This window comes from Camelus ferus, chromosome 12 (assembly GCF_009834535.1).
Source record: "Camelus ferus isolate YT-003-E chromosome 12, BCGSAC_Cfer_1.0, whole genome shotgun sequence".
Classification (NCBI taxonomy): domain Eukaryota; kingdom Metazoa; phylum Chordata; class Mammalia; order Artiodactyla; family Camelidae; genus Camelus; species Camelus ferus.
In genome coordinates, this window is record NC_045707.1 from 48,327,676 (window position 1) to 49,481,108 (window position 1,153,433).

Sequence of the window (1,153,433 nt, forward strand, 5' to 3'; positions counted from 1 at the left end):
TTCTGTGGGTCCATTAATTAAAATGCTACAATTGAAAAAAGAATATATTCTCCAGTCTCCTCCTTTTTAAAAGTTGTGCTATGGTATTTGATATATAATCATTAATACCACATTTTCATTTTGAATTGCAATCTTAACTATTATAAAGTGCCTGTCCCTTCTTTCCTTCCTTCCTTCTTCCTTCCTCTTTCCTTCCTTCCTTTCCTTCCCTTCCCTGTCCCTCTTTCTTTCCCTGTCCCTCTTTCTTTCCCTTTCTTTTCTTTCTTCCTTTTCTTTCTTTTCTTTCTTTCTTTCTTTCTTTCTTTCTTTCTTTCTTTCTTTCTTTCTTTCTTTCTTTCTTTCTTTCTTTCTTTCTTTCTTTCTTTCTTTCTTCTTCTTTCTCTCTTTCTTTCTTTCAGCTTAAAAACAACAGAAACATCTGTTCTTCACAGTTCTGAAGACTGGAAAGGAGCCAGCATGGTTGGGTAAGGGTCCTCTTCTGGGTTGGAGACTTCCTTGTTGTGTCCTCACATGAGGAATGGGCTAGGAATCTCTCCAGAGTTGCTTTTATAAGGGCACTAATTCTATCTGTGAGGGCTCTGCCCATCCCAGAGGTCCTTCCTCCTAATAGCATCATATTTGGCACTGGGATTTAGCATACGAATTTTCGGGGGGTTGCAAACATTCAGCCTATGGTTGATACAAGCCTTATTTTTTTCCTTTATAAGAGTATTAATGTTTTTGTCCATCCAATGAATTTTTTCTTTATCTTTAAAGCCCAATAATTTTATTAGGATATGTCTTGGGGCCAATTTGTCTTGGAATACAGATTCAATATACAGATTCACATCTTTTAGTTCAAACAATTTTTTAAAATTATGTTTTACAGTATTAATTCTCTCCCGTTGTTTTCCTTCCTTAGAACTTCAATTATGCACGTATGAAATTTCCTTTACCTGTCTTCTGTATCCATCATTGAAGATTTATTTGTTTCCATTTCCTTGTTTGTTTTCCTTACTTCTATTTGTCAGAACCTTTACAAAAGTCTCCATGCCATCATTTTTTTTCATTTTGAAATAATTTTCTTTTCCTGAATTCTGTCAATTCCTTTTTTACCTTTTCTGGTTTTCTAGGCATTACCTTTAACAGTTTGACTATGTTATTCCAGAGCATTTGTATTTATATTTTGTAATCTTTCTTCCTGGTTACAAATAATTCACTGTTACTTAAAAAATTCTTATTGGAATATTCAATTATGATTTTTATCTGCTATATAGTATAAAGTATTTTAGTGAGTGTTCCTTCGTATTGGAAAATTATAATTTTTCACGTCTTTTCTTACACTATTTTCTTATTTTTGTCTTTTGGTTTTCATATATAAATGACAGCAAAATGTCCCAGAATGTCCCAGCATGAGATGGAGTGGGGTGAGAGCAGGAATGGTTTCCCAGATTCACAAGCCCAGCTAGAATGGTAGGAACACTGGTGTGATATAGAAACTGACCAATTTAGAACAGACATCTTAGCCAACCATTACAACTCTTAAAATAAAAAAAAAATCAGCAGTGAGTTTATGTTGAAAATCAGCCCTAGTCTCAAAAACCTTCCTTTGTAGTGTGGAACTTCTATGTCAGCACCCTTCCTTTGCCTCGAATCTAAAGTGGCTCTGTAGCACTTCCTCCTCCAGCCCTGTGTCTCCACCGCTTACTCTGTTGGCTGCTGCTACCGAGGGACACAGGTCTTGTCCTCTGTGATCCACTCACTTTTAGAAAGTGGATTTTTATTGACATTTTCTAAATCTACTCTCCTCTGCGCTCATCCCTGGGCAATTTTAAGTCTTCCTTCTGTCCCCAGTGCTCGTGCCCAAATGTCTTTCAATGCTGTTTGAAGCCCTGGCCTACAGTTTGGGACCCTCACCTTTTCGAGAGTACATATGTATTTTGCTGTGGGTTTCTGGGACTGGCCTCTGCAGAGTCAACACTCTCCAGTCTTCCCAGCCCCACATCATGGCTGCTCTGGGGCCTTCCTGCCTGGCCCTGCTGGTCTCAGTTGCTTCCGGCAGCATGTACACATAATTTGAAGTCTGTGGGCTTTCTTTGTCTCCTATTTCACATGAAAATAGAGCTTGTGATTTTTTTTGTTGTTGTTCTTTTCCTTTTCATCATCTTGTTGCTCTATTTCCAGGAGAAGCAGAAAGATTCAGAATTAAGCTGCCACCATGCTCTCCCAGAATCATAATTAATATAATTATTTTTGTCATAGAGAAGGTTTGAAGGATCGTCTCACGTAAGTCAGGTAAATAAAGAATGGACTTTTCACGTGGAAAGATGAGCTTCTCTAAACGATGGATCCTGAGCAAAGTATATTCCCCGCTGGTGAGTTTTCAAGATGTACTCGGGACATAATTGAGAGGGCTGCTCGATAAACTTATTAGATAAGCAAATCTATGCAGAGAGTCTGTCACTCCCTGAGAAATGAAACTGGGTAGAGGAAAAAGAATCAGATTTACATGTTACAAAAATGCTGTTCTTTATTTTAATCGACAGAATTGGATTAGACTCCAGCATCAGCATGCATTTCCCATTGTTTTCTTTTTATATTAACTACAGGAGACTCATTAGAATTTCATGGATGTAATTGTTTCTGGGTTATATCCTCAATTAATGACTGTAATTGAAAGATCGGATGGGACTGGGATAACGTGACTGTAATTTAAGTGTAAGACGTTTGGGCCTCTATTTACAATGCATTTGTTATTTTTTTCTTCTGCTGTGGAGGAGTATTTATGAGAGGCAGAAATAAATGCATTTCAAACAGCAATGTCGCAATCAAAACAATGTGCATATTGTGTACTGGGTGTTGTTTTCCTGGGCTGTTATGTGACTCTGCAGCCCTCAGCAGGATGCATGTGCATAAAAAGAGCTTGTGCTCAGATCTTCTGGGAGGAATTGGGGGAGGAGAACAAGCTTCAACAAAAAGGGGGGTGGTGGTGTGGAAGAGAAGGCTATCTCTGTCTTTCTTTATGTTTTGATAGCACTGTTCAAAACCCAGCATCTTAGCCTGCACTTGCCAAGGATTCCCTAATCAGTTTTAGATTATGTCGTGAGGAAAGAAAAGAGGACCACCCTCTAAGCTCGTAATTATGGCTCTTCTCTGCTTTTCTCTCCTTACATTTCCCCCTAGAAGTAGATATTAACCTTATTAGGGTTTTGAGCAGGGCATCACTCATTATCTGTACACAGACTTTGAGGCAGCTGCGAGAGGCAGCTGAGCAATTATCCGGGGTTAGTCAGATTTGCTCCAGACTCTGGAAACATAGAAACTATAAACTGGAGCTCTTGGGTTCAAGGCTGTCTGCTATTTCTCCATCCAAGGTCAGATGTGGACTGTGTAGTTTGTGATGTGTCTTTTTTGATACAATGACTCTTCTTTCTCTTGTGGGTCTATTTATTGATCTGGAGGGAAGGGCCAAGACAGCTGCAAGCTTGAAGACGTGATAAATGAGCTAGGGAGGCAAAGATGTGTGGATGGACTAAACCACCATGGAAAGAAAAAACAAAGTGGGACAATAAGAAGGTAGGAATAGAGAGTTAGGAGACAGTGAGGATGGGAAGGGAAGGGCCACTGATTCAGTGATGACTTAACCACAGTTAATAATAACTTAATGACTATGTGCCTCCTGTTGTAGCTCTCATGCTGCTACTGTGAGCTGAGGAGCATTTCCCAATGTCACCCCTGCTTCAGAAATTCAAGGGCAGGTGCTCACTAGAATGCAGATTATCAGACCCCACCACAGACCTAAGGAATCAGCATTTCTGTGTATGGCCCCAGGAAGCTTCATTTTCCCAGGATCCTAGGTAATTCTAACAGACATTGGAGTTTGAGAAAACCTGGGGAGGAGGCAGTGAAAGCAGAAGAAATGGAATGGTAACAGGTCAGAGTGACGGGTCAGAGAGTGTGGCTGCGAGAGAGTGGACTAAGGTCAGACTCAACAGGCACATGTTTAGCCCTCACAGGTGGGGGCGGCGATCAGACGAGTTCAGGATCTTCCTGTAAGTTATGCATCTAGTAAGTGGCAGAGCCAAGGTTCATACTTATAAGTCCAAGGCTCTTTCCTTTGTGCCAAGCTTAAGTCATTAGCGATAGGAAAGTGTTAGAATTTGGATGGCAGGTTACAGGAAGAAGGAAATACAGCTTGGGGTCCAGGACTTGAATTCATTATATGTCGGGATAGGGACACATTTCAGGAAAATGGTGTGGGAGGCAAAATATGTTCCATTTTCTTTAACCTCCTATTCTAAACTCATTTTTATTTGCCTCCTTCGTGAATATTTTTGGGTACCATTGCGTATTAACTGTAAAATTATACACTCCAATCTTTTTTTGTTAAATTGATGCTTTTAAAAAAATTTAACAGGCTTCTTAGTCATAATATCATAAAATTATAATTTGATATGTTAAGGTATTCTGGCATACACTAGCAAATACTCAACTAATAATTTCTTTAAAAAAATCTATCTCTATACTACTTAAAATCATCTTGCTAGTGGTTCTACACACTCTGAAGCTTCGATATAATGCTTTTGTCAATTTTATCTTCTGCTCCAGACTGTGCGTTCCCCCACTGCCTCCCTGGGCCTTCTGAGCCCCATGGTCTAGGATGTCTGCATGATCTCTGGTCGCCATGTTTACTGGATTGGCTCGTTCAGCACTGCTTTCTAGTGGCACAGCCTGGGTCACCCTCTTCAGTATCTTTACTTGTCCCTCTCTCCATTTTGCCGCTGAATTCTCCTCCGGCTCTCATTTCTAGCTAAATTTACCCACGAATTTGGATCTCTCTGCCTTCAGTGGTCCTAACAAGCTCCCTTCCCTCTTTACCTGTTGAAGGTGACCTCCATTAATAGCCTTCAATCATAATGACCCTTATGGACAAAGTGTCAGTAAAATGTTTGCTTGATAAATAAACTGATAAATGATTTAAGCCACTAAGTAATATGTTTTAAGTGGCTTTTAAGTGCCCAAAAGAGAAGCAGTAAAAATGAACAAATAAATACAATACCAATACCAATCCCTTCTATGAAGAAAATAAAGCAGAATAAAGTATTAGAGAGAGAGAGGGAGGGAGAGAGAAGGTTTTTAGGATGGATATATAGGATGTAGGACGGATAGGGAAGATCTCTCTGAGAGAGGAAGACTTAAATAATGAGAAAAAGCCAAACATGAGCTGATCTCATTTAATGGTATAAGAGTGTACACGGGAGAGGTGTGCAAAGACCCTGAGACTGGGATGACCCTGAAGCCCCGGGAGGAAAGAAAACAAGCCCCCAAAGAGGGAAGTAATAGGACAGCCTAGAGAGGTAGGCAAAGGGAAGATTCCGTTGACTCTTACAGACCACAGCAAGGAGTCTGAAGTGCACTCCAGTGTGCTGGAAGCCACTGGAGGGCGTTCCAGCGGGAGGGTCCTGAGCTAGCCTCCCCATGCAGGCTCTGGGGCGACTGAACGAACTGAAGCTCCCCTTACTTTATGTGCACTTGTTCATCTTTGTGCGTCACATCCTCCTGCCTGGATGACTGTCCTTAGCGCCTCAGTTTTCCTAGACCATCTTGTTCCTCTTTGACTATAGACTCCTCTTGTGGAAAAAACACGATTAACTTTGTTTCATTCCGTATTTCTCAAACTTATTTGGCCACAAACTTTTTTACGTGAAATGTCTGTTACTTTCTTTGGGGAAGCATTACAGACATTTAAGCTATTCTAGTTCTTCTTTCTATAGCTGTAAAATAGATGCAGTCATTCTCTTCTGTTACCTTTCTCCAGAGACACAGAACCAATAGGGTGAGTGAGTGAGTGTGTGTGTGTGTGTGTGTGTGTGTGCGTGTGTGTATACAGAGAGAGAGAGATTTATTTTGAGGAACCCACTCAGGTGACTATGGAGGCTCATAAGCCTAAAATCTGCAGGGTGGGTTGTTAGGCTGGAGACCCACAGAGTAGCCAAACCTGCAGCTCAAGTTCAAAGGCCATTTGCTGCAGAATTCCCTCTTACTTGGAGGAGGTCAGTCCTTTGTTCTATTCAGGCCTTCAACTGATATAATGAAGTCCAGCCACATTAAGGAGATCAATCTGCTTTACCCAAAGTACACTAGTTTAAATATTAATCTCAGTCAAGAAATTCTCACAGAAACAGCCAGAATAACATTTGGCTACATATCTTGTGGCCCACCCAAGCTGATACATAAAATTAACCATCATGCTTTTCTTATAGGACAAGACAAAGGGAGAAACTAATTTTTCCTTTTTAAGAAGTAGTTTTGTGTTTTATCACAGAATGTATTTGTATGCATTTTTTTGGTGTTTCCAGTAAATCAGCAACCATGGAATTAACAATCACCTTCCAATATTGGCTATATTTATTAAAGGCTTTCCTGAAATAAATATTAAAAGTATAATAATCAGACTGAAAGAGTGAAATAAAGAACAATAGACCCAGGCGAGGAACACAGACTAGGTCAGAATAAGAAGAATAGAAAGGAAAATATTTATAGGAATTTATTGATGAAATTCCCTAGTAAAAAAAGAGTAGAGACAGCTAATAGTAATCTAAGTTTTACTGATGCAGGATGGGATGATGAGTATTTTTTTTTAATTTTAGGGACAAGCTATAATTGATCAGCACTTCATGCAAATGAACAATGTAGATGAATCTTAGCATGCTGGAAGCTTACAATTATTCAAATTACACAAAAGCCATCAAATATGTGGAAATCAAAACAACAGAAAGAGCCATTAATTCCCATTCTGTCCCCTAGCATTCTAGGGTTTTACCCACATTTGTGATGGAAAGATACTTCAACCTTGAAATTAAACAGAGAACACGGTGTGGTAATTTAGTCACATATTCACCATTTAGTTGTTTTAAAGGTGATCTAGGCAAGTGTACAACATTGAAGTATGCATGTTTTTAACATGCAGTCCGATTCTATTCATGTCTTGCCTTTGCATGATGGATTCGGAATTTCAGATCAATTCTAGTTCATAGAAAATGTGTTAATTAAGATCAGCTTAATAGTGGTGTTTTTGGAGGATTAAAAAAAATGTTTGATTTGAGCACCACATTTCCATTCAGAAAAGCTACAGTGCTTTGAAAATGAATATACCGGACATAAAATAAGTCCTGAACAAATCATCCTTCACAAACTGGATTTCTGTATTTTCTGAGTTTGAATCCATCTATCAGTCCACAAATGACCCTTCCCTTTTCCGTCTCCCAGCCATCCCCTCCCTCTGCATATACCTGTGACACGAATAGTTTAAGACAGTGACTGCCAACCAGAGTTCTGAAGTACCACTGGGGAGAGAGACCCTGGAGAACGTTGGCCTTTTGCTGAATTGGAGAAGAAATTCACAGCAGAAGGCTTGAGCCAAGTCCCAATTATAATGTGGCCACAGGGACCAGTTCCTATGTGTCCCAACAATGTTCCATTTAAAGATGTCAAGAAAATGGCCTAATGGTAAATTCTGTCACAAAAGAACTACTAGGCTAAGGGGATCTGATGATCTGGAAAATCCACTGCCACTAGCAAACTGTATGATCTAGGGCAAGTTATCAGTCTTACTGCATCCATATTCTTTCATCTGTAAAATGGATATAACTATTGTTGATTGAGGTTCTATTATGCGCTATGTCTTTTCATTCTTATGCTCTCTTAATCTTCATGATAACATCATTATATACTTACTCATCCCTTGGTAGAAGAGACAACTGATGCTTAGAGATGTCAAGTATTGACCAGGGTCGCACAAGCATGGCGGCAGGATTTGAAAGCAAGCCCTCCATAATGCTTGACCTGAATTACTGCACTGATTCCCAGGATGCTAATTAACACCTACTTCACAGGATTGTTCCTGGGCTGAACTTATTCAATGCATATAAAACACATAGCACAAATATCTGAAAACAAATGCTAGCTTTAGCATCTGGATCCAGTCGCAGCAAACACAAAGTCTTCTTAGGTAATCTTTTTATTAATCCCCTTCTAACATTCCCCTCACCTTTCTTCAATGTTAATAAATTAAGAGTCAGTACCATCTAACAGGTATTTGTCTGTATCATCAAAACCTTTTCATTATTCCTTAATTATTTTATGAAGAATATTTCTCTACAATTTCCACTGGTTTATGCAGGGAGAGTTAAGAAGTAACAGGCTCTTGGTTAGAAGATCAGCATGGATTCTTAGCTTTTCCATTGGACTTTGAGGGGAAAAAAAACTTCAGAAGTTCAATTTTCTCACTTCTGAAAGGGGAATAATGATACTGTTCTTTGCCTCTGTCAGCTCTAGAATAAAATTAAAATTAAAGCAAGCATATGAAAGGATTTATACATGCTAGTGTGCCATAGAAATGTAAAGGTGGTATTAGCAAGGGTTATGACATCTTCTGCTTTCTTTCCATTCATCCATTTTTATATGTCTATCAACATAAAAAGCAATAATTTTTGACTTGCAAATTTTACTGTTAGACAGAACTGTTGAATGACACAATGAAAGGAGGATGCATTCACATTTTATTTTTATGTGAATAAATTATGGACAATTGTTTTTCCTTTTTACTTTTTTCCCCCTTGTGGCAAATGAGCTCATCTTATTCATATGTAGACCAAAGATTCAAATTTCTTTCTGGAAAATATTCAGGCTGTAAGATGTTATGTGAACTAATCAATTTGTATGAAGTTGGCTGGGTTTTTTCAGATGGTGTTAGAGGTTGGTTTCCTCCTGAAGGAGACTTTGAGACAGAAATTTGGATATAAGAAGGCTATTAGGAAGTGCCCTTGGGTTCAACACCTGTGGGAGAAGGGATGGAAACAAGATTGGGCAAAGGGAAAAGGTCACTCTAATCTAATTCAGAAAAGGTCTCAGCTGATCCCATGGGTAACTCTAACATGGGATGCTCCTTCAGAGTTGTCTTGAAGTGGGAGGAAGGACTGAGTCTTTGTATGCTCACAGCAGTTAATCTTGGATGCCAACTTCCCCATGGAAGAGGGCACGGTGTTAGGTGAGTTGGCTTTCTTTAGACAAAAGCAATTCCCAGAAGAGACCGACAGCCAGAAGTGCTTGCAGATGGGGGGAATCATGCTGTCCGGTTCTGAAAGGGGTCTTGCACAGGATATTACAGTGTCCACTACAGATGGTAATGTACTCGCTTTACCATATTTATTTATGAATCTCATCAACATCCTTCTGATGAGTTATCATGCAGTCTCAGGTAAGGCATTAATTACCTCATGAGTATTTCTAAGTTTAGACAGAAAATAATTCTTATTATATTATGTCAACCTTATATTAAGCTGAAATCTGACACCAGATTCCTTGATCTCTGAAAAGAGAAGATTCTGAGGAAACTCTACTAAAGAGCTCAACTTGGCATTAGAACAAAGTGGGAACAGTACAATACTTGGAACTCATAAATGTTTGCTGAAGGAATAGTTGAGAGAAATGGAGAATTTATGCAGCTGATGGCTATAGCACCAATCTTTACTCACAGTCACAGTTTTCATCCCCTGAGTAAGAATAATGGCTAATACTTTTTGAATATTCACTATATACTGGACACTGTTCTAAGTTCATTATATAAGTTAACTGTACTAATATCACAATAACTCTGTAAGATGGGCATTATAAACCACATTTTACAAATAAAAAACAGGCTCAGAGACTGTTAAAATGTATATCTGAACTCACATGACTAGTAAATAATGAAAACCATAACACTCATACATCTCATGAAGGGAATGATAGTAAAGGAAATTTGCGTCTCACATTTTAATCCTTACTTATCTTCCTAACCGTTCCTCTTTGCCATATGCAAGAAGAGTTGCCCTAACAAAGTATCACAAACTATATGGCTTAAAATAATGGAAATTCATTCTCTTACTGTTCTAGAGGACAGAGATCTAAAATCAAGGTGTTGGCAAGCTTGGTGCCTTCTGGAGAGCTCTGAGGGAGTCTGTTCCATGCTTTCTCTTAGCTTCTGATGTTACTGACAATCCTTGGCTTGAAGACCTACCAGCTCCAGTCTCTGCCTCTATCATCAGATAATTTTCTCCCATTGTGTCTGTCTCTGCATCTCTTCTCTTCTTATAAGAATACTAGTCATATTGGATTAAGGGCCGCCATAATAAAGAATGACCTCATCTTAATGACATCAGCAAAGGCATTGTTTCCAAATAAGATCACATTCACAGGTACCAGGGTTTAGGAATTAAACAAATCTTTTGGGGGGACACAATTCAACCCATAACACCACATAATTCTTAAGAGGATTAATTCTCAGAGAACATACCTAATTCAATAAACAAGTATCTCTTATGCATCAAGAATGTGTCTGGTGTTGTGCCAGCCCCTGGAGGTAGAACGGTTAACAAGCAAACTCTACCATTAAGTCAAAATATTTATTAAACATCTACATCTACTATTTATCAGGAACAGGTCCAAGAACTGAGAATACAGTAATTAATAGGATAAAGTCTCAGTTCTCAAGGAATTTATCTTCAAGTGAGACAAGATAGACAATAAATAAATTAACAAATATGATAATTTATGATACCAAAATGTGCTATGAAAAAATAAAGTAGGAAAATATGAGGAAGAGTGACTGGGGAAGGGTATCTAAAGAGTCAAGGAAGAACTCTATGGGAGGGTAAATTTTGAGTTAAGAGCTGAGTGACTAGAAGGAAGTGGCCATGCAAAGATCTTGGAGCAGAGAATCCAAGCAGAAGGGCAGCCAAGGGCAAAGACCCTGGTTGGGAATGATGTAGAATGTTCAAGCCAGAGAATGAAAGCCATTGTCCCTAAAGCGTATGAACTAAAGGAAAAATGAAAAGAAACATGGTTGAGAAGTCAGTGCATAAGGGGTTTGGCTTTTATGATCTTTTCCCTAGGTAGATATTTAGGGGTTTTTAAATGACAATGACTTGAATGTAAGTTTTAGAAACATAACCCTGGCTGCATTCTGTGGGGTAGACTATAGAGAGAGAAGAACAGAATCAGGAAGACCACTGAGGTGACCACCGGATGAATCCAAACAAAAGACAGTGGGAACGTGGGGTAGAGCTGTAGTGGTGAAATTGGCAACAAAAGAGTTAGAACAGAGATATATTTTACTAGAGAGGATGGAAACTTCTCATGAATTAGATGCAGGGTACGAATAAAAAAATAAATCAAGGATGACACCTCTTCATCAAAGAGCTTACAGTATAATGGGAGATATCACAGAAAGGCACAATTTTAATTCATTGTGATCAGTGCTGTAATAAGAATAAGCCCAGACGGAATTCCCAGAACCATTTGGGAAAACTTGAAGGGAGGCTAGAATTCCCTCAGGAGTTGTGGGGATGTATCTTTTATAGCTGATGTTTTGTCCTATTCTCATTTCAAAGGCCAGCTTGCCTATGAGAAACAGATTACATATGGTTTTCTGCTCAGAAAGAACCCACATCAGAATGTTATATTTTGACAAAGACTTCTGTTTCATGTCTGCTGAAATATAAATGAGTGTGTATTGGGGAGCCATTTGATGAGTGGAAGGAGGTTTGGAACCAGAACATGAGATTGACCCCAACTGTCTCTCTATGACTCTAGAGGAGCAAGACTTGAGGCAGATGAGGGACCGTTCTTGAAAGGAACCCCAGGTGAGAACATAATAGGGAGATACATGGTTCACTTAAGGCCAGTCTCTCGAGATATTGTGGGTCTTTAGCCAGCAAAGTTTCTCTCAAAATGTAGAATGGGCTTCCTCAGAGAGGACAAGAACTCAGAGTGGAATTTGCATGACTTCATAAGTTCCTAAATCACGTTTCCCTAGACACCATCATCTGTATCTGTATATAACAAAACTCTCCTTAATATAGCCTTCATAATTAAAGTTGCTCTGTATTAATCACATGAAGAGAAAAATATATTATTGCCAAATCAGGTACAAAACTTTCTGCAACACCTAAGCAGATACACATGCACTGCCTAGTGCTTACCTCACTTATCTTTTCTAATATTAGTTTAATCTGACCTTGCCTCAGGATGTTCGCTTCTCTTGCTGCTCTTCTAGGCTTCTGACCATTTATTCATGGATTGTTTCTCTTGTTTCTGTACCTTCCCCAACACTCGCTCTCCTGTTGATTTGCTGCTGGGGTTCTATTTATTTCACCCCAGCTGCATGGTAAGCTATGCCAACGTGTATTTTGTTAGTCTCTGATTTAGCAGGTAGATTCTCAAAATACGTTAAGTCTTTCAGGCAAGTCATGACCTCTAGGAACCCTGCTTGGGATACAGATTGTTATTACCATTTGGGATAGTGAGTTTACTTCACTATTCATTTGCCTAGTCATAGATTAGGAAGGAGGACATAAAATCAATGTTTTCATAATCAAAGGTGCTTTTCTTTAAACATAAAACTTCTAAATAAAATATTCAGTATAAATATTGACTAAAGTAAACTGTAAAGGAAAGGTCTAGGAAGAAAAGACAAAATGGAACAAGATTTAAGCAACTACAATTGGGTAAGCGCAGATTAGGGCGCTTACTCTAGTCTCAGCCATGTGCAGGTGCATGTGCATAAACATACACATGTATGTATGTGCATGGATATGTGCGCATATAAATCAAACTTCTGGTATTCTCTCAGAATTAACTTCCATATCCTGACTTTTGCTTAAGTTCTTAAAAGTTTCAGTTTCATGCTTGGAGCTAGTGGTATCTGAAAGCTTAATGCACATCTACTTTGGGCAGGCTTTTGTATAGATACTGAAGCCTTAATTGAGTAAAAAGTAGTTATTAGCATTTTTACTATCTTAGTTCTTTCATTAAGCTTTTCATCTGACTACCTAAGGCCATCCTACTTTCATTTGATAAGGGAAACAAAACCAAAGCTCTTTGTGTCATTTTCTCAGAAGGCCTATTGAGAAAAGGAAATTAATATGTATCAATTCTCCTTTCTTTTCTTAGGACTAATTTAAGAAAACTCTGTGAATTCTCATATTTGCCCATTTTGTTGATTTCTGCTTTTACACTCAACTTCTGAAAAATGGTCATCAACTTCTTTATAACGTTTAAACTGCTGCCACTTTAAGATGCTGAACTCTTCTGTCATGAAGGCTTTAACACATCCTGAGCAAACCTTACTGCAACTATTTTAAGTGAAACCAGAGAATGGCTTACCCCGAAACAGTAGCTAGTTTTCCCAGTGGAGAGAATTATTCCTTTCAAAACAGTTCAGAATAAAAATCAAGACCATCGGTATAGAGCATAAGTAGAAATATACTCTAGGTTGTCCTAAGTCTTGGTAAGTGCAAGGTGGAGGAAACAAGCAAAATTTAGTGAAAAGAAATTCTAGGTAATATATTTTTTTAAGATGTGGTATGAATAAACCTGAAAGCCCACTGAGACCTTACAATTTCTAGAAGTGAAAGAAATTTCACAGCAGCACATTTAGGAATTGAAAAAAAAAAAACCTGAATACTCAAGGCTTACCTCAGTGAAACAGCTACTGACTTGTAGAATCTTGGAGGCGATGGTAGCCAATCAGAATAACCAGATTTTTCTCGAATATCAGATTCCAACATTAATACACAACCAAAATCAAAGTCAGGCATCAGTCCTCATGCCACACACCTTTCCTGAAAAGGGAAAAATATGAACAGAGAAAATGACAACATGATACCATGGAGAGGTCATAAGAAATCATAACCAAAATTAAGCAACCATGTTAGAAATAAATTGTCATTGTATTGTTACTTTGCACTTTCCTGTTATATTAGCTCCTAGCAATTCTATGATTTCTACTCTCTTTCTGCAGGTACTAGCACCTGATGCTTTTTGATACTAAATGAGAGAAAACCAAGAAAAAATGTTCATTGTGCATTAAGTCATCTCGTCAGTCTTTCAAGAACACAATTTCAGAAATGTTGATTTCCACATTGCTATACCCTATGGTACACTGATATGTATTAACTGGTGAGTAATACATAAAACATCAACATTCTAAGTATAAGATTCATGACAATTAATGAGAATTAACAGTGGTTTTATTATATAGATACAAGTTTTGGAAAATGGGTCTATATACATCATTAGTGTATAATGGTATCATTTAGAAATTCTGGGGAAAGTACAGCAATTTTATCTTGATTAAAATATTCTTCTGAAGGGATTCACTTTTGAGTAACTCAATGTTCCCGAGTGCTGGATGACATTATCTTTTCAATAATACTTATACAAAAATGTAATCATTGTAATTATATTATGGGAAAATTCACTGTATACTACATATAGAATTATTTCCCTCTGTTGCAGATTTTATCTTTCCTTCAGAGTCACTCTGAACTGAGCCATTACAAATAATTATTGAGGGGCATATTTAAAGTGGTGCTGTCTTCTGATGTTTGGGGGTATTAAATATCACTGGTTCTTTTGATTTTTTTTTTTTTTGTAATTTGTATTTATTTCAATGCTTAGGCAGCTTAGTTTATTTATATGACTAGGTGACAGTGTATGTCTTCTTATATGTCATAGAAAACTGATGAAAAGGTGAGAAGTATAGCTCATCATGCTTATACTCAGGTATAAAGAAGTATTAGATAAAATGGGGAGTAATTAAGGGAAAGATTTATGTCTTGTGCCAGTCACATGAATTTTAAAAGTAGTTTTACTTTTTAACACTGAAAAAGAGAATTTTTAATAGCGATTTTCTTTCTTATATTTACCTGCACCATATATCAGTATATGTGTGCCTTCACTAAACTCAGTGTGGGCTTTTATTTTGTAAATCAAGAAAATAGAGGAAGTTTTGTTGGAGTAAATAGGAAAATGAATGGAGGGGTACAGCATAGCTTTTGTTCCTTCAAACTCTCTGCTTTTGTTATTGTTTTTAATCACTTAGTGTTAGAGACGCTATTTTGATGAGAGGCTGTGGAAATTTGTGTATCGCACATTTTGTTTTGGGCCAGATGACAAAAGGTAGTAAAAACTGGAGAAGGCACCTATGCTGAACATAATACAATACTTGTGGCTTCGATAACATTGAGAAGTAGCTCTCTTGGTGCAAATGTTCTTATAAGGGGTAGCAGCAATGCAAATGCTATTTGAGTGACTTGTCGGGCATCATTCTTCAAAAGGGAGATCCAGAGCAGAAGCAGAACATGATGGGCACCAAGTATGTACTCTAGCTGATAGTTTGGGTTGCTAACATCCTTGTAACATTTGTTGGGGGGCTGTTCTGGAAAATATATGGGAGTCATAAAGACCCTGGCAGTTCTGCGTGCGTAAGTGAGAACACTTTATAGGAATATAGGTTTATTGACTTTATCATAGGTTTATCTGTACTGATCAGATTAAATGGCTTAGTACTTGGGAGTTGTAAATTTTAGCCTATCTTTGTTTTATTCTCTGGATTAAAGTCAGAGTAAAGCTTAGATCCCAAAATATTATGTTAGGATACTTGGTGTTAGCTGTCTCAATGATGTGTCACATAAAGGTTCATTTCTCGCTCAGGTAAAATCTGATGCAGGTCAAGTGTCTTCCATTTTAAGTTACATCGCGTGAAGGCCATGACTTCCACATTCTGCCAGAGAAGAAGGGAGGGATAGATGAGGCACCTGACTCCTGGGACCGAACCCTGTATTAGTCAGAGTTCTCCAGAGAAACAGAATCAATAGGACATAGACTGATGCATCAATAGACAGATACTACCTATCTGTCTGTCTGTCTGTCTGCCTGCCTGCCTGCCTGCCTGCCTGTCTGTCTATCTATCTATCTATCAATCTATCATCAAGAGATTTAGTATAGGAATTGGCACACGTGATTATGGAGGTGATCAAGTCCCAAGATCCAGAGGATGAAATAGCAAGCTAGAGACCAGGAGAGCCAATAGTTTAATTCCAGTCCAAAAACTGGAAAAAAAAAAATGATGTCCCAGTTTACAGGTAATATGGCAGGAAGAATTCTCTCTCACTCGGGGGAGGATCAGCCTTTTTGTTCTATTTAAGCTTTCAACTGATTAAATGAGGCCCACTCACATTAAGGAGAGCAACCTGCTTTACTCAGTCTACCTACCAATTTAAATATTATTTTTTCCCCAAAATACCCTCACAGAAACACCCAGAATAATGTTTGACTAAATATCTGGGTACATCGTGGCCCAGTCAAGTTGACACATAAAATTAACCATCCCAAGTTCATCCCTTGCTACTGGGCACCATACACATCTCTTTAAGCTGTATTTAATCTTTAAATAAAGGCAATACCAAGATCATCTTTCACCTAAAATGATACAACTATCATGCTTATAACAGAAAACTCACTAACTTCTTTTTCCCAGAAGAAAAGATAAAGTTCTTGAGTGAGGTTTACTATTCTCAATATCCTGCAACTTAAATACTATGATGTAAAGGTAAGAATACTTAAATACTAGGATATAAAATCAATCAATCACCACCTTATGTTACAGAAAAAGAAATAAGAAAAGGAAGAAAACAAAGACATTTACTTAAAATTACATACATACAAATATAATCATAACAAAATAAGGAGGAAATACTTATGACAATTATAGTCTTTGTTTCTGAAACTGATCATGTGATTGTAGCTTGTTATAAAAACTACCTTCTTTCACTAGTTATTCTGTATTCCCTTTGGCTTAATCAAGCACTTTAGCTGGTTCTTCACCTAGTGGAGCATCCCAAATCTTCATTCCTGAAGGGTCTGATGGGGTGTGCAAGGAAAAAACACTTGGAATATTTGGTGAGCCCTAAACATCTCCAATATGGTAGCTGAAGCTTGAAAAGTGAAAAGCACATTTGAAAACCAATTGTATTCAAAGCTAGAAAACCAGACAGACATTTGTACTTTTGGATCATGTAGGGCATCTTTTATTTGGGGATCAGTTCTACATTCTTTGCCTAAGTGAAAAAAACCTGTTGCTTTTATGCCTCAGTTCTGGATGACTCTGCTATTAATATTTTGCCTCCCAGATGGATGATCTATCTACACTGGCTACTTCCTTAGGGAATCGCAGACATTTTCACAATAGAATCTGCATTAATTAACTATGAAGTGATCAAGGCTGTTCATTAAGTAATACAAGTCCACAGCAGACTCTACCATCTTATAGTCACTTTTGAGGTGTAAACAAGCCTCTTCATCAAATTCCTCTTCCTGTAAAAGCACTGTTGGGAGATTAAACAAGCAAAAAATTGTACCACATCGACTTATTTCACTGTTTACCCAGAAAGTATGGTGCTTCTATGTCATCTTCACATCCAAAACATCCATTAAACAGAAATAAAACAGTGTAAGAAGCAGGTCTACTTATATCCTTAAAGACTCTTCCTTCCATGAGTCTTCTGCTCTACCCAAGACTAAGCCAAACGCGAGGTATGCTTGAAGACTTCTTGTTGATCTTCCTCCCAAACAAAACACAACTAAATATTATTATTATTATTACTATTATTGTTTGACTGAAAAACCATAGTTGAGAGAGAATGGGTGGGAATCCAAAAGAAAGGAAGAAAGAAAGGGCAATGATCAGGAAGAATGCTGCCAAAGAAACAAAAATTAAGGAAGACAATTTTACTACCACCTATTTAAATGGTTTCCTAGGTCTTTGTTTACTTTTCTATTCTCCAGTAGTTTGATTGCAGCAGTTACCTCCTAGTTTGAGTCTCTTTCTATGATATTTAAAAAATTGATAGCCTTAGTTAACTAATGAGAATATTAAATTTGCCTTTATCATCATGTGACTAAAACAACAAATATTTTCTGGCTTTACATTTTTCAGCTAAGTTCTCTTGGAATCAAGGACACATTGCTTGACCCAATTAATGTGCAGAATGAGGTTCTCTCCATCTCAGCTTATTCCAGTAGTCCAGTGAGGGTATTAAGCAAGTCGCCTAGTTCTTACTTATTTCCTGTTCTTCAGTTAAGCAGACCCAGGGTTACATACTTTATTATAAAGATTTCTTTGGCATATAGAAGGGCATACAGAGTATGTGTATGTGTGTGTTGTGTGTGTGTTTGTGTTTGTGTGTATGCAGTCTGCAAAACAAGATTTAAAATTAATTTGAGATTTGACTCACAGCCTGTTAGACTTTGTTCTGAAAAAGTGGTCACTATCACTACTTTGTGACAATACAGATTTTCAGTCAACATGTTTGGGGCATGAACATTTCTTCTCATATAGTACTTATTGCTTTGATGTTTCTGACTCCCTCCTTAGATAGGATTTCTTGTGTTATTTTCTTCTCCCAGATCAAAGAAATGTCACATTGCCCAGCGATTTCATATCTTAGTGTACAGAAAATTCAAAGGCATGAAGTTTAGAAAGATTTAAAATAAATATCTGAGTAATGTAACTCTGATATCCAGGTGTTCCTTGCAGCTTTATATTATTACAGAGGAATGATATAACTGAGATCAGGCCCGGTAAAACACAATACATTTTTTGTACAAAATATAGTTTACAAAGAACATTCACATATATCACCTGATAGTATATTTATAAGAACTTTAATGAAAGTTGGAGCAGATATTATTCTAATTTTATCAACCATAAAATCATGAGCCAAAGAATTTTAAATAACTAATATTTTAGCAGTGGAACAATGATTAGAAATCATCTAGTCCAATGTATGTCAAACAAAGCTAGTCCAAGTTTATGCAGCTGGTAAGAGAGACAACTAGGACTCTGATATTCTCAACCAAAGTTCCTCAGTAAGAATTGAGATCCAAAAATTGGAGAAATCAGATATATAGATGAGATCCAAAAGACAAGAGTGAGGCTATACATGGACAATAGAGCCAATGGTCAGAGTGACTGAATAATAAGACTAGACTAGTTCAAACTAGCAGAAGACTCCTGGGTCATGGTGGAAAAGTGCTGGGGGGCTATGAACTGGGAGTGTGCTAAGTCAATAGATCACGGTGGTAAAAGGGTATAGAATTCAAATAGACCATGTTGTCTGTATAGAATTTCTGGACTGTGAAGGGAAGAACCTGGTCATCAGATTCACTTGTCAAGTCAATGTGTGACCCAGAATGACTCCAAAACTTTAAAAGATAAAAATTAGTACAGCATTTGTATAGAGAGAGTCACAGACACTGCTCCGTCATAGACAAGATTTGATACCATGGTGGTAACAGGCACTGATATAGTGCTGGAACTCTGCTCCCTCAGGAACTCTGCCTTAGGGAGTTGACTTACATAGGGTGATTCTCAGATAAAGTGAGAATGTTGGACTAGGAAAGGCATTCAGAAAATACTTTGATCTGTGAAGCCCTTTTTTCCAGAGGCGATCATGCATGGTTACCCAGTCTGTAAAGGAGGTACACGTTATTGAAGCTTGCTTGAATGGAGAGCTTGCTTGAATGGAGAGACCCCTGCTCTCTCCATTCACCCTACAGTTAGCCCCTGAGTCATACTTTGCATCCTTCATCATCTGCAGAGTATTGCTTGAAAATCACTAGATTGGACGATTTATGATCATACTTTCACCGCTAAAGATAGTAGGAGACTGTGGTTCTAGAAGCAGGCTTTTACATTTGTTAATGAAGGTAGAGCGTGTATGTCATTGCTCTAGTTTATAACATTTGTCCATGGCTTCTTAGATAACTCTTACAGGGAAGAAGCTCTACCTCCCATCTGGCTTTTATAGGACTCAAGTTTGGGGATATGACAGAGAATGAGGATTAAATAGGCAAAAATAGGTGTCAAGATTGTAATTCCCTCTTCCTAGGGTCAGGGGATTCATTGCCTTTGAGGGGGACAGAGGAGGTCAGGAGGTCAGTCCTAGTCTCCAGACGGCCTGAGGAACTGGACATTAGCAGCATAAACAACATCTGCTGTCACTACAGGTATGGTTTTCTGAACATGGAAAAACTGAGCAGAGGGGGCAGTGCTGCTTCATTTTATTCCCAGTTTGCTTATTTCCTGACTTTGGGATCTTGGATGTATATCATTTGACATAGCATTTAGCACGCTATTTAGCAGCCACCAGGAGCATCAAGAGACATAGAATCTGTAGCCCCAGTTTGCTAATTCTTAGTTTCTTGACCTTGGGCATATTAGGGTGGTTGGAGGAGTAAATGAGATAAGTTGCAGCAATAACCATATTACCAAGTGGTGTAAATAGTATCTATAAATGATGGGTACCACTAAACCATCAGTAATCATAGTACTAAGTGTAATTTCTTCCCTGTGACTAGTCTATTCAGCAAAATTATAATAAAAAATAGCTAATAAACCCTTTTCTGGGAGTGAAGCATCTTTTATTTCCATCTAGGACTCTTTGGGATCTCTCTAGAGGTAGAGCCATAATTTGGGGCGGGGGTAGGATTTAGCAGCAGAGTCTCATGGGTTCTGTTGGGCCCAATCTCAAAGGGTTCTGCAGGAGCAACTTTGCCACCTAATTTTGTGTAGGTGCAGTAAAAGGGACAGTGGTGGAATTACTTGCTATATGCTTTAGAGGCAGGTAAGGGACAGCACCTTAACATTCTTGGAGACAAAATACTCTTACCTGAGGTGACAACATTCATTATCAAGGATAATTGATAATGAGTGAGATCCTTTCTTTGCTGCTGATAAACAGGTGACATCAGGCTACAGAGGACGTACATTTTTGTGGTGATTCAGTATTTCTTTCATTTTGCTATTACTGACAGGAGATGTATAATTGACCTTTGCTCAGTCATGAAGCCTTATCATTTCCATGATTTCAATAATAAGATATTTGATTGATAGAGGAAAACTAGTCTCTGAGGGAAGCACATAATGGGCCACCCATAGTGTGGAATTTTAGAATATTTTCTAGCAAAATATGATGGAATCCTTCTGAATAAGTTCAAACTGGGAAGAAACAATATTAAATAATTCTAAATACTGCAGTGGAGTTTGGGACCCTAAGGTTGATTGGGCTGTTTGTTTTGTGATGTTCCCCCGGGTTATTTTGTTGAGAGTTTGCCATTAAGTGGTCTAATTGTGTCAGTGGATGGGGCCCTTTTCAATTTGCATAATTTCCTCAGGGGACTGCAGTTGCTAATTTGGTGATTAATTATCCATATTACACATTGTTTATTTGACCATGCCTAGATTAATTTCTTTTTTCCAGCAAATCACATTTAGATATGAATTTGCATATCTTGATTACATTTTAATGCCTTGGCTATCATTGTCTCTTCCCTGGACACCTCATCAGATTACAGAAGAGTGCTCAAGCAGAGAATGATGGAATGTCTTAAATGACATTGCACATCAGTGGACAGATAATGCACATGACTTATTTTTAATGAAGAATGTGTTATTTCATAATCAAGTGAGTTATTACATCTAATGTACAATATATTTTGTGTTTTTACCATTTCCATTTCACCATTATCAACCAGTTTTAAAAAACAGCCTTAATTAACATTTTGGATGTTGTTATAGATGTTTATCTCTCTATATGTCAAAATGTTTTATTTCTATTTATTTGTAATCTTGTTATTTGGCTATCAATTACTCGTAAGCTGGTTAATATTCAAGGTCTCTAATTAGTTAATTTCCCATCCAATTTTTTCCAGGATTGAAAACCACTAAGATTCCTGTGGCACTCAGTACACCATAGGTTTTTAACAATCAAGGACTGTGTCTCAATTTATCTTTTATTCAATTTATCTAATAGAGTGTCTTTGCTGCTCTCATTATTATAAAAATATATAATAATTCATATTATAGCTATACTTTTTTGAGCATTATCTGGGTTCCATATAGTGTTAAGAGCTTTACTCGCATCATCTGCTTCAGTTGTGAAATCATCTTATGAGAAAAGTATTATTTTCCTTGTTTTACTGTGAGATAATGAGTTTTAGAGACAGACAGAAAGGAATTTGCTCCAGGTAAGATAACTAGGAAATGGTGTAGCCAAAATTAGAAACTGTCTAATAGTAAAGGCTGTGCTTTTAAGTAACATTGGGTGCAGAATGCTAAGTGATAGGTGCTCTTAACCAAAATGAATAAATGCTCTTAATCAACAATGAATGAATACTTTTAATCAACTGAATGGGCACAAAATGAGTGAATTAATGTTCATAATCAGCAATGAATGAATGCTCTTCACCACTTGGAGGTGGTATATGGATGTGAAATACTGAGTGAATGAATGAATGAATGGTGGAAAGTTACTCTCCTATACCAGAGCTACAATCATGTAAAGAAGTTCTATTTCAACCCTCCATCCAAGTGTCAAGGCAGGAATAAATAGGATCAGGTCCAGGGCCTCCCTGAAGTGGGGGCTGGCAGCCTTGACATACAGCAGCCTGTGGGATGGAGCGCAGGCACAGTTCACCTCTCCCCAAACTATTGCTACATTCTCCCCAAACCATCCCTGGGATAAAACACAGAAACTGGATACTCACGAATCTGCAGAAAATGTGGCTTATAGCTAACATTGTGGTTTTGAAGCCTGCACGTAAAGAACAACAACTACCGAAGAACTCTGCTGGTTCTTATGGGGAGGAACTTTTTGATACATTGGACTCCTGCTCTCTTGAAGAGATATGCTTCAGGGCCATTTCCATATGCTGGTCCCTCCTAGTACAGTGTGAGGTCTTCAGAGCAACCTTACACTTAACTGCTTAAGCTAGTACACATAACCATTTTACCAGGGAAATATGCTAGCTATGCTATGCAGGACATTGGGGCAAACTATTTAACTTCTCTGTACTTCAGTTTCCTCATCTATAATATAATAATATGATTATTAATATATTTTACACTATGCATTTAATATATTAATTTATGTCAATTATATATTGTTATATAGCTAACATAGCAATGGTGTAATTTATATATAATATAAATAAATTGTAAAATAATTGATATATTTATATAATAGACTTCTTCTGGCAAGTAAATGTTACTTCTTATCAACTATTTAGAACTTTGCCAAGCTCTAAGTATGTTAGGTATTATTATTGTCACCAAAACTCTTTTTTGTTATGTGTCTTTGCTAACCTGAAGCTCCCCCAATTTATACTCTGGTAGCCAGTTTAAAAAATTCAGTTTCACCACCTCTACTTCCTGCTCTTTTTGGAATTCATTATTACTCCTTTCCACTACTGGAAATAATACTGGAGTTAATCTGTTCATTAAACAGATGTTTATTGAACATTTTCTATATATGAAATGACTTGGACTTGAACCCTGACTTGAAGAAATTTGTGATCTAGAAAGGAAATTCATCAACAAATTAATACAGAATATACTTTAAATATTATGATGGCAGGAATCTGAAGTTTTTTGGAAACTGAAGAGCCAATAACTTAACTGTTTGGGAAGCTGGGAAAACTTCAAAGAGAAATTTGGAGGCAGAAGAAGGAGGGAAGGGCATTTCCAGACAAATGTCCGTCTGTCCTTCCTCCCTCCCTCCCTTCCTTCCTCCTTCCTTCATCCCTCCCTACCTTTCTTTGCATCATCTCTTTACAGTCATGACCATGTATCACAACCAACCTCTCACCATCAATAGTTTCTTACTTGTCTTTCATTTTTACTTCACTTCTCAAAAAAAGTTGGTTTATTTCTCAAACACCTTTTAAACTCCCAAATACCCTCACCATTTATCTTGGCTTGTACTCACCCTACAGACACCCTAGAGGCCCAGCCATCTTCCCTACATCAGCTGTGCCAGGCCGTACCTTCCAGTTCCCAGAGTTGACCAGCGTAGCCGAGTGTGTCACGGAACCCTGATCTATCCTCTACGATTTTCTCACTTTGTAACTTTACCTAAGCTTCACAGCTACTTAGCAATTTTTGTATATTCTTTGCTGTATGAGTCATGGCTGTTTTAATTATCCTACAATTTATTTATTTATGTGGCATTTAGGATATTCTGCTTCATGTTGTATATGTGTGTAGTTCTTGCCTGTACCTCTTAGAAGTCAGTCCTAAGTTTTAATAAATTTTTAAAGTCCTATCATATCTATTTAATTTTTATTTATTTATTAACAAATATTTACTGAATGAATTCTATGTGTTATACATGCTCTAAGCAGAGGGAATTCTGCAATATCCCAAATGAGCATTAAATTCTATCAAGAGATAGACAAAAAATACATAAACAGATAAATAATCAAAATAATAGCAGATAATAAGTAAATTACTTATCCCCTCAAGACTATGGTTTCTGCTTTGAGAAATAGTAAAAATTAGATCTTTCCTGTCTGCCTTTTGAAGTTGTTTTAGGGATGATACGGATATATTTGGCAATGCCTATATGCCCCATAAGATTATTACCATTAATGACAATAAAAGTGGAAGAAATCCTTGGTTAGGTGTCAAGGCACCCCACCCAGTTCTAGTCACAACTTAGACATGAATTAGGTCACGTCAATTAGTCTCTCTCAGCCTCTGTGTCCTCTCCTCTAAAATGAAGGATCCGGTCTGGATAATTATAAAGGCCCTTCCAGCCTGTACAGTATGTTTCTAAGATCCATAATGTTGCTATTCATATCTAGAGGCTCCAATTGATCTGTCGAAGTATTCAGAATATCTTTGAAAAGACACTGTAAACATCTTCTGGGAAGAGTTTCATTTTAATAACTATTAGGACAACAGGAACACTGTGTTTTTTATTAAATTTGTCTGTTCCCTGGTGCTGATAGTATCTTCAGAATATAAATTGCACAATAGAATATAATAAAGCACAGTTTAGGATTGTTTTCACAATAGTGCATGCCATAGTAGTCGGCCATAAAATAAGAACTGAAAGTACATCTTGTTCTGTAAACTCGTAATTTTCAGCTGTCTAGAAACTGGGTGGAAAAAGGAAATTAATAAGAGAAAAATATTTCACAGCATGCACGCACAGCTTAAAAAAAGATTGTGTTCTTTGTAGAAAAAAAAGCAGGAATGTCATTCTTCTGGAATTTGATAACCTAGAAAAACATTTGTATTTTTAATCTTCATTTTTGCTAATAATTATCACTGTCACATGTACTCATTCACTGACTTATTCTGTAATTCTCTTAAGAAGCATTGGTTTAGCAGTCACCATGTACTCAGCTCGACTTGAAAATCAACTGATGTATAGACTCATTAGACATTAAAAGAAAAGGTGGCCCCAGAAGATTGGAAGCCATGAAATTTTATATTAAGGATAAGTCAATATCATATCCAGCTGATGAAATTCAGCTGAAGTTGGGTACTGTTAGTTGGGTTTTGCCAACCTGTAGGATCAGCTTAAAAGTGATGTTTTTCTAGTAGCATTGTTCAATTAACTTTGGGAAATCATCAGTTAATGTGGGCATATGGTAAGTAAAAGTCCAGATTGGATGTAAAATGCTTGTTTTAGCAATGCAGTTTTGTTCATCAACGTTATGGCCATTGGGACCAAAATTATGGGTTTACTTTTTGTGGAGCTAGATAATATAATAATGGCATTAATACTATTATTACTTATTTTACACTTAACATATACCAGGGGCTTCATTCTTTCATTGTATAGCCATCATTTCACCATATTCTTGGGAGAAAATGGCAAAAATAGCAAAGTCCTTGTCTTCTAAATGCTAATTTAGGAGGCTCATGGCTACAGTGCAGTGTGATAAATGCTAAGGAGTGGTATGGACACACATACTAATGGTAACTAGCCTTTGAAGGGTTAAGCGGACAAGTATACACATCGTGTGTCTTGACTGCTTAAAATCTTTTAAGGTAAATATGACAATCTACATATACTGATAAAGAAATTGAGGCCAGAAATAAGTGACTAGACCAAGTTCATGCAGGTAGAAATTATGATAGCTGAAGTTTTAACACCTGGTTCCAAAAACACTTGCTCTATCTGCTTCAACAGAGATTGCAACCTCTGTCTCTTTCCTAAATGTTTGCTCGCTGATAGCCATGTGCAAAATGATTAAGAGAATGTGAGCAGCTTAAAATAAAAGGCAGAGAAAAAAATGACAACTGTATATGAATATACACATATGATACACAAATATATATACAAACTAATAATACATGCCTGCATTCACACACACATACATATTCTACTTTTTTGAGTGAACAGACTAATCCTTATACAAAAGCAGCATGATATAAGATGAAAAAAACTGGCTTGTGGAGCCAGACGACAGGATTTAAATTCCATTTTCAATACACGCACAGTGAAACTGCCTCCTTTACAGGCTCTTGTTCCACATCTGTAAAATGACATTAATAATGATAATATTTACTATTCCCATATGCAGAAGATTACACATTCAATAATGTAAGCCATTGTAAACATTAAATGTTCTACATATATTAGTAGTTTATTTTGAAGATGGTGATTTGTACGAAATTGTCAGATGCCATTGTTAATCTACGAGCCTCTCTGCTCAGAGTTCAGTCCAGGTGAATTTGAGGCAGCAGTAGACATGATGAAAAATTACATGAATAATTACATTCCTCTTGTCATAGTATTTTTGGAGATTTATTTTTATACTAACACATGGGTCATCTGGATAAATAACTTTTTTTTTTAATGCAGAAGACAAACTCCGTGTTGCTGGATTCAACAGTCAGTTCTCACGTCTCAGTTTACCTATCCAGAATTAGGACACAGTGATGACTCATAGCCAAGAAACACATTTGCTGCTAACTTCATAGACACTATTCAAATCTCTTTTAGTGATTCTTCATCAACTCCCTGTCCTCCTAAGGCTACAATCTCCCTGGTTTTAGGACATGGACCCATTTACTGATCAATCTACATTCACTGCCTCAGTGATTGCATCCACTCTAATGACTTTTAATGCATTTACATCTGGAACATTTATTTCTCCAGCAAAAACTTTATCCCTGAGCTCCAAATTCATATATCCAACAGTCTATTTGACACCTCCACTTGGATGTCAAAAACACACCTCAAATTTAACATGACCCACACTGAACTATTGATATTACTACTGCTCACTCTTACTTGTCTCTCAAATTTCCCTCATTCAAATTAACAAAATGTTACTTCTTTAGCTGCTCATATCAATAAGTGTCATATAATCCTTGACCCATTTCTTACCTTCAGATGCCACATGTGGTCTATCACCATATTTGTTTGACTCTTCCATAATTTCATCAGTTCTCAACTCCAGTGTTGCCATCAAAAATATCCTCACCTTGCATCCGGATTACACAAGAACCTACCTGCTCTCCTTGCTTCTATCCTTGCTCTATGCTGTGATCTGTTCTCAACACAGCTGCCAAAGCAATTCTTTTAAAATGTAAGCCATAGCATGTCACTTCTTTGCAAGAAGCTTTCCAATGATTTGTCATTTCACTTAAAACAAAAGTCAAAGTCCTAACAGCAGCCTAGGTGACCCTTGTAACTTACAGCAACCTTCCTCCCCATCTTTCTGACCTTTTCTTCTTTTGTCTCAATTTGCTCCAGCCCCATGAACCCCTTCCTGCTCCTTAAAGTCTTGGGCACCCTCCTTTGGCCTTGGCACTTGCCACAAAAAAAAAAAAAAAAAAGTTTCCTTTGATACCTCACATCAAACAAATTAGGTTGTTATTGAACCAAACTTGGGTCCACTTGCCCAATGCACAGCAAAGTCAATCTACTGACACCAAGTTGTGGTAAAGGGAAGTCAGCATTTATTGCAGGGCCAAGAAGGAGGACAGACAGCTCATGCTCAAAGACTTGAACTCTCTGATGTCTTTCAGGAAATGGTTTTAAAGACAGGGTTAGGAAGAGGATCACAGGGTGTGTGATCAGCTTATGCATAATTCTCTGATTGGCTGATAGGGAGGTAACAGGGTGATGTTTCAAGAAACTCAATCATCAACCTCCTGGTTCTAACCAGTCTGGGGTCTACATGCTGGTGGGCAGCATATAGTTAACTTCTTCCTCCTGGTGGGAGTGTTAGTATCTGCAACACAACTCAAGGATATGACTCAGGATATTATCTATAGCCTTTAAGGAAGGACCAAAGGTCCTTGACTTTGTTTTATGACTAAGCAATTATTATTTTGTCTTGTTTGACTGCTTTCCTTTGTTTCTTCATTTTCTTACTTCTCTGATTAAATTTGCTTTTTGAAACTTGAAGAAGGCCCAGGAGGCTAAAGCTTTTCTACAAAGGCAGGGGACAAGGCGAGGAGGGGGGTCTGTCCCAGGGAAGGTCCCCCAGAATCCTACTCTGTTTCAACTGGTCCTTTCCTAGAATATGTAGAATATTTTAACTGGTTTATATCCACATGGATTCAATAGGTCTTATTCTGCATTTATGCAACCAAAAGTTTCTCTAGTGTGTGAATCATCCTTCCTGATTTCCTCATCATCCCTGATTACTTTGACCCAGTGACTACTGGTTTAGTGTGATGTCAGTGTCAACTGGATTTTGCTGACATGGTGAGATTATAACTGAGTTTTGGTCATTATTGTAAGAGGATCTTGTTTATGAGAAGAAACGTTGGAAAAATGAGAAGCTGCAAGTGGAGATATGATAAATTGAGATGTTAGAGGTTACCCTGACATTATATATATATGTTAGTTATCTGTTGTTATATACTCCACTTTATAAACTTATGTTTACAATATAACATATTCATTCAACAACTAATGAGCAGGCTTTACTTAGGCTCTGGATATACAATATACAAAACAGGTACTAGTTTTACTACTAAGCTTCTAGGCAGAAAATATACATGTAAGCACACCCCCAAAATATAGTGAATTACAACTTATGAGGGAAATAAACAGGGTTCTAAGACAGACAGGATTTGCTTAGGTCAATGACCAGCTAGTAGCATTTCAGAGGAAGTGACAATTAAACTGAAACTTGAAAGACAAAAAAAAGTCAACTGTGTAAATACTGGGGGAGATGGGAAGGTGGTCTAATACTGGGGAGGAGAACAGTGCAAAACCCCTGAGACAGGTGTGTTAGGGAAAGACTAAGACATTTGTGTTAGAGAGGGGAGAGACAAGTAAGTGAAGGGGAAAATGGAAGCAGGTGAGATTGGAAGGCAAACGGGATCTTTAAACCTCAGTAAGCTTGCTAGTGTTTCATTTTGGAAGTAGACCAGATAGCAGCAAACACTGGCTTTACACGTATCAGTGCTTTCCTCTTCAGATCTGAGTCTTTTTCTAACCCTTTAAAATTCCATACCAATTGATATGTTATATAATAGCATATTCCCTATGAGCATCATGATTCACTTTATACTGGAAATTATTAATTACTCCTGATTTCTGAAGAGTTACCATATCATTAAAAAAAATCTTGAACCATAATAAGTACCTAAGGTAGGTGTTAGAATCAAAGAAGCTTGGTAAATATGTATTGGTAAGTAGTTTGCTGCGTGATCTTTGGCAGTTAATCTGTCTGAACCTTAGTTTCCTTAGCAATAAAATAGGGACAAAAATACTTACTTAATCAGGTTGTTGTAAGACTTAATTGAGATGATACATGTAATGTTCAAGGTCTCAATAAATAGATGATGATGATGATGATGATGATGATGATGATTACCACACTATTACCCTTATGACTATTGGATAAAATCACTTTCTTGCTTGCTTTTGAATAAAATACAAGCTTAAATATTTATCTTAAAAATTGGCAAGTTCTGAATAAAGTTTATTGTATATTCTATCTCAGGGGACTAACAGGCTAACTAGAGTCGCCTCTCCAGAGAGATGGCTCAAGTATATAAAGAGTTATCACAGTGGTTGTAGGTTCCTCCTAGATTGGAAATACCATTTCAAAGATTTACAGAAATGTAAGTCACCACACTTCTATGTATGTGATTTTTTTTTCTTTGCATCTTTCTGCTGTATATTAGAGGGAATGAAGCAGCAGAGGAGAAGCAGAGAAATTACAAAGTGCCATGAAGCATTTCTTTTGATTACGTTTCAGAAGCCGACTATGAAACAGTCATTCTAGAGAAAGTGAAGAAACAGACGTTGTCTCTGAAGGTTTGTCCTTACACTGTAGAGAAGCTTTGGAAATGAAGCTGATGATACGAAGGTATGGAGGGCTTTTTTAAAAGATAAAAGTTTGAGATTTGAATGGAGGAATGACTGTATAATGTTATTTTGGAGCAGTTCTGTTTTGGCTAGTGGTATTTTAAAGTGGAGAATGGCTCTAAAGTTAAAAATAGATATTCAGTGGTAAAAGGTTAATCCTAACATCTTAGTTTGAGAAAAACAAATTAGTGAGTTGAGTATGTCAACACTTCTTAAGAATTGTCTAGACAGGACTCAGTCACTCTAACTGGATGGGGCAGACAGGTCGCCTTATAGGTGAGCAATGCAGAAAATACACTGGGGAAGGATTCTGAGGAAGTTGCAGACACAGGAGGTTCAGCTTGAGAGTCAAATCCTAATGGCAAAGGTCTCCAAAAATGTAAACAGAAGGGAGACCACAGGATTTGCTATTTTAAGACTGTTCTAAATTCTGTTTCAGTATTATAAAATTTAGTAAAATTTGATATATACTCACTACTTGTTAAGCCAGAGGTATACACACATGAAAAAAATCATACCTATCCAGGAGAAACTACACATAAATAAATGAGTGTAATACAATGCGAAGTAGGGTGTGTTCCTTTTGGATCTTCAGATCACATTCTAGAAAATGTCAATGATTTAGCATTCTGAACTTGGCACATGCCTGGATCTAATTCTTCATTACATTACAGTAATATGCACACACATGTGCCATAAACATACATGCATGTGTGCATCTGTATACGGTATATTATGGGGTTATGATGCCAGTGATAGTACAGAAAACCTCTCTAGAAGTAGGATATCTATGACTCTGTAACTTGGTTCTAACACTTATTAGGTGAGTTACTTAACTTCCCTAAGCTTTCTTCACATATGAAACAAGACTGGTAGTGTCTATTCCATGGCCTTGAGATGATTACATAAGACAGCTCTGGTTAAGCATTGGCCCAGTATATGACACAGAGGACGTTCAACAAATATTAGCTGTTACTTTGATCTTTGCTTCTGTCACTGTTTCATTTTTACTCTTAGTAGTAGTAGCAGCAAGGTATCTAAAAGAACAGTTTCTCAGTGGCTACTAATCTCCCATCTATCTTAGAGGACACATACTGAGAAGATCTTTCCCAAACTTTCATTGTATCAAGAAGAGAAACATTTCTGTGACATTTAATAAGTGCCCAGTAGCGATCTAACTGCTACACCAGCATTAACTCATTTAATCAGCTTAATAATGAGACAGCAGTAATGATTATTGTATTGTGTCACCTTGTACTAACTGGGACGCTCCTCTCCTAACCATTGAATGGGAGGGTAGGCAATTTCCAGAAAATTAATTCAGGATAATCCCTTAAGTACTCTCTCTCTCTCATATTGGAAAATAGATTCAGATTATACTACAACTTTCCAGATTTCCTTCTATTAATATACCATGGACATCTTTCTATGTTATTACCTGTAGACTCATATCATCATTTTTTAAGTTTATAGTTTCAGTTTTGCAAGATGAAGAGTCCTAGACATGGATAGTGGTAGTGGTTGCACAACGATATGAATGTTCTCAGTACCACTGAACAGTCCACTTTAAAATGGTTGAGCAGTAAATTTTGTGGAATGTGTATTTTACCTCAATAAAATATTGGAGAAAAATCAAAAGTCTGTGGAATGCCAAAGCTGTAGTAGATTTGGTTAAACTATCTCCTATTGAAGGATGTTTAGATTATTTCAAATTATTTACTTTTATAAGCAGTGCTGCAATAAATATCAAATAATTTTCTTCAGACACCGATTTTCTCTAAAGTATGGTAAGAAAAGAATAGCTATTATTTATTGAGTGTTTACTATGTGCCAGGCACTATGCTAAGCACTTTGGACAGATAATCTCATCTGAACCTCACAATAAGCCTGTAAAGTTAATACTCCTTGCCTACTCTCCTCAGATGATGCAGGATGTTCCTTGCAAAGGGTTCCCTGTTTGAGGTGGCAAGTTGGAGCTGACATCCAGCTTGAACTTCTTTTACCAGCAATGGCCCTGAAAATTTCCCCCTAGCATGTATGGTGCAAAGGCAGAGTTGAATTCAGGAAGTCTCACATGAGAACTCCACACTGAATCACTACACAAATGCCTCCTATAGAAATAAATTCCCCAGGGTGCAATTGCTATGTCAAAGGGTACACACACTTGAAGATGCTGAGTTTCTTTCAAAAAGACTTACCTATTTATTTTCCACCAACAGTTTCTGAGAGTGTCTGTTTCCTCACATCCTAGATAATCCTGGATATCACATTTCCTTTTTTGTTGTTGTTAGGTTTTTAATATCATAGGTGCAAAAAGTTGCCAGACACAGCTATAATTTTTTTCCTGGAAAAAGTCATTGTTGTTATTTTACCCAATCTGTGGTAACTAATATTTTTCTGTTATTTGAATTTTTGTCCTAAAAGTAAAAGTAGACGTTTAAAAATCTTGGAAAGTTGATGTTGTGATGGCAATGATTTTGCTCTGCCTGAGCAACTTGATTTGACACACAAGCGTATCATAGTTCTACTGACACATCTGATAAAGAGATCTGGTTATACAAAGTCTTAGACTTCTTTTCAGTGATATTTTGAAATTTTTTGAGAACAGATAGAGATACTAAAATGTCTTAACTGTATTTTTAAAGGTCATTTCATCCATTGCAAGGCCATTTCCCTTGGTATGAACAAAATCAATTTTATTAGAATATTTGCCAACCATAAGCTGTATTTATAGACAGCGTATGTGCTTTATATTAAGCTACTTCAAAGCCTGTGTTAATAGAATCATCAAGGCCCTCCAGTCCAGGCATACTTGTAAATTGCTAGTGTGTCCTTTTATCTTTCAGGATCTTCTGATGTGGAGAGTGGATAAAAGTTTGGAACCATTTTTAAAGACTCATTTAAAATTTCATCCATACAGATGTAGATCTTATTTTTATTTCTTTCACTCAAATACAGTGTTCTATTAGATTAGTTCAAACTTTATTTCTCGTTTTACTCTAGTCCATGCATTCACATTTTAATTCTGTTTATCATCTTTTGATGCCTAGTAAACATGTAGCCTCAAATAAAAAATTAAATCTCACTCTCAGTCCAACAGAGTGACTCAGAAGAGGTAGAAAACGAGGAGGCCAGTTGCTCTTACCCTCTGCTAGAGGTCTACTATGGCTTCCCCAAAGGAAGAAGAATGATAGATCTTAACAGTCACAATTTAAATAATAGCTACCACTTATTAAGGGGGACTATTTGCCAGCTACAATGCCATTTTTTAAAATGTATTGACCTTTTTAATCCTTTGCATCCTACTTTGCAAATGAGAAAACTGAGGTGCAACAGGCTAAAAAACTTGCCTAAAATCAAATAGATTTGAACTAAGTAAATTGATCCATTTCTCTCAACCATTGTGTTATACTGCAGAGAAAGGGAAGGTTGTTTAACTCAGGGTCTATATTTGACCATTTTTTCAGGGGACAAGTGTAATGAAGGGATATGATTATTTGCCGTCTCCTCCCCATGACTTGTATGCTGTTCTTAAAGCTCAGTTTTGTCCTGTGTTGAGTTCAGGAAAATGAAGAAGGACAGCCAGTGCATCAGTGGACTGCAACTGTGTCTGATCATAGTTTGGTAGCAAAAATTATCTTGCAGAAATTGGATGTAATCAATTAATTTTAAATAAAAAGAGGGTATTTAAAAAAAATTAATTTCTGGCTTGATGAGAGAGTGAGAAAAGAGAAGAATACTCAAGAAATCAACTAGACAGAATATACCAAATTCTAGCACAAAAATGAAGGAAAGCAAATCCCTTTCGGTGAAGCTTTCTAACCAACCCCTAGCCCACTCTCTAACGACAGTAGTAATACCAATAGTGACAGTACCAGCTGAGCAGCAGCTAAAGCAGCAGCAGGAGTATAAAGCGTGGACAGATTTCACTACAAAAACTGTCTTTCACTCACAAGTTTTGTGACCTTAGGGAAGCTAATTGCTTCCAGCCCCAACTTCTTTAACTATAAAATGAGCATAATAATATCTAACTCACAGGCCAGTGAGGATAAGGAAGATAGCAATGTAATCACCTAGAATGTACCTAACACATATTAGCTTCTTAATATCTATAATACATGTTAGTTTCTTCCTCTTCTTTTCATTCTTATTTTCCTCCTACCCCTCCTTATTCTTTTCTCTTTCTCATTAAATGTCTTCAACTAGACTGGAAAGAGCACGATGTGTGGCCGTTTCCAAAAGCACTGTTCAGTCGCCCATATTGGCATGCTGCTGCCATAGCTCCTGGACCAACTACTCCCAGCATCTAAAACAGTTACTGAGTGCTTTCCATAGGCTTGGCATAATCTCCCTACTACAGCTCCCAGGTCAGTCTAGGCTTATTTAAGAATCCTCTTGTAACACATGTATTACAGTTTGCCATTTCTTTAAAATAGTTATCATCATGGAAACCAAAATTTTAAAATTCAGTAGTAAAAGCAGATTGTATTAAATACCTCAATGACTAAGACTTTTATTCTTATGAGTCATCTCTAGAGTCCCCTTAAGATATTCATCTTTCTCTTGAGCCTCAAGCATGAGGGTAGTTGTTTCTTTTCATTTGGATACTGAGTTAAAGTGAATATTAGGATTAGGTATGTCCAGTAATCATAGATAATTTTTGCTATCAAGTAAAAGTTTTCTGTCAAGTCTTATGGTCTTGTGGTTTTGTTTTTTTTTTTTTCTTTTTTACAAAAGATCAAGTAAGTGAAACGGTAGGACAAATGAAGAGAGCCAGCTCAATTCCTATTGAGAACAAAATCACTCCTGGTCACACACAACAATGTGGTTAAGATTGCATCCTGATTCAGACACAGAGATAGTAAGTGATCAGCCAGACCCCAATGTCTGCAAGCAACAGAAACTAATTCTAGCTAATTCATACAGAGAAAAATGGACACCAGTTAGCTGGATGATGAGAAGAGCAATGGGAAGGTAATCAAAAGGCTAATGAGAAGACTAAAGAATGAAGCTCCTAGAAAATAAGACTCAGGTAAGGTCTGTGGGTTTAGATTACAATAACCACTTGAAATGAATGTGCTTCAACTGACTATTTTTTCTGCCCCTACATCATGCTTCTCAAGACTTAAGGTCTTTTAAGAGAAACTGATTAAACTTGTTTGGATTTGGGAGGAGGGCATAGACACACTGAATAAGAGTCCCACCATGACTGCATCATAGAGGCAAGATAATTCCTTAAAGTACTAAAAAAAGAAAAAAGAGTGAGTAGATGCTAAGCAAACACAAATCAAAAAAAATATATTATAGAAGAATTGAATTCTTCCTGGCAACAACTCCATTGTTTGGAGACATATTTTTATTTTAAAATTTATACACATTTTATAACAACTTTTTAAAAGAACTATTTAGATTTAATGTAGAAAGATGTATAATAAAACTTAACTAAATAAACAATTTTTTAGCCATTTTTAGCCATGGCAGAACAAACATTTATGTCATAATTCTGGCTTTGCTACCAACCAGCTGTGTGACTTTGGGTCAATAATATTTTTCTGGATAGCCAATGTTTTACTTACTTAAAATGAATAAATTGGGTAAAGATCCCTCCAAGGTATCAACTATAGCATAAGAATGATCTCTGGACCCCACTTGCTTTTTCAACTTAAACCCAAGCTGATAAGGTGAGTAGATAGAGCCATGCTTTCAAGCTTTGGCCATAATGAACTGAATTAGCTTTTCTTGATTAACTTGTCTTGTTTCAATAAAAAAAAAGTTCCATAATTATTCTCGGCAAGCATCCAAAAATATGCCTTACTATCCAGTTCCAATTAATAATGTGTGACTTGTTAAAAACAGATTTTGTTCATTTGAAGGTTTTAATAGCACCCAGTTTCAACTTAGTTCTCTTGGGAAAATATTTAGCATGCATTTAGCTAGCTTGACATACACAACTAATTAATTTGTCTAAAGCGAGCTATTATATGAATCATAAACAAAGAACTGAAAATTGAAATAGTGCCAGAATGAAAGCTTGAGGTACCTTATGCTTAATTAGCCTCAGGTTATTTTTTGGTCCTTATTTCTATTAAATAAGGCACACTAGATTTATGTTTTGCCATTTTCCAGATAGAAAACAAAATTCATATATAGTAATGGGTGTTCTTTATGCATTTTTAGAAATTAAAAGAGCTTTCAGAAATCTAAATTTTAAGAAATATGTCTAACTGACAGAGATTAAATGATGATGGGTAGGCTGACAAACGAACATGAGCTCCGGTGCCTCACTCCCTAGCTCAGTCCTAGAGATGCAAAGAAACAAGAAGGAGGTTGACAGATCTAAGTAGGATATTTCTATTACACACTTAGTAAATATTTAAGACTTTCTATTTCTTGGTAGGAGTATTCATTTACTACAAAAATCTTGGGAAACAGAAGTTTGTTACATTCCAGTGTGAGAGAGAAACAGCCCTCCAAATTCAAAGACAACCAGGGCAATGAGAGGGTGAGAGGTACCAAGACAAAATTTTTAGTTGTGATGTATCCCTACTCCCTGACTTCTACTGGTATTGCTTCAGAAAAGCCACTGCCCAGCCAGTAATTAATGCAAGACAAAAAATAGCAGTGCCATTGTATCTTGGGGGTGGGAGTATCATCTAGCTGAGATGCAGTGCAGATAACAAGAAATATAGGCAGACTGGTTGGCCGAGGCCATTTATTATTTCTTCTTCTCATCTCTTTTTTCTGAAACTGAAAGTGAGAAAATTATATTCCCATAAGATAATACTAGTGGAGGTGCACTTCCCTCCACTAATTGTAAGATAGATTTGCCTAGTGTGGGACAGTTTGTAAAAACTCTGTATCTTGAGACATTTTCATCTCCAAGTACTAAACTTAGGGTTGGCTGATAAGTAGGGCCTTGGCTGCTTTAGCTCCTTCCCCACCCCTCTGATCATCAGCCCAGTGTTTGGTATGTCCAGGGAAAAGCTGACCAGAGGGAAGAATAGCATTTTTATCTGAGGAAGACAATCACTACAGAAGACAGATATTCAACAGCTTATATGAGAAGAGGCAGAATTTCTTGACCAGATGGAAAAAGAATTTAAAAAAGAGAAGAAAAGAAATTATCTTCAGAAAGATAAAAAGATATTGGTATAACAGTAATAAGCAGTTTTATAAAAAAGAATTAATTCAAAATATTCAGTATGAAATATAAAATTTGAACAAACAACTAACTGAATGAGGTAAACAGCAGAAAGAAAACAACCAAAGGATGAATTAAAGTAAATTGAAAGATTAGATTTGTAACTCTTTTACTGTATCTTAGGAAAGGATCTGTAAGGGATAGAAAGATAGAAAATTAAGAAAGACATGTGGAGGCTAGAGGAAGTCTCAGCAGATGTATAATGGATTTTCCACGAAAGGGAGAAAAATAAACAATGAATAAATAGTAGGAAATAGTTGAAGAAATAAATTATCCTACTTTCTCAGATTAAAAAAAGGAAAGAAACTCATTTTAAGGGAGCACATGGAATGCCAAACAAACAATGAATAGAACAAAGTGAAATTAACCAAAAAAAAAAAATCCTTAAAAACATCAAACTGAATTTTAAGAATAATAAAGGAAGGGGGAATGGGAGGCTCTAAAAGCTTATAGAGAAATAAATAGATTCCTTCCACAGGTACAAGATTTGGGTTGGTGTCAGACTTCTCAAAAACTTTAAAAATAGGGATACAGTGAAATAATATTTTCAAAGAAAAGAAACTCTAACATAGAATTTTGTATTTGTCTAACTACACAAATGTGAGAGTAACATACAATCTTTCTCAGGCATATACATCTCAGTTTTACCATAGAAAGACTAATCTTAAAAGGAATCTCAGATGAAGTATTTCATTAAAGACAAGAACCAGAATTCCGGGAGGAACTATATGAGAACTATGGGTGAGTAAATAATTTAATAGAATTTAATCTCTTCTTTAAAGAATGTGCCCTAAAAATGTGTATAAATGACAATCCAGAAGTAAAATCCTACAGTACAAACATGATGTAGGAGTAGGACACATTACTAAGCACTTATGTTTTTCATTAGGAAGAGATGAATAAATACAGTTAGATTAAATTAAATTAGAATAAATACAATTCTAAATACAGTTAGAAAATTGAAATGAAATATTAAATGTCTTAAATAAATTAAGTCCAATTTTAAACAGTACAAAATTATGTGTAACTTTTTTTTAAGTTTTTTTCTTTTTTTTTTAGTCAATTACAGTATGTAACTTTCAAATAAAAAGCATGAAAGGAGAAAAAGAAATAGAGAATGTGGTAAATACATAACATGAAATAAGACAGCTAAAAACAGTCAGTACAGCTGTAATCACAGTAAGTATAAACAAGTTAAATTTACTCATCAGAAGAGATTCTCAGATTGAATGAAAATGATCTGTCAATCTCATAATTTTAGTTTCCCAAGAAACAGATTTTTAGACAGTGACTGGTGTGCAAGAGGTTTATTGAGATGGATTCTTAAAAGCAATAGTTGTAGGGAATGAGGGAAGGAGGATTGAGCAGAGGAAGAAGTTGAACTATGTGACAGTTTCAACAAAACTTGCAGCTGATTCCACAGGGAGCTCTGAGGCTGGAATGGTCTTTCAGACATGTCCAAAATTGAAGCAAGGAGGCTGAGACTTCATATCAACACAATGACCAAGTAAATATTAGGTGTGGGCTAACACCAGGAGGTGACAACCTTGAGTGAAGCAGGTCTCTTCGACCAAGGGTAATTCCTGGACAGGGACTCATCTGTGAGTCACAGATGGGCAACACTGCCAGTGACTTGAGAGAATGAGTCTCTTAGTCCTGAAGAGGGGAAGGGAGGGGTGCAGCACAGTCTCCAGCACAGCCCACACCTTGAGTCACTCAACTTCACTTGCTTAATGAAATATCTTCACCCATCTAGGAACTACTTCTCCAAAATTCTAGCTGCTCTCTTTTCCTAGGAAAACTTCCAAGAATAAAGGTCAGTGGGACAAACTATAGCCCCTGCTACTGAGGCTGTGTTAACCTGTTCTAGTAACTTGCACAGTAGCTACAACTTGGTAAAGTTTGAAACAGTCTACCTTAATCCACCAAAATCTGTCTGTGTGTTGTAGGGACAAGACTAGTTTCGGAGATATAATCAGAACCATCACCTCTGCATCATTTAGTTTTTTAAGGGAGGTATCAATCTCCACCAATCCCCAGGATACAGTTTAGGTTTGCATTTACTATCTTAGCCAGGTTGAGAAGGGCGAATGTTCAGTGCCTTCCTCTTGGTTTTCCCTACTCTGACGGTTCTTACCTCACAGACCAAGGAACTAATGTATCAGCTCTGTCAAGTAGCAAGTATATGTATTCCAATTATTTATTTGGTGGCTGGGGAAAGTGGCCACTGGGTGACTCCTTGAGCTCAATGAACCTGTGGGTGAGCTGAACCTTCATACATTCTTACTCTAACAGAGGCATCAAGATCATGCTTCAAGTTCCTATTTGTCAGTACTAACTCAGATTCTGTGTCCAACATTTCCAAATGTCTGTGTAGTTTGAGTATTCCCCTTTTAGCAGTGTAGTTACCTGCCTCAATGACCATGGTTCCCTTTGGAGAAAGACAGAGGGAATAATTACAATGAACATTTGTAATGGTATTACAGGGTTCTCCTCCTGAGGGCCTGGTCTTTCTTTCAGTCATTGAGTTCTGGGTCTAAAATATGGCTTAGAGCTAGAAAGTGGCAGGGAGTCATGATTTTAGTGGAGTGGATATCCTCAGCATCCTGATTATCTATCCTTGAATTATGTTGATTGTACAGATTGAGTAATAACCCTTGTGGGTTGCCTACCCATCTTGCTTCTAGGGTATTGTGTTCTATGTAACTACCTCCATAGCTCTCTGTAGGTCAGCACCACCCCATTTTCTGGCTGCCATTCAGATCTTGTTGCTTACTTCTATAATTGCAGCCACCTGCCTTCTCATAGTTAAACACCACCAGCTGGTCTCTATTATTTTGAGATCTTATCATGTCCCATTACTATCAGTCTGAACCATCATCTTCTACCACCAGATGGCAAGCTTCTCAGTGATGTTAGTGCCTCTTTCAGAACATTCTTTAGAGCTTTGGAAAACCAAGTGTCTCTGGGCTTTCTCGTGGAACACTGTTAAGATGTTAGTTTTCCTATCTGCTCTGGTTATCACTGAGAGAAAGGGGACTTGCCATAGATATAGGTTGAGAGGGAGCCAGGAATTTTTAGTGGATGAAAACAGTAAAGGTGAAGAAAATGATCAAGGTAGAGTCCTTTGGAAAACAGTAGACTGTATTCTGCTCAATAAATTAGTTCTTTCTTTCTTTTATTTAATGTATGCACAGCTGACTTTAGCCCAATGATGTTAACAAAAAATTGAAAAAATTAGAAAACATTTATCAATCAACCTTAGTTCATAATTGTTATTAATTCTAAACTCAAATATATCCAATGATTTATTTCTGAGTTATTAAAATCCATAAATTTATTCTCTTAGGGAAGAATTTATTGATCCCATTTTGAATTTCACTAAAAAGTAAGAACCATGGATGCTAAGATGTTTTCCCTATTGTTTACTTAACCTAAAGTTACAAAGAATTTTCCTATATTTTCTCCTAGAAGTTTTAGTTTTCAGTTTCACGTCTAGGTCAATAATATATCTTGAGTAATTTTTGTATATGGTGTGAGGTATAGATCAAATTTCTTTCTTTTTTTCTCTATGCATATGGGAATCCAATCATTCAAATATCATCTACTAAAAAATTTTTCCACTGAATATTTTTTCTCCTTTGTTAAATAACTATATATGTGTGGGTTATTTCTGAACTCTCTTTTTTTTTTTTCATATTGACCTACTTGCTTATCTTTACATCAGTACCATACTGTCTTGAAGTTTTTCATTTTGAGGTGCTTTTATTTCTTTTTCTTGAGTTATTGCTCTGGTTAGAGCCCCCGTTATAATTTTGAATAGAAGTGGTTGTGAGTGGATATTCTTGCCTTGTTCCTGATCTTAGGAAGTAACTCCTCTTTCACAATTAAGCACGATGTTAGATGTATGTTTATTACAGATCCCTTTTTTTAAAATTTTTTAAAAAGTTGTCTATTCCTAGTTTGCTGAGAGTTTTGTTTTGTTTCATTTTTAATAAGTACTGGGTTTTGGCTTTTGTCAAATGGTTTTTCTATGTCTGATTTAGTCTATTCATTTTCTTTAGTCTATTAATATAGTGAATTACATTGGTTTGTTTTCAAGTGTTAAACTAATTTTGCACTCTAGAGAGAAATACCAATTTGTCTTGATTCTTTTAATATATTGTTGGATTCAATATGGTAACATTTTATTAGGAATTTTTATATTCTTTTTCATGAGGGATTTTAGTCTGTAGTTTTCTTTTCTTATAATGTCTTTGCCTGATTTTTGATATTAAAATATTATTTTCCTCATAAAGGAGTTGGAAAGTTTTTCCTCTACACTTTTCTAGCAAATTTGCATAGATTTGTGTGTATTTTTTTTTTTTTCTGACATGTTTGACAGACTTAGTGAAGCTATCTGGCTTGGAATATACTCTTTTTTGGGAGGGAAATTTTAACTTGAAACTCAATTTCTTCAATAAATATAGGAATATTCAGATTATCTAAGAAGATTCAAATTCTTTCATAATACTGCTTAACTAATAGTGTTACTTTTGAAGAAAACTAGGAAAAAGGAGAATTCTCTAGCATTAAAGACTCATAAAGATCAGAGGAAGAAGGTGAGAAAAATAGAATAAAATTAATTGCAATATAAAGTTTTTAAAGTTGACATAAATTATGACAGTGAAAAAATATATCAAGGGGTTTTATTAGTATAAATACATCTAAGTTTATAAGGTTGGTTTTTTATCAGATATCATTCATTTATATAAGCCAATAAAGTTTATGGAGATGGATAGCTCATGATTAGTAATACACAGTATTTCATATTAGTACTGATATAATCAAGATAATATGAATGTCAAGAAATAAAATTCCTTTATTCATGCACTTATTCGCAAACTCATTTATATATTCATTGATTCAGTATCTTAACACATTCATGAACCTATTTATCCCCAAATGTCAATTACTGAAGGTCTTTTATATGTCACACACTATTTCAAGCCCTGGAAATTTAGCTGTGAATAATAAAGATCAGCTTAAGGAAACAAATAGGAAAATTTCCAATAACCGTAAACACTGCAACAAAAGTAAAGCCAAATGATGCAAAAGAGAATGACCAGGGACTGCTGCTTTAGACTGAGAAATCAGAAGGGTGTTAATAAGGAGATGGAATTCAAGCTGACCCCTCAGTGACAAAAAGGAACTTGTCACAAACATATTTAGAGGACAAATAATTCATGCATAGGAAACAACTCATGAATAAAACAACATGATGGAATGAGCTGGGCCTATCTGAGGATCTCTGAGGCCAGTGGAGCTGGAACAGACTGAGGGAAATAGTCGGTGGGATCTAAAGAAAGAGGAGTGGAGAGGATCTACATAAAAAGCACTGTAAGCCAAAGTTTAGTACAGGAGAGATGGGAATCTCGTGGACAGCATCAAGCAGAAAAGTGACATATGATTTATGTTTGTAGAAGATCACCCAGATGTTCTGTGGAGGATAGATGATGGTGGCTTGGATCAGGGTGATGGTAACAGATATGGAAATAAGTGAATGAATATATGTTACACTTTGGATCTAGATAGGACATGATGCTGGACTGGATTAAGGAGTTGGGGAACATTTTCCTCCAGCTGACTTGCACATTTCTGGACTTAATGGCTAAACGTGGTGCTATCATTTCCTGAGATAGAAAGTACTGAATAAGAAGAAGATTTGAAGGAAGGCATATTAATATGTCTTTAAAGGTATCTTCAGTTTGAAGTATCCAGTGGATATTCCAGTGGAAATGTCAAATAGGCATTTGTACACATAAATTCAGAGTTTAATGAGATGCCATTCACTAACACATTAACTCATTCCACAAAAAGTTATTTAGAGACTATTACATGTTATGTAACTGTGCCAGTAATGGGGATGTTTATATAAGGAAGAATTAAGGTCATCTCTTACTCTTAAAAATTCACCTTCTAGAGAGGGAGACAGACACACAAATGCATAAATACCATACAGGTTGATAAGTGCTATAATACAAAAAGGGAACAGAGCACTTTAAATATCAAATGATGGCACAATCATTTCTGCTTTAGAGAACTGGTAAAGGAGCTGCTGAAATTTTGAAGTTGATAGTATTTTATTTTTAGTACAAAAATGATGCCAAATTACTGGAGTAAAATTTCTGAAAATAATCTTGTAAATGTGCATGAGACCTTTGAAAGTTAAGCTTAATATCTTCAGAAAGACACCATAGGGAATTATCTCCAAATAAAAATAGAGACAAATAGAAGAATCAATACACCACGTGTAGTGAAAGTAGAGTGTTTCTCACATACTGCATTTTGTCCAATTAGTTTTACCACCTTTCTTGGATAACATATTTTCCAATGAGTAATTCAGTGGGCATCAATTTCCTTTCCATCCTCTTTAATATTGTCTAGGCAAGTGAGAATTTGTCAAGGTATATTTAAAAAGTATGCATAAGTGCCCACATCCTCCAGTTTCTTGGCAACACATATGTACCAAATCTTATTTTCAAATGTTTGCTGCTGCTATCACCTACTCTACTTAATTAAGGACTTTGTGGACTTCTTGTCCTACCTCTGTCTTTATAGCCTTGAAAGCAGCAATCAAACTGCTTGAAACCAAAATCTTGCACCCTCCTGGAAACTGTGAGTGTAGGGAGGGGAGATGGGCGATTAGGTAGATAATTTGCCTCAGCCAGTTGTGTATTCCCAGTATAGAGTTAAGAAACAAGGAAGCTCTAAATGGGGGATGCAGGAGTGGTACATTTGCCAGTTTTCTGGTCCCTCTTCAGGTGTAGGGTAAGGACTAAAATTAAGGATCAATATTATGTGCTGCCTTGACATCTGCTGAAACCAGGAGGACCTCAAACAGCCTAACCACACACTCGCTTCCCAATGCTGCTTCCATGGATAAGACCTCCTAGCCAAGCAAGGCTGCTTATCAAAGGGACCAACTGAAGTTCCTGCTTGTGTCCCAGTAGTCAGTTTCAGTTCCCTTCCAGGCCACGGGATTATGCAAACAAGCCAATTATATCTTCCCACAGAACCAGGGGATCATCCCACCCTCTTGATTCTACAAAGGCTGCCTCCCCCAGGCCCCGGCTGTTCACTCTGTTTCTGAGTGCAAGCCCCACGTGGTCCTGCATTGCATGTGGTGTTCCCCTCCTCTGGGTTGTGAGTATATGTGACTAATCAACTGTTGTCAGTCTCATCTGTCCATTCTCATCTGTCAGGTCTTGCGTGTTTGTCCATCCCCATAACCTTAGGGCAGGGATCTCTCCTTCATGAACAGAGTGAATAGGAGGTAACTGAAATGAGTTGGTAGTAGGATATATGCAGCGCTTTGTCCTGGACAGGAACAGAACAATTTAAGAACCCAAGAAGTGTGGGTTGGTAGCAGATAATTTTCAGTATAATGAAAATAAATAATTTGCCTTATTTGCCATCCTAACTTGTCCTAAGTGCTTTTTGAAACTTGATGTTATATATTCACAACTGCTTTCTTCCTGCCTCATTGCCTTTAACCTTTATTCCACATCTTGCTATGATCCTCTATCTATATCAGGATCTTAATCCTCAGTTCCGCATAACTGAGTCCCTTTTCCAATTTTACTTTCCTTTCTGAGGACCCTTCCAAGATAAACATCAGGCCTTCTCACACTGCATACAATGGGTGTTCAGAGTCACGGGTTCTGTTAAGAGCAAATCCTTTCCATCCTCTCTTGGCCCTTGACGTCCACAATTATGATCCTTCAGGTTTTGAGTGGAGTCTATTCTTTGCTCATCAACTCCTGCCAAGTTCAGTAGTTAGGATGCTTGCATGTGGTCTCATTATTTTGTTTGGAGTATTATCCATTTTTAGATTACCAGGCAGCATTCCTTCCAAAAATGTAAAAACTCTTCCACAAATGATAGCTATTAAGGTTTCTTTCCCGCTCCTTGGATTAGCACTGTGAATTAAAGTTGACTAACATCTATTACCCACACGGGTATGCCTGTGAACATTTTACACAGTAAGTTGTGATCCAGTTGCAGTTGCCTGCCAGTCTTCAAGTACATAGAGTTTTCAGGAATAACTGTTGATTCTATCAGCTTTGTAAGCTATTTTCCATAACATGGGTAGCTACTCTGGGGTCACACGTGCACATACACTCATGTATATCCCATTTTCATACATACAATAGATTACTTGTTTGTTCCCCCTTCCCTCTCCACTGTTGCAAAAATATACCATTTCCACTTGATTCTAATGGAAAATGTTCTCCAGAGGAGCAAAAGGGAGCACTTGGTTATCCAATAAACTGGAGCTGCAGTGATAACACATTCAGAGTTGTCAAGGAGGAGGAGATTGATTTCTGTAAATGGAATCAGATGGCAACTGAAAACGATAGCTTCAAAACTATCTCCCCCTTCTGTTCGACATTGATCTTTTCTACATGTGCCAGCTCATTATCTGGTGGGCAAAGGGGAATTGAGACTTGACGTCATCCATGGCAGTTTTACAAGGGGGAGTGGAAGGGCAGACTGTCTGGTACTGATTGACAGAGATTTGCAGCCCACAAATGATGGCATGATATACTCATATGAGAAGAAAAGTATTTATTTGCGGGTTAAAATTACATTTAAATAGTTGGAGATCCTGTTATAAATGGTAAGAAAACCTACAATATGCAATTCTAGTCTAGGCTAGTAGTTTAAAAAAAATAGGCTTGTATTAATATGGCATTTCCCAGCTCATACTTTGGTCTGCTCTAATAATTGAAGACAATTTAATTTTAGTTTGAGTCTTTGGAGCACTTTTGGTGCATTTCCAAGGACAGATTAAAGACAATTCATGGGCTGTGGAATGTATCACAGTTACCCAAGTTAGGACCTGGTAATTGATAGGAATGAATGAATGCGTTTACTGTAGGAGGGTTTTGAGATCAAACAGGTCTAATGAAATTGTTTGAAATGGATTCTTCACCTCATTTAGAAAAGAGTGTCTGTAACCCCATCAATTTACACTGAAAGGTCCTTTTGGCCTTCCAGGGAGATCAGTATGTACATTTATTTTTGGATAATATCGACTGGATGCTGCCCTCTATTACATGTGTGTCTGTCACAGCATGCTCTCATTGTGTGGGAACTCTGCATCGCAGACTTTTTGCATTAATTTTGGAGATAATATAGCTTTAATGGAACTGGAATCCTGTGGCACATGGAACAAAAAAAAAAACCTCCCTGCTTCCAGGTAGAGTGCACTAAATAGTACATCAAAATACACTGCAGCATAGGCATTGAGCCCACAGATTCAGCTTTTAAGAAATAAACACAGGGTAATTCTCTTGTTTGCTTACATTTTAAAGCACAGCTTACATCCTTCCTTCGCTTCTCAACCATCCTCTGACTTCTATGCCCCACCTCCATGATCCTTACTCTCAGCAGGTAACTTTGTCCCTATGGTATGAAAAACATGAAAGGCCATAATAAGCAAAAATCCTTACAAATTATCTCCTATCTATCTTAACAGAAACTTCCTGAAGATGGGTTCATACCAATTCCACTTCCTCATCCTCTGCTTGTTCATCGCTTATTGTAGTTTGACTTCTAGCCACACCATTCTATTAAAATAGGCACCCACTAAAATCAAGGAGGACTTCCTAACAGGTAAATGAAACCACCATTTCCCCGCCTCACTCCACTTGATCTCTGTGACATCTGGCATTACTGTTCCATATTCCTTTCCCTTCCTCTTCTTCCTCCTTCTCATCCAAAATACCATTTCCTCTTGCTTTAATTTTTTTTCCCTAATCTCTTGGACTGTTCCATTTCTGTCTGCCCCAGGGACGCCTTTGCCTGTTTGCTTGGAGTAGAGACGAGGGGAGGCTTATGCTTGGTTGCAAGTATTCTCAGAGCCACACAGCACATGGGGCTGGAGGGCTCACTACTCTGCCTTGCCTTCTGTCACGCGTGGTACCCACTCTGTAACCATTTCATGTCCAATTTTCTGGCCAGATGTGAGGATAAAAAGTTCTTAAGTCATTACTTGGTATACAGTAAATGCTTAATTAAAGCCAGCTAATTATGGATGCATTTAAATGATCTGGTATAAATATTTAAAAATTTTTTATAATTTGCATTTGCCATTAATTCTCAGTAATGCTTCCTCTCCTTTAAAACAATTTCATTTATATCCAAATGAAAACTATCCATGAATTATCCTATGTCATTTCTTTCTTCTTTCCTCTCTATTAATCATTTATTTTATTGAATTTAGGCAATTAGTTCTTTATATACATATCATCAGAGTTTCAGTAAAGTTTTTTGATAATTTCATGCATAATTTAGAAAATAAATATTATTTCACAGAATAAGAATCATAGAAGAAATTAATGGTAAAGTTAAAGGTATTTCTGCAGTAAGAGGGAATTGGAAGGCACGCATTTGCTTTGGATGAGCTTTTAGTGGGACTAAAATTTGCAGTTAACAATGGAGAGCATTTGTGCCTTTAGTTTTTATCTCAGTGTTAGGAGCTATCACCAAAACCTTTGCAAAGATTGCTAATAATTCGGCCAGTGTGTCATAACCTCTGACTAGTGTAAAGAGGTGATGCACATGAAAAAAAAATAGAGAAATGAGGTAGTGAGGTTTAGCAGAAAAATATAAAAGACCTACATTCAAGTTATAACTCCAGCACTCAAGCACTCATAACTCACTTCAACTCTCTAAATGAGAACCTGTAATTTGGGGAAAGTTACATCTATTTCCTAGTGCTGGAAATTTCTTTATGCACAGTAACTGCTATACATATGTAAAAGATTATTTAGACTATCTTTCACTCAATAAATGTGTATTATCAATTGGCTAAAATGAGTTGTCTTTTTCCTAAAAGACGATAGTTTCATGGACCAGGCAGATCACCCCATGCTGCCTAACACAAATCATCCTTATAATATTACCTGTTACTTTTACCTTCCCAAGTTTTATTTTGTTCATCTATAAAGTGGGAGCATTAATAGCACTTCTTTCATGGAAGAGTTGTAAGGATTAACTGAGATAATACATGTAACTGGTTGGCAGGTAGTGAGCACTCCACCTCTCTGCCTACCTTTCTGGTCTCATTTTCAATCATCCTTTCTCATGTACCTTAAGAACTCTTCCTGTTGCCCCATGTTCATTTCTGGGATGCCATCCTCTCTCGTGCATCCATACTCTTGCACATACTCTTTCCTCTGCCAGGAATGTTGTTCCTTCATCCTCTCTCCTGTCCACATTCTTCCCACAAAATACCATGTACCTCTGTAAAGACAATTCACTTCTCCTTCTGGTGCTTGTCACTTCTGACCACCAGCCATGTTGTGAATTTCTCTTTAGAATAATAACTTCCATCCCAAAAAGTACCTCACTGTGTGAGCAATATTTTCACTCTAGCCTTAAAAATGGTAGACAAGGTGGATCACCAGGTGACATCTGCCACTACTGTCCCCTGACCTCCCATTTTGGGAAATTTCTTTTATAATGCTACTATTTGAAAAATACATAGAAAAGTGCTATTAGAAAATGATATTTTAAAATCATGGCTAGACATACATTGCTACAAAAATCCTAGGAAAGCAAGACTCCAGAAAAATGAAAGTTTGTTACTGTGTAAAGCATTCAACTTTAAGTTACTTTTTATATTTACCAATATTAACTATTTTTAAAGTGTACAGATCAATAGTGTTAAGTATGTCCACCCTGTTGTGCAATCAATCTCCAGAACTCTCTTCACCTTGTAAAACTAAAACTCTGTACTCATTAAACAACAATTTCCCATTTCACTCTCTCCTGACTCCCTGGCAACCACCATTCTATTTTCTGTCCCTATAAATTTGACTACTCCAGGCACCTTGGAGAAGTGGAATTATCAATATTTCTCTTTTTGGTGACTGGCTTATTTCATTTAGGGTCATGCCCTCAAGTCTCATCCATTGTAGTACGTATCTGAGTTTCCTTCCTTTCTAGGGTTGGATAATATTCCATTCCATTTTGTTTAGTGTTCATCTGGTGATGGACACTTAGGTTGGTTACATCTTTTGTCTATTGTGAATAATGCTACTATAAACGTGGGTATACAATTATCTCTTTGAGACCCTACTTTCAGTTCCTTTGGGTGTACAACCAGAAGTGGAATTGCTATATCATATGGTAATTTATTTTTTAATCTTTTGAGGAAACACCTTATTGTTTTCACAGCAGCCACATCATGTTACCAACACTGAACGAGGGTGCTCATTTCTTCACATCTTCACCAGCACTTGTTGTTTGTTTGTTTGTTTGTTTTTATAGTAGCCATTCTAATGGATGTGCTCCACGACTCTTAATTGGGGTAGTAGAATCCTCTCTGTACAATCTTTCTTCTAGCACTGGCTCCCTACCACAATGAGCAGATCCAAAAACACAGAAGGAGTTTCCTTGTGCTGATGTAAGTTTCTAGGCCTCAAAAAAACCAGAGATTAGCAGATGTCCTTGACCTTTTGGCTGTCAAACTCAAATGTCCAGACACATACTTCATCTCCTCCAGATTTTTGCTGTGTCTTAATTTGGACTCAAGACTGTTCAATTTTCCTGCCATTTGTAAAACATTACTTGCCTCTTCAGGCAGAATAGTGTATCTTTTCACTTTTTTCCCAAGACATTGTATATATCTGCTTAAGTGAATACATTACATTATAATTATTTGCCTATGTATGTGCCTCTAGAGCAGACCCAACAGACCCAATTACCAGCCCCCACTTTGTTCTTACTAAAATAACTATGATTTTCTTTTGAATAGCCTGTATCCAGCTAAGAACCTATATTCCTTGGACACTTTTGCTACCAAGGCTAACCACCTGACACAGTTCTGATCAAGACAATAGCTAGAACATTGTTGGTGATTTCTGAAAAAGTTATGGTTTCTCAATGTAGGCATACCCTTCTTTATAACTGGAATACAGATGAGAGGATAGACATGGAGTAGCCATTTTGGAGTCAGTCATATGGCAACCATGAAAATGAAAACCATATGTGAAGGATGATGAAAGAAGAAGATAAAAGGAAGCTATAATGACATAATGGAGCTTCCTATACCTTGTTTAGCTGTGTACTATGGTAGTACTATGTACTATTATTTTTAATATGATGAAATATCCACTGTTTGGTAAAGCCAATGGTTTCTGATTTTTTACATTATAAAACATATAGAAAGTGATAATATTTGATACTTGCAAGAAAAAGGCAACTCAGAGACAAAGTTAAATATTCAGAATGCTCTCTCTGCTCTCACAAACAGAAATAAAGAAGTGCATTATGTTGTCACACTGGTAACACACTGGCAAAACAATAATGCACTGTGTAGCACACCTGTTGATGGTCTCTGACTAAACCACAACAGTTACGTTGTTTTCCCAAGAAGCTGGACATAACTTCTTACCAACAGAGTTCCTCTATCTAGACAATGAGATTGATTATTGAGAGCAAAACTGGGCATTACTTATCTTGTTTCTCTCGCACCCAGTATGCTGCTAGAAACTTAGTAGTTAATAAATATTTATTGAATAAATGAAAAGAAAAACTAATTCATTGTTCCAACTGACTGGTTTTCTCATAGTTCTGGATTGTGCTCATTTCTGACCAAAAGGCTTTATTCATATTGTCCCTGCCTGGAAAACATTCTGTACTCCTCTCCACGTAGCCAAATCCTCCCCATTCTTCAAAGTCCTTCTTAAGTCTCAACTCTTCCACGAAACTCTTCTTAACATTTTGGCTCAGGTCATACCATTTTATCCCCTTCTCTGAACTCCTATAATTCATACTGGAAGAAAGGTTCACTGTGACCTTAAAAATACAGGTATTCTCCAACTAGTGACCCAGTTTTTCCAGGTTGTCATATGCCAACCATATTTCTTCCTGTCAGAATACTGTACTTTGGATATTATTTTTCTAAAAACATTCAATGCCATGAAATACAAACAATCAGTGACAAAAATAAAAAAAATCAAGCAAACAATGAAACAATGTAAAAATTACATTTTAAGTATTCTCTTTGGGGAAATGCTCTGCCTGAGATGGATTAGCTGTAGTTTCTTAAAATATGAATTTAGGAAAGTTGGGATAAACACATCAAAATGGTCAGAATCTCCCTTGGGTAAGCACTGAGATTTTTCAGGGCCCAACGCTCTTAGAACTGCATTTAAAGATACTATTATCTGCCTCAAAATTTCTACTGAAAATTTAATGTGAGGTAGGCTTATAAAGGTCTTTGGATGGTAAACTGAGTTGGGCCTTTTATTTTCTTCAATAATTCTCTCCTGCCAGATTCAGATTCATCACCTTCAATATTGTAAAGAAAAGCTCACATTTCTGAAAATAATTAGATGCCTTTAGACTAGTGCTTAGAGCTTCCTCTTGAGCACTAGGAATTTGCTAGCATTCCTCCTGGTACAATCAAATTATTCTTGGCTTACTCTAAAACTTCTTTAATTTTTCACTTTTCCTGTTCTTCAGTATTTTGAAAAAAGAATATTTTAACCAGAATTTTTGCTCAGGTGTGTTTTGATTGTACACTGACGCCATCAAAAGTTATGGCATTTGTGTCCAGGTATTTAGTGAACTGGACACTGATTAAAGAGTCCGGTGTGTCACCTTCTACTTCTTCCGTTTAACTGGCTTTGGAGAACTACTCAGGCCTCAATTTGATTCTACCACGAGGAACACTGCCAGCTAACAGAGAACTTTATAATATATCCAAAAGGGGCCTACAGTGTTTTTGAATCTGATATATTTAATGTTTCTAGAATTTGTGGCTTATTAAGACTAAGACCTTTATTTTTGGTTGGAATATCATAGGTAATCCCTTTAAAATCTCTACTGATAAAATATGGCAGGATTGGTGGCGATATTGAAGAGGCAGAGATTGAGAAATGAACACTAGGCTTAGAACCAAAAGTCCCTACTTCGCCTCTTAAAGTTTTTGTGACTTTGAACAATAACAATAAGCCTATAATGAAGATGGTTCTAAATTTACCTACCACACAGAGTTGTTATAAAAAATCATTTAACATATTAAAATTTGTAAACTGAAAGCATTACTTAAAAAATCCAGCTACATGTATTAGTTATCTAGTATTCACACATTCACCCACATTTTTCCCTATGAAAGGGAATAATGTTTTTCATATTACAGAAGTATTTCACTATTTTGGATTGTATTAATATTCTTAATCATTTGGTTAATGTGTTCCTTGGATAGTTCCAGGTTGGTTTACTTCCAGTTTGCACCAAAATGAAATATTTCTGTCCCATTCTCTATATTCAATGGGGAGAAAAATGCCCACCTTGATCACTTAAATCGACTTAAAGCTGAAATATTGGCCTGAAACTTTCACATTTACCTTCAAGTTTTTGTATTCCTTGATTAACTGGATGAGTTATAAATTTTCAAGCATTAAATACACTATAAGTAAACTGTGTTTGGGGTTGTACTGTTTGCTTATCCTTTGGGTGTTCATATCAGATAGCTGTCAGTCTTGAAGAAGAAGCAGTCACATTAAAATATCGTCAGACCTGAGCAGTCACTTATCACTGGCTAGAGATAGTCTATAGCTTTGTAAAATCCACCCCTGGCTAATTCCGGTAGTTTATTTTGAAAGTTTGGTTCACAGCACCAAAGAAGTCCTTCAACAGGAAGCTTATAGGGCCTGTTTATCAGGTAATACTAGTACATGCATTCAACTTGCAACTGTTTTTGAATTCGGAGCCATGAGGCTTTCTGCAGGTATGGCTTTCAGTAGGTTGTAAAGTGCTTAAACAGATGGGACATACTTATTAGCATGGATAATATATTTTCACTGTATTAGGGTTGAAAGTGATTTTCCAGATAATGGCTTAGACAAATGTTTATGGACTCAGTCCAGTTAATCCACCAAAAATGCAGCCTGGCTTTCAAGAGCAATTCTACTTTTATTGAATGTTTTCGATTAAATACTTAACTCCTGTGAATTTCTTACCACATTGTTAAAGAAACTTTGTCACTTTATTTTCTTCTTGGAATCATTGTTATCGTGTTATTTAACTTAATAGTGATTTCTGACTAATCCAGAAGCCCATATTAAACTAAACAGCTACATATTTTATTATTTATTAAGTAATTCATTTAAAAATAATCTCAACAAAGGTCTTTTTATATTTCCACAGGTATCATGGAGTGCAGGTCAAAGCGTTGTTTGAGATTACTAGATGAGATGCCGTAGCAGGGGGTACAAGCCCAATGAACTGTTCTCTCTTCAACCTAAGAATTAGCCATACACTAGCTGTACCATCTCTTTATTCCACTGGCAGATTAAGTGTCTCTTGTGTAACAGTCACTGTGCTAGGTGCTGGGGACACACCAAATTAAAAGAATATCTTTTTTTCCCCATGAAGACAAGGAAATGAATAACATTTAAAAAGCACAATTTCTACTTGCTGTAATTAGAGCTTTACTGGGAACTTAACACTTACGACCTGTGTGGCCGAATTACATAACTTATTCTGTCTCAGCCCCAATTTCCCTGTTAAGACGGAGAATATTAACCAAATAGAACTCCAGAGTTGTTGGAGGAGTTAAGTGGGATATGGCTGGCCTGGTATAAACGGAAGCTGTATATAGTAAAAAATAATCATAAAGTTTTGAAGAACTTAGAGTTCACAATATTTACACACCATTAATAGCCTTTCCCAAATTTCTCAGCTGATAAATATTTTAGCAGCTATTTCAGTATTGCTTTTATTAGTTCTCAGGTTCTTTGGGTCTTTAAATTGCCAAATTCCTGTTCATTGTTATAACTTATGTGAGAAATGGAGAAGCCCTGATAACCACTCTTGGTTTGGTTGACTACTCCCATCCTGACATTTTATTTGTATTTGGTTTCCTGACTGAATTATAAAAGTTATTCCACACACTAACAGCCCTCCACCAACAAATAAAAAAAAAAAAAAAACTCATGAAAATAGCAGTGTTAGTTTCCTGTTGCTGCTGTAATAAATTACCACAAATTTAGTGGCTTGAAGCACACTAATTTATTCACTTAGAGCTCTGGAGGGCAAAAGTTTATAATGGGTCAGCAGAGAAATATTCCTTCTAGAGGTTTCCTTGCCTTTGCCAGCTTCTACAGGCTGCCCACACTCCTTGGCTTATAGCCCCACATCACTCCAACATCTGCTTCTGCTGTCACATTGCTTCTCCAATCCTGTTTCTCCTGCCTGGAATACTAGGTGAGGGGCTAACTGGCAAAGATCAAATCTGTGAACTCTGATGCCTCAGGGTACCTAAAATCTATTAGATCCCAAAAGTAGCTGAAAAATTCCCTTTAAGTCTTGTTTACACCATGATTTCCCCTTGACATGCTAAAGAATCACAAAGACCACAGAAGTCTCTCAATTAACAAATAACACTCTGTTTTCTTATTTCTAATATCACCATTAATGCAGTTCATCACATCCCCAAGGTGAGCTACTACTGCATTCAATAGTACACTTTTTATCTTATCTTCCTTCATAACCACCAGCAAAACTAACTGTTGTCTTTTATTTTCTGGACTGTTTCTAATCTCTAAAACCAAGCATTTTTATCATGGTCAAAGATGACCTACCTACAATTGTTTTGACAAGTTATTAATTGTGTTTAGTAACGAACCACTTGCAGCTGCTCAACACTGGAACATGCTCACTAGAAGCTGCTCGTGTGGGAAGCAACAACTCTGCAAATTAAACCTGCAAATAAGAGCATTTGCTTCATGACCCCCAATGTGGGGCTCACGGTAGAAATGCCAGGTCTCCCAGTTGGGTCCCCTGTAAGGCTCCCACTCCAGCTCCTCTGAAGGATAGATACTTCTGTATCTCTCTACAGATGGTGCTTCTTGCTCCATCAGATGCATTTTGTGTTGAACAGAGAGCCAACGTTTTAAGTCAGACCAACAACAATCATACTGTTAAATTTGGTGCAAAATCCGTTCTCAGTTTTAACTAATCTGGAGGATAACAATTTATCTCTTTTAACTACCTCCAAGGGATCCCAAAGTGAAATTCCATCATTCTAAATTTATTCTCTAAATGTATGGGTGAAGCAAAAACTTGATTTTATGAAAAGGTAAGAGGTACTGTTTATTTAAAGATTTGTAAAGAACAACAAAAATGTACCAAATGTCTCCCTGAACTCTCTAGGTTTCTAGAGCCCATGATTCAAACTTGTGCCTCAGCAAAATACATCACAGGACGTTATAGGTCATCAGTTCCATTCTCCCTTGGTCCACCTGTGCATTTATCAAGCACCTTCTGAACTGATTTACTTTGCTAACTCCAAATATATCCATCAACAGGACCACAAATGGCTTACTGTGAACTGAATGTCAAGAAACCTTCAGCGTAGCCTCTGTGTGAATTACCAGGGGATCTTCCTACTGCAGTTAATGAAGTGCCAACCAGGGAGACTCCTTATATACCCATCTTCTGTGCACACCTCACTCTCCGCTACCTCCTCAGTCATTATGCTTCCATCCTCTCACATATAGCCTAGGCAGCTGTTACATCTACTTTACAATATTTTTTCCTTAATACATTTCTTGGTGTATGTTATTGTCCAGTGAGGCTTACAGACTAGGAGAAAAAAAGCCAACAAAACAAAACTGCAGGTGCTCTATCATTTTGAAAGGTTCCAATTGCATAAGCCTTTATGACACAGGCTTCTGCCATATTTTGTATCAACAGCTTGTCACATGAGCCCCAGTTCATAGTATGGGTCATTATTTTCCAAATTGAATTTGCTTATCTGCTCTTCCCTTTACAGGTAACACTACCTGAGAAACCAAGCTCACACTGCTTTCAAGAGTGTTCATTTGAATTCTTTTTTTTTTTTTCCTTTTTGAACACTCTGCTCTGGAATTAATAATATAACCTATGTATCTGGCAAAGTGGCTCATTTTAATCAGGCTCTTCTGTTCCTGCGGTGCCTCAGACTTAAGGAGAAAACTTTGGCTTTTGATTATTTTCTTCTATTTCACTTTGCAAACTCTCATTTTACTGAGTTCTGCCAAAAAGCAATTTTTTACAAGAGCACTGATATTTGGTTTCTTGATCATTAAAGGAAAAAAAAAAAAAAACTGTGTTCTGAGATCCTCCTTCTCACCCATCCCCCACAACAGAGCAGATGACCTTGTTTCAAGCTGAATACTGTTCTTTGCTTTTATGCTCATATTCTCACCATCTTGTAAGCTCCTATTACTATTGTCAGCTCTTACTGATGTTGACAGAGCCATCCCCAGGATAAAACTAACTGAAGCAATTGCTTTATGCCCAAAACACTAGGGAGCTCACACTTTTGTCACTAGGCTGTAACTCAGAGAGTTGGGGTGGGGGCAGGCAAGGTAGGGAGATGGTGGGAAGGAAGTCTTTGATAGAGAATACTACAAAGAACCAGAGCTCACATTTTTCAATAATTTATCAACCTCCCTCTCTGCTCCATATCCCTACCCTCCTGCTTTCCTCTCACACAACACCCTTCCCTCACCCCACCTCCCCCCCCGCCCCCCCAAAAAAAACCATAGGCAATGCTACTTCATCCATGCATTTACACATCCTCTGTATCACTTGGTTTTAAGCAATCACCAACTCTAGTTTATCTTCACCTAGTGAGCTGTTATGGGGCTTCACAATGCTCATGGGAGGCAGGCATAGAAACCTGATGAGACCCAAGAATACCTGAGAGCTGGGCAGTAGAAATCACATAAAAAGTGATGCTGCAGAATCTGTCTGATCCACCAGCCGCTACAGCTGAGATGCATATGAGGACATCTTTAGATGCAAAATCTCAGGAGGAAGATATGAATCACCACAACTGTTGTTAGTCCAAACTGAGTCTTTGTGTGATTTAAAACACAGCGCTCCCTCTGGGTAAAGGCAAACCCACTGGTGCCAGGCTTGGCAAGAAGATTCCAGCTGATTTTCAGTCCCCCTTGACCTTGTTGACAGGGGGTCCTTATGAATAGGGTATAAACTGCATAATCCTTCCCATGACTGTTGGGTTGGGCTGTGCCTGCCCGAAGCAGGAAGGGGAGGAGAGGAGGATCTGATTGATTTGATATTCTTAGTGAGAGGTAGGCACTGCACACAGTGGAGAATTCCCCAAAAGGGAAATTGAGGAGGATAATTAAAAAGAATCTTTAATATTGGAAAAATATTGAGAAAGACCCACCGCACGCCCAGGAATCTAAAGATGCCCTTTGGTACATCTTTTCACTTCCATTTCCCCTTGAATGAAAATACATTCGGGCTCCAAGGAGAGCCAAGGATAAAAAGGATTTCCCCTCTTTATGATTTGTATGGGCTCCAACATCCCTAAATTCAGCTTCCTTAGACTTTCATAAGATCTCATGTAAGTGATATTACAGGAAAAGGATACATTGCCAATGCTAGACAACTAGGAAATCATTTTTCCTTTATATATTATAGCACTTTTAGGGAGAGAGAATTATACAAATTATACAGTTTAGGAAATGGGGTGTTTAGTAACATGAATGCTTAGACCAAATTTTGCTTTTGTTTAAGTTAACTGCACGTCTAGATTAGTGATCATATGCTCTTGGTATATCTGGAATAAGGTTGTATATTATTCTTTAAATTTTTATTTTGTATGTTTGTGATGATTCCAGTAGCTTTCTGATTATACATAAACTAAACACATGGTTTTCATTTAGGTTCCCTCCCAAAACCTTCTTAAAGTGAAAATAAAGGTATCAAAAATGGTAGAAACATACAAAAGAAAAAGAATGCAAGAGGAGACACTAATAGACTGAAATGGCAACTATTTACAGTAAATGGAAAGTGAATGGTGGACTTAGTAGAGCTGAGAAAGCTGGATACAAGCGCTGGCTGGAGAGAAAGGCAATGAGGATGGTACTTAGTTCTTTCTCCAGATCCCTGGACAGGCTCTCGGAATGAGCTTATTAAGCAAGGCAGGGAAGGTATAGTGCTGCAATCAATCAGGATAGTGGTGGAAGTCTCTGTAGAGACAGGTAGGTAAAGTCTTCTTCCCTGGTGTGTACAATCAATAGATTCATCCATCTGGCAAGAAACTGCAAGTTTATCCTGAATCAGAATAAGAGGCCCTCATTTGCGACATGAATGGAACTTAAGGGCATTATGCCAAGTAAAATAAGCCAGACAGAGAAAAACAAATACTGTAAGCCATCACTTACATGTGGAATCTAAAAGCAAACAAAAAAACTCATAGAAAGAGAAGTCAAATGGGCTAGAGGGTGGGAAAAATGAGGAGATGTTGGTCAAAGGGTATAAACTTATAAAATGAGTAAGTTCTGGGAATATAATGTACAGCATAGTGATTATATTTAACAATATTGTATTATATACTTGAAAGCCATTAAAAGAGTAGATCTTAAATGTTCTCACCACACATACACACAAAAAGGTAATTATTTGAGGTGACAGATAATTAATCTTATCATGGTACATTTCACAATATATACAGGTATTACACAATGTTATTTGTCAACTATATGTCAACAAAGCTGGAAAAAATTTAAATAAAAAATCAACTGCATTTCCATATACTAGTAGTGGACACTGGAAACCAAGATAAATGAATTACCTAGGTATTATTCTAACAAAACATGTACAAGATTTGTGAACTAAAAACTACAACATGTTGATGGAAGAAATCAAAGAAGATTTAAATAAATGAAGATATATTCTGTTAAAAAAATAAATAAGAGGCCCTGGAATCAGGGACAGGAGGTAGAGCAGAAGGCAGAAGAGACAAGCCAAACTGCAAACAGAGGATTAAATAAAAGTTTACGTGTTGAGCTGTGCAACTGCTAGCCTCCTGATAATGCTTAGCATACACTACCATCAGGAGACTGGAGGGTTATTTTAGGGGGAAAATGGGGTGGGTTGTGGGGTGGAGTTCTCAAAACAAAATGAGAGAATTCCTAATAAATCACTCTCGAGGAGAAAGCTCTTAGTTGGAAGGCATCGTATTCTCACACAGACCTTCAATTCAACTTCTGATGCCTCAATCTTAAAAATGAACAGATAGCAAAAATCCCTGGGTGTTGAGGAAAGCCTGCTCAAAATTAAGATACCAAAGAGAAAAAAAGGAACTCATAGAAAATGGGGGATGCTGAGAATGGCTGAAAACTAAATTAAAATTATAATTTATGTTCTCAGATAAATAAGTCATCGCATCTAATAGAATACTATAAAAATGAAATTGTCAGCTAGATAGAGCTCGTAAAAACTAGAAATATGCATATAGAAAAAAGATTCATCCAAATAGCTAGATAATAAGACCTAAGGTATTCTCATAGAAAGCAGAACAAAATTAAATGGAAAATACGATAGACATAAAAAGATAAGATTTTAGTAGACCAGTCCAGGAAGTCCAAAGGCTGACCAAAAAGAGTTCCCCAAAAGAGATAACAGGAGGGGAAAAATTAGTTTAAAAAAAAAAAAGAATACAATAAAAAGTTCCAAAACTAAAGTACCTAAGTTTCCAGATAAAGAGCCTAAAAAATATCTAGCAGAGACATTGGAAGCGAGTTTGACAGTTTCTTACAAAGCTAAATTTGGTCTCGCCATGTGATCCAGGAATTGTGCTACCAGATTATTTACCCAAATTAGTTGACAATTTTTGTCCTTATAAAAATCTGCACATGAATGCTTATGGAAGCTTTATCCATAATTGCCAAAATACTGGAAGCAACCAAGATGTCCTTCAGAAGATGAATGGATAAAGTGATATATCCATGCAACAGAATATTATTCATCAGTAAAAAGAAATGAGCTGTCAAGCCATGAAAAGACACTGAGGAACCTTAGGTACACATCACTTAGTGAAAGAAGTCAGTCTGAAAAGGCCATACACTGTATGATCCCAACTGTATGACATTCTGGAAACAGCAAAACTTACAGACAGTTAAAGATTAGTGGTTGCCAGGAATTTGGAGGAAGGGAGGGGGGATGAATTTTTAAAAATTTTTTTGACCCTGATAGTTGGCAATTCTCCCACATGGAGAATAAACTTACCTTTTCCAAGACCTCTGAAAGTCTTATCCCACTATGGAGTCAAGTTCAGGTTCAAGTTCAGAACATTTCATCATCTAAATTAATTTGGTGGAATGGGATAGGAGGAGGCTTCTCAGGGGAAGTTCTTTAGTCACAGCTTTTAAAGAATAATTTACATTGATTTGAAGGCCTGTGAACTAAGAGATAAGTTATTTGACTCTCTGCCCCCCTTCGCTTCATCCTTTGTACACATACAACTGTGATTAGATAACTGTAAAAACAACAACAACAACAAAAACAGGCAAAAGGTAAGCTCAGAGGAGTCAACTGGACACCTGTTTTCGGTCCTACATTAGAGCTCAACTCTCCTTTCTGCAAGAGGCTCTTCATATCTCTTGGAGAGTCACCTTCTTTTTCTTTAGAAATGGCCTGTGGTTGAGTAGCTGTTTTAGTCTGCTTCCTGCTCATGAAAGTTTGGGAACCCAGTGACCTATTTTCAATATAAGTGATTTCTGCCCAATTCAGTGAAAGCTGGAGGTGCTTCCACAGTTGTAATTCTCTTAAAAGTTTTCTTATAAATCTTACTGTAGTTGACTCCATTAGACAAGGCCACACCCACAAATCTCTTTGAGACAGACTTCACTCTGTTTTGGGCTGAGCATAAGGGTCTTTTGGATAAGGATTTTAAGGCTCTTCAAAGTTCTTGTCTAGCTGAGAAAGTCCCTGAGATATAATCTTAAATCTCTCTGTGGTTACAACCAGGAGTCTTTGCCCTACTCCAAACTGACCACCTAATCAAAAGTGCCCTTCCCCCTGCCTTTACTGTGTAGTCAATCACAGAACTAAATATTTCTTGATATTTTCTAGTGTATTTTTAATTTTTCTTATTTGATTATTATCTGCCTCTGCTTATTAAAATGTAGGATCCATGGGATGGGGACTTTGTTTTGCTTTGCATTGTGCGCCTAGGGCCTAATCCAGTGTCTGTTACATAGTAGGCCATAAAACAATAAGTAAGCATGAATGCTAATTGTGTATTGGTACTATTTTTGTTATGGTTGTTGATTTTAAATAACAATTACAGTAGAAACCCATTTATAGAGAGAGCCACATGTTTCCATTAGAAATGAGTCCTGGCTTAATCGTAGGGCCCTTGTCACTACACCGAAAGTGGGGATACATTCCGAAGGATGCCATCATGCTCTCCCTTGGCCTACTTCCTTATGAGATTTCCACATCAATGGAATTAACTCTTCATATTCTCAGTTTTCTACTTATCTCACAGGGCTGTTGGAAGAATTAAAAATGAGTTTCTATATAGCACTCAACAGAAGAAGTGCTCAATGTAGTTAGCTTTTATTATTGTTAAGAGAAGGAAAGAACTTCCATCCTGGAGTGTATCCTTGCATTTCATTCATCATCTGTACTCAAGTAACAAATTATTTGACCATGCAAGGGTCCTTAGAACTTTTTTTCATTGTCAGACACTTTGACATGCTTCTATATATCTAAATAGAGATTCCCATCGTGAGTCACAACAAAATATTCAATAATAGAGTAACACTAAATATAAAAACTAACAAAGTATTGTACTATGGCAAAACTTTACCTCTTATTAAAATGGGTGCTGAATTGGTTATTGGCAATTCATAGTCCAGTTTCTGTTAGGTTAGGCCAGATTGACAAAATTGGAACATTTCCATTTTTCTATAAATACCCTCTGACACCATATCATGCATTCTTGTAAATAGAACGGACATGCTCAATTGTTGGGATTATTTTGCAGTTTGTCTTTTATTTTTGCCTTTAAGACATCTACACACACAGCCACATATTCCTTTTCTGGGGCAGCATTAGCCAAGGCTTCCTCACTCTAATTCCCTGTGCTAAACATAGCAAGGTAGATATCACAGCAGGGTTAGACAAACGTTTTCTATAAAGGGCTACATATTAAATATCTTGGGCTGCGTGGGCCAAGTGGTCCCTGTTGTAACTTTCTGCCTGGTCAGGAGAAAGCAGCATAGAAAGCAGAACATATGTGAACAAACGAGTAGGCTATGTTCCAATAAAGCTTTATTTACGGATCATGAAATTTAAATTTCATACTGTGTTCACATATCATGAAACATTATTCTTCCTTCGATTTTAACACCTAAAAATATTTTCTAAAAAATTAGCTTTCAAGTCAAGCCAAAATAAGTGGCAAGCCAGATTTGACTCACAGGTCCTAGTTAGCTGATCCCTGTAATACACAGACTAGGAAACTGGGCTCAGACAGGTCACAAAACTTTCCCCAAGTGACACTACCAGTGAGTAGGGGAGTCCAGACTCAAAAGTGAGGGTCTCTGTTTCTTAACTCATGTGGTGTTTTGTGTCTTGGACAGTGACCTTAACTCTTACCTTAAATTTTAAAACTCTGGTTTAAATAAACTAGAAATTCAGATCAGTTTTGTTTACCCTGGAAACCTGATCACTGCTTACAACATTATATATATATGGCAAATATATTTCTATTTCTAAATCACATCATTATTTTGGAATTTTTTTCCTGTCCTGGGACTACCTATAGTATATAGTATACACTTACATATGAAGATAATTGTTCCTTTCTTCTACAAACATTTAAACAATAGTATTATCATTTAATCTATGATGACTAATTTGCACGAATGTGTAAACAGATGCATTTTTCAGTTAAAATTCAGTTTCCCTTGTGATCTCTCCACAGTGCCAAAAATTGCAGCACCCCCACCCTCTGTCTCCCCACCTCCCGCCCGGCTGGAGACAGAAAGAGGTTGGCTCGCCAGCCAAATAGGAGACCAGATTTCTCCTGGGTGATTTGGGATGATCATAATATTTGCACAAAGCTCTGCTCTGCCTCATGTTAGTATAACTATAACTATACAGTTGACTGAGCATCTGGGACAGTGCAGGATACAGAAAGATTTTCCCAGCCCTGGAAAAAAAAAAAAAACAAGGAATGTGTCTGTATGAATGCTTATGTTTATGCCTCCTCTCCCCCATGTTTTCACCCCTCGAATCTTTCCTCTCTGAGGGAGATCTGGATCCAGTCTGTTTGTTGAGAGTCTACTCATTATCTTGAACTCTAAAACTCTAACCTTTTATATTTTAATTCAAAAGGGAGCATTGTTCCAAATCATCCATTATTTTCAACAAGGGCAAAATAATACAGGCTGTCAAGGGCCCCCAAATAAAGGTAATTTATTGCTCAGAAATGCCAGGCTGAATGTGTTCTTCGGGAAAGCATTCTTCAAAACCAAGTATCAGGCACCACTGTGTAGGAATCAGACTGTAAATGATTAAAAACACGATGGATCACTGGTCAGTCATTTGGTCTGTCTAGAATCATTACTCTTGGAAGAGAAGTTAAGAAGCTAGGAAAGGAAACCCTTTGAGGTCTGTTCCCTATAAAGAAAGAGGATTAGAAAGAAAGCCATTTCTCCTCCCCCAACATCATAGACAGTGTATGTGTACACACACAGACACAGACAAACACACACACAGCCAGAGATTGCTCAAATAGCCCAGGGCTAAAGGTTAAGAATTATAAGGAAAGATTTTAAAATGCAAGTTTGGGCAATGATTTAAAACAGACAGGGATGAAGATAAAGTAAAGGGTATTATTTAATCCCATAAATGTGCCAGCCTCTGGTGTACTTCAAGTGTAGGTAAAAGGCATTTGTTTGTTCACTGTTGTGGCTAAGAGCCTAGGAAAATAAATTTATTCAGGCACGCCAGACTGTCTGCAAAGACTTTCATTTCGCCTTTTATGGGAATTTTGAACAAAGAAGACTATCTTTGCTTCTGTCAGGAAAGCAGTTTCAATCAGACTGCTGAATGAAAAACACAGCTGCCAAAAATGATCCATGGCAGGGTGAATGGAAGATGCCCAACTGCCCATTATTCTATTAAGATGTGTCATTAATGATGGCCTGGGCTAATAGAGCAGGGCGATGCAACATGCTAAATTGCTTCTCAATTTTAAAATATCAATTCCACGAAGAATTACATAGGATAAAATGCAGACCCTCAGCATCACAAAACAGAGGCTGTGTAGGGAGACAAAGGTTTGGTTTTGCAGCCACCAAAGATAGCTTCATGCAATTTATGTATTTGGTTAGCCTGTGGTTATGTCTGTTTCCTGAGAACTGTGTTTGATAAGTGATTGTTCTGTGACATTCACATCTTTTAACTGAATTTAGGAAGGCTAACATTTCACTCGAAGGAAGCAACATATATGACACTTTTAATTTTCTAAAATAGTTCTGAAATTTAGGAAGCTCCAGGAAGATGAAACAGCATCTGCTTTACCCCCTCGTTTTACAAATGAAAACACTTAGGATGGAAGCATTTGAAATTCTCTCAAACCACATGCCTGGAAGTGGCAAAGCAGAAGCCAGAATCTTTAACTCCAAATCTGTACTCTTTCTGCTCAAATTCTCTGTGGAGAAATACCAAGTTTGTGGCTCTTGAATAATGTCTCCAGAAAGGGAAACTGGATAGTTTGATGATTGTAAATAACAAAGGAACAAAACAACAGCAACCAAAAGATCACCAGCAGAGAGAAGCATACCCTTATTGGTAATCCTTCCTGCTACCAGTAAGTCCTATCAAAGCTGTTCTTGGTGTATTCAAATCTCATTGACCCTAACCTCCTCCTTCTAGTTTGCCATGCCTCCTTCTGTTACATGGCATGTTGCTGTATCACTTCATTTTATATATGTACACGTTTTATTTTAAGTGATTTTAGCTTTATGTAAGAGTTATAAAGTTAGTAAAGAGAATTTCCCTTAATCTTTTTACCCAGCTTCCCCTAATATTGACATCTTACATAATTACAATGCTGTTGTGAAAACTAAGAGGCCCACATTGATGCACTGAATATAGTTAACTAAACCATAGACTTTATTCCTATGTCCCTAGTGTTTCCATGAATGTTCTTTTTTTGTTCTAGAACCCAACCCAGGATACCAAATTGCATTTAGCCACTGTCTCCTTAGTTTCCTCTGATCTGTGACTATCTCTCAGTCTTTCACGGCCTTGACACTTTTAAAGAACACTGGTCAGGTATTTTGTAGAATGTGGCTCAATTTGGGTCTGTTTGATGTTTTCTCACTATTAGATTGAGGTAATGGATATGGCGAAACAGTACCACAGAGGTAATGCACCCTTTTCATGATATCAGTATGCCTTATTATTACTGGTGATGTTAACTGTAATTTCTTGGTTAAGGTGCTTTCTAGAAGGTTTTTCTACTGTAAAGTTTTTTTTTTTTAATCCCTTTTCAAATTATATTCTTAAAAGTGAGTTACTCAGTCTGGCTCTACTTAAATGGGAGGGAAATTAAGCTCTACCCGCTGGAGGGAAGAGTTTCAAAGATTTTGTGAATGTAAGTTAATATCACAGTAATTACTAAACATTTGGAGTGAATACTATGAGGCTATACAAATACCCTGTTTCTCTTCAAAGGTTTATCCTTTAGCAGTCATCAGTGGATCTTGCTGTTTAATAATAGCAATTTCCTATTCCTCTCATTCTTTTCATATTTGTTAATTGGAATTATTCTGTTAGGAAGATCTCTCCTTTCTTTGCCATTTAGTTACTAATTCATCATATATTTATATCAACATGGGCTCATGGATATTTATTTTATGTTTTGGATTATAATCTTACAATACCATTATTTACTTTTTTTCCAGCTTTGGCTACTGGAAGCTCTTTTGGGTGAAGCCAATGTCCTTTTGGCATGATCTCCCCACCCCTACCTGGCTCTTTCTTCACACTTTCTTACTTTTTGGTATCACAAAATATTCCAGGCTTATCCTGAACTTTCCCTGTCCCAGCCCTAGAATTACTTTTTTTCCTCCAAGGAGCCCTGGTTTATTTTATTGGAGAATGATATTTAGAAATCAAGACTTGAGCACTAGTTGTGCTTATTGGTTCTGAGATGTCACTGCTTGTAGGCCCTCCCTGCAGACAGAGCCAAACCCCCAACTCCACGGAACAGAAGCTCCTACATTTGGGACCTTGCTAGATCTCGCTGTAAGTATCAACTCATTTGGTTCATCTGTATTCTTTATCACATCATTTAATAAACTGGTAAACAAAAGTGTTTCCTGGGTTCTGTGAGCCACTCTAGGAAATCAATCAAATCTGAGGAGAGGGTCATGGGAACCTCCAATGTGTAGCCAGTTGGTCAGAAGCACAGGTAAACTTGGGCCTGTGAGGTGTATATGGGGGGGGGGGGTCAGTCTTGTAGGATCGAACACTTAACTTGTGGGATCTGACATAATCTCCAAGTAGATAGTATCAGAATTGAGTTAAATTTTAGGATGCCCAACTGATACCACAGAGAATTGCTTGTTGCAGGGAAAAACCTCCACATGTTTGGTAACCAGAAGTGTTGGAAGTTAAGGGTTCTGTGTGAGTGGCAAAAGAGACTCACAGGGAAGAAAGTCATAGTAAGAAAGAACTGGGTTTTCTCCATACTCAGGAAGGCGGAAAACTGAGTTTTTCTGTTTTAGGGTAGAAGATCGTAAGTTCAATTCTGGATATGTTAGGTTGTCTATATGTTTTGAATGTTTAAATAAGATTTACCTGATGTAAGATGAAATGAGGCTGGAGAAAATCTGAGGCTCTAGAAACCTGAGACATCTTCTAAGACTGAGCAGAGCACAGAGTATCAGAGCCTTGATCTAGTCTCAGGGAGGCAAAGGTATGACATGGGAAGGCTGGGATTCCCGGAAAAATAGCAATGTCAAGATAAGGGAATATTTCCAAAATACTCACTAGCACTTGAAAAATCCACATCAGATTCTCTAACTCTAAATTTATTTATATCTTAAAAATGTAATTTTATCTTCCCCCATTACTGCAATTTCAAAGAATACTTCTTTTATTTCTCTTGACAGCAAAATTTGGTAATTTCACATTCATCCTAAACCTACTTTGTTTTGATAAGCATTGTCTTTTCAGACTATAAAGGTATACGTTTTATAATCTTTTTTCCCATGATCAGCCTCACTGAAAGAATTTCTAAAATAAATTTCTTTTCTCAGAAGGTCAGATAAATAGCTATTTAAAGGCTCAAGTACAAAGCAAGATAGACCCTCGTGTACACACTGACAATGATTTGAAAAAAGGAGAAAGTCTTAACAGGGAGAAGGAATGAGTTTTTCAGAGACTGCTTCTTGAAGGTGAAGAACGTCCAACTTTGCTTTCAAAGAAGTGACAGCTAACAAAGAAAGGTCCAGGAACAGAATAGGGCCCATTTATAAGATTGCTTTGCCTGAGTGCATGAGAAAAGTTCATATGTGTGTTTTTTGAAGGCAATTATAGTCTTTCTCTTTCATTTTCTTTTGTTTTCTATTTCCAAAAAGCACAGTATTTCAAAGAGGCTCAGTCTGCTTAACTCTCATGTGGTTTAAAAATCTAACCTAGACATATGTTGTTAATAGTGTTGTATGTCAGGAGCCTGGAGGGTAGAAACAATTTTAAACTTAACTTTTTAATTTTGGCTTCCTGACAATGCCTTTTTTTCTCAGCCTGAAGAATTTTGCAACACCATAAGTTATGAATCTTTCCAGATTTAAACCAATAACTCAGGTGACATGAAGCAAATGATTGATTACAAACAAGACGATGGGAAACAGGAAAGTATCCCCATTCAGTGACACAAATTCTTATCTTCATCATAATATTGAAAAGGCTGGTTATATATGAGATAATAAAGTAAATAAATAATTTAAAAACAGTACCAAAAATAAAATGCAGTAAGTCTATTACAGTAATAATATCTTTCCTCCCCCTACAAAAAAACAGAATCTAAGTTTTTGAGGACAGGCAACATGTCATCCCCAACAGAGAGGTAGATTCATGAGGATGGTAGCCTAGTAAACACATTTAAATCATTATGACTCACTTTTTTTTTTTCAATTTTAAAAATTATTTTTTAATATAATTTTGCAGTGTGAAAAAAGATCAACTATATTTCTCTCATTTGGGAGTATTTTCAGATGACTGTTAAAAGGATTTTTTTTTTCTTTTCTATTCAACTGCTGGAGAGTAACTAGAAACAAATCTGTTGCTTGGAATAAATGTTCAGTCCATATGTTATCTTTCATAGTAACTGATGGAAGTGTGATGTCCCCCTCAGCAAATTCTGCTTGAGGTCTTGCTGTCCCCTCCCCCGCCCCACCATATGTAACACATGCTGAGAGTGGGGAGAATAGTTCCTTCATCATTTGATTTTGTTGCTTGCATTTTTCCTTGAGTAACACAAATTTTTTAAAGAGAATCAGTGTTACTAATATGAAGAATGGACAAATAAACCAAGCTATTCTGAAAGGCACTTTTGAGAACTGATGGGCAATGGAAAAAAAAGAAAAAAAGAAAAATGAACATTAAGCATATGCTCCAAATCTCTGCACAGGGGGAGACATAAGAATCATCTAGGACTTCAGAAACAGAGAGATCTGGGTTTGTTCCCAGCACCTCCATCTATCTAGCAGATCTGGGCAAGTTTCTTAATCTGAATCTAAATTTTCCCATCTGGAGGATGGTGGTATGTAATACCTACCTTACAGTGTTGATGGAAGAATTTAAAGAGATAATCCAAGAAAAGTGACTGGAACATCACAGATGTTTAATAAATATTGGTTTCCTTCTTCTGTTCCCTCCACCTCACTGCCATTCTTGTTAAGAAAAATGAAACATTTTGTTTGTGTTTCAATGATTTGTAGGCATTCAGCCAAGATCATGAGTGTGATCAATACAGGTTTTATGGCAAAAGATTTACTAGAATTTTTTCTTTCATACTAGAAAGTCAATCTAAGTTGACTTCTCTTGGCAAAACTTTTGGTGTAGCTGGAAGAATTGGGAGTTTGAATACAGACTGATACTTTGGGAGAATTTAACCCCAGGCTAAATGCTTCATGCTGGAAAAATAGTCTTTGATGTTTGAATGAGTCTGAGTGTTGCTAAGAGCCAAATGTGTTGGGTTGGACCCCTTATGAATTGAAACATCAAAAAAAGATTTGCATTAATTCCCTGCAAACCAAATATATAGAGTTTCATGCAGCCCTAATTGAAATGTAATAACTGTTTACAGATTTGACTGCACTATCACTATGGAGTAATTGCTTTTCCACACAAAGCAAGTGGTAGAGGAAGTAAATGTGCCTAGAAGGGTTTGGAAGTTCGATAAAATGTTTCTAAAAATACTGTTTTGAATGGTGTCTTTCCTGTCTCAAAGTTGAGTCAGAGCTTGACTCCTAGAGAGTCAAGGTACTGCTGGCTGTGGGTGTCAGAAGAGACTTTATTACTCCGGCTTGGGTTCATTAAAACATGAAACTGCACTATCGTAAAAAGCTGCATTCAAAAAGTTATTTATTGTTGTTTTTTCATATGTTCTGCATAGTACTGGGCTCAACAAATCAGAGACATCCTGGCTTTTTATGACATTAAGTATGTTGGCATCTCTACAGAGGGCAGAAAGAAAGAATGCAAGGAAAAATGGCAAACTTGAAGGTTCCTAATGAATCCCACTGCAATTCGTTCATTGTGAAAATGCTCAAGAATCATTTATAATGGAATAACGACCAGCCTGGCTCAGTGCAACTGAAAATATAGTTAAAAAAAAAAAAAAAAAAAAAAGAAGAACAAAACAGTATTTGGGAAATGATTTACTCAAAACAATAAGTAAAAAAAGTGGTTTTCTCCATCCCTGATCCCAAAGGCTTTAGAATATCTTTATAAATGGCAAAATAATCAGAGAAAAGGGGAGAGTTCTGCCTTTTGAGAATGTTAGAAAAATAATACTCCACTAGAGAAGGAATCTAGCTTTTTTGAGAGCTTCTATAACAATCTCATGAGGCCTGTATTATTTTCCCCATTTTAAAGATAAGGAATATAAGGCTCTGGGAAATTAATTATTTTCCACATAGAGAAAAAGTTCCAAAACACAAACTCAAATCCAATTCATGCTTTTTCCAAAACCAGTGCTTTTTCCAGAATAACAAGTAGCCAATTTCAAAATTTAAAAAAAATCCATCATAGTTAAATCTAGTATTAAGATCTGATGTGACGTTTGATTATTTTCATGCAATTATATGATTATATGCTACTACTCAGAAAGTTAAAAAATGAAAGAATTGATTGAAATACAGTTGCTAGACCTCAGGTTCTTACTCTAAAAGATGGGAGATATAATATAAATTTTCTCAGAGGTAATGTGAAGGATAAATTAAAAACAATAGCTACAGGGCAGTTCAGAAATATTAGCGCCTTTTATGATGAAAACTTTGTGGTAACTGAAACCATCTTGTCCCATCACCTAATTGTGAGCAGACCTGAGCTGGAATGCCAGTACCCACTTGTGCAATAATGGGCAAGAGCACTGACTTTTCTAAAACCTCAGTTTCTACGTTGGTAAATTGGAATCATAACAGTGCATATCTCACATAATGAGAAAATGCATGCAAAGGGTGTAGTGTTAACAGTTAGCACACAGTAAGGTTCTATTAATTAATTTTTTTTATTTATACATCAACCACAGGAATACTGACACCTAACAACTCAGAGTACAATTACGCTTTTCCCAAATTTAAAAAATCTGCTAAATTTTTTAGTTCTTTGCTGACACATCCCACATCAATACTTTAAGAACTTCTTTTCTGCAAGGTGTAAATATAGGCAAGGTACTTTTCCAATGACCTTAAGAGATTAGAGGGTTACAATATACTCTGTGTGGGATGGTAACCTTTCTAGAATGATGACATTTTTCACAAAAAGTAAAAAAGAAAACTTACTGAAGAATTTACATGTTAATTTTCTTTATCATCATATTTAAGGTTTTTAGATTGCCTCACTTAACATGAATTAAAAATGCTGTATGTGTTCAAATTTTACCTGCCAACACATCTAATAAATAGAAAATACTAGGGCAGCTGTGTTGTAATTAGTAAAGTAATGCCCATCCCCTAAGATGTCCATGTCCTAATCCCCCAAAACTGTCAATTTGTTACCTTACATGTCACTTTACTGATGTGATTAAGTTAAGGATCTTGAGATGGAAAGATTATCCTGGATTATCTGGGTGGGTGTAACATAATCACAAGAATTGTTCTAAGAGTGAAGTAGAAGGATCAGAATCAGAAAGATGTGATTAGGGCAGCAGAGTCAGAAGGGTGACATTGCTGGAAAGAACCTTGAGTCAAAAAATGGAGGTAGTTTCTAGAAACTGGAAAAGACAAGGAACAGAGAACTTCTCCAGAGTCTCCACAATTAACACAGACCTCCCAACACCTTGCTTTTAGTCCTGTATGATCCATTTTTGGACTTCTGAACTCCAGAAATGTAAGATAATAAACTTGTTTGAATTCACTACGTTTCTGATAACTTGTTATAGCAGCAACAGGAAACTAAAACAGGTATCTTTTTCATACTTAGCACATATTAGATTAGAGAACTGGAAAGTTATTATCAAGAAGAAAAGTTTTGTCAAAAATATATTTTGTATTGGGAGTTTGAGATTTATAGATACTAACTACTGTATATAAAATAGATAAACAACAAGTTCATACCGTAAGAGTACAGGGAACTATACTAAATATCTTGTAGTAAACTATAATGAAAAAGGCTATAAAAGCAAATCTATGTAGGTATATGTATGACTGAAACACAATGCTGTACACCAGAAATTGACACAACATTGTAGACTGACTATTCTTCAATAAAATGTTTTTTCAAATTTCTCTCTCTGTATATGTATATACATGTACTTGTAAAGAGGTATATGCCGTAATAAATTGCTTTGCATGTTATTTCACTTTAAAGAACTGTGTATGAAATGGAGGATAAAATTATGTTAGAAAAAATGAAATGGGAATGTAGATGATAGCATTAGTCAAACTTTAAATAAAAAATTTCTCTTTTTATCTTTATAAAAACGGTTATTGTAGGTTGTTCAAGAACCTTGACCACAATCTAAATATACTTGAGCAGCTGAATGCATATATTTTTAAAGGAAAGCCTTTTCCTATACAATTTTCTACAGATTTGGAGTTCAGCTACCGTATGATACATTTGTTTGTCAGCCTTTATTCAAACATAAGTTTTCAGTGCATGAAAGAATTAGAGGATTGTCTTTATTTTTATTCTTCAGGTGGGTCTCTTAAAAATGTCCATGGAGAATTTAAAATTTGATTTTTCTAAAGAAGTGATTTAAAAACAAGTAAATGGATTAGTTTTATACTTTCTTTTCTTATTGTAATTATGGTTATAATAAACTTTAATGGGCTTAACAAAATGGATCAGGAAATCAAATTGGTTTCATAGGTTGGATGAAATGAAACCTAGGAATAAAATTTTTTCCTGTTGTTATTGGTGGAATGTGCCAGGTCTGTACATTTGACTCCATTGTTCTTGCTACTTTGTCAATTGACCTCATGCTAGTCATTGAAGTTGTTGTTCCTCTATTGTTTCCTCATTTAACCATAAGGGGGATATCAAATTGCTTATAAAAATAGCTGTACAGGACAATGCTAAAATATTCCACACATGTAAGCTGCCACATAGACTATATAACATGCCCCCAAGAAGCTACTGGAATTAACAGTGAGCTGTCCCTATGTATCCTCAAACCATGTGTTCTTATTGGTCCATTGAAGAAGACTGATGAATGGCCACAGCAGGGTTTTCACATTTTTAAATTATAAAACAAATTCTTCGAAATGGTAAATCCTAAAACCAACTCCAACTCTGATTTGCTTATTTATTTTCAGATATATATTGCGGGATAATCCAGGTAAGTATGCTTCACAGTCAGAAAATTCAGAGTCACAGAATGTTAAAATTGGAATACATCTTAGATATTATTTAGTCCAAGCTTCTAAATTTATAACCTGAGACAGAAGCCTAGATGTTCTGAGTCATCCAGTTAGGTAGGAGCAGGACTGAAATTAAAATTCAGTTTTAAGAAGTTATGAAGTACACCTTTCACAAACCTCACTACTTGTCTTTATGAGATTTTTCCAGCAAATGTTTTGCCCAAAACATTACCACTCATCCCACTAGTATAAGAGTCAATTTTTGTAGAGTTGTGGAAGTTGTTTGTTGCCTATAAGTTCTTTATTGAATGGCAAACACCGCTAGTATGGAATGCTATTATTAACCGCCATTCAGCTCATGTTTGAGCCACCAAATAGCACCTACTTGGGGGTGTACTACCAGATAGTTAGGCTGGGGCTGGACAGTAACCAAGAAGATGGTTATGTTGAGGGAAAAGGCTGGAGAGTGAGGAAGGTAAGAGAGACCAGCTATGACCTAAAGGATAACCCCGTTGTTATCCTTTCTTCAAACAACACCAACAACTTCCTCTAACTTTTGCTATTAAATGATGAGGAATTTGAGGTCAAGAATCAAGCCTTATTTACTTTTTCCTTAAATTTCCTTCTTTATATTCTATATATCAAACTTTTAATAAATCCTATTTGTTAAAAGAATGAATCATTACAGCTCCCCTCTACAAAGTGCAACAGATCATCTATGTCTAAATCCCAGCTCTGAAAGATGATTACTCATTATTCACAATAGCCAAGGTGTGGAAACAACCTAAGTGTTCACTGACAGATGACTGGGTAAAAAGAATGTGGCATAAATGTACAGTGGAATATTATTGAGTCCTAAAAAATAAAAATATACTGTCCTTTGGGACAACATGGATGAACTTGGAGCACATATGCTAAGTGAAATAAGTGAAACAGAGAAAGATAAAAACTGTATGGCACCAATTATAGGGCTGGGTCATGGGGGAAATACGGAGAGGTTGGTAAAAGGGTACAAAATTTCAGTTATAAGGTAAGTAAGGTCTGAGGATCTATTGTATAACATGGTGGCTAAAGTTGGTAACACTATCATCTAATTAAAATTTTCTATGAGAGTAGAAATATAATGTTCTCACTGGAAAAACAAGATAAATATGTGAGATGATGAGTGTTAATTAACTTAATGAGGGAAATCCTTTCACAATATTATGTTAAATCATGTTGCACACTTTAAAAAAGGAATTCCATTTTATATTAAAAAGGAAGTCTCAGAGATTTAAGAATATTTATTTAAAAATATTTCCATCATGCTTCCTGCCAAAAGTAAAATGTGATTCAAAAGGCAAAATAGATAAATAAAAAATAAATAAAAGATGCTTACTAGCTGTGCAACTTCAGGGAGCTCACTAACCTCTGTGCCATCATTTTCACATTTGTAACAAGGGTTAACAACAATATTTACATTTAAGGATGTTTTGAGGTTTAAATAAATTTATATTTGTGGAATGCCTAAGTGTTGCTTAGTATATAGAAAGTGCTCAGGAAATATCAGCTATTATTGGTGGTTCTCTGATGGGAAAAGGGTTTGATTCTACCCCTCAGGGGACATGGTCCATGTCTGGAGGCAGTTTTTGTTCCCACAGCTTGGGGAATGCTACTGGAATCTAGTGAGTAGAGGCCAGACATCCTGCTAAACACCCTTCAATGTATGGGGCGGCCTCCGTGACAAAGAGACATCCAGCCCAAAATGTCAACAATGCTAAAGTAGGAAAACTCGAAGCCATCACTGACTACTGCTGCTGCTACTACAGCCAGCACTAGTGCTGTCCTCGTCCTGAGTAATGGAACGTGCTGTAGCCTTTCCTTTTTCATTATTATTGCTGTTGCTGTTTATTGTTTATTTGTATATTTTTATTTATTTATTTGTAGTCCCTTCTCAGATAATTATAAAAGCAACTCTTTGGAGTAAGGGGAATTTAACGGCTACAACTTAAACATAAAAATTGCTTCATATGGATAACATGTTGTTAGTCTTCAATTCAGAACAGGACAAAGTTAATTTTGTTAAGAATGCCACCAGAGCTGGTCAGAATCTTAGGTATTAAAATTAAAAGTGCTATTATTCAATGGCCAATTCAGCATTACCAGTCCCAACATTCAGGGAAATGGCCCTAAACAGAAGCGGACATGTTCACTCTTTGGTAGACTAAGGATAATTTATTTGTGTAAAACTCAACTTCTTCGAAGTTATTGATATCACTGATGGTCTAAAATATGAGGTTATATGATTTTCTCTAATTTCTGAGTTCAGCTTGTGTATTTGTCTGCTCTGGCTGCCATAACAAAATTTCACAGACTGAATGGCTTAAACAGCAGAGATTATTTTGTTACATTTCTGAAGGCTGTAAGTCCAAGATCAAAGTATCGTTAGGGTTGGCTTCTGGTTGAGAATGCCCTTCCTGGCTTCTCACCATGTCCTCACATGACCTTTCCCCTTAGAAGGACACAAGTCCTATTGGATTAGGGCCCCACCCTTATGACCTCATTTAACCTTAATTACCTCCTTAGAGGCCCTATCTCCAAATACAGTCATATTAAGAGCTAGGGTTTCATACGAATTTGGCGGGGGGCAAAATTCAATCTATAACTGTGTGCTCAAGGGATGAAAACAGAAAGAGAGAGGAAAGCAAGGAGTGAGAGAAGAAAATTGTATTCCACTCCATTGTAATCTCTTTCTCTCTTTGGGACTAATTAGAGCTCGGAATTTTATTGGAAAGCTGTTTCAAATTTTGCATGTTGTAGTTAATTAACTCTGAAGAAAATTCCTCAGGTTTACATTTCTGTGCATAGTGTTACTCGTTCTTATTAGTCTGAGTATTAAACATGAGGAGAAAAATGCTCACATTTAAAAATATGTACAAATGTATACCATATCTACATTTTTTCATTGTGGAACACTGTTCATGTTATTAAGTAGAATGTATGTGAAGAAGTTTCTAATATTTTGAAAGTCTCACACTGACTTTAGTTTGAACAAAGCAGTATTCACTACTTAGTTTTGACATTTTGTCCTCAGCAAAACAAAAAATGTTAACTGAATTCCTATGATCTGTTGTTACTAGCGAAAAAAATTGTCAGGCTTTGAATGTGACTTTGGATAATCTTAAGAAATATCTTAAGTATAGTTTAAGGTCTAGTTTCCTCTGATCTACAGATTGGTAATTTGTTGGAAAATATCAGGTCATTTTTGGCTTTCTAACTAAGTTACCAAAATTTCTACCCTCAGCTTTCTTCCTTCATCTTGCCTTTCTCCCATTTTTATTGGGATAAAAGTCTGCATTATCTGAATTTGGAAATACCCTAGAGAAAAATTTCTTTACAAGAAATTATAGAAGAAGAGGTCTACACTACCTGATTCATAACATTGTATAAACTCCCTCTTTCAAGCCTGAGGAATATCTCTCCAGTCTGATCCTCCATGATCTTTCATGGATGATGGCAAAACCTCTGTAAATGAACAAGAGCCCTCTTAGATACAATTCCCCTGTTGCCTCCCTACCCTCATCCACTTCAGTTCATTCTCCACTGAGACATTTTCTCAAAGGGTAATGCAGATCAACTTCTCCCAATGCCTACAACTCTTCAAAAGGTTTAGGACAAGATCCAAACCCCAGTCTTTATGTGGTGCCTCCTTTCCCTCATATTGGCCTTGACACAACTCCCATCTCTCCTGACAGTTGTTTCTCAACCACCCTGGTTAAAGCACCGCCCCAGTCTCCATCAAGCCAATCTCTAATTCTTGCCCTATTTTATTTTTCTTTGTAAAATATGCCTCTCTTTAAAATCTATATATACATTTATTCTGTTTCATGTGTATATTGTCATTTTTACCCCATTATAATCTAGGTCCATCAGGGCAGAGCTCTTTGTCCATCACATACATTGTTTTACCTCTATGCCTGGTTCAGCACTGGCGTATCAGAGGTGCTTGCATTAGTTTTTTTTATTCCTATGCCGTACACTGCCATAGACAAATTGCCCTAGGCACTAAAATAACTCAAATTTATTATGTCATGGTTTCATAGATCAGAATTCCAGGCCTGGCTAAGCTAGATTCTCTCCTTAGGCCCTCATCAGGCTGAAACCAAGCTATCAACTGGACTGTGCTATTTTCTGAAGCTGGGAATCTTTTTTCAAGTTTACTTAGCTGTTGGCAGAATTCAGTCTGATGTGGTTCCAGCCCAAGACCCCTGCTTTTTAGCTAGCTGTTGACCAAGGGCTGCTCTCAGCTCCTAGAGGCCTTAGCAGTTCCTTTCCCATGGCCCCCTCTATGGGACGTGTCATACTTTGAACTTCTCTGACTTCTGTTGCTGACCACTATCACCTGATTAGGCCAGGCCCACCCACACTCAAGGATTGTGCAACATGTGCACCCCAGGAGGCAGGTATCTTGGGGGTCATATACTCAACAAATTCTAAATTTACTAAGTGGCACCACTCCACCTCTGCAACAAATCTCTGAAACTGCAAAAATAAAGATAGGAAAGAAGTATTCAGTTTGGACTAACATGCATTGTTTGCTGTGGTTCTTTTGTTTGCTTTAATCTAATGCTATATATACCTTCCCATAACTAAATTTTTAGCAGCCAACTTTGTTAGACTCACAAATGTGATTAACCAGAATTTGGTTAACAGTTTAGGGGCATACTTGTTCATACCTAACTAGCCTTCAAATAGAAAATGTAATTTGGTTTCTCCTCTTAAACTACTTTCTTAATTCAGTGCTTATTTTATGTTTTCCTTCAAATGGTTTATGATTTTTTTGATGAGAATTTAGAAGATATCATTAAATAGGTTGTCATCCTGACATTTCATTTTACCCTTTATCTAATGTTTTTTCTCCAAAACAGAAAAAAAAAAAAAACACTTTTCTTCCTAGAATTGATTATTAATATGTTTTTATCATGATAGTCAGATAGTAAATAAGAAAGAGCAAGGTCTTTGGTCTTACCAGTCTGTTTGAATTTTGACTTTATTCTTTGTACGTTGTATCATCATGAGAAATGTACTTCTCTTCCCTCTTTGTTAGCCTATCAGTAAAATGCAGATAATAATATTTAACTCAAAAGACTGGTGCAAAGAGTAAAGAAATAAATTGTCTGTAAAAGCAGCATACAGCAGGCATTCACAGGTAGAAAATATAGATATGGGTAATATTACCCTAAATACTTATTTAAAAAGCAGATCCCCATGCTTTTGCCCAGACCTACCAGGTTAGATACTCTAGAACAGGGATCCAGGAATCTACATTTTAAACAAACACCTCAAGTTGTCAGTAGTACACTAATGCCTGAAAACCAAAGAAAGGGAATTACACAAAGAATTCATTAGACAGAGATAATGTGTATTTTTAATGTATTTAAAGTATTAAAAATATTTTTCTGCTTTAAAGATATAATCAACTACATAAAATGCTAAGCTTGCATCTTGTTAAATTCTGTGTATTGTATGTCAGCTCACATTATACTGAAATACATATTGCACAGTTTAAGAATCTTATTTTTGCTTTTTCTCCAGATATACTGCAAACTGAAATTACTTTATCCCTCCCAACCTCCAATGGCTTAGAGTTCTGTCTCTGTTTTCAAAGAACAATATTCAAGAAGACAAACAATATTCACATTTGATTCTTCATTTTCAAGTTATGAATATAGGCTTATTTCTCTGTATTTATGTTTGGTCTTTCAATCAGAAGCAAAATGATAATGTTTATAAATTAAATATGTCTTACAGAAATATTTTTGGAACAAAAAATCAAGATGTGGTTAAAATGAATGGAGACAATTGGAGAGAGTATTTGACTATTGAAAACCAGTGCATCCTGAAAAATCAGCAACAATCCTGAAGTTCACTAAATGTCCACATGCCTAATTATACTTCTGAATAAAGAATAAGATAAAGCTTTTAGATTTTTCTCTTTAAGGGTTTCACATTTCAACTGTTATCAGTTAAATTCAGAAAACTGTCCCTTCTTTTCTGTACACCCACCCCCACCCCGACCTTGAACAATCTCTAGCTCTTGGTTTGATTATAACCATATGCAGTGATAGTCTTTACTGGGATGGAAGCAGCTCATGGCAGTGCAGTGTAACTGAAGCTCATAAAAAGCTTTATTGCCATTGTTCTTTGAAACTGGAAGGGAATGTGTCCCGTCTTCCCACTGTGTTTCATCAGCCCAGCAAATTGTATCTTTTCCCCTCACGAGGAGCTGTGTCACCCCTAGATGCGTTTCGAAAGCACAATTTGAAGATAATGAGACAAATACTGGACACAACATGCTTCTGACAGAGGGCACTTAGTGTAAGCTTGTGGAAGAGAACTACTTTGGCCCAAGGCTGCAGCTTTAGTTTAGCTTCCCTCACTTTGAGACCTGGATGGTCCAGCCTCTCAGATTTAGGACATGCCAATATACAGATAAAAAATTACACTTCTAAAATGAAAAATGCCATTTTGGAACTTTGAGTGGCATGTGGCTTTGTTCTTGGATGGCAGTTACTTACGTAGGTTAGGGTGTTTACATGAGTGCTGAGGGTTTAAAGTTAAACATCCGCCCAATACCCCCCTCCCCCCACAAGTATTGCTTCTTTTGGCTTTAAATAACTAAAGGACTTTGAACATTTCTTTAGATGCCACAATTTTATACTTAACATTTTATCGTGATATTAAAAAGTAGACTTGCCTGGTAACAAGTATGACAAAAGCTATGTAAAAAGCTCATACAAATAATAAAAATAATCTAAATTAATTACAAAAGGATAGAAAGCATATATAACTGATTTAATATTTATTATATGCCAGGCTTTCTACTAAGAATACAGACTTTGGAGACAGAGTTTCTGGGTTCAAATTCTAGCTCTGGCAGATTACTAGTTGTAGAACTTCAGAGAAGTTCTTTAAAATCTCTAGGCCTTAGTTTCCTCACCTATATAATAGGTATAAAACCAACTGCTTAGAGCTGTTGTGAAGAGTTAATACATGTACAGTGCTTAGAATAGTGTCTACACATCCTAGGTACTTAAAAAAAAACTATTATCACCAGTGTTAACTATGGTAACTATTAATAGCTATTATCATTAATTAATTAATAACTCTAAGTATTAATAACTATTTTATTTATTATTAGTGATAACTTTTACCATTAGAGATAAGTTATAGTTACTTATAACTATGATAAAGATAATGCTTTATTTTTATTAATTTAAGCATCATCTATTCTAATTTCACAAAAATCTTTTTAACTCTGCTTCTAGTTTCCCCTTACACAGACGCTTGAGCATACAAAGCCCAAAAGGAAGAAAAATTGCCTGATACTGTATGATCAAAAAATTGGCAGTACTGGATAGAAGTTGTCTAACTCTAGAAGTGTGATGCATTTCATAGTTTTACCTCTGAATGTAACCAAATAATTCAAAAACAAATTTGAATAGGCAACTATCATTTATTGAGCCTCTGTCCTGTGTTGGGGCTGTGTTCCCACTGAGCCATCTTGGAGCAGATTTTCAGCTGGTTTCATTTAGTATCACATGAATGTGTGGGGCAGGGGTAGAGAGGGAAGGTTCCTCCCAAACCTCTGCCAACCCCCAACCCCCAACCCCCAGCAGTGTTTTCTGCAAGGACCTGTGAGCATCCCAGGATACTGAAAATGGTAAGCCATATAGGATCCAAGCAATGTTCAAAGACAAGAGATTCATTCATTCATCCCTTCATTATCAAACTGAGTGGCTACTAGGTACCAGATGTCGTTCCAGACAAAAAGAACAGCTCTGGAAAAGACAAAAAAAATAAGTTTTCTGCTCTCCTGGAGCTTGCTACCGAATAGAGAAGACAGACAACAATCAAGCAAAGGAATACACCATGAATATTTATTAGTGTGAAGAGCTAGACTGTGTGTGAGGGAGAATAATTGGGTGGTTATTTTGAATCTAGTAATCAAGAAAGGCTCCTTTGAACATTTAAGTTGAGATCCCGAGTAACAAAAAAGAAGTAGCTATGGAAAGATGAAAGGAACATGCATTCTGGGATGAGAGAAGAGTCAGAGAAAATACTCTAAGATGGGAAGTCTTGGAATTTTTAAGAAATTGAAAAAAAAAAAAAGTATGGTAGGGGGATAGTAGACTAGGGGGACAGAGATACGAAACAAGTTCAGAGAGGTAGGTGGGGCCAGAGTAAAGAGGGCTGGATAAGCGAGGGCAAGACAGTTAGATATTACTAAAGGAATAATATGATCTGATTTACTTTAAATAACTTTGAGCTTATCTCTTGGCTTCTTTTGGTTTAGTTTCACCACACATTAAATGAGAAAGAGTAATCTTCAAATCCCTTTTAGATCCAATGTTAGGTATAATTCTGTTTTAGATTCTGGACAGAAACTAACATTCATTTGCTGACTACGATCTCCCAGGAGTTTGAGGAAAACACAGTGGGGAGGTAGCCTAAATTGGATCCATCACTTAGATTCAAGGATGGATCAAGGCTGCTAGGATTGTATTTGAACTGGCGCACTAGCTTTCTTCTAGAAGAGAAGTCAGTCTAAGAGCCCAGACAACAAAACCTTAGTTGTGTGTGTTGGGAACTGGGAGCTACTCTCAGGTAGCAGGGGCCTGGTGGGAGATAGAAACACCTAGTGGGAGCAGCTCATCTACCAAAAACACTTATTGCTCACTTCTTTAGACCTGTGTTAGGCACTACTTTGGACACTGAGGATATCATAGTATCAGATAACAATTGCTGCACTAGGTGTCTTCTAGAAGGGAAGTTACCCTAAGAGCTGACCTCGGATAATATTGCTGACCTCATAGAACATATCTAGGCAGTTAACAAACAAGTACATCTATGGTATATCAGATGATGATAGACACCACAAAGGAAAAACAGAAAAGGGTTAGCAGGGTGGGTCAAACCATGTTATTTTCCATCAAGGAAGTTCTCAGTGTGAAAGGGACTGACAGTTTTATCAAACCAAAGTCTGAATAAATGTGGCTGGTGGACACTTGATCCTCCAAGACCTGATCACAGCATGTGTTTGTTTCATATTTATGATTCCAAAGACCATATAACCGTCTGATTACAATGTTGCCTCAGTCATGGTATATGCAACACAGCATGTCAAATAATTAAGTTGTAGGTAAGAACAGGAAGAAAATTCTTTTCTAAATATTGAAACTTCTGAATCATACAATTCTTCTTCCTAGTTGAACTGAATTATACTACCAAACATAATATTATAAATAGGGACCATACAATGGAAAAAATTTAAGAACACAGTATCAGGGGTAATCTAGAAATCTGGGCTAGGTGATTGAAAGTCAGATAAGAAACAGCTTACATTTGCTCTTTAATCAGAGACATTCTGGTGCCAAAACTCTGTTACTGACATTTCATTTTCCCAAACACTAAAGGAATCTTTTCAAATGTTTTCTTTAAAATAGTTAATTCTGGCTCTAGTTCTTCTTGAATTGATTAAAGAGAATCTTGTTTGAATTTGCTTTAACCTTGCAAGTCAAAATATAAATTGGGTTTTTATCCCGAAAAGAAGAAAAAATAAAAATCATACTGCTAGATGTAGGAAGCAGCTCATATAATTGTCTCCTTGAAAATTCCTTAAGTTAGAAACCCAAGAAATTTGAGATTTCCTTAGATAAACAATGACCTGATACTGGAATATTAGCAAGGAAATTGGTAATTGCCAGCCTTAGAAGTTTTGATGAGGTGTTTTCTGTGTCACTGTCACTCCCACCTACAATTCAACTCACTATCACCTTCTGTCCTGGTTACACAAAAGCTGAGACCGAAAGTATACAACATACAGGAATCATTTAACCGTGTTAGACTTGAGACTCTCATTTCCTATAATGAACCTTCTAGTCTCCACTGTGCCACTCAATAGCTGTGAAATCTTGAATTTGTCCTCTCTAGATTATTGTTTCTTCATCTTCAAAATGTTGTTACATATTACAAAAATCTCTTTAAACTCCAGGAGCCTTAGGTCTTTATACATAAACTATAAGATGTTTTGCAGGTTGGGAGATATTTAAACACTTCCTGAGTCAGACAAGTATGCATTTGGATCTTGATTAACTAACTTACTGGTTAGGTTATCTTGGGCTAGTAACTTAGACTGTCTTTGTCCCATTTTTTTCTTTAAAGTGAAGATTAAAAATATGACATTCTTTGAAGGGTGAGTGGTAACACACGGGAAGTACTTAGCTCAATGTCCAGCATTTAACAAAAATTCAGTCAGTGTTCTCTTGTGTTCCCATGTGTCATGCTTCATATTTTCCCAAAGTTTCCTGGTAGAATTTGGCCATAATTGCGTTCACCACATTGCCAAATAGGTTATGGTTTCTGCAGTTTTATTAGAAAAAACAGCCATTAGAAGTAGTGTTGGAAGAACAACCTGCACCTGTATCTCAGTATTTTTAAGTGTAAAATAAACTTCTTCTTTGGATGGAGTTGCTAGCTCCACCAGTATTGGCTAGGCATTTGGAAATTTTCTAAAAATATTGTATTTGTTAGCTTTTACTGTGTAACAAACTACTTCTAAACTTAGTGGCACACACACACACAAAAATCACTTAATGTCGCCCACAGTTCCATGGGTTGGCTGGTCAGTTTTTCTGGTCTGAGCAGGCTGGGCTGAGCTGTTAGGCTGTCTTGTGTGTCTGTGTCCCACTGGTATACCTGGCAGTCATCAGGCTGTTGATCAGGGCAGCAGAAGCACCTGGGGTGCCATCTCGCTCTGTCCTCATCTAGCAGGCTTGCCTGGGCTTCTTGATGCAGTGGTGAGTGCAGTTTCACCGAAGCAACAACAGATGGCAATCCCCAGTGTACACACACACAATTCAGTTCTTAACTTATGTCACATTTTCTGTTATCCTACTGACCAAGGCAATTTACATGTCTAAGCCCAGAGTCAATGTCTAGAAGGTACTACCCACCCTGGCCCTGGATAAAGGAAAGGAAATGATTGTGGCTATTCTGCAAAACATATGCCACAAATGTACATGCTGCACCTGTTAAAGTCAGTATCTCAACATTCCTTTACAAAGTGAAATAAGATAATTGCTTAAAAGAGTGAAAAACTTATGGCCATCCTAATATATTTTTTTTAAAAAATCCTACAGCATTGACTCTCTGTAAGTAACCCCCCTTCTTTTCTGCAGACTATACTCCATAGAATACAAACCAAATTGAAGCAGGATATTCTGGGCTGAGGAAATAAAAAAGAATTTAGGACTACTTTTTTCCCCCTTGATTTATACCTTAAAAACCTAAGGGATATACAATTTCAAATTGATACTGGCAAAACTCAAGACAGCAGTTGTGCTTTTATATTTTAAAACACGTCTGAAAAAACACACAGTGAAAAGTATTAAATTACCAATTTGATAGTAAATATTTATGTTTTTCTAATTTATTGTCAATAGTTAAAATGAGAATAAAGATAAGGAAAACATTTTTTGGTGTGTGAGTCTCTACTATTCCAATAACGGGAGTAAAAACTATTTTAATAATAGACTACAAGCCTGGCAAAAATAATCTGATGATCTCTCAGCTTCCTTATACTCCCCCTTCTCCGTCCTACCTTCTGAATGCCTGGCATCATAAATCAAGCAGGGAAACAAAGGAGAGGAAATTTACATGCATTCCATGTGTTTTGTGTTTCAGACTATTATGCTAATTATATAATAACATTATCCCATTTATTTTCACTTTGAAATATATCATTTGGGATGATAAAAGCTGCTTTACAAACTAATATAAGAAGTGGTTCATACTTGGTGTCATGTGCCTTTTAGATTCTCAAACTGTAAGAAGTAAAGCATGTGGCTTAGTGGCTTTTCATGATGACAGGAGAACGATTATATAAGGACCAGAATCAGATTATTCTTGTGTCTGATGCTATTTCTCAAAAGTCTACAAAAATATGAAATAAATAGGTTTAAGGATATTTCTTAACAACTTCTTAATAACTCATTCATCAAAAATTTATTTAGCATATATGATATAACAGATATTGTTTAGACACTGGGAGTAAGAGCAACCAACAGTTCCAATCTCAAAGATTAGAGCATAATGGGATACAAAAATAGTAGCTGGGATTGATTTATTTTTTCTACTTCCTAAAAACATTATTTCAGTAAAAAAATCAGAGCCAAGTGATCTATCTATCTGATCAATTTGAGGAAAAAAATCCCATAGGACAGAACATAACCCCAGGCCCTATAGCATAAGAGATGAAAGTGATGATAATTAAGCAATATCATAATATTTTAATATATCCCTTATTCCAGCAATTTGTATTTCTTTGAAACTCAGGTATTTCAGGCTTAGAATTCCCAGGACCTAGAAAAAATATTAGATTATTCAAAATCGTGGACAGTAGGGCAGCATCTGTGCTTCTTAATATGCTAACAAAAATCTAAATAATGCTACTCATGAGATCTGTTATCTATCATAAATAAGAACTAGACTTATAATAACATCAGAATTATATCTATGAACTGAATTTGACTTCAGTGTAAAAATACAGAGAAAGCAACTAACTTGTGTTACTTTGAACAATAATTTTAATATCTAAGTTATAAATTTATTTTGCCAACAAGTTTTTTTTTTTTAGTATAAACCAGCCTCCCCTCTCCAAAGACACTAGAAATACCTGGGTTTGCTTTATAAATAAAGTAAGGACATGATATCTTTAAATTTACAGTGCCAGAATTTAATTTTGTCTTATAGGGGGCTCAAGGTACTAAGCTTAAAATACAAGTTATGAAGGATCCCTTGAGGAGGAAGGAAGCATTTTTTTTAGTAGATGGGAATATAGAGATATTGATCTCATTTCTTCTCTTAAATATGTATGGGATCTGCCTAAATACTTTTAGAGCAAATTTACCTCAAAAATTATAAGATATAAATGTTCTACTCATTATTATTTAGTGAGGAATGAACATTAAAGATAAAACATTTCATGAGGAAGGATCGTGATGTAAACCTTGGTGAAAGCAAAATTTGACAATAACATTTTGTTCCTTGCCATGTAGCCTTTAAAGACATCTTTATCAGATTGTTAAAGCAACTCACAATCTCAGTGGCTTAAAGGAACACAGATTTATTTCTTGTTCATGTTACATATTCTTTGCTGGTTTGCTAGGAATTCTGCTCCACAACATTTGTACTTCATGACTGAAGTCACTTTTCTTGTTAATCTGTATAATACGAGCATGTTCCATGGCATAAAATATTTAATGTCATCTGTTATGTAGGTATGTTATGCCGTAACTTTCTGAACAAAGCCCCAGTCACTGCATCAAAGATGGTTTCATCGTTTTAGTTAGCTGGTATTCCCATCCTAGTAAGCAGAGGTTCTCCTGTGGTTAAGAGCACAGTCCCCAGGAACCAGATCTCCTGGATTCACAGCCTTGTGTACCAACAGCTACGTGACTGTAGGTAGGCTACTCTAACTTCTCATGTCTCAGTGTCTTTACCTGTGAAATATAATTGTGACAATTTCGTAGGGTTACTATGAGAATTAACTGAGGTTGTAGATGTGTATAAAGTATGTAGATACCTTGGCTGACTCATAGTAAATACCACACATGTATTAGCTAATAATTTATGAAGAAAAACAATAGTTACTAGGAGTAGAATTTTTGAGGGAAAGGTTATATAAACATTAAGTCTTTAAATACACAAAGCAAAGTTGGAATGTAATTTTGAAACTTAGGACCCTACAAATACAATAAAAGTTTCCCTGAGAAGAACTAAAATTACTCTATGGAATAGAATACATACAGTTTACTAACAAAATGTAGGGAATTGATGAACCTATAAGCTATATGTAGATAGGTTAGAATCTTTTCAATAATATTTTCATCCTAAATAGCACCAAATCTACAATCTCCTTTTATTAACTTCCCCTCTACACCCTGGCCTATGTCCCACACTAAACCATAGGGACATTTGTTCTTTGTTAAAAAGCTTACTTTTGAATCTCAGGCTAACCCCAAAATAAGGCACACTTACTTGTCAGCCCCATCCTCCAGACCTTTCATTATTTGACTGCATAAAAGTAAGCAAGAATGATTCAGCTTAACAATCATCCTTGACATATGCACGTCCCAGTTCCCCAGATCCCCAGTAACTTTGTTTCCTCTCATGTTTCTGGGCTCTCAGAAACATATTCTTACCAATCATTTGATATCTCCCATTAACATTTACATTTTTCATACATAAGTATGAAGGCTATACCATCTATCTGATTTTTACAGAATGCCATGGAGTTTCTGAAAAGTATTATTACAGTGCATTCTGTATGTTGCTAAGATTATCATTGTGTTTACTATTCGACTTACTTTTTTTCCTGAAGAATTTTAAAACCTTGTTTATTTCCTGCAACTCCATGTACTTACTGCATATTCCTTTTTATTGAAATAATATGCACATTACAGAGAAATAAATAGAAAATTTTGCAGTAAAATGTCCTAAACAAGCAGATGAGTTGACTATTATAGTTTTACTAACAAAACATGAGGCTATATATCACTGTAATTTGAGAGACCAGCAATCCCCATACTGATGGATGGAAAGACTCAGATACCATTGACTTAAAAGCTCAAAGCCCACTGAAAATACAAAGTCTAGATTTAGCTTTTTGTTCCTTGACACATCTGACTAGCATTTGGTTAATGTCAGTGTCTTTCTAATACATTTAGTGCAATCTCTTCCTCAGCATGATTAACTGTAATAGGGCTGCTGCTGAAAAGGTGTGCTTAATGTATTGTAAAGGGTCACAGATGGGGAGTATTAAGTCCAAGATGCCCAGCTAGCTAGACTATGAAAGATATAATCCATATTTAATATCCTTTCCCATTAACAGTAACAATAACATGTAAGCGATTTCAGTTAAGAACTAATCTAAGGCAGTAACAAAGTTAGATGGCATCCCTAATTACAGAAGGTAGGGCCCCATTAGTCCCACCTACTATTGGCTGTTCACCAATGTTGGTAGAAATTAATGTGGGTTTCATGACAATAGGTAACTAAAGTAGATTATGTGTTAAATGATTATTCAAGAAAAAAATAAGAAGATCAAGTGTATTCCACACCTTTAGCCTATTTCTTTTGAAAAACATGATTTAAAAAATCATCTAACCTAATATGCACTCCCGAGGTCCTTTATTTTTCTTTCATTTCTCAAATGAGTGGATATTTACAGGACAATTTACTTATTCAGCATAAATAAAACCTCTTTCAAAATATGGCTTTTTCTGGATCATCTGATTTTGTTTAGTGGGATTAATTAAATTTATGCTATTTCCACCTGACAGACTCTCTTCTTTGGTTAGTACATGATAAAAATGACATAATGCACTTACTAATTTGCAACCAGACCAATTAACATGAGCTCACAGTCTGCAGTCCTGAAAAATGTGATTATATTTTAAAGAAAACATAACATAGGTAAGTTATATTGAAACGATCAAGGTGCCCACAGCAGAAAGGTAGCCATGCTTGACCATCTATATTACCATTTCAAATTTAGTAGCAATTTTTCGTATGTGTTTGAAACTTTGTAGTCACAGCCTCTGACAATTCTCCACTCCTTTTCCATACAGGATTATTAGCCCTGTACACATTCATAACTGGTATTCATTCTTTCAATCAGTATTTATTATTCACTGTTACCAATGTGCTAAGTGTTAGAGATACAGTTGTAAATAAAACAGACATAAACTCTAATATTATAATGCTAACCTTAACAATCAACTAGGGAGACAAGTTGTTCAACAAATACAAACACAAAAATGTGTATAAACTGTCATGAACTTATAAAAGAATAGCGCATATAAATGCATAAATGTCTAATCAGGACTTTCTGTTATAAAGTCAGCAGTGCACTGGTTTGAACTGGGTGAAGTGGAGAAAGTCTTTCAAAAGGGACATAAAGGATGAATTAAGAGTTAAGCAGACAGAATTGGGGAAATGTTCCAGACACACGGAAGACCATGTGCAGGTTCCTGGGTAAGTTACAAACTTGGTGCCATCAAGAAACTGAAAGACTGAGTTTAAAAAACTGCCTTTTGCATGATTAGTCTTGAGGCACACATTATAAACAGGTTGTAAAGGATAAGTGTACACATCTTATCAAAGAATTTAGCTTGTTCTGGCTTACCACAGAAATCTTATTTCATAGTTTCAGCTGGATTTATGCCTAAGACAAGCCCTTTTTCTCAGCCCCAGGTCTTGGGTAAGAACAATGTCCAATCTACCCACCATAGCCTGGATCTAAATGGATTGATTCCACCAGCAATTGCCTCACAATGAACTGTCTGCTGCTTAGTTATGAATCTCTTGCCCAGAAGCTCCTTAAACACCCTCTCTCTGTCTCAGTCAAATTGGACTTACTGCTGGACTTCTAGTATTCTTACTCCCAAAGAATGTATAGATCCCCAAACCCTTTTCTTCATTATCTTCTGCAGGCATTTTCTGCTTGTTGTTTCACCAGCCTCTTCACCTCCAAACAACTGCTAAGCTTCCCAACTCATTATTCCTTATCTCTTGTCAAGCAAATATCTTACATCCCTAAAACCAATTTGCAAATATTATAGTTACGATAGGTAAGTTTTTTTAAATAGCATCTCTTATGGTCCATGTATTATATAAAACATGTTAAGATATAATGAAGAGTAAAATAGACCAGAGTTTACAGTTACATAGTCATATATATATATATACACACACACACATATGCATACCTACATTATATATGCATATATACACAGCTATAAATCAAATATAAGTCATAAACATATATATCCAAATGTAAATCAATTATAAATATAATTACCCATTGTAATTAATAAATATATAACAACTTAAATTTAATTTAAACTTGAAAGATGAGTAACTGTTAATCTGACAAAGAATGAGAAAGATAATCATTCCAGAAAGAAATAAAAATGAGTGTCAAGCCCTGGAATGAGAACACTATATAGTCAGTTAGACTATATGTTGAGAAATAGACAATGGTGATGAATATAAAAAAAATGTATTAGGGTAAAAATGTTAAAGACAAGGACGTTTTTCAAGCTTCCAGGCAAGAAATCTTTACTTCTCAGCCTTCTGTAAACATCTACAAAATTTTGTTTAAGAAATACTATGAGACAATATGACCCAGGAATCCCACTCCTGGGCTTGTATCCAGAAGGAAATCTACTTCAGGATGACACCTGCACCCCAATGTTCATAGCAGCACTATTTACAATAGCCAAAACATGGAAACAGCCTAAATGTCCATCAACGGGTGACTGGATAAAGAAGATGTGGTATATTTATACAATGGAATACTACTCAGCCATAAAAACCGACAACATAATGCCATTTGCAGCAACATGGATGCTCCTGGAGAATGTCATTCTAAGTGAAGTAAGCCAGAAAGAGAAAGAAAAATACCATATGAGATCGCTCATATGTGGAATCTAAAAAACAAAAACAAAAACAAACAAACAAACAAAAACAAAGCGTAAATAAAGGACAGAAATAGACTCACAGACAGAGAATACAGATTTGTGGTTACCAGGGGGGGTGGAGGGTGGGAAGGGATAGACTGGGATTTCAAAACTGTAGAACAGACTACACTGTATAGCACAGGGAAATATACACAAAATGTTATGATAACTCACAGAGAAAAAAATGTGACAATGAGTGTGTATATGTCCATGAATAACTGAAAAATTGTGCTGAACACTGGAATTTCACACAACATTGTAAAATGATTATAAATCAATAAAAAATGTTAAAAAAAAAAAGAAATACTATAAGACAAATAAAAGCAACGTAACAGATGGCAATTTAAAGTAAACATCAGAAAAGGCTATATGGCATAGATTTCTTTGTGGGGCATCCTGTGGCTATAACACTAATTTGTCATATCAAGGAATTTTTTCATTCTTTGATTATGACTCCTAATATATACTATTTATGTAGCATATTGATTTTCTGTTTTGTTTCGTTTTTAGACATTGCCTGGTATTAGGCAAACTGCAAATTTTGAATGCACAGTTCTCAAGACTGGCCTCATTTCTGACAGCAAATGCCAGTTCAGTGGGATTTCCAAAACTCACCCTGGCTGGATAATTCATTAGAAAGACTCACAGAACCCACAGAAAGCTATTATACTCATCGTTATGGTTTTTTACAGGGAAAGGGTACAAATTAGAACCAGCCAAAGGAAGCAATGCATAAGGCAGAGCCTGAGGAATGTTCCACACATGAACATTCTTTCCAGGACACTTTACTCTCCCAGTATCAATATGTGACAATATGCAAAGAGTACTGCTAACCTGGGAAGCTCATTCATGCCTTGGTGTCTAGCGTTCTTACTGAAGCTTCCTTGTGTAGACATAATTGATTGACAGATTGATTGCCCACAATGACTGGGCTCAGTTTCCAGCCATCCCTCTCCCCAGAGGTCAGGCTGATACCAGCTGCCCAGGGTGCTTCACCTTGAGCCCCACCTTGTTAGCATAAACTATCAGGTGTGGTCAGAGAGGTCAATCATGAGCAACAAAGACACAGCAATCACTCAGAAAATTTCAATGATTTAGAGATTGTCTCTCGGGGTGGGGGACAAATGCTACACCTCTTTGGGTGAGGTCAAATTCTTTACTACACAAATATTTAGAGGTACTTCCAATACAGCTGTATTGCTCTATAGTAATGACCAAAAAATGATGCAATTCATGCTCTACGTAATTTGTCAACTCAAGCATAGCAACAAAGTACAAAATAACTGAGAAAGGAGAATAGGTATACATGTTTATATCCAGCTACTGCTATGCTGTGATCAGTAAATAATTTCTACCCATCATCTTGTAATAACCAGCATTGTTACAGTTGGGAAATAGGTCAGTCATATCACTTAACATATCAAAAGGTTTTCAACCGTGAAAAACAAGTGGCCATGGTGTTGAGTTGAATTACAAGATAATAAAGAATACACCAGCAGAAGAATACAACTGTGTATGTGTGTATGCGTGTGTGTGTGTGTGTGTGTGTGTGTGTGTGCGTTCATGAATGCTTTGAGGGAAAAGAGCAAATGGGAAAGGATTCCCCAAGGAGGGAATATTCTAAGTCAAAACCAGGAACATTAGTAAAAATCAACTAAGTGAAGAAAGAAAGAGTGGCAAGAGTAGCTGGTCAGCAGACCCTTGGTTGTATAAGACCTCCATGGCTGCGACTCAGAAAGCAAGAGGAATCAGGGCATGAAGTCAGGCTACTAAGGTTGGGCTGGGCTAGATAATGCAGAACTTGATAATGATTTGGGCGGTTTTTCGTTATCAACATATGGAAAGATGCTGAAGGGTAACCTGAGATGATCACATTTTTAAAAGATCACTATGCCTCCAAGGTAGATAATGGCTAGGGCAGGATCAAAATGGAGTAGAGGAGGGCCAGTTGGGAGTCTCGATCAGTATAGCATAACGCAATAATGGTAGCTTGGACAGGACGTGCAGGGCGGATGGAGAGCGAAAGATAATTTGGGAAATGTTTTAGAAACTACTATTGACAAAGTTTAATAACTGACAACATAAATAGTGAGACGGGGGAGGGTCAAAAATGACTTCTGCATTTCTTGCCTCTCATTTTGGAACTTAAGGATTTTGAGGAAACACAAGACTTGTCTATAATTTCTTCAAGATTCCGAATCTCTAACATAGAAATTTGCCTCTTCATTTTGATATTCGTGAAGATGCCCTTGAGTACAATTAGACAGACAAACTTTTGGTAGATAGGATTCTAAGTGCTACATCAGATTCTTTTCTTTAAAATGGGTCATGGTGGATAATGCTTCCTTAGAGGGAAGAGAAAAACATTTGAAAAGCAATGGTTAGGTGGCAGTGATAAAATGTGTTAGCAGAGCCTATACCCTTGTCAGCTGGCAGTGACCTGTACCGTGGAGCCATGCTACCCTTTCCGACAGTTTCATTAGGCAAGTCAAGTTCAGGGTTGTCAGGAAAACTAAACTCTTCTACTTAGTGTTAAAAACCGGTCTGAAAGTTTATCTCAGTACATGCACAGAAGAGAGCCTAAGACTGCTATCCTTAGAAAGCACTGCCTGCAGAGTTGTTCCTTGGCTGGTATCTAGCAACTTGACTGGCAAATAGTTCCCTACACTCATATAAACCTTCTCCTAAATGGCAGGAGAGACTCACTGCGCCTAAACAGTTTGTATAAACAACATGGTTTATGCTGAACCTGCTTTCCTTTTGGGAGTCTGAAACTTTGGTACATGCTACGCAGAGGATGCCTATGTGACCAGCCTCCGGTAAAATTCCAGGCACTGAGTCTCTAACAAGCTACGCTGGTGCATAACATTTCACATGTGCTGTTACAGCTATCTGGATGAAGAAATTAAGCACTTGCATTCTGTGTGACTCCGTAAGAGACAACTCTTGGTACTTTGTGTCTGCTTTCCTTTGAACTTCACCCCATGTGCTGTTTCCTTTTGCTGATTTTGCTTTCTGTCTTTTCACTGTAATAAATCTTTGCCATGGGTATGATGGTAGGTTGAGTCCCACGAGTCCTTATAAGGAATCATCAAATCTAGGGTGGTTCTCTGGCCCCTAACACAGTAAATTATTGGGGAAAATTATCTTGCTATCAACTGTTATTCCTATGAGAAGACACTGGGCACAGATTATCGATATATTAATTCATGAGAGTAATGATGTCATGTAATTTTGGTGGAGATTATTCAGGACAATTTCAAGCATAAAAAATATTTTAGCACTAGTACATCTTAGTATACTTACTATATCTTAAATTTGTCAGATTCTCCTGAAGAAGGTGAAAATATGATGAGACATCATAATTTTGCACATGAACATCTTCAATGGTTCAAAAATAAAAATATCACTATCTTACATCCTTTGCACCTTGTTTTCATTAAAATTTCTTTGTTACTCACACTTGTATTTTTGATGTTACATTCAAACCACAAAGCTTTTCCATGAGAAAGCTCTAATATTTAAAATGTTTTAAACACAGGGCTAAAATATCTCACTGAAATGATGGTGAAATGAACAAGATACAGGAAACCGCTGTAAGCTGCTTCATGTTAAAAGCTTCTTGTGCTACAGAAGATGGAACGGCACCTCAACATTATCAGCCATAAATGACTCCTAGATTTGAATTGTGATTATGGAAATGGCAATGTCCTTTCATTTAAGTAATTACTAAGCCTCTTAGAGTATCTTATGTGTGCAGGGTTCAAGATTTTTATTACCTTCTGAAGTCTTTATTATTCTGTACAAATTTAGCACTCACTCTCTAATGCTCTGCCTTATCAAATTCTCATAAAATATCAATAACATGCCCTGAAGAATTTTCTATTTTTTTCTCCTCTGGACTCATGACAGAGTTCTTTAATCTCTGGTTATTATTTTTAGGTTGAAACACAACTGGCTACTCCTTAAGTGTATTCCTCACCCCACCTCACCCATGCCCCAAGACTGGATTGACTCTGTGTGTGTGTGTGTGTGTGTTTTCCTAGTAAGAGTATCCCCGGGTGAGGATAGACTAATTGTGAATATTACTTCAAACCTCACCTCACATAATTTTTAACTTATTCTTAAGCTCTCCTAAGTTTTGAAAATGAAAGCTAAATATTTATTAAGGTCTTAATACTTGTCTGGTACTGTTTCAAATCTATTTAACATATTAATTCATTTCACCTTCACAGTAGCTTATGAGGTAGGTACTACTATTATCTTCATTATATTGTTGGGGACATAAGACACAGAGATGTCAAGCTACTTGCCCAAGGTCACACAGCTACTCAGTAACAGAGCCGGGGGAAGGGAGGCAATCTGGTCCCAAAGCCTGAGCCTTTTATCTTTACTGTTTACTGCTTTTGAGCCTGCACGCCCTTGTTTTTCATATTTACTGAGTCAGTCACGACACTGGCTCCTTGGAATCGCACTTGGTTCCCTTCCACAGCTGTGTGTTGGTCTGCGTCTTTGCCCTTTATGTGTCCTGTGCATTCTCATCCTGCCTGCCCTTCGCTCATGCTCTCTCTTCCGGAAGAGCTTTCACAGTCTGATAGGCAGCCTGGAAAATGCTGTGCAGGCAGCATGGGAATAATTTTTGCCCATGGGGCTCAGGCTGGGAACAACGTGTGAAAGATTATTTCTGATTCCATTACTTTCAAAGATTTAGACTTTCTTGCCCTAGCGTGAAGAAGGGGAACTACAACAAAACTCTACGTTTCTCACCTCAAACAATACAGTTCTGGAAGACAAAAATTCTGACACAACAGAAGCCGGCTTTGCTGGCCTCACATTGAATCTATATTCAGACTTTAGAATGTGTCAGACAGTTTTAAATACAAGCCGTCAATTTCCAGTGGAAGGATTTAGAACATTTTCCCTTCTAGTCAAATCATGTAATCCTCATAAAAATGTTATCTTATGGTTCAAATGATTAGCAAGTATTATATTCTCTGAAGCCAAGAAACCTGAAATTTTGTAGATGAATAAAATTCCGCCAATGACTGCATGTTTTCTTAACAAAAATCTCCCTAGCTTATCAGTATCGAAACCTATTATTCCTTTTGTAGCTGTAGCCTTCTGGTTACTTCTCAGTCTTTTCACACTTGCTCCTTCCCAGCCCCCAGTGCTCCGTCTCAGAAATAAAAGGCATTTCAAAGCTAACTGCAAGGTGTTTACTGTACAGCACCATCAATTTCCCCATGCTCTCCCTTTCTCTCTCTGTATATGTGTATCTATAATGTGAACCTGATGGCAAATCTTTAGGTTTCTCAAGCATAGTGTTTTCTCCCTGTAAATGACAACTATTCTCAATTTTTTTTCTCTCCTCTTTCCTCAGCAAGTCTCCAAGTTTATTTCCCAAAATGTTAATCCTAAAAATAAATTAAAGAAAGCCTAACAGAGAGAAACAAATTTAAGCTAACGGTAAGACCACTCACCCTACACATTCTTCAGATAAATTAAATTTTAAAAAAACGAAGTCCAGATTATGGCCATTTCTCTGTTGTTGTTTATATATGGATTCTCTTAGAAATATTAAGAAAAATTTATACCTTACATTGTTGGCTTCAGATTTCATAAGGCAGAAGGATTACATGTAAAAAAGACATAGTGTAATCTATATTTCATATAATTTTGTGATTCAGATTCCACTCACATTTACTGAATACCTATAATAACAAACAATTATATAGGTAGGTAGTAAGATAGTAAATACTTATAAAATATTATAGATGGCTGGCTGGCTGGATGGATGGATTTATATTTTCCAGAATATACAAACAGCTCATACAGCTTAATATCAAAAAAACAAACAACCCAATCAAAAAATGGGCAGAAGACCTAAGCAGACATCTCTCCAAAGAAGACATCCATATGGCCAACAAGCCATGAAAAGATGCTCAACATCACTACTTCTTAGAGAAATGCAAATCAACACTACAATGAGATATCACCTCACACCAGTCAGAATGGCCATCATTAAAAAGTTCGCAAACAACAAATGCCAGAGAGGGTGTGGAGGAAAGGGAACCCTCCTACACTGTTGGTGGGAATGTAAATTGTGCAGCCACTATGAAAGACAGTATGAAGCTTCCTTAAAAAAATAAAAATAAGCTTTTCATATGATCCAGCAATCCTACTCCTGGGCATATATCTGGAGAAAAATGTAATTCGCAAAGACACATGCACCCCAGTGTTCACAGCAGCCCTATTTACAATAGCCAAGACATGGAAACAACCCAAATGTCCATCAACAGAGGACTGGATAAAGAAGATGTGATGTGTGTGTGTGTGTGTGTGTGTGTGTGTGTGTATATATATATATGTATATGTGTGTGTGTGTGTGTGTGTATGTATGTGTGTATATATATGTGTGTGTGTAAATAATGGAATACTACTTGGCCATAAAAAAGAATGAAATAATGCCATTTGCAGCAACATGAATGGACCTGGAGATTGTCATTCTAAGTGAAATAAGCCAGGAAGAGAAAGAAAAATATCATGTGATATTGCTTATACATGGAATCTAAAAACAAAGGACACACAGAATTTATTTACACAACAAAAACAGACTCACAAACATAGAGAACAAACTTATGGTTACCAAAGGGTAAAGGAAGTGGGAAAGGATAAATCAGGAGTTCAAAATTTGCACCTCTTGGGGAGTGATGAAAATGTTAGCTATCTTGATTGTGGTGGTGGTTTCATAGGTGTATATATCTATCAAAATTCATCAAATTGTACACCTGAAATATATGTAGTTCACAATTTACCACAATAAAGGTAATAAAAAAATAAAATTATATCTGGTTAAATCCAGTACTCTTGACACAATTTCTAGGTTCATTTCTTTCAAAAGTTTCTCCACAATGAGTAGACATTTGGATTGATGTTCAAATTAAACTTTGTCAATCGATACAACCCTAACCCACCTTAAAAGAAGTCAACTTTTCACATGCCTTAGAGATCAAACTAGATGAAGACAAGGCTAACCATTTATTACTGCCAGTGCAGAATAAGAACAACCCGAGAACTGTAAATTAACTGGATGTAATTTCAGTTGTGCTGTTCTCCAGAGCCCTTCTCTCAATGAGAAAACAAATGAGAATAAAATGTAAGTGAAAAGAAGAAGCCTTCATCTGGGACACACAGCAAGTATAATACAAAATGTAGGCAAGTGCCAATCACTTATGGAGAATTTCAGAGACTGGAGACCTGAAGGAAAGGAGTCATCAGTTGATGCTCCAAGATTAGAGAACTATGCTACATAGAGGAAGGATGCTGTCACAGCTTTCAATTTATACCTGCTGCAGGTTATTCACTTCAGAAATTTAGGTGAAACTTTGTATCAAGTCTCTGAATTAAAATCACAGACCAGCATTTATTTAATTCACTATTCTAATGAATAACTGTGATCAAAATGTCAGACTTGATTTACTTCTATATTTGTGAGAAAGCAAGAATTACTGGTTGTCTTCACAATAATTGTTACTAGGAAATATTACTCTGGTAAAGAAAGTAGGGACTTCACAAAAGAGAGGGTGGTATGGCATACCATAGACACCAAAAATCCCAATTCTGGTTAAAAAAAAAAAAGAGATGCATTTAAAGCTTAATGTTTAAGAAATCTTGATCACTATTCATATAAATAACTGTTTATTCAGTACCAATTTTGTGGAATGATTGAGGGTGCAAATAAATCTATAACACAATCCATTAGGAATATTGTAATCTCTAACAACAACAACAACAACAACAACAAAAGCAGACTATATATGACTAACTTCTTGCTTCCTAACAGACCCTGATTTCTATCAGGAAATTCCTGTGGTGAGATAGCTTATGTAGGTACTTTCTATCCCAATAAGCTGCCTGTCTGTTGTTACTTCCAAAGGTTTGTTGTTCAGTTTTCTTTTTGATTGTCTTAGGTTCTTAATGTTCTCTTTAGCTTATGTTACCTAGAGTCAGTTTCTGTTGTTTACAACCAAAGAACCCCCCACCTGATTTTTATACTAAGTCTTCCTGAGAGATGTACATTTAGTATTGAGGCTTTAGACTCAGAACATGCTAATCTTTTAGCCATGGAGTCTCATTTCACTTGAAGAAATACTCCAAGGTACAGAATAATAGAAAGACCTCTTCAGTATTTTTACTCAGAAAAAAGGCACATTAACCAAGAATCTTAGCATTATTAAAAAAATATATATATATATTAATCACCTACAGTGTTACTTTCAGTCTTCATTTTAAACTCTTGAAGTTATCAAGTGAATTCAAGAGCTTCCAGAAACCCAAAAATTCCTGTAAAAGAACTTGGTTCTTTACACATCCATGTAAAAGAATTGATAGAGAAAACAGCCATGGAAGCTTGAGGTGTAGCATTTTTTTCTCATCCCTTTCATCAAAAGAGGCTCTGCCTTTCTCCATGGGCCTAAGGGCTTGGTAGGAAGCTTTCCAGCTGGGAGAGGAATCACATCTTTGTTGCAGAAAGGCAGGATCCACTGCAAATACTGAAGTTACTGGGGTGTGTGGTGAGATGAAATTGACACCTTCCCATGAGGTCCAGACAGAAGAAAAACCTCAGCAGAGAAGGTTGGCGAGACAACATTGTAATGAGGGAAATACTGGCAGTAATTTCTGTTTACATTGTCTAAGTCAGGGTCAGAAGTTAATGTATTTGCTATGATTGCCCATGTGCTACGTGGACAATGATTTCTGCCCCACATCTAGCTGTTAGAGTAATTCAGTCCTGCAAGTAATCAATACTGTGGGATGGCCACTGTCAAAGACCTTAAGAAAACAGCAGACATCTATACATTTATAATAATACAAAGACAGTTTTTTATTATCTTGCCTTAAGGAAACTAGAATTCTTGGTTCTTCTGCCACTGGAAGGACTATAATTCTATGATTCCAATCTTGAGGACTGTGAGAAACTGAAGCCTCCTTTTCTTTGTGTCATTTAGAACTTGGCAGGCAGTTGTGTTCATTTACACTGGGGACCACTTCCCTGGACCTTCTCTGGTGCAAGTAATGAGCCACGTGTGATTAATACCTGGTGAATCAGCCTTGACTGTCAACACTGGCAATGGTTCAGATACACCATGTTCCTAATGAACCTTCTCCTATTTGCTTCACCACAGATCCTGAATAAGCAGGCCTTTACTTAACAACTCAAGGTCAGCTCATAGCACTTTAATTATAAAATAATATATTTAAAAAAACAAAGAGATTTGAGAACAAACACAACCCCAATGTTTTCTTTTTCCTTTGTCCCAGTAAGTGAAACAAGAAGACACTATTTCAGTATTCTGCAGCAATATTAAGACATTTAATTCCACTTTGGATATAAAACATTTGGGAAGCATTTAAATGAATCTTCTGTCTATCTATCTACCTTGTTATTTGAAAAACAGGAAGGTATAATCAGGTATTTCTCTCCTATTCATAGCTAATTCCCCAAAACTTTTCAGTTAGCCTAATTCATTGGGACTTAGGACATCAAAGGAGAGAAAATTTCAGTCAGAACTGAGTTTAAGAAAAAGTGAATATGCCAACTGCTTGGATATGAGAAAGCCTGGAAATGAGAACCACAGAGCCCTTTCTTAGCATATCCTTATAATCATAATCATAATTATACTTCACAATTGCATACTGAGCTAGAGTTTACCAAGAGCATTTACACTTTCATCCTAAACTCCATTCAGAAGAGGAGTGAATGCAGTCCAGTTTTTGTTTTGTGTTTTTTCTGTCATAATCAATACAAAATGGTTAAAAATAGCAACAGAGTAAAAATATATCAACATATGGAAAATGGGCAGGTTTGTTTTGTTTCCTTAAATTACAGTTTACAGGCGTTTCATATTCACCATACACACTCACATTGGTTAGCTGTTATTACAGTAGCTATTATGCTGATGGATAAACAGATGGGAACATAACACGGGGCTTTCTAAAACCTGTTTTCTTTGGTTTTTCTTCTGTGATTCTAGCTGTGCTGAGTTTAAGCAATGAGAATGTTAGATCACTGTGTATTTCACTGATACTGGGAAGATGTAACTAATATTTATTGAATGCCTATTCTGTAGCAAACAATTTCCTGAAAATCTTCCATTTGCTATCTGATTAAATCTTCACAGCAATGCTGAGAGGTAGACATTATCTCTATGTTATCCCCAAGGAAACTGAGTCATAGAGGTCACCTAGCTTAAGGCTACCAGCTATTCTTAATGGTGCCGGGCCCCAGATCCAAACGTTTGACTCCATGCTCTTTCTACTGCTTGCTAAACATTTTTTTTAAAAAATAAAGTATCCCTAAAGGAAAAGGAAAATGAATATACACCCCTAGGGAGTCTGGGGGTGTAGTTCAAATGGAATCACAGCAAGTGTGAAATTTCTTTGAAGTTTCATCTTTTATCTTTAATATGCATACATTCTACTCCATAATATGTCTCTATTTGTTTTAATATAAAATATGTTTGTTTCTCCAAATCTTTAAGTAAAACTCAAGCCCCAGGAATATGCATGTATTTATCCTGTGGCTTTCTAGATCCCTCCTGGGTATCCTGGTATAAGAAGCACAGCCATTCACAACATGGTCTCTAAAAAATGAAGCCCTATTGACTTTAATGTGAAATCTCAATTTTCCACATTGGTTCTTCAGAGGAAGTCACTTTTTAAAATGCCCTTTTGATGCTTCCACAATACTCTGTACTTCCCTTTTACAGCATTCATTGCATTTATAATTACTTGTCCAAAGTCTGCCTGCCTCATAAAACTGTAAATTCCATGAAGGAGGGAAACTTTGTGTTGGTTACTTTTTTATCTCTAGCATCTACCTTAGTACTTAGGAAACTGTGACATCAAACACATCTTTTTAAAATAAATAATTGATATATTTTATTTGCAAAATCTTTTCATACAGAGTCAGAGTGAGGGATGAAAGAGGTGATAACCTTGCTATAATGTTGCAGGACTTGTACAGATTTGATATTAAGGCACGTGCTGGAGGTTCAAAAGCTGTGACTTCTAACTCTGCCCCTCAGAGATCTCATTTATTCAGTGGTTCTAGATAAAGGTTATAGTAAAAATTGAATGGTGACAAAAAAGTGATAAACTTTTCACGGTTTTCACATTCTCATCTGGAATATATATACAACCAGAAGTCAGGGTTTCAAAAGCACAGGTGCTCATCCCCTTGGTATGCATGCAAGTCCACCCACACAGCTGGAGAGGTAGGTGCTGGCTTATCACACAACCACACAACAACACTTCCATGAATCTAGAACCAGTATATGCCAAACTGGTTTAGCAAATGACTAACAACTAAGTGCAGACAGTAATACATCAGCTTCTTTTGATTTTGTTTTTCTGCAAAGGCAAAAGAGTCTCGTGTAGAGATTCTGGAGTAGCTGAGGGCAGACCTTGTTAGTGCGAAGTCTGCTGAGAGTCCAGAACGCCATGATCTTGATGCCATGACACATCATCAGGAGACGTGTCTCCGGGAAAATTTTGTACCTTTCCCTGGTAAGTCAGGAACCTCCTTCTCTATGTTCTTTTAGGACTTTGTACAAACCCTATGGATGCATTTAATTACTTAAGACTCTATTAATCCCACTTACAATTCTTTTAGCGAAGATTCTCTTCAAGACAAGTATTTAATCTTACCTACTTTTGTTTCCACAGCCTAGAGACTAGCACATGGCAATTGTTTCATGAATGTTTTTTAACTGAGTGTGTGAGTCATGTCACTATCTTCTAGGACTTTCTGGTTCTCATATAGGTTATTGAGAGTGAATATAAATGCTCAGTTGTATTCAGTAACTGCACAAATGAATTAACTAATTACACAACAGCATCCCATGTGGCTTCAGCCACGAAAAAGGGTTTGTTTGATACCCAAAATATCTGAGTTTATGAGCTTTGTGGCACTGGTAATACTTTTCATTTTATTGAACCTAGAAGCTCTTCTCTTGATAAAAAAGAGTCATCTCTCTGCTGAAGCTCAGAGATAATGTGAGGACAGAGATGAGACTGCATAGAGAAAAAGAATGCAATGAAAGTGGTGAGCTAGCATGAGCTGCTGGCCATCCCTAAACGTGAGTTCTGAAAGCTATTTGAGCTGGTGCTTTTTGAAGGTGCAGAGGGAGGATGAGGGACAGTGGTGAGTGTGAAGGAGGCAGATGCAGGACACAGGCAAACCTTTGGTTGGAGGATCTGCTCTTGCTTCTTGGTGTCTGGCACAAGGTGACTGGCGTGGTCATTGACTACATCATAATCTTATATCCCCTGGACCATTCTGCTGCAGTTCGTGCCCACAGGGCAGTATATGCAAAGCCTTTCTCGGGCCAGGAGTTGATAAAAGCAATTGCAAAGTTAAAAGCCCCCTTGAGCACTTCCTCTTACACTACTTGCCTCCCAAACCTCCCAGGCTGATGGGTTATAATCTACGGAGGTCTTGCCTCCCCATACTACTTCTCCAAATGTCTTTAAAGGTGAAGCTGAGGCTGGAGGATTTCCCAGGGGGAGCAGGTCTGTGGTGCTAGGAGCTCTCTGCATTAAGCTTTATCCTCCCTCATCTTTGCAAACTTACCACCACGTCACAGACTAAAGTTCTTTGATATTAGGCTTAGTTTTAGGTCCCTCCCAAACATTCAGGATCCAAAAAGAAAAGCTAAATGTGAAGTCACAAGATAAACTGAGTCTCGAAGAATACTTAATTATAAAAGAAAGGTAAAAACTGAACAACGTGTACTTCTATACTATCTGAAGTAGAATTAGAATAGTTTCTGAAGCAGAGCTATTGAAACAGATGGGCCGAAAATGTAAAATAGTTATGACACATACATCAAAGAATATAAGGGATGATACTAGCAATAACAAGCAAGTAAAAAAAAAAATCACAAAAAAGCAATTACAAATGTCAGGTATGACTATAATAGCTGAGACAGAGAAGCCAGTAGATGAGATTTTAAAGAGAACATGAATCTAAGAAAATGGGAAGAAAATGGTGAGCTGGAAGATCAGAGGACAGCAGGAAAGGAAACAAAAGCTAAGAAATACGGTGAGAATGAGTAGTAGAACCAACGTTAGAAACAACAGGAGAAAAAAAATAAAAATGAAGAGAAGGAAATACTTGGAAATACTGGAGATAAATTCAGAGTTAATGAGATATAAAGTGTTAATTGAAAGACCTCCTGGAGTGCTTAAGCAGAAAGGACAGAGGATACATGAGAGTGACATTATCAAAGTCCAAAGAAATCTATCAGTTTTCAGAGAGGAAAAGCAGACTACCTCTGGAATAATAAGAATTAGAATCAGTCAGATTCCTCCACAGACACAATGAAACCTAGACAATAAAGGAACAGCAGCTTAAGGGTTAACGGAAAAGAAGTCAGGAACTGAGTCAGTTACCAAAACTGTTATTTCTTTCCAAAGTGAAGGCACAATAAAGGTATTCTCAGGCATATAAGACCTCATAGCCTTTGCCAAAGACCCAGTCGAAACACCTAGGGAAATTCTCATTAAGAAAACAGTCCAGGAGATGTTCCAGAAGCATGTAAAGTTGAGGTGATACAGTTATTGCTAATTAAAATTCCAGGTAACATCAATAAAACAGTAAAGGGGTGACCAACTTTATATTACAGTATGCTAAAAAGCTTGTCTTGTTAGGGGCAAATATAGATATCTGTAGATTAAAGAAATAAATAGAGTTAAATAATTATAAGTAAAGATAGCAAGAGCAGGGGAGGGTATGGCTCAAGTGTTAGAGCTCATACTCAGCATACACATGGTCCTGGGTTCAATCCCCAGTACCTCCTCTAAAAATAAATAAATAAGATAGTAAGAGAAACCATTAAAAGAACAAAAACAGAATATATCATTTTCAAGCAAGTAAAAAGGTGCTCAAGGTGTCTAATAAAAAATAAGAAGTGAAGAAAAGAAATGGAAATAAAGTACCGTATATGAATAATTTAAAATATGATAATAGAAATAATTTGATGTGACTATAGATACAATAAATTTAAATTTTTGAAACTACTCCTTGATGACAGAGACTATCATACTGGGTCTAAAAAACAGAAAGAGGTGTGTATATAAAAAGAGACATACTCTTAATAAAAAAACAGAGAAAACTGTATTTATTTTCTATTGCTTCATAACAAATTGCCTCAAACTTAATGGCTTCAAACAGTGCACATCTTTTATCTCAGTTTCTGTGGGTGAGGCATCTGGGCATGTTTTAACTGGGTTCCTCAGATCAGGGTCTCACCAGCCTGCCTGGATTTTTGACCAAGGAAGATCCACTTCCAAGCTCATTCTGGTTGCTGAAAGAATACATTTCCTGTGACTATGTGACTGAGGGCTCAGGTTTCTTACTGGCTGTGGCTGGAGGGCACTCTCAGGTGCTAGGGGCCCCCCACAGTTCCTTGCCATGTGGACCTCTCCACAGGCAGTTCTCATCATGGCTGTTGGCTTATCCAAGGGCATCAGGAGAATCTCTCTCAGCCTGAGTCTTATAAAACACTCACAGGAGTGACAGCCCATCAACTTTGCCATATTCTATTAAATAGAAGCAAGTCACAGATTTCTCCTGCACCCAAGGGGAAAGAATCACACAAGATTGTGGATCACTGGAGGTCACTTTAGTATGTTTCTGCCACCCTTGGAAATAAAAAATCATAAAGTCACAAGAAATACATGCAGATCAAAGGAAGGCATACCTAGGAAAACTCGTAATTTATCAGGGAGCATATGAATGGAAAACAAAAATCTTAGCTTATACACTTGAAGACATAGTATTTATCTAAACCTTTGCACAATACTCAAAGTGATAAGAATTATCCAGAGTCAATTAAAAAAAAAAAAACAGAAAAAAGGTAGCAACTACTACAAAAAAAAACTATTTTAATTCAAAAGGTAAGGGGAAAACACAGTAAAACAGATAAAGAGTAGACTATAGCCTCCAAATGTTTAAAAAAAAGAAGTAGATATTAATAAAGCCGGAGCTACAGCTAAGGACTTTACTGACTTTCATCAGAGGAGGAATTGGAAGTCAAAACCAAAACCAAAAATATGTAATTTTCTATCAGCTAAATATATAATCAAGCTTTAGAAAGCTGTTTAGTAAACTATATATAGTTTATATCTCAAAGTGTAGGTTGTTCAGTTGTTTTCAGTTAACCTTTTTTTTTTTTTTTTTTTTTACAGTCAAACAGGTGGTGTTAGACATAAATATAAACACACTTGCAGAACACAGTGTGGATTTTAGAGCAGGTAGGTGCTTTGGGGGGCCTGGTAGGGCTCTATTTTCATCTGGAGCTGCTATACACCCCATACTATACACCCTTCTGCACTTTCCCTTCGTAGAAAAATTCTCTGAAGGCTTGTCTATACCTGCTATCTCCAATGTTTATTCCCTTCTTCCTTGAACCCACTTCAGCCAGGCCCTTTACTCCACAAGTGCAGGTAAACTATTCTGGTCCAAGTTACTAAGAACACACTCTATTTTGCTAATCTAACATCAGTCCTCAGTACTCATCTTACTAGACCTGTCAGTAGCATTTAACATGCTTGAGCATGCCCTCCTTCTTGAAACACAGGTTTCATTTGGCGTCCAGGACACATACTCTGGTGGGTTTCCACCCCCTACCTTACTGGTCACCCCTTCTCAGTCTCCTGTGCTGGATCCTCCTCCTTTAAGCAAACTCGTCCTGTTGATGTGCCACCCAGAGCTTCATCACTTGCCCTTTGCTTTATCTGTACTCCCTCCTTTAGTGAGCTCATTCACTCTGACATACTGGGGACCCTTGAATTGAGATTTCCAGTGGCCTCACTTTCTGATCGACACTTTAAATAACCCTGATACTCATCATTTAATTGCTTGCACTGTGCCTTCTGCCTGAAAGGTCCTATTTCCCTGACTAATATATAGGGCTGCTCTCTGGTTGCTTTTTCTCCAAGGTGTCTATCAGCCTCTATCTGCCTTAGATGCCTTGCTATGGACTGAATTGTGTCCTCCTAAAATTCCTTTATTGAAACCCTAATTTCCAATAGGACTATATTTGGAGATAGGGATTACAAGGAGGTAACAAGGTTAAATAAGGTCACAGGAGTGAGGCTCTAATCCAATAGGATTGTGTTGTTTACAAAAAAGAGGAAGAAAGACCAGAGGGTCTCTCTCGCGCTCTCTCTACTATGTGAAGACAAAGCAAGAAGGCAGCCCTCTGCAAGTCAGAAAGAGAATCTGAACTCTGCTGGCAACTTGATCTTGGATTTTCCAGCCTCTAGAGCTAGGAAAAAATTAATCTCTTTAGTTGAATCCACTCAGTCAATAGTGTTTTGTTCACAGCAGCTTGAGCTGACAAATAAACACCTTACCTGGGCTCTGATGGCATCCTTTGTTTTACTCTATCACAGCCTTTAGTCCACTGCATTATAATTGTTTACTTACTTCTCATTCTCCTCCAATAAACTGTGACATATTCGAGTTCAGGCTAAATTTTATTCATTTGTTTTCTAACAATCAAGAGTAGCTACTGTACTTTTGCCACTGAGTTGACTTAATACTAGACTCTGGGAGGGGGCAGTTTTGTGAAAGCTTAGGCCTGACAATTCTTTCCCAGATAGAAACTTAATTCCTACACAGTTAATTTCTACATAGAAGTGGACCTTAGCAAAACCAATGAGCAGGACATTTCCCTCTCTCTCTTCTTCTTCTTCTTTTTTTTTTTTTTTTTTGGTATTTGCTGATAATTTCAGTGAACTTCCAGTCAAGAACCTAGAGTTTTGGCCTGAAAAGAATGGAAAATACATTTTATCTGGTATCTGGAAGAAAGGTAAAGGGCAACTCTTATGAATTTATTAATTCCTGTGAAAGATACGATTTTGAGTGTATAGGTATCCTAATGGGCCCTTCTGGGAGTAGGGGTTTCAAATTCAACTCCCACAGAGAAGAATTCAGGCGTTCATTTATTCTACCATTCGTTAATTTAACAAATAAGCACTATGTCCTAGACAATGAGCTAAATTTTGAGAATACAGTATTGAATAAAATGGAAACAGCACCTACTCTCATGGAACTCACAATATTTGATCTGAGTACCTATTCATCTTTCATTTTGTTCATGTAAGTTTTGGAAAATACTCAACAAATATGACTTTTATTGTTAATACAATTGCTATAAAAATGCCATTCTGATAATAGTTAGCCAGCAGGTTTAGCTAGTCCTTAAAATGAGTTTAAGATGAAAAACGATTACAAGCACCAGAAGGAAGGCACATCTGCCACACTCCGTGGTAGAGACGTGTCTTTTGATCTTCGTATTGCTTCCGCATATCACAGTGGCTGGCATATAGGCACTGTTGAATGTGTGTGTTTGTTGAAATGAACTGTCATCCTATTTCTTATAGCTAGAGAATACACATTCAATTTATGTAACAGTGATGGCAATTTATTTATATATAAATTGGAAGGAAATCGTTTTCAGACATAACCGTATTTCATACCCAGGAAAAAGTATCACTCAGAGCACACATTTCAGATTGAAGTTAAAACATTTTCAAAGAGGTCAGCTACTTAATGTGACTTTTCCACACCTGTTTTAACTGGAGTTAATGAGGGTTGCCACTGTCTTGTTCATATCTAACAGTCAATTACTATAATAACTATTTGTGGATTCACAAGTTAGTGATTTAGCTAGGTGATTTTTTTTTCAGTATCACAGTTGTTTAATTAAAGGCCTTTGTCATTCAACAGACTGCATGCTAACTTCTGATATTTCAAGACTGAAAGTGCTGTGAATATTTCTTGAATCCATCCCTTCCTTTCTCATGTCACCTCTTCCCTGTTCTAAGCCACTATCTCTGTACTAGAGACTAATGAGATACCCTCCTCTGCCTTCCTTCCTAGCCATCTTCAGCAACACAGCCAAAGTGACCTTCCAAATGAGCACACATGACCTGGATACTCATCTCCAAAAACTCTTCATGGATTTCCACTGCTTAAAAGACAAAATCCCAAATGCCTAACATTGTCACAAAGTACTCAGAATTTGGCCTCAGTCTCCTCTACAATCTCATCCTTAAGCCTCTGCTCCCCACTCATTATACCACAAACCAAATATTTTCTTTTCCTTTAAATTTTCAATCGCTTTACTTATTAGGGCTTTGCAAATTTCATTTCCTTTCTGTAGGACACAGTGCTTTTCAGTTTCTGTTCAACTAGCCTGTACTCTGCTTTTAATTTCAGCTCAAATATCATTTCTTTCAGAATGCCTTCCCTCTCTGTTCCCCATCTCCAAAACTAAATTAGGTCTTTTTATAATACACTTTCATGGTTCATCTATATTTCCTTCATAGAACTTAACTTGGATTGTAATTATATAATTTCTTAATGTGTTTAATATTTATCTGCCCTTCTAGGTAGCTTGGGATCATATTCCTAGTTTCTAGCCAAAAATAATTCTATAGAAAAATTCACATATTTGATATATGAATGGAGCAGCAAGAGTCATTGGCACAGAAAATGAAAGTTACACCCGTAGTGTGGATGAGCTCCCTTAGAATTTGACAATGGCAAAGAGAAAAGAGGATGCTAACTTGCGTTTGCTAATCCTACAATAAAGGAAATACGAATTGACAGTAGGAAGAGACATGCTCACTAGCCAGGAGAATCTTAACAATTTTACCTAGGATTTGTATATGATAATAAAACTTTTAAAGCAACAAGGTTTTGTTACATAAAAGAAATACATAATCATAGATGATATTTTTGAGAGCTTACTATACTGAGTACTTAACATTGATAATTGCAGGCAGTCCTTTCAATGACCCCATGAGACAGGTACCATCTGGCAGATGAACATAATAAAGAGCAGTAAGTGGCAGAACCTGGGTTTGAAAACCTAGACAGTCTAATTCCAGGGTAGGTGAAGCCACCATGCTATTGTGTTAATTTGAACACACAGCAAACCACAATTTAAATCCCCTGTATTTTATTAATTTGCTCAAATATGTTTTGAGAATCTACTGTGTACCAAATATTCCTGTAGGCTCTGAAGATTCAGCAGTGATCAAAAGAGACAACTTTACTGCTCTCATGTTGCTTATATTCTGGTAGGGAAGGTAGCCGATAAACTCACAGATAAGTAAATAATGTAACTTCAGGTACTGATCTTTGTAAATAAAATATAGTAGAGTTTTTCCATGTGACTAGAGTGGGGTATTGAGTTTAGATGGATGATCAAGGTAGGGATTTCTTAGGTGAAGGCCTTGGAGCTAGTATAAATTTGATGGAAGATAATTAAGTTTAATGCACAGAAGTCTCAGGATCTGGTTTTAATTTTCACTTCACTATCCAGTGACATAGTTCCCACTGGTAGAAGTGTGTTATGTTATAACTAAAAATATTATCGATCTTCTACTTGAAGAGAAGTGAAACTGGCTAAGAATTGATTATTTCCAGGGTACTTGGTCATTCGTGCTTGGAAGGACTTCCTGGGAGTGACAAGTCCTTGGAAACCTGAAAAGATACTGAGGACTATGCCTAGAAACGTCAACAATAAACAATGCAGCAAATAGTGTGAGAAATAAGGGAGTACTAAAATCTGAGTAAATGTTAACTCCATTTTCAACAAAATCATTTCCTTTTCATGTACAATGATTCTGCATTGATAAAAGTCCTGGACCATCCCAGGCTCTCAGCTATACACTCTGCTAAATTTTGATCCTAAACTATATTTGCTCTCCAGTCATAGAAACTGCCATTGTTAGAGGCATTTTGATAGACTTTATAATAAAAGATAAATGTTCTACCATGGAAGGAAAAGTACTCTTTAATTTAGAAATGGTAGGGGGAAAAAGTATTCTCTAGATTTCTTATTTTACAGTTTTTTTCAGTTAATGAAAAAAAATGACAAATTCCCCATGAAGTTTTGAAACAGCTAAAAGTGGAAAGCAACATTAGCTAATGCAATAAAATATAATATATGATTAATTATTGAGCACACGTTCCTGAATTAGACACTACTGGAGGTTAGGGACATGAGCAACTTCACTGAGGGAGAAAATTGAATTTAGCAGGCATAAGCTCCCTCCGGTGTCATGACTCAAACTTGACTATAATAATAATATAATAGCCATCATTTATTAAGTGCATACTATGTGTCCAGCACTAGGAAGTGATTTACATATATTATCACATTTGTTCTTGGTAGGAGCCCTTTGAAGGAGAGACATCATTACTTTCATTTTGTAGATGAGGATACTGGGGCTCACCCAGGTTAGGCAATTTGCCCACGTGCTCACTACTGGTGAGTGGCAGAGTCGAATGCAAACCCATTCTGTGTGATTTGAAAGCATACACGCCCAACCACTGCACCTACTGCTTCTTTTCTATGATTAAATTTCCGCCTGTTTCTAATGTAACTTTCCTCTGGTTAAATACTATTGATTCTGCATATTCCTAAATTTCAATAGAATTCATGCTACTGTGTGTGCAAAATGGAAACTAGAAAGGCAATGCATTTCTTTAAATATAAAGCTAAATATGTTATTAAGGATATTTCTTCTTCTAAATTATATTTTTCTTTCCTTTTTAGTTGTAGAGTGCTATTATTATTTGGTGGTTAAAACTGTGATATAAAATTTCCCTAGGTTAAACCCTAGCCAAATGTCATAGCATCTGTGCAGTCTTGGACAATTTTACATCTTTCTGAGCCTCAGTATGCTCAACTCTCAACTGTAAAATGGGAAGAATGGTGCTAATCATACAGGCTGTTTTAATAATGGAAAGAGATGATGCCTAAAAGGTACACTGCAGACTGGTGCATAGTAAGTGCTCATGAAATGCCTGCCTCTTCAGTAAAAGTATTTACTTTTAAGAAATGATAGTGTTAATAGAAAGAACTTTACACAGTTTATTTATTCTTTTAACTATTGAATAGATTATGCACTCATATGATCCAAGATTCAAAAAGTTCCAAAAAGTCCCATCCTTGACACCAGCTACCACTAATTTCTCTTCCCTGAAGGCACCCATTGTTATCATATTTTTCTCATATACTTTCAAAGATATTCTATGCAAATGCAAGAAAATATATGTTGGTGTATATATTCTATTTCTCCTCTTTTTGCCCAGCTGGTTGCATACAATATCCACTGTTCTAGAATTTCTCTTTAAAATAAATAACAGTATACAAACAGGTTCATTATTGTTTTTATGTATTCTCTGTGTTACAGTCTATTAATATCAAGTTACATTAACTTATTAACTAGTCCTCTGGGTCTTTAGGTTGCTTCCAGTATTTTGCTACAAAAATAAATGTCCAGTAACCAACCTTGTATGTAGGTCATTTTATACATACGTGATATTTATCAAAAACTTTTCTAGAAGAAGAACTTCTGAGTAAACTGGTATCAATGCGTGTAATTTTGATGGATTTTGCTATCAATCAATTAAAACTCCTTCTAGCAATATATCCAAATTCCTGTTATCCCTCTTCTTCATCAGTATGTTATACTGTTCAATCTTCGCCTATGTAGTAGTGAAAAATGGGATCTCAGTATATGCTTACTTTATTTGTCCCTTATGAGTGAAATTGAGTGAATTATTTTCCATTTGTGTTAGGCACAATTCAGAAGATGTCTTCTTAAAATTCTCATCTCTGCCATAAAGATAACCTAATTAAACACTAATTTAGGCACTGTCGTGGACTTGGCAGATATAATTAAAGTCACTAATCAACTGGCTTTTAAAAAGGGAGATTGTCCTGGATTATCTGGGTGAGTCCAATTTAGTTACACAAGTCCTTGAAAAAAGAAGGAAGGAAGACAAAAGAGTCAATCAGAGAAATGCAGCCAAAGAGGTGGATAAATAAGGCAGAAGAGGAAGTCAGAGAGAACTAAAGCCTGAGAAGGACCCAACCCACCTTTGCTGCCTTTGACGATGGAGGGAGAGGGTATGAGCCAAGGAGCAGAGACTCTGAGAACAGCCCCTAGTTCACAGCCAGCAGGGAAATGAGGTCCTCAGTCTAACAGCCACGTACAGCTGAACTCTGACAACCACCTGAATGTGTTTGGAAGCTTCAGAACCATATACTGAAAAGAGTGAATTTTAATATATGTAAAGTTTACCTCAATAAAAACAAAACAGGGACAGATGAAATCTATGCTTAGGTAAAGAAGTAACAGAACATTTTCACAACATGCAAGGTAAGAAATATGAGACACATACTTTTTATATTCTTCAAATGTAAGACCATTGACAACCAATCAAATAAAGTTATGAACGAGCTGGCCATCTGGGAACATCATTCCCACAAGCTTTTCCTTAGGAATCTACTAGAGAATGAGCTTCCTCCACTATAAAATGACTAGAGATACTCCATCATAAGGTCCGTGGGATGCAAACTGAATATATTTAACTGTAGAACCAAGACAAAAAGATAAAAATAATTCGTGACAGAATGGTATGTAAATGAAATACACTCTAAGAAAAGAGATATTCCACAACTAACAAAAACGTGAGAAGGGAGACTTCGTGGAAAGTAGAATTAGCTCCCTGGTATTTTCATAGCTATTAATAAGGGAGTACAGTATAACTTGAAATTCACAAATCAAGTAGAAATTAAGTACACTTATGAATAAAAACATGAAAACTAAAATTATACCAATGATTAAAACTGGAGAATGAGAAAGAGGAGAGAAGAAAGAGGAGTGGAGAAAGAAGCAGATATTGCTTAATTTCAATTTATCACTCACAGTAAAAACTAAAAGGAATAGGGGACTAAAGGTATTACAAAAAATTATTAGTATAAAGGTAACTACTAAAGCAAAAATATATGTCTTCTAAATATCAAAAGAAATAACAAAACTATACAGAAATGAAACGGCAAAGTGAAAGACATTTAAAAAAAAACCATGAGACAGTATTGTAGAACTAAGACTAAACCTATCAGTCACATCTGTAAGGTGAGCTTATTGCACATATGACAAGAAAAAAAATTTTAGTTGGGCAAACAAAGCAAAATCCAACTCAAGACTCTGTAAAGAGATACACTTAAAGATATTTAGATGGTTAAAATAAAAAGAATTGGCAAAGAAATAGGCAAATGTTAAGTACAAAAAAATGAGTCATGATGTTAGTAACAGATAAAATAAAATTCAGGCCAAAAGAAAAAAAACAGCTTGCTTTCGAGCATTATGCCAATTCTATATGTAGAATGAAGTCCTCTCTTATTTCAGAATTTCAACTATTTGGGAAGAATTTAAATCTATATGAAGGAAGTAGAATGACTAAATGAATTTCCTCGCAGCCATCTCTCAGCTCCAACAATTACCAACATTTTGTCTCTTTTATTTTGTCTGTCCTTACACTCACTCCCCAACTCCCACTTCATTATTCGTTACTATTGACTGTATTTTTTTTAAGTTAATACATGTAGGTACCTTTAAATTCACAAATCTTGACCATATAATTTTGATGAATATATTCTCTTCCTTAACTCACAGCACATTGAGATAGAAAATCTATCATTTCAGAAAGTTCTCTTGAGTCTTTTAAATTAGTATCTCCCCTAACCCCTCACAGGAAACTACTATTTCAATTAAAAAAAATATATATATATATAATAAGGTTTGTCTGTTTAGAACTTCACATATATCAAATCATACAGAATATGATATGTTACATTCAGCTTCTTTCCTCAGCATATTATCTGATATTTCATTTATGATATTGGACATGTCAGTAATTTATTCCTTTTGATGGCTTAGTATCATTCTGCAAAATAAGTATTCCTTGTATATCCTTTCTTCTGTGAATGTATACTTGGATTGCTTCCAGCTTCTGGTTACTGTGAAAAAATCTGGTATAAATATTCTTCTACAAAAAATTTAATGGGCATTATTTTCATTTCTATTGGATAAGTATCCAGAAATAAAATTTCTCTAAGGTACACAGATGTTTATCTTTATAAGAAACTACCAAACCTTTGCTTAAAGTGGTTGGATCATTTACATTCACACTAGAAATGTATGGGAGTCAGGATGCTCCACATCTTTCCAGTATTTGGAATTGTCTTTTAAGTTTAGCCATCCTAATGTGTGTGCAGTGGTATCTGGTTGAGATTTTAACTTTTTTTCCTGATAACTAACAATTCTGGGTACTGTTTCATGTGGCAGATTAAAAATTACTTTTACATATTCTGTCAACAATTATTTTTCAGTGCTTCAGTTTTATATATATATCAGGTTGTTCAAATGCATCTTTATTTGTGTTTGTTTTTTAATTTCTTATTGAAACTCGATTAACTCAGATTTTACATCCTCCTCTTTAATTGGCATATCCTCCTTAAGCTATTACATCTCTTCTTCGTATTATTTTGCAAGGAGAACTACTTCAGTATCTTTTTTTAATGACAGCAAAATACTTAGTCTCAATTTTAAAATACTCCATGAAAACAATTCTCTTGTGAGAGTTTAATCTCTGTTTTTCTGTTATTCTTTTGATTCTTGTAGCATATTTTTATCAATCATTTTTGGGTAGTATTTTGAGTACTTAATTTTGAAGTTATTGTGTGTTTTCTGTACCATTTATTTGTAGGGGTTCATGATGAGAAACCACAATTTGCCTAAATTTTCCTTAGACTCAGGATTTTGGGTGAAAGTTTACCATATACTATTCTTGGACCAGTGGGAATGATAACTTTGGTATCTGTATCTCTCTCTCTCCCTCTGTGTGTGTGTGTGTGTGTGTATGTATGTATGTATGTATTTATATCTATATATTTATATTCTCTTTTATTTCCAGGAGACAGAAAAGTTCTTTCAACTACAGCATATCATTCAATCTCCCTCTGCTTTTTAAAACAAAGCTGAAATCATGCGAGTTTGTATTGTTGATATGTACACCCGCTTCTGTTGCTGAAAACAAGTGATTAGATGTTTCCTTCAGAAAGTGGCTCCAGAAAAGTACTCTGATATTCCAAAATCCGTGGTTTCCATTTTCTCTGTCACACTTTCGTTCCATTGCCACTGTTCTTGGAAACTCTCCATCTACTGCAAAATTTGGGGTTCCAGTTGTCTCCCGGTTTTGCTGAAATCATATTTTGTGCTCTTGTTTCCTGGTCTCCCTTCTGCTTTCCATGATTTCTAAGAAAAAAGAGGGAGATGCTAATCTAAGCTGTCATCTTCAAACTGGCAGTGGTATTTTTTAAGACTTTTTTTTACTATATAAAAATCCTGTATCAGTATCTGCCCTTTCTCCCTCGTTAGTTTCTTTTCTAAAAAACTGAGTTATATTTTCAAAAGTTGTTGGTCCATGAAATTCAGAAGTCTGAAAAACAATGGGCGAGACAATCCATAGAATTCTTTCCAGTTTTAATTTTTAATTTTTCCAGTGGTGAGGACGATCTGTTTCCCTTCCCACCAGTAGTGGGGATAAATGAATACAAGCTGCCATTTGTCATAACAAAGACGCTTTCTGGGGGCTGAGCCATGGCTTGATGAAGAATTCCTTCTGCTTGTCTCCTAAAGGCTCAAGGCCTGGCAGAGTCTATAGTCAAAAGACAGTGTTGCTATTGTCTGCCTGCTACAATCCCTGGCAGGCATTTAGTTGTATTTATTTGAAGTAGCAGAACGAGCTGTGAAGAACACCAGTGGCCACACAAACTGCTTGAGTTTTCCGTTCATTCACTAGGCCAATTATATATGGATATTTGGGAGAGTGAATGACTGTGTGTGTGTGTGTGTGTGTCCGTATGTGTGTGATAATGATCACTAGAGAGCCCCTCTCTGCCTGATATTAGATTTTATAGATTCAAATAAAGCATGACTTACGTATTTTAGCAAATCCAATATTTAAAAAAATCAATGTTTACCAGTATCATTTGACAAAGGGATTTTTTTTTTGTCAGTGGCTTCCCCAGTGCATTTCAAAAGAGTTGATTTATCGCTCGCACCCCCAACTTTACTAGCAAAATTTAAGTACATGTCAACCATGTACTGTGTGGTACACACATATGTATATTTGGGTGCCTCTAGTAGTTAGGAACCTCTCCAGTATTGCTAACAACTAACATTTGATAGAAGTTAAATTACTTCTGACTTGAGCTAAGAAGAACAATCAGAATAGATATTAAAGAGCTGCCTTCCTTAGCTTTCAAGTGATCTCATCAATGATTAAAACGAATAAATTAGCCAGGAGTATGAATGCCTCCTGATACATGGACTGTATCATATTGAAAAGTGCTTGTTTTATCAGCAACACCTTTCTGCAACCATAAAAGCTGAGCCATGATCTTAGTTTTGTTAAGCATCTCAGAAATTAGTTGTTCAGAGATTCTGCAAGACTGACGCAGTAAGAAAACTCTGGAAGCATTTCTCTACTAATTTACCCCCAAATTTGCTAGTATACAATAGACAATGTACCTTTCCAGATACTGAGTACTAATATTTGTTCCCCTGGGTATCTCTTTCACAGTACCAGGGGAAATCAGAAGAAAGAAAATTTTATGTGCTGAGAACCTGCTCTATTTCCACAATTTTTTGCATTTGTTATCTCATTGAATCCTCAAGCAATTAATACAGTGCAGAGCAGAATTCAGTTAGTATGTGTTAAAAGGCCCTTGTTGTTTCTATTCTACTACTGTCTCAAGAGAGATAGAACTAGTCATTTGAAGTTTTAAGGTCAACAGAGGAATACAGCAGAGTTCCAGATGACCTTGAGGGAGGATGAACCAAGATTTATGTAAAATCCCTGAGACTTGCTCTGTGTCTTAAGCTGTTGTTTCTCTGGCAAGTGGCTTAAATTTAGTCTATTGCTATAACTCATATACATCATGTGTGAGGCTTTTTTATCTTTACCTACTCTAAGAAATCATCACCAGATATAGCGGAATTGTGTTGTTTACATGATCTGTGTTTCAAATATCTACAAAAAGGTATACACAAATGGATATATGTATACATACTATGTATATATACATTTATATAGATGCACAAATGTACATGTGTGTATATATGTTCTTTATGCATATGGGTGTGTGTGACCAAAGAAATCGAAGAGACAATTACTAGGGGAAGCTATATGGTGTTTCCTTTCCATTATGGGAAGTATTTACAAACCATTGCTTGGCTAGATCACCCTCTCAACTTCATCTCTGAACATTCTGTTTACCTGGAGCTAACCAGATTGTTAAGAATATACCATACATATCTACATGGTCTGGTTAATTTGCTTCACAGTCATTCCTTTACCAACATGTCAGTCAATCCTGAGCTATTTTGGGGATCACCACTCACAACAAACTAAACTCTATTTCAGTTTTTATGTCATTTAATACCAGGAATTAAAAATAACATTTTCTCTAGAGACAAGGAAAGATTGGTTTCATTTCTTCTCTCCACTTCTGGGAAGAATTATACATTCTACTCTCTTTTCATAAAGGTATAGAGTTATTGAACTGCATTCCCTCACCTTCTAAGCTGATTCCCAAACCTCTATTTTTTACAGGAAGCTTCCTTTGAGGAGGATCTGTAATCCTAGAAACATACCTTCCTCACTTCACAAAGGCAGCACTTTGTAGCTCTGTGAGCTCAGTTGGCTGCCTTGAAGCCAATAGATTAGGAATTTCTGGAGGGCCTAACTCTTCCCCTTCTTCTGGTCAGTACTTACTCCTTAATTGTGAAATCATGGTGCACAATAGATATTCATCAAAAAAGAGTTTAAATCAAAAGTAAAAAGGTGAGATTTTGTAATCTTACTGCCTTTGGGGTATTTTTTAGCTCACTAAATTACCCTTACACTCTTTGTCCACTTTGGGTCTCAAAATTTTGTTTTCTGCTAAGAAAAAGGATAGTGGTCTAATTTCTGATGCAGAGCAGTGTACAATACTTTAAAGGTAGAGGATGCCAACTGGGTCATTTTCCCCACTCTGGAGCACAGAGTTACATCTTTCTCCTTTTGCTTTCCTCAGCCCTATGAACCAAAGAGGAAGTGTGAAGCAAACTTTTGTCGAGTCCCATGAGGGCTCTCTCAGGGTTGATTTCAAGCCTAATCTTTCACAGGAGGTGATTTTTACTGAATCTTAATATTACTCTCAACTGCAAGCCTTCATCCCTGGCTTGCTGTGTGTTCATGGGCTCTCCTGCTTGCCAGAAGAGTCCCATAAAGGCAAGTCCTCTTGCTGAGGCAGACCACACATTTCCTTGAGCACCTGCATGCCACAATATGCCCTTCTGCTCTGACCCTATGTGGGTTGTTTTTAACACTTTTTAAAGTCTCTGTAACCAAAAATAGAACAGCTGGTAAGGAAGCTGTGGGGGGGTTTTAACCATAAGCTTTAAGTCTAATTTTTCAAAATTCAGACTAGGAAAGAAAAACTGAACTAATTACCATTATTTTAAATTAATGAACAGAATGAATCTGAATGAAGAGAAAGACACCTGGAATTGAATATTTGGCCAACTCCTCCTAAAACTATTTTGGATTCAGTTTTTCCTCACATCTGGTTAGTTTAGAAATTTTAGAAAAAGGACAGAGTGGGGGAGAATTAATAGAATTATCTGGATAGGTTATTTTTACATTTTCTTATCATCACAGAGATAAAAACTCACATTTTACTAACCATTAATCTAAATATACAATTTGCCTCTCAATAGTTTACACTTAAAATATTTACATTCTTTATTTTAGCTGAAGAAAAAAGGGTAAAAATATATGTAGCATGTACTAATATGTTCATACATGTGATTATATATATTTAATATATTCTCTACAGAAATATTTTAATGTTCAAATTCAATGAATAGCAGTGATATTAAGAACCTGCTTTCTGCATGGCACTTTTGGTTGTAGAAAGCACAATTCAACATGGTCTTATTACTGAAAATGGTAAGAAGCTAACAATATCATACCAGGAACAATGGCAACATTTATGACTTCTATTATCACCGCTATTTGTATTGGGTTTTACAGCATTCACAGACATATGCACTTAACCTTCAGAAAAACTCAGTGAAAGAAATAGTTTTGGTGATATTTTTAACTCCATGTTACAGATGTGGAAACCAGAGTGATTTGCCCAAGGCCATGTGGTTAGGAAATGGTAGAGCCAAGATGTAAAAGCGCGTTTTCTGAATGGAGATTGTGTATTTTTTTCCATGACATCACACAACTGGTCAGATAACAAAATAAGGTCAAGGTCATCAAGTGTCTGAAAAAATACTCATATGTGCTATAGCTGTTCAGAGATGAGAAAAAAAATCACTGTCTAATAGAATTTTCTACCATAACAGAAATAGTCTATATCCTCACTGTATAATATGATAGCCAATAGTCACACGTAATTATTGAGCACTTGAAATGTGGTTATTAGTGGAACTGAGGAACTGAATTTTTAATTACATTTAATTTTAATTAATTTAAATCACCACATGTGACTGATGGCTTCCATATTAGACAGAACAGGTTGTAGATTATTCTCGGAGGAGAATCACTAAATACTTTCCAACTTGGAGTAGTCAAATGTAGATTGTGTTTTAGGATGTTAATGTGACTGTGCTAGAATTTTCTCCCAGGAGACACAGAGGACAGTTTGGTTGAAATTATTCATATCAATTCAGATTTGAATGGGCAAAGGCCTCAAACAGGAGGGGCGGCAGTGAAAGTGGAAACAGGAGAAGTTATGAAGAAGGAGTTTCTGGGACTTGAGTACTCATTAAATGTGAGAAAGCAGTTTTCCTTCTTCAGTGCCTGAGAGACAATGAAACAATTGAAAAAGAAATAGGTTAATAAGTACAGACAGCTGGTTTTGAGGTAAAGACAATTTGATCTTTTTAAAGCATCCTCATAGGATATAAGAGAGAATTCATTACATGTCAAAGAAAAGAGTGTATCAACTCTAGAGTGCTTTAGAAATGCAAGATACCGAATTTAAAATATCTGATTGGAACTGTAAGCTCCAGGTCAGGAGCAAAGCTAATATCCAACACAGACTTTCCTTACTTCAAGTAAAGTGCTTGTTTAATTGCAACATTGCTGTGTTTTCTATCCTCTAAAGAATATGAAGGGAAGAAAGAAAGAAAAGGAAAGGAAAAAAGAGGCTTTAAAAAGAAGAGGGGGGCTAAGCTCACAGTCAATGGACTTACAGAAATCCAACCTTGAGGCTATGGCTTTTATATCTTGGTCTTCATCAATTAGTTTTAAAGTCTGTGGCTGACATTTAGTTCTATTTCCTATGGTAGGAAATTCAGGTAGCATTGGTTGAGCAATGGCTTTGTACTAAGCACTATAGCAGGCACTGGTATGGTTAAAGAGAATAATTCTCTGTCCTCAAGAAATCTACGTCTAATTGGGGCTTAAGGCAGGAACACAAATACTGTACTACAATAAGGAATATGTTGAACTTTGTTGTTCTGCTTGAGTTTAAAGGAAGAAAGGTGACATGACAATTCGCGAAGGACATCAGAAATGGGTTTTTGGTAAGTAAGCCTAACTACCTTCCCCCCTATACCTGCCTTAAAAATAAAATACATTAAAGAAAAAAGAAATAACAAGTCAGTTAATCAAAATAAAAAAAAATACAGAAATAATTTTTTTATTTAATAAAAATTTTTTAAAAGAAATGGGTTTTTGGAGAAAATGATAATTTCATAAGTTGGCATAGAAGGATATTTAGAGCACTTTCAGATCTAGTCAGTATGTCAAGGATACTCCAAGTACCAGATTAATTACAAGCCACATTATTACAGTAGACTTGTGAAGTGGTAGAGAAAATTTAACTAGCCTTTGAAAGACTAAGCTGGTAATGTAGGCTGGGGGTCATAACATGTGATATCTTGAAGGTTAGGTACATTAATTCTGTAAGTATTTGGTGAATATCTACCGGGTATTCTCTTGAGTTGTGAGGGGAAAAGGGAATGAATAAAACAGACCAATTCTCTACCATCATGACATATTTCAGTGGGAAAGAAACAGCGAACAAACAAACAAAAAATCATCGTTTAAGTATTTAGTCTTAATTGTGATATGTTCTTTTAGAAAAATAAAAATGACGTTTAAGTGTATAACAGAGAAACTTGGCATCTTCTAAAGAGTCAAGGAAGGCATTTCTGAGGAAGTTACAATTTAAGCTGAGGCCTGAAAGACATTCAGACATTAATTGGGTAAAGTGAGTTTGGAAAGTTGGACAGAGGAGGGTGGGGGGACACAGTGATTGTTCCAGACAGAGGAAGTAGCATGTTCAAAAGTCCTAGGGCAGGTATAAACTTAACTAGTTCAAGGGACCGAAAGAAAGTCCATTTGGAATGTGTGTGGTAGTGATGAGGGTGAGTAGTAAGAAATAAAATCAAGGAAGCAGATCGAGGCCAGATTAGGGCCAGATCAGGCAGGGTCCTGTGGTCGACTTAAAAGTATTTTGACCTTTATTTTAAGAGCAACAAGAAGCCAGTGAATGATTTCTAAAAGGGGGTGGCATCAAGACAGGGATACTGTACCTAGCAGAGTTTTAATTTGCAAACATTGTAATCTGCTTTATCTAGTTCACACAGAATTATTAAAGATATAACTGATTTTAACAGGAAAATTAAAGGTATGAATTAGTTAAAGAGAAAGTGAAATTACTGTGGAATATTAGGATAAGAGAATTAGGATACACAGCCAGGGGCTACAGGGCTGCTCCATTATAGACCCTACTGCCACCACTGCTGCTGGGAAAAGGGACCTCAGGCTTCATCACTGATGCTGACTACAGGATGCTGCTAGTAAGACTTCAGCTGGCACTGTCTCTGAAATACCGGTGCCTATCCACCATGTTCTTTTTCTCTTCAGAATGAATCTCTCTACTTATGTCACTGCCTTCTAAATTAAAATCATGGGTATGTTTGATAGGTCATGTATCTTGGGGAAACATGAATTTTTAAGATGGAAATTCCTCAAATATAAAGAAAGCAGTTCCTGGATAACCAAAAGGATGTAAATGTCCATAAAAAGGGCTGTATTCAATTTTGTAGAAGTCATTAAAATCTGTGAGCAAAAGAGATCCATGATTAGAGCTATATTTCAGGAAAATAAATTTGGCAATCATATGTAGGTTAATGGGTTTGAAGGAGAAATCTGATAGGAGGCTTTTGCAAACTCCTGATGTGGCAGAAAGCGTCTGAACTTGAAAATTGGAAGTAGAAAAAACATGACATATATGAGAAACAATTTGGGCAAGAGTATCTATATCACACTTTTAAAATGGAAAAGATCATAGCTGGCTCTAAGTTTCCAAGCTTGGGTGACTATGAGAATGGGGGAACCAGTGAGGGAATTTCTGAGTATTTTTTGAGATGCTCTTGGAATGTTCAAATGAAATTTCCACTAGGTAGCTGGAAATTAGTTTCTCGAGGTTAGAAAGACATAAGGACTAGGGGCATAGACACTGCTATTGTTTTAAAAGGTGGGGAACCCCTTCAATGATGTTTACTTCCATATGGTGGGAGTGCAAATATTGTTAACTCTTAGGCTCTGCCACCCTTTCATTCCCTGAATACCAGGGGATGTGGGTAGTTCATCTGACTATTATATGTGAAAGGAAGAATATGGCCAGTTTTGCCCTTTTTCATCCTTGGAAGTCAGTACAATGCTTCACATCATTTTCTTACATACTGGTACTTGTGCTGGGGCAGCCTCCGTTGCTACAGGGTAAGGAATTGGGAATTGTAGCTTTTGAAAGGACAGCATTAAGATTCGGCATTTTTTTTTTTTTTTTTTTATGTTGGCTGGGAACATTGGAAAGTAAACCAAGACAAATTTAAGGGAGCAAAGTATACGTGTGAAGTGATGGAATGTCTGATGTGGCCAGGGCATATGGTTCTAGGCTTTGAATTTTATGTGTGAGTAGAATGTTCTAACCTCAATCACTTTTGGAAGTTTATATTGGGCCAGATTTAAACAAAAGCTTAAAACTTTGGGTCAAAGGTATTTTGACTTTGGTTACCATGTGGCTTTGTCCACGGGCATGTTTCTACAGAGGACATTTCCCTAGAGGTAGGGATCTAAGTAAACATGGACCTTAAACAAAGGCATTCAGACCCCTGCAAAGGCACTTGGGTCCTGGAAGAAGTAATTAGCTGGTGAAGGTGCATACAGGAGGCTCAGTAAAGTTCTGAGGACTTTTTAGATAGTCTCAGAGGGCTCCAGCCAAACAGACCCTGGCAAACTGCTAACTGTTTTAAGAGTCATAGCCTGTTTTAGTGTGTGAGCCACTGCAGACTGCTATACAGGCACAGTATAATCTGGCATTGCAGGCTAGACTTAGGGGTGCAGAGAGGCTACTGAGTCTCCATCCATTTTCTCTTCTTCCAGAGTATAACTAGATGTCATTTTCCAGTCTTCCTTGCAGTAAGTCATGCTTGTGTGATTGAGTTTAAGCCAACAGAATATGAGTGGAAATGATGGTATATCATTTTTAGGCTCACTTCATGTAAACCTTCCTCACGTTTCCTCTCTGCTTTATTTCCCTTCACAAGCTTAGTCAAATGAACAAGGAATCTTGGAAACCACGTGGCGCAGATGATGGGAATAAAGAGGAAAATTAAAATTAAGATGTAACACATGTGTAGATCTTGCCTCTCCAGAAACAATGATTAGGATTTAATTTAACTTCTTGTTGATAGATTTCTTCCAGTTGAGATTAAATCAATAAGTTATGGGTTATGGATAAGGTCAGACTGACTGGCATCCTCATGTTAAAAACAAGCCAAATTTCTCCAACTTCCCTCTCCTTCACTCAAATACCAAGTAATTTATGCTACTTTTAAAATATTGCTGAATATTCTGTTTATAATTTTGCCTAGGAGCAAAACTGGAGCTGTGGCCTGAATTATCTGAAAAAAAATTGGTGCAAGGCCAGTACTGTAATAATCTTGGATGCCTGGTTTCCATTACTGTGAGCCAAAAATTAAAACCACAATAAAACACCTAAAAATGGATAAAAAAAAAAAAAAAACTATCTAATGTTGGCAGGAATGTGGAGCAACCAGAACTCTCAAATATTGTCATGGAAGTATAAAAATGATATACCTACTTTGGAAAAAATTTAGTAGTTTCTTACAAAATTAAATATTCTTCTATCCTATGGCCTAGGAATTCTCCCAGGTACTGATCCAAGAAGAATGAAGATATATCCACAAAACTCTTTGAGCAGTAACATCTATGGTGGTTTTATTCATAACATCCCAAAAGCTAGAAATAGCTCAGGTATCCATCAACGGGAGAACAGACTTTTAAAAAAGCCTGCGTCATATTCCCACATCTAACACTCCCTCCACACTGCCTCCCCCTCAGTAACAAAAAGGACTATACTATTGATACCCAAAAACATAGGTGAATTTCAAAAATATCCTCAGTGAAAGAAACCAGACACTAGAGAATACATACTTTATGATTCTATGTACATGCATTTCTACAGCAGGCGAAACTCAAGTACGATAAAAGACAACAGAACGACTGGTTTTTGAGGGACAGGAATTCACTGGGAAGTGTCACAAGGGCACTCCCTGGAGCGACAGAAAATATTCCACTTCTTGATAGAGGCATGGAGTATATATATTTGTCAAAACTAATTGAACTATATACTTCAGATTTGTACATTTCACCATTTGCAAATCCTGCCTCAATAAAAACACAAGTAATACATTAAAAAACAGCTGCTTTACTGTGGTGTACACACACACACACACACACACACACACACACACACACACACGACAATGGAATACTATTCTGCCATAAAAAATAATGCCATTTGCAGCAAGATGGATGGACATAGAGACTGTCATTCCAAGTGAAGTAAGCCAGAAAGAGTAAGAAAAATACCATATGACATCACTCATATGTGGTATCTAGGGAAAAAAAAAAGGGCCACTAATGAACTCATCTACAAAACAGAAACAGACTCGCAGACTTAGTAAACAATCTTATGGTTCCCAGGGAAAGGAGGAGGGAGGGGATAAATTTGGGAGTTTGAGATTTACAAATGTTAGCCACTATACATAAAAATAGATTTTTAAAAAAGTTTCTTTTGTATAGCACAGAGAACTATGTTCAATATCTTGTAATAACCTTAAATGGAAAAAATATGAGAACAAATATATGTATGTATACGCATAACTGGGATATTGCGCTGTACACCAGATATAGGCACATTGTAATTGACAGTATTAAAAAAAAAAAAACAAAAAAACCCCAAACCTCTGCTTTAAAAAATCAGGCATAAAATTCTGAGCATTGAAAGAACTATACACATTCTGGCAAAAACTAGCCTAGGTTTGAGCTGCTGAAGGAGCCCCAACTCTGCCCAGGCATCGAGACCTTCTCTAGCCAAGGCTGAGAAGACTAGGAAGTGCTGAGAATGAATTTTTGACTCTTCTTTCTGTGAACCTGGAATTCACGTGGGATTTTATTTTGAATTCAATGCCATTCATTGCTAGAATCCAACTTGAAACTTCGTTTAATTTTTAACTTCTTTCTGAAAATTTGATAATGTTGGTGTGTTTATATTCACATTGTTGTGATTTTTTTAAACTAGAGAATCTGTATGCCTTTTTATTATATGAGAATTCTAATGTTGTCTTTTAATTTTATGGAAGAACCTCTGTCATGTTACGCTAGACAATATAGCTGGACATAATTTGGGATGGAAAAAGAATAGGGAGCAAAATATCAGCCTTATGTACAGAACCTTCTTGTCAAACTTTGCACTGCCCACCGAAGTCCCACCAGGACACTCCAAGTGAGGAGGGTTTCCACAGTCTACAACTGTGGTGACTGGCTTAAGGATCAGTTTGGGCTGAAGGCATTTGAGAAACAGCAACTGCAAGAAGGATTATTTGACCTTCCCTTTTCTTCCTGAAAATAGGAGATAAAATTCCCAAGTGAGAGATGTCTTCCCTATACCAGGAAGGAAGAAATATTCTTATCACCAAGATAGGGTGTCAGGATAAGAGAATGTTGTACAGACAGAATCTGTAAAAATAACTCTTATTTTCCTTTAGCTTCTTCATATATTTTAGTTATTTTCCTCAATTGTCTCTGTTCAACTTAATATGGAAGCATTTAGGTTTTGCCACCTCTTTGGGTCTTCATTTTCCTATGGGGGCCCCCATGTACATGTAAAAATCTGCATGCATTTCTCCTATTTATATGTCTATATCAATTTAATTTTCAAGCTCAGCAGAGATCCTGAGAGGGTAGAGGTAAAGTTTTGCCTCCCCTACGCGCAAGGAATTCTGAGGTTCAGTTTATCAGCCCACTGGATTCGCATGTAAAGCTACATCTTCCCTCTTAGCCTTGAGCTATAAAAAAAAGTTACTTTATTCTCCATCTGCAGACTCCTGACTTATATCTCAGTTCAGAATTTGGGTAAGGTAGAGAGGTAGCTGTTTCTTAAAGGTAATGTTTAAAATCAGTATGACTTACATTGCCCATGAAAAGAATGAGTAGACAAAACAACAAGGTCCTACTGTATAGCACAGGGAACTATATTCAATACCTTATAATAGCCTGTAGTGAAAAAGAATATGAAAAGGAATATATAAGTATGTATGTGTAACTGAATCACTATGTTGTACACCTGAACTTAACACAACATTGTAAACCAACTATACTTTAATAATAAAGAATGAATAGATAAAAACAAGGACTGAGAAAGAATCCTTAAAAATATATTATTTATAAAGAATGTGAAAGAAGAAAAGGAGGCAGTGAATTAAGTGGAAAGTGAGTGAGTGGGAGGCAGGAGAAGCTACAGGAGGGTAGAGAGTGAGGGCAGCAAAAGAGAAGCTTCAGCAAGATCGATGATGCAGGGGTCTAAGAGGATGACAAATGAGAAAAGCAATTCTGTTTACCAATACCTATTCAATTACAAAATACATGGCAATCTCCAAAAAGCCTTGAAATCCATTGTGTACTGCTAGAATGTAATCATTATTAGAATGCAGGTTCCTCAAGGGCTCAAGATTACGTGCTGTTCATTTCGAGTGCCAAGCCCCCAGCTGGCACTGAACAAGGTATTTGTGAAATAAATGGTCTTCTTTTTCCTCCCCGCAATCTTGTGTAGATATTTTCCCTATTTTTACTTTATAAAGAAGAAAATGCTTGCCCAGGATCAGCAATTTTAATTAATGACAGAGCCAGATTCCTGATCATTGGTACTATGCTCTGTTCAGTGACAGTAAGGCACTCACATCCCACCTCTCCCACCTCCTTCGCATCTTTGTTCAAATGACCATTTCTCAGTAAGGCCAACTCTGAGGACTCCACTCAAAACTATACTTCCTTCTCTGAACATCCCCTTTGTTATATTGCTCTCCACAGCACTTATGACCTTCTAATATGTTATAGAATTAATGTATTTGTTTTACTTTAGTTTATTGTTGATTCAGAATATAAGCTAGAGATTTTTTTCTGCTTTCTTCACAGATATATTCCAGATGCTTTTAAGAATGACTAGCACTAAGTAGGTGTTTAAAAAATTATGTGTTGAATGAATTAAAAGTTACAGTTTTACAGGAAATATAACAGAAAAACCAAAACACACTTTTTTAGTCATAAAGCTTGAGTTTTGAAAAATAAGTAACTCTAGCTTTTTTCACTTTTCAACATTATAAAATGCCTGAACCCAGTCAATAAGTAAAAAAAATAAATAATGGTAACCACTTCATTGTAAGTTACATAGCACACTGAGCTATTCGGCAGAAAATGACTTTAAAACATAATATATGTTAACATATGTAAAGTGGATAGTGACTGATTTTCAAAACATTATTCATACATGTGTGACTTTAATTAGAAAGCTATAATAGATACATTATGAATTTTCATGAAGAAAAAAGCCAGCATCTGGACTTGAGATTCTACACAAAGAGAAAGCTGGGTTTCCTCTTCCTTTTCCAGAGCCCATAAAATCTAAATTTTCTTCAGTTAAAATTTTGTCAGAAATAGCAAAATAAAACCCTAAACTATAATGTCAGTAAGCCTTTACTGCCAATATTTACATTCATGATTACAAGCTTATAGAGAAGGACCACGGTGATTCCATAGTTTTTAAAATTTTCTAACATAACTATAACATGATAATATTTCAATAAACCACTAAGTTCTTGTTTTGTAACATGTATTTTTTAAAGAAATACATTTGTTGCAAATATATTTATCTAAGATGTTCATCTTTTTTGTTTTATTTTTAAAGTATTATCAGCAGTAAACCTTCCTAGATTTGAGTTCTTTAACACTGTCTTAAAAAAAAAACACTACTTAAAGAAATATCTTTTTCCTCCAAAATTCATGGAAATATTTGAAGACATCATAATTCTTTTTTAAACCCTTGTAAAGAATTTGCTTCTATGTGTAAACCGATTTTTCCATCTTGGAAATGCATATGAATGCAGTAATTGTTTTTGAGTCACTAAAATATCCACTTAGCTTCTAGAGCACTTACAGCTTACATAATATAATAATTAATACTTGTAATTATTTCTTTAATTTATCATCTCCCCAAGAACTCTAAAATCTCCTGGAAGACAATAAACTACTGAAATAATTTATTCTTACTCCTTTCTATTATTAAACATAAAATAGGCATTCAAAATATATTTGGTTCAACAATTGTTAATTTGAATATTACTCATTCAATGCAAATCATTATGCATACTTAGACAAAAGTATCAGCCATTATCATTCCTTAAGCCAAGTAAATAAATAATTGTTCTAAGTAGTCAAAAAATCTTATTTTTTCCTTTTGTGGTAAATATGAGATAATTCAATCTTGCTTCTTTGTGAAAATACTGTATGAATACCTCTAACTTTGATCATTCACATGCATTCATAGATACATACATATGTATATTCAACTATTTGCTATGCATTGTGCTGGATTCTTTGGCACATTTTTCTTTTTTATTCCTTACAACACCTCTTAAAAGCATCACTGTCTTCATGTTTTAGATAAGAAAGCTGAGGCTTAGAAAAATATAGTTAATTGTCTAAGATCTTACTGGTGGTAAAAATCAAAGTTGATATTTAAATGCAAATCTTTAGAATACAAATTCACTCATCTTTCCAAAGTAACACAGCTGACTCATTTCATACATATTGTCCATTCAAATAAGTGGGTATACTGGTGTATACTATGCATATACCATACTAGTGCATATTATATAAGGCAGAGTAGCCGCTAAACAAAGGTAAACGTCTCTAAATGAATACACAGTAATGCCCACACAGGTATAGGACTGGCTTTCTTGACTTGACATTAGGTATCTGCACCTAAAAGAAAGTTGCATTTTTGGAAACCTTCCAATGTGGCTTCTACTTAGGACAGAAAATTGGCGATTATTCTTACAACAGGAAGGATCAGATAATCATCATCTACTCCTTAAACATTCTCTTTAAATGTTTTTTCTCTTTTGAACTGCAGATTAGGAACAGATAAGGACCATTTGTACACACTGCTTAGCAATACAAAAAAAAGTTATCTCATAGTCTAAATTCAGCTCTATACTGTTTAGGTTATTCAGTATTTGTCATGTGTTAAGCATATGTTAGATATTCAAATATTTACTGGGTGGAGACTGTGTGATGATTTTTTCTGAAACTAAGACCACTAGGTCAGTTGATGGGGTCCCTACAAATCACTGTGAATTACTTTGCTGATGTCAAATGAGCTTCTAACCATGCTATTCAAGTTCAAGTTTCCTTCAGCTCTGCAGCATCTCTGATTTTATCGTACCTTCAGGAATTAGGAAAATCAATTTGAATGCTCAGTTTAATATATTCATTCCATAAATGGCCTCTACCATAAATGTTGAAGCTTACAAATTCTTAAACCCCTCCATACAAAACAGGATTTGTGACAGAAAACTCCAGAATTTTTGGTAAATTTTTACAAATTACAACAGAAAATTTCCTGTGCTGGGTTTGCTCTTTTTAAGAGCATAAAAGCCACAAATGTAGGGATGCCTCTTGTTTGTTAAGCTTATAATCTTTGATTCATCTTCAATTTTGAGAAAGCAAGCCCTGAGGGGGGTCTGGTTTACATCACTGAAGTAAGACAATGGTTCTAATCTGCAATTTTCTATTTTGTTACCACTATTTGAAGACTAATTTCAATTTAAACTTGCCTGTTTTCCCTTCTCTCTCAGTATAAAGCTGTTTTGATTACAGGAGGGCTGGAGGTGATGGTGGTGGTGTTGGTGGAGGTGGTGGTGGAGATGATGATGGTGTGTGTGTGTGTGTGCGTGTGTGTGTGTAAAGGAGGTAAGGTGGGTAGCGGAGTGGGAGGCAGCATACATGGACTTTGTATTTGTTAATCTGCTTATAAATCTAACAGATTTTTTAGCTGAAATTCCGCCAGTGTTAATTGTACATGCAGAATTCACGCTGGGAAAATCTCCTTGGGAGAAAAAAAGACGAAGTGCACAGCCGGCCTGTTATGTAAGATGTTTATTTTCATCCAATCCAACCCACCATAGGCAGAACAGAAAATAGGCCAGCACTTCTGACCAGTGACATCACCTCATCATCAGGAGAAAGCAGGAAAGGCTGATTACCATATTGTTAGCAAAGAGGATAATTTTCTTCCACGATTGTTTCTCTTGTGGAAATCTTTATTTCTAGAGCTAGTTATCTCATCTCCCTTTGATGTTTATTTCTTCAGATTCTGTAGTAACAGTGAAGCTACCTGGATTTCAGTTCTTGCACAATGCATGTAAACATGTATTTCAGTACTTCTTCTATAGGTCTCCAAACTTGAAAATGTTGGATCATTTTAGCAGAACATTGACACCCTAAGGAAATTGTCGGGGGAAGAGGGAGAAGCATCTTGATATTTAATTTTATGCAGTATCTTATATAGCACTGAGTAATCTGCTTTACAGAATGCCTTTTTTCTTAGACTGCGTTGCTTTGTAATTTTTAAGTAGATGAACATCATGTTTATTTCACGAATACTAAGAATTAAGTGAACAGGTTTTAAATATGTGTTTTAAGCAGCTCATCATCTTTTTTATAATATAGATATTTTTGAAATTTATACAGAGTGAAGTGGGTAAAGTTGTGTGTGCGTGCACCTGGGTGCATGTGTGCTTTTCCTATTGATTCAAAAGTAAAAGGAAACAAAAAACATGCCCCTTTTTATTTTAGAGGTTGACTACATTACACTTAGAAAACATACCACAATAAAACTAACCACCCTGCTTTTGCTTATGACAGGTTTGGCAAGATGTTTTTTCTCTGTTAAGGAGCAATCTTTAGGATCATTCCCATTATCCACTTTTTAATACTCTGTCTATTTTTGTTTCATTCTCCCTCTAGAGGAAGTTAGTGGGTACTACGATTCAAACTTCAAAATCTAATACATCAGCAGGCCTAATTGAAAACAATCAGGAGAATAATTCCTTGATTTCATTTACATTCAACTTAGCTCAGTCCTAGAAGATATTAACTCAAGTAGCTCTACGTTTTTGGCATCTTTTTCTTTTTTTTTTTTTACATTTTTTATTGAGTTATAGTCATTTTACAATGTTGTGTCAAATTCCAGTGTAGAGCACAATTTTTCAGTTATACATGAACATACATATATTCACTGTCACATTTTTTTTCACTGTGAGTTACCATAAGATCTTGTATATATTTCCCTGTGCTATACAGTAGAATCTTGTTTATCTATTCTACATTTTGAAATCCCAGTCTGTCCCTTCCCACCCCTCACCCCCTTGGAACCACAAGTTTGTATTCTATGTCTATGAGTCTGTTTCTATTTTGTATATACGTTCTTTTTTTTTTAGATTCCACATATGAGCGATCTCTTATTGGCATCTTTTTCTTAAAGCTGGAGTGTCAGTATCTTAAGGGTTTTTTTGTTTGTTTTCTTTGTTGTTGGGTTTTTTTTGTTTTTTCATTTGTTTGCTTGTTTGTTTGTTTAATAGCAAAACCAAAATCTTAACCCTAGTGAAGGTGGGTGTACTGAAGAGGTTAGCATTTCAGTGTCTAATGCAATGAGTGGCATCCCATCAGTATGATTACTGTGTTCTGGGATTCACATTACATCTGCTAGGTAGTCTTTGAGGGCACTGGCTGCCACTTAATGTTGTATAAATTGAATACAGCAATTAAAAGTGGCCCCCATATCCTGCAGATATGATACCCAAATATCAAGATTTGGACAAAAATATCCATCTTCCAACTGTAGATGAATATAGAAAAGGGCTCCTTTCTCTTCTTCCTACAGACATAAATAGTCTGATTTGGGGAAACCTATTTTCTCTGTCTATAAACTGAGAATAATTAAATCTACCTCCAGTAGTTTGAAGATCAGTATATACATTGCCTAATATGTAACTGACACAGAGAAAATTTCTTTTCTCTTCCATTTTGTAATAAAAATTCCCTGACTCAGGCTATAAAGTAAAAACAAAAAGTTGTAAAACTTTTCAAGAGAGTCTCCTCATTTCTTGATACATTCTCTTCCATGCTCTTATTTTAAATTTCAGAGTCATGGCATGATTTTGTCTTCAAAATACTGTTGCTGTGGTCTTGCAGAAATGCCAGTGATGAGAGCGCAGCCTAGAAAGACAGAAATCTGTGATGTTTGTGTTCCATATGGGGCTGTGTTTGTGGTGGAACATAGAAAGAAAAGGAGGAATAGGTCTTACTGTTTAGACCTAGAAGGAAGTTAAGCACATAAAGCTTAAAAAAGCAAGATACAGTAGAGTATGATCATGTGTATTATATTTACATTTTAAAAGCCAAGAAAATTATTTATGAAACTATTTGCGGGAAGGTGGGATTATGCAGAACTTTGGGAACACTTTCTTCTCTGTACCAAATGCGTGAAAATATTTCAGTAGATAATACTACACATGGTGAAATTTCATAAGGAGATAAGTAAGTCTTTCTCCCACTTCTGAACTCCAGTATCTTCGTTCCCCTCCCCTAAACAACCACTGTTTACAGTTTATTTTATCACCTTTTTTAAAGATTTTCCTATGGGTGACATATAAAAATCATATAAGCATACATATGTGTATGTATGTGTATATATATATAAATAAATTGATTCTTGTTATTCACAGTAGTTATATTTGTCTCTTTGAACACTAAATTAACAACAACTGTATCATTACTCCTAGGGGAAATACAGAGTTAGGTTCCTGGAAAACTGATCACAACATTGTCACCAATTGACAAAATATAACTTTGTCTTATGTGTGTTTCTATTTAAAGAAATAGAAACTTACTTATGATTACTTATGATTTATTGACATTGAACTTACAGCCAATAGCACTATAACTCATGCCTGAACAAAACTTATCTAAAACGCGTATTTTCTCTGTAAAGCAATCACAACCTTCTTGTACTTAGGAGCACTAGACAGCACTTCAGCATTATGCTCGGGGCCATTTTAAACAGCAAAATCACCAACAAAAGGCACAAAAATGATAAAAGCCAGGCATTAAGTAGACTGCAAAAGGGACACTCGTTTACAGCATGGGAGCAGAAACAAGAAGGCAGAGCACTGTCTTGTTTAACCTAGGAAATTCTGTGAAATTGATTTTGGGGTTACAAATAAATTTTAGTAAGTAGACGAATCCACAAATACTGAGAATTGACTGTGTGTGTATGTATATATATATGTGTGTGTATGTGTTGTATATGCATATATGCATATACATATGCATATATCTCCTTTATCGCAACCAACATATTATATACATTTTCTGAAAACTGCTTCGAAGTATTGCTCAGTGTTTAATAGTGCAGACTCCTTAAGTTAGACTGTAAAGGTCAAATCTTGACATTAACTTTTCCTAGCTATGTGATCTTGAGCAGGTTACCTAATCTTTCTGTGCCTCTGTTAACTCAACTGTAATATGGGAATGATAAAGGTTTCTACTTAAAGGGGTTGCTGTGAGGATCAAATAAGTTAATATGCAAAAGGCACTTGGGACATGCCTATTTACTCTGTCGTCATTTAAGAATATATTCTGGGGATTATTCCTTATTGGTCCATATAGTGTATTAATTCTTTTTAAAAACAAAATAGTATTACATTGTATGGCTACACCATCATTTTTTAACCTCCTGTCTCACAGATTACATTGAGATAACTTCCTATCTTTTGCTTCAATAAGAATCTTGGAACACATTTCCATGTGCATATGTGGAAACCTATCTCTGAGGGATCGTGCAGTTTTAATTCTGATGTATATTGCCACATTGCTCTCCAGGATTTGTTATAACAATCATGTATAACCAAGGGGAAAAAGCTACTTCCTTTCAATAAAGAGAGAGAAAATAATGACACTTAGTTCTTATCTTTTGTTCAAATGCAAAAAAAAATTTTTTCCTACATTAGGTTGAATAAACGATCCCTTCATTGTTTACTCTGTCAGTGTAAGTGACACTAGAATGACATTTTATGCCACCCAGTGTTTAGGTTTACAAAGCACTAAAAGGTTTGCAAATATTTTGCAGGTTATGTGAATTCTCTCTCAGCCCACCAACACAGCATATTATATCAGTCCAATAAGATTTTACCCTTTCAGTTAAGACTAAAACTATCATTTCCTCTACTTGATGCTCCTCTTTATATTAGTCAGCCTCCAATAAAGTAACTTGATTATTACCTTATTTAGGACATGAAATAGGAAAAGCACAATAATTGATACACATTGTGTTTTATAGACACTAGTACTGGCAGCAGAAACTTAGGGAAAAAATACCAAAACATATTTAAAAGGATTTTTTCTTTAAGGCAGAGAGCATTAAGAGCATCCACAAAAATAATTCTAACATAAAGTAGTCTTCTGGCTTCTTCAGTGTTTCCACCTTACTGCTGCCTGCCTGCCTCCCAAATCATTATAGGAAAACATGATTGAATTTTTGCTTCCTTTTATAACTTCTTCAGAGCAGATTATGTTTCACTTCTTTTATTTATTTTTTATCTTTAAGAACATTCATTAATCTCTTTACAAGGAATCACAGAGGTATCTGGAATTCTGATTATGGGCTGTGGAGACAATAACCACAAAGAACTGAGCTGAGGTACATTTTTAACAAGGGGAGGATGTCATTGGAAGCTCTCTGTGGGACTGCGAAAAGGTTCTAGAAAATAGTCTGAGTCACTCTTATTAGGAGAGTCAGGGAGGAGAGCAGCTGTGCAAAATTAGTACCAGTATCTTCCTACCCTCCATTTTAAACTTTTCAGAAGATTTTTTTCTGGTCAATTCTTCCTGAGAAGGGCAACCTAATCAGACATAATCTTTGCTTTTAGAGGTTACCATGGTGACTGGCCAGGACAGACTATCTTCTCTCAGCATCATAAACACATTCTGTATGGGGCTAAATAAGCCTTGTATACCATCAGGGTTTTTTCTTTGAGCGATAAAACAAATAGGGAACATAGAAATTGTTCACAGCAATCAGAAATGATATTTTCCCATATTGATTTTTTTCCTTTCTTTTTGTCCTTTTTTTTTATCTGTGCCGTATCTCTTTGAAGTATACATCAAGGTAGCACACTTATTACAGGAAGCAAAAATACAGTGAATCTTAAAAAGAAAAAAAAAAATATATGGACCAGGACAGTGAAAGTCTTACCAACCACTTATGTTCTGTTGAAAGTGAAAGACAGTTTCACTCACCCAGGCTGACAATGAGACTAGTACAGACAATCAGAAGACACTTCTGTGGCTAAATGAATACAAGAGCAATCCCTAACTGGTGGGGTATAGGAAACAACGCACACTATTTTTTAATGGGTTTTATTTTTAAAAGCAGTTTTAGGTTCACAGTAAAAATGAGCAGGAAGTACAGAGAAGTCTTGTATACTCCCCAACAAAGGCAGAGACTCCTCCACTATCAAAATCCCCTATGAGAGTGATACATCTGTGATAACTGATGAACTTACACGGACACATCCTTATCACCCAAAGTCCATAGTTTATTTTAGTGTTCACTTTTGGTGTTGTACATTCAATGGGTTTTGACAAATGTGTAAGGATTCATATCCACCAGTGTAGTATCATATAGAGTATTTTCACTGCTCTAAAAATCTTCTATACTCTGCCGTTTCATCCTTCCCCACTCACCCTCTCAACTTCTAGCAACCACTGATCTTTTTACTGTCTCCATAGTTTGGCCTTTTCCAGAATGTCACATTGCTGGAATCCTATAGTATGTCATCTTTCCAGATTAGCTTCTTCCACTTAGTAGTATGCTTTTTAAGTTTTAGCATTTTTTAAAGAAAAAGAAACCCCATGTTTCTCTTCTGTCATATTGACCACTTCATTTTCTTAAAGCTTCTGATTCTTCGAAGCTTATGAACAAAGTTTAGCTGGTCAGAAAATGCCAAGCACAAAGTAGATCAGATTTTAAAATCAATTTCTCAAGTGGAAAAAAAAGACATAAAGGAAATATTAAAAACAAAAGACAGAGAAAATTCACAAACATCACCACCACCAAAAGACAAGGAGGCAAGAGAATGACTGACCTGGAATGCATAAGCTTTAGAAAAGTAGGTGATGACAGAGAGGCTCTAGTGGTGAGTGAGGATGGGTGTGGTGAAGAATCCCTTAGCAAAAACAAAACAAACAAACAAACAAACACCTAAAAAAAAAACTGCCTTTTAAGTTCTGGACCCTCCAAGGCACCCAGATGAGCCTGTCCAGGGGTTGAGGAAGCAGTGAGTAATCTTCTGTGCCCCCACCCCAAGCTGCCTGGAGAGTTGATAACATTCTGTTTACTGGTAGGCCATGAGTCAGTGCTAGGTCTGAAGTTTTCTCCAATCCCCTGATTAAAATTAATCGCCTTCTTGGTGCTCCTAAAACTCCTTGTTTATGACTCATTGGGCAGATTAATCATTTCAGGTTTTGCATTACTGTTAATTATGTTCTAGTCTTCCTTCTTCACTAGACTGCAAACTCCTCTAGTATAGGAATCTTGTTTTTCTTCAACTTTACATTATGTAAAGTACCTTACGAACAGCAAATGTTCAGTAAACACTGGTTAAATAAAACTGAGTTTGAGTCTATAACTGTATGATATGATTATTTTCCCTCCTCTAACAAAAGGATATTTATGGATGACAAAGCTTGATTTTGCCAATTTTACTATTGTCCAACAGAAAGAATGGCTATAATATATATAAACATGGTGGGTAAATATTTTGAGATATTATCTTTTTCTCTTCCTTTAACTCTCCACAAGTCTTTCTGGGTTTTGGTTTACAAAATGTCTAATGCAAGAATGAATCTGAAGGGGTAGATGGATTATCTTGAAATAAACTAGCCCACAAAAAATAACTCCCACCAAATATCCTTATTAAAAGACCTCTCAGTTAGGATGGAGAAGAAATGGCAAGCTAAACAGAGAGGTGACCCCCAAGTAGAGGAAAACTGTACACTGTAGTGCTGCTGGGAAGGCCACAAGACCCAAGAAAGAAGTAGCTGTGGGGCATACGAGGCAGATGGACCCATATGCAGTCTGGTAAAAAAAAAAAAAATTCCATGCCAGAATCATGGCTCAGAAAGCCGTGAATCCCTGGATCTGAAGGGAATCAGGCAGATGGGAACGTTCCAGTGAAAATCCATGTGGACAAATAACTGAAGAGCAGATTGCTTCCCCCTCCCCCACCCGTCTTTTCCACTCTTCCTTCCACCTTGCCTGTGTGATAGCCTAAAGTAGTAGTATGACCACCAGAAGGAAATCCTAAAAGTTTGAGGGGTTATTCTCATCAGTGGTGTAATGGGGTTTCTGTGTAGGAAATTAAGTTGAGTTATAGAAAAGAAGTCACATTTTGTTACTTAGACAATTAGTATTTACAGACTGAGATTCATGCTTATTTCAAAAATTTTGGGACAGAAATAAACTTCCACTCTTGAATCTCAAAACTTTTAAACAGAAGGAATTTAGAAGTAGTTGAGTCAACAGTTTACTTTGAGATGAAAAGAGAGAAATAATTCAACACCATTTACTAATTTTCTCACTTCTCAACCTGAAATTCTAAAATCAATAGAATTTAGATATAAATTACTTACTTTATTAATCTCAAAATGTGTCCCCATTTGGAGTTAGGTGAAACTTTATAAGATAAATAAAAATAAATTCTGGATACTACTATCTGCATGTTCATGTTTTCTCATAAGAGTAGATGAGAGTAGTTCGTAGGAAACAGTTTTAAATTCAATGAAGGGGTTGAGGCTGTTTATCATAAAAGACTCAAGTTCAGAGAGGCAGTCATGACATTGCTTTGTCAGGCAGCAGCTGTGTCATTCCCATCACGACGAGTCAAGGTAAGAATATTTGGGGTTGATTTTTTTGGTACCATCTCTTGAAGACCCAAGAGAATCCTATAATGAATACAGTAATTAACAAATTCTCTCCTATTCACTTCAAGCACTCTAACTCATGCTATTCTCACATTTATTTATTGGTAGAGGAACCTCCTCCTGTCTCCTATTTCGCTACTTCATAGACAAAGTGTGACCGACAGTCACAGTGCCCACATACACACAAAAATACTCTTTTGTCTCTGAGATCCCTCCTCCTGTGCTCTTTCTGATCTTAACTTCCATCTAAATGCTTTATCATGGCAAGTGACACTATTTCTTACCACTTTTCCTGCTTTATTTCCAAACTCATCCCTTTTTACTATGTGTAGCAACTGTGTTGAGTAAAGTCCATTCCTTAATCATGCCACCTGACTCCACCTTTTCATGTGCATCTTGCTAAGTCTACAAATTCCTATGTCTATTCCCCAGCAGTCCTGCAACTCAGAGGGGCTAATTGAAAGGCTATCTCCTGTATGTATCCCTTAAAAGAGTTAAAAATGAGATAATACAAAAAGTCAGTTGAAAAAAATTGGTTGTAAACTTGCCAAACTCTAACAAAAATCTTAAAGTTTTATGGAGTTAGGAATATTATAAGGACATTTTAAAGCAGCCAAATTAAACAGAATTAGGAACAATAAACCAAAAAATCAATTTCTCAGAAATACGTGATCTATGGGAAAAACAAAACTTAAAAGGCAAAAAAGTTTTGAGTCTAGAAATAAAAGATGAAAACTATAAGAGAGAATTTGTTAGCTATGAAGTTTGGAGAATGGAGAACACAGACACAACACACAGATATGTAACATTCACTTCCAGATCAGCTGAACTAGACGGATACAATCAGAGCTTGCATTATCCCAGCATAATTTAAGTTCTCAAGGATAAAAATTTTGAAATCCTCTGAGTATTCTGCAAAAGAATTTGTTAGCAAATATCTACTTCACAGCAAAGGAATTTAAACTTATGAACAGTTGTGAATAGTTAAAATGGGAATCTAAACATGAATATTTTTTGTCTTTATATTTGTAGGAATCATTTTTATATAGGTTTCTGTAAGTGAAATATGCGCTAAGCACTATTCCAAAAACTTTTTATGTATTATCTCATTAATTTCTTAAAAATCCCCCATTTATGGATGAGAAAACTAAGAGTAGGAAGGCTAAGTAATGTGTCAAAGATTATAGTTAGTAAGTGGTAAAGTGAGAATTCAAAAATACCAGGTAGTTTTCATATTCTTTTTCACCATAAGTCAGTACAAGATATTGAATATAGTTCCCTGTGCTATACAGTATAAACTTGTTGTTTACCTATTTTATATGTATTAGTATCTGCAAATCTTGAATTCCCAATTTATCCTTTTCCATCCTCTTCCCCCTTCCCCAGTAGCCATAAATTTGTATACTGACTATACTTCAACTAAAAAAAAGATACACACACACACACACACACACACACAAAAGACCAGGTAGTAAGACTCTAAAGTCTGTCTTATGAACGTTAGAATAAAATCAACATCTTTATTTTAGCCCTATTTGACAAATAGTCACAATACTTAACACAGGCAAAGTTGGGGCTTTCGTGGCACTTTCACATATTTTACCTCATTTAATACTCAGACCATTATTTCCCAGAGGAGCTATTGCTATCACTATTTTTATAAATAAATGAATTGAGGCCCAGAGAAGTTTAAGTGACTTTTCTAAGTTTTAGTGTCTCGTGGAGGGAGAGGAATCAAGCCTAGGTCTTCTGATACCCTAAATAATGCCCTGTCCTTTATGCCACCGGTATCTTTTGTCATCATTCGCCCAGAGCTTCCCTAGCAGCCTAAATCAGATCAGCAGACCATGTGAGAGAAATTATTTAAACTGATGCCAGGAAGGTATTGGGTTGACAATGATCTGATTGGTGCAACTGTCCTGCCACACTTTCAGCTTATTATATAGCCAGACACCAGTTTTAGAAATTAAATCTTGGGACCCCGGTCAGGAAATTCAACCTTGGGAACTCTAAGAGTAGTCTTTTCCATAAACTCCTTTCATTTGAACCATGTTTTCACCACGATCCAGTCTGACCCCAAAGTATGAGTCATCTAGAACTATGTCCACTGTGTCCAATAGAACAGGGAGAAACACTGTTTTTCAATGTGATGCCTCTAGTCAAGGAAGTTGTTATTAAGCCTCAAAGGTGTAGAGGGAAGGAGGGAGGGATGGATAGAGGGAGAAAGGAAGGAAGGAAGGAAAAAAGGAAGGAAGGAAGGACAAAGGGAAGGGAAGGGAAGAGAAGGAAAGGGAAGGGAAGGGTCACACCAATTTCCTACTCTGGTGTGACCACTGGGGAACTGGAGATTTTAAAACATTTCTCCATGCCCTTTCTCTGGAGGGAAAAGTATACACACAAGGGAGATTTTACATAAAAGCAGCTGACTATTCCCTTTAGTCCATCCCCGTAGGAACTTTTCTCTTATTCCAAAAAAGCTCTCACATTTTTTAGTTCAACATTTTTTCCAGTTCTATTTGAGAATTTGAAATGTTAGGCTTGTTTTTCAATAAACTGTTTTAGACGCTTATACCCACTCTGAGGTCTGTGTTGGTCAGCCAACATTTGCACACCTTCGGTCTACTGAAGCTCTCTGTGCGCTTCATTCCTCGGTTTGTGTTGGCTGCTGCACATACAGAGTTGCATGTTATTAATTCCACAGCTTATTTTGAAACTTGCCCCTGAGACCATCTCTTCAACTTCTCCTAAGTCTGAGACACAAAGCTTTTAGTCTCTAATATTTCTCTATCAAAACTGTTTATATTATTATATTTACACTTTCCTTCCAGAACAATATTATCTATTTGAATTTTTATTAGACTTGCACGGTCAAAGGAAATCTGGGCAAGAGTAATTAAATGAAGCAAATGAAACATTTATTGATGGCAGTATGTTATTGAGTGAAGGGGAGCATTTTAGAAGTAAAGTTTTTTTCCCCACAAGTAACGCATTACCATCTGTTCTTATTTCACACAAATCAGTACTGAGGGAGCAACATGAAAGAGGAAACTGGGTCAACATTTACATTTCAAGTCAGGTTAGATTTTGCTTTGTCATTTTCTTTGGCCTGGGAATCTAAAGGTTAAAAGATTATTGCAGGCATGGGGTAAGCCAGACAAGAAATGGATCCTTCTGGGTAGTCCCATGAAACTCTGGGCCCAAAACAGAGACCAAAAAAAAAAAAAAAAGAAAATACAAGGAAGAAGTTAATGTCTTTTGCGATCTAAGACTGCCCTTAAATTTATGAGACCAAAAGGATAAGAAAACTGACTTGAACTTGTCATTGCTGACTTCGTGTGTTCAGCCCTTATTTTCTAACTATACTTGGTCCAAACATGTGCCTCTTCATTAAGTAGTGGCCTGCAAGGTTATCTAGCTGACTGGTGGCCTAGAAATACTGAGTTCTTAAAAAGAGGAATCTCAAAACACATTCAATGCCTGAAACACACTATCTCTACATTCCTTTACTCTAAAAATGACTAAAATCTCGCAAAATCATAAAGACACTGAACTGTGGAGTTTGTGCTCAAGGAAGATAAAAAAAAATAGGAAACTTCATCTATCATACAAGAATATCTTTGAAGATACTGAGGCAGGACAAGTTCTTTCTGCTGACTCAGCTCTGTGTGTGTGTGTAAACCCATGCACACACAAGCATGCCTATGTATGTGTGTTTTGGGAATGGCACTAAGCTAGAATCTCTTTCCTTATTGCTCATTTATTCTTGGACCTAATGGATACCTAAGCATTATAAGAAAATCTCCTTCATTCTGTAAATTTTGTTTTTACATGTTAAAAATGATTTGGTGTTGATAACCTACTTTTTGTTTTGTTTTGTTTTTCGAAACCTCTTCTTCATGGCCCAAACCTATTTAAATGTTTTGCCTAACATTTGCCTGAGTATATTTGGGGTGGATGTGAGTAAATAGGCAATATATAATTCATTTATGCCATTCACATCCCTGCTAAAATTCTTCAATGTCTTCTCATTGTCTTTGGATTAAATACAAGTACTTTATCTTCATGTAAAAGATCCACATGGTTAGTCTCTTAAGACTTTCCCCATTTTAGGGTTCTCTTCCACATTTATTATTTACAAGAATGTATTCTTCAGTTAAGTGTTGTGTTCTAAAAATATCTATTAGGTCAGGTTTTAAATTTTTAAAATATTTTTGCTGATATTTTGGTTCATCTTTTCTAAAAATTACTTATAAAGCGTTATTAAAATCTCCAGCTATGGCTATGGATTTTTCTATTCTGTTACTTCTGTCAATTTTTGCTCCATGTATTTGAAACTCTTTTATTAGGTACATACACATTTAGGGTTTTTGTAACTTCTTGTCTAATTTACCCTTTTATCATTAGGAAATATCCTTTTTTACCTCAGATAATATTTCTTGTCATATTTTTTGTCTAATATTAATTTAGCTGCACTAGCTTTCTTTTGCTTATTGTTGCATCATTTTAATTTCAGCTTGTCTGTATGTTATATTTAAAGTGTGTTTCTGGTACACAGCATATAATGGTGAAGGAGTAGCTGCCACCATGGGATTGGCACATAATCTATATATGGCTTTGCCTTGCTTGCCTACAACATATCAGACAGCGCAGCTATCCAAGGGCTCAGAGTTTCTTATCCATTGACATCGGATTCTTTATAACATTGTTTCAAATCAAGGTAGGCAGCTTACAGCCAAGGAAGTGTGGGCATATAAACATAGGATTCATTCATCCTACCACACAATGTACTACCCAGAAGCAGAAGCTGCTGGCCTGATGGAGTGATGAAATGAGTCCCTAAAGGAGCTGCTGAAGCTTCATTTTGGAGATGATGTAGTGCAGAGATGGGGCTCTAACCTTGATACAGCAGTATACGTCTTACCCAACACTATTTTTCTATGTCATCAATAGGTAAAATATACTGGGCTTGGGGTAAGGGAGTGCCATCACTCACTTTCTCTTCTTCTGTTACTTTAAGCTCTGTAAGTCTAGAATATCTGGCTCCCAGAGAAAATAGGGTTCCACAGAAAGAGTCACAGTAAATAAACATTTTTGACTATTACTATTGTTATTACTATTATTATTATTATTTATTTTTTTTGACTATTACTATTACTTTGGGATCTTTGTGCCAGCAGACCAGGAAGTAAAGAAAGGAGTTGTCATATTAGCATGGGTAGTTGACCATGATCATTACGGAGAAATGGAAGTGTTCTTCATAAAGAGGGCAAAGATAAGTATCTGCAGCACTTAGGTGATCCCCTGGTGGGCTCATGGTATTCCCTGGCCCAGAAATAATTCAAAATGTACAAGGACATCAACCATGGTGTTTTGAGGTACAGTAAACAGGAGTTTAGGATTCTCAGGGATGAGGATCTAACTTACTGTAAAAAGCGGTGAATCTGAGTGGTAGAAATGGTGAACTAGAATTGATGTTGGTGCCCCATCCTAACCCTCCCTTAAAAGCCAGTGCACTGTTCCCTACAGTTGGGTTGACTGATGACAGCTCACAGCCATCCCCTTTGCTAGAGATTTGCCTTCAGACGAATGAAGATACCCTGCCCAGGAGGCATGGCTGCCCATGCCTACATCCTTGGAGTCAGAGCTTGGCCTATAACTAACTGTCAAGGAATACAAAAAATTGGCCCCTTTCCTCAAAGGGGGAATAATTCTGTAGTGCAATCTTTTCCCAAAGCTTGCCCTTGTGATCAGACTGCAACTAGTCTGCATCTGAGACTGTACCCTTGCTTTCTTTTCCCCCTGCTCTATCCTGCTTCTATCACCTTTCTTCTGAAAGAAGTCCTCAATAAATTACTTGAATAAAAATCCATATATTAAGCTCCTGACTCTAGGGAACCTGAACTAAGATGTTCATCATCAGATTATTTATTAAATAATATGCATATGTTTATATTCAACACACATGTATGTTAAACAAGATATGTTTCTATGTATTGTATTCTCCACTTACCAATCCTGGCAAGCCAGCTATGTTCTTCCTTGTCTTTGTAGTCTTTTTATAACCCTTGCATTATACTATGAACATAGTAGGCATTCAATAAGCACTTTCGGATGTAAAGACAGAAACAAGCTAACCACGTGATGATCTTTTCTCAGCAAAGCACCCAATTTGTAGCAGTTCTCAGCTGTATTCTGCATAAAAAATGTTTAATGTATTTTATAGTGAAAAGTTGGCTAATAAAAGCCAAGCTCAAAGATATAACACTAAACCCTCATGGTTTAAATTTCTCATTGAACAGCATCATTTTTATTGTTGTTTCCAAAATGAGATCATCTTTCTGCTTTCACGTTAACCAGATTTGTTCAAAGATCTGACGTTAATGTCATCAGTCTGGGCTATTGCATAAGTTCTGCTAACTGAGTTTTAAAATATAGCCATTAGCATGCCATGGAGGAAGATTTGATCTCATCATGCTACAAATCATTTGTTTTTCTGAGAAGATTGGAAATATGACAGGCAGCTGTGCTTTATCAATGTTTTCATTTATACATTATATCTTTCCCACTTCAAAGTTTGCAGAAAAGAAGTGAGATAATGTGATTAGGTAGCCAAGCATATTCGATGTTCTGAAAACTAGGTCATTGTTGAGATTAACTGATGGATTAAAAGGATTTAGAAAGGTGGTAAATTTTTGATTTGCATATTTCTGAAAAGAGTCTTGACTCTTGTCAACTCCCCCTCCCAGCTTTTACAGAGAGCAGCAAGCCAAAGTACTACATCCAGCAGTTTAGTAGTTGCAAATTACTCTTGCCTGGTTTTTTGGTTTGTTTTTTTTTTTTGACCTTGAGCAAATTATCAGTATTTCCACACTAGATTTATTTTCCATAATCCATCAACTACATTGCTTTAGGGGCACTAGAAATGAGACAGGAGAGTGCTAATGTGACAGATGAGGACTGAACTAATTAAATAGTGCTCAGCATAAGGCTACTATACATCTCTTTGACCAAGCATCCTTGGAAAATGCCTTAAATGCCAATTAAATAAAGACTGCTTAGTGGTGATCATCGTTCAATGCCATTTTTCCTTTTGGCATTTTTGGCCTTAACAATGGCCAAAAAGATAAATTAATAGCCCTCTACTATATGGGTGAAAATAACCTACTTTATTTGGTTCTTTAGTTCACCAACTAGCACTTTATTGCATGAAGAGTGTATAGTATACACATGTAAAGATTTAAGAAATGGTTCATTTTAAGAATTTGTAATGTGCAAAACAGTTGAAATAAATATTCTACTCACTTATTCACTCACTCATTCATTCATTTATTTAATAAACCAGCCCATGCTTAGTGAGGAGAGAGGTACATAAATAAACGGTTATAATAAAATGAGTACATGTAATAAAAGATGTAACTTTATGATGTAGACACGGGAGCATAAAGAAAGGACACATAACCCAAGGGCTGATATCAGGAAAGTCTCCCTGGTAGAGGTGATGCCAGCAGCTATGTCTTGGTGAATGAAATAGAGTCAGCCAGGCAAAGGGTAAAATGAAGAATAGTCTGGATAGGTTGAGATATGATGAGACAGATAAAGAAAATCATTTTCAAGAAGAGAGAAAAACACAAGTGAAATTGTTGGGACAGCCTAAATGAAGATTTTTTAGAAGGAAATTAAGAATAAAATATTATTTTTTTAATGACACAAAATACACATGCATGCTGCTGAATTAAAACAGCTTCTTTCTAAACTTTCTGATGGCAAAATTCTGGATATATTTATCTAAATTAATCTTCTATCATTTGGGGGATGTGGAATGGGATGGGTGTAGGTTCAATTATTTTTTTTTTTCTGGGACCCTATTTTCTAGGGCAATAACACAGCAATGCACCAAACCAGGGTAGAAGGTAGCTAACATGAAGTGGCTGTGAAGTGAGTTCAAGGGTTTGGCAGGTCCACACCATGAATCCACTCTGACTGATATGCCAAGGATTTTGACCTTTATGGATGACAGTAGAAAGTCAATGAAAATTTACTAATTGTAAGCAGAAATGAGACATGATACATTGATGGTATAAAGTCTTGATGTAGTATTAATTTACTGGTTTTTGAGTTCTGAGTAGTAGTTCTGAGATATTAGGTGAGGACAGAATAAATTTAAGACATTATTTCCATAATCTTGTGTCTTAACACGAGCAAAGGTTACTATGTTTATTATTTTGAACCTAATGCTTTTTTTTTCTCTAATGAAGTAGGTTTTCATCAATACAAAGGATGTCAAAAAGGCAATTTCCTATTGATGGTCAATAAAAATGAATAAATCAATAAACATTTATACAGAGTCTACAATGTGCCTGGAACTGTGCTTTCTTCTGGGTAAATGTCAGTGACTATACCATGAAACATGTTAAAAAGAACTTAATGCAAATATTTTATAAGATAAAACTAAAGCCTGATCCCAGGTGGTTTGATTATTTCACCAAATAATTGCTCAATCTTACATTAAAAGATAAATTCACAATGTTCTTAAAATTCTATCCAAACAGTTGTAGCTTACATAATATTCAAAATATTATTTGTACTTATAATTGTAAAATTTAACACACCTATAGCAACCTGAAAACAGACAGACTATACATATGGCTTATTTGAATCTTCTAATTTTTGAGGACTATCAATCAACAGCAACCACTTCACTTGAAAAAAGAAAAATCACACAATTGGCCTGACAATTTATTTTTCATATAAATTGTGGCTGAAGAGGGAGAGTAAAACATCTCAGGGATATTACTAATGTTGAAACATTGGTACTTAATAACAAAGCCAGATGAAATCAATCACATGGCCCCATTAAATCTATAAACTTTACCATTTACAATTAGAAACTACATGTAGAAACTATATACATAATTAGTGTATATATTTTATATTATAAAAGGCATACCTTCTGGTTGTAAAAAAATCAAACAGCATAAGAGCATAAAAATTGAAAAGTAAAATTCTTCATTTTTTTTACTTTCCTTTCCAAATCCCACATCAGAGATGACCACTGTTTCCTGCTTAGTGATTCTTGCTGTTTTTATTATCTACATTTGCAAATAAATGCAGTTGCAATATTGTAAGTAAATAAAATCAGGCTATACATTCTTTTCTGTGATTTCCTTTGATTCACTCAACATGTACTTGAAAAAATTTTCATGTCAGTACCAATAAGCATACCTTTTCCCTTATTATGACTGGAAAATATTTAAGTCTTTCTTCACGACTGCAAGGGAATACTCATACAGATACAGGACAACTTTTTAATTATTTGCTCTTTTGATAAATTTTTAATTAACAGCATTTTACAAACAGTGTTATAATGATCTTCCTTATATATATCACAAGTGCAAATAGTTCAATAGGACAAAATTGTTGTAATAAAACCTATACATCCTTTTAATGTTTTAAATGTTGTTAATGAAAAAAATATTTCTACCAACAATGTGATGTGTCACCATTAATTTCCCTACATCATTACCAAGATTAAGTTTTACAAGTCTTAAAAGTTTTATCCAATCTTATGAATTAAATACAGTATTTTTTGAAAGAATACCCATATGCTATTTTCTTAACTTTCTAGTTAATATTTCTGTTATTTATTGAAATTAAGTGAATAAAGGCAGGGCAAGTGGCAATTAAAAGTATTTTGCTAACACTTCTGCATCTAACATTAGATACAGTTACAAACAAAAGACTCTACTATTACACAGAGATCTATGCCTTCTTCCAAATTATAACACACAGAATATGATGAAAAACAGTTACACATCCAGACATCACATATTTCAGTTTTGTACCACAATTTAACTTGAAAAGGTATATTTATTAATAAAAGTCCTAATTTTGCATGGAAAATTATCATTATACTATAAATTTATGCACAGCTGTTTGATTAATCACATCTTACAAGAGAGTTTGCTGTTTTACGCAGGAATAGGGGTAGAAGTACAGATTTCTCTCCTCTGGAAAGAGTTGTTACTGTGAACTTCTACGTATACTGTTGAGTAAAATAAAAGCTATACTTTATTCTACAAGTGGGTTTCTACTTAAGACAATAAACTAAATTTAATAATATTTTATTTTATTTGAAAACAAAAATCAATGTAGAAAGGAAGATTACTTAAGCTCCATACCTCCTTGTTAAATCTATTCTATTCTGTATGACTGCAGGCTAATGTCCACAGAAAGGCAGAGAAGCAAAGTCCTGTAAATATCACCACCATAAAATATAACAATTTGTTATTTAGGAAACCTAGGGAGTTACCTAAATCTTCCTTGGAATAAAATGATAAAATAATAGTCATGATCATCATCAGCCCAGATTGAAGCAGAAGGCCAAACTCTGATGCTTCAGGCCAGTAAACTTGGAATTCTAAATTTCTAAATGACATAAGCTACAAGGTAATTATAAATATGCAAATGAATTTTATCATCTATGATTATTTTCTATTTCTTAAGTTTCCCATTTGTTTTCCTTAATCGATTGTACATAAGCAAGCTAATTAGCAAAACTGCGTTTAAAATATAAGAATTTGAAAGCCAAATATACATATGAAAATCCATACATAAGATTTTCATGAAAGATACAAGTATTCTTACTAGAAGGAAATCATGCATTTCCTTTACAACAGAATAGATGGTTTATACTAATAATGACTCATGAAGTCAAACACCGGTTCTTAACGGTTGTAATATTCAGCTTTTTGGTGTTAACCACATAGCCATGGTCAAAGTACTAACTCACTACAGAAATGGGGAACATATACCACTCATTTAAAAATTGTTATTCAACATTGATTTGTCAAATGTATTGACTCCTTTTAGTATAATGAAAGTTGTTTTAAACAATTGCCCTAGGTTTAAACTATTCAAAATTTCCAAATCCTAAGTTTTCCTTCAATGACCTTCCTGGGTTTGATAACCCTCCTTTGCAGCCTTTCCACCATGACATTATTTTTATAAACATTTTACTGATAAGAAGTATCCTCATTATTTGCATCTTCATTAATCTCTCCTTTCCCTAAAGAGACACCAAGTGCAATCTGGTTCTCTTCTAGGACTCTTCACATCTTACTCAGATCGTTATCACCTTGTCTCAAATCCTCCTTCAGGTTCACCGTTCTCTTTGCATAATATCCAACTGCCATAGAGATTAATTGCTGTGCCCCTTGCTTGTACAGTGTTCTAATCTTATTTCAAGGAACAACTGTCAAATGTTGATTACTCTGTAAGAGTGGGGGAGTGGGAGGCACAAACTATTGGGTGCAAGATAGGCTGCAAGATGTATTGGACAACACAGGGAATACAGTCATTATTTTATAATAAGGCCTGTAAATGGAGTATAACCTTTAAAATTGTATAAAACTTTTAAAAATAGATGAAGGGGATTAAGAGGTACAAACTTTCAGTTATAAAATAAGTAAGTCATGCATATGTAATACACAGCTTAAAAGTAAGTCAATAATATTGTACTATGTATGGTGACAGATGATCTAGACATCGTGGTGATCATTCTGTAATATATTTAAATGTTAAATCACTATGTTGTATGCCTTTTATTAGCATAATATTGTACATCAATTATATTTCAGTTTTTAAAAAAGCAAATGTGTTTAAAAATTTAAAATAAAGTGAATTAATTTTAAAAAGTGTTGGTTATTCCAGAAAGAGTTTTTTGTTCAAAGATCTGAAATATACTGTAAGCCGGTAACTATAAAACAAACCCAAAATACTTTGAAAAAGAAAAAAATGTGGTACACATGGAGTGAGGATTGAGAAGCCTAAAATGCTGCCACTAAAAAAAAAAGAGTGCTGACTGCATTATTGAGATTGATAAGTTGATTTTATTTTTTCTTCTATTTTAGCCCTTCATGTTTTTATCTAATTGGTTATTGTTAAGGATTTAAAGAGTTGTGAATTCAGATAATTTCCACTCTTCCACTTACTACTTTGGGCAAATTGCCAGATGTTTCTGATTTCAGTTTTTCATCTGTTACATCAGAATGATAATAATTTTATGGTTTTGAGGAGGAAAGCTTTGAGCACAGTTTGTGGCACATAGTAACAGTCAGTCAGCAGTGGCTATTATTATAGTATCTGGACCAAGAACTATGTACCAACAACCCCATGCTACTGAGCAGTTTCCTTAGAGTCCAAGGAGGAAAGAATCCAATTTCTGATGTAAAGGAGAAAATGTTTTTAAATTCAGAAGAATACTTATAAACATGTTTTGTTATTTTGTAAATGCATAACAATTTGTAAGATACAAATCCTTGTATTAGCAACTCTTTACAGGCACATCGTAATAAGTGTAAAAGATATATAATGAATATTATTTTAGTTTTATTTCTGTAGTAGCACTTGCCTGTTGTGATGTTAATGCTGTTTTAGTCAAATAGGAGTTTCAGCTTGATATCAGATTCTCATGACATAGCAATTGTAATGAATTTGGAGATAGGAGAGAGAGTTCAAATATTCGCATAGAAAATGTGTGATTTAAAAGGATTGGAAAATCTTCTCACTAAATTGTCAAAAATGAAAAAATAAAAAAGGTAGTTGGTAGAATAATTTTTATGAACTAAAATTAGAAATTTACATGGAATTATTTCTAATTTGTCTAAAATTGTTTTCTGATCCCTTCCAATAAATCTTAGAGTGCTAGAGTAATGTGTTTTTGCATCTTTATTAACGTAATTGCACTTATCACCTATTGCTTTCTTTTTCAAATTTATTATTTTGAACTGCCAGCTACTTCTGGCTATTTACTCTTTTCCAGCACATTTAGCATTGAGTCAAGATGGTGTCCTTTCATATGTGAGCTCCAACACCATCTGAGGCCCTCTGACCCTTCTTCAAATAGCTAATTCTCTGGAGTGCAGAGGTGGTGGCAGAAATGGCAGCAAATGACAAGGTGCTGAAAATTTTGTTGCATGCATTAGCTCTTCAGCTATCAAGGTCTTTATTTTTATATGAGACTGCTAAAGCTACTATGATTTAAATATATTGAAAACATTTCATTTTAAAAAAGTAAAAGAAGTTGATTCTTCTAGCAGGCCAACACCAGAAGCAAAATCCTCAACAAAATATTACTAATCTGAATTCGACAATACATTAAAAGGATCTTACATCATGATCGAGTGGGATGTATCCCAGGGATGCAAGCATGTTTCGAAATCTACAAATCAGTCAATGTGATACACTACATTAACAAACTGAAGATAAGCACCATATGATCATCTCAATAGATGTAGAACAAGTTTTTGACAAAATTTAAGGTTCATTTATGATAAAAACTCTCAACAAAATGGGTAGAGAGGCAATATTCAACATAATAAAGGCCATGTATGACAAACTTACAACTAAATGTTATATTCAACAGTGAAAAGCTGAAAACATTTTTTCTAAGTTCAAGAATAAGAAAAAGATGCCATCTCTGACCACTTTTATTCAACACAGTATTTGGAAGTCCTAGCCACATTAATCAGACAAGAAAAAGAAACAAAAAGAATTCAAACTGGAAAGGAAGGAGTAAAACTGTCACTGTTTGTAGGTTACATGATACTATATGTAGAAAATCTTAAAGATGCCACTAAAACCTATTAAAACTCATCAATAAATTCAGTAAAGCTGCAGAATACAAAATTAATATATGTAAATCTGTTCCATTTTTATATTAACAATGAACCATCAGAAAGAGAAATTAAGAAAACAATTCCACTTGTAACTGAATCAAAAAGAATAAAATACCTAGGAATAAAAGAGGTAAAAGATGTGTATTTGGAAAACTATGGGACATTGACAAAAGGAATTGAAAATGACACAAACAAATGGAAAGATATACTGTGGAAGAATTAATATTGCTAAAATTACCACATACCCAAAGCAATCTACAAGATTCAATGCAATCCCTATTAAAATGCTAATGGTATTTTTCACAGAACTAGAACAAATCATTCTAATATTTGTATGGAAATATAAAAGAACTGAAATAGCTAAAACAATCTTGAGAAAGGACAAAGCTGGAGGTATCACACTCCCTGATTTCAAACTATACTACAAGGCCACAATAATTAAAACAGTATGGTGCTGGCACAAAATAGACACATAGATCAATGAAACAAAATAGAGAGCCCACAAATGAACCCACATTTATATGTTCAGTTAATCTACAACAAAGGAGGCAAGAATACACAATGGGGAAAAGACAGCTTCTTCAATAAATGGTGTTGGAAAAACTGGACAGCTACTTGCAAAAGAATCAGACTGGACTACTTTATCATACCATCTACCAAAATAAGCCCAACTGATCAAAAATTTAAATGTAAGACCTGAAACCACAAAACTCCAAGAAGAAAACATAGGCAATAAACTCTTTGCCATCAATCTTAGCAACATTTTTTTGGAATATATTGCCTCAAACAAAGGAAACAAAAGTAAAAATAAACAAATGTGAAAATCAAACTAAAAGGTTTTTGAACAGTGAAGAAAGTTATCAACAAAATGAAAAGGCAGGCTACTGAATGGGAGAACATCTTTGCAAATGATATATCTGATAAGGAGTTAATATGCAAAATATACAAAGAACATATGTAACTCAACATCAAAAACAACTCAATTAAAAAATGGGCAGAAGAACTGAATAGTCATTCTTCCAAAGAAGATATACAGATGGCTAGCAGACACATGAAAAGATTCTCAGCATCACTAATAATTAGGGGAATATAAATCAAACCACAATGAGATACCAACTCACATCTGTCAGAATGACTGTCATCAAAAAGACAACAAATAACAAATGCACTGTTGGTTGGATTGTAAATTGGTGTAGCCACTATAAAAAACAGTATGGTGGATTCTCAAAATTATAAAATACAGCTACCATATAATTCAGTAATTTCTCTTCTGCATGTTTACTCAAAGAAAACAAAAACACTAATTCAGAAAGATACATGCACTTCAGTGTTCTTCGCAGCTTTATTTACAGTAGCCAAGATGTGAAAGTAACTTAAGTGTCCATCAATAGATGAATGGATAAAGAATATGTTGTGCTTCCTCTCTCTCTCTCCCTCTCTCTCTATCTCTCTCTCTATATATATGTATATACACACACATTTATGTATATATACAATGGAATATCACTGACATTAAAAAACAGAAGGAAAACCAAAGTCAGAGAAAGACAAATACCACATGATCTCACTTACACGTGAAATCTAAAAAACTTAACAAACAAATAAAAGAAAATGAAAACAGACTCCTATATACATAAAATAAATAGGTTGTTGCCAGAAGGAAGGGGATTGGGAGGATGAGTGATATAGGTTAAGGGGAATTAAGAGGTACAATCCTCCAGTTATGTATTAAATAAGTCATGGGGATGTAACATACAGCATAAAGAATACAGTCAATACTGTAATAACTTTGTATGTGGACAGATGGTTAGTAGACTTATTGTGGAATCATTTTCTAATGTATGCAAATGTCAAATCATTTTGTGAAACATCTAAAACCAATATAATATTGTAGATCAACTATATTTCAATTAAAGAAAAAAAGAGATTCTGTACCCATTAGCAGTCACTCCCATATGCCTTCCTCCCAGCCTCTGTCATTCCAACAACCTGCTTTCTGTTTCTATGAATTTGCTTATTCAGGATATTTTATATAAATGAAATCATATGATACAAAAATTAAAATAAATAAGTAAATGGATAATAAAATAAAAAGAAGTTGATTCTTGAGATCCATTTTGGCAACACATCTATGAATAGTTTTATGAATTTGGTTTTTACTCTTATTACATTAAAAAATAAAACTAAAATTTCACATTAGTATTCAATAGCCATGTAAATTTCTATATTTCCCAATGATGCTTTTTATTAATTAATCAATTTGGCATTGCCTAAAAAAATCTAGTTAAAAGGGGAAATTTTCAGTAGGCTTTGTCAAATTCATGCATTGCCCCTTGTGATAGGCAGAATTCTAAGATGACTTCCAATGACACTCCATCTTGTATAATCTCTCCTTGAGTGTGGATGGAACCTGAGACTAGCAGATATCATTCCCATAGTCACATTATATGTCAAATGGGATTCTGCATATGTAATTAAGTTCCCAAATCAGTTGATCATAAGACAGTGAGATTATCCAGGTAGACTTTATCTGATCACATCAGTCTTTTAAATTTGGGTCTCAAGGATAGAGATAGAGGAAATCAGAGATTTACAGAACAAGAATTCAACATGCAGCTGCTGATTTGAAGACAGAGGGGACCACATACCAAAGAATGAATGCAGGAGACATCTATGAGCTGAAAAGCAGCCCTTGGATGACAGCCAGCAGGGAAACATGGACCTCAGTCTTAGAATTGAAAGAAACTGAATTCTGCCAACAACAAGAATGAACTTGAAGCAGGTTATCCTGCAAGTCCTCTACACAAAAAATCATCCCTGCAGCATCATGAGTTTAGTTTTGTGATACCCCGAAAATAGAACTAGCTATGCCATGTCATACTGCTGACCTGCAGAGGTGTGAGGTGTTGTTTTACACTGCTAAATTTGCAGTACTTATCACACATCAATAGAAAACTAATAGACCCCTTTTCCCACCCCCCACAAAAAAAGCTCGAGCTAATTAGCGCTGAATATTCTAAATTAACTGCTGCTTGTTTTATGTGTTAAAAATCATTTTTTTCTGTTTCTCTGGTAGTGCCAATTTTGAGAAGTATTTATTTTAATACCAGCTTTAAATATTTTAACTTTTAGCTAATGTGGGAAACTTTTCTGAATGTTCACACACTATTCTGCTTTATATATTGAAGCCAGGTTTGAAATACTCATTGGTGGAGATGAAGGTAGGAAGAAATATGGGCCATTAAAATTTTTCTCTGTTAAAAAAAAAAATTCAGATTGGAAAAGTAACAAAGCTACATAGCTTGCTGGAACACATCTTAGTAATGCTAAATTTAATTCAGAAGATGAGACAAAAAGCAAACAGGAATGTAATTAAAAGCAATTTAGGCAAGGAGAAATCACAGGGAAGACTGTCCAGATTGGAAAAGGAACTTCATGGAAGATGATGCTCTTGAAGATACTATCTACCATCTTCTAAATAGGGGAGTTTCCAGAAAGAGGCTTCAGGGGGAAACACTGCTTAATTTTTAACAGAAGTTTTCATATTTATTTGATGTAAGAAATGAATGGTGGTATAGGGAACCAGAGTGGTTTGCTTTTCTAGTGTCAGATGAAATGAAATTAAAGATTAATTCCTCTTTATCACTAAACAGCTAGGACAAGCCCAGGCAATCTGCCAAGCAATGGTGTAAGACAGACCTAAGTCTGGTTGGTTGGTTATTCTCCCAGTTCAACAGAGAATGCTTCTATTTTGCAGAAAAGAGGGCAGTGAAAGCATTATTCTTTATGGTTCAGTTTTAACTTAATTTAGTAAAATAGCTATGAGGAAAAATAGAAACTTTGCAACTTCTTTCATCTAGAAGTTTCAAGTTAAAACATATAGCAGTTGACTAAATGAGGTCGAGGTTTACTTTCTGCAGATCTTAGCTTTGGGAAAAACTGCAACATCTTCTAGGGCAAGCAGAAACAGCTAAAAGGAGCATATTAACATATAATCCAAAGAAGTTGTTCAATACATGCTACTTATGTCTTGGAGTGTGCATGAGAAAACTTGTCTAAGGAGACTCTCAAAAGAAAAGCTCTTGCTTGAGAATACGTCATCCTAATTTTTAGACCTATTGCTCTGAATGCCAATATTGCATTTATTTAGATACTTATAATGCTATATTTATTAAGAAAATTATTGATTAATTTGCTTCTCATAGAAAATTAAAGCCATAAGGGGTAAAACTAACAAATATTATGGCTGAGCAATCTCTAGTAATAAGAAAATCCATATTATACATATTCTGGGTGTCACCTAGGATTCAACACAAAAAGAATTCAGCATACAAATACAACAAAGTGCTTAATACATTGCAATGTCTCTTCCCTAAGGGAGTTGTACCTGTAGGAGTTAATTCTCCTCTTACTTTACCACCTTTCATTACTTCCAGATCTACGAATCAAAATATTCATCTATTAGTTCATTCATTAAATATTAATTAAATACCTCCTTCACACAGCAATGAATAGAACACAGGTCTTGTTTTTACATGGCTTACATTTTAGTTGGAGGAACCTGGAAGACAAATTACAAATTTAAGCCCAGAAAAAGAAGGCAGATTTCAGAGTTCACTAAATTTTACTGGTAAAAATTTCAGGAATGGATATGGGAATGGATTTCTAGGATTCTCAAGCAAGGATCTGGCTAAATTTATCGATAATTGATGAATTTATCAGACATTCTGAATCTGATGCTGTGGTTATGAATGATAGAAACTGTGATTCTATGGTAGACCAACCTAAATGAAGGTAAAATTAAAGAAATTTCTCTAGAATAATGTACCAAATGAAATACAAGGATTTATCATGCTTAATGATCATGCAATTGTGTTCTGTTAGGGAGTACAGCTCACTCTCTTCACCATAACCTTGAGATGTCCATTGGTAAGGGAAGCATTGCCAACCAGGTGGGATGTGGAAGACTCTAAAGTAAAATTCTACTGGAGCTAGGAGGATTCTTAAACGGCTAAGACCATGACATGGCATGTAACTGGATAAAGCAAATTGGGCATGTTTTCTACAATAATCAATAAAGTCTATGTGGCACTCTGAATATGGTCCTCAGAGATTTGTTTATGTTAATATGATTAATGATTATGACATTACCAAAAGCTGAATATGGAGGCAGCCTGCTAAGGTTCTGCTTGGCATGTAAAATGGACAACCACTCTGACTTGAAGAGCGGCTTGTTTGTGTCACCATTTCAGAGAACTGGCCCTTCCCCAAATCTAAGACCCAAGTCTCAAATTATGGTAGGAAAGGTCACCCTTCATGAAAGGCCTTTAAAATAAAATCAGAAGTATTTCTGTGGAACTGGCCTTATCCCCAAAAATGTGCAAATACTTACTTGGGAAACTGCACTCTAGGAGAGGGGATCCACCTAGACCTTGGGGGGGTTATTAGACATTGGTTCCAGACTAAAACAATGGCTAGAAACACATTATAACTATTGGGATCCACTGTCAGAGGGGACTTCTAAGGGTGTCAATTGATGATTTTTAAAAATGATTTTTGTTTCCAGTTTAGATAAATCAACTTCAAGATCGAACTTCACTTTTGGGCTAGAGATGGGAAACATCAGCTTACCCAACTCTCTCTTTTAGAGGTGAAAGTCCAAAAAGTTCAGGGAAATTAAATCACTGCTTTAAAGTGCAAAATACAACCTATGTCTTTTAAATTTTTACCAAATTGTTGATGCCTGGGTCTCCTGGCTAGGGGAATGGGGTGGAAGGAACATGAGGCTGTCTGAGAATCAAGTGGGGAGGGAAGGGACATATTCTCTTCATTTTTCACTTTGTTTTTAAAATTTTATTTTATTCAAATTGTAAAAAAACCCATAAATTATTTCCCTTTTTTTCTGGTGGCAGGGATGGGGGGTAGAGGAGTCTAAGAGGAAAAATCTGTGAAAAGGCTAAGAGATGAAAATGTCCCAGGGATGGTGAAAACTATAAAGCTACAGTTACTAGAAGAAAAAGAAATATGAAGAAAACATCAAAACATATAATAATCAAATTGCTTATAACAGTAAGAAAGAGAAAATCTTACAAGAAGCCAGAGGGAAAAAGACATTATGTGAAGGAAGAAAATGTAAAAAATAGAGAATATTTCTTCTGGAAATATGCAAGCTAGAATACAGAAGAGCAACTGGATGTAACGAAAGTTAGAAACTATCAAACCAGAATTCTTAACCCAGGAAAAAAAAATAACTCTCAAACCTAAAAGCAAAATGAAAAGTTTTCACACATGCAAAAGCTGAAATAATTCAATACTAGAAGACCTGAATTACAAGAAAATATTAAAAGGAAGGCCTTCAAATGAAATCACTATCTCAAAGAGATATTTGCATCTGCATATACATTGCAGCATTATTCACAATAACCAAGATGTGGAAACAACTGAAGGGTCCATTGATAGGTGAATGAATAGAGAAAATGTGGAATATGTATATTCAATGGAGTAATATTAAGCCACTGAAAAAAGGAAATCCTACTTTTTATGAAAACACAGGTAAAACTTGAAGGCATTATGCTAAGTGAAATAAATCAGACAGAAAAAGACAAATTCTATATAATCTCACTTACGTAGAATCTAAAGAAAGTCAAACACAAAAACAAAGAACAGATCGGTGGCTGCCTGGGATCAGAGTGTGGGTGAAATGGGGAGACACTGATCAAAGGGTGCAAACCTCCAGGTATCACATGAATAAGACCTGGGGATCTAAGGTACAGCATGATGACTCAAATGTCCCCAGCCTCAGGAGACAATTAAAAAAAAATCTCTATATTCTGCTTGTCTTCTTAGCTTCTTAGCAACTGCTTTCTGCTTTTTTTCCCCTCAGTGTCTCACTCTCTACATCTGCAACTTAGGAGTTGGCAATTGCCTTGAGGAAAGATTGCCAGGAGAATATTGAGTTCATCTTAATGCATTTTACTTTCAAGATCTTGGCTTTTTAAGTCCCTGAAACTTTAGTTTTTCACTGATGCTTTCAATTTGTTCTTTTAAGCATTTAATCTAATATACACAGTCATTCTCTGTGGGAATGTTAGTTTAAACTAGGCACTTCACCATGATTATTGGTAGCTGTAGCACATACACTTATACATTTTAAGTAATTCCCATATTTTCCTACCTACCTCTCCAAATACAAGGTGTAGGACACGTTGGTGTTAGCATTTATATTAACTAGTTCATTTAGTCTGGATTAGCACTGCCTAATATAAACATGATTCATTATGTAATTTTAAAATTTCAAGTACTTGCACTAAAAAAGTAAAAAGCAACAGGTAAAATTATAATAATATGGCTTACTTAAGTATATTTAAATTATCATTCAATATACATGAATTCAAAATCCACTGTATATTCTATGCTTATAGCTCATCTCAATACATACTAGACCATTTCAAATGCTTAAGAGCTAGCCACATGTGACTAATGGTTACCATATTGGAAAAGGCAGGTCTAGAGGTTTCAGAATATTCAGGGGCGATGTGAAGGAACTAATGTAAATATACATATATGATAATATTGACTTGAAGACCTAGATTGTCTCCTCTGAGAAACAAATGATCTCTATTTAGCTATAAAAAGAACATTTTCATCATGTTAGGTGGAAAACTTGCTGATCACTTTTAACTGCTCAGCATCAAATATTCCCTCCTATTTTAGAGAAATAACACAAATTACGCGATTCAATAGAAGGTAGGATTCAGCTTCCCAAGACTGAATCCCAAGGGATAAAAAAAACCTCTCTGTACCCTGAAAACCAAGAATCAGATGTGTAACTCAGACTCAGATAATCATATATGTCTTCCAAGGACTCCACACATAACATACAGAAATGTAGATAAGACTTTAAAATATTCCCCAAAGTGGCCTTGAGTGAGGCAGAAAGGAGTCCTAGCAGTTACCCTGGTTTTGAAGGTCATTCTCACAGGATGATTTCTGGGTTATAAGAGTTGCTGTGTTGTTCTTTCCTAGGCTTCCTTTGTTCCTACAGGTGTTCAGGCCATTACATGAATCCCTGATTTCTAGGAGTTTGTGGACCCATGATTCTACTTTTTAGTATAACGCAGTTTGCTAAGTGCATAAATTTAGGAGTCAAACAGCCTGAGGTTGAATCCTGCTTCTCCTACTCATTACCTATCTGGACTTAGACTCATTATTTTACCCTTTTTTTTCAATTTCTTTATCTATCGAGTAGTGATGATTAATTGTACCTACCTCATGGGTTGTTACAAAAGCTCAATGGGATAATCCACACACAGTAAGTGCTCACATGTACTTATTATGTACTGAATATTTATGTCTGAATAACTTAGCTTTTATTAATATTTTAAAAGTTTATGGAAAGTCTACTGTGTATTTGGCATGCATAAAACAGCACTTCTCATTTTTCCCACCTAAAATTACCTTAATAAGAAAGAATACTTATTTTATATCCTTAAAGTTTTGGGAAGGGGTTATATGTAGCCTGACAAGACCACTGTGAGCCTAATCTCTTTGAATTCTCAGGCTTCACCTTGAATATTACTCCCACTACATATGCTTCAAACCTGTTTCAAATTACCTACCATTAAGTAATGTGCCATGGTTATTTGGTGGCTTTAAGTGGTGCCAAGCACATAGCCCACTACCCTGCTTCAAGAAATGTAGACAAAACGATGTAACAATATTGGCAGTAACCTGTGATATAGGCATCACTATTTTCATTTTTAAGATGAGAAAATTAATTCAGAGAAGTTAGGTATTTTGCCTACAATTACACTGCTAGTGTGTGCACAATTATACATTTTATTTTGATCATGAGTTCCATTTTCCTAGACAAGGACTTCAATACAATATTTGAAGGTGCTTAATCACTTGGCCTCCAGCTCATAAAAGAGTTTTGCCATTATCTGGAGCATCCTTGATATTTTTAGAAAGGTAAGCCAAGGAAAGCATGTCTCATAAATTTATTTCATTTCACTGACATCACCACTTTCTTGATCCCTCTTTCATCTTCTCCATTTTTTTTCCATTTTTTTCCCTCAAGTCTAGGATCATAAATATTTCTTTAGTTGTAAGCAGCCCATTATTTAAATAGCTTTCATCTAAAAGAATTCTGGAAATTTACTTTAGGTGAAATTTCAAGGAGAGAATTGTGACTAATAATTTGTGAGAATGCCATTCTAAGTTCTCATACATGTTGTGCAAGCCAAGTCAAATAAAGATAGGCCTTGATAGAGGGCACTTACTTTTCCAAATGTGATTATCAGACTTTTCCAGGGGGCTTACTGATAGATCTGATCCAATCTTACTGATAACTGCATGAGTGTAAAACAAAACTCTCCCAGGAATTAAAGTCAAAGGCTGTATGTCTAAATTCCTCTATTTGCTAATCCAAAATATGTCATTTTTTTTCTTTTTCAAATGTTTTAAAAAATAGCAGAGGCAGTGAAAAAGCTATAGAACTTCACTGTCCAAGGCTACTTGCTATGACGCTGACTTCTAACCATGAACATGTGTGACTTCTCCTCTCTCTAAATCATCCTAGAAGCTTCTCATTTCACCTATACTTAGATGCCACTCTTTGTCATTTATTTTTGGAAATAATTCATTTTGAACACAAGGAATAAACTTTATTTTCCTCACTAATGAAAAGTGTTTCTGTGCTATAGCAATGTCTTAGCCAATTTTCCTCACCTGCAGTTTGCCTTTGCGTAATGATCTCATGAAAAATAAACTGCCAGTTTGATTGTAGCAAGCTTCAGTTATTAAGAAAAAACACACCTCATATCTTTTAGGTAGGACTGATAATCTTTTATCTACATTGTCTATAATGTTAATCCAAATTTGTTCAAATATTGGATGATTAACAATAATGAACAAGAAGTTTTGCCAACTGAGAATCAACTTGCCCAAACTATTTATTCACCCATTACTTAAAACTCATCATGTTTAAGGATTTAAAAATAAGGAATCAAGTTTTTTTTTTCTTTTTGGACTAGTTTGAAAAATCTCCACGTATGCTCTAGTTCTGAGAGAAAGACACAGGTTAAGTGAACAATAAGGTACACCATCGACTCTTATTAGCTGAAGATCTGATGTGGAGACTGTTTATAAGTGAGGTCCACAAGCTTTGAATTAACACACTCACGCAAGAAAAGAAAAAGTCCATTTGAATCCCCAGATACTTGGGTTCTCTATGCCAATTTTAAAATAGATGATCATCAGAAGAAAACATCTGGATAACTGAGTGAATGTTTTCCACTGCTAGTGGCCAAATCTCTCCCTGAAAGCCAGAACACTACATTCAATGGCACGCAGGACATCTAAACTTGGATGCCCTCAGATGCAAAAGTAAATTAGTCACTGTATCTTGGACACCCATTCCTCCTCTATTGTTTCTATATTCCCTATCTCATGAAATGATGTCAGTATTTACATAGCTGGTCAAGCCCGAAATTTGATTCTTTCGATCTCTGTTATGTCACCGCATCCAATAGCTTCTCTTCTTTGCTTGGCTCTTACTCATCCTTTAGTGCTCATGTGGGCTTTCACTTTCCCTGGTACCCATGTTGGAGTCATATGCCTTTTCTCTGAACTTTAATAGCAACATATAGTTCCCCTATTGCAACACTTTTAACACTGTTTAGTCATTTCCTATTCATTCCTCTATTTTCCTAAATAAATTGAAAATTCCCAGATGAACCACATCTTTCTTGTAGAAATCTGATGCATTTCTACATCTAACATAGTGACGGGAACATAATAAATATTTAATACATATTTGTTAAATGACTAAGCCAAAAATGAATAAATATTAAGATTTCAGATAAATAGCTAGATTACTAAGGAAAAAACTCAATCTAAAAATGTGAAGGCATAAGAAAAGCAAAATGGAAAATTTTTAAAAACAAAAATATTTACTAAAAATTAAAAATGGATGAGAGGCAATAAAGATTTTGATTTGATCTGTTTCTGATATCTCCCCAGTATTTCACATCAGCCTATATCAATCCAGGACAAATAATCATTGGACGTTTCACATCTTTTGTTCAGACCACTGTAAACCCATCGAATAATTTCCTGGCCTTTCCATTGTTAACAGCAAATATAGCTCTTTTGCTGGGTGCTTAGGAGGAGAGAGAATACTCTATTAACAGGTCTACCCTCTGAATTGCTTTGTAGAACCAGCAGGGATTTGCCACTATGCAACCCTACTTTCATCTAAGAGCCCAGAAGTGGGCTCTACTGTACCAGGCTTGATGTCTGATACCACTAGACCCCATTCTTGAGGGCAAATTATTGTCTTAGAACTAGTAATAGCTGACATGCATTAAGCATTACTATATGCCAAGAATAATCTCATTTATTCTTCATAACACCCTGAGAAACAAATATTGTTATTACAGAGATGAAGAAGCTGAAGCTCAGAGAAATAACTTTTTCAATATCAAGCAGCTGTTTGAATTCAAACTATCATGTCTAACGATGATGTAGTCAACCAGTGGGTACATTACCTCTAAAAAGCTTCCATCACAATGAAAATATGAATTTTCTGCAAGAAGCACATCATTATGAAGAATTTCACAGAGTAATGATAGCATAAACTGGGCTGCAAATTGTAGTAACTTAATGAAAATTATTGATTTACCTGGAGTAAAAGGTAAAGGAGAGTCATCCTGCCCATGTTTAGATGTATGTATAGAGTAGATTTTGGTTTAAAATGTATTATTTTAAGGAAATTAATCAAATATAATTCATGAATTTGTGAGCTGTGCAATAAATCACCCCCAAAGTTTTGGTGGCTTAGAAGCGTGGTGACTTATTATTTCTCACAGTTCTATGGGTTACCAGGGTGGTTCTTCTACACATTGCCTGCGCTTATATGTGTGACATTGCCTTAAATCTTTCAGACATCTTAACAAGGGGTCTTAGAGATAAACCCTTGATTTGCTCTTTGACTCTGAAATCCTCAAGGTGACTCCATTTTTGAATGAAAACACCCCACTTCTAAGAGTCTGAATTAGGCAGGGTTTGGTGAAGGAAGCAGGACCATTTTATATGTGAAGAATTAATTATTATAAAAATTAGATCTTACATAATTTCTAAAGGAGCTGGGGCAAGTAAAGGTCTCGAACAGTGAGTCAGAGGATCACTGAAAGAGTCTTGAAATAATTCTCCCAAAGCACTGGTACAAAGGGACAGTTTGGAGGTTACAAAGAGGATCTGAAAAGCCCAGGCAAGTCCAGCCACAGAATTAAGACTATGAAAGGGATACTTGTGGAGATGCCTATTAGAAGCTGTTGCCTCTGTGTAACTACCTCTGGTGGTCCTCAGTTAAGCATGTGCTGGTGGTCCTGGGGACACTGTTGATCAGAATGCCTAGCAGTCAGGATAAAGAGCTGAATCTAGAGGGACATAAGTCAAGATCAAATAGAAACCACCAGACACATCTACTGGTAACTGTCAGTTAATCCAATCATGAAGACCTTCCAAGAGTAAGGGCAACTGATTACTTCCCACCACAGGGTTCTCTTTCTCTCTGTCTCTGTCTCTCTTTGCCAAGTAAATTCCAGTATCATGTGGAGAAAAGAATTCTGAAAGCATATTCCTCAGCTTGACCAGCTTGACAATAGAATGATCCAGTGGAGAAAAGAAATGTATCTGCTTCTATTTCTGAAAGAATGTGACTTTTCTATACTCTCACACAGATCCAGGATTTAAACTGTGCTAAGATGCCCAGACAAGGCCAAGGTCACAGCCATGTGTCTAAGTACAAACAGATGACCACAGTAGAACTCTGGGACTCTGGAACTTTCAGGATGTCAGAATTCCTGTACATGAACTCATGACTAACAAGGCTGGGATTTGCCCTGAAAAATCCACATACTGAGACTCAAGTGGTTAGAGTATTTTCTCTTATGTGGTGGCCTATTCCCTCTAAATTTCAATGCGTCTTATGTCTCATAAATTTTAGAATACCACCCCCCTATAGAGAAAAATAGCTCTCTAAAATGTAGAATTCAATCAGAGCTACTTTCTGTGGTTTTCTTTTAGTTGTTCCCTCTGTGAAACTAACACAGTATCTTGTATGTTATAAATGTTTATGAATTCTGAAAAGTTAGGAGGGGAGAAAACATAAAATATACAAGCCTTTACCCAAAAAGTTACAATCCAATAGGCTAATCTGTTGTTAGGTTCAAGAAATTACAGGTAGTCAAAGGTGGGAGGAAAAGTCAAATGCATCGTGGACCAGCTACACAAGAATAAGATAATCTAGAAAGAAACTCTCAGAAAGATGCATGAAGCTGACACCCATTTTTAGTAAGTAAAAGTCAGATGATTCACAAGAAATTCATAGAAAGGCCTCAAGACTCTGCTTGCTAATTATTAGCTATGTGATCTTGGGTAGGCAAACAAACTCTTCTAAACTACTCTAAGCCTCAGTTTCCCCAATGGTAGGATACAAGGAAGAATAGCAGCTGCTTCATGAGATTTCTGTATTATGATAATACATGATAAGCACTTAGTGCAGCATAAAGCACTCAATGAATGTTAATTGCTATTATAAGAAGTTGTGTCCTATAACATTAGTCTTTTTTTAATGTCTTAAAATGTTGTCTAAGTGTCATATTCCAAATATAGTTCAATCATGCTCAATGCTGAGGAACTATATTCTCTGATTTGATGCTGCAATCTGGTAGAATGGCCTTTTACATAAATGGCTAGAGGAGCATAATGGATAATGCTACATATGGTAATTATTCCCTGACGTATATACATACACATGTTCCATGTCAATTCTTTGTCTCAACTTTCCCCTTATTAGCAACCTATTTATTTAAAATCTGATTGTGACCACAACTGAAAAAGATCTGATGGAACTACTTAATGTCAACAACTAAACATATTAAAAAGAACTTGGCTCACATTTCTAATTTGTCCTTACTTTGCTTTAGGAAAGATCTAGAATTTACCTCCTTTTTTATGATTAACCACATGCAAGGATCACAGCAATAGAGTTTTACCTTTTATAATCCTCATGCCAGATGTATCCTTTATATTGGCAAACAAGCAATGGCTATTTAACTTAAGCTGAGTTTATAAAGACCTTTGAATTGCTCTAAATTATGTAAAAATTGTCCCAGGAAGGAGACTGTGAACACAGACAGCTACAGGTGGTCCCAGTACATGTTATTTGGAGTTTATTTTCCCCAACCTTTATTTCATCAGCCCTTATGCTTGCACTGAACTTGGGTTCAGTTATAAATAGTTTCTCTGATATTTTCCTTTCCTGCATATTCTTGGATTTTCTCCTCTTCATCCTTCTCCCTCTTTTCACTTTTTCTTTACTTGTCTAAGGAAGTTAACTAGAAATCCCCCAGTCTTCTTTTATCTGATCTTGCCCTAAACAGCAAATACTTAGTATATTCCCAGTATCAGTTAAGGTTATAGTGTCTTTCAAGATTTACTTAAAATTGTCACAATCCCTCTTCTCAGATGATGAGTCTGAGGTTCTCAACAAGATTTCGATGGCTGACCTTCTCATGGTTACTTCTGGTGTTGAATTCCTCTTCCCACTGAACTGTTATTCTCGTGAGTGTCTCACATCCTATGTTTGTTCATGACTCTGCCTTATGCTAACCTAAAGGTGGAATGTCCATTTCTAATTGCTCCAAAATGCTACCCATACAAGGCATTTGTAGCTTCAGCAGATTTTATTAAGAACTGGAGCAAAAGAAGAGGGTTGCATAGCAGCACAAATTCCCAAACTGTTTAACACTGAATATTAAATAGCCTTTTTCTTTAGTCTTCTGGCTTCCAGCTACCTACCAGGAATTTCTCAGTAATAACAGAGCCCCAACATCTCTAGCTTCCTACCATGTTACATTGTGTTCTCGCTCGCTCGCGCTCTCTCTCTCCTTCAGGGAGATAAGGTCTGCTTTTCTGCCCTCCCCTACTTCTTGTTCACTTCTAAATTTCTATTAAATTTTTAGACAGAGAAATTTACCTTTTTTTCTTTCTGGGATCCTTTCAGAACATGCCCTTAGGGCTCACACATCTAAAGCCGATTATCAAGGTGTTTTCCTAAACAAAGATAGTTTTCTCCCTAAGGGGAACTCTGAGCCAGCTGTTAACATTGCAATCTTATTTATCCTGTCACCTTTACTTAAAGAGTAAATCAATGAAGGTGTTTGGGGAATTTACTTCTCCAGGGAAAGGCAGATGTGACACAACAGAAATATTACTGTAATATAGTTTTTCTTAAAGGTTTTGACTACATTGATGTATGTAATTCAGTCGTCCCAGTGCACAGCACCCTGTTAGAGAAGACTATATTGACTGAAGTGGTAACACACCTTTATTTCTACTCATCATGTATTTGTGCTGTATTCACAAACACTCTGCTCCCTCCAAACCTGGATCACTGTCCAAGCTTTCACAGATTTTTTTCTTAGGATAGGTTCTCTACTTATTATCCTAAATGTATTCATTTGTGACTACAAACAAGTTAGGTGATTCCCCAAATAATGGACTAACGAATTAGGGTGATGATGCGAGGGCCCACCCATGTCCTTGGCCCATTGTAGGCGTCTTGAATAATTGTAAATGCGCCTGATTTTAGTGGTCAAGAACTCTGATTTATCTTTATCAATTTGTTGTACTTCTGCGTGTCAACAGCATTGCTGTCCCCAAAGTTGAAATCCAAAGTGTTTGGAAACATTTTGACCACAGTGTGAGTAAATGCATCTTGGTGGAGAACCAATGTGGGCAAAGCATTATGCATAGAGCTATGAAAGATGCCACAGATTGAGTAAATCACACAGTTCCTGTCCTTGGAGAGACTTGGATGCAAGGGAAATCAAGAACAAAAATAAAGATCTATGGGAGCATATGCTTACTTGTATATACACACATATTTGAGTCTCATATGCATAGCCATATATCCGTACATTTTTGTAAATATATATATGACAGTTAATCAGATTTCTGACTCTCCAGCCTCATCTCTTGCCACATCCAGGCAGTAACACTGAACTGCTTCCTGCTCTATTTCCTCCCTTGGTGATTCACATACTATTGACTAACTCCAAAGCCCTTTATGATGAGTCATTCTTCTCGGAGTAACTCTCTCCTATCCTTTAATACTCTTCCTTGAACTCAAATCCTCCAAGAAGCCTAGCTGAGAAAATACACTGACACACAGTCACACTAGCCCTTGAGTTTTATTTTGTTCCTCTCTTCGGAGTAAGCTAGTTGAAACCAGAGATGTTGAGTTAGATTTTTAAAATGATCTCCAGTTTACTAATCTGGTTGGTGAAGACATACACATTTTCCTCCTCACAGCCACCTTTGTTAGTTCTGCTAGTATGTGTCTGTGTAAATGTCTCTTCTACAGTTCTTTCCCAGAGCCTCTCTTGCTGATCGCAGCTCCCTCCCCTTTGGATATTCTGCCATGAAATTACTAAACTGGCTGAAGAAGGAAATAGAGAGGCAGGGTTACATACTTTTGTGAAAGCCAACTGATCCACGGTAGAATGCAAGACTGAAATAATGTGTTTTTCATATTTTCCATGACATGTCAATTACTGGGGGAGTTTCAGAAGCTTTTTTTTTTTCCTTCTTTCCTCCCTGCCCCTTCCTGCCATGTAGCAAAAGGAGAATTACCTTGTGTGGACTCCTAGTATCTTCCTCTAATTTGGCTATTACTGGAAGTCTGAGATGAGCAATATGTCCTGGTTTCTTCCCAATGCATGGTGCTCCTTATTTTTGCTTCATTTTAGGTTTTTAAAATCTAGTCTTGAAAACCCTCTTTTGATATAACAGTTGCTTCCAATAAGAATCATACCAGAAACTAACACAAACAAATCATACTTTGAGGGTGTAAATACAGGCAAACACACAGAGAGCTTACTCTCAGTCTGTTCTTGATCGGCATCAATTTTGATATTTATGCAAAATTATGTGCATACAAGTACTATATAAACAAATGCTGAGAGACTTCCTGAATTATTGAAGTACACTTCCCCCAATTTCTCCTGTACACACATGAAAAGCCACCCACACCAAATAGAGTTCAAGTAACAAAGTTGGTATTGTGTGCGTCTGCCTTATTCAAATATTATCTGCAGCCCAGTTTCTCAAATTACTCTGCTTTCTACAGAACTAATTTTAAAATGAATCTCCCACTGACTTCAAGGGGCTTTCATCTCTTTAGGATGGTGATGAAGGCTAAAAATGTGTGCTTGGTACCCCAGAACACCCGAAGAATGAAGTCTGTGTCAATAAAGCTCAAGAGTGCTGAAACAGACCCAGTTCCTCTCCGGGTGCTGACCATTAATCCCTGTGAAATCTTTCAAAGAATTTTAAGTGATAAGCTAAGAGAAAATAGGCCCTAGAAAAACCACCCTTCTTTGGATTGACTTCACATCAGAATTCCATAGTTGTATCAGAAACGAGATTGCTCAGTATACAGTTCCTTTTGTGCTGTGAATATAGAATGCTTTTTTCTTATTAAAAAAGAAAAAAACTCAAATAGATTTTGTACAAGGAATGCAATTCAAATGCAGCATTATCAGAAACAACACAGGAAGCTGCTCCAAACTCAGCATCTTAGCATCCTGGTATGTAATAAACTCTAAACAACTTCCAGGAAATTAGATTCCTATAAATTGCTGAATAAGATGAAGAAAAAATCCTGAGTAGAAAACACACAAACATACACATACACACAAGAAGGAAATTAATTGTGTCATAATTACTGCACAGCTGCACCAGAAATTTGAAGGTACCCTGCTTTCTTCTTTGTTGATCAGGTATAATCTGATTATGCTCCTTGCTTGAAGTATCTCTGGTCCCTCTATCTCCAAAAATAAATTCTCATTGAAGTATGACATTTCCACATCTACTGGCTAATTACTTCAAGAATGAGATTTGCCTTGTATAGTTTAAACCTAATCCTTTTACTCATGTAGATAAGATCACAGTTGGGGGTATTGACAGAATAAATTCCTGCAGGAGAGTATCAATTAGGATTCTTCGCTGTGCCACAGTCTTTCCTCTACTGTATTAATGTTCTGACAAGGCATCAATAGAAAAGGCTTTATTCATTTTCTTAATATCTTTCTTAATGTTCCTCCATTCCTGCTTCATGGGCTCTTTCTCCAATTTGTTTCTCCATTCACCACTTTTATTCCTCTTCAGAAATTTGTTGTCATTTTTCCTCCTTTCTGCCATTGACACAAATTTTTCTTCACATCATTCCTCATACCTCTAAGAAAGTTAACTCCAAGACAGTCAGTTGGGTCAGATTTCAACCTAAAGTCTTAGTTTACCTTGCCTTCTCTCTTTCCAATCTGGATATTACTAATTAATACTGCTTTTAAATTATTTGAAGTATTTTCACAGTGATAATCTTTAAAAATCTTTAAAAACTTGTTATTAATTATCATCATTTTATAGATGAAAAATAAGACTAAGAGATATTCCCAAAGAGACACAAATAATAAAGAGTAAAGGAGAGATTTGAACCCTTACATATTTTGGCTCCAAAGTTTATTGGTATCCACTGCATCACCATTCCTCATTCAACCAAAAGCATCTTAAACCACTACCTCTGCAGAAATATTAATGAACATAATAATTCTAGACAACAGAAAAATTCCATCATAGCAGTAGGGAGATATTAACAGATAGTAGAGGATTCAGAAATTTGTGGTTAAATGTCATTGTCTATCAAATCATATAAGGAATTAGGATTTAATCATGACAGACTGAAATCCAGTTCATAGTTATTGTTTATTAAAATCAATTAGATACTCTGTCCTTCTTGCCAAAAGCAGATAATTCAGATGATACAACACTTCTTTTAGGGTGACTTGTTGTATCAGCAGGAAGTCTTATAACATTAGATTTTAAACACAGACTCTTTCCTGAGATAGCTGTGGAGTGAATTGCTTTCCAAAGGGTTTTACATAATTTTAATTTGCCTTTTTATTGCTATTAATGAACCATCTGCACCTATGGTATTCTATGAAATTTTAAAAGATCATACTGAGCAAGTCTTGCAATTTAAAATGCTGAAACATGTAATTAAATAAGCCATGTCAAGTAGAATGAAAATTATATTGGTAAGTTCTAAAAATCAGTAAAAACAAAGAATGCCATATCTAGAGTAAATGTTCAAAAATTTAAGCTAGCAAAAACTAATTTGGGTCTGCTACCTAATTGTTAGCATGCCTTTTTCTGATTTACGCTCAATTTGTGAAGCATGAAGAAATAAAAAGAACGAAAATCTTTAATTCCAAGTCAATTAATTTTCCTTCTAATTGGATAAAAGATAGAAATCAGGAATAATTCAAATTATATGAACTAATCTAAATTATCAACTGATTATTAGTTCACTGCGGAGATTTGATGACATTTTAGAGAGAATTTTATGGTACAGTTTAAATCTTAAGTGGGGAATGGTAATTCTTCTCATTATATGATAATTCTAGTTCACACACTTTTCTTTTTTAATTTTGGCATTTTTCCCCGTATTTAGGAACAGTTTTCAATGTTTATTCATTCATTCACATATAACATTCATTTACATTCCATTAGGCAAATTTAATCAAATGGCTACCCTAGTTGCTGGCACTGATAGGAAACATAGTCTCTTCCCGGGTATCCCTCTACCTACTCTTGTGCCTTAAACATGCATGAACTGCTAAAGGAGATAAAAGCATCAACAGATACTGGGAGATTGTGGACAGAAGTCTGCCCCTTTGCATATCATTTTTCTGGACACACAGAACATATTCATCATCTCAGTGGAGTCACCCATGGCTTATGCATTTTCTACATCCAATTTGAAGTCCACAAGCTCTTACTAATGTGCCATCCTTTTCTTGTAATCTCTCATCTGTAACTAAGAGAAATTCTCTTCCTCACCCAATTCCATCATCTAATACACAAAAATGAAGTAAAAAATATTCTATTCATGGAGATAAAGATAGAAAACCTAGAGCTTTTAGTGGTCCATAACTGTTAGATCCTGATGTGAGGGACTCTGCAATAGCTCATTTCTTGCTTAGCTGTCCTTGCTTTTGCTCCTTGGCCATTACTCTCTTGGCCATTTTCTTTCATAACATCTGGATCCCCCTGGAAGTCTTCCCTTAAATACTATACGTTGTGGCTAAAGCCAAAGTAAGTTTTGGAGGGTCTGCTTTCTTTGGAGGCTATATAATTTTCACACATTTGGGAACCTAAGGTCTTGCTTGTTAGCCAGGCTTGTGGCTTTTTTTAAGAGCCATGATAATTCCATCAAAAATTTAGTGAAGCTTCTATTTGCTTTCTAACAAAAATTATTCCACATAAAAATTATACTTCCTAAATAGTTCTTAGACCTGGAGATTCCTCACTTTTATTTGCTGGTTTCTGTTCTAAGGACTCTCTCTCCGAGACTATAGGTTTTGGTGAGAAGTTACTGTGATTTTATCTGATCTTTGTAACTGGGTAGAGCTCCCATTGTCTGTCTGTGAAATACAAATAGGAGGCTTTTGAGAAAGACTCTGAGTAGGTCTTAGACTGCTCAGGCTACCATAACAAAAATATCATAGATATTTTTAGGTGGCTTAAACAACAAACATCTATTTCTCACAGTTCTGGAAGGAGGGAAGTCCAAGGTCAAGGCGCCAGCAGATTTGATGTCTGGTGAGAGCTTCTTGGTACATACACAGCCTACCTCTCACTGAGTCATCACATGACAGAAGGAGGAAGGGAGCTCTCTGGGGCAGGGGGAAATGGGAGGGGTCTCTTTTTTCATTGTAGGGCTCTACTCTTATGATCTAATCATTCCCTGTTCACTCTTAATGCCATCACATTGAAGATTACGTTTCAACATATGAATTTAGGAGAGACACAAACATTCAGTCTATAGCAAAGTCTTATCTTCTGCTAACTGGGACATACAAGCAGGGGATTTCCCTTTTCCGAGAGGTTCTAATACGAGGTCAAGGAAGTGTTTAGACTTCTCACAGAGACTCCCTTAGCCAGATCTATTCCTTTTTATCTCTACTCTAACACTGGCAATCCTTACTCTAGCTTTTCTCTCTTGTATTTGGCTATAAGTATGAAAAGGCAGCTGAGAGACAAATATTTAGCCTTTTCCCAATCTCCCACATTGGAAACAAATTTGTAGGTGTAAGCGTCTTTCCTTTACAATTTATAGTTTTACTAAATACATTGCCATGCCGTAATAAAGGTCATTAGCTTTCCCACCTGAAATATTTATGTAGCTGTAGTCTACAACTCAACAGCTAAAACAATGCCATATATTTGTTTTTTTTACAGCAGCACACTTCTTATGCCACCAAGTTCTTTATTAGCTAAGGCATTGACTGAAGATTTATTACAAAGAAACCTTAAAATACAAGGTCTTGAGTTAGATAGAAAAGCATTTCTCTCTTGTGATAAATGTGTGGTTCCCAAGAACTCTATTCAGTAGGCTATATCATCGTCAATATGTGGCTTCTATCTTTGGGTCTAAGATATGCTTTGCTGCTGTTCCTGGCCAAGAATAAGAGAAACAAGAATATATTGGGACAGTAGCTTTCTTCCAGGAAATAATCTAGAAGTTGCACATATTTTTGCAGTTTCCCACTGGTCCAGACATAGTCACTGACTACAAGCGAGAATAGGAAATACAATCTCTAGCTAAATGGCCATGTGACCTGGTACCAAATTAAATTTAGAAAAACTTAGAAAAAAGGAGAATAGATACTAGGAAACACAGCTTCTCTTCCACCATTTTTTTAAGAGAAAAGAAACATAATGAAGATCTTCTTAAGACCTAAATATATGGGCTAATAATATGCCAATATCCTAACCAAATCTAGTAAGTATATTAATAATCTCCATTAATATAACTCATTTCTAACGTGGAAAAAACTTTCTCTTATTAATGACGAAGGACTTCATATTCCTATCCATTTTTAAAATGAATACTAAGATTGATTCTTCATCAACACTTTTTTTTAGTTTTATAGCTTGAACTTTTATTGGTCTACAGATACAAAGTATTCGCCAATATTAAGAGCTTAGGCTTTTTTTATCTGTCCAATTATTTCCAGACACAGGAATTTCCAAACACATAAAGAATTTTTAAAACATGTATATTATTTGATTACTAGAGAAACGACTTATTGAACAACTACTAAAGTAGCTAATGATTCCTATTCTCATTAATCCTCCTTTCTAAACTTAATCCAATCATGATATGTATTACTTCATTTAGAATGCTTCTTGTCAATTCATTTTCATTTCTAGGTTTAGTCAAAAGCTCTTAGTCATCTGAGCTCAAATTTCTATCTCTATGCATCACATTTCCTGAGGACTGTTTCTCTATCATGAACAAACATAATTAGCCTAGTAAATAAATGATACTTGTAGACTAATTCTTTCACTTATTCTCTTAGGTTTTTGTATGACTCTTAACCACACTTCTAAAGCTGCATTCTGCAGAGTCCTGTGATTCTGCAAAAATGCCAACGCCAGAAAGAGACAAGGGATTAGATTTTCCTGGACTCTGGGCTCTCCCAATTTATTTCAGAGATAAAAGCTCAATACTTACCTTTGTTATTTATTGGAGCTCTGCTTAAGATTTTCTTTGAGAAAAAGTTCTACTGCTTAAAATAAATTTAAAAATCAGAATCTCTGAAGTTCTGGGCCATTATTTTCAACTTCCTACAATTATCCCCATCTCATGAAAAAACCTAGAAGGAAATAAAAAAGCCGAATGGAGCTTCCTCTGCTAAGGGCTCCAACCGTTCTGTTAGTTCCCTCCAAACAAAAATACAAAGCTAATTTTCCACTTTATTCTTTGAGCATGAAATATAAAAACAAGTGAGTAATATCCCACATCCCTCTTTCTGAAAGCTTTATGTGTAGATAAGCCATTATTACTTGATCAGATAGGTAAAAGAATACTGGAGATAGGGTAGTATTTTTATTGGCGTGACAACTACTGACGAATGTCTAATTGGAATAGAAAAGTCTCACTAATTACAATGGAATACTTACGGCCACTAAGTAATTTCCTAGGTCCTCTGTTGAGTTGGTTATCTTGACTTATTTCCTATTTAGAATTTCCTAAAGACATTGTTGAAATATTATAATTCCCCATATAAACAAGAAGAAGTTTATATTTTACTAACCTTGAAATATCAATTTAATGCACTCCATTGAGGAGTTTCTTATGGAAATGTTAGCATTTTGATCTTTTATTTTAGTATATCATTGTAATGAATAAAGAGCTAAAGGCAGATTGGTGCCTTATTGAGTTCTGTCTTGAGAGCAAATTCTGAAAAGAAACTGAGTATTGCACTCACTTTTGGTCTACATCATGCCTCTCCAATAAGCATGCATTATAAAATTTTCTTTTTGGCTCATACTTATTGGTCAAGAAGGGAGGTGTTAAGGAAAAAAAGCGTGGCCTTTTGAAGTTTTACTTTAAAAAGGGAGTCTATTTAAATAGTATTTTCTTTAGTACTTATTCTGTGGGTGGAGGAAATGTGAGAGTAGAGTTTTAGGTGGAGAGGCAGGACCTTGCTGTCAAGTTCTCAGATTTATTAATAAAGGAACCTCAATTTATTCATCTCTAAAGTATTGGGATTAGACTAGTCCAAATCATTTCCACATATAATTTCACTGGGAAAGGCTATCACAATTAGTCAGAACTTTACAGCCAGTTCTCAAATGAATGTATTTAAATCTGATTTTTAAAAAGTTATTAAAGTATAATATTGGGAAAAAATCTGAGAATCTTAAGGAAATTCATCTTTGACATATACTGAGCATTTAAAATTTCAGTTATGTTAATCTTTAAATAGAAAAAAAATCATTATTTATACTTAACTAAATGCCCAGAATTCCATCAAAGGAAAGTAAACTTCCTACAGCTTTCCTTTCTAAGCTATTGTTTTTGAGAAGAACCTAGTGAAAGTTATAGTTGGTTGAGATGGGTCGTATTTGCTCTATTAAAGGAGAACGTGAGACTTAATTTACTTATTCATAATGCTATTTGTGCCAAATTATAGTTTTTAAGTAATGCATAATGATTTTAAATCTGTAATAGTCATTTTCTGTTTTAGAATGTGTTTTGCTGATTAAATAAACCTAAATTTGTCTTTTAAACTTCAGAGGAGGGTTATTTAGCATTGTTCAATTATAGTTTTTATAGCTGTTCACATTAAAAGGATATATTTACAAACGAGACAAATGCATCTCTCCATAACACTCTGAAAAGCAGGCATGTGGCTTTTCTTTCCTGGGACACAGTTTTGAAAAGGCTTACAGCATTTGTTTTAATTTTAATTCCTGGGGCCTTTAAAAATAACGTTCTGGAGTACTTGGAGAAGGATGTCAACTATAACAATAAGTTTCCTTGGAATTATCCCAGTGTTGCTTGCTATTTAGTATTAATTAAAATAGTGGACTTAGACCTAGTGGCTCTTTAATGTGCTATATATTCAATTACTCAGTACAAACAAAAAACATCGGAACTGATTTTTCAACAACAACAAGTCAGCAAACAGGAATTTTGCTATGATTTTTCCAAAATGATAAATACAGCTTTGAATTGCTACCTGAAATGAGCCCCACTGTGTATGGGAAAAATAGGCAGATTTCTTCAAAGCTATCTCTGACAAATGGAATCAAATCTTTCCCTTTGCCGTCAATCTTGTGTTTCAAATCTCTTATTTGAATGTAATAGCTTAGAATTTATCTGTATTTCTATCATAAATTTGTGGGCATAAATAAACAAATATAAACAATATCTGCATATAATTTTATATTAAGGGCTGTCTGGATTTATAGAGTTAAAATGCAATGGGTTTGAGTAATTACTGATTTAAGTCTAAATATATTTTACTTTTATTTGTGTGTATAAAACAGAAGAAAATGCAATGTGAGCCTGCCTCTCTTCATTCAAGAATATTACTTAGTTCAGAATCCTTTCTATTATATATGTAAACTCAGTGACACATTCCATGTTCTCTAACTACAGTGTGAGGAATGTCTTAGGGAAGCACAGGTTAGCCAATTTTACTTTATAGGTGGGTCTTTGTCAGTTCAGTTTTTCTCTAAAGGTATACACCAGTATGATTATAGTATGTCTGACACCAGCACAAATAAAACTTAAACGCTATGGAAAATCCTGATAAGGCAGTGCTGTAGGATATTAGTACAAAGAATAAAGGCTTCTAATTTTGCCTCTTATTCACATGTTTATATAGGCAAATCACATAGTCTTCAAGAGCTTCAGTTTCTTGATCTGTAGGTTATTTATTATGCAGGTTAAAAGAGATAATGTATGTAAGATATTTCTCTCAAACTAGAAACTCAGGAGACATTCTCTTAGAGCCACTCTGCCCAGTCCATTAGCTCTACCAAGATAATAATACTTACATCTAAATTGTTATGAGATGACTCAGAAAGAAAATAATCATCACACTTCCTATAGCATCATTCCTTCTAGAAGTTGTCCAAACTGAGGCATATGCAAAGCACTCGAGCATGGTGGGAATGGCATAAAGCAATGCCACTGAATGTGGTTGTGAGCAGTTAAAGCCACCTGTGGGTGTGCACTTACAGTGGATGTTTGTTTCCTCAGAATCACCCTAGTGAGGTGCTGAGGTCTCCATTCTAACCTATAAGGGCACCACTTCCCAAGAACTTATCAATTTTTAAAGATGATTCATTTTTGTTAAAAATACAATATATAGTCCCTAAATTTTTGAAATAAAAATAGATACGAATAAAGAAGAAAATAAACTTTATTAGAGATGAGCACTATTAATATTTTGGAATTTTTTTCTATTTACTCTATGAGTATATGTGCACATATAATTGAGTTTCTACTGTAGGTACTTCTATTGACTTCATCATACCATCAAACATTTTAGAAAATATAATTTTCAATTTCTATATAATTATCTATGATAAGAAGCCAGCATTATTTTTAGCCATTATCCTATTGTGGGACGCAGAATTATTTCTAATTTTTTTTAGATTTGCTTTGATTAATTTTATTCTAAGAGATTTCTAGAAATTCAACTATGTGGTCAAAATTTTTCAATATTTTAAGAAAACTGGCAAATATTTTTAAATGTGTATATATAGTAAAGCAACATATTCTTATTGACATTGAAGCAATTCATATTGTCACTGAGAGTACTTAAAATGTTCATCTTACTATTTCCTTACCAGAGACAATTATTTTCATTTTATGCATAAACATACTCACACACATACACACACACTCCCACATACACATGCTTATAAGGAAAATTTTGGTGGCTTATTTATTCAAGTTACTATAACTTGAATATTTATAACTCCTAATATTTAGCTTTACCAACATAATTGATCTTTCCTATCAATAAATAAAGCCTCTTACCATCCTTCATTTTGAAATACATTCTAGAGTTTATAACTAATATTCGTTTAAAGCTATGCTTTAACATATCACTGGATGCCTACGGTTATCAACATGGTGAGTTGCATTCCTAGATGAGTTCTAATGTAAATTTTACTAGTACTAGAATTTTCTTGTCAAATTAAGCAAAATAGAAACTGGAATTAAATTTCTATGTAAATTAATATAATATGAACTAAAGTTTTGGAATATTGACAGTGAAAATATTCTCATTCATTGTAAAACAGAGCCCCTTAATAATAAAGAATTCAAGGGAAAAGACTAATACATTCTTACAGGCTAATTATTTTAAATGTTTATATATTATCAGAAGAGTCTTTATTTTGGAGACCTAATTCAGTCTTAGAGTGGAAATGAGACAAGTTCATTGGGATTCGAACTGTGGTTTAGTCACTCACTGTCTTTGTAACCATCATCAAGTTACTTAATTTCTAAAGTCCTCCAATTTCTCATCCTTGAAATGAGTAAGAAAATATCTACTTCCCAGAGCTATTTGAAGGGTAAGATTAAAAAAAAAATCCATGCATACATTTCTCAGACATAATGAGTGTTCTAAATTGTGATTTTGTATGTGAGACAATTTTTATGAGGTAACAAGAGCATCGCTTTTCATGGTAAAACATTGAGAAAGACTTTTTTAAGATAAATTATGTCTACTATGCCATAGACTAAAAATTTTAGAAATATTTGTTCTTCAGAAATCCTAATTCCTGAATCATTCTTAAAAATAGATTAATTTTGCCTGTTTGATGTTCAAAACCCTTAATTCCTGTTCTGTTTAAACTATTTCCTTGGTCTCTGAAGACTCCAGTACTTATCCAGGTTCCAACTAGATTTAGGAAGTACAATACGAAACATACGAATAAAATTTTTTAAGTGTCAACACCAGAAAGGCAACTTCTTCCCTGACAAAATGTAGAACCTCAATTACTTCTGCTTTCAAAAGCCTTAAAAAAAAAAAAAAAAAAAACTTTTTAGATTGTATTTGGAGGCTTAGCATTTTTCAAACTTTGTATATGGACACAAAACTTTAAATTGTTCCCTTTGCTAAGATATCATGGAGAAAAGATACTTAAAAAATGAAAAAGACACTTCATGTAGAGTTCCTGAGGAATGTTATGATTCTCCCATCACATGTTTATGACCACTTGTTCTTTCTTCTTTCTTATAATCTTGTAACACAAATGCAATCTTGCTATTTTCACTGTTCCTTTGGGGTTCTCCTATTAACATTCAGGTCTACAAACTTTCCTGAGTGGAACTCTGGTTCCTAGGAAATCCATGTTGAGAATATTTTTTGTGAACACCAATTAAAATATGAGAAAGAACAGACTGAGTAAAAGAAGCTTAAATTGCAGCTGGAGGGAATTAGATGAGACAAAGAAAACGTTTTTAATGTTAAGTTTGGTTAGCCTTTTAAATAAGTTTTAAAGGATGCGTCACTTTTTTAAACAGTATTCAGCAAATCTTAGGAAAATGGCCTAGATATTCCACATTTTCATCAAGAAATAATAAATATTAATGAGTGAATGCCCCAATTACTTTTCCATTTATTCAAAGCCCAGTTTAATTTGCACCCAGTTAACTTGAATGCTATTACAAATTGTCATTGCATCATTACTGGGAGCAATAAGGTGTCTGGAACAGTAACAATATGGTGTAAATAAACCCTGCTCATTCTACCTCAGATGGTTATAAGTGATCTTGTATGATCAATTCTACCCTACCATAGACAATTTTCTATGGTAGCTGTATCTTGAAGGCTCTTTTTCTCAGCAAATTACATATCTACCACTCAGTATACTATGTAGTATCATTTTGTATACCAAAAAGTTCTAAATAGGTAAACAATTCAGTATACTAGATATCTATAAGTGAAAATATTCTCAGATTTAAAAAAAAAAGACTAAAATAATTTCAGGTTCAGTGGATGAAGAAGGAAGATCAATGATCAGAAAAATGACTCATGAGGTCAGATCCCGGGAAGTCTATTTACTTCGTATGGAATTGGCCAAGCAAGTAGCTCAGAAATAAATCTGTAAGTAATACAAAGTTATAGATGCATTTCTGTGGTGCTGAACAGGCCAGATACTTAAAAAACAAAGTATACATAACATAGTGGAGCATGATTTTACATTCTCAACATGTCCTCATATAAGAACTACAGTATTCTGACTTATAGGTTGCTAATTTCTCTCTCGAGTTGTGAAACCTCTTTTACAGATAACAATCAATAGAAATGTTTTCTGCATGCTAACATGTATAGGTTAATATAGAAAACTGTCATTATTTGACTACTTTAGATTTTCAAATTGACATTTAATATGCATATACCTAATCAAGCAAGTCTTGACAAGGTCATTATACTAGTTTCCTGGGACCGCTGTAACAAAGTACTCCCGAAACAGGAGTAGGAGACAAAATGTGAAGAGACATATCTGTTCATACTAATTTGAGTACTTTAAAAATATCGTATATGAAAAAAAAAGTTCTCATTACAAATGTCATTACTGTCAGAAACATTTTGTAATTACTTGGAACATTCCAGAATAAGCTTAGAACTTTAAATTGTTATGATCTTTGATTTTTGGAATACTTCGATTATGAAAAACAGAAACCTTGGGAACTGCTTAAGGGATCACCTGCTAGGCAGTTGTTATTTAGCATGTGCCCTGGATGGTAAAAGGGCCAATGGCAAGTCTTCAGCTGGGCAGTGGCTTCTCCATCAAAAAAGCAGGGTGAATAATATGTAGAAATACCCCCTCGACGATTTTCTGTGCAGAGTACTAGGAGGAAACTTCAGGATATATAGTACACATTAGTTAATGTATTGGTTCACTGAAGACATTATACTTACGTCTCAAATCGAAGGAACTACCAGAAAAATTATTAATTTTTAATACATTCTGTCTGATGCTAAAGTATTTTAGAAAAAAAAAAATGCTACCTCCAAAAGATTTATGCAGGCCCATGTAGTGCATTAGGAGAGCCAGACTGTGTCTGAAGCCAGGATTTTTATTCCTGACCCTGCCCCTAATTAGCTATGTGATGTTGTGTCAGTTGAGTTCTCTGTGACTCATTCAAAAATTGGTGGACATTAGACTTTATGATTATCAAGGTTCCTTCCAGCTATAAAATTCTTTCAAATTCTTTCCTTATTTCATGGTCTTACGTATGTACTTAGTATTACCGGCCAACTTAAACAACAGAGAAAAATCACCTTTCCCCAATTTTTGTCTGAAGCATTACCTGGATCAGTGGTTCATAGGCAGTGCTCTATAAATAGCCAGGGATTCTCTTTGGACCTCAGGGTTTGCAGAATTTGGTAGAAGGAAGTTCTGAGCAGAAAGCTTTTCCAGACTTTTCCTCTTGCTTCTCAGACAGCTTCTGTTTCTTTCTGCCTAACATATTGGGCTCTTCATAAAATATTATTTGAACAAAGCATTTTTTATTTTTAAAAATATGAAAACTGCTGATCAGAGCTACCTGACAGGAACAGATCAACCTTAGCAATGGAATAATTCTATACTCAATGTCTTTCTTACATGACTGAATTATAAACTTTTGATTTTATGACAAGATCGAAGGTAGGTAAATTTGGTACGTTTTAGGAAATTTGATAATATTAACTCATCTTGTTTTATAGGTCACACCAACTTCCTTAAACAGTTTACCATGGAAATAATCAAACTAGTTGGATGAAATAAAATTAGGTCACTTTATATGTGTAAAAAAATAGGTCCCAAAATGCTGAAATCCTAAAATCTTTGTTCAATCTATTGTTAACATATATATTCTTGAAAGATTAAACTTTATCTCAATATTCTCTGTTCAAGGTTCTGCTCTTTTTTTATTGTACTATGATGACCTCATAGTTACTCATCACAGTTCTATATTTTACTTTGCTGCACAGAATTACCTGCTGAAGAAGAATACTGAAATTAAAAACCAAACATAGTTCTACAGTTGTGCACTCTGGTAAGGACCGTATTGGAACATGTATCATAGGCTTAAGGATTCTTGAGTTCCTCCTGTCCTTTGCCCTGTCCCTATGTGGTACAGACAGTAGCCTATCACCCATCCTGATTACAAGTACATGAATGACGGAACAGAAAGAGAATGACCTAGGCAGGCCTACCTTAAGGAGGCAGGCTCTGCTCCAACCTGCTTATCACACTGACAGGCAAAGTAACACAAGGGGAAGGCTAGGTCTGGCTTGAGGACCATACTAATCCAAACCTGGGTATAGAGCAGAAAATGTCACAGAAGTGGTCTTGAGTGGGCTCAGGGGCTGACCATGACCCCGATCAATGAGCTGGCCAGCTTCTCTCAGAGGCAGCGTAGAGGAGCTGACTGCCAGAGAAAAAGGTAGAGTCTACCAATTTTCACAGAACTGCTTTGTGCTATTTAAAATATGTCTCAGGAATTGGAGTAAGGCACCTCCTTAAACTTCCAGTTATAAGATAAGTACATACTAGAGCTGTAATGACCAACACGACGACTATAATTAACACTGATGTATGTCATATAGGAAAGTTTTTAAGAAAGTAGATTCTAAGAGTTCTCATCACAAGAAAATACTTTCTTTTTTTGCTTTTTCTTTTCATTGTGTCTCTATAAGATTATGGATGCTAACTAAACATACTGCAATAATAATTTCATAATACATGTAAGTCAAACTATCATGCTGTACACCTTAAACTTATATTGTGATGTATGTCAATTATATTTCAGTAAAACTGAAAAATATACATCTCACATATGTTCACATGGCTCATTCATCCAATCATCTACACAAATGCTCAGCACTGGGCAAGGCCGTGGACTTTGATGTGAGTTTGAATCTTGGCCTTGTGATTCATTAGTTAAATCACTTAATCTCTCTAAGCTTTATTTTGCTTACTTATAAAATGCGTGTAAGTCATGCAATTCAAGTAATTCTTAAGCGGTTTAAATCATGCTATAAGGTTTAAAACATCTAGCTCAGTTCTTGGCACGTAGAAGACACCTAATATGCGGCAGCTGTTATTGTAATGTATAGAAAGTTTCATCTGAAAATCCAAATCTCAACACAGTATTTACCCATTCTCCAAAGAGCTGTTTCCCAAAATACGTTCTACATAATACTAATTCTGGAAGACAAAAGGGATGAGGTTAAATAAACTTGGGAAAGTACTGAATCAAATTTCCCCCTTCTGGAGATCTCCCTTAGCCCATTAGAGGCAGAAGTTTTGAGATCAGGGGTTAACTTTGTTTAATGCAGAATTTTCCAAACTTATTTGAACACAAAACCCCTTATAAGAATAACTTCTGTTGCTTTTCTTACTTTTCTTGTGTTCTGCCGAACATGTTTTAGAAAATACTGCCTATAATAAAAGAGCTTACTACCTAAATTCAAAATGATAATATGGGAATTGTATCCTTGCCTCACTGTTTCATGATATTTCATTTGAATTTTACTCCATTCAGGAAGGCGGGGTAGGAAGGTTTCATTATGGACCTTTCACAGTGAGAAAGCAGCAGACTTTTATAACTGGACAAAATGATACAGTTAATACGTGGTGGAACCAAGATTTACAACTAGGTGTTTAAACACCCAGGCCACCTATCACTAAACTCTGATTTTCCCATTAAAAATATTACTTAAATGTTTAATGGATGCTCTGAATACTTTCCATATAAAAGCTTTGGGGTTCAGACTTTTACAATCCATTTTCATTTTCCCACAGAGGTAATTTAGCTTGTTGTTACTGCACCCTGTCCCATTCCTGTCTCACATGGTGTCTTTGCTGGGCTAGAGTGAATGGATATGCAGGTGAGCAGGCACTGTGAAGAGGGTGTGCATTTTTAAATATGACAAACTCAGTCTCTCAAAATCCAAAGGACATAGATGCCTTTTATGTAAATCAAAAAAAAAAAAAAAAAAGACTCTGCGAGTCCTTCAACATGACAACATATAGTTAGAAGGGCAATTTTGATGACTGTTATGACAACCATATTCAGAGTCCCTGCTCTATTTACCTCATGTTTGGAGAAAATGAACTTGAAATTGATGGATAAGGAATCACAGGGTACTTCCCATGACAAAACAACCACAGTGGTGCATCAATTAAAACAAGCAGGGTTGTTGGTCAAGGTCAGAGACGATAAGAGAATCATTGCTTGGTCTGGGAGTTGGTCCGAAGCTTTATCAGCTGTGGCAACAGCAAAACAGGATCTCACAGTTTTGACTGAGGTCCCTAAAGATCTCATTCAATACCATTCACTCTGATAGTTATTAGTTGTGTAGCTTTAACCTCATTGTAAGGTGGGGATGTTACTATCACTTCACAGGAAGTTTAGATGAAAACTACAGGTAAATATATATAACAGAGAAGTCACCAAATGGTAGGCACTAGTAAGGTTTTTTTTTTTGTTTTTATTTTAAGGAGAACCCATGAGGTCATTTCTATATTCACCATTTAACACATAAAGGTAAGTGAAGCTCAGAGAATGTATTTGAAGTTATGCAGCTATTAAGAAGTTGACATTGGGATTCAATTAGATCTTGTGACCCTTAGGTAAATCCTACTTTACCATGCTGCCTTCCCTTATTTATTTTTAAACCATAGACATGGGGCGCAGTTGAAGCATTTCTCTATTTTGCTTCATTCATGACATTTAAAAAAACTCTACAGATCTACAGACTCCTGATGATTAATCACAATTAAACATGGTACTGGAGCTGTATTATTATCACCTCCTTTCTCTGAAGAAGAACGTGTACCAGCATGGCTGGTATGGCCTGAAAACTACAGCACACCCATAAATTGGGCATCTTACTTCAGTCTGACCACAATGGCTCCACAGTATAATAAAACACAGCAGCAGATACTGGGAGGCAAGCCAAGTATTGATTAGCTCTTACGTGCTGCCTGCTATGGGAATTTCTGAGTTTCACACAAATGAAAGTACAAATTGTTTTTTGGAAATCATTGCAAGAGCTTTACACAGATGACTGACTGACTATCTATCTACCAATCTATCTATCTATCTGTCTTACACACATACATGCACGCACATACACACACACGACACATAAATAGAAATAAAAACAAAGAGGAAACATTTAGAGAACTTTGTCCTCAGCTTATGTACAGGAATACTCTCCCACCACAGGTGACAAAGATGGAGTGAGTATGAACAGAGAAGGGAGCAGCCTGTCCTTATGTGCTCTGCACATTGAGTTAAAGTGTCCCCTTAAACATAAAACTTCGTCATTTCCCTTCTACCACTGATTGCATATAAGCAGTTCAACATGACAAACAAAATAAATGTTACATAATGGTTTTTAGTGCTTGGATTTACTAGAGGGAATGGATGAATGAATTTACTTGTGAGTTGAGAATCATATGGGGTCTCTGCCATTTAGAGGCTAAATATTTAGTCCTTCATTTAATAAATATGTTAAAATTGCCTATTATATGCAAGCACATTAATAGGTATTAGGGACAAAATCATGAGAAAAGTATATGTGGACTTACTCTTAAGGAATTTATTATTTTGTAGGCAAGACAGACATTAGTAAGCATAAAAATAAGTGCTAGCAAGAAATGTATGGAACAGCATGAGAGAAGAGGAGAATCCAGCCAAGTCTGGAGGGTTACAGATAACTTCAATGAAGAAGTGACCTTGAGTCAAAATGAGAATAAGTCAGAGTGAGGTAAAGTACAGGAAGAAAACATGGCAGACATGTTTTGAGACAGAGTGTGCTCAAAGTCTATGGAAAACAAAGAGTATAGTACACAAAGAGGACTGAGTGTAGGGCAGTATGGCTGGAATAAAGAGAGAAAAGGCGATACCGATGTGTGATGACAACTGGAAAAACAGAGAGATGAGACCCAACCGGACCTCGTGGGTCATAATGAGAACTTTATGCAGGTGGACTGCAATGCTTTAATGCAGTGGATCACAGTGTTTCAACTGCATCTTGTTTTCTTTGAAATGTGTAATTAATATGCTAACCAATTCAATTAGTAGTAATTACATTGCTGTTATTATTGTTATTATTACCATTATTATTATTATTATAAATTTCTCTACAATCTGCCAGATTGTCCATGAAGCTAATTCTGTTGTTTGTGGTTATCAGGACCACTTGTTCTATTGATTTTCATCTTGGGACATAGTGATTACTAGCATATGGTCTGGTTAAAAAAAGTGCAACTTTGGCAAACATATACATTTTTAAAATACGATACTTTCCTTCATATCCAGAATATACAAAAATCTGTTGAAATGTAAATGCTCAACTTTAAGTGTTAATACGATTTTCAAGTTTTGTGTGAAGTTAAAACTTAAATACATCTCAGATTTAAAAAAAAACATTTATAGCTCCCTTTTACGGTTACATTTTGACTCAAGAATCAGGACATTTCATCTGATTTGCCTGTGAATGCCTGCTATAAACACTTTCCCTAACTTTACCTTTCTCTTCTTTCCAGTGATCTCTTTAACAGGAACAATTTTTGTAACTGTTATAGGCAACATCAATTACAGTATATTATCTAAGATTGGGCTTATTGAATGTTCTCTGGGCATTGCAATGGACAAACCTAGAATTTCCCAGTATTACTAAACACAGTTAATAGAAAAAAAATACTGTAAGAATATTTTAGAATAATTTAGAATAATATCAATAAGTAATGTTTTACAGCACATTTCCACTGAGAAAGAATCTTAAAATGTGTGATTTCATTTGAGTAGTTAACAACTCTGTGAGATATAGAAAGTGTCATCATTTTCATTTTATAGCCCAGGATATTGAAAGTCAGAGACAAAGTTCTTTGCCAAAGGACATCCAATAGTTGACTATGGTGAAATCTTTGTTTTCTGTTCCATTTCTCATTCTCCTTCTATTACTCCACTACTCATCATACATGTGTAGTCACATATTTGGCAAATTGGAGATTTTTTTCCCCAACTTTCTAGTATCAAAATCTGTGGCAGCAGAGAGAATCCGAGGAACCGAACTCATCATTTCAAAGTAATACTTTTCCCCTTTGACATCTCTCCTTGTGTTTTTTATTATCTCCTCAATTTACGGATGTTCTGAGCCTCAATATCCTGATTTTTTTCAAAACCTGAAATTATATTATTTTTCTCAAGGTATCCTTTCTTCTTTGTTCCATCTTAGTGTTAATGATGGACCAATTCTTCCTGACACTGAAGATTTCAACCTCAGTGTGATTCTGAGATCCTTTCTTAATTCCCTTTGACATACAGAATGGATTAACCCAGTCATCTTTTCTTACAGTGTTGCCTGATGCTGTCTTTCCCTCTTTCCTTTCTGAAGTGCCTATCTAGAGGTAGACATCCAGTGTGCATATAGTTATGTTCTCAGGAAAAGATGCAACCAACCTTTCCTCTCTCATTATTGTAATCTCCAAGAAGCTGATTGTTAAGAGCTTCTCTTGTAATGGCCACACTTTCACATCTCATTGAAAAGGTTGGAATGAATTAATTGAAACATTTAACCAATTACATTTATGCTCAGAATATCACGATAAAATGAGAAATTGTATGTAAGGGGATTTTCTGGTTACTTGAATTATATTTTTACAGCAACATTTTTGTTTTAACTATTTGTAACCCAAATATCCCAGGACAGTGAGATACTTGAGTCTGACAGACTCCTTTATCCCCCTCTGCTGACGTTCCCACCTTAACTTCTGTAGTTTTTGACAATTATTTCTAGGTATCTCCAGAGGCATTTAACATAGTTTTCACAAGCATTCTCCCTTGAATTCTATTGCAAAGTCCCATTTCTCCTGCCCCTGGGGCTGCTTCTTCACCAAATGTATGTTCTCTAACCCTGCTCCACTGGGCTCCAACATTTTTGCTAGATTGCAACACTGCTGTGCCATGGCCCCTACAGCACAAATTGGGCGTTGCCTTCTCCTCTCTCCTTAGCCCCAGGCCCTGCTGGGTACTGCCACTCCATTAGGTTGGGGGTCCCATTGGTATTCCATGCTGCTTTAGAGTACTAAAATCTTTACTGCTACTCTTCCAGGGGCTCATTGATAGACGCCTAAGTACTCATTGTGCCAAAACCCCAGGGTATCCTACGACAGAGTGGGCAACCCTAAAACAATGATGGTTGGGTTGAGATTTGTGTTATGGTTTAGTTGAAATAACTTCCTCAAGTTTTATTTGTTTTATTTTGTTGCTTCTTAGTTCCAGGTCATTGATTTAATCACTTCCATCACTGATCTGCAAAGTCCCTCTCAAGTTTTTTCCTTTCTATATGTTCGCCCTCATCTCTATTTCCTCTTCTCTTTATACTCAATCATTCTAATGTGTTTAGGGTGTATCTTTTTCATTGGATAACTATACTTTTGAACTACATATTGTTATTTTGAACAAGTGTCATATTAAGCCATCCATATATTACAACTATTTCTTTTTTTTTTTCTTGTCACTATGCTTTCAAGTTTGCTATAGGTACATCTAGTCCGTTGTTTCTGACTGTTGCATGGTACCTCAGCATGTGTACCCACAGCATTCTGCATATCCACTGCCAGTTACAGACACCCAGATTGTAGCTAACTCATCACCATCTCGAGTAATGTTTCAATTTACAGGAGGGATTGTATCCCCCTGTGATCCTGTGTGAGGATTTGTTGGAGCCTCATACCTAGAAGAAGAACAGCTGGACAACAGAGTATGCACACACTTAAGTACATGCTTCCACGTTGTCCTCCAGGAAACAGTACCAATCTACATTCTCACCACTATATGAGGATTTCTGTCTATATCCACACTATACTAACACTTGGAATTATCTGGCAAGGTACAGATGTTCACCAATATTTCTGATTTTCTTCTTTCTGGACATAAGGTAGTGTACTTTCATACCCCTTGAAGTTAGATGTGGCTATGTGACTTGCTTCGAGCAATGGAATATGTACAGAAGTGACATGAGAGTTGCTGCCTGAGTTGCCATGTAAGGCATATTATTGGGTCAGGTTGTTGTACTTGGCTACATCTTTCTTTGTTTAAAGCTCCTTTACGTGAAATCTCTTTCAGTGGGTGGACACTGTGGGATCCCTCTAGCATTCCCCAGATATGATCAATATCCTTGAGCATCTATCATTAGACACAGACCTGGCTCAAGAAGAGAGGCCTGTTAGAGATGTCTCCCATATGCCCACATTTTTCTGCCTTTTCAGGTAGAGTTTATTGAGTATTTTCTTGATATGGCCAAGTCCAAGGTTTAAAATGTCAAATACTGCAAAATATTGTATTAGAAAGATATGCTCAGGAACTCCGGACACGTACAGGGCAGTATTACATTAAGCTAAAAAGCCCAGAGAAATGATGTTATTTGGGATCTTGCGTCCACTTTTGCATAATTTTCTCTTCTCTTTCATCCTATTGTTCTTCAGGTACTCTGCATCCTGTTAACGTCCTTGCTCCTTCAGATCCTCTCAATTCCTCCATGAAAGCAGGAGCAATGGCATTTTTTTTTAATCACCTCTGCATATTCAGTGCATGCCTTTCTTATAATATGCGCTTAATTAATCTTTTTGTTGAATTTGGTATGATTGCAAAACATGAGAAGTAGGATTATTTTAATGGCCTGAAACAACTGTAAATATTTCTTGAGGGAGGGACTGAGGGGTCACCTATGGATAAATTGAAGAAGCTTTAGTGTCAGTATTTAATGAGCTCATTTTGGTTCATCAAAGATCATTTGTGCCACTGATTTTTACTGAGGTATAACTGACATGTAACATTATATTTGTTTCAGGTGTAAAATATAATGATTCAATATTTGTATATGTTGCAAAAGTGATCACCACAATAAGTCTAATTAACTTAGTCACCATATGTAGTCACAATTGTTTTGCTTGTGATGAGAACTTTTAGGATCCACTCTCTTAAGAACTTCCAAGAATGCAATACACTATTATAAACTGCAGTCACCATTCTGTACCTTACATTCCCAGGACTTATTTTATAGCTGGAAGTTTGTACCTTTTGACTCCAGCTTTTTAAATTACTGATTCTCAGTTATGTTCTAATTGGTTGAGGTTACACAGCAAATGTTCTTTGAAATAACTGAAATTGTTATTACTATTATTATTTTTAATGTTTGGTAAGTCCAAAGAGCAAAACCTTTGAGGTATTTGGGATACAAAAACTTTCAGGGAGGACATCAGAATGTTTTTTTTTTTTAATCAATCTGTGTTCTCTCATTTATAATTTCAGATATCTACATTAGATCATCTTTTAGTCCTTACTTCCTCAGATATGCACTATTGATTCTATGTTAGTATTTCTATGTTAGAAGCTTTTAATTTTTTTATTTAAAGCTTAAAAATTTAAATGTTTACAGATAGATGTTTTAAAATATCCAGATGCCTGACTTTCAGTTTTATAGATAATATATTCAAATGTGTTGGTATATAGGGTATGGTTTGGGGGGAAAAAAGCAAATCTTATTTTAGAAAAACAATGTTTTTACATAGCACACAGCTGAATACATTTTAATGTATAAACAAAACAAAATTTAAGATAATACTTGTTACCCATTTGGCAACTACTACTAATTCCATATTCTTAAAGTTATGAAACATCATTTCAACGGTGGTCCTTTTCAAAGTGTCACCAGTGTATTTCTACCTGAAACACTTTTTAATAATTTCAGATCAGGCAACAAGGAATCAGCTAAAGGCTCAAAGGTGCTACATGAAGACAATAACATTCTGTTTTACTTTTAAAGGTGCATCTTATCTTGTTTAACCACATGTGAAGTGGTGCTAAGTGGCAGACTGACGGGGGGGGGGGGGTTATTAGTCAAGGGCAGCTTACTGAGTAAGCTCAGTTCTGACAACAGAGTGTGGGTCAGTTATGCACCTTCCTGAGCCCAAACAGTGGGGACGAATTAGTCCCCAGGTGCCAATGGCAGCCAAAAAGGTCTGCAGTATGGCTCTTAATTGACAAGAGGGCTATATGGGCACACAATAGTGGCCTGCTCTGACCTGTAAGGGGAAAACAAGGATTCACTCTGGGGTTAGGAAGTTAACAAAGGCCAAAGAACTGGTTAGAGATGAGCCAAGACTAGAACTCTTTTTTTTTTTGCATCCTACTCAGACTTTCTCAGACAGCGCACTGCCTCTAGGTTACATCTTACATAACTTTTCTTTTTGGCTTTATGGAATATTTTACATTTGCACCTTCTTCATACTCTGCAATACAGCTTTTTTCCTGACCTATATTCATTTAAATATGTCACACTGAGAGAAAAAGAGGCCTCATTTTATGAAATTCTTTAAGAGGTACTATGTAACTATCCACACTAATGTTGACTCTAGAAATTTCCATTGTTCCATCCAGTCTGGTATATATTTTAATAATAACCAGAGGTGTTTGTCAGCTGTTACACATGTATAATAATGACCCAAGGTGTTTGTCACCTTAGGGCTTTATGCAGGCAACAAAAGCATTCATTAAGAAAAATGACCTCATATACTATAATGAGGAATATATGTATTTTCCAGTATGGAATGCTCTAAAATACAAGCCTGGTTTCCTGAGACCATTCTCCATTTCCTCTTCAACAAGCAGAGGAGCGTAATGTGACTCAATTGGCTATGGATATTTTCATTTAAGTTGGGAGAATCTTCCTGTAAATGAAGCTTACTTTGTCCCAACTTACATCTCTCTTGGGATGTCTACTTGTTGATTCCAGGTATCTCTTAATAGGCCTTTTTTTTTTTATGACTAGTCTCAAAATACCTACTTAAAGTGCAAAAAGTTGTATGTTTTGTTGTCTGCTGGAAGCTTTGCTGCTTTCCAATATATTCTGCAAAATGTTGCAAAGAGTGTGAAACTTCAGAGTTCTGTTTCTCTGAGATTTCTGTGTCTGTTTCCTTTGCTGGCTGCATTCTCTTTTAGGTTTATTATTTCTGATGAGAAAGCTATTTTAAATCTAATTTGCCTGGAAGAGTCTCCTCCAAAAATGAATCCCCCCATTGTGCAAAATATAGCCATTGTTGTATTTTCTTGGTATCCCTATAGCAGCAGTAGCTCAGAAGTAGCTCTGAGGAGCTGATGGTTTAATCATTTCTTGCCCAATATCATTTGAGTTACACTAATATAATTGTTTTCCTATCAGATGGCCTCGTAACATAATCCAAGTGCTTTCAGTAGCTGCTTTCAAGGCAGTGTCTATACAACATCACACATTTGATTAAAGAGTTGGAAAATTATTATAAAACAAAAACAGTCATTTTTATATTTTGGAATTATTTATGAATATATATACCTTCCTAAATAATTCGAAGTTAAATATAAAATATACATGTTGGTGATTAATTTAAGATGATTGGATTTAGTGAGCATAATATGGCCAAAAGGGGTCAATTGAACAATCATTTTTCAAGTGTGTACTATGTGCAAGGAATCCTTGGAGTTATAGTGATGAGCAAACCCAGTTCTTTCTTCTAAAGAATCTAAAACTAGAAAAGATAAAAAGTTATGTATGTAAGAAAGAAATAAATACATACATACATACATACATACATACATACATACATACATACATACATAAATAAATAAAGGTCCCAGCTATGGTCTAGTCCCTGCTTACTGCTGCATTTTGGACTTCGTTGGATAGGTAGAATGAATCAACAGAACCTATTTTGCATCATTTGACTTGAGAGGTTGGGATTGAAGGGGCAGGAAGGAGCCAACGTAGGCTCTCACACTGTATGAGTGGGGATGAAAGAGGATGAGCTGGGAGAAGCAGCTTGGACTCTGTTTCAAAGACTGGTCCCATAGACTTTAACAAAAAATTTCATAAGTGACCATTTTACTTTATTAAGACTACTATATTCAAATGATTTCATACGTTTTCCACTAAATCCTCTCAATACAGGGAAGTCTTTCTGGTTTTGGTTCTTCTACAGTTGTTCTGAAATCAGGTAAAAAAATGAAATAATTTGCCTGACACATGAACATACTAGATTTAAAAGATAAACAGACCACTTATAACTAAAGCACAAGATAACTTTAAAGATGATATCTCTGTTTAATATTGTTCAAAAAGAATCAGAAACATACATTTTTTGTGAATCTTCTTTCATTACTATTAAAAGGTAATCACTTCAGCCATATGGAGACAGGAACTATAAGCAGGAAAGGAAGAGCTGTATTTTACGAGGGAGTCTATGAGATGTGTGTTCACAAGCCACCTACTTTCATGCCAATGTGGAAGAGTGTGATGTAGGGGAACAGGGACATTACCTTGTTTCTGTTTGGGCTAGGACTGCTTTGGGAAAACAAAGTGCTGCTTTGGGAAAACAAAGTGCTGTTTAGGCATGTGAATATTTACAGATTTGGAGGAGTCAACAATGGATCTAAAACAGAATATGGTCAGTGCCTTGTAATAGCAGAGACAATTTGTGAGTTTAAGTGAGAACATTCTGGAACTTCTCAGACAGAACTAAGGAAAACTGAAGGGATCACAATAGTCTGCTAGTGAGCAGAAGTGGGTGACATGATTATTATTGCTACTGGCGTGGTCCCTTTCAATGCACAGACTTGCGAAGCCTTGTAAGAACCGTGAACATGTGAAAATTAGGTAAATCGATCAGTAACTTTTATCTGTTATGTCACAGTGCCAAGAGAAGAAAGTGAGCATTAGGGTTCTGGCTTTCCATCTGAATTTGAGCACCTATAAGCTGTAGGTCTCTGGGAAACTCATTTAATTTACCTGGGCTTCAGAATATCTCCCATAAAGTTGAGATCAAAATGCCAAATAAACAGATTTTCATGATGAATAAATAACATATAGAAAAATACTTTGCATACTGCCTTACTCATAGAGATTCTAGACAAATTTAGTTGCTATTTTGTTCACTTTCTGTTCTACATTGGACAGCTGTTTTAAATGATATTTTTTAAATGACTGTTACTAGAAATTTTTCTTACCAACATTTATACATGTGTTATTTATTTTTTGCTATCATCAAAATGAATTTGATACAACTTACGTTATTACAAAAACAGGAAACACAATTACTAAAAAAATTAAACAAGATTGTTTAATAAACCTTATATAGCTCACTTAAATTTTTTCCTCTTCTCCAAACCTTCAAGACAAGACAAGCCAAAATGCTAATCTTTATACAGACTGCAAAGTCCCAGATCTAGATGTTTCCTTTTCCTCCTTGGCCTCCTTTTAATTCAGTCTTTAGGAACCAACCAACAGCTGTATCATCCTACTCAACCTTGATTGTTCAGGTGCCTTAGCTTCTCTTCCCCCCATCTCCCCTGACAAGTATTCTGGACAGTAGCTGTGGCTAAACATGGATAGGGCTATTTACTGTCTCCCCTAAAACACCAGTACAGTTTCTTTCTTTATATGTTGTTGTTCATTACCTATTTGTAAGCTGTACTAAATGGAAACATAATACAGAATTATTCTCTAAGAACTAAGGGAAAAAACAGAATTAGATAATTTAGCTCTTCATTAAATAAAGTGCAGTAAAGTCATTTAGAAAGACTACATTTATTACATTTTCTAGGATAAATATACCTCATAGATCAAATACAAAGGTTTTTTACATGACATTAACCAATAAGTGAAAAGAGCTCTCCAAAGATTAAAAAATCTGTTAAAAATAGATATCCACAAGCAAAAAAAAAAAAAAAAAAAAAAAAAAAAAGAATCTAGACACTGACATTATACTCTTCACAAAAGTTAACTTAAGATGAATCACAGACCTAAATGTAAAACACAACACTATAAAACTCATAGAAGACAACATAGGAGAAAAGCTAGATGACCATGCTTATGGTGGTAATCTGTTAGATACGACATCAAAGACACGGTCCATGAAAGAAATAAAAAAAGGTAATTGATAAGCTAGGCTGCATTAAAATGAACACTTCTGCTCTCCAAAAGACAGTGTCAAGAGAATGAGAAGACAAACCACAGACTGAGAGAAAATAATTACAAAAGACACACTGGATACAATACTATTATGCAAAATATATTATGAACTCCTGAAACTCAGCTGTAAGAAGACAAACAACTTGATTGAAAAATAGGCCAATGATCTTAATAAACATCACCTCAAAGAAGATATACATATGACAAACACACATAAATAAAGATGCCCCACATCGTAAGTCATCAGGGAAATGCAAATCAAAACAATGAGGTACTACTGCACACCTATTAGAATGGTCAAAACCCAGAACACTGATAACACCAAATGCTGGTGAGGATCTAGAGCAATAGGAACTCTCATTCATTGCTTGTGGAAATGCAAAATGGTACAGCCACTTTGGAAGACAGTTTGGTGGTTTCTTACAAAACTAAATATACTCTTACCATTTGATCAAAAAGTAGCACTTCTTGATATTTACCCAAAGGAGTTGAAAACTTATATTCACAAAAAAACCTGCACATGGATGTTTATAGAAGCTTTATTCATAATTGCCAAAATTTGGAAGCCACCAAGATGTCCTCCGGTAGTCAAATGGATATATCAACTGGTATATCCAGATAATGGGATATTATTCAGCACTGAAAAGAAATGATCTATCAAGCCATAAAAGGATATGGAGGAACCTTAAATGCATATTACTAACTGCAAGAAGCCAGTTTGAAAAGGTTACGTATTATAACAGATGTATCACTCTTGTGGGGGATTTTGAAAATGGAGGAGGCTGGGCATGTGTGAGGGGAGCGGGTACGTGGGAAATCTCTGTACTTTACTCTCAATTTTATTATGAACCTAAAACAACTCATACACACACACACACATGTATATGTTTTGGGAAAGCTACTATCAACAACAACAGGAATCTTTGTTAAGATAAATTTTTCTTTTATTACACATAATCCAATTTTAACTTCAGGAAGATGAATGACATTATTCAGCAATGTTGTATCCTGATTATATTTCTTAACATAGCTCAGAGCTTGGAGAATTTGTAAGAGTGGCTGGTTAGCTTGTCTCTTTAAATCATCCCATATTCAAGTAAATTTTGACAAGACCTGGTTATTTGCAGTCAGTTTGTGGTGTAACTCTCTGACAAGTGCCCAAAGCACAGATATCTGTGTTGCTGATTAAAGAGCACTACAGGCATCTTACATACCAGAGGTGCAGATGGCAGAGTTTATAAAATCTTCTGGAATGTTTGGAGACTGTTTTGAATTCTTATCCGAATAGAAAGCCATATAATTTCCAGAAAGCATAATGGTAGGACACAAGAGGGTAGGTATGTGTCTGTGTGTGGGCAGGGTAGGGAGATTTGAGGAGGAAGCAGGAAAGGGGGAGTATAATGGGACCATCAGGTCTGCTCAACTATTTCTATAAAACACTCATTAGATATCTGAGAGTTCTACACTTCAAAGTATGGAAGAGAAAATTACATTTTGAAATACCGCTTGTATTATATAACTTAAAAGAATACAAATTAGCAATTTATTGCTTTGACCAGAAAACTACAACAGAGTGACCCTGAAGTAATAGAATAGCTGCTTCTGGGAAAAAGAAAAAAAAAAAAAAACTCTTTTATTAGGAATAAGCAAATACATTTAATTGGGCTGAATATACTTTAGCAAGAATAAAGACTTGTGATTCATGGATTCTCTTTTCTTTTGTCCTTTTTTAGTAATAAATGTTAGATCGATGCTTTAAAATTCGTATAACTCCTGCACATACAAGTTTTCTTTTACTCCCTCTCTTCCTTTCTTCTTTCCCTAGTATCTAGTACACTAGGCATGATGCTTGGCAAGCAGTTCCTTTATGAACAAAGCCAGGCATGACCCTTTGTCCCTCACTGGAGCTTATAATTTCTGCCTTTTATAGTACTTACTCATTTGCATTACCTTTAACAGTTTTATCCTAGCCCACTGAGCAAAGGGTAATAGAGTAGATGCAGGTGTCCTTTTATGGCAACCAAATCAATAGGTATGGCTGAGCCCTCCCCACCATAATCCCTTCCATTCCCAACAGTTACTTCTAGACATCCACAGAATTCCACAGGGCTCACAAATGCTCTGTGTTACTCTAGTTTCTGAGCCCCACCCACCTCCTATACTCCTCTCTCTTAAGCTAATCCCAACTGCTAAGGGAACCAGCAGCCTTAAAATGCAAACACCTTTGGGAGGATTATTTTATTTATTTCTGTATTTAAATATAAGTTGCCTAACTAATGGGAAAAGCCATTAGTTTAATCACCTAGGTCTAAAACACAGAGGTAGAATTCTAGTTATTCATCCCAATAGTTCACCATCTCTATCCATCCTCCCCACAAAACATTCCAGGTGCACAGCAAGGGCAGTCTCTTCTGCCCTTGAGAAGGCAGAAGACCTTACATCATAATGTATTTAAATTAAGTTGTTACAGTTGTTCCTGATTCTTGTTCTGAAACCCCAAAGCCTTCCTATGAGTGTGTGATCTATGACATCACCTCAAACATTCCTAGGACCTATGTTCTACTACCTTCTGTACAAGGCCACCTATACGTTCCGTTGGCAGTCAAATTTTGTACGTTTTCCTGCTTAAGGCATAGTAAACTTTTGGGTGATAATTAAAATCTCACACAATCTTCAAAAAGAAGCCAGTGGGAGGTAAAGTAGAAGCTAGTGTCCCTCAATCCGGGACTTTCTAACTAATGAGGTGAAAATATCTGCTAATGCCTGAGCTCATAAAAATTGAATTATTTTCTGGGAGAAATTTGGTTTGTTTGGGAAAAGATACCTTTAAAAGCGCTTGAGAAAAATGTTTGTTTCCTATAATTATGGATTAATTCACGACAATCCTCCCATTGAGGAAATACTACAAAACCCAAAGGAAAAAATGAACAGAAGAATCTGCCTAAATGTTTAGAAGAACTAAACAGTTATTGACAGGCGGTAGCTGTCCCCGGGACAGAAGATGTCGACAACCGATAGACAGCCAAAGGCGAATTCACGAGTCACGATTTTAAGATTTAATTCTTACAAATGTTTTTTCCCTTATAATCTGAAAGGAAAATATGACATGAAATTTTCCCTTCCTCTCCGGATAGAAACCTAGGAGAGCTGATTTTAATGAGAATTCTTACCCTTCGCCGGCTTCAGCCAGTTTGCTCAGGATTCTGCAGGCTCCGGAGCAGGTGGAGTGTCCCAGCGGGTCTCATCCTGGTCGCGAGAAACTGAAGAGGAGGAAAAATAATTTTCCCTCGACCCTTTACTGTGCGTGCTTGGCAGAGACCCCGTTTTCTCTAGGGCGCCTCGGAAATGGAAAAGTTTATCCAGGTTAAAAGTTCTCCGCTGTGGCCGCTGTACTTAAACATTATTTTGGATAAGATTATCCTGTTTGTTCGGCCTTAAAGTTTTATGCACCAAGCCCTCATGCTGGGACATGATGGGTCACGCTGGGTCACGCTGGGTCACGCTGGGTCACGCTGGGTCACGCTGGGTCCAGTGTACGTCGGATGCAGCCTGACCCGGAACCAGTCCTGGTTCTAACTTGTTCACGGTCCGACCCTCCACACGGTCCTGTTTCGGAGTCGGACTCAGTCCAACCTTATACCAGGTTTGGTTTCTAATTCGGACCCATTCCAGCTTCTGCTGTTTCCAGACCAAGTCTGGAAAAGAAATGCTCGAATAAAGTCTGAGAGCTCCTAAGGCAAAAGCTGTGGTCGCCCCCAGCTCCTTCGGAGGCGGCGGCAAGAAGGCAGTGAGCCCAGGGGCTCAGCAGGTACGTCGTCTGGTTGTTCCTGGGCCTTGGCGTCTCTTTCCATTCCCTCTTCTTAATAAGTGTAGCTAAGTTACTCACTGTTCCTAACGGAACTGTTAAAAGATAAACTGAGGCATGCTAAATATTTTAAGAGTTTATTTGAGCAAAAATCAATTTGAGTCAGGCAGCATCCAATCTAGCAGGTAAAAATGAGCCCCGGGGAGCTGTTCGAAATGAGAGACTTTTATGGGCAGAAGGGAGCGGGGACAACGAAAATAAATGAGGCAAAGAAGTGGTTGCTTATTGCAAAGTGATTTTCCTTTAAGGGACGACAGCAGGGTCTATCAGGCAGATTACCACTAGTGCTGATCAGGTGGTTCCTGACTTACTGGTTTAAGGTTACATTTCTGGGACAACCAAAACTGTAAGTTAAATCTCTATTTGGTGACAAGGGGCTTAGCATAAGCAGCTCCATTTTGGGCCTATTGTCTTTTTTTTTTTTTTTTAAACAATGTGTAAGGCTTATTAATACAGTATGACACTGGTGCAAAAAATATATAAACTGACCAAAGGGGGTAAAAAAGAAATCCAAAAACACAATCATACATATTTGGACACTTGATTTGTTACAAAGCTAACGTTACATGTCTCTTTTCAATAAATGCTGCTGAAGCCTTTAGATAACTATTTTTAAAAATTAGCACTTATGGCACTGACAAAAATTTATTTCAGGTGTATTTAGACTTCTTAATGTGAAAGGCAAAATAATAATGCTTCTAGAAACACACCTTGAGACACTACTTTAAAGGTCTGGAGAGAAAATTTTTTTACACAGTGATACTGTGATTTATAAGAAACATATGTATTGGTTTTCCGCTAGTCCCTGGCACATATCTCCCCAAACCCTTGTAATTTCGTAGGTGATTAGTGCAATATGGGTGTCTTTTGTTAAAATATTGGGTATTCATTCTTAGTTCCTGAGATGTCTTCAGAGAAATTACGGTGACAGGAACATCTTTTATTATTCTTAACACGCCGCTTTCCATCACTCCTGAGTTTATGTGATTCAGGTGACTTTTGGAAGGCCTCCAAGGATATGGACTGGTTACCAGAGAATCAAACATGATTGGAACTTTCAGTCTTTCCCTCCACCCTTCACCTCCCAAAAGTGGAGAGGGGCTGGAAATTGAGTTTAATCACCAATGGTCAATGATATACTCAATCATGCATATGCAATGAACTCTCCATAAAAATCCCAAAGCATGGGGTGTGCTGAGCTTCTGGGTTGGTGGACATGTGGAGGTGCTGGGAGAGTAGTCTGCCCAAAGAGGGCATGGAACCTCTTCCTGCATACCTTGCCACGTGCACCTTTTTCATCTGGCTGTTCCTGAGTTATATCCTTTTATCATAAACCAGTAATTAGTAAATAAAATGTTTTTGTGAGTTCTTTGAGCCAGTGCAGCAAATTAATCCAACTCAAGGAGGGGGCTGTGGGAACCTCCCATTGATAGCCAGTGGGTCAGAAGCACAGGTAACAACCTGTACTTGCAGTTGGCATCTCGAGAGCAAGATCAGTCTTGTAGGATTGAATCCTTAACATGTGGAATGTGACTCTATTTCTGAATAGACAGAACCAGAATTTGAGTTAAATTCTAGGACAATCAGCTGGTTTTGCCAAATTGTCTGGTGTGAGAACCCCGCCCCCTCCCAAACATACATATATCTGGTACCTGGAGTACAGCAGTGCTCAGAGTGTTGTGTGTAGTGTAAAGAAAAACAATAGTGTGTGGGTTTTTGCAAATATAAAAGTAATAATAGAAGAAAATAGCTTCAATTGTTCATTAAAATTAAGGGTTTCAACTTAATAAATATATTATTTAGAAAGCAAAGCTATACCCAGGAGCAGGAGAAAATATTGCAAAATATATAGCTATACATTTGGGAATCATAAAGAACTACTACACATCAACAGGAGAAAGATAACCAAATGGAAAAATATGCAAGTGTTGAACAAATACTTTAGGAGAGACTATAATAAAATAAGCAGATAAAAAGGAGCTCAATTTCTTTAGTAGTCAAGGAAATGCAAATTAAAGCCATAATGAAATACAAACCCAACAGAAAGGCTAAATTTGAAGTATGACAATTCCAAATGTTGGCAAAAGTAGAGCCACTTAGAGGATAAGCCTGAGTGTGTTGTTCTTTGTTGCCTCTTGCTGAAGGCAAATATGATACTGTCTCCACATATCAATCTGTTTTTGAGTCTAATGGCCAAGCCCTGATCTTTCAGTAGTTTTCTAGCAGACATATTTTTTAATAGACAAGTTATTAACACAGGATATTTATTCCATAACCATGATTGTGATTTCACCTAAATTCTGTGCAAATCTTATCTTATGAACAACTCTAGGTTTATTTGATTATTTTTTTGTTCATTTGCTTCTTTCTGGCTCCCATTAGACTTAATGAAACTAGAGGCAGAGTTTCCAGATTGCTCCATAATGGTTTTAGTCTGACAATTTGTTGTTATATAGTTAGATGAAAGGCACATCCTGCAAATACAATTTGTGTAGAGTAGAGAAATTTTCACTTAACCTTTTTATCCCCACAATCTCATTAGACAGTAACATTCAACAGTCAAAATATTGAATGTCCATTTCCTTTTCCTCCTTAGGATGGGTACAAGTAAAGAAAAATGGATTATTCAATAATCAGTGACATTAATTTTTGATTAGAGGTATAAATGTGATTCCCCCTAGGTTTATTCTACAAATGGCCATTTAGCGTTGTTATTGCATATCTGCTAGCTCAGCTCAATAAACATATATTAACTGATGACTTGTATGGTTTTAAAAATAGCAGAAAGGGCAGTTTGATCCTTCTCTTTTAGGAAACCACATGAAAATATGAGAATGAGAGGCATAAATACAAATGGATTCTCTAAAGAAACTAGAGAGAGATGGGATTTATTAATTATATAAAATGTTATAGAAATCTCATTATAATGTATTTCATATTATTATTATGAGTATGAGTGCTTATGTATTGAATGCCTTATATGCTCCAAGTGCTGTCACAGTGTTGTGACACATAACAGTAAACAAGAAGACTATGCAAAAGGTGTGAAAGGACTGCTAAAATTAGTGACTATCATAAAGAAAAGTGGAGGTTTCCAAGAGGTAACATCCATGACTGAAGATTTCAGAAAAAGCTGCTTCATTCACCAAATTAAATAGCCTAAAGTTAGACTGGGGAGAAATCTGACAACTCATGGTTTGGACCCAGCGTGGCCTGAAAACTTAAGGAGCAAGGGAAGATTGAGCTAAATGCAGGATTATGGACAGACAAATCATATCTGCAGGAAAACAGCCCTTCAGAAAGGCAGGATGGAGGAGAGGAATGATGTATGGTGAGCATCCTTGCAGTACCAGTTCTGGTTGGCTCAGAGAATCGAAAACTAAATAATTTGAACATATAATCCTGGAATACATGGACAATTATTGATAGCCATGGATGTGTTGCTGGCTCTTCCATTACACAAATTACCTGGAAACGGTTTGGGAAGGATGTACCTATTTGTAAAATGACTCATGTCATTAAAGAACAATTTGGAATCTCTCAGAAATGGTTTGCAACAGTGATTCAAGCTATTTCTAGTTTTCTAAAGCAGCATTGATAATGTTCCTAGCAGCAACTTCAAGTGTCATGTATCATTGGTATCAAAGGGACCAGCAGTAGCATCTCCACTGAGGTAGGTCTGCAGTGGTGTCCTCGCGGAAGCAGTTCTTCATGATTTTTGAAGCTATTCCTAGCAGTATATCCCTCATCCCTACTCCTGTGTCCCCTCAAATTCTGTGAGTCGTTCATGTGCTTTAATACATTCCATTTCTCTTAAATTAGACAAAAATAGCCCTTGTATGGGGTTTTGGAGTATGGTTAGGTTAAGTCCAACTCCTGATTTATTTATGTTTGTACCTGTAAAGTGTAAATGTAACTGGAAGAATACACACACACACACATACACACACACACACACACACACACACAGCTTGGTCACACTTGAAATGTATCACCTCAATTGTGCCCCTAATAGTAGGAGCAATTCTGATTTACAGTGGATAAATCATAATTGATTTAAATAATTTCATATTATGAGACCTATAGGTTGTTCCCAATTTTTTACCAATAGAAAAATTGCTGTTATAGATTATCCAGGTAGCTGAATCGTTGACACATTCATAATTATTTCCTTTAATTAGTTTATTTTCTAGAAGTAGAGTTCTGATTCCAGTTATGAAGAAGTGAATTATAATGGACTAACTTTTCTGTTACAGTTATTAAAGCTGATCAAGATGTAAAATACAACTGTTTGAAAACACTGGAATATAAGCAAACTAGTTAGGCACACGAGGGACTACAGTCATTATAAGAATGAAAGGACTTCAAGTGAGTTCTAAATTTAGCTAGCTTCTCTTTTAAGGGTACCTAGAAATTTTCTGCTATGTGAGGGAATAGAGCCCAAGCAGAAAGCAAGAGTCTTATAGGACTAAGGAGACAGAAGTCAGAGTTTAAGACTAGGAAAGATGGTACAAATAGAATGACAATATCCCAGAGTATCTCAAACTGGATACTTCAGAGAAGTGCAAAAATCTCATCCTGATTTTCTTCAAGATATTGATGGACTCCTAATTATGCATGCCAGAAAACCAATGGAAAGCAGCAGCTGGGAGGAAAAAAAAAAACAGAGCAGATTTCAATATCTGCCTGCTTCTAAGGAACAAGATTGAAGTTCAAGTTCCACCAAATCAGAAGGACTTACTAAATACCCAGGGCTTTTCACTGAGTTCCCAGAAGAGCCATGACAGAATGATAAGAACAAAATGAAAACATAACAATCTTTAAAAAATAAAATTAAAAAACTAAAGTCAACTGAAAGGATTGAGGTGAACTTCTAACACTCTATCTGCCTTCCACCAAAAAAAAAAAAATAAAGAATGTCTTTAGAAGAAGATATGTTATTCACAGACTATATAATTTTTAACCATTTCAGATATCAAACTAAAAATTAAAGGCATGTTAAAATATAGGACCAATTGAACAAAACCAAGAAAAAAACAGCAATTGAAATAGATGCATGGGTGAATCAGATATTGGAGTTACCAGAGATTTTAAAATAACACAATTGGTATAATTCAAGAAAACAGAGGAAAGAATGGGAAACTTCAGTAGACACCTAGAATCCACACACACACAACCTGCCAAATGGAAATTCTACATCTAAAAAATATAATGACTAAGATGAAAAGTTTATCAGAGAAGTTTATTAGCAGATTAGAAATAGCCAAAAAAGAAAAGAATTAGTAAATCAGGTCATAGAGCAGTAGAGAGAATTCATAGCAATGCACAAAGAGAAAAAACATACAGTAAACGGCATATGAGACATCTAATCAGAGAGGCAATAGTTGAAGAAATGGTGGCTGAGGATTTCCTAGACATGAATAGATAACAAGCCACAGATTCAAGAAGGTCTACAAACCCCACAAAGTATAGATAGAAAGAACTATATAAACTATACTTAGGGACAGCCTAGTCAAACTACTGAAAACCAAAGATACAGTGTAATCTGTAAAGTGAAAAGGTACAAGCTTCTAGTTTTAAGATAAATAAGTACTAGGGATGTAATGTATAATATGATAAATGTAATTAACACTGCTGTATGTCACATATGAAAGTTAAGAGGGTAATCCTAAAAGTTCTCAAGAATTTTTTTCTATTTCTTTAATTTTGTATCTACATAATGGATGTTCACTAAACTTACTGTAATAATCATCTCATGATGTATGTAAGTCAAATCATTATGCAATACACCTTAAACTTACATAGTACCATATGTCAATTATATCTTGATAAAAGTGGAAGAAAAACAAACACCCTCCCCAAAACAAAGATAGCGAAATCTTAAAAGGTTACCAGAAGGAGGGGGAAAAAAGTTCAAGTGCAATTACAGAGTCAAAAATTTGAGATTTTGGTGTGAACTATCAATCTCCTCTCCAGAAATTGTGCATTTCCCCCCCTCATCTTTGAAAATAGCCACAAATGTTGGTATGACTTTGGCATTCTAAGTGGAAGAATCTTTAAACCTCTTTCATTTTTAATCTGTTGTAGTTTCTGAATGATAAACTTTGTTGAAGTTTTGGAGAGATTTAACATTTCTGAAACTGTTCATGAGCTTTGGTCTTTTTTTGAATTACTTAATGTACAGTTTATAATTTAGATATTACTAAGACAGTGTTCCCATGCATACTTGTGCCAAATTTCACCCGCACATATGCACATAAGGTTGATTTTATAGGTTTCCAATATTCACTTTTTTGAATCTCAAGTAACAAAATTGTGGGAGTCCTTACTGTTTCATTACTTATATATTGTTTTTTTTTAAATTGAGTTTCACTCATAAAGTTGTTCATATATTACAGTTAGTTTCCTAAGTAATTTTGATTTTATTGCAGTTCTTGGTTTCGTAACATGCCTTCAGGTGTCCTTGAAAGAAGTGCTTTCATCTCTGTGAATTCAAATGCCTTCCTTTGGCTTCCATGGGCAGCAATTATGGTGTCTTGTATCATCTGGTCTCTTTATATGGTGATCCCTATGAAGCTGAGATGCAAAGATTCTACCCCAGTGATTTAGGTCTGGCCTCATTCCAAGTCTTAATTGATGGAGACTTTGTCCTGTATTTAGTATTCAGCACAGAGCAAAGCATTTCTCATGAAATGGTTCCAGGGAATGAAAATGCCCTAGTTATTTCAAGCCTCACCTCACAGCAAAGCGGAATTACCTTCTGGACCAGACTTGAGGCTCTGTGCCATGGTGGTGATCACTTTCTCTTACCAAAGTAATTTCTTAAAATATGAACTAGACTCACTTTGAAAATATAAAATTCTATTAAATATATACAATAAAGTGAAAAGACAGGGTACAAAATGTTTTGTGCTCACACAGTTGTAAACAAAAAAATTAACAAAGCGTATGAAAAAAAGCCTGAAAGAAACTTCACCAAAATAATAATAATGGTAGTTTGAGTACTGGGATAATAGGCAATTATTTTTCTTTTTACCGTTTCACATATTTCCTAGATTGTAGCTATATTACTTCTATAATTAAACAATAAATTTCTTTTAAAAATAATGTTAAAATAACTCTCTGATAAAGATTTTGATAACCTACTTTTATAACCTCCTCTCTTTACCAGTATACTTGGAATTTTAACACTGGAATGTCATAATTAAGATCATAACATGTTAATAACCCAACTGGAGTTCTTAACATTATGGTTTGCTTATTTTATAATACACTTCTTTTTAGCACCTGTACAATTCAAACCTTTTAATTACATTTTGCATCACTGTCAGGCAAAGTAATTGCAAGCAATTTTCTGTATACGCATTTTTCTTAAGCTTGACTTATTATAGCAGTGCAAATGTAGTGGGAACATTGCATTTAACCAAGCAGGAAAACAAAGTAGTAATTGCGATTTCACTCTCAGTCATCAGAAATAGAATTTTCAAGTCATCTTTTTAATCTTACAGATGCCTTAAGTGCCAAAAGTAAGATTAATTTATGAAAAGTATGTGAAGAAGTCACATACTCTCTAGCAGATCTTCTAGACTACAAATAGGAAAAAATGTGAAAATTAAAAACCAGTATGAAATATTTTTCCTTGTACATGTCTTATTTGACTACAAAATAGCCTTGAATTTCTTGACAGAATTCCATCCTCCTTCTATATCGAGGTTGCAAAGAAATTGAGCAGAATACACATACTGTGTGCTACCCATCTCTTTGGCATTTTCAACTTACAGCCTAGAAATATCAGATTGAAAAGTTGTGAATGAGGATTCTGGCACTACCTGGGTGACGGTGAATAAGTTGCTTCATTTTCTCATTTGTAAAATGCAGAGTTTGAATCAACTTAGCTCTAAATTCCCTTTTAGATTTTATAAAGGTACAATCATAGCTCAAAAAGACAGGCAGGGGAAGAGAGGAATGAAAGGGAGAGGAAGGGAGAGGAGGGGAGGGGAGGGGAGGGGAAAGATATGGAAGAGTCAGATTCTGTTTTAGTTGTATTAGTTAAATATTTTATATCTTAAAATTTGTATTTTTAGGAAGAGTCAAAGAATTGAATTAGAACTTCAAAAAATGTTTTTATTTCCATATTCTCTCACTGCTCTTTCCCATCACTTCTTTTAGAGACATTGTTAAGATGATTTCATAGTAAAAATAATACACAATTTTAGGAGATGGACGTATTTCATCCTTTCTGAAATGCGTACAGTTGTAGACAGTAAATAAAATTCTGCAACCTCTGAAAGCTTCCTTATAACTGTATTCCCAGGAGAAATGGTGGTATAGCAGTTTCTTTGTTTTGTTTTGTTTTGTTTGTAGTTGTTTTTTAAATATGATGGGAGTGAGACTGGGAAATTGTAACTTCAGATAGGTTTGTTGCTGCAGCTTTCAATCCTGTCACAATTGGTGTCATGAAGATGAATAAAGTTGGTGCCATCTTCTGTTTTCATTATCATCCAAGGGGCTGGGATGGGAAAGGATTCATTTTGTGCCACTGTCATTTCTCATTACTATCTTTGTCATGAGAATGAATTATAACGGCCCTCTGATGCCAGCTATGGCTTTGCTCTCATTACAGACTTTCCTTCTTGGGAAGAAGATGGTAATAAGAATGGAATGTTGTGTAAAAACAGAGCTCACTTTCATGACAGTTGGAAATTGGTGATGAAAATGGAAAATGGCAGAAAAAAATTAATCCTTTTTTTGTGGCAAAAATTGTTCTGCAAACAACATTGTGCACCAAAGGTATCCCTCACTGTGGCAATGACAAAGCAATGAAAAGGCAAACAATGAACAGCTTTTGGAGGAAATGAGGGATTTTAAGGCATCCATCTTGCTTGGTGAGTTGGAAATATATCTCTTAATCTTGAATAATGTAACATCCATTTAGCTCCACAAGAAATGTGATAAGCAATTAGGAGCTTCTCTGTTCTCCCTTCAGTAATGTGAGTATCTCTATTACATACTGCCAGAAAGGCACTACCAAATTTATGGAAGCCATTAGAATTTCTATACAGGATACTTTTCACACACATACACATACTCATACACATGCATATACATGTCTCTATGTATATGTGAACACAATTCTAAATTCAAAAATACAATTCTAGAAAAGTATTTGGCTGACTCAAAAATAGTGGTATTGAAAGGAAAGACTTCCACTTTCTATTTTATACATTCCTGTATTGATTGATTTAAAAGTCAAGAGCATTTACCACTTTTAACATTACAGAAATGGTAGCCTTCTCTCCTATCAAAATAAATGTTTCTGTACCACTGAATTACCTTTACCACTAGAATCTACTGTCAACTCTAGATACATATTCTCTAATTTAAAACTGCAAGGGGAAAAAGTACCATTTACATACACATTTTTAAATGAATGCTCTCAGTCTCTCTTTACAGATTCTTCTCACACCATACTCCAACTGTAACATTTTTCTTTTCCACTCTGAGATTGTATCTTTACAGAATGAAGATTAGAGCACGCTAATGGTAGAAAGGACTTCTTGTGGAATGATTCTTTCATTAGATTTCATTTAAAGCATTCTATTTAATGTTTTATTATTTGCCAAGATACGTAACAGATAGTCAGTATTTACTTTTCAACATGTCATTGTTGGGAGAGAAAATAGGCATTTTAATATGCACAGTGAGCATGTTGATAAGTTGGTTATTGAATACAGAAACATTTATGTGCATGTTAGTGTCTGATATAATTTAAGGTTGCTAAGTGTTAACACAGTTGCCTATATTATATGGACTAGCTAGAGAAATTAGGCATGAGAGACCACTTGTATTAGTATGAAAAGAAGGCAATTACTTTGTAAGACGTCACCTGAATTCACTTGATTTCTTTTACTTTGAAGTGGTTCATGGCAAGGGCAAATTTTAAATCCTGAAATCTTTTATATTGTAAGAGGCTGGGGAGGAGGGAATAAAATGATAACTGTTAGAAAAAAAGATTATTTTAAACTAGTAGAATTTTTACAGAGGATAAGTGCTGAAACAATTTTACATAGTTCTACGAAGTCATTGATAGAGTGTTCTCAATTAAAAATTTAAAGTAGTAGATTATCCTAAAGCTTTCACTAGAGCGTTTTGTATAACTGCTAAGGTTGAAAGTGTGGAACTCTTCAAATCATACAAGGAAAGCTCATTTTAGAGCAGAGGTTATTAACCACGTTGGGAAACCTATGAGGCATTTGTTCTTTGTTTTGTTCCTTTTTTTTTAAATGCTTTTGACTTTTCTACTGTATTTTTTTAAATGAAGTAAAGTTGACTTACAATGTTATATTAGTTTCAGGTCTACAACATAGTGATTCAATGTTTTTATAGATTTTACTCCATTAAAGTTATTATAAAATATTGGCTATATTCCCTGTGCTGTACATTACACCCTTGTATCCAGAAGAGGTATCTATATACTGTATGCTCATTGAAGCATTATTCACAACAGACAAAGTATAAAGACAACCTAAGTATCTGTTCACAGAGGAATAAAGAAGATGTAGTACATACAGGTGACCCTTGACCAGCATGGATTTGAACTGTGCAGGTCCACTTACATAAAGATATTTTTCAATAAATACTGCGCTACTACACCATCCTTGGTTGGTTGAATCCATTGATACAAAACTGGAGATATGGAGACGTGACAGTGAAGTTATACTCAGATTTTCTACTGGGGGTTGATTCCCCTAATCCCTGCATTGTTCAAAGATCAACTAATGTATACACGATGAAGTATTATTCAGCCTTCAACAAGAAGGAAATCCTGCTGTTTGTGACAAGAGGAGCATTATGTTAAGTCAGATAAACCAGAGAAAGACAAATACTGCATGGCATCATTTACATGTGAAATCTAAAAAAAAAAAAAAGAATAGTCAGATTCTTAGAAACAGAGAGTAGAATGGTGGTTGCCAGGAACTGAGGGGAAATAGAGACTGGTGAAATGGTTCAAAGTTTCAGTTATGGGGGGGTCTAACGTTTAGCAAAGTGACTATAGTTGAGAATACTGTATTGTATAATTAAAACTTGCTGAGAGTAGAACTTAAGTGTTCTCAGTAAAGGAAAAAAAGGTAAATATAAGAGATGATAAATTTGTCAACTCAATCATAGTAGTTCTTTCAGAATGTACGCGTATATCAAATGATCATGTTGTATACTTTAAATATCTTACAATTCTGTTTGTCAATTATACCTCGATAAAACTGAAAAGAAAAAGAAAAGAACTTGGTTTGAAATCCTAAATGTCTTTTGATAGTCCGATTATTCAATCCTTACGATACAATATTTACAACAAAAAGACTACTTCTGCCTTGAAAATCATCTATATATTTAAGCTCAAAAGCATGACAAACAGACTTTAAGGTGCATGTATATCTACTCACTACATCACAACTTTTAGTCATTTGTAATCATCAATAACTGATCAATTAATATCAAGTCAAGTCAATGCTACAATCAAGAGATCTTTTTATTAATGATAAAATTACTTTTAAAACAATGGAGTATTTTCGTTTGTGTGTTTGTATTTGGTTGGCTTGTTATCATTTGTAGGCTAATTTTTTTGTATGTTTTAATTGTATAGCTATCACCTTAGATTTATTATTTAAATTCAAAACAAAACAAAAAAAAGAGTTAAGGAAAATACTTTACCCTGGTGATCTTTAAATTTAGTTGGTAGAATATTGATTTGTGAGTGGATGCCTCAAAAGTGAAGGGGGTGGGGGACTGAGAGTAGGTTGAAGCAGAAAAAAGAAGCAATAAAAATGGGAGACCATTTATATAAGATTTTATTCCTAATTCTGTACTTCCAATTAGACCAGCTCTAAGGGAATGGGAAATACATACATGTTTGGTCGGCCATTATTTAACAGAAGAAGACTTGAAATAAAATTGGGTATGTTACTTCCTTTAATTTACATTGCTTCATGACTTTTTCTATTTTTTTCAATAAATTTCATATTTATATAAAATCTGAGTAAAGACAAGACATTGACTAAGTCTTAATTCACCAGTTGTTAGATCTCAAGTTGAAGTCTTTGATTTCACTATTATAAATAATTCTGTAGTCAACATCCCTATGGATATAAATTTTCTTATGTTAGATTTTTTTCTTTGGTTGCTATAATGGAGTTATATGAATGAAATGCAGGCACATATATAAGACTCTTGACACATACTACCGAATTATTTTCCAAAAGGATTCTGGCAGTCACAGCTGAAATCTATAAACCCAATAGCATTATCATATTAATTTTTCTCTTTTTTTGTTCAGTTTTTTGTTCATTTTTTGTTCAGTTAATAAAATGCAATTTATATACAGAAAAAATTACCTGTTTTAGTTGTACAGTTTGTTGATTTGGCAAATGTATACATGTGTAACTACAATAAAAATTTATATAATAGGTATTTCTGTCACTGTAAAAAGTTACTCTGTGGAACTACGTGTTGAGGTAGGTTCCACCTCCCTTCAGCCACTGCAAACCACTAATTTGATTTTGTTGCTATAGTCTTGCTTTTTCCAGTATCATATAAATGGAAATATAGGATATGTAACCTTCTTACACTGGCCTTTTTACTCAGTTTAATCCTGAGAGCATCACGTTGTTGATGTGTCGTTAGTTTGTTCCTTTTTTGCTTAGTAGTGATCTGTTCATGGATGAACCACAATTTTTGTATCCATTCACCATTTGAGAGAATTTGAATTGTTTGTAGTTTTTGGTGATTATGAACATTCAGGTATTATGGGGCTATATTTTCAACACTTATAAAGATACTTTGAAATGGGATGGTTGGTTCATATGGTAAGTGTATGTTTAACTTTGTTTCTCAACTCCTAAATGGTTTACTGAGATGGCTATATCATTTTCCGTTCCCTCTGCATCCCCTCACCAGTAATTTTTTCAGGGGGTGGGAGAGGGAATTTCAGCCAATCTAGTAGGTATGTAGTGATACCTCATTGTGATTTAAGTTTAAATTTTCCTGATGATTAATGATACTAAGCATCTTTCCATGTTTATTTAACATCTATATTTTTGTGGGTTTGTATGAAGTTTCTCTTCAAAACTTTTGTCCACTTATACTAGATTGTGTGTCATATTATTGTGGTTTAAGAGATCTTTTGCAAGCAGAAAGCTTTAATTTTGAGGTGTAAATTATTAACTTTTATCTTGTGATTTCTACTTTTGTGTGTTAGATAAGAATATTTGCCTGCTCCAGGATCACAAAGATTTTTTTCCTACATTTTCTTCTAGAAGTTTTGTATTTCTAAGTTTCACATTTAGGTCTATGATCCATTTTATGTTAATCTTTTTTTTTTTTTTTTGTATATAATGTGTGACAAGAGAAGAGATGAAGTCTTTTTTTCTTCCAGCATACAATTTATTGAAAGGCGTATACTTTCTTACTAGCATTTCCTTGGAACACTACGTTTGTCAGAAAGTCAATGGACTATTGACATGTGGGTCTATTTTTGAACTTTCTATTTTTCATCAATCAATAGCACTAAAATCACATTGTTTTATTTACTGAAGATTTATGGTAAATCTTGAAATCAGGCTTTGTGTGTCTTCCAAGTTTTTTCTTCTGCTTCAGAATTTGTTGGGCTCCCTAGGCCATTGTCTCTCCATATAAATTATAGAATCATCTTCCCATTTGTAAAAAATAAGCCTCCTTGAATTATGATTAGTATTTTTTTTATTCTATGTATCAATTTAGGAAGAATTAACAGGTTAACAGTATTGAGTTTTCCAATCCACAAGCAGAATATTTTTTCTCAATTTATTAGATCATTTTAAATTTCTCTCATGAGTGTTTTCATTATTTTCAGCATGAAATTATTGCACATACTAGATTTGTTAGTTCTAGGTGCTTCATGTTTCCTTTTTTATGCTATTATATATTAAGAAGATTTAAACATTTATATCAATATCCAATTGTTCAGTATTATTATACACAAATATAATTGATTTTTGTAAGTTGACCATGTATCCAGTGACTTTTTGAAACTCATTTACGATTTCTATGAGGTATGTTGTAGAGTCTTTCAAATTGTATTTATAGATGACTGTGATTCTGTGAAAGTAATTATAGTCATGTTTATTCTTTGCAAGTCTGTATGCCTTTTAATTTACACATCTTGTCTTATCTCACTGGCTGGGACCTCCTATACAATGTTACATAGAACTGGTGAGATTAGACATCCTCTTATTCAATATATTGTGGAGAAAGCGCTATTATTTTACAGTTAAGTATGCTGTCAGTTATAGGTTTTTTGTAGGTGCCCTTGATCAAGTTAAGGGAGTTCCTTTCTATTGTTAGATTGCTGAGAAATTTTTTATTTTGAGTAGATGTTGAATTTTTTCAATTTCTTTTATTGTAGCTATTGAGATGATGTATTTTTCTACTAGATTGTTTTGATGTAGTAAATTATAAGGACTGATTTTCAAACTGTAAATCAGCCTCAAATTTAAGGGATAAATGTCACTCATTCATGTTGTATTCTTTTTTGCTATTTCTAAATTTGATTTGCTAATAATTTCTTAAAGAATTTTGCATCTATTTTCATGTGAAAATATTGGATAATAATAAGTTTTTTTGTACTGTTTTTGTGTTGGTCTATGTTAAGTTTTCTTTTCTTATAATGTTTTTCTCTGATTTTGGTACTAGTAGTCCTTTTAAAATGAGTTGGAAAGTGTTCTCTCATTTTCTCTTTAGGAGAGAAACTTCTTGTAGGAGTTTGTGTAAAGTTGGCATAATTCTTTAAATGTTTCATAAAATTTACACATGGTGTGTTGTATAAATGACAATTAGATAAAATTGGTTGGTAGTGTTACTATTTTATGTTCTCTATATCCTTATTTATTTTCTGTCTTCATGTTTTATTACTGAAAATGCATTTTATAGGTTTCAACTATAATAATTGATTTATCTCTTCTCCTTTCAGGTCTGTCAGTTTATGTTTCATATATTTTGATGATCCGTAAAGTGAATACATGATTAGGATTGTTCTATCTTCTTGATGAATCGATTCCTTTACCAACACAATGCCACAGTTACATAGATTTTGGGAGAAGACACAAGACCCCTGGGTCGGAGACAAAGCCTTTTATTTCTCACAACAAATAAAATAGCATGAGCTTCATGTTTATATCAATTTCCCCTTTCCCCTAAATCTCTTGAGTACAGGATACTGTAAGCCTAGATAGATGCTGTGCACAAAATGAATGTGTGTCCATTTGAGGAACACTGAGCTTATGAAACCCCAAGGCTGTTGTTACACAGAAGAAGGCTGTTAGGAAACCTGCCCAGCATTTTCCCTGGAGGACATTATCTCTGTTATCCAGACAGCAAACAAATCTGCCCTATGCCCTGGAGATGATGAGAGACACAATATCTATCTTTCTAGGCTGTTCCCTACGCAAACATCCTTAAGAGAATTGTCCATAATGAATGGAATCACAAGATGTGAGGATATGTTAGAGACACAAGGAGAATTGTTTCCCAACAATATCCCTTCTTATGCCTGGAGGTATTCCTCATTCTGTATTCTGTTTTGTGTATTAATATAGCTACTTGCTCTTCATTTTGATCAGTATTTTCTTGGTATATATTTTTCCATTTTTTAAAACTTTTAAAGTGGACGTTTTTTGGAAAGCATTTGTTATTAATTTTTTATCCTATCTGACACTCTGCCTTTTAGTTGAGGGGTTAAAGCCTTTTATATTAAATGTAACTATTATAATGAATGAATTCAAATCTACTAACTTGCTATTATTTTCTAATTGTTTCTTTTGTTATGTTACTCTTTTAACCTTTTTTTGTTACTTTTCTATGGTTTATAATATATCCTACCTTGAAGTTATATAATCCCACTGCAAATTATATTATTCGATTTTACTTCATTTTACAACTATATGCTTCTGTTTTTTTGCTTCCAACAATTTTGCTATTTTTTGTGCTACATTTTGCTTCTATATATACTAAACAACCCATAATACTTTGTTACTATATTTTACTTAAACAGATACTAATCTTTTTAATCTATTAGAAATAAGAAAGAAAATCTCTTATATTTAATTTAATTTATATGATTCCTGGGACTATTATTTATGTAAATTCAGATTTTCATATGCATTTTAATTTTCTTCTGCCTAAAGTACATGCTTTAATATTTATCATAGTATAGATCTGTTGGCAATGAGTTCTGTAAGTTTTTGTTTGAACAAGTCTTTGTCTTTATTGTTACCTTTCTTCTGCTTGTCTTAAGTTTAATTTACTTTTCTCTTCCCAGTTTACTAGAGTGGAAGTTTTGGTTATTGCTTTGAGATTTTTCTTCATTTCTAATCTGTGTATTCAGTGCTATAAATTTCCCTTAAACACTGCTTTTGCTGCATCCCACAAATTTTGATAATTTTATATTTTTGTTTTCATTTGTTTTAAAATTTCTCTTGAGACTTCTTTGTCCAATGTGTTTCTCAGAAAGATGTTGATTGATTTTCAAGGAGTGGTGGACATTTTTTTTGTGAGGTTTTTTTACACCTTAAGTGAAAGCAGAACATTGATATAACTATAATTTGTCTTTTTTTTCCTCCTAGAAACGATGAAACTTTTCCATATATTTATTCACTTCTCTATTTCATTGACTGTAAGACACACATTTCTGTTTTTTCTTACTTAACACTGAAATTGAGTTCAGTCTTAAAACTAAAGTTGCTCCTTCTCCAGTCATGGTTGGTCAGACAATCTTGTTTATTAATGCCTGAGTAAAGATGTAATTATTTCCTGAGCATGGTCAAGTATTAGAAGTACTATTAGCAAAACTTTCAGAATTGGTGTCAGTGATTTTGAAAAAAAAAAAAATAAAAAACTAAACCTAAAATCTGGGTACAAGACACTAGCGGGAGACTTTTTAAACAATACATGAAGATAACGTAAAATGATGGGAGCAGTGGAAGTGATAAAACAGAAGTGTGTAGCAGCATTCCTGAAATAGAAATGGGAAGCAGAGTGATCCTGCATAATATCAGTATGGCCTAAAATCTGAGCACCAATAGCTTTAATTTCCCATGTAGATTCTATTAAGAAATGCTGCATCACCAGTATTCTTTTGGTATAGAGGACAATATCATGTGGGAAAACATGGACAGTAATGGCTCTGACTCAAAAAATGATTAAGAAGAAGTACTTTAATTTCCCATGTAGATTCTATTAAGAAATTTCATCATTAACTCCTACAGACATTAACCAAAATGAGAGATCAAGAGAGCAGGAAAGAAGAAGGGAAGAAATAGTAAAGGCAGACTGGCATTTCTTCTTCTTTTTTATGTTTATATATATTTTTACTGAAGTGTGGTCAGTTTACAATGCTGTGTCAATTTCTGGTGTACAGCATAATGCTTCAGTCATATATGAACATACATATATTCATTTTTATACTATTTTTCACCATAGTTTACTACAAGATAATGAATATAGTTCCCTGTGCTATACAGTATGAACTTGTTGTTCATCTATTATATATATATTAGCTACTATCTGCAAATCTTGAACTCCCAATTTATGCCTTCCTACCCCTTCCATCACTGGTAACCAAGTTTGTTTTCTATGTCTGTGAGTCTGTTTCTGTTTTGTAAATAAGTTTGTCTTTTTTTTTTTTTTTTTGATTCCACATATAAGTGATGTCATATGGTATTTTTCTTTCTCTTTCTGGCTTACTTCACTTAGAATGACAATCTGCAGGTCCATCCATGTTGCTTCAAATGGCATTATTTTGTTATTTTTTATGGCTGAGAGTCCATTTTATAAATATACCACATCTTCTTTATCCAGTCATCTGTCAATGGACATTTAGGTTGCTTCCATGTCTTGGCTATTGTAAATAGTGCTGCTATGAACATTGAGGTGTGTGTACCTTTTTTAATTAAGATTCCCTCTGGATTTGTGTCTAGGACATTATTTAGATGGCCGCAGAAGAGAGATTTATCAACTATTCAAAACTTTGTTTGATACCAAGGTATAAAAATTATAAAAATGGATGATTATTGCTTTAGCAGAAAGAATAACTTCAGACATACATTTCTTTTTTTTTTTTTTAACTTTTTTAATTGATTTATAATCATTTTACAATGTTGTGTCAAATTCCAGGGTAGAGCACAATTTTTCATTTATACATGAACATGTATATATTCATTGTCACATTTTTTTCTCTGTGAGCTACCATAAGATCTTGTATATATTGCCCTGTGCTATACAGTATAATCTTGTTTATCTATTCTACAATTTTGAAATCCCATCTATCCCTTCCCACCCTCCGCCCCCTTGGCAACCACAAGTTTGTATTCTATGTCTGTGAGTCTATTTCTGTTTTGTATTTATGCTTTTTTTTTTTTTTTTTTTTTTAGATTCCACATATAAGTGATGTCATATGGTATTTTTCTTTCTTTTTCTGGCTTACTTCACTTAGAATGACATTCTCCAGGAGCATCTATGTTGCTGCAAATGGCATTATGTTGTCGGTTTTTATGGCTGAGTAGTATTCTGTTGTATAAATATACCACATCTTCTTTATCCAGTCATCTGTTGATGGACATTTAGGCTGTTTCCTTGTCTTGGCTATTATAAATAATGCTGCTATGAACATTGGGGTGCAGGTCAGACATACATTTCTTATATAAGTGTAATTGCACTGTGCTCCCAACCTGTGGTAAAGAAGACTTTCATGATTAGAGTAGAGTTTCATGGTTAGGGTAAAACTTTTTGACATTATTTATTTTTCTTTAGAATTTTGTTCAATCTCCAATTTTTTAAGAAAGAGAGTTTTTCCTCTAAACTTGTCAGTTATTTATTTGACTTTCTATTTCTACTCTTGTCAAGAACTTTGAAGAATGAAAGACAGTAGTGATATGGCCTTGTCTAAGGAGACAGAATTAGGAGTTTGTTTCCAGTTTCTGTCACTTATCAGCCAAGTAACTTTTGGCAAATTATCTAACTTCTCTGTTCCCATTTCTTCAACGGTAAGATGGGGATTATTTTTTAAATAGGTAACATTTACAGAATACTTCATATTCAGTTAATATAGTAGGTGCTTTCTGCGTATCATTCCATTTAGTCTTCACTAGAGACTTATGGAGAAAGTGTTAGTACCATCTCCATTTATACATATGAGACACTAACAAGGTCACAATAGGATAAAATGAAATAGTACTTATACTCTTGGTGTGGAGAGTAGGCGCTCAATATGGTAATGATGATTACGTCAAAGATGATGACAATGGTGATGATGATAACAATGACAAAGATAACATTTCTGTGCGTCAGCATTATGCCATCATCTTAGATAAATATGCATTTAACTATTAGAAATAAAGCATCAACAGTTTATTGCATAAATATTTATTGACACCCTTTTATGGCCAGACCCTAAAGGTATAAAACTAAGATATAATGAATGCTATTTTAAGGAGTCTCTAGATTAGTAGAAAAGGGAGAAGTATGATCCAAAGAAGAAAATATTAAGGGAAGGAATAATGAGGGGTAAAGGAAGGGAAGAAGAATACAGGGAGAAGAAAGCGGAGAGATGACAAAATGAGAATAAAAAGGAAGGCAGGGTAATCCTATAGGAAATGCAGTTGGCTTCATTTGGATTGCACAATAGGAGGTATATTCCAGCCTCTAATAACATGCCATGCATCAGCGCCCAAATTCAGAAATCAGCTGCTGGGAAGACACATGTAAACACAGCAGAGCATTTTTCTTAAGGATGTGTGGTGATGCATAGCGCCTGTCAAACTGGAATCTGGTTTTATGCAAAATGACTGCTGGATCACTGGTCCTAATTCTGTGTGCCATCCACAAAAAAGGAGAAGCACTGCAAAGCACTGTAGCATATGTGTGTACAATTGATATTATGAAATGATGTTAAGTTATAAAATCTAGTGAGAACAAGATGGATTTTTTCTGTTCATGCTGTGACCAGTTTTTTTCAAACATGCATATCTAAAGATTATGGAAAGGATGGGAAGAGATACGGAGAGACGGAAAAGAGGGAGGGGGAAAAAGGACAGAAAAATCATAGTAGCTTCCAACTGCTTCAGATCCTTTGGAAAGAGGTTTGGTATAAATTCTATCAAGGAAAATAGGTGCATTCAGTAGCTTTAGATACATTCTGTGCTGCTCCAGTTAATATGTCAAAATGTTCTGCTTTAAGCAAGAAGACAGAAAAGCTTTGCCATACCAGAAAGGGGCATCTTAATCCCATCACTCCTTTGTCACTCTCCCAGGAAGTAGCATTATGTAAGCATCTGATTTGCATCAGGGGGCAGCCTCGATTTTGGAGAAAGCTGTTTGCAATTCAGTAAGCTCCATGCACTATGTTGCCTTTTATATGATTCCTTATGGTACTGTTGATAATGATCGTAATACTTTTTTTTTCCCCAATGGAGAACACTGAGGCAATGCTGGAAAATCAAATGCTTGGTCTCTGTGTAAGTTAGAGGATATATGAAGTCTGAGAGAAATGAATCTTCATATTTTATGATCTCTGACCTGGATTAAGACAATTTACAAAAGGGCACTAGGTCAGGTAGAAGCAAGGCTGAATTGATGGCCTTGAAATGAAGACTGGGACAGTTTGAAAAGTGAGGGAAGGAGAAAAATAGAAGAAGGGGGTGGGGAGGAGAGAGAGGAAAGAGAAACAGAGACAGAGAAGACAAAGAAAAAATAGAAGTTGCTAGGGAGGCTGGATGATGGGGTAGAAAAGCAATTTTGAAACCCTTGAAAAGGTCAAAAGTTTATATAAAATTCATCAAATGTTCTGCTCATTTCCCTAATTCATTCCTCTTAGCTTTTTGAGTGTGCTGGTTATGCCGCAGGATCTTGTAAAGCCTGAGGTTTTCTTTCAATTTCCCATTTTGAATAGTTAAATAACAACCGCCTCCTTTATTGTCCTATAAATCTTAATTCTGTTTCCATCTGAGCTGAGTTGTTAAAAGGTTAATAATTTAGAGCTGTTTCCTGCTTTGCCTGGGTTACTCCTTGACAGAAAACACTTGAAGTAAGCTACTTCTTAATGTGATGGATTGTGGCTATGGGTCACTTGGACTTTCCAAGTGAGATGGCCACAGTGTTGGAAGAAACCTTCCAACACAGACAACTCTCCAGATGTGATAGAAATGAATAGAGACACCATTGATAATTGGGGGAGAAAAAAGAAGGAGAAATAACAAAAACAATGGTTGTCAATGACAAGGACCTTGAGAACAGGGTCCATGCATCTTGTAGCAATCACCACAGAGTCTGGTACAGTGCATTGCACAAAAGAGATGCTCCATGTTCATCATAATGCATCCAAAAGCATAGACTGAATGCCCTGGTGCTTGTAATGAAAACAAGAACAAAGCAAGATTTCTAATCTTCAGTTGCTTGAAGTCAAGCAGGGATGACACAAGTAAACCAGAAAAAGAAACATAAATACTTCTTACACATTATCCTCGTATAACTTTTCTGTTCCCAATTTGTCCCAAATGGCATGCAGTATTTTGGAGATATGAAGATTATTATACGAAGTAGAGTTTCTCAACTTGACATTGACATTTGGAGCCAGATAATTTTGTGTGATGTAGGCTCTTCTCTTAGATTTTGTGGGATGATGAGTAGCATCCTGTGCCTCTATGCACTGAATGCTAGTAGTACCCCATCCCCAGATGTAACAACGAAAAATATCTCCAGACATTATCAGATGTTCCCTTAGGGGACAAAATGCCCCTTGTTGAGAACTACTGCCATAGAGCATTCAGGTTCTTCTTTTTTTTCTCAATTACTCTTTTGATTTTTGCTGTATCAGCCTTTGTTATGTTATATATGCAGTAAAAGTGGCAAATTGGTGGACTTCTCTGAGAACCATTCTCTCCTTCTTCCATGGTATTGGGTGCACATGGCACTCCATTAGAGACTGCTTAGCCCAGTTTCCTTTGCAGATTGATGTGGACATGTGACTAAGTTTAGTAACTGAAGTGGCGGAGTGATTAGAGTCACCTCTAAGCATTGGCATTAAAATAAAGAGCAAATTATTTTATACTTTTCCTTTCCTTTTTACTGTGGATCCTGGACAGCGGTGATTTAGCTTCAACAGTGCAAGAAACGCAACACCCTAGAGGACAGGGAAATAAGAGGATGGAATAACTTGGTCAGTGACAGGTTTCCTGAATTACTTTGTGGAACAAATACCATCATCAGCCTCAACAATCCACCAGGAGCTTCTTACGTATAAAGGATAAAGACTTCTACTTTATTTAAGCCACTGTGTTTTGGTGTATTTTTGTTACAGAAACTTAGCCTTTCAGCTCCTAACAGATGTAGAATATGTATGATTCCATGCACATGAATATTTTATATACATGCTCACACTTGTGTGATCAATGTGCAATATTCTGGTTTGGCAAGACATTTTACAAAGAGGGAAGTATATAAATAGGTACATGTACATATTAGAATATAAATATAAAAAGCTATAGGAACCTATCTAATGGAGTAATTAATTCTACCAGTGTGGCTTCTGGGCCTTAAATGATGAATAAGAGTTTGTCAGAAAGATTAATGAACCAATGGAAGATTGTTTTCTGGTTTCACAACTTGAAAGGCTCTCATCCAGAAAGAGCTCGTGGTAGCTCTACGGACGGCTGCAGAGATCAGCCAAGTCACGTGGATGTTCTCTTTTAGTCAGATCACTTAGCTGCACTCCCATCTCACACCGTGATGATCACCAGACTTCTGGAAGTGACAGGTGTTTTAGTGCAGACAGCTGACTCACCTGAAAACCTTGTGTTTTGATTAAAAGAGTTCTAGGTTTCTTTTTGTGTGTGTGCATAGAAAGAATCTTTAGCAGAAGTGTTCTTCCTCTATTTTCTAGTGATTGTGGTTATGTATCACCTAGATTGCCTTCTGCTCTGAATTAAATGCTGCCCTCTAAAACATTGCCACCCAGGAAACAAAGTAGCATTTGATAATATACTAATGGAAAAGGACACAATGATTCAAATCAATTATCTTAAGCTAAACTGAACTCAAACTGTCTCATGAAAATCAGTATGTATTATGTCAGCTTATTTGCATTACTGAAAAAAAATTAACTATGTTAAAAAAAGCAGTTGAGTTGTCCTAGCATCATTTTCTCCTATAAATTTGTATTCTCTCATATGAGGAAAAAAATCACATTTTGAAGATGAGTCACAATGACATCCCACTCCCAGTGAATTCCAGCATTCTTTATACATTGATATGTCAGTGAAATTTCTCATAAAACCTTACTGTACTTACCTTTTACCAGATTTTTCAAATATAATTCATGTTTTTCCAGTGAGCTGTTTTCTAGACTTTTCTTATACTCGACCTTATATAATATCCTGATGAATCCTGGTATCAACTTTTCTTATTTATTATTTTTTTTTTGTTGTACACCACTGAGTCTCTTAAAAAAATTGTAAGGAGTTTGACCCCCTCCCCGCCCCACCTTGAAAACATTTTTCTCTGTGCTTTTCTCCTGTTCGATAGTTGCAAAAGACCCTGTCTCTTCATTTAATATTTCCTTCTAACAGCAGTTCAGTTATGTTAATTCTTTGCTTTCAAGAGGCTTTGTACTTCTGTTACATCCACATTTAACTGTTTCATGGATATTTAAATGAAGCAGTAGCATTCCAGAGAGTTTAATTGTAAAAATGTCGGCAAATTTTTCGTAAAAATTTAATTTAAAAAATCTGCTAAAATATTCAGTAAGCCCTTACAATGTAATTTTGATGCTACTTACCCAAATCTAGCACAGACTTCTCAGGCTAAAGAAATAGCCCCCAGTAAAAACTCCCCTTATGTCAGATATCAGCTAGGAGTTAAGGGGTGCCAAGGCCACCTACTCTTCTGGCTACCAGTTTGGGAGTTTTCATCATTCCCTCAGATTCAATAATTCACTAGAATAACTCACAGAACTTAGGAAAATACTATATATATATGTGGTTTTATATATAGATATAGATACAGATATAGATATAGATAAAATTACACTTTTATTACAGCAAATGGATACAAATCTGAGAGACACATAGGGTGAAGCCTGTGAGGGTCCCTAAAGTGAAGCTTCCTTGTCCTCAGGACACATCACCCTCTTGACCTGTGGACGGTTGATTACCAACCAGGGAAGCTCACCTGAACACCAGAGTGCAGAGTTTTTATTGGGGTTTCATTGCATAGGCATAATTGATTATTGAATCATTGAATTCAGTCTTAAGCTCCTACCCATTCCCTGGAGATAAGAAATAAGGCTAATACCATTTGGCTCAAACCTCCAACCCTCTAATCACTTGACTGATCTTTCTGATATAGGGAACTCTTAAGTACCTACCATGATTCACTTTATTTGCAAAAATCTCAGGTTGTGGGGTCTTCCAGGGCCCACCATGAGAAACAAAGATACTCTCTTCACTCAGGAAATTCCAAGGCTTTAGAAGCTCTCTCCCAGGAATGTGGGACAAAGACCAGACAAATTCTTTAGTATACAACAGCCCTCTTTGTAAATTAAACTTAAGTGTCATACATATATATCACTGAAATATTCACCAAGTGAGGTTAGTGCTTTTTACCTATTATTGTACTTTTCTGGAAGAAGAGCATAAAAGAAGTTTTTGGGGGGAAAGAACTAAGAATAGAGTATATGTGTTAGGAATAGCCTTGGGCAAAATTGGGAAATACCAATCTCCCACCACTTATGATAGGGTTATGTCCTGATAATCCCATCATGAATTAAATATATTGTTAAGTTGAAAATGCACTTAATATACCTAACCTACAGATGCAGGAAAACAGGCGTGAGGCGTGAAGAGGGCTGTGTCCCAGGCTTCGGTTGAGCCCCTGGGACGTGCCCTGCCAAGTGTGGGTCCTTGGCTTCATGCAGGAAAGAATTCAAGAGCAAGCCACAGTTGAGTAAAAGTATATTTATTCAGAGAGATACATTGAAAGGCAAGAGAAAGGTCGCAAGGTGTGGGCGTTGAGTGCTCAGATTAAAAATAGGTACACACTCCATAGATGGAGTGCAGGCAGTCTCCAAACAGAGAGAGAGGTGGCTGTGAGGCGCTGTGTTGCTAGTTTTTACAGGCTCAGTGGCTTCATATGCTAATAAGTGGAAGGACCAGTCTAAGTAGCCTGGGGAAAGGGCTGGGATTCCCAGGAAGTTGGCCATTTCCCACTCTTTGACGTTTTGTGACTCGCCTTGGGACTTCCATGGTGCCAGTGGGGGTGTTATTCACCATGTTAATATATTACAATGGGTGTATAATGAAGGTCAAGATCGGCTAGAAGTTAAATCTCCCATCATCTTGAGCCTCAAGGCCTCCTGGGGGTTGACTCTTTCAGCATTTTGATGTTAATTGCTGTAGCATTCCTTGAATGGCTGTGCCCTGCCCTCTTCCTGTCTCACTACCAAACATCAGAGTTTAGCCTAGTCTACCTTAAGTGTGCTCTGAACACTTACATTAGTCTGCAGTTGGGCAGAACCAGCTAACACAAAGTCTATTTTATAATAAAGTGTTCAATATACTGAAAGTGAAAACAATGGTTGTAAGTGTATAAGTTGTTCCCCCCCGTGATTGTGTGTCTGACTAGGAGCCACAGCTTGCTGCCGCTGCTCAGCAATGTGAAAGAGTATTGCACCACCACGTATGGCCAGCCTGGAAAAAGATGAGATTTAAAGTACAACTTCTACTGAATGCGTATCATTTCTGAACCATCATAAAAGTGAAAAAAGAATCATAAAATTAAAAAAAAAAAAGTGAACCATTGTAAGTCAGGGACTGTTTGTAGTTGAACATTAGAATATTAGAACTCGAAGGGATTTCAGAGATTCTCTTCTCCTATGTTGTTTTTCTTTAGAAACAAACACACAAAGAAAAACTTCAGGAGAATTAAGTGTTTTGCCCAAGGTGGAAAAGAAGATGAACTCTCAAATGTGAATCAAGTTCAAATTTCCCAGCGCTTCCCACCATACCGCAGTGTCCCTTTGGAGCCTGCAGTAACTCTTCATTTCGGGCCTGTACCTACGAGTCTCTCCACTCTGTCCTCTTTCTCCACCACTTGAGAGACTTCATGAGACTAAGCTCTCTTCCATCCCTGGTGTTTTCCTCTCTCTCTCCCTCTTCGTTGCTTTGCAACGCCAGTGGGCCAAAACTGAACTCCAAGTTCTCTTCCTTACACATTCTGATCTCTGAGAACTAGCAAGGACAGAAATGTGCTAATAACTCATTTATAGCTCTTCCAGGTGTCGTGATAGCTTAACTCACTTTCTTAAACTGACCTTCCCGATTGGTGTTAATGAAGGGGATATCAGAAAGCAGGCCCTTGGCACTTCAGTGTACTCAGTTTCTTATGTCACAGAAGGCAGAATCTGAGTAAATTAAATGAAACTTTCCTTTGCAAACTGGGTCATTAACACTAGGTGTGCTGCTTAATGTGATAGTAGAAAAATCAGAATAGCAGAAGTGCCTGCTGACTGATCCTCTTATGATATATTTCCTATTCTTCTCCCAGGATAGCCTTCTAAAATACAAATCTTACCTGAAACTCAGGGCTGAGAGTCTGTCAGTGCCTCTCTATAGCCTCCAGTCCCCTTAGCTTTGCGTGCAACGGCTACCTTAATCTGGCTTGGCCTGTCTTTCAGTCTAATTTGCAGCCACTATCACATTGTATGTCGCCAACCATATTATGCTATTCCACACCTCCTGCATGTTGTTCCCTCTGGCTGAAATTCTCTCCTGCTAATCTTCCTAGGCCTCTTTAATGCACATGGGTAACTCTTTAAAAAAAAAAAAAAAAAGCATAAAAGTGACATTTTTTGCATATTGCCCGAATACTCAGATTTGATTAAGGTGTCCCTGCTCTAGTCTCTTTAGCAATCTAGAAAGTCCTGAGTTAGCACTTTTCATGCTATAATCTTTATAATGAGTTATATGTCTCTCTCAAATGGGTTATGAATTCCCAAAAGGCAAGAACCAGTATGCTTGATTTTGTATCCTCAGAACCTGACTCATAGCATGAGCTAAATTAAGGTTTCATAAATGAATGAATGCATGAGTGAACAATATATATCATTGTCATCCTCACCCACCTTCCTCTTTCCTGGCGTTTCATGGTAAAGGTCTTTAAAATGTGAAATAATATCCACTTTAGGCTTTGAAAGAATCCATAACGTCAATAAAATTGCATATGTATGGGTATGAAAAATCTCGCCCTCTCCCCCCATCCTTCTCTTTAAATTCCTCATTGTTCACAGGATGTTATTTTGAAGTTGCATTTTACATCATGAATTTTTTTTCCAAGAGAATATGTTATGATTTTTGTTTTCAAATATAAATAGTAGCATTTCAAGGCTGTGGTGAAAGGTAAATGTTAGAAATCCTCATTCTTTGCAGTGGTAAATATTTCAAAAGAACTGAAAAGAGCAGTGTCCCCAGCTGCATCCACAATTGCCATAGTCACTATTATATTTTGACAAAATACACATGGAATTTTGGCAACATCCTTTACAAATATTACAAGATTGTTTTTTTTCTCCAACTTAAAGGCCAGTATTTTCTCCTGGCTTCAGCTGTCAGGGCATTGTCTTTTTGCCATAAACCCATTTCATAATTTACTCTGTTTCATACAGTTCACAGAATGTGTAAACAAAAGTCTTAAGTTCATAACATTGTAAATTCTCCAAAATGAAAGATAAGCATCTATTGACAAAGCTGTGGGACAGCAAGTAGGCCTCCTGTCTCTTCTAAAATTCACCATTGTTACTTAGTCCTCACTCCACAAGGCTAGAGCTCTTTGCTTGGAATTTTATTCAAAAGAATATAAATAATGGATGACTTCGTTGATGTGAATAAGGTATTATATAGTATCTAGCTCTTCCAAAAGTGACATCTCAAAGACAAGAGCTTATATTCAGACTGAAAATTTTTCATGGTATAAAATGTACATGTGAATGGATTGATTTTTAAGATATAGATCATAAAAACTGACATTTAATAACACAGCAGAATGTAATTATTTGTGTCTACTATTCCAGTTTTGCTTACCAGATGTTGGCATCAAAAAAGATTAATGATATTTGAGCTGCTTATCTTTAGATTGATATTTACACTGTTTTTGTGGGTTCACAGTAGGTACTGCCTTTTTAAAGTGTATACGCATATGTAGGTTCTCTGATTTTGTATCTCTAGCAGATCTCTGTGGTTCCTAGAATGATGTTGACAAAATTAACTTAGTGTATTATAAAACTAGCACAATGGGAAAAATAAAATAAGACATAAATGTTGCATGAATTATCCCATGAATTAATGAGAGTTGAGAAACTGTGCTAGTTTCCCTGATCTAAGGATTTAAGAGCTGTTCTGTTTTCCTTAATTAATTAAGTAGAATTGTACCATTTTGTGGGGAAGGGGAAGGGAAGTGTGTTCAAAGTAGACTCAGTAGTACAATTTTGGCATGTTTTACATAATTAAAAAAATTAAAGTAAAACAACAGTAAAAATATTCTCTTTTAAGATTAAAATCTCAACGTTTAAAATATTATCTCTGATAGTCTTTTGGCTCAAATATATGTACAACTATAACAATTGAGCATTAAACATACCATGCTTATATAGAGTATTCATAGTTTTGGGAAAAGTTGCCAAAGCAAAAAGGTATGTATTTTTAGATTTATATTGTGCTTTGCATATGGCCCTTAAGAAATAATATAGTTTTCAAGATGAGCTCAAAGTTCACTGTGAAAGGTTTTGAGTTTTGGTTAAAACCCTGACACTTGGGTTACATCTCTTTAGATGAATGGTGAGTCATCATTTTCTATTGAATCCTTTTTTTTTCCTTGATAAGTCTCTCGTATTGGCATAGTCTATTTGAACAATTAAGTAATGTATCTGGTATTATCATTAAAATTGCTAAAATTCAGGTAATGTTGACCAGGTATAACAACAAATTTTATTGTTACTATTATTATTTTGGTAGAGGTAATGCATTCTTTTTTTTTTTTTTTAAGATTTTTTTTTTTTCCCTCAGCAGTCATTTTATTTCTCTAACTTTTATTCTCTAACCTCTATCCTGACAATTCGTTGAATTAGAGGAAGGGAAGAGAACGTGTCCAAAGGATACTTGAACAATGCATTTTCCTGTTTACATTGATGCCTAAAAGTCATTTAGAACAGGCTCTAACTGGTTTGCAGGATTTGCAGTAATTTAATTCAAGTACCTTGCTGACCCTAAGGGTGGACTCAAAACAGGCTATAAATGGCAATAAGCACTAAAATGAGTTCTGTGATTTAACATTGGTAGAGTGTTTTAGTAAAAAGTCTCCTCTTCCTGTGAATGTTCTGATGTAAAAATGTTACAGACCACACTGAGATTGTAGAGGTCAATGAGGTTAGGAACACTGAGTTCTGCCACTGACTTACTGTGTGGTCTCCAGGAAAGAAAGTTAAACTTTCAAGGTTTCCACCTTTCCATGTATGGAAGAGAAATAATAACACTTAAATATTTCTCAGTGTATTGCTTGTAATTATTTCTTCTGAAATGCTTTGAAATAAGCATCAGAGAGATTCACTTTTGTTCTTCAGCTTTGATTTTATTTGTTAGTGAGGGAGAACATATTTTGCATGAGAGAAAAAGAATTCTTGATAATACAGATGGTAAAATTCTATGTATTATATTTAAGTTCATTCTACATGATTTCATTAAGATCATTAGAGAAACTGGAAAATCCCTTTCCATTTCATATGGGTGCCCACAGAGATGGTGTCCTCCCTCCCTGTAGCTACAACCACCCTGAACTAAATCTTGGGCACTACATAGTGATGAATCTTTGGGAAGTTTTCATGTTAAAAAGAGTTTCCTACTACTACCGAGGGTTGACAACATTATTCAATTGACTAAAATGAGTTTGTCAGTTAAGATATTTTCAAAACAAAATAACAGAAAACTCATACTGGCTTCAACAGTAGAGCACATGCATTGGCTTTTTAATGGCAAAGATCAGAGGTGATAGATAGTAGTAATTGCTTTTCACTAGGTAGTGCTATAGAAAGAATTCCAAAATTGCAGTGGCTTACAATGAAGTTTTCTTTGAGGTAGGTTACTCTGTACGAGGGTTTACTTCATCCTGGTAGGCAGGCTGAGGAAGCAACCCCTACCTAGAATATCTCATGGGATAATACAAAGAAACAGTGAAACTATATACTGGTTTCTGAAACTTCTCAAAAATCACATATTTTTCCAACTCATAAAGCAGGTTGCATGGCAAAGGCTCATGTCAGTGGGGTGAGTAAATATAATTCTTAGAGGGATAGGCAACACATACTCTGAAATAATAATGCAACCTACCACCTAGAATACAGGTCAGACACAGTTTGATTAGGGCCCAGCTCCATTTCTCTGAGTCACAACTGTACTTAAATACTGACTTTGACTTCAGATCATCTTTCTTCATGATAGTAAACTGATAATCATTCGAGGTCTTATATCCTGAAATCATCCATCAAAAGAAGAGAACTCTTTCCAATCATAAAAAAGGTTTGGGTTTCATTTTGATTGGGCCCACTTTGAGTCGCATGCTCAACCCAGAAATCATCACTGTGGCCAGGAAAGGCAAATATTCATTGTCTGAGACCTGGGAATTGAGATCAACCTGGGTGACAGACTCACATAGTACACCCTGAACCAGTAATTGGTGTTGGTCCCACCCGAACCACACAATGGCAGGGGTAGAACTCATACAAGGAGCCAATACCAGATCTATAGATCCAAATCCATTTTGTGATTAGTCAACTTTAATAATCACTCCTTCATGAAGTTCCATTGCCCTCCCTGCCCTTAAATTCTGTGATATAACCCCTTATATGGCTATCATAATATCCTTCAGTTTAATTTAGTTTGGAAAGAATTTCTGTTGCTTGCAATTCAAAAAGTATTTAACTTGGCAAAAAAAAAAAAAAATACAGAACTCGCAACAAATTGTTACATAAAAGAGGACTCAATAACAATTTTTAAAAATTGACCTTGATTTGAAACCAAATCCTTCATTTCCTAACTGTGGGACTTTTAACAAGTTATTAAATTTGCTAGGCATATTTCCCTATCTTTAAAAAGAGAATAATCGAGATGTAAGGCTTTTGGCAACAATTCAGTGAGCTAATGTACATGTGTAAAGGTCTTGCCTAGTGTAGAGTGGTGACTAATTAATACAGGGTATTTTATAAAGTGTTATAAAAGTTTAGAGATGGTGGAGATCATTGCTTGAGGGATTAGACAAGTCTTTGTGGGGAATGTGGCATTTTAGCTTGATTTTAAAATCTAGAATCTACATGGGAAATCTCTAGAAGTTAATAGGCAAGCATCCAAGGCCTCCTGGCTTGCAGAAGTGAGGACACACAGGACGTCCTCAGAAAATGGAAAATTGGCATGTTAGTTCTATAAAAGTTCTCATTCACAACTCCCTCCATACTTCATCTCACTTTCCATCTCCAAGCCTGAAACAGTGCTTTTGCCCATTTCAGCCAGGTTACTTACAGCTACAAGCAGGTCAACTCCAGCTGCCTCCTCTGTGATATTTCTTCAGTCATTGTATTCACACTTTTCGTGCATGGTTGCTTACTCAGACAGGGCATTTTCTATACTTTTATCCATACTTTCATGCTGTTATCCATCTTACTTTTATGTTAATATTTCATGATTTCTAACATACTCTGGGTATGAATAAAAAATATATACCTTTATTTAAAATGTGCATAATTATACCTTCTGCTGACTTGAGGGGTGAAAAAAACTTTCCAAATGGAATTAATTTTATCCCAAAATGGGCAATTAATAATGTATATTATGTATATTACATAGAGTATTTCTCATTTAGAGAATGACACAAAATTAATTTTTTTTCTAATTAAATTGTGCTTTGTTCGAAAATGTGTGTACATTATTTATTACTGGACCCAAATTCGGGAATCAAAAGAATTAAATACTCTCAGTACTACAGAACTAGTTTTGGTTTTCTTTCCCAGGTTCTGTCCTTTTATACTTAACACGAGCTGGAAGCATTAGGAAGCTAACTAATTCTATAGGTCACTTCATCATCAAAATATCAAATTCAGTGCTTACAAAATCCCCATTATAGAACATGTCAGAGTTACCTCTTCTCAGAGTCTCCTTTTTTCTGACCTTTGTAATACAGTTTTCATTCTTCTGTTTGATATCTATTTCTCATGGTTTGCTGGTGATCTGAAAGGCTTTGCATAGTGAATGAAATATATTGAACCTCTAATGAGAAAAATTGGGTCACAATTTTTGAAAATAGGCATGGTGATGACACATAAAAATGAGCTAAGGAAAAATAGAAGCAAAAACAAAGGAAGGAGGTAAATTTCTTTGATTAAAAACATTGCATTTGACATTCTCAAATTGGATTTTTTTGTTGCCATTCTTGGTGTGTTTGCGTGTTGGTTTGCTTACTGGCATTTTTTAACCACCATTAAGCTTTGTTTTGTTACCATTGCTGCATCAGCCAGTGGAGAACAAAGAGAATTTCTGGTCCAATTCTGGTAAAACTCTGACAATTAAGAGGAGAACTTTGAAAGGCAGTCCCCAGAGAGTGGGATATATTTAAGTCCTATCTTTACGTAGGTTAATACTCCAGGCATTCCTGTATCCTGATAAAACATCCCTGGAGTTTTTTATGCCAGGAAATACTCACCTTTTGTCTTCCCAGTATGACAGTTTTGAATAAAAATCAAAGATTTTTAATCAGACCATTTACTTCCACCTATACTATACCAATCTGATATAAAAAGAATGCTCAGAGATCATTTAAATCCAAATAAACAAGTTTAGGCCACCTGCCCAGTCTTGGAAAGTTCTGTTTTGCATCACGAAGACCTCAAGGTTAATTGGTTTTCATCTCAGTTCACTCAGAACCACGAAGAACAAAATATCAAAATGAATTAATATAATGGAAAATTTTATTACTGGGCATTCTGAATGATCTTTGACAATATAAAGAAGTAGAAGACCTCCTGATATATATGGCATTTTATTTGTTAAGCTTTAAACTAGAATGGGAGAGGGAGACAAAAGTTTTGGTTCCCAAATACAAATTTCAGTCCAGAAAAATAGATGAGAAAATAAGTAATCATATGCAATAAGAAGTTAATTTATGTTAGTATTTAACAAACAAAGTAATTAAAAGATCTACAGGAAGTACTCAATGATATGTATGGACTTAGAAGGAAAATAATTTTTAACAATCCTTTAAAATGACAAAAAGAATTCAAAGATCTATCTATGAAATGTTTTTTCTTGTCTTAGAGGCCTCTGTTTCTCCACAGAACCTTGTCATTGTTGATGGCGCGCCACTCTGTGAATGGCTGAGAGCACACAGAACCCTCCCTGCCAGCCAGTCTTTCCTCTCACCCCAGCCAGAGCTCCTAGGAATTCCTTTGACGACTAAATGAGGTAACAGATAAACAGTTGCTTCGTGAATAATCATGCACTAGGCAAACGTCACTTGTTTTGCCTCCTGGTAGGTCACTGCTAGGTGTTCTCTGAAAAGCAACATTAAATAAATTCTGTTTATATCATGATTTTGCATCTAGATAGCCTTTGTGATGATTGCTAACTATTTATATATGTATATACACACACAGCCTTTTAGTGGAAATTTCAGTTTTATCAGCAAATTTCCCCTTAAGGACATGATTATTTTAGTAGTCAATTCCTTGGATTAATTGATTGATTGATTTTTTTTAATTGAAGTGGCCAGTTTTGCAAGTGGTGCCCCAGGAGGAGATATACCATGGTTTTGAATACAGGAAAAAGTAAATGCTTTGGTTGGTTTCTGGGGAAGTTGTTGCTGATGCCTATTGTTGAATTGTTAGCAGTACTGAGTGCTCATTTCATTGGGGAACTTCCCATAATGGAGGCCTGTCCACTCGGTTTTGTGAGGTGTTGCTTAAAAGAAACATTTCATGGGCATCCTATTGTGCATTTTTTCCTTTTCAACTGGTTACCTTTTATCCTGGGGCTCATCCAAGCACTTTTCTACCCAGTCACAGTAACACTGTGCTTCTCCCTCCCCCTCCCCCTGCCCTCCATCTCCAACCTGGATCTGCAAACTGGGAAATTCAATTTAGAGAAGTTGAGATGTGAAATTTAATTGATCTCAGCATATTTCCAGTAGAACCCAGCTCTTCTATTTTATATCTGTTTGAATCAATGCCGTGGAAAACCAAGGTTACACAGTTTTTTGTACGTCTGTTTTTTTCACATTATAGCATCAAGGAATTAAGCTTTATGCATTTTAACTTGCATTGTTTTAAAAATAATTTTAACCATTTAATTCTTCTAAAATATTTTATAGTAAAGACACCATATATTGAAGACTTACTATGAGCTAGGAACAGTGTTAAATGTTCTAATTTAACCCTACAAAAACCATAGAGGTAACTATTATTAACTACATTTTATTATTGAGGAAGTAGGTTAGAAATGATCTTAAGTTTCTTATCCAGGTACACAAAGCTAGTAAAAGAGATACAACAAAAAGAGATAGAACAAAAAATTGAATCAATTGCCTGAGTACTTACCAGTTACAAATTAGCATAACTCTCAGTACAGTTTTCAAAATCAGTTTATCTAAAATGGTGTTTTTAAAATATTTTAGCAGTGAAATATTCTTTTTAAAAATAATTCTAATGCAAAGGAGATTGACTGAATTTTATTATGTAATATTTATGTTTTTTTATTTTTGACAATAATAATTCACAGACATTGTAAACATTCAAACAACACAGAAATGCACAATATGAAAAGAAGTGAAAATTCTGTTTGACAGACACAAAACTTTCAGACAGTAATTTAGGTGACTGCCTAAGTCAGATCAGCCTTGGCATTCAATTTGTCTTTGTAATTTACTGGATTGTTTAGGAAATAGAACATCTTGACTCTTACCAACAGGAGGGTATGACCTTGTATTCTTATATTTGTGTGTGTGTGTGTACAGGCACACACAGATACGAGTTACGGGGAAAAAAAAAAAAAAAAGCACAGAGCTATAACCATCTTAATTAAGGACACATGTTTGCAAGTTCAAATATAGTCCCAGAAATGGTAAGAAAGATTTTAGGTTAAGGCCTACAGGAAAATGAATTAACCTGGCAGCAGAAGCCAAATATACTGGTGGTCTAAAATGTGTTAAAATTTAGTATGTAACACATTTGAATGTCTTAACAATTTTTATGTTAAAATATTAAATTGGAGTCGAATGTCAATAAACCTTTTAAAACACCTTTAAGAACTAAGGTTCCATAGAAAACAGTTTAAAAATCACCCCTCAAGACATCCCATCCACTACTAACCCCCTTTATTTAAGAACAATAATCCTTTCGAACCTTTGTCTAACCTGTAGATCTTCACATCAGATAGTTGTCAAGCATCAGGAAAGTTAAATACTCAAAAATACACTCACACATGTGCACCCACACATACACACAGACATGTCTCTTAACAATCTGTAGCAAAAACATACCCTAAAGCATATCTAGTCGACATATATCAAATATATTTTGATCCTGGGGTTGTAGAGAAATAAGGGAAATTCCTAAGCAAATGGTTCCTGATGGTCCATGCTAAAGTTAAGAATATCATTTGGGACAGACAGTTTGTATGAAACAAAGACTATGGTTAAAGTTGGAAGTGAGAAGCACATAAAACTTGGGGTGAAGTTAAGGTTCATGTTTAATGTTATAATCCTTGGTTATGGTACCCAAGGATGTCAGTCTTTAATTTTTTCCATGAATATATTTTCTTAGTGAAAGAGAATGCTTAATTAGGGAATATTATCTTCAATAGTCATCCATCTACAAATTAGTTATTTTAATGGAGGTCCTGTCTTGAAAATCATAAACTTAGATTCAGTGGCAAGCAGATTTTCCTGTAAGTTTATTTGTTTCTTTGTTTTATTTCTCCTATGGCTTGAATTCAAAACTATGACTACGCCCTTGAACCGAGCTTCCAAGTCATTTTGCTGTTTGATTAAGTAAGATCTGGCTAAGAAGCTACATTTGAGCAGATGATAGAAAAAGTATGCTAACATGTAAGAGGGAGAGCAATTTCTTCATATTTTTTAATTTGGCCTTACAGCAGTTGAGGGATTTAATTATCTCCTTTTGAATCTTGTTGTGTTTTTTCTTGTTAGACTGAATTCAGCTTTTATTATTTATTTCTGTGACTTCACAAGACAAACTGAAAAACTGAAAAACACCAGGCACATCAGGAACTAATTTAACTTGGGTCCCAGTTAAGAATAAAGGAAGGTCTTGGTTCTGTGCCCCATTCCACTCCCACTTTGTTGAATTTGCTTCAGCAAAGCGAGGGGCAGCATTTTGTGTTGCTTTTGTGCTATTTAATACACCATCTAAAACAGTACTTTCAAATGGTGGTTTTCAGTATGGGTCCTCTGGCTCACTGGAGTTCCATAAAAGTCCTCCACAGCAATCTGCATAACAGTACCAAATACAAGTAACAAAGGGAAAAAGACGTAAAAATCAGGACTTGCGCTACAGAGAAAGTAACATTAAGAAATAAAGCATTTTAAAATATCATAATGGGGCTTTTCTTTTTTTCTTCTTTTTTTTTTTTTTTTTAGCATTATCAAGTAAGCTGTGTTGGAGGTCTGAGGAATCTTTACTGTTTAAATGTAGCCAGTAAAATAAAAGATTTGGGGTGAGTGCTATTAGTTTTATTTATACAGCTGATTTCACATGTCAGAGGTTTAACAACTTGGAATGGAGAAATATAGATCCACAATCACATAAAATTTTTGAAGTCAGATGTGTCTCAGAATTGAGAATTTCTTAGATTTTAACAAGGTAATAGCAAGACATATGATATATATCATGTAACATCACTAAGAGTGTCTGGATTAGCGCCCAGTAATTAAAACATGTTAATACCCATACAGAAAAATGTATGAATATTCCCATTAAATAGAATAAAGATCATAAATAACCTTATTTCCATCATTTCAGGGCAAGTCTTGCCAATAAATCTGTTTTCGATGTTTTCTGCATTTCAGAATTGTAGTTAAGGGATTATCGACCTCTATTACCTAATAGCTCTTCCAGATGGTGCACCAGTTCACATTCCCACCAACGTTTATAGATGATTTCTTGGCAGGTCTTAGTCATCCTTGAATTAATGTCCAGCAGGGTGTCTAACTCATAGTGAGTATTAATTTTTAATTGAATTATTTAAGCAAAACACCACCATCAAGAAGATGAACCAAAATAATAACCTCTGGGGAATATTCAGTGAGCAGTCACTTAAAAATGAATTGGAAAACAAAAACATGAGTTTTTCTCACATGCTGTATGTAAGTTGGTTTTGGTTTGTGTATAAGGCTAAATTAAACAAGATCTGCATTTCCCAAGGACCCCCAAATATTTAAATGACCAAGCTCTGTGCAGTTAAAGGTCAATCATGTAGTCCAATTTGGGAGTTTAAAGGGCTCAAAGTAAAATATGTTAGAAGTATTTCTCATGCCTTTAGAGTGACCATGCTGGGAGTTTCTTGACAATTCAGGATACAGGATTCTTCTAGCACAGAGCTTTGCAAAGTTTCACTATAAATATAAACCTCATCAGCTGACATCTAATTCTTTTTTTTTTCCCCCTAAAGAACACTATGGCTTTTTTTCCCTATTCCATATCATCATTTAACAATAGCAATCCTTTCTAATTAGCCTTTGAAGGTATTTGTCCAAACAGTGTCAGATCTGAGCTATACCAAAAGTTATCATAATTATATAATGCATTTCCACCAAGAAGAAGTAATTCCTGGAACACATGTTTCTTGGTCTAACTCAAAACAGATTAGGCATCTACAGTGTTTACTATTTACTTGTGAAAACAATTATCCTGCCCTGCTCTTTGAATGGCTCCAGAGAGATGCTCCTCTCCTTTGTCCTGGGCTACCAGTGCTCTCCAAACCCTTTAGCTGCCAGGCATATTCCTTTAGAAAGTGAATATTCCAGAAATGCATTTATCATCAGCTCTGGTTCTTGAGAATGCTTCATGAGTTTCCTCTGAACATTAGGGCTCTTATATTTCAGGAATTATAAATATTTAGGAGAGAAAACGTTAATTCAGAGATTTACATTTTTCTGTTTGCCTTCTACTGATTACCACTCCTTCCAGGCCATCTCTCACCCTACTGTAGTAATGTGTCTAAGCTATTCAGCTGTTTGATCACTTTAGTCCTTTTCTTAGAAACCACCTTTTGTTATTTTGTTTGTTGTTTACTGTTATTCTGAATCCACTTCTCTGGCTCCATGTCCCTTCCTTCCCCACCTACTCCAGGTATATCTGTATTTCAACTTCAGTAAACTCCATGCTGTTCTAAAAACACCAAAACCTTGATCTTATACCTTTGTACATACTTGTCTTTTTGTTTGTGATATTGTGATATACTCCACTCCTTCTCAAGCAAACTCATACTTATATCCCAAGAAGCAGTTTAAACATCAGCCGAGGGAAACTTCCTGACAATTTCTTTGTGCTCTTCTAACATTTTTTACATCCTACTATTGTGGCACTTCTTGGTCAATGTCATTTTAAGTATTCTGTGATATTTCTACCTTTTCTTAACTTTTTGTGTCTTTTCCAGAACATCTCATATAATAAAGTATATTTTTGGTGCTTTGTAAATCTACGTTGATTGAATACATATGAATGAATGTTTCATGGATGCATTAACAAATTTCTTTTGGGGGGGTGTTCAGTTTATGACGTATTACTTAATAAGAAAACGCCACTCTAATAATATAAAACTCCATGAAGTTTTTAACTGAACAAATAAATATTTTTTTTTCATTTTAAACACAACATATGCTATGATGAAGCAGAACATCATGCACTGTCTATAAAAATAACATCATCTGTCTTCATGGGAGGATTTGCAGATCCTTCTCAACAATCACGTTTCTAAAAATCCCTTGACACGTGATAAAGAGTGGTGATGAAGGATGATCCAAGTTCTAGGAAATGCCAACAATTAAGGATTATGAGGATACCGAATATGTGTGCTAAATTGACTTTCTTCAGTATTTGACACAATTCTTAGAGCATGTGATGCCTTAAAACCCAGCTTCAAAGAAGCCACCCAGTCCCTGTTTTCAAAGCAGGGCTGAGCCTGGTTTCTTTGTGGTGCACTCTTCCTGGAGCCAAGGACTTTCCTCTAGGCTATTTCCTGCTTTCAGGAAAGCAGAATGCAGGGCTTCCCTCAGCTACCATCCCTCCCTGACCAGTTTCACTGCTCTCTGCCACTATCCAAAGTCCAAGGGACCCAGGACCTGAAAACAAACCATTTATTTGGTTGCATTTCCTCACAGGGTGATAAGCAGTATTCACTCTAACTTAGGACATCACAAATCTATCTATCTAAAATAGGACGTCATAAATGAAACACATGATGGTTAGTCCAAAACTACTCCTAATTTGTATTTGGAGTAATTGATTTGTCTTCCTTCCAATGGTGACCATACCATTTTACTTTTCTTACTTGGAATTAGGGACCTTATAGTCTTCTACTGAAATTGATGTCACCTAGCATAAAATCCTGTATTAAATCTTCCCCTTTTGGTGGGAAAAGGGGGGGCACTTAGCATATCTCCATTTCTCTACTCATTAATCCTACATGTTTTTTGCAGCTGTGAAAGAAAAGGAATTTTAATGCTTTTTTTTTTTTTTTTTACTTGTGGTCTTATTTTAAATAATCCTGATAGGATTTATAGAAAAAAATATAGGAAATTTTAGGTCTCCCAGATGTTATTGATAAAAAGGAATTAGTACCTGGATGTTGTGCTTAGCTATTAGGAATTAGGGTTGAAATATTCTAAAGTTTTGCAATTTTCACATAAAAATGGATTTTGCTGGATATTCAGGGAACTTTCTCAATCTAAAGATTCAAATTCTTTACTATCTCTGGAATATTGACTTACTGCCTTATTTGCCTATTATGACACCAGTACTACACTGTCTTGATTACTTTATAATAAGTCCAGGAATCCAATAATATTATTCCTCCAACCTTGCCCTTTTTCAACTTTTTCTTGACTATTCTAGGTCCTTTGCATTTCCATATGAATTTTAAATTCAGTTTGCCGAGAGGGGAGGATATAGCTCGAGTGGTAGAGTGCTTACTTAGCATCCACAAGGTCCTGGGTTCAATTCGTAGTACCTCCTCTAAAAAAGTAAATAAATAAGTAAACTTACTTACCTCTCCCAACAAAAAAATAAATATGTAAAGTCACTTAGCCAATTTCTATAAAAAATCCCTGCTGGGATTTTGATGGGGATTGCATTGAATCTATAGATCTGTTTGGGAAGAACTGACATCTTAACAGTAATGAATCTTCCAATCCCAATCTTAACAATATTGAGTTTTGGAAGAGAAAGAATATAAACTCCTGTGTTTTTATCTGATCTCTTTGCTGGAAGCTTTGTTTATAATCTTTAATGTGTTTTTCTCTCAATCAGTTTTCCCTTTCTAACTTCTAACATAGAAAGTTTTAACTGTTGCGAAAATAAACAATACCCAATTCACTTAACACAGTTATCTTTTCTAACTAGCTATCTATTTTCTTTCACAACTAAACCAGTGGAGCCAAATTGCTGTTAATACATTTTCATCACTTGTATCTCTGAGACTAGTTTGGCCTAGAACTTTATATTGCTAGTCAGTAGTGTTCCTATTGTGATCAGAAACTAATGTTCTTTCTCTTAGTCCTTTTCTTTTTGATCTTTTGGCGAATTTCATCATTGCCTTTCCCCTCTGTAAACCTCCCTTCCCCCACTGAATCCTAGGGACTGTGTATTTCTGGTTCTGACCCCCAGCTCTTTGACGATACTTTACACCGGCTGCTAGAGCTAGACAGTATTATTTTCTACAATGTATTCCAGAAAGCACTAGCTCCTCCAGATATTAATTGGCAAAAAAAGAGAAAAATATGTATCATTAAATACAGTCACCCCTCTGTATTCACACATTCCACAATTGCAGATTCAGCCAACCACAGACAGAAAAGCAAAATTTGAATTTGCCACCTGTAGGTAACTATTTACATAGCATTTACCTTGTGTTAGGTATTATGAGTAACCTAGAAGTAACTGAAAGCATATGGGAGGATATGTGTTGGTTATATGCAAATACTATGTCACTTTGTCATTTTTATATAAGGGACTTGAGCATCTACAGATTTTGGTATCATCAGAGTGGAAACAATCCCCCATAGATATCAAGGGACAACTGTAAGTTTAGGCAACACAAACTCAAGGTTCTTCACTTAAGAGCCTTTCATATGCAAATGTGCATCATAGATCACTTGGAAGAAGTTACAGCATATGATAGTAACCAAACCTGCAAGCCTGGTGATATAAACTCTGAGCAAATAATAAGGCATTAAAAATTGCCATGCCTATCAGGGGGACCTGAGTTGTTCAAGTATCTTTTCATTACTTCGTTTCCTCATCTGTTTTATTTGTGTACAGTTTTTCCAGTCTCATCTTTGAAATTCAGCATCAATTTTGTTATTATGATTTTTCATCTTTATTCAACTATTCATCATTATAACAGTTATAATAATTCTAAAATTTCAGCATAATATTCCTTAACATGAGAGATATCTTTCTCTTAGTGGTGAATGGAATTACTTTTAGTTTAACATAAATTTTCAAAATAATTATGAGAGGGAGGACAGGGGTGGATATGGTGTTAAGAAAGCAAAACTGTCTGGGAGGAGAGCATAACTCTGAATTACAGAAATATTCCAATCTTCCATTCTGTGGTCGGAGGGAAAAACTGGATCTCAATATACCAATTATGGGTTTGGCTAGTATGTTTAAGATGACTAGAAGTACTCTGCATCAGGATACAGAACACTGTGGTCAGACTAGGAGGTAGATGTGTACTTAAAAATGTTTCAACATTGGACTAAACTAAGCTTCCTCATACCTAAAAGAAGAATGACTTCAAACTCTAGTGAAAGCATTAGTCTCCAGTTGATGTGACAGAATGGCCTAATCAATAATAAATTGGAATGAATGTAGGGGCTGTTCTGCCATCTTTGATCAATATGGTATCTGTCATCTTTCTGGAGCTCTGCCAAAAGTGATGCTCCCTGACTCCCAGGAGAAAAGTTGGCAGGAAGTACCAAGGTCTGTCCACATTTATGAAGCCAAGAGCTTAGACTATACCATTTGGAATTTAAGAACCAAGGCAGGGAAAAAAGGGAACAGGCATTCATTAATTTAAAAAAATTTTGTGTGTAAAGAAAAAACACAAGAGCATTCATGCTTGATAAATGAAGAGAGACAGGGGTTTATATTTTTAGTTCATTTTACATATGATTTATCTGAACAAACTTTCTATACTGATTTTTAACTTGGATTTTCCAGTTCACATGTTTAACTTGCAAAATAAATATGCTTTCAATTTAGTTTTAGTATGGAAGTCATGAGTATTTGATCAATATTCAATGAATATTAAAAACATATTTATCTAGAATCAAAAGTATGAGGTACCACAAAGAAGGAAGTATAGTTTTTTGCCATTAATCATTTAAAGATATTTGATAGTTGTGCTCCCTGCTGTGTCTTTTGGAGCAATGAAATCTTTTCTACTTTTTCTTCATTTTTAAGAATAATGAATGGACTAGCATTCAGCCTGTTCAGCTGTCATTGTATAGAATCTTACAGCAGGAAATATTGACTAATGTGTTGTTTTATTTCAGAAAATGAAACATCTTTCTTATTAAAATCCTTATTTACCATAGTTTTGATAAGAGGGATGTTCTAAGAGCGCTGTGAGAATGATTTTCATTGGAAAGGTGACCATATATCCAAGTCTTCCAAAGAATACTTTAAGTTAAGCAATTTATGGCAAAAGAATTAGCCACTTAAAGCGTGTGTAGTCGATTTTATGGCAACTTAGATAGCCTATAATACCCAGCTATTCAATTAAAATTAATCTTCTTGTTGGTGTGAAGGTTTTTGGTAAACATGATTAACTCTACAATCAGTTGACTTTAAGTAAAGATTATCTTTGATAATGTAGGTGGGATTGATCCAATCAGTTGGAAATCTCTAAAAAAAAAAAAAACCTTGAGATTTCACTGAAAAAGAAGAAATTCAGCCTGTGACTTCAGCTTCAGCTCCTCCTCTAGAGTTTCCAACCTGCCATACGGATTTTGGACTTGCCTAGCTGGCCAATCGCATAAGACAAGTCCTTGCAATAAATCCTATAGATTATATAGGAATATATACATAAATATATATATACACACATATATTCATACAAACATACATGTGTGTGTATACGTATCCCACTGGTTCTGTTCCTCTGGTGGAGCCATGATTGATACAGAGCACACACTATGCACTGTCCAGCTCTTTCCCAAAAACACTTTTCTCGGTCATCCTAAAGTCTGAGCCCTCTCTTTCCTACCATTACGTAGCACAGCATCATGCCTATTTTCTTTATAAAATTCTTAACAATCTGCAAATTTTTTAATTTAAAATTTTTTAGTGTCTTTCTACACTAAAAGAAAAATTTTTGAGGTTGGGCACACTAAGTCTCTCCTCCAATAATGTATCCTTTAGCCTGAACACAGTGCCTGGCTCATAGTAGGTGCTCAGTTTGTTGGATAAATGAAAATAACTAAATTATCAGATTTAATCTTCATAAATATTCTGTAATATGAGATCTATTATTCCCTTTTTACAAACCTCAGAGAAATTAAGTGATTTACCTCAAGTCACACAACTAGTAAGTGAGGGATCTGAGATTTAAATCCAAATTGTTCTATTTCCAAATCCATTCTATTTTCTTTACATAACATTGATTTAGCTTTTTATTAAACTTAGCATCTACAGTGTATCAGGCCCTCGTTAAACACTGAAGAACACAAGAAGGAATTACACACAGTGTGATCAGATACACACTTACCTCTATTACTTAGCCATGTGCACACCTGCAGATGAATGATTTTGGTGGTACTCCTGCCTGAGAGAGTGGGAAGAGGCCTTAGAGCTGAGGAAGCCATTCAGGCAGGCCTTGAGTGGTGAGGTTGGAATTGTGAAAAAGATCAGTTTAAACACAAGAGGTAACATTAGCAAAGATACAAGCAGTTGCAGGTTATGAATGAGGAATGGTGACATTTCAACTCACTATTTAGAGTGGGAGGTATGTGGGTGGTTGGGGATAGATAGGAAACCACGTATGAAATGGACTTGAAGTCTGGACATAATCCTATATGCAGTTATGGCAACCATGCTAGGTCATGCTTTGTGTGTTTGTTTCATTTTTAAAGTGTAAACTTTTTGAAGGTAGATACATTAATAATTATGGAGTGGAAGGAATCTCTCACTGGGCTCTTTTAGTATGTTACTCCAGTCCCCTAAGAAACAAATTACCAAGATATGATTAAATTTGCAAGGAATTTATTAGGGAACACAACTGTGTGAAAAAAAATGGAGTGGGAGCTAGAAGAGACTAGAAGATTTGTCTGAAGATGATGCTGATCTGATCCCTACTGAGAAGCAGCCTTAACTGTCCCACAATATGAGGAATCTTCAGCAAGGTCATCAGGAGTCCTTGAATGAAAGTCAACTATCCTAGGAATTCCTTATCTACAAGAAGGGACTCCCTTTGTCTTCCTACAATGCTCAGTAATTGGCCTTTGGGAGGTGTGGCACAGCTTTTGGGCCCTAAGTCAGTGGTGCTGCCTGTAGCTGGAGGTCTGTGAGTTGCAGTCTTTATTTATATACATCAGCTAGCTTGTGCCCTACAGAATTAAAGATTTCTTTTTGTCCTAATTAGGACTTTAGACTATAGTCTCCCTAAACATTATTATTTACATTAGGGAGAGGTGGGTGATCCTTTGGTGCAATTATTTTGCAACCAAATTAAAATAAATTTATTTCATAATTAGACACAAAGTCCTCTAAATGTGAACATTTGAGGTTAAGTTTCCATTTAAATGCCTAAAACTGAAGGATAAATCACTTCTATTTTAAAAGGAAGACATGATATCACTCATATGCAGAATCTAAAAAAGAAAAAAGAGGACACTAATAAACTCATCTGCAAAACAGAAACAGGCACAGTAAACAATCTTATGGTTACCAGGGGAAAGAGGGTGGGAAGGGATAAATTTGGGAGTTTGAGATTTGCAAAGGTTAACCACTATATATAAAAATAGATTAAAAAATTTCTTCTGTATAGCACAGGGAACTATATTCAGTATCTTATAATAACCTTTAATGAAAAAGAATATAAAAGTGAATATGTATGTATATACATGAGTGGGACATTATGCTGTACACCAGAAACTGACACATTGTAACTGTTTATACTTCAGTTAAAAAAAAAGAGGAAAAAGGAAGACATGAGTTGGCACATAGCAGATTATGGGATTAGAAAGACAAAAAAGTAGAGAAGAGAAATAATACTTATTGAAGACCATGCTCTTACCAAAATAAACATTTTCATATTAGCCATTAATTTTATATCCATTTTATCACTGTAGAAACTGAAGCTTAGCAGACCTCACACAACTACAAAGTCAATAAAGGTTGTATCCATTTCTCTTTCCTATGTTGCTTTCTTTCTTTCTTAAGACTTTATGATTTTTAGAGCAGTTTTAGGTTCACAGAAAAATTGAGTGGAAGAAGGTACAGAGATTCCCCAAATATCCCCCAACCCCACACATGCACAGTCTCCTCCATAATGAATGTCCCCCACCAGAGTGGTACATTTGTTAGAACTGAGGAACCTACACTGACACATTCATTAGCACTGCAAATCCATTATTTACATTAGGGTTCACTCTTGGTGTTGTACATTCTATAAATGCAAAGTGACTTTTATCTATCATGGTATCATAGAATTTTCACAGGCCTTAACATTTTCATCTCTCCTCCATAACCATAGCAACCACTGATATTTTTACTATCTCCTTTGTTTTGCCTTCCCCAAAATGTTGTATAGTCAAAATTATACAGTGTGTAGCCTTTTCAGATTGGCTTCTTTCACTTGTTAATATGCATTTAAGTTTCCTCCATGTATGTTCATAACCTGATAGCTCATTTATTTTTCATGCTAATAATATTTGATTGTTTGGATATACCACAGTTTATCCATTCAGGTACTGAATGACATCTTGGTTGCTTCCAAGTTTTGGCAATTATAAATAAAACTTCAGTAAATATCTATGTACAGGTTTTTATGTGGACATAAGTTTTCAACTCCTTTGGGTAAATACCAAGAACTGCAATTGCTGGATCATACAGTTTTATAAGAAATTGAAAACCTGTCTTCCAAAGTAGCTGTAACATTTTGCAATCCTACCAGCAATGAATGAGAGTTCCTGTTGCTCCACATCTTTGTCAGCATGTGATGTTGTCAGTGTTCTGGATTTTGGCCATTCTAACAGGCCTATAGTGATATGTTATTGTTGCTTTAACTTGTAGTTTTCTGATGACATATGATGTGGAACATGTTCTCATGTGTTTATTTCCCATCTATATATCTTCTTTAGTGAGATGCCTGTTAAGATCTTTGGCCTGTTTTTAAAATTAGATGGTTCTCTTCTTGTTGAGTTTTGACGGTTGATTCTTTTGGAGCTTTTATGTAGATGATTATGTCATCTGCAAACAAAGACAGTTTTATGTCTTACTTCCTAATGGGGATTTTTATAACTTTTGTTTCCTTTTCTTGCCTTATTGCATAAACTAGAATTTCCATACAATGTTGAAAAGGAATGTTGACAGGGACATCCTTATCTGTACCTGGTCTTAGTGGGAAGGCTTCAAGTTTATCACCATTAAGTATGATGTTATCTGTAGGTATTTTGTAGATATTCTTTATTAAGTTTCTCTTTCTTTCTAGTTTACTGAGACTTTTTATCATGAATGGGTATTGGATTTTGTCAAATGCTTTTTCTGCATCTATTAATATGACCATATAACCTTTTTCTTTTTTTTAGCCCTTTGATGTGATAGATTATATTAATTAATTTTTAAATGTTGACCCAGCCATGCATCCTTGGGCCAATTACATAAATTTAAAAATATCAGTTTGGAGGACAAAGAAAAACTTGGCAAGGGCCTCAAAAATCTGGTTTTCATATTTTGAAATTTATCTCTAAAAGATAAGATCTCTTTAAAGAATATGACCACAATACTATTTTGTGTGTGTGTGTGTGTGTGTGTTTGGAGGCATGTGGTTTATTTTTTTTTTCTGCTGTACATCTCTTTTAACATTTTTTATTGATTTATAATCATTTTACAATGTTGTGTCAAATTCCAGTGTAGAGCACAGTTTTTCAGTGATCATTGTCACATTTTTTTCTCTGTGAGCTACCATAAGATCTTGTATATATTGCCCTGTGCTATACAGTATAATCTTGTTTATCTATTCTACATTTTGAAGTCCCAGTCTAGCCCTTCCAACTCTCCGCCCCCTTGGCAACCACAAATTTGTATTCTGTGTCTATGAGTCTGTTTTTGTTTTGTATTTATGTTTTGTTTGTTTGTTTGTTTTAGATTCCACATATGAACAATCTTATATGGTATTTTTCTTTCTTTTTCTGGCTTACTTCACTTAGAATAACATTCTCCAGGAGCATACAGTTTGCTGCAAATGGCATTATATTGTCATTTTTGTGGCTGAATAGTATTCCATTGTATAAATATACCACATCTTCTTTATCCAGTCATCTGTTGATGGACATTTAGGCTGTTTCATGTCTTGGCTATTGTAAATAGTGCTGCTATGAACGTTGGGGTGCAGGTGTCATTTTGAAGTAGGATTCCTTCTGGATATATGCATGATACCATTATCATCCACAAAAATAGGTATAATAATTTCTTAGTATCATCAAATATCTAGTCTTCACTTACATTTTTCTAATATTCTCATATTGTTAAATACATTATTTAATCTTTCTCCCAACATTTTATTATGAAAAATTTCATATAACAAAGTCAAAATTATTTTATAGCAAACACCTACTTAGAGATGCTCTAACTGAAATTGATATAGTGACTCTTTTCTTGCTAGGTGAGCAGGGTAGTGAGAGTGACCACCTGGCCTTTCCATTTGTCATTTATTCATTGGACAAGTTCTTACTGTTAACTTCCTATATGCCATGTACTGTACTAGGGGCTGGGGACATTGCAGTAAGTAGGCCAGATGTAGTCCTTACTTTCACAGAGCCTACTTTTAAGTGACAGGGTAGCAGCTGCACTTGTCATAACTAGCTATGTTGCAGTAGTTAGTATACTTGTTTGGAGACTCCTACCTAATAAGCTTCTGTATTACTGAATAGGGTTTCCCTTCCCTCTCTACTCTTACACATGCATACACCCCTAAAAATTATCTTCCAGCTCTCAGAATTGTCTTTCTCACTGCATCTGATAATGACGTTAAAAATCATCCTTGGCCATTCATTAACTCCAGATTCCATAGCATGACATACGTAGTCTTTCTCTACGTGGTTTAGCTTGACATTCCAGCTTTTTCTCTGGCCATTCCCCACTCACCTTATACAGGTATATCTTGTTTTATTGCATTTTGTTTTATTGTGCTTCACAGATATTGTATTTTTATAAGTTGGAGGTTTGTGGTAACCCTACGTTGAGCAAGTCTGTTGGGACCATTTTCCCAATAGCATTTGCTCGCTTTGTGTCTCTGTGTCACCTTTTAGTAATTCTTGCAATATTTCAAACTTTTTCGTCACTATTACATTTGTTATGGCAATTTGTGTTTAGTGATCTTTGGTACTACTATTGCAAAAAGATTACAACTTGCTGAAGGCTCAGATAATGGTTAGCATCTTTAGCAATAGAGTATTATTTAATTAAGGTATGGATATTGTTTTTTTAGACATGTTATTGCACACTTGATAGACTACAATATAATGTTAACATAACATCTATATGCACTGGAAAACCAAAAAAAAAATTGTGTAACTCAACTTTATTGTGGTGGTCCAGAACCAAACCCACAGCATCTCAGAGGTGTGCCTGTACTCCAGCTACACAGAGATACTCTTAAGTTCTCCCAAAGTATCCCATTTTTTGTGTGTGCTGTTTCCTTTACACAGAATACTTGACACTTTTTTTTCCCCAGGCAAACTCCTGTTAATCTTTTTGTCTCCATTTAAACATCCCTTCATGTAAAAAGTCTTTACCTTTTCTTCCAGGAAACTGGTCATCTCTCCTCTGGAGTCACAATGATTTATGTTTACATGTATTTCAAAGAATATTACATTCTATTATAATCATTTGCCTAACTATATTTCACCTTTTGCTTCTCTAAGAAATCTTGTCTTGTTTTTGAACCTTTAGTATGTAGCAAAGGTCGTGTAATATGGTAAGGAATGAATTAATGGTTAGTTGAATTGATTTCATTTGAATTAAGACTGTGGTTGAGAAAACTCAGTTTTGATTATTTGTGATGAGCATTAATCCCCATCTAGAAATGATATTTAATTAAGAGAACCAGGTTCTAATTTTTTGATGACCAAATATCTAGATGTATAGATTTAATCAGAGTAAATCACCTTATGAGAATTGTATATAGGTCTTTCTCAACATTTTGTTAAGTCTGTTTTGGAACAAAGACTGGACATTTAAAAATAAAATATGGTAAATCACAAGTACTTAACATTTTAACATTTCAAATACTATAATGTGATTTACCTCAAATCCAGGATTTGGGCAAAGGTTACTCTAGAGTTATATGAAAATCCCCATACTCTTCTAAAATAACTGAACACAGGCCACTCCTGAGGCTGTTTATTTTTACATGATATACAATGAAAACACTATAATTAAGAATGGGTAAACCCAGCTGTGCTTTGGGTTTATCAAATTTCTCAACGTTGTTTTTGACTATTTGGAGTCCGTGAAGACTAAAGCCTACTTTTCCAAGAATTTTCCCTCAATTTTTAAATCAGTGTTTATTTTAAAAGAAGTACAATCCATATGGTTTTCATTCCTTTACACTTAACTCATCCAAATGCAGTTTTGCAAGAACTATTTGAAGTGAAAAGCTTTTTGAAATTTTTATGAGCTTTTTTGTCTTTTTCTCCCCCTCAGAAAAGGAAACAATAGTTTGCCAAGTGTAAACAAAGCTAATCACCAAACAGTTTTATATTCTAAAATAATGAAACCAGATTGGGTTCTGAATTTAACAAAATAGTTCGTTTATCCCTAGTGAGTCTGTTGTCTTAAGCTCATACAGAGACTGCCTTCTCTATAGCACAGCCTGGGTGACGCCAGCATTGTACCATTCAGACTTTCAGATCTCACACAAAACAGCAGCCAACTGAGTTGCTTCCCAGTCAGGGTTTACTTATCGTATCTTTATTTTGTCAAAGAAGCCACCAAAGTGCAATATTAAATGTCATGACAACCCAGAATAGTTAATGATAGGGCATGTGAATGGATAAGCAATGCTGTAGTCTGTGAATGAAGTCTGAACATGCTTTTCAAGTCCCACCTAAAAGAGCTGTCAGCAAGCTACAGCCCATGGACTAAAAACAGCCTGCTAACTGTTTTTGTAAATAAAATTTTATTAGAACACATCCACAACACCCATTCCTCCATATATGACTTATGGTTGCTTTTGTGCTACAATGGCAAAGTTGAGAATTTACGACAGAAACCATATAGAAGGCAAAGTGTAAAATATTTACTACCTCAACTTTCACAGAGAAAGATTGCTAACTCCTGATCTAGATGATATGTGGCTAATAACCCTTAGCTTCTCTGCTCTGGCCATAATACAAAACTTCTCTGAATGTCATGTTCTCTCTCTCTAGGTTGAGGATTAGCAGGATATTAAAAAATAAATAAATAAAGATTCTTCTTAGAAAAAGAAGATATAACTAGAAAACAAACATGTTACAAATATACATTATTTTTCACGTAACAGTCAGAAATGAACATTTACTGTAAAATTTCCAACTTCCAGCTTGTCTATGACCAAATATTTTGGGGATTTGAAAAATGTATACAATTATCCTAGCACTAAAGTATTCATAGTAGTGATCTCTTTGGTGAGGTGGTTATTTTTCTCCTTCTGTTAATAATATAGCTGAAGAGTAACAGTCATCTTTCATAAACCTTACTTTGTGCTAGCACCTATGCTGTGCTACTTTCCCTGCATTATTATATTTAATCCTCACAAAAGCTCTTTCCTAAGTTGTTTAAACTCTAGAGATCTGTTTCTTCTTTTGTAAAATGTGGACAATAATATTACCTACCTCATAGGGCTATTTTGAAGACTGAAAAATTTAATACATGAATGATATTTAGAAGAAGACCTAAGCTATCTGTCATCCCTCATAATGACCCCAAAAAGTCATTTGCACCAGGAGAACTCAATTTATTAAACCTACTACAGTAAAGGGGAGTGCCTTTCTATAGTCTTAGGAGCGTCTCAGAAGAGGAAAATCAAGAGGAAAAATATATATATATATAATATATAGTATGTATATATAATACCATATATATGTTTCTATGTGTATATATGTGTATGTGTGTGTATGGTATTAGAATTTGGACTGATGATTTTGAGAGGAGTCTTGAAAAGCAGGTAACTGATAGCAGTTTCTGATGTGAGAGTTATGGATTAACGGGCACAGCTGAGGTAAGAGGCTTGGTACAGTATTGATACAGAAGCAGTCCATCTTATTAAATGAGTTGTTTTAGTTGGTGTATCTTCCAGGAATGATTATTTCCTGGCCCATGTAGCTGTTATTTTTTTTGCCAGTCCTAGAACTGTTTAGCACGACAGGCAAGTGTGTTGATTTCAGCTTCACATCCAACGTAGTAAGGGCTAAGTATGTACTAGCAATTTTCATTATTTTTAAAATTATCATTACATTACAGATGAGACTTAGAAAGGTTAGATAATTTTTCCAAAGTCACACAGTCCAGTTATTATTGCTCCTATTTTGTTCATATTCCAATGCATTCGTGTGAGTGTAGAATTAAGAAGGTCTGTACTTTAAGCATCTCCTTGCTCAAATAAGCCTTATGCTCTTATAGAAGAATTTTTTTATTAATTTTAATGTGTGGGGTGTGTTGGGTTTGTTTTTGTTTTTTTTTGTATTAGTTCAGTTGGACTCACTTAAGTTTGATGGAGCTGGTGGTGGTGTGTGAATGGTCAGTAGCAGTGGGTGAGAGGGAGTGGGTGCTATGGCTACCATCGTCAACTCCCCCCCAAAACACAAAACATATGCTAATTAGGCAAAGCTGTTCATCAGACCCATTGCAGTAAGAGAGAACATCACCTAGACAGTTTTAGTTCAGTCTCTGAAGGGGAAAGTCAGAGAGGGATATCTGTCAGGTTGGAGATCTGGTCACACTAGGTTTATAGTGGCTTTCTCAAGACAGAAAACGGATTGAAATTGGACAAAGTTGTTGGCATAAAATTGGTGGACACAGTAGTAAGGCAAGAGTTTTGAAGCAGCTCTAAGAAGTAAAATATTGTTTGATTGGGGGGCTGTTGGCCAGGTAAGGAATCTTTTGTTCTGATAGGAGAGCTGTTTGCCTAGTTGAGCAAACTATTTGCCCAAATTGGTTTGCACATATTTACTAAAGCCAAGAATGAGATTATTTATTGGTTATATTCTTATCTTCTTGGGTGAGAACTTCTCTGGAACACTTAAGTCATGTTGACACAGGTGGACTCAGTTCTCATTCCTGATAATTAAGTTACACAGATGAAGGTGGGTTCAATTCTTGAATCAGACAGTGATGGATGATACTTGTGCTTATTCTCATTCCCAGGACTATTCTTTTTTTAAAAAAAAACCCTTTGGTATGTTAATCCTCTAATCAGGTGAGTTGTCTGCAGATAGAAAAATTCAAAATTTATTAGAGTAAACAGTGTTACTCAGGCCAACAAATTAACTTATTGATTAATTTTATCTGCAGTATTCATATAAGATTGTTAATTTGCGGCAACTTTGTTAACACCTTTATTTTATAAAGTGTAAGTGTTTATTCACCTATTCACTAGAATTTTACTATCTTGTAATGTTGTGTCAACTAGGCTAAATCACTTTCCAAAGCTAAATGTCCCCTAGTCTTTTTCAGTTTGGATATATCTATGCCTTTAATTACTAATTATTTTTTCAATTTTCTGCCTCTTCATGGTAAATTAGTGATGGATTATTCCATTTTTTTCATGCTGCAGCTGATCTATTTCTTAGGGTTTCACTTTTACTTACTAAATAAAGAAAGAAAAGAAAAGAAAACACTTAATTATATCATTGTACCTGAGCAAGCAGATAAAGCCCTAAGATGAATAGCCCTAAGGTTCCGCTGAGCTACACATCAAGGGAAAAATAACGTAAGCATTCTAGGCAGAAGCTAAATAAATATCATAAGGGACGGAAGAAGAAGGGGAGGGAGGGAGAGAGATAAGTAAAGTTTTTTAAATTATTAAAAAAGAAAATCATTCTTTAAAACAGATGTGCTAAAACATGATCAACAGAATATACTTTTAAAATAAAAACAAGAAATCATTTAGAAGGGGGATATTCCAAATTTTAAAGATTGATATCCAAGTGCATAAACTGTGTATCGCAAATCAAGTTTGCTAAGATGCCATAGTAGTGAAAAAAATAAGAAACAACTAGGAAAAGTCAATGATCAACATTAAACAGAAGTCTAATAAAGAACCAGTGTGCACAGGTACAGAGTATGTCAGGCCTATGGGGATTATAAGCAAAATGCAGAAATACATCTCTCTAAGTGATTATTTTCATTAATTTTATCTCCCTTGGTTAACCAATGAAGTTCTACAGGTAAAAGTTACAATTACATATGCATTTTCTGTCTGTTACTGAGTGTACAAAAGGAAATATAAAGCAAAATGCAAATGAATTACTCTTTTTTGTAGTGGGGGGAAGAAAATGTTAACAAGGAAGCTGTATGCTGATTGAGAACCACAGACATCTGACAAGCCACTACTGATTATGTATTATAATTCATGTTAATGATAAATCAGCCTGTTTGTTTTTCCAACTTTACATGTATGCGGAGCACTTTTATTAAGTAGAGAGAAAGCCAAGCCAGCAGCTAGGAGCTGGAGCAGACCTACCAACATGGCAGCCAGTGCAGTCAGTTAACTGCATTGCTGACAGCAAGTTCTTTCTTGAAGGCAAATCTGACCAGAGCACTTTCATAACTATCCCAGTCTCACCTTGTGCCACTTCTCCTTGTATGTTGGGGAGCAGTTCCTCGATGGTCTCTGTGGGCCTCACTTCCTGAGGGAAAAACTAGTAGGAGGTTAATGGGTTAAACAACAACCCCCTTCACCACGTTGGTCTTGGGGCAGTAACTGATGCTCATCTAGTCTCTCTCCCAAATTCTAGCAGTTCTAGGTTTGACCTGACACTTCATTTCTGTTGGAGCTGAGCCCTTGGCAACCATTCTTTTAGCAGAAGTTGCTCCTGTCTATTCATAATTACAGTGGAACAAGGGAGTATGAGGTAGTGCCCAAGTTCCACACATATTCCTCCTTCCACCCTTGAAGGTCAATTCCTCCTTCATGATGGTAACTCTCTTGCCACGAGGAGCCCTAAGTGCCCTGGTAACAGCGGCAGCGTCCTGTCCCCGTTACCCTGGTCAATGTGCATCGTCTAAGGCAGTTTCTCAACTTCAGCACTGTTGACATTTGGGGCTGGGTAAAACTTTGTAATAGGAGGGTTGTTCTGCACCTTGTAGGATGTTTAGCAGCAGCACTGACCTCTACTGTGTACCCACATATCAAGGCAACCCATTTATAAACTAACATCCCTCCTCCTTCAGATGGTTTATGGGAGCTGGAAGAGGGGCACTAGGACAATAATGCAGGTGACATGGTCTGAGCTATCTGTCATGTAGGTTATATATTTTTGGATCCAACTTGGACTTGGTTCTGGATGTACCACTTGCATGTTACAGTGGAGATTTGCTAGACCAGCCCACCTTTATAACCTGTTGGGTCTAACAGAATCCAGCTGTAGAAGGGAAGTTCCTGATGCTTTGTCATTTGATGCATTGTCTATGGTTAAGCATTCTACCTCCATGTGAGGCCCAGTATCATGCAAGGTGTTTCTAAACAGATGTATAATTCTCTGTGTATTAGTTATCTATTGCTGCCTAACAAATTACCACAAACTTAGTGGCTTAAAACAATACATACATGTAAGTTTCTTTGGCTCAGGAGCCTGGACCTGGCTTAACTGAGACCTCTGCTCAAGGTCTGACAAGGCTGAAGTCAAGGTGTTAGCCAGGCTGTGTTCCTATGGGGGACTCAGGATTCTGTCCCGAGCTCACGTGATTGTTGGTAGAATTCAGTTCCTCCCAGTTATAAGACTGAGGTCCCTGTTATCTGTCAGCTGGGAACCACTCTCAGCTCTTAGACGCCACCCTTAGTTCCTGGACACAAGACTGTCTCACAGTATGGCAGTTAACTTCTTCAAAGCCAGCAGGAGAGTCTTACTCCAGTCCACTAAGATGGAATCTTATATAACATAACAGAACATGACATAATCATGAGAGTGACTGTCTCATCCCCTTTGCCATACAGCATCACGTAATCAAGGATGAGAATTTGTCATATTCTGTTGGTGAGGAGAAAGTCACAGGTTCTGCTTACACTCATGGGATTGTACAAGGGCATGACTGCTTGTGGGGGTGTCACCTTAAGGTATGTCAGCCACCTCTGTTTTGGATGGCATGGCCTCATTCCTGGCTCTCAGGGGCCTGGATTGTGATTCTCCCACTGGTGCTCCCAGTGGTGCTCTTCCCACCGCGCTTTTTCTGATCACTGAGACCCCTAACCTCATAGGGTACATTAAGACATGTGGCCAGAATGCTGGGCTGCTGGTACCACAGCCTGGACATCCTCCAGAGCTCTTCCTTCTCTGAGTCCTATACAGAAGCTGGCAACCTCCTATGTCAACAGGTAAATGGGTCAGAGCAGAATTCTCAGGTGTCTAATGTGTCACCACTATAACCCAAAGAGGCCTGTCAGACATTATTGTATGTTCTTTGTTATAGGAGATATAAAAATGCAGCAATTTGTCTTTTAATTTTGAGCACAGCCATGGCCACTAAACCCCTAAAACCCCTGAAGGGGCAAGTCCAAGATTCTTCATAGGGTTTATCTCCTACTCTCCAAAGCACATATTGTCTTGGCAAGATTTCCACTATGCTAGGTACATCTCACTCTTCCTGTCCAATCAACATGATGTTGTCAGAACATCATGCGATGTTCTGTGGGATGTCCCAATGGCCCAGAGCCTTTCAGACTAAATTATGTCATGGACGGAATGTGATTGACATAACCCTGACGCAAAACTCTAAGTCAATACTGTTGCATGTAAATGCAAACTGTTTGTGATCCTCTTTTCTAATGAGAATACAAAGAATACATTTGCCAAATCAGTGACTCTATGCCATAGACCTGAGGCCTTATTAATTTGCTCTAGCAATGATTCTATATTCTACACAATGTATTGTAATCAGTACTAGTAATTGGTTGGGCTGTGGTAGCTCTAAGATCCGTGTCTTTTCTGCTGGGGCCAGACTGGTAAATGAAAAGGAAATTTGATAGTGATCACCATTCTAGTTTTGTACTAATGTCTCTAATCTTTGCTACCTTATCCCTTCTCAATAATGTGATACAGTTTTTAATTTTCTATCTGGGCCAAGTGGAATCAGTTTGAAAGGTTTCCAGTTGGATTTTCCCACAATGATAGGTCTTATCCCACTAGCCAAGAACCCAGTATGGGGTTTACTCCAAATATCCACTGTATCAGTTCCAACTGTATACTCAGGTTCTGAGGAAATGATGATTACGTTGTCCACAGACCCAATGGTCCACTGTGAGCTGGACTTTAGTCAGGACTTCATTTATTACCTGGCTTCCATAAGCCCTTACTCTCACAGAAGGGCCACAAGAACTCTAGCTATCAGTGTCAGCTCAGACCTTTGTGTTTAGCACTTCTAAAATTATCTTTCCCAGTGTGTAGTCACTTGAATAAGTGGCCATGAGTCCCTTTAGGAGGGGAATGAAGGACCCATTACATTATTTACTTGCTTCTGTGTTATGGAGTCTTTTATAGTAGAGACCTAGTTTTCAGACAGTGGGTTCCAAATCTGAAAATCAGTTCAGCAACTGAACAGGGAATTGTGACTTTTTATCTGGAAGACTGCTCTCAACTTCCTATTCCTCCATTCTTGACTATTTCTGGTTGTAGATATTAATCATCAGTCTTTTTGGCTGCCTCTGTATCCTGTTTTTAGGGATACCATGCTTAATCAACTATCTCTATAACTCCCTAATGTCACACGGCCTTCACTGTTCCTCTGACTTTGCTGGTATTAATGGTAATTGTGGTCCCCAGGCTTCTCGTCTCTGTTTCTTTGCAGTCCCATTGTCCGCAGTGACATTACATGCCCAGAGATGGTCTGCAGAGGAGGACCAGTACTGACCTCATAAGTAATTCTGGTGCCACAATCACCAGCACATTTCTGATAGTCATGGTACTTGGTGGTGTTCTCTGGGGCCTCCCATAATGTATAATCCTCTGGTGAGCCTTTTGACCTCATGTACCTGTTCCAGCAGGCCCACTTGCCTCAGTCTGTTGATTCCTTCCTCTACTCTCTGCCAAGGCAAATCAAGCAATCCCACTTTGCTCAGTGTTGTCCATCATTTTCCATACTTCTTACTCAGGGGTCGTTGGCAAAGTTTTAAACACATTGTCCTCAAAGAGTGTCTCCAAGTCAATGAATTCTTGCCCTCTTTCATCAAACACCATTGAAAGTTAACTACAAGTCCAGATGGCTTCCCTTATAAATTCTACCAAACATTTGGGGAATAAATGGTACATACTAATTGTACATAAAATCTTCAAGACAATTGAAGAGGAGAGAATACTTAACACATTCTGTGAAGCCAGCATTACCATGATAATTCTAAAATCCATATAGAATTGAAAAAAAAATAGTTTTTAAAAAGTTTGTAAAATAGTAATAAGCAAAGAATTTATGCTACATGACTTCAAGATTTATTATAAGTCTATAGTCATCAAGACAGTGTGGGGCTTGCAAAAAAGTAGACATATAGATCAATATAATAGAATAGAGTCTAGAAATAGATCCACACATATATTTTCAATTTATTTTTGACTGAAGTTCAAAAACAATTCAATGGAGAAAAGATAATCTTTCCAACAAATGGTGCTGGAACAATGGGTATCCATATGCAAAGGAAAACATTGTCCATACCTTGCAGCTTACACAAAAATTAACACAAAATGAACCCTACACTTAAGTTTAAACTCTAAAGCCATAAAAGTTCTGTTAGGAAAATATTTCTTAGATACAACACAAAATAATGATTACTTAAACCATAAATTGGACTTTACAAAAAAAAAAAAGTAAACAACTTTTGCTCTATGAAAGTCACAGAGGTGACTTTCCTCTGAGGAAAGGAACCCAAAGGCATTGAGGTCCAGGATATTATCTCTCAGGAGAATGGAAAGACAAGTCACACACTGGGAGAAAATACTTGCAAATCACATACCTGATAAAGTATTTGTATCCATACTATATAAAGAACTTTTAAAATTCAATGATTAGAAAACAAACAATATGATTTTTTTTAAAGCCAGTGATTTGAACAGTCTTTTCCAAAGAAGATATGATAAACAAATAGCAGAAGGGAAAAATAATAATTATGATGATAATAAAAATAATAATAAATTTAGAAAGCAAAGCCTATAAGGAAATTCTTAATGAGTAAGGATCATTTAATTTAGAAATTTGAATTTACTCTTTTAAGTTGGAACCAATTAAACTGTGGGCCTGTGTTAAATTAATATAGGTGAGCCCTTTCTGCTACCATTTTTAGTTGTCTTTATTCGTGGTTTTATGTCTGTGGTTGCAAAATGCAAAGTCGGGAATTATTTGGTTTAGCTAAGCATCAAGATTGATTTAATATTTGCTCTGGTAAGATATAAATTTTCTCTGCTGCATTTGCAGTTTGTTTATAATGCTTCTTAGTTGTAAAACTGCAAAGGCCATTCCCTTTGGTGAAGGGGATGGGATGGAGTGGAGTGCTTCTTGAATAAAAAATTAGAAGGAGAGTCAAGAAATTATGTTGAGCTGTTAACCTCAAATGCAAATGATCTGATTATACATTTGTCTTGGAAGTAACATGCAGCTCAGGGCTTAAAGGAAAATGGCCAAGGATTAGATCCAGAGAGAAAGCTCTGAATTGATTTCCAGAATGTTCTGAAAACCCCATCAGAAGCAAAGGGGCCAACTGGGATCCAATTGTATTGAAGCCTTAATACCTTGATTAGGCATAAGATCCAAAAAACAAGGGGCTAAAGAGTCCATTTCATTCAAAGCCTACTCTGTGCTTGGCATCAGCAGACAGGGGAACACAGTCCTTTACAGAACAGACATGACCTCTGGGCTCTGAGTTTACAATCTGTAGTCAGCATTTGGGGGTGTAAAGATGAGGCTTCCATATTTAAATCTTTTCTTGCTCCAAATCAGGTCAGATTGCTGGATCTTAAGTTCATAGGAGCCAGTATTAACATTAGGCCACAACATAAAAATTGAAAACTGATCCAAATAGGTTGAGTGATCATCTTGGTCTCCAGGGCCAGAAGCTTTGTATCTAGATAGTAAGGCCTAATTCTCTCCCAAAGCTCCTCTGTAGGCCAAAGATAGCATCCCTTGGTGTCAAATAAGTAATTTTGTTATCAAGTAAGAATTGACCGTTTAGAGTCGGCCAACTAGCCCACGCACAAACCCTATATGTGTCTTTTAACTGGCCTTTACTCCAAAACATTTTAAATGAAGTATGTGTGCCAGGAATTTCAAAATTTTTAAGCTTCTCATGTACATCATCACATAGGAAAATTAGGAGATAAAAAGATGTTCACATGTTTCTAGGACTTGAGGGATTTTTTGGGTTTTTTTGTTTCCTTGCACTCTGTATGATAATTTAGAAATGCTTTTAGTCCATTTGGCTGATCTTAATGTTACTTAATTTTTATTTTATTTAAATTACCAAATGGGCCCCAGGATTCTAATGTATATTTATTTGAGCACATTTGTAGTAAGTAATCCATTTTTAACAACTTTTCTAGAATTTGATATATTTTGGTAGAACATTAAAAGCAAGGGTTCACTTTTTGACAGATATTTTTGTATTAGTAAATATAATATTCTGGAATTGTTTGTTATACTGATAATTAGTAACAATATACTGAGCACTTACTGTATGCAAAGCAGTGTGTCAGTGCTGACATAATTTAACTTTTAAAATAACTCCGTAATGAAGGTATTATTGATACTTTAAACAGATTAGGAAGTTGAAGTTCAGAAGAGTTAAGTAAACTATTAAAAGTCCCGCAGTCAATACGACCCTAAAAGTCCTTCATCTTAACCTCTGCTCTGTATCACCTCACCACATTTAAAATTCCTTTGTTCTCAAGAAGCTAACATTCCAAACAGATGTTAATGTTATTATTCTCTTTTGCCATTTCCACTCATGGTTTGACCTAAGTCTTGGGTCATCTCTAGTTTTGGTTACATGCAAAATTGGCCAAAGAATAACATGCATAAAAGGAAGAGATTCTGATGAATTTTCTACTGACTTTATTATCTCAGGACTTTAATGGAAGAACTTTTTTCATATTTCAAAGGGAGGACAAGCTCATTGTAAATAGTCTTTTATTATGCAATGTTCTAGACCGCAGTCAAACTACAAGGACCAATGTAATTGCACATGTTCCCGCCTAAAGCATATTTTCCATGTTCTCTTTTAGAAGCAGCAGCCAGGTTTGAGGTAGGCAAGAAATAGGAATGGTTGAACCACTAAATTGTTCTTTGTGATATATGTAGAGCAAAGGTACAAAGTGAAACTCTTAGAAAGCAAGGTGAATGTATGTGTTTTCATCTGAGAAGCATGACCTCTGATTTTTGCATTTTTCATGACCAACCATATACAATAGCCACCTACTTAGTACAAAATTAATTGTTCATTTTTATCCTGGACCATCCGTAGTTTTTAATTTAGTTGTGTTGTTGTTTCCCTCTTAGAAAGGATTGAATGAGGGGCATCTAGTGCGTGTTTTAGGGACATAGATCCAGTTTATATTTTTGATGTATTAATTTCAGAATATTTAGTCCAATGTTTGGCTTAAAGAACTAAACAAATATATAATTATAAGAATAAATTTATTTCATGATTTGGAGCCACTGCATGTTTGAATAAGAACATCGTTTTGTTAGGAAGCAAGTCAGGGTCCCTAAAATAGCATTATCCATCCAGAAGTATTTTTTGAGTGTCATTTAAAAATTTTAAACACACACACTTGAAATCACTTTCTTAAAAATTTTTGATAACTGATTAAATGTGTTTTAAAATGTTATGATGTGGTCATTTGAGATTTGTACTTTGAGATGGGATATACAGTTAGGGCTTTAGGAAAGACAAATTCTTTATCATGTTCTATATTGGAATGCTTCCTCTAATAACAATTGAATGAACAATTTATTTCACTCAGCACAGAACTATTTATTATTAAAGAGAAGCAGGAAGCCAGCTAGTAATATGGATAAGAAAACTTTTCCTAATTAGGCAAGAGACTAGCTTTCATGAAGATCAACATCCTCATATCCTGGCAAATTAATCTCTCTTAGCGGGAACTGGAAAGAGGATACTGTCTTTATCTTCCACAAAAGGCAGTGTTATTTTTGTTATATGTGAGATAGAAGGGAGTAAGAGTGAGAAAAGACAACCTAATTCTACCCTTTGATTAGCTGACTGTGAGCTTCTTGACATAGACGCCAAATAGTAAATTTCTTTTATTTCCCGTAATTCAGTGCCTTGCAGAAGTTAGAGGTGTGTGTATGTGTGTGTGTGTGTGTGAAACCTTTTTTCACATTGGCTGTTAGGTTTCACTCCCTAGAAACACGAACAGAACGCATGGGTTTTACATAAAACCAGTATCAGAGCTATGAGAAGAAAAGAAATACAATGACACGTTTTATTTCAAGGAAATATGAAGATGGAGAACATATTTTTGTCCTAGTGGGAAATAAAACTAAGAGGACACTAAGAGATAATAAGAATAGAGGAAAAGTGAGAAAAGTAGCAAATTGCACAGAGGAGTTTATTGTGAAACAGGTATTGGGAGTTTTCTTTAATCTTGTACATTTTGGAGTTATTTTGTGTTGTGATGAAAGTTTTAGCTGTGTGAATAAATTGTTGAAATGACTCTGTGTTAGAATTCTTTAGGGCAGCCATGGAGGTATGATGCAGAGACTTCCTTTCGAAAGAAAAGCTGTCCAAAGAAGTACAGTTAGACCAGAGCCTCCAGGGCCAGGTGCCTTCAAGTTATGCCAACTGTGAACACGAGCCAAGGCCTCATGTTTCCTGCATGGAGCTCAGCCAGTGAGTATGGCAGTGGCAAGAAAGCTTCAGTTTGGGAGCAGCACAGGACTCCTCAAAAAGCAGGCTTTCCAAGGAAGTTCCCCATGAGGTTGGCTGAGATCCTCTGAGCTGAACTGCTGTGTGAGGCTCATCTACCCAGTCCTCTGGCTTTCCTTCTGTCTTTCACAGGAGCCAGAACTTTATCCCAGTTGGAAGGCTTTCCTTGGATGTTCCTACTTTCTTTGCCTTTTTCTATTTCACAGGTCTTTTTCCCCACCCAATATTTTTTTCCATGTTTAACTCAATGGCTTCTGCTTCCCAAAAGAACCAAGTGACATGATTGATCCTGGAAGCAGTCTGTGATAATCAGTGAATAAAATGGAGTTTGTCAACTGGATCATTTGCTACCTAGTAGAAAATGATGATTCCTTCCCAAGTGGTGTGTGGAGATGGATAGTTTCTGGCATGAAACAGCAGTCCAGTTGATAAACATTTCATCAGTGGTAACTTTGGAGAAATGTCTTCTTGAACGTGAATTCCCTAGCTAGGAAAATACTCAGACACTTGAAAAATATGGAACGAAGAGCCCATAGAAAGACAATGGAATTGGCTGATTATTAGTAAGTTACCTTAGTAAGACCTAAAGAGAGATGATGAGAAACTGAACATAGTTAAGAAATAGCTCAAATGTAAGTGTGAAAGCAGGAAGGCTTCTTGGGTAGCTTATAAACAGATTCTTACCTTTTGTAAAGGGTGAGTGTATATAGCTGGAGAGAAAATGCAGAATCTAGTATTTAGAGCCACTGGACTGCAAAGATGGTTGAATGTTCAGTTGGGGAATTTTCTTATGCTAAGATCAGAGCTCTGCTTGAGAAAATTTGGGGCGTGAAAACATAGGACGAGTACATCTGGGTAAATTCCCCCAAAGTACTATAAACTGAAAGCCTGCAGAGAAGACCCAAACATCTGCGTGAAGAGCTAGAAATATTCCCTGCAGGAAGATATTTCAGAGGTTGCTCCCACATAATGTAAAAGGTATATCCCTCAGGAGTTACCTCCACTGTCTCTCCTGGCTTCTAGGCTGAAAAGTAAGGTTCAATTCCAGCATGACCCAGCTGTGGGATGAAACCATACTAGGACTGATGAACAAGAAAAGAGAGAATCACCCCAGGAATCCTCAAGAATTAGCCAGCATGTATTATTGAGAGTCAGAAAAGTATCTGTGGGATTGGATTTTCAGAGCATGTGATCAACAGCACTGAACAATGATTTTACCACTAGAAAATAATTTATTGACTTGGCAGCATTCTCTTGAAACATGAGATTTAGCACTTCAGTAAAATCCCAAGGCATGGGGGAAATTTGTTGGTAGAATGGGTCTTAGAAATGCAGAGAAAGTCTTGATAATACTGAAATTCCTGAACTGTCATGCAAGATAGTGGAATGTAAAAGGAGTAAAAGACTCTGGGAAGTGGATGTGTTGGAGTGGGTGCAAAGTGTCATGCCAGGGAACCTGTCAGAGTAGTATTTTCCACGGAAGAACCAATACGACACGTAATTCACCAAGGCCACGGGGAGTGTGCTGATGAGGCAGACATCAGAATCACTGATTTGCTTCATCATGGCTCTTTTCTGAAGATCAGGGCCAACAGTGGGAGAAACTGTCACCTAGCTTAGCTTGTTAATAGCGATAGAGACGATGGGGGCCTGAAGATTGAGTCCAGAGGCAGTGCTTCACTTCTGGAAATCAGGAGGCTGCAATGACCGTAACAACTAGCAGGGTTGGAGGGGCAATGAAAACGTCTTCATCTGCAGAGAGTTTTCTATGCCATCAGAAAAGATTAGAAACAGTTTGCATTCACACAGAACCCTCAATAATATACATGTACATTTTTTTCTTTTAACTATGTGAACTCTCCTCTCCTCTGTCATCATATAGTCCAAAGAGATCAGAAACATTAGGAAATTTCACAGAACATCACATTGTTCCATTACACTCAAGTTGATCAAGACAAAGAAAGAAGTGACTGAAAAGCTCAAAGCCTTGGTAAGACATGCGGATTCCAAAGTGTGATAAAACCTACAAAGTGTTAGGGACTTGCCACTTCTATTAAGATTTTAGATGTCCTATGTCCATTGTACTGGGTTATCCCTGTCAAAGTAATGGACAAATTGATGCATTTTTATTTTGTATCCCCACCACAAAGAAGGAAGCACAAAAGTTGACAGTCTTTTTTTGAGCTCTGTAGACAACCCATTCCACATCTAAGAATGTATGGCCCATATACTGTATAACACAAAAGGCTGCCAAGTTTGAGAGGGGTTTGGAGTAGGAAAAGACTCTGTAGCAGGTCCAGGCTTCCTGCTGCTTGGACCTTATGATCCAGCAGACCCTGTACTGTTGGAGGTGTCAGTTATGGGAAAAGGGACAATTTGAAGTATATACCAAGAGCTAGTGAAAGAATCACAACACTGGCTTCTGGGATCCTAGATCAAGGTCTTACTACCTATAACAGAGAATTATAAACCTCTTAAGAAACAACTCCTGGGGTGTTCTTCAGTACTTGTAGAGATGGAAATGTTTGACCATCAAGTTAAACAAGTGACCACAAACCCTGAGCGTCCCAATTCAAGTGGGCCCAGTAGCAGTCCACCACAGAGTGAAAATGACACATCTTAAATATAGCCAACTAGGGCTAGAAATTATAAACTGCATGAATAGGAAATACAGGCTCCCAAGTGATCCACCCTTGTTGAACCAGTGTCCTTCCCTCACCATGCAGCTAAGGTCATATGCAGGGATCCCATAAGACCCCCTAAAGCAGAAGAAAAAGTGTGAACTTGATTTATGAATATGCCAGCTTGGTATAAGATTATGAGCTGAAAATAGATGGTGGCTATGTTACAACCACAATCAAGAAAGGCCTTAAAATAAACTGATGAGAGGAAATTTCCCCAATGAGTGGCACTTCAAGTGGTATATTTGGTCATATATTTCATGAAGGATGAGAAGTAGCCTGGGGTGAGAAAATACATGGATTCATGGAAAGGGGCCAGCAGCCTCGCCAATTGGTTAGGGATCTGGATAGAAAAGTATCAAAATATTAGGTTAAGTGATACCAGATGTGGAAAAGTGTTGTGGAAAGATATTGATGGACATATGGCAGCAGGCAAAAAAATGTAAGATTTATTTCATCACACATTCATTTCTATTAGAAAGCGTTCACCACAGAAGAGGCACCAAACAACTAAGTTTAAAAAATGGCTCAGTCAGTTGATATTAGCCAGTCTCTATCATTGGTCACTCCAATACAGGCACAGTGGGCAGAGTGGCCATTTTGGCGAACATGGGTGCCAAGCCTGGGCCCCATAGCATGGATTCCCACTTAATAAGGCCATTCTAATTACCACTTCTAAATAGCCAACCTGTCAGCAATAGAGACCAACAATGAGTCCTTTCATGGCTCATTTCCTTTTATCCCTTGAGAAGATCAATTGGCCACTTGGCTGAAAGTTGACTAGGTTGGGACCCTACTTTCCTAGAAAAAGCAGAGGTTTGTTACTCTAGGAAGAGACACCCATTCTAGGTGGGTTTTCTGCTCCTGGTTGCAGATCATCTGCTAGCACCACTATCGAGATGCTTAAGGGGTATCTGATCTACTGAGTTGGAATTATACACAAAACTATGCAGTGAAAATCCACTTCACAGAGAAAAGGGTACAGGAGTGAACCATGAAAATGGAATCCCTGGTTGTATTGCATGCCACGCTGTCTAGATGCTGCCAGCCTGATCGATAGAGCATTGGAGTGACCTGCTGAAGGCTGACGCTGAAGCATGGGCTTGGAGGCAATGCTCAGCAAATACTGTGTGCAGGCTGAACTGACTACCAAGCCTGGCCATGGATGAGGCCCTGAGGCAGAAAGGCTGAGGGTAGCATGTCTAGTGCTTGAGTTGTGATGCTGTCAGCATCCTTAAAATGGCCAAAGTCAGAGGTGGGCTTTGAGATAATAGAAAATATATATATTGTTCTCTGTCCCCATTTCCTGGAACAGAACTCCTTAAACTCTTTTAATTTCCTAAGTGATAATAACATACACAGGAGCATCTTATGTTCTAATATTTAGTCTTTGACCCTGGTACCTGACATAGAGCTCCTTAGTCCCTTGGAATTTCCTGGGTGACAGGAGTATCTTTTGTTCTGGTGAGATGACTATTGGAGAGCCTCCTTGGTGGGGGCTGGTCACCAGGAGGGCCAAACCATGATTAGAAGCTTGAATTTTCAGCCCCATACCCTATTCTCCAGAGAAGGGAGAGGGATTGGAAATGGAGTGAATCATCGATCATACCTACATGATGAAATCTCCATTAAAATCCCCAAAGTACAGGATTAGGAGAGTTTCAGGTCAGTGAACCCATGGAGATGCTGGGAGAGCTCAGTTCCCCTTCCCCTTGTCCTACTCATCTCTTCCATTTGGGTGTTCACCTGAATGCTTTATCAGATCCTTATATAATAAATTGGCACACAGTAAGTAAACTGTTTTCCTGAATTTTGTGAGCAGCTCTAGTAAATTAATTGAATCTGAAGAGGGGGTGGTGGCAACCTCTGATTTAGCACCTACCAGTCAGAAGCAGAGGTAACCACCTGGACTTGTAATTGGCATCTGAAGGGAAGGAGTGGGAGGATCAGTCTTGTGAGACTGAGCCATTAACCTGTGGGATCTGACGCTATCTGCAGGTGTAGTGTTGTGATGGAATTAAGTTGTAGGACATCCAGCTGGTGTCCCAGAGTTGCTTGGTGGGTGAAAAACCCCTCCCATCTGGTATCAGAGATATTGTGAGGGTGGTAATAATGTGAGAGTAAAGGGGAAACACGGGAGTTGTGCAGGTTTTCTTTACATGGGTTCAGATGACATAACTTGTGACACCAGGTGTTTGCATCAAACTCAGTCCACACTTGAGTTCCTACTCTCTGTCAAGAAAATAACATGTCCCAGAGAGTGACTGCTGCTTTTGTCTGGGTCTAGAATGATAAGATCTAAGGAGCAAGATCTAGTTGAGCCCTGGTCCTCAAGTAACATAGACAAAAACTAAATGTTTATGTTATAAGCCACTATGACATTATTTTAGAACTGCTTGTTATTTCACCCAGAATTGAATGATACATTAACCAAGGTTGGATTAAGGGGTATCATATAGGTTCATTATCTTATTCTTTCTGTTTTTCTCATTTTAGTGCCAGAAGGAAAAAATTAGTAGAAGGCTCACTCTTGCCACTCATAGTAATGTAGAATTTTCATTATAAAAATCATGAATAATGGGCATTTCAAATTTCTACTTTACTGCTTTTTATAGTTTTACCTAAGAAGACTGTATTACTATGCCATGATATTTCCAACTTGAAAAGTATTTCATAAAGAGTATTCTAGAAAGTTTATCTATTTAAGACATACTATCTCTAAAAACAAATTTAAAATACGTAATAAAGTCCTTTGAACAATCAATAAAACATTTCAAAGGTTATTATTTTTGCAGACTTGGGAATTTTTTTCATTGTAAACCTCTTCAAAATACATTTTTATGAAGAAAAACACTCATTTAAAGTCAATAATGCGAAACAACTTTTTATTCATTTAATAATATTTAAAATACTAAAAAAAAACCTTAGCCAATTATAATATTAAGAAGTTAAGGCACTAATTCAAGTGATAGCTAATAAATCTGCACTCACAGAGTAAACCAGAACATAGTAGATGGCACAGGATTTTATAGAGTATTTCAACCTGCTTCTTAATAAGATACAATTTGATGATCATCACAGAAACTATTCATTATCTACGTATGAAATTTAAGTGGATAGCAATGTTACTTATTCCTTCAACCACTAAATAAGAAAAACAACATAAAATGCCATTGAGTGATCTGAATATTTCTTTCCCGTAAGGACAAGGAAACTTTAACAGAGTTGTTTTTCCAGTTGCTTTCATCAGATTAAAGTGGCTTCCCACTCTCCCCTATACTCTTTCAAAATCTTGTGACTTAGGTTGAGGCCAAATTTAACATGTCTAAATACTATTTAAGGCCTGGGGAGAAACAATCAAGCAGAAACTTTTGCTTAATGTCCCAATGCACTTGCAGTTTCAAGTTTAAAATCCACCCCAGCTGCTTGAAGTTCAGCTCGTACAGATTTCCCATGGTCACTGCTCCTGAGGAATTATTTTTGGTCCTTATTTTCCATCTCCTTTTCTCTCTGTAGAGTCTTCCTCCTGCCATACACACACCAACTAGTCCTAGTTTTCCAGGGACTTTCCTGGTTTTAGAACTAGAAATCCAGGATCTTCAGAAACCTCTGAGGCACGGGGAAACTAAAGCAGTGGGTCACCCTTATCCTGTCCAGCCCCAATCCTGTTATTCCTGTTACCCAGTTTACCTCTATTGGTAAAACCTGCAGAGGTGTAAGCAGGGAAAGGAGGGAAGAACAAGTGAGGATATGAGGATGAAAATAATAGAGAAGCTTAAAAATGAATTAGGAATAGGAGGAAGGAATGGAGGCCAAATTCCACCGTGTTAAAGATGAGTACCCTCCCCTGGACAGCTCGACTCCTCATTCCCATTGTCTGCTACATTTGGTCTAGTAGCTTTTTCTGCCCACCCCTCCCCATTCCACCTCACCCCTCGCTTTCTGGAAGAGGTGGTTGAGAACATTAACCCTGATCCAAATTCTGGGATCCAAATTCTGGGATCCAAATTCTGCCACTACCACCTAAGAGCTGTGTGCAGCTGGCTTGACCTCTATGTCCTCATAAACTCTGAATGAAAGTAACGCCTATCTCTGAGTTGTTGCTAAAGGAGTTAATATATGTAGAGCTGAATAATTCTCTACATTATTACTTTTTTCCAGCTCAAGAGTCCGAAACAAAAAGTAGTCAGAAGCCCTAGCACTTCATGCCAGGCTCTGATGGGCAGGCCTGCATTTCTCACCACCATGTAGCACTGTTTCAGTAGGTTCTAAGCAACTTTTACATAAACTCTTGGGAAAGAACCTGCTCATAAGCATGAGATTGCCTGTAGGTCAGGTACAATTTATATTGCACTTGTCATTCGCATGCTTTGTTGCTGGAGCTGATTGTATCTGAGAACAAAAATCTGGCATAAGCCATTGCTCATGCATTTTTAATTTATGGACTCAAGAGTTTGGAATAACATTCAAAGTCACAGATGCTTATCTGAACCAAACCCAAAATATTTTGAGTTTTTCATATCAGTCATAACCATCAGAGAACTATAAAAAAAGAAAAAGAGCCTTTTGCCAAAAAAAATCCAAGTATAATTTACTTTTAATATTTAACTTGAGAAAAACTATCTCTAAATTTACAAATTATATCACATGTATAGATAGATTCAAATGTATTTTTGCCTCAAAGAAACTTATATTAAAAATATGAACCCAAAATAATGAATAGGCCCCTTAAAGGGATTCACTCAATTATTTCAGGACATTTATAACCTACAAAATTTTAAAAATTTCTTACAAGGGCACAATTTCTAGGTATCAAAGAGGAAACCCCAGGGTACTTGAGATGGAACTTGGGATATTAGGAATAAAGGGAAGTTTTCCAGGTGCTTTGGAAGATAATTCTAAATAATTCTAGTGGTAGACTAAAGCAATACGTAGCTTAGAACACAAAGCTAGCTGTATAAAACAGACAGATATACATTATGACAGATATGGCATAAAATTAGTGGAGGTCCAGTTCACACAGCTAAATAAATTTTATGGGATAAGGGAGGTACAACTACAGAGTGACTCCAAAAAGTGGAGGCTTTCTATTACTAATGACCAGTTGAAGGAAGAAAGCAGCTTTGACTTCCTGTGAGCGATACTTCTGGCCTCTAGAAAGGGGAGGAAAGTAGTGTCCTCTGTGCTTTTGATCCAGCTTCAGAGTTGCACTGGCAAATAGAAGAGGGTTTTTGCTTTCTTCCTTCTTCTCCTCTCTTCTGCTCTCACAGAGCACTCTGAGGATGGCACAGGAACAGCTGTCAGGGCTGGGGCTTGAGCAGCTCAGCAGCTGATAGGCACAGGGAGATAAGGCACAGATAGCTCTCACAGCCTCTTCCACTGCAACCACTCATACTACTTCTAAAGTAAGCGCTGGACACTCCCTTACGGTTGTGTAAAGACTGCAGTTGGTGATGAATTCCTTTAACAGGCTTTGGGCCAACATGATAAAGCCAAGACTATAAAATTCACAGAAGTACTGCAAGAGAACAGGACCCACATTCTTTCTAGACATGGAATGTTGAAAAATACATATACTCAATCCTCAAGGGACTTAGTTGTTTAGGAATATCATTCCTAGGTTGATTTTTTTCCCCCTTGGAGACTATTTTTAAGTGAATGTAAAACAAAAAAACAAACAAACAAAAAGGATTACTACCTCTCTAGGTTTGGTATTATTTGTTAGGAGAATAGGATGCTCCTCTCAGCAGACTCCCTCTCTTCCATCCACATTCTAAGGCAAAAGATCTGTTAAGGCTCATAAATGCTGTTAGGACAATTAATTAGCAAATGTAGTATTTTATGGCTATGCATTTCCTTAAATAGGTAACTCAAAGAAATATTGCTTCTTGATTACACCTGATCACACAATCGAAGTATTATTCCATTTTTAAAATGAGATGTCTGATTTACTTAGGTCTTCTATGTCATATCAAGAATAAAGTTTAACTAAGGCTTCATTCAATAATCATTTACCAGAAAAGCTATAGAGAAGACAAAAATGCATTGAGGCTGTAGTTTTCTGTGAGAACTTGTAAATAATGCATTTGTAATCTGTATTTCCTTTGTCAACAGTGTTATGGACTTAGTAACCTGTACAGGTTTTCTATATAAGAGGTTAACATGTGTGTCTTTGTGTCTTTCCTACAACTTTGAGCCTATGAAGTGTCACGCCATCTGTGAACTGTCACCTGCTCAGTAAAGCCAGTTTAAAACCATGGGATGGTTCAAGGGTGCCTATATATTACGTAACATTTCCAGTTGTTATTGTAGCAACATTTTGTCCTATACAGCATTTCAGTTCCTTGTGAAGTAACCTGTATTGTTATGGGATGCTTTGTCCCATAGTGATGACAATAAACCATGCTTAAGTGCTTCAAACACTGACTCCCCATTCCCTTTTGTCCTACCTGAAAGACACCTACCAAGCCCATTTTCTCCTTTCATTTAAGATTAAAAGGGGGAGGATATGCTGAAGAGGTCCGTCAGCTGTGCAACAGCGACGTCTAGAGGCGCAATGCCTTGATGGTGGCGAAAATCTCCCAAAGTTCAATGCTTTTGCCTCAAATCGTCTCGCATTATTCTGCTTATCTGAGAGCTGTCACAGCATTTACCAAAAACTGCCTTTACTTTGAGAACGTGGGATATTTTTGATGTCTAGAAACCAAACTCCAAAGTTTCGGAAGCTTTATTACCTACTCTCTCTCTGTTTTCTCTTTGTGCGATTTAAAGGAATTGTGGATAAGTTGCTTTCTATTCATCAGCCAACCAGCGTAATAACACATTTGTGCATAGTCAGAACACAACGCCTTTGATTTGCTTTGTCCTTAGGCGGAGGAAACGCTTGGAAAACAAGTTAAAATATAAGGAAGAAGAAAAGAAAAAAAAAAAAAAGGAATCCTAACGCTCTTGCTTTTCTGGGTTTGCAAATGTGTGTAGCTCAGGCACCAGATGATTCATCCCCTGAAAGCCTGAGCTCTCCATTTGTTTTGTAGATTTCACTACCCCTCTTTGTTCTGCTTCAAACCTTTCAGAGGGCTGAAATGCATTATTACCTTGTTAAATCTCAACCAAAATCATTTCTACAGCCTGAAGCTGTTTTGACGTGGGTAGAGCATCTCACACACAAAAGAATTGCTTTTGTTCCCAGAAGCTCTCATAGGCTGGGTGGCCTTTGCACCGAGCCAATCAGAAGCTAGTTGTTAGGCTTGGCTGGCTATTTTTAGCCTCACTCACAAAAAATACTTGGTCTTGGAGAGGGTAGGCTGCAGAATGAACGTAGCATAGTTAAAGCAAACAGAAAAATACATTTTGCATGTCACGGCGTGTTTGGCATTTTTCCTTTAATTACTCATTCGCTGTTATATTAGCATGTGTTTTTGTAAACAGTAAATGTAGGAATAGAACTGCATTCCCAGATCTGAGTTATCCTTGTAGCAAAGAGGCAGAAAGTCTAAGAAACAGTCAATTTTTCATTTTTTTAATCCAAAAGCATCTAGTTATTTCACAAACACACAGAAATGCCAGTTATCATATAGAAAATACCGAGGGTTTTTTCCCCCCAAAATTCCTATGAATTTTCATTTTGAGTTAATAGAAATTTTCAATGACTTGCTCATCATGAATTATAAAGTCATAAAGTCATCCTTTTCCCTTGACCTTTAAAGATGTATATAATTGTCCAAACGAGTATGCACATGGTGTGCAGCAATTAAAATCATAAATATTCAGTGTGTTTTATGTGTGGAGATAAAGCAGTCTTTTGATCGTGTCCTTTCATTTGAGCCATTACTCAGTGAGCACAAGAAGTATTTTTCCCAAATGCACTTGAAGTGACAAAGCGTTAGAACACACAGTTTGCTAATTATCCAGTATTACCAGGAAATGAAGGTTGCCAAATGGATAAAGTTGGGCCCTAAGGTATGGTTCCATCAGCCATCCATTTAACTGGGCAAGAAGGCAGAGCCAAACTGAACCAAAATTTCATAACATAAGGCAATTTTATTAGCAGGAAAGTAGACCTCTTCCTAAGGGAGAAAAAGAAAAAGGACCAACTCTATGCCTAATTCTTAAAAATATGTTTTGGGTTGTGGATTTTCCCAACATTTATTACTCAGGCTTGGACTGTGACTTCATTTGTTGTTTGCTTGTTTTACAAAAAATCCCTTTTTACTTCTGGTTGTGTTACCGAATCCAAACTCATTCTGCTTACTGAACGATAGGCCAATAAATTGGGAGATGAGGTGCTGGGGCAAGGAATAATGACTTTATTTGGAAAGCTGGCAGACCCAGAAGATGGGATACCAGTGTCTTGGTGAACCATCTTCCCCAGGTCAGAATTCAGCTCCCCTTTCCTAAAAAGGGGAGGAGGTGTGGTCGGTTGGTGCAAATCTCTTGGTGTCAGAATCCTTTTTTCTTGCAGCTGTCCATGTAGGGTAGGTCATGGTGTCCCCGTAAACTTCCAACAAGACAAATGTTATTTTCTATTTTGCAACTTTTTATCTTTATATGAATGGGAAAGGGGAAAGTATTATCCCCTTAAAGATCAGCGCCTTAAAAAATAGGCTATCTTGTATATTTCAGGCTATAGGTAACATTCTTCTACAAAAGGTACAGAACCAGCATGACTAAGCACAGGAAACAGAGCACAGGTTAGAGCCAAAGGAGCAACTCTGATACGGAGTCAGATTTGTTCTTCCCTCCTACAATTGCAAGCCATCAGAATGCCACTTAGACATATGCTGACAGGGAACGTGTATCATGGGTATATCCAGAAAACTGGAAGTCTTCAGGAAGGAGAAAATATTTAAGATCCAAGCCTGGGACTGCAGAAGTGGTTTGCTGTGGTCTGCTGTAAGGAGGGTGGCCAATATGTGGTGGGCATAAGTCACCATGAAAAATTCTGCCAGAGTGAAGAGAGCACAAAGGAGTTTTGGGAAGAAACTTCCTTATTTTGAGCAGTACAGAATACAGTGTTGAGGGGAAATGTCACCTGGGTTTCTGAGGATGAATTTGAATAGTTGAAATAAGGCACTTTGGGAAGAGGTATCTTTTTTTTCCCCCCCAAAATCAATTTGGTGCACACTGGAGCATTTTTAAGAAGATAGCTATACAATAGCTCCCAGGAGTTTTGCTAGGTTTTTGTAGACAACCAGCTGCTAACAATTTAGTTTAATATGCAGTCTTAGTAAATTAAAGGAATCTGATAAATTGAGACCCAGCACGATTCTTATTTGTTTACTATGGCATAGCATGTTGAACCCTAGCAGAAATTAACCCATTGCCATTTTTCTAAGCAAGATCTGTTTTATTTTCTCACTTTTCTGTACCAGGTGTTTTAGCTCCTAAGTTGGTCATCTGAACAATTCCTTAGTTTTATACTTGTCTGCTTAAAAAATAAATACATAATAATAATATTTTTCAAATCATGTTTATTTCTAGTTTTCTCTATGTGTTTGTGTTAAAACTCCTTGAAGACAAAAATAAATGAAACGAAATAAAACAAGAGTTTGCTACTCCTTTTGTATCTTAACCTCTCTAACCTAGTATTTGGTTAGCCTTAAATCTGGATGGTATGTGTTTTGTTTTCTGTGGGAACTGAGGCATTTGTGGGAGGAGAAACATGCAAATTTGCATTTAACTGCATCTCCATGGGAATGGTGACCAGAAAAGGGAAAGGATCTTGCTAGATACCTAAAAGACAGATATTAACAGACTGGAGAACCAAAACTTAACACTGCTTATTTCATTTTTCTGTATCTGCATATGATCCTGTTAACCTGTGATCTTAGTTGTAAAAAGTGCATGGTTACTAATTGATGGATAATCATTCCAACATGAATTGTGAAATGTTGAAATAACTAGATTTTACCACTAATACTTCCAAAGGTATAGAGCCACTAAGCCAGACACAATATAACAGGTCAAATTCTGTTCTCCAACAGTGAGGTAGACGTTTTCTTAGAGTAACAGAGCTTCCTGTGTTTTTGGCAAAACTGTGAAGTATGCCTAGTTCCTCATGGGTACTCGGGCATCTCCTGCCTTCTTCTCACCTCATGAATGCAGTGCTTTCAAGCTTTCTTTTAATTCTCCTTTCTGTGTAGCCTCACTTCAGACCAAGACGACCCAATTCCCCAAACACTCCTCTCCCACCTTCCAAATATGCCAAGTAGGAGTAAATAGGAAATCCTTTTTTCTCTCTGTTTAGATTGAATTGAAAACATGGTAGCGTTTCCTAAAATTGTTCACTATCAGTTTGTGTATGTGTCTGTGGGTGTGTGTGTTACTGTGCCACTGAACACAGGTGTTCAGTGTGTGCCACAGAACAGATTCATTGTGCTCCTGGGTTGTCATCTTTTCAATCTGATTAATTTGTGGTCTCATAGAAAATCTATGTGGATTACGTTAGCTTTGATGAGCCCATTGTGCAGAAAGTCAGTCTGTATAAACATTCTTCTGGGCATAACAGTTCCACCTTAACAGGCTTAATAATGGCCTTTTAAATATCTTGTGAATGGTTCACTGCTGGGCAGACAATTTGTGCAATATTAATATGGAAACTGTAAAATATGAGAAGAAAATTAGAATCATATGTGTAATTTACTAGATTAGTTGTGAGTAAGGTAACTTTCTACAAAATTTCCAGAATGTCGAGGAAATCAGAATCTTTAATGACATGAGGGTATCCTAAGGTGGGACCAGGGGAAGTTTGGGGGGAAGGATTTAAGCTGAAGTATAACTTTGTGCAAGGATGAATGACATTTGTAAATTCTAGAAATTTATAATGCAGTGAAGCCTACAAATTGAAACAACAACAATTTTAAAACAAACTGTCTAAATCAACCTTTTAGCTAGAATGAGGTAAATGCTGTGGGAAAGATTTTATTGTAATAAATAATTTAGGAGTAAATAGATGTTACTAGAAGTTATACAACTATGAAATGAAGAAAAAGAAAAAAATCACTTATCATAGAAACAAATGAAATATGAAGTTTAAAATAGAATGTGTAATTGGAATTTGTACTGCCTTAGTCTTCTGGATATTATCAAAAGATATATTTGCTGGTGTATACTCTAAAATATGTTTCCCAAATGAGAAAATAATTGTTTTTACATCATATTGTATATTATGTTTTTGAAAATAGATGTTGGAGAGTATAAAAATAGACCTCAGAGTAACAAAACAAAATCCCAGTGTTCTTTGTGTTTTTAATAAAACAGAGCTTACCTTTATGGCTTTTACACTAAGGAAAAATATGAGAAAATCGTATGTAAAGGTGAGAAAAAACTTAGATGGAGTAAAAACATGTAAATAATTTTGAAGTGCTGTGTAAGTAAAGCAAATCATTTTAACAGTATGAAGGAATCTGTAAATAGTAGTTAAGCACTCTTTTTCATTGGCATCCACAGTAATTAATCGTGAAAATTCATCATACAGTTAGATGTGATCATTCAAAAGTTGTGTGGCTGGATGTCTGTCACATAGCTATGAATCTGACAAACCGCAAAGATTATAGAGCTCTTCAGTGAGGTCCTCCTGTCCCTCTAGAATGTGTCCGGAATAAGTGAGTGGAAAGCAACAGCATGAAGTACCACCGTTAGTCGTCTTCATCATAGCTGTATGCCTAAGGGGTCCTATTTACAGCTGACCCTTGCAGTGGTAGCTCGCTCCTTTTCCATGCATTCTGAAAGCCTTTGCAATTTCTAAGTGAGGAGATTTGTTGGTTACTACTGACAGAACTAACAAAAGAATGCTTTTAAACGCCCATGTCAAGCACAGACTATTGGGAAAATGCTGTGAAAATCACTTAACCTTTTTTTTCCCCTCTGTCCTTCTGTGCAATCGCTAAAAGTAGAACAACAACCCTAGTTTGTCTTGACATCATGACTTAGGTTTGTTTTGAAAAGGCCCTTTGTTAATCAATCTGTTTTCCATTTGGGTGTGAGTACTCACATCCATGGCAAGGTCCTGCTTTGTTCCTTTGTTTACTTACTGAAGTGTTAATGCTATGCTTCCTTTGGTTAATATAATAAAATGCATGATTGAATATTTTATAGGACCCATCACAGTAGGACAGGTGCCTGTGGTGCCAGAGTGCATCCTTCAAATGAGCACATGTGCTATCCAGCAAATTACTCCTGAAAAGAGGCATATGCACAGGCTTCTTGAAAATCTCACAGCTGTGGTGCCCAGATGTTGGCTGACATGTGCCCCTGGGGTCAGCGTGGGAAAAAGAGTCATGATGCTTTGTGGTGGACTCTATATTAAACTTTACATCAGTAGCAAAACACAATTCAAATTGATGATGGATGAGGTGGCTTGAGAGCTGTTGAGTATTACTTTGTCACCAATGAAAGGCATTACTCTTTATGCAGTGGGCAACCCCACTAACCTTTGGGACTGAGTCTCCTTCATTAAAATCATCCCAGACTTTGTGCAAATTTTGCTTTAAATGTAGTCATTGGTATCAAAAGACAATGAGATAATATGGGAAACTGGACACTGAAGCATCTTCTGACAAAATATACAAGGTGTAGACACTCTAGGTGTTAAAGGCTGAGAAGTACACGATGTTCATTTTAATCTTCAAACTTTCACTCAATTTGTTGAACACTCTTAGAACTAAGAAATCTGGAAGAGAAATCAAAAACCTCTAATCCAATCCATTTTAGAGCTCCCCTCTTTTTGCCATTTTTATCTTTCTTCATTTAATATCATTTCTCAGGAGTATCAGGAGTTGTATAGTATGTTCACAAATTGGATTTCATGAATTATACTGTCACCAAACAGTATACTCATAGCCCAAGGCTAACGCAGTCCACTCAGCTTGGAGAGCAAGAGAGGAAGGCTGCTCAAGAGAGTCATCCCTAACATTTAGAAGGAATTTTTCTTCTGTGGTTTTTTTTTTTTTTTTTTCCCTAGGAGAAGAAAAGGCCAGGTCCAGCAGACTACTGGTATAGCTCCTGATACGGTTAAGTTAGTTAATTTAGGCAGTAAGAAGGATCATGAATTACAAAGACCATGCAAGGAAGTGATCACAGAGCTTTCCATGATTGAGAAGGATATCCCATTTCCTACAAGAGATGTAGATATAAAGATGTTTATAAACAGAGCCCTGTGGTGCATGTGTTGCTTCCTATTGGTTTAGGCATTTGGACTAAAAAGGGGGGAGTTGGAGAACATTCAGAGGTACACATTCCTTCCAAACTATTTCTGACTTTTCTAAGGCTACTTTAGGTATACTCTTTATATTCATTCACCCGTTCAACAGGAGATACCATGTAAAGATGAAAAGACATGCACTAGGCTTGAGAATTACTTATGACTGGGATATAGATTATTGTGGAAACATTTACAAAATATGATATCCAGTGCTTTAAGGAGCACATGTTTGCTACACAATATGGGCACTGGGCAGGAATACTTAAGTGAGAGTAGATTGTGCGAAGCCGTTAAACTAAGACCTTGAGGGTAAGTAGGTATATAATAACAGGGTGGTTTGGTTGAATGGGGACAGAGAGGACATCCAGGCAAAGGGAGCTGCTTGTGCAAAGGCCCAGATGAAAAATATTCAGAGAAAATAATTAACTGGGAATAGCCAGTGACAGGGAGTAGAAGTGGCATTAAATAAAATGATTTGAAGGTGAACCCACATCCTAAAAAGCCTCATCTGTGATGCTGTAGATAGGGTGACCACGTAATTTATAGTCTAAACCGGGACACTTTTGAGAGACATAGAGGGGGTGCTATTAATAATTCCCCTGATGAGAGTGTAAACCAGGAATATCTTTGTTGAGCTGAGATCCACGGTTATCTTAGCGATAGGCAAAGGGTATCACTGAAGGATTTTGAAGAGGAAAATGATGATATAAGATGTAGATGTTAGACTAATAATACTGATACAAGCATGAAGGCTGGATTAAAGTTCCAGACATTGAGAACTAGTGTTTAGAAGGGGCTTTTGCTGCTGACATCAACCTATCAACCTGCGGGCCCATCTTTCCCCAGGTGGCTAAAGATAAACTCAATTGGGTCAGTGAACTCATGAGGCAACTCTTTTACCCCTGTCAGATGTTCAAGAAGTGATGTTGCTTTGCTCTTTCGAGTCCACAGAAACATAAATTGCTGGTGAGCTAGCTCGTCAGCAAAACAGGGCTCTTCACTTACTTGTCTTGACATTTTACTCAAGGAAAAATATTGGATAAAGGACTGAGAAACTGGCAAATCACTACTACTCTTTCTTTCTCTGTGGTCCCAGAGCACTAATATTTACGTAGCTCAGCTGAGTCAGTGATGTGCATCCCGTTGAATCCCTGCACGATGTTCTCTGCTTTAATGGGCTGATGGGACCACAAAAAGGAGCTGGGGAGAGAGGCTGGGGGGCTGCAGGGCACATTAAAACTTCAAGATAATCACTCTTGTAAAAGCAGAGGGGCCTGAAGGGAGTGCAGCTGTTTCTGCTTCTGCATGCACTGTTTGCAGAGTCAAACTTTCGGCTTTATTTCCTCCATCTTCTAGATTCTGATTTGTGATTTGAAGTTTTACCAGCAGAGGAATCCTGGGTCTTGGAGGCTCCTCAGTTTTATATTTGCTTTTTTTGTTCTTAGATATTGACTAGCTTTCCTGATGACTCATTTTCACATCGTATTTTACATTTTTCTTGTTGAGCTATACATTTTACATTTCCCTGAGGCAAAATAACCCTAGTCAAAGTTCTTATAAAACAGTTTGTGTACATACCAGACCAGTATAAATAACATTATGCTTTTAGACCCTTAGCCCTTTCTAAATGAGTACTGATTCTCATGTTAATGTATTTTAAATTACCCTTGATAAAACAAAATTTTTTGAGCATGCTGTTATTCTAAAAAGTATTCTCTCCATGTTAAGAATTCCCATTTCCATTCATTCATGTATTAAACAGTTATTGTTGAGTATCTGTCATGCCCTTGGCACTGTGTAAAACCCTGGGCTCACTGTGATTTAAAAGATAAAATTCTTATTCTTAAAGACTGTACAATTTATTGGAGGTAAAATGGGGGAGGTTAACGGAAGGAGTGTAAATAGAGGCTATTTATCTGTGGCAGTCGTTCTCAAAGGGTGGTCTCAGTCCCAGCAGCATCTGTAGCACCAGGAAACTTGTTAAAAATACAGATTATGGAGTCTGTCCAAAATCTGTTGAACCAGAAACTCTGGGTTTGGGCCCAGCAGTTTTTGCTTTAACAAGCCCATGCTTAACTCTGAAACTTGCTCATTTGAGAACCGCCAAACTATAATATAAGATGTTAAGTGTTGGGTGGTATGGGAGAACATGTGCAGCTGTGTGGGGTCAGGGAGAACTTCTTAAAGAAGTTATTTCTAAACGGAGAATTGAAGAATACGTAGGAATTGGACAGGCAAAGTGCAGGCGGGATTGGGGAGAAATCAAGTCCAAGGAGAACATGTACTGAAACCGACTAGAATGGACAAATAACAGAGCTTACTCAGAATTCAGGAGGAATTCAGGGAGGCTGGCACTTTGAATAGTGGAGGGTGGAGACTGTTTACATCTCTCATCCAGGGACAGGCAAAGCCTACTGTCACATCTACAGACAGCAGGCTGGTGAAAACCACAGCTGCTGTCAGGGATAACAGGTAGGTTTTCACATCAGGAAGGTATGTCAGGGTAAAGCCAGTGGGCAAAGAGGCGCAACTGGGAGCATGGAGTTAGGGAGCCTCACGATCCATCTAGGCAGACTGGCAGAAAGTCTGTAGGAAGGATGATCCAGAAAACACGTGTGAGCTCAAATTAGTGTTAGGTAGTTAGATAAGTGGGGGCACTGGGCGGATAAGATGGAGCAGAAGGAGGACGGTCCGGAAGATGGTGTTAGGCCCACTTTCAGCATAAAGGGGCTTTCCTTCCTTTAAATGAGTGCCAGCAAGAAACCGGTTAGAACCTGACAGCCACAACTGCATGGTAGCAACAAGGACCTAACCAGATGTGGCCCAATGCTCATTGTAATATAATTAGCATTGCCGCTTGACCCTTCCCCCGTGGGTTTTTCTGTGTGCATCACGGGTAGGGACATGCACAGAAGCAGACGAGTGTGACTAAGCACTCCAGGGGCAAGAGCCATCAATCAGTCAAGAGACCCCCTCTCAGCCGGGGTATAAGAGAAGGGGCAAACAAAGGCCACAGCTATCCTCCCTTGGATCAGCCCGCCTCGCATTCTTGGAGGCGTACTTTTGCTCTGCTAACAAAAATCTTTAAAATCTTTCACTACACAATGCTTCTGTCTCCCATCTGCATTCTTCTCTTTTGGGTAAGACAAGAACCGAGACCTTTTTCCCTTCCCCTTTTGGAGTAACACTGGGACTCCTCAAGACGATGGTGTCTTTGTTTGCTAGGCCTGCCATAACAAAAGACCACAAACACGGTGGCTTAACCAGCAGAAATTTGTTTTCTCACAGTTCTGGAGGCTAGAAGTTCAAGGTCATGGTGTTGGCAGGGTTGGTTTCTTCGAGGTCTCTCTCCTTGGCTTGCAAATGGCCGTCTTCTTGCTGGGTCCGCACCTCGCAGGATCTTTCCTCTGTACAGGCACATCCTAGTGTTCCTTTGTGAGTCCTGATTTCCTCTTCTTACAAGGACTCCAGTCATATTGGACTAGGGCCTACCCCAGTGGCCTCGTTTTAGCTTAATTATCTCTTTAAAGACCAATATCTAAACACACTCACACTCTGATGTACTAGAGGTTAGAGCTTCAGTATATGCCTTGGGAAGGACACAGCTCAGCCCATAACAGAGAGAAATAACAAGCAAGACTCAAAGTTCAGAAGAAATGGAATCTTTGGTAGTTAATTAAGATTTGGACCCAGAAAGGCAGTGTTTGCCAAGATAATTCAGAATGGTTGTACCTAGAGCGATGGGTCCATGTAAGAAAATAACCTAGTTTGTTTCAAACACACATCAGGTCCCTACCTGGGCCTCCTCAAAGTTCCTTAGGCTGAGAAGACATTGGGGCATCATGAACTCACATGTGTATGGAAGGAAAATGTGGTAATATGACATAACAAGTGCAGAGAGAGACAAACTAGTTGCCACAGAGGGAAACTGTATAGTAAAATCTCACCAGATTTGAAAATCAGAAAAGCTGAATTTGAATGTGGAGTTTTCTGCTTTTCTCTTGTATGATCTTTTTTGAGAAACACAGGTAACCACTCAGTCTTAATTTTCTCAACAGTGAAGGAGGCCTACTAATACCTACTTCATAGGAGTAAATGATACTATGTATTAAAGTCCAAAAAAAAAAAAACAGTTTTACAAATGTAAGTGATTGTAGCAACTCCAAACATAGTAATGATTACTTTTTTATTGAGAGTTTTCTATAAATCAGATACTACATTAATGCCTTTATGTACACAATCTCATTTAACTATCATCTGTAAATAAAATCATGCAAGAGTATCTAAAATAAATGTTGAAAACAATTCACAAAAACAAATGTGTTTATCTAAAATAATCTTTTCTAAGAAATAGTTTACCAATAATTGTTAGTAGGATGCTTTCCCAGTTCAACACAAGAGATCAAAGTTTATCCACAGGAACCATGCCTGAAGATGTAGTACATGGAAAAGAAGAAATTCTCCCTTTACATAGAATTGTCTTGTTTCAAATAATTGAGTGACATGGAGGTTAAGTTTCAATGGAGATTAGAGAAAAAGATGATGGGTCAGAAGTGAAGAAGGGTGTTCTACTCACTTAATGTGGTCATTGGGCTTTCTTTGGTTAGCCTACCTGTATAGTGGAGGTGAGGTTATCAGGATATCAGAGCTAGGAGCAACAGCCAGGAAGACTATTCTACAAGGTTCATCTAGATCTCTCTACTTACAAAGCAGTATTCCCATGGTATATGACTTCCCAGGTGGGCATTTTGGCAAAGAGAGAAAGAACAAACCAGCCATGGATGTTGTTACATGTCAACTAAAATTAAAGAACAGTCTGATCTACCAGACTACTTAGTTTGATTTAACCAGAAACCTCAAGGACACTTTGACATGGATTATTCAAAATATGAGCAATTCAATAAGAATTTAAGTATGGTCCTAAAATACAATGTGAAAAGAGCAATTGCCAACATTGGTCCTTAGAGGGGCTTGCTACTGGTTGTGGCAAGAGACAGGACAACTTTGTATAACAGAAGACATCTGAGCTGAGTTGGGGAGCTAAATGGAAAGAAGTCGTGTAAATTAAGTAAGATTTAAAGAAGATTCAGATCAAATCACGGAAATTTGAAGCCACTGGGGAAGAGCTAGGTCTTTGTGCCTCCACATCCCTCTACATCTTGCTCTGTACCTGAAGGAGACTGACATGAAGGAGGCATTGCATCATCCTTGCTTCCCTTTCCTGTTTGGGATCAGTCAACGGGAGGCAGTAGACACCAACAGCACAGTGGAAGAAGGGAGGAAATTGAGGCTACGGATTCAGTTGCCTCATCGTCTCTCTGGCAGGTTACTGTAGGCTGGCTTTGTCGCTCTACTAAGGCCACACTTCTGTCCCTCTACTAAGGCCACAGTCAAACCTCTAGATGCTGGTAACAGTTCCCTCCTCATTCTTTACAAAGCCCTTGATTTTGTGGTTCCCTTCCCCCTAGTCACATTTGAGTAGACAGTGCCTTGCTTCCCTCTTTTGTAAGGCTTCCCTCAATTACCAAACTTAAGTACAACTATATTCTGATGATATCCTGATTGGTACATTTACGTAACAACACAACTGACGAAAAATCAAAAGTTCATTCTGCCCAGAGATTCTGGTGCAATTCCCAAAAGCCAGGTTTAGTTGACTTGATTTTTTTCCTCTGTTCTCTCATCTCTCCATTCTCATTGAGATGAGTGGCTATTTACTGTTACCAAGGACATGCAGAATGATTCAGAAGTTGCCATTTGAAGAACTGGCAACCTTGAAGTGAGGAAATTGTTTCATGTCAAAATTTTCTCTTATCATAGAATAGATTTCATACTCATAAATCTGTAAAAGTCCCCAGAGACCGTCTAATATTGTCTAGTTGTGCCTAAAACTGGCTCATGATCAAATTCATCTAGACAGCTCTCTTAAAACATATATTTCTATGTATTTCCCAAGCTCAGCAAGAGCTCCTGCATCACAGTCTCTGGGGGCAGCATCTGGACTATTGTATTTTATTTTTTATTACTATGTGGTTTCCTGGCTTTTGATTCCCATTTAAGGAGTGGGCAAATCAAGGGCTACTGAGGTTCTGTAACTTTCTCAAGCTCAGATAACAAGGCAGAGGTACAGTCAGAATGAGATCCATGACTCTTGACTCTCAGTTATTGGGGGGCAGTAGACACCAACAGCACACTGGAAGAAAGGAAGAAATCGAGGCCAGGGATTCAGTCGCCTGAATTCTCTCTGTCAGGTTACTGCAGCCTGGCTTTGTCCCTCTGCGAAAGGCCACATTTCTAACTCGGCAACCTCAAATCTCTAGATGTTCTCAGTTATTGAGAGCAAGGGAATTGAGAAATGGGGGAAATCAACAGAAACTTTATAAAGAGAGTTAATGCCCTAGTTTGAAAAGGTATAACACTGAGCACTAATTAAGGGAAACAAGGTTGTTTCCCAGTCTGCAAAATTTTACATTCACCAAACATTCAGCTGTATCTCAAAAAGCTTTTAGGACTCCTATCACCTCAGTATGGACCTTTTGGTAGAGTTGTTTCTTGTGATGAATATGATAACCAGCAGTTCGCCCACTCTATTTACATCCTAGGATTGCAATTCCACAGGAAGGACTCAGTGTTCTGATAAGTGATGGAAATAATCATTTCATAAATCAGAAGATAATCCTGAGCCTTGCTTTGAAGTCTCACTGATGTTTTCCAATTCATTTCCTAAGGAGAGAAAACCTGCCAAAGTCTTCCAAGAAGATAAATAATATTTGGCCAGTGGAAGTCCAGAGTCTGAAGACAATCAACTGATCAGATATTTTATACCAGAAAAATCATACAAAATCCTTTAGTTTATAAAAGAGTTTCTTCTCCCACAATCCTTATCAACAATAAAAAAAATAAATAAATACAGTCTCTCTTCACTGATGAAGTAAGAATAGAATCAAAAAGAGAAGTGACCCATTGGTTCCAGTTTGGATGAACTTCTCACAGCAGACATTTGTTGGCTTCAACTATCTAAAACCAGAGGAGGAAGAAGATTCTCCAACAGCAAAATCTCATTTGAAGCTAGCCAATTTATCTTAGCCTCTGCTGCTTATCTCTTCGTCAGTTTAGGCTATCTGAGCATGGTTGAGAGGCATGCTGGGGGTTTCCCAGGGCAGTCGGGAGGTCTGGTCAGTCTGCTTTGGTGAGAGTCCTGAGATCTGAGATATCCTTCATCAGTACTGATTAGCCTCACTGGGACCAGTTGAGTCTAAAGCTTTATTCACCCCCACACTCTCTTCTGAGTGTTCTGGGTTGCAGTTGCTTCTTAGATATGATTTCCAAATTCACTAGTAACTTCAAAACTTACCAATACAGATGTCTGTCTGAATTTATAGAAGAACTGTGATGATGCATCTTAGAAGAACACTAGTTGCAGTTGCAAAATGCTTTGGTTAAAAGAAAGTAGACAAATATAGTATTTTTGGTCAGTATTTAACAATAAGCTATTCTGAATGTTTGGTTATATGGTAGTATTTTAAGAAAATATGTTCACCTAATGAGAAAACAACATAGAAACTGGAAATCATGTAATTTACTAAACTAAGACCTTAATTTTTCTTTTAATTCTCTCATTCTTTAAAGTTTGAAATCCCATGACTCTCTAGAACGATCTCAGATATTCTTAAAGACTTCGAATGGCATTCTAAGCAATTCTTAATTTTAGTCTCTTTATAAAGAGGATATTTGAGCTCTGAAATTTTATATAGTATATCTGCAGAGGCTAACACAGTGTGCAAACTACAGATGCTCCCAAAATAGAAAATCTGTATACATTAGGACGGGAGATATCTCTGTCACTTTTATTTAAGAGTTTTAACCAAAAATGCCATTTTGGCCCCATGAAGTCACTAATGCTCTCTCCCAACTTGGGAAACTTGAGGCTTCAAGCTTGGGGATTGAGGGGGAGGAGATATAGAAAGTATTTTTCCGTAAACCAAAAAACACTGAGAAATTTAATGGGCTATTTTTATATGGAAAATTCTCATTCTATACCATTATTGATCTGAGATAAATGCAACGAGAATGCTTTAAACATTTTAAGATCATATTCATTGTCTTTTACAATTTGTCTATTTTTAAATGACAGGAAGATTTTAAAGTTGTTTTAGAACTCCAAGTTTTAAATTCTTTCCATTTGGCATTACAACTGAATCCTAATCTTCATTCTTTGATTTTTTTTTTTTCTTTCAAAAAATACAATTAATCATTAATAATCTCCTTTCTCCAGTGTCTTAGATTGGGCTTCCTAGGAGCAGAACTGGAGACAGGAATTCAGATGGCACTATTTAATCAGCAGAGAACCTTCCAGAGAAGGGAATGAGGGGAGCAGGACAGGGCAGGAGGAGGAGCTAAACTAGGATGAAGACTCAGCTGGAGATGCTTCAGCCTGATCCCATGGAGAGCATTGAAGCATACATTGTACCTCCCACCAGGTACCTCATTGAGACAGTGCTGCACCATTTTTATCCCTGGTCAGTCCGTCACTAGCTGTGGGTTGTAGAAGGGTACAGTGGGGTGGGCATTGCCATGCAAGCTAGGCAGTACTAGATTAAGGGGAGAAGTTCTCCAGAGAAGGGGCTAGCTATTAGCAGCTGTTGGTTCAGGAACTGGCGGCTGGTGCCACAGCTGGCAAAGTGGGTCAGGGTGTGACAACACTACCACCATCTACCCAGACAAACAGAACTCTTACTTGTTCTGGGCTAAATTTAAAGTAGCTGTTTTATTGGTTTAATGGAGTATTTATGACACAGCTATGTTTTTCAGTTTAATTATTTATTAATCAAATTAAAAGAAGACCTCACCTTTGTCTGACAGAATGACGCTAGATTTGATTTCCAGTTTTTTCTATAGTGCCAAAAAAAAAAAAAAAAACCAAAACAGTAACTTGACTTTCCTAGGCTTCATTCTTCCAATGTATGAGTAAAATTATGGTAACTTTCAAAAGTATAAGAATTAGCAGTTTGTTTCAGGTGTACAACATGGTGATTCAACATTTGTATACATAGCAAAATGGTCACCACAGTAAGCCTAATTACCACCTGTCACCTTACAAAATTAATACACAGTGTTATTGGCTGTTTTCTCATGCTGTACATTACATCCCCGTGACATTTATTTTATAACTGGAAGTTTGGAGACTTCCAAAAAAAAAAATAATTAGCAATTCGATCTCCTTCAATATGAAGAGAGATTAACATTTCAGGAATTACTGGTTCTGTAAATGGTCCTGAGATAGCCTCCATTCTATTTATAGGATAGAAATTCAAAACCACTGGGGCAGGAATAACTGGCATAGAGTATTTGCATTGTGCAAAGAGCATTGTTTCTTTGCATTTGAAATCACTTTTAACACTCTCAGTGTCACCTTCCAAGCAGAGATTGTGATTCCCCATTCTAAAAGGGGAAATTGAGGCTCAGAAATTTTGAGTGGCTCACCTGAAATCATTCAGCAAGTAGGAAGAGCCAAGATTTGAACACAGAGTTGAAATATTCTCACTAGAATCAGGCGTCTTGCTCTTTTTTTCCCCCAGTATTCTGATCAGTAAACTACCTTCCTAATTTGGATAAACTGCTTATACTAAGAATATATTCTCAGCAAATTCCTCTTGGTAACAAGATGATTGTCATGTACTTTAGCTTATGGTCTTACAGCAAGTGTCAGAGAAGTACAGTGGTCAGGTTCTTTCAGATGTTTAGAACACACTTCTGGTTAATAATTGTGTATCACTGGCCCAAAGCCTAGCACTTCCTAGAAATTCAATCCCTCCAATGTTGTCTTTTTCAAAGACCATGCAACAGGACCCTAAACAAATCATGCTTTCAGATACTCAAAGAAGAGAAGGAAGCTGTTTCTATATCTCATCTCCCCCTTCAATGAATTGTTTTTTTAGCCCTTTTGTTCCCCAGTGAGTTGATGATCTCTTCACCTTTTTTCCGGGTTCTCAGTGTTGGGAGCTAAAAATGGAACCTCATTCATGTGTTCAGCATGATTAAAAAGAAAGACATGGGTACAATAGCCCCCCGAAGAATTCTGTTTGAAATGCAAACATTGCCTATTGAGGCCATTTACTTTATGACTCATAAAGAATACCAGGTCTGTTACTTTCCATATTTCCTTACCAGTGTTTCTCCTACTGATTTTTCAGCTTTGTATGCATTTTTCAGTTGCTATATTTAACTTCTTCCTGCAATCCTCATACCTCTTTAATTACTCTGTCAGGATTATTCTGAGGGAGAGGGTCGGGTGATGATGTGGGTAGCAGAGAGGGTTTGGCTGTCTCTTTATATGCCCTGTGGGAGGTATCTGGCCCAATTGTTGGTGCCTCCTTAACTGATGTGTTCGTTGAATGTGGGAGACACAATAGCTCTTTTTCCTCAGCTTCGGGCCCTAGTAATCAACTCCAGGGCAATAAGAAACATCACAACGGTTTTGTCATAAATATCTTATTTAACTTCCCCCAAATCCATCTTTCCTTCAGGAAAACTGAAGCTTAGAAAGTTTAAGCAGTTTGTCTAAAGTCACACAGATGGTGGTGGTAGATTTGTTGCTCAAGTTAAGGCCTGACTGGCTCTAGGAAACACACACGTTCAATAACTGTGACTCCAGAGAGGCACATGATTTCTTGGGGAACATCTCTGTGGATTTTAGTATAATTTGTTAGGTAAGATATTAGATTATAAAATATGCAGACATCTAGGCCTGCCTCTATATTCCAGGAGACAGAACTAAGAGATCAGATGGGGACCTCTGACCCAGGCCCTATCCCCCTTTTATTCCACACCTGCCTCTATCCTCCACCATGAGGAATCTCCAGCTGTATCTTGGGCCTGGAGTACTCTCAGTAGGATGGATCTGGAAAAGGGGTCTGTGTAAATCCTAGAAGCAATCTCAGGAAATTTTGGCAGGGAAATTCAGGGTCCTAAGTACCTGGAGGAAGGTCTAGGAAGAGGGGGAGTGTGGGTAACAGACGGTCATGTATCAGGTACCTTTGTCCCATCAACTCCTCCCTAACGGAGAGAAGTGCAGCGGGCAGGGCAGGGCAGCAGGAAGGAGGCCAGGCCAGGGGCCCCAGTGCCTGTGCTGAGGGCAGTACTGAATCTCGTGCTGTAGGACACCTGCCGTCACAAACTAGCACAGCTCGTGGAGTTAGTACGCCATCAAAAGTACAACGTGTTAAACCTAAGCTGTGTCTAATATGCTAGTGTGAAGCACACCTGACTGCAGTGAAGTGTACTCCCTCTTCTGATGTGAATATGTGGCCAGGGAGGGATGGCCGTATCAGTGGGTTGGCATTCTAAAGAGAGTAAGTAGTTTGTTAATAAAAAAAAAAGGTCCAGAGTATTCTTTTCAGCTGCTAGTCATAAAATGTCTTTAACTAAATATTTATGTAGCCACTTTTTGCTGGAAACTGGAGTTATGTAGGAAATAATAAAGAGAGTGGTATTAATAGCAACATAAGGAAGATGACCTACTGTGTGCTAGGCTCTGGGTACATCTGCAGATACTGAGGTTACATTTTTAACCAAGCAGACCTGATTCCTGGTCTTATGGAAACTTTCAGCCTGCAAGTATGTAACAGACATTTAAAAATGACTTCTGCATGTAAATAATTATAGTTGTGGTAAGTGCTATTGAGAAATTTTAGAGTCCTATGAGGGTTTATGTTATGGGCTGAATTATGTCCCTTCAAAATTCATATGTTGAACTCCTAACCTCCTATAACTCAGAATGTGTATTTGGAGATAAAGTATTTGAAGAAGAAATTAAGAAATGAGGTCATTAGGGTGGACCCTAATCCAATCCGAGTGGTGTTCTAATAAGAAGAGGAAATTTGGACAGACACATACAGAGAAAAGTTGATGTGAAGGTACAGGGAGAAGACGGCCATCTACAAGTCAGGGAGAGCGGTCTCAGGAGAAACTAGCCCTGCTGACATCTTGCTGCTGAGATTGTAGTTTCCGGAGCTGTGAGAAAATAAACCTCTGCTGTTTAAGCCCTCCAGTCTGTGATACTTTGTTATAGCTGCTGTAACAAAGTAATACAGCGTGTAACACAGAATCCATGTCCAGTAAGGGATGGCTAAAATAAGACATTTTTGAGGATGCCTTCTAAATAGAGACCCAAAGAAGAAATAAGTCTTCATCTAGATGTAAGTAGAAGAAAACAGAAGAAATCTGAATCAGGGATGAACTGTGAAAAAAGGAAGTTGAACCACGATAAGAAAGAGGTGGAATGGCCTTTAAACAGTTATTGGGGTTGGTGTAAACTGAAGGCAGTTGAGCTATAGTGCAAAGTTCACTTTCCCAGCCCAGTCCTTGGCCAGCTACAGAGCCTTAGCTTCCTTGTTTATGCATGGGCATGCCTTAGTAAGTTACTGTGAGAATGAAAGTCAAGGCTTTGTTCTTTGTTTTCTGGTATGAAGAAAGAGGAGAGAGAGAGAAAGGACTTTTGAATAACTGACTGAGCACATCACTTTGTATAAATAGTAGTAGTGCCCTAATAGTACTTTTACAAGAAAATTTTACATGAGTATCAGAATCTAGGAATCCTACGCCTTGCTTTTTCCAGTGTATATTTATCGCCACCTAGTGGCAGGATTCTGAATTGTACTAGCATACTCTTGAAAAATAAGTTGTTCACACAACAGAGATTTCAAGTCATTCTCAACATGGATTTATTTACTTGTTTATTCTACAACTATTCGTTTAATCTGTCTTATGTATCCAGGACTGTTTTTTGTGGGGGACTCAACTAACCTGAGTTCTGTATCCTGATTTACACATACCCAATGATGTCAATAGCCACCATTTATTGAGCACTTACTATGTCCTGAGCCCTGGGCCAGGCAGCTTTTGTCCATTATCTCATTTGAATTTGACAACCAAGTTAAGAATTGTTATTCTTTTCCTCAAATGAGGAATCTGAGGCTCAGAAAGGTAAGATATTTTGCCCACATTTAGTCAGTTAGTTGAAGAACTGCAGTTCAGTCCTAACCTGCCTGGTAAAAGATTCATGTTTATTCTGCTTTACCACACAGTACCTTAAACAAGTCATTCATAAATATATTTATTGAACATATATTACCCTGTTTAGTTTATATATTTATTTAAGATGTGTGTGTGTGTGTATCTGTGTGTATCAACTATTATACCAGGGACAGTATTAGATAAGGGTGCATCTGTACATTCACAGAGTATTTATTAAGCACCTGCTATTTGCCATACATTATGCTGAATGCTGACAATACAGTGGTTGGCAAAAATATGTGAACCTTGTCCTCAATGTGTTTAGGGCCAAGTAGAGCAGAAGGACATTAATCAAATAATCACACTAATAAGAATGTATGCACAATTACAATCTAGAATATACTTTATTAGGAATGAAAGTTCAAGTGTGTGTATATGTATGTAAGAAAATCTAACTGCTCTTAAAAGTCCAAAACAGGTTTCCCCAAGGATACACTGTTTCAGCTGAGATCTGAAGAATGAAAATAACTTAAATGTATGTATTTAGAGAAGGCAGTGGCAGGGGCATGTGGGTAGGTGAGAGGAGTGTTCCAGACAGCAGGGACAGCATGTGTAAATGCCCCGTGGTAGAAGGGAAAAATGCATAGCCAGGTAAGAGAGAAAAGAGGTAGTGTAGGGCCAAATGTGACTGGAGAATAAGAGAAATAGGTAGATAAGCTAGAAGACCACTCCAAAGATTCACCTATGATTCAGTGTATTTTCACCAGTATTATAGCACAGGAACTCTCCATCTGCACCTAGCTATTGTAAAGGGAAGTCCTCCAATGCTGGGGGAAAGAAAAGTTAGTAGAGACCCAGGGCAACCTCAGTGTACGGTCCTTACTGGGGCTGAGCCTGGGCATTTGGCCATATGCTGACTCAATTTCCCTACAGTCTCTGGAAATACAAGCAGCGTCTTTCATGAGTGACTCTATTCTATGGCACTTTTCATTCATGCCCATGTGGCCCCTTCATATCCACTCCAATAAACAGAACCCCAACATCATCACTCCTCTTATCTCTACCCTCTGTGTATTTTCTTTCTTTTTAAGTGAACTAGGGTTAATTTACAATGTTGCAGGTGTAAAGCAAAGCGATTCAGTTGTGTACATATATATATTCTTTTTCAGGTTCCTTTTCATTATAGGTTATTACAAGATTTTGAATACAGTTCCCTGTCCTATACAGTAGGACCTTGTTGTTTATCTGTTTTATCTTTAGTAGTGAGTATCTGTTAATCCCAAATTCCTAATTTGTCCTTCCCTGTCCCTTTCTCCTTTGGAAACCGTAAGTTTGTTTTCTGTGTCTATGAGTCTATTTCTGTTTTGTAAATAAGTTCATTTGTACCATTTTTAGGTTGATTCTATATATAATTGATAGTATATGATATTTATCTTTCCCTGTCTGACTTACTTCCTTTAGTATGATAATCTCCAGGTCCATCCATGTTGCTGCAAATGGAATTATTTCATTATTTTTTATAGCGGAGTAATATTCCATTGTGTGTGTGTGTGTATGTATATATGTATATACACACACATCACATCTTTATCCATTCCTCTGTCAGTGGACATTTAGATTGCTTCCATGTCTTGGCTGTTGTATATATAGTGCTGTATGAACATTGGGGTGCACATGTCTTTTCAAATTAGTTTTTGTCTTTTCTGTATATATGCCCAGGAGTGGGATTTCTGTATTATATGGTAACTCTATTTTTAGTTTTTTAAGGAACCTCCATACTGTTCTTCATAGTGGCTGCACCAATTTACATTCCCACCAACAGTGCAGGAGGGTCCTCTTTTCTTCACCCCATCTTATTTCTTCTTTTCCTCTACTAACTGGAAGATTTTTTTTTCTAACCCACTACTTCCCCAATGCTAGAATGAAAATTTAGGTGCCTTTCTTATGTTAAAAAGACACCTCTTTTTTTTTTCTCTAGTTTCTGTCTGATCACACATCTCTCCAGATACACTGGGCACAACTCCACGTGGAGAAAGAGAGGGGCATGAAAATGAATTACTAGGGAAAAAACAAATCTTATGAGATGCCTTAAAACATCATCCTTCCGTATCTCCTCAAAAAACCATGCCTCTGCAAAATGATGTGGAGTTCTCTAGATGTTTGGCTTTTGTAGAAAGTGGGGAAGTGTCTTGAACCAGTTTCTCCAAGACATTAATTTCCTCTCTCAAAGCAGTTTAAGACAGCACGAGTGATACTTCCCCCAACTTCTCTAAGAGTCAAGTGAGTGAATGTAAATTGCTTTTTTTGAGGATAACTGCTTATTTCCTCAGGCATATTCCTGGGGTAGAGGACCCTCTCCCAAAGTTGGTTTTCCTCGTTCCTTTGGTTTATCTCTGCCTTGTCTTGCTGATCAGCCACTCTGCAGTGGGATTTGAGACCTACCCATAGGCCAGCATGTGGCACTCCCTCTACTATTGTAGTTGGTTTACTAATTCCTTACCAAGGAATTTTACCTGTATTTTCTCAGAAAGCTGTTAATATCCTTGTTCAACTCTCTTAATAAGAATAGTTTTCTTTCTAAATCATCCTATACATGAAAACTCACCCCTACCCCAGTGAAGTTCCTTTACTTGAACAGATCTATTTTTTTCCTGCCCTTTGACTCTCCTGTTAGAATTTAGAAAGGAGGTGGGGTTCCTGCCAGCAGCTCTTTTTCTCTAATCCAGAAGTCCCCAGTGTAGAGCAATACACAGAACCTGACACTTTACCCTGACATCACAGCATTGCCTTTTGTGGGCTTCATTGCACTAAGCTGTGTTAGAGCTTAGAAAGTTCAATTTCTGTAACACACTCTTAAAGCCAACTGAACACTGAAAAAGATTCTCCCACATCACTCTTCTGTCATCCACCTCGAAGCAGAGATCAAGAGCAAACCAGGATCTTCCTGAACGTTAAAAAAAAAAAAAAAAAAAAAAAAGAGTGAAATCCAGTGGCATCATTATGAGAATATTTGAGGAGAGCCAAGTGCCAAGGGGAAGTGTCCACATGTCAAGTAGAATTTGCTTTTAATAATTGATTTATTCCATCATTACAAGTTTCCAGCTCTCTGGTTCCAAAGATTAGAGATGTACACACAGCTAACTCTATGGAGTTTTGCAGTGAATAGATTCCAGACCAGGTAAAAGCAAGGGGAACAAAATCTTCAGCTGGATGATAAGGCATAAATTTTGCATTTGGACTTGATTGATTTGGGGGGCCAAAAATCTTGACTTAAATTTATCCTAAAGCTCTCTTCCTGGACAGAGTACCCAAACCAGGAAGTAGTATTTACAGAACAGCATACTTTTCCACTTTTCTTGTCCTAAACACTAAGCTTCTTAAAACGGCATTCCATTTTGGGTTGCTCCGGTCTTCAGCCAAAATTTGGGGATCTTGGTGACAAAACTGATGCTTCTGCCCTTTCCCTTTATCATCTCCGTTAGACACCTTCCTTTCTTATATCCCTAACTTAGGAGGAGAGATTTTGGGTAGTTGTCCTCTGAATATCCATTCTCCACTCATTTCATAGTAATAGAACCCCAAACTAATTTGAGTCAGTACTGTATCCAGCTGAAAGACTACATCTCCCAGCATCCCTTTCAGCCAGATAAGACAAGTGACTATGTTCTAGCCAATGGTATTAAGTAGAATTTTCTGGTAAGGATTTTTAGGGAAGCTTCTTTTAAAAAAATGACATGCAACTAAGAAAAATCTGATTTTCCCTTCTGTTTTTCCTTCTTTCCATCTTGGCATGTAGAAATGATGCCTGGATGTTCTGTAGCTATTTTGGACTAGGAGGTGACCTTGAGGATAGAAGCCTCATGCAGAAGATGATGAAATGGAAAGATGGGAGAAGACTCCACTGAGATAGTTTAGCAGCCCTGGACTTTGCCTTCCGGGTTTATTTTACATGAGGAAGAATTCAATTTCCTTCTCTGTAGACAGCTGTTATTTCTAATCTCTGTTTCAAGCTGCCAGCACAATTCTTAATTTGTATACTGAGAGTGTCGAACAGGATCTAATGCAGGGTGGGTGATACTTACCTCTGTGGGTAATCGGGGAGGCACCTCAAGCTCTTACTTACAAAGCTAGAGCGAGCCCCCTTTCACTCTCAGAAATATATACTGGCCCTTTGGCATCCTAGACTTTCCTGACCTCCTCCCTGGTAATATTCACTTTCCTGAATGCGGTGTTTGCAGATTGTGCACCTGCATTTCTGAATTAAATACTAGAAGTACAGGCTGCTACTATGACTGTCTATCATTGCCATTTGGAAAATTAAGCATTGCATATGAATTGTTGTTATGCCATAATCCAAAAAGTTCCCCACAGACTTTTCTGTGATGGAAAGTTTTGGGGCCAGAAATATTAACCTGAGAAGAGGATCGTATGTCTGACATTCAGAAAAATCCCAGTTGGTGAACACTACGGGCAGGCCCATGCTTCTCTGGACTGAAAATGAGCATCTGAAGAGTGTGGTAGGATTAACACAGGGGCTTCAGGGAAGGAGGCAGAGAAGTAGGAATGAGCTCCAGCTGCATTTCACCTTTTCCTTCCCCCAGCCTGACTGGTAACTGAGAAATCCGAAACCTCTTATAGGAGCCACAATCCCCCTCCCTAAAAGCATTTATTCCCTTTAATTCATGGGTCCAAGCACACTGCTGGTCACTGATATTTTTTCAGATGTAGTGATTTCTCCTTTTGGGGCACTGTATATGCTTAGTGTTTTTCACAGGGCTTTGCCGGAATGGGCAATCACCAAAGGACAATTTCAAGCCTTTAATTTCAAGGCAGCTGACACCTCGAGGTGTTGTTATTTGTGTCCTTTCAGAGTTCTGCCAGGACTAATTATGTCACTAAAGAGACGAACACTGCAAAGTAATTCATATTCCCAATAATCTTTTCCATTAATTAATGAACACTGACAGTGGTCAAAGAAATAATTATGAGCATCCTTTTAAGACTGAGAGAATCCCTCAGGGTATATGTATGTAAAAAATTCATTTGCTTTTGTTTTGCCCTCATTGGTCATATGTATTTGATAATACCCAGTTCTCAGGGTCAACCTGATAACCAGTTGGTCTCAAAGACACTGTCCAAGGCCACTTGGTCTCAGGGTACACTTACAGGTCTGTGAAATTCTACGGTGTAGGAAGGTCTCAATATATCTGCATTTTGTCATCTTTCTTATGAACCACCATGATGGTAGATGCCTGAGAGGTACCAGATGGAGAAACCAGGCAGTTCATTAGTATCCTCTGATTAGGATCGCCCAAGTCCTTGATTCCAAGCAATGCAATTTTCGGAGTTCTAGCTTGGAACTGGCAAACCGTTATTCTTCTGCATTCTATTGGCCAGAGTAAGTCACATGGCTAACTCAGATTCAAGGAATGGGGAAATAGACTGGATGGGAGGAGGTCCAAAGTCTCATTGCAAAGAACACAAAAAAGGGAGGCAAGAACAGCTGGGGCCATGCCTATGATCAGTCTAGTGCACTAAGATGGCATAAGGTGCCAAGGGAGCAGAGAGGACATGCCTATATTTCAGGAAAGGAAGTCAGGAGACATTTCCCAGAGGATATAATTTACAGGATTCATCTAGAATGGTAGTTGTCATTGATAAAGTGAACATACAAAACCAGGGGAGGGGATGGCCCTTCATGGCAGAAGGAGTGACCTAAGGAGGCATGAAATCAGGACACAGTACCTTTCTGAAAATGATACTGCTTGTGGTGGGCAAATGAAGGAGAGAAGCTCAAAACAAGTTTTTAGAATACAGTTTGGAAATTTCCTATTCCCTTAGTCAAAGGAAATTGCTTGCTTGCTTGCTTGCTTTTCTTTTCTTTTCTTTTTTGGATTATTTTGTTACCTTGTTGTTTGACTAAACGTAAATTTTTCTATTCTCCTTGACATGCAGAAGCATAGGAAAACACACCTTGGAAGAATGTAATTATAGTCTTGCACTGTACACGGAAATGTCCTTTTGACAGAGTTGTCTGTACTGCTATGTTTTGAAGGACTAATGATCACTTCTCCTGAGATGGCCCAGAAGGGAGCCATTTGGAATGAGCCATGTGTGGATTGATGACCATCAATCAGTCTGTCTAAAAAGCAGTTCTCTGAATGTCAGAGGATGCTGAGGAAGACTAGAAGGCATTTGAAAAGAGAAAAGTATGACTTCTGGGACATAAAGGTGTTTTTTTATCCCCCAAATACTCAATGTGATGAGAGCAAGGGAGAAAAAAAACTCCAGAAGTCGTTAACACACAGAACTGAAGGACAGATATGTAATACAGAAATCAACAAAATGATTAGCCTAGATGACCTTTCGTGAAACCGTTCAGTTCTCATCATCTTCTGTTGACTCTTTAGATGATACACCATGATTTCAAATAATCTTAGTTTTCATAACTGCAAACAAAGTATCAAATTTTGTTATAACTTATGAAGTATTGGCTCCAAACCAGATTACTTTGTCATTTGTTCCAGACCTGGAATATTTCCATAACTATAGGATGATACTGTTCTTTTTAAATAGTTTTATTTTTTTTTCCAGTGTTTTAACATTCCACATCTGGAATTTCTACCTCTATCCTATCCTCATCTTTTTCTCTGGTGTACCACTAGTATTTCTCTGAAACTTAATTCAAGTTTATTTTTTTCCTATATAAAATGTTTTCTGTCTCTGTGATCCCTCTCCACCCCAACTTTGCAGAAATGAACTCTCTCCTTTTAAGTGCAAGCACCAAAGTCGGTATCAGTCTCTACTCCAGTATCTGTTATCACAACATATTGCATGTGTTACTGTCTGTCTTCACTATAAGACTGTGGTTTCCTCCAGAGTAAAGTCTGTGTTTTCTTGGTCTTTGTGTCCCCTCTCCCTATGGTGAGGATACAGCAGCCACCCCAGTACACACTCGTGGATGTGAGCTACGCATAAATGAGTGAGTGACTTTCAACTGCACGTGCAGCTTTGATTGAGATGCATCTGTTTCCCTACCAAATATAAAAATATATTAACCTAGATTTCTTTTTTAATAATGTATTGTTTATAAAGCCCTTTTACATACTCATTCATTCAAACTGATGCTTAGAACAGTCACATCATCCCTGTTTTAAACATAAGAACACTCGGGTCCATAGGAAGTTATGTAGTTAGGTGAAAGAAAACTCAAAATATTCAGCTACAGCCTCACACTGTTGAGGGAAATAGCAACAGAACGGGAATGCACAGTGCAGTTAACTCTTTGTAACATAAAGTTTGGGTCATTTCTCTCTTTTTTTATTTTTGGATTCACTTTTCTTATGTACAAGTAAGGGAAGTAGACCAGGTAACTCCTGAGTTCCCTTCAACTCTACCTTTCTTAAGAAACCTAGTAACTCACACCGATTAAAACCTCGGCATCTGGGCGCCTCATTATCTGACCACCAGATGGCGCTGCAGCTCAACTCAGTGCCCGGGGCTGCGATCCCAGCATCTGAGGAAAGCTATGACCACGGCAATTTCCCACAGTCAGAAGTTTATGAAAGATATTGTATTACAGTTGAGAATTCACCACATCTTTTCCCAAATGTGACTTCCTGGATTTCCTTTGTTGAGAAAATGTTTAAGTTGCTAGCTGTCCTTAAACACAAGCAAGAGGAACAGCCAACTTGAGGCCATTCCTGGAACACAGATGAAGAAAGGCGCTCATGTGAATGATGAAAGATGAAGTATAATATCCCTGCTAGGGCAACCTCACCGGCTGTAAAAATGCAAAGTTAAACTCTGTGGATCTTCATTAGACCCTAGACTTCATGACTGCAGACATGGGTAGTTCATTGTTGAATCCCTAATAGATACGTACAGAGTGAATAAATGTGCTAAGCATCACTTGTTCATAGGAGCTCCTGTCCCCCACCCTCCACAACTCATCTCTGGTTGTGAGAATGACTTATAGACTATTGTCTTGTAACATCTACTGCATCTTAAAATGCTTTGTTACAACAACTAGCCACTGCAGAAATTAGTGCCTGGATGTTGGTCATTATTATAACAAAAAACATGTGGCTATTGATTAGTGGTGCAACAGTGAATGGTAAACAAATAGCTATTCAGCCTGGAGACCTGGTGATGCTGGGATATACTTTGGCAAAACATCTGGTAAAAGTACAGCTTGTGATATTTGAGGCAGAACTTTTGCCTCCACAGCCTGTAGCTAACTCCAGGGGAACAGCTGAAGAAAAAGGGAAGTGACTTCTCCAAATGCATGCACATGGTTGGACTAGAACTTAAGTCTCTGGTTCATTGTTCTGAGTTAAATACGGAAGGAAGTGCCCCTGATCCCCCACGACCGGAATATATGCTCTTCTAAAAGGTGTTTAGCTCCACTTCATTTAAACTAAAATGTATTCCCATAGGATATGCAAATATTATTTGTTTGATGAATATTTTCTCGTTTCATCAGCATCATAAATATAAAGATACATTTCTTTGGGGATGTTAATAGATGAAATGAGACTTACCAACTTACTTCACTGGTGACGTCCTGTTACTTGTCAACTAACAATGATTTGAAACAGAGCTGGAAAATGAGCACTGTAAGTGCCTTTGCTCCCCTACCCTCCACCAAGGCCTCTGCAATCCTTCTCCTCCTCGTCTTTGTCATCAGTCAACAGACATGACTATTTCTTCAAAGCACTGTTTCACACTAAGCCTCAACTTATTTTCAAAATCTTTCTCAACCCATCCTCTGGTCAGCTCTACTTACTAACAGGGTCAACATAGGATAGGAGATTAAATCCATTTGGCTTGTGGTGGGTCCAGGAGAGTTTACATTGAATAGGTACATTTTTAAGACAGAGTGACTCTAAAGGTAAAATTTCCCAGCATACAAGAAGACAGATGTGAAGGCAGCATTTCCACCATTTTCACAAAGCCAGCCAGGGACTTCCACCTCTTCCTACTGACAAAGATAGATCTGTGTTTGATTTCCCGTGAGTACCATCTATTTGAATTCCAAGGGTCTGAGATTTCACAGCCGTTTTCCAGGACCAGAAAACTATTTCATTTTAGCAGCTACAGCATTGACCTCACACTGAGTTGATAAATAGTGAGATTTGAGAGCGAACATTCAAGAATAACTACTATTTAGGATTTTGTAATTGTTCTCCTTAGCAAGATTTACGTGTGGCCAAGTGTGGCATTCCACTAGTATAACGCCCTTCCATACCGATTCCCAGAACTGGAAAGCTCATCTTTGAAAAGTGAGGAACCATCATCATTCTTTGCATTTCACCTTGGCATTTGGCATTCACCTTGGAATTTTTTTTTCACTGTCTTTTTATTCCAGTTTTTCACTGACTATGGACTGCTAATACCATTATTTTGTTATTTCAAAGGAAAGAATGTTCTATTGCTTTGGGGGGAATATTCAGCAACCCAAGCCTACAATTAGTGTTTCTAGGCATATGCCAATTTCCATTTTTCCTTTTCATTTTAAATTGGAAGATCCCAAGTCAGTACACCAAAATCACTTTTTGTTTTTTTAAGGTTATTTGGACAGTACCTTTGTCAAAATTATTTAAATAGCTAATCAGAAAATATTTTTTCCTCTAAATAAATCAAAATATCTCCCCTCTTGAGATCAAATTTATACTAGGAAACGTGAAAACTCACAAAGGCTAGAATTATGTAGTTTGAAGAAAAATATTTTTAAAAACTATTGAATTTTACATTCTGGAAGGATTTACATGTTAGAGTATTTTAAACAGAATTCCAGATATCTTTTACTATAATACTATAGCTTTAGAAACAGGGAAGAAGAAAATTAAATTTGATTTAGTTTAATATTTTTGATTTAGGTTAATTCAAGAATTACAAATCAGTACCTACATTCTGTGCAACCTAAAATAAAAAGGATATGCAAGATGTGCAATGAATTGCAACCTTCTGAAACTGATGGGCAGGCCCTAAGGTACCCAGCTCCCAAGAAAAGGGACAACAGGAGCTAAGAGCCTCTAGCCAAGTTCTGCAGGACTGGGTTTCACTGAGATTTTTAGGAGAGCAGCAGCAGTTAACCCTAATGATGTGATATTGGAGCCAAGGACTGTAGGAGAAATTCATTTGTCTTTTACTTTCGCAACTAGCAATTTTATTAAGAATGCAAAATCTGTCTATCTGATAATGCTTTTTAGATTTGTCTCCAACTAATAAACCAATGACTAGTTTGGTATAATATAACAAGGATTTAGGATACCTAGATCCATAACTATTTTGCAGTCTTCAGGCATCAGTAGAATTATCTCTCCTTACTCATGTGCGAAATGCAGAAGTTGGGTTACTCCTATGGTCTGAGAGTGGTTTAGTGAAGATAGCAGGAAACACTGAATTCAGTTAGATATATGTTAGAATTTCAGCTCTGCTGCATTTTCCACATAGTACTTCTGTCTTTATTTTTTGATAAATAAGTTGGAGGTAGGAATATCTACCTCCAAGCATTGGGAGGATTAAGGGAGTTAGCAGAAGTAAGGCTGCTGGCACACAGGGAAACAGGCAGCTGTTATCACCGCAGGTCTAATACTGCCCCTCTCTCTGCAGACGTCTTCTCTCAACTCTGTTCTACCACCACCATCATATTCCTAAATTCTCTGCGATTGGAAATGTCTTCAGTCTGTGTAGAGCTAGGTGAGACCCGTAGATCCACGAGCTGGAAAAGAGTAGAAATTTAAAAAAACAAACAAACCAACAATTGGGAAGTAAACTGTAGGAGGCACAGAATGAGGTCTGTATTTGAGGGAAGCACCTCCTCTGCTCCTTTCTCAACTGTGTCTATGGCAATAATTCCATCCATCCATTTGCTCACTCAATAAGCATTGATTAAGCTTTGACTATGTACCAGGTTCTTGTCGGTTTTCCCTGACCTACTTCTTTCCTGAGCCAGTGTGGACTGAAAATTTGTTTTACGAGTTTAAGTGGTGAATATTTCGGTGCCAATTGTTATGTAATTATGATTTTCTCATTTCTAAACACCAAGGCAGCTTTTCTTTATTTACCTCCAGACTATTACATGACATATGGTTTGTTCTTTGGATATTTTCTTCACACTTTCCTAATTAGATTAACTTTGTCTTCAAACTCCTTGTTTAGAATATCTGCCAAGACTGTGTTCTGGTTTCTTGTATTTTTGAATGTGAAAATAAATCTATTCCAAGTTTTTGTGACCATTTCCTCCAGTCAGATCTTATCCCTTTTGCATTTGCTTTGAAAGGTGCTGCAACATATTAGGAACTCAAAAGTTCCCAGTATTGGGGGAATTGCCACTTGAAAACAAAAAAAAAAAGGAGGATCTATGGAACTCTTTCATTGCTCATGTTTATAAAGTCTTGTGCATAAGACAGGCTAGTAGTGAAGATGCACAGAGTCTGGCCCCAGGGTTCATCAGTGATGTGTTATGAAAAAAGATGTGATAGCTCTGGCCCTCAGTTTCCACATCTTAAAAACTGGAAAATAATAATATCTTATTTCTCAATGAGAGTATTGAACAATAGAATTAGATAGATATGTATGAGAGCCTTGATAACTATAAAGTGCTTTCCAGCAGGTATCAGCAGTTACCACGTCCTGTCTGAACTAGGCTAGACCACTAAAGATGGTCTGGATTTGAGCATTAGGGAGAATGATGACTTGGAATAGATTTGGGTTACTGGTGAGTCAGCAAACAGACACTGCAAAGAATAAACACATGGTCAAGGATACCACCAAGCAGACCTGACTCCGGGGTCCCTCCATTTGCCTGCACAGAGGGGTGTCCTGTGCTACAAAATCAGATCTAGCCGGCCTCATAGAGTAGGGACTCTACAGAAATAGAGCACCCAGGACTGTAGGACTCCCATCTTTCATGTGTCATTTTTCCTGGAGGGATGGGGAAGGGAGGTTGTGCACATTGGCACACAGTGGGAAGCCCTATCCGCAAAAGGAAGTTCTTGCTGCACCACGAATGCAGGCACCCACAAACCATTTCTTTCTGTGTTATGGGGACTTCTTGAAATTTCAGTCATCTGGCCAGTTTTATCTGATCACTGTGCCCTGCCGAGGGACTTCAGAGAAAAAGGAAGATTGAGGCTTTGACTTCAGCCTAAGGGAGGTTACTGAGTGTAAGCAGTAGGGGAAGACAAGGCGTGCAGGCAACCACCTAGTAAACATGAGACATGGCAGACACACAGATACAAAACCAAGCCTGAGTCTGGAGTAAATTAGACCAACAGTGGAGCTGTCACTTACTGATTCATTTATTTACCTGTTTATTTATTGCCCTTAGATTCCTCCAGCTCTTCAGTCATGCGCCACTCTGAGCAGATTCTCCTCACCCCAGTTTCCCTCTCTGCCCTAGATTAAATTCATCACAGCTGCTTCAGGGACCATAAATGCCCACTGTCCACAGTCTGCACTGATCTTCAAGATCAGTCTCCCAAGGTACCGAATACCTGTCCATGAAATGCAAGGCAATAGCATTTAAGGGAAAAAACTGTTGACTTCAGAATCACATTGACCTGAGGATGAACCTTGGTTTATCGCTTGCTGGAGGGTTTGGGGCAGATAATCCAATCTTCCTGATTTTATCTCCCTGCTCTTAAACAGGCTTGGTGAATCCTAACTCAGAGGCTGGTGTGAGCACTACATGTAAATTTTATGTGAAATGTACATGGTAGGTTGTCAACAAATTTGCGTCTTTTCATTTGTCCCAATCTGCAAAGTTGAAAATTTCAGAGACAAGACTATGGGAAATACTTTTTAGCTAAGAAGCTTCACTCACGTAAGGGTTGCCTGGGTTTTTGGCTGCTCTTTGCCTAGCTGACTTCAGTTTTCCTCAAATTATGCTAAACCCTAAGGAATCAAGATGAAGGATAAAGTATCTATAAGCCACATTTTGCAGACTTTGTGATTCAAAATCAGTTGAATTGATATTTATTTCTTATAAAATATATCTCGAATATATTCACCATTTGCCTCTGATTAGAAAGTAGACTCTAATTTTTGCTTATTTTTTAGTTTTTTCTCTAGGAGTTTCAATTTATGTTAGATCTTTTGGTTTATATTAGATATTTCTTAAATGTTTTTTTTCTCCTGTGTACCATGTAGTTAGGGATACATTCATGGTAATGAAAAATATTTAGAGACACATACTTTTTTTTTCTTTTTTTAACATTTCTGTTCCATATACTCACAATGGTCTTTCAGCTGGGTTTTGGTCAGCATGATTTATAGTTGCAAACACTTTATAGAAAACTGAAATTGTCCCTGTGCCTGGAAAATGTGTGTGTTCTTTAAGACAATGGAAAAGAAAAGCACCTTTAGTGCACACTCAGATCCTCTTCTGGAATCCTGAAAGTCAAGAGTCATTAAACCAGGATTATCTTGCAATTTATACCTCACAGGGGAATGTTTCCACTTCTGGGAAATGCATAATATTCTTAAAATCCCATAGGATTTGGGGGGTTGGGAGGAGCAAATAGCCCTCCAAAACCAATCAAGATCTGTGATGACTTACTTCCTTTAGGTTTATTACTGCTCCCCAGTCTCTTCTAGGCCACTGATTAAATAATTTATTTGCTAAATTCAGGGGCTTTTAAACATATTGATCAGTTAATAGTAAAGCATACCTCAGGCTTTGAATACAATATGGTTCTCGAGACTGTCTATAACTCAGTTATGTGACAATTTGAAGATATGATAAAAAATCTAATAATGCATGGGAGGTTGGTGCACTGGGAAATACCCAGAAATGGGATAAAGAAAAAAAAAAGGCACATGTGAAAGGAAGAGATGACCCAGAGATTTAAAATAATGCTAGTGGAACAATCAGAAAAGAGAAATATTTGGTGAAACTGTGGACAAGGGAAAACAACCATAACAACAACAGAAGCATAATATAAAACTCACTGCAGCATTCTATGCCCCAGTGTTCAGATACAACTTTTGATTGCAACGTAAAGAAATAATCTATGCTTAAATCACTGTTAAAACAGAAGAAAAGGAGAAAAATATTTTTTAAAATTTATACTCATGCCAGTAAGGCACGGTTAAAAGTTCATTCCAATTCTGTGAAATACCACTATTGCTGACACAATTTCAATGCTTTGTGACTTTTACCAGCTTAACCTCAGGCAGCTCTCAAAAACCTACAAATGTTTCCAACTCCAGTGTTTATTGGTCCTTTTGTAATATAAATAGATAGTGGAGAAATTGGCCTTGAGGTATATATAATGATAGAAATATTCTATAATATGGAAGGAAGGTACTCTTTTTCTTGATCCATAAATTCCCTGAAAGACCTGAATTACCTGCAATAAGAAAGTAGAGAAAATGCTTGGGCATGCAGAATCCAAAATAACTTTTTCATAAGGAAATTTTTATCATTGCAACTTGATGGATGAGAAGACTATTCTAGGTATTTTGTTGTTATATTCAGGAGGCTGAATTCTAACTGAATTACATTTATTTAAAGATCATGGTGAAATGACTTTATTTTTATTTTGTGTGTTTAGTCACATGATTCAGTATCTCAGCTATACCTTCTAAGTGAAGCTAATACAAACACTCACCCCTTTTAATGTAGAATGGTAAGTGCCAAGTTGACATGAAGGATGCGTATTAATGGTCTTTTACTGTCTATCTGCATGAGGAATCCCCAGTGGCTTTTGTTGTTGTTGTTGTTGTTGTTAATGAATTTATCCCCATAATGTACTTTGAATCCACTCTTTTGTTATTATAAATGCCTTAAATGGAAAGTGTCCTAGAGCAAGGTGTTCTTCGCAAAAACAAGAACAATAACAACTACAAAACAAAAACAAAAAAAAACCAAACCAAAAGAAACTCATCCATGTGATTAATCCTATCCACTCCTTTATTTTGCTGGCTTTATCTCTCAAACGAGATTTGCCTTGCTTCCCCTAATTTCTTCTTGAGCTTCTCTTTTTCTCTGAAAACTCATTACCAAGAGGAAGAGATATTAAAAGAAGATAGGTCAATATTACTTATCCTGGAATTGATCTAAATTGAATTGCACCATAGGTTAAGGCCCACACACAACCAATGAATTGTTTGATGTGTCACAAAGACAGAGCAGAGGAAATTTGGTTTTTCAATTTGGTAAAAACCTAATGTTACCAAAATAATGTTTATAAATTGTCAGATCATCTTTGCAAATGCCGACTGCTTTGCATACAGACTTCTCCTTTATTTAGCCGATATAAATAACTTGCATGACATGTTTGTTTTTTTCCTCTTTTCCTTGAAAAACACCAAGAGCAAGATATCACAAGAGTTCTTATAAACAGAGAACAGCTGAACATATATTGTAGAGGACACTTCCTTTGTAAGAAGGAAATTCTTGACAATGATTTTTACCACTTAAGTTTTATAGTAAATTAATGGAAGTAATTATGTACAAATTTTATTTTTCTATTTATTCTTGCAATAACAAATATTGCCAGCAATTCTACACTGGCTCCCAGAAAAATTTTTTCAAATATACAGCTTTTCTCTATCTTTCTTCTGTTGAAATTCAGCTCCTTCCTTTTATCTTTCTTATATTTTTCAGCAGATGATGGGAATTTGAAATAGAACCCCTCTTGAAATTTTATGAATTGAATCTGAACAGATCAGAGCTCAGTTCTATCAGCTGCACCTGTCACATTGCCTCTCCGAAATGGACATGTCCACATAGACATCAAAAAACAAAAAGGAAAAATCCTGTGGCAAGTAAAAAGGATTTTTTCCTGTGGTATTAAGTATACCCAAAGATTAAAGACTTGTTGAAATTCATAAAATATATGTGGAAAGCAACTGATGACAGGAACTTGAGAGAATCAGAATTTTTAAAATAATTTATTCTGCAAGGAAGTTATTGAATGCAAAGAGAGACAAGGTAAATTTGATGGGAGTAGGAGGCTAAGGGATCCCTACGCTAAGTCGAATTTTTGTCGTGCTGTGCTCTGGCTGACACTGGCCAGGTTGCTATTTCTTGAATATGCCCAAACATGCCACTGCTTGGGGTTTGGGGCATTTCCTATTCTCCATATCTGGAAAATTCTTCTCTCAGATAGTCACATGGCCCACTCCATCAGTTTATTTGGGTATCTATTCAAATGTTACTTATTGGAGATAAATTTTCTATCCTCTTATTTAAATAGCACATCCCTGTCAATCTCTAACTTTCTTCTTTGCTTATCTTCTCTTCTTAGTATCTATAACCACCTAATATATAATTTGTTCTCAGATATATCGCCAATGCCTACAACAGTGTGTGGAACTCTATGGAGGTTCAATTTATACATACTGAATAGAGAAATAATTTAAAAAATTACATCTGTCATCCAGTGAAATCTTTTCAGTGTACCTGAAATATTATGATATATTCTGAGATATCAGAATGAGCTAACACTACACGTATTGGAATGGCTAAAACTTTACAAAAACCTACTATACTAAGTGTTGCCAAAGTTGTTAGGGAATTGGAACTGTTACACACTCTTGTGAAGGATGAGAAATGGTACAAACATTTATAGTTTGGCTGTTCCTTAAAGAGTTAAACATAAACTCAGCTATTTCACTCCCAGTTATTTACTCAAGAGAAAGAAAAGCGTATGTTCTTATAAAAACTTTTACATGAATGTAAATATCAGCTCTATTTGTAATAGTTAAAAATTGCAAACAATCTGAATGTTCATCAGCAGATGAATGGATAAACAAACTGCTGTATATTTATAAAATAGAGTACTAGTTAGTCACTAATAGAGAGTAATTTATCCTACAACATGGATGTAAATGTCAAAAAATTATGTTAAGTAAAAGAAGCTCTGTAAAATAGAATACAATATACGGTACTATTTATTCTAGCAAATGAAAATTAACATACAGTGGTAGAAAGCAGATAGATAAGTGGCTGCCTTCTATGGGAGGAGGGAGAGGAGAGACAGGAGTGAGGGATTACAAAGGGGCAGGAGGAAACTTCTAGAGGTGATTTTGTTCAATGTCTCAATTGTGGTGATGGCTTTCTGGAGATATATATATATGTATGTGTTAAAGCATCACATTTTGCACAATAAATATGTGCAATTATTTTATGTCAGTTATGTCTCAATGATTCTTGAAAAAAAAAAAAGCACTATAAAGACCATCATCCACGTATCTCAATCTTTTGCTCTAGGCTACCTCATAGGTGTCACTGGTTGTGCAGATTGGTTGACATTGGGTCAAGGGCTCACTGTTGGATTTATCAGCTCTGGGTAGAATGTGGAGATGTGGTATCTGTCTGCTGTCATCCTAAAGATGTTCTGTTTAAGGAATTACTTCAGATTGAAGGGCTGCAGGCATTCTGAAACTTGGCCTGTTTAGCACACAATCTAACGTAAAGGAAAATGCAAATATCACCAAGAATAGATACAAAATTAGGTAAGATTGAAACATTTCTTACCAGTCATTGCCCCTCAGGCTGGTTTACAGGTCCAGTTTAGTAGCGACCCTGTTAAACTTCTCTAGCACTTCCATTTATTCTGGTAATTTCAAATTTCACAATCCACATTCCTAAGAAGTTGTTGTTACTGAGACTTTTGACTTTGGTTTGAAATACAGCGCTACACTCTACCAGCCATCTTGTTTTACCACACGTCTTTGATAGCTATTTAAGGCTATTAATATTGAATTAATGTTCAAGGAAGTTTACAGTTACTCACTAGGGGAAAGAGAATATTAAGTTAAGCACAAACCTTCTTAGCATTGGGTCAGCAAAGAGATGCTCATGTTTTATTGCTAATTAAAACTCAGATTTCATTTTTCCCTGTTTCATACAATCTAGTTTTCCTTTCTTAAAAAGGCTACTCGGGTGAATAATTATATACTTACTATCCCAAGATGTTTAGTGGACAGATTTTAAGAAGGCATTAGGACAGTTGCACAAGAGGAGATTAAGAGTTGAATGAATCACATAGTAGGTATTGTTCATTATTCCTTTAAAATGTATTCATCAAGCATTTCCTATGTGTTAGGCATCATGTTGGAACTGGATGAACAATAGTGAACAAAAATTGATCTGTTTTTTTTTTCCCTCTCAAATAGCTTATAGTGCAGAAAATGCATTCAGTTAGATGTATACTTTATCCCAAACTCCAACTCCTGGTTCTTTATCTCTCATTCCCACACAAATCATCTTAATTCAGTTAATTCATACTTATATTCATGAGGTTATGGAGCAGCTAGGATGAGAGGATTTTATACAATATGTTCTGAGAAGATAAGCCTTTCTCCTCATCTTCCTCTTTACCCCCCTCTTCCTCTTCTTCCTTCTTGTCTTCTCTGTCTTCATCCCTCTTCTTTGACCATTTTCAATTTTTAATTTTTAAATAATTTCAGATGCCTCCTAAATTTGCAAAATTTGTGCAAAGGAGTCTCACATATCACAACCCAGATTTCCCAACTTTTTACCACCATTGCTTTCTCTCTCTCTCTCTGTCTCTTTGTGGGTATGGCTATGGATATAGACAGAAATGTAGATAAAAATGTAGCTATATCTCATTTTTTTCTGAAATGTTTCAGAGTAAGTTGCAGACATGATACCTGTACATCTAAATACATTAGTATACATTTTCAGCTACTTAACCACATGTCTATGAATGCAATCAAGAAACTAAAAATTCCATCATATATATAGTATGTATATATACATATGAATATTATTTAGCCATTAAAAACAAATAATTTCTGCCATTTACAACAACATGGATGGACCTTGAAGGCATTATGCTTAGTGAAACAAGTCAGACAGAGAAAGACAAACACTATATGATCTCACTTATATGTACTGTCTAATTAAAACAGAGAAAAAAATCAGATTTGTTGTTACCAGAGCTGGGGAGGGGGAGGAATTGGAGAAAGGTGGTCAAAAGGTACACATTTCCAGTCATAAGATAAATAAGTACTAGGGATGGAACGTACAACATGATGACTATCATTAATACTGCTGTATGAGGCATAGGAAAGTTGTTAAGAGAGTAGATACTGAAAGTTCATATCACGAGAATTTTTTTCTTTCTTTTTTATTGTATCTATATGAGATGGTAGATGTTAACTAAACCTATTGTGGTAACTATTTCACAGTATGTAAATCAAACCATCAAGCTGTATACCTTAAATGTATACATTGCTGTATGTTCATTATTTCTCAATAAAACTGAAAAAAATTTAAAAGAAACTAAAAATAATACTAGTATCTAATTTATAAGCCACATTCAAATTCAGCCATCTGTACCACTAACACAACTATTGTTCTTAATCAGACCAGGATCACATGTTGTGTATAGTTGTCATGTCTCTTTATGTCCCTTTAAAATCTAAAGCAGATCCTCTTTTTTTTTTTTTTGGTCCTTCAGGACTTAGACATTTTTGAAGAATATCATACAATTATTTTGTAAAATGTTCCTCTGTTTGGGTTTGTCTAATGTTTCCTTATCGTTAGATTTAAGTTAGGAATTTTTGGAAGGAAAATCACAGGAATGATGTCTTTCTCAGTGTATCATGATGTACCATTAATAGGATAGTAATTTAACTTTGTCCCATGTGATAAATGTGGTACCTGCCAACTTTCTTAAATGTAAATTTACAATTTTTCATTTTGCAATTAATAACTATCTAATTGAGAGCTACTTTGAGATTATATAACCATCCTGCTTCTCACTATATCTTTATCTACAAATCCATTGATGATACCTGCTGTGATTATTACTAGGATACTAGGGTGGTTTCCAAATAGTGATTTTCTATTTCTATCATTTCTTACACCTTTTAAAGTTGAAATTCTGTTTAGGAAGAGCTATCTGTTCTCCCCAGGTAAACTTCATTTCTGAGTCCTCACCATCTGTTTACCCATCTATCTATCCATCTCTCTCTCTATTTACTTTTTATCCATCTATTGCATCATTATACGTAGTACCAAAGAGCGTCACGGTACAGACCTATTTTATTTTTCTCACTTAACCGAGTTTCCATGGAAAAATCAGTGATGGCCCTACTCACAATATTATCTCTCTAAAGACAACTAAGTATTCATGAGGTCTTTAAAAATTACTGGGTTTTTTTTCAAGGATTACATCAGAAAGCAGGATAAAAGTCCATTCTTTAAAATCCGTTGGAGCCTTGTCCATAAGGGAGAGATTTATACTTTCCAAAGTGACTTCACATCATCAGATGAATCCAGATATATTCATGAACATGCATGTAGACTATCTCCTAGTCTCCTTGTCAAGAGAGAATCCATAATTGGATTTAGACTGAAAGCGTAAGGTTTGACTGCTGTAAATTTGATGTTTCTCTCAAATTTACTGAGCGTCTGATGCAAGTCCCATGCTTTACACTTACTTGAAAGATTAAGACTTCTTGCATCTTCTCGTGATATCCCTGACATCCGTCCGTGGTCTGATCTGATTTGAACTTCCCAAATTTGAGATTTTAGTGACAGTGTGCCATGGTGGCAAGGTACAGATTGGGAACTCAAAAGATTACATGTGAAAATCAACTAAGTGAATTTAACCTAAGCACATGGCAACACATTTCAGAAATAGAAGCACTAATAAACTTTTATTTGAAACTGTAGAAAAGGCACAGGTTTTAATTTTATAATACAAAAATTGTGGAATAAAAATATAATCAGAGATGTCATTTATTCAATGCCTAATATGCCCAGTGCTTTACATATACCATTTGAAAGTCTAATAAAACCCTACAAAGTCCATGTTAATATTCCAATTTTTTAAATCTTCAGCAGGGGTTTTGGAGAGGCTGTGTAATTGAACTGAGTTCAAAGCTAACAAGTAGAAGACCTGGAATTCAAATCTAAGTCTGTCTTAATTAAAAAGGCATGTTTTCTCTCTTCATTTCAGAGATTATATACCTGTTACCAGTAATACATATACAGAGGAATAAACAGATATAGTCTACAAAATCAGTAAGAGTAAACACTGATGAGACTGTGTGGCAGAAAAAGAAAATTCTCTTATTTTTAGATGCAGCAGAATATTCAAGTTGAAAGTTTATTTGACTTGGCTTTGCTTATTTTGTTCCACTTATCTCTTTCCTTCTCCATAATATTAGTATATTTAAAGACCTGCACATATGCTCAAAAATGTATTATTTAAAACCTTTAAAACCCGAGACATAATGATAGCAATGATATTTATCCTCATGATGATATATAACTGGACTGAGCTTTGAGCTCCCATTTCTGTAACTGTAAGTTGAACTCTCTAGATTGAATTTTCTGTTTTAACAGCAGGTGGTGGTACTGGGTTATTCTATTAAGTGTAAGTACTTAGTTATCGATATTGCTATATTAATGAAAGTAATATGTAATACATACTTTGTATTGCCATTTACATCATACTGCTAAGATTTACTTTATAAAATAATACACATGATGAAATCTTATATTACATGAAAGCTATTGCATATACATAAATCCTTTAGAAGAAAGAAAATGATTGTATACATACTAAACATATTATTTAAATCATTTAAATAGATCAGTATCTCATATAATCATTTAAATGATTTTTAACTTTTTTGTTAATAAATATGATTTACTATTGGTGATACAATATTTGTACTCTAAATTTGTAATTATTATAAAAATAATAGTGCTAAATGATAAAGACTAAAGAAATCCTTTTCATTTAGTAAAAGAATGGATGGAAAAATGATGCTTTTTCTCACTCTTTCAATTAATTTCCAGTAGGGTACAATGATTACTTTTAATCACTTTCAACCAACCCTATAATGCACTCTATACTTTCTGTTACTCACCAATCTATATTCTCATTCCATTATATTTAGTATCTTTAAATAATCTATTTTGAGTCTTGGCTACATTTCAATTCTTCATTAGTTTTTAGCGAAGCTTAAAGAGATTGGTATTTTCCACTCTTCTATCTGACACTGGATTTGGTTGAATGGTGGGAAGGAGATAAGGAAAAAGGAGAGTACTGTGCTTTTTAAAAAACCATTGCTCTTACTGGTGAAATTATATTTGAATGTTGTGGTTCACCATGCCCTGATGATAATTATGATGTTAAACTATTTGAGCCAGTCTCTCTGAGGTCCCCAGTCACACAATGCAAAGGTAATATTTATAATCTTGAATGATTCATGGACAGTATTAGGCAGCAGATGGCATCTCTAAAGATTTTAATGACTGTTTTGCAGTGCCTGCTTTATGGCAGATGGAATGGAGGTGTGGAGAGGCAGGGGGCTGGGAACTGTTGGAATGAGGTTGAATCAGGTGGTTGGCAGGAATCAGGGGTCCTGTGGAAGGAAAAGAGGTTAAAATAGAGACAGGAATTGAAGAGAAATATGGTCAGTTAGCAATAGAACTAAAAGTGCTGTACAGCAGAGTCTGTGAAGTGGAGATGCGAGGACCATTTACATTTTATTTTAGGGCTAATCTATACCACTTCAACATTTTTATGGTGGCCACTCTGAAAGTGTAACTGGAGTTTGGGGTTGAAGAGATTACCAAAGTGTTCCAAATGATCAGCTGTGTCTATGGCAGAGGTGACATGAGTAGAAGCAGTACCTCCAATTGTATGCTCAAAGGGCTACTTTGGAAGAGGCTGCTTAAAACCTGAGCCTTCTATCCCCTCCCTAGCATCTTGCAGTCGTCATCATTTCCAGATAGGAAGCCACCCAACAGAGTGGCAAAAATTTCAGCTTATTTTAAAATGAAGAATGTCACTAGCAAATTTTAAGGCTCCTTTCAATTTAAAAATTCTTGGCTTATATTTGATTTTCAACATGTGATCCAAAGACTAGCAGATTTAGTTGGGATGCATGTATATAGGTTTTATGTATACATATACACAAATATATCATATAAAATATGATATATGGTATATGATCATTCATTTCATATATGTAATATATACATGTATGCAATATATATTATGCAGTTTATATACAGATGGTCTTCAACTTACGATAGTCCAGCTTAATGACTTCTTAGCTTATGATTGTATGAAAATGATATGCATTTAGCAGAAACCATCCCTTTGAATTTTGAATTTTGGCCCTTTTCTGGGCTAAGACATGTGGCAAGGTACTCTTGTGATGCTGGGTAGAGGCAGTGAGCCACAGCTCCCAGTCAGGCAGAACCTGTAATATGCTTACAACCATTCTGTATGCAGACAACCATTGCTTTTCACTCTCAGTACAGTATTCAATGAATTTCATGAGATAGTCAACACTTTATTCTAAAATAAGCTTTGTGTTAGATGATTTTGTCCAACTGCAGGCTAATGTAAGTGTTCTGAGCACAGTTAAGGTAGTCTAGGCTAAGCTTTGATGTTTGGTAGGTTAGGTGTATTAAGTACATTTTTGATTTAGGATATTTTCCGTTGGGAATCCATCGTAAGTTGAGGAAGATCTGTATTCTTAAAGTTGCAAACTATACTACTGAAATAGAAGTTCTGGCAGGTGGCAACTTTGGAATTACATTTAAACAACTTTCTCCAGATAACTATTATGCATAGTATATGTGAGAACCTCTGATTTAGATATTCTAATGATAGTTGCTAAAAGTAGTAGCTTCATTATATTATAGGGAAAACAAAACAAAACAAAAAGAAGTAGCACAGGTCTAGTAGAGACAAATCAAGTTTGTGTGGCTTGAAACCTATACCCTCTTTAAGGAATACAAGAAAACAATTAGAAATTAAAAATTAGACACAGTGTCTTCAGAGTAAATCAACTTCTGAAGCTTAAACATTGAGGCCAGCTTCACTTTTTATCACCGTGGACATGTTTCTGGGCCTTTCTGAGTTGAGAATAATAATCTCATGGGGTTGTCAAGATCAAAAAAGCGAACAGCCCTTCATAGAAAGTGCAACACCCCACAGCTATGGAGGATATCATCCTCTTCGAAGACCTCCTGTCACCTAGTTCATATGCAAGGGTGTGAAGCCAATAGATTGTGAGACACTGAGTAGGACAAGTATGCACACTTGTATCCCCTGTCTACTCTTCTGGAGAAATCCAACACTCCTACACACTCAGCCCTTAGTGAGTATTTGCTGAATAAATAACTGACTGAATGATGAATAAATGAGTGGGTGAGTGAATAAAAGAAAGGAAAGGCTCATGGTCCACCTGCTGCTGTCATAAAGTATGATTGGGAAGAACCTCAGAGGTGACTTGTTCCTTTGAGGATTCTAAATTGGTTAAGTTTATGCCGAGATGAACGTGATTAATTCAGTTGAATGGAATTTACCTGTAAGGATCTCCAGCACAAATAACCTTTTTTCAAAGCTTTGGAAGGAAGGAGCCTGTGTTTGCAAGAAGCAACAAGAAAGCTTTTCCAAAAAGCATTTTTTCATTTTCATTCCAACATTAGTGTACTGATGGTATTTATTCACCTTGTATACCAGGGTGGCTTCACTGAAAAGTATTTGGGCTTTTAAAATAGGCAAAATTAATATTTACTAAGTGTCCCCTGTGGAAAAAGCACAGGAAATTACACTAAATCCATACCATAACCCATGAAATCAGGTTTTTCTTACTGGAAAATTGGGGCTTCAGGAGCTTAATAATTCCCAAACATCACAAGATCTTGGATATTATACAAGATATTACAAATAAGTTTCAAACCCCAAACTCTCTGATTTAATACCCATGGTCTTCTACTATATAATTTTAAGTAACAAAATATTGGTTTTTGCAATTTTTAAAAGTATGAATAGACAGAGAGCTCCTCTATTTTAATTATTTCCTTGTTGAGAAATAATTTTTAATTATATGTATTAATTTTATAACATTTTCTATTGGGGTCATAAAAGGCTATACATTTCCTGGTGAAGGTCCCCAAACTGTGGCTAAATCCCACCATCCCTACATACAATGTGGCAAAATTGTATGAGGAACTCAAATTACACATATACACACATACAAAATACACTCCATACACACTGTAGACACACACATGCATACATATATATATGTGCAAATCTATGGATCTCTGTGTATATACATATGTACATATATATACCTTTTTATTTTCTTGAAAAGAGAATTTTAAAAAGAAATTTTTAACACGATGTTTGAATGCATGCTTACTTGAGTACTGAGATATATGTGGGTTAAAGTACATGAAAATTAACTACAAAATAGACCAGTTTGTAAGGTGGGGTGAAAACAGTCAGGAACATTCTGGATATATGGGTTGAATGTTCAGTCCATGCTTTTGCCTTATTGCTGTGTCTTCTATGAATTTTAATTAAACATATCAGAAGAAATAAGAATTTGATGGAAGCTACAGTTCAGAGAAAATAAATTAATCAATAATTACAGGCAGCTTTTTCTTATTTTATTTAGGGCACCATTATAGCCTTGCAGTCCTAAAGAACACTACCTTAGACTTGCTTATATAAGCTAATGTGTCTTGTTTTGTGTGCTTGTGTGTGTGTGTGTCTGAAGAGGTAGAGCACTGACTTTTAAGACCCATCCCCTTTTCTTGACCTCAATAAAACCCAAGTTTAAGCCATTCTTACTCTCTAAATATTTAAATCTTCTTTTATTTTTTCCAATCATTGCTGATAATTCCTTTACTTTTATACTGACGATGTGGCAAGAATCAGAAGACACACATTTTAGATGCATGTGCTTTGTGACTTTTGGGGTGCAAATTACATGTAAGAGAGCAACCCCAATAGAGTGTGTGTGTGACCAAATTACAGAGGTTTATGCATTCATAGGGAGAGACCAGATATAGAGATTCTAATTAGGAAAATAATATGGTATTGTCTCTAGGCTCCCAGAAGCACATTCGAAATATTAAATTTCCTTGGAAGTTCTTCATTTTGACTTTTCATTTGAAATTCCAAATATTTTTTGCAAAAATCAGTTCTGAGTGATACTGCTAAATGTCTGCCTTCACTTTAATTTTCAGAGTTCAGGATTGTGGATGTGTACTACTGATTTGATTTCCAAATTCTGGTAGTTGTCCCAATAGAAAAAAAAAAATGCATTAAAAAACCCAGATCCAAAAGTGCCCATCAGTTAGCTCTGGGAATCGCCAACGTTGTCAAGTGATATTACAGTTATGGTCTTAAAAGTGTTTCAGAAAAAGCTGAATAACATTGCTTAAAAAGCTGGATTTTATGGCTTTGTCTTTGCCAAAGAGATTGTCCAACAGAGAGCACCCTGGTAAGCCTAATTATTACTCCACATATGGTACGTGGCATTATAAGCTATTTTGAGGTTTTGGGAAAGGGAGAGATATGAGTGACAGCCACAGCAGGGCGTGCTGAAGAATTTTAACTCCAACTCTTAACAGTCCCGTGTTGGCAGAGCATAAAACACAAAATGCTGGTTTAGTAATCATTCTTTCACGTATTGATTTTCAGGGCAAATAATTTTTTTTTTTAATTTACAAGGTAGAGCAGGGAAGGAAGTGATATTAAAAATGTCAGTATAATACATATATTCAGTAAAGATTGTCCTTCAAAATGTTATGGCTGTTTATAAGGGCAGCTTTCATTTCTCACTTTAAAATCACAGCAGCTTTTATAGCACTTTATTTAGGGAATGATATAGAATCTGATTTGGAGTGTAGCTTTAGTTAAACTTTAAAAAACACTTTATAATTTGTATATGTATGTGATTGCACCAAGAAAATAGTTTGGGAAAATGAATTTGGAGAAACATGGAATCCATCAGCCAGGAATCAGATTTGCCTCTCTGCCTTTACTTGATGATGTTTGAAAGGTTCCTCAGGGGGACAAGAGGACATTTAATGAAGAGGGGTGTTTTAGACTTAGGATTTCTCCAATGAGAACTATTTCTAAGTAATAATTTGTGGATATCTCAACACGGTTTAAAATGAAATTCAGACATCCCCTTATGTCCATCTCAGAAGCATTTTAAAGATCATCCTCATCTGTTTAGTTTAATCACAGAATCTTATGCTCAGCGGCCACTGCACCAGTGGAGGGCACGCCCAGAATGCCCAGGACAGGTGAGAGGTGCACATATTAAACAATAATTATGCTTACGTCCTCTACCAAAGCTTTGCAGGATCTCAGAAGCCTTTGTCCAAGTCCAGGGAACTTAGCAGATTCCTGGCACCACTTTGTCCTGGTTTTGGATAAAATAAGTAAGAATTTTCTTCTCTAGCAAAACAAAGGGATCTACCTCTCTCGTTTTCCATTCTAAATATTAAAAACAGGACACTACTTGAAGTTAAGGATTATCTTACCTACGATAGAGAGACTGGGTGCAAATAATTAATATTCCCAGTAGATCTCTACTCATGATTAAGGTTAGAAAAAAATCATGACTTCAGGATTTGGCGTAGCATTTTTGTCCTTTTTTGGCTATTGCAAATACTGTTTTTAAACAAAATCAGATACAGTTTATTACTCCCATTTAAAAGATAAGGAAAACCAAATCAAATATTAATTAAGCTTCCAGTTATATTTTTAAGTCAAATGATTTACAAACTTCTCTGGGGTATATAACATGATAATGAGATTAAAATGATATTTACCACTTCATTTTTCCCTCTGAGAGTGAGAGTTAATGTTCTTTAAATCTGGCCACGGCTGCTAGTGCTGTTTTCTCCAAAAGGTGGCACTTGTGTAATCTTTTTCTTTCTCAGGGTGCAGAGAACCAGGGGAGCCAGAGGGACCAGAGTGAGTTTTCAAAATTGTTTTTCTTCAGCAAATTCCAAAATTCAGCCACGTCAGAAATCTGCATTTCTGCAACTGCAGCTTCTTTATGCTCTTAAGAACCGTTCAAATAAGAATTAGTCTGATTCTGTGAAAGAAAAACATGCTTCCCGTCTTAGTTTGGTTTAAACTTCGGAAAGTTCTTTATCCCAAGTTTATTTTGTGATGTTCTTCTTCCCTTCTGATCTTTGACTAAAGTTCTAATTCTTTTTTTAGATAACCTTGATCCATCTGACGTTGTCGTTCTTAATTAGAATGCATAAGCAACACACGGGGCTGTCTGGACTCTATCTAAACAAACCTTTCTGACAGCATAAATCCAGAAGGATAAATCATTCAGACAGAAGAAATCTTTTGAACTGTAAACAGACAAGAAAGAGTGAGAGGCTTACAGGCGAAGGAAAACATGTTGGAGAGATTCTGCTGATGAGACATGAATTAACAGATGAGACTTAAAAATCAAACTAGCAGGTTCTTCCCAGCAATTCAGGTCAATTGCTCCCAATTCCTACAGCTGAAAAGAATTTTAAATATGATCTGATGGAGTCCAACCACTTCATTTTACAGATGAGGAAACTGAGGCCCAGAATGCTAAAGAATGTGTTCAGTGGAATGCAACTGAATTCTGTTTCTACTTCTGGTGAAGAAAGCAATAACCTGTTAAAGAGATGTGTTGAGTCACAAGTTATAGAAAACAAAATCTCTAGTAGTTTTGAAAACTGGAGTCTATTTAACCATGATTCTTTCTTTCTGGCACATATTATTTCGGGCCACTATGCTGTCTTAGAAGCTGTGTTCTGCTCCAAGCAGGAATATGGTCATTCATTAACCAACCATATAAGTTATTAGATCTGTGCTGTCCGATTCAGTAGCCACTAGCCACATGTGACTAATTGAATTTTAAATTAATGATAATTAAATAAAATTTAAAATCTAGTTCCTCAGCTACACTAGTCACATTTCAAGGACTCAACAGCTACATGTGACAAGTGACTACTATATTGGGCAGGGCACACACAGAACTGCCATCATTTCTGAAAGTTCACTCGGACAGCACTCTTGTAGACCATCACCTGTAGAGCATATGAGAAGATACAACACAAAGCGAGGTTCACAGTGTGATAGGGTAACCCAGTGTGTAATGACTAAAGGCATTTGTTCTACAGTTTATGTGGGTTTCTGAGCAAATTTACAACCAACTATGGGAAATTAGCAGGTTTATGTCTTTTTAGGCCTCTGTTCCTCCCTTTTTCACTGTACTTCCGCCTTTTCTAATATTCTTCACTTCTGAGTGTTCAGTAACTCTTTGTGAGTACCTTCTTTATTCCATCTTGTGAGCATTATTCGATTACATTGCACAATGTCCATTGAATACCTGCTGTGCAACAAACATTGCACTAGGTAACTAAAAAGGAAGAATAAGAAGCTGTGTGGTAATGAATCAGGCAGGAGGAAAACATATGTTTCCAGAAGCCATTTAGGAAAAGGAATGAACTCTTCTAACTATTTGAATTAGCAAAAGCAAGTATTATTAGTATAATTATGTAGATTAAGAGATAGAAGCTTATTTTGAGGGCTTTAGTGACTTGCCCAAAATAATATAGGAGGTATAAAGGTATCCTCAGACTGGAATCTATGTCTTTTTACATCAAATCCAGCACTTCTAATCTGTTACCAACCCAGAGTAGAGGTTGGTTTATGCCAAATTCCTAGTTTTTTTGACATCTGCCAGTGAATCATCAAATAAGTTATGCTTTCCATACATCAACAGTCTCCTTTTTAAGTCCAATTTTCCAGAATTTCTTTGAATAAAGACAGAATTATAGGTGTGTTTTCACATGGACTTCTTGGAACCCTCAGCTAAGTGCTTGTAGAAGGTCCTTGTGTTAACTGACCTGTGCTTGATGTTCAGTTAACACTAAGAGATCTTAGGAGTTGACAGAGCTTAAATGTGAATTAAACATATGTTCTTTCTACTAGAAAACAAAGAATAAGTATCTTTCTTATTGGTTGGCAGATGAATAAAATTGCACCATTTGCAGCAATCAGGACAGCACCCATAGCATATAACTTTTGAGATTTGGCACTTTCCGTGCCTTTTTGTATAAAAGAGTGATTCATTTAGGCACACCTAAATCCAGATGTTATCCAAAATCTAGGTCTTACACAGATTTTCTCTTTACAGCAGGCTTCGCTTGGAAATATGACACCACCTCCCCATCGTTGAAGTGGCTTGGTAATGGGCTTTAATGGCCCGTTACTAACCATCTCTGCACCACATTATTTGGAAGTACTCCACCTACACCACATGCCTCCCAGTATGAAGGTTAATATAATAAGACTTTCCCTCACATATTCAAGTTATCAGTCAAATGTTAACTTTTATATTTTGATGAGGTCTCAGGATACCCGGTGTTACTTGCAATTATTTTAATCACAAATTGTATTATAGTGAGATGGCACTACATTTATTTATAAAATTTATAAAATCTAGCTAGAGATTATCCTTATCTTCATTAGTAGAAACTTCCAATAATCCTGCCATGATTTCTTACCCTCTTCATCAGATTTACTCTACAAGATTTAGTTGACTGAAACCTTCTCCCAGTCCTTCATAGAGTGCTGCCCTGATTCCATCATCCTTTTCACTTTGTCCTACTCTCCTACCAAAACAAAGACAACAAAACAAACCAGCAAAAGTCCTCTTTAGAATGACTTTCCTACTTTTTAGTGGCTCATACTCTTTTCTTCCCAACTCATCAATTCAAAGAATCCTCCCTTTCTTATCTACAATTCATTTGTTCCTCTCCTTCAAGATTCATCTCCAGTATCTTAGAATTTAAAGGCTCTCATAACCAACAATACTCTTCATGCACTTTTAATACACTCTTCTTGCATAAAAAGTATATTCATACATTGAATAATACGCACTGCCCAGTGTAATCAAACACATTAACTTTTTCAGAGCAGATACTCCCTGGCTATGTGGCTTTGGGCAGATGACTTTATCATTTTGGATTCTAATGCTCTCATCTGAAAAACATAATAAAAATAAAATTGTATTGCTGATATTCTATTTTTCTCAGTCAGTTTTCTTTTAAAAGAGTAAGTAAGAAAAATATGGTAGCTAGTAAATTTTTTTTCCTATAGACTATGTGACAGTATCATTCAAAAAATTATTTTCTAGAATGTGTTATCACTAGTGAAAGTAATTTTGGAAAACGCAAACTTTCGGTCAAAGATAAAATTTGTTATTTTCTTGAGAATTTGTATGACTCTGCTAGAAGACTAGAACTGGATATTTTGCAAAATAAATATGCTCTGATACTAGCTAGAAAAATAAGGAAAATCCTTGTATTGTTTAGCTGAAGAGCAAATTTGTATCATTAAAATGTATTCCAGTTTATATTACATGGCATTAGAAAATGCCACAATATTCTTAAATAATCCGTACCTGGAGGTTGAGTGCATACTTAAAATGGCATTTGTGCCTGTTTCAGCTGGAATCGTGTGTAGCTGGTCTGTGGCTTGGGAGTCTCTCCATAAAGTGAAGGAGCACAGAGCTGACTTTCTCTTCTTCAAGCCTCCAATACACATGCCTCTCTCATAGCCACAACACATTTAAACTAGCCAGCTACGCATTTTTTTAAAAAAGTATGTATCTTGATCACATTGAGATATATGGCTCTTAGTATTAAAGGGAAAAAATATGTATACAACAAATTCTAAATCTGAGTTGTTATTTTAAAAATATTCTAGAAACCAAAATAGCCAAACTTTGCTTTCAGATTAACTTTCAAGTTAATATGTGGGCTGTACACTTGCTAAATCAGACTTGCTGTGGTATCAGCTCAGATCTTGCAGCTTGCTGACTATTTGGGCTCTCATTGTACTAGGAATACTCACAGCACGTGCTGGCTGTGATCTTAGTGCTCTTTCCCTCATCACTTATACCTTTAATATGGCTGTGCTCCTGACAGAGAAAATGTTAGACCCTGAAGTCCATGATCTATTTATTACATATCATTGATAGGAGCAAAGCTCCACCCAGATCATAGTACTTCTTCCCAAGATATAAATTTAATCAAATTACATTGCACAAAAAATAATTTGGACAAATTACTCTTGAACAAATAGAAAAAAAAAACAAGAAATAGAGAAAAGGAACACATTATTGTAAACAATTTGCTTTTATTAATTTTGACTACATACCTTTGTACTCAGTTGGTCAGTAATAAATTTTTATTGATTTACCTTGAAAGACCTTTGCTTCTTTCTGATTGTATGTTTGGCAAAATGCAGCTTATAATTACCATCCATTATATGATAGTAGAGTATGCACTCAAACAGAAGAACTATATAAGAATTGATCTTGTTTGAAAGTGACAAGGTAGTGTATACCAGCTTATTATGTGAAAGCAAATGGTTTCCATTATTTTAAAAAATGTCTTTAACTGGGAAGATGATGGATTTTTGCGTATCTGGGTTAAAGTCTGTTAATCTCAAATGTGATACCAAGAGGTAACAAAATACTTTTCTGATATTCTGATATTATTTAAATAGCAAAGATTTTTACGCTGCCCTATCTCGAATTTAACAGTGTTGAGTCATTATCTTCTAAGGTTCCTTCTCAACAGAACTTGTTGGAAATTCAAGGGATACTGGAAACTATAATTTTGATGTAGCTTGAATTTGCCCAGATTAAAGGAGGGACAAAGTTCTGAACAAACTCTCCTCTGGCTAAAGTCCACTACTACTCTATGCCAAATACCATGTTTTTGTTGTTGTTGTTGTTGTCTGTAAAATAAGAAAAGGAGTCCTTAATGACTGAAAGTTATTTTCATTGAAAAGGATTTTCATTCATCTTGTCATGATTATGACAGATTTCACTTATCTCATATTTTTAGGTATCTTGACCTCTGAGCCTGGTTTTTTTTTTTTTTTAATTTTCTTTCCTTTTTTTTTTTTAATACTCTAAATTATCCTAGAATGAGTGATGATTGAGGAATTTCTCACCACAGCCATAGATAAACATCAACAAGCAGTGGGTGGATGGATAAAATGACTGGCAAATTCTTTTATTTACAAACATTGAAAAATAGGAATATTATCTTTTATCTCTCTAATTATTTATATTCTCAATCAACATAAAATGAAGTCATGGAGACATGCCCATCTGTTTATTTTTTAAAATCCATGGTGTCAACAGTTTACAAGTTTCCAGTAGAAACCAGGAATGAAGGCATTCTTGTGGGATGTAGTCAAGTCTGTCCAAATCTTTGAAACAAACAGAATTTTGGGTTTATGTTTCAGAAAAGTTTAGATAAGCTTTTTATTTTTATAATTTACAGTCTTTCAACTGATGTGTGTGTGTGTGTGTGTGTGTGTGTGTGTGTGTGTGTGTGTGTAGAGCTCTTAAAATTAGAAGCAAAGTACTAAGGAGATTCCACATTGTTTGATAGTTGTGAAAAGCTGGTTGACATGAAATGCAGCTCAGAAGCTGAAGATGTTTTTGGCTACCAGCATAGAAGGAGGGTGTTGAGACGAGGAGGAATCAGCCTTATTTGGGTATCATCCACTGGGACATGGCCAGGAACTTAACACTAGAGAATAGCAAAGTGTACTTGGTTGTCCTCTGTTTGCTCCCTTAGTCTATGCTCCTTGCTTCTCTACCCTTTCTGGGCCTTAGAAGGCAATTTCTGCAGACCACCTCGCCTGGGATCCTCTGCCAGCTTCTGCTTAGACTCATCCAGTAGGCCCAGTGGACTGAGATATGAAGGTGAAATAACAAGGAAGTTGTACATTTCTCCCCCTTCCCTCCCTTTATCAGCACCCTAATCCCTAGTAATAACTGTATTTCTCTTTCCCACAGGAAACCACTCCTTTGCAATTCCATTCTCCGTGAACTCTGGTAGCAACATTTCTTCCTCTTGTCCCTTTGGTCCTAAGGGTGGAAATGACTTTCCACTGTTGCTATTCTCTGGGTGCCTTGCTCCTTTTACTGTTCTCACACATAGTCAGGACCCCAATCAATAAAAACAGCTCCATCCTTTAAAGGCAGGTATGTGCACTCTGTGACAAGGAAGCATAGGCTTTGGTCATTGTCTCACTGGCTATGGAAATAAATGAATTTTTGTCACTCAGCCAAATATTCATTATGGAAATCAAAATAATTTATATTTATTACTGGCTAATTTTTGAAAATACCTAACATGGAAAAAAGTAAATAGGAAAGAAAATAGCAATTAACTTTACTGATTGATAGTAATGTATTAGCTACGCCTCTATGAAGTAGGCACTGTCATTGCCCACATTTTAAAATACAGGAACCAAACTACTGAAAGGTGAAATGACTTGTGTAAGGTAACACAGCTATGGGATGGCAGAGGAAGGATTTGAACTGAGGCACACTGGTTCCTAAGGCTACACTCTTAACCACTGAGCACTTCTATCTCTTGGAAAGGAAATAGAAAATGAAAGGAACAGCATTTATTAAGTACCTACTGTGTGCCAGGAAGTGCACTAGGTGCTTTCACATGTGCTATCTCATTTATTGCCCTTTCCGAAGCACCTGACACTGTCATCTGTTCTCTATTTGGAGAAACACTTTCCTCTCTAGGTTTCTCTGACACGATACACTGCACTGGTTTTCCTCTCATTTTCCTATGCTTGCTGTTCCTGTCTATTCAATCTTTAAATGTGAGAACATTTTGAGTTCTCTTCTTGCATCTATTCTTCCTTGTTAAACTCATCTAATTAAGTGGCTTGATATTGCCAGTGATACCCAGATGACTCTTACATTTTTATTTCTAACTTGTCCCCTCTTCTTAATGTCAAACCTGAATGTTTAACTGCCTCCTGGACATCTCCCTTTGGGTACCTAGTAAGCATCTCAGACTCAACACAACCAACTGAGAATGCTTGATTCCTTTCTTCTTCAACCTGCTTCCCTCTCTGCCATCTACATTCCATGAAATAGTGCCATTACCTGTTCCAACTGATCAAGCTAGAGACTGAGGAATTATCCTAGAGTGTTCACACTTTCCTTCTTCTGCTATCTAATCATTAGTACATTGTGTCAGCTCCACGTATGGAGGTCCAGGTCCCTCCCTGCTCACTACCATCATCTTTTGCCCCAGTCATTGTGATAACTTCCCATCTGATCTTGCTATTTTCAGTCTTGCTCTCTTTCAAGGATTTCTACATATGGCAGCCAAATAATTATTTTAAACATATCATACCACTTTACTGCTGAAAATCCTTTATTGGTTTCCAAACAAAATGCAGTCCAACCTCTCCTTTGCACAGGATAAACACCTTACCTAAGCTGATTTCTGTTAAATGAAGGAATCCTATAGTAGGAATGTTTGGTCTTCACATAGCTCTTCCAGGTGGCTATTAGTATGTCCATTTTTTATTAATGTAGAAATGGATGCAAAGAGAATGACATTATATTCTCCCCTCCCTCAGGAGGTCTTGAAATCAGTTCTTAAGTGGACTTGACTAATGTAATAAATAATGAGCAGCCAGTATTTTCTGAATTACTTATAATGTGTTAGGCATAATACTTTGGTGAGTACTATTTATATACTCTCTTAAGATTTTTTATAATAAGACTTTGAAGAAGGTGTTATCATCTGCATTTGATACTTGAGAAACAAGGATCAGAGAGTTTAAGCAACTTATTCAATGTCACAGTGCTGCTTAGTGGGAAAGGGTTGATCTAATGCTGGGTCTGTAGTCCAAAGCCCAAAGCCTTAACCCTGTGACTACTCTACCTCATTGAAAATATGGCATGTACATTTTATTATTCCTACCAATTATATACACACCCACATTTTTTCTTTTTCAAAGAATATAAGCTTCTTTAAACATGCCAGGGTTTAATGTTATAATAAACTCTGTGTTTGTAGATGGAAGGCAAAGACATCAGTTTTATTCTAAACCTAGTGACTATTCTAGCTCTTCTTGGCTTGTCCCCAAACCAGAGGGCACTTAACTTTAAAATATAAGGAAGGAGGACATTTAGTATGAATGTTTAAAGGTAGTTTTTTGAAAGAAATAAACTTTTTATTGACATCTGCTTAATTTGGCCTTGTTATACATAATTTCTAATTAGGGAATTTTTAATTAAAAAATACATACCAAAGAAATAGAATCATTTACATATGAGGTTATGATCAATCCTCCTTTTATAAAGAAAAATATTTTCAAATCAAGTGGTTTTGATTCACACTGGGAGGAAAGAACACAAAAATATTATGATAATACTTAACACAATGATAGACATGCAACATGATCTTTAAATTCTATGAAACTGGACATCAGAGTGATATGCTTACATAGGGATTTCATCTTGTTCGTGCTGGGAGAGAAAGAAACACATTGTAATTTGTTTCGAAAATGACTCTAAAATTTTTAGAAATTTAGTTTACTATACAACTTGCTGCTTTGACAACTGTAAGCATATAAATAAATTGTTCCAAGTTAGTCTTTTGAAGAACTATTTCCTTTTCCTGTCCAAGAAAATCACAAAGGGAATATGTTATCCTGTTTATTTCAAAGAAATTATGAATCAAGCTTTGTTTTCTTTCTTGTCTTATAAAGCAAATGTCAAAAGGATGCAGTACCACTAAGAAGTCAGGAAATTTGGTCCTAAAAGCAATTCAAATTGATAACTATGTTCAATGTCACTTAGGTTTTTATCCCAACATGCCAAGTTGATCCCTTCCTTTATATTCACTTGGATAACTTTCCATAATAAGTATTTTCATTTGTTTGCTTTTAAAAATAAAGATACAGATGCTATGGTGAAAATGGGCAAATATGCAGGCAATGACTATAATTTTATGGGAGTAATTTTCTTGTATGACTTATAAAATGGTCCTGATGAAAATTCCGAGAAAGTGTTTCAAAAATGTCTTGAGCAATAGAAACATCATCGTTTGATAGCTCCTCTGGTGACTATTATGAAAGACACTAGCTATTTTCGTGTGTATAATCTGCTAAAATTATTATTTTCTCAATTATTTTCAATCTGGATCATTTTTCCTTTTGTCCTTAACATGGAAGTCATTGATTGTATCTCTGGCCTACTTTTGTGCATGTCTCAGAGGTTTCTTTAATGAGATACACCATAATCAGTAATGTGGTTATTTGTTTTTGGATAATTTCCCCTCCCTTCCTCTGATAAACTCTAAAATACATTTGAGAATGTTGAGTAATGGCAGAATTGGATATGGACCAAGTCCAATTAGATGTTTAAAAAGTATAGTGCTCTGCCTATCACATAGGATCGATCTTTCCAGGGAGTATATGCAGCTAAAAATACTCTCAAAATGAAGTTATCTGCTTTCTGGTCCTGTAATTCCTATGTGAACATTACTTAGTCTTACCAACATGTGTGGGAGGAATGAGATAGAAACTACTATTAAGCATTACTTTCATAACTCAAATTCATTTATCAGATGCTCAGTCAGTCATCTGTCAGGACCTGAAGGAAAAAGAGAAAAGAGAAAAGCCTTAGTACTTTGTTGGCAGTGATGAAAAAGTAAAGTTCAGGAAATGGTGAAGCCAAACACTGAAAGGCCAAGAGAGTCAAGGCAGAGCATGAATAGAGTTGACCGACAAAGACTCTTTTTAATCAAACTTTAATCAGGCTCCTCTAAGCCCTTTTCTTACTAGGACTCATCCTTGGGCTTTGTTCTCAGGCCTGCATAACCCAGTTTTAGCAAGAATCCTGCTACTCAATTTAGTGAGAATCCCCAACCCTCAGTATCTGATCAAATCCCTCATTCCCCGACCCATCCAGGTGGTAGCTGGCTATCCTGGCCTGCCTTCAGCAAGAATCCTGTTAGGTCAGTTCAGCAAGAATTCTCCCTACCCTTGATGTCTCTTCTTAGGAATTTCTATCCACCCATCCCCACAACCTGCTTCTTGCCTGTAAATTCCCACTGGTCATTGCTGTATTTGGAGTTGAGCCCAGTCCTATACTGAGGTCTCTTTTTCCTCTATTGCAATAGTTCCTGAACAAAATATGTTTTTACCACATTACTATCTGGCTCTGGTTTTCTTTAACAGTCTCAAATATCTTTGGAAAGAACGTGGGACAAGATACTGCTAATAAATGAGTGAGGCTTATGGGAGAAGAACCAAAAGAGAGAGGGTCTGTTGGGGCTCACCAGGCCAGGGGTCAAATACAGTCCATTGTGTCTGTGTCATAGATGAGTGGAAACTGCCCAGCTTCCTCCAGATGAATAAATTTCTTATTTCTACATCTGCAGACTCTTTCCCTTCACTCCATCCTCTGTATCGTGCTTTCCAGTCGTTGGTCATTGGTCTTTATGATTTGCCCTACCACTTTATTTCACCATGTTCTTTAATCATGTTGCTCTTTCCAGCTTTTAAAAACGGTTTCTATTCTTGTGATGCAGTCCCTTTCCATCAGTCTTTAATTCATTTAGCTAGAATTTGTTAAATTTTGAGCTGATGTCACCTTTTTTCCTTAATAGTGAATCATAAAAATAATCAATTTTGTGATTTTAATTTGCAAAGACACCCTTTGAGTGTGACTTCTTCTTTCTCTTGTGACTTTTCTCTTTCCATTCTGCATTTGTCCCTTGATTCAGGCTCTGTTCCTTCTCAACTCCTACACTGACTTCTTTGGTTACTTTAGTTCGAAGAACAGCAGGCATCTTCTTGTGTTCTGTGGCCTAACTGCTTCTCTATTTCCTTTCCAGTGGATTTGGATGGACTTCCCTCTTCTGTTCACTCTTCACAGCAAGGGTCATATTCCCCAAGGAGATGACTTGCAACATCCATCATGACTGTTTTTTCCTTTGCCTTTTTGTCTTGCCACCACCTGAAAAGCATCTTAATTTTTCTTTTCTCGTCAAAGCCTCTTCATCCTCTGTCCCTTTCTCTTAGTGGGTTTTGAGTCTTCCCTACATTGTACAGATGTTACCTGCTCAGTTTTTAAAATCCCCCTTTCATTCTGAAGCCTTGAAGCTGACCCAGCAGCGTCTGTCTCCATTTACTTTGATTCATTAAGAAGTTTGCTCAAATTTGTTCTCTGCACACTTTTTTAACATCCCACTCTCTACCTTGCTATTTTGCTTAAGTTTGTTTTGTTTTTAAGCATGTTGCCTCTGTATGCTAGATATCCAAACTTTTCTCAACCACCAATTACCAGAAGCTCTTTCCAATCTGTTCTTGGGTATCCTTTACCCTTTTGGGGGGGTCCCCCTTGTCATATTACTACTTCAAATTCATATCCTATCCAGATTCCAAGTCAGTCTCATATTTTAATGTCCACTACATCAGAATGACTCTTGTTTATGTGTCACAGTGCCACTTATCTTCATCATCTCTCCAAGTGCTCGGGAAACCTACTCTACTGCTCAAATGTGGCACCTGGTCCAGGTACTACTAACATAACCTGGGACTTGGTTAGAAATGCAAATACTCAACCTTAACCACAGGCCTTCTGAATTGTAATCTGCAGTTTAACAAGCTTCTGTAGATAACATATACTCATAGTGAAGTTTAAGAAGCACCAGTGTGCTACAATATTCACAAATTTGAGGATGCATAAGATTTCACTGAGTGAGCTCAAGTATTTTGTGACTTGTACCCAAATCATATTGCCTCAAAGTCTCCTAGTTTCTCTTTGGATTTACATATAACTATTGCACAGTTACATGTAAGATAACAAATAACCTTTCTCCTATTCAGATTTATCAAACACTCTCCTTCCCAGCACGCATCATGGTCACATAGCTGAACTTCTTTCCATGTCCATGGGCAAGGTAAGACACTTATTTCATTTCCCATTTTCCTAATATAAAACTGAAAAGAGAAATCACGTGGTTTTCTTAGGGTTACCCAGCTAATCACGTGTGGAATGAAAACACGCACTCAAAATCCTTAACCCTTGGTCTAAAATTTGTACAGTACCATACTGTTGTTTGTTGAAATAAATATATAATGCTACAAATGTTATTTTTTCCTATTTATTTCAATTTTTTAATATTAAGATACAAGTTTTAGATTATTGTTAAAGACACATTTGGAAATATAATCATACCTACAATATTCTATCAAGTGTACCTGGAGAGAATATAATCAAAATAAACTGAAGCTTTAGAAATTATATGCAAGAAAGGGTACAGTATTTCCTTAAAAATGGACAGAGGTTGGAGATGAAATTTTACAAGACAATATATTAAGCTCAGATATCTTTTGGAAAAGATTTCTAGAACTAGTCAGGGTATGTGCCATCCCCTTTAAACCTTTGCTGTCCCCTCATCCAGTTTGTCTTGACATACTTCTGCATTCCCTGTAACCCACTCATTAGCTTGCTCCCTTTTTCTTCAAAACAATGCAAATGTTATCATTTTTCCTCCTCTTTATTTATTATAAATCTCTCTAATACTAATATTGGAGAAGCATGGTTTTAGGGGAAGAAATGGAGGCACATTGAGGGACATTAAAACTTCATGAACATTCACAAAAAATTAAGAACTACTATTTTCACAGTGAAAGTAGAGTGATAGTCTAATTTGAGAGTCTCAACAACTAGTCTATAGTAATTAGATAAGTTTTATAATGTAGCAGTAGGCAAAATAAATCTATCAGCTAGCAATTTTGGCATATAATTAGAAGATGAACATCTGGAGCTGAAATCAAAGTATGCTACTGATCCGTAATTTAAAATTTTGTTAAAATACCTCGCTAGAATTTATTTATCTATTGCTCTTGAAAATCTTAGTTACTGACACCATGTGATTTACAATGTGGAAATAAATATTATGGATAAAGTCCAAATCAAGAAGGCAGCATGTGATAGGAACATAAAATTTGGGAACATATAAAGGACTGAATTTGAGCTTTGTATCTGTGACTTATTTTGTGACTTTGGCTAAGTGACAGAGTGAACTACTCCTGATTTGCTTGGGACTTTCCTGGTTTTAAAATTGAAAGTCTTGCATCCAAGGAACCCTCTTTATCCTGGGCAAACCAGGAGGGTTGTTCATGCTAATAAATTACTTAAGCTTTCTAAGTATAAGATCCTTTACCTGAAATGTGTACATATGAGATGAGATATAAGTATTTTTTCTCTGTGTTCATATATATGTATATTCTACCAGAGTACCTATAAAAATTCATTCTTTAGCAGGCTGTACACCATGATTGCAACAGATAAATCATAGTTATAATGGAGGAGAAAAATATCACAAAATGATCAGCAGAATTTTTACTTTAAGTACAAATTCACTAACACAAGAGATTTCTCTGAGAACTCTTAAAATCAAATTTTGTGTGGAAAATAAAATGCAACCTTGGTTTGGTAATAGTGAAAGGAGACACGAGTTTGAGACATTTTGCAGTCTGGAAACCAAATTTTCAGTTTTTAAAAGTAGAATGTTTTGGTAATATTATTTAGTCCACGATTGAAAAGAGGGAAATTGATGTCATTCTTCCACTGAATCTTAACAGAAGTTTATGAGAGGATGTTCTTTAAACAAAATAACAGAGAAGTCTCTCTGATTCATTTCCTGATTTTAGTCAAGTTTTAACAAGAGTCTTTGTAGAATATCAAGACTCCTGATTTCTGTGAAAGAGATCCATTTATTTTATCATCCCTGCAGTCCTCGAGTAAGCACATGCTGGACTCCTTTTCCATGTCAGGAACTGAACCCGACATTGTGGGTATAAGGTTATCATCACTGCCCTTGAGGAACTCATGATTTAAGGAGGGAGTCAGGTAAAATATGGAGTCAGATGGTTAAAATACAATCTGATTCATGCTAAAATAGAACTCTAAACAGTACTATGAAGACAAAAATGAAGAACAGCTATGTGCCCAAAGGAGTCTGGAAGGCTTCAGAGCTTGTGACACTTGAGTAGAGTCTGTAAGGATGAGTTAGACTCCACCAAGCGGAACAGAGTCAGAAAGGCATTCCCAAAAAGGAAACAGTATATCCAAATGCAAGAAGGCATGACAAAGCCTGTCATTTTTAGGGGAGAGCAATGCTGGCAGAATACTGGTGTCAAGATCAGAAAGATGGGAAGAAATGAATTTGGAGAAACATCCTTAACATTTAAAAGTCTTTTAGTCATTTTCTTGTAGGTATTGGAGAAACATCAAATTTTTTTAGAGAGGGAATTGAGTTCTTCAGTTTTTGAAAATAACTTTGACAGAAGTGTGATGGAATGATTAATATGATGGAGACTAGAGGTAAAAAGCTCAGAGAGAAGGCTACTGTATTAATCAGAAGAGACATGAAAAAACTCAAAGGAAGCCAGTGGTCATTGAGTAGGGAGAGGAGAGCATAGTTTTGACTGGATATTTTCTATCAGATACTTCAACTATTGAATATTGAGATGGGAATGGGATGAGGCAGACCTGTTTGGACAGCTAGTTGGATCGAGCTTTTTAAATGGGATTTTACCAGCTTAAGCTAACTGTAGCATCGAAGAGTCATGAAAGGAGTCTGTGCCTAACCATGAGGACATTTGGGGCCATTGTGACTTTAAAAGCCTGGAATTTAAAATAAGAATAATGCTTTCAGAGACAGAAAAATGAGTGAGCATAGAGTCTGTGTTCTCCATGAATTCCCAAAGGAAAGAAACTGATCCCATAAGAATAGGATTTGAGTTGTCAAGGTGCGCCCAGGGTACAGAAATCTTATGGTAACAGTGTACACTGAAGCGGAATGTGCATTTGGAACTTCAGTCAGGCTGCTTTGAACTTAGAGGTAGGGCCACTCTTTCACAGAGTGTCTAATGCTTTCCTGGACCTCAAGCAATATTCAACATTTATCTTGGGTTAAATCTAAAGTCTTTGAAATTCAATAAAAGGATTGTCTCTTGGAGAATCAAGCCAGCAAATAGTACTATGGAAACTGGAATGCATGAAGAGAAAAGTGTGCCTTTGGGGGCTGGCAAAGCATAAAGAACCTAGATGAAATCTTTAAGTAAACAAAAGTAGAGCAATGAACTATAGCAAATTAATAGATAAAAGTGTTGTAAGTGGAAGGGATTTACCAGAATCCCCTTTTAAACTTGGCCACAGAGCCAACTTAACAAGCTGCAAATACTTGTAGAATGCAAATAACCATTATAATGAAAGAAAAGCTAGCATAGCTAGACCAGTTTCAAGGGAAGTTAATGAAAATGGGCAAGAAACAACTGGTATCGGGCGCTCTCAATGGGTGAAGCTAAAAGTATGAGGTTACATGGAAAAGAAGGAAAAGTGCCATATATTTGATTAATGAATAAAACATTTTTCTTTATAAATATTCTGATTTTCAAAAATATAAATGCATGCTCATTATAACAAATGAAACAGAGAGATAAAAAGAAGATAAAAATATCTCCAGATGACCCCCAGCCTCATCCACTTCCATACTTCTGAGAGTAATAGATTAACCACATCTTTTACAAGCCATTATACAGATAAATGGGTTTAGGTGGCAGTGTTTTTACATACCCAAGTTATGACCACATTGCTCTGCAACTTTCTTTTTTCATTTTGCAATGGATTATGGACAGCTCTTCAGTTGTGTAGGCAAAGATTTATTCCATCCATAATGAAAACTCAGATTGTTCACAGTGTAGCCATTGTAAGAAGTGGAGCAAACAAACAAACAAATTGTACATATATTATTATATGTGGTACTATCATTTTGGTAGAGCCAAACAAAGGACTTAAAATTTTTAATTATAACAGATATTGCCAGACTATTTTCAAGAAAAATTTCAGTTAACACCCTCCCACTAGCAACATGGCTTAAGGAAGTTTCAGTTTTCTCATGTTATTAGACCTGAATGTTACAGGTATTTTATAAATGCTTGCAAATATGATTAGTAAAATATGTTATTGTTGTTTTAACTTGCATTTTCCTGAGTTTTCCTTTGAACTCTGGGTGACATCTCTGAAATAATTTTTTTAATCTTTGCATTGTCTCCCCTGTGAATTGCCTGTTCATCTTTTTTACCAATTTTGATTGACTTTTTCCTTTTTAGTTGTTTTTCTTCAATTTGTAAGATGCCTTTATATATTCTGGAACTTAGGTCATCTCCCAGTGTATTCAGGTTTTGTTTTATCGTTTATTTCAGATAGGCAACTTATCTCTGTTACTAATTTTATTACTAGGTATTTGTAGTTTTGTTACATTTAGAATTTTTAAAAATTAAGACATAGAGCATATTTATAGAACAGTGCAAGAAAATGTTAAGTGTACACTTAATGAATCAATACCAAGCACACATCTAAGTAGCCACTTTTAGCACTTTTAGATCAGAATATAGGCTATCTAGCACCTCAAATGTCCTCTGCTATGCCACCTCCAAATTTCTATCCCTCCCTTGTCCGAAAAGGTTCACCCTTTTCTTAACTTTGAATACTGTATACTTTTGCTTTTTATGTATTTTTCTTTGTATTGAACATATACAAAAGGAATAACAATGTGCAGTCTTTTGTGTTTGACTAGGGGCAACGTTATGTATTTCAGATTCATAGCAGGTATATCTGGATACTTCACTTTTACTGTTCTGTTTATCCATTCTATTATTAATGGGCATAAACACTGCTTTTAGTTTGGGATTATTACATATGCAGTTATTGTGATTTTCATCTGCATTTACCTAATGATTAACGGCGTTGAACTTTTTTATGTGTTTATTTCCATTCATATCTTCTTCAGACAAACATCAATTCAAGTCTTGCCCATTTTTGAACAAGGTTTTGTTCTGTTGTTGAACTTTATAGTTCTCTATATAGAGAACTTATCAGATATATGATTTGCAAATATTGTCTCCCATTTCATAGGTCTCCTTTTCACTCTGTTGACAGTGTTCTTTGATGTACAGAGATTTGTAACTTTTATGAAGTTCAATTTGTCTGATTTTGCTTTTTTTTGCCTTGCCTCTCATGTCATATCAAAGAAATCATTACCAGTGTTGTGAAGCTTTTTTCTATGCTATCCTCTGGGAGTTTTATTGTTTTGGATCTAAAATTTAGGTATTTGATCCATTTTGAGTTAATTTTTGCATATGTATTAGGTAAAGGTCCAAATTCATTCTTTTGTACGCAGATATCCAGTTTCAATGGTCTTAGAACCCTTGTTGAAAAGAATTTAACCATATATTCAAGGATGTATTTCTGGGCTCTCTATTCTATTTTCCATTGTTCTGTATGTCTGTCTTTATGCCAATACCACACTGTTTTGATTATAGTAAATTTGTACCTTTGTAGTATGTGTTGAAATACGAAAGTATAAATCCTCCAACTTTGTTCTTTTTCAAAATTGCTTTGCCTGTTTGGAGTTCCTTGAAATTCCATGTGAATTTTACATGGACTTTTCTATTTCTGCAAAAAAAAAAAAAAAAAAAAAAAGTCATTGGAATTCTGATTGGGTTGAATCTGTAGCTCTTTTTGATAAGTATAGAGATCTTAATATTAAATCTTCCAGTCTGTGAATGTGGGTTGTCTTTCATTTATTTGTGTCTGTCATTTCTTTCAGTAATGCTTTATAGCATTGCTTGTATAAGTCTTTCTTTCACCTCCTTGGTTAAATCTTGAGTATTTTTTTGATGCTATTGAAAACTAAATTATTTTCTTAATTTTCAGATTGTTCATTGTTAGTATATAGAAATGCATCTGATTTTTGTGTTGACTCTGTATACAGCAACTTTACTAAATTCATTTTATTAGCTCAAACAAATTTTTTTGTGGAGTCTTCAGGGATTCTTACATATAAGATCATACCATCTGTGGACAGAGATAATTTTACTTCTTTCTGTTTAATTTGGATGCCTCTTATTTATTTTTCTTGCCCAATTACTGTTTAGGACATGCAGTACTGTGTTAAATAGAAGTGGTCAAAGTAGGCATCCTTGCTTTGTCCCTGATCCCAGAGGAAAAGCTTTCAGTATTTCACTAGTGAGTATGATGTTCACTGTGGATTTTTCGTTATAGCTTTTATTATGTTGGGGTAGTTTACTTCTATTTCTATTTTGTCTTTATATCATGAAAAGTGCTTGAATTATGTCAGATGCTTTTTTTCCATCAAATGAGATGCCCATGTTATTTTTCTTCTGTTTATCCTGTTAATATAATGCATTACATTGATCAATTTTCATATGTTGAACATTCCTTGCATTCCAGGAGTAAATCCCACTTGGTCATGGTGCATAATTTTTTTATGCTGTTGAATTTAGTTTGTTAGTATTTTCTTAAGGGTTTTTGTCATTCTTCTAGGTACCTTCAGTGTTCTCATGGAAAATATATCCAATTTCCTGGCTTCCCAATTTCTTGACCTTATTTTCAAAGACTTTCTCCTTCAATATATCTAAGCCACTGACACCTTCAATTACGCATATCAATCTGGCCCCAAACCTTGTCCTTTACTGTTCTTCCCGAATGGGCATGTTGAGTTTGAGGTACTAGTGAAGAATTAAAGTGGAGATCTAATATACACAGTTAGATTTGAGTCTGGAATTCAGAAAAGTTGTATGAAATGGAGGTGTAAATTTTAGAGGCATGACTTTAAATAAGATGGCATGAGGATAGACTATAGGGTGAGAATAGGAGAGGGCCTAGGATTGAACAATGACCAGCTACAACATTTAAAGACCAGGAGAGAACTGAGAGCCAAACTGGCAAAAGAGACAGGGAAAAAGTGGCCACTGTGGTAAAAGGAGATTCTACTGTCATGGAAGTCACAGACTAGAGTGCTCTGAAGTGAGGCAATTGAATGATGCTAAGCAGTCAAGAATGAAAAATATCTAGTAGTTTGAACGTTATTAAGGTTATTTGAGTCCCTATTAAAAACCATTTTAGTGGCATAGAGGAATGGAAACCATATTAAGAAGTGCGAATAAAAGGAGAGGAAATTTAAAAATAAAAAAGATATCAGCTACTTTTCTGGAAGCTGGAGGAGGAAGTGCTTGCTTATTTAATTATTTTTATGGGTACAGTTAGACCACAATTTCTGATGTGTTTACCACTCAAATTTCTTTCAAACAGAGTACCATGCCTCCATCTCCTCCTCACCTCTACCACCTCCTGCAATACTGGCCTCTCCTACCATCACCACCACCTTGTTCCAAGTTACCATCTTTTTTACAGAGACTATAGCCATAGAATCTTATTGATGTTTCCTTATCTGTTCTTCTCCTCCACCAATTGATTCTCCACACAAAGCCAGTGTGATCTTTCATAAACACAAATCGTATCATCTCCAAGCTTAAAATACTTTGATGGCTTCCCATTGCTCTTAGCATAAAGACTGAAATTCCTGATCTGATTTACAACACCCCCTGTGATGTGCTCCTGATTTTTTCTCTGACCTCATCTCTGGACATTTCCCTGCTTTTAACTTTGTCATACTGGGTTGTTTTCAGTTTCCTGAACATGTCAACCTTGTTCACCAGACTCTAACTTTTATGAGAGATGGATTTAGGTCTGTCTTCCAGAGCAAATTTTTTCAGAATCTAGCAGAGTATCTTACATGTACTAGGTGTTCAATAAAGATTTCTTGAATGAACAAATGATACTTCTTGTGCTTAAATAAAATATAAGGAGAGAAGGAAGACATGAGGGGAAAGAAAGGAGGAGGAAAAATAAAGCAGAGAAGATAAAGAAGAAGAGCAAAGAGTGGGGTAGAAAAAAAGAAGTGAAAGAAAATGAGCAATGATTACCTTCTGTTCCAAATAAAATTCAAAGTCCTTAATGTAGCTGTGGCTTACACATCCCTTAGTGATTTGTCGCTTGACTAAGCTTGAAGTTCTCTTCTGGCCCTTTGCCCACACTCACCCAGCACATTCTTGCACCTGTAGTCCAGGAAAACTATTTTAGTGGCAATAAATAAATAAAAAACTAACACCGTTCTTGGGGTACCATTCCAGTTCATAAAATAATAAATCTTATTATTGCTCTTGTGGTTGTTTTTATTTTTATATAATATTCAGAGAGATGGAGGGGAATATGTTTCATTTCCTTCTAGAACTTATTACTAAGCTGTGATTTTAGCGTTGAATTTTAATAGCAACCATTGGCCAAAAAATGGTTAAATACATCATAGTAACCAAATTCCTGTAGTTTTAAGCCACATCTAATGCATAATTAAAAGTAGACAAGCAGTATTTCTGTTGACTAAACTAAGAAATTTGATGTTAAAGTTTATTATTATTATTATTTTAATGATGGCTAACAGTTGTTATACCAAGGATTTATTGTTTGTTGAGAGTTTGCAGTGGTTGACAAGCCCCACAGCGATGCATACATCCTGATACTCAGAAACAGAGAAAGGCAATGGTGTGTTCCTTTGAGTCCACATAGATATGGGTTACACAGACAGTGATGGCTTCATTACAGAGTGAGTATGTAATCCTGGAATTCATGCTTTTCTTCACCTGAGGAGACAACTTCAAAGTAAAACCTGTTTTATTGACTTTGATAAGAGATACTCTCCTAGGAACAAAGGTATATGCTTGGTTTTCTTCTGAGAAAATCAGCCCTATTTTCTTTAAGAAGGCAAGGCCAAAACAAACAAAGAAACCTGACAAAATTTTAGTTATAAACCAGATATATTATAAACAGGATAGACTGGCAAAAATGCTGAAATCATTCTCCTGTATGTCTGACATCATTAAAGTAGCACTTCATTTAAAATCTGGGCTCAGGATTCGCAGGGTGAAGGACAAATACATAACCAACTGAATCCAAGTAAAGAATATCTTAGATAGTCATAAGTCCAGGTTAGATCTATTTCTATAAGTATCATAACTTTATATCAAGTTTGAAATATTGAATTGATTTCATCACAAATATATATTATGTCTCGCTTTTCAAAGGAGGGGCAATAAATAATTCATTCACCAGTGTACACTCCATGTTTACTATGTGGCACATATATGCTATATAGATATAATATGTACGCTGTATATTTTAGTAGATGAGGCTCTAACAGTGAACAAACCAAACATCACCTCCCTTCTGCGGTTCTAGTCTAATATGAGTGGAGACATTCATAAACAAATGCACAAGTAAATCATATAATATGTCAGAGTCTTGAGTAGCATGAAAAAAATGTAACAAAGTAGGATGGGGGGGACAGGAAGTGCAAGGGGTGGGGGAGAGTTGCTGTTTGAGAAAGAATGTGAGGGAGGCTTCTGATAAAGTAGATGAGACCTGCAGGTGGTAAGAAGGTTGCTGTCAGATACCTGGAGGAAGAGTATTTCTAAGGGCAGAGAAGAGCACATGCAAAGCCCCAGGGGTGAGGTTGTGCTTAATGTGTTTGGGACACAGGAAGGAAGCTAGCATGGCTGGAGCTGGTTAGTCGTTATAGGAGGTTTGGTCAGTGAGATAGAAGGGAGCCAGAGTTTGTAGGGTCTGTAAGCGACTAGCATTTATTCTGATGAAGTTGTATGTCATGGAGGGCTATGAAAGAAAAATGACATGATCTGTATTAATTAGAGTATAGCTAACTCCTGGAACAAACTGACTCAACGATGTAAAATTTCTCAAATCCAGTAGATTTATATATTCATCCAAAGCAGGTGTTCCTTTTTGGCATATGGTTTTCCTCAATTTTGGTGTATGATCTTCCTCTGTTTGATAATCCAGGGACCCAGTCTGCACCCACCATCCTCTGGAGCCTGGTTGCCATCTTCATCTAGCCAGTGAAACAGGAAAGAGATTCTAGCAATTTCCTAGGACTCAATGGCCTCTCTAGACACATGATATACAACTTATACTTTAACAGGATCACTCTGGCTGCTGTGTGGAGAACAAACTATAAGGGTGGAATGGGTGTAAGTAGAGAAAATAGAAATAGAAAAGAGATCTTGCTCTTTTAATAAACCAAATAGGATAGGATGGTGGTTTGGGCCATAATGGTATCCATGGAGATAGTGAGCAGTCATGGTATTCTGTCTGTATTTTGAAAGGACAGATAGATGTGGGATGTGATAGAAAAGGGGAAGTCAGGAATGACTCGGTTTGAACTGTTGGAAGAACGAAGGTTGCCATTTACAGATACGAGGAAAGTTGTATCAGAAGCAGTTTTTATCTGTAATTTAATTTTTGAGAAGTGGAGATTGGTACTTAAATTTTGGACATACTAAGTTTAAGATGCCTAGTAGACATTCAGATGGGTCAAGAGAACAATCAGGTATAGGAGTCTGGGTTTTGAGAGAGAGCTCTGGCCTACAGCTAAAATTTGGGCATATAGATGCTTTTACAGTGATGATAAAATATCCTAGTGAGTGAATGTGGAAAAAGTAAAAGAAGATCTGAGGACTAAGTCTGAGTCTTGCAGCACTCCAGTATTTAGAGGTCACTGCAATAAAAAATAACTAGCAAAGCAGTGAGGAGGTATAGCCAGAAATTTAAGTAAAATAAAACATGAAAAGTGAGGAAATGATCTCAACAAGAGGAGAGAATAATCAGTCATGTGAAAAGATGCTAACAGATTATGAAAATTGAGCACCAATTCATGCATCATTGGGCTTAATAATGTAAAAAAAAATCAGTCGCCAAAATATCAAGAAAATATTTGGTGGAGTAGTGGTGGTGATGGTGGTGGGTGAATGCATTCAAGGAAGAAGAAGGCAAATGAGAATAGCAAACAGAGACTTTTTTGAGGACTAATGTTATAAAGAGAAACAGAAAAGTGGGGTGATATCTGGAAGAGGATGTGAAATCAAAGGGGATTTTTAAGATGTGAAAGTCTATAGCATATTTTTAATTTAAACAGAATATCCCAGCAGAGAAGGAAAAAATGAAAATGTTGACGAGGTAGGGATCAAATGCTGGAGAAATGCCCATGACTAGCCAATAAACTGAGGGGTTTGTCTTGAGAACAGTAATAGAATTTCCGTAACAATAAAAGCAAATACAGACAGGTAAATGGGGAGATGAAGTGGTGAGAACTTGTGGATGTAGGCTTTTGATTGCCTCTACTGTCTCACGGGAACAGGACCCAAAGGCACCATCTAAGAATGAGGTGGAGGGAGAGTTTCAGAGGTTGGAAGTGGTCAGAAAGTAAATAACTAGGGGAGTGTGATATAATTGCTGCCATCATTCAGGACCCACTTAAGATGTTTTTTGTATTTTCCTCCAGCATATTTAATTATGTGGATCCACGTACTGAGGAGGTGGAAAAGGGGATTTAACCAAGGTGATGGGTATGGTTAGCCAGGTGAGATGAAGGGAGAAAGGACAATGGAGTTGAAAATATGTGTTAATATAGCACAGGAAACTATAGTCAATATCTTGTAGTAACCTATAATGAAAAAGAATATGAAAAGGAATAAATGTATGTATATGTATGATTGAAACATTAAGCTGTACACCAGAAATTGACACATTGTAAACTGACTATACTTCAATTTAAAAAAAGAAAAGATGTGTCAAGTAATGATTATCATGTAGACAATGAAGTCTAAACTAAATGAGGAGCATGGACATGGTGGGAACAGTGAGAAGTTCATAGGGCTTTTAGTTGTAGGGTTGCTAGAGATGGGACACCAGGGGAATTGAGGTCAAAGGGGGCTAATTGAAATCAAGAAGGAGTGGCATGTACTGATAATGACAAACTCTAAAGTGTGACTGTGGGAGACTATTGGCTGGGTAGAGTGAAGGACAAGGAGAAGGAAGAAATGGATATCAGGGAACAGAGGCCAGAAAATTGGAAGGATTATTTATGTGGCTGTTGAAATCATCACATATGATCACATAAGTAATCTTGGAAAGAATGACTGAGCCAGGAAACTCTTTTAAGAAATGAATGGAGTGACCCAGGGCTTGGTAGATGTAAACAACAAAAAATTGGTGTAGTATTCTGATGACACGACATTTGACAGAGGATGTTTTTATGGAGCGAGGGAGGGAGAGCGGCCTGAGATGAGCAGCTTCTGAAAAAGAAGAGAAGACACCCAATTGGAATGATTAGGCGAGAGAAGAGCCAGTCTAGGGTTGATGAAGGATGTGGGAGAAAAAACTGCCACCACTTGTGACGGCTGCCAAGTAAGCAGTGACCTCAAAGGGAAGATGTAGTTCAATTGAAGTAACAAAATGAAGGCAGAGGGTCTGAATTAAAGGTAGGAGATTCTGTTGATGACTGACAGTGAGTCAGTTACAAAATACTCAATGATGTGTCAACTTCACAAAAGATATTTTGTGGTTTAGCCTCTAAGGTTTTATTTTTAAAACCACACACACTAATCACTTATCATATGTATTCACAGATTTGGAAGGAGAGACACAGGTGATGCCAAATTTTCATAACTGGTCTGAATATAAAACACATATAGCCTTGGCTTGGTTCCAGTTACAGAAATCACTATTGTAACTATCTTTTGAGTTTAATTTCATTTTTCAGAAGAGGGGCCATGAGCAAGCATAAAAGCAAAAATTTATCAAACTGCCTGAAGGGAAAGATGTGAAAAATGCTGGCGAAAAACAATGACCTGGACAGGACAAGAAATGATACTAAGAGGACTTTGAAGAGTTTCTACCCAATTTTCCTAAGTTCCAGGAAGTTTTCTTAAGAGAAATGGTGGTGCTTGAAAACCACATCATTCCTAGGATAGTAGAGACTTCTGGTCAGCGTATGTGACTTCAGGGAGAAATAAATAATTCATATTGTAGACACACTTAATGATCTAAAGATGATTCTTTAATATAAAGTCATAAAGTAAGCAGGAAATGGGTATGTGTCTTGTTGTCCCAAACTCTTTCAGGACTCAGTGGATAATAAATGGAAGTAACAACACAATTTTAGGGGTGGGGCTTGTTTTAGCTCTCCTCTCTGTCCAGACTTCTGTTAGCATGTGAAACAGGTATTTACCTTAATTAATTATATATGATGTGTGCCAGTGTATTTGTATAACATTTCCTTATTAAAGGCAGTGAATGTTTTATGTTCAGCCTTTATATCTTCCACATTCTGCAAACAAGGTGGATATTCAAATATTGAATCAACTTGAAAAACATGAGCAGTTCTTATTTTTCAAATTTCACATTTTTCACTATATGAGTGAATATCAAACCAAGAAAAGTTTCAGAGGGTAAAAAGAAATGTTAAGGAACATTAAATAAAAAATATTCATACATAATATAATTGAAAGTTGTTAAGAGAGTAGATATTAAATGTTATCACCACCAAAAAAATAAAATTATGTGAGGAAATGGAGGTATAAACCCTACTGTGGTAATCATTTCACAATATATACATGTATTATATCACCATATTGTGCACCTTAAACATACATATGTTATATGTCAATAATATCTCAATAAAACTGGAAAAATAATAAAAATATTCAAGGAGAGTTAAGTAAAAATAACCAAGAATGAATCTAGACATATTTGTGGTTAGCATTTGTAACTCATCATTTCTTTTCCTTCTTGTTGTTGCTGGATAGTAGTTACGTGGAAAAATTTCAGCTCTGGGGAGTAGGCAGTTAACATTTTTGAATGAGTGTGAATGGACTGATGACTTTTCCATGAAGAAAATGTCAACCTTTAATGTAATGTATGTAGAAACTAGCTTTCTCATTATCTAGTGTCAACATCACTTTCAAACAAACAGCCTGTCAACCAAGAAATAGTTAAAACCAAGTTGCATTTTTACTAAGGTCTCTCTTGAAATTACCAAAAAGGAAGAGATGGAAAATATATTCTTAACGCTTAATAAAATCTTCTAATATATGTCCTTTTATCATATCTCTTATTTTAAAATATCTCCCACAAAGAAGTAGCTCTCCCAAATGTCTCTTCTTTCTGATCTGCCCCCAACTTTCGTTGACTTTTGCTTATGTTAATCTTGAATTTTTCCTCCATTGCCTTTATTCTACCCTCTGATCTGCTACAACCTTCATTTACATAAAAGTGGCCAGAAGTCTCTTGGCAATACTGAATTCTTTAGCTGAAATGGGAAGGAAACTGGGCTGTGAAAACTCAAACTTTAATATCTTACTCTTGGCTAAACAAATTGTAGTGGGGCTTGAGTAGAAGTCAGTGAGAAAAAGAAATTTTGTATTTGATCTTCAGGATTTTAAACTAAAGAACTAGGAAGAGGTATTTACATTAAATCAGAGGATTTTTGCTTAATCCTTGTTTTAGTTTAAATTGGAATAGGAATGAAAATTCATGGCTTTTGTTCCATATATGGATTCATTCCTCATCCAGACATTCTCTTCCCCCTGCTCTCTGAGACCCCAGAATCTTAGGGATTTTCTCACTGCCATCCCCGTGCAAGCGAGGAGCATTCAAGAAGCTGCTTCTAACACAGAGCTGTGTAGAAGGTTGAGGGAAAAAGGAACTACTGTTTTCCAGAAGGTCCTTAAAGTGAAACAGACCACAGATTCTCTAATTAGCAAGAGCAGACCCAAGGCAAGCAGGCAGCCTTCTGTTTACCTCAAGACTAGGAAGGAGACTGGCTGGCTTTCCCTTAAAGATAACAAATGCTATTTATCACTGTGTGAAAGAATCTTGCCAGATTAAGTATATTTGGAAAAAAGAAAAAAGAAAAGTTCACAGTGGCATTTTTTAAACTCTTAAAGAAAATGAATTTGGTATAAGAAGAGGCTTTGTATGTCAAGCTAACCCTGTACTAACCTATCCTTCCTTCAGTATAAAATTAAAATAACAGTACTTGGCCTATACTCAGCCTCTCAAATTTGTTGTGAAGATCACACAAGATGATTCTTGTGATGGCATTAGAAGAAATAAGCGATAGATTTCCATTTACATTATACAAATGTATTGTTCTGGACCTCCTGATTATTATAATTTTTATTATTAGGCCAGTTTAGAAATAGTGCTTTCTTGAAATAAAATTAATAGGGAGGTTTGACTACTGGGCTCCTGTGGAGCCTTTTAGAAAATAATTGAATATTAAATAATCATTTAAAAATCACTTGAATGCAACATTAGCTTTGAGGCTTCTAGGCTGTAGTATACATTTAATATGTATAGTAACGTTTTCTTTGATATTTGCATGTATGATAAAAGAGGCAAACTTCTATTTAAAAAAAAAAACTAATGAGATGCACATAATACCAAAAGAAAAAAGGGAGGAACAAAATAATCAAAACAACTGGTTGGAGATAGCAGACTATCTTCATAATGCAAAAGAAGCAAAATGCTTGCTGAGAGATCCTCGAAATAAATAATAAAATATAAACATAAGTGACTTTAATATTGAATTAGAACACAAAAGAAACCAGTTTAATGTCAGTATAACATTTACGGTATGTACAAAAGTTTTGTTTGTAGGTAGGAAATTCACTTGGTAAGCCAATACGGGTTGGTATTGGTCGATATCACCAGTAACTGTTCTATGCCAGGCCTTGTCAGTTGGAAGAGACTTCAGTAATGCTCTAGCTTTTTCCTTGTAGAGTCTACTTTGGAGATTCAGACTGAGAAAATTCTTTATTGTGCTTTGGTAACGCTTGGCATCCTTGTTCTCAGGGAACTGAACATTAGGAGGCTCTCCTAGTCATTTTGACAAACAAAATTGTCAAAATAGCTTTTACCAACTTTCAGTACCCCATGGTTGGTGGTCAGTCTCACCCCACCTTTCCCAAGAGCCACATCATTTTACACGTCAGGAATCAGAGTCCCAAGGAAGTTAATTGATTCTCCAAAAGCCACAGAGCGGCAGACCTGGGAAGTGACTTTTCCATCTTGGTGCTTTTCCACTACCTCAAACTGCCGCCTCTCCAAGTCCCCTTAAAGTGCGATGGACCAACTCTGGATAACTTACACAACAAACTTCTAACAGAGATTACCTTTCTACAGTGGGAATGAAGAGACAGCAGTGAAGAGAATTTCACCTTTTCTTCATGTGCCTATGAATTTTTTTAATAATTTACAATAAGTACCCTTTAGATTTGTGATATTTTAAATAAAAATAAATTCTATATGGTATCTTTTTCTTCTACTCCTATGACAGTTTAGAGAACGTTTTGTAACACTCCCTGGAGTCCATTTTTATACATTACAATCAATGACACAGAATACTCTTCTAGAGATGTTATTTTTCTGCATGATTATCACTACTACTCTGTCTGTTCCTTTTAAATATTAAGAATTCTGAATAGGATTTTCTTTCCATTTGCTTTTGTTTTTGTTTTTCTCCTCCTTCCACCTTACTATGTGAGATTGATGAAATGTTCCACATATCGTATTTTGGTGCCCATGTACAGAAAAATAGCAAAATTGTGGCAGGATAAAATAGGTTAGACAACTGAAAACAAACAACAAAATAAAATTTTTTTGAATCACGTGTTTACAAATGTGTTTGTTCAATAAAGGCAGAGGCAGACCAGATTAAGTCATTTCCGGTACTAACAAGTAAGATACCCATTTGAGAATCAATAGCGTCGCTTACTGACAAAGGATCACTAAGACCAAATTAAGACCGCCCAGACTACAATCTTTGGAGCATTATTCATTTATTCACATATTTTCTTCACTGAAGCCTTTCATCTTGTGTAAATTCAGGTGGGAATTAAGTTGAAATGAAAAGTAACTCAATGTACTATCAAGACCTATCCCCTGGAATGGGGCCGACTTCTCTCTCCCTCTTTCCTGATGTCCACACTTGCTGGGACTTAGCATCTCCTCTGAATTTATTGCTGTCATAGAAACATGTGTTCCTAGTTGACCTTTTGTTTTTCAAGGGGAAAGATAAACATGCCACCCACCTCGGGGGCCCAAATAGAGGCTATTCCCAGAGAATTGCACCTTCCCAGCTGCAGAGTCTGCCTTGCACAGGACAGCAGCCATCTCTCAGCCTCGTTGGCAGCAACAAGCAGAGAATGGACGCCAGCTGTACTGGAGCTGGAGCTTTGTGAACCCTTTCCTATTAGGCTACATCCTGTCTGTCTTTTAAGAGTGAAGGAATGTTTCAGGTCAAATAAAGAATAGTCTTATGTAATATAACCCCCAGGATTAATCTTTTGCAAATAACAGCCGGCAGGCCACCTGAGGTGAAGGGCAAGTAGTAAAATATCTCCAACTGGACATAATGGAAATATACTACATGTTATAGATTAGAATGCTTAAAGGGAGGAAAAGTCTGATGTTTTAAGTCATGCCCACTGTCGGTGAATTTTAGATTTGGAAGATACTTTGGGTATTGAGACTTGGAATCTGGACTTAAATCATAGCAATGATGCATCTAGCATATCCTTAGTCGTTTGTGTAGAGTTTTTAAAGAGTGCCACCTCTAAGGATATGCCATTGTGTGTCTTTGTGTAATGCTTTAGCTGCACAAGTGCTGTATGAAAAAGCCTGCGTGTGTGTCATCTGTATACTTGGCTTTTTGATTTAGATGTTTCAGAAATATCTCAGACTTAGCAGAGAACTCTTGGTTTCTTTCACAAACTTGCCATGCCATGCCATTCCCCATTTCATTAAATGGAAGACAAATATAGACAGTTGTTTAAGCCAAAAGTGTGGTTATTCTAGAGCCCTCCCCTTCCCCTTTGGAACTCCTGCCCCCTTTGCCACATTTAAACTGTCAGAAAGTTCATCAGTCTCACCTCCAAAGTGCTTCTGGAATATGCCTTCTCAGGGAGCCTACAGCAAGCACTAGCCTTTAGTTAATCTTTCTCCCATACATCCCACCAGCATATTTCATTCTCCACACAGCATCCAAAGTGTTCTTTTACAGAGCCAACCAGGCTAGGTCATTTTCTCTTCTACAATCTGTAGGTGTCTTCCAAATTTTCTTGGAGTTAAACTCAACCTCTTTATCATAACCTAAAAGGCCAGGCAGAGTCTGACCTCTGCCCAGCTCTCTGCAGCTCCCACCATTATCCACCCTTACTCATTGCATTCCATACTCTTCCCTCAAACTAACAGGCTGTTTCCTGCTCAGAGATTTACATACACTGGTCCTCTGCCTGAACTACTCTTTCCCTAGAACTTCACATGACAAGAAACTTCACTCAGCACTGTGCTCTAACAGCGCCTCTTCAGAAAAGCCCTCCCTGGCAACACTCTTTATAAGAAAGATAAAATTCAATTAATTAAATGAATTAAAACACTTAATGAGAGAAAACCCTTTCCTAGTTACTAGTATATCACCCAGTGTATCTTCTCTGTACCAGTTATTTCAGTCGAAGTTTATCTTGTTTGTTTCCCTATTTACTGACTGTCTCGCCCTACTAGAAAGTAGGCACCTCAACTGTGCCTCAGACATCACTTGGCAACATGGTGCAAACTTCATATAAATATACACATACACATACCTATTTTTATAAGTGGAAATTATTCCTAACATCATGAGATAACTCATTTCTCCTATCCCTGCCTATCATCAGTGACACCTAGGTTCAATTTCTTTTTCACTCATGTTTTAGTCTCCTCACATCTAGAATTAAAGAGAAGCACAACGGAGACTTACTGTGAAGGGAAAAAAATGGGTTAATCCATAGCTAGTGTTGGTTGGTTCCCAGGTAGTAAACTGAGTCCCTCAGTCACCATTCCGCAAAGAATTCTTCCCAGGAAAGCACTGTGAGTTACTGCTTTAAAGGAGATTTAGAAACATCTCGCCCTGCCTGGTTTGGCATAGAAGAGCGAATAAACGTGCTTGAACTCACTACATGCTTCAGGGCATATGTGTATAGCTTAATATATCACACTCTGAAAACTTCTTTCTCCCGGAAAACACGCTCATACCATCCAAACAGAACACACCCTTCATTGAGTCCAATGAGCTCCTGGGTGGTCTGGCACTAAAATCCTCCCATTGATAGCTTAGTGTATTCTCCATAGTGTTTTGAACACAAAGAAGTCAAAGATCCACTCATTATATTATGTTATGCATTGTTAGCATTAAAAAGTATAACTTCGCTTATAATTATCACAGATGATTTTATTATAAAAACAACAGACATCTGTTTATGCCTATGCTTTTAATTCTATAACCAGGGGTACCAAACTTTTCACAGTTGTATCTTGGTATTTATTATTTATTACCTTCATTTTGTATCTAAATATATCTTTAGCCAGCAAATTATAACACATATATTTTTTCTCTTTCCTTCTTGATTTTAATGAGTTCCCGTAAACTTTTTATATATGTATCATATTTGTTTCTTTTCTCCTCTCTGTGTCACAGTATAGATTAGGTGATTCTAAGAGTCTTTAATACAGCTCAGTTAGAAATCAAATGTACGTTAGTGTGAGTTCCTCCATCATATCTCCTCCTCAAGCAGTCTCTGACTTTTGCTATGAAATTCCATTTCTTCGAAACTTGATGGTTTAGAAACTTTCGTTCTCTAAATTTTTAGAAGTTTCAAGGTGAATTGTCAAAGGGTGTGATGTGATCAAGAGGGGAAAGGGGCAGAGAGCAAGGTTGTGAGATCCCACAGGTTTCCATCCAGCAGAGAAGACACTCTTATCTCTTTTACATATTAGACTTTTGAATAGTACTTATTTCGAAGAAATCATTTCCAGTCCAAAAAAATGTGAAGATCATCATTTGATTCATGATTTGTGCAACTCCGGACAACACGAGACAAGCACCAGGCTGAGGTAGGCTTAGGATACCTGAGACCACTACCCAAGGAAGCGGAGTCTGTGAGGCACTGAACTGTTTACACTTCCAGAACTCTGAGGCCTGGAGATGTGGCCCCCAGGACCCAGGCTTGTGGGAGGAGCTCAGGCCCTCCCACATGTGTGCTTGGGAACTCTCATTTCTAAAAATAATTTGATCATCTTGATAGTCCCTTGCTGGTCGCATCATTTGCAAATATTTTTGCCCCACCAGTCCTGCCTGCTTCTTTGCATCTTTGAGTTGAGTTAAAATCTAGTAAGATTGTGTCTGGGAAAATAAATTTTCATTTCTACTGGAGGCCATCTCTGCCCCCAACAAGACTCACCAGGTAGAGAAGTGACCTAAAAGAGGAAAAGGTTTTAGAGGGTGACTGTAGAAAATGAACTTGATTACAGGTGTCATTTTTAGTGTGATATTTCACAATTTATACTCATTTAAATGTCCAAACCTCTACTTTCTCAACTCTAAGGGAAAGTCCTTAATTTCTATTTGCCTCTCTATATATTATTTGGTTACTTTCAGTAATACCAAAATTCTATCAAGATTTAGTTAAAAGTCACTCCCAAATCCAATACTTTTATTATATGAAGTAAAAATGTTCTGTGCTTAACTCATTTCATCTATACTTCTGCAGCCACATTTTGTAGAATGTCTTTAGTTAGTCCCTTTTTCCACCAAAATTGCTCACTGTCAATAGATTAAAACAATACCTGGTGTCTAGGCTATATATATATTATCTTGCCCTTATAATAGCTCTCTTTCCTTCACTTATTCCAAGCTAAAACTCTTAATCCAGCTGCTACTTTGCCTGAAACCACTGACATATCCTAATATCCTTTTACCAGGACCCAGCTGTGGCTTCATCCATTGTTGCATTACTGAAAATAAGGAACAGAGGTCTTCATTCTTGATCCACTACGTGGAAGAAGTTCTAATATTTTGTAATTGTACAACCTCCAAAATAAATCCATGTTCTCCTATCATCTGAAGCTTACACAAAAGCTTCTTTGGAAGCTTACATAAAATATTCCCTGAGCCACAAATATGACATAATAATCAAAGTTCCTAAGTAACCCATTAGTAGGCAGCTTCTCTCATTTTTTACTAAGCTGAATGCATTCATATAACATGTTATCTTAAAAAATCTTGTATATATTGAAATCCAATTCATTTGAACAAACAGAGGTTGAGAGGAACTATGAATCAGCCTGTTCCAGGTGAAGGGAAAAGAAACTAGATAAGACGAAGTCTCTACCTTCAAGAGGTTATGAACTAACAGAGGAGAAAGAGTGAAAAAAGATTGCAGTATTTTGTGAAAAGTACAAGAATAGAAGTAGGCTTAAGATACAGTGATAATATACTGGAAGCAGGGGGAGGGATGGAGTTTTGTCTCAGGATAGAGATCACATTTCTTTGAGTGGATATTATTTAGCTGGGTTTTGAAGGACACACAGGAAAATTCCAGAGTTGAACAAGAAAGAGAAGGCCAGTCTGACCAGAAGGAACAGCATGCATGAAAGTTCAAAACTTGAAGCATCATTAAGTGAAGAACTTTATGCAGTGACTTAATAAGCTAGATGTGGCAGATAAGTATACAGGAACCAAAACATGCAGGTTCTTGTATGCCAGCTAAAGGCGTTTAGCAATAATTTAGTTTTAATCCTGCAGGTGATGGGAAGCTGCTGGGGGAATTTTTAAACAAGGAAATGACATGTTCAGACTTATATTTTACTTTTGTTAGAGATATCCCTCTTGGCAGCATGTGGAGGAAAGGACGGAAGAGGGTAAGACTGCAAGTAAGACTAGTTGAATAAGAAACTATTCCAGTAGTACATACAAGAGATGGTAAAAACTTAGCCACTAACGAAGGGTAGTTGTTGACTTGATTCCCATGTATCTTGGTTAGGAGAGTATATGCCACTTAAGTGAGGAAATAAGAGACAAGAGATCAGAGACGAGCAGAGAAATGTAACTTCTAGTGAGATATTTTAGTGCAAATAGGCAATAGTTTCTGTGGGTCAGGCACTTTGCAGAAAAGTCTAAAGTAGAGATAACAAAGTTGAAAGGCACCTGCATATAGGTTTTGGGGGTTCAGGTTTCCTAGGCGAGAAGATGAGACTGAGAAAGATCTGAAGTCAGAAACATAGAAATTTAAATAGCAGGCAAAACATTTCCAACAAATGCATTATATACATAGGAAGAAAACCAAAAGAAAACGGCAGAGAAACCAAGGGCATAGAGTTTCTAAAAGAAGGAATAACTAAAAAATAAAATGTCATAATGAGACCAAGTCCATTGGATTTGGTCATCAGATCATTTATTATCTGCCAGAGCTGCTTCCACAATACTGTATGACTAAAAGAAGGAAGTGTAAATTTTTTTTTTCCAAAAACTATCTAGAAAGCAATGGAATGTATTGGAGAAATTGCTCAAAGATGGAGAGATTAAGCGTATATCTAAGCTGAAAGGAAGGATTTATAGAAAATAAAATTTGAAGGAAAAACAAACCAAGGTTTAGAGAAGAGATGAAAAGTGTAAATGGGGTTTTTTAGCCTTAACACAGATAGGGGGAATTTCCTTTTGGAGACTTGAGAGAAGGGAAAAAATATTCTTGTGGATGGAGAAGCTATTGTAATTAGAATGGTAGAATGCTGAGTCATTTGGTCCCTGATGGTCTCACATTTCTGTGGTAGGAGAAATAATTTGCTTAGAGTGGACTATTTATGGATTGAATGAGGCTTTTGGAGGTGTGACAGATTTGAAATAGCTACTGGAGAAATTTAAGAGGAAGTTTATCAAAGAGGAGCAGAGCAAGTGTCTTTCTATGTTCATTATAAAATTTTCTATCTTTATTTCTTATGTCATTTTTCCATCTCTATATATTACAGAAGTATACTTAAATAACTCAATAGTCTCTTGTTTCTCATTTTCTTTCTTAATTGTATTCTCTTATTTTTCCTCTCTCCTCTTCCACACTGCCTCAAATTTTTAAGATTTCCTGTTTTCCCTCTTCAAGATTCCTACTGCTGACAGTTGACAATTACCAAGACCCTAAGAGGGACCAAAGGGGAACATTCAGGCTTGAGAACAGCCAGATTACAGTTTTAAACTTCCTATTTCATTCTTACAGCATTTTTTCTTCTACTTCTATGTCTGCATGGCTTGTGCCTGCACTGATCATCCAGTAGTCTCCTTGTTCATTTTGATCCTGGAATTTTGAAATGCTGCTTTAAAGTTTGTTGTAATCCAACCAACTTCTTTTCTCACGCTTAGGACCAGTGATGGAGTTTTACTGGCTTAAACCTAAGACTTGAAAGAGTTAGACATGCAGATATCTGAGAGCTAAGTCTTCAGGCTGGCCTCCTTCCTGGTAGAAAAATGGCGTACAGAAGTTTCAACCTCATTTCTGCATATCACACCACCGAGAGAGAGACCTTTTTTCCCAGTCAAATAATAGTTCTGAACTTCCGTCCGACTGGATATAAGCAGATCGTTTTTGTTTAGAATCTGGGCTTCAGCCTATTTGACCTAAGCCTGGGTTATTGCAGGTATTACTGAGGTGAAGGGGATAAAATTACACTGATTGGTTCATATCAATTAGGATCTACTTTTACCTGAGGGTGGGGTCAGTTCTACCTTAATCAAATACATCCTATATAACAGAGGTGGGATGGGATAAAATGGATGCTACGGAGTCAATAAAATGCTTACTATTATAGATTCAGTAGTGCTCATCCTCAGTCTGTTCCCAGAAAAATCCCCTATGCAGGTTTGTTTCAAGGGCGTGTGGGCATTCAGTTGCACACCATTACTATTTGTGACATAGTATATACCACATGGTGTATTATGCACAGAGCACATAGAAGTAATTACCAAAAATTTGGTCTTTCCCCACAAGCCTAAATAGCAAGAGAAAGGAGATAATATTCCTCTTTCTATCCCTAGGACTGAAAGCAATGAATGTTTATGAAATAGAGGTTATCTTCCCAAGAGTACAAAGTGCTAGCACCTATCTTGCCAGGATGGACAATTCTTTTGTTTCCTTTCCTCACCTCCCTGCAGAGATGGAGCTCGACTTCCAGCTAACATTAAAGAGGCCATGTTTGTGATTCACCATATGGTTTTGTGCAATTCACTTGTTTTTCACTGGTGTGAAGATTTTTGTTACTGCATATTAAAATCCATCAGAAAACATTCATGCTGGAGAGGCACTGAAAACTGAGTAGACAAAATGATTCAGTCAGCCTTTGTATTCTGAGATCCTGGAAGTGACACAGTGGGTACGTGGACAGAGTAGCCATGGTGGCAGAGATAGAAGCTGTGCATTGGCCCAATGGATTTCCATTTAGTAAGACACAGACATCTCTGAATGTCCAACCCGCCAGCCACAGAAACCAATGCTGAGATCTTGGTAAGGCACTGTTCTTCAAGGAGACCAACTGGTGGCATCTGTTTTGGGCCCCCTTCATGCTAGAAGGGCCAGTGTTTATCCTCACAGGAATAAATACATATTCCAGATATCAGTTTGCTTTTTCTCTCCACAGAGCCTCAGACAGCATAACTATGGGGCTTGTATAGTGCCAGATCTATAAACAGAGACTGTCATACATAATAGTGTTCAACCAAGAGACCCACTTCATAGCAAAGTGGGTGCAGAAATGACCATGGGATCCACGTGGTATGAGTTGCATCAGCAACTATGTGGGAGCAGCTGTCCTGATGGATAGTTAGAATGGATGACTTACGGCACAGTCTAATCCTTGGAGCAAGTGGAAATGGTATTAATTTTGCTGATTTTTTTGGAAGAGTTGAAAATAATCCATTAATGCAAGAAACATCAGAGGTACTTATTCCAGCCTCATGACTTCCCCTGGATTCTTATATCCAGTATTTTGAGAGAGAATATTAAGGTACCATCCCACAGGCATGAATTTACACCCCAATAAATATGCTTTTAGCTATACAACAAATCCTTTAGTTTTTAGTCTTTCTGTAGGAAATAATGCCAGATGAGTCTAATTGTGATATTTTGTGCTGACCTTCTGTGGGTAAAAAAAAAGAATGAAAGTAAGATTTAGGAAATTAAATTCTTGAGCCAAATCCTTCTTTAATTTCCCCTCAAATAAAATCCCTCATGTAGTTTTGGACAAAGCATAATCTTGAAGAATATATTCACTAAAAACTGCCTCTAAATTTTAAAATTTTCAACCCCTTAAACAGAATATATTTAGATCTCTAAATTTAGAATTTGTTAAATGTCCTTATCTTTTCAATTTTTGAAAAAATTTATCAAAATGAATAGCAGGAGCCAGAAGACATGAATATGAGTTCTATTTTATTTATTTAAAAAAGTTAGACCTGGCTTAGGAAATTAATGTTTCTTTTAAAATTGGTGATCATTCCAATTCATCATAAAGCTGAAATATTCAGAGTATATTTCTGATGCAACATAAAGAATTAATCCTGATATTTAAAATTCAACTATGATTTTTTTTTCCTTTACACTGAAGGTCTTTGGAGATCAGGAATTTTAGCTCGTTACTCTGAATTTATTATTAGGGATCCTTTACAGTTCAAAAAGGAATTGATTACTCTCTGAACTGTAAAGAGACAATTGTTACTTCATTGTTACTCCCTTAATGCTAGTTGTGGTCTTTTTTACCTCTCAACTAAGTTTTATGACATCCCAGCTGTCAGTTGGCCTTCTCCCCCAGTCCACTCTACATAACTGCTAAAGTGATCGATTCTGTCACATTTCCTGCACTAGCCAATGCACTCGCCCCTTCAGCTAAACTGAATTATTGTGCTTGCTGTACCTTTTACCTGGGCCCCTGCTCTTTATCTGTGGGAATCACTTCTTATTAACCTCAATCTTTAGAAGTCTTTCTCCTCCTTCCACGACTTGCTCCAAAGAAGCATGCAGTAAGAAAAGGAAAACTCAACTGTAACCAGAGGACTTCGGTCTTAATCCCAGTTCTGCCACTCATGAGCTATGCACATTTTTGTAGCTTGTACCTCTTCAGACTCAGTTTCCTCATCTCTAAAGTGAGAACACACGACAAACTAGATCAGTGATCCTCAGAGTGTGATCCCTGGACCAACAGCACCAGCATCACCAGGAGCTTGTTAGAAATGCCAATTTTGGGGACTCACCCCAGCTCTACTGAATCAAGAATTCTGGAGATAGGACCAAACAATCTGTTTTTTTTTTTAATGCAGAGTCTAGGTAATTCTTATTCCTGCTAAAATTTGAGAACCACTAGACTAGATAATCACCAAGGTCCCTCCTATAGCTAAAATATCTTTATAATGTCTTCCTCTTAGGTGCTTTCATAGCATTTTATATCTCTTACTACATACATCTCATTATACATTGTGTTAGATTTTTTTTTTTGATATGTCTCCTCCATCTCTTACTAGATGTCATTTTGAAAATTCAAATTTCATCTTATTTACCATTATACCTGGGACAACGTCTAGCCAGAGTCTTACACATGTTAGATGTTTAGCAAACCTTTACTAAAGTAAAGTCCTCATTAATTTTATTGGAAACCAGAACAAATTAGAAAATAATTACTTAGTTAAGATTTAATTGAGCTAATTCCAGGTTATAAGTAAGGAAATAGGGGAAAGATGTAGATGCAAACCTTGGGTGTGGAGGAGCAAGACATCACCAAAATGGAGTGAGTGAGCTTGTTTTCACATAGGAGGCTAATAAATGAAGGAAAGAGCAATTCAAAATAGGTTAGCTATAAACAACCATTACCCTTCAGGGTATTCAACTTAGAAAGATTCAACTTGGAGAGGAATCTATTTATGTACTGAAAATGTGCAACATACAGAGAAAAGCTGACATCTGATGTAAAGTATATGTATGTTTTCAAATCTGTGAAAGAAGAATGCGGGGAAGACAATGGTGTTTAAGCGTCTCAGGACAGGATTTTAAGGAAAAGGATGATATTAAAGAACACGAGAAGTAGAGGGTGTTGACTCTCAGAAAAATTACTTTATTTAGATGAATTAAAAGGCAAAAATAAAAAGTTCATTAAAGCAGGCAGTCGAGAATAGCCCAATGATGGTCGTGATGTAGGGAGAGAAAGATATTTATGAAGTTGGAGTCAATGCAGTATTTTGTGTATAATAGTTCAGACTCAGACCATGTGAAAATAGGACAAGCAATGCTCTTAACTGACTTAAACATCTCTTTTAATAATGTTGAGAGGGATATATCGTTTCCTTTAATGATTTCATATATAGATATATAGATACCTTTTCCTGTACTTTCATCTGGGCCCCTGCTCCTTACGTATGGGAAGAATGTCCATTCCTACCAACAGTGTAGGAGGGTTCCCTTTTCTCCTCACCCTCTCCTTTACTATTTGTAGACTTTTTAATAATGGCCATTCTGACCAGTGTGAGGTGATACCTCATTGTAGTTTTTTGATTTACATTTCCCTAATAACTGGCAATGTTGAGCATTTTTTCATGTGCCTCTTGGCCATCTGTATGTCTCCTTTGGAGGAGTGTCAACTTAGGTCTTCTGACCTTTTTTTGATTTTTTTTTTTATATTGAGCTGTATGAGATGTTTGTATACTTGGAAATTAGGTCCTTGTTGATCACTTCATTTGCAAATATTTTCTCCCATTCTGTAGGTTGTCTTTTCATTTTGTTTATGATTTGATTTCCTTTGCTGTACAAAAGCTTGTAAGCTTGATGAGGTCTCATTTGTTTATTTTTGCTTTTATTTCTTTTGCCTTGGGAGACTGATCTAAGAAAGTGTTGCTACAATTTATGTCAGAGAATGTTTTGCCTATGTTCTCTTTTAGGGAGTTTATGGTGTCATGTATTATATTTAAATCTTAAAGCCATTTTGAGTTTATTTTTGTGTATGGTGCAATGGAGTGTTCTAACTTCACTGATTCACGTGCAGCTGTCCAGCTTTCCCAGCACCAATTGCTGAAGAGACTGTCTTTTCTCCAGTGTATATTCTTGTCTCCTTTGTTGAAGATTAGTTGACCATATGTGTGTGGGTTTATTTCTGGGCTCTTGATTTTGTTTGTTGATCCATATGTCTGTTTTTCTGCCAAAACCATTCTGTTTTGATTACTGTATCTTTGTGGTACTGTCTGAAGTCTGGGAGGATTATGTCTCTAGTTTTGTTTTTTTGCTTCAGGATTGCTTTGGCAATTTTGGGTCTTTTGTGGTTCCATATAAATTTTAGGATTATTTGTTCTAGTTCTGTGAAAAATGTCATGAGTAATTTGATATGGATCATATTAAATCTGTAGATTGCTTTGGGTAGAATGGCCATTTCAACTGTATTAATTCTTCCAATCCAAGAGCAAGGACCTCGTGGCACAACTGTAGCACTTCTGACTGTAAGAGCATGGGCTATCTTTCAATTTCTTTGAATCATCTTCAGTTTCCTTTACCAATGTTTTATAGTTCTCAGCATATGAGTCTTTCACCTCCTTGGTCAGGCTTATTCCTAGGTTTGTTTGTTTGTTTTGATTAGATGGTAAATGGGATTGTTTCCTTAATTTATTTTCTGATATTTCATTGTCAGTGTAAAGAAATGCAACAGATTTCTGTATGTTAATTTTGTATCCTGCTACCTTGCTGAATTCATGCATCAGTTCTACTTTTTGTGTATGTGTGGAGTCTTTAGGGTTTTCTATATAGAGTATCATGTCATCTACATATAATGAAAAATTTACCTCTTCCTTTCCAATTTAGATCCCTTTTATTTATTTTTCTTGTCTGATTGCTGTGGCTAAGCTTGCAATACTATGTTGAATAGAAGTGGTGAGAATGGGCATTCTTGTCTGGTTCCAGATTTTAGCAGGAAGGATTTCAGTCTTTTATAATTTATGTAATTTAAATTTAAAAAAATTCATATAATCTATATAAATATTTTTATTATAGAAATAATATTAGGACAAGCAAAAATATTTTTAAGTATAAGTCTGTTACATTTGAAAAACTTCAATAGAAGAATTGAAATGGAAATATGAGTTCAAAGATTAAAAGGACTGATTGAAAATTTCTGGCTGCCAAAGAAGAGCTTGTTCATGTGTACTTTAATGGCTGGTCATGGGTGACATATTGTTTTGCAATTTAAATTTTATTGGAGACATTTAAAAAATATAGTTTTCTTTTTTAAAGTCAGTATTTATAATATACTATAAATAAAATCCTTTGGCACTATATATATTGCAAATGGAAAATTTTAGATTATCAACTTAAAATAGGTAAGAGAGTACATGATTTAAAAAAAATATATCTTTTTAGAGGGTAAATGAGAAAAAAGCCTGGAGATCAGTGCTTTAACCCGACTGATATGGGTAAGATGTGCTATCTTGGAGTAAGTATCTTTTGCTTTCTTCCATCATAAAATTCAGTACAATTTTTTTGTAGTAGTCTATTTACTTATGAGATTCTTCCACTAAACAGGAAGCTCTTTGTTGTCAGGTATCATGCCTTATGTAAGCAGTCTTGGGACAGAGGACTTCAATGAATGTTTTTGGACTGAATGCACAGATGAACTGATTTGTTTTGAGTGCAGAGTTCTCAGTGATTTTTATGATTTTGTGTACCACCACTTATGCTTTGATTCTTCTAAATTTTACGATCTTCATAAATGATATCAACATCTTAATACAGTAGAAAGAGTAATATAGTAAAATTTTGAATGTAGCCCAGTCTCTGACACAATTACGCAATTTAAGCAAGTCACAAATTCTTTAAGCCCCAAATTTCCTTATTTGTAAAGTCAGAGCCTTTAACTGAACACATTCTTAGGTCCCTTCCTGCCCTAAATAGATTTTATTTTCCTCTAAGGTCAAAAGTGACTTAATTCATAAGTTACTTATTTCCTGTACATTCACAACTAAAAGTGCACAAGAATGGCTTCTGCCTCATTGCCCTGGTCATGACTCTGCTGTCCTTGGTAAGAAAGAAGTAACGGTAACTGAAATGAACTAACAGCTGTCTATGATTACTGAACATTTACGTATAAAACTAAAGAGGATTTTATACATCAACTAGTTCCATTTTTATTTTCAAAATGAAAAAGAGGTAAAAAATGTTTAAATCCCTTGCCCACTGTGACACAGAGCTATTATCAAAGTTTAGGATAAAATTTGATCTCCTTCTCAGTTCAGTGCTAGTACCATCAGTAATGGTTAAGAATTCAAGTTTTAGAGTCAAGTATATCTGAATTGAAATCTCAGCCACAGAGTTTGCTTTGAGGTTATTAAATAAAGTTCTAAAATCCTAGGCATACAGAACAGAACCAAATTAAGTGACAGCTATGATGATTATTATACCATTCAGTACAAGGATGAAATGTATTCAGTTGCTAGTGATAATTTTAATCTTAATACCATATTTAACACACAAAAACAGAGTCTTAAAAATTATGCCTATCAATTTAACTTTTGGTGCTTTAAATTTTACCAAATATCTTTAAAATGGTACTGGAACCCACAAACTGAAAATAATTATTTGTCAATTAACCTGTCTGCCTACTTGTTTATCAATTGTATATAAATTGAATTCAAGAAATGGTTATTGGATATTGTGTGCTGGTCTCTGTGTTAGGCACAGGGGATTCACAGAAGAATAAAGCATAATCCAGTCTCTAACTTCAATTTCAAGTTGACATTTTAAGTAAAAGATCCTCGTAAGTGTATGAACCAATTCCTACAGGAGCTATACCTGGTGCTGTAATACTGAAATTAAGAAATTGGCTCTGCAACCCAAGATCCCTGTAGTATATCCCTTGTCCCTCTTGATATTAAATTGCCTCATCCTATATGATATCAATTGACATGTAATAAAAACTGTTGTATCAGATTTCCCTTAAGTGATGAAAAATCCTAACTGCATGGAACTCAAGTTTACTTAACCCATTTAAAAGAGACCTTGGAACATGGTATCTATCTGAAAAGAGTGAAGAAGGGTTGAGAACACAAGATTCAGCATTACAAACAAAGAAAATCAGAATTACAAACTGCTCTGTGCTCAGAACAGTTCAGATTTTGTAATCAGAGCTCTCCCAGATGTTCTCAAAGAGTTAGCCCAGGGCAATCATGTGAAAAATAAGCAGATGAGGCAATGAGAGAAATATATATCCTGGGGATTTGCTTCTTTATAACAAAACTCCTTTAAAGTAATTTATCAAATTCACCGGAGAATTGAGGACATTTAGCATAGCTTATAAAACGTTATACATAGTGCTCTTTTTTTGAAAACTGAAAAAGCTGCAGTTTTTGATTAGCCTTTATTTATAATATTGGATTGCCACTTGTCATAAATAGGAGTGAGGATGAGAAAAAAAAAATGTTGTCATTAGACAACAGTGAAATCGAAGTTGGAAGTTAATAGAGTTTATAAACTAATAGTTTAAACTAATAGAGTTTATACTTGAGGACATATTTAAAAACATGTCACATGTGTACATGTAAATAAGGCATTGACCATAAGAGCAAGCCCCCATTTCTGCTTTTGAACAAAGAACACATTCTGTGGATCTTAAGTCCATAAACATCAGGAACTAATCTCTTACATAAGCCATTTCTATTATCTTCTCCAAAGCTGAGGTCATACACTAGGGAGATAGGGTGAGCTTTTTATTTAACACACACCCATTGCTGGCTGACTATACTATGTAAGTAAATTTGTTACCCTATTAATTATATGAGCTGAAAATGATTCTCATTCATATCAATAAGAAGACTGTAGATGCCTTTATAGTAAGTAAAGGTAGAGATTACTTTAAAATATTTTGAAGAATTTTGTAAACACACAAAATTAGGACAGAGTCTGTTGCCAGCTGTAGAACTGCTTTTAATTAAAACCTTGTTCAACATGCTTACTGCAGAGCTTTCTTATTTTCCTGTTACACAAAGATGTACTGAATCAGCAATTATTGAGCCCTGGACACATTATAAAACTTCCTTCTGAGATTATTTAGCCAACAAAATCAGCTGTGATTCATTAGATAATAGCACCACCAGGAAGAATATTCCTAGGTTCTCCCTCAGTTATAGGTCTTCGGTGGCTATGGAACACAAAGGCCCAAAACTGAAAGGGCCTCCTCATTTCAAATTTAACAGAGGTCTCTTTAATGAGATGGTAAAGTTAAACTTACATAATGTAAGGCCAGTGAGTCTATTAAACGGAGTATAAAAGTTAGATAAACTGGGTTCCATTCACAACTTTGTTAGTGATTGCTTTGCTATATGCCCTAGTATGACTGTTACTCAGTATTTACTTAGCACAGAAAGTCAAGTCAACTTTGTCTATTAAGAAATGCTGTGCAATTTTCATATAATATGGTGCATGGACCAGAACAACTCCATAGGACCTAATTCTTCAGCATTTGCTTGGACTCCTAGAGACCATCTGGCCAAAATTTGCTGCTTTTTCTAACACTGGATTTGTGTGTTTTGTCACTAGCTATATGGAATATATCAAATTTCTGTTATCTTGTCACTCTCTACTTTCTGAGGAAGGTATTTGCAATGGTAAAAGAAGAACTTTCAAAACCACATTCTTCTGGAGATCTAATGCACAGTATAATGATTACGGTCAACAATATTGTATTATATACTTCAAAGTTGCCAAGAGACTAGATATTAAGTGTTCTCACCTCAAAAAAAGAAATGATAGTTATGTGATATGATAGAGGTGGTAATCATATTATAATATGTAAATGTATCAAATTAATACACTGTAAACCTTAAACTTACACAATGCTATATGTCAATCATATCTTAATTTTAAGAAGATTATATTCCACTAAATATTCTAAGAATTATAAAGTGATTAAACTGGTATATAAACGTTCTTCAAAAATGACAAAATCATAATTACAGTTAGGGAATTCTAAATCTCCCTCTCAGAAATAGACCTACAAAGGAGAAAATCAGCAAGGATAAGGAAGATATAAACAACACAACTAAGCACAACAATATAATTGACATTTAGAGAACATTCTATACAACTATAGCTAGATACACATTTTTTCAAGGAATCATGAAACATTCTCCAAGAGAGACCAAATGCAGGTAATAACATAAACCTCAAAAACTTTAAAAGAACTGAAAATCATAGTTCCCATAATGGACCTTAAACATTGATAACAGAGAGACAAGGAAGTCTCCATACATTTGGAAATTAAATATGCTACTTAATAATTACGGTTTGAAAAGAAATTCTCAGAGGATATAAAATGCATAGAACTGAATGAAAATACAAAATATCAAAATATGTGGAATGCAAGTAGAAATGTTCTGAGAGGAGAATATATAGCACAAAATATTTATGTTAATTTATTTTAAATTTATGTTGAGATTTATTCAGTTTAATTTATGTTAAAAAAGTAAAAGTCTCAAATCAATAATCTAAATCCTAAACTCAAGATACTAGAAAGCTAAAAGTAAAATAATGCAAAGCAAGCAAAGAGTAGAATAATAAGGACAAGAACAGAAATCAATGATATTGTAAAGCAGAAAACAATAGAGAAAATCAATGAGACAAAGAAGTTGTTAAAATTGATGAACCTCTACTCTAGCAGGACTGACAAAAATAAAAAGAGAAAAAACACAAATGACACATATCTGGCCTATAACTACAGTTTCTACAGCTATTAAAAGGCTAAGAAAGGAATACTATGAATGACTTATGCTCATAATTCAAACTAGATTAATGAATAGACCAATTCATTGTAAGCCAAAAAGTACAAATCTCACCGAAAGTGAAATCGATCATTTGAATAATCCTATAACCTTTAAAGAGACTGAATTCATAATTAAATGTTTCCTGAAGAAGTAATCTCCATACCCAAATAGCTTTACTGGAGAATTCCACAACTCATTTAAAACAGAATGAACACTAATTCTACCCAATCTTTTTCAGAAAAAAGAAAAGGTGGAGAAACTTCTCAATTCATTTTATGATACTAGAATTACCCAGATAGCAAAACTAGGCAAAGACAGTACCAATCAAAATAAAACAAAACAAAGTAATGTTCACAAAAATACTTATATAAGAATGTTCACAGTAGCTTTATCCATAATAGCTCCAAACTGGAAACAATTCAGATGTTCTTCAACCAGTGAATGGATAAACAAACTGTGGTACATTCATACCTTAGAACACTACTCAGCAACAAAAAAGTAACAAGCTGTCCTACATCAGAACTCAGATAAATTTCAAGGAATTATGCTCAGCAAAAAAGAAAATGACAAAAGTTGCATTTTATATGATTCCACTTATGTAACACTCCTGACTTGACAGAATTATAGAGACGGAGAAAAGATTAGTGGTTGTCAGGTGTTATGGATGCTGGAGGGTAGGGAAGGTAGGTGTTGTTGTGTAAGTATAACCAGAGGCATCTTTGCAATGATAATTTGTAAAGTTATATTTTAAAAAATAAAGAGAAAATAAGGTAAAAAGGCAAGTCTTAAGAGCACTACTGAGGTAGGTAGTTCTAGAAATAAGAAATCAAACAATGTCCTTTGAAACATCCATAGGACTTTGAATTCATGTAAAAATACAGCAAATATTGCTGCAATATAAATAGAAAAACAAATACTTATTAATATATAAAATACCTTAATCTTTCTGGGAAGAAAAAAGCATTAGATATGATACTTAAATTTTCAGAAAATACCAACCAGCAATTCTTCTGAGAAGGTTTTGCGTGGTTATTCAAGAACTTTAAACATGGCCACATACTTAGTCATAAAATTCAGTCCATTCTTGGCATCAACATTTCAGAGGATTATGAATCATTTCAGAGCGTTTAAAAGAATTTCAGAAAATGAGTAAAGAGTTGGAAGAATTATATCTGTAAATTAAAGCTAGAGGAATCAGCATTGTTTGAGGTAGGAAAGAAAATGAAACCAAGAAGCTTCAAGTTTTGCAAAACATTATTTACCAATAATAGTTGTTGACTGTTTATACAGAGACTGAAGCAGGGTGACACAGGTTTACTTCTCTACTTAAAAAAGTTATAGACCCAATAATGAAGCTACTTCAATGGGTACACAATAAGAACTTTACTTAACCCTTACATTGTTAAATAGAAATTGTTTGCCAATAAAAATGGAGACACTGAGAGGGCTTGTATATGCACAACAAACGGTAGAATTTTAGTTCTAATTAAGACTGGCTAATTTCAAGATTCAGATTCCTAATCAATACACCAGGTCAGGTCAGCAAACTACAACAACCCATGAACAAATCCAGCCTCAGTAGGGTTTTGTATAGCCCATGAGTTAAGAATAATTTTTATGTTTTTAACCATTTAAAGGTTAAATAATCAAAAGAATAATAATTCATGGCAAGTGAAAGTTCTGTGAAGTGCAAATAGTTGACTAGTTGCAACAGAGAAGGTGTGGACCACAAAGCTTAAAATATTTTTTACAGAAAAATTTTACTGGCCCCTGCACAAGGGTACCCTTTGTAGTAAAAACAATTTCTTCTCTCATGTATTGTAATGCAAGATATATGCTCCCTCTTGTGTGAGGAACAGATAAACTTAGAAATTTCTTGAAGCAAAGAAAGCAAACTAAACAGCTTTTCAAAGAATTTCTAAAGCAATTGTTCTTTGTACTTTTAAGCCCTGGAAAATATATAGGAAAATTGGAATGGGAACCTGATGTTTCTCAAGTCACAGCACAATGGAAATAGTAATGAACATTCCATTTACTGGGTGGAACATATGGTCTGGATCAGTATGTGTCCAAGTCATGTAACTCACCTTTTATGTTCTATAATATTAATCACTAAATTCACTTTTTAAAAAGTCAAACAAAAATATAAACCTCAGGTTGATATTTCTGAAAAGAATTCAAGTAAATAAATGTATTAACAGTAATGCTATCAGTGCATTATTTTCTTAAATAAAATATTGAAGATGTCTACAAAAGAAATGAGTGAAAGGAAATAAAAGTTCTTATATCTAAGGCTCTGTTTCAAAACCTGTAATGATATACTCAGCTGAGTAGTCATAATAGCAAACCCTGAATGTTGCTCAACACCCCTTCAAACAGTGAAGCAGACTGTTTGGGGAAAGATGGATGGGAAGGTAATTCCTTTTTACTTTCTTGCTCTTTTCATTTCAGAGATGTTCTCCAATTCCCTTCAGCATATTTCTCTCTTCCTAGAGGGCTCCTACTTTTTATTTTATATGTAGGTAAATTCTTTCACAATTAGACATTGTGCAGATTCCCATTTTTATTAATTAAGCTAGTCTTTGAGAATCACTGTATTAGAAGAAGGAATTTAATATTTGAAAAACTCGTGGGACTCTAGCAAACACAATGTAGCACTTATTCAAACAAATATTGCATTCTGTCTTGATATCAGTCTTTTTTTCCATTTATAAATTAAAATAAACAATCTCTAAACTAACTCCTTTCCATGGCCACCCTCAAATAGGCAAGTAACTGGAGGCTAATAAAGATAAACATGATAATAGACTCAACCTTTTAAAAAAGAATTCATCCTCCTCAGTCAATTAGCCATCATTTTCTTTCAGTAGTAGTTTTGGGTTAAATAGGTTGGGAGGCATAAAGGGGACATTTTTAAGAACACAGGCTATTTCATGCTGGAGGCAAAACTGATTTCATATCTTTGATCAAGCATTTTCTAAATCCAGACCTTGGCATAATATTACTTATAATGTGATTAGTAAAGAAAGGAAAATGAATTCTGACTGGACAGACTAGGAGAAGCCATTGTATGATTCATTAGTGGCTTCAGCAGTTGAAGTTAAGAAAGAACTAACAAGTTCTGTTTTTCTGTGACTGAGAATGGATGCCTTGAGAGGTTCAGAAAAAGTTCACATTGCCCTTGAACAAATATGTTTTCCACATTTCATCGCCAGAATGGAGAGAAACAGAAGGGCCAGAAATTAGTGAAAAATTCTGATCTCATTTTGTGTTTCTGGACTACCCTAGAGTAGGAAGTACCAAAATTCACCCTGGAGAGACTAATGCTTTTTTCCTGTTGTTTTTGCCAGAAGTGAAAAGTATTTTGCATAGCTCTACGCCTAAGCTAACAAGAGACTCTAAAATTTAAATTTTTTTCAAGCTCTCAAAAGCTGACATACTTTCATATATCCAGCTAAAGACTCAAATATTATTTTTAAAATTATATATGGGAATGACAGGCTAACTGTAAAATATTTTATTTATATTAGAATTAGTATTTCTTTTCCCCCAAAGAAAATTATGATAAAAAAGTATATTTTTATTTAGATATTAAAATACAACTCTTTCCTTGGTCATTAAGCAATATTTAATTTCCCCTGAAGTAAATTATGTTAACTTTTAAAATCTTTGCCTTACTATAGCATAAAATGCTGTGAAAACTAGACAATCTGTGGAAAACTAAGCTGGGAGATGCTGAGACAGTTTTACATTTCCTAAATTTCAGGATTGATGTATGTATGTATGTATGTACAGACGTATATATTCATTTACTCATAGTAGATCTTTTATTTCCCAGATAATATTTTGAAATTAAATATCTATGGGCAATTTTCACCCATGGATTTCACATTGTATCTAGTTTGTTTCTCCATTACACTGGACATTTTAAAAGATTTTCAAGACATATAGAAAATGTCACTATTTCTATGATTTAAGATATAGGTGAAAAAATAATACTGATTGGGTTTCAAATTTTAGCTTTCCCACTAAATAAATGAATAGCTTTCAGCAAGTTACATGTCTTCTGACTCTCAGATTTCTTGCCATGAATATGGAATAATAATATACTTTTTGGATGTTATAATTAGTAAGTGAAGTAATCTGTAAAATACCCACCGTAGTATCAGACCCAAAGTATGTGATCCAGAAAGAGGTGCTTCCCTACTTCTCTTTCCTTACCTTTCCTTCCTACAACATCTTTATTCTTGCTCTTCAAACATAATGGTGACAATAATGCTTATCTCATCAGCCCACTATGTCTGTATTGCTGGAACGCTGTCTTTTCCTCTTTGTGTTTGCAACCTCTGGGATGCTGTCTATCAGGGTCTAGTAAATATTTGTAGAATGAATGTTAAATGTTCTTTATGCATGTGGAAGGAGCTCAGAAGTCCAATTCCAAACAATCACCCGTTATTCAGAACAGAATAACACCTTCCTTGCTATTCCAAGGTTGCTATTTCTAGTTAGACTTACAGTTAACACTTAAGTGTTCTTATGGTTGTTCTAAAAAATAATCTTGACTACTGATAAGTTGCCTCCTAGGTGTAAACTCCACAGTGTAAGGAATACTGCCTATTTTGTTCAGTAATATGTTACAAATGTTAAATAAATGTTTAATAGTTAAATAAACTGAGATTAGTTAGTGAATAAATGAAGAGCTAAGGTATGCTATAGGTGTTTGATTTTCACAGTCCATAACTGTCCAGGCTGCTGTGTTATTTTGCTGGAAGTTTTACTTCAACTTTTGCCTGCAATTTACCTTACTCTATGGAGGCTATTTGGAAATTTCAGTGCTCTCTACTCAGGAGATGCACAGTCTGGTAGGTTTGTGCTAAAATACCCTTAATAGATAAAACCTCAAGACTATTGGCCAGCATTCAGGCTTGACATTTACCACCTAGTGGAACTCCAAAGTCATATTAATGGAAATATCCAATGTAGTTTAAATCCCCAAACTTAGTCCTTTAAAAGATCAGACAGATTCCTGCAGTTATATTTAAATGTTGGACAAATAATGATTAGCTAACTACCTACAAAGAGGCAGCCACTATGTGTGCTTCTTATATTAATTTTTTCAACAACCTTAATAGTATGTTTATTATCAAGTATATAAGGTAGAATTCCAACCACCAATAATGATCACCAATAAGAGAAATACATATTGACTCTTGAGACTACAGTGTCTATCTCCCAGATCCTATGAAGACATTTAGAAATAGATCAAATATTTTTCTTTATTGGTTATAGAATAATGATTGGTGCTTATGACTGGTAACAGGTTTTTAATTATATTACTAACTATAAACGTGGTCTATTAATTGCATTCTTCTGAAGTAGCCTATCATGACATCTCATTTTCCAGTATGGTTAATAAGTGTGTGAAAGAGTCCATAATCAATGAATGCATATTTTATCTAATTGGAAATTATATATACCCATTATAGAAGAGGTAGACAATCAAGGAGAAAAGAAGCAGAAAAATATAATAATATAATCATTGGTAACTACTAGCTACAGTCAACCACTAATAACATTTTAACCTTTTTCTATAATTATATATATGCGATATATACACACAAATATACATATGATTAACATCATATTGTATATATTTATTTTTGTATCTTTTATTTAACATCATAGAGTAGCAAGAGTCACAGTATTTTCTAATGTCATTGAAACTTCTATAAAATATTCTCATTACATGTATAATATTCTATTGAGTAGATTTATCGTAATTTACTCTACCCAAACCCTGCTATTGAAAATGTTTGTTATTCCCAATTTCTACTAAATATTATAAATGACATTATAAATATCTTTGAATTAAAGAGCTTCTCCCCACTTGCTATCAAGTAGAAGATCATCTACATAACATATATATTTCTAGATGCTTTCTTCCAGAATATTTGGTTACTCTCATCTCCTACTGAGTTAAAATCATGCCAGTAAACTTATTTTGCAAGGTCCGTGGTGCAGCATAAAGAATACTATATAGAAGAGATAAAAGGACACAGTTTCTATTATAAATTGTGCCTTACTGCATTGGCATTGAGAAATAAAATGAACAAAGACAGCATGTATTTTGCATTAGGCAAGGTAGAAATGACTAGTACCAAACCTGCAGAGCTTGGCAGAGCAAAAATCATTGAGGGTCAGATTTTAATATTCTTCCAGTTTTCATTATTTCAATTCCCATCTCTTCAGATCTGTTATTTTACTTTCCTGCTGTTTATTTGATGTATGACAGTATATACATATACAACTTTTTTCTTTATTGAACTAAAAAGGAGTTAACGTGATTTACTTGATTTACATCTTTTACTGCATTAATTCCAAGGTAATTGAGAATGCAGTGATTTTGTCAGTACCAGATTAAAACATCAAGAATATTTTTCAAAAATTCGACATCCAGAGTTCCTCCATAATATTATAAGTTTCCCTCTACAAATTCCAGTGAGGTTTTCCTAGAATGATGTTTTAACTGACAACATTGTTTCTCTATCAAATCGTTTGATAAATTATTCCAGATAATTTCTTCTAGTTCACAAGTTTGGCAGATCCATTAAACTGTATTCCAAATCATGAATTTTTATTTTAAATAAATTATTAAAACATGATTATATGGAGCAGTTGAAATTTCATCAATGATAATCAAAATTTTATTTCCTTTCAAACGTTTGCCCCAAAAAACGTATTTTCTTAGTCTGTAGATGCATGTTCTGCAATAAATGGGACCATGAATCCAGGCTGTGATGACACATTTGTTGATGTGATTCTTTTTAACTTTATAATTGATAATGGAAAACATTCTGATGATGTCATTTTTTTAAAATTTATTTTTTTAACACTGATAAAATGTTTTGGTAATTTTATTATTTTTATTGATTTATTTTGTAAAACTATTTCAGAATTTTTAAAAAATGATTTCCTCATTGATGACTGCATGTTTTCTTTATTTTTTTCTTGAACTCTCATGAAGCATGGTTGAATTCTGGTTAAATATGTATTTAACATTTTCACCCTTAACAATATGAATTAAGAATATCATTGCACCCACCCAACATTTTTAACACTCATATCAAAAGCCATCTCTCTCCATATATTTCTTTTTGTTTAAGTAATCAGAAGTTCTACATTATCTTAGAAATACAAGTAATTTGTATACTATCTTGTACTAATTCATGCAAAGTTATCAGTGTCTTAGACTTTTTCATTTTTGCACAGGATTAGAAAATATGTCAGACTGGAGTTTATTATTAATAAATTTCTGTGTTTTTGAAGATTCAGAAGATTAAATCCTATTAACTTAAGAAATAGGTTAAAAATTTATAACAACATTTTTGTCTTTATATTCTGGCTGTTTGTTTCTGGTACTTCTTTAAAAACTTAAATTTATTAATAATATACTACTCCACATTTCCTACTTAATGGAGCATTACAAAACACTAGCTATATACTCTTTAGAAACTGGTGCAACTACATATGCCCAAGATAATTGTAATAAACTAGTGTTTATCTCAAGGCCAAAATATTTCATGTGTAGGCTGACAGAATCATTTCTCATTCAAACTGGGACACTTTTGATTGTGAAAGTGGATACTGTTAATAATTTTTCCAGGACAACTTGCATATACCAGGACTGCCTCCAGCAAAGCAGGACATGTGTTGACTGTACTCGTAATGAACACATACCATAGCGGCTCATCTAACTTGACATGAAATAAGTGGAGTTTACATTAGAATTTGTATGAATGATTGTTCTGCTCTTCCCCAACAGACAGAAATATTTTGATTGTAACAACAGGTCCAGCATACAGGCACACACTAGGAATTTTACTTGATGTGACTCTTCCTTCACAAATTGGACATGTAAGAAATGACATATCACATTTTCCCTTTTAAATCATAGTAAATCTGTGGCTCTGTCCCTTAGAGCCAGGAAAAACTTAAGTTTTAGTCATTAATTTATTCCGTTTCCTACTGAGATTATTCAAGCTCCAAAGGCCTTTTGTCCAAACTGGGTTACCATTTAGACATCCATTGTCCAAGATCTCAAAGTATCTTGCTAGGCAGCAACACGATATTTCTGTGTGTCCTTTGCAGAGGATAATTTGACTGGGCTGGGAAGTCCTACACTGCCTCCCTCAATGTGTCTTCCTCCCATTTCCCTAGTGCTTCAAGGCTCACTGAACCAGTGAACCTCTAGCCCCTACTTTGGAATGAGGCAAACTTGTCTTCCCTTTGACTGCTTCTCCCTCTCTCCTCTCTCATCCCTATAATTTTATTTTCAAGTAGCTTAAATTTTCTAAAAAAGAAAGAGAGGAAGTCATATTTGAGGCAGAGTACACTTCTCAGACTTTGCTGGGGTAAAGGAGTCGAAAGTGTCTGCCTACCTTCTTCAAATAGAGGGAAGATAGAACAAGAACAAAATGTGAATTTCTATCTCAGCAGATTAACCTGTGACTCTACTGTGACACTCATTAGTAATTCAGAGCTAAGCAGAGTGTCTCTCCAGATACTACATCTCTTCTCTGACCTACAAAAAAGCCCACAGTTAATCTGAAATGGTGAACGTTTGTGACCTTTTGACCTTTTGTATGCCTGGGGAAAAGAAAGGGAGAAAGGACTCCTGAGGTGCAAAATAAAAAAGGAAACAGGCCAGTGACATCTCAGGCCCAATCGCTTGATGTGGAAGATGTTGGCAATGGAAAGGCAAACTCTTCTTTTTTCGCCCACATGACCACAACCAACATAGCATTTCAACATCATTTTCAAGTTTAAACCTCTACTTAGCATAGTTTAGCATATGCTGTTTTGGATAAACCAAACCCCAATAATGTATACTTCTCCCAGGGCCAAGGACAACTTCATATTCCAAAAGAACAAAAAGAGAGACAGATAAAATGAATGAATCTGTAGTTGGGGATACTTGCGGACATGTCAAGAGTTCCACTGGCCCATTGTTAGTGAAAAAACTCTGTTTTGGGTACAAAATTTTAATATTTATCCGCATCCCACAGACACACACACACACACACACACATAATCTGAATCTCCTTGAACATTGGTGAGGAACAACAAAATAAAACAGTGTTTCTTCAAGTGAATATTATAATTGGAATTTTATATAGCTCTTTAGTGCTCTAATATCTGTATTTAAATGCTTAATTTCATGTTTTCCTCTCATTCATTGTGTATTCTTCAGATATTCTCTTAAAATTATATTATTCTTAGAAAAAATGGTGTAAGAATATGAGAATAATTTTTTGTATATTTATATTTACTTCTTTGGATGTGTATTTCCCTCTAAAAATGTAATCCCACTTATTCACATTTACACAAGAAATTTGACAAAACCTTAGCTAGTTCCATAAATCTCACAGTTGGACACAAATCATGTAACAAAGTATGGCATCTTCGTTGCTCCATATTTAGTTCACACCTATAAGAAATGTGAGTATGTATTAGCTTTATGTTATTTTAACAGAATTAGATTAGGGGTGATTGCTATCCTCAAACATTTAATTGTGCAATAGGTAAACAAGGCCAGTGAGTACTGATATGTCAGAGTGGGGGGGGTGTGTGTTTGTAGCTTTGATTATATGATTAATTGCATAATGTATTTAGCTTAACTGACTAACTCCTTCAAGTTGAATGAATTCAGATGGAATGTTTTGGTAGGTTGTCTTGCATGATCATACAGAAATTAAGGATGATGTACTTAATAGAATAAAATTTCACTAAGACTTAAATGTCAAGAAAGGAATGATTTGGGACCCAAGGCATGATATATTAAAAGTTATTTAAAAAGTTTGTCAGTGATGGAAAGAAGTTAGTATTAGAAAAACAAAACAAAGCCCCCCCCCCAAAAAAAAACCCATGAAGTCAGTCAGTCAATGTCAAGTATTAGGAGTCTAATGATAAAAGGACTTTAAGTTGAGTGAAGTCAAGATGATAAAATAGTAAGAGCTCAAAGGAGATGTTTAAAGTGTTTGGGGTTACTGGGTTTCTTAAATAAAATGGTTGTCACAGATTGTTGTAAGAGATCTATAAAATATTGAAACTAAAAGGGACAGGGAGCTATGTTTTCAAATTTAAAAAGGGAGCACTGAGTTTGAGACACCAGTGTTTTCACAGAAAGTCATAGGTAGAAGGAATGCAGACTTCCCAACTCTCAGTTACCTCCAAATATTTCAGTAAGAGAGGAATTGGAAAAGTAAAGCAGAACTTTCTGGAATGTTGAACAGATCTTCCAGCTGTGAGGCTATGAGCCATTGTGTGTGGAACTTTACTTTTTAGTTATAATAACAGGTAAATTTCCCAATAGAAAATTGTTAACTCTGAGTAGATGGTCCCTGGGCCCATTTACATTTACCTGAGGCCATCTAATTTCCCCTCTGACCAGATGGACACAGATTTGTAGACAGCCGTGGCCCATGTGGTGTGGCCCAGAGCCTTTCCTGCCTCCTGTGTCACTGCTCCTTTCCAGCAGAATTTGGACTAAGACACAAAAGTGTAATCTTCCAAGTTTCATGCTTTTCTTCTCCCAGGCAAGACACCAGGAAGGAATTCTTGAACCATTGAATCAGCAAGTTTTTATTGATTCCCCTGCTTATTCTAATGCTTGTGGCATCCTCCGTTATATTATAGCTTCATTTTTAAACCAACTTTTGGAATCCTAGACTTCCAACTGCCCCATACTACTTCTGATTTATTTCAAGGGTAAAGCTGACCATTGGATTTGGCCATTCTGATCACATCTCTGACTAAAACTCTTCAAAGGGTCCCACTGGTTATAGCCTAAAGTTCCGGTTACTTAGACCTCACTGATCTGGACCTCACTTTTTTCTTTAATTCAATATCTAGCCACACTCTCCTATAACCTAGTTTTTTCAGTATATTTACAAATCCCCAAAGCACCTGTGTCTCTTCATAATATCAATGTTTATTATATCAATTATACTACTTGTCTGTCTCTCATTAGGGGCAGAAGCTTTATCTTATTTTTTTCAGTGTTGCTTAGTGCAGGGAGCATGGCTTACATATGTGCCTCTGTTACACCGATTACCACATTTTTTTCTGAAAAGTGTTTCTGAATTCTTGGAAGGATGGTGTTGTTCTGTGTCACTTCTGCATTCTCAGAACTGAACCCAATATCAACTACATGGAAATAGTATAACTGTTTGCTGCATGTACAAATGGATAAATGAACATTGGACTGGCCCATCACTATTGCTCAAGCACTCTTACAACTACTCATCTGCTCATAGACTTTGACCCATTCTCTTCACCTAGTAAAATCCTATTCAGCAAGTTTTTGTCACATGCCTGGTGAATTTTAGCTACTTGAAAAAAAAACAGGTGTTAAAAAATGAATTAAAACTTTTCTCAAGTCAGATTCTACTTTCTTCACATAGTGTGTCTTGATCTCCATCTAGAAGTAACTTTTCCCTACCCTGAGCCCCCAGAGATTATTTTTGAGGAGGTCTGTTTGGCAACATTGTGTATCTCTTCTATATTAGAAATTATTTAAATATTTTGTTACTATTTTAGAACAATAATTATATCTTGTTTCCTTGATTAATCCTTAAGATTTTGAGTTCTTAATGATGATTCCCTACGTTATCTAACTTTGACTCTCCCCCATACTGTGTTCAATAACAGATCTGAAAGGCAAGACAGAAGAAAAAGACACGGTATTAGTCTCAGGTTGATGGTGACAGTGAAAGTTGAGGGGTGGAATCACACATGCTTTCATTTAGCTACAGAGCAATTATTAAGGATAAAATGAAGAAATACCAGATAATATGGTGAAATCCATATATCTAAAGCACTGAGGGAGTATAAAACATATAATTGATTGGGGAAGTGAGAAAGAATTTGGCAAGTTTCCAATGAGAAAGTGAATTTGGAACATTCTCTTGAATCAGGATTACTGAAAAAATATGAAGAGGTAATTTCACAAGGGTTAAGGGCCCAAGGGGAAAAGGTTATCAGGAGAATGAAAGGGAAGGACAGGCTAAAGTGTTCTGCTCTAATCAGAGAAGCCATATTACAAGTTAACAATATATGGGGCCAGACAGATAGTACTGAACATTCAATGGAACAATTTTATTAAAAAGTTTTAGGAGTTGAGAGAGCCTGGAGGTCTCTGCCACATTTTTTGACATTGCTGCAAGCTTAAGCCTAAAACTTGGGTGTGGCATGGACAATATGACTCAGTAAGGCAAAGTGAAAAACCACGGAAGCAAATAAACTTGATACTTTTAAACATTACTTTTAGTCTTTTGTAAAGAACTGCAGAATCTGGTGTCTGAAGCCATCATCCAGACATTGGAAGATAACAAAGAAGTTTAGAGTTTTTCACCCCTCTTAGTTGGATTCTTATAAACATGCTTCATTAAATGAATGTATTCTCTTATTTGTCCTCAAGTCTTATGAAATATACCAAAAATCTCACAGGCAATATGAACTTACAGAAAACAGAAAAATATGTTCCACTGGATCCTGATAAGAATCCACCAAGGAAAAGACATTGCAATAAAATAGATACTGCTTTATTCATTTCATTAGCCCTTTAAAGAACTCCCACCACAGCAATCCTTATTTTAAGCATATTCTGGTTTTCATGAAGTGAATGAGTGAATGAAGATGTTAGCCACCAAAACCCTTTCTCCTGCTTGTGTAAGGAAAGACAAGCCTTTGCCAAATAGCTTTGGTTTAGGGGACACCCATTGCAGTCCACATCTGCTTGAGTAGCTATTTATGCGAGATGGAAAATGGAAACTTAACCTCATTTAGTGACTGAGAGCATGGACTGTTAGTACTCAGTGAAAGTTAAAAGCCATCAGAGCTAGAAAGAATTTAGGCTGGCAATGGTAGACAAATGTGTATATTTAGTAATATAAAGAAGCCATGAAGAATGACCACTTGGAATCTGTAAAAGCCAATCACGTCTTTGTCATATGTGGGGCAGGGAGAGGTTGTGTGCCAACTTTTCTGTGACAATGCACTGAAACATGAAACACTCTGACTTTTTAAAATTTAAGCACACGAATAGCAGTCAGGAATGTTGTGCCATAACCCAGATGCGAAGTCCCTGGCTGAAAACAATGTATAAACAAAACAGTAACTAAAATAATAATAATAATTAAAAAATAGCTGACAGCGAAAAAAAATGCTCACAGCGAAAAAAAATGTGACAATGAATATATGTATTTTCATGTATAACTGAAAAATTGTGCTCTACACTGGAATTTGACACAACATTGTAAAGTGACTATAACTCAATAACAAATGTTAAAAAAATAAAATAAAATATTGAGATAATCTTCTTAATTATCCTAAGTCTATTTTAACCTCAAAAAAGGAAACTAACCAAAAACCGATAGCACATTCATTTCACAAAACCTTGCTAAGCCAGAGAAAATGAACTTTCATACTTAAAGTAACAGCCGTATAGAAAGAGTGGCCACAAATATGCAAAGAACTTTCCTTCCACAGTCATTTTTTTTCATATATTATCTCAGTTATTCATACAATGGATATTATGTCCTCCAACATAGTGCCTCATTATTTTTAATGCAATTTATCATGTGCTTTATTTTGAAAATGAGATAAATACACAGAACCCTTTGAATTCTCCTATCCTCTTCCTAGTTATATTGTCCTTTTCTTCTTTCAGGGTATCTGTAGCATCAGGAACTTGATATGTATGTTTCCTTTCCTTTCAAAAATATTGCTGCACACATCCATATGTGTTCATGAATGTTGTATTGTTAATAGCATCGTACTATATATTTTCTGCCACCTTTTTAAACTCAAATTATATTTTAAAGTATATTTTTTTCAATCTAGTACTATGTGCCATTTAACAGCTGGGCAGCATTGCACCATATTAATATAATACATATTATTTTCCTCTAATGAAATTTGGCCTATTTCCATTATTCTCCATCATTATAAATAGCACTACAGACATCCTAGCATATATCCTGTGTTAATGAAGCACAGTGTTTTCCAAGCATTTTGCTGCATAATCTAATCTTCACAAAAAACCTAGAACTGTTGTTTCATTAACATCCTGAAATTAATATATCAAAAAGGTTAAAAAACAGTACCAAGTTAACACAAGTGATAAGAAAAGAGCTGGGATTAAATCTGTTGATTTTATTGAGATTAAATCTATTGCTATTGAAATCATTTTATTTATTTATTTGTTTACATTCCTGTCACATACACCAGAATACAAGTCTCATGGGACAAAGGGCCTTGATTTCTGTCAATAAGTACTTGATAAATGAATACATCATTGAACAAAGGAGTAAGTGTCTGAAGACAATAGCTCTCCTCTATGTGGCAGAGCTCAACACTGAAAGACTATTACCTGGTCTGGGGTCCCTGAATGAATTCGTTTTCATCCTAAGCAATTCCATCTGCAAAAAAGCCAAGGCAGGCTGTTCTAGGTTTGGCTCCTCATCAAATGTCTGTGTTTGCTCAAACTGGGAATTTGGGGATGTACACTGGGTGAGCAAACTTTGAATCATTTCATGACATACTGGCAGTTTGTGGTTCTGAAGAAGAAATCTGGAAAGTTCAGTGACTTACTATAATATTTTTGCTCATTTTGTAAACTCTGGAAAAAAATCTTCAAAGTCACAGCCACAAGTTTTGTGACACACAAGGCTATTAAAAATGAGTAATTAAAAGAACATGAATTGTGGTGTCTTAACGAGAATAGTCCTGATTCTGGGAAAAAGACAGTTTAGCAATCCACTGTCTTTAGAGTTGCTGGCAAAACTTTTCCATTCCTTCATTCTCTGCCATAAACATCCAATAAGACATGAGGAAATTCTGTGAGCATTCTCGACACTCAAGACTGTTATCAGCACTACATTTGTTTGAGTCATGCATTTTATTCTGCTGTGTTACTACCCTGAAGCTCATTGAATAACCCTAATTCATAAAACATGATTAGTTCTGTTTATTAAATTTTCTAGTTAGCGAAAATGTAGAAGGCAGCCTCTTTTTTTCTTTTTACCATTGGTTTAACAACTTTCTAAAATATAGTAACATACTTTCCTGAGTTCATTATTGTAACTAACAACCCAATCTTCCTTTAGAGATGTAGTATCTTTATGTATCTTGGAACCATCTAACTTGCAGTAAGATCCTGTACGTTTTTGTAAGAGGTTGTACCAAATCTGTAGAAATCACAAGGCATATCCTAGAATTTATTTCTCAATGGTTGTATCTTCTCTATTCATCTATTTGTGTTCATTCTACTTTTGTCTAGTTAACTGGACAAGATGTTAATGTAAGGTCCCAATTAGTTGAATTCTGTTAGATTAATGTTTTAAAAGGCTGACTATAAAGTAAACCAATATGGTACAAAAGATATCACAAGTGTTCACATTTTGGACATCATAGAAACAATATTTTGGCAACAGTACTAAAATTCAGTCAGCTTGAAAACAAACACAAAACCAACTTCCTACCAAAGCAGAAATGGTGACTCTATAGCATGCTTATTTCGAAGAGTATCTTCTAGTTTCTTACTGCTAGAATGATTATGTATAGATGTGTGCCAAAAAAGTGGCAAATATTTTATAATCTGTACTTACTTTCCTCAGAAACTATATAGTACTCAGTTACCTCTACATTATGTATTATAATAACATACTAAATGAAAGATGTGCTCTTTCTAGTTACTTATAAACTTTTTATATGGAAAATTTTAAAGACAAAAGTTGAGAATACCACAGTGAACCCCATGAACCTATGACCCAGGAGCAGAACACAACCAATCTTGTTCATCTATATGTGCCCTAGTATAAACATTACTAGCATTCCTAGAACAAGTATGAAATGTGGTGTGGTAGAAACACCACTGAATGGAAGAAAATCTGAGTCCAAGTCTTTGCTCTACCATGGGAAAACTCTAGCTTCTCTATAACTCACAACATGAGGTCTATATAGCCAATTATTGTTAAGCTTGCTTCACAATCTTGTTTTACACACTAGGCTGTAGTAGTATATAGTGGGTCAGTGTGGTCCTCTGAATGCACCCTGCATCTTCAGTGACCTTTCTCTTTCTAAGTAGATACTTGGATGTAACCTATGTATACCACAAAGGCAAAATTATAACCAACTTAAAAAAGAAAGTAGAACTTAAAATGGAATAATCTTTGTAACCATAGCTATTCAACCATTATAATGATGACAACTCTTAAAAAAGGCTCCTGTACCAAAATAGAGGCACAGGATAGATATATCTTGAATATACACATGCAATCAGTGAAAAACAAAACTGATAATATTGTAAATATGTTGTAGAAATAAAACATTATGAAATAGGCTGATGGCATTTCAAAAACAGCCTAAAGTTATAAACTAAATAGTTTCATCTCAGTAATGGGACAGAATGTTTTTAAATTTATTTTAATGTGATGAGGTTGCAGTTAATCTGATAATTAAAATTGATTACACATGGAAAATTCATGCAAAAATTGTTAGTGAGATAGAATCCACCCCATGTCACGTGTTGGCATTGTTTGCTTGTCTTAATTCAGTAATGCCACAAACCTGGTCTGTCTTCTTCACTGCTGTATCCCTAGCACCTAGAAAACTACAAAACACAAAACAATTATGACTAAACAGATACATTTCTAATCAGTGTATTCTATGGAAGAAATATGAACATTGAGATGGTTTTCAATATATTCAAATACATTTTGGTGCTGATTATATCATTTATTTTTGCCTTTCTACACATGGGAATTTGAAAAGGTCTATGTGCATTTAGCCATAATTTTGATAAAATTAAGTAAATTGAAATTAATGGTGAGCTGTGAGGAAGACAACTAATACGTCTCTGACAAACGTGTACAAAAAGATAGTGATAGACTGAGGAGATGGGAAGTGTTACAAGGTGAAATTTACCAAAAGTAAGTATGAGACTTCCACACATGTGCAGTCAACAGAATTCACTGATACAAAATAAGGAGACTATGACTTAGCAGCTTGATAGTTAACAGTACATTCAGTATCAAGTAAAGAGGTGATTTCATTGCCAAGAAGATAATATCATTTCAAACTTTATTAAGGGAGTTAAAACTAGGGAAGGAAAGGTTCAACTCTATACTGAGTCAAGGCTTGGACTATTTCTTTCAGTTCAGGGTACCTTCATTTAGAGCAATGTAGATACAGTAAAATACATTTATAAATGAATGACTAAAAATGATATCTGAGAAATATTTAAAGGAATTAGAAAAATTAATCCTAAAGATGTGGAGCCTTATGAAAAGGAATATAAAAGTTAAAAATATATATTAGTGGATATCATCAAGAATTTCTGTTCCTTTGACATTCTCATTATGTCTTATTTTGATCCCACTCTCTTTGAGCCATGCCTCTCCTGGGTGCCCATAGCAGTTAATCACTTGTCTTCTCACATCATTCTTGATCCCACTCCCCAATTCCATTGTCAACTTAGCAGTCAGAGATTTCTCCTAAAGGAACATGTGATGTGAAGAGAAAAGACAACGGAGTTTATGTTTATATTTATATTTATCTCATTAGATCCTCACAACATCCACATGAAATAATATTACAGCTTAATTTTCCTAAGATGCAGAAAAATCGCTCAAAACTTTCAAATGACTTATTCAAAGACACATGAGTAGGAAGTTGTGTATCTGTTATTAGAAATCAGGTCTATCTTATTTCAGAATCCATGTTTTATAAGCAACCAAGTTGTGGGTCCTGGGCCTATCAGGGATATGATTTGGGGGAGTAGAGAAATATTCTGAAGTAGAACTCCCCAAATAGTTATCAATTGTTGTGTAGCAAATTACCCAAAACACAGTGGCTTAATACTAAAAATATTTATTATAGTTCAGAGATTCTTTGAAATATATCAGTTTTATTCACTAACATATTTCATGTATCTAGTGCCTGGCACTGATGAGGTGTTCAATTATTATTAAAATAAATATGAATGAATTAAATATAAAAGTGCATGTGAGTAAATGCATATATGTTATATATATATATAACTAAATGCATAAAGTATCATGGCAGTTGATATTTTTATATATGGTTATTGCTTATACAATTGCTGTTGAATGCATTTTTTTCTACAAATCTGTAAATAATAGAACATTTGGTGATGATGATGTTTAGTGAATTTTGACTTTTACTTTTGACTTGTAAAAGTCAAAATACTGAAAATACTTTGTGCTTTGGTTATCTATTGCCAAATAATAATCTACCCCAATACTCAGTGGCTTAAAACAACAACTATTTTGTTTAACTTGATCACAATTTGGCAATTTGGGCCAGGGCCAGTGGGGTTTGTTTCTGATCAAGGTGATTCCAGCTAGGGCCTCTCCTCTGGGGTACACCAACTGAGCATCTAGTTCCAAGATGCTTCAGTCACATGGACTCTTTGTGCAGTTGAATTGTCTTCCTCATAGCATGCCAGTTTCAGGGTAGTCAGGGCCTTACTTTGTGAGGAGCTCTACCTAGAATGCAATAGCTGAATCTCCCATCTTTCTTAACCTTTAGGCCAGCACCTGCATAGCATGACTTCCTCTGCATTGTACTGGTTAAAGCAGGTCACAGAACAAGCTCAGACTTAAGGAGAATGACTACACAAGAGTGGAAACATAGGGAGATATGGTTTATTGGGGAAAGAGGGTTCTGTGAGGGCAGAGAACTTGTCTTTACTGTCCAACACTCTACTTCTTTTAGACCAGTGCCTCCTGGTTCATACTTTGGGCTAAACTATGTATTGAAACAACTGAGTAAAGGAATGGATAAATTATATGAGGAATAAGAAAAATTTTGGTTGACCAAAGAGGGGAAGAATTCAATAGAAGACTATTATAGAATAATGAAAAAGTTCCAGTTTTGACGAACAAAGCTTGCATGAAGTCTAGTGAGAGATTTCTGAGAGATGTTGGATGTCATAGGGAAGGTGATAGAGGGCCTAATGCAAGGAAAATATGTGACTCAGTCTAAAGAAAAACAAGCTATCTAAGCAGTTTAAAGGTATAATATTTGACATTTCAGCCATTATTCTTTCCCAATACATTGTAAACAGATATAAATGAAGCAACAATTCTGAAAAAGAAAAAACAAAACAAAAAACTAACATCTTCAAGGAATGAAGCTTTGCAGAACAAAATAATGCCAAATAATCACTGCATTAAATTGTTCTATTAGCAACTCAATGAAGAAAAAAAAAACAGTGCCAAATAATCACTGTTACAGATTGAATGTTTGTGTCCCTTCAAAATCCCCTGCCCCTTCCTCCGTGGGAGGTTACAGTGAGAAGACAGCTGTCGATGAGAAAGCAGGTGCTCACCAGACACCAGATATGCAGGTGCCCTGATCTTGGACTTTCCAGTCTCCAGACTGTGAGAAATAAATCTTTATAAGCCACCCAGTTTATAGTATCTTTGTCATAACAGCCCGAATGAACTGAGACAATCACATTCATAAAAATAGTTGACTATTTTCCAAGTAAGAGAATATCACTACTATTAATAAAGTTTAGAAAGGAAAAAAAATAGTACCAAGGAGAACTTATCTCATATTTTTGTTAGTTTGTGTACAATTAGGATTTCACTGAAATAGAGATTATTGCCTAGCTTTTTAAAAAAAGTTTAAATGTAGGGTCATAAATTTTTTAGAAATTTCTGTTCCTTAAAGATATGTGCCATTTTGTGATCATACAGTCCTCACACCTAGCAGTGTCCTGATGGAAAACCTCAAGTTTCAACCATGATGTGTCACATAATAAATCAATAAAATATATATTTGAGCTTCTGCTCAAAATTTTGTTATGTACTTGGACCTTGGGCAAATGTTCAGAAACCCAGAATTGGCTATGAACTAGTCACTGTTATGCCTATTATAGCATTGTTTAGTTTCATTTGACAGTTGGGTTTCATTAAAATGCAGAAAAAAAGAGTATTAAATATGCTCAAAATACATTTAGTTTGGAAAGAATGTTTTCTAACATAGAAAAGGCCTGGTAAATAAAAGTCAGCACATTAGAAAATAAATACAGACACTCAATTTGCCCTTTTGGGTTACTGTTCTATACAGGATAAGCCTTAACTACAGACTTGAATACATGGTTAGTACTGTATAAACTCATTCAGTCATTTACTCAGTAAATATGGATTGAGACTGTATTATGTGCCAAGTCTTGCTCTATGCCTTAGAATCAATCATTGAACAAAAATAATAACCACTACCTTCATGGAGTTTATATTCTGATGAGGGAAACAAAAAAAGAAAAATAATGATAAAAATACATGATGTTGCATGTGAGAAGGTAATACATGTTATGGAAATAATAGAGCGTGGTAATGGGGGGCTAGTGCCAAGTATACGGGAGAAATAGGATACAGCTAAATAGGGCACCATGTTAGGGCTCATAGAGAGGTAACTCTGAGGGGAGGTGTACAATGTAAGGGATGAGTTTTTCATGCAAAGGGGATTACTAGTGCAAAGGCCCTAAGAGAAGAGACTACCTGGCTTACTTGAGCGACAGCAAGATATTAATAATGGCAGGATGGGAGGGAGTGAAGGATAGAGTATCACAAGGTAAGTCTGAGAAGTTATAGTGGTGGTTGGGGAGAGGGGAGTATTTTTCTGAAGGCCCTCATGGGCCTTTTAAAATTTTTGGCTGATTTTTTTTTAAATGGAAATGCAGAGCCAGTGTATAGTCTTGAACAGAGAAGTTTTATGTTGTGAATTAGATTTCAACACCTCATGCATATTGCTGTTCTGAGTATAGCCTGGAATGGGTTAGTGCTGCTCTCCCTGAGCACGCAAGTCTAAAGTCCTTGCCTCACTGCCTCAGATTTCTTCATCAGTCATCTTATGATGCTGCTGCTCACATGATTTGAATGAGTTCTTTGGAACACATGGTTTTTATTTGCTCCCTTTTTTCTAATGCCATGTAAATTCGTCATTAGTGGAGAGATTTTGGACACTTTAATAATCTAGAAAGAACAAATGAGAAGTTTTTTACCCCATTGCCTGCATTTGTGGTCTTTCCATTGGTAAACTCCAAACAGTAGAAATATTAATTACTTGAATGAACTAATTAAACAAATATTTATTGTATGTCTATATGTGTCAGGCACTGTTCTATGCTTGGGCATTTAGCAGTAAACAAAATAAACCAGGACCCTACTCTCATGAAGTTCATATAAAATTTCAAACAATATATGCAACTTACAATGTACATATTGAAGGTTAGCTCCTATACACATAACTTGAATTTCATTTCAAAGAAGTAGACATGGGGGAAATCCTACTTAGGCTTATCACCTTCTTTCATAGGAACCATACCATCAAAGATCACAGGATATTTTCTAATCTAGTTTTGTGCCTTTGAAAAGGGAGGGTGTAATTCTTGTGTTTACAACATTTGTTCCTCCTTTTTCTTCATAACCATATGCTAGTTTTATTCTACTTTCCTCTCTCTCTGTGCAGCTCATGTGAGTAAGGGGAAAATAAGTCCAAACCTAGCTCTAGGTATGACCCAACTGACCTAAGCCAATAGGCACAACCTACGGGGGTTGGCCTTCCGGGATGAGCACATGATTGAATTCAGATCAATGTGATGGGAGGAGATGTTTTTGAGAGCTGCTGAGAAAGAATCTCCCATATTCTCCCAAGAGAGCTCCTCAGACCAAAGTTCTCTCTGTCTGCTCACTGTAAATGAGTCACTGGTAGTCACTAGCAGACCCTGGTAGCCGTCTTGTAACCCTAAGGAAAAGTAGCCCTAGGTTGAAACAGCGCTAAGAAAGGCGCCAAGGAGGTACGGAAAGGAACAGAGTATTTTGGGATCAGGAACACGGCATCAAACCTTGCCTAAAGCCAGACATACCTCTGGTCTTCAGCTACTTAGCCCATTAAGTTCCTCTGTTGTTTAAGCCTGAGCTTGAGTCAAGTTTTCTATTACTTCAGCTAAAGGATTCCCACGTGATACAACTACTACATGGCCAGTGCTAGCAATAACAAAGGAATAACACAGAGTCTGTGACCTCAAGGGATTTACATTTTAGTGACAAGCAGAAGAGTAATTAGATAACTAATTAGAGTTATGTGGTTTAGAATAAAGGAAAAGAGAAAGATCCATCTAGCAAGAACCCACTCAGCTTGTTGGTGAGAGGGAAGGGTTGCCAAGGGAGATTTCTTGGAGATGATCCCTGAAATGCCTTTTATAAATAACTGAGGCAGAGAAAGAGAACAGTCAAAAGAAACAGGGCCAACACTCTTGATGAGAGTACTTGTTAACATTTCATCTTTGCTATTTCTCTGTCGTGCTCAAATATTTGCAGATACTGTCCCATTTAATCCCTACAACAACTCTGTGAAGTACATACCTCTATATAAATGGGGGAAATTGAGGCTAATAAAAAGTTAAATGACTTGACCCATTTTCAAATAGCTAAGAAATTGCAGATCTGGGAACCAAACCAACACTTTGACTGAAGGACCCAAATCTGAATTCACTATTTACCACTGGCTTCCAGAATGTGGGGACTAACGCGAACATTTTCACTTCAAATATTTCTTTATATATGGAGCCTTGGATAAGAGCAGGAGTGGAAATAAGTGAAAGTAGAGAGGAAATCAGGGGCTATGTTATAAAAGGATCTCATGCTCCAAAGTTGAGATTTTAGATCTGGAAATTTAATTGCTTATACAAAGGGATTCTAAATGCTATAGTCTTGGTTTGCACCAAGGCATGTCTGATCACCAGAAAACATCTGCATCAAGTAGGGGCCAGTTACTGAGATTCAGTAAAATCAACATGACTTGTGATTATCTCAGAAGTGTTGCAGAAATTCCTGGGGCTCATCTTGCAGTAACATAAGCATACATGGAATCTAAGAAACATTATCACATATAGCTAAAAGTCTTCTCAAAGGATCTTATACAAAACCACATTTATTTCATGCATATAGAATATTTGACATATATTTTAATGAATGGCAGAGTCTATAAAATAACACTATTAGACATACCAAAGTCTTGTATAAACAAGAATTTCTATGAAATGGAGTATAAACTAATTGATGTTTATTAAACTATTCATACTCAGGAGCTGTTTGAACTTTATTTAGATTGCATTTCTTAAAATAAAACTTTTGTTTATAGAATTCTTTGCTGGTGGGAATACAAAATGATACAACGGTTATATAAGACTGTTTGGCCGTCTCTTACAAGTTAAACAGTACAGTCCAGCAATAATGCTCCTAGGTATTAAATGAGTTAAAATTTATGTCCATTCAGAAACCTGCCCATGAATACTTATAGCAGCTTTACTCATAATTGCCAAAATTGGAAGCAACCAAATGTCTTTCAATAGAACAATGGATAAGCAAACAGTAATGTAATTATGCAACAGAATATTATTCAGTGATAAAAATAAGCTATCAAGATACAAAAAGACAAGGAGAAACTTTAAATCCACGTTGCTAAGAGAAAATAGCCAACGTGAAAAAGCTACACACTGTATAATTTTAACCATATGATATCCTGGGAAAGGCAAAACTATAGAGATAGAAAAAAAGTCAGTGGTTTCCCAACTTCAGGAGGAGGGAAACAGGGATGAACAGGTGGAGCACAGGGCACTTTCAGGGTTGTTGAAAATATTCTGTGTGATACTACAATGGAGGGCACATAACATTATGCATTTGTCAAAAGTGTACAACGTAAAGGGTGAACCCTCATGCAAACAATGGACTTTAGTTGATGTACCAGTATCGTTCATCTGTTGTAACAAAAGCACCACACTAATGAAGGATGTTAATAATAGGGGAAACTGTGAGAAGTGAGTATACAGACACTCTTTGTATTTTCTGCATGATTCTTCTGAAAACCCAAAACTGCTCTAAAAAATTAAATCTATTAAAATTTAAAATAAAACATTTATTGAGAGGTCATTAGAGGGCAACATAAGCCACGGATAATTAAATTCTGACATTAGCAGTGTAAGTTCTAATACATTTTAAAATTCAGAGAGACCCTAGCGGTTCTCTAGTCTAAGCATGTCTTTGTTCATTTTAGAACCTCAAGTTCAGAAAGTGTAATGACTGTTGCCTTGGCCACAAAGCATGAAAATGGGAGAACCTGGATTTGAACTCAGTTCACTTGACTTAGAGTTCATAACATTTTTCACTTCACCAACTGATTGTAGTGTGAAAGAGTCCAGGATGCAGAGCCATGGCATGAGGTCTTCTGAACAGCAGTGCAAATATAAATGTACATTTCCTATGTGCTTTTGCTTTCCAACAGTGGTCCATATTTTGAAACAACACACACACCTACATGCGTGGGTATACACTTGCACGCACAAGCACACTCATATATACAAACACCCTTTATCAAGTTCTTTTGATTGTTTCATATAAAGAAATAAAAAGCTCTTAGGGCAGAGCTTATTTTTATAGATTCACTGAACAATATTTCTCTGAGTTGTTGGATTACATTTTTGGGGATGAGAGGAGGAGGAGTTACTGAACAATTCCTAGCTTGTATAAATCCTTTCTTTTTTTAAATCTAGCCATCTGTGTAGATTTTTGTAATTTGGCAGATCCTGTATCTGGATATGACAGATTTCAGCTGGAAAAATATGTTGTGAAAAATCTTTCAGATGTCCCATCACAACTGGGACCTCTGCTAAATCCAAAAGTGCAGCTGGACCATATTATTACATAGTTATTTTATTTGCATTCCTGACCCCTAAGGAGTAAGTGGATTTCCATCTGGTATATTATATCATTATTCTTCTATGATGAAGGTAAGCATTTTTTTTAAAGTTATGCTAACTGCATAACTACATTAAATATTATCAATCAAATTATTTGAAACAATATTATTCTTTACTAACTTAGCAAGGAACTGTAATACCAACTATATCTCAAAAAAGAATATTTGAATATGATCATAGTTAAATAACTTTGCACAGTTAAAGTTGAGAATTAAAGAAGGATAAAATAAAATTTTATTCAATAGGCTTTTAAAATAATGTATCTTTAAAAGCATCTATTATCTCTCTAGTGTATGTGACTTCCTCAAAGTCTCAAAGCTAGTCTTTACATATCTCTTGACCAAAACCTCAGGCTTTTCCTGAGTTAGAGGATAGCAGAGTTCATACTGTCAGAAAGAGACAAAGAGAAAGAGACAGAGACAGAGACACAGAGAAAGAAAAGAAACAAGAATGGGTTTCTCAAGTAAATTATAATTTACATCAAGATTCTCCTATCTGCTATGTGATTTCAGCTCTAGAGCAGGCAGATGCTCAAATCCCAGTGTCACAGATGAAAGCCTGGCCACCCGGTGAGGTCAAGTGTGCTCTCTGAGTTAGTGGGGTCAGAAGTTTACCTCAATTTTCGGCTTTAAATTATATCTGTCTGCTTCTACAGCAATAGAGAAGAGACATTATGAAAATGTGTTCTCTGCTTAATTACACACCATGCCAGGATCTTACTCCCCTTGAAATACTTTGGTAGATGAAACAGTTTAAAAGTGCCAACCATTTCATATGAAAGAGAGTTCCTAAAGTAAACGTGCTGATATAAAGGGCAACTATTGACGAGCATCTTATGTTTGATAAACTTACTCTCTTCCATTCAGAAAGTGACTAAATGCTATTTGTGTTCAAAAGTATGTCTTTCGGAGAGGAAAATGTGGTGCCGGTCTAGCTGCTCCTCTCAGAGTTGCTGGTATTGGAAATGACCCAGCAGAATCACACAACTACGCCTACAGCTCGTCTTCACATTAACCACCCTTGGCAATGGTTTTCCATTATAAGGCCAGGCTGAGAAGGCTTCCAGTACGGGGAAGTACTGTGGAGTTGTGACCTCAAGACCCTTGATTTGAAAGAAGAATTCCACATGGCTGAGAGACAATAATTGGCGTCCAGAGCAGTGGGGCTCCATGGAGGCCACAGCTGTATCCCGGATGGGACAGAGCAAGTGCTTGCTTGGCAAGCAGGTCCAGATTGTCACAATTCATGCCGTAGATGTGGGACCTCAGAAGGAGATTGTTAAATTTAACGCATGCTGGCTAGACTCTATTTACCATCCCTGCCCTGTCCTGCGTCCCAGAGGGCTGACCTCTGTGGACCTCATTATGGTGCTTCCTTTAGTCTCTGGCTTCCACTGGGTCTGACAAATGAGAGTACTCTGCAGGGCAGGGGCAGAAGCGACTTGCTTCACCTCCTTCCCCACCAGCTGTGACCCTGTCAGGGGCTGTGTGCCTCTGCTTCTGCTGAGGCACTTACTCAGACCCCAGCCTCCAGGCACAGATTTCCCCGGATTCTGGTAGTACTAGTGCCCTCCCTCTTCCCTCCAGGGATGGTCATTGTCTGCAACTATTGCTTCTTCCTGGATGGATCAGCCAGTTCTCTCTACTTTATCACCTGAACACACCTTTGTTTAGCTCCTTCATTAAAGTCTTTTCAATTCAATACTTTGAGGTGTGTTCTTTTCTGCTCACATCCTAACTAATATAAAGTAATAATAATTGCTAATAAGTATTATTATATGTCAAATAATATGTTAAAAAGTAGAAATGCCTTATAAAATCTTACAGTAAATGTCTGAGGCTGATATATATTATTTACAAATAAATATTAGAAAACTGAATGATTTCCCCAAGGACATGCATCTCAAATGGATGAACTAGGACTCAGGCTCTGATTTTCTGATTTCAGAGATTAGTCTCATTTATTATGTGATCCTACACTGCAAATCGTCACACCCTCAAGCAAATATCAAAAGAGCCTATGTTATAAAAGAGCTTAGAAAAATTCGCAGTTGAGAAAAAAATAAAAGTCTGACCTTCCAAATTGTATTTCCAAAAGGGTAAAATTTCCACATTCTACTTGACTATTAGAGCATGAGATGATACAGCAGGTATTCATACTTCCTAAACCAACAGTGTATATTTTCACATGTGGAAAGTCTGGTTTTAACATTAGCTACGTGGTAGTGCAATGCCTATATAAATCTGCCTAACAACAAAATGAATGATACAACATCTGTCACTGTTTTCACTCAAAAACACCAATAACTGTGCAGCCTAATCCCTTAGAGACAGGCTGATCTCATCCTGCATTTGATGTCCTGAGAAATATCTACTGATCTATAAAACTTATCACCAGCTGCAACAGAGAAAATCTGTCATTAGTTGTTTAGTAAGTGTTAGTAGTTAGCTTTTCCAGTGGAGCCTAGTAATACTGGAGAGCATCCTGTCCACAATTTTTAAAAATCAGTTAAAGTATTGTCTTAACCTTGACTACTTATTATTATAGGGGATGTGATATTCAAACACTTTCTGTTAGAGTTATGCTGAAATATGTTACTGTCAGAAGATACAAGGATCAATTCATGCTGGAGTCACAAAAGTAAAAATTATGGCTACACAGCTGAATTGGTATTATTTATGATAAGTTCCAAGCAGTTCATCTTCTTTGGTTATGTTATTCTGTATCAGGGAAAAAAAGAAATATTAGCTCTGAGAGCTACAGGGACACAGTTGGATTTCAGTCTTTTATATTGCTCATTTGAAAACATGAATGCTATGCTCAAGACTAAATTCAGTCTTACTCATTTTACCTTATATGTTTCTGTAAGAAGCAAAAACTAATCGAATGTATGCATGAAGGGATCAATAAATGAACCAACCAACCATTAGACTGAAAATTATTTGCCCTACATGTTGAGAGCTGATTAATATAAAAATTACCTTATACAATATTTAAAAATTTCTAATTTACTTGATTCTCCTTCTACTCATAAAGCAGTGGGAGGAATTTCTCACTTACTGAACATCTCTTATGTGTGAGATAATTGCCTCATGAACTTGTCTAAACCTTAAAATAATTACAGCATGTATTCAAAGATGATTAACAGTTAAGAATAAGGCCTTTGATGTCAGATTTGTGTTTGAATCCTAGCTGGCGATATGAATAGACCCAGAATTTCTGTATAGAAAGGATATGGAATTTTAGGGGATCACAAATAAAACTCATATATAGGAGATAAGTGATAGGACAGATATGTCAACTTTATTGCCAGTAAAACCTATATTGGAAGATGTGGCTTAGGTTAATAGCCAGATAGGCTTGGGAATATTCTCTGTTCTTTATATCCACCCTTAATCCTACTTTAGACATCAGAATAGCTAACTGATGGAAAACCTGAAGTCTACTGAGGGCAAACAAATTTACAAATAATTGCTGCCACTCACAGTTCTGGAATAAAAATGGAAGGAAACAGAATGAATAGAGAAGCACACCCCAGTGCATATGAACTGAAGGTCATTTAGTGCCATCTGGCTGAGCACAGTGCCAGGCACAGCACATAATGCTTAACAAATGATAGTTATCACTGCTGCAAGGCACACATGTTCCAATTTTTCTATCCAACTCCAGCGTCTCCAGGAAGGAATGCAGCCTTACTGACATCTTCATTGTAGACCAGTAGACCATTTTCAGATCTCTGACCTCCAGAATTGTAAGATAAAATGTGTGTTGTTTCAATCCACTCAATGTGTGGTAATTTGTTATGGCAGCAATAGAGCACTAATATAGACTGCAAAGGCGAACTCTTCTCTGTACCACACTCTCCTGAGTCTTAACTGGACAAGGACTGGATCAAAGGCCAAGATCTAAGGCCTGGGTTAGAAGATGAGGTGGCATGAATTCCAGATGTTCACAACAGCAAGAAAGACATCTCCATGTAAATGTGTTATTTGCCACTGACATACTGTGACAAATACTAGATAGGAGGTTTTGGTGAAAAGAGTATGAAAGAGTCAAATCTCTTACCTCAGTGACATGTCCTCTTTTAGAGGAACTGAATAAAATGGCAAAGATAGAGCATTTCTATAATATTTTTTTCATGAACACATTGTGCTTCATAGGCAATTTTAAACCACACTGTCATTCTGTGGCTCTGTCAGTAAAAACTGGTTCCCAAAATACAGATTACTCCAAAGCAGAAGAACTCCAAAACAATGTATCATGTCCATTTAACTCTACCTTTTAATCTAGCACTAAACCAAAGCATTTTGGTGAAAAAAATCCAACAGTAAGACTATCTTGTTCTATTTTAGAAACTACTAAAATTGGCTATTAATAGTTTAGGTTAATTATGGTCTTTAGGACATAAGTTGCTTTTTTGAAGTAGAGCTGCCCTAATGCTTATTCCACTCAATTGAAATTGGACCTTTTCTTTGGGTTCTACTTGGGAAGGAACCAATGCCAACCAGAGGGCATGAAGTACCATAGGCTTCAGGTGGGAAACATTAAGAAATTATAAATTATATTAATCAAACTTGGTCTCTTCATAGCAACTTACAGTAACACATCAGAACTTTACAGAAGTTCATCTGCGCATTATTTTTTCATTGCTTCTTAAAAACCAGTGTGTGGAAGATGTTTGGCTATGCATTGACCCAGAATCCTGGATCCTCAGATCAGATTTTGTTTTGCTCACTCACTCATCCCTGACCAACTTTGCCTCTCCTTTGTGTCTGGAGGGTAAGATTTGGAAAGAATTTCGAAGGGCTTCTGCTCCCTAAGACCACTGCTTCTGCTCTGGGATGGCAATTTAAGGATCTGAGTTTTCCTCCTCTACCAAGGTTTCTAGGAGAAGCAACTTATAAAACACATCTGGAACACACTCTTGTATGAAATGGAAATTCCCTGAAGTGAGTAAGTGCGTGTGATTCGTGATAAATACTTAAGTATTCATTCACAGACTAACTTGCAAAATTTTGAGTAATCATCCAGGGAAAACACATGCAGTGTAAATAAAGATGGTATTAATAAATAGTAGATGTCGTTTTCACAAATTAACAGCTATTTCTGGAAAATTGAAATTTGAATATGGAAGTTTTCCTGACTCCAGGAATGCCTCTCTCCAGATCAGGCACATGGATATTTTTATGTCTTTTAACATGAGTTTCATGTTTTAAAATCCTCAATGTACAAATTTGCTTCTATGTAAATGAAATATTTGTCAATACCTCTCTGTATTGACAAATAGAGGTAATGTGCATTTTCTCTTAAACTAATTAATAATTCTACTGGCAATTAACACTTTTTATCTTTTATGAGCCTGTATCAGAGAACACCATTCTCTCCAACACCATTCTGAAAGCTTTTACAGATTGCAAACTAATTCAGATAAATGAAGAATGCCAAGAATTATTTGTTCCAGAATAAGGTTTTCTTTCCTTTGAATAATGAAGTAGTATCCCTGATTTTATCTATACATACCTGAAAACCCCAGCTCTTTTCTTTTCAATAAAGTGATAAGATGCCTTTATGGACATTAGAAAAATATCACTTTTAATAATAACACAGGCTTTTCGAAGGATGAGTTGATGGGAAATCAAATGATGTTCTCTTTAGGCAGGTGATTAGAAGAAAGACCACACTTTAGACAAATATTAACAGATTAAAGCCTGGATTTAAGCCCTCACACATATGGATTTGCACTCTAAACCAGCAGCTAAACTACCCAAAAGCACCCAGAAGACTTTTACAAAATAGACCCTCAATAACTAATCTCTTTACTTGGGCTTTTGAAGGTTTTTTTTTTTTTTAAGTACTTTTTCTTGTTCTTTTACAAAGAGCAGTCGTTTTAGGCTGTCAGTCAATGGCCCATCGAAGGGATGAATGGCCAAGTGGTTATGCAAATGAGAAACAACAAAAACCCCAGTAATTACTTCGAGATAAGTGTCGGTAGCCTAAATACAACTTAGTCTACCTTAAGAGCTATGGAACAGCACAGATAATCAATTACTTCTGTGGAGCACTCTGTCAACAACCCTTTCCCTCCAGGGAGTCATTATTGCACTAGATGCTTATAACAGCTGGAGGGGGGAGTTGTTGTTTCCTCACTTGTTCAGTTGCAGACTCTGAAGCCCCAAGTATGCACACCTGTAATATATACACCACACTGAAGATATAATAATGATTGTAATATAAAGCAGCAAAGTAAAGTTCAAATGTAGCAAAAGGGTAGTTTGTAGGAAGTGTGTTCCTACCATTGTGTTTTGTTTAGACTTGAGATTATTCCAAAAGGAATTTAGAAAAATATTTAAAATCGGTAAATTTCATATAAAAACCCAGATATTCACCCATGATATTCTAAAATGGCTCCAGACTGTTGAAGGTGAATATAGTGACCCTCTTAAAAAGTTGTGTGCCTTTTCAGATGGACACCGTCTCTGCCACTAACTCAACATAGGCAAGTGCATATAAATCAGCAGTCTTCAAGGAAGAGGAGGGTCCTTCTGGGTCCCTTTCCTTCCTGTCTAGAAGTTGGCATTTTCTTTTATCACTCACCTCATGTACAGATATTTGTTCAGTTTTGAGGCTGGGATAAAACAAGCACAAGACGGAGTTCCATCCCTCGTGAAGCTTTCATTCTAGTGGATGGAGCTTGATGGGCTCCTCTGTTACATTCCATTACAAAGGTTATATGCAATCATTTTGAAACATATTTATTCATTTAATATATTATGGTGTTTGGGTGTCTGTTAATGAATTACGATGTTCCAGGTGCTGTGGCAAGCATATTGCATATCTTATCTAAAAATGGAAGTCTCACAGTAACTCTTTGAGGGAGGGGTGATTATGAGCCTTTTGTTAAACATGATTTTACCTACAAATCTCAGAGGGAAACTGGCCCATAGTTTATAAGCTATAAAGTAGTCAAGCTCTGATTTGTATATAGGTCTAGCACAGAAGACCATTGTTCTTGTAGCAACTTATATGCTGCTAAGAGCAACTAGCTTGTTTCAACATTTTGCCTGGAAACCGTCTCGCCCAGATCTGTGTTAACTGGGTCTATTTACTATTGTCAGTTATAGCAGTACGTTTCTACTGTGAGTGGGTGACATAGGCTGCCATTTTTTTCAGTCTCCTATACTAGTTTTCTTTCCATTTTGAGAGTTTTTAAAAATCTTTTTCTTGTCTCCCACTACTCAGCTCAGTATTTTAGGTTTTTGTCACAGTAGCAGTTAATTCTAGGAACTGCCTCCCCCTAGTGAAGAGTTAACCTAGGGAATATATGCTTAAACACAGAACCTTCCCCCTATTAGCCATGTAAAACCAATGGACGTGTATTTGTGTTGATGAGAAGAGAGTAGGGAAGTAGATATGTGGTCAGATCAAATAATCTGAGTGGTTAAGGACCATTACCCTATTGATAATGTTAGCCTTATCACATAGAATATGTAGCCGTCAAGAGACTCTGCTTTCTCGTCATGTGAGAATGAGGACTTAAAGAAATTAATTTCTAAAATGATAAAGTTAATTCAGTGTCTAGCAGAGCTGTTTTATAACTACTGCAATTTCTTTTGTTTATAAATAGAAATTATCATACAACAAATGAATTACCTTCTGCAAGCTAATGGCTAATGTTCTTTCTCTTAAGAATAAAAAAATGACTTTTGAATTCTAATCTTAATCCACAGTATACATCAAGGAACTTTGCATGTTTAAAAAAAAGGCAGCTGAGTAATATGTACTGTTATCTTCAGGGTGTAATTTAATTGCAAGTAAAAACATGCAGTAATGCATCCCTCCAAATATATAAATTATGTGCCTTCATGTCATAGCTCCAAACTCCACACAAGCATTATGGGCAAATAAGTTTCTTTTAGAGAACAACCAAGTTTGATCAATAATTACTTACAAAATAAAGCAATGAGGGAAAAAAAGACAATCAATTGGTAAGAAATTTAGAAATCTCGAGTTAGCAGTTTAAATAACATGTATTATGCTCAAGACAGTAAGACAGTACTAAAAAATATTTTAACCCATCAATTTTTATATTCTCTCACTAAAAACTTGTAAAGTTTCAAAATAGGAATTATACATATGCATGAAAAAGTATATTTCCTTTATGGTTTCATATGTAAAAATTTAAGTCCATCATGGGGACAAAGTGTACAGCAGGACCACTTGGCTCTATATTTTACATTCACAGCTTTTCACATTTTGACTTTCAATACTATTTCCAAATAGAGATATAGTCATAGATGTGTACTGTCATAGAGATACACTGATGGAGTTTAAAGGAAACCATGATCATATTTCTTTAAAAACACAACTGATTACAAATCTTATCTTTACATTCCTTAATTTTTAAAAGTTAGCCTATAAAATGAAAGGGATATTGGTCTCTATCAAACTTTTAGAGACTCTGGTAACATGGCTCTTATTTGGTGGAAGATCATTTTTTTTTCAGGATAGATATTTGTAAGATTTGTAGCCATTTTTAAATTGATTAGTATCATAGTCCTAAATATCTATTCATTTATTCATTCATGCCACAGATATTTATTTAGCATCTATAGAGTGCCCACAGTGCTAGATACTAAAAATGATGGTGCACTATCATTATTATCAAGAAATATACTAACTGCACTATCTTGTAAGAGGAGAGAGACATATAAACAAACAAGAACAATTAAATGTTTGTTTGAGAAAAGTCTGTCCTATGCGTGTGATGATGTGAATGACAAAAATGGATTAATAACTACTTCTAAGGATTAGAAAAGTGGCAAAGATCAATTTAGACTTTCTAAGAAGTTATATTTTAAATAAATATTGAAACAAGTAAATTTCATTAATTGATGGAAGGGGAAACAGAATAAGCAATGAGCTAGATGGTATGAAAGAGTGTGATGCATTTGGGCTCTCCAGGTAGTTCACTGTGGTTGGTGTTCATGTAGGGCATGGAAGGACACAGTAAGAGATGAGGCTGGAGACCTCAACAAGAACCTGCCATGAATCTCGTACTCCAGGTAGTGTGGTTAATTTCTGTATTATCCAGTAAGATAACCACTAGCCACATGAGGCTATTTACATTTAATTTTAATTAATTACAATTAAACAGAGTTAAAAATTAAATTTCAAAGTCACTTTAGCCATATTTCAAGTGCTAAATAACCACTGCATCTTGTGGCTACAATTTGGGACAGTACAGATATCAATCATTTCTGTCATTGCAGAAAGTTCTGTTGGATAGCACTGAATCATTGAGAATAGGAATCTCAAATTTCAATGCCCATAGATGTATGTGTGTGTGTGTGTATACATATATATATATATATATATTTGGAGAGAAAGAGAGAGAGAACAGTTTTCAACTAAGTAAAAAATACATGATCCAACATCGCTAGGTCTTTCAATTGTTTCAGAAATTAAATAAATTAAAATGATTGAACTGAAGGTTATGTCTAAAGTTTAGCCTCTTATTCATAATCTTTTTTTAAGTTTTGAAGAATTTTAAGCAACAAATATTATAATCATATTCTTAAGTTACATTAATCACTTTGGTGGCTTTTTGGATAATAGATTAGAAGAAGGCAATATTGGAGACAAATTATAAAAATAGTTTATATCGATGCCATATTGAGAGAAAAATCTCGATCAGGGGAGCATCAGTGGAGATAAAGAAGAGATGATGGATAGTATCACAGGAGGAATCCTTAGACTGTTGATTAGTTGGGGAGAAGGTTTTGTCATTTCCTGAGGTAGAAAATACACAAGGAAACCTTATGTTGGTGAATAATGATAAATTCAGTTCTCAACATGCTGAAACTGAGGTGCCAATGGGACATCCCATAAGGAATGTTCAGTAGAAACAGAAATAAAAATTATAGAGTATAGGTTAATTGTCTCTAGTGTAGGGTTTGCTAAACCAGGATGCATGGCTCAAATCCATCCCACTTCCTATTTTTGTAAATAAAGTTTTATCAGCACACAGTCATGCCTATTCATTTACGTATGTCTATGGCTGCTTTTGCTCTATAATGCTGAATAGTTACAGCAAGGATTTATGGCCCACAGACCAACAGTATCTAATAACTGTCCCTTGACCTAGAAAAAGTTTGCTGACTTCTGCTCAAGAGCAGAACTCTATAAGAAACACACATTCCTCAACCAAATGTATGAATGAATTCATTCTTTTTTGATCAATTAGAAAATATTATTTATTAAGAACTACCTATATGCCAGGCTTTAGACTAACAAATGATATATGGAAATTCTTCAGTAAAAGTAACAATGTAGCATTTTAAAAGCATGCAGATATAATTGTGATAAGAAAAAGGACTTAATATTAGAGACATTTTATTTCCTTCTCAAGGTATTGCAAAGAAGAATATCTTACCAGGGCAAATATGTGAATTCTGCCAGTTTTGACAGTCTTCAAACCATTTTGTTTAGGTTCCTGTAAATTTTCTACTGGGATGTTAGGTGATATTGGTTTCTCTGTCATTTCTTCCAGAGTATTTCAACATTAACACACAACTCCAGAAACATGAAACATGAAAGCCTTCCAGACTGACATCTATGAAACCCCAAAAGAACTTCCAGCCTAAGCAGATCACTAGTGAGATGATCTGAAGAAACTTCTCAGCAAACCTATAACTCCAGTAAAGTAAGTGACCATTCATTCAGTCAGTCATTCACATACCCAATTATTTAACAAATATTTTGAGGTACCTATTATTTACCAAATACTATTTTGGCCTTGAAGATAAAAAAGTGAACAAAATAATAATTTTAGGATGCAATACAGACATTGACCTAGTTGAAAAAATTATGTCTCGTGGAGTTCTGAGGGAATATAATGGCAAAGTTTAAATAACTGGATGGTAAACTGAACAAATGTATTAACCTCTACTTCTTCACTAAATCCCATACAAATGTTGATAATAAAAAGAGCATTAAAATACATCAAGAAGGACAATGAAAAGAAGTAAGACCATAGCAGCAGAATTTCAGAAGCTAGAAAGAAAGATAAAATTCACTGACATAAAAGAGCTAAGACATTTCTAGTTTCAGCAACAACATGTGAAGAGCTTGGAAGTACCTCCCATGACAATTAAAACAGAACAAAGCAAAAAATGAATATCAGTGACCTTTCTTGGACTCATCAGAAAATGGAGGTTTCACAGCAAAACACTATACTGGTTAGGCAGGTGAATTCAGAGACTCATAGCTGGAATCTTCTTAACTGGAGCAGAGGCTGCTGTAGCCATAAACTGGTAGAAACACTTACATGGTGATTGTGACCGACCAGTTGCTGAAGGAAGAATGTAGTTTAGCGTGAAAATGAGAAACTCTTGGGTTCTGCAGTCTTAGGGAAATCCCAGACTTTCATGGGTTTTCCACTAGAAACTCTACCAGGTTTCAAGTTGAAGGCCCAAGGAAGATCCCCTCATGGTTCTGGGATGGGGAGAAGATGAGTAATCATTGTATAATTTATCTAGAGTGCTCTCTGTAATGAAGGTCTACTCTCCAGGGGAAAAGACTTTACTAGAGCCTTATCCCAGCTGAGGGCAAGGGTTTCCTACCACTCCAGCTCCTCTAAATGTCCTGTTTTACCAAAGCAGAGGGAGGGGGAAGTTATACTAGGAGAGAAATAGTTGTGAAGGTCACAGTCCATACTTAACAGGCTCACTAAGAGACTAAGATTTAATCATAATATTATAGAATGCTCCTCCTTCCCCATTCCTTATCGTCATACAGTAACACTAGTATAGTTAACAGCGAATTACAACTGGAAGAGCTACAGGGTACAGACTCTTTCTGAGGAAGAGGACTTAGGGAAGCCAAAAGCCAAGTGCAAAGACAGACCAAGGATACTAGAGGAATTTGAAACTTTTGTTACCTAAAGCCACAGCAGATATACATACAATTCAGTTCCTACACAAATCAACACAGACCCTCACATTAAAGGTCTGTTTACCTCAGTTCCCATTACCTGATACAACATGCCTGGCTTTCAACAAAAAATTACAAGGCATGCCAAAAGGTAAGGAAAAATAGTCTAAAGAGGCAAAGTAAGCCTTGGAAACAGACTCAGATGTGACAGTGTTGGAATTATCATAGGGGATTTTTTTTTATCACCGACTAAACATTATGAGCTCTAATGGAAAAAGTAGATAACACGCAAGAACACATGGGTAAAGTAAGCAGAGAGATGGAAACCCTGAGGAAGAATCCAAAAGAAATGCTAGAAATCCCAAACCCTATAACAGACATGAAGAATGCCTGTGATAGGTTCGTCAGTGGACTAGATAGGTCTGAGGAAGGATTCAGTGAGTTGAAAGTAGGTCAATAGAAACTTTCCAAAATGAAATTCAAAGAGAAAAAGGAATAGAAAAACAAACAAACAAACAAAAAACTTCCCAAACCTCAGAACATCCAAACACTGTAGAACAATGTCAAAAGGTATAACATACACATAACTGGAATACCAGAAGAAGAAAGAAATATTTGAAGTAATAATGGCAGAGATGCTTCCAAAATTTATGATAGACAACCACAGATCCAGAAAAGTTGGAGAACAGTAAGGAGGATAAATACCAAAAATACTCTCTCTCCAAAATAAAGAGAGAGGGAGGCAGAAAAAAAATCTTAAAAGAATCCAGAGGGGGAAAAATACACCTTACTTAAGGAAGGAACAAAGACACAATGGACTTCTCAACAGGAATTATGCAAGGAAGAAGGTAGGCTAAATCTTTAAAGTGTTGAAAGGGGAAAAAAAAAAACACCACCAGCCAAGAATTCTATATACAGAAGGATTACTTTCCAAAGTGAAAGAGAAATAAAATCTTTCTAAGACAAACAAAAGCTGAAGAAATTCATTACCAGCATACTTGCAAAAAAAGTCAAAGGATTTCTTTAACCAGAAGGAAGATAAGTCACAAACTTGAATTTACCTAAAGTTTCATAGGAAAAAAAACATTTTATTTTTCTTATTCTTATTTGCTATGAAAGATAACTTTGTTTAAAGTAATAATAGTAACAATGTTCTGTGTGATCATAGTATATGGATAAATAATGAATGACAGCAATGTCGCAGGGAGAGGAAGGAAGGACTGGAAACATCTAAGGTACCTGCACTACAAGTGAAGCAGGATGGCATCATTTGAGCAACAATCAGATTAGTTAAAAATGTATTTTGGAAAATGTAAGACAACCACTACATTTTAAAAAATGAATTTATGTGCTAAGACATGAGGTAAAAAGGAATCATATAAGACACTCATTTAGAAGCCAGACAAGGCAGAAGAGGCGGGGGAGGGGGGTGGAGAACAGATTCAACAAGTAGACCAAAGTTACAAACATGTTAGATATTAATCCAACTATATCAAGAACAACTCTCAGTGTGAGTGGTGAAAGCATCCATTAAAATTTGGAGATTGTCATTGTGGATAAAAAAGCAAGACTCAATGTATGTTGTCTGATAGAAACCAAGTTTAAAAATGAAATCTCAGATTGGTTAAAAAGGATGGAGCAATAGACATTTATTCTAACAATTATCCAAAGAAAACTAAAGTAGTTGTATTAATTTTAAACAAAGCATATTTCAGAACAAGGAAAATTATCATGGACAAACAGACATTACCTAATGATAAAAGAGTCCATTTTAATTTCTCTTAAAAGTTTACTTAACAATATACAGTGTCAAAAAAGGAGGCTAAAACTGACGGGAGAAATAGACAAATTCACCACTATAGCTGAAGCCTTCAACACCACTCTTTTAGTAACTGATAGATCATCAATCAGAAAATCAGGGTATATTTAACCTGAATATTATTATTAATCAACTTGAGCTAATTTATGTTTATGGAATATTCCAGCCAACAGTAGCAGGGTTCACATCCTTCTCAAGCTCACATAAGCATTCACCAAGGTTGACCACACTCTGGGACATAAAATATACCATAACAAATTTAATAGGATAGAAAACACACCAAGTATGCTCTCAGACCTATGGAATTGTTAATACAAATCAAACAGAAAGACAGCCGGCAAATCTCCAAATATTTGAGATAAGACAACACTTCTAAGTAACTTTTGGATTAAAGAAGACAAATGTTTGAATCAACAGAAATTATAAAAAATACTTGAGTGAATGAAAATGTAAAGACAACTTATCAAAATTTGTAGAATGCAGGAAAAAGCAAGGGTAAAAAGAAATTTATAGCATTAAGTGCATGCATTAAAAAAGAAGAAAGATCTAAAATCAGTAGCCTCAACTTTATCTTAGGAAACTAGGTAAAATTTTTAAAAAATATTTTTAAATCTTTTGAAGAGCCAAATTTAAAAAACAGACATGATACATCTAATTTGTATATTTTCTTATTTTAGAGTTGTAAATACGAGAACTTGAAGTAAAGTGTGCTATAGATGCAATGTTTGCAGTGCCTCACAATTCACATGTTGAAGTCTAATCCCCAGTATTAGCAGGTGGGGTCTGTGGGAGGTGATTAGGTCATGAGGGTGAAGCCCTCATGAATGGGATTTGTGCTCTTATAAAAGAGGTCCCAGTGAAGGCCCCTTGCACCTTCTGCCATGTCAGTTATAGCAAAAAGACAACCATCTATGAATCAGGAAGTGTGCTGTCTCCAAATTACGAGCTCTGTGGAGCCTTAATTTTGGACTTCACAGCTGCCAGAACCTGAGGAATCAGTATCTGTGGTTTCTAGGCCATCCAGTCTCTGAAATTTTGTTACAGCAAGCTTCACAGACTAAGACACTGTGTTTTCTTTGTAAATATTATATGAAATGACTGCTAAGAACTGTTAGCTTTGTCCGGACTTTTTTCTCACTGAAGGGATGATGTGAACAGAAGTCATCAGTCTTATTCTAGTTGCAGAGGAGGTTTGGGGAAGAATCAGCCATTTCTTCCCTCAACCCTGAAGTGGTTACATGTTCGAAAACCCCTGGGTTAGCGTATAAGTCATCACACCTTGTAACAGAATGCTGTCATATATAAATAGTCAAATGTAAGTTTATTAGCTAAATTCATAATTTTATATACAGTTGTCCCTTGAACAATACAGGTTTGAACTTTGCAGGTCCAGTTATACACAGATTTTTTTCAATAAACATGTACTACGGTACCACACTATCTGTGGTTCATTGAATCCACAGATGCAGAGGAACATCACATACAGAAGAACCAGGTATATGGAGGGCCCACAAACTTCAGCACCGTTCAAGGATCAAATGCATTATTAATCTGTTGTAATTTGCTTATTTATGGACTAGTGTCAAATGTCCAGTTTTTTCATTTCAATAATTAACAATATTTGAGCGACTATATACCTATTGTGCCAGATTACAGGAATGAAAACTTGAAAAGTCGTGGCCCTTACCTTCAACCAACTCATAGTTCAATGAGATGAACAATGACAAAGACATTTTCAAAATAATGGAAAATACTGTGAACTTGCTTCATATAAAAATTTAGTTTGTGTTTTCCTATATTATCAGACAGGGAGCTCTTGTGGTAGATGTTGTGGGTCATTCCTCAGATCTCCTCTTCAGTATTCAGTATTCACTTATTTCTCTAGCTGCCAGAATTTTTGTCAACTGATAGTTCACAGTGTGGTCCCTTTAATGAAGGGAGCTGCCTGGCACAAGGTTAAGTCCCTTCCTGGAGACAACTCACACTCTGTCTGGCTGTTGTTGGGTACAGAAGTTGCCTGCTGAATTCGAGTCAAGTCTAGTCTTCTCAGTTCCAGAACTTTCCACCAGATCCACTAAGCTTGCAGTTGTGACTGCAACACAGTTCAACTTCTCCTTCTGTTTAATTCTTCTTCCCTCTCTGCCTTACAAGGGTTGTTTCTGAGAGCTTTTCCCAGGATTCCTCCTTCAAGAAAGCTTTGTCTCAGGATCTACTTTCTGATGAACCTGACCTAAGGCATCTCTGATTATATGTACATGTAAGAGTCTTAACTGTCAAAGAAAATATTGAGAGCCAAGTCTGGAAATAATAAGTGAATCCATAGGGAAGATCTAATACCAGATTTATAGGGCATTGGAAGATCAATGAGACGTGGTGTAGATGCTGTTGTGCCAAGTAACTTCATCCAGTAAGAGCACCCTGAGTAACCAGCCCAGGATCCATATAGAGTAGATTTAATACAAAGAAGATAAGATTAGTGTAGCCTTTAGATTGCTATTATTTGAAATCTCTGTAACATTTGGGAAAGAGGTTTGAATGGAGAACTAGGGATTTATTCCTGACTTGATCCCAACAAACTAAAGTAGTCTCAGGTAGGAAGCCCTCAAATGTCTATATGCCTGTAATCTGTTACAGGTTAATCATCACTAGCCTGGTCAAATATAAATCTTAGAATTTGGTTTTAAGGCCATTGGGTTAAGGATTATGAAATATTTTCCAAAAAGTAAAACCTCTATCAATGATAGTAGACAGTGCAATTTTAAGGGGTCCATTGAAAAACAATTTTGTTATAATAATTATTTATTTAAACATATAACAGAAAATATAACTACCATATAGTGATGTGGCTTTTAGGGCTTTATTTAAAATAACAGTCATTAAGTAAATAATTGATCATCAAGTAAAATTCTTAATCATTAAGTAAAAGAAGTTGATAAAAAGTGATGATGTTGGTAATCAACTTACTGAATTTTGAGGATCACTGAGTTGTGAGGGAAATGACAGTTGTAATGGGAAGGATGCAGTGTGAAAAAACTTGAGATACAGAAACGGAAGTAAAGAGACACATAAGGAAGTTCAGACAGGTGAGATTTTGCAGTTCTATGTGCGAGTACCTGGGGAATCATTTGTGGGGCTTTAGAGAGTAAATGCGGATGGGAAGTCTGGACTCTGGAACATGGTAGGGAGAGCTGGAAGGACTGAGATCTCCAAAATTACCAGTCTGAAAGGAGGAACTTGGATTCAATCCTGTGCCAATCTAAGAGGTCTTTGGCAGTGAGGACAGATTCTTCTAGGTATTTAAGGTAACACGGAAGGATTGAATGCTGCCTGCCCTAAAGTTGGGTAACCTCAGATCCTGGAGGGCTAATATTCAACATCTGCTTATTTTGGTCCACCAGGTGCCATGTCTGTTTTAAGCACAAAAAATAAAGCAGGCAAATATCCCTGCTTTGATGAAACTTTCATTCTGGTACCCACATCTAGCATACCTCAGTATAAATTAAATTTGGAGGGAAATGAATTATGATTCTTAAGTTGTAAGTGAAAATCACTTCTCCCCAGGTAACTTTTGTCTGGTACTGATTATTTTTTTTTTCTAAAAATCTTTACACAGTGCTTCAATTATTTCTGCTGTTTGGAATTAAACATTTAAATGGTTTATTTTTAATTTTAACATATTCAACATTTTAAAAGAAATATTAAAAGCACTTTACAGAAATAGCTGCTATTCTTTCAGGAAGATAGTCTTTAGTACTTTCATAAAAACAGCTAGCTGGCGCAGAGAATGTCTGTAGTAAGACCAAGATTAAGGGTTTTATTTGACTGTGCCATGTGCTAGTTTAAGTGTGCTTCACAGTCTCAAAACATACTTTTATGTTCTTTATTTCACAGAACTGCTGTGACAAGACACAGACACTTTACTAAAGCTTGGTTACCAGTACTGAGCAGAGAACTGAAAATACATGCCTACTAGTAAGAAGTCCGTACTATCATTCCACATGCATTAGCTGGCCTGCAAATTCTATTTTCAAAGTTTATAAACAAACATTTGGTGATAAGAAAGCTTCCTTGGTGAATTACTTTCTACAGAAAATCAATATATTTTAATTGTCATGTTTTTGTTTGGTACTGATTTTAATAAAGAACATTAGGTGTCTTCAAGTTACAACTTTGACATAATCATAGCAAGTTCCCAGGCCCATCTCCCAGGGTTGTCTTCCTAGAAGAAACCCTCCCCTTGAGGCAGCGTGGTTCTAGCTCTTTCATGGCCCCTGATAGTTTCTTCCTATTCCACTTTTCCTCCATTTAAATACATTTTTTTAAAAAGCGAAAAAAATAAAACCCTTATTTTTTCCATAAATTAAAAACTTATTGCACAATTCCACTTTACATGCGGTACCTAGGATAGGCAAATCCACAGAGACAGTAGAATAGAGGTTGCCAGGGACTGAGGGAGAGGGAAATGTGGAGTTACTGTTTCATGGATAGTTTCTGTTTGGGATGATGAAAAAGTTCTGGAAATAGATAGTAGTGATGCTTGTACAACACTGTAAATGCACTTTATTGAATACTTAAAATGTAAAATGATAAAATTTATATGACGTATTTTTTTACCACTACAAAAGTAATACCAAAAAAACCAAAAACAAACAAACAAACAAACAAAAAGCCCTTGACACCACCAGATTTGCAATGGTATCGTAGGGTACTTGTTAATGTAATGTTGGTGTCATTACGTTTTAACTGCCAGCTGGCAACCATCAAGGTTTGCAACTACATGGATTTAAAAACAAACAAACAAAATCTTCACAGCATTTCCTGTCATCTTTCAGCCGCTTTCACTATGTGGTTTTACTCTTCTGAGACAGGCGCGTATGTTCTTATCATTCAGAAGGTAACAAATATTTAAAAGAGCTATTTTGATAGTACCAACTTGTATGGTTCTTGGCTTGTGGGAAGAACTACTCTGTTTCTAGTTGGATTTTGCATTGTCTCACACCATGAGTAATGCCAGAGAAGGTATTGAAATTGGCCTCCAAGAATGAAGATGTTTCATGAGACGCCAACCTTTTCATGAAGAAAGTTCCAAAGAGATTTAAACCTACAGCACCAAATGTGATCATGCCTCCATTTTCTGTTTTCCCCGAAAGACTCATAAGTCAGCTCGTATGTTATCATTTAATGCTTTAAAAATTGATATGCTCAGACATCATTCAATAAAAAATGGGCACATAAATTATTTCTAAACAATAATATTTCCTCAAGTATTTAAAGTGGATTTATTCAAAATACAGGATTGTTTCCAAAAATAAAAACACTCATATGATTTAAATGGTAAAGCAACTTTCACTTTGTTGTCATGTTAGTATCTATCTGCATCAAAAATTCATCTCATGAATTATTAAAGAAATAACCTCAACAAGGAAAATTACAAGGGATGAATTATTGCTTGAAGGGACAACTTGAATCAAATCAAATAGTTCTCAAGGGACTATAACTATCCCAGAAAAAGTTCCTAAACGAAGCCATTATTTTACAGTGCAGACATTAGAATCAAACTTTTCATTCATTTGCCTACTTAAATTCTGGAGGGCTGTGTTCTGCGGTGGAGCATTTATTTTTCCTAGGATACAGGGTAAATTGAAAAGAGAATATTTACAGACCAAATAGGTTCCCTGCAGTAAATACACACTGCACAGACATGACCTGCATTTGAACGCTCCAAACTAAACAGGACATAACTTTCAGGCGAGAGCATGGATAAAAGGCAGGATGAAGAACACAATCTCTTAAAACCCTCAGTTCATTCTGAAATTTGTGTTACTTGACATAAATTTGCATTCCTTACATAGCTTATCATACGCGACAGGTTCTGTTCTAAACGCTTTGCAAATACAGACTCATTTCATCCTCCTGTGAATAAGGTGTGATCATTAATGGGGAAACTGCCTGAGGTCACACAGATCCTTAGGCCAAGAACTGAACCTGAGCATTCTGGCCCCAGGGTCTGTGTGCTCAGCTTCTAGGTCAGGCGTTGCACATTATTCTATCTCATCTTGTGCTTGACTTCAACTTTCATCTTCACACAGGATGTTTTTCTTTGTTTGAAAAGGAAATACAACATTGCCAAACTCTGGTTACGTTTATGGTAGCAGGCCTTATTACCAGCAACATGCAGGAGCATGGCCAGGAGGTGATCTTTCAGATAACATCTGGCTTTTTTCTCTCTCTTTTGTAGTTTCCACTCAGCTTTCAATAGGTACATCTCCAAAGGTGGTCTCATCCGTAAAATATCGACATTTCTGCCATCACTTAGTGTAGGAAGCCTTCATTCAACCCAAAGACATTTCCCACATGAGAATTCGCAGGGAAAATTTTTATGTAAATCCTCCCCCCTTTTTTTATAGCATATTTAGATTGCATGATTTCTCCCTAATTACAGTAGAGTCACTATCAAGACTACAGACTATTTCAGTATCTTAAAACTTGAAGTCACATCAAATGGCTAATTTCCTATCATTTTTGCAGACATCAAGGGCTTTAGTTAATCATTTCTGTTGCTCATCTTCATTTAAACAATGTTCTCCTTGGAGATAAAGATGCCAGTAAAGAAGTTAGCTCTTTCCCTGCCATTGCTCACAAGACAGAAGCAGCTGGTTGGAGTGGTAAAGATAACAGTGGGTGGAGTATATAGCCTCTTCAGGCTTTAGCTCCATGCTTTTGAAATTGATTATGAAAATTAATTATGATAGTGCCTAACTGATAGGGTTATCCCGAGTCTTAACTGAGGTAATGAATTTAAAGCACACACCACAGTGCCTGGCACAGAGTAGGTGCTCTAAGCATTTATCTTTAACATATCACATCAGCTTCCTGAGCAGTGGCCTGTGTTTGCCATGCTCATCTTCTTGCTATTAAGGTATTAATGTTTCAAGACTAACGCTATAGCCTCCTAACTAGTCTCCTTGATCCCGGTGTCGCCGCCTGTATATTTTTTGCTAGGTTTGGTTTGCTCAAATAAAACTTTTATCACGTTATTACCCTATTCAGCTACCTCTGATGCCATCCAGCTGCTAGCACAGAAATTGGCACATCTTAATCACCAAGTGAATATTGGCTGAACAAACAAATGAATAAATTAAGTGCCCAGTGACAGACTTTCAAGTCCTTCCACAGTCAGACTCTACCCTCAAATTTTTTTCCTTATCTCCCTTTAGTTATTACCATAAACATGGACCATTCATTTATTGTATGACTTCCACGTGTCAGACACCATGGCAGTTGTTGAATGTTCAAGGATGGTAAAAGAGCTCATGGCTTCTTTGAAAAGTGTCCTTCTAAGCCAAATTGATTTTTTTATTGCTTTCCAATTGCCAAGGTTTTGATAATGCTGTTCCACTGGCCCCAAAAAGCTGTCCCTCTGCTTTCACGCTCTTTTTATCCCTCGGGATTCATCTCCAACTGTACCTTGTTCTGTATACACACTTACCTAACCACCCACGTGTAAAGTGATCTCTCCCCATTCCTCCTCTGCCGTGCTAAGACAATTATTTTTGATTACATCATACTTTACTTTGGCCAGGATTTATAATTATATAATACATTGTAAGTTCTCTGGTACCACAACTGTAAAATATTATTAACCATATATATACACACACATAATATATATGCATACATATATGTATTTTTATATGTGTGTGTGTGTGTGTGTGTATATATATATGGCCTGTAGTAACATTTTCTCCTGTGGTGGTTCCTCATTCAATATTTGCAGATGAATCGACTGTTGGATAGGTTACTGGACATTTTCTTACACTTAACAGAGAGGTATGTGCTTTGCACACACCACTAGATATTCAATGAATGTTGCTTTGGTGTCCCGGTACAATCTAGTGATCAATACTATGAAAAAATAATACACTTCGTGACTGCAATTGACAAAAGAGATGCTCCTGAACATACAAGAGTCAGAGAAATAAGGAATTGAATCCTTCCTTGTGGAGAAAGAGTCACATATCTCCATACCTTTATCTTAATTCAGAACTTATTCTGTCTTTGTCTCTATTCTCATTTCTGCTCCATTGCTCAGAGTAGGGATTCTTTATCTGGAATCTCTGGATCCTTATAAAGTCTATGAATGGATTTCAGCAGGGCTTACAACCCAGTAAAATGTTATGCATGAAGGAAGCCAGGTGGTTATCTAACAAGTACAAAGTAGGGGTTTAAACCCAAGCTTATCTAACTGCAAAGTCTCTGTTTTTCCAGATATATCATGGTTTAGGTGATTTCTTGCATTGCTACGTAGAAAACAGACAAGGGTGGTGATGCAATCTAATTATTGGACTGGAGTGTCGGGAAGGTTTGTAACAATCACTACCACAGAGTGGCAGCGGCAGAAGCAACAGCAAACACTTATGTATTGTTTGTGATGTGTCGAGTGCAGTTCTAAATGCTTCATGTATTAAGCTTTTTTTAAACCTCACCACAAACCTATGAAATAGTACTATGGTTAGACACATTTTATAGATTAACAACCTGAAAAATGGAGAGTTAAGTTGTTTAGGCAAGGCAGAAGGACACTGAACATAGGTTGGAGGGGGTGCAGACATACGGGAAAGAGAGAAGACGGCCATGGTATTGGTTTTTTACCAAATTTTGTTTCAAGCCATCCTGCACTCTAGGCTACCCTGAATTCCAACCTAGCCTTCTTTCATGACTAAAGGAGAAAATCTGTCTAGGGTCACAAAATAAAGAGCCAGACAACCCATTCCAGCCCCTGACCTTACTTTGAAGAGTCAATCTACGAATAAACCAGTCACATCAGGTTTGTGAAGATAATCACTTGTTTCCAGACCTCTTAGAAAATAAAAGGCTGTCAGAAGGAGACCTTTCTCAGCTCTGGCATTCTTCACATCTTAGTATGCAGGTACAATTTAAATCACTTGTAGTTGATGTCTGTGAGAAAGAGTGACTAGCCTTGAAATGAACTTTGACAACATGCAGAATATAGTCACCCTGTTAACTAGTGAGTTGTCAGTAGAAATCAGAGTTTAAGTGGTTTTAACAGCAGATGTGGTATGTGCTGTGAATTTGAATATTTCAAATATCTATACAGCAGCCAAGGTTTCAGTGAACCCTACTCCCAAACATTCCAAGCCAGGATAAGTTTCAGCCTTCTCTGCACAAACACTGCTTCTAGCCTCAGAAGTGTTTCAATTCCCATTAGATTGGCCAGAGACCTGGATTGTGATGACAGTTCCATGGCTTTTTTGTGAGTTACTGTATATGACTTTTTGTGAGTTAATTTCTTCTATCTAAAAGTAAGTATGACAACATATGTAACTTAACATCTGATTAAAGGCACAAATTTTAAATAAGATGATATTCAGTAAAATCCTTGGGGTTCTGGAGGTGAGGTTCTTACTAAGACTTAAAAGATGGAAATATTTGTTCCTGCACAAAGATAAAGTTCAAAAAAATTGTAAAACTTGATCACATTGTATAAACTGTTTATAGTCTGCAAAGACATGTTACCTGAGAATTTTTATTATTAATTGTGTATAACTTAAAAGTTTGATCTTTCTTAAAATGCAGTATCATAATGGTAAGCTAGATGAGATGTGGGAAGAGCTGGGTATTCGTGTCAGTTGGGCTTCTTACTAGCTCTGTGAACTTGGGCAGATCATTGAATTTCAGTTTTCTCATCTGTAAAATGGAAATAGTAAAAATCATTTCCCTTGCCCAGGTCAAAGGATTACTATGATATATATCAGAAAACAACACAAGCTAACATTTACAGAGAGCTTAATTTATTGGTGCCATGCTCTGAATTCCATGCTTTGTACATTTTGCCTCCTTTCATCTTTATTCCAATGTTATGAATTAAGTAATACTTTATATCTACTTTACTGATATGGGAACTGAGACTCAGAGAGGTTAAGTGCGCTGAGCTCATAAAGCTTACTATTAGGGGGAAGAACATGGATGTGAAACTTAACTAAAATGGTTCTGTTTTATAAAAGTAAGATGATTGACATATCAAGAAAATGTGTTTCTTCTCCTGTCCTAGTTCTTTTTCTTTAACACTCTATGTCTCTCCTCAAAGTCTCTCTCTCTCTGGTAACAATTACTGCTGTTATTCATCATGTACACTATAGCACTATAGCAGGGTTAGGTTTCGATAAGGAAAAAACCAAATCTGGCAAAACAGTAATCGTGGAATCATAGTGTGATCTCTAGCCAATGATCTAACTGCTTTTATGTAATCCTCATTCACCAAGTGTTTCTTGAGAATTTACCGTATTCCATGATTGGTGTAGGGTGTGGGGATTCTACAAATATGAAGGGAATGTGCTTTATTCCTTGGGGTGAGAGATGTACAGAAATACCTATAATCTGAAGAAGTGATTGCATGTTATAAGAGATAAATGCCAGAGGAGTTCAAGAGGAAAAATTAACTGATTCCAGGTAAGGGGATCATGAATTTTGCACCAACGTCCAGGGAAAATATTTGCCTTTTTCTAGATTGTCAGGCTAACTAGGTAAGTGCTTATTAAATGCCAAGGAGAAGAGGAGTGGGATAAGATGTTAAAATTGTGGAGACTGGGCTTGGGAAATAAGGCAAAAAAAAAAAAAAAAATCATGTGATAGCACCTTCTCCCCTCCTTTAGTTACACACTAAAGAATTTAATTCCTTCAAGTTTCATCAAGGCACGAGTATATTTACTGTCGAATTGTATACTTGGATGGCTAGAGGAGAGAAGGAGGGAGGGTGGAGGATGGGAGGGTTATCCTCTCATGTTTCACAGATGTTGATTTCAAGTTTCCACCTGGTAACAGCCTAGGGGCCAGGGCATAAAGATACAAGTCAAAACATAGAGACACACAGAACTGACAGCATCCAGCAAGGGAATTACAAAAACCCCAAAAAGCTTTCCACCGGCTAAATAAATATCTTTCCTTGTATTTGCACTTTTTTTTTTTATTTACTGAAATCTGGAAAGAGCCATAAACATTATTGCCTTTTCAAAGTTCTAGATTATATAAAAGTGTAGTCTATGAAAATAAAATTTTTCATGTATAGGCTAATTAAATTGTGACCAACTTCTAGTATCTATGCATTTTCTTAAAAAAAAAAAAAACAAAACCTTGCAGACAAGAAGAACGGTTTTAAACTATGAGTAATGAAAGTAATAAATGACATGCTTTTCATATAAAACCATGGCTTTCTTCCAGGACACTTTAGAAATACATTCAAAATACAGAGGAAACTTCCATAGCATAGTACTTGAATTTGTACAAACAGCCCAAGGCAAGTAAGAATCCGAATGGCTACTTATTTATTTTCACAGACCACACTTAAAATAATTTCATTCCATTTGCCAAGCTTACATGTCCTGAAAGGAAAACAAACAAACAAACAAAAAAAACCAACCCTGTCATTTCAGAAGTATGATAAACAAGACTAGAAAGGGTGGATAGATGAGTGGGGTTGGGGGTGGGGAAACAAACCCTTTAGTTACAATATTTTAGGGAAATGAATCAACACAATAAAACAAATCCCAAGTCAAGTTGCTCCACTGCTACACTACATAAGCAGTTTAGAATCTTAAGGAGATGCAAAAGAAATAAAGCATTTAAATGGGGAGAAAAAAAGGCCGATAAAGTTTCTGGCTACAATACAAGAGACATATCATTACCATATGATCTAATGTGGGTGTCAGCCGGATTGTGTTCATTGAGGGAAACCTTATTTTTTAACTGTGCTATGGAGTAGAAGCAGGAGGTTTTCAACCTAGTGACAGTCACAGAGCAGCACCTACCCCCTCCTCCTTTCCACACCTGCAAACTCTTTTGCTTGGGCCGAATATTTAGTGTAATTACATCTCAGCTTTGAGGGCTCCTGTGGCAAATCCCCGGATTAAAAGGTATGATTTTCAATAATTGTCCTGAACTCTGCTACAGACTAATAAAACTTTGATCAAGTTGAGAGAAAAGGGAATTATTTGGTGAGAAAGAAAAAAAAAATGTGTGCTAAACTTTCAGTAATCTTTATGCAGCATTTTAAACAAGTATTGCTTTTGAAAACAGAAACTAAGTATTTGCTAAAATGGTTGAATGCATTGTTTTAGTTCTTTCTCTCTGTTCTTGCAAAGATGTTTCTTAAAGAAACTATAACCTAAGACCATGATTATCTTTATTGATGTATTTTGTATTTGTACCAATTAAATGTTTAGTTCTTTAAGAAATGTTTATAGAAAAGTATTCTAGACTACCATACTGTTCGTAGTTGGATTATATATTTAAGGATTTATTCTCCTCCTGAATTCTTGTATATTTTAAGAACTTTTAAAACCTCAGAGAAGTGAACTCTGGTGATTAGCTGTAGAAGTCTGATGTGTATTTCTACAACCTAAAAAATAACAGAAATGATCATCAGAGAGGTGAAAATAAACACTGAGAACACTTCTACTGATTATTAAGAACCTAGCTAAAATAGTCTCACGTAATTCCTTAAATATAAAGAAGAGACCCTGCCAGAATTTTTGCAGCAAATGAAATTTTATTATAAGATACATTCACTATAAAATGAAAGTGTGGGTTATTTTTCTTTCTAATTTCGAAACAGGGTAACATGATGACCACTGGTTAAGTGGGCTCCCAGTGATGTAAATACCTGTGGCTTTTTCTTTGAATTGCTATTTTGACCAGAAAAAGAACCAGATACCTCCTATAGTAACCCTTATATATGGATAAATGTTGCTTTTATTGTTTATTTAAAAAAATTTTTCTGTTATTATTGGGGTTTTTCATTCACCTAGTGCTGGGGGATTTTAATTTTCCCCTGCATTCACTATCTCCTGAGGGTTAAATTTTGACTTTGAAAGTCACATCAAAGGCATAAATGACATCATGCAAATATTGATCTGAATGATATAGTTAATTCAATGAGGTGAAGTAGTTTAAGAAACTAGGAATTATTATTTTTGATAGAACACATAAGCTATGGCAATGAGCTTTAGTGAAGCAGTGACATTTTTAGCAATCAGCCTTTAGAAAAGAGGGATATATTTTGGGAATACTTAAAACAGTTTAAATGAAATTTTAAAAGTATGCCACCTCAATAATAGTCTCCTTGGTGTCTAAAAGGGCAACTGCTATTTTCTGTTTATTTTTTTGATTTATTAAGAAAGGAAGGAAGTGATTAAAGAAATCATGACTATTACCAGCCCACATTAATTATTTTAGGATGCTGAGTCTTCCAAGTATTATGGCAGTAATTTTAAAAAGCTTATTTCATGGAGGAATTGTATAAAGTTCCTGGACATACTGTTCTTCCCCAGGACTTTCAGGGTTAAAATGCACACACACACACAGACACACACACACATACATACACAAATGAAAGTGAAAAGTAATAGAAGCTAAAAGCTGTCTACTTGAGTTCAGCGTCAACCAAATAGAATATTGTGTAGAGAATTTGCACCATTTTAATAAGAGTAAACAAATATAAAATGATAATATTCCTCTGAGCTAATGCTCAACATTTCCTTTTTTTGAGTTAATAAACCAGGCATTTTCTACTCTAGAGAAAAAAATCAGAAAGCAACATCCGCATTAATTCTTGTTGCTATTTATTAAATCTGCAATTACTTTGCTTCATTTTCTCCTAAAATTGTAAGACATTAAATATGCAAGGCTAGCAAACTTGTGGTAAACCATAAACATTGCATTTTAATGTGAAACAGACCAAAAACCACTCCCTTAGATCCAATCCAAGGGAATGCTGCCAAAACAATAGGGTCTCCTTTAAAAGGCAATGCAGTAACTGAGTGGGAATGGGTTTCTAGAGAAAACCTGATACTGAATTTAAAAGGGCAGTGCAAATAATAACCTTTGTGGTGTTATTTAAAAGAAAAGCTTCAAGTCTGTTTGCATATGTGCTGCCTTAGACATGCTTCAGTAGTAAATATAAACTAAGAACAAAAGTGTAAGAAATTTAAAAACATTTGTTTCCCCTCTAGTGGATCTAGGCAAACATTTCCAGAAAGTACATTAAGGTTAGGGCATACAAAGACATTTTCCTCTTTGCATATGCTACCATTGGATAATGACTGAAAATAATTTTCTAACTATAGGTATGAACGTACAACTTTAATATGGACTCATTAGTGCACAATTCAAAGTAGAGATGATGAGACTAAGGATAGTATCTTCAGTGTGTTTGGGGAATACTTAGAGCAGTTTCAGTGGAGTTTGAAAAAACTCAACTCAGAACTAGACTGTTCTCTACTACGTGATCGACTACTTTTTGTTATTCAGATTTATTAAGATTTTGTTATTCAGATTCATTTAATTCACTTCAGCCAACTAAACAACTGATTCAATAACACAGAAGTATGTATCTCAAAATGCTTGGTGAATGAATGGATAAATATTGTATGGATTTTGTTTATTTGTTTACAAAATAGTCCTGTTGGTAAAACCAAATAATTTATAAGTCATATAAAAATCAGATAAGTTTTTCTGTATGTGTTTAAATTGGTTTATTAAAAATGATCCGTTTGAGAAACTAGCTGATAGATTTATGTCTAACACTGAATCTTGCCTATAACAAGTTGAGATTTTCAATTTGATGTCTTTCTTATGCTAGAAATTTGATATTGAAAAAAGATAATTGTGTGTTTTAAAAAATCAGATTGGTTGCCGGGAACAAATTGAATAACTTGTATTATTAATAAATTGATGGTCAATTGAGTCATTTACATGCACAATATTGTGCAAGGCTCGGGTGCAGAACACAGAATAATAAGACACGCCCTGAAGGAGTACATCTTCTAGTTGGGGGGACAGACCAAGCACGCAAAACAAATTACAATATAATGTGATAAGTTCTTTAAAAGAGGTAAGCGCAACGTGCTTTGGGAGCACAGAAGAGGGAGAAAACAGCATCCTGCCTGGATGAGCCAGGGAATACACAAGGGAAGCCCATTATCTCATTTAGTCTTTACCTCGCTCTTCCAAGGTAGGTATTTTAAATGGTGATTAGCTTTGAATGTCAGGGTTGAGGTGGGTACTGGGAATAGAGAGAAAATGGAGAGAAATATGGCTTGAAATATCAGTTAGTACCAAACTATGAATGGTCTTATATGCAACAAAGGGGATGTGTATCTTACTGGCATGCCTTGACAAGTAAACAAAGGGTTTGCAGTAGAAAATGAATACAATGAAATTTAATTTTTAGAAGATGACTTGGGCAGCAGAGTGGAAGATCCTGGACTGGAGGAAATAGTCAAGGCTGAGACCATTTGGAGGCTCTCATGATAGTTCAGGGAGTGATGAGAAGTCTGGACCAAGATAAATACATTAGGTTGGAGAGATAAGATTGGCTTCCAGAGATATTTCTGAAGCAGGGATTGGAGACCTTTCATGTGTACAGACAAAACTATTTTGACTGTGGCATGGCTGGTGTTGAGTGAGCATTGAAAATTGCATGGTGATTTATCATCATAACAGTTTTACACATGACTTGGATATATAATCCATAGTCTTAATTCAGACCCCATATTCAAGTAAATTTAAATAATATTCAAATTTATATTCCTAAGTAAATAGCTGTGCAAGTTAGTCTCTAATGTACCTTATAACCTTCCAAACACATTTCTAATGCTCTGTGTCCAACAATAAATATAATAGTTTTTTTTGTGCTCTGCTCCATGCTCACTCCACTGTCAGGTGTTACATAAAAATAACACATAAATCAGGCAATGCTACTCTTCTCAACCTTCTGTTTGTTTCCTAGGTTCCTTGATTGTGAAAATATATGCGATAAATCATGAAGGCCACTATCATCTTCCTCTTGGTTGCACAAGTTTCCTGGGCTGGACCGTTTCAACAGAAAGGCTTATTTGACTTTATGCTAGAAGATGAGGCTTCTGGGATAGGCCCGGAAGATCGCTTTCCTGATGTTTCTGAGTTAGAACCTCTGGGACCAGTGTGTCCCTTCCGCTGTCAGTGCCATCTTCGAGTGGTCCAGTGTTCTGATTTGGGTGAGTGGGGCGCAGGCTCTCTTTACCTACCTGATCTGTTTTATTCATGGAAATGGCTTCCCTGGGAGCTTAGCATTTTCAGTTTTAATTTCTGCAATTCCAAATGTGAGAGACAGTGCCACCTAATGAGGACGTAGGGAAGCAGAGCAGGCTAGAACATTGTAGCCTTGAAGTTAGGAAACTTTTTTCCCTTCTTTTTTTAAGTCAGCACTCCATCACTTTGCAATCTTGGACTAGTCACTTTAAAAAAAAAAAAATTCTTTCTGAGCTTCATGGTTCCCCTTCTGTAAAATAAGATTCTGAGCAAAACAGTATCTTACGTTCTCTGATTCCAGAGTGATGGTTTATTTTAATTCGATGATTTGCTCTCATGAAGTCTTAGGTATTAAGAAAGCCTGGGTGATCTCTCTCCTCCTGCCTTAGCCAGATAACAGAGTTTGACTATTACTAAACTGTAAACTATGCAGAATTAACAGAAGCAAAACAAATAAACTTTTAGAACAAAAATTATCTCCCAAGTACCAAAATACTCCCTTAATCCCTGGATCTTAGTTTTGCCTCTACCTTTGGCATTTTGTAATCTAGCTGTTTAAATTATTTAGAAAGTTTCATAGGAAATCTTTATAAGTAAGATATGGTATAAGATAATCATATTCATCACAGCACATTAATCATATTAATCATCAATATAATCAGGGAGCATATATCTTTAACACTGTAAGTACAGTTTGATTTATCATCTTTCAAGAAAAACTTGGCCTGGGAATTCCAAGAGCAATACACTCAGAAGATAAATCTCCAGAAAGTTTGGAGTCCCAGCAGATGGACCAAAGGGGAATTAATCAATTTAGTTTACATGGCAGGTAATTCACATTCCTCTCTTTCACATTCCTCTCTTCTTTCAGTTCATTTTCTTACTGGAGAGGAGAAAAAAAAAAAAAAAAAAACCCTCACAGAATGATTCTGCCATGGTGCATTTCCTTATGGAAGAAGCCCCATAGCTTAGTAGGACACTTCTTTCAGAAACCCTGTATTTACTCAGAACATGCTTTCTAGGAGTATTTTGCAGGAAATTTTGCCACTAACTCCTAGAGTTGGAATAAACTACAAACAGGAACCCAGGAAAACACAAAACATATCAAATACTAACAACTGACAAACAAACACTTTGAGATAGATTCTTCTATGCTGACATGTACGAGACAGCCATTTGAACCCAAATAAAAAGCATATAGAAAAGCTTTTAAAAGGTGACAGGACAGTTCCACTAGATTCATTCATTCATTCATTCATTCAGCAAATATATTGAGATCTCACAATGGGTCAGGTCTGTTCTGGGCCCTGAAGAGAAAGGGAGGAGGGAGAGATATGGTCCTTGTTCTTGTGGGTTTGATAGTCTGCTGGTGGTGATTATTCCTTTTTTGAATCGTGTACCCCCAACAGGGGGGATTAGATTACTATCAGCTTCTACAGAAACTTTTATAGCATCTAGAGATGACCTCTGTTACTGGTGTAGACAGAAGAATAATGATGTTAAAAATATCTGAACAAGGGACTCACCAAATGATAGATACACTAGTGGTAACGTTTTTTAAAGGTTGCAAAAATGGCCAAGTTCTTAAGATATGTGATGCAAGTTAAATCTCACTTTGCCTGAGAACAAGTGTAAAAGGATTCATAATTACCCCCTCCACACAGATATTATCAACAATAAGGAGTTGATAATTTTAAGGAAGAAAGACTTGTTGAAGCACTTCACTGAAGTTTTATTTTCCAAAAACTATAGTTTTACTTTGCTTTCATGAGAAGTAGTTCATAAAAACTGACTCTGATGAAAGCATTGGGACAGTTTTCAAATTGTTCATCATGAAAACGTTCCAAGACTATTGCTAAAACTAAACAGAAAAATGTAGCCTTAGGAAACATCAAGTTCATTGACGTGGATGTCTCATGATACAGTTTTTTTTTTTTTTTTGTCCTTGTCATTGTTTTGTTTATTTTGTGTTGTTTTCTATGTTATCATTTTTTCTAAGAGCCCAGAGTGTACATTATTCCTTTGGGCTTACTGATCTTATATGCAAGAAGCAGTAGCCAAGATTGTAATCATGATTTGTTTCGGGGAACCGTATTTAAAGAAGAGAACTGAGTTCCAATGAACAATGATCTCATCCAAGTTACTTGTAGGTTTTTATTAATTCACAGGTGCAGATTTAAATATATTGTCAAAAATTATGGTCAGATATTTCTAAAACAGAAAATACATTTCTTAAAAGGAAAAGCAACCCCCTTGCCTTTAAAGAAAACACTTGATTCACGTTTGCAACTACTGTGTAGCCTCTGCTCATATTATGATCACGGCAAGCTGTTCAGAGCCTTGACAGCTTCATCTGCAGAGTAATTAGTCAGTCTCAGACATCCTACTATCTGTATGAGGGACCTGGCTTATAGCAGAGGCTCAATACATTTTTTTCTATATGATGCATATGTGGAGTAAAAGATGAAAGAAACACAGGAGAAAAAGCAAGGACAGAGAAATGGACAACCTCACTCATGGCATTGTAGTTTATTTTTTTTGTTTTGTTTTAACTTCTCTAGTGATCTGACCACGAAGCTCGAATTATTATAATAAAGAAAAAAAAGGCCCTTTGGGATGAGAAACGTGAATGCTTGTCTGTATCAAAGACTAATGTTTTCTTAAGGCTTATTCTTGCCAGAGAATAATGAGCAGAGAAGAGCTACAGTGTTGAAGGACAATAGTGCTTTGTTATATTATTATCTAAATAGTGTTTAGCATAAGCAAACATTTCTTATTAAAATGTTTTGAGTATTTTTGCCACTAGGAAGTAATTATGATAAAGTTAAACAACATCAAATTTTTAAACAGTTCTTTCAAAGCTAGGATGTAAAGACTGTGAAACTAAAATTGAATAATTAGTCCATGGGAAAACTTGAGGTATTCAAGAAGATACAATCGACTGTTTTAATCATCCCCTAGTTCCAACTTATCAGAAGAGCATTATAATATGTTTTTCTAGAGCATGGGGGATTGAGAAAGTAAACATATTTTAGCCTAAGAAAGTAATGAATTCTCCATTGATATTGACCAAATTATTCGGCTGAACTTGTAATTTGAATCAGAATTTTATGAAGAGTCTTATCTTCTTTTATTTCTCTATCCATTCTCTTAAGACATAAAATAATTCACCCTTAATTACGGCATTTATAAAAAATACTATAAAAATAAATGTAGATTAGTAAATTCAGAAACCTGTAGATTTCCTTGAAATAATAAACCCACAATGTAACTCATTCTTGTCAAGTCTTTTAAAAGTGTTCTAATATTAAGCTTGTGATTGGATGCTTTGTTTTGTGTACTTAGCATCTTAAAGGAGGACAGTCCCCTTACTTATGTACTCTTTCACTCAGCCATTCATCTTTGGAGCAAGTATCCCCAGGAAGCATTATTTGGCATTGACTTTCATCTCATTGGTTAAAGGCAGATTAGCCCTGACAGGTGAAATAAGCGTAAGAATTGTTTTTTTGACTATTTTCCAAATTACAGAATAGTTATTGACACATTTCTTATGAACAAGTTTCAAAAGAGTTAAAACACCCTTAAAAGCATTGAATAGTGGAAAGAACTTGGATCATGCAGTTCAACACCTCTGAATGCAAGTCCTGCTTTATCATCTACTACCTGTAACTTTGAAACTTTCAAAACCTGTTTCTGCATTGGATCCATAGGAATATATCTTACTTCATTAGGTAAGAATAGAAAATATTTGTGAAAGTGTTTATCATAGTAACTGTTATGTTCAGTTTACCATTTCAGACAAAGGCAGCTAATAACATGAGGCTATTTCTTATAATGTTCTTTATTTTCATATATTTTATATATTTATATTTAATAAGTATGTGACTTGTCAAGCTGGATACAAAATAGCACCTTCTCTCCCCTCCTCCCTAAAGGTCATATCACATCCAAATATAAATACACAAGAATTAGAAAATGATGTAATTATCAAAATAGTGTTCCCCAAACACTATTCCTTTGAACAAAATTGGTTAAGTTGAGTGGAGAACAATAAAGCATTTGGCCATTTTGTAATCATAAGTGATTCACAACCTACATAGTTAGCCCTCTAGAGGTGATGCTGGAAGACAGAACATTTTATTTTGCCAAGCAAAAGCATTATAACTAATGGTTCCTAAAATATATCTTCTAATGCAAGAGAAATTTTAATTTTAAAAAATCACAGGTAAAAGCACAATCTTTTAAATTGCATAGAGTTAGTGTTCTTCTTTTTAATCAGTTTGCTTCAATTAGTGAAAATTTTGCCAGTAGCCACTACTTGGACAGATGCCATAGCTTGTCTCTTATTTGGGGAAATTGCTTTTCCAGAAGCAAATCTTACGCATGAGGTAAATGGACTATTAGACTTCTTCCATGAAATCATCCCAGAAGAATAAATTGCAGCTGTTTTGTAGAGGGACAGAGAGAATGCTGGAACCTTAGTTGCTTTCATAGTTTACATCTGGCTTTGCAGCAACAGGAATGTGGGGTGACTCTCATTTGGAGTTTCAGCTGCACCAAAAGGGCATCTCTAAGATGCGGTACAGGAAGGAGGCTATGCACAGAGCATGCCCAGTTCGTTGCCTAAAATGGTACTGGGTAGGGACAGAGCATGACAGATCTTAGAGGCAGCAAGGGGAATACTCAGGTGTGATCCAGATAACCAAAGCTCCTGACTCAAGTGGTTGAAGATGAGAAGGAGGAAGACAGGGGTCAGAGAAGGCCAAAGGAAGCATCTGTCTCCTTGACCTAACTGACACCTGACATATCCCTGGTTTCCTTCCCAGTCCCAGGAGGGAGAGAAAGGCAGCTGTGTGGGATCAAGGCATTTGGTTAGAATGCAGCTGTGGTGCATTCTCTTCTGGAAGATCATTTCTGGCTCCAGAGAACAGGATGGGAGTAGGTTAGACAGAATATTAATTTCCTGGATAAAAGAGGAAATGCAGGATACCCTCTAATCTTAACTTTCCTCCTTCAAAGGAGTAGCAAGAAAATTATATATTTCCTTGAAAATAAGGATAAAGAAGAACTAGCCCAGTTTGCAATCGAGTCTCAATAAAAGGAAAAAGCCCTGTAGCAGCTACACTACAATGCTCAAGATTTAGTTAACCCTTGACTTAGTCCGAAGGTTGCTTTGAGGCAATTTCTGCAGCTTGTCTACCTCTGTGTTTTCACTGTAATCTATATTTGCTTTGATGAGTCTATAAGAAGCAATTATATGTACATATATAATAATTATTTATTTTCTTTAGTTACCTATTTAAATATCTACTCTATCAGAAGAAAAGCATGATCATTTATCTTCGGCCCTCTACTCAAAAAATGCTTTATACTTGGTAGGTTCAATCAATGTTTGACAAATGAATAGATGAACATAGGCGTGGCTTAGTGCTTGGATGAGTGCAAAATTCTACAATATTCTTGATTCTATCAAGCTGGAAACAGGAGGGAACATGGCTGACTGGGAATTAGGAGTTATGGAGCTGTGCTTTCTTACTGTTTTTTGAGGGTGACTGTAGACCTAGGAAGCTTAAACCTTCCTTAGGTTATTTGGAAAGAGAATTGAATTAAAGGGAGGACCTACTACTATTTCTGAATCCAACTGCCATCACAGTCAGATTGCCATTTTTAAGGGGGAAAGAAGGAAACATGCATGCATGTTTAGCAGAAATGTTTTTTGATGGAGCTGGGACCCCTATGTATTCCTTTGGTCATATGCCCATAACTGAAGTGTATCACCATTGTCCTAGTTATTAAATTGTATACAGAAATATAAAATTGTTGGAAATCAACAAGAATAAATCTTTGCGTTTGGACCTCTGCCACAGGGCAGAAAAAACAGCAGAGAAAATCATGATGTTTTAGGCCTTTGTCCAACATGATGTTTACCAGATTACTGACATTTGCTAGCAGAACAGTACTATTTATCACTGAGACAAGCTGAAAAAAATAAGTACAATTCTCATTAGCCTGTATTTCAGAAATTATTTTCTGGTAATATCTTTAATAAATACTTTAATATATAACCCTATTTTAAAGAAGATAAAGTTTCCTTTACTGCATTTGGAAGAGCAACTAAATAATTCAGACTAGTCTTGAAAATAATTGCATTTTAATGGGGAAATTTAGAATTAAAGAATTCTCATTGAAAAATAATAAAATTTAGGAAACCACTTTGTTCCTTTTACTGTTGCTGAGTAAGTATTATCTCAAAACTTGGAAAGTTAAAAAAAATAAAATTCTGCTCATGATTTAAGGTACAGAGAATTTGAGCAGGGCTTAGAAGGGCCTTTCTCACCTGGGGTCTCTCATGCATTTGCCTTTGGGTGTTGTCTGGGGCCAGAGCCATAGGGAGGCTGGCCTAGAATGGACCCCCCAGCCAGCGCGCTCTCACAACTGCGAGTTGGTGCCGCTGTCTCCTGAGAGCGCAGCTGTTCTGTTGTCAGGAGTGCCCCATGTGACCTCTCCAGTACAGTGGTCTCAACATAGACAGACATCTTACATGGCCCCTGGCTGCCCCCAGAGCAAGCATCCCAGAACTGGGTAGCAGCTGAACAACCTTTCCTGACCTAGTTTCCAAAGTCATGCTGTGTCACCTCCTCCACATTCCTTTAGTTCATAGAGACATTGTAAGGCCATGCCAGATTCCAAGGGAGGGGAATTTGACTCCACCTTTTGAACTTAAAGAAAAGAAAAAAGGGAAAATGCAGTATAATACATTGTAAGCTGTGAAAGATACAGGGAAACTAAGGCACAGAGAATTTAAGCAACTTTCCCAGTGATCTTAAGGATCAAGAAGAGGAACCAGGATTCAAATGCAAATAATAATCTTATAAAAAGAAGTTAGAGAAACATTTTTAAATACAGAAAGTTTACAAAATAAGATGAGACTCTCATGCACCCATTACTGAGCTTCAGCAAGTATCAACTAAGGCCAGTATGTTCCTATATATCCCCACCCACTTTCCCCCTTCCTTATTATTTTGAAGCAAATTCCAGATACCGTATCATTTTACCCAATAATATATCAGTATGTTTCTCTGAAAGATTAAAACTTCTAAATAATACCGTGATAACCAGATTACATTTAAAATTAAAAACAGTTTAATATTATCAAATATTCATTCAATATACATATTTTCAATCAACTTATAAATATTATTAATGTTTTATTTTACAGTTTTTCTTTGTGAATAAGAGTCCAAATGAAGTCCATACATTGCATTATTTAAATAGGTCTTAAGTCTCCTTAAAACTGTAGTTTTACCAACATTTCTTAATTTTCTCTTGCAATTTACGTATTGAAGAAATTGGGATTTTGTTGAATCCATTTCTTTAGTAGATCTTAGCATGTTCCTCATTGACCTATTTCTTATAAATTACGAGTTACATCTAGAGGCTTAATCAGATTCAGGATTAATTGTTTATTTATTTGATTGTTTTTGACAGTACTAATCTATAGTGAGGATCTGTATCTACCTTTCAAAGGTGTGTAATTGATCCCTTCCCATGAGGAATATACGTCATGCAAAGAAACTCTTATCATTGTATTGGTCACCACATGGGCCAGGAAAGGCAGCCTAAGACACATGTGACAAAGCTTCCTCACAAATATACATCAAGTACACAGAAGAAAGTGAGAGCAGTTTTCAGGTGCAGATGATGAGGTTGTTATATTGGATGGTAACATTCATTTCAAAAATGTTCCTGGCCAAATACAAATCAGAAAGAAAATTACTATTATGTCTAGTTGCATCCTAGTACTTCTGGGGATGTATTATGAGAATGTATAACCTCTTGAAAGGATGTGAAGAGATGATTGTAGCAGAACGTAGCAGAAAAGGTCTTGAAACCATGACCTTGAACTTTTCACCATGGGACAGCAGAAAAGACTATGATTTTACAACTAATCAATCAAAAAGCTACTTCTGTATATAAGGCAGTGAGATCAAAGCTCTGGTGAAAAATAGTCCTTTGTTCCTACTTACCCAGATCTTAAAGAAAAGAAAGAAAAGGGAAAATGCAGTATAATACATTATAAGCTGATACATAAGAAGTTTGGAGGGGTTTGTTATTGGAATGGTTGTGATGAATACTATAGGGGATTGGGGGGGATAGGTACACTTTAAAGGACTGTTAGAATGGCAGTAGAAGAAAATGAGTGGGTGGAGTGTTCCATAAAACATAAATTATAGGAACAAAAATGAGTAGCTAGGAATAAGCACAGTATGTTCAAGGGACAGTGTAGACCAGCATCTTTTAAAAATATGTACAGTGTTTATGTGAATACATGGTGCATCAGATAGTTCTAGAGTGAGGACTCATACCATCTTGTCCTTGTTTTAGTTTACCCATGAGGCACCGTGGATAAGCCACTTAATTTCATTGGGTTTCTGTTTCTTTACTTATGAAAAGAGAGTACTGGACTAGCTTAAAAGTTCCTGATTTCTGGGACAGGTCAAGTTTTTTGAATGTTGACCAAGTTGATTTCTAATGAAGGTCAAAACCAACAAAATAACAACAACCTGCTATCTACTATTAGAATAATTTTTTTAAAAGAAGGTATATTTAAAATGGGGCTGGAGCTAGTCTCAGAAGTGTGTGTGTCTGATAATTTATATTAAAACTAACCAAAATGCTCTCATTTTTGTCTGATTTTGATATAGACTAATAACTTCATCACAGATCATCACTAATCAGCATTTGGGAACCAAAGACTAGCTGATACTTAATGGTCCTTCCCTTTGTGACATTCTAAGAGCTCATAACTGGGATAATGTCCCCTTTGTATTCTGCCTGTAGTTTCTGAGCAAGCTAGTTAACACCTTGATGCCCTGTCTAGCCCTTAAATTTACAGCATGTTTTTAGGTCCAATGTCAGAACAAGTCTTGTTGGGGATACAAATAGGCACAACAGGGGAAAGATACCCTGGTGGAAACCAGGAGAATAGTCTTTCCATCTGTATTTCATCACTCCTGGCTATGTGAGCTGCTTCATGTCACTAAACTTTTTCTAAAAATCATCTGGAAAAATGAAACTATCATACTGCCTTATGGACCTCACTGGATTGCTGTGAGGTAAAGGAGATAACTTATTTTCAGTTTTTCATGAACTGTAATGCTACATAAATAGAAAGTTTTAATAATAAAATACTGATACGTGAAGTCCCGCAAGTGAATATGAATTTTTGAGTAATTCAGAGAAGATTGTTGGGTTGTGATTTTAATCACCAAGATGACTCTCTGAGAACTAAGCTGCAAAAGCCACAAGCCTGAACCATTTTTTATGTTAAATCTTCAGGGAAAAAATGTATATAATTCAACCTAAGCAGTTCCTGTTATTATAAAATTCTAGGATGGCAACGTAATCAAAGCTGTCAGCCATCCAGATATATCATTTTTTCTCTCCCCATCTGAAATTTATCTGCACTTTGGCATTGAACAAATGTTAAGGGAGCCACTAGAACTGAAGTTCAACAACATCTAAAAGTAAGCATAAGTGGGAATTAAGACTTCGACAATGAGGCCACGGAGTAATGATGAAACACAGGCAGTAACTTTTTTCCAAATGAAAGGAAATATGTATTTTCTTAGTTGGAGAACCCTAATTATCAAAGATTTGGCAGAAAGTCTACCACTCCTAATTGCATGAAATTAGCAAACTGACATTTCTGAAAATGGCAGTGATCGTGACTATGTAGTGCGTTAAATATCCTCCTACAAGGTAGCTGTTCATCACTGAAAACACTTCATTTTTATTATTCCTCTCTGAATTATTTCTCTAGTGAATTCTTGGAATATATTTATGCATGTACAGAATCACCTGCACTTTGGTATTCAAATTTATATACATAGTTGACCACAAATTGGGAACTAAACTTTTTTCCCCACTATCAACAGAGCAGTGATAATATGAACTAATTTTTTTTTTGGAAAGAACTCAGAAGTAGGTGATTTCAGATACATTTTCTGTGATTTTCATGGATGACATGAAGATAGGAATGTGGCCATTATGATAGTTTACCTGTATATACTTACATAAGATTCAAACTTGAAATGGTATCTTCCCAACATAGCAGTTATTATATACCCTGTTGCAATTTTCTTTTTAATTGAAAATTGCAAATTTAATTCTTTTTTCTGTGAGGATATGGGCAGTGTCTGTCTTGTTCCTGCTGTATCCCCAGGGCCTAATAAATTGATGGTGTCCAGAAGGTATCCAGTCAGACTTAATTGAATGATCCTCTGCACTTCAAGTCCCAGATATGACAGAGGGTTGAAAAGCATTTTTGATTTATGTTATATAGTCTCAAAATATGAAAATGATCACATGAATTTGAATTAATAAAATACCAAATTTTTGCTTAACATCTTACATCAATATGGAAAAAAGCCAGTGGAAGAGAGAAAAGTAAAATATTATATAATGTAATATTTTTCTCCATTAACATTCATAATGATGATTTATTTTAAATACCATGCCTTTTGAATAAAAGTTTATCCTTTTACATCTACTGAAATATTTTAATATCTTAAGAGCATTTGGTTATTCAGTGTGTTTACATTTATAAACGAAAAGCAGTAACTTAGTTATTTAGACTTAAATTTAAAGTCCCAAAGTAATGCTACATATAATAAGTTTTAAAGAAATTACATTAACTAATTTTGTTTATCTTATTCTGATTAGCTGCATACCCTTTGGTCATAAAAGTGATACTGTTTTGACATTCCAATTAAAACTGAAAGTTCTTTCAAAAGCTTGAATAAATTTTCAAGTTGTTGCCCCAGCAACTTGGTTGCATATTCATATAACTTTAATTTTATATGTAGATCTGTGACAGTGTTAGGGTTATCAAAAGGATCTTTAATGATTTGGCTAAAGCTCTTCTATACTGTAAGGGTATTTATGTAGAAAGGTATAGATTTATAAATTACTCCCACTTAACACTTATGAAAGGAATTACTTTCTAGAACAAGAACAATGAGGTAAAACACTGTGCACTGAGATATCTGAGCCTCACTCTTACAAAATATTAATTTTCCTTTTATGCAGAAGAGTAATTACATGGGGGAAATAATGTGTTCCATTTATGATTTTAAAAAAATCATTTGACTTTGTTGGAAAAGGTAAAGCAGATATTTCAAACTACAAATAATACATTTCCTAGAAGAAGAAAAATATAGTAGTGGTAAGACTACCACTGCAACAGTGATTTCTTTGTAAACATAACCTTTGTGATTCTGTAGTCAGGTGTCCCTTTATACTGACTGCACTTTGCTTTTACTCTCATGCTAGGTCTGGAAAAAGTGCCAAAAGACCTTCCCCCTGACACTGCACTGCTGGACCTGCAAAACAACAAAATAACTGAAATCAAAGATGGAGACTTTAAGAACCTGAAGAACCTTCATGTAAGAAATTTTTCTTTTTAAGTTGTAATAAGATCTGACTCAAAGTATTTTTCAAAATAAAATTTAGATGAGGCCAAGGGTACTATATGGTAATAAGTAAGCACGTAAGTGTTTATTAAATTCTCTTTTTAGGAGAGAGATGAGGGAGCAAAGTGTTGTGCTCATTAACCCCTAAAAAATTAGCCAATTTTCTTACATATACCCATACAGCTTAGGATTGCCTTCCTAAAAAATATGTTATATCTTAATCTTCTCACATGTTTTATCAATAAAAATCTTTATCTTCCCAACTAGATTGCACTTCAGTAGTGGAACAAAACACAAAATGGACTGACCTTAGCCTTACTTTATTTCATCATTTCTTTTGTTTTCTTTCATTCCTTTTCTAAGAGGTGCAAATAACTTTGTATAGGCTCAGAGATTGGCACCAAGGAAAAAAAACATGTCTCTCTCTCTCTCTCTCTCTGTGTATATATATATGTCATACATCTTGCCTTGTATTTAGGATTATGCATGCTGCATCCTTATCTGTATCTGTGTTTCTACTCTGATTTTCCATTAACCTCTACTATAATGTGGTACAGTCAGGCTACCAGTCAGAATTCCAGCAGAAAAGAGGTAGCATAATCAAGACAAGATTTAGTTATCAACTTTCTGACAGCCAAGATGAGAAAAGCAATAAACATCTGTTAGGAGAAAATTTACCAGATTTTTAAAAGGAAGCAAAGAATTTTTCTTTGAGATTTTAAGATTGTCCATGGAACAGTTAACAAAAATAATAGCACATAATAAAATGGCACCATTAAATTATTGAAGTATCCAACAATATAATATAAGCACATTATAAATTGTGAAGGTTATGGGCAAAAAGTAAGAGGGAAAAAAAAAAAAAAGACATGATAACTACATTAGGTTACCCAGTCAGTGTTTTGAGAGAATATGGGACAAAGGAATCATAAACGATTAGCAGAATTTTGAAAGGGAGAGAAAAGGGTTTTCTGTGCAAGAGGAAAGAAAGGCAGAAGAAAGCGAGCAGCAGGCAAATAAAAATAGAAGATGATTAAGGTGAAGGATACAGGCGCCACGACAGTGGAGGTAAGGCTTGAGCTGGAGATCTCGAACCCTGGACCAGTGAGACCCTTCTCTGTGCACTGGACATGGGCCCCTATTCACCTTCTCTCCGTGTTCATATTATGGTTTCATTGGGAGCAAGCTGATGGTGACACCAACAAAGTTTATCACTGATTATTTAAACTATCCCTGGAATAAGTTAAAAGAGGTGAAAGTAAAACTGAATATTACTAGTTTCAATAAACCAAAGTATTATAAAGCTTCATTTCATTTGCATGAATCTACCCTAAAGCTACATTTTTTTAAGGAAGGAAAATTCTCTTAATCCCACTTCCTGTATTTTAAGTATAATCTGAATAATTTGTGTAAACTCCTCATGTCCTTAAATAAGAGATACCTAGTTTCTGTGACATTCTCATTAAATCTGGCATTTGTAATAATGTGTTCTTTCTTTTCCACATCTCCTTCTAGGTATGTTTTTAGGCAACTTATCATCTTGGCAATCTCTTTCTTTCTACTTTAAAGTATACACTGGATGTAGAGAGTTTATTAGAGCTTCTAACCATTCAGAGGATGTTGAACAGCTATTTTTGTCTTGCTCTTTCATTCATGATCATTTCTATCCTTGTTATTATGCAAGGTAAACATCATAATTTCACCTGGGAAAGGCACACTTGAATGAGTAGGAAGGGAAGAAATGAGAATTTACCAAGGATTACAATTGAAAGTATTTAACAGAAGAATGTTCCTTTATTCTCAAGAATTTTACCAGTTTACAACTGTGGCTATAAGTGGTACATGTTGCTTAAGAGTAGTCTTATACTTAAATATAGTAGAAAAACTGCATAATTATTGTATAAAATAATGGAAAATTAAGTATTATAATGCCAACAATCAATATATTTCCTTTGAATTAAAGCTTAATAAATCTAGTGAAAGAGTTTTTTTTTTAATTAACAAAACAAAAATCGTCAGGATTGAATAACAGCAAATGTTTGTTTAGCAATTACTATATACTAGGTACTGTTCTTAACATCTTATATACATTAATTTATTTAATTTTTATAACTGTTCTAATGAAGTAGACACTCTTGATAACCCCTTTATACAGATGAGCATACTCAGGCACAGAGAGGTCAAGTTACTTGCTTATTGTGACACAGCAGATAAGAGCCAGAACTTGTGATCTAAACTCAGGAGCAGTCTGGCTTGAGTCTGTGCACTAATAATTGCCTGTAAATATGATAGTAACCATAAAATCCCTTAAAACAACACCTGGCACAGTGTGCCCTACATAAGTGGCTTTGGAGAAAATTGTCCATAACATTAAGTCAGGTTTCAAGATTGTTTTTCAGTTTTATTGAAATATAATTGGTGTACAACACTGCATAACTTCAGGGTGTACAGCATAATGATTTGACTTGCATATATTGCAAAAGGATTACCATAATAAGTTTAATTAACCTCCATCATCTCATACAGGTATTTTAAAAAGAAGAAAAGCAGTTTCCTTGTGATGAGAACTTTTAGCACTTACTCTCTTAGAAACATTCAGAGATACCATACATCAGTGTTCACTGTAGTCATCCTGTTGTACATTACATCCTCAGTACTTATTTATCTTACAGCTGGAAGTTTGTACCTTCTGACCATTTTCTTTTGATAAAGTGGTGAAAATACTTTTTTTTTCTGCTTCCATACTATTTCTATTGCGCGTCACTGTTTCATCACCTCTCCCCTACCTACCAGGCTAGATCGCTTTTTCTTTAGTTACTAGAGAAGTAGGTAGTCCTGATTTTTTGAGCCTGTGCTTCAATTTTAGGTTAAGTGGCACTCAAGGCAGTTCCTGACCCTCAAGCAATAAGTCTTCTCCTAACTTGACTTCTCTCAGCCTCTTACCTAACTAATGACAATCCATTTGGCTTGTCTTCCTTCTTTTCATCAGCTGATCTCCTGAAGAACATCTGCAGTTTACCCTGACTGCCTCCGGTTTAGCTGGACTTTGTCATTAGCCAATGTAATTTGTCAGTTTTTTCCCATATCAACATCTTGCCATTGCCTGTTATAATTCTATATACCTTCTTAAATGCACATCCTTGTGTGTGGAACTAACATTAACCACCTTTAGCAACACTGTATGTCGAGTAACTTTTTTCACATATGGATCTGTTTTATATGAAGCTCTGATTTATATGGATCTTAACGTTTTATATCATGATGACCAAAAATTTGCAGTTTATGCATTTTTTCACATTTATTTTACTCTGAAAGCAAAGATGCTTTTTGCTGGACTAGATCTTTTAACCAACTATTCTATTTTAAAGGTGCTTTGCAAAGAAGCAGTCTATATACATGATCATTTTTTAATCCTCACAACAACCCCCTGTAGGTGTTATTAGTTCCATTTTACTAAAGAAATGATTGGGGACAAATGTCACACCACCTCAGAATTTAGCAGCAGTTATAACTACAGCATACTTAGCAGTAGAGATACTGTCTAGTTACTATCTGGTATAAGAAGTAATATTTTATTACCTGAAATGGCAGGTAATATACATCATCAGGTTGATTCTTCATAATAGGTTTCAACATTTAACGTAAAATAAAACAGATTTTCAGACCATGTTTAATGCAATTAATTGAATAAATCTTTCAGAATTTTCTTCCATAGATGGCAACTGAGGACATCCTTTGCTTTGATAATTAACTGTTCGCTATTTTGGCTGTCTTTCAATGATGCAAGTCCTCTCAACTCTTCTCTCCTCTAGCTCTGGCTTTTACCGATTTCCTGGATATTTTGCTTGTTAATATCAATTTCCTCTGACTTTAACCCTCATGAGTTTTTGAACTTTCTGTAATATTATTTGAAATTTCCTAGGCTTTTGTTTTAATCAACCAATGCACCTGTTGGCATTAGTCAAAAGATTATGTTACTTGTAATAAGTTTTACTTAGTCAAATAATGTGAACTATATGAAGACGTACATGAGTTAATGAGCCAGCTGTTACCTTCAGAAAATATGCAATTCTGAGACTGAATGTTTTCACTGTTCTATTACTTTAGTTCCTATTCTGCCCCTCTGCATTTTCATAGGTGCCTAAAAATGTACTACAATTTAAAATGCAAGTTTCTTAGACCTTAATAAAACTATTCTAAATTCATTAGAATTGGTTGATAAGATGGCTTAAAATAATAAGTGTGGTTCTGTAGACATACAGATCATTGGAAGAGAATGAAGTAGTACAAAAGAAAGTTTAGTAATATCTATAACATAGCCATAATGGTTTGCAAGTAATCTCCTGTATTAGAACTCAGAAACAAAATTTTTTAATTACCAAAAATATTATCATATTTGACTATATATATATATAAATATATATACACCCTTGTATGTAAAAAGGGCAAAAACTGAAGAAAAATACATTGTCTTTGCATATCATATTAACTACATCTTTATTCTGTAAATCCATTAGTAAAATACATTAAAATTTAGGAAAAATGAGAATTTTTGTGAGAAAGCAATCCTTTCCCTCCAAAAAAATAACTGGTAGCAAAATCAAAGGAAATTTGTTTACTCTTTCAAGAGATGAGGAAATGCAAAGTACAGCAATGAGCTACAACATAATGTGCTAATTTGGCAAACACTGAGAAAAGATTGTATCTAAATTTGCAAGGCTGCAAGAAAACGTTACTCTCTTGAATTGCTAGTGGTAGTATAAATTAGTGCCACCCTTCTGTAGAGGAGCCATGACAACAATCCATGAACATGGACTTTTAGGTTCAAAAGCTGATGGAGGGGTGGATGCCTGTAGCCCTGGATTCTTTTCAGGTCACTCTGGTGATTTCAACCTTTAGGAGTAGTTATTGTGTAAAAATTAAATCTCTCTATGTATGTTTACCTATATAAAACCTAAATTTTATTAAAGTCCTCTCCTCTTGACTCCTAATGTTTGTTCAGGTCTTCATATGCTTTTTAAGTAAAGGAATCACATTGTTTAATTTTTTCTGATTTCTTTTAATTTTGAAGATTTCTCTGCTACTCTCATAAATGGAATGAATAAACTACACACTTGTTTTGTATATGTGTGTGTGTGTGTATGTGTGTGTAGGGAAGGTTTTGGAATTAAGATTTTTTTTCTGTTGTTCACTATCTACAGACGTTGATTCTCATCAACAACAAAATTAGCAAAATCAGCCCTGGAGCATTTGCACCTTTGGTGAAACTGGAACGACTTTATCTGTCCAAGAATCAACTGAAGGAATTGCCAGAGAAAATGCCCAAAACTCTTCAGGAGCTGCGTGCCCATGAGAATGAGATCACCAAAGTGCGAAAGGCTGTGTTCAATGGATTGAACCAGATGATCGTCGTAGGTACAGATATTCTTATAACTCTAAGACCAGGATTCAAAGTTCACCTTAAAAGATTACAAGTAAGCTTTAGCTACAGGAAGGTAAATTACCTAGAACTTGCATGTCTTAAGCCCACAGGAATAACCGGTAGAAGGGCCAGGAGAAATGGAATTTTGAATCTGTGCCTTACAACATTTTTATTATTGCCCTTGAGGATCTGAGAATGTGGAGAAAGCTCTAGGGCTTACACTCTTGGATGCCCAAGATGCAGGATGGAATTAAGTAATGCTTAATTAAATATATCTAAAGGGTACTTTTCCATTGTGGGAATTTGTACTGTTTGGAATATCTATAGTCATTTGCTTTAAAAAAAAATGTGTTCTAATGTTTTGTTCTGTGTGTAGTGAAAAGTTTGTAATTTTAATAATTGGCTTACAAAATGCTAGATTCAAATTATTTAACAACATTTTAATATATCAAGTAATAGCCCCATTAGTGTGATTTGTAAACACTTGCTTTTGTTGATTTCTAGGTAAACTTGTGTATGGACCTTAAATAATTTTGTTCTTATTGCTTTTGCTACTATTGCTTTTCCACAAACCTTTGTTTTTTGTTGTTTGTTTTAATAAGAGAAATTTTTATCCCATTTTGCTATCCCTTTGAGAAGCATGTCTTTTAATATCTCTTCTGTTTTTCAGTCAAGTCGTTATAGATCTAAATTTCTTCTTGTTGAAACAGACACTACGCTGACTTGCAATGCCCTCAAATTGTCCTCTTAAAGCCTTGCCCTTATTGCATTTATAGAGCTTGGCACCAACCCACTAAAGAGCTCAGGCATTGAAAATGGAGCCTTCCAGGGAATGAAGAAGCTCTCCTACATCCGCATCGCTGACACCAACATCACCACCATCCCTCAAGGTGATGAAAATTCTCCAAAGCAATTTGAATATCTAAATCCAAAAGCTTTGACACTTAAAAAATGGTTTTGGAAATCTGAATGGTAACTAAAGTGGCCAACTTTATTTCTAGTAAATTCTGTATTCCTCAAAGTGTTTCTACTGAACCTAGGCAACTATTGGGCCATCCAGGCCAACTGTAGGGGTGATCAGCCTCTTTCACCTATAAAGTCTCTTCTAACATGTAAGTTAATACACAATAGAATTGTGACATCACAAAGAAAAAAGTACAGTTACCTAAAAATAGAGTACTTTAGTGGTACTTCGTTTTAAAAAAATGATACATGAAGTACTTACGAAATTTGAGCCAATTTTTTCTTTGAGTCACCAATCCCTTGGTGAATTCCTTTCCATCTCAGGACATTCTAGTCATTACTATATGAATTACAGGATCCACAGTGGTCACACTGTTATTTAAGAGTGGTGGTTGTGTGTTGTAAAGAGTATGAATTTTAGAGTCGGTTTGCTTGAGTTCACTGTCCCTAACTGGCTCTACGATCTTGGACAAGTTATTTTTAACTTCTGTTTTTTTAATCTGTAAAGTGGTGGTAATACTAACATCCACTTCATTGGTTGTTTTAAAATTAAATAAATAATTAGAGAAATACCTGACCTGTAGATAACTAGTAGATTAACATTATCTTCTATTATTCATTAGAAGTATTTTCAGCACTCCTTTTGTTTAGGCAAAGCACAAACCCTGGAGGCAGGGCAGTGAATAGGATACGTACCTACCTTCAGGGAGCTTATTGTCTAAAGCAAAGCCAGGCAAGTAAACGACAGTCATCACAGTCACAGGAGTAAGCTCGTTGTGCTAAGGCTTAGCCAGGAGAGGCACATACGCCAATCTTTGTGAAACAGAAAAGGCATCAAATCATCAAAAATAAGTTTCTCTACTTTTCATATTTTTCTGGCCCCAGGTTTTTCAGTCTCACAAAAGCCCCTCTGTTCTCAAATTTTCCCCTCTGGTCCTTCCTCAGCTTGGATGTCTTGTTCTTGTACTGAGTACAAAATACAGGCACTTGCCCACAGAAGACAATTATCCTTCATTGTGCTTCCACAGAAATAAGTCTTGAGGGTACATAGTCTATAGAGTGGTTCCTTACTACCCCCTGCCCTCTCCATAGTCTTTTTGCTACAGAGGATGTTTTTGCTGCCCATAAACAGCAACTGATTGCATAGATGATAGGTAGGTAGATGGAGGGAGATTGATTTATAGTTCAGAAAGCACTTTCACGTTGAGTCTCTGACTTGTTACATGTAATAAGAGATGTTTTAATCCCCAGTGCAGGGGTTTTATATTTTTAAATATATTTTAATTTATATTTACAATAATGTATTTTATAATAATTATATATAAAATTTTCTATATATATTGCCTAAAAATATATATATACGTATGTGTGTGTGTGTATATATATATATATAGCCTATATATGTATATGTGTGTGTGTGCGTGCGTGTGTGTGTGTATACACATACATATATAGCCTAAAGCCTTAGAGCTGCAGGAGGTGAAGTAAAATAGCTGGAATTTAAAGTCCAGGTCTTTTTCGCGACTTCACGCTGCCTGATGACTTGCATTAAGCAGTCTTTGACTTTTCTGTCCTTCTTAAAGCATTTCCTAAATCTCTCTCAGTAACACATTTCATCACTTAGTGAGTGATCTGTTTTCCTTAATTTCTTACATGTCCTCCCTGTGCAAATGCTCTTTCTCATCTTCTCTAGCTTGCTTTTATTTACCAAACTCTTAATAATATGAAAATTATAGTAACTAGTTTTATTAAGCACTTGTGCCAAGATGCTTTTCATGGATTCTGTTATGAGAATCTCAAAACGATCCTCTGTAGTAATATATCACATCTGTTTTATAAATGAGGAAAATGAGTCTTAAAGAGATAAAGCAAATTGCGACCAAGACTGTAGAGCTAGAAATTGCACGGCTGCGGCTGTGCTGGGCTGACCTCAGAGCTCATGTGCTGGACCATTTCCCTCTGCTGCCATGTTAAGTCCTTCTTCCCGTGCACATTTATGCCCATGGAATACATGAGTCTTCCTTTCCTAGGCTGGGATCCTTATGCTCAAACATCGCCCACTTTCCAGGAGTCTTAAATTCCACATATTCTCTCCCATCACTGATGGACATGAAAAGGCAGTGGAGTGAAGTAGAAAGATCATAAATTCACGCTCCAGAGTTAGGTCATTATTTTGTTATATACTCATTTGCTTTATTTATAGCATTTTAAAAATCCACATTTACTTTTTCTAAGGAGACTCAAATGATTGAAATCCTTTATTCCAAGAGTGATTGTGATTTCCTGATAGTTATTCATAAGAATAATGCTACTGTTGTTTCATTTCCTTCAGTTATGAGCATTTTATTTTAACTCTTTGGCCAACTAGCAGCATATTACATTTCCTACTTAGTAGCTAGGTAGCTTACAGGATGGGTAACTTTGAATCTCTATTTTCTCATCTATGAACGAGGATTAATTAAAAGTAATTTATACATTGAAAAAAATTAAATGAGCTAAGTTAGGAAAACTGCCAATCTCAGTGTTCAGCACAGAACAGACATTTAGTAAGCAGAAGTTCCTTTCCTTCCCATCTCCCACACAAAATGTACTACCACTGAGAAATTAATAGTCATTTTCAAATCAAATATGGAATAAATTTTTACATTAAATAGACGATCTTGACAGACTTTGGTGGGATGCAAAGAAAACTTTAGACCAAGCATAACCCATGACTTTCCAGTTTTGTTCTCTATAAACAAATAACCAACACTTTCTGCTAAGCAGATGTTATTTCTTCATGTAACCAAGTTGCTATTTTCTTTGTAGTTGTTGCTGTTCTTGTAAATGGCACAACATGCAGTTTTAAAAGCTATATAAAAACATAACATCCTCAGATGGCAGGAGGAAATGAAAATAAGATATTAAACTTTTATATTTACTTTACTAAATTTTTAGAAATCATAGCTGTTTACGAATTACTATCCAGAGGTTTAGTGGGAGACTATGGATTTAAAATTATTTCCCCAGGTGCCTTACATATGGCAGATCACTTGATAATAGGCCTCTGTACTCCTCTCGTATAAAGAAATAGTCTTGATTTAAAAAGAACCAGTACGTCTTAGCTCTCTCTCTCTACACACCAAGTTGCAGAGGTGTTTGATGTTTCCATGGAAAAGGTGATTAAAACTAAAGTCAGCACAGTATATAAATGTTAGTTATTGATGATACTCATTAATGAAACACCTGGTTAAGTTTGTATGCAGGCTGAACTTATACATAATTGCTTTATTATCATTCATCGCCTCATTCTAGAGTTATTATCTTTTACCAGTGGCAGTGTTAGCCCATTAACAGAGGGGTGAGAAACTAACGAGATTCAGGGTTTGACTTCAGTTCTACAACTGTATCCTAAAAGTTGCTAGGATGGAAATCTAATACATGATAAACACAGTCCATGTTTTTATTAAAATCAATCCAGGAGAAAGGTAGAAAGGGCTTGTACTACTTCCCAAAGCAAATGTATTATTGTAAAAGCGATGAAAGAAAAAGATGAAAAGCAAAACTGGTGAGTAAGATGCAGAGCAGATTTTTTAAAACTGTATGTCGTTTGGAAAATTAATGGCACATATCCTCATTATATAGTTGTACATTCTCTAATTACATTTATTTGCTAATTTAATGTCATACATTTCCATATTGTAGGTCTTCCTCCTTCCCTCACTGAATTACATCTTGATGGCAACAAAATCACCAAAGTTGATGCAACTAGCCTGAAAGGACTGAATAATTTGGCTAAGTAATAATATTCTTTCACAATGTTCTATCAGTAAAATGGCTAGATATACTAGTGCATATATGCTCAGAATTAGAAACATGATGATTGCTTTTTTTTTTTTTGCCTGTAACACATTTTTTGTTGTTTCTAATAACCTCAAACTTCAGCTTGCCCAATTATTTGTTTAAAAAAAACTAATGGAATAATGTACTTATCATAACCCCATCAAGATCAGCCTTATGTTTTATGAATACCATACTGTTTTTAGATTCATTAATATATACCATGTGTACAAGGTGTTTGATTAAATCCATATGTTCATTCAGTATGTTCTAACTTGGTTGTCTCAAACAGAAGGTTAAGTAAATTATAACATAGCATTCAGAATTTGCAAATGTACTAAAATGAAAGGTCATGGAAGTATTGAGTATCTCACACTAATATTAGAATAGTTATCATGAGATTCTCTAACTAACTCCTATTCTCTAAAATGTTTAAAATGCCTCTGGACAGTTAATACACTCTAAAAATTTTTTTCTAGCCCTTCTTAACTTTTTTTTTCCTTATAGATAATCACTAGTGCCCATCCTACTTTCTAAGCTAACTTCAATCTTTCTGTATTTGTTGTCTGGTGAAGAAATAAAAAGAGGAGAGTTCTGGCAGACCCTTGCAGTTGTCTTCAAGGAACTCTCTGTTCTTGGTCCACAGATATTGCTGAATGTTCTAACAGAGAAGCACAGTGTTATGCCAAGTTGGCTCACTCCTCTTTTCGTATATAAATTTCATGGTCGATAAGTACATATAAAATATATCATATATCTTTGAGAAATCCCTAAGACCAGATGGATGGATAATGCCATCTTTCCCATTTCCGTGGTTATTCCCCCAATGACTTAGTGGAGGATGAGGCTGAAAGTGTGCATATGCATGTGACTGTAGCTGCAATATATGACCCTAGTGTCTCTAATGGTAAGCAATCCTTTACATAGTTTCACTGCAGTATCTAATGAAGAAAATATTTTTCAAAGTAGTGTTACGCATCATCTACCTTCCTGTGTTGATTAGATCTCTCTAGCTGGAGAAGAATGGAGGAGTTGCATTGCTTATTGTGTAGAACTGTGTTTAGGACAGCTATTATTACTGGATTACTAGTAGTAGGAGGAGAAGGAACAGCTGGGATCAAAAACACTATAAAGTTCTAAATATGGTGAATGAGTCATAATATTTGCACCATTTTAGAGAAATGTTTATTTTGTACTGAAAGTGGCATGGAGATTTTGAGGTTCCACACATTAGTATTAACATTGTATGCTTTGTAGCAACTAGAAGCATAAAGAGCTAATGAACTTTGAACAGGTCAACAGAAGTGAAGATTTCTGTTTAAATGGATTTTGAATTCCATTCATTAAATTAGAGCAGATTGCCTCAATGGCCAAGGAAACTTTCTCAGCTCTTGAATTTATCAAATACTTTTCCCTTTGGAATCATTTCAGGATGTCTGAATAAGGCACGTCAGGATGGATGTCTACTATACCATCAAATCCTTATGTTGTTTGCTCCTCACTTATATTGGATCATGAGAAGTATTTTGGTGCTGTGAAAAGAAGGAACAGAGCAGCCTCTGACCTCACAACACTGTTGCAGGGCAAATATTTCAGTTAGTTATTAGGAACAAATGAAAAGAAAATAGTGTGTGTCCCTCTGCAGAAATAAAAAGTGGTTTTCAGGCAAACTTCCCTTTTCTTATTTAGTATATAGATCATCATGTCCCCTACTAGGTGACATATTCCTCAATGGAAAGAATCATGGTTTTTGAACCATGTGTCCTCTGCCCTCATAAGACTGGGACAAAATCTTGAGCATAGTAGGTTCTCAAGAATATTTGATGAGTGAATATAAATTAATCATTGAAGAAGTAAAGTTCCCTTTAATAGATTATCAAGACTATTTGGTTCTAAGAAATGTATTAGCCCAACTTGGATATGGGACTTGGAGTGCTGTAAGAAATAGGAGACATGATTCTGAAATAGAAAAGGAAAGGCCAGAAACAAGAGATGAATGTTTAAGACTAAAGGGAAAAACAAAATATTCTGAGCCAGGATTCCAGGTAAATGAACCTTAAGTAAGATAAACCAACTGTGCTCTTAGTAGCCTAAAATCAGTACACTTTCATCTCAATTATTTCAAATACCAAGTCATGATTAAACTTGGGAGACATTTGGTTACCAGCATCTAAATCCTAAAAGAGCTCAAAGATCCCAACTAGCTGAAGATAAGCAGGAATCATCCTAAAAAAAGGGCCCATCCTTTCCATGGCATCTGAAGGAATTCAATTGGTTTTTCCACTTTCTCTGCCCTTGAGGTTTCTGATTCTCTTCCACTACCTTGTTGCCTCATCTCTCTCTGCCCTTTTGGATACACAGCATCCTGGTTCTGACAGAGATTTATTCCTAGAGTTTTGTCTTCAAGTCAGCTTCTGACTTTTGAATCTCATTTACAACGCAGGGCATCACCGCTGCAGGCTCCCACGTGTTAAGCATTAATTAAAAGCAAAATCCCAAACCTTGAGTAGCATTGTATGAGAAATGTCGAGGGGGCCAAGGTCAGGGCCAGAGATCAGCCATTAGGGCCCTAGTGCAGAGATCAGTATGGGAAACCAAGAATACTGGCCCCAGGCATATTCTGATAGTGACAGATGGTCACTGATAAACTCTTTCCAAATGAATGCAAAATGCTAATTCCATTAAGCTTTCTAGCAGGTAGTTTTATTGACTTACTAGAACCTTGTACGTTTTATTTACAACAAATACATTTAGGTAATAAAAATACAATTACTTGATTTACAAAGTGACCAAAATGGTAATAGTACTCCTTTTATTTGTACTACGCCCATTATACAAGCAATTCAGCAGCTATGCGCTGATCATACCAAGCTCTGTGTGAGCGCTTGCAGTTGTCTTCAAGGAACTCTCTGTTCTTGGTCCACAAATATTGCTGAATGTTCTTACAGAGAAGCACAGTGTTATGCCAAGTTGGCTCACTCCTCTTTTCGTATATAAATTTCATGGTCGATAAGTACATATAAAATATATCATATATCTTTGAGAAATCACTTTTCTCAAGGTAAGACTCGCAAGTACACAGTCCCCTGAGTTTTACAAGAGGGTGACAACAGGGTGCTACATGAGCATTCACTAGTGGCACCTATCCAGTCTGGTGCCGTCAGAGGAGTTTTAAAGAGGGTAACTCTAAGCTAAACCCTTAAGAACAAATGGGGTCTATCCAAACTCAGCAAGTTTGGGAAAAATCACTAGGCAGAGGTGACAGTAAGTGCAAAAACAGAAAAAAATTTCTTTCCTATTGACTTGATTAATCACACAATGCTTATATGAAGGCATTGCTTCTATTCATTTCTGTTTTCTGTTGCAGGTTGGGACTGAGTTTCAACAGCATCTCTGCTGTCGACAATGGCTCTCTGGCCAACACTCCTCATTTGAGGGAGCTTCATCTGAACAACAACAAGCTTATCAAAGTGCCTGGTGGGCTGGCGGATCATAAGTATATCCAGGTAATGCGATGCCACTAAATATTGTGAGAAATATCTTTGGGAGCATATCTCCCTACTGGGATGCTAAGGAGGCAGGAAGCTCGGCTTAGAAATTTTTTTGAAGAGAAATATTTTTAATATGTCTACATAAATAGTCATTCCTGTTTTGTGAAAAATATAGGTTTAAATTAGTATTAATTTTTAAAAATTATTACTGTTGCCTAGGACTTAATATAATGCTTGCTTTCAGAATGTAATATTTTTAATGAAGCTGGATAGTTTCAAGTCACAGATCAGTATAACAAATATATACTGGTTGGAAAAGATGACATCATCTGTAATGTATAGACAGAGAATAAAATCATAGTTTTAACTTTCAGCTTCAGCAGATGTCATACAGGTCAAAAAAGAATGTTTATCTAGCAGAGTGACTGAATTAAAAATTATCAAGTTATAGTGTATTCTTAAGGATAAGAAGATATGGACACATAATATTGAGTTCATAAAATTTGTTTAATGGGTTCATTAGGAATATCCCATAAACGGGATGGAATGGGATAAGTTTGGAAGGGATGGAATGGGATGGAATGGTGTAGAATAGAATATCACTGTATTACTTATCACTGTAGTGGTATTTTATTAAAATTTTGTTTCATATGCACAGATTCATGTATATGAAAGCTCAATACATAATGTGTCTTACTATGAGTCAAAGAGAAAAAAAAATAAAACATGTCCTTTTGAAATCTTTGCTGAGTATCAGCAAATCTCATGGGCATTCACACAGGGTCCCACATTCAGAAAGACCTCATTCTTGGTTTTCCATCTCTAATTGGCTATCCATGTACCCATTTTTCCTGCATTTCTGCAGGTTCCAAGGGAATTTGAGTGCTCTACTTTTTTTCTTTAAGTATATAGTTTGGTTATTTTTAGCAAAATTATATAGTTGTTCAATCAACACAATCCAGTTGTAGAATGTTTCTATCACCTTCAAAATATTTCAGTTATCTATTTATAGTCAACTAGCCATAGGGAATCATTAACCTACGTTTTTTCTGTTTCTAAATGAATTTACTTTTCTAGATATTTCATATAAATGTAACCATAAAATGTGTGGTTTTTGTGACTGGTTTCTTTGATTTGTCATAATGATTTTAGGTCATTTATATCATAGCATGTACCATTTCTGTTGAATGGAATTTCATTGTAAGGATATACCACATTCTGTTTGCTAGAACTATATCTTTTGATAACAGTAGTTTTGGTTATGTTTTGAAATTAAGAATAAAGATTCTCTAACTGTATTTTATTTTTCAAAGTTATTTTGAATATTCTTGTTCCTTTGCATTTCCGTATAAATGTTAGACTTAGCTTGTTCATTTCTATTGAAATAGACTGCTAGGACTTTGACAGGGATTGTGTTGAATCTATAGATCAATTAAGGGAGATTTTTCATCATAAGAATAGAGTCATTTGAGTCACAAACATGGAATATCTCTGTATTTCATCTTTAATTCCTCACGCAATTTTTTGTCATTTTTAGTGCACAAGTTTTATAATTTTTATTAAGTTTATTCCTAAGTTTTTCATTATTTTTAATGCTGTTGTGAATGAATTGTTATCTTAATTTTATTTTTGAATTGTTTGTTGCTAGTATATAGAAATTCAGTTGTTTTTTATATATGGATCTATCCTAGTACTGTGCTAGAACTGCTTTTAGTTGCAATAGTTTTTATGAAAAAAAAAAAAGTAAGAAAGAGAGAGAGACAAGGAAGAGACTTTAAGAAGGCAAAAGAGGAAGCAGGAAGAATAATCAGGACAACTTCAGTAATCCAGAAGGAGCTAATGGAAGCTTTGAATAAGGTTCTAGGAGTCGACATGCAGAAAACTGGATTGTATGTGCATTCTGAAGGCTGCACAAGCAAGGTTTGCTGATGGTTGGGCAGAGAGTATAAGAGACAGGAAGGGTCAAGGATAATGATGGTGTTTTCGGCCTGAGTCATCTGGAAAGACTGTAATGCCATATAGTGAGATGAGGAAGACGAAGGAAGGGAAAAGCAAGATTAGAAAGAGAGAGAGAGATCAAGTTTGGTTTGAGAAGTATTTAGTTGTTTAAACTGAAGGATGAGTGTAGCGAAAAAGTACTTAGGTGTTTAAACTGAAGGATGAGTATAGTGAAAAAGAATAAAGTACTTCTGCGGAGGGCCTCAGTTTGTTTAGAGGAAAATAACCACGCTCCCATTATTTCGTATCGCAGGTTGTTTACCTTCATAACAACAATATCTCTGCAGTCGGCTCTAACGACTTCTGCCCACCTGGGTACAACACCAAAAAGGCTTCTTATTCAGGGGTGAGCCTTTTCAGCAACCCTGTCCAGTACTGGGAGATCCAGCCATCCACCTTCCGATGTGTCTATGTGCGCTCTGCCATTCAGCTCGGAAACTTCAAGTAGCTCCCAAGAAAGCCCTCATTTTTATAACCTGGCAAAATCCCGTTAATATCATTGCTCGAAAAAGAAAAAAAAAGAAAGCTAGATACTGGAAACCTAACTAACTGCAATGTGGATGTTTTTCCCACATGACTTATTATGCGTAAAGCCAAATATGCAGTTTAAATAATTGCCTACAATAAAAAAATATTTTGCCTGCCACTTTCAGAATCCTTTTTTGAAGCTTCTTGTTGATGTTACCTGAGCTCTTGCAGATATTCTTATTTCACTAAATGTAAAATTTGGAGTAAACAATTTAGTTAAGCTTTTAATTTCCAGAAGGAATCCAATAAAAATGATATCAATCTTCTGTAACTCATACGGTGGTTAGCTCCTTTGACATAGTCTAGCAATGTATTCATCCCCATTATTACTGGTAAAGCCTCATTTGAGTGTGTAAATTCTCTATAGGCTATGTAAAAGTTTTGCTAATGTCATTATTTTGAAAAAGAAAATAAATTCACAAGTACATTTAAAATTACTATTGTATAAAAGTGTAATTGTAAATCTTCCCTGACCTCAGTTTTCTGAAAAGAATAGACATTGCTTTCTTGATAAAAAAAAAAGCACACCTTTTCACGTTCTTAGGCATGTATTCCACCCCATCCTTTGACATGTATGTATTATAACTTACTTTATCTATATTCAGTGTTCAGCTGATAAGGCACAAAGCTGACTTCTTATTGGTCTTAAAAAACTGATATTTTCACATACTAAATACTAAATCAATTTTTAAAATATGTGCACTATCAGGCTGCTCACCTGAACATTTCTGTGTTTACTAGATGTATTAGAAATATTTCCTGCATTTAGTAATTATCTTTGATTTTAGAAATTTTTTAATGCAGGATTTAGAAATAGCTATCAAAACAGACCATTCACAAGCCTGGGGAATGGGCTGATTTACCAAGAGTAAATATTTATCAAAAAGTACATTTCTGCTATCAACTTATTATTAGTAAGTAAACATGTGAAGACAGTTTGTTTCTCCTATAATCCTGGATGTTTTCTGGTTGCAAATACTGAAACCCAGATCCAAACTGCTTTAAACTATAAAGGAAAATACAAAACAGTCTTGCTAGTAGATGAGCCTTTAGCTGAGTTTCTCTGCAATTCTTTCAGCTTTGCCTTCCTTCTTACACGTTCAGCTTATGCTTTGCAAAATATGAATCTACTCCAGTATTTACCCCCTCACAAAAGCATATTAACACAAAATTTCAGGAAAAATCATGAGAATCTCCCTAATTATTACATATAAACTTCAAAGCTTTCTCTTTTAATCTTTGTACAAATCAGGGTCTGGCAGAGAACAGAATTTACCCCAGAGAATTTAAATGAAGATAATTTAATGAAAGGACTACTCTAGAGTGTTTATAAAGTTTACCACATCAAACAAGGGATGCTGACGTACCTAGAGAAAGGCAGTGGAGCAAAGGCATTCCCACCCGAGTGGCTTAACGGACGGGGGAAGAAACTGAGCTTCTGGAGCGAAGTGAGAGGACAACAATGGAAGATTTCCACACCCAGGGGAGCCCTTCTGCCTGCGACTTCTGCCAGAAGCGAAGTGCTGAAGCAGGGTGTCTACCTTTCTCTTTTTTCTACTTCAGATCGTCCACTAACCAAACTTACAGGGAAGACAACCCTCAAGAAAGCCAGAGATGATGGCTTCTCCTGGGGCAGAGCAGAGAAGGGAGGGGAGTGGATCTGGTCAGGGCACTTGGAGAATAATCAGCCCGGGCACTGCAACTGTATCTCTACAATCACTGAACAAATTCCACCAACCTCACCTAAGCATTACATTCTCATCGTATGTCATCCCAGGCACTTTTTCTGAATCCAAATTATTTTAGATTTTTTTGCACTGATCAGAAGTGCTAATAAATATAAAAAATATTTGATAAAACTCTGTCACATGATTAGCTAAATCTAGGTTTTCCATTCGTGAAACACCAGGTTTTTTTTATAATGACTGACTAGAGCAGAGTTTACTGGTTGAAAGAAATACAGTTAGCTGTTAAAATTTGAAGTGTAAACAGAAAACGTACACAGTCAATATTAATGGGCAGTCAGTTATGTACTGCACATAAATTTGGCTGAAAACCAAAATAATATTTGGATAACCCTAAAACTCATGAGAACTGGCGCACAGAGCTCTAAGCTGTTGCCATGAAAGCCACAGTCTCCCTTATACCAGTTACTGCCTGAAATACACAAAGCTCTGTACGAGCGTTGAATTACGTGGTGGACTTTCATGAAGTGATCATGTTAGTGATATTTATTCATAGTCTGTTATCAGTCAATAACTGGGAGAGGCTACTTACTGACTTAACGTAGTCCATTCATTCGTTCATTCATTCAGTAAACTAACAACGAACATACTGCAGACATGAGATAACTCCTGGTAGAAAGTTGAGAACAACAACAACAATAACAGACACTTATTTCTAGAATTATTTCAGAATTATTAGAATGTATTCAGTGCACACAACAAATCGCCAGCTTCTGTGCTAGGCTCTTTGTGAGCCATGTCTACTTGTCACAAAAATCCCACAAGAATGTACTATTTCCATTTCACAGAATGAAAATGAGAGATAGGAAATGCAGAGTCAGAATTATAACCCTGATTCAGTTAGGATCAGCCTTTCCTTTTACAATAGTTTATACAAGTCATGCCATGTCAAGACCAAAAGTGGTAGTCTTAAAAAAACTACGAAGGGAATCTATGCATGGTTCTCAGCAGTTCCTCTGCATTGTTAATAGGTTACAGTCTCAAGGTACAGGTGTCAAAAAGATAATAACTATGGTTTATTGAGTACTATGTCTTAAATGTACACGCATTATCTCATTTAATAATCACCCTGTGGGCCTATGCATGGTTATTTAATGTGCAGATGAGCAAATGCAGCCCCAGAGACTGGCAAGTAATTTGAAGCTTAAAAGTAAGAAAGGCAAACTTTCCATCACTTCAACATCTTGCCCTCTGCTACTTTAGAAAAGAATGTATTTGTGCCCAACAATGAGGAATCACTGAATATCCATAGCATCTTCCATCTTCTTTGCAATATTGTGTGGGGCTGTAAAATAATGGGCAATCCCACAGTCCAAATTAGTGTTTTTACATTTCAAAAAGTATAAATTTGTCCATAAAAAACTGAAAATATTCTACAACACTGTTCAACTTTGAAAATGTTCTATATCAGTACCATTCAGTATGGTATCCACTTGCCAAATAAGGATATGGAATTGAAGAACTTAATCTTAAAATTTTATTTAATTTTAATGAATTTAAAATTAATAACCATATGTCACTAGTTAATATCACATTGGCTAATACTCCCAGTGACTTTAAATATCACTTTCAGGGTACAGAGTGGATTTCTGTTCATGGAAAAATATTTACTAGGCCTGTGCTAGACACTGGCGATACAAAAATGAGTAAGATGCCATTTTTGGACTTTAAGGTGATCATAGTTTAACGAAGGACACAAACATTTAGCCAAACAATAGAAATATATATAAAGAAATTTTATCATAAGAATATATGCAACATACAGCAGTGGCTCAGAGGAAGAGTGATCAGTTCTGCCAAGGGAAGGAGAACAAGCAGTGAGGAGCACTTCACTGAGGAGGTAAGTGGGTTTTGATGAATGTGTAAGAGTTTAACAGGGAGATTTGGGGGAAGGAGCTGTTCAAGGCATAGAGTAAGTACATCTTCTCTGATAGGCTGGCATAAAGGAGGACTTACTCTGCCTTCTATACGTTCCACAATCCTGCTGGCCCACAAAATATCAATTTCCCAGGATGTCCAATAACAGGGAGGAAATGTCTTCTTTTTTCTTACACCTCTCAAATGATCCTACTCTCCTAGCTACAGTGAAAAGCTAGTTTCTATTGTCCATGTCATCTCTAGACTTTTTTTTTTTTTTTTTCAGAACTGGACCTTGAACGCTGTACTCTCTCTAGTCCTGCCTCCTCCATGCTGTAGCCTTCCTCTTGTAGGGAGAACACTTCCAGTAGCCCTGCAGCTTAACCTACTCCTGGCTGAGGGATGGATGGAGATAGAAGGACAGGGAAGGCCTTTTTAGACTTTCATCTGTAAGGCAGACCCTCCAACACATCTTTTCCAGCAAGAAAGCTGTTTCTAATTTTGTTCGGGATCCACAGGAGGGAGGGGATTGACCCCTCTGCATCCCACTCTGAAGTATCAGATAACTTCTTTCTTCTACATCTTTCCTTTGAAATAAAGATAAATGTGGCTCATTTCCTTGACTCCAACATTTGCTATTTGCGTGACTTATGAAAGTTATTTAACCTTTCTGTGACTCGTTTCCGTGTCTATAAAATGAATGTAACAATGATACGAATCTTATAGATTGGTCTGTGACTTAAATGGGTTAACATGGAGTAAAACCCTTAGCTCAGAGCCTAGCACATGAAACGGGCTTAATGAAGTATATGGGTTGCTCCTGCTGTCATTCCCCAGGCTGCATAGTTCAGGCTGCAGGCATCTCCAGGGAAATTATGTCTCTGGGCTGGGGTGTGGTCCCAGATTGTGCATTTCAAACAAGCTCCCAGAAGTGCTACTGCCCCTTGGTCTGTACTTTGAAGAACAGAGCAATAATGTCTTCTTATTTCCTACTGGACCGTGTCTGTATCTCGTCTCCACTGCTTGGCCCCTGTGAAAACCCTCTCTGTGTGAGTGTCCTAGGGATGCTGTGACAAAGTTAGACAAACAGGGGTGGTCGAAAATAACAGAAGTTTAGTCCCTCACTGTTCTGGAGGCTAGAAGTTCAAAATCAAGGTATTGGCAGGGCCATGCTCCCTCTAAAGGCTCTAGGGAGACCCCTCCATGCTCCTTCAAGCTTCCAGGTGGCTCCAAGTGTTCTTGGTTTGAGGCAAAATAATTCTAATCTCTGCCTCTGTCTCCACATGGCTTCCCTCTCTTGTGTATCTGTGTCTGTTCTCTTCTTATAAGGACACCAGTGATGTTGGATTAAGCCCCACCCCGAAATCAGCATGACCTCATCTTAACTCGATTACATCTGCAAAGACCCTATTTCCAACAAAATCACACTTACAGGTACTAGGGGTTAGATCCTGAACCTATCTTTTGAGGGGACACAGTTCAACCATTAACACTCACTCTTTTAATCTTTATAAAAATGCTTATTTTCTGTTTTTATTTTTATTAACATTTTTGTTTGAGTGTGTGGGGTTTACAGAAGAGACTGGAAAGTGTGAATCTGCCCTTTGCAGACATTCATGCTGGCCTAGGCTTACACCTTTTTGTCTTAAGTGCTGTCATCTTACCATGTTCCAGTGACTCAGATTCTCCAGAACAAGTATTCATGTTCTTTTAATGCACTCCTCTTCAATGACCTTGATCTGGCAATGACAGTTACTATGTCATTCTCATTATATAAATCAGGCATAACCTGGAAGTCTGCTTTTTTCCTGTTTCACTCATTTTACTAAGTCATCACCATTACCTTCCTTTTCTTTTTCTCTTCCTCCTTCTCCATAAGGCAAGTGCCAGGGAACTCCTCATTCCACAGTTTATTGCAGCTGCAGATGTAGAATCTCATTGCCTTATCTTCCAGGCAAACAAAGAAACGCCTAATCCCTTAAGTAAACTCAAAATGTATATACAACAGTTTCTCATTCATCCAAAGCTCCAGAGAGGCTGAGTCCTTTCCAAGTCTGCTCCTTAACGCGCACTGTTAACTCTTAACAGTCTTCATTGCCTTTCAGACTCTCCTCTCCTGCAGAACAGCATCACAGGGCTGCCAAGCTGATATTCCTTTTCTGACTTTGATGCTTATTTTTTAATCCCCCCATGAATGGCTAAAGAATTTCTTTTAGGGGCTCTGTTTATGTGGTCTAGTGCACCATCTGTCACGTTTACTTCAAGTCACAGGTCTGCGACAGACTGTCAACTTCACACTACAGAGTAGAACAGTAGAAAATGAAGAAAAATCGAGAGGAAAAAAAACCCATTAAACTTATTAAAACCAAACATAAATACCCAGGAATGTAAAATAATCTTCAAATGCAGCTAAATAATTTTGAAGTAAGAGAAAGTCGTCCTGTCTCTCCGGTGCAAGGTAACCGGAGAAGGCCTGGACCAGACGCCCCCGAGGACAGGACTCCCGACCACAGACCAGCCCTCAAGGAGTAAGAGATTTTCTCTCCAGGCTCCTTGTTCCAGTAGGGACAATGAGGGCTAAGTTAATGCTTCTAGGCCTTCACAGGCCTTCACAGACAAGCTTAGGAACACAAATCAATTTAAAAATATCCTCAAATATCAAAATAATCTAACCCTTCTATCCAGGCGTGATGTGTGTATTAGCCCATATCGCTCCATTCATTCAACACGTATTTATTAAAGACCTGCTGTCTGTCTGACGTTGTTCAGTGGCTGAGATAGAGCCGTAAACAATGTCTCATCCTCACACAAGCAGGCATCACAATGCGAGGAGACCTTCCAGGGCATGGCAAGTAAAACGGGGGAAAGTAAAGGAGGAACAGGGTATGAGGAACATGGGAGAATGGGACTGACCAATGAGGATGGTCAGAGAAAGATCTTTACATAAAGTGATACTTGAGCAGAGATAATGAAGGATGGAAGAAAGCGAGCCAAAAAAAGGAGCCCAAAGTTAGGAAGATGCATGGCAATTTCTAGTAGCAGCAGAGTGGTCAAATATGAACAGGTAAAGTGACTAAGGAAAGGCAAGATATGGCACAAGGTCAGGGAGGTCATGGGAACCTATGTCCTGAAGGGCTTTTTAGGCAATTTAAAAGACTTTAAACTTGTCTTTGCCTTTGCTTTTGCCCTGAGCCAGATGGGACACTATTGAAGGGTTTTCAGCAGAGGAATGACTTGATTCAACTATCCATGAAAGGGTACGTCAGGTTGCCTGGCCTGTAGATGGACAGGGATGGACCCAGGAGGGATATTTAGGACACCACTGCAATAATCAAGCAAGAGATGATGATGGGTTTGACGTGGACAGTAGCAGGGAAGGTGATGCGAAGGAGTGTTTGGAAGATACAGAGGATAGGAAGCCAAGCAAGGCCTGAGAGTCCAAATGGTCTGTGAGAGAGAAAGAATAGGGACAGAGATGATTCCAAGAATTTTGGCCTGAACCCCTGGAAAGATGAAGTCACCATTGACCGAGATGGGAAAGATTGTGAGGAGGAGTCTGATTTTGGATCTGTTCATTTTGAGGTGCCTGTTCAGTTTCTACTTGGAGGTATCAAGGAGGCTTTGGCACTAAGTCTGGAACTTAGAGGAGAGGGATGGATTGTGGACATAAATCTGGGCAATGTCAGAGTATAGACTGTCCTTCTTTATCAGGACAGAAATGATTTGACTTTATCCAAACTAAGCAGTCATACTGTACATGTTAGCAGCACATTTTACAGGGCCAATTCTGGCTTTGTGCAATGTTCTTGTGGTTTCTAAGATAAATAAACATATTATATGTTTCCCTCTGGATGCCTTTGCTAAGATCCTGTCAGCATTTCCAAAACAGTCCTTGCCTGAAGAACACCACGAAAGAAAAAATCCTCTTGAGGAGAAAGAATTTTATTGTTTTTGAAAAAAAAAATCCCTGTGTTTTCTCTTACGAGTTTAAAATTGTATAAAAACACAGTCTAGTTGCTGTTTCCCTCAAGAGCTCACATTAACGAAAATACAGTGTGGTGCCTGCCTTGAATGTGGGTTGATAACTTGCTGGTGGTTTGACAGTTATGAACAAACAGTCCTGTACCATAAAGAAGGCATATTCCTAAAACTCCAAGAGATCTCAGGGGGCCTCGGGCACTGGACCAACATACTTAACTACAAAAGCATGGAAACATACAAATCCCACAGTCGAGGTCATTATTTCATGGGCTCCTAGCATAGACAATTCTGCTATAACTTACACTGATCACTAGTTTATGAAGATTCCATGAGGTCACTTGACCTGGCATTGATAAGTGAAAAATAAAACATTCTCCTTGAAATAATTTACTTTCTCTCATCTCTTCCCAAAACCAGTTATGCATGTGTGTGGATGTGTGTGGAGGGGTATACTCTTGTCATCTTAACATGCTAAAAGAGAAAATAAAATTTTAATTAATTTGATCATTCATTCTTGTATTTATTGAATCCACATTTTCACTGAGGATATAGAATATGACAGGAACTATGCTTGGTCTGGAGAAAATGAAAATTTTAAAAAGTACATTTTATTTTCTGTGGTCAGTAACAATGGGATGTGAAAGTGAGATATTATTTTAATAAACTTTAAAAATGAATGAAAAGATAATATCTAAGAAGGTCCTGAGAGGAAATGAAAGTCAAAAGTATTGTGTCCCCTTTCATGATTAAAAATTATAATGTTAAACAAATTTCCTGTGGCTGTCCTTGACTCTAGGAGAAACATCTGGAGCACTGTGAGAAATACCAGGCCACCTACAACTCACAAAGCTTACTCTGAGGTCTAGGGAATGATAAACAAACCTTCTGAGACCAGATGTTTCTGAGTGCTGTTATTTGGTTCAGATCCTTCTCATACCATCTGGACTGATAGATGGATTTCTCCCTACGGTTTTTCTTCCTAGCTGCAGCCAACTCTCATTGACAAATATACTAAAAATCTATCTGAGTGACCATACAGTTTGTAAATCTTAAAAAGGAAAGTGAGTGCAGAAAACTCAACTTCGCATGTGTGGGCTGTATAACTTAGCCCAGGTATAAAAGTTGCTGTCACATTCACAAAGCCTGCATTTTCTCAGATATCTAGGGTCCATTTTAAACTCCTTGCTGAAAAAGGATGTCTTAGGCGCTAGCTGGCAAAGTTGGATATCAGGTAACAATGTAAACACAGTCTTCTTTTAGATGGCTGGAACTCCTTGACCTTGGTCCTTTCTGACTCTGCAAATAGCAAATTGATTTAAAGTTGTTTTGCTTTATTTTTTTGCATAGGAAAATGTGTATTTTCCCTAGTTTTATTGAGATATAATTGATGTATAACATTATGTAAGTTGGAGGTGTATAGTAGACCCTGGAACAATGCCAGTTTGAACTGTACAGGTCCATTTATACACATGTGTTTTTCAATAAACACATATAATACCACAGGACTCCTAATTGATTGACTCCAGAGGTGCAGAACCACACATACAGACGTGATGCGACTTGAGCATCCACAGATTTTCGAATCTGTGGGATGTCCTGGAACCAATCCCCTGCGGATACCAAGGGAAGACTGTACAACATAATGATTTGGGGTTTATAAAAATTACACACACACACACACACACACACACACACACACACACACCATGAAATGATTACTGCAATATGTTTAGTTAAAGTCTGTCAGTTTATATCCATTCTCTGGGTTTTCTTTCAGTAGCAATGATAACAATAACAATAACAGTGCTTCTTTGCATTGATATGACAGCTTTTGGTTGACAACTGTATTCACTCCTATAATCTCATTGCTGTTTTATAACCAACAGTGGAATTGATTTATACTCTGATAGGAAAAGGAGACAGGAACTAAGTAATTTAAAAAGGCTTTGATAGAGAAATGAAATTAAATATACACCTAATCCATTAGTTTGGGGACAGGGCGTTGCACTGCTAACAGAGTTGGGGAAGAAAAATACCTCTTTTTCTGCTCCACTTCGTACTGGTATCGCCTCCACCTCTTCACCTGCTCACTCCCTCATTCTCCTATTTATCCATTCCCTCCCTGTATGGACTGAAGGTGACATTCCAAAATTCATATGTTGAAAGCTTATCCCCCACAGTGATGGTATTAGGAGGTGGGCTCTTTTTTCTCTAAGATCAGGAAAAATCAAGACTAACTAATCTTACCACTTCTACTGAATAGTATACAGAAAGTCTTAGGTAATGAAGTAGACAAGAAAAAAAAAATAAAACCATGAAGATTAGAAGGAAGATGTAAAACCCTCTTCATCTGAAGATGATGTGAACATGTCCATAGAAAAATACTAAGATATCAATAAAAGATAGCTACTAAAATTAATAATAAGTGATCTTTGGTAAGATCATAGAATGCAAGACTAACATGCAGGAATCAGGTGTGTTTTTGTTTACCAGCAGCAAAAACCTGAAATATTTTGTTACTCTGTTTACCTTAGAATTATAAAATGTCTGCTGGAAAACTTATGAATAAATTTAACAGGAAACATGTAAGGCATATACATACAAACTAAAAAATATTCCTCACAGAAATTAAAGAAGACCTTAACGATGGAAGACATATGCGATGTTCATCATCTCGTAAGATAATTGACCTGTAGAGTCATCACAAGTCAAATCATAGTTCTAATAAGCTTTCATCTCAAAATTGACAAGCTGACTCTAAAGTTTACATGAAAAGGCAAACAACTGCATAGATACAAAGTTTTTTTTCCAAGGAAAAAAATTGAGAATTTACACTTTTAATAAAGCTCAGTGTGGCAGTGGTGAAGGGATGGATAGAAAGATCAACTGAACAGAAGAGAGTTGAGCATGGAAATGAGCCCACACACATGCAGTCCAAGGACTGTTAGTGACAGTGACAAGGCGATTCAAATGGGAAAGAAAGTCACTTTCACAAATGGTCCTGGAACAACTGGATATTTAAAACATACGCATGAAAACAACATGCATGAAAAACAATGTATATTGACCATTACCTTATACTCGACATAAAAATTAACTCAAAAGGGATGTGATATCTCACCGTGGTTTTGATTGGTATTTGTGTGATGATTAATGCTGAGCATCTTTTATACACCTGTTGGCCATCTGTATATCCTCTTTGGAAAAATTCCTATTCAGATCGTTTGCTCATTTTTCCACTGGGCTGTTTTTTTTTTTTTTTTTTTTTTTTATTGTATTAGATGTTTATGTTTTGGATATTAACCCCTTATCAGAAATACCATTTCCAAACATTTTTTTCCCATTTGGTAGGCAGCCTTTTAATTTTGTTGATGGTTTCCTTTTCTGTGTAAAAGCTTTTAAGTTTAATTAAGTCACATTTGTTTATTTTTGCTCTTGTTTCCCTTGCCTGAGGAGACAGACTCAAAAAAATACTGCTAAGACCTATGTCAAAGAGCCAATACTATTATTTATCTCGAGTCAATTTCTGGAAGAGCAGTAGCTTTTATATTCTCTAAACTTATGCCTTAATTAATACTTTTTGGTCTAATTTTGAGATTGGAGTTTCAATAAGTTACATGCAAAATTGGATAAAAATGGTATATTATGGGCAAAAATGTAAGTTTAGAAATAGAGAAGCAATTCATTTTTATAACATCTTATGCAGGCTTTTTGTTTTCATGTTTCTTGGCAGAGCCACAGAAATGGTACACTTCTGAGTCTCTAATTTACTTTTGAATTTTTCCTCTTCTCATTATATCAGACAGCTAAGAGGACCAGTGATGGAACCAGGAATTTCCTCCCTAATTCAGCAAATTCACATTCTCAAAATCATTCTGAAAGACCAGAATGCTGCACACCGTTTAGCTTTCCTGCTTAATATATAAAAGGATAATTCTTTAAAAGCTGAAAGAAACAAAAAGACAAAAAAAATCTGAAGTGTTTGTTGATAGGTAAAATGCCAGCCTGAATAGAAATCACTCAAGGATGAGAAAATATTGTAAAAATAGCTACAACTTTATGGAAAAAATCTGCACCATACAATGAAAAAGAGAACTGAAGTTGGGGGGGTGTGGTCACTGGTTTAAAAACCATTTATCTAGAAAGCAGAAATTTTGAAAAGTCTAACCTTCTACTCTAAATAAATATTGAAAAAGTAGCACGTATGAAACAGGAAATACTGAGACAGAAGGAAAGCAAGAACTGGGGGACAGGCAGAGTTTAAAGAAAAGAAACCACATTATGAGAATAGTAAGACAGTTTCAGAAAACAGCAAAGAGGTAGAGCAGCACCGCAGAAAGGAAACACAAAGGTATGAGTCACTCAGTGCGATGACAAAGAGAAACAGTGAGAAAATCATCTCATGGGTAATTGCTGCTCTTTAAAAGGAAACATTCAACTAGTGCAAAATGAATAATCAAAGGCAGAACAGGAGAAATATTCTCAGTTGGTGATTAGAATCTGTAGCTTACAAGAGGACTCATAAAGTATTAATGGAAAGAAAACAATCTTAAGGAAATCTGGTAAAGTATTTGGATATCAAACATGTACATAATACCATGCACACACAGACACACACACCTCACAGGTTTGTGGGACAAACAACAACAAATAGGAGTCTATCAACAGAAGAAAAACAATTATAGCTTCCTTGGGCTTCTCTACAGCACTAAACTTCAGAAGAATAAAGAGCAAGTTTCTCAGTATTTTGACACAAAAATCTGTGACTACGTCTATATACTCCTTTACGTTATTTCCCTGAGACCTGGGTTATAGTCGGCAGTCTATAAATATTTGTTAATTGAATTAAGAAGGAATAGATGCAAATGTGAGTAGAGAAAGTCTTTTAAAATCACTAGAGGGGAAAGAAGTGCAGTGGTAATGAACCCATTTAATTTTAAACAAGGAGTATGAGTTTTGCTTTTCAAGGAGTAATTAGTGTGCCTATTTTTCAACTAATCATTATCAATATTCTTAGCTTTTTGTTGTCAAAGAGAACGTAATATGATTTCTATTCCCTTTATGTTACTGAAATGAATAGTTTTTCCTTCTTGTCAAGAAATCAATGACTCCTTAAATGGAAGTGAACTTGTTGAAAAAGGTGAATTTTCAAATGCTACTGGCACACACCTGTTCCATGCTGCAGATATGTGTGGGTATTTACAAAGAGTGATGAAGACTTTACTAAATGTGCTAGTATTGTGTTGTCTTGAACTTATTCCCTGCCTTTACCTTCTAGAATCCAAGGTACTCCCTCAGATTCTTTTGGCAGAATCCACGTTATAAAACATCTCTATTAACTGTTTGCCCCTGAACACTACAAATTAAGGAAAAGAAGGTAAATAAAAACAGCTAGTTTGAAGTTTTGAATAATTACAAACCTCCTGAATAGTTAGTTGTAAGTTTAAGTAAGAAAATAACCTAATAATCTCCTTAGTTCTGGCATTTATTCATTTATTTAATCCTCATTCATTCACTCAAAATATATGGAATGCCCAAGTATTTGTTTCTAATTAGCCTATGTTCTTGGCATAAGCAGTGGACAAGATAGACAAGGTCTCTGCTCTCAAGGAGTTTATCCATTTGCGGGGAGGGGAGATAATAAACAAGTAAACAAAACAATCTCAGAAATTTAAGTACTATGAAAAATAAAATAAGGTAAAGGGATGGAAAATTATGAGAATATATAATTGTTTTATAAATGGTGGTCATGAAAATGGCATTTGAGCACAGACCAAAGTGTCCCAGACAGAGGGAAGAGCAGGTGTCAATGTCCTGAGGTAGGACCAGTGTGGCATGTTAGTAGTGAGAGTTAAGGAAGTGTTCATGTAAAGCCTTAGCAATTGTGTTGGGGTAGAAGTGGGGTTGTGCAGAAATGAAATAGAGAGAGGGGGACAGTGGAAGCAGGAGAATCACAAGAATATGTCACAGTCCAGGTGAGAGACAAGGGTGTGAAAATGGCTGGCAGTGACAGTGATATAAAGGAGACATGTTGAAGATAGGCTTTGGATGTTATGCTAGTGGTACTTACCAATGGATTATCAAAAATCTTCCCAAATTTGGGGTGAATTAATCAATACTCTGTAGCCATAAGTTTATCATAAGTTTCCAAGGAATAGTTGACTGGTGGGGAGTGAGAGAGTAAGGAGGAGGGGAAAAAAAAAAAAGAAGAAGAAGAAGGCGAAGAATGAGAAGGAAGTGAAGAGAGAAGGAAGTGAAGAAAGAAGGAAGGAAAGACAAAGGAGAAAGGAAGAAAGAAACGAAAAGACAAAGAAAGAAAGGTTCCATTTCAACAGCTGGACCAAATTAGAAAACCAAATAAAATTCTCTGGGTTGGATTCTGAAACCAGAAAACTGCAGTTGTGGTAAAACACCGGATTATTTTCAGCAATCAAAATGAGGGCAAATCACATCTGCAGCACTGGGTTTGTAAACGTTGGTGAGTTAGACAGATACCTTAGGGAACAGTCCTCAGGAATTCTAAAGTATCATTACTGATGAAATGGAAAATTAGAGTTAATGAAGTTTAAACACAGTCACCTAAAAGATTCCTTTCTGCAAACTGAGCCAGGATTTGTTTGAGGTTTGCCTGTGTTTACACTAAGGCATAATGTCTGAAAAGCCTTCTTTGGTCATCAGACTGTACATCTATTGAAAACCGTATTTTTTTTTTGAGGTGAGGCAATGCTTTCTGAGTACCCAGAGTCCTTTATTCAAAATAAATAAAACCATAAATCAAGGGAAGGTGCCCTTGACAAGATGTATCATAATATTTACCACATTAGTTGAAAATGTGAAGAAATTTGTAGCATATATAACTTTTTTTTAAATTTTATTTTCTCAAATTTGAAATAGAAAGTATAATTTCATTTTTAAAAACTACGATAATTGTCAAAGTGTAAAAATTACATGAAAATTTTCAAGGTTTTATCCAAAATGCCCATATAAGTTTGATAGGCAAACTCTTCACTTTATTTCTGGCTAGGATAAGAATACATAAATAAGATCAAGAATTAGGTCAGACTTACAAAAAGAATCCATAAAATAATGAATTGCATATCTGCGTTTAGGAATTACTCATTATTAGGAATTGCTTCTTAGTGAGATGATTATTTTGATATTAAGCTGTGCAAAGTTATGACACTAGAGCTAAAAGAAAACTTCAGTTCAAGGTGATTATTTGTCAATGATTTGACTTTAATGCTTCATTGTTAGGTGTGTATGCTCACGCAAAGGCATAGTTTTATTACTGCAAATAGAGACCGTGAACTTTTATACTGCACTTTTACTAACTTACTTGAATAGAAGTATTTCCATTTTATTATATAATATGGGTATAATTTTAGTAACGTATTATATTTCATTATGTGAGTTTACTGTATAATCACTTATACGTGCTTTTTCTCCTCTAATTGAGAATTTCTTCCAATTTTCTATTACTATTTAATAATATATTCTATAATGTTGAAAAATTTATATAGTGTTTAGAAAAACTTACTGTCCTCATTATAAATCACTTACTATTTTGATATCTAAATATGGGGATTATTAGATCAAACGGTTTGAACATTTCATTACATTTTGCTAATGAAAAAAATTTTTCTGAAATTAGTGTTATTTCATAGGTCTAAAATGGTAACTTATTTTCTCAGCTTACAGTTATTTAGGTTGTTGTTTTTTACCTAGTTATACTTTATTAACTTCATTATAATGATAAAGATTGTAAAGTCAAAGAAGTTAAAATACTGCCTGTGGGCGGAGGGCGGGGGGACAGCAAATTAGTGAAAGAAGTAATCCAACCATCTGCCCTCATCTCCTGTATTACGTATCATTCACACGCGACCTCAGCGTTAATAGCACGCTGTAGATTGTAATGAGAGACTATTCGTCAGATTCATAGTATGGATATTTTTGAAACACAAATTGGTTGAGAAGCAGACGTTTAAGGAGTCTCTTGAGGCAAAAAGGACCAAACTGAAATGCTTTCATGACAGCCTGGGAAGTGTGGGGAGTTCGGATGTCTCCCAGCCTTTTGGAAGACCTCACATAATCCCGGGACTACCTCCGTTATGGTTTAATTCTTAAAACATATTCAACAGACTTCTAATTGAATTCAGAATCTTTTGGTATATGTAATATTTTTAGTTATGGGTAGGTTAAACCATAATTTTCATGTATTTGTTCATTCACTTAACAAATATTTGAATTTCTACCCTGTGTGGAACATTGTGATCGACGCCAGAGGTGTCACAGAGAAAACATCATAAAAAGCAAGTCTGATCTCATTCTCTTGAGGAGTAAACACACACACACACACACACACACACGCACGCACACACGCAGGCACGCATAAGCAGAAAAATAAAAGGCAAACTGTAATAGGTGTTATGACACAAACAGAAGAGGAACTGAGACTGACAGATGACCTGTTGAGAGCAAAGTCCCAGGGCTCATGTGTACCAAGTGTGGTGGAAGAATCTGAGTTGAGTTGAGGTTGATGGAGAGAGTTGATGAGAGAATGAGTATCCAAACGGATACAAAGGACAAGAGAGACAATACCTCCTATTTCAATGATGGTGGAGCTGAGAAGTCATGGAATTTGGAGGCAGAAGTCTTGTTTCTGAGGCTTGATTTCCCTCATCTTTAACACAGACTTAATCATTTGTATTTCACAAGATTTTAATAAGGCTCAGTTTAAATAAGATACATGAAAGGTCTCTCTATATTGTAAATCACTAAAACATTAGTCATCTTCATTGCCTTTGTCAAGAATGTAAACTGGTGAATGTCTCTGGCTATCACTACCATGAAAGACTCTTTTAAGAAAAAAGGCATTAAATGCTTATGGAGCTTAGCACAGATAACGTTTAGAGAGACCTGATTAGACCTGGTGTTTTAGAGTCACCATCTTCTAATACATAATAATGTCCTGGACATATTTCACCACTTCGATCAGAAAGATTCGAATATTGGTGGAAGAGGGAGACCTTGGAATTTCGTTTAGGAAGAAGGTGACACTTGGAATTGAGGAAGGGAGGCACAGGGCACAAATTAAACCATACGTGAGTTATATTTGAGAAATATTTACTTTGCCTCTTTTTTTTCTTTTCTAAGAAATGTCCCCCTAATATATACTATAACAGTATTCTTTAGGCCATAGTGGACTTAAGCAATAATCATATATAAAAGCTAATAAAATTGAAGTAGTGACTCTAAAAGTAATGGTATACCCCTTTCTTTTGTTTACTTTCTTATTCTGTTTAGTCTTCATCTGTGTGGAAAACATATGGACTAAATATGTACATATATACACAGACACATACGTTTATGTTTTATACATATATTTATATTACATGTAAATCACTTAATTATAAAATATTTAAATATGTGTATATATTTAGATTATATATAAAACAATAGCAGGTGATGCATTTATCACAGAGGGATCGCAGGAGCAGTAAAGGGAAATATAATTGGAAAGTAGGCAGGAAAAGTGGGGGAAGGGAAGGAGTCAGTATTAAGAAGGATCCTGATAATGTTCATGGACAAAATGACGTTAGAAATTTGGGAAAGTATTTTCAGTGGCTGTGATCCAATATCCAGTACAACTACCTGTTTTTCTCTTTAGTTACTCTTCTTTTTCCTTTTTTCCATAGTGGCAAAATGAGATATGATTCACTTGAGAATTCCACTCTGAGTCATGGTCATGGTGATCACAGAAATAAATGCGGACTCGCTAGCACTTAGGCCCTCCCTCTTCTGGTTGACCAGTCTAGGGCACAACATCATTTCTGGGAAGAACAACCCACATGCCCACAAGCAGATGTCTCGGTGTACTTTTTAAGTTACTCCCAAGGCTATTCCCAGAAAGGATGTTAACCAGACCTGGAATAAATTCATTATAATTTTATTTTCCCTGGCTTCCAAGGGAATATTAAACACAATTTGGTGGTGGATAACAGCTGAATTACGCTACTAAAGATCATATCTCAACTCACCTTCCTAACTGGATAAGAAAAGCTAAAAAATAGAAAGTCAAATATTCTAATGTTAAGAGTATAAATTAGGAGATAATTTGTGAGGTGGCCATACTTAATTTTTGAAAAATTGCTGTCAAACATATTGAAAATTGTAGACCTAAAAAGTAGAGTTTCTTCTAATCATACATCTTTGAAGAGTTTGTCTAAATGAACCTAGAGTTCCATAAAATGTTTTCAGATACTGTTGTAGACAAGATAGTGGCTTCTCAAAGATGTCCACATTTTCATTCCCAGAAGTTGTGAATATGTTACACGACAATGCAATAAGGAGTTAAGGTAGCTGACAGAATTAAGATGCTACTCAGTTGACCTTAAAATAGATGATTACCCTGAATTATCTGGCTGGGCCTCGTGGAATCACAGGGTCCTTCAAAGCAGTCAGAAAAATTAATGTCAGAGTGATGTGATGTGAGAAAGACGCAACTGACCACTGTTGACTTTGAAGATTGTGGACTTAAGAGACAAAAAATGTGGACATCTCTAGAAGTTGGAAGAGTCAAGGAAATGAATTCTCTTTAGAGCTCCCCCCAACCCCCTGCCCCCCGCAAAGGAATGTAGTTCTGCTGACACCTGGATTTTTAACCTAGTGAAACTCATTTTGGGTTTCTGAGCTTTAGAACTGAAAGATAATAAATTTACAGCAGTAATAGGAAAACTGATACTGGAACTCATCTGGGTCCCTTCTTCCCCTCCCCTCATTCTACGCCAGGCACTCTGGCCTTGGTTCTGTTACTGCAGTTACTGCACAGTCAACCACTCAAGCAGGGCTTTGTTTGGGAGTCATAGCCAAATATAAAATTGCTCAAAGCCCGCCGGAGATGGTGTGAGATGAATCATCATGGAGGATTGATGGTACATGGTCGACACCAGGGACAAGAGGCCACAAATTCAGGAGCCACAAACTCCAGTTGCAGGAGTTAATCAATGAAGGTAGCAGAACAAAAGAATCATCATACAGATCCTGGTAGCCACTCCTTCCCTACCTTGGCCCCTGGAACCAGGAAGGTATATTAAACTCCACACTTAGATTCCATCCTATGGAAGATAATATTGAGGGAGTTAAACTCTGGAAGGCTAAATGGACAATCTAAATTGAAAGAGATCATTTAAATTCATAGAGGCTAACAAATTGCCAATTACTCAGTTCCGATTTCCTATGCTCCACAGTCAGTGGAAGGGAAATTAAACAAAAAAAAAATTTTTTTTAATCCCAATTTTCTTTGTCCATCTGAATGTAGTGCATTGGTTTTCAACCAACATAAAATTAACAAACACTCTGGGACTAATGAGCTTCTAGACTTGACTGAGCCCATGTCTGGACCAATGAGAATATTCCTGAAGACCTTGAGTCTTTTAACATCTTCTTTCCACAAATTTGCATTATTTATGGACTGAATAGTTAAGACATGAGGAAAGCTATGATGAACTCACTTATCTCTGCTTCCCCTGTGGGGTCTTTCTGATGACCTAATCCTGAATTTTCGCCATTGGATTCACATGTTTTTCATTTGGGGAAAAAAAAGAGTCAGAGACATTCTCTCCACTTGACAACTGAAAAAGCACAAGAATTATGAAAGGGCTCTTTAATTAGTGCAGCGCACCATAAGAAACCAGGCATTTGGAATATGACGTCCTGAAAAGATCATTTCAATAGTACAAAGTAGGAGATTCTCCATGCCTGATACTAGCCTAAAGCCTCCAAAGTTAAGGCGACGGTATCTTCCACTATACAGAGAAGTTAACAGAGAAATGAACAGAATCCAAACTTAGGATCTTCTACTACATAGAGAAGCACAACTAGAGGAATGAATAGAACATAACTTACTTTCATCTGATTATCGTAATCATTTTCAGTGCTTGTTAAAAATGTGAATTCCACAGTCACACACATTCAGCCAAGATCTCTCAGGGAAATCTCTTGAGAATCTGCATTTTTTAAATTTCCTTGAATGATTTCAACCAACAACCAACTTTAGAAATCATTAACTTATTTCAAAATTTGAGTTATGGCCAATTCTAACTAGAGAAACCAAGAATTTTTTTTTTAATAGGGAAATATCTAAATCAACAAATCATTGCCAAGATTACTATAATGGATCTGCCCCGTTTTCTTCTTGGAAACTCTTTTAGAAGGACTTTTGTTGATGTGGTAATTCCATTGTTGTGCGCAAAGGGAGAAACTGGACTGGGTGTGGGTTAAAATATAATAGATTTGGATGGGTATCCAAAAACATATATTGTGCAGAAGGGAAGCTTAGAACTCAAGAGTTTTCAATTTTTTAAATAATTATCATTAAAAACCTTTGTGATTCATGAATAAGTCAACTACAACTTTTATTTTTAAACTCCAGAGCTATTTTCTAAAATTCCTTTCTGAAATTTAGGGGAACGCATATAACCCTGGGAAATATGTATCATCTGAGAGTGTATTAAGTACTTAATCTTAATTTCCTTGCACATGTAATAGAAGAAAGATATTTGGGATGAAGGGTAGATACTAAACTTCAGGACCAAAACTTTCAACACTAAAATAATGAGTGCTTATACACATTTGCTGTTAGAAGTCAATTTGTTTTTAGTGGAACCTGTTTTATAATGAGTCAATATTATGTCATTTTCAAAACATGCCACATCGGCACCAAAAAAACACTTCAGGATTATTTAAATTTTCAAAAACTTTACAGTTTTATTATATGCCTACTGCACTCCTAAGAAAGTGTTCATTTGTAAATAGGTTAAGACCAAAATATTTTTAATCCTTTATGTTATTTGTGCACAGTTAAACGATTGATTAATTTAGCTCCTTGGAAAACACGGTGTTCTGATCCATCACAGAGTTAACAGAAAAAAATAGAATTTAACTTTTAGAGCATACATAGACCTTCTATTCGTGAATCCAGTTGTGGGCAGGCAACTGATTTCTAAACGTACCAACTCCTCCATGCCTGGTACCTTTTGAAATCTTTCCCTCTGCCTGAAATCGTGTGAACTACGCTCCTGTTGGCTGACCCCAGCTCATCCTGCACTCTCAAGCTCGTCTTGATTTTAACTTCTTAACGTAAAAAAATCCTCTTCAATCAATGAAGCCTGGTTCTGGAGCTGGCTCTAGCTTGCTCTTCCTTCTGTAGATGAAGTTGTCACACAGCATCATAACCGCACGTTTCTCTGCATCTCCTCCACCTAGACTTTGTTCTCCTTGAGGACAGGGGCTACTCTCTAGTGCAGTATGGTGCCTAAGTCTTTATAGACATTTATATGTGGACTGATGAATGAATAATCTGGTTTTCCTTCAAGGGGCAAATTAAAATTGTTATAATTGTCTTACACTTCTTTTATAGGTTTCTATTGATTTTAATTTGAATTGCTAGTTGAGGAGTAACTCCATGAGATTTCTTTCAGTGTTCACAATCTTAAAAGTCTTAATTAGGTCCCAGCTACATAAGTCAGAAGGAAATATTTTTATGCAGTTAACGCTTTCACTGATTATATTGAAATTATATGTACCAAGTCCTATTCCTCTCCATTGCCACCACCTCTGAAGTTCAAACCACCGTCTTCAATACTCGCCCAGACTAAGGCCCTTGTGTGCCATTTGGCCTTTCTGCTTCCTCTTGACCTTCTATTACCTACAATCACTACCATCCCAAAGCCTTGAATGAAAAATCCTAAATGCATATTATGGACTGTGATGCCCCACATGGACTGGTCATCATTACACGTCCAATGACAATTTGCATGCCGCTTACCCACCAAGCTTTTACCATCTGCCCCTCATTCAAAAATTCTGAAACCTCTGCACTGAACACTCTTTGCTCCATTTCTTCACTTTTTCCTTCCCAGCTGGGATATTTGTTTATCTAAGAAGGAGTCTTTTTCTGCCTTCCAATGCTTGTATTCTCTTTCACTGCATCTTATTGGCTGTTGTATTTTTATTTGTTTTTGCATATTGTTTAATGTAAACACTTGTGTGAATATTAAGCTTTTATGAATAGTAAGCCTAGTTTTATATGTTTAACTTACAAAAATAAATCACTATATGCTTGCATATGTTCTCAGTAATGTACTAACTCATTTAATACTCTTACCATTCCCCGTGATGGAGACAATTCATTCTGTTTTACAAAAGCTGAAAATGAGGTTTCAAGAGTTTATATACATAGAGTTAGTTGCAGAGAAGATACCAGAGAGACAGAAGCAAAGACTCCCATCTCAGGGAATCTGTTGCTCCTATACACTGAAACACCCCTCAAGTCACTCTCTTTCCTACATACTGAAAGTAGTGGATAGATAACAGTAATAGTAACTAATATTTATTGAGTGTTTACTGTCTGCAAGAAACTTTTCTAAAAGTTTCACATACGTAATTCATTTAAGGTCACAAGTAAAGTTTTGTGAGCTAGGCACCATAACCTTTCCCATTTTAAAGATTAGCAAACTGAATTGCTCACGATCACACAGCAGATATGTTACAGAGCACTCTTAACTGCTAGAATGTTCTGAGTAAACACACACACACAGACTACTGCGGGGGTAGAAGGCAGAACGCCTTATGTTATCACTTTCCTATGTTTAGTTGTTATAATCTTGATGTACTTTCTTACTTTTGTCTTTGAAATGACTATTACACTTCTTCGTTATTTCTCTCCACTTAAATCTGGTCATATGTGTATAATCATGATAGATATAATGGTAGACACATTCAAACCATAGCATCTGGCAGACATGCTTCACATACAGTGGCTTGTGTCTGTCTTGTAAACTTTAGAGGACATGTCAGAGAAACTTCTAGGTTTGAACTTAAAAGAAAAAACTATAGTGTCATGAGCATGTTTCTTGTGCTTTACCTACTTTCATAAAAAATAAAGGGAAATTTAATTCTTACTGATCCTGTACAACAAAATTGAAATCCATATTACCACCATACATCATAGAATTGCATCTTCTATGTTTGGTTGGTTCAGTAATAAAGACAAGATAATCTGGAGAAAACTAGACCTGAAGAAAAGATTAAAAATAAATTCTTTTGAATTCCCTAATAGTTAGAGTGGGATCATATTCCACCATGATCCTGTCATGACTCAGAGTTCTCAAAGTTATTTAATTTATTTTTCTAGATTCAATCAGATATTCACACTCACAAAAGACCACTTCGATAAATGCTAAGAAAACCTACCCTTGGATGTCAAAACACAGTATTTTAAAGATGTCAGCTTCTCCTAAGCTCAATTATAAAATCACTGTGATCACATTCAAATACAATCGTATTTTTTTTGCTATAACAAAATATAAATGAAAATCCATCTGAAAAATAGATAAGTTGGGAACCCCAAGGGATATTCTAAAAAAATGTTTTGTTCACTCAACAAGTATAGATGGAGGACCTGTGTCAAGCCTAATTTCCTCATTCTCATGGGGATAAAAAAGTTATAAAATACACTGCTAAAACGTAAACAAACAACCTAGAATTAATTTCAGAGAGTGGTAAATGGCAGGGAACAATGACAATGTTAAAGTAACAGAGAGTAAGTGAAAGAAGGTCGCTGACCCCCTAATTTGAGTGGTTAGAAAGCCTGTCTGAGGCAGTGGAGACCTATGTGACAAGTAGCCCACAATGAAAAGATCTTGGGGGGCAGTTCTCAAAGTGCGGATCATGAACCTCAAGAATTTCAGAGAGTCCACAACATAAAAAAATATTTTTATAATAACATTAAGATATTTTTTGCATGTTTCACATTATCTCAGAAATGAAAAGCAGTTTTCCAGAGGCTACATCACACAGGACATTGTCGCTCTGATGGTTAATAGACTACCTGCTTGTGTATTCTTGTGCTTTCTAGAATTTTCTATAGTCATAGGTTTAGAGTATAAATGTTCTTTCAGACATTAATTTACTTTTTTCTCAATAACAATAGTGTGTTCCTGCAATCTGTCTTCGTTTACACCTGCTATCATTTCTCTGCTTGGCTATTTATTATTCAATGAATCATTATTTCACAATCTTTAAATTCTCTGTGTGTCTAGACAAGTGAGCAAAAAGAAGTAAATGTACTTTGTGGTCTTGTTTTGCAATAACACTTTAAACTTATTTTCAAAAATATTTCTAAATTTTAAAATTTTGTCTAAAACTGTTAGTATTTTGATATGATGTTTTATTCTATAAAATAAAAATCAATATATTTTTCTTGTATTTCAAGGTGGCTCATTGTTGTTAACAAGGGACATGCAAGGCTTTTTCTCAATCCACAGCTGCACTGCCCCAGATTGACATATCAGAGCATTCTCTAAGTCATGGGAAGAAGTAACCCACTCCAAAGGAGGTGAGTAAAAATGGAAATAAGCAACAAAAATATGATGAAAACCATATTATATCTTGGTTTTATAGATATCACTAACTTGTTTTGTCTTATGCAACAGAACATTTTAGATAGTTTCATGGTATCAATTGAGTTGTGGCATCATTTGGAGACCAATTAATCAAAGTTCAAAGAAAAATGAACCAAATATTTAACAGTAGATGTGAGAAACTCTAAACATCAAAAATGGTTGACTGTATCTTTTAAACTAGAAAGGAAAAGCCACTGAGCATTTTACTGGAAAAAGCATATTGCATGGGCTGAGAGGTACACACAAAAGCTGATATATGAAGGTGACATTGCTGAATGCCTGCTGGATGGAAAGTCAGTGAAAGAAATCATAGTGAGCCACTTTCCAATGATGCAGTGAGTCATCCAGATAAAGATTTATCCAAAACAGGAAGACTGAGTTAATATCATATCTTCTTACTTGTACTTTTGCCTTAAAAATGGACAATCTATAGACGACTCTGCCTGAACTAGCTACTTTCTAATGGACTATTATTTTTAAGTGAAAATGTGACTTATACAAAATATGGTTTGTCTAATTGGGGTGTTTCACACATATAGTCTCAAAAAACAAAATGCATCTTTCACTTTAAGGAAAATAACTGACAATAGCTGACAAAATTCAACTCTCAAGCAGAACTTAGAACTTTAGAAATCAGTGTAAAAAATGTTCTTTGATACGATTTCAAGTTCTACATTACACAGAACCTTTCAAAAACTACCACTTTTTGAGGCTGGATCTTTTCATTAAAGAAGAACATTTGACAAAACAGAAACAGGCTCAGAGACATAGTAAACAAACTGATGGTTACCAGGGGAGAGGAGGTGGGAGGGAATAAACTGCGAGTTCGAGATTTGCAAATGCTAACTAGTATATATAAAATAGGTATAAAACAAATTTCTTCTGTATAGCACAGGGAACTATATTCAATATCTTGTAGTAACCTATAGTGAAAAAGAACTTGGAAACAATTATATGTACATATATGTATGACTGAAACACTATGGGGTACACACCAGAAATTGACACATTGTAACTGACTATACTTCAATTAAAAAAATAATAAAGAAGAGTAATTGAAATTATTTTTAAAAATATGGTAATGTACTTATTTTCCCAAGTAAATATCTGAGTGAGACAAGATTTTCTACACATGTATCAAACACAGCAACTACTACAACAGATGGAACAAAGAAGCAGCTATAAGAATCCGGTTCTTGTCTATTAAGCCATTTATTTATTAAATAGATTTGCAAAAGTATAAAATAATTTCTCTCCTCTCACTACATATATTTTGGAAAATATAGGCATTTTATAAAAATATTACTTATGTTAACACACAATGAATTCATTATTGTTATCTGAAGGAATAAAGACAAGAGACTCGCACTACCAAATATTATTTAATAAATAAAGCTTGAACAATGAGATCACAGAAATTTTAAGCTTGATCATATCCAAAATTCATGAATGAGTGGTGGAAATATATCCTCATATACCATTGATGGGAGTGATAATCAGAACAACAATTAGACAATAACTTCAAAGTCTTAAAATGTGAATGCACTTTTCTCCAGAAATTTCACTTTTGGAATTTTTCTAAAGCTATATTGCACTAGCACACAAAATTTGCTCAACACAGCATTAAATGTTATAACAATTAAATAGTGAAAACAACAAACAGAAAACACTGAAGCCACTGAAATGCTTGCCACTGAGCAAAAAAATAAGTAATTTTTGATATACCCATTCAATAGTGTGCTCTGTAACTAAATAAAATATGATGCAGAGATACATGTGTTAATAAGACAAAATTAGATAAATAGTCTAGGTGAAAAGTGCAAGGCATATAGGATAAAAGAGAGAGAGAGAGAAATAAATTTTGTTGAGTATACAGAATGTGTGTGAAATACTTGGAGTAATAAAATTTAAAACAATGATTACTTCTGGGGAGTGAGATTAGAAAGTCAGTTAGGTGAGAGATTATTTCACATTTAACTTTATATCCTTGTATGCTGTTAAATGTTTCAGCATGTTATACCATTCACATATATTATTTTTACAATGCAAACAAGTTAATGTAAAAATATAATAAACTCTATTATTCATAATTCTAAAAATATTTTTTTCAGGTAAGATGCCAAGAGAAATGGAAGCAACTGGAGAATGAGTTTAAAAATATACATCCATATGCATATAAGGACTCTGAAGATGAAAGATAGTTCCATGGTTCATAAGAAATGCTAAAATTATGAATGGTATTAATATTGATGTGTGGGAAGAAAAAAATTAGAATCGGATCCTTTACTACCTGATTTGAAAACATAAACCACCTATTAAAACAGTGTTTTGATTTAAAATATGCCTGTTGACATACAAATGGCCAGAAAGCACATGAAAAAAAATTGCTCAATACCACTAATTATCAAAGAAATGAAAATCAAAACTACAATGAGTCATCACCTCACACTGGTCAGAATGGCCATTATTAAAAAGTCCATAAATAATAAATGCTGGAGATGGTGTGGAGAAAAGGGAACCCTCCTACACTGTTGGTGGGAATGTAGTTTGGTGCAGCCATTTATGGAAAACAGTATGGAGATTCCTTAAAAACCTAAAAATAGACTTAACTATATGATCCAGCAATCCCACTCCTGGGCATATATCTGGAGGAAATTTTATTTCAGAAAGATACATGCACCCCAATGTTCATAGCAGCACTATGTCCAATAGCCAAGACATGGAAGCAACCTAAGTGTCCATCGACAGATGACTGGATAAAGAAGTTGTGGTATATTTATATAGTGGACTACTACTCAGCCATAAAAATAATAAAATAATGCCATTTGTGGCAACATGGATGGACCTGGAGATTGTCATACTAAGTGAAGTAAGTCTGAAAGAGAAAAGAAAATATCATATGATATCACTTATATGTGGAATCTAGAAAAATGACACAAATGAACTTATTTACAAAATGGAGACAGACTCACAGTCAGAGAAAACAAACTTATGGTTACCAGAGCGGGAGAAGGGGTAGGGAGGGATAAATTGGGAGTTTGGGATTCACAGATACTAACTACTATATATAAAATAGATCAACAACAAGGTCCTACTTCTGTATAGCACAGGAACTATATTCAATACCTTGTAATAGCCTATGATGAAAAAGAATGTGAAAAGAAATATGAATATATATGTACAACTGAATCACTATGCTATACACCAGACACTAATACAACATTGTAAATCAGCTATACTTCAATTAAAAATAAATAAGTAAATAAATAAATAAATAAAATGTGTCCATTGAGATAAGCACAATAGACAGATTCAGTACAGCCAATCTGAAAAATAAAATTCCATTGCATGTGATAGCACTTTGCAAAGTATAAGAGAAAGCAAAGTTTCATTGTAATATTAAAAAATAACAACTACATTATAATTATAGTAGAACTTAATACAGTTAATTAAAATGACATTATAAAATAACATTTAATGATATAGAAAAGTATTCACAACTTACTGTTACGTGAAAACAATTACAAAACTATAAGCATAATGTTCTCATATTTTTTGTGAGAACCAACATGTCTGTTGTGTGTGTGGTTGCACACTCACACCCTAAGACAAGACACCAAAAGATGGTTATCTCTAGGCTAGAATATTAATTTTCATTTTTCCCCCTGTAAGTATTCTCCAAATGTGCTAAAACTCTTGTTTTCCCCTGCACATTCTAAATGTGCTAAAACAAACAATCTTTATGACACTTATACTAAAAGAAGAGTCAAGTTTGAAACCCCAATGTATAAAATGGTAAGAACAGAACTTTCTCCTTTACCAGCAGAAAACTGTCATTATATTTACCCTATTCTATGTTCTCAGATGACTTCCCTTATCCACGTAGATAGATGCACAGTCATACATCACTACATACACAGAGCACAGGGAAACATGGAACACCATTCATCACCACAAAGGGAAAACAAAGTTGCACTTTGTTTGGATGGAGTACTGGTAACACATTGGCTTTAACTCTTCAGGTGAGAAGAAAAGACCTGTTGCAGAACTTGGGGAATTGGTTTCATAGAACCCATTGATTAGATGATCTCTGAGATTCATTCCAAATCTGTGGTTCTGTGACTCCATGAATAACTAAAATAGCTATAAAATAGTAAGCATTTAAATGCATTAATCACATATTATGCCAAGCCCTACACCAGTGGCTTTATACACGTTTCCTTTAATGCTCATAAGTTTTCCTACGGAAATCATCACACCCATTGTAAAGATGACATTAAAGTTATCAAGATTACATAATTTTTTCATTTTCACTTCTGGTAGGTTGCTTGAGAAAGTCTCTAATCTGTATCTCTCTTTCCACAAAGTCTGGGCTGTTTACTACTTTCCAACTACTACTTCTCTGTCATACTTTTACAGAATGGTTGACAGAGGGAACAGTCAAGTTGTGGTGAGCCTGAGGGCTCTGAGAAGTCCCGGGTTGGATTCAGAACCAGGAGGGTGAAATAGAATGTCCCTCACTATCTTTGCTGGTTTCAGGTAACAGAGGGAATCTAGTTGGTGGGCTGAGGGGAAAACTTAAGTCATTTTAACACAGATTCTGATGAAATCTCCATGACCCATTACCACAAAGGACCTGATCTCCACTCACCAGGATGGAAAGCTCAGATCTCACCCAGAAAGTCTAAAATGTGCCTGTGGAAGTGTGCGTAACTTTGAATGTGTAATGCACAAAGAAACTACTGCTCAGCTAATTTTTTTTCCATTTTAAAAAACTATTACCAAGTTAATATTTCAGCTTTTCCTCAACAAATAATAATAGTGCCTATAAAATATTTTAAACTGATTGAATTAACTAACTTGTCTCAGCGCCATCCTATCCAACCTTTTTCCAATGGGTGAAGATGCTCATGATTTTGTTCTTCCATTTACTTGTTAGGTGACTTTTAGCAAATTATTTAGACTTTCTGAGTCTCCATTTTTACTTCTTTGAAAATGTGATAATAATATCTATACGGATTTTAAAGCACAAAATTTAAATTTAGAAATATGTGAAAATTCTGAGGAAAAAAGCATGGAAAAAAGTAGATACATCATAAATATTAATTTAATTTCTTTCTAATGGCCAAAGAAATATGCTTTAAAATACACAACATTATCCAATTTTTGGTCTCACAGAACTAATTTTATAGAAAAAAAGTATACATGGACAGTATCAGTTTCACAAAAAGCTCAGTCCAATTTAATACATTTAAACTCTATTGCAGGCACCACAACACATTTATTGCTTCATAAAGAAAAGTCCTTGGAGTAACTAACTGGAATTTTTCAAATGAAATCTCAGATTATAGAATTTGACACACTTAAAGTTAATGCTTAGAATTGTTTTAACTATCTTCTGACAATGAATCACCTCATTATGTGTGATGGGTCTGTCTGTCTGTTTTTTTTTTTTTTTCTTGATTTCTTGTAAGTATTCATGTCCTCTATTATTAAACTGAAGCCTTTCTAAAATTTTCTTTAAATGTTACGCTATGAATCACCTTACAGTTCTATGAATTACTTTCAAGAAGATTATCTTTTGTTTAACAGTTCTCTGACAAAAATGAGGCATTTATTCTAATATTAATTTTTCAGATAAATGCATTAGTAGTCATAGAGTTAAGTGACTTTCAACCAGTCTCCTAGCTAAAAAGTAACATATTTAAATTATTTTAAAAGGGAAAAATCTTACCATGTGGCAACTTAAAAGTAGCTGATTCTAAGAGTTCTTATAAACATGAGGAAATGAAAATTTTGGGGAAAAATCCTACAAATAAAGCTGATACAATCACAAAATGGAATAGACAAGGAATTGAGTAGATCTCTCATTTTCTAGAAGCATGCATCAGGAAATGATAAGGAAAGATATATCAAACCAGGCCTTTGGGAGATTACAATTAAGCATAACTTTTACGTTTGAAAGAAAAATATTGCTAGCATGCAATGACAGAGTGAAAAATTATTACTTTGTGATATTTTTAGTATACATTTTTTTCATGTTCTTTTATGCTTTTTGGCAGTAAGCTATAGAATACTATCCCCAAGTGAGGTTTTGGATGAATTCCTAAATTAAATCCACAAAATAAGAAACAGGCAGAATATTACTGATTGGTTCCAGACCTGAATAGCATAAAACGAGTCTGCTTAACATAAGCAAACTGAAAATGTTGGTATTTATCATTTGTATCAGAGGATACATGAAACATTTTAATATTTTAGAAACTAACGTGTTTCCCTCTTGACCAAAAATTTAGTTTGTCCAAGTAAATCAATATAGATTTCAAGGGTAATGAGCAAAGAAGGATTCAATTCCTCTGAGTCGGCTCACTTGCATTTTCCGGAAATTGTTCATTCTCTTTATGATTTATGAGACCTTTAGATGGACATGGTATTTGGCTGAGAGAATTGCATTTAATTGCTGCCACAGCTATGGAAGGAGAGGGCTCTGTAAGAGAAATGTTCTCACTGTAGATGTCTCACTTGCAGCAGAACTCCAGTTCTGGTTAAAAGCTATGGTATTTGGGCTAGTTAAGCATGTATCTCTCTCTCTTATTCCATAGGGACTGAGCTGGGCTGTCCTTGCTCACCAAGTCCACCTGCACTTCGTTAGAGAGCGGGGTGTTCCATGCCACACCACAAGAACCCCACAATGACATAACTCCATTCAGAGACTGGCGTGACTGGGCTGGGTTTCCCTCCCCCCCTCCGCTCTTGTATCACTAAGAATCTGGCAGCCAGTTCCGTCCTGACAGAGTTTACAGCATATATTGGTGGATTCTTGTCCATAGTGCATCTGCTTTAAGAATTAACGAAAGCAGTGTCAAGACAGTAAGGTAAGCGCTGTTTTAACTATAGCACTGGGGATGCTGACTGTTTGGGACAGTGTTTATTGTAACAGGGACAGGAAAAATTCCAGAGCTATTCAACAGCAAATCCACAATTTTGAGCATTTACTTTCACATTTTGCTTAATATACTTTCCATGATTTATGGATTTGGATAAATTTTATACAGTATTTACTGCATTGCTTAGCAAAGGAAGTTATAAAAAGTTTCATTGTTGGAATGACAACACTAGACACAGTGAAAAAGTATGGCATTTAAAATGTTTGCTATTTTATGCTATTTAGCTATTTGTGTTAGTATTATTAGAAGCTAACTTTGGAGCAAAGAAAGGCCATTTTAATCAGTATTCAAAATATTTTGCAACAAGTATGTTGTTATCTTTTGTTACAATTTGCCATAAACATTTTGTGTTGTTATAAAATGTGAGCTAAAGGATTTAGACATTTATGAATTTTTTATTTCTATTTTGTTAATTTAATAGATTTGGGTTTTGGATGTATGTCTTAAGAAACAGAAACATGTTTTAAAAAAAAACTCTGGGAAACATGATTTACTTTTTGAGGAAAAAAAAAAGCATTTCCTTCATAGCCACAGGTATTTGAAAAGACTTGGGAAAAGTAAAGTGTGTTTTTGCTTCATAGTGGAGTCATTATACAGTTACAAACTCTCTTTGAATTCAGAGTCCTTGTTTTCACTCTGCCAAAAAATATGGAAGCATTTTTCATTACTAGTCAATACTCACATTATAGTTACCATGTCTATTTTGGTGTATACTGAATTAAAATAAGGTGGAAGCTTATTAATGAAGCAAGACAAATCCTTACAACATTAACATACTGTAACTTATGAAGGATTTTATAATTATGTTAGCACTCTGTAATTGTTCTCATGGCTAAGTCCTGTCAACTAAATTAAATGACTCCATCATAATATTAGAGAATAATTTACTAAGAATCTGGCTACATGTTACATTACATCAGTCATCAGAGTGATTCTGACCTTTTGAGTGTTTCATCTGCTAGAATAAAGTGCCTTATAATTTCAAGCTAAAGCAAAGCAAAGATGTTTAAAATTCCTGAGAGTAGAAAATCCTGCTAACCCACGTTACCTAGACCCAAAAGCTTGTACCATGTTTCTCGCTGGAAGAGATCTGACTTTATGGTATCTATTGGAATGTGATTTCTGCTTCGCATTCACGATTTCCCTCCCAGGGTTACCAACTTCTCAGCTGTAATCCTTCATTCTACAAAAGCCCAACTCTGATATCCTGTTTCCCTTTACCTAAACTGCTGACCCTCTGCTTCAAGCAACTGAATATGTACTTCATTGAACCCCACCTTAGAAACAAGTTCCTATGAGAAGATCACTGTCACGAAGTGTTTTTAAATTACCTTCTCAATTTTATCCTTTCCTACATGGCTCTTAGTCACTTTTTAATACAGACTTTCCTCAATTTCCACATCTCTCCCACTTCCACTCTGTGAGAGAACTAAAATCCAGATAAATGAATCCTGCCTTCTTAAATTTTAACATGAAGAAAGTAGACAACTTGTGAGTTATTGAGAGAAAGGAAAACTTTCATTCAAAATTTTGAAAAGAATGTCATTCTCTACCAGTGGAATTTTTTCTCAGTGTAAACATTTTTAGAGTTTGTCACATTTCCTTGATTAAAAAACATTAGCTTTACTAACACTAATATATTAAATGTTAATTTTGGAACACAGTTTTGTAATGTGCTTAAAAGTATAGCATGTCACACAAAAGTTGAAATAATACTTACACCCCCACCAGGAATTCTGTTTCCCTTCCTCCGAATCAACAATAAAGACATTTTTAAAGGAACGTGCCCCCCGCCCCGACCTTCCCCACCACACACACATAAGAACAGCTTTTCTCCAGACAAAATCACAGACTGCCCATGTTCCCAGTTAGGATCTGTCTAATGAGACATTTTAATGATGTTGAATAGCAGGGTAGAAGGTACAGTTTACAACTGTCTTCTCATATTTGTTTCTTCTGGTTGAAGGCTGTTCTGCAGCAATGTTCTAACATGGTGGTTAATAGGCATGTCCCAGAAACCTCTTGGGAAAGATATTTAATTAAGGACCTAGAGAGGTTGACTGCAACAACCTCTCTGGCTGGCTCGCCCAGAAGGGGGCGCCAGTGTATACAGTCTGCCCTGGAACCTGGTCACCTCTCCATACGTTGCAAGCGTACATCCTTACCTTAATACTTAAACACAAATTAAAAAGACATCATTAGTGCACTTAAAAAAGCATGAAAAAATAATAAGATACACATTTGCTAATGTACTGTTTTTCTTCTCAATTATATTTTTTCCTGAAAGTATGCTATTTTGTAATAACACGTTTCCACTTTATTTAGGAGTCAAAACATTTGCCAAAAATGAATCTAGGTGTGTTTACTCTCCTCTTGGCATTAGTTGGTGGTGCCAATGGCTACTACTATGAAGATTACGATTTCCCCCTATCGATATATGGGAGGTCATCACCAAACTGTGCACCAGAATGTAACTGCCCTGAAAGTTATCCATCCGCCATGTATTGCGATGAGCTGAAACTGAAAAGCGTGCCAATGGTGCCTCCTGGCATCAAGTACCTTTACCTTCGGAATAACCAAATTGACCATATTGATGACAAGGCCTTTGAAAATGTAACTGATCTGCAGTGGCTCATTCTGGATCATAACCTTCTAGAAAATTCCAAGATAAAAGGAAGAGTTTTCTCTAAACTGAAACAACTGAAGAAGCTGCATATAAATTACAACAATCTGACAGAGTCTGTGGGCCCCCTTCCCAAGTCTCTGGTGGACCTGCAGCTCACAAACAACAAGATCTCGAAGCTTGGCTCCCTCGATGGACTGGTTAACCTGACCTTCATCCACCTTCAGCACAATCAGTTGAAAGAGGATACTGTTTCAGCTGCCTTTAAAGGTCTTAAGGGACTCGAGTACCTTGATCTGAGCTTCAATCAGATGACCAAACTGCCTTCTGGTCTCCCAGTATCTCTTCTAACTCTCTACTTGGACAACAACAAGATCAGCAACATCCCTGATGAGTATTTCAAGCGTTTTAATGGGCTGCAGTATCTGCGTTTGTCTCATAACGAACTGGCTGATAGTGGGATACCTGGAAATTCTTTCAATTTATCATCCCTGTTGGAGCTGGACCTCTCCTATAATAAGCTTAAAAATATACCGACTGTCAATGAAAACCTCGAAAACTACTACCTGGAGGTCAATGAACTTGAAAGTAAGTAGAAAGCTGTGCCTCTCTTTGAATGATGTGTCTTCAAGGTTTTAAATGCCTAAGTTGTGCAACACAAATATGGCATCTGGCTCCATTTTTTAAAAAATGAAAATGTCAACAACGTATTTCTCTGGAATGTAGAAGAATTCCAGTTCAGTTACTCATCCCATATATGGCTTTTCTTTGGAGTGTTCAGATAAGAAACCATTAACCACATAGAATTTAAATATTCACTTTTTCAAATTTAATATTCTGGGCTAATGAATCCTGCTATGTTATCTCTTGATGTTTATCTGTTATTATTTGCCTCCTCCATGACTTTGATTTATGTTCTACATTTATTTATTGGCAAGATCTAGCTAAGGGAGAAAACAAGTCCAGAAAAGGCACAGTTAACAGTAGCTTTTACATCTCTCCTGCTTGTCCCCAGAGCAGCCCACGTACGTGGTCTTCTCTGCCATCTTTACCTGGGACTCACCATGTTACTCTGCTATCATGACCATCATCTGTCTCTGTTATCCCTGTTGTGGTGTGTGTGGTCTTCATGGTGTTCTTATGAGGACTGTAAGGAAGATTCAGGAGGAATATGATAAGGGTTTGGAATATTTTCATAGTAGTATCACAAAGTCCCTTTTCTTATATACAACCTTTTACCTCATTTGATTTTCCCACCTTTCTCTTGCTGCCATAGTTTATTTTTCATTCATCTCTGGGTGGGAGTTTGACCTGAACCACTTGGGCTGTTTATACACTCTTCTGGTCTTCTGGGAAATTTTTCAATTTAAATTCTACGGGGATTCAGATGGGAAATTGACACTTACCATTCCGTACTCTTTAACAGAAGTTGGCAGAAGAGAAAAACCTATAATTTACAAAGTTTTTAAGATGGAAAATCAGGTGGAAAATACCAATTCATCCGTAGACAATTTTATCTGCAAAATAATCTATTGAAATTGTACATCTTTGTACCATGAAAATTGATTCCCTTGTCGTATGGGGTAAGGACATTGACACTTTTATCAGAAAAGCTTCAGTGTGCCTTATTAACATGATATGCTGTAATTCTGCAACAGCTTCATGTAACCCCTAGTAGGGCTGGGGTGTTCTCATGAAGGAGACCATGACTGCCATCTCTGAAATGCTACCCGTTCTTTCTTGTATCTGAAAAGCTTACTTGTCGTACAGTACATGGCCAAGCTATCAGAGCTAAACCCTTACAGTTGTTTCCAGGAGAAAATTCACTATGTGGCAATATATGGTTCCACATTATAAACATTTGTGGTTAAGAGGAAGGATGTTCGGACAGGCCAAAATGCTAATGGGATTTAAGATGTTCAAAGGCTGAAGAAATCCATTAGACTTGGTGGGTAGAGGTTAGTCACAGGAGCAAGACTACCTCCTACTCTGAGACAAAAAAAAAAAAAAAAATGGGAGAGATACAGATGCAGGAGCATTTGAGAGGGAAAGACCTGTTTTTTCATTGCATTAGTAAAAACATAATGAGCCAGTGTAAGAGATAAGATAGGTGGTCTATGGGAGAAATGCCAACAGCCACTCAGTGCCAGGCCGAGACTGAAACCACAGTGCCCAACACATACAGCCATATGAAAATGAGTAGTTACGTTCACTTCTTCCATCTCCTTGACATTCAGTTATCCACATTTCAGGGACTCTTGCCCTTTCACTTTGCGTGTGAGTCTTCACCTTAGTTTGTTTTGCTGCATAATAATTATGCACACCAACTTCCCACATTATCTTAAGATAAAAAGAACCCCTTAATGTTTCTCTAATATTAGAAAGTATACGGCAAAAAAACTTTCTCATATTTCAAACTTGCAACTTTTAGCATTAGCCTAATCACAAATGTTCTTAATGTAAGGCAATTTGTAAAACAGAAAAAATCAAAAGGGCACCAATAATTATTTAGTACATAATATGTGCTAGCAGTGTTGTGAAGTATTTTACATACCTTAATGAACGTAATTCATGCCGCACAGTGTGATAGATATATTCACTTCTAACAAGAAGATCAGATAAACGTTCCAGATGGTAAATGGCAGAGGTAGAAAGCTAAAACAGACCTAATCCATGTTTTCTCCATTGTTCCATACTTTCTCAGAGGTAGGTATCAAATGCAAGATCCCTGGAATATGACTGATGAGTTATTTAAGACAACATTTTAGAGGAAATAACTGCAGTGTGTTTGGGCTTCCACTAGAATCATTGTTGCTAGAGTCTGAGAACGAAAGAGGTTAAAATGACAAGATAAAGGGCCAGATGAGGTTCATCGGAAATGACTTGGGCACCCGTAGGCAGTTTCTATGCACATACATAGATTATGCAGTCTACTGTCAGTCTTTGTGTCCATTAAAAACTAAATCAGTTTTTCATTTGTGGCAGCTTTTTGACCACAAAAGAAAAGGACATGGGCTGAGATGGTGGGCATCCCAGGATCTGCGTTTTGCTTTGGAGTTTATAATCATGTCATGAAGTGTGGTTGTTGGAAAATTCTTCAGAGGTCGTCTATTTTAAGATGCAGAAACCTAGGGTGCTTACACTGGTGAGCTTGTTTATACAACAGCACTAATATTAGATTTCTTCAGGCTAGACTGTTTCAAAACAATGCTTAGATAATATGACACACTCACTGAATGTCTTTCTGAAATCAAGTCTTTTTAAATCAAGAACTTAAATATATTCCGTTTGAAAAATTCTATTAAGTTTCCTGACCTATCATAGGTATTCTGTACTAAATACTGCTGGGCTATGTGGTAGTCTGAAATATTCCTTTAGTAGTTCCAAGTTCAAAGATACATCAAATGAGTGAGATAGATAAAATTAGAGATCTGACCTTTTTTTAAATGATTTTTTTTCCAAACTCATGTACTAAAAAAAATGATTGATGTTTTTCATTCTTTAATTTTCAGAGTTTGAAGTAAAAAGCTTCTGTAAGATCCTGGGACCATTATCCTACTCCAAGATCAAACACTTGCGCCTGGACGGCAATCGCCTCACCCACACCAGTCTGCCTCCTGATATGTACGAATGTCTACGTGTGGCCAACGAAATCACTGTGAATTAGTATCTACTAATTCCAGTTATGTTGAGGTATATCCTCGAACAGCATTTTATGGTTATGTTTATTTGTGTGTCAGTTTTATAGTATTCATTTTGTTGTTGTTGTTTATTCCTTGAATTTCAAATTCTGAGGGAAAATGTTTTGTAAACATTTGACTACTTTTATAAAAGGAGAGATGAAAGGCAGGCCTATTTCATCACAAGCACAGACACATACACACATATAGAAAACAAACTTAATGCTTTCTTTGTAAATTTAGTGTTTTCTACATCCTTACTGTCAAATGATGTGCAAAGCTTTTTACTGGTTTCATGGAAGTCAGCCAAGTTTTTTCATTCCTAAACTTTAACTTAATGTGCCAAAAAGCATGGTTACATACATATGAACGTTTCCTGTCTTAAAACAAATTATCTCAAGGTTCAAATTTTAATGTTCAAATTTGTTTAGCTGAAAAATAGGTGGTAAATTTCCAGACCAATGATTTTGCAAACTATTAGACAAAATTCATGAAGCCATATACACTTAAAGCTGTATTTTTAGTGTCATGAATTTAATATACTTACCTAGTGAAACTCTTCTTTTCTAGAATTATTTTTTTCATTCTAAGTCATGTGTATGTTTCTTTTTGATTATTTGCATGTTATGTTTAACAAGCTAATACCAAAATAAAACATAGCAAATGGCATCACTGTGTTTGGCTTCTTGTGAAATTCGTATCTCTCATGTAAAAAAGCAGATAAAATAATAGATTAGAACTCAAAAATATCTCTAGCCTGAAATAATTTTACTGTTAAATAGAATTTTTCACTAAATAGTCTGCTTCTAGCATCCACTTGTAAAGTTGTAAAAACTTATAAAGTTTTTAAAGATATTTTACAATATGTACTTAAAAGTGTGCAGATCCCAATTGTGTCCTGCAGTTCATCTCAGTTCTGACACTAGGTACCTGGAGACAGTGTCAGATTGTACAGGTTAAGGGTTCAGTCCTGCAGGATGGCTCTCCCTCCCCACTTCAGATGCCAGTTGAAAGCCCAGGTTGTAACCTCTACTTCTGACCAACTGGTTATAAAGTTTCCCCAGAGTTTCCCTTCCTGGACTTGATGAATTTGCTAGAGCAGCTCATAGAACAGGAAAACTTATTTACTCACTAGATTATGTGTTTATTATAAAATGTTACAACTCGGGAACAGCCAGATGGAACAGCTACATAAGGCAAGGTATGGGGAAAGGGTGCTGAGCTTCCTTGCTCTCTCCAAGTGTGCGCCACTCTCCCCAAATCTCCACAGTTTCAGCGATGAAAGCTCTCGGAATCTTGTTCTTTTGGGTTCTTGTGGAGGCTTTATTTCATAGACATGATTGATTAAACAACTGGCCATTGGCAATTGAGTTCAATCTCACCTGGGAGGTGTGGGGAAGGAACTGAATGTTCAGACCCTTCTAATCACAGGGTTGGGTCACTCCGCAACCAGTCCCCCATCCTTTCTGAAGTCCCTTCAATAACATAACAAAAGATGCCTTTATTGCTCTTACTCAGGAAATTTCAAAAGTTTTAGGAGTTGTGAGCCGAACCTTGGACAAAGACTAAATACACGTAAGAAAGACTAAATATACATTAAGATGACCAAATATATATTTCTTATAAACCACAATGTTACAGTACTTAAATCTCACAATATCCTTGGATATTTGTCATTTATTCCCGTTCCTGTTGGTTTTACTGACTTTTTGCAATGATTTTCCATTAAATAAAAAGGAAGTGTAAGATCTCAGCAACTACTAGTTGGTTGTAAGCAAAATGGTGGATAACTTCCAGCACTAAAAATGTTGAATATATATAAATGTTTCTGAAAATGAGATTTAAAAGATCAATTTATCTTGAAACCAATATATTTGTAACATAGGGTTAGAGTTTATAATCCAGAAAGTTTTCAGCTTTTTATATTATGAGTATCCTTGACTCTATACAATGAAAAATATAATTAACTTCTACCTTACCTAGGTAATACTAAAGCATATGTTTAGAGCCAGATGTTGCACATCCAAAGATAACACTCATCCCGTATGAGTGAATATATAGTCTCAAATGTGCCTCAAACAAAGGCAGTGTCTCTTGAAAGCATCATATGTTTTAACAACATTTTTAGTGAACCCTGTCTTATGGTAAAGTGGCCTGTCATCAAAGGACTATTCTCCATTGAGACTGCACAGATTGGCTGATGACTGACCCACACATTACATTAAGTACACCATGCATTTTTGATCATCATGTCTTTTCCACATAAAGGTAAGTTCCTTGAGCTGTGATAGTACTTTCAGGTCATTTCTCCATATAAACTTAAAACCTATTTTCTCCCAATAAAACTGTAATATAGAAGAAATGAAAATAATTTATTCTTGCCCTCTCTATAAAAAATCACCGTCAATCCTTTGAAATTTACTCTCAACTAGGTAGTAGAGAATGTGCCGTAAATTTTTTTAGAAAGAATGTTTTAGGCTTAAACAAGCTTTGTCTCTATATCACTTAGAAAAAACATCTTTTCAGCTGACAGTCTACATCTTTAAAAGTCTTTACTTTATCACAATCCAAAGTCATTTTTTATCCCTCAGCCTAAATAGCAAAACTATAACTCTTAAAACAGCAAATTCCCTCATGGTTAATGTTGGTTGACAAGGACCAAATTAAGTACACAGTGACATTTCCTGTAGTAGCATCTGAGGAAGGTGTTAGTTAGATCCTGTCTGGGGACAGGTCCCCTTTCTAGAGGCCAGACCTCATCTCTCCAGGGCAAAGCTGGAGAAGAGGCGCATCCTGCTTGCTCCTGGAAAATGAAAAAAGTCCTTCCACATCTCCATTTGAAAATCAAGGCTAGGTCATGCCTTTATGGTAAAGGAGAACTATGATGTACTAGGGCTTTGAGGTTTGTGAGGAATTATTGTGCCCTAATAAGTACAAAAATACAGATGGAAGACAGACCACTAAATGAACCAGAGGAATGTTGATTTCTTAGTTAAAAGTTCTCCAACTGGTAATAGCTGTTTTCAGAAATCCTGGAGAGTTTAAAAGGTTGGTTTTACAAAGGGCCATGAATTTTTTTCCTTTGTGATCTTTTAAGTTTGGACTTCCAGTTTTTTTCTATAGCTGTAATTTTATCATAATGATGGCCTTAGATTTTTCTTTGGTTGGATTTTGCAACCGTCATGCATACTTGCTCAATATTTTACTCACAAGTAAAAGAAAATGCTCATTTGAGTTAAAGTGAGCTCTAAGACAACTTTACTACTAGGAACTAAAAATGCATATAAAATAACAGTGTTACAAAATTTAAGGTAGATATGCACATACCATAAGTATACGAAATAAATTTAAATGAATTTTTAAAATACTAGCCAGGTATATTTATTTATTCACACGTACATTCAGTAGATTTTGTTTCCTAATAAGGTATAAGAAATTGAACTATAGGGTATGTGCAGAAAAGCAGAAATTTAGGCAACATAAAATGAGTGAGGTCCCAAGCATCTTCGTCTCACTTTGATAACCCCAGGGTTCCACATCTACTGTGTAGTGTCTCCTCTTTCACGTTTTGATTGACCCACAGAGTATCACCTACATTGTGTGTCTTGTCCCCTTAAAATGTAACTGCTATTCTATAAAAGAGAATGCATTCTGTGTTTTAAAAATACTTAAGAGCCTGAGCTACTTAACCTATAAATTATGTCTCAAATAAACCCTTTTCTACTCTCACTACCACTGCTTTAAGATTTGCTCAATTTTCATCTAGATTTCTGAAGACTCTCATGTTTTGCCTAACTAACTTTGTCACCTACAGTGTTACCAGAGTGAGTTTCTTAGTATGTAAACTTGGTCCTTTATTATTTACTTGCTTAAAACTATTCAAAAATGCATCATCATTTTCAAGATGAGACCCAGGCTCCAAATGCAGCATACAAGTCACCCAGGATTATCAGATGTCCCACGCGATCTGGTCTTTGGTTACCTTGAGAGCCTCGTCTCTTACCAGGCTTGCCAGGTCCCACTGCATCATATTTAATCACTCGACAGTGCAACCATACTTATCATTTTGCAGCTGGTTTTGCTCTGGTGTCTATGAAAACTCTGTCTTTTCTTCCTGGGACCTCTTTAGGCTCTTTCTACTTGGAAATACCTATACATCTTTCACACTCACCTTAAACTACTCTGTTCTTTTGCCATAAATTGCTCTGAACCTCCTCAGACAAAATTAGTACCCTTTATCATAAAAATGAAAATTCTTCATCAAAGTTCTAAGTGAGAATGAACGACTCCCTCTGTTGGGCCTCCACCTGTAACTTTTCCATTAATTCATTCAACAAAGATTCATGGAGCTGTTACTCTACTCCAGGAATGGTGTAGGCATTTGGAATTCAGTAGTGAATAAGACCAACAAATCACTCCCCTCACAAAGTTAACATTCATAAAGAATTCAAACATTAAGTGGATAAATTCATACTCTGTGACTTGATGTTAGGTAGTGCTACCTACTATGCAGAAAAATGGCCTGCCTGAAAGGATAAGGGGACGGAGGGGAAGTGGTGATTTTAATTGGCTGATAAGCCTTTTTGGAGAAGAGACTTAATTGTAATAATATTTATTTAAATTTTATTACATATTAGATACTTCAGGTAATGTATTTTATGTATTATTTTAGCTTAAATAATACCTATATGGTACACTCCTACTTAACAGAAAAGAAAAACTGGGATGTAAGGTCAGACATATTTTAAGTGTTATAACCTCATCTGAGGCCAGATTTCTACTGTCAGAGTACATGTTTTAACTTGGTAAAGTCCCATGGCATCAAGAGGTGCTTAGATGTGTTTATATGTGTGTCTTTAAATTCCCTCTTCCCACCTTGACAAAACACAGAATCTGGTGGTAACTTCTGAATAGAGTTCCTGGAATCAGACTGGTGAGGAGGAATGTGTCATGAAGGTCAATCTTGACCCAACTCGTTCCTGGCAAGCTCCAGTACAATTGCTTCTGTTTTGGTCTCTTTAACTTTATGCAAAATAGTTCAGTTTATTTTAATTCACAGGGTTCATCCACTTCTCTCTATTAAGTCTATTTTTAATAGAACATTCTCTCCCTTAAAACTTGGGGTAATGGATATAGGAGTATCAATCTATTTCCTCTTATTTAATCTGTCAACATAAGTTCTGGCTAGACTTTCAAAATATGTCACAAATCTGACTGTTTGCCACTACTGGTCCAGTCCACTAACATCTCTCTTGAACTAAGGCAATAACTTCCTTGTGAATTTCAAAGTGTATTTAAGAATGGAATCTGATAGTTTACTGTCAAAGAAAGGTCAGGATGAGTCTTGAAAAAGATAAGACAGATTATGTCCTACCCCAATCTTATATACTTGAAGTATCTTCTCAACACACTTAAAATATAAAGCCCTTACCACGACCTTCAAGGTCTCATTCTCTTATCACTCTTCTTGCCCTCTCCTCTCCAACCATATTTGTCTCCCTGCTTATTGAACATGCCAAATACATTCTTAGTCTGGGTTTCTTGCATTTGTCTCTGCCTGTGATCCAGCTGTATACATGGTTTTCCATACTTCACTCTGATCTTCAACCAACAGAGACATCTGCATAGAGTGGCCTTCACTAATCACCATATACAAAAAATTTGTATGGAATCCTCAAAGCATCCTCAACTCATCAAAGCAATTTTGAAGAAGAAGAGAGTTTAATTCTCACACACACTACAAATACTACAAAGCAACAGTAATTAAAACTATATGGTACTGGCATAAAAACAGATGTACAGACCAATGGAAGAGAATAGAGAACCCAGAAATAAACCCTTACACATATGGCTAAATGTTTTTTGGCAAAGGGCGCCAAGTCTGCACAATGAGGAAACAGCAATTTCTTCAATAAAAAGTGCTGGAAAAATCTGAATATCCACAAACTAGAGAATGAAATTGTACTCTTATCTTAGACCATATACAGGATTTAACTCAAAATGGGTTAATGATCTAAATATAGAATCTAAAACTGTTAAACTCCTAGAAAAAAAAAAAAACAGGGAAAAAGACAATTAGATTTGGCAATAATTTTTGAATGTGACAAAAAAAAGCAGACATAAAAAATAAAAAATAGACCAATGTGATTACATCAAACTTAAAAAGTTTTGTGTGTCAAAAGAAACTATCAATAAGGTGAAAAGAAAACCTATGGAATGGAAGAAAATAATTGTAAATCATATATCCAATAAGGAGTTAATATCCAAATGCAAAAGGAACTTCTACAACTCAACAATAACAACAAAACTCAAAATAACTTGATTAAAAATAATCAAAGAATAGACTACTCCAATGAAGACATACAAATGACCAATAAGCACATTAAAAGATGCTCAGCATCACTAATCATTAGAGAAATACAAAACAAAATCATAGTGAGATACTACTTCATACCCATTGGGATGGTTATTTTCAAAAGAACAGAGAAGAAAAATGTCATTAAAGATGTGGAGAAGTTGAAACCCTTGTGCAGTATTGGTAGGAATGTAAACTGGTGCAGCCATTTTGGAAAAAAGTATGGAGGCTCCTCATACAGTTAAAAATAAGATTACCATATGATCCAGTAATCCTACTTCTGAGTATTTATCCAGAAGAATTCAAAGCAGGATCTTGAAGAGATACTTGCATACTCATGTTCACTGCAGCACTATTCACAAAGGCCAAGAGATGGAAGGAACCCAAATGTTCATCAATAGATAAATAGTTAATGAATATGTGGTATATACATACAATGGATTATTATGCAGCCTTAAAAAGGGAGAATATTCTGTTACATTCTAGAATAAGAACAAACTTTGAAGATACTATGTAAGTTAAATAAACCAGTCACAAAAGGGCATATGCAGTATAATTCCACTCATATGAAATATCTAAAATCACAGAAACCGAAAGTAGAAATGTGGTTACCAAGTATTGGGGGCAGGAGAGTGGGGGAATTAGTGTCTAATGGATATAGAGTTTCAGTGGTGTGAAATGGAAATGTTCTAGAAATTTGCTGCACAACAATGTGATTATAATTAACACTACCAAAGTGTGTGTTTAAAAATGATTAAAATGGTAAATTCAATATTATATATTTTTACCATATTAAAAAAAATCTAAAATTGGACATTGATGATTGCTGCACAATTCTGTGAATAAAATTTAAAAAGCCCACTGAATTATACACTTTGGAAACGTGAATTTTATTGTTGTAAAAAAATCACTATGGTTGTAAAAAATTAATAAATAGGAAAAAAATTGGAAATAAAGAAACAAATGGTAATTTTAGAAATGCAACATATAAATGTTGAAATAAATAGGGAGTTTTAGCAAAACAGGTACACTTGATAAAACAAGTTCAATGAATAAAGAACATATTAAATATGGTTAGAGAGAAAATTAATGATATGTAAGATATATAAGTGGAAAAGCTTTAAAGAATGCTACAAAGAGATAAAAACATAGAAAACAACAAAAAAGTGACTTTTAGAATTAAGAAAGCTAGAATACTTATTTTTAATATAAATCTAAGAGGAGACCTATAAAGAAAGAATTGAAAAAATGCAGGAGAAAAAAATATTTTAAAAGCTAACACCTGAGAATTTTTTAGAACTGATTAAAACAGATGAATCCATTAATCCAAGAAGGAAAAATTACTTACAAAGAAACATCAGTTAGAATGATAGCAGAAATCTCCATAAAAAAGAAAAATGGAAGTCAGAAGATGGTGGTATAACATCTTCAAGTACTTGGGAGTAAAAATCTGATAATATGTATATTTGTGAAAATTAATTAAAAAACTATTTCAAAATAAAGACATGTATGGTTTACCACCTAAGATATTTTAAAAAATAGTCTTCAAGGAGGAAAATGATCTCAGAAGAACTGTTTAAAGAGTAAGAAAAAATTGAACAAGTTAAATGACAAAATTTTAGAGAAATAAAGCATAGTAAATATCAAATTATAATGGTTATGTTTATGTAATTTTTAAAAAGGACAGTAGAAATATTATATATAATTGATATGTAAAAGTATGTAAATTAGTAAAAGAAAGATAAATGAACATGTTTTAAGCCCTTTCTAATTAAAGAAAGGTGTCAGCCTATTGTTTTATTTTCCTAAGATAATTTCGCACAGTAAAATTTTAAAAGTAAGAAAAATCTTTAAAATCTATAAATTAAGACCCAATATATATAATCTGACTAAGAAAAAAAAGAAAGATTTAATAAATCAAACTTAAAAAGACAAAGGAGGAAAAAAATTTTTTTAAACAGACAGAAATAAAGTTAAGATGGTAGAACTGAGTGTCAGTATATCAACATTCACAGTAACACTGAATTCATCAGCTAAAAAAATATGGCTTGCCATAATAACAGGGAAAAGGAAAATGTAAAAAGGCAGAAAAAGACATATGGGGTAAATACTAGTATGAGATCTGGTGTAACTCTAATCATATCAGACAAAACACACGTTAAGACAAAATAAATAATTATTATATTATACAAATAACAGTGAAAATTGTGTATCAAAATAAGTTGAATCTATGATATGAGTAGTTCAATAATAATTTATTAAGGCTTTAATCATGCTACTGAATTGGAAATTAATGTAATAAATATTTAATTTGAAAAAGGATGATTTCCTTTAAAATATGAAATGAAAAATATGTTCATTATCACTATTTCTGTTCAGCATTTTCTTGGCAGACCTTGCTAGCTCAATGGAAAAATAAAAAGAATGGACTGCATTAAGAATTAAAAGAAGAGAATAAAACTCTAAATTTTTGCAGATCATAAGATTACCTACATAGAAAACAAAAGATTCTACAGATACATTATTAGAACTAGTAAGAGAAATTAGCATTTATTTACTTATTGAATCTCAGGTCTAATACCATTTCTTTATGTTCTGTGATGCTGGGCATGGGACTCTGATAACTAGTTGCTAGTTGCCTTTACCTGCAGAGGTTGAAACACTAGAGGAGAACTGATACGTGGAAGGAGAAGAAAAGGGACTTCCAGTGTAGGTCGTTTTGAGAATTTCTCAACTGATTCTAAAATTTATGTAGAAAAGCAATAAACCAAGAATAGCCAAGACACATCTGATGAAAAATGATGGTGGGCTTGTCCAACAACAGGACAATATAAATAATTAAGATAGTGTGGTACTGACAAAGAATAGAAAAACTGATCAATAGGATAGAATAGAAAATATATATCCATATTCTCATTTATATGGAAATTTGATATATGAGAGATAACACTGCATACCAATAGGGAGGGTAGGAACTAGTCAATAAAAATAACTGGGAAAATTGAAAATCCACAAAGAAAAAACGTTAACTTGAATTTTCCCTCTCACCCACAAAATCAATTCCAAACAGATTAAGTGATGTCACCCACAAAATTTAAAAATATTTAGAAGAAAAAAAAAGGTGAGTATATTTCTGATGTGGAGTCAGGAGTGATTTCTTAAGACAAATCATTAAGGAAGAAATTGATGAATTGGACTAAGTCATTATTAAGACTTTCTTTTCATCAAAAAATATTGTAAGAGGTTGTTCAACTCATTAGAAATTAGGACAGCGTAAAATAAAACCAGCAAAAGGATGTAATTTTTGCCTATTCAACTGTTAAAAATTAACTTTGACAATTTAAAAGATTGGAAGAGACATAACTTTCCTTATTTATTAATGGCATGAATGTAAATTGGTAGAACTACTTCAGTGAACAATTTGGCATTATCTTGTAAAGTTAAAAATCCACTTATCCTATAACCCAGCAATTCCTTTTCTACAGTGTTTCTTAAATCTTAATGTGACTATAAATAGTATAAAGATCTTGGTAAATTGCAAATTTTTAGGTATGAACCAAGATTTCATGCTTTTAGCAAGCTCCCAGGTGATACTCACACTATCAGTCAGCTCATACTTTGAGTAGCAAAATAAACCCGACACAAATTTGCATATGTGCAAAGGGAGATGTTTATAGAATATCCATAATGGTTCTTTAAAAAATAGGAAGAGTGACAATAACCCAAATGTGCATCAATAGAAAAATTAGTAAGACGTAGTGTCCAATGAGCTATTACACTGTAGTAAAAAGGACTGAACTATAGCTAAACACAATAAGATGGATGACTCTTGGTAACAGAACAACTGAATGAAAAAGCAAGTCTGAGAAACTGTGATATACTTTTCATAAAGTTCAATGCTAAATAAAATAAGACAATATATTGTTTATGTATAAATATATGTGATACAGTTATGAATTATGAACACAAAACCAAAATCTGATAAACACAAAATTCAGGACAATGGTTTTCATAATGAGAGTGGCCATTAGAAGGGCAGCACAGGCACAAAGGAAATAGGTTCACGGAGGTTACAGGCAACACTCTGCTTCTTGGACTGGATGCTTTACCCATAGGTGTCATTATGTTATTAAAAAAAAAAGGATTTCAAAAATACATCAAAGTGAAGAGAAAATAATATCTAATACTATGTATTTTAGTACTTTCTACATATTTTAACATATTTTTCTCCACTCAATATTCTTATGCTTTAAGTCATCAAATTACAAATGAAGCAACTAAGGAACAAAGAAGTAAGGTGACTTGCCCAGAGTTGTATAACTAATAAATAGCACCCAGAGGTTTCTCAAGACACAAAACTAGAGAGCATCCTTGCTTCTCTTACTTCTGAACCTCACATCCAGTTCATCAGCAATTTTTAATGACTAGACCACCAAAATGTATGCCATATTTGTCCATTTGCCCCCATCTCCACTTCTACCTTCCCTAGAGCAAGCTTCAGTTAGGCTGGTCTGAACAACCTCAATGTTTCTAACTAATCTTTCTGTTCCTTCTCTTCCTGTTATGGGTTGAACTGGGCCCCCTAAATATTCTTATGTTGAAGTACTAACCTCAGTGCCTTAGAATAACCCTATTTGGAGGTCTCTGTAATGATCGGTCCAAAGCCTGTATTTTCAACCACTTGCAACACGGTTCCTGTCAGGTTTCCAGGGTTAGTTGTTGCTTCATGGGCCAATACATCATTGTAAGATTTGGGATGGGTAATATTCAAAGATGCTTTCATTCTAAAATCCCTCATAGACTAGTAGATCCCCTGGTTTGAAATAATCTATTCAGAGAGATCGTCTGGTATTCTATTCTCTTTTGGCCATTACGTAGATTTCCATTCTACATCAATTCAGTTTTAAATATTGCTGTAAAAAGATGAGGGAGAGGCCTGGAGAGATCATTTGTTCTGCTAATTACACTTGGCCAGCGTTAATTCTTTTGAGTAGTTCTATTCTCCAGACAAATACATAGACTGAAAATCTGGGCCATTTTTATGGGACCTGAGCATTTTGTTGATAGGAACATGGCTTTTCTTCTCTTTAGTTAGTTAGACTAAAGCTTTCCAAGATTTTGCAATCACTTTTTAGATCTGTCAACTCACTGGCAAAAAAAAAAAAAAAAAAAAAAAAAAATTCCATCTGGCTTCTCATTTCTATTCCTTGGCATTTCCCCAGAAAAATTCTGGGATGAAGGTTCAATTTCAAATTTTCTTAATGGCCTTTAGTCCTGAATACAATCCTCTTAATTCTAGGTTTATTATAATGACCTTTATTTGTGTAGATGGAAATCACAAGTACTGTGACCTCATGGCTATTAGGATGTATAAAGAGGTAATCAAATATTTTAGCCTTGAAAATGTCAAAATGTTGTCCAAATTCTTAACCAAGATTTGCTTACAAAAGGAGTTTATTTTACTTAAAAGAACGAGAAATCTAATGCCATTTGCTAAACTTTTTGATCATGGCTTAGATGTCACGATTTAGATCATTTCAGTGAGAGACACTGCCTGGTAAATAGACATCCAAGATTTTAGCAGGAAAGACTGCCATCAATGCAAATAAATTACCACACTTTCAAAAGCTGATGTGCCCACTAACATTATTTCCCAGATACGTATTTTAAACAGCCCTTGGGGGAGAGTTTCTTGACTATTATAATCTTGAGAGCTACCTCTAACTCCCAGCTCACCACCATTTTCATTGCTGTTTCAGCTATTGCTAAGGTTGGAGTTTCCTCAACTATTGCCAGCATTGTTTTAACTATTCTAGGGTTGTACTTTCCCTCTGTTTACCTCGTTCCACTATTTAAGTTATTAAGCTAAAAAGGTAATACTGTAAAAAAAAAAAAAAGTAAGCCTGATGAATGTCAGAAAGTAACTCTAGAGCAATTTTAGCTTATCTTTTTGCAATAGATACATTTCTAAATATTCTCAATTTCAAACAGGACAATCATTCTGAGTTTGCCTTCATCTCTAGCCTTTTTCTATCCTTCCCCAGACATAAGAAACAAGTGGAATTATATTTCACTTAGACTTTGAAAAAGCAATTTGGAGATACACTTCAGCGTGATGTGTAACCATGATAAGTGCCGCCCCACTCAGCACCAGAGAAGTCTTTCATTTCTGTACTTTTTTCTAAAGTGTATCTAATTCTCTTTGATGAAGTATCAGGCAGAAGTCTGCCAGGTTCCAAAAAATTCTTTTACGGTAGAAATAAAATACTTTCTTTGTTTCTCAAGTAAACCCATCAAATAAACCTGCTGAGCTGAAGCATTAGATATGCAGATTCCAATAGCATGAGTCCAAGATCGCCCCCCTTGAGAGGGTGAGAATGTTCAGCTTAGGATAAATGAATTCTCTCTCACTTGCACCTTTTCCATCTCAAGTTTATTATTCATCCGGGATGTAAGCTTTGGTGCTCTCTCCTCTCTCCCTTCCTCTTCCTCTTCTTCTTCCTTCTTATTTTTCTTCTCCTTCTTCTTCTTCCTCTTCTCCTCCTCCTTCTTCCCTCCTCCTTCTCTGCCGCTAAGTGTCTGGTTGAGTGATTACTTCTTTGATCTTTGGTATCTTCACACATAAGTAAAAGAAGACTGGAATAAATGAGCCCACAGTCTTTTGGGCTTGAAGATTCTGTGATTTTTTTTTTAACTGATTCAAGGCCACAAAGCTAGATTTGGGATCACCAGGTGTCTTGACTGCCTATCCCAGTATTCTTCCTATTGGTCCCCTTGATGAGTAGGAGCCAGAGATACAAGTAACCCAGGCAACTGCAGGGAGCAGGGCTAGATGTAAGCCGTCCTGCAGAGGTGGACTTGACTCACCTTGGGTTTTTGCCCCTTTCACAATCTCTCAACAGTTTATGGTTTCCAAATGGTCCACTCAGTCTCCAGTAGCCTTATCCTACCTGAAGGCTGCTCACAGGCATTGCTAAGAGGGACACCCTAGGCAGAGAATAATGCACAGGCTCTTCTCCCTTCTTATATTCTCAAGAAGAAACAGGTTACTCAGTTTTGTAGATGCAAACTGGTTCCCTCTTTTCCTTAGTTCAAAGACTTAATACATACTACCTACCCTTTTCCAGTGATCTCACCTCTACAGAATTCTCTCACCCCCATAATAAGCTCCCTCTGCCTTCTCTGGTCATATCTGATTTTACTATGACCTGAGATGAGTCAGTAATATTCTTTCCTTTAGAAGTATGAACACTTTAAAGGAGACACAGAGATGAATGTGGTCACCCTGAGGCAGTGAACTAAAGATGAAATCCACCAACTCCTGGATGATGAGCAGAAGCCTACGAGTGGCTCTTTGTTAGTTTCCTTCTAAAACTGCATTGATTTGTTTGTTTGCTTTGGGGTTTTTTGTTTGTATGTTTATTATATATTTGTTGTTTGTTTTCTCTTCCTATCTTACTTCCTTACAAGTAACACTGGTATCTTTCTAATGACTCTCTACGTTTAAATTAGCAAGAGTTGTTTTGGCTGTAACTCAAAGAACCTGCATTGATTCAAGATGGTTTGCCTCCTTCAGATCCTTATTAAATGTCACCTCGCTCAGACTCCCTTAACTAATTTTTGAAATCTCTTCACACATCCTAGCACATTCCTCCATATTTGCTACCACCTAAAAGGCATATTTTATTTATTTACATTCTCTTATTATTATTTTACCCCTAATAGAATACAAGTTCCACGGAGGCAGATATTTCAGTCTTCTACTTTCAGTGCTTTATCTCAGGGCCTAGTATAGCCCCTGGCACATGTAAGTCACTTAATAAATACCTGCTGAATGCATAGACATTTATGGGACTAAAGTATTGGCGTACCATGTCTCTCTCTCACTCTGGAGTTTGAGTCTCCTAATAAACTCTTCTCCCTTCTTTCTCTTCTCTCTTTCTTCCTCTGTCTCTCTCTCTCTTTTTTCCACAAGGCCACTTTTGCCTGTTAGTTTGCCTTTTTTGCTAGTTGACAGATTTGTAGGATGACACAGAATAAAATTTTCCCTATCAGATGTATGCCTAGGGCTCACCACTGTCACCTGTCTAATAATGTAGATTTAGGTATGGGCTTGGGGAAAACTCAGGCTGTCTTCAGTGCTGTTGGCCTCTGATGTCTGACCTTATTCTAGAAAAAGAGTGTCTTCCATTTGGGTCCCCCAGAGTAATAGAATAACATTGAGGAGGGGAATACTAGCTCAAATGAATTTGCATCTGTATGGCTTTGACTTCTGTGCATTTATTCTTCAGATGTCTGGGATGGAGCAGAGGAGTGGAAGGCAGAACAGAATAGAGACAGAGTGAGCCCTTGGTCTTGTCCACCACTCAACATCTTTTTCTCCCGGGATATTGAAAAGTTAAGAGAAAAGACCAATGTCAAGAAAACACAATAAACAGAAATAGCTTGATGAAGGCCAGATTCCTTGTTTCACATGTAATCTAACAGGTTTACTCATATTATTTTCAAAAAGTGCTAGAACATTCCATCCAAAGAAATAAAATAGGTTCACTTTTAGGATAAAATAAATATACACAAATTCTAGAAGATGACATAAACCTTTTTTTTTCGTTTAGGGACATCCTCTGTAATGCTTTTTTTCCTTTCTTACAGGAAACACAACAGGATTAGTAAATTGTGACATTTAAATCAGTTTTACTGAAGAGGAGAAAAATGGAACACCTGCAAAAACTCTTTTAAAAGCCTCCCACCCCACCCCACCCAGAAATCAGCCTACCTTGCTTTTATGTTTTGGACTACAGAATGAAGAAAACTTTGTGATCTAGTGTCTTAATTATTAGGTAGGAGAAATACGAGACATACATTTAGATGTTACCAAGGGCCCAGAGTTTCTTACTAGTTCTTTCTGATCTGAAGGGAACTTCTTTTTTATTAGTTCACTCCTTCTGAACTGAAATATTTGATTTCTTAGCACCGTGTCTCTGTTCTCTACTCTAGCTCTCCCCCTAATCTCTGTGGAATGGATCCTTGTAGAAACTTCATGAAGGGAGGAAGTATCACTTAAAGAAATTTGCTAGAAATAACAAAAGCATATGAAATCATCCACTTACATTGTAAACCATGATGTGGGTCTAGTTGTTCCGAGATATTATGAAGACTGCACATTTTTAATGAGGATCAACATTATCGATAAGGATAAACTTTGAGTATCATCTCATGAAAAAATCTACCACAGCTAAGAAATACAAGTCCTTATCATCACCTACTCCAAAATGTTAAAGGAGAAAGAGAACTTTTAAGGTGCTCAAATGACAGCAGTTTTCATATTCTTTAGCACCCTCCAACCCATATTTCATGCCTTAGATAACCTCTACTTGGCTTAATAATGATTGACCGAATATATCTGGCAAGGTGATCATTAGCAATAATTCTAACACTCCTTTGAAGGCCCAGTCTGATCACTCAATACTTAATACATCATACTTTCCCACGCCTGTGTCCAAATGCTTTGGGTGGATTTAAATGTCATTTTTTCCTGTAAAGTCTGTATTGCCTCCCATGGTGATATCAAATCACATTATCTTTTTTTGAACTTCTTCCTCCTTGTCCATCCTTCTCCACACACCTATATTTCTTTCTTTCTCTTCTCCATCTGAACCCTATGACATTCACCGTGGTCTCTTGCCACATACCCCTTTGCATCTTGCATTAAGTTTATTTACACACCTCTTTTCCACCTATCTAGAAGATGAATTCTGTGGAAGAGGTGTTAATCTCCCTTTATTCAAATGATTACTAAGGATAACACTTTTGCTGAGAAGTGTGCTTGGCTTGGGGGACACAACGTGGCTTCTCAACTGTAACTGATGTCTGCTAAATGGCCAAAGCATCTGTTGTGCTAGACCAGTGGGAAAGAGTAAAGTTTCCTTTCTCTACACTAGGGGAATAAGTTCACAATAATAAAGAAGCAAGCAAAATGAATTAACGCTAAAAACTAATTAATATCTTTCGCAAAGATGTTTCTAAGTTTCCCAAGAGATAGATGTGATGCGTGGAAATAGGGATCCTGTCAACACTGGAGCTGACGGTTTGCCTACAGCGCACCCCACCCATCCCGAGGGGCTTTTAAAATGGATCGTTATGATAGATTCCATCTGGAGAAAATGGAAAGAAAATGACGATGCAGGTTTTTCGTTACAGTTCCCACAACTGGCATAGCAGCCAATTGGCAGAGTGTAAATTCCAGGTTTCTCTACTTTTCTCTCCCTTCTCATAAGCTATGGAAAGTTCTAAATTTTAAAGGACAACAAGGCTGTATTTCAAAGGTGACAGAGTGAAATTCTATGCTGTTCTCTCTACCTCAAGCTTAAGTAACTCTTTAACAACTGATCACAGTATATAGCAAAAGAACCGCCCCCCACCCCAGCTTTGAATACCTCTGCTGTAGGCCCTGGTCTCTCAGGAAGCACAAGGGAAAAGAAAATGGTTGAGATTGATCAGGAATCAAATTTTAATAAAAATTACAGAGTGAACATTTTCAGACCGTTATGTTTGAACAATTTGAATTAGAAGCACCATGAAGCCATGATAAAAGTGTACATTCCTGGGCTTCATCTCAAAGTTACTAAGTCAGAATCTCTGAAACGAAAGCTTAGGAACATGAAAGCTGGAAAAGTTCCCTGGATGATTCTCAGTTTTAAGCATTCCTTAGGAAAGGGTGTGGAAAAAATATTGAAAATTTCTAGAAGGAATCCTCATTTTAAAACATGCTTCTTTTTATCTTTTTGGGTTATTTATGGAAGATATTTTAAAACTCTGAATGTTGATTATTGTTCTTCTAAGAATTTAGAAACGGATAAAGCATATATTTACAGTTACTTTGAGGTACTTTCCCTAATATTCATGGAATGAATAAGTTAAAAGCAATGCAATTAAGTAGCCATTAAAGGACTTAAAAAGCAAAGACAAAAAAACCAAAACACACATTCTTGTATAAAGTTTATGATTTACGCAAAAATCCTCGAAATGACTGTAGGGAGTGAGTTGTCAACTTACAAAGCCAACAGCTTGTAGACTTTTTGAGCAGTTGAAAATGAATTTAACAGTGAAAATATTTATTGTCCTTTGGCTGAAAATATTATTTGAAATTAATTTGTTTGGCTTGGGAGAAATTTGTGAAATGTATAGTGGATTATGTGGCCAGTTCTTTTGAGATTTCTAATATTTCAAATAAAATTTGCAATACTCTTCCTGAGGGAAAAAATGCTTAGTGGCAAGTACTCCTGGCCAAGTCACTTTGGATTCCAATAACTTTGCTTTGCTTTATAAGAATTCTTTTCTATAAAATATGTATGCTTGTTCAATTTTCCCCTGGGACTTTTCTTTTTCTCTGACAATTCTCTTTAGCTAAATTCCAAGCAGATGTAAGAATAACTTTGATTATTATGGAAAATAGACAAAGATGAAAATAATAATAATCATGTCATTTTAGATATAGCTCTCTTTATAAACAAAACACTTGAGCTCACTACAAACTTTCAGGTAAATTTGAAGAAACTATTTTGTAGTTTGAGAAGGCAAGGAAAAAGCTATTTTGAAAACCCAATGTCTATCAGTCCTTTCATTGATGTGTTAAGTCTGATTTCAGTGTGCAAAGACTGTACAAAAACAGTTTCAAAGGGCTTCTGACAGTAATCCAATATCGTGCTATCTCATGTGGCCCTGCTGACCAAATTTCCCACAGGCAGAATTAGAAAGTGTAAGTTTTTATAAAATTTTAATTTGATATTGGTCTTTCCTGATCGGTTTAGTAAAGTAAATCCATCTTTATTTACAGCAATCTCACACAGACACAGACACACATACACACATACACACACACACAATAAAATATTCACGATTCTAGAAATAAGATCTTCAGAATCAACAGACACAGTTAAAATGATGTGTTACATATCATTCTCTAAAATCTTCACAGTATAAAAATCAAATATGAGAAAACAAACTATTCAAATTGGATTTAGGGAAAAGATTTGACTGTGGGACATTTCAGTTACAAACATAAGATATACCAAGCTCCTCTAATACCCTAGCACACACTTTGTACTTATTACATATAATTATTTCATAATAGCCTTAAACACAAATTATGGCAGAGAGTTGGAGTGGGTTTATTATAACAAATTAGTTTTTGAGAGACTGAATAACTGGCCAATAGACGGGGAACTAGTATGGCACCTGAGTTCTTCTGAACTGTGGGGTAGACTAACTTTTCTATATCACTGGTATCTTTCATAGCACTTAGCAAGGTAAACGATTATTGAGTTACTGATCTAAAACTGAATTTTGTGACATTTCTTGGCTTAAAAACATGATCCAGTGGCCACATAATCAACCACTTTCCCTAATACTACTTTCTATTCATATCTTTCACATTGTTTTTACACACACACACACACACACACACACACACACAAAACCAGCTTATGTTAAGGCCATCAGCTATTGCCACCAAACTCTAAATAAATTACAAGCAAAGTAAATGATCAAAGACAATGATCATTTCAAAATCTTTCTCCTCCTTGAACTTTCTGAAGTATTGAGCCCTGTATGATCCTGAGAGGTACAAAATTAGTGATGAGATTTTTTTTTAATGCAAAAAATAGTTGATAACTTTTCCTTCAGACTACTAGCAAGTATCTTTTTAAAAAATTGGATAAAGAACAAAAAGCGTCTGTTTGAGGCTTTCACAACACAGTTGCAATCACTTTATTTCTGCTTCCCTAATTTAGCAGATAGAGAGTGACGAATAGTTGGCAGTGCAGTTTATTTCTTCAGATTCAATAAATGAAATTCACAGTGGTTTCTGGAATCCCCATTACTATACACTGGCACCAACCATAGAATAACAAAGCCGTATTTTATTTGGTTTTATTCAAGAAATGTAGGTTTGTGTTACACTTCTTTAGCACTTTAGTTATTGTGGCCAAACAATAGCACCAAATATTTTTTCTTTAGTGTTTCTAAGATAACTTTCTTTTTTGACACCTCAATTAGAAATGGTATCCTTTTAATAGAAAAAGAAATAGCATCTTATCCAAAATTATGAATATGGAAAATATGGATGTGGTCTCTGGCCAGGAACATGAATGATTATTCCAACAAGAAAACGAAAAGAACATTGTTATACAACAGCCTAGCTGTTTCTAAAAGGGTATCTGCCAAAGAAAAAGTCAGCCTTCCAATTACAGGTAGTGGACAAGATGTACACAGTGTAAGGTTGAGTCAAAAAGAGAAATTATTTGTTAAAAAAAACTGTGAGATATAACTGATAATATATATATAAATTAAAAATGCATTCACATAAAAATACACATCTTAAAGGAACAAATACAAACAAAAAGGTGTATGTTTGTTATATTAAAATATTGTGCATGAGGAGAGGTATAAGAAAAATGAATGGTAAAGTGAAAAATATTAATAAAACTCAACTGAGGCCTTTATGGACAATGAACACAATCGTTCACGCTTAAAGTATGGCTAAATAAACAAACAGAATGCCAGTTTCCTGATTCATTAAGATGTGTCTGAGGGACATTTTATGAACCAGCTTTTCATTGCAACTCTAGTAAGACCCTTCCCTTCTAGCATTCTGATTCGTATTCCTTCTAATGACACTGATATTGAAAGCTAACCTCCGATGATTGCCAACGTTCTGTGTTTTATATATTGATTTATATCTAATCTTCAAAACAACCAATGAGATGTGTCATCATTACCTTTATTTTACTAATGAAAAAGATTGCGTGAATCAACCCAAGTCACAGCTGGCTAGGCACCTGACTCTGGAGTCCTGCCCAGCATTGTCCTCTAGTTCTCACTGAAATCTGGTATATAGCTGAAGTCAGAGCTTAGCATTTGATTATGTATCACCTTTAGCTGTCCTTTAAAAAATAATTTGCCCTTCAGTGAGGAAACTACTATAACAATATTATTTAAAACTATTTTTCTTTAACATATTTTAAAATTTGAGAAAAATACAGAAAGTCCATGTTCATAGGTGATTTTTGTCCTAAAAGTTTTACTAAAGTATTTAGTAAAAAAGAGAGAGAAAAAAAAAAAAGAAAACCCTATACATAGAGAAATAATTAATTGGAATAGTCAGTCCCAGAGAGTAGTTATAATCATTAGAACTGAAAATTCCTATTAAGATAAATGATAAATATGCTAGTTATTAATAATATTAAAATCGTATATCCAATTCTCACAATGGAGAAAAGAGTTACAAATTAAATGCTTAAAATTCAAGGAGACAGGTGGCTTAAAATTATTTTGTTAGGAGTTAAAGTCTGACTAAAAGGGCTATGAGAACTATTGACCAAATTTAGTTTCTATTCCTCGTCACATAAGCATCTGTTGAGCACCTATGATATACCAGCACAATGCTGCTAGTCAATGAGGACAAAAAGGAGGAAAAAAATGCCCGACATCAAGAGATTTGTAGCCTAGCAGAAAGAGAAACACTCATAAATTATTTTAGTTGAAATTGAGTCTACATTGGATGAGTAGTTTCTAACTGATCATATACTTATTTCTACAGGTGAGGTACGGGAAATACTGAAAGCCTTCATGGAGGAAATAATGCTGTATTTGAGTGTGTTCCATCGACAGATGGGTAGTAAGGGGTTTTTTGGTTGAGGAAGCATCATGAACAAGGCATGGAGTAAAGATAAAACAGTAAATTCAGAAAACTGTAAAAATCTGGGTAAGTCTACAGCAGAGGGCTTGTGGATGCAAGGTGGGGGACCCATCAAGACAGAGTGCTGGGGTAAGCAGTAGATAATCACGGAGGAGGTTCTCGTGCCAAAAAACATCTAGTTCATGCTTTCAATCAGGCAATTATATATTTCTGGGTAAAAGACCATCACTTCATCTGTCCCAGCTCCAAACCTTTTTCTTATATGTAGAAAACTGCCTTTGACTATAATCTTGGTGGGGCTTACTAGCCCCTATTTCTTCTCTCCCCACCCTCATAAAGCCAGAATGGAGCTTGTGGCAGGCTTAGCCAAGGAGATGTGTGTTCTTGGTTTAGAATTCATCTGCAGTGGCCCCCAGGGAAGACTGTCAGTGAGTCCCTCTGGTTCCAGTGATGTTCAGCAACAGTGACAATGCTTTCTGGCCAGATTATTTCTATCTGCTTTCTAAAAGCCTCCTTATCTTCTGCCTGTTTTGCAAGTTCACTCTTCCACCCTCTTCTCATCTATGTAATTCCACCTATCACTTTCAAAGAAACCTTTTTTTTTTTTTTAAACACCGTGAATTGCTCTCTGGTGTTTACAGGCTAGGAGTTTAGTAGATAAAGATATTGTTATCAGAAATCCATTATTGACATCAGATTGTTGGGAAATGTGGGGAATTCACATTGGCTATCTACATTGCTTAGGTAAAAGGCATTCAGAACCCTGAAGTTATTCAGAGATGAGAGTCTGGAAGACAGGGACCCCCCAGAACGGGACATACCATCTGTATAGTTACCAGAAATGACACATTTCCTGAGGGTAAGGTTTTGAAAAGCCACAAAGCTATCATCATAGGCAAGTGCGAAGAGCATGAAGCAGGACTGAAGGGCAGAGTGGCTGCTTCTCAAGGCCCACGGCACAGCTGGACAAGAGACAGTGGCAAGCTCAACTCCCAAAATTCTCAGCTCAAGTTTCGGGCTTGAAATACAGGGGCTTCAAAATTATTTTAAATTATTTCTTTCCATTGCAAGATGAAAGATCTAAAATAATTTTTTAAAATGCATTCTAAATTGGAATTAATGCACTATTCATTTTTTCTCTTTATAGAAACTCAGAACACTGATCTGGAAACAGAGCCCACCACCAAAATTTGGAGTAAGGATTACACAATGAGATACAGATGAGTAGTGGGGCTTATGATCCCTAACCCCACTGAACCGCCTTTGTTTGCTGAAAGAATCTCACACTCTTTGATTTATAAAGCAATTCCTTCTTGTTTAAAGATTCTGCTACTCCCTCAATTCAAGACATTAACTTTAAGGAGAACTTTATCCTTTTTATGCCCCATTTCCCTTAATCTTCAATGATTCCCACTTGTAACAATAGGTGAGCAATAGGTATCAATTAGAATGTGAAATCTTGGGATAAAAAAAAATAAACTACTCTAAATAAACTACAGGGATTTCCTAACCTATACTGGCTAAATATTAGAAAAGATGGGTGGATTCTGAGGGTACTCAACCAAGGAGAAAGAATGTTAATATTAGGTCAGGCTGAACTTAGTTATATGAGTGTACTTCCAGAGACTGGAGATTCATTAAATGCATTTAAACAGCTGGGAGTCTGTTAGTTTGCTGAAACATTGATCACAAAATGGAACTCAATGGAAGCATATGTTAAATGAAGTTGATTTTTTGGTATGGTACAGAGGTACAAAATCAAAACTTTCACAAAATGGAATTCTTATATTTTATGATAAAATGGGTTTTTATCTTGTATAATCCATCCATTCATCTTTACCAAGCACTGAGACATACATATATTGGAGATGAGAGTACCAATATCTTTAAAAAGACCTTAGTGATGCCCATAAGAGTGCTGGTGGGAAGTCTAGCAATGAAGATTGATTCCATTAATTTCAGTGAGGAAGGGCAAATCTGGAGTGTAAGAGACCATGTAGTGTCATTTAACTACCAATGAGTAAAATAGATATATTTGTCATTAATAGATATAGGATCAGTACAAAGTCAGAATGGTCTGATCCAAAAAGAATTTTATTAAGCTTTATTACATTCAGTAGAGAGTTAGCTTTCTGGGAATGAAAGAGATGTGAAATCCTCTGTGAAGCTATGAAATTAAAAACCCTTCAAAACTGCTCATCAGAGTCCTGGGCGAGCCAATATGGCATATGACACGGAATTTCTGCCCTTCACTGGATTTTTACACCTTAGTTAAATCATAGACCTAGAGCTACCAGAATGAAAGAGAGGGTTTCTTGTCTTAAACAAGTACTTTGCAATGATACCACAAGTGTGTGCTATTTTTTTTTTAACCTAGTCTTCCACTAAAAGAACCAGATGTCATTAGCAAAGTAACTGTGCCCTGCAGAAGAAAACATGGTTTTTAAACAAAATTAATTCCTGGGGACACAGGGCACTTCTGCAGGACACTAGTGAGGGTTTTTTGATGTTAAAATGACAAGTGGAGAATTTACCTTTATCTAACCTATGACCTTCCCATATTTATTGTTCAAGTTCTTGGGTAGCTAGAATAAATTACCTCAGAAAGGATGGATTTTTCACGTCAGCTCTGTACCTCATGAAAGATGGACCATTCTGATTGAAAAGACCAAATGGACAGTCACAAAGCTCTTCAGTATTATGAAATATTAAATTAACAGCAATACTGCTTCAGTAAAACGTCAGAAATATTGGTACTGCCTTTGCTTCAATAAAAGAATTAGAACTATTAGTGTCATCTTTAATGACTTAAAAGTGCAGGGTTAATGATTCTCAGCAGATTCTCATTTGTGTTTGGTGCTGGTAAGATAGTTTTAGAGGATAAAAATGGATTTTTCCAAAGTTTAATTGGATGGTAACTTCTGTTGCAACTGCTGTTCCGTATGCGGTCCAAGTCACTACAGCTCTTAGTACCTTGTATAAAGCAACTGATCTGAATAACGTCTTTTTTCTCTATTCCAATAAACAAAATTACTAGAAGCAGTCTGTTTTCTTTCACCAGACAGGAACAGCAGTATAATTTTGCAATACTGTTTCTGGATTGTGTTAACCCCTTGGCTTTGCACCACATTTTAGTCTGCAGAAATACCCTCTCACAAAATATCATGTGGTATGACCTAGAGGGTACACTTTGTTATCTGGGTACATTAATTAGATGCTTAAATGCCAGAGCATTGGAGGCGAATATAATGGAAGGCCACAGAGGTGACAAGTCACTGAGTTATTATAGAAGTTAAACGGTCTAAGGAGTGTTGGGCTATCCCTCTAAAGTGAGGACAATTTGCTGAGCCATGTGTCCATCACCACTAGGAACATGAACAGTGCCTGAATTTCAGAGGCCACATACTACTGCACATCAGTCTGGTGCTGAGAAGTGGTTAGATCTGAATTTGTCTCATGCTGAGAGAAGGCTCTCTGGACAGCTGAGGTCACAGTGATCCTGCTACTTATCATTTATCAGATTAAATAACGTTTAAAAATGTACAGCAAATCAGGTTGCTAGATGTGTGTGTGGGTAGTGTTAATGAGACAACTAAACCCTAGCTTTCCAAAGCAAGGATAGGCCTATTTTAGCAAAAAGTTACTATCCTTTTAAGAAACTAGACCCAATGGGAGACTAGACAACAGCCTGATATTATTCCTAATACATTTAGTATTGTCTTACCTATCTAGCCTAAATTGATGCCTAGCAGTTGATTCAGCAGGCACATGATACAAATGAGAAGAAGGCCAAATAGGTCCTAGTCTTGGGGCACTGCTGTCCCTTCCTTTCAGTCACACTTATGACCTCAGGGGGCTTTCTCTTGACCATCTGGCTGAGAAGAGTATAAATATAATTAAATTGTAATTGATGTCCTATGATATGCAGGAACCAACTGAGAGCAGAATGCTGCAACAGTATGGCTCTGCCTGGGATAGCCTGGAAGGGGAGTCTGACAAGAAACTAAGGAGAACAAGAATACACGTGACTCAGTGAATCTCCTCAATATACAGGAGGCATTATGAGTCTAGTAGTATTTTCTCACTCTTCTGATAAAATGTCTTGTAAGAGACCCCTTCTAAAGTGCTTTGGAGAAGAGCTTTAAACTAACTGGCTTTCAAGTTGTTCATTTCCTGTTATCTCAGCATCCTCTGAAGGTCAGTGGTGCTAAGGTGAAACTTGGTAGAAATGGAGAGTGTCTGAGAAGTTGGAGGAAAATAATTCCAGATCAGAATGGTTCTGATCAGTTGGTAACAGAGCTCACCCAAGAATCACAGAGATATTTTTATTTATATTTTTGGATTAGGTATTGAAAGTCTTCTTGTAGAGTCTGGGAGCAACTGGCACTAGAGAGAGTCATAAATATCAAAGTTGAATCAAAACATAAATAGCTTGTAAGTGACAGGGTTTGCTCCTAGATTCAGATAAATTTTGCACAGCATTGCCTCAGGATGCTTCAGACACAAAGGCTAAACTATACATAGAGGGTTATTTGCTATTTATTCACAACAGGAAAAATTCATGTTAGCAGTATTAATAAAAAATCAAATTTATGAAAAGTACACTAAGAAGAGTAAACATGGACTTTTTTTCAATTTATACTCAACACACATATGGAGAAAGAGAGAGAAATATCTTATCTGGTCGTTAGCTGTCAAATGTTGATTCTTATAGACCGTCTAATAAGATTATTAGTGCCTTCCTCAAAGTATCAAAATTTAAGTATCGAAGTTTAGCAAAAGTATCAAAATTTAAAAGCACCATCAGACATGTGAGAAAAGTTTTCAATCTAAAATACTCCTAGAGGCCAAATCAAGTCAAGAATAAAAAAAAATTATCAAGGGAAATAAACTTATTGCAGGAAGCAGAAGACAACTCACAATACTACCAAAGCCTTGCAGTTTTTAATCTTGTTTTCAACAAGATAAGAGAAGATAGTAATTACATAAAACAGAAGAATGCTTTAGGAAGGGACCAACCAGAGAACAAGTTTCCAAAGTGAATATATGACATGGTATGGAAATTTTAAAGGTCAGAAGACAGAATTAAGGAAATCTGTCAGAAAGCATAAAACTTTCTTGAGAATGGAAGTAGAAAAGAAGAGATAAAAATTTAGACAATCTAACCAGGAGGGGCATCAACTAAGACCCAAGGAAAAAGAAAACAGAAAAAAAAATTGATGGACTATACGGACGTGAGTTTCTAGGTTGAAAGGATTCCTTGAGTTCCCAGTGAGTGACTGAAATACATCCTCTCAAGACACACTGTAAAAGTTCAGAAATGGAAGATGAAAGGAAAGCCTCAAAAGCTTAAAGAGAGCAAAAATATTCACAATCTAAGAACTGAAAATTACAACTTTATCAACTTTTTCAATTTCAACTCCAGAAGCAACAAGACAATCCTGTTTTCAAGTATCTTCAGCATTTGGAAGGGACATTATTTCAAATCAGAATTCTATCTAGTCAAAATATCAGTTAAACAAGTGGGCTGAATACATGCATTTTTATACATGTGAGTTCACACACAAAAAGAGAAGTATCTCAGGTGCACAGGAAGTGATCAGAGGCTGCGCCCCATCAATGCTATGGGGTTAATCAAGGAAGAACAGAACATGAGACCAGGCAAGGGATCTAACCCAGGAGATGGGTGAAGGAAGCCCAGGACCAGGACACTCCCACAGGCCCAGAGAGTAAGGGTTGTATTACTCATAAATGCACTCGAAAAGCCAGCACATCAGTAAAGACTGTGATTTTTGTGTAATGATCAACACCTTAGGTAGGCTTAATTACTGTCTGAAGAAACCTTATAATGAAGATTCGCTTCATGAATTTTTTAAAGGTTTGTTGCAAATAAATGCCTGTTATGTAAGATACAACTGAATGAACTTATTTTTATCAAACGTAACACCTCTGTGTAGGTTATGGGGGAGACTGTAATAGCCCTCATTATCTGTGAGACAACTGAAATGCGACACAAAGAACCTGAAAATTATTATTTGCCAGATTTGCTTAGATTGGTTTACAACACCAAGCAAACCAGACTGAAGTAGAAGGATATGAAATTCCAGGGGAAATATCTCCCAGGAGAAATTAGTGAACTTAATATGTTTGATTTTATAAACCGTTTACCATGTTGTAAGTGCTTTAAAAATATTAACTCATTTACTACTATCCTTAATTTACAGATGAGGAGACTTACGGCAAAGATAAACAATTGTTCAATTTTTCACATGTAGTAAATAACAGAGATTCATTCAAACCCAAGCAGATCTGGCTTTTAACTAGCACACTATGTTGCCTCCATCCACTGGGTGCAAAACATTTCCAAAATGGTTCTACAATTCTGTTTGAGAAATAATTCTGTTTTGGAAAATGTTAATGAAATAGTTGTATGTGTATAGGAAATAGCATATCTCTATACACGAACATATATATGGCAAATACATGCAGTACCATGAAGGAATTAAAATAAATTTGTACCATTTTCTTCATCAGTTAAAAATATTTATATTGCATAATAACACACAGTAAATATTTATTTAATCAAAGTTTATGATATACATACATTAGGAGCTATTGAAGGAAACCATGGTTGTAAGTGGGGTAAGAGTGTGTCTGAGCAAATGTGCTAAATCCTTGTCTAATAAGAAAATAATTGATATTTAAAATTGATAAGTTAAACGAAAAGGGTACCAGCAAGAATATTAAAGTAAATATTAAAAGAAATCCATAATAGAGTTGAAAATATGACCTCCTGAGAGTGGAGCTTATACTGAAATGTGGGGTGGGGGACTGCTATATTCATTATTAGTTTACAGTAGTTTTGAGTATTTAAATGTGTCATTACTATAGTTTAAATGAATTACCCTGAAAAAAATTAATTATACATGTATATATGTGTGCATCAGCTATATATTTTAGTGGATTCCTTTTATACTCTTAAATTATACAACAGAGTTTAGTTAAATAAGCTAACATTGATCTATGAAGAGAAAATTATTTCTCTTAGCAAAAATACAATCAATTGATCAAAAACTTCAGTCCTGGGAGCACCTAACAGTCCAACCACTACTGAAATAGATGTATCAGATATATACACTAACAAATTTGAAATCCTACTAGAGTTTTGTGTCTTTTACACCCTCATACATTGCCTTCTTTTTTAAAATGTCAGTGATCTTTAGGAATACAACACGATAAATTCCCCAGTCTGAGTTTAGCAAAGCAACCTCCCTTTTAATAAGAAAAAGCAGCAGCAAGATAAGCAAATAGGATACATTAAAAAAGTGCTATCAGAAGGAAAGGAGGTTAAACCAACAAGACTCTAACTCTGTCTCAAGTTTCTAGGACATCTTTCAGGGAGGCTAAGATGCCAACTATCACCCTCTATGCTGAAAGAAATTTCTGGGCCTCATTGTCCTCATATGTGAAAGGAAAGAGTTTGAAGAGGTGATTTTCAACTTCTCCTTGAGCTTTAACTTTTTTACTATGGAATTTTCCTACACTTATCCAACACGTTCACCTTCACTCTTTCATTTGATTCTCAAACAACCCTTCAGAGTTGTCAGAGCAGGTGCATTATGGGTAGACTTAGGTTTATGATGGTTAAATGGCCTGTGTCAGCTCAAACAACTAGGAAGTTGCAAAAGGAAAACTCTAACTCACATTTATTTTTACCATATTTCTAAGGTTCTTCACTATGCTTCTATTTGCATAGATATGCTGATCAAAAAAATCATGATGATCAAAATATGTGTGCCTTATGTATTTATCTATTCATTAACTCATTAAGTAAATAGTTTTTGAACACCTACCATATTCAAATCCCCATAGGCTTCTAAAATACTAGTCTGTCATTAGAGAGACAATGTGAAAGCCACATCATTAAGCGTTAGCCTTCTTTTCTCCCTATTTGTAGAGTCAGATAAGATTGGGCAGAGTCTTGCATTAACTCTTATAACAGCTAGAATGACTCAGCTATTCTTATCACTGTCTTAATTTAAATTTATTGAACTTTCACTTAAGCAGTCCTAATGAAGAGCTTAAGTTCCCATCCTCCAGGAATCAGTAATCAAAGAAGAGTAGACTGACTTGTTACTGGAAAAATCAAGACATAAAGATTATAGCAGTGGAAAACATCCTATGTCTTGGTCTGGAAACAATAATACCAAACCTGGCAAACATTGCAGATGGCCATTTTTATTTATATCATGTCTCTCAGGGTCCGTAAGATGTAATTGTTATCATATGCTCTCAAAATGAGAAGGGAGAGTTGAGAATGATTTCCAGATATCTGGTTTAAGAGACGGAATAAGATGATAATGTCACTCAAAAGCATAAAGTGACAAGAGCATTTAAAGGAAAGGGAGATAGTGAATTTCACTTTAGATACATGGCTCTGAGACATACAGAGCCTCTGAGACATATAGAGATAACAGGAGATTTCTAGAAAGCGGGTGTATGCTCACATTGGAGTGCAGGTTTTCCTCCAGACACGGAATTGGAAAAAGAGACTCAGGAGTCATCATGATAGAGAGGATTGTTAAAACCTTGGAATCATTGAACAATCTTTTGAGATCTTAGACTCTCAAAGAGCTTCAAATGCTAGAAACCCCTTAAAAAGTGTTACAGGAAACAGAGAGGTTCAGAACATAGATAGAAGTCAGAAAGAAAGAGAAGGGAAAGCTAGGAGAGAATGCAATCGAGAAACATTTAATTAAAGGAGAGGGTCAGCATTGCCAAGTCACAGGGCAAGTAGGCTGAACACCAAAAGACTTCAATAGATTAGTGAATATAAAGATCATTGCTTTTTTTTTTTTTTTTTTTTTTGCCTGCAATGTTGGGGAAGCAGAGAGATTAACCACCCTATTTCAGTGGGTGAATCAATGGATGGACTGGTGAACAGGAAACGGAGACTGGAGGCAGCCAGTGTACGACTCTAATTTTCCAACAATGGACATGTAGCAACATTTGTGTAATAGAATTAAGAAATGTCTGAAACAAGTTTAGCTAAAAAAGAAAATTAAGAAATAAGAGAGTAGCTGTAGGGAGCTGTGCAGACTTGGAGATCATCTGTTGTTTATATCCTGAGGGTTTATGAAAAGAAGAAAGAGAAAAGGAAAATGCAGTAGAGAGAGGAGATCATTGTTATAACAAAAGCAAGTAACACTTGATTTCTTCTTAAAATATGATATAAGTGTACCAGGTGAGCTACTAAGAGATCATGTCTGAATTAGATCTTTGGCTATAAGAGCCCTCAAAATTAAAAGTATTTTCCAGTTGAGATGTAGGGCTAATACCACAGAAAGGCTAACATTTCCATAATTGTTTACAACAAACTAGGGCCACCCTTGTGAGACAGTCCAGTGCTATGTTATGGATGACAAAACTGTGTTGAGGAGAAAGGAAGTAGATGGTTCAGAAAAGGTTTTTTGAGTCAAATTCTCCCCCATTTTCACTGTGTCCTTTGATAATACTTATGTGAGCAGTGTCCAACAAGTCATATCAATACAACTTCCTTTCTCCAGAATCAGATAGATTTTGAAAAACACAATGATTACAATCAACAGGATAATATCTGAAAATGAGATTTTCAAAAATTTTGGGGTTTCCTTAAGAGGAATAACTTTTTTTTTCTCAAATACAAGATCTAGAAGACACATTATTCTAAATTGTGTTAAAATTTAAAAAAAGCAGTGCAACAGAATGCCCTGTAATGGACTAAATGCAAAACATCTGTTATAATGAGATGAAAAAAAAATCTCATTTGAATAATTATTTGAAATAAAGCTCTCAATACGAAATACAGATACTAAAATTATTTCTAGAAAACAAAGCATCATACCATGTTTAGTGCCAAAATCAGGTATAGCTTCCCAGATTTCATTTTTTAATTTTTCAAATACATTTTCTCTTTTTCCATTAATCAAAAATATATCTAAATAGAATTCCAGCATCTGTTTTATATGAAAAATGAACAAAATATTTCCATATAAACAGAAGATATTGGTCTTTATTTCTTTTTACCATTTTTTTAAAAAAAGATCATCTAGAGAAAATGCTTTAAAATCTTTTTGTTGTACTTGAAATCAAAACTGCTTTTAGTTTCTTCCTATCAGATCAGGTCTCCAGATCAGCATTACAATATCTTTGGGACTGTGAGCTCAGAGTGAAAACTGCACTGAATTTTTGTTATAGGTTCTTGAGATGAAGTCAGAATTTCCCGTGCTGAGCTGCCTAGGTACTGAGGTGCTGTGGTTGTTGGAGGGGTTAAAGTTGGAGCCATTGATGCATATATATTAGGGAGGATTCATAAAAACACGACAGTGGAGCCTGGGTCAGTCCATTACTATGACTGAGCTGTGACCAATAGAAAGGGACGAAGAAGCTCCAAGAAAACTGAGGTAAGCCGTCTCCTGAAGCTCTGTCAAAGTGGAAACAATAGATCAAAGGTGTTCATGGTGACCGGTCAGAGGAGGTTTTCTTTTTTCTCCTAAGAGTCTTGACAGCATAAAATAAAAACAAATTGTTTTAGTCAAAGGGTTTTTTTTTTTTTTCTTTTTTCCTCCTTAACTGATTTTAGCAAACTTCAGACCCAGACACAGGACTCAGCGATACATTCCTGGACAGCAAGGTAAACTATTTTACACTTTTCAAAACTCTTAAAGCTAAGAATTCGAAGTTATGATTCATCAGAGGCAGAATTACAGCTTCAATAACTAATGCAAATCCCTATTCTGAAAAAATAATGTTTTAATATGTCTCTGTTGGAAGATGACCAGAGCAGCATTCTGCAATCGCAAGAAATTCGACAGCTTGCAGATGCAGAAGTAGCCCTGCACTCGTCATTTCCCTTGATTTAGTGGCAAAATGGAAAGATCAGCATTTCATAGATGATGCTGATTTTATCTTTTCCACAAAGGAATCAATAAAATTTATTTCTTCCTTATTATCAAGTGTTGAACTAAATGTACATTGGTCAGGATGTTACTGTTACATAGATATATATATATATATTTTCCTGTTAGTATAGTTCTTTGTTTCCATAAACTTGTTGATCCTCAGTGGGGAGGATTTATATCTTTTAAATGCATCGTACATGAATAAGTATTAACTTATGCTCTGCTAGTAGCCACATCGAAAATATGGAAGTCCACCTGAATGCTAAACATGCTCTTTGTTTTGTTTTGTTTCTTATCAACCATAGTAATGCCACAGCTGAATACACTACTTTTGTAAGTGTGATACACATCTATATCTACACCTATATCTGTATTTACGTTTATGTCTAGAGAGAGTTTCGTAATCCAGATTTCTTGGCTACACAACTTGATCCTGTACTTAGAACATTAGACGTCCTTCCCTGCACCCCAGAATAAAACTTACCTGAGAAGTTGAGCAACAGAGCAAGAGATTAATCACCCCGCTTTTCTTCGAATCTTAAAACCTTCCTTCACACACACACACACACACACACACACACACACCGTTAAAATGTTCTTTGATCTGTTTCTTTGGTTCAAGGGCCAAAGAGCCTGGGAAAATCTCCTCCAGATGTTTTGCTCATTTAGGGGTAAAAGTAAAAGCATATGCCTACTTCTTAGGAACAACACAGACGCTAAATCTGAGTTACTGAAAGGTCACTTTTTTGTACTCATGTATTCAACTCTGGGTTTCAACTAACTTCCTTGAATTAAATAGCTTGAAGTGGAAAAGCACTTAAGAGTTCCCAAAAATTTGCTTTTTATTTCTCAGTTTTCATTGTGATTGGGTTAAAACCAGAAAGTTACAAGTTGGTGCGTCAGTTTCCGTGTTTGCAAAAATGCTTTGCATAGAGTGCCTATTATGGGGATTAGTTGATAACTGTGTACAAAATGCTAGCATGTCTTTACCTCCCCCACCCCACCAAGAAGCAATGTTTGCCGATCATTTTGATGCATGTGATTATTTAAAGATTCAGTTCTTTAAACATCTAACAGTTGTATCCCTCATTCTAGGTACTATAATGGCAACCACAATCTGTTTCATCATCTGGGTGTTATTCATAACAGATACTGTATGGACTCGAAGTGTGAGACAGGTTTATGAGGGAAGTGATCCAGAGGACTGGACGGTGCATGACTTCGATTGTCCCAGGGAATGTTTCTGTCCCCCCAGTTTCCCTACTTCTTTGTACTGTGAAAATCGAGGTCTCAAAGAAATCCCTGCTATACCATCAAGGATCTGGTATCTTTATCTTGAAAACAACCTGATAGAAACCATTCCTGAGAAGCCATTCGAGAATGCCACCCAGCTGAGATGGATAAATCTAAACAAGAACAAAATAACCAACTATGGAATTGAAAAAGGAGCCCTGAGCCAACTAAAGAAGCTGCTTTTCTTATTTCTGGAAGACAATGAGCTAGAGGAGGTACCTTCTCCATTGCCAAGAAGTTTAGAACAACTGCAATTAGCTAGAAACAAGGTATCCAGAATTCCTCAAGGGACTTTCAGCAATCTAGAGAACCTGACCCTTCTTGACCTGCAACACAATAAACTATTGGACAATGCCTTTCAAAGAGACACCTTCAAGGGACTCAAGAACCTCATGCAACTAAATATGGCTAAGAACGCCCTGAGGAATATGCCACCAAGATTACCAGCCAATACAATGCAGCTGTTTTTAGACAACAATTCCATAGAAGGAATACCAGAAAATTATTTTAATGTGATTCCTAAAGTGGCCTTCCTGAGACTCAACCACAACAAATTATCAGATGCTGGTCTCCCTTCAAGTGGTTTTAATGTATCATCAATTCTAGATCTTCAACTGTCTCACAACCAGCTCACAAAAGTCCCCCGAATCAGTGCTCACCTGCAGCACCTTCACCTCGATCATAACAAAATTAAAAGTAAGTAACCATCAGGGTGCGTCTTTGACTAAGATGCTCATGGTTATTCAGTTTATTCTCTCTCTTTAAGAATAGCAACACTGTTTGGTTTTTCTTCCCTAACTCTTGTACCCTGAGATTTTTTTTTAGTGTATTTTCAAGTTTTGTCTGTTCACAGACAGTGTCAATGAACCAAGAAGTTCAGATCTTCAAACTGTAGATTGACAAGTGGACTTTAGTAATCTACAGAGGGATACTACCTATTGGAGAGACTCAATGTCTCTCTCTTCTTTTACTCTGAGGAGATTCTGATATTTTTGCTTCACTGAATAGACATACTGAAGAAGGTGCACCAGACACAAGCAACCTCATGAATAGTAGTAGAAGGAATACAATTTAGGAGGTATCAGAAAGGCACCTCTGTCCTAAAAACCATGATCACACTAATTAGAGTTTCCCGCTTCAGATCAGTGGGTGTCTCACCTTTAGAGTACACAGCTGAGTGGCTCCACCCTAGAGCTTCTGATTGAATAGGTCTGGTGGGATCCGAGATTTTTCATTTGTAACAAGTTCCCTAGGGATGCTGAGACTGCTGTTCTGGGGAGCATGCATTGGGAACCGATACTGTAGTTTAAGACTTTGCTCAATTAAAATTGAAACAAACGTCCCTGGCAGTTGGCAACTCCTTTGGACAAATGACAACCAGCAAGGTAGCATACCCACCCCTTTCCCTGAAAATAGCTTTTGATAAGAAAGAGAGAAATGAGTGCAAAGTGCCTTGGAGGCAGAGGTGCCACCAAGGGAAGAAGTGGTTATAGAAAGAAGAGGTTGGAAACATTAAAGGCAAACTTGGCATCTTCACAATTATGCCTGAGACCAGACTGACCCTGGTGTAAAAGTGGACAATATCTCGGTCCAACCACAAGGGTGTTAGTACCAGCTGGAAGTTCTCCATGCATTCTCAACCCTAGCACAATCCCTTTAGGAAGATAATCTTGAGGCGATTCAGAACAACCTTATAAAATACATTCCTAAAGTGAGAATCTGTTGGATGGTTGATAGGAAAATAACACAGATAATTGTCAGAAGGCATTGCTGCCTGGTTATTACTCATTAGTTTTCTTTAAGCAAACAGTTACATAAACATGCCATTTATAAGAATAGACTATTTTTCCACTGGTTATTCAATTTTTCTTCAAACAGTATACTTAAGTATAAAATCCTGGAACTAAAGAGCAGGCTGCTACCACACCACTGAGTTTTCCATGGTGATGAGACACATTGTTTAATCTTATAGTTAAAGTAGAAGATGCAACGGAAAAAAAAAATGTTAATAGCTAGGTCTGTTTCATTGAAGCAAATAGTAGAACAGCCAGTATCAACCCATATAGATACAATTTTTTTTTTCTAGAAGAAAAGTTCTGTGCTTCTACAGGTGGATTCCTTATCTGACAACAAAAGTCCCACTGACATTTGATGTAAGAAGTTAATTTAAAGTGATTCCACATAGAGCCCTGTTTGTGAATTGGGGATTCCCCTGGGGATTTGAGACAGGGTATTCAGGGGTGAGGGAGCAACATTCAACATACAATTGGGCACCTATGCTTGGCATTTACAGAATTATACAAAGAGGACTCTGTTCTTCCACTCACTCTTTAGAGAGTTTTTTCAGAGTGTTTTCTCATATATTTCTATTTTTCAATTGTCCTCATCCCTCATTGTGCATCAGAATTACCTGGACAGCTTATAAAACCCAGGTTTCTGGGCTCTAGCCTCCTCCTTTTTCTGAAAAAAAGAGAAACTGAGGCTCAGCTAGGTGAGGCTGTTTTCCCAAGGACAGAGGATAAACATAATAGCCAGGATCTGAGCCCAAGATTTCCCATTTTAGGTGTTTTTTCCCACTCCTACATTATAATCATAGCACATTTCTCTTCAATCCCCGAAATACAAGATTTAAGATAAATTTCTATAAATAGAGGTAAGAAACATTTTAATAGCAACTACATCAACAAAGAGAAATTGATTGACTTGCTTCTTAATGTAGATATCAGGGATGGTCATTCTATATTCCAAGAAAATAAACGTAAAAGAAGAATTTTTCTGGCAAGAATTATTGGCTCACCAATGTATCATACTGTGTTAAACTAACTGTTAAAGTACTTAGTTCTTTTTACCACATAATCTACTCTAGCTGTTAATAAAGTGGTTTCCAAGAAATGTATCTTTTATATGAAGAGTTCTCAGAATTTATAGGACAGTGAAATTTTCTTATGCAAAACGATTTCTTCTGAAAATTTTAGGGGACTTAAAATTTGGCAAAAAACGTTATCTATTCAAAAGAGTTCCTTCTTGGTAACTCTTCTCAGAAACATTATAATTAACTTATGAAAATATAATTTAATTTAAAACACTTGTTTTTACATTCTGTTCATTCAGACATGCGTGGATGGTGACAGGGCTAAGGAAATGACCTATCCAAAGGGACGTAATCTCTCCAGCAGGCAAGGAAAACTGTAGAGCAGGAAATGGACTAGGCAGCTGAACCCGGTGCACACCCCCTTACCTGTCTGAACCACTGTTCAGCAATGCTCATCTGGGGAGCATAATAATATTGCCTGATAAGGGCTGTGTGATGATAAAGTGATTATGTGAAGAAATATAACTTGATGAACACAGATCTGTTACACAAATCCAAGTCATTATTTTTAGCAAGTTGAATTCACAAAATGGCATAAGATCAGAGCAAAGCACCCTCACTGTAAGTATAAAGTCCTTCAAAATGAGTCAGTATGCACCAACGGGACACAAAGGAAAGCCACTGCCAAAGTTAGGTGGGCCTTATCTTCTAAGGGACCATCTCTCGCTCAAAACAGTTTCAAAATAGGATTTAAAGGGAGTACATGGAATCATGGTTGAGATCAGCTATTGTGCACACTTCTCAGAATTTTGCTGGCTTAACAGTCTTCTCTCCTGAATGTTCCTAAATCTCAGTACAGACGTCGATGCCAAGGGCTCTGCTCCAAGGCAGGTGCATGATTTCTCACATCCTAACCCTGTGAAAAGGCTGACGAGGTATTTCCTGGCTTGAATTTTTGTAATTCAATTCTTGGCAAATGTTTCCTTTCCAATTATATGAACTTAAGTATGGCAATTCAAGGTTGTTTTCTGCAAGTACCACATATATAAAGTTATATTAACTATACATTTAAAAAACCTTGTCATGTACTATTAGTTTGAGTGTTTGCATTTTTAAGGTAATTTTCAAGCACTTTCTCTAGTAATAGACCGATTTTCTACTTTCGCATCCATCAATCCACCCATCCACCTACCCATTCTTTCACTACCAGCTCTGAACCATTGCCTCTGACTCTAATGCCCAAATACCACCTTCCTCATTCTATAATAAACTAATCATGCCATAGCTACCTTGCCAAGGGTAGAAAACAAGTGATATATCTTACACATCTCTGTTTCCATCACAGCTTTTAACAGTATGTCTTTTCTAGTGCTCTGTATTAAGAATAACAATATATAGACTGGGATGACTAGACATTTTTTCAGGGTTACTTTCATTAAACAGATATACATAACTTCCAACTTGCAAAGAAAGCGTTTGTTTCTCTTTAACTTTCACAGACAAGGCCACGAGGCCCTCCATCAGACTGTTGTCATAGCTTCTTGGTCTCCCCACCCACAGTCTCTTGTGTTCCATTCATTCATTCGTGCTATCTTTGTCTCCGCAGACGTTAACGTCTCTGTAATATGTCCTGCCCTTCCTACCACACTGCCTGCAGAACAAGATTCCTTCAGTTACGGACCTCATCTTCGCTACCTCCGTCTGGATGGAAATGAAATCAAACCACCAATCCCCACGGATCTAATGACCTGCTTCAGGCTCCTTCAGGCTGTCATTATTTAAACATGTCGTCAACAATCTTAAGTTGATTTAATGAGCTAATAGTTCTGACATGAAATGACATGGTTACCATTCACAGGTTTAAGATAAAAATCACATTTCTAATGGTTTGTGGCCACCATTTTTATTTGTGTAGCTTATTTTTTTCTATTCAAAGTTGCTTTTGCCAATGATATGTAGCACAGCCTGCTTTTCTTTGATTAATAAAACAGACACAGAGTTAAGATAGTTTATCAACTCAAAGATAGTTTCTTTTTGTCTTTTTCACAGCTTACTAACACCAAGTAACGCAAATACACTGTTGTGGGATAGAAAGCACATATTTGTCTGCAAACGTTCAAAATTACTTATGCAGATACTATATTTACAGTATAAACACAGTACTCTAACAGGAGGTAGAAATTTCTAGAGAAAATGGAAAAAGGAGACATTTCTTTATCATAGCTATTAAGGAATAATTAAATTCAGATTGTTAAGTAGCTTGTGTAAGTGTAAGTTTGCCATTTAGTCAAGAATGGGTATGAAATGCATTGAATATTATATAAGAAAGTTCTAGTCATTTAATACTAAATAACAGAGCAACAGTCATTTTGAGTTCACTACTTCTTACAGCTGCTGTTCTTAGATATTGTACAATATACTGTAGCAATTAAACAAGTCCTAGGTTTTACATTTATTATAACACATTTCTGACAGAATCTTAGTGTTTTAACACTTGAAATCCACTTGAATTGCAAATTGTTCAGTTCTTATATTTGCCAGTGTTTTCTGGACTTTTAAAATAAAAAGAGTGAATGCTTTCTAACAAAACAGAAGTAAAATATTTATTTCAGGAGGCTGATTCACAAGCTTTGTTAAGAATAAATTTTTAATAAAAAGTGTCATAGTAACAATTATTTCCATTTTTCCAGCATGAATATATTAAGATATGTTTTTCTTCTACCCATTTTTCCTTTTTGACCCAGCAAACATAAGAAAAAATTATTTTCTAATCACTTGACATACCATACCTGTTTTTCATGAGTTAAAAAAATTAGGATCTTGTTAAAAAATCATGATTTTGTTAAGTACAAAGTGTAGTTTTCTTACACTTCTAATTTTGTTAGATACATGTTATTAACAATTAATATTCCATATAGATTAACACATTCATTTATATATATTTCTAGACAGTATTCTGAAAAAGCCTATAAAATAGGATATACTTTGTAGAAATATAAAAAGGTTCATATACGTTTGTGAAACACCACATTAATGAAAGTTCAACATGTTACTTTAATCCAAGGCTTCTCAGAAACTTAATGTGTTATTCTGTTACGTGAATTCCCAAGAAGAAAACATAAAGTGCAGTGTTGACTGTGTATTTTCATACCAAAATGCATTTGGGGGTGGGAGGAAAGAACCAATGAACATACATTGAACAGTTTTTTAATACTGGCTGAAGGCAAAAAACCAAATTAGTTGACATTAAAAAGAATAATTTTAAAAGACTTTCAAAGCATATACAGAAAATTATATCATATAAAATTATTCCATAAAAATACCGGTAACCAGGTATCATTAGGCTAGAATAAAAGAATCTGTTGAGAGAAACATAATAGCTTGAAATATCTGAAAACTTGCCATGTGAAAAAGGGGATAACACATATTCCAGGAAGCTCCAAAATGAAGAGCAAGCAGAACATATGGGTGAAATTTACAAGTAACCATATTTCAGCTCTAGCTAAGGAAGAATTTTCTGATAGTTGATCAAAGTCGTTTAGCAATGGAAGTAGCTTTTCTTGAGGTAGAGTTTCCTACCACCAGAAATGTTCAGACAGAGATGATTCAAGAGAAAGGATATAGTGCAGGGAATTATACCCATTATCTTGTAATAACCTATAATGAAATATAATCTGCAAAAATACCAAATCAGTATGCTGTACACTTGAAACTAACATAAATTGTAAATCAACTGTACTTCAATCTAAAATAAAAGAGAGAATGGATATAAAAAGAATCCCTGATATGAAAGCAAAATTGTAAAATATTCCTATTAGACCTTTCAACTCGAAGGATTTTCATCCATCCTTCCTTCTTTCTTTTCTTCCTTCCTCCTTGTCTTTTTTTCATTTATTTTATAAGATATATATCGAGTGCCACATATATATATAGCAACTGTACTACACACTGGGAATGTTATAGTGTGCACAATTTATATGAAACATCAATTTACTGAATAATCACAAAAATATGTAAAGTTTCATCTGTGATAAGTGCTATTAACAGAGAGCTGCATGGTGCAAAGGAATATGAAAGGATTCCCTAAAGAAATAATGATTAAGGAAACACATAAAAGATGAGAAGTATTTAACAACACAAGGTAAGAGGGAAGAATATTCTAGGTAACATTTAAAGACTTTACGGTCTCTAGGAACAATTTAGAAGTTACTGAAGAGGTTTTAAGTCATAAGAGAATATGTTCACTGAGAGGTAATCATGTAGTGGTAGACAACATTAACACTGAAGCTAAAACATTGCTGCTTTCAAATACCAGCATCACTGTTCTGTGGTCCTGGGCAGGATCTTTAAATTTCTGTGCCTCAGTTTGTTCTAACCTGTAAAATGAGGACGAGTGGTAGCACCTAAATTATGGTGAGAATTAAGTGAGTTAGAACAATGTAAAGTGTCTTGAATAGTGCAGGATACATGGCATAGTAAGCATTAAGTAAGTGTTTGTTATTACCATTGGGGCCATATGTATACAATATAAATAGAGATATGTACTAGATATATATAGATATGTGCATACATACACGTTTGCAAAAGTTTCTTCTTGATGCAGTGAGTGAAACAATTTGGAGGGGATCAAGACTAGTTGTGAGAAGATCAGTTAGGATTTTAATATAAATTAGCAAAAGGAAAGGTATTTTGAAGTATAACATCACTGATTATGGTGGTAGAAACAGAAGTGGACAAAGGTGAGGGAATCAGGAGGTAAAACCATCTGAATTTGATGGTCGATTGGACAGGTGGAAATGAGAGCAAGGAGGTGTGAAGGACTCTGTGTGCATAATTGAATAGATGGAGGTACATTTTCCACAGGGAATGTGTCTAGAGGAGAAGATCATGAGTTTGTTTTTAGACATGGTTAGCTTGAAATTATTTTGATTTATCCAAGAGGAGATGTCATGTAAGTGGTTGAATGATGACTATGAGAGGCCTGGATAGGTATGTAAACATAGAGGTGAAATTTTCTAAATTTTATTAACATTTCCAATAATTCTGGAAGAATTCTGCATTTAAATATTCATGGTCCCATGAGGTAAGACTGAGTCAGGAACAGAGCATGCATTAGAGAATGAACACATAATTCTAAGTATTAACATACGAAGCTGTGAGGAATCAAATGAGCTTTCTACTAGCAATTCTTTTTATTTTTTAATTTTTTAAAATATCCACACAAAATTACTAGACTGTCCTTACGATTCACAAATAATCTGCTGTTCCATTTTTTGATGTATACATTGTGACTACTAAAACAAAATCAAGAAAAATAGTGAGGGTATAAACTGAAGCCATTTTTAAAATGATGGGATCATAATAAATGTTCAAGCTCTCATTTACAGCCCTAACGAAAACACCGAACAAGACAAAACAACATTATCCATGATCTCTCCATGTAAATATCATGAACTTATAGGCAAAAAGAAAAAAGGCAGTATCCAATGATATTTTCAAATGATAATGTTTAGAAAAATAAAAATGGACTTATGCTGGCTGTGATGGTAGAAATTCTACAACAGAATTGTTTTATTTGGTTCCCCCCTCACAAAAAGACAAAAAACCAAAAACCTAGAACAACTGATATGGTGAAAAGAAATTCCCAGATGACATCTTTGAAAAAAACTGGTGTCAATCCAATTAATTCCCCAAAATGACTGAACATAAATGTGTGTGTAGATACTGATAGATAGATAATAGACAGAAAGATAGATAGACAGACAGACAGAGAAATATATATAGATGTTTAAAGTGTTCTAAAGACCATGCATTGGCAAGGAGGAGTGTAAATTTTATTGGTTAAAGTTAGGAGTATATATCACATATAAAGTTAACCACAATATATAGGTAAAGAATGCATAACTGTCAAACAAATAGAAGGAAAAATAGGATGACAAAAGGTATTTGTTGAGTCCAAGAAACAGCAAGAAGAGAAAGTTTAAAAAAAGGACAAGTAGAAAGCATATAATAGTGCATTTGAAGCCATGTATATTGATAATTACATGGTACAGCTGTTGGGAACTTGTGTTTTGGAGAAAAAAGATTGAGTTTCATATCCTGCCTGTGCCACTTACTAACTCTTTGATCTTTAGAAAATGTCTTAACAGTTCTAAGCACTGGATCTCATCTGCAAAATGGGGAACAATATCAACTATCTTACGCTTTTGCTATGAGGGTAAGAGAAAGAACAGATGTGCAGTTCTTGTCACCTGACACATAGAAAGTACCCAATAACTGATGAGTAGAAGTATCATTAGCAGACACAGCAATACACAAAATTGCACACAATTTCTCTAAACAAGACCATTTTACAAATAAGGAACTAAGAAGAATGATTGAGCGGATCCAAGCTACAGGTTTTAAGTTTTGATGCGATGACAGGGAATAGTCCAATGGCATTGAGAGTTAAGGAATGGGGCCAGTGAACCGTGAGATTGAAGTTGGATAGTGAAGGAAATAAAATCAGGATGGATAGGTAAATTGGGAGGAAAAGACTGAAACAGAGTTTGAGGGGAATTTCAGAATACACGACCTGGAAGAAAAAGAGTGATCTGAGCTTAGGAGACTACACCTTAAAATGTCTTAAGTAGCCCAGTGCTAAGTAATGAGATTTTGGGTGTGCCCCTAGGAAGGAACCAGTAAAATAAAGAGGAAGTGAATGTCACCGAGGTCAAAGAGTCCAAAGAAGTATGATTTTGGAAGAATATCAGATGCAAGTGCTTCTAGTTTATTTTAGCACCCTGGAATCAGAGGGGAGTCAACACAAAATGACAAAAATTTCGAATAATACAAATAGCTTAAGTATCTTGCTCAATGTCATGGAGCTGTGAATGACAGACACAGGGTTTAAACCTAGGTTGTCTGGCTTCAGAGCTTCTGTTTTTGACCACTGTGTTATACCACCTCTCATTATAAAATATGCCATTATGGTTGAAAAAAGAGTAACAAAATTAGTTTAAGATATTACATATATACCTACAGCAATTGATTATTAACACACTGATTTAAAAGTTATTGTGTACTATGAAATGATATTTTGCACAACATCTGAAGCATTGCATATATTGAAGGCAATTCATAATTTAGCAAAACAACAAAATGTTACATTTACCAAAAAACTGTAGGGAATTTTTGTCTTTATGCACATGAGACAGATCTTGGGACTACCTTGCTCAGAACATTTCTGTACTGGGAAAAGAACAAAAATGATACAGTATGAGCATGTTGTAGAATTCAAAACTGTTAGGTAAATAGAACACATAATTTGTAAAATCGCAGGATTATTATCTTGAATTTTTAATTTATTGTCCTACATTTGGAAAAATATCACTTTCTTTGTGACATTCAGCTGAGTAAACACAATTCAAGTGTAAAAAAAAAAGAGAGAGAGACTCACTGTCAGTTCTTAAAGATTTCTTAAGACAAGTTAAAATTGTCCTGGAAAAAGATCAGAACAGTAAAATGACTAGCAGGAGTGCCTTTTGCAAAAGCCATCAGCAGAGCTACCCATGGTGTATGTAATAGTGCCAGGGTTTGTTTCCAACAGGGCAAGAGCCCTGCCATATATTCCATTTGCTGGCCTCCAGCCTGCATTAAAAGTGACATAACAAAGCTGTTGGTTAGTAGGAATACAGACTGGGAACACTATCCAGGTTGAGAAGCAGAAACACTGCCTTCAGAGAGATGGAAAGAGAGATGGAGCAAATGTATTTTCTACACAAGATTAGCAAATTTAGATCATATACTGTTTTTATATAGTTAGGAGGATAGGGACAGAAAGTGATTTGGGTGACTCAGTGGTTTCTAATGTATTAAAATCAAGGTTAGTGACAGAAATTGACACATTGTAATTGACTGCACTTCAATTAAAAAATAAAAATAAATTTAAAAAATTTTTAAAAATCAAGGCTGGTGAGGTACAGTAGGTAGTAAGAGCACCAATGATGTAGAGTCAGATAAAAATGAATTTGAATCCTAGATCTGCTAAGGGAAACTGAGCAAGTTACTCAAAGTTTTTGATCGCTGGTTCTTTAACTGCAGTAGGCAGAGAATAATTTGTACTTTATATGCTAGTCCTCTGAGGACTAGAAATAGTGTATTTAAGATGCCTAGACTATAGTAGGTGCTCAACAAATACGACTATAATCAGTAGTATTTTTGATATTATTATTATTTGAGGTTCTCAAGCAAAAATATGCTAAAGAAGTTTTAGACAGTAATATATCTGTAAGGAATATGTGATAAAGCAAACATAGCAAAATGAGACTGATAGAGTCCAAAGGCTCAGATTATAGACATTCACTGTAAAAATTCTTCCAATTTCGTTGTTTGAAAATTTTTGTAATAAAATTTTAGAAAACATACATGGAGGCAGAAAAAGATCTTGATAATTGATTAGTTCTTTCTCACTCATACTATCTTAATGGTCTGTAGAGGCTCCAAAAGACTAATTATAATATGAGCCTATTAAAATCTTAAATGCAAATTTCTTTATTGTAGTAGAGAGTTTCAATGTTCCCTCATCTATTTTCTTCTTTTTCTTGACACACTGAAGGATTAAACTTTCCTGTCTCCTTGAAAGAAAGAAGAAATGCCGTATGATAAGTTCTGGTCACTGGTCAATCAGGCATCACTTCCGGATCAAAGGATTCCATTGCTGAGGTGCAACCCTCCCTTCCATTCTGCTATGGTGAGGAGGGGGAATGTGCGCATGTTCCAGGTTCCCATGGTAGTGGGTCTGGGCTGCCACTCTTGTCAGCTCCTCTGTAGCTCTCTGGGGGATTCCTCAGGATGGAGCTGCCCTGCTGACTGCTACAGGCACAGATAGCATTTGAGAGAAAGTAACTTTTTGGGGGGTATTAAGCCATTGAAATTTGTGGTATCTGCTATCATGGCATAACAGCCTATCCTTAATGATTCATTCATATTCTGCGTAACTGTTCAGTGATGTAAATTGATAGATTTTGAAAACTTGGTGCTATATAATTAGCATAATATTTGCACCTTAATTTTGTATTTCTTACCAAATGATACATGAGCTTGGTAAAAATCAGCTAAGAAAACTACCCCACCCCACCCCCAAAAAAAACCCACGATGATTTCCTGCCCCATTCTTTCAATTCCAGTCCAATTCTCTAGAAACAATACTTCAAATATTTACTGGTTTGAGTTTTTTCCACATTGCTGCTTTAACATGTTTTTATTTCTCTGATTTTAAGCAAGTTTAAGCATTCGTCACTGACTCTGTTATAGAATATCATTTAGCATACTCACACCGACCTACTCTCTATTTCCTATATTTTGGTAGCTATCTTATTATTTCTATTTCTTAACTTAGGTAATAAACTTGAATTTTAAAAAATGCAGTTCTATTTCTGGTTTCAACAACTCTGTAAAATCATCTCAACTTTTTTCTATGTGAAAAGAGAACCCTTTTTTCTACTCTGCCATGATCTTCTAGTAAATATATCTTTAACTTCATGGTCAAAATTGTTCAAGTTTACCCTTTACTAAACATTAACTAGATTTTCCATGCATTGCCTGTAAACTGCTTCTAAAATGTGAAAGTTTAAAAAAGATGGTTAAAAAAGAGTATAATGAGTATATAAATATCTTTTTTGCAAGGTTAAGATAAGAGATGGGCTTCTTTTCTACATCCATCTCTCAGTAACTATTGAAATGTAACTTTGTCTTCTCTGACACATGCTCATTGTCTTTCCACTGTCATCCAAAGAGATGCTGAAATCTGCCATTCACGGTTGACCTCTTCCTCAATCCTCTTAGCTGTAATGGATTTATTTCTTTTAAAAATTCTGCATGATGATTTCAATGGGATCCTGGGGAGATGTGAGACAAATACGCTTAGACAGTATCTTCTCTGTCCATCATTACCCGACTAAAGACCTAATGATATGCAGTTGTTTGAAATCTTCTACCTAGAGTGTCTACATCAGTTCTGGGATGAGATAAATGTTTGAAGTAGGAAGGAAAAGATTTAGGGAAAGCAGAAGGAAGCGGGAGTTGAAAGTAAAGATGAATAGAGTGTCATGAAGGAGCCACAGCAGGAGGGAAAGGAATTCTGCAGTCTTCTGGGTCATGTGACTGCGGTGACTGAATCTAAACAAGCTTTGACAATGTTTCAGCTTGCAAGTGTACAGGTAGGTACTCATTTCACGTTGGGAGTAAATACTGTGTATGCTGTTAGTAAAATCACATTGCTCCATTGGGTCTACATATACAACTTTGCTCTAATGTCCCACAATAATAATCTAGCAACCCCTCTACACCACATCTCCACAAATTTTCACTCCCTGTATGCCTGATATTTGTAAACTTCCTCTTTTCTCTAATGACAAGATTTTGCTCTTCAGTTAAATATTGAAATTACCATATAGCTTCCTCCTACTTTTTTTAAAATTTATGAAACTCCAAAAAGCTTATATTTGATTGTCACTCTTTCTAAATTTACAGCTAAATGTGTTTCTCCTTTTAAAACATTAAAATCTTTATATTCCTGAGATTGGAGGTTATATTTGTTTGCCAGGGCCGCCAAACAAAAGACCACAGAATGGGTAGCTTAGACAAAAAAAAAATATTTTTCACAGTTTTGAAAGCTGGAAGTCAAAGGTCAAGGTGTTGGCAGGTTTGATTTCTCCTGAGGCCTCTCTCCTTGGCTTGCAGATGGCCACCTTGTCCTGTGTCTTCCCCTCACGTGGTCCTTCTCTTGTGCACATGAAATCCTGGTGTCACTCAGGGTGTTCAAATTTCCTCCTCTCAGAAATACACCAGTCAGGTTAGATAAGAAACTACCCTAAAAAAGTTGTTTTTTAACTGAATCACCTTTTTAAAGAACTTGTCTCCAAATACAGTCCATTCTGATGTACTGGGGATTATGGCTTTAACATGTATGTTTGGACCACACAATTCAGTCTGTAACAGTAGTCTTTGGAAAATCCAATGTTTCCTTTTCTTAACTGTTTAAGTATTTTATTCAATAATGGGTAAAGGTACACAGCAATAGATTATATAAGAGTTTTCCCCTCACTTTGTCAAACTAACCAATTTTATTCATTCATCTATACAGCTATATCAGCTAGGTGCTTCTAGTGCTTAAAGGAAAACCTGATTGAATTAGTTGCTGTTGCTATAAAAACCTTTAAATACAAGACAGCCCAGAAAAAGGAAAATACCCCAATCACTACTAGATTCAACCCTGAGTTATAAGTCCCACAAGGTACATCAAACTTTGAATAAAAGCATGCATAATTTATGAAAGAAATAAAACTAATTAGTGAAGTGTTCTCTAAAACCAGTGCATTGTTTAGGAAAATGAAAATTGCTACTCTGAGAATCTAAGCAAATAAACTTCACAAAGAAATGAACATGTAATCTAAATTATCAGCAATACAAAATGGCCAAGACAGTTCAACAATTTCTAAGCAATCTGACAGAATCTTTTGGTGCTAAGTATTAATTCCAAATATCTGGGGAAAGATCTCAACAGAATAAAATGAGAATGGCCACATCAAAGCTTCTGTGTTTATAAAAGAAAACAGCTGTGACTGAGGGCAATGAATTAATAGTCCAAGTAATCTTTCTGAATTGGAGTTATGAATTTGAGCATGTTCACAAGAAAACAAAATAAGCCCACACCCAATTGAAATGATCTTTATAGACGCCATGTAAATGTATACCGAACCACTCTACAATTAAATACCACATAGTTAGTTTAGGGGCTTCGTGCCAAAACTATTTTGAAATTCTACTAAATTTAAATTGTGCACAGTGGTAAATGAGAATAAATATTCCAAAATGATAGCTCATTTAGCATTTTTACACACACACGCACAGAGCCACATACGCACAACAGAACTAAACCAATGCAAATCTGGAAATAATTATATCATCTCCTTATTGGCAAACCCAAAGGAAAAGTTCACAAGAAAACTAGTTTTACATTAAATTTCTCATATTTCATGCACACAAGAAAAAATAAGTCATGGCCAAAAAACAGTTTCTATATATCTTTTATTGCAATCAAAAGATTGCTTATTCTGTGAACATATTGTAAAAATGTCCAAATGTTCTCTTTTTATCTACGTAACTAAATGATAAGTATTTTAATTCCAGATGGTACATATTACACAATAACCATTCATCAAAAGTTGCATGATTCCAAGCACATAAAACTCTTTTGCAAAAAAGTATCTGCTGTGCAGTTCCTTTCTTTTTTTGTTATTTCTTTTACTCTCACCACCTCCCTTTTTTTTTTTTTTTTTTGCATCTAACAGTATCTTTGAAAAGCAACAAATGTTCAGACACCACTAATTATCCTTTTCTAAGTGAGAAGTTAGCCTCTACTCACGATTCCTTTAACAAACATTTCTTGAGCCACGAACTTTGTCTAGGGAAGTCTGAAGGGCTATGAAATAGAGTAGCTAGAGCAAAAGAAAAAAATAGCTAACATGTATTACATAGTAGAGAAACTAATCAGTCTAATTTGAGTGGAAGATAATGTGTCAGAAATATGCTATGCCTATATGAGATTTTTTTAAATCAGAAAGTAGAATTAGAAGCCCTACCAGAGTCTTAGATCCTGGTAGAATCAGTTTCCTGTAGTCAGTTAGCCCGCTGTCTAAGAGAAGATAATCTAGTCACTGAGGTTATGACTGAGATTAAGAAAAATACACATAAAGAAACAAATCGCTGTGGTTTTTAACCACTAAAAGTAAATTGCTAGATATATACTGATAGAAGTTTCAACTGCACAAACAAATCAAAATGTTTACTAAATCAAAAATCAAAGGTGGTATTTCTGTCTGGAAAGCAGAGAAACGAGATTGCAGAACCAAATAAAACAAAAGAAGTTCAGTCCCCTTCTATTTCTGGTGTAGTCCAGCCACAGGGAACATGTGCTCACATCCCGTAGTTGGTGGTAAGTAAATGACAGATTATGCTTGTCAGTCACACCAATGACTTCTTGGATGATTTCAGGCAACCACAGCAAATCTAGACTCTACACTTCTTATTTGCTGATGAGATTAATGATAGGTGCTACAGCAAAGTGGCTGGTCAGTCATGTCAACTGCCAAGTCCCATTTTGTATTTTCCACTTGTGTATAGAGGCTGGGAAGTTGGAACACTTACTTTCCAATTCTCTCTTTGTCTTAGCTTCAGTTATACATCCCTAAAGCAGATTCTGAGACAAGGATTTGGCTGTGAAAGACAAGAATAGAATTTAGAGGGAAGTGAGGTAGAAAACCCAATACAGGATGTATTAATGAGCCATCACCATGGAGGCAACTAGGGATCAAACACTATAAGGACCCCGAGAAACTAGGGAGAAGAACCCCCAGAATCCAGCAGGGGCTGAGGAAGCCAGGGTTCTTGTATAACTATTCTCATTCTTACCAATTCAACTTTTCACCTCTGTAAGATGGACAACTGAACATGACTGCATCATGAGTAACTGCACACATAGGCATAGCTATAAAAAGTCATGTTAAAAATATGTGCTTGTGCAGTCCTGCAAATTTGTCCTGGTAGTAGAAAGAGTGCAGAATTTGACCAGAAGACCTGGGTTTTATTTCGTCCTAGCTTTATCACTAGCGGATAACAAAATGGACAAGTCTCTCTGTCTGGGCCTTACTTAGAGTTTTGCTGTTTGAGAAATGATAAGCTTGAGTTATTGATGAAACTGTTTTTCCAGCTCTAAATCCCAAGAATTTTTGATTAACTGCATTTTTATTATGTTTACAATAACTTTACTATTTTCTTTGTCAGGCCCTGAAAATTTTCATTGCCACACTTACCATGTTTCTCAAAATAGAAAATTGAATGCCTTTCTGATGTCAGAAAGCCCTCTGTAATGTGAATCAATTAACATGGCTAAAACAAAATCTCTTGCAGGAGAAAACAAAATCTCTTGCAGGAGAAACCAAATTATCTGTTAAAGTGACTGGACTTAGCTCACAAATTTCCATGACAGTCCATGGAGTATAAGCAATGTTATTTCAAGACCTGAAAAAAAATTAGTCAATGTTTAATTTTGAATTTTAAAGAGAATGATAGCATATGCAAGTAATAAAGCTAGAACCCCAAACAAACCAAATCCTCAAAAAAGCCCTCATGATTAAAATTGTTTCCTAAACTACCATATTATTGATGCCAGATGTTAATCATGAAAACAGAAGATAAAGAACTTATACAGAGAGAAATTTCCATTTTAAACAGTAGGACATTAACTTATGAAAGTAATGAGTCAGGATAAGTCTGACTAGCCAATAAGCCTCTGTAACATATTAAAATATTTTTCTGTGAACCATGGTTTATATAGTCAAAATCTTTCTTACAAGACAAAATATATCTTTTTTTTTTTTATAAAAGCCTTAGACTTATAGAGATTAGTGGCTATGGGATAAATGCACAAAAAAAGTTACATCTTGAAATATCTGGGAGATCTTTTCCTTTATTATTATTATTAAAAAAATTTTTTTGTCTTTTATTCTTCTACAGTGAGTTTAGAGTCTCATTCATGCTCACCATCTATGTCTCCAAATCCTGCCTCTCACTTGTAATCCAAATCTACATTTCACAGCTTTTGTGTCTTTACCTGATTGCTACTTTAGCACCACAAACTTAGTGTGTCCAAACTGCTTTTCCCTAAAAGTTCTTTTCTCACGCTGATATCCCTTTCATCCAACAATGCGTTCATTCCTTCCAATGTTGCTTTATTATCTCTTCTCTCAACCAACAAGAGATAGTTATGTTGGTAGGAGCTAAGGCAGATACAAAGAACAATAAAAACCAGTGCCTGCTATGTAAATAAATAAAATATTGTGCCTTGAGGGCCCTACCATGGCAGTATCATACACAGCAGCTACAATAAATTGGAGTAAAGCTATAGTTGCTATTAGAGAAGCCCTGAGCACATCTTTACTCTGTAAATTGTCAAGAAGTTGCCCTCAGAGAGAATTACTTGACTTGAATCTTGAATGTTTAGTAAAATTTTCCGGAGTACAAAGAAAGAAAGGCAGTGGTACAGTATAATCCAAGTCAAAAAGAAGAGGGAAATCAAAAAAAGTGTAGCATGTCTAAAATTTAGATTCAGCTTTCAAAGAGTATAATTATATTTATACCTCATTCATTGTACCATTGTTATCATATAAATACACACACACGTATACATACATATATGTACATAAACATATGTATTACATCTACATATGCTGTAGTTTCCATAAAAGTTCATCCAGTTCTACTGGATACCAATACTCTTAGCTGACATTTGCTGACAATGTCTTTATTTTACTTTTATTTTTGAACAACTTTTTTTTCTGAATACAAACTTCATGGTAGACATCCTTTCAGCATTTTGAGGGTGTCACTGCACTGTCATCTGTCCTCCATTATTTTTGATGTCAGCTGACACTGGTATTGTTAGTCCCCTGTAGATAATGCATTGTTTCTCTCTGCCTACTTTTATTTTTATTTTTGGGGGGAGGTAACTAGGTCTGCCTACTTTTAAAATGGTCTATTTTTATTTTTCAAGTTTTATCATGATAAAATTAGGTGTGTTTTTATTTATATTTATCTTGCTTGGGTCTGGTAGTAGATATTTGTTACCACATTTGGGAAATTTTTAGCCATTATTCCTCCATTATAGACTGAATTAAGTCCCCTCAAATTTTTATGGTGAAGTCCTAACCCCTTACATGACTGTACTTGGAGATAGGGCCCATCAGGAGGTAACAGATGTTAAATGAGGTCATAAAGGTGAGGCCTTAATTCAATGGGACTGGTGTCCTTGGGATACTAAATCGCTCTCTCTGCATGCCCACAGAGAAGAGGCCATGTGGGGGCACAGAGAGAAGTCAGCAGCCCAAAAGACAGAGATAGAAGACTCACAAGAAACTGACCGTAATGGCATCTTGATCTTGTACTTGCCTTCAAAACTTTTGAGAAAATAAATTTCTGTTGTTTAAGCCACTCAGTCTGTGTCATTCTGTTAGGTCAGCAAGAGGAAATTAATATATCTTCTAAATATTTTTTATTCTCCATTCTTTCTCTCCTCTCCTTCATGGAGTCCAATTACACATATCTTAGACCTCATTGTATCATCTCACAGATCACTAAGAATCTACTGATTTATCTTCAAACTTTCTCCTCTCTGGTCTCTTAAAATTGAGTATTTTCTATTTGAATATCCTCAAGCTTAGTAACCACTTATTTTACCACATATGAGAACACTTTTAATATTACACATTGATTTGCTAAACTGTAGAATTTCCATTGGCTTATTTTTTAGAGTTTCCATTTCTCTGTTGAGATCCCCTATCTGCCTATTCATCATCAGCATATTTTACTTCAAGTTCCCAAACTTATTTATAATCATTTATTTAAAGTCCTTGTATTCCAATTTCCATATTCAGAGTATTTTGTGATTGGTTTCTGTTGACTACTTTTTCTCTTTAATGTGGGTCATAATTTCATGTTCCATCTCATTGTCTACTATATTTTTTCATTGCATGGTGGATATTGTGGTGGACACATTGTAGAAATGGATTCTGTTATCTTGCTCTAAAGATTATTATTATTCTAGTAGGTAATTACATTGATTTGATTCAAACTCAAAGTTTTGGCTCCCCAAAGCGGGTATCAGCTGAAACTGCTCACTTTTCTCGGTCTTCTGGTTGTGCTTTTCACTGAGAACTCTGAACTCTCCCAAGCACGTGTGCAATGCAGTGGTTAGCAAAGAATGTAAATAGAGTTCAAATATGGATTTAGGGCTCTCCTCTCTGTTAGTCCCTCCTTTATGGGATCTTCCTCCTTACTCTCCTCAACCCAGTAAAAATCCAGCTTGTACTAACAGGAGAAAAGCTAGTTTAGTTTCCTTCTTTGATGGGTCAATTTCTTCCTGTTTCTATTTACTTTGGGCACTATTTCTTCAACATTTTACACAGCGTTTATAATTTTTATTTGAATGAAAGTAGCTACTCTACCATTATAGGAATAAGAATAAGAATTTATAGAATTATTTTTAATAATAGTTTACATTTTTAAAATAGCTATTGGGCACATCAGATTTTTTTTTCTTTACTTTATGTTCTCTCTCTTTTTGGGTCATCTTTAATAATTCTTCTTTTGTAAGTACCTGTTCATTTCATACAGTGTTCTGAAATTTATTGGCAGAGATCCTGGATTTTTTAAATATAATTATTGAGTGATATTCCATAGAGTCTGGTGCCTGCCCTGCCTCTGGATTTTGGGTTGTTAATTATATAATATCAATTTATAACATTATAAATTTGATTCATATATTTTGTTTCCTTTAATCCAAAAGCATCTTGACTAAAGAGTAAGTATATAATAAATGATATAAATTTAATTGTTAAGATCTGTAATTTTTACATTTAAATTTTGCTTTATTTATACACTGACATCACATAAAATTTTCCAGATGAAAATGATAATTTCCCCATTTCAATTTCAGATGTGTTCATCACTGGCATCAATGGTAGTGAAAGAGGAGAAATGTCCACTATTTCATTAAAAAGTTTAAAATAATTTACTTATTGGTCCCGTGTGAGTACAGTTAAAACAGAATTATTCAAGTTTTTATCAAATAATGGGGGTGTTTATTATAAGGATACAAGTGAATATAAGGAAATATGACATTCAGGTATGAAATCAGGACTGAGGTATAATGGAAACCATAGCAGTGCCCAGTCTCACAAAGGCTGGAACTGGATTCTAAGCAGCTCTGGGTGATTCAGCAGTGACTAGCTTTTAATGCATTTTTACAAACATCTGCTCTTCATTCTTTTCCTCAAACCAATCTATTTCCTGTAGCTTTTGCTTCCTTATGACTTTGACTTCCTTATGATTCTTTTTCCCAGCCTTATGAGTGGACTCTATCTCTGTTTCTTTTAAGCTTAAGATTTCTTTGGCTATAAATTTTCTCTGTGCTAATTGGGATACTTTCAATTACAAATAAAAATGCAAAGCAAATTATCATTAACATAAAGTAATCTGTTGATGTGCATAACGGGTAAGTAAAGGTTTACCACTACATTCAGGAATGGTTGATGCAGGGGCTCAAATATTATTTCTGTCAATCTCTAGATAGATAGATAGAAAGATATATAGATGATAGACATAGATAAAGATATATAAATATATATCAGACCAGACTGCTGCATGTGATGGCCATATTGACACCACAGTCCTAGAGTTACATCACACATCTCTGTGACCCAGATGAAGGAGACTGTATATTCCAACAACTTGAACATAATATCCACAAGGGGTACTCCGATTGACTCTAATCAACAGTTTGACTCTGTGCCCATCTCTGAACCAGTCTTTGTTTCATATCCATGACATTTAGAAGCAGGAAGAATGTCAGCCTCCCTGAACCATATCCAGTAAGTTTCTAATAGGTAAAAATTATTATATTCCCAGAAGGAATGTGGAAAGAATTATTGGATATTAACACAAAGAAGGTGAGCAAACTCTACAGTTTCTGGTTCAGATTTCTGACAATGATTACGTTGCTGTTCAGAGCATTTTCCACTGGCCACTCTCATAGTCTGGCGTGGATACACTTCCTGGATGCAGCTTTCAGTCACAGTCTAGTCATAAGTGCTTCTGAGTAGTATCACACTGTACAAAACCAGGTGTACCCAGCAATCCTGTGATCAAAGCTCTCATTGGAATGGTTTTTCCCTTAGAAGTATTTGTAGGCTTGGCAGATATCATAATTGTCATTTAACTATTGTTTCAGTTGGTTGCATTATTTATAAAAACTCCAAAATTCATTATTACTCTTTTTAAATTTCCATCTAATATGTCTGTAAATCTATGCCTTAACTCTTATTACAATGACGAATATTATGAAATATTGATGTTTTTGTAAATATACTGGCAAATGCGATATTTGATTAAGTTTAATATTTAGGTAGACTAGAGAGGTGAGAAGAGCATTGTAACCAACAAATTGTCTCTTACAAAGGAACTATTTGAAGCTCTAGATTGACTATGATTCATTTCATAAAATTAAACTATTCTGGAGATTATAAATCTTTAGTGAAGCCAAAGATAATGTTTATGCAAAAATGAACATTTCAACATGGAAAGGGGTAAAACAAATTTCATCCAGAATGATATTTATATTACTATTTGTACTGAACCTTAGTATGTGCTTAAATTCTGAATGTTCTTATAACTTAATATTTCAGTGTTCAAAGAAAACTGTGTCTAGAAAAAATGCATAGAAAAATTAAATAAGGAGAAAAAGTCCCATATAAAATTGTCTGGTTTTAATATAAAATAGGATACCAACTGGGCTCAATTATGTTTCATATCTTTAAGTATTTTCAGTAAAACAATTGGGGCATACCAATTTGAATACCAAACTGAATAAAAAGTAGTATTTCATTCAGAGCACAAAATACAAAAGAGAATAAATGTTCCTTTCCTTTCTGTCTCTCAACCTAGGAAAAGGTTTAGCTTTGAAATGCAAATTTTGAATTTAGTATTCAATAATTCTAAAGCTTTCTTAGTGAAATTAAAAGGAAATTCTTTTTCCTCAACTAAAAATTCCTCATGCATTCCTCACAGTAAGAGATATGATTGTACTTAACTACTCACTTATCATAAACACTTGTATAAACACATTTTTCCATAAAGTTGAAAAAAAGTTCACCCTGCTTCCCAGTCCAACTCCATACGGCTGAAATATCCCACAACCCTTACCTTCTTTGAGAAACAGCAATAGAAGAATCAAACTGCCACTACAGACTTTCCACACCATGTTTTTAATTTGCTATATTAAATACAAGTCTTTTAAAACAAGATGTTGCCAAATTCATCATTTGGTTTCTCAGGTATAATATTTGCAAAGTACTCAACTAGCCTTCCACAAATGAGAAATAAAAAGTGATTCCAGGAGAGACCACGCTCCTCTGTGTCCACTGGCAGGCCAGTGACCACTAGGAATTGGAGTCCTCCAATGTAATATTTGTGGTAAGCTGGTTTTCAGCTAAACCATGATCTTCTATTTCATGTCATTCATGACACTCTGCTTCTAATTTTACAATTTAAGAAATATGAGCCCTTGCAACTCAAGTCATGAATGTCCATACATATAAACATTTATATTCATATTCATTTTCATACTTGAGAATAAATATATTTAAACATATTTTAAGAATTTGAAGTAAATTTTAATTCAAAATTTTGTAAGCCTAAGATAATTAATAAAAAGAAAACTTACATGTCTATATAATTGTGTAGTGTTTATAGCTCACCCTATACTGACTTTCTTTAGCTTTCTCTTTTTCTTAGAGTCAAGTTTCATGAAAATTTTGTCCTCACACTTTCTCTTCTTTTTCATTTCTCTTTACCTCCAGTTGCTCTAATTGTCTCCTGATCCTACTAACATCACTGAAGCTGTTTTTCACCAGTGTCACCAGGGTCATCCTTGTTGCTAAATTTAATAATTAACTTAACCACTGTGGTAGTGTTAGTTGCCTACCCAATATCCACCTTTCCTCTGTGCTAACAGAATAGCAATTCCCTTTTGTGTGGCAATGCCCCACCTCACACACATGCACTGCATTTCTGGACTTTCCATGCAGCAGTATTTACCCATTTGACAAATCTACTCAATGAGATGCAACTTAAAAGCTACAGGAGGTATCTGAGTACGTTTAGATTAAAAAAAAAAAATCCCTTCATGAAAGATCAAATGCTCCTTTTCCAGATCATGGATGCAGGATAAGTTAACAGTATAACAAAAAGGGCCACAGATTTTATTTTAATTAGGACTGAAAGATCAGTACAAACACTGATAGTCATGACGGGGCAGGTGGGGGGATGTCTTATACCCTGAACACCAATATTCCAACTCTGTGTCCTGTCCTGTTGTTATAATTTGTAAAAATCTTAACCACGCAGTGATTCCAGTTTTTGTAACTTCAATGATATGTTAAATGGAATGAGTTTTGGTTTGAAGAATTTGTTGTATCCAAAGGCCAGAATAGTATTCAACTCTGTTGATTAAATACATAAAACAATGAATGATTCCTTAATGCATCTAGTATTTTATTTTTTAATTCTCAAGTGACATCTGTATCATTAAACTCCCTTGCAAATATGAATATACCACAACAGGTAACTGCAAAGGCCAGGAGTGTCTGAAGAGCTATATATATTGGCAGTAATTTGTCTCTTTTAAAATAATAATTTATTTATTTACCTATCTATTTATTTTCACAATGCAAAGCAGATTTACTTGCATGCACAGCAGTGAGGATTAAGACATAAAAAGGAAAGCAGTCTTCAGGCAAACGGAGAAGATGATGACTTAAGGAGCTGATGTTGGAGCCCACTGCAACAGGCAGACCTGCTACACTCCCTTCAGAAGTTAAGTCTCCTCACCTAATGCCCCAGCAGGCTTTTCAACAGGTCTTCCTGCTGGACCTGCTCTTCTGTTTCCTTCTGATTGGAAACGTGGTATTCCAGACAGTCTATATTCTTCAATGTTATCCAGGAACTCTCATGAACTCTAAGAGTACCTACTCTAACAGTTTCACTGTTCTTAGAAGCCAAGGTAACTCAGGTCCTACAGGACCCTGCTTAACACGTTATCCAACTACAGTGCGGACTTTAGGGCTTGCATATACTTCCTCAGTTCTCTGCCGGGCCTCTTAATAATGACCAGAAAGTAGACACTACCTTCCTGTTTTCTTAGCTATCTTGGGAACTGCTTTGCATGTTCCCTCTCCACTTTAGCCTGCTCCTTGGACAATGTTGCAAAGCAGGTGTTTTCATCTCTGCATCGTAATAGCAGGCCATGGATAAATAAGCATCACTGATGTGCGTAAGACCTTACTTGGTAAATAGCATCCTTACACTCTTCAGGCAGAGGGCCCTGGACCTGAGATATAGGTGCTTTTTTATTGTGATAATAGCTAGCTCTTGCCAGTATGTTGTTCAAATCTCTTATGGTCATACTAAAATTTGTCTTTTTATCCTGTCGATTTAATTCACAAAAATGCATTTGGGCATTGCAATTATCAACGTGTCAAAGTGTTGTCTGTCTATAGATTCTATGCTGATGCAACTGTATTTCAACATTTTATTATGGAATCTTCAGATATACTGGAGAGTTGAAATAATTTTACATTGCACACTCATAGACTCACTACGATGGTTCTATAGTTAACATTCTAACCTACTTGTATTTATGACATATTTATAATAACTAAATTCTTCTAACCACTCTCATCCATTTATTTTTTGACACTTCTCAAAATAAATTTCAGACATCAGTATACTTTCTAAATACTTCATTATCTAGAGTTCAATATTTGTTTAGATATTTCCACTATAAAATATTCATACAATGAAGTTTAAAACCTTTAGTGTACATTTACTGAGTTTTAACAAATACATACACCTGTAACAAATTCTGACCAAGATATAGAACATCAACATTAGTCCAGAAAGTCAGCTCTTGACTTCACCCTCATACAAGCACCCACTGCTTTTTTTTCCATTATATATTCATTTGCCTGTTCTCAAATTTGATATTAAAGGAATCAGAGTATATATCCTTTGTATAAAGCTTCTCTCACTTAGAATAATGTTTTTGAGATTCCTTTATATTGTGGATGTATCAATAATCCATCCCTTTAAATTACTATGTAGTAATCCTTTCTTTTTAATCTATTTTGATAACATTTGCCTTTGCTCTTATTTGTTTAGGTTACTAACATTTAATGGAATTATTGACATTGGTCTATTATTTTACTATTTGTTTTTTGTTTATACTCTGTTTTTTGATCCTTTATCCCCGTTTTCTTCTTTTTTTGACTATTTGGGTGTGTTTTAGAACTAAAAAACTTAGAATTTTTATTTTAACATATATTTACTTTTAAGTTGTATACATTGTTTTTGTTATATTTTTAGAAATTACTCTAGAATAAGAATATGCATCCTAGTATTTTCTTAGTCTATGTAGATTTTGTATTATGCTGGTTTCATTTAGATAACTCATGTTTTGAATAAAATGATTTTTTACTAACCTAATTATTTGTAGGAGGTTTTCCTGAAGAATGGGCCAGTATTTTACTCCAGGCTGGTGAGAAATGTCTTAATGCTCTAGGTGGTGTGTGTAAGAAGTTTATTAGCTTCTGCTGATTCAAAAATATTGAGGTTAGTAACTGGCAGGCAGCTCGCAAAGACGTGAAGTGCCCTCTTCCCTCCTTGGACAGACCTGCCATGTAGGTTGTCTGTGTGATTTCCCACGTGTCCTTCTCCATCTTCTTTCCCACAAAACAGAGCCAGTTCCAAGGAATCTCCCTGCCCCACAGAAACCCAGGCTTCTGTTGCCACTTTCACAAACAAGAACTGTTGCTTCTGAATCTTGGGACTGCACCAACTACTTAAGGACAAGCAGTGTTTATGGCTCTCTAATTGAGCTCTGCAACCACAAGGATCCTCTCTCCGTTACCCTGTTGGTCTTCACAGTTTGGACGATCCTGTCTCCTATTTAATAATTCAGGGTTGCTAGCTGATACATCTGTGATTTTATTCTTTTATTTGTATTTATTTTCTAGTGGACTTTATGTTCCTATTTCTTATCCTCCTTGTTGCCTCCGGATTATTGCCAAGAAAAAGAGGCAGGCAATGATTATACTCGGCTGTATTAAAATAAAAATTTCACCCTTCCAGGAACTTTCTTTCCTTTTTTAACCTGTTTTATTTTCTTCATAACACATATCATTATTTAAAATTTATGGATATATTTTCTTTTTATTTGTGTGTCATTGCCACTTGAAAGTAGACAACAAAAGGAGCTGTTTTGACTGCTCAATTATTTCTGCATTTTCAGTGCATTGAACAACTCCTGACATTATAATTGATACATAATTGTTGAAGCAGTAAGAGTCCAGGAAATAACTGTTTAAAACCTATACTTTCACCTACAAAAAACTAATCTTTCCTAAAAGCATGATACACAAGTGATTGTATGAGATACACATTTTAGCAGTTTACATAGGCCATTTTCAAATATATATTTTAATATGATGCACAGACAGCAATAGCAAAAACATGATTTCACAGAAATCATGAGATAGTAGGGGCTACACTTTTAAAAAATGAAGTTGCATTTGATTTAATAAAAATATTACGTTTTCTATTTAAAACTTAATGGGTTTATATGGCCATGATAAAACTCGTTAAAGTGGTCTAGGAATAATGTATGTCTGGAAAATACTATATTGATCCATATATTTAAGCATAACATTACCAGGCATACCAGCCTGGAGGACTAGGAAACTGGTGACATTTTCTTAATCATTCAAACTGCAATGACTTCAATCTCCTACCTGCCCAGACAGCCTTTTCCCATGTCTTCTCTTACCATAACCCCCTGATGAGCCCCTGCCCTGCTGTCTTTTACTTGCTGGCCCCAGGAGAACAGGAACTCACATGGGCTTTTGAGGCAGCTCCACACTATTGACCCAAAAGGGACATGCAGAAGGACACAGCAGGTGTTATGTTTGTTTTCACTGGGTTTAGTTTCTTTTAAAGGGAGTGGCAGGCTTGAGAAGGGTAGGGAGAAATAAGTTGAATTTTGAATTTGTTTCTACTTTTCTTTCTTGCTTTCCTTTCCAGCACAGATTCTGTCTCCTGATGAGATCTGTTCTCAGATGTCTCTGCTAAGGAAAGCCATTAGAGGCTTCTCCCATAGCTTCTTCCACGTCTCCTTTCTTCCTCCCAAAGGGTAAGTTACTTATCTGGACATTTATCGTCATTTTGGGATAATGGAATAGACTGCTCAAAATGTTTACCAAAGAGCTCTGCTTTAAGGTGTCAGGAAGAAAATCAATTAAGAATAAAGTTTCACTTAATTTCTTATTTCTCAACATTCCCTGTACGTGGAGCTCCCTCAAAAAATCCACAAGGAAGAGGAATAGTAGTGGTCAGGACAGAATGTCAGGACAGATTTCCTTGGATATCTCATTAAATAACTCACACAGCAGTGTTAATTATAATAAAATTCATCAAAAGTTATAGAATAATAACAATAGCAATCAATGTAAACAAAAATTACTATTTATAAATGCTTCCTGGGCTTTGGAAATTGTTCTAAATACGTTTAACATGCAATATGTCTTTTAAATATACTGTCTTCATGTTAACCCTATGAGAGTACAGTTTGGCCTGTTTTACAGAATAATCATCTAAGGTAAAAAGAGATTAAGTGAGTTTTTCAAGGTTACCTAGCCAGTAAACATTGACCTCAGGGGCCAACTAACACCAGAGCCAAGGCTCCTCACCCTTGTTAGGAATAAAATGCTCTGAAACCTTTAAATAAGGTAGTGTGATAGTTAATTTTACATGTCAACTTGGCTAGGCTAATTGCCCCATTGTTTGGTCAAATGCTAGTCTAGATGTTTCTGTGATGGTGTTTTGTAGACCTGATTAAGCTCTAACGTCAGTTGACTTTAAGTCAGACAGATTATGTGGGTGGGGCTCACCAATCAGTTGAAGGCCTGTAGAAGGAAAAAAACTCAGGTTTTGAAGGGAGGAGGAAATTTGGCCTCAAGACTGTAATAATAGAAACTTTGCTTCAGTATTCAGTTTGTATTCTACCTTGCAAATTTCAGATTCAAGGCTACAGCAATTACTGCCTGGAGTTCCAGCTTGCTGGCCTGCCCTAGGAATTTCAGGCTTGTCATCCCCCACAATTATTTCAGCTAATTCCTTAAAATGGATCTCTATGGATTTACACATATATTCTATTGGTTCTGTTTCTCTGGAGAATCCTGACTGATGTAGAGGACATTCACACCTACTCTAACTTGTATCATGTGCATCACTGACATGTAAGGAATGGTGTGGGTCAAAAACCTGCTTAAATTAAACTATCACAGAACCCATAAATGGCATCTTCTTTTATTACATGCTGACTTGGGCTGGCCCTTATAAATCAAAGGAATTTTTTCATGCATACTTTCAGAGATCCTACGCTCTGCTTTGAAACTATGCATGCCTTTAAGATTTCAGGCAACTTCAAGGATATCTCCCTAGATTTCAAAGCGTAAATAAACCTTTCCTGGCCCATTCGCACTGCCCACAGCCTCCACACACTTGCTCCCAAATTCTTCTCGATTGAGGCAGATTCAGTTGCCTTCAATGAAAGCTCATCTGAGTTCCCTAGAAGAAGTATTTACCTATTGTACATTTTATTTTCCTAGAAGACCTTTAAACTGCTGGCCATTTTAGAGATTCTGAGGTTCCATGAGGGGTCTGTGCAATGATTTGTTGAATTTGAAAAGATTCACTATTACCTTTTTCCTGCTCAAGTTCCAAATTAATTAGGGTTGACCATAAAATACAAGATACTCAGTTAATTTAAATTTCAGGTAAATAATGAATAATTTTTTCATTAAAAATATCCCAGATATTGCATGAGACAGGCTTACACCTTTAAAAAATGCCACTTACTTGAAATTCAAATTTCACCATGTTTCCTGTATTTCATTTCCCAAATCTGGTAACACTCACTAATAATTTTAGAGGTATAATTGCAGAGTAACCTAAACAGAAGAGTCAAACATCACATTTGCTATTGATATAATAATCAGTAATATTGCCAAAATAATTAATAATTGCCAGAGTTTTGACTTTTATGTTTATAAGAATACTATAATAAATTATAATCATAAAAACTGATTAAAAAGCTTTGGCTTTTCCAGGTGGCATAGTTCAATAGACATTTTACCCTGAAACTGGTGGGGGCTGATGACAGATGACACTTTTCTTAACTTAAGAAATAATAATTTTGAAGAATGAAAATTGTATTAAAAAAGAAAAAATGGTGTTATCTGTAATTTTAACACATCTAAACACCTAAACGATGTATTTCCCTCTAGTCTTGCGTTTGTGTGTGCATGTGTGTGTGCATGAACATTTACACAGAATGTGATCTAGATGTGCACGGACAGAGTGAAGAATTGGTATCATTGTCTCTCTGCTGCCTTCTGTCAACCTCTCCAGTTCTGAAGTTCGTCATGTTTATTAATTTTTATTCTCTAAGACCTATGGGTGACTGGCATATCAGGACTGAATAAAGACTTCATGAATAAAGGAAGGGCTCTTCTGAAATGCTGAGTAGGAGAAAAGTCAGGAAAACCCAACAATAATCACCTACTGAGTGGCGTGTCATACAACCAGTGCTCAGTAAGTGGCGCCAGCACAAGAGCTGACAGAAGAGGTACTGAACAGTCACCAGTACCAAGTACTGTTTCCAAAATAGACACTTTGACCGTGTGAGGAAACAGTGACCCTGCTGGCCTTTCTGCATTTTACTTGGAGCTGATGTATTTCTACATTAATTTGACTCAATAAAACTGAATAACCTGAAGAGCCATACAATATCGATTTTGAAATTATATTTTCTTCATTTAACAAACGTTGATTGGAGCCCTCCTTTGTTCCAGAGACAAAGCTAAACAGTGCACATCCAAAGGTGAGAGAATAAAGCATGATTGTTGTCCCCGTGGAATTCCAGTTTTGTGGAAATTAAATTTGATAATACATCAACACAAAATATTCAATAACAAATATGGAAAAATAAAGCAGGATGCTATGGAGAAGGAGAAGAAAAGGGGTATTTTTTGGAGGTATCAGGAATGCCTCTCCCAGACACAAATGATTGGTGGTGGGAGGAGAGTGCAAAGAAGACAAAGGGAACGACAGAGGTGAAGCACCTGAAACAGGAAAGCACATGGTGGGTGTATTAGGGGCACTGAATACTAATGTTGCTGAATCCTTGGCGAGCAAGGAACACTGGCTGGAAAGACATTAGGCCATATCATAAAACATATTTCAGCTACATCAATGATTTTTTATTTAATTCTAAGCACAAGAAAGAGCCATTGCTTCATTGTAGACATCAACCATGTTATCAGAGAATTTCAAATAGTGTAAAATGATGCATGACAGACAATTTAAAGAAACTCAGACCAATGCATTAAGTAGAAATATAAATTTTATAGTCCTTTAAATGAAAAGTTCCCTAGCTGTCATAAACAAATTGTTCATATTTTCTCTTCTAGAGAAAAACATTTATAATTTTTTGAGGCATTTACTTGGTATTTAAATTGTAATAAAGAAGATTAAATAGAATTAAATAGTTAACTTTCTTTTTGTTAATGATCTTGGCAATTAAATAGTAATAAAAAAAAAGTCTTAAAAATGATTATAACCAAGGAAGCTATGAGACAAGGAGAGAAAAAGTAGCAACTAATAGACGCTGTATCGAATGCTATCTGAAGCGGCAAACACTGGGGTAAAATTAATGTTTGAGGCACAGAAAGGGTGAAAGCTGGATGACATTTTGGGATCAGAACCAAGCTTGGAGCAAAAAGCCTATTCACCTACACCCGCCATGAAGGCCAAGATGAAAAATATATCATCTTGTAAACAACTCCATGAATTAACTTATTCAGTCTAGAACAAGTGAGTTAACAGAGTTAGACAACGTAAAGTAACCCCAGCCAAGAGAAGACTAGATATTAATTGTAACAGAGCCAAGAAACATAAGAGTTAGAAAACTTGGTGGCGAAGTGTTAAGACTGCTGGCACTTATATGTATGTGTAGACCTTAAAGGTTAGAAGTCAGAAAATATTCTCTATTAAGAACATAAATGTGCTGTGTAATACAGTTTCCTGCTCTGATAAAAGCCTCTTTTGATTTCAAATGTTTTCCTTTAGCAAATATTTGCTAAAGGACACAAAACTTCTCAAATAGGCATATAATGTACACAGTGTGTGGGTTATCCCTGAAGATTAATGTAGGAGCCCATCCATAACTAAAGTAGCAACAGTGGGACGGGTAGTACCCATAATAATATTTACCTCATTTTAACGTGGTCGATCTTTAATCTGGCACGATACTGTATATTTAGTCTAAGTTCTTTCTACATCAGTAGAATTCCATAAAGACATATACTCCAAGAACAGTGCCTGAGATATAACAGGTACATAAAAATAAGGCAAATTGTGAGTAAATTAATATATTAATTTTTGTTGGTGTGAAACAAAAAGACTGAATATTATTTTTAGAACAGTTCTGGATTTACAGAAAAATTGAGCATATGGTACAGAGATTTTCCATGTTACTCTCTCCCACCCCCTGTACACATTTCCTCTATTATTATTATCTTGTATTAGTGTGGAAAATTTATTATAATAAATGAACCAATATTGATACATTATTATTAACTAAAGTCCATCATGTACTTCAAGGTTCACCATTTGTACTATACAGTGCTATATAGGTTTTGGCAAATGCACAGTGTCATCTATCTACCTTTACAGTATCATACAAATTAGTCTCCCTGCCCTAAAAATCCCCTCTGCTTCACCTCTTAACCCCTACCCACTCCCTCTACTCCCCTGGCAACCACTGATCTTTTTACTGTCTCTACAGTTTTCTCTTTTCCAGAATGTCATACAGTTGGAATCATACAATATGCACACTTTTAAGATTGGCTGCTTTCATTTAGCAATGTGTATTCAAATTTCTTCCATGTCTATTTATGGTTTGATAGCTCACTTTTTAAAATCATTTTAATACTGCTCCATTATATGAATGTATTCACTGTTCATACATTCACCTTTGAAGGATATCTTCATTGCTCCCAGTTTTTGGTGATTACAAAGAAAACTGCTGTAAACAGAGTATCCTCAACTCCTCTCCCTCTCTTATAGCATACAGTCATTTATTTTGCTTGTCTATATGCTATAATCACCTAAAACATTTTTGCCATGATTACTTAAACAAATCATTATCTATTAAATAAATAAAGAATAAGAGAAATAAAAGATTTTATATTATGGTCATTTCCTTCTCTTATGCTCTTCCTTTCTTTAGGTAGATCCAAGTTTCTGACCTATATTACTCTTCTCTTGTTTAGCAGTTTTCTCTTTTAACATTTTTTGCAAGGCAGATCTACTGGCAAGAGTAGATTTTATGTTTGCTTTAAAAAGTCTTTATTTCTCCTTCACTTTTGAAAGATATATTAAACAAATACATAATTCTAGGATTTGGGTTTTTTTCCCTCCAACACTTCAAATATTTCACTCCATTCTCTCCTTGTTTGCATGGTTTCTGACTAAAAGTCCAATGTACTTCTTATTCTTATTCCTTTAAAAAGAAGTTTCCTCTACTGTGTAAGAATTTTTTCATGGTTTTCTCTTTGTCTTTGGTTTTATGCTGTTTGCAAATGCCTAGGTGTTGATTTTGCTTATTGTTTTTCCAATTTCCTGAATCTGTAGTTTGGTGTCTACAAATAATTTTGGAAAATTCTATTAGTACTTCAAATATCTCTTCTATTCCTTTCTGTCCTTCTCCTTCTCATGTTTTTATTTACATATGTTACATCTTTTGTAATTATCCCACATTTCTTGTATTTCATGTCTTTATTTTTTTTTAAATCTGCATTGCACTTTTGAGTTTCTCTTGGCATATCTCCAGGATCACTGACTCTTTGCCATATTTACTCTACTAATGAGCCCATCAAAAGCATTCTTCATTTCTGTGACAGTGCCTATAATTTCTAGAACTTCCTTCTGATTCTTTCTTGGAATTTCTATCTCTTTGCTTACATTACCTATCTCTTCTTGCAAGTTGTCTACTTTTCCAGCAGAGTCTTTAACATATTAATCATAATTGTTTAAATTTTCTATCTGATTATTTCAAAATTTATGTCATATCAGAGCCATGTTTGGGTACTTGTTTTGCTTTGTCTCTTCAGACTTTTTTTTTTTTAATCTTTTAGCATGCCTTGTAATTTTTTGTTGAAAGCTGGGCATGATGTATTGAGTAATAGGCACTGAGGTTGTTAAGCTTTTAGCGTGAGGTTTTATGTTAATCTGGCTCGGAGCTGGGTTGTGTTAATTTTTGCCATAACTGTAGGTGCCAGAAGCCTCAATTTTCTCTAGTTTCCTTGTCAGGCATTTTCCTTCCTGTTGCCTTTGGGTTTCCCTAAGAATTCTTCTTAAATAAAGTCTGTGACTCTCACTTGTAATCTGTTGCTTTTATAATGAATTCCTGTCGATGTGGTGGTAAAGTGTTGGGAAGAGTAAGCATTATATATTCTTATAATTAAATCTCAGATTATTAGACCTTAGCCCCTGGGATGAGATCTTCAGAACATTCCTTAGCTCTTTTCTCATTCTCTATTAGAGACAACAAGGCTAGCATGGCCTGGGGTTGGCTGATTGCCTTTTTCTCAAGTCAGAAAGAGCAACTTCCCATGGAGGGAGGCCATTATTAATTACCCTTTGGGTATATTTTAAAATATTTACTAAAAACTGTAGAAGAGTGGTAGAGTTAAGAAAGTACATTAAAAAAAAGAGTGAAATAATAAAGAATTGACTAAGGTGAAAAATGCTGCTGATGGAATAAAGCAAGATGAGTTTCAACACAACATAATTATTATTCCAGAAAAGTGATTACAATAAATTAAACAAAAATAAAAATTCAAAAATGCTAGAAGAGATTTTTCCTGAAGTTAAGAATGCAATTAACATGAAAGTGAAAAATGCACCTTCTTTTCCTGGAAAGATTGATACAAACCCACAAAGGCCAAGCCATCCTTTGGTGATGTGACCAAAGGTTCAGTCTAGAAAACATCATATGAGCCTCCAGAGAGAAAGAGTAAGTGACCTAAACAGTGGAAAATAATTAGGCTGGCTTCAGACTTTTTCCACTGCAACCTTTAGTGCCAGAAGACAATGAAGCAATGTCTCAATGTTCTAAGAAAAATATGACCTAAGAATATCCTACCAAACAATTTATCCTTAGAGTAAAAAGTTCAGACATTTTCAAACATGCAAGGACTCAGGGAACACAGCACACATGAGATAGAAATGAATATAGTTAAAAAAAGAATTGTACCAAATTGTATATCCCAAAATAAGGCAGATGTGCAAAAAAAAAAAGAATGGATTATTAGTATTAAATACTACTGTGCATATATCTAACGTCACACATCTGTGACATAATATTGTATAATGAGATGAAGAAATGGTCTGGATCCACATCTCAAATTATAGTTTCAACTCTGACATATTTTAGGTATATAATCTTGGGCAAATTAACAATATGAACTATTTCATGAGGTTTTTATGAAATGTGTTATAATATGCAAATAAAACTGCAAGACACATTAGAACCCCTCAAAATATGTTAGATAAGGCAAGCAACAGTATGTCATCAGACAATAGGAAAAATGACCATTCTCTGCCAAGTAAAAACATAACAGGAAAATGGAAAGTACAAATGCGAATAAGTACATACAAATTAGAAATATTTTTAAAAGATTTAAGTCAATATTTTTCATAATTTTAAATCTTTAAATGGATAACTTTGAATATTTTGGGGTAAAATGTCTATCAAACTTTTACCAATTCCTTCAATTAAAGTTCAGTAAATTTTTCTCATATTAAATAAAGGTAGAGCTAAATATTTTTAATAAAATATATAATATCATTTTATTATGTTATAAATATTATATCTATTATGTCATTTCTTTTTTATCTGTACATATGCAGAAATAATAACATTTGGGGTGGTAAGCATTTGGATGATTATTTGACCTTTTTCTTAAAACTTAACTACAGTCCCTGAATTTTTATAATGATGAATCTATACAATTTGTACCAAAATAATAAGCCTTTTAAAAGTGTAACATAAAAGGACAAATAAAAAATAATTCAGAGTCTAAATTATGATAAAATAACCATTAACAGTATCTATAATTGTTATTTTAATTTTTTACTGATTAAGCATGAGTTAACATGAAAATAATATGGAAGATACAGTATACCATAAAATATGAATAAAGCAGAGATTTAATGATACTGCCAAAACATCTTGTTTACCAATGATTTGTTGATACCCTACATCCAATTCTTTTAGAAGACATATAAGAATCAGAAATTTAGCAAAAGAAAGCTCAGCGAAAATAGTTTTCAAAAAGTCTATGCAGAAATGTTCAAAGACTTTGCTACTCATGATTAATTCACTTTTCTTTCACTAGTCTTTACTGGGAACCACTCTTCACTCTCTTTTCAGCCTGTTGCAAACTCAAGGATAAAGCATTTGGCCACAGGTCTGAGTCTGTTCATTAACTCATTCAACAAATATTTATTGAATGACTAACATGTGCTATGGACTAGAAGTACGGCAATAAACAAAACAGATAAACTATGTTCTGTGGAGATAACATTCTAGTGGAGAAAATAAATAAACTAATAACTAACGCATTAATGTCAGATAGTTATGAGTGTTATAAAGAAGTTGGTCCTCTTTTAGGTGGAGTGGCCAGGGAAAGAGTAACTGAACAGGAAACATTTAAGCTGAGACTCCAATGAGGTAAGGGTTAGCCAAATAGACGTGATTTGTCCCAGCTCCATTGGTCTTTTTTTTTTTTTTTGCCTGTCTGTTTGTTTCTTTTTTGAGTGAGGAGTTTGTGATCTGATCAGAATCAACAGCACAAAGGGAAATAGCTTCCTGGGTTGTGAAAAAAATTACTTTTTTTCTAAGTCAGTTTGGTCTTGAGTATTTTTATACTTCTATCCAGGAGTCCTAAGTGGTAGGGAAACTCTCTAAGGTTCTCATGAAAGTCTGTACTATGTATCTTTGTGTGTGACACAAGGAAATCTTAGCAAGTAAACATAAAACCTAGCTGCATAAGGCCATTTAACAGCTTGAAAAGTGTCACTGGACAGCTTGGCAGTTAGGTACAACAGGAAAAAATATTTTTAAATAGGAGAGGGAAAGGCATCAATTTAGCATGTTAGCCAAGAACCAATTATCGTAAGTGGAAGTAATCCTATATATCTTAGGATAGCCCAAGCAAATCATTATAGTTTATCAAGTGGTTATTTATTCCTTTGAATTACTCTGCATTTCATTCACAGGGTCAATCATTAATTAATTGATTCATTCAGAAAACACTGAGTGCAAATTGTGGGCCAAGGGCTATTTTAGACATTAAAGATACAACTGTGAATCTGACCAGTAAAGTTTATGCACCATGCAGTTTATATTCACCTGGGAGAGACACATATAAGAACAGAAAATTACAATAGCAGGTTGTAAAAAGTACTATGAAAAACAACTGTGATGAGGCATCACCTTCCTTCCCATGAAGGAAGAGGATCTACTTTGACAGGGAGGGGGGCCAGGGAAAGCAAGCCCCTTTGAAGTGATATCTATGCAGAAGTGTGAACAGTTGAAAAAGGGAGTTCTAAAATAAGGGGCAACAATATCAAGGGCAACATTTTGAGGAAACAATGATTCAAGAATAGAGCGGTCATCCATCTGACTGTAGCAGAGTGACTGAGGGAGAGGTGCTTTGGCTGAGCTTGGAGAAGCAGGTCAGCTCCAGCTGATGGGGAGCTTTCCGGGACATGGCTCAGGAGTTTAGATTTTGTTCAAAGAGGAATATAAAGGTACTAAATGTTTTCAGTGAAAAAACATGGAGTTTTTTTTGTATTTACATTTTAAATGACTTTTTGCTGATATTTGGAGAGGGAATGATAGAGCCACAAAAAACGAAGCAAGACGACACAGTAGTATGTGTTTTTGGTAGTCCAGGTGAGAGAGGATGGCAGAATGTATTTTAAGCAGAACTCTCTCTTTGATAGATTGGATAGCGAAGAAATACGAAGGAAATGGGAAAAAAACACTACAATTTTAAGGCTTTGGGCTGGAGCCAACTAGAGAGGTGTGATATCATTTAATAAAATGTGAAGTAGAGGAACAAAGTTTAGGGTGGGTTCAAAGGCCATTATTTTAGTCACACTGTGATTTTCCAATTAGACATCCAAATAAAGGTGTCAAGTTCTAAGCAGTCAATGACATAGAGTGAACTCTGTGGCTGGAGATGTAACTTTAGAAGATTTTAAATAAGGTAGGTGGTTCAGTGTTGTGGTAAAGAACTTGGGGTTTGCTGCCAGATGGCTTCAGCTTTGATTTTGGCTCTGCCTCTTACTAGCTGAAGTCACTTAATCTCCCTGGACCTTAGTTACTTCTCCAGTGAGGATGATAAACAATGCCAGGCACATAATGAACATTCAGAATGGTAGTTATTATTAAAATTACTCTTGTTTTTGTTATAATTTTAGAATGGAAACAGATGAGATCACTCAAGGACTAAAACCTGAGATACTCCAACATTCATAGGCTGGGTAAAGAAGGAGAAGGCTGACAAATGAGAATTGAGAGGGCATAGCCAACAACGTAGGGGAAAAAAACCACACTGAAACCAAAGTGGGCTGCTGGGACTGCAATTAAGACAAAGCCAGAAAATTACCCATACCAAGCCCAAACTGCAGTAGAATGAAAAGTGAATGGGAAAAAGAGCAAGAACAAACAGCAAATGCATACCATTTGCTTGAGATATTTTTCTGTAAAAGGGGACATAGAAATGGGATAGTAGTAGGATAGAAAGTGGAGTCCAAAAGCCATTATTTTTTGAAGATAAGACATAATAGCTGAACTCATAATTGAAGAATCTGTAGGATGACTCAAGTCTATAGGTACATTTTTGGACTCTGGAATGCTTTACAATAATTTGATTTTGAATTTTTTAGAATTGGCATGTGCTCTGACAGTTACTACCAGATTGTATTTTATACTTTCATTCAGTTCACTTGTGTTATATAGAATGCCTGCCTGACCCTTGCACAGAGCATGTGTATTGGTACTTAGAATTGACCTAGCAGAGCAGGGAGATACTGAGAGATAATTAAAGGAGATAGATCTAGAGAAGAGGAAAGGGAATAAGATCCAGTGCACCATTGGGGGAATTTACTTTTAACTTCTTGCATAGTCTCAGAAGGGAAAACAAAAAAGACATGTACAAGTGCAGGTGGATTTGATAGAGGAAAGTTAATTGAACGTTTCTCTGATGACTTTTACCATCACTCTGTTGATGTGCCGAGAGGAGACAAGGAATATAAGATGTTTAACGGAGTAAATGTTATCATGTAGTCATCTTAGAGTGCTGGGAAGAGGATCAACAGCAGAAATACAATAGATCAGCTGGTCAGGCTTGAAGCTTATCTTTAAGAATTTAAAGTGACACCGATCATTGTCATATGTGATTTTCACTAGGACAATACAGCTGTTCAGATGCAAGAGAGAAGGGAGTTGGGAGTTGCATTCAACCAAAATGGGAGTTTTCCCAGATGAGTATGATGGAAGGAAAAGAAGAAAGAGAGCAGAAAGTACTTGAAAGGGAGTAATTATGATAAAGGTCCAACATATCTAAAGTTAAGGAGGGACCTGAAGATACGAGATGTAACAAACAGTGAAAAAGAGATGGAGTCTGGAATAAAGTTCTCATGAGACAAAAGGAAAAATAGTAACAATACCCCACTAGTAGGGCTATGTAATGCCTGGTGATGACAAGCTAGAGGGTGTGACAACGATGGTGGGTAACTTTACACGAGATAACAAGGCAACTACTAGACCACCATGAAAGATGGATTGTGCACATGGAAGCACGTCACTGGAAATGATGACAGGGTATCAGTGGAGGGTATGAGTGAGCCAGGAGCAAAACCCATCGACAAGGAGACACTGGACTAGGAGGTCAGCAGTTGATGACAGGGAAGCTATTGTAGATGATTAAACCAAATGTCATGAGTTTCAGAATGGAAGGAAGTTTTTTTGAAAGAGTAAAGAGAAAAAAAATCATTTAGAAGAGCAAAATGTAGAGCAGGGCCACATCCCTCCATGTTTGAGTTAACGTGAGTGAAGAAGAGAAAGCAGCCACTACTTTGAAGGACTGCAGTGTAAAACCTTGGTCAGGATTCTCTTAAGGTGAAGAAAGCAAAGGGGAATTTACCAACAGAAACTGAGGACAAAGTAGAATTTTTAGATAGAGATCAGGATTTTTCAGATTGCAGATCAGGCCTGAAAGATTCTGGAGAAGGAGACTGGATAAAATTTGGGGATACAGGCAGCACAGTGTATTTGGGTTTATGGTGATGCTGGAAGACCCAGGGATTTGGGCTTCTACTGATGAGGAGGTCTCTGCGGACATGTGGGAATGCTTCATAGGAAGGTAGTAGCAACGGTTTTACCCCTTATAATCAGTGGAGTGGGATATCTGTACCCTCCTGCGGCTTTTACTGATGTGGCCTTTGGGGCTGGGGACAAGGGCAGACACAGGTGGGCTGTCCTCAGAGTGACTGCTCCTCTCTGTTCAACACTGCCATAGAACAGAGAGAAGGCAACCATTAAGAGAAGTCCTTTCTACATAAAATTAATTGTTTCAGCAAGCAGGATGGTATTTCATTAATTTTTGTAAAGATTTGTAGCCAAAAGGATTTGTAAAATGTTTGGGACTTAAAGGGTAAAGCCATAAAGGCCTCAGTTACTAGATAATACAACTTGTTGTAATAACTGATCCCCTGAGGGTGTCTGATAACCAAGCTCAGGCTCTATTAAGAAAATTAGCATGAAACTAGAGTATATTTACCAGGGATAAGAAAGACTGGAACTGGTATTTAATCCCACCCTCCTCACTGTTCAGTGGAGATTAGGTCCTCCTGAGACTGTTACAAATTTGAGCTCCCACAGTCCAAAACATATTTTGACATATTGGCGAGGGTCCAAATAAGAACAAAATAAACGATTTTTTAAATGTCCATTTTTTCATAGGGAAAGAGAATTCAGAAGAAGACTCAGAAATAATTATTTCTGCTTTCAATTCAGTATTAAGCTAATAACTGTCTTAACATAATATTAATTATATATACAGTATTAGTTCCAAATATAACACAATAAGTAATTTGGTTATTAAATCGTCATGAAAAAACTGCTTTAGTAGAGTGTCCTGAAGCCTAAGGAAGACATCACTTAAACATCAATAGTTTAAAGGATAATGTGAAAATGTTATTACTGGCAGCAGTCTTACAAGGTCAGCCAGAAAGCAAGGGACTAGGTAGATCCCACCTCATGGTCACCCGACAATGTGTGCAGAGCACTAGATTAAATAATGCAGGAAGAGGAGGAAATGTTAGATATTTTCATGGATATTTTATTCATCTATTTTTATTCTAAAGCATTTGAAAGAGTTTAAAAACTCATGATAGGTAAGCAGCTTTAGAATCTAAGAAACTGAGAGATATCACTGCCTTTTTACCTTCACCAATATCCCTCAGACAGGCTCAATAACATCTGGGAATTTGACCCAGTTTGGTTTTCTCTTTGTGTCACATGTGACACTGGATAACTTAATACCCGAGTGTCAGTTTACCCACCTGGAAAGAGTGATAATCACTCTGATTGAGAATGTGTTGAAAGAATTAACAATATATAAAATCATCTAACACACGGCGTGGGCCATTGCTGCTGAACAGAGCCAGTGTGGGGATTCAGACTCGGGTCTCTTTCCAGAAACGCTTCTGAAAGTAGCCTCTTGATGAAGCAGTGAGGCTGCAGGATGCCAGGAGGAAGTTGCTGCCTCCAAGATGGCCTCTCTGCTGTTTGAGAGGTCTCGGCAGATTTCATACTTTACCTGGTATCACTGCTTCCGTTACAAATAAAGCTGGGCCCGAGAAGAATAATTCACACTAACAACAAATCATCTGGAAGCAGGTTTAGAGAATGGGGATGATGACTGAGAGTGCCCTGAATAGACCAGCAAAGCAGCTCAGAGGAAGAAAGATGGGAGGGAAGCAGAAAGGGGAACGAGAGTTCTGAAGACAGACCATCTTCTCCTGCATCACTCTGTCCAGGACCAAACCTGCTTTCTAAATCTAGTACAGCTATTCACCTCTGGTCACCAAGGAAAGAGTCCTGATGCACAGGTGAGAACCAGACTTCTAGATTTACATAAAGCATACCAAAATACAAGATGCAAGTTTCACCTTTCTCTAGAACTTTTGCAGTCTGAGTGGAAGTGAAGAATGGAAATTTAACACAAATATATTTTCTCTCCATAACTGTAGTAAAAATCAGTTTCACGAACCATGTCAGGTACCAAAACTCTAAAATAAATCTTATACTCTGGGAGAAAAAAATTTTAATGTAATTTGATTTGTTTGGCTCTGACAGATAAAAAAGAGGAAAGGAGACTTTTTCTCAAAACATTCAGATCATATTTATGCATTACTTTTGGACATAATTTTTTATAAATACTCATGCAAAAGGTTCATTGTTTCATTGCTTTCAAAGCATTTCAAGCAATCAAAATAATTTGGATTTTTTTTTTACATATCCAACATCATACAGGTAAGATTTCTGCAATATTTATTAGATTATTAATGAAAAGCAAAGGCAGCAATTTAAGACATGCAAGGTTTAGGAAAATTATTTCTTAGTGTATTTCTGAAATATTCATCTATTATCACTATATACTTTAACTTCTTTTCTTAATTGGTAAAATTGTTATAGTTGAGGTAAACCATCTTTACCTATGTAAAATCATCTATAAGTATATAAAAAGTTAAAACCAACTTTTTCTATTTAAAGTATTTAAGGTGACACACTGGCAATTATAACTCCTTTAACATAATTTCAAGAGCTTTGCGTACTATGTAATTTGAATTCTGCTGCTTAATTTGAGTGACTATAAAATAATTTGGGGTTTTTAAAGACTGAGAAGCATTTCCCAAGGTTGGCTTTTTCAAACAGAAAATTGAGTGTTATAAATTCCACCTCCCACAGACCAGAATTCACAACCATTGGTCAGGGGCAGACCACTGGCTCCGCATCCTCAGTCACTTCGTGCCATTTCACCAAGTAGGAGCCAAAGGTAAGTCTTTACACTTGCTTTCTTCTTGGGTCAGAGACTTTTTTTTCCTACTATAACAACCTTTAAAAAAACAATTCAACTTGCTTTAATATCTCATGGTGAACTTTGATTCAATGGATTGGGTTTAATTTTGCTATTTTTATATTTATATTATTCTTGGAAAATCCGAAATTTTGAATTAGCTTAGGAATTCATAACACACAGCAAAATAGTTGACCTTAATAGCCATGACAGATGCCAATAAAATTATAGTAGTTTCCAGTATATTCCTGAAATCAGATGCCCTGACACAGAACATGTTTTTTGCCAGTATTGACAGGCACTACTGATTGTCATTGATTGAAATATTATGCAAAATAAGAAAATAATGAGATTTCAGGTGTTTAAAATATACTAATGATCATATTACAATTATGCATTTATATATCTTTTTAGGCTATATATTTTAAAGTTTTATATAAGTATATTATTAAAATATCACTAAATGGTATAAAGTGGACAAGTTCAAAATTCCAACAAGTATACTACATTAAATACTAATTATCTGAAGGAAGGAACATGCTTTTTTAACTAAACAGGGATGTATGTTCTTCATATTTCTAAGGTTCCCACACACTGCCTTATTGATGATAGCTTTATGGAATATGTCAAGTTCAAGTGAACTCTAATATGCAGACATTTATAATCAAACAGAGAGTATGAACTGAGAAAAAGAACAAGCAAGTGCATAATTTGTTTGAACTATGAAAACTGACAGAAATGTAAAAGGAACATAACCTTTTTGGGTTAGTGGTGGCCACTATCAATGCATCCCACCAGAATATGGGAGAATGGTCCTTGAAAGATTTGCAAATCACACTGTTTTATTAAGTAGTACTTTGTAGGTAATTGCATAAAACAGTTCCAAATCTGAGGACCTGCAAAGACCTCTGCAAAGGCAAGTGAAAAAGAGGCTTAGTTTATCCAGTGTGAATAAAAAATTTATGTGAAGAAAGCATAGGAGAGGATAAAAAGGAGCTCCTTGTACTGCTTCTTATTCTCAGAGGAATTTCATATCCTTCTGCCTAAACCTGCTTCATAAAGACTCTCTTTCAAGTAACTGAAGGTCAGTTTGTCTGCCAGTGCATTCAAGTTGAAAAGTAATATTTATCATGAATTCCCTTTTATATGTGTGCATAGGTACAAACACCATATGTGCTGTTCTTAAAGTAAACCTAAGAAGTGTATCCAGAATGCAAAACCTTTAAAATTAAACATGTTTGATAAAAAACTTTACAAATATTTTGCTTCCTCAATAAATGATCACTAGGCACCGCTTTTGATAGGACTAATTTAAATGCTTAAAAATAAACATGAGAGTTTTTTTTCCTGAATTAAAATGTATCCAAAGGAGTATATTTAAAGAACTAAAATAGAATGCTAAGATCTTGACTGAATCCTCTAATGTGTGATGTTATCATGGAAAATAAGAATTGTGCTTACTAAAGAGTTACAAAAGATTACTCTAATCCCGTGTGTGTGGAAATCCTCCTCTAAGGAAATCTTGCTAAATGGTGACTTTTAGACACATATGCCTATTGATTCTGAGTTTAAACTTTAGATAGCTATTAAGAACTGAAATAAGACACTGACTAAAGGAAAAAAATAATTTTGTCTGCTCCATCTAGATAAGAACAAGTTTTGAAAATACTGCATGAAATATTAATATTATATATGTAGATATTAAACTATGTATGTTTTAAGGTTCCCCAGAGGATACAAAGAAGTAAAAGGGAAAAAAAGGCATTATTTTGTCTGGAATAAGCCCTGTGCTTCAATGTACAAGAAGCAGGTCCAGCTGTATTACTAGCCAACTCTGTCTTGGTTTCCCTTTCTATAAAATGATGAGGGAGTTACAGTGATTATCATCATCGTCATCGTCATCGTCATCATCCCTACATCCCAGAGTTGAAGAAAGAATGTTAATGCTTAGTAAATGGTAAAACTCTCAGAAAATGCAAAGGCTTTGTGGATAAGTATATCACAATCCTTCCGAATCCCATTTTCTCCATGTTTCTCTATAAAATAAAAATCAACTTGACTGTAATTACAGTATCTACTGTGAAAATGTGGATAGGTTTATGAATTAACTTGAATATCTGTCATCAATAGTCCTCAGAAGCCACACACAATTTTATGTACTATGTTCATAAATTATCCATGCAAAGATAGCTACCAGCTTGAGTTTCTCAGTATTGACAGTGATTTATGGTTCCTATTTAGTACAAACTATTCATAAGTTATTATCAATTAAATATTTACACATTTTAATATTTTATGATTAGGAAAGTTTGAAAAATGAAAATGTTAGTGAGACTCATTCTGGGACTTGTCATCTTTGATGCTGCTGCGACTGCCCCAACTCTAGAGTCCATCAACTATGACTCAGAAACGTACGATGCCGCCTTAGAAGACCTGGATAACTTACACGGCTATGAGAACATACCAGTGGGTCAAGCGAAGGTAACTGATTCCACTCACTCTTGAGACTTTTTAAAGCATTGTATGAGGAGTTACTGGGGTTTCTTCTTTTCAAATATATTTTAATAATTTCATATTGACTGTTTCTCCAGAACATGTTCAAAGTGTTGGAGGTTAATACTGGGAGACTCTTTTGCTTTCTTACACTTCATTTTCTTTCTATCTCCTTACACAACTGAAAAATAAAGAGTTTCTATCAAGTTAGAAGAGAGAAAATTAGAGGAAGAGGCAGCCTGTGAGGAAAAGACAAGTTCAAGCAATGTATATATAATGAAATGATAAAGAAGTTTGGGAAGTTTGAAGGAAAGAGAAAGATGTGAGATTAAAATACAATGGAAGAAAATAAAAAGAACGCAGAGAAAGGATGATGGTTTGGAATGCCTCAGTATTCCAAGAGTAAACGTGCTGCCCTAAATGACTGAGTCCCCTCAGCTGTAATGTAGGCCCTGGCAAGTTTACAGCCCATTACCTAAATCTGATATGACACGTTCCTAATTAAATGGAGTTTTTTTTACATAACTAAAGGATACAGACTAATTTTTCTGAATTAGAAAACAAACAGACCTTGAAATGCTGGAGTATAACTAATCTAAAACATTGACAACACTAATTAAGTGTAAATAAACCAAAAGGGAAATTATATCACCTTTATAGGATTATAACCTATTTTGGGCAGTCATTCAAGTGTAAATTTTCTTAGAATAACTACATTTGATAATTAGGAAAATGAAATATTTAGACAAAACAACGCCCTTACATTGCATAGGACTTAGATATATCCTTATTAAGACAGTAAATGTTCTCATTATTGTTTTGGTCTCTTATTAAATGCAAGAATCAGATTTTCACAATACAATGGTTTTCATAAGTCTTCTCCCCTACCCTCCTTTTCTTTCCCTGTCTGTCTTTCTTTTGACCTCACTCTCTCGCCCCAAACTCAACATCCTGTCTGTCTCTCCTCTTCTCGTTTTAGTAAAACCGTAGGCTTGACAGCAGGTCATTTTTCTTTGAACATTTGGTTATGACTCTGTTTTTCTAAGTTTTATTAATATTCACTGTTTGATTCATTTCACCGTGTGGTTTCTGCTATGCGGAGGGGATTTTATGTTGAGAATCTATAGACATTAATACCAATCTTTCTGTATGTGATCTCTATATTTCTACCTTAATGCATCAATGTGGAGTGTAAGAGGAAAGTTTTTCAGTGCTTAATTCATCTGGTCTGCTCCTTTTTCCATATTGCATAAATATTTTTGTAAAAAAACAACTCAGTGCATATCTGCAGTTATCTACCAAATTAAATATTTTAACTTAAGCTTATTTGTCATTCCTCAAAAAAATATTTCATAGGATTGGTCAGTATAAGTGAGTTCCCTATTTTGAGTAGGGCTGGGGAGAGTGGATTCAAGGGATTATTTATTTCCTTCTGAAGACCAAATTTCCTCATGGGATTACCATTTGAGAGCAAGGCTGCCCTAGGCAAACTTGTGAGGGCAGTGAGCTTTCTCTGCAGACCTCTTTTAAGCCACCCCTCGGTGTCAGGATCCTTTCTGTTGCCCAGGAGGCCCTAGACATTCTCATGATATTATGACGTTCTTCCTGCCATCAAGAAAATTAAGCTAATAAAAATATCTGTATAAAGATGATTTAGTACACAATCTTTCTTCAGCATTTGCTTATTCTGGAATAACAACCTTTCTGCAAGGTACTGAATATGTGGCATTGTATCCTTACACATCCCAGCCCTTATTTCATGCAAACATCTCCCATTTTCACATTGGCCTAGCCAAACTTGGAAACCTCACTAACTGAGGGTTCCAGAGAGCTACTGACAATCCCTTGTAGTTGATTGAAATATACAAGTCACACCTGATTTAACAATCCTTTGTGGTGAAGATATCATTGGAAAACTGGTTTTAGGTAAATCATAGATAGATAGGTAGATAGGTAGATAGATAGATAGATAGATAGATAGATAGATAGATAGATAGATAGATAGATAGATAGATCGATCGATCATAGATATACATATACCTATGCTATAATGAAACTATAACACATTTGAAAACATAAACTATACATCATTTTTAAAAGAAATTTATGAAATTGTTCCAGTAACAAAAATCAACCAACCTACTCATCCACCACCTATGAAAAAATATCCAAAAACAAACAAAATGAATATAACAAAGCAAATAAGATGACATGAGGAACAAAATTCAGGAGGAATTGCTGGGTCTAAAATCTGTTTCTAATATAGTATCCAGTGGATCCTGGATATTCTATAGCATCAGAAGTCACATCAGCCATCAATGTGGAATACTGTTACGGCATAATCATTTTCAAAAATAGAAATATTTTCATTCCCCTCTTCCAACCACAGAGCAGGTAATGGATATACTACCACCAGCAGAGATCAATAAAGCTCTATTGGGAGTCTCCCCTGAGACTCAGGGATGGTTTGGCTCACTGACTAGATAAATCACTGGACTCATAAATGCAAAAGCCTCGCAGCAGTATAGTAATTCAATGGAGAATGAAAGAAAAGCATTCCTCATTCAAGAGATTTCCTATTGGCTGATTATTACTGATATTCTTTTATTAGTTGTTCTTGTTATTTACTGATGAGTGCATACCCTATCTCATTATAAACTGTCTATTAGCAATTTTGAAAGCACATATGGTAATACTTCAAAAACAAAATCTACATGAGGAGATTAGGATGACAGGAAGATAAAGGTGGGGAAGTAATATGATAAATAACAAAATTCAGTAATTCAAATTTGGGTTTCAGAAAACAAGTTTATATTATTACTTATTGCATTTATTTTCTATTGCTACGTTACAAATTGCTGTAAGTTAGCAGCTTAAAACTATACTTATTTTTAAATTCATGATTTCTGTGGGTCAGAAGTCCAGGGCCTCACAAGGCCAAAATTAAGATGATGGCCAGGTCTGTTACCTCACGTGGAGCTTGGGGTTCCTTGTATCTGCAGGACTGAGGTCCCCATGTGCTTGCTGGCTGTCAGCTTCTCTCAGCATCTAGAAACTTCCTGTATTCCTTGTTACATGGATCCATCTGTCTTTGAAGCCAGCAACAGATAGTTTTGCTTGCACTGAATTTCTCTCATGCTTCAAATTTTGTCCTTAACCTCGAGACACTGATTTAAAGGACTCATAAGTTTAGATCAGGCTGACCAAGATAATCTCCTTTTTAAAATTTCAACTGTATTCCATATCAAAACCAATTACAGGAGTGATATCCGATATGTTCATGATGTGAGGAATCAGAAAGGGCAAGCACACACCAGGAGATGGGCCACTTAGGAAGCATCTTAGAATTCCACCTACCACGTAATAATATGCGATTTCGTCTTACATAATTACATTCGCTTATTTGCGCATGCACTGTTCCTGTATCTCCAGTAAACACCAAGGCTGTTCTACCTCCCAGTGCCATGGAGCACTCGATTGTATTCACTGTACGATGGTGTGGAAGGCCTTTACCGCGACACCACCCAATGTTGGAGGAGAAATTTCTCTCAGGCCTCAGTGTCAGAATGGGTTGCAATTTTTAAGAAACTTGCTTATTTTCTGGGCAGTACATTTTGTAATTAAGTGTGTTTGTCATTTTGCTCAGAAAGCTGGATCTTAATTTTTGCCTCATTCTTCCCTGATTTGCTATTACTTCCCCCACCTTTATTTTCCTGTCATCCTACTCTCCTCACATCGATTTTTTTTTGAAGTATTACCACATGTGCTTTTAAAACCGCCTTATATACATTCTGGAATGAGACAGGGTACACATTCATAAGAAAATTAAAGAATATCAGTAATAATTGGTCAATAGGAGACTTCTTCAGTGAGGATGCTTGTCTTGCTATTACTCTCCACTGATCTGCAAACTAAGGCCAATTTTTCTCTTTCATAGGAAGAACAAGTAGCTAGATTGTTTAAAATCATCCTTACAAAGAAAACTGCCATGAAACAAATGAATTCAGCTTCAAAAATATAATTTATAGGTGGAGAAGTTATAAGCTTCATCAAAGGAATGAAAATTAAATTTAGTGGAGTTACAGGAATGGGAGGGAACTCAGCGAAGGCAGCTGTATCAATTAACAATTTGGCAGTGATTTCTCTTCTCTTGTCATCACGATAACATGGTGTTACATAAAAAGTTTTAGAATATACGTTGATGGCCTGGAACACCTGAAACTGCTTAAGTAGAATTAAACTAAATCAAACTTTCGGACTACTCATAGAAATCAATGTCCACTGTAGACAATGATATATAGGAAGGATCTTAAAATTTGGTTATCTAAATGGAATAAATAGAACTTGTTAACGCCAGAGGATAGCTTGCCTCAAAGCTCATCTCTATATTTTCTGAACAAAAAGTAATTAAATTAGTACTATTTCCACTATTTATTTCTTGTGGTGACAAAAAAAAAAACCATACAATACTTTTATCTTTATATTTGGAATTACATCTCATTTTGCCTAAATTATACAGTATCTTTTAGAGTTTCAAACATACAGTTGCTCCTCTTATTGGAAGAAGTAACTTGTCAAAGTTTCAGTCAGCCTGAACTAAATATTCTTTTCAGGATATGGCAAAAAGTAAAAGCTAATCTTTCTCTTCACTCTCCCTTTTCACGGAAGATGCTCTGGAGGATGAGGAAATAAGTTTGCTGACGATTGTTTAATAGGGTTGTCTGATTGACTTTCCATATACTGCTTTCAGAAGCAGCATTAAAACAATTTGATTCTCATTTTAAGCTATTTGAAAACTTTAACAAAATAAAGCAACAGAAATGTACAATCCTGTAGGCTCATCGGGGAAAAAAAATCATTGATAGTATTTGCCCGTGACTTGTTTGTGCTTGTATTTGTATTATATATTATTTCTGAGACCACAAACATAACTTAATTCTCACAGCTGTCCCTTGAAATAAGACTTCTTCTTCTTATTATTATTATTACTATTATTAAGAACAACTGAGGTTGCCCAAGGTTATTCAGGCAGCAAGTTTCAGAGTAAAATTTAAATCAGATTCTTTTAACGCCAAACCAGAGAGAATCTGGTACTAAAACCTCCATTAGTTTTCTGCTGCTTCTCTTTTATCTTTACTTCTTTTAGCTATGTCCAATATTGAGATTTATTTTCTCTGAAATTAAGTAACTTGTTTATTATGAATCCAAGAAACAAAGTTTTCAAGTGATTGCAATTAACACACTATCTGAGCACCTCTTCTAGCTGTCAAAGTATTTAAGGGAGAGAGAGGAAAGATAATCCTTTTGAACTGAAAGCAGCTTTAGCCAAAAATATGGGGTTTGAGCAATCACTGCCAAGCACTTTTCTTTCTCACTCATTTTCAAGATAAAGTAGAAAATAAGAAATACAGCTTTCATTGCCAGTGTTCATGGTCACATTCTTTTAGATAATTAACAGGAATCACTTAAATCAATTTGAGCACCAGACTTATGCTTGGAACAGAATCCCATGCACTTAACATACCCACATGCCAGCGTGTGAAACCCTTAAGAGTATTCTTTAGTAAGCCAGGCTGAGTAGCCCTGAGCGTTTTAACATGTTTGGAAACCAATTTTTGATATAATGATAACAAAGAATACTTTCAGGATTTATTATCAACTGGTGGGATAATTTGGGATAAAGATACATTTAAAATTCTGTTTTGTTTAACAAAAACTTTAGTCTGTGCTAGAGCAAAAATCCAAATAACATGCTGGATTTTGAAGACTTAAAAAAAAAAGGGAGACAGACTTAAAATTTAAACATTATTTGCTGAAGAACTGAGCTTACTGGTTAGGAATTGAGTGGCACAGTGGAGACCCGAAAGTAAGCAAATAATCGGTGAGGATATTTGCTTCTCCATCTGGCTTTGCCAGGGCACTTAAGCCGTTAACACCCACACTACAAAGAATGGTGGGAGAAACCAGTAGCTTTGGGTGTTGCTCATGTGTACACCAGGTTCATCCTTGAGAGGCAGTTTTTTATGGTGTTGAGTGACATGTGCTATGCAGTCAGACTCTCTGTGTGTGAGTCTCAAGCTTGTGACACCAACTGTGTGGCCTTGGACAATTATACAACCCCTCTGAGCCTCAGATTCCTATTTATAAGATACCTTGCAAGAATTAAATAAAAATCTTAACTGTTTCACTTAGAGCCTGGCACATAGCAAATGTTCAATAAATGTTACCTTTATCATCAAATCAATCATTTAATCAACAGCCACAGAAGCTTAAGCCCTGGTGACCAAGGAAGCCTTCGTGGAAGGGATGGGATTTGGACTATAATGAAGACCAACTGTATTGGGCATAAGTTCACTTTAGGTCCACTTAACAATATCTTGCTGAGAGCCAGGAATAGGAGCAGGTAAATCAGACTAAGTCCCTCCCTGTCCCTCAGTATCTCTCAGTCTAGTCATCTTATAAACACTTTCAAAACAATGAAGGAAGTGAAAAAAGAGAAGTATAAACAAGATCTGTAGTTATCTACTAGGACATAAAGTTTCTAAGGTTTCTATGAGTTCAGTCACAAAATATATACATATGCTGAGAAATGATGTCTCCAAACCTGTCATCAGTCACAGACCTGACAGCAAATCTAAGATATAAATTATTTTACTCACATGTTTATCCACCACCTTTTTGAACAGTATTTAAGGCTATTTACATGAATAACTGCCATAAGTACAGAAATGAGTATAAAAATTACAATAAATGTAAACAGATAAACTAGAAAAACATAAGCTGTATACAATATTATCTTATAAAATAGCTTATAAAATATGTAATAGAGTATATTGTATTATATTCTCCACAATACATCTTATATTATATACTATTAATTATATGTTATGTTATATTATGGTATAAAAATACTAGTTAAGAAAGTAAGGTAAAGAAAAATTAAGAGTTGAGAACATCATATGAAGCCAGGAGTCAACCATATATTTGGAAATGCATATTACTTTATAATATTATGACACATACAGGGACATATAATATTGAAGTTTTACTGGGCAATAGTGTTAGGTTTTAAGGAACCTCATACATGCTCCTGCTATGCCCTACATAAATTCAGAATCAACTGAGAGACGGAAATGGGACTCAGACAAATAGAGTAAAAATATCCCTTTATTACTGATAAAGGCTAGGTTGAAATATATGACTTAGGTGTGAAGCAACTATGGGCTTCTTAATACACAACTTCAGCAACAGACTAGGTCATCAGTCCTAGGCAATGCTGGTCAATCACAGGCTGCAGAATACAGTGATCCTTAGTGCACTTAGTGCATATGAAGGGGCAAAACAGCACGCGTGCTCCCAACAGGCAGGCATCTTCCCCTAAAGAAGATGAACCACTCAGGCTGATTTCCTTCTCCCACTCACCAATCATCCTGATCATTCTTCCTCCCTTAGGAGGAGTGGGTGAAGGGGCCAACAGAGGATGTACCACTTCCCAGGATGGTGGCCTGTCAAACCATCGGGCTTAGCCATCAAATTCAATATAGCTCTCCACGTAGAGAGAAAATCAGCCCATTTTTTAGGACAGTAATGATCCTACCTTCATGAAGCCTGCCCCCATGCCAGCCACCACTCCTAGGTGTCCTCTGGAAGTCTGTGGATTTTCGACCCTAGAAGGCTCTAAAATGGACCCAAGGGCATCAGTGAATTTATCTTAAAGGCTTCTCCGTACCTGAGATTGAAACTTTACTCTCAGTTCTATGTTCTATGTCAAATTGTATCAAGCCACATTATCTAATAACAGAACTTATGAAAGCTTCTGCAATGAAATGAAATGCTACATAAATAAACGCCAATAAGACAATTCCAGAAACAAAAAGAGGACACAGATTTGCATATAGCTCCCCTACCTCTATAATGTTTTTGAGGAAAAATTAAAAGCGCACATTAATGTTTCTTGCACATCAAAGTCTAAACTTGTTTAAATTCAAAGAGGTTACAGTACAAAATCAGAATTGCTTGCCCTGTGATTTAGAAGTCCAAACAATTTGCAGTCCAAACCTCCCCTGTCTCAATTCCTTTTGCTTCATCCCAACTAGATAAATTCTTCACGCTTGGATCAAGCTGGATTCTTTCAGTAACTATGACCTGAGTGCCCGCTTCTAAATACAGATGTAGTTCCCTCAGAGGCACATAAATTGTTATTCAGTCTCCCATGACCTTGATACTTAAAGAGCATGAAGCATTAATGGCACACGCAATATTATCACAATATTAACCCTAATCCACATCAAATTTTAAAAAACAAAACAAACTATAGTTACCAAAGGGGAAAGGGCAGGGGAGGGATAAATTAGGAATTTGGTACCAACAGATACGCATTACTATATATAAAATAGGTAAACAACAAGGATCTACTGTATAGCACAGGGAGTTATATTCAGTTTCTTTTACTAATGTAATGGAAAAGAATCTGAAAATATATGTACATATATGGATGCATATGTATAACTGAATCACTTTGCTGTACACCTGAAACTAACATTGTAAATCAACTACACTTTAATAAAAAAAAAAAAAGAAATCACTAAAAAAATTTAATACTGAGCCCCTAAAAAAGTTATTCTAGGCAAAAGTATCTTCCTCACAACTACTGCATACTCTTGCTGGAGCCCCAAGAAGAGAATTTATGGTTCCTGAGAAGTCAGAAGGTAGAAGAAATCTTGGTTTAACGTCATCCAGATGTTGGTCAGTTCATGCTCATTGTCGCTAGTCTGCAAAGTTTGAGCTCAAAAACAATTTGGAGAAACCTCCCACCTGGAGTTAAATTATGGCACTGTTTTACCACTATTAGAGGAGCTGTTCTCAAAGTGTCATCCTGAACCGGCAGCATCAGCATCACTTAGGAGCTGGTCAGGAAGGCAAACCTCAGGTCCCACTCCAGGGCTCAGGAGTCCTGGAGAAACCCTAGAAGGGGTCCTGGCCATCCATCAGTGATTTAACAAACCCTCCAGGTCACTCTGATGTATCTATGGTAAGAGCAGCACTGAACTAGAAAACATCCCCAAACTTAATGTCTCTTTTCTCAGAGTATCATTTGAGATATTTCTATTTCTTCGTACAATTTTTAAATAGCCTGTCTCCTAGCACAGGTGACTGATGGCAGGCCTAATCGCCAGGTCTGCCTGAAGCTTCTTTTTCTTTATGCAAACGCAAAGCCCTTGAATTCCCATTTTCCTGCTAAGCCCTGGGTTTCTGGTACCTGGTGCTGCTTTGACTGTGTGTTCTGTCAGGTGACAGGCTCTCTTGTAAGCAAAGATTTTTAGCCCAGGGTTTCTCCAGCCTGGAAGCTATGTGCCCCAGGGGCTTTTAGCCTTGCTTGTGCTGTGGAATTTAAGAAATCTGCCTCCCGGAGAGTTCCTGCCTCTTAGGCTTTTTGTTTCAGCTGGAGAATCAGCCTCAGCAGATTCCTAAACTGAAGATTCTGTTGTTTCTGAAGCCTGTGGCCCTTGGGAGGCTAGTAAAAAAACAATCCTTCTACCGTATTCTCATCCAGACTTTACTCAACATGTCAAAGTTCCAGGACTTAATTAGCATTTCTGTCTCTTATGTCCTATTCTGCAGAACAAATTTCTCCTCTAGCATGGTGGTTTCTCAACTTTGGCCATATATTTGAATCACCTCTCGAGTTTTAAAACATCCTACTGCGTAGCCCCCCCCGCCCCCCCCGACTATTAAAATGAGAATCTCTGCAGGTAGGACCCATGTATTTGACTTCCCTTAGCCATTTTTCCAGTGTGACTGTTACTATTTTTAGTTTAACCAGTTTAATGTGCTTTTTAATTTGGTTCCTTTACTTCTGTAGTACTGTGCTAATGAGAGCCTTCTCTTTTCTTTCTGGTTCAGACCTTTGTTTTTCAGATACAGTCTTCTAGATTTTTTTCTTGTAGCATCTTCCATAGAGACATTAAAAATCAATAAATTATAAATCTGACAAAAGTAACATTCTTCAAAGAAGTGTTTGGAAATCTTTACCTTGGATTTTCTAACCTTGAACATGTTCTCCCACCATATTTGTTTCTAACCCAGGTTTGGACTTGACCTGTTATTGTCCTGCCTAGCCTTTTTTTAAGATGCCTGATTTTCATTGGATCTTCCCTAATTCCACAAATTTCTCATTCTAACACTCCTAGGGCAAAGTACGGTAAAACTTGTCTTGAGTTTGCTAGGAACAGAGGCTTACGTTGTGTTTGTTTAGGCGCACACACACACACACGAAATAATTCAAGAATTATTGCTTGGTAAGGTTGTCATCCACCAGGTTGTACAATTAATTGGCTTGTGATATCAGTGTACCCTATACGAGGTGCAGATAGGTGGGCCCCAAAGGATACTCACTGTCACATCATGCTGTTATTTTTGCTAACATTCAATGTGGGCTTTAATACAGTAAATGGTATGTATGCCAATATACATTAAATACTCCATTTCTTAACATATATAAGAAGAAAATAAATAAAATATATCTAAAAGACATTGAGGCTGGATCAATGTTTTTGTAAGGGTGTTCTCTCTGGAGTAGTGATATCAAAACTCTGATTAAAGACATAAATATGAAAGAAATCAAATCCAGGACATTTAAGATAAAAATCCACCCTAATAACTATGTTGAATCTATCTATAACACACATAGAATGGTGACTGAAGGGGATGCATACATTTTGGTACTGAGATTATAAAGGAGGATCACAGGGTGAGATACTGCCACAGCCAGTTAACTACTACTCAGCCCCCTTCTCCTATTGGCAGGATGATTTTTGTCATGCTGGTGACGGTGAAGCCTTACGACAGACAACAAATTTAAAGATTCTGAACCCACGGAAGACAGCCCTCTCTTCACCTTATGCTGTTACAGAGCTGACTTACCTGGGGGCCTTTGTTCTGGTCTACAGTCACCAACAACCTTTCGATTATAATTAGGCCCCTAAGTGAGGCTACAGAGACTACAGAAAACATATTGGTGGCCATAAGAGGGTTCAGGTTAGCATTCTGGTTTAGTACAGTTTTTTGAATTTGTTTAAAGTGATTCTCACCCTAAGAGATAAAGTCAAACTTCTAACTTTGTAAGATTTTGCAATATTTTACCACTGATACTGAATAGGAGAAAACAAGTTTAGTGTAATAATTATTTTGAAGGCAGTTGGCTATTAGCTGCTCCTCCGTGAGACATCCTCTGTAAATGCACATGTTTTCCTATTTAAAATGACTATAGTTACCCTCTGGTAATATACACACCGTCATCATCATCACCATCATCACTATCATCACGAGTGAACAGCAGTTGTATGCACAGAAGTTCTACATATTAAAAGGCATAGCTTGTGCATGCATGACTGGGACATTGTGCTGTGTATCCGAAATTGATACATTATAACTGATGGTACTTCAATTAAAAATAAATAAATAAATAAGAATTTTAAAAAGCCATAGTTCATTATAGTTTGTGTCTCAATAAAGTCTGTGTTAGAAGGAACAATTTGCTTTGTTAGGATGGGAAAGATTAAAACTTAAAAAAAAAATACTAAATTACTCCATCATAAAATAAAGAGCTGAGTTTGAAAGGTTCCAAGCATCTTGGTTTTCAGTCCAACTTCTTTGTTTTCAATTACTGTGACTTGACTCTCTCTACCTCCTCCCATCCTCATGAGATTACTGATTTCAGCCCACACCAAATTGTCCTTCTGGCATCCTTACTTGGGGAACAGGGGCAGTAAGGGGAAAGGGAACACGAACTGACTTTGCTATTAGATAGCTGTTTCTAAAGCCTTTGCCAAAATTCCCTACCAGTAATATTTGGAGACATTCAGTTAGGGTTAGAGAATACATTTTGTGAGAAGTAAGATATTGGACACCTATTAAGTTTCTGGAGCCTAAGGGGATGATGGTGAATGGAGTCCTGAATAAACTGGGATAAAACTGAAGTAAAAAATCTTTCTGGCAAGTAAAAGTGAAATATTGCCATTTTCTGACAAAAAGAAAAGGAAATGAGAAAATAAACACGTGAACAAAGAAAAAAACGCTAAGGTCCCAAAAGAGACACAGACTAGAAAGGGTATGATTAAATGAAACCTTCAGATCACCAGTTCTTGCTTCTTTTAAATTGAATTTTACACTTAAACATTGCATTGGATACAAAGAAGCATTACCATTTAGGGGTATGGATCTACGAGGAATAACCATAAATTAGGATAGATTTTTAAAAACAAAGAAAACATGTACATGTTTTCAGAAATAATATCCCAGCAAGTCAACATCAAATGCTATGATGATTATGATGACTACTATGTTGATATAAACAAAAGCCATTGACTACTTTTGATTTTGACTTGCATATACTCATTCATTATATAGATTTATTAATTTTGACTTAAGTTAATAAAAACTGAGATTTAAAAAATAAATGAATTAAAATAATGGCGAATTCACTAAATGCAGTAATATATTTCAGTAAGTACTATACCAAATAACCAAGATCAAAAAACAGTTGTTTGTAAAAAAGAAATTAGAGGGGATAGACAAAAAATGTGCTTGTATTTTTTTCCTGATGTCAATGATGTCAATGCTAGGTAAATCAACTCCAAAAATATTAAAAATTGTCCCATCAGTATAATTAGGAAATGGATAAGAAAACAAATTGAAAAGGTCTATATTAGGGCAACTTACATTAGTAGCTGTAACAAACAATTCAAAATCCCGATGGCTTAATGCAGTAAAAATTTATATCTTGCTGACATGAATACCCAGTTCAGGTCAACAGGTTTACTGTCTCCCAAGTTGTTATTCAGGGATTCAGATATCTTTTATGCTAGAACATCACCATCCTCACCTTTGGACTTCAAGGTCATGGCAGATCTTCTGTTGACAGATTGAAGAGAAAGAATGTGGAGAAAGTGTACTTACGCTTTGCTGATTTAGACCAGATGCTGCACAAAACTTCCCCTTCCAATCAGTTGGCAAGAACTATCCACGTGACCCGACCTAGAATCAAAGAAAGTGGAAAATGTATTTTAGCTGAATGCTCAAGAAGAAAATGAAAGAGTTTGGTGAATATATGAAATTGTCTTAGCCATCATGTTTAACCTGGCTAAAGCTTAATTCTACATAATATTTATTTCTCACAACAGTAATAAAAATTGTAATAAATGCTGTTTGAATTTTACAATCTACCCACATCAATGTTATATGATTTTTTTTTTAATACTTGTCAATTTCAGGGAAACAGAATGACTGCCAAGCACTCCCACAGGGCAACATGGCCTTGATATGGTCTTCAGGCTTCAGATTCAGCAGCTGACTAACGTAATCAGTCATGGTCAAATCAGACTGTAGGTTGATGAATGACACCAAGAAAAAATCATGAGGCTTAAAATATGTACAAGAAAGTCCATTTATGAATGTGAATATTAAGTCATTTCCAGTGATGATAATGCTCACTTTTTCGATCTAGAGCCCCTTTCTCAGATTTTCTTTTTTGGCTGAGTACAGGTTCAGTGTTAAGGAAGTTGTGTTGTTCTGTGGCAGTATTAGTAAGATTCTAATCCTGGCCTTCCTACATAGAAGCTGTGTGATCGCAAGCAATTTATTTAGCCCTCCCTGCTTCCATCCTCAGTTTACAAATCTATTAAATGTACACAATTATTATACCTTCTACAGAAGGTTGTTCTGAAAATTACATGCAAATCAATGAAAATCTCTTAAGTTTCTCACATGTAGTGAGTATTTCCAACCATGCCAGTTATTTTCACCCAGCCAGTGATGAGATCCAGGAAAACCTCTCCTCTCCATGACAGAAATGATCTCTTTAGTGACTATTACTTATGTTCAACAAATTTAATACTTCCTCCAAACAATGCTGGCTACAATAACATACTATTCTTCCTTGAATTTGATTTTTCTAGACCGCAATCTTCTTCAGTTTACTTTTTCTTTCTTTAACTATATTATCATCACTAATATCATCAAGAGTCTGATAGAAGAAGCTGCTGCCAAGGGCTTGGGAGGAATGGCCTCTTCTCATTGTGCATTTTTAAGATCAGTCCTACATCATAAGAATAATCTAAAGTAACTTCGGTTTCTTGGGTTGGAGACCTCACAGTGACTCTATCCTTCACCCTATTTATACAGAAAAATCTGTAGTTTTTTCTGTTCCAATGGAAACAATTACATCTTCATTCTTGGATGAACATCAAAGAGTCAACAAGGATCTCAGTATCTATACATGCTTTTACATTTCTCTTCCTTCAGGGCTTTACTGTACTGCCCTGTTTCCCAACTGCACATACAAAGAAAAGATTAGTAAAGTTTCCCATCTCTGCCTAAGTTGAGGTGTTAAAACTATAGGAAGTACACTTGAGATAAAGAAGATGTGAAGAAAGATAGAGGAAACTTTCAGGACTGGTTATTAATTGACCTCTTAGAGCTAACACGTACTCAGGCAGGGTCATTACAGTCCCAAAATCCAGGTAGCATCATTTACGTAGAGTACCAAATGAAGAGTGCCTTTAGGAATTCTGCAATGCAGTGGCTCTCACTCTGAGCATTTAATTTCAACTTTCCCTTAAATATAGAACCAACACCCTTCGATCAGCAGCAGATTCAAAACCAGTGTCATCAAGTGAATTCAGAGCACATTTTCTTTCATTTCCTTTCACAATATGTTTGCACCTACAGTGAATGAAAGTCCATTGGCAGATGTGGAGATGTCTGAGCCATTAATTACTGTAATCTCTTTTACATTTGCTCTCATGTATTTTTAGTATGTTGAAATATTTTCTTATTCTGATATTCAAAATAAACCTTTAAAGTATCAAAAATGCCATTGTTTACTAATTCAACAGTACTTATCAAGAGGCCTACTAATTGCTAGGTACATTGGGAATATAATGATTAAAAATGGTATTAACCCTCATGGGAAAATAGATTTTAGTCAATATTCACATATACACCATAAAAACCTGTACCAGTTATCTTGTACTGTGTGACAAACAGTACCAAATTTTGGTGGCTTAAAACACCCATTTATTTAGTTCACAACTTCATAATTGAGCAACTTGGGCTGTGCTACGCTTTCAGTTTGCCCTGGGCTCACACTCATGTTCCTTCAAAACCAGCTGCTGGGTTGGTTCAGGGCTGGCTGGCCTAGGTTGAGCTCAGCTTATGTGGCTTTCCTCTACTCTGTGTGCTCTTTCAACAGGCTCGTGCCGGCTTGTTTATATGGTGCCTGCGAAGGGCTCCTAGGGAGTAAATGAAAACCTGCAACGTTTCTGGGGAACTACCCTCAAAACTGGCACAACGTCAATACATTCTGTTGACTAAAACGAATCAGAAGGCCAGTCTAAATTCAAAATTCAAGGAATAAGAAATTAGCATCTACTTTTTGATTGTAGGAGTTGAAAAGTCATGTTGCAAAGGATCTAAGGAAGGGAATAACTGCAACAATTAAAAAACAAAACTACCAGAAATTCAATGGTGGATGTGCCAATAGAAGTATACAAAGTTCTGAGGGCCACCAAACATGTTTGTCTAAGTTTCATTTATCATGAGATGTGTCCTCGAGGAAGTAAGACTTGAACTAGATATAAGAGACAGATAAGTAGTTGCAAGAAACTTGGGGAGGTGTTGGATATCTCTATTATTTTGAATGTAGTGATGGCATCACAGATGTTTGCATACGTCCAAACTTACCAAATTGTACACATTAAATATGTGAGGTTCTCTGTATATCAATTATACTTTCAATAAAGTTGTTAAAAATCAAATAAGGGAAAAGAGATGAGGAGTGGAGGGAGTTCCAGGCAGAACGACCAGTGCATGCAAATGTCCTTGTAGAAGAAGGAGCACAGAGAGTATAAGGAACTAAAGACTGCCAGTGCTCATAGGGCACAACTGGCAGGAGAGGGAGGAAGGGGACATTGGGAGGGCAAACCATGCAGGACTCTGTGAGTCAAAGAGTTTTACATTCCTGTTAATAATAACAACAAACATTTCCATAGCACTTACTATGTATCTGACATTATTCTAGGAGTTTCACATGTATTAATGTCCTCCTTCTAACACTATTTATTTATAATAATATTTATATCAGGATTTTACAAATAGATGTTCAGGGACGTAACATAACCTGCCCAAGGTCTCACAGCTAGGCTAGATTCAAACTCATCTAGGCTGGACCCTTCCTCTTAATCAATATGTGACAGTGTTTCTGCTAGGCCATTGTTCCTGTGGTTACCAAGAGCAACAAAAAGCCACTGAGGGATTAAGACAGGCCAATTTTGCATTTTTAAGAGTTTATTCTCACTGCAGGGTGAATATATAGTAGAGGAGATCCCAGCTTCCTGTAAGTAGACTATTTCTTTATTCCAGGCAAGAGAACATAGTAACTTAGATTATGGTGATGGTAGTAGACAGGGAGGAAAAATCATGGTATTGATAGATGTTTAGAGAATATTAGTGACAGGTAAAATGGACAGTTGATCATAACTTAAAAGTAATGCTTGGCTCAGATATTTAGTCTGGTTGATGAGATAAAGACTGGCGAACCTTATGTAATTTATAAGTTCACTCATTCAGTTAGTGATCCTTTCATTCACTCATAAAGGCAGGCATCAAATCTGAGTAACCTGAATTCTTTCACAGCATTCTTTCCATCACACATATATTACATTTTCACTGAGTTTCCTCATTGGAAACTTAGTGCAGATTAAGTGCAGAGATTAAGAATTATTAAAACATCAAAACCCAAAATACATTAAGTTTCATTAATTTAAACACAATGCTTAATGGCAAATGGTTTGTGACCATCCTGAACAGGTAATATCAGCATGTTCAACAAGAAGTCTCTGCCGAAGGGTTTCAGTGGCAAATGAGACGACCAGGAAGAAGTGTGACTGCTGTTTCTGAACACACTCATTTTTCATACCTTCACTCTGAAACTAAGACAAATAAATTAAGCAGGATTAATGACAGTAATATGGTTGTATAGATCACTTAGATGTGCTTTTTGTTAAGGGACAAATGGATTTGATTAAAATTATCTTTAACCAAATGTTATTGTCACTTAAAATGGTGCTGAGTACTTTTACAGAAAGACTCTTCTATGGACAACTCTGTTGATTATCGGAGAATGAGTCTCTAATCTTTTGCAGTATTGTTAATAACAAAGTAAATATTACCGATGAAAGTCTGAGTACACAGACTCTGGTACCAGAAATGTAACTGAACCACTTTCTGTAAGAGTTCTTCTTTTTCCAACAAGCAGAAATTTTGTCTAAGACATCTCAGGGTCATTTCAGCCCCCCTTTCCCTGAGACTGCGTGGAGGTGTTGAGTTGTTTACATGGAATTAAGGCCATGCCAGGTGTGGAGGCTGAGGCAAGGCTGAGGACTCCCCTTGGCACTATTATCTCTCCAGCCTGACATCTGCTGAGAACTTACTCTACCCAGATCATTGCCTGTAGGCTATGAACTTGCCATCTCTGGTAGAGATGTACCTCCTTCATGGACATGCAAGGTACTCTAAACACAGTCTACCATGGCACCAGTTATCTACAGTTCCAAGGCCAGTAAGCAAGATACTACACATAGACAACCAACCAACTCCAAGATGTACCCTGCTGGTATTAGGTCAACAAGCTAAAGCAAATGCAGCAGTGACAAAGCTCAAGGTCATATGTGGGACTTACCCTGCATTGTGTTTTTAAACTTTATGGAAATATAATGAACTGATTAAAAATTCAGTTGAGTAGGGAGCAAGTCAGAGTAAAATAAGGAGGTAAAAAGAAAAAGAATGGAGAAAAACTCCAAAAGAGTGAATATTTATATCAGAGGCTCAGTTATATTTGCATTTAAGTGTTACCAATTGTAGCCTAAGGAAGCAGGGGTGGGGGGGGGTGCAGGGGGTGGGCGCGCATGGCAGGGATGTTTTCTGGCCACTTGTGTTCACTCCCAAATTTAGGTTTCTGCAGCATAAGCGTAAAAGTCTGCTGCATGGAGAGCCAGGTGGTCACGTTTCCCTGGCCTCGTTTCTCTGCACGCATTGCCTCACAACTTCATGTCACAGTATGAACATTGCTAAAGAGGGAAAGAAGACAGAAGCCTAAATCACTTCTATCTGATGGTGAGAATAAAGGTGTCTGCAATGCCAAAGGCTCTCCAGGCACAGGACTTGGAGGTTACAGTTCTGCAATTCTGCTGAACTGAAAAGGCATTCCTTTTCCTTGGTCTTAAAAGTTGTTCAACGTTCACATTTTATTAGCAAGTAAGCATGGACAAAACAGTTTTTGATAAACACAAAAGCTGTCTTGCCTCATTATACTGACAACAAGTGAGATCTTACAGCTTCACATCAAATCAGTGGAAAAACAATTATCTGTAAGGAGTATGTGCAAACGTTTTTCCTACAAAGCTACAGATTCAAGGCAACGTGTCTGGAATGTGTTTCTCCCTTTAGGCTGCCTCCATTTCATGAAACATCTGTCTCAATTTCCGCTCTTCCTGGAGCCTCCTTTTGGTCTCTGCAAATCCATTCCTTCTGAATCTGCCTCCTTCTGACCCTGCAGATGGAAACCTTATGTCTCTCTGTTTAAGGAAATGTGCCCAATCTTCTGAAGCAGAGATTTCTGGACAGGTTTTAGAATACCTTCATGGATGGCTTTCTAGTGCACCAAATACATATAATTTGCTTTTGGTTTGCTTTCATGCTTTAAATGCATTAAAGTAGGCACTAATATATTCTTTGGTATTTCTTAGCAAAATCTCTAAAATTAAACTTAGAGCTGCGAATTAGATGCATTTTGGACAGCAAATTTTAAAATTACATTCAAGAAGTGCTTGTTGATCACCTATTACGCTACAGCCTTGAGGTACAGAGATAAAAGGCATCACTCAAGGTGTATATCAAGTAGGCTCGTATTGGCAGAAAACTGATGGAACAAATACCCTACAACGTAGGAAGGGCTGAAATGGAGAAACTACAGAACAGAAGGAGACACAGGTCAGCAAAGTGAACTGACAAAAGAAAGTTCAGTGCTCCTTTGAAAGGGTAACTTTCATTTGTGAAGCCATGTATTCAAATGTTATCAAAGTGACATTAAATTATAAGTCAATCTTCAAATCTTACGGTTATCTTAGACATCTAAGATATTCAGAAAACATCTGACTTAATTATGCATTTATTTTTTACATGAAAGTAATAGCTTACATATCATTTTGACATTAAATAAGTTAGAGTTATTTGTGTGTTTTTTTGCTTGTTTAATGAAAGCAAGTCAAGAACGTGGAAAGAATCCAGAAGCTCTATCAAGGGGATAAAGGGAGAACTGGGGAATTCTGAGATGCCATGAGGAAATTAGGCCCCAGAGGGTGGTTCCTGCATGCTGACAACCAATTGTCTTAAGCAGATTTCCTGCCCAAGGTTACAAAAGGTTGTCAGGGAAGCAGGTGTAGGGAGGTAGGTGTTTATTAAATGGTACAAAGGAATAGATTTTGAGACGAGGGAAGGAAGTTCAGAGTATGTGGTTTTTCTAAATGCAGTGCTCTCAGAAGCAACAGCTCATTACTTAAAATATGCAAGTAAGAAGAGAAAAGCAAGTGTAATCTAAAACAAAATCCCTGAAAAAAATCTGTATTTTTTTCAATTCTATAAAAGTGTTTCCTATTGTCAAAGCTCTCAAAAATGTCAATTTTAACATACCCAAATCTTGCTGGTAATACTTGCTATTCAGATAACAGTGAAAATACATGAGAAATGGTGTATCATAATCAAATTGTGTAGTTTTCACGGTTCCATGTATTTTATTTTAGTATAAAGGATATTTTTTCACTAAAAAGACAACTGGAGACCTGTAAGTCTTTGTAAAGGGACAGAATATTTAAATCTAGAAAGCCAAGAATTAAAAGGACTGGAAAATACGCATCAATTCCATATTGGTTATTGTCTTCAAGGAGAGTAGAATTTTGGCTGCAGGGTGAAGGGGGTTTTTGGGTTTCACTCTGCACACTTCTGGATTAATTTGAACCTTTGACAATAATAATGCCTTCTTGCAATGCTGTGTATTTAGAATACAATAAATGAGGTTTTTTTAAACCTATCACATAAACACGTAAAAGCGTTTAAAAGAGCAAGACCAAAGGGGGGAAAAAGGCACTGGAAACTATTACTAAGATTTGAGAAACAAAGTTAATTAAAAACAACAACACTAACTAGAACCACATGTGGCCTCCCAGGCAAGCCACATCATACTGTGTTGAACTTGGAACACGAGCAGCCTCTTGTGGCAAAGATAGACATAATTTAAATCTGTGTCCCTGACACAGAGGGCGATGGAAAAGGCTGCCTGCCTGAGGAAATTCTGCTTCTTTTTCAGATTCAAAAAGTGACAGTGATGCCTTCGGAGAACAGAGAGCTCCTCACCCCGCCCCCACAGCCAGAGGAGGCTGAAGAGGAGGAGGAGGAGTCCACCCCTAGGCTGATCGATGGCTCTTCCCCTCAGGAGCCGGAATTCACAGGGGTTCTGGGCCCACACACCAATGAAGGTCAGGTCCATCAAAGCAGAATTGTAATGACTCCCGTTTGTTCATCCCTCAAAACTGCCAAGCTCCAACTCCGCAGGGAAAGCCATGTGACCCACAGAGAAAGCTTTGCAATAGGCTAGGTTTGAAGCAGAAGATTCTGTATTAAAATAATCAGGCTGTTTAAATAATTCAGTGTTGGCATGATGGAAATTTTCAAACAACAAAAGATTCTGGATGAAAATATTTGTCTGGCATGATTACCCAAAAGTTTTGTGGTGGAATGCATTTCTAGAACAAAGGATATACTATTAGCAAGGTCAGTGTCTGAGAGATCAGGCTATGGCAGTTCGAAGTGATAAAGTGATGGATGATGATGATGATGATGATGATGGTAGTAATGGTAATTGTGTTGACTAAGCATGTACATTCTGTGGGCCATTAACACTCAGCACTTCACATCATCTCATCTGACGATCACAACCTCTGTGAAGGTATTAGTACTAATTTTTTAAATGATTACCAAAGAAACTGGCTTAGGAAGCGTAGGAACTGCCAGGGATCATGAAGCTCTTCGTTTCACATAGTGGGTTTGAAGCAACCCTGTCAAATCCTTGTCTGTGTGCTTACTGGAAAACAGGCCTCTTTTCATTCAGTCTTAGGAAGCAACAGAGACAGGAAAAGAGAAGATAGTGTTCCATAACTTTGGACTTCATCTTGTGGGACCTGAAGGTGATCTAAACCAGAGCCTTTTAGTTCATGAGAAGGAATTCCTGGTGCTAAACATGATTCTATGATTTGCCTGTATTTCTTGTTAGAACTTGTCCATGTCAACCTTGGGGGTATTCACGTGGACTCACACCAGAATACGTATACACACACACAGAATGGCATGATGTGGGGGTTACAGGAAAAATGAACAGAGTTCCCAACACAAACGTTTAGTTAGTATCCATTGTCTCTGTACTGTAAGTTCTGGAGATACACACTTGTCTTAAAAGGACTGCTGTTTTCACAGACATGTTCGTCTAGGACAGGGAGACAAACACAGAAACCACCTTAGGGGCAAGAATGTGTTACAGGTAATGGAAGAAAAGTCTCTACAGAACATACGGGGAGAACACAGGAGAGGAAAGAGCATTCAAAGCCCAGCTTTGAGACTGCTGGATAGACAGTCTTGAGCAAGGCAGCCAATATTTTCTTGCCTTTGTTTCTCATCTAAAAATGAGATAATAAATGACAGATCTTACCTCATAGAGTTGTTGTAAGGGTTAAGTGAATGAATTTAGTGCCTGGCCCACAGTGAACATAATAAATGTTATTCTTATTATTCTATTGTTGATAGAAGAGTGTATTTTTTTAAACTCAACAAAATTTTCAGTGTACAGTCCAGTACTGTTAACTAAGGCACTGTGTTGTAAGCAGATCTCTGGAACTTAATTTATTTCACAGAACTGAAACTTTATACCCGTTGAACAACTGTCTATTTCTACCTCTCCCTTCTTTGCTTACCACCAATCTACTCGCTGCTTCTTGGAGTTTTTAACTGTTCACCAATAAGCAGTGTAAAAAGTTGTCTTTTGTGAAACACTGCCTATACGCCAGACCACTAAAGTGTTTTATGTACTGTAACTCTTCGAAGAGACACCACAACACTAAGTACACACTAGTTATTATTATCTTCACTTCATAAGTAGGAAAACTAAAATTCCAACATACTATAAAAGTTGCCCAAGATCATGGAGTACCGGTACGAAGTGGTGCTGGAATGAAAACAGAGGCCACTAAATCCTGTCCTTAATGAACACATCGTATTCTTTCCACACAGTCAACTTTCTTTGGGTAGTAGGACGCTCTACAGACCGAACCAGGGGGATACACACACAATGAGAAAGTCCTCAAAATAACATCTCTAGAATAGCACTTAAAGTAATTTCAGATCCTTCAGAAGTGGCATCGTTACCTGTACTTGGGGTCTTTCAGCTGAGCCAGGAACAACAGAAAAGCAGAATGCCCAATCTGTTTAAAAGCTTTAGCTAAAATTATGGCTCAATAATGTCAGTTTTGAAACCATATTAAAAAAAAAAAAACTGTGACTTTAAAAAAGTTTGAGTCTGAGGATGAGTAATGAAGTTAAAATTTTAATTGACATTTTAATTTCCAGAGAAGTACTGCCAGAAATTCTAAACATTAAAATTAAAGTTAAATCTTATAAATTCATTAAAGTCAAATAGTTTGGAAATATTGAGAACATTAAAATTCAAAGTATTAACTTTTACTATGAATACCAATTTCTAAAAATAATATTCCAAAGCCATATAAAGTAGGCTTGAATTTTGAATGGAAAAACTAGAATTAAATTATAACTAGGGTGAATATATATAATTACCCTAAGCAACTATTGCTAAATTAGCACAACCATGAATATACAGAAAATCAAATGTCTTACTTTATAAAAATTTTATGCTAAGTGGCAGATACTGATGTATAACATTGGAGAAATTAGCAAGGATTAAATACTTTACAGTTCCCTCTTAAATTTTTTCCCCTAGATTTCCACTCCTGAAGTAGTTTTCATTCCAGAAGTTGCTTTGGTAAATGACTTTTCTATTTAATGATAGCAATAAGACCTTAGTAGGTGCCTTACTAGATCTTGATCACAGACCAGAAATGGATTCTTCAACAAAGGCAACCAAATGTCCCAGTTTGCCTAGAAGTGAGGAGATCCAGAGAGGGGACTTTCAGTGCTAAAACCAGGAAAGTCTAAGCTAAAAGGGGATGAATTGATCACTGAGCAATCCTAAGACAGTTCTTCCATCACGTTCTTCTGTCTCTCATGGCTATTTCACTTCCTCCATCTATCTCATATCTCAGAACCCTTCTTTCCTCCTCAAGCTGATCAGAGAGCTTAGAAATCACAAAGACGATGAGATTTTCCAGTCAGCAGCTCTTGTCTTTCTGTCTTCAGATGTATAATCTACCTGCACCTACATCCATGCACCTAAACCCCCTCCTCCTATTACTACAGAGGAACAGTCTCTCCTCCCGTATGTGGGATCCTTCCTCCTGTGTTTTGAGTCCCATTTCCTGCTGCCCTCTCGGGATCCTTTTTATAGTCAGCCTCTCCTCCATTGGATCCTTTGCTTCAAATCTCTCTCACTTTAGTCCATTTTCCTCAACACACACACCACAAACGTATCTTCTTATAGTTATCATCCTCTCTCTCGCCTCTTTCTTGAAGTCAGATATCTCAACAGCATTGTCTCTATGTGCTGTAACTATTTCCTCAGCTCCAGGTTTCTCCTTCAGTGACTGTATACTGGCTTCCAACCTCAGCCCTCCACAGCTCTTACTGATGCCTCCCATAATCACCACAGTAACCAAACCAAGAGAGATGTTTCAGCCCTTAACTTACCTGACATCTCAGCAGCCTTAAACTGTTTTCTATTCCTGTTCCTTCTGGTATCTCTCCACTTGGCCTCCATAATACTGCCCATCCTGTTGTCCTCCTTTCTTCCTGCCCACTACTTCTCTGTCTCCCTTGGAAGCTTACTGTCTTCTACATGACCAATACGCAGAGAGTGAAGGAGGGGTAGGTGTGCGCGTGCAGACACGCATGCCAGTGTATCATAGAGAAAACTAGATTAATATGCTGCGATAGACTCCAGCCTGACAAATATCTTTTGGATCTGTTGCCTCTTCTATTACCATTAACCTAACCAAGTAACCATCATCTTTTATCTAGACCACTCATCTCCACTCTGCCCACTGGTCTCTGTCAGTCTTCCAGCTTACCTTCAAGCAGGGTGATATCTTAACATGGAAATCTGATCATGTAATACCCCTGCTTACTCATAGGATAAGGAACAAAACCTAGAAGGCTCAAGCGTGTTATGCCCTACACAGCCCAATACTCTCTGCGCTGTAGCTGCCTGGACTACCTTCAGTCCCTACAGAGTGAAGGGACTTGGCACATGCTGCTTCCTCTGCCTGCACACTCTCTCTCTCCCCTGCACTGTCAAGTCCTTCTCTGTTTGCAGATTTCAACTCAGTTATCACCTCATCAAGAGAACTCTGACTCTCGGACTGGATCTAATTCCCCTATTTTATGCTCATAGGCTATTTCATGACATTTACCACAATTATCATTTTATCGGTTTGTGTGATTAACATTCATCTTACATGGCAGATCATAAAATAGAACTGTGTCTCTTTGTGCTCACCACTGTTTCACCAGCTAGCACAGTGCCATTACATGGAAAAGATTCAATAAATACATACTGAGTGAACTAACATTAATGATTACTACCCTATCTTTTTCTTGTTGTGTTTCACTGGGGTTTTAAATACTGGACCAAAGACCTGATAAAAATATTATATGTGATGTTTTATGATGATCAAAACCACAATCTTAATATTTAAATTTGAAAATAGAATTTCTAATAAGTATAAAAGCAACATTCATGCAGTATTTACTCAGTAATGTAAAATAAAATTTTAAAACATTAAAAGAATATACTAATTATTGGGGCATCCTTAATTGGTATACTTGATATTTTAATATTTCATTTACTTTAGTATTTCATTTATTTAAAACTATATGAGAAAATATGAAATATGCCAGGATAGTCTATATGAGAATCTAATCTTCAACAATCATTCTTAAACATATTATTTGTTAGAAATTGCTTTTGTCACTTACATGTAACTATTTGCTCTATCTTTTAGACTTTCCAACCTGCCTTCTGTGTACTTGTATAAGTACCACCGTGTACTGTGATGACCATGAACTTGATGCTATTCCTCCGCTGCCCAAGAGCACTGCTTATTTCTATTCCCGCTTTAACAGAATTAAAAAGATCAACAAAAATGATTTTGCAAGCCTAAGTATGGAAGACAGCACTAATACCCTTCTGTTTACAGATTTTCCTAAAATTTTTGCACTGTAAAATGCTGGTACTGTAATTTGAATATCAAAATATGACTTATAAATCTATTGCTCTTATTTATTATATGTTTGAAGGTTTGTTTAAATTATAAGAAAAAAATGATGAATAATTAAAGGTTGCTATGAAATGTATAGTTGTTGATATTCTCAAATCATTTTCAACCAAATAGAAATAATAAGTAATTATGTTTCATAGGCCAACTTATTTTATCTTATAACATTAAGCATAGAATGTCATATTCATATATTTACTGGGACCTGGTTTGCTTGAATAGCTTCCATTAAAGCACAATTGCTTTATGATTGATGAATGCAAGCGTACATTCTGACTTTGTAATTGTTGCCAACTTTGAAGAATTTTGGTACTTGTCTTCATTGTGTTTCAATCACTTGAAAATCTGTTTTTAATGCACTTGTATTTTAATGCTAATCTATTTTCTACTAGAAAATACAACAATATGCCATCACTGAGAAAAATGTTTTAAATACTAAAATCCAAACTATGTTTATGAAGAATATAGGGAAAAGAGCAGTTATTTTAAATACAATGTGCCAACTTCCTTGCTAAATTTACACTTTCTTATAAGTGCACAAATATGAATAGTATTTTGAGAAAATAATCCAATTTTATAAAGTTGTCAGAAATAATTGTTTCATTAACTGTCCATTGTTAATTAAATTCATACTTGTATTTGCTGGTATGTGGGAAAATGTATATTTACATTTTTATGTGAGCAAACATATTCAAGAATATTTAACTACTTCCCTCATTTTTTCTTCCAGATGATCTAAGAAGGATTGATTTGACATCCAATGTGATATCTGAGATTGATGAAGATGCGTTCAGAAAGCTGCCTCAACTCCGGGAGCTTGTCCTCCGTGACAACAAAATCAGGCAGCTCCCAGAACTGCCGACCACTTTGACATTTATTGATATTAGCAACAATAGACTTGGAAGGAAAGGAATAAAACAGGAAGCATTTAAAGTGAGCCCTAAGTTTGAATATGACTTTCACCTTCATTCCCTTTGCTATCAATGACTAGCCATTTTATTTCCACAACAAGATTCAATTTGATGAGACTTTTAATTCTTAAATAAACTTTACAACACTATGTATCATGCTTTGGGAAAATACTGTGTTCTGGTACCTTCTGAGGCTGCTCAAGGACCAAGAACAGAAAGCAGAGCTGGAATAAGAAGTGGGTGTCCACCTGGGGCACCAGTCTATAAGCTGCACCTGGAAATGGTGTAAGCTCGATCACTCATGTTTACCAAGAACTCCACTTAATGGGAGTATTTTATGTGGTTAGAAAGACAACTGCTTGTACAGTATGGGTGGTGCCTTGAGGATAGAAAACTTCTGAATTTGTAAGAAGGGCAGTAACAGTTAACCTTATGAATTTTGTTATCTAAGAGAAGGAAGCAAGTTTGGGGCTCGAGTGACTTGCTTGGAATAACAGCATAGAGTCTGAGACAGTAACCAGTTGGGCTTTCTTATTCACTCTTACTCCATTCAAGCTGCTCCTCCAAATATATGTTTAACAGCTAAATTTAGCATACTGTTTGAGGGACATCCTGTTACTCCCATGGAGGTGACAGGGGTGGTGTGGACCTACTAGCACCGGGCAATGGTGGAAAGCTTGTCTCTCCACTAGCCCTCCTGTGACTGCCCCTTGGAGGGCAAGGAAGTTAGCGCCCCTCATTAGAGCCTGGCAAAAGTCCTAATCTAGTGTCCCCGCTCAGATTTTGTTGGCATGGGTGGTAGTGAGTCAGTTTGTCCTGTGGTGTTTGGCTAGAGTTGCCTGTTACTGTCTAAATTTATTCTGTCTTGCTAGGCTGCCCCTTCCCTAGGACTTGGGCTAGAGAGAGCAGGGTTTTGTTGGGGAGAAATTCTCATTTCTCCATTCCTATAACATGAAGGCAGTTCTTGCTGTGTCTCATCAAAATCTTCAAAATCTTATTTCAGAATGTCTTACGTGGGAAGTCACTACTTTGCTTAAATTGAGAAAGTTTGAGTGGGCAAAGCAAGGTTCTTCCTGGAGGTTGAGAAACATATTTCATTTGCATCAAGAAATATTTGCTTGCTATTAATTCCTTCAAAACGCATTGAATTGTCTAGTAACACAGAAAACCAAATTTGCCTCAACTTCACAAAACAAGACCTGAACAGGCATGTTTTATTTTACAAATAGTTGCATGGACAGGGAATGAAAATTACAACTGTGGCACCATTAATTTCTATTAAGTCCTTATATTTGGAATATTTACAGGATATGTATGATCTCCATCATCTCTACCTCACCGATAACAACTTGGACCACATCCCTCTGCCACTCCCAGAAAATCTGCGGGCCCTTCATCTCCAGGTAGGCTTCTACTAGTAAGTTATGCCGAACACCTCTATGGGAAACAAAAGCAAACAGGAGGGAGGCAGGATGCAAAAAACTGTTTATAATGGCATGTTGACATGCTGTGACAATTTTTCTTTTATTTCTCCTCTCTCATGCATTCTCTCTCTCAACCTGAGTACAAGGTATTTGTACATTCATGACTCTATTTATACTGATTTATTTCTGATAACTTTAGTCTTTATTTTCATTCTTTGCCAAGTCATAATGCATCTTTTTGGCACACAAAGCTTCTTAAAAAAAAAAAAAACAGAGCTTCATCTGCTGAAGAAACATGTAAAGATTAGAAATGGAAGAGAAAAAGAGGGAAAGAAAAATCTAATATGATTTCTAGCTTTCAGGGGAAAAATATCAGTTTTAACTCTTGATTTTATATATTGAATTAAATTCAATCCCAGGGCATTCCTATCTGCTGAGAAATGACAGGCTTCCATCTCTCTGGATTAAGCAAATGCAGATTTTTCTAAACCAACATATTTGAAAATTTGTGTTAAATCCCACTAAGCTACATTTTATCCTTGAAGTAATGAGTGAAAACACATTTTCAAAATGTTATGACCTAATATTTTCTAAATATATTTCATTAAAGTATCTTAAAAATATGATCAATTAAAACAAACATTTTTGGTTGTTGAAACAAAGAAAAATCAATTATTTCTTTTTTCAGATGTAAGTTTTGAGCTAGAGCCATAACTGAGTTTCTGTAATAATTTCATCTGTTCTATGGAACAAATCTGTGGAGAATATGTCCATCATGTGCTCAAAGACACAACATCATAGTGTAATATTACAATCTTTTAGCAGAAAAAGTACAAACCATCACAAGAAGTGATTCTGCTATGCGAGAGCAAGTCTCTGATTCCTATGATTTTCTCTGTGGATTCTGTAAATATCTACCTCTGTGTCTTTTTTTTTTTTCCCATGCTTCTTTTTGGTGTCTTTTTGTGTATATTTGTCCTTGAGGTTGAATACCTGTCTCTTTGAGAGTTTTCTGCCTGTGTTAACTTCCTTAATATATATATCCTTTCTAGTCCTCGTCCTATTTCTGGATGGCTCTCTCTTGCTCTCTTTTTCTGGGGGTGAATTTCTATGTATATGAGGGTTTCTTGCCTTGTTTAGGATTGGAAGGAGGATTTTCAAGGGAATCCTCAAGGAAATTTTGGAATGTGTTTTCCAATTCTGAGTTACATTTTAGTACTGTGACGATACTGACTCCATAGAGTAACCAGTTCTCTGATACATTTAAACATAATCTGCTCATAATACAAAGAAGTTTTTTTAAGTAATTGGCTTTATATTCCCTATTCTAAGGTTTAAAAAGTGCACCCTTTAAAATATTTCTCTTTTACAATCACCTCACTTATATCCAGCAGAAAGCTTTTCTTAATTTACAGTCTTCATTTTATATTTATTTTTAATGGTCATATAAACACATCCTTTTTTGATTCATTTGAAAAATGTTTTCCAACATATGTATAGTAATTAAGAATGACAGCCCTAGCAAACACAGATTCCATCAGCTGAAATTGTATTTGACACTATTTAAAAATTGGACAAATATCTAAACCTCCCTGCATCTCAGTTTTAGTTTATAAAGTGGATATTACAGTTACTGATACATGATAAGTACTTAAAGGTGAAGTGCAATTATTATTAAAAATATGTACCTATTACCTATCAAAGGGAATAGTACAATGCATAGTCACTAAGTCTATTATCCCTCATGGATACTTTGTAATAATAGAGTCAATCCATCTGGAAGATGTAATGCTTATAACCTTATATCCACCTAACAACAGAGCCTCAAAATTTATGAAGAATACACTGTCAGAACTGAAGGGAGAAACAGACAATTCAACAATAATAATTGTATTTCTCCATACTCTCCTTTTAGTAATGGATAGAACAACTAGTCATAAGATCAACTAGGAAACAGAAGACTTGAACAACGCTATACACAAACTACACCCTAACAGTCATCTACAGAACATTCAACCCAACAACAGCAAAATACGCATCCTTCTCAAGTGTACAAGGAACATCTCCAGGATATACGATATACTGCGCCACAAAACAGGCCTCAACAAATTGAAAAGAATTGAATTCATACAAAATATTTTTCTGATTACAATGAAATGAAAATAGAAATCAACAACAAAGAAAATGAGAAATTCACAAATATGTGGATATTAGACAACACTTTACTTAATAAGCAATGGGTCAGAGTAGAACTCTAATAAATTAGTTCAGCAATGTAACAGGTTAATCAACATATAAATATTAATTGTATATGTATAGATTAGAAATTAAAAACCTGCAAATAAAATTCAGAAAACAATCTTATATATAATAGTCACAAAACTTAAAAACTTTCTAAGAATAATATTAACAAAAGAAGTATAAAATTTGTATACTGAAAACCACAACATAGTGTGGAAAGACTTCTGTACAGCAAAGGAAATAATCACCAGAGAGAAGAGATAACCTATGGAATGGGAGAACATTTTTGCAAATCATATACTTGATAAGGGGTTGATATCCAAAATATACAGAACTCAAACGACTCAATAGGAAAAAACAAATAAGCTAATTAAAATATTGGCAAAGAAGCTGAAAAGACATTTCTCAAAAAAAGACATACAAATGGCCAACAGGTATGTGAAAAGGAGCTCAATACAACTAATTATCAGGGAAATACAAGTCAAAACAACACTGAGATGTCACTATACATCTGTTAAAATGCTTATTATCAAAAAGCCCAAAGATAAGTGTTGGCAAAAATGTGGAGAAAAGGGAACCTTTGTACGCTCTTGGTGGAAATGTAAGGTGGTGCAGTTATGGAAACGGTATGCAGATTTTTCAAAAAAATTAAAAACAGAAATACCATGTGATCCAGCAGCTTCACTTTTGGGTATATGTCCAAGGGAAATGAAACAAGTATCTTGAAGTTATCTGCATTCCCATGTTCATGGTAGCATTATTCACAACAGTCAAGATATGGAAACAACCTAAGTATCTGTCAATGGATGAATGGATAAAGAAATTGTTGTGTATATATATACCACAGAATATTATTAAGACTATACACTAGCAATGAACTAAATCACAATGGGATACCACTTCACACCCCCTTGGATGGCTAAAATAAGACAGACAGAAAATTACAAGTGTTGCTTAGGATACAGAGAAAATTAGAGCCCTCGTAGATTGTTGGCAGAAGTGTTAAATGGCCCAGCTATTTGGGAAAACAGTTTGATACTTTCTCAGAATGTTAAACATGGAGTTACCATATGACCCAGCAGTTCAACTCCTAGGTATATATGCAAGAGAACTGAAAACATTATGTCCACACAAAATTTGTTCACACATGTTCACAGAAGCATTATTCATGAGAGCCAAAAAGTGGAAGCAATCTAAATTCCCGTTATCTGATGAATGGATAAACAAAAATGTGGTAGATCCATGGAATGGAATATTATTGAGTGATAAAGGAAAAAAAGAATGCATGCTATAACATGTATGAACCTTGAAAATGCAATTCCACAGGGAAGAACCCCGTCACAAATGATGATAAATTGAATGATTCTCTTTGTGAAACGTCTAGAATAGGAAACTCCATAGAAACAGAAAATAGTTTAGAAGCTGTCAGGGGATAAGGTTGGGGAAAATGAGGAGTTATTGCTAATATTTATGGGGTTTCTTTGGGGGATGTTTAAAATGCTCTGAAATTAAACTATGATGATGTTTATACAAGTCTCTGAATATACTGAAAACCACTGAGCTATACATTTAAAATCGGTGAATTTTATAGTATGTGAAATATATTCAATAAAGCTATTTTTAAAAATCTAGTTCTGGGCCCTCCCCAGATCTGTATCTTCCTGATATTTGCACACCCTCTCCCTCACTTCACTTCAGCCATGTTGACTTTTTTTCCTATTCTCGAACTTTCCATGCTAGTTACTTGGAATTTGAACTTGGTGTTCTGCCTGGGATATTCTTACCTTGGCTCTTTCCAGGCCCATGCCCCCTTGTCATTCCATTCTCAGCTCCATTGCTATTGCTTACGATAACTTCACAGTCACCATCCTTTCTACTTAGTTCACATTGCTTTTGGACATGACTTGTTTCCTTTACATTTGTTTTTTCACCTCCTTATCTTATATTCCCATTACTGAAGTACAAGCTCCGTAAGGGCAAGCACATGTCTCTTATGTTAACTGATTTACCCCCATTGCTTAGAAAGTGCTTGATGCATAATAATCACATGTGTGTTTTTCGAGGAGAGAAGGAATGAACGAGTAAAAACAGAGGTGAAGCAAAATGGACTATATTATTAATTGATACTGAGAATGTTTTATCTTGTCTAATCATTTCCTTTAATCTTTTTTTTAGAATAACAACATTCTGGAGATGCACGAAGATACCTTTTGCAATGTTAAAAATTTGACATATATTCGTAAGGCACTTGAGGATATTCGACTGGATGGGAACCCTATCAATCTCAGCAAAACTCCTCAAGCTTATATGTGCCTACCTCGTTTGCCTATTGGGAGTTTGGTCTAATTTCAGATAGCAGTTAGAGTTATGATGCCTACTATAACAAAACAGTTCTCTCTTCAAAAAGAAAACTCAGCATGGTATTTTCAAATTGTGTTCTGAAAGGTGACATAATTACATAAAATGCAGCTAAAAGTTTTAATATATGATAGCAATTTAGTAATCTAAGAAACACCAAAAGAATCAGGAATAAATCAAAAGATGTATAGAAAGAGCAAAACTAAAAGACAGAAAATATTTCACAGATATTCTTGTAAATCACTTGTATTTGCAAATTTTAGGAATTCATATCCTATATAATTTTAAATTAATCATCTAATAAAAATTTAAAATGAACACTTTAGATGTATTGCCAAGATTTAGGTGTTTTTAATTAAACTTTTCTATTCTTTTTTTTCACTAAAGCATGTTTCTGTTTTCAAATTCATTACAGAGAATGAAAAATAAAAATATAGAAAACTAAATGGCCTTGTGGGAAAATATTTTTTATAATCACAACATGTAAATAATCATAATAATAATACACACAGCTTCAGTTTTTGAGTGATAATATTTTATTATCTTAAAGACCTGCCAATTCTTTCTAGACATTTTCTAAACTAACTAGTTACTTGGCATATTTCTGTGCCTGTGAAAAAAATTAAATATAGATAATGATATGAAAATCACAGTAGGGAAGAAGTTAAGGAATACCTTCTAGAGAAAGTTGATCTTCCTGAAATATATAATAATACAGGCACATGGCTAAAAACTGAAAGATAACAAAAGAGTATAAAATGAAAGGTTTCCTTCCAGCAGCAAACCCTAAGTTACACTCCTTAGATAGTCAATGATTTCTTGCATACTTTTACCAAGTTTTCCATGAGAAATAAAAACTTGCACATGAATAACTTCCCTTCTTTTACACAAATACATAATGGGTATGTGCTGCAAGTATATACATATCATCATTATGTATGTATCAGTACATGTAAACATAAATTTTTTTAAGTACAAAAGATAGTCAGTATTCTGAACCTTGCCTGTTTCACTTAAAAATATTTCTTGGTGATTTTTCCCATGTCAGCACATATAGCTCTACTTACTCTGAAAACCACATATCAGTCCATTACATGGATGCACATTGTTACAATAGGAACCAATTCTTGGACATGATACATACCAGGCATCTACTGAGGTGTTCTTCCTGTATTAATTCACAACATCCTAGGAGCTGGGGATAGTAATGAATATAGAAGTCACAGATCAGAGAGAGAGCTTAAATAACTTGCCCCAGGTTAAGGGCTGACTCCAAAGGTCTATCTTATTCCACCCCATTCTCCTGCCTCAAATACCACGGGCATGCCTTTTCCCTGTTTTGTAATACAAGAAAATGATGTACAGACTAGACACAGAAGCCATTATGAACTGAATGTTTGTGTCCCTTCAAAATTCATATGTTGAAGCCCTAAACCCCACTGTGATGTGTTCGGAGATGGACCCTTTGAGAGTTCAATTAGGGTTAGATGAGGTCATAAGGTGGAGCCCTCATGATGGGATTAGTGGCCTTATAAGAAGAAAAAAAAAGAGATTACTCTGTGTGTGTGTGCGTGTGTGCATGAATGTGTGTGTGCACACCTCACACACACTAAAGAAAGCCCATGTGAGGATATGAAGAGAAATCAACCATCTACAAGCCAGGAAGAGAGTTCCCACCAGAAGTCAAATCAGCTGAGACCTTGACCTTGGACTTCCTACTGTCCAAAACTTCTATTGTTTGAGTCACCGAGTCTACAATATTTTGTTATGGTAGCCCAAGCAGACTAATAAAGATGTCAAGCTCAGTGTTACTTTTTCAGATGTCACAGTGACTTCCAAATGGCCAAAGGCCTTTGAGATACATCTGAGGAACCATTTCTGGGGTCTAGAATAGTCATCTAGATACCCTGGCTCCAGAAGATTAGTAGAAAGATGGATTAAGATGCTTAGGACCATGAAGGTAAAGAAGACACCCAGTGGGCAGAGCTGACTTACTCATTAGGCACAAAAGGTACAGTGCCCGGGAACAGTGATAATTTTAGGAATTCTGCATATATTTTTATTTCATTTCAATAAACAGAAAACATGTTAATAACAGTAATAGTTAAACATGCAATAGAGAATTCGGCCTGGAATATACTAGTCTTTATAGCAACAAGATATAAACTATAATTTTAATTTTTTTGTGGAGGAAAGAGCCCATAAAGTCATAACACCCTGCCCACACATACTATCGATGATCTCAGATCTCCCTACAAATGGCACAGAATTTCTCTCTGTCCTCACCGCCTTCTCAGTACACCATGATTACCAAATCAGGAGGGTTGGGCAGGAATTTGTAGCCAGAAAAGGAAGGAAGGAAGGAAGGAAGGAAGATAAAATACTGGCATGAAAGTGTATCATTATGCAAAAGTTATGGGGTCAGCTGACATTCCCGCAGGCATTATGACTACCTACTCAAAAGGCTGCTTTGCAGATGTAATTCACCATAACTCTAGAAGGACAAAGTAAATTCTATAACTTGGAAAATATGATGATAAAATTTTAGTATTTCTTTTAAGTGCTTCCTATTTAAACAGTCATTTCAAAACACCTCACATTCTTAATTGAAAGCTCAAATTCTAAAACTGACCCTTGATTAAACAGTCTTTTTTTAAATAACCTAACCTTTTTTCTTTATTTATTTGCTACATACATTTACTTTTCTCTAAATATTACAGGTTATTTTCTAAGGGGGAGGACACTACATTTTATTGCCCCATATGATAGTGTACTTCAAAACTATTCATAAGCAAACATTTCCACGTTAAAATTACTAAATAATTATTACCAAATACACATGTTTTTCAGATGACCTGACTACAATATGTTGTGTTAATCCTCTGAAAACTCTGAGTTGTTATAGGGTTAATAATATTTTCAAAGTGCGATAGCAAATAATACCTACACAGAGTACTATGAGTGCAAAATTCACATCCTTACTTCTCTTTAAGTCTGTAGCAACATTGTCCTTGTAGTTATCTCATTACAAAGTTAACATTCCTTTCATAATTTGCTTAAATAATATGAGAATTCATAAACAGAAAATATTACAGTGGTATTCCATGATGCACAATATGCCTCACTAATCTGCAAACTAACCCACAACTTTTCAAATTATGAAGAAAAGTAATCAATAATTTTGAATCCATTTATCTCACTTTGGAAAAAGTCAGAAAGGCTTCATACTCTATACTTAGCCTCTGTAACCACTAGATGGCGCCTACCTTTTTGGTTTTTAAATTACTTGGTGGAAAAGACAAGTTTTTGAGAATGCGTAAGATGAGTTTTATTTACATTACTTTTTGTAACCCATAGTAATGCACTGGTTACAAAGCTGAATCTAAAATATTTGTGATATTTCATTCTTCTGACCAAATGTATCAGGTATATCCAATTTTTCTCTAAAGAATTTTATTTACAATTAGCAGAGGTTTGTTTTTCAAAAGCCAATCGAAAAATGCTAAAATGCTAAAGTCAAACAATGTGCCCAATTCCACCACATCAGAGTAAAGAATAATTAATACTGGCAACTTGGAGTGATTTAAGTAAGGTATTTGTGATAAAATATTTTTTAAAGTATCTAACTTCACAGTTTCTTTAGTATAAGGACTTCTATGACTGAATTTTGAATGAGTTACTACTGCCATCAAGTGTTAGAATTCATACTTTTCAAGTCATCCAAATGCACAAAAGCCAACACCAAGAATGCAATGTTTTCAACTTAACAATGTAAAGCTCTGGATAACACAAAGCACAACAAAACCTATGTTGTCATATCACATTTATCAGAGTTTCAAAATGCAACAATATCATTAAAATCTCTCCAATAACAGTTGAAACTAGTTAATATGAAGGACATATTTTGCTGAATTTACTTGAAATATGTGACCTCCAATGATTTCCTGCCTCCTGGTGGTCATGCCTTTGTGTAATCCTCTCTCCTTGAGTGCTGGTAGAGACCTGGGCTTTGCTTCTAACCAATAGGACATGGCAAAGGTGATGGATGTCACAAAAATGAAGACCCATGATTATGACACACACACACACGTGTGTGTGTGTATATGTGTGCATTCATTGTGCTAGGAGGCACTAAGGAGATCCCCTTGGCTGGCTTGATGGATGAAGTGAGCCGCCATGTTGAGGAAGTCTATGGCAGGCATCTGTGGGCAGCCCCTAGGAACCTCTGTCATTCTCTAGAACCTGCAGGTTTGCCTTAAACCTGAAGGCTTCCTACAGCCCCCATTCAGCTAAAGGGTAGGGCCCTTAGTTATACAGCCACAAGGAAGCAGATTCTGCCTATAACATGAATAATTTTGGGAGCAGATTTCCCCTAAATTGAGCTCCAGGATGAGAACCCAAATGGCTTTGATCACAGCCTGGTGAGACCCTGAGCAGAGGACACAACTAAGTTGTTCCTGATCCCCTGACACCTGGAAACTCAGATAACAAATCTATGTTGTTTTAAGTATCTAAGTTTGTGGGAACTCTTTTATGTAGCAATAGAAAATGAATACAATATATAAAAACATGGTCTGTTGTATCTTAATGTTGAATCAAAATACTTTATTTTGCAGCATTTAAAGATTATGGTCAATTTTGAAAGTCTTAAAAATTTCCTAACTGCATTTCTCATGGCTGTGTTTAACATGCTGTAGTGCTAATTTTCTTAGGTGATTTACCAGTACATGAACAATCTGTATTATAATGTCAATCTATGGAAAAACTAAAAATCATAAATCGTTAATTTGCTGCTTCTCTTAAGAGGAAGAGTGTTGTTAGACAATCCTGCATTGTTTTTTAATAGAAAGAATGAATTTGAAAGATATATCTCTCACTGTGAAAAGGAATAAAGCCAGTATTATTTGTATGAAGTTTACATCAACTGATCAAAAAAATGGTCAATTATCCATGGGTTAATCTTTTGTTAAAGAAAGGAGAAATTGATGGAAATTCCACTACAGCAACATGGTCAATTTCTAAAGCTCTCAATTAAAACTGAATATCATATACCACATATGTTCTTAGAAAAATAAATCTGGAAAACCACCATTCCGTTAAGCAGATCAGGGAGTGAGTAACCGCCAAACATGAGTCTACATCCAAAAAGGGACACTGGGGGCTAAAAATGTCAGCATTTTGCACTTTGCGTCAAGCAGGCTTGTCTCTTCAGCAAACCACAGAGCAAACGAAAGTGAACGAAGCCTGCGGAGTCTACAGGTCCCGTGGCAAAGGCTGGAATGCTGATCCAAGAACCCCCACACTGTTCTCAATTTTCAGCTAGGAAAGCATAAACAACCTTTGCAATCATCAGGGCTTCCCCACATTTTGCTCTGTCATTTAATGGAGGCTTGTACGGACTCAGGTTCCCAGTGGGCAGTGTTCAATTTTGCACAATTCCACTCACCACAGGATGGTAGTAAAGGGATATACTCAGTGGTTTTCTGTAGGATCAAGGCTGGTAGCACTTTCTTGATGTTTCTCAGCAGTGGATCAGCAAAAGGACACAAGGACAGGACGTCTATTTTTGCATCAGGCACAGATAGGCTTAGTTATCTTTACATATACTGTATCAACTTCTATAAAAGTCCTAAAGCACTGAATTATAATAATTATGATAGTTCACAGTTACTGAGTGCTCACAGGGTACCTATACTATGTGTTTTAATCAATACCTTACTTAACCCCCAACACAACTCTATGGGGCAGGCACTATAACTACACGGATGGTATGTGTAAGGAACTAGGGGTTTTCCAGAGGTTAATAATTGGTAAGCTGAAACTGAAGGACCTTTTTTTAAAATAGATCTTGTTTTTCAGAGCAGTTTTAGATTTGTAGCAAAATTGAGCAGACGGTACAAAGATTCCCTATATACTTTCTCCCCCTACTTATGTACAGCCTCCCTCATTATAAACATCCTTCACTAGAGTGGTATATTTAATTAAACCTTTGACACATCATTATCACCAAAAGTCCACAGTTTACATTAGGGGATCACCCTAGATGCTATACATTCTACGGATTTGGATAAATGTATAACAACATGTATCCACCATATAGTATCATCAGGGTAGGCACTTGTCTGTTTAAATCATAATATTCTTAACCATATTACTTAACCATAATACTATAAAGGCTCCCAATGTCCCATGCTGTCGGGTTAACAAAAGGACTAAAGAAAAAACAACATATTGGTACCCTAGCATTCTTAGGAACAAGTTCACTGTATACATACTGGTAATGTTTTATCAACAGACACTTGCACGATACATTATAATTCGTAAAGTGCTTGCCCATATAGATTTCTTGTACTTATCACCATAGTCCTATTTAAGGTGTTTGGACTGTGTAGAAGAATGATCTCCTCGAGAATTTGGACTCTGAGATCAAACCAGGCATAGGTTTAAATACTAGTCCTGAAGTTCATGGGTCCCACGACCATGAGTAAATTAACTGCCCAGCTTCCCAAATTTTGTGATGTGGTAACAATGCCTACCTCACAGAGTAGGTGTGAGGATTACATGCCACGAGCCCACCAAAGCGCAATAAGCACACGTAATAAATATCTCCTGTCTCGTTTCGTGCACAATGAAAAGGTCCCAGGAGTTAAGAAGAGCTCACACTGGCCACAAGGTAAGGTGTGGGGCCCAGTTTTCTGACGCCAGGGGCTTTCTCTTTACACACACCCCTCCCAAAGGTGTAGGATATTGTTTTTCAAAACACATGTTCCCCACCCCTCAACGCCCCGCCTCGGGGTTCAGCTGAAGGTCCATTTTCTACTACCCCAGAACTCAAGGTGGCACAAATAAACTGCCTTAAGCGTTTCTTAACACAGGCAGCACAAATTCAGCCTCTGCCTTCTCTTCCTCCCTCAAAAACTGCGTCACAAGGCCCCTGAGAATGTTCACGGGGCACCTCGTTCTGGGCGGAACCCGCCTCACCCCACGGGAGAACGACCTCGACTCCAATTGGCTGTCGCCCAGGGCAACCAAGGATGCGGGGGGCACGCGGGGGCTTCGGCCGGTATTTAAAGGCTGCCGCTGCCCGCGCCACCTCAGTCCAGCCAGGACGGCGACGGGGAAGCACCTGGGTTGAGAGGGAGCAGCAAGGTAACGCGCACCCCCTGCCTCCCTGTCCCCAGCCCACGCCTCCACTGAGGAGGGTGTGTGTGGGGCCCGGGAGCGGGTCTCACTGCGCGTCGCCCACCAACACCTTCCTCCCCCCACCATCCTTACCCAGCCCCAGTCCCACCCAGCCCACTTGGGCGAGGCCACCCGGGTGCGAAGAACCAGAAATTACGCTTCCGAGCGAGGAGAGAAGAGGGATCCTTCTGTAGAGAAAGGCGTGATCCTAGTGGCAGACACGTGGTGCTGCACAGAGAGACAAGGCTCCTCAGACCGTCGTCAGATCTGGCCAAACTTGACGACAGCTTCCGGGACGCTTCTGTTTAGACCTCTTGGAGCTCTCTGAATCATGACCCAGACCCTCAACACAAGAGAGGACCCTCTTAACCTGGGTGGTGGCTGGGCATCCTCTGCCCCGTTACGCACCTGGTCTTCCTGCCACCGAAGGCGCAGGGGTGCTCCGACTTACAAGCGGCGGCAGCGCTATGGCCCCAAGGCCGAGTATGAGCCGCCAAGGAAACAGCCAAAGCAACAGCACGGCCCGGGCCCTTGGTACCACCCACCCCGACGTCCCTGTTGGGCCGTGTATTCTAACTGGGGACGCTGGGGAGGGCCTTGGTGCCCACCTCCAGCAGGATTCTGGAAGCCCCCTGGTGGGGTGCAAGTGATCCGGGTGTACGGCCTGCACCCACTCTGTCTTTGCTGCTGCTCCTGCTGGCGCGGGCCCTGGAACCCCGGCTGGGCGAGGCCTCCCAGCAGGAAGAAGCGCTGGGGCCACCGGGGCCGCGGCCTGCGCCGCCACCCTCGCCGCCCCTTTCGGAGGAGCCCGCCTGTGGATCTGAGCACGCTGCTGCGGCCGGTCAACCTGTATGGGTGGCGGGCACCCGGCATGCGGGCGCCGCGCAACACCACCCAGTTCATCATGAACCAGATCTATGAAGACATGCGGCAGCAGGAGAAGCTGGAGCGCCAGCAGGAGGCGCTGCGGGCGCAGCAGGCCCAGGCCAGGGGCATGTCCTCCCCAGCCGGCACCTTTGGAAACGCACCCCCCAGCGGTGGTGAGGAAGACGCGGAGCTGCAGGAAGCTTTTGTGCAGAATCCCTCTCTAGTCTTCAGTCCTGACCTGGACGAGGAAAATCAGTCTCCCACCCCTCAACAGCTGGAAGAGGAAGAGGAGAAAAATGATGAGGAGGAGGAGGAGTGTGACGAGGAGGAGGAGTGTGACGAGGAGGAGTGTGATGGAAAGGAGTTGGAGAGCGATGAGGAGGATGAAGAGTCAGATACCAAGGATGAAGAGGAGGTGGAAGAGGCTGACTATGTGGGGGAGGAGGAGGAGGAGGAAGACGAGGAAGAGGAGGAGCAGGAGGAGGAGGAGATGGAAGAGGAGGGGCTGCAGGAGGATGAGCAGAGGGAGGAAGAGAATCATTTGCCTCTGGAAATGCCTTTATCAATCCTAGTGGGGGCTGAAGAAGAGAGAGAGAACTTTATTAACTGTACTTATTTAAGCCCCCAACAGATAATTCCCAAAGTCCCACAGGAGAGTCTCCTCATGGTACAGGACATTTAACTGTTAGACATCAGGAAAGGGGCAGAGGAATGGGATGGAACTGATCTGAGGCTAAAATGATTTAGCAGCTTATTAAAGACCAATTAAAAAGTGAGTTCCATTAATAAAGATATCTATGTAAACCCCTTCTTTGGCCATTATAAAATGTTTAAAAACTTGGTGTGTTTGTGTATGACTGTGGGTGGGGGTGGGGGAGCTTTCCAATATAATTTAACTGGAAATGATTAAAGGCCAAATATTTTATTATTACAGTTTGAATATTTTCATTTGGTGTTTTCCCCTCTAGATGCTTGAGGTTTTTTGTTTTTTAAATTCTGGCAATGCTGAAACTTGTTTCTTTTTATAACAAATGTATACATCTTATTTACTTAATGAGCCTGGAATCAACAGATATTTTTTGACTATTTCATGCCTGAGAAGGCTGTGCCATGTCTATTGTATGTCCATCAGTGCTCTTAACATGATAGCTGAAACCATTTTGAAATGCCTATTTTAATATATTTTTTTTCTTATAGACTTTCCACTTTCAGCATTCATTGCTGATGGTTGTGTTTTGGTAACCCCGGGTGCAGTCTCTGGTGGCATTGCTCATGTATATTCCTTGTTCCACAGTGCTATGGATCTTCCTCAGAAGAACATGAAGTTGCTTCTGTGGAACTGGTTATCTGCCATGGCCTCAACAATCCATAAATCCATGCATGGAGAGGATTCCCCATGGTCAGAAGTCAACTTGCCCATCTAGTTAAAATCCAAGGTAACTGCAAACACTGGAACAGAGCTTAGATTTTGGAGCCTTGTTCCTAGATATATTTCTTGTCATAAGTTCACAAGAATAATAAAAATAGTTTTTGCAGAATGGATTTTTAAAAAAAAAAAAAGATGATTGGCCTTTTGGGAGTGGAATTTTTTTTAAATTTCTTTTCCAGTTGTCTTCCTTATGAAGGAGAGTAAAACAAGTATGTTGTAAGTGCAAGATGACATGAGCTACTTTGTAATGTCTAAACAATTTCCTGTGGAGAATTCATCATTCTAAATAACAGCTTCTATTCATTTTTAGGAAGTAACGCATTTCTTCTTGGGCCCTAAGTCTCATAACTTAATAAAGGTTCCAGCCACAGCGTATTTCCAGAACATCTCTAGATGAAGAATTTGAGCCTGTCTCCCCCAAAATTACATCTTTTGACAAACTGTACTTCTAGGTAGAGCTTGAACCACTATTCAGTATTTAGTGAAGAGAAGATTTTATCCATGACACTCAATCACTAAATTTTAAGTATGTTCTTATTAAAGAAACACTTTCATTTAGGATTGAATTTCTTCACAATCACATCTGGACAATTCTCAAGTTATTCTTACGAAAGATTCCACTTTTCCATTACAGAATTCAGCACACATTAATTGCCTCCATATGCATGCAATATTATCCACAAGTCCTTGTAAAGGATGTAAACGTGAGCAGCGCCTCAGGAGTTTAGTTCATGAACCACTATTGTTTATAGAACTACTAGGGGCCAAGTGCTGCGAATAGTGATAAGGATACAACAGTGAATAAGGAAAATCCCCACTCTCATGTTGCTTGCCGTTTAGTCAATAGGACAGACAACTAAAATTAGACAAATTTAACTCACTGCAAAAACTCTGAAGGAAATGCACCATTATGAGAGTATATATCACAAGGGAACCCAAGAGTGAAGCTGGGGATGTTTACTGGGGACAGAGGGAGGCTAATAAAGGCCAGAGTTGGGAGGAGCTTGGGAGAACTCAGGTGCCTCTGAGGAACTGAGGACAGAAGGACCAGAGTGTCCTGAAGGAGCAGCCAATGAGCAGTGAGAGAGGTAGGCAGAACCATATCTGCTCATTGCTATATTATCCGTATCTTCTGAATAGACACCAGCAAGAATTAATGAAAGGAGAAAACAGTCATTGGTGATTCTCTACCTGAACTCATTTTTTTATTATCCAGATAGTGTGATGGTCCCTTTAGTAAGCCTGAAGGCTGATATGAAAAGATGAAATCACGTCGGGGCACAGGAGGGTTGGTCATCCCAGTACACCTAGTCCACTTTTCAGAGAACTTCCCACCCACTACCACGTGATGACTGGGTCCTCGGGGTTGCTTCTCAGCGTGGTTGGAGCCCCACAGTTCTCAGCCCCACGGAGACCCTCGCACTACTTGATTCAGGAGTATCAGTGTGTTAGTGTGGCTCTGAATAAACCCAGTCTTTAGCTTTAGAGGTAAGCACACTTGAAGGAAAATCACAATTTCCCAAAATTCTCATAAAGTTATTTCAAACTTAATGAGTGGACACAATGCTAATGGGGTGTCACTTAGCCATGTCTCTCAAGAATGCAAGTATTTTCTTTTCAACTGTCAGAAAAACAACATAAATCATAAATATGTTTAGAAGGCGTAGGCTTGATAAAAATCTTTGCTATCTATTCTCGGGTGTTTTTACACTCAGAGATTTTGGTATTTTCCTTTCCAGTGATTGACAGCATTTCTTGATTTATCTTCATTACTTTGTTTCCACAGTAAATTAAAGGGATTTTTTTTCCCCTGTGAAAATATTAGTCTTCTAAGGATGGTAAATACACTTGACATTTAGAGATCAACTCTGAATTCTGAGTTCGGTTTCATAAAATGTTATAGTATCTGCATATGCGGACAAGTCATTCCAACATATTTAGTTCCATTAAAATAAACACAAGAGGTGAAATAACCCAGCTACACCAGACTGGCAGAGTCTGGGAAGAAAATGATACAAATAACACCCCATAGGTGGTCTTGGAGCAAGGGAGTGAACAGGATTAAAAAAAAAACCAGCTGCTTTAGTTTAATTTTGATTTTAGGGATATAATAAAATGATATATGCATCTAAGCTGTTTGTATTTAGACAGGTTCAAATTAATGTAATCACAATTGAAAACTGCTCTTAATATTAATGCTCCTGAATTACGTTGGCCTTGATTATCCATTCATTTAAAGCAAAATCAGAATGTGGCTTAGCTGTTTCAGTACTAGTATTTTTCTGCATCTATTTGGGTTTTAGCCAATTAATGGAACATAGCCTGACTTCAAGGTGAGCGGATGGAAGAGAGTCTAGGCATCATCTGTGTGTTGTCACTGCTGCTTGAGAGACTGATGGCGGAAGTCTTGAGTCTCTGTCATCCTCAAACGTAGCTGTCATACCCCATTACCACTCACATCTACCGTGAAGAACAAACAACTGAATATTTAAGAAGCATTTCATGGTAGACTGTAAATCACTGTTAACCATTATACAAAAACTATGTTTTATAATCAAAATTATCATCTCAGTTACTGAACATTAGGTCAGTCTAGATTCATTAACAAGACCCAGGAAATCTGATTGCAATTTTGTTGGACTGAGATATCTAGACATTACAGTTGTTATCACTAAACTAAACAGGAACCAGCTTGTCTTGGAAATTCAGTTTTGGCTTCCATTAAAGAGTGTACAAAGGCAGTGGCCTGGACCTTAATACTGAAAGTATGGTCCAAGGACCAATGGTAGAGGCACCACCTGACACTTTGTTAGAAATGCCAATGCCCAGGCTCCACCCAGACCTACTGAGTTAGAAGCTGCCTTGCAGAAAGACGTCTAAGTGATATGTATGCACACTAAAGATGAAGCAGCTCTCTGCTTTAGGGGTTTGATTCATTACAGAGCCCTCTTGGGAATTTAATGATTAACATTGAGGTTTGTGGGTTCAAAATTTTATTTAACACCTGTGTGACTAAGGCATGTTCCTGAAATTTTGGCTTATTTTCCTCATCTGTAGTATCTATCTATCTCATGGGATTAAATGAGATTATGATGATTAAATGGGTCAATATTTACCAAACACTCAGAACAGTGATATTTAGTATCTATCAGTTATAATAATATTTAATAAATGCACACATGAGACCGCTGACACATTATGTGGTATGTAAAAGTCAGTTTTTAGTAATTAGGGCAACTATAAATGCAATATCTCACGAAATAATTGACAAAATGATTCATTAACTGTCTTGTTTTCTCTTGGAAAACTGCAATCAGGTATATTACTTTGAATTGCACATATCATAAGGACCAATTAAATCTCTAAAGCTGGATTCATTCCCCAAATACACTTTCTGTCCTTTATCTCCTCCCCTTACCACCGGGTCATGATGTTTCCTTTCTTTGTATGGCAAACATTGATACCCAAATAGCTCCTGCTAAGAATTACTCACTCAAGTCAAGATCGTCCTTCCCCATACAGGAAAAGCATCTCTTCAAAGTCAAAACGCATGTATCATAATGCTTAAAGAAGGTTCTGTCTTATGCTGCTCCTGATGACAGTGAAAATTCCAATAAATGTTAAAATCCTGTTACAAGCCACTTGCGTAGAACATCAGGCTATTCACAACAGAGATCTAAAATTTCAAACAACATTTAAGCATATGCAAGACTTTAGCATACATTATCACATATAACTACACTATGAACCAATGCTTTATTTCCCTTTTACAGATGAAGGACCTGAAATTAAAAGAAGTAAATGGTTTCAGGACCTAAAGTCTAGGTCCAAAGTTGTGGGTCCACTATATTAATGGAACATATCTCCCTGTTATCTTATTTAAATAATCTTTCTAGGAACAAAATTTCCTTTAATAAGCTTGACTTGAGTTCCAAAGACGGTAGAAAAAAAAGAGAGTCTCTTCAATGTGGGGCTGCACGCCAGGCAACCAATGGTACCTAAGGAAGGAATACTGACATCTGTGTCTCAATTGTAATTTTTAGTAGTAGTTTAACAGCTTATATAATTCATATGATGACAATCTGACAATTGTTGATTAATACCTTTATGTGTGTGCCAATATACACATATTTGGTAGGAAAAAAATATCTGAGTGGAAAAAATTAGTCTAAGTTATTGTGGCGCTAGTCATCTACAGTTAGAGCAAAATAAAAATTTTACTTTAGAAAAATATTCATAAGAATTTATAGGTGTATAAGATAACTGATTAACATTCATAATGCTAACACATCATTGAAGGTTCTGTCTTATGCTAGCCCTAAAGAAAAACTATTGATATTAGCATCTTCTCATGTTTTCATATGGCATTTGAACTTTCTATAAATGATCGATATATCTGTTATCATGAAATACTTGAGTATTCTCTCCTATAAATATATTTAGACTTTTAACATGTCCCTTTTAGTTCTAGTGATTTAAGACTTTAAACTGGTATTAATTTATCAGTTCTCGCAAAAATCGCTACTATATTAGGTAATTCATATGACATTTTTCATTAAACAGCACTCTACCAAAAGCAAAATTAGAATTCTGCTATATATAATCGTACTTTTTATAATTTCCATTGATTGTAACATTTCCTTGAGCTGAAAGATTATTATATACAGTGACAAGCTGAGGTCAACACTAAATATGTTTACCCCTGCTTCCAGTGGATTTTCCAAAGTCAATGCTAATTTTTTATTTTTTCCTGAAAAAAAGGGAATATTTTGTTTTCCTTTTGCTTATAAATTTTTAATGAATTCCACACTATTTCCTGCAATAAACCCATGACCTCAGAGTATATACTAGCACAAATATTCAAATACAAAGCAAAGTTAATAAAACTAACTTTCCTTTCTCTCATTTACTTTCTATCTTGCTTCTTATGCAGAACATAAGCTTGACAACTATTAATATTTAGGTGCCACCTAGTGGCAAAGGTAAAACATTTAAATAAAAACATTAATGATCACTGTGTTCCTATTGTATCTACACATTTGGAGCAGGACAAATGGTACACTGATACATTAAAGGGAGTATTGTAAATGTGTTGGCACAAAGAACCATATTAAAATATTTATATTGTTTATTTGAATGTGTTCCCATATGCCGTGGTGTTTAATAATAGCATCTTTTTGCCCTATGAATCTAAGCCATAAATATAAACTGTCAAAGTTTGTAAATGAAGGAGGAAAAACTACAGACCCACAAGAGTCCTTGGATTTCTACAGACTGTCATTTATAATAATTTTACACTGTAAATAAAAGTTTAAAGGCATTACTACAAAGAGTCTATTTTGAATTCCCTTTGACATTAACCCCACTGATTAACATTAGCAATCTGTACTGACAGTATGTGTGTTTTGCTTTTAATACTGACAACAGAAAAGAAAATTAACAAATTTGGAATTTATCTTTATATGCTTGAATATTAAATCCAAATTGCTAAACTAAATAATGCTTAAAGCTTTAATCCTGAGAAATAAAAATGAGAATATATGTCCATTGGCCTAGATTTAAATGCAAGACTTGTGATAGTCAATTACCTCCTGGGACTTGAGCATCATGTAATTTATTAATGATCACAGCCACTAATAAGAGCAGAATTTGTTAGGGAAAGAAGCAAAACCTGTTTATTTGTAGGTCTGGTATCCAGAGGATACTTTATACTTTATTACTGCCTTATTTCCAGCTCTTTCCAGCTGTTTAACCACTTCTATTGGGAGCATAAATCAGTGCTAAGGATTGGCTCTGCCTCAGACTGAGACAGTTTCCACATTTACAACTTAGTCATGCATTCATCAATCGTCCCAGAGTAGATTCTTCTCTTTATATTTCCCTCACATTCACTCCATTAATAATTCCATTATCCTTCGAAAATTATAGCTGTCTGTGATTCTTTTCTGCCTAGAAAAATCTATAGGGTAAGGAACTGATTTTCTATTTCCAGTGCAGAGTCTTGCATATAAGAAGCCCTCAATAAACAGCTTTAATATAAAAAAATAAAACTACATCTATAAAATGAATTGTGATTATTAGGTAGTTCCAACAGGGAAGCATAGTGACTTATTAAGTGCGTACTAAAATCACTTTCAGTAGGAAAACATAAAGAAGAGTCAGCAAGGAAGAAGCTGTTAAAGTAGCAGGTACCCAACCACATCTCTGGCACCCTGAACTGTGTTATACAATAGACTGGTCCTCACAGATAGACAGAGCCTCATGGAACTGAACACAGAATCTTTTACTGTCAGAAGGAAGTTTTTGGCTCCAACATGCTGGGTCACAGGATCATGAGTATGAACCTCCATGATAATGCTCACAGCAATGATTCTCCTCTAAAGTGCACCTGAAAATACATTTTATTATAACTCTGCAACTTAAAATACGTGGTTTAGAAATTTGAAACAGCCAACACTTATTTTATTCCATGTTTAAACCAGCATTTGTTGAGCCCTTACCCTGTGCCAGGGCCTGGGCTAAAAACATATGCTTAGCTTATCAATGAGAGAGCAGATGCTAAGAGCTATTGAGCACCTTAGCAGAGTCACACAGCTAGTGGGTGACAGAGACTGGAAGCCACACGGTTTGTTTCCTTATAGCATTTACTCTGTGAAGTGGATGGGAGTAGGGTGAAATTTTAAATTCAGTCCAGATTATTCAAGGATATAACTCTGAGTCAATATTCAAAGTCAAATGTTTGCAGTCATACTGCGTATTGTAATTCCGTTCTGGAAAAATGCTGAGTCTCAGTAATTGATGTCCAAAGGTTCAGTGATAAATTATTTATGGGATGAGAGGTTTCAAAGAGAGAAAAGAAGCAGAGTGCAAAACTGAGCTAGAATATTCACATCATTAGAGACGTTTCCTGGCCCCGTTCCCTTTTCTTCTAAGGTGAAAGTAAGGTGAAAGGTGAAAGCTCACTCTGATTACAGAATTCCTAATTCTCTAAATTAGGAATCATCTGTCACTAATGGAAGTGGGTGGAAATGAAAAATTGCTAGCTGCTGGCAGGAGAAGAGCCTGAGGGCTGCAACATGGCAGTCACAGTTAGGGGCAAAAGAGTAAATACAGTATAAAAAGTAAAGGCAGTAGCCAATAGAACGGGGTCAATTGAAAGCATCTGGGTCTAATGAAGAATCCAAGTGTAAAAGCTGAGAAAGGTTTGCCATAAGGAAGGTATCAGGAATTAGAGTAAGAATCTAAATAGGAAATGTGGATGAAACAAAAAGAAGTAAGAGCTTAGCTAGGAATAATTCTACATAAGGTACTACAATGCCTGTGTCCTAAGATTACCAACAGACTCAGCCATATGTATGGGCAAAAGAAGGGCATTTACATCTTGGTGTACCTTTAAAGCCCACTTTCCTTAAAATAGTTTCTACTGGTCAATGGCATGTTCATGGTCTGTCTAGCTAGTGTAAACATCTCACCTTAAGCTTCCGTACACCTTTAGTTTAAGACAAATTTTATCCTAATAAGTCATCTATTAGATCTGTATATATCAGGAGAGAGTTGGCAATTAATAATGCCTGATGAATATATTAGCCTGGATTCGTTTATTCAGCATGGCAAAGTTGCTGCTTTGAGGGAAAGAGGGCCTGTAAAGGAATAGAACAGGGTTAAGATTCGCTGGGGATTCAAATAGCATGATGCATTGATGATGAAGGTTAGGAGGAGAAAGCTCACTGGATTAGACTACATATGCAAGACAGCTCCACAAGGGTTTTGTTAAAATCCTGGAGGTCAAGTATGTTTTAGAATGCAGAATTTTTCAGCATTTAGGGTGTTCATTATCATTAGCCATCTTTACATGAAAACTATAGGACACTCAATTTTAGACTCATAACACATTTTGTACTTTTGCAAGCACAAGTTAATCTGTGTAAATGAATTTAACATATCTTAGGGGTATTACAAGTGGGCTGACAAGATATTTACATAAGTTTACTAGGCAGTGATCAAATGTCAAGTTTAGTTATCCAGGTAGATAAATTTACAATCCATCTTAATGTATTTAAGAATCTTTTCTATTCCATTAGCAAAGTTACTACTCATTCCTAAGATATTTCTGTATAATTATGTGATTATATATATATATACGTCATTTTATATTATAGAATATAATTATTATCAATATTATATTATATAATATAAATATATAACATATAAAATATATTATATGTAATATATATAACATTATATATATTATATAATAACGACTTTGCATAGTAGTTCCCTTTGGTGGCCATTATTTGTTGATTACCTATAAAGATGCTTAGGCTAGGATAACCTAAAAAGAGATGAGAATAATTTATATTTGCCTTACAAATGTTAATTATGCCTTCTACAGTAGATTAACTTCTTTTCTTTAAATTATGTTTTTCTCTTTTCTTGGCAGGGGAGTGGTATCTTAAATAAACCCACATATAAAGCAGCAGGTAGGACTTTGGAGACCCTTCATTCATTCGTTTATCCATTGTGCTTTGTTTCCCTCCTAAATGTTGGGCATTCTGTATATCCTAAGTGCTACAGATAACATCGAAGGGTTATTGTCAAAATATTTAACTACTGATACTATGCCTACCAATTAACCAGAACAGACACTGACCAAATAGTACCCTGGAAATGACTACATATAAAGCAGTCTCTGCTTCCAAGGAGCTTACCATTTACTGGGGAAGACTGAGGAATTAATAGCTAAACAGTATGACCAACTGATCTAATGAGGGTAAACACAAGACAATAAAACTTCTTCCTTCAAATAATCCATAAAGCTGTTTTCTCCCTATTTAAACTTTTGCCTACTGTATATAATTCTTGATACATTAAAAACTCACAATCCAGAAGCATCTAATTAACCCAAAATTGTTCATCTTCAGAACATACTGATTTAACTCAAAATTAGTTTTTAAGGATTTTTCGGAGAGAGTTAACTTTTGAAGATAGCCACTTTTTTTTTTTTAAATAGGACATACATTTCTCAAAGTTACTAAATCATCCCTTTAAACCTACCTTTAAGATTTGTTGCTTTCTTTCAAGTTCCCATATTTATAATATAGCATGTAAAGATTACTACATGAATCATATTTCATATTGAATGTGCTTTCAGAAAATGTAGTGATTCCAAAACATCAGAAACTGAAGCAAAGAAAAATAGCCCATTTTTACCTGAATCAACCAACTAAATTATCTCCCACTCCACTTGCTCTGATTTGGGACCCAGTCATAAATGCTCCGAAGCAAATGAGTTTAAGGAGAAAAAAAAGTTTGTTCATTTCCAAGACTTAATTGAGATAGAAATCTTTGACATGTTAGGCTCAAACATTTTCAGGATTCTAATTAAAATTTGTGACTACTTTAAAATTAAAGAATTTTCCCCAAATGTAATTTTAATCCCTGTAATCAAATGTCAGGATATCTATTTTCTAAATATATTTCTAGATACAGAGGAAAAAGAAGTCAAGCCCTAATACATAAGCAGAAGCTATATGCAGTTCTAATGTTTAGGAATCAGTATAAAGTTAGGCATAAATACATATTCTAGGCCCACCAGTTAGTTGGGTTTCATAGGTGGCCTACCTCATTTACTGAAATATGAGAACATCTTACATGTTTTTATTCTTAAATACGTCACCAGGAATTATGCAGCATGTGTGGTGCATTGCAGATGTTGCTTTAACTCATAATTTCCCCTAGGTGGCGATCTTTTCAAAGAAGCGTTGCCTGAACCTCCACCTAAAAGAATAATAGAGCTGGTGGCACCTAATATTTATACCTTATCCTAGCTGATGGTTTCATCTCTATCGGGAGAAAACACACACACACACACGCACACACACACAATTTGAGGATACTATTGTTTCGAATTCTGCCTCCAAAATCTCACAAAACTGAGGACATAAAGTGTTACCTACTTTAAATACACGTTTGAGAAAAAGACATTTCAAAACATTAGTTTGCATTAAGCTGGGGTTTTAATTAACCCAGGAGGTGACTGAAACATTTTACTCAAATTTTAGTTTCTGGATTGTCTAAAACTCTTTTCTAAAATTCTGAGATTATTAATTAATGAAATGCTTCATTGATCTCTTCGGATTTTTTCTCACACTCTCTTGTGGGTATTTCACTCGTAAATGAGACAAAGTGGGTAAGCAGGGCTAAGCCTACAGACATTTTAGACTCTTCCATAATATACTGAAAAATAGAGACAATAACATAGAAAAAGAGACTACATAAAATAAATGTAAAAAAAGATATACAGTGAAAAATATTCTAAAATTCACGAAGATACAATCTTTTTTTCCTCTTCCCACATTCTTCTTACCCTGATAATCTCCTAAGACGCTCACCTATTCACACTCAAGTTTTGTGTGTGTGTGTGTGTGTGTGTGTAAACTTAGCTTTCCTCTACTTTGGAATTTCACCTTTCATTTTTGCTCTGTTTGTGTTTAAATTTTTCATTGTTCCATCTTAAGGTTTAATCTTCAAGAGATGTAGGGGTGGCAATGAAGCATGATTCCAGCATCTCTTTCCCTTCTAAATGCTGTCTCAGAATAATTTGAAATATCCTATAATCCTCCAAAAGAACAAATGGATATAGAATTTAAGTACCAATTAATATTCATGTAGCTATTTGCAAGGTAAGTTCACTTTATATATTTGAACACTTTTAACAATCTTGGGCAGTCAGAAAAGCAGGAACTGTCACTACAGATAAACTCTGAAGAAATTAAGGTCTTTAATCAGGGTTAAAAACTGAGAAGCCAGCAATCAAAGCCTGTTCTTTTTCCTTTGTAGGTTCCACAGGTTTTGGCTGTATCCAGCTCTTGGCAATGACACCCAAATTCTGTCCCCTCTGCCTTCCCTTGGCTGCCACCTGCCCACACATACTACAAGTTTACTGTTGTATCCCATGAGAGGAGCTGTTTCAAGTTTGAAGGGAAGTTTCTCTAGCTAAATGGCCCCTGGATCGATCGAACGTCTCAGCTTTCTGTTTGGTACCCTGAGTGGAGGCCATCAGCAATAAAGGTGAGCTCTGGCTTTCAGTGCACTCACACTAAAACTTTTCCCTGAGTTTCCTTTGGCTCTTTGACAGGGTAATTTCCATGTCTCTGGACACTGCTCAAAATACAAAGTCCACCATCCCCTGATATCTCAGTTTATAATCCCTCCTCCCTTCTGCCCTGAAGACTCATTGATGTCCCGTCTCTCTCACCCCTCTTCTCATCATTGCCCTCCTATAATCTTTCCCTCGTTACCTTCGGAAACCTCGGATCAGGACCAGCTACGTCACTTACATTTGCAGGGCCCACTGCAAATGTAAATGTAGGCCTCCTTGTGCAAAAGGCAGGGGGTGGGGAGCCTTTTTCTTTTCTTCTGGGATCTCTCTCTAAACCTATTCTCATGGTTTTTCTTATTACCAGTGTCATGCTCCCTCAGATAAGGGGCGAAGATAGACTTGCACAGGAACCTGAGTCCTGCTCCGCAACTGTGAGTGTGGGGCTTGTATTCCTGGTCCCCACCCCTCCCCACGCCTGTATCTAGGTCCCCTGGAGGTGGCAGCAGTCACTGGGCAGTGGGGTCAGGGCAGAGGGAGCAGGTGACTGAGATCTTGCCCAAGGAGGCAAGACAACAGGTGATCTGAGGTTCTAAGCCCCCTGTGAGTTCTCTATTATCCCAATTTTATCAAAGATAAAATTGACAAGACTTTCAATGTGATAGTCACAGAGTACACAGTCCCTTCTGAGAGCAACGCCCTGTGTGAGGACACTAGGAGCACACACAGGAAACCTGGTGGACCCTGCCGTGGCTTTGCCAGCATTCCCAACTTTTTCACAGACAAAGCCTTCTGTCCTCCTGAAATCTGGTGCTCCTCTGAGGAACTTGGCTTCCTTTGGAGCTTCTGGATCATGCATTGCTTATCCTTTCATGTTCATGGGATCTGGGGTGGGGGTAGGAGTCCTAACTCCCAGCTCTGTAACGCTGCCTCACTCATTAACCATTACTCTCCTAACCGACTGTAAACAAGGTGCACATCATGACCGTAGCCCCTCTACACCTCTCTTCCTCTTCACCCATCAGCCTCCTGTGTGCTGCCCACCTTCCATCGATCATTGCACTGCCCCTAGAGCACAACCTTCCTCTCACCTCCTAAACCCTGCCACCCTCCTAGCTGTGTTAGAAACCCACACAACAATCCCTATCTCACACATCATTGGCCTCAATCCCACTGGCCTTCAACTCCACCTAGTCACTTCCTTTCTTGTCCTATACTCAGTCTTGCCATAATTGAGAGCCATTAGACCAATGAAATCTTAAATTTTAACTTCCTGTACTTTGGCAAATTTCTCCTTATTCTATTCTCTAACCCCTTAGTCTCATAAAGAGTGACACATTTTTTTTTAGGGAAGAGGAACAGATTCTTTGGATGCAGTAGAAACAAGGTTTTGATTCTGTCTTGAGGGTTTTAAAACGACCCATACCAAATTGTCCTGTCTTACGTTTCACAACTTTTGTAGTTGATGTTCTACTAGTTTTGATAGTGTTATCCCATTTCCAACAATTTTCTAGTCTCTCTCACACACACACGGACACACACACAGACACACACACATTTCCATTCTGCAAATTTGGGGAAAGGGAACTCACTTTCCTCTCCATTCTCCGTTCTGTCAATTTGCATGTAGACTCACAACACACTTTACTTTGATTCCACTGAGACTCTCAGACCCTCCAACACTCATTTTTCTTTCACTCTGCCAAGTCCTTTCTGGCTTCATTTTAATCAGTAGTATATCTAAATTTCATGATCTATTACTTGAAATGCTTTCTTGAAAATATCCTCAAATCTTTTGTTTTTCTGTTTAATCAGCCCAGAAAATTGGTTGAACTTGAGGTCAACAAGGATCAAAAGTAGTACAAAACATTGCATGCTTCATATGTTTCCTCTTGGTTTTATCTAATCTTCACAATGATCACATGAGGTGAATATAATTATCCCCCATTTATAGGTAAGGAAACTGAGGATCAATAATGTAGTCATGTTTTTTCTATAGTTAGAATTTGTGGTTCTCAAACTTTGGGTTGTGCAAATATCATCCAGAAGTCTTGTTAAGTAGGATGTCTGGGTCCCACCACAGAGGTTCTCATTTGGGAAAGTTTGCCTAGGGTATGGGAACCTATGTGTTTCATAAGCTTCTCCAGTGACTGACTGTGATGCTCACTTGGAGCTTCTATAACTGTCCTTTCTGCAGGTGTTTATTTGGATTATTTTTGGTAGAAGAGAGACTTTCCAGGGGTGGATGGCAGTTTGGGAAGCCCCCATTTTTCCTTCTGGGCCTTGGCAATCCTTTTACTATTAACCTCTTGAGAGCAAAGTGAGATTAGAATGATCTCTGTCCAAAGTCAGAATAATCGGACGTTTTGAAAAATAAATCATACAATGAATAACATAAAGTCTAAAATATCAGTTCTCACTATCAATTATATGAAAAAAAGTTTTATTTAAATTATTGACTCAACTTGAAAGTGCAGCATTAGTTATTAGCAAGTTGGCTGCTTTTTTCTTTTTCTTTTTTTTTTTTTTTTACTGATTTTGAGCATTGTGACTTTAAACAATATTCAGCAGTATCCGTAAACTGTTGCAATATTTCTAGTTCTGACCATGAGAAAGTAAAACACGTGGAGACATGCACTGACTTCACTGTATAATTATTCACATAGTAATTATGAGTTAGAGAAACATTATGAATGTTATCATAATGAATTTTACATAAACATCCTACAAATAACCACGTCGTGATTTTATATCAATAGCAGAAACATCCAATAGTGTGTAATTTTTCTGTCTTATTAATAATATATGTGTAATAAACAGTATTGCCTTTGAAAGTCTGGGATTCTACATGTCTTACAGGGGGAAGGAGTTTCATTCTTCCACAGTCCCTATACTTGCATGTTAACCTGATTTCACTGCATTCATATTATTCAAAAGCCTCCAGTGTATCTGAAGAACCCCTGAAATGTTACATTCCATTCCTGCTTTTTCTCCTTATGTCAGTGGCTGCTTTATTAGATGTAGACAGCTGGGATAGCATATGCTTCTTTAAAAGAAACCTTTAAAATTAAAATTTGGAGAGCACACTTTAAAAATCCACCAAAAGCAGGGCGAATTTTGCTTCTTATGAGACTCATGAGATGCCTGGAAGGATTCAAACATCAACATGTGAGAAGCCTCCCCTGCACCTGAAGGTGCAGTGTAACAGCAGTTAAGTCCAGAGGTGCTTTAACTTTTGCCACAGTTTCATATGAATCATTTAAATTAATGGCATCATATGTCTTCATTTATAAATCAAAATTAATAATGTTTGCTGTGTTACCTTAGAGTATATTTTTCAAGACAAGTGAGGTGATGAAACGTAAAACATGATAAACGTGGGAGACAAGACAGGGGAGAAGTGGTGTTTATTAGGCATTTGTTGTGTTCTAGGCATTATGTCAAGCACAACACAGATATATTTTTTTATTTAATTCTTACAATCTGTCAGTAGAGTAGACACATTGTCCCACATTTTAAGGAAAGGATACTAAGGCTCTAAGAAATTAAGTCTGCTTAAGGCCAAGGGGTGAGTTGTGGAGCCTTGATTAGAAAACTCTTTTGGTTTCACCTTTCAAATGTATCAGGAATCCAACCACTTCTTACCACCTTCACTCTCACCACTGTGGTGCAAGCTATCACCACTTCTTGTCTGGAGGACTGCTGTAGCTTAACTCTTATTCTATTTTTATCTTTGTCTCCCTACAGTCTGTTCCTAACACATAAGAGGGAGCCTTTTAAAATTTGTCAGATCATTCACACCTCTGCTCAAAGTCCTCAAATAACTTCCAAACTCATTCAAAATAAATGCCAAAGTCCTTAATGAGTCACAGAGCTCCTGCATTATCTGGGCTCCAATATCCTATTATTTCTTTGGCATTGATCTCTTACCATTCTGTTGTTTGCAGGCTGTGATTGGGTCACAGTGACCAACTGCACCCATTCCCCTCACCTCGAGGAGCTGAGGTACACCCTCAAACATTACATTCATTCTCCTACTTGGGCCTCTTGCACAAAACTGTTTTCTCCAACACAAATGCTCTTTCCCTAACTATTCTTGTGGATCTCCTCGTTTCTTTCTAACCTTTGCGCGAATGTCTCAAAAGCTTAAGGAAGCTTTATGGGTGCCTTGGGGCCATTTTAAGATGTGACTCCACCAATGCAAAGCATAAGAATACAAAAACACGAGTCACTAAATAGACTTTGAAAAGGATACATGTTGACACTATGCAAGTGAAATAAGCACACAGACGAGTTGCCTTGTTTGACCTCAGCTGGGAATGTGCAGGTTGGGTGACTTAAATTCTTCATCCCTCTGTACATGTCTAGATAAGAATATTGATTTGGGAGCTTCAGATAAATGTTAGCATGTAGGACAATTCACAAATATGGACTCTGCAAATAATGATGTTCAGTTGCACTTAGGACGATTCAACCACCAGACAGCCTCATACCCAACCCTCATCCTTAAACTCCCTCTTCCCTACTTTATTATTTTTTTTTCTTACAACATGTCACCATCTGCCGTAGGGAAAAAGTATTATTTTGACAGTATCTCTCATTTATTTCTCTCATTTCTCTCACTGATAAGCTTCATGAGAGTAGGTACACTTATGTGTCTTTACACTGTTGTATCTCAGTCCTCATCCACAGGAGAGATCATCATAATACCTTTCTCAGAGAATTTTTGTTAGTATTAAATGAGATAATGCATGTAGATCCCATCCTAGTGCTTGGAGCATTTAAGCTCTTAATAGATGCTATAAAAATATTACTGTCACTACGTATGCAAGACACGTAGTCAACTTTCTAAATTAAGAGTTCTTTCTGTAGCTTGGTTTAAATCTATTACCAAGTGAGAATAAGAAAAGGAAATAAATTTCTTTATCTCCCCTAGGAAAATATATGTGAGAGAGAAAGTGAGAAATATGAAAACAGTCAAGATGGACACAGGTTAAACAGATTAAATAAAACTATAGTCACAGCCTTCTAGACCAGAAAAGTAATATACCAGTGAAGGTTATAACGCTGCAGGCTGCCATCAAAATGATTCTAATAAGATACGTATGAATGAATATTTCAAGATCGTTTGCTGAAGTTTTTTCCAGTGTTTAATCATTGGATCATCAGATTTTCCTTCAAATAACTTTTAATCTATTTCTAGAATTTTAATCTGTTTTACCCAGTTTGGACTAGTATACTAATGCAGGACCACTAATCTCTGTCCTTTGAGTCTCAACTTGAGTACTTTAATTAAGCAATGAGTTATTTACTGAGCCTTGTGCCAAGTACGGGGCTGGGCTTAATAACCAGTTCTAATTCATGATCCTCTTTGCTGTTCTCTGACCTCCTTGGAGTCCCTAGAGTCCCTTTCATCTTTCCTAATGGTCTCATTTTCATTTTTGTTGATCTTCTTTGAATGAGCTCCAATTTCTGTACAACTCTCATAAATACTTCAGGAAAGCCTTGATTATTGCCAAATATGGTAGAAAGATTACAACTCATGATAAGCTTGCCATATTGCTATTAATATATACTCCAGCATAAAGTTAGCTTTTTAAATAACTGCTTGACGCTGCTGAACCATCAATTTGTGCATACAACGAGCATTAAGCCATTTTCCGCCAGCACACAAAGTCTTTCTTAAATCAATTGTTTTCTGTTCCTTACTGTACTACCTTTTATTTGGTCCTAGTCTTTTAATGTTTTGTTCTACATATTCAAGTTACATTCTTATCCTTTTTAAAATTAGCAATTCTTTCTACACCCTTCCTAGTTCAGTTCAATTCACCACAATATTTGGCATCCATGATGTACCAGGCATTGTGCTAGATAGTAGGGTACAAAAATGGGTAAATATGAGCCTTACTAAAGAAGTTTTCCAGATAGAGGTGACAGAAATGTATTAAATTCCACATGCCAAGGTAGAGGAATGCATACATTCAGAAGGAGATCACTTGGTAGGCCTCCTAGTGGAGATGATGTTAACTTGAGCTGTAGTGACTGAATGGGAATTAGTAATGAAGAAGGCAGTACAGTATTCCAGGCAGAGGGAACTACATAATTAAACATTTACAGGCTTGTAACAGTGAGTATTTGTGGCAACTATAAACAGCTTCTTACCACTACTATAAAATGCAAGCTGAGGGATGGTGAGAAACTTAATAAACATCATTTCAACTTCACAGAAGAACTAATAAAAGATTATATCATCTTTGGCTGTCTGGTGGTTGAATCGTCCTTAGTACAGTTGAAACTCATTTATTTGCAGAGTCCAAATTTGTGAATTTACCCACATGCTAAAATTTATCTGAAACCTCCAAGTCAATACTCTTACTTAGACATGTGCAGAGTGGTGAAGAGTTTAAGTCATTCAATCTGCTCATTCCCAGCTGAGGTCAAACAAGGCAACTCCTCTGTCTTCGTATTTCACTTTCATAGCGTAAACACGTATCCTTTTCAAGGTCAATTTAGTGCCATGTGTTTTTGCACTGTTGGGCTTTGTGTTGGTTTTGCTTCTTAAAATGGCCCCAAAGCATAGTGCTGCAGTGCTGTCTAGAGCCCCTAGAGTGACAGAAGTCTGTGATGTGCTTTATGGAGAAGACATGTGTTAGACAAGCTCCACAACTGATAAGCTCACAGTAAGTGAGCTCTATTTCCAAACAGAATCATGGTAGTGCCTGAACTTCCATGTGTCCTCAACAGGAAGGGTAGCTGTAGCTCTTTCATTTCATAATTCAAATGCACTGTCACTGTCCCCAAGACTTGCCTAAACTTGACCGTCACCACCAGTGAAATCCTGGAGTAAACTGTATTATCTGCACTGGATCTGTGCTGACCACATTCAATTCTACCAAACTGGACATGCATTGCATTTGCAGACATTCCATGGGTCTTTCTTGAAAATGAATATACTGGTGGTGATACTGCTGATGAAAACCAGAAAGACGCCTGAGCAAATCTTTCACATTCATCTCAAATGAAACAGCTGCACCGAGGCTAGGAAAATACATTCTTTGAGGGTATGTATGTTCAATATGATTAAATAAATCTGATGCTTAGTGAACTGCTCCTGCCTGTGTGACTGTGTGAGCATTAATTATGGACAACGTAGACTCCGCCCACAAGAAGTTTATGATCTAGCGAATTTTTGAGGATAAGACAATTATTTACTATAATGTACATGAAAGAGGCATAAAGAAAAGGGATTAATGGGCTTCTATGGAGTTTTACTGGTGATCAAGACATATTTGGAAATGGGGAAAAGGATACTGGAAAGAAGCTTCATAAGGGAGATGATGTTCACACTGAGCTTGGAAAGAACAGGTCCAAAGTCTGAAAAACATGAGGTATATTAAGAAAGCATCTAATATGCTTTGAGTATAAACTTTGTGAAGGTAAGAAACAGGTAATATGACTAGGAAACCAGGCTATGTGCTCTTAAATGCAATTGGAGGTTTCTGAGCAGAGGAGTAACATAAGGAGCATCCACTCTGGGAAGTTTCATCCAACAGCACTTTGGTGGAGATGGCACATGGAGCAGGTAAGGGGATTGGGATATAGTTCCTGGGAGATTTTGAGGTCTATGAAAGGGTTGTGGCAGGAGAAATCGAGAGGACAGACATGTGAAACTCTGCAGAGGTTTTGTACACAGGAAGCTAAGCCTTACAGTCTAAGTTACTAGCAGAGCATGTGAGGCATTCATGGTCCTAAGAAATTCAGGAGAAGCAACCAACTGAATTCCTTTTCCTGCAAGATAGATGTGCCAACAGACATTTACGTGGAAATGGGAAGAGTGGGAAGTTGGTAAATTGGGTATGATCATGAAAGAAATTGGAATAGGGTTGATTATTTGGAAGGTAGCTCCTTTAAAAAAAAAACCTCAAGTTCTATAAAGTAAAAATACTTGCCCTATAAAGTGAAAGCCATCAACATATGATATAAATGTAGAATCATATATATTAAATACATAGCATATATATATTACTATATATATATATTACATAACATATATATATATATACACACACACATACATATATAAATAAAACACATATTACTATATGTTTTCAGATGTGCTATTTTATTGAATCCTCAGCATAATTCTGTGGGTCAGTTGTTACATAATGAAAAAGAGAAGAAGTAGCCTTTTATTTAGTAATCAGGGGGAAAAAGTAAATACCCTTCCCCACCCAAAAAAAAAAAAAAATGAGAAGGATGAGAATGAAGCTGGAGGCTGGTGAAATGGCTTTTAAAAGTCAACGACCTTCCCTTGCTTTTGTCTTAGTCCAGGTGCCTATTACTTCTTATCTGCATTGTTAGGAAAGGATTCTTATTGGTTTTCCTCCCTTTCAATTTATCTATGCTCCACTCATCTGCCAGACTGATCTTTAAAATTTCGGCTATAATCGTTTGCCCCTCTGCTTAAACAACTCCAGTGGCTCTTGCTTTTTTATTTACATTAAAGTCCCCTTGTCTCATTCCCACCTCCCTTGGCTGTAAGCTCACTTTGGGGTACTCAGCATCTCCCAGACCCAGCCATGTATGTTTAGATCTATGAACTTATTCTGGTTTTGCTATTTCTGCCCACAAACCTACATCCTCCCAAATACTCTTAGCAAAATCTTACTTAGCCTACAAGTGCCCGATCAAAGGTAATACACTAATACCATTTTTTCTGATTTCCATACCCTAAAGAAATGTTTAGTCCTGTGTTGCCCAAGTAGCCAGATTAAGCTGATGTTGAATTAACAACTTCAGCTACATCTCTGTGCTCATGAAAGCCTGCCAGGACTGATTCCTTCGAGGGTACTGAATAAAACCAGACGTGGGATAACTCTAGGTTTGTCTGTTTGTTTTCAGCAAAAGTATTAGGACACTTGCAAATCTGAAGCCATACCTATGTTAATATCATCAGAGCAGATTTAATTGAAACTGGTGCTGGGTGTATATGAAATCAAAGTGCAGCCAGTATTCTTTGCATTTTATACAATACAGACCTGCTCAGACATGAGGAATGTCAGGATGAATGGCAACTTCAGCAAATATTTGCTGCAAACCATGGTCTGCTTGAATGTCTGTCTACTGTGGAAAAGATTATACAGTCTTTTACACAGACTTTCTTCATTACATACACACAGTCGGATTATGAACATTGTCCATAAGGTTATATTTGAATTTCAGTAACAACCGAATATGACTTTATAAAAGAATAAAAATGTTTACTTTGATTCCTTTGGGACATGACTCAAAAGGCAAATTTCAGAAGCCCAAATTGAACTTCTAAATATTACTCAATGGGTGGGATCCTAAAATCAGTAGGATAACTGCCTATGAATTGAATTCTCTAAACTGATGAAAAATTGCTACATTAGTAAAGACACAGCAGAGGCAAGAGAAATTTTCAGAGTTTCAAACCATTAAAATTAATTTCACTTTTGTTGTTTTAAAATTTATATGAGATCCTACATATAACATCTCACATCAGAGTCAACATGACTTTCCAGGCTCTACTATCAAGCAAGAGTTTTGCGTGTGCTAACTAAATTGCAATGAAGATATGCATTAAAATGGTTAAGCTACTGAAGATAACTTGCACGTTGCACTTTCCAAGAAGTTTTCCAAGATAGTTTTTGTTGTTGTTAAGGAACTGGGAAATATTAAAAAATGTGATGTTTGGGGAAATAAACTTTCAAAAAAACAAGCTAATTAAAATATTAGTGAACACTGAAGAAATTTTGGTAAGCATTAGGAAAAGATTACAACTTTAGACCTTAATAGAAATTCTATTTCATTTTTTGTTCTTGCCAGTATTCAAACCGTCCCACCTTTTGCTCTGTTAAAAAAATGTTTCGAGTCAACCCCATGGTAACTATGGCTTTTGTCTCATACATCTCATCCATCTCAATTCTTTTGTCATTTCTGTTATGAAGATAAGCAACTCCAGTTGTAACCTTGCTATTTACTTAACCCATTCTGCAGTGATTCATGTCACTTTATTCCTTTTCTCCCCTCTCCTTTATGGATAAAATAAATAAATCCTCCCAAAACTTCTTTTTAAAGCCCTTTCCCTTATCATCTTTATCTATTCTGCAGATAGATTAAATATTCTATATGCCATGCCCTTATTTTTTATCACCAAACTGGAGAGTCTTTCTCTTTGCTTCTTATTGCCATTTTTAAAGACATTGAAAGTGCCACATTAAATAAATACACATACACACACACAGGCCCAACACATCTTTTGTATTATACTTTCAGAATCACTGTTGCTACCACCCACTCCCCTACCCCGTTTATATGTTTCTCCTTCATCCTGTTCATTGCATCATTTTTATCCATTTTAGCACCTAAGTTCCTTAAGGCTGATTAACCCCACAGAACTGCCGTGGCTCATCATACTGGAAATAACTATTAAAAGGTGTTGTATCTTCTCTGAAATCCCCACCTCTGTACCTTCAACCAAATGTTACTTTCAACTTTATACTCCCATTCAGCTACTTTGGAGTCAAATCAGCAAAAATATAAATAAAGCATTTAAAATCATAGGATAACAGTGGTTTCTGTAGCAGTAACCTCTTTCCTCTTCTAAACTTTTGGCTCAGTTACTTCTGTCCTAACTCAACTAATGCCTCCACCTTTCTGAAACTTTTCAAGTCATCTATGTCAATCCACAATGAAAATTCCCTCCTAGTAACCACTGCCTAAGTTTCCTTAATAAGCTCACTGAGTAATCCTTAGGCAAAAATCCAAAACCATGAAGAATTAAACAATGACAGATTCTTACTTTCCATTTTCAACTGGCCTTTGCCACTGCCTGGTACTCTTTTTATTCATATCTTAATTCTGCAGTGAATTACCCATACTTGCCATTCTTTGTCTGCTAAAATGTTACCGGAAGTCCTTATCATGATGCCTTCAATACTTAAAGTTGACATTTAGATTTATTTTATAGAGTTGAGGCTATTTGTCATAAATAATCCACACCAGGGCTTGGGGTGCCACTGCATGGAACTGAAGGAAGCTAGGACTGGAAAATGATGCATACCAGAAGATTCTAGCACATGATCAGTGTACAAAAAGGGTCATAACTGGAGTGAAGTCCATAAAGGCAAAGAGCTTGAGAACTTTCCATTTGGGGAATAAGAGAATATAGTATTCTAGGCTATCAGTAAAAGGAAGGAGGTTTAGGAAGGTAAAATAGATCCTCCTTGAGAGAATTAGTGAGAATCTGAAAAGCCATAGCATAGGATCTAAAATACAGGCTAGGAATATGGGATAGGGACCAAAGAGAAGAACTTTCAGGACTCAGCTCCAAAGAAAGTGGGAGTATTACTGAGAACAGCCTGAGCATGATCCAGCAATCCTACTCCTGGGCATTTATCCAGAGGAAACTTTAATTCAAAAAGATACATGTACCCTAATGTTCATAGCAGCACTATGTACCATAGCCAAGACATGGAAACAACCTAAATGTCTATCAACAGATGACTGGATAAAGAAGTTGTGGTATATTTATACAAGGGAATACTACTCAGCCATAAAAAATAATAAAATAATGCCATTTGCAGCAACAATGGACAGACCTGGAGATTGTCATTCTAAGTGAAGTAAGCCAGAAAGAGAAAGAAAAATACCATATGATATCACTTATATGTGGAATCTAAAAAAAATACAAATGAACTTATTTACAAAACAGAAATAGACTCATGGACATAAAAAAACAAATTTATGGTTACCAGAGGGGAAGTGGGAAGGGATAAATTGGGAGTTCAAGATTTGCAGATACTAACTACTATACATAAAATAGATAAACAAGGTCCTACTGTATAGCACAGGAAACTATATTCAATATCCTGTAGTAACCTATAGTGAGAAAGAATATGAAAATATGTATGTATATGTATGACTGAACTATTATGCTGTACATCAGAAATTGACACATCATTGTCAACCACCTGAGCAGTAGATATAGGGCCCAGAAGCAAGAATGATCTTGATGCCAAATAATGTCTTTTGAGGTCAGAAGCCCATAGCTAAACCATTCTCAGGAAGGTAGGAGATGAGCTAGATCCCCTAACAGCAGAAATAATTCTATGGTGGGAGTGAATAGCAATGAGGGTAAGAATGAAGAAATGAAGAGAATGAAGCCAAACAGTATTTTGGCATAGATTCTTTCATCCTCCTTCCCCCATTTCTTTGCATCAACATATATTTGTATCTTTTTAAAACTTTTTTTTCATATTCACAAGAAAAAATTTCTCTAAAGCTAACTGTTTGATATTGGAGAGTCCATGGAGGATTTCTTGAAATACTTCAATTTTCTCTGCTTAAGAGCTGTGTCTTAACACCAGCACAGACTCATGATTTTAGTTACCCATGCATGGTTAAAGACCATATTATGAAGAAGAGGGCAACAAGGAACTTACTATGATATTAACATTTTATTGACCTAGGATAAGTGAATGATGGTCTCAATTTATATTCATTGAATAGTTCTTATCTTTAATAGCTGTGGTTTCCTATAAGTTTCTATTTTTATTCGTTTGATTTTTAATATTACACTCCATTCAATTGGGTTAGAATAGGGAAATCACTGCAAAACTAGAGAGGCTTGTTGGAAGGTAATTAATAGAAAAGTGGATCAAAATTATAGGATGTTCCTATATCCCTAACAACTGAGGGCCTCAACAGACAGTACTTTAATCTTTGTGTGCAAACCCCACAATATTCTGTTGAGAAACACAGAGGTTTAAAACACATTTTAATGTTTAAGAAACATAGAGGTAGCCATTCCCCCTGGATTGTAAACCAACCTCTTTCTACTTCCTTCTAGAACCTTGTTCTCAGAGTGCTCTTTCTAGAAGTCTCATATGGGTTCATGACCTACCTTCAATTTTCTCCACTCTCTGTCCTTCTAAACAATTAATTAAAATATTTTTTTTCTACTTGACTACATTTTCATTTTAACTCTCTCCTTTCTACTTCCTGGCAGCTTTTAAGTCAAGTAACTGCCATTGTCAGAATGATCTTGAATAAATCATACTAAGTTGTTTGGATCTCTCTTTAACATAAAAAAAAAAAAAAAGTCAAGCTAATGATTCTTAAATGTTTTCCTGTAACAAAGCTTTATAATTCTGAAAATAAAAGTTTTTAAAGAGCTACCGTTTTAGAGGAGTTTTAGAACTAAAAGCTATATAAGAGATAACTTGGTTAAACTCCCTATTTTACAAAGAAGAAATTAATTATTGTTTAGGATATAGTATATGCTTGAATATTGTAGTTTTTCTTCAATGATTTGTACTTTCCCAATTCATAAAGTCAATATACTAGGTGAATTACCAAATAGGGATCTGGAGCTATTATTTTTAAGAAAATGAAGTACAGCTCTGCATCAATATTACATTCTTTTCAAGGTACTTGGGATTTAATACATCCAGTAATTGTTGCACTTAAGTTCCAGTTTGAGAAATGTGGGTATCTTTTTGCTTATTAATTATGATAAAGGCTGGTATAAGCTATTTTGATCTATTTATTCACTTTACCAGGTAGAACAGTAGACCAAAGAATGCCATAAAAATAGCCAGCATGTATACAGCACTTACTATGTTTCAGACACTGTTTCAAGTACTTTATATATATTAACTTATTCAGTCCTCACAACAATCCTACAAGATACCTGCTTTTGGGATGAATAACCTGAAATTCAAAGAGGTCAAGTAACTTGCCCAAGGTATGTGGAAAATTTAGAATACACATACAGCACTGGATGGAAAGATCCAAAATGTATTTCCCTGTGAAAAGTTCCAGGAGGGAATTTAATCAGTCGGGCTCTATCAGTGTAGCCAAGGAAATTGTGGTACTGTAATTGGCTAGGTTTCAGTCACATGACAATCCTTTAACAGGGTATAATTAATCCTACAAAAACCACTTCAAGACAGATATTAAGAGTATTACAAAATTTTTAAATAAAGCAATCTTTAAAGTAGAATGTAGACTGGGCTAAATGAGAATTGAGCACTCTGAGGAATAAACTCACCCCAATTCACTGGGAGTTTTTTTGTTTGTTTTTTCCTACTGGTGAATGTAATTCAAATGCAAATTTTGAGAACCAGAGAGAAACCTAAACAGGATTCATGGGTTTTCAGTTAATTGGACAGACACAAAATCTTTTGGTCTGGTCCCAGAAGTTCTTGTGGCCCCAAATCTTTCATGGCCTTCCAGAAAAATCTTTGTTTGTTATATATACCTCTGAAAGATACTGAACGGGAAAGAGATGACAAGGAATAATTTTTGGTATGCCTTATGAATATTGCTCATGTTTTGGTGCTAGCATAGAGCTGCATTTTCCCCCAGTTATTCTAGACATCAAAATAATGTTTCTTCAAATGGAAAATGACACAAAGAGTCACAAGACCTTGGGCTTTATAGATTTTGTTGTTTATATATGATATAGGTTCTTAAATTGTGTTTGCTCAAGAATACTGTGCCTGTTAAATGACACAACGTATGTAAAGAAACTAGAACATAAGAAAAAGTTAATATAGGTTCTTTCTCTTTCTTATAAGGTTAGAAATGGGAAGAGGAAGACTCAGTCATCAGTGTTCCTTTTTTTCATATTTCTAACTTGATGTATGTCACCTCCACGTTCTTGTTCTCAACGTTTTCCAAAACTACTGAGTCCAAATGATGCAAAGGCTGGTTGCAAAATGTGGTGTTCCAGATCAGCAATACCTGGGTACCTAGAAATGCAAATACTGGGACTCCTTCTCAGACCCGATTCAGAAACTAAGCAGGTGGCGTCCCAGCAATCTTTGTTTTAACAAGCCTTCCTTCCGGGTGGTGCTGATGCACACTGCCATTAAGGACCATGGGCACAGGGACTCTCACTCTATTTGGCAGGGGCTTCTTACCTGACTAGGGGTTAAGAGATTGTATTCTTTACTAATTGGTATTAAACAGAAATTTATGCCAGAAATTTAATATAATCAATCCTGTATAATTCTCTTCTCAAACAAAGAATGTAAGCCCATCTCATCAACACAGAGTTGGGAAAGTATTTTTTGGCTTAGCTATTTTTTGTCTGCTAACAACACTCTCATTTGACATCAATACTATGTTCCCTGCGTCTTGTTTCTGATATAAGATGTTTGTCCCTCTGGGGAATGTTATGGTCTATTTCAGTGGCTTGTCTGTAAATTCAATGGGATTCCTTTTATCCATAAATTCAGTGGGATTCAGTTTGATTTCTCATTGGGTAAAGGTTCCAGAGTCTCTCTTTACACTGTTCATGTAACATACAAACATTCTAATAGTGGGACAGGTTATTGAGAACTATTTTTAGTGACTACTTGGGACAATTTATCTTTTTTCCTACAATATGTCTCTAGCATATTATTCATAAATCATTGATTGGCTCTCACAGGCTAGACATCTCCTAGTAGATGATATAAGATGATATAAAGTAGATGCTTTTATAATAACCAGCTAGATCACCACCCATATTAACTAGCTTACACTCCTCCATTGACACAGTGTACTCAGCTTGGGATCAACATACCACAAAACTCATGGAAGACAGATAGTTTGCTGGTTTAGGTAGGGTTAGCTTGGTTATAATAGTTAAAGTTATAAATCACCATGCATTTGCTCTCTGGTTTTAAGAATGAATCCGTACTTACTCACCTAAGTAGCTTAATAACTTGACAGTTTGCCCACAAGCTGTCCAACAATCTCTACTGTCTCTACTATAAAGGACAAGCATATGCTTCATATTTGCATTGGATTGATATGAGGTCTACCTACATCCAGCTATTTTAGCTACAAATAATATTTAGTCAAGTCACTTCAAGAAAACTATTTGTAGGGGAGAAGCAAGACGGCAGAGTAGAAGGACGCTTGTAGCTCACCCTCTCCCACAAATACACCAAAACTCACATCTATGGACCTACTCAGCCAACCAGAGCACCTGCCGAACTCTGACAGAACGTTGCCCTCTTCAAAAGACAAAGATGCCAAAACTCTGATAGGAGAAAAGGAAAAAGAAAGAAGAAAAAGCAAAACAGTGCGGGACTGATCCCGTGGGGAGGGAGTGGCAAAGGAGGACTGGCGCTCGTTCGCTGGGTCTCCCCTCTCCAACAGAGAGGCCAGCAGGATGGAGTGGGAGCCTCTGAGGCTCAGATCTGCCCCAAGCACCCCTTGACCAATAGAACTGAGTTAAACGGGCACAAAGGGCCCCCACAACACCCAGCCCAAGACACGAGCCAGCAGCTGGAGCCAGGACAGGCCACCCGAGCTGGACGGAGGACTGGGGCAGGCTGCACTGAGGCAGCCCCAGGGGACTGCAGGGTGCTGCGCACCATGACTGGGAGGGGATATGGAGCAGAACAACCTTGGTCCCCCATAAATTGCAAAAAAAGCAAAGCAACATGGCTGGTGTGCCCTGGGGGGAGGGGCACTGTAGCCTGTGTCTCCTCAGACCTGCGCCGCCATTGCTGGCACTTCTCGCCAGAAGAGAGGTGGGGTGCAGCCACAGCCACCATCTCCTCCTGTGCGCAGTGCCCGGGCAGGGGCAGGGTGGAGCCCTGAATCTGCACCTGGGGGCTCCACAACCTCATAGGCAGGACTGAGACTTGTTTACAGCCCCAGGCAGATAGGATCTTTCTGCCCTGGCACCTCAGAGAACCTGTGCAGCCAAGACAAGCAAAGAACTGAGATTTGGCAAGGAGCAGGGGCAGGGCCGTTCCGCGGTCTTCCCCGAGCCCACCTTTGGAGCGCCGACCTGAGGCGGAGCAGGCAGCTGCACAGAGCAGGGGAGCGACAGGTGCCGGGAGAGGGTGGGCAGCTACCCCCACTTCCTGGCAGGAACACAGCACCTGATCACGGTGCTGGGAGGGGGCATGATCTGCCCACCTGCCTCCCCCCAGCACAACATCTGACTGCGGCATCGGGAGGGGGAGTGACCCACCCGCCCACCAGGTAAGAGCTCAGCTCCTGACCCAGTGTTAGGAGGGTGCACAATCTGCTAGCTGACAGCCACTGGGAGCAGCATAGATGAGGGCGCCAACAGAGGGCCTCTGGAAACAACAAGCTGAGTTCGTGACACAGGGCGAAGACACAAAGACCTTTTGATAAAGTCATTAAGAGCACACCATCTCCAGGAGAACTAGATAACTGATACTCCTTAAGCCACAGTGCCAGAGAGATATGAGCAATATGAAGAAGTAGAGGAACCACTCCCAATTAAAAATCAAGAGAAATCCCCTGAAAGCACCATCAAGGAAATAGACATTGATGGCCTACTAGATCAAGATTTCAAAGAAGGACTGATCAAAGTACTGAAGGAACTAAAGAAATGGTGTTTATAGAGATAAAATATGTCAAAAATGAAATAGAAGCTGTAAAGAAGAACCAAGTAGAATTAGTAAACTCATTGGCTGAGATGAGAGCTGACCTAAAGGCTGTACAAACCAGGCTAGATAATGCAGAGGAACGAATAAGTGACCTAGAAGACAGGACAACAGAAAGCACCCAATCAGAACAGCTGAGAGAAAAACAAATAAAAAACAATGAAAACAATATAAGGAACCTATGGGATAATATAAAGCGTGCCAAACTACATATAATAGGGGTTCCAGAAGGGGAAGAAAGAACAAAGGGGATTGAAAAGGTCTTTGAAGAAATCATGACTGAAAACTTCCCAAATCTAAAGGAATCAGATATCCAAGTACAGGAGGCTCAGAGGGTCCCAAACAGGAAGAACCCAAACAGACCCACACCAAAATATATCATAATCAAGATGGCAAGAGTCAAGGACAAAGAAATGATCCTAAAGGCAGCAAGACAAAAACAAAGAGTGAGTTACAAGGAAACCCCCATAAGGCTTTCAGCTAATTTCTCTACACAAACACTACAGGCCAGAAGGGAGTGGCAAGATATATCCAAAGTCCCGAATGAAAAAAAAGATGCAGCCTAGGATACTTTATCCAGCAAGGCTATCCTTTAGAATAGAAGGAGAGATAAAGAACTTCACAGACAAGCAAAAACTAAAAGAGTTTAGCAAGACTAAACCATGCTAAAAGAAATATTGACAGGTCTACTCTAAATAGAAAAGAAGCAGGATGCTACAAAAATGAGAAACTAATAACTGGAAAGAGATTAACTGCCATGAATTACAAAAAGAATAAACACAAAATTGTAAAAGAAGACATCTAAATCATTAAGAGTGGGAGAGGGAAACAAGGAAAGCCACTGTGGAAAACAGTATGGAGATTCCTCAAAAGACTAGGAATAGACTTACCATATGACCCAGGAATACTGCTCCTGGGCATATATCCAGAAGGAACCCTACTTCAAAATGACACCTGCACCCCAGTGTTCATAGCAGCACTATTTACAATAGCCAAGACATGAAAACAGCCTAAATGACCATCAACAGATGACTGGATGAAGATGTGGTATATTTATACAATGGAATACTATTCAGCCACAAAACCCGACAACATAACACCATCTGAAGCAACATGGATGTTCCTGGAGAATATCATTCTAAGTGAAGTAAGCCAGAAAGAGAAAGAAAAGTACCATATGAGATTGCTTATATGAGGAATCTAAAAAAAAAAAACAAAAAACAAAAAACAACAAAAAAAACCCCATAAATACAAAACAGAAACAGACTCATAGACATAGAATACAAACTTGTGGTTGCTAAAGGGGATGGGAGGTGGCAAGAGACAGACTGGGATTTAAAAATGCAGAATAGATAAACAAGATTATACTGTATAGCACAGGGAAAAATATACAAGATCTTGTGGTAGCTCATAGTGAAAATAAAAATGTGACAATGAATATATATATGTTCATGTATGACTGAAAAATTGTGCTCTACACTAGAATTTGGCACAACATTGTAAAATGACTATTACTCAATAAAAAAAGTAAAAAAAAAAAAAAGTATTTGTTGTAAGTATAACATAGGGATTCTTTTTCTAATGTCTTTGCAGGGTCTAGAGGTCCCTGTTGACATTATAGTTCATGAAACCAGCTTTTTAAAACTTAATTATGTTCCAGATACTAATTTCAAAGCTGATGGGATATTGTGGGGAAGCATCCCATGGGAAAGCTTGGAGGTGGCATGGGTTTGACATTATAGCAGACACATACTTGAGTGTAAGTGGTTCAAAGCCTGAAAATGCTGAAAACTCAGGATGAGTGCTGCACAGATGAGCCCCTTCAGGTGCAGACTATGGAGGAAGTCCTCTAATGAAGACTTCACTTCCACACAGCTCCTGCCATTCAGATGATTCTTTATTCCCTGGTTAGCACCTTCTAGGTCTCACCGTCCCTCATGTTTGTTCTCCAAGCTTGGGGCTCCTGACAGTCAGGGTTTCTTCCTTGGTCTTCCTCTCTTCTCAGACTGCTTTGGCATCCTATACATACTCCCTTTTTACTCATCCATACAAAAACTCCCTTCTCTCCCTTTTGCTAACGGTAGTTCTTTTTGGACAATAAAATGGATCCTGCTTATCCATTCAAACTTGAACCGCAATTGTTATTAAGCAGTAAAACTATCTTCTCCACTCCCACGAGGGGGCAGTGAAAGCCCAATCTTCCTAAAGACCATTGTTTGGTATCCTTTGGAGACTCACAGGGCTTCTAGGGGGCTTTAATCAGATGGCTTATTCTAGAAAGGGATCCAGAAAAAGTGTTCAAGAGTGGGGAACTGGATACCATATAAACTCCCCCTCTGTTTGGAGAAATACTTTATTTCTAAGATCTAACTAGTGGGCTTTTCTACCTGCCATATCCAGTATACAGACAAGGGAAGCCATGGATGGCCTGAATATACTATCAAAAGGCTCTGAGTGCATTACATGAAAATGTCAACCAGTGTGCTACATGCATATTGACTGGAGTACCTTCCCCGATCACACTCACTTCTAAATAAACCTACCTCCATGACAGCACTGGTTGTCTTAAGCTGTCAGCTACGTAACAAATGGTCCCTTGACTATAGGCTGGTCAGGCAACAATAACCTCTATGGCTAGACTTGAAAAGATGACTCAGGTCTGTTCAACTCTTGCTTCTATAAATTTAAATTTGGAATGAGAAACACATGAAATGTTTTCCAGTTAGCAGTGGGAGTTTCAGGTGGAAAGTTAGGATATAGAGAAAAGATGCAAAGGACTGATATGCAAACTGAAGTTATGAGAGACTGTAAATAATGAAGAAGCTGATGTGGTATAGAGAAGCAGATACTACCTGAGGTAGGAGAAAATCGGCGATCTCCATAATGAGCTTTTTATGCCTGTCTTTACCGAACAGGATATGTACCCTCAACTAGTTTTGATTTTAAACACTCAGCTTATTTCTGATATGTTTTAAATAGTCATTTGATCCTTTCTGGGTCATTCTCTACCAGGTTCTTGCTCCTAACAGCATTGGGAATCTTAGTTTTTTCATCCTGCCAAAGGCCTTTGGTCAATAATTAGAGTGAAAGCCTTTTGAACCTGTTGTCTTACTGCTGGTAACAGCACCACCTTTCCCAGCACTCTGCCAATGGCCCTTGTCAAATGGCCTCTTAGCAGAAGTCTGAAAAGCTCTCTTCACCACAGAGGTGGAATATTTGGTTGATCCATCCCAAGATGATTCTCTTAACTGGTCATTCCCCAGCTGGAATCTCTTCGTTTCTTTCCCTTGTTGCTTCTGGCTCCTAGCATGGTCTTCTCTTTAAGACTGTCTTGCTCTGAAGAGTTCATAAGCAATCTACCTACTATCTTCTCAGATCTTTCATGAGCTGGCCAAGAGTTATAGACTTTCTGTTCACCCTATTTTTTTCCCATAGACTCTGTACCCAGGCTCATTTAAGTTGTTGGTCACATTCTCTTTGTGATTGTACAGTTGAGGTTGTCATTTATTTGCTGGCTGTCAGCTGGAGGTCACGCCAGCTCTAAAAGCCATTGCTCTTGCACACGTTCTTGTAGAAGACTTGCATGTGGGCCACTACATCTCTGAATCCTTATCCCATGTCGAATCCCTTGGACATCCCCTTTTTCTGCCCCTCTCTTTCCTTCCTCGTCACGCTAATCTCTGACTCCACCGGAGAATGTTTTCTGCTTAAAAGGGTTCATGTGATTAGATTTGGGCCCATCCAGATATTCCAAGGCAATCTCCCAATTTTAAGGTCCAAGTATATAACCTTAATTACACTGGCAAAGTCCTCTTTGCCATACAACATAACATATTTGCAGGTTTCAGGAATTAGGGTTTGGACATCTTTAGGGATCTATTCTACCTTTCATACTTGTTCAGTTTCTGAATATGAAGCAGTTTTCAGATCCAATCTTACTGACTGAAAAAGAGGCTGCATTCCCAGGAGGAACGATTGTGCAGTACTTTGACAAATGAACATGGTCATGATTTCCCCTATTCATTCCCAGAGGTAACTCTGGCCATTTACTCTGGTAACTGCACTGGAGAAAGAGCAATGCTCGTACATTTCAAAGACTATTGAACTTACCAATCATATCCCTCCTGTTTGCGTTTGGGCATATGGGACTTGGTAATAAATGGAGTTCTGGCCAAAATCAAGCCCACAGGGATTCCACTGGGTTTATGGACACAGATGGTAGTTATTTTATCACTGTCTGAATATATAATTGGAATAGGCATCCTGGTAATTGGGATAACTCTCACATCAAATCCTGGTCCTATGAGATAAGACCTATCATAGTAGGGCAGGCCAAGAAGAACCCTCTGAAAATTTCCCTCTCCAAGGTAGTCAAGCATAATGTATCTCCAGCAGATGGTGGCTACAGAGTTCATGAAATGTTTGATAAACCATGAATAGGTTCCCACGTATCATTAAATCAGACCAGGATGAAATGCTTTACATCAAAGAAGAAGTGGGAGTAGCCCTATGACCATGGAAACCACCAGTCATATGACACACGAGACCACTGCAGCCCGACAGAGCACTGGTGAAGCCTGCGGAAGGCACAGCTGGAGCTCCAGCTCCTCCAGGTGTAGAGCCCAAGGGAGGGCCTAATAATCATACTGCACCCTAATGCTATCTTAGTGTCTGCCTCCCAGACAAATCAACCTGCTACACGTATACTAACTACTCCACCAACATTTGTTGAGAGGCACATAACTAAAGTGTCTTCATAATCTGATGCTAATGGACATTATGCTCAACTCCTCAATATGCATTCTTCAAGAAGATCAGTTTAGACAATAAGGATAGTCTGCTCAGCTGCCCAGGGGCCAGCCATTTCACTAGCTTCACAATGTGTTCTCAATCCAGCCACTTCTGAGCTTCATCACCATCATCCTTGTCTAAACCACACTATTCTCTTACCTGTACTTCTGTCTAGCCTCCTATCTCTGCTTCTGCACCTGCCCTCTACAACCGATTCTCTGCAGGCAGTGATCTTTTCCAAAATGTAAATCAGATCATAACACTCTTCTCCTCAAAAAAACTCAGTGCCTTCCTATTCACCTTAGAACAAATCCAGCATCCTTACCAAGGCCTCTAGGACCCCTCGCAATCTGCGCCTGCTTGCTTACTCTCTGACCTCAGCTCCTTACATGTTCTACTTTTATTATTCTGTTCTAGCCACTCTGCTTTCTACAGTGTTTCTTGAACATTGCCAAACACATTCCTGGCTCAGGGCTGTGGACTTGCTGTTCTCTCTGTATAGAAACAGCTTTTCTTAGAAACTCACATGGCTCCCTCCTTCAGTTCACTCAGGTCTCTGCTTAAAAGTCACCTCCTTAGAGACTCTTTCTCTGCCCACCCAACCCAGAACTCTCCCCTGGAGACATATCTATTCTTTCTTTCTTATACTACTGTGTTTTTGTTTTTGTTTATGGAATGTATAACCTGACTCTATGTTTTGTTAATTTGTGTATTTTCAGTTTCTCCAACCAGAACATACACTCACAAGGGCAAGGGTTCTATTTAATTTAATGTTGTGGTATTTAAAAATGCTTGGAACAGTTCTTGGTGACGTTAGATGGATTCACTAAGTATTTGTTAAATTAAAAACCTACTCAGAAATGGGTAAATGTCCCAACTCTGGTCTAAGACATGTGAGAGAAAGTGTGTTAAGTGTCTTCTGAGAAAGATTCATTATTTCTAAGCTAGACCTACAGGAAGAGATGAGGCTCTCTCTTCTTCCTCTGGATATGTGAACGATGAAAATGTGAAGCCTGGAATTGCAGCATTAAGTTTTGAATCATCCTGAAGAGGAAACATAAGCAAAGACTGAAGGTCATGGAGAGATGGAGAGAACCTGGGTCCCTGATGATGTTACTGAACTGCCAACTCAACTCAATCTGAGGCATCCCGCTAGGGGTATACAAAAGTCAGAGGCAGTAAATGGCTAACTGACTATGCCATGCTTTTAAGGGTATCATTTCATTCATGGCTTTATTCCTCACAGCCAGGAGCAATTTGGCTGATGCATGTACCTCTTCTAGCTCTTCTTACTATACGGTACCGTACACCTGGTTCTTTTGATACATTAAAACTCCAGATGTCCAGCTAACTGCCCATCTGTGTTTTGCTCAATCCCCGGCTTCTACACATGTGAAGTTTTACTGATTTCTAACACTTCCTCTTATGTGGACCAACTCAGAAGTTCCCTTTACTGTCATGCCTTCCTAACACTTCACTGCTGCATTACAACCACAGTTTTCTGCTGTAGCCCCACAATTTACTGTGTGTCTTCTTCCTATTAGTTTAGGCTTGATGCTGCAGTGATTTTCCACCATTCTCATCTTTACTCATTCATGTAATCATTTATCCATTCTCTGATTCACCAACAGTCATTGAACACTTATTGCCAGGCTTTGCACATATATCAATAAACAAAATGTATAAAAATGTCTGCTGTAATAGAGTTTACATTCTTGTTGATGCAGTGGGGGCATCCATTCAACGAACTAATCAATTAAATAGTATATCAGGGAATAAGTGGTATGAAGACAAAGAAAGAACAGAGGAGTGAATAAGGCATACCAGCGTATGTGAGGGAGAATTGCAGTCTTAAAAAGGGGTTGGTCAGGGAGGCAGTTCACCTCATTTAGAAAGTGACACATGAGTAAGACTTGAATGAGGTAAAGCAGTGAGCCTTGGGCTTGGGGCAGAGTGCTCCAGGTGTGGGCAATAGGCCCTGGGGCAAGAGAACAGTCAAAAACCTTTATGTCCAAGGACCCAGCACAGTCATTCAATGGGTGAAACTTCAGTAAGTGATTAAAGGGCACTGTGTTTTGTATCAAATAGTCGTTTCTATTGACTGGGTTTATAATTACATACATCATTAAGGTATTAAAGTAGTCCTAATTCAACATTTTAACAGAATATAGTGTGAAACAGATTTGTTTTCTACCATTCAGGGAACTTTCCTAAGATAATTACAAGTCCCAGTGTTCAGACTCACATACTTTAGTTTTAATTTCTCCCACCTCAGTGTTAACTCCAGTTCTCAGATGCATTGACCTGAGGCTAGCAGATGTCTCAATAATACCTAGAGATAAAATAAGCCACAGTTGCAAGATGTATGGCCCAAAGAATATTACATTCGCTGATGCTTTGATCTCTTCTCTTCCCTGTGTGACACACTGCAGTTCATATTAAAGATCCCATCCTGGCTACTCCAGGTCCACGGTAGCATTAGTCGTCAGGTGTGCCCCTTGGTGCAAGACCATCTCAGCTTCTACTGAGTCACCATATCACAGCCACTGATCCTACCACTCTGTTCCAGTAGCATGATTCCTGATGTCTGGCCAAGACCTGGGTAAACTGTCACTACTTTAAAGAGCACTGTATCATCCCCATTCCCTATTCTGCGGACTGGGGCAGAGCCACCCATCAAGAAACATTTCCAGGACTACCTGACTCAAGATCATCCAGGCCTTAGTGGGTAAGTCTGCATCATGTGTCTAGGTATCGGTGCTCTCAGGAGAGCCTTGAACATCCTTCCTTGTAGGGCAGGATCATTCCAGTCTATCAAGAATAATAACATGCCACAAAATACTTGGATTCTATGAGGTTTCACGGCTTCCTATACACATGTACATACATTTGTCAAGTATCCATTACATTTGCTGCAGGAAAAATGGCTGCCTAATTGCTTTACATCCTCACAATCAACACATCAGTACAGAAATTCTTCTTAAAAGCAAAAATCTATTTCACCATGTTTTGCTGTCACCACGCTAAATAGACGAGCTAGCCACATTTAAATGGCAGTTTTTCTAGTTAAATCACACATGCTAAAATGGTTTTCTTATTTTTTTTCCACTATTATATATTTTTAATTAGAAGTTTTAAAAAATAATTTATAGAAAAAAGTCTTTGGATTACTGTAACTGGTAAGTTGATCAGGAAGAAAACAAAAAAGGAGCTTTTTGAATGAGTTTGAAGGAGTTTTGTAAGGAGTTGTATGAATGCTTATATTAGTAAAAAGTTGCATGTATTATTTTGAGGAAAATGCATCATAATCTCATTTAAAATTGTTATGTATATGAAATTAAGCTCAGATGTACTACTTGCGATCTTCAGGGCCCAGAGACAGAAGTAACTGATAAATCTCCATGTAAAATCACTCTGTCTACACAATCATACTGGTCTTATCATCAGATACATTATGTTAGTTAGAAGCTGTTGCAGGACAGATTTTACAATGAGATGCAAATTCTATAGTTTGTTGTCATTGACTTTTTAGCAAAACTCTGAATAGAGATGATTGATAGACAAATCTACAGACAGATACTGATACAGATGATCTGGATAGATGTATATATATACACATTTTGCTTCTATCAACACTGAGCGCCTAGTATAGGCTAGATGCTGTTCTAAGTACAATGGACATGGTGATGTCCTAGTTCTCTCATGCAGCTTCTAATGTACTCAGAAAGAACATAAATATGCAAACAAATAATTTAAGATGGTGAAAAGAGAAGGATGAATGGGAAGAATGTTATTTTACTTCGTGTGATTAGAGAAGTACTTGAAGGAAGTAACACTTGAATTCAGATCTAAAATATTTTTTTCAGACCTAAATATTGAAAAGAATTCATTCAAGTAGATGATTCCAAGAAGTATGATTCCAAAAAAGGTATGGTGAACAACACAGACTGCAGTTACAGATATCACTGCAATGAGGAAGCTTCAACTCTCAGATGCCTTCAAATTCTTTAAGTAAATAAACAGAGTCAAATGTAACACTAATTCTGCCTTCCAGGAAAAACATATCTTAGGTTATGATGATAAAATTCCCAATAAAATCGATCACTGTCATTTTCCATTGTGGTTTGGTAGAAGACACTATTTGGAAAGTTTGGATGATCCAACTCCCACCCTCCAAGGCCTCCTTCCTGGAGGTGACCATCTGACACAGCTCTGGCCAATAAAATGTCAAAGGAAGCGAATTGAATGGGGCTTCCTAGAAGCTTTTTGCTTTTCTGATGAAGCGTCTTTTTCTCATTTGTTCTGCACTCTTTTAGGCAGATAACTAAATCCTCTAGTTTTCTTTTTTTTTTAATTGAAGTATAGTCAGTTACAATGTGTCAATCTCTGGTGTACCGTGTAATGTCCCAGTCATATATATACATATATATATTTGTTTTCATATTCTTTTTCATTAATTACAAGACATTGAACATAGCTCCCTGTGCTGTACAGAAGAAATTTGTTTTTCATCTATTTTTATATACAGTAGTTAATATTTGCAAATCTCAAACTCCCAAATTTATCCCTTCCTCCCCCCTCTCCCCTGGTAACCGTAAGACTGTTTACTACGCCTGCGAGTCTGTTTCTGTTCTGTAGATGAGTTCATTAGCCTCCAGTTATCTGAGATGAGGAAATGGGAAAAAGCCAGGAGAATCATGGTGATTCTGGATATCGTTAAGCTGAGGAACCATCACCAGTAGTTGTCAACCTTCAGATTTCGTATTATGTGTAAAAAAAAAAAAGACCTATATTTAAAGTGTTATTATTTGCATGTTCTGTTACTAGTAGATGAAACATTGCTAACTGACAAGCATGTGCTGTGCTTTGTTCACTTGGTCACTTTCTTGGGACATATATTCATTCCTACTTGGTTATGTCCTCACTTTTATTCTTTTTTTTTCTTCAGTGACAGGAAACTAAAATTTAGGTAAAAAGATTTAGCTTTATATTTTTGATGCATAATCAGATGTGATGGTTAGTATTGTTTCTTTATGAATGATTTTAAAGTTGTATCTGCTAAACTGTTTCCTTCATGTCCATTATTTCAATATGGAAAAGAAATATGAATTATGCATATTTTAGATATTTTTCATAGGTGTAGTATTGGTTAACTTTTAGAACTGAAACAGAGAACTGTATCATCTTAAAATTTGATAGGCTATATATAAAACTGGAGCTGGGAAAAGCCTTTCTCTAGAATTCATGAAATAGTATTTTAGTTTGGGTTTCTCATCTTTCCTGAGATGATTCTACTTTCACACAAATTGTTGTTCAAGAAGGAAGACTGAGTCTAGAAAGGAAAAACCACCTTTACTAAAACCAAAAGTTTTTAACATATTTTTGTATTCTACTATTTGTTAGATAAAATAGGGAGACCCAGTAGTGACGGAGCAATGCCTTGGGAATTCAGAGACCTGAAAGTCAGCATCTTTCTGTGTTTCTTTTCTTTCTTTTTTTAAAAAATATAACCTCAAATAGTTTCACTCTCTGTTTAACTTGTTTTAAACATGGTCATTTGATTTGCCTTCTACTAGATGTACTCATCCAATGATTTATTTTAAACCTAGAAAAATATTATGCCATCCTCTGTAGAAGAAAATGTATGTGTGTGTGTGTGTGTGTATATATATATGTATATATATTGTATATTAAATGTATTACATATATATATTACAGTCACTTATTTACAATCTAGCTGAGTGAATAAATACAGTCTATGTGAGGCACCCTATGCTATGTTTCATGACTGGTACTTGCCAAAATAACTATAGGAAATCATAAAGATCTCTTCAAGTCAAGTGATCAACAAAGATTTCAGAGGGGGTACGTTTTGAGCTTTGAGCTTGACATTTCTGAAGGCATTAAGAGCAGGGATTCTAGAGTAAGACTGCTTATGTTAAGCCTCAGCTCATCTGGAATGGATGCCTACTTATATGTAGATATAAAAATACATATTTTATAGAGCAAATAAAAATTTAAAGAATATATGGAAAGTCTTCAAACAGTGTTTCTCACGCTATATGAGCTTAAAAGTGTTACCTATCATGTTAGTAGGTGGAGCGTAAGTATAGTGTGCATCAAGGGAAACTGCAAGAACCGGTATTTTCGGGAAGACTCAGTGGAGTCTATTGTGCTAGTTTCCTAGGATTGACTGCCACAACTCAGTGCCACAAACTGGGTAGCTTCGAACAAGAGACACTTATTCTCACAGTTCTAGAGTCCGTAAGTCTGAAATCAAGGTGTCAGCAGGGTCACACTCCTTCGGAAGACTTTAGGGATAGAATCTTTCCTTACTTCTTTCAGCCTCTGATGACTCCTGATGTTTCTATCAATGTTTGTTATCATTGAATTTAGGGCCCACCCTAATCTAGGATGACCTCATCTCAAGATCGTAACCTAATTACACCTATGAAGACTTCTTTTCCAAGTAATATCCCATTTACAGGTTCCAGGTAAACATCTTTTAGAGGCCACCATTCAAGCTAATCCACCTATTTCTAGGAATTTAGAAGTACATAAAGAGGAGCTTTATAATGGAGACAGAAAGATAAGAGGTGGCTTTCAACACCTGAACACAAGGTTAATAATTTACTTTATAGATATTGGTAAGCCATTGAAAATTTGAGTCAGATGATGAATGCTGTGATTTAGAAAGATTAATCTGGTGGCAGAATCCAGAATTTGCTGAATAGGGAAGATATTTGAGACAAAAAAACAAACAAGCAAACAACAAAAAAAACCAGTTAGGAGGTATGTGTGAAGCTCTGAGTAAAGACTTGGTCAAGGGTTATGATGCTGAAAATCAGAAAAATATTTTACGTAAAAATTCAAAGAACTTGATAAATAAATTGGTTGTGAGTGATTAAGAATATTGAACAAGTTAAGGGTTCCTCTCAGAGTTTAAGCATTAGTTACTCAGAGGATGCTAGTAGTATTTCTGAAAGTAGAATTAAGTCCAGAGTGGGAGCTATTGCGAGGAGAAGATAATTATTTGTGTGTGTGGGACATACTGAATTTTTGCTGGGAATTCAGGACTATATGCTAAAAAATAAAAAGGACTTGAGATAGGTTTGAGAGTTATTTTTGTAATTGTGATATATGAAAAAATGAGATTAGGTAATGTTCCTAAAACAGTTTATGGCCAAAGGCTTCGAGAAACTGTTCAGAGATTATCCTTAAAATACCATTTACGGTAATGTTGTTGTTTGGGAACCTGGCTAACAAAACAAGGAAACTATAATTTAACTCTAATCAACCATTCTGCCAAAACAGATCCACATAAGGGAAAATAAATACAACAACTTGCCACTCTTTTCACTTTTATTGGGCAAATGGTCTGACTTCAATTGGCTTTATTTCTGAACTGTAATTACTTCAGTGGCTGTGGTATCTGGTCATCTCAGCATAAGCAGTCTGTCAACATTTCGGGTCATTTCAGTCCATCATCTTGATAAAAGTCAAGCCTGACCTCTCCCCTGAAAGTTGTTTTTCTCTTCTCTTGGCCAACATACTTGCTTTCTGTTTCTTTGCAGATCAAAAATATTGATTTACCATCCTAATATGACAGCTGATAACAGCTTTAGAACCCCTCTCAGTATTAATATTAGCATATATATGTTTTTCCAATAGAGTAATACCTCTTTTCATAAAGAAAACGACTCTCCTACCTACTACATTGTTGTTAAGAGTTGTATCATCAGAGATAGGAAAAATAAGTATATAATCTATAAAGCAGAAAGACATAGGTAACAATTCACAAAGAAATGATAAATTACTACTAAAATAAGTCAATGGGTTGGTCAAAGAGGGGAAAGGAAAGTTGGAATAAGTTTAGCAAAAAGAGGTAGAAATAAAGAGAAATCTTCACCAAGGACATTTATCAGCAGGTATACAGTCAGCAAGGGGCTGTCTCAAAGTTAGTGTTTCTGAAAGTGTGATTCTTGGACCACTACTACCAAAATGAATTTAAGGGCTTGATAAAACAGCAGATAGCTGGACCCTAACTTTGGGGATTTTTTTTTTTTTTTCCGAGGGATTTCTATCTTCTCAGCAACTGTAGAAATATTACTCTAAGGTCATTTGGAAGCAGCCAGCAAAGAACTCCAGCTAGCCGATAGCAATGACCTGAAACAGGCAATCAGAGCAACCTCTTCTGCCCTCAGGTCATTCTCTGCTGAACAGAAGCTCAGCCTGATGGGAAGCAGGAACCTCCTTTCAGGCTGCAGTCACCCTCAAAAAAGTTTAAGTGAGCTTTACTTCAAAGCCAACCAGCTGATCCTAATAGGGCTTTCTAAACCCCCACAGCTCATCAGCAGTCTGGCATTTGTTCAGTAAAGTGGAATTCTTTAACTCTTTCAGATCACAAGGAGATAGGGATCTGATTAAAATAAATGTCTCATTTTCGACAATCAATTGTTGTGAAGTCATTTCAGTTAAAGTGTAAATTAGATTGTGTGAAATACAGAGAAATGGGCTTACATTTTGATAGAGTTGGGCAGGAAAGGGGCCTGGAAGGCAACAGATGCCTAACATGATATAAATGGGAAGAAACTGGACATGAGGATGAGACATGGATTCAACTCTGGAATTTTATGATGTAGAAAAGCTGTTGATTCTTTTGGATCCTCAGATATTCCCAATCTATGAAATGGAGACTGATATCACCAGCATCAGGGTTGCTGCAAGGATTACATATGACAATATTGTCTTGGAACACTCTAGGGGCTCAATAAAAAATGTTTCTTTTTTGTTTCCTGGATTTGAGAAATGTTTTATCCTCAAGAGGAGACAAATGGTTCAGAAAGTAGAGAAGAATATGATGTAATTATACCTTCAAATCTTCACATTTTGCTCAACATATGCCATGCAACAGCAACACAGAAAACAACAGGTGGGGAATGATATGACTGACACTTTGAAAAGAGCCTACTCCCATGTATTAGCATCATGACCTGGTTCTTGTGTGCCATCATGACCTGGTTCTTGTGTGCCACCCAGAAGGAAATATGGGATAGTCAATTTTAGGACAAAGGTCCTGACTAAGGCATTTTTAAAGGCCAATCTCACCAATTTTTTTAAAATCCCTTGACTCTCATGCTCCTCATTTAGAATATCAGCTAAATGGCTTTTCCTGTACCCAGATCCCCTGAACTCCTCACCCTCTTCCCGCAGTTTAAAAAACTATTCTGTCCATCTGCCTCAGCACACAGCCCCCTCCATAGGTAGGGGAGGTGTACTGGTATCAAGTGAAATACTTTACAAATCAAATGTCCTACAATTCTAACAATAAATGGAATCTTGGCAATGAACGAGGGTTTTTTCCCCCTAGATTTTTAAAGACTGAAATATCTTTCTCACGTGCTTAATGATTTATTTTTTTAATAAGGTTGGTTTTATGGAAAGAAAGTCCAGAGGTGTTTCTGTAAACTGATGGAGATGCCAGCTTTTTGCCTTGACTCCAGCCAAATGTAGTTGAAATTAAATGCTTTAACTACTGGAGGTCATTAAATCAAAGTTTAAAAAAGATTTAGTTGTTTGTGAATATAAAACATCAACATGTGGAAAATATAGTTAAGGGAGGCATCTCATGTTGTTCTTTTACGTGGTTAGGCCATAATTTTAAATGCATTTAATGGTCAAAAAGCCATAAAGGAAAAAGGCATCGTTCCTTGAGAGTTTGTATTAGGGAACACTGATATACTTCTGGAAAATACACAAGCCTTGTTAAAGAAGTGTTGATTGAATGGAAATCTGAAATATGAGTTAACTCAGATACAGGGTTGAAAGCTTTCTGCAGAGAGAAAGCAGCAAGTGTATGGTCCCCTGATGTAGGAAGGTGCATGGTACACGCCGACTCACCTGAAAGGAGCTAGGACCAAAGAGTAATAACTGAGTGCTGATACTGGAAAAATAGGCAAGAAGAACCTGCGTATGTTCTTGCAAGCCATATTATAGATTTTGGTCTTTCTCTTAAAAGCAAAGAAATTTACTGGAAGGTTCAAAGCAGGAAATAGACATGATCAGATTTGTATTTTAAAAATACTACTCTAGGCTACTGTGATTATAAAAGCAAAAGTATACAGAAGGAGACCAGGTATGGAATCTTTGCAGGGTCCATGAGCAAGAAGCTGGCATCAAGGGTGGAGGAACATCAATTAAAAAAAAAAAAGGGGGGGGGTGCAGGTAGAGATTGTTCTAAGAGCAGTTACAGGGGTAGTGGTTAGAGTCACGCCTTGGATGAAGAGAAGTAAGTGACTTTTAGAAGCATTTATAATATAATATGTCTTGAAAATTGAATTATATTGGGGGAATAAGAGAGAGAGATTTCAATAATACTCAAGTTGAACACAGCATTGTAAATCAACTACACTTCAATTTTAAAAATAAAACTTAAAAAAAGAAAAGTCCAGGACCTGATGGCTTAACTAGTGAATTTAAACCACAAGTTTAAAGAGGAACTAATATCAATCCTTCCCAAAGTCTTTTAAAGCATAGAAGAGAAGGGAACATATCCCAGCTCATTCTATGAGGCTAGTATTAATCTGATACTAAAGCCAGAAAAATACATCACAAGAAAATCATAGACCAACATTCCTTATTAATATAGATAAAAATACCATCAACAAAATGCTAGCAAACCAAATCCATTAGCACGTAACAATGTTTTTATACCATGACCAAGTGGGATTTATCTGAGGGAAACAAAGTTGATATAACACTCTAACTCAATCAATGTCACAATATTAATATAATAAAGGACAGAAACCTCATGGTTATCTCAACAGATTCAAAAAGAGCATTAGACAAAATTAATGATTAAAAACACTCTACAAATTGGGAATAGAAAGAAATTTCCTTAACCTGAACTTTCTTAACCTGATGAAAAGCATTTATAAACATGTGGTAAGATTTTTATTCCTTTGGACTATGTTGGTGTGGTGCAGGGGAGGGGTATAGCTAGTGTATTAAATTAAGAATATGCAAATTTTAACTGTTGAAGGGGGAGGCATAAGTCACCCACACAGGGCTGGCAGATAGCTCCCTCAGCATCTGAGTGAGCTCCCAGTTAGGGGAAGTGAAAACCCCTTGGTCATTTTAATCGATGGTGAAGTTTCAATATATTCACATAAAGAAAGTAAAGTCCCCAGACTTGTTACTTACAGATTCCAGAAAAGGAGGTGGGTGGGTGAGGGGGTCCAATGAGTTAGGGGAAGGGCAGTCCTCCATCCCAGTTCACACACAAGTGAGCAGGAAAGTGAGAGCAGGGTGGCAAGCACCTATTACTTACAAGGTGGCTGGGTGGCGGTCACTAACTTTTTGTGGACTCAGCTCTAAGTGGTTAGTTTAAAAAGTGCCCCAGGAAAAACAAAGCAGAAACTTGTGGTGGGAATCCTAAGCTCAGGTCCTTATTTAAATGTCCAAACTGTGGGTGAAGCAGGGTTGTCATACTATAAAATGCCTAGGCAGCAACTCAAAATAGCTGTTTTCTCATCCCATGTGGACATTCAAATGGAGATATTGCCTAGGCAGTTAGATTACTAGTTTGGAGTTCAGAAGAAACATAAAGAGATGAAAGTACACATTTCACCATCATTAGCATACAGATGATATTTAAAGCCAAGGGACTGGATATAATATAAATTGAACATTTTAGAATCTATGGAGATAACGTATTTGGTGGACACCTTATTGGATATACTGTGGTTGCAAAGATGGGCATGGTTTGAAGTGTAAGTTGGCTGTGATTGTAATAAAACTAAGAAAAACATTTCATTACGTAGGAGGGCACATGTGAAGGATAATTGATGATTTTGATTTTAGCTATGATGAATTGTATAAGATATAAAATAAGTCTCGTAGAAATGTACCAGTAGGCAGTTGGAAAAGAGAGAGCAAATTTGGAAGAGAGAAAAGGGGAAAATATAAAGATGTTGGTGCTCTCAACCAAGAAATGATATCTGAAGTTAAGAGATAGGATATAATGTCATGATATCAGCGCGAAAGACTATACAGAGAATTCCAGATTCATAACTAATTGTGGCTGAATAATAGCATTCCACTGATTGTGGCTGAATGTTACCTTGTATGGCAAAAACGACTGTACATATAATTAAGTTAAGCATCTCAAGATGGAGACATTTTCCTGGATTACATGTTGGACCACATGTATTCTCAAGAGAAAAGGAAGCTGTATGAGAAAATAAATTCTTTGAATAGTAATTTTTATATTTACATCTCTATTAAGTATTCTTATTTGTATATAAATGTATATAATATAGATATGACAAATTGTATCAATAAGTTATTAATGGTTCCATAAATGTTTACGGGAATAAAATAAAATTTAATATACATGAGCATTATAGAGATGTACCTGAAATGAACAGCCACTTAGGAAAATAAAACAATAAGAAAACTATAAAGATGTCCATGAATGACTGAAAAATTGTGCTGAACACTGGAATTTGACACAACATTGTAAAATGATTATAAATCAATAAAAAATGTTAAAAAAAAAAAAGAAAACTATAAAGAGAAACTTGCAGAAGAGTGATGTTCACAGGAAAGTAGTTATCTGTCTTTGTCTTAAACAGAGATGTAACTGAAATATATTTACTAATGACAAATTAAGTGAAAAATCAGCAGACATTATACTTACTAGCTGCCTGATTCATACTTACACCTGATGCCTGGAGCTACAACAATGGACAAGACAGTTCCTTCCATCAAAAAAACAAACAAAAAAATACACCGTAGGGCAGTGTTCCTCCAAATGTAGTTATGGACCAGAGGAACCAGAATCAGAATCATCAGTAGTCCCCTTCAGCCCTATTATGTAAGAATCTTTTGGGCAGGTCCCAGTATCTACATTTTTTCCCCTAAAAACAGACAATCTTATAACAATTGATTCAGGTGTACAGAAAACTTGGGAAGATACTACAGAAAGTCCCCATATACACCTTACATACTTTCCCCATTATGCCTCTTACATTAATATGGTGTGTTTGTTACAATTAATGAACCAATGTTGATGCACTATTATTAAGACCATACTTTATTCAGAATTCTTTAGTTTTTCCTTCATATCCTTTATCTGATCCAGGATCCAGCATTGCATTTAATTGTCATATCCCCTTAGGCTCCTCTTGGCAGGGAATATTTCTTAAACTTTTTAAAATTCTTGATGACCTTCATAATTTTGAGGCGTACTGGTTAAGTATTACATACAATGTACTGACACTAGCACGTTAAGAATTTATCTGATGTTGTTCCCATAAGTAGATTGAGGTTATAGGTTTTGGGAAAGTAAACTGAAGAGATAAATTTCCATTTTCATTACAGATCCAGGGCACATATGATCAACATTATTTATGACTGATGTTGATCTTGATCACCTGGCTGGGGTCGTGTTTATCAGGTTTATTCACTGTAAAGGTACTCTTTCCCCCTCTTTCTGTACTGTACTCTTTGGGAGGAAGTTTCTATGCTCATGCCACACTTAACGTTCATAACTCCCCTTAGGGCAGAGTATCTACATCAATTATTTGAAATTCTTATACGTAGAAGATTTGTCTGTTCTCTCCTATTTTAATACTTTATTCAAGCATTTATTTATATCAGTATGCATTCATAATTTTTTTTTTATACTTTGGACTATAATCTAATGCTACTTTATTCTGTTTGTGCAAATCATTTCAGCTTTGGCCACTGGGGGCTTCTTCAATTGTCTTCTATGTCCCATAGTCTCTATTAAAATGTTTTTTGTTTCTGTTTTGTTTTTGTTTTTGTTTTTAGCATTTCTTTACTTTCTGGCACTATGAGTTGCTTGGGGTTCACCTTCCTGCCCCAAGTGTATAATCAGCTATTTCTCTGAGGTACCATTTTTTTTTTTATGGGAAAATGGCATTTGACACCAATATCTCTGTGGTAGGTGCGTTCATTGCACCTGGGGTGTCATTCTTTTAGGTACTCTCAGCTAACAGAGGAAGAAAATATGTACGTATATACATATATCTATAAGTATTCTAATTTGTAACTATCTGTGCTAACTGTATTAAGCTAAACATGAGCTTTTCCCAATGTCTCCAACTTGATTCCAGCACACATTAGTCTTGCCTCTTCTCCTTGCTTACCTGTAAATTCCTACCCAGCAGTAAGAAACCTGGTTCCTACCATCCACCATCCATTTCTTTAGTTGTTTAATTCCAGTATTCATTTATAGCAGTATCAGAGTTGTTAATCTATACTCCCACCTCCTACATTTCTTAGCAAGCTTTTCAAGTACTTACACACATCAATGTGATGATGGGTTAATCACATTGAATAAATAATTTCTGAATGTAGTTATATGCACCTTTTTGTCCTTTTATAAGATAAAAAAATCTGTCTCCTTAAAAGATCATAATTTTGCATTTTTTATACTTTAAATATTTAATACTGAGTATTAAAATTGAATGTAGTTTATATTAACTTCAATTTTGAGACTAATCAGTAATAAAAAGGAAGTAAATAGCCATAGCAACAATCACACTAATCATTTTGTTTGTTAATAACAAGTATTTTATCTCTGTTTGTTAATAGCAAGTAATAGATTTCTCACCTTGAATGTAATTAGTTGATATTGTCTCCCTCTGCAGACTCTACTTATTAATAGAAGTAAATGCAATTCATTAGAAAATGTAAAAATATGAGCAATTCACTGCCTAACAGAAGAAATACCTGCATCAAGCTTTAGGATTTAGCTATCAGTGACCCATGTAAACTAGCTTAACGGGGGAAAAAAGGTGGAGGTGGTTTAGATTAGGGTTATCTCATGGAATTCAAGGAGGGGAGTCCGGCAGGGCTCAGAAACATGCTGAAAAGAGAAACTGCCAGGCCCTCTTGATTTTAGTTTTCACATCTGTTTTCCTCTGTGTACCTTCTTAATTTGTCCCTCTTGGCCTCTCTGGTTCACATGTCTGAAAAAAAAAAACTTCTTTGCTCTTGTACTATGCTTCCTTTACTGTGTTAGTTACCCCAAAACAACAGTATCTTCTAGGTACACATTCTCAATCTGAGACTCAGAGTGGATTCTGATTTAATCAATAAAGGCTGTAAGAAAAAGGTATGTACTGACCTAAATGGAAGTTGGTCATTGTGGAGGAAACAGGATAAAGAAATGGTAGCTGTGACTGGGCAGTATCTCCAAAAGTGTCTGCTACAAAGCTTAGTAAGACATTGAACATGGAGCTCTGTTCATCAATAAAGTAGTACTTCTGGCTAGGCCAAAATGATTGGTTGATTTCTACCTTCTGAAGGTTAGTAGGTATATTGTCTGAACCATTTCTCTGGCATATTATTTTTTCCAATATCTTTTTGTTTAATTCCTGAAACATTATATTCATCATTCTTGATTAGTCATATCCAGGGCTACCCTCTCCATATGCACTGAATCACTACTCCCAGACATCTATCTGGGAGTGAGAACTGTTCCCCACTGAGTTCTCAAAGATGAAAAAATTGCCCAGTGTGATACCTGACTATGTGCCTTATCCCAAAGGATAATATCCCTGCCTTATCATGCTTTTCAAAACTCACATTTTCTACTCCTGGAACATTTACTGATCATGAAGTTGCCATCATTCCAATACCTTGGAGATTCAGAGATCCCAGCTAAACTCAGTGAATATCTAAAGAGAATAAAGTAAAGGTCAACACAGGCACAGCACAATACCTGTGTAAATACACCTTTAGAATTACTTTTCTCACTTGAGGCAATGTTTTTTAATTGAATCCCTCAAGTGAGAGAAGAATTAGCCTGAGTGGTTTACAAGTTAAAGTACACACTTCAGGAGTTAATGAAATGTGAAGAACACATATACTTTTCCACAGCATGTTTGAAGAAAAAAGTCTACATTGCTCTGACCCATCAAAAGATAATGCAAACTTATTTTCCTATCTCCCACTTGACTTGAAAAAAAAAAATCAAGTGCTATAGAAGTTATATAATGTCTTCTTATGTGCCTAAAAAAAGATCTCCTCACTTCTTATACCTTTTCTTTCTTTAATTTCTAGAGTTTACCCGGTTCTAAGACAAGATGGCATACTTACTATCAAACAACAGAGCTGTACTATTAAATCACACATGCCTGGCTTCTCGATATTAGACCCATAGTCACAGTAATGCATTCACACAAAGCATGCTGGCTTTAAAAGGTTTTATTGTTGAGCCTCCTCGCTTTACTAACATTCCTTCTGAGCCCTTGGATACCATCAAGATTCATCCATTTAATGTCAAGTTAATTTATTAATTTCACAACTCATTCTTAAGGCCAGGGGTCCCTAAGGATGATGCTCTCTTGAAATTAACACTAGACTGATACATAACTATATGGTCATCAAAACTGGAACAACTTAAAACCAATTTGGAACTACCTACAGAGAAAGTGAGAAAAAGAGGTGAGGGTGGGGAAGTAATAAAAAATTTCCTTTCCGAAATAACAGGAGTTAGAAATCTGCATAGCTGTGTATGGAATATATTACTTACATCCATTTTTAAGTCAGTACAGTGAATCATATGGGTGGACGATTTTGCTGGCAGCAAATACAGAACAGCCTTAAGGCAGCAAGTATATGCAAAATAAAAAGTCCAAGGGGAACATAGTAATGGTTACATATGGGCACCAGCCTTAAGACTGTTACGGTGAGACCAAAAACAGTATCAATTTTAAAAATTAATACTTGTTAAATTAAACATGCTTTACAAAAATTTTTTTAATGAGAGCCAAAATACTATGAATTCATTGATATTGGCAACTATGACAAGATAAAATTTTAAAAGAAGCATACAACCAAAAGTAATAAAAATAGAAATATATTTCTAACCGTGTTTATAGAGTCCCCGAACATTAAAGAAAGGAAAGGTGGTGAAAAGTGGGGGAAATCTCTATTTTAAGCATATATGAATACATTATGTAACTACTGAAGGATTGAAATTTTTAAATTTGCATATAGTGTCACTTGCCAGAAGCAGATATTTTATGCATAACCACAGATGGAAGCTGTTAGCTGAGATTTTGTCTTTAGTTTATCATCGTCATTAGATATTAATTGGAATAGATTGGTATCTACCTGCCGGCTTTCACAAGAAGAAAAGTACAAAGTGAATCAGTTTTCAGATCACAGTTCAACTGGGTATAAGGAGAACAAGACACATTATGGGAAATATTCGGCACATATTCTTTAATGTTAAATTGGCTATACTTGATTTATTGCAGAGTGTTTAAAGAGAAAATCTGATACTCCAAGAAGCGAAAGTCAGGAATGTGTAAGAGATGAGAATTCACCATGCTCTTGTACCAGATCTGAGATAATCCTCCTGAAAATCTACCAAAATGGAGGCAAGAGAGAAAACTGGCTCCAACATTTCAAAACTAAGCTCCCTCCCTCTGAATTTTAGCAACCTCAGAAATGTTTGCAAATTGAAATTTACAAACATCCTTTGTTAAGGATTTGTTCACATTATAGTATGTATTATGTATATTCATTGTATTCACATATTGGAAGACAGAATGCTTTTTGAGAAGACTGCCCTATGCCTCAGCTTTTACCTTCAGAGTGTTTAGTGTCTTCTATTTATTATCTGATATTTAAACAATCTCAGTGTAATGGGAAGGGGATTTAGGATTTTTAAGAATTTAAAAGAATGAAAATTAATGCACAATAAGTGGAGAAGGAGGATATGTTACTGTTATTTGGCTTCTGGTTTTACATAGTTACTTGAAGGAATTTGCTTCAGAAAGTCTAGATTCTGACCCCAGTTCCATCACTTTCATGCACGTCAATGCCGTTTCTTTAGTCTGCGTCATTTAGATGCTAAATTCTATACATCTCAAGGTTCTTAGGAGGATCCAGTGAGATCATAAACTATGACGCATCATTCAGACTGCATGTGAAAAATCATTTCTCGAGCCTTATGCCCAGGTTGGAGAAGAGATAGGAGAGAAGAGTACAGTCAGAACAAGGAGCATTGCTCCAGATTATGGGGGGAGGAGAGACGACAGAGAGAAGAAAACTCTCACACACCACTTGTCATCAAAGTGCCATTTTCCAAATGGCTTCTTCTTTCTTCCTCTGGCAGGAGTTGACACAGATAGACCAAAATTCATTTTTCATTTCCTTGAGGGTAGGTGTGGGTAAATGTAGTTCTTAAAGAGAGAAGGCAGAGAAGCATGATCAATTGACGTATTTAGGAAGCTTCTCTGGTCAAATCTGCCTACAGGGAGAAAACAATGAGCAATTCTGGCAGTTCTATACACCTCTCAAATGTAAGTTCTTTGCAATGAACTTTGCAATGAATAAAGTAAAGCAATGGATTCCTTTTATACAATAATATAAATAATCATCACCTAATTTTTTCCAAAGCTTAAGTTTTTGAACATTGGCTTTATTAAATGAACCAAAAAGTATCAAGTGTATTCTTGGTATGACTGGTCAGTAAGTGAGAGAGAGAGACTAAAGGAGATTAAGGACAGCCTCTCCTTGAAGAATTTGCAATCCTTTTTAGAAAAAAAGACAAACATACAGACAACAAACAAAATGAAAGTCACACAAAGCTATATATATTACTTTCCAAGCACCAAATTATATGATATTGGGTCTGGCATGCCAGAAATATGAAAGGAAAAGATAAGATAAGTCAAAGAACTCTGGACCATGTAATTCCTAAAACAGGGAAGGAACTTATAAATCATCTACATAAACCCTTGTTTTATATACAAAGAGACTTCAAGCTCATAATGTGGCTAAAGTTAAAAGTGACCCAGAACTGGAATCATTATTTTCAACATCTTAGGCACCTAAACAAACTGACCTTGGCAGTGAAAGATGAGCAGGCTTTGGATAACGAGAAGAATGAGGGTTTTAGGCAAGCAGTGGTGTAAACTGTTGATAGAATAGTTCTAGGGACTATCTTGTATCACATCAATAGATCTATTATGCAAGTAGTTTTACTGATTTAAGGTTTTACTGATATTAAAAAGAACTTTAACACGTTGCAAAGCCCTCAAATAAATATTTTCTAGATTACAAAATGAGGATTATTTGACCATGCAAAGAAAGCTATTTTATGCTTTTATCTTTTACAAACCTGTAAGAGTAGATGACAGAAACATTAGTAGCCTTACAACCAATGTTTTTGACTGAGGAAAAATGATTGTGAATTATATGTTTGGAGATTGAACTTCCAACCCTCAGTCTACCACAAATAGGCAGTACAACCTTAATATTATCATCTGAAAAAAAGGGGTAGATAATCTCAGATTCCCTGAGTCACCATTCAGACTTTATGAATGGAAATTTGTTTGGATGACAGAGAAGAGTCACTTGTGAGCTAATATTTGAAGAAAGAACAATGCAATAGAAATCTTAAATCCTTACTTTTTCTCTTTGGTTTTAATTGTTTAAATTACCACAACTTTGACACTGCTTTCATTGATTTTTCTATTGATTCAGGAAACATTTATTTAGCACATACTCCAGATCAAACATTGTGAAATGTACTAAAAATATGGAGCTGAAAGGCAGTCATTTCATTAAATAAAGGGATAATTAAGGTATAAAAAGGGCATCTTTTATGATCTATTATACCTAAGCTACCTTAGATGTAATTTAATTTAATTCTCATAAAAATCTATAAATTATTACATTTATAGAAGAGGAACTGAAACAGTACCTAGTATAAAGTCACACAAAGCTAGAGAGAAGAAATGTATGACATATAATGCAAACAGAAAAATGGTTTTATATTTTTTAAAAAGTCTTTGAAAAGGTCATCTTCATATTCTCATCTAATGTTGCATTCAAACTTACGAAATTTACAAATGCAATTTAAACTTTTCAAAAAATTCACCGAAAACGGTTCACACAAAGAAATGTTTATATTTAAATGAACTATCTGAAAATAAACAAGTGCATTTTACTTATTCTCCCAACTGTTTTTTGGAGAGACTTCTGCTTAGGGAAGTGAGTAAGCTCTCACAGTGCACTGTATAAATGGAAACTATTCATTTATACATTTAAAAAAAAAACACAAAGAAAAATAGAATAGTGACTGCAAGTTTAATTAGCACGTAAGCTGTTTAGCCTTTGGTCCTGTGCTCTGACTGACAAACTCTTAGTCATCCTTGAAGACCCATCTCAAATGCATCCCCTATTCAATTGTCAACACATTTTATTATGAGTCATATTGCTGTGTTAGATGATGAAAAAAACAAGATGAAAAGATAAGTTCCTTGACCTCAAGATGCTACTGTTCTATAAAAGAGAGCGATATCAAGAAAATAATTAAAATATAATGCAGAAGTTGCTTGAGTCTTATGTATTAGTTGGGGGAAAAAAGCTACTTTTAATTACCCAAATATGAATACTTAACATAAGGAAATATAAGTTAAAAATTATTGGGCGGTCTGGTAGACATTCTCCTTCAAAAAACTTCTGCAGCTATTTGGGTTTGCAAACAGCTTCCAGCTGTCAGCTCTTTAAGGTCTGTTTCAGTTTCGAGGCCCAACTCCACCCTCACCCAAGGTCATGCCATACCTAGAAAAGCCACCTCTGGTACCTGAGCCAAGAGTGGTTATACAGCTGAGCTATTTTAACCCAATGTAGAACACCTTTGATAATCAACAACCCCTCCAGATCTCCCTAGCAACTTGGCTAAAACTGTTTCAGGTCATTGTCACAACCTGACTTTTATTTTCCCTATATTGCTTCTTCCCTTGTCCTTGCACAGTGGATCTGTGATAAACATCTCACATCCCAAATACAGTCTCAGTGTTTGATTCTGGAAAATCCCTACCTGGATAGAAGGACTGGGGCAATGAAAATTTGCTGCAGAGGATGTCGGTGGGCAACACCAAAGCCTGCTTTTCTGTCTTCATATCCCCATTGACACTGCTCTGAAAAAGTTACTAATGACTTCCTGAATCCAACGAGCTTCTTCCAGTCCTGTATTTAACTTGGTGATCATTCCTTTTTCTCAAAACTCTCTCTTCCCTTGCAAGGGTGGTTAAGTGTGTGGATTATAAACTCAGACTCCAGTCCCATCTCTGCTATCCATCAACTGTGAGACATTCGGTGCTTTAGTTAGTCTCTCTGTGCCTCAGTTTCCAGTCTATAAAATGGTGTTAATCATGGTACTGACTTCACAAAGCTGTTGTGAAGATTAAATGTTTAGATGAGTGCCTGTCACATAGTAATCACTATATGTGTCCTTTTACTTATATCCTGTTACACTACTGTATCTGTTTCTCCTTCTTCCTCTCTGACAGTTCCTTCTAAGCCCATTCCCTTTCTCTTTCGTGGTGCCCCAGTCACTACCTTAAATCTTGATGCTATCTTTCTTTGACTTTCTTTTTTTTATTTAAACCATCTGACAAATGTTTAGTTTAAGTCCAGACTTCTCCTGAGTAGCAGATTCATATTTTCAACTCTCTGCTGAATACCTACATCTTAATGTCCATAGGCATTGAAACTCAACATATCTTAATTTATCTTTCACCTTTCTCTCAAAAAAGAACACAAGACAAGACAAAGTGAATGGTACCACTGAACATATGTATACTTAAGTGTCCAAGTCAAAAGAATAGAAATAATTCCTAACATTTTTCTCCTCTGATATTTGTTTTTTCCTGAGAGCATACAGAGTTAAATATATATATATATATATTCCTTAGCATCCTTTGGATTTCTCCCCTCCTCTCTATATTCACTGCTAGTCCCATTTCCTTAATTTATTTTTAAAAATCTTTTGTTTGTTTATGTTTTTGCAGTATTACAAACATCATTGGCTCCTAACTGGTCATCCTTAGTCTAATCAATCAATCACTTTCTCCAATCCATTCCCCATACTGTAGTCTGCACGAGTTTTTCTGAAATGAACATCTCTTCCTGTCACTCTCTTACTTCAAGTTCTTTGTTTGTTCACCTATATCCTTGAGATTGAAAAATATTTAAGTCTTTTATATGGCATAAAATACCCTTCATAACCTATCCCATATTAACAGCTCCATCATTTTAGTTAACCTTCCAACTCTATGCTCCAATCAATTTAAAGAACTTATAGTTCTCCAAGGGCCATTCAATCATTTACATATATTCTTCTATTCACCTGAAATACTACTTCTACCATCAACTCTCCCGTATCAGTTTACTTCAGTATTTGTTGAACAACCACAAAGTCTGAGTAGTATTTATTTACACAACTGGGATCCAGCTAGGAGTTAGTTTACTTAGGCCGGGCTTTTCTCTCTGGGCTTGCCTCTCATCCTTCTCCCTGGGCTTGTGGGCTGTCCTGCAGGCATGTTCTTCCACGGTGATGGCAGAAGTGGGAAAGAGGATGTGGAAACATGAAAGACCCCTTATGGTACAGCTTGGAACTGCACTACCATAAATTCTGCCTATAATGGCCAAAATAAATTACATGTAGATATCCAGAGTCAGTGGCGGGGGCTGGGGATGGAGAATATATCCTGCCACTTTTGTGGGAGGAATGGAAAGTAATACGGCCAAAGGTGTGAGTATGGGGAGGAGTGCATTTTTGGAGGGGCCAGTACTGCAACTGACAATACCTCACCCCCTGCTTGGTCTGTTGGTTCTGCAGGTTGCATTTCAGCCATCGCCTCTTCCAGATGTCCTCACCTGACTTTAGCTTGCTTTTGGTGCTCCTCTGTGCTTCCCTAGTTGCCTGTGCATGCCTATATTTGTCATCACAGGCAACTTTGTAATTGTGACTTCCAGTATCTATCTTTTTTTCTTTCTATTATACTGAAGATTCCTTGAGGGTAACAATTGTGTTTTGAATTTATTTCCACCCATTCATCTAGAACATATGTATTGAATAATGGTTTACTGTATTACTGAATACCTGAATACATAAGTGACTGAATGAAAGAGTGAATGAATGAATATTGCAAGGAAAAGGTGGTAATGGCCTGAACCAGAGCAGTGTCAGTGAGAATAGAGAATAGGTAATTAATGTAAGCCATGTTTAGGAGGTACAATTATCTGATCTCGGTGACTAATTATAGGAGAAAGGGTAGTAAAGGTAAACAAGACATTTGGGATATCTCACAGATATAGGGTAGAGCAATTGAGAAAATTAAGGGCCATTCACCAGGATAAAAAAAATAGAAGGAAAGCAAATATTGGAAAGGAAAAAACACAGTTTTATATATGATACATAACCCTTTATTTCAAAATATGGGGATCTTACAATTAAACTAGGAGGTATTCCAAATGTACATTTGGAGAAAAATTTTATACATAGTATGGTGTTACACATAGGAATACATATTTCAGAAGAGACTCACATACTGATAAAAAAGAAAGACAATTCAGCTTAAGATTCTAAGCAGAAGATTCAAGACTTCAAGACTAGTAGTACCTACCATGAGTAATAATGGAATATTAGGCAACCCTGAATATCACTGCCACCTCATTTTCCAAATCAGTAAACTGGGGACAAAACTTATATCTCTGATCTGTCTCTAGTTAAAATAAGACAATAAATTGCAAACCACATAGTCTAGCAAACAACAAATGGCACATGAATATTTTATAACACTCTATCACAGTTTCTCAATCTCAGTTGACATTTTGAGCTAGACCATTCTTTGTTGGAGGTAGGGAGGGTTGTCCTGTGCATTTTAGAATGTTTAATAGCATCTCTGGCTTTTATCCACTAGATGCCAGTAGCATCCCTGATTGTTACAAGAAAGAATGTCTCCAGACATTAGAGGATGTCCCTTGGGGAGGGGAGGTATGCCAAACCACTCCCAGCTGAGAACCATCACTGTATCTGAACTTATACATAGGAGGTAGATGGCAGCTGTAGTCCATTTTAGGTGGCAAGGGGATTTCAAAATATAGAAAGAAACTTTTTTTTTTTTTTTTTTTTTTTTTGTGGATAGTTCACACAGGTGAACTGAAGAAACTGACCTACATTTCCAAAGCAGAAAGTAGGTAGTATATCTTTCTTCTCCTCTCTTTTTCCATTTCCTGAACATGAGTTCTAAAGCTACCATTCACAGGTTCCAGGTCTACAGGTCACTCTTTAAAGCTAGAATATTAATTTCTGGGCTTCCATAAGAATTTTTTCCCAGAATGAGAAAAAGTCAGTCCTCCAACTACTTAAGCCTAAACTCTATTTTCCACTATTATCTTCCAAGAAATTAATCTCTTGGATGTCTCCTGCTCTGTGTAAGGCAAGTTTGCACAGTTCCTAGAGATTACTAGTATCTTTAATTGGTTTGCATGACTGATGACCTTTCTAATGTAAGCACTGAAATTCTTCCATGGCTTTTAAGGTTTAAGAAGTCAGAAGCCTCTTTAAAATGGAGAGTGGAGGGAGGATTCTAAGAGATAAGAAATTAGAAAAATTTGAAAAAAATGGATTTTTCAAAATGATAATATGTTTCTTCTGGAAATTCAGAGACATAAAAAGAAGAAAGATAAGCTTAAAGCACAGTGAGCCATGATATTTATTATTCAGACAGTATTTTTGTTAAAATATTTTGTGGATTCAGGGTAAACAGCATGATCTAGTCAGAGAAACACATTTTTACTTTAAATTATCTTGTCATCCTAAGTCAAACAAAATGGTCGAGCCAATAGTATATTGTTATTTTACCCTAGACTGGTTCTTACATGCAAATAAGTCAGTGAAAAATAAGATTCCAGTTTTCTGGCAAAATATCTTCCAAGTACAATATTTTCTTGGGAGAGAAGTTTCCAAAAAAAGACATGTGCTCTGATGGGCAGAAATTGGAGTCAGGCAGTGTGGGAGTACCTAAAAGAACACTTAGACCCAGACAGAGGGTAGGGAGGAAACAGTGGATGGCTTTCTTTATTAGATCATGCTTTGAAATCAAATCTACTGCTCAGGACTCCTTTTTTTCCTATAAGAGCAAACCCATCCCTGCACCCCCCACCCCAAATTGGATCCCCAAACATCCAAGTCCTGGAATAAGAAAGTCACTCCTAATTATCTTTTGCCAAGATCTCTACTGACTCAAGACTGAATATAAATTCCCAGATAGGGAAAATCTTCCACTTGAAACTATGGGTGGTAACTGTGGGTATCACAAGTGTTTGATAGCATATTATGAATGTTTTCCACTTATTCTATTTCACCCTATGAATAACCCCTCTTGTCTGGTATAGAAAAACTTAATAATTTGAGTTTTGCCTGTGAGACATCTAGATGGAGATGCAAGTTGATAGTTAAATATTTGACTCTAGAACTCAGGAGAGAGTCTGCACAAAAGAAAACTATTTGGAAGCAGTAAATCCATAGGCAGTAGTTTTAACACAACTTTCAATATTTTTCTCTTTCCAATTTTTGTTTGCCCATAGGCAGATAACAAAACAGGTAGAGAAAATTTCTGTCTATAGATGACATGGTTTTTGCTTTTCTTATTCTGACATAGTTTTTCATTGCACCTGAGCAGAAAAAAAAAACCAAGATTATTAAAGGATTAGATTAATGTAAATTATGCTTAGAAGAAAAAGGTAATAAATAGACTTAGAGAATAACATTTTCACAGAAACTCAACAAATTAAAATTTAAAAAAAAAACTTACTAAAACCTTAAAAGCAACATTCACTTGCAAAATTTCATCTTGTAACACTGCTAGTTTCTGCAGAACTCATGAATAAGCCATCAATTAGCACTATTACTGAAATAATGCATATGTATAATTTAATGTTTAGAAAATCACTACCAGGTTAATCTCTGAATAATTATTTCGGTGACAGAGTTGGAAACATCCACTTCATGTGACTTTTGACCTTTAGGTTTTAGACTCAAGCTTTGGAATTGTTTGTTTTTTGTTTTTTGTTTTTTCCATCAAACTTGATGGTTCTCCTAAAATTAAGGTTTTGCTTTAAGGTAAACATTATCACCTTCAAGATCATTTTATGATTTTAATTGCATATTTTATTGCTCAGTTTAGACTGGAGTCTTCCATTTCAAAAATTAATTTTTGAATTTTCAATTGATTGTAAAAATGATATAGAAGCAGGAGGGGGAGTTCTGGACAATCCCTGGGTTGTAGGATTTCAAGTTTCTGTTTAGGTGGGTTCCTATATTTAATGAAATCAGCTTGCAGTACTGCTCATTTTGGGATGCCTCTGATCTATGAAGTGGAGGAATTTAGACATACTTAAAAATCAGTTCTACTTTGTGTACCGAAAAGCAGGTTGATATTGCTAAAGGGATGCAGTAGCAGAGAGATAACTGAGCCTTTTCATCTTTTGCATCATTTTGGCAGAAATCACTTTAGAATGAAATGTTTGCTTCATTCTAAAAGCTGATAATTATAATTCACCCTGCATGCATACACTTAACACTTGAATTTACTAAAGAATATAGTATATTACATTCCACATTAGATTCCATCTCTCTCTTGTTTGAGTGCCTCACACTGCAAACAATTTTTGAATGTCCTATCAATCCTTTTACATTTATATCTCCTTCACCATAGAGTGTTTTGAGAATAAACCTTAGTCCATGAACAAAACAAAAATCACAGAGGCTCTGACCAAAGATGCAAAGTGAAATGGAGAGTTGAGAAATTATTCAATGAATTCAATCCCCCCAATACACCATTTCTTCAGAAGCAGATAGTCCGCCTGCCCTCTTTCCCGTCTTCTTCTCCCCAAACTTGCACCCAAGTATCTCACTGCCATACTTATTCTTCTTATGTAACAGTAATAATGATAATATTAATAATACATCACCATCTACTAAGCTCTATAATACAAAATCTTCTGTGCAAAAGCACTTGGTGTATTTTGTCTCTTTTAATACTGTGAATAACCCTGGAGGTAGATAGTATTTTATAATTAGAAAAACAGTTTCAGAAACGAAATATCTGAATTAAAAGCACAGGTACTAAACAGCAGAGCTAGAATTCAACTTAGGTAGGCCTGTCTGCTTCATCCTTCATGGGGTTAACCACCAATCTACAAGGCATCTCTGAAGGTTCAGGACTCAAAGGACTTAAAATAATAGACAAAATATCCAACTTAAATTTTCACAACCTAAAAGAATGCATAGTTTTCTTCTATTCAAAGCATTTTGTGTGTCAGTCTGCATGTGATTAATTGTGGCCTAATCTGTATGCAAAATATTGATGATTTTACTAAATATTTTTATGTAAAAAAATAATTTCTTATAGTACAATTATATTACATTAGACAGCGAGGAAAATCTTTGAGTTATTAGTATGAGGTATAGTACATTTTCTCTCTTTTAATCTTCTCTCTTCAAACTTTGTCACATTTCTAAAATGTATAATAAAGTTTATACTGAGAAAAAACTCAAATATCTCAGGTGTGGCCAAGATTCATATGTGTGTGTATGCATATGTGTATATATATTTCACATATATAAATAATGTACATACACATTTATGAACCTATCTGTTGTATATAGCTGGTATCATATTTTCTTTAAGGAATATTTTTAAAATCAAAAGAGCATTAGATATTATGAAAATAAGAAAAATTAGAAAATCAATACTCTAGTACAGTCCTAGGCATTAAAATAGAGTAAAAAAATAAAAAACCCAGAAAAAAACCAAAAACCATAAAACCCAAAAAGCAAACAAACAAAAATCCGTAACTGTGGGAAAAAAGAGGAAAATAATTCTAAAAAGTGAAATTAAAAAAGATGCTACTACCGTGATTTTAAAGTGAATATAACTTGTCTCTAACTGCTGATATCAAGTGCTATTTGTTTTTACAGTGAAGCAGAATAATTATCACAACTCTTTTAAGTGTATACAAAAAAGAAAATTTGGTTGCAAAAAAATCACCTGATTTTATATTTGGCTTTTACAATCTCATGGTATTTTAATCTTTATTGTCAATCTGGATAGTCTCCGTAAAAAAGGAAAGAAGGAAAAAGAAAAGATCTTAGCACCTCAGAGTAAATTACTGGAAAGTGATTTGTTTTTTCTTGTTTTGCCTTGAAGAAGTACTGTGCTCTAAAACGTTTTCATGTAAACAGGAACAATCCTCCCCCTCTCTCCATTCACTCCCTTATTCCTCCTTCCTTTCAATAATACTAACTCGTGTACTGTGAACCAGCACAGTCTACAGTAACCGCCACGGTTTTTGCAGCAGGAAGTTGTGGCGTGAATACGCACAGGTGATGTCTAACTTCCCACTCCTCCTCAAAACCACTGATTCCAAAGCTCTGGGACCATCTTTCAGCTGGAAGCTGAATTGATTAAATACTGATCATAGATTACTTCTGCTGTAGCAAAGACTTCTGTTTGTTTCTATTTTTAAGTCAAATGAGGGTAAAGCTTCTAAATGCTGATGATTCATTTTCAACATTCGGGCATTACTTTGCAGAACTGTGTTCATTAAGTCTCTCGTTAATGCCAAAGGGGCTGCAGTGGCCTCCTCCTGAAGGACCACAGTTTGTTATGGCCAAGAACCAAATGATGTCCTGTAGATAATGTAAACTGCATTCTTGTAGTATACGCAGTGTTGGGAGGGCTTTCTCTGGAGCAATTCTGTCTTGAAAATCAGGAAGCTTTGCGAGCAGGAAAGCAATGCAGGTGACTGCACGTGCTTTTTGGTCTGAAACTTGAGTCATTTCTGTACATCTTAGAAGCATTAAAACAACCGGCAGTCCTTCTGAAGGAAATGCCAGGGTTCCAGTAAGAGGAGGCTTGCTGAAAAGAACTAAGGTGCAATAGAGAGAGACGTGGCTCCTGCAGAACTTTGTGCTATGACTCATCTACAACCTTTTGCAAAATTTAATGTGGAAAAAGTACTGCATTATTATGATGTACCATGTGGTATCCTGATTTGTCATCTTCACTTGACATATCTTTTATTGAGGGGTACAAGAAGAAACCCCACATTGGCTGAGGAAAATTTTTCTACTTACATCCCACACACAGATTTAAAAATATATTCCTAGAATTTGGCATTTACAGGAACATGTTTCAGTTTAGTAGTTCTAGAAGAAGAGAGCTTTTTTACCCCTTGAGCTTAAGAATCTATAACCCTAATACTTCACCGCCAGAGGGCCAACAGAACACACCTTAATTTGGTAAATGGTGGTGGTGGAGAAGCAGTGAACAAACATTTGAATTTATTTTGTATGTTTTTTAAAATCGATCACTAGTTTATTATTAAAGGATATAACTCATAAACCGCTCAATGGGAGAGAAGCAGAAGGCAAGATACTGGGAAAGGGCACAAAGCTTCTCTCTCTTTCTTTACTTTGTATCTTCATCTTTTTACAGTTGACTGCTTTGTTATTTAAAATTATATTTTTAATTTTTTGCATCATTTGTTTATTGGGTTATAATTTCATTAAAAATTATATTCATTTTTTCACTGAGTCAGGTACAATATAAAAACTTTTCTTCTACAGATACAATTATTGCATTAGACTACTCCATCTCAAGACCCATAAATTTCCCATTGAATTATTTGAATTATTATACAACATAGTTGCTATAATGGCACTTGATATGTAAAGTATAAGAGGAAAAATACTGAAAACTATTCAGTGTAACAGTGGTTAGAAAAAAGCATCACATTTCTTTCATTGTAAGGAATGGATTAATTCTCATGAGACAATTTTATGGATAAAAATGCCTTGTAATGAAGTTCTTTTGACATACTCAGGAATTAAACTTTACAGAAATAAATGTAAACATATTTCAAGTAAAATGCTACTTAAAGTGCTCAGTAGAAAATGTCCTCATACATTTATTACTAAACTATGTCTAATTGTAGGTAATGAGTTGACTTTAAAAAACTAAAGACAATGACATTTCTGCTTTCATGGACTGTTTCTTAGTAATAATACTGTATTAGAGATAAAATAAACAATAGATAATTATATAATATAAACTTTGCAATTAAAATCAATGTTTTAACACTAGGGAATATTATTCAGCTTTCTTAGTGTAATAAATACGTCAGAGATGACTCTGGTAAGAAAGACTTGGATTACTTTCTGGGTTGTATCGAATTTTATTTGGTTTGATTTCTAACGGAACACATGGGTCAAGTAAAGTAATTATTACATATATTTAATAATTCATGTATTATATGTACATGATACAAAATACTAAATGTGTGTAATACACATAATACATAATAATTATTTTACTTGACAATGTGATGGCCTGATTTGCAAGCATGCTTAAAACGAACAAATAAAGGAGCAGAGAAATATCTTCTGCTATATATTTTTTCCCCTGTAGTTTTTATTCCTTGATTTCTGGAAGAATTAATCAATATATATATCATCTAATCATCCTTTAGACCTGTTTTAATGTAATTGCCACAATGCCTAAGATTATTTGTTTATATGATGGTTTCCCTTATAGACCCATGAGCTTCTCGAGGGGGAGACAGTATACTATTAATCTCTAAATCTCCATACCCATTTATTGGTGTAGCCTACCCTGTTGATGGAAATGACCAATAACCAACCTATAATAAGAAGAGAATTTTATTCTAGCCAAACTGAGGACTATGGCCCGGGAGACACCCTCTCAGAGAGCTCCAAGGAACTGTTCCAAAGAAGCATGATTTTCAACACTGTTTTATATCTTGTCAGAACAAAGAACATCAAACATAACAGGGGTACATTCCTTCAAGGTTTCAAAAAAGGCAGATCAACATGTCCACAGAGAGTCAGTGTGGCTGCCCACCTGTGCACCTTGGTAGGGAGTCTTATCATCGAGGGAGTACTGGTACTTACATCCCAGGAAGGAAGATATTTATCTCTGTCTTCAAAATGAACCTTCTTTATTTCTGGAAAATGTATCCTTTTCTTTAAAGGTTAAAGCAGGTGTACAGTGCATGTTTAATAGGCCACAAAACAGGATGTCCTAGCTAGTACAAAGTTTAAGTTAAATCATGTATAAGTCAGAGTCGCTTCCCCATACCTCCATCAGCCCTTAACTTTGTTAAGTTGATTAGACTTCTTTCAGTGATGGTCAGTTTGAGAGTAATGGTATAGACTTAATTTTCTCCCCAGCATCCAAAAAGGATGCTTGTTTTCAAGTCACCTAGAAAGTCACACTCTCAGATGGAGAGCAGGCCATTTATCTATCACATGCTGGCAATGCTAGTCCAAGTAATGGCATGTCAGGGCTGCTTTCCTGCTGTCTTTCTTCACCCTACTTGCCAAAGAAAGCTTGAAGGGTCTTATATTTCACTCAGGCATTTCTACTTGTGTGTGATGTTTACTGTTCTTTGCAGACAGATTCTAACCTAAATACAAAAACACTGAGAATTTATACTGACCATATGATGTCCGACAGAACATGTTCTAATTTTTCTTCAGTACTTTGTAGCAATAGTGGTATTAATGAGAGGTAACACTGAATAGTTGTGTCAGCAGCTCTTGGAAATACTTTATGCATGCTTTAAATCATTTAATGCCTTGCTAAAATTGGCTAAAATGCCTATTCTTTACCTGTAAACTTGAGGTTTGTGTATGTCCTTGTCTAGAGGTAATGACATACTGAGTATACAGTACTTATCACAATCGAGTTTCCTACTGATAAGAGTTTCCCCACACTCTTTCCATTAATAAAGCTGTTCGTGTTCAGTGATGGTCATGAATCCAACGTTCACTGCTCTGTCACTGCTGGAGCACTTGCTTTAGGCCAGGAACTCCACTAGATGTTTTATGTAAAGCATCTCATTTCATTTTCACAGTAACAAGTGGGCTACTAGCATTTCTCCATTTACTATTCTAGGGAAATGAGGCAGAGAAAGATTATGTAACTTGCCTATTGACAACAATCATGTTGGGATTCAGGCAAGGTACAGTCTGGTAGAGAAAACTGGTGTGTACCTAACCTCTACACTATACTGTTTCCAGAATCCACAAATATACAGTTGATCACTGATCAAAACTTTCCATTTTTGTATGCTTCAGCAAATAAATTCTGGACGACCTTTAACTGAAAACTTTTTACTTTGATTATACTGTATCATTATTTGGTCATTATTCTTTATCAGTACACAAGAATCATTCCTTCTTTCATATGAAATCATCAGACTCAGAATCATTTAGATTAGTTACACAGCATGGGCAAATTAAACTTCCCCCCTCTGCCTCAGTTTCTGCATCCATCATTATGTATAATTGATCATATTCTCTCTTCCACAGCAATATTGGAATAAAATTGAGGAAAAAAGTTGAGAAGATAAGGAAATAACTTCAAATAATAATGACCATTTATCTTAGAGTAAAATGAAGAGATTTAGAATATCTTTAAATCTTAGTTCACAGTTAAATTACACAGTCTTATATATGTTAGGTCACAATATTTTTTAATGTAGGGCTGCTGTTTCAATAACAACTAAAAAAAACCCAAACCAATCCTATCAATGGTATAAGAATTAAGATAGATTTTATATAACAACATGTTTTAATTGAGAAGGTTTTTTTGACTGAATTGATACCCATATGAACTTTGCTGATTTCTTAGCAGTTCTTTGAAAAACATGAGCTTTTACTGAATCATTCATAAATAAGCAGGTGATCCTTATGAGTTATTGCACACAATTTGAATTAGAATAGCCACTTAATTTAGTTTATAAAACAATTAACTTTTGCACATATATATTAGGTCATATATATTTGTTATGGTCATAATCATTATTTATGAGAGTTTGAATTTACTTTGTTACTGTGTTATGTAAAATAATTTATAATTAAGTATGAGTAAGCTTGCTTACCATTTGTGTTCAGTTTTAGTTATCTCAGAATGTTACAAGATTATTTTATAAAATGTAATTTGGGTAATCACAGGCAAAAGCCTGCTTTGTTGCGGGCTACATGTAGCCAGAAAAAGTAAAAGCAGTAAAGCTTTATGGTTAAAAGTGAGGATGCTGGTCTCAAAACCCAGGTGATTCAAATACCAGCTCTATAACTTACTAATCCTCTCACAATGAGCAAATCCATTCTGCCTTGATTGTCTTATTTTAAAATGGGGTTAATGATTATACCCATCTCCTAGTTTTTTTTAAATTAAACATTTAAAAAATTTTGAGATAATTACAGATTTACATGTAGAAGTAAGAAATAATACAGAGAGGTCTCATGTTCTCTTTACTCAGTTCCCCCAATCATAATGTCTAGCAAAATGTAGTATACTATCACAGCCAGGATATTGGTATTGATACAGTCAAGATGCAGAACATTTTCATCTGGACCCCTCATATTGCACTTTTATAGCCACATGCATTTCCCTCCCACCTTCACTCCTTCCTTAATTCTTGTCCATCACTAACCAGTTCTTGATTTTTGCAATTTTGTCATTTCAAAAATGGTACATACATGAAATCACACAGTATTTGTATTGATTTAGGTAGTTGACTATCAGTAGCTTGTTGCTTTTTATTACTTATTAGTATTCTATGATATACATATACTACAGGTTAACCATTGTTCATTGAAAGATATTTGCATTGTTTTCAGTTCAGGGCTATTACAAATAAAGGTGCTATAAACATATGTATACAGGTTTTTATATAAATATGTTTTTAAAATTTTTTCTCTAGGGTAAATGCCCAGAATGTAATTTCTAGGTCATATGGTACTTGCTTATTTTTTTTTTAAATGAAATTGCCAAACTCTTTTTCAGAGTGGCTATTACATTTCCACCAGCAATGTATAAGTGACCCACCTTTTTAACATCTTTTTTTGCTGTCATTTTATTTCGTCATTCTGATAGGTGTGTAGGGGTATCTCATTGTGGTTTTCATTTGCATTCCCCTGATGGTTAATAATGTTTAGCATCATTTTATGTGCTGATTCACCATCTGTATTTATTATTTGGTGAAATGTCTCTTCATATCTTTGCTTATTTTCTAATTAGACTGTCTTTCTACTACTGAGTTTTGAGAGCTCTTTATATTTTTTAGATACTAGTCCTTTGTCATATACATGGTGTGCAAATATGTTCTCCATGAAATGCTCTGTTAAAAGCATAAGAAGATGAGCATTTCACACAACAAAAGTTTTAAATTGTGATGAGGTCCAGTTTAAGAATCTTCTTTGTTAGGGGTTATGCTTTTAGTGTCAAACCTAATAACTCTGTCTAGTCTTACATCACAGATTTTCGCTCATGCATAAAAGTTTTACATTTTATACGTTAAGTTCATAATCTAGTTTGAGATCCACATTTTTAAACTTCCTTTTAGACTCCCTCTTTGATCCATTGATTATTTAGAAATGTGTTGTTTAGTTTCAGAGAATTAAGAAATTGAAAATTTTTCTTTCTCTAATTTCAACTTGATTCCATTGTGTTTGGAAGAAACACTGTAAGATTTCAGATTTTCTATTTGTGGAAGATTGTTCTATGGCATAGTATATTGTCTACCTTGGTATATCACACAGGCACTTGAAAAGGCTGGCTCTTGAGCTCCTTATTCTGACTTTTTTGAAAGCTCAAACTTAGACATAATGAGTATGAACATAAATTTATTTTATCAGAATTTCTCAGTTTATTTTATTTCTTCTGTTTTTGGTTGTTTTGTGATAGAAAAAAGAATTAATTAAATTAAATATTTAATTAATCAAATGCAATAAATAAAACCTTCGATTATATTTTATATAATATATATATAGGCTGTTGTTAGCTAAGAAATTTGAGTCACAAACTCACTTTATTCACTCATTCAACAACTATTTCTAAAGTGCCTATTACTGGGCCTTGAGGATACTAGTGTGAGTCAAACTCTACCAGTTTGGTGAATGGACCAAGCATTGATCAAATAACCATGATAGGGAATGTAAAAACCTGAGGCATTATCCTCAGATGGACAGGAACTTAGTTCCAAGAAAGCATGTAACATAGAAATATCTTCCAGTCAGGAAAGTCTTGCTGAGAAATATCTGAAGAATAAGCAGGAGATACATTCTGGTATAACTAATTTTACAGGGAGAACTTTGCTTAACTTAGAGCACTGCTTCTCAAAGTGAGCTCAAGATGGTAAGTCATCATCGGCGATGGTAAGGGGACTTTGATGGGCGGTGAAGAGATCACTTTGATAACACAGTATTAAATATTTCTTTGGGATTTGTTTCAGCTGCTGCTGCTGGTCAGATTTCTCACACAAATCTCAGACAAGCACTTCCTTCCTGTTTCTCCCATTTGGCCAAGAGTTAGCTCACATCCTTATAAAATGTTTTTTCTGCAGAGATTGCTTCAGAAGGCTTAAGGTCTTATGACTATTTCCTCTGTCATCCATCCTTTCATTAGCTCCCACCTTCTAAAATTGAAAACGGTTGAGTGTTTCCAAATATTAAGGAGCCCATGTGATTTTTTCCCCTTGGTTTTGTGCATGTGTGTATGATGGAGTGGTAATTATTGTACAGGACAAAATGGCCTTACTGTATATGCTAGGTTTATTGGAAGGGGGATAGGAAATATGACAAGAAGTTATAATCAGAGAAGAAAACAAATAAACACAAATATAGATCATTAAATTCAAACTCTGCTGTTATATTTCTCTTTTCAGAGTATGTTCTCACAATATTTTCTTGCCAAGGATGTATTAGATATATTCATAAGTCTTCACCAAACAGTGTTTTCCTGAAATGTTCTTCCTTTCAAAAACCAAAAAGATGCATCTCCGTTAGGACCTTTGACGTCAAACTGCAGAAGCTCCCCTTCAAAGGTGAAAGGAAGTTTCATTTCAACTTCCATCTTTACTTGTTTACAACATCCTGAGAAATTTGTTTGGATTTGAAACTTTACAGCCTTAGTCTTATGAGACATGTTATTTTTCATTTGTTCCACTTTCTGTCTCTACCATTTCTCCCCCAACACCCCCATTTTAGAAAGAGTAAATTAAATTGGCTCAGTTATTTTTGAGTTATGAGACAGCAAAAAATATTTTTTTCCTCCTCTTAAAAATTGCTTGAAGCTTTATTTGTACTGGTTTAACTCAAAGGTAGATTTAAACTTCATTCTTGGCAGTATTTTAAGAGGGAAAAAAATCAAGCCAAATTTTTAAAAAGCTTATACAATCTAAAGCTTAATACATAAGTACTTTATCCTGAATTTTTGTTATCCAACTACATTATGTACATTTTCATGTAAAAGTACAAGTACACAAAGAGAATATGATAATTTTATTTACTTTGGTTAAATAAAATAACCACTGACTATCTGCTATATAGAAAGGCCCCAAAAACCAGGAGGAAAAAAAAAAGAGATAAGTAAGAGTTCCTCCCTGCTGCATAAAGTATATAAAATTGAAGTACAGGATTATTATAGCACAAGGCGGGGGTATAAACAAAATTTTATGGGAGTTCAGAGAAGAAATAGATCCCAGTCAGACTGAAATTCTACCACAACCATCCGACTCCAAACAGCTATCCTTTACTGTTTGGACCAAAGCAATAGCCTCCTGACTCATCAGGCTGATTCCAGTCCTGTTTCTTTTAATCCAGCATTTCCAAGTGCCCAGATTGATTTTTTTTTGAAAATCTAAATCCAATTATATCACACCTTTGCTTAAAAATTTCTCCTTTTTGCTCATCACACAGAATGCAGTCCAAATTCCTCACTACACCCCACAAGCTCGCACATAATCCGGCCCCTGCCACCCTCTCTTTCAGTTCCATAAACACGCCAGGCTCCTTCCCGCCTTCGACTCTTGGCCCTTGCTGCTTTCTGAGTTTGGAATCTTTTCTCCAAAATCTTGCCTTGACTTGCTCCTTCACATACTTCATTTCATGCTTCAGATCAAATATGCATATAAAGTATTGAGAGTAATACCTGGCACTTAGCGAGCATTGTGGATGTGCTTGCTTATCTCATGTAAACTTTCCACCACATTAAAAACAAATGAGATATTACTTGGTGTTACCTCCTCAACACTTCATAATATATAACACATAGGCTTTTAAATTATCATTAGTATTATTTGTCTGCTGGTTTTATTATTTGTCTCCCCTTACTAGTTCCTAAGCTGCACATGTCAACAACTTTGTTAGTTTTGCTTTCATTTGAATTTCTAGGACCTACAGTAGCGTTTGGCACATTGTGGTCACTTAATAAAAATATGCCACATCAACTTTTTAAATAAGAGATTAATAAAAGTTTAATTATTTCAGTTTGTTTTAAAATGAGGAATCTTCTTTAGACAAAGAGCATGTACTGTATGTTACTTGTTTTGGCTCTAAAACTGTGTTTGTGCTAGGAGTAAGAACGGAAGGTAGAGATTTATTTTAGACTATAGATGATGCAATGATCCCTGTGAAGATAACCCCTGACTCATAATGCTCCTTCATAAAGCCCCTGCCCTCCATCCCCAGTCTAATACTAGAACTGTATGTCTCTAGAGCTGAAGTTTTTGGAAGGGTTTAGATTTTAATTATCTCCCCCCACCCCAGCTTTTTTGCAGTATGATAGACAAACAAAAATTGTATACAATTAAGGTGTACAACCCAGTTTTTTGAGATGACTCACATGTAGAGTCTCCTGTCATTGAACAAGGCCTGCTGTATTTCTGGCAGAAGTCACGTTCAAGTAAATACTGTCACAGAAAGTATAGGAAGCGGGCTTGTTGAGACAGGACAGATTTTCTTTCACTGGCTCTAGGCAGTGTGGAACTGCTGACTTCAGATAACACTCTTGCTGAGAGGCCTGAAGAAGAACCACACTGTACCACACGAAAACAGTGTCACAGCCTCACTATCCAACACTTCTGCAATGGCATTCTAACCTTTACGATCGGTTACTGGATTCTGTGTTGACCATGTTTAGACAGTGTGTCTACATTTGTAGGTTACAGAGAAAGGGGCTCAGTAAAGTGACAAAGAAACAAGGACAACAGGAGTCAAAAGGACGAGACGGGGATCCAGCTCTGCCACTTACCAGCTGTGTGGCTTTGGAAAAGTTACTGCAACTCAACTGTATCGATGGGTAATAGGCATTTTCTTTTACAATATCCAAAGGTTTTTTCCTTTAGTCTTGCACATAACATGGTAGCAGAGCCTTCAGGAAGTCAGTCTAAAATATAATTGTGTGTTGTGATAAATAGCAATTTTGTAATACTGTTTTCCTTTGCTTCTGAAAGCTCATCTTTAGGGCTCTGCTTGCTTTTTAATTGTATGTGTCTGTTAAAGTGAGGGAAGTGTGTTTTGCTTTTGAAAATAAAGATCCTCAGTTTTTTTTTTCCAAAGCTATTCAGCAGTTTAAAAACCTATTTAAATATTCACTAAGCAAGATAAGAAGAATCAAATGCTCATGGTACTTTATGAAGGTACAGTAGTCCCCCCTTATCTGTAGTTTCATTTTCCACAGTTTCAGTTACGAGCAGTCAACCATGGTCCAAAAATATTACATGGAAAATTCCAGAAATAAACAATTCGTGAGTTTAAAATTGCACACTGTTCTCAGTAGAGTGATAACATATGCCGTCTGTTTCCATCTTGCCCGGAATGTGAACCATCCCTTTGTCCAGCATATCCTACCTGTTAGTCACTTAGTAGGTATCTCAGTTATCAGATCTCCTGTGGTGGTACTGCTGCACTTGGGTTCACGTAACACTTACTTTACTCAATGATTGCCCTAAATCGCAGGAGGAGTGAGGCTAACAATTAGAATATGCCGAAGAGAGGCTGTAAACTGCTTCCTTTAAATGAAAAGATGAAAGTTCTGGAATTAATAAGAACAGAAAACAAGCATATTCTGAGGTCCCTAAGATCTACATTAAGAACAGATTCTCTATACATGGAATTGTGAAGAAGGAAGAAGAAATTCATGCTACTTCTGCCGTTGCACCTCAAACTGCAAAGTTATGACTGCAGTGTGTGGTAAGTGCTTAGTTAAGGTGGAAAAGGCATTAAATTTGTACAAGATATTTTTAGAGAGAGACCACATTCACATAACTTTTTCACAGTGTATTGTTGTCATTGTTCTATTTTCTTATAGTTACTAATCTCTCACTGTGCTTAATTCATAAATTAAACTTCATCATAGTTATGTATATATAGGAAAAACACACATATACATATTTATTCATGGCTTCAGGCATTCCTTGGGCATCTTGGAACATATCCCCCAGATAAGGCGGTACTACTGTACTTTTGAATCAAGCTCACAGAATCACAGCTGATTCATAGCCAATCTTGCATTGTTTAGATTTTAGACTCTAAAATGCTGAAAACATTGACAGCATGGCAAAGTATTATCATCTCTAGTGGAAAATTTGGGTTATTTTTCTATAAAACACATAATATGAACACCTTGGTTTACTGCTACCTTAAAATGAAATCCTCATGTGTAATAATTTCGTAAGACTTAAAAGAGCTGAAGTTATACAGTTCATTTTCTTAAACTACTATAGTTATGAAGTGAAATCTATGGTGAAACTTGACTATGATTTGATTTAAAGTATCAATGATTTTGCCAGTCCCAGATTAAGGTAATTTTTTAAAGACAGTAATTCAATTATTTGTAGATTATTTTTGTTACATTTTAAAAGATAAGATGTTTGGTAGTTGATATTAATACTTCTTTTTATTGTACTCTAGAAATAGAAATACAACTGTTCCTTCAAATAACACATTTTATACCCACTGAGAGTAAGGTTATATGTTGTATTTAAGTAAAATTTACAAGCAATTAATAACACTGTTCTTAAAAATGAAAGTAATAATTATGATTGCTAGATGTTATATTCAAGTCCTTTTGATAGAGGGAACAATAAAATGTCAATTGTAAGATTTTGATACATATTCTTTTAATATTGAAGTAAAGGGAACAAAAATACAAATGTCAAGAATACTCCAAATTTTCAGATAAGGTTTAAAAGTGACCAAATCTGCTTGTAAAAAGCCCTTATTAATATTTGTCTTGTACAATGATATGCCTAAGGGGACAGGGCACTCTGACATACAAAAGTTATTCTAGGAATATTTGCATTCAGAGTTTTACTCGTTTTGTTCATTCATTATGCTATATTGAATGCTTATATTCCTCGTGCAGGAGAGGTTAAGGGGATAGAGTTACAAAAGTTTTGAATTAACAGTAATCTGGGGGCTAAAGTTGGGACAAAAAGTTACTTGGGACATTAGGAAGAATCATTGCCATAAATGAATTATCTCTGATCTGCGTATCAAGTTCAGTTTCTGTGATGAAACAAACGGTTTTTCAACCTTGCCACATTCTTCTTCCTTCTTATTTCCTTTCAGCTCCAAGAATGTATTTGATTTGTGAAAAATCTAGTGGCAAAGACATTTATACAAAATTGTCTGTAGTATCTTAGTTGCTAAAAGGTCTGATAGGAACCATTTCATAGAGAAAGAAACAATCTTCAATGAATGTTGTTTTTGCTCCCCTCTCCAACGTCTTTGGACTGTGTAAAATATTCAAAAAAAGCAAAAAAAAAAAAAAAAAAAAAAACCCCACCAAAAAACCCAAAAAACTATACATGGTAAATACCACAATATACTTTATATTTCATTTCAACTTAAATCTGTACTCTGATATGTGGATTTTCTTCTATCCCATGTTACCTCTTAGACATAAAATATTGTCATATACAGATTAGGAACAGAGAATATTGGGCTCTTGTCCTAGAACTATTGTTTTTACATACACATACACAGCTAAGTAGAAATTTTAAATAGATAATGTAGTCTCTTCTGGGGCTCAAGTAATTTAAAAAAATCAATTTATTAAAAAAAAAATGAGTGCCTATCCTTTACAAGATCCTGTAATTTAGTTAATGAAATATGATGACCTTAAAAGGAAAGCATTTTTCCCCCACAAAGGACGAATCTATCCAAGAAGACTGGACATGAATACAGTAATTAAAAATAATACGATAGTTAAAACATACAAAGCACATAATATGTAATTGAATTGATAATTACTCTGAGCCCAATAAACAGTCCCAGATTCCTGAGTATTTCCCTTAGGTCTGAATGTTCAACCCTGTTTAGAGATGAAAACTAAGTGCCTCAGTCACACTCCCACTTACAGTAGTCAAAACAAGAGATCCTCTCCTTAGCTCAGCTTACTCCATCCTCAATGTGTCTCTTCTGGTCTGAACTCAATCTCTCAGAAAGAAAAGGGAAAGTCTTTCTCTTAAAATCCCAAACCCTTACCACTTTGTCCTTTTGAACTCTAAATCCATAATCAGTGAGCTTTTTAAAATTCTTAGTCTCTTCTCTGATTGTTTCTTTCACATCAGTGTTTTTATTGAAACTGAGCTGTCCCCTGAGGAAACTGCTTCTCTTCAAATGGAATCAGAGCTGTTTTTCTTTTCCTCTTGCCTATCATGTTCCTCAGGGCCAGGAGGGGAAGGGGACATCCTCCTTGCTCTATGTTGACAGTTTCCAAACATAACAACCTCTTCCTTCTGCCGACTCCTTGCTCATCTGAAGCATGTGCTCAGGTTACACCACCCACTCCTGTACCCTCATTGCTCTACCCACCAATCTCTTGTCCAGCCCTCCATTCATTCAGTGTTAGCTCTGCTTTCAAGTGTCTTCAGAACAATTACTTTCTGTTCTTACCAAAATCTCTAATCCACTACTTTCTTATTATTCACCAGTTCTCACCCGTCTTCACTTTCTGCATTGTCTGGTAGAGATGTTATAATCCATGGTAATATGATAATAACAATAGTTAATATTTACTGAATAATTTCTGAGTGCCAGGCACACGATTCAAAGTGTTCTACATGTTTTGCATTTAATTCACCACAACCTGATGAGATAAAGTCTACTATTATTCCCAAGGAAACCCAAGTTCAATCATTTAAATCACTTATTATTATTATTATTATTATTATTATTATTATTATTACTACTACTACTACTACTACTACTACTACTACTACTACTACTACTACTACTACTACTACTACTACTACTACTACTACTTTGCTAATTCCTCAATTCCCTTATCTGCTTCCTTCTTGCCATTGTTCTAACCTGCACAGCCCTGACACTGGAGGAAACCCAGCCATGTCTTCTCCCTGTGGCACCCAGACAGGTGAACATTGCTCGAGTAAACAACACAACTATTCAGACTGATTTTACTTTCCATTAAATCATGTTCTCTAGTGGGCACTCAGGACTGCTGTCCAGCTTATTATGTTTTTCTTCAGGGTTAACTTCCCCCTCTTCAAGACAACTATTTCATCTCTCGCACTCGCCTCCCCAAACTTCTCTCTCTTTCTGTTGACTTCACTTCAAACATCATTTAGAATAGGTCATCCAGAAAGGAAACTTCCTTATTTTCATACACAGAAATCTGTGAACATATGCGCCTTGAAGCTTTTTGACTTCCCTCCACTGTATTTCTAATAAAGTATATGGAGAAATTCCAGCAAAATTCTTCCCAGAATTCCCTCTAATCCCACTAGTCAGGAATGGGTTTCATGGCCACCTTAGCTCCAAGGGAGTCTGGAAAATTAGGTAACAAGATTTCTGTGTTCGTTTAGATAAATCATAATTTATAACCTTCTTTATTTTTGCTTAAACGAGAGTTAAACTCTTAATTAAAGACAAATGAAATCATTTTACTAACCAGGGGCTATTAGTGAAGTTTTGATATTTTAATATTAACAGAGAAAAATTATAAAATTCCACATGGCTTAATATTATGCATGGGGTTATAAAAGTTACACTGATTTGGTATCAGAAGACCTGGGTTTGGTCTTCATTCTAATTGTGACTATGTGATCTTGATTACATCAGTAAACTTCTGACTTTCTCATTTGTTACATGAGGCTGACAGTACCTATCTTGGACTCTTCTCAGAAATGTTGCAAGAATAAAAATGAGATAATGTATGTAGAAGTCACTTTCGAACACTGAAGTGTCATATGGATAGGCTTGTATTACATGAATCTTAACTTTCATTGTATTGATGAGAAATACAAGCATTGTAAATAAGCCAAAACAAGTGTCTTTGTAGCACACTCATTCCCTGAGCCCCATCCCTGGTATGGCTCTTGAGCCTGAATTTTCTCTGAAATAAGAAGCTATATTTTAATTTGTTCTTTGAAAACGCTGAGTGTCATTGCTACTGCCTGTCTGTGTCTTTGCCTTCCTCTACACAGTTCAAGTGGAAAGAAAATTAGAAAAAGAGTACAGGCAGGGACTTTCAGCATTCCATTTATTTCTCTTTTTTTATGGGAAGAAAGGGTCTTAAATTTTCAAAAATGACCAATTCTGAGATTACAGAGTAAAAGGAGAGCTCCAAGATTATTCTTGATACAAGCAAAAAGCCAGAGAAGGAAAGACACAGAATTGAAAAGAAAAATAATGCAGGCTGTACCCTGTGTCTGCCATGATGAATGGAAGTGATGTTTGGGAGCCATGGCTTAGTAGGAGTCACTTTATGAGGTCACATGGGCAAGAAGTCCAGATCTTTCACACAACCACATCCCTAACTTCTTTTGATACTTCTGAGCAAACAACTCTCTGCTTGAGCAGATGCCTACTTATACTGTATTGTCTGTGCACGTGCAGAACATTTTTCTATTACAAAAGAGTTGCTAGAATATTTTAAAAAGGTCACTTTCTTGGTAGGGGTTGAGAGGTGGAGATGGAAGGGCTCTCAGTCATCACTGGAAACCTAGACAAGTAGGCAGAGAAAGTAGGTCGAGAACGGATGGCTTGATTGTTTACAGGGTTCAGAGCATTCAATGGGAACTTAGCGGGAGGTCTAACAGGAGACTCTGAAACACATCCTGTCTGCTGCAAGATGTTGGAAACTGCTGATTGAAAGCAAATGGGTTCCAGGGGCGATGGTTCCTGCCACTTGATCACAAGTGAGACTAGAACCAGATGCTGAAGAAAAGAGGTAAATAAACAATATTTCATCTAAAGAAAGAATCAGTCTTATCTTAGCTAATGACTATGCTTCAGACAAATTCTACAGATCTAAGACACACAGACAAAAATGAGTTCCAGGGCCCAGTCCCTTAACTCTCCAAGACAAGCATGAGAAGTTATTGATGTATCATTACTAGAAGGTTATATTTCTACTTTAGAGACAGATGGCTATCGTACAGGTAAATCTCTCTCCCACTGATGACACTCTAACCTATTTACAGTTTTTTGTCAAGCCACAGATACCAGCTGGTATCCTGACCACTCAGACATATTTGCTCATATCCACATCTAGTATTTTATGTCACTCATTGAAATGACTCCCCCCCTTTACCATCCCATTCTTCCTACCCATGAGAATGAGTCCCATGACTGAGTCATACTGGTGAACAGTGTATACTGGAGAACCCATTTGCCTTTTTTGCATGTTGCCAGTATCTAAGCATTACCAATCATGATCTTAAAAAGTTCTATGAAGACAGGGATGAGGCCTGTTTTGTTTGCCATATTATTCCCACTTGCAACATATTAGATGTTCAATAAATGACTGAATGAACGAATCAGGCTGACAGCAGACACAGTACATTTCTGAATACCTTCTCACCAGACATACTGATAATAAGTGGTGGATTCAATAGCATTTGTATGTTACCTACATCAGAAACATTCTTGGTTAAGTAGGCTTGAATGGCCTCAACCTGAGAACATAACTGATAAGTAAAGCATTGTTTCTGTGAAGAATGTATTCTTAACAATTGGTCTGCAAATGAACTTTTGGAACACAAATTATCTGTCCACTGGGGATGCCTGTCCTTAAATTAATTTATTGAGTAATTTTTTCCCAATCTCAAATTTTTTGCCTCATAGGATGTGTCTTAACATGCTACTTTGAGCTTTTTTTCTTTTCTTTTGTTCCTTTTTCCCTTTAAAAATGAATTCTCTGAAGGTCTTGGCCACATGTCAATGCTGTATTCACAAGGATTAAGGATCAGCAGGGCTGCTGTGCAGCGATTCAGAAATTGAGTACATCCTGTGGATTGGCAGCACATAGCCTGCTATTGTGCGGGAGGCACCGGTGTTCCAGTAAAGGCATGTTAAATTTAGCAGCTGTCTTGTATTTGTCACTGGGGATGGGGTGGAGGCGGTTGGCTGAAATCTAGATCCATTTGGGAGTTTTACTTGAAAGTTTACTTTAAAAGATTCATCTAAAGGGGAACTTGTTTCATATAGTCTTATTTTCTGTAAATTGTAACAGCTTTGTGATGTTGCATGTACAGCACACCTGGATTCTTTATGGTTAACGTCGCCTTTGTTGTAAGGATTCTTTTTAATTCCACATAAACTCACAGGCCACTCAAAAGAAAATCTATGGAGGCCATCATTCTGGTTATTTTTATTCATAATCTAAGTCTGTTTGTAAAACAGAAATAAATCATTTTGGAAGAAAGTGGAAGAGGTCAACAAAGGAATTAACAGTGAATCATTTGTTTTGATGACATGCAGGGGGTGGTTCTTTTTCTAATAAACCTCCATGCAGGTGGGTAGTGACAGCTAAACTCCTTTATTTTATATTCCCTCCTTATCCCATCTACAGTCTAATTACGCTAACTACGATGGAATCAAAGACATTTCACAATGGAAGGAGTCTTGGGAATCATTTATCTAGATTAATCCCTTATTTTACAACAAAGAAAAACTGAGGTGCAAAGGAAGGATGAAACAATTAGAACAAAACAGTGATGGTACAAATGGGAACAGGACTTAATAAAACAGTGACGGTGTAAATGAGAATTTGACTTCCAGTCTAGGGCTTATTTTACTGCTTTTCAATAATTTCCCATCACACACTGTAATATAAAGCCCCTTCTTTACACTCAGGTCTGAGAGTATAATCTCTATATTCTTGAAACCTGCAGATAGATGCACAGGGAGTATTTCAAGAACCAGTCCTTATAGTCCCTGCCAAGATTCCCAAAGGGATAGTAAAAGATGTAAACCCATAGCGTTATCCTTTGTGTCCAACCTCTGGGCATTCAACCCTGTGTACAGAGCGAGGAGACAAGTGCCAAGGTAAAGAGGCAAGTACAAACTCCTAACCCTAGCAAACAACTCAAATATTAAACCTGCATTCTATTCTGTGTACAACATAGTGAAAAGGTACTTACGAAACATAACAATTTAGAAACATCTGCTTTAGTCTAAATCTCAGGTCTTTTAATAGTGGTGAGCTGGCCTTTACAGGAGGACTACAATGAGAATGACTTTTGCCTTCAGGTGTGCAGAGGAATGAACAGGTAAAATTGGTGGTGGTGGGAACAGCTAATACCCTCCACACACTTAAATATCACAGATCTACTTTATCTCCTAACAAAAAACATTCAAAATCATATGCTCCTGTTTTAAAACACATCTATTCCTAAAGAACTATTTCCAAAGACTGAAAACCTCTCTTTAGGGTAAATTTTTTGTCACATAATCTACCTTCAATGAGACAAATACTCAGTATTCAAAGAAATCCAATAAGCAAGTGCTAACTACAATGCCCTGGGGATCCAAAGATGAATAAGGCACATCCCTGTCCTTACGAGACACATAATTTTCCTGTCCCATCTGTGGTATCTGTAGTATTATTCACTTTATGTTTTTCTTTAAATCCAAATAATTTTTAACTTAGCTTTATCTTAAGTAATAATGCCTGCAAAGCTATGGGTTTCAAGTGCATCTTTACTTTTTCTATCCTACATTAAAATACACACACAATTATTACCATAAAATAGAAGACCATTAATGCCTCATCTAGAATCACTCATATAGCACCAGTATTATACAAATAATGTTTAGTTAAACATACATTTCTTCTATCCTATAATACCACTGAAAGAAACACAACTGACAGAGTAACATGATTTAGGGGAGCAAAACAAAACATTACTATGTCAATTATACAAATCAAATGTAAGATGTAAATTCAGAAACTACAAAATGAAAAAAACATATTTTAGAATTAGTGAAATAGGGTGACAGAAGAGTGCATGGACCAGATATAATAATACCACAAATGAGAGAATGGATTATTTTGAAATATTTTGAAAGCTACCATTTCAATTTTCAGGAGAAGTAAAAAGAAGAAAGAGTAATTTTGAAATGGGAAGTATGTAGTGCAGAGAAATCCTAGTTGATACCTTACCCTGGGGACTTTGAAGAGGCAAGAGAGCAGACAGAGAGTACTGGGTACAGATAAGTGTGTTTCAGAATGTTGGGAAGGTGAAAAGGAAGTTTTATCCAAGACCTTGTAGGCCTGAATTCAAGAGCCAGTGATGAAAGTCATTCACTGTGATGCCGCTGACATCAGTCCAGTAGAACTGCTGAAGTTTGTCCTATAATTTATTAAGCCAGGGATCTGGTGGGTTCCAACTAAATTTTCAGCAAAGGGAGAAGAAATATCTTTTTTCTTGCTCTTAAAATGGATTTTTAGGGTTTTTTGCTGTTTATTTCATTTTTTTTTTCTACTGGTTAAAATATTTGTGTCAATGGCATCAAAGTCAGGTAGGGCAGTTAGGTCTGAATATGGTCCCAGATTATGAAATATCTGAAGAAAAATGGTCTAGAGATCATCCATTGTCCTTAAGATTTTATACCTAACTCAGACGCTTGTCTAAATAACCATATCACCCATCTAATAATAAGTCTCTTGTTGTTTGGTTTGTACTTGCTCTTCCATTTTAAGGTTTTTCCATTCGAAAAGTAATTTAGATGGTAAAAAACAGAAAAAAAAACCAACGTGTTTTTCTATACACTGAAAATGTTAAGTAGTCTTTAAGCTAGAAGATGTTAGAAAAATCAAGCACTTTAAGATTTACTTTTGGAGTGAAAATTGAACACATCTAAATAAAACAGAAATGAAAGAGCAGATTCTTATTTTTGTCTTAAACTTAAGCCAAGCCATTATTATAACTTCCAAAGTCCACTAAACTTATTTAAAGCTCTAATTTATTTTGCAGAATTTCAATATGAATCATCTTTACTTCCATTTAGGAAAATACTTAGCAATCATTTTGAAAGGAAACGCAGAAATTCATTAACCATGTGTGTCGTGATGTTGAAGTATATAACATCCTTCTGACTTTCAAAGCTGAATGGCTTACCTATCATTCACGTTACTCTGTCCAGAAATGTGTATGTGATTCCAGTAGTACATGATTCTTGATGACATTTAAAAACATTTGCTCATTTGACTTCCGTCTTGCCACAGGTGGCAGCAGCTGATTGTTGTTTGCTAACTTGGGCTACCCTTCCATCACTACAAAGCATGTTAAGCCAGCAAGAGTAGGACTTGACTTCTTGGTAACAAGAAGATAATCCAAGATATACAAGATTTAGACTCTCAAAGCTTAAATATGAAATACTAAGTGAAATGTAATCAATTTGAAATCTTATAAAAATAATTTAGAATAATCTTAAAGTCAATATAACAATCTATATAGGAAGGAAATCATTTAAGAGAAGGTTATTTAATGACGACTTTTGAAACCAAATTTTTTTTTCTCTGATGCATAAGGTTAAAGTCCTTGGATTATAAAACAGATCATTAAAAGAATATTTGGGTTTCAACTATGTATGTATTAAATATGAAAAATCAAGACTAAAGAGTTGCTATTTTTTTAGTTTGGTTAGTGGCAAAGTTTGCCTTTTTGTTGTTGTTTTTAGTCTTTGGTCAACTTGGACTTCATCTATATAATACATCAGAATTAAATCATCTTGACTATCTTAATCTTAGTAAAATGACATTGATTTTGTACATTTCAGAGTCAGAAGAAGACCTCTCCCACAGACTCCCTAATGTATTTATGTCCACTGATGCATTTTTTTTTAGTTTGTGATCTGTTTCCCTCTTCCTCACTTGTGGTATGGAATAATGAATTGTATCTCTGATATGCATTTATAATATTGTGGCTGATTTTCACTCATATGCAAAAAGCAATATAAATGGAGCTAAATATGGCTGGAAAGCAATATGATGTTGAAAGCAAGTAGTCAAAAGAATTTGTATGCAAGGCTGTTTCATTTATCCCCATCAATTTTCAGTGCAAATACGAATATGCAATCCAGTTAGCTCTACTATGAATATTCATGCTGGGTTGTCTGCATTTAGAATCGAAAGAACTATAAGCATATTTTCACATAATGCTGCACTAACATATGTTTGTTTATATAATTTTGTTTTTCTTTGAATAAAAATAAATAAGTGAATACATTACAAGACTGGCAAGCTGGGAAGAGTAATAGGGCCTTAGCAGAGGGCCTATAGTTCTCAAACCTAGTTGATGATCAGAATCATCCTCAAAACCATTAAAATTAAGAAATCCCACTTGTACGCACTGGGGAAGAACTACAGGACAATAGTGACTTCTCTTTTCTGCTCCAGCCATCTCTTCCCAGTATGGACAAGATAGCTTCCAAACCCTGATAAGGTACATAAGGCTCCCTTTTCTCCCAGTAAACTGATTCAGGTTGTCAGAATCTCACCATTCAGCCTTGTTGCATTTACCTTGACTGTTAAGTCACAGTGTCAGAGTAGTGTTGTCCCAACAAGCTGTACACAGAGAGCAGGTAAAGAGATGAGCATGCAGTAATGAAGAATGCTGGTGTCTGGCAGACTTACAGTGCTAATGTACGAGCACTCTGTGTTTCTTGTATTTGAAGAAATAAGGTATGCTTTTGCTTTCTATAACCTAAACACATTTCAATTCCATCTAAGAAATCCCTTAATTTAGCTTTAATAATATGTTCCAAATTGCTAAGATAAAATAACTGTCTGGGGTATTCATCAGAAAATAATTCAGATGAAGTATCAGGACATTTGGAAATCAGAGAACAGCTGGCATAAAGTGATTCGACTTAATGGGAGAATGTATTTCCTGTCTCACAGTCTTTCCCCTGTTTCTTTTTTACTTGCATTTTTGTTCTGGGCTTTCTCTTTCACCACCTCCAGTTTATTCATATGAATTACCAAAAAACAGTCAAAACACAAAAGGACCCACACTACCTGATTTTAAGATAAGTGATGAAGCTACAGTAATCAAGATAGAGTGGTATTGGTGAGAGGCTAGACATACTGATCAATGGAACTGAAGACAGCATCCAGAAATAAGCACCACCCCCCCCACACACACATAATGATCAACTGATTTTCAATAAAGATGCCAAGGTACAGGGGAGAGAGTAGTCTTTTCAGAATGATGCTTGAACAATTGGCTGTCTATAGGCAAAAAAAGGTAATTTGAAATATATCATAAACCTACAGTAATAAAATAAAACTAGAATGAAACATAAAAAAATTTGAGACACTGGGGTAAGCAAAGATTTCTTAAATAGAGAACAAAAATCATGAACTGCCGAATTCTTTTGGTAAAATTTAACTACACCAAATTAGAAAGAAAAAACCCCTTCTCTTTGAAATATCCTGTTAAGAAAGTAAAAAGCTACACATATACTGAGATAAAATACTTGCAAAACATGTTTGATAAAATACTTGTATTTAGTATATACAAAATTTTTTTTAACTCAGAAAAAAATCCCAATTTAAAGAAGAGCTTAAAGATTTGAAGAGTCACTTTACCAAAGATGAGATTTATATTTCATATAAATATGAAAATATGCCCAATATCACTAATCATTAAGGAAATGCAAATTGAAACCAAAATGTACTACATACCTACTGGAATGAGGTAAAATTAAAAAAAGAAAAACAGACAATCCTAATGCTGGATTGCTAAAAGTGAGGAGGGACTGGAGCTCTCGTATGTCGCTAGTAGGAATGCAAAGTGGTCCAGGCACTTGGGAAAGCAGTCTGGTAGCTTTTTTATAAATTTAAACATACATTTACCAGATAATCCTGCAATAACACTCACATCTTTTTTTTGAAAGGGGGAAGAAAACATATGTCTACACAAACACCTGTGTTGCATGTTTATTACATCTTTTTTCAGATATCTAAAACTGGAAATAACCTGTGTCCATCAAATGAGGAACAGCTGAACAAACTGTTACATATATATATAATGGAATATTACTCAGATAATAAAAAGAACAAACACTGTACCCAGTAATACAATTAAATCTGCAAAGCATCATGTTAAGTGAAAGAAATTAGACTCAAAAACTCTCATATTTTATTTATGCAACATCTGAAAAAAGTAAAAGTATAGTGGCTAAAATCAGATCAGTAGTTTCCAGGAGGTGAAGTTAGAAGCAGAAGATTGACAACGAAGGGTCATGAGAGGATTTTTTTTGAGGTGATGGAAATATTCTATATTTGATTGTTGTGGTGGTTGTTATTACATACATTCACCAGAACTAACTGGATCACATTAAAAAAGGTGAATTTTAGTAAATTTGAATGTATGTAAATTTAATCTCAGTAAAACTGACTACAAAAATAAAAACAGTGACCCAGAGAAGAAAAAAAAAAAGTTTGAATCATTGTGGAACTAAATTCGTAATAGATACAATTTTAAATTTCTCTCTGTTACCAATGCATTCAAACAGACAACCAATAAAAATATAAAGCTGCAGCCTGGTTGGGAATTGGAGGTGATTCCAGTGTAGCAATATTGCACAAGATCTAGTCTAATCTTGAACAAAACCTCTTCTGGAGGACTGTGATGAGAATAGATTGGTTGGCTTGCATTCTAGAATAATTCATGGGTAGCTATGAAACTTAACTCCTGTTCTTGCAGCTCACCCAGTCATATATGCAATTTATTTCACTCATCTCCTGGCTATTCCATATTAAAATGAAACACAGAGGAGTAATAAGGAGGGCAGGGAATTTGAGTACACATTTTTGATGTTACATACTTGTTGTATAAATTGGAGATAAGTTCCTTACCATTTCTAAGTCTAGATATTTCTCAACTATAAAATTAAGGTAAGTAGAATAATGCATGTGGAAGCATTTTGCAAACCACACAGCCCTATTCAAATACTATTAGTGTTAGTAGTCCAAAAGCTGCCCTTATGGAGTCCTGGAATCATTCTACTATATTCCACATTAGTGACAATCAGATTATTGTGTCAGTTTTCAAAAGTTTTTAAGATGATGAAAAGAATCTGGTGAATAATAAAAATGAGTCAAGCGATGAACAAGGGGCACTGTGAAGAAAGGTTAAAGTGGTGGGAGAGAGTTAATCTGAAAGAAAACAATAATTGGCATTGGTTCCATCATTGTTTTTCACACAAAGAATGGAGGTAAGCTGTTAGTTATCACCAGAGTCTTAAACAAAATGGAACAGACACACATTGACAAATTACAGAAAATATAATAAAGTTCAAGTAAACAAAAACTTCTTAAATATAATGGCAATTACATACTGGAATTGCCTTCAAGAGGAAGCTTTATTTTCCTGGAAACCATCAGCAAAATGATTTCAAATTCATATACCTTGTGAGTGGGTAGGCCAGGTCAGTTGGTGAGCTGTCTGCTTTGACAGTGAGCGCAAATATGTTTATTTACTAAGGGTAATTACGCAGAGCTCTCTGAGAGTTCAAGCCTGGCCCCATTTTCAAGGTTATTTCTCCTTGTCTGGTCTGTGGACTACTCCAATTAGAATCATTACTTTCTTGTTAACAATAGCAGATTTCTGGATGCTACCACACCAGCAATACTTAGATGCTCTGAGAGGCAGACACAAAGTCAAAATTTAATAAGTACCTAAAGTGATTTTAATGCACAATAAGCATTGAGTTATTTTAAAAACATAACCTAACAATCTGAGTCACTGCTCTATTCCTATAAAATTATGTTAAACTTTCATGGTAATTCTCAGATGTCACCTGAGTTTTCTAGCTCCTACCTAGTTTCGTGAGCCTCCATCATACTTTAATTGGTAGGTAATATTTTCATAACTTTATGAGCAACTAATAAGTTTTACTTATTTATCATTTGGTTCTGTAATTGTCCAGTTGTAAGGGAGCAAAGAAGCAATCTCTTCCTCCACTCCACCAGCTGACACACATACTCTTTTCTATACATATATCTGGATGGCTTTTCTAAAGCAAGTGGGGAGAAAAATATTTAATAACTGCTTAAAAAATTATTAAAAACACTACATATTTTCCTTAAGTAAGTCTATAGCTGGGCACAGGGGATTTTTATGGCAGTGAAAATATTCTGTACGGTACCATAATGAAGGATACACAGCATCATACATTTGTTAAAACCCACAGAATGTACTACACTAAGAGTGAACCCTAACATAAACTATGAGCTTTACTTGATAATACTGTATTAATACTTATCAATTGTAAAAAATGCACAGCACTAATCAAGATGCTAGGAATAAGAGAAACTGAGTGGGGAGAGAGGATTTTGTGTGTGTGTGTGTGTGTGCGCGCGCAGTATGCCTGTGTCCTCCTCTCTCTTACAGATCCAAGAAGAGTTGTTGGTTTTTTTCAGTCTGTTCAATTTTTTCCTCGTTGCTAGGATGGAGTGGCAACTTCCAAACTCCTTACATTTGGAGCTAAAACTCAGAAGTCTGAGTTGCATATTTTTGCCAATGTAATTATAAGACCCGAAGTTGCAAAAATAATTGAAATTAAAAACTGGCAGTCCTATGAGTTTATGACAAACAAGAATGACTCTTATTTTTAGATTAAATATACTATATTGCTTAAAAATTTTCTCTGAATTAGTAATTTAATTTCTTAATTAATTTTTCTTTTATATTGAGATGCCAAGAATCAACAATTAGGTTGAAATAAGTATCTCAGGCTTAAATGAATTTGTATTTCTAGAAGAGGTAAAACATTAAGCCAAAAGGAATGAGACCATCCTCTTCTCTGACTCAGTCTTATAAAGAAAATAAAACTTGGTAAGTTCTTACTTCTGATTTAATATATCTGGGGAAAGTAGACCAATGAAGATGCTGGTCGGTGGAAGACAATGACAGAAACGCTGAGCTCTGCTGACAGACCAGTGCTGCTGTTGCTACATTCTGTCTGTCTGACTGGTGCCCTGAAATTCATTGTTTAGTATTTAGGCTTAGGCTTTTGCAGAAAGTTTCCCCCAATTTTTTGGTTAAGTTAGTTTTTTCTCTATCATATTCTATTCTTATACCCACCCACAGTGTCTGCTTCTGTGCCAGTCTCCTTCAAATCCCTGCCCTCGTGAAGCTTATTTTCTGGTGGGGGAAGACTAGTATAAAATAGAATTAAAATGTAGAGGAAATATAGAATACATAATACAGTCAAATGGCAGTAAGCACAATGGCATGAAAGCCAAGGAAAAGGGATAGGCAGTATGTATGAGGTAGTATTCAATTTTGAAAGGGGACAAGTAATACCTCATTAAAATGTGACGTTAGAAAAAATGACCTGAAAGTTGTGAGGAAGCAAACCCTGTGGATCTATGTTGGGAGAATATACCAGACTGAGGAAAGATCAAATGCACAGACCTTGAGACTATAGTTTGATGGGGATGTTCCAGAAAGAGCTGGAGGAGAGCCAGCCAAGGGCAGAGCGGTAGGACTGAAGTAAGAGAGGTAATAGGGGAGATTTAGTGAGGGGGCAGGCAGTTTGCATCAGATTTTACCAACAGGTAAGGATAATTAACAAAACTGAAAACATTAGAAATGAAGGAAAATAAATATGTTATTTATTGCACATTCCCAGATAAAAGAAATTTTGTGAGCACATCTTCTTTCCCTACTAGATCTTGAGTATAGGTACTTAGCCCTACACATCTTTAATTCCTATAACAATGGGGTAATTACTTGCAAAGAGTAAGCACTGTGAAAATTCTGTTGAATAAATGAACACTTAATTGGAGCAACTGAGTGAATGAAATGTAAATAAATAAATACACAAAGAAACTGTCTTAAGCAGAGTGGGAACCTGTTGGCTTTCTTGGTTGAGAATCCCAAAATCTGAGTTAGCTTTGACACTACAAGAGCACCAGGACCTAATTTCTCTTCCTCTCCTATCAGCTCTGCTCTGTTTCCTGTGTTAACTTCATTCTCAGGTGTCACGTAGTGGAATGACACTGGGCATAGCTCCAGCATATGCACTTTTAGATACAAAACTATAGAAAAAAACTGAAAAAGAGAGAAAGATTGAGACTGAGGGTAAAAACTGATTTTCTCTTTCATCAATTAAGTCTTGGGTATGGTTCCTACTGGCCCAAATTGGGTGAACTAGTCACTACAGCCAAGGAGAAGGGATATGATAATTGACTAGCTGGGCAATCAGAGCCCACTTCTAGAGCTAATAGTTGCCTAAGAAAATTCAATTCATACTTTATGATAAGAAAGAATAGACTATTAACAGTAAAAGAGCAAGTGTTCACTTAAAAGAGGGATGTGTATTCTCGTCAATCTGTAGGTCTCAAATTTATCTCCTGTGCAAGGCTAGATACTGTGAAATCACTGAGGACATGCTGGTCTTCCAAACTAATTCTAACTTGAACTCTACTCATATATCAGCATGTTCCAGTGGTTAACAGAAAGTTATTATTATCTATCATTAATGACATAACATGCATAAAGATAAGAGTTTGAAATAATACATAAAATCCTTTTCTCCAATTTCAGGAAAAAGTAAATAATAAAGAATCTAGTTGTTGAGACTCGACTATATTCCCATCTCCTTTGCATTCATCCACCCATTTTATGTCATTAGTTTTTGGACTTCCATGTGATATTTAATTAAACTCTTGATTTATTATTAAGATCTAGTGAGGACAGAATATGACCTATGCATTAGTTTTCCATTGTTGCAAAAGAATTACCCCAAGACTTAGTGGCTTAAATAACAAGCAATTATCTCACAGTATCTGTCTGTAAAGAGTCTGAATTTGGCTTTGCTGGGTGTCTGTGGCCCACTCCAGGTTTTCTCATGGTTCAGGGTTTTCACGGGGCTGCAATCTCCAAGGTATCAGGTGGAGCCACAGTCATTGGTCACTTAAAGCCTCAACTGTGGGAAGATTTGCACCCAAACTTATCCCCAGGGCAGTTGGCAGACCTAAGGTCATCACTGATTGACCACACAGATCAATTTCTTGACAAGTGGGCCTTTCCATAGAGTAGCTGGCAATGTGGTAGATGGCTTCCCCGAGGATGAGGGCTCTGTGAGAAAGTGAGCAAGAGACAATGTCCAAGACAGAATCCAGTCTTTGCAATTTAATATTGGAAGTGACACCCTATGGTTTCTTCACTATTCTACCTGTGAGAAGAGTCACTAGGTCCAATCTGTACTTTTGAAAAAGGGATTATATAAGGACATGGACGCCAGGAGGCAGGAATCATTGGAAGCCAGTTTAAGACTGCCTACCACAATCTGGACATCTCATTTATCTCAAGCAATGAACAGAAGAAGGTCCCCAATAAATACTTGTAAACTGGCAAGTGCTTCTTTAAAATTAATGATATCTCCATAGAGAAATAAAATCTTTTGCCAGAGTTCAACCTAACAATCTAATTTTAGAAAAAATCATACTTATCTTCAGAAGGTTTTGTATTATTTAGTATATTGATGACATCAAAATATTTTGACATGCCTTCAGAGACTTAAATGTAATTTTGATGCATGATGAGCAAAATTAGGTGATAGTTTAATTAAGATTATGTTAATAAGTTTTTCCTTCCTAATACTCTGATTTGAAATGCTTTAGTATATTTGTTCTTAGTTTTATTTTAGCCTTAAATTTTCTAACATTTGTAAAGCTTATACAAATATCACTAGCATTTACTTTGAGATTTTCTAGAATTCCTGTAAAATAGACTTTGATTTTTTATTTACATTAGAACTATAATCTGTAGAGAAAAATGACCCAGTGTTTACAAAATTAGAACTAGTTCATGGGAATATTTTCAAACCATGAATTTTTCAATTTGCTAATAAAAAAGGTCACAAGACAGAAATATACCTATTTCTTCCAGTTTGTTTTCCTGTCTCAACAATCACTTTCTAAGCATAATGACTGAGAAGAAAGAACACAAGAAGTTGATAAATCCTGATTTTAATACCTATTAAATGTGATGTTGGGCAATAACTCTGAGTCCCTACACGCAAATCAGTAACAGACACAGCTCACATAGCTGTAAAGCCTGGATGATGGGAGGCATATGAAATGACTTGTAAATTGCCAAGTGATATAGAAATGGAACTTATTCCTCTTAGGTAACTGAAAAGACACAAAAACATACATGAAAAATGTTCTTGATACTTGCTTTAATAAATTAGGATTTCTGGGTTGTAATAATTCCTATTTTTACCATCTATTGAATGCTTTCTCTGGAGCAGCTTTTGTGACAGAGAATATGAAGATGAAAAACACACAAACTTTTCCTTCATATAACTGAAAGTTTATGGATAAAAATTGTAGTACAACTAGACATTTAATAAAATTGAGGAAAGTTTCAAAGGTCTAATATCAGATTGTCTTATTAAGTCTTAAATTAATACTTATAACTAAATCTTGTCATAAGCAAATATAAACTCTTCCCAAATCAATTCTGAGGGTAATGACTAGAGAAAGAATACTTTTAAATTTCATCATTCTGCAGGTTTCATTTCTGGATGTAATAATGTTTTTCAGAGGCAGCAGTAATTTTACTTGGAAATCTTTGTGAATTTTTTGTAGATGTGTTATTTATGCAAGTAAATCTAGAAACTTAGAATGTTGATATTTTAAGACTTAATAATGAATTAAGAAAATTGTTTCTTCCCAAATGTGATAAAAAATGACAGTGTTTTGTCATTCATTAAACACTTAACTTCTGCAGTTGTTTGGGTGGATGTTTCCTCAAACAGAAAATAACTCAACCATTTACTTAAATTATAATAATGTATCAACTGTAACAGTTTATTTTGATATCAACCTATATTAATCAGCTTTGGCTGGGTAACAAACAACCCAGTAAATCAAAGTGGTTTACATAAACAAGTATCTATTTCTTTCTCATGTTGTATGAAGCCTGTAATTTGTCTGTTGCCTCTGCTATAGGTCTATGGATTTAACTGAAGGTTTTCCCCCTTAACATTTTATTCTGAGATCCAGTCTAAAGGAACAGCTTCTATCTGGGATATTCTATTCTTGTGGCAGAAGCAAAAGCACAAGATAGACCAAGCAGAATTAGTCTGTTTCCATTAAAGCTTTTGTTCATTCATGGTATGCTGTCATATCCACTCAAAAGCCATTAATCAAAGTAAGTCACACAGGCAAGCCTGATACCACTGGGCAGGAAAGAAACAATACATTTTCACAAAATCAAAATCTAAAACAAAATCCTACGTGTAGATACAGTAGAACTTATGTCCTCATTTTAAAGATGTACAAATTCAAATACACAGTTTAAGGGTCAGTGTGGCTTAATAGTTGAGAACATGAGATGTGAGTCAGATCTGAAGCTGATTCCTGGCTCTGCCACTTACTAGTTGTGTGATCTTTGGCAATGACCTCTTTATCTGTAAAACAGGTGGTAATAACCAATATTTCAGGATTGTTATTAATATTTAATTAGATAAAATACATGAAGAACCCAGCACAGTATCTAGAACATAGCAATCACCTCCTAAATGCCACCTTTACTTTCATTGAAATAAACTTCCTAAGTCACTGGTGAGTGAGTGAGAGGAGCTGTAATGAAATTCAGAATTAGTGCTTTCATTTTGTGTTATTTTATACCATATTCTTTTTTTTAAGTAAATTATTTTAAAATAAATATCATATGACAGATTTTCTCTTTTACTAACTGGTAGATCTTTTATTAGTGTTTTAATCAACTCCCTTAGACTCGCATTTAGCACATGAAATATTTTCCTTTTTGAATTTAAACACTGAATACATTTGCTCTTTATTTGACCTTCATTAAGCAAATGTGGTTTTTTTTTTAAAAAAAGGGTATTTTTAAATAACCTAGTCATGTTTCTCCAAACAATAATTTTTTAATATACATTATATAAATCTATTACCTGGTATTAAATTACTCCTTTTTTATGTAACAGTGGATAAAAATACTGTTACACGGGAATCCAAAGGCACAAGGTCTAAACAAAGCTATAATTAATATAAAATCCAACAATTTGTTAGAAGAACTAGTATGAATAATGTTTACTAAGATTAAAAGCACAATCATGTTATAAAATTATTTTGGAAATAGATTTTCTTTCTCATTTATGATGGATATCCAAAATGCCAAAGGAATCAAGTAAAGAATAACCTAATGCAGGAATTTTTATTTTTCAGTTAAATGGAACTAAAGCACCAACATGATAATATCTCATCATTTTCTTTCCCTGCATTCTCAACGTCAAAATGTTAGTATTGGCATAAACAATTAAAGTTGAGATAGACTTTGGACGACTTGCTACAGAGAACTGAAAGAAAATAGAAAGCATCACTTGGCTTCATGTGGGACAATAGATAACCAAACAAGGCATTTAAAAATAGAAAACCAAACATCAAACAAACAAAAGCCCAGATGATATTTAAAAAAGAAAACAAAACGGCTAAATCTGTTGTTTCTGACCAGAAAAGCTGATACTATAGTCAAGATGATCAAAAATGTTTTTCCAGCCCACTTGCTTAGATCACTGGCTCCTTATGCACTGTGTGACACAAATATATATATTTATAAATCCTCTAACATCTGAAAATCCAACCACTGTCAGAACAACCAGTTGCTGAAATTAGAAATTCTAAAGCAACTATATAAAGAGCCATCCTCAGCATCACTTCAGTTGTATGAGAAGTAGAAATATTTGGCAAACAGCATTTAATGAAAAAAAGTCATATAGATTATTGTATGCTTTAAGAGAACAGGGAACCAAGTTGGTTGGGTTGTATCTTCTCTTAGGCCCCTTGAAACATGAAAATACAGTGAGTCTGTGAATAATGACAGAATTGATTTAGTTGTATATAGGTAGTACTGCTAAGCATTTTGGATTATGGGAAGTAATATTTACCAGAAGAGCTGAGAACAGAAGTACTTGTGCTGCCAGAATCATAGAGAATTCATAAACTGGTAACTCTTGTATAAGGTAATTAAATTTGGTACAAGCAGTTGCTACAGAAAATACCATGAAAGAATAGAAATAAAGACTCAAGGTCTTAACCTATCTTTTGATTGAAGTCTAAGAACTAGGTCTGTGCCATTCCTTATTACCAAATGTAGCTCATGAAAATAGGAAGTCAAACATCAAAGTTGGTTGGCAATCAGGAGTAAAACCATACAACTCAATTAATGTATCCAATACTTTATGAAAAAGATGTGTCAATTTCAAGGAAAATCAAGCGCAAGGACCATAAGCCTCATTTTCAGGAAACTTAGAGGAGGAAATAAGAATATTTCTTTGAACTGCTCCTCCACAGCACCATTCTTTATATTCTATCCTAAAAGTGTAAATTCTTATGTTAATTTGGTAGGATTATGGATTAAATAATGTTTCTTTACTATTATTGCAATGTTAAATTTCACAATTAATAAAACTACTGGTTTCCAGATGGACAGTCTTCCTTAGTAAGACCTGGAGCCTGCTTATCTTCTTCAGTGCCTAAAACAGTACCTATCTGTTCAAATTCCTTACTTGAAATTTTTTCTCTTTTAGAAAAAAACTTGTCCTTCTATGTCATAAAAGAAATAGAATCCATCATATTAACAGTTATCAACTGACCATCCTTGTAATTTATAAATGTACCTACAATATTCCTAAAATGTTTACCTCTTTTTGTCCAGCTTCTAATGAAAGGGTGTCCCATTTTTCCAAAGCCAACCCACATGCTTGTGTTTTGAATCCATCTCTTCTCCTATCTTTACAAATGTTCATGCTGTCTCATATTGTTTTATCAATTATTCCTTCATTCTCTCTTCAATCTCTTCATTTTCCCTTCCTATCACTCTTGTCCCTCAGATTATGAGCATGAACTACGTAACAAACAAGTAAGTCAAAATCAAACTCAGCCAACCAAATGGAATCCTTTCTAATGACCTCTCAACTGCAAAACCCACTAGATTTTTTGTTGTTGTTGTTGCCTTTAACTTACTGCACGTTTTGGCTTTTTGGACATTCTCTACTCCCTTGTCTTTTTTATACAACTCTCCTTGTTTTCTTCACAACTTCTGGCAATTCCTATTTATTTATTCTAAGATTTTGCTGTCTCTATCCATAATGAAAATTAGTTTCCTTGGGCTCTATCCTTAGCCTACTGTAATTCTCATCTACACATTCACTGTGAGTGAACCTATATCTGTATATTGTTTTTAATCAATGCATTTATGTTTTCCCACAGGTGCCTAAAAACAGAGGGTTAAGATCGTGAATTTGGAAGTCAGATAGACAACGAATTAAGCTCTACTTCTTCTACATATAGGCTTCTGAACTCCACCTCTATTCCAGGTTCCAACAGATGTTCCCATTCTGAATCTGCCTTTATCCTTCTGCCTTGTGTTTAGTATTGTGACTATGCTTGTGTCTGCTCCCAATGCCATTGGACTATGAGAGTATGTGAGGTGGAGACACTTTCAGTGTTCTCCAATAAATGACCCAGTAATTAGAATATGTGTGAAGCTGACAACTGGGGCAATCAGCCCTGAATTGATTCATCTTGAGTTGAGTAATATCTCTTCCCTGACTTTAACTTTACTATAGTGATTTTCAAAAGCTTTTAAAAGATGCTGTAGGTGCTTATTCTAGCATCATGTTGTAATACTGGTAAGGACAGAATTGGATTCTACTTTCCTATCATCATTAGCACCACTGTTAATAAACTGGTTTTTTTTTATTCATTAACTTTTAAATTAGAGTCTCTAAAGTGATGTGTTCAAGGAAAATCATTAGGGCACTAGAGGAAAAAATACAGATTCTATTTATATTCAGATATTTTATTTAAGATAAAACATAAGAAGTTAACATTACTAATGCTTCACATCCATATTAATAGCAGTATGAATATATAATTTGTAGCTGAATGTATTAGTGTATACTAAGCTGTGGGTTCATGAGGCTGCTGCTAGTCAACTTGTGTATGAATTAGATATAAACTCCCCTTCCTGCAGGTAGTTACAATCCCACAACAAGGAACATAGCTTGGTGAACAGAGCACTCAGTGTATTTCTACCTTAGTCTCCCCCTTGGGTACATGCTGTGGTGTGGCATATGACCTATATACATTTATGGGGTGTCCCCGAATTTTCAGAAGCATTTCATTGATGGAGTGATCAATCATTTTCTAGCTTAGAGCAAATCTTGACAATTTCCAAAGTCATTCTAGATTATAATCTTACAGTTTAAATTTAAAGATTTCAGAGATGATAATGATTTCTAGATAGGCATGGCATTACTTAACTAGTAAATAAACACAAGTAAATAACGAAAATAGTTTTTTTTAATGCTCATGGCCATAAGAACTCTATTTAGAACTCACTTATAAATTACTTAAATTCAAAGAATTTAACATACGGGTATAGTAATGTAATGGATGATAATTTATATTTATTAAGCACTCGTTTTTGCTAGCCACAATTTGAAGTGTTTTACATGAATTAAAAATTTCTTTTAGAATAAGGGAGGTATTCTTATTGATGTACAGTTTTCCAGATGTACAGAGTAGGAAAATGAGGTGCCCAACCTTCCCAAAGAAATATGCTTAATAAAAAGCAGAAGGATTCTACAGATATTTAAAGGGCGATATGAGAAGATGACCTTGACTCATCTTCATGTGACTAGAAGGCTTAAATCCCTTAAACAGGGATGTAGTCCATTAGAACTATGCTAGGGTTACCACAAATATAATTGCTTATTATTAGTTCACCATCCATCATCCGTTCATTTATTAAAAACATACTTATTGAGCACCTACTATGTGCTAGTCACTGCTCAAGGCACTAAGGAAAGAATTATGAAGAAGACACTTTGAATCCGTAAGATTCATGTACCTTAGTGGTGGAAGGGTGTCTTAAGAAAAATATTCTTTCCAAAAATAATAAAATAAAAGTCATTTCTCCTCTCTAGTCCTACAATATTGTCTGTTTGGTTTTTTTTTTTTTTATAATATTTCATGTTCCCTGTGTCATTATTTATATGCCTAGAAGGGCTTTCATATTTTTTAGATCATTTAACTTTCTATAAAAGTTCTTCAGGGTTAGAAAATGTGAAACTAATGTTATTTTCATACTGATGTACTTGGCTTTTACTATTTTATCCATTCACCTTGTATTATGTCTGGTCCTGTGGAGTCTTTCAAGTCTTGACTTGGAAGTTCACTTTATATGCTACTGTGCTTGGTTAAAATCAACATGTTGTAACACTAAGCAAAGTGGCTATTGAACACAAAAGAGAAATGTTTTGAAATGAAAATTTAAATTCCTGTGATGCAATTCAATATCCCATAGTTCTACCTTCTGAATGAATGCATAGACTGATGAGATAAAATAAGTAGTGATTTTCTTGGTGGACACAATTCTGGCAGCTTCAAATGTGCAGAACATGGATACAAAATGGGAAGTGAACAACAGTAAAAGATACTTAATCAGCATCTAAACCAGTGTTTTTATTACAAAAAGCTCATGCATTTTATTTTATAAGTGAAAAGTATAGCCATTTGCAACCTAACGGACAAGTATTTAAAGTTATTGAAAGTTATTCTACTTAAGGTTAAGTCCTGAGTAGAACTGCAAAAGGTAGAACACTAGAAGCAAAGAGAACAAGGATTAAGGCTCATCAATATAGTTGTGCTGAGAAGTGAAAGAAGAGAAGAGAGTAACACAAAAATAATGACTACCTAGAAGACAGCCTGGAACCATTAGGTATAGGAGAAACTAACTTTCCACAGCTCAGTAACTTTGGAGGGCATTAGTGTTCTACATTATAAGATGGTAAGTCCGAATGACCCAGTATTTGTGCACTCTGTCTAAATATTCAAGAAAGTGAGTAATGTAGACTTCTAATATTAGCAAAGATGTAATCAATTCTCTGTGACATTAATTTAACATTATATAAAATAGATCTAAAATGAAAGTTAGACTTTTTAAAATGAAGTATTGGTCTGCAAGTTTTGTATGACTATCTTATGCCCTGAGAGTAATTTAACACATATTCCTTAACGTGTTACTCTGCCAAGACGTAAAGTGACCAGGACAGCAGCTGCATCTGTGTGTATGTAAGTTCATTATACTGTGATAAGTCAATAGTGTAATTCTTGACAGGAAAAGAGAAAAAATATCATTTTGTTAACAAAGTATGGTATGGTCTTTCAAACAACCAGACAATGTGTGTATCTTATAGATCTTTTTGATATGCATAAGTGGATAAATAAAAGTTTTAAGATGAGACCACTGCATGTCATTAAACCAATAAAAACTAGTTTGGGATATTAACTTTCATAAAGAGAACTCTCTTATGAGATGATTAGATAGAATTTTTGATAAAAAGAATATTGACTTATATCAGAGTCCAGCTAACATCCACTAAATGTAAATGCAAGTTATAGATGTCTGGAATACAGGTCTTCCCTACTATCAGGAAGTGGAACATTTCTATGAAAAATTTTGTAAGCTGAAATGGTATAAAGAGAAGAAGCAATTACCTTGAAACACATCTTGCTAATGGATGCACAAAACAAATCAAGATAAAACACAGATGCTCACAGACACAGTTCAAAACTATGGCAGTTTGATGCTGAGATGCTGAGTGTAGTTCCCAAGGAAGGAGCTCGGTGTTGCCTCTACAAAGGCTCACAGCAAAACAAACCTGAATGCTATTTTTTGCTCTGTGTGTGTGTGTGTGTGTGTCTGTGTGTGTCTGTGTGTCTGTGTGTAAGTTAAAACCCTCTTTGGATTTCTTTCAGTTAGCAAAAACAGGTACTAATGTAGGTCTTAAAAAGCCAAGTAATGTAAAGTAAACTTTCCAGAATTAGGGGATACCTATATAGGGAAATGTCAAACCATTCTATATTTTATCCTACAATATATTTTCATAGGAGCACAAACTTTTAATACTGAAATCTGATTTTTAAATTTAGTTTACACTCAGAGTCTCTTTATCTATCACTAAACAAATTGATGCAAACTCTGAACATTAAAACTGGTAGTATCTAACTTCTAACCATTTATTTTAAAGTGAATTATTACTCTATATATCTAGTTTGGAATTTTAATATTTGATATGACTAATTACAAACACTATCACCACCATCCTCCTTCCACTAGCACAATACACTTCTCTGATCCTGCTATTTTATTTTATTATTAAAATATGTTATTTTGGCAGAATTACTTGGACATTTGAAAGAAAGGCAGAAAATGAGTATTTGATCCCATTGGAGGCATCAGCACTATATATTTCTGAGAAAGAAAGTAATTACAATTACCAAAAAGATTCTTAAGCATACAAAAAATAACATTTTCATAATTCTCCTATTATTAAGAATGACCACTTTTGCTAAAATTAGGTCTTTGGGTACTTCCTCTTTGTTTCGTGAATTGTCACTACTAGAAAAAAAAAGGATAAAAATTCAAGAATGTTTTAATCATCAGTTATGCTACCTAAAAATGTTAAACATATTTTTATTTATTAATCAATTTTGCCTGTAAAATCATTGAAACTTTCATTTTGTAAAACAATTTTAGGGGTTTGCCAATATAAGTAATGGTATCTGGAGGCTACATAAACACAGTAGGCAGGAGCACTCTAATGGAACAGGTAGTCTTTTTCACAATTCTGCTGGGATAAACCTATAAACCACACTATCTTGTTGAAATTTAGCATTTCCTAACACATGCTTCTTTAACTGATTATAAGTAAGTAAAGTTTGTACTCTACCTTAACTGCTACAGAAAAGCTAGCTCTATTATTAGCTACAGTTAATGAAAAGCCCACATAATTTCCACATGCTTTCCATACTTCTCTAATTGGGTAGTCTCTTATGCTCTCTAATTAGGTAGTTCCTTGAGTTTCTATCACTAAAGGCATTTCTTTGAATTGAAGCAGTGTTTGAAGTCTTCTGTAAACCAAGTCCAATCAAATTCCAGGCAGCTTTTTGATACTTGCAAGCTAATGCAAAAATGTATATGGAAAGCAAAGAAGTGAGAACAGCTAATATGATTTTTTTTAAAGATAAACGAAGTTGGAGGATTCATCTGAGTTTAAGACTTAAATGAGGCTACAGTAATCAAGACAGTGTGGTGTTGGCATAAGAATAGTCAAATAGGTCAATGCAGAAGGGGATAGAGTACAGAATTTATAAGGTTATAATAGAAAGCTATTCACAATTTGAATAGTCAGCTGATCCTCTCTGCAATTCATATGCAACAAAGTTAACCTTTACTTTGTAACACATAACATGAAACTCAAAGTATATCATAGGCTTAAATCTAGGAGATAAAACTGTAAAACTTCGAGAAGGAAACACAGTAAAAACATGTTTGTGACCTTAGGTAGGCAAATATTTCATAAATAAGATACAAAAAAGCACAAAAGTTAAAAAAAAAAAGAGAGAGAGAGAGATAGAGAACTGTGATTTCATCAAAATTAAACCTGCTCTTGGAATACACTGCTAAGAGAATGAAAAGGCAAGTCACAGACTAGAAAAAAATATTGGCAAAAAAAGTCTTCTCTACACAATAAAAAACATGAATCTAGAATATATAAGGCCTTTTAAGTTATAACAAGAAGACAAAAAATACAACTTAAAAATTGGCAGACATATCTCAACAGGAAATTCCACAGAGAAGATATATGGGTAATAAACAATAAGTAACAATGCTCAACATAGTCATAGGTACTCCTGTAAGCACACTAGAAAAGCTGAAACAAGCAAACAAGCAAACAAGCTGATAATACGAAGTATTGGTAAGGATGCAGAGCAACTAGAACACCCATACTCTGCGGGAGGAAATGCAAGATGATACAGCCACTTTGGAGAACAGTTTGGCAGTTTCTTATAAAGCTACAAATACACTTACAATATAACCCAGCTGGGGTATTTATCAAAGATAGGTTATATGTTCACATAAGTAGCTGCATTTCTAACGTTCACAGCAAGCTTATTTTTATAATAGCCAAATGCAAGAGACACAAAACTTGTGGGACATCCATAAAATGGAATACCACTTAGCAATGAAAAGGAATGAAAACTCAACAGAATGGATGAATGTTAAAAGCATTATGCAAAGTGAAATAAGTCAAACACAAAAGTTTATATACTACACGTACATGATATTTGAGAAGAGACAAAATTATAGGGATAAAAAACAGATTAATGATTGCTAGAGGCTAAAGTGGGAAAAGGGGGTTAACTGCAAAGAGACTTTTGGAAACTTTTCAGAGTGATGGGATATTTCATGTTTTGGTAGTAGTTGCACAATGATATACAACTGCCAACATTCACTAAATTGTACACTTTAAAAGAATGACTTTATCATATGCATAATATACCTTAATAAACCTGATTAAAAAAACACAAAATAAAAACCTTCCCATTTGATTCCATTTCATCCCAAAATATTACTCCCTAGAGTACACACTGGGGCTTAATTAGACTGGTGTGTCTTAGAGCACTGGAGGCCTACCCAATCTGGAGTACAGTGTAGAATACAAGTGAAGAGGCAATGAATGTTCAATGTAATAAAATAACCTTTAATATTTAGATCAAAAATATTAAGTAAATATTATTCCCAAGATGTGATAAGAGGTCAGGGGCCACCAATCTGAAGATAATATGTGAAAATGTTCAATGCCAAATGGGGAAGCACAAAGCTAGGGTACCAGGCAATCATTATTAAGTAACTGATTGCATGATAAAACTGCAGGTGATAAAGTTGCAGGTGTGCTGGCAAAGATTAAAACTGTAGTTAAAAGAAAAAAAATCAGTATAATAGTACTAAGTAGTAGACACAAGCATGCAATCATTATCTGTTTGTTTTTTGCTTTTTACTTGCTAGCTATCACCGTGCTGGGGTCAAGGGCTAGGAGAGAGTAAATCATACAGTAAATATGATCTGATATAAAGAGTGGGTCAAGAAATCTCTAGAGAAAGGGACTCGGCCATGAGAGCTACAGTGGCTTAAAGGAGGTCTAAGAGAGAAGAAGGGAAGACTAAAGATGTTTTCATTGGGGGAGCAGCACACATTTATGAAGATAAATGTGGGAAAAGGGACTCATTAACTTCACTTCATTACTTCATGCCTTATGTTTTCATTATTAAAGACACATTAAAATTTTGAAATAATAATTCTGGAGCACATTAATTTAGATGCACCATGTTTACCTCTATCCCTATAGCTATCTAACTGAAGAGAGGTGTATATGCCACAGTTTTAACATAAAACCTTGTATTTTAGGAGTTATTTTTATTCTGTAATGTAAAATGTCTGACTCCTTAAAAACAAAACAACAGCGAAGAAAAACCTAGGATAATTACTGTCAGTTTGTAAAAGATTATCCTATGTTCATGAAATATTGTCTGTTCTTGAATTTTCTCAACTATTATGTCAAAAAATTTTTTAAAAATTATATATTCTATTATAACAATTAAAATATGTTGTATGAGATTGAGAGCCCCCAAATTATAAAATTATATGGTAAGTTAGTAAAATATCATAGTCAATATTAAATTCAGGACAACCTAAAACAAACTTGTTTTCCTCTCCCAACAAATCCTTTTGCTACTTGTTTCCATGAACATCTCTACTTACAGTAAATTTCTTAAAAATTAAATAAAAATATTTAAACAGTTTCTAATTAAATAACATACTAACAGGCTGCAATTCTGACTCTATATTGAGAAGTTTTATTTTTAATTCTGAAACTGCTAATGAGGAGTTGGGTTATAGGTAAAATAAGTCCCATGAGCTCAGCTTTTTCACAGTAAAATATATCAAGAAGTCCAGATCCAAGATCAGGTTAATATGCTAAGATCAGAAATACTAAAATAAAGCTAGAATGAGGAGAAAATAGCAAAGCAGAAATAAGCTCTAAAGGTCTGATAAATGGAGCCAGTAAAGTACAGCATAGGATAAGATATGCATAGTTCCAAAGCAACCTTGGATTGCAGTCTGACCCTGACTGTAGCGTTAATTCCTGTATTTTCTGCCTGAGTGCCTCCTAACTAAACTTCAACATATTTCTTTTTTTTTTTCCTACTGCTGTCTCCTGCCTTCTTCCTCTTCATTCCTTCCTTTCTTTCTTCTTCCTTCTTTCCTTCCTTCCTATCCTTATTCAACAAGTATTTAATGAGCAATTGCTATGTGTTAGGAGCTAGACACATGTTAAGCATTAAGTTATTTTAATATTAATAATGCATTATTTTATTTAACAAAATGTTATCTAGCAATAGGGAGTTTGTATTATTCTAAAATAGTGTTATTATTTTTCTCATTACAACTATATTTGCATATAATTTGTACAAGTTATCACGAAGTAATCAATGGTTTCATTTATTTGATTTTTTTCAATTAATTGCTTGAAAATTTCTACTTGCATAATTTTCAGAAGGTGCAATATTCTACTTTTGAGCCTTTCTTCTTCCATAAACTGTCCAAGAACCTAAACACACACTGTGTTTATGTGGAATCTGTCCTGTGTCTGATGCCTGGAATAGAGGTGAGTGAATATTTGAAGCCATGGCTTCCCTGACATATTATTGCCATCTAAATAGTGGAGGTAGCACTGTAGAGACGGAACTGTGTCCTCACTGAAAAGATAATTAAAAGGTCTTGGGATACAAATCACACAGATCGCCTAGGTCAGACTTTCTATCATCTATGCCCCTAGAACTCCTATTTCTAGTGTTCACAGACAGTTACCTCCTGTGGCTCCATGGTTGTAGTGTCATCCTCACTCACTTTATGATGTCATTATGTATAGAGAGAATAAAAGTAATTTAGTTATTCCTCAGGAAGGTTGGTCAAAATTTGATTTTTAAAAATTTATTGACGATTTAGAAAAGTTTCAGCTTCTGAGTTCTGCTATTGACTGGCTGGTGAAAGCATGTTAGCAATAATTTAACTATACATGGATATGCTGTACACCACATAAATATACCCTCCTCTGCCAAACTCAGCTTCTCCTTACCAGATCTCCATAATACTCTGCCCTACTCCAAAGTATTTCTTCCATCCCCCCACAAACCCCAAACTCCCCACACTTGAGGAGACTCTAACTAAAAGTCACAAAAGAAAGAGATGATCATTTAGCCAATTGTGGTTAAATTCCTTCACATCATGTAAATTTACCAAAACATGTGAGTTCCAGGTGAACAAATTGCTAGGGTCTTTCCAGGGCTTGGAAAGGGCCTTTGCAAAAGTGGAGTTTTGAAGCTTAAATTTCTTTCTCTTCATAATACACCTGCTTTTAATGCGATTACCAACCCTTCTTATGCCCCCCAAATATACACATAAACTCATAGAATCCCAGGAATCTCCAAACATCCTTAAATGTGCAGGGCTTTCCAGATGAAACCACCAATATCATGTTGGTGCCTTGGTTAAAGAACTTCTCCTATTAACTTTCAGCACACACGAATACACATTTTCTGGGGCTGAGCTAGAGATGGTGCTGTGGCAATAACATCTCCTTAGATCAGGAATTAATAGAGATCCATCAAGCACATTTAGATGAAACTTTCATGTAGAAGATCACATGTGAATCCAGTCATTAACTACTTCTATGTCGGAGTTAATTTTCTAGCACGAGACACCCATAATCTCTCAAAGGATGCCTTAGGGAATGCTTATACAATGTTAATAACTGAATTTTAATGAGGAAAAAGGGACTACCCTCTTGATATAACTGATATATTTTAAATCTTTGAGAACATCTTATTGGAATAAAGAATATGAAAAAATAATTTTACACCCTTTTTAAAACCTCATGTTGTATCCCTTTTAATTAAGTTTAAAGTTACAGTCAAGTGTGTTCTAATTTTAGAGCTAAAGAAGCCATGTGTGTGGTACTCTGAGAAGTTAGGTTATAAACATAGTATACTGGTGTTCCTGGGAAAAAACAGTATGTAAAACACCTCCATTGGTGCATTGCTTTCACTGTCCTTTAATTATCCATTTAAGTGTTTATACATTCCCCATTCTTAAACAACGGTAAGCCATCTTGCAGTGAAGGCACACATTTTAACATCTTAATCATTTTATGGACTAACATCAGCCTGGATCTATTCTACTCACTTTAGTAAGTGAGCAATCCATACATTTAATTATGTCATCAGAGTATTACTCAACTAAACTTCCTGGTATACTAACTAGTGAAACACCACATTGTGCTAGCTCACCCAAACTGCACACAAAATACTCAGCTGAAAATAAACAGGCTTTTCACTCTTAAATTTGAAAAGGCAAACCTGTAAAATGAGGCAAATTTTACATGTAGTTATGCCTTTAAATGTTTAATAAATGACCCAGATGGAAAGGAATTATTAACAGGAGCTACATATTGCAAATCAAATGAGGTGCAGAGGTGTTAAGGTCAAGCTTGACTAGAACATGATGAAATGTACATAATTCACAGGGATATGGTTAGATATATAAAAAGAAAGTGAAGTAATGAGATGTATCAAAAGAGAGGCAATTGGAGAATCATATATAAGCACTGTAATGAGGTGCCTAAGCCTTAGAAAAGTTAGATTTTAAGAAAGAAGGACTGCATCCAGGCATAAGGAAACATATTTGGATTCTTGTTGTTTTATGTAACCACTAAGAAAGGCTCTTCCCACCCTCACAACCCCAGCATACTTCTTGCTTCATGTCCAGCAAATCACTTTATGATCTTCTTGCTTTGGAAAACTGTTTATATTCCTGTAATAGCACCTCCCAGTTGGGTAAGGCGATTTGGTCAAGAGGTTGCTGACAAAATTGAATTAATTAAACTGCACTTTAACTAAGGTAATTCTGTGTGAATTTTTTTTCACATCTAAATGGCAAATGGATTCAAATGTCACAGCCAATAATGGAAAACAAAATAAAAATAGCAAGCTCTTTCTATTGAGTCAAATTAAGAAGGAAAAATTTATCTAGACAAAAAATATTTGAAAAGATTCCAATAGCAAGACTTACAATGATGAGACACAAATTAGGCCAATAGATTAGCTAAATCCAATTTATCAGTATTGAAACTATAATTTTTTTTTCATTTGGAAAATAAGCAAATTTACAGAGAGTAAGTAACACTTTCAATTCTCTTCTTCACTTGGCTTAAGGAAAGAAAAATAACATATCTTTATATGTATAGTATATGCTCATTACAACAGAGGAGGAAAAACTCTACCTTTACTCATCTTAGGTTTTCAGCTGGGATTCATGCAAAAAGATTAACAAGAGAAAAATAAATAATAGTTTCATGCATGCAGAACACATAATGCAGGAGAAACCTAAACCAGAAGTAATTTAAAATGGTCCCTTAGAATTCCAGCATATATAGCATCTTGAACAAAGACCTATATATTTGTAGAGAAATGACAGGACAGAGGAAAGCAGTTTTAAAACTCCAAGGGGCAGCAAACTGTGAGAAGGTAAATGGGAGGAAACTAATGGAGTAAGTTTTGTCTGAAGATTCCTCGGGTGCCATTTCTGGGTTGATAAGTCTGTCTCTAGTAAAAGGAGAATTTGTACCCTGCCTTTCAGCAGTAAAAGGGGCAGCTTTGCTTGGTTGGCTGTTTCTTAATTGCCATCAGCTCAAAATTATTTTTACATCAAGGAGGCATATTTTGGGGTGATATATTCTGGTTTCTTTCAACTAGAAAAAGAAAAAAAATACAGATAACTAAAAAGTGGAAACTAGAAATCACATTCAATTTCAACAAAGAAAATTGCTGTTAAAACTTTGGCCTATATATTTAGATACAAGTTTATTTACTGTATATTTGTAAATTAACTTCATTATACTGCTCTATTAAATAAATCAGTAGCAAAGACTTTCGTGTCAGAAAGAAATTCAAATCTTGAAGTAGCTATGTAACTTTAAATTATTACTTGGTTTTGTGGTTGTTGTCAATTGCTTATTTGTTTATTTCCTGTGAAGGAGATCAAAATGCTTATTTTTTATTACAAATTTGATTTGATATTATAATTTCTCATTTTAGAATTTCCATTTGATACTTTTATTATACTTTCTATTTCTCAGCCAAGATTTTCTTTTTATTGATTATATTTTTAATCTAATTGAGCATAGTTATAAAGATGAATCTTATTTTTAAAGGTGCATCTTTAAAATCCCTGGCTGATCATTTTAACATCTGTATTAACTTGTTGTTGTCTCCACTGATTATCTTGAGGATGGGTTACAGTTTCTTGGTTGTTTATATATATATCAAGTAATTTTGCATTGAACACTGGACATTTTGAGTCATATTGTGGAGACTCTGGATCCTGTTATATTACTCTGAAGAATGTTGATGTATTTTTCTCAAGCAGGCAGTTAATTTGATTGAATTCAAACTGCAAACTCTAACCCTTGGGTAGCAGCTTAAACCAAGGTTCAATTCTTCCCTCCTCAAACCCTTAGTAGACCTTTTTTTCCAACCTGCCTCATGCTTTTGTGATCCAGGGTTCAGCCAAAGTGTTGGAAATAATTTATAACACAGAATCTGGGGCACCTCCTCTCCGGATTTCTTTTTTTCCTCACTTTTCAACAGATGTGATTATTCTGAAATCTTTTTGTTCTTCAAGCCAGAAAGACTATGACTTATCAGTTTTAGCCACATCTGAGACTCCATGACTTCCTTCCCTCAGGCTAAAATTAGAAGAAATAGAAAAGAAAAGAAAAATTCACACCCTGTGTTCTTTGTATTTTCAAGTTTCAGCTTTCCTCTAGAATTTGCCTGGTTTTGTTCACTTTCAAGAGCCTTCAAGTATTTATTTTTTATGTTTTTTTTTCAGTCTATGCTGTTATCTGTGGTATTATTGATTGGTTAAGAGCATGCTTGAGCATATAGAAAGTAAAACATATATGGAGAGAGTGAAAGAGAAAGTTGGTTGCTAAGATGTATTGTAGTGAATGAGCACAGTTTATTTTAGTTCGTGAGTCTGGTTCCTTAGACACTGGAACATGAACCATTCTAGGAATTCCTCTGGTACCTTGCCCAAAATGGGCCATGTTATAAACTACAACTAGCTGCTGTGATAGATATCTGGGTGGTCAAGCATCTTCTTAACTGCATTCAGCCTTTATGGTAGATCATCAACTTTCATGTGATTTCACTATGCTCCCCAGTTGTACAGATTGTGGAGTGGGCCATCAGATCCCACTCTGGTCTAACTCCCATTGGAGGAGTCCCTCATGCTGTTTCCTCCTCTCAGAGGCAAGAGCCCAGGCGATCCAGCTGGCCTAGGCCCAGTCTGGTTAATCCAACACCAGAGGGAATCAATGAAGTTTTGCTAAGGCTATTTGAATATCTGAATATTTTAGGGAAGCCTTTGCCTCTTTTCCCTTCTCTTTTACCATTTTTCCCCTAGATTATCTCATCCATTCCCCGAACCCAAATTACCTTCTATATGCTAATAACTACCAAATTTATATCAGCAACCCACTTCTCTCCACTGAATTCCAAATTGGAACACCCAATTGCCTAATTTACATCTACTTTGAATGTCTCACAGATATCTCAAATTTAACATGTCAAAAATCAACTTATTAATGTCTACCTCCCTTCTCCCCAAAACTTCATCTTCCCCAAACTTTCTCTACTGAGTTGTTCAAGCCAAAGACTAGGGCTAGTCTCACTCTGATTTTAAAAATTCCTAGAAATAACCCATTTCAAAATTAGGCAAATATGATGATTAAAATTTATTTGTATTAAGAGGAATGCACTTATTCTAAAGTATCATTTCTCACATATCCAGTGGACAAATTATCCACAAATTTGAAAATTACTATATCTGTGAGGCCAGTACACAGAGTGGGATAGCTCCTCAGAAGGAAGTAAAGTGTCTGGCAATATCTACCAAAATGACAGATGCATTTACTTTTTGATCCAGAAATCCCATCTTAGGGAATCTAAGTAACAACTGGGGTATTCGAATATATATACACAAAGTTGTTAAGTGTGGCATTCTTCAGAATAACAAATGATTGGAAACAATTTAAGTACCAGCAATAAGTATCTCGTTAATGAAACTATCTTTTATTCTGCAAAGAAATATGCAGTTTTGAAAAATCAGAAAATTTCTAAGTTTAGATAGGGAGAGATTTTGAGAATACTTTTATAAAGAGAAAGAAAAAAATAATAAGGTGCATAACTATGTATGTTTTATGCCACTATTTGTAAGATAGGAAAGTGGTAAGTATAATGAAGTTTTTATTTACATAAAAAAATGAGGAACTAATAGAAATGGTGAATGAGGTGGTGGGACAAAGACGGGAGTAAGGTTTCTCAGTATATATATTTTTAAATAGTTTTGTTTTTGAATCATGCAAATATACTAATTACAAACTTTACATACATTAAATTGATAAAATTCAGCTGAATGATAGAAAAAAGTAGCAATACATTACTTGAGAAAAGCTTATCTAGGAATCATTTAACATTAGAAAGTATTAATGTAATTCACAGCATTAACATTTTAGAGGAGAAAATCTGTATTATTACTGTCAAAGTTTCAAAATTAAAGAAAGGTACATTAGAATATTCTTTTCAAAAACACATCTCTTACCATTTTATTTCTTCTCTACATATTATCTCAAGTATTGACTCAGTATGGTTTTCCAACTCTAATAAATTAACCATCAAATATCCAGTACTTGAGTGAAAACCACATGTTAACTTACCAATGTTAATTTTGGAGAGTAACAGGTAATTTATAACAATGGGTAAGAATCTCTGAATATTCATTTCCTAATAGTTTTAATTATTTTAAGAGGTGTAAAAATGGCTGACCATGTACAAGACATCTTAGAAATTATAGAACAAAGGCTAAAGCAAAACACTGCCAGTTATTTCTCCAGCAAAAAGCAAACAAACAACCCCCCCCCCCCAAAAAGCCAGGTTTATTCGGGATCTATAAAGAATTGCAATTAGGGGTATGCAACCATGGTGAGCCTAGTGCAAGTACCTATGTAACAAGGTAATGTGGACTCAATCCTGGGAGACCTATAGTATTCAAAGAGTCCACTGGAAGAATTGAGAGTTTGAAGTACAGTGGCTTTTCATTGGCTAAGCTGTGACAGTCTCTCACTGGTTGAGCTCTTGCAGGCAAGAAGAGCAAGCCTTTCTTCTTCCCGTTGAGCTCTGCTATCATCCTAGGGTTTGAATTCTCCCATAGCTTGTCTCCCAACTCTATTTTAATTGAAATTTCTATTAATTTTTTTACAAAAACAATGACGATGCTTAAGAATAAATAGGAAGGATTGTTGAAACACTGATTCTTGGGGTCACCCTCAAAGATTCTCATTAAGTGGGTTTGGAGTGGGGCCAGAGATTTGGATTTCTAACAGGCTACCAAGTAATACTGATAATGCCTGTCATGAGAATGCTATTTTGAGTTGGACTGAACTAGACTAGAGCACTAAGACAAAACTCTACAAAGATGATTAAACAGAGGAAACTGGGAAAGGAGAACATGAATTACAAATGATAAAGGTAGAGAAATTTACTAATTGGATGAATATACACCAGACTGCATGTCCTATATTACAGTAATACAAAAGCACATGAGATCTCTAAAATTATCACACTCTTTTAAACTTTCTATACCCTTGCACATCATACACTTTTCTGTTTGCTAGTCCCTCCTCTATCTGCCAAAATTGTAAAAAGCATCATGGAATGTGAATATGTCTTAGATTTACTCCATAGGGAATCACTGAAGGACTGAAAGTAAGAAAACGTGTAGGGGAGAAAGCTTTTCTTCCCACCACCTTCTTAGGTCTGTACCTAAGAATTAAACTGACATAAGACAGATTAATAGGAGAAAAACATAAGATTTTATTTGGAGTCTTCAAAAAGAAAAGAAAGAAAAATGAAGACCCAAAGAAGCTGTTCTGCCCAAAAGCTTATATACCCTTTTCAACTAAGAATGATAAATTGCAGGGATGTTACAAGACAGAAGGGCTTGGGCTAGGGGCAGTTAGTTTGTAGGGCAGTGACTAGGAAATATATGAGAGGTGGTGTGACTCATGGATAATAAGGGTATTTTAGTAAGTTTGTTTGTACAAGTCCATTCTGGCGTGGATTCCCAGTCTCTGGTGGTGAGAATGTTCTCCCCTTCTTGTCCTTCAGGGAGGACATCTTTCTCAAGGGAAATTTTATGACCTGCATTTTGGTAGAAAATGGGAGGTCAGTGAGCTGTTCCTGCATCTGCTGTTTCTCAAGTACCTTCAGTTCAAAATAATCAAAATGCCAAAATAATATATTTGGGGTGTTACGTTCTGAAACCTTTCACATGATAATAGTGTAGTTTGCTTGGATTAGTGTGATAGAATAGATTGCTAAGGTCAAGTCGGAAAAGGTACTTAAAATTTACAAACCATACTTAAGTTGTCAATTAATTCTTGACCAATGTGCCAAGGTAAGTCATTAGGAAAATGACTGTCATTTCAACAAATGGGGCTAGAACAGTTGGCTATCTTCATATAAAAATAAATGAATTTAGACACTTATTTAGCCCAACATACGTAGAAACTAACTTAAAATAAATTATAGACCTAATATAAGACCTAAACTATTAAATTTTTAGAAGAAAACATAGCAAAAATATTTGTACTATTGAGTAAGGCATACATTTCTTAAACAGGACATTCAAAAACACAAACTATGGGAGAAAACATTTGATAAGATGGTCTTCATTAAGACTAAAAATGTATGATCTTCAAAAGATACAGTTAAGAAAATGAAAATGCATGCCAGATAGTACAAGAGAATAAATGATGTAGAAATACATATTTGACAGATGGCTTATATCCAGAAAATATTTACAAAAAACAAAAACAAAAAGCTTATACAAATCAACAATAAAACAAACAACTCATTTTTAAAAGGGCAAATTATTTAAACTGGCACTTTGCAAAAGTCAATAAGCTTATGAGATATACTTAACATTACTAGTCATCAGGAAAATGCAATTAGAAATCTTAATAAGATCCCACTTCACAGCCACAAGAATTGATAAAGTTGAAACAAAAACAAAACAACTGACAATGGCATGTGCTGGAGACTTAAGGCATTAAGAGAATAAATCCTGAGTTCTCACCACAAGAAAAACATGTTTTTCTATTTATTTAATTTTATACCTATATGAGGTGATGAATATTCACTAAACTTACTGTGATAATCACTTCACGATGCATTGTAAATCAAATAATTATGCTGTATGTCTTAAACTTACATAGTGCTGCATGTTAATTACACCTCAAAACTAGAAGAAAAAAAATAGTTGTATCTCTAGCAGAAATAGCAATTCAAACTCATTTTTAATCATGTTCATATTTTGATCCTTTCCAGGAGTAAGTAGTTAGCCATTAAGACAGTGACAGAGATACGTTTATTGCTTAGATAAGTGCCGCAAAAGAAAGCATGCTCTTTGAAATGGGATATGGGACAGGGAAGTTTCAAAAAGGTAGACAGCAAAAGCAGGACTGTTTATAGGAAAGCTTACCTTCTTCAGGCAGGATAGCAGGTTCCTCTGGGCAACCGATGAGATGAGAGCCAGGCATTCCTGGGAGACACACATTGATGTTTTGATTAAAAGACTGCCCCAGAATGAGCAGTTAAACAATAGATTAAGTAGGATTAGACAATAAATGAATGGGAAAGCTGTAGAACACCAGAAACGTCTTAGTTTATAACCCCCCACCTGGCCTTTGTGTTACTGCAGTTTATTTGTCATTATTTCTCACTGTACGATGATGCAGCTGGAAGCACTGATGATCTAGATCACTGATATTCTAAAGATCCTTTACACTGTCCTTGGAAGTCAATGTTCAATGCAATTTGCTTATCTAAGAAATTTGGATCTACTAAAATTATGAGGCTAAAAAAAATAAGTCAAGAGCAACAGCTGTCAATTGTTTGTATCCTAAAGCCTATCCACTCTTCCCTAAAGTCCATTCTGTGCACTCTCAGTTCCAGTTTAGCATAGATTTATCCTAACTTAGGTCTTCCAACATTGATCTGGAACTGGCACTTCTTAAATTTTGTGGTTTCAAGGAGGATTATCAGACACAAACCAAATTAGGTTTAATGTAATTGGAGATACGAACATAACTATTAATTATGTTTTATAGATTTAATGTACTACTTCTATTCCATTTTGAAAAGGATTCGTCTAAAATAATAGATCATTGTGTAGGATGAAGCAAATATGGAAGCTTAAAACGGTTTTCTGAAGGTATGTTGCCCACAGATAATAGTGTTCAAAAAGTTTAAAATTTATTCTTTTGAAAGCTCGCTGTCATATTTACAAATTGAGTCCTATCTTCAGGGATATATTCCATATTATTTTGCATTTCTTTCTTCTCTACTGTGAATTTAAGATGGATAGTTCACCTTATTTCATAGTAGACTTCTCAATATCTCCTTGTCCATCCATACATGATAAATAGTATAAACTATAAGGTCACTTTATATTTTGTTATTCATGAAGTCAGGAGATCTAGGTTCTGGTCTAGTTTTATATCATCTCAGGCTAGCCTCTTTCGCTCTGAAAGCCTATGCCCTCATCTCTAAAATAAGACAAATGATATCAGCTCTGTCTGCTTCATAGTGAGGTTATGAATACCAAGTGCTTTTGAAAGAGCTTTAAACACTGTAAAACCATCTAAAAGCAGAAGATGTGATTAGCTCCAAAGTGGAATAATAGTAAATATATTGTACAAGGTCACTTTTATTCATTCATGTATTCAACAATCTAATCCTCTTTCTTTTCCCCCTATGAAACAAATAGTAAGCATCTTCTGTGTCCCAGGGATTATCTGATATGAAGAAATCTAAAATGAAGAGATTAAAAGATACAGAGTTTATCTCTCAGGCACTCAAAGTCTATCTAGGTTGGGAGACAGACAGGTAAGCAGCTAATTAAAGTAGAAAGTCATAGTTGCCATAATAGACATAATAACAGAAAGCTGAGGAAATAGAAGAATCTAATAAATCTGTTCGAGAGAAATGCTTCATAGCAAAGGCAACTGGAGGTAAATTTTGGTGGGTTATTGTAATCAGAAGTTTGATTTGGGGTAAGATAATAGGGTGAAGGTCAAGATTTAAGTTGGTGTCTCGGGGTAGAAGGCTTGATAGACTATTGTTTGCACTGAGGTTTTCATGAAGAATTTGCACCTCAGGCAAGATTGCTACACAGGCTCTAAACTGGGTAGACAAGTAACAGTCATAAATAACAAACCTCTGAATGGTTCAGAGTAATTAATTCAATCATGTAATTTTATGATCCTAGTAGATGACTGGCAGCCAGCCTCACTCTAGAGGCCACAGGAACTAGCACTCTAGGGATACTGGAATGATAATTGTATATGCTATTCTTTAAGAGGCATTTTCATGCTTAATTGCAAAGTCTTACAAAAATCCCATGCAATCTGAGAGGAACTGATAGTAGAGGCAATGCATATGTACTTTGCCTGAATAATTAAAGTGGATGGATTTAGACCATCCTATTCAAAATATACTTCTTTGGTAGGTTGATTATTTTGAGCTGAAAAGTGCATGAGAAACAGCAAATGCAGAAAGGGCTCCCTGACCTCCCATTACTCTCCCCTACCCGCCCCTACAATATATTTCCAAGTTACTGTCCCACAAATTACTGACCCTCACGCAAGGTCACTCAAGGTCACTCTTTTGTCTTGTTACATCCCTGTAATTTATTGTTCTTTGTGTAAAAAGGTATACAAATATTTGGCCCTAATGGCTTCTTTGGGTCTTTATTTCCCCTCTGAAAACTCCTATGTGCATATAAAAAAATTAAGTGAAATTATATATAAAAATAATTAAGTGAAATGTGTATTTTTTTCTCATATTAATTTGTCTTAAGTCAGTTTGACTCCTAGGCCTGAGTCCTTTCTTTTCTGAGATATTAGCATTTCTGGACCCAAATGCTAGTATTTCCACCAAGTTTTGAGAAATCTTAACCAGAAAAAGTGATCTGAGCATTAATATTGATAAAGATCTTGGATTTTACCTTACAGGTAATGAGGATATTTGCAGGAAAAAAAATGACAGTTTTTGAAAATTACTATTCTGACAACATCAAGGTCAACAGATAAAAATGAGGATGAGGATGCAGTTGACAGAAGAGAGGGAGAACAATTAAGAGTAATACACTGACTTAGATGTAAGACCATCCATGGTAGTGGTGATAAAAAAACAATGATAATAACGAAATACTCCTAAAGTAGTATTGACAGTATGCAATGAGACCAGTGTGGAGAGGAGGGAGGAGGAGGAGTTAAAGATTCTGATTTTGGAGTCAGTGTAGTTAGCAGCACCATTTACTAAAATATGTCATATACATGGAGTGGGTATGGCAGGGAAAATAATGAGTGCAATTTGGATACATTCATTTTTAAAGCACTTATGGGATATCTAAGTATAGATGCCAACATGATGGTTATAAATATGATTCAGGTCCTCAAGAAAAAGATCTAGACTGGAAATAAATATGTGTAATCACCAACTTGGTTCAAATCATAGAAAAGGTTGGAATGATTTTTTAAAAGACCATTTTAATTTAAAAGATGGCAACATTAACAGCTAGCCTGAAGATGAGATACCAACAAAGAGTTCTGAGGAAGAAAGTCACAGAGTAAAGAGAAGTAGTGTTGGAATTAATGAAAAGACAGTTTTAAAGCAAAAGGAGAGGGAAACTGGGTGCAGACAAAAGAGCCAAATGTTCCAGTCATACTGGCAAATGAAGAAATGGAAAAGAAAAATCAAGGATACTATTAACCTTAATATAATAGTCTGGCATTGTGGTTAAGATGAAATTCAAGTTTTAAAGGCTTTAGTAGTAAATAGATGTTGATGAAGAATACAGAAATATATGTTCTTCTCTCAAAAGGTTTATTTCAAAATATAGAATAAAAAAAGATGGTGGCTTGAAAAGGAATTGGTGTAGAGGGAAAGAAATTTTTGTAACTGATTAATCAATTATGAATTGATTTCATTCTATGGAGGGAGGTATAATGCTAATAAAAGAGGATATCAGAACTGGATTCTGGATCTAGTTTTTCAATTGTTGAGGGATACACTATATTATAATAGTTAGGGTATCCATTTTGGAGTTAGGCATCTTGTGTTCAAATCTCACTTAACCAGTTGTATGTCAATTCATTTAAATGTAAAATTAAGGAAATGTTTTTTTCTCATATGTTTGCTGCATCCAGCACACAGTAAGTACTCAATATGTATTCATTATTGCAGATTTCTTTCCACACAAGCATAGAGTATTTTTAAAGCAAATATATGTGTATCTATTGGCTAAGAATTTGGCTCCAAATCAATTTCTGATCAATATTTTATGCCAATGCAAATACTGTTCTCTCCCTAAATGAGACAATGACTTTTTCCAGGATTAGTGGAACCTGCTAGAGCATGGAGCTGTCATTCAGGCCACTAACTTCATAGTAAATTTTATTCATGTTAATATCAGAATGTCTCTAGAGATCAGGATCTTTTCTCAATGTTAAAGACATGCTCTGAGTTTAGGGTACTTGTATCCAAAATAAGTGCAAATGCTTTTTAATTGAGGTTTCTGCGTAACTTTGCTGGCTCAAATACCTAGTTCCTTGGATATATTTTTTTATTTTAAATGGAAAAGCATGCAAGATGCTCAATTAAAAAAAAAAAAAGAAAGAAAGAAAGAAAGAAAAAGAAAACAGATAAGGATGGCCAGAATCTCAACATCCTTAATTAGGTGCTCCAAGAGTATGCCATGTGGTTAATGATGGAGGTTACAGAATCAAACTTACTAGCTCAGACTGTAAGCAGATCTCTGCAGGAAACACCCTCAGCAGGAAATCCCTTTTGCCTTGTCACTTTAACAAAGCTACATTGTAACTAACTTTTAAATCTGGTGCCCCTGTGCTTTACAAATCTTTTGATCACATAATACTCTGCCTAACTTGTTGGTGTTCTCCATAGACCAAAGAAGTAGAAATGGAGAGTAAGAAATTATTCACAAATGATCAGATCTCTTTCCTAGTTCTCCTTCAGTAATCTCACAAACTGTGAACAAGATAGCATCTAAGGAAAATTCACAAGGAATTGACAGTCCTGTACATCAAGCCTGCCTGCAGTGAGGGATGGTGATGACTCTGATCCCCTTATCTCAATGATCAACTGAGATCACTTCTTTTTTCCTTTAAAAAGTTCGCAGCTGAGCAGAATCTTCTGAGATAGTTTTTGGGGACACTGAGTCCACCATTTCCCCAGATTGCTAACATTCTAAGTAAAGGCATCTTTATTTTCTATCAACATCACCTCTCCCAAGTATTGCTTTTGAGTGGCAAGTAGCAGAACCTGAGTTCAGTAATAAGACTTGGCTCTAAACACATATGGAAAATAGGTGTGACAATAAGAGAGTTGAATAATAGCTTTCTTCTCCTGTAGTCTCAAGAAATCAGATCCATAGCTACTTCCCCAGAGGTCCACCTGATCCTACTTGATAAGTTTTTAAAGGCAAGTGTATAATTTCAATTAGAAAAAGACACAAGATCTGTTTTACTATAGCAGTTGAAAGTAGGGTTAAACATTGATGATAAGGTGATCTAGAAAAGACTGATTTCAAGTAACAGAGAGAAGATGTAAAAGATGGAGAAGTAAATGGAGAGGAGAAACAGCAAATACGGAGGGGAAGGAGAGGGTAGAGGAAGAGGAGAGAAATAGATGGGAGGAGGAAGGGCAACAATGCCTTCATACCACTCTCCAAAGACATCAATTTCATGGAATAACAAAAATTTTAAATCTTACATTTGTAAGAAGATATTCTAGCACCAGAGACCAAGTGCTAAGATATCTAAACACTCCAGTTTGGTTTTGTCCACACCAGAATCCCTCTTTCTTAGTAGGTGAGTAAGGAGCAAGAGAAACTTTAAATAACATACTAGGAATGAAGCATCTATAACCAAAAGAGAATTTTGACAATCTAAGGTGAAGGCAAAAAAGCTAAAACTAGAGATTAAAGTAGGAAAAATATGATATTTATGGAATGATCCTGGAAAAAGAAGGGGACTCCCATTATAATTAAGAGAGAGAGTGTTGATGAAAATATGTGCCTTGAAAGAGAGACAGGAATAATGAGCTCACCTTCTCATGACTTCTGACTCTCTGAAAATTCAAGGGACCCTTATCTAATCAGGGTGAGAGGGCCTGAAGAGACTTATAAGTGTTTGCATCAAACCATGGAGAATCCAAGGATTAGGGTTGTGAGGGAGGAAAAATAATTTTCCTCCTACCCTTTTAGGTTCTTGGCTGAGACCGACTGTTACCAGGGCTGTTGCCCCAGAATCATACCCCTGCCCTTCCCTTGAATAGAAACCAATTACTCTTAATCTAAGTTTCAAGAGGAAGCTGCAAAGGAAAAAAAGAAAAGGAAAAACCAACGACTGGTTAGAATCAACTAGGCCCAAGATGTAGGAGGATTTGACTTTGAATAGACTTTGAGCCTCATTATAAGCTCACTGTAATTCATGCAAAATGACACACCCACCTATGCCATGACAGCTGATTATCACCATGACAACAACCAGAAAAGCCCATACAAAGACTGAAAAGGAGGGTTGCATCAGTTCCAGGTCCTAACCACACCCCATGTTCCCAGATAACTCATTAATATTCCTCCATTCTTTCCAATTCTCTCCCTTTTACCTTGACCCTCCTATATGTTTGGTGCCTCCACCTGATTTGGATTAAGAAGTTGATTTGCCAACTAGGTTCCCCTTTCTCCATTCTTTTGGCCATTGATTAAAGCCTGTGCTGTTCCAGTCTCAGCACTGGTTTCATTATTGTCTGGGTGAATCCAGTCCAAAAAAGAACCTCCCTGGCTGGGACAGGGGTGTCTCAGCCTGGGCTAGGACCTCACCAATTCAGTAATACAACCTATAATAAAAGACAGATTAATAGAAGAAAAACAAACAGAAGTTTAACAACACATATACCTCCTGTATACATGGGAGATAACCAGGAAAACTGACTAACCACTAGAAATGGCTCAAGTCGCTGCCTTAAATACCATCTTCAACTAAAGATAAAAGAATGATGTTGGGGATGGGGAGAGCCAGTTACAGGAGGTTATCAGGCAGAGCACAAAAAAAAAAAAAAAAAAAAAAAAGGGTATGGTGGTCATGCAGATTTAAATCCAAGCATTTAAAAAACTTTTTTAAATTAAAAAAAAATTTTATTGAAGTGTAGTTGATTTGCAACATTAATTTCAGGTGTACAGCAAAGCAATTCAGTTATACATATACACACATACATATTTTTTGCTTTTCAGATTCTTTTCCATTATATGTTACTACCAGAAATTGAATACAGTTCCCTGTGCTATACAGTAGGTCCTTGTTGTTTATCTATTTTATATATAGTAATGTGTATCTGTTAATCCCAAACTCCTAATTTATCCCTCCCTGCTGTTTCTCCTTTGGTAACCATAGTTTGTTTTCTATTGTCTGAGTCAGTTTTTGATTTGTAAATAGCATTTGTATCATTTTAACTCTGTACTATTTTTGCAACTCTCTGTAAATATAAAATTGTCTCAAAATGAAATATTTAAAATGGCTATGGTTATAGAAATACCCAATTTAAATCTAATCTATTTTAAGTCAGCCAAACTATAACATATTTTGTAAAGATTTCTCAATGCAGTTTAAGTTGTTGTTGTGATTTTTTTTGTTTTTATATTATATCCCTCTTAGGATGTGCAGTTAATGTACTGTTTTAAAGTCAAAGTAATCTTCTTCATGGTCATGCCATTAATTTAATAGACATCCAGGGTCAAGTGTTTCTGTTTATTTATTTATTTGGTTGTTTCATTTCTTTCTTTCTTTCTTTCTTTCTTTTTTTAAAATCCAAGCCTTCTTCATTGAGTTTCCTAGAGAATTAGTCTTCCTTCTCTTCCTGGTACAGACAGGGAGACACACTTACAAATGGAGATTTTTCTTACAAATGTAAAAGTTTCCTACAAAAAGTAACTTCTATTCAGTTTTCTTATCTCCTGTTCAAAAAAAAAAACACTTCAAAATAACTCTTATGGTAAAGAAGCATATTTTGAGGAGGCATATTCTGCTCCTCTTCAGGAATCAACATTTCTAATTTAGTTTAAGAACAGAAAACTGTCAAACAGGATTTATCAGGCTAATCAGAAAAGAATCAGAAAAACCACCTGTGCATAGCAATTTTTCGAGAGAAATTGTCTTGCAAAAGCATCTTTCTTTTTGGTTTGGTACACAGGAGACAAATTTAAATCTTCCTCTGACAATTCTCACTATTCAGTATCGCTAGTAATATAAACTAAATAAAAATAAGGAAATGCTGTTTTGTGTTCCATGGCCATATAACATGTCTTGAAATATCTATGGCTCTAACATATTTGAAGTCTATTGTAAAGGTAGTTAGAAAATTATATAATTTTCCTTCTCTTGGTGAAATTCACAAGCTCAAGGAATGTGCCTTTTGAAGTGACTTTATGTTAAATTAATTTTATTTGGTTTAGCACATTAGCAGATGTGCTTTCTATTGGGAGACTGCTTCTTCCTATAAAAGAGGTAATACAAAAAAGTGAAAAGTGTACACATTTTAGTGTTGGGATACTTGGGTTCTAGACTCAACTCTAAGTGATGCCTAAATGTTCTATGAAGATTTTAATGTCTACCCTAATGTAAGCATTTAGGGTAGAGAGATCCCCGGGGGGGGGGGGGCAACCAAATATGGCTTTTTAACCTGAGAAAAGCCAGAAGCACTTTCTTGAACTGTTCCACAGGATTTAAACCACCCCCTGGAATGTTCAACCACCAGATCAACTGGAGCCTAAAAAATGAAGATGTTTACCTTTTCTGACCCTCAAGACTTCAATCAACTAAAGTTTGGACTCTACTGACCTTTGCTCCAATTCTATGCTGAATTCTTCATGAATATGTATGCAACCTTAGCTTAAAATTTCCTCAATTTTATTGTTCAGATAGATATTACTTTGGAAAAGATCCTCAGTGTTCTCCTTACTTGCTGCAAGTAATAAATCCTTCCTTCTCCTATTCTGGTTGTGTCTTTTGGCTCAACACACACCAAGAGGCTAACCCAGTTTTCAGGTAACACTAACTCTCCACAAGATATGACAACCTTTATAATTGGGTCAAGCATTCTGATGAACACTCTAATGATCAGGAAGTAAAAAAAGTCCACTGCAGTATTAAAGCAGTAGCAACAACTCTGACAGACATGAGCTAAGTTCACGCATAAGTCAGAATCTGAAGGAAATAAAATGTAGGTACCAATTTTCCATCACTTTGCAAATCTCTTATGCCTAAGCCCTCTCTTTCTTGTTCATAAAGGCTATAGCATGTGGGCATTGATGAATTTATGTGTAATCATGATCTCCTTTCTTAAAGTATTTCTGCTTTGAGAAGTACTCTTGGGAATGAATCCTTAATGTTTTGAGATATGAAACTGTTCAAAATAGTAATATTGCTGACAAGCATTTTCAGATTAATAGGTTTGTTCCATGTGTCTTCATTAAGGAGTGATTAACTCCAAAATCAAGTTAAATTTATATCCATACATGTGTCTCAACACGTATGTATAATAAAATGACTCAGAAAAAGGAAATAAACCAAAATATTGGCAAGTGCTGTAATTTGTGGGTTTTAACTTTACTCTTTATTTCTGTGCCTTCCAGATTTCCTGTAAGCACGTAGGGATTCAGAGCAGGCCCCCAGAAGATGTGCCGCTTGAGCATGTGGATCATTTTGAGCTAAAAGCAATGGAGCCCCTGTGAGATCAGGAGAAAATACTGCCCCTCAACACACACACACCCTTAACTACCCAGAAGAATTTAAATTGGGAATTTTCCCAGAAAAATAAATTTATCTAAGTGGCCCCATCTATATGGCAGGACAAATGTCAAATTACCAAACATCTTCATTTCTTATTGTCCTGAGAATGACCCTTGTGTCCTTCGAGGCCCCAGGCCCCCTATCTCATTCCTTAGCTCAGGATGGGTATATAGACCTCATTCTACCTTCCTTTCTGTCTTTGAACCTCTCATATTTGTGGGGTCTCTGACTCTTTCATGTATGTGAAGTTCTCGTACATACAAAATTAAATTTGATTTTCTCCTGTTAATCTGTCTCATGTTAACTTAATTCCTGGACTAGCTAAAGGAATTTAGAAAGGTAGAGGGAAGTTTTCTTCCTTCCTGGAATTACCACCTTTATAAGTAGTAAAGACATCTGCTAGACTGGAACCGGATGGCCAGCAGAAAAGAAAGGGTCTGGGTGCTTCCGTTGGCATGTTTTGATAAATTAATAGGCAGAAAAAAGTCTACTGAGGGTTTCTTTCTTCCCTATTCCTGATTTTGGAAAGATAAATTTTCTAAAGTTCAAGACAGGAAAATTCTTTCAAGTATGGATAGAAATTATTTCTTGATAAGTAGATATTAAAAATTTTAAAAATAGGTGACTAGTAAACAAGTTTCTGTTCCTCTTATTGTATTTAGAATATATTTTTGCTTTTAGGGACTTTATTATCAGTATCTTCATATAGTAATATTTGTTTGATGATTCAGTTTTATGATTTTTTCCAATTCAGATTTTTTCTGTATAATTTCTTTAAATAGAATTACAGAAAAACAGAATAATAGAAAAAAATAGAAAATTTCATTAATGTGTTTCAAAATAATGTTAGTTTAAAAGCACTAGTGGACTCACTTTCGCTCTAAGGTACACAATGACTGATTCTTTCACTGACTGGGGTTTGCAGTAGCCCTTGAGATTAGACTTCATTTATCATCCAAGGATTCACTGTAAATGGACTCTTTAAAAATTTTTTTCAGATGGTAAGATGTGGCTCTTGGACAAGCACAAAGATCAAAGGTGTAAAAAATTACACAAACTGGATTTTATATCCAAGAATGCCAACTACTTTAAACTTCAATAATATTAGTTAACAAAATCCTTTAAGAGCATATTTTAGATAATTGGTTTTTTCCATATAGCCCCTTTCTTTCTCTTTCTCTTTCTCTCTCTCTCTCTCATTCTCACTCTTTCACTTTCTCTCTCTCTCTCTCACTTCAAAATTAAGCAAGCATTTGAAGCAGCCTGAGGTGTAAAAGAGGGTAGTAGAGTTGCCTGGGTTGAAATGATGGTTGTTTACTCGTCTCCTGGTTCCTGCTGTTTTACCCAAGCTAGAAATAAGGGGGTCTTCAGAATCATTAGGATTTCTCAAAGCCCTTATACCATAAGATTTATCACAGTTTCCTAATTTTATACTGTAGGGGAGCAAAACTTGCTACCCTAAGGTATCTCTTTGGCATGAGGACTAATTTAGGTTGATTATTTTTAAGGCCCCAAAGACTCAGGAAAATCCTTTGAGTTTCCCCCTAGCTGCCTAAAGAATATGGAACTGTTCCAGGAAGGGAGCATCACCATAGACAACTAGAGCTTGCACTAGGTGTGGTAGACAGGGAGGCACCAAGCAAAGCCTGTCTGGTAAAATCCCACTCCCTGCCCCATTGTCTCGGCATGGCCCAGCAAACATTGTTTGCTGAACATTTGCTTTTCCATCTTCATGTGAGTTGTTTTCCTTCCTCGTGAAGCCCCAGACCACAACTCAAAACACCCTCTTACGTCTTTAGCTGAAGATGGTACTTAAGGTAAGGGTTTCAGCAGTCTTGGTCAGTTATTCATTTTCCTGGGTCTCTCTCATGTATACATGATGTTAAACTTTGATTTTCTCCTGTTAATCTGTCTCATGTTAATTTAATTCTTAGATCAGCCAGAAGAACCTAGTAGGATAGAGGAAAATTTATTCCTCCCCAACAATACACATAGTTTTGGTTATTTTTTTTTTATTATTACTTGGGTGATTGGGAGGCAGCAACTGAAAAAGGGAAGCAGCTGGTCAGGCAGTAATATCTACTTTGGTCCCAATTCTTAGCTATTTTCCACGACATTCTGATAGACCTCAAAAATGCTACTTTGTATATTACCAGCACCTGATAGAATAGGAAACATCTGCAAAATCTCATCCTATTGCTCTTGCAGAAAATAGACAAAATACAGATTAGTTAATTAAGTGCAAGTTCCTATTCCAGGAACAGACTTTTGGAACTCTCCGTTAACCTGGCAATTAACAAACTGGGCAGACTATGACTTTTGGCTGAAACTCACAGGCATTGAAGTACATTTTTGAAAAATGCAAAAGGTAAGGGGAACTAGTTTTTACCCCGGGAAAGACACATGAAGATATGGATGTGATGTGCTCAGGTATCACTGAATTAAATATTGTCATAATTTGAAATTTGGTCCCAAAGTAGAATCTTCTTAGAGCTGTCATTTGACTGCGTTCTCAACAAAAATGACAATAATATAACTACAAACACAATCATAACAAAAACACTTTTTTGTCTAAAATCCATTAGACTATTCTGCTTAGCCCATTTGTTCTCATTCTCTACTAGACTGCTGGTAGAATTACATGTAATATCCAGAATGATCATTTACTTCATTTAGAAATAAGACTTTTACTGCTTTCTAAAATTTTAAATACTGAAATGACATATAGGTCCTGTAAAAGACCCTTTCCTGAGGACTTTCTGTGACCTGTAGCATTTGCATAAATGACATTTCATCTTAACAACCACTGACTCTGACTGTTCCACTCTAAGAAACAGATAATAAGCAGCACACTCTCGTTTCTTGAACAACAAATGTATATTTCTCTGTGTATATTTTTCCAGATTGAGGTGGCTGAAGAACATTTTTCTTGTTTGTAAGGATAACACTGGGAAGAAGCTATATTAAAAGTGACATTGATATAAGTACTACTTTTATATGGGCTACTCTTGAAAAACAAAAACTATTGATGTTCTTGTTTGAACACCCATTTTACCAAAGGGAAAAAAAATCCCATTTAATGGTATTGTTATATAAGCTTTATTATTCAAGCCCCAAACCTCCAAATACTAGCCTAACATTGCAGTAAGTAGTTGAAATTTCTCTTTTCATATTTTCTATCTAATAATCAGCACAGCATATATTCAGAGAGTACTGCAATACGTGATAAATGTCCACATCATATTTATTAGTTTTTTTTTCATTGAGTGTTGATCCTATTTCTAGTTTTGACTGGTTACAGGGGCCTATTCATTTTTTATATTGATAGTAGATGCTTACTGTTAAAAATCTTACATAAATCAGCCTTTATTCACATGCAGTTTTATTTGTTTCATAAAACCAGTAATATGCCATCACTTAGACACCGTCAACATTTTTCACGTGAAAAAGTGATTTTACTGCTTTACATCCATGTGCTTATCATTTAGAGAAATAATCTCAGCAATTTCTCTTGAGATTTTATTCACTGAAAAAAGAGGTTCTTAAAAGCTCAGGACTTTGTGGCAAAACAATTGGCATTGTCTATTACGCCTGGATAAACGTTTGTACTTTTTAACGGTTTCCTAGCATTCTCTTTTCAAACAATGCCTGTCTCAAAATCAACATTGCACTCAATGATGTTTCTATTTTTGTTTTCCTTGATCAGTACCAGGGGAAGAAGAATATAATGGGCCCTGCAGAAGGCCTGTTCAGGGTAACATGGAATCCAAGGGAAAGCTAATCACCTAATGATTCCAAGGCAGTTTAAATTCTTGCTACCCAGTTCACTTCTGTAAACAATCGGTGCCTGATGTGTGCCTGAAGGGCTAAAACACTGACTGCACATTTCTGCTATATTTACAAGAATAAGGCAGTCCACGTGTACAAAGCATGTGAGACAAGAACTACCCCGTGCTTCTGTCAGAGCTTGGCTTAAAGGACAAGACCAAATGGAACTGAACGTAAAATAGGTTAAAAATATGAGTATATGTGCCAGTTTGATTTTTTTTTAAATATGAGATATCCAAAAGAAAAATATCCAGTTGTGTTGCATGAGAATATGTTTTGAAATTGAAATATTTAAAAAAAAAAACAGAATGGAAATTTGGACTGTTTAATATTTAATTTGAAGGAATTATATATTAAAATAACTCAATTTTTATAAAAACAAGTTTGTACAGGGAAAATCTCAAAGACTGAATAGGAAAGCATTGGAAAGGAAATACATTCTTATCTAAAAGCAGGGTAACTTGGAAGCTGAAAACTCTTCAAACAAAACAAGTTCTTCATGCAAATTTTGTTTTCTTACTTAAAATTTTTTCTTAAAGTTTAAAACCTGCATTTGTTGGTTTTCCAGTGATATGACACTTCAAAAGAGAAAAATCAGTTTCCTTTTCCTTGAACCAAAATGAAATCCTTTAACAAAAAGTCTTTTGGTAGTGAGTCACTAGCAATGAATATAGCTCAAAGCCTTGTTTAAAGAAACTCAGTAATACCAAAAAGCAGAAGAGAATATGAAAAGAAAGAAAATCTGTACTAAGTATGATCTAAAAAAATTAATTTAAGAAATTCCCCCCCACCTTGTTTCTTCCAAGAAGGTAATAACAGTTGGGAATCTTTCACATAGAATTGGCCTCAAGCAGTCCATGAAATACAGAGAATGCAGAGACACAATTGAAGCGGAAATTGTTTCAAAGACCTCAATCTACACTATCCTAAATATGCAAATAAAAGACCTTAAAGGTAGAATTAGGAAAGCCTGGCTGTAGAGAGAGAAATGGAATCTCATGTAAATACTGAGACTCAGGACTGAAAACGCACTTTATATTATCTAAACTACTTCACCTTATATACTAAGTAAATCATATCATTGTGGCAAAAATCAGGTATCATTAATAGAATCCCTATTAAAGGGACCTCAGATAATACATTTTTTTTAAATTATACATTTTTTAATTTACCATTTACCTGCACAGAGGAATTACATTAAAAGATTGTTAGGCAGTTAGATAGGTGGAATAACGAGGCAGATACGGTGGAGAAGAGGGAGGATGGGCGAGAGATGGTGACATGCCTGCTTTCAGCCTAAGGGGCTTTACTTCCTCTAAATGAGTGCCAGCATGAAACCATTTGGGACCAAATGGCCACGACTGTGCGGTATCGACAAGGATCTAACTGGATATGACCCAATGCTCATTGTAATATAATTAGCACTGTGGCTTAGGCCCTGTGTGTATCATGGGTAAGGACATGCACAGAAGGGGATGGGCATGACTAAGCACTCCAGGGGCAAGAGCCGTCAATCAAGAGACCCCTCTAAGCAAGGGTATGAGACAGGAGACCAAGAAAGACTTGGGCTGCCATCCTCTCTTTGATCAGCCCGCCTTCTACTCTTACAGGTGCACTTTTGCTTAGCTAATAAGATCTTTAAAATCTTTTGCTACACAATGCTTTGTCTCCTGTCTAAAATCTTCTCTTTTGGGCAAGACAAGAATTGAGGCATTATGTTGTACACCAGAAACTGACACATTTTAACTGCCTATATACTTCAATTAAAAAAAAACAGAACTGAGGCCTAACTCTTTTGGGGTAACAATTGCACTTCATATAATACTAAAAGCTAAATACTTTATATAAAAGTACCTATGTATGGGCTATAAATATATATAAACACACAATATATTCTTACTCAAAATCATTTCCTCTCACAACACACTCATTGTATGTATATATATATATATATATATATATATATATATATATATATACACACACACAATGCATTATGCATATGTGCATAAATATACACATTATATATGTATTATATGTTATGTGATATATATGTAGTTTATATAAATCTAACATACATATTATACATAATATCTACATATATCTTACTAACAGATGCCAACTTTTCTCAGTTTAAGATGCACAAAATGATTTCTTCATACAATGGCATGAAGTATGAAGCAGAACTAAGGTAGTCATGAAAATTCATTAACCTGAGTAGTCAAAAGTTAATATCAAAATTAAGATGTCAAGAGTTCTAAGCTTAGCACACAAATATATAATTTTTGCAAAGTGAGTTCAAGATCTGTTATACCCCACAATCTGACTCCAAGATCTAATCATTTTACTTTGCTTATAAAAAGATAAGAAGAAGTAAAAGTTTAGGATGGGGCTAGGATTATGTTATTAAGTAATTAAAAGTAAAATAATTTTTGCAGTCCTCTAAATCATCAATATGTCCAAAATTCTCAGTAATAATAATAGCAAACATATGACATTTGTTGTATGGTCAGGCTATGTTCTAAAAATTTATATTAACTTATTACTTGGCCTGTGAAGTTTTACAGTGGCATCAATAATAGTTTCCTTTCCTTCCAACCTTGATTGGTACCTGCTGGGAGACAATATAGTATGGTACAGAATTCATCATTATTGAGCAATGCCCTACTCTTACTTCCCATGAAAAACAATTCTCAGATACTCCTTATTCATATTGATGTAATATTCTTTAGTTATAATTTTAAATAAATATGGTAAAACATACTAGATATAAACTCTTTATGTTTATAGATGTAAGCAAACTATAAAACCAGATTTTCAAGTTAAAAATGAAAAAATCTATACAATGATCGAAGTTGTATTGTTCTTTCTGTACAATTTTTAAATCTAGTAATTGCTATTTTGACAGGTACATCAAACTAATAGTGTGCTCCAAAATGTAACCCAGGAAGATTTTAAAGTTACTACCTAACTAAAAACAACAACAACAACAACAACAAAAAACTCTTCCTTGAAGCAAATAAAAACACAACACACAATGTGTCTGTGGTAACAAGTCACATTCTTATTTCATTAAATAAAGAAATGGATATCTCGCAGTATTTAAAGGCCTTCCTATCAAGCTTGGAAACCACCACTCAAATGAAACTTACTTGTTGAGATTTCCAGGGACCCTCAAATTTTGAATCCAGTGTGCAGTTGCTAACCTTGATCACATTTAACAACCAGTGGCACCTAACACAGTTGATGACTGACTTTCTTGAAACATGGCTTTCTTGGCTTTCAATATACCATACTCTTCCTGCTTTTCCTCTCACCTCTCTTGTAGCTCCTTTTCACCTTCCTTTGTTACCTAATTTCCTTGACTTCTAAAATTAGAACTCTAGGGCTAAGTTCTATCTATAGTATTTCCTTTCTATACTCACATTATTCAGAATTTCACTCACTCTTCCTTCACAGTCACACCATCATATATGGTCACAGGCTTCTCTTGCTTAGATTGTTGTAATAGCCTCCTAACTGACTCGCTGTTCTTATCCTGGACCCTTACAATCTGTTTCTGACAGTGCAACCAGTTTTTTCCCCAAATATTCCACATCACTTTAATCCTCTACTCAGAGTCCATCAATGGCTCCCATCATATTCCGAATACATGTAAATCTTCATGGTGGCCTCAAGATCCCCACCCAATCTGGTCCTATTTCTTCTCTGTCCTACTACTCTCACCTTGCTCAGTCTGCCCCGGCACACTGACTTCTTTACTGGTCCTTGAACACAGCAGGTACTATGCAGCTCAGGCTATGTAGACTGCTGCTTCCTGGATTTCTCTCTTCCCAGATAATGTCAAGGCTTGCTCTGTTCTACTTGATCACCCTAATCAATTCTTGGATTAACTACACCTTCTTAAGGAGGTCTTCACTGACTACCCTCTTTTAAGTTGTAACCCTATAAGTAAGTTCATGGATCTCCTCATCTTCTCCCTATGCTCTGCTTTATTTTTTTTTCCCACTATCACTTATCACCATTTTACATTCAATGCATTTCTTTTATTTAATATTTATTGTCTGTCTTCCCTCAGAAAAATGCACACTTTGTGAGGCAGGTATTTTTGTGTGCTTAATTTCTCCTCTATCCCCAATGCCTGACAGAGTGACCAGCATATTCTGATCAATCAATATTTTAGAAAATAGTAAATACAAAATGATTCAAGCCAATTATTGCTTTTAACATTAGAAAATGTTGAATTAATGGCAGCCATACAAGGTTACTCAAGCAGAATCCTCAAGCCTATGAGGATATTCTGTATCTGCAAACTTTTAAGTAGCAGAAACTGACATACTACTAAGTTGCATGGCCTTTGGATTTTTAAGACTTGGTTTACATCCTGGTTCCGATACTTTCTAGCCCCATAACATCTGGTAGTTTACTTATTCACACTAAGCTTCAATTTCCACATCTGCAAAATGGATACGAAAATTTCATATGGTTGCTATGAGGGCTAAATGAAGCAAATAATTTGATTCTAATAATTATTTATTATTTAATTACTTAATATTTAAGTATACTATAAAAGGCAATGTATTTTCAGTTTAGATAATTTTCTTCTGAAAACACCAGTAATAGAAAAGTTAAACATTAGAAAAAGTTACACAATGAAATCTTATACTGGCTTGGAAACTTCCATGACCCATGGATAGATCCTGAGACATGGTATCATTAAAGCTGGAAGATCCTCTTTTTCTCTAACTTGATTTTATTAGTGAATCATGCCTGATACAGTCAGCATTTATGACTCTAAATTAAACTATTGTCAATAAACAATACATCATCATCCAGCATATGAAAGAACTCAAGGTCAAAAATTTTACCAGAATATCTTAATGTATAGCAATGCTTAACTAATTTACTCCTTTAGAATTCATGAATTAATTCACTTACTTTTATCCTCCAAATATGGGCTTTTAAATTTCAACCTTCCTTTGCTTCTGAAGCAAGATATGACTGCCTTAACACATTATTTCCCTCATCTCAGTTCAAAATGAGATGCTCATACTAATGACATTACTCCTACATGTCCTTTTTTTACCACTGCATCATACCTTAATGCAAGAGTTTATGGACTGTGGCCCTTTACTCGTTGTAGTCTACAAACAAGTATTTCTAACACTTCAACTGCCCTTCTATTTTCAGAAACAGAATTCCTGAGTTAGTTCAGTTCTACTATAAACCATTTATTGAACACTTATGTGCTAGACACTGTACTATGTACAGATAGCAAAAAGGAAAATTCATAAATTCTATACGAATATTTATACCATCTTTATTGCCAATAGGATTTGAGATATGTTACAGAATCCTTTTATATAAATTGTGTCTAATAAAATTATGTTATACAAAAGGATAAAAGAATATTTCAAAATATTTTTGAAGTCATTCTAAATACAAAACTGATTTAGAAGTTGGAACAAAATGTAGCAGAAGGATTCAGCTAAAATAATTATAATGCTCTTAATATTTTTAAGGATTATAGTTTTTTCTAGATATTGGAGCCAAAACTATGAAAAAATTCCTTTAATTATTTGTCTTGATCATAAAATAAAATTTAATATATACATCTTTCCCAATTACTTATCATTTGGAATTTTTTATATGATGTACTAGGCATTTGAGACATATGGTTTATTTTTAGGGTGAATGACTGGACGGTTAATATTCTGTATTTTTAATTGAAGACATATCTATGAATTTTAGCATTAGATTAGACATTGGGTTAGATTAACAATGTTTTATGAACTGAAGTCATGATTGGTGGCCTCACTCATACCTCCATGGAGGTGGGGCTGCAAAGATAAACAGGCTAATAGTGAAATGAAAGAATAATCTAATTCAATAGAATAGTACCTCAATACAAACATATCTGAAAAGGATACTTCCAAACTATTGAACAACTATTATGAAAACCTCCTATTTACCAGACACAAAATATACAAAGATGAAATAAAACAGTCCCTGCCTCAAGCAAACACAGCATTATGCTCCCTTTTGAGAGCCTCTGCTCCCAACAGCTGTCCCAGGACTAACAGAGATGAGAAATATGACTCATAATGACTCCCAAAAGAGATGATTTTTCTCCTGCAACTTTTATAAAGAAAAGCAAAATCAAGGATCACATTAACTGCTTGGCACTCATTTAATTTGAAAAACCTTCATAAACAATTCTTTTAAATTATTCCTTCTTGTCTGCTATAATATTTACATTATATAAATAAATCTACTAATCATTAAAGTACATTGCTGGCTCATGAAATGTGAAATTAGAGTGAACAAATAAAGACTTGGAATGTCACACCCAAAAGGTCACTGTTGGTTTAATTGTTGAATATTAACAGTAACATTACTTTTATGAAAAACTGAAAAAAAAGCATCTGGAGCAAATACTTTGATAAATGAAGCATTTCTTTATTTTTATGAACAAAGATGACTTTCCTCTATAAAGACAAATCTCATTAGTATTACAAAGACAATAAAACGGTAACTAGATCAAACTGTGCCTGGAAGATAAAGTGTCAAATATATAAGTGCTATTCATCTGTGAACAACTTTTTCTCCCTTCGATAAAAACAGAGATTTTCATCATTTTCTCTGACAGGAGAGAAAAACAGAATTCTGAGAAAAGCACCATTCTTTTAATAAAGTTTTTTTTCTCATTGGAAACCCCAATGTCTCAGCATTCTGCTGACGTTTGTGCCTTTTGATTTTAATAGTGCAGCTTTGTCTTTTGGGCAGCTTGCTCTGACACAGAACCAATTTATATTTGCCTAATTAGAATTCAGAAGGCAATGAGAGGTTGGAGATCCTTTAAACTGCTTGCCAAAATCTCCCTTCATGGCTGTAATTCAAATTCTCAATTCAATGAAAATTTTATTTAAAATCATCCAAATCAAATAAATCATGACCTGGCAAAGAAGAGTATACCATTTTGAAACTAAAACTCTCTCTCTCTCTCTTTCTCTCTCTCTTTATATAATGTATATATAATATTTTACAATGTAAAATTGGCTTGAGGATAAAAATTTCAAGTAGATGTTCACTTGAACCTCTTGCAGAGGATCAAATGAAGAATCATTAAAGTTAAAAATTGCTTAGCCTTTTAAAATAATTTGTAATAACAGGTACATCTAAACCAGTATACTCAGGGTCTCTGTTGAGTTTCACTTTTGTGTAAGGCTTTCATTTTTCTCACTCTCCCCACCATTGGTAGTGTTCCTGGATCACACCCAAGACATCTGCTTAGCTGTGCTCTAGTCTTTAAATATGATGATGCTGAGTTTAGTGGCACAGAATGCTTAGTGCTGGGACTGGGTTGTATAATACAATCCTGCCCCTTCTGCTCATTTGCTAACCAGATGGTCAGGGTTAGGGGCACATCTGTGACCATGAAAGAAAAATGTGTTTTCAGTGCAACCCCAATTGGCCTGAACAGAGAATGAACTCCTGGTCTTCATCTTGTTTATCTTGTTTTGTTGGAGTAAGGGCTAATCAGTTCAGGTGCTAAGTCAATAAACTAAAGAAACATTAATTTTTGCCCAAGAAGAAAATAATCAGGTTAAGGGTGGTGTTTTGTTGTGGCAAAATTTATTCAGGCCAACATCCCAGAAAGAAAACATTAAAGATTTCAAAAGTAAAGGAAAAAAGAGAGTCAGGTCCTACAAAAAAATAAATAATGAATAGCTGAAATGCTGTAGGCAGTTACATGAAATGGCAAAGAGAGAAGGAGGGACACAGTTTGGAAGTCCGGAAAAGATCCACATTGAAATATAAAAACCAGACAGTTACCATGACCATAAGGTTGAGCATTAGCCTAAGTGCCTTACACACATTACTTAACTTAAGTCTCAAGATATTCTTCCATAGAAGATCTCTCTAGTCACATTTTACACACTGAGGAATCTGAGATTCAGAGAAGGTAAGTGATTCTTTCAAGATAAATCTTACAGAATCAACATTCTTAAGAATTGAAAAGAGGATAAAATAGAAAATAAAGTTGGCAATTTAAAACTAATAGTGCTATTGAAGTGCCTACATTTTAAAATAATTGAAGAAAAAAGGTAGGAATCTATTTGACTATATCAAAAAAAAAAAAAAAAAAAAAAAAGAAGCTGCAGAAGGTATGAGGTGGGGTTGGGACCCACCAGAACAGGTGAGCCTCTTCTGTCAAACTATTACAATTATTTACAAATCTACATGCAAGGGTGTCATCTTGATGTTCATGTCTGTGGGTGAAAATGTGCAGGGCACCTTATGAATGTAGGCAACATATGCTAAAGCAGCTGGTTCTAAAATAAATGGCAATTAGGGTAGCAATATAGCTGGGTAATAATAACAAAAAGAATAGGAGGCAATGCGTTGAAATCTTGGATAAGAATAACCTGATTAAAATTCAGGCTCTTGTTGATATTTAAGTATTAAATATTTGAGTAAAAGGTAGAAATGGGTGTTGACACCAGAAATACTTGTGCACAGATAAAGCTAAACATTCTAAGAAATGTCACAATTTAGCCTAAATTAATGTTACATATGTCTACATAAAGAATGCACATATTCAGAAGATAAAATTATTTGATATATCACATATATAGTAGATACATAGCTATATGTACAATCATGCAACTTATAATAAATGTACATATAAAATTTAGTTATCAAATATTATTCTATAGAACTGTTAATGGTATTATAGCTATTTATGTACATATATCACTTTAGATCTTGAAAATCATATGTGCCATTTATGATGATTATCCATTGTAGTTAACAGTTAATATGTTCTCTTTATCATCTTTTCAAAACATTAAAGAGGAAAATTTTGACATTCCTTTCTTTAATTATTTAATATAAATAGGGCTATATTATTAAGCTACTAAATCTGTCTCTCCTATGAGACAGGTCCATGAGGTCTGGAACTCTATGTATTTTTATATACTATTGATCTTCTGCACCAAGCACTGAGGCAGAAATATTATGAAATCTATATTTTAAAAGAAGCCATACCATAAAATACCTAAAACTAAAAAATCTGAAAAGCATGGGAACAAAATACTGTCAATTCTTCCTTAACAGTTATTGAGAACTAATATACCAAAATTTTGTTTTAAGAAACTAATGTCAATGAAAGAAACAAAAATTAAGATCTTAGAATAAAAAAATTTAAAGTTTGAAATAAAATTTAGAATAATAGAGTCCCTTTGATTAAAATCACATTACCTTATAGATGTAGAAATTCTATGTGAGACAAATGCCATAGTAAGATTTGTTTTTTTAATAAAGATCTAAAACTATATTGTAGAATTCTGTCCCATGGATGACTGGGAATATTCTACCATTTTCTTCTTTTTGAAAAGTTGATTTGTTGACAACTACCAGAGTAACAACACTTTTACATTTGGGAGTCTCTAACCCAGAAGTAAACTATATGTGGGAACCTTAATTGACAATGGTACAGTTAGATACTAGTACGAAAATCTGAAATACTGGTTATTCAAGAACAGGTTGGATGGGGACAAGAGGTTCTGTAGTTATTTACGACCTAATTTGGCATGGCTAACACAAATGAGATGTGCTACTTCACTATCCCATTCTTGAATCATTTTCACTGCTTGCTTTGTCCACTTGTCGTAATCTAGGGAGATGTAAAACATTACAGCTTTAGCCCACTATGGATACATGACGAGAAATAGCCCCTTGCTCATTACTTTAATGGTGGGAAAACATTTAATTTTTCTTCTGCTCTTTACTTCATGAATCTTCCATAAGATCAACTCTGCTCTATTATCTTAATTTTGCCACTTTCCTTTGACCTGCCATTTATCAGAAGATTCAATAGGTTACTTCCACAGGAAGATTTAAGTTTTCTGTGTATAGCACAGAGAACTTTATTCAGTATCATGTAATAACCTATAATGGAATATAATCTGAAAAAATTAACCGTAGCACAATGCTGTACACCTGAAACTAACACAATATTGTAAATCAACTATTTCAATTAAAAAAAAAATTTAAGTTTTCTCTGAAGTGAATTCAGCATTTTTTCTCATTGTCAACATGATAATTTTCTCTATATGTATCCCCTCATCTTTTCTCACTCATCTCTAGGAAACAAAAAATTGTCTCTAGGGCTAGTGTTTTATTTTATGTTTTTATTCCATTCCTTTCTGATTTTCTGTAGCTCTAAGTACCATTCACAAACCCTCTTCCTGGCACAATTTTTCTTGTACTAAATCCAAATTTTGTTTCTGTCTTTCTTTTTTCCCCTTTGAACTCAATTTCCTAAGAAGCATACCATCTTTCTGTTCTCATCTCTACTTCTCTAAAACTCGTGACTATTCCTGTGTGAGGAATGGCTCCAATACAGAAGAAGGGTATAAAGAATTACTTGATAGGATAGACTAGCATAATCCTACTTTTGGGAGATCCCTCTACTTATTGTCCAGATTCTTGCTGGAAACTGGTCTTTACATCATCTCTAACCTCAATCTCTGACATTCCTTGAGGGACAATACTCTGATCTATCAAAACTTGGCAAAAGATCCCAGGTCTGTGTTAACTATGAGCCTAGCCATTTCTGTGGCCCTTACCCACTATGTCACATAATTTTTTCCCACATTACTCATTCCTAACTTTTAACAAACTTCTTCATCTTGAAGTCTCACACTCAGATACAGTTTATTTCAACAGATGCTTTTGGTATTTCCACTAAATGACAGGGACTGTGATAGGCCCTGAGAACACAAAACCGAAAAATTACCCATTCTTCTCCAAGGATCAACGCCTTTGTTTCCTCTCCACTCTCCTACTGCCATAGCCTTTTGCCAGCTGGCTTCTATCATCACTGCTCTACTGGAATTGCTCTCTCAAAGACTGCCAATGGTTTCCTTGCTCCAAAATTAAATAGTTGTTTTAAAAAAATTTAATATACTCTTTCTCCTTGACTTTCCTCCTATTTTTGGTTCTGTTGAGTATCTACTTGCAACTCTGCCACGTCATCTTGTTTATTACAATGTATTGACTGTACTCCAGCCTCACAACTGCTTAATTTTATTTTCCTTGTTATTATTTTACTGACCCACCTAAGTTTCCTAATATTAGATCTTGATTTTTTATTCTCACTTTGCACTGTCTTACAAAATCAAAACAAACAACAAAAAGGATCTAACTTCAAGACTTGAATTAATGCAGAACTATATTTTATTCATGTTGTTTTATTCATCACTAAGCATATTTTATTTATCTGTTGAGTCTGCTCTTTTACCTAAACTTTGTACCTATGAAATGAGGAGGTAGATTAAATCTTTAAGTAATCATGACCTTTAAAAATTCGATGGCAGTGTAATAGCAAATCCAACTTGTCTTTCAAGTTCCACATTTACATTTATAGTAGCTTACTTGCTTCAGCATTATCTATCTCCACTAAAATGTTCTAGTACAAAATGCTCTTATCTTAACACATCCATAGTTCAATGAATTATTTTTGTCTTCCAATCCAGCCCCTCTTTCATATATCCACATTTTTATTATAAATACCTTAAACATAAACCTGAATTCAAGGGCAAGCAAAGTCTATTTGGGAAATAAATGATAAAATCTGTCTTTCTTTGAAATATTACCATTGTTTCAATCATTCAGACCTGGTATCCTAGAATAATTTTTGACTTTCCTCTTCTTTCAGACAAAAGAAGTTTCCAAATATTCTAGATTTAGCTTCAGTAATAAAAGCAATAGTAAATAATACCTGATTTTTGAATATAGACGGGAAGTTTACAATGCTTCCTCACACATATTATTTCATTAAATGGAGAGGAGATGGGTATATAAATAAATCACAGTATTACCTCATCACAATCCTGTGAGTTTGGTCCCATTTAACAGATGAATAGGTAATTGTTTCAATTCTTAATATGGAAACATTTAGTGATTGTTTCTGCTCAATAAACTGAAAATGTACTATAGGGTCTAGGTGCATTCTGCTTATTTAAAGATATAACTGAGACTAACAATATGGAAGCTAAATACTGAAGAATAAAATTTGCCCACAAAAAAGAAAAAAAAAATGTTTAAATTTCTGCTCCTGAGACCTCTTAACTGTCTGGAGGAAAATGCATTAGTTTGATTTACTTAGGAGATACAAAATTTTAGCTCAAAAAACTTCGTTGAGTGCACCAGATATAGTGAACATTTGAAAGCTTGCTCTCTCTTTCAAGTTTCTAAAGAGAGGTCCCTTGTCAAGCTTCAAGAAAGATGTGAAACTATCAGATTTGTTTTCATATGAGAATCCTATGAGTCAAAAAAATGTAAGACCTACAGCAAGAAAGGATGAAGGTGTTGTGCTGTGTGTGTGTACGGGAGCATGTGTGTTTATATATGTGTGTAGAGTAGCATGAAAAAGCAAAGACTATGCCATGCCATTTATTAGAACATGCAAAAGATGATGCTAACATTTGTCAATTCTCAATTCTCAGATTTAAAAAAAAGTTAAGAAATGGCCAAAACGTGGAAACAACCTAAATGTCCATCAACAGATGACTGGATAAAGAAGCTGTGGTATATTTATACAATAGAATACTACTCAGCCAGAAAAAGTAATAAAATAATGCCATTTGCAGCAACATGGATGGACCTGGAGATTGTCATTCTAAGTGAAGTAAGCCAGAAAGAGAGAAAAATACCATATAATACCACTTATATGTAGAATCTAAATTTTAAAAAAAGACAAATGAACTTATTTACAAAACAGAAACAGACTCACAGACATAGAAAACAAATTTAAGGTTACCAGGGGGAGAGGGTTGGGAAAGGATAAATTGGGAGTTCAATTTGCAGATACTAACAAATATAAAATAGATAAACAAAAAGTTTATACTGTATAGCACAGGAAACTATATTCAATATCTTGTAGTAACTTACGGTGAAAAAGAATGTGAAAATGAATATATGCATGTTCATGTATGACTGAAGCATTATGCAGTACACCAGAAGCTGACACAACATTGTAAATTGACTATATACACACACACACAAAATAAAAAGAAATATATGCGTGTACATGTGAAATACACACACACACAAACACACACGGGTGCTTCTTCATCTCACCAACTATATATATCACCAGTTGCTCCTTTCTTATGTGATGTCTTTGGCACACTTTCAAATGGATTTCATTTAATTAAATTTGGAACTTTCATGGGGAAAACTTTCTAATCTCTTATTTCACCTTTGACAGTGGCAAACATAGCTATTTGCATACTTACTATTCATAACAACAAAAGAAATTAAGCATTTGCATTTACTATTAAAAAGAGAGGTGAAAAACATTGCACATTTTATGAGCACCGAAGTCACAATTTTCAGTTGTCCTTCCACTAAGGAAATTTGTGGCCTTTGAGCAATACAGCCTTCTGTACTGGGGGACAAATTACACATATGAAGTTCCTTGCCTTACAAAAACAATACAGCACGTTTATTTTACTGAGGTTTTAATTTTTTCTTCTGTATTATCAAAAAATGAAGAACATACTAAATAATCAGTAAGTAGACTGACTTCTATCAAACCTGATAGCCACATAGTTTGTGTGTACATATGTGTAAGAGAAAGAGAGAGAGATCCGAAGAGAGAGATCTGAAGAGAAATGGCTGTAAAATGTGTGAGTCTTAGCTCATTAACATTCCAGAATAAGAGTGATGAATTCAAAATGGTATTTCAATGCTATTGAAGCATTATCTCCTTTACTGCTAATGTTTTTAAAAGTTAAACTTTTTCACAGAGTCAGAAATAGCTAGATTTCATGAAGAAGAATGAAAGAAAAATAAAAGAGCGTCTGACATGGTATATTCAAGGAATCCTAAACATATGATGATCCACTATTCCCTTCAGTTCATGAACCATATGTTCTGCTTTCCTGTCTAGGGGAGATGTAACAGTTGACATCTGGAAGGCTTTTTCTGCCCTTAATTTAAAAAAAAATCCTGTTTTAAATAAAGCTGAAATATTAGAAGTGATATAGAAATGTAGAAGCATGCTTTTGACTAGCAGCAGTACTAAAATTTCAATATAAAACCCATTGGTTATATATTTTATATCCAGTTTACTCAGCATAAATGAGGTCTGGAGTCTCTGTGTATTAAGAAAAGCTCAATTAAATAAGCTAGTAAAAATAGACATTCATTTTCTAACTCAAAACATTTCTCATTTGCAAAAAAAATAAATAAAGGTGAACACTCATTTTAATCCCTCAGATCGGAAGTAACATATGATATAGAAATTCAGAACCAAAATGTGTTTGATAGCTAAATTTGGCATAAATCTTGCTTACTTGATTAATGAACAGAGTTATTTTAATCAGAAAGTGCACTGGATACCATGACATAACCATGACCCAGATATGTGAGGCTGACTTTTAAATGCCTCCAGCTGTCTCTAATATACTTGCTTCACCTTAAAATCTTAAAATAGGTATACATGAAGGGGTGTCATCAGTGTTAAGAAGTTTAAACATAGCATCATTAAATATATCTGAGGAAAATCTAGTCTGAATAGCATTTACCTTAAAAAGTCAGAAAAATCAATTAGTTCTATATATTTCATTTCATCAAAAAGATACCAAGTGTCATATATGAGGAAACTCACAGAAGTTGTTAGAATAAATCTGACATACCATAAATCAAGCTTTTTCCACAAATAAAAAGATTTTTATGTAGCTAAATTAATGCTCTAACATCAATTTTATAATTAAAGTCAACTTTAAGACAACTTACATTCAAAATTTGCTTTGAATATTATGTTGGAAAATCCACCCCCCACAAAACTTTATAATAATATCCTGTTTTATGTTTACTGTGAGTCATCAACTCTGCATAGGAGCACATAGCATATTCCACAGCTAATTTGGTGGCCACTAACCACATGTGGATATTTAAATTTCAAGTAATTAAAATTCCATAAAATTTAAAAATTCAGTCCCTTGGTTCCTCACATTTTATGCATTCATCACACACACATGGCCAATGGTTATTGTATTGGGCAGCACAGATATAGAACATTTCCATGTGGCAGAAAGTTCTATTGGACAAGGTTGTAAATAGAGTCCTGGAAAGGATTTCAGGGGTAAGCACTCAGAATTTCAGGAAGTGTTAAAAATGGCAGAATTATTTATTTAGCCTGGAAAGAAGAAAGAGGGCTGGCCTCATAATGGTCTTTGAATGACGGAAAGGATACAAAGAGAGACAACCAGCTGTTTTTCATATACTGGGTAGAGACAGGAGGAATTGATTTAAAATACAATGGAGGGAATGAGGTTAAATAGAAAAAGTGAGGATTATTAAAAAAGTGAATGACTTACAGGAAACCTCCTCCATGGCTTTCTACAAGAAAGCCACATACCTAGTAAAATCTATTAATATTTATCATTGATAATTAAGCCAAACACTTAGGTCTCTTTTCTAAACTCAGAGAAATGCAGTTAATTAATTAATCAATACTTATTGGGCAAGTACTACGTATCAGAAAATGTGTGAGAGAGAGAGAGGATGTACAGCAGGAGCACTAAACACAATTTACCTAATTCCTTCTCCAGGAATGGAGATAATAAATACATAAACAGTTTCAGGTAATACAAGGGGGTAATGGAAAAGGCAAAATATAATTTTGCGGAAGTAATGGTGGGTAGTACATGAATTTTGGAAGTCAAGGAAGGACTATTTGAAGAGTTGATATTTGTGTTGAGATTTCTGTGGAGAGGAGGAGACAATCCTGAGAGAATCAGATAATCTAGAGGTAGACTGCTTTAAGCAGAAGACACAGGAAGTGCCAAACCCTCAAACTTCACACATTAAAGGGAAAATAAAAGTCACTGTGGTTGGAGAATAATAAAGGAAAAGAGTGGCTTGAGATGAGCTGGAGATACATGTAGGGGCCAGTTCACGTAGGGCCTTGTGAGCCATGATACGGAGTTAGATGTTCTGGTTGCAACAGAAAGCCAGCATTTAACAAGATCATTCCAGCTCTTCTTTGACAGCTGAGATGTGCAGTTATGAGGGGATGAGAGGGGCAGAGAGGGCACAGCTTATCTATTTTATGCATAATATGTATCTGTTAATCCCATTCTCCTAATATGTCCCTCCCTACTACCTCCCTTTCCCCTTTGGTAATGATAAATTTGTTTTCTATTTATGTGAGTCGGTTTCTGTTTTGTATAAAGATTCATTTTATTCTTTTTAGATTTTGTGGTTTCATATAAATTTTAAGATTATTTGTTTTAGTCCTGTGAAAAATGTCATGAGTATTTTGATAGGGATTGCACTAAATGTGTAGATTGCCTCAGGTAGGACGGCCATTTTAACAATATTAATTCTGTCAATCCAAGAGCATGGGTTGGTTATCTTTCCATTTTTTGAATCATCTTCATTTCCTTTATCAATGTTCTACAGTTTTCAGCATATTATTAGCTTAAGTGTATTCCTAGGTACTTTTTACATAATTTTCAATGTAATTAACATTTTTCTCTAATATTTCATTGCTAGCATAGAGAAATCTAACAGATTTTTGTATATTAATCTTATTTCCTGCTACCTCGCTGAATCAGTTTATTAGTTCTAATAATTTTTGTGTGGAGACTTCAGGGTTCTCTATATAGAGTTTCATGTCATCTGCAAATAATGACAGTTTCACCTCTTCCTTTCCAATCTGGGTATCTTTTATATCTTTTTCTTGTCTGATTGCTGTGGCTAAGACTTCCAATACCATGATGAATAGAAATGGTGAAAGTGGGTATCCTTGTCTTCTTCTTGAATTTAGTGGGAAAGTTTTCAGCTTTTCACCATTGAGTATTGTGTTGGCTGTACAATTGTTGTAAATGGCTTTTATTATTTTGAGATACCTACACACCGTGGCAAGAGTTTTTGTCATGAATATATACTGAATTTTGTCAAATGTTTTTCTGAGTTTACTGAGATGATCATGTGGTTTTTGTCTTTCCATTTCTTTATGTCGTGTGTCACACTGATCTCCTTACAACATTGGAATGAATGCAACTTAATCACAGTGCATGATTCTTTTCTTGTATTGTTTGATTTGGTTTGCTGTATTTTGTTGAGGATTTTTGCATCTATATTCATTCAAGATATTGGTCTGTAATTTCCTTTTTTTCTAGTGTCTTTGTCTTGTTGGTGTCTTGTTTGGTATGGTGGCTTCATAGATTAAATTTGGGAGTGTTTTCTCCTTTTCAATTTTTGGGAATAGTTTGAGCAGGATAGGTATAAGTTCTCTGTATGTTTGGTAGAATTATGCTGTGAAGCCATCTGGTCCTGGACTTTTGTCTGAAAGGAGGTTTCTTTATTATTATTATTATTACTACAGATTCTAATTCACTTCTAGTGATCAGTCTGTTCAAGTTATCTGATTCTTCTTGACTCAGTTTTGGCAGGCTTTATGTTTCGAGGAATTTGTCCATTTTTTCTAGGTTGTCTAATTTGTTGACTTTAACCACTCATAATATTCTCTTATTATTTTTTGTATTTCTGTGGTATCAGTTGTTATTTTTCCTCTTTCATTTCTTATGTTGTTTATTTGGGTCCTCTCTCTTTTCTTCTTAGTAAGCCTGGCTAGTCACTTTGTTATTATACACCTGGGGACAGCTACTCTGTCCTGTAATGGAGACACTGACACCTGAGCAAGCAGCACTTGAAGACCTCAGTGGGTAGATCCTGAAAAGTCAGGTGTTGCATTTTCATAGGTGGTAAAACAGCTATGGTAGCCAGAAGCAAGGAGAGAGAGAAAACTTTGATGCTGGAGATCTTGGGAAAGAATTGATGACTCTTAATATTTCATTACTTATTCACATGGAAAAGCATTTCTCTAACAAGCATTTGGTGTTGAATTCTAAGTTCTTATATAAGGCAATATAATTCTGCCATTTATATAAAAAGATCTGTTAATAACTTTAAGCAAACTGTTTCCTTTTTCATACTGTTAGCACATACTTCTGTGATCAGTCTTTTGTATGTATAAATTAATCACTTACAGCCATACAAAAGGAGTTGACTAAAAATTTAAACAGATGTGGTCTAGATTTGCATGATGACCTGTTCAGTGATGCCATTTGAAAGTTTTCTATAAAACTCCACAGTGTTTTAATTATGTCTTACTTGTTCTTATAGTTGCATAAAAGAAATTAATTGACCAATTATTTTTCACAAATATCATTAGAAAATATCACTAAAATTATATTTCATTCATTCATCATTTATTCATCCCACAAACATTTGTTGAATATTATGTGTCAAGCACTGTGCAAAGTGCTGAAATAATCAGAAGCTAGTAGAGACTAGTTGAGATTTGTTACTCAATGAAAGCTATGTTATTTTCAAAACAATTTAGGATAATGAAATTTCAAATAAATATAATGCATCACTATATAGTTATAATAACAGGGAGTGCTTTCTGGGTTACTTATAATGTCTATTTTATCTTCAGAGCTTAGGGTTCCTCCTGTTAATCCTTAGGTAGTCAATGCAGAAATAATCAAGACATTATCTCCAAATGAATCAAGAAACAGGAGTTTAATAATGGATAGGACACATTCTCTCAAGAAATGTTGCAGTCATTTGTCACCAGGTAATTTAATTTCTGCGTTGGGTAGGGAGGGCAGGGAGTGAATCTCATTATAAGCAGTTCTCTATATGTTCCAACAACTAACCTAGATAATTTAATATAATTATGTAATATAATCTTCACAACAATTTCAGATGCTTTATCCTTGTTTTTGTAGGAAACAGATTCAAGCATACTGAAGGTTGTCAAATTTCATCCAGCTACTGCAAAGCCTTGTCTATCTTTTCTAAGAGACTGCTTTTCATTTTATCACATTCAGAACCATTCTGGAGACAATGCTAGAATGATTCAAACACAAAGGATTATTACAGCACCTTAATGTATATTTTGTTTTAGAGTAGTGTTTTCATATACATTATGTTTTCTTTAAAATGACTCATTCTTGGCATTCACATTGATAAAAGTATTTTGGAAAGAATGACGCACTAGGAGAATTCTTTTGATTCCTTCTCAATGGGAGTCAGTTTAATGTAATTAAAGTTGATTTCAAGACAGAGAAATAAAACTGGGCCCAAGAGCTTAGTGAAAGAAACACCATTGTGCTACACTCCCCAAATGTTTTGGTGAGATATTCTGGACTACTTGGTTATTTTCTAGAACTAAACACAAGATACTCAAGTAGTTTTCGAGGTATAACATTTATCACTTACTTCTAGGTCAGTCATCACAGCATTAATGGGGAGGGGGGTGGTTTAACAGATAGACAACTGTGTTGCAAATAACGACTACAGTAATTCATGACCTTATTTCCTAACGTGTAAACTAAATCATCCTAGGGTTAAAATATTCCAACTTCAAGTGTATTACATCTCTACCTTATTAACACTGAAAAGAAAAACTTTTCTATTCCAAAATAATTTAAAATTCTGCATGGAAGTTGAAAAATAGTAGAGTTCCATGTACCCTTCACCTGCCTTTCCTCAATGATAACATCTTACATGATCATGATACAATCAGGAGATATAATCAAAATCAGGAGACTGGTCGAAACTACTAACTAAATGACGGACCATATTCATATTTCAACTATTTAGTCTTTACTTTAATTACTAATTCATTCTTCTATTTACTTATTATTGATGCTTCCTTAGGAGAAGTTTTAACTTATGTTTCTGTGGAGTTGTTAATAAGTGTCAATCTTTATATTTACAGTCACAAATTGGGAGTAGAAGAGAAGACCTTTTCTGGGGAGTAAAAGAAAATTCTATGAATTATACTATAGGGAAAAAACACATCTTGTCTTCCCTTATGTGAGCATAGCTAATACGGAAACTTACATTTTTAGGCTGGCTTACCCTACTCAAAAGAATAAAAAAAAAATACAATCCACACTGAATATAATCTAGTTTATGAAACAATTAAAATATAAAGTATATATCTTATATTCACATTAAAAGATCATAAAAAGCCAAGCAAGAATTTTTTTATGGAAATTTAAATACCTAAAAGCTGCTGATAGAGGCACTGCTCAGATTAGGCAGTGAGGCCATGTTATTTACTTATTTTAAGAGAACTTTGTGAGGTGCCTTTGGAAAGACCAGCTTCTCTTGGCTGTTCTCTGGTTGGAACACATGGGGCAGAAAATTGGTGCCAGGAGCTTCTAACATTGCAGCTTAAATGTCCAGAATTAACTGTAAAATCACCAGTAAGATTATAATTTGCTTTTAAAGTTCCCTCTCCTGTAGTTTAAACTTCTATTTGACTTTATTTTTGATCATTTCTTTTTTATATTTTCCAATACTGAAAACTACTTAACCTGCAATATTGAAAGTATACTATTATAAAACAATCATTTAGACTGAAGCCATTCAGTTCCCATCAGTATGATCAATAAAAGGTAGAAACTTCTGTATGTTAAAACATTTCCAGAGTTGCGGTACACAGCCAAATAATGGTTTAGTTCTGGAAAGCTAAGCTCCATAAATCTATATTTTGACATCCCAGGTCTTGAACCAAGCAATAATAATTTTCAGTAGAAAACCATTTAAATATCTTAGAAGAGTTAAGGTTAGCTCCATACAACATGTTTGTTCATCAAAAAACTGAATTAATTTCCAATTTTATTTATTCAGCATTAATTAAAATTTTATCTCAACTTGGAGAAGGCTATTTATATTTATAAACTAGAAAAAAAAACCTTATAAAGTACATACTACATAATAGAAATTATTGTAAGCATTTACATAAACAACTCAACCATTCTAAAATATCTAAGTATGTATGATTATATTATGTTAATCTTTTCAGATGACTAAACTAAGGTAAAAAGAAGTTGAAGAAAGGATTCCCATATTATTTGGAAGATTGGATTGGGTGAATCTGTAATCTCTTTCAGCCCTAAGATTCTGCAATCCTACAAAAAATATGCTTTAACAACCGTGAAGAAAGAGGGATGGGAGGAATACTAAATATTACCACACACTTATCCTGTTAGAAACAGATCATCAATTATACTTGCCAATTTATTCACAAGAATTTGAAATTATCTCTGTTATCATTTTTTAAATGAGATTTTTGGTATAGTAGTCTCTATAACAACATCTACAATTAAAGAATAGGTATCTGGCCTCAAATTATTTCTAATAAATAATAATTCAGTAGAAACATTAAGAGCACAGAGTAGAAAGAGTGAACTTAGAATACCCATACTACCCAAAGTTATCCATAGATTCAATCCAATTCTTATCAAAATCCCGATGGCATTTTTCACAGAAATGAAAAAAAAAATCCTAAAATTTGTATGAAACCATGAAAGACCTCAAATAGCCAAAGCATTCCTGAGAAAGAACAAAGCTGGATGCATCACACTTCCTGATTTCAAACTACACTACAAAGCTATAATAATCAAAGCTATATGCATAAAAATAGACACACAGACCAACAGAAGAAAATCAAGAGCCCAGAAAGAAATCTCCACATATACAGTCAACTAACATTTGATAAGTGAGCCAGGAATATGCACTAAGGAAAAGATAGTCTCTTCGATAAATGGTGATGGAAAACCTGGATAACCACAGCCAGAGAAATTAAATTAGACTTGTATCTTACACCACTCACAAAATATTAATTATAAATGAATTAAAGACTTAAATATAAGACTTTAAACTTTAAAACCCCTACCAGAAAACATAAGGAAAAAGCTTTTCGACATTGGTCTTGACACAATTTTTTGATACGACATCAAAAGTAAAACTCAATAAATGGGACTTCATCAAGCTAAAAAGCTTCTGCATAGCAAAAGAAACAATCAGCAATATTAAAAAGCAACCTACGGAATGTTAGAAAATATTTGCAAATCATATTATCTAAAAAAGGGTTAATATCCAAAATATATAAAGAACTCATGCAACTCAATAACAAAGAAACAACCTGATTAAAAAATGGACAATGGAATTAAATAGATAATTTTTTTCCAAAGATGGTCAGCAGGATACATGAAAAGGTGTTCAGGTGCTCACTGTTACTAATCATCAAGGAAGCACAAATCACAACCACAAGGAGATATCACTTCTAACCTGTTGGAATGGCTGTCATCAAGATGACAAGAGATAACAAGTGTTGGTGAGAATGTGGAGAAAAGGGAACCCTTGTGCACCCTTGGTGGGATGGGAATGTGAATTCTCCACAATGGAGAATTTCATATGGAGGTTCCTCAAAAATTTAAAAATAGAACTATCATACGATCTAGCAACCCCACTTCTGAGTATAAGTTCACTGCAATAAATTTATAATAGTCAATGTATGGAAACAACCTAAAAGTATGTCAATGGATGAATAGATAAAGAAGATATGGTGTATACAAAATAAAGTATTATTCAGTCATGAGGAAGAAGAAAATCCTGCCATTTAAGATTGCATGGATGGACCTTGAGAGTATTATGCTAGGTGAAATAAGTTAGAGTAAGACAAATATTGTATGATCTCACTTACACGTGGAATCCAAAAATGCCAATAGAAACAGAATAGTATGGTGGCAACCAGGAGCTAGATATGGGAAAAATGGGGAGATGTTGGTGAAAGCATATAAACTTCCAGATAGATGATGAATAAGTTCTGGGGATCTAAGATACAGCATTGTGAATATAGTTAACATTATATAAATACTTGAAAGTTGCTATGAGAGTAGATCTTAAATGCTCTCATCACGAAATGGAATTATGTGACACCATGGAGGCGTTAGCTAAAGCTATAGTGGTAATCATACTGGACTATATAAGTCTATCAAACCAACAGGTTGTACACCTTAAAGTTATACAATGTTATATATCAATTACATCTCAATAAAGTGAGGGAAAAAAGAAAATACACATATTATAAATATTAGATTATACATTTTCAACTATACTGAAAATAATTAAATGAACATTTGTTAAATTAATATATCCATATGAAATAAACTACATGCACAAAAGAAACAAAACAACAAACCTATGTGTCATCTCAACTCTTATTTTCTGCAAATAATTCACTTATCACTCAGCTTTGATATTCTCCTTTATAAAATATAAATAATGACACTAATCTTACAGGGCCATTTTGAGGATGAAAATTAGATAAATGTAAAGCAAAAAGCTTGACAATTAGTATGGAATGAATTTTATAATCATTCTTACTTGTTAAAAGTCTTATTTTAATATAATTAATATTGGATTAAAAAAACTTACAAATTCACATATTTAGAGAGGAATCACTTTTCCAAAATAACACGGAAAATGAATAAAACTTGTCCTCCTGAGTTTTGATTTATTGTTTCAACTGTTAGACTTTTCAAAATTCTGGTATTTCTGCTGTCTTTTAAGGATGCTTCATTGTATTTATTCCCACTTCTCAACAAGCCCTAGAATTCATCTGGAACATAATGCACATATTTCTAATCATTCTAGCAGATAAAAATTGGCATTTATTCATTATAAAAACTGGATATGTTTTGAATTCAAGTTTAAATACAAAAACTTAGAGACGTGGAGGGCATTCTGTTTTGGAATATGTTCTTCAAACATTCTTCCCTCTTATGATTAACTTTGTATTATCCTTTTTAGGTCTCAAATATTTCGACTTGGTTCATGATTTGTTCCTTTATGCAAATGTTGCAAAGAGAGCTACATTTTAAGAAAATGATGTCTTGCTAATGAAAGAGAATTCAATATAGAAAAACTGAGTCAATCTTGTGCAAAGAAATATCGTACAGAAACTTTTCTGTATGTGTTATAACATAGAATTTTTCTGAAAAAAAAATTTAATTTAGGGTAAGTTTTAATCTACTGGACTCTATAAATCAGGTTGAAGAGAACTTATCTACAAGTGGGATGAAACATGAAAAGACTGCCTTCTCTATCCTCCCACATAAAATTTAATATTCTAATAATTAGTTCCAAAGCAGTATTTCAAAACTAGATTTTACGCAATAAGAGCTTATGTCAGGGTGCTGTCAATGTCTTTAGTTTTTTAAGAAAAAAAAGTTTGTAGGTAGGTTGTATAATATTCCAATTTCACTTTTTCTCTTTCAGTTAAAAGAATTTCCTTAATGTCTGTTTTCAGCTCAATGAAATTTCTAATTTCTAATTTCTAATTTCAGTCTTGAAGTTACTCTCTTTTCATTTTTCTTCAGCCATTACCATGTTGTGGATTCATGCAATGCATCACTCTGGAATGCAATCTTTATGAACACATATAAAAGCCAATATTTTAATTGTTATGTTAGAGAAAAGATGGTCATAAATAATTTTGACTGAACTTGATTGCTGGGTAAACCAGTGAGAGGACTGGAAATAAAAATTCAAACAGCATTTTCAAGACAGTGTTGTTGGATAGACTAACTGCTTAAGTAGGAAGCTGTACTCAGGAATTTTATAAAGACAGTGCAAACTCAGAAGAAGGTGCAACTGGGAAAATCATGGGACTGCAGGTTTAGTAAAACAAGTTTTATTTCTGGTTGCACTACTTGTGACTTCAGCCAAGTTACTTAATTATCCTGGGTTTGTATTATGCCATATATGAAAGCATGGTGTTGGGTTCATAAAACTTTAAAAACACAACACTAAAATTTATGATACTCTTTGGTTTAATGCCTCAGCAATAGAAATTTAAATCATTGTTTTCACAAATGAAAGAAAGAAAGGAAACTGAATGATGACTTTTGCTATATAACATATTGCTTGATTTTTTTTATCCTCATTTTCAGATAGGTAATATTTAGAGAACAGCATCTTATAACTCATTTAGGATCACACATCTAGTAAATTGAGGGACTGCCATTCAAAGTTGGGAATTGCTTCCCAATACTAATCTCGTTTCATTGTACTGCAGTTACTCTCAGAAGTTAGTGACTATGTTTGTTTTCCAAAAGAATTAAAATTAGCTTCAATGTCTTCACCTATGTTAGAGGGGTGTGTTTGGGTAGTCTGGGGTTAAGTCTTTAGTTTCTCTTTGCATATTACATTTCTTAAAGATTAAGAAATATATGCTTATTAATAAATTTAAGTTGTCTTAAATGGTTTCAACTAGGTTGACGTTAAGATTTTTACTCCTTAGAATAATAATCTTCACATTTTAAAGACAGTTTAATAATAGAAATTGCTTACGGGTCTTGTAATAGAGTTGCACAGGAGAATTTCCTAGTATCACTTGATAGGAAGTTCGGATTGTATGAAAAGCTCAATAGATCTACTTTATAATAATACAAGCTTTTTCAAATTTTGGCAAATTATATATTTTATTCAAGCCTGAGAAAATGGATACAGATTAAATAGAGCTTCTAAGGAGAATATTATTTTGTTATATTTTGTTCTCAGGAAGAAAAGGAATTTATTATAACTCTATATGTGAGGTTTTTACTTCATACAAGGGAAGACTCTTTCAAGAATGTTTCTTATTAAGGTTACTTTATTTGCACTGTGCCTTTCTTTGTTTCTGCACTAGGAACCTTGTTAGGAAATTCTTTCGGGGCCATGCCTCATGTCCTGAAGCATTTAACGTTCGTAACCTATTTTCTTAGAACTCGCTTTTCATTTCCTGTGCTGAGCAAGTCAGTGAGTTGACCTTTGATATATAAAGAACATACTTCAAGAAAGATCAAGCAAGGAGAATTATGGTATACCCTGTAATCTTTTATACACTGAAAAAAGATCTTTAAAAACATTGTGAGAATGCATACAATTGAACCAAATATATATTTAGGTTCATAGCACGTCTTCCCAGCAGATTTATTTATGGATTAGGTTATAGTCAATGCCTCATGCACTTTTTAGGTTACTATAAAGACAGATAGCATTATTTTGCATTTTTATTTTTTATATATTCTTCTAGTTATCTTTATTATTTGAAGGCAAGAACAATTAAAAAAGTAACTTTGTTGCTATTTAATTCTAATATATTTAGTTTATTCTTCAGTCTGAATATACAAGCATTGCATGTGTGCATTTAAATCTCCTAATTGAAAATAATTTCACATCATTTTTAATAATAAATATGTTTGTTCATTTAAAATAGCCTAAGAAATATACTAAACATACTAAAACGTAACAAAATTTCTGGCCACTTATCTTTGTCACATATATTCAATATAAACAAAAAAAACTGAAGGAAAACATTCTTAAGTATCAACACTTACCAGTTTTATTTTACTGTCTAAGAGTAACATTCAAATTTTTCATGTGCATTTGGTGCAAAATTACTCACTTATTCTAAAGTAGAACTTGTAAAAACTGATTTTACAGACTATAATATTTCATTCACTCAACACATTTACTGCACATTTATCAATGCTGAACAGTATGCAAGATGTTGCAGGTACAATATGAATAAGATGTGGTCCTATCCTCAAGACAAGATATAAGTAAATAGACAATTAAAACTGATGATTTCTGTGATGGGAGTAAGTATGAAAGGCTACAGGAGCACACAGGAGGCACACCAATCTTGTTCGGAGTAATAGAGGAGGCAAAGAGGAGGAAACAGTATCTCAGCTAAGACCTACAGGTTGAGAAAGAATTAGCCAGATAAAGAGGAATTCTACTGGGCAGGAAAAGCACTCTAAGGCTGTAAGAGTTTCTTCAGCTATATATCAATTTCTCTTTCAGATGTCAGCTGATAAATGTCTATCTGGAATGTACCTTGGAGAGAGTAAACAATCTCTCATTTTATGGTTAAGACTTAGTCTTGATATGACTTACCTCAAGTGATAGAATAAATTAACGGCCTAATCAGAACTTTGACCCAAGGCTCTTATGAATATCTATTCCCCTGAAGTTTCCGAGTAAATCCTGACTGCATGACTCCTCCAGCAATTCCTATAAACCTTTAGTACTTTAGATATTGAATTAAGAGTACCCAAAACTTTATTTTAAATATATGCTAAAGTAGTAATTAAAACAAAATTGGCCCTAGTCAGCTTTCTACATTGCCAGAAAAATAGTAACTAATTTTGTAAATTATTTCTCCATTTTAATAGCTAAATTGCATTGAGCCAACCAAATGATTATGTGATGATCAGCCAATATTATTCCCATTTTTACAATACAAATGCTCCATTATTCAGTTTAATTTGGTCATGCTTAATGATAGCCGTGAAATGAAAATCAGTTTAATAATAAAGGAAAACACAAAATATGTATTAGTTTAATTGCCTAAATTAAATTTCAGTAGGGAACATATATGGAAGGGACCAGGAGGAAATGAGAATAATAAGCAATGATTTTCTGAAAATGTGAAAATTATCTTAATATATTTTGAAGAGTTGTTTAATTTGGAAATTAGGTTTGTTGTTTCTACAGAAGACAATGTGAGACCATGATTTTTGTTTATTTGTAACATTTTAGAATACTATGGGGCAATTTTTACGGTTTCAAAACATAATAATTTATTACCACTGTCAAAAAAAGCTTTTACTACTAATAAGATAGTTGAGGTCACAGAGGAAAAAAATCATAATTGATAGTTGAGCCATTCTATTAGAAGACAATTATTTCTTGCCACATGTTTAATTTACTACACACATATATTAAGTAAGATGTCAACAGGTGGTTGGTTATACTGACCCCACAAATCAAAGGTACTAGATACATAGGATATTATACTGTAGAATTTCCCCCAAGGAATATAAGTCTATAAAATTGAACACCAAGTAATAAAGCAATGGAAAAGCTACCAGATTTAAGTGGAGACAAAATAATCATTCAGTTATCATCCATAAAACCAGTCTGGTGAACCACATATCAAATAGTGAAGGATATTAATTGCTGTCAATTTTAATAGAATAAAGAAATAAGGCATCTATTATCCAAGAGAAAAAAATAATGTAAATTCGCTAGCCTTCTAATTTTCCTACCACCTACCTAGGATTTTTGGCCGACTTGAAGACTGATCTGCTTGTGTTTCTTCATGGACTGCTTACTATTTATCTTTTCAAGTGTCCTTTATTTTCTTTCACTTTCATATTGAGCAGAACTGAGAGAAACAACTCACTACAATAGCTACAAATGAGATTAATAGGGATCAGTGAGATACATTCTGGTGTGTAAAAGTTCTTAATAAGAAAACTTCGTTCTTTAAGAAATGATTATGTGTATTCCAACATAGAAACTTTAAAAGGAGCTTAAACGTGACATCTGGTGTCCCATAATCCCATGCATTTTAGCATCTGTTCCAGACTTTTTATCTTTCAATGAAATATTATTATTAGTTGTTGTATTAAGATAGGATGTGTTGTGTAGATCAACAATATGTGTCTGCAGCTTTGGCCATGGTCTGATTTAATGGCATGAGATACATATGCAGTGAGCAGAGGTTTTATTTTAACTAGGTTTCTAAGTTAGAGAAAAGTGAAGTAGCTAACATCTCCTTTTCAAGAACAGTGGTCAGGGTGTGAGTGGATAAATGAAGTACTCTTGTTAATTAAGAGAAGTTTCCCAGTAATTAAGAATTAAGTGACCAGATACAAGTATCTCCTTCCAGTCTAGCTAGGATTAGTAATTCTTGACTGCGTAGTCCTGCTCAGTACCAACCAGTTTAGCTGTGGCTTCTGTTGTACCCTGTGAGATTCACTAAGTCACTCGGTCACTAGTCAGTGAAGCCAATGGGAAATGGGAGAAAATTATACTTTCGAATTGAATACTGAATACATGTGCAGATTAGAGGCTGAGCAGTCCTGTCCTACAGTCTACAGAGAAAAAAGCTTTATGCCCTTGCTACAGTGATTTTCTCAATTTTACTTAATTTACAAATATTTGGTTTTTTGGTTTAGTAACACTTATTTTATAGTAAATTATTTTGGCAACAATGAATGTGAAGTAAACAAAAGTCAATGTCTAGTGAAATGTCTACTGCATTTTAATCTCTCTAGAAAGTTGATAATAAACATGTAACTCTCATAAAACGTTTGCTGATGTTTACCGTTTACTATGGGAGCCACAGTGATATTGCTGAACACATGAAGACCAGAAACTGCTACGAAGCCTCAGCATTCTATTTCAAAAGTTAGGAGTTATTTTAAGAACCCAAACAACTTCAGCAAGTATGTTGACAATTTATTTTGTGAAGACTGATTTTGCATTTAGATCAAATTGCTTACTTTCAATTCCAAGTTCTCTTGTGCACATATGGAAAGTGAAGCAATAGCTGTTATTATGCTAGTTCCAGTAACAGAATTCCACAAACACTCAAATGATACAAATTTTATGTGTCATCACTTCAAACAGCATACCAAAAAATTAATTCTGGTAAATGTGATATTGTTTTATCCAATTCATGTAATTCAAGCGAAGTTTTAGGAAATTCATTAGATCAAAGGTGAAATATGATATTATTTTGAATGCTAATATAAACTCATTTAATACTCAAAATTGAAAATGGTATTTTTTAGAGGTGACAGTCTAAATACGATTTTAGATGGAGCACACTGTGACGCAAAACCAAGTTTTTATTAAGAAAATCTGGGGGGGGGGGTATAGTTCAGTGGTACGAGTCCAAGCTTAGCTTGCACAAGGTCCTCAGTTCAATACCCAGTGCCGCCACTTCAAAAAAAAAACTTAAGAAATCTAATTAACTCCCCCCCAAAAAAATTTTTAAAAAAAGAAAATCTAAAAAATAGAAATGTACTTAAAATTTATTGTGAATATTTAATTTGTAATTGTGTAAAACTAGCTATAATATATATCAATCCAAAAAGAAGCTGAAGTATCAAAACATGACTTATTTTTATACATAGATAGTGAAAGTAACTTTCTTGAAGGGAAGCCAATATTGAATACAAAAGAATTCAGCTTCACAGTGTATGCTTTCCGATTTAAATTCCTTTCATCAATTTGATTTTAAACAAATATGAGCTTTTGAAATCTACTTTGTAAATCAACCCATGTGTACTACAATAATTTTTAAATTTTTTTGGTATATCATGCCTCTACATTTTGTTTAAAATTTCTTTGAAATCTTTCATTAAAGTATTTAATGGAGTGCCAAATAACTTTGGCATTTAAAGCTTTTACTGAATCAAAGCTTTATTTAAAATAAAACCTGCAAACAGGAAAACATTAAAATTTATCCCCACAAAATCAAGGGAGGAACTGAACAAATTAGATGATGAGAGCTTACACAGTGTTTAAGATTTAATTTCATAATTGCACTTTAGAGTAGTTCCACTTGTACAAGTCTCCTTTGATTGCATTCCTATTTTTAATTTGATAAATTTATACACTGTAATGGGTGGAACTGAAATTAAGAAGCCTTACAATTTCACAGCACCTACTTTTGGTCAAACCAATTAAAATAAAATTCATCAGATAATATCTCTATGTTTATCTTGCAGAAATATTTGTCTAAGAAAGGTAATCAATGAGTCAAAAATTAGTACCTAAGAAAACTCATGGGCTAAAATGTTTACCCATTCAATTGAAAAGAAAATAATTAAGAATTGAAAAGAACTTTCATTTCACAGAATTTGTTCTGATCTTGCTAAACAGCTCGGCACCTATAGAGGAAGTAATTTTGTCAGTTAAAATATTATAATCTTTAGAAAAGGGTCAATTGAAGATGTTAATTTTGTTTGTGATGTCAACCAGTTCTAGTTTAGATGATTTGGTCATCCTACTCTGAGAACAGGCTGTACCTTTAAAAGTCTGGAACGCTTCAGCTTTTCCACAGGCAATAATACTTATTACACTGGTGGGTGTTTCAGTAGGAGGCATTAATAATCCCGTATCACCCTTTTCATGTTGAAGTGCTTTTTATTACACACGTATAGAGGAATGCACAAATTATAACTATGCTGCTATGTAAATGTGTACAAAGTGGATATATCTATGTAACTCAGATTATAAAAAGAACATAGCTAACATCCTGGAAGCTCCCTGATGTCCCGTGTCAGCTACCACACTCTTACTCTCAGGGTCACCTATGTTGTAACTTCAAAGAACACAGATGGTATCCAGTGGCAGTCACCTTATAGTTGAGAAGCCATTTGAGAAGTACCCTTAATCTTCAATTGATTATCAATCAATCTTTAATTGATTGCTTTCATAATTTTGGAGAAAAGATTCACATACCAGTGTAAATCTCAATGATAGTATTTTGGTTTCCACCTGATTGTTGGCTTTGTTCTTTTTGAACAAGGAGAGTTATAAATAAATAAATTAGTCATACAAACAGGCTGTCCTAAAAATACTGATTATGTTTTTTCTGCAAATGCCAAGAATAATTTAGGTGGAACAATTAAATTTAGTTTCAAACCCTTAACAGAGAATCTTCAGAAAAAAAGTAGTTACTCTTATATAAAGTATATATCAGTATAGATTGGATATTGGATACCTGGTATGGGATTAATTTGTGATTCAGAGATTTTTTTTTTCTTCCATTGTCTTCTGAACAGCGAGGAATTTTATTGAAATGGGATCAGTTGTTTTGATATTTATACCTTACCATTATCTATTTTAGCATATTTATCTCTTTAAAATATGAAATTACTTGTTTGAAATCATATAAACTTTGTGGAAAAATCAAGTTCTGGAAATGAAGTCTATTTTCTCCATTTCTCTGTCTAAGAGTTATGTTAGAAATACAATAGAGATTAGCAAGAAACTACCAGTAATTGATTAAGTATACGGAGAATTCAGCCAATTTAATATTACTTAACATATCAGTTTACATGTCCAAATCACCATATACTTAGTAATATTCTGTTTCTGCATTTTTAGTAAGTTAATTTCAACTTCTATATTACTGAATAAATTTCAGGAAAACACAAACATATTGAGACATTCTGAAATAAATACAAGTTATGAAATAATATAGCATTATATAAAATATTATTTTCCTGATATTTTCATAAGAAATGATGGAGTTTCTGCAAATATGTTTTAGAATAAAATTGAAAAACTGTAACACATCAAGTCAAACATATTTGGATCTGACACATAATAGTAATAATAATAATAATAATAATAATAATAATAATAATAATAATAATAATAATAATAATAAATAACAGCAACAACAGGAATAAAAACAATAGTAATTCCCAGTGCTTCTTGGGGTCTTATCATCTATGTGCTGGGCCTGATGCTCTGCTTGCTTTCACACTGACTTATTTTATCCCAGCAAAAATTGATATTCAGGGAAGATAAGTACTTGCACAATGATACATAGCTGGTAAATTAAGACCTAGAAATGAAGTCAAGGCCATCTAATTTCAATGTCTATCCTTTTAACCACTCTAATCATTTTCATAAGAATTAAGAAGGATATTTAATAAATAATAGAAGGAGTGGAATTTTTCTGTAGTATGGTATTTTTAGTCTTTATCAGATAATTCTGCATTTCATAAAGTGCCCATCATGCACAGAGGTCCATAAACTCACTCCCCTAAATTACAATGGCAAAGTCTTTGTGCCTGCTATCAGGTGGATGGGTGTGCAGAACCTCTCACAGAGCTGGGAACAAAGTCTGAGGCTGTTCCATGTGCAGTTGACTTTCCTGGGTCTTTTAAAACTCAATTTTCTTCCAAGTACCTCTTATTTTTAATTCCTGTAACACATTTTCACTGCCTTCTCCTCACCACCCACATCAAGGTTGAATATCTCTCTTTCCCACTGCTATGCTTTTGCTTCTGCCTACATCATTTCACTCATTCCTCCTACCTGCTTTTCTAATGTCTCCTTTCATTTTAAACAAGTGCATCTTCCACCTACCTTCATGAAGATCTGAAGATTCCCTTAGAGAATTCTAGCTACTAGTACATAAATAGATGTATTTTTTCCAGGCAAACTTATTCTGAGAAATAGTAAGTTTGCTTTTCCAGTTGAGTACAAGCCCAATATTTTATACATACCCTTCTAAATGCAAATATTAAGTGAATATACTTTCTAATTGAGTCTTATCAATAAAGTTTGAAACTCTTCTTAATCATTTGATATAATCATGATTTGTCAGTTCATTCTTCATCCTTTATAATTAAGAATAAGAATTCTACTACCACAATATTATAACAGCAGCTTTATGATTTTTGCATTACCCCCTTATTAGCTAGCAACTACAAAACGTTGAATTTTATTCACTGACATGTCATTTTATATTATTTGTGAATTTCTAAAAAATGTTTTAATGTAAATAAAGTAGTATTTTCTATAAAATGAATTTTATACTATGGTCATTCATTCATCAATTTATCCAACAAGTATTTTTTGGCACCTACTAAGTGCCATGCAATATTGTTTGTGCAAGAAATATAGTGGTTTGAGAGACTGAAAGTCTTTGCTTCTAGAGAGTAAAAAAGTTAACAACAACAACAAAGATATTCAGCATATTTGAGCTAGTAAATTTTTTTCAGTTAGTGACTACTGGCCCAAGGAGACAAATAAAAGGTGAGGGATGGAGTATAACAGAGGTGGGGTCAGATACAAGGAGTTTGATGCTTAATTTAATAGGTAATATTTGCAATTTTTAGATTCTTTTAAGGACCTAACAAAAAAAGCACTGCTATATGTGGTGTTGCCCAACAGTTTTTCAATGTGCATGCACTCCTGTACCTACTGTGTAAATTATTCCAGGGACTGTGTTTTGGCCTTTCAGCGCTGGAATGAAGGTGGGAAGGGTAGGCTTCCATTCACACCTAATTACAGAGACAAATCCATAGAATATAAAAAGCATTTTTTATCCACAAAATGAGGAATTTGGACTAATCAAGGTTTTTAACCAGGGCACCATAGAATCCTACATAGTCTTTGGGTAAAATTCATGTATATTATGAAATTAAATGAGAAAAATTATCTTTATTTCCAAAAACCTCTAACTGAATTTTTTAGCATTTCCTTTAATTAAGAATAAATTGATAATCATATCAGCACTACCTATGAGTTTTTCACCAATAGAAATAGATTTTTTTTGTATTATATCATAGTTTGCAATATATCATATTGCAAGCTTTCATTTACTCCCATCACTACTGATAAATTATAATAACTATTAGATCCACAGCAAGATCACCCCACTAAATGCATTAATAAAGAATCACATATATCACTCCATCAGCATTTCTTTTAACTAATATAGTAAAATCATTTTGATCTAATTTGTTTCCTTTATAACACTATGTGCTTCAGTTTGTGAAATAAAAGAACAAGATGAGAGAATGGTCACATGAAATGAAAAGGTATCAATATAAAGTAGGATACAGATATATTTTATTTTTAAACGCCAGTCAAAGCAGGGCTGTGTAGTAAGTGGATGTTTGAACTGAGAGCTATAGAATGAGAAGCTGTGAGTACGAAAAATGAGGGAATAGACACCAGGGCAAGGGAATAGGACAAAAGTCCCAAAACAGGAAAAGAGTGTGGTGAAAGTTATAGGAGGCAGGAAAAGACAATGAGTGTGGCAAGGGTGAGAGCTGTGTGTTTGTCTCCAGCCATGCTCAGCTGCACAGGTTCACAAGTGGAATAACAGATAGATGAATTTCACCAGGGTTGTGGTTTAGGCATCAGAGTTTGGCAGATCAGGAGAAGAGAGGTGAAGATATATGCTAAGGGTTGATAACAGTGATCATCGTGGAAACTAAGCAAAATAAGAACTATGAATACTGGAGGTAGAGATATAAAAAAGGAATAGTGAGAGGATGGTAAATTAATCAGTGGTAAGGTCCAATGAAGTCTGAAGACTGCTGGAGGGAATATGTACTCATTTAGTGATGCTAGTAAGAGATGATGATGGCTATTGTCTTAATCAGCTCTGACTGCTATAACAAACACCACAGACAGGGTAACTTAAACAACAGAAATTTACTTCCCACAGTTCTGAGGTCTTGAAGTCCAAGATCACGGTGCAGCAAGGTTGAGTTTTGATGAGAGCCCTCTTCCTGCTTGGTAGATGGATAACTTTTTGCTTTATCTTCATGAGGCAATAAAAGAGACCATGCCTGCCTGTCTGCCTCTTCTTAAAAGACCACTAATCCCATTCATGATGGTTCCATCCACATAATCTAACTGCCTTGCAAAGGCCTTACCTCCACTACTTCATTTGGGATTAGGACCTCATTGTATGAATCTGGGAGGTGAGGGACACAGACACTAAGCCCATAGCAACTATGATGATACAGAGAAGTATATAATTCAAAATACTTTCCTGTTATTGTTACCAGGATACTGGAAAGGAAGCTTAAGTGAAGTAAGGAGTTTTTCCTATACCAATTTATTCCCAGCTCTTAGAATTGTGTCTGGCACACAGAAGGTGCTTAATAAATGCTAACAAATTAAATGAACAGATGTACATGTAAGCAAGATGTAGGATGACTGCCAGGTTTCTGAGTGGATGAAATTTTTTAATTAGGGAGGAGGGGATGGGGAAAAGGTTTGTAGTTATTTCATAAAAATGGATAAGAATCATACATATTAATTATTATCATCATCTTTTTATCAATAACACTCTTCTTGGAGCACTTATTCCAACACAAATAACACCATAGAATCATAAGAAAAAAATGTATGAGATATACGATTCCTTCCTTCCTAGAGGTAAGAACATGTGGGGGATTTAGCTGATATTTAGGCAAGTATGGAAGAAGAGGGCAACAGATTTTTCACCAGCAAAACTGAACATTTAAAGAAAATGCAGAAATATCTTCAGTATCTTCATTGAAACTGCTTTGAATCTTGAATTACATTCCCAGCTAAACTATCAATCATCCTAGCTAAACTATCAATCAAGGATGAGCAAAATAACAATAGTTTTCGAATTTGAAGACTAGGAAAGTCTGCACACTTCTAAAAATTGTTATTGGCAAAAACACTTTAGCAAAGCCAAAAATAACTCAAGTAATTAATATACTGTGGATAGGTCTCCAAAGTGCAATTAAAGAAAAGCTCTGGATTATAGAGTTATTAAAGCCTAAGAAGCCTTCCTAACAAGTCCTTTTAACAAATATATTATTAAGCAATGGCTCAACTTAGTGATTTGTTGAATATAATGACTTCTTATTCTATAAACAATCAGGAAACAAAAGAAAACCAAGGGAAAATTAGAAATCCCAGGAAAAATAGACATCAATGCTAGAAAGTCATAATCCAAATACTAAAATGTAACATTATTTTTAGCAAATTAATTAAATATAGAAAAAGATTGTACATTTGGTTTTGATGATTAAATTGCCTCATTTAAGTAACACAGATTACCAAGGTAGATTTCTTTTCTCTTCAAATCCATTCCCACTAGTTATGTAGAATGTCAATATTGTATATACTTGACATTACAAAAACTATCTTCATATTTAATAATTAACTTAGCCCCTAGTGAGGAAGATTTACCCCACAAAATCAGAGGTTCTTACAGGACAGAAATTCTGTCTTGTTCACTGATAAGTGAGTATCACCAAGAGCAGTACCTGGCCTGACAAATAATAAGCACTCAATAAATTACAACTCCCCCCAAACCAAAAAAAGAAAGGTTAGTTCACTTGAGAGAGACTGAGGGGGCTGAGGAAGGGAGACACATGCGATACCTTGAAAATTAGTACGAATCCTCAAGGAGGTTGAAGATGGAATGTGGCAAAGAAAACAGCATATCAAGAGGAACATCACAGGTAAAGGGCACAGTCTATAAATAATTTGGTGTGGAGGAAAGATTGGACACAAGATTGGGGAGAGGAAAAAGGACTAAGCCAGTACATGGAAGGAGTTTAAAGCTTATGCTTTGTCCCTCTGAATAGATACATTTTTTTAAAAAAACCTGTGAATTTACTCATTTATAAAAAAAAAATGTGGAAGATATTTCCAAAGTAAGGCAACTTGGCAAATGAAGTTAAAGCTCACTTGAAGTAGGAATAAGAATGGAAAAAAGACACTTAGATGATCATAATATGAGGGCTCACCTTCCTCAAAACAGTAACGCTAAATGATCCTTCACAGAGTAATACTTATATATAAAGAACAGCTTCTCTCTTCCCAAGCAAAACACCACACATATATAACAAACAAATTATTTAAAGTTACTCATGGGTCCAATGGTTCATGAAACTCAATTTTATCACATGTGTTTTTTTTTTTTTTTTTAACTCTGTGAATGTAGGATTGCAGTGCATCCATGTCTACTATCTGTCCCTTCTATATGCCCTTGTGTTACAAAGGTAGAAGTTATCAATAAAGTAAAAGAAATAAAGAAAGAGAGGGAGAAAAGAAAGACTAAAAGACCCAACAAAAGAAGAAAGAAGAAAAGCCAAATTGATGAATGTACCAGGAATTCCTGCATGTCACTACACTTAAGCGTTTATCGGCAGAAAGGCAAATATGCATCTTGGTAGCTTTCATTTTTTTCCCAAAGCACAACTTAATTAATGCTGTCATATAGCTCCTGGTAACGGACTCATACCATAACAGTCCTCCCACGCCACAAGATCAATGGAACCCTGGAAGCTACAGCAGAAAGAAATTAGAATGTGCATCAAATTTGTGAAGCTCATAAAGAAAACACATTTGCCCTTCATGTATTTTTTAAAAGATTCTTGCTTCACTATATCTTATAAATGGTTTCTCTATTCAGCACAGCAAATAGAATTGAACTTTGATGTTACCCCATTTCTCAGAAGACTAGAATGCCATTCAGTTTTAATAAAGATTTTAGTGGTGATGTTACTATGTTTAGGTGCCCAGTTATTCTATAGGGGCTTTGTAATGTCTAAGAAAGAGCCTGGCTTATAAGCTCATTTATGTGCCTCATTTCCTTCTTTCCTCTCTCTTTAGCACTCAAGAATCAAGTCTTATTTCCAACTTTAAGATTAACTTATTGATTAGCTATACCTCAAACTTTGTCTTTAGTAGCATATTGGAGTGTGTAACAGGAAAAATAACTGAAAATTCAGAACAGTATTTAGGAATACGTACTCACTTAAATCAGTTTGGCTTTAGAGTAACTTTTAGATCAAAATAGTAGTTTTGGAGTCGTGACATTTAAGTAATTAATTTAACCCCAGGACCAAACTCTCAGTACTGACTGAAAAAGTTGTATTTTAAAATACTAAGCCATGCAAGCAAACAAAAACATTTGCATCTCTCTCATTCCATATGTAATTGTTTATTGCTTCTTGTTTTCCCACATTAGGTGTTTGCCATTTGCTTCTCCCAAACTAAGTCATTCCAAAATGGAATAATTAGTTGAAGTCTGAATACTTAGTTATAAGATTCCATTTTTTCTTAGTTTATTTTAATATTTTACGGTATTGTCAACAAATATTATGTGAGGAAAACAGATTTAACTTATTGTGCTTTGTATTTTTGAAATTGTTGAAAATATTCTTAAATTTATTTTAATGGCTCAATATTCTTAAATATATTTTAAAGGTTTGCTGATTAAAAGTTTAATACTGTATATAACTTGTGATATATAAAAGTTGCTTACAATTTCATATCTCTTCTAAAGAGATATGATATGCCTATTGCATCTACTGATGCGAGATTTCTTAAAATTGGTTGAATGATCTAGCATTAGGTCAAGGTCCTGCCACAATATTTTAGTATTTTGAGGTAGTAACAGAAATTACATTATATGCTCATCTTTTGTTGTTGACCACTGCTAGATTTGTAAATCCTGGATTCCTTATTCAATGGCTAATTTTAGTGAGCTATAGGATTTTTAATAACAGATTTTATGACTTTGTATCTACATATTCTGCACAGACTATAAAACTAGTTTTAACTCATGCTATCAGTATAATTTAGAAAAGAGGTTCATTAAATTTCTTATTACCAACTTAATATTAGGTTTCCTTATTTCCCTTCTATTCTAAGTAATGATGCACAACTTCAAGAAATGTAGTTTGCTAAAGCTACTGCAGTTATTTTGGAGCAACATTTTAAGAATTTAATACCAGCAATGCATTTATAATGTTTCTAGCACCTCTACAACATGGATGAAAATACTGACTTTTTTCTTGCAGAGTTAAAAGAATCACTATTAAAAATGATCCGAAAATGTATGTGCTCTTAATACTGGCTACTGTTAATTTAATATATGAAATCCATATTTTTGTCATAGCAATGAAATTCAAGTTTTTGCACTTGAATATGAATAGGAAAAAATAATATCAATAATGTAATGAAGAATTACATTGAGTTAAGACATTGCACAATTGTATTATTGTATTACTTCATTACTGCATGCAATGAAAAAGTAATGCTCAAATATCCCAATGGCTACATTGCCCTCTTTTCTGAGCTTGTGGATACAATAGGTGAAATTCTGATTTCTCTGAGATAATTATGATGCACACGAAGAAAACAAATTTTTTTCAGCTATGTCCTTTTTTCATAATCTTTATGTATAAATCACTGTACATATATAATACATGTATAATTTTACACATTGAAAACAGAGTTTTTAATTCTTTAAAGTTATTTAATAGATATATTTAAGAAATGTAATAATGTCAAAAGCTTACCAAGTAAAAGTGCCCATTTTATAGTTTCTTATTTTTTCACAATCTGTTTATGTGACCAAATAGACCAGTTTCAGGGGTAGTCTAGAAGAAATAGATGTACAGAATATAGATGAAGCTATGGAGTGAAGACTGAACTATTTTGGGATGGGGCAGTATTAGTAGGCTATCCAAAATCTAAGATCAAGTTTAAAATTTTAACAAACTCTTAACCTGTTTAACCAGTATAATTTAGGTGGAGCACAGGTATAGTACTGGTAGCATGAATCACTTTCACTGCATATGAGACCTCTGCTATCATTTTCTATCAATTTAATTTATTTATTTTTTATTAAAAGTGCTTTACAAACAAGTATGTATGTGCGTGTGTGTGCACACGCGTGTGTAAACCTACACACATCAAGAATTTAGGTTAGGGATCAGCTATTCCCAAGTATTTCATGTATATTGAAGAATGTTGCCATAATTAGATTTTCATGGCAGATATGGTTAACATGAATGACAGATATAGTTAATACAGAAGTTTCATAAAATAGAGGAGGGTGGTTTATAATAACATATAAAATGACATTTATAATGGTTGTTTGAGTCACTATTCATGTCTGGTCTCAACTGGAAATTCAAAGAGAAGTCTTTCTTAAGAAACCTTGAGTAAAGATGGAAGAAAGCGTAGAGATGGTATAGAAACAAACTAGAAGTGTTGAACCTGATGGTCTGTATTTATTTTACTAATGGAGGCAGCACTTACTAATAGCACTAAATAAGTAAACATATACTAAATACCAAGTACTTTGATAAACTCTTTGCATTTATTATCTCATTTAATCCTTACAGCAACCTTACAGGATAAGTATTATGATTACATCTTTTTAACAGTTGACAATACTGAGACACAGAGCAGGTAAGTATCAGTCGTTTACAATGCCTGGAAGTGCTACTCACATTCTTAAGAATACACTATTCAATAGAATGTGAATTTTACCCTCTGGTATTATACAAAGAACAGCCCTACCAAGATGACGGCTGGTAAGAGAAAGAAACTAGAGTTGAATCCATATAATTGAAGTTTTGAATCTATATTCTTAAATACTTTACCCATCCTAGAAAGTATTGCTATTCTAGAAATCCAATTTTATTTTTTTGATAAAAACATCATTATAAAACGATAGCCTAAAAGACAAGTACTTAACAAAAAACTGTGAAATTTATCCTAATATCAGCATAATATTCTTGCTGGGAATGTTTTTATTAAAAAATTCATTTATAGCTTACAGTATAATCAAAGTTTACTCTGATGTTCATAAGACTTTAATGAATAAACATTAGCATGAGTAGGTTGACTCAAATGTGCCACTCATTAGGGCTAGAAGGCATAACTAATTCACAAGAATAAAAAATTCCCATCATGACAGAATGTTATTTATCAATCACTGATACTGAAAAGAGATCAATACTGATTATCAATAGAGACTTGAATTTAAAAAGTTTATATATACCAGAAAAAGTACAAAGTGGGCAAATAAAAATTTAAGAAAAGCATTTTATAATTTGAAGCTGACATAAATATTGTATCTTATTAATTTAACTACCCTTGACAATTGCTACAAATATTCATCCACATCAACAGTACTGTAAGTGTATGTAATGCAGATACTGCTGATTGCTCAATATCTGCTGAATACTAGATGTTCATAATGGACTGGATTTTGTTTGAGGTGTCAATAGCCTGCTTAAAACAAACAAGCAAAAAACCTGCTTCTTGACTCACTTACAAATAGAGGTGGTCATACAATGTATTTCTGGGTTAATAAACCATAAGAGGATTTATTCCAAGAAAGCACCACTTCTTCCTACTTCCTCTCCTTTCTTCCTGTATGACTATGGTTAAGTGCCATGCTTAGAGTTGGAACAACCATTTTGTAATCTTAAGGATAAAAGTCAGACAATAAGGGTAACAGAACAGCCTAAAACAGTCCTAACTGACATAGGACACAAAGGAAAACCAGAAGAGAACAGAGTACTGATTAGATTAGATGATGAACTTAGGAAGTAGTGTCAATAGATCCTATCTTGCTAACGCACAGTGCTGTGGAAAGGCTGAGTCAGGGCCCTGGGTTCTTCTGTTTATAAGTAATACAACATTTGACAAGATAGTGCACTTCTCCATGACTTTTATTATGTCTCAAATCAAGAAGTTAATCTCAATAACTTATTTTTAACTGAGAAGATGGAAGGTCAAAAGTTCTAGGTTGTGGTTTTATATTGCATATTCAATATTATGTTCTTATAGTTCCCAACATAAATTACGTATATTAAACCTGACAACCTCTATACCAGTTTAAATAAGAAAACATATTCCAGTGAGTATCAATAAAAAGCAGCAAATACCACATGGAAGAGCTATCATACTCTGTGAGAGAGCACATTTTAAATTTATCAGAAGAAGATACAGCCTATAGTACCCTGAACCGTTGTTCAGATTGGTTTTTAAGGGGGTTTTAAAATTCCATCATTTTGTAGGTAATGATCAACATCACAGTGTAGTTAGTGATGGAGCTGGAAAATTGTTTTTTATGTCATAGCTCTAAGTTTTTTTCTCTGCCTACTATATTTATGTATTCATTTATAATAATGTTAGTCTTTACAGTTGGATTCAGAACATAATGTGAATAGAGGAAAATTTGGAAATTAGTCCTTGAAAATTTAAATAAGGAATTTCTCTATTTCTCTTTGCCTTTTACATTTTATAGAGCTGGTATGGTATATTTTTGTTTAAGAACTTAGAAGTAGACTAATATAAAAGTTGAGGCCTGGATTCTTTATAGATATGACCTTGCATTTCTCTACGAAAGTCCTTCTTTATGTGTTTTTCAATATACTCTCAAATTTTTACAGCCCAGTCTAATAACTGTCACATAAGGCTTAGAGGAAATATGGGCATATATAACCAACAATCTGGGAATAGTGGCTTTGATTTCAGATGAGTTTCAAAAGCTCTTTTGTTCACATGTAGATATTATGCAGTATATGATATGCCTTCTCTCAACTTCACAGTAAATATTAATGAAAATATACAAAATGACTGAAATGTCAAAAACTGAAAACAACAGAGTAAATTAAATTTAAAGTAAAACTATTTGGTAAAGTCCAGGGATCCATTCTTACTTAGTGCATATCAATGGTGATGTGTTGAGAAATACGTCCTTGGAATATGACTCAGCATATCTCCACTCTCTAAATTAGAACACTGCAGAGAACCACCTCTCTCCCTACCTGATCCATCTCCCCAAACTAAAAAAGAGAGAGCGGTAATGAAAAAGATACTGATCTCAGTACTATTTGTTGACCCCTTCAGTTTCATGGCACACAAAATTGTCACTCTTACTCCAAATGCTCAGGGACAAACTGTTGACTTAAAGAAAAATAAACACCATTTAAGAGTTGTGAGTTTGTTTCATTAAGGAACTTACTGAAGACTACAGCCATGGAGACAACTCTGAGGAACTGCTCTGAACAGGTAGGAGAGGAACCAGTATATATATGAATTTGGAGGGGTAGGAAATACATGCAGTCAAGCATGCATTTTGTTAGAAGATTATTGCTAATCACAAAGAACAGATACTTCAAGTTAATGATTTTAGTGCTTTTTTATGTATGGGAAGATGCAAGAATCCGGATCATCAAAATTCTTCCTGCAATACGCACTTAACTATCTAGAGGCCCTTTCTCCAAAGCACAGAGCACCTCATCTTGTTTTTTCCCCCCTGAATTCCCTTCCAGATACACTGCACATGGGTAACTGCAATGGGTTGCAACTTAACCCTTCAGAACTGAATAATGAGCAACCCTCTTTGTTCCTTTTTTTTTTTTTTTTCACATATCTTTGCAGAGAGAGCCAGTCACTCGCCTCCACTTCCATTAGCTGTTCTCTGCCTGGATTCCTTCAGTGAAACAATTCTCAGTAGGTGACATAATGGGAAATAGGATATAAGACACAGAAACGCATTGTAACATGTGATGCTAAATAGCCAAAGAAGAAAATTGTTGTCAGGGAAGAAAATTAGGAAGCACACCAAAAGCACAGTATGCTTCGGGGTGTAGTGTTTCACATCTTTACTCTTGCAGTATCGGCCCTAACAGCTGGTTTTTGTTTTTCATAATGCAAGTGCCCGACTTAAGCTCTGATTCCTGATGCATCCACTTCAAAGAGGTATCCACTTCAAAAATAGCTGTCTTTAATAAACACACTGTCAGCCACATGACTAGATAAAGATTCAGCCACAACCCCACCACCACCCTCTGCAGGTTCCTTCATTTGTAAGATCTCTGTCGATTTCGATTACTGACTATTGGGGCTACTTGTTTTTCCCTCTTCTTGTATTTTAAATTCCCATTCTTGTTCATCAACAAAGAGTGAGCACGTGAGACCCTAAGTTCATCAACAAAGAGTGAGCCTGTGAAACCCTAAGCCCCTATCCTTGACCCTAGTAAAAGCAGAACCCCAGGCTCATAGGTATACTTTCTCTCTCCCTACAATCTTGCTGTGTGGCCCCAGGTGTACCACGTAATTTTCAGGACTTGTAAGTAATAAAACTTGTCTCTTTCAAAGTTTCCTAATGGTGATTGCTGAGGGCATCTTGCAATCATAGTAAGAACCACAAGGACCGGGTCAACCATAACACTAGCTATAGGTAGGCTGAGACCAACATGAAATAGTTCTATAGACAATAACAGGATATCTCCCAGGTCAGAGTACCAGCATGAGATTGAATCTCAGTCCATCAGCGCCACTTTCAACAAGTCTCTACTGGATGTTACAAAGTGAGTTAGGATCCTTGTGCATCAGCCTGCCCTCCTAGTCTAGATCTGATTGGAGACCTCTGCAGACCCCTAGAGTGGAGTAAGTATGCAGTGAAGGGGCTGAAAGTCTCAGCTCCACCAAATTCTAGCCCTAGAGTCTTCACACCCACACCCAAGGGTAACTGAACAGTCAACAAATAAGCAAAGCAAACAAATGAAATGAGGCCTTAGAAAAGGCAAGAACTCTCATAAAGAATAAGAGTAAGAGCTTAATTTTGAAAACTGTTTTCTGAAAGAAATAAAGAGGACATTTAGAATGAAAATTTAGAACATCAAGTGCATGTTCTCTCAAGACACAAGAAAGATTGGAATGTATGAAAAAGAAACGTAAGTCAACAAGTGGAGACAGGGCTGAAAGTTGGTCATTCAACAAATATTCATTGTGATGTAGGAGACAGACACACAAACACACAACTTAATTATAAACAGTTCAGACTTATTTCTAAAAATAGTACAAGAAATTATAATATGGAACTGTTGCTAAAGAACACAATTGATGCTGCAGAGGGTCAATTCGGAGGAAGTGCAAAGGAAAAGGACAAAGACATAAGAGCAAGGAAAGAAAATGGAAATGAAAAGCAGTTTGTTTTTTTTTTTAATGAAGGTCCTGGGGATTGAACCCAGGACCCCTTGTGTATGCTAAGTATGCACTCTACCACTGAGCTATACACTTCCCCCTTAAACAGTTTTAACCTAAATATCTGCAAACTTTAATCAGAAAACAAAATCTTCAGATGAAACAGAACAAATTAAAAGAGAATCCATCTGTAGGAAAAGAAAAAAAATGTCTAGACAGGGTAACTGTAATTCCTAAAAACAGAAATAAGGCTCACATATCCTGATAATTTTATCTTTTAATTTTAAGGCTACCAAAAAATATTCTGTATTAACCCATAAAAGGATTCTCCAATTGAACAGGCTTCTAACCTAAAAGTTGCATCTCAGCATCCCATTACCCTTTTCTCATGAGTGATGGCATTGACCTGATTTGTTTTCTTTATCTTACAAAGAGAACAGAGGGCATAAAGACCTAAATGGCAAGATTAAATGGTCAATTAGCAGCAGAGCTGAGATTACATGCCTGATTCAAATGAACACCTATTTGAAAAATTTTCCACAACATGCAATCCTTTCTTCCTTGTTTACTATAAATCTGTTCAGCAAACACTTTTGCACATGTAATCTACTTCACCCAGCTGATTCTTCCAAAATAAAAAATATAAATGAAGAGGAAGGAGAATGGTATAATAGGCCTTTGATAAAGGACAAAAAGACTAACTTTTCCCACTTTTGTTATTCTTAATTTAGTGAGTTTCCCATACAGGCAACTTTAATGTTTTATGTCTATCGTAAATACTCACAAATTTGTAAATGACATGGCTAATTTGTTAAAACACTTGAATCATAAGAACAATTGACTGAAAATTATATTGGCCAGCGCACTCACTTCCAATTAAAGTCAAAGTATGCACTATAAGATTTTTGTTATTCTCTTTGAGGAAATTACTTTAAAATGATTATTTCTATACACTTCACTCCAAACAACAATGAATAATCTGAAACATCACACAAAAGAGCCCACCATAATTCCTGCCATGTAGTCAATGCTCAACAGTTGTTTAATTTCCACTTGTGATTTAGTAGATGAAATATCTTGTGACATAGCTAATTCACTGCTTAAAATTGCACTCATTTGTGGGAAATCTGGGAGTGAGTGAGAAGAGTCTTTGAGGGATACTCTATTCATATCTTCTAACAGAGTATCTTCAACTCATTGTTTTCCAGATGGAGTGAAATAATGCACCATATTGTTCCTGTCTCACAGGTGCAAATAGTAACACATTGTAACTACTGTTAATTTATTTATTTTTCATCTCTTCTAATGAAGATCATCAAGCTCCCCCATAAGTGATCCGTCATAGAGTTTATCTTCGTGAAACCAACAGATATTAGAATCTTAGGGGGAAAAGCATTACATTTACCTCTGGTAAGAATAGGTGGAAACTGTCATCTGTTTCATAATTTTTTTTTCATAAAAATTTCTGGTGTATTTAAATTTTACTTTCTCCTTCTAATAAAAGAATCAGCATGCATTGATATGAACTAAGAAATAGTAATAAATAAGAGCAATTTGAGCTTGTTCTTATTTGGTTCCTATTCCCTTATCCTTGGTTTGTTTTTCTTTGGTTTCTTAATTTTACAGAGGATTTTTGCTAACTAAATAGAATAGAACAAGTGTTACTTTACAAATTCACAGCCAATATTTTCACTGTATTCTGTGTATGTGTGTGTTTTTACAGTTCATCATGATACTTTATTTTAATAATGCTGGAAAGTCAAAAAATTTGAAAATAAGACATCTTTACTCTTAAGAGTAAAGATAATACAAAAAATCATCCCATGACAAATTAATTTTTAAAAAGCAGATTTTAGATGATTAGGTACAGCATGATCCCACTTCGTGAAATAAAAATTGCCTCCCATATAACACATACATCCATTTGTATACCTATATATATTGGGTTGCATGTATATGATCTATATAATTATAGGATAAATTCCTTAAATCACATTTTACTTTTAGGTTACAAGCCACCATATACACCTAGTATTCCTATTAAATTTCTGGTTCCTTATTCTTGTTTTCCTTTGCTAGTTTCTCTACTCCTTCCATTGTCTAAACTTTAAAGTCTGCTGAAGATCTGTTCTTAGATTTGTTCTCATGTCATGTACAAAAACTTCCTTGGTAATTGCATACACTTTTCATCTTTAAATACCATCTAAATGCTGATGACCTCCAGTCTTACAGCTTCATTCTAGATCTTTTCTTCCCAGACTCAAAACTCATATCCAACTGCTTACCTCCCCCTCCCACCTGAATGATACAAAATCATCTCAAAGTTACCATGTCTAAAATTGCACTTCTGATTCTTAAACCAACCCAAACTTGCTCTAACAGTCACCTTATTTTACTTTATGACAATTCTGTCTTTCCAGTTTTTTTTAGACTTCAAAGTTTGACCTAACCCTATTTGTTCCATACCCCACATCGAAACAATTAACAAATTGCTGGTTTTCCCTTCAAATTATACTCAAAATTCAATTACTAGAATTCCTAGGACTACACTAGTTCAAATCCATTTCTCGCCCAAATTACTGAAAAATTTTTGTTTATCTGAATCACCCTTTGGCCCCCCTTTACTCTTTTTTTCAGCACAGCCCTCATGACCCCTTAAAATTAGACTTATATTATTTCAGTTTTCCTCAAACTCTGCCAAAATACTTTTTATCTACTTTAGATAAAACTCGAAAGTACCTACTTTGACATATATTCTCAGCCCACACCCACCACACACTCACCTGCTAATAATACTTTTTTTTTTTTTTTTTTTTACTGTTACCTTCTACTCCAGCCACACACGTGTTCTTACTGTCCTCAAAAATTTAGGTCACACTCTCAACTGAGAGCCTTTATTCTTTTTATTCCATCTGCCTGGAATGTTCTTTTCCAGAAGTTTGCATGATTTGATGTTCCTCAAGTTTTCCCAGCCACACAATCTAAAATTTCAGTATGTACTCCCCTAACACTTTCTATTCCCCTCCTAATGTTATGTTTCTTTTTACTATTTATTATTATTTCTACTTTTATTTGTATGTTTTCTCAATCAAAATACAAGCTTCATGGAGGCAGACAATTTTTTTGTTTGCTTGTTTACTTCTGTATCCTCAGGGCTTATAACAGTTCCGAGTACATGGTGTTTGGTAAACACTAAAAATTAATTTTTTCAGGCAATAGGATTGGAAGAATAAAGGAGAAAACATTCAGTTCTTTTTCACAACATTTTAAAGAATAAGATTATGGGTGAATTTTTTTTTTCCTTTATTTTTCTGTTTTTGTTTCAAAAATAGTATGATGCAAAACTTCTTTGTGGTAAAACTGGAAGTTCTAATAACATTTTTCCCATTGGTTGATAATATCAAAATTTAGGGTCTAAATACTTATTATTCTTGTCAGATCATCTTCTCATAGATCCCAAAATGGAAAGCATTGTTAATTGCTTCAGTATGACTTATTGCTGTAATTCAGGACAACTTGGCTGATGTGATGATTTATTTGTACCAAGCTAAGGAGATTTCATATCAGGCCCATTTACAAGTAGAGACTGCATTAGAGGAGCAAGGCAGTAAGTAGGCTGTATAGGAAGGAGTTCAAAAAAGAGCCATGGGATGGAAAAGGCAGCTGTGCAATATTCAGAATTTCAGGTAAATAAAATAAATATTAGAAGGAGGAAACTAATGACCATGGATAGGGGGCCTTGCTTTGCACTGGAATTTAGATGAAAGGCTTCTATGTACATTTATAGGAATCTGAAAAAGCTACCTAGGTCCCCAGATGCAACTGGGACATAGTGGAAGTTGGCAACTTACTGAAATCAGAATGTGTAGCAGTGACCAAAGCCCAGAAACCTAAATCTTAGTGATGCTCATACTAATGGCTGAGATAGAAGACTCAGGCTCTGAAATAAGGCATTAGAGTACTATTAGCACAAAAGGATGAAATTTTGTTAATGCAGAAACATAGTAGTCAGCACAGGGATTAAATGCCCCTACTCAATGACTAGGGATCCAAAGTAGGAATGCAGTTGTCACTTATGGACACAGTACCTTGGGTCGTCTAGAGTTTGAGGTAGAGACCGTCTGTTCTGCCTCATGTCTGCACTGGCCTGCACCCTCACAGGGTGAGGATGACATGGGATCAAAGGAAACTAGCAAAGTAGTTTATCTTTTTTGTTTAAACACTGTTTTGTTTTTTTTTTTCACTGTAACAAATTATCTGCATTCTTTCATTCAACCAATAGTTACTTGATTGCTTCTTAAATGTTACTCTGAGCCAGATACTGTCAAGCAAGCAATAAGTAAGATAGACTTAGTCCATGCCCTCAAGTCCTTGCTTTAGTTGTAACTTCCGTAATTTATTATCCTATATGGAATGAAAATTTAAAATATTCTTTTACTCTGATGCTCATTCTATCTTGAAACATTTTTATATTTCAATCTGACATGAAATGCATTTAGAGGGATTTTTAACGGACTGAGGAACTGCCCAATGGTCAGAGGGCTCTTTCCTTCTGTTAACAGTCTGGGGTCATTCTAGTTCTAAGTGGTCACACACTCACAGTTGGAAGGGGTGCTAATTATTTTCTAGATGAACCTCCTCATTTTATATGTCTGAGGCCCAGAGAAGATATAACATGCCAAAATTTATGTAAAAAAAAAAATAGTCATCTCAGCCAGGATTAGAATGGGAATCTCCTGATATCATAGATGAATGCATTTTCTCCCATGGTGCTGCCTAACAGGCTTCATACTAAAAGCCACATCTTAAAATCTGTGTTTGTCAATCACATCAGTACACACCCTGCCATTCCCTTTAAATTAGAGCCTTCATGTTATTTCTCTAGGAAAAATGTCTTTCATTTACTTGGTATTTCAACACATAAAAGGAACTGCTGAGAAAGAAAATGAGACCACTGAAAGCTATTAAAAATAAAGAAAAAAATTATGCTATACATTTCAACATGAGACATCAAAGTTTGTAGTTAGTATTTGTATATTAAAAAAAATGTTGGCACAGTTAAAAAGGAGATTTTTTTTTTCAAAATCGAAAGACTTTGGATAGAAAAGTTGTTTGAGTAAAAGATCAATTGTGTTCACAGGTACATCACTTATCATTTTTCCTCTGTTTTCATTAGTCAGAAATATTTCTACGTGAGAATCAGAAAAATCTGAAGAAAATTGGTGTGGGAAAAGGGGAGTGGAGAGGCAGGCACCTCTTTGCTTAACTGGCCATTGGTATAGTTCTCTGTTGGTTATTGGTGTTCCTGCTGGCAAACAGTGGTTGGCCAGGGGTAGCTCTACACAGCAGGTGAACAATCACTGGCTCCTATAATACATGTGAAGTTCCTCCTGATGTCTTACTGCCCTGAGGTGACCCTCAGTCTTTATCCCTACTTCAGCTATCTGCCTTTCTTTTCCCTCACATTTCCACATAGGAGAAATCAGTTCAACATGCAGCTCAAGAGCAGTATGAAAGTTAAAGGAGGCACAAGAATGATAATACAAGCACATTACTGCCTCATATCTCATTGAGCTTTATGCTTTATACAGCATCTTGGTTAGTCCTTTCTCAGAATGCTTCACTGTCAATCATTGTGAGGAGTGAGCTCCTTGGCACTACAGAATTCCCCCTCCAACCACCTGAGCAGAGTTGTCCTCAAGGCTCATTTGCTCCTGATTACAATCCAGTTTTGACATTGTAGCCTGAGGCCTCCAAACCAATAGGGGTCACTGTGGATTCCACTGGAGAGCTGCAGCCTCAGTGCTAGCCACTTATTAAAGTATTTATGATAAGAATTTTTGGCCAGGAGAACTTCTCTGAAAACCCTTTTGGGATTTTGAGTGGACTGCTGTGTAGATTAATCATACCAGGTGTCTGAATACTTGAGTTTCAGTCTGAATATGCCTCTAACATCAAAGCTAGCTTCTTCCTCTATTCTTTTCATTTTATTATTCTCAACTACCACCCAAAATGCAAACTCCCTTAGTCATCTATGCTCTATCACATGCAGACACTGTTCTGAGCATTGTGGATGCAGAGGTAACACAAGGGTACATGAAACATACACATTCAACTAATAAGCTATAGCTAGTGTATTAAGGAATCTCGAATCTATGGTATAAAAATATGATTTTTTTTTCTCTTATCTGCTGTTGAATTTTTTTTTTTTTTTGCAACTTAATCCTTTCTTGGAAAGATTCCATATTTCTCTGGTAATTAAATGTTTATGAAATGCTACCTTTTTCCAGTTTAAAACTCCAGTCTCATATGTGATTCATAACCTTACAACTCTCCTTTGCTTCTGTAGGTAATAGCTCTTTCAAATTATTGGGAGCAGGAAGAAGTGAGAGGCAAAGAGACAAGTGCCTCTTTCCCCAACTTGTGTTTGTTTATTGTCATTTTTCTGACAAGTATTACTCGGCAGCTGGTGCCTTTTGAATAGCAGGTATCCAATTCTTGCCTTTCTTGTCAGGCTGTGGTATGAAATTTTCACAGGACATTCTGAGGTCTCTGACCATAGAAACCAAAAATTTGGAGAAAATATAATTCTAAGGCTACATCTTTCATTGCCTCAGCTCCCACCACCAGTGGGACACTCCACAGATGCTCCCTGCTGGTATCACTTGGTTTTGCTGCCATCAAAATAGCTAAAGTTCAACTACACTATAAGGTGCTGCTCATGGGAAATATCCACATACTTGCCTCACCAATCAGTAAGATTGCAGATGGGTCCAGTGCTGTCTCTCCTCTCGCCAAGCCATTTTCCCCGTCTTCAGGTAGGCACATTGTCATAACAGCCTGAGTAGACATACAGTGGGGAATGGAATGCTAATATCTCCTTCTTGCAGACACCCTCAATTTCTGCGCTTTATCATAGTTGGGTTTAGGAGGGGATGAGGAAAACACGTCCTTCTCTGTTCCTCAGTCATCTTTATAGATTCTTTATGGGACAGCTGTGTATTGTGGTATTGAGAGTATGGCCAGTGGTTTTGCCTCTGAACAAAACTTAAAGAGAATTGCTAGTTATAGATTTAAAAAATGATTTCCTTAAGAAATTAAAATAATATAGGGATATTTAATATCACTTGTTTCCAACTGTGAGAGCAAGTTGCCAAAGAACAACAGTAAGTCCTAATCAATATTCTGTACTAACCAAATAATAAATAGGTACATATCATATAATAAGAGATATAAGAAAATAAAGCAAGGTTATATGACAGGGCTATTAGATTGAGAGATTACAAAAGTTCTCAGGGAGGACACATTTAGCAGACTCAAATGACTATAAGGGTCAATGATACAGACACCTGGGGGGAAGGAGGGCACAGATAGTTGTAGGCAGAAGAAATAACTAGTGAGCAGGTAAAAACTTCCCAGATTGAAAATAAATCTAGCATATATGAAGAAGGGAAAAAAATCAATGTGGCTGCAGCAAGGTTTCAGGGTAGAAAGATATGAGGCTGGTTGAAGACAGAGAGAGAGAGATGATAGAGATTTAAAACAGGGATGTGAAGTCCCCTTGATGGAACTGGGAGACATTTCAAGGTAAAGTTAAAAGAATTTGCTGATGGATTAGATGTAGGCACAAGCAGCAAGAGCTTGGCTTTTACTTCAACAGCTGTAAAGATGATTGTACCATTAATTGAAATGACAAAGACTAGGGGAAGGACAGACTGTTTTTTGCTGTTTGTATTAGTTTACTAGGGCTGCCTGGATGAAGTACCATATAGTGGATGGCTTAAACAACAGAAGTTTCATTTCTCACAGTTCTGGAGGCTAGAAATCTGAGACCTAGTTGTCAGCAGGGTTGTCTTCTGAGACCTTTCTCCTTGGCTTATAAATGATTGCCTTTTCCCTGCATTTTCACATAGTCTTCCTACTGTACCTGTCGGTGTCCAAATTTCCTTTTCTTATAAAGGTATCAGTTATACTGGATTAGAACCAACCTTAGTGATAATTTTACCTTAATTATCTCTCTAAAGACCCTCCCTCCAAATATAATTACATTCTGAGGTATCAGGGGTTAGGGCTTCAATATACAAATTTTTAGGGGACACAATTCAGCCCATAACATTGCTGTTGTTGATTTGTATGTCTGGGAAGAAATGAGGAAATCAAGAGCTGTGTTTTGCAAATTTCTTTAGGACAATTAAGAAGAGGTAAGAAGTAGGACTATAACTCAATAAAAAAAAAAGTTTAAAAAAAAAGAAGTAGGACAACGTAGATACTTTACACATCATATACTAAAGTAGTGGTAGCAGTCCTCTGTTTCCCCAAGTATCACCAGACAATATAACCTCCTCTTCATGGAAAACTCTGTATATGCAGTTTGTGCCAGCAGTCTAATCTATTCTACATGTCAATGTCTTCCTATGTTTGGGGCTCATATTTTTTTCTCTCCTGAGAACTTTGACACCTGATTCACAATTACCCTCTCCACTGTAACTACTGCCATCACTATGGGTGTGATTTCAACAGTGATGAGGACAAACCTACCAACATCATAGTCTCATTACTCTTAAGTAACTTGGACTCTTCCATTTATTCCACAAATGGTCATTGTGTACATACAATCGTATCATTCTCTTGGAAAATGCTGGGGGCGTACAAAGATGGGTAATATCGACTCTCTGCCCTCCGAAAGTTTCTGGTCTTGAGGAGGAAAGAGACAAGTAAAAAACTATATTATAAAATAAATTTATTATTTTTATATATTAACTCAATAAACAGTAAATAATATTATTTAACACTGTTGCATGTTATTATCCTGTATGCTTAACATATATTAACTCTTTTTTTTAAACATTTTTTATTGATTCATAATCATTTTACAATGTTGTCAAATTCCAGGGTAGAGCTCAATTTTTCAATTATACATGAACATATATATATTCATTGTCACATTTTTTTCCTCTGTGAGCTAACATAAGATCTTGTATATATTTCCCTGTGCTGTACAGTATAATCTTGTTTATCTATTCTACATTTTGAAAGCCCAGTCTATCCCTTCCCACTATATTAACTCTTTTTAATACTCACAAGGTAGAATTCATCATTATTTTGCAGTTGGAAAACTGAGCTATTAAGAGGTCAAATAAGTTGTCCAAGGTCACACACAGCTTACAAGTGTCAAAACTGAGACTTGAACCTAAGTAGTCCGTCTCCAGATTCATTCAACCACTACACCATGCTACCTTTTTGGTAAGTACAATTTTGGAACAAATCTAAATTGTCATCCTTAATGTGATAACTATATGCCTAATCCTGCCTAGCATAAAGAAATGGCAGCTGCACTACCTGGTCAGGCCAGCCTAGGGTCCAGAGCAGTCTCCCTTCCTGCCACCAGCCTGACAATTTGACAGTCAGTCATCCATGCCCTGCCAATAACACACCAGGGAGAAAAAAGAGGTTTGGGCATCACAAGGGTAAGACTTTGGTAAAGATGTTAGAATAACATGCAATAAAATTGGTTGGAGCTTTAGTGAATAGATCACCTTCTCAAGAAGGGCTCTCCTTTAGTATTATGGGCAAGCCAGGACTTGCCCCAAGAGTGTGAATGGACCTGAGGCTAAAGATAAAGGGAGCAGAAACACTAAGGTGAAAAAGCCAGAAGCAGAATGGAGCCCACTGTTCCTGATAATGCGTGCAATCTAGGACAGTTCCCTCACTTGCCTCCAGACTAAAACGGATCCCATTTCTCTGCAAGGAAAATTCCTGCTCTGGCTCTATACTGCTTATATTCAGCAGAAGCACTTAAAGTTAAAATTAAATTTGGAAGCTCTTTAAAAAAATCAGACACAGGCCAAGGACAGTAAGTGAATGAAAATCTTTTTGAAAATTTTGTTGATGATGGAAAATCTGGCACAGGAAACATGCCTGGCAGTAAACATATCTGTTATAACAAGGAATTAAATGTCGCATGACAACGTTCTTTGCTTTATAATGGATTAGGTATGTCTTTGCTAGTAACGATTTCTGGAAATACATTTATTGAGAGATAATCACTTGTATGTCTACACTAGGTGCTATGGGAATACGAATGAATCTGAGGTCTGAGGTGTGTATTTGGGGTAGGAGAGTTGTGGAGGAGGTGTGTGACTCATGCCTTGAAAGAGGAGGGATATTTGAGTAAGGGACAAAGTACACACAAACAGCATGAACTAAGGCACTGAGAAAAGACTAAGTCAGTACTAAGTATCTGGAAGAGTCTGCTCTGATTCATTTAGAGAGAGTACACAGGAGACTTTGAGGAGTGTTGGAATACTGCAAAGTTTGTAGCATAGTGGAAGGTTAAGAATAGTGCTCCTGAATCTCAGATTTGACTCAACTTTGCAACATAGAGGTGGTGAGACTCAAAGGTTACCTCTCACAACCTCAGATTCTTCATTTTTTAAAACCTCTGTGAATTAATGAGATAATGTGACACATTTAGCCCAATACGTACCTTTTCTTGTTTTTCTAAAAGTAGCAAGGGCTGGTATGTGAAAGCCTTGGAAAATGTGTGAGGTTGGATTTGATACTGTAAATAGTGCTACATTCTTGAGCAGAAAAAAGTGACCAATTCTGAATAAATTGGTTAAGATTTAATCTGATAGCACAATGACACTAAATTGAAGAAGAATAAGAATAATATATGACTTTGATCTCTTGCCAGGGATGTGAATTTTATAAAGATATACTCCTTAATTAGAAATTGGAAAAACCACCTCTTGGTTTTTCAGAAATTCTTTATTTAAAATTTCCAGTTTTTCAATACTTTAGGCACTTAAACTGCTCCCCTTTTTTTCTTTCTCCTTGGGACCATTTTATTAAGTATACACGTCTTCACAGGGACAGAACAGGGACTTGGAAAGGAGGTACAATCCAAATTAGATTTTCCACTTGCCTGGAGAAGTATAACACTTTTGACCAATTCAAGACTTCTTTGTGGTTCTCATTGTTTTTCAATATACCATTTTCCCTGCATGTAATTTATGGATTACTCTCCTGTGCTTTGGAGGAAGGGACAGTGAAGGAAATGACCACACAATGGACAATTATGCAATTTCAGAGCACAACTCTCTGGTACATATTAAGTATTTTGAATTTAATTAGTAACTTAAAAGATCAAATTGTGTATTATTCCAATTATGCAAAGCTGTATTGAAAATAAATGATGTGTGTATCTTATTCTTTTTATAAGAACACTGCTAATTACTGAATAATGTTTAATGATTTGCAACTGGGTTAACCACATACATGGCATATTGTAATATACCAGGTTTTATAAAAACTCCAGGCAGTAAACAATCAAACATAATCTTCAAATGTATACATTTAATACAGAACTATGATTTCCTCTGGTTGGAAAATAGAATTATCCGATTATACTCCCATTTAATTAAAAAAAAATTCCTATTACTACCAGAATAACTAAACTTTGCTTTAGCCAATTAAAATTTTCTTTGTATATTTTGGGGTTTTAATGTCTTAAATGCTGATTCCCTATTTGCAAAATCTGAAAAAAAAAAAAAAACTCATATCATGACATGATTTGAGAATAGAAATGTGATATGTTTCTGATGATAGTTGTGAAAAACATTAGTTAAGCCTCTAGCCTAACTTGAATTTATTTGCCTTTGCATTGATATAATGGCATATCAATCAGGCAGGATAGCAGGTTAATTTTTTTTTTCTTATTAGTTCATTTATTTGTGCCAAATTTATATTCAAATCCACAGCTGAAGTCAGAGTCATTGTCAGACTTACGGAAGACTTTCTTCAGTATTCCTTGCAATCTTATTGGGTCACATTTTGAATCCACATTCCAGTTCTATCGTTCAAAATTTTTATTGCATTCTGATTTGCATAGATGTAACAAAATTAGTAACTAAGACATTGGTTGAAGAAATAAGACATTTATCTCTCCTCAAAAAAATTTTTAAAAGGTTAGGAAATATAAAGACCTGTAATGATTTTTCTTACCTTTCTCAGCAGTGTGACATTGGGCATTTACACTCTAGATGGCATCAGGATAGAATGCAAGCACCTCTCTGAAATCAGGTATTTCTGTGGCTTGTCAGATTCTAGGGAGGGTGGGAAAAAGAGCTGGCTGGGTAGAATGAACGTAGTGAAGAATTATGGGAAATGTAGTAGGAAATGGTAACTCAATACCAGAGATAACAGGGAAGAGGAAGGGACAATAACATGTGAAATGTCAGATCCTAGTGTCTGAACTGATTTGGCTGTGCCACTGTAGTGCTCACCTAGGAGAGTCAAATAGAGGAATCAGAGTAGAAGATTATATAATTATTTTATATAAGCCACTGTCACCTGCTTCTGGATTCGATGCCTTGGAAACTGTGTGTCAGCCTGGAGTGTTGAAACAGCTTGATGTGAAACTAACCTCCCTAAAGTACTGAATGAGATTTGCCAGTCCTGCAAAGAGCACTTCAGAAGGCATTGAAACTCTGTTTCACATGCACTGAGTATGTTTTGTTTGGCTCATATTGTATCTTTAGTTTTTTTTTAAGCCAACATGTTAATACTGTGATGTATCATGTAAATACTTAATTTCTGGATTTTCCTACAGATTGGTATATCTAGCAATGCTGAACCCAGATTTCCTTGTTGCTATAATAGACTGGAAATGAGAGAGGCATATCGTTGAGTACATCGTTCCTTCCGGTGTCCCCGATACTGTGACCAATTATTGATTTGGGTTTATCATCAAACTTATAGTTATCTTTTAGTATTTTTAATAGTAGAAAAAAATTTTTAATGTTATTTTTTGTCACCTTCTTAGGAATGTACTAGGGATCTGAATTCGAGACACCTGCATTTTTGGCTCCCCATTATTCCTAGTCCATGATTAAGCTACTCAGCCTGACATACATTTATGTACTCTGGTTGTGTCTCAGTCATTCACTCATTCAGCACTAGTTTATTCAATGCCTATCATGGTGCCACAAACTGGAGTAGTGGTGGTGGCACTAGTGGAGGGGAAACAAGGGTGAAAAAGGCACAGTTCCTGGTCTCAAGGATCCCACAGTCTATGAAGACAGATTTCACAGAATTTTAATTCAATGAAATGATAGGTGTTCTAAAGGAGCATGTTTGTAAAATGTTATTGTTATAGAAATACACAGGAGATCAATATAAATTCACACCCAGTTGGGAGATTTAGGAAGCTTTGACAGAGGAGATGGCACCGGAACCAAAAATCAGAAGAACTTTATGAAGCCTAGTAGGTGAGCATTTAATGTTCATAAATTAATAATGATTTTCACAATTCTTTGATAATTCCTTTACTGGAAGCTACTCCTTGCTTTTGCTACGGAAGCAACCATACACTCCCAGGTCTCCCAATCCTCTTTCCCTCCTCTTCAAGATAAACTCTCTGGAGGTTCAACATTACTTCCACCTTCTTTCTGCTTCCTAAGAACCCTCAAAGCTCAAAGTGGCTCTATGCCATTCAACCAATTCCTGTTTAGCTATTGCATGGATAAAATGATCTTGTGTTAGGTAATCTTAAAACTATTTGCAATTTGCATAACTATATATTTTCTGAGTTCTGACCTACTGCCTTGAATAATTTGGGGCATTTGTTGTAGGGTGTGTGTGTGTGTTTATGTGTATGTATTAAGAAGGTACAAAAATAGACATGATGGAACAGTTTCTGAACTCTTACGGAAATTTGAAATTTAAAAACATTGACATTGACAAATTATTTTCTAATGCAAGGAGTTATCATTAAAATCTTTTCCTGTAGAATCAGATCGTATGCTTCTTCTCATATTCTATTTTTCTGAGTTAATTCAAGAATGATTATCTTTAGTAATGTATAATGTACAAGACAAAATTAATGAGTTTTGGGTGATTTGTTTTAAATGATCTGTTTATAAATCCCAGAAGAGATGGTATGTATAAAGACAATTGACAGAAGATGAATGGCCAACACTAGAATCTGTAGGAGAATTGATCAAAGCATAACTTATAGCCTGGCCAATGGATTTGTTGGCTTTTGTTATGAAGCACATGCTATATGTTTCCCAATATAGACTTATTTATTATATCTTATCAAATGTTGAATTATTATATTCATAATTTGAAAAAGAAAGTATAATCTTTATATCTGTTCTTGAATTATTAATTAGGATTAAGAAAATATATTTTTTCAAGTTTTCAAAGACATATATAAATTAATATCTATCAAGTATCTATATAGTATCATATATGCAATATATATTTATATATATATATAAGTTCTTTTGTTGTCTATTAGGGAAAAAAAAAACCTTCAAATGAACTATGTAAATGTCCCTTTAAAAGTAAACCACAAAGTATATAATAGCCTCCCCAAATATTCCTAAATTTAGTTATTTTAATGATTTCTATCTTCTCTTTACATATCAGAAAAAAAAGTATCAATTTTACTTCAAACTCAAGAATTCTAAATACTTAACCTCTAAATAGTATTTAATTAAACATCTGGGCATTTTAAGCCATGCACTTGTGTTTTAATTTCCCAACAATTCAACTTAATTCAACAGCATTAATTAATGAAAATTGATGTACTCTTTGTGAGGCACAGTACTACTAATGTACTTGGTCCTGAATCATAATTTGAAAGCTGTCAATCAACGTATTGGATGAAGCAGCCTTGGCTCTACCTTTTAAAATAAGCCCAAAACTTAATGGAGGAAGATTGAGTGGAGAACACTTTCCATTCAATTTTGGCTTCTTTGTGAAACACATTCACAATTGGTGCCAATGATTCTGGAATTCAGAGAAGAAAAGGAAATTCCAATTAGATTGCTGCCCGCATTCTTCTGTTGCTCCACTTGAATTGCTCTGTATAGTTTTGTAGTATTATCATGGTTACACTCTTGATTCCACTATGTGGTAAAAATTTACGTCTTTTAAATGTGTATTGTTATAATATGAAACAGTCTTGGTTGTGAGACATTATTGGCTACTTGAATGAGTACAGAGTAATAGCTGGAGTTACAGGCAGGAATCTATTGTACAAGATAATTATGGGCTACAAGAAACTGATTTGGCTTGAGAGACAATTCCAGAAAGCTTAGATGGCATCCCTGACCTTATAACATAGCACCCAAGTATCGTATGAAGCTTATGGTGCCAGGATATCCAACCATCTGAGCAGGGTACACGAGTGAGACATTTAATACAGTGATCATTATCTTATTTTCCAGCCATACAAAATCAACCTCCAGTCAGTAGATTAGGGAAAGTCTGGAACTAGTTTTATGGAAGTGAATGGCAAGATATATTGGGTTCAAGGGACACAGGAAAAGGAACTGAGTTTCAAGGTAAGTCTCTGCTTGGGAGCAATTTACTCATCTGAAACATGTTTATAGATGATTACTGTTAGCCAAGTATCTGCTAGAGCTGGAGAATGAAGAGTAAGGCATAGCCCCTGTTCTCAAGGATTTCATAGTTTAATGAATTATTTAGGCACTTGCACAGATGGTTGTGTATAACTAAGTAAATCACTGATTGATAAAGGTACCAGAGATTATGCACATTTTGATGAGAGGCAGCTAATTCATCCTGAGAGGTTATGGATTAGGGAGATGAAAGTTATTCCAGATTAGGAGACAGAATGAACAAAGATACTGAGTGGAGTGTTCAGGGTACTGGAAGTGTTTGTCTTGTCTGAGCATAAAGTAAAAATAAATGAGTAGCCAGAGTTGAAGCTGGTGAAATAGGCAGATTTCAAGTGAGGAAGACCTTATTTTTCCATTCTATGATATTTCCATCCTGCACATAATGGAAGGTCGCTGAAGGGATTAAATCAGGGGAGTATAAAAGATAAAATTTTCATTTTACTTTCATTATTCTTGCAGCTATGTAGATGATAGATAAGAGGGGTTAAACGAGAAAGCAGTTTGGAGGCTAGTGCAGTGGTTTCTCTGAGAAATGAGGTCTGGCCCATGAGAATGGGTTCAGTGGTTTAAAGATAGAGGTAGTAACAAATTTGAAATTTCTTTAAGAAGTAAAGGAGAAAAAAAAAAAAAACAATTTGGCAGGCAGCCACTATGGCAGAGAAGATGCTGTGTGTTCAGCATACCCATTACTTCTCCTCCTAGGCTTATAGACAGACTACATTTTCTAGGCTTCACTGCAGTTAAAGTGGCCTTATGACTTTTTACTGACCAGTGGGATATAGTTAGAATTGCTGTTTGCTACTTCTGGTCCTGGTTCATCAAAACCTTTTGCAATGTTGCATTTACTTCTCTTACTCCTTTGGATGTATAGGTTTCTGAGAAGCATTCCAAGACCCCAGGGGAGGCAACAGCACTTGACAGAAGGAGACTGCAAACATGAATGACTCTAAGAAGCAAAGCCTCGCTATTGACTTGTATTGAAGTTTATTGTATTTAATTAGACATGTGTTTGTTATAAAAGTGGTTTACCTTACATAACTTACATAAGTGAAAAAAATGAACCAAAATGAACATATTTAGATGCAAAAGGATCATTTCAGTTTTGACATGGTGAATTTGAGGTAACAATGAAGTGATTACCAAAAAGGTAAAACTCTTCAAAGTAGATAAAGTCACTTAGGAGAATGGTTGACTAAGAAAAATAGTAAATCAAGGACGAAATTCTGGGAGCACCAGAAGTTAGGAGTCAGAAATATAAGAAAAACAAGGAGCTGAAGGTGGACAGAGAGTTAAGATTAAATTCAAAGGGACTTGATTTTACCTTTTAAGATGTTAGATTTTTTTTTTTTACTCCTTAGATGATGGGAAGTCTCTAACTGACTTAATCAGGGGAGTGATTTTATGAGCTTTGCATTTCAGTTGGATTACCCTGTAGCTGAGGAGATGACATGTTGGGCCTTAAAAACTAGAGAAGAATTGATAGGCTACTATAGTAGCTTTCATGGTTAATGCAAATCTGTCTTGGAAACGAAGTACGTAAAGTTTCAAGGTCAGAAAATGTAATTAATGGAGAGAATGATCAAACATGCCAAATACAAGAGAGAGTTTTTTTTTTTAATATTGAGTTTGGCAATATGACAATCAACAGGGACTTTAGCCATGTTCTGTTGCGGTGAAGCCTGACCAGAAGCGTGGGAAACAGAGACTGCAAAGTAGACAAGCTTTTTGGTGATGTAATGGCAGAAACTAGACTTTAGCCGGAGGCATGTGTTTAGGGTTAAGTGATTTTTATCGTTGATTTTTGTTAGGAGGAAATAGATGGTTTATATGCTAAGGGGGAAAAATCAGAAGAGGAAGAAAAAAGAGCTTAAAGATTCTGCCGGAAGAGATAATTGACATATCAAAGTCCCAGGAGTAGGAGAGGAGTGGAATCAACATCCAAATTAATGATGGGCTAACCTGAATAGGACATGAAGGAAACTTCATCATCAGAGACTAGAGGAAAGAAAAGTGAGTTGCTCCAGCATTAATGTCTGTAGGTGTGAGTGGCAGAAAGATGAGATGGTACATACCTGATTTCCTCTATCTTCTCTAGAAGTGAGCAAAGACATTGCACAAGGTGCTGGAAAGTGCATGTATTAAAAAGGTCATTGAAGACACGAGAACACTGTAACCAAGGACAAATGAAAAGACCTATACATAGTACTGAAAATGATTTATTTTTACCTAGAAGCCAAGGACAATTGGCATGAACTTTCCAAATTTTCAGTATAATGATTAATTCAAGTGTTAGATTTCAGTTTCTAAAATCAATTATCTCTTGGTGCTCTGGGGGTTTAAATATGATGCTATTTTGTGATGAAAACTGTTATTACTGAGCTACCTTTTCTATTGACCATGTGTATAAATATATTTCCTTTATAATTAAAAAATAGCTTTAACTGCATAATCATTCACATGGGGCCCTTCCCCTGTCTTCATTTGTTAAGCTCATCTGGGAACATGAGTAGACAATAGTTCATCCTGTTAGTAATTCCACTTCTTGATTCTCTCATTTCTCACATATCATCCTAAAGCATGAAGATAGGACAAGAAAAAAAATCCTCCTGAAATAGAAATTAAAGGGTATCTGCTCTTTGTTTACTGAAGAATTTCATGAAGTGAGATTGCCTACAAAATAAGCCTCAGGTGGTGTTGATGACAAAATCAGTAATATTATGGAATGGAAATGTCAAACACCACTTCTTCTGAGAGCCTTTTCCTGAAATACTCAGGTTACAGCTCCTTAGCCCTCTCTTATCGAACCGAACGTGCCTCTGATATAGCACTCTATGCGACAATATTAGGTGCCTTTATCTGCCTCCCATAATAAACTCAGTCTCTTGAAAATTGGGACCTTCAATTTTTCATTTATATTTCTAGCAATTTGAAGACTGCTTGGTACATTGTAGGCAATCACAAAGTGGTAATTGAGTAAAATTGAAAATAACTGAATTATTGAATAAATCAGTGAGTAAATATTCTTATTCAGAGAAGATATAGATTCATTTGATTGAGTGCCAGATCACACAGGCAAAGCTACAGTTTATTTCCTCAAAACAAAAGTGAAACAGAAAAAGAAAATAAATGAATAAGTAAGCTTTTTCATTGTTGGTAGCAGGAATATGCAGAACATGTATCTCATTTATACATACAATAGCTACTGTGATATACTTTCTTATTTGCTTAGAAATGCTGAAGAAAAAAACAGGAGAAATGCCAAGGAGTAAGACATGTACTACTGCATTCAAGAGTAACACTGCATTACACAATACAGTTGGCAAAGGACCTCTTTATGGTCTAGTATTCTACAGCTCAGGAATAGAAAGTTCAATTAACAGTTAAAGTCACTGCATTGCAATTGGGATATAAATCACAGAGTAGACAGTGCTCTTATATTGGTTTTCTGGGTTTGCTAAGCAAAGAAGAAACATGGAGAAGCTTTCTGAAGATTTTTAAGGGTTACCAAATCTTTTCTTTGTGTTCATTTTTTAGTTTTTATTTTGAATCCATATCATTTTGTGAGAAAAGATGAAAAAAGTAAGTGAATACTTAGTTTATAGCAAAGCCATTAGGCCTAGAAAAATGGTTAATTTTATAAAAATGTATTGTTTTGTAATATTAATAAAGAAAATACTACTTCTACTAATTGTAATGATTGAATTATTATTAAAATGAGTTCACCTTGAATAATTTCTTACAAGATCAAATATTCAGAAGCTGTGTTAAAATTTGAAAGCTGTAGATTTTCTAAAACTAGTCATTTTAGCCCGATTTTAAAATTGATCATTTTAACACAGTCAATGCACTGGTAGTAATTTTGAATTGTTTTAGAATTACTTCCTCTCTTCTCAAGTGAGGTCACAGTATTAGTATAGCTAACTTCAACCTGTCACAAAAAGATGTTATAAGCACAAAGAATGAGAGACATGTAGATATTAAGGGAGCTACACCACTTTGTGATCTGAGGCCAAACTATTCTGAGCTTCGCTGTTTTCCATTTATGAAATTATTGCCCTGTGAAAAGTCTTATATCCTTTAAGAGTTCTCATGATAATCAAAGGATATACTTAAAACACTACCTACAGGGAAATTATTTTTAAACACTAGATGATTACATTTTCTCATATATTTAAAGTAATTTGGAATTACTGATCAATTGCTTGCATGTTACCTATAATTTGTTTTCTTTCATTATGTTGCTGGGATTTTATTCACAACTAAAAACATCAATAAATAGGTATTATGCATATACACACACACCTCTGCTTTTGCTCCAAATTTGTTTTTTTCCTTAAGTACTATTATATTATGAAAAAATTAAAGAAAGAAAAGAAGCAGTTAGATATTCTAACAGTGATACCAGGCTGCAATGCAGCTTAGGGGGCAAAGCACAGGAGAGAGAAAGAGAATTAGTCTTAACACTGATCTAAAATAGTTACCCAAAGTGAAAGTTTATCTTAAGTGAAAAAATACAGAAAAGGACTCACAGAAGATTAGAGCACTTATTCTGAAAAGGGACAAAATTTCCATTTGTCTACACACACACACACAAAATTTGTACATGAATGTTAATAGTAGCTTTATTTATAATGTTAAAAATTGAAAGTATCATAAATGCCTATCAACAGATGAATGGATAATCAAACTGTAGTATATCCATGCAATGGAATATTCAGCAATAAAAAGAACTTCCCTTCACTGAAACATGATTCTTCTTCTGAGTTTAAGCTCACAGGTACCAACCTACCCCATGGCATCCCTCCACACACACAAGAACAAAGAGGGGGAAAGAGAAAGTGAGACTATCATAGAATTCACCTTCATGTCTGCTGCTCAATTATTCCATTTGAGCTTTGACAATGTAGAGCTTTAAAATTTACCCACATTTTAAATTAACTGCCTTTAGGAACATTATCTATTGTCACTCAGACCTTAACGATTTAACTGCGGGGCCAGTGCGTTTCTGGAATCACTGTAATTTTCACATAACAATAGTTCCTCTAGACTTCTTCTGGTGAGCTATAATTTGTTGTCATTCTTGACGTCTTATCACCCAAAAACCAATCACTCCTTATCATCTAGGCAGCTGTAAGTCTGATCCAAACCACTATCAGCTCCCACTTGCAATATTCTTTTCCTGCTTCTGTACTTTCTCTTCTCCAATCTATTATTTATTTTAAAATTCAGGTCATATTAAGTTATATCATTGTTTAAAACCATCCAATGGTCACATCTCATTCAGAGAAAGAGTAGTAATCTGCTACAAGACCCTTAGGTAATACAAAGGACCAGACTCTCAAATCAGATTCATGTGAATAAAAAATCTTAGTACCAAGCTTTACTAATCATTTCAAGGGTAAAAGTAATAATGAGGTACAGGCAAAGAAAAGAGTGTTCTAGATTATAACTCCCTAGGTCCTTTCTCACTGCCATCAGGATTTGCTCTGGTGCAGATTAAAATACAAAATCTGTAAGTACTGTAACTAGCTATAATATTTACTCAAAGATTTATGTTTGGATAATGAAATATCTCTATTTTATTCTCAAGTTTATGACATCTTTCCTAGAACTATGTGGTATTAACCCATCAATTCCAAGTTTTGTTTTTTTTTTTAATCGTATGTCATCCCAGATAGATCAGGTATATCCTACCAAAGCTTTCCATAGACAAGGACTCTCCTACCCACAAATAGTTTTTCTCAGACGGTTTGCTATTGTGAGATTTGTAATCATATTTGATTGGTTCATCTTTTTCATATCCCACAGATGTTCCAAGGTAAAAGTAGACTTACTCATTTGCTCTTTTTTTTTTTTTTTTTTTTTTTTACATTTTTCCTCTACTCATTTTCCCCCAGGCCTCTATGAGATTTGATTTTTAATTTTTTAAATGGCCTCATCTCCCACTTGTTTTTCCCTAGTTCATTCCACCTTAGTCATGCTAGTTTTCCTTTTTGTCCTCAAAGATACCAAACAGTCCTCATTTCTTTTCATTCTTTTTCTGCTCAGCTTCAGTGATTTCCACTACTCTTCTAGCTCCCTGATCTATTCCTCTGTAATCAGTCTACTGTTGATTCCTTCCAATGTGTTTTTCATCTCAGTTATTGTATTCTTCACCTCTATTTGGTTGTTCTTTGTATTTTTATCTTTGTTGAAAACTTCTACTTCTCACTCTGTTCATTCATTTTCTCCCCCCAAGTTCTTTGATCATCTTTACTATCATTATCTTGAACTCTTTCTTGGGTAGATTACCTATCTCCACTTCACTTAGTTCTTTTGGTGTTTCAAGTTTCTCTGTTGCCTCATTTTGCCTAACTTGTTGTTTTCATCTCTGTGTATCTGGTAGGTATGTTACATTTCCCGACCTTGGAGAAGTGGCCTTTTGTAGGAGACAAACTATGCATCCCAGCAGCATTCTTCTCTCTGGTCACCACAGCTACATGCTCTAGGGGTGTCTCCAAGGTGGGTTGTGTGAATCCTTCTGTTGTGGCAGGCTGACTGCTATGGGTGGTCTGGTTGTCTGGTAGGAGTGGCTCATCCCTGGTCTAGTTTGTTGCTAGGCTCTGCCTTTGCTGAGGCTGCTGGCTACTGGTTGGCAGGGTCGGGTCATGAGGTTTCTGGTTGCAGAACCCTGGGGGCTCCTGGGGCTGGTCCTGGTGGGCAAAGTCAGGGTCCAGGATATCCTGGGGCTGGTGCCCTTTCAGCAGTGGGTCCTGGTGCTGATGCCGGCAGGCTGGTGGGCAGAGCCAGTTCCTGGGATCTGGCTGTAGGGCCCAGGGGTCCCAGAGATGGTGTTGGATTCCTGGTGGGTGAAACTACTTCCTGATACAGCTGAAAGTGGGGTCCAAGATGTCCCAAAGCTTGTGTTGATCTGCTGGTGGGGGGAACCAGGGCTCAGCCTGTTCTGGGGCTGGTGTTAGTCTACAGGTGGGTGGGCTGGGCTCTGCTGTGGCAGGCTGCAGGGCTGCAGTTGTCCTGGGGCTGGTATCTGCCTATTGGTGGTTGAAGCTGGTCCCAAGGATAGAGCAGGGTCATTGGTCGGCAGAGTTGGGTCCTAGGGTCTCTGGCTGCAGGGCCTTGGAGATCCCAGCTCTAGTACCCATGCACTATTACGTGAGGCCTGGTCCTGGGCCCTCTGTTGGGCAGACTGTCCAGGGGTGGCTGTGGGCTCAGAGAGTCTTAAGGCAGCCTATGTGCTAATGGGTAGGCTGTATCCTTGCTCAGTGAGTTGTTGGGCCTGAGGCATCCCAGTATTGGGGCCTACAGCCTTATGAGTGAGGACAGGGATGGGTCCTGGGGCTAGAAAGCTAGAATGAAGATTCCAAAGTGGCATTTGTCAACACCAGTGTCCACATGGTAGACTGAGCTCCCCAAAATGGTTGCCACCAGTGTTTATGTCCCCAGGTTGATCCCCAGGTGCCTCCTGCCTCTCTGGAGACTTTCCAAGATCCGTAAATAATCTGATCCAGGCTTCTTTCAAATTACTGCTTCTACCCAGAGGAGCATGTGAGGTTTTGTTTGTGTTCTTTAAGAGTAAGTCCCTTTCCCCACAGCCCTCTGGGTCTCCCAAAAGTAAGCCCTACTGGCCTTCAAAGCCAAAAGTTCTGGGGGCTCATCTCCCCATTGCAGGATCCCCAAGTGGGGAGCCCCACATGGAGCTTAGGCCCCTCATTTCTTGGGGACCATTTTGGCAACTGTAACTATTCTCCCACTATCTGTGCACATGGGTCTTGACTATACAGTGATTTCACCCTTCCTACCCGTCTTGTTGTGGTTCCTTTTTTATATCTTTAGTTGTAGAGAACCTTTTCTGGTAGGGTCCAGTCTCTTTCATCAATAGTTGTTCTATAAATAGTTGTAATGTTGGTGTGCCTGTGAGAGGAAGTAAGCTCAGGGTCTGTCTACTTTGTCATCTTGGGGACTCCGATCTAACACTTGCTTTAATTTCTATGTAACACGTTGTTACCTGATCTTACTGGAACACTTTGTAGACACTAAAGCTTACCTTAAGTTACCTACTAAGAGTGCTATCAGCTTATCCATTCCTAGTTTTGGATAGTGTGGTATCAAAAATCTTATGTACCTAATAGGAACATCATGTCAGTTTCTTTCTCTTATTTTATTTCTCAAAGATCTGTTGATCCCAGAGGTTGTCATTCATTAATTTATTGAGCCAATCATATAGCCAACACTACTATAGATTACCTGATTTATAAAAGGCATTTTAGCAGATTCTGTAATTGACAGTTGGAAAAAGTATGGTCCTTCCCACTACTTAATTTTTTTTAACAGATACTAGACTCATAAATAAGCTACTACAAATCAGTTTAAGTGCTATATTTGTAATATATACAGAATTGCTATGGGAGCTCAAAAGAAGAACTTTATTTGACCTGGGCCAGTTATGTCTATTTAGTCATTTAGTCTAAATTAGAAATATTAGATAATGTCCCTCTTATACCTTGCTTCATTTTTTTTTACCTCCCTGTAAGCACAGAATGAAAGATTTACCTTCCATGGTTACTCTATGATATAAGTGGGGTTTATCTGCTATCTAACATGCTTTGTATCATGAAAGGACCCACATTCAATTTTCTCTTCTATAAAATTGACAGCAATGTGCAATTGTCAGAGTTGTAAGCATTAGATAAGAAAATATGATTAAAATATGGAGTACAATCTCTGGCCAGGAAAAACTTCTTGAGAAACCTACATACCATTGTAAATAACTGCCCAGGCTCTGGAGTCAGATACGTTTAATTCAAATTCATGCCCCACCACTTACAGTCTGTGCAATCTTGGGCAAATAGTTTAATTTCTCTGTTCCTAAATTTCTTTATGTATAAATTTAGTACAATAATAGCACCCAGTTGATAGGGACTTTTGAAGATTAAATGTGGTACCTGCATGTAAATCACCAAGAAAAGCACTTGACACATAATAACTAAGAATAATGTCACCTTTTATTATTCTTCTCTTTACTATACTTATTTTAAGGAATATTATGAAAATAATGATCAAAGATAAGGCCACCTAAAAATACAGTGTAAATAGGCTGCTACTACATACAAATATTCTGCTTTTGTTCTGCTTGTTGCTTATAAAACACCTTTACTCTGACTAATGCTTAATCTTCCCACCTCATCCATATGCGTTTGACTTTTTATTTTCACTTCACCTCCTGCCATGTAATTTAACTCAGCATTAAACTCATTCTTCTGTAATCTTTTAATGCTTTCCTGTCTGCTTATTGGGTTAATAAATACAAATTAGCACTTCCAAATATACTTTATAAATGCAAACAGTGAAATTGTTTGAAAAGCTGAAAAGTGCTCCCAAATAAAGAGCATAATACTGCAACATATTTTCATTGTGATAAGTACATTTTATTTGAAAATTTATTTATAGCATTTAGTCATAATTGTTTTTTTACTTTGTTCTATTTCTGCTGTCTTTTTAACAACTCTGTAATTGTAAGCATAATGCATTTCCTGTCTCCTTTCCAGTATTACTGACCTAGCTTAATAGGAACTCGAAAAAAAAAAAACAAAAAAACCTAACAATGGCATCCTAACAAAAAATCCTTAGATAAACAGAAAGTGGCATTTGAGATGTTTAAATAATTCCACAGTTTTATTGAGGCATAAAGTAAAAATGGAAAGTTTTACAGTCCAGTGCTAGTTTTTCAATCTGGCTAGGAAAAAGTCCATCTCAAACTTATTTAGAACTATCTCACAGGAAAATCCTTGTCTTCTCAAATCATATGCTAAGTGCCTTATATTAACTGTATTTTCTGGTTTGCCTTGGTATCAGGGATCTCAAAAGTAAACGCAAAGGAAGTGTAAGTCTAACAAAACTGTATTTACATCTATCCGTTACCTTTGATTTTTAGCATAATTTCTTTTTAAATTAACCTTATTGTTATACTTTGTTATAAAATGACTCAGTCCTTTGAAGAGAGGCAAAAGATTAATACATTCAGTAAATTATTAACATCTTTAATATCTGGAGAACTTGCTGAAGATACTTAAGTCTCTTTCCACATCAATAAACTAATAGCTCCTGTTGACATCAGTGAAAATTACAGGTATGACAATGGAACAAGAGATATACTACAAATAATACAAAATTTCTTCACAGTCCAATATTAAGTTGTCAATTGTTAATTGCATTTTGAAAGAATTAGTCTGAATTCTAATTTATAGAACAAATTACTCTGGCATTCATGCTCTCAGGATGAAAAAATGTATACTAATAATGCTTTCCTTTTGACATATGTGAAAACAGCTGAGTTTCTTTTTCACTTGAATTATTCATTTCAAGAAGAGCTCAACATTATTTTTCTAGGTATAAGACTACACCACTAATGAAGTTTGAATTGGTGTCATGCACTGATGTTATAAAGTTTTACTGCACTCAGTAATGTAGGTCAGAGCTATACTAAATCACTTAGAAATATCAATTGCTGGCATCCAAGTGATAACAAAAACACCTAAAATATCCATATTAGATATCTTAGGATTCCTCTTCCATACATTCATCACCATACATGAAGTAGAACAAACTAGAAGATAACATGCGTGACTCTAAGGCAATCAAACTGTGTTACTATCGATAATATACCAACACATCTACTAAATTAAAAGAAAAAAATCCAGTGTAAAAATGAAAATAGTACCTAGAAAGAATCTTTACAGAAGAAAAGACATAAACACAAAAGAAGAAATGTGAATATCCAATAAACTATGGTCAAAATCGATAAAACTGAAAAGTGAGATGACTATAGTCTTTTATTCAGATAAGAGAAATTTAAAATACCATAAAGATTTAGAACATTCTCATACACAGTTTATGGGAGTATGAATTCTTACATTTTTGAGGAAGAAACTTACACTATCTTTTAAAAATAAAGATAATTTATTTTGACCCCACTATCCTAAATTTGGGAATGAATCACACAACACAGGAGTAACAATACAATGACAATAGTATAAATGAACAAGAATTCATACTGCATCACTCCATAATGAAGATTAAAGACTGATGGTCATCGTACCTTCGGGACATCAGTGCCTTTCTGCAATCTTTTAATGTGTTCTAAGACCTGGGAGGCTGATGTGTACACACTGCATCAGAGATTCCCTTGCATTCTGAAGGGAGTTTCCAGTTGGGTTTAGATTGTGAAAGGAAGGAAAAGAGGAACATAAAGCCAGAATACTTATTATCCAGATTTGTTTCCTGCTAGGTTTCCATGGATTGGTTATATCCTTTAACCAAAGACCAAAGCTCCTGTCAAGAATTACTCTTCCTATTGCTATTTCTCTGAATTCTAACATGCTCCCTTCTCTTGGCCATTCCAGTTCCCTGGTGTTCCTAGCCCCTTGTTGCTACTAGCACTTTATTTTTAAAATTTTTTTCCCTAATACCTTTTAAAATAGTCCCTTTATTAAATTATCTTCAGCTTGAGGGTGTACATCTTCTCTTAGCTGGGATCTTGCCTGATACATCTATAAATAAGAAAATGGTTTAATAAATTCTAACATAGCGATACTCATAAAGTGCACTACATCTACATGTTTTGGCTTAGAGGAATATGTGTAATATAATGTAGAATAAGAGACTAAATTTAATAGCAAAATATGGCACTAACGAAAAGAAGACAGCACACTAAGAAAAGATACATATATATATATAACTTAAATACAAATTAGTATTGAAATTATACAAGAAATCTCACAAATCAATTAGAAAAAGACAAAAACCCTAGTTTAAAAAATATATGGCAAATAATATGAACTGATAATTTACATAAGAGATAACCAATAGACTAATACATGAGACACATGTAAGTCAAACACATAAGAAAAATGCTCTATTTTACTTATAATTAGGAAAATATAAATTAAAAGGAATGACATTTCACACACACATCACAGTGGTAATTTTTTTTAATGTAAATACTAAGTGTTAGAGATGATATGGAGAAAAAGGGGCTCTCATACAGAACTAGTTGGAGAGTAAATAGGTAGTACCAATAAGTAAGAAGCTATAGAATACATATTTGATAAATTGAGTATGTTTGTATGCTTGATGCAGTCATTTCACACCTAGATATATTCACCTAAGCAGGAGTCAGCAAACTTTAGCCTGAACCAGAACTATAGGGGGCTTGCTAAAACACAGATTGCTGTCTCTACCACCAGAGTTTCTAATCCAGGAGGGCTGGGGTGAGCCCTGAGAATTTCCATTTCTAAAAATTTCCCAGGTGATACTGATGCTGCTGGCCCAGGGCCCAAACTTTGAGAAGCATTGCTCTAGAGAAACTTTTACTCATGTATATAATGGGATATGTGAAAGACTGTTTACTACAGTACTATTTACAATAGTGAAAAATTGGAAACAAACTTAAAGCTCATTTGCAGAAGAGATATACAACTTGTGGTATATTTATACAAATAAATACTATAGACTTACTAAAATAAGTGAACAAAAAATCTACTTGCATAAATAGCGGTAGAACTCATCAACAAAATAGTGAGTAAAACATCTGTTTTCAAAAGAAAAAATTATATATATATTATATTCTAACAGGTAAAACACAAATCATCATTTGTGGAGAAACACTTATATATACAGTTACTTTTAAAAATATAGGAGTGGCACACTCTAAATTTAAAATTGTAGCAAACCAACTCCAACAATACATTAAAAGGATCATACACCATGATCAAGGGAGCTTTAATCCCAGGAATGTGAGGATTTTTCAATATCTACAAATCAATCAGTGTGATACACCACATTAACAATTTGAAAAATAAAAACCATATGATCACATCAATAGATGCAGGAAAAACTTTTGATAAAATTCAACATCCATTTATGATAAAAATCTCCAGAAAGGGGGCATAGAGGGAACATATTTCAACATAATAAAGACCATTTAAGACAAGCCCACAGCTAACATCATACTTAAGGTGAAAAGCTGAAAGCATTCCTGTTAAATTCAGGGAAAAACAAAAAAGAAGCCCACTCTCACCATTTTTATTTGACATAGTTTGGGAAGTCCTAGTCACAGAAATCAGAGAAGAAAAAGAAATAAAAGGAATCCAAATTGGAAAGCAAGAAGGAAGACTGTCACTGTTTGCAAATGACACAATTTTATACACAGAAAATACTAAAGACACTACCAGAAAACTACTAGAGCTCATCAATGAATTTGGTAAAGTTGCAAGGTACAAAATTAACATACAGAAATCTGTTGCATTTCTATACACTAACAAGAAAATATCAGAAGTGAGAAATTAAGGAAACAATCCCATTTACCATTGCATCAAAAAGAATAAAATACTTAGGAATAAACTTATCTAAGGAGGCAAAAGACCTGTACTCTGAAAACTATTAACACACTGATTAAAGTAATTGAAAACAACACAAATAGAAAGACATACCATGTTCTTTGGTTGAAAGAATCAATATTGTTAACATGACCACATTACCCAATGCACTATACAGATTCAATGCAATCCCTATCAATTACCAGTGACATTTTTTCACAGAACTGGGAAAAAAAAATTAAAATCTGTATAGAAACACAAAAGACCCCAAATAGCCAAAACAATACTAAGAAAGAAGAATGGATCTGGAGGAATCACGCACTTTGACTTCAGACTATACTATAAAACTATAGTAATCAATACAGTATGGTACTGGCACAGAAACAGACACATAAATCAATGGGACAGGATAGAAAGCCCAGAAATAAACCCATACACTTATGCTCAATTAATCTATGACAAAAGAGGCAAGAATACACAATGGAGAAAAGACAGTCTCTTCAATAAGCTGGGAAAACTAAACAGCTACATGTAAAAGAATGAAATTAGAACATTCTCTAATACCATATACAAAAATAAACACAAAATAGAATAAAGACCTAAATGTAAGGCCAGATACTCTAAAACTCCGAGAGGAAAACATAGGCCGAACACTCCATAACGTAAATTGCAGCAATATTTTTTTGGATCCATCTCCTAGGGTAATGAAAACAAAAGCAAAAATAAACAAATAGGACTTAATTAAACTTAACAGCTTTTGAACAGCAAAGGAAACTAAAAACAAAAAGAGAAAACAACCTACAGAATGGGAGAAAATATTTGCAAACAATGTGACTGACAAGGGCTTAATTTCCAAAATAGACAAACAATTTATACAGCTCAATACCAAGAAAATAAACAAACAAATCCAATCCAAAATGAACAGAAGACCTTAACAGACATTTCTACAAAGAAGACATACAGATGGCCAACAGGTACATGAAAAGATGCTCCACATTAGAGAAATGCAAATCAAAACTATAATGAGGTATCACCTCACACTTGTCAGAATGGCCATCATCAAAAAGTCTACAAATAATAAATGTTGAAGAGGGTGTGAAGAAAATAAAGCCTTCCTATACTACTGGTGGGAATGTAAATTGGTGCAGCCACTATGGAGAACAATATGGAGGTTCCTTAAAAAACTTAAAATAGAGTTACCATACGATCCAGCAATCCCATTCCTGGGCATATAACCAGAAAAGACAAAATGTGTAATTTGAAAAGATACACGCACCCCAATGTTCACAGTAGCACTGTTTACAGTAACCAAGACATAGAAGCATATGAAATGTCCATCAACAGATGAATGGATAAAGAAGATGTGATATATATAATACCGCTCAGCCATAAAAAAAAAAAATGAAATTCTGCCATTTTCAGCAACATGGGTGGATCTAGAGATTATCATACCAAGTGAAGTCAGACAGAGAAAGACAAATATCATATGATATCACTTATATGTGGAATCTAAAAAAATGGTACAAATGAAATTATTTACAGAACAGAAACAGTTTCACAGACATAGAAAACAAACTTACGGTTATTGAGGGGGGATGGTGTGGAAGAGGATAAATTGGGAGTTCGAGATTTGCAAATACTAACTACCATATAATAAAACAGATATACAACAAGTTTATTCTGTGTAGCCCAGGGCACCATATTCAATATCTTGTAATAACTTATAATGGAAAAGAATCTGAAAAAAATACATGTATAATTGAATCACTTTGCTGTACATCTGAAACATTACAAATCAACTATACTTCAATTTTAAAAATCCCAATAAAAAAAGTAAGTCCGTATCTGTTCGAGATTCCCACAGTTTCACTATTAAAGGAGTTGGATTTAAAATGTCTGTGACTAAAAGAAAAAAATAGTGATAAACTCTGAGACAGGATATAAAGGGGGACTATATCATGAAATTCAGCTGAATCTATAACACATTGTATCTTGAATTGAACTGAGGGGTTATGTGGGTGTTCATTATATCAGTCACTCACAACTTTTTCTGTATGACATACTTCATTAAGTAAAATAAAAATAAGTTATAGGGTAACATACATTTTTTCATATTTATGCCACTGCCCTCAGCTGGCCTAAAGGAATGTAGCTATAGAGGTATACAGGAATATAATTGAACTTGTATCCTGTAAAATTGTGACATTTACTTATTAATTCTGGGAGTTTTTGTAGATTCTTTGGTATTTTCTACATAGACATACATGTCATTTGTGAACAGAAAGTTTTATTTCTTAATATCTCAAACCGGAGAAAGAACTGGTCCTTATGATGATGCTCTACTCATGTCTGTATGGGAGAAAGGTTGATGAGAAATGTGAAAAGGAGTTGACTACTTATGCTTTCACACAGTCTTTTCACAGAGATCCAAAATACTATCAGTTTAGCAAGGGTAGAGGATTGTACATTACAATCTTCCTATACCCTTTGTCCATTCATCTAAATTAATCCAGGTCTGATTGAAAGAGTTCAGAACTATAACAACTGAAGTGCAAAAAAAAAAAAAAAAAAGTGATAAGATAATTACCAACAGAAAAATAATGTGTCTATTACCTACTAAATAATTTATCAATGATTCCCTAGTGTTGTAATGAAAACTCGGGATGGCATTGAAATTTTCTAATTAAGGAAGACATAATAACTCATTTCATAGCAAATGCACATAGGCATATACTAAAAATCAGAATTGTGAGGTAAGAACATGAGGCTAGGAAACATTTTCTAGTCCTAACAGTCATTTTGTATTTGTTGTTGGTAAGATCTGAGTGTTTAGGGAGATGAAACAGTCATCAATCAGAATGAAAGTTGAGTATGAATTTAAAAGCAATAATAATAAACAATTCAAATGAAAATTAACCATTTTCTCAGTCATGCCGGCTGTGTAGGAACTGAATGAAGTTAAGTGCATGAAAGGCGTTGGTAAAATGTAACTAGCTATAAAAATGTAAGAGATTTTTATTTAAAAAAAAATCTATTGTACTGAAAAGCTACTCACAACACTATTGAAATGAAAGATGTACACAAAGCAAAATTTATGACATAAATGAAAGGAGGTCCTCAATAATCCACAAATGAGAAATTTTTTTCTAAAATAATTGACTACGAATGGACTATCTGTGTTTCTCTTATTTATTTACTCTTGAGGCTTTTCTTCCAATATAGTTTTAGGGTCTTTCCCCCTCTTCTATTGGTTCCAAATTTAATGTTATGAAGAAAATTTACCTAAAATGGATACTAGTTTAGTGTAGTAAGCTTCAAAAATACAAAATTCTTCCTACTGAGCTTTACCTCATTCCAATCCAATCCAAGAAGACCACCTTGTTCACTTTGCTTATAGATATCTGAAAGAAAATTTTACATTTCTTTGCAAAAACTTCCCTGGATTACCATTTTCTCAAGCTGGTCTTATAAAAATACAGTTTGTTTGTTTTTTTTTTTAATTTCAAAGCAGGTGATGTTTAGAGGAAAGGTCTCTAGCCTTTCTTCTCCTTAACAGTCTTGTTCTAATTTTGTCTTTGACAATTAACAAACACAGAGTAGTTTCAAATTCCATTATTAAAATGTCCTTAATTGTGGAGGATGAAGATGTTTCAGGAGATATTTTATAATTATATTGGGTATTTAGTGCAGTTAGTTCTATATGAATGTGGCTTTAATTAATGCAATTATATAAATCAGAGAAGAGCATATTAAAGCTCCTTGGATTAACAAGCTAATTGTAATTTATTACTTCTCAAGAATTATTTCTTGGCAACCAAGCCAAACAATGCACATTACAATGAACATTCAACAGTTCTTTGTTCAATAAGTTCAATTGTTCATTTTTAAACGTTCTGAACTTGATGACAATGGCCTTTCCCCTTTTGCTTTGAATAAAAGATTAACAATAATTACTTTTAAGTGAAAGTGTGTCTCACTGCACTTAGCACATAATAAGACAGTATATTCCTGAGTCACTGATTAAAAGTGATCAGTACATCATCATGCAAAACAAGACTGAATTCACCAGGTTGTGTGAAATAGCCATTAACTATACGAACAACATGTTCTATAAAAAGTCCTAGGAGGAGGGTAATTACTGAGCCAATATAATTTGAATCCAATACTTAATTATCCATGATAATCAGTCCTGTACAGAGCTTTCTGACTCAATGACATATGAAAACCTTTTATAAAAAAGAAAGCATACCTATCATAGTGTTTTTTGAGACAGTCAAGTAAAAAATAACGATGTCCAAGAGGAAATATATAAATTTACATGCACCCAACAAACTTTGGTATATGCCTTTGTAAATGCTTTGATGTCATGTCTATCTCACCTTTCACAGCATATGTTGGTCTTCATATGCAGACCTGGGTTTTGGTCCAAAATATATGAAGAATCGAGTTTTATTACTCCCCAGGTGACTACTTCTTCTCATTATTATTATTAAATCTTTTTGGTTTATATCATCAGATACCCTTCTAATGCCAATCAATGTAAAAATTGGTAACAACCCGCTACACAAAGTCCTATGGAAAGCTGACATCATTACATCTCCCTAGCAATAGCAGGTACATTACCTCATCTGTCTGGATTAACCAATGTATATTAGCTAAGAGATGCTTTCCATTTAAATAGAAATTACTTTCAAAAAAAAAAAAGAAAGAAAGAAAGAAAGAAAGAGAACGTTATTAAACGAAGAAATAGCTGGATCACTAAAACCCTAGGTTGTTATATATCATGTCAACTAATCTTCAGAGATTTAGCCTCTTTGTTCTTTTTACTTCTTTATACACCAGGAGAGGGCTGCTCATCCATCCCGATTTATAATTATACTGTGATGTCAAAAAGGAACACTACTGATGGACAATAAGAGATTAGCCATGTCAACCAAAGGCTGAGGACCTTTGATCGCTAATGTACTCTTGTTATTACAAGTGTTATTGTTAGAAGTTATACATCATCTCTTGTCAAGATTAAAGATAAATACAGGTGTTCCTAATTAGAGCATGGCCTTCCACATTGTATTCATAAATTCAGGTACCTTCTACATTGTGTCTCTGCCTTTCTTTAGGGCTTCAGAGTCCTCCACATTCAGCCAGTAAGTAGAGACACGATTCTCAAAGTAGTGTTTATCAGGATCACTCTGAGAGTTTGTTAAAACAAAAATCGCTCAGTCCATCTTGAGAATTTCTGATTAAACACATCTGGGGTGAAAACCAAGAATGTGCATTTCCAAAACTGTCCCAGATGATACTGTTGCTCATCTGAGGACCACAATTTGAAATCACTGAAGTGGAGAATAAACACAGTAATCACGCTTGAAAGGATTTTATGGGCCAGTCCTGGAAATAACGTATATTTATTTTATTTAATATTACTTACACAAAAGGTCTCATCTACCTACAAAGGAGGCTAGGAAATATGGCTTATTTTTATGTGCTGTAAGAGGAAGCAATGGGTTTTTATAAGCAGCCAGTGATCTCTGTTACAGGTGACAATTAGTTCATACTGTTATTTTTGCCTTCCACAGAATCTTGAGTAGAATAATGAAATCTATTCATCTATCCAATGGCTACCTGTCTGTCTGTCTATCCATCCATCCAACCATCCATTCATCCATCCATCTACTTATTTGGATTCAATTCCTTTTTACTCAGGCCATGAAAGAAAAAGAAGTTTAACCCTTAAGAGGAAATTTTAAAACAAACAAAAGCATGTTATCACCAATACTTTCCAAATATATTCTCAATTTCTAATAAAACCCAGGAAATTCCAGGAATTTGAAGGAATGTCATACTAAAGATATCTTGGAAAAATACAAAACATGTGTTCAAGGGTATCTGATACAGCACTATTTATAGATGCAAAAGTCTGAAAACAAATCTAAGCCTATCAGTAAGGGAACTGGCTGAATATCCTACGATAAATAACGAAATATAGGTCAAAAATGTCCTCTGAAATTCTCTATTGAGATAAGTCTTCTTTACAACTCCTAGAAGCTTTTTATTAAAGATGCTCTATAGAAGTTGACAAGGAGGCAGTTGAGAAGTAACTGGCTGGTCAGACAATAGCATAATGGTGAGATATGTATCTTAGCTACTTATACTTCCCTGAGCAGCATTTATACATAAATGATGTGTAACTACTTTCCCATGGTAGATTTGAGTAGGAGAGACTGATTTATACTCATTAAAACTGAAGTATGTAACCAAAATTCCCATTAAGTATTTTATAGGAATGTAATTTTTTAAGGAGACCAGATGTTTGGATCAGGTCAACTATGACATTCTCCTTTTGAAAGCCACAGAATATTGGGATTTTTCTGAATTAAAATGTATAAAAGTGGTTGTTTATATTATGATTTATTTTTTGTCTTTGTATGATGGACTATATTCCATGATTTCAATTTTTCTGTTCAGTTGCTGTATTTCCACTAATTATGGTTTATGTGATTCAAAGATACGTTCTTTACACTGGAAAAATCTCTGGTAATTAATTCTTTATTGTGATTTTTACAGTTTATCATTACAAAATATTAATCACAATCATCTTTATTTTTTGCCTTGACTACATTTTGCCTAGTATAACTATTGTAATCATTGTCTGATTCCATTTTGTTTACACTTGCCTTATATAATGTTGCATGATGTTTTACATTTATAATCTGTGTTCTTTCTAATTAGGATTTTGTTTACTTATGCTTTGTAATTGGAACTAAGAGGCTTTAGTTTAATTGGAAAAGCTTATTATGTTGGCATTTTTATTATAATCAGCATAAAGTGTTTAAACTAATGCCCATCTCTTGTTCTGTAATAAAGAAGCAGTATCAAAATATGAACTGTCTAAACCTGAATCCTATCTACAACATTTAGTGTGTGATCTTGGGCAAGTAAATGAAACTGTCCATCTCAGTATCATTTGTAAAATGAGATTAGTAACAACATCTACATCATAAAGATATTGTGAGTTTTAAATGAATTATTATATGTAAAGCATTTAGAATATAATAAATATTATTTAACTGTTATTATGATTTCTTTTTGTATTTTATTATTTAAAATATTTATACAAGTTTTATATGGTTCACTGTATCTGATTTTAGTCTACTCAGTATTTAATGTGCATATGTCCTATTTTTCATTCAACCAGTGATTATAAAATTTTCAATATTATATTTACTTTCTGAAATCTCATTCTCAAAATTACGAGGGAGTTTTCTGCTGAGCCTTACCTAACTGACATTAGGAATTCAGAGCACTGTGCTCTGGTTATTACCGTCCTTACCATAATTAATATCCTGTTAATAATTCTGGAATCTTCGGATCATAGAATTACTAGTACACTATCTGTTTCATGTGATCACTCTGCTTTTATAAAGAATTTATGTTCAATTGAGTTTCATAATCATACTATTCTAAGACATTTAAATTGATTAATCTTAATGCTCAATGACACTAATAATTTTGAGAGGATTATTTTATCTTTATTTTTATTACATTTTTTATTTTGATATAATTGCATATTCACATACAATTCTAAGAAATGTTATATACCCTTAATCCAGTCTCCATCAGTGGTAGCATCTTAAAAAACCATAGTCAAATATCACAACTAGGATATTGATATATTTAATACACAGAAATCCCCATCACCACAAGGATCACTCATATTGACCTTTTATGGTCACACCCACTTTCCTTCCATTCCTCCCCCCTCTTAATCCTCCACTACCACTAACCTATTTCCATTTCTATATTATGTCAGCATCATACAAATATAATCAAACAGTATGTAATCTTTGGGAAATGGCTTTTTCCACTCAGCTTAATTCTGTTGAGGTTAACATGGGTTGTCCCGTGGTGATGGGTGTTTTTACTTTTTGAAGGACATCTGGGTTGCACGGTTTGTGTCTATTATGCATAAAGCTGCTATATACATTTGTGTACAGGTTTCTGTGTGAACATAAGTTTTCAATTCTCTGGGATAAATGCCCAACAGTGCAGTTGCTGGGTCATATGGTGATTTCACGTTTAGCTTTTTAAGAAGCTGCCAAACTGTTTTCCAAAGTAGCCCTAGCATTTACATCCCACTAACAATGTATGAGTCATCTGGTTACTACACATCCTGGCCAACATTCGATGCTAACCCTATGTTCTTTTCCTTTTAGTTATTGTAATAACTGTGTAGTGATATCTTACTGAAGTTTTAATGGGTATTTCCCTAACGGCTAATAATGTTGAACATATTTTTATATGCTTATCTGTGTATTCTCTTATCTGTATATGAAATCTGCATATCTTCTTTAATAAAATGCTCTTCATGTCTTTTGTCTATTTCCTAAAGAGATTTTAAACACTTCACTGCTGAGTTTTGAGGGATTTCATATATTCTAGATACTAGTTTTTGGATATGTGGTTTGTAAATATTTTCTCTCACTTTTGTAGCTTGTCTTTTTTAAATACTTCTAATGGGATCTTTCACAGAAGAAATTTTTAAATTTTGATCAAGTTTCAATTATCAGTTTTTCCTATTGTGAGTTGTGATTTCGGTGGCCCATTTTTGCCTATAGATGTCCAACTGTTTCACAACACTTGTGGAAAGATTATCCTTCCTTCATTGCATCTTTAGCACCTTTGCTTTAATAAGTTAGGTTTATTTGTGTGGGTACATTTCTGCTTCTATGTCTTATCCTATTGATTTATGTGTCTATTTCCATTATCCCCGGGCTAATAATCTTGATACTATAGCTGTATAATAGGTCTTGAAATCAGGAGCCAGATTATTTGAACTTTATTCTTCTTTTTCAAAATTGTTTTTAGCCATTCATATTCCTTTGCCTTTCCATATAAAATTGATAGTAATATTTTCTATTTACACCAAAAAAAAAAAAACCTTTCTGGGATTTTGATAAGAATCATGTTAAACCTGTTATTAATTGGGGAATAACTGACATCTTTACTATGTTAAATATTCCATGAGCACATGACTATTTATTTAGGTTTATTTGATTTCTTTCATCAGTTACATAGTTTTTTGCACCAAAGCACTGTACATATTTTGTTAGACTTATGTCTTTTTTCCCCTTCTTTCTCTCTCCTATCTTCCCTTCCTTCCTTCCTTCTTTTCTCCTCTCCCCTGCCCCCTACTCTCTCTGTCTCTCACCTTTTAGCAGGTGTAAATGGAATTGTATTTTAAGTTTGGGTTTCCTGTGTTCATGGCTAGAATAGAGATACAACTGATTTTTTCATGTTTATCTTTTATCTTGTGAACTTGTTAAATTCATTTACTAATTCTAAGTAAATTTTTGTAGATGCTTTGGGATTTTCTATGTGAATTATTATATCTTCTTCAAATAAAAATTTTATGTCTTTTTTTCTATCCGCTTTTCCTTTTCTTGCCTGATTGCACTGGTTAGAATTTCCAGAGCTATGTTGAATAAGAGTGGTAAGGGTGAGCATGTTTACTGTTTCTGATCTAAAAGAGAAAGCATTTAGTCTTTTACCACTAAATATGATGTTACCTGTAGGTTTTTTTGTAAATGTTCTTTATTGAGAATGGAGTTTCCTTTCCTTTTTTTCCTGAGACTTTTTAACATGAATGGATGTTACATTTTGTCAAATGCTTTTACTGCATTAAGTGATTTAATTACATAATTTTTCTTTACTCTGTCAATATAATAGGTTATATTGGTTAATTTTCAAATATTGAGCCAGCTATGTTTTTACCACTGGAATAAATTCTGCTGGGTCATAATGCGTATTTCTTTCTATATATTGTTCAACTCTATTTGCTATTTTCTTAAGGATATTTGTGTCTTTTTTAATGAGAAATATTGGTCTATTATTTATTTGTTTGTCTGGCACTAGTTCTGGTATCTGGGTAATAGCTACTTCATAGAATGAACTGGGCAGGGTCCCTCCAAAAGGATTTATTACAAGAGTTTATGTAAAACTGGTGTTAATCTTTTTTAAGCCATTGGTGGAATTCTCCACTGAAACCAACTGGAAATGGCTATCTCCCCCACCTTTTTTTAATTTATGAATTCAAAGACCTTAATTATTATAAAGACTATTCAAACTATTTATTTCAGTTCAATGAATGGTGTTACTTTGATCCATTTCATCTGTTGTTAAATTTGTATGTGTAGAGTTGTTTATAATAAATCCTGATTTTTCTTATGATGTCTGCAGTATGTGCAGTGATTGTGTCTGCTTTATTAGTTACATTAGTAATTTGTGTCCTCTCCTTATCATTCTGTCAATGTTGATATGTTTGTCAATTTTATTAATCTTTTCAAAGAACCAGCTATTTGTTTTAGTGATTTTTATACTGTTTATCTCTTTTCAATTTCATTGTTTTCATTCTTATATTATTTTCTTCCTTTTCCTTGGTGGGGTTTATTTTGAACTACTTTTTCTATGTTTTTGCAATGGGAATTGAGATTATAGATTTGAGACTTTCCCTTTTTTAACGTATAAATTTATTCCATAAATTTCATTCTCAGTAGTTTTAAATGTGTCACATGATCTTTGTTATAATATACTTCCATTTTCCTTCAACTTAATGTATTGTTTTTTAATTACCCTTGAGACCTCCTATTTGACCTATGGATTACTTAGAAATATGCTGTTCAGTCTCCAAGTTTTTGTTTTTTGTTTTTCAATAAGTGGATGCTGACTTTTTCTGCTTTTCTTGAGATGAATGTAAAAGATTAGAATCTTTTCAAAGAAGTAGTTCTCTTTAATTTACCATTTATATTCTGCTGCACAGAATTAATTTCTGATTTAAGCTTTGTTTTTTTCACTGATACTCTCACCATGTGCTAATATTTTTATTTTCCAGTTATTTATGTTAAAAGTTTTTCTCAGTTTTTCTTATTTTTAATAATTATATTTAGAATCTGCACTTCTATCTGATTAGCTCTTTGACTACATTCTGCAAACTTATAACAAATGTTTCTTTCATTACAATCAATTATAAAAACCTATTTTTTCAGTAACCAGATAATTATCTAGAATTTTTTATCAATTACATGAATTAATTCTATCTTTTTGAGGTTGGTTTCTAATTTTATTGTATTATGATTGATGAATGTCACTTTTGTGAAGTTGATTTATTTATGAGATTTACATTCTTGATACTTGATTTTTGCCAAGTCTTTTGATAAGAACTTCTTAGATTTAATGATAATAAATATCAGACTTTTCTTGCATGTTTGGACAGCAAATATCAAGCTATAAAGTAGGATATTAGTAAATTTTATAACTTACTACAACAGCAAAGTCAGGATAATTGCTTGTTGCAATGCCTTACTAGCAAGGGCACAGTTGCAAATGATAATGTTTGAGTGATTCAGAGTAACTCCAGACCTTCTAGAAGCATAAGTCTCGCTCTCCAACCAGGTAAGGTAAAAGTATCCCTGTACTTAGTCTAACCTAGATACCCACCAGAGACCACCTCACACTGGCCAGAAGTACTTGATGATGCACCCTTGTACACAATAAGTCCAAGAATGAACGAGGCTAGTACATTCCAGTGTGAGTACATTCTTGAATTTCCCAGGTATCTCCAGAATTCCTGCTAACAAGACCTTTGTCCAGATAAAGTGTTGACTTACCCTAAACACGTTCACCATGTGCAGAGATGTACAGGAAAGTGTGATCAAAGGAGGTTTTTTTTGTCATATTAATGTTTTAATTTTCTTTACAGGACAGTATATAATTTGTTTTAATTTAAATGCATAATACAAAGGTAAAATGATATCTCTACTATTTTAGCAGATCTCTTGTAATTTGATAATTTTTATTTAATAATTATATAATTTTACCACCCTCAAAAAGAGTTTACATAAAATACTGTATATCCTTACAAGGCTGATCAATATAATGATGTAATTAAGAGTTTGAATTCTGGAAACAGACTGCCTCCCTTTGAATCAAGACTTCTCTATGCAATAACTGTGTGATTTTAGACAAAAATTAGACTGTAAAATGGCCATCATAATTGTTCATTTTTCACTAGTTAATTTTGTATATCAAGTAAAATTTTCTGCATTAAGTCCTTAGCACATGCACTGGTACAAAGGAAGCACTCAACAAAGGTTAGAGATAACTAGATAATAGATATGGAAAGAGAAATCAAGCAAAAATTTAAAAAAAAAATTTAATGTTATAATTATTCATGTTTAACAATGGCAAATTTATTTTTATGTCTAGTCTAGTTTGATCAGTTGGGAAACTTTTCATTCATCTGTCAGAATTATGTTTTTGATTTAAATTGTTAATAGTTATAAAGATTATAAGTGGCCAAGACTTCACTTATTTGGTAGCTTAAGAAAAACTGAATGTCTCTTAGCAACCGGGGCTGATGATATCTCTGAGAAGAGGCATTTTATCTGTTCTGTTCTCCTATCTTTCTCATTACTGAAACAATAAAGATATAATTAAGGCCATGCCTGGGATTCAAAATGATGTAAGAAACAGAATGACTGCAAATTATCCTTGGATAGGGTGACTTGCTTTTAGTGAGTACATTGTCTATACATTTGAGCAGAGACATGATGATCTGATTTTTTTCCCTGTAACCTGGTATATTAAGGGCTGAAAATTTGTAGAACTTGTTCTTGTGCTCCGCTCTTTAAATACTGAAAAAAGGAAAATTATTCCGAAATTTTCTTGGAGGAGGTTTAGGTATATAAAGCAAATGTTTTTCTCAGAATACTTGATCTTTTAAAGAAAAATAAGATTGGGAGAATCAGAATATAAGAGTGAAAATTTTCTGGGTCTACAAAAAATCACATTAAATCAAGGAAATTGAAGTGTTCCTCTTTAACCCAGTGTGAAAACTCATTACGAGAAAGGAAAGCTAATATTCCAAAAACAATAATGACTTGACTTTGTAATAAAAAGTCGTGTTCAACTACTTCATTCTCTATATTTTTTTTAAATAGTTGATGAGGAAATGAAAACTAGGATGTTTTTGTTCTTTTCACTTGAAAATTCCAAGCAGGCATTCATCAAATAAACCTGTATTTATTTTACTTCCAGTATCCATTAACATTTGTGAGGAGCCTGAGATTACAATGGGAGCCAGAGGAAGCAGTTACTACAGCAGGATTTTGAATGAGTGCCAGCCAAGCACTCTGCCTTTTCTAAGTGAAACCACTCTTTGAATTAAATAATTTCCATGGTAATTTAGCAGCATGACCATTTAGAAAAAATGGTCCCTAAAATAACTGTTATTATGTACATCTATAGAAATGGTGAATCAAGATAAGGAGACAAGGTTTTACTGAAGCTTGAGGTTTGAAGTATTGATTAAGGCTCAGAAGAATCATACAGGAAGTAACGATTAAACTCAAGAGAGTACAGAAAGACCTTTTTCTTTTTTTTTCCTCATTTTCCCATAGGTAATGCCAAACAATCTTGACCCAGTGGAATTTCATTAATTTCTAGAAATATTTTTGACAGCAGTATCCTCAAATTTGGAAAAAATACCAATGAGATTTTTATTTTATTTGTCTCTTAAGTTTCTGACTGTAATGAAAAATGCAACTGATTTTTCTACTCATATCCTTTTTTTCTTTAAACATTTGTTGCAAGTACACTTTAGTTCCCTGCTTCTTGGTTAACATACCATCATAGGAAATATTTCATTTATATATTATACTAGATATCTCGGTTTAGATATTCTCCATGGCTGTCTTTCTCATCTTTAAAAATTCAGGTATAGGATAATATCAAATATTTTATGAAGTTCATGGAATCTGTGACTAAGGCTATTAATAGGCTGCAATAAATTTAACTAGCACTGAGTGTTGGGAAATTGATGACAGAGCTCCTTGGATACTGAAGTATCCAAATCGGCATCACTTGTCTCCTTGATTTTCAACAGATCAAACACAACGATTTGGAAAACTCTGTACAACACTAAAATTTTTTAAATAAATAAATGTAGTTAATAAATAAATACAAATAGATATGGATAAACAGGCAGAAAAAGCTGGTGATAATATGATTTTAAAATACATATTTTCCCCTTCAAATTATTTTTCTGGATTTCCCTATTTCTTTCAATGCAACTACCATTCTTTCATATGTCAAGTCTCCTCAAATTTATGTTAATTTTAATTTCATGGAATTTTTTTTCAGCCACTGCTTCACAATACTGTACATAATATTCCCATCCTCATTTAGAAATCTAGTGTGTCCTTAATTTTCATTCATTTAGAAAACATTTCCTGAATGCCTAGTACATACTAGCTTCTAATTCAGAGAGTAAAAATAGAATAGTGAACAGAAGAGACAAGATTCTGTTTTTATTGACCTTACCTTTAATGAAAATATAAAAAAATTTTGAAATATTAAGTCCTATGTATAGATTGTTAGTGATGAGACTAATAGAGCATGAAAGAAAATGTTGGAGTGGGTTTGAATGCTTAGGTAGAATGATCAAAGAAGGGAGATGTTGAGAAAGTGGCTCCTGAGTAAAATCTGGACATAAACAGAAAATTTACGATACGGAAGGTTAAGCAAGTGAAGCTTTATTCCTGGAAGAGTAGGAAGGCCAGTGTGGGTGGCTACTGAACAGAAAATGAGCGGAAAGATTTTATAAAATATCTCCTGAGCCTGGCATTTAAAGCGATCCAAAGTTGTATCCCCCTCTACTAACACTCTGTTAATTAACACTCTGCTCAAGCTCAAAGACTCCATGAGCACGCTCATCTTCGAGATGTTATTCTTTTCTTCCTCTGCCTATTTTATACCCTTTCCTTTACCTAGATAAACAATCTACACATTGTCAAGTAAAATACTATCCCTGACGAACATATACAATTTTCCCAACCTACAATGAATTCTTTTTTTTGAACTTTCTATAGCACCATTTCTCTCTCTCTCTTTATATGAGCATAATGTATTTATATTTTTCTATCACCAGATCTAAAATTATAAGCTGAGAAATGGGGAACTATCTTACTAGCTTTCTGTATCCTATAGCAACCAAAGTGCCTTGCATTAAGTCAATTTTTTAAATGGATTTAGTCATATTTGTCTGTAGGATTGAAAGCTCAGTAAAGGGAGTGATTTAGTCTTTCATTTAACAAACACACATTGAATCCTTACTAAATACTGCACTGAGGATAGAGAAAAAGAAGGCCCAATCCCCAGAGACAAAAAGATAGCAATCTAGTATATAAGACCAACTGGTAAATGTGCAGGTACACAGCCTAAAGAGCACCTAGTTAGAGATATACATAGGGGCATGGATGTGTAACTCTGAGTCCTCCAAGAAGCAGATGCTAAGAAAGGATTAAATGTGCAAAGATTTTCTTAAGGGAAATGTCTGCGAGGGAACATTTAAGTCTGAGTAAAGGAGAGAGGGAGGGATGAATGGGGGAAAGTTTCCTGGACTTCTGTGTAGTCTAAGGAAGGTTCGGCAAAGCACAAGAGTTACGGAGGCAAAGCCAAAATCTGAAGAGAACTTTGTCTCCCAGGATGGGTCTGCCTTCATCTCACCAAGTCAGTTACTGATCAGACATGGCCTATGAGAGGTGTGGCTGTGACACAAATGCAGCCATAAGCAACAGAGCACAGCAGCTGGATTCTTGGGTAGGGATGCTACTGCAGTGGGAGGTCTGCCAGATACAGCCTCAGGGCTGCCACCCTGTGGAAGCACACTGGATCCAGAGCTGAACTGCATCAAGGAAGGACTGTCCAGAGTAATCTACAGTTAAGTCATGACTCTGTATCGAATTAGTTCCATGAAGAAAAAAGGGAAGAAATAAACCGGGGAGGCACAGAGGCATGTGGTGCACTGTAGGTCAGGAACCCACACAGAGAGTAGGTGGCTTGAGCACAGAGTATAAAGGGAATGTGGTGAGTAAGGGAAGTGGGAATGGAAATGTGGCAAACAGAGGGAACGTCATAAAGAGCCCATGAAAGGCATAGGGGCTTGATCTTGAAGGAAAGAATCATCAGAGAAGGACTTTTAGCCAGGGGGACTGCTTGACTGCCTGCTCTAGTACTAACAGAAACTAATCAGGCTACCATTTCAGCATTAGCCAGGTTTTCAACTTACATTAAGTAACAGGTTTTTAGGGAACTATATTCAATCTCTTGTAGTAACTTTTAATGAAAAAGAATATGAAAACAAATATAATGCATGTATATGTATGACTGAAACTTTATGCTGTATACCAGAAATTGACACAATATCATAAACCGACTATACTTCAATAAAATGAAACATTATTTGTAAATGTATTTAAATATGCAATAATAAAATAATGTTTAGCCAAAAAAATGGTTTGAAAGAAGGTAAATCTTTAAGAATCTTTTTAGTTTTGATGGATTTTAAGTCATTTTGAAAGAATTAATATCCAATCCCTATAAGAATCTAGATTATAAAATTCAAGGCTACTAAAGGAATGTATTTACAATTCGGGAGTTGGAATTCTCTTATGTTACAGGCTATTGTTAAAAAAAAAAATCTTACAAAAATCTCTGAAGAGTTTTTGGATGGTATAGAGAAGCTGGTGTACTTGAGCAAGGGCTTAATCCAGGAGAGATATGAGCTGGAATATCTGTGAACCTGTCAGGCATCCTTTGCCATTTTGCTAAAGGACTTTCAACACCTTCAGTCTTTCTATTACAGAAATATCACAGAGTGTGATATTTACCATCATTAAACACAATAAAGTATGTTTCATCCTATCATAGTTTCCTGTAATTCTACCATTAATGGTAATATAAACAGCTCTGGGAATGCTACTCAAAGATTATTTACTAAGTGTAGTTATTGGAGACACAAGAGATTATTTACACAATCTGAACCCTTAATTTGTCCCTTCTAATAAAATGCTTCACTGAAATAAAGGTGGCTCCATGATCCCCATCACTAGTTATGGACTAATATTCTTAGAAATTAGCTGGACGAGTCAGTGAGAAAGATACAGAAATATTCTGAGTAAACCAAAGGCAAAATCTTCTCTTCTCACTACATACATATATACAAATATCCACAAAGCGAGGCCACACAAAGAATAGTTTTACACTGCACTGGAGTGGTTATAGGGCAGTGGTTCCAAACCGAGGAAGAGGAGAAATTTTATACCTACCCCTAGGGACATCTGGCCATATCCGCAGAAATTTTAGATTGTAATATGGCGGGGGGGGGGGTGCTACTTACATCTAGTTAGTGGAGGCAGATATGCTGCTAAATAATGTGTAGTACAGCCTCCCCATTCTCCAAAAAAGGATTAACCAACCCAAAATGTTAATAGTTTCCAAATTGAGAAATCCTGTTATGAGATGTTCAATCAATGTGATCCTTACTGCATGTCATCAAGCCCTGGCCTGGGAAACAAACATAAACCAGCCCAGGTTGCTACATAGAAGAGTGAGACAAGAACAGCCCTCTGGATGAGAGAAGATCCTACCTTCACTCCACATAATACACAGGTATTTTTCACCTGACACATATGTATCTTCATGACTAGTGAAACAGCTGACTGGTTGTTTCTAGCTTCAGTGACAAAGAAAATAGGGACAGTGTGGAGAAAGTTCCCTTGTATTTCTGGGGAGAAAGTGGCTGCCTACCAAATCCCATTATCCCAAGTGGCCAACAGACTAGGCAATCCTACTATGTGTTAAGCAACTGGACCCTATTTTATTAAATATTTACTATAATCCTTTAATGCATAGTTACATAAATTATATATATTAATATACAAATACAGATTACCCACTTTAATGTTATACTATATATATATATATATATCCCATTTTACTAATGAGGAAACTGAGGAAGAGTAGTTTGTTAGTTTGTTCAAGTTCTTATAGCTCTTATAGTTCTTATAGCTCATAAGCAGGATGGCATAACAACTCGTATGTCATCCAAGTACTAGCATTTTGGAAGTTTCTCTCTCTTGCAACTGCTGTTGCAGTTTGTTTTTGTTTGTTTGTTTGTTTGTTTGTTTGTTTGTTTTTAAATTGTGAAGCTATTTTTCCCTATACATCTCTGATTTAATAAACCCATGCCTCTCTCTAATAAGATCACCAATTATATTCTAGTCACAAAATCTGAATACCTTTACTTCAGTTTCCATCTTCTCTGAGGTTTCTGATTCGCTTGTTACTAATGAGACTATCTCTAGTGACATGACAGTTGGCTTGTTTTATTGGTCTCACGACTTGACCATCAACCTTTATTCTGTTTCCTTCTGGTCTGTTATGACTATTTTTATCCTCCTATTCTCCAAATTTGGCTATCCTCCATGATTTTGTTCTTAAACCTCTTTACTTCTCTATGATCACATTATTGGCAGCTTAACCTCACTTCTCTGTTCAATGCAGATAACACAGAAATCAGTTTTAATATAGCAGATATGTGATTATACAAGCAGTTGCTGATTAAAGGGGTACATATACAAGTGATTTCTGAATAAAAGATAAATATTATTTAGTTAAAGAGAACTAAAGGCTAAAATCTAGAAAAGACTAACTTTGATCGGTGGGCAAAAGCATATTTATTGAGGGAATCTGTGATGGTTACTGTTTTGTACCAGCTTGGCTAGGCCATGGTACTCAGATATTTGGTCAAACATCAATCTAGATATCTCTGTGAAGATATTTTTAAGATGAGATTTCAAGATTTAAGATGAGTCTAAATGAGTAGACTCTGAATAATGTAGATTACCCTTCATAATATGGATGTACCTCATCCAATCAGTTGAAGGTCTTAAGAGAAACCAGACTGAGATTTCCTGAGGAAGAGGGAATTCTACCTCCAAACTGCCTTCAGACCCAAGCTGCACACACACACACACACACACACACACACAGACACACACACCATACGCACACTCACACATATCCTATCGATTTTTTTTTTTTTCTGGAGAACTCTAATACAGCCTGATAAAAAAAAAAAGGCTACAAAAGTTAGTGACAAACCCGGCAGAGATTACCTTCTAGGCCACTGATGGAGTTTCAAGAAGGTGTTAGGTGTTCAGCAATGCCAAATGCTACAGAAAGCCCTAGGTTTTGCAACAGAGAAGAGATCAGTAAAGAATAATCTTTCATCAGTGGTAACTTAAACAAGAGAAGTTCCAGTGGCATACTGGAACAAAACTGTGATGGGTTAAAGAGTAGGTGATTATGAGAACTGGAGACGTTAACTTAGACAACTCTGTCAAGATATTTGATAATGTCAGATATTACTGCATTACTTTCTCTTTCTAGTCTTACTGCCAGTCCCTAAGTTAAAGCCCTTTTCCCATTCCCTAACTATTTTGCTTTAAATGACAGCTCTATTGATATATATAACTCACATACCATAAAGCTCATGCTTTTAAAGTGTAAGTGAGTGGATTTACTTTATCACAGAGATGTGCAACCACCCCCCAATTGTTTATCACACTTGTGCTGAGTCTCCCTTTCCACACCCATCTACTCATGCCCTCCATATTTATTTATTTTTAAGTACAGAATAATTAGGTCTCACTTGGTCCAAAAATCTGTAACTGTCTCTGTTTACTCAGTTATCCACTATTTTTCAGTATGGCTCAAGACCTTCCAGACCTTGGCCCTCTTCACTTGCTTTCAATTTCCAGAAAGCTAGATTTTTTTTTTTTTTTTAAATTTCTGAACAGCCATTTGTTTCCTAGCACATGTTGTCCATCCCCTTGATCTGGAACACTCCATTCCCAACAATCTAGCATCATATATAATTCCTACTCATCACTCATACTTACATGTCATTAACCTCAAAATGTCTCTCCTTTATTTCATAACTAATTATCTAAATGTCAGTTTGGCTGTGCCTAACAGAAATCATAGAAATGGTGCTTTACAAAGTTTAAAACTTTCTCATAAAAAGTCCAGATATGAGCAGTCTCTAGAGTGGGAACAGTGACTTTCCAGCTTCACATTTCACTAACGATCGGGTGTGACCCATGTCCTCATAGACCAAAACAGACTCACTTACAGAAGAAGCATCCCAAACAGCAAAAGGGAGAAAAGAGGAAAGACAAAGATACACTCTAGCTCTCTTTTACACAAATTAACTGAAAGTATCCATATAATACTTCGACTTCCAGCCCACTGATCAGCACGTACTCAGGCACATGACACCTAGCTGAAAGGATGCTGGGAAATATAAATTTCCTTCTTGTTGGTCAACACTGTCAAAGGGGAGACTGGAGATGGGAGCAGGCAACTTGCAGTCTCTGTCACAACCTGTATTCTAGGCTCTTAGACATTTCTGTCCTGATATTGCAGCTATTTGGACAATAACTATAAATAATATAGTAATTTTATCCCTATTTAGAACATAAATTCTGAGAAAGCAGAGACTGAATTAACTGTTGTATCCACTGCAGTGTTCAACACTTTCTTTACTTTAATGTAAAAAAAAAAAGTTTAGCTGACAAGTCATAACTTATTCCCTTCTGAATTCAGAACCAATTATGGCAGATACACAGGAGTGACACAGGAAAAACTAGGAAAGCTGGACTGGAGTATGAAAACCCAGCTTAAACCTGAGGCCACAGCTCTTTTCCTATAGCATACTTTACAGCTAGTACCTCAAGCAAAGACATCACGTAACTACAGCATTATACAATTAGACCTTCCTCGGTTGCTTCTGCATGGAGGATGGGAACAGAGTGGTCTTATGCTCCTTAAGAAAGACTAGTTCAAGAGATAGGTTCAGAGATTGAAAGAGAAACATTGAGAGTAAGAAATGTTACTGATTTGTCTGTTGCATGGCCAAAGAGCTGGAAGAAAGACCCAGAGGTGTTTTTTTCCAATATTTGTACACCCAGGTAGTGGAGTGAAACTCTGTTGAAGCAGGAGTCGGTAATTACTGCTTCTCACAAAGTGTGTACATGCACACATTTATTATAGTCACTGATCTGAACTTCAATTACTTCATCTGGTGACTTCTCACATGCTGTGCAGTAATTACAATAAGAGCTCAGCATCATATGGATTAATCAGCTCTCCCACTTCAGGTCTGATGATCACTTTTAGTGATTTCTTGAAGAGGTAAGAAAAGGGAAGAGTTTACTGCTTTTATTTAAAAGAATGTTATAACTTACTGAGAACTTGCCAAAGAAAATCAAACAAGTAATATTTGCATAACTTACTTTTTTTCTTCTGAATTCTATTGTTACTGACTAATAGGGAGTCTTTGATCACGAAGGAACAAATCTCAAAATGGAAATTTACAGAAGGCGTAGTAGAATTGTGGAAAGTTAGAGGACAGAATCAATCAGTTCTCTCTTAATACTTTTAATTCCTCTGTTTCAGTCCTTATTTGGTGATATCATTGTGCTTTATAATTCTGTCTCACCTGCCAGGCTGTGAGTTTCTCGAGTAAAGAAACTAGATCTTAATTAATGTTAGGGTTCCTAGGACCTATCATTCTTCCTAGCACAAAGCAGATTACTTAATATGAGGCTAATGACTACTGTTGTTGTTGTGTGTGTGTATGTGTGTGATAAAGAAAATAACATATCTTCAATATGGAAAGCACATTTCTGTCTGCTTGTGTATTTGTGAACAGGGAAACAAATACAAAAAAGAGAACATAATTCTGTTTCCAAATACAGTTTGTTTTAAAATTTATTTATTTCTTAGAACATGTAAGGGAGTGAGAGAAGGAGTGAAAAAGTTTGAACGAAAAACACAAGGTTCTAACGCTCTGAGAATTACTGTACAGGGATAAAGAAAGAAGTTGTAAATACTATACTAAAGGCATGGGGACCAGGAGAAAAACGCATACCCAAGAGAGTACTGTAACCCTAAATTTTAATGTAGATGCTTGCATTTGACCAGTGCCAAGAAGTCCCATTACTCTAAGTCACCCCAAGCATATTCAGCACATCTTGCTCGAGGCTTTTTTTTTGAGCCAGTTCTTGGTATTGAATATAGAGCTAAAAAAGACAGGCTTTCATGGAGATTGTGCTTAGTAGTGGTAGTGAGCATGCGCAAATACAAAAAAAAAGTTACCGGGACTTGGTAGATACTTCTTTAAAAAAAAAAAATCTGTTACTTAATAGCAAAGCTTTCTTCCTGGCAGAATCTATTTTTTATAGCACAGTTTGAATGTAAACTTTGCAAAATTATCTCGCAATTCCTTAAATCCTACCAAACCTACATACATATTGTCTATGAAATAGATTTAGCTATTTTATAAATCGTAAATCATCATGTTCCCCCTCCTAATGAGATAACACAAGACGAGAGGGGATATTTTTTATTGATTTCCCCCCCTGACTTCCTAGGTTCATCCTAGTTGGATTTGCTCAATCAGCCCTTACCCAATTAGTCTTTTTAAATTCTTGAGTCAGTTCTGAGTAAGACCAAAGTGAATTAGCAACCTCTGTTCAATCTGAGGATACAGCCTAGGAGTAGTCTTTTTTCAATGAAACCAGTACTTTCGGTAAATTCTAGTTACCTGTGGAGCTTCTTATTTAGCTTTCCATGTATCTCCAGAACTTCTCTTTCTTCTCTTCCTGCTCTTTCCTTCCATCACCAACAGGGTAAATACATTTATCTACGTGGCTATTTTTTTCCCCATTGTCTGTCTGTCTGCCTGATCCATTGACGATAGCTAGAAATAGAACCCTGTCCTATAACAATGGAATCAGAAAATACCGTCACTCCCAGGAACTCAGTCCTATTTCCCATTATCCTGTGTCTGACTAGGGTCCTTCTTGAAAAAGTCACCACTGACTTTGAGTATCAGCTCTAGTTTGAGAAACCATCTTTAATTGGTTGATGTTCATGTACAAAACCTGCCTAGACTAGGTCTGAACTTTCACTGCTCACTGTCGTAACAGCCTGCCATTAAGCAAGCCAGCTACAGGCGGACACATTTACTTTAGGTGCTATACAAACCCAACACTCTCTCCCTCCTTCCCCACTGTTCATGTTACTGAGAACTTGGTATATTTAAACATGCTCATAGTATGACCATATCTAAAGAAATCCATTCTTTTGCAGTGTATACCCCCAAAATATATCGAATTAATGTATACAAAGAAAGATAAAAGCAGTCATGCTGGTACAAAATGTTTACTGACATTGACTAGCAAAGAACAAGACTTAGAGTTGTTAGTCTTTTCAGACACACTGCTTGAGTGAAGCAAATTTCAGCTAGCTCTGCAGCATTAGTCAGACCTTCAAGCTTAAAATTCTGAATTGTTTAATATTTTCCATTACTGTGAAGGTAAACATAGTCATTAATTCAACATCTTGGCAACAGCAATGTTTTGTTGTGAAAAAGTGGATCACCAACTTTGGTAAATACGTGAGTGCACAGGAAATTTTGATAAACAGTGTTTGTGAGAATGGATAAACAACGTTCTTGAAATGTATTTGACTGGATGTTTATTCTTTAAATCACCATAACCATTTATATAAGAAGCTTAGAATGATGTTAAAATATTTTTGAAATAGTCTAAAATATCTTCACATATAATTCACATTTATTTTCCAGCAATCATGAAAATTGAATTATCTTCTCCAATAAAACAGTATTTTACCCAGCAAAGAAAATAGTGTTATAGAGTCATATTTTAAGAGGGTCACATTTGAGCATAAGCCAAATAGCTAAGCCAATCCTTGCTTTTAAAGGTAAAAGAAAGCAAAAAAAAAAAAAAAAAAAAAAGTAAGTTTGAGTGCTTTCTTACAAACTTCAGTTTTATAAGTGGTGTACTCTAGTAACAGTAATTATTAATTACATGTAAGTGATTTTATGTGGCATAAGCTTAATTCATAATATATTTGCACTTTTAATGATTCCTAGGGTTTACCAGAGAAGAAAAAGTAAATCTAATGATTCCATACACTGAATTTTCTATTATTAAATTTTAAAATATATTTTGGAGGAAACATACACATATTATACATGTTATATATAGGAAATAGGTGTTAAATTATAAAAGATTTGCCATATCTAAACTATTTCCTTTCTTGTTTCTGTGTTGCAAAGTTGCATCCAGGATGACCAAAGTGAGCCAAGAGAGGCTTGGCTGATGTGCAGAGAAAAAAGAAACAATTTCAGGATAACTATTTAATGTGTCAGTTTGTCTGGGTTCATAAACTAAAGAATGAGAAAAGGTTCTGAGTCCCACTTCCAAATGGAATGCTTAAAAAATATGGACTCTCCCAAATGGAAACTTATGTGGCTAATTTCCTTCCAATGAGACTGAATTGGCATACATATAACTAAAATTCTTCAATGTGAAACAAAGCATTTTCTCAAACCATGTCTTTCTCCATTTTTCTTATCTTGTTAATAAATGTCAGAGATGGAATAAAAAGCCAATTGTTTAGTATATGCAGGAGAAATTGTGACTTCAGCCTGAGCAATCTAAATTTCCTGGCTTTCCAATATAACTTAGATTATATTTTCCACTGTGGAGGGTAATGAATTTGGGGAAACTCTTAAAAATATTCACTCAGGATAATTTGTATCTATATGGAAAGGATTTGAGGAAATAAAATTTGCTATAGTTATTACAGAAGAATCACTTGGTTCTTTGACATACAATGTATGTATGGAGTGGCCATCATGATGCCACACTTCCTTCCCATCAACTAAACCTATGCTAAATATTGATGTTTGAAGACAAGGAACAAAAAGAAGGGAATAAATAAATAATCACTCTCCCCCCTTCCTCATTGATTGATTTCTGGTGTGTGCCTTTGTAGTCTGAACCCAGTTAGGAGAGAGTGAGAATGTGGGGCCATGTGTAAATAACTTCTTCAATCTGAACTCCTCCTGGTTTTAGTTACAAAATTAGGATTGTGTCAATGTAGCTTCTCAGATCTCTTCCATTTACTTACTGCATTACTATGTATACACTTGTGGTATTCAAAGAAATATAGACAATATAGGAATTCTATGGAATTTATCAAAAGTAAATAACATAGCCTTTTCAAACATGTGAAAAATTAACTTTATAATAGATTAACTCCCGGCAAATTTTTACCAAGAGTAAAACATAGTAAAACGAGGAGAAGCAACTATAAATGGAGAATCAAATGTGAGAAATCCCTAACAAAGCAATTAGAAAAATGCAAGCATAGAAGGAACTATTTGCTGCAAAGCAAATCTTGAGTGTGTAGATGGAGAGTTTATCATATGTCAGAAAAAAAAAGAAGTACTGAACCCCTGAAAATAAGACATAAACTGATACATGTACCAAACATAAAAAAATATGTAATTATCATTTTGAAGCCAGACTGTTCCACCACAACATTAAAGTACTGAGAACAAAAAAAAGCAACATCTGAAGAATGTTCAGGGGAAAAATATTAAATGTGTTCTAAACAAGGACAGCATTCACATAAAAAAAAAAAAAAGACATTTTGAAATACAAAATAATTTTTTTTAAAAAGCACCTCTTGAAAAGTCTATCTGAAAATGCAATCCAGTCAAATAATGAATCAAAATTAAAAACACATAAATCAACAGGTCAAAGACTGAAAGGATTAGAAGAGTATTCTGAACCCAGGTAAACACATCATTAAATTCTAATAATTATAACAGACTGTAAAACAGAATTATTTTAATTACAGAAATAAAAGCCAATACATTAAAAATAATAGAGAGGCAAAAATATCCAGAGTGTGCCAAAAATGTGGAGAGCTAGCCAGAGAGAGAAGGGTATAATAGTCCTTAATCTTCTACAGCAGGGAATCAAAGGATATTGTTTCTCTAACTAGAAAAGTTGGCAACATAACTTAAAGATAGAGAGATAATCACTTTTAGAAAAGAACAATGAATAGATTATATTCCTTCCAAATGAGCAGATAGAAGAGAAAGAATAGCAAAAACAATTAAAATAAATGATACCCATAACAATGTTCAGACTTAGACACTCAAAGCAAAACAAAACCTCTGATAAGGCAATGGATGCAAATTTAACCAAACAGATACAATGCATCCTGAAACCTAAAGAAATAAAGTAAGCTGTAAAAGAAAAATAATCAGATCAGCTTCATATTTTTTTCATCAGTAAAACTAGATGCCAAAAAATGAAACACCTTGAAAAATTTTAGGGGAATAGTTTATCTACAATTTTATACTCTCGTGGTAAATTGTATAATGACTCAAAACTGTTCACTCCCTCCTCATAATAGGATTATACATCCCTGTCAATCGACCTGTGATTTTCCTAAGCATTAGCTGCCATGGCACTGACCACAGATGTTGACCAGGTAGATGTGCTTTTAAACTGACACGTGAACGGACATGGTATTTGCCAGATCTGGGTTGGAAGCTTTAAATGTCACTGAGTGATCTGGTTTGACATCACCCTTGCATCCCTACCCTCTGCTGTGGGCATGCACATCCTAAACAGGGGCCACTCTATCAGCCTGAGGCTCTGAATAAGAAGATACTGAACTGCTGAGCCAAGCTGAGCTGCACAGATTCAGGCAGAGATGAAGCTAATCCTCAGCCCTCATACTGTGTGAGCCAGAAATAAATACATGCTGTCTTAAGTCACTGAGATTTCACCACAGCAAAACTGAAAAAAATACAGACATAAAAAGAACTCTTACTCCCTGAGGAGAGTATTCATTGTATTCTCAGCATTTATTTCCCTTTTGTTCTAATGTTAGCACAGAGACTTTCATCTGGCAACTATTCCTTTCTCAAGCTCCATCCATCTCCAAGCTCCATTCAAATATTTTGGGTGATTTTATGCATAATTCCCAACTCCATGAGGGGAGATAATATTCTTTGGCCATACTGATCTGATCAGAGGAGGGTACATGATTCCTTTCGGCCAAGAGAGACATGTTCTGTAACTTTTACATAGTGGCATGGTTTCTACTGGGAAAACCTTTCCCAGGACTTAAGCAGGGACAGATTAAGTCCAGATCCTTCAGGGGCCATCATGAGAAGATAGATTTTTTTTTAACTAAAAACTATTTTTTTTAATTGAAGTACAGTCAATTACAATGTGTCAGTTTCTGGTGTACAACACAATGTCCCAGTCATGTATATACATACATATATTCATTTTCATATTTTTTCCCTTAAAGGTTATTATAAGATACTGAACATAGTTCCCTGTGCTATACCAAAGAAACTTAAAAAAAAATCTATTTATATATATAAACTATTTGAAGACAGACTTTTTAAAAAAGGCCAAACAAAAAGTAAAATTGAGACTGAGAGATGATGACATTTTTAAGACCCTGGACTCTTTCTGAACTAATGATTCTCCTTTATGCTTTAGACAAGTTGAGTTAAATTATTTTTTACTCATAGCCAAAATTACGTATATTACTGTAGCCCCTGTTTACCTTTTTTTTTTAATTTGATGAAGTACCCAAGGAAAATGAGTGAATCAAGAAAGAAGAAGACTTTGAATTTTTTTAAAAAAGCATAAAACTCAATGAAACATAAGTTCAAAGAAACAGATGTGTATTTTTTGACATAATTGGTCACACAGTGGGAAAAAAATTGCCTTTAAGAATCCAAGAAGGATTTCTTCAGAAATGTGTACCAAGCAACAGAAAAAAAAAAAAAAATAAGAAACTGGAAGACATTAGTAACTGAGTAAAGAATGCACATGCTTTATTTTTCTTTTCTTTTCTTTTCCCAGTAAGAGAAAACAAGGCAGTAAGAAAAATCCAAGTCTGCTACAAATAACTATACAAGAAAGTCCTCATTTGTAGTTGATGGAAACTAGAAAAGACATTGTTTTGGGAAGTTGGTGGAATATAGGAGAGGAGGATCCGTTTGTCCATTTTGTCAGAAGCTAAGGGTGTTACCGATACAGACACAATTTTTAGGTAAAACTGACAAAAGTCTAGAGACAGAAAATTATTCATTTAGGAAGTAAACATTGATAAATAAGAAGTTGAGAAATCAAGAAACAGAAATTTAAGTATCATATTGCAACTATAACCATGTCAGTTCAAAGACATTTAATTGTCAATATTTGTGAATATCTTTTGAAAGTTAAAGGGATTGTCTCTTACAAAAAGGCCTGAGAATGCAGAGCGTTAGGAAGGACAGAGGAAATCTGCTTTCATCACAAGCTAATTTTGTACAAACTTGTACAACTGGATTTCCTACTTGCTCATGTGTATTATTTTTACTTTTATAAGTAAATGAGCTAAACTCAGCTGTTAAAAGAAAAATGCTTTAATTAACCTAAAATAAATTTTGAGCTACATGCCACATGCAAGAATTCAAAAAAAGAGGAGCAAAAAATAAGACCGTGAACTCTAAAAAGTCATTAATAAGAAGACAAACACCCAATTTAAAGTGTACCAAAAAATTTGAAAAGAGATATAAAGTTGGTTAAGCAAACACATGAAAAATTGCTCATTCTCATTAGTCATTAAGAAAATTCAAATTAAAGCCACAATGAGATACTACTACATGACTTACCGTGCCAAGTGCGGAAGATGCCGTAGGGCTGCCAGAACTCATACCCTTCGGATGGGAATGTAAAATGCTGCAGATGTCTTACATAGAGTGCTAGCTTCTTAAAAAGTTAAACATGCATTTGCCCTATAACCCAGCCATTCCACTCTTAGATATTTACCCAAGGGGAGGAAAAAAGAATATGACCACACAAAACACTTGTACAAACTGTTCTTACAGCTTTGTATGTAATAGTCAAAAACTGGAAATAGGATTTCCAGAAAGACAACTTTGTGAACCTGCTCCTCAGCAAAATAAGCTCAATGATAAAAATTTTAAAAGCCAGAAAATAATAATAAGCTGTCCTAAGAATATAGAGCAAAAGAAAACATTTACTTATTAAAATCTGTCAGTAAGAACAATGAGCATTTGTGGCACTTGAGCCACAGCCGGCTCCCTCTTTCTCCACCTCCAGCTCAGCAAAGCAGAAACTCTCCACTCTGGTCAAATGTGGCCTAGATGATGGCGCTTTATCTCACCCCAGACCTGCACCAGAAACTGTAGTATCTCCCCAGGAGAAGAAGGCTGCAAGCGTTTCTCATCCCTCCAAGTTCTGCCTTGCAGAAGCTAATTCCGAACAAATGCAGGCAAGAGGGTGCCTTCCCTCCATTCAGCTCTCATTCATAGGGTGGAGGCTCTACCAGGCAAGGGAGATTGGGAATAATGTGCCCCCATATGTTAATAAATATAGTCCTTGCCCCAGCTTGCTCGTGAGGCAGACATTCCATGCTAGTAGAGGAAAGCTGAGAAAACCACAGGCTACCACCCTCACCCAGCACCCTGCTCACAAAGTAGAGGAAGCACCAGAAGACAAGGGGTCCATGGTTCTCTCCCACAGTTCTGGGGCACTGACTCAGAGATTTCTGCCTATGAGCAGAGGAAGGCCTTAAGACCAGAGGGCTCCAAAGCTCTCTTCGGGTAAACTGACTTTATTGGAAGTAAAGTATGAGAAAGGTTCAAACCTAAGAACACTCTTGAAAATAATGGGGATTTGGAGGGCAAGCAGATAAAAGGAAGCTGGAGGCTTTAAGAGAACAATCAGGTAAGACATAGGCCAGCTAATTTATCAGGGGAAGAAACGGCTAAAATTACATCTTCTAGTTTCAAAATAAACCTCAGAACTGCCTTCAAAAACTACTCCAGAAAAGGGACTTGGTTTTAATTGGTTCAAACCACGGAGCGATTTATACCCCAAGGCATCACCAAAACCATTAGAGCAATCAGCTGGCAGGTAGTGGCACCTATGGAGCCTAACCACTGGGTGTAGTACCGAGAGAGGCAGACAGCTTAACAGAAAAAAAAACAGGTGCGGAGTCAGTGAGAGCTCTGCTAAACCACTGTCACTTTTGACAGTGCACACTCCAACCCTGCATTCTCAGAAGTGCTATCAGAGGTATCACATTGCAAGGAAGCAGATTTCACTAAAATAAAGGTTGATGATGGACTGTTCTCAAAACCACCTTGGTTTCAGCTGGTTCCAGCTGTTCTTTATTCCCAACAGCTGTGCCTCTCCTTCATTTATCTAGTTGTTTGTCCTGCTCTTCTCCCTCCCATCTCCAATTCAAGCATGAATGTGATCAAAATCAAAGCCAGAGGCATTAAATCAGACAAAGAATTTCTTTACCACACTAGGTATATCATCCGAATTATAAAAGTATATAGTAAAAAAGCTTTATTCCCTCAAAAAGTTATCATTTATATGAAAAGTAATAGCAAGAAATACAAAGTAGCAGAAAAATTCAGAAGTGGAAGACTTTCTAGTCTTTCCTCATGATTATTTTAAATCTTATTTAGTGGTGAGAGAAATCCAAATGTGCAGATAAGTGATATAACCCCTATTTTCAAAAAGCCAATTTTTGTTTGCAGTACATTTAGTATTACTAAATACTTTATATTAACTTTGTATTACCACCTAAAAAGTGTAGGTTGACATTAAAAAAATCTTAATTTTGGATGTATGTTTGCTCTGAGAACTACTGTTACTAGCAGAGCCCATTAACAATTTCCAGGAAATAAAAGTACAATCTGGGTAATAAAATAAAGTCCTACCTTTTCTTTTCCTTCCCCTTTGTGCTTCGTCTAGTTTCACTTGCTCAGAGGGGGCCACATGCAGAGAACTGGCACCAGGCGCTTCAGACCAGAATTCCTACTGTGAACTGCGCACTGCCACCACAGTTCAGGGACGCCAAGCCGTGCGTAAGCTCTGCGCCCAACACTGCAGTTCAAGATGGCGGCGGTGAGCCGCATGCGCATGTGGAGATGCTGTGCCCGCCCACACTGTAAGCCTGCGCTGTGAGCAGCCCCGCGAGAACTCGGCCTCCTCCCGGGGCAGGAACCCCACAAAGCAGCCCCGCCCACAGCCTGTCCGGGCGAGTGTGTACTCCAGGGCGTAAGCTCACATCTCTCTATTCTTTGAACATAGAATAAAGGTTTCCTTTGCTTCTGAGCTGAATGCAGTCTCATTCTATGGGCCCGAAAGACACCAGACAGGAGGACACTTGGGGCTGGATTCGAAAGGGTCAGTAAACATTACACTTCCGTTAACTTACTAGCATTTGCATTTGCAACCATTAGCATTGATTTTTGGAACAAAGATCCTATCAGACTGTTAATTACTGCTGTATTATAAACCCCTCCAAACCTCAAATGCATACTAAAAAAAAAAAAAAAAAGCCACTTCATTATTTTATTTTTCAGTAATCTTGGCTGGTGGTTCCTCTGCTATTTCACCTATGCTCACTTAAGCAGCTGCATTCAGGTGGAGGGCTAGCTTGAGTTAGAATATGCAAGATGGCCTAACTTACTTTTCAGGCAGTCAGTGCTAACTTTTGGTTGGGTCATTTTAGTTCTCTTCCATGAAGCCTTTCATCCTACAATATTCTTGACTGGCTTCTGAAATGGTGATTCTCAGGGCAGCTAAAAGTGGCAGCTGCAAACGCTTAATTCCCAGGTCATTTTCTATTGGTTAAAGAACATCATAAGGTTAGCCTATGTACAAGTGTGTGAAACTGCTGAGGGACAACGCCCCCGAGATTCTTAGAAACCCTTCTGGCAAACTCAGAAGGTAAATGAGGCACGATTCAAACCTCTCAGAGGTCTGAAAAATCGTATAGGCACAGCCTTGATGAGATCTTTGTCCCCAGGCTCATTTTATGTTGAGGATTTTTTACTGATGGGTGGAAACAGCTACTTCCAACCCAGTATGTTCTCTCTTCTATATTTTTTCTAAATTCTAATTGCAAATTATTTCCTTCTTTAGCTCATCCTTTCTTCCAATACCCTATCATATGCAGCTAAATATGCACTCTTAACTATGTAGCTAAATATGCACTCCAAACCAATCTGCACTCAACCTTCTGTCCATAGATGTCCCCAATCAGTTCCTGTTCACTATGTGTATTTTCTACTTTTTAAGTTTCTGCAGTCGATATTTTTGTTAACAATCCCACTACATCACCTGGACTGCCTTTTCTCTAGTCTCCAACAGTACTTTTGCCATCTTCCCCGTCTTTGCTTATGGATTTCTCACCCACTTTCCAAGCTCCCCTGCCACCCAATCCTAAAATCAATGGCATAATTATTTCAAGACTTTGTTATAGTAACTCTCAGATTCTAGGTACTAGTTTCTATACCTATTAACTATTGGTACAAAACAAACCACACCAAAACTCAGTGCATAAACCACAAATATTTACCATTTCTCATCAGCATGTGGGTTGGCAGGTGATCTCCCTGCTGATTTACCTGGGTGACCTCAGTGCATAGTGGAAGAAGAATTGGGCTGTGTAAGGGAAAAAAAATAACTTCTCCCTACCTTTCTGAGTTATTAGCTGAGTCCTTGCAATAAGAGAACAATTAACAAGAAAAAATAAACTTACGTTTATTAAAATGTATACATCATGTATATATAGGAGATATGCAGAAAAAATGAGTAATTCAAAGGGGTAGCTTAAATTTTAGACTTAAATACCATTTTAACAGGGAAAGGGAAGGACAGCTGCAGGCCTCCTGGGGAGAATAAATAACATTTAGGAAATATGAATGGGACTTTAGAGGAATAAATGGAAGATATGATAGTTTGTGACAGAGTTTTTCTGGGTGTGGTGTAGTCTCCTCTCCTGTGATAAGAAGCAGTCTTCTCTGGTTGGTGAAATTCCCAGGGAGGGAATTTATGACAATTGAGCTCTTTTTAGAGCACATGTCTTTAGACTGATAAGGGGAGTTCATAGAAAGCCTATTCCTGCATTTTTCAAGTGCCTATAGTTCAAAATAATCAATATGCCAAAGTGGGGATGGCATATTCTGCTACCCTTCAGCTATAAGGCACAAGATGGCCTCACTCACCTATCTGAAAGTTGGTGCTGTCTCTCCTCTGTGACAACTTAGTTCTCCAAGTTGTCTCTTGTCTTTCATTGGACTAGATCAGCTTCCTTATGGGACTGTCTTAGAGCAGCAGTTTCATAGAGCAAAGGCAAATACTGCAGGTCCTCTTGAGGCCACAGCTGCTGAACTCACACAGCATAATTTCTGGTACATTGTTTTGGATAAAGAGGGTCACAGGGCCAGCAACATTCAAAGCATGAGGAATTACACTTCATCTCTTGATGCTGGTTGCTATAAAGAAGTGGTGGTTTTATTTACTGTATCATAAAGATGAAAAAAAATCATAAAGTTGTCTGGAAGTACAGTATTCTTACTAATGTTAATTTTAAAATGTAAATACTAAAAGAGAAAGGATAATCTTAATTCTTATTTCTAGATTTTGCAAAAATAAAAATGAGTAGTTAACTTCTGAAAAGGAAGAAAATAGTTTCTCCACATAAGCAATGTTCTTCTTTATTTTTTTGTGTGTGTGAATGACTTGACTCAGTAATTGGCTATAATTTTCTTGAACAAATTCAGTGTTCCAAAGATGAAAATTGTTGTAATTAAAGTTTCCTGCTTTGGAGAGTCTTGCTTTTCTTAACAAACCTGAGGGATATCAAAAATACATATAGCTTTGATGGAATTCTTCATAAAACAGCTTCCATTTGTGTGGCCAAAAATATTGTGTGGATGAGTTGGAAGTGTCAGAAAAGTGTATTTGGCCTATGTACATGTAATTAAATGTATAAGGAGATTTAAAATCCATATGACATCCTACTATAGATACTGCTGAAATGTAGTTTCATGTTCTTCTCTGCACATAAAGTCATGATCATTTTTACATATTCTCTAATGTGAACATTTCTGCAATTTGGTTTTGTTTATTCAATATTATGTTTGTGAAGTTTATACACATTGACATGGACGACATTTGTTAATTTGTGTAACTGTTTTAAAGTGTCCCATCTTGTATAATGCATTTCAAATGGTTTATCCATTCTTTTATTGATGTTGTTTCAAAATTTGCTGTTATAAATATTTTGTTTCCATCTCCTTATAAATGTATGCAAAATTTTGTCTAGAAGTGGAAATGCAGAGCTGTTCTAGACATTGCCAAATTACTCCCCAAAATGGTTGTGACTAATGACCTTCCCACCCATCAAAAGAGTACAGCTGTCCCGTGGGGCCCCATTATTTACCAAACCCTGATATTGCTAGATATTTTGACTTTTAATTTATTTCTTTTATTTTGGGAGGGGTTATTAGGTTTATTTATTTATTTATTATTATTATTATTTTTATTTAATGGAGGTATTGGGGATTGAACCCATGATCTTGTGCATGCTAAGCATGCACTATACCACTGAGCTATACTCTCCCCCCTGACTTTTAAATGTGTGAACTGATATCTCATTGTGGTTTTTAATGTGAATTTCCTTATTACATTTGGCCTTGGGTCATTTGCCCTTTTCTTGTTGATTTATAATTCTTTATGTATTCTGTTATATATAAAGTAAACATATAGTACACTATACAATCTAGTATTTTATACATATACATATATAATGTTATGTCTTGATGAGAACTTCTAAGCCACAAATTCAATAATATTTGTGTAGATACTGAAAAGTCCTCACTGTATGCAAGAAATCCTTAATGTAAATAAAAAGAATTGACTTTAAGCTCATTCATTTATTGAACAAACATTGATCTAGGCTTTTACATGCCTAGCACTCTGTTTATCACTGAGGATAAAGCATGAACAGGATACTTATATTGCTGAAGTCTAAAAGGAAAAAAAAAAACACTAAAATATAAACGCCTTGAGTATAGTCTGAAAAGTACAAATGCTGTTTAGTGAAGACATAATAAGATCACTTAAGTGAACTGATTAGGTCAACTAATGTTAATGGAGATGGTACCATCTGTTTACAGTTGAACCATAAAAAGTAAGGTGATATTAATTGGTCAAATTTACCTTGATTATCTCAATCCCATGTAAGTCTTTTATAAACATGAGATTTGTAGGTCCCATTGAGATCCACTGAATCCAAATCTTTGAATTTGGAAGCTCATAATATGTATTTTTTTAAATCTTTCATGTGATTTTGAAGGTTGGCTGTGTTGTTGAACCATTGAGCTAGACAGGGAAGATATGAAAGTGTGACTGAGCTCAGCATGTTTTGGGAATTGTCGGCAGGGCTAGATCTCTGTCAGAAAAGCAAAACTGGAAAAAGGGAGGAGAAAAACCTAAAAGCCAAGTAGAAACCAGATGAGCAACACAAATAGTAAAGAGTATGCCATACAGTTGCTCAATGAAGATTTGTTGAATGATGGATAAATCAATGAATGGATGAGTCATTACAACTTTACATGCCCTGGTTAGAGTTTATATTTATTTTGAAATTTATGAGGAACCAATGACAGATATGAAGCAGGGGAGTGAGAGTTGAGATTAAATTAACACAAATGAAGTATTACTCTAAAATGACAAAGAAGCCCAGACATTTTGTAAGTTTCTTGAAGACTTTCTGGAGCTGTGACTGGCTTTCATAGTTTTCCTAATTCTTATTAATATTTTATTTAGGGTGCTTAAACTCAGTGCAACTGCTTATAAAATTTCACTAAACCCAATGACAGAAGAAATGATTCAGACTCAACACAGAAATGACTGTCTTATTTCCACCTGTTGTGAGAAACATGACATGAACCACAGGGGGGAAAAAATCATCTTAATTTTCTGGCATTGTAATGAATAATTTAAACCTATAACTGCTACTCTGAATATTTTGTTTTATAATGGAGCGTAGCATCTCTTTTGGTTTTGACAGGATGCTTTTTTTTTTTTCCAATTCAATTTTTCGAATGCTATGCCTTGGAAGAGCACTTAGCTGATTACAAAAGTAGAATAAAAATCTTCCTAGTCCTCTATGAATAGTAGGTAGAATAGAAAACAGAATGAAAAACAGAGAACTAGAAGGAAGAGATAATAAGTGGGAACCACAGTCACCTTGAACCTTAATCAACTTTTCATTGTGCCTCCCGAGCTTTGGTGTGAAGAAGAAACTTAGAGGCCAAGATACCTGATTTAGTCATTTGAGTGCCTCCTCTCCCTTGGGAAGGATGCCACTTTAAGGATGAATCACTCTAAGGATGCCAGAGAAAGAAGCCCAAGAGAGAAGATGCCCAGGAGGACTATGAAATTAACTCAGGACATATAAGGGAAGGAATAGGGAAACCTGATTCTGCAAACCAAAAAGGATTGGACCCAGAGCAGTAGATATTATCATCATCAAACCTTTGATTATCTTCAAGCTAGCTGTTACCTATGAGTTATCATTAGTACAATCGTCTATTTTAAAAATACGTTCCAAACCTCTTATTATGCTATAAAAGGCCTTTCTTGATCTGGCTTTAGACTCTCTGCTACAGACTTCATCTTATCTTCTGCTTCTCTATTCTCGTAAAGCTTTACTATGTGCTCTGCTGCAACATTATCTGCCTCAGGCTGCTATGTCTTTTGATATGTTCTTCCGTTTGCCTGGGGAACATTTTTCTCTTTAGTTTCTTTTTCACTGGGGTAACAGTTTACTTACTTCTCAAAATGTATCAGTCTTCATCTACACCAAGATCAGTTGGACGCCCTTCTGTGTGCTCTGTGTAGATCAATTTATTCAATTTGTTTAATTAAACAAAAATTCCAAAAATAGACTCTCCAATCTATTCTAAGTTTAAGATAATCAGTGCAATGCCTTTAGAGGGAAGAAAGGAGATACAGCTAGTAGAGGATCTGGTGTAGTAAATAGAAAATGGTAGCGAGCTATGGACTGAGATATGGCAAATCCTTGAGAGAAAACATGATTACACAGATTTTCTGATAGCTTTCCTTGACAAACAAAAATATGTTTGTAAATAAAGTGAGTTTGTTTTACAACTGCTACAGTCTGGCGATTATGTACCATATTTTACTATCTTCACTTTATAATATAGAACTGGCACATAAGAGGGACTCGTAAAAACCAACAGAATGAAAAACATGACTGACTGACAATAGGATCAGCCCTGATCTCTAGTGGCCCCAACTTTCTTGGTTCTGCCCATGGACACTTCAGTTAGTTGACACACAGGTAGGTGCTACAGAAGGATGAAGGAAGCCTATGAGGGATGACTTTTAAGTATTCAGTGCCAGACAGGTATAAGTTTAGGAACTTGGATATACAAGCTACAAATCTTGAAGTTTTCAATAAGAGTTTGACTTTAAAAATATTCATTTCCAGCCTTGAAAATAATATAATATAGGATTTCTAGCTATGAAATAATTAGTATTAGTTAAGATATCTTCTATTTTTATTATCTTTATTGATTAATTTTTAATTTTTAAGATAATTCTAGTAAAGTTATGATATTATTCACATTTCATATATTGTATCCTCAAAAGTCAGCATTTTAGAAGAGTCAATTAAGTGTTGACTCTTTACTCAGGTCCTCTGTATCCAACTTATTTACTCTGAAGATTTTGTAGAGTCAATAAAACAAATAGAAAACTGTAACTAAAATAACTATTTTTAAAATATTAAATTCTAACTGGATATTGTTGCCTGAAGGAGATTCTGAGCTGATATCTGCTCATATTATTGTAATAGACAATTAGCAATTATTAAAGATGTATTAACTACATATTCTAAAACTTAAAAAAAATACAAGGACTATTATAAGTGCAACAAAAGAATTAAGAGAATAGAAAATTGAATATTCCTCACTATGTGAGTCAGTGTTATTTAATGCCATGTCTTTTATTACTTGGCAGTTTTAGATACAACCAGTGTGCATCCCACCTTTTGAAAACATGAGAGCTGGGTGAAAACCCTGATCTGATCTCGCATGACTAAATTAGGTTCCTGGACCCAATTCCAGTGTTTGTGTGTGTGTGCATGTGTGTAGGCCTCCCCATATCAACACGTAATTCTTGGACACAAACTGGGCAGCCTACAACTCAAGTCCATTCTGATACGATTCCATACTTCAAGGATTCAGTCCTCAAACCCCACCCCCCGGCCACTTCAGATGCCAGTCACAAGCCCAGACTGTTACCTGTACTTCTGACCCACTGGCTATGAAACATGTTCCCAAGCCCCATTCCTCAGATGTGAATAATTCGGGAGATTGGCTACCAGAACTCAGAGAAACATTTTACTTACTAGATCAGCAGTTTATTATAAAAATGTATTACTCAGAAACAGTCAGCTGGAAGAGATGCGTAGGGCAAGGTATGGGGAAAGGGCATGGATTTTCCGTGCCTTCTCCGGGAGCCACTCTCCCAGTGCCTCTACGTGTTCACCAACCCAGAAACTCTCCAAACCCTGTCCTCTTGAGCTATTATGAAGGCTTCTTTATTCAGTCAGGGTTGATTAAATCATAGGCATTGGCAATTGATTCAACATCCAGGCCCTCTCCCTTCCCTAGGTGTCTGGAGTTGGGACTAAAAGTTGGTTCTCCTGGCAACCAGCCCCCAACTATGGGGGCTTTCCAAAAGTCATCTCACTAAGATAAAGTGCTACAGAAGGATACCTTTATCACTCTCAACACTTAGGAAATTCCAAAGGGTTTGGGAGCTGTGAGCCAGGAAATGTGGATGAAGACCAAATATATATTTCTAATAAATCATGATATGGCAATGCCACTTATTCTTTTGTAGTTTTATTATTTTGGCTCTTATTTTCCCTTTTCTGAGAAAGGAATATCACTGCTGAGAAACACAGTAAGAGTATGGTATTATCCAAGTATGTGAGGGGCTGTTTTCCTAATTTCTTTCTAAGGAGAGTCCCTACACACAACCAGAAACAAACAGGTTTAAGTAACTGTGTTATCTTCTTACTTATGATATTTGTTTTCATTTTTCTCTATTTTTCAGATTTTCCAACTCAACAGAATAAACCACACATGCTCTACTCTCAAGGCGATTGTGAGATGTGAGAGGTACTAGAGGCGAAAGCACTTTGCAATCTGTGAGGAGTTAAAAAAATGTTGCTCATCATTATGATAAAGATGATCATAATGATGATGTTGATAATTGCTCTAATTGATTTTCTTTCTGTTTTATCTCGCACAGACTCATATGCAATTAAAGTTCTTATTAAATCATCATGGATGTTGATCAGTTGCTTATAGCAATGTACTAAATCAGTGGAATTCTGATGACTTTCACTTAAGTTATATGGACATTGGTAATCTCCAAATTTGCATTTGAACATTTTTTTTGTTACATCTAGACAATTTATTTTAAAGAAAACACCATTTTATTAGATCTCAAGACAGAGCGTGACTCATTTTAACTCTGAAACATTTTTTTTTAATCCCTGAGTGTTTGTGGCTAATTGGAAGTTTGGAGGGCCTCTGTTAAAAATTTTTATTTATATAAATGAAAAAGCTAACATTTGTAGTAATGCTAATTTCTATTTTAATATTTGTCCTCAGAAGCTCAGGTACTAATTTTTAATGTATTTCTCATACTTCAAGAGACTTTTCTAAGCTACCAAAGTCTTTTCTCAAGATAAAAAAGTAACAACTTTCCCTTTATCCATTTCATAGATTTTTTCCAGTCTTCCTTCTAAACAACCATAATTCCTTTTGGGAACCTAACTGAAATAAGAACTATTCTACAACGATGCAGTGATATCATTGCGACAATCCACTTTCATCACCTCCAGTGTCATCTTACTTGATATAAGGAAACACGAAAAGGAAACCTATTATGTATATTTCACAGTGAAATAATTTATTTCTAAATTTAAAAATACTAAGAAAATTATTATTAAAGCTCATATTTAAAATGTATGAATTTACATTAGGTAACAAATGTCTATTAAGGGAAATGAAGTAGAGTCAAAGTAGTAAAACAGTGTCAAAGTTACATTACTCAACTCACAATTAGCTCCAAAAAGTTAGCAGAATTTTTTAAACCTAAATTAAAAAGCTGCATGACTTCAGCTCACATATAATAGTTACTGCCTAAAAGTTTTTAAAAAGTTAATAGAACTTTTTAATACTTAGCAATCCTATAATTCATTTTTAAATATATATTTTAAAATCTTCATTGAAATATTTTCATACACAAAAATAACATACAACAGACAAATATGCTAATGTATTTTCATACTTGCATCTCATCTTTAAAACCTAAATACAGCTAACAACAAATCCTTGCCCACCATCCCATTCTTTGCCTTTTCGAAAGCAACCATAGCCTGATATCAGCAAGTACTCTTTCTGTGCACATTTTTATACTGTTACCACAAAATGTCTACACCATTCACAATCATGTTGTGTTGTATGTCCTTTAAAATTTTATGAGTGATGTAATACTGTGCACAGCACTTTATTTTCTCAGTTCTCCAAAGTTACAAAGTCACAATAAAGTAGGTGCTGTGTTTAGCAAGCTCTGTTCATAGAGTATGTTTAGTCGGAGTTCTCATTTTTGTCACCTTTTCATCAAAAATATATTTGAGAACATGAAACAATAAAGGGTAATATAAACATTCACCATTTGCGGTGCTTACCTGTAGCCAAAAGTGTAGCCTTAGTAATCTACTAAGCAATGACTCATTCCTTGGCTCCGTTGCCTCCTAAGCAATGTGAAAGTGACAGAGAAATGCATTAGTGTGAGAAATTATTAGAATCTCATGGAATACACGTAATTAAGCCAAAGACTTAGCACCATTAAATTCATTTATTTATTCTCTGAACTGGTAATATGAAGGTTTGGGGAGATGTGAGTTTGACACACACTCCATTTAATTTCATTATATAACTTAAAAAAAAAAGAAAAGAAAACAAGGAAGCGAGGTTACCAATTACAAATTGATGCAAGTGTTCTTTGGAAGTTAATTATTTGGAATTCGATAGATATGTTTCCATAGACACAATGTGGTTGTTATCCATTCAGTATAGGGAAGTCTATTAAATCCATATCATGAGTCCAAAGTTTAGAACTCTTTTCAGAGTACGGAAGTGCTGTCAGGAAATCAGTGCCATATGATATCCAATTTGAGTTTCTTGTCACACTTAAACACCCCTGCAGCAATGGGTCAAGAGATTCTGTCCACAGCCTCTCTCTCTGCCAAGCACCAGGAGTATGATATCTCTACATACAAATTCTGGTCATAATTGACAACACCTGGGGCCAAAGATCCAGCAGGTAACTTAAGAGTCAGCAGCTGGGGTAGTAAACTGTTTGCTGAAAGAAGACCTGATAAAAACATCAAGGAAGACAACAGGACAAAAGCCCTAAGGAATTATAGGTCTCATGACCCCTGATACCATGTGCTTCCATCTTGAAATAGTTTACCAGTCACCTCCTTTCTCTTATTTCATTTGCTTTAGGCATTGGCCCAATGTTCCCTATTTCATTCTTTCACTCTTCCTTCTGACAGGTGTTTCTCATTCTCTCTTCCATTGGAGGAAAGAAATCAGTCTGATTATACAGTTCATTTTCATAATCCAATTTGTGGGCCATTTGGCCAAGCCTCCATGACTACAAGACCTCAAACTTTGAAATTTTACTTTTGCCACCAAATAAGTTTATGCATACAGTCATAAGGCTACAGAGAAATGATTAAAAATGCTAGTCATACACCTTTATCTGTTAAATTTAAGCATTTAAAATACATCATCATATTTATATGTTGTCTTGTACTTCCTTGGTTTTTAATATAATTCTATCTCAAAAGTATGCCTGAAGACTGATTCCTTCTTAACTCTGAGAAGGCAAGCCCACACTCCACCATTCCTACGGACAAAAAGAACCGTTCATTTCAAATTTTTTTTTTTAGTAATAATGCTAATCCTCTTCTTATTCAGTTTTTTGAAAGGCAAATTCCTGGCATGAATGCAATTGCTTCTCCTTCTGCGACTTGGAAAGACATCCCTAATTAATGAGGATGCTCTTTCTTTCTGAGACTACAAATTGGTCTCAAACCTTGCTAAACATAGAATTCCAAGGAATCTCTAATGATTTATCAGTTAGCAAGTGAGGTAAACTATACTTACGACCTCCAACTTATATCCTTTAGGAAAAATCAAATCATAGAAATTTGCTAAAATGAGTTTTTGAGTATACCAAGGACTGAAGATTTAATTATCTCTAACAAGAAGAAGGAAAATAGAGACTGTCTCTGTAAGGCATCAAATAAGCTGAATAGGAAGAAATGTAGGGTACAGAACAATGCTGGAGACATATGAGTGAATTGAGAAAAATAGTATAGGGCATTGAAGTTGCTACCCTGAGATCTTGAAGGTAAAGAATGGAGGTGATGTTTTTAAAGTTTACTTTTTTTATTTAAGTATAGTCAGTTTACAATGTTGTGTCAATTTCTGGTGTACAGCATAAATTTGTCATATATACATATACTCATTTTCATATTATTCTTTATTATAGGTTACTACAAGATATTGAATATAGTTCCTGTGCTATACAGAGGAAACTTGTTGTATATCTATTTTATATATAGTAGTTAGTATCTGCAAATCTTGAACTCCCGAATTTATACCTTCCCACCCCTTTCCCTCAGTAACCATGATTGTTTACTAGGTCTGTGAGTCTGTTTTATAGATGAGTTCATTAGTGTCCTCTTTTTTCTTTCTTTAGGTTCCATGTATAAGTGATATCATGTGGTGTTTTTCTTTCTCCTTCTGGCTTACTACAGTTAAAATGATGTTCTCCAGATCCATCCATGTTGCTGCAAGTGGCATTATTTTATTCTTTTTTATGTCTGAGTAGTATTCCATTGTATAAATATACCACAACTTCTTTATCCAGTCATCTGTCAATGGACAATTAGATTGCTTTCATATCTTGGCTATTGTATGTGGTGCTACTATGAACATCGGGGTGCATGTATCTTTTCAAATTAGAATTCCCTCCAGATATATGCCCAAGAGTGGGATTGCTGGATCATATTGTGAGTCTATTTTTAGTCTTTGAGGAATCTCCATAATGTTTTCCACAATAGCTGCACCAAACTAGATTCCCACCAACAGTGTAGGAGGGCTCCCTTTTCTCCACACTCTCTCCAGCATTTGTCCTTTGTGGACTTTTGCATGATGGCCATTCTGACTGGCATGAGGTGATACCTTATTGTAGTTTTGATTTGCATTTCTCTGATAGTTAGCGATACTGAGCATTTTTTCATGTGCCTATTGGCAATTTTTGTATCTTCATTGAAGAATTGATTGTTTGGGTCTTCTGCCCATTTTTGGATTGAGTTGTTTGTTTTTTGTTATTGTTGTTATTAAGCTGTATATATTCTGGAAATTAAGCCCTTGTCAATCTTACCGTTTGCAAATATTTTCTCCTATTCCATAGGTTGTCTTTTTGTTTTTCTTTTAGTTTCCTTCGCTGTGCAAAAGCTTGTAAGTTTAATTAGGTCCCATTTAATTTTTAATTAATTAATTTTACAAATTTTTTGCCCTTATTTCTGTTGCCTAGGTAGACTTCCCTAGGAGAACACTGATAATATTTATTTCAGAAAATGCTTTGCCTATGTTTTCTTCTAGGAGGTTTATAGTGTCTTGTCTTATGTTTATGTCTTTAAGCCATTTTGAGTTTATTTTTGTGTATGGTACTGAGGCAGTGTTCTAACAGCATTGATTTACATGCAGCTGTCCATTTTACCCAACACCACTTGCTGAAGAGACTGTCTTTTTGTCATTGTATATTCTTGTTCCTTTGTAGAAGATTAATTGACCAAAAGTCTGTGGGTTTATTTCTGGGACCTTTGTTCTGTTCCTTTGACCCATATGTGTGTTTTTGTTTCAATACCATGCTGTTTTGATTACTGTAACTCTGTAATATTGTCTGAAGTCTGGGAGGGTTATTCCTCCAGCTTCATTTTATCCCCCTCAGTATTGCTTTGGCAGTTCTGGGTCTTTTATGATTCCATATAAATTTTAGGATTATTTGTTCTAGTTCTATGAAAAATGTCCCTAGTAATTTGATAGGGATCACAGTAAATACGTAGATTGCTTTGGGTATTATGGCCTTTTTAATAATATTAATTCTTCCAATCCAAGAGCATGGGATATCTTTCCATTTCTTTCAATCATCTTTAATTTCCTTAATCAATGTTTTGTACTTCTCCACATAAAATTCTTTCACCTTCTTGGTCAGATTTATTATTTAATTTTTTTTTTTTTTGGATGTGATTGTAAAAGGGATTGTTTCTTTACTTTCTTTTTCTGATATTTCATTGTTAGTGTAAAGAAATGCAACTGATTTCTTAAAAATAAGTGTATTTTTATTCCCCCCCATACTCTCTCTTGCACACCATTCCTGTTCTTCCCAAAGTAACATCCTTCTGGACCAGCCCTGTGTAATATTAGAATAGTAGAGTTGATTTGAAGGTAGGGGATACTTAGAAGTAGTAGGCAGAGGGAAAGGGAAAGAAAATCCCAAAGAGCAATGATGAAGTGAGTGTAATCACTCTGGTCCTAGGAACAACTTCTCATAAATAGTTGTTCATAGATACATGACACATAGATGATGATGAATCCCAGTAGTGCTTTGGAACCCAAACAAGGAAAGTATCCTTTATTAATTTTAATAAATGTCCTAAATATTATCCACTATGGTTTTTTTTCTCTTTCTAAGAGTTGAAGGAGAGATGCACTGGGATCATGTAGATGGTTCCTTGTGTCAGGTGCTCTTCTTTAAAGAACAGTACTATCCCCTAACACAGGATTATCACTGTTGCTGCAGGAATGTGCAAAGTCTTCATCATATCCTATGAGTATTGGAATTCCAAGGAGTTTCCACAATTGATAAATTAGGACATACCACAATAGATAGAGAAAGAAATCTTTGAAATATTACTGTTATGTAAAAAGAAAATAAAAATAATTGAACAATCATAGGATACTAACTGCTGTAATAGGTAAACCCTGAATCACAGATGCTTAACACAAATAAAGTTTATTGGTGGGTGGTCCTCCACATGAACATTCAAGAATCCTGGTTGGTTCATCTTGGGGAATTCTCATGCTCAACATCTGGATTCCAAGGTCACGCCATAGGTTATCTCATTTAGTCTGCCAGAAGGGAAGAAATCCATACAGGTTCACTGTGGAGATCTTTATGGTCTAACTGGAAGTGGTTCACATTCCTTCTGCTGCATTGTATTGGCTTAGTCTTAGTCACATGAACACAACTAACCACAAGATGTACTGAGAAATCCAAGGTAGTTGTGCGGCCAGAATTAAGAGAAAATAGATTTTGGTCTCTTCCACAGCCTGCTGTAGACCTACTGTGTGCTACGAACTATGCTAGACAGACTGTGTGTTTCTTGTGTAGTCCTCACAAATTAAAAGGGATATTATCTCCATTTTGTAGATGTAGAAGTTCAAGATTATTTGGACTTCATCAGGACTATTCAGCTAAAAATATCAGAGCTGAAATTTGAGGCTGATTTTAATATTCAGTCAATGGACTCCAAAGGTCAGTCCATGGACAGAGGCAACAAAATTATGTAGAGAGCAGGTTTAAATATAACTTGATTGAAATAATCCCTGGAGATTTTTATTCAGTAGCTTTGGGTTAAAGCCCAGTAAAAAATATTTTTAAAAGCTCCCTAGGTAGTTCCAGATACGGCCAGAATTGGGACCAGCTGCTCTAAATTTTCCTGAAATCAACCACTGAATGGACACTACAGGGGCATGAAAACTGGCAATAATCAATTGCTCTCATAAGGCATAATCAATAATGTCAGACCATTCTCTCTTTCTTTCAATCTCTCATTAAACATGAAGAGAACATTGAAGTATTCAGTAGCTTCTCAGGACAAACTGGTAACATGATGATGATGTTTAAATGGTGGCATTTGTCCATATGGGAGTGAACTGAAGGACAGAGTAATTTCAAGTGACATTATTCACTGAGCAGCCATGAAATAGTAAGTTCAGTAACAACAACCAGATCATTACTCAGCTGGGTGGCATTTGAATTAGTATCCTAAAAAGCTCCTACTGCTTTGTTTCCAAAGCTGAGTCTCTCTCTTAAAATACTGTGAAAATTAGAATGACTGGAATGATAATGCTTAGACAAAATTTTCCTAATTTCTCCAAACTAAAAGTATACACTATACTTAGCCATCTTACCCTAGATTGTGGCTTTTCTCCTAAAAATCCTGGAGAAATGCAGAAACTTTGCTAAAGGACATTTTCTGTTTTGAGCTCTTTGATATTGGTGTAATCTCCCATCGTTAATCATCAGAGTATGTTTGAACTCTTAATCTAGCACTGTTCTGTGGCAATTTAAATAGCAAATAATTCTTAGGAAATTAGGACCAATTCTGTTAGTCTTTCTGAGATTATTTTGCAGCTCTAGCAGTAAACGTAAAAGGTGCATCCTATAGCTGGAAGTTAGGGATTTTACTGATATATATTTACCTGTCCCTAAATTACCAAACACAAATATACTATTGGAGAGTACACAGACCTTGAGATTACCAGCTATTACTTACATTCAAATTTATTGAGCTATAAAATACCAGAATAGAGGTGATTTACATAGTTCCCTCCATTTAATTTCAAAAGAGTTCAGGAAACTTTGAGGCTTGTTAAAACTCTCACTCAGCACATGCACATATGTGTGTGCACATTTGGACAATACTTAATATAAGCCATTATTTGAAATTACAGATAGCTCAGTTAAAAAAATTGCAAAATCTGCAGTTCTCTTTGTCTCTTAAAAATTATTTCCATGTGTTGTAATTTAGTATGGTGTAATTTGTTTGGAAAATTAAAGTAATAAAACCTTAGTTTGTCGTGTATCTGAATGGTGGCAATGATTGTCTCAGTGGGTGGCTGCAAATGTGGGAAGAAGTCATTGTCAAGATATGCAGACAGAATAAATACTATTTACTAAGGCTAATGTATAAGAACTAATAACAGACATATTGTTGCATGAAAAAATTACCTCCCTAGGAGAATTTGAACAGTTAGCATCAGTGCAGTTAGCCTGCACATGTTTCCCTTGTAAGCCACTAAAATAACCTTCTGGAGAAGAAAAGAAGCCAGAGCAGTCTTCTCTTTGTCATCTTTCTATGTTGCATTATCTGGGGTTATAAAGAGAGTATGAAGTTAGTAGTAATTAATGATGATTATAATAGTTGGATTATTAATATTTTAGAAGCATGATAAATGATTATTGTAATCATGTGAAGCACCAGGAACACATGCAATTGTGATGATGCTATTATTTTAGTAATTTAGAAAATTAATGCATAAGAAGAGATCAATGACGGATGATTTGGATTGAGTGTGTGAGTATGCATGTAAAAGGAAAATTATTAAAGGGCAAAGCTAATCAACTGGACAAGAAACTTTCCAGTACTGTTTGTTCACAAACCTCCTTCTCCAGGGAGTTTTGAATTTTTTCCTATGTAAAATCCCTAAAGAGAACAAGATTTAGAAAAATCCCTTGGATCTGTAAAATTCCAATTACCAAAGCACAGTAACTAGACCTTCTGCCAAGATCTAATGTACTAAGATTTTAAAATATCAGCATGGATCAAAGATAAAGATGCATTGCTCTAAGTAGATCACATGTGATTTTTCTGTGACAAATTCTGTGACCAAAAAAACTGCAAATGAGCTTGTCTTTGCTTTCTAAGAGTTTGGTCAAGACTGGTCATCTTGATCCTATTGAATGGTGAATATGTGAAAGCATCAGACTCCTCTACGAAGCACTTTTATGTTGAATTTTTCAATTAATACCACAATAACCCTAAATTCGTTTTACTGAAGGAGGAAGAGAGACAAAGAGATGTTAAGTAACTTGTTGAAGAAGGCATAGTTTGCAAATAGCAAAGTTATTATCAAACCAGTCAGGCTGACTTCAGAATTCAAGCCCCAGGCCAGTTCTCCATATTACTGTGCATAGAACTTAAGAACTACACATGGTCAGGAAACCACAGCATGAAGTTTATAGTTTTCTGATCCTTGTTCTGCATAGGCCATACAAGGACAGTGACCCAGATTACAGAGCTGGATCAGAGGGAGGTATATCATGAAAATGCTATGAGAGTAAGAGCAAAAAAAATTACATTAGAAGATAATTAAGGATTAGTGGCATGGTACTTGTAACATACACAAAATCTGAGAGGTTAAAAATGAAGACCCAAGATAGAAGCCAAGTGATAGAAAAACATAGGTATGCAAAAGCAAGATACAAGGTGAGGACAGGTGAGGGGTTTCAGAACGGTTTCAGTAGGGCTAGTGTGAACAAGGGTCATACTTATGAGATGTTCTCTTTACGTAGGTTAATCGTAATATGTAGTTAAAATAACAGGTAATTAACTAAATTGCTAAAAATTAGAATTTGTTACTTATTATTTATTTGTTTCCCATACTTATCCTTGATCTATACTTCAAAATATAACATATGCTTAATTAAAACCCATGATTCTATAATTGATAAATAATCATAGACAAGTAGTACTTGGCAGGAAATTCAGGTGTTATCAATGGACAACTCATACAAATCTGCAAAATTATAAATAAATCAGAAAATGAAATTATTTTTTACTTTTATATTTTATGTATATATTACCTCATGTACTTTTTTGTTATAGAAAAAACTGCATACTCTTCTTTAGATAACTTCTTTATCTTCTGCATCCTTGCTTATGATCCTTTCCTTACGTAAATGTTATCTTCCTTCCTCACAGCTTATCTTTGTCCCTGTTGTTTCCAGTTTCAGATCAAGTTAATGCTTTTCAGGAGAAATTTTCCTTGACCATCTCAAAGCAGACTGACAAGTCTTTTGCCTGAATTTAAAAAGTTAACACTAACTTGCAACTCAGAAAATGTAGTTTTTGTATGATGTATCTCCTCAACTAAATTGCAAGCCTTTGAGGATTAGGAATGATCAGATCTCTTTCTGTATATATATTGACTAAGGTAAAATTCATTGAAGTACTTTAATCAACTATCATTTACTGAATATTCACCATATACCAGTTTGTACATGCTTAGGTTAGAGGGAATAAAGAAGTAATCATTGAACAAATACATGGTCCTTCTCTCAAGCATCTCATCATTTGTTGGAGGGAATGTATCAGTTAGAATATGCTAGGTTTTGCTGCCACAACACATGACTACCAAATCCTATCCTCTTACAAAGGAAAATAGTTTGTGTATCTCTCATAGTACATGTCCACTGACAGTCAGCTAAGCTCTGACTCGTGATCTGCACTCCAGGATCCAAGCTGACAAAACAGACCACTGATCACGATGGCAGTGATGAAGGAAACATAGCACACACGTGCTGGCTCTAAAGCTTCTCCCCAAAATCACACACAAAACTCCCTCCTACATTTTTTGGCAAAAGCAAGTTATATTTTTACTGCTTAGCTCTACAAGGCTGGGATATATCATTCTCGGGGAGGGTGGTAACTCGGAGAGAGAATGCCTAATGAATTGTAATACAAGTTACCTCAGGGTGAAAGACAAAAAGTTAAGGATAATTGCTGTCAGAGAGGTATACACCCTGTTCTCAGGAAGCTACCCACAGTGGAGATTGTCAAATCACCTGCTATTAGCAACTGAAAGGATATTAAGTCATTTAACTCAAGGCCTATTCAAGGCAATCAATACATGATTGTTGGTGGAGATTAAAATAAGTGTAAAAGGCAATAAATATGCAGTAATACCATGGGGTCATTTCATCCAGAGAAGATAAATTTTTATGAATGTGAGAAATAATGTGTGAAAGAATAATCTATTCTTGAAGATTGTTTCAGAATTCTACACACGTATTGTGTAGATTGTGTGCTGTGAACTTTTTTTTACCACATGACATCTTGTTGGACCAATGTTAACATCTGAAATTTCTTTACAAAAGCACTGATGATAATTTAATCATCCTTCCAACACATAAAAACTCATGCAACTGAATTTTAAGGGACTGATTAGAACATTTCTTAAGCTAAAATTCATCTGTCCACTCTTGCAAAGCACATAGTAAAATCTGAGAATCCATTTTCACCAGTTTTATATTTATATAAATTTTACTGTCATCCTTTTTGTATAAAAAAACAAGCTCTGCTCTTTGTATAATATATTAATATTCTGAAATCTGTTTATATGAATTTAGTGGTTATTTTCTACTCATTTGCTAGTAGTTTGTCCATGTAATATTATACTACAAGTTTCAGTGAGTGGAGTAAAGATATTTCTTTTTCATAATATTTATTTTTTATGTAGAAAAATTCATTCGAGTAGAATACAAGCTCTATGTGGTAATAAAAATCATAATGATGTAAATTTCAGTTAGATTTTCCTATAGAACTAATGCAATTAAATCTAAAAATTATGACCCTTCAGTCCTAAAAGTAATGGAATGTGGATGGAAAGTGCAGTCTGGTAGATAATGTTTGTTTGTTTGTTTGTTTGTTTATTTCCAACGACCAAATCAGTACATGTCCATAAAATATGGGGGGGGGGATCCTTTTCCAGTCATGAATGATGGGATGGCAGAACTGGACGAGAGGCCAAAGTTCTATCATAACTTATAGGTGCACTTTTCAGGTTTGGACTCAGCTGTAACATTACCCCTGCGTGAGGGCTGCTGCTCAGCTAACCAAGGGTCTTCTGTGATGGAGGTCAAGTTTCTCCATGCCATATTTATGTGACAAATATTTGTGTGATGGTCTGCCAGCCATCATCATGCAATTTATAGGCATTAGAACCACGGGGACAGGTTCATTTGAGAAGAACCTGTTTTCTAGCTCTGCTTGTTACCTGTAAGTTGCCACAGAATGTGACAGACATGGGGGATTACACAACTTCTCCTGATTCTCTTTCTGAGAGCTTCTGTAATCTCCTTCTATCACCATAACTTGAGCAAAAACATGGCTACAAGCATCTAAACAGAATATGACCACCTTAAATCCATCCATATAAAAAAGATAAGTTACAACCACGCTATATCTCAAAAATTCAAGATAACTACAAAATTCAAACATCAACAATATCATTAACTGTGGTAAGAGAATAAAGTAGATAAAATCATAAGATCACTCAAAGAGTTACAGAAAAAACACTGGATTCAACATTCAATTATGATAAAAGTATCAGTAAATAAGAAAAACAAACTTATTTTGATAAATATTAACAAAAATTCAATTATCAAATAACCTCATAGTAAAATGTTGAAAGCTTTCACTTTGAGATGAAAAGATGCATTATGTCACTATTTGTCTTCAACTTTATACTATCAGTTTCAGTGTAATAAGTCAAGGAAAAAAAATAAAATGCAAAACAATTGAAGAAAAAACATTATTTGTAATTTGCAGTTATCATGATTTGTCAGTTTAATAAATCCATAAAGTTCTATAGTAATTTAGTAAAGGCAATGATCAATAAGAAAACAAACAATAAACAATTGCATTTCCAGTAATATACTAGCAACAGAAAGTGAAATTCTTAGAAATAGACCAGTATGAGTAAGACTTTGATACAAAACTTTTAAGGTGTTATTAAGAAAAGTCAGAGACTGGAAAAAACAGAGGAATATACCACATTTATGTTTGAAAAACTTAGTGTTTTAAATGTGCCAATTCTATTCAAATATATGCAATACAGTCTCAATCAAAATCCCAGTAGGTTGGAAGAAAAATGATGATCTAATTCTAAAATACATATAGAAATGCAAAAGGCAAGGAAGTCAAGGCATTCTAAAAGAAGATGAACCAAGTAGAAGCACTTGTTTTCCCAGATATTATAACACTATGGTAATTAAGGTAAGACAGAGCATAATTAGACAAAGGATGGGCACATAGACCAATAGTATTGAATACAGAGCCTTGAAAAGACCTGCATGTAAAAGGAAAGTTGTTTTTTTCTATACGAAATAAGTTGAATACTTTAGAAAGACTCAAAGTTAGATTTGTAAAAAGATATTGGTATTGAATTAGGTGTGGGGGACATACATATAAAAGACATGGAAAACATGGTTAAATCTGGAGGCATTCTCTTCTCAAATTATTTCTTAAGTAAGTCTCTACACCTCCTTGCTTCTCTTTAGGAAAACTCAGACTGGAAATTACACAGAATGCATTTTGGTTGGATTTATTATTTTTAAAAAAACCTGATGTGGAGTTTATGTCGAAGGATTCATACATACTCAAATCAGATTTTTGGCAGTAAGTCAAAATTTTGGAGAATAAATATGTAATTACCTACTATAAATTAAGTTTATGTTTTTTTTTACCATTTTTTCTGCTGTATTATTTTTTCTATTAACTAACTTCCAGGACTGAATATATGAGATCAAAAGTTTTCTACTGGGCTTCTTATTACGAATTTTAATAATTATAATTAAAAAATAAGCATAGCAAGCAAAGAGTAATTGGTGGTTTTATTTGGTGATATCTATAATTTTGTACTTTGTCCTGGACTGCAAATTAAGTACATCTGATAGAATTTCTTCAGGGACATTGGAAAACTGATGTGGAATGAAATATTTCCTTTGAGTGTTAGTTTTCATTAAGATATTGGTAAGATGTAATTTAATTTTCAATAAAACAAAGCATAATTTTCTTATAACTAAAAACTCTGAACACTCAGACGTAAAATTGTCAGCTAACAAGATTTGCTATTACAAAACTGTTTGACTTCTCAAAAAATAGGATAATCTCATGCTTCTCTTAAAGCACAGCCCTCCTACCTCCTTATATTTTACCTTGTTTAGTTACATGTTTCTGTTAATTAAAAACTAATTTTAAAATAATTTTTATCCCTAATGCCTCAGTAAGTTACTTTTCTTAGAAATGTTGAGGAAGTATTTTTTACCAGTTTTGTCTTATTCTTATTTTCTGGGCCATATGTTTTTAAAAAATAACAGAAATACTAACAATCAACAGAAAGATGAGCAAAAATTGAAAGGACACTCAAAAGAGGATATTCAAATAAACAGTAAATGCATAAAAATGTCCACAACTTCTTTGTCTTCAGGGAAATATATATGTATTTTTATGTATATATAAAATTCCATTTCACACCATCTAGAATGGCTAAAATGAAAGTTTGGTTAAGGTAGTGAAGTGACTGAGTGACTGTATGTCTTGACTACATCTAGACATATGCATGTCCTATGGTCCTATAATTTCACTTTTGGGAATATATGCATAAGAAATGCATATGTATATTTACTAACATATTAATAAATTAATAAAAAAACACTATCTATGAAAGTCAAAAACTGGAATCCTCAAATGTCTCTCAAGAATAAAATGAATAAATAAAATTTTCATTATGTAGATCATTTAAAAAATGATGACTAAAATAAAAGTAAAATAAAAGTTGCATTAATATAGAATACAGAAATAGCAAAAATATTCAATAAATTATTTTTTTAGATTAACAAAATCACTTGAAGAATATAAAAATCAATAGGGTAAACTAATATGAATAACTCAACAGTTGGTTTAAATCCCAGAGATGAGTTTTCTTTAAATCTTAAAAATGATTGAAACATTATTTTCACTGTTTTCTTTTAAAGTTAACTTGAAGACAGAAATCAGAAACAGAATATACAGAAAATATTGACAATAAGAGTACTAGATACAGACAATAAAGGAATGTGAATAAAGTCATTCATTAGAAGTTAAGGTCAAAACGTAAAATTTTGTAATTATTTAGCAAAAAAAGAATAAATGAACTAGGCCAAATTTGTTGTATATGAGAATTATCTGTGGAGCTTAATTAAATTAAATGCAAAATTCACAGAAGTCCTGATTGTTTACATTTGTGTTGGGGGACCTCTTAAAAACTACCCTGAAATTCTAATGCAAGTGATCTTTGGCCTAGTCTTTGAGAAAATGTAACTAAGCATTCAACTTAAAATTCTGTTCACCAAATGGAAAGGGGAAAAATCTAGCTGTGGGCCAAATTTTTAAACACTGAATTGGCACAAGCATTCAATTCAACACAATTAAACCTTACTTGTGTTACTAGAAGATGAAAGAAAGAAATAACAACCAAAAACTATACTAGAGAAAGAATAATCTTTTACTTTTTTCCCTAAACATGCTTTGATCTTGAGCTCTGCCTTAGAATTTAATTCACAAAGTCATTAAGGAAAACACTAAAGCTGTGGTTCTTTGAACTAAGACTCTCTGAAGGCACGTACATCAACAGGATGGCAAGCTAGAACTTCCAGAAAAGAGGAGGCTGATACTGGATTCTTCTAGAGCAGGAATGCCCACAGATTTTTTAAAAATTTAACATCTTGTATTTGACTTTGAATCATTCAGTACTTTTCTGTAACCGTCTATTATACCTCATGAAATTGCTGCCTTAGGGAAAGAGAAGAAACTTGCTCTCATGATTTTGTTATCAAAAGAGAGCCAAGAAATGAAAGAATTGTATGGTATATGAATTGCATTACAAAAAAGCTATTAAAAAAAAAAGATGAAAGAGAACCAAGGTATCTGGAACAATGCATAGATTCAACTACTAGGCTGTCTCAAATAACTAAGGACTAAGAAGTAACCTACAAGAGCAAATGTCTCTTCAGTATGCATGCAAACATTGGGAAGGGCTGTGAACTTCCCACAGTTTCAAGTGGGGGACTTCATAAGTAATTTTACCTAAATAGTAAGAGGAAGGATAGTTCTAGAATGCTAGAAGACTTGAAGATAAAACATGCCTGGAGGACCACAAAGTTAAGACTTTATTTTTTTAAGGTATTTAAATGTTATAATCCCACTAAATTGATAAACTTTCCTCGGGACACAGTACATATTTTGGCTTGTGGGTTTTCAGAGGAGAAAACAATTCATATAAAAGGGATAACAGTTGGATTAACATTAACACTGAGTAAATAAATATGTAAAAATATATAATTAAATTCTGGTTTTTACTTTCTATATAGTCATCTAAATATATTAGCAGAATATGAACAGACTAAATTGTCAAGCGATTAGGTACTAAAATGGTTGTTAGGTTGAAAGTTTTTTTGAGTTTGAAGTAAAACTATCACAGGAATCAGACCACGAGTAAAGACAGTGAAACAATGGAGAAAAATCAGCAGCCTTACTTTACAGAACTCTGTGGAGAATGAGCGAATGACTAAATTCAAGAAAAACTAATAAATTAAAAATATGTAATTATGTTGTCTTTTGTGAAATTTGTTCTATTTTATCAATTGCAGCTTAGAATATAAGTTCAGGATTTCTATGCAACTGGAAACAGAAGAAATATTCATAAGTTACTCTTTCAAAAGAGGGAAAAAAATGCCATGAAAGCTCTGTACATTAGAACAGAGTAGAAAATTGTCATCTTTTTGCTAGAGAAACAAATATTTTTTAGTGGCCATGCCCTCTTTTTAGTTTCAATAATGGTTGGCCATTTTTATCCTCAGATAGAAAGAACACATTTTCTTCTCACTTCTCCTCCTTTGCTTCATCACTTTGAATACCACTACTCACTGAAGATTTCTGTAAAGAAATTTTTACCATATTTAATTTTTCTTATACATTAGTTTCAGCACTAAGTTCTATCTCTAAACAGAGACTGAAAGAAGTCTAAAATAAATGAATGAGTACAAAGAGAAATTTGTATGTGACATTAAATAGATTGATCCCATATCATGGTCGTCCAAAGAGAAAGTACTCTGAGGTGAATTAATTTAAAGTCTTATTGTGAAGTCAATCTTTTGTAAGACATAAGTGGAAGAGTTTATTGGCAGAAAGCATTGCTTCATTTAAGACTTGCTAATATTTTAAGATCATAGTAGCAACATTTTAATTAGGACCAACACTTGTTATTTTTAAAGTGCCAAAAACACATATCTGACTTTAAGAGTCTTTTATCTCAAAGCAAACAGAGCTTGCTCTCCTTTCCATAAGATGTTAATGAGATGTTGACAAATGCTTGGTATTTTTAACATAATTAACAGTAAGTTATTTTGAATCTTTCAAGCTATTTTGCAATGTGACTTTTGCTTTTTAATCTTATTATAATTAGGCATAATAGAACAGATTAAAAATATGAGTAAAATAAAAATGGTTAAATGTTGATGAATTTTGAAGACATCCTTTTGTCTAATGCAGTAACTCTCCCAGTAAATTTAGTATGACATGATCATACCAAGGTGATAGAGTTCTTTGGTTGCAAAACTTAAACAAGGCATTTGAAGAGAGTGACTTTAATCAATTTTAGCTAGAAAGTATAATGAGAGTCTGAAGAAACAATTCAAACAAGCTCAAAATATTAAATAGCTAATTTAAATTGTTGGACCTTGTGGGTAATTTATGCACATAACTTGACCAGGTAAGATGGGAAAACCACTGATTGCAGGGTCAGGATCCCTGGAGGCTTAGCCTATTCTCTACCTTTATGACCACCGTTTCCACATTTATTAAAATAAGGTATTGGACAGAATCCTCAATGACCCTTCCCCTCCAGATTTTATAGTTCATCATTACAACCAAAATATAATTCCCTCTAGAAAAATTCATTTCCCTACATTACAAAAACTACATAGCTCTTAGATACTCACGTTATTGGACTGACTTATTTTTAACCAGAAAACCTCTGAAGATGATTGGAATTACACAACTATTGTTTCCTAATCCAATTTGATAAATGCATACCAAATACTCATACACTGAAAAGCAACTGCGATGGTAGAAATACGAAAATGCCAAATTTCAGGCCAGTATTGCCAGATAAAGTATTACATGGATCAAGTGTCATCCATGTCACTACATGTTGTATTGACTACAAAACAGTTAAGAAAGGAGTGCTTTCTTTTGTCTCGGGGGATTTAAGGGAAGATGTTGAGCAGGAAATGGCATTGTGGGAGCTTTAGATTGTTTAAATTCCAAAATAAAAGATTTTTGAGAGGTATAAATAGAAATGGAATAGAGAAAGCAACAGGCTTACAGATTGAATGGTTGTAAAATCAGAGTTCAGATTACAGTGAACTATAAATCATACTGATTGCATTATATATCAACTTGCTGGCTTTTCCTAATCTAGAGTCTCATTTTCAAAGGAAGTTGCCCTTCTTTTGTTCTCCTTTATGACTGGTGGTCATCGATCCAGCCACATTGTTCTTATGCCCCACTGCAAACAACAATATGACTTTCAAGAGAGGAAAAAGGATGTGTCTTCAATTAAAGAATTATTTACATCAAAATTAATTGAACTTCAAGGACTACTACCTTGGTCCATCTACCTCCTGTAACATTCTATCATTGCTGTGTGAATTTTTCTAAGAGAATTAATTAAGGTATTTTTCACTCTTGGTTATATTTGTTTATCTACTTAATAAACGTTCAAAGAGTACTATCTACATGTCAGACTTGTTTTAAGCAACAGGCATATATTGATGTGCAGAACACAAAGCAGGGGCTTCTATTGCCTGGATCAATGGATGATGCTGACAGCAGTGAACAAAGTAGGTCTCACTGCCCAGAACTTACATTCTAGTGGTAGAGACTCGCACTCAATTTACACTGTCATGACTAATATAGTTTAGGACTCAGAAAAAGCTTCTCCATATCTCTTGTTCTACATTCTGGAGAAAAAGGCAACTGTATCCCAGGACTGTTAAGATAATATGGATTGTGTTTCTCTCTTCATCAGTAATAGACATTGCTTTGGGATGTGGGGATGATTTGAGTGATGAAAATCTTTGGGTAGAGAAGATTAGCTCATAATTAATCAGATTACTAACTCAAAATTCTTCCCCTCATTACATGAATGCAATACATTTTTACATAAAATAAAGTACCATTTTACAGTAGTGTTGACTATTCTTGCTTCTTTCTCTTCTCATTTACAATTCTAGGGGTACTCAAGAATTAATGTGATGTTCTCAATAGTTGCACATGGTAGCTGAGGAATATTTCACAATATTAAGCAATTCATATTACTCTTAAAATAGAATATGTTGTTCCAGACGCAACATGGAAAATAATATCTATACCTTACACTGGTTTTTACATCTTGGTGTTGCTTTACAAGGCAGTAAAACTTGTTATATAAGTGACAATAGTTATGTGATAAAATTAATATTTTTGTAACATATATTCTGATAAAATAATTTACTTTATGCAATCTCTTTTTAATGTTTAAAGACAGTACGTAAAAATCATGTTTCATTTCCAAGTTTTATTTGAGAATTCTATTCATAATTTTAGTTGCTTCTACTTTAGCAAAGCTTCTCTAAATTTAAATTACTTTTAAAAATTATCAAAGAATTATAAAGAATCAAGAAAGATTAACTTCATATTATTATCAATAGACTACAAATTATGTGAAAATCTTGATAATAAGAATATAATTATTGATTATTCTATAATAGAGGCAATAAAATTAATGTCATAGAATACGTATTTAATAATTTATGAATTACATTCATAAATCAAACATCCCTGGCTCAACCATGCAACACCAAGATATACATAATAATAATTAAATTCAGCCAGCGTATAGTAAGTATTCAACATATTTCTATTGAATGAGTAAACAAATGTTCACATTTGGGTTTATCAATATCAGCAGTTTCTTACTTGCAGTGAATGCTTTCGGCAATTGATCTTTTCATGTTTAATACATTACCACATTCACTACCAGTCTTTCTCTTCCACAACCTGCCTAATTGAAATTTTAATTTTTCAGAAAAGATAATTTTGTAGCTAGAGAACTACTGGGTTAAATTTTTTTCTTCCTTAAAGCTCTATAGACATTGTTCCTCTGTCTTATGAAATTTATTGTTTTATTGAAGTCTCCTACTAACCTGATTTTTGTTCTTTGTGGGTAATTTATTTTTCTTGCTTGGATGCATTCAGAATTCTTTCCTTATTTTTGACATTTATAATTTTCAGGTATGTTTCAAGATAAATGCTCGTTTGATTCATTTATCCTAGAAACAAGTTAAGGATTTTAGTTTCCAGACCCAGAATCTTTTCCACTTTCTTTTTTTCCCTATTGTTCTGGGATAGCTTTCTTCAAAAAAAAAAAAAAAAAAAAGCTTGATTACTGTCTCTATTTGCCTTGTTCTGTTTTCTTCTAAAGAAATATTTATTAATGTATAATAATTTATTTATGATGAAAAAGCAATGTAAATTATTTGAGGAAAGAAATAATCATTTTATATCTTCACTGGATTCCACACCACAGACATATTCTAGTAGTAGCAGTATATTTATAGGTTAAAAATAATATTATAGTACCACCTAGAAGAAAATAAAATACACTGTAAACCTGAAAGCTCAAGAAGGATGTTTAACTGTTTAGACTTATGTTTACCATAGGCCTTGCCAATTTAATTATTCTTGTCTCTAGAACCAATGCTGGTCCAGATTATCAAGTTGAGCCTCATGTGATCCTTTCCTGGCCATCATTACATACCTTTCTGTCCTTATTTCCCACATACCCTCAGCAGTAGACCCTGCATCCCAACTAGAGTGGAGAGTCTATGGCCCCACAGCATCACACACTCTTTTCTATATCAAATGCCCTTTCCCCTACATCTTTTGATATGATAAAGTTTACCTGAAGTCCCTCTTGCTGTTTGAAAACTCTTCTCATTACTAAATCTACCAAGGCTATCCCCTCTTTAGTATTCTATACAACAGATTGTTTCATTATCAGACCCTGATAAACATGTACAGCCATAAAAGTAATGATGGTGTGCATGCATAGCAGTTGATTCCTTATAACCACAGTAGAGATGAACAAACAGGTGGAAGTAATGACTTTGCTGGGCAACACCATCACAGTGAGCTCTTATCAGCACTATGGTTCAATCCTGGCTTGAGTCCCACTTCTTCCAGTCTCATCACTTTAATATGACTGTATCATCAACCACACAAACCCCTCTTAGATGTGAGGGATGCTGCTGCTGCCTATGCTTTTACTTCTCTTATATTCTATACTTTGTTTATTCTCCACTTATCATCTGCTACTTTCAAAATGTCCTGTTACGTTCCACAGTGCTCCTAAACAGAAGTCTTGTACTTTGTTCAGCAATTTTCACTCACTCATTGCTGTTCAGCATGCTGCCATCTTTCCACAGCCTTGGAGCTTTTGCATCCTCATAGACCTTGGTAATGGCTGAGTGTTTTGGGACCACTTGTCCTCAATTCTTTGTGCAATCCTAGGACATCATACATCTCATTTCTCCAAAAGAAAGGAAATTGTTCTCCTGCAACCAACCTCAGCTCTACTTCCATCTCCAATCCTCCCTCACTTATTTCCTTCTTTATCTTCAAATTTACAGCTCTGTTTATTTAATCTGAGTAATTATCCCAACATACATTTTCCCTTTTCATCTGCTCCTCAGGTGAAGGTAGAGCTATAAATTCTATTCTAAATCTGTGGTGTTAGGCTCATTTTGAAAGCAACTTATCCTGCTGTGCTTAAAATCTTCTGTAATTTTCCTCAACCTGGGAAAAAGAAAAATGTGCTCCACAGTCATATAGAAGGTGCAGATTAAAAGAGCAAGACCCTAATTTTATTGTCTTCTGTTCTAGCTTTAAAAGCCAATTAAATGTGACTTTTACTCATATACAACTTGATTTTCTCTTTGAAATTTAGTATCAGTCATTAAAACCACGATGGACAGAAACAAAATAAATAGAAAACAAGCATGCTAGCTGACAGTAAAAGTCCTGGTGCCAAAAGAGGTAGCAATATGAATTCAACTCTGTTCTGCATTGACAACATCATCCTAATGTAGCTTTTGCTTATAAAGCTGCTAGTATTCTTTTGAAATGGCAGTGTTAGTGAATTGTGGCACTAAAAAGCTAATCCATTCTTGGCAACATAAAAAAAGAAACAATTCTCTTTGTAGTCAGAAGATTATGTTCCCCTGCTTTAAAAAATGTGTTTTTAAAAATTATATATTTAGATTTTACTTTGCCTGAAAATTATGCTTTTACTTGTGTAGGGTTGTGTGTGTAGGCATGTGAGTTCATATATAAGTGGTTGCTTAAATCATAAGATGGGAACACAAAGACTGTACAAGGATGTTAGACATGGTCCTCACCTCAACTTGGCAGAAGGATTGTAAGTGAGATCAAAAGTCTGGATTTGGCAGTGCAGATGGGACTAGTAAAGTTCTAAGCATGTCATTTTCTTCATACACTGATGTCTACCTCAATACCCATTCCCAGCGATTTTTTTCTCTTGACTATGACTTCCCATTTACCCCAACTAGGAATGGCCATATGGCGCTGTTTGGGGCAATAGGACATAAGCAGAAGTGTACTGGGTAGTTCTTCTGGGGATGTGTTTGCTCTCCAGTAGAAGAAACAGAATTCCCCATTCTCTATATCTTCCTGATTTAATGTAGGTATGTTTCTGTATCAGAGACAGCTATTTAGCCATCATGAGAAAGCAGCTAAGATAATCACAGAAATTATGTGCTTAAAACATTGTTGAGACATTGAGACATTAACAGCTTCTTCTTACCTCTTGACACTAAGAAATAAAAAACCTCACTCCCAGTCATGGACCATGGGACTTCCCTACATGACGATACCCCAGGGAATGAAGAAGTAATGCAGGGCCTCTAATATTTTCTAGGTGAGAGGATGGAGACACTAGCCTTTCCTCCACTGTGACTGTCAACTATGATCATTGATCCACAATTTATTTCTAACTTATACCAGGCACACTGATAAATTCATACCTGAAAATATATTTCAGTGGTAATGAGAGCTACAATTTTAGCACTTTTTATTTGCAAGGCACTGTACCTAACACTTCATCTGTTTATTTTGTTTACACTATGCCCTCACGTACACAAAAACATAACATAAACAAATAAGAGCAACAAAAACTACCTTAGGATCTAACATTGGCTTTCAGAAAAGTTCTCATTTTCCATAAAGTGGTAAGTAGCAGTCTCAACTTTTCTTTGCTAATAATTGGCACAGCTGAGATTTGAAACCCACAACAAATCTAACTGCAGAGAACCCCTCTGACACATTCTATTTGGCCAGCAAGGGGTTGAATAATAGGTTTATCTTCATAGAAAACATATTTTGGAATACTATAATCATTGCGCAATAATGCTGCAAAAGCACTATTTTCTTCTTCTAATACAAATGTGTTGGTTCAAAACCTCGGGAACTTCCCCAGTGAAATGTGAAATTGGCCCTTGTACACAGAAGGCAAGGAGAGACTGAAGAAGGAGGCAGACCACTTCGGACTGATGGACAACAGGCCTAATATGCAAGAGATTCTACACAGAAGGCTTGTCTTGGGTGACTGTAAAACAAGCAGACCTTGACACCTGCCTGCTAGAATTTTAAAAGTCTGGACAGAGGCCTTCACTGGATTCAGTCACGTGTATATGGTCCAGATGGCCTCAGCAACACATTACTCTTTCAATGTTGCTCCTACTGTGGGAATGAGGGGCAGTGCAGGGGAGGGAGAGGGGGAGCCTCCCACTGCCTGGGTCCAGCTCTCAGGTCAACTGGCGGTCACGGCCTCTCAATGACCTCCTCCAACAAAAGGCACAGGCCAAATTGTAATTATTAACATATTGTAAAATACATTACTTATATCTTAAAAAGAATCCATTATTTTGGTATCAATTGATAGAAGAATATTTTACATTTGGCTTCATCTTTTTAACCTAAAATTTAATAGACCCTTTATCTCCATCTCTTCCAATTATATGAATTTCACTTTCCAAGATCATTCTTAAAGAGAAGTTGGTGGAAGCTTCTGGCAACATTTATTATTTGTTTTTATATCTATTTTTTAATTTGTTCCTTGCCCAGAGTGTTTTGCAGTTTTAAATTGAAAACAGTCTGGTAGTTTTTCTTAAATATTTGCACAATTGATTTTTGATCACCTCATTCGATTATCAAAAAGGAAAAAAAACAACGTTTGGGCCCACTTTTTCCCCTCAATAAAACAAATTATATTTTAGGGAGTTACCTTGGAGCTGCCTGTGCTTTCACAGATTGGCTGCTGCAGCTTACTTTTAACTGGCCAGTTGTGGTGTTGTGGTGCTGTTTTCTCTGTGCACAGCGTCATACCTTTAATAACCACCAATGATTTGAGGTTTTTACAAATATCCCTCATTACCCGGAGCATTTTTAGCAGGCTGTAGGGGAATAGTTCAAATTACCTGTCTTTTAATAATTAATCCATGTTCTCAATTAAAAACACAATCTTTTAAAGCTAGCACTTGAAAAGTAAACAGGCAGATTGTCATGTTAGTGGATGGTTGTTAATATTTAGCTGTCTGCCATCAAGTCCCTGTTCCTCAGTGAAGCCTTACTTCCTCTGGGGACAATCCAGGCACCTTCCCTCCCACTCAGAGGCCTGACAGTCAGGATTACTGCCTCTTCTTTTCCTTTCCTTCCTGTCCTACTAGAGCAAGCCCACAACCTGAGCTTACAATCAGGCTGTAAAAAGATAAACATCTCAAGGATTTAAACCAAAGCCTTAGCCAGAATCTGAGGATCTCTACAAATTGTCCTCACGGTTTCTCTATAAATATATCTCCAGCTCAGCTTCCTACATAATCTTCCAGTCTAACAAGTTCAAAGTCCTTATTTTCTTTTGTAAATATCCCATTTGTATCTATTTCCACATTTTGTCTGTATCTCTTACTACTGCTGGATTTTTGCTTAAAGCGGGTCTTTTTTCTCCATCAACATGTATCCTAAAACAAGTTTTTCTCCTTTTAACTTCCAAAATTTCTCCCTGATTTCTCGATTCCATGATAAATCTCTTGTTTCTTTGATCTTCTATAGCATTTATATGTGTAGCTTTGGGTACTAGATTATTATTATTATACAGGCTAGTGCCTTTGGGTCCTGTTTTTTTTTTGGTAATGTTCTGTAATGTTATTTCTGAGTATTTTCTGAGTCCACATTTCTCAATGTTTATAGACTACATAAAAACAAAGGCCTCTTTCAGTAACCAGGATATTTGTGGTAGATATAAAATAAATACTCAAATATTTTTGTCGATTTGAATATTACCATATGTTTTTGGTAATATTCTGAATATCTGTGAAGAGGTATTTTAATTACTTAACTTTTATAGCTTAATGATTTTCATAAGTTTAGGAGGCTAAGTTTTTCTGACCCAGGACAAAAGCTGAGGTGACAAAAAACGTTTTAACCCTGTATATAAATGCATTTGCATCAAGTCTATTTGTCTTTAATTTTTCTTTTTTACCTGAAAATGTACAAATATCTAACTCATGAACATTGTTCCTCTTATGGGAAAGAAAGAAATATAATTAGACTCAAAAGGAAAGTCAAGATTTTTCTATAAATTTTTGATTCCATTAACTAGACTTTGGATTTGTGACTATATTATGTCATGACAATTACAATTTAAGTTGTCTAACAAATACTTATTTAACATTTAATCTGTGTAAACCTCTGTGCAAAGTGCCAGAGTAAGATGCAATTACTGCATGGAGAAGCTGACGGTATGTTAGAAAAAAATATCTCATAAAAATATGATTAAACGTAAGAAGTACAAGTAGACATCTATGCATAGAATGCTATGATAACATGGAGAGATGTATACTGTATAAGCATTATATTTAAATGCCATCTACATTTATTTACAGCCATCTACTAACATGCATTTTGACCATTATGCCCTGAAGAGAAGATACTAACGGTGTTAGAGAGTTAGTAGAACAGTAGGAAGTACACAGAATTTCGATTCATAATATCCGGATTTGAGTGCCACATTCACCACCTATTTTATGACCTTGAAAAAGCTATAAAGTCGCTTGAAACACTTACACTGATTTTCTAATAGTAGTAATATCTATCCAAGATATTGATGACAATTTATAGAGAAAATTACCTACAATCTGTTTTTGGTTATTTGATTCAGGCTGGGGTAAAGAAAAATGAAGGAAACATTTTGTTTGTGTATTGGAACTTTTTGGATAGTCTAAATGATATCATTAAATTCACTTTTGCTACTCTTCATGAGCCTTCCAAAGTTTTGAAAATGGGAATCATAACAATATTAATGTACTGGCTTCAGAGGGTATGTTGTATCTTCAAGGGCACAATGAAGAGCGGTCTAGTTTTTAGGAGCTGGTTAGAGAAATATTTGTTTTTTAGTAATGTCAACTCTTACCTCATGAAACAAGACTGCAAAGATAAATATTGCCCACTCTTATTCCCCTAAGAATAACCTTATTCTGATGGAGATGGGGTAGGAAGAATGTGGCAGGGACAGATTATGGGGGAGGCTAATATTCCTAACTATAAAATATTCTAAGCTATCTCTAAGGAATTAAAGTGATCTCCGTGGAACTATTGGGAGCCAGCAACTGAAAATGGAGGGGTCCATATGCAGGCAAGATTAGGTCTGATAGGATTATCAACATTGAGTCCATTGTTAATCTCATTTATCTTGGATAGAAAGGCTCAAATCTTTAAAATTTTTCCACTTCAGAATAAGGGGTGGAAGATAAGAAATGGGGACATGGGAGACTTTGGCATCTTTTCTGTTTGTCTACTACTTCTTCAGTTAAGTGTACATTTCTTTGTTACAAATTGTATATGGCCCAGGAAATGCTGAAAAGGGAAAGACTGAATTGGATGTCTCTCAATGTGAGAGGTCAGTGAGGGAACTGTTCTGCATGTGAGATATATATCATATCAACAAGATGAAGAAGAAAAATCTCATGACCATAGTAAAAGATGTTGGGAAAGTGTTTGACAAAATCCAACAGCCATTCATGATAAACCTCTGAGCAAACTAAGAATAGATACAATACCAAAGACATGATTCATAAAAAAATAATTTATAAGCTGGGCTTCACTGTAATTCAAAACATCTTCTCTGTGAAGGACACTGTAAAGAGATTGAGAAGATAAACCAAATACTGGCTTAAAATATTTGTGAAAGACATATGATAAAAACTATTATTCAAAATATACAAAGCTCTCTTAAAGCTCAACAATAAGAAAATGAACTACCTGATTAAAAAATGGGCAAAATACTTAAAAAGACATCTCACCAAAGAAGATACACAAGTGGCAAAGAGCACGTGCAGATGAAAAGATGTTTAATATCCTATGTCATTAAGGAATTGGAAATTAAAATAGAGAGATACCACTACACACCTACTAAAATAGCCAAAACCCAGAACAAAATGCTGATGAGGATATGGAGCAACAGGCACCCTCATTCATTGCTGGTGGGAGTGAAAATGATATAGCCACTCTGGAAGACAGTTTGGTGGCTTCTTAAAAAACTAAATATGCTATTACCATATGATTCAGCAGTCTCACTCCTTGATACTCACCCAAAAGAGTTGAAAACGTATGTCCACACAAAAACCTGGACATGGAAGTCTTCAGCAGCTTTACTCAGAATGGCCAAAACTTGGAAGCAACCCAAACGTCCTTCAGCAGGTAAATGGATAAATAAACTGTTGTACATCCAGACAGTGGAATATTATTCAGTGCTAAAAAGAAATGAGTTTTCAAGCCATGAAAAATCTGAAATGCTTATCACTAAGTGAAAGAAGCGTATTACTGAATGAAAGAATCTGAAAAGCTATGTACTGTGTGATTCCAGCTATAAGACATCTCAAAAAGGCAAAACTATGAGAAAGTAAAGACATCAGTGGTTTCTAGGGGTTGAAGAAAGAGCTGGAGGAATAGGCAGAGAATAGAAGATTGTTAGGGCAGTAAAAATATTCTATATGATACTATAAAGGTGGATACATGTCATTCATTAGACATTTGTCAATACTTACAGAATGTGTAGCATCAAGAGTGAACCCTAATGTAAACTATGAACTGGTTAATGATGTGCCAAAGTAGGTTTACAAATTCTAACACATGTACCACTCTGGTGGAGGATGTTGCTAGTGAAGAGGTTGGGGTGGGGGGTGGGCATGAGGTATATTGGAACTCTCTATACTTTCTACTTTATTTTGCTGTGAACCTAAAACTGCTCTAAAAAGTAAAGTATATTAAAAATTAGTGAATTTCAAATTTACTCTTAATTTGCCTCAAGTTTCTCTTCCTGAGGATAAGCATTTTAAGGAGTTATTTTTTAAATATATAGACCGTATAAAATTATGCTGATGTATAAATAGGAAATAAATTTCAGGTGAAATCATGATCTAATATAGTCTCTTCAATGTATTTAATTTGTTTCTCAATTAACAAACCCCGAAAGTAGTTATATATATTTAGTCCCAAATATATTTATTTTAGGGTTAAAAGTTACCTCAGGGGTTAATATTATATTAGGATTTGTGCCTTTTTTAATAATTGCATATTGTTTGAAAAAAAGTAGATTGTTTCAGAGGTGTAGACTCAGAATGTTTAGAGGACACAGATAAAGCAGTTGTAATGAAAATGGAATGAAAAGGGCTTAGATTCATTTCTTAGTTGTGACCTTCACTATTCATGTCAACTTGGGAAGGCCCTTAATTTCCTTAGATTCAATTTCCTCATCTCTATAAAGTTCATCTGGCATCCCTCCTATTATAATTATTGTGATAATTAAAAGTGCATCCTTACCGAGAGAGAGCAGGAGAGGGAGAGGGGAGCCAAGCCAAGGCTGATAAATAGTAAGGATTCAGAAATGGTTAATTTATATTGAGCTTTCAGTATGTACCAGGTACTGCTACATATTTTGTGAATTGTAATTACAACACCAATATGATAAAGGCATTATTATTCTAAAGGAGGTTCAGAAAATTTAAACAATTACCCCAAGGTAATATGGATTAGAAATCAGCATAGTGTGCAAAATCATGCCAGTCTGATTAACCAGAATTTAGATCTTCCCAGGGTCTTCCAGTCTTGATTGATGGGTGGGAATTCATTCACACTGACAAGCAGAAAAATAATATTATCTAGCCCTCTTCACTGGCGTCTAACTGACATAGTAGAAACTGAGTGAAAATCAAAATGGAATGGCCTATGGGATGTGCTGTGAATCTGAGGTGAATAGCAAGATAAATATCCACAAATGAATTTATCTAGACAAGGGAAAAGGAATGGAAATAAAAACAATGAGGTTCTGCCCATAGCTTCATCTTTCTTTTTATTTTCTGGACTTTATTATTTTTTTTTTTTTTTTGGCCAACATACATTAAATAATAAGAAAGATCTGAATAGCATTAAACATTTCTAAGCAGAATTTACTGAGGAAAGTGGTTGCCTAGTAACAAAAATATACTGTTTTGACATTATAGTGAGGATTGATGAACATTAAAATAGTTCATTTAAAAGCTTATGGTTGCTTTGGAAATGTAAGGACATCTAGTCTTTTTTTAGAAGTTTTTTGTAAGAGACTTTGTATTAGTTTTTTATGCTGTGTAACAAATTACTAAAAACTTAGCGGCTTAAAACAATATTCATTTTATTATCTCAGTGTCTGTAGGTCAGAAGTCTAGGCACAAATTAACTGAGTCCTCTGCTCAGGGTCTTTCAAAATGTCAGCTGGGCTATGTTCTTACTAAAGGTCTGGACAGGAAGTGATCAGTTTTCAAGCTGTCTCAGTCTGGGGCAGAATTCATTGCCTTCAGCCTGTAAATTTTCTCACTGCTTAGATCCTCAAAACCATAAAAAGAGAAAGTAGCTCCCTACTGGGATCTCTGCCTTCAGGAAAAGTCTAGGTCTTCTTTTTATGACTCACCTGATTAGGTGAGCCCCACTTAGAATAATCTCCTCTTGATTACCTCAAAGTCAGCTGGTTAACCACCACAATCATATCTAAAAAATCCCTCTACCTTTGCAATATAACTTGACTTAATTACAGGAATGATATCCAATCACCCTTGCCATAATCTATTGGTTAGAAGCAGATTATAGTTTCCACGAAAACTCAAGGGTGGATACTAGGTTTCAAAAATCAAGAAGACCACCCTAGGATGTGTCCACCACCAGCATAAATAAATAACTCCATTTTCTTCCTTACCACAACTGAGACAAAGAGGTAAAAGATCACCATTAAAACTATTTTGCATGGGTCAGTATTCTTTTACTGGACAAATTGTATGGTAATTTTTTAAATGATTATTCATGAGTTGCACAGAAAAAAATTCTTAATTCTTAGATTAAAGTATATCTCTCAGTTCATTATAAATATAAATAGGAAATAAGCAATCATTCTTAAAAAACAGATATAGAGAAGTTTTACAAACTTAGCAGATAGGGTAAAAGTCTTTTACTAATTTTAATACAAATTTTACTCCTAATAAATTCGTGTTACTAGAAAAGGGTTTGCTTTATTAAATTTTCTGGTATCTTTTATAGAGCAGGATATGAAAATAATTAATGCAAAAGAAGAAACTGAACATATTATTTATACAATAAAAAACTATCAACTTTAATGGTTATCTAAATTATTAAGTGACAGTATGATGATTTTACCAAAATTATTTTATATTAAGGGACTACATTAATGCCTTTCATATCACATCAATTTTTGGATACAAACTATTCCAATGACTTTGGCATTTTGTATTTTTTTCTTGAGCAGAGTTAATTCATAAATCTGCACAGAGTCTTTCCTATAGATGAATCTTGGATAGTTTGGTAAATTATGTTCATCTCAATGGATACTAGTGTCAAAAAATAATTCTCTCTCTAATTTTAAATGGACTCAAAAGCACTTAAGGATTAAAAAAAAGCACAGAATCTGGTTGAATCAGTCTAATTGCTTTACTTCAATTTCTTTTTTATTCAACATACAGCTTCTGCTATTCACAACGTTTCCGGTTTCTAGATACCTTGGCTTTAATTTTAAAAAACAAATAATGAAATACATAATTAGATTTTGGATTGTTCATGAATAGCTTCAACTGATTTTTTTTTTAAATCGTCTGATTTGGATGACATATTCATTAAAATCCTGACAAATGTTGATTACAGAAAAGTACTACCCTAAGCAAGTCCTATCAGAGTTCCATAGTTTTTTGAGATTACCTTTCCTTTAATAAACAAATAAAGTGAGCTGACGTCTCATTCTGTATGGGAAGTCAATATCATTGTCAACATTTTGAAGAAAACCAAGGATAGTTCTTAATTTTTCTTAGTTTTCACCATCACCTCTTGTTCTTATTTACTTCACTCCCTATTCTTATTTCACTGGCTCTCTCCTTTAGAACTTTGTATTTGTAATTTTATCAAAGTTATTTATGCATATGGTTTAATGAGACAAATGATTTTAAGAGACACATATACAAAAAATAGTAACCACTGTAAACTCAAACCAATTATCTCTCTCCTGTGATAAATTTTTTCAAGACTTCTGGCTTATTCTTTTGGTATTCATCTATATATCAGTCAAAGGCAACAGTCCTATGCAGAAAGCACTGTATTCCCACAAACAGACATCCTAGAGGGCAGGCCATAAGTATACAATTAAAGAGTAGTAGGTAAGGAAAGTGTAATTCTTTCACTTAAGTGTCAGCTTACTGTTGTCTGCCAGAAATTGATTCCTTTGTATCTGTGTTCTACCTATTGACTAGAGCTCTATTATAGAGCTGTTGCATTGCTTTCTAGTCATTTTAATCAGCTGTCTTCCCATTTAGACCATGAAGTCCTCAAATATCCTTAATACTCATATGTAAAGCTATACATATTTTCTAACTTAATATCTGAAACATAATAGGTTTTTAAAAATACTTAACTAAATTAATTTTAAGCATTTTAGGTGTTACCTGCTTTATGTTGTGTACTTACTTGCTATTGTACTAGCTCTCTGAGGATCCATAATTCTTTTAGGTTACAGAGGCATGAAGCACCACCCAGAGAGTCACCACACTAACCTTTACTGTCTTATTGCCAGAACCCTGGGATCCTATACAAACCTAAGGTACTTCAGGTTTGTATACTGCAAAGGGAGATATAAAAAATAAAACCATTGTTTTCTTGTCTCATTAAATGCCTCAATAGCAGCATGGAACTGAGAGAAAGATGAATCATTCAAGAGGAGAAGGGTTATTGAGAAAAACTAGGTAGCGATATTGCCATTTGCTTCCCTACAAGTATTTTAATACCCATTTTTAATACTCTATCATGGTATCTCTAGCAACCAACAATCTGTCTTACCACTTGTTATATTCGGATAGACATCTTGACAGAGTTCTAGTCTAACATTAATCTCTTTCACAAAATAGACATTATAAAATATGAATAATTACAATTACAAGAAAGAATATCTACTATGTGAAAAATATTTTAAATAGATTATCTCTAATCCTTTTAAAAACTGACACAGATAATATGTTAGTTAGAACTAGTTTCAAGTAATAGAAAGCAACTTGATCTAGGTTAAGAAAACTGTATTATAAGAATACAGGTGTTGCTAATGGAGGCCAAGGAAAGGCATACAACCAGAACTAGGAAAGGCAAAAACCAGACACTGGAGATTTGTCAGAAATTCTGTGTTTATTCATTTATTTTGGTTTCCCCTGTACACTGCCTGGCTTGTATTTATACGCCTAGGCCTAGGCTTATAAGGAACTAAAGGTGTTGGTGCAGATCAGTTTAGGAATTTCCCAGTGAAAGTAGGCAATGGATATATTAGAATGATAAATATTACAACTGACCATAAAATCACATTGGCCTTGACATACAAACAAAAGTCAGAGAAAATAATTTATGTTATGGAAATATGAATACAGGAAATCATACTGTTGCAATTTAGATCACTGTTCAATAATCAGCACAACTTCTGTTCAGAGAGAAGCATTATTGTTGTTATTACTCCCAATATGACTATAGAGATGCCGGCAAATTCAATCACGGTTTTATTTTTTTTCCAGTAGCTAAAGTAATATATTATAGCCATTGTAAAATTAGTCTAAATCTTGCATTTGGTTTGTCCCCTGAAGGTCTAATTTTTTTTTTTTAAATGGCATTTTCAATGCCACTTCTTGAGGTTTGTGATACTTTGGCTCTTTCTAATTTGCAGAACAATCATAGTTATTGCTAATCTTGTAATTCCACTTATGTTGAAGCACAGAGAATCTGTCCTCTGGGCACTATTGTTCGTAATTTGAAAAGTGTATTTCATTACGTTAGAGACTATTTTAAACTATATTAAGTATAAAATCAAACAATATACATTTCATGAAATCAAATCGATTTTTTATAGAATATCATTCTGGGAATAGTATGTTTTTCAGAAAATAATATACGCATGAATTTAAGAATATATTTTTCAAAAGTTTTGGAAGATTTTAAAGTTGACATTCATAGAACAAATAAACTCAATGCCAAAGCCATATTTAGTGCCCTATGTCTTTGCAACTCATACAACTGTTTGTTAAAAATAAAAATACATTCTAAAATGATTCAAATGCAAATGAATTTAGAATTCACCCATAAAATGTTTGAGTAATTTCTTCTTGGCATGCATCAATATGTATTCATATTTTGGTTGAACAAACTAATATTGCTCATTTTAATTGAAAAATGATTTATTAAATATCTCTATTATGTCTCATACAATGAAAAGTTAAACACGTGTGAGATACAGATTTTCTTCACAATGTATACCATGAAGTCAGAAAAACAAATAACTGGCTTTAAAATACATATGTAACAAAAAGTTTAAAAGAGATATTGAATAAAAACCTTAGAGACAGAGGGGAATGATTCTTTCTCACTTGGAGCACACTGGAGAAAGAAGAAAAGAAAATTACCATTTATTTTGTGTAACTTTCTGTTTTTAAGTATCCACTTTACATGTGAGGAAACTGGGTTCCACATTTCACAAAAAAAAATCTTCTATGATTCAATCACATAGGTACAGAGTCTGAAATGAAAACCCACATTATCTGATTTTTGTTTCATTGTTCCTGTCATTTCCTGCTCTAAAGAACTCTTCAGTGAGGAATACCATTAAACAGACCATTAAGGAATAAGAAGGAGTTTGTATTGGAACCAAAGTTAAGGGGAAAAGAACAGTTACGGCAAAATAAAGAGCATCTGGAAATAAAGGTTTGAACTAAAATGTAGATATGAAACTTGCGGGAGAGAGAGGAGGGTGAAATATGTTCAAATTATGATTAGTCTTTAAACCATTCCAAATATGAGTATCATGCTGAATTCTGGGTCAGACAAGGGGAAATATTGAAATATGTGTTATGAAGGTAATTTCAGTATCATTAAGGAGAAATAAATGGATAAGGAAGAAATGAGAGGCAGAGATTAGATAATCTGCTTTTGTTTTGAGTCCAGATTAGAGATGAAGCAAGCCAGAATAGGGAACGCAGGGGATGGATGAATTAAGGAAATAATAAAGATTGAATCATCCCAGTGGGTAAGTGCAGAGAGGAAATAAATGAAAGGTGAAGAGTGAGAAATGAAGTGAAAAACTAGTTCTGTTTATTTATAAAATATTAAATTGAAAGATTTAATTTATCTGTGCTTGGCATTAAGGGTGCTGGAACATTAAGATTTTAAATGTTATTTTCCATTATAGCCTTATAAGGTAAATAATGCATCAGCTACTTCAGATTATTTTTGTGAAGAACAGCACAAGACATTATTAATTTAAAAAGTGAAAACTTCCTTTTTCATTCATTTTCCTCACCTTCAGAAACTGAAGGGGGGACATTTATTTCATATTAAGCAGTATGCTAGGCAATGTACATATGATAGTAAGCCCAGTCGACATAGCGGTTGTCTTCAGAGGGCTTAACAATTTAGTAGGTGAAACAGATTCCACTCAATTAATTAAGTAAGCAAAGAAGGAAATGTTAGGAAAAGGGAGTGAATGGTTCCAGTAAGACATTTTGTTAGGGTCAATTAAGCTAATCATTAAGTGAGAGTAAACCTTCAGGAATAGACTCACTATGAGAAATCTGATGATGAAGATTTACCCGGGTGAAGTAGGAAGTAAAGACACCTCAGGCAAAATACATTTCTTCTCTTTACTTCCAATAGTTGTGCAAAGTGTTACAGTGGTGAACTGAGAATCCTGGTGGTGACCAGCACCCTCTAATGCTTAGACAATCTGGCATATCCCTGCAAATATCTTAGTCATTTTGACTTGACTTTACCATTAATGAACAGTGAAAAATAAAAGAAAAATAAATACATAAATAAATAAAACTAAATAACTTATAATTACTTTTTTAAAGCCTTGTTTAAGATACACACATGAATGCATGTACAAACACACATACATACTTACACATAAACATAGAAACTATGCCAGAACAATAAGACTATAAATATGGACAGTAATTTTTAATTAATGCACTCTGTATTTTTATTTTAAATTAAATCGATGTTAATCATGTGTTAACTATACTTTCTATATGTTATTGTATGGCTAATCAGGCATAATTCTTTATTATTTATACTTAGTTCTTTTGGAAACTGAGACAATATTATGAATCTGAAAATAGCACGTACATTTTCCTGTCTCTTAGGTTAAGTTTTAATTCACTGAAACCATCTGAACTAAAATCCTTTTCTTTCTTAATGTAAAGCATGAATTACTTAATAAAGTAAATTTCAAAATTGGCTTAAAAAGCTTTTGTAGGTAGAACAGAAGTGAAACACATAATATTCTTTCTTGCTTTTAAACAGATCTACTCAGATGGAATTATCAAGTTTTGCATCTGAAAGAGAGCGGAGATCATCTGATCAAACTGCCACATGTTACAGACAAATAGCCATTCTATTTTGAAAGATCTGGGTTTTTCCCCATTCCTTCATGGACTTTAGTCTCCATCAAAGGACTAATGAATAGTGTTGAAGAAACTTATATATTCCTTTTATTTTAAAGAGACATGTTATTATTGCTTTAACATTTGAAATATTCTAAAAACTCTTAATAGGACAAGGAAGAATATTCCAGTATACCTGCAAATATATACTTATATTTTCAATTTTCCTTTTAGCTAAGTGAGCAGGAGAGAGAAAAATGGAATCGGGAGGTCATTGTCCAAAGTTCTCACATTTTTTCTTACTAGAAGATGAAAATCAACAATTGAAGCCAAAGACAGATTCAGATGGGGAAAACAGATAAGAAAAGTGTTGCTTCTGTTGAAGAAGAATGGCAAGAATCATCTGAATTTGGGTGTTTAGCTCACAAAATTCCGTTTCATGACTCTACACTCATTCCAAATGAAGTTTAATAATGGTTTCGCAATAAAATCTAAACTTCTAACCATGGGCTTTGAGTGCCTCCCCCGATTCTTTCTCAGCATACCTAATTATTCCCCTATCACACTTGTAACTGATTGCCAACAGCTCAGAAAAGCTGGCTTGAGGGTGCAGAAGGAAACACACATGGAGATAATAATTTCCTTACCTTTAAAAAATAATAGTAATAATAATCTTAACTTAATAAAACATGGCATTTTACAAAAAAAAAGCCTACGTGTAGTTAATATTAATTACTTGAAGCTTAAAAGACATCTATTCGTACTTATAGATGCATATAAGGAACAATGTGTAGACATCCCATTTGTGTGTATGTGTTTCTTTTGCTTACCCAGCATTTATTACTAATATTCCTTCCTCCAAATCTCCAGCTTTATTCAGATCTATTCTTCATGAATTGATCATGAGCCTTGGAGAAAGCCTACTTCACCTCCAGTCAAAGTATATCTTATTGATCTAAATGCGATCTCATTCTCCTTGCCAGCTCTTGATTCACAAAAGAACATGCTACCTAGTTTCCACCAATGAGATCTGAAGAAAAATTTGCTGGAGCAGAGATGTTTAGAAAATGTTTCTTCACTACTAAGAGCGGTATACAGGTAATGGAGTCTCTTCTTTTTCTGGGCACTATCTTAGAAGGAACTGCTGCAGCCATCTTGCTACTAAAGAAGGAAGACAGCACATCTGACAAAGGAAAGAAAACATGTACCTTACATAATCACTGAATTTTTTAACTAAACAATCTATACCTTAACTTATCTCTGGATTTCTGCTACGTGAGATAATATATTTCCCTGTTGTTGAAGCAAGTTTCAGAAAGTTTTCATTTCTTGAAGCAGAGATTATTCTAAGTAATACAGATGGGATAATTATTATTTAGCTGAAAGTTAAAGAATTTTACTTAACATAAATTTTTCCTTTTGAATTGGCCTTCTCAAACAAATTATTTCTTTATATGAAGAAATAAATTTGTATTAATAGTACCTATACTGTGCATGGTGGTTTAAAGAAAAATATAGTGTAGGACTGGATCCATTTCACTGTATTGATTCATCTACCTATGCACTTGATGGGTAGCAAAATACAAAAAATAGGTTATTCAAAGTCTGACTATATTATTTGGAGAATAAACAGCTGTTTGTAAAGTTCTTTTGCAAAAGTATTTTGGTGATATATGGGGTAAAAACATATGGATTAAATTTACCATCAATTAGTGTTTAAACTAGTGAAAATATTCAAAGAACATTATTTCAGCCAAAAAAGAGACATCCAAACAATCACTTAAGATATCCCCAACTTTTTTCTCATCTCAGTCTATCACTATTAAATTTAAGGCATTTAAGAAAGAACTATAAATAGCCAAAATCAAAGTCACAAATGTGTATGAAAAATCTTGGCAAGTCACGCCAAAAAACAGAGTCAGCCTGGGTAAAGAGCTAGATTTCTCTTCATACTCAAAATTAAAAGTAAGCAAATTTATGATCATCCTATGACTCATAAATTTGGAATGGAGCTGTTTTGAAATGTTTGTACAAAAAGAAAGACTAATTGTTTAACTTTTAAATGTTAAAGTACATGCCTTACTTCTCCTGGGACACACTGCAGCAGAACAATAGGTAGAGATAATGTACTGCTGTCAGGATATCCTCCCCAAGTAGGTTGGCATTTTGTAGTTCATAACCCATAGACAACAGTATAAGTAAGATGAAATACAGCCATCCTTAGAATTGCCAAAAAGACATGTTTTCTTTTTTTGTGACTATAATTTTAAAATGTTTCATTAAAATTTTGTTGTACTTCTTTCTTTTCTTAAGGACATGTTTGAAACCACTAACTTCTACGTTTCTTATTTAGGATTTAAAAAATAACTTGATTTATTAGTGTGGTTAATCCAAATCAGAATTTCACTTATTTATTTATTGAATCATTCAACTTGAATTTTGTAAGCACTTACCATATGATAGGTACTGTACTCATGCAGAATGCATGACTCGAAGTAAGACAGACACTATGCCTGCCCTCACTATACACTGACTTCGAGAAAGACAGGAGATTAAAGCCCACACAGTGTCTAGGGCGGTACTGTAGGAAGTACAAGTCTCAACAGAATCACAGAGCAAGAGCATCAAACCAGTTTAAAGGATCAAGGAAGACTTCTTAGAGTGAATGATTTTTAAGCTGTGTTTTCCAACTCGGAGGTTGTAAACTCAATTTAGTAAATCAAGCAGAGTAGAATAGAATAGAATTTCACATAAAAATATATGACTATTGTTTCATGAAATAGTTTTTCAGTTGTGTTTGGGGCCATGTAAGAGAAATATCTGGGTTCAATGTAAAATATATTTTTTAAGATGGGTCAGGACCAAAAATGTGTTTGAAATCCATTAGCCAAAAGGATGAGTGGAAATTATGTCATCAAAAATGAGGATTAAGAATTCTCCTGGCATTACAATAGCCAAGACATGGAAACAACCTGAATGTACATTGACAGATGACTGGATAAAGAAGTTGTGGTATATTTATATAATGGAATACTACTCAGCCACAAAAAAACAATAAAATAATGCCATTTGCAGCAACATGCATGGACCTGGAGAATATCATTCTAAGTGAAGTAAGCCAGAAAGAGAAAGACAAATACCATATGGTATCATTCATATGTAGAATCTAAAAAATAAAGGACAAACGAACATATATAAAAAACAGAAACAGATCCACAGACATAGAATACAGACTTGTAGCTGCTGGGGGTGGGGCGGGAAGGGCTAAACTGGGAGCTCAAGATTTGCAGATAGTGACTGGTATATATACAATAGATAAACAAGTTTATACTGTATAGCACAGGGAAATATATTCAATATCTTCTAGTAGCTTATGGTGAAAAAGAATATGAAAATTAATATATGTATATTCATATATGACTGAAGAAATGTGCTGTACACCAGAAATTGACACAACATTGTAAACTGACTATACCTCAATTTAAAAAAAAAAGGAATTTTCCCAGCAGGACCAGGAGTTTTCTGGCAAAGAAAAGCAGGTGCAAATGCCCAAAGGTTTAAAAGTTTATATAATTCTAGAAGTTGAGAGAAGTTCAGGAAAGCTGAAAGAATTGTATGGGATCTCAGTTGTGTGATGAAGTGGGGTTGGTGGCTGAATTCAGGGTCGAAAGTGGCTATCACACATCCTATAAGCCATGTCATGAAGTTTGCATATTATTTGCAGAGCAATAGTTAGCTGATAAATGGTTTTAAGCAGGGGGATATGACCATGCTTGCATGTTTTAGAATAACTCTGATTAATATTTTCCAAGTGGGAGAGAGAGAAAAATCAATATTGGAGGCAGGAAGCTTACAGTAATTCAGATGGCCTAGTCAAGCAGTGTGATTTGGAGGATATACAGAAGTGGATGGATATAAATCCCTGGTGGAAATATCAGACTGGTATTTGGCTGTGGGAAAGAAGGGAAATGGAGGTGCCTGGAATGCCTGTCAAACTGCAGGCAGGAACAGTTAGATGCAGAGTGCTAATGCTGAGTTGGGGGAAACAATGGTAAAGAAGCAGATGTGATGACTAAGGACAGAAATTTTCAGTTTTGGACATACTGATTGTCAAATCTACTCATTCTCAAGCCATTCACAGCAAAGAAACTTCAAAAGGTTGTCACTAAGGGTCAACTCATGATAAAGATAGATACAGCTCTTTGGAACATTTTCTAAGTAGGAACCACATTTTCCAATGTCTATACATTTCAACATAGGTTCTGCCACCCTGGTTTAACTACCATAGTTCAAACAGTAATGTTAAGTCATGTTTCAATATACTGGTCTTTCAAACTTTAGATTTCATTTCCTTTTCAAATAAAAATATTTTTTTTCTATAGAAAAATTTGAAGTTAGTAATCACAATGCTAAACAGTGTAACAAAAGCAATCTCCAATATATCTCCAATTATCCAATACATAGTAGTATCTAAGATTATTTTTTTATATTTGTATATGTGAAATGAAGATCATTTATTATTTAAGTGGATTCATGTGGTTTAAAAAATAGAAATTAAATTGTATAGAGATATAAGTTTTTCATCTTGAAAAATAAATGGAGATATATTTAGACACATGAGAAATTTTGTGGATATGAACTTTTTTTAACCACAGCAAATTCATACTTACACCGTATCACTATAATAAAGAAGTTTTCTATCCTGACAATTACAATTTTCTGCTGGTTGAGCACTCACAATGTAGCAGAACTATAAAGCACAAATAGAAATTCTGCTCCTATCTCTAGCAATTCAACGGGAAATGTTCATGCAGTATTTTATTAAATTAATTCTCCTTTCTTCAATTTTGGGGTGCACATATATACTGCTATGACGCCAGTTGTTTCTGTCAAAAAATGCTGTTCAATAGTCTGTGCTGATACATTGCCAGATGATGACCATGAGCAAGGCATTTCATATCACAGGTCTCCTACCATGGAAGTGTCTCTGCTACTGTTGGGAAACAGAGCTCTCTCTGAGAATGTGAAAGGCCCAAGGACAATGTTCTTACAAGCCTCTCCTACTCCTCCTTAGACATAAATTGGGTTAAAAATAAAATTAAAACTGGATTAAAACCTATGTAATGTGAAGAAAACTAAGTAGAAAAGGGCACAGAATTCGGGGGCGTGTGTGTGGGATGGTATGCATCCAGGCCTGCTTGCATGTGTGCCTGTGCAGCTTGTGTGGTATATGTGGAAACTACACGCTATTGTTCCAGAGTCTGAGCTTTTGTTTTGTTTTGAATCATTTCCTTGCCTGAAAAAGCATAACTCTTGAGAATGAAAAAGCTTTCAATACTATGGTCACTGCTATCATTTTTTTTTTCAGTTATTTTGGAAGGTCAAAGTCAACTCTCCTCTATCATTTTACCTCTCCAGCAGTAGAGGTTTCTGAGTGTGTGCTGGGGGAAATCTCAGGGATAACTTCAGTTTTATCCTGTGTCACGAGCAAGGCCACAGTGGACACCACCACCAGTGCTTAGCGCAAATATAGTAAAACTCAATTGTCACTGTTTATGAAGGACCTTTAAAATGCCAATATCCTCATGCCCAGTAATTTTACTTCTCGAATTTTGTCTGTCAAATTTTTACAATTAGAGAAGTTTATTGCAGCATCATTTACAATTTAAAGACTTATTTAAAAAACTAAATGCCAAAAATAAGGACTAAATAAATTATAGTGGAGCCTCCTGGTAGAAAGCATAATGCCATTAAAATATTTATGTGTTTAACAAAAGAAATACTTTGTAGTTTACAAAAAGTTATACTGACATGAAAATATTTATATAAAGCAAGGTAAAATAAGCAAGCTTTATCATTGTAAATAGTTTTCTAAGAAATTCAAAGTGATAAATATATAATACAGACTTAAAGGAGTTTTAACACAATATGGCATTCATTTCTGAAAGATAGTATCACAATATTTTTTCTTTCTACTGTAGTTTTTTTTGTTTTTTCTTAATTGAAGTACCATCAGTTACAATGTGTCAATTTCTAGTGTACAGGACAATGTCCCAGTCATGCACACACATACATACATTTGTTTTCATATTCTGTGTCATTAAAGATTATTAGAAGATATTGATCATAGTTCCCTGTGCTATACTGCAGAAACATTTTTTAAAATCTATTTTTATATATAGTGGCTAACATTTGTAAATCTCAAACTCCCAAATTTATACCTTTCTACCCCTTTTCCTGGTAACCATAAGATTGTTTACTATGTCTGAGAATCTGTTTCTGTTCTTTCCACTGTAATTTTAAACATATTTTAAAGTGAAATGAATTACTTATTAATCGGAAAAAATAGAAAATTAACAATTTTTTCCTTCTGCAAATGTATACTCCATATTATTATCCAAAGTTTATCCATAAAAGATGCTTAAGCAAATAATCTGCCTACATCCTTCAGGTTAGGTGTATCTCCATTTATTCACCAGAATTCTCATTTTTTATCGGTATCAAGATGCCTGTCATTATGGTTGGTATCATTAGCTTGTGTCTTAAGCTACCATTTGGTAGGAGAAAATTGTCTTTACAACAGTAAAATTCATTGCAGTAATATAATTGTAATCCATTTTCTGTCTCTACAAATGCAGCCATATAGTACTAGATATTTAGGTCCCAATAAAACCCACAATAATAAATATTTCCATATCTGAATCCAAGGGTTGGATATTCAACTTAATCTATGAGGCTGGCAGTTGAGATGGGCACAAAGCAGTACTGAAAACAGTTTATCTGTGCATTCTACATGCTCGATGTCACCTCTCTCCCACAGTGGAGAAGTATATAATCTCTCTTGCTTGCTCGCTCTTTTTTTATTAGCATGAAACCCGCTTTGCAACTCCCAAAGCTGCAATCCAATCAGACACATAGAGTAATTCCCTGTTTCAATGCTTCTTCCTTTAGTCTAGTTCAGAATACAAATGCAGACAATATTGCTTTCCCAGAGGCAAGCTAGAAAAATCTTTTTCTTTCTATAATAGAGGCAGAGAATAAACATTTCAAGATTGAAATGCACTCATCTGTAAACAGAAATGACATAGCTGACATTTACTGGAAAAAAAAATAAGCAGAGATTATCATTTCATAGCCTGCAGTAGACTGAAACTAGTTGAAAAGCAAATACTTCTTCTAGCACACCATTTCCTCTGTCTGATAATGGGTGTTGATCTTTGTGTCGCAGTCCTTCTAATTGCTTTGCTTTTATTTTTAATGAACCTCCATTTCACTTACTCATCAGCCACATATGGGTGAAAATGGATGGTGATGCACAATCATTTACAGGTGCCCTTTCATTAAAGATAAAAAGCTTCTGGGACTGTGGTCTGAAGAGGCAGTTAAACGGTTTCATTCTTTCTTCCAACTTTGTTCAGCTATATCTTTCAAGCTCTGTAAGTGCTCACAGAAAAGGAAAAGAGCCCACAATGTACATAAATAAGAACCCCCTGAGTAATTATTATTTAATATGTATGTATACTTCTGAGAACGAGGCATACTGATTTGTGTCTGTACCTGCCTCCCTGACAATTAGGGAGGATGGAATCTAAAGAGACAGGTACAGTTTTTGACAAGTTATCCAGTGCCTGAGTTATCTGAGATCAAAAGTTACCTGAGATTAGGTGCTTTCAGAAGAGAAAACAGAACCACTCTGTCTAGAGCCTGAAGCTGTTTAAAAATCACTGGGCCAAAGAAATCAGAGAAACAAACTGGAACTGATCTAAGAGTGGCATATAGAGCATGAGATTTGGAGTTCACAGATGGGAATTCGAGGGGGTGGATATAAGCTCATTGGTAGAGCAGATATTTAGCATACAGGAGGTCCTGGATTCAATTCCCAGTACCTCCACTAAAAAAAAATTTTTTTTAATTGGAACTTGAATGCTTGATCAGTTTTGTGAGAGCTGCTTAGCCTTAAGCAAACAATTCAGAGCCTCAGTTTCTTCACATAGAGAAGGGAGGCACCAATATTGTTTACTGAGCTTGCCTCACAGTATTGCAGCTAAGATAAACCAAAAGAATGGATAATGAAAACCTTCAAAATCTATGGCTGTGTCTATGAGAATATTGCATAAATAAAGGGGACATTTCATATCAGTGAAGAAAGGATGACTTATTCAATTAATTTCACTGAGACAATTGCCTAAACATTTGAAGAGGTAAAAATAATTTAGACCCCTAGCTCACACCTTTCACAAAAATAAATTATAGGTATATTCAAAATTTAATAGTATAAATCTTAACCCAAAATAAATCATAAAAAGTTTAATATATGTTTATGAACTTCAAGTAAGAAAAACTTTCTTAAACCAAGCACAAAAAGTGAAACCCTGCATGAAAATATTTGCAGTATGTAGCAATTTTCACAAGGCACATTTAGAAATATAGAAATATATACAATATATCCTTTGAAAACAATAAAACAAGCATCCCAATTGAAAATGGTTAAGTAGGTGAATATATATTTCATTGTAGAGGAAACACACATGATATTTTATGCATAATTTTAACTAAGTTTTAATCCTTCATTGTATTAATTGAGGATGAAGCTGTGAAGAAACGATACCCCTATATTTTTTGGTGGGGGGTTGTAAATAATACAGCCACCATGAAGGGTATTTGAATCTATAAAATTTGAGTGCCATTTATGATTATCTACCCTGAAAAATACCCACATAATTGCATAAGAAAGTTTATGTATGGATATGCATCACATCTAATTTATACTTGCAAAATATTGGGAAAAACCAAAATGTTCATCAAAAAGAATGGCAAAATAACTATATTATGCTCAATTTGTGGAATGTGATGCAGCAACTAAAAAATATGTTAGTTCCACATATACCAACATGGGAAAAACTGGGAGCCATATTATTGAGGGAAATAAGCAAATTACTGAACAACATATACTGGATGACACTAGTATATCAGAACATGCATAAGACAAGACAACTGAAGTGAGCAGTGTGATTGCTTCAGATTATTGCTTTAGATTTTCCAAGCAGTGGCTCAGAGAGGGAACTCAGCACCAGGCAGATCTGGCTGAGTTGAAAGAGATGGAACTAAAGGGCCAGGGAAACCCAGGAAGCTAATGTTCATAGGACAGACTACTGGAAAAGAGCTTAACAGAGAGAGAATTCTGGAGATCGACAGAAGGTTCTCTCAAGTAATCAGCAGAATACCAATCAGTGCATGCATTTGAGGATACTACCTGAAGTAGAGAAAAGCAACATCCAAAAGAATTAGAGGAAACAGTACCCAGTTCTCGTATAAGGCTGGAAACAGTGCACATTCCAAAAAGCCATAAGGGAAAACTTCACAACTCATGGCCATTGGTTAGAATACTTAGAAGAGATTTAGTTAAGAAATGAGGAATAATTAGCCCTAGATTAAATGCTGCTCTGGTCCCACCAAAACAAATATTAAAAGACCTGAAGTATCAAACTATTAACATGTAACCCAACCATGTCCCAGTATAAAGCTCAAGAATATATATAGAAAAACAAAACTACACAGCAGCGAACAAGATAAAGTTCACAATGCCTGGCATACAATCAAAATTTTTCAGACATGCAAAGAAGCAGGAAAATATGAACCAGAATGAGGAGAAAAAAAAATCAGTAAATCAAAATCGAACTAGAATTGACATAGATGAAAGAATTAACAATGATATTAAAATAGTTCTTGTCATCACATTCTATATCTTTAAAAAAATGTGTCCATGGAATCCTTCAGAGTACTTCATGAGGAAGAGTGCAAAATAATAACAATTTAAAAATAAAAATATTGTCTTTTCATTTATTCTTTTATTGCTTTATACCCCAAATATTTTTATACTTATTTCCTATAACAATGTATGCTAAGCAATGGTCATTCACTAATAAGCACTGAAGACAGAACACCTGTCTTCAGAGGGCTTATAGTTTAGGGTAAAGAGAAAAATGACAATGTAGTATATGGAGTTTATGACAGATACAGAAATAAAAGAAAAGAGAAAATATGAAAGTATACTAATTTAAGATTTCTGTACTCTACATGATATGGTATAATATCAATTGCAGGTAGATTATGATAAATTAAAGATGTGGAATCTTAAAACAAGTATAGTAACAAAACAGAGTTATAACTAGTAAACCAACACAGAAGATAAAATGGGTCATAAAATATACTTAATCCAAAAGAGGCAGAAAAATAAGAAAAAAGTCAACAATAAAAAGCAGGTGGGATAAACAGAAATAAATAGGAAGATAATAGACTTAATCCTAATCCCATTAATAATCACATCAAATATAAATAGTCTGAACACCCCCATTATAAGGAAGAAATGGGCCTATTGGATATAAACAAACAAGACCCAGTTATTTGCCAGAGGAAAGTCAGTTGAAATATAAGGATACAATTAGGGAAAAAGTAAAAGAATAAAAGAACAGGAAAAATATCATGCATAAACTCATCAAAGGAAAGCTGGAGAGGCTCTACTAACAATGAAGTAGATTTCAGAGCAAAGAATATTACTTGGGACAAGGAATTTCATTTTGTAATGATAAAGTGGTCAATTCATCAAGAGGAACCAACAATTCTAAACACTTATGACTTGAAACTGAGCTTCAAATACTTGAAGCAAAAACTTCAAAAAGGAATACACAAATCCACAAATTGAAATTTCAATAACTCTCTTTCAATTATTAATAGAACAAGTAGGCAGAAAATCAGCAAGAATATGATAGACTGAAAATCACTATCAACCAAACTTAAGTTGATTAAATTCTAGAAAATACTTCACTCCACAATAACAGAATATTACATTTTTTCAAATACACACAGAACAGTTTACCAAGATAAACCATATTTAGGTAACGTTGCCAGTTAAACAACAGCAACAAAATGGCACACGGCTATATTTAAATTTCAGCTAAACATCAAGTGATAATTATTTTTATTATAGACTTTATTTTTTCAAAGCAGCTTTCGTTTCACAGCAAAATTGAGAAGAAGACACAGAGATGTCCTCTACACTCCCTTCCCACACACATGCATAGCCTCCTCTACTATCAACATCCCCACCAGAGTGGTACCTTTGTGTCAGTTGGTGAGCCTACACAGATACATCATTATTGCTCTAAGTCCATTATTTACACTACTGTTCATTCTTGATGGTGTTCATTCTATGGATTTGGATAAATGTATATGACATGTATCCACCATTATAACATCATTCAGAGTATTTTCACTGCTCTAAACATCCTCTGTGCTCCACTTGTTCATCCCTTCCTCCCCACTAACCCCTACAAACCACTGATCTTTTTTCTATCTCTGTGGTTTTGCCTCTACCAGAATGCCATATATTTGGAATCAAATAGTATGTAGCTTTTTCAGATTGGGTTCGTTCACTTAGTACTATGTATTTAATGTTCCTCTATGTCTTTTCATGACTTGATAGTTCATTTTTCCTTAGTGTTGAATAATATTCCATTGTTCAGATGTACCACAGTTTCACACCTACTGAGAGACATCTAGGCTGCTTCTAAGTTTTGGCAATGATGAATAAAGCTTCTATAAATATTCCTGTGCAAGTTTTTATAGGGATATACATTTTCAGTTCCTTGGGGTGAATATCAAGGAGTGTGATTGCTGGATTAGTATGTTTAGTTTTGTAAGAAACTGCCAAACTGTCCTCCAAAGTTTCTGGACCATTTTGCATTTCCACCAGCAATGGATGAGTTTCTGCTCCTCCACACCCTCACCACCATTTGATGTTATGAGTGTTCTGAATTTTGGTCATTCTAACAGATATGAAATTGTATCTCATTTTTGTTTTGATTTACACTTTCCTAGTGACATTAGAGGTGAAATATCTTTTCCTATGCTTACTTGCCATCTGCATATCTTTTTTGGTGAGGTGTCTTAAGTTCTTTAGCCAAATTTTTAATCAGGTGATTTATTTTCTCACTGCTGAGTTTTGCTGACTTTTAAGAGTTCCTTGTGTACTTTGGATAGTACTCCTTTATCACATGTGTCTTTTGCAAATATTTTCTCCCATTCTGTGGCTTGTTTTTTCATACTCTTCATTGAATAATATTTTTAGTAAAAGTATGCCTCATATTATACTTGAAATACACTTATGCTAAAAAATCATTTGATGTTTACCTAAAATTAAAATTGAGTAGACATCCTGTATTTTATCTAGGCCATATACCAAAATAGAATTAAATAGAAATCAATAAAAATAGTTAAAAATTTCTCAGTATTTGTTATCTGAAAACTATTCCACATAATCAATGGGTCAAAGAAGGAAAAAAGAAAAGGGAAACTAAAAAGTATTTGAATTGAATAAAATAAAAACAAAACATACCAAGAACCAATACTCCTCATGAACATATTTGCAACATCTCTATACAAAATTTCTGCTAATCAAATTCAACAGTGTAATACAAACAACAGGTATTATATTGTGACCAAGTGGTATTCATCCCAGAAATGCAATATTTCTTTAACATTTGAAAATGAATCAACATAATTTATCACATTAACAAACAGAAAAATACATGTTATCATCTGAATAAACACAGAAAAACATTTAACAAAATCCAACATCTATTCTTGATTATAAAGTTCTCAGTAAACTAGAAATAGAAGGGAACTTTCTCAGTCTCAGCCTGATAATGGGCATCTATAGATAACCTACAGCTAATATCATACATAACAGTAAAAAAAAATGAATACTTTCCACTTAAGATCATGAACAAGGCAAAGATTTTCACTCCTACCATTTCTGTTCAACATTGTGTGAGAGGTTCTAGCCTTTGCAACAAAGCAAGTAAAAGAAACAAATGGTATCTACATTAGAAAGGAAGAAGTGAAATTGTTTTCATTCACATACAACATGATAATCTATGTATAAAATCTGATGAAAGTTATAGAAGCTACTAGAACTAATAAGTGAATTCAGCAGATTTGCAGGTACAGAATTAACATATAAAATCGTATTTCTTTTGCTAGAAATAAGTAATCAATAATTAAAATTATATAAGCAATACTATTCACAATAGTACCAAATGAATTAAATATTTAGGGATAAATTTAACAAAATGCATGCAAAACTTCTATACTGAAAACCACAAAGCATTGCTGAGAGAAAGTAAAAAAGAACTTAAAATAAATGGAGAGATATTTTTGTTTTTAATATATCAATTCTCCCTAAACTGATACATAGATTCAATACAAGTCCAATCAAAATCCCAGTAGGCTTCTTTGTATAAATTGTAAAGATGATTCTAAAATTCATGTAGAAAAGCAAAAGACCTAGAAGAGTGAAAACCACTGAAAAAGAAAACATTCAATATTGTCTCTGTATTACAATTTTCAACAGTGTTTAAATAGGTAAGTGCTCAACAGTATAAATTATTAAAATAAAGTTTTGTTTTGCTTTGTTTTAAAGAGTTAACACCACTCCCAGGAAACAAGAAACCAATAGGAGGAGAGTAGAGATTGCTAGTTATGTGTTACCAGACGGCATGTCAAGGCAGAGGAGCAAAATATATCAAGGTCAAATAAAAACTTACATGAACAGTTGAAAAACGTTAAAGGCATCTCAGGTAGGGCACGATAATAAAACTGTTACTCTTAGTGGGCATCCAATATGTGAAAAAACCCAAAGAGCTTTCTTCTGTCCTGGGTACAATCTTTCTCTCTCTGTGATGTGAACATGCTTCTGAACACAGCATGAGAGAAAACAGGTGAGCAAGACTGTCATTGTTTTTATGCCTCATTTTGCAGCCTCTTCTGTGTTTTTCCAATTTTTTAAAACTATCCAGTGAATGGCATAACTAACTCTAATTTTCTTCTTTCTCTGATGGCAAACATAGTAATAATATTACTTGTGCTACTTTAAATTTAATGACTTACGATGTCATGTCAGTCTCAGTTGGCTTAAAATAACCCAGTTTCTTTTTAAACATTCTCTTCTCCTCTCTTCTCTCTCTCTCTCCTCTTTCTCCCTCTTCCCCTTTCGCCCTCCCTTTTCTCTCTCCATCTCCCCCTGAATCAGTCCCCTTGTTTCTCTTTCTCTCTCCAGTTCTCAGCAGCTCAGGAGTAACAGCTTCCCAGAAGAGTTTCCTGGTTCCCAGCCTCCTTTTGCTGTAACAAGCGCCCTCCTTCCTATTCCTCCAGAACTGTGTGCTCATTGTCCCACTGCATTTATCTCATTGGAAAGTATTTGTGTTGTCTAATTCTCCTAACAGTAAGTAAGCTCTTTAGTGACGGAACCCTTTCCATGTTTTTACCACATGTGCCTAGCAGTGTTTGGCTCTTAGTAGGTATTCAATTCTTATTTACTGAACAGATGTACTTTCTTTAGTAATTTCTGTCAATACTGCACTTGTTTCTTGAGACAGGATAAGACACTGTGGAATTAACATTTGTAGAATATGTCATGGAAGTAGAGAGTGATGAAAGTAGCCTGCGAAATTCAAAAAAAGAAAAAAAATCCCTCCTTAAAAAGAAACATGGCAAAGGAATGTTAGCAAGATAACTCAGTAATGGAAAGTACAGTGCTGGTAACTGTACAACATCAAGGTCAGCCACCTTCCTATCTAAATGTGTAGATTGCAGTCCTCCCAGCTGAACAAGTTAAAAATAACAAAAACAATGACATATTGGATCATCTTTAATTTTTCCCCCTTACCCTCCTCCCCATATTCAAGCTGGGACCTTATTTTCACTTTTTATCTTTTTTAGGTTTTTGTTTATTTTCTTTTAGATACCTTCTTAATGAGAGAATATACTAGGTTTTGGGTTTTAACTCAATTTCAGACTAATTTTAGGAGGTGAGTTTATCACACTTACACATTTTGTTATAAAAGATGCTTTTAGTTTTTAATTTTAGCATGTTATTTTATATTTCCTTATTTTAATACTTTGATTTCTATATTTTGCTAACGGAATTGACTCTATTTTTGTCTTATTTATTCATTCACTCATTAAATATTTATTAAGCACCTACTGTTTGTATGTGGACTGTTTTAGGAGCTGGAATAACAAGAATGAACCAAACAGACAAAAGTTTGTTTTCCTCTGGAGTTGAGTGATTTTCCAATGGTAATTTGGACTGTCATGTAACCTATTTTTTTCCCATTATATAGTAGTTACTTTAAAACTTTATATACCATATGCAAAACTTTATTTCTTAATTTATTTTCTTTTTAGATAATATGTACTCCATGACCCCATAAAAGAGAGTTTTTCTTCAATTTTTTGATCAATGATTTTAAATAGAAAACAGCACGTATTTCTTGACTTTTCCACTTTAGGTAACAGCTAAATTCTGCTGAGCCTGACAAGAAAATTATTATCCTCAACCTTCCTCCCTCTTCCAGCCCTTCATTTACTGAGTTTTGATTTTATTTTATTATTTTGAAATTGTCAAAGTTTATAATATTTATTTTTGTAGCCATTTTTACCTATATTTTGACCTAGTGCCCCATTTAAGTAAATCCAGTGATCACCATCAGTCCATTAGACCATGGCTATGGTCAATCTGTAGTTTGTTGTTTTGTTTTTCTTTTGTTTATTCATTTTATCAGGAAGAGTTCAAGGGTTTTTTAGGCTATGAATTTTTGAAAATTTGAGAATGTACATCTGTTATCTTTATATTTGAAATAGTAACTTGCACCCAGATTCATTCATTTCTGGGAAGAGAATATACAACTAAGATTCTGGGTGCCCTTTTCCTGTTCCTCCTTCCTCAAAGTATCCTCTTTTGTTGTCAGAGATTCTTCTACGTGATTATGATTGTTTCCCCCTTTCTCCTCATCTTACCTCTAACACAAAAAGGTACAAATTATTGAGTACGAGTTGTTTCATTTCAGGTGAGATATTGGAGATACATCTTTTCCTTGGGATGCTTTGATATCCCCTCCATCCACTCCTTTCTAAATTGGGAGCATGCCTCATGTGGACACCATGTCTATTAATCGTTGAAATTTTTAATGAAGGCACAAGGCAAAAGTGGTTTTCCGTCTCCTAAAAGTCCTCTCTGGGTGGCATTTAATAAATTCAGCACTTATCCTCAGTACTGTATGTTCATAAGTCTCACTGACCCTCAGAAATCAATGAACAAATCAAAATTCCAGAGTTTTTTTAAGTTAACATATAAAATCTGTAACTTTCACTAGACACAAAATACTCCTATTGATTCTTCACTGGGATCATATTTACATTGGAAGACAATTATAATCACAAAAACATTACTGAGTCTCCTGTCAAACCAAAGAAATAAATTGGATGATTTTAGAAAATATTCATCGTCTAAAAGGGTTTAAGGTAATCTTTCCCACTTAAGAACAGATTTGTGAATTATGCCATTAATGTTCAAAGTCTATGACTGATCAACACATTTGGCTCATCATATTCTTTATTTAGATATGTTAACACTTTAAATAGAGTCTGTTAAGCTTAAGTTATATCTTTTTGTGGTAACTATATAGTCTAACTTTGATGATGATTTCACATTTGGAGAATTGGGATTAATTACCCCAATTTTAAAGGTGAGAAAATTAAAACTTAGGTTAAGTCATGTGATATAGGTCATATATGGATATAGCTAGATGGCATAATTATACCTAGTCTGTCTAATACCAAAACCTATGGGGTTTTTTTTCCCTGCTCTATCATCTGGGCAGAAAAGTCAATATGTTTCCAAGATCTTCATATCACGTCCTGTGCTGTTTACTTAGTCCCTTTTATCCTATAGGGGCCTATAGCACTAAGGAGGCAATTTACAAGATCCTTGGAAATATTTCATGTGTTGATTCATTCAATCAATCCTTTTTTTTTTCTTATTGGCATTCCAGAGCAGATATTGTCAGTGTCCTGCACATATCCCAATGGGACTCATTTGCTAAAATCTGCTCCTGGAGGAAAAATACAAAAGGCAGACACTCCTGGGAATTTCTGTACTCTCTATGAGGAAGATTTTGTTGTTGTTGTTGTTGTTGTTGTTTGGGGTTTTAATTTTTGTTTGTTTTGCCTGAAGGGCAATTCAGCCAGGGCAAACTAGACAAAATAGAGTTAACTTTCCTGGAAGCATCCCTCAACAAATGACAGTTAGAGTTGATGAATAAATACCCAAGATGCTTCATTGTTTGGTTGGAATAACCCTGAGGCCTGTTCTGCACTATATTTCATGTTGTACTGGGGGACTGAATTCCCATATTCCAGATGGACAACTGCCTGATGCCACACTCTTCTGACTTTCTTCTGGTCCCCATCTTACTTCTTCACTACCCTACCAGTTTTTCTGAATCACTTCTCAAACAACAGGCATTCAAATTCTTGCCTCAAGATCTCTTTCTTGGAACAACTAAACTAAGAAAAAAGAGTACTATTTGCCCATTACTGCTGAAAGATCTAGGGATACAGCAGAAAAAAATAATGAATCACTTGACCTTATGTCAGAAAAATTATTTGCAACTTGGAAATAGGCAAAATTGATTACTGAGTGCCCTTTCAGTGCAGTCCTGGGCTCGACTTACCATCAACTGGGCTATTTTACAACTCTGTTGGAGCAAAGGTTAATTTGTAAACTTTTGTCCAGTAGAGATCAAATAATTCCTGTCCAATGAAATAGATAGTGCCAAAGGTTACACTTTATTTCCCTGTAAGACATTAATCAGTTCTGTGTATAACCCAGCAATCCTACTCTGACATTTCTTTATTAAAGTGCCTAGTTTCACCCAAGCTTTTAAATAGATTTTAACATTATACTGGTTTCCTTATTTATAAAGAAATAGCATAATATTTTTGGCATGTTTCCTTTTTATTTTTGTCTGATAGTCATATTTTATAAACTTTGGAGAATTATACTTCAACATAAAGGAGACAAACAATAGCTAACAATAACTACATATATATATATATACACACACATATAAAATAAGGCATTCTTGATGAGTTACAGAGAATAAAGCTGGGTAGACGTTAGAGATTGATGGCTTGGAGAAAGTGCTGTTTTATATAAAGTGGTTGAGAAAGCATCTGAGTGGAGACCAGGAGGAGGGGAGATAGTGGGTCAAATGGATATCTAAAGCACAAGCATTGCAGGCAAACAAGAAAAACAGCAAATGTGAAAAGTCTGAAATAAGACCATGCATGGCAAATTCAAGTAACAGCTGGAAGACCACCGGGGTAGAAACTGAATGTGTTATAATGGGGGAGAGAGGGGAATGATAAATGATGAGGATAAAGAAGTAATGTGGACTAATCATATATGATTTTTCTATATTAGTAGTTCATGGACGTTGGCATATACTCTAAGTGAGACAGAAGGAGACACTGGAGTATTTTGAGCAAGATTGATGTGATCTCCTCTGTTCATAAAGGACCGTATGGGTCCCATAATTGAGATTAGGGGCGAGAGCAGATGCAGAAAGATCAGTCAGGACTCTTTTTTTTTTTTTCCAATTTTGACTAGAAGTGTTGGTGGTTGGTGGCCTGGACCTGGGTGATGGTGGTAGTGAAAAAGGATCTTATCCTGGATAAATTTTGAGGTAGAACCAACACAATTTTTTCTGATAATTAAATGTAATTTATGAGAATGGATATCAATCTTCATTTATTCATTCTTCACCTTTCTCAAATATTTACTGCAAGGTATTGTGTTAAGTTTATAATAAAACATCCTCTAAGATTCACATGGACTTTTGTTGCAGGTCTAACAAATTTGAGATTATTACAGTCATGTCACTTCAGAGGCATTTTTTACTTAAAACCGCCACTTTCACAAATGATGATAAATGCATCAGCAAAAAAAATCTCATCAGCAATTTAAACATAGGTTTTTCTGACACAGACAAACTGAGCCACACTCTAGTTCTCAGAAGTAGAGACAGGTTTCTTTTCCATTATTGGAGCAAAAATGAAATTCAGTGTGGATCTATTTACATTAACTTTAGAACTGTAAAGCTTGGGTTGTAAAATTTAAATAATTTGTTTTTAAAATGATATTCGTTTCAGAAACTGACAGCCCCTCACTTAAAATACTCTGAATCACTAACTTCTGTAGTACTTTTGTATGGTATTGTTTGTGATAAAATTTTTCCTAAACCAAATAAGTATCATGCATATCATGCCAAGAAATGACATGTAAATTTTTTGGTCAACTAATTCTTTCATCTTTTAATAAGCAAATATTTGTTTTATCAATAGTCAACAAATTGATCTCTAATGCAAGATATGCAAACCAGAAATGGTGTGAAAGATAATCCACTGGGTGCAGGGAGAAAAAAATTAGATCTTCTTCTAATATTTACTTTATCATTTCTTTTTCAATATAAAATTTGAGTATCTATTAGTATAGTGATACAAGGAAATAATTCTTAAATAGTAGACACATATGGGAGTATATTTATCATTTTTTTCCTAGGGAGATACAGTAAAAAAGTTTGGACATATAACATACATTTATTTATTATGCTTATTTTTATTATCTGTGTCCCTCTACTACTATGTAATCTCTATGAGAGATGCAATTTCTTTTTATTGTTTTGTTACTGAGATATCCTATGCACAAAAAAACTGTGCTTAGCACATAACAGGCACACAATAAAGTACATGTTTAATTAAAAAGATGGGTAAACATTTATAATCAGGTCTTACTATATTTCTTGAGATGAAGTAATCTGAGGAAGACAATTCCATTCCATGGAAAGTGGATACGCAGGTACATTGTGAGGGATGCAAAGAACAACAAAAGCAAGATATCAGATACCCTAAGCTTTTACACTGGTATTGGTAAGCCTGCTAAGAAAGACTCTAATAGAAGGCAGAGCCCACAATGGACGAGATAGTATAGTGAAATGAAAGTCATTTGGGGTAGTTGAAGATGATGTTAATAATAGTATGGCTATCATTTATTACTTTGGGTTGGTCAATGAAAAGAAGTATTTTTATGGATGTTATGTTTTTAATCCCCAGAAACTAGATATATTATTGATATATAATAGATGTTTAATAAGCATTTATAAGACATAAATTTTCTCTTTAATTTACACAACAACCTTATGAAGGAGGAGATATTTTTAAATGGTTTTCAGATAACAACATCTAAGGCTAGCAAGGTTAAGACACTGGCCCCAAATCACACAGAAAATAAATAGAAGAGTCCAGAGTTATATCAAAATCTGAGAAGAGAAACTAAACTCTTAACCAGTGTGGTTCTCTGTTTCTAATGGAAAAAAATACATAGGTGTACAGAGATGAGTAATGTGTGTGCAGTATTCCATAGAAAGACTAATAATAGGTTGGATGTGAAGACTTGATAAATCAGTTATTCATATAGAATCTTATAAATAAATCTCATTTTTACCAGTCTGAAGGGTGAGGTGTGCAGTTTTGAGTGAGGTAGATGGTGGTAGGAAAAGTAGGTAGATGATCCACAAATCGAATTAGTGCCCAACAGATGACTGGGAGTTGAACTACAGAGAAAATAGAAATAACTATTAAGAGTCTAGTTTAAGTGTGGCAGAGGACACAAGACGGAGCTCCTGGGGAAGTGACTGTGTATCTGCAATGAGGAGCTCTTACTTTGTTTCTATCCACAGAGTGGGTCGCCACACCTGGGAAAACCAAGACTTGATCCATTGTTCAAATGATGAGGGAAGGGGTAATGGCATCATAAAGAAGGAAGGCCATGTAAAAGCTAAAGGTGGAAGAAAACAGTGCTCTTGCCACTTAATATGTTCAGAATCTGAGTACTGAACATTGTGCCCCAGCCCCTGCCTCTAGTTAAATGGGAAGAAAGAATTCCAGTGCTAAACTTGTCTGCAATAAAATTAAAATTTTCTCTAGAGAGTCATCAAGAGTGTCTTACCTGGCTCCTTCAGAAAGCAGAGTTAAATATTAAGTTGATACCAGTATATTTGAGAGTTACCAGCCCAGCGAGGTGAAGGTAAGAAAGAAGAAATCAAGGAGTATGCAAAAACCATGCAATATCATGTGTCATTGTTCCAGTCAATGCTTCATGATAGGCCAGGAAAAGATGGAAAGGATCTTTCATCAGGCTTGTTTGTTCAGCCCATGGGTCTTCTCCAGAAGGGCTGCAGGGAAAAACTGCCATTCAGACTACCACCAAATAAACTAAGGGAGAGAAATGCATCTGCTCAATTTCCTTTTATCTTTCACTTCTCATTGGTCAAGGTACAGCTACTAAACAATGGGGCTGCATCTCCAGCCCATCTGTGGCTAGCTAAGAAACCAGAAACTATAACATGCTTTAAAGTGTTCCATCCAAGATCAAGAAAAGAGTGATGGCCTATGAGTTATGTGCCAAAGACAGAGAAATTGAAAAGCTCAGAGTGTTTGAGGAGGCATATAAAGTTTATGTCTGAATGCAAAGGAAACTAGGTTAAAAGAATACATTGCTCCACAATGCCTCTTTATTCTCATTCCATATAGTGCTAGGACAAAAAGAAGGAAGAACTCAGAAAAACAACCTACTTTATGTGAAATGGACATGTTTGGAAGAGAAGAAAATTAAGAAAATTAAGAAAATTAAGTCCAGTCCAAGAAAGGGCATAGCAAATCCAAGTGAGACCTAGGTCAGTATCTATATCCTAAAAGTTAGACTCCAGGGGAACTGATGGATAATCTTGAGAAACTCAAGAAAAAGTCACTGAGTGCTGTGATAGAAGGTGGAATATATGACAAAATAGAATTTTAGAAAGAAGGTTAAAAAACAGGTTCTGACCCTAGGAAATGGGCTTGCTGAGTGGTGAATGGGCACCCATGATATATAAAGCTATAAACAGAAGAGAGCCAAGAATATGGCATAACTTCACAATGAGATTTTTAATTTTAATAATAATTATGATCATAATATTAACTGATATGTATTCCATACGTATTTGTCAAGCTTTATAAAATCTTTATCTTTCTATTAACTCATTTTATTCTCTCCTTGGTATTTATGAAGTAGGTACAATAATTATTTCATCTTACAAATTAAAAAAAAACTGAGACATAGGCAATTAAACTGCCCAGGTTACACAGCTAAAGTGAGAAACAAAGCCAGGATTGGAACCCAGGCAGACAGGCTCCAGAGTGCGAAAAGAGGAGAGGTGCTGGCTGCCATCAACATCGTGGAAGGACTTGATAACCCTAACTTCATGTTTTCCAAGGGAGATACTCTGTGTTATTTCCCCATTCCTCAGAAAGCCAAGAGAAACAGCCTTGGATCATACTCTGTGCAGAGTTGAGATGAGTCTAGGATTAGGAAATATGTCTCTCCAACTAATTTAACATAAACTCAATACACAAATTCCCCAACTGACCAAAGGAGTAAGATAGAAGGCCAATTTATTTTAATGACCATGAATTCTCAGGAGAATTTTCACACTGAAGTACATCATGTTATTAGTTCAAATCACCTATTGACAAACATCCAGTACTCCTCACGGTCACAAATATTTATAACCAAAAGAGAAGAAAATGAACAAAGAGAGAAAATCTCTTCATCGCTTAGAAATTCTTATTACTCAGGCAAGTTGAAGTAATTAACAACTGAGGGAAATGTGAAAAGTACAGCTATGCTAAGTAAATACTTCAACATCACAGGGATAGAGCTACCATTTTAATTCCTTTCTTCTCAAATGTTTCACTATTTCTAGGTTTTTGCCATGAGATGCTACCTTCTCTTTTACAATGAAGACGTGATTGGAACTTGTGCTACATTTTATATGATAAACTATTGTAACTTTGCTGGAATGTCTCCATCCAGAATGTCCAGGTATCTTTATAGAAGCAAACTGTCTATCAAGTAAAAGTAAATGCATTTGTATGATATTGTTAAAAAGAAATAACAGCCCAAAATGGAATCACTTGTCCTAAGCCCACATCATCAAATTGCAGTTTCAGCCCCTTCCAGTAATATAACCATCTAACCAGTCAATCTAGAATTATTTGGTCAGCCCTAATGAGGTAATCTGCTTAATAGACACCTTCTATCCCCCAAACGAAGACATACACTCTTCCTTGTCTCACCCTCTTTCTGCCTATAAAGGCCTTCATTTTGTACAGCTCTTTGCAGTTCCTTTCTGTTTACTAGATAGGATGCTGCTTGATTCATAAATCATTGAAAAAAGCCAATTTGATCTTTAAATTTACTCAGTAGAATTTTGTTCTTTAACAGAATTGGTGACTGCAGAGATATGAAGTGAACTTCTGATGGCACTTGGGGACAAGAAACACAGGCAAACCCTTTGAGTTTACTGCTTTTCTCACCATTTCCTGGGGTGGTGAACAAGTTCCTCTCTGTTCTCAGCTGTGCTGTCTTGGTGCTGAGCTCCTGATCTAACTGGCTTTTTACCCCACAAATCCCAACTGATTGGAAATCCCAGTCCTTGATTCTGTCCTAAGACCCACGTGGAAACTGCTAGTGACATTCACGTTACTTATTTACGTGAAGCCCTCAGTCCACAGACTCTGTTGGTTGAAGTCTGATACTTCAGCCCTTTCCTCAGTCCCTCAGTTCTACATTGTGAACTGCTGGAGGTGTGCACAGGGCCTTCTATTGGCCAGTCTGCATTAACATCCAAATCCTAGCCCTTGGTTCTGTCCCCAGATTCCACAGTTGTAACTGCTGGCAGAAGTTGCAGCTCCCCATTTGTATGGAATCAGTCTGCAGTCCCCATTCAGTGGAGTCTGCTGGTTCAGTCCTTTCTCTAGTCCCTTGTTCATTGGTTACTGGTTGTATGTGAATGTGCATATGAGGTAAAAAGCAATCGCTAATGGGGACCTCAAAGCCAAAAAGCTCCAAAAATTGGTGGGCAGATCGAGCACTTAAAAGCTGTTAGAGCACTCACCACTGAGGCCAAAGAATCTTGAGTTAGGATAAGTTGGTAAGATTGACACCAGGTCATCTGCCAACCTCAAGTAAATTTCTGTGCAATAAATTATACCGTAAACCACCACACAACCTCCAAGCCAGCACCATATTCCTTTTAAGTATTAGTTTTGCTCTGAGAGACCCTAAGTCTTAAATAAATAAATAAATAAATAAATAATATATGATCCTTAAAACCCAAAGAGTTAAGTGCTCCACCTTCCAGCACACCTACTTAGTTTATGTTTAAGAATCAAAGTTCTTGAAGCTGTGGATATCCATAAAAATGGCAAAATTCCTTGAACTGCAATGACCATTACGGGGAATGCCCCAATTAGACAAGATTGTTGATTTAAGAGTGTACTTGAAAGTAAGGGCTTCTGAATTAAACAAATAGAAGGGAATACCTATTTTGATTGGTATATAGAAGCTTCCAAGAGGCTTCAAGATTCCAAAATAGCTATTTCAAAAGTTTGATAGCAAAGGCTAATAAAAAATCAAAGACATCAAAGGTATCGAAAACAATACTTAGGCCTCCTCCATTACACCATCTTAAGAGTCCATCATCACAATACTGGCCAAGAGATTAGTATCTCAGTTGTAATCAACTGGGACAGATTGGGACACAAGAAAAGATTATACTTAAAGGCCCTATCCATAGTCTTCAACGTCAACTTGAATGCCCCCATACCTTTGAAGTAGGGCCCCCATCTGGACCCCTCCCAGAGTTGATGAGACACTGGGAGATTTTCAGGTAAGCTGCTATTCCCTTAAACAGCTAAGGAAAACTGAAATTAAAACTAATGGAAAAACTGCCAAATCCTGGTAGATACTGGAGCTACACTCCCTATTTTAAACCTCACTGGGAACCTGCAGATAGGATCCTGGGAAAACTGACAAACACCAGCAAAGGTTAAGAAATATTACCAGAGTCACCTCTCCCAGATCTCTGTCTGTAGTATCGGATAAAGAAGGAAAAAGTAAAACATCTCTTGCATCCTCTTTGAGGATGCTGCTTAAGTCCAAAATATTTACTGATTGTCCTGGCTGAAAACTGACAAGATATTTTAAAAGATTTTTAGGTAGCTTTATGGTCAGAAATTGGCCAGAAGTTGGAAGCTAGTATTAGAGCATGACAGGAAATTCTTTAGACTTTCTCCCCTAAGTTAAAATAAAACTATCTACCCAGAGGAAAAGAAAAAGGTTCTAAAGTTCTTGTAAAATAATTTATGGGTGGATCAACCTGTGATGTCATTTAGGCTTCAACTCAATTCTTTGAGAAACTGAGAGCAACTGTATTTACAAATCTTTGCAAAACTAGAATTGCAGCTCTAGAGGTAGTTCAAAGTTCACCTATTTTTTTTTTTAAACCAATCCCAAGACCTCCTCTGTTTACCTTAACAGGTTGTAACTTGCATTTTTTACCCTGTGCCTTTGAGAAGTAAACATTAAAGTAGAAACTTCAGGGAGGCAATTTTTATCAGAAGAAAAATAAAAAGGGGGGGAGGTCATTTGAAACTTAGCGTTAGCCATTTGAGCAGGTAGTCTTAAATTATTTCATCTATCAGAAAAACAACTTAGATCCAATTTCTTTCATAAATAGGAAAACAGAAGCTGTAAGTTTTCTGTTTACATCAGTCTGTATATTTTTATGTGTGTTTGTGGCATTTTTACCTCTGGATGATATCAAATTAATTTGTAAAAGAGTTGTATTTAATTGGGTTAAAGAAAATTAAGTACTTATATAAAATACATTCTCAAAAATGTAAAAGGAACTAACCCAAAGAATTTCAGTTTCATAGCATCTGGGAAAACATTTGGTGTAAAAGCTAATTTAAAGCTCTTGGTTTAATTAAAACAGGAGTGCCTTTAGAGTTACAAGCATTCAATACAAAACTTTTATTCTACATGGGTTACCAATCAAATAAGTACATGTTATCTCTTATGAAAATTGTCAGCAAGAAAAATAAGATAACGGACTTTATTGCCTAATGAAGGGTTTGTGAGTAAACAGAATTGTTAAGAACAAGTAAATTAAATAGGTTTAATTATGATAAAAAGTTTTTAGGTGAACTATATAGTTTCCCCAAAACTTTTTGGTAGCTAAAGAGTTCACCTAAAAACTTTCTAATAACTCAAAACCTTAAAAGTCTGCTAAGTTAAATTAACTGATTGATAGTCATTAAATATATAGATCATTTCCAAATAAGACAAAACACAAAAACATTAATTATGGAACATGGGTTTACTCACTTTGAGCTTCCTTTTTACAGAGAAGCTCAAATATATTTGGATTTATTAGTAAACATGTTTTGTGCCACACTAACAAATTTACTATGAGAAAGCATATGTTTCTAGAAATTATAAAATGCATTTATAAATTTAGCAAGCTGCAGAATATTAGTGTAAAAACAGTTCTCAGTTGTTCACCTCTTTATTTTCACTAAAAATTAAAGTTTTTAAGGATTAAAAATTCTAATATATGTAATTAAAACTACATTTGAGGAATGGAGATACATCTTTTGTTGAGAAAAAAGAAAATAATTTTGTCCTAAAGTGAAACTAGTTATTTCAGAATAGGAAATAGAATAAAGAACAAGTTAAATAGACAGGTGGGAATAGAGAAAGAGAGAGAATTTTACTATGTGTAATCAAGATGTTGAAAATTGGATGAGTTTACTATAAGATGTTAATTGTCTTTGAGGTTGTGTTATATACATGTAAACTGGACTGAATCCTAAGTCCTTTTCATTTTCTTAAATAGCTGGCTACAACTCTCCAAACTAACATTTCTAATTTTCTCCCACATTTCTGATTTGGAATCACTAGTAACAAAGATTTCCCCTGGATCTCCTAGGAAGGGACTGTATCAGGTCCTCCTCACTACCTAGGTGGCAGGCAAACTTCAGGGAATTGAACTTTGGAAACATATCCCACAGCTAAAACAGGTTCCACCTGACATCTGGTCCTGTCAGTCTCCTATGCAAACTTTCCAATCAAACTGACAAGGAGGAGGAGAAGTAGCTGACAGTGATATAGACTGATCCCATTCAAGACATCAGATCAAGACTTCATACTTTAAACAGGAAACTCTCTCTTTCCTTTACTCTGGCATTGGTCAGGAAAGGTTATGCCATCATTGATATCTCCTGGCGCATTGCTAACGGGGATAAACTTTCAGACGGCTGGATCTATTCACAATGCTAGAATCCATCAACAGTGCCACCATAGTGGGAGCAGTTTGTGCCCCAACAGGATTTACCATCACTTAGGGTGGTCTGCATTCTCAGTGAGCCTAGGAATGCCTAAATGGCTAGTGGACAACTGGGCAATACCTCTTAGATTATCTAACTGTGCTCTTAATTATTCATTAAAAAAAAAAAAAAAAACTAAGAGATGTTGTTAGTAGACTCCTCTGAATTTATATCAATGAGCTAAAAAAAGACCTACCAGGATGGGTTCATGATTGATGAATTGCTTCCTTGGACAGAACCTTACTTCCCTGGCTATGAATAAGTGAAAATGAGGCTATGATCAGTATTCTCTCCTTAACTCTTGAAGATACTGCAGAATATACTGCCAAAGCAATACTTCCCAGAAAAAATCCTTAGATTCGCTGGCCAAAATTTTTCTTGATAATAGGATAGCCCTTGATTATCGTTTAGCTGAGTAAAGAGGTGGTTGTGCTGTAGCCAATACTACCTGCTGTAGCTGGATTAACAATGCTGGGGAAGTTGAAACTCAGTTGCATAATATCACTGAGCAAGTCACTTTGCTTAAGAAGGTGACTCGATCAACAGGGTTTTTCTTTGACTTTTTTGATTTTGACTGATTTGGATTTGGGGGACCATGGCTCTGAAGTGCACTCCAGTCAACTGAAATTATCCTCCTTATAATAACCATAGTAGTCTCCTTGGTGCACTGTTTTCTCTCAAAAGCTTTAAATACATGTTCACAGCTGCTAACCAGCAAGCAAACAATCTCCTTAAGACTGGAATATCAAAAAAAGGAGTGAAGAGAATGACCAACTTAAAAAAATGTGAACCTGATGTTGTGACCTGTGAATATTACAGATACTCAGCAAAAATAATATCATGACCTATGAATGTCACACAGATCAGTAAAAGCTGTTAAGAACTGCAGAATGGTAGCTAAGAGTGGTGTTTTGCCTCAAATTTTGATCACAGATGTCACTTAAGCTGAGAGTCTGATCAAAAGGGGAAATTGTTAAAAAGAAGTAACAGACCCAAAATGGAGTCACTTGTGCTAAGCCCACATTACAGAACTGAGGCTTAGTGTCTAACCTAAAAGTAGTTTCTGCCCCTCTTAGGATTGTAACTTGACTCATGAATTGTTGAATAAAGCCAAATTAATCTTTAAATCTTACTCAGTTGAATTTTGTTTTTTAAACAATATTTAGTATTTTCTCTCTTCAAGATACATATTGAGAGCTGCTATTTTAAATATTTATTGAATAAATTTAAAATAAGATAGGAATATGCTTTAGGGGACCTTGATTTTGATAGCAATTAAATATAAATTAGCTTTTTCACTTTCACATTATTATAAGGAGGCTGCCTGAAATTTAAATTTCATCAAGGGTTGATGTGAATATTTAAACTAAAAAGCATTAATAATCACTTGTAAAAATCTTTATGTGCATTTTTTTCTTTTATACTTTGAATGGAAAGAATATTTCTCTTTTGAAGAAAATGCTTTAAGAGAAAGTATGAATGTCCACTTCATGTTGCAAATAAAACCAATGAAGAAATCCATAGTTACCATGAATCTAAGTTTATTTGAAGAAAAAGCAAAAGTGGATGGGAGAAATTCAATGTATACCATGTGTTTCTGACCTCTTTCCTTTAGTTTGACAAAATGACAACAGAGAGATTTGCCTTCTTTTAAGAAAAATAACTTTTGGCCCCGATTTTGAGATACCTACAGAGCTTTCACCAACCATTAATGTTTATCTAAATGCCTTTTAGAATGACTTGCCTATCTGGAGTTGCAAATAAGCAAAGTATTTGAAATATAGTGCCTTTTTCTTAAAGGAAATAGCATGCTAATGACTAGCTGATAATTGAGGGAAAGCTTCTACTATATTTTTTTAAGAAATATCCGTGGCACTGTGTATAGCTGGCTCAAATTGGTAGCATGCTTCTTTCTCTGCCAACAGCTTTGCAAATGTTTCTCTTATTTCTTTCACTCATCTTCCCTTTTCTCTTCATTTTTCTTCCCACAAGTTTTCCCCATGTGTTTTTTCTTTTTTATTTCTCTAGCTTCTTGGGACAATGAAATTCCTAATGCCCAATTGCTCTGGTGTCTTTTGTGATTAAACCATATAACAAATATTAACTATTTTTCCTCTAATATATTCCATTAAATTAAGGAGATGAGTAAGTATTTCCATTAATGAATCAAATAGAACATTCAAGAAAAATGGGAATTTATGATTTATTGCTCCATTTCCTAGCTACGACTTTTGTCCAAGGAAGCTTTTGTGAGCCAATTTTTTTACCCCCTAACAAAGTAAAATGTGAAGCTCAAAATCATCGGAGTGCTCCTTCTTTTAATCTTTAAGAAAATACTCAATTTTGACATCTACTTTGCTGACCCTAATCTTCATTGAGCATTTACTATGGACCAAAAAATGTCTTAAGTGTGAAGGGGAGCAGAATTTATCACCCCCAAATATGCTTCTGTGGCATAGGAATTATTTTAGGCTGATTATTTTTAATAACATCAAACATAATAAAAGTTTTTGAAAGCTAGGTATAAATTACATTCTTGTAAGACACATTTGCATTTATAGGGAAATCTTCATTTGTAAAGATGCTTCCCTGTTTGTACCAAGAAGAGAAGAATGACTCTAAATCTTAATGGAGAAAGCAATGAGTTAAATCTGCACAACAACTCTGCTTACTGTGCTTTTCCAGGTAATGTCTCATAACTGGCCTCTCCCCAGTCAACAGCTTCTTTTATCTTACCTGGAGATGTTATTTACAATGATAGCTTGGGTTGTTTGGGGAAGTTGCTCAGCTTTCCTGGTTATCTCCCATGTATACAGGAGGTATACATGTTATTAAACTTTTGTTTGTTTTTCTGCTGTTAATCTGTCTTTTTGATATATGGTTGTCTCAGTCAAGAATCTAGAAGGATAGAGGGGAAATTATTTTTCCTCCCTCACAAGTGTTTATGTGTGTAATCACAGTTAACCTTCATAATGACCTTCCAAGATAAGTACTATTATGATCCTTATTTTACAGATACGGATAAGAAAGGACAGAAGGTGAAGTAAAATGCTTAAATTTACATAGCTGGTAAATGGTGACGAACTCAAAGCCAGATTGCCTGGCTCAGAAACCTCAGTGGTTGACTGCCACACTACATTGCCCATTACTCCTGTGTTCTTAGCCAGAATTCATACAGAAAAATTAACATTAAAAATAAATGCTTCAAATATAGCTGCCAAGCAGTTCTTCAGACCTTGTAGAAAGTGTAAACCCTGTGTTGTTTGCAGACATGAATGAAGCTCTTTATATATTAAGATTGATATTTAAATAAACATTTTTGTCACTTTATATTTCTACATGAATATGAAATAGGCTCATCCTTGCTAGTGTTTAAAATAACGTTTCCTCTCTATATGCCTCTGGACTAAAAAAAAAGGAAAAAAATGGTAATTTGTGTCTGGACGAGCTGTACTCTACCCAGGTGCTTTTTATGGTAGGGTTTCACGTTAAGAAAACATTTGCCATGGAAACATCTGGTAAACAGATTATACAAACAACATTTTACACAAGGGAATCTACTTAAATCAGTTGTTCTTTTTAAAAATGGGCCACCCTGTTCATGCCAACTGTATGCATTTAAAAGCTTATGAAGTTAAAAAAAAAAAGCCTCATACTTAAGTAATCAGCTTTTCATCATTCTCAAATATTTTATTTGCTAGCTGGTTATATTCCATAGCTAAGGCCTTTCCTTTATCTTTAATCAATTCTTCCCTGAAATGAAGCATGGTTAGGAGTCCTCTTCTCATCTGCCATGAAAAATATAGTTAATACCAAGGAGAACCTGATAAATGGTAAGGAATGGGTCCAAGAAAGAAAAGGTCTATGTGGGCATACCTCAGTGTATAACTGAAGAGCAACATACAAAAATAAAGTTAGGTCTAAAACAACGATTCTTAACTGAGTGTTAGTGTAAGAAATGACTGTAGAGAAATCACATCTCCCTCTGATTTGTAAATTTGGGAGGGACCCAGGAAATGTGCATTTGAAAAGTTTCCCAGGTGATTTTAATACACTCCTTATGAAAAAAAAATTTCTATAAATCAATGTTTCCAAAAATTGCTTAATGATAAGAGTGGTTTGGGTCACATGTTAAAAATCCAGGTTGCCAGGGCCTTCATTGAAGATTCTGAATTAAGTAAATTTGGGGGTATGAGAGGGTAGTTTATTTTTTCTTTAGACAAGTTTCACACTGCACTAAATCAATATTTTACTACAGTGTACAGTACAGTAAGATACATTCCAAGATTTTTATTGTCTTGTTAATCATTTCATACAAGAGTCCCCTCTGTGGATTTCCAAACAAGGATTAGCATACTGAAAGTTCTTAATAAAGTCTTGCTGGTAGCAAAGAAAATTTTTAACCATGTTTGACCTATGTATTTACCAAGAAACACATATTTTCATCTGACCATCTCAATATTTCTTGAGGAATTAATGTTCTCAAATTCATACTTTGGGAAGTCATTCTGGCTTATATTATGTATATAATCCTACCTAACCAAAACTATAACCAGTACACTTAGTCCAATTGTACAAATAAAAAAATACATCCCATTTGGGTGGAGAATTGAAATAAAAATTGTAATAAGATTGGCTTTTCTGAGCATTTGAATTACAAAAATATACTTTTTCCATGGAATTTTAGTCCCATATTGTCTCCAGGTGGTGTGCACAACCTGCACAACTGTCTACAGTGACCTTATCAAGTGGAGTGAACTTGGTTTTTATTGAAATGGAAATGCCTAAAAAAAATTTGCCCTCAGTCCCAACTTTGAAGGAATGTGATGTAATATCACTGGTGTAGAGTCAAAGTCCATTATGGGTACAAGCAGAAGGCAAGTTATAATTGTAGGTATACTAAGTGTGAGTTCCTTTTGGGACAGGCCAGAGTAAAGCTCAAAGAAGAATATTTTAGATGTGAGCATGTTATGAGGACAGGCAGAAGTTCAGTTGTCAGTTTGGGTACACCAGGTGTGCAGAGATTGCTCGTCGCCTCAAATGTTTTTTCATTTTCTCTTCTACATGATAGAGCCCTTGATTTTTAGTCTAGTAAGTCTAGTAAATGGCCATCTGGAATAAATTCCGCATTTCCCAGACTCCTTTCCTTGGAGTTTTGGCTATAACACTAAGTGCTCGCCAAAGACACAAAAATAAAAACTGGTGTGCAAGTTCTGGGCAGTGTTCTTAAAAGAAAAAAGTACACCCTTCTTCTTTTTTTCCTTCTTCCTGCTTGGTAAAATGCAAATGAATGGCTTAACAAAGTGTGACTACCTTGGACAATGCAATGAACTTAGGAATAGATGTCACATATACTAGACTGAAAAAGAGCCTAGGTGCCTGGTATCATGGAGGAACATACCATCTGTCTGGACTATCTACCTCCAGACAGTGTTATGAGAGAAAAATTAACTTTTATCTTACTTAAGTCACTGTTATTTGGGTTTTTCTGTCACTTGCAACCGAACTTAATCTTAAAAAAATTGATTCAATATGTGTGGTAGATGTATGAATTTCCAAGCCAATTTATTGTAATTTTTAAAGATTATCTATGTTGCTTCCTGCTTTCCATTAGCAGCACTAATTAGAACTTGATTTTGCTTCCATAATTCTGTCCAAATTTAAGAGTTTTTAATGTGGTTTTAGATGCACTAATAGCTAAGTTTCAGGAAAAGACAAAATGTCGATCTGAGCAGCAATTTAAGATTCATTAAGAATCTAAAACTCAGAAAAAGAAATCTACAATATGAATCTGATTTAACCTTTAAAACTGAGTGATAGGAAAGATTAAGATATTCCTATAGTAAGATTTTTTCCAAGTTATTAGTTTATAAATTGAAATATAGCAAGAAGCAAGAACAATCAATTCAACAGCCACATAGCCGGAAGGAAACAGTAAGAAGAAATAATCACTTACAATGCAGTATAAGTTCTAGCATAGATTGAAATAAAATATATTAATAAATAATAAATTCTGGCAGAGAATTAAGCATATATTAATAAATATACCAGCAAGAAACATATAACAAATTAATGTGTTCATGTATTTTACAAACTGTATACAAATTTTCAAACTTGTCTACTAATACAGACCTCTAGTACAATTCATTTATCTTTAATTTCTATTGTTTATTCTTTAGGTATATCATATTCCATGTTAAATAAGCTGACAATTTTCACATAGTCTAATAGAGTATACTATAAATTCTTGCTGAACAAATCTATTTGCCTATATATATATATATATATATACACACACACACATATATGTCTATATATTTACAAATATATATATATATATATATATATATATAATAATATACTTCAACATTTATGAGCTACTCATAAGACACCCCTTTGTATTTGGGGAATACTTTCTCCTTTACTTCATCCACACAGTTCTGTATCATGTTCTTCTGTGACCCTATTTCCCTGAACATAGCTAATTAAATTGGACACATTTCCTAAGATTTTTAGATTTGAGACCAGAGAACGTCAGTCATTTTCCCCCTGTTGACTGAAGCTGTGAATTGTAAAACAAAGAGACTGCCAAAGGTTGTATTTCTTTCCTGGTGAAGAAGGCAAGTTTGCAATGAGAGAAAATGATGCTAAATATACCAAGAAAGTATAGTAAAAATTGAAAGAGAGAGAGAGAGAGTTCTGCAGCATTCAGTTTGTGGTTCCAACTCTTCCTGAGGTGCCAGATACATCACTACCCTTCCTATGGTTTGACCATTTTAAAGCCTCTGTGGAATCAATGGACTAATCTATACTCCCTTGTGCTGAAGCTGCCTTGATTGGCCTTGACTCATTCCAAACAGGCTACATCATGGTCTGGTAACAACTCCCAATTGTAATGACTTCAAAAAAAAAAGATTTATTTATCTCCTATATTACATGACAAATCAGAGATTGGCAGGGAGAGCCCTGCTTATCATAGCCATTTGGGAGCTCAAGTAAATGATATAGCCAGTTGTCATGCCAGAGGGAAGAGAGAGAGAGCTTTAGAGGGTCTCACAGCAATTAAACACCTTAAATCCAAGCCAGAAAGTGACACACATCATTTCAATTCCCAACTCTTTGTCCAAAACTGGTAACATGACTCCAACCAACCACAAGAAGCCAGGGAGTCTAATCTGGCCATGTGCACAGAGATGGCGGAGATGGGAAATAATATATTAGCAACCAAACTCATAATTAATATAGCAGCAAAGGTTTTCTTTTGCCTAGGCAAATCAAAGAAAGGGTTGAGGTGTTTGGAATGTGTTGCAACAGTCATGTGTGGTTGAGGGTTTTATCATAATTCTAAATTTGTTTGCTGTGCAGCTAGAACTTTGCATTTCTTATAGGTCCCTATATTCACTTAGAATTACAGAAAAGTGGGGCAGGTTTCTTGGCGGTGCTAAAGTAGCAACAGAAAATGCAGTAGAAAGACTCCTCTGGTTGGAGCTTCTGAAGAAACCTGACTCTATCTGGACACTAATAATATTTTCCTTGTCCAGGTTTAACTAAAGAATGGAAGGAGACATCCAAAATAAAATCTTGATATAGCAGGTGTTGACTGGTGTGATAGCTTTCTGATGTCATCAAGAACAAGGCCCTTCTGTCATCCTGCTCAATCATCCTTTAGCTTTAGGCATTGCATCATTTCACATGCAGGAATATGGGCCAAAGAGGCTGTATCAGCTGAGTTTGCCTTTTTAAAAATCTTTCATGGAAGTTCCTCCCAGCAGATGTCACTTAAACGTTTCATTGGCCTAAACTTTGCGACAAGGGAACTTGAGAACAGAAAATTTTAGCTTTCCAGCCTCTGAAAATATAAATCACTTTATCATCCTCAAGCGTCTGTATATAAATATTAGAAATTTACATACTTATTGGGAACAAGGGAGGGTAAGAACATTTTGTTTGAAAATACAATTTATCTGTGGTGGAAAAAGACATGAAGGTCCTCAAAGAAAATAGATTTGTAGTATTGACCTTTTAGATATTGCAATATTGAATCATATATTTGGTAATTTATAAATTTTACTAAATTGATTCCATAATTGGGGCACAGAGGCATTAAAAACAAGTAAAATTTGGGATGGAAAATAAAACACAAGGGATAATTTCTTGGCTTAGTAAGTTTTATAATTTTGAAGAAAATCGACAACATTTTATTGGCTTATCAGTAATATCAAAGAGATATTAGTGAAATGCCTTTAGTGATTAGACTGTGTTATTTCTTCACAGTTCTTACTTCCTTCTCCAACCTTGTTCTGGCTGACTGGGTGATGCATGCCGCTCTGCCCATTGCCCTGAGCTTAGACATGTGGGGAAGGATCATATGCTGGTTCCAATTAGAGCCAGCAATGGTATCATGTGTTTTTGCTGGTCACTCTTAGCTTCTACCATCTAATATAAGAACATCATGCCCAAACAGTGGGTATTCTTTTAGCCTGGGTCCCAGAATGTAAGACACGTGGACAAAAACCAAACCAAGCCCAGACATGTTCAGCCAAGCCCTGCTGAGCTACATCTCAGGTGCAGTATCATATTCCCATATTGCAATCTTCTAAGATTTAGAAGTTATTTAATGTCACGGAAACAGCTGACTACTAGACTTCCCATTTCACAAGTATCAGTGGAATCACAGAAGCAGTTGATAGGATTGGAAAAGTGACCCCCAAACATTTATGTAGTGCTTTTCTTTTTTTTTTTTTTAATATGTTTTAATTGAATTATAGTCATTTTACAATGTTGTATATGTAGTGCTTTTCTAATACACAACTGATCTCTTGAAAGGGACAACATCATCCCTGAATAATTATAAACTGAATTACAAGCCCAGATGGTAAAGGTACTGAGATACCAGAAGACAAGAACAGTCTATATGAAAGTATAGGCTTTATAATCTGATATCAAGAAATATCAAGGCTTCCCTTCCAGCCATTTTATCTTCAGAGAAAGAATTCTGACACAAGGCATAGGCAAAATGGAGATTCACTAAGGAGCTGATCAGACAAGTATTTGGACCCAAGGCTTTAGCTAGTTATAATGAGTATATATTTACCTTTATTAAATTAGAGTATTTCTTTGCATATATCAATTAAAGGTATATAATAAATGGCAGGTATTATAGGATTCTGACCATATAGTTTTAGGTACAACCAAAATAACTGTATGAGCTGGTGTTAGTGTTATAATTTCTACCAAATAAATTACTACCAAATGACAATCATCTTATACTCAGTTTAGGCACAGATAATACAGTGAGATACACATGGCTGGCCTCCTGGCTATAAGACACATGCCATGTATGCTCCAGGAGGAGAGGACTTACATCTAACTGCTTCACCACTGGGTATAAAGTGCCCATCATAGTGCCTGCCTCCTCATGGCTACTCAATAAATCAGTACAAAGTAGATTAGCATTTAATATGGATAACATCATAGTATGGTGCCAGGCACATAGGAAGTACTCAGTATGTTACAGTGTTGGGTTCATGATTTTCATCCTTATTATAAAGTTAATGATGTTTAGGAAAAGGATTTATATAGAATATTTCTATTCATCTACTAATTTCTTCTTTGAGTCAACATATTTACTTAGCACCACAGTAGACCCAGTAGAGTTAGGCAGTACAGATAATTCAGTTAACTTGTAGAGTTAACCATAACCCACATCGTACTGAATTTAAATGCAGTCTTTTTATGGGAGCAGATAAGTATAATTTATTAAAGACAATTATAATTTTATGTACATTCTTTCAACTTTTGTTTAACATAGGCAGCCATGACCATTCTTAAATCTCAAAGGACAAAGTTTAAGATTTCATAAATATTTTTGCTTTACCTAATACCAAAACATTTTGATGAGGGCTCATAATTTAGTATGAAGCTTAAACTTAAATAATTTGACCCAAGAAGCCCTTCCTTTCCTCTGGTTAGTCACCCTGTTCTTTTGCTATTGTTGATAAACATCAGATAATGGAAAATAGGAACATAGATTCTGTATCCCTTATTCTTATGTGAACACAGAAGCAATGCCTTAACTTTTCAGTTTACCTCACTTAAGAAAATAATGCTGCCGTTTGAGCTAAATTCTAAGGAAGAAATTACATTACTTCATACATCCAAAACATCATGAATTTTTTGAAAAATTGCCATATAAACCACTAAGAAATTTAAAGTTATTTCTAATGAAACTATGACGTGCCACCAACTGTCAACACAAATCACAATTTGTGTTCAAATATGAAATTCAGATCTGAAAATTATATTTCACTAATTTGGAAAAAGCAATTTAACCTGAACACAGTTAAAATATCCTCACTGTTGTGAAAGTTTTTGAGGAAAAGTAAATTTAGTCATCAGACACACTTGGATTCAAATTCTTAACCTGTTTTCTTGTTAGTAGTATAACTTCCCTGTGTATCAAGTTTTTAGTGAGCCTCAGATTTTCTTTTCTACAAAATGGATATAATTTCAACCTATATTCTATGGTTGGCCTGAAAATTGAATGAAATTATATATGAAAGCATCAAGCACAATACATGGCATAGTTCATCCCTTTCTATTATGTGAAAGCTAAAATGAGATGCAGAGTAGAGGTCAGGTGACAATTAATGATTAAGAGGTAATATAGACCAGGACCCAGCTGACCTGGCTCTTCTTTGTTCCTGGGCTAGTATTTCATCAACACATTTGTCATTATCTCCTAGTATTTATGGGTGCTTCCTGTGCCATGCATGTATTCTCCATTAGTTTTCCTTAACTTTACTATTATTTAATACACTTTCTTTTCTATCTTTTTTCCCTCAGATCTGGGCTCTACAGGCTTGTTTGCTTCACAAAATTTCTCTGTTTCATTCCCTCAGAGCTTGATGATATTTATACATCATCTGCTCGAATTTGCTTTCTTGCCCAGTAACTGTATTTTACCTGTGCTGTTATGAATTTCCTCCAAAGCAGTGGTATGAATTCCTCCAAATCCTAGGAATTGTCATTTCTGCTCCATATGTTTTAGGTAGACGACAACTTCAGTATCTTTGGTGATAAGTATCTTTTAATTCTCATAGAATCATATATTTTTCAGTAGACTGGATTTTATTAGGTAATCAATGTCATAAATAATTATTGGCCACCAAATCCCTTTACTCAATTGGTAAGAAAACTGATATTCAAAATTTTGTGACTTGTCAAATATTATATAGATATGTGGCTGATCTCTCATGCCTCTAAAACTAAATAGGAAGGATATCAAAATACGAAAAGGACAAAGAATAAGTAATCTTAACACACATGGCTGGAATCAGTAACAAAAACTAATGCATCCTAAAGCATTTCTACACAGATTTTTTAAAGATGACTTCCTTGGATAATAGAAAGTGCATCATTTTTAGGAGGCAGTGTAAGGGGAAGACATGTATTGGAAAACATGAAATCTGAATTCTTTTTATAGTGCAATTTTATCTGTTTCTAGGCAGCAACAGCTCTTTACTCGCCCAAACAATTTCTGCCACAGAATCTACCAAAGCATGCACACACCCATTTGGATTTTCTTTCCCCAATTCCCAAAGAATTCTCTTTGAGACTACCACAAACCAATTAATGATGAGGGTAAGTCAGCAGTTTAAAACTCTAAATTCATTTAGACACTTTTCAAGTAATATTTTTCATATAAAAATTAGATTAAAAACCACATTTTACAGTATTAAGCTAAGTCCAGAATTCGTAGAAACAATTGTAAAAATAATTCAACAAATTCCAGATAGGAGTAAAGGAAGAAATTGCAAAAGAATCCCAAAGACTGGATGACTAAAAGAAGCCAAGGCCCATAGAATTATTGGCTTAGAACAATTTGTTGCTCAAAACCCATTACTAAACATTTGTCCAAATGCAGTGAGTTAGTTCTAAATGTTTGTTTATAGAGGGACATTTTATATAATCTTTGGCACACATTTTTTGTTGAATTTTGGTTTCTTTATGTAGCAGTGTTCCTGAAATGCAGAGCACATATATGTATGGTCCCCAATTTCTGATGTTTGACTTATGATTTTTCAACTTTAAGATGGTGTGGAAATAATATGCACTCAGTAGAAACCATACTTTGAATTTTGATCTTTTCCTGAGCTAGCAATATGTGATACGATACTCTCCTGATGCTGAGCAGCAAGCCACAACTCCCAGTCAGCCATGTGGTCATGAGAGTAAACAACCAATACACTTACAGCTATTCTGTACTCATACCACCATTCTGTTTTCACTTTCAGTATAGTATTCAATTGCATGAGCTAATCAACACTTTATTATAAAACAGGCTTTGTGTTAGATGATTTTGCCCAAATGTAGGCTAAGGCAAGGCAGAGCACATGTAAGACAGGCTAGGCTAAGCTACAATGTTCAGTAGATTAGGTGCAGTAAATGCATTTTCTTATGCTTATGATATTTTCACTTATGATGGGTTTATTGGGACATAACCCCATAAAAATAGAGAAAGATATGTATTTTTTGTGATTGTTACAGAGAATTATCATTTTAAATTTGTATTTCCTCTTGTGCCAAGAGATCAAGAAGACAAGTTAATTCAGAGCAGTTTCCTTGTGCTTGAAGAGAAAGAATGCCATTGGTTCTAACATATAATGTTAGCATCCCTGTTCTAGAAAAAGATTATAATAAAACAGTGTTTTGGCTTCACAGCAGGACACCCATGTTTTATCAAGTGGTATGCAAGACTAAAACTATGGAAAAAATAATAAGCAAAACTGCAAAAGGGATGAAAGGAATTCTTAAAAAAACAAAGAAAAGAAAAGAACATTCCTTGCTTTTGACAATGAGGGTTATTATTATTATTTCTGATGGATTGAGATTGGTCCTGGAAAAAAGTTATCTAGAAGAAACTGAAACAAACAAACATAAAAACAAAAGACAAGTCCACAAAGGAAGTATAGAGCCTAGATTTGCAACCATCAGAGACGGTTTAATTTAAATAATGGGCAACTGAATAGCTAAATCTGCACACCTTTATTGACTGGGTCATCATAGTATTGTGAATTTGCTAAGGGAAAAGCCTGTGAGTGACTGTAAATAAAGAGCCAAGAGCTTATGAATCCAGGCCTGCCTTGGCTGAAATGAGCTGGAGGACAGGGTAGCTCTTCCTCCACTGCCTATAGATAAGACATAAGGCCTGCCCAGCATGGCAGCAATAATGTCATCACTGAAGCAATGCATGGAACAGAATTGGAACATGTTCATTTGATGACAAATACAGGTTCTCTAGGACTTTGTAATGAGTACTTGGCACCAGAACAGACACTTTGGACCAAACAAGTGCTACAGACATGAGTACTGTGTCATAGAGCTCAGATGAGTTCTCACCAATAGGAAGTTTGACACAATAATGGGGGAAGTGGTAAGGTGGGACTTACCATACACACACACACACACACACACACACACACACGTGTGGCTAATTCTCAGGTTATTTCCACTGGCTTCACACTCCAGTGGCAATGATGATAACAGTAATGAGTATAGAATCACTTTGGATTGACCAGATAACTGCTGCTTACAGCATTTGGGGAACATACCAGAGTGGTGGCTGATTCTGTAGCAACCAACTTCCAGCAGTGCTTGTAGCATCTTCTAGCTTCCATATGAGTTCTAGCTCCATTCATGAGGCTGAGTGATGAGCATATAATGATGCGAATAAATACCCTGGAGGTCTCAGATTATTACAGAAGTGCTGACCCACTAAAGGAGAGAAAGATAAAGGAGGGTTAAATTAGTTTTGATTTTAATAATAATAATGATAATCTACAATCTAGAGAATTGGGTCTTATTAATTGCATATTAAATAAGAATGAAAACACTTCATTATGAGTGGAAAGAAAAACATAAGTAGAGGTAGTATAAATTAATGGGGGAGAAAGTCTGTGAAGTTGTGGGAATTCACATCTAATATTCATCTAATATTTATCTAATGATGATCAACTTTCAAGGAGTCAATCTTGATTTCCCAGAATTACTTCTTTTTGGTAAGTTTCAGTCTTGGGTGGGGGATCTAATATTAATAAAGCCTTTGTGGAGGCAAACTTTTCCTGCTGTCAGGAAGGAAGAAACTTTACTCCTCCCTTCTAGGTTCTTCTGGCTAAATTAAATTTATTGAAGACAGATTAACAGGAGAAAAATCAAACAGAAGTTTAATAACCCATATACATGAGAGAGACCCAGGAAAACTGAATAACTGGCCAAAATGGCTAAAACTCTCACCTTAAATAGTATCTTCAAATAAAGGCATAAGAGGATATTATAAGCAGTGGTTTGGGACTTCAAAGCGGAGGAAGGCAATTCACAGGAAGTTGGAAAAGCAAATGTTTGTTAAACAGATGTGTGCTGGGCCATGCAGACCTTGCTAGGTTTCTCCCTGTCTACCACACCTGGTTAACACTACAATATCTGTGGTGATGCTCCTTTTCTGGAACAGGTCCTCTATCTATATATTCTTTAGGCAGCTAAGGGGGAGATAAAAAGAAAGACTTCCTGAATCTTCTGTTCCTTAAAAATAATCAGCCTTAATCCCCATGCCAAGGAGACATTTAGGGGTGGTAAGGTTTGCTTCCCTACACTGCAAAAGTCAGACAATAAATATTTTAGGCTTTGTGAGCCAAAAAAACTTCTGTTGCTGTCAAATTTGGCCATTTGAGCTTGAAAGTCACCATGGACACTACATGAATGAATAATAATGGCTATGTTTTAATGAAACTTTATTTACAAAAGCAAGAAGCAGCTGGATTCAGCATTCCATGTGAGGGCCATAGTTTGTGGACTCTTGTGTTAGACTGGTAATGCACATTATATCATAACTATTTGCCTAACTTTTAAAGAATGCTTTAGCCTTTTTTAAACTGGCATTCATTGAGTTTCTACTATATCCAAGTTATTATGCTTCTGCCTGGAAATAAAAAGAAAAATAAGACATTGCTGCTTTTAAGAATCCAACAATTTGAAAAGGAAGAGGGAAACACAAAACCACAAAGCACTATGTCGTAAGTGAAATCATAAAAGCTTTTACAGACTAGGAATTCAGAAGAAGAAACAATTAACTTTTCCAAAGTGTCTCAGGGAAATCTTCATTGACAAAATGACATGAACTGAGGATTTTTGGATTAGTTACTATTTTCTAAGAAAGTCAAGCAGTCACTTCTAGTAGAGCCAAAAGCATGTAAAAAGGTACTGATAGAGGAAAGTGTATGAATGATTGGCAAAATCAACATTGTATGTATGTCTATTATCCCAATGTCCTTGGACTATGCTCTATAGATAATTATGTTGAAGACAGTAATAAAAATTATGATGATGGTAAATATTTGCTGAACACTCACCAGGTTAACTCACAAAAATCAATTTCCTAAAATTTACTTTGTTGCATAATTAACTTTCTGAAATTCTGATTACTGATTTACTGAAAAGTTTTAAGTGCTTTAACAGGAATATTCAACTTCTGAAACTGAATATATTTAGTATTCATCACTGGATAAGGAAATTTTTTTCAGAACTTTTTGTGACTTCTTTGTCAATATCTTAATATTTTCTAGCACTTTAAAAACTTTTAAGTATTGTTTATATATCTTCTCATACATACTCATGATTAAAGGTGATCATATTTGAGATATATTCTTTATAATACGTGCAAATTATTTACCTGTTGCCTCTCAACTCTAAACCAACCATTCTATACTGTGCTTTGAGATGCAGGCACGGAGGCTCTGTAAAATACCTTCCTCCTCCCTAAGCCAGCTCCCCATCATGCTGTGGGAGTGGGAGAATGCAAGGGGAGTGAAGAAATAAGGGACTTGTTCTTTCTTGTTTTCTTTCTGCTTTCTTTCTATTCCTGTCATGGTTGCTTTTTCATCTCAGCAGAATCAGTTATTTCCAGGAACAACACTTGAATCCAGTCTGCTGTTTTTCTAACACCGACCAGAAGTAGACAGTTCAACACTGAAGCTCTCCTCAAGAAGTGGTACTGTAGCAATGGTTTGTAAACTTACCGGGTTATGAAATTTTGGGGGGAAACAATTTATTCAAAACACATTCTGTGAACTATACTTACTCTCAACAACATGATCAATGTATGTTTAATAATAATGTTCACTGAGTGTCTATTATTGGCAGAATCATTCTAATTCAAAAAATGCCCATGACTATGCAATGAGGCAGGTATTATCGTTATACCAGTTTCACATATTAAAAAATTTAGGACTGAGACAAGAAGGGTTAGGTGTCTTGCCCCAAATTATTGAGCTCCTAAGTAGCAGAGCTAGGATTCAAATCCAGAATTTGAAAATGTAACTAGCCACTACATTATACTGCCACTTATATTACTGTAGCTGATTCAACAGAGGTTGAATACCACAAGCAGAGTTATCAATAATTGTTACTTAGCAATAGCTTAGGAAGAAAAACATAATGAGACTTTGAGCTAAAGCAGTGGCAATAGGAATAGACAAAAGAGTACAGAGTCAAATAACCAGCAGAGGGGAAATGAGATCTCAGTAACCTATTGGATGTGGAGGGTAAAGAGGAGAAAATGACAGAACAATTGTATTATCATCACCAGCACCCAAATCTTAGCCATTCATTTAGTTCTCAGATCTGCATGGTACCAGGGGGGTGGCTGGGCTGGCAGGGTTTTGCTCAGGTGTCTGCCTTTACCTGGAAGGCTGCTGTGAGTTAATTTTGTTGATTTTGGCTAAACTTTCTCCTGTTTCTGGGGCCTTAGCATGGATCCAGGGATTCCACCATATTGACAAGTGCGGTTTCTACTTCGAATGGCTAGTAGGATATCAAAAACAAGAGAAAGGAGCAAATCTGAGAGGTAAAATGAACGAAAATATTAGTGCTGATTGGGACATATTAAACTTGAAGTAAGGTAAGTGGAGATATCTCATGGGCATTGAAATTTGGGTCTGAAGGTTGAGAGAAAAAGAAAACTTCTAGAAATGGGGACATGGAAATTAATAATAAAAGCCATAGGTTTCTGTACTATCATTCATGGAGACTCTGTAGAGCAGAAGTCAGGACCATCCTGAAACTGGCCAATAATTCTGCTATATTTTACTTCTAGTACCTTAGGTAACCTAGTAATGGCTATCTGTGAAAGGACCATTTAATATTATTGGGATTAAATAAGCATGATTGTTATATAGTCTTTCTACATAATTAGATGCATTTGACTCATCTTTCAGGAAAAATAATTTTTTTCTACAGAAGAAGAAACTAGAGAGAAGAAGCAGAGATAAGATGATCTTCAATTATCAATAGCTATATAAGGGAAACACTAGTGATAGAAGAGACTGAGATTTCATTTGCTTAGAAACATCTTCCTAACACTGAGGGCATGATGATGGTGTGGACTGATGGAAATCTTTTTGAGCATTTTTGTACTTCAGAGATTCAAGGGAATGTAGTAAGTAATTTCTTATGGTCTGTACTAGTCCCATCACTCCACAAAACCAATTTAATCATGGACCCTAAGGAATTTGTCTATCACTACTTTGGTGTAATAAATACCATATTTAGAGCCCATATTTTAGTAAGCTTTCTTGAATTTCCTAACTTGAAACTGAAGCAGATGATTGAACTTAAAGGTTAATAACAAGCATAAAAACGAACACATATTTTAAGTACATGAAAGCATTTTAATAGTCCTTACCATTATTTCTTGCAATTATATAATCTCTATTTTTGAATAATTAGCATATATACATACCCCAAACCCTGACACATATTTTGGCATAATGGGAATGATAGCCAAGGGTTTTTCTTTTTTAATTTTCTTATATTTGGCCATCCTCATCAATAATATTCTAGAGGCATGCATTTGCCTCATAGAGAATCAGAATTGTGCAACATGTATACAAAGGGAAAGAAAGAGTCAAATTCTGGCTTTTGCATCTGGAGTAAAAATTCTTTGGCCCATATCAAAACAATAATTTTGTAAATCAAGCTATGTTAAGAAAGACAGACCATAAATTCTTTTAACTGCTATAACATAATGACATTTAAGCTTGCCAACTATATCATGGATTTTGCTACCTCTAAACTAAAGATGGAGGGAATCCAGATCATGACAAAAAGAAAGATCGGTGGGGGAAGCACATTTCTTTGGGCTTAGACTATTATGTAATAAGAAAGGGAATATGGGAAACAGACAGTTAGAACTGTGTGCCTGACTGCCCTTAGCATGCAGCACAGATTGATGGGAAACCAAGAGCAAAATACTGTGTGCTTGGCTTTCTACTTGAAACCCTGGGGGGAGACTACCGTGTAGTGTGGCACAGCCCAAACCTGAGGGCTGATGGCCCAGCACAGCCAAAAGAGGTGTTTGATAGATGAGTATGAAGCAGCACACACAAATCTCCACGATCTGCATATAGTACAGATATGTCATGCTTAAGACAAAGTAGAGGTCTTCCGGTGGCCAGTGATCAGGACACAGAGGCAAAAGTGCAGAATCTTTGCATCAGAGACAAACAGTAAAGACTATAGACTCCAGTAATAAGAATCAGCATGATGCCTGAAAATATCATGTGCACCCCAGTGGCCATTAGTCAGACAAGATTATTTCACTATAAGAAGGAGCCAAGATCAAGAAGTTATGAAATATATACAGGATTTTGTGGTGGCTCACAGCGGAGAATGTGACAACGAATGTATGTATGTTCATGTAGAACTGAAAAATTGTGCTCTACACTGGAATTTGACAACATTGTAAAATGACTATAACTCAATAAAAAATGTTTATTAAAAGAAAAAAGTCATGACATGGACCCTGTATTAGCCTCCTATTGCTGCTGTAATAAATGACCACAATCAATCTATTCCCTTATAGCTTTAGAGGTCAGATGTCCAAAGTGGGTCTCATCGGGCTAAAATCAAGCTATTGACAGGGCTACACGTCACTCTGGAGACTTCAGATGAGAATCCATTTCCTTGCTCACTACAGCTTCAGGAGACTGGGCACTCTTTGGCTCATGGTCCCTGTCATCTTCATCCTTTTTCACCCTGTGTCACTTGGGTACTGACTCTCCTACCTCTCTTCCATTTGTAAGAACCCTCATGATTACACTGGGCCCACCTGGATCATCCTGGATAATCTCTCTACTTCAAAATCAGCTGATTAGCAAGCTTAATTCCATCTATAATTGTAATTCCACCTTGTACTGTATTTTAGTTCATTCACAGGTTCTGGGTATTAGAGTATGGGTATTTGGGGGGGCCCATTATTTTGCCAACTCAGTGCTGATGAATTTTTTTTTTTTAATCTTTAACTTGACCTGAACGCTTCCCCAGACACCATCTTGGGACAAAAGAGGGGGAAAAGGAAGTAATATAAAAATCAGACTTTCTCAAAAAGAGAATGAGTCATGACAATGAGAGTGTTTAAAGCTTAAGAGAAATGCCATTGATTGCCTTGTTTAGAATTTATTTCCCCCTTTGTTCCTCACTGCAGCCACCTCCACTTTCCAATCACTTTCCAACAGGATAGAGGCTCTTGAAGAAGCTTAGATCAATTACAAAACAAAGCAGCTATTTTCCTTACACACTGGAGGAGTGGGAGTTAAATTTTTGAATCTGCAACATTACTGTTAACCACAATAATGTCCCTTAACAATAACTTTTAAAACATAATAGATTTACTTGACACTACACAGACTATTTAATAAGAAATTCAAGCATTGTTATTTGACAGATGAGGTTCTCATCTGTTAACAGACTCGCCCATAAAACGAAATAACAGGAGTTTGAAGTGAGGACAAGAACTCTGAGTCACTGGCCTCTAGCTCAGAGTCACCGTCCTGAGCAAAGGATTTAAATGAATTACAACTTATATATTTATAATAGATGGTCCTCTTAAATTTTCAGGAAAACTGTCACTTTGTTTACCAGAACTAAACAATAGAGGTGGAAAACTAAATGTCAACCAAATCTGTAGCCCACTGCCTAGGCCCTCCACAGATACTTGCTTAAACATATATATGAAACATTGAGGAGAGAAAAGCAAGTTAAGAGAGAGCTAAGTACATCCTGAGACAATGTCAAAAGAGGTGCATTTAAAGAAAAAAATGTAGAGGTGTTGGCAGTTTTATGAAGTTATTGTGGGTGGAAAGTATAAAAGTATTTCAGAAAATAAACCAGAGAGAAAATTTCAAAGTCTAAATCCAAAGAGTGGCACTGAGCTGTGAAATTAAGAAGAGAAATTTCCAGCAGCACACAAAAGAGTCAAAGTGGTAGTAATGAGGGCTTATCATTACCCAGGTATGTACCTGAGTACATTAAGGTGATGGAAAGGTAGCTGAAGAGCATCTCTGATGCTGGTACAGAGAAAAAAGAGAGTGCCCTTTTCTTTAATTCGCAAATTAACGACACAAAAAGAAAACAGTGTTACTCACTTTTAACCACTTTCCTTCACTGCACAAGGACTTTTTCTCAAAATCCATCAAAGGATAGAAAACAGGACCCAGATTCTTAAAGGCCACCAAGGTAAGTAACAGCCAGGGAGAAAGATAGTGAAAATTATCTTAGAATCCTAAACTAAATTAGAAGCATTCTGAACCGTGATGAGAGAAGGAAAGTATATTCTAGTACTTATGAAGTACAAAACAAAAATTATAATGAATAGGTTTTTCTGAGTTCCACTTGTTAGTCATACTCTGCAATGGTTTGAAAGATGTCATTCTGTTTCAACTAATTTGTCCTAGACCTCATGTGGAAGCCATTATAGAAAGCATTATCTAGTCTTAATTTAATTACCCTCTGAGCACATATTGCTTGTGAGTACTCCAGAATTCTCCAAAGATGGTCCTTCTTCAGGACCAGTTTTTACATACACACAGTTTAGGTTCAGTGGTTTTACTCACATATCACTATACTCATTTTGTCAAATTTTTGCTGTTTTATCAAGAATTTTAGTTGACAAGATATCATTCCTATAGCTACCCTATGATCCTTTTATTAATACAATTTGATTATCTAGTGAAAAGATATTCTAGAAGCTTATGCTTTTTTCTTAGAAAGAATAATGTAAAGTTACATAAAAAGTTTGGAGATTTTTTTCTCTACCCAGAGAATTATTACATATGAAGTACTTTCAAATTAATATATTGTAATAAACATAAACAAGGTGATTTAATGTATTATCTATTTTAAAAACTTTCTAACATCTTTTGTTCTCATATTTGCAACTATACATAGATATCTAATAATATCTAATATTTTATATAAGCATTAAGCACAATGTCAAGCGCACACACGCACGCACACACACATACACATATACGTGAAAAGAGTGTTGTCTAGGAAGGTTTATAAGAAAAGAACATTTGAACAAAGACTTGAAGAAAGTGAGTGACTGAGCTGAGGTGGATATCTGGAGCCAGGGCCCTCCAAGCAAAGGGAAAGGCATAGTTCCTAGTCATAATTGGTGCTCAAGAAATGAATAATTTCTTAACTGTTTAGCTAGCTCAATTCAATCCATGAGTATCTTTTGCTAAGTCCCTCAACCTTTAAATTTGTTAGGTATAAGTAATAGGAACTGACTGTATCTCTTTTGAAAGCTATGAGAATCAACTCTATGATATATATAAAGCATACCTGGTGGGAGTAATCAGAAAAAATTCCATGCACTTTCTGCAACCTTTCTATTAGAATGATTCTTTAAATTAAATGCATTTAATCAAGATGAGTGTCTTTTCCCTCAACCAGAGACTAGGCATTAATATAATTAGTATAGATTCTAATTCCAAGAGCAATTATATGCATTACATAACTTGAAATCCTCTTGCTACATTCACCTAGAAAGATTACCTTAAATACAGCAGTAATAACAGTAAGAATACTTTTATACCCATTTGATTGATAAAATAATAAAAAAAGTAAAATGTAACAATACCAAATGTTAGCAAGGATGTGAGCATAGGAGACTGCTATACACTGCTGATGTGAATATAAAGTGACACAACTTCTTTGACGAGTATATGGTATAATCTAGTAAATAAGAAGATATCTGAATCACAATATGAGTGTATTCTTCAACTCTGCAGTTATAATCTAGGTATATAAATTCCAAAGATAGATAGATAGATAGGTAGACAGACAGATAAAATAGTTGATATAGAAAGAGAGGAGGAAACTAAGAAAAAAAAGAAGGATAAAGAATGTTCTTTGCAAAAATTTTTTATAATAATTTGAAAAATAAAATCCCATACACCAAAAAGGAGGACAAAGGAATTGTGTCACTTTCACAGGATGTGATAAATTGTTATCTAATAGCATTGATAAATATCAAAATACAGCATTTTGTGAATAACAAAGTTAAGGATATATATGTATAGTTTAACACCATTTATATAAAAGTGTACAAATAGGCAAAACAATACAACATCACATTTGTGTATATGTACATGTATGGTAATGACATAAGTTATGCAAGGTAATGATGAACCCCAAAGAAAGAATATCTCCTTCGGGATAAATATGGCCAAAAGCTAAGCTTTGACAAAGCTGCACGGTACCTAAGTTCATGAGTCTGCCACATTAGTGGCAAAAGTACTTTGTAGTACTTTGTAAGTTTGAATTTTTTTTTTCTAAAATAAAACCGGTATTGCATTTTTATGAAGATGGAAGCCCCCGTGGTTGAACAGGCAAAAATTCACAAACATGGTACACAATGAGTTTAAAGGGCAGGAGACGTATCCTTCTGCTTGAGAATGGAATCGTCCCTCACCATTGGTTGGGACAGTACTGTGCTGGGCATTGTTCCAAGTGCTTTACACCTATCATCTCATTTAATCCTTGTGACAATTCTCTGTGGAAGACACTACCATTTCTCCCTCTTATACACAGGGTGCTGCAACAGAGAAAGGTAAGTAACTTGGCCAGTGTCACATAGCTAATAAACTGGGGCACTAGAATTTAAACCAGAGAGTCTGAGTTCTCAACCTGTCACAAACTATGCTTGGTAAATGTGCTTATATTAAAGCAGCAATTCTCAAGTGTGTTCCAGGGTCCAGCAGCACCAGCATTACCTGGGAATTAGAAATGCAAATTCTTGAGCCTCACCCTAGACCTACTGAATCAGAAACTCTGGGACTGAGCTTAGCAAATGTTATTTATAACAGGTCTCTCACTGTGTGAAAGCAATCTACAGGCTTACAGACCCCACAAATTGGAAAACTAAAAAGGAAATTAGATTTTATCTTTCTCCACTGTTTTCAGTTCAGCTGAAACCTGATGCTACTTGAATTACACTTTTAAATTGTGTGTGAGCTACAGAAGAGTTGCAAGAATTGATGTATCTACTTGGGAATGAAGTGAAGTTTTGTGATGGGAGGGCACAAACTTCAGAGAGAGAAATTTGAGTAAGAGAATCGTGTTAACCTGAAGCTAGGAAACTCAGGTTAACATAAAGAGATTTCATGTGAGACCCCCTCCACCCCATGAATTTCAATCTATAGATCTGTAAAAAATTAATAGAAAGCTAAATTAAACAGTGCTGGAAACCCAAAAGGGGGAGCTCTCATGCCCTGCTATAATAGCGGAGCCCAACAGGAAGAAAAAAAGATTCTTCTTTCCTGGCAAAGACTCAGCCAATTAAAAGCCATGGACACCTCGTTTACTGCAGCCTTCTCACCTCCCTTTTCTTGTCTATATAGTGTTTCCTTCTTTTACTGTGTGGGGACTGGCATATGAATTGTCATGATTGCAGATCCTAAATTGTAATTCTCTGCTGATCCCCAATAAACACATCTTTGGTGGAGAAATATCTGGCAGTCTGTTTGTTCTGATCCATGGATTCTTTCTTAATAGGAGACTTAAGAAAAACCGTATTAGCTCAAATTGATAGCTTTGTCCTGTGAGCCACGTGCATTCTGAAACTAAACAATCTTTTCCAATAAGGAAATGTGCATTTACTAGTGGAATCTGATCTGGTAATACTGTAAACTTCACAGAAACAATGTAGTGAAGAGGAAGAGGGACTGGAGCTTTTGCAATGAAATGCCCCCTACTCTTACTCCAAGTTCCTAAAAACACTGGCCCATTGAGTGTCCTATGTAGTGAAGTGTGGCACTGAAAGTGAAGTGTAGAGAGAAGCCTATGACCCTGGTAAAGCATTCTGGAAAGAATACACACTAGGGAATAAATCCAACTATTGTATTGCTCGCATGAGTCAGAGCATACTGGGGTGGATTTCCCTTATGTGTTTTGTTTGATGTAGCATTATACTAGCAGGGGCTGGTTCAGATGATTCACATAAGCATGCACTGTGTGGAAGAAAGGAAAACCAAAAGGACTTTCTTCATGGGAGATTTTGTTATTCAACAAAAAATCTGAAACTTTTCTTTGGGGGGGAGGGCTCACAATTTATATAATCCTGCTGCTTCCAGCCAAATTATTATTTTGTGTGTGTGTGTTTATTTTTGCTGTTGTTTTTAATGGTTACTGATATGAAAGAGAGGGAGACTTTCCATCACCTTGACCCCACTTTGTACCCACTTAGACTAATACATTTTAAATAGATTTACAGTGAAAATATTCAGCAGATAATTCTCTCCAGGACAAGCATCCTTTCCTCTCTCCAACCTTTGAAGACACTTAAGTATATTAACAGGGAATGGATAAGATTCTATCCAAAGAGACAGTGATTCAACAAAAAGCCTGTCTTCTCCTGGGATTAGTCCCACTTTGCCTTGGACACCCAGTGGCTCAAATTTGTGCCTTTTGCAATCCTTTGCTCAGCACATGTTCATCCACTGAATATGGTCATTTAAATGTGAGTGAAAGTGCATCCTTTTGAAAATATGGCATGATTACATACAATTCGTACAAAAACCTTGGGAAACGGTTGATTTGGCAATGCTACCTGAAACTTTTATTCTCTCCTAAGGTAGGCAAGAGAAGCATTTTGTATCTTATTCTTTATTTGCTACTTTAAAATTATTCTCCAACCCTGTAAAATTTTCTTATTTCTTAAGAGTGTTCCTTTGACTTTCTTCTGAATGTTTATTGAGCATCAGGTATTTTGCACACATGTCTCTCATGTTACTAAGACGGTAGATATTAAGATTCAAATGGATTTGCTAAAACCATGCAGCTAGAAAATATTACAGTTGGATTTTGGAGCCAAGGTCAGGGTGGCACATTCTGCAGGCCTCTCTACTAGATCACACCACCTCCCGGATGCAAAAACCTAGTAACGATGTCCAAGCACATTTTTAGGACCCCAAAGACCAAGAATAAGGTGTATCAGCCTTTGTGTCATGAAGGTCAGCTATAACCTTTTCATATTTGGCCACTTTTTTGATGACCTGGTTATCAACATGTGTTCTAAGCAGGACTAAACATTTTCTCACTGATGAATCTTGTGACTCTGCCTACCATGAAATAGCCATATGTCAAAAACCTATGTACTTACTACCCAGCTAATATTTCATACATACACACACATAGATGTAATTTTAGCCTCCTGCATATCCCTCTTCATCTAATTATTTTCTCATATTCTCCAAAGATAACATTGTCCTAAAGTTGGAGGCTATCAATCTCATACATATTCTCAAACGTTAGCTAAATATGTATCTGTGTAATTCTGATTTCTTGCTATCATAATTAACATTGCAATAAACTTTCTTGTACAACTCCCATTTGTGCACACGAGGGTTTCTCTAAATCTTAGTAATCCATGTGTTAGCAGCATTGGCATCGGCATCGACTGGGAGCTTGTTAGAAATTCAGACTCTCAGGCTTCACTCCAGGCCTTATAAATAGAACCTGCATTTCTCCATTGGAAGATATCCCCAGGTGATTCAGAAACACATTAGATTTTGCGAAGCACTGTTTTAGGGTATGTAAAAAGGAGTGGAATTGTTGAGAACACACACTTTATTAGATATGGCCAAACTGCTCTTCAAAGTGTTTATATCAATATACAATAACACCAGAAGTCAGATTAAAATATTTTTGCCAGTCAGCTGAATATGAAATGCTATGTTAGTATTCCTTGGATTCATATTTCCCTCATTTCTAATGAGATTTGAAAATGTCTTCATATATCCATTGTCTATGGGTGCCTTCCATGAATTTCCTTGTCATATCCTGTGCCAAATTTTCTGTTGGTCTTTGGTTTGTATGCTTTATGTCATGTCAAAGTATCCTAAAGAGGTTTTTTAATCTTTATTTTCTCTTTTCTCTTCCTTCATCCTTCCTTCTCTGTCTCTTTGTTAGAAGAGATTGCAGGGTATGGAGGTTATTCAGATATTCCAGTTGTCATGATGTCAGATGTGAACATTCATTACTAAAGTACTTTATTATTGTTTCCTCTGGCCAAGACAAAATAATAGTAACAACAACAGTAAGAGCTTGTCTATAAGTGAACAGAACAGAATTTGAAGCCAGTCCTGTCTGATTTGAAGACCCATGCTCAAAGGACCTTAATTTCCAATTGTTTCCTCTTGTGATCAAAACATTATAATTACATTATAGCTGAAATCTACCATTCTTCCTCTCCTTCTTTAATAGATAATATGCTAATATGTAATAGCATATAACATATACATTATATACATGTTCAATAGATTATTTATGATATATGGCATGTATTTGTACATAATGTATATAGCAGTATAATATTTTTATAGCATTAATGTATAGCAAGGCTAACCTCTGAGATACAGTCTTCAGTAAAGAGTAGGCAAGAGAGGAGTTCTAAAGCCATAATATTTTTATACTGTTCTACTTCTATTAATAATATTTTTAAAAATTTCTTATAGTAATCATCAATGACATCTGATAAATAAACAACATTGTTTATTTGCTTGTAATTGTTTTACTAAGCCATTCCCCTGACAATGCTGATTCTCTAGGTCTGGGCTGGGACCCTGATATCTGCAGATATATGTATTTTTACAGACACAATTGAGTATCTTTCTATAAGCAAGTTTGGGGGGGAAAAGTTTCTACTTCACAATTAAGAGATATCTGCTCCTTCTCACCTGAATATTGACCCAGCATAATTCAAAACATGCGGTAGGATCAGTGCAATGAGGCATATATTTGGAAAGAACATTTTGGTTAGTCTTGCTCAGGGAGGAAATATCCTCCCACATCTCAAGGGGGTATCTTCCAGGCAAATGTCAAGGCAATTACAATTAGGATCCATTTAAACACTGCACAGCTTACTGTCCTGTCTCAAAACACCGATAAAGTGGTGAATCAAAGTGCTGACTTGGTTTATGAGCCACTCACTCTCCCAGCACAGCTGCCACTTCTCTTATCTTTGTGTGACCTCTAAGCGTACTGCAGATAAGGGAGGGCTTTAAGGCAGCAGCAGCTGTGGGCTTACCAGGTCTCCTGACAATAGTCAGAGCTGGGTTCACCCCTTTTCCTTCAACTTTAATTTCAGTCCATGGGGCTCTTTCAGTTCTAACATCCTGGCTACATTCTCTGCACATCTGTAAACTTGTGCCTTATTCTTCATTTCAAAGTTATGAGATGTCCATTTTGGAAAATAAGAATAATTGAAAAAAGCAGTGAATTTAATTTGATGTGACAGAAGAAAGCAACTGGAGAGGATATTATAACTATTCAAGTTTGCAGGAACTTTTTTTATTGCCAATGAAGAAGTTTCTCAATTTGGACAAAAACACAAGCATGATGTGTTCTTGATAAGTGCTTCTCTTTCCAAATACCTAAAAATAGTTTACAATTCTCATACATTTATAAGAGTGCTGGTAAATGCCACCATTCCTTCATGAAAGAAGAAAAAGTGGTGAAAAAAGAAACATGCACAATGCAAGTGAAAGAACAATGGATTTCCAGGTACAGAGCCTACCTAGTCCCATCAGTCAAGCTGTAAATATCCATCAAGTGACAAGCAAAATAAAATACAGTACTAGCTGCTGAAAGAAAGAGTGAAGGGCAGGGAATATAAGATAGTAATGGTCTGATACATAGGTTGTTATAAGAATTAAATGAGTGAATATATCTAAAAGCACCTAGAGCAGAGCTGGATGCACAGAAAAAGCTCAATACATGCCTGTTGTTTTCATTAGTTATTTTCCTCTAAGAAACTAAAGGTCAACACATGAAAAGATACCTAAAAATAATCTACTCCAATATTAGAGGAAGGTTTTGCATATCCTACTTCCTTTTTACATCCCCAGCAACCAAATCAGGAGGTATCAATAATATCTATAGAATTCAGTTGGAGTCGGCATAAACTAAATTACAATCAATGCTAGAGGCAATAAATTATATAGAACAGTGGTTCTCAATCAGTATGATTTTGTCCCAAACCACAGGGGACATCTGGCAATGTCTGGAGATATTTTTGGTTGCCATAACTGGTGGGGAAGAAATTACTACTAGTTTCTAGGAGGTAGACACTAGGGATCCTGCTAAACGTTGTGCAGTGCACCAGACAGCTCCCACAACCAAGAATCATTAGACCCAAAGTGTCAACAGTGACAAAGGAGTGTAAAGGCTTTGCATTTCAAGAATGGGAGATGTGTATTTCAGACACAAAAGAATACATGAGAAAAATACGGGTCAGGAAAATGCTAATATAAAGAGCAATAATAAAAAGCACAGAAGCAGAGTTTACGGTACAATGAGAAGCACACTGTGGGTTTTGTCTTCCCATCACTGTAATTTCCCCGTCTGCATTTCTTCCCCACATTCCTCTTGTGCCCTGGATCATTTACACATTTACCAGAGCATTAAGTCATGTGACTCTAATCCAAGCATCCACCCCACCATCAATTCCACTTACCTCCTTGGAAACTACAATTTCTCCCTTCCTTTTGCCCATCTGTATAAACATGACAGCTCTAGATTTCTTAGAGAGAGTTCCATTCTCCTGTCTCCATGTTTTGCTTAATGTAGAGATATGAAGAATTCCCTCCCTCTTTAAATATCTATTTCACTAGGCAAGGAGAGAGTAACTTTACATTTTTCTGGGATGTCCAACTGTCCATTAAACCTATTTCAATAAATCACCTGCAAGTAAGTGTGGCAATGAGGATTATTACTGGATCCTAAGGAAGTTCATCTTCAGCCATATATATTAATGTGAAACAGAATATACCAGGCACAGATCATCCCAAACCATTATTAACCATACATTTCTTCTTTAATCAACTATTTCTTTGCGTATGTGTGTTTAGACCTCATTCCCACATTTTGAGTTCTCACTTGTAAGGATTTCATCAAAAAAAAAAAGTTTAGCACATTTCTTCTATTACTAGGATCTTATTTTCCCACTCATGTCCCAATATTAAAAAATATTTACCTTAAAGACATTCAACAATGACAGTGCTTGGGGATAAAAAAATCTTATTAATTAATAAGACTTCAGGAATGAAGATTGGAGGGTAATTTCATAAATGATACATCTTTCGTTATCAATGTTTGATTTTAATTCTACTGAAAAAAAAAAAAAACACCACAATGACATTTTCTCTATGTCTTGTTATTTTAAACATCCTAGTGATTTTGGGCACATCTGATAGAGAAGCCAGAACCACGAAATTGAAAGAATGCTTAAAAAAAAAAAAAAAAAAAAAAAAAAATCTAGCAGCTGCCCGAATATAATAACCTTGAGGCAAAGAAGTTGGTCAGGAGTGCAATTCTTTTGTTTACTTTTAATTTCCTTCTGGCTTTTAAAAATATAACTTGTGTTCATATAAATGCTGCATCAAAGCAGTCATAATAAATAATTAGAGTGTTATCAAAGACAGTTTTGTTCTTCCAGCTGCTAGAACTGTTTTATTTACATAGTATTGTGAAGTGACTCAAAAACAGCTGCTATTTTATGTGAGCTATTCCATGATTTGATTTGAAATGCTTTCCTCCAATATACCAATGTCATTTTAAGAGCAATGGCAGACTCATGACAAAACAGTTTTTGGATTGTTGTGCATCTCAGAAGGAAAATAACTTTGATCAGTGGATGAATATTGTGAATGGAAATGTACTCTTTCAAAAGAGCAACGTTAGCTTGAAATTGGGTGCCCTCAGGCTGAGCAAGTAAATGCCACAACAGCGGAATATGTGCACAGGTCAGACACCTAGAGGACTTTCCTAGAAATGCATCCTGCCTTAGGAGCAGACAATTCACTTGCTAATTTAATTTACTTCACCTCTGGAGTCAGCCATTCTGACACTATGCAATGACAGAAATAGTTGGACATACATTTAAATTCTCCTGGACAGAAGTTAGCATAAGCAGGACAAGATAAGGAAGAGAAAGAAAACAACAAAAAAACAAAAAAAGGGCTGTAGCAGAAGAAAATCGGTGAGGCAAGGAAACAAAGACAAAAAGAAATAAGGAGGAGAGGAAAGGAAAGAATAGTACCTCAAATGGCCTGACATTTCTTCTACTTATGGCGTTAGAGTCCCTTTTAATTTCCTGATTAATAGGTAGGGGTTGTTGTACCATTCCCTATCCCACCCCATTTCCACAAAAAAGCAGAAATCTCTCCTTGTTTTGCTCAGAGAAAAGCACACAAATTGAGGAGTAATTTCAGTGTATTTGACCACAGCCAAGATATGCTATGAGTTAACTGAACAGGAATGATCAACATACCTCAGGATATATTACTTTCTAATGAGGTTGCTTATTGACTTATGGACACCCCAACTCAAACTCAGAATGCACTTAGTGATGGGAAATCCAAGCTTATGTTCTGGAGGTTTAATCAACACTTTTTTTTTCTTTCCAATCAGCTTATCACAAATATATTATTGATACCATTTAGGAAATTAAAACTTTATCTATGTCAACAACTTTTGCCACCAATTTATTTCTTCAGACTCCTCCAAGATATTTTATAAAATCTTAACAGAATATATAAATTTTTCTCATTTCATAAAATTGTACTGAGTTTTTTATTTAATATAATCTTAAAGGTATGAGTCTATAAGAAATAAATGAAGCATAATTTCTTCAGTTCACAATGATGGCTAAATTCCTGTGTTTGACTTTTACACTTATTTTTTCTTTTATTTTGGATGTATAATGCATAGTTCTTTAAGATATATACTTAAGTGGAATGTCTACGGATAGAGATATGATGAATTGAATTATGAAAAGTACAATAAATGGAATATTATGTAGCAATTTAAAAGAATGAATTAGATGCTCATGCTGTCTTGGAAACTAAAGAGTCACATAAAAAACATTCCTGCATTATTTTTTTTTAAAAAAGGCAAAAAAAAAAAAAAAGCCAAACAAGTGTTTATTTTTATGCATATTTGCCTAAATAAAAAAGAATATAAGCTAACTCTAGTTAGTTCAGGAATATTGAAAGGGGATTAAAAAAGAGGAATTTAAGTTTTTATTTACAGAACTCTGTATTTTTAGTTACCGTGATCATGTATTGTAGTATTATTTATGTAATTTATAAAATATAAAGGCTATAAAAGTGAATAGAATATGTTTTAATAAATTTGTTGGTGCTTCTTCAATCCACTTGAATAGTGTAATCTGAATGATAAAATATATAAAATATTTTTGGACCATAAATATTTACTTTTTCTGAACACAACACATTAGACTAATTTCATTAATAGTCAATAGTGTTACATTTCATATTTACACTTATGATTATTAAAACCACTGTGTGCAAAGACAACGCAAAACATACTATATGCATTCACTATTTATAACAAGCCTAAAAGATTATTAATTCCATTAATGTATGAGCTAATTGAGATTCACTGGGATAAATTGTCAAAGCTAGTAAGTCGCATAACTGAGGTTAAAGCTGAGGTTTGTCTGATGAAACGTAGCAAAGGCAGTGGTAAGAGGGAAGTTTATACGAATACAAGCCTTCCTCAAAAAAGAAGAACACTCTCAAATAAACAATCTAACCCACCAGCTAAAAGAATTAGAAAAAGAAGAGCAAAAATCCCTAAAAGTCAGCAGAAAGAAGGAAATAATAAAGATCAGGGAGGAAATAAATAAAACAGAGAAGAAAAAAAAATAGAAAAATCAATCACACCAAAAGCTAGTTTTTTGAAAGAGTAAATAAAATCGACAAACCTCTGGCCAAACTCACAAAGAAGAAAAAAGAGAGAGCACAAATAGGCAAAATAAGAAAGGAAAATGGAGAAATCACAACAAATAACATAGAAATACAGAATATCATACAAGAATATTATGAAAAACTATATGGAACCAAAGTGGATAACCTAGAGGAGATGGACACGTTTCTGGAAAGATACAGTCCACCAAGACTGAATCAAGAAGAAACTGACCACTTAAACACTAGAAATGCAATCGAATTAGCAATAAAAAACCTCCCTACAAATAAAAGTCCAGACCGGACAGCTTCACCAGGGAATTCTACCAAACATACAAAGAAGAACTCATACCAGTCCTTCTCAAACTCTTCCAGACAATTGAAAAGGAAGGAATACTCCCAAACTCATTCTATGAAGCCACCATCACCCTGATACCAAAACCAGGCAAAGACACCACCTAAAAAGAGAATTACAGACCAATATCACTGACGAACATAGATGCAAAAATCCTCACCAAAATACTAGCAAATAGAATCCAACAGCACATAAAAAAGATTATACATCGTGATCAAGTGGGGTTCATCCAGAGACACAGGGGTGTTTCAACATATGCAAATCAATCAATGTAATACATCACATCAACAAGAGAAAGGACAAAAACCACATGATCATCTCAACAGATGCAGAAAAAGCTTTAGATAAAATTCAACACCCATTTATGATAAAAACTCTCGCCAAAGTGGGTATAGAGGGAACATATCTCAACATAATAAAAGCTATCTATGAGAAACCTACAGCCAGCATAGTACTCAACAGTGAAAAACTCAAAAGCTTCCCATTAAAATCTGGGACAAGACAAGGATGCTCACTATCACCACTCCTATTCAACACAGTCTTGGAGGTCCCAGCCACAGCAATCAGGCAACAGAGAGAAATAAAAGGGATCCAAATTGTATAAGAAGAGGTAAAAGTGTCACTATATGCAGATGACATGATACCATATATAGAAAACCCAAAAAGGTCCACACAAAAACTACTAGAAATAATCGAAGAATTCTGCAAGGTAGCAGGTTACAAGATTATCATTCAAAAATCAGTTGCATTTCTTTACACTAATGATGAATCAACAGAAAAAGAAAGTAAAGAAACAATCCCCTTTAAAACAGCACCCAAAGTAATAAAATACCTAGGAATAAATCTAACCAAGGAGGTGAAAGACTTATACACAGAAAACTATAAAACACTGATGAAGGAAATTAAAGAAGACTTAAAAAAGTGGAAACATATCTCACGCTCCTGGATTGCAAGAATCAATATTGTTAAAGTGGTCATACTGCCCAAGGCAATCTACAGATTTAATGCAATCCCTATCAAATTACCCAGGACATATTTCACAGAACTAGAACAAATCATAATAAAATTTATATGGAACCACAAAAGACCTAGAATTGCCAAAGCATTATTGAAGAAAAAGAAAGAGGCTGGAGGAATAACTCTCCCAGACTTCAGACAATACTACAGAGCTACAGTAATCAAAACAGCATGGTATTGGTACAAAAGCAGACATATGGACCAATGGAACAGAACAGAGAGCCCAGAAATGAACCCACAAACTTTTAGTCAACTATTCTTCAACAAAGGAGGCAAGAATATACAATGGAATAAAGACAGTCTCTTCAGCAAATGGTGTTGGGAAAACTGGACAGCAGCATGTAGATCAATGAAGCTAGAACACTCCTTACACCATACACAAAAATAAACTCAAAATGGATCAAAGACTTAAACATAAGACAAGATACAATAAACCTCCTAGAAGAAAATATAGGCAAAACATTACCTGACATACATCTCAAAAATGCTCTCCTAGGGCAGCCTACCCAAGCAATAGAAATAAAAGGAAGAATAAACAAATGGGACCTCATGAAACTTACAAGCTTCTGCACAGCAAAGGAAACCATAAGTAAAACAAACTGACAACTATGGAATGGGAGAAAATTTTTGCAAATGAAACCGACAAAGTCTTGATCTCCAGAATATATAAGCAGCTCATATGACTTAATAAGAAAGAAACAAACAACCCCATGCAAAAATGGGCAGAAGACCTAAACAAGCAATTCTCCAAGGAAGAAATACAAATGATCAACAGGCACATGAAAAAATGCTCAATATCACTAAATATCACAAATCAAAACTACAATGAGGTATCACCCCACACCAGTCAGGATGGCCATCATTCAAAAGTCTACAAATGACAAATGCTGGAGAGACTGTGGAGAAAAGGGAACCCTCCTATACTGCTGGTGGGAATGCAGTTTGGTGCAGCCATTATAGAAAGCAGTATGGAGATTCCTCAAAAGACTAGGAATAGACTTACTGTATGACCCAGGAATACCGCTCCTGGGCATATATCCAGAAGGAACCCTACTTCAAAATGACACCTGCACCCCAATGTTCATAGCAGCACTATTTACAATAGTCAAGACATGGAAACAGCCTAAATGTCCATCAACAGATGACTGAATAAAGAAGATGTGGTCGATTTATACAATGGAATACTATTCAGCCATAAAAACCGACAATATAACACCATCTGCAGCAACATGGATGTTCCTGGAGAATGTCATTCTAAGTGAAGTAAGCCAGAAAGAGAAAGAAAAATACCATATGAGATCGCTCATATGTGGAATCTAAAAAAAACAAAACATTAATACAAAACAAACAGACTCATAGACACAGAATACAAACTTGTGGTTGCCAAGGCGGCGGGGGGTGGGAAGGGACAGACTGGGATTTCAAAATTGTAGAATAGATAAACAAGATTATACTGTATAGCACAGGGAAACATATACAAGATATTACGGTAGCTCACAGCGAAAAAAATGTGACAACGAATATGTGTATGTTCATGTATAACTGAAAAATTGTGCTCTACACTGGAATTTGACACAACATTGTAAAATGACTATAATTCAATAAAAAAAGTTTAAAAAAAACCCAAAAAACACGTTTGTCTGATCCAAAACCCATGTTCATTGCACTCAACCTAACTGTCTTAATGATCTGTTTTTTAATGCCTAAATATGCCTAGATATGGGTATGCATGAGCACATAACACTCAAATAAAAACTACAGAGATACATGTACAAAACGATAATACAATGCTAATTTTGTCTGTTTGAGAAGGAATAGGAAAGTGCCAATGGCATATGCCTCAGGATAAATGAGTCAGTTATAAATGCCTGTTAATGCCACACACTGTCTACCACCCAAAACAACTTAGAAATTTCTTGGATTGGGTCTGCCTGAGTTTAAAGTTATAACCTTGACATTTTGTAGCCTTTGAACCACTAAGGATTTTCATGCTATTCTATGTCCTTTTTCTCTTGATTTTCTATACTGTAGGGTACTTGGGCTGACACATATGGCCACATTTCATTTAATTAACTGTTTAATAGTTTTCCAATTCCCAACAGAAATTCAACCAAGGGCTGTGGTTTGTGTCAGCTGTTTGTTAGATTTAATTTGTCTATTCAGATTTATGTTTATAAATATACATTCTATTGAAATATTAATGATTTTCTACTTGAAATTCATTCCATTTCCTCAAGTAGTGAATTAAGCTAAAGACCAATTTCTGGGTCAAAAATTCTTTTCTCTGAAACTTTATGTGGAGCTCAGTTTTGCTGCAAATATTGGTTTGTGTTTTTTCCAAGTAACTTCTTATAATTATCCTCCACTGAATTAGCGAAACCAAATTTACTTGGTCTTCTGGTTTAATGGGTCTTTTCTTTCTTGCTTTTTCCAGGTGCCAAATAAACTCAATTTGTGAGGCTCTAATGATTTTGTCATTCTGAAGATATTACAGGAAAATGCCTGAGGTTCCTTTTAATCTTCCTTTCATTCCTTTGGGTGATCATCCTTAATGTCATCAGTCTGGGGTTTATCTCTTGGATAATGCTACTCAATTTTTTTTTCCTTTATATTTCCAGTTTCTGTCCTGACTTTTAATCTATATGATTCAGTATTTGGCAATCACTAAGTGAATAATATGCCAGGAAAATCATCTGTTTAGACCAATATCATTTTTATAGATTTTTAATATGTAAATTACAAATTGTTTCCCAATCAAGAAATCTTGAGCAAGGGACACTGTAATGTTATTAAATGAACTGACATCCATCAAAGATTAATAAAATAATACATTATGCTCACATTGATACTTTCCTCACATTAGTTTATTCTTTTTACTTAACTATTAATTTTAGATACCTTTGGGACATCAACATGTTACTAAAAATAATTAGACTTAATAGTAAAACTCCAACGTCAGAATAAAATATTAGCAAAAGCCTAGATATTAGTTAAATTAAACAGAGTATTTAAGGTTCAAAACAAAAAATGGTGACATTAGAACCATTCACTCATTAGCCAGTTGCTGTGGGACTGTGATCACATGCATGGTGTCAAGCTCAATAAACTCCATAATTACAGGCATATAAAGATATTATTAGTTATGAATTGATCATTTGACTTAATCTAATATTAGCTATAAACTTATAATTATAGCACTAGCCACTAAGGAAAGCATCCAGTTGGTATACATTATTAAAGATACTTAATTATTTTATGTCTGTAATATCTTCTGGAAGTCTCAAATTTTGTAGCATAAATAGTGTTGTTACTTTAGGTTACAACTACCAGCCAGAGGCCTTGGCCTATTTTCAAAAATCTATTTCAGAGAAATGTTACAAAGATTTTTTAAAAAACACTTAGAGAAGAGAATGTCATCAAGCTTTAATAAGTATTGAGCTATCTCTGGTTGGGATAGTCTAGGGCAGAGCCAGACCTAAATTGTGTTAATAACTTATACTCTATAAAACCACACTGTTTTTAGCCAGCACTTTCATATACATCATCTCGTTTTATATCTATGACAACTGCGAAATAGGCTGGCAATGCTAGTCTTCTGTAGGAGATAAAAAGATGTCTTCAGGGAAAGTAAAGGAACTTGCCCAAAGTTACACAAAAAATGAATACTTGGAACCCAAGCCTCCTGAAAAGATCATGCACCAAATAACAAGAGATATCAAAGAGAACACAGGTCTCCTAACCCCGGCTATAATAATGCATGACCTAAGATAAGAGATTATAGTTCAACATTCACTGAGCCTGTCACTATAGTCCACAATGTATGACAAAGTTTGGAGATTAAAATAGTGAGGAATACAGAATTTGCATTAAAAGAGACAGAAATTAATTAAATAATTGCATTAACAAGTGCCAATTTACAATCTGATCCAGTGTTAAAAAGGAAAGGGATAGGATTCTTTGAGAAACATAAAAAAGGCTTCTTCTGCCTTGACAGAGGCAGGGAAGCTATCAAGGGATGGCTTATCCTGATATCTGTACAGTAGATAACCAAAATGAAAGTGAGATTAAGGGTGGGCAGAAGAAATTTATTATGGAGGGAAAACAACATGTGGAAATGCCCTGGGGCAGGAAAGAACAGGGATGGTTTGAACTGAAAGTCCAGGATGGCTGGAGTACAGGAAAAAGAGGAAGAAGGTTTAAGATGAACGTAAAGAAGTAGAGACAACCCATGCAGAGTCTTCTAGGTAACGTGGAAGGTTTAGATCTTTATCCCTGGAATAACAGGAAGCAATTGTGCAGTAGTAAAAGGAGGCCAATGAGTATACGACATGATTTACATTTTGAAAAGCTAATTCTGGCTGCAGTGTAGAGAATAAATATAAGACCAAGAATGGATTCTGGGAGATCGTTGAGCAGGCTAGTCCAATTATCTAGGTGAGATATCTTAGAGGCTGAGACAGCAATGCTTTTAATGGCAATAAAGAGAAGTGGACATGTGTAAGAGCTTGCTAATTAAAAAAAAATACTGTTGAATGGACTTGGACATGAAATGAGAAATAAGGAGTTACCAACAGTAAGCCTGAGGTTTTTTGCTACCCAGTAAATCGTATTATGTATAAGTACTAATCAAAAATATTTATTATGAGGAAATTGAGGCACAGAAACTTGAATAACTTGCTCAAGGTCACACAGTTTATAAAAAGAGGTGGAGCTGGAATTTGATATCGGGCAGTCAGCTCCAGACTCAGTTCTCTGGACCATTGTATCCACTGTCTTTGTTTAGTAACCTCATTTTCAGAATAATTTATCTCTATTGTCAATTCCTGATATCAACTGCAGAAATAGATGAGCACAATTCTTCCAGTGAAACAGGGTCTCCCATTCTAAAAGAATGTATTGATCTCAAAATAAAAAGTAGATTTACCTGAGCTCTATGTTAGGCCTAATGAACCTGCCAGAATAAATAGCCACATATTTCAAAGTACAGATAAACTTCTTACATATTGAATTTACTGTTGTCATTAGTCTACATCAAGCAATTCAAGTCACTTTGGTTCTCCTAGTTTCCCTGCCATGTTAAAAAAATTCTAAATTACAATGAACTCAAATCTTCAATGATGGCCTCATAGTTACATTTTCTAATTGCATTTGCTGAGCATCAGACAACATCCTACATCCTTCTCTGTATCTTAGGTCTGGTTGGTATCTATCAATCTGCAGGTTCAGTGAGAGGTACTGTACTGATAACCAACAGCCAAGGGACTTCTTGTTTATATGCTCTTTGATAAACTCTCTATAGAGAGCTATAAATAAATCTTATAAAATATGGGATAGAAAAATAACTGAAACCTTAATTTAGGATTTGAATTATAAAATTATTTTGGAGGATTCTCTTTCTCTTCTTCTCTTTCTACCTCCCCCTCTTCCACTTCCTCTTCCTCCTCCTTCTTCTTCAATATTCTTAAAGCTTTATGTTAAAGGGGAAAAACAGAAACTTTCATTTTCAGCATACACACATATTTATCCTCCTGGAAGTGGCAATGTCCTGTTTTGATCATTGTCAAAAATGAATGCTCTGATTCTAGGAGAAAAAGCTGTATGGTACACAGGCTATATGTGACTGAGGATCATAATACAGACAGCTGCAAATGTATCTTTGTGAATGAAAAATAACCATTTTTTCCAATGCAAAGTCTGAATTTCAACAGAAAATTCTTACCACTTTTTAATCACTAAACCAAAATTTTATAAAGCTTCTTTTAAAATTTATTTTGAAAACTATAATTGCTTTTGTTGCTTTGTAACCTACTAGGTATCGATCCAAATATAAAAACATTTAAATATAAAAGTGATTTAAATATAGTATAACAATTAGCCCTCAGAATATATTATTACTCTTTAATTTAAAAAATGAAACAAAGTTCAAAAAAGCCAAATATCTAGATATGCAGATAGAAAGAGATGGAGCTGGAAACCAAAACCAGTGCCCAAACTATCGATAAAACCATTTCCTGTACAACTATACTATAAGATGAGTTAAATTTTTTCCATATATATTCATTTCTAATGTGTCTTTCTACATTTTCACAGTTTTGAAACTATTGAACAGTTTTTAAATTAAGATGTATTTTAATACTGATTTCAAAAGAAATTTAGCAGTCATCAAGTTTAGAGGAAATTTATGACTTTTAGGCATTACCTGTGCATGAAATTGGTCATGTGTCATGTCTATCAATTTAATTAAATTATTTGCACTATAGAATCACATAAGATTGTAATTTAACTTAAAATTTTAATTTACCTACCAATTAAAATGTCTTTCAAGAGATTACATTACAGCTTTAGAATGAGAATTAACTGGGTTCATAAAGATTGCCTGCCACATTGTAGGCAAAGTGGTTAAGGACAATAGAAATTTCCAAAGTTCTGAACAGATTATAGAAGTTCAAACAGAAGAAGTGATGGGCATGCAACATGAAAAGCTACTACTGATATATTGAATATCTATCTGCCAAAAGCTGACTTCAAAGAGAAACTATTGTCTTCAAAGTTACCTAATCCAATTAAAGAAAATAAAAGTATAAATTTATCAAATAAGACAAAGAGATAGAGCTTTTTTTTTTAACATCACTTGAAAGTATAGCTACTCCTGTGAATTTGGCGGAGAAGGATGTGAGCTTATAATTAAGGGTTCAAATGTATGAGCTGGATCTTTAAGCATGGAAAGCTGAATACACAGAACAGATAAAGAACTTGAGAGCCAAGAAATTTCTCTAAGTTTTCCTTTAGTGATCTCCTAAAGGCTTGCCTCCGGTTTTCTCTGAGACAATTGACTTTGTAAACAGAAACTTGATTTTGGTAACTTTATAGGTAGAGAAGATTGTCTCTTATGTGACTAACTTTCAGAACTCAATAACTGTCATAAACTCAATAGCCTTCACTGAAGCAGAAATGCACAGAGCTTAATGCTTCTTCCTTTATCTTAAAACGGTGATCTTGGAAAAGAATACAAAGAGCAGAGCTAAGACACTGTTTTTATCTTATCTTACTTCTCCATAATAAGTGTTTTGAGAAAGGTTTTGGTATATGACAAACAGATCACAAAATCAATCAATCAAGTGCTTTTAGGTCCCAAACAGGCACACAGATGAGAACAATGAATGGATGTTAGACAAGAGGGACTAATGGACATTATGTTGAACTGGAATATGTAAAGGGAATTGGTGCTACTCAGCATCACACAATTTTTCTTAGGTCCAAGATTGGGATCCAGTGATTACACGTTTTGTTTGATTGCTTGTTTTTCCCTCAATATTTCAAATAATTCAGCAAACTTCTTATGTTAACTATTCTGATCTTTAAATGTTGGCTCAACTAAACAAAAAACAAACAAACTCTCCATGCCAGGGGGGAAAAAAAAACATGCCAGCCAAGGATGGGACGTCTGCCATTTAGTGGCATATGGTATAGAATTTTGGGGTAAAATTCTACAGCTAAGGAGTTTGGGGGAAGTAAAGAAAGGTGACACTTCTAAGATACAGAATTGGGGGACTGGGCACAAGAAAATTCTTCATATCTCACACTTTGGTTCTGGGTTTGGAGTGTCCTGAGACTTGAAAGAGGATCTTGTCAATATTATCAGGAAAAAAGATGAGGGAAGGATTCAAGAGCAGAGCCTAGAGTAGACTTAAAAAGGTAAGATTAGATGTTTAGGTAGAAAGTCTATTTAGCCTTTAAGAAAGCTTGCAAAGGCAATGAGTGAAAATGCTATCATAATAAGACAACAAAAGTGAAAAACATTAGTCACCTTCAATATTAAACTTCCATAATTTTCTACAAATCCAGAGCTTAGAAAAGTCTTTGGGACTATAAGTAAAATTACATCAGGCAGAACTACTAAGTAAAGGAGGTCATCAACTAATTGCATCGATTGGGATTCCTCCATCCCAACCTAATACACATTTATGAAAATGTATCATTCTACTCAGTACTTTGCCAATTAGATTAAGTAGGCTTGGCATGCTGCCTTTGAGGAGAAAGTAAACCCTGAAGTTTACTTAATCTTATCTTCTCTTCCCCACAATTCCCTTAGAGAAAATCATACTTGATTCTATTCTGTTCAGAGTAATTTGCCCTCTTCATGAAGAGTTCCCTATCTTCACTGTCTTAGTACTCCCCTGATAGACCTTTGAAAACAGGCAATAAATATATCAGTTCCATGTGGCTCTGATTCCTCTTACTACCTCATGTTGCATTCAGAATAACTTATTGTTTAATATTATTTATAACAATAAAAAAGAGGACCCTGATGGCTTCCAGATGTTAGTAACATTTAAAAACAAAGTTGATTCAAACATCAGGATTACAAACACCAGAAATGAAGCTAATTCCCACAAAGCTATAATAAATATCCTCGGTGCTGTTTTCTTTTCTAAAATAAAAAATTTTAATTATAAAACAAATGCTTGCTAAGTCATAAAGTACTCAGATTGCACTTAACTATAGGAAGTAAAAAAAATGAAAGACCCCTTAAGATTCTTACTCTGCATAGACTCCTATGACCCCACCCCTCACCTATAAATAACCACTATTAACATTTTGGTTTATCTTCTTCAAGGATATGTTTTCTTTTCATTATCTTTGCACACATTACATACAGGTAGATGACAAATAAGTCAACAGATAGATGGAATAGGTTGATGTTTTTAAACCAAAATTGCATCACCTCTTACATTCTGTTTTGCTATTTTCACCTTAATAATGTTGACATAGACATTCCTTTCTCAATTAATAAAGTTTGCATAGTATTCTTTTATATAAATGTTTTATAATGTACTTAGCCAATTTACTATTGACAGATAAGTATTTGACTTTTTCCCATCAAAATGGGAGATAAGAGACTTTAAAATCCAATTCAATTTGAAACCTCAATTTAAAATATCTACATTAAGATTATAGTCATTTTAAAAAACACTTGTCTGTTTTTTCAGACTGTTTTTATACTCTCAATTGAGTTGTTGAATGATTCTAATACGGTGGTTGCCTTCAAATGTCTGTGTTCAGTATTGCAGATTTTATTTGCCATAAAAGATTTATTTGTCATAAAAGATTTATTTCTTTGGTATAAATTAATGAGTATATTTTCATTTGTTTAATTTTTCTCAAGTATTTATTATCAAATTCAACTAGAATCTACATAAAATAAGAACAAATGAATAAATAATTTTATCATAGATACAAACAAAATTGATATTAACACTGAATCTCCTGGCTGAGAAGTAATTTGTGAAACAATAATGACTGGTCTCCAACTATTATAAGGTGATACACCAGAAGAGGAAGCAGAATAATTATAATATTGAAATTAATTCCATTTTATTAATTTTCTGTGGTAATTTAAAGGTATTTTGGGGAGAAAAAAAGCACAGTGTTCCTTTTTTTAAAAAATAATCATTGTTAGAGCTTATTATTTTCCTACTGAAATGCAAAAATATTGAAAAAGCAAGCTCAGGTCTCCTGTTAAAATTATTATCAGGGTTTAAGACTACTTAGCTTTATTCTTTGCATTTGAAGGTGTTCCATTAGCTTGGTTTGGTTTATAATATCTGTAATTAACTATCATATGGGGAAAAAGTTAAAAAAAACAACTTTCTTGAAAAATGGTGGAGTTAGAATTCAATGTCTATTGAACTTATTTTTAATATCTTAAAATTTAATTGACTGCAGCAAAATGGACAACATTTAGTGTTCCTTCAAGAACAAAATTCTCAGCCCTGTTTCAAAACCATTTAACCATAGAAGCTTTCTTATTCAACTGCACATTTAAATCATAGAGGACCAGATACATTACATAAACTATATCATCTCTTCATGAAACTGGATGATTCAAAATATTAAGAATTTCTCTGGAAAGAGCTTTTCAATTATGTATTTAATGATCCATGGTCATAGTATGTGCCTTTTTACTATTATTCTTATCTTAAAATTAGAGTAACCGAGGAATCACAAATAAATTAAATATATACAGAGACTGGAACACTGCAGAATGTGAGAATTTGAATGGCATGAAGACAAGAAACTACATTTTCACTTGTTAATTTTGGTGGGTTTCTGTAGAGTTTCAGAAGTCTTCCTCTAACACAGAGGCAGTTGTGACCCAGCGGAATGAGTTCTAGACTTAGAATCGAAAGTCCACTTCCCCACTGGTTGAAAAGTTTGGCCAATTTATCTATCATCTCTAAGCCTCAGTTTCGTCTTTAATAATATTAAAATGAACTAGAAAAGAATACCTAACTCTAACAAGCATGACTGAGAGATAATTTTGATTTTTTTTTTTTTTTAGGGGAGGAGGTAATTAGGTTTGTCTATTTACTTATTTCTTAAATGGAGATACTAGGGATTGAACCCAGGACCTTCTCCATGCTAGGCAGGCACTCTACCACTAAGCTATCTCCTCCCCCTTGACAGATAATTTTGAAAATGCTTTTAACTTATGAAATTCCTATGCAATTTGCAGAAAATATGTAAACAGTAAAACTATCTTATGATCCCAGTACTGTCATATTCACTCTCTTTAATATACCTCCTATCTTAATTATCTGTCACTATCCTAAAATAATTCTGCACTAATTACTAGTTTACAACTCTTTTCTTCCATTCCCTATTTATCAGCCAGCATGATTGGATTCAGCATTCATAACAGAAAGAGAACTGATGAGAATATAAACATGTTTGATTATCTACCTCAATTTCTCTTTTATAACTGTGTATTGATGCTCTTGTTAATAGCTGTAAAAGATCCCATATTGGATTAGCAATGTTTTCCAAAGTACATATTTATGCAGTAACAAATTTATATTAAAAATGTATGTGTATCATTTGATTTTCTCTCTTGAGAAGCATTTTTGGACCTAATTATAATATTTCTTACTGCTTTCTACATAGAAATGGCAAATACCTTACTTACTATGTATCAAAGTAGACTGAGGCAGGCAGTAGATGGAGGAGGCATAAATACTTTCAGTTAGGCCAAGCCAAAAGAGTAAGTTATGTGGAAAGGATGGAATTTTATTTCATGCACTCCACAAATGTCCACATGGTTATAGGCTGAACCAACATTTACACTCATCTAGTGACTGATTATTTTACCTAATTCCTTGTTATCTATGAAGCAATTTTAAGTAAATAAGTCACTACTTATGTGTATTAAGGAAAACCATATTAAAATCAAATGTTTCATTCTCTAACATATCTTTAAAGATTAAAAATGACACTTCTAAAATTCATAATTACAGCTGGAGACTACACCCCTGTCTCAACACAAATAGAACACCTAGACAGTAAATGAGCAAGAATAAAGAAGAATTCAACAACACCATCAACCAACAGGCTCTAAATGACATTTATAGAACACTCCACCTAAATAGATAATATATATTATTTTCAAATGCCCATGGAAAATACACCAAAATAGACTGTATCATGGGCCATAAAATAAATGCTAATAAATTTAAAATAGCTGAGAACATACAGTGTGCATTCTTCAACCATAGTGAAATGTAACTAGAAATCTCTAACTGCATGGAAACTAAACATGGAAAATAACCTATGGGTCAAAGAGGAATTCACAAATAAAATCAAAATTATACTTAACTAAATAAAAATGAAAATATATCAAAAAGTGTGGGTCACAGCTATAGCAGTGCTATGGTATTAAATGCATATATTAGAAAAGAGAGAAAGTCTTAAATCAGTTATATAATCTCTCATCTCAAGAAACCACAAAACTAAAAAAATGAATGGAAAGCATCAGAAGGAAGAAATAGTAAATATAAGAGTAGAAATCAATAAAATTTTAAAAAGGAAAAGTAGACAGAAATAATGAAACAGTAAAACTGGTTCTTTGAAAAGATCAATAAAAATTAAAATCTCTGTTTAGATGAATGAGAAGAAAAGGGAACACACAGATTACCAATATCAGGAGTGAAACAAGGGGTATCACTACAGACCCTGAAGACATCAAAAGAATAAAAAGAGGCTATTAAGGAATAATTCTACACACAAAAATTTGACAATTTAGATGAAATAGACCAATTCCTCAAAAAACACAAACTACCACAACTTACCACATATGAAATATTTGATTTTAATTGGCATGTAACTATAAAAATTTGAATCTATAATTTAAAAAACTCCCAAAAAAGGAATGTACCATGCCTCGATGGTTTCATTGAAGAACTCTACCAAATCTTTAAAGAAAAATTAACACCAATTTTACTCAGTCTCTTCTGGAAAACAGAACTAGTTTTAAGAATTTTACAAAAATTAAAATAATATTTTTAATATATACTCTGAATCAAATTGTTTACTAGTTCACACACATTATCTCTTTTCTCTTTGAGTTCTTAAAGGTGAGAATCCTTATCAACTTTAGAGACAAGAAAACAAATTTGGAGAGGTTAAGTGACTGACTTGCCCAAAGTAGCATAGTCAGTGGTGATAAAATTACTGATAAATTAACATGTGTCTATATTAGGTATTTCAGATATTTTCTTAAATAATCAAAATAATCCTTATGTGATAAAAAGTATTATTCTTTTTCCACTTTAACAGATGATAGATTTTAAGAAAATTGTACATGATCTTGCAGTTGATGTGTGATATTGCCAGGATTCAGTTCAGACAGCCAAATTCTAAAGCCTGCTCACTCGATCAACATTATCTGCTGGAAAAAAAAAAAAAAAAAAAAAGCAGATGCAGAATTCAACTTTTCCTTGCCTAGGGAAGGATTAATTCCTATCTAAATACATGCATCTCATCTAAATACATACCTGCATACACATTCGGTGAGAATCATTTTTGTGCTTTAGATCTGCTAGTCTCATTCTAACATGCTCATGATAGTAAAAAATTCAATCTTCTTTACATACATTTTGGTAGTAATAGTTGTTTTAGTTAGCTTGGGCTACCATAACAAAATACCATAGACTGAGGAGCTTAAACAAAAAAACGTATTTGTTTCTTGTTATAAGGACACTCATGTCACTATAAGAACATTACCTCATGATCTCATCTAACTCTAATTAACCCCCAAAGGCCATATCTCCAAATATGATCCATTTGGGGTTAGCGCTTCAACATGAATTTTGGAGGGGCACAAATATTTCGTTCATAAAAATAATTTATTCTTATTGGTGTGAGAAACATAAAAAAGACTGAAAAGTATATAAACTTGAAAAAAAAACGATTACAACTTTATTCTTCCAAATTCTACTCCTCAGATATTTTTTCCTCTTTAATCAAGCACATAGGCTTCATATTAAAAATGATATGGAATTGCATTGAGTAGCTTCAGAAAAATAATTCTGCAACTGAAAATCAAAATCATAAAATATCCAAGCAGAGAATTTTTTGTTTCCAGCTAAGATGGAGAAACAACCCCCCATTTAACAAGCTAAAATATTTGAAAAAAATTAATAATTTGAAAAATAGGCTAAATCTACAAAACACTAGTCTTCATACATTTGACAACAGGCAGCTCAGGACTGTGATTCCTGAGAGAATAGAAACAAGTAAGGTGATCCATATGATTGCACCAGGTTATTGCTTGCATGAAATTTTCAGTATGTAGCACAGGAAGAAGGAAGGCAAACCATCAGGCATTCTTGCTATTGAGAGAGAAATCACAGTTCAGAGAGGCCTATGTGTCTAAAAGGAGGAGGCTTCAGAAAGTTACAGAAATAGGCAGAGGAATCCCAACAAGTCATTGACAGAGTACTCATCTGTACACATTTGTGAGGAAAATATCTAAGGCCAGAAAAAGAACCAGCTGTAAAGATCATTTGAAATATTTCCAGAGCTCACAGAGGGGTGGAAAGAGTTTGAATTCCCAAGAGGCAGAGTGGAACTGTCTTATAATACACAGGACATCATATAGAGTCCTCAGAACAGTCTTAGCAGTGCAGCTAAATTAGCCCAAAACCAAATTATGCCCAAGACCCATCCTAAGAAGTGTTACGTATTACTCGGTGAATTTGCAAGAAAATTCTTTTCTTTATGGAACTAGATTTCTCGAATTAGATGTTATTAATTATAATTTGATTTTTACTTTTTTGAGGAAACTCCATACCGTTTTCCATAATAATTGTACCAATTTACATTCCCACAAACAGTGTAAAAGGGTTCCCTTTTCTTCACATCCTTGCCAAGACTTGTCATCTTTTGTCTTCATGGTAACAGTCATCCTAACAGGTGTGAGATAATATCTTATTGTGGTTTCAATTTGCATTTCAAAATCTGCAATCTCTTGATGATTAGCAATGCTGAGCATCTTTTCATGTACCTGTAGGCCACCTGCATGCCTTCTTTGGGTCCTTTTTCCACTTAAATTGGACTATTTGAGTTCTTCTGCTGCTGAGTTGCATGAGTTCCTTATCTATGTTGGATATTAACCCATTATCAGATATGTGATTTGCAAATATTTTCTCTTATATTGTAGGTTGCCTTTCCATTTTGTTGATGGCTTCTTTTGCTGTGAAAAAGCTTTTTAGTTAGATGGAGTCTCATTTATTTATTTTAGCTCTTGATACCTGTGTTTGGTATCCAAAAACTCATTGCCAAAACCAACATCAAGGAAATTTTTCCTTACGTTTTCCTTTAAGAGTTTTATGATTTCAGATCTCACATGTAAGTCTTTAATCCATTTCAAGTTAATTTCTGTTAGTTGTATAAGATTCGGGATCCATTTTAATTATTTGACCTGTGGATGTCCATTTTTCCCAGCACCATTTACTGAAGCAACTGTCCTTTTCCCATAGTATGCTCTTAGTGCCCTTGTCAAAGGATAGTTCACCATGTACACATGGGTTTATTTCTCTGCTCTCTATTCTGTTCGTTGGTCAGAATCAACCTGTGTCCATTGACAGATAAATGGATAAAGAAAATATGGTGTGTGTATATACTGTATGTAGGTATGTATAGATAGATGGATAAATAGATAGGTATATAGATAGAAATATTATTTAGACATAAAAAGGAAGGAAATCCTGTCATTTGTCACAAGATGGATGAACCTGGAGGGGATTATGTTAAGTGAAGTAAGCTAGACAAAGACAAATACTGACTTATCTGTGGAATCAAAAAAAAAAAAAAAAAAAAAGCCCATCTCATAGAAACAGAGAGTAGAACAATGGCTGCCAGGGGCTGAGATACAGGTCAGAAAATATAAATTTTCAGTTATAAGACAAGCAAGTTCTGACGATCTAATGTACAGCATGGTGCCTATAGTTAATAATTTGTTATCATTTACTTGAAATTTGTTGAGAGTTGACCTTAAGCATTCTCACTACCAGAAAAAATGAAAGATAGAGATAACTACATGAGATGATGAATGTGGTAATTAACTTGATTGTAGTAGTCATATCACAATGTATATGTATATCAAATCACCACATAAATTTTAAATATATACAATTTTATTTGCCAATTATTCCTCCATAAAGCTAGAAAAAAAAGAAGTTATTAATTACACAGCTAGCTGTGGTAGTCACATAGCCTGTGATGAATATATACTAGTCCCAATGTCAACAGACAGCAACATGTCTTTCTGAAGTATAACCTCCTCAGAGGATAATAAGCATTATGTATCTGATTTCTCTTCCTCTCCTTTTCAGTTTTTCTCTCCTTTTTACCTGCTGTCTTTTCTTCCTGCCTGGTGCCTATATCAAATTCAAACACTAAAGTTACTGACCCTTTAGGGTAGTTCCGTCTTGACAGTATCATTCAAGTCTCCTGTACTGACCTTTTATTTTATTCTATTCTGTTCTCTCTTTGCTAAACTGAGTTTAGTAATATCACAATCCAATCCATCACACAAAAAACTGTTTTCTTGCCTAATTGCCTATTGTCTTGAGATAATGATAATGCTTAATTGAAATCAAGAGTTTCATTGTGTTTATTGCTAATGCCAGCAAGTACTATATATTTCTTTTAAAGTAGGTAGCAAAGAGCTGGATGTTAGTAACATGAATAATACATTATACATAATATATATAATATATAATACATTATATCACTTCACCTCTCTAAATAATGGACATGGTATCTATCTATAAACATGAGTTCAAAGTCTACTTTCCTTTGCTACAAGGCAACATGATATATGGGAAGGATGTGACTAGAAAAGGTAAAAACTGATGTCAAACAATGATAAGCTCCAATACACAGTCCACAGAATTGCAAGAAAACTTTCATAAGTCTGGGTCTTCAACTGTCAAATTAATGTTTATAAAATCATGTTTTATGCTCCGGTGCTTCAAAATATGCTGTTATGACTTTGCTGTATAATGTGCTTGATTTTCTAGCCTTCAACAGGATAGAAATAATAGTTTTCTCTAAGCAGAACAAAACAGTGTTCTTAATTGTGAAAAATAACATTTAGAATCCAATAGGGTATCAAACAAATTCGCATTGTGTATATATATGCTCTTTTTAAAGGACTTCAAAATAGATTATAAATTTTAAATTTATTTTCATAAAGACAATATTAATGCCTGTATATAAAATAGAGGTAAATTTTAGCAAGTTAGTAAATTAAGACTGGGCACAATGAATGATAATTCTATGTAAATATGCAGATAGTTTACAAAAATGTTAATGGTGTTATTTATATTTCCGTATTATTTGGGTATAGTCTCCCTAATTATGTGAACTATAGAGTTACTATTTTTTAATATATACATACTTATATTTTTCAATCTCTTATGACCGTAGGATAGTTAACTATTCATGGATAATTTAGAAAGCACGGAAAAGTGTAAAAAGTGTGAAGAAAAATAAAATAATATACAATTTCAAAATTTAGAAAAAAATACTATTAATATTTTCTGTACTTCTTTAGTCTTACACACACACAAACACACACATACAAATGTAATAAAGGACACATGTACACAAACTCATTGTATCCCTACATTAGGAAGAAATAGCTCACACAGTGTCAAGGACTTTTGGAAATTAGTGGCTTGAGGAGATGTGTTCGTGTAAATGAGATGAACTTGGCTTCATACTCTAATACCCAGGTAGTGCTAGTGTCCTTACTCTCTTGTTGCTGTTTTCTCTCTCCCTCATATGTGTGTATATACATACATACACATGTACACACACATACACGTATAGGCTATAAAATGTACTGTATTTATACTTAAGATACAGACTTTATTTTTCTTGTTTACCATGTGTACCCCAGTACTTGTATCAGTGTCTGGTAGATATTAGTTGCTCACATATGGATATAGAGAGAGCATTCTCAAACATTCTCAAATGTTTATTGAAAGATAAATTCAACTAGACATTTTTCTGCAGCGATGCTTAGGCAATCAGAAACAGTACAGAGAATTCACGGTGTTGGGTTCATCTAGGGTTGGACATCTTCCAGATCAGTGTTTCAGAATAAAATGATATCAGGGAAGAAAAACAATATTTGCAATAGAGTATTTACCATATTGATGATAACTCTAAGTGGACACACACGTTCCTGCACATACCCATACAGTGAAGATAAGAGGAGGCTGACACAGAAAGAATGTGCTGGACCGGAGTTCCACTGAGAATGAGAAACTCCTGAAACAGAAGTACTCGAGCCATTAAGGAACTAAGAGAGCAGAGCACCGAGTAGCTAGTTAGGTTGAAATCAGCCAGCATGACAGTAGAGGTCTGAATGGAAAGATCAAAGTTGAGATTAAGACAGATGCTGTGGGACAGAAATTAATGTCTTTGCTAAATAGAGAATACTTGGGAGGTTAGTAGATTATTATGACAAGAAGGAAGCGAGGACAAAAGACTGATGAAGAGGGTGAACCACAAGTAATTAAAGGGTACAAACATGGAAGAGGGAGTAATAGATTGGAAACCCCTGTTTGACTGGGCTGCAGCAGAAAGGAACCCCTAGAGAAAAAAGCCAGATATCTGCTAGTCAGAGAGATAAAGTATCTTTGAAAGTGAGATAAAAGATAAAATGAATAGCTTACTAACCTCCAATCAGGACTTTGTCCTGTTTTTTTCTTTTGATAATATAATTTAGTCATTTTTAGTTAACAGAAGAAAAATTATAAGAATTTTGGAAAATATGCATGGAATTTCTATTTCCCCATTGTTCTGTAATTATTTCTTCATAATATTTATATACAGAAGTCCATAAATAAATAAGATGATATGAAAATAAACATAAAGTGTTCCAAAAACATCAGTGAATTAACATGATAGGACGTTTGAAGCTGAAGGAACTCACACCATTGTCCAACCTTATCTGCCGGAAAAGTGGCTTGGCTGAGCAAGAAATGGACGTCTGCCATTGGTGTGGGAGTAAGTGGTTAAAAGTTTCAGTTACCCAAATGCCAGCACAGACTTTTATGTGGCAACTGTCTCATGTTTGTCTTAGTACTTCCTCTTTTATATCATTAGAGAAAACAGAAACTGGACTGCAAATTTCCATAGTTCATGCTAAAATTTAGTATTCCCCATATAACCAGCAAACATACTATCACCTCTTTTACTAAACAATGTACTCAAGATCCTATCTATCAAACTAAGAAAAAAATAAATAGAAAAATAAGAAATTCAAGAATACAATTTTGTTGTAATTGTAATTGTTCTCAAGAAAAAATGTTGTCTATTAAGAAAACTCAAATGAATCTAAATCCAAATTATTAAAATTAATGACAGTTCAGAGAAATTAATGAACATAAAATAAATTATTTTTAAAATCATATTTTTATATCTTAGTAATGGGGAACACTAAGCTGTAATTTTAAAAATATAATCTACCTGATAGCAGAAAATAAAGACAGCAAAAAATCAGGTCAGTGGATAAGATGATTAAATATACATATGATAATTCTCTCCTTTATTAATACACAAACTTCTGAAATTATAAGAAAAATCCAGAAGTTTTTCACTAAACTTTTTTTTTTAAAGAGAGACTTAAAAAGGTATATGGAAATAAAAATTTCCAGTGGTTAAAGACATTTTTGAAAAGGAAGAGGAAAAAGAGAATGAGATGCACATACTTACTCAACTGGATATCAAGATTATAATGCTGAATTGATAAAGGGAATGCGCATTTCACAGAAATAGAAAAGTAGATTAATAGAACAAAATAGACGGCTCATAGATAATCCCATATAGAAGTGAAATCTTGACTTAGAATGGTCACTGTAGATCAGTGGGAAAGGACAAATTCTTTACTAATAGCTTTCTATATAATAATAATAATAATAATAATAATAATAATAATAATAATAATAATAATAATAATAATAATAATAATAGTATCAGTTCTCTACTTCATGCCATACACAAAAGTCAATTCTGGTGAACTGCTGTTCCACATATGAAAATCAATATTTTAAAACTTAAAAAGAAAATATTTCTTTCAGATTAGAATAAGGTTCTTTTAGATAAATACATAATTTATGAAGGAAATATTAATTCCATTATACTAAAATAAAATACTATTGGTTATCTCAAGACCCCATTCAAAAAACGAGAAAAGCCAAGTCATAAGGCAAAGAAGAGACAAAAAGAATTGGCATTTAGAATATATAAGTAATACTTACAAATCAATAAGAAAAACAGAAATGACTCAATAGAAAGTAGTAAATACTAAAAAGAGGCAATTCACAAAAGAAATCAAGGTAATAAAAACAAAAACCAAAAAACCTTTAAAGATACTTAATGTCACCTGAAATCAAGAAAATGTAAATCAAAACTAAGGTGATGAATAATTCACTACTTCAGTGTCTTGTAAAAATTAAGAAGTCAGTGTTGGTTTGCAAACTCGGGAGTTTCCTCGGTGTAATATGAAACTGGCCCTTGCACACAGAAGGCAAGGAGAGACTGTAGAAAGAGGCAGAGCACTCCATATTGGTAGGTAGCAGATTTAATAAACAAGGGAACTTACATACTATGATTGTCTGGGGTGGCCACAAGATTAATAGATCTCCACACTCATCACCAGAATCTTAAAAGTTTATATAGAGAACTTGAACAGTTCAGTCACATGTTCAATCCAGGATGTGTCTCAACAAACCATTGCTCTCTCAAGGTTGAGTCCTTGAAAATGGCTCTCATTGTAGAAACAGTGGGCAAAACACACATTCCAAGAACAGAGGAGGGGTGAGGAGCCTCCAATTGCCCAGATCCAGCTCTCGGGTCAACCAGAGATCAAGTCCTCGAGAGTAGGTCCTCCACCAACCAGCAATACCTAATACCGTTGATCCTTGAACAAAGTACCAATCCTCATGCAGTTGAAAATCTGCATCTAACTCTACAGTCAACCCTCCACATCCACACAGTTCCACATACAGGGGTTCAACCAACAGTGGATTGTGTAGTACTGCAGAATGCATTTATTGGAAAAAATCCACATATAAATGGACCCCTGCAGTTCAAACTCATGTTGTTCATGAATCAAATGTACTGTAGAGCACACAGAGCAGAAGGCATGCACAGACTGCTAGCAGGTGAAAAATGTTGTAGCCCCTTGAGACAGAGTATTAGCTAAAGATATGATCTCTTTATTCACCACTCCTCGCTACATAATCTGAAGGACTCATGCATATTACCCAAGACAGATAAAAGAATGTTCATAGCAGGCTTATTTACCACAGGAAAAACTAGAAACAACAAAATTGTCTGTCAGCAAGGGAATAGATAAATAAACTGTGATACAGTCACACAATTTAATGCAAACAACTATGAAAATAAGCAAATTAAAATTTTGCAAATCAACATGGATAGCTCTTAAAAATGTTAAGTGGTAAACATAAGTTACAGGAAAAAACCCAAAATGAAATAGCAAGTATATGTGTTGGTATATTTATATAATATAATATAATATAATATAATATAATATAATATAATATAATATAATATAATATAATATATAGTATATATATGAATAAGCACACACACACAAGGAGAGTATAAAAGCATGTATGGAAATAACAGACCTCTAATTCAAGATAGAAGCTACCTCTTTAGAGCTTGGGCAGTAGGGGATGTGGTCAGGGAACAGTACTACCAAGGCTTCCTCAATTCCGTGGATATTGTTGCATTTCTTAAGCTGGGTACTATTTACCACATGCATTTTATATTATTCCTTATCTTCCTTGTTATGTATTGAAGGTTTTATAATTCCTGTAAGAGTCTACTGCACTAGAACAAGCAAAAGATGACAAGGGCTTGAACTGTGGTATAGACCTAGGAGTGACAAAGAGAGAACTCATGAGAACTACTTAGATCAAATTATCAGAACTTGGTCATTAACTTGAAAAGAAGAGGTTTCCAGCTCAGGATCTCAAGATGACAGTCTCACTAACCAAGATAGGGAGTATCTAGGGAAGAATATTAGGTAGCCCAGACCCCTGTGTCTCAGTGTGCATTTAGATTATTTAGTATTTTTATTGGCCATGTTTCACTTTCACTTTCTTGAGCAAGAATAACCCGAGTTCCTGGAAAGTTTATCTACAAGCCCTAGTTTCCACATGTATTTATATTACTGCATAGTAAAAATCCTACCATCATTTTGTAGTGGAGAGCAAAAGATCAAATGGATAAAATAACGGGTTTGGGTTTTGTAAAGTTAAAGAAATGACCATAGCGAGCCTGCTGTGGGGACAGGTGCCAATCTCAAATCAAATTATAATGGGATTCTGGGTTTTGTAGTTCCACTCAATCACATGTTCCCTGGATTTAGTGCATCCTTGCCCATCTGAACTGCAAAAGACCTCATGAAACATTCTGGCCCAGACCTGCTTTGTCGGCACGTGGACAGCTAAGCCATTTCAGATAGATGATTTTATGCTTTTCTAATGTCTGGCCTCTGAATCTTCTCCAAGTCCTCCACGTTCCACTTAGCCTTATATTGGTTTTGAGCTGGAAATTTTTTTTTTAACTTGGAGTATTAATTAATTTAAAAAATTCCTTTGTTTTTATGTACCATTCAGTCTTTATATAGAGAATTTGACTGAGTTAATATAATTTGATTGATACAGAGAAGGAAATAATACCATTTAATATTTTTTAATGAATAACAATCCTTTAGAAGTTGAATAACTTAAAATTTGGTTGAATAAAGCATTTGATTGTGGTTAGTAATCATGTAGCAGTAGGGGGCTAGTCAGGATAATAACGAGGAAAGAGGGAATAATGTTTCTCTATGTTTAGTACCAACCCAAATCTTGTGGATTCTTCATTTCAGACCAAATTTAAATTGCCTTGTGGAGTTTGTTTACTCTTGGGCAGACATGACTTCCTGTTTCTCCAGGGGGAAAAACAAGCTTTGCACAGTCCTAAAATAATCTCATAAAGCTTTGGGGAACTTTCTTTTTTACTTTATGAAACATTTTGGAGAGTTAAGAGGATCAGAGGCATAAAAATAAATGTTAAATTTTGTATCCAATGACATGAATTTTATGAGACTACAAAATTTATACAAAATATACAGTATCTCAAAAACTGATGAAAGAATTCTGAAATGAATATTAAACATGTATATGCAACATTTGTAACATACTTGGTTTCTAACTTTCAGTATATATTTTTTAAATATTGAGGGACACTATTTTCTAGAACTACACCATAAGCTCCATGAGGAAATTGATGTTTGTCTTATTCATCAATCCATTCCAGGGCTTAGCACAGTGCCTGACCCACTGTAGAAATTCACTGATTTTCTCTCTATTATGAAAACCATGGGCTATTTTTATCTGTAACAATATACCATTTATTCTTAATACTCATTTTTTTTATAAATGGTGCTGGGACAACTAGATATCACACACAAAAGAATGAGCTAAGCCCTGACTTCACAATAAATATAAAAATTAACTTAAAATGTTATTCAAAGACCTAATATTCAGAGCTAAAACTGTAAGGTCCCTAGAAGAAAACACAGATACACATCTTCATGATCCTGAATTAGGCAGTGGCTTTTTCGATATTATACCAAAAGCACACACAACTAAAGAAAAAAAAATAAACTGAATTTTAGCAAGAGCAAAAGATTTCATGCTTCAAAGAGCACCATCAAGACAGTGAAAGTCAACCCACAAAATTGTATACTTCTAGTGGCTGAACTGTATAGTATATATGTTATATCTTAACAAAGCTGTCAAAGATATGAAATATTGATAAATTTAGAAAAAAATGTGGAAGACTTGAATAGTGAATACTATAAAACATTATTGAAAGAATAAAAGAGTTTCTAAATAAATGAAGTGATACGCTATATCCATGGATTGGAAGATTGAATATGGTTAAGATGCTAGATGTTCTCTGCTAATTGATTTACAGATTCAAAGATATCCCAAGTAAAACTCGAGGATGTTTTGTTTGTTTTGGTAAAAATTGGCAAGTATACTTTAAAATTCATGGGGAAATGCAGAGGAACTAGAATAGCCAAACAACTTTGTAAAAAAATAAAAGTGAAGAATTAACATAACCTGACTCCAAGACTTACTATAAGGCTACAGTAATTAAAACAATGTTATAGTCACATAAGGATAGAAGAAATAATAGAGCATAGAATTACACTCAACATATATATCCACTTAAGTTTTGAAAAGGGTGTACATGAAATTTACTGGGAAAGTGTTATCTTTTCAACAAATTGGCTATAAATATGAAAAAAATTGAACTTGGAGCCATACCTTGCATGTTATATGAGAATTAATTTAAAATGGGTAATTGACTTCCATGTGGAACCTAAAATTACTTAACAATAGGAGGAAACAGGCTATAACATCAAAAGCAGGATGTATTAAAGAAAAACTTAATGAACTGGATTTCATCAAATTAAGACCTTTTGTCCTTTGAAAGATAAAGGGAAAAACATTTTTAGAAATCACATAACTGATAAGTGAATTATATCCATGATATATAAAAAAACTCAAAACACAATAATAAACAATTTTATATGATTTTTTAATATTTTATATTGATGGCAACTATGCATATGAAAAATATGCTTGCATCATTAGCCATAAGAAAAATGAAATTTAAAACCATGACTAGATGCCACCAGGCACCTGTTATAATGCCTAAACTTTAAAAACACTACATATTAACTTATGATGAGTTTACAGGACTCTGGAATCTTCATTTATTGCTGGGAATGTACAACAGTATATCCAACTTGCCAAACTGTTACACAGTTTTTAAGGTAAACACATGCCTATCCCATGACACAGCAATTCAACTCCTAGGTGGAATAACGGAAGAAAAAATGGTTATGTATGTTTTGGAAAGGACTTCTTCAATAATGTTAATAGAATCTTTGTAATTTCTCCTAAACTAGAAAAAAAAATTCAAACATCTACGAACACAAGAATGCAATGACAAATGGTAATACTTTTATCCAATGGAGTTCTATAAATCAAAATAAATATATAAATAAGTTACTGTCACATACAATGAGTTGGATGGATCTCCAAATATATAAGAGCAAAAAAGCGCATACAAGAAATGTGCTTAATGATTCTATTTGTATGGAGTTCAGATATTAGGAAAACTCACTTACGTTATAGAAATTTAAATGTAACCTTCATAGTTGACTATTGAAAAGGAATGCGCCACAAAGAAACTTTCTCAAGTCATGGGAAGATTTTTATAACTATCATGGTTCCAATTTAAATGGCATATGACTAAAAGCCTCAAACCCTTTGTTAGTACTCTCTTAAAGATATAAGAATACACAGGAAAATGAGGACAATTTGAAGTGCCAAAAGTTAAGATTATTATACGATGACTTACAAGAGCTGGAGGAAATTTTCATCAGCTCTAAGACAATGATACTGGATAGATAAAATAATCTGTGGTTGACTAAAGCTTCATATCCTGAAACAGTGTAGTCATAACTGCCCCCCAAAGTTCTACTTTCTTCCCTAACAACTCTTTCTCTGGTTGAAAAATCCAAGGATTATCACTAACTAGAATACTGGATAGTTGTAAAGAAATAATTTACTCATTGGCATCAGATTTCCTCCACCATTAACAGAAATTTTATAAGTGAAAAGTCTATGACCTTATTTTAATCCTGGCCAAACTAGAATTTATATGAAATGACAATAAAAATCTAAACAAATATCCAAATAAATATCTAAAATACATAAATCTCATAAATTATGAGATTTGCAAATTCACCTTAAAAAATTACTGTGTGAGACACACCAACAAATTAATAGATGTGTCACATTAAAAATTTAAGAAGGAAGGTTTTACTGGAAAGGATTGGTCATGTAGCAATTAATAAACCAAGTAAATAGAAAGTTAAGTCTAACAAAGTATGTATAAATATTGCAAGAAAGTCAAAGACTATCCAAAATAATCTATAACTATAAGAGCTTTAGGGTAAATCATAATTTTTAAATGAAGATTTAACTTTTAAATACACTGTAATAAAAATGGATCATCTGTGCAGTTGTGTGCACATTTAACATTTTGTGTGTGCGTGAATATGTGTGGGTGTGTGTATACAGGAGGTAAAGAGAAAGAGAAAGGTATACTTCAACAAGTGAGAAAATTAAGGAACATTAACCTTATCATCTTAGACAGGAGTAATCTAATATACCAGAAAGTAAAAATTCAGTTAGCATATTCAGAAAAGTAAAATTTTCTTGTCAAAGGATAAAAAATATAAAATCAAAAATTTGAGAAAAATTTCTTCTTAAGAAGAAAGCTAGTGTTAAAGAGAAGTTATAAAGCAATCCATAGATATTTATTTTTTTCAGATGAAGTATAATTACTGGGCCTTATCTCCCAGAAGATTAAGGCGGACATTAAGGCACAATTCAGAATACATTTTGCTGTGCTTTATTTTTCTTCATGGATTATATCTTTTCTAAGGCTCCTGAAACACAAAATGCAGAAAAATAAAATAATTCACATATTTACTAAAAATCCTGTCTTTATCCTTTTGAAATAAAATGTAGGTAGACATTATATTCACTTCCATTGTTATGAAATATGTTTTGATGATACATGAAATCATAAAATATGGGTAATGGAAGATAAAATAAAACCTTATAAATTACTCCTGTGTATTCTTTCAATATATATAATAAATTTGTGGAAAATTATATTTTTTTTCCTTCTTTCTGACCTCCTCTGGGTATTTATTCCCTACGCATATATAATCCAAGTGTAATTTCTCCAGATGATGAAGTGTTTTCTTTTGCTGATTCTCTTCCTCTAAGCTGAATAAAGTAAATACATATATATATGAAAAGTGTGTGTGTGTATGTGTGTGTGTGTGTGTGTGTGTGTATCTATAGATATATGCCCTGGCTTCATTACTGGCCATGATAAGGTAACTATTGATGGACAATTAGTTGTCCTTCCACATATAACTACAAACCTGTATGAAGTAACTGTCAGTAGCCATTGAACAATGGGCAGCAAAAGACCAAATCCCTGAGAGAAAGGAAATTCAAGGTTATTAGCTTGGTAATCACCCTGGATATTTACACAGGGACAATTTCCTAATGATTGCACAGGAACTTAGAGACCAAGCAAAGGACAAAGAGCTTCTGAGCTGAAGAGGTGTACTTTAGCAGCTGGTACTGCTGAAGGAGTTGGAATCTTTGGGACGGGGAGCCAGAGAAAAAGGGAGCAATATGTAAGTAGGGTTACATGGAGTTTACCCAGGAAAGCAAGATTAGTTTAACATTCTAACATTAAAAGTTATATATTAACAGAATAAAAGATAAAATAATTTTGTCATTTCAGTAGATGCAGAAGATATTTTAAAAAAAATAGCATCTACTCACAATAAAAACTTATGGGAAAACAGAAATAAAAGGGAACTTCTGCAAACTGATAACAGGCATGTAATAAAAACCTACAGCTAACATGCTGAATGGCAAACCACTGGCTGCTCTCCCTCTAAGATATGAAACGAGGCAAACCTACTCCTCAGCATTTATTCAGGAAAAATAAATAGTAAAGCCCACAAAATCCCACAAGCATTAATGTTTATGGCAACTTTATTTACATTAGCCCCAAACTGGAAACAAGCCAAATGCCAACAATAGGCAAGTGGAAAAAAGAAGTGTGGTATACTCATAAAGTGACGTGATACCTATCAATAAAGAGCAATTAACTGATAACCACAATGGATGGATCTCAAAAATATTATGCTAAGTGAAAGAAGGCAGATATAAGAGCATATTTTTGTATTATTTCATTTAGATGACATTCTGAAATAGTTATAGCCAACCCATAGTGACAGAAATAGTTCAATAGTTGCTTAGTGACAAGGATGAGGGGGGGACTGATAACAAAGTGTCCAGTGGGAATTTTCCTGAGTGATGGAAATGTTGTATATCTTGACTCTGGTAGTGACTACGTGGAGTCATACATTTGTCACAACTAATCCAGCTCTACTCTAAAAATGTATGCCTCAACATTGTAAGTAAATTATACCTAGATAAAGTTAACTAACAGGTGTAAATATAAAGCATGCACTTTTCTGAACTCAAACATAAAAATTTGGTTTATTTTACCTTGATGCAATTATCATAAGAAACAGAAGCAACCATACTTTGTTACCTGTTGGCTCTTGGAAAGATCTTTGGGTCAGGCAGAAGAGGCTCTGTTCAGTTCTACAGGTAATTATTGGGTGTCTGCAATCTGCCTGGAATCATGCAAGAAATCCAGGACATAATAATGCACAGGACATTGTGTCCATAGAGTCTAATGAAAAACTAGGACACTAGGACATTCAGCAAGTAACTGAACATTACTAAGTTTCCACGAATGCAAACTAGGATATTCCACAATGATGCTCTAAGTAGGTAAAGTACACAAACCAACAGTCCTGGAAAATAATACAGTCTTAATAAATCGTAGTTTTAAAAATTATTAGAAAAATAAAAGCAAACAAAATAAAATCCATATCGTAAAAGGAATAAAAAATTTTTATTTTTAAGTGATAGAACACTGTAAAAACAGTAGCATAAAATATATGACAAGAAATGTGGCCCAAATAGATGGGCATATTCTTTAAAACTTCCAAAAAACAAATTATCATGTTACATAAACTTATAGAGAGTATAAAGTAGTAGGAATTTCCTAATTCAACTTACCAAGCTGTTGTGACTCCAATACTAACACCTGATTAAGATAGCTTACAGAAGAGTAAACTAGAGTATACGTTGACCTACAAATATAGATGTATTTATTCTATATAAATTATTAGTAAATCAATCCCAATAGTAAAATAATACAACTTGATGAGGAGAGTTTATTCCAGGAATAGAATAGTTCAACATTAGGAAATCCATTAATGCTTTGCTTGACATTAATAATTTAAAGAAGGGGAAAAAAAGCTTATGATTATCTCTAAGGATTCCAAAAAAGCAAACGATAAAATTCAAGATCCATTTTGATTTTTAAAAGCTTTTAGTAAGTTAGAAATTAAATATTACTTTATAATCATTACTTTCAATAATATAATTTTATGCTTAGAAAATCTGAGATAATCACTTGATAAATATCCAGAATACTGAGTGCTTCATTACAAATGTCTGCATACATGGTAAGTACATATTTTAAAATCATTAGTTATCTTTTGTGCCAGCTATTACTTATCAGAAAAAAATTAAAGGCCCAAAATTTAAATAACCTAAGAATAAAATTAACAAAATTTTCTGGGGACTTATAGGAAGAAAACTGAAAAACTTCATTTAGAAACTTAAAGAAATAAAGAAAAGAGAAAAATAGTATTACAGTGCTGAATATTTTCCAAAGTAATTATTCTTCCTGGAATTGTAATTGTTTATCATGTACTATATACTAATTTCTACCATTGTTTTCTAGCTCTTTCATAGGAAGCATCTACCTAGCTTTCAAAACCAAGAACAAAATTCTCCCCTTCCTAAATTTTTCATTAAAGTCTCAGTTATTCTATCTTCTGGTTTTCCACGGCCATTTCTCCAGACATCCTAAACTGCTGCTGTTGTTGCTGTTTTGTTGACAACTACTTTACATGCCTATTACTCTCTGTTAACAGAGGTCTTAACTGAGCCTAGAATATAGCTGGCATAGATAGTCAATACTTTCTGCTGATTAAATATTTAGAACCTAAATCCATGTAAAAGCTTTCTGAATTGTTACTGGGAGCACAGTTTCTTATTTCAGTTATTTCTGGAAATACTTAAAGCACAAAACAGATTATATTCCGTATAGTTAAGAGAAAATGCTCTTACTTATTTTCAATTTTAAATGTGTAGATTTCTGACAATCACTGAGGGATCACCAGATTCAAAATGCGTTCATCTAACCTATGTATAAAGACCGAACACATAAACCAATCACGTCTCAGTTTCCCCAGTCATGGAATTCAGCAGATCCTTTGATTTTATTTCTCTTCACAAAACCTTCATTGTCTCCCCATGCTTACATTTAAGATTCTATAGTTGCAGACTTCTGAGAATGCTCTGCCTTTGCCTATGTCTGAGTTCACCTGAAGATATGGAAGACAACTATTTACGTGCTTGAAACTTTCCCACTTCAGTGCCTCTCTGCCTCTGACCCCAAGGATTCCTCTGACACCAGGGGAGCTGGCTGCAGAGGCACCTGAAGGTCCTGAGGGCAACCATAAGCCAATGTTGTACCCCTCCTCAGCCCGCCAAGGGACAATTCTAAATTCTCTCTCTTGCTTAGTTACTTTTGCAGTGTTTTCACCTCAAAGAAGTCCTTGAGTAATATAAATTCAGTTTTTTCTTTTATAAACCTAAATGAAATGTGTGACATTAAATCCATTGAAAACATAAAGCTAAAGCTAGAACAGTACACCCTGTTAACCAACTTTCTACCCACACATGAACTACAGCACTTTAGGGAACCATATTTGGTTTATATCAGTGCAGAAGTAAATAGTGTCTAAAGTTTATACATTCCTATATATATGTAATATGTATGTGTGTACATTTACATAAAAATTTTAAAGACTCTAACTCCAAGAGTCAGTCTATTATTGTGTTAGCCTGCTTTGAGGCATCTTGCTATATTTAATGATGATTTTCATAGATAATCTATAAACTCAGAAGAATTTCATCCAACATATTTTAAATCTATGACAATAAATTTTGCATTTGGTGAAAATACACATTTCTGAATGGTGTCAAAAATGGCCATCGACTTACTTTTCAAAAGAACTTCTAACAAATATTCCTAACTCTGTGTTCTTGAAGGCTCTTTGCCAGTTTCTTGAATTTTTTATATCATTGAATATTTTTTTGCTTTTGCCCAGTCAATTAATATTGACAATGAGCCAACAATAGACTTCTTACTAATATAAATGCTTCTACTATTTGACAAAACTCAATATACTTACTGTTTCTTAGAATTAAATTTGCCTCTATATTTATGAAAAACAGACTATTCTTTCTGAAGTTTACAATGTTCTTTACACACAGGTGTTGGAATTATGCTTTGGCATTTGAAAATATCACAAACTTAAAGGTTTTATATTTCTCCTTAAATGAGTATCTACTTTGAAAAATTTCTACATAAATTTATTATCAAGTAAAGCAACAGATTAAGTCTAAATTGTTTTAGAAGAACAGAAAATACTCGTTTATGTTAGTCACATTTTAAAGTTATGGACTATAATGTTTCACTAAAATCTGGGTGAATTATTTTGCAACTGCAGCAGATTATATTGTTTCACTTTTGTTTTCTTCCTCAGAATCATACGTGCTGAGTATTTAGCTCGATAGCCTTCTCAAAAAGGGGACCAATACAATGCCACTCTAAATTTGGAAAGATTGTATTATTAGTAACAATATTTTCTATGTAACTTCTAATAAAAGAGCACTGAAATATGAGAAGTTGGAAAATTAACAGGTATTATAAAGAGAACTGAAGTAAAGTGGATCTTCTCTTGGTTTTCTCTTATATTGGACTATGTATCCTTCATGTGAACTATTCTTTTTTGAGGGCTATTCCTTTGGGCCTCCTCTACCTTTATATCCTAGCAGCAGGATATGAAGATGACAGCCTCCATGCCAGGAAGGCAAGCTAGACCAGAGCAGTGTTTCAAGAAAGAAAAATACTAAAAAGGAAAGTTACTGAAACTGTTTTTCCTCATTAAAGAGTTTTCTCATTAAAGAAAAGACTTTCTTTTTGTATTATTAATTACCATCCTTCACCTACTGTTATGGTATTACACATTATCCTGAGGCTGAAGACTAGAGCATGGGAGAAGTATCAGATCACTCAGTCTAACTCTAACCCCCGCTTTAGGTGAAGACTGTAGAAGCCCAGCCTGACTCTCCAAAGCAGGAGACCACACAGAAACTTGGGAATCAAAGCCAAAGTCATAGGGCAATGTTCTAAAAGAAAAAGCATAAGCCATTTATCACAATTGTTTATAGACCTTTTTAAAAATTAGAATCTTGAGTTTGATCTAGTGAATAGGTCATCTGAACAACAGACTCAGGGTATTAAAAAAAAAAAAAAGACTCTGGAAATGATTCAGTTTTGTAGCCAGGATGGAGAATAACTGGTCTAGCTTATGATAAAGAATGTGTATTTTCATTAAATGACATTTTCCCATGAAATCCATGGAAATTCCTACATAAAATTTCCATGAACCTGATATAATGGTAGGTATCAGAATGAAATTCCATGATAAATCAGAATCTGATTTTGACATCATTTTGTGTAATTGACTGACTTCTAATATTTGCCTAAAATTAGCCTGGATAAGATATATTATTGACCAGGTCTGGATAATAAAGACTGTACCTAACCTCACTTATCTAATTGCAAAAAATAAAAAGATGAAAAAATGAACTCTAAGGCAGCATACAACTTTAAGTTATATTTTGTTTTTTATGTATACTTTTAACATAATAGTTGCATTATTTTAAACAAGGTATAAGTTAACTTTATTGCACTTTAACCAGACTTTTCTGCAGCATGGAGATTCCTCAAAAAACTAAAAATAGAGTTACCATATGATCCAGCAATCCCACTCCTGGGCATATATCCAGAGGGAACCTTAATTCAAAAAGATACATGCACCCCAATGTTCATTGCAGCACTATTTACAAGGCTAAGACATGGAAACAACTTCAATGTCCATCAACAGATGACTGGATAAAAAAACTGTGGTATATTTTTACAATGGAATGCTACTCAGCCATAAAAAATAATAAAATAATGCCATTTGCAGCAACATGGATGGAACTAGATATTTCATTCTAAGTGAAATGAGCCAGAAAGAGAAGGAAAAATACCATATGATTCACTTATATATAGAATCTTAAAAAAAAAAAAGACAAACTGATTTGCAAAACAGAAACAGACTCTCAGACATACAGAACAAACTTGTAGTTACCAGACTGAAGAGAGGTGGGAGGGAATAAATTAGCAGTTTGAGATTTGCAGATACTAATATACATAAAATAGATAAACAACAAGTTCATGCTGTATAGTGCAGGGAACTATATTCAATATCTTGTAATAACTTATGGTGAAAAAAATATGAAAACGAATATATACACGTTTATGTATGACTGAAGCATTGTGTTTTACATCAGAAATTGATACAATATTGTAAACTGATTATACTTCAATTATATATATAATTTTTTATATATATATATACATATATAAAATATGTCTTATCCCTTTATTAATCATTTAGGATGCATTTTTGCTGTTAGTATTCCATTGTACTTGCATATAAAATTTTTATTTCATGTCTCTCCTGAGTCAGAAGAGTCAAGGGCAACAATGACAATGGTAACATATAATTTATTGTCAAAATGGTGACATTATTAATATTTATGCCAGGACTACAGGTGTAAAGTTAAACTATGCCAGACAACTGGAACATGTAGTTATCTTATCAGTGGTCCTAGACTAATGCCTAGATCCCTATGGAGAGTACCTATATTATCTTTTTTAAAATAAGTAGAAATTCTTTCTTAATGCAAACAAGTATTCTCAATATGTTTTCATTTAATATTAATAATTGCATACTGATTTTTTTCAAAGTCTGCCATTGTTTACTAAATAGATGGTAGAAGAAAAATATATGTAAGTTAGATACAGACTTTCCTCATGTCATCAATCCCTCTGTATCATCTGTTAGTTGTTTTCTTACTGACAGTGGCCAGAAAGGACACCTACAATAATCCCTCTGTGCCCTCACTGGGGGAAGGTGTGCACATCCCCTCTCAGATCACACTCACACAGGTTTTTGTCAGCAAACTTTCAGCAAAGAAATGTACTGAATTCACTGTTCCAATCTGAAGAAAACTTGTGACAAACTTTGAAAGTGCTACCCGTTCTTGCTAAGATTTTATAGACCACTATAAGCCATCCTTCTCTGAAATTGATTTTCTTCAGATTGGTCAAGAAAAGGATATGACATTTAAAGCTGTTTTTATTTTCAAATGTTAGACAGAAAGGATATATATCAGACACAGACACAGACATATATGATCTGATGGATTCCATCTTAGCATTGGCTATTCCTGTGAAAGTGCATATTCTTAAACATTGTAAACACCATGTCATGACTTCAACCTATGAAGTGTTTCAAAATAACTTCATAGAACCATAAGTTGACTCTGTACTCTCTGTCAGTCTCCATGCGCTTACAAAATAAATCATAACATTAATTTTCTCCAAAGATATTAAGGATTCAAAGGTGTCTGATAAAATGTGGACAAAATCCTTAAGGACTGGAAAATGTTTGAGAAATAAGGGACAGATACTCTGAGACCTGAGGGGAAAATGCCTGACCAGCCCAACCATGCCTGTGAAGGCAAGTCCATAGATCACAGTCTGATTCAGATATCGAAGCAGTCCTATAACCCAGCTCCAATCCCTCTCAGCCATACTCCTCTAGGAGTGGTCCTGATGTCCCAGGACCCAGAGGGAGACATGTCCTAATATGCCACTAGAGACAGCTTCACTGACCTTAGTCTGACTGTGGATCCTAAAGCCCTGTGGCCCAACAGCAATCTTGCTCAGCCATGGTCTGGGAACAGTCCTGTACAACCAAGAAACTAGCAGGAGGCACACCCAGCCATGGCCTGTGGGACAGGCTTTCAGACTTTGGTCTCAGCCATGGATGCCGAAGAAGTTTTGTGACTTCATTCTAGTCCTTTTCAGCTGTGGTCAGGGGCCAATTCTGCTCACCTAGGACCTGCCCAGTGACCTATCGAGAGCACTCCCAGGGACCTGGAGGGAGCTGCATCTATGTACATGGTAACAAGCCGACCATCTGTGAACCCTAAAGCATACCACTGTCCCTGTGCCAGCACTACTGACCAAAGTTTTGGAGGGAGTCCTATCCAGCCAAGGACAAGACAAAAATCTATGCCAGCCCAAACCTCTTGTAATAAGCCTGTCAAATACAGACCCTATTGCAGACCCATTAGCAGCTACATGACTGGCTACAACTCAACTCACGATTGGAAATAACACCATCATCCTGAGACCTGAGGGAATAAATCTTTACTTGCTAAATAAAACCAGTTTGTAAATGCTGTAAGAGTTATCTTACTTCTTCAAATGCACACACCAACTCAATACTACAAGGATCATGAAGAATCAGGCAAATTCAACACTGCCAAAGGAAACTAGCAAAGATCTAGTAATTAACCCTAAAATTAAAAAACTTAAAAATATGGAAAATTTGCAAATATTTGGAAAATAAACAAGATGCTCCTGAACAACCCATGAGGTAAAAAAGAAATCAAAAGGAAATTTCAATGGCATCTTAAGACAAACATAAATAGAAACACAACATACCCAACACTTATATGATATAGCAAAAGCAGTTCTAAAAGGGAAGTTTTTATAAATGTCTAAATTAAGAAAAAAAAAGATATTACATAAACAACCTAGGTGTATACCTCAAGGAATTAGGGGAAAAAAGTAAGTCAAAGTTAACAGAAAAAGAAAATAATGATGATCAGAGCAGAAACAGATAAAATAAGAGACTAGAAAAACAACAGAAAAGATCAATGAAACTAAGAGCTATTCTTTTAAGAAGATAAACAACATAGATGACCTTTTAGCTACACTAACCAAGAAAGAGAGGGGATTCAAATCCACAAAATTAAAATTAAAGAGAAAACATACAGATATACAGAATACAAAAAATCATGAGAATACTATCAATAATTTTATGACAACACAATTAATAACCTAGAAGAAATGGATAAATTCCTAGAAACCTACAACCCACCAAGACCAAATCATGAATAAATAGAAAATCTGAACAGACTAATAACAAATAGATTGAAGAAGTAGTCAAAACCTCACAAAAATGAAAAGCCCAGGATCAGATGGCTTTCTAGGTGAATTCAACCAGACTTAAAGAAGAATGAACGGCAATCCTTTTCAAACTCTTCCAAAAAATGAAAGAGGGAAACACTTCCAAACTAATTTCATGAGGCCAGCATTATTCCCATAGCAAAGCCAGATAAAAACACTACAAGAAAAGAAAAGTATAGGCTAATATCTCTGATGAATATAGATGGAAAAAATTCCAACAAAATACTAGCAAACACAGTAAACAGTACATAAGCAGTATCACACATCAGGATCAAATGGGATTTATCAAAATACACAAATCAATAAAAGTGATATACCATATTAAAAAAGACTAAAAAGCATATGATAAGCTCAATAGATACAATACAAACATTTAACAAAACATAACATATTAAATATAGAAGAAATGTACTTCCACATAATAAAAGCCATATATTATAAGCCCACAGATAACTTCATACTCAATGGTGAGAAGCTGAAAGCTCTTTCTCTAATATCAGGAAAAAGACAACAGTGCCCACTCTCAGCACTCTTTTCAACATAGTACTGGAAATTCTACCCAAAGCAATTAGGAAGATGAAGAAATAAAAGTTATCTGAATTGGAAAGGAAGAAGTAAATTGTCTCTGTGTGCCAATGATATCTTGTATGTACAAAATCCCCAAAACTCCACCAAAATACTGTTAGAACTAAAAAACAAATTCAGTACAGTCATAGGATACAAAATGTACATACAAAAATTAGTTGATTTTCTATACAATAACAGTCAAATATCTGAAAAAGAAATTAAGGAAATAATCCCATTTACAAGGTTATCAAAAATAACAAAATACTTTGAAATAAATTCAACCAAGGAGGCAAAAAAGTTTGTACACTAAAACTATAAGAGAGTGTTCAAGCAAACTGAAGAAGACAAATAAATGGAAAGATATTCCATGTTCATGGATTAGACAAGTTAATATTATTTAAATGTCCATACTACCCATTAATACTGATGCACAGAATTCCCTATTAGAAATTCCAATGGTACTTTTCACAGAAATAGGAAAAAACAATTCTAAAATTTGTATGGAATCACAAAGATCCCATGGAGTCAAAGAAATCTTTACAACAAAGAAGCAAAACTGGAGACATCACACTTCTGGACTTTAAACTATATTGTAAAGCTATAGTAATCTAAACAGTATGATACTGACATAGAAACAGATATATAGATCAGTAGAACAGAATAGAGAATCCAGAAATAAACCCATACATACATGATCAATTAATCTTTGACAAAGACAATGGGGAAAGGATAGTCTCTTCATTAAATGGTGTTGAGAAAACTGGATATCCACATGCCAAAGAATGAAACTGGACTCCTACCTTACACCACTCACAAATTTTACCAAAATGGATTGAAGGCTTAAATGGTAAGACCTGAAACCATAAAACTCCTAGAAGAAAACTTAGAAAAAATCTCCTTGACATTTATCTTAGCAACAAGTTTTTGGATATGACACTGTAAGCAAAGGATAACAGGATAGTGCCATTCTGAGTTATTAGCAATTTTGTTAATCATAAAAATTGTTTTGAATTTTTCAAATTATTTTGAAATTTCAAAATGATTCATTTTATCTTGGTCTCTTAAAATGCTGATGTATTGATTTCCATCTTTTTAAAAATGTTTAAGAACACTACACTGTGATCTCCCCACTTGATTGTGAGCTCCTATCATTGATCATAACACCTCCAGAAGCATATCTGACATATATAATGAGTTCTCAAAAAATATATAGCACTGAACTGAGCTCATAAACAGATGGCAATGATAATGTAAGTTAAATAAAAGCTGTGAGATATGTTTAATGATTTAGAAATACACTGAAAATAACATTTTGAGTATAAATACATATATATATATATATATATATAAAATTTTAGGATCTTTACTAATGTAGTGGCTTACTTCAGATTAAAATTTTAGATCTTTTATAGCTAGAGGTATTATATTTTAAAATACAAACCTATCATTAGAACTATGTTTCTTAAGTATTTTCCCCTAATCTCCCAACCAGAAAGCCTACAAAGTTTAAGTTTGGGGATCCTATAAGCTCTTAGGGATGCACATACTTTGAAAATGTTAAAAATTTGAGAGAACACGTTTGGAAGAAGGTATTCTCACCATGGTAAACACAAGTTTGCCTCTGAGTTAAGTAACAGAGAACCATTGGAGGGAAAATAATGTAAGAAACTTTCTAATTAAAATTAAAAGTAATGGTTTTTAATCATACTCGATGTAACATTTTAAATATGTGAAATTTAAAAACAATTTCCTTTTGTATGATGCCAACAGTTGGGCATTGATTTGGGTGAGGCTATCTCCTTATCTTCAAAGGTTTCAGGTATGACAAGAGTCTTACATAACAAACTGTTTTTCCTGCCTCTAGAGGAAGGAGTTAAAAAAAAAAAAACTCTTCATCAGAAAACGGAGGATTCATCAGAGAAGAGGGAGGATTCAGAGGAGGCTGAGACAGGAAAGGCATGGTTTTACCCATAATCCAACCCCACCTACACATCCTTAGTCCCAACACAAGCTGGTAGATTCCTTATCTGTATGTAAACTTGCTCTCTGGAGGTATCCATCTCTGTCTGATGCCAAATGTTTTGATCCAAAGCCAGGGATAAACTTGCCACTGATGTTGGTTAGAAAGGCAAAGAGAGCTATTTCAGAGGAAAATAGGAAACTTAATACTTTTATTTATCTCTTAAACTCAAGATTTTAAAGATTGGTGGCCTCCTCGTGTTAGGACAAACCTGCTCTTGCTGTACTAAGTTAAGGCTCTGTGCAAAATTGCCCAGTATGTTTGCCAATCTTATGCTAAGAAACAAGCTATTTTCATTTTGGAACTTATTAATAACTTCTGAAAGATGTCTGAAATCATATATATAATTTTAAAGCCACATAATTTGTATTGCTGAGGTTTAAAAGAATCAAAGAAAGAAAATCATCTCAAGCTGAAAGCTTAACTACCATGTTTCAACCTGGAGGTACTTTTTAATCAGAAACTCTAATGGATCTTTGACAATAATGTTAGGAATAAAGTTGCTTTAACACAGGAGGGTACCTACTAAATGAAGGGGAACACAGCTAATTGCATGGTAATTGCTTTATATACAGTACCTGAAACATGGTATTAGTCGTTTTAGATGATGACAGATGGGTCATAATGCTTTTGCTTACTTTAGCACTGCCACTGCCAAGCAGAAGTCAATTAATTTTTACATTTCCATATGAATATTCTCATTTATAGCACTTAATAAGCTTTTTCTTTTTATCTGATTTTACGTTGTTTACCTCCTGCAAATGATATATTGGGCGGAGATGACCAACTGAAAATAAATGGCAAGAAATATTCTGGAAAATATTGTTTTCTACTCAAGCGGACAGACAAATGGAGATTAGCTCTGACCTATTCTACTTAAAGTATCCCATGATTATAAAGTCATTTATAATGGGTGATTCACATAGCTTCATTATAATTCTCCCTCTTTCAGTGAACTTTACAACCCTAATTGATCAATAGCAACTTTCTAATGAGTTATTTCTTATAAGGTACGTATTAGTGTCCTATGGTGGGCTTTCAATGTCTCATTCTGTGGTGTTAACTCTCTTGCAAAGATAAGGTACAATACAAATTATGATCAGCCTAAATGAATACTTTAATAAATGCTAAAATCCCAAAACCACTGCCATTTTAAAGCCATCTATACAATTCACAATGAGCTTTCACAAACATTATTTCTCACAACTAACTATGAGGCAAATAAGGAAAAGATCACGATTTTTATGTTATGACTGGATCACTAAAGCTCAGGAAAGTGGTGACTTGACTTGTCCAAAGTGAGTGAAAATAAAATCAGAACACATACCCTCTGGCTACTGCTTCAGGAATATTTCCTGTATACAGTATTTAATCTTAATTAATTGCTAAATTGTATTTTAAAGTGAAACAATAATTTGAGAAAAGGGAGAAAAGGACAAGGATGAGCTTAATTCTGTTGCACTAGGCACTATTCTATGCTGTTTACAAGAGTACCTCACTTTTTAATTTAATAAATAATAACTCCCCTTTCCTCATCCTTCCAGACCCTGGTAACCACCATTCTACTTTATGTTTCTATGAATTTGACTACTTTAGATACCATGTATTAGTGGAATCATGCTCTATTTGTCTTTTTGTGATTGGCTTATTTCACTCAACAAAATGTACTCAAGGTTCATCCATCTTGTAGCATGGAGCAACATTTCCATCCTTTTTAAGGATGGATAATATTCCATTGTATATATACATCACACTTTGTTTATCCATTCATTGTTGGACATTTGGGTTGCTTCTATTTCTTGACTATTGTGAATAGAGCTGCTATGAACATGGTGTAGAAATATCTCTTCAAGAACCTGATTTCAGTTCTTTTGGATATATACCCAGAAATGGGATTGCTGGATCATATGATGGTTCTATTTTTAATTTTTTTAAAAAACTTCACCCTGTTTTACATAGCAATTGTGCCATTTTTAAATCCCATCAACATTCACAGCATTCCAATTTCTCAACACTCTTGCCAGCATGTTTTGTTTTGTTTTTTAATAGTTGCCATTCTAATTGGTGTGAGGTGACCTTATTGTGGTTTTCAATTGGCATTTCTTTGATGATTAGTGATGTTGAGCATCTTTGCATATGCTTGTTGGCCATTTGTATATCATTTTTGAAGAAATGGCTATTCAAGTCTTTTGTCCAATTTTTAATCAGGTTATTTGATTTTTGTTGTTGTTGAGTTATAGTTCTTTATATATGCTGGATATTAACTCCCTATCAGATAAGTGATTTGCAAATATTTTCTCCCATTCCATAAATTGCCTTTTCACTCTGTTGATTATGTCCTTTGATGCACTAAAGCTTTTAAGCTGATATAGTCCCATTTGTCTAATTTTGCTTTTGTTGCTGTGCTTTTGGTGTCATGTTCACAAGATCATTGCCAAGTCCAATGTAATGAAGATTTTCTCCCATTTTTTTCCTAAAGGTTTTATGGTTTTGCATCTTACATTTAGATCTTTAATCCTAAATGTCAAGATTCCCAGCTAATTGTTGTATATGGTCCAACTTTATCCTTTCGTATGTGAAAGTACAATGTTCCCAATACCATTTTTTCTTTTTTTTCTTCCATTCATACATTAGAATGCTAATTACGTGCTAAGGGCTCTTCAAAATATTTTATGTGTTAATTTACTTAAATCTTACAACTACCCCAAGATAGTCACCACTGCTATTCCCATTCTGCAGATGATGAAACTGAGGCACAGAGAATTCAAGTAGGTCATATAGCTAGAAAGCACTGAAGCTAAGATTCAAACTCAAGAAGCTCCTTAGCCTCCATTTTCACCATTTTGTTATAAAAAAGTATCTATCTAATAATAATACATTGAGTGTCAACAGATCCTAATATAATTATATTCTAATAAGAGACTAATAGAACACAGAAAATAAGTCCCTGCCCTTGTTCTGCTTACATTTTAGTTACAATTCTGACACTAAATAAGGAGGCAAATAAGCTGATGATTCAACAGCAAGCAATGAACATACGGTAGAGTGGGGAGAATCTTCTTTATATGATGATAGTGTCAAAAAATGCCTTCTTCAGATGTGAGATTTGAGCAAAAACCTGAAGGATGAGAATGAGACAGCCATGTGAAGAGCTAGGGGAAAGGCTTTCTATACAGAGACCAGCCATCAGAATGTTAAAAATGAATGTTGGTCAGGATCATCATGAGTATAATAAAGAACTTGGTCTTACCTGAAAAAGGGATTGGCCTTTGACCATGGCTCTAAGAAGTAACCAGTGTCGTACCTAGTAGGAATACCTTTGCTTAGGGCAGAGGTTAGTCACACAGGCATTAATTTGTGCAATATGAAAGAGCCTGACTCAGTGCTTGGGCATAGTAAGTCAATACTACAATAGTGAACTTACAGCTGTTCCCAGAATAGCCTCTAAAGTGTGAGGGGCAGAAGATAAGGATGAGAGAGATGAGAGAGTAAGAAATAAAAGGTGCCTATATTTAAAAAATTGCCTTAGGGTATTCTGAGATGAGATAATGACCCTCCATGAGATGCTGCTGCATCATTGGCACCATGAAAATCATTCTCTTGGTCCAATATTCTGTTAAACTAACATGCCTAGGGGAAATCACTCTTTTTGTTTATTTTTTGGAGGGCATACAAATTTTCCGTTGACCTCTAGCAACAATGTATTAGGTAGACACAACATTTTCCTTTAGCAATATGAGGTTCAATAACAAATTGTTGATTGATTCAGTAATACAGTCATCTATATTTTTTCAGCAACTCTTACATCATTTGCATATTTTTGTTGTTATTCTGCGTTTCTGGCAGTTAAGTTTGATCTCAAGATCACTGATACAGTTTTTGGAAATGTGATTTCAAATTTCTTTAATTTTTGTTAATCTCTCTTTTTCTCATCCTCCTCATTTTTATTCTACTTATGTCACATCCTTTGCATCTTGTGGCTGGGTCCTTTTGGGCCAGTTATTTCACCATTCCCAGTTCCAGCATCTGCACTAAAAATAAAAGGATGAGAACAATGTGATAGGCTCATGGGCAGGCACAGATATAGAGAGAGTAAGATGCCAGCACAGTACCAAACATATTTGGCTTTCAATATATATTACCTTCCTCTTCAATCACTAACTCAGCCCAAGACAGAATAAGTATATATATTTTTTAACAAATGTAAATTCCTAGGTAATCAAAAAATTCAGTAACCCAGGACACACCATTCTGGTTTTAATGTTCTGTTTCTGTGGAATTACATTTGGAATAAGAAAGGAGAAAGGGAATAGATTTACTAACGATTTTATTACTATGATTAATAACAAATTTAAATTTACTTAGAACCTAAAAAGATACATTGCCAAGTACTTTAATGTCATATATCAAAATTATTATGATTAATAATAAAAACTAAATATGCATGGTACCTCACAAATTACTTTTGTTTAAATTATCTCGTTTATTCTTTTATTCTTTAAATAGCATGTGAACTCATTATATAAACTACCTGGCATAAAGATCTCCATTTTATCAAAATGACAAAACTGTATCTTACAGCTGTGATCTGGCTTTTAGGAATATAGCTAATAAGAGGCATATTTTGGCTCTAAATCTCATTCTCTTTCACTCCACCTTGTAATTTTGAATTGTGCTGGATAGTTTTCAAGCCCTTGCATCTGAAGAGACAATTTGTTTGTTTTCCCCACACTCTATTTTCACACCACCAGACTCAACTTGAAGTGTGGAGGGAACCACCGAGTCCTGTTCCAGGACTCCAGTTCAATTTTCTATCTCCCCAGTGTCATGCCCTCTATTCCACTGGTTTACAAACCCTTCAAGTCTCTAGCCTTGAGGTCACTTAAGAGCACTTTCTTTGTGTTTTTATCATAGTTTAACAAGTTGTTCCCATAATTTCACTTCACCTTGGCATTTCTGCTTTATCTTCAAAGACCTGCCCTGACACTTTCGACTTGTTCTGATTTTCCCTACGGCTTCTCCTCAGACTTCAAAAATTATATAATGCATTCCTGCTGATGCAAATGACCAAAATTGGTATTCACTATTGCAAGCATCTGGGCAAGAGTAGATAGAACAATTTACAGGGCCTAGGAGGAAAGCAAACCAGGAAAAAAAATAAGATAGAATTCAGCAAAATGAGACTCATGTTCATACAAGGCAGTCTCAAACCTTTACATACCTCCCTCAATTTCTATCATTAAGAAAGTGAGAATATATAAGAGGAGTTGAGTATTCCAACAAGCCACAGGAAAAGATTCAGGATTTACAAAGGATGTTTAAAAAGCTAAATTCCTGATTTGAGATCTACCAATTTAATCACAGTGAAAATAACCATAGTTTGAAATGGTCCTTTCACCGCACTTCCTGTCTATTACAGCCAACCTTTTCCAACTCCGGTCTGTAGGACTAGGCCCTACAGATCCATTCTGAATCCCAGCGTTTCCTTGGACTGCAGTTGCTGGCCTTTTTTTGACAGTATCTCCAGTATTTCTCAACAGAGAGCACAACAGATGGTCAATGCAAAATATTACAACTTGGGTCCCTCTCTGGACTTGTTCCAGACCTGCCCCTACCACACACTCAACTCTATATTAACATTGAAAGATTATTCATGTTAGGATCTCCAAATTTTTACCTGAAACAATAAGCAAATCAGAATCTAAAGTCCAGAGATAACAAACTGAAAATTCAGAACAGCTTTAAGGATTTATCAGCCTGAAAATGTGAAATTATCTTCACTGAGGCTAGTACCAAGAACAAAATCCTAGAAATGAGTAAAAGAAATGTGTGAGAAACTCAGTTGGTTCTAATTTAAATTTGATTCAGTAAAATGCTAGATTAAGAACACAGACCCTGTACATATTTAAGCAAAACTGTCTATTTTACTTGTGCTAATTTCAACATAAGACCAAGTGGTAGAACTTAAAAGTTCACATATAAAGTTATAATTTGGCTTTAACACATTTCTTTTTTTAATTTAACAAAAGCTATTTTTTAACTTTCCTAGGCTTTAGATTCCCTTTTGGAAAATCTGAATAAATCTTTTCTAATTCCCAGGGATAGGGGCATAATTAAATAAAATATGTGAAAATCTCTAGAAAATTATTCAGCAATTAGATAAATATTATTAAAGTAAATTAGAAATAGACGACACAAATAATGGCTTTGAATCATTTAAAGCAACATTTATAGTAATATTACATTTACTATCTATTATAGCTGTATACACAAGCAAATCTGGCACAAGTTCTCATTTTTCTGTCTCTCTTTAAACTCCCAAGCCCTTTGTAATTGTCTTACAGCACTTACCACCCCCTGCCTTATATTATTATTATTTAGAATTATTTCTTACTTAAGACTTAAAAAAGGGACAAAAAAAAAAGGATCACTGAATGTCTATATTTGTTTTCTAGGGATATCATAGCAAAGTACCGAAAACTGGGTGGCTCCAACAGAGGAAACTTAGTGTCTCACAGTTCTGGAGCCTAGAGGTCTGAGCAATTAAAGGTGTTGGCAGGGTTGGTTCTTCCTGAGGGCTGTGAGGGAAGGATCTGTTCCAGGCTTCTCTCCTTGGCTGATAGATAGCTGTCTTCCCTCTATGTCTGCACATCATCTTCCATCTGTTGGTATTTATGTCCACATTTCCTCTTCTTCTAAGGACATCAGTCATATTGGATTAGGGGCTACCTTAACGGTCTCACTTTAACTTAATTATCCATATAAAGACCATATCTTCAAATAAGATTAAATTCTAAGGTACTGGGGTTAAAGATCCAACATGTGAATTGGGGTGAGGGGGTGCAAATTATTCAACTTATAACAGTGTTCTTTCACTGAAAGCTGGACATTTTCTAGAGAAGTCTTCTGGGGTTTTTAGATTCTACAGGAGATTCTGTAGTTACCTGATTTTTCCATTGTCTTTGATGATTCACAATTTGAGATAGATGTTAACTTGTGGAGGTCTGATGGTGATGAAAATGGTTCCTATTTATAGAAATGCAATAAATTTTGCCTTTTGTAGATGTAACTAATTACACCCCCATGTAAAGAGGCCTGTTTTATATCAAATGGCAAAATCTTTCAGCATTCTTGATTGCCTATATGTGGTATTATTTAATTCTCTGTCAACTAGTTTTAACACCTTAATAGCTCCCTAACTAATAAATGAATTAAATATAATCTTTGATATGCTTGTTTTGTATTTGGATGAGCCATAATTTTACCTTGTAAAAATATATTCTTAACATTTAATTATTCAGCTAGATTGTAAATACCTGAGAACAACTATGCCTGCTTCCTGGGGTATCAGAAACCCCTTGTAGAAGTAGTCAGGAAATCTAGTTCTCTCACTGTTCTGCCATTTATTAGTTATAGGGGCAAAGGGCCAGGTCTCTTATCACCTCAGTCTTCACACCAGCTCAGTGGAAGGATCTTTCTGTGATCATCATCAGTTTGAAATATTCATTATAGTCCATGAGATACTAAGCCAGCTAAAGGCTTTAACCATAATGGCCACTCATTCCATTTTTTGATACAGAAATAGAAGTTAATAGCCTTTTGCAATGGGAAGAAACTTAGAGATTAGCCCAATGTACACTCATGGATTTAGGTGCTTGTCCAAAGTGAAATAGGCTATGTCTCTATCCCTACATATATGTATGCCCCATACCACATCCACACTTCCTTAGCTTCCCAATGCCATACTTTTTCAATAGAATGGGATTACAGTGGCTTCAGGGTTAGGTTGGTGGATGCATGTTGTAGCATTATATCTCAGCCTTAATTCTGCCATCTCTGCCACTGGAAAAGATAGAGCTGAAATAATTCCAAAAGCAAAGTCTCAAAGCAACAGCTGGTGCTTTCAGATCTGACTACCCAGAGGAACAGATAACAGCAGATAATATTTACTGTGCACTTACAGTGTTACCTGGTATCATGCTATGTTGTTTACATATATTGACCCATATAAGCTTCTCCTCACACTCTGTGAGGTAGAAAGTGAAATATTAACTTCATTTTACCTATTCAGAAACTAAACAAGAGAAAGTGAAATAACTTCCCCAAGACCACTCTCCACTCATCTAGTAGGTAGAAGAGCCAGGGTTCAAACACAGTCAATCTCCAGGACCTTGCTCCCAGTGATTACACTTTCATCTTTAAAAATAATGAGGCCAACATATTATTCTGTTAATCCTTAAACAATTCTACATCTTGACCAAGTAAAATGTGTGATTCTACTGTGCTTGTATTGTCTAGACAGCACACACACACAGAGCTGATTTTGTTTTTGTTGTAAAATAGCATCTATTTTGTAAACAGAAAAGCTCAAATGTATTACAAATGTGGATTCTTGTTCCATAGCTCCATTTTTAAACTACACTGTATTGTCTGACAAATCTTCATACATAGTATATTACTCTACAAATATAGCAATAACTTGGCATACAGTATATTACATTGTACTGTTATATACTTTATTATATATCTCATATGTGTTACATACATTTCATATATTAAGAGGTTTAATTCCAGACACACATTCCTATACACATTTATCCACACATATTCTCTCCCTGTTTTATACATACACACACATATGCACACATATCTCTTTGTTGTGCCTCATCAAAGGATTTTCAAAGTGAACTGGTAGAATACTTAATATTCTCCAGATTTCTGCTTTAAATTGTTTTCTTGCTTGGCCAAACATCAAAAATGTAGGTATCTATCCCTTCTGGGAATCACTGAATGCCTATTATATTGGAGAGTAAATAAAAACTCATTAATATACTCACAATACTTCTATCACCATATTTGTCAAGATTTTTCCCACATCAACAAATTCTCCACCTTCCTGGACATCAACTGAATATCCTCCAATTCTGACACTAATTACCTATGTTGGCACAGACCTGACAGGTTAAGGGCTCATTTTCACAAAACTGCCACCCACTTCAGATGTCAGTCAGAAGTCCCAGATTGTCACCTGAACTTCTGACCAATTAGCTATAAATTAGGAGTCCCCACCACCCTCTCTTCAGTTTTAATTTGTTGCAATGGCTCACAGAGATCAAGGAAACATTTAAACATTTATTGATATTTATCAGTTTATTATAAAGGATATTACAAAGGACATAAATGAACAGCATGATGAAAAAGTACACGAGGCAAGGTTTGGAATGGTCATGAGTGCAGGAGCTTCTGTTTCCATGGAGTTGGAGTGCACCACCTTCCCAGCACATGAATGCATTCACCAACATGGAAGCTCTCAAAACCCCATTGCTTAGAGTTTCTATGAAGGTTTTATTATGTGGACACAAATCATTGGCAATTAGTGACAACTTCAGTCTCTGGCCCCTTTCCCCTCCCCAGAGGTTGGAGGGTACAGTTGAAAGTTACAACCTTCCAATCATGCCTTTGTCTTTCTGGTGACCAGACCCAATTCTGAAGCTGTCTAGGGACCCCAGGCACCAGTCATTTCATCAAAATTCAAGAAGACACTCATCAATCTAAAGATTCCAAGGGTCTTAGAAGTTCTGTGCCAGGATCCAGGGACAAAGATTTCTCATTACATCTCAATTATCACAGAGGCAATACATTTTGTTTATTATATAAATCAACTTGGCATATGTGGAGCTAAAAACAGAGTAAATAAAAACTCTTGGGCACTGTTTAATTTGTATATCAAAACCAAAATAGTTACAGTATAATTAGAAAGAATTCTTTATTCTTTATTGCAAAGTGCGTGCAGGTCTCCATTTAGGAAACATTTCTTCATCGCTCCTCTTTGTTACCCTCTACCCACCACCCTTCATTAAGGAAGTCTATCACTGACATCAACTATCACTCTCTTACTGAAATCTAACAGTTGAGGATCAAAACTCACATCCCGAATTAATCACTAGTAGAATCTGTTCATCCTACACCAATACTTGAAATAAAACCATATGGGGATTTTGTTTATTGTGGAGAATCCACTCATACTAAAGCAACTGTAAGCAAAGTGTATTTATTCAAGATATTAAAGAGATGAGAGAGAAGGAGTATATATAGCAGGCATTTTACTTGGAAAAAAATTCCCTAAAACACAGTCATTCCAAATCTCCTCTTAGCTACACGGTCACCCACAAGAACTTCCCTATCAATAGTTCATGTCCCAAACCTCAGGATCTTTCTGTTCCTTTTCAAAATAATTCAGGTCTTTTCAGTTTCTGATTCCAGATTTAGAAATTCTGGATCCACTCTGGTATACAGTCTGCAAAAATGTTATTGATCATAATAAACATGAAGATTTTTCTCTAAGCAAATGAAAGATGATCCACTGATTACTATTCAAAACTTCCTAAGAGTGACATGAATTATTATACATTTTAAAATTATTTCATCCATATATCAACTACATAAGAAGGATGAATAATTCTGAGGGCATATTGTTGATCAGGAACTAAAAATGCAAATTTACAGTGAAATAAGGACTTGCTTTTTATAAAATTTTCAGCATATTTTGGGTAGATATATATGCTAAGACTACTATCTCATCTCCCAGGCAACTTTCTTTTTTCTCCACTTCATATTCTATAAACTCCTGAATTCCAGAGGATACATCTCCAAAGATCTGGCAGAACTAAAATTTCAAAAATATGGAACCACAGACCTCATAATTTTGAAGATTAAATAAGATGGTATCTGGCATGAAGAGAAGACTCAGTAAATATTAGTTATTATTATTACTTCTGCAGTTTGGTCTACTTTCCTTCACACTCAGAGTGTGGAGATAGGGCGAGGGGTGGAGGAAATGGTCATTAGATCTTTCTCTGTAGGCTCACCTCCAGACTTAAATATATGACTGACATTGTTTCCTAATATGAAGGACAATATAGTGAGAAATTGCCTAACCTAGCTATAATTCAGGATGGACTGAGGATATAGCAGTGCATCATTCCTGACAAAACCCCAAAGACAAAAATAACATCAGAGCAAAGCAAGAAACATGTTCAAGAACTAAGTCTAGAAGCCAAGGCTCTCCATCTGAAGAATTTTAACAAAAATCAAAGACAGTCTAGATGAGAAAATGGACACAAGGCAAGAAAGGCTGTCACAGGAGCCATCATTAAAGGAAAGAGAGAAAAGAGAGAATAAAAATAAGTTCAGAACACAAGTAACCCATTGTTTCTTATTTATATGAGGACTGCGTGGGGGTTGGGGGATTCTGCATGGTAAAGGTAGTGATGAGGAATAGTCAGTTTAATTACTTATTTAATAACTTTCAAATTCAGTCTCATGTTCCAGAATAAACATGAAGTCTATATTTGCTAAACTGATAAATATTCAGTAACTGTGATCCATCTCATTCAAAAAACCTAGCTGTTCACCTTCCTGCCTCAGTGTGACTCTATTTGCATACTGTTTTCTATCTTGAGGTTTAATTCTGGCAATCCCTCCATTGTCTGGTATCCTTCTAGGATGAGTCCAACAGCCTTCCCATAAATAATCACCCGATATGTTCATTATCATACACAAAGATCTCTGATGCTGCTGTTTTTTTTTTTTAAAAAATAAACTCCAAGTATGGTCAAAGTTGACACTACACAGGGATAATCCCACATAAAAACAGCCCTTCAAGACCATAGTAGATAACCATTTCTCCTATATAGAGTCAGAGAAATATAAGCAAAATGGAGAAGCAGAGGAACCACTCCCAAATAAAACAACAAGAGAAATAATCTGAAAGAACAGTGGAATAGACCTCTACAGGCTCCTAGGCCTCAAGTTCAGAAAGGAGATAACAAAAACACTGAAGGAATTAAGAGAAGCTATTGATAGCAATGCAGATTACTGTGAAAAGGAACTAGAAACTATAAAGAAGAGACGATTAAAATTAGAAAACTTATTTACCAAGACAGAAGCTGAGCTAAAAGCAATAAGTAGCAAACTGGATAATGCAGAAGAATGAATAAGTGATATGAAATACAGAACAATGAAAATTACCCAATCAGAGCAGCTGACAGAAAGAAAAAAAAAAAAGCGAAAGCAATATATGAGACCTATGGGATAATATAAAGCATCCCAATCTACTCACAATAGGGATTCCAAAGGAGAAGAATGAGAAAAGGGGATCAAAAATCTATTTGAAGAAATTATGGCTAAAAACTTCCCAAAACTGTAGAAAGAAACAGACTTCTAGGTATAGGAAGCACAGAGGGTCCTAAACAAGATGAACCCAAACAGACCTATACCAAGACACATTATATAGCTAAAATGCCAAAAGTTAAATATAAAGAGAGGATTCTAAAGACAGTAAAAGAAAAAGAGTTAGTTATAAGGGGACCTACATAAGATTTACAGCTGATTTCTCTACAAAGACATTGCAAGACAGAAGGGAGTGGCAAGATATACTCAAAATCTTGAAAGGGAAAAACCTGCAACTCTACCCAGCAAGATTAACATTTAGAATAAATGAAGAAATAAGAATTTCTCAGACAAGCAAAAACTAAAGAATACAGCAATACTAAACCTAAACCTAAACCTATCTGAAAAGAAATATAGAAAGGTGTTTTCTAAATAGAAAAGAGGCAAAAATCTATAGGAAACAGAAAATCATAATTGGAAAATAAATCACTTGAACAAGCCTGTGCACAAATTAAAAACAAAACAAAAAAAATTTTATGAAAGCAATGATAACTACAAAGCACAGCAAAAGGATAAAAGTGAAGATGTAAAAGAAGACATCAAAATAATAAAATGTGGGGGAGGAAAATTTTTTAAAAATGTAGATTTCTGTATGATTACCAAATTGAAAGCAAGTAAATAAGATAATAAGTAACATATCTAACAAAGGAAAAACAAAAAGAAAAAGGAATAAAGAAAAATACAAAATCAACTTGAAAACAAGGTTTAAAATGACAATAAACATTTATCAATAATTATCTTAAACACTAATGGACTAAATGTTCCAATCAAAAGATACAGAGTGGCAGATTGGATTACAAAACAAGAGCCTACAATATGCTGCCTACAAAAGACCCACTTTATGACAAAGAACACACATAGACTGAAAATGAGGAGTTAGAAAAACTTATTTCATACAAATGGAAATGACAAGAAAGCAGGGGCAGCAATATTCAATATGAGACAAAATAGACTTTAAAACAAAGCCCATAAAGAAAAATAAAGAAGAGTATCATATAATAATAAAAGGATCAATACAAGAGGAGGATATTGCACTCATTATGCAATATGCACCCAATATAGGAGCACCTAAATCCATAAAACAAACACCAACAGACATAAAGGGAGAAAGTGACAGGAGTGCAATAATAGTAGGAGACTTTAAAACTCCACTCACATGAATGAACAGATCTTCCAGACAGAAAATCAAGAAGGCAACGGAGATACTAAATGATACAACAGAACAGTTAGGCTTAAGTGATATTTTCAAGACATTGCATCCAAAACAAAACAAACAAACAAACAGACAAACAAAACCAACAGAATACACATTCTTTTCAAGTGCACATGGAACATTCTCTAGGCTTGACCAAATGCTAGGACACTAACGAGCCACAAAATTAAAGAGGACAGAAATTATTTCAGGCATCTTTTCTGACTACAATGATATGAAAGTAGAAATCAACTACAGAAAGAAAAAATGAGAATAAAATGATTGCATAGAGACTAAAAAACCAATGGCTAAATGATTAAATCAAAGAGGAAATTAAAAAATTCTTTGAGACAAATGACAATGAAAACAATCATACAAAATCTATGGGATGTAGCAAAAGCAGTCCTAAGAGGGAAGTTCATAGCAATTCAGGCCTTCCTCAAAATACAAGAAAAACCTCAAATAAACAATCTTACATAACACTTAAAAGAATTAGAAAAAGAAGAATAAACAATACCTAAAGTCAGCAGAGGGAAGGGAATAATAAAAATCAGAGAGGAAATAAATAAAATAGAGGTTTACAAAATAGAAAAAAAAATCAGTAGAATCAAGAGCTGGTTCTTTGAAAGGGTAAACAAAACCAATAAACCTCTGGCCAGGCTCACCAAGAAGAAAAGAGAGAGGACTCAAATAAACAAAATATGAAAGAGGAGAAATAACAACTGATGCTGCAAAAATACAAAAGGAGAGGATATTATGAACAATTATATGCCAACAAATTGGACAACCTAGAAAAAAATGGACAAGTTTCTAGAAACATATAGCCTGCCAAAACTAAGTCAAGAAGAAATAGGTAATTTGAACACAACTGATTACTAAAAGTGAAATAGAATCTGTAATTTAAAAACAACAACAAAACTCCCTGCAAATAAAAGTCTAGGATCAGATGCCTTCACAGAGGAATTCTATTAAACATACAAAGAAATTATACCAGTTCTTCTCAAACTCTTCCAAAAGAAGAGGCCAGAACACTCCCAAAGTCATCCTATGAAGCCACCATCACCCTGATACCAAAGCCGACACACAATACTAAACCAGAAAATTCCAGGTCAATATCTTTGATGAATATAGATGCAAAAATTCTCAACAAAATATTAGCAAACCGAATCTAACAACACATAAAAAGACCATACACCATGGTCAAGTTGAATTCATCCCAGGGTCATAAGGATAGTTCAATATATGCAAATCAATCAATGTCATGCACCACATCAACAGAAGAAAAGACAAAAACCACATAATCATCTCAATAGATGCAGAAAAGGAATATGATAAAATTTAATATCCATTCATGATAAAAGCTCTTACCTAAGTGGTTACAGAGGGAACATATCTCAACATAATAAAAGCTATTTATGACAAACCCAACATCAACGTTAATACTCAACTGTGAAAGGTTGAAAGACTGCCCACTAAAATCTGAGCCAAGACAATGATGTCCGCTTTCACCATACATTCCCACCAACAATGTAGGAGGGTTCCCTTTTCCTCCACATCCTCTCCAGAGTTCATTATTTGTAGACTTTTTGATGATGGCCATTCTGAATGGTGTGAAGTGATACCTCATCATAGTTTTGATTTGCATTTCTCTAATAATCCGAAATGCTGAGCATCTTTTCATGTGCCTGTTGGCCATCTGTAACGGTACTCATATTTTAAGCGAGGCTTCAAGTTATTCAGAAGTTAAAGATAGTGATAAAGCAATAATTTAGAACCTTCTGTCTTTAAAACTGTCCTTTCCTATCACTGAATTTCTTATTCTATATGCTAAAAACCAATATGCAGAGATCAGGCCACTTATAATGCATGAATGTACATGCAAACACATATATACATATAAATTTGTGGGGAACTTAAAGATAGGCACTCCAGGTTTTCATTTATGAAGCTCAAAACAGTGACAACATCATTTATACTGCTGAAAAACAGCAATAATAATTAATGATGAATTCCTAAAGGAAGAAAATTTCATATTCTTAAAGTACTATATAATTCTAGAATTGGAAGCAGCCTTTGAGATCATCTGTCCAAACTTAAGTCTTTTCTATGATATCCTGTCCATCTGTTAATTGACACTACACCCTGTAGTATAATGAACAGTCTTCAGCTTTCCTAGGGTCCATTCCATTTGTTCCCTTCCTAACAGTTCTCTGAATGTCCCTGTCAAGTTTACCATTACAGATTACCACTATATATCTACCCCTTATAAATAATCTGGTGTATGAACTAAAAAATTTCCTTGAATGCATAACTGTCCCTTTGGGATGTCCGCCTGATGCATGCAATCTACATTTAAACACAGTGACAAGAATCTGAATCCCTAACGAAAGTGTCCATCCAGGTTTTTATGTTTCATTTTATTTTTAATGTAACTCTAAAGAGTAAAATCTTTCTTAATAAACCAGGATCCGACTCATGTTTTTTAACTCCCACAGATGGATTCTATTGTTGCTTTTCCATCTGCAGAATGCAGGGGAAAAAAGCCTACATCCTTTTAATCCATTGCAGACAAAATCATTAAAAAGCATAGAAGCAAACTTCATTAACTCAGAATTTTCAACGACTCATAAAATCAGTTATTTTGTTTTCTTTTTAATTCAAGTGTGCTTTAAAACTCCAGATCAAATTGTTCTACACATTTGGGCATATCATGGTTACCAATGTTCATACAGCTTTGTTTAAAAATGGTCTTCATACTGCCTATGGAACAATATATGGAGTAGGGTGCTGTCCAGCCTGATTTTCCTGAAAGGCTTAGAGGATTTTACTTGAAACAGTAATTCATGTAGGCAACAATCTGCCTTAGAAAAATGGTTGTATTTTTGAGTAAACAAATAATCTATACTACCGTTATGAAAGTAAGTCTTAGTACATATGTTCGAAATTCTTAGCTATAAAATCCAACTGAAAATGTCCTTTACTATTTACTAAGAGGTATTTACGTAGTTATTCACAAAGAAGGAAAAGGTCGTAACTGTTCTTTGTTTTGTCTTTCCTGTGGGATGCAAAATAAAGGTAAAACCTATACTTCCTGGTTTTAGACTCTTTTACAATCAATGTTAGAGTAATATGTACAACACTCACTCAAGAAAAATCCTGGCCTACAGAATGCAGCTTCTCTGGTCTAACTATCCTGGAAATCAGTATTTGACCACCAGTTTTCATTTGGTACCCACGTGGCTCAGATATTCATCTATAATAGTCATTGATAAGTTCTGAGTTTTTGTTTATTTTATTATTTTTAAAGCAGCTTTATTTACACACTATATAATTCACTCACTTTAAGTGTATATTCAATGATTTGTGGTAAATTTACAGAGTTGTACAATCATTACCATCATCAAATTTTAGAACATTTACATGAATCCAAAAATAGACCTTGTGCCCATTTGTAGTCATGTACATTCTCACACTCAGCCTCAAACAACCAATAATCTGCCTTCTGTCTCTATAGATTTGCTCTTTATGGATAATTCATATAAATGGAATCATATAAAATGTGACATTTTGCATCTGCCTTTTGATGGGTTCTTTGATGGTGACTTTTCAATGACAGTAAAAGTATTCGTTGAGAATGACTCACCAAACCTCTGAGCCCTGAGTTCCACCCATTTGAAAAATATACAAAAAGAGCCAAATAAGGACAAAAACACATTAGCCAAAGATTTTAGTCTGAACACAGTAAGAGCATCAGCTTTGCAGTATGGGCTGTCTCTCCACTCTCATCCACAGGAATGGGAGTAGATTTTTTAGAGCTTCAAAGCTGAGCTAACAAAACAAAACTCTGGCTCTTTCTTATGTCCCACTTTTCCTGAAGACTCCAGAGTGGTAAAGAGGATACATGACAACTCCAGCAATCTTCATACAAAGTTTAGAATGCACAAGAAATCATCTAGGCTATGGGAGCCAGCCCATAGCAAAATCAAGCTTTCAGAAACCAGAATATAATCCAGGTACATATTTCTGATGTAAGGTAAAATCAGAAGGTAGATAGAGAAAGAAAGCAAGACAGTATTAAAGAAAGAGAAAACCTTTATTTCAGCCACATGTTTGTAATTCATAATCTGGAAATTTAACCACATTTAGGAAAAATTTTGTGACATTGTACCTCCCATATTCAGGGCAGAAAGCCATCTATACAACAGCCTGTATTTTAGACAGTGTCATTTGACCCTCTTATCATCACTGGAAAATACAGACATTCGCAGTGGTGATACTCCCAGTCTCCAGGACTTACTTGAGGCTCCTTTCTTGCTTTGCTGTCTCCCCACATAGCAAAATAAACATCATTTCAATATTCACCTTTAAGTTTTGCATTTCCAGCCCTCCAAGTTGAACTGACCCTGAACTCCATTTAGAAGGCAGGCACTCCATGATTATAACAGAAAAACTTTTTGAAAAGCTGAATGCCTTCAATTTTATCGTTGCTGTATCTTCTACCTTCATCCGCATTAAAATCATAAATTATTTTTAGATTTTTAGTACCATGCATATTGGCTATTATCATGGAGTTTCCCTTATGAGCCCATCAAGGAGTAAGTATCTAAACAGGCACTCCGACATAGGTGCCCAAAAGTTTCTTTGGTCCTATCTGATGTTGCACTCAGTGAGCCTATGCCTTCAGAGACCATTAAGACCTTTGCTACATGTTTTCTCCTCAAAACTCTTTTCTTCTGCACCAGCTAGTTCTCTCAAGCTTGCATGACCTTTACTACTCTTCTGTCATCCCAAATTCTAACTACTATATAATAGCTAACTTCACCCTGGCTTACAAACAGGATGCAGGAGGAATAACAGAAGAACAAATAAGAAGACTAGATACCAAAGCAAAATCTGCCCGTCATTTCTCTCTCATTTTTACGGCCAGAGCTGGCCCTAGGAAATCCTTGGAGAAATAAAGCTGTTGCTCTATCCTAAACTCCCTAAGAGAAATTCCTAACTGAAGAAAGAAATCGCTATCCCTCTGTCTCTCTCTGCTTCAAACCAGATCTCTCCTACTTCAAGATCCTGGACAAAGAGTTCTTGACCCTTGGGAAGAGACCTCTTGCAAACACAATCTTGAACTGGTGTCTGGGGTCATACTAAAAGCTGTACACCTGAAGCCCAGTAGCCCAACACGTAAAACCAGCACGCACGAGTTAAAACGAGTTTCCCAACCAGTGAGAATCAGTCAGTGCAGCTAAATGAAGTCTGTCCATCTTTCTGTGGAACAATCTGTTCTCCAAATGTTAATCCATATTTTTTCATTCTAAAAGATACCCCACCTTGTAAACCATGTGCTGTAATGGGAAGCACTAATTATTCCTCCCACAAATGATCTCCCACAAATTCTAGTCAATTGAAAAGCCACAGAAGTATTTCAGTGGGGTAAGTTTACAATATCAGCTTTAGGCCCGGGGGGAGAATATGGAACAGGGAGAATATGGAGTATGGAGAGCTGAAATCTGCTTGGGTCTGCTAGATCAAAGCCCAGTTTCTCACTTACTTTATGGAGAATGGAAACATGGTAAGCCCTTACTTATCCTGGGAGCAAGTAAACAATACCAAGAGAGCACAACAGGTAAGATTTAGGAGGATACTATATATGAGCCATAATCTTTAACACACATAAGGAATTTGGATAAATTACTCTACTTCCAGGGAGAGGAGTAAGTAAGAAAACTGAGAAAAAGACAGACACTGCTCCCCTGTTTTTTCTCAAAAGCCCAAAAGGACTGAAGGAAATTTTACTTTTAAGGGATAAAATGGAAAATATGAGGAGAAGAGAAAAAAATGATATTTCTTAGATTCTAGACAGTCTGTGGAATGACAACTTCATGCCATCCACCTTACTTTACAAATAATACTATAAAGTTGAAAAGAGTGTGCCATGGCAATTATGAGTATGAGCTCTTGAGATGTATTGTCCCAAAGCCTGCCTCTGCCACCTACCTCAGATAAACCATTTAAACACTTTAAACTCAATTTTTTTTCTGTCAAAAAAGGTAATGATAGCATCTACTTTAAAGATATTAAGTCAGTTCACGTGAAGTACTTAGCAAAATGCTTAAATCTTAGTTTTTGTTACTATTATTTTTATAATATGTGACTAGTATAACACTATGCAATATATGTAATATTAATAATTAATCCTTCATCATTAAAGAATTGGTGTAGCTCTGAGCAGTATCTCTCACCTGATAAATTATGCCCCCTTTATCATCAGCTATTGTTAATCAAGTCCTATTTTTACTTACTTATAATTGTTGGCCTTTGCATCTCCATTTGGCCGATATCATTACAAAGAATACTTGCTTCTTCCAAGTGCTCTGCAAACTAACTTTTCTGAGGTTCCTAAGAAATAGATTCATAGCTCCATTTCTTGGTAAGTTTCTATAGTTCTACTGTGCTATGATGCCAAGCCGTGATCCTTTTGTCAGGAAAAATGACTTCCAGATCAGTACCCTTGAGGAAAGGATTCCCACTTGAGTAGAGTCATGGTTCCTGTGATTCTTGCGTGTTGTTATAAAAAAAAGCTTCTCAGAGAGGAACATGGGTTTTTGAACTAAACTATACCATGCCTGCTGCATAAGCCAGCAGTTCTCAAACACTGTCCACAAGTCAGCGACAGTACAATCACCTGGGGAAAGTTTTCCAAAATTTTAGATTCCTAGTTCTCACTCCCAAAGATTCAATAAGTCAAGGCTGGAAGGAAGAGGGAAAACACCTATGCTCTGTGTGTGTAAACTATTCTCCCAACATAACTGCTGACAGTATTTGCAAATCATATAAAAGGACTGATTTCCTTATCATATTAGAGCTGTCACAAAAAATATAGAAAAGACTAACAATATGAAAAAAACGGATCAAGGATATGAACAGATGGCACACACGTGGGCACATACACAAATGGCCAATAAATACATGAAGAGATGCTCAACCTTACTCGTAATTAGAGAAACTCAAGTATAACAGAAAGGAGATTCAAATTTTCACAATCAGGATGGGCCAAGTAAGCCTTCGGGTAGTGCATTAGTAACTCTCAGTTCACCTTGGTGGGAATTCAAATAAATGAAAAAATTTGGAAACCAGTTGCAACATCTAGCAGAATTTGAAATGCATATATCTTTGGAAGCAATGGTAATATAACCATTTCACCAATGGTAATATAACCTGTAAATATATACCGAAAAGTATATAAAGATACATATCAGAATGACCATTGAGGTTTCTGTGTAAAAGCAAAACAAACACCATAACACTCCTCCTGAGAGAAACAAGAAAACCAAATAGAGACCTGTGCATTCATACATTGGCATATGCCAGAACCAGTGAAAAGACTGAGGTGGATTTATATGTGATAATCCTGAAAGCCACCCATGAACTATTATTTGGTGGAAATAAGGAAAGTACAAAATCGAGTGTGTAGGCTGATCTTATTTGGGATGGCTTATATGCAATACACCGTTCTGTATCTCTTGTATTTTATACCATGGAGATATTTATTTTAGTTTACTTTATCTTTTAATTTGTCAGAAATCTCTCCTAGTGAGTTTGGTCAGTTGCCAGGTTTGGAAATTATTATTATGCTATCTAAATTGATTAAACACTGCATTGTTACAATTAATCACATATCTGGTTAAGACAGAGCTATCTCACTGGGCTGCTAGAAGATTAAATGAGATAATATATGAGAAAGCACTTTTGGAAAGCATTGTGTGAATTACTGTTATCACATTCAAGACTGGTTTAATATTTTGATTATTACTATAATGGCAAAATCCTAGGAATAGAGGATATAAAAGTAAATAAGGCAGACTACATGATCTTGAGATGTTTATATTATAATAAAATAAATGTATAAAAAAAGAGGAATACAGTATAACCAGCACTACAAAAGAGGCATAAAATTACCATGAGAACATAGTTTGCTGCATAAAGGGAATACTTAACACAAAGATTGTTAGAAGTTCCTCAGTAAAAAAAAAAAAGAAAAGAAAAAGAAAAAGAAAAAGGACATTTATATTAAAGGGAAGATCTCATTCAATGAGTGTAAGAGAACACAGCTTACTCAGGAAAATGTGAATAATTCTACGTAGTTGACACATGGAATGTACTTACTGGATTTTCTAAAAATGTTTATTCAACAAAACACACTTAACACTATTGGCCACATTCTGATCTTTTGCAATAATGCTAGAAAGAGTTTCATATCCTGTAATTCCATGGTATCACCTTACGTATGTTGCTATGCCTGTTTCGAAGCAGGAAAAGATCTGATCTAGACCATCGTTAGGATGGTGAGTAAATCAGAATTTCATGAAATCATTAAAACCCAGCTTCTGAGGGACTTTTAATTTGTTTTCTATACAAATCTATTAGGGCAAAATCTATGACTATATTTGTTACATGCTCCTGCTTATGCTATTATCATGTAGTCATTCGGACACAATGAACAGTTGAGAATAATTACTAATAAATAGAGCATTGTGGGGAAAGACAATGCTAATGAGCAGAATATTTATGAGTCTAATTATGTTTGTAAGTAAAAAATATTTTCCATCTCTTTTTTTTCCTCCATTAGAAAACATTTTGACACTGAAAAAATACTTTCATAATGTAATTCACTTTTGCTCGGAACATTTTGTATTTCTAATTCATATGAAAGATTATTTCCTTCCTCTCCCTCTCTCCTGTCTTTTATTTTGGCATTGTTAGTATAGCTGTTAAACGCTTGGTTATAAATATGTGCTTTGTGGCTGGAGTCAATGGGATAGATACTTTTTCATTTAACAGTGTTACATATAAATTTTCAAATTCACCAGGTAATTTTTAGTTTTTTCTTACTTTGTCGAAGTATTTACTCCTTGAGTGATTCCAGGCTTGTACTTCAGTTAAGTAGGATCCAAATCTGCAGTTCGAGGCTCATGACTATTCCTTTCTTTCTAGAGTAAAACAGACATTAGATGGTTCTTGGCCAAACCAAAATATATTTCCAAAGTACATTTCCAAATTCACATTACAGAAAAACCTTACTAAAATATATTAGACCATTTTTATTCCTAATATTATGTGCCCTCTTTCTACATAAAAATGGTTAAAGTATACAGATTCTATAATAATAATTCTAGATGATGTTTTCTTAGGTTGACAACCAGCTGCTATTGACTTGAAAATGAAGCTACTGCCAACTGGACTAAAGTTATTTAGTCTTAATGTTTGATTCTGTGTGTGTATATGTATATATATATATAGAGAGAGAGAGAGAGAGAGAGAGAGAGAGTTCATTTGTCTATTCACTTCATATTCAAAATAGTTTGAAGTTATTCTCTTTTAATTAGTTGCCTCCCTGTATACTGAGAAATAAGAAAATGAACTAAAATTTAGTAAAGCCTTTCTAGAAAGTCTTATTAAAACAAATTCTATTTTAAATTATACACACCCCTCTCCTCTCTTTTAAACTCTTCAGTAACAAAACTCGAATAATTCTACATTAAAATGTTCCCATTTTATATTAATATGTATTTGAACCAATCCTCATCTAGAAAATCAAAGATTTGTAGAAGACATAACTGGTAGTCATTCCAGGTTTGTTTCTTTCCTTCAGATTTTCTTGAAATTTCATGCTTTGTTTGAGGTATAGAGTCTGTATTAATAAAATGGGGTGTTTCTCTTATTTAAATATCAACTAAAAAGTTTTAAACATAGGAGATTAAAAATAGTGTTACCATTGAGATCTGAGTATTTATTCCATAAGGTAGTTTACTTTACAGAAGGTAGGATACTAGCCGGTTGAAACCAAATTCTGCTTCTTCATAAACATACAAATTCTATACTCACTTTCCATCCCAAATGTCCAGATATCTACTTTAATCCTGACTTCTTTTGTCTTATTTGAATGGTTTTAGTATATCTCTTCAATTTATCTGTTGGGTTTTTGATTTCTGGAAAAACATTCAAAGTATATCACCAAGTGGGGCTTGTGTCAGCACAGAGTGAACTGGGATTAGCAAACAGGGAAGCTCTAGAAGTATGATTTCCAGGGATATTATGAGGTCATACAGAGAGAACTCATCCTTGTGAAATAAGTCAGATATGAGAAGCCAAAAATCACTAGTGGCTGTTAACTCAAATGATCCCAAATCACCACCTTGATAGTTAAGTTAAAGTCTGGGATGAAATAATAGAGCTCTGATCCCTTAACAAAGTGTAATATACAAGATGAGGAATCCAATTCATCTTTTGTCTCAAAATAGTTAGGAATCAGTACAATGAGGAAAGGAACCTTCAGTTCTTCAGGGTCTATCACAGAACAGAAATAGAAGTGAGAAATATCCCAGAACAGATGTCAAGCAGAGTTGTATACAACCAATCTCGATGAATTTATTACTAGTTCTGTGAGAAAATTTGTGGGGACTTTAAGAAATACCTCACAGAAAAAAAAATAGATCCTGAAAATGTATTAGATTTTGAAATCTCATAAATGGGAACTAAAAGTTAGTAAATGTACTACAACTTTATTGTTTTATAAAGCTTGGTGAGAACACAGGCACTTACACACTATGTACAGAACAGTGTATTAGTTAGATTGCCAGCTACACTGATTTACTGATGAAGATGAAAGGTTAGACTTCTGTACTGAGACACTCAACAACATAGTTATTTTTTCCTCACCAGGAGTAATTTCTTTCTTTCTCCCCAAAACAGCCTGAGAAAGTAGTCCACTGCTGGTATGACAGATTGATGTCACCAAAGATCCAGACTCCCTTCCATTTCTGTTTCTCTGCCACCGCTAGGGGCTTGCTCCAAATTGAACATGACTTCTCACCTAACCCACATTTCAGCCTGCGAGAGGGAAAGAATGAGAAGGGGAAGGAAACAAAGCCCCTTTCCTTTTAAGAGATAACCTAGAAGTTGCATTGATAACTTCTGCTTAAATTTAATTGTCCAGAACCTAATCTTATGACTACAACTAATTGCAAGGGAGGCTTGCAAAATAGTCTTTAGTTGGTTAGACATGTAACCAGCTAAGGCTTCAATTATTAAAGACAAAAGTGTGAAGAAGTATTCGCAGACTCTTCTCATATTCAGAAATACTATCTTCAGTATGTAACAGGTGCCAGCATGCCAGGTGCTTAGAAGATCTCACTTGATTTTTACAACTCTGAAAAACACACATTTAACAGATAAGGAATCTGATACTCAGAGGAGCGGAATGACTTTCCCAAATTTATATAGAAGTTATAGAATTAGGGAGCAAATGATACTCTACCTAAATCGAAATAAAATCTGTGATCTTCCCAGTATGACACCCTGTCCTTCAAATAAATGTGGGTGTGATAATCTGCTTGGTAAATTCCATTGTGCATGATTCATTTCTAGTATATTGTGATATTTAACAATTAAAAGGGGGAACAGATGTGATTCTTTAACCACTGGGGTAAAAAAAAAAAACACAACTTCTCTATTTTTGCTGGTACTTCAAAGCCCTTAATAAGGTGCTTAAGATGCAGGGACAATGTATTTCAGCTTCTTTTTACACTCCAGAGAATCTAACATTATACTAAACACCAAGCAGGTAATCAACATACACTCTTCACAATCATTTGAACCAAATGCCTATGATGACTGTCATTTTTCTCACTGTTAATGATGTCAGTGTGCAGGAAGATACAACCTTGACTGTGAACTCTTTGAGGGAATTTGTACCTAGTTTATCTTTCCGATTCCAATGATTAACACAACTGGCCCTTGGGACTCAATATTTATTCCATGAACTGAATAGAATATCAGAGTTTAAGACAACTGGGAAAGAATGTAGTTGCTTATTCAAATTATTGTGAAAATAACCTTTAATAGGTATTTTTCTGTTAATCATGCAAAAACACATTACATTTAAAAACTTGAAACAATGTTTTTAATTTTAAGTTTGCTGAATCTTCAGTAGAGCTTGTTCTGTTCATTCAATATGCATTTCATGAAATTAAATTTCATGTATTCTAAATGTTTTGTTTGTCTTCTTTCGGTTCTGAAACAAAATTAATTTTCTGTTCAATATATTTTTTGATTATAGAAAGATACACTTTTGTTTTCCTTGACAACTCTATAGTAATGATATATTTTCCCTGCCTCTGCATTTTGCATATTTTTCAAAAGTGTAATATCTTCTCATCAAATAATGACTAATGCTTGAAAAAGAATCAAATTCAAAAATATAATTATTTAACATTTTATGAAACATTCAAAAAAGCACCGTAAAGAAGACACAATGAGTGGAGAAAATCTACAGTGCTTTTCTGTATGGTAACTCATTATTTATCTTACGTATTTTGCTTGGATTCTATTTAACTGTTCTTCCAGATTTAGTCATATATTTAGTGTATTAAAAATAAGAGAAATATTATATAAGTTTCTCCATACTTATAGAATATACAACACTAAGAGTAAATTGTACTGTAAACTATGGCCTTTGAGTGATAGTAATGTATCAAGGTAAGTGCATCAATTATAACAAATGTATCACTCTGGTGAGGAATGCTGATAATGGTAGAGGCTATAGATGTGTGGGGGAAGATGGCATATGGGAAATCTCTCTGTATCTTCTCAATTTTGCTGTGAACCTAAAATTGCTCTAAAAAATTAGGTAGTCATTAAAAAAGAGTAAGTCCAGAATAGGAGATACAAGTCCTAATATCTATGTTCAGCTCTGCTGCTCATTCACAGGGTATTGTTTACAAGTCATATAAGCTTTAGATCTCTGTTCCCTTATCTGTAAAATGAGTATTGCATTAGTTTTCTGTGTTGTGCAATAAATTATTACACACACAGTTATCTCATAGTTTCCATAACTCAAAAATCTCATCACAGCTTAGCTAGCTCCTCTGCTCAGGATCTCAACAGGCTGCAATGAAGGTGTCAGGTGGGCTGCATTCTCAACTGCAGGCTTGACGAGGGAAGAATCTGCTTACAAGCTCACTGGGATGGTTAATGAAATTTATTTCCTTATGGCTGTGTAACTGAGGAACCCATCTTTGTATTGGCTGTTGGCTGTAGGCTGTTCAGAGACTATTCAGAGACTGCCTTGACCATGTGACCTTTTCCATAGGCAGTTCACCACATGGCTATTGGCTTCTTCCAGGAAAGTAGAACAATCTCTCTCTCTCTCTCTGGTCTACTAAGGTGGAGACATATAACTAAATGTAATCATGACAGTGACAACCTGTCACCTTTCTCATTCTCTGCTGTTTAGAGGCAAGTCACAGGTTGTACCTCATTTCAAGGAGAAAGGACTATATGAGGGTATTACTCATTAGGAGTCAACTGATGATTTATTAGACACAAGGGTATTGAACCAGATAATCTTTAGATTTTTCTTCTATCATTTTATGATTACTGAGGGAAAATAAAATTGTCTGGCTATTATTTTTTAAATTACAGGCTCTGAACTCCCAAGGTTCAGAAAGGTCTCTGACCTCCTTATAGCTTTAGAACTAATCAGCCACAGTATCTACCATTTTTCTTGGGACCAAAATGTAAGCAAGAGATTCCTATGAGAGAGCCAGGAGCTCTAGGAGGAAAAGAACAAGCTAAACCAAAGTATCCTGATAAAAGTCCAGGCTTGACTATAAAAGAAGACAAATGGAAGGCCATAAGCAAAAATTGAGATAAAGATCATAAAAACAAGAATAAAGTTAAGAGTCAAATCAAAATGAGCGAGGGCTGGGAAGGTGAGAAAGGTATTTTGAGTGAGATCCATGAAATCAATTCTTTTTTATTTTTAACCCAAATGAAGTACAGAAAGCAGAGCTGTGTCAGCTAAAGTGGCAATTCTCAACTTTGTCTACACATTACAACTACATGAGGAGTCTGTAAATATCCAAATAACCAGGCTACATCCTGATCATATTAAGTCAGAATCTCTGAAGAAGGACCCAGGTCTCAATATTTTTTAAAGCTCTTCAGTAATTTCAATGTGCAGCCAAGGTTGAGAATCAATTATCTTCTCTCACTACTCAAAATGTGGTTGGAGGGCCAACCAGAAAGTTTGGCTTCACCTGGCATTGACCTTATTAGGGATGCAGATCCTTGCTACAAGATTATCAGGTAGTCCCTACATGATTGATCCAGTTAAGGACCTACGGCAAAGAACAGTACCTAGTATTAAACTTGGTACCTAGCATGAAATACAATTGTTTCTCCACAAACATAAACTTTAATAGAATTTTCCAGCCCGCTTTTTGACAATTTGAGTAAATAATGAGTAAATGAAAAGGTTGTGCAAAATGTACTACTAAAAACATGGAAAACTGAGAAGGCTCCCTCTCTTTCTCTCTCTGTCTCTGTCTCTCTGTTTCTCTCTCTCTAGGATTATACTAATTTGTTTAGACCTTCAGAGACAGACAGTTGACTTTCTTATGCCGACTCTGATTGATTGGTAATGACTGCCTGGAGAACCCTGCTGAGAAACAGCATTCTAAGACTGCTTTGGCTGAGAAGAGTACCCTGACAGATTAAGGGAATGACGGTTGCTGTGCAGCATATTTACTGAACCTGCTCTGAATTTTCTTATCCAATAGTAACTCTCATGACAGAGCCCATCTATTCTGAAGCCACCTGACTAGGATTAAGGATACATGGCCTTGCAACACATCCATACTGAGTAACTCATTCATTCTTTCATAAATTCATTCGTTACTTTAATAAAAAATTATCAAATGCCAATTTTATGTCCCAGACACTCACTGTGCTGGGTGTCGGATTCTTATGGCATTAGAGTGACCTCACCCTTCAACATAAACATGCCACAGCTCCCTGAAATTCCATGAGCAAAGCATCCTCACATGATCATAAATCATGCTCAAGGCCAATGAGGAAACTGATTTCACCAGAAGGTCTTGATTATTCCACATGTCAGAGAGATGCTTAGCAGGAATCAAGGACATGATGTTTCAATTCAAATAGCTTCTTAATGAATTTTAAAGAACTGTTGAGTCAGAGTAGCTTCACTGTGACCTTCAGAAAAACCTTTTTATGAAAACTCAGTTTAAGCACAAGATAGAAATAGTTAACCTACAAGGAAAACATCCTAAGTTACTAAGCTGTTCTATAACAAATCTTACAGGAAAAAAAAGGACAATGGCTTCATCTTTTTAACACTAAGAAAGTAATGCCAGTAGGTGGCTATCTTTGAAGCCCCAAGTGAGGGAGATTTTCCACTTATATTCCTTTCAGTAACAAAGAGCTGCTGGAAGCACTATAGAAATGTTGTTTTTTAGTAACTGTGCCAATATACCTGGGCTTTCTTTCAAGTAGTGAGTGATTCCTTTGAATTATGTTTCAGCCAAAAATAGTTACTCATAAATTGCATGAATACCTTCCAGCTCATAATTGCCAAGTTCCGGTCTTTGGGTTTTAGACTCTTTTTATTTTCTCTAAATCTCAAGTTGATACAGCGTTCTTCTTCCCATTCTTCTTCCCCAGCACCAACCACCCCCTTCTCCCTTTATTATCTTTGAATAACACACACACACATACACACACACAGCAAGGAATTGCACAGTCCATCACAGTGGGTTATACACAAAGATTGTCACATGTGATGAGCCATTGCGGAGCATAAGGCTTCAATTTGAATGAAATGCTTTCTCATCACATTAAAAAAAAATCCATTAGCAGTTACTGATAAACTCAGGATTATTTCTGTAGAAAAATCAGTTTCAGTTCAAGATAAATATGTGGAGACTGACAAGCAATTAAGCAGGAAAAAAATTTTTGGTGCTACTTGTCAGATATTTGAGGAAGATATTTTAGGAAAACTGGTTTTGGTAAACAGAAAAATCACACTGGCATTTCCCTCTGCCTTTCTACTTTGAGCTTTGTTTCTTTTTTTTTTAAATATACAAACTATGCAGCCATTAAATGTTGGAAATTGAAAAAAATAGAGAAAATTACACACATTCAGTAAATAGTTTGTACACAGATGAACAAAATAATTTTAACTTATAAAATAAGAAAATCAAACTCACCTAGAACAATAAAATTCAGAGATACCTGATTTTCATAGTAAACATGTTGCACTCTTTTAGGCAAAACAAAGAGCCCAATCAACATTCAGTACATTTCTGTTTTCATATACAAGATTAATGGTGTTTATACATAGAGAAAATCGTTACCTGCCTGGTTCATTCATGGAATATACAGTTACCACCATAATAAATTCCTCTGCCTTCCGGTCTTAAATTCCATATGCATGACCATTCTAGAAGAACTTCAGTGGGAGATGGTGGAGCACACAGAATGCCATGAGAATACTAGACAGTTAGACGGAGGGGAAAACTAATATGAATGCCGCAAACTTTCTGATTTTCTCCAAAGCTGATTCTGAGTTACATATACCATTTGTTATATGCAGAACAGGGAAGAAAATAAATTTAGGAAAAAGAGCATTAAGATAGTATAGATTACATCACCAATCCATAAGAAATGTATGATTTTCCTTAAAAACTTCATAGTGCGAAACAAATTAAAGTTTAAAAAAATAGAGTTATATTTTCTCCAGACATTTGGTCTTCTGTACATTCAGCTGTATTTCAGTGTCAGAATGTTTGTTACATCTATAATATTTATGATGAAAATTTTATTTTCTTCTTCTTAGTCATGCTGAGAAGGAACAATGTCTACATCTAAATTCTATTGTTCAAGTTCAGCAGGGAGCTATTCAAAGGCAAATGCACACTATTTGTTACTATAATGTGGAACCCCTAGCTGCAGTAAACCCAAAGATACAGTACTTTTTGTCTCCTGCCTAAAAACCTAGGCTAAGGGAATTCCTTTTTTCCCCTTAAACCAGTCCCCTTATCTTGGCTCTCCAGCTCTTCACAGATGTTAAGAGAAGAATACAAAGCATAGAAAGAGGAATCCCAATAGGGGGAAAAAGCAAGGAAAAGAAAAAGGCATTCCCTAAAGCCTAAATTACTCACATTTTGGTCTTTTCAGGGCAGGGAAAGAAACATAATAAACTGCCATACCTCTCTAACTGCAGAGGACTGCAACAGAGAGAAAAAGAGTGAGTCTTTATTTTCTCTGTTTAAAAAATACAAAACGAAAAAAAAAAAGTGACCCAAAACCAGCAGATTCTAAGGAGCATTAAGAATTATATTCTAAGAGATTTTAATCTATTGTTCAATAGCATATTTGATACTGACCCACTTGGTGTTCCTTTTTTAAAGGGCCTGACTTCCCACAGAAGTTACAGTATGTCATTAACATCTCCATGATATGGTGCACTTAATCTCCAGACAAATCACTAGGACATATAGGCAAGGAAGGAGACTATCTTTTTTTAACTGAGGTTGCTATAGGCAAATCAGCACATGCGATTACAAAATCTAATAACAAAATGGCTAACATAGCACCCCCAAATACGTAACTTGTCTTCCTTACATTCTTTTCTTGTGCATCAGGAAGTCTTATTCTTCTCCCATTGGATGGCTGGATGGATGAAGCAGGTAGTATAGATTAGAATGTGTTGATCTACATAAACCTGCATCCAGAGGAACTCAGTTAACTTGAATCTAGACTCAGGTAACTTAGAAGCCTATACCAAACTCAGGTCATTCAGATTCCTAAAGATGCTGGAGAACTTAAAAGATTGTGAGGCCTGCAAAGATCAGATGTGATAAGAACAGCTAAGGCACATCCCACCTGTACCAAACAGTTCCCTAAAGTTCAGAATCTTTCCAAAGTAATTTGGTAGAATTTCTGATTATAGCAGAACTTTTAATAGCATTCCAGAACAATTACTTCAAATGAGGTTTTTATTGAACATTAGAGGAGGCAAAAAATAATTCTTACTCTAATGCAATGTCTGACTCCAAATCTTTTCAGTGAGTTCTGTTTCATTTCATCTGGCTCCTGTATATTGAAATGGCAGAACACTTATTTAAGCAAAATCAATTTTTTTCCTTATAATAAAAAATGCTAGGGTAAGAGGATGTGCCAAAACAATTACCACACTAACCATGCTTTTAAATTCTTATTTTGAAATAATGAATTTGGCATGATATACTCACTATTGCAGGTAACTATAGCTTTCAAACACCATTTAATAATCGTGACAAAATTTTTAGCTCTCCCCATCTATCTCAGCTACCCAGCAAAAATAAGTAAGGATGCTGATGTTAAATAAAGCACTGGAACCACTAGCCTGCCACAGCACCCCATTTATGCTTCTTGGTGATAAAGAAGGATTAGGGTCTTTAAAAAGACAGATAAAGTAGAAGAATAAACATCAGATTGTAGAACAGGAAGTTGTGAAGATAGTACATTATGAGATCTGACAAAACAGGAAATTTAAAATATATAAAGTATATAGATTCTAAGTGCTTTCTTGACATAACTGAATTAAAATACAGTGTTTTCATTCAACAGAATATTTTATATTGACTATTCAATGTGAGAAACAGCTCTAAAGAAACAATGATGGTCAAATATTATTAGATGCACTACAGATTTTCACTCAAAGTTCTCCTTTGATGAACATTTATTAAACACCCATTACATGTAATGCTGCTTTAGAAGAAACAAGCCAAAACAGAAATCAAGTTTTTGTTGTGCTAAAAGTTTTACTTAAAAAAAAAAATCATATCTTTCTATGTGAATCATTATTAAGCTTTATTTTGATCCTATTATATTAAAAGTGTGATAGTTTTCTACTGCTGCTGTAACAAATTACTACAATCTAGTGGGTTAAACACAAGTGTACTATTTTATAATTCCGGAGGTCAAAAATCCAACATGAGTCTCATTGGACTAAACTCACGGTTTCAGGAGGGTTGCATTTCTTTTTGGAGGCTCTAGAGGAGAAATCATTTCTTTGCAGTTGTAGGACTGAGGTCCTTGGGTTCTGGCTAAGTGTCAGCTGAAGGCAGTTCCCAGCTTCTAGAGACCATCCACATCCTTTGGCTTATGGCCACCTTCCTTCATTTTCAGAATCAGTAACAGTGGGTCAATTCCTTTTCACTTCTTATCTCCTGACCTACTCTTCTATCACTCTTCCCTTTGAAAAACTCATGTGATTAAATTAGGCCCACTTAGATAATCCAAGATAATTTCCCCATCCCCAAATCCTTAACTTAATCACTTCTGCAAAGACTGTTTTCAAGTGAGAAAATAGTCACAAGCTTAGGTGATTGGGTGCCAGACTCTGCCTAACACAAAAAGAGCTATGAAAATACACACTTTCCCAAATTCTCAAATATAGGCAATTTACTTTTTAAAAGACTTCTAAAGCAATATAATTATGAATATAGGGAAATTTTAAACTGGGGAACATATTATATGAAGCTTTTATTTTTTAACTGTGACTAAAATAGACAATTTCCTAGAGAATATAACTGATCCAAACATAAAATTAGGATTGCTGATAAACCTATTTCCAAAAAGGCATGGGACCTATGTGATATAGAGTTTGGTTTTGTTCAATGCTTAAACTTGAGAAAAATGGAAAGCAATCCAATTCATTTGATGCCATGTACATATTCATGGATTCCAAATCTGACCAAAAAAAGGCCCATTGTATTAGTTCAGGCTGACATAACAAAAAATGCCATAGAGCAGGCAGCTTAAACAACATTTATTTCTTACATTTCTGGAGGCTGGAAAGTCCAGAATCTAAGACACAAGCAGATCTGGTGTCTGGTGAAAGCACTCTTTGTTGGCTGTCTCTTTGTATCTTCACATGGTAGAGAGAAAAATCAATTATCTTATGTCTTTTCTTTTAAGGGCACTAATCCCATTCATGCCTCCACTCTCATGACTTGATTACCTTCCAAAGACCCCACCTCCTAATACCACCACCATACAATTAGGGGTTAGGCTTTCAACATATGAATTTGGAGGGGACACAAACGTTCAGTCCATAACACACCTTCAAAAGATTATAGCCAAATCTCACATGTGAATACAGATGCTAAAATACTAACATCTCAACTCCATCACTATAAAACTATTCCACTGTGAACAAGTACAGAAAATATAAAATTAAAAAATGTTTAAATATTAGAATAACAATGAATCATCCTAATAAGTCAAAAGGTAAAAAGCATGTGGTTCTTTCAATAGATTATTAAACATTTCTTAATTAAATTATTATTCATTCTTCTAATAAATTAATATATCTTTCTTAAACCAACCAGTTTCATGCTTAATGTTGGAATGAAAACTCAAGGTGATCATGTATAGATAATTAATCATATTTTCTCCCAGTGGTCCGAGGTAAATGCAAAATAAAATCTACACACTTTCTAAATGTTAAGGCATTCCCATAAATATCAGAAACAAGTTAAAGATGTCTCCAACTAACATTATGACTTATTTAGTAAAATAACACAGAAGGAAAAGGATGATATATAAGTTCTGTCAGTTGTTTTATTTGGTTGGAGTTTATAGTATCCCTAAAACTAATAACTATTTTTCCATCATGTTGATTTTTACTTTAATTCTATTTTTCAGAAGCTAAAATTGCTACATTGGCTTATTATTTACCATTGACACTTGAACAACATGTATTTAAACTGCACAGGACTGTTTATACATATAGATAATTTTTCAATAGTAAATACTATGGTACTACACAGTCTATGGTTGATTGAATCCATGGATGCAAAGGAACCTCGGATACTGAGGACAGAGTATAAGTTACACACAGATCAACCCCCACTTTGTTCAAGGTCAACTGTACTCATAGTTTCCTAGTATATCATTATCCACCAACTTACATTCAATATTTTGAAATTCTTTTGTATTGAAGAGGTTTCTTATAAAAAACTATATTGCTTAATCATTTTTAATTCAATATGAGTCTTTTTTTATTCTAATTAATTCTAACTTATGTTTATTATAATTACTGTTATATTAGTGCTTATTTTTGCAAGCCTTTATTTCATATACATATTTAAAAATTTACTATGTTTTATTTTTATTTATTTATTCTTACTCCCCATTGTATGGATGAATTTTCCTCTGCCGGTTTTACAGTTATAGGTTTTGTATGTATTTATTTTTCAACAAATACTTGCTAAGCACTTACACATGTGAAGTGCTGATTTAGGCAGTAGAGATATACCAGTGAACTAGCTGAAAAAGCCAACTGATAAGAATGAGAAGACCTATAACAATAAATAAATAAACTCAGAAATATATAGTACATCAGGACTAATCATTGCTATAGAGAGAAATAAAGCTAGAAAAGGTGGTTATAGAAGGGAGGAGTACTGTTTTAATAGAGTGCCTTTCCAAGAATGTTGCATTTGAGCAGAAATCTGAAGAAAGGGAGTAAAGCATTTAGACATTTGAAGAAAGAGAAAGTATAAGAGCCAACAAAGAGCCGGTATAGCAGGAGTGATGTGTGAAGGGAGGAGTGCAATATGAATTCGGAGAGAGAGTAAGAGACTAAATCATGAACTATCCTGAATTAATTCTTATTACTGGAGTACATCCTGCTAAACAGTTCTGACTCTTTCACATCCATTCTTCATATTTCAACCTCTGTATCAATCTTTTTTCTCTCTTTACATTTTCCTGATGCCTTCCTGGAACATCTGCAAATGATGCAACTGACAATGGCTTAATATACAGAATATATAAACAGCTCATACAACTTAATAATAAAAAAACCCCAAATAACCCAATCCCAAAATAGACATCAACTTTTTATTAGAAAAGTTTTCTGAGACTTAGAACTCAGAACTAGATGCTACAAAGATAAATAAACTGCAGTCTTTTCTAAGATTCAAGATATTTCTTCATTTGTCAGCTTGTGTGGTGGATTCCCCACCTAAACTTGAATCTACTCAATTCAATTTCTTTAGCAAATAGTAAATGTATTACTTAAGGAAATAACATTAGTCAGTCTTAAATTTTCTCTGACCATTAGTTATGTTTTTCACAGAAGATGCCAATATATTAAATGGAATATATTACAGCAGATCTAGAAAAACTGGATCATTGCATTCTTATGAGTTACCTGGGTTTGCATTTAAGATGCAAAAGACCACTGAGATATTTGCAGGGCACTCTTCAACACATCACAATACACCAACACCTACAGCCACCAACTAATTATCATCACTATAATTTTAAACATAATTTTAATTCCAACCTGTTTTATTGTGAGGCTAGAAATCAGGGGCAAGTATCCACTTTTGGGGCAACAGCAGCGGCAGCAATGATACAATGCAGATAGAGGGAAAAAGAATAAAAGGAGAAAACTATGGCAAGAACAAGGAAGGACCTTGCTGGAGAAGAAAAAGCGTTAAGTAAATTATGTAAACTCAAGCAAAAGGACCACGGGAGAAATGGAATAATCAAGACCAATACCCAACAAACCTTGAAACAAATAAATGACCCGCTAATCAAAACTGGAACACAACAGCAGTTAAAAGAGTAGCACATGTGATTCCATGCTGAGTCACAGACCTGGATTTAAAAAAAAAGAGCTGATTTGCCTGAGGCTACGGTTGGTTTTAGGGACCTAGGAACAAGTTTAAATATTCCTGGCTTGAAGAGAAGAGAGATATAGAACTTGGAAGATAAATTCTCCATGGCATTTGTGAATTTAAAGATGCATACCATCATAATAGTGTTTATGGGTACTACTCAGAATACTTGGGTTTCTATATAAAAGCTCCTTAAATTTATTTTTAAAAATGTTAAACCAGCAAACAAATGAATTGAATAGTTCACTGAAGGTATTTGACCAATTCAGAGGTTTTGGCATTCAACGAAAGTATACTATATCACGCATTCTAAATAGGGACAATATCTCCTTCAAGAGAGCAAAACTTAGTTCTTCAGGGCTGGAAAAAAATCTTAGTCTTTTTATGTGTAAAACACAGATATACATACGGTACATAAACAGATATGAAGTATACCTGTGATGTTAAATTTTTACTGCTATAGGCTGAATGTTTATGCCTCCCACCAAAATTCGTATGTTGAAATACTCAATCCCCAGGGGGGACAATATTTGAAGGTGGGGCCTTTGGGAGGCATTAGGTCATGAGGGTGGAGCACCTGTGAAAGAGATGAGTGCTTTTATAAAAGAGACCCTAGATACCCTCCTTTGCCCTTCTACTATGTGAGGTTACAGCCACAGGAAGTAGACCCTGACCAGGCATCAAATCTGCTGGTCCCTTGGAATTCTCAGCCTCAAGAACTATGAGAAGTAAATTTCCATTCTTTATAAGCCAGCTGGTGTAGGAGTGTTACAGAAGCCTGAAAGGACTAATACAAGTGGGGATGGTTAAGAAAAAATTATGTCTTGAAAAGCTCTTTATGAGGGTGATGATGAAAAACAGACTGAGATCCATATGAATTAATTCCTGGGGTATATACTTAAGAGTAAATTAAATAAGATCATACAATAAATGAGTACATAATAGTAAACAGTCAATTGGTAGCTATAAAAAGAAATTAAGAGCTAATAATAGACAATTTAAAATTTATTTTTATTAAATTATCTATTTAAAACTGTAATTTCCTGACAAAAATCCTGCTATTGATAAAGGATAATTTGTGTTTTACATGCCATAATATCATCTTAAATAAGCACTATTCTCTCCTTATCCAGAAAACAATGTTCTAGTATATAAATAAACTTCTCAAAAGTACTTAATATTTACTCTCTTAAAGTAAGCCCCCTACCTTCTATTCAAGGATAATATAAAGATGTCTGTCTCTCTCGATAGAATAACAACTTCCACTTCTGAAGGTATGTGACTTTATTTTACTTGAAAGTCTTCTATGCCTGGCTCTTTCATTCTTCTATTGTGTCTGCCTCATCCTCTCAATGTCCTAACCTGTGCCTGATGTTCCTTTTACATGTCACCCTAATTTAAACTTTCAAAGGGAAAAACATCAATTGAAGGGGAAAAAAGCATACTAGATCAAGGAAGAGCAGTATCTCAGGAAAACTAATGACTTTCTCTTGTTGCCCTACAAGTACCAGCTGGCCCTCTGTAAAGAATCAGGAAAGAAAAAAACATTTCTGGTTTGCATGCTTTAGGAGTAGATGCCTGGTGACAGTTTTCCCTAAGCTTTTTTTCATTCAACAGACTTTCTGAGCTAAGTATCTTATGTAAGCCAAAACTGATTTCATTAAAGGGTAGATCACAAAAAAGATTACAGATCAATTGTCTTGCTAATTGAGAGCAAGAAAATCAGAAAAACGATGACATTTAAATTATCTTTATTTACTAGCAGTGTCTACCCCAAATGAAACCATTGCTCCTATGAAATAAAATGAACTGTTTTAGTGGCTTGTACCTTTCTCTTACATGAAAGAAAAAAAAAAAAAGTAAGGAAGGGAAAAATAGGAGGAGAGAAGGAAGAAAGGGAAGGAGGGAGGGGAAAGTGCACATTTTCTAGAAGATGGTTGCAATCTGCAGATTGTGAATAGCTGTAAACTTTTCATTAAGAAGCTCCTTAAATTAATTAAAGAACAATGTAATTAAATTCCATATTTAGAAACCAAATTTGATTCAAAACACAAGATCAAAGAAAGAGCATTCAACTTTTTGTCATTTATAATTCATTCTCAAATTGATATATATTCCCAACTTGGAAAACTTGACCATTATTATCACAAAATGAGTAAACAAATATGGAGGGAAATAGGAAGAATATAGTGAAGAGAGGGCATCAATTAATTTAAAAAGAAGAATGCTTTATTGATTTATTATGTTCCTCTAAATTGGAACTGTGTGGGATTAAATTCTGAGAACTTTCACTTTGATTTTTTCCTACCTACCTAAAATTGGCTTCCTTAAATAAAAGCTTATAGTTCTTTAAGAGCCATCATCACAAGATAATTTAGTTATTTTTAAACAGGAGGAAAAGAAGAAAATAAACAAGTTGGAGGAGGAAATTGTTTTAACACAAATCTGGGTTCTACTGAGGCTCTCTTCTCAAGTTTTTTTCCCACAAAAATAACATTGTGATTGTATCAAAATTAGCTAACCAAGAATTCTAGATCAAAACTAGGTATTTTACTGAATGTACTTTTTTATGAGATTTATTTTAGAAGTGTGTTTTGCCAAGTACTGTGACATCCCCAAGTTCATACACATAGCAATAATTCTTAAAGGGTTGGAAGCAAAAGCCAACTTAAATTTCATTTTATTTCCAAGATTCTCATCACTTGTTGGGTATGGAGGAAGGTGTGGAGAAGAAAGAAAAAATATAAAGGAAAAAAAGTCCATGTTTTTTCTCCTGAAATTCTGTGAATTCCTGGCAAGGTCAAGTCAGTTTGAGCCATGAGGGGGAAACAAATTCCTGTTTTTACAGGGTATTTGCACAACTCACTACATGCATGTTTTCTAAAGCTCTGTCTTCTGATCATAGTTAACCTGACATTCCTTATCATCTTTAACACTATAGCTACAATTTTCAAATACTTCTAAGCCCTTGCATTTATGTGCTTGATTTTTCTTCCTTGGCTCCCTTGTTTTACTCACCTTATTGTCAAAGTACGGAATGCCTATTTCTGTATCTTTCTGAAAAATTCTTACTTTTGACATTATCACTATAGTCAAACTAAGGCCAATAGCAGATCAAAGATCCTCCCTGTCTCTTAACATTTAGATGATTCTTGGAAGGAGCAGTGGAACCAGACTCCAGGAATAATAGAGAAAAGGGAGCTGTTAATACAAGACCAATAAACATGTATAAAAAAATTGGTAGTTAAGATATATTGAAAATGTTCTTTTTACTGACAAGAATGAAATATGTAAATGGTCATCACAAAGTATCTGCATGATAGAAGTTTTCTTCTTTTTCATTTTTCCCAATTTCCAGTGTTTCTAAAAACCATACATGCTACTTTAATAACTACAAAAGAGCAAATGTTATTAAATAAATATAGTACATACCTACTGCATAAAATATGAAAAGTAAATAAAATACTCCTAGTTCTACTTTCCATTCAAAAGCATCCTTTGGTCAATTTTACACTTTCTTCTGATTATTTTTCTATTCATATTCATGACTTTGGGTTTTTCTATAAGCTCAATATTATATCTTCTTTTCTATTTTAATATTATAATATGAATATCATGCTCATACACATTCTTCCCTGAGGATGTCATGCAAGTATTTAGATTAATCATGAATTAGCCATTTTTGTAGATTAAAATGGTCAAATATTAGTAATTTCACATGGTTCAAAAAAGTAGCTGTAACCTAAATCATACAAAACAAAAATAATAGCCCTTTTTATGCCAATATATATTTTCTTTTTCATGTTTACCTATAGGAACATCATAGAAGATGTTTAAAACTTGAAAACATACTTGAAACAAATAGATGCTGAAGTTCTATGAGTAGATAAACTATCAGTCACATAAGAGGTGCTGGAGCCTTGTTCTGTGACCATTATAGCCTGGTTCCATGTCAGAATTGAAGTTCTAATGCTGGTCATGGATACAGCAAAGATCCAAGCTACACCAAGGATGTTAACTCTCAGTCATTGCTATGACTTAATGGTTGGGTTCAACCGCAATACATCTGCACTCTGCAAATAAACTGAATTCAGCTAATAGGCAGAGTTAGGCAGAAACATAGTATAGAGCACCCAGCAGTTTATCTCTTCGGCATCACTTGAGGGGTGCCAAAAGGCCCAATACTCAAAAATAGCTTTCCCATAGTTGTCTATCTTTGCCATTATTATGGACTCATTTATTTTTGTTAAGATTTATAATTGTCTAGTCTGTGGTACTTTAAAATATAAGTGTCAATGAGGTTAACACATTAAGACGAAAGTCAAGTGCTACCGCTTTTCTTTAAAAGAGGCAAATGAGAGCATGAATCATTAGAAAAAAGCAGCCCAAAAAAAGTTCATAAAGGGGAAGTAGACCACTAATGATCAATTTGTTTCCTTTACAATTTTCTCTAATGACTGTTGGCTTAATCTCATCCAGTGATAAACCATCTGATAATAACTTTTAGAAGTCCAGATAACATCCAAATAATAATTGGGTTATATCCCAGAAAGCTCTTTGACTGGAACTCACATTGTATTTTATGGAAATCTTGAATTACTCCTAACAGTAGTGTAATTAGAAACCCTTACAGCAGACATCTTTAAGAGTCTTTGCCCAGACCACATCTTCCCCTATGTTACAATTGGATCCTTACATGCAGTTGGATCCTAGCAGTACGCTTGCATTTCACATCCTGCACATCACTCCACAGTCCACTGAACCAATGGTAGATAAGCTGGAGGTCTAAGAAGAATCTATTAGAATCTTTCTTTTGGGAATCTAAACAAGGATTCAGTGGGACTAGTTAATATCGGACAAGGAAATTAATGTAAGCTCAGGAAGTGTGTCCTGACCAAAAATTACCATGCTTTGGGAAAAATAAAGACAGTCATCAAAGAGAGACATGAGGAGAGAAACAGAAGATAAGAGGCTGTGTGGTTTTCATGAACAATTAAGACAAAGTCCCCTTTGGTGGATTTCTAGCTCCTGATTCTAGTACTTCTTTGATGATGCTTGACTGTACTTGATTACCACTGATCCCTTGTAATATATTTCCATTCAATTATTAAGCTAATTTGAGGGTGTGGTTCATAATTGAAGCTACAACAACAAAACCAGCAAAACAATACTAGCAAACATGATAGAGTACCTCTAAATGTCAGGTAGTGTTCTAGGTCTGTAAGATTTTTCTATTTTACCTTCACAGTGACCTTCTGTGATAGGTCAGGATCATCTCCAAGCTTACATTTGGCAGAATAAGAGTATGAGCTCAAGCAGCTGACAACAGCTATCTAGTGTTTAACTATAGAGTATATACAGAGTTCCATGAAGTATGGCAATGGGCCATCTCTATCAGATGCACTAGGAGTCATTGAAACAAACAAAACACACACAAACAGTTTCTAGGCCCAGACATGACCACAGAATCACAATTTCTAGAGGACAGAAATTTTTCCAGTTACCCCAGGCAATTTTTATGCACACTTTGAGAACCAGTGCTCAATGATCTAACCAGAAGGTATGGGTTGAGGACTGCTATTGGGATTGTGGTAGCAGTACCAATATGTGTGTGTGTGTCAGGGGAAGGAGGGGCTAAGGAAGGCCAACAATGCAAAGTGGATGAAGGATTTCACTTCCATTGCTACCTCCTTGCTCCCTCAAGATCATCTGCTCTGCTATCACAGAGCCTAACTGGAGGAAATTCAAAGTCTGGGGAAGAAGTGGTGGGTCCACCAATGGGAGGATTTTAGACTATCCTGGGAGACAAAGTTGGTTATATAAATTTTCAATCCCCTTCAGAACTGTAAAAATTCAGTTTAGAGAAATCCTAACCTAGAGAAACAAAGGACTTTGTAATAATAATTTCCTAAATCATAACATTCCATTCTGCACATGGACACCATGCACATTTTCTTTCTTGAGTTGAAATACATAATTGTGTTTTTCTTCTTTTTCACAACCACAGGGATTTTCCAACACACTGTCATTTGTGCAGATGGAACCATTCCATTCCTAAAGAATGGGAAGTCTTTTCTGTCATATTTTATTGGTTCTTCTAGTCATTATATTTGACAGGCTATAAATCCCCTGCTTACCATTAAACAGACTGTGAATGGCAAGATAGTATTAAGCATTTCTGGCACACAGATTGCAGTTGAGCAATCAATAGCACCATCATTCCAGGAAAATTATTGCTGTAATTGAAAGGGGAGAATGATCATCAAGGAGAATTGTATGTTCTCTTTATATGTGGACTTAGTGGGAAAAAAAAAGCCTAAAAATAAAAACTAGGACAGTTCACAGTTGCAAACATTTTGATTAATCATAATGATAAAGAAAGGCAGGAAATAAATGGCTGAGTTTGAGATAGAAGATGTGGCCTTTCTTTGGGATAGAATTTTCTCAACAGTATAAGGCATGGGAAATATGGGAGGCTGCATATAAATGTAGTAGTACTATTTGATCTCAAGGCCAAGTGCACAAGCCATCTATTAATTTTAAAAATTGTATGTTGTAGTGTTTCTCTATTAATGAGTTGATTATATTTTTAGAAATCATGGAAAATGTGTAGACGCTGATGTCACCGTATTTTGGCTTTGCTAAGGATGGCTATTGTGAACAAAGTTGTTTCTTCCCTTGGCTCCGAGCACCAGATTGCTGCTCCTTCCCTCTCCACCACCTACTCACTCCCTCCCTGACACACAAACACTCTAAATCATAAGGAAAGTATGTTTCTAAAGATTTAAATCTGCTGTCTACATCACTGACTAAATTAGGTTCCTAATGATGTAATTTCAAAATCCTCTGTATTTCTCCTCTTAATGAATGTAATGAAAAAATTATTTATAATTATTAACTTCATGTTTGTGTCCTGTTTGACATAAGCTCCATGAGGATGAGAACCTTGCATGTTTTTGTTTCTGTTTTTGTACTCAGCACCTAGTTCCATGAACAATGCCAGGAATTTGCTAATTATTAAATAGCTATGTGTACGTTGTATGTATGTGTGAACACGTATATGTGTGTACATATGTGTATATATGTATGTATATAAATATATATATATATTTTTGAATGATGAATGTTCATCTCAATTATTTATCCATTGTCACTGGATGCTTTTGACTAAAAGAATGTGACTAAAAGAATAACCTTTTATTATTAGTTACGTAATTCAGCTTAAGTTAAAAAACCTATGGGAGCCAAAAGGCTCTTTCTCTCCAATACACAAAAATACACAGATTTAACCCCACCCCAAAAAGCCCCTGTTAAGTTTGTTAGGACATGGTGACCTAACTTAGTTTTCATCATCCATATTTCAGTGACCTCAAGCAATCCCCCACAAAGCTTTGTATTTATGTTTGTCTATTTGCTTGTTTTAAAGCACTCTGTTCTTTTGATGGAGCTATATCTCTCCTTAATGCCAATGTCCCAGTGTTTCCAGTAGTGCTCCAAGGCCTCTATCTTCCTATAGAATCAAGAATGGAGGCTTTGCCAGGCACCACAGGGAATGCTAGTACATATTCTTAGGGTCATTACTGAATGGTCAAGGCAGAGTGTACGGAATGGGGATTAGAGTTCCAATTCTAACTAGCATTTCCAATACTGATATTCTATCATATTGTTTTCCTATTTATCTCATTTGTCAGTGGCCACATAATACTGGATAGGTAGGCGAGTGCCTGTCACAAAAGGGTGTAGCAAAGCTGCCCTTTCCCTCTTTTCTTCCTCGGAAGTTTTGATTTCTGCTAAGCTGTGTGTAATTCCATTTAAGCCATCATGTTCAGTTCACAGAGTGCACCCTGGGATGTTTTTTAGTTGAGGACAAATTTGTAAACCATAGAATTGGACACATGGTTGGAATTAAATGCCACATCTAGACATTTCAGTGGGATTATACCATGGAAGAAGAAGACAGCCAGAAATGATAAATCTTCCTTTGGTAACCACCTAAAATTTCTTAGTATTCCACCAAGTTTATGTTAAAAGTCTATCAAAGAATGTAACGAAGTTAGTAAGTCCATGGGCATATTTCTTTAATTTGTGGTAATAATTATATTTGAAAAAAAACCTTAAAAGTAATTTAACCACTTCCTGCCAAAAAATTCAAAATCATTACCCTCTAGTAACTTAAAAAAGAGGAAATAAAGGAGAAAGATAGAATTAAACAGCATTTTGGAAAAAAAGAGAAAAAGGATAGAGATACAATGAGGAAAACTACTGAGAAAGAAACATACTACATTGTATGACTGACAGAAAATATAGAGAAACAAAAAATGTAATCCCAATTTTATGAGGAAAGTAAATCTCTACAAAACTTTGTTATAAAATTAAAGTCATGAAGCATTTTAATTAAAAATTCTATAAATACAGATTAGGGGCAAATTTTACCTTGAAGATTCAAGGACAAGTAGCCACTGATTTCTCTGCTACATGGGGTTTTCAAGCCAGAAAGTGATGATTCCAAGATTTCTGGAGTCTTACAACAATCATGAGAGAGAGAAAAGGTAAAAATCTTACCTTTCTTCTCTGATGAACTTTATGGGTTCTTACTGACCAAAGATGGAAGCCTATCCTCTCTTCTTGGGAGTGCCACAGAATATATTATGCAGGTGCCTGCACACCCATACACAAAATCTGTGGTAATGAACTGTTCCTTTCTAACTAATGCCAGTTGTAGAAAAATTTTTAGTTATTTAAGGGCAAGGAAAAGTCTCTTCCACTGTGCCCCTGAGCGTTTTGAGATACAGAGGGTAATTAGCATGTACTAATTGGAGCGACTTATATAATCAAATTTAAATCAAATAAGCTCCTTTCTTTATGACTTCACATCATTCATGCCCTCGGAATTTCAGAAATTTCAAGTCAGCTGTTCTCCAGCAACCGACTGCAAATGAGCTGCCTTAGGAATATATCTGCCTATAATCCCCCTTTCAGAACACAAAATTCACGAAAATTTCTAGGGTAAATTATTCAGGTTCCACATTCATAGTCAAGATTGTTTTAATTTTAGGTAATTCATGTCAGTGGACTTGAGTTCTCAGCAAATCCCAAAGTATCTGTGAGCTACTGTTATTTTATATTTCACATTATTTAAATAATAAGGTTATTATTTTGTACCCAACATGTGCAGAGAGCCCACTGATGCATTTGTAATATACTTTATCTTGGTTAATGTTAATTAACTAAACACTTTGAAAATGTGTACTTTCATCCTTCATTTCAGAGAAGGAAACTGAAACTCAGTGTTTTCAAGTTAGGCAGAATCTGCCAACAAAATCTCTAGTGACTACGCTTTCCTTCCTTCTTATTTAGCAGAATACCAATGTTGGTGTTGGCTAAGTTCCTGACGAAAAAGCATTTTTCAGACTCCTGTGCTGATATGGGGAGCCACGTAATAATATTTCTGGACAATAAGATATAAGTGGATTTATTGGGGAAGATTTCTGGGAAAGCATCTCAAATAGGAAATGGACTCATACAGTACCACATGTATCCCCTTTGTCCTTAGCACATTTCCCTTCTTCTCCCCAGAAATACAGAGGTATAGGCCAAAGCTCCAAGCAGGCACCTTGAGCAGACTATAAGAGAAAGGCCAAGAAAATCAGCCCTGACATCCTTGAGACATCAGGCTGCCTACTTCTGAATTTCTTGCTTTGAGGGAGTAACACAACAGCTACGTTGCTTAAACCACTGTCTCTAGGATTATTTGCTACATATGCAGCTGAACTCTGACCTTAACTTTTACATTCAGTGACAAGCCCAAGGTCCTATAGCTATAAAAAAATGTAATTTCTTCTGATCCCATAGTCAATAAAGAGTACTAAGAGCAGAAATTCCCAATGTTAAATCAGCTAGTCAAAGCAATAGTTAAGGACTTACATGCAGGGCGAGAATTAGAATTACCCATTACACTCATCTGCATCCTGAGAATAAAAAAAAAAAAAAGTTCTCTACTGTGTTCTTTCTTGTTTGTAATTAAGCATTCACCAAGTATTATTATAAGCTTACTATCAACAGATAATGTGTTGTTGGTCTACAGACCAAGGACTGACAATGTAACTATTGCCAAGAAGCTTACAGTCTAGTTTGGTGGATATTTCAAATAAATAATTAAGTGAAGAATTATAGTAATTCTGTAGAATTATAATAATGTGATAAATGCTATTACATGTAATTGTGATGCACACAATGAAAAGTCTATTCCAGTCTGTGGGATCAGAGAAGACTTTGGAGATACTGAGGCACACTAAAATTTTTAAGAGTTTATTTGAGCAAACATGAATTCTAATTGGGTGGTACATCAAACCAAAACTGGTTAGGAGCAGTCTGCCAACAGGAGCTAGGGTAAAGCTATATATGGAGAAGATGCAGGAAAAAAGCAAGAACATTATTTGACTGGTTACAGATTAAACTGTTGCCTTATTGAAGAAATATTATTTGGTTATTTGTGATCGGTTGTTTTTAGGTTTAGGTTTCTTAACTCTGAGGTATTAACAGGAATTTACTCTGGCTTAGGTTTTGGTTTGCTTACTTAGTTGCCAGGGCATTACAGCCACCTAAGGTCTAATGGACTTTTTTTTTTTTAATTGCTTTAACAGTGAGGATGTGAGATTTTTGCTGACTTCTGAAAGATAAGTGTGAATTAGCCAGGTGACTGATGGGAGCAAAGATTCAGACATAAGAAACAGCATGTGTAAAGGTCCTGAGGTTTAATAAAGGTTGGGTGAAATGGTTCACAATTAAGTTGAAGAAGTAGGCCTTTAACGTAGGCCCTTTCAAGCTGTTCTGAGATTTTAGGATTTCTCCCAAAAGTACTGGAAACAATGAAAGACTTGTAAATGGAAGTGGGATATAACCAAATGGCTTTTGGGGTTAAAAGGAAAAAAGAAAAAAAAAACCCTAACTGAAGTATTTAAACAAATGGTTTGGAGCAAGACAAGAGGAAGCAGAACTATTATTTAAGATACTACCATTGTAGTAGTTCAGGTTGAAAAAAAATGGTGAATGAAATACAATGGTAATAGAGGAGTGAGAAGGAAGTAGATAGATTCAATAAGTATTTAAGAGAAAGTTGCCTCTGGATATAAAGGCTAACTGGAGAGCAGAAGGCTAAAAATAAAGATAAAGAGTGACTTCCTTGTTTCTAGCTATGAACAACTGAGTGGATATTGCTATACACTACCAAGATAGAGACTGAGGGAGAAGGCACAATTTTTAAGGGAAAGAGCTTTAATCCAGTGTAATGAGTCTGAGGTACCTATAACACATCCAGATGTAGATATTGAGTAAGCAGTTGAGTACAAAGGACTAAGCTCAAGGGAAGTCTGGGATAATGTTCTAATTGTGGACAACTTTATGTGTTTATTGTCACACTTCTACTTTTTTTTCTTTCTAGATTAGAAGCTCTTTGCACTGCCAGTAAGCAGTTTTATGCTAATGAGGATTAGGTAGCTCACTGTATCTTCATCCATTCTACTTGACTTGCGAATGATTCCCTCTCTTGGTAATTTCAAATGAGTTACTTGACAATCTAACTCTCAAAAAGCACCTTCATCACTGATCTGTATCACTGATCTGCCTCCTACAACTTATTACATAATAGTGAGAAAAATAATACCAATGATTTAATGAATACATAAATGTTCTAGGCACTGCTGCATTCTTTGTGTATGTAATTTCTAATCGTCTCAGCAGTTCTATTTCAACAGTATTCTGTAGGGTGGGAATGAGATTCAGAGAGATCACATCTATCAAGGTATTCCTGTGGTGAGTGGGAGGCTTGCCTTCCATCCTCAGTCTCTCAGACTCCCATATTGTCCCTAAGTGTTCCCACTGAGGAGCTGGTTTAAAAAAAAAAAAAAAAAAAAAAAGCTTCATGGTAGTGATGAAACAAGTACTAGCTTTTCTTAAATTAGTCTCAGATACTACATGCAAATATTCCAGAAGCATTTCAAAGAGTGTTGAGTTTCTTTCCTGAGGAAAGCTACAGTTAGAGATATGAGTGACATTCAGAATGTAGCTGCAAGACCAAATTTTATATTTACTCCCTTTGTTTACTTTTATAAGGGAGATGAACAAAACAGGCTTCCATTTCATCACTTTATAAAGTAATATGTCAAAATAGGCCTAAAAAGTCCACTTGTTTTAATAAAGATCTCAGTAGATATTAACTTAGAGTATTTACATTGAATGGCAATTTAATTTCTAAGGAAATAGCAAAATGCTTTGTCTGTAGTGGGATAGCCAGGTTCTGATTCAGTGTTTACTAATTCCAATAATTTGGCACATTAATAGGATATGTGGGTGAGGTGAAGAGAAACATCTTTAGACCTCATTTTGACTTCATCCCAATCATTTCACTTTTTTGGGGGGCAAAGCCTTACTCTTCAGATGCTGCTCATTTTTCTCAAATGATAAGCCTTAATATGAAGGTGATCTTTTCTTAGTAGATTATTTCTTAAAGCACAGAATACAAATTAATGATGTAAACTATATATTTTAAAAACCATTCTAAATAGTGTAGAGTAGAAATGGAAATACCTGCAAATGACTTAAACATATTTATTTTCATTTTCAGATATGTTTCTTGTAATTTATCTGGTACAATGTTTTCAAAATGATTTTTGAGTATGTTTATTTTAAATATTTAAAACTATAATTTCTTTAAAAATAAAATCTACCAGTTTTCCTAGTATAAAAATAATTTTGAAAAATACATTAAAATATTATTTTCAGTTTGATATATTTACTTCCTGCTCTTTTCATCTTATGACTGTGATTATAAGATATACACAATTTGTGTTTTGATAGCCTAGTGTGATAGCTCAGTTTGAGTGATTATTTTGTTTGTGAAAAGTACCAAATGACATTGTAAATTAGCTTTGGAGCCTTTTATCAATTCAACATGCTTCCCAGCAAATCACAATATATGAACTCGAAATTAGAAGAACAACTTGATCGGTGCCTGCAGCACTGAAGCAGTGATTCCAGGAGATACTTTAGAAATGATGCAAAATTTAAGTCCACTGTTCTCCAGTGAGTTTATCCTAAATGCCTCCAGAATCATGGTTTCTTCATCCCTTCTACCTCAAGGAAGTGTCTCTAATTGGGAAGGTCTACCCTGGAACCATTCAGGGAAGGAGATTCTGGGAAAAACATTTGTATGAGGATGTGGTATGATGCCACGTCAAGAGCAAAGTATCTAGCACATATTCTTATAGAGAAGTTGAAAAAGACTGAAGACCTCCAATGTTTCCTGATCTGATCATGCTCACTAAAACATCATTATCACTTCTTCTTGCCTATATGTACTCCAAGTGCTCTTAAATTAAAAAACAATAACAAACAAACAAACAAAAAAAAGGAAACTTACCATTAGATTCTACCAAAATCAATGACTACAGTAAAGACTGAACACAAAGTCCAGTCTTAGACCTCTTTCTTTGCCATCTACATTTACTTTCTAGGTCTTCGAACACAGATCTGTAGCTTGAATTATCACCTAAACTGACGATACCCAAATCTGTATTTCCAGCCTGGACTTTCTCCCTTCTACCATCAAATATTTCCATAATCCAACTAACTTTCACTTCCATAATCTACTTCTTTAATCTAAGGTAAACATGATAAATTAGCTGCTTCTTAACCAGATTCTCAGCTTTGGCCTTCAGCCTCTTATTCTCAAGGAAGTAGACAGAACCAGAATCCCACTCCTGGGCATATATCCAGAAGGAACCCTACTTCAACATGACACCTGCACCCCAATGTTCATAGAAGCACTATTTACAATAGCCAAGACATGGAAACAGCCTAAATGTCCATCAACAGGTGACTGGATAAAGAAGATGAAGTATATTTATACAACAGAATACTACTCAGCCATAAAAACCGACAACATAATGCCATTTGCAGCAACGTGGATGCTCCTGGAGAATGTCATTCTAAGTGAAGTAAGCCAGAAAGAGAAAGAAAAATACCATATGAGATCGCTCATATGTGGAATCTAAAAAAAAAAAACAAAAAACAACAAAGCATAAATACAAAACAGAAATAGACTCACACACATAGAACATAAACTTGTAATTTCCAAGGGGGCAGGGGGTAGAAAGAGACAGACTGGGATTTCAAAATTGTAGAACAGATAAACAAGATTATACCGTATAGCACAGGGAAATATATATAAGATCTTATGGTAGCTCACAGAGAAAAAAATGTGACAATGAATATATATACATGTTCATGTATAACTGAAAAATTGTGCTCTACACTGGAATTTGACACAACATTGTAAAATGATTATAAATCAATTAAAAAATGTTAAAAAAAAAAAAAAAGAAAGTAGACAGAGCATATAGGTGATTCTTTTAAAATGATATATCATGTCATTCCTCGGCCCAAAAACCTTTAGTGGCTTCCCTTTTTGCAAACAACAACAAAAATAATAACAACAAAGACAAATTTATTGCAATGCCCTACAAGGTCCTTGGATATATGGCAAACATTATCTTCCCCATGTCACTTTCTGTTACTCTTCCCAACACTTGTTTTCTTCCAGCCCCACTAACTAAACCCATTGTTTCTCTGCTACACCAAGTATCCTCCCATATCAGGATCTTTGAATATGCTTTTCCCTATGCTTCAAATACTTCAATTAACTCAGGATTCTGATCAACAGCCACCTATGCAATGAAGCCTTTCCTGACCTCTCTATATAAAATAATATCTTAACCAACCAAGCCATCTCCTCCTTTTGAATACTTAAATTATTCTTTGGCAAATGTCAATATATAGGATGTATTTGTTTGTTTTTCTCTTTTCCCTCCACTGGATTTTTAACTCCAAGAGGGTTAGAACTTTAACTCACTGCTACATCCACAGATCGAAGAACAGAGCCCAACACTCTGTAAATACTAGATAAATAACCAGTGAATAAATAAATAAATAAAATTCGAGTAGTGTAGAGAAATGATAACAGACAAGTGTGATCATTAAGCAAGCATTTGAGTTTAACAATAATAGGTTAAGTACATTGCAATATCCAAAAATAAGATGGCCTACTGCATACTGAAGCTCATTTATGTTTAATGAATATCAAGAATTCTTATTCAATTTGATATGTAGTCGGTTGTTTCTATTTTATTTTGCTCTGTATTAGTATAATGTGTTATCAGGCTTGGACTAGCCCTTCTTCACATAATACCACAGTAACTCCAGGCTCTGCAGAAAAGGGAGATTATGCCATTTTTTGACTTTCAAAATAAGTATTACCAAAGCAAAAAAAAAGAAAAAAATCATTTCTTTTATGGTAACTGGAGATTTAGTGTGAACTGATATTTAACTGGCTTAGCAGCCACATCTACCAGCATTTTCCACGGACAATTTCTACTTGAGTTTTCTCCTTTCTTCCTCCTCCCTAACTTTACGCATTGTCTTCCCTCAATCTGAATGGTTTTCCAGCATTGATTTGCTCATAACTTTTTTCTCTGCTTCTGAGATTCATATCAAGTGCCCAATTACCTAACCAACCTTTCCTTAAATCATGTAAGTAGATCAAGTTGCTACTTCTTATGATATTATTGCACCATCAACACATATCTCAAAGGTAGAAACTATAAATATCATATAGATATTGCTAGTGCTTTTGATACTGCCTTATCTAGAGTAGGTACTTATTAAATGTTTTCTGAATGGATGAAAATGCATATAGGAAAACAAACTGGCATTCAAAGATGAGTGGGAGTTCCTGAATTCTTACATTTAGCATTGTAATCAGACTGTTCTATATCCCAGAGACAAAGTTCTGCACTGAGGGGGGTAAAAAAGCATTATTTTTTGTAATGTCATATACCTTGAACTGAGGGACAAAAAAATATTTAATTTCCTAATGTGCAAACATAATTTAGAGATATTAAACTAGCAAATTCTTCATTCAAGTTAAGCTTTATTTTTACCCAATATGTTTATATATACTTTAATATCTATAAATTTTACTTCTTTGAAAACTGATGAACCTAGTAAAGATTAATCATGCACTTTTGTATATGCAGAGCTTTTTAATTTTTTTAAAAAGTGAGATTTTGATTCTTATAGCTAGAAAAATTATGAAATAAAGTTCATTCCTAACTCCATCACCTCTTGAAACCCTACTCCCTCCCCATTCTTATTGGCAAGTAAATTTGTCTTTTCTACCAAGTGAGTCACTTGAAATGGGAACATTACTTTATTAGAACCTGCTCGGGTCAAGTTAATCTGAAGAAAATATAATGAAAGAAAAAAGTTGCTAGGTCATATGAATACAGAAAAGTATATGCAGAAAATCATAACTTACAAATGAATAGTATATGAAACAAAGTTTTTAAATAATGCATTTTTTGATAGACCTCTATTTTACTAATTTTAGAAATTAAAATATATAATGCTAAAATGGCTGCTTCTCCAAAACCTGTATGAAAAGCAAGAAGACAAAATGCTCATTATGAGTTTGGTGGTTTTAACAGTATGTCCATAATTTTTTTTATATTCCTCCCTTTGAGAACTGGAACTCAGTTCCTCCTACTTTAAGTATGAGACAGACTTAGTGATCCACTTCCAGCAAACAAACAAACAAAAACTGTAGATGGATAGGAATCATATCCATGATTAGGTTACAAAAGGATTTCAGCTTATATTTTCTATATATTCAATCTCAATCTCTCTGTCTCTGTCTCTGATAAGGATTGTGTTGGATCTATAGATGGCTTTGAATAGTATGGAAAGTTTAACAAATATTAGCAAGCTGAATTCAAACAAATTAAAAGGATTCTACATCATGATCAAGTGGGATTTACCCCTGGGATGCAAGAATGGTTCAACATACGCAAATCAATAAATGAGATACACTACATTAACAGAACAAGAGGTAAAAATTATATGATCATCTCAATAGACACAGAATAAGCATCTGACATAATGCAACATCCTTTCATGATAAAAATCCTTAAAGGCAAATATAGCAGGAACATACTTCAACATAATGAAGGCCATATATGACAAAACCACAGCTAACATTATACATAATGGTGAAATATTGCAAGCTTTTCCTCTAAGATCAGGGACAAGACAAAGATGCTCACTCTTACCACTCTAACTTAATATAGTATTGGAAGTCCTAGCTAGAGCAATTAGGCCAAGTAACAAAAGGCATCCAGATGAGAAAGGAAGAAGATTGTCATTATTTGTAGGTTATATGATTTTATACATAGAAAATCCCAAAGAGTCAACCAAAGATCTGTTAGAACTAATCCAGTTAAGTTACAGAACATAAAATAAACATACAAAAATCAATTGCATTTGTATATACTAACATCTGAAAAAGAAATAAAGAAGAATATCACATTCACAAATCAAAAACAAGAAAACATCTGGGAATGAATTCAACCAAGGAAATGAAAGAATTGTACAACAAAAACAGCAAGGTATTGTTGAAAGAAAGCAAAGAAGACATAAACAAGGAGAAAGACATCTCCTGTTCATGGATCAGAACAATTAATATTATCATGTATTTATTGTTTCACAGTTTGTATCGATCAGGAGCCCAGCTCAGGAGGATCCAGCTGAGAGTTTCACAAAGCTGAATCATGGCTGAGCTGAATTTCTTTCTGGAACAAGGGTAGTCTTCAAGCTGCTGTTTGGTAATATTAATTTCCTTGCAGTTGTAGAATTCACAATGGCTTGCTTTTTCCAGGCCAGCAGGAAAGCCTGTCTAACATCTAGACTCCCTTTTAAATGGTTCACCTGAATAGTCAGGCCCATCCAGGATAATTTTCATCTGACAAATTTAAAGTCAACATATTAAAAACTTTAATTACAGCTGAAAATTCCCTTCACTTTTGTTATATGTTATTAATCAGGAGGGATTGTATAAAGGTGTGGATATCAGAGGTCAGGAATTGTGAGGCCTATCTTAAAATTCTGGCTGCCAGAGACTAAATCAGAACAACCCATCTAAGCTGCTCCCAATTTCCGAACTCCTGTGAGAAAATAAATGTTTGTTGTATTAAGTTTTGGGATGTTTCATTACACAGCAATAGATGGCTAAAACCATGAGATTATACTTGCATGAACTACATTCGAGGAAGAAGTATACAATATCATCCCTCTTCTTCTCTTTGTTCAGAAATCCCTTTCAGCTGGAAGTAGATCTTAAAAGAGTACTATATTAAGTAAGGGTACAATCTTTGGGTTTCACCTGAAGACCTTACAGGAAAAAAAGCACAAAGAACTAGAATATAATCCCAATACTCAAAAATCAATTTTGGAAATTTATACAGAATTGGCACTAACTCTTAGATCAAATCTTTTAAAAAGCTTTCATATAATACCATCCTTGAGGTCAAAGTAGAATAGACATTCAGAGGCAGAATCATCGAATGGCCAAATGAAATCAGTGAAAATCTCTACTAAAACATCAGTAATTAAAATTCTTCATATTGAAATTATAAAATACTTTATTTTCATTAGAAACAAATGCTCATTAAATGAAATTCTGTTTTGTAACAAATGGGGTTAAAACAGTTTCCATACAGGTGTATTATATAACCTTTCCTTATTACTTAGTAGGGATAACAAGAATAGTGTCAGTGATATGTGTTTATGTAAAAAAGATTATTTCATTATACATGAAACTGAAAGTTAATGAAAATAAGTCTAACCTTTAAATTCACAAAGAGGATTTCTGTAGAACCTCTCTTTCCCAATATATAACTGATCTTGTTGGGATTAAACATTTTTATTGTGTGTGAGTTAATTACGCATTACTCAAAAGTCATGGATTGTTTATAGTTCATCATGCTTTCAAACACTTGTTAGTTACTTAACTTGCTATTTATATTAACTTTTTTAGTGTCATAGAAAATCAATTTTAATAAAATGATCAATTCAAAAAGATAACATTAAAAATAGTTATTACTTCTGTCTTGGGGATAAAAGCCAATAAAGCTAAAGAAGACAGCTCTGTTTTGGTGAGATTATTTGTATAAATCAAATAGATGAAGGGGAGATGAGGAACTAAGAAATACAACTATAGGAACGTGGATTTTGAGTTCATTTCAATTTGTCTTTATTATTTTGGAGAATTTCTAGTATTGAAGTGATATCTTCATTCACATATAAGTATAAACATTTTAAAAATCAAATATAAAGTGATTTCAGACTCTCTGCCTTTTTGCTTATTATATATTACCACTTTTGCAACACTGAGAATAATAAAGAGTTAATCCTATGGGCAATCCTACATCCTGTCTTCATGGCCAGAAGCACAACTTCAAAGGAGAAGTGATGAAAATAAGACAGCAGAAGGAAATAGTAAGCAATCAAAATTCCTTTCCTGAGGAGAAAGAGACCTCTGATATTAACTGATGATAAGGCAATTTATGAATACGAGAATTCCAAAAAAGGAACTTTATAATGCTATCTTTATAATAAACTCTAGAAACAGGATTTAGGGTAATGTTGCACGGAGGCACGAGCTTTGAAAAAGCATTTCTATGCCCATTATTTCATTTCACTTTCCTAAGTTTCCTGTGAATGACTAAGGTAGCAGACATCCCTGCCTTTGGCAGATGAGAAACTGAGTCTCAGAAACACTGGTATTGGTTCAAGTTCTCATGGTGATTAAATAGTAGACCTAGGAATGAAATTCAAGCCTTATGATTAGTTTTCTGAAGTTTTTCCACTAGGAAATGCTGCCTTGACTTATCCACTGAAAACGTCTTTAAAACTGAATCTCCATGAACTAATAAGAGCCAAAGAATCTTAATTTTTAAATGAGAATATTAGAATTGTATAACTCTCAGACTCATAGAAATCATCCAAGAGAGTTAAAGAGACAGCTTTGGTCATACAGTCAGCCTTGCAAAAGAGCTTGGTATGGTAGATTTTAGCATTTTACTGATGAGAAGCGGTAAAGATTAAGTGTAAGATTAGACAGTTAAAGAGCACTAGAACCATGAGTCTCCACCTCATGCAGCTGCTGGAGTCTAGTGCAAATTAGGGATTTCTAGGTACATTATTCTCAAACTGAAGTGTTCAAACCCCAGAATCACTGTCTAAGGACGTGTGTGGATAAACTGGACATATTTTTCCAGAGTGGATTTTATTCAGTACTGGGCACTATAACATAATTTTTCTATATTAATGCAATCACAAATATATCATAGCCTTCAAAAATAAAATGAATTATTAAAATAAAAGAGAAGACTTCAATGATATTTCTCACCTTGGTGGTTTCTTAAATTCTACCCCAAAGCTTCATGGGTATTTATTAACATTCCTGTGCGGTTGGGGCATTCTTTGGAAAAAGTTAGGCAAGCATTGCTTTAGGAGATAAAGGACCTTCCTTCCTTTCATCTCTCTCCATGATACAATCCTCCAGCATAAACCCAGATTCTAATTCACATTCTTTTCTTAAAATCCCAGTTCACATCATCATCATTAACTAGTCTATAATTTAGGGGTTCCTTATACTTCTTAAAACATATATTCTAAACCCTCTGATTAGACAGAAAGACATCTCCTTCAAAAGTTGGATAAAGGAACAGCTGTGTGTGTGGTTTCCAAACTCAACACTTCTATTCTAAATAATTGCAATGTTGCCAGTTTTGCACTGACTTCTCGTTGTTGAGTGACTTATGGTTCCTGCTTCATTTGGCATGCTTTCTGGACTTGCATGTTGGGCCTACCTTAGAACTTCCACTTCCATGTCTCACCTAACTCATAGTCCCTTTCCTTTCCCTGCCACTCACTCAACCTCTATAAGCTATAACCCCTCTTTTTGCTACACCACATCTATAACACTTCCCAAAACAATCAAGGATGATATTTTACTTAAAAACTGACATAGAAATTGAATGAAAGAATAAATGGAATATACAGAACTCTCTGACTCCCTTCAAACATCAAAAATAAAATAATTTTGCCATCCACACTGGGCTGTCATTGAAGTTCCACTGTTTGTTCTTCCTTGACCCTGCCCCCAGATTTCTAAGATAATAAAAATGTATATATTTTATCTGTCTGTCATAAAATACTAACTTGGTTTAACAGTTGCAAGTGTTTTTTGAGATGTTAATGAAATATATTTTTTCTTTTTCTTTTATGAATACACTTTATTTTTAGAGCAATTTTAGGTTTTAAAAAAATTGAGAAGATAGTACAGAGAAATCCCATATACCTCCTCTTTACCTCCTCACAGTTTACCCTATTATTAACATCTTGCATTTCTGTAGTATATTTGTTACAGTTGACGAATCAAAACTGATAAAATATCATTAACTAAAGGCCATAGTTCACATTTTGCTTCCTTCTTGGTGTTATATAGTTCTAGGGATTTTAACAAATTCAGAATGTCATGGGTCTACCATCACAGAACATCTCACTGCTCTAAAATTCCCCTGTACTTTATCTATTCAACCCCTCTTTTCCTCAACCCCTGGCAACCACTAATCTTTTTACTATCTCTATAATTTTGCCTTTTCCAGAATGTCATATACTTAGAATCATACAGTAGGTAGCCATTACAGACTGGCTTCTTTCATTAAGCAATATGCAATTAAGGTTCCTATGTGGTTTGTGTACGTGTGTGGGTGGCTTGATAGCATATTTTTATTGCTGAGTAGTATTTCATTACATAGATAAGCCAGTTTAACTGTTCACCTTTTGAAGGACATCTTGGTTGAAGTGTGGTAAAATTATGAATATAGCTGCTATCAACATTCAAGTGCAGGTTTTTCTGTGGACCTAAGTTTTCAATTTATTTGGGTAAACACCTAGGAATGTGATTTCTGGACCATATGGTAGGATGATGTTTAGCTTTGTAAGAAACATAAACTGTTTCTCAAAATGGCTGTACCATTTTGTATTTCCACCAGCAATGAATAAAAGTTAATGTTGCTCCACATTTTCACCAACATGTAGTATTGTCAGTTTTTTTGTGTTTGGCCATTCTAACAGATGTCAAATATTTTTAAAAATTATTTTATTTCATATTGTTTGTTTCTTTTCAAGGTTCACAGCCTACTGAAATAATAAGCTGTATTCCTGCTAAATTAAAAATAAAACTTAAGCTCTACATGTGTCTAATTCTTTAAAAAGTAAAATATTTATAAATCTAGAAATACCAATAAATATGGTGATAAATTTGAATAAGATAGGAACGGAATACAATAAAACTCCTCCAAATCCCCACTATTATACAACCTAAACTTAGAAGAGACACTTAATACTACCATCTTGAAAGAAATGTTTATATTATTTCCCCTATGAAGAGCAAGCCAATTCCAGTCTGAGCATGAGAAATGAAAGAATAAATGCATGTAATCCGAGCTTTTTAGAATCAATTTCAAAGCCACTAAATTTATTTTTGCTGAGATGCAAGCAAGGTTTCAGACACCTATAAATCACCTGATTTACTTTCAGAAAGAAAAAAAGAGATAAGTAGCTTACTAATGGTGTACACAGATTTCTTCACAAATTTCTTCATAAGGAAAGGCTTAGAGATGAAATAATCTGTATTTTAATAATACATGTATTTCATGACTATGTGGATTCACTATGTGGATTCATATCACTCTTTGGAGAAGGAAACAATTAGGAGCTTGATGAGGGTCCACAGAAAGAAAAGACATAAACAATAACCAGTGTATTTTTCTCCTGAGGGGTGTAAGATGACACCTTGGGAAGAGGGTGGATTTTACAGACTTGAGGTGGAAAAAGATTTACTGTCTGGTATATAATAGATGCCCAAGGGTTCTGCAGAGGCTGGGGTTTACAGGAAGCAGATGCTCAGAGACTCCCAGAGACAGAGTTTAGAATGTAGGATGTTAATTAAGACGTGGCCTTGAGATTAACAGCCATGGGAAAAAAAGGAAAAGAAGTAAGATTGAGCAGAGAGAGCAGAAATGTTGCCAGTTCAACCTAATCGCACCAGTCAAACCCCTGGGGAGTTCTAAGCTGAAAGAGCCCAAGAGTGTTGTTTCACTTTGGGCTAAATGGATTGGAACTTTCTATCCTTGCCTCGATCACTCTTTGGATGTGGACCACCCCTGGAAGGGCATGATCTTGGGAAAAATGGACCTCTCTAGCTGACAGATGCCTAGCTGAATGCTGTCTGCTGATAACACTCCCAGCAGTTTGGGGATCTCAGGGGTCATATCTGTGTTCACTGCTGGTCACCCCTTGCAGCTCTATGATCACTATCATCACTTTCTCCACACACACCCCTCCCCCTGTCCATATATAGACAGAGCAGTTCTTCCAGAACTTTTCCATTCATTCTATGTCCCTTTCACCTTCAGGTTCTGGTCTTAGTGGCTTACCTAGTAATATGACCTAGATCCTTATCCCTTATGGGTGTGAATTCTTGGTCACCATGACCTTCTCAAACCAGGATTGTTATATTTTCCTTTTACCAGCACAGCTGAGTGAGGAAATGTCAAGAGATGCTCAAGTAAATCCTAGATGCCAAACATATTCTTCCCTGCCTCCACGGAGTAATAGCAGTCCTACCTCCTCCTGATGATCAAGTCAATCACCCCAGCCAAACTGCTTTCTGATCCCTGCATATGAGGAGACTGAAACAGCTAGGCAGCTTTGCAGTTCTATAAGCATGTCAATATGTCCCATGGCTGGAGAAGCCCACTTTGGAAAGAGAAACTTGTAACCATGCAGAGACCAGACTTGTAGAAACAGAATAGCCAAATTTGTCCACTGAGTCATTCGGAGTGATAAGTGAAGCCATTCCTGCTTCTAGTCTTAAGTTTCCAAACCCATGTAACTTTCCAGTGGGGCATAGCACCATATAAAATGTTTTGATTCTAGGTATATACAGCAAACTGGAGGATGGTGCCCCATCTTCAGAATGTTGATATGAGCTATGTGTACTTTGCTTTGAGTCCTTGAGTTGGCCATTTCCACACTTTATCAGGTCAATAGATTCTGGGTGATGCAAAGTGTGATATAATCAGTGAACCCCACAGTAGGAAGCTCACTATTTTGCTGTAAAGCAGATATTTATTGGGAAATAATATAATGTGATCTGGTGCTGGTAGATCGAACATTTTCTGAGAACTTAGATAATGGTTTGGCTGAGGCTGTGCAGGCAGAAAAGGCAAACTCATGCAGAGATTATGTGTCTATTGTGTTAGAATGGATGTCTGTCCCTTCCAGGTTCCAAAGGATCCAATGTAGTCAACTTGCCAGTTGGTTTCCTTGAGAAATGGTACCATATTGGGAGATCAGGATTAGTCTTTGTTACTGGCAGTTTGGACATTCGGCATTGGCAGGAGCTATATCAGCCTGGGTGAATGGGAGCTCACCAACTCTCATGGATCTGTAAAGAGTCTCCATCTCTGACACTGTGGTCACTTCCTTCACACATTCATTATGCCACTGCTGGGGTGACCACTGTCAAAATCTGGCTGACATCTACTGGCTGACTCATTCTATCTTCTTCACTTTTTAATACTTCTATGATGAATATTATCTAATCTAACATGTAATTCTAAGATAGTCACACTTTGTGCCTTCTCTCATACATCTATCTACATTTCTCTACTTCAAACCCCCTTGTCCTTAACCTTCTTGATTTTCTTCCTCTAGGTCCCTGACCTGGCATCAGTGAAACTGTATATACGCTAATTTTGGACTACTTCCCAAATGGCAGGTGGATAACCAGTTGCATCACCTAAAACTCTGCCCACTGAAATTTATCTTTGCCTCTTCAGTCTCTTTGAAGACCACTGCTGAGTAAGGCTGTAATGCAGCTGCTGTCTATTTTTGACTTGTCCCAACATGCCAGGATGACCAAACTGTAAAACCCTGACTTCTTCTTCTTCTATCAGTTGGTCATACAAAGTCATCACACTGTAATAGGTATAAGCTAAAAGTGGGTACCAGTGCAACAATGGTGGATGGTATGGGTCTGGGCCACCTGCTCTTACTCTTGTTTGTATTCTCTGGTCTCATTCATAAGTGATCTTGGATATACCACTTCCATCTATGATAGCTTACTGCTACATTCTTCGGTAGATCAGAGTATACCTAGTTAATAATGGGCCGTTCTAGACTCATGACCACTTACTATCCCATGGTCAGATTTAAAAGTTAAATTGTAATGCAGGCTCAATAGCCACAAATAACTCTTCGGGAAGTCTGGAGCTGGAAAGGCTCATCAGAGTAGTCATGCTTTAGGCTAGTATGACCAGTCCTTTATTCCTCTGCCTCAGTTGGTCTTTGGTTGTGGGCTAACCCTGGAAGGTGTGGCTTTGGGTGAGGCAGCTCTCTAAAACTGAAGCAATCTTTGAGAGAGGTGACAGCTGAAAACTGCTGACAGAAGTCCCAGCAGCTGGAGGAACCTTGGTGCCATATATCCACATCCATCTCACCATGTGAAAGAGACAACTTTGTGTTGGTGGGAAAGAAGTAACTCAATTTGTCTCTAATTCCATAAATATTGTTGATTCCCCAATTGCCAATGCAACCTGTTCCAAATTAGTTATAAAAGAAATAAGATATTATCAAGTAACAAGTTGAATAAGTGATACATCACAAAGCAGAGGTACCTTACGTATATATAACTAATCTATGACAATGGTGGTACCACAGGGCAGTGGGAAAATGTCTTTTTTATAGCAGATATTCACAACTTTTTAATTTTAAGATTAAAAAAAATTACTAACAGTAAAATTTATTTGTTATGCATTGGACAAGTGTATAGAATTGTACATACCACAACCCAAAATATTCCCTCAGGCTGTCCCTTGACCCAATCTATCTCCTGGCAACCACTGACCTGTTTTCTATCCCTATAGTTTTGCCTTTGTGATGTAAATGATAATGTAAATGCCAGAATACCATACAAATGGAACCATACAGTACATTGCCTTTTGTGTCTGGCTTCATTCCCTTAGCAAAATGTATTTGGGATTTATCCATGTTGCTGCATCTATCAATAATTCATTACCTTTTATTGACGTGTAGCTTTCTACTGTATGTATGTACCACAGTATTTTTTTATTATCTCTTGAAAGACAACTGGATTGTTTACAGTTTTGGGAGATTATGAATAAAGCTTCTATAAACATTCATGTGTGTGAAAGTAAGTTTTCATTTCTCTTGTGGTAAAAAATCCTATCTTTTCAATAAATGGTCCTGGATCAATTGGATATCCACAAGAAAAAAACAAAACTAAGTTTTTGTTTCCCATTCATGAAAATTAATCACTAATGGTTTGTAGATTTGTAGTGAAATATTTCTCAAGCAGGGTATAGTCATTAATCATAAAGAAATATTTTATTAAGTTGAACTATATTAAAATGAAGAAAATTTGTTTATCAAAGACACCATTAAGTGGGGAAAAAAGTCTCAGACTGAGAAAAGAAATATATAACATAACAACTAACTGAGGACTTTACATATTTTTATGTAATCAATTAGAAAATGTAGACAGCTTAAGAGGGGGTGGGGAGGGTGCTGGAAAGACAGAAGGGAATAGACAAGAAAGCTGAAAGGCAAGCTTGCTACCTTCAGAGTGTGTGCATATGCGTATGCTTGTGTACATGTGTGAATATACCTCTTCCTTGCCTCGCTGGTTTTGTTGAGACAGTTTTCTACAATTTTTCTGTTCTCTTTCTGTCTTCCTTCTCCCATTGCTGTCCCACCCATTAAGGCAGAGGTAGTTATCTGATTGGGAAGTTTGGAAGAAGACTGAGGCTTGCGTAACCCATTCCTTTCCTCTCTCCCTTCTCTGGGTGCCCCAGCCTACATGGAACATGTCTCTTGCTTTTTTATAGTTATCACATAAGCTCAGTGCTACGACATGAGCTCAGCTCTAGAGGCAATTTCCCTACAGTGGGGTTGCTCTGTCCTGTGCAGGATGGCCACAAGGAACTGGGAATGGCTATCTTCTTGGAGAGTTTAGGCTGTTAAGCCTTTTCAGTAACAATGGCAATCAAAAGCCTTCAACCATCTTGCTGGGTTTTATTTCATTTTGATTTCTAATTTCTCACTTGCTTCAGAGCCAGAATGGAAAAAGGTAGGGAAGAGAGATGCTAATTATAGAGCATTCTCAATACCCAAATACATAAACTCTCATATGGAATACATTCATAAAATTGTATGCAAATAAGAGTCATTCTCTCTTAAATGTTATGACATTCTAAACTCGATAATAGAAATACATTTACTTGCTTACCTTCCCTATGTCAAAAAAAATTTTTTTCCCTTCGAGTTTTTCACTTCTCTGTATCTTCCATAAAGGCTCACTGAGGCCTTTGATGTCATTTAGTCTAAGATCTCAGGGAAGATGAGGAAGAGGAGCAAAAAGAAAGAAGGAAGGAAGAGAAGAAAATATTAATAATACTTTCTGTCTATTAAACGCTTTCTGTGTGTCAGACACTTACTGCTTTATGCGTATGATCTGATTCAATCCTCATGACCAGCCTACTTTACAAATAAGGAAACTGAAGCTAAAAAAATTAAGCAAGTTGCCTAATACCAAAACTTGATAAGGGGGAGGGTATAGCTCAGTGGTAGAGTGTGTGCTAGCATGCATGAGATCCTGGGTTCAATCCCCAGTACCTCCATTAAAAAAAAAAATCTAAACAAATAAATAAACTTAATTACCTCCTCCCACTAAAAAAATAAAAAATATTTAACATAACAAAAAACTCAATAAAAGTTTTATTTCTCTGAATTTCCATGTCATTTTCCATGTCATATTTTTTATCCAGCCCTTGCCACTTCTTGTCATGTTACTTTCATTTTTCCTATGTTTCTAACCTCATGAAATCAATTATTAGCCTCTTTAAAACATGCATTATTTCTCATTTCAATTTATATCTACAATTTAAACAACACCTTGGACACAATAGGAGCTCCATCAATGTTTGTTATTAATAACATAAGAGCTCATAGCAAATAAGACCATAAGATACTGTTATACAAGTTCAAAGGATAAAATAGGGAACTTGGTCTCTGTGTCATATAACCTTTAAAAGGTTATGTTATCTACAAATAAAATGTGTAGCGTAAGTTTTAAGGACTGAAATCAGAGACCTAGCTGTACTGCTTACTGGCTGTGAGCCCCTGAGCTAGTCCTCAATCTCTCAAAGATTTTGCTTCCTCTCCTCAGGAAGGAATCACATCTCCCTGAAAGGTTTGTGAAGAGGCAACAATAGCTTGGGCAGACTAAAAACTGTAATAATGTGATACTGTCAATTTATATCAGTCATTTGATAATATTATGTGACACACATGTAGAATATGATATATGATATACAATATGCATTGTACCATATAATATGCTACATAGACATCACATAGTGTTACACTGTCATTTTAAAATATCTGTTAATTTTTGGTCATAGCCCACAGTGAGCTCTCAACAAAATATATTAAGCCTGATTCCCTAGACAGAGAAAATGCTGTTATTGTCACTGATGTGTAGTTGCTGCTTCTTTCATCTGTCTTCTTTATTTCTCCCTCTGCCTGTCATTTCTGTCCCCAGGCATATGTCCTGTCAGAACCATGAAATATTAATCAACTCCCTGAGGGAAAGCTTTCCCTAGAACTATTCTTCCGCCTAATTTTCCATACTTCTATGAATCCCTCTTTCCTCAACCTTATCCTATTCTTGCTGCAGACCTAGACTGAAGATACTTTAGCTCATGCTGGCAAACTGTTGCATTGGGTTGGTAGAGTCCATATTAAGTCACCATCAGGTTCCTGCAGCAGCATGGATAACCGACTGTGCATAATAACACCGGTTTAAAAATGTTTATTGGTTGAAATTTAACTTCATCATAGGACACACTCACCTATATTATCTCTTCCATACCCTTTCAAGAAATTCTTTATGCCTAACATAATTGTATGTTTCTGAAGGCAAAGCCCTAAAAGAAGATACTCTTCACATTAAATTTTTTGAGACACACAAAAATCATTTTTAAAAATGTAATTAGAAAAGCATATGCTCTTGATTTTAGAAAATTCAACCAAGATAGATAGCTATGAAACAAAATCCTCCAAGCCCCCATGATCCCACCTTTATCACTGTTAGAAATAATCATTATTAATTAATTCTTGTGTATACTTTCAGAAAATAGCTATACAAACACAAATGTGCCTCAGTCTTACACATCTTCATACTCCCTGCACACACACTTATTCACATACTAGAATTTGTACACATATAATTTATTTTTTAATACATGTAGTATGTGTTACTCATATTGTTCTGCAACTTAAATATCTGAAATACAATAATCATAATTATAATAGTTGTATATTAGATACAGAATCTATTTATTTTATATTATTTATTTTAATTACACTTACAGTATTCCACTGAATGGGCATTCTATAACTTATCATGGAATTCTCTTATTTATGAAGATTTCACTTTTTCCCCCCTTTTTTTGGTGGTTATAAACAGCGCTGCACTGAATGTGGTTGTGACTTCATTATTGCAAACCTGGGTCAACACTCATACACCCATAGGTGGCTTAAAGAAAAGGGACATGGTTCTGTTAAAGTAAACTTTTTTGTATTTTGATAGGCATTTTTCTCCTACAGTCTGACTTGTTTACACCCCCAACAAAAGTGTATGAGAATGCCACTTTTATAGTTGATTAAAAAAATGGCAACCTATTATATTGCTATCTTATCTTGCACGTCTGTCTTTATGAGTGAAGCTGATCATTTCTTCATTATTTTTCCGTTCCATGAGTGGCATATAAATGCAACTGTACATTGCATTCCTAGCTTTTTCCTGCCATAGAACATGCTCTCCAGAATGGTAGCAGTCTTGTGCGAAAGGGGAGAGCTTAACACAGTAGCATCTGAGCAGCAGTTCTCTAACATTCTGCCTCAGGATTCCTTTTACATTCTTAAAAACTATTGAGCCCAAAGTGCTTGTGTTTATATAGGTTCTATCTAGTGATATTTATCACATTAATAAGACTAAAATAATAATTATTTAATATAATGCTAAACTCTTTATAAATTAATATAAATGAATTTTAATGAAAATAACATTTTAAAGAATTTCTGTTCTTTAAACAGCTAAATTCTGGTATCTGCTTCTGAATCCAATTTATTTCCATATCAAATATCACGTTGCCTCTGGAAAACTCCAGGATACTGTTGTGAGATAGTAAAAGTGAAAAGGGCAAATAATGGCTCAGTCGTATTACAAAAGAGGTCTTTAACCTCGTGTACCTGAAAAGGTCTTTGTGTACCCAGAGGTACTTGGACCACACTTTGAGAACAACTCTGTTAGAACAGGAATTTCTGTCTATAGAAATAAGCAAGAATATCCTGCTTGCTTTTTATGTCCTTTGAGCTTGGGTGCTCAGGCTTCAGAAATCAACTAATAAATAGCAAAGTTATAACAGAGAGACAGCTTGTGTAATAAGGAAGAAAAAACCACCAAGGCATCAAGGATTGATTAAAGCAATTTTTTTCTCTGTGGCTTGATAGTTATAGACAAATGAATCCTCTGCCACGGAAAGTTTATTTTGCAAAATTTTGAGCCTAAGGAAGATTCAAAATTGAAGTTAACACTACAAGTGTTCCAATATTTTATTTTTGTATCTTCAATTATAATTATGTCTAGTGATTAAATCTGATGTTGACTGTGCCTGGGCTCAATGTATTATATTATTAAGTTTTTTTTTCACTAACAAAAATGATGGAAGTTCAATTTCTGCATGAGAATATGAGCTAACAAGCTTTTTCCCAACCTTCCCTCAGAATTTCAGTTTCATCTGTTTTCCTACTGATATTCAGAGCTCTGTGCTATTATTTTTCTTTTATTGCCTTACTTTATTATATACACACATAAAATTTAGATGTATTCATAAATGTAATTTCACACATGTGTATTTCTCTTTTGTTTGCCTCCTCCAACTTGCTATTCTCTTAATCTATTCAGGTCATTTTCCTCTCTGACACCCCAAGTAAGTCATACATTCTTCATATTTATTTCCATGCTCCCATAATAATATATTTCCTATACACACACATAAGTACAAACATGCATTAAAAAGTTCAAATATTTTTCAAATAAATATGATCATAATACATACATCTTTCTGTATCTTTGTTTCACTCAGTAATTTTCCAGGGGAATACAACAAGGGAATGAGTATACTTTTAATTAATTATTCTTAAGGGTTGCAAAACATTTTAAGTTTAGTCAACTATCTATTCTCTTATTACGGGCATTTTCATTGCTGATGATTAGGTTTTATTAATTTATTATTATTATTTTATATCCTTGCCACCCTAAACAATGCTGAAATACAAACACAAACTCTGGATATATATATTTATACACTAACACTTTCATTTTTATAGGACAAAAGGATAGAATTCTAAAGTGGAACTGTTGGGTCAACAGGTTTTTATAAGTTAAAACAAAAAATTAATAGAAGTTGCAGATTGCTTTTCAGACAGGATGTAGGATTCACATTGCCATCAGCAAGGTATAAGAATATCCTTAAACTTGTTAAAGGTATAAAATTTTACACTTGTTAAATTTTAAAAGTCTGACTAGTATAAAATAATGACTCATTCTCTTACTCATGAGTTTGAACATATTTTCATACTTTGTTGAAATTTTGAACAAAGTTCTTCTGCAAATAATCTACTTAATTTTTTTTTTTTTTGCATACTTTCCTATGAGCTAGTATAATAGCATGTTCACATGGGACTCTTCATGCTTACAGCTTTGGCTTAGACAGCAGTCTTGAGAACTGTAGATGCTACCGTCACATTCCAAATCAAAAGGCCAGTTTTTCTATATAGGACTCAAAAAGGACGTATCAAAAACTGGTTCAATAAACATTAATCCATCATTCATATCCAGGATCTACAAGAGATCTAAAACTATATTAAAAGTTTAAAGAGACCAATAATAGAGGACATTGCAAGTGTTAGGGAAAAAAAGTGTTTCTCCTTCCCTTAAAGCCAAGCAAGAAGCTTTGATAATGGCGTGGGGAGCTAGATATATGTCCCCTGAAATTGGAGTGGTGCAGAAATTAGGACGTGACTCACACCTAAAAAGTCTAAAGCAGGTGAGAAGGACTTGCTGGGCAGAGCAGAGACAACAATGGGAGCAGCTGCCCCTTGAGAATCTGCCAGGGAACGGACAGGCATTTTCTACAAGCCAGATGAGGTCCCTGTGTCAGAAATCCAGACTTGAGGTATTTTAAAAGGATGAGTGGTGGGGAAATGACTTGAACTGAGGATGGGCCATGAGGAGCCACAGTCTGAGCTGAGGAAGCCTTGACTGCCGATGATGGGACATCCCCAGTGGCAGGTCTAGAACATCTGCCTCTACCAGAGATGCCAACACAAGGGACAACTGTGTAAATTGTCTGGCCCCTCAGCCGTACTCCTACCCTGTGTTTCAATCTTGAAGGATCTTAAAAGCAGCTTTGTGAGCAGGGGGAGTGGAAAGGAGCAAAAAGGAGCACACAGGCAAGGTGAAAACATAGAAGATGGTTACACTCCCATATTACTTTGCCTGGAAGTATTTTATTTACCTTTTCTGACTTTTTTGGGTGATTACTGAGATACTTTACTTTCCATTTTTCTTCTCTATTAACTAAGGCCATAAATGCTTCTGAGTACTACTTTCACTATTTCCCAAAGGAAATAAAAGAAGACACCGTAAACCTCCTAGAAGAGAACATAGGCAAAACATTCTCTGATATAAATCATAGCAATGTTCTCCTAGGACAGTTTACCCAGGCAATATAAATAAAAGCAAAAATAAACAAATGGGACCTAATTAAATGTATGAGCTTTTTCACAGCAAAGGAAACCATAGACAAAATGAAAAGATAACCTATGGAATGGGAGAAAATATCTGCAAACAATGCAACTGACCAGGGCTTAATTTTCAGAACATATAAACAATTCAACAACTCAATAACAACAACAACAACAAAAACTCAATCCAAAAATGGGCAGAAGACCTAAACAAACATTTCTCCAATAAAAACATAAAAATGGTCAATAGGTACATGAAAAAATGCTCAATATCACTAATTATCAGAGAAATACAAATCAAAACCACAATGAGGTATCACCTCACACAGGTTAGAAGGGCCATCATTAAAAAGCCCACAAACGATAAATGCAGGAGAGGGTGTAGAGAAAAGGGAACTCTCCTACACTGTTGGTGGGAATATAGTTTGGTGCAGTTTTATGGAAAACAGTATAGACAGTCCTTAAAAAACTGAAAATAGACTTACCTAATGATCCAGCAATCCCACTCCTGGGCATATATCCAGAGGAAACTCTAATTTGAAAAGATTTATGCATCCCAATGTTCATAGCAGCACTATTTACAATAGTCGAGACATGGAAGCAACCTAGATGCCCATCGACAGATAACTGGATAAAGAATTTGTGACATATACATATAGATAGATATATATATAGATATAGATATAGATATAGATATAAACTACTCAGCCATAAAAAAGAATAAAACAATGCCATTTGCAGCAACATGGATGGACCTGTAGGTTGTCATACCAAGTGAAGTAAGCCAGAAAGTGAAAGAAAAATACAATATGATCTCACATTTATGTATGAATTCAGAGATCTGAAGTTTAGGATATTACTATAAAGGAGCAACCAGGCAACATATGCATGACCCCAAAATCTACAGCTTTCCTAGATGTGATATAACATTATGCTGTACTAACCAAAGTGTTTTTATTTCCCTGCCTTCTTTAACTCTAGTGGTCAGTTTTCCTTCAGGAAACATTTGGCAATGTCTGGAGACACTTCTGAGTGTCATAACAGAAGGTGGGTACTAACGGTATCTAGTCGGTGGAGGCCAGTGATGCTAAGAAACATCCTAGAATACAGAGGACAGCCCTTCACAGCAAAGAATTATCCAACCCAAAATGTCAATAGTACCAAGGTTGAGAGGCTCTGGTTTAAGACATTAATTTCCTCACTGTCCCAACCTCCTTAGTGTAGATATGATATTTGTATCACTATGTCACTTTTAAGTGACATTCTGTAAGTATCAAGCATGAAATAGACCATTTGATTATTTCATTTCTTCCTATCTGTATTTATACACACCACTTTTCACCAATACTTCTTACTTTTGAATATATTTGTGTCACTCTCCTGGGTGAATCCATGATAGTTATATAGTATCTTTTAAAATGTGGCCATCCAACAACTCTGGAGAAATACACAAACCTTATCTGAAAAACAAATTGGTTGCAGTTATAGCTTCATCTGGTCCCTTGGCATATATCTGTAATGCTGATTTAGTACATCTGATAAGTGTTTCCCTAATGCATCTCTTTAGCAGCATTAGAAATAATAGCTGAAAGAAATGAGTCTTTCCAGTTGTAGTAACTATAGTTGGAGAGTATTTTAAATCAAATTTATTGCTAGAATATTTGTAATGTCCAAAAATTTGACTTGTATAATTTGTATATTTCTTTGCTAGGTGTCATGCTGAAAAGTATTGACACAGAGGCTTGCCATTATAAATAGGATTGCTGTTGTGTTGTTTTTTCTTTAGTTTTTCTGAAATTGCAATTAATGAAGAGAAATAATTAAATAGCTGTTAAGAGAAGCTGTCTGGGATACTCGCTGTATTTATCCAATGCTATCTGCCCCACTGCAGATCTTTATCTATATATAAAAATTTGCCTTTAGTTTTTGAGAAAATAGCATGTTTTAATATCTCAATTATCTTTCTGGTAAGAGATGAAAAATCATAGTTTACTTTTAAGATGAAGAGTATGACCTTGAAATGTTTTTGTTCATGCATCTAGACTCCATTCATGCATAAGTATGCCAAGGGAGTAATCAAGGTAGCTGTTTCTGTCTTCCCTGACTGCTGGGTGTTATTACCCAAATCAAGCACATTAAACACATTGTGGAGGAGATAGGAAAGGAAATGAGCCTTAAAACATGTTTTTAAAGATATTTTTAACTTGGCAGTCTTCTAATAGGGAATCATTTTTCTTTTGAGGAGCAATGGATGGTCAGTATCAGTTACTTTTCAGAATGCGAGTTGAAAAGAACGTATCTTATGCTAGGTACTTGATTTTGAAAACAATTTTGTTTTTGAAAAATAAAAATCACTTTACAATGAAAACTTTTTAATACTCTAGATAAGATTGCTCTATTCAGATACTACATAATGTCAAAGCATTCAAAGGAATGCTGTAATTTAGGGCAGAAATGCAACAATTTTTGAGAAGGTAATGAAAAACACTTGGCTTATGTGATAAAGAACAAAATAAAAGAGAAGAGTAATCTCATGAATTTGGCAAAATAAATGCCTTTAATCTTATCTAGATACTCATAAATTATTTGGCACAATATCAAGTTAATCGTTCTGTTTACAGGAAGATGACGTTTTAAGTACAAGAGAATTTTTTTTCCCCTTTCCTAGTGAAATGTAAGATAAAAGAACAATCTTTCTTTTGTGCTGCAGTGGAATGATTAGAATAAGAAAAAGTGTATACCCATTAAAAAAGAATCTGACTTTTATTTTCTGAGGGTAACAAACAAAAATAGCACCATTGATTCTACCAAACTTTATTTCTCTTGATGACCTGAAATTTCAATGTCTATGAGAAAAACTTGACTGTGGCCTAGGATTCTGGCTAGCATTCAGATTCCCTCCCAATGTTGTGAAATCTCATGAGAGAGCATAAGCTAATAGGAGTATTAAATTTATTCCAACTTTGCAATTGTAAGACCACTAATTAATAGCCGATTTGATTACCATTCATTGTCTTCAGAAGGCAGGTACTTTTTTCTATCATGAGCCACTCAAAAACAATCACCCACAATGTACAAATACAAAATCATTTGTCTGTAATAGCAAGAACAATTTGTACCCTCCAAAATGTTGTTTTTAGTTTCCAGCAACCTGCAAAAATATTGCTGAATATATGCAGAATGAGTGAATGGATTGTTAATAGGAATTTCATGTTTGTATTGCCTTGTAGATTTCAAAAAAAATTTTGTTTTTCAGAAATTGATCATTCAACTTTACAATCTTTGCTTTCAGCAGGATGAATATTAGGCTTATTTATGGATGAGGAAAATTAGGTTCAGAGCTGTTGCATGGTTTACATAAGGCTACAGAGTCAGCAAGTGATAGAGTCAATAATAAAACTAATGTGTTTTGTACTAAAGGAAGGTATCTGTCTGCTAAATGAAAACCCCAATATTTTTAGAAGAGCATAATATCATCTAGAGCTTCCACAATTTTACATCCACAATTCTAATCTCACAAATCTAACTTAAGAAATCTAATCAAAGTTAACTCATCATGATAAAATGGAGAGCCAATACATAAGAAATAAGGAATCCACAGGCAAAAGACAAGGTAATTTAGAGTCCCTAAAAAAAGTATAACATACTCAATAAAACAGAGAAACAGATTAAGACTTTCAGCAGAGAATTGGAACCCATTAAAAAAGTTAATTCTAGAACTATACTATCTAATACATTAACCATTAGCCAATTGTGGCTGTTTAAACTTAAATTAATTGAAGTTAAAAAATAAAATTTAAAAGTCAGTTCCTTCTTCACACTAGCCACATTCCAAGAGCTCAACAGCCACATGTGGTGGATGCCTACCATATTAAATAGTACAGATTATAGTACTTTTTCACAAACCAGAAATAAAAATCATAATAATTGAAACTGAGAAATCAAAATAGGCTTAATATTAGACTAAACAAAGCAAAACAGCAGATGAAAAAACTGGAAAAGAAGTAATTAGAAAATTATTTTTAAAAAATAATTATTCAGTCTCTGGATATTGTCTTAAGGGCATACAGAAAGTATAAGGATATTCACTCAAGGAAATCTACTAAATCTCAGTAAGAACAATGAGAGTCTGTGGCATTTGAGTAATTCCTTGCTTCCTTTCCCTAGACCTAGCACCAGTCCAGATTTATGAAAACTCTATTCTGGGTACATGCAAATAAGCCCAGGACTCCCTCTCCCTCCAGTTCTAAGTATAAGGCTATAGTTTCACTAGTATTTCTCATAGCTCCTAGCTCCATGTAGCAAAGCTCTATTCTAGGTGGGAACAGCGAAGAAAACTAAGCCTCTCTTTGCCCACCCAGTCTCTACTTATATAGAAGTATCTATAGAGAAGAATCTTTATTTCAGGGAAAAAAAAAAAAGTTCAGGAATACTGGAGTCATAATCAGCCCTACACTAGGTCACCTGTAGGATTAAGGTTCCACGCCCAGTGGACAATCCAGAAAGACAGGAGCTACTCTTACTTCTTGTGTTCTCTTGTAGAGTTGATTTGTGACTCTGGGAGAAATAAACCTCCATCCTCACCCCAAGCTACTGTGCAAAGGCACAGTTTCTTTTCAGTGGAAGAGATAACTTATAAGGGGAATGAATGTATTTAATATATTTGGAACAAAGTATGGGGGATTTCATACCTAAGGGTCATACCCTAGGATGTACCCTCTCAAGAGTAACTAGAGAAAAAACATCCAAGCTACTAGTCTCTGATTGAATATGTGGGAAAAATTGTAAACTCCTTGAACTATGACACAGATTCCAAGCCAAGTATACAAATTCATTAGTAAAAAATTAAAATCTACAGTAGTAAGGTGACTAAAATACAACCTCTGACCAATAAATGACTTATGCTGCCACAGGGATAGTAGCTGCTTACAGATAAAACCAATAAGAAAAATCTGAGCAAAGATATCAGAAACTAAATATTAAAGAAGAAAATAGACTTCACAGAATTAGTTTAGTCACCTCAGTAAACAAACAAATGACCAAGCAAAATCAGCACTGACATTACCCCCAAATGGATCAGTAACCAGTATTACTACAAAATATTATCTAAAATGTCCATTTTTCACCAAAATTTGCAATACATGCAAAGACATAGGAAGTATAACCCATACGTAGTCTTTTTTAAGCTGACAACAAAACTGCTTTGAAGTTACCAACTCTTAGATTTAACAGAAACTTCATATTGCACTTATAATTATGTTTAAAGAACTAAAGGAAACCATGTTTAAATAATTAAAGAAGTATCATAAAAATGTTTCATCAAACAGAAAATGTACAAAAAGAAGTATAAGTTATAAAAAGAAAGACCAAATGGGAATTCTGGAGTTGCATACTACAATAACTAAAATGAAACTAAAATTATTACAGGGGCTCAATAGTAGTTTTCAGCTGGCAGAGAAAATAATCAGTAAGCTTTAATATGGATCAAAAGAAAGTATGCAATATAAAAAAAGGAGAGAGAAAAGAATAGAGAAAAAAGAACAGAGCCTCAGAGAAGGTGTGGGACAATATTATACTCATCAATAGACGCATAATGGAAGCACCAGAAAGAGAGAAGGAAGTGTGAAAGGAGCAGGAGTGGAAAAAATATTGGAAGAAACAACAGTTGAAAAACTTCCCAAATTTGATGAAAACATTATTCTACATATGCAAGAAGCTCAATAAACTGCAAACAGGATAAAGGCAAAGACATGATTAACAGCAGACACCTCATTATAAACAGTGAAAGCTGTAAGACAGTGGGCTGTCATATTCAAAGTTCTCAAATTAAAACAAAGCAAAATCTGTCAATCAAGTATTCTTGGTCAAGCAAAACTATCTTATAAAAATGAAGCTGAAATAAAGACATCCCAAGACAAATATGTCAAAAGAATTTGTTGCTAACACACCTGCCTTACAAGAAATATGCAAAGAGGTTCTTCAGATTGAAATTAAGAGACACCAGATAGTAATTTAAACTCTGCACACACAAAAAAACAGAGTACCAGTAATGATAATTAGGTAAATCATAAAAGATATTGTTATTGTGTATTTATTCTCCTTTTTTTTTTCTCTTAGCTTATTTAAAAGACAGTTGCATGAACTCGTTTTAGTTCTAACATACAAAGAGCTTAGAATTCTTCACAGTCATCGTGACAACTGGGAAAAGTCAAACAAACTGAAAATCAAAGACTTTCCCTGGACCTACCAGAGAATTAAGTTTACAAGGCAAGCTAACACTCCAAAATTTGGAGAGGAAGGTGAATTGAGAGTCACAGCAGAGCTCTATTACCTGGAACAGAAGCTCTTGGAGCCATAAGCTAGCCTGTCCTGTAAGAAATGTTAAATGTTCTTCAAGGAAAGAAAAATGATATAGGTCAGAAACTCAGATCTACACAAAGAAAAGAAAAGCATTGGAAAAGAAATATCTGAAAGTAAAATAAAACCTCTCTGTTTCACTTCCTTCCATCTGTTTTCTGAATTTAGGTGTGTTTTGTACATTTAAACTGGGAAGCTCCTGTGTTCCTACTTGAACCACAACTAAGTCAAAGAGCTCCTGCCAGTAGATATACCCTATTTCCATTGTTCAAAATAAGGATGAGCTAGTTTTCTCTTCTGGGAGGTGTCATCTAGTTTGCACTACGGTGCCCTGCCAGCCTTTCCAGGAATCTGCACCTCTGTTTAATGTTCATGGTTTTTGGAAAACCCATCCTCTCACATCATAGTTTGTGTTAATATGGTTTCTAATTTTGTCAAAGATGGAGACTGTATTTCTGCTTTTCTTTCTATTATTGGAGGGTAATTTCAAAGAAGACAAAGAAGTAGAGCTGTCTTCTCCAATATTTTAAAACCAGAGTGTTTCTGTTCATATTTTACACATAATGCATTTGGGATAAGATACTAGAAACTATTAAACAAAATATTTTTTACTCTTTTTTTTAAATCATAGTTTTATAATTCTCTATATACTTTGAAATAATACTCAGCACTTCAGGAGAGAAAGAAAATATCTTCATGTCTTGACTCGGGCTTTCCCAAGGGTCTTGTGGAGATAAGACTCCATATTTATGCTTTGTGGTAAAAGAAAATAAGCCAATAAATAATAAAAAATATTACCTAAGATATGCCAAACAAACTTTGGGGCTCTGACTGTAGTTTTTCCTTTTAGCTATATTTATAGAGCACAGAGATATGACATAAGGGGGGGTAGGTCCTTCATGGTAGGAATAGTGCCTTTGTAATGAGAGAATGGCAGAAATACAAGCTGCAAGTATCTGGGTTCTCTTCTTGTTGTGATCAAAATATAGGAGAAAGTTGCAAGAGGTGACAGAAATGCCAAGATAGGTGGTATTTGTGTCTTTGTGTGTCTTAAATAGGAATATGCAAGAGCATATCTTAGGAAAATTGTAAGCTCTTTGGAGAGCCCTATGACTAAACTGGCATTGTAGCAATGAAGAGGAACCCAAAAGTAAATAAAAAGTGGCTAAGATGTCTAGCATACGGATCTGATATAGGACTCCTAGTTCTCCATGATTGGTGTGAAACAAGGGAAAAATCTAGAAGTTTCTAGATGCCTGGTTCAGAATTGTTGAAACAACTGGTGTAGCAGGAGAAGCCTGGGCTTGTGAGGAAGAAGCCTCACAGCATGACGACCCTGAGATCAGAGATTATGGCATGTCAGAGAAATTTCAGGAACATTTACCATTACATCAACCTTAAACTAGTCAAATTCTCAGAGACTGCAAGCACAGCTCTACAGATTAATGGATTAAGGCTAATCTACCTGACTGCAACTGAGATCAGCAGAGAAATACAGGACAGCAGGCAACTCTAAGCTCCATTTCTTTGAGATCAGAATGCATTTTACCCTCCTCTATATCCAGGCACCAAATCATGAGGGACCAGGGAAGGAAAGCCTGGCTGCTAAAAGAAAAGAAAAAGACCTGATGAGGAGGGCTCTGAAGTGAATCAAAGAAGCTCTTTTAAAGCTTAAGAAACTGAAATATGTTTAATTGGCAAGTTTATTCATTTTTCTGCCAATAAACAGAAAAACAGATTCCTAAGGACATGTTATCAGTTACAGAAAAATTATTATTTTGATTTGTTTCTGCATGCAAAATGCTACACAAAATTGAAATTATTTTGTATATGTAAAATTTTACCCAGTTTTAACTTATAATGTTATAAAAATCATTTTCCATTTTATTGAAACGCTTTTAATAGATACCTTTCACATCTCTTGGCAAAGCAGCTTCTTTTGCCTCTCTCTAGTCTGAATTTTTACATTAGAATATTTAAATAATCTACAATCAGTTTTATTTTCTTATTTGAGAAGATCTATTTTTCCCCCAAACACCTAACCAGTTGTCCCACCTCTTTCTACTGAATAACTCTTCCTTGACTCACTGATTGTTTCCACTTTACTATATATTAAATTACATAATAGAATTTATTTTTAGTCAAATTACCTGTTCACACTTTCTGTACTGATTTAATAATTATAGTTTCAGAATATGTTTTAACATCTGGGAGGGCTAATCTAGCTCAACATCGTTCTTTTTCCCTATTCTTAGCTATTTTCCACCTTTTTTCATGTAGATAAATTTTGAAATCACAATGTCAAGATTTAAAAGGAAAATGTCACTGACATTTTGACTGGGATTGTATTGGATTTGTGCATTAATTGTTGTTCCTCATCTGGAATGTGGTATGTCTCTATATTTCTGTATTTTTTTTTGCATATTTGTTGGGTAATACATTTGTTGGTTTTGTGTTGTTTGTACATACAAGTCACACATGCTTTTTTAAAAGGTAATAGTTATATTACTTCTCATTTACTGTTGTATTTATACTAGTATATAGGAACTATACTAATTTGTTGTATATTTTTATATGCACAGTCATTTATAGAGCTCTTACTAGTTCTAACAGTTTTATAGGTAGATTGTTTTGGCTTTCTAGTTGGTTCTAGAAAGTTTCTTTCTTTCATTTTACTGAGAATCACTCCCTGCTTTATACTAGACTTGCCCTGTTTCCTTTTTGTCCCAGGGCACATAGATCAATGCTGCTTCTGCTTCTGACTGCTTTAACAATATGGTACATTTTCAGCTTGCAGTCATAGTGCTTTCTTCTCCACGGGCCTCAAGGATGACAGTGTGCATTGGAACAAAACAAACCATGCCATAAATATGCATTACTTATAATGTATTGATTAACAATATCTGTGCTCAAAAAAGCAATTAAATAAGATTACATATTGTAGCAGTTTCCAAACAGTGCCCTACAACCATAAACTATAATTTGTGGTACACAGCACAAGTGATGAAATGCACAAACAGCCTGTGGTCCTGGTGAAAGACGCTAATGCTTTCAAAAGATCAGCCACTGCTTATAGTTCAAAGACTGAAGATGTTATATCTTCCTTTGACAGTAAATCAGGTGTTCTGGGCAGCCTCACCATCTGGAAAGATCCAGTCAGTATCTCCTTAATTGGATCTACCTGAGTGGGAAAACTTAATCCCTTTAAAGGAAACATTTTTCTCTTGACCTCATAATTACCATGCAGATAGTCTTAACTAGATAAAGATTCCTTCTGCTGCAACACTTGAATGCAGGAGAAAAACCATTCAAAGAAACAAGGTGTTCGGTATCACTTTTCCTGTGCAAATTCCCTGGGATCAGAAATAGGGGTTCTGTCCTATTTAGGTGAGCCCTGTCTCCATTCTGGTAGAGGAATCAAGAGACTGGCCCCTCAGTGGCTGCCATCCCTAGGACTCTCATTGTTAGCAGAGTCCCCCACAGGGCTTGTTGTCAGTTGCATTTCCTTTGTTCCTGCCCTTTATCTCAGAGCCACTGACCTGATGCTGCTTTAGCTGAGAAAAAATAAGGATACCTGTAGATATTCACAGGGGTCTGAGTGGGAGGCTTGACATCACAGTAACTCAGAAAAAGATAAAAAGGTGGAGCTAGCAAACAGCAGCACACACAAACTGCAACTTTATTTGGAGTTGCTATAGTTGAACAACAAAGGAACCAGGTTGACTCATTTGGTTTATATTGTACTGGAGTGATGGGGTTATTTTAGTGAGTGTCCTAGCTCTTCTTTCTAGAGTGTCAAATAGAAATGGATTGGTTCAAGCCCTAGTGAATACAGTTGGCTCATAATATAGTTTGCATTTAAATCAAATTTATAGTTGCCTAAAATAGATTCTCCAACTGTGCAGAAGTCATATAAGTGCAGGCAGAATGAAAAGAGTGCTTTTTGCCATTCATTCAAAAGCACATCAGTTGCTAAAGATACACTTTTCAATTGTTCTCTGTCCTACTGAGACTATTGCAAGGATTCATTTTCTCCTCAGTTACACTAAAATGATGCACTTTTGTCTGCTGCTGTTTTAAATCCCTATCATCCCTAAATGTGTTCCTCTATAATACTAAAAGGTGTCAAGTAAAACACCAGGGGGCTCAAAAGTTTGTTTTTTTCTTTCTTTCTCCTTCTTGCATTTCTTTTTTTTTTTTTTTTTTCCCTTCTTTCTTCATTTTTGAGGATTCACAGGTATAGTGTAGCTTCATTCTTCCCCAGCAATGGTTGTCAGCCAGGGCAATTTTGCTTGCAGGGTACACTTGGCAATATTTGGAGACAATTTTAGTTATCGAAACTGTATAAGGGTGACTACTGGCTAGTGGATAGAGACCAGAGATGCTACTAAACACCCTACATTGCACAGGACAGCCCTCACAGCAAAGATTTATCCACTCCATGTGCCAATAGGTTAGAGATTGAAAAATCCTGTCTAGGAGAAACAAATAAGATTAACCAGGCTTAACTTTCATATAATTTTTAGAGATGGTGAATTTACATGATTTTACTACGTGATTTTGAATTTATTTTATTTTTTATCTTTTTTTAATTGAAGTACAGTCAGTTACAGTGTGTCAATTTCTGGTGTACAGCACAACATCCCAGTCATGCATATTCATACATGTATTTGTTTTCATATTTTTTTCCATTAAAGTTTATTACAAGATATTGAACATAGTTCCCTGTGCTATACAATGATTTTGAATTTAAATAGAGGAATTAGTGCCCATGGACCCTTCTACGGACAGAGCTTTCCGTAAAATCATCACTAAATCATTAAAATTCTTACTTTTTCTTAAATCCACCATTAGATTTATCTCAAGGTCTGGTGTTACTTTTCTATTTCATAGTCTCTTCTTTTATATTGCTAATGTGTCTCATTGAAAGAATTTTCACATAAATTTAGAAAATTCTTTGCAGTTTCATTCACCTGGCAAGGGTGATATTTAAAACAATTTTAAGTTTTTGAATGTTTCTGAGATGGATACATTTTTATATATATTTTAATTTTTTTGAGGTAAGGTGAGGAAACTCTACTGAAACTTACCTAGTTGATTTCATATATTTATATTCCTCAGTTAAACTTGAGTTTCATTCCTACGTTCAACAGTTTTACTTTTTATTCTTACTTTTTACAAGGGTTCAGACAGGAAATACCAGCCTTTGAACTTTTTCATAAAATAAAATTTCCCTACTGCTATGGACTGAATGTTTGTCCCACCGAAGTCACATGTTGAAACCCTAATCCCCAACGTGGTGGTATTTGAAGATGAGGCCTTTAAGAGGTAACTAGGTCAGGAGTTTGGAGTCTTCATGGTGGGATTAGTGCCTTTGTAAGAAAAGATGCCCCTGTAAGAAGAGACAGGAGAGAGCTTGCTTGTTTTCTCTCTCTCTCTCTTCCTCTCTTTGTGTGTGTGTCTCTCTCTGTGTCTCTCTAAACACATTTTGTAAGCAGTTTGTCAGTCACGGTGTGTCAGGGACCAGAAATGAATACAAAAATAGATAAGTAGACAACAAAGAACCAATATAATAATGCAGAACCAGAATAACAAAAGATGCTGACCCAGTGGTGAATATCAGTTATTTCCTTAATTATTCTAGATCCATCCTGAACTAAGAAACTCAGGAGAGACTGATAGTTAAAACAGAATAATCTCATGTACCAATAATGTATTATCAGCGGGAGGGTATAGCTCAGTGGTAGAGTGCATGCCTAGCATGCAGAAGGTCCTGGGTTCAATCACCAGTACTTCCATTAAAAAATAAATAAATGAGCTTAATAACTTCACCCAAAAAAATTTAAAAAAAATAAATAATGTATTATCAATTAATTTTTAGATTTGCCAATATCTACTCAGTGTTTGCCATGCTTCAAACAATGATCCGGATGCTGAGGATCCAAAATGAATAGATAGGTATGTTCTTGTTCATTGTAGTTGCTATATAAATAAATTATTTAACAAACTAAATATAATTTATCTCACAGTTTGAGATGTCATTCTCAATTAAATTTTGTGTGTATTATCTTGAATAGAAAAAAACAAAAAAACTTAAGTGTTGGATAGGGTGAAAAATGAACAGTGTGGACCTTGCTGATTTTTTGGAGTCACTACTGAGATGCCCTAAGTGGGTAAAATTGCTCAGAATAGTTCCTAAAACTGTATTATTTCATTGGGATATACCAGTAGATTTAAGGACACAAATAGAGCTTCTTGGTTTTGTGTAAGTCCTCTTGGCTCCTTCAGTACTTCAATCATTATAAAAAGAAAGTATCTCGGTAACTGAAAAAAAAAAAAAAAGGTACAGTCATGTACGTAAAAGAAAAAGAGAATACATGAAGGTAACTAAGTTATTGACAGTATTATTGAAAAATGGTTTTAAGTTTTTCCCTTCAAGATTTAGTTTAACAGTTTAATATCTTTGGTCTGAATACCAAAAGATTTTGTAGATACTGCAGCCCCAGCTTAACGTGCTATATTGAAATGAAGGTTTGAGGCGTATTATGGTTTCAAATAATTACACTTTCAGAGTCAACAGATCAATGCCAACCAAGTAGCACGGAGGGGAGGAAGAAGAAAGAAAAAGGAGGAGCTGGGCAAGACCAAGATAGAAATAGAAGAGGGAAGAGACTAGATAGCTGTTAAGAAGGGAAGACTTTCCCTTTCCAACCTTAGCAATCTTCTCACCTGTAGCAAGATCTGGACGTGATGTGTTACTCTTTTAACTTAGTCACATTTAACCTATTGCATTTTGCATAATAATTATTCTCTAATTGAAGAATTTTTTTAATGTAAATTAAGCTATGAAGCTGATTAACATTCTTGAAATCATCAGGAGACTTTGCTAGAAGCCACTGTTGACTTTATATAACCATAGGGAAGGAAAACATTGAAGGATCAAGAATTTGTAATTAAGAGTAAGTGAATAATAAAATAATAAGAATTCTTGATTTCTCTCAAAAAGGGACTTGGAATACTTGTGGGCAAGGGAGGAGAGAAAACAAGTCATTATGCATTCAGAGAAAATACTTTGGTAAATTTATTTTTTTCTCCTATGGTAATATTGGCAGTCATAAGCATGTGAACCCTAAAAATGAGAGAGAAATAATTCAGTTCAGCAAAATCATACTGATGGAAATGGATATGTAAGAAACGTTGAACTCCATTTTGTAGGAAGTGTCCCTTTTTGTGTGCAGGAATTATGGAGTGGTTTAAATAAACTAGACAGTGTATTAGGTGTGTATAGGAGTTCACAGCTTGACTACTGGAGTTTTACTTTGCACCAAAGCTCAGCCCAGGGTGCTGCTTCCTCTCAATAATTCACAATCTTTAGAATGCAGCTGCCTAGACAAATGAAAGCACAGGATTTGGATAAAAACCCAGATTCTCTTTCCAGCTGTGCCTCCTTGACCCATCTGGAAAACGAGAAAATGGTCTTTCTTTACAAAGCACTTTGCAGCCTGAACCTTCTCTGTCTTTTCTTTCTCACCATTGGGATATCAACACACTTACACAGATGGATTACAATGCCCTTAAGAAGTAAACTACAACTAATGGGCCCAGAAGTAATTAAGATCATGGGAAAGTATGAAGCAAAGAGATTGATTTCCTAAAACCACACACAAAATTCATTTCTATTACTAGCTGCATGAGCTTCACACTTTTTGTCTGACTTCCTATCCCTGACTGACCTCTTTTCCTAGGAATGTGGAGAGCCTGGGCTCAGAGGACCCTGCAGTTTGAGGAGCTGAGGTTGAGCATGTGAATGGAGGAGGGGAAATAAGCTTTCAGGTTGAAGAACAAAGGGGATTGAAGGCCGGGTATCAGATGAGGGTGTGGGAAGCAAATAGAGTTCAAACACTGGATCTAAATAGAGGGTGGTGGAGTACAGAGACCAGGTATCAGGAAGAGCCTCTGCAGTGAAGAACACGCAAGGTAGTCAAGGCAGGTTTGGGGGGCAAAGCACAGAGATTCCTGGATATACTGGGAGCCATGGCACTGGAGCCCTTGTCATGTGCCACTGTTGAGCCCATGGGTGGGGGTGGGAACCTCGAAGATGAGCTGTTTTTACAGCTCTACATGTTCAGTTGTCTACTTGGATATTACAGTTTTAGAAATGCATGGTAGGAAAAAAACAGGAGTTTTACAGAAAAAGTGCTATGAAAAGAAATCTAACTTTCAAACAGAAAACAAGAAATTTGTACCTTTAGAGGCTAAAAATAAAGTCTCTGAATTAGTCCTAGTTTAATAAGTTAAAATGTTAGCTTGCTTATAAGATTTTTCTTCCACAGTTTATAAGCATCAAAATGGATTTATCATTCTGGGCAATCCTTCTCCACTTCCACCAGTGTAAATAGAGCCTGTTATTGTTAGAGACTGTTTATGCCATGGTGGTTCTATTAATCAGGATAAACTAGGGTATGCCTTGGTAACAAAGTAACCCAGAAATATCAGTTACTTAACACAACAAAAGTGTATTTCTATCTCATACTACATGTACATTGTGAGTCTGCATGTCAGCAGTTCTGTTTCATATTATCACATCACATAAGGGGAGGTTAACAGGATCCTCCACTCAGAGCATAGCTGGTAGTCATAATAGGGAAAAAGTCAGATTAGAGAAGCTCAGAGGCTTTCTGTTGCCTCAACCTGAGGTTGGAACATCACACTCATGCGCATTTTATTGACCAGAGATGGTCTACTGGTCCCACCTACCTAAAGGAGGTTGGGAAGTATAATCTCAACTAAACAGGAATGGAAAGGAGAATTGGGTACTTGTGAGTATTAGTAATGTTTACTACATTTGCTATTTTAAACTAATCATCATATTCTGGAAAACCAACTTCTGGAGAAAAAAGAGGGACATAAGAAGGAAAAAAAAATGGGGAAATGGACACAAGAAAGAATAACTGAAGGATCTTAACAGTAATTTGAAATTAGGGTGTTTCAGGTATTCTATAAATGTGCAGTTTCTGTACACTTGAGGTTTCCCTCAAATATGAAAAAAAAAATTATTGCTTGGGCCTACTAAATGTAGGATTAGAAAAAAAAAAGGTAGGATGGAATTCTTTCTGGACTAGTGAGACCAAAGAGCAGACAGGCTGACATCTAGACCGAGCACACTGCTGGGGTCTCGTACTTAATAGGAAATTAATCCTACACATATGTTCAGAGCATTGTAAGAACTGAAAAGATGAGTTTCATTGACTGTCTAGTAAACAAGTAAAACCAAATAAATCTTGAGAAAAAGGAAGGTAGGAAAAAAAAGAGCTAGAAATTCCAAAGGGCAAAATGGATAATTTTTAGGCCAGTATAGATAGGACTTCTTGAAGTTCAGATGGGGGAGGCGTCCTTTTATTTTTTTAATCTTTTTTTTTTAACATTTTTTATCGATTTATAATCATTTTACAATGTTGTGTCAAATTCCAGTGTTCAGCACAATTTTTCAGTTATTCATGGACATGTACACATCATTGTCACATTTTTTTCTCTGTGAGTTATCATAACATTTTGTGTATATTTCCCTGTGCTATACAGTGTAATCTATTTTTATATAGAGTGGCTAACATTTGCAAATCTCAAACTCCCAAATTTATCCCTTCCACCCTCTTTCCCTGGTAACCATAAGATTGTTTACTATGTCTGTAAATCTATTTCTGTTTTGTACATAAGTTCATAGTGGCCTTTTTCTTTTTCAGATTCCACATATGGGTGATATCATATGGTATTTTTCTTTCTTTCTGCCTTACTTCACTTAGAATTATGACCACTAGTTCCATCCATGTTGCTGCAAATGGCATTATTTTATTCTTTTTTATGGCCGAGTAGTATTCCATTATATAAATATGCCACAACTTCTTTATCTAGTCATTTGTCGATGGACATTTAGGTTGCTTCCATGTCTTGGCTTGTATGTGGTGCTGCTATGAACACTGGGGTGCATGTATCTTTTCAAATTAAAGTTCCTTCCAGATCTATACCCAGAAGTGGGATTGCTGGATCGTCTGATAAGTCTAGTTTTAATTTTTTGAGGAATCTCCATACTGTTTTCCATTATGGCTGCACCAAACTACATTCCCACCAGCAATGTAGGAGGGTTCTCTTTTCTCCACACCCCAGAGAGGGGATCCTTAATGGTCATTCTCTTTAAAGTTGCCAGGAAGAAGGAAAGAAGAGCCCAGGGAAGCTGAGAGTAATTACCACGAAAGAACAATACACCTGGAATTTAGAGAAAAAGAGTTAGAAGATACACAGAGAAGACCAGGAAGCCTCATCTGAAAAGAATCAGCAATCCCATTGGGCAACTGGGAATCTACTGAGGTTGGATTCTGAAGAGTTTGAGCTAGACTGGACGTGGCAGGTCTCACTTTCAGACAAAGTGAGGGATATACTTAGACTGACTTAGCTCCCATTGCATTGTAATGTAGACCAGAAAACCTATTATTTGTATTACTTTTAAGAGCTTCTCTAGCTTTTAATCATCCATATTATCTGGAATTTTAAAAATATCCTCTATTTCCCTGTATGTTTGCAGTCAAATCTTTAATGACCCCAAATGAGCCTCTGTGTTTCAGAAACTACAGCTGGGGAGGTGTTGAAAACCCAGGCTGAGTGGCAGTCAATGGCAACCAGGAATGAGAGTAAACAATCGAGATGCTTTTGTCTCATAGAAGCAAAGAGAAGATAATGGGGTCAGTCTAGGATGTAGGTAGAGCCTGATAGGAGGCTTTGGTCTGCCTTACAATGACATATTCAATATAGGTGGCAAAGGCAATTGCTACTGAGATTTCTATTTCTTTATATAAAACCATCCACAGCTTCTCCAAGCTATAGCAAGATTATAAAGTAGAGAGAATCAGGAGCGGGGTCTGTTCTCATCATAAACATTAGTGTCCATCACAGACATTCTAAGCATATTTTCTGTTCCAGCATACAAGCCACTGATTAAAATGTTAACTGGCCCAAGAAGTAACCTCTATGGAATGCCATTTGTTATGTCTCCCCAGGCTGACACTGAACCATTGATAATATTTATCAAAATGTGACACTTCAACCAGCTGTCACTTCTCAAAGCACATGCAGGCACAGTTGTTGGTCAGGAATTAAGGCTGTAACAGCAGGGACAGTAAGGATTAGGTTTGACAGTTCACTAAGACATATGCATAGTTTAGTTTTGTCCAAGTCAGGATGCCTTTCTATTTTAGAAAAAGGATGATTTCAGTTAATAAAACTTAATTTGAAAAGAGCTAAAGGTAAAGGAATGTGGAAGGCATTTTGAATGGCAAGCCAGAAAAGCATTCAGGATTGTTGATCACTGCTTTTCAATCACAAAGCATAAAACAGAAATAAAGACTTCAATAATTAACAGAGAATTAGATGGTAAAAAAAAAAATAACGTTTGCAAAATTAAAAAATCAGGTCATTTTTTTGCCAGGGGTCAAGAGAATATATGACAGACACAAGAGCTTCACTATAAAACTATATTCCTAAAAAAGGGAATATTAAGGAAGAAGGCAGATATGCCTTCTAACAAGCACAGTGAAATCATGCTTAAAATGACTGTTTTCTACAATAGATTGTTGTACAATAGATTGATTTTCTCCAATAGAATGTTTTGTTTTTCCAGCTTCCTAGAAATATGGTCTTATGACTGAAACAGATGTGCTGTTTAGCTCTTTCTCCTTGACCTTTTCACAAGTCTCCTAATTCTGATCAGGTAGTGAACAGCTGTTAAAATAAATCTGCCCTTGAGCTTTGGGGAGAAAGATTAGGCCTCAGACACTGCAGCTTCTGACTTTATTCCTGGCATCATGGTTTATGTCAGAGATTATAAACTCAGTAATCCAGAAAGTATGACAAACACTCTGATAAATGTTGAGAAAAGCCAATCTAACTCCCTTCTTCCATAAGAGGCAGGAGAGACAGGAGGTGGGCGCTGAGGTTCACTGAGCACAGTAACAGCGAGCACATTAAGTCTTCAGATTATCTGGATCCAGCAGATTTGGTGTTTGGGGATTGATATGCACCTTTTCAGCCCGGAATGAGACTTGCACACAATGCCCATCATTTTATTATCTTCCTGGCAATCTGCACAACCCTGATAGAACAAAGAAAGAAATCCAAGCTGAAGAGAGACATAAGCTCCTGGTGTTGGGGGCAAAAGCTGTTTGAGTCAAGGAGCCTGCTGCGATTCCAGCACTTGTGCTGCGGGTTAGAGCCCTAGGCTCCATCGTCACCAGGGCACTTCCACTCTGAAGAGCATTCCAATGAAAAACTGACCAAAACAAGCAGATGAGGACAGCTACTCTCTTAACCCAATCTGGTAAACCATCTTCTTTAAAGGCTGATGTGTCTTTAGACCAGGGGTGTGTCTACCCATGAAGCATGCTTGGTAATCCCCCATAGAGTATAAAAAGATAATGGAACTTATTCTTTTTAATCTCAATATTTTAAATTAATATTTTATGTGCATTTAAAAATGTACAAAATATATTAGACCACAGGATTGAATATAAAATAATAAGGAAATATACTATATGGATATATATGCCTGTTAGAGCTGCTATAACAAAATATCCTAAGCTGGGTGGCTTATAAACACTGAACATGCATCACTCACAGTTATGGAGGCTGCGAAGTCCAAGATCAAGGCACTCACATACCCAGTGTCTGCTGAGGGCCAGCTTCTTAGTCAGCCATTTTTTTGGTACAAGCTCACATAGTGGAAGGGGTCTCTTTTATAAAAACAGCAATTCCACCCATGAGGGATCTACTCTCATGACCTAATCACCTACCCAAAACTCCACCTCCTAATACCATCACCTTGAGGGTTTAGGATTTCAATAGATGAATGTTGGGGAGACACAAACATTCAGAACATAATACGTATTTAATTTTTTTTATTGTTAGGGCATATACCATCAAAAAAAAAAAATGTTAGAGACCACTGTTCTAGATTATTTCCCTCCCTCAGCCAAATGTTCATAAGAAACAAGGTGCATTGGGAAGGCATTAATATCATAGTAACTCTCTAAAAGTCACTCAGAACATTTCTGACTTGGAATAGTGATTAGACTAATGTCACTATAGAGGAGAGGAAAGGAAAAAAGAAGGGAGGGAACAAATGGGAAATAAAAATCTCTATCCTCTGGTAACATCTTTCTTTAATAATAAACCTTTAAACAGAAGACCCAGGCTGTTCACCTTTCTTATCTCCACATCCATCTACCCACTTTGGTGTGAATCATGTAACTCTCTAGTGAATGATGTTAAATCCAAGGAACAAGATTCAGACCAAAGGTAACATCTTAGGGAAGGTGTGTTTAGTGAGTGGAGGATACCAGGTACAGAGACTCAGGAAAATGTAACTGCAGAGTGTGGTTAACAGGTGGTTTGTTTGCAAGCCGTCAGAACAGTGAGCAGAGGACACTGACTTCACAATCAAAAACCAAGAGATCAAGTTCAAGATCACAGGTTGTAAACAGGTGGCCCCTGGCCAAGTCCAGTCTGCAGACATGATTTGTTTAGCCAAAAGTCATGTATAAAATTTTCAATTTGTTGTAAACATATAAAACTTGGGAGATTCCACACTACAAAAATAATGTCCACATTTCTGGCTTCTCTTGATAAATGAAAGATCTGACAACACATGGGCTCACATCCCTGAATAGCCACCAGGGGCTAGAGATGAAGTGTGTTGCTTGTGGATAGAGGGAGCCTCTTACTCTCATTTCATCCTCTGTGCTTGTTTCCATTGCTCTGGGTTGAGAGAGAGCAAAACACACAGAATGCTGGGAGAAGTCAGGAAGGCAACCAAGAAACCCTGAATGATCAGCCCCTAGTCACACCTCCTTCCCCTACCCCATTGCCTACCATGTGCCAGATGCTGCTCTAGGAATCAGGGATAGGAAGAATCAAAGGCAAACAGAAAAGACAAGGTGCCTCCTCCCACTGAACTTACATTCTAGTTGAGAACATTGGAGAACAAATCATTAAATATCAGTTTTCAGTGATAATAATATCTAAAATATTTTGAATGCTTTATGGACCAGTCACTGTTCTGTCTCTTATGTGGTTTGTGTTCTTTGTACGCATATTCCCACAGAAACTCCATGAAAAGGAAATCGCATCCCAGTTTTCAAATAGAAAACTGAATCATGGAGACAAGCAACTTGTATGAAGTCTCACAACCAGTAAGTGGGAAGTAAGAATGGGCTGCAGCAGTCTGGCTTCAAAGGAGCGGCATTTGTCCCCGTCCCACACCATTATGTGCTAAGCAGAGTGTTAAAATAGGCTGATGTGACAGAGAGAGACTGGGCAGCTACTTTAGATTTGGAAGTTAAGAAAAGCCTTTTCAGGAAGTGACATTTAAACAGATATGAAGGATACAACTATGTGAAAACCTCAGAAGTAGGCTAAGGGAAATCTAATGTGAAGAACTGTTAGGTAAGTGGGGACACTGGGTAGATAAGGTGGAGAAGAGGGAGGATGGTCTAGAAGATGGTATTATGCCCACCTCCAGCATAAAGGGGCTTTACTTCTTCTAAATGAATGCCAGCAAGAAACCAGTTAGAACCAGTCAGCAGCAACTACTTGGCAGCAGAAAAGTCACTGAACATGACTCAGTGCTCATTGTAATATAATCAACATTGCAGTTTAGGCCCCCCTCATGGGTTTTACTGTGTACACCATGGGTAAGGACATGCACAAAGAGGACAAACATGACTAAGCACTTCAGGGACAAGAGCCATCAATCAATCAAGATACCACCTCTAAGTGAGGTGATAAGAGAAGGGGCAGACAAAGACCCTTGGATCAGCCCACTTCCCGTTTTTGGAGCTGTACTTTTCCTTTCCTAAATAAATCCTTTAAAATCTTTCACTACACATGCTCTTCCTCTCCCATCTGTATTTTTATCTTTCAGGTAAGACAAGAATTTAGGTCTTTTCCCTTGCCCTTTTGGAGTAACAGAACTAAATTTGGAAAGAACTTGGCTTAATAAAAACCTGAAATAAGTTGATCAGCATGGCTGTAGCTTGATGGGAGAATGAAAATGAGAGGGAGAAAACTGGAGAGGTGCAGTTGAAGAGGAAAGTACAGGCCGTTCTCCAGGGCAGGGAGTTTAGATTTTATTCCAGTTGGGAGCCATTGGAGGGTTATGGATTGAGAGGTGGTGGAATCTGGTTTGCATTTCAAAAACACGGCAATGCCAAGTCCACATTTACTTGGGATCTTTATAAACTGACCTTAATGTATGTCTCTGGCTACTTTTCCCATTCTTTCTCCTTCATACATTCTGTGCTCTAACTCCAATATTCAAGTAGCTCACGTTGTGCAGGAAAACCACTTTACGGAAACAAAGCCCTGATTTGTAGCATCTGCTGATTTCTGTGGTGTAAACACTTTCACTATAGCTGATTTTATGCTATCAATAGTTTAACAACCAGCCTGCAAAATTCCTGAATATTTAACAATCAGATCTTAAAAGCTGGTTCTGAGACAGGAAGGGGGCAGGGCACAGCCACTCAAGGAATGCTACAGCAATTAACATCAAAATGGTGAAAGATTCAATTCCCAGTAGGCCTTGAGGCTCAAGATGATGGGAGATTTAACTTCTAGTAGAACTTGAGCTTCATTATATGCTTATTGTAATATATTAGCATGGTGAATAACATGCCTACAGGCTCCATGGCAGTCCCAAGGCTAGCCACAAAAAGTCAGAGAGTGGGAAATGGCCAGCTTCCTGGGAATCCCAGCCCCTTCCCCAGGATACTTAGACTGGTCCTTTCACTTATTTGCATATGAAGCTACCAAAGCCCGTAAGAATGGGCAACACTGCCCCTCACGGCCTCTCTCTCCCCCTCTCCCCCTCTCCCTCTGTTCACAGAGCTACTTGAATATTGGAGTTAGAGCACAGAATGTATGAAGGAGAAAGAATGGGAAAAGTAGCCAGAGACATACATTAAGGTCAGTTTATAAAGATCCCAAGTAAATGTGGACTTGGCATTGCCGTGTTTTTGAAATGCAAACCAGATTCCACCACCTCTCAATCCATAACCCTCCAATGGCTCCCAACTGGAATAAAATCTAAACTCCCTGCCCTGGAGAACGGCCTGTACTTTCCTCTTCAACCGCACCTCTCCAGTTTTCTGTCTGTAGAGTGAGTACTGACTTTTAATCTGAGCACCCAACCCCCACACCTCATGGCCTTTCTCTTGCCTTTCAATGTATCTCTCTGAATAAATCTATCTTTACTCACCATGTGGCTCGTTCTTGAATTCTTTCATGCGCGAAGCCAAGGACCCATACTTGGCGGGGCATGTCCCAGGGGCTCAACTGAAGCCTGGGACAGGGCCCTCCTCACGCCCCACATCCGTTTTTCCTGCATCAGTTCCAACTGGTTTCAACATTCCTACATCCCAAGTATCTTCACCTACTGAAACTCATCAGCCCCTTACATGGCATGCCTTTCTACATTGTTTTCCCTGCCCACACAATTTAACTAGCATAGAGATGTAGTTATGAGTAAAACCTTTGGTTTCTGTTGGACTTAGGTTCAAATCTCAGCTTTGTAAGTCAGCTACATGGTCTTAGGAAAAGTTCTTAGTTCCTCTATACCTGTGTTAGCCCATTTACAACATGGAAATCATAATAGCCCTACCTCAGGGTGTGTTACAAGAATCAAGTAAAATAACGTAATAATAAGCATTTAGCAGAGTACCTGGAATATTGTATTATTTACTTTGTAAGCAATTTTACTTTATTCACCAACTCACCCACCATAGTCTCCAGCTATGACCTGGGGAAAGCTATGAAGTTTGAAAAGTTCAAACCTTTCAATATCTTGTCTTTTGAGAGTTAGCTCTCCTGCCTGGCTCTCCCTACCTCTAAGATGCTTTTCAGGATCCACACAAGAATCTTTTTCTCTTACATGGTAAAGGGATTACTCAATGATATAAAATATATTTTATATGTGATATACAAACAAATAGTGGCTTAAAGTATTAGCATCTATTTTGTAATAGAGTTTCTTGATGACAGGAAAGGCTTCAAGACTCTGGTTGCAGAAGTTTCTTTCCATTGTATTTTATCTTGATACTGATGACTTTGTAAATTTTCTGAGAAAGGCAGCCATTTGAGATAGGAAATTTAGTCTTAGCCTCCATCTGTCAGTTTTTATTCACTAGAATCCTGTGGATACCTCACTAGTTGTATCAACACCAAAAACAGCTTTAATTATTAAGTAATTCGATTATTTAAATAATTATTTAAAATGTAGGCTCTAGTGACAGCTCAATTCTACCTTTGTGACCTTGTTTAAGTCCCAAACTCTGAGATTTAACACAGTAGAATGAATTCAGTCTATACCTGCTCTAAAATTAAATGATTCTACCTATTTAAATATTTATAAATTCCAAAAGCACCTCCAAAGCCAACAAAAAATACTTTCCACACTACTCTCGTGATATTAATGTAAATAAACTTAGGCCTCTATAGCAAATTAAAGCATAGTATTAAGGCAATTGTATGAATAATTCAGAAACAAAATAAATAAAACAAAATAAGAACTTGTGGTTCTAAAGGTATCAGAACACAATTTATAGTGCTATTCAGAAATTACTAGAACTGTAGTGCGTTCTCTATTTATATGGAGGAAGCTATTAAAGTTGCATTTTCCTTTAAATTCAGGTTTTTCACAGATACATAAAAAATCTCCTTAAAGGAATGTTGTAGGCCCATATCAAGTCAAAAATGTATAAAAGCAACCCAGGTGCACTCGCAACTTTTCTCACCAAATTTTTAAAAATATTAAAAAATCACTAAAGATAAAGAAATGAACCAGATTAGATGACTCTATTCTATTGTTCCTTTAAATGTTTGATGCCCTAGTCAATATACTTATAAGCCTAAACCTTAAAAGAGTGCCTGCCCTAAAGTGTATGTGTATGTGTGTGTGTGTGTGTGTATAATGTACCCCAATTTTCTTTTTTAGCTCAAAGATTGACATCACTATGTTCTAAATTAACTTGATACACTGCCAACCCATTTTAGGCAACTATTTGTTAGTTCCCAAGTGCTAATATGCACACGATAATGCACCCTGAGCAGCGTAACCGATGAGACCACTGCTGTCCGAGCTGCTAAAGTGGCTGTGTGTCACTCATCAGCAATGCAAGGTCTGAGTCCAAAAGAGATTGTGGCTTACTATTAAGCATTTTATATCAGCTAGGGTGTAATCACCATGAATAATATCAAAGGAATTTTATCCCAAATACATATTCAGGTGGTAATCAGTAACAAGCCACCAACGTCGCTTGTTATCTCCAATCCCTAACTCAGAAATAAATTACCAAAAGATATTTTCAAGTATGGCTTACAGCTCTGATGATGGCAAATTTGCATTATGGAACATGTGCAATTTATATCATCAATAACATTTTACTTGATTGGACTTTGCATATCTATGATCAATTCAGGAATAAGAATTATCAAAATTGAAAGGGTGAAAGAAGCCAATCTGAAAAGGCTACATAGTGGATGATGCCAATTATGTGACATCCTGGAAAAGGTAAAACTATGGTGACCATAAACATATTGGTGGTTGCCAGGGGTTAGGGGGGATGAATAGACAAAGTACAGAGAATTTTTATAGCAAAAATTACTCTTTATGATATTATAATGATGGATACATGCCATTACACATTTGTCCAAACCCATAGAGTGTATAAACTGTAAACAATGGAATTTGAGTGATGATGATGTATCCGTGTAGGTTTATCAATTGTAACAAATGCACTACTCTGGTAGGACATGTTGATAATGGGGGATGTTTTGATGTATGGGAACAGGAGATATTTGGGAATCTCTATACTTTCCTCTCAGTTTTGCTGTGAATATAAAACTGCTCCAAAAGGTAATTTTTTAAAAAATAAAAATTGAAATAGAATGTTAAAACATTAAGAATTTAACATCTTGCATGTTGAAAAATGCTCCCATAAAACAGGGACAAATAATAAATCTCTCACCCATATTCTTTCACTTGCATTATTCCTCAATCCTGTAAATTTCTATAAAACACAGGTTATCTTTTAGGTTCTCAGGAACTTCCTACATTTCCCAGGACAGCATCTTCACAATCTCAACTGACTCTGATAGGATAATTTTAGAGAGTTGGCCTATGAATTAAGTACTAGTCTTATCCTAGGTGTGCAACACTTAGGATGTCACAAAGTCCTTTGCAGAAATCCAAATACACAACTGCATCTATAACATACACCCAGTTGGATTCCAGGAAAGGGAGAACTTAATTTTTTTTTTAACACAATGATGCCTTGATGCTCTAAAAATCAACCAAGGTAGTTAAATGATTCATGTTGCTGGACAAAACTCTGCTAAATATAGCTGGTTATTTTTCTATCCAGAAAAGTTCACCAGAGGCCAAGAAAAGCTGCCCTCATATACCCAGGCACTTTTCCAACAAGAGGGTGAGAAAAACCCATCCATCCTATAGAAATGCTCAGCTTGGCCCTGGAGTGGCACTGAACCCTAACGGATTTCACACTGAGACTGTAATATCTACCACAGGCCTTTGAAGAAGCCCCAGCTGTGCCGGTTGCCATGGGTGTTCCAGAAAACCCGCATTACTGAGGGCTTCCGGTGGTTTGACAGTCTCCCCTCAGGCTTTACCAAAGAGGTGGCCACAGTGTGACTCAGCTGTAAACCACGGCCAGGCCTTCCTCATCCAAAGAGGAGAACTGAGGGGAAAGGACTGAATGTTTGCTAACACAACTGCCATCTGCCACCGTTAAGTCGGATGGTGACAGAGTGCACGTTAATGCCAGATAGACAGAGAACACTCGCCATCTGTTCACTGCCCTGAAATAAAATTAACTAGGTCATCTGGATTTGGAAGCCTATCTGGAATTGTTGACATCTATTCCCAACCATGGGGATGGAAATTTTACCCCATCTTACATCATTCAAATTACCCAGAGAAATATTTTTATGCTAATCCTTCCAGTGGAGAAAGTACAGTTAATAGATGATACATTAATAACAATTTATATGTTAATGATGAATGGAGGATTTTGTGGCCCCTACATTATATTTGTAAGCAAAGTATTACAAATTGCTATCCAACCAAAACCTTCTAAAGGGAAAAATGTCTAATAAATTTCATTTAAAGAAGAAAGTGCAAAGTCTATGTATACTTCAGTCATTTTTGACTAGTTCATGAGAAGCAAATTTCTTGATTTCTAGGCACTCAAGCTAAAAAGGGGAAATAAAGAGCTTAAAATATTTTATTCCTGCTAACTACTTAAAAGATATTTGCATAATGGTAACTAAAGGTATATCACTGAAAGAGTGGTAAAATACACACACACACACACACACACACACACACATTCTGTTTTCTCCCAAGAGAGGAACAAGAAAAAGCTTTAATTCAATTTCTGTAACAGGAAAACCTGCTCCTGGTCTCTGTATCTAGAATCACTCACCTTCCAATCAACTCTAATTCTGTTTTCATCTCTCTGGGACTAGTATTGGTCTTGGCCAGTACTGGTCTAGTAGTGAATTTCAGCTGACACATGACACAGGAGAGAATCAAAGATAAAAGAGTAAGTGATTGTTTTCAGTTCCTTATATCAGCCCTGGTGTGAAATATGGTTCTCTTAAAGAAAACTCTAAAAGATTCTACTTCCAAGAGTCAATTTAAATTAACTTAGGGGAAAAGTTACTGCTTTTAAGAGTTTATGGACATCAATAATAGGAAATAACACAGTTCATTTAGACAACCTGTAATGTGCTGACTTGAAATAAATCCAGTGAAGCTATCCTTAGGTCCCAAGAGATTCAGTTTTAAAATGATTGTTACCAAGAAGGAGAGGAGTGAAAGTTACCTCAGTTCTTAGTCACCCCCCAAAAATGAATTTTTAACAAGACACAAAGTGTGACATAAACAAGATTTTAATAGTAAAGTAAAAGGTAGTAAACATTGTACACCCCCGAGAACTGGGGGTGGGCCAACCCAAGAGAGGAAAAAATGGCGCTGCTCCTTTGTTTCTCCTGTTTTTATATCCTGGCTTAGGGGGCGGTTTTTGTGACTGATTTGATTGATTCAAGGCTCAGGTTCTTTGAGTGCTCAGGCTGACTGACAGCTCCTATTCCTTATGCTCAAGCTGACTGACAGCCCATGTTCCCTGTGCTCAGGCATGCTCATCTCTTTTAGGCATGTTTTTACCCATGATGCACACAGAGAAACCACGGGAGGGGGCTCAAATTGTAATGTTAATTACATTATAATGAGCATTGGGTCAAGTTAAGCCAGGTCCTCCTCTCTACTGTGCAGCAGCAGTGTTTGATTCTAGTTGACTTCTTTGCTAGACTTCATTTAGAGAAAGTAAAAGTTTTGGGAGCCTCTTATCCTGAGTGCAGGCATACCGTTATTTTCTGGGTTGCTCCCTCCCCTTCCTCTCCTCTTGCCTGGTGCTCATTTCTACCTAACTGCCTAACATGACCTTTTGTGAGCTGGATTACTGACCAAGCTCAGTTATTACCAAAGTCTACCAGTAGAAATTTCTCTAGCCTTAAATTTTTAAGAATTTGAACAGAATATATTTCCAGCCAATTACGAAGGATATAATGAGTAATCTCCATATATTTAACATTGAGTTTAGAGCTCTGGAAAAGGCAAAGGAGTATTCAATGCTATCCCTTGTGCTCATATAGGTTAAATAAACAAGATACAAAGACTATGCATAAAAATAAAACAAAAATACTAACTTGTACAAAATATGCCAAAGAAAAGGCACCCTAACCCTACAGTCTAAAGTAGCCCCCTACTATTCTCTTACATAGTGCCTTATTTTTTTTTTATAGCTTCAAGCACTATCTACATAGTATTTATTTATAGGATCCCTTAACATCTGTGTCTCCACTCCACACTTCTGAGCTACATAGACAGGGGCTGCATACTGTTGTATTCATTGCTTTATCCTTACTGTCTAAAATGGTGTCTGAGACAGAGTAGGTGGTAACTAAATACCTGTTGAATTAATTTTTGAAATACACTGTATTCACAGACTAGTGGGAGATAATGAAAAATAAACAGATCACAGTTTCATTTTTTTTCACTGTTTAATTAATTTATTCAGCAAGTGTTTATTGAGCACCTACTACGTCAATACTATCCTTAAAAGATGCAGACAGATTAGTGAATAAAAGGCACATGATCACCGACCACATGGAGCTCACAGTGCAGGAGACCATTATTAGATCATCAAACTATCACAGTAAATAATTATAGGTAAATATACAATTGTAAAATGTAAGGTCATTATGAAGTAAAAGTCAAAACAGAGATCTGATTTATTCTTAGGGGTCAGGGAATGAAGAAGGAATAGGAATTATGATTTTAGAAATAAGAGAGATCACTGAGGCCAGCAGGGAAGAAACAAAATTTATTTCATTGAAGTTTCACAGAAAAGAAGAACTAGTGCTGGGTATTAATTCATCCTATCCTTCAAGCCAAAATTACATGTACAGAGGCATCTAACAGTGCTTATAGTTAATGTCTAAACTGTATTTGAATGATGTACTTTTCAAGATATTTTATTTTCAAATAACTTGGGCATTGAGTCTCTTGAAATTTTATTTGTTATTATCTGTTGCTTTTCAAATTAAATGTATTCACTTTGTGCCATCTTCATTTTTGCAACTATTCAATGTACTACAAAATACTGTACTTCATTTGTTTAAGAAGCATCAAGATTCAAAATTTTATTTTTTTCTTCAAGAAATTAACTTCATATCTCTTAACAAAATGCCAGAAATGACAACAGTAAAACAGACTGGGGGAAGATAAGCACAGTTACTTGAACCAGATTCTTTCCAAATGAACAACCGTTAAAAGTTTTCTAGAAGAGAACATAGCTCTTTAAAAAAAATTCTCATGTAGATATGACTGATGGCAGTACATTATTCCATGAATGGTATGTTTCTTTAATATAGATCTGTTAAATATTCAAGGAAGGAGTTAATTTGGAAAACATTTCCATGTAAAGTTACTAATGTATAGAGTTGCCATCATAATTTTAAAAGGCAGCATGCCTTAAACTACCAATAGAGCAAAAACTGATAGGTTTATTTTGAAGGCAGGCCCACACCCTATCAAAGCCAGTAAAAGTGGGCAGTGATCATGAACTCATTTCCAAAGCTGAGACACTGAGTACTTGGGTTGTGGCAGTTATTATTTCCTGAATAAGACTTTATGCCGGATCCAGAATTCACTCTGTCTGACTCTCAGCCAAGAAAGGAAGTAGCGTGGGTGACCAAGTTTAACACTTGCTCTGGGGATTTCTCTCCAGCCAAAGCTAAAAGGAGACTATAATTGGGTAGCCAGGCCTGTCCTTAGCACATTCTGTATTTAGATGGCTTACCTAAGCTCATTAGACAGCAAAATCATTCTGCCCTTTGCCCCTACAGACCTCCAAAAAAAACCCTGAAGGGGCTGGGTGTTGGCTCAGCCAAGATAAAAAGGGCTGAGGAGGGAGGAGGGGGAGGAGGGAAAAGGGGCCCTACTTGTATCTGTAGGCTTGGGAATAAAACAAACTAGAGTTAAACCTCCCGTTCCACTGTCTACTAGTTGTTTACCTTTAATTAAATTACATCCCCAACTGAACCTTGGGTTCTTCCGTTGCAGAGTGTATGCACAGTAGTAACTACTTCACAGAGCGGTTTTCGCTGGCTGGCAGACAGGAAACAAATACTAGTTTCTGTTGCTGCTGCTCTTACCACCTTCGTTATGCCATCTATGGAGAGGGAACAGGGATAAAATGCTGAATTTTTAGATTTTAAAGATGCCCTGTTTCTTTCTGCCATCTCTAAGCCTCTCCTCACCTCATTTAACCTTCCTTTAGATTATTCAGGTAAGAAGCAAAGGAGATATTTGGCACAGAAAAAGGTTGAGCAACCCGCCCTAGGACTAATCTTCCCGACAGGCACTCCCCAAGAATAGCTGTTTTCAATCAGATAGTTGCCAGGCATGCCCAGAACTTCTTCTTCTTTTTTTTTTTTTTTTTTTAAAGCAATTTGAGTAGGTCACTTGGGGGAGGCAAATTAAAAGAACCTTTCTAACTAAGTCAAACCTTCCTCTCCAGCTAATTTTAATACATCTTTGTAAATTGCTCTGGAAAGCTTCACCAGATATTCAAAGCAAAGTGCAACTAAAATGTCTCATACCAAAAAAAGAATAGAAAAAGGAAAATTAAAAAAAGGGAGAGGAAAAAAAAGTTCTTAACAGTGCAGCCTGAAGACTGTAGCACTACATAAGAAATAAAAATAGCCTGGATACACAATTTCTTTTAAAATAAAATTTTAGATATTGGATACCGAGTCATATGCTTCTAACAAATGGGGGAGTTTTATTATTTCCTATCAAAGTGACAAGACACATGGAGATATTTGCTTTTTTGGGGTATCAGTGTACTAAACTTCTAGGGAACTTTTCTAAAAAGATATTTTAAAGCTGAAAACCATATTTACTTTTTTGGGGGAAAAAAGGATTTTCTCTGGCAAGTGAGAGTAAAAATAATGTTCCTCCAAAATACCCAAGAAGGAAGGAAAATAACTTTTACTTTAATAGCAAGAACAAAAATTTACAATGAGGGGGGATGGGGCAACGGTTTAAATCTTCAAGTCATTTTGGATTTGTCAGACAAAGGGGAAAAACGACTTTAACTGTTAACATCAAACTTCCTGGTTTTTCTGTAACTTTATGAAAAGACCTATTTCACAGTAGATTATCTCTTTACTATTTTTCTCAGTTGAGGGTTTGTATTGAAAGAGATTCCTTTTGGGATTCAGACAGCAACCTAAGTCCAAAAACCCTCACAAGGTCTCAGTTACGACCAGTGAAGACTAGATGCCTTCCCTAATCCTGCTTTACTTGGAATTTCTACCCTACAGCTTTCCCCACTTCACAACACACATGATAGGGACAAACATATTCTACGTTACTCTTAAACTTCATGCATATATTCATTTCCTCAACCAGTCTTATTGCATACCTACTATGTTCCAGGAGCTGCACATAGTATGTACATGGCAGTTGTAACAATAGAAATATTAAGAAAATAGTGTACCAATCACGATATATTTTGACTGTAGTACCAGCAGGACTTGCTAATGAATTTTATATGGTGACTAAGAGAAAACAGAATCATCAAGAATGACCTTTAGGTGTCTTTCATGAGGGGTAGGTGGCAGTCTCATTAATTCAGAGGAAGAATATCAGAAAGGAGTAGGTTTGAGCATTTGAGTAAATCAAAAGTTCTGTTTGGGACCTGCTATACTTGGACTGTTAGGTTTGTCCAGTAGGCATTTGGAAGCAATAGGCAGTGGGAGAGGTTAATAAGGAGGCTATGGGATGGCCAGGGTTAAAAAGAAAACATTTGGCAGTCACTTGTCTACAGATAAGATAAAAAGCCATGAGAAGTAGAGAGGGTAGAGAGGGAAAGGAGGAGGAGCCCGAGCTATGTCCTGGGGCACTCCAACATTATGAGAAAAAGGAGGCAGCAAAGGAGAATAAGAAAGAGAAGGTTGTGAAGAAGATAAGTGGTGTCAAAAAAAATTAGTTGAGTAAAGTTTATCAAGAAGGTTAACTGTGTCAAACACTGATTGCTGTGAACTGGACTATAAAGAGGGGTGCAGATTCGGCCATCGGGATAGAAGTCACTTGATACATTGAGGAAAGTGTTCTCAGTGGAATGGTGCATCTCTCTTAAACAAATCGCTTCATTATTCACTATGGCCATCATACAGATTAGATCATCAGTGCACGGAATGTAGAACATGAGTCTTACTCGTCTCTGCATTCCTAGAGTTTAGGACAGTGTCTGACATATAACAGACTTCCAGTGTTATGTATTGAATGTTGAATATTGTCTTTGATCAGTGCTTTATTATCTGCTGTCTGTCACAGATGGTGTACCTCTAAAAGGCAGAGAAAGCACTCATGCATTTATCCTTGAACTGTGTTTTACACTTTCCTAGGACATTTATAACTGTGATTAGATGCTTAATAAAATAATTGTCATGGGAAAGAAGAAATACGGTTGTAGTACTAAGCTAGAGAACAAATTAACATCTCTATGAAGAACAGGCTGGAGACCAGATTAATGAAGATGTGGAGGTTTTAACAAATGGTCACAAATTCTTTGATACTCCTCTCTCAAGAGATGAAGTCTAATTCCCCTCCCTTTGAATGTGAATTGACCTCAGTTATTCACTTCTAACAAATAGATTGCTGAGGAAGTATTACTGCTTGACTTCCAAGACTAGGAGATGGAAGGTAACACAGCTGCTGTCTGGCTTTCTCTCTCCCTCAGGACTCAGGCCTTTGAGCACTGACTTGCCATGACTACCCTACACTGCCATGATGGAGAGACCACATGGAGAGCACCTAAAGAGAGAGAGATGACAAGGAACGCCAGCTGTTCCCGGCCTAGGTGCCAGACAGTGCAAGAGAGGAAGCCCCAACTACCATCTGATGACAACCATACCAGCCTGAGCCTAGTCAGCCCCTGGAACTATGAGTGACAGGAATCATTGTTTAATGCCATTCAGATTAGGTTGGTTTGCTACACAGCAATGACTAATGGAACAGACAACAGTGTATTTATTCAGCCAGAAAAGAAATAGGTTCAAATAGCAACATAGAAAAAAGATACCTTCTGACTGGCCTAAAAAAATATTCAAGAAAGAGACAGGATGAGAAGAGTAGCTTGAATGACCCCTATTACTTTTGCTTGAGAAAACAAATTCCTGACCCGAACAGAAGACCCTGTAATATTTTGAAATAAGCATGAATGGGTAAGATGAAGATGAAATGAATGAGTACATGAATGAATGAACTATTCCTCCAGTCTGAGATGCTATTCATGCCTATAGATGGCATTAAAAGCACTCTTCTGGTCTCAGATGCTATTCATGAATAGTTTTTGGATCTCATGGTACTACTGTGATAGTAAATAAATAATACAAAGGGTATCTGTTGATCAAGTCAACAGGATGGTATAGAAGTTGCAGTTTCTCTTGTCTCCCCTTCTTTTGCTAGTGGTACATTTCAAGTTCACTAGTCGAAACAGGTTTCACATAGTAAGGAATGTGCTATATTACAGAAGCCCAGAACTGTGGGTTTGCTCATTTTCATTCCCCTTGAATCTGAGGAACAGAAATTGGGGAAATGTTAATGTGTGAGCATCCTCATTATTATCATAATGAAGTTTCACTTAAGCTGTGTCACCTGGAACCTGGGGCTGGATTCCAGATTTATGATTTCTTATTTGCCACAGTTACATAACCCAGTTGCATAACATTTATAAAACACCATGTAGAAAGCTACTTCTGAGCTTTTCCTTCCCTCTTCATCACACCATTGGGCTGGCTAGACAGAAGCTTCAGTGAAAGCCCACAGTCTACAGCCTATCACATCTTTACCTTACAGTGGCTGTGCCCATCCTGATAAGGTTCCAGCACTTTTATCCACTGCAAAGTATTTCCACCCACTTTTTATAGGCTGTTTGTCCCAGGTATGCTTCTGAGCCAGAAAGACCTCTCCTTCCTCACATTCTCCTATAGGTCTTTTCCATCTACATGGAATTTAAATAGCCATCTCTTTAGATGACTTGCTGTCTAACATCTAAATTTCATATTTCATGTTTTCTAAATTTTTTGAATATACTGAACAATGCCTTAATATGGTATTTTGCTTTGCTTGTTTTCTGTTATTTGATATCCTTTAGATTATAAACTTTTTGATGGCAAGGTCAAGGTCTGTTGAATTTATTATTGAAATAGGGCAATACAGCACCATATTAAAATAAGTATTTAATAATAATAATAATTTAGGAATGTTCATGTTTATCTGCCCTTTTGCCCTTTCTAATTTAAAAAAAAAAACTACATCAGTATATTGAGGCCTTCCTCACACTGTTTTACAGTCCTCTTTCTCTTCAATATTTAAATGTCTTCAATTAATTGCAGGTTGTAAACTCTTAGTCTCCTTCTAAAGAGAGCGTTTTTTCTGCATAAGATACAGTACAGCTCTGTTAAACTGTTTTTGCTTTGTCTTTTTATATAAAATGAATGTAGCAATATAAGAAGAAGCAAAACTCAATAGAGGACCAAGAAAAGATACTTATCAGTCATACTTAATGCTAAAAGGAAGGGACAAGAAAATTGGATAAACAAGTTAATGTTTACCTGCAGGCCCAAACAACATGCTACGTCATACTGGCTGTTGGGAAACATCACGCCTTTGACTAAAAAAATAGCAATATGGGGAATCCATTTTACACTTTGTGTTGTTATTAAGTCCACTGATGCTTCTCATTCCTGCGACTCAGTCACTGAGCCCACTGGCCTGCACTAGAGAGACAGGTGGCTTTGGACAGCGCCCTGGGCATACCTGTTTGTATTCTAATGGCTGGCATCAGATAGCATGGTGGACTGTGGCAAGCAAACAGAATTGTTTTCCTCCAATTCTGTTTTCAGCAAAGAATTATTTTTAATTCCCCTGTCCTGTGTGTTGCCAAAATTCTTAAAATACTGTTCATGGAGACTTTTTTGTTACCCGCCTTGGAGCCCAGATGTAGGAATCCAGCCAGTGCAGCTGGTGTAACTTGGCTGACTCTCACAGATAATTCAGTGTTTGAACAGTCTTCCTTTTTTTTTTTTTAAAATGCTGTTATTATTTTGGAACATTTTGGAGTAAACGCTTATGGACATAAAGTATAAAGGTTGAAGGACTAGCAGCAATATAGGGTAAAGGTCCCACTTCTTTTTCCTATAGAGACTTCATCAAGCTAGGCAAATACACACACAAAATTACAGCTTTTTCTTCAAACCCTATACAAAAATCAAACATGCCCCAGAGCTTCAGATACAGACTTGTCAGGGAGGCCAAAGAAGAGGGAAGATACTCCTTTTGCTTTATCTTTTTTTTACAAGAAAATTCATGCTATGAATATAAACAAATCATATCCAACACTGACATGTAAAAAGCAAAAGAATTTTAGGAGTGAAAAATACTCATTCAGAAATTCCAACACAAATCCCACCGATGCTTAGGGCAGTAAAAGTGATTTTACTCTAGACTTTACTTCTGCTAAATTCTGGCAACACATTGACTACTTACAAAGCAATTGCATTTTATAGCTGACACTGTATTATAGTGATACGGCATGAACATAATATTAATCTCTCTGACCTACATTCCAATTTGCATTCTTCCATGAAATATTATGAAATAATAATAGCAACTGTTGGTTGAAGGCTTGCTGAATTGTGCTATGTGTGCTACATGGATTGACTCATTTAATTTTCTCAATAAATGAATGAGAAAGGTGAAATTACCATACCGATTTTACCAATAAGGACTCTGCAACCCAAAGAGTTTAAGTGATTTACCCAAAAACTCACAGCCAGAGTTTACTCACAGTGGCAGAGCTGGGGTTTGATCCTAAGCCATTTACTTCCAGAGCCTGTGTGAGAAACACTACATTCTGTCACCTTTCCAAGGGAGGGATGGAATGAATCACTGCTAAGATGTAGGGTCTGCACACAACTATTGTTGTGCACAGCCCACAGGAGAATGTTTTGCTTTTAGACATTATCTAGTAAGTATGTTACAATGGAAAGAGCTTAAGAACTGATTACTCAGCTATGCTGTGAATTCCTTCCCTCCTGAAGGAAAATTGCGTATTTGCTTTGCTGTTTCTCTGCAGACTAGCTAATCTGATAAACAAATAAAAGAAAGTGGTATTAATGACTCATAATTACTTGATGTGTATCCCTTCCCTAATCCATGTACGTTTCACCAGAAATCATCAGTGCCTTAATCTCAGGGGCTGAGTAATACAAGAAACTCCCCTATCAGGATGAACTGCAGAGCTAAATCTCAGTTGGGAGATACTTCACCACCCTTCAAACACTTATTTCTCTATGTTACCATCTACTCCATTTCTGCAAATCATTAGCTAACTTTTGAGACAAATCATTAAAATTGCCTTGCAATTGCTGACTTTAGAATTTCCCAACTTTTTCATTTTTATTTCTTTATTTAGTAACTCAATTGCAGTACTAAACATAAAACAAGCTAGAGTATCCTCCCTCCCTCATTTTTAGAGTGATGCAACACTTCCTTCTAACACCCCCTAAATTCTAATAACATGCTACTTGCATGTATGGATCTGTTTTCAAAACTTAAAAAGCTATAAGCTCCATATAGAAAGAAAAAAAGGCAGCATTTTAATAGCAATACGTGTTTATACTACCTAGAAAGTTTAACCCTGCACCAAACTTTCCAGGCCATGTGGAAGTTAAAAAAAAAAAAAAAAGGCCTATGAGATAATATTGCCAATGTGAAATAGCTTTCATTATTGGAAAATATAATGGTGTACTCTATCCTGAGGGTCTTAAAGGTATTTAAAAATAGCAACAGATCTCACCCCTAACTGAATTAGGTGTGATTCTATCAGAAGGCAAGCTGTCTTTGAACCTTATGAATGTAACTTGTACAAACATAATATAAAAACAAAGGAAGGAGTAGGGAAAAATCATAAATTTTAGGCATGAAAAAAATGTAGAGCTATATTCCAATATGTAACCTCCTCCAATATGGACTATTTTGAACATGCTGTTATTGCAAAAGCCATTAATTTTGTAGTATGTCCTGGAATTTAAGTGTCAGATAATAAACACTCAAGTTGGAACTGGAAATAATGATACAACATCATGAAATCATCATGATATGACACTAAAACATTAGTGGACACATCATGAAATAATCATAATTTGCAACTGAATCCTTCATTTTGCAAAGGACTTGGCAAAACATGACTCAATAGCAACACTGTTTTTCAGGGAGACCTTGGGAAAATAATTGAAGTAAGCAATAGAGAAAGGGTTACAACATTCATTTAAATGCATGCAGAATGTCTTAGGATCATAACTAGAATCTCACATCTTTCTGGCTTTTAGTAAGTAATTTTGTACTCATCTAATATAAAACATAAGTGGAAAAATTTCATCCATGTTCATAAAAAGCAAGTATCTTGAAGTACTTGAAGAAATCAAGCACTGCATATTAGTGCAGGCGTGTTTCAAAAATAACCACTAAACCAATCCCATTACTGGGAGGACTGCTGCACTCTATAATTATGTTTGACAGTTTTTTTAGATCTTTCCTCCTCTAAATTATCTGAATTTGAGTGAAAGCCAGAGGGCTATCTTGAAATTTGATGCAAAAAAAAATGAATGTGCTTTTCTGAGGTATCAAACCTGATGTATCATAAATATAGGATTCCGGTAGGCATAAAAAATAATGTTCAAAGAAAGACTGCTTGAAGCGTATGTCCTTAAACATATATGCTATCATATGTGAATAATGTTTAATGAGTAAGTAACCATTAGTAAATAAGAAAAAGCCTCCCCATTGACACCAGTGTTCTCAACTTAAGGTTATTTATTTAACCAATGTCTAGTATCTCCAGCAAATTTTCATTCAGCATACCTTTAGGAAATTGTATGTGGCGGGTTCTATGCAAGGTACTGGGAACACAAAGAGTAAAAGATAGAGTCTCTTGTCCTTGAGATGGCCCATCTATTAGAGGCCCCAGTTCACAACTTACTAAAATACACTATCATATTGTTCATCTATGTTTAAAAAATTTGGTAAAATAATAAATCATAATTGCTTAAAGTTCTCCAGGTTATGTTCACATATGTTCTTCTTGCATTCAATGATCCTCTAATGAGTTAAATTTTAGTAAACTTCAGTTTAAGAACACCATTACCTATTTATCAACTGATATTTGATAAACTTTTCTGCTTCACATATGTCCTTGGTTCTTAGAAACTATCTCTGTCATAGAAATAAAAAATTTAAATACTTTAAAATACCATTCCCATTACCATGTATTCCTTACCCATAGGCAAAGACAATAAGGAATAGAGGTATTAGCATAATGTATAGGAAGCAGAGAGTAATGAGAAAAGAATATGTAAGAATGTCACAAAGTAGTAAACATGCAATTCATATCCTAGACTACATACCTATGCTGGGAATCCAATAGAGACATTCACAATATTCAGCAATAGCACATTTATGTATGAAATTTGCGTATTACAAATGAAAAAATACATTCCAGAGTCTATATTTCAGATCAGATTGTAATTTTTCTGTCTAGATATGTCATTAAAGATTACAAATTTGGTTTTTAACCATACTTGCCCTTTATTCATGTCTTGAGCTTATTATGCTAGCCACAACATTGCAAAGACTTCTGAATCCTATACTACAAGTGTTTTGAATATGTTAGGGTAGATTTGTTTTCTACAGTTTAATTTTCCTCAATTCTGTTTTTTTCCCCTATATATTTTGTTAAATTTAGTTTTAATTTTTATCTTAAAAAATCATTATATATATACATGTTAAAAAAAAAAAAACAAAGATGGGAGACCAAGTAAGTTCCTCATATTTTTTTATGTCTTGGGATAAGTAAGGGAAGAAATACATCCTTATGAGTTCATGGTGGTAACAGTTATCATTTATCAAGCACTTACTCCACAATGCTGCCTTTCCATGTATGAAGTTTCCTTCCTGAGAAGGTAGCAGAACAAATGTTAATTTGGATCTCTCTCTGAGTCTTTCTCACTCTATTCCTTGAAAGGTGAAGTCACTCTTGAGACTGTAAATTTGGGAGTAATAACTGACATAGCCAACTCCACCCTCTTTCTCTAGGACCTGTGCTTCAGGCAGAGAGCACATGATCACCCTGCTGAGAGCATGTGGCTGCAGCGAGTGCTGTTAAGGCTGGATGTATAAATCTGCCTCTTTCTGGAGTCTGGTTAGAGAGTTTATTTAGCTTTCACATATGCCTTCCAGCCTGGCCTCTTTAATAAACATAGGTGCTATTTTCACCTCTATCTTTAACTCTTTTTCATTTACTTGATTTTCTCAGCCAGGACATCAAATGTGAGGTGACTTGAGTCTACTTCTAAACAATACCCCTCTTCCCTGGCTGGGTTCAAAGCAAGTTGAGAACCCCATGCCAGACACTGAGCCAAGTGTGTTATAGACATGATCCCTATTTATTCCTCACGACAGCACTATAAAGGAATGATTGTTCCCATTTTTGAGAGGAGGAAACTAAAGTTTAGACAAGTTAACACATTTTCTTAAGGCTGCAGTGACAGAGTTGGGCTTTAAACCCAGATCCAACTCTGAGGCTATAAATCTCAACCACTATGCTATATGACTATACTGAAATTCTGACTAGAATAAATAAATGTAATAAATAAGTATATTTATTATATTATATATTATAATACATCACATATTATTATAATATATAAAATATAATATTATAATAGAATAACTAATAAAATTAGCTGAAGCTATAGGCAGAACCAAGGAATGAATGAATGCATGCCTGTCCATCCTGAGTATCACAAAAGAATAGCTGACATTATTAAAAAGGGTGCCATCACAAGGAAGCAGGACTTTCAAGAAGGACTGACAACCACTTTGATTATAATAATTAACAATTTGTCCTGCCTTTGGGTCAAAAGTCAGAATTTTGGCTGCTTTCCCCAGATTTAAAAACCAGCAAGTTCAAAATTATTTATAGCCTAATGACCACAGAATAGCTTTGTGTTACTATTTTATACTTAAAGCATTGTCCATTCACTTCACCAATGCTGTACTTCAAAGATTTCTGTTACTATTATTGAGCACTTAGCATATGCCAGAATTGTGCATGAAAGAGCAGCACAAAGCAAGCAGGCTTAGAACTGGATAATTTTATTAACTGCAGAGGGCTGTGGGAATTGGGGCTGTCCTTGGTTGTCTGGTACCTGGTCCTGGGGCAATTTGGGTGCACGTACTGTGGCTCAATGAGGGAGGTGGTTGGGAATGTGGGTTTACTCAGTTGCTTGAGGAGGGGGAACTTACTGTCCTCTAGCCAGGCCCTCAAAACTGCATTAAGGAAGTATTTTTAAAAAGCTATATTACAGCATGATTTGGGGTGAGTAAGCTCTTAGGGATGATAATTTCCTAGAAAGTCTCACTAAAGCTGAGCTTTGAAGAAATTCTAGTGTACATTTTCGTTTTATGAGATGGGCTTGACAATACCGATCATCTACTATGAGACACAATGATGATGTAGAAATTAGAGTTAATATTAATCCTTTTAATGATAAAGGACAGATATAAGACATCAATATTATTGCTAAAATAAAATATTTATTATTTTCCCTTGAAAGACTTTTGCAATTTTTCTACAAAGTTAGTTGATGGGATCAGCCGTAATGCTGGACAATAATGACTGATACAGGACAACTAAATTGTACCGGGAAGTACTCAGATTCTTCACTGTTTATTTACCTAGGCAAAGAACATTGCAACAATGCCAATTTGAAACCCAAATTAAAATAAAAGGTTCTTTGTTATTACAGGGAGAATGACCAACTAGTAACAAAGCTGTCAGAAGTTAACAGCATCACCATCTCTTCCTGCCCCAAATACAGCAAAACCCTAAATCCTTATCCTACTTATTCTATATCCACTGAAAACACTATTTTCCTCCAACATGTTTAATTCTCTCTCTGCCTATTATTCTGTCTCTCTCTTTCTAGTCCTCCCCTGCTCATTTTACTTCTATTCTCACATAATTACTGTTTCATTCTCTATAAAGCCTGTCAAATTAAAACCCTTATATTGGTTTTATTCATCAATCTGTCTAGATATGCTATCTTACAAGCCTCCTACCAATCCCCTGCCTTATTTTGTCTTCCCTAAAAACCATGTCATATGTGACCATGATAAATGTGTTGACTAACAGACTGCCACCTGCATTAACTTTCTAAAGCACAAATCTAATCATAATACTCCCCAACTTTGAAGCCTTGGACGGCTTTCAGTCTTCTGTTTGAGAGGTTTCTAAAGAGTGCTATTAGCTGGCATTCAGAAAGAAATTATTGGAATGCCTTTTTGTCTAAAAACATTTAGAAATATTAAATATTACTAATATAAAATTCCATTATTCACAATATCCCAACAGGATCCTGAGAGACCATGTGATAAGAGTTTAGAAGACACCTTCATACCTTCATTTACTTCAGTACTTTGCAGAGTATATGGGTATATGTAGCATGCAGTCATTTATTTTTCAAGGACCAATAGCAGGCTCTTTAAAACACTTTGTAATGAGATTAAAGGGGCTATGCAAATTATACATACAATACAAAGGTTTGTTGGCTATTTCAAGCTGGAGCTTTTGAAAGAGGAAAAGTATAGAATTTAAGGAAGATACATTCAGTTTTCTTTTATAAAGAAGACTAGAGAAAGACAAATATCATATGATACCACTTACATGCAGAATCTAAAAAAAATGATACAAATAAACTTATTTACAAACCAGAAACAGACTCACAGATATAGAAAATAAATTTATGGTTACCAAAGGGAAAAAGGGGGGAGGGATAAATTAGGGGTTTGAGATTAACATATACACACTACTACATAAAACAGATAAACAAGGACCTACTGTATAGCTCAGGGAACTATATTTAATATCTTATAATAACCTGTATTGGAAATGAATCTGAAAGAATATGTATATATGTGTGTGTGTGTGTGTGTGTGTGTGTGTGTGTGTATTCAGTTATATATATATAACTGAATCACTTTGCTGTACACCTGAAACTAACACAATATTGTGAATCAACTATACTTAATAAAATAAAATAAAATAAAATAAAATAAAATAAAAAGAGGACAGTTTTCCAAATATAGTAGTTCTTTCTGTGATAGTGGCTGGTTTTCAGAAGCATGTTGCCCAGCAGATGTTAAAGGACTACATATACTTAACCTATCCCCTCAAGGTAAAGATTATGAATTAACAATGAGTGAGAAAGTAACTGCTGTTCAAAATAACTCATGCTATGCTAAGGGCATTTTGAAAATGGATATTTGAAAATATACTTGTCCATATGTGATTTTTATTGCTAAAAAAACCTGTCCTATTTGCAAAATTTAAAAACTAGAAAAAGGATATTCTAATCTCTTAAAATACATGAAAAATTCAAATTGTATTAGGCTTAAAAATACTTGTTAATAGTATAAGAATAAAATACCTTCTGATAAACTGGGAGAAATAAACGGTTAGTATTAAGAAAGCTGGAAATTTACTACCCAATTCAACAAAAATCTCTATAAATTTGATAAATAGGATTTAAATCTGAATATCCTGATTGAATAAGCCTAGAAAATGGTACTTTTTTCCATTCGTATCTACATTATTTTGAGGTGTTATTTTCAGCTTCAGCAGTGGTTAAAGCCAAACAAAAGCAAATTTAACAGAAAATTAGACTTTTGGGTTGTATTACATACAGTCAAGTCAAGATTTTATAAGCAATGAAGAATATTTACTCATATTGTTCTCACATTAAATAATATAGTTTACTATATTAATATTATTAATGATGTAATAAAATGTGAATATTTTGGGGAGAGAAAAATGGATCATATACAACTAATAAATACAATGAAATAATACATAAAGTTATTTAAAATATTTAATTAATCTTCATGTAGTAATATATAGTGCATATATAGTTTGCTGATGAGGTTCAGAATTTTACAAGTTTGAGTCTCATTTGGGTTTCTCATTTAGAGCCCAAGTAAATCTTTGCTGTAGAGAGGGGCTTATCCTGTGCCTAGAAGGATGTTTAACACTATCCCTGGACTCTGTCTACTAGGTACTAGTAGCTCCCAACCATATAGTTACAATACAGAATGTTTTCATATATTGTCAAATATCTTCTGGAAGGCAAATTCATCCCCCATTGAAAACCATCAGTCTACATCACAAACCCAACATTAGAGTCTTACACTATCTGAACACAGCCTATATTTCTGATCTTATCCTCTAAAATTTGTATTTCTAACATTATCTCCTGTAACTTTGCTCACTTGTCATTTCTACTCCTCCCCACCCCTCTGCAAACAACCCTTATCAAACAGCTATTTCAATCCTGACCTCCATTATTTATTTACCTCTGTTTTTGCTCATGGCTGGAATGATTTTCCACAATTTCTTTATAATGCCTTACTCATTCTTCAAAATCTGTCTCAAATTATGCCTCCTTTCTAAGCTTTCTGACGCTTCCTTCAAATTCTCATGTTAGGACAAACCTGCTCTTTAAGTACAAAATATACTTCTATTTTAGTTTATATTGCAAGCTCTCGTGTTTCTCCCCATTTGGTATTTTTCTCTCTTCTCAAACTCACACCAGATCTCTTATAAAAATTGTGTACAGATTAAAATTATTGCTAATGTTACTGTTAGTGTTATTATTCATTAATGAGGTACAATGGACTACAATGCCGGCTTTGAGAAGAAAATGGAAGAACTGTATGTATTTACATGAGAAGATGTTCAAAATATATTGCTAATTGAAAAGTGTAACTTATGGAACACTGCATATATTATCATACCTTTGAGGAAAAAATACATAAACATTATGTTTATATATGTATGAAAAAATTTATAGGAGGATATAGAAGTAACTATAACAGTGGTTACTTCAGGGAAGCAAGAAATGGGTGAAGAAATGGAGGATTTTTCTTTCTAGTGCTGTATCTTTATGTGCAGTTTGGATTTTTTATCACAAATAGGAAATACTTCTATAATTTGAAAAGTAATTAAAAAGTTACAAAATGTATTTTTATGGTTTCCCTGCATTTTCTTGTTAGAAATCTGTTTCCCTAAAGATTGTAAATTCCTGAAAGGAAGACATTGAGCCCTAGCCTATGCATGAAATGGTACCCATTTTTATGACTATGATCTTTTCACACTGCCCTTCTCTCAGGCTTGTCATCTTAACTGAGTTTTGTTGATTTGACAGAAGCTGTTTATAAATCATTATAGTTAGTAGTCAATAGTAGTACAGTTCCCTGGATAATATTTCTCCATAGATATACAGAAAGGTAAATTGAAATTTTCTATCACAGAGAAGCAACGATATTTCCTGGAAGCAAGGGTTAAAGTTTAGTATTTGAATTAAGAAGGTGAGTTTGTTTTCTGGTTTTATTCATATGAAGAGAAAGGTGGTTTGGCTCTTCTAAGGTCTTCTTTGTTACCTAAACTAGGTACCTACTTAACCAAATCTGTGAGGTTATTAATTTAACCAAAAGGACATTTAGAGTTCTCTGCTCTAACATTTCTAACCATTATACTGTACACCAGTACACCAGAAATTGACACAACATTGTAAACTGACTATACTTCAATTAAAAAAAGGCAATAACTTATGAATGTCTGCTGCAGGGATGCAGCTAGACCCCAGCTCTTATTTTTCCTTGTCATGCCCAATTAAGTTGGTCAATGGCTCATAGTCTTGGTCACAAACTTCTCAACTGCCTGCTTCCTGTACTGCGGGTGGGGGAAGATTACTGGGCTGCCTTTAAGGATTAGTAATGGAAATACTGAATCCTATGGTCCAGAAGAGTCTTATATGAAAACTTCAAGGAGTATGGAAAAAATTAGGAGAACTTTTTCCTAAGACATACATTATGAAAAGCTACTCGAAGTTCCCATTTTGGGAGCAAGAACATTTTTGCTGATTTTTACTGCAAACTGCCACAGATAACATGGTAATTATGTATGTTGAAAATAGTCTAATTCTGAGTCACTCAGTAAGGATTAAAGAAAAAAAATGATGGTGAAAAAAATATGTTTGAAAATCTTGTATAGAAATTCTTTCAAAATAGTATCCAACTTTTCTTAGGAGAGTCCGTCTTTGTTCAGGGTCACTTGATTGAAAAGTTGATTTCTCTAAGTATTTGTTTTATTTCTTAGTCATGAATTTTTAACTCATTGAAAGACTGTAAGCCTAATACAAATAAAGTAGGTTATGAGATAAATTATTAAAGGAGCATAGCTATTCAGAGGGCATGGTTATACTTTCAATAAAAAGTGAAATTGTGACTGAGAACATATGAACACAGAAATAAGTGAAGGAATAAACAGAATGTGAACAACAGTGGCAGGGAAATGGCTACTGGGAGCAGTCAGGAATATTGTAAAAACAGGATTCAGGGAACATAGTTCCATGTTCTAAGACTATGAAACTACAATAGTAAACAGACAGGCAGAGATTCTCCATCTCTCCATCCCCCACATGCTTACAGCTAGTGAGGATATAGAAATAAACAGGCAGGTATTTTCCTAATTCCTTTGAGGATAGTCAAAGAGAGCCAAGATTTCTTTCTGAGTACATTATTTTCTACTTTCCTAGAATTCATAGCTGAACATTGAAAAGTATTTTTAAGTGTTTTTATTTCCTGATGAGAGGGCGGGAGAGAAACTGATAAGAAAAGCCACTTTCCTTGTTTCCACCTCTACTATGGAAGAAATGTCCTGTTTTTCAGTGAAGAAAAGAGGGAGTCAAAACATAGGACACCTCTGTACACTAGTTAGGAAATTCCTGGAATACCAGGCTGTTTCCAGTAATAGTAGGTCATTGCTTTTATCAGCCTATATTGCCGAAATGCAGTAAGCACTGACTACACAAGTACTAAGGGCCAAGCAAGCAATGTTCATAAATCTTGGTAGGAACATGGACCTTGGTGTTCAAGTCTCAGATTTTTTTTTTTCTTTTTGCCTTGGTACTGAGTCAAAAAGAAAGATTTTTGGATCAGGGTCTTCTTCCACTCCATAAATATCTATTTGTGGAATGAATAGGAATCCCTGGCTATTGTAATGTTTATAGCAACTCCTGGAATGCTGGTAACTATGTGGAAAGTAAAATTATTGTCTTCGAAGGAAAAAAACTGACTCATATTCAAAACAAATACAATCCTATGCAGATTTTGATTAAAGAAATAAGTTTAAGTTCTTTAAGATCATGTCAAAAAATCTCATCTTTTTGAAATGGCAAGTGGTTACATAGTCATTAAGAGTTATTAGGGTTTGTTCAATTTAATTTCAATATATAGTACCAAATACTATGAAAATCCTCAAATTTATTTTGGATCAATAAATATTAATAGAGGACCTAGAATATACCAGGTTACCTATCATATATTTATCAAGATTCAAATGGAGAAACAAATCCAGTAGGGGATATATCCAAAGAGTTATTGCAAAGAAATGGCTTATATAATTGTGTGTGCTAGCAAGGCAAGCCTGAAATCTGAATCACAGGCTGGACTTCTTTAGTATGTGATGTAGTTGCTGTCCACAAGTGGAATTTCTTCTTCAGAGAAGCCTCAGCTCTACCCTTAAGGCCTTTCAACTGACTGAATCAGGACCACTTGTATTATTGAAGGTAATCTGTCTTTCATTCTTAAAGTCAGTTGATTATGAACTTTAATCTACAAAATACCTTCATGGAAATATGATTAGTGTTTGATTGAAAACTGTAAGCTATAACTTAGTCAAATTAACACATAAAACTGTTCATCACACTGTGTTTTTTAGTTTAGGAGAAGGCAAGGATGGTAAAATATGCCTCTTTTTTTCAAGAAGCTCATTAAAAATAGAAGATATCTCCTTAAACAGGCAGGATGCAGTTACTTCCTCTGGAATATTTTAACTGGTGTAATGGGAATATTTAGGACGGAAAGATGGCTTCCAACTCAAAGGATAAAAAATTTCAAGATTGAGATGACATTTTGGTATGAGGATCTAGACCTCATTGCTACCTTCACTAATAACTACGTAACTTTGAAAAACTCATTTAACCTCTTAGAGCCTCAAAATGATTCTTAAACAGGATCATATGCATGTATTGTTTAACTGATAACAGTTAAAAATGAAATGTGAAAACGGAAGTGAAAACAATAAATAATATTTTATAATATTAACATCATTGGACATTTTCTCTAAATTTTGATATTATGGTAAATTGAATGATGGCTTTCAAAGATGTCCATATTCTAATCTCCAGAACCTGTGAATATGTTGTTACTTCAAATGGCAAAAGAGATTTTGCAGATGTGATTAAAATAAGATCTTGAGATGGGGAAACTGTCCTGAATTATCCTTATGGCCTCTGTAATCACAAGAGTTCCTATAAGAGGGAGGCAGAAGAGTCAGAGATAGAAAGAAATGATGTGGTGACAGAAGCATAGAAAGATAAGGAGAGGTAATGTCAGGGGCAGAGGTTCAGAAGGGCGATGTGATTTCTGCCTGAAAGGGCATAATGAGCCAAGGGTGGCCTCTAGAAGCTGGAAAAGACTAGGAAAGAGGTTCTTTTCTACAGCCTCTGGAGGGCACAGGACCCTGTTAACGCCTTGATTTCAGTCCACTGAAACCCATCTTGGACTTTTGGCCTCCAGAACTGTAAGACAATTTTGTGTTGTTCTGAACCACATAAGATTGTAGTAATCTGCTAGAGCAGCACTAGGAAACCAATACATATATACTGTCTTGAAGTGTTATTTACTCTGTCAGAGAATGCTGTTTGTCCCCAGTGTCCATTCAATTGTTTGTACAGCTTTAGCTTAAAAAAAAATTTAGAATAAAGACTAAATTTCTTTTGCAGCTAGAACGGCAGATAAATAAGTTTTTGCCTGTGTAAGGTAAGGGGAAGAGAAGTTCTAAAAAGTATCTGTGAAAGAAACAAGCCTTTCCTTCATCTCTCCTTTCTCCTTCATGATGACTGTGATTACGACATGATGAACAAAGCTAGGCCAGACAACTCTGACCATGGGATGGGAAGCTTGTATTGAAGACAGCAAAGCAAAAATAGACAGAGAAAGCCAGGGTCCCTAACTGTGGAGCCATCATATTAGCTCTTGACCAAGTATCCAGAATTTTGTATGAGAAAGAAATCAACTTTTGCCTTTTGTTTAAATATGCTTATTCTGAGTCTTCACTTACAACAAAATAATTTTGCCTATTTATATTTATATTTCTCAGTTAAGTAGACATTTCTTCCACATGCATAATAAAAATGAGTGTTGGGTAAAACTCCTGCCCATTGAAGGCTAAGTAGAGTTTCATTAAATGGAAGATACTAGAGAATGTAACACTAATAGAAGGAAAACCATAAGTAAAAATAAAGAAATAAAATCTATATACATTATTTTTCAAATGTAGAGTGGTTGGTATATTCTAAATAAAAGATAAATTTGCTGGTATTAACCATTCACCATGTGCACAGCCACAATCCTATTATTATTTCTTTAAATAACCACCATCCATCATCAATACTAGATTTAACACTGCAAACACATTTAGCCTACTGAGTGTTTTAAGCAGTTGTTTATCTAGCTAAACTTTTATTTTGAAAGGCAAAAGGTTCCCATGAAGATATGCTGATAAAGAATGTGTGACTATTTTCCCCTGGCATCATGCTACAGAGATATGCTGTACATTAAGGATTCCTTTACAAGTTAGTAAAATCAATAAAAATCATGGAATCTTCAACTCAGATATCAGAAATATGCAAAAGTAATGACACCCTACTGGAAAGATATAGCCAGTGAAGAAATTAAAATGTTAACTACTGACCTCTCTAGTCCTTAACAGCTTTACAGGTGTGTTCTACCAAACTGCAAGGAACAGAAAAATTTCTATCTGTCTCATGTCAGGTTTCTGAGATGGATATTATCATACAATAAAGGAGTTGTCTCAGGATTAAAAACTGTGGGTAAAAGGAAGAGACAAGATTGGGCATAGGAGAAACTGGGCTGTGATGCAGTCAGAACAAATTCCACGGGGGCATTCTGAAACTGAATAGGGGTCAGTTGTCTATAAATGTCCATCAACCAGTCAACAGTGCAAGCATAGACACACATCATAGAGCCCAGAAAGAGGGCAAAATGTTGAGAAAGGTGACCCTCTTCAGTCAAGGACAGTTACCAGACATTGCTGAAATTGAGGCTGTTAGCCAGCATTCCTCACAGCAGCAGAGGAAATAGGTCCTCCAACTCTGAAAGGAGTTGGATAGCACAACATAGTGTCCTCTATAGCCTACTCTGTGTACTGCTTGGGTCTACCCTTTTGTTTAGGTTTTGGGAGCACCTCCTCTGGGAGTCTGTTGGGCCTCTTTGCTGGCAAACTTACAAGAGAAAGTCCTTACCCTTGCAGCTGATGATCAGCTCTCCAGTTACCTATTTGAGATTCCCCTCGCTCACAGCTGGCTTCTGCTGGGCTCTGAGGAGTCTGAGCCCTTGATCACGACATCCTTCTCAGGTTGTCGCAGCTACCATGACCATTTACCATAAAATTCACAAGAAAGTACCAAGAGATGCCCCAGTGAGTTGCCTGGGTTCCACATGTATCTCCCTGTGTTCACGTTGTGTAACAACAGTTTTCTTTCGCGTGATTACCAGGGTCAATCCCCCCCATCAGGAAGGTTATTCTTTTTTATTATCTGATCTCCCTGACCAAGGAGTTTAAAGTGCCCAGGCAGGAGGCACAGCTTAAAATCAATGGAAATTTTGCTACTTCTCCTGGTGAGATCCATCCTGCTTCGGGATCCAGTACTTTTAAACACAGGAAGCCCAGAGCTGTGGGATGGGAAGCACAAATTTCCCCCAAGTGGACCACTGAAAATGATGGTACTTGAGGCCATTTTTAATCCCATCCCTTGTTTCCCAAACTCACACAGCATACGTTGGAAACACAGCACCACACAATCAACACTGATGTGGAGTGTGTTGCACTCCACAGTATAACATCCCATCTTCAATAGGCATTTTTTCTGATCTAGCAACTCAACTGTGCTTTCAACAGGTATTATTCTATCAGCCACACCATTTCCAGACGGTGCAATATATGGTAGCACCAGTGCCATAATTCAAACATAATAGGATCAATGAGTAAACACAAGAGAAAAAAAAAGTGCTGCCCTTATACAGCTTATGTTCTAGTGGCAGAAGACAAAGGATTTTTATCAGAGAGCTATCAACAATCTAAACTTGTATCTTCTTAACAGCATAGTCATATATACATTTTGACAGAGCTACAAAGAGAATGGACAAATTTACCATCACAGCAGAAGATACCAACAAATCTTTCTGAGTTATAGGTAGATCTAATAATAACATAAACAATAAAAAGTAAGAATATGGAGCATTTAACAGCATCAAAACAGCCTGATATGAAGCCATTATAAAGAATACCACTGTAGAACATACAATCTTTGCTTGCAAACGGAACATTTCTGAATATTGTCAACATACTGGCCAATAAACTTATCTCAGTAAATGTCAAAAGATAGGAATCAAAGAGACCATTCCCTCTGTCTGTAATGCAATTATGGTATACATAAATATTCAAAAACTGACTAGAAAAATCCCATGTGTTTGAAAGTTAGAAACTTCTTTTATAATTCATGGGTCAAATAAAAACTCAATGAAAATTAGAAAATGCATAAAATTGAATGATAATGAAAATAATACATATCAAAATTGAAGCCTGTAGCTAGCTAAAGTAGTTCTTAGAGGAAATTATACAGTTGTAAAATGACCATATTAAAAGAGAAGGAAAAAAATCAAAATTAACTAGCTAAGCTTCAAATTTAAGACGTGAGATAAAGAAATATAAAATATACCCAGAGAGAATTTGAAGGGAGTAAGTAACTATATAATGGCCAAAGATAGTGAAATAGAATACAAAAATAAAATAGAGATGATAAATAAAACCAAAAAAAATTAAAGCTAATAAAATTAACAAAACTCTAACAACAGTAACCAAGAAAAAATAAGACTCAAATAAAGAATTTGAATAAAAATGGGAGTAATATTTGAAATTATACATATATTAGGTAATTTTTGAGAAAAACATAACATACCAGAACTAAATTAAGAAAACTTAACAACCCATTTATTCTACTCATTAAATAAATCTTCACTAGTAGTAGTAGTAGCAGTAGTAATAATAATAATAATAATAGTAATAATAATAATATCTATACTGAATTACTTGCAGCTTCTTTAAAATATTTAAGGAGCAAATAATTAAAATTTTAAATAAATGAGAGAGGAGAAACAGTCTTCAACTCAATTTATGAATCTAGAAAAATCTTGAATTGAAATGTAAGAACATTATTAGAAAATAAATTATAGGACAAGTTCACTTACAAACAGAAATTTGAAAGCCCTAAATATAATACTACAGAATTAAATCCAGCAATGTGTGCTAAAAAAAATACAGAATGACTACATTTGGTTTAGCCCAGGAATGAAAAGATTTTTACTATTAGAAAATAAATTGAAATTATTTACCAAATTAATTTAAAGATTATAAATGTATGATCTCAACAGCTGATAACACTCAGCATCCTTTCATAGTTAAGAGAAAAAACTCTTAGAAAATTAGGAATAGAAGGGAAATTGTATTATGTGATTAATGACATTCTACGCCATTCCCAGAAAAAAACAATTGAATGCTTTCCTTGTAAAATCATTTCAAGAGAAGGTTGCTCCCCACTGCCCCTTCTCTTGAACATGGTACTAGAGTCCTAATCAGCACAATAGAGTATCAAAAATAAATAAAAAGTAAAATAATTAGAAATAAGAAAACAAAGCCATCACTATTCAAAGTTAATATTATCTAAGTAAAAAAAAGCAAATGAATGTACAACTAAATTATAAGAATTGAATTTAGCAAAAATTCTAGATATAGAAATTATCAACAAATATTCAGAAAAGGTAGTATTAAAAAGATAGTTTCAACAGCAGGAAAAAAAGTACCTAGAAATGTGCGAAATTGTATAGGGAAAATATATAAAATATTATTGAAAAATATAAAACAACCTAAATAAATATTGAAATTAGTCATGTTTATGGATTGGGAGACTCAATACAGTGAAGGTTACTGGAAAATGATAGAAAATTTAAGTACTATCTGCTAAGAAAAGTGGTTCTATCACATAGTTTTCAAAAATCAACTCCTGATGAATAAAGATTCCACTGCGAAGTGCAAAACTATAAAATATTAGGATACAAGGTAAAATAATATCTTTTTTAACTCCGAGAATAGAAATAGATCTTTAACAATAAACAAAGAAAGGCTAACCACAAAAGAAATAATGATAAATTCTGGACTTGATACAATATAAAGTTTTTTTTAAAAAAAGACAATTTTGAAGAAGGCATAAGAAAACTGACAACAGCAGTGAAATAAATGAATTAAAAATAACATGAAACAAGCATTTGGATGAAACAATATTGGGTAGAAAAAGCAAGTCACATAGAATTATTCAGTATTATTCTACTTATATACAATTTAAGAACATAGAAAACTAAGTTATTTTTAGGAGTGGCCGATTGCAACAAAGTTCTCAAATTCCTCCCATCTTTATTTGCACACTCTTTTGCAATGTGATTTTGCAGCTGCTCCTTTCAAGGGGTAGAGTCTATTTCTCCACTCTTCAGACTTTCACTTGACCATGTTACTCACTTTAGTTAATGGAAATTAGCAAACATGACACAACTGGAGGCTAGGAAATCTCTTGGAACTTGCCACCACCATGTGAATAAGTCTGGGTTAGCTTTGTCTTTGGTAAGAGACCTGTGATCAAGAATCCCAGCTGACGCAGAATAATCTACTGTAAGATGGGTGAGAGAGACCATCCTGGACAAGTCAGCCCCAGCTGAGCCATCAATTGACTGCAGATGAGATAACACAGCAGAGAAAGGCAGAGCCTTTCCAAAGAACTGCCCAGACAACCCAGAGAATCATGAGAAAAGGTGATCATTTATTATTTTAAGCCGTTACATTTTGGAATTTTTTGTTGTATTGCTATGCACCAAAATTAAATGACACACTGTTATTCAAACATGTAGTAAAATTATAAGTAAAAGAGAACAAGAAACTCAAATGGTCTCTATCTCTGAAGAGAGTGTCGATATGATTAATTAGAAAATTAGTAGGTGACTACAAAATTAATGATAATATTCTGTTTCTTAAACTGAGTAGCATGTACTTTATGTTTGCTATTCCTCATTGCTTTCATATATTTTATAAATATTTTTTAACTAGTTAAAATAATAGTCAATAAAATCTGTTTTTTAAAGGATTATATGCATTAGCTCTTTTCCAGTCTCTTTACCTTATAAAGTCAATATGTGTAATAAAATTATAGAACCAGTGTTGAAACGCACCTCAGGGGTTACCTAATAGACCAGGCAAAATTCTGGTGATTAATAGATTAAATCACCTATCCCACTCAATTATATCATGTTCTTTTTCTTATCTCTCTTTATGCAAATCATGTCTCCAATCACTGTCTTCTTTAGCTCAATCTTCAGATTAAGTACCATTACCAAAGAATTCATTATTTGTTCATGGGGGCATTGCTCCCTGAAATGTTCTTCTATCTAATATCTTTTGCTAGTATTTCTAGGAACCTATTTGGATTCTAGATTGTGCCTGGCCCATGCATCCTTTGGATTCCAAATACCAAAGAGCTATCCAAAACCAAATTTTTTAAACGAACAATATATCATGCAAAGTATCCACACACACAAAAAATCTCTTTACACATTGATGACAGAAAGTCTACTCCTTTGACAACAATTCTTTGAACAAATGTTTGATTTTCCAGGAAAAACAAACCAACTTGTGGATTATACAACAAGGAAGTATCACTGTCATAACTAGATAGACCTCCCAGTTCTCTCCCAAGGAAGGGGCACTCTAAGTTTCAGAAATGAACAGAGATTAACCTTGACAATCAGATTATTCTCATCCAATAGAAGCAAAGATTGAGTTTATGAGTAAAATGCAAAACACCAAGGATCTGTAAGAACCAAATGGGGACACATGTAAACAAGTCATATTTAATCATGGTAAGAAATGAAATATTTATACTTGTACCTTTTCAGTCTCTGAGCTATTCATGAACCTGGATGATGAGACTCCAAAACCACAACAAGATTCTTCTATTTGTCTTGAATTATGCAGAGACATTATGTATTTGACATGAGGTGATCTCGTTATTAAAGGAAAGAAGACCAAGAGGGAATACTCAGGAGCAATCTTCAACTTCATTACTCTGAGTGGCTATTTACCTCTAAGCAAGTGGCTCAAGACCTCTATATTTCACAATGTTATGATCATCACCAAACATATCATTAACTTACATTGTTCCTGCATTTGTAATTAAATTGGTAATTGTTTTATAAATTTGCATAATAATTGCCAACTTCAATATGCTTAAAAATTATTTTCAATTGTATAAAATAGGAGAACTCAGTCATGTGGGAAGTTTGTCTTCTGGCTTAATTTATTGAGTGGCCTCTTTTTTGTGCTTAGTATCTTCATGTGGCCTTTAGGACAGCAGCAGCTCCCTAGATTCCTACCAGAATATGAGCCATCCAAGGTACACCACCTTGTTTAGATACTCCCTTTCTACTTTTAAGGAATAAGAGAGAGGATAGATAAAAGGATGGAGACAGATGGATATCTATATGGATAGGTGGATAGATATAGATATTGATAACATGAAAGGATAGCTGTTAATAAAATCAATGAGAGACCATTTTAAGTGCTAAATATATAAAAGCAAAGACAATTTAATTATTTTTCCTCATTCTTCCATTCATTCATTCTAACTCTTATTTACCTATTATTATGGTAGATAAATAATGTAAATAAGTTTGTGTCCCCACAGAGATTATAGTAGGAATCACAGAGTTGGAAATAATTAGAATTTAGTGGGTTACATATTGTAGAAGTGTGTCTAGGTAGAGCAGTATTACAAAAGAGGGGAAAATCAATTCTGCATAGGATGGAGAGAGAGAAGAAAAAGAAGCTGAGATTTCACAGAGAGATACGTGAGCTGAACCAGAAAGGGAGAATGGAACTTGGCAGGGTCCGTTGTAGCAAGTCTCCAATTTTGGACTCAACAATTATTTATTAAAGCCTTTTTAAGGTTCTAAACACTGTGGTAGGTACCTAAGATATAAAGGAAATAATAACAGTTCATAAAATCAAGTAACTTCTAATTCAAGCTGAGAAACAGATCCATAAATAAGTAATAAAATTCTAAAATACAGGACAGTAAACTTTATCCATGTGATTGAACAAAGAACAACAGACATAACGAACAATTCTGTTTGCCCCGAGGGAACTGGAAAAAGCTTTCCAGAGGAGGTGACATGTAAGACTGTAAAATTTCTCATAAAAGCTTTTTGTCCATATTATTTTAATGTACATAATTTTGGGGTAATACTTATATTTATAGTGTTCACACATTCACCACCTCAGTGTCACCAAATGTAATTACAGTCCCATGTGTACTTTCAGAAATAAAAATATCTTCACCTTCATTCTTTTCCTATACTATGTCATTCCTCTTGCTATACAGAATTTTGTAAAGTAGTTTGTGTAGAGCTGTGATATTTCATAAAAGCCTGTAGAGTTGCTAAAATTGGCTGTTCTTTAATCACAAATATCCTTTTTCAGCAAAATGTAACTATGAAAAGTTATAAAACAATTTTTTAAAGGATCTTTATGGGTAGTGTCATACTTCCTCAGATATAAATATTGGTAATAGAACTAGCAGGCTCAATATATCAGCAATTTAATAAATCTAGACTTTGATTATGAAAACTTGATTGCGTAAGCTTTAAGTACCAATGATAGCCAAGCTTGATGTAAAGATCTAGATATTAACTTTCTTCTTGGCAGTTCTATACATAAATCCAAACACATTTAAATTCAACAAGTGTTAATTGATCACTCATTGTAATCAAGGCACTACAAGAGAGAGAATTATTAACAAGTATGATTTCTTCTTGAAATCTATACTGCAACATTAAAATAAAAACAAAAATATGAATGGGTCAATAAAAATTAACACAAAATGCCTACAAAGAAGAAAAGAAGAAGAGCTTATGTCTAATGTAGAGAATGGAAAAGCCTCATAAAGGAACAGATTTCAGTGCCAAGTCCAATAGACAGATAGTGGGGGGTAGTGTCAATCTGTTGGGGAAAAAAAATTACATAAGCAAAGTCTTTGAGTTAAGAAAGAACAGAATGTACTCAGGAAATAAACACTAGAGAGTTCAATTTGATCAGATTATACTTCTGAGTTAGCAGGATTTCTATCTCCCATAATCCACTGGTAGTAGATGTCTAAAGTTATGAAAGCTTATATGACTACATCCAGGCTCAATAAGAAAAACTGCCACAAGCAATTAGCCACGCTGCTGTGAGTGAGGAAGACAGGAAAGGCAGCCCATGGCCTTAGTATTTGCTAACTAGGGAATAAGATATCTGAGACATAGTGAGAAGTTAGGACAGATAGTTAAAAAAAATAACTCAAGCTCAGAATCTAAACAGCCTTAAATTCCAAGCCAAGGGGTTTGTGTTTTATTCTTCTTTTAAACTTTAATTACAGAAATAATACAAAGTTTGTTGTAAATAATTTTGAAAAACCCAAACGTATGTACAAAAAGTGAAAACCACTTCAATACTAAGGGGGGGATAAATTGGTATATATTCTTCCAACTTTTATACGTACATACACAAATGGGTATAAAATATGTGCTGCATATAAATTGCTTCAATATAAAAATAGGTTTCTAACACATATGTAATTTTACAGCTTGCTTTTTTCATGACAATATACAGAGATCCATCTCATCTTTTTCAACTGAAACATAACATTTCATTGTATGGTATATTATTGACCTATTATTCTTCAGCTAACTGGGAGCCACTGAAATGCTTCAATGGGAAAAGGAAATAATTATTCATTTTTAAAACTTGAAAAAAGTTGAGATGATAAACTCTTAGAAGAGAAAAAGGAGATAAAGAAAACAAGAGATTATTAAAATAGTCTAAGTAAACTAATACTGAGAACTTGGACTAACTATAAGAGATGTTTCAGATAACTGCTTTAAGAAAGCAGTATACAATCATTCTAATTTATCAGGTGGGAACAAGAAAGAATGAAGAGAGGAAAGACCCACTGGGGATAAGTAGGGAGATCTAATCTCTCTGAATAGAAAGGGAACAAAAGGAAGCAAAAATATTTATTAAAGAACTGTCCTATACTTCACCCTTGTTTTCTAGCACCCCATTTTATCATTTGCCAAGTTTTATCAATCCAAGCACAGTAGTATTTCCTGAACCCATCTTATTTTATCCACTCCTGCCATCACTATCCCCACTAACACCCTTGTTATCTCCCTCTCAGCACTGTTCTCCCTCTAAGTCACTCCACACTGCTGTCAGATTCCTTTTACTACAGGTCAAAAGTCAAGATGGGTCAGGTGGCTAATGCATATTAACACCTACTGGACATCTGCTACATGATGGTCACTCTATTTGCCTTTATTAAATGTTGTTATGTCACTGAATCCTCACAAGAAGCCACTTTTCAATTTTGTGACTTTGGTGAAATTATTTAACTTCGCCCTAAGAGTCAGTTTCCTCATCTGTAAAACAGGGATAATAGTATCTGCTTCATGCAACTGTTGTATGAAAAGTACTAATGAATGTTATTCATTTAGTATGATGATGTTACATAGTAAGCATGGGAAAGCTAGCTTCCGTTAGCATAAGTTCTCAACCATACTCCAGACTACCTCTACAGACGCCCAACTTCCTAACTTTCTTGCCCACTATTTCTTTATATAGTCCATGTTTTCACATCTCACTGCTTTAGTCCTTGCTGCTTTCTCTGACTAGAATGCCTTCCCTGACATCTCTCTCCATACTTGTAAATTCTCCTCACTCTTACGGGTCCCCAAAAACATGAAAATATTCTGATTTTTCCCGTTTAGTAGTAATCTCTCACCTGCCTCTCTTGCCCCAGCATTTTATAATTTTTTTTCTTTTGAATCATATTTTTATACATATGTTTGTTTACATGCCTTATGTATATGGCTTACATATTTATAGGTGTAAATATCTTCACTGCTAGGCCTTTAGCTTCTGTAGAAGTGGGGGCAGGACTAATTATTTATTCTTTATGAAATCTAAAATGATATTTTTACATGATAGACTCAACCAAAACAAATGTTGAGAATCTATACTAGATAATTTCTATTTGTCCCTCCAGACTGCGCCCTGCTGTCTGCACCAGCAAGCTGATCTATGGATCTCATCAGTAGGCAATGGAGAGAACCTCCTAGGAAAGGGAGAAGAGAGGTGAGGTTCTGGCCCTCTCATCTTAGAGTCATGTTGAGCTGGCTGCATTCCTCAGCTGAAGGTTACAGCTCCACTCAAGGTGGCTAAATCTACAGGACCGTCCCCTTTCAAAACCCAGTAACTGCTCTCTTCACTTGTCCCTTTTGGCTTAAAGGTTACTAGCCCTAAGTTACTACACAGCTCCTACGTTTGTCCCTTTAAACCCTCCCCTTTTAATTGTCCTACTTCGAGCATGCCTTTTTTCTTTCTTTTTTTTTTTTTTCCTTGCTGGGGCCAACTGCTTTTAAGATAAAGAGGATAGGATTTGGGAGAGTAACTCCTTAAATTTTGTCTTGTCAATCAAGTAAGAGGAAAAGTCTTTACTTAGCCTGAAGAAGACAATAGTGTCGTTGGAGGCTGGAGGAAATTGAAAAAGGATTAGAACAACTGCTGAAGAAAATGCTTTAGGAAGTGAGTTAATGGTGAATAAAGGGGTAGCAGAACAGCATGGAGGGCCTAATTGCACAGAACTCAATTGGCAAGCTTGCCTGAATTTCTCCAGCAGTGCTTAGCAGAACAAGATCAAGAGAGTTGTTAAGACAAAACAAAGTAAAACAAAACACAAGTGATAGGGTTTGATTAAATTGGGGATGATGGAAGATGAAAAGAATCATAGCATCAAGAGGTACTAAGAAAGGTCACAGCCAGGACCTAAGTATCCAGGACCCAGGACACTGAAGGGAGACAAGAGAAGCGAATAAGAGGTTAATGGTTAATCTTTCAGTCCATTTGGAAGAAGTATCAGTTAGAATAATTATGAAATATTATTAATCACAAAAGGCACAGTAATTGTGTTTTTTAAATTTTACAACCAGATACAGCTCTGCTTACTTGCAGCATAGCTTCTATGCCAGTAGTAAGGCTGCCTATAATTTAAACTACCCTTTAAGATAATAGGATTTGTGTAATGTTCTTGTTATTATTCAGAAATTCCTCTTTGGGCTCTCTCTGAAAGTTTGATTTTACAAACACACATTTACTTTCTCGAATTTAACTCTTTTTTTTTTTATTTTTTTAATTTTATTTTTCTCTGGGGGGAAGGTAATTAGATTTGTTTATTTTTGGAGGAGGTACTGGGGATTGAACCCAGGACCTCATGCATCATAAGCATGCACTCTACCACTTGAGCTATACCTGCCCCCTCTTAGAATTTAACTCTTTAAAACTTCCTTTTCATTTTGCTTCAGTTTTTACTTTGCTTCTAAGAATTTGCACTTTAGACAAATTGAGAACAACCAACAGATTTTAGACCTTGATGTAAAATAAGCACAAAGGAAAGGAAAAAAAAGAGAAGAAATGCAAAATAATCACTTTAACAAAAACAATCAAGTTCTTGATTGCAATACGAAAACAGGAGAAACTGCTGTGTGAACTCACAAACTCTGCACAAAGGTTGCCAGGGGAACAATACTCCTAGGTTTCCTGGTTCTCAAAAATGTACCACTGTAATGTTTGTCTGTCTCTTTTCTTTTCCTTTTGAAAATCTTAACTGAAAATCTCCTCTAAGCTTCTGAGATCTTTGTTATTCACCTTGTAAATTCACTCTTTAGAGCTCACATCACAGAGTTCACTAAGTTGGCAACATATAAAAAGGCATTGATTTTTTTCCTTCAGAAGTTATGAGTGCTGCCTGCAATGATAATTTTACTCTCCCTAGAGCCTCTAAAAATAGAAAAGTGTAAATTGGTTTTGCCTCTAAGTAGCTTTCATTTTTGTTTACTCTCTACCTGCAGATTATAAATTCCTCCAGGGCAGGCACTAGATCTACAATCTTATGCAGTTTCCTACAGAAATTAAAACAGATCTAAACCCAGAGTAAGAAGTAAATAACTCTTTTTGGCTAGTATTCCATATAAGATTAAAAAGTAGTTTTCGAAATTGTGAATTGGTTTTTTCTTTTCAATTTGTTAAAATGAACTCAGGTCTTTACCATCACTAAATAATCTCATCTAAGGAAAAGACTGCAGAGGTAACAGTGCTTTTATTCTATACTGGGCAGTATGTGCTTCTATCCTTGTTTGAAACATTCTCAGGTAGATTGAAAGGGAACGGCCATTTTCTATTGTCTGTTCTAGCCATTGTCTCCTGGTGGTGAAGGCTGCCCTTCATTTGTGTGACAAAGCAAACTGAACAAAATTAGTCAAGAATAAATTTAAGGCCATAGTTAGGGATTTACTAAGACAAATAATTAACCAAGACTCTTGGTCCAAGACATTACTGTTTATGAAAAGAAAATGAATTCTAAATAATAAAACAAATATAAATTAATTCATCTGTCAAATATACACACATGGATTTGCTAAATATTTATTAAATATTTATATAAGTGCACCATAATTCGTGGGTATATAAAGTTAAAGAAGACAACGTTTTTACTTTCAAGAAGCTTAAAACGCATTAATTTCTTTTCATGGGAGAAAAATATTTACTCTTTCTATATTATCCTAGTCACAGCTGGTTTACAAGTAGAATTTCAATTTTAGATACTGTTAACAAGACAACAGCCCCAAAATGGAGTCATGTATGCTAAGTCTCCTATCATCAAACTGAGGCTTAGTTATAGCTTTGGCTCTCCCAGAAATGGAATCTGAAACCAGTCAGTCAGGAGCCACCTGATCAGCACTAGTGAGGTAACCTGCCAGATAGACCCTGCCGTCCCCTAAAGGAAAGTCAGTTTGCAATAACCAACGGCTTCTTTGCCTCGTTTATTTTCCTTGTTCCCGCTCCCTTCTGCCTATAAGTCTCTCATTCTGAACAGTTCCTTGAGGCACCTTTCTACCTGCTTCTACCTGCTAAATTGGATGCTACCCGATTTGAATTGATTTTTGCTCAAACTCTTAAAATGTTTAATATGCCTCAGTTTATCTTATAACAGTTCTGTTAGTAACAGTAAGAGGCGGGAACCGAAGGAGACCCCCGGGCCCAGACGCCATGATTAACCAGACAGGGTACCTGCTGAGCCCCTGGGCTCGCTGCCTTCGCGCTGTGTTTGCGCCGCCTTCGCGCCGCCTCAGGAAAAGCCGGGTCCGTTCCTCTAGGAGCCTCCAGGGCTTCTGTCTTAGGAGCTTTCAGGCTTTACTTGAACATTTCTTTTCTAGACTCGTCTGGAAATGGCCAGAGTTGGAGTGGGTCCGACTGAAAAACTGGACCGGGTCCGACTTAGAAACGGGACCGGGTCCACGTTCCGACCACAGTCGAGTTAGAACCAACACTGGTTCCGGGTCAGACTGCATCCAGCTTAAGCTCGACGGGGCCCAGCGTGAAGCCTCAGGTGAACAAAACTTTTTTTTAAGGCCGAACAAGCAGGATAATCTTAACCAAGATAATGTTTAAGTACAGCGGCCACAGCGGAGAACTTTTAACCTGGACAAGCTTTTCCATTTCCGAGGCGTCCCTACAGAACATGGGGTCTCTGCCAAGCACGCACAGTAAAGGGTCGAGGGAAAATTATTTTTCCTCCTCTTCAGTTTGTCGCGACCCGCTGGGACACCCCACCTGCTCCGGAGCCTACAGAATCCTGAGCAAACTGGCCGAAGCCGGCGAAGGGTAAGAATTCTCATTAAAGTCAGCTCTCCTAGGTTTCTGTGGTGCCTGGTCAGTAGAGGAAGGGAAAATTTCACGTCGTCCTCTCCTTTCAGATTGGAAGGGAAAAAACATTCGTAAGAATTAAATCTTTGAATCCTGACTCGTGCAGTTGCTTTCCAGGTGCTCGGTGGTTGTCGACGGTCTTTCTCCCAGGAACGGCTATTGACTTCTTTATCTCATTTTGTGTCCTGAGACGTGAGGCACCTTTCTTCCTGACTAGGGCACGCGGGTTCTTCTGTGTTCAGGCAGCTCATTCGTCATGTTGGGGGCCCCCAGAATATGGCCGGACAGAAATGTGGGTTGCAATCCACTGGTGGCCAGGGTACTGCTGTTGCCAGCTCTACCGGAAATCGTCTTTCTTTCTCTTCGTTGTCTGGGAGTGGCTCCGGGTCTTGAGAGGGAAGTATCCTTTGCAGTCTCTTTGGAGATACTTCTTCTGTCTATGGGGTTATTCAATACTGTAAAGAATATTTACTGTTTGTCCCTGGGGGAAATATTCGGAAGGATTTTTTTTTTTTTTTTGAGAGAAAACATACTGTTCGATTTACTTTGACTCTTTAATACAGCCAAATCAATATAACTAGTTTGACCCATCCTTGTATGGTGGTTGGAGAGACAAGTTACTGTTTTTGGACCTATTCCCATCATGAAGGGCTGGTCAGAGCTAAGATAGAAACAAAAATACATCATTATTCTTATACCTGGTTTCCTAGCCTCCTACCTCCCAATTGTAATACCCATACCAATTAAAACTTATATGGATTTATCATTATACTATATGATTTTATAGGCATGTCTTTAGAGTTATCAGCATTAAATACAATAATTTTAATCAACATAGGTTTGCTGAAAGTCAAATAATAATAAGCTCATGTTATCTCTGTTACTAAATTTGTCAACAAGAAAGATAACTTAAGGTGATAGTTTAGTGTTTAATATCTCATGAAATTTTCATGAGTAATCTAAACATAACTGTTAAAAACAAGTACATTAAGTAGATGTAAGTTAGATAAAAGTTTACAAATGAACAATAATTATGCTTTTTGGTATGCCACTTTTAAAACAGTTTCCAAACTCTTCTTGGTAACCTGAAATCTTAAAGTTATACTGAGATAAGTTAAATGATGAATATTAATTGAACATCTGTATTATTTTCAAATATGATAAAATACAAAACATTAACTGAACATAAATATTTCTGCTTTGGGTTTCCTTTTACAAAGGAAATAAAGATACTTCGGTTTATTAGTAAACATATTTTGTGCCACAGTGGAAAATTTATGATGAGGAAGAATATGCTTCTATAAATTATAGAATGTATGTATGAATTTGCCAATCCACAGAATGCTAGTGTAACAGACAGCCCACAGTTGCTTACTTCTTAGTCTTCACTAGCAATTAAGGACTCCAAGGCTTAAGAATTCTAATCAATATATGCAATTAAAACCACTTAGAAATAATAAGGGTGAAAGAAAACGTCAGTCTATGAAAAGTAGGTAAGAAACATAGAACAACTGATTGTTCCAGAATGAGAAAAAAAGAGTAAAAAAAATAAAGGACAAAATTTGAATGGATATTAAAAAGTTGCAGAAGGTTTATAACAAAAGAATCTTGGGAAAGAATTTTATGTGTGGTCAAGCTGACTAACATTGGAATTGGTTTATTTAAGTTTTAAAAAATTAGTGTTCATTTGAAAAGCACACTGGTACAAAATTAGAATTTAGTTTTCTCTTAAAAGGACAAATTTTTTCTTTTTTTTTTAAATTGAAGTATAGTTGATTTATAATATATAGCTCATATAACATATAAATATTTATAATATCATATATATACTAATATATATTAGCTTCAGGTGTACAATGGAGTGATTCAATATTTTTATCTATTACACTTCATTTAAAGTTATTACAAAATAATGGCTATATTTCCCTGTACTGTACAATATATCCTTGTTGCTTATTAATTTTGTATGTAGTAGTTTTTATCTCTTAATTCCCTACTCCTATTGTGCCCCCCCCCACTTCCTTCTCCCTACTAGTAGCCCCTAGTTTGTTCTCTGTATCTGTGAGTCTGTTTATGTTTTGTTACATTTGTTTACTTGTTTGTTTTATTTTTTAAATTCCCTATGTAAGTGATAACATAGAATATTTGTCTTTCTCTGTCTGACGTATTAAGCATGATTCCCTCCAGGGCCATTCATGTTGTCGCAAATAGCAAAACATCCTCATCAACATTTGTTATTTGTAGGATTTGATAATAGTCATTTTGGCAGCTGACAGGTGATTTTTCACTGTGTTTTTGATTAATCATCTTTCTCTGATGATTATCAATGTTGAGCATCTTTTCATGTGCCTGTTGGTCTGTTTGTATATCTTCTATTTTAGGTCTTTTGCTCATGTTTTAAATTGGGTTGCTTGTTTTTTTTGATATTGAGTTGTTTGGGTTGTTTACATATTTTGGGTATTAACCTCTTATTGGTCATATCATTTGCAAATATTTTCCCAGATTCAGTATGTTGTCTTTTTGTTTTGTTAATGGTTTCCTTTGCTGTGCAAAAGCTTTCAAATTTAATTAGGTCATTGAAGTAAATTTATCTTGGAGTATTGGTCTGCTCTTGAAAAGGATTGTGAGAGTTTTTGTTTGCTTATTTTTACCTACAAAGCAAAGATTTTGTGTCTTACCAAAATAATTTACTGTGCATCACATTGTCTTTATAAGGTCTTTCATTACTTTAGAAAACCTAGTCTTTTCAATATTAAAAGAGCTAAATTTTACTCACAACTGTGTCACCTTTTGTATTTGCTTTTAAAAGTATTTATTGCCACTTCGGTTAAATAGATAATTAAATATTATTTTATAACAATCTGTGATCCTGTTTATTCAAATGTTCAAACATTTTGATGTTTTGACAACTTCCCAAAATCAAATTCTATGTGGAATATTTTTTTACCTCAAGTTAACTTTAAGATTTCCCAAAGGGACCCTGGAGACTATCAAAGAATTTGTCTCTCACCTTGTGAAAGACTGATGCTAAGCCAACTATGTTTATTTGGTTTGTTAGATAACATGAGAAGCATTGTCAAATAAATGATGATAACCCTTCTTACATACTAGTATTTATGTTTGTATGGTTGCCAATTATCAGTGTAAGTATTCTAGAAATCATATGAATTTCTAAAAATTTATATAATACTACCAGTCACAATTCCAGTTATTATCTTAACATATTGTGTGTCACAGAAATAGCCACATTTCTTTGTCAGTTCTATTATGTAAACTCTCATCCACTTTTTAACCATGGGCATCTTATGTTTTTCATTTACAGATAGTTATCATTTTATTCTAATTGTTTAGATTTTGCAAAAGTAAGATTTGTGGAAAGAACTCTGCCAAGCACTTTTGACCAATGACACTACTGATGAATTACATAGTGTCAAAACTTGGATGCATATTTCACAACTTAAGACATATGTTTCACCTGACATTTGGTTAAATGCTGGAGGCCTCAAAATCAAACTGACTAGGATGAGAAGTAGCTGACATCAAGGGACACTGCTTCCTGTCAAGATTTTCATTCCATTCATTTTTTCTTCTCTGACCATTGTTTTCCTAATTCTTACACCATGAAACTCTTTATAATTCTCCTGTTCACTTTTTCGTACTCTGGCCTAGAAAGATAAGGCCATTGTTCACATATCTCAGGCCATTGCAAGGGTGTGGGTAGTCCAACCTCCAAATGACTGTTGGATTTGCCACAATGCTGGTGGTCCTGTAGTTCTTCTCATCGCAAACTCCTCCCTGGTTTCCAAAGTCTCAGCTTCCCTCTCTGTCTCTAACCTTAAGGATCCATTTCCCTGTCTCTGGTTAACAACTCCAAACCAGCAGAACCTTGCATCCAGGCTCTGTGCAGAGAAAGCGACACATGGCAAGGTTAACCAGAATAAAACCACCTGTGCAGTCTACAGACCCCTACATTTTACTGGCCTCTGTGACTGTCACCTTTCCAGTCCCAAGCCACAGACTCAAACAGGATTACCAGGAGGCATTAGTGATTCAAAATTATTTCCCTTTGGCAGATCCCTATTGCATTGGCTAGGAATAAGTGCAAATGAGGCTATGATCAGGAATCTCTCCTTAACTCTTGAAGATATTTTAGAATCTGCTGTTAAAGCAATAGATGCCCAATAAAAATCCCTGGGCTCTCTGGCCAAAGTTGTTCTTTGTAATAGGATAGCCCCTGATAATAAAATATCTTTTAGCTGAGCAAGGAGGTGTTTGTGCTATGGCCCACACTATTGCTGCACTTGGATTGAGACTCCTGAGGAAGCTGAGACTCAGCTATGTAAGATCACTGAACAAGGCAGCAGGCTTAACTAAGTGACCCCTTCAGTGGGGTCTTCCTTTGATTTGATTCTGAATGGTTTGGGTCATAGGGACCATAGCTCTGATGTACACTCCCAAAATTGGGAATTATCCTGCTTATAACAATCAGGTATTCTCCCTGGTGTGCTGTGTTCTCTCAAAAGCTTTAAATGAATGTTCACAGCCACTAACCACCAACTGAATAATCTCCCTAAGACTAGAACATCAGAAAAAAAAAAAAAAGAGAGAGAGAGAGAGTGACCAACTTGAATGTGAACTCTACAGCATGACCTGTGAATACCACAAAGATATTCGGCAAAAATATGTCATGACCTGTGAATACCACACAGAGAGTTAACAAAAACCTGGGAGAACTCCAGAGTGGTATCCAGGTGTAGAGTTAATTCCTTAAAATTGATTCCATTTCTCAGGATGCTGACTCTGATCAAAATGGGAGAATTCTTAAAACCAAGACAACTGGCTCAAAATGGAGTTGCTTTTGCTAAGCCCCACATCACCAAAGTGAGACTTAATCATACTTTCAACTCTTCCAGAAATGGAATCTTAAACCAGTCAATCAGAAATCACCTGACTAGCACTAGTTAGATAATCTGCCTGGTAGATCCTTGCCATCCATAAAGGGAGATAACCTTGCAGTAACCAACCCACTTTTTTGCCTGGTATAACTTCCTTATTCCTGTTCCATTCTGCCTATAAAAGTCTTTAATTTTGTGCAGCTCCTTAGAGCTCCTTTCCATCTGCTAGATTAGATGCTACCTGATTCAAATTGATTTTTGTTTAAAAAAACTCTTAAAATATTTAATATGCTTCAGTTTATCTTTTAACAATACTATTGTTAAAGAAAATATTATCCTGACGCTTGTTAAAATTGGTAAGAAAGGCTTTATTCAAGACTGTTACAGTAGATGTCTAGACTATTGCAATAGGGGAGAGAAATCAGACTCAACTCCAACTATAGCAAAGACAGCTGGGGATTTATAGTCAACAAGCAGAGTGAGGGGGTTAGTGGATAGAAAATTACTAAGAGGAGACATCAGGGGCAGGGGGATTCTCGCTAACCTGATTTAACAGAATTCCTACTGAAGACAAGCCAGGATTATCAGTTATCAACCATGGGGGATAAGGAATTTGATCATATATTGAAGGTGAAGGAATTCTCACTAAACTGATTTAAGCAGGGGTTTTGCTACAACTAGACTAGACTGCCAAAGATAAGGTTCAAAGGTGAGACCTTGTTGAAAAGATGGCTCAGAGTAGTTTGTCTGAAGTTTGATTACAAAAAAAACCATGTTAGTATATTGATGCTGTTTTGCTAAATTAAGAGTCAGAGTATCTTCAACTCAACTTACGTGTATATGATTGTAAAGGCCACCATGAACGACATACTAGGAGGCTCTTTAGTGATTATGAGACCCAGCCCCTCCCACTTGCCTTCTTCGGTGGCCTGGGTACCTTCCTTTTCTGCTCAGAGCCAGTTTCCTTATCTGTAAAATAGGGACAGTACCTCATTAATGGACTCTATTTGACAGATGATGTATTGAAAATGCCTGGAAAACTTTAATTTGCTCTGCAAATGAATGGTACTTTTATTGTTAATAATGCCTGTCTCTTCCTTATCCCAATGAACTCAAGCAATTACTAGCCTGATGCCTTCTGTACCACAGATAGAAGTAGCCATTACCTCCTATAACTCCCTCTGTATGTTGTTAACGCCTCTATTGCAGCCTTTATGATTTTGTCTTGCAATTATCTAGTTACACAGCTTTTCATTCCACTAGTCTTTTCTCAAGACAGGCAGCTTCTTTGTGTTCCCAGTTCCCATGGCACATATTTGGTGTTCAATTAGTATTTGCTGAAAAGACAAATAGTTATATAACTTCTTGGTTCCAAGACCATCTACTAAGGATTCTTTGTTTCTCTAGTTTTCCTGAAGCAGCATCCTCCAGCAACCAAAGAAACTCTTTTCCTGATTCTTCTTTTATATTAAGAAACTAGAGTGAAGCCACTTATTACATAGTTTGCGTTCAAGAAAAGCATGTGAAGCAAAAATCACAAGTAGTCAAATTTGTCTTTGAAAAAGTTCTTAAGTAGCTTGTTTATTTCTCTTTTGCATCCTCTTTCATTAGGTTACTGAGAGCAAAAAAAAAAAAAAATTACAAATGAAAGAGGATTTCCCATGCAATTTTTAGGTGAGCAAAGCAATTTATTTCTGTAAGTTAAATGTGTGTATGCTGGTGTTGTCTTGTATCGTTAGGTCCCACCTAATCCCTATCCTCTGATTTTCTTTTTTCCTCTCAGCTGGAACCTTTCCATTCTTGTTTTAGTTTTGAACTTCACTAGTTCCTATCAAAGGCAGTGCCAGGCAAGAAGACTCAATCAGTTATGGTTCACCATGTGGGCAACTAGCAGCAAACTGTTGTCCCAGCTAGCTTGGCCTGACCCTAATCCTCAGTCCCAATTACGTTGGGAATTTTCACTTTCTTCCCAAGATCATGTTCTCTGCTTCATGCTTCATGAGTTAACTCTATCCCTGTCTTTCCCTTGATGCATCAATCTCTGTCTGAGGTATCTGCCTAGTTCCCCATTTCTCTAGGAGGTGACAATGGACTTACAGTTGCTAATCAGCTTCTCCTCATACACCTGGAAGTTCTAATTTCTTTCTCATGCTCTCACACTCTATCTGCATTACTGCTATATATTTCAGATAGCTTTGCCAATCAATGCCTTTGCCTTTATTGTCACCAAACCCATCAAATACTATTTCTTATTGCAAATGGGACTCTCTGCCCCAAGCCCAACAGCTAGTTCCAGGTCCTCACTTTCCTATCTTACTACTGTGAAACTCATCATTGTATCATCACAAAATGAATCCAACTCAATTGCAGCAGCTCAGGTTGGCGATAAGTGATTACTGTCAACCACAACTAATGTATAAACAGAGTTAAAACTTTAGTGCAAGAACCATGTATTAAATATTAACAGGTTTCTTTACACATCAACTATCTGGTGTATTTTGTTTCTGTGAAGAAAATGAATATCCAAAAATCAGTCTCCAAAGTATTAATTTGTTGAGTCATGAAGAGCAAATTTAATTAGGGGATAGAATCCAACATTGGATTTAACTCATAACCTTGAAATAAACTCAAAGGATAATGTGGAATTACCTATCAGGAGAAAATGGAGGAATGAGATCCAGGCAGTGGTTACTAAGAGATCTGTTTTAGTGATTTATTTCAAAGCCTAACTTATAGATATGAGGTTGATGGTCTTCAGTTTGGAATTTTTATATATCTCTACGTGTAGAAGAATCCTACATGTGAAAACAATGACTTACCAAACGGCTTAATTTGCTGTGTTCTTGAAAAGTGTCCAGCAGTGTGTGATTTTTTAAAAATGTGTGTGTATGTGTATACATATATATAATACACCATGTATTTGTGCATGCATGCGCGCACGCACACACACACACACATAAACATCCTACTTTGTATCTTGAATTAGATTTAGAAAGTGCTGGAAGTGAGCTATAAAACCAGATCCAGGAATGAGTGATGGTGAAGATTTAGATTTTCCTTATAAGGCAGACCAAAGTGAGAACCCGCTCATTTGTGTAGCCTAACTGCTCAAACACCTTAGCTGAGGTATGATAAGGAATATGCCTTATTTCACACAGTAATATGATTTGAATTAATTCTTTCCTCCTGTTTGTTCCTCCTGCAGGCAATTGCAATACCTTTGACCCAACTGCACAAACATAGCAAAATCATGGACTCTATAGGCTGTTGGTGTGTAAAGGAACAGCAATAAAAATCAAAGTGAATTTTAGAGTATTATGTGAAAAGCTGGCCACATGTTGAAAGGTACTTGCTTTTTGCATTTCAAAACCCTCTCTTCTAAGGAAAAACAAATTGAGACTCAGAAAACATGATTGGATTTCTATTGATGTCTCATTATTACTAGGAGTTCTGTCTGGTCTTAGCATACACGGCTTTGTTATATGGGTACATGAAACACTATAAAGACTCTGACCCTTAACTTAGGCTCTCATCAACCATACCCCATGTCTTTCTGGTCTGGTCTGTTATCGACATAAAAATTGAGAAGCATAGGGTTCAATACCCATACTCAATTAATTTATCAAATAAGTTCAAACGAGGTATAGCTAGAGGTAATGGATAATTGGTTTTTTCTGTACACTTTATAAAAACAGAAAAACTAGTATTGTTCAGAGAATTAAAAGATTAAGCAATGCATTTTCTGGAGTCAGTGGTTTAAATGGACATGGCTCAGAGGAAGAGGGAAAAAAAAGATTATGTACGTGTATAGCATGATTTTTCCTTGAAGCCCTTTTCAACTTTTTACAAAGCATGACAATACTTTACTAATCTGCTTTCCTGATTGTGATGCTAGCTTTTAAGTCATACACATAAATCAAAAAGCAAACATTCTCTCTACTGTTCTCAGTCTTGAGAAAAACTCAAGGCATTTGGCATTCTGATGGAGATCAGATAAGACTATATATTCCTCACAAAAGAGCAGTGTGAGAACATGGCATGTACGAATTCATTCTAAGGAACAATTATCAACAGTCTGAAGAAAACTGGGCTTTCAAGAACATCAAAACAGGAAGACAATAGTATAAAAATAATCTAACAGTCAATCAGGTTTACTGGGAAAAAATGCCTTCCATTGTTACCGCTATCAGCCCACTAGAATTAACAAAAAATGCTTTTTGCTATGAATGTTGTTGACAAGGGGAAGAAAGCTTTTCAATTGGTCTAAGATTAGCTTTTTCCTTTTTGTTGTAATTGCGTGGGAATGAACTATCATTTAACTATCATTTCATTTCTGGATTCATTCCATTAATTTATAGCCTAGAAGCACACATGGGGCTTAATTCATAGAGAGCTAAACTATTCTCCTATCTGAGCTTTCAACCTCATCATTCAGATTCCCTCAGTGATGGAGGAACTTAAAGGACAATTGTTTTCTCCTTATTTCCATAATTTCATGCCTATAAATCCTTTTCATAATTCTTACATGATTTCATAAATTATATATAACACACAAATTGGTTTATAATTTACCTCATTCTTGCAAATAAAGCTATTTGCTTAAAGTCACTGAAAATGATGTATGTCAGACTAGTTGTAAAAGAATCTGAGAAACGTGGAGTATGAATAGGGCCAGTTCTGGGGTTGTTTTAAATTAGCTGTGACTTATCTGGAATGATAGGAAAAGTACAACATAATGTAAAACAATAACAAAGAGAGACCCAGGAGAGAGCAGGTCAAAGAGCTACTTTTCCTGTCCATTCAGTGATTTTGTTCTTATGATTATTTTACACTCACACACAAGCACACACAAGTAAAAGCTCACGACTCTTTTCAGTAACACAGCCCTCCTACTCCCCCACTTCAGTAACACAGCTGCCCACTCCCATTGTGCCACTGAGGAATATCCTGGGTTTGAAAATTGTGATTGCTTAATAACCCTCCTTTACAATTCTCAAGAAATTTTGAACTTCATTACTGTTTCCTTTAGAAGGAACATGTCATCAATTCTAGGACATGACTTTATGCAAATGATTCCAAAATCATTTCTTGATTGATAAGATTAATATTTCTAGAGATCATGTTTTCTATTCCATTTTCTGTAGTCTTTCCTGTCCTGGATTTTCTAGTGCTCTATGTTAAAAGCAGGAAGATTATTAGATATGTAAAAATATGTTTAAAATATAAAATAAAAATTTCATATCATAATTTTAATCAAATCTATAAATTGAATACATTAGTAACTACAATTAATATTACAAAAGTCCCCACAGTTCAGTTGAGATATGGCTCCTATTGATTATGGCTTATAGTATATCAATAAAGAACAAAATTCATTTAGCAGAAAATTTTGGCAATTTATGTTTATGGAAGAGAGGTTCAATATTTACATAGTTGTCGAATCCTGGATAAATGAGTGAAAAAGTAACTTGAGATTCATTTTTGTAGCTTTGGCCTTTTCATATACAGGAAGGTGAATTCAATGGTTAATAAATACAAAAAATAATTATTATTATTATTCATTCAAGACTGTGTATATAGCTCATTATCTTTACGAGAGTACATAGCCCACCAATTTACTTCAAATCTATCACAGACAAAATCACTTGAAAGGAAGTTTCCACACTAACTAAAGTTAATACTAAATCATCCATTATTGAAATGGTAGATAAACTAAGGCTTTGGTAAATAAAATTCACATATTTTGATACCTTAACAATAAGTCATTTGGATTCAAAGACAGAGATACAAATCCTAGCTCTGTGTCTTGGGGCAACTTAAAAAAAAAAAACTATTATTTTTGTATTCTTTATCTGTTAAAGGAATTTACAATCTATGAATTGTCAGCATAAACATAGCGAGTGTTTTTGAAAACTTTGGGCAACATTATTATGTAAATCTGAATTTAGATACTTTGTAATTAACCATAGGATCTTTAAGGTAGAAATGGCTTTTAAGATGATGTATTAATATGAGCTTTTGGGGCAAAAAGACCTAGGTTTGTATGACAGATACTGTGAGTGGGTTTTTCAAAATTCACTTATGCCTTTTGGCTGCCTTCTTGTATTGCAGAGACTAGAAAGCAAAAAATTTTCTTGATTCCCTTGTAGCCATTACTCTAAATGGGATTTAACTTTATACATTCAGATGAACTAGTGCAAGATTTGAACTGAATTCAGAACCGAGTTATTTGATTCAGAAGGCAAGGCATGCATTTTTAAGGTGCAGATTATAGCAGAGATGTCATATCATAGTAACGTTATCAATGGCTGAGAAGTTTGACAGAGGAGCCTTCCCAAACTTAGCAATGGCAGTGAGACTCTGCAGCAGATAGTTGTAGAAGTGACGTCTTGACTGCGTAAACAGCATTCTGTCCATGGTCGAGTTGCAGCTCCCTTAATTGTCCAGTTCTGTAGTGTATAATTTCCACCATAGGGCCTTCCTTCCCAGAGAACACAGGTTCAGGGAGTCTTTGTCCACCCAAGATACACCTGGAAAATCTGGACAGGAGTCATAAAATGACACATGGAAACAACGACCCAGTCACATTAGCCTGTTAAAACAGATTAAGAAACTCAGCTCAGAGAGGTTAAGGAACTGTCCTTGGATCACACTGTAGTTGCCATAAGAGAAATACAAATTTAATATGACTCAGGCCAGAAGGCACCAGTACATCAATACTAGTGAACAATTTCTGTAATGGTTGGTAAATAGCCACTGCTTTGTGTCCCCTGTATGCCCCTGGCCCTTCTCTTAGGGCCCAGGGGACTTTCTCACCAGCTAGAAAGGAATAGGAATGCCTGGGACAGCAGGGGTACGGTAGTATTTTGGCCATTTCTTTTCTGATTGTATGACTTGTGCATCTAATTGCTGAATATTTTTATTTTCACCCCTGCGTGTGACTCTGTAGGCAGGTGCTTTCTACCACACCACTTATGTCTTTGCTTAATAAATACTTTATTGAATTCACCAGAATACTTAGATTTCAAACTGAAGTAACACAATTTTTATCTCTTCTTAGGACAATAATTCTGTTACTGTTTTTGGAAGACGGAGGCAATGCTAGAAATTTAGCAATCCTCTGTCATCAGAGGTAGCACATCCAAAGATGTCAATCTATAAAATTTTATTTTTGACAGGTGGGTAGCAGCTTTATAGTGTTGGTGAAATGCTTAACAAACTGAAAAATGAATCTGAGATGAAAGCCATCTATCTTCAGTGCCAATAACAGATTCAGAGCTAGTCTTGAATACATAAGATTTTATAATTTTCACATTTGTAAAGAATCAAGAGAAAACAAGCCAAAGGCCATTAAGCTATACAATGCTATGCAACTGAGTTATTTTACTTAAGGAAACACTAGGCATTATGACAAAATTCTTTACATTTATACCTCTTGGCATCTGAGTTTGACAGCTGCATTTAGCAACAAACATACAGAAAAACTCTCTTCCTGTTATAGCTTGTTATCATAAATTACTCCCAAGTTCTCAAAATGCAAAATTCCCCAGACTTTCTAGATCCTTAATCAATAATGAGTGAGTCATTACACAAATACTGCTGGAAGGATCAGCCTTTAACCGAGAAATGGAAGATAGATTTTTTTTTTATCTTTCCTGGCACCTAATTCTACTGTAAAATAAATGTGTCATAATTTATTTAAAGTTCAGGGAAAAGAGAAAGCCCAAGAGTTCCTGAGTCTAGTGTACTTACCTCATGGAAAAATTATAACTGGTCAGATAACTGCTGCTACTGAATTTAAAAAAATAATGCTAGACATAACAGCATAATGGATGAGAGTAGAAGTTGGAGAAGCCACAAAATTCTCAAAACAAAATACAAATGTTCCCATCTCTAGGCTTCACAATTTTACTGGAAGAATTCAATAATCAAAACAAAAGCATCTTTAAAACTATTAAAATAGTTGAAAATAATGCTTGATATTCCAGTAAGCATGGTAAAATGAAAATGCATATTTATTCCACTCTGTCCTAAAACTCCACTAATACAAGAGCACGAGTAAATATAAATAAAATATTTTCAAAGGGTGCATTGCTTCCCACTTAATCAAAAAGAATGGGACAGGAGAAAATAGAAGAAAGTTGGTAATAAAAATTTAGAAGATTGAACTAGTAACTGACTTAGCAGAGAGACAAAAGCTGAAACTAAGTACTTGCATTTATCATTTACCAAATATTTATTATGCCCCTACTATGTGCCAGGCCCTGCTCTAGGGAGAAGCAATAGAGCAGCAAATTCAAAAGGCAAGAATTGTGCCCTTATGGAACTTAAATAGAAGAAGCCCCTAAGAAGAAAGTTGATTTGTACCACAAGACCACAGAGAGGCTGAAGACAAATTTAGGGTATAGAGTGGCTTGCAGCTCTGAAAGTGTAGGTGAGGAAAGGTGCTAAAAATAAGAGGAGAGGGTAAAAGTCTTTTTAAGGGAAATTAGATTATTACATTCTACTCAGTACAGTGAGTGTCCTGCACCAACCTTCCAAGAGTAAAATATATGGCCCCTGTTTCACTTCCATCTTCCAAACTTTGAGCAAAATGACTCAAGCAGCCAGTGCTAACCTAGGACCATATCAAGTGGGGCATTCTGGGAAATGTAATTCCAGTTTGTCTAAGTTGACACAATACAAAACCACGAGGAGAAATATTTGAGATTCAGAAAATAGGGGACTCAAGAAAGCAGTGAAGTAAGAGAACTCTGAGGATGATAAAGGAAGTTTCAAGAGAAAAACAACCAAGCAAAATGTCTAGAAAGAAATCAATACAGATTGGAGCAGGAGGACAGAGGGCTCCAAGAAATATGGATTCAAGAAAAATGTGAACTGTTAAACTAACTGAGGTGTTTGATCTTAATAAGAGGCATTTTTCAGTTCTTGTTGGAGAACAATTAAAAACTATGGGGAAAAATTGAATAGATGTACAAGAAACAAAATGTAATCATAGTATTCTGCACTGCTCAGTTGTTAATGATATTTGCATCATTATAATCATCTCTACATTGAGTGGTGATTCAACAAAAATTAAGAAGAAATATAGAGAGAGGAGGCAAGGCAGTATTTGAAAACTAATACAACCTTATTCGTAGTTGGAAGTCAGAATATAATGTGAAAGCTCTTTTAATTATTTTTAGAACTGTTCTATATTGAAAAAAATTTAGCTTAGAGTACAGAATCCTCAAGAATCCCTCCCACACACATACAGCTTCCTCTATTATTCATATCTTGCATTAGTATAGTATGTGTAATATAATTAATGGACCAATAATTATTAACTACAGTCCATAGTTGATGTTAAGGCTTACACTGTGTTATACAGTCCGATGGATGAAGGAAGAGGGTAAAATGCATAATGTCATGTATCTGCCATTATAATATCATACAGAAATAGTTTACCTGTCCTAAAATTCCCCTGTATTTCACTTCTTCATCTCAGAGGTTCCCAAACCTCAGACCATCACTTCTCTTTATACTGTCTTTAGATTTTTGTCTTTTTTCAGAATGTCAAATAGTTGGCATCGTGCAATAGTTAGACTTTTCACACTGACTTATTTCACTTGGAAATATGTATTTAAATTTCCTCCATGTCTTTTCATTGCTCAGTAGCTCATTTATTTTTACCACTGATTAATATTTCCTTGTAGGCATGTACCACAGTTTCTTCATCCATTTACCTATGAAATGACATTTTGGTTGCTTCTAGTTTGGCATAATTACAAGTAAAACTGCTATAAACATTTGTGTGCAGATTCCTGTATGGACATAAGCTTTCAACTCATTTGGATAAATACCTAGAAGAACGATGCTGTATCATATGGTAGGATTATGTTTAGCTTTGTAAGAAACTGCCAAACTATCTTCCAAAGTGGCTGGACCATTTGCATTCCCACCGGCAATGATGAGACCTCCTGTTATTCTGCATCCTTACCAACATTGACTATTGTTATATTCTAGGTTTTCATCATTCTAATAAATGAGTAGTCATATCTAATTGCTGTTTTAATTTTCAATTCCCTTATGACATATGATGTTGTGCATCTTTTTATATACTTAGTTGCTATCTGTATATCTTCTTCGATGAAATGTCTCCTCACATCTTTTCCCCATTCTTAAATTGTATTGTTTGTGTTCTTATTGTTGAGTTTTAAGAGTTCTTTGCTTATTTTAGAAGCAAATTCTTTATCAGATATTTTCTCCCAGTCAGTTGCTTGTATTTAAATTTTCTAAATGATGTTTTTTATAGAGCAGAAGTTTTTAATTTCAGTGAAGACTAATATCTTCTTTCCCCCCTCAGGGATTATGCTTATGGTGTTGTATGTAAAAACTCAAGTTTACTTAGATTTTCTCCTACTGTGTTCTAGAAGTTTTATAGTTTGTGTTTTTCATTTAGGTCTCTGATTCACTTTGATTTAATTTTTGTGGAAGCTGTAAAGTCTCTGTCTAGATTCTTGTGTGGATGTGTATGTATGTATCCATTTGTCCCAATGCCATTTGTTGAAAAGATTATCTTTTCTTCATTTAATTGCTTTGTTCCTTTGTCAAAAATCAGTTGACTATATTTGTGTGGGTCTATTTCTGTTCTCTCCTTTCTTTTCTGTTGATCTATTTGTTCATTCCTTCTCTATTGCCGTGCTGTCTTGATTACTGTAGCTTTACAGCAAGTCTGTAAATTAAGTGATATCATTCCTCCAATTTTGTGTTTGTTTAGTATTGCGTTGGCTATCCTGAGTCTCTTATCTTTTCAAATAAATTTTATAATCATTCTGTTGATATACTCAAAATAACATGCTGGCATTTGACTGGAATTGCATTGAACCTGCAGATCAAATTGAGAGCAGACATCTTAATAATATTGAGTCCTCTTATTCATGAACATGGAATATCTCTCCATTTATTTTGATCTTTGACTTCTTTCATCAGTTTTATAGTTTTTCTCATATGTAGATCCTATACAATTTTTGTTAGATTTATGTCTAAATATTTCATTTTTAATGCTAATATGAATGGTGCTGTGTTTTAAATTTCAGATTCTAATTTTCTGTTGCTGGTATATAAGAAAGCAATTGACTTTTATATATTAACCTTGAATGCACAAATCTGCTATAATAACTTATTAGTTCCAGGGTTTTTTTTTTTTTTTTTTTTTTTGTCAACTCTAAGACTTATGCATATTTAACTATGTCATCATCAAATAAATAATAGTTTTATTTCAGCCTTCCCAATCTGTATACCTTTTATTTCTTTTTCTTGTGTTATTGCATTCTAGTACAGCGCTGAATAGAAGTGGTGAGACAGAACAAGCTTGTCTTATTCCTGGTTTTAAAGGGAAAGCAACTTTCATCACAGAAGGAAATCAGAATATAATTTTTAAAGGCAATAAACAGACTGCTAAGTATGTTATTTTAAAACATAGAGTTAAATATCAGATAAAATAGATAAAAATAAAGATTTTGCCTCTGCAATGTGGAATGTTGAGGAAAAGGAGAAGTGATAAAAGGGGCCTGCTGTTTATCACTAAATCTTTTCGTACTATTTGACTTGCAAAGCATATGTTACTATGAATATTTTAATAATTGTCTTCAAAATTATATCATAAGTAATTTTGATGAGGCTAATTTTGAGACTAATTGGGGGCAACTTATGTCAATCAGTTAACACAGTTTCTGGCACATAGAAGGAAACCATTGAATGTTATTCACATGATTAAAAAGAAAAAAGATGATGATTTTAGTAGCAATCATATTAGTATTACCTTCATAGAGAACACCATCTAGGTAGAATAAAATTCATAAATGAAGTTGACATACATGGGTGGATTTTAAAGGACTGTTGGTAGGTGGTTGCTGGTTGTTTAATAAATCCATATAGACAAACTTACACAAAAATCATTCAACTTGATTGATAGCTTCTCCTTACTAGAGTAGGTGGGCATTAGCTTCTGATAGGCAGAGGAGGAGAAAGAAAATGGATTAGGCTTTTTTGTTGTTTTTGTTTGTTTTTCCCCTCTGTTCACTGGCCCAGGAAAGAGAAATGCAGAGAATCTGTGAAGAAGGTCTGAATTCTTTTGTCAGTCATTCTGGACACATCTTTTTAGTTCTTTTCAGGAAATATTTGATTAGATATTGTTTCTACAGTGCTAAAAATTGAATTTATGTCCTCCTTTTTTCTTTGCATTTCTCTCATTGAATCTTGAATCAACATAAAGTCAGTGCATTAAAAATGTAAAATCAATATAACTTACCACACACCTATCTCTCATCTGAAAATTACATCCTTCCAAATAAAGACTTTTCTTCCAACAAAACGTGATATGCATTTTAGACTCTATGTATCAATCATAAAACACATCCTTTTTGCTCACTTTAGTGATAAGAATTGAATTTGAGGACTTTTGCTTTAAAAAGTAAGGCAGACTAGATACTAAAAGACTATCCTTCTATTAGACAACCAGGTCCTTGATAAAATAAAACTTCCATGCACTTTGAGGTATACAGTAAATAAAAGAAAATGTCTAAGCACCTCTCAAGTTCTCCATCTTAAACACTACCAGCCCCCTTACCCTTTTGAGAGAAAAAAAAAATGACAACTGAAACAAGGGCAGGAGGCAGTGAAAAGTAAGGCAGCAAAAGAAGGGCTTTCTCTGAAGGAAAATGGTACTACCAGTCTGTGTTTCTTTTTTATGTTGCATTACACATTACCACAAAGTTAGAGACTTAAAGCAAAATACATTTACTATCTCACAGTTTCTGTGGATCAGGAGTCTTAGTTTAGCTGAGTCCTCTGCAAGGCTGCAATCAAGCTATAAACAAGGTCCCGTTCTCATCTGGAAACTTACTAAAGAAAGTTTGTTTCCAAGTTCACTAATGTTGTTGAAAGAATTCATTTTTCTGCAGTTTTAAAACTCATAGCTGCTGCTTTCTTCAAAGTCAGCAAGGAGGGCAAGATTTTATAAAAGTCAGCAAGGAGGGCAAGATTTTAGAGCCAGTCAGCTAAGATGATGGATTCTTATATAATGTAACATAATGATGGGAATGGCATCCAGTTACCTTTGCCATATCCCATTGGTTGGAAGCAAGTTACTTACTGGTCCTGTCCATACTCAAGGAGTAGGGAGGGTATAGCTCAGTGGTAGAGAGCATGCTTAGCATGCACGAAGTCCTGGGTTTAATCCCCGGTACCTCCTCTAAAAATAAATAAATAAATATAATTACCTCCCCCCAAAACAAAACAAAACAAACAAAAAGTAAGAAGCAACATACTCAAGGAGAGGGAATTATACAGGGGCATGTGTACCAGGAGGTGGCCATCATAAAGTCTGTCCACCATAAGACTGATATTGATCAGGATTCTAAGGACAATGGAATGGACAAGAGTGGAACTTGAGATTTCTTCATTTAGTCAACAACTCAAAAGGGCATAAATGGATCACCAACTGTCTATAACATTATATGGCTTCTTGTAAGGAAACAAGAAAGGAGGTAAGCAAGTCTTTCAGATGTTTAACTACATAAGAAGCACCATATTGTTTCCAAAGAGCTTGTACCAACTTGCATTTTAAAATCATCTTTGGATGATAATATCCTCAATTTAGGCTTCCAGAACGCTTAATAATGAGATTTGTGAAATTTGGGTTTATTATAACAAATGCAAACACATAAGGAAATAAAATAAATGAGAGTCTGCAAAAAGTAATGAAGAACAGAGTTATGCCCCTGCAGCATTTAGATATTGAAATTATCAGAAGTGGTTTATAAACTATGAATTAAATATTACAAAAATAAAAATGAGATTTTGTTTTTAAAATAACATACTAAAAATAACAAGCCAGTATTTTAAAAAATAAATAAATATTTCAAAATGGAAAATTGTTAAAATAAGAAAATCAGTAAATGTTAAAAAGTAGATCAGGTACTGCCAAAGAAAGAATTATAACATTGGAAGATGAAGAAAAAGGAGACACACAGACTTCTGCATAAAGAGAAAAGAAGATAAAAAATAATTTTTAAATGGCATGAACAATGGGGAAAGCAGAATGAAATAGTTTAATGTGTACTTTTTCAGAGTCTTAGGAAGAAAGGATAGACACTATGAAGGATAAGTTATATTCGAAGACATAATAGCTGTAGATGACACTTAGAAAGTATAATGTAAAATAAAAAAGTCAGCCACAAGGACATAGACATACTTATTCCATTTTTGTAAAACTCAAAACCAAGCAAAGCCAAAAAGAATATTATCCAGTGATAGGTGTTACTAATCTCAGTGATGGTGATAATGATTAACAGTTAAGATAAACACAGGGCTTACCATATGCAAAGCCTCTTTCTGCATGCCACAAATATATTAACCCATATAATTCTTAGATGAGATAGATATTATAATTACCCCCAAAATAGTAGTTTGGAAACTGAGGCAAAAGAGGGTTAAATAACTCATCCAATGCAGCTGGTCTGACTCAGAGTCTGCCTTCTTAACCATTATGCTATGCTACAGAGAAATGATATTTGAGAGGTGTATTTAAAGCAGGGAGACAGGATGACGAGGAGCACACAGGTTGATGCAAAGATATTGGTAACATTGAAGTTTTTAGGTCCAATGCTGAGTGATTAGGTATCCATTTTAATATTTTCTACCTTAACTTTTATACGTATCATACATACTAGTTTGTGCTTTCAAAATATATGTAAATATTTTTTAAAGAATATAATTTGATGATAATTAGGCTGTCACCTGAATATCTGCTTCCAGTGTCTTGCTAGATCAGATCTGCTTTGACCTACCATTCTACTTAATGTAAGTCTCTGATAAGCATCACTAATTAGGTATTTCTGATAACCAGGCCTTGTCCTAATCATTTTACATGCCTTCATTCTCTTAGAGTTCACAATAATCCTGTGACTTCAATATTTTTATTGTCCCAATTTTACTGTTAAAAAAAAGCATAGAAAGAAGTTAAGTAACTTGCTCAAAATCACACAGCTAGATAGTGCCAAAACCAGAGTTTTCACCATTCTGCCATATCATCTCTTTTTATGAGCACAGTTTAATCTTATCCACCTAAAACAGAAGAAAATGGTAATCTAAGTATAAAATAGACCCTCCCAAAGTTACATACATGATTTTTTTTTCTTAGCTATAATCACCTAAGCTAGTGATTTCTATTTACCCTGTTTTAAAGTAAATTTATATAAATTTAAAGAAGCCCAGTATACAAAAGTGATAAAAACAAAACTCTGATTAGAGTAGATGAAAGTCTACCTACATTGATTTCCCAGAGGTTCTGCTGAATATATTTTGAAAACCTATAACATCCTATGGATAATTGAGGGCTGTTGGTGATAGACTGGAATATTGTGTCCATTCTTCTCCCCATTTCTATTATAGAAATATATATCCATGCCCTTTGCCAAAATACTTAGGCATACCTCTCCTTAATGTAGACAGAATGTTTCCCCCCTTGCCTGTTGTTGTTGAACTTGGCCGTGTGATTTGCATTGGTCAGTTGAATAGTAGCAAATGTGACATGAGCAAAAACTTTAAATACAGTTGTATAATTTGTCTTGGATTCTTATGTTCCTGCCATTGCAATGAGAAGAGCATGCTCTGAGTTGCTACTTTTCTCCAGTGGGATATGTGGAATAAACCCAACCTGACCTCCAGATGAACTCACTGAACCCAATTAAACTCAACAAAGATCAACCAAACTTCAACTGGCCCACAGACATAGGAGCAAAAAGAAAAAAAAAAATTGTTATGGTAAGCCACTGAGATTTAGGGACTGTTTAGTATTATTGTAGTAAAAGCTGTCTAAAGCAATAACTGTATTATAATTTTGAAAACAATGTTAACAAAAGCGCAGAAGTCTAACACATAGCCAGTTCCTCACAGTTTAAAACACTTCCATGAGAGGGAGTACCATGTAGTGTAAAAAGCATGGCCTCCGATGTCTGGCAGACTTGGTTGTGGACTGAAATCACTAAGTCTCTTGCCCTCAGTTTTTGCATCTAAGAAATGGACAAATGGTTTGGGGAGATTACAAAATTAGATATGTAAAGAGGTTAGAGAACATGGACATTTAACAGATGGTTTTTTTATTATTATTATTATTATTATTATTATTATTATTATTATTATTATTATTACATAATCATTATATATTAAGCAAATTAATGGAAACACAAGAACTTCTTTTCAAAAAAGCACCTTGAAAACAGAGATACCTTGTATTTAGCTCTATTTTATTATTGTTCTACACAAAAGAGAGTGACAGACTCACTATGTCTGTGGCACATTCTCAAAATTAGCTGTTAGGAAAAACCCAGAATATGCCCCAGTAACTTGAGAGCCTTGTCCTGTTTCTTATTTTTCTGAGAGTACTACTAGCAGAGGAAAGGGCCTTGCTTATTAAACTGTGATCCTACAGTGCCTATTTGACAACAAACATTTAATTTTCCATTTCCTTATTGTTAAAGATTCTGAAAATTCCTGACATTTCTTGTCAAAAATTTACTCATCTATTGTGCACCACTAAATTTGTGTGGTGTGCTACATTTGAACTTATCTACAACACACAGAATCTGTTGACAAATGTCTCTTTTTTTTCCACGGCCTTCATAATACAATGACTCATTCCCTCCTGGGTGGTAGGTAACTGCCCTTGGTCACTAAGTGAATGATTTGGAAAGTCCCTGTGGCTGAACATATTTGAGTTAAATGGTGTTGTGGGAAAGATGGGGGGTCATGGAAAGAGCATAGCACTGCAGATTGTCAAATGATACATGGAAGGCGTCAGGAGTGTGGTGCAGATGGAGAGGCTGTGAATATGTTTCAGGTACTGAAGAAATTAGAACAAGCAGAAATTTACACGGGTTCCCCTTGGGTATTGGAATCTGGTGTCAGTGTTCTCAGAAATACAGATGGTGTTACAGTACACATAATAGCCTTAACTCTCACCATCTGGACCCAAAAGAGACTGCTTGCTTGGATTCCCTAATCAGTGACCATGTTTTACTGCATGGGTTGCAATTAGAAGTGACATTTCTGTACTTCTTTTTGTTTTTCAGCTGATAACCTTAGCTTTCCTATTTTCTTTCTCTGAAATGATCCTCTAACCCTGTCACTTATAACCCTCTCTACTCTGAGCTGATTAGGACACTGGATTCCAAGCAGTTCTACTTTGTCCCTCATTCATCATATGGGAGCAAATTTGTAGATGGGGTGTTTAAGCAGCACCCATTCTCCAAGGAAAGGTGATATGCTCATAAATAATTTGGTTCTGTCAACAAACAGCAGAAGAAATATCTGACGTGAGGTTTTATGTTGTCTGTGCTGTATGACTTAAGAGGGAGGCACCATCTCTCTGAGCTGCAGTGAAGGTAGTACAAAGCAATCACTCAAGATATGATCCCATTGGAGTGGCAGGGTAATTGTCAGAGGTATTGATTTGTGTTTTGCTTTCCTGTCCATTTTATGAGAGTAGCCAGGCCCCATGCACATCCTTGCTTTAAGGGAGCTTCATGTTTTCCATCTAATAGCAGAGGTTGCCTAGACTTTATTCCTACAACTGAGTTTCTGGGAAAATTACTAGTGAGCCATTTAAAGAGCAACAGGGAATAAAAGCATTGGTTGGATTGTGTTCCCCTGAAAGATATGTTGAAGTTCTAACCACCAATACCTGTAAATGTGACCTAATTTGGAAATAGGATCTTTGCAGTAATTTGAGTTAAGATTAGGTCATACTGGATTAGGATGGCATTAAATTCAGTGACTAATGTCCTTAGGAAAAGGCCATGTAAACACAAAGACACAGGGAAAACATCATATGAAAAAAGATACCCAAATTGTAGTGATACAGCTGCAAGTCAGGGGACACTAAGAACTGCTAGCAACAACCCGGAGAAGGGAGGAGGGAGCCGTGGAACAAATTCTCCCTTCAAGTCTCTAGAAGAAACTAATCTTGCTGACACCTTGATAACATACTACTAGCCTGTGAATTTGGGGAGAAAAAAAATTTGTTGTTTCAAGCCATCCAGTTTGTGGCATTCCTAGGAAACAAACTCAAAAATAAAGTCCCTGTGAGGCATGAAGGGAGACTTCTGAGGCTAAAATGAGGTCATGATTGAACTAGGAGAGAAAATCAACAGCAGAAACTCTGTATAGCTCTCCCATTTATTTAATCTCTGATAATAAGCAATTTATATAATGTCTCTAAGGTTCATCTTCCTCCTTTACAAAACAGAGAAGGTAACTTATGTGAGCTAGAATGGTGCTCAGTATACAATAGCTCTTGTTTTTACAATCAGTGTCATCATTGTGATGATGATCATGATCATCTGTAATACTGCCTGAAGTCATGGGGAGGGGGTGCTGCATCAGGACTAGGGTCTCAGCTGACCATGGTACTTACTGAGCTATGGTGTGCCAGAAAGAGTGGATACAGTCTTAACCCAGCTAAGCCATAGAGCCTTCTTAGGAAAACACAATGGTTCCAACCCAACTGAAATGTGCTTCTCTATTAGGGAAAATATTCCTCAGCCAAGGTGGCTGCCTCCCATATAATCCTGTTGAGGTAAAAAGTCAAAGTGGCTTTGTGAGTGGAGACTGGAAAGACTTCTTAAAGCATATTCTCATGACTGACTTCATTTTGATCTATCTAGAGTGGCTTAGCAGGTGCACAAAGGCAAGAAGGAGAAATGAAGAGGATACCTTATATTTTCAACTCTCTGCATTTTTCCAGCACTTTTGTTGCATCCTCAATTCATAAAATTGTCCTTGTTGTGAGTTTCTAAGGGATCTCAACTGACTAGGGCATGATTTTGGATTTGATTTTCTGACTGGGCTCCTTATCTCAGCAGAGAAGAAGCGGATCACAGTTTACGTCTGGGCCATACCCCTCTGCAGTCAGCTATCTCATAGATATGAGCTGCAGGGGGTCCAAGGTCCAAAACACCATCTTTGTAAAACTGTTCTGTACATCAACACGTATTTTACTGCCTTTGTAACACACACTCTGATTAAAGATCATTCAATACCATAACAGAAGGTAAAGGAATGATTGTGTGATTTCCTCTAGAGGCAATAATGGCTCCTTTCAAGAACCTAGTGAAGTTACACATTTGTGATGCTATGGTGTCTTGACCCCTTTCTGTGACATCTGATTTCTTTTTCATATGATGACACATTAAAAGGATATAAGCCAGGGTGGACATTCTCAACTTTTTATATAATCTATTAAACTTTTTGTTTTTAATAGCTAATGGCCAAAGGAATTTAGTGTATGCCAGGGGTATCCTAAATCATCTGCAATTTTTAAAACTTATTTTTATCATTTCTTTGTGCCTAGTTTCCAAAACCTAGCTAAGTCTAAGTAGAAATATAGTAGAAATATTTAAAATATCTTTCTAACATATTATGGTACATTCCAATATGGAGATTTCCATCAGGTCTTTTACTATGGGAAACAATGGCCAATGTATTCTGGAATTGTTGTACTTGAAACAAAAGTTAATCACTGATTGTCCCTATCTCCATTGTTTTTCTTTAACCAGTATATTTAATGGGATGGAAAGGGTTTGGTTCCTTGGCCCTGGCTCTTAGAGCTGGAGACACGACCGTCCTAAGCATTATGTTGCAAGTTCACTTTCTTCTTGGCCTACCTGTACTCCCAGAATGACTTGCAGTTAGATTTTCTAGGATAATCTGCATTCGGTTTTCTCATTGAATTCCATGGCCAAGACCAAAATGCAGTCATTCCATTGAGGAGAAATGGGAATCTAACAAGACTGGGAGAACCATGGTTAATCTAATCCTTTGCTAGTAAGGTTGGTACAAAGTGACACAGAAAGGTCATTTGCACATGGTAAAGAATCATGGGGGTTAGAAAAGACATTGAGTTCCAAAGTTACTATACAAATGCCAACATGTTACAGGTAGATAACCCATGGTTGGGAGGAGTCCTATACAGAACATGTAGATTGAGATATGATTATTATTAAGTCCAAGTATTCTATCTAGTCTCACTTCTGCATCCTGTCATTGCACCTATTATGTGAAGAATCTGTGAGTTGGAGGGCAGCAACTCATTAAGAAGAACCAAGCTAGCTTAATAAATAGGATTTTGGAAGATATGTCATTCAATTACATAAAAGAGTTTTTCACTTCACCTAAAGTTACCTTCTTGAACTTTGCAGGTGCAAATGATACTAGATTGTACGTTGAGCGCTCATTATTGACACAGATGGCTTATTTTTAGCAAAGCAGCTCCCAGAATACTTCATAGCACCTACACACAGAAAGAAATCTACATCTTAAAAAATACAGCGAGGCTGTCAATTTGAACATGCAATTGCATAATGAACTTTATCAAGTACTTATTTTAGGAAGCAAGGCTGTGTACTAAAAACTTTTTCTTGATGCATTTATATAGACCATTTTAACATGTCAATTTCCCCCAAAGATGTCTATATTAGTACTTAAAGCATAAAATATTTCTAAGCATTTACTTAATATATTTGTTTAGTAATTTATGAGGAACTTGACCATTAGGACATTTTTTTTTTCATGGGAGGAGGAGAGTGCAACTCTTAGAAATATTTAGTATGTGATACTTTATATCCTGACCTCAAGAAATATATAATCTAATCAGGAAAAATTAAACACAAATGACAAATAACACCACAAAGCAAAATCAACTGAGTTTGTTTAAAGTCATATTAGTTTTTCTTCTCTTAAGATTTTTTTAGATCTATTTGAACTCTTTCAAACTGTGTGCAAATAAATGGGAAATGAAAGCCCAAGAAACAATGACTTTATGCATTTCTTAGCATTCTTTTCAGTAATCCACACTCTGCACCAACCTCATTTTCATAAACAATGATGCCTAGCAAATATCAGGTCCTCTAGACTGCAGTTGTACAATTTATACAATAGCACATCTCAAAAATACATATGGAATTGGTCTCTTCCCTTTATATCTTCCTTGGAACATTCTACAAAGACCAAATTCTAAAGATGTCCTTCTCATCCTTCTTTGAAATGAAAATCCATCTCATAAAAGAGAACCCAACTTAATTTGTCATTCTTCCGTTTTCACAGAACACATTGAGTTTTATTATAGATGCTTCTTAGAGCTCCTCTTGACATTTCCAGAAACACTGGTCTTTACACATACAGAAGCAGGTCAGATTCTCCCAGTCCTAATCCTCAATGTCTGACATCTTAAGACTTCAATTCATTTCCATCTCTCAAGATTTCTATTTGAAGTGAAGTGAAAATCTTCAGTTAGGAAGGATGGTTCCCACTTAATCTTCACTCAGTGTGTTATTAGAATAAAATCTAAACCGCTGTAACAAAAACTCCTCAAAACACAGTAGTTCACTATGTAGCTATGTATTTATCTACGTTGTAACAGTTCAAGAGGGTAGGCAGACTCTGTTCAATAAGATTATTTGGGGACCTAGGCTGGTGCAGGAGTCCTGCTATCTCCAGCAAGTGGTCTCCAAGCTTGCCCTCTTCATGATCTTTTCTACCATGAAGATCAATGTGAATCCAGTTCTGTTTGTCCAGTGCAAAGAGGGAAAGAGAGTGTCCAAGATTACCGATATTTTTTAAATGAGGTGGAATTTGTAAGCATCACTTATATTCACTTTTCACCAAGAAGAATTCATTTATGCACCTACTCAATTGCTTAGGAGGCTGTTGAACAGTCTTACAGGACAGCCATGTGCCAAAAGAAAGAGAAAGAGATTATTAGGAAACAACTAAGAGTTTGTACACTCAGAGGTTATGAATCATATGGTTCATTTTTCAACTTTTTTTTTTTTTTACAAAATTGCCAAATGCAGAGGCAGTTCTTAGTTTTTCTCGTTAGTTTTTCTTGTTGAGGGAGAGGGCTAGACAGTACTTTCCATCACATCCTGACAATATAAAAAGAAACCACAGCTCATAGGAAAGTAAACCATAAATCTTGATACTGTTTTTATTCCCTCCTCATTCTGCATATCCTAAGCCAAACAGAAATATTTCTAGTAGAAGACAATGTATCAAGTGCTATAAAATTATTTGGCTGGAGAAAGTGACAGAAATTTCTTGTTTGAAGGTAGCGCTCAGTGGACTTGCTCTTATTACCTGCTGAACACTGAGAGTTCCCCTAGCCCAATTTGAAGAATTAAAGAAACTTCAATGGCTGTCTGGCAATATAAGTTAGACATAGGTGGAAATTTTCAGACACATCGGAGTTCAAAATATGTGACACAAACTATTGTACTCAAGTTAATAGGAGATAAATTTTTTTTTAATATTTCACAGGAATAAGAGATGCTGTCCTGGAGAGAAGGGAGAAAGTAATTTGGCTAGATGGATAAATATTTTTGGAGGGAGAGAATGAATATCAGTATGAATTCAGTCCTGACTGCCCTGGCTAGTTCTTAGTAGAATGGTGCAAAAACTTGCCAAGAATATTCTCAGGCCATCCAGCCAGGGAGTCTTATCTACTCAACCCTCTAGTTTTAATTTCTAAACATTTTCTAACCATAGCCATTATCTCATAGTTTCCTCCTATCAGCTGTGGCCCTCAACCTTTAAATATAAGCCAGCATTTCCATGCACAATGGTAGTAAGCACCCAAAATCCAACAGTTGTATTCCTAGCATGTACTTAGTGACAACCAACCTTAACTTTAATTTCTGGATCCACTACTTTGTGCTAGAATCTCTATTCCTAGGAGATGCTCTCCAGTATTTATTTTCTGTCCCTTCTCAGTTTGGCCATTGTAGACTTTTGTTTGTAGCATACTGTACCATGTCTACATAAGACCCAGGTTGGAAGAAATCTCACTTGCTAGACTAACCATCTTTCTTCTATCCTTCCCTTCAAGAAAATTGGATCCTAGTGTTTTAGGTTCTACAACGGCAGAATTGGGGAACATAGATTCAAGGAAGGTCTGGAGATCTGATAGCAATTAATATTCAGTAAACCAATATAGTGCATTTTCTGTGAGTACAGTTCTCTGTTGAAAATAAGAAGTGCTATTCTCAGATGCTTAAGGAGAATATAGTCTAATTGGAGAGACAACAGAACTATGTAAAACTTACAAATCAAAATATATGTTCAGCTGGTATTCATAAAAACAATGGAAATAAATTTTCTGTGTTTTTTATTGAGGTATAGTTGATGTACAATATTATATAAGTTTCAAGTGTACAACATAGCAATTCATAATTTTTAAAGGTTACACTCCATTTATAGTTCTTGTAAAATACTGGCTATGTTCCTTGTGCTGTACAATATATCCTTTTAGCTTATTTATTTTATACATAGTAGCTTGTACCCTTGCCCCTATCTTACGCTTTCTGCTTTCCCTTTTTCCACTGGTAACCATTAGTTCATTTTTTTCAACCTGTGAGTCTGAATTTTTTTGTTATATTTGCTAGTTTGTTTTATTTTTTAGATTCCACATATGAGTGCTGTCATACAGTATTTGTCTTTCTTTGTCTGATTCCATTGTGTATGTGTATATATATACACCATATCTCTCTATAGATACAGATATATATCATAAAACCACTAATTCAAAAAGATACATGTACCCCAATGTTCATAGCAGCAATAATTACAATAGCCAAGATATGGAAACAACCTAAGTGTCCATCAACAGATAAATGGGTAGAAAAGAAATTCTCTGTAATTTAAAACAATACCTTCTTCCCACAAATGTGAATAACTTAGAAGTGTACTTTGGGATCCAAATGATTCCTATGGTCTAAATATCTAAATGTCTTACTTTTGATGTATGAATATACTTAGCTTTATGATAGAATTAAATTTTCTATGAGATGCAATTTTCCATGGCCATCCTATCATCTTCAGACAAGATATTAATTGCCTTACCTCTTTGTTGGCACTAAGTACTATAAACAAATAAAACATGAAATAAAATGCTAAAAATACATTGAAGACACTGATTTCTGTTCATTCTCTAACTTGTTAGTTTAAATATTGAGAGCAGTATATTGACACATGTGCTTGATTTCCATGAAGTTCAGCCTTCTAAGACCTGACTTTAGACATAATCATGGAAATAAATGCTATTAAACATGACAGGCAGTATGTGTTTCTCTGGGCAGTTGCCTGATACTTTAAGGAGAACAAGGACTGCATCCTTCTGGTGGTGAGTCAATAGTTTCACTTAAAACACTACACTGAACTTCGTGTGGGAAGAACAGATTGTGTCTGATTCTTGTTTGTTCCCACAGACTGCAGCATAGTACCTAGTACCTTATAAGTGCTTAAAAAGTGGTTTTTTTTTTTTTTAAGCTGAACTAGAGTAGACTTGGGGTAGTTGTGGTAAGCAGAATAATGCCCATTGACCTACCCAAGATACCTATGTCCTAACCCCTGAAGCCTATGAATAGGTTAGATAGCAGGGTGACCTCAAAATGAAGAAATTGTCCTAGATTATCTGGGAGAATCCAATTGTAATGCAAAGGTCCTTAAATAGAGATGAGGGAGACAACAGAGTCAGAATCAGAGAGACAGCATTCTGAGAAAGAGAATGCCCTTGCTGGCTGTCAGGAAGAAAGCCTTGAGCCAAAGTGTGTGGGCAGTCTCTAAAAGCTAGAGAAAGTAAGAGAACAGATTCTCCCCTAGAAACGCTAGCAAGACACACATCCCTGCTAACACCTTGATTTTAGCCCAGTGAGACCCATGTTGGACTTCTGATCTTCAAACTATAAGGTAGTAAATGTGTTTTTTTAAGTCATAAAGTTTGTGATCATTTGTTACAGCAGCAATATGAAGCTAACACATAGGAGTGTGTTAAGGGGGTATATCCTTTGAGGTTAAATGACCTACATTTAAATGTTGGGTTAGCTACCTTCTATCTAGCTGAGAGTTCTCTTTGGAAGATACTCAGTTTTCCAAGTTTCAGCTTTCTCGTGTGTCAAATAGGATAATTGTCCCTAATGCACAGGACTTTTTATAAGAATTAAATAAAGCACTTAAAACAGTGCCTGACACAACTTGCTTTTTAAAATGTTTGTTATTTTTATTATTGTTTTGTAATTATCGTAAGGTTATTTAATAAAGCCAGCTATTTCACTGGCTTCATTCCACAAAGAATTTGAGAAAGCTTTCAGAAAGTATCTATAAGGGATCAATAGAAGGCAAAAATCAAATCCCAATAAAATACAAACAGTAATGTAAACATCAGGAACAAAAACCAAAACTCTTGTACTGAATGATCCCCCTAGTTGCTATGGTTTGAGTTTGTGTCTCATAGAGAGACCTGGACATAAGTAACTAGAATGCACAAAAAGTGACAAGAATCATTTAACTCTTGAACAATGTACTATGAGAACTATGAGAACTCTCAGCTAGATAGATCGTGGGAAAGTTTCAGGGCAGAAGAGGTAATTAGAGAGGGCTTTAGGAAATTATCAGGGTTTAAATAAGTGGAGAATGGAAAAGAAGCTTGTTTATAACAAAGAAACAGGATAAGCAATGGGTTCTTTCCATAGAATCCATCAACAGAGTACCTCCGTGACACAGAGCTCAGCAAGCTTACCCTTTTCTAAACAAATCTACCCACATCACACTCCATCCCACCTCTCAAATATCTTCCCAAATGTGTGCTTAGTCATTCAGACTGACTCTCATCTAAATTTCCTTTCACTCTTCCCAGCTGTATATAAATATTTCCTCAGCTACAAGGCTTCCTGTTGAGCCCTGTTTCTCATCAGGCATGCCTGCCATGAAAGATTGAATACTTGCCCACCCAAGACATCAATCAACGTTGCTATATCCCTCAGCTCAGAAAAGTGGACTGCCTCAAACCTTGTAGTAAGTCCCTTCAACCATAATTCTCTAACCCTTCAACCATAATTCTTGTAAAAGAAGTGGCAACATCTTCCCAGACTTAGCAGTTATGATAAAATATACCCCTCTCCACCTTACTAAGAACCTCTCTTAGAATATGAAAGAACAGGCTTCTGAAATCTTGATCCTTTAAAATTTTTAAAACTAACTATAGTAAGCTTTGACCGAAAGGTATCTAGATTATAGCAAATGAAGTATCTGCCTTCCAGAGTATTAGACCTTCTTCTTGGTAGTTGTGTTAAAAGTAGCCTAGTTTCCAGATAATTTCAGAGTGAATATTCTGAGGTCCTATAACACATATAATAAGAACATGTGACACATTTAAACTTATCCCCCAAATGAGCTGGAAACAGTAGGTCTTAATGTTTGTTTTACTCTTGCCAAGGAAAAAAGAAACACACACATACATACACACACACGCACACACACACATGGAGAGAGTAATTTCAGATAGTCTTGGCTGAAGCATCACAATCAAGTTATACATTCAACAGATAGTTCTTGAGCAGTTACTTCAAGGGAATTGGATTCATAAAAATTAGAAAAATGAAAAACCATTCATTCTTTCTAAAAATAAATCATGAGCTCTCAATCTCATAGTGAGATAGAACCACAAAAAATTACAGCAGACAGGTCCAAGATCACAGCCAGAAACAAACTGTGACAAGTAGGGACAAGTATGACCATTGGAGTAAGGTAACTGAGGCACTGGGAAATAAATTTTTGTTTTTTTAGAAGAAGTAATAATTGACTATTTTTGCAGGAGGGGATGTTTTAGCCCTTTATATTTTCTCCTCTACCCATAGGCAAGAAAAAACCTCATACTGCAGCTTCTGTCTTCCTTTACCCATGTCTTGGCAACTTTTTAAAGGAAGGGGCTATTACCCTTATTAGTCAAGTCCCAGAATATTCACTGGAGCTTACTTTCTAGGGGGGCAGTTTCTGAGCTGTAAAAGGCATAAGGCCATGCTCATAGCTTACTCTTTATTCCATGCCCTTCCTTTTACTTTCTGCTCCTGTAAGGTAAGCATGGGGACATGACCACTCTCATCCAGACAGCTACTCTGATACTTCAGATAGCCTAGATTCCAGAAATGGAGTAAGAAGCCCCTTTTATTCTAGACTTAAATTTTGTGCTATGTCACAACTCATCAGCAATGATGGACAGTGAAACAATAGAGGGTACTTTCCCCAGAAATCAAAATAATCATATTTCCTCATTTGGCTACAATTCCTTGCTCTCTTACTTTCTAATAGGGAATTTCAAGGAGGAGGATGAGTGAGTGTTTGGATTCAGGGATGAAAACCACCCAACTCCATTGTCAAAAACAGCTTGAGCTGAGGCTTAAATGATAAGTAGGATTTTCTAAGCAAGAGGTAGGAGGTGGGGGTGGGAGGTAGCTGGAACAGGCAGCATAAGGAGATGATTTGAGAACAGAGCAAACAGCATTAGTAAAACTGTGAAATAACTTAGGCAGAGTACGTGGAGAAGAGTAAAAGAAGCATTATGCTGTACACCAGAAACTGACACAACATTGTAAATTGACTATACTTCAATAAAAATAAATATATACAAAAAATGTATGCCATCAAAAATCATTTTAAAAAAAGATGGTATGGCTGGATGGGGCTGGGTCCAGGTCAATAAAAATCTGGTTATGCTAATATGTTTGGATCTTATCCTACAGGCTATAGGGAGCAAGTGAAGGGATTTAAACCAAAGAATAGCATAATAAACTAGTCTCTTAAAAAAGTGTCTTTGACAGTTGTATGGATAATCAATAGGAAAAAAATTAGAACAGCTAGGAGATAATTGAGATCACCGAGGTGAGAGTATTAGTGCGATGGACTGAATGTTTGTGTCCTCCCAGAATTCATATGTTCGAGCCCCTATGTCCAATGTGATGATATTTGGAGGTGGGATCTTTGGGAGGTAATTAAGTCATGAGGATGGAACCTTCATGAATGGAATTCGCCCTTATTAAAAGAGGCATGAGAAAGATGTTCTGTCTCTGCCCTGTGGGCAAGTTACACAGCAAGAAGGTAACTGTCTGCAAGCTAGGAAGAAAGTTCTCATTAGGAACCTGATCTTGGACTTCCCAGCCTCCAGAAGCATAAGAAATACACTTCTATTGTTTAAGCCACCCAGTCTATGATATTTGTTACAGCAACCTGAGCAGACTAAGACAAGTGGCAAAAGAGAGAAGAATGAAATTGAGTATCTGACATGTGAAAAATACCACAGATCTATGCACTTCATATCCAATCACTTTTTATTCCCCAAAATAACTCTGTGAGGACAAAATCATTATCTTACTTTGCCATAAAATAAGACAGCCAGGATTAGAACCCATATCTGCCTCATTTCAATTCTTACTCTCTTTTCACACTGAACTGTTTTAATGTCAGAGGGAATGGAGAAAATAATATTGGCAAAAAAGAAACTAGAAGGTCAAAAATGGAAAAACAAATGCAGTGTAGAGAAGATGAGGGAGGAGCCATTTGATTTGTGATTGAGACAAGAAGTGAATGCAGGTTCTCATGGAAAAACCAAGTGGAGATGCCCAGTGAAGCTGGATGTAGTGACCCTTACTGGTGTCCACATCACACAGAATAACATTGCCCAAGGAAAAGCAGGTAGAATGAGAAGAAAATAAGATTGAGAATTATGTCATGGTCCACTCAGGAGACAGAAACCACACTACTTGTTTTGTTTGTTTGTTTTGTGTTTTTGTTGTTGTTTTTTTTAAGAGGGAAGTTAATGTAAAGATTCTTAAATTAGTATGAAGAACTGAAAATGTCAAAATGGAACACTGTCGTATTACAGTACTGTGGAGATAGCAAAAGCACAAAGTAGCTCCCAGCTATAGAGCTGGGAGAACAGGAGATGTTGCAGGGATTATTAAAATTTAGAAGCTTAAAGAAGGGGTCCTGAGGAACTGCTTCTCAGACCTCTGAGGAGGGGTGTGTTGGGTGTCCCCAAGACTACCCTCACCCTCCATGATTCACTAGGAGAACTTATAGGACTCAGAAAAGCTGTTATACTCAGAGTCAAAGTTTATTAAAGCAGAATGATACAGATTAAAATTGATAAAGGGAAAAGATGCATGGGGAGAAATCCCTGAAAATCCAGGTACAAATTTTCAGGTATCCTCTCTATGTAGAGTCACACAGATGCATTTAATTCTCTCAGCAATGGTATTTAACATCTGTCAGGTGTTGACAACCAGAGAAGCTCACCCCACCTTGGGGTTATTCATTATTAGGAGTCTTTAATAGATTTTGAGTTATGCCCCCTAAAAAGTATGTTCAAGTCCTAACCCTTGGTACTTGTGAATGTGGCCTTATTTGGAAGTAAGGTCCTTGCAATTAATTAAGGTCCAATGTAATTAAGACCCTCGAGATAATACCATATTGTATTTAGGATAGGCCCTAAATCCAATGACAGATGTCATTACAAGAAGAGGAGTGGGCACAGAGACACAGCGAAGAAGGCCATGTGAAGACAGGGGCACAGATTAGAGTTATGAGACCACAAGCTAAGGAATGCCAGGAACCACTGGAAGCTGAAAGAGTTGAGGGAGGATTCTTCCCTCGAGCCTTTGAAGGGAGCATGGTCCTGCCAATGTCTTGATTTCAGACTTCTGGCCTCTGTAGTTGTAAGACAGTCAGTTTCTCTTGTTTTAAGCCACCCAATTTGTGGTAATTTTTTTCAACAACCTGAGAAAGCTACTACAGATTTTGGTACCAAGAAGTGGGGTGCTGTTATAACAAGTATCTACAAATGTGGAAGTGTCTTTGGGATATGGTAATGGGTAAAGGTTGGAAGAATTTTGAGGTACATGATTTTAAAAGGCTACATTGCTTTAAAAAGAAAGTTGGTGGAATGACATTCTCCAGGAACATCTACGTTGCTGCAAATGGCGTTATGTTGTCGATTTTTATGGCTGAATAGTATTCCATTGTATAAATATACCACATCTTCTTTATCCAGTCATCTGTTGATGGACATTTAGGCTGTTTCCATGTCTTGGCTATTGTAAATAGTGCTGCTATGAACATTGGGGTGCAGCTGTCATTTTGAAGTAGGATTCCTTCTGGATATATGCCCAGGAGCGGTATTCCTGGGTCATATGGTAAGTCTATTCCTAGTCTTTTGAGGAATCTCCATACTGTTTCCCACAGTGGCTTTAGTGAAGTAAGCCATAAAGAGAAAGAAAAATACCATATGAGATCGCTCATATGAGGAATCTAAACAAAACAAAACAAAACAAAACATAAATACAAAACAGAAACAGACTCATAGACATAGAATACAAACTTGTGGTTGCCAAGGAGGCAGGGGGTGGGAAGGGACAGACTGAGATTTTAAAATTCAGAATAGATAAACAAGATTATTCTGTATAGCACAAGGAAATATATACAAGATCTTGTGGTAGCTCACAGCAAAAAAAAAAATGTGACAATGAATATGTATATGTTCATGTATAACTGAAAAATTGTGCTCTGCACTAGAATATGACACAACATTGTAAAATGACTATTACTCAATAAAAAATGTAAAAGAAAGAAAGTTTGGGGTTGGATAATCACTAAAAAAAAAGAAAGTTGGTGGAAATATGTATATTATATTAAAGGTGATTCTGGTGAGCGTTCAGGAAGTGAGAAGCATACAAAGCTTTTATCATGTTTAAGAATACATACACGGTCATGAACATAATGTTGCTGGAAATATGAACATTAGAGCTGTTTCTGGTGCGATCTTAGAAGGAAATGAAGAGCATGGTATTCAAACCTGGAAGAAAGGTGATCCTTGTTACAAAGTGGCAGAAAATGTAGCTGAGTTGCGTTCTGCTGTTGTATAGAAAGCAGAATTGATAAGCAATGAACTTGGGTATTTAGCTGAGTAAATTTCCAAAGTGTTGAAGACACAGCCCTATTTCTCCCTGCTGCTCTTAGCAAAAAGCAAGAGGAAAAAAATAAATAAATAAATTGAAGAAGGAACTTCTAAGCAAAAAGGAACCAGCACTTGATGATTTGGAAAATTCTCAGCCATTCCAGTTTGCGAAAGATGCTTAAGTGTGTTTTAGAGACAGGTCTGAGGGTATAGCTGGGCATACTTCTACTGAGGAGATTAGGTATGGGACTCAAGGATCCAATCAAACATTGAGCAGAGACCCAATGCAGAGACAGACTTATTCAGGAAAGATCTGTGGAGGACCCTCTTGTTTCATGGTGTAGTTATCCTGACACACGTGGGAGAGCCATGGGTTTTGAGAATGCTGTATCACCAAAACCACTTTCAGCTTGGAATGAAGGGGACAGAGACAAGATAAAATGAACAAATGCTGTTATATCTCTGGAATTCTACAGGGGAAAGAGATAATCCTCCTTGGCTACAAGTGTGATATCCTTCAAGAAAACAGAAGAATGACTTAAAGGGCAGAGCCACCCTTGGTGAAGGGGCTGCCAAGGGGCCAGAGAGCAGAGTTAACCCTTTCCTGCACAAGGGGGCACTGCTTGGTTACTGCTAGTGTCTTGAACTCAAAGAAAAGTTCTAGATCTCTTGGGAGAGGGTAACAACCAGTTGGTGTTAGGATCCCAAAAGGAAATAGGTAGATAGATAGATAGATAGATAGATAGATAGATAGATAGATAGAATTATATTAGCTTCTACTGCTGTGTATCAAATTACCACAAAATGAGCAGCTTAAACCAGCACCCATATATTAGCTTACCGTTCTGTAAGTTCGAAGTATCTGATCAGAAGGCTGCAATTGAGGTGTTGGCCAGAGGTACTATCTCTTCTAAGGCTCAGGGTTGCCTTTCAAGTTCATTGGTTGCTGTCAGAATTCAGTTTCCTGCAGTCCTAGGATGGAGGTGCCTGTTTCCTTGCAAGCTGTCAACTGGGAGCCATTCTCAGTTCCTAGGAACTGCCTTCATTCTTTACCATTCTTTTCTTCATCTTCAAAGCCATCAATAGAGAATCACCATTGAATTAAATCCTTCTTAAGCATCTGATATTTCATGCCAGGAAGGACCATGCCATGCTTTTAAAGGTTCATCTGATTAAGCCAGGCCCACTAACAACATTCTCTCTTTTTTAAAGACAGTTGGTTTGGGATCTTAATTACTTTTGCAGAATACCTTCACAGTGGTACCTAGGTTAGTATTTGCTTGAATAACTGGGAGAAAGTGTGTGTACTTCAGGGGCTGGGAAATTAGGGACCAACTTACAATTCTGCCAACCACACTGAAAGTTTTAGAGTAAATGCCAACTGCTGCTACTGAGGGAACTACCACTGCTAAGTGAAGGTGTATTGCTGGGAGACCCTAGGAAGAACAAGAAAACAGGAAGTAAACAGCAACAAGAAGCAAATAGAGGAATAAAATAACAAGAAGCAAGTCCCTTCTCCTCACACTGGCCTTCCAGTTTTCCCTAGTGCCACCTCCTAGCAGAGTGGAAATATGCCTTGCAAAGTCCTGACCCCAACAGGGTATATATAATAGGGTTTGAAGCTGAGAGGCTATAGTTTAATAGAGGTCCCAGATGGTACTCCTGGGCACATCAGCATTATTGGCCAGGTTGGAGAAGGGATGCAGGTCAGGGAGGGCAGGATGCACGTAGCCAGCTGGGTGTAGAGAAAGAGTTCACAGCAGTGTCAAAGGAACATCCAGAGAGCTAGAACAAAAGCCAAGATGATTGGGGAGATCATTATTCCCCTAACATAGCCAGGAAATTCTGTTGATCTAGATGCATTTTAACTATTTTTTTCTATTGCAGTAATGATCCAAAGTAACCCTAATTATCATATAAAAATGGAAATAAATTGGAATGCTTTCCTTAGATTTCCCATATGACTTCAAGGTAGAAGGATAATGTGTTTGTTTATGTTTCTGTGTAAGAGATTCAAATGAGATGAGGGATGTCCTCTGAGTGATCTGTACAAAACTAAAAGGGAATATAAAAAGTTGTGACAGAGATTAAAAGCCACCAGAAACAGAAAGAAATGTTCATTCCCAAATTCATTAGGAGGTAATGGAGCACGCTTTTTTGGAGGATGAAAAATTGCCTTTAATTTTGTTATTTTATACAACAATTTAAGGCAGTAGTTTTTGAAGTTCAGACAAATTGTGATTTACAGAGGTTAATATAATTCCAAAAAAAAAAAAAAAGATCAAAGCAGACAGAGAAGATATGAGAAGGAAATTGAGAGACATGGGATGATATCTAGGGAAGAGCACCATCAAGTAACACTTCTCCTTGTTCATTAAAAAAGAAATTATATGCTTAAATAGCCTGTAATAAAAGCACAAAACTGAAAAAAAAAGCTGTGCAGAGCCTATTTTTAATTCTAGAAATTAAACTTTAAAATGTGCACACAATGATGTCAAATTTATCTGGAGTTTAACAAATTCCTATTTTCTAGAAATTAGGACATATGCAAGTAGAAACTCATAAATTTATATCCACTTACTCCTCTTCTGAATTGAAGAAGAGGTAAGTTTTTAAGGTAACAATGTGATCTCTGATTATTTAATCTGTCCTGTCAGAGACAAGTGTTGTAGGGCTTAAAACCCACCATTAGATGACTGATTGGAAAGAAAACTGTTAGAAGAAAAGTCAACAGTAAAGCCAGCAACAGATTAATAAATAATGTGATTAACTTCCGAGATTTCTCATGAAGATTGTTAGAATTAAGAAATTAAAGAGTCTCATGCTGCTTCTTTGATCTGGCCCCCACCCCTACATCATTGCCTGCTCCTTTTCCCAGCGGGAGTTGATGCCAGCCAGAGTAGCTTCTCTGTTCTTTCCAAATATACCTAGCAGGCTCCTTCCTCGGGGCCTTTGCCTCTGCTGTTAAGATGCCTGGCATACTCTCTAAATCCAGAGCTCTATGTAAATGTCACTTCTACACATAGTACTTACTTGATAATTCTGTATGAAATACTCACTCCACTTCTATGCCCATCCCATCTTTCATTATTGCTTCACCTGCTTTATTTTTCTTCCTATGGATATTCAATACCCAAGCCATAGCATGGGTTTGTTTATTCATCTGTCTTTCTCTTCACTCTAGAATGAAAGATCTAAGAGAGTAGGAACTTACTCTGTTTAGTTTATTGTTGTTTCCCTAGAACCTAAAACCGTGCTTGACCCTGAAAAATCTCTCGGTAAATATCTGTTGATCTCATCATTATTTTAGTCTGTTGCAGTCTGTATTTCCCCAGGACCAAATTTAATATCTTGATGATCATAGCATGAATAGTCCACACTTATTAATGTCTTGCTGTGGATGTAGCACTGAGTGAAGCACTTCACAAATATCTCAGTCCCTACAGGCCTGTGAAGCAAGTATTAGCATCCCCATTGTATAGATAAGGAAACAAAGCCAGAGAGATGGATACACTTGGCCAAGGTCACTGTAGCTTGCACAGAACTAAGCCAGGATCTCAGCCCAGTTCTGGCTGATTCTCACCACTTCTTTGGGTACTCTTGCAGCTGAAATGAATTCTATAAAAAAATTACCTATTCACTGATTTCTGTGTTTCATTGAGGCTGTATCCTTTCCCACAGGTCTAACTGATATGCTCTCTTTGTACCTTTCCTTCCCTCGGGGCTTTTGCTAGTCCCTATGGTACCTTTGTATGATTTGAAAGGAGCACCCTTTAGGTGGACTAATTAGAGAAAGATGTTTCCAGTGGCAGTCCAGTCATAAGAGCAGAAAATGCCTTTGTGCAAAGAAAAAATTCCCCCTTTCTCCTGGGTGTCCCAGCCCCTTTCCAAGAAATATGGCTTGTTTAGTGGCATGTGAATTGGATTTCAGCAGCCATTTGACTCTAGGACTGGTGCCCGTTTCCCCAGCACAGCTGCACAACTTCCATCATCTTCTTGTACATTTCCGCCTTGCTTACTCTGCTGTGTCTACATTTACATTTCTGTTTTTCCCTAGAACACTCCAAGCATGCTCCCACCTTAGGGCCTGTGCATTTGCTGCTTCTTTTGTTCAGGAAATCTCTTTCCCAGATATTCTCATAAATCATTTGGGCTCTGCGCAAATATCACTTCTCAAAGAAGCCTCTGACAATCTGATCTAAAGATAACACAGCGTTATTAATTTTTGTCTTACGCTGCTACATTTTTCTTTGTGTCAATCATCAGTATTGGCTTGATACTAGGTATTAGAAATGCATTTGATTTTTTTTGTGGGAGGCATTTTGTATTGTTTTATATGTGAGGACTCAGTTCTGCTAGCACATTTTTCTTTCTGAATTGAAGTTAAGTTGTCTGTGTCTGTGAAGTAATTTAATCTTCAGTTACTGCAAATACACCATCTATGTTGTAAGCTGACTGCAATTCTTTACTCATTAACCTAGGGACAGTTGAAATAAAGCAAATAATGTCTTTGTCATAAATGCAATGAATTTGACTATAAGATAGATATGTGTATGTTATAGAATGTGCTTATATTAATTTTAATATAATATGTAAACACAAAATTTTTAAATGCTTATCAATGAATTTTGGACACTCCCCATATAATCTCTCCATACTTTGAAAAATATTGTATTTCTTATTTTTTTTTGAATTTTTATAGAGAATAAGTGAGAAAACAAATGACTGAAAAATAGTAAGTGAACAGTAAATGTGAATCCTGACTTTGTTCCCCAGGACACACACACACACACAAGGACACACACACACACACACACACAGGTCATAATATACTCTTACACAGCCTTTATCACAGATTCTGGAAAGGCAGAGCCAGACTCAAGAAAGGCTGTCTATTTAATCATCAGTGATTAAATTTATGATTAAAATAAATGAATAAAAACAGAAATGCTGCCAGTAAGCTTACATTTTGATTATATTTTTATTTCTTAGTATTTACTCTAAAGTTACCAATTCTGTGATTCTTAGTTACTCAATTGCTGACGTCTTTAATTCATTGCTTCTAGGTTTGTCCAGTGAGTACACAAACATAGGTCTTTGGAATCTCATAAAATCCATTCTTTTATTTCTTATATAATAGTGGAGGGAATTTAAATTTAGTTTAAAATAATTTAAACAAAAGCTAGAAAAATGTCTGAAAAATAATATGCTGCATAGCATATATTTGTATCCAGTGTACTTAAAAAGATAAAAACTCACATTTTCACAATTTTGTAATGGTAAGAAATGTGACTAAAATCATTTTATTTCCTTTTAGATATAATGTAGCCCTTTTATGATTTAAAATTATGGGGAAAATATGCAAAATGAAGAACATTTGAGAAGATTTCTAGAAAAATAGCACATATTCTTCAAAAGCTCAAAAATATTTTGCAGCTGGTGATGGACATTTAAATGATATTATTTCTCATATGTTTTCTGCAATCAAAATCTCTTTGCTTAGCTGATTCTGAAATAAATGCCAGTTAGTCAATACTTTCATGGTCTTTTAATTATTTAGAACTAAAATGAGTTTATGACCTTTGGTGCATCCAATACAGACTTTGTAATTTTCTTTAGTTTTTACTGTAATTCTAATGTATTATAAACTACAAACATGAATTATAAAGAGGTAACTTGGGGGAAAAGAAAAAGATGAATGGAAAGAAGCATGATTCACAGGAGAATATAATTACCAAATCTTCATTTGTTCCTTAAATTAAAATTTATTCTCCTAACCTGAGTTATTACAACAAATCTCCATGAGAATCTTCCCTTTGCACATAAAGATAGCCATGTTACAATATACTGTGTTATCATGAATAGTAAACCCAAACTCATGAATTCTGTCTTGGTAGACCAGAGATGAAAGCTATTGTTACAAATGCTGTACCAGAGCTGAGACAAATAACTATGGATGAAAACAGAGGATCTTGGTCTCTACTACAGATACAAATCAAACGAGATATTTCTCTAGTCTCTTCCTTAGTAAGAATAATACAACCCTTTTGATTCTGGATGAAAAGGTAAAGAAAAACTGTATTTCATTCTAGATAGCCAACAAATAAAACCCTTTATTTTGATGATTGAGAGTTATACTTGTATTACATAATAAATAAATTATACATTTATTATATATTAAACATGTAACAGTAACCCACCTTATTGTTGGAGGAATTTGTTCCAAGTCACCAAGTGGGTGCCTGAAACTGCAGATAGTACTGAACCCTAATTTCCACTCACAAATTTAATGCTTTTTTTTCCATCTTAACTCAGCACTTGTCACGCACTGTGGCTGTAACTTTTGCAGTTTGAGATATGACCATAAAACTGGCACAAATTTCTTTTTCTTTTTCACAGTTTCACAGACAGAAGATTTGTTCTTAACATAGATCTTTGAAATTCAGCATAGGATATTTTTCTTTCCTTATTACTAGAGAACTTTCACCTCTTCACTTAAAGGAAGCACTTTGCAGCTTCTCTTTGACTTATCCAAATTGCCAGCATCATTACTCTTGCACTTTGGAGCCACTATTAAGTAAACTTGAAAACTAGCACTGAGATACCATGACAGTTAATCTGATAACCCAGTTGGCTACTAAGTGACTAACAAGTGGAATAAGCTGGACAAAGGGATGATTCACATCCCAGGGGGGATGGAGCATGACAGTGTGAGATTTCATCCTGGTACTCAGAATGGCTTGACTTTTAAAGCTTATGAATTCTTTATTTCTAGAATTTTCCGTTTAATAATTTTGGACCCTGGTTGATCTAGAGCAACTGAAAACACAACTGCAGATAAGAGAGGACTATTGTATATACTACATATACTTTATACATAAACTTCTATCACATATATTAAGTATTTAAGTATATGTATTATATAGTTGTATATATATACTAAACTTCTGTAATATGAGATAGCCAAAAACACAATAACTTAAATATGATAGGCATTTATTTTTATCTCACATGGCAGTCCAGAGATGTGCAGAGCTGTCAGGGAAGTTCAGTTCCCCAGGTTTTTTAGGGGCACAGTCCTTCTATGTTACAGCTTCATCATCATTATGGACATTGTCTTTACTTCCAAAGTAGAAACTGACAGCTTCCACATTCCTGTTCTACTCTATAGAAAGAGAAAAGAGAAGGTCCAGGAGAAAAGGACCATCTCCTTGAAGCAGATTCATTGGAAGTTATAAGTATCAGTTATACATGCACATACTAAATGCAATCACAAGCCTCACCTAGCTGCAAAGCAGACTAAAAATCAACTGTAGCTGGGTGACATGTGTCTGTAATAACTCAAAAGAGTCTATTACCCAGAGGACAGGGGAAATGGAGACTGCTGATCTACGTTCCTCCCAACCCTCTCTCTTTCTCTCTCTCTCTCTCATCATAAGTCAAATCAAACTCAAGAATTAGCCAGTGAGATGAAACAAGTGCTTTACCGGCCAAAAAAACAAAATCAGCTTCAAACGAGGAGTCATACATTTTATACTAAATATGAAAAGTGCAGATTCCATTCCAAAAAGCATATCCTAAATTCTTAAATTATGAGTAGGAAGAGAAATGTTAAGAGCTAGGACCTAAAATCCCTGAGGGACCAGGCATGTTCTGCACCATTCATTCAAGCTGTCTTTCATAGAGCAGCATGGCAGAGTAGAGAGAACTTTGATTTTCTTATCTGAAACATATAATGCCAATATCGTGGGATTTTGTGAGGGTTAGCTAGAACTGATTTACAAAAACACATGATATATATATAGTATGCATTTATCCAACACAATGCCTGGCACATACTAGGCATCTTATAAATGATAAAAGTTCCCATTAGTGTTACTTTAAACAAACATTTACTTAAGAATTGCATTACTAGTCATTGGTATTTAGTGATGATGCACAGACAAAATAAACATCCCAGTACTCAAGGAGCACTCAGAGTCTAGGCGTAATGCTAATCAGAAAAGTAAACAGTTTTAATAATATGTAATAAAAATTACAATAAATTTAAGCTCATTATACTATGTGGTCTCAAAGGAAAGTCACCTACTCAGTGAAATAGGGTGTGTGTGTGTGTGTGTGTGTGTGTGTGTGTGTGTGTGTAAATCCTACCAGCTCTATCAATACCATATTTTTTAAATTTATCTTTGAATATTTTTTATTTTTATATTCATTTTATATTCAGAAAAAGAAAAAGTACTGAAATCAATGATAACACAATTGAGTCAAAGATTAAAATGGTCAAGGCATGTCAACTCACTAACCTTTAGCATCAATCAGACACTCATTGTGCTACATTAGTTTACTCTGGGCTGACTTTACAAGAAAATAACAAGTTTAAAAGCCTATTTGAAATGCTGGATATATAACATCAAAAATAGTGGCTAAAACTTGACTCTCATGGAGGAGGATAAGCAGATAAATTCCAGAAATTGAAGGGTCACAATAAAGAAGATACAGAGATAGCTAAAAGTATAGAGATCAACGTTAAACTATTCCTATTATACAAAGCATGAAGAAAGGAGTTCCCAGGTTTATAGAAATGTCACAGAAATACAGCATACCACTGATTCTCTATACCAAGAAATAAAGACTTAGATATTCAACATTTCCTGCCTGGATTTCCAGAAGAGTTAATAAGCTACTTGAATCAGAAATCAAAATCACCTGCTTTATCTCCTGCAAAAGTTTCTTCTAAATTCCTTGTAAAATCACCATCTGTAAATCTTTCTGCTCGACATTAAAGTCAGTTTCTTCTGTCTACTGAAAAAGCTAAGAGAACTAAACTACAAGGTAAAAAGTTATTTTTGACAGTAATTTTCATTGTGAATATTCAAAACTTAGCCTAATTTACTACGTTAAAATAATACATAAAGTATATACTATTCACTACAGACATGACTCAGCTGTATTTTGTATTCAATTTCAGGCTGCCACACTAAAGCAAATATTACACAAAATTTTTGGTTTCCCAGTGCATGTAAAAGTTACATTTACACTATACAGTAGCCTCTTCAGTACGCAGTGACATTATGTCAAAAAAACAATGTACATACCTTAATTTAAAACTACTTTATTGCCCCCAAAATGCTAACCACCATCTGAGCCCTTAGTGAGTCATAGTAGTACTATCAAAGATCACTGATGACAGATCACCATAGCAAATATAATAATAAAGTTTGAAATATTGGGACAAGTACCAAAATGTGACACACAGACATTGAAGTGAGCAAATGTTGTAAAAATGATGCTGATAGACTTGCTTGAGGCAAGGTCGCCATAAACCTTGAATCTCTAAAGAACACGGTATCTACAAAGAGCAGTAAAATGAAGCATAATGAAATAGATACGCCTGTTAATAACCAACCATGATCGCAATAACTAGGTATTTTATCATGTATTTCAGCTGTTTGAGAATGAAAGGGTTGTTACTGCCCAACTCTTGTAGATTTTACTTTCACAGATTTTTTTTTTAAACATTAGAACAGTCAATACTTCGTATGAATATACGTAAGTGTATCTGTGTTTTCAGTGAATAGTTACTGAGCTCTAGGGGGACCACCACGAGACACTAGGTAGCATCAGACACTAAAATATACCCCAGGGACAGAGGAGTGAATGTTATAGACATAGTTCTAGTTTTCATGGAATTAATACCAAAAAGTGACATGAGAAAATCAAGATACAAAAAAACCTAGA

General features: G+C 35.5%; 5 protein-coding genes, 3 long non-coding RNA genes and 1 other non-coding gene across 13 annotated transcripts; 7 read left to right on the forward strand and 2 right to left on the reverse strand.

Moving 5' to 3' along the window:
• The first annotated feature begins 2,152 nt into the window (after window positions 1-2,152).
• Window positions 2,153-37,940, forward strand: LOC116667730. 2 transcript variants are annotated; one of them, XR_004324750.1, is made up of 5 exons: window positions 2,153-2,354; window positions 13,823-13,980; window positions 29,887-29,997; window positions 34,734-35,028; window positions 37,825-37,940. It is a non-coding gene; the product is annotated as an uncharacterized LOC116667730 (long non-coding RNA). The 2 variants fall into 2 exon arrangements; XR_004324751.1 differs by having other exon boundaries at window positions 34,923-35,028.
• A 289,586-nt stretch (window positions 37,941-327,526) lies between these two features.
• Window positions 327,527-834,579, reverse strand: LOC106729114. Of its 2 annotated transcripts, none has more exons than XR_004324755.1 (5): window positions 834,371-834,579; window positions 716,786-716,845; window positions 575,893-575,970; window positions 339,177-339,308; window positions 327,527-328,962 (listed from the first exon to the last, which is right to left on the reverse strand). It is a non-coding gene; the product is annotated as an uncharacterized LOC106729114 (long non-coding RNA). The 2 variants fall into 2 exon arrangements; XR_004324754.1 differs by lacking the exon at window positions 834,371-834,579 and adding an exon at window positions 758,001-758,089.
• DCN (decorin) lies at window positions 414,911-447,559 on the forward strand. Of its 2 annotated transcripts, none has more exons than XM_006180769.2 (8): window positions 414,911-415,271; window positions 419,147-419,393; window positions 430,762-430,874; window positions 436,103-436,316; window positions 437,100-437,213; window positions 440,971-441,064; window positions 444,473-444,611; window positions 446,848-447,559. In XM_006180769.2, exons 2-8 carry the CDS (start codon window positions 419,180-419,182, stop codon window positions 447,040-447,042), a joined length of 1,083 nt encoding a protein of 360 aa, XP_006180831.1. In that variant the 5' UTR covers window positions 414,911-415,271; window positions 419,147-419,179; the 3' UTR covers window positions 447,043-447,559. The 2 variants fall into 2 exon arrangements, with proteins under 2 accessions (XP_006180831.1, XP_006180832.1); XM_006180770.3 differs by lacking the exon at window positions 414,911-415,271 and adding an exon at window positions 418,178-418,369 and having other exon boundaries at window positions 446,848-447,557.
• LOC116667734 lies at window positions 449,757-470,748 on the forward strand. Its single transcript, XR_004324756.1, has 3 exons — window positions 449,757-449,767; window positions 467,208-467,210; window positions 470,665-470,748. It is a non-coding gene; the product is annotated as an uncharacterized LOC116667734 (long non-coding RNA).
• LUM (lumican) lies at window positions 477,799-485,087 on the forward strand. Its single transcript, XM_006180773.3, has 3 exons — window positions 477,799-478,043; window positions 480,441-481,326; window positions 484,251-485,087. Exons 2-3 carry the CDS (start codon window positions 480,462-480,464, stop codon window positions 484,403-484,405), a joined length of 1,020 nt encoding a protein of 339 aa, XP_006180835.1. The 5' UTR covers window positions 477,799-478,043; window positions 480,441-480,461; the 3' UTR covers window positions 484,406-485,087.
• On the forward strand, window positions 515,699-523,191 carry KERA (keratocan). 2 transcript variants are annotated; one of them, XM_014555917.2, is made up of 4 exons: window positions 515,699-515,913; window positions 516,093-516,143; window positions 517,507-518,400; window positions 522,123-523,191. In XM_014555917.2, the coding sequence occupies exons 3-4, from the start codon at window positions 517,515-517,517 to the stop codon at window positions 522,296-522,298; spliced, it is 1,062 nt and encodes a 353-aa protein (XP_014411403.1). In that variant the 5' UTR covers window positions 515,699-515,913; window positions 516,093-516,143; window positions 517,507-517,514; the 3' UTR covers window positions 522,299-523,191. The 2 variants fall into 2 exon arrangements, with proteins under 2 accessions (XP_014411403.1, XP_014411404.1); XM_014555918.2 differs by lacking the exon at window positions 516,093-516,143.
• On the forward strand, window positions 553,857-595,680 carry EPYC (epiphycan). Its single transcript, XM_006180776.2, has 8 exons — window positions 553,857-554,021; window positions 560,334-560,421; window positions 562,746-562,923; window positions 583,355-583,523; window positions 588,228-588,386; window positions 589,231-589,433; window positions 590,719-590,814; window positions 595,252-595,680. Exons 3-8 carry the CDS (start codon window positions 562,759-562,761, stop codon window positions 595,420-595,422), a joined length of 963 nt encoding a protein of 320 aa, XP_006180838.1. The 5' UTR covers window positions 553,857-554,021; window positions 560,334-560,421; window positions 562,746-562,758; the 3' UTR covers window positions 595,423-595,680.
• CCER1 (coiled-coil glutamate rich protein 1) lies at window positions 602,948-604,209 on the forward strand. The gene has a single exon (XM_006180777.2). It carries the CDS (start codon window positions 602,948-602,950, stop codon window positions 604,163-604,165), a length of 1,218 nt encoding a protein of 405 aa, XP_006180839.2. The 3' UTR covers window positions 604,166-604,209.
• Window positions 834,580-1,105,457: 270,878 nt separating the features above from the next.
• TRNAH-AUG lies at window positions 1,105,458-1,105,530 on the reverse strand. Its single transcript has one exon. It is a non-coding gene; the product is annotated as a tRNA-His (tRNA).
• Between the last annotated feature and the right edge of the window lie 47,903 nt (window positions 1,105,531-1,153,433).

Bases quoted from the DNA above. Each gene is read 5' to 3' on its own strand.
- DCN (XM_006180769.2), top strand. From the start codon at position 419,180: ATGAAGGCCACTATCATCTTCCTCTTGGTTGCACAAGTTTCCTGGGCT. The intron at 430,875-436,102 runs GTAAGAAATTTT...CACTATCTACAG, and splicing joins AGAACCTGAAGAACCTTCAT to ACGTTGATTCTCATCAACAA. The intron at 436,317-437,099 runs GTACAGATATTC...TTGCATTTATAG, and splicing joins GAACCAGATGATCGTCGTAG to AGCTTGGCACCAACCCACTA.
- LUM (XM_006180773.3), top strand. From the start codon at position 480,462: ATGAATCTAGGTGTGTTTACTCTCCTCTTGGCATTAGTTGGTGGTGCC. The intron at 481,327-484,250 runs GTAAGTAGAAAG...TTTAATTTTCAG, and splicing joins GGAGGTCAATGAACTTGAAA to AGTTTGAAGTAAAAAGCTTC.
- KERA (XM_014555917.2), top strand. From the start codon at position 517,515: ATGGCAACCACAATCTGTTTCATCATCTGGGTGTTATTCATAACAGAT. The intron at 518,401-522,122 runs GTAAGTAACCAT...TTGTCTCCGCAG, and splicing joins CGATCATAACAAAATTAAAA to ACGTTAACGTCTCTGTAATA.
- EPYC (XM_006180776.2), top strand. From the start codon at position 562,759: ATGAAAATGTTAGTGAGACTCATTCTGGGACTTGTCATCTTTGATGCT. The intron at 588,387-589,230 runs GTATGGAAGACA...TTTTTCTTCCAG, and splicing joins AAATGATTTTGCAAGCCTAA to ATGATCTAAGAAGGATTGAT. The intron at 589,434-590,718 runs GTGAGCCCTAAG...GAATATTTACAG, and splicing joins TAAAACAGGAAGCATTTAAA to GATATGTATGATCTCCATCA.
- CCER1 (XM_006180777.2), top strand. From the start codon at position 602,948: ATGACCCAGACCCTCAACACAAGAGAGGACCCTCTTAACCTGGGTGGT.